Below are 1,098,568 nucleotides of genomic sequence, written 5' to 3'. Positions count from 1 at the left end.
AGAAGCTGCGTGAGGGACCGGTACCGGCGACGCTCTGAAGCGGGGCAGGAAGCGCCGGAGGAAGGCCCAGCCGGCAGGCCGAGCAGTGCGCGCATGCGCAGAAGAGTGAGGCCGACGCAGGCTTCAGACCCTCACCGCGTGAGCACGCGAGTGAGAGAGGAACGGCGCGCAGGCCCAGCAACACCAGACGCCGGGGAGACAGAGGCAATAACAAAGCGTGCACCCGGCAATCCGAACAAGCACCTGGCAATACAAAAAAAAAAGGCACAAAGCAATCCAACAGTCCAAACAAGCATAAGGCAATACAACTAAGCGCAAGACAAGTTGAACTAGCACCAGAAGAGCGGGTAGAGCATAACCCACGCAAGCATGTCTCAAGACCGAGGAGGGGCCACCGGAGGTGCACCACAGGTAGCAGCGCCCCCCGCAGCTCAGGCTCCAACACCCTCCACACATGCACAGTTACAAGCACTACCGCCCTTCAGCGAACTGATTGACCCTGGGACAGCGGCACCCCGATGGGCAGTGTGGCTAGGGCAACTCAACAATTACTTCACAGCCACCCGTGAGAAAGACAATGAAGTAAAGCGTTCTCTACTGCTCCACTTCGGAGGCACAGAACTGTACAAGCTATTCAGACACCTCCCCAACACAGGTGCCGCCAATGACTTTGATGCTGCTGTTAACGCGCTTAACGCCCATTTCGACCCCCAACTGAATCCCCACTACGAGAGGTTCAAATTCCGACAAGCCAAACAACGGGAAGGAGAAACAATGGATGCGTTTCACGCGCGATTAAGGGACCTGATAAGCACGTGCACTGAGGACGACGAAAAGAAAGAAGTCACAGCACAACTCATCCAGGGCTGTCGCAACAAACACCTACGAACATTAATCCTGAGGCAGCCGCGGATATCCCTCGACGAAATCTTGATCCTTGCGCGGTCCCATGAGCTATCTGACGCTCGCGCCACCGCGATGGAGGCGGCCCTCAATCCACACCATGAAACAGGAACGGTGATCAAGACAGAACGGGTGGATGCAGTGCGCGTATCGAGCCGAGGAAGCAGAGGTCGAGGGCCGACGCGAACACGACGCCAAACACCGTGTGGCTACTGCGGCAGGGAAGAACACACCCAAGATGGCTGCCCAGCACGAGGGAAGACATGCTCCAAGTGCGGTATCCCCAACCACTTCGCCAGCGTGTGCAGAGGAGGATCTCGAGGACGGAACGCTTCGGGAAGAAAGTCAGCCGCTGGAGCGGTCAAACAACTGTCGCTAGATGAGCCCACGACATCACACTCAACTAGGTCACACAGAACACGGCAACCACAGTACGATGACTCGTCTACAGACGACGAAGACGAGTGCTACTTCGTATCATTTGTTAGTGAGCTGAAGAAAAGCCGACGGCCGCAACCCAAGTGCCAGATACAGATCCACGGATCACCAGCAATCGGAGTCATCGACACCGGAGCCACGGTGAATGTATTGGGCATTCAACATTACAAAGCACTAAAACCGAAACCCACACTTGTTCCCTCCAAAGCCAGGATCTTCACCTATGGCAGTCAGGATCCCCTCCCACTGCGGGGCAAGATGGTAGTACAGGTCCGAGCAGATGACCAGGAAGTCACGTTCAATGTGATCGACAAAGAGGCAGACCTGTTGGTAGGAAGCAACACGGTGGAGGACCTAGGCCTCATTGCCTTCGCAAACGCAGTACGAGCGCTGCAGGTAGAAGACATCCTACTCATGTTCCCCAAGCTGTTCACAGGCCTTGGAACCATCAAGCACCCACCTATCAAGCTACACATAGACCCTGCTGTACAACCGATTGCACTCCGACACCGAAGAGTGCCATTCCACCTACGTGCCGCAGTCGAGCAAGAACTGAACCTGCTAGAATCACAAGGAGTGATCGAAAAGGTGTCCATGATCATAGCCGAGAAACCGAAACAACCGGGGAAAATCCGAATTTGCATTGACATGAGGATCCCAAACATAGCCATTCGCCGTGAGCGACACCTCACACCTACAGTCGACGACATCCTGACTGACCTAAACGGCGCCCAATGGTTTTCTAAACTGGACCTCAATGCAGGATATCACCAGCTGAGACTAGCCGAAGAAAGCCGATACATAACAACTTTCTCGACGCACCTTGGATTGAGACGCTACAAGAGGTTAAACTTTGGGATCTCATCTGCAGCTGAGATCTTCCAGAACACGATCAAAGAAATCCTCTCTGGGCTCCAAGGAGTGCTGAACGTCAGCGACGACATTTTAATCCATGCCAAAACAAGCGAAGAACATCACAACAGGCTAAAAGCAACGCTACACAGACTTGCACAGTATGGCGTAACCCTTCACAAGGACAAATGTCCGTTTTTCAAGAAGTCCATCGAATTCTTTGGCTATGTGTTCGGGTCGGAAGGAGTCGCTGTTGACCCCCGCAAATCGGTGGCTATCAAGAATGCCCCTGCACCAACCACGGCGTCAGAAGTGCGAAGCTTCCTGGGGATGGCGCAATATTGTGCGAGATTCATCCCCAACTTAGCCACAATTGCAGAACCGCTGAGGAACCTAACGAAGAAGGAGAACGCATGGCGATGGACAGAGACTGAAGCCAAAGCATTCGACCAAATAAAAACAGCGCTGCTAGACAGCACCACGATGGCCTACTTTGACACCTCCAAACCCACCGAAATAGTAGTAGACGCCAGCCCTGTTGGTCTAGGAGCCTTGATATCACAGGAAACCGAACCCGGCACATGGTCGCCACTAGCATTTGCAAGCAAAGCACTAACCTCGACTGAATCAAGGTACTCGCAAATCGAGAGAGAGGCCCTGGCAGTGAAGTGGGCATGTGCTCATTTCCACTTATACATCTCTGGACACCCTTTCCGCATGGTAACAGACCACCAGCCGCTGATACCCTTGTTCAAGGGCACCGCTCCTCATCCACCCCCGAGGATAGAACGCTGGGCGATACAAGTGCAACAATACCAAATGGACCTCACCTACCGCCCTGGGGCCAAGAAGAACCCCGCAGACTTTCTATCCAGACATCCGGGCCCAGAGGAGTGCCGACAAACAGAACTTGAGAGCCCCACCGAAGACTTTGTGGACATGCTGTCGGCTGCCTCATGTCCCCAAGCTCTCACAGCTGACACCATCATACCTGAGTATGTGAACGACGCGGTCGTCCAGCGAGTGGCAGATGCCATACAGTCAGGATCCTGGGAAAGCTTCCTGCGGAATGTTAGCAGTTGGGGCGAAGAAGGCCGAACACGCCTGACACAATTCTGGAGAGTGCGACATGACCTGAGCCAAGCAAGCAATGGTCTCATCCTCAGAGGCCACCGGGTGATCATCCCCAAGACTCTACAGGAAAGGGCGACTATCCTGGCACACGAAGGACACCAGGGCACCCGCCGGATGAAGGCTAGGATGCGAGAGAAGGTCTGGTTTCCCAACCTTGAAGAAACTGTTGACACCGTGGTACGCCAGTGCCGAGCATGCCAGATCACTAGCTCAGCTGACGCTCCCGCGCCAATAATCACGGAAGAACATGCCCCATCACCATGGTCGTGGCTCAGCTTGGACTTTGGGAGCTTCCCAGATGGGAGAGTCACCGTCGTGCTGATTGACAACTATACGAAATACCCGATTGTAGATCTTGCCACCTCCACTAGTTTTGCCAACATCCGCCCACTCTTGAGCAAGTCCTTTGCCATGTTTGGAGTTCCTCTTGTCATCAAGACAGACAATGGACCCCCATTCCAGGGGAGCGAATTCCGGGAATTCCTGCACAATCTAGGCATCCGACATCACCGAATCACGCCCCAATGGCCTCAAGCAAACGGTGAGGTGGAGCGGTTCATGAGGACGACCAACAAGATCCTGCGAATCGCCACCGCTGAAGGAAAAGACCCCGAAGAAGCGCTTCAATTATTTCTGCGGGAGTACAGAAGCACACCCCACAGCACCACGCAACAATCACCATGGGCGTTGATGTTCGCCGGACCAAGAAGAGACTTGCTCCCCATGGCCGACAACTGGGCACCAGCACCTTACTCCCCCGGGCGCACCCAAGAGAGACGGAAGAGAACGAATGAAAAAGCAAGCCACAAGAGGCGCGCTCAGTCCCGGAATATAAAACCAGGCGAGACTGTGCTAATCCGGACCAGAAGGCCTGGAGGGAAATTCAACACTGCGTTTGAGCCAGAACCGTGGGTCGTCAAAGAAACGCGGGGCACAGCGGTCACAGCTCGCCGGGACGGAGAAGAAGTAACTAGGAATGTCTCCTGGTTCAAACAAATACCGGCTACTCGACAGCGCACCCCCGACCAAGTAGAACCAGCGGGAGAGGAATCCGAAACAGGAGCAGGAAGCTCCAACGATGCGAACACGCTTTTGAACACTACAGACCAAGGCGAAGCAAGTACTCCAACACCTAGCCCGAGGGCTGAGCAAGTACCAGCCCGAGGCAGATGGAGGTATGACCTCAGACCTAATCCAAAGCCGAGCCAGAAGCTGGCTGACTTCAGTTGCTGAATTACCACTGACTACTGTTTTCAAATCCAAGTTTTCAAATCCAAGTTGGGGAGGGATGTAGCGCTCTAGTGCTCCAAGGGTCTCCCCTGAGCCCCGGAAGCACTATCACACAATGTAACACTTTCTGGCCAGGCGTGGCCAGAAAGAGATAAATAAACGGACTGAAGTGGCACGGCACTTCCTGTCCAGACCAGCACTCTGTGTGTGTGTGTGTCCCTTCTGTGCATGCCTGCAGCGCGCACGTGTAGTGACCCCCAAGGCCTCGGTGGTCAGCAGTCCCCACAAGAAGCAGTGATTCATTTGTAAAACTTAAGTGCCAGGGCCCTTCTCGGAAGGTTACTGAAGTCTGCACCAAACATTGCCCCTGCCAGCGCTGCCAGTGACAATACCAACATAACACCTAACCATTGCACTCCTACGAGTGTGACAATTCTGAATATTTCAGGCCCTAGAAAGCAATAATAAATGGCTTGAGAGGCTGGTTTTATTATTAATTTCCAATGTCATTTGACTTAACACCTTTGCTGCCAGGCCTCTACCACCATGCTAAGCCTTTTTTTGGCTGTTTGAGGTAGTTTACGCCTAGGCTGCTATAACTTTTTGTCCACATAAGCTATCCATGTCAAATATGCAACCTTTTATTCCAAAATCTTGAGGATTCTAAAGGTACCCAAGGTTTGTGGATTTCCCTGGAGGGCCCTGAGAAATTAGCCAAAATACAACTTCATTTTGGGTTTTTGGGAAAAAAGGGATGACCCTATGCATAAATGTGAGGAAAACGTGATTTATTTGACCTAAATTTGAGGTTTACAGGGAATTCTATGTAGCAAACGTTGGATGATCCAAGCAAGCCACACCTCCATGGACTCCTTCGGATGTCTAGTTTACAGAAATGTCTGGGTTTAGTAGGTTTCCCTAGATGGCCGCCAAGCCCAGGACCTCATTGCAAAAACCAGGTTGTTTTGAGATTGATACTTTTTGATGCCTCAACATGTTTTGGGCCCTTCCCTGCAGCAGGCACTTGGCCCACCCACACAAGTGAAGTAGTATTTTTATCAGGAGATGTGAGGGAACGCTGGGTGGTAGGAAATTTGTGAGGAAACAATATGTTATAGTCAATGAATCAAATGTACAAGGGCTTCTGGGTAAGTAAACCTTGTTTAATCCACACAAAACATATCACATATTATTTCCTTGGGGACCAATTTCCAAAAGGATGTGAGGGCAATAGGTGTTCACTACAAAGTCGATAAGCACTGACAGTAAAAAGCAAAAGAGAACACAAAAACTTTACTGCACACCCATCCACTAATCAACCACAGGCATTCTGGTTGGATTTTGGCACATGGGTAAGTAAATGGTTCTTTAAAAAAAACTTTATTCACCAATGACTTCACAAAATACAATCCGCAAAAGTCATTGGTAATTTTTTCAACATTAGACCAAAGAACCATTGACTTACAGCTCATGAGCTGTGATGCCTCATCAAGACACCAACCGCTTTAGAGCCCATTCACAAGTCTTTTATGGGCCAGACACATAAAACTATTCACACTGCCAGCTGTGGGCCTAACACAATACAGCACTTACATTTACACAGTGCGCCGTTCAAAGGGCTCCTCACTCTCATACGCCGACAGGACTAACACACAATCTCACCACCAAACACCCAAACAGCAAACAACTGAAGCAAGTCCATACACATATTGGCTACCAGCCACCAATACACCGCCAGTCCAGGTACACCGCCAGCCAAGTGCCAGTCTACATACACTGCCAGCAAAGTCCCAGTATACACACACCGCCAACCAGACGCCAGTCCACACGCACAGCCAGATAAGCACTAGTTGTAGGAAGGTGGGTTTCTGTTGCAGTAGTGGAGACAGTGGAGGGCGCTAGTGGGTTGGAGACAGTGGAGGGCGCTAGCGTGCAGAGCAGAAAGGAGCAGAACGGAGCAGAACGGAGCGGAGCGGTAGCAGCTGAGACTGCAGCGAGCTAGACGCCATCGCCGACGCCACCGCCACCGCCATTGCCATCACCATCTCAGCGGTCGTGCCAAGTTGCTGGTAAAACAGCCTCCCCTGGTGCGAGCTTCTGCGAGCTACTGGCAGTAAGCGGCGTTAAGCCTGGGGGCCGCGGGGGCATCGGACAACAGGTGGATACGGATGCAGCGGTGAGGCGGCGAGACAAGGTGAGGCTCATTGTGTCAGCGTTTCGCTCTGCCCCCTGCCTCTTGTGTTTGCCAATAATCGGACAAAATCCCCCGCCTGCAAGTGAATGAGGAAGGGGGGCGAGGGAGTGTCGGAGTGGACGGCGGGCTGCTACTACAGTCTGTGGTGCTTTACAAGATATCTGCAAGCTGACTGGGGTACGAATCAACCCTCACCCCATATTATATTCGGCCCTTGGAATGCCGGCCGCTCCATTAAATGTATTTATGGAATATGGAATATTGAATATTGAATACTGAATACTGACCTTCTGAATTTCTGAACTGAACTTGAAGAGCGTTGCTGCCAGTGGCCAGTAGAGAGAGAACTAAAAACAGTGAAGGAGAAACAGAGTAAAAACGAAAGCCTTGACAGACCAGGCTACTGATTACAGCTACAGCTGCAGCAGGCCCTCACGGGTGGGAGATTTTCGCACTGGCTGTATCATTGACTGTATTATTGACAGCATCTTAAAAGCATTTTAAACGCGTATAAACGCGTATAACAAGCATTTTACTTAAAAATTTTACTTTACGCATTTTAGGCATTTTTATAAAGAATTATTAAATCGCCCTTTCGGACAAAACATGCAACTAATGTTATGTTATGTTATGTTATGCGTTTTTTATTTGGCGCACAGATGCTCCAGCTAAGGAGCGTCCTGGCGCCCGACAAGGCAGCTGCACAACACAACTAAACAAAAAAAGACAAAATAAACAGCTAAGGGAATAAAAAGGTTTTCACCGCACGGCGAAAGGAAATCAGATCCCTCATAGCACGGATCGCCGGGGGCAGGGAGTTCCACAGGACCGCCGCTCGCACTCGAGAGGAGCGTCCTCCAGCTCTACTCCGCTTGAAACGCGGCACCACAGCTAGTTCTAGGTCCGCAGATCTTAAGGGTCGAGCTGGGGTGTTGTGGGCGAGGAGGGCCATGAGAATCGTTGCTGGGGACCCTTTCAGAATTTTATAGGCGACACAGAGGACCTTAAACTGGATCCGCTGAGCCACCGGGAGCCAATGCAGTGACCGCAGGGTACCAGAAGTGGGACAAAATCTGGGGAGGCCTACCACCGCTCTTGCTGCGGCGTTCTGTATCCTTTGTAAGCGCCCGATCTCAGCCTGATTCAGACCAACCAGTAAGGAACTCGCATAATCCAGCCTGGAGATGACAGTGGCTTGGATCATGAGTTGTCTGGTGGAGGCATCGAAGAACTTAAGCACTGGACAGAGCCCGCGCAGGATGCCAAAACAGCATGCTGCCGTGCGTTTGGTATGGCACACAAACGTAAGGGAAGGGTCCAGCCAGACCCCGAGGTTCTTGAGCTCGGCGACTGGGATGGGAGCAGGACCCAGATCCCCAGGCCACCATCTCTCTCCCCATAGATCCGGCTGTCTGCCAAAAACCATGACCTCGGTCTTACTAGCATTCAGCTGGAGGCAGTTGGACGTCATCCAGCTGGCGACCGCCCGCAGTCCTTGGAAACGTCCTCCTGACGAACTACTTAACAGCTGCGGCAGACTACTGGCAGACTAACAGCAGATTAACACCAGACTAACTGCGTGTTAAATAGCTGACACAAGGGCTCCACCAGGTTTTCCAATATACCTGGTAAAGTTGACTTCCAAAATTCCGCAGTCACAGGCTAAAACCCCACCCTTCATTGGATTCTGAATGAAGCCAGCTACTGTCATAATCCTGGAAAGGAAGTAGGAAGTAGTGCTCCTTCTGAGGATATTCTATTTTTGACTTGGAGTAATTGCAAAAAGTCAGTAGTCACCCCGCCTCATATACTACACTCCGCAAACCATACCTCGCTATCCTCCCTGACGGCAGCTATTCCTATTCAGAGGGACAGACAGGCTTGGGAGGGGGAATGGGAAATTGGAGCAGAAGTGGTAGAGGTGGAACAACGGGTACAGATACCGGGACCTCGGCCTGACTAGTGCTGTGGAAGGCTTGGGAAGGCCTGGTATATATATATAAACCTACGACGAGCCACAATCACAAATCAGAAGGAAGCCAGGAAGGAAAAAAAAATAAAAATCTTGAAGCCAGAGTTCTAAGAATACGCAAGAATACGCAAATCAGACTGATCACTGACGGACCTTATTAAATAAACCTGAAAGAATGAGATCTGGAAAAGTGCGGCACAACATAAGTGCAAGGTCAAAAAAAGACGAAGAAGACAGGAACAAGGGCACACAAAAGTCAAGCAGAAAAAGGAAGAGGATGGCACAACAAAGAGAGAGACTAGTGTCGGCACCTGAGCTAACAACTCCAAGTTCAAAACAAAGTAATATTGGGATCCAAAAATTCTTCTATCTAAAGGATCCCATGACGTCAATTTACGGGCAAACAAAGGAAGAAGCCCTCCAACCTAGCCCAATTACACCGGTGCCAAGTGTAAAAGAGAATGTGCTGTTACAAACAAATAGCATGAAGGAGAAGAAAAAAGATCCACAGGACTTTCATAGTGAGAGTAGTCCAACAAGCAACCCAATAGATCAGCAACAAATCTCTCGGACTTTCGCCAAGCAAAATAGTAACACTGGCAAGTCCATTGTGGTAATAGCCCAAATAAATAAGAATGACTCTCAAACTCATGAATCAGATAAGGAAATAAAGACAAAGGACAAGGTGAAAGAAGCAATAATGGGGAATAATTTGGCGGCCGGGCAAAATGCCGCACAGGATGACTCTTGGCCAACCTCCTTCTCCTTACCTGACGACATAATCTTGGACAGCCAAACAGGAACGGAAAAAAACACCCAATCCCAGTTAGAAGCATCCCAAAAGATCATCCAAGGTCCGCAAGCCAATTATAGATCTCAAGAACACCAGAAAAACGGACCAGGTGGTAATGGAAGGCTGGAATCTACACCATTGCATTCAAGTGTCAACCCCCACGATGGGGACAAAGGCCAAAATAAAACTAAAGGATGGTCTAAAAACTATTTAAACCAGGAATCTCCTATTATGATATCATCTATGAGTAGCGCAGATGAAGAATCAGATGTACAGGAAACACCGTCCAGAGAAGAAGATAAGACCCCATGGAGTAAAACATTATTAAACACCTTAGACCAGGCAATTAAAGCACTGAACTTCCAGTCAGATAAAATGGACGTTCAGATCGACTTAATAAATCTAATTGCAAGTCATATTTCAGGTATAAATACCAGGCTGGACCACATGGCAACCCTGCTTTTAGGGAGGGTTGATAGGGGATTCCACAAAGAGACAATCCAGCCAAGCTGTGTATGTGGCAAATTAGTGGATAATATGTAAAACTTACCAGTAATATTAAATGACATTCTAAGGGCGGTCCAATCATCAGTGAATACAAAACATAACATCGAAATTACGAGCAATTCTGGGGCAATAAAACCTGACGTTGAAATTGGGAGTCTTCTCATAGTAAGAGACACTACCCAAAACAACTACGTAGAGGAAGAGATAAGCAAGTTAAGTAAAGAAAAATCTGATAATGAAGCAGGTCAAATAGAGGACGAACAACGCGCAACAATCCATACTAAAGTCAAGTTAACTATAAGTCAAAGAAAGCGCGCTAGGAAAGGGAGAGCACAACTTAAATTCCAACCTCCAACAGTCATTCATACGTACCCCATCTTTCACCATACCACCACTAAGAAAGAGAAACCAGCTTCTGAAGTAACTGTTTCAAAGCATATAGGCATGTCCTCAGATCAATCAACCCAGTCAAGTGCAGCGAGTGGGAATAGCCGGATTACAGAATCACCAATCCTCTCAACCTCCACAAAACCAAAACACACACAAGGGATTATACAATTGATTAGCCAGAAAAAGAAACAAAAAAAATCCCACGAACTCAGGATAAAGATAAGACTCAAGATGAGATCGATGGAAGGGTCTTAAACCAAGAGGCCTGTATAAATCAGATTGTGACGATTCACCAGACAGACGAAATACAAATACCCCAGGTCAAACCAGCAAATCAAGACATAAGGTTCCAAAATGACCCAACTAAAGTGGATACTAAACAAAATATAATAGACAAAACTAACCAAAAGCAATCCATAAAAAGAACAGATGAAAAGGAAAACATAAGAACACCAATAAAAATTAATTCAAACGAAGATGGACGAATCTGCAGTATCCTTCGAGCAAATAAACAAATAACGTGTACCCATATACTCCAAAATACGAATATTGACAAAAACACGGACAGGATTAATGAACTCATTACCCACCCAAAAAAAAACCAGACAATTCATATGAAGAAATAACAATAAAAACTCTGAGTCAAGGGCGAAGAATAAACGTAAAAGGTGAAACAACACAAAATACAAAACCAGAAGAAGAAAAATATGCAAAATTGAGCTCAGAAACACAAGCAGAAACAAACAATAATCTGGTATTCATACCTGAATACCAGACAACAGGGCGTCAAGACTTCTTGAACAGAGGTAATATAATGCGGCTTCTAAGAGAAATCCCAGAACTGGACGATATAGCATCCCAAGATCTTCTGTCCGTAGAATTTAAGCACACAAAAAATATTTTAGAGGTAGAAGAATCCTTAACCACCTGGTCAACCAAGGACATAGTTGACAGAATATTTGCAATGAGTACGTCCTTTGAAGCCTGGGGCATAGCACTGAGGCGGGACGAACAGAAAAAATATCCATTTCCACTTCTAAAAAACATAAGCCTGGGTAAAAAGAAAATGGAAGAGGGGAACTCCCAAAAAACATGCCTAAAGGGAGCTCGTTCAGTAACTCCGCAAAAAATATTACAAAATATAAGGAGACACGAAAATGCAATGGTGCAAGGAGGTGCTCAGGAACAGATTACTGATTGGTCGTGGGTGGCATCGGTATTGAGCAATAAATGTTCCTAACATGTCCAGTGATTTAAAAGAAGATACAATACTACATCCACGGATAACAGTCGGTAACCAAAAGGAATTCCCTGCTGCAAACCCCCACATGATCAGCCTCTGTTCCTGGAATGTTCATGGTTTTAATAGTATGGGGCACGACCATGAAACCGCAAACTTCTTGGATCAACACAACTTAATATTGCTACAAGAAACCTGGAACCTGCGCCACGCTTCCATTCCGGGTTATATCGAGTTTCACGTCCTCGCCGAAAAACTTTCTAAATTTGGTCATCCTAGAGGAGGCTTATCAACGTATATCGCCCAACAATACAGATGGCAATCGGAAGAATTGGACACTGTGGTAAACTGGATACAAGCAATAAAACTTACGGAGAAGTTGGACTCTGGTTCAGGTATTTGCAATCTTTTAGTACTTAACGTTTATGTACACCCGGCAAAGAAAGAGAAAAATGAAAAACTGATAACACTACTAACCTTGATCAGGGCTTTGCAAAGTACTCATGAGTCGCACTCCATGATTATCTCAGGGGACTTCAATAGCAATCTAACAAAAGATGACAAAATAACTCAAGCTCTCGGAAAACTGGGCCTTTCTATCCTGAACAAGAAAGATAGTGTGGACAGTGGCATACATATAACTTTTGTAAGCGGTAATGGAAAGTCAACAATAGACTTCACAATAATGAGCAACAGCTTGATACCGATGGTGAGCTCATTTTCGGTGGAGCAACGTGTGGAAAGCGATCATCTTCCTCTAATTACCAAAATAAATATGTTGGTCAGCAAGACGGAAAAACAAAACACCGTCATCGAGTACACTGAAAAATTCAATCTACGTAAACTGAAATGGGGAGGTAAGGATATAAAACCAACAATGGATAAATTAAAAAATGAACTGCTCAGACTAACATCGGAAGAAAAAGAAAACCTGGTAAAAACATGGGAACATCTCTGTGAAGCAGTAACAAGAAATCCCCCAAATATAAATCAGAATTCGAGAAGACTCAATACTGGGAAACAGCCTTGGTATAACATCACCTTGAGAGAGGAAAAAATAAAAATCGCACGAGAAGTCCGCAAGCAGGTATTATTGATAAAAAGTGGAATAAAATCAGATAAGTCAAAATTGAAAGTCATGCGGAACAAATATAAGATCATGCTGAGTAGCGCAAAAACATTGTACCAAGAGGAAATGTGGACAAAATTACTAATTGCCGGGAAACACAATAATGCCAGAACATTTTGGGGTATTATTAATAAACTGACAAAGGGGAATACCCTAATACAGGAGGCTGGCATTGGAGAAAGCAAGTGGACTCAGCATGTAAAAAACATGTTTTTCGACAGGATGGATGGTCAAAACTGGCCCTGTAAATCAGAGTGCAAATCCTGCATTAGAAATTCCGAACATGCGGAAACTATCTTAGGAACAGGACATAATCCACCAGAAGTAACTCTGAAGCTAACTTTGGGTTGTGGAATTGGGAACAAAGGGAAACTTGAAAACATACTTGTTGGTAAATCAGAAAAATTAGTAAACACCGTGCCTGATACCCTAGTAACAACAGATCAGCTGAAAGCTATAATAAACCGCCTGAAAAAAGAGGGCGCAGCGGGTCCTAACGGGCTTCCAAACTCTATCTTCAAACATTCACCTGAATTCTGGGCAGAATACTTGACACCATTCTTTAATTCAATTTACAACCTGAATAAACTGCCAAAATCCTGGCACAGGAGTATAATTCACCCCATTTTCAAACTAGGTGACCATAATGAGCCAGGAAACTATAGGCTGATTTCGCTGATGGATGTTGAGGCAAAATTATACGGGTCATGCTTACTATCACTTCTCCAAGACTGGATGGAAGAGACGAATATAATACCCATGTTCCAAACTGGCTTCCGGCCAAGGACCGGCACACTAACAAACTTGATAACCCTGGCTCTCCTAAAGGAAAAAGCTGAAAAAAGGAAGACGAAACTGTACGCTTGCTTTATAGACCTGCGAGCAGCCTTTGACAGAGTGAACAGAACCCGCCTATGGGAAAAATGAAGATCATGGGGTATCCCGAAGAAGCTACTGGAGGCGATTATAGGCTTGTATAGTAACACCTGGGCTAGAGTAAAATTGGGAGACGGTAGCAGCGTAACGGCCGAAATTAGAACACAACAAGGCTTAAAACAAGGCTGTGTACTGGCCCCAAGTTTATTCAACCTTTACATGGTAGACATCGTCAGTCACATGGAGGTCGGGGAATACCATCCACCCTATTTGTCAAAAATTCCTGTCCCCTTCCTGCAGTATGCGGATGACATTGTCGTTCTGAGTCAAACGCCAATAGGCTTGCAAAGGTCGATCAACAACTTGGTAACCTATTTGGAACACGAATGTTTGGAACTGAATAAAGACAAAACCAAAGTGGTCCGCATCGTGGATCCAAAAAAGCCAACATTCAAATGGTACGCAAATAGCACCCCAATAAAGGAGGAAACATCTTACAAGTACCTAGGTCTGAAGTTGGGGTGAGGACAAACAAACAAAGAACACAAAATTGATCTAAAAGCTAAAGCACAGTCCCTGATCTACGCATATCGGCAACTACAAAAAAAACTAAGTTGTCCAAATTATACACACCTGCTGAAAGTGCTAAAAGCACAAACACTACCCACCATGTCATACGCATTGGCCACCTGGTGTGGCAAAGAAGCAGGGCTGTTAAACAGCTTACAAACAAAGGTATACAAGGCAGTCCTAAACCTCCCAAAATCGTCAGCACCGGCGCAGGTTCGTCTAGAATTTGGTCTTCTGAATCAGAAGTTTCGCAGTATGGGAACCTTTGTGAAACTCTGTCACAAAATACGAATGTCAGAAGACGGCTCATTGGACAACCTGTGCTGGAAAGAAATCGATACCCAGCAGAAACTGCAGGTGCCGAACAGTTGGGGAGGTTTCCTGTCCCAATCCCTGAACTGTATAGGAATTGAAGAAATTTGGGACACGAGGCCAGATAGATATACTTTTGACAAAATAGTAAACAAAGCGGTCAAATGGGAATCCTATCTGGAAGACAAAACAAGTACCGCAAAACGACGACACGGGTGGACTGTGATAAACTCATATTCCGGGATTAAGCCACAGACCTATCTGGAAAACCACTTCAATAGTTCCCTAAAACAAAGATATATAAAACATCGACTAGGCTTACAGTTTTCAAAGGATTTGTTACCATCCTGGAAAAATTGTCACACTGACCCTCATTGTCGTCTATGTGGATATCAGAATGAAACATTAACTCACTTACTATGTGTTTACCCGGTGCTTAAGGATTTGAGGATACGGTTTTTAAAAAACATTTTTAACAAATTGAACATTCGAACATGTAGGCAAGCTGTAATTCGATGGCTAGATGGATCATCTCCTATGTTGGCCTGCAGGGGGGTTAAATACATGATGAAAGCCCAATCCCTCTTACAGCAAGCTGAACAGGGAATCATAGTATCAAATTGAAATGCATGATATTTATTTTTCATATGGCTAACAGTCCCTAATAGTTAACACTATACACGTGTTTTATGTTCTATGATGATCAAACTGCATTTAGTAATAATTTTTAATAATGTTATACAATAAAAATTGACTTGACTTGACTGTTGTAGTAACCCCCCCACACACTTTATGCTAGATTTCTGATGAACTTGCCTTGATGTGCCCTGGGTTCCTGTCAATCAAGTTCCCAGGGCCTGTGTTCTTTCCCAAAACTGTAACTTTGTAGCCCCAATTAACAAACCTTTGGCTATATATATATATATATATATATATTCCAGAAATACAGGTAGCACCAAGATCAAGTGAAGCCACAGGAAGCTGATGAAGTTCAAAAGGCTTTATAGAATCGGCACCCTGCCAGCAGGTACCGCGACTGGAAACAAACACCACACAAATTTTGCCAGACGCCTTTCAGGACTCCAGTCCTTTCTTCAGTGGCAGTGTTTGACGAGTAAAACAGACGCGTTGACAAGCAGACATTTCAGTTCCAACACTCCGCCCCAGTGGGCGTGGCTGCTCAAACAGCCTTCTGGATGTTGTAGTCTCTTGTCTCATTGTCCTCAGTGGGTGCGTGTAAAACTCGTGGCATTGTTCAAAAATAAGACCCCAGTGGGTTGGTGCAAAGTTTCAGAGCGGGACCTGCCCTGCTTTGGGGGTGTCGATTCGAACTTGATGAAAGCGACAGCCCTGTACTGCCGCTCACACTCCTTCCTCCCATATCCTTCCAGCTCACACCGGAGCCAGAATGGGTCCGCTTGAATCACGAAGGGCTTCACTCACCGGCTGTGCAAACCGGTTCAAAATTCCAAAAATACAGGTAGCACCAAGATCGAGTGAAGCCACAGGAAGCTGATGAAGTTCAAAAGGCTTTATAGAATCGGCACCCTGCCAGCAGGTACCGCGACTGGAAACAAACACCACACAAATTTTGCCAGACGCGTTTCAGGACTCCAGTCCTTTCTTCAGTGACAGTGTTTGACGAGTAAAACAGACGCGCTGACAAGCAGACATTTCAGTTCCAACACTCCGCCCCAGTGGGCGTGGCTGCTCAGACAGCCTTCTGGATGTTGTAGTCTCTTGTCTCATTGTCCTCAGTGGGTGCGTGTAAAACTCGTGGCATTGTTCAAAAATAAGACCCCAGTGGGTTGGTACAAAGTTTCAGAGCGGGACTTGCCCTGCTTTGGGGGTGTAGATTCGAACTTGATGAAAACGCCAGCCCTGTACTGCCGCTCACACTCCTTCCTCCCATATCCTTCCAGCTCACACCGGAGCCAGAATGGGTCCGCTTGAGTCACAAAGGGCTTCACTCACCGGCTGTGCAAACCGGTTCAAAATTCCAAAAATACAGGTAGCACCAAGATCGAGTGAAGCCACAGGAAGCTGATGAAGTTCAAAAGGCTTTATAGAATCGGCACCCTGCCAGCAGGTACCGCGACTGGAAACAAACACCACACAAATTTTGCCAGACGCGTTTCAGGACTCCAGTCCTTTCTTCAGTGGCAGTGTTTGACGAGTAAAACAGACGCGCTGACAAGCAGACATTTCAGTTCCAACACTCCGCCCCAGTGGGCGTAGCTGCTCAGACAGCCTTCTGGATGTTGTAGTCTCTTGTCTCATTGTCCTCAGTGGGTGCGTGTAAAACTCGTGGCATTGTTCAAAAATAAGACCCCAGTGGGTTGGTGCAAAGTTTCAGAGCGGGACCTGCCTTGCTTTGGGGGTGTCGATTCGAACTTGATGAAAGCGCCAGCCCTGTACTGCCGCTCACACTCCTTCCTCCCATATCCTTCCAGCTCACACCGGAGCCAGAATGGGTCCGCTTGAGTCACGAAGGGCTTCACTCACCGGCTGTGCAAACCGGTTCAAAATTCCAAAAATACAGGTAGCACCAAGATCGAGTGAAGCCACAGGAAGCTGATGAAGTTCAAAAGGCTTTATAGAATCGGCACCCTGCCAGCAGGTACCGCGACTGGAAACAAACACCACACAAATTTTGCCAGACGCGTTTCAGGACTCCAGTCCTTTCTTCAGTGGCAGTGTTTGACGAGTAAAACAGACGCGCTGACAAGCAGACATTTCAGTTCCAACACTCCGCCCCAGTGGGCGTGGCTGCTCAGACAGCCTTCTGGATGTTGTAGTCTCTTGTCTCATTGTCCTCAGTGGGTGCGTGTAAAACTCGTGGCATTGTTCAAAAATAAGACCCCAGTGGGTTGGTGCAAAGTTTCAGAGCGGGACCTGCCCTGCTTTGGGGGTGTCGATTCGAACTTGATGAAAGCGCCAGCCCTGTACTGCCGCTCACACTCCTTCCTCCCATATCCTTCCAGCTCACACCGGAGCCAGAATGGGTCCGCTTGAGTCACGAAGGGCTTCACTCAACGGCTGTGCAAACTGGTTCAAAATTCCAAAAATACAGGTAGCACCAAGATCGAGTGAAGCCACAGGAAGCTGATGAAGTTCAAAAGGCTTTATAGAATCGGCACCCTGCCAGCAGGTACCGCGACTGGAAACAAACACCACACAAATTTTGCTAGACGCGTTTCAGGACTCCAGTCCTTTCTTCAGTGGCAGTGTTTGACGAGTAAAACAGACGCGCTGACAAGCAGACATTTCAGTTCCAACACTCCGCCCCAGTGGGCGTGGCTGCTCAGACAGCCTTCTGGATGTTGTCGTCTCTTGTCTCATTGTCCTCAGTGGGTGCGTGTAAAACTCGTGGCATTGTTCAAAAATAAGACCCCAGTGGGTTGGTGCAAAGTTTCAGAGCGGGACCTGCCCTGCTTTGGGGGTTTCGATTCGAACTTGATGAAAGCGCCAGCCCTGTACTGCCGCTCACACTCCTTCCTCCCATATCCTTCCAGCTCACACCGGAGCCAGAATGGGTCCGCTTGAGTCACGAAGGGCTTCACTCACCGGCTGTGCAAACCGGTTCAAAATTCCAAAAATACAGGTAGCACCAAGATCGAGTGAAGCCACAGGAAGCTGATGAAGTTCAAAAGGCTTTATAGAATCGGCACCCTGCCAGCAGGTACCGCGACTGGAAACAAACACCACACAAATTTTGCCAGACGCGTTTCAGGACTCCAGTCCTTTCTTCAGTGGCAGTGTTTGACGAGTAAAACAGACGCGCTGACAAGCAGACATTTCAGTTCCAACACTCCGCCCCAGTGGGCGTGGCTGCTCAGACAGCCTTCTGGATGTTGTAGTCTCTTGTCTCATTGTCCTCAGTGGGTGTGTGTAAAACTCGTGGCATTGTTCAAAAATAAGACCCCAGTGGGTTGGTGCAAAGTTTCAGAGCGGGACCTGCCCTGCTTTGGGGGTGTCGATTCAAACTTGATGAAAGCGACAGCCCTGTACTGCCGCTCACACTCCTTCCTCCCATATCCTTCCAGCTCACACCGGAGCCAGAATGGGTCCGCTTGAGTCACGAAGGGCTTCACTCACCGGCTGTGCAAACCGGTTCAAAATTCCAAAAATACAGGTAGCACCAAGATCGAGTGAAGCCACAGGAAGCTGATGAAGTTCAAAAGGCTTTATAGAATCGGCACCCTGCCAGCAGGTACCGCGACTGGAAACAAACACCACACAAATTTTGCCAGACGCGTTTCAGGACTCCAGTCCTTTCTTCAGTGGCAGTGTTTGACGAGTAAAACAGACGCGCTGACAAGCAGACATTTCAGTTCCAACACTCCGCCCCAGTGGGCGTGGCTGCTCAGACAGCCTTCTGGATGTTGTAGTCTCTTGTCTCATTGTCCTCAGTGGGTGCGTGTAAAACTCGTGGCATTGTTCAAAAATAAGACCCCAGTGGGTTGGTGCAAAGTTTCAGAGCGGGACCTGCCCTGCTTTGGGGGTGTCGATTCAAACTTGATGAAAGCGACAGCCCTGTACTGCCGCTCACACTCCTTCCTCCCATATCCTTCCAGCTCACACCGGAGCCAGAATGGGTCCGCTTGAGTCACGAAGGGCTTCACTCACCGGCTGTGCAAACCGGTTCAAAATTCCAAAAATACAGGTAGCACCAAGATCGAGTGAAGCCACAGGAAGCTGATGAAGTTCAAAAGGCTTTATAGAATCGGCACCCTGCCAGCAGGTACCGCGACTGGAAACAAACACCACACAAATTTTGCCAGACGCGTTTCAGGACTCCAGTCCTTTCTTCAGTGGCAGTGTTTGACGAGTAAAACAGACGCGCTGACAAGCAGACATTTCAGTTCCAACACTCCGCCCCAGTGGGCGTGGCTGCTCAGACAGCCTTCTGGATGTTGTAGTCTCTTGTCTCATTGTCCTCAGTGGGTGCGTGTAAAACTCGTGGCATTGTTAAAAAAAAAGACCCCAGTGGGTTGGTGCAAAGTTTCAGAGCAGGACCTGCCCTGCTTTGGGGGTGTCGATTCGAACTTGATGAAAGCGCCAGGCCTGTACTGCCGCTCACACTCCTTCCTCCCATATTCTTCCAGCTCACACCGGAGCCAGAATGGGTCCGCTTGAGTCACGAAGGGCTTCACTCACCGGCTGTGCAAACCAGTTCAAAATTCCAAAAATACAGGTAGCACCAAGATCGAGTGAAGCCACAGGAAGCTGATGAAGTTCAAAAGGCTTTATAGAATTGACACCCTGCCAGCAGGTACCGCGACTGGAAACAAACACCACACAAATTTTGCCAGACGCCATTCAGGACTCCAGTCCTTTCTTCAGTGGCAGTGTTTGACGAGTAAAACAGACGCGCTGACAAGCAGACATTTCAGTTCCAACACTCCGCCCCAGTGGGCGTGGCTGCTCAGACAGCCTTCTGGATGTTGTAGTCTCTTGTCTCATTGTCCTCAGTGGGTGCGTGTAGAACTCGTGGCATTGTTCAAAAATAAGACGCCAGTGGGTTGGTGCAAAGTTTCAGAGCGGGACCTGCCCTGCTTTGGGGGTGTCGATTCGAACTTGATGAAAGCACCAGGCCTGTACTGCCGCTCACACTCCTTCCTCCCATATTCTTCCAGCTCACACCGGAGCCAGAATGGGTCCGCTTGAGTCACGAAGGGCTTCACTCACCGGCTGTGCAAACCAGTTCAAAATTCCAAAAATACAGGTAGCACCAAGATCGAGTGAAGCTACAGGAAGCTGATGAAGTTCAAAAGGCTTTATAGAATCGGCACCCTGCCAGCAGGTACCACGACTGGAAACAAACACCACACAAATTTTGCCAGACGCGTTTCAGGACTCCAGTCCTTTCTTCAGTGGCAGTGTTTGACGAGTAAAACAGACGCTCTGACAAGCAGACATTTCAGTTCCAACACTCCGCCCCAGTGGGCGTGGCTGCTCAGACAGCCTTCTGGATGTTGTAGTCTCTTGTCTCATTGTCCTCAGTGGGTGCGTGTAAAACTCGTGGCATTGTTCAAAAATAAGACCCCAGTGGGTTGGTGCAAAGTTTCAGAGCGCGACCTGCCTTGCTTTGGGGGTGTCGATTCGAACTTGATGAAAGCGCCAGCCCTGTACTGCCGCTCACACTCCTTCCTCCCATATCCTTCCAGCTCACACCGGAGCCAGAATGGGTCCGCTTGAGTCACGAAGGGCTTCACTCACCGGCTGTGCAAACCGGTTCAAAATTCCAAAAATACAGGTAGCACCAAGATCGAGTGAAGCCACAGGAAGCTGATGAAGTTCAAAAGGCTTTATAGAATCGGCACCCTGCCAGCAGGTACGGCGACTGGAAACAAACACCACACAAATTTTGCCAGACGCGTTTCAGGACTCCAGTCCTTTCTTCAGTGGCAGTGTTTGACGAGTAAAACAGACGCGCTGACAAGCAGACATTTCAGTTCCAACACTCCGCCCCAGTGGGCGTGGCTGCTCAGACAGCCTTCTGGATGTTGTAGTCTCTTGTCTCATTGTCCTCAGTGGGTGCGTGTAAAACTCGTGGCATTGTTAAAAAAAAAGACCCCAGTGTGTTGGTGCAAAGTTTCAGAGCGGGACCTGCCCTGCTTTGGGGGTGTCGATTCGAACTTGATAAAAGCGCCAGGCCTGTACTGCCGCTCACACTCCTTCCTCCCATATTCTTCCAGCTCACACCGGAGCCAGAATGGGTCCGCTTGAGTCACGAAGGGCTTCACTCACCGGCTGTGCAAACCAGTTCAAAATTCCAAAAATACAGGTAGCACCAAGATCGAGTGAAGCCACAGGAAGCTGATGAAGTTCAAAAGGCTTTATAGAATTGACACCCTGCCAGCAGGTACCGCGACTGGAAACAAACACCACACAAATTTTGCCAGACGCCATTTAGGACTCCAGTCCTTTCTTCAGTGGCAGTGTTTGACGAGTAAAACAGACGCGCTGACAAGCAGACATTTCAGTTCCAACACTCCGCCCCAGTGGGCGTGGCTGCTCAGACAGCCTTCTGGATGTTGTAGTCTCTTGTCTCATTGTCCTCAGTGGGTGCGTGTAGAACTCGTGGCATTGTTCAAAAATAAGACCCCAGTGGGTTGGTGCAAAGTTTCAGAGCGGGACCTGCCCTGCTTTGGGGGTGTCGATTCGAACTTGATGAAAGCGCCAGCCCTGTACTGCCGCTCACACTCCTTCCTCCCATATCCTTCCAGCTCACACCGGAGCCAGAATGGGTCCGCTTGAGTCACGAAGGGCTTCACTCACCGGCTGTGCAAACCGGTTCAAAATTCCAAAAATACAGGTAGCACCAAGATCGAGTGAAGCCACAGGAAGCTGATGAAGTTCAAAAGGCTTTATAGAATCTGCACCCTGCCAGCAGGTACCGCGACTGGAAACAAACACCACACAAATTTTGCCAGACGCGTTTCAGGACTCCAGTCCTTTCTTCAGTGGCAGTGTTTGACGAGTAAAACAGACGCGCTGACAAGCAGACATTTCAGTTCCAACACTCCGCCCCAGTGGGCGTGGCTGCTCAGACAGCCTTCTGGATGTTGTAGTCTCTTGTCTCATTGTCCTCAGTGGGTGCGTGTAAAACTCGTGGCATTGTTCAAAAATAAGACCCCAGTGGGTTGGTGCAAAGTTTCAGAGCGGGACCTGCCTTGCTTTGGGGGTGTCGATTCGAACTTGATGAAAGCGCCAGCCCTGTACTGCCGCTCACACTCCTTCCTCCCATATCCTTCCAGCTCACACCGGAGCCAGAATGGGTCCGCTTGAGTCACGAAGGGCTTCACTCACCGGCTGTGCAAACCGGTTCAAAATTCCAAAAATACAGGTAGCACCAAGATCGAGTGAAGCCACAGGAAGCTGATGAAGTTCAAAAGGCTTTATAGAATCGGCACCCTGCCAGCAGGTACGGCGACTGGAAACAAACACCACACAAATTTTGCCAGACGCGTTTCAGGACTCCAGTCCTTTCTTCAGTGGCAGTGTTTGACGAGTAAAACAGACGCGCTGACAAGCAGACATTTCAGTTCCAACACTCCGCCCCAGTGGGCGTGGCTGCTCAGACAGCCTTCTGGATGTTGTAGTCTCTTGTCTCATTGTCCTCAGTGGGTGCGTGTAAATCTCGTGGCATTGTTAAAAAAAAAGACCCCAGTGGGTTGGTGCAAAGTTTCAGAGCGGGACCTGCCCTGCTTTGGGAGTGTCGATTCGAACTTGATAAAAGCGCCAGGCCTGTACTGCCGCTCACACTCCTTCCTCCCATATTCTTCCAGCTCACACCGGAGCCAGAATGGGTCCGCTTGAGTCACGAAGGGCTTCACTCACCGGCTGTGCAAACCAGTTCAAAATTCCAAAAATACAGGTAGCACCAAGATCGAGTGAAGCCACAGGAAGCTGATGAAGTTCAAAAGGCTTTATAGAATTGACACCCTGCCAGCAGGTACCGCGACTGGAAACAAACACCACACAAATTTTGCCAGACGCCATTCAGGACTCCAGTCCTTTCTTCAGTGGCAGTGTTTGACGAGTAAAACAGACGCGCTGACAAGCAGACATTTCAGTTCCAACACTCCGCCCCAGTGGGCGTGGCTGCTCAGACAGCCTTCTGGATGTTGTCGTCTCTTGTCTCATTGTCCTCAGTGGGTGCGTGAATAACTCGTGGCATTGTTCAAAAATAAGACCCCAGTGGGCTGGTGCAAAGTTTCAGAGCGGGACCTGCCTTGCTTTGGGGGTGTCGATTCGAACTTGATGAAAGCGCCAGCCCTGTACTGCCGCTCACACTCCTTCCTCCCATATCCTTCCAGCTCACACCGGAGCCAGAATGGGTCCGCTTGAGTCACGAAGGGCTTCACTCACCGGCTGTGCAAACCGGTTCAAAATTCCAAAAATACAGGTAGCACCAAGATCGAGTGAAGCCACAGGAAGCTGATGAAGTTCAAAAGGCTTTATAGAATCTGCACCCTGCCAGCAGGTACCGCGACTGGAAACAAACACCACACAAATTTTGCCAGACGTGTTTCAGGACTCCAGTCCTTTCTTCAGTGGCAGTGTTTGACGAGTAAAACAGACGCGCTGACAAGCAGACATTTCAGTTCCAACACTCCGCCCCAGTGGGCGTGGCTGCTCAGACAGCCTTCTGGATGTTGTAGTCTCTTGTCTCATTGTCCTCAGTGGGTGCGTGTAAAACTCGTGGCATTGTTCAAAAATAAGACCCCAGTGGGTTGGTGCAAAGTTTCAGAGCGGGACCTGCCTTGCTTTGGGGGTGTCGATTCGAACTTGATGAAAGCGCCAGCCCTGTACTGCCGCTCACACTCCTTCCTCCCATATCCTTCCAGCTCACACCGGAGCCAGAATGGGTCCGCTTGAGTCACGAAGGGCTTCACTCACCGGCTGTGCAAACCGGTTCAAAATTCCAAAAATACAGGTAGCACCAAGATCGAGTGAAGCCACAGGAAGCTGATGAAGTTCAAAAGGCTTTATAGAATCGGCACCCTGCCAGCAGGTACGGCGACTGGAAACAAACACCACACAAATTTTGCCAGACGCGTTTCAGGACTCCAGTCCTTTCTTCAGTGGCAGTGTTTGACGAGTAAAACAGACGCGCTGACAAGCAGACATTTCAGTTCCAACACTCCGCCCCAGTGGGCGTGGCTGCTCAGACAGCCTTCTGGATGTTGTAGTCTCTTGTCTCATTGTCCTCAGTGGGTGCGTGTAAAACTCTTGGCATTGTTAAAAAAAAAGACCCCAGTGGGTTGGTGCAAAGTTTCAGAGCGGGACCTGCCCTGCTTTGGGGGTGTCGATTCGAACTTGATAAAAGCGCCAGGCCTGTACTGCCGCTCACACTCCTTCCTCCCATATTCTTCCAGCTCACACCGGAGCCAGAATGGGTCCGCTTGAGTCACGAAGGGCTTCACTCACCGGCTGTGCAAACCAGTTCAAAATTCCAAAAATACAGGTAGCACCAAGATCGAGTGAAGCCACAGGAAGCTGATGAAGTTCAAAAGGCTTTATAGAATTGACACCCTGCCAGCAGGTACCGCGACTGGAAACAAACACCACACAAATTTTGCCAGACGCCATTCAGGACTCCAGTCCTTTCTTCAGTGGCAGTGTTTGATGAGTAAAACAGACGCGCTGACAAGCAGACATTTCAGTTCCAACACTCCGCCCCAGTGGGCGTGGCTGCTCAGACAGCCTTCTGGATGTTGTAGTCTCTTGTCTCATTGTCCTCAGTGGGTGCGTGTAGAACTCGTGGCATTGTTCAAAAATAAGACCCCAGTGGGTTGGTGCAAAGTTTCAGAGCGGGACCTGCCCTGCTTTGGGGGTGTCGATTCGAACTTGATGAAAGCGCCAGCCCTGTACTGCCGCTCACACTCCTTCCTCCCATATCCTTCCAGTTCACACCGGAGCCAGAATGGGTCCGCTTGAGTCACGAAGGGCTTCACTCACCGGCTGTGCAAACCGGTTCAAAATTCCAAAAATACAGGTAGCACCAAGATCGAGTGAAGCCACAGGAAGCTGATGAAGTTCAAAAGGCTTTATAGAATCGGCACCCTGCCAGCAGGTACCACGACTGGAAACAAACACCACACAAATTTTGCCAGACGCGTTTCAGGACTCCAGTCCTTTCTTCAGTGGCAGTGTTTGACGAGTAAAACAGACGCGCTGACAAGCAGACATTTCAGTTCCAACACTCCGCCCCAGTGGGCGTGGCTGCTCAGACAGCCTTCTGGATGTTGTCGTCTCTTGTCTCATTGTCCTCAGTGGGTACGTGTAAAACTCGTGGCATTGTTCAAAAATAAGACCCCAGTGGGTTGGTGCAAAGTTTCAGAGCGGGACCTGCCCTGCTTTGGGGGTGTCGATTCGAACATGATGAAAGCGCCAGCCCTGTACTGCCGCTCACACTCCTTCATCCCATATCCTTCCAGCTCACACCGGAGCCAGAATGGGTCCGCTTGAGTCACGAAGGGCTTCACTCACCGGCTGTGCAAACCGGTTCAAAATTCCAAAAGTACAGGTAGCACCAAGATCGAGTGAAGCCACAGGAAGCTGATGAAGTTCAAAAGGCTTTATAGAATCGGCACCCTGCCAGCAGGTACCACTACTGGAAACAAACACCACACAAATTTTGCCAGACGCGTTTCAGGACTCCAGTCCTTTCTTCAGTGGCAGTGTTTGACGAGTAAAACAGACGCGCTGACAAGCAGACATTTCAGTTCCAACACTCCGCCCCAGTGGGCGTGGCTGCTCAGACAGCCTTCTGGATGTTGTCGTCTCTTGTCTCATTGTCCTCAGTGGGTGCGTGTAAAACTCGTGGCATTGTTCAAAAATAAGACCCCAGTGGGCTGGTGCAAAGTTTCAGAGCGGGACCTGCCCTGCTTTGGGGGTGTCGATTCGAACTTGATGAAAGCGCCAGCCCTGTACTGCCGCTCACACTCCTTCATCCCATATCCTTCCAGCTCACACCGGAGCCAGAATGGGTCCGCTTGAGTCACGAAGGGCTTCACTCACCGGCTGTGCAAACCGGTTCAAAATTCCAAAAATACAGGTAGCACCAAGATCGAGTGAAGCCACAGGAAGCTGATGAAGTTCAAAAGGCTTTATAGAATCGGCACCCTGCCAGCAGGTACCGCGACTGGAAACAAATACCACACAAATTTTGCCAGACGCGTTTCAGGACTCCAGTCCTTTCTTCAGTGGCAGTGTTTGACGAGTAAAACAGACGCGCTGACAAGCAGACATTTCAGTTCCAACACTCCGCCCCACTGGGCGTGGCTGCTCAGACAGCCTTTTGGATGTTGTAGTCTCTTGTCTCATTGTCCTCAGTGGGTGCGTGTAAAACTCGTGGCATTGTTCAAAAATAAGACCCCAGTGGGTTGGTGCAAAGTTTCAGAGCGGGACCTGCCCTGCTTTGGGGGTGTCGATTCGAACTTGATGAAAGCGCCAGCCCTGTACTGCCGCTCACACTCCTTCCTCCCATATCCTTCCAGCTCACACCGGAGCCAGAATGGGTCCGCTTGAGTCACGAAGGGCTTCACTCACCGGCTGTGCAAACCGGTTCAAAATTCCAAAAATACAGGTAGCACCAAGATCGAGTGAAGCCACAGGAAGCTGATGAAGTTCAAAAGGCTTTATAGAATCGGCACCCTGCCAGCAGGTACCGCGACTGGAAACAAACACCACACAAATTTTGCCAGACGCGTTTCAGGACTCCAGTCCTTTCTTCAGTGGCAGTGTTTGACGAGTAAAACAGACGTGCTGACAAGCAGACATTTCAGTTCCAACACTCCGCCCCAGTGGGAGTGGCTGCTCAGACAGACTTCTGGATGTTGTAGTCTCTTGTCTCATTGTCCTCAGTGGGTGCGTGTAAAACTCGTGGCATTGTTAAAAAATAAGACCCCAGTGGGTTGGTGCAAAGTTTCAGAGCGGGACCTGCCCTGCTTTGGGGGTGTCGATTCGAACTTGATGAAAGCGCCAGCCCTGTACTGCCGCTCACACTCCTTCCTCCCATATCCTTCCAGCTCACACCGGAGCCAGAATGGGTCTGCTTGAGTCACGAAGGGCTTCACTCACCGGCTGTGCAAACCGGTTCAAAATTCCAAAAATACAGGTAGCACCAAGATCGAGTGAAGCCACAGGAAGCTGATGAAGTTCAAAAGGCTTTATAGAATCGGCACCCTGCCAGCAGGTACCGCGACTGGAAACAAACACCACACAAATTTTGCCAGACGCGTTTCAGGACTCCAGTCCTTTCTTCAGTGGCAGTGTTTGACGAGTAAAACATACGCGCTGACAAGCAGACATTTCAGTTCCAACACTCCGCCCCAGTGGGCGTGGCTGCTCAGACAGCCTTCTGGATGTTGTAGTCTCTTGTCTCATTGTCCTCAGTGGGTGCGTGTAAAACTCGTGGCATTGTTCAAAAATAAGACCCCAGTGGGTTGGTGCAAAGTTTCAGAGCGGGACCTGCCTTGCTTTGGGGGTGTCGATTCGAACTTGATGAAAGCGCCAGCCCTGTACTGCCGCTCACACTCCTTCCTCCCATATCCTTCCAGCTCACAACGGAGCCAGAATGGGTCCGCTTGAGTCACGAAGGGCTTCACTCACCGGCTGTGCAAACCGGTTCAAAATTCCAAAAATACAGGTAGCACCAAGATCGAGTGAAGCAACAGGAAGCTGATGAAGTTCAAAAGGCTTTATAGAATCGGCACCCTGCCAGCAGGTAACGCGATTGGAAACAAACACCACACAAATTTTGCCAGACGCGTTTCAGGACTCCAGTCCTTTCTTCAGTGGCAGTGTTTGACGAGTAAAACAGACGCGCTGACAAGCAGACATTTCAGTTCCAACACTCCGCCCCAGTGGGCGTGGCTGCTCAGACAGCCTTCTGGATGTTGTAGTCTCTTGTCTCATTGTCCTCAGTGGGTGCGTGTAAAACTCGTGGCATTGTTAAAAAAAAAGACCCCAGTGGGTTGGTGCAAAGTTTCAGAGCGGGACCTGCCCTGCTTTGGGGGTGTCGATTCGAACTTGATGAAAGCGCCAGGCCTGTACTGCCGCTCACACTCCTTCCTCCCATATTCTTCCAGCTCACACCGGAGCCAGAATGGGTCCGCTTGAGTCACGAAGGGCTTCACTCACCGGCTGTGCAAACCAGTGCAAAATTCCAAAAATACAGGTAGCACCAAGATCGAGTGAAGCCACAGGAAGCTGATGAAGTTCAAAAGGCTTTATAGAATTGACACCCTGCCAGCAGGTACCGCGACTGGAAACAAACACCACACAAATTTTGCCAGACGCCATTCAGGACTCCAGTCCTTTCTTCAGTGGCAGTGTTTGACGAGTAAAACAGACGCGCTGACAAGCAGACATTTCAGTTCCAACACTCCGCCCCAGTGGGCGTGGCTGCTCAGACAGCCTTCTGGATGTTGTAGTCTCTTGTCTCATTGTCCTCAGTGGGTGCGTGTAGAACTCGTGGCATTGTTAAAAAATAAGACGCCAGTGGGTTGGTGCAAAGTTTCAGAGCGGGACCTGCCCAGCTTTGGGGGTGTCGATTCGAACTTGATGAAAGCGCCAGGCCTGTACTGCCGCTCACACTCCTTCCTCCCATATTCTTCCAGCTCACACCGGAGCCAGAATGGGTCCGCTTGAGTCACGAAGGGCTTCACTCACCGGCTGTGCAAACCAGTTCAAAATTCCAAAAATACAGGTAGCACCAAGATCGAGTGAAGCCACAGGAAGCTGATGAAGTTCAAAAGGCTTTATAGAATCGGCACCCTGCCAGCAGGTACCACGACTGGAAACAAACACCACACAAATTTTGCCAGACGCGTTTCAGGACTCCTGTCCTTTCTTCAGTGGCAGTGTTTGACGAGTAAAACAGACGCGCTGACAAGCAGACATTTCAGTTCCAACACTCCGCCCCAGTGGGCGTGGCTGCTCAGACAGCCTTCTGGATGTTGTAGTCTCTTGTCTCATTGTCCTCAGTGGGTGCGTGTAAAACTCGTGGCATTGTTCAAAAATAAGACCCCAGTGGGTTGGTGCAAAGTTTCAGAGCGGGACCTGCCTTGCTTTGGGGGTGTCGATTCGAACTTGATAAAAGCGCCAGCCCTGTACTGCCGCTCACACTCCTTCCTCCCATATCCTTCCAGCTCACACCGGAGCCAGAATGGGTCCGCTTGAGTCACGAAGGGCTTCACTCACCGGCTGTGCAAACCGGTTCAAAATTCCAAAAATACAGGTAGCACCAAGATCGAGTGAAGCCACAGGAAGCTGATGAAGTTCAAAAGGCTTTATAGAATCGGCACCCTGCCAGCAGGTACGGCGACTGGAAACAAACACCACACAAATTTTGCCAGACGCGTTTCAGGACTCCAGTCCTTTCTTCAGTGGCAGTGTTTGACGAGTAAAACAGACGCGCTGACAAGCAGACATTTCAGTTCCAACACTCCGCCCCAGTGGGCGTGGCTGCTCAGACAGCCTTCTGGATGTTGTAGTCTCTTGTCTCATTGTCCTCAGTGGGTGCGTGTAAAACTCGTGGCATTGTTAAAAAAAAAAGACCCCAGTGGGTTGGTGCAAAGTTTCAGAGCGGGACCTGCCCTGCTTTGGGGGTGTCGATTCGAACTTGATGAAAGCGCCAGGCCTGTACTGCCGCTCACACTCCTTCCTCCCATCTTCTTCCAGCTCACACCGGAGCCAGAATGGGTCCGCTTGAGTCACGAAGGGCTTCACTCACCGGCTGTGCAAACCGGTTCAAAATTCCAAAAATACAGGTAGCACCAAGATCGAGTGAAGCCACAGGAAGCTGATGAAGTTCAAAAGGCTTTATAGAATCGGCACCCTGCCAGCAGGTACCACGACTGGAAACAAACACCACACAAATTTTGCCAGACGCGTTTCAGGACTCCAGTCCTTTCTTCAGTGGCAGTGTTTGACGAGTAAAACAGACGCGCTGACAAGCAGACATTTCAGTTCCAACACTCCGCCCCAGTGGGCGTGGCTGCTCAGACAGCCTTCTGGATGTTGTCGTCTCTTGTCTCATTGTCCTCAGTGGGTGCGTGTAAAACTCGTGGCATTGTTCAAAAATAAGACCCCAGTGGGTTGGTGCAAAGTTTCAGAGCGGGACCTGCCCTGCTTTGGGGGTGTTGATTCGAACTTGATGAAAGCGCCAGCCCTGTACTGCCGCTCACACTCCTTCATCCCATATCCTTCCAGCTCACACCGGAGCCAGAATGGGTCCGCTTGAGTCACGAAGGGCTTCACTCACCGGCTGTGCAAACCGGTTCAAAATTCCAAAAATACAGGTAGCACCAAGATCGAGTGAAGCCACAGGAAGCTGATGAAGTTCAAAAGGCTTTATAGAATCGGCACCCTGCCAGCAGGTACCGCGACTGGAAACAAATACCACACAAATTTTGCCAGACGCGTTTCAGGACTCCAGTCCTTTCTTCAGTGGCAGTGTTTGACGAGTAAAACAGACGCGCTGACAAGCAGACATTTCAGTTCCAACACTCCGGCCCAGTGGGCGTGGCTGCTCAGACAGCCTTTTGGATGTTGTAGTCTCTTGTCTCATTGTCCTCAGTGGGTGCGTGTAAAACTCGTGGCATTGTTCAAAAATAAGACCCCAGTGGGTTGGTGCAAAGTTTCAGAGCGGGACCTGCCCTGCTTTGGGGGTGTCGATTCGAACTTGATGAAAGCACCAGCCCTCTACTGCCGCTCACACTCCTTCCTCCCATATCCTTCCAGCTCACACCAGAGCCAGAATGGGTCCGCTTGAGTCATGAAGGGCTTCACTCACCGGCTGTGCAAACCGGTTCAAAATTCCAAAAATACAGGTAGCACCAAGATCGAGTGAAGCCACAGGAAGCTGATGAAGTTCAAAAGGCTTTATAGAATCGGCACCCTGCCAGCAGGTACCGCGACTGGAAACAAACACCACACAAATTTTGCCAGACGCGTTTCAGGACTCCAGTCCTTTCTTCAGTGGCAGTGTTTGACGAGTAAAACATACGCGCTGACAAGCAGACATTTCAGTTCCAACACTCCGCCCCAGTGGGCGTTGCTGCTCAGACAGCCTTCTGGATGTTGTAGTCTCTTGTCTCATTGTCCTCAGTGGGTGCGTGTAAAACTCGTGGCATTGTTAAAAAATAAGACCCCAGTGGGTTGGTGCAAAGTTTCAGAGCGGGACCTGCCCTGCTTTGGGGGTGTCGATTCGAACTTGATGAAAGCGCAAGCCCTGTACTGCCGCTCACACTCCTTCCTCCCATATCCTTCCAGCTCACACCGGAGCCAGAATGGGTCCGCTTGAGTCACGAAGGGCTTCACTCACCGGCTGTGCAATCCGGTTCAAAATTCCAAAAATACAGGTAGCACCAAGATCGAGTGAAGCCACAGGAAGCTGATGAAGTTCAAAAGGCTTTATAGAATCGGCACCCTGCCAGCAGGTACCGCGACTGGAAACAAACACCACACAAATTTTGCCAGACGCGTTTCAGGACTCCAGTCCTTTCTTCAGTGGCAGTGTTTGACGAGTAAAACAGACGCGCTGACAAGCAGACATTTCAGTTTCAACACTCCGCCCCAGTGGGCGTGGCTGCTCAGACAGCCTTCTGGATGTTGTAGTCTCTTGTCTCATTGTCCTCAGTGGGTGCGTGTAAAACTCGTGGCATTGTTCAAAAATAAGACCCCAGTGGGTTGGTGCAAAGTTTCAGAGCGGGACCTGCCTTGCTTTGGGGGTGTCGATTCGAACTTGATGAAAGCGCCAGCCCTGTACTGCCGCTCACACTCCTTCCTCCCATATCCTTCCAGCTCACACCGGAGCCAGAATGGGTCCGCTTGAGTCACGAAGGGCTTCACTCACCGGCTGTGCAAACCGGTTCAAAATTCCAAAAATACAGGTAGCACCAAGATCGAGTGAAGCAACAGGAAGCTGATGAAGTTCAAAAGGCTTTATAGAATCGGCACCCTGCCAGCAGGTACCGCGATTGGAAACAAACACCACGCAAATTTTGCCAGACGCGTTTCAGGACTCCAGTCCTTTCTTCAGTGGCAGTGTTTGACAAGTAAAACAGACGCGCTGACAAGCAGACATTTCAGTTCCAACACTCCGCCCCAGTGGGCGTGGCTGCTCAGACAGCCTTCTGGATGTTGTAGTCTCTTGTCTCATTGTCCTCAGTGGGTGCGTGTAAAACTCGTGGCATTGTTCAAAAATAAGACCCCAGTGGGTTGGTGCAAAGTTTCAGAGCGGGACCTGCCCTGCTTTGGGGGTGTCGATTCGAACTTGATGAAAGTGCCAGCCCTGTACTGCCGCTCACACTCCTTCCTCCCATATCCTTCCAGCTCACACCGGAGCCAGAATGGGTCCGCTTGAGTCACGAAGGGCTTCACTCACCGGCTGTGCAAACCAGTTCAAAATTCCAAAAATACAGGTAGCACCAAGATCGAGTGAAGCCACAGGAAGCTGATGAAGTTCAAAAGGCTTTATAGAATCGGCACCCTGCCAGCAGGTACCCCGACTGGAAACAAACACCACACAAATTTTGCCAGACGCGTTTCAGGACTCCAGTCCTTTCTTCAGTGGCAGTGTTTGATGAGTAAAACAGACGCGCTGACAAGCAGACATTTCAGTTCCAACACTCCGCCCCAGTGGGCGTGGCTGCTCAGACAGCCTTCTGGATGTTGTAGTCTCTTGTCTCATTGTCCTCAGTGGGTGCGTGTAGAACTCGTGGCATTGTTCAAAAATAGGACCCCAGTGGGTTGGTGCAAAGTTTCAGAGCGGGACCTGCCCTGCTTTGGGGGTGTCGATTTGAACTTGATGAAAGCGCCAGCCCTGTACTGCCGCTCACACTCCTTCCTCCCATATCCTTCCAGCTCACACCGGAGCCAGAATGGGTCCGCTTGAGTCACGAAGGGCTTCACTCACCGGCTGTGCAAACCGGTTCAAAATTCCAAAAATACAGGTAGCACCAAGATCGAGTGAAGCCACAGGAAGCTGATGAAGTTCAAAAGGCTTTATAGAATCGGCACCCTGCCAGCAGGTACCGCGACTGGAAACAAACACCACACAAATTTTGCCAGACGCGTTTCAGGACTCCAGTCCTTTCTTCAGTGGCAGTGTTTGACGAGTAAAACAGACGCGCTGACAAGCAGACATTTCAGTTCCAACACTCCGCCCCAGTGGGCGTGGCTGCTCAGACAGCCTTCTGGATGTTGTAGTCTCTTGTCTCATTGTCCTCAGTGGGTGCGTGTAAAACTCGTGGCATTGTTCAAAAATAAGACCCCAGTGGGTTGGTGCAAAGTTTCAGAGCGGGACCTGCCCTGCTTTGGAGGTGTCGATTCGAACTTGATGAAAGCGCCAGCCCTGTACTGCCGCTCACACTCCTTCCTCCCATATCCTTCCAGCTCACACCGGAGCCAGAATGGGTCCGCTTGAGTCACGAAGGGCTTCACTCACCGGCTGTGCAAACCGATTCAAAATTCCAAAAATACAGGTAGCACCAAGATCGAGTGAAGCCACAGGAAGCTGATGAATTTCAAAAGGCTTTATAGAATCAGCACCCTGCCAGCAGGTACCGCGACTGGAAACAAACACCACACAATATTTTGCCAGACGCGTTTCAGGACTCCAGTCCTTTCTTCAGTGGCAGTGTTTGACGAGTAAAACAGACGCGCTGACAAGCAGACATTTCAGTTCCAACACTCCGCCCCAGTGGGCGTGGCTGCTCAGACAGCCTTCTGGATGTTGTAGTCTCTTGTCTCATTGTCCTCAGTGGGTGCGTGTAAAACTCGTGGCATTGTTCAAAAATAAGACCCCAGTGGGCTGGTGCAAAGTTTCAGAGCGGGACCTGCCCTGCTTTGGGGGTGTCGATTCGAACTTGATGAAAGCGCCAGCCCCGTACTGCCGCTCACACTCCTTCCTCCCATATCCTTCCAGCTCACACCGGAGCCAGAATGGGTCCGCTTGAGTCACGAAGGGCTTCACTCACCGGCTGTGCAAACCGGTTCAAAATTCCAAAAATACAGGTAGCACTAAGATCGAGTGAAGCCACAGGAAGCTGATGAATTTCAAAAGGCTTTATAGAATCGGCACCGTGCCAGCAGGTACCGCGACTGGAAACAAACACCACACAATATTTTGCCAGACGCGTTTCAGGACTCCAGTCCTTTCTTCAGTGGCAGTGTTTGACGAGTAAAACAGACGCGCTGACAAGCAGACATTTCAGTTCCAACACTCCGCCCCAGTGGGCGTGGCTGCTCAGACAGCCTTCTGGATGTTGCAGTCTCTTGTCTCATTGTCCTCAGTGGGTGCATGTAAAACTCGTGGCATTGTTCAAAAATAAGACCCCAGTGGGTTGGTACAAAGTTTCAGAGCGGGGCCTGCCCTGCTTTGGGGGTGTCGATTCGAACTTGATGAAAGCGCCAGCCCTGTACTGCCGCTCACACTCCTTCCTCCCATATCCTTCCAGCTCACACCGGAGCCAGAATGGGTCCGCTTGAGTCACGAAGGGCTTCACTCACCGGCTGTGCAAACCGGTTCAAAATTCCAAAAATACAGGTAGCACCAAGATCGAGTGAAGCCACAGGAAGCTTTTTACACGCACCCACTGAGGACAATGAGACAAGAGACTACAACATCCAGAAGGCTGTCTGAGCAGCCACGCCCACTGGGGCGGAGTGTTGGAACTGAAATGTCTGCTTGTCAGCGCGTCTGTTTTACTCGTCAAACACTGCCACTGAAGAAAGGACTGGAGTACTGAAACGCGTCTGGCAAAATTTGTGTGGTGTTTGTTTCCAGTCGCGGTACCTGCTGGCAGGGTGCCGATTCAATAAAGCCTTTTGAACTTCATCAGCTTCCTGTGGCTTCACTCGATCTTGGTGCTACCTGTATTTTTGGAATTTTGAACCGGTTTGCACAGCCAGTGAGTGAAGCCCTTCGTGACTCAAGCGGACCCATTCTGGCTCCGGTGTGAGCTGGAAGGATATGGGAGGAAGGAGTGTGAGCGGCAGTACAGGGCTGGTGCTTTCATCAAGTTCGAATCGACACCCCCAAAGCAGGGCAGGTCCCGCTCTGAAACTTTGCACCAACCCACTGGGGTCTAATTTTTTAACAATGCCACGAGTTTTACACGCACCCACTGAGGACAATGAGACAAGAGACTACAACATCCAGAAGGCTGTCTTAGCAGCCACGCCCACTGGGGCGGAGTGTTGGAACTGAAATGTCTGCTTGTCAGCGTGTCTGTTTTACTCGTCAAACACTGCCACTGAAGAAAGGACTTGAGTCCTGAAACGCGTCTGGCAAAATTTGTGTGGTGTTTGTTTCCAGTCGCGGTACCTGCTGGCAGGGTGCCGATTCAATAAAGCCTTTTGAACTTCATCAGCTTCCTGTGGCTTCACTCGATCTTGGTGCTACCTGTATTTTTGGAATTTTGAACCGGTTTGCAAAGCCGGTGAGTGAAGCCCTTCGTGACTCAAGCGGACCCATTCTGGCTCCGGTGTGAGCTGGAAGGATATGGGAGGAAGGAGTGTGAGCAGCAGTACAGGGCTGGCGCTTTCATCAAGTTCGAATCGACACCCCCAAAGCAGGGCAGGTCCCGCTCTGAAACTTTGCACCAACCCACTGGGGTCTAATTTTTTAACAATGCCACGAGTTTTACACGCACCCACTGAGGACAATGAGACAAGAGACTACAACATCCAGAAGGCTGTCTGAGCAGCCACGCCCACTGGGGCGGAGTGTTGGAACTGAAATGTCTGCTTGTCAGCGCGTCTGTTTTACTCGTCAAACACTGCCACTGAAGAAAGGACTGGAGTCCTGAAACGCGTCTGGCAAAATTTGTGTGGTGTTTGTTTCCAGTCGCGGTACCTGCTGGCAGGGTGCCGATTCAATAAAGCCTTTTGAACTTCATCAGCTTCCTGTGGCTTCACTCGATCTTGGTGCTACCTGTATTTTTGGAATATATATATATATATATATATATATATATATATGTATATATATATATATATACACATATATATACATATATATATATATATATATATATATATATATATGTTAGAGTTTTATATAGCGCGAACTAGACTCAAGACACTAGGTATCACAGCGCTTTACATGAGCACCAGTTTTGTTACATGGGGACACATTCATTTTTGTAGGCACAGGGGGATTAAGTGATTTGCCCAGAATCACAGGATGCTGAGCGTCATTGCCGAGACTCGAACCCGGTTCCCCAGCTTCAAGGTCAACAGCTCCAGCCGCAAGACTTCATCCTCTCTCAGATATACATAGGTACCAAGGGCACTGTGGCCAATCCCCCCTTATCGTTTACTGTAACTCTGCTTTTTTTTCTTGCCTCCTATCTATCTATCTATCTATCTATCTATCTATCTATCTATCTATCTATCTATCTATCTATCTATCTATCTATCTGATGCCCGATGGAGCTACCTTGAGAGGTATAGGGATGATTGGCTGTTGATTCCTTCCTTGGCTGTCACCTACCTAGTCGGTCATTGGGCAGACTTTCCCTTCGTCTCTCATACCTCTACCCCCTCTTCCTCCCCCTTCTCACTCCCCCTCGCCCCCTTTACGCTCTATTTTGTCTCTCCCTCTCGCTCTTTAAGGTCTCGCATATATTTGATGTAACGTGTAATTGCTATCATTGTTGTAACATTGTTGATCCTTATGTATAGCGCTCTGGGACGTACGGGTCTAGCCAACGCTATATAAACTCTTTAAAAAAAGGCCTCTGAGGGCTTTGACACTTATTCTGGCCCTGTACCCTCACACACACACACGCACTGCCATTGCAGGATGAGTGTTTTGGTGTAGAGCAAAGTGAACAGTCGACATGGCACACATCCTTGTGTGCAATGCATACAAGCCACTGCCATGGCATGAGTAAGCCACCCTTCTAGTTGTGTGAACTATACCACTATTAAAGGTATAAGTTCACAGGTCCTGAACCCCTACAGTGTCTAAGTCCATTCTTAGACATTGTAATTGCAGTAAAGCCATAAAGAGTATATGGTCTGGGAGTTTTTCATTTCAAACTCCACAGCACCATAATGGCTTTACTGCAATCTGGTAAATTTAAAATCAAACAACTTCTTAGCACATTAAACCCACACTAATGCCAGTGTCGGATTTAATGAAAAATGCACTCTCAGGGCATCTTAGAGATGCCGCCTGAAAAAACGGCCTGACTCTAGTGAAGTGTGGCTCACTGGTTAGAAGCGGCAGACCCTGAAGCAGAGGTCGGCCCGGGACCAGGAATCAATTCCCGACGCGGCAGGGTCTTGGGTCAATGTCCGAGGACTCGATAATTCTCGCCTAGGTGCCTACGCTAACCATGGGTCCCACTCTGCAACTCTGGGCAATAGCTTGCTTAATCTCCACAACGGCCCTATCAGCGCCGAGGATGTATGGCTTCACCTTGGGGGTGCCCAGGAGGGACCATCTCACAGGACGGGTTCCCCAGCGGTATACAGCGCCAGGACAACCCGAGATGGGGTAACAGTGCGCTTTACAAGTATACATACATTTACATTTACATTCTAGTGTCCTGGCTGAGTGGCTGCTCACCAGCTGCCACCACCAGACACGTTTGTGGCGGCATCCTTTTCCACCCCGAATACGTTCTCTACTGATGAGGGAAGATATCCCGAAACCCGGGCCATGTCTCGGGTCTTGCACCTACTGAGGTGAACCACTCATGAACTATACGTACCAGAATCCTTAGGGGCGATCCGGAGGAGGGGCTAGCGGTGTGGGATCCATTGCGGTTGATCCTGAAACAAAACACATCCTTGGTCGAGGTGCCAAACCTCCTCCCCCAGGGTGGGCAGGGTCCATGAAGGGGAAGCTTCAAAGGCTTGCTGCCTTTGTAAGCTGACCCAGCCCTTTGCTTCTCCCAGCAACTGGCCCACATCAGTTCTGATCCCAACTTTGGGTAAGAGAATCAGATGGAAAACCAAGATAGGAGGATAGGTGTGCCCACCTTTGCCAACCTCTCCCTTCAGGTGGGGGAAGCGAGGCGAAGCACAATTCTCAATCCCCACCTACTTGAAGATGAGGGGACCGAGCCAAACAAAGTGAAGCTTATGCCGCCCTCCCACTGGTGGGTGGCATTATAGGTTGGTGTACCCACCCCAAGGAAGGGACTCATTGGTCCCAACCTTTGCCTACCGGATATGCCCCTAAATTTAGTAGTTAGGGGCAACCTTGAACCTTGCCTCCTCAGACAAGAAGAGACAAGAAGAAGAAGGAGCGAAGAGCCGTGCTGAAGGAAGAAGAGGAGGACACCAACGGACTTGGCCCCAGCCCTACCAGCCTGTCCCCACCTCGTCCTGCTCCAGCAAAATAACAGTGTGTCATGCAGCCAGCAGCACCCCCAGAATCCGGAGGGCCTGCCCTGTTTTCTCAAACCAGACTTTGTCTCATGTGAGCACTGGATTTGCTCACCAACTGACTCTGGCTCCGGCCAAATCCACGAGTCGGCACCACTTTGCACCCGATGCCCATGGGCATAGTTTGGGTGGCCCAACACGACAAGGAGGTCTCCCCGGCGATCCTGAGCTGGGATCTGGTGATCCCTGACCTACTTCAAGTCTCCAGCTGGCGCCTGCAGATCCTTTCTGGAGGATACCCATGACCGGAGCCAGTAAGGGAAACCCAACACCAAAAGACACCCCTGTATCCGATGTCCCACAGCCTCGAGTGGCCCAACCGACAGTGTATCGGCATCCCTGGACATCCCAACTTACCTCTCCAACCAGTGGTCACCTCCAGAAGATCTTCGTCCCCGAGCCTGCAGTGTTTGTTGAAACCAGAAAATCCCCATTGAAAACAACAGGACACACAAAGCCAAAACAGCACCCTTAAACCGACTGTTTCTATACCACTGTGGGTGCACTTTGTGTGCTAACTTGAACCCTCCTTTGCCCTGAGCTTAACACCAGGAGCTTTAATCCCACAACCTTGTGGCCTGCTCGTGAGCAGCCACCAACTGGAGCAAATCCTATCCCCCTTTGGATAACATTGGGCCGCAGCACTCTGCACCCAGCCACCCTAGTGCCACGGAGGGTGCTTTGAGAATGCATCCTTGACCATGGGGGAACCCTTGTTCTAACCCCAGTAACTCAACCCTCGAGATCGTTTACTTCCTTGAAAAATGACAACCCCTTTTTTCTTCATAGTATTGAATTGAATTTTTTGTTCTGAAAACTTCTAAGTGTTGAGTTCTATCAAAACACAGTTTCTTAGTTTCCATACAAAACCATTTGTAGGGAAACCTAAGAAATTGTGTTTTGATAAAAACTGTTATACTTACCTTTTATCCAGGAAATACCACTGTGTGATATCTAGGCATATCACACTGAGTAGAAAAAGGCATCTGAAAAGTACTTAAAAAGTAATCACAAAGTAATTGCAAAGTAACTGAAGAGTAATTTTAACTGTTTCTGAACATTTAACCTATCTGTATCTACATTCAATTGTATTCAACTGTATTATCAGAAAAGTACTATTTTTACTTACTTGCGCCGTCTGGCTTGGTTCTAAAAATTAAATACAACAAATAAATATTTGTATACAAAACTATTGGTCAGAGTTCAGTCTTTGAGTGTGTGAAATCTTTTCATGCCTGAGTGTGTTCAATAAATGCTTAACACTACCCTCTCATAAAGCCTTACTGCTTACCCATACTACCACAAATAGAGAGCAAGGTATTATCTACTTTGACCTGAGCCTACCTTTGGGGATACACTGGACTCTGTGCACACTATACCTTCCTACTCTAGTCCACATGCACCACCAGCCAAGCGCTAGTCCACACGCACGGCCAGACAAGCACCAGTCCACATGCACCACCAGCTAAGCACTAGTCCACACACCCTACCAGCCACACGCCATTGTACACACACCACCAGCCAAACACCAGTACATGCAGACCGTCAGCCGAATTCCACTTCACACACAGACACACACACACAAACAAACTTTCCCTAATGTTTAGTGGCTTTCTGCCTCCCATGGGGGCATATGAGACTAAAATTAAGGCTGTTCTGACCCCAGAGGGGTTAGAAAATGGCCAACATATTGTCCCCTAATGGGGAGTGACCCTTGCTCATGGGGCCGCTCCTTGACACATAAATAAAGAAAGACCTGGTGCTTAATGGCTGTCTGCAGATGGGCCTAAAAATAAGGCCGATCTGCCCCCAGGGAGGGCAGAAAATGGGTAAAATATTGCCCCCATAATGAGGAACGACCCGGCCCAAGGCCGCTCCCCAACATATCAATAAATGTAATCCCTGGTGTTTAGTGAGTTTCTGCCCCCGCCCGCCTCTGGGGGCAGATCAACCTAAAAATATGGCCATCAGAAACGGCCAAAATAATGCACAAAAAAAGGGGAAGCACCTTTGCCTAAGGGGCTGCTCCTCCACATGCTAAATTACATTATCCCTGTTGTCTAGTGGGTTTCTTCCCCTCTTGGGAGCAGATCGGCCTAAAAATATGGATAATCTGCCCCAAGGGGGGCAGAAACAGCCAAAATAATGCCCCCAAAAAAGGGGGAGAACCCTTGCCTAAGGGACTGCTCCCCCACATGCCAAAAACATATCCCTAGTGTCTTGTGGGTTTCTGCCTCCCTGGGGGGCTGATCAGCCTAAAAATATGGCCAGGGGCAGAGGACGTAACCATTACGTCCACGGCACCCAAGGAGTTAATAAATACGGTTGTTCTACACATCTCAAACAGTGCCACAATGTGGTGGACTGTCACTAGAGCAGGTGCTGACAATTAAGTGCCGATGCCGAGCACCGAAAACCAACTGCTGAAATTAAGCACTGCACAGAAGTGCAATTATATACCTCTACCTGACATTATATGCACTGTGTGCCTTAATCTTATTAACATGTGTGACGCCTCTTTATTCACATTACTGAAATGTATTCACTGTAGAACCTAGACATTTATAAACATGCGCACTAATGTTTAGTTTAAACATGAATCATGTATTTTTTATTTCATATTTTACACTTACACATCAGGTTGTAATTGCATATGTAAACATATTCATTTGCTCATGTTTGCAGTTCATTAGAAGCTCTGTGCATGCATGTATAACTATGTAATCGAAGTGCAAATGTAATGCTCAATTAAGTTAGCCTGACTGCAGGCCTCAGTTGAAATGTATGTTCCTTGTTTGCATGCCTTTCCTTCTTTTTTTATGCACAATATTCCCTTGTAAGGATCAGAGTGCTGTACAGAGAAGCACAGAAACGTTGTACATAAAAGAGGATAAGCATACAGAAAATGTGTTAAAGAACATCCAGAATCATGGTGTTATAAAATAATCAAAATGCAAAATCAATGGGAGACCTATGAGAAAAACAAGAAATGATAATGAATTAGAGTGTCAACAGGCATATTCTTGCAGGTGATTGTTAAAGAGCAACCATTTGACTTCCTTTTTTAATGAGTAGTTCGAAGGGTTGGATCTGATTTCATGTGGGAGAACGTTCAATACTCTCGGGACAAGACCAGAGAAGGCACGGTTATAGGTTCTCTTCTTTTTGAATTTTTGTGGTTTTAAAAGGAGAGGGTTTGAACTTCCTAGGACCCGATTCTTACCTGATAGTTAGAGTTTTTTTGCCAGGCAAACAGGAGTGTTGTAATGAAGTGCTATGTACGTTAACCAGGCTATCTTGAACCGAGTCCTTGCTTTTAGAGAGAGCCAATTGAGTTGTATTAGATCTGGAGTGGTGTGATCATGTTTTCTTGATCGTGTGATGAGTCTGGCAGCAGAGTTCAGTGTAGCCCTTAGAGGGGCCATTCTCGCTTTGTGCAGCCCTGCTAAGGTCAACCTTCCGTAATCTAAACAGGAGATAACTAGGGATTGGACTGCAAGCTTCATGTCATCAGGAGGATGGAAGGATTTTTTAGTTGGTGATTGGCTCCTCCAGTGGTTGCAGTGAATTGGTCTTGCATATTCAGGGACATATCTAGAGTTATGCCTATGATCTAGTGCAGTCAACATGTGCAGTACAGTTGAAAACTATGAGTTGTTTGAGCCAGTCTTGAATGGGGGCAGAGTGATTGTGTGGGGGGCAATCAGGAAATATTCTGTCTTGAGTCATTTTTAGCATAAAGTGGTAGCTAGTTAACCATTGTTGAGTTTTCAGAAGGGCATAGTTAAGTGTTTTGATATCATCAGGTGATGAAATTTTCATGTACAATTGCTTATCATCTGAGTACATGTGATAATAGATGTTTGAACGGTTCAAAATTTCGCTGAGAGGTTCCATGAACAAGTTGAAAAGCGTGGGAGAGAGTATGGATCCTTGCAGCACTCGAATTGAGACCAGTGTCCTCTTAGAGAGGGATTGGTTGACTTTGATTCTTTGTGTTCTATTATGCAGGAATGATGCAAGCCAGCTTAAAACTGGACCCAATAACCCCCTCCTTTTTTCAAGAAGATCAATCATGTTGTCATGTTCGTATCAAACGTAGAGGAGAGATCAAGAGGTGTAAGAATGAGGAAAATGATATTTTGCCTGACCAAAAAAAATGTCCACTACATACACCCTATGTTACATTCATGTGCATGGCACCCATGCATATTTCTCGTAGTGGCCTGAATCACTAGGCCTCTGCAAACATGTCCTGCAAGTCAAGTCATCAAAGTCTCCCAAACGTTAAGCTAAAATAAAGGCCCATGTATTTTGCATTCTGCATTGTGCATTTTAAATAAATATCGTACTGAGCCCTTTATTTTATTGTGGTTGAACCACTTTCTGAACTTCTGCCAAGACAGTGTTATGAATAACAGTTATCTGTTTTGCTGTACAGAGTGGCATCCCTGCCCGGTGAGGAAATGTAAACAGAACCCGTTCGCGACAGATAAGGCCTAGCTCTCTGTCTCAGCCCCCATGCAATGAACGGAGAAATATATGCTTTTCTGATCCTTAGTGGTGAACAACCTTTTGCTTCAGACAATACATCCCCTATCATATCAGATTGTACAAGATGTGCTTTTCGCCCTGACACAAGAGATGTCTCTGCTAGGCCGAAAGTCAGCTCTCTTCCCAGTTACACGTCAGTTGCACGCCATGCTCAAAGTTGCACAATTAGGGCAGAGTTCCAGCTGGTCATGCAAACTCCTCCCCTAAGTACCCACCCACCTATGACATCTACCTATCATCTACCTATGACTCATCAAGTGTACGCCCACATGCTCTTATCTCTTTCTTTCTTGCTCGGCCTGGAGCGCTCCTCCCTATGTACAAGGAGAAAATTGTATATATGCTGTTCATTGTTATTGAATGTTAGATTACTCTTCCTGAACCTCAGTGGTGATGGAACATATTCTCCCTTTGACTCGAGTTATTGGAATAAAGCCCATTTTAACTTGGACACCACGGATCCTGTCTCTCATTTGATGCATGATATTTGGTTAATGCCTAGAAATTCTGCCAGGGTAATATTTTATTTACCACCTTAATTGGCGCCCTTGAACAGGGACATGTCCCTTTCCCCACTCGCCGGAGTTTGTAGGTCTAGTCTTTGCCCCCTTCCACAGCCGTGACAGACTTTAAAGTGTACACGCCATTGGGATTACCCGCTACTCCCTCAGGCCCAGGAGGAGGACGGACTGCGACCAGGCATCCATGTGAGGCGGTGAGGAAAGCGGATCGTCTCAACCCAGAGCCCAGCCCATGAGAGAGCAAGGTCCGAGGTCTCCAGAGGTCCACCTGTTCCAAGGCGCATGCGTAGAAGTCCGAGGCCTTCAAGTTTCAAGATTCTGCTTCCCGGTGAGTACCACTAAGGGGAATGCATCAAGATTAAAGACGTGCCCATGGTAAACGTGGGTGCGGTAAAGACGTGTCTCATTCACGTGAGACCGGTAAAGACGTGCCCATGGTAAACGTGGGCGCGGTCAAGACGTGTCTCATTTTTGAGACCGGTATGGTTGTACTGTATTTCAGTGCATAAAGTTTTTCAAGTACATGTTTAGCTCTCTGTATCAGTTTAGGTTGTAACTGTTTTAGTGTTTAATATTTGTTTGTGTGTGAATGATTGTTGATTGTTTCAGTCTATTTTTGTGAATATTGGTTTCAAACATGCCACTGTTTTCAAAGTTACGTCAGATAGGGACCAGAAAAGGTATACTAGAAGAACCAGTTAACATCCCGCCTAGAGACACACCTGGTCATTATATGTATAATAAGCATGGGCTAGACGCCATTTTGTTTTTAGATTTATGGGTAGACTACACCAAGGACCTGGAGGAAAAGTATAGATGGCCAATCTCGGGTACATGGGATCCTGAATGTATTATGAGGGTGGAGGAAGCACTATGGAAAAAGAAGTCAAGACCCTCTCCGAAAGATGCCATCGAATTGTGGCACAAAGAGTCACATAGGAGAACAGAGAAAGAATTGAATAAAGCAGATAGAACTAGACAAGCTGGGGAAAAAGCCAGAGAAAAGGAACTGCGGGAGGAGGGGGAACGTGTCAAAACAGAACAGACTGATAGGGAAAGAAACGCCGTTGTTAATGGTATTTATCCCGTTCTGTCAGAAGAACTAGCTAAAGTGACCACCTCAGAAAGATCCAGTAGGTCTCGAACGCCACCACCTGTACCATATAGAGTACATAGAATAAAGCCGACAGCATCTGAAGCATTCATTTCCTCGTATCTAGACGAGTCCCTTCCAGACTACGTTAATGCAGGTTTTCCTCCACCCCCAGCAGCAGATCAGCTCCAGCAACTTCAGCAGCAGCTAGCAAAAGATGACGTAGGTCCAGGGGCAGTGGGAGGGGTGCGTACTGTAGATGCAGCCATTCCATTTTGTGTATATGATACAGAACCAGGAAAGGGTTCAATGGTCGTGATTTCACGTAGACTAAGACAAGCTGTTGCATATCTAGAGACATTACCAGACATGAAAGATCACCTAGATAGCATGTATCATTTTATTAGAACAGGGGAGGGACCAGATAGTATAGCACAAGCCATGGCACAGAGAAAAGTAGGGGTTAAGAACCATGTCTTACGTTTTATTATTAACTGCCTGATCAGGGAACAGGACGAAGGGGACGGAGATGTAAAAGCAGGATTGATAGAATGGAGTGATCACATAGATGCCGGTAGACATGAGAAACAGGGACAGATAGATGCCATGTACAAGAAAATACTAAAGGAAATAATAGAAAGGCACAGAAAAGAGTCTGAGGAAAATGGTGAGTTATCAACAGAAGAAGTAGATGAACCAAAAGACAAGATTAATTATGTAGGAAAAGCGCGACAGTTTGACAGACCCAAGTGCCTTGATTACCGTAAACAGGGGCCAGCTATAAAAGAAAGGTATTCCCTTGAAGCATTATTCCAGGCTACTGAAAAAGCACTGAAACAATGGATAGGGAGTGAGAGACCCCCCACACAACACGAAATAGAGTTGGCCCGGTCAGCCACCCAGTGGGTGTCCAATGCCAATATATATAGCAGTGATTTTGTGGCTCAGACTTTCTTAAGCCTTCCACCGAACGAACAGCGTTTGGCTGGTATTTACATGGTTCAACACTTGATAACGTTGTATAAAAGTCAGCATTCTGATCCTGGTCACTTGCATAAAATACTTGACGACATTTTACTAGATAGATGGACAGGTTTAGGTACTGAATTAATTAATGTAATCCTGGATCAACGACATAAGTACATAGATTCTCTGACTACATACATGCCTCCAGTCTTACACCATGACAGACATAACGTACACATAGACAGACAGAACCCCCTACGAGAGGTTCATCCCGTTAAGAATGCGGCCAATAAGTTACAACGAGTGTATGTTTACACCCCCTTAACGAAATTAGAGATTCTTGAAATGAAAAAGATGTTGCCTTGTCATGATAAAGACCCAGGGGGATTTCACCGTGAATTAAAAGACATCCTCCGCATAGGAGATTATACATACGCTGACATTCTGAAGCTATTAAAAGTACTGTTACCTGCAGGGATTTATGAAAAACTTAAGGAAAAAGACTGGGAAGTGGGTGAGAAAAAGTTAAGTTGGGATGCGTTGGAAACAGAAGAGAAGGGCAGGGCCCCAGGAGTTGGTCTTGGAGAAAGAGCTAGAGAACTACCTGAATTTCTGATACAAGTTTTGCCAAGATTATTGATTACTAAAAAGGAAGATTGGGATGCTATTTCAGCATGTAAACAAAAGCAAGACGAGGACACTAGTGATTTCTATTCTAGATTTGAGAAATGTTTTACTATTAATAGTGGCCTTAAGCCTGGTAGCGAGTCATTTCCACATCTTTTTGTGAGCAAATTAGTAGAGAATTCCTTACCCCAGATCAAGAATAGAGTACTGAAGGTTGAGAGTACTTGGCAAGCAAACAGCCCTTCACAAATGTTACAGATGCTACAGTATCATCAGAATAGGATTAGAGAAGAGCAGGATCATGAAAAGAGACGCATGAAAGAGACAAAAATGAAGGTGCTGGTTGCCCAGACGGTACCGGCGACTTCAAACAAACATAACACGACACCTGTCAAAGGGAACTGTAATTATTGCAAACAACCAGGTCACTTTGTAAAGGACTGCACTGTTCTGAAACACAACATTGCTACAGGCAAGACAAAAGAGCGACAGTACACTCCTAGACAGAATAACACGCAACAGAACACGCAACAGACAGTAGCGAATTATCCTCCACCACCGCCTGTTCATGCCACACCACAAATGTATCAGCACACACAGTCTGACTATCCAGAATATCAACAGTTCTCATGAAACAGCCTCGAGAGGGAAGTAGGCTTGCCCCTTATTGAGGTTCCTGTAGATCAAGAGGGTCCGTATGTACATAGTCGTGTTCTAGGTCAGGATCGAAAGTTTCTGATTGACACAGGGGCGAGCAGAACTACCATCAGTCATGACGAGGTTCCAGGGGCACCTCTCTCAGGCTCACAGAATATTTCCCTGGGATTTTCAGGAAAGTCTATTGTTAATGAAGTATCAAAACCAGTCTCCCTAGGGGTTGGTCCACTGTCACGTACCACTGACTTGCTACTTACTAAGTCATGTCCAGAAAACTTACTTGGTATGAAGACATTAAAAGATCTAGGAGCAGTTATCTGCTGTTCTCCAGAGGGAGTACGCCTGTTCTTACGTGATTTTAAGGGACATTATGTACTGACTGATTTTGACCACAGACTCAAGAACGTACCACAGATCCTGTGGGCACAAGGACCGACTGATGTAGGTTACATGGACATTACGCCTCACCATGTCACACTCAAAGCAGGAGTAGTACTTCCACGTATTAGACAATACAAGTTACCACCTGACGCCGAAACAGCATTACTGAAAATAGTTGACGAATTTATTGCACGGGGGGTAGTGGTAGAGACAGTCTCAAATGTATGTAACTCGCCTGTCATTCCTATCCTTAAAAGATCTGATCCTAGTGTATTGCCAGTGTACCGATTGATTATTGACCTGCGAGAATTGAACAAATGTGTAGTACCACAATATCCAGTGGTGCCAGACATTTCTTCATTATTGACTGCTATTGATTCAGAGGCTACTTACTTTACTGTTATCGACTTGAAGAACGCTTTCTTTAGTGTTCCCATTCACCCAGACAGCCAGTACCTGTTTGGATTTTCATTAAGAGGTCGTAGCTTTGTCTTTACACGAGCTCCTCAAGGTTTTACAGAAAGCCCTAGTATTTACAGTCAGGCACTAAAAAGACAGCTAGACAGCATTCACATGCCTTCCAACACTACGTTACTACAGTATGTGGATGATATCCTGATTACGGCACATTCAGAAAAAGAATGTGAAAATGCATCACTGACAGTCTTACATTTTCTGGCTGACAAGGGGCACAAGGTGTCCCCTTCGAAGTTGCAATTCTGTGAAAAGCAAGTAGTGTACCTAGGACACTTGCTTTCCAAGGAGGGGAGACAGCTAACACAAGCACGTATACAGCTCATTGCTAACCTTTCACAGCCCAAGACACAAAAGGAAGTACGTGCCTTTATTGGCCTCACTTCATACTGTAGGCAATGGATTCCCCAGTATGCCTTTCTAGCCAAACCACTCATACAGTTAACTACACAGGAGGCAGGGGAGACTGTCCTCCCTTGGACACAAGAACACACCTTGGCATTTGAGGAATTAAAAAGAGCTTTATGTCAAGCGCCAGTGTTAGCGACTCCATGTTACAGCAAACCTTTCATGCTTTTTGTAACTGAAAGAGAAGGAACAGCGTTATCTGTTCTCACACAAGATCAAGCAGGAAAACACAAGCCTTGTGCTTATTTTTCTAGCACACTAGACCCAGTGGCCCAGGCTCTGCCTGCATGCCTGAAATCAGTTGCAGCAACAGCCCTAGCCATAAGACAAAGTGACTCCATAGTGCTGGGTCACCCTCTGACAGTACAGGTCCCACATGCAGTGGAGGTACTCTTAAACAGAACACAAACACAACACTTGACTGTAGCAAGACTGACAGGATATGAACTGACATTATTTCAACCACACATAGAGATCAGACGTTGTAATATTCTGAATCCTGCAACACTTTTGCCCTCAAGTACAGTAAATGCACCATCACATGACTGTGTGGAACTAATGAATATAGTGACAAAGCCAAGACAAGACCTGACAGATATTGCACTTTCAGACCCAGACTTAACGCTCTATGTAGATGGATCATGCATGAGAACGAGTGCAGGAGAGTTAGTAGCGGCCTATGCTGTGACCACTGATAAAGAAGTCATAGAGACACAGAAAATAGACACATTGTCAGCACAAGCAGCAGAGCTCATCGCTCTGACACAAGCCTGCATAAGAGCTAAGCACTTGAAAGTAAACATTTATACTGATTCGCAATATGCCTTTGGCGTTGTTCATGATTTCGGGGTACTATGGAGGGAGAGAGGGTTCCTGACCTCCCATGGGACCAAGATTCAGCATGGCCAGCTTATTCAAGCCCTGTTAGAAGCCATACATTTACCTACAGCCATTGCTATCCTGAAGTGCAAAGCTCACACCAAAGTTACAGACACCATTTCCCAGGGTAATGACCTGGCAGATCGAACAGCCAAACTAACAGCCCAGACACCAACTGACACGACAAGGACAGAGGTACCATTACTGACAACATGTATGACAGTCAGGGATCCCACTCAAGACGTACTCGACATACAGACACATGCCACTGCAGATGAGATAAAGAAATGGACTGAACAAGGAGGGGTCCAGACTGACCAAGGTTGGATGACTAAGGGAAAAGGCACATGGTTTCTCCCAGATTCCATGGTACAAATAATCATTAACACAGCCCATAGTCCAGCACACTTAGGAGAAAAAGCAATGTTAGACAGCTTACAGAACATCTGGTTTAACAAGCACATGCGTGCCGCAGCGAAGCAGAAAGTACGAACATGTATGATCTGTTGTCAGTTCAATCCAGGTAAAGGCATCCCGGTGGAACAAGGCGGATTTCATCCTCCTGACCACCCTTTTGAGGTTCTCCAGATGGATTATATCCAAATGGACAGATGTAGAGGTTACAAGTACGTCTTGGTGGTAGTGTGTGCACTATCTAGATGGACAGAAGCTTATCCAGTTCCAGATTATACTGCTGTAACAACAGCCAGACAGTTAGTGCGCGAGTATTTCCCCAGGTATGGATTACCTCGGGTGATCTATTCAGACAATGGCCAGCCATTCTCCTCTGAATTAATGAAACAAGTGTCCCTTCTGTTAGGTTACACATGGAAGTTCATACTTGATCCAGGAGCAGTTTGCCATGATACTATCACTGTCTGCAGTGTGGCCTGGCGAAATGATTCTGTATGATCAGCTATACGGTCTCATGAATATAGATGTATCCTGAAGGGTTATGTAGTTGACAAGGAGGGAATGAGGAAAATGATATTTTGCCTGACCAAAAAAAATGTCCACTACATACACCCTATGTTACATTCATGTGCATGGCACCCATGCATATTTCTCGTAGTGGCCTGAATCACTAGGCCTCTGCAAACATGTCCTGCAAGTCAAGTCATCAAAGTCTCCCAAACGTTAAGCTAAAATAAAGACCCATGTATTTTGCATTCTGCATTGTGCATTTTAAATAAATATCGTACTGAGCCCTTTATTTTATTGTGGTTGAACCACTTTCTGAACTTCTGCCAAGACAGTGTTATGAATAACAGTTATCTGTTTTGCTGTACAGAGTGGCATCCTTGCCCGGTGAGGAAATGTAAACAGAACCCGTTCGCGACAGATAAGGCCTAGCTCTCGGTCTCAGCCCCCATGCAATGAACGGAGAAATATATGCTTTTCTGATTCTTAGTGGTGAACAACCTTTTGCTTCAGACAATACATCCCCTATCATATCAGATTGTACAAGATGTGCTTTTCGCCCTGACACAAGAGATGTCTCTGCTAGGCCGAAAGTCAGCTCTCTTCCCAGTTACACGTCAGTTGCACGCCATGCTCAAAGTTGCACAATTAGGGCAGAGTTCCAGCTGGTCATGCAAACTCCTCCCCTAAGTACCCACCCACCTATGACATCTACCTATCATCTACCTATGACTCATCAAGTGTACGCCCACATGCTCTTATCTCTTTCTTTCTTGCTCGGCCTGGAGCGCTCCTCCCTATGTACAAGGAGAAAATTGTATATATGCTGTTCATTGTTATTGAATGTTAGATTACTCTTCCTGAACCTCAGTGGTGATGGAACATATTCTCCCTTTGACTCGAGTTATTGGAATAAAGCCCATTTTAACTTGGACACCACGGATCCTGTCTCTCATTTGATGCATGATATTTGGTTAATGCCTAGAAATTCTGCCAGGGTAATATTTTATTTACCACAAGTAGACAATGTTCATTCTAGTCAAGTAGTTTCAGGGTGTCATCAACAATGTGTATCAAAGAAGTGTTTAGTGCTGTGACCTGATCTGTAACCCGATTGCAATTGGCCAAGGAGCTGAAATTGTACGCATTTCTCAAGTAGTTTGGCTAGTATCATGATGTTCATAATTGGATAAAAGTTGTTAGGATCAAATAAGTCTTAATTTGTTTTTTTTTGGGATAGGTGTGACTTGTCCTATCTTGTCCTTAAGGCATTCAGGAATAATGCTCTGCACAAGAAATTAATGGACAATCTTAGACCAGAGCGGGAGAATAGAAGATCTAAGCTCTTTGAAGAGCATGGCAGGCAATGAATCATTGAAGTGGTATATGGTTTTAATGAAGTAATTATTTTGAGTAGCTTGGCATCATCTGGCAGAAAAAAGGAAATCCAAGATGCATTATTTTTAGAAGTATAATCCAAGGTTCCAAGAGAAGGGTAACTTAGCAAAGGAAGCCAATGAGGGGGACTGGGCTTGTACTGATAATGAGGATTTGGTGAGGTGAGTTGTAATTCTAGTTCAATCTTTCTTGTCTTTTCAATGAAGTGTGCAGAGAACTCCTCGCCAGTACGAAGTGAGTCCTTAAAGGTAGAGTGTTGGTTAGTTGAGTGGTGAGCTTGTTGTTTGATGATTTCAAAAGGTTTTTTTGGTCTGTTTCTGGCTTTGTCTAGTTGTATGACCTAAAGTGTACTGTTTTAGCACTATGGATACGTTTGAAATACGCATTTCTTGTCTTCCTCATCTGCTTAAGGTGATCTATAGAAGGAGAGTTACTCCATGATCTCTCAGCAAGCCTTAGATTGCGATTTTCCTCATTAAGGGACCAATTGAACCAGGGTTTGGAATGCTTGCTGGGCAATCTTTTGGGATGCTTTGGAGGAACTAAATCAAACATATCAGTCATAGAGTGGATGTAATGCTGGGTAAGGTCATCTAGATTTGTCATTTTAGTGGGTGGCGTAAGGAAGTTGTTACTAACGGAGGTTAGATTAGTTATGTTAATGTTGCTAAGACTTCTCGACCACTGTTTCGTTTTACGAGGGTGTACTTGTCTAAGCAGAACCCTTACCAGGATGAGCAAAGAGATTAGATGGGGATCGGACCAGTCACAGGGTGATATGGCATCTAGTTGTATAACATAATCTTTAGATATAATTAGATCGAGGGTGGAACCCCTGTTGTGGGTAGGGCCATTGCAGATTGAGTGAAGTTAAGGTCAGAAAGGAAGGCCTTGAAGGTTTTCAGTAGGGGATCATTTGCGTCGCTCTAGTGCAAGTTGAAATCATCAAGGAAAATATAGTTAGGAAGTTGGTCACAGGTGAAAGATATGGTCTCCATTATTTGTATGAGTAAAAGAAGATAATCACCTGGGGGCTGATAGATTGTGAGGAGTATACACACCATCTTGTCATTGTTACACATTTTGATGCCTAGGTGTTCACAGGACATTGGAGCTGTTTGTGCAAATCTCAGAGAGAGAAAGGAGTGCTGGATACAAGCTATGCCGCCCCCACTTTAACAGGTCTGTCAAATCTGATGATGTCATAGTTGGTGGGAACAAAAATGTCAAAAAATGGTGAGGAGGTGTCATTGAACAAGGTTTCAGTTAAGATCAGGAGGTCAAGTTCTTGCAAAAGTATGAGGTCAACAATGCCAGCTGCGTGTCTTACCGCTGACTTGCAGTTTAGAAGCACTGATTTGATGTGGGATTTAGGGCCAGATGTACAACCCACAAATTTGCGACTTAAAAATTGCGTCACATTTGCGACTCGAAAATTGGGATGCACAACAGTGTCTCAGACACTGTTTGCGATTTCTAATAGGTTGCAAATTGCATGCCTCATTAATATTAATTAGGCAGGCGCAATTTGCGACCCCATTAGGAATGGCTAGCACTCACAGTGGTGGCCAGCTGTGGTCAGCATACCACCATGTCTGTGACTGCTTATTTTATAAAAAAAGAACAATTGATGGACAGAATGCAGAACAATGTCATACATTCACCCCAGTACAGAGATCTGGGCCTAAATCCATCATTTTTTTGCTCAACATGCCATTTCAGTTTGGACCCAGCCATATGCAAATCAGTCTTGACCCTGCATCCAATGGGAACAGTCCATCCCGGACTGCCAGGCCAGGTCCTCCCTGGACTGGAAACAAGCATCCTAGGACCGCTTTCGGGCTTTCAGCCCTATCAGCCGGGATAGCTTGACTCCAGTGGCATGGAGAGCATGGATTCACGTCTGAGCATACCCGTCTCACTCGGGGCGACAAATGCAAAAAGAACAATTGATGGACAGAATGCAGAACAATGTCATACATTCACCCCAGTACAGAGATCTGGGCCTTAATCCATCGTTTTTTTGCTCAACATGCCATTCCAGTTTGGACCCAGCCATATGCAAATCAGTCTTGACCCTGCACCCAATGGGAAGAGTTCAACCCTAACTGCCAGGCCAGGTCCTCCCTGGACTGGAAACAAGCATCCTAGGACCAGTTTCGGACTTTCAGCCCTCATCAGACGGAATAGCTTGACTCCAATGGCATGGAGAGCACAGGCCGACGTCTGAGCATATCCGTCCCACTCGGGGTGACAAATGCAAAAAGAACAATTGATGGACAGAATGCAGAACAATGTCATACATTCACCCCAGTACAGAGATCTGTGCCTAAATCCATCGTTTTTTTGCTTACCATGCCAGTCCAGTTTGGACCCAGCCATATGCAAATCAGTCTTGACCCTGCACCCAATGGGAACAGTCCAACCTGAACTGCCAGGCCAGGTCCTACCTGGACTGGAAACAGGCATCCTAGGACCGGGTTCAGGCTTTCAGCCCTCATAAGCCGTGATAGCTTGACTCCAGTGGCATGGAGAGCACAGGACTCACGTCTGAGCATACCTGTCCCACTCGGGGTGACAAATGCAAAAAGAACAATTGATGGACAGAATGCAGAACAATGTCATACATTCACCCTAGTACAGAGATCTGGGCCTAAATCCATCGTTTTTTTGCTCACCATGCCATTCCAGTTTGGACCCAGCCATATGCAAATCAGTCTTGACCCTGCACCCAATGGGAACAGGCCAACCCAAACTGCCAGGCTAAGTCCTCCCTGGACTGGAAACAAACATCCTAGGACCGGTTTCGGGCTTGCAGCCCTCATCAGCCAGAAAGAATGATGGATTTAAGTCAGATATCTTGGCTGGGGGAGAATGTTTTGATTTGTTCTGCCTTCCGTCCATCAATTGTGTATCCTTTGCTTATTTAATCAAGCAGTTTTTAAAAAAAATGCAGCCGTTTTCCTTAAAGGAAAACAGGATGCATTTTAAAAAGAAAAATTAAACTTTTCTGTTTCATTTTTTTTAGGGCAGGCAGTGGTCCCTGAGACCACTGCCTGCTCTTAAAAAATATTTTCTCACATACTCACAAAGGGGAAAGGGTCCCCTGGGGACCCCTTCCTGTTTGCGAGTGGTTTACCACCTACTTGAAGTAGGTGGTAAACTGAAAGTGTTTTGCGGCAGCAAATGCGATCCCAAAACAATAGTATATGGCATGGTGACCACCTAATAGCGAGAGTCGCAAATGCTATTTTGCAAGTCAGTGATTCGCAAAATAGCATTTGTACATGCCGTTACCCTTTTTTGCGGTCGCAAACGGTAGGATTTCCTGTTTGTGGCCTCAAAAAAGGGTCATACATCTGTCCCTTAGTTATTACATCCTCTTGATGTGATGTGGGGCAGGTAATACATTATCCTTATTCATAGTTCTAAGATTGAGACCAGTTTGTCTAAACGGGTTGGAAGGAATGGTTTGGATATTGGAAGGTGTAGGTGATGAGTCATTATGGGTGGAGTTGTATGATAACAGAAGGGAATATATGTCGGCATGTGATAGTTGATCAGTAGTCCTTTGGGGCCTGTAGTGGAGATTATGATGGGGTATCAGCTTCCAGTGCAGATTCGAAGGATTTAGCATGGACTAAGTTTCTCTCCGGTAGTGTCTAACCCCAGAGGGAAGGCTGAGTTGTTTAGTCTCTGAGGTCATGTTAAGATTCCAAAGCTTCTCAATCTTCACAGCGTGGTGTAATTGGTTCTGAAGGTAAATTTTCAAGTAATTAGAGATCAAGCTTAAGGTCCACATGTTTATCCTCAATAGATGGAGGGCTTAAAGTATGGATGGATGGATTAGGGGTAGATTGCAAATGAGACCCCTCAAAGGAGGGAGTGGTGGCAGGCATGGAGGATTCCTCATAGGTAAGAAGGGGTGTAGTAGAGGTGTTGGGGAGCTGATGGTTAGTGGATGGTGAAGAGGTAGTGGAGAACGGAAGGGGTGTTGGAGGAGGTTTCAAGTTAGTTTCGCCGGTGGTGTGATGTAAGGCAGTAGAAACCGGTGAGTAGGGGAACATGGTGGATGAGTGAGGTGCCCTTTGGGGCGACGGTGTTGGAGAGGAAGGGTACTTAGTAGACTTGCAATTTACCAAAATGTTGTTGTTGATAAGTTTAGGGAAGTGAGCATTTTGTTCTACACTAATGTTAGAGGGGGAAAGGCAACTCCCAAAGGTTGGTTCTTGGACGGTCTTTTATTGTGATACAAGGCCTAGGTTCATCCTTGATGATTTCCTCGTTTATGTAAGGGGACTGGTCATGAAGAGTCAGACCAGGTGAGGTAGAGCAGGTAGTCGGAGCATGAGATTCCATCGTGAAGGAGAGACTTTGATTTGGGGGAGTAGAAGGGACAGTGTTAGCCAGTGTATTTACCTCAAAAAGATTTTGTTAAACAGTTCTAAATTATGGTTCAATGCTTGTATAAGGATGTTTCGATTGTTGTATAGGAATATGGTTAGATTAGCATTGAGGACTAGTGAGGGTATTATGGAGGTTCGGAATCTGTGGGGAGTTTTCCTTGTTGATTTGGAGAGGTACATGGAAGTTAGGAATCTTCTCCATTGGGTTCTTCTGTTGGTGAAGAATATAAAGTCATTAACCACATCTCCTTTTGAAGTGCAAAAGTGGCATCTGAGACGTGTGTTTCGGGGTACCATTCGAGAAGTTTATGTTTGAAATTCTTAACAGCATTTTTAGATAAGTATGGGGGGTAGACAATCTTGCACTAATTATGGCCCACCTGGAGCAGCATGTCATTGTTATGACTAGTGATTTTTGGATCCATGATGAAGATGGAATTAACAATGTGAGGTGTGTAGAAATTTTAAGGTGGATAATGGATTGACATGGGACTGTTATATGATGTCTGGACTTATTTGTGAAAATATTTAGTTGTTATTCATCTAGTCGTATTTCCTTTCAGTACCTGGAAGTGACTGTCGTCCTAGTTCAGGTTATCAATGTGAGAGAGAGACACCCAAATGAGAGAAGGGGTCACTAAGTGATGCTGTGTAGAGAAGTGTCCAGTCAAGGATGAGCAGACCAGACATGAGCGACACCAATGAGGACCCTGAAAAATGAGAACCAGACTGGTCCAGAACGACCCAACAGATAACTACAATTCCACCATGATGACCTACTTTAAATCATAGACTAGGCAAGTGAATCAGTGCCTATCTTTTGTTACAGAGAGTCAGGGTGCCTGACTCAGAAAAAAAACAAAATTCGCACAGGGCAAAAGGAGAGAAGGACTGATGTGGATTCAGTCAGCAAGGGTATGGCCTAAGCCTGCCAGCAAGTCATGCACATTTTTGTTAACAACTCATGCGGTGTCATACAGACGACTACAAGTACAAGAAAACAGTTATGTTTTTTTAATTTGTCTCCAGAAAGAAAGATGTCTCCTACAGAGCAATTTAGAAGTCTTGCCAAAGCTACGTGGGTGAGTCTCTCACTCTTGCAGCGCACAATTGACTAGCAGAATCTACAAGGACTGGCCAAGGTATTTATACTGGTGCAATCTAAGCAGGTGGCTATAACTTTAATACTTCTGCAAACCTCAGGTTCCTGGTCATGGGACTGTGGGTGCTGAAACCCAATAATCAAGTGAACCCAATATTTTCAGACACCCCTAGTTTTACCTTGGCAGCTCAGCTCCTCCACTCCAATTGATCCAGCAGTTAGAGACACCATTCTCTTTCCTTGATCCTATTAATTTAGAAGGGTATAAATCAATAAACAGTGACTGGTAACACTCAATAATCGAATTCTAGATAAAAAATCAATCAATCAATTGCAGTGATTTATAAAGTGCAACAGCTACTCAATGAGTGTCCTGGCACTGTAGAGAAAGCTGACCAACTTGCTGACTATGTTTTTGATAAGCTAGCCCAAAAAGCTATGTCTTGGGAATTTGCTTGAATGTCTGTACATTCTTTGTGGCACAAATATGCTGATAAAAAGCATTGTGGTCCCTGGCAGCCAGGAATGAGAAGAAGCTACCTCCCCACCTCCTACTTTTGAATTGCAGAATCACCACCTTCAAGGGGCCCGAAAACCAGAGCGTTCTTGATGGCTGAATTGGAATAGTTCTGACAACCTGGTACTGAGGACCAGAATGAGAAAAAGCTCTGTGCATCAGCACAAGTCCTTCAAACCTTGCTCATTCCTTGATAGGTAACCAATGCAGTTGTTTCAAGGGAGGGGGGATGGTCCGTTCTTGGGAGTTTCAACAGAAGCCGCTGCTCAGCATTCTGAGCTAGCTAGAGCCGCTTAAGAAGATAAGCAGAAAAACCCCAATATAAAGAATCGGCCTGGTCCAGCCATGAAGTGATAAGGGCCTGTATCACTGCTTTTTGCTGCAGCTGAGGAATCAGATAGAGAGATTTCTTCAAAACTTTAAAAAGTTCAAAGCAGGATCCTAGAACACCAGCAACCTGTGGGCTAAATGTGATCGAACTGCCAAACTTCACCCCCTGATTGTGTGATTATAGTAGCATGGGTGGGTGGTGGTGGTACCCCACTAGGCCAACAGTTGTTATTCAAATTAGGAGGAGGTAGGCCGAAGAGCAGAATTTCTGTTTTACTAGTGTTGCATTGTCAGTTACTCAAGCACATCAATTGAAATACCTCACGTAATGCAGGCCTTAAATTTACTAAAAGGTTTGGGTAAGTTTTCATCTAGGATAAGGAGAATCAGGGTGTCGTCGGCATAAGATACTATTTGCACACCGTAGGTTTCAACAAGTGCAGCCAATGTAGTCATATAAACATTGAACAGTGTTGGGCTTAGTGCCAAACCCTTAGGAGCACAAAAACCTAAGGGGTTAGGCTCTCTGGCTTCTGCTGGACAGAAAGGACTGGAACCAAGCCAATGCTTTCTAGACGCTGCAGAAGAATGAAATATGAAAATGTATCAAAAGTGCAGATAAATCGAGGGGAAGCAGAGCTACTGCAAGCTTAATGGCGTCAGCAACCTCCAGCAAAGTAGTTTCCATGCTAAAACAGGGGCAAAAGGCCAATTGAGATGGATGTAGTTAGTGTTATTGTTGTAAATAGCAGGAAAGTTGGCAATTCATCAGCATCTTTAAGATTTTGACAAAGACTGGTAATGGAGAAAGTGCTCTAAAGTTGGCCAAGTTTGATTATCAGCCAGTGACTTCTTTAGTAAAGAAATCAGTTCAGCCTGTTTCCAACAGCTGGGTACAGTCGTCCTCTTGATGGAACTGTTTAGAAGCTGGTTTAAAATCGGGTTCATTGCTGTGCAATTGGAGACAAGCATATGGGGAGGACACAGATCCTCAGGAGAGCCTGATTAATAATTTCCTACGGCTTCTGCAGACTCCTCTAAAGAGAAGGATCTGAGTTACCTGAGTGCAGTGAGTTGAAAATGCCATCGATTTTTGCGTCCAAGAAGTCCAATAGTTCTGTGTACAACCTAGGGGAAGCAGCTAATGGCTGACACAGAGCATCAGGATGGGTACATTTCTCAACGATTTTAAATACCTCGCCTGGTTTATTATGGAAGTCTGCAATTTGGACCATAAAGAAGTTTGTTTGAGTTCTTTTAATTGCGTGGTGGTAGTTGTTTAGAAAATCTTTGTATGGTATTTTGTACTGAGTAAAGTGCAATTTCCCCAAGCATCTTTCCAGTGTTTTACATTTCCTACATAGCCCTTTGAGATCACCATTAAATCAGGGAGCAGAATGAAGCTTGCCCTTGGCGGGAGTAGATCCCATGGGAAAAAGGTGTCAGCAGTCGTAAAAGCAAGGCATTGTTCGACAGAGCATCCGAGTCAATATCTCCGCCTATGGGTGGATCCTGCTCATTCAGAGAGAGACTAAACTTTGAGGTAGGAGCTGTGGCCCAGTTTCTGTGTCATAGAGGGGAACTAGTCCAACGTTCATAAGGACCATGTTCAACCCTCCTTTGGAAATGCATGAAATCATGGTCTGACTACTCATTCTTTATAATGTCTAATACCGCAACCTGGGTGTTGTTGCCTGTTCCAGAAAGGCATATTTTACAATAATAGGGGACCCTGCAAGTCAGAGGCTTGATCCACATGTATAGTCAGGTCCCCTAAACTATGAAGTTTGAATACTTTAACATATAGTTGGACATGGACTCCAGGGATGATAGGAAATCTCCTGCATGATTGGGCGGATACTTTAAGACTCCAGCTAGGGATTTCTTTGCAGATAGTATAAGGCAAAAAGCGATTAACTCAGCCCTCAAAGCTCTGTTGTATCAAAGCAACACATTAAAAAATAAAAAGATTTATTTTAGACATTTGCTACACTGGCCCCTTTTTTGCCTAATCCCTTGCAGTGCATCATCAAGTATCCGGAAGGGATGGCTGACGCTACATCCAGGGCTGAGCTATCAGACATCCATGTTTCTGTAAGAAAGAGTGTCTAATTCATCCTCACTAAGTAAATCATAGATGTGCAAAGCGTTTTTATGGAGTAATTCAACATTACCAATCATAGCCTGTATCCCAAACCAATTTCTCGGTTGCAGCGGCCAAGCTTTGGAACACTCCTTTATCTATATCCGCTCAGAGTTCCTACTTCCTTTTCGCAAGGCCTTGAAGACCTGGCTTTTTGCCTTGGAAACTTGATCTTTCATATTCTGCTCCCACCAGATAGCTGTAATTGCTTTAGCGCCTAGACACCTTGGGTATTTGTTTGCACTATATAAATTGTTCATTCATTCATTCAATTTCTGGGTCTCTCGGTACGATATGGAATGTATACCAGTTTGTAACCTATCTGGCCCTGGCAGAGCAGAGGATTAAACACTGCATATAGGAAGAAGGACAGTACCAGGGGTAGCACACATACCTCTACAGCACATCCACAGTCTTAGGGAGTCCAATTTTGGCGAGGAGCAGGCAATGCTATCCAAACTAAGAACTAAAAAGGGTAGCATGACTGGCACTAAGTGGTGGCTGAGCATGAACGGGCGCTGATGAGCATGCCTTAGACACGCTTCTGGTGTGCCATTGGCTCGTCCGCGTTTTGGTCTAATGTTTATGGATGGAATCATCTAATTAGAACAACTAGACTGCTACCCGGCTCAAAATGGCAGACGGACAATCAATGAAATGAAAAACCCACTCCTTTTTCCCCCCATATTTTTATATAGCGCAAACTCGACCCGAAGGTCAAAATTCTGAATCTCAAAATACTTTTTCTGAGTGCTTACAAGTCCAAGTCAGATAAATATCCAAACATCTAAACGAATGTCCATGCACTGGCCTGATTTTTATGGAGTGTAGGCATCCAATAAGAATTAGAACAACTAGACCGCTACCACGATCAAAATGGTAGCCGGAGAGGCAACAAGGAAGTGAAAAACTCACTGCTCCCTCCTCAAAAAGGTGCGAATGAGAGCCATACAGCTCTAATATTTGAAGTTTGAAAATTTTTAAATTAGGCAAGTTAGTCAGATGACGTGGTTACAATGTGAAGGTTTCAGAAATACATTTTAAAGATTTATTACAGAAATCTGAGACTGTATTACAGAAAAACATAGGACCAGATGTATCAAATAGTTTTACCCATCCTGTGTCTATAGGAAAATGTGTTCGTAAATCTGGCCCATGGTAGTTAATGTCATAAAGACTCAGATACAGAAAACAAAATTACCATTAGGAATATTAATCTTAGTTAAGCAGTTGCATCCCTAAAATTGAGTGTCATATTCTTGACAGACTTCTATATAAGGAAAATCCCGAATAAATTGGACAGAGTTTCAGGAGTAAAATTAGAAGTCCACCCCTATCCATGAAAGCCAGGGGGTATATACTCATTTTATGCATAACCATTTAACAAAACTGCACATTCACCATGGCAGATCATGTTTGGCTCACATTGGGTAAATCAGAATAAACAGCATCACAAATAAAAATTCTTAGTACTAACCCATTTCTTAAGGTAAAAAATCTGCGCCTACTACCTCAACAACGGTAGACCAGGAATGCGAAATACTATATGAAACATTCCTAAATAAGCACTCATACAAAATAAAGTCTTTAGAAGGTCTAGATCTGAGCTCCCAGTGGAAGTCCTTCAAAATGATACATAGGGAACGCAAAGAAAGTTTCATTCAGACTACACATGTTCTAATCAGTGGCATAATTGCAGTGACACCTGCTATGTCTACGGAAACTGTGAGCAAAGAAAGTTTGTAGCAGGCCTCTGATTGGGAGGGGAAATGAGCAGGGGCAGGGTAAACGAGAAAACTGAAATCAGCATCAATTTCTAATGCAATGGTGTCTCACCCAAAAATGTGACTTAACTCACTTATGTTTTAAAGACACGTCAGAACTACTTTTAATTATCATTCAATGTACAATATTAACATGTCATCAATTGCGACTAGATGCAACATAGAAATTAGATATTTGTACAACTACATTCGAAAAAAATCTTATACAGAACCTCCAGCAAATTTGGCTATCTCATAGATACCCAACCCTAAGTGGCTAACATGTGATAAGATGAGTGAAGCGGTTGCCTGAACGTTTTGCCAGCATCTAAGATGAAGCAAGAAGTAAGATGCGTACGACGCATAAGAGCATCCTAATGGTGAGGAACAGGGTTTTGGTCAGTTGGTTTACTTGTGGGATCATGGAGAGAGCAGAATCCATGATAATTCTTACATTTTTTGTAACTTGGAGGAGGTAGTTGGTAGTGTTATCAGTTTATCAGGACACTCTGTTCGTGGGTTTGTCATTTTCCCATTCCTCACAATAATGTTTCTGTTTTGAGGGGTTGAGTTTGAGGTGACTCTCTGTCATCCAGTGATTAGTGTCTTTTGAATAGTTATTCAATTTTGAAAGCTCAAGGTTATTTAGTTTATCCAGTTTTAGGATTAACGGGGTGTCGTCAGCATACTGTAAGGAGGAAAGAACTGATGACTTCTGGCAGTGGTTTGGTGCAGATATTGTGCAAAAACAATGATGTAATTGATCATTGTAAAATTCCTATCTCAATATGCTTGACTTGCCAGTGAGGGTGAAGTCATTTGTTTCATAGAGTGATCCTATTAAAGGGCATTGAGAATGTATAGATTGTAGAGGTTGATATATGCTTGAAAAGGGAATGACACTATTGAAGTAATAGCCGACCTTTTGGTTGTCAGGATGGTGAATGTTTAGTGGAAGAGGGAAACACCCACCAAATCAGGGTGACATGAAAGGCATAAGAACTAATTAGCATATTTGATGATTTCACAGCAGATTATGCCACACAGACATAGATATTGATTATACTATGAGGACTAAGAATACTTAATCTTCCCACTTATGACACCAAAATGAAAAGTGTAGCCAATGTCACACATGGGAAGTTTAAGTAGAAGAACTTCTACTCTCTTGCGTGTGTGCAGTCACCTCAGCAGAGCAACCTACTCATTGCAAGGTCACACTTTCAATCACACGCCATCATTCGGAGGCGAGGGTTGCTGAACAAGGAAGATCTAGCAACAGATTGGGGCTTGAGATCCACCAAAGCCTTAATGTAGGGCACAGGGCAAACCTGCCCTGCACTAAGAACCGTGGCCTCCAAGCCAGGATCATGTGATCCCTGGCCCTTTGAATCTTCTTCAACACCCTTGAGAGAAGGAGAACAGGAGAGAATGTAATCTGAAGAGCTGGGGGCCACTGAAATGCTAGTACATCTGCTGTCACCAGGGATTTCGTTATTCAGTGTAAAGGCAATAGAGCAGCCTCTCTGGAAGCACAAAGATCCAGCCATGGGACCCCTAAGATTTCTCTGACAAGCTGAAATACAAATTGATAAAGATGAAAATCCATGGGAGACAGACACATTGATTTATAAAGTTACCAGTCACATTGCTGGAGTCTTCTATGTATGTAGCTGTCAGAGATATCCGATTGAGTTCTGCCTATGATCTCTCGGAATGGGCCAGTTTTATCCTCGGGGATTTGTAAATGCTTTGCTACCTGGTTTCCCATTCTTATGATGACTGCATGTCCCATAATTTCTTAAGCAAAAGTCTTTAGAGCAAGCAGCAGCAATGCCATCTCCTTCCAATTCAAGGAGATGCTAGTCTGTTTAGGCTGAGCTTTTCTGTCTGGTAGTGGCACATATCCTATGGAACTGTCATCTGTGGTTATCACTAATGGCACTGAAATTTGTAGAGAGTGCCTGCTGACAGATTGAAGTCCCTGAACCACAACTTTAGTGAATGATGTTGATTGGTAGATATTGCAATGGCCGCTGACAGGGAACAGGGGTGGCAGACAAAAACACAAAAAACACTCATCTTTTGCTGGCCGTCGTCTCCCTTCCGATTTGGTCCCTTCCCATGCCGCCTTCTCCTCAGCTTCGGCGATAGCAGGAAGCACATAGGCTCCTCCCTTAAGCCAATCACAATGCTGCAATGCTCCATTTAACATAAGAGGAAGGATCCTCTGCATGGTGCTGATTTTAGGAAGGCTTTCAGCTCTCCAATTGACTGTTGTTCAGAAGAACACATGCTGCTGCAGGAAACCTTATTTATATATCCATGGACTGCTGCTGCTTCAAAACCCCCAAACATAAATAAAGGACTATGAGCTTTATTGAGAGTTTGAAACATGGTCAGTATGCCGTCCACTGTACTACATGTAAAAAAGACCCTGATGCACTTATTATACAGTGGACAGGATATCCGCCACATTTTTCACTGAGTGTCTCTTCCAACAAATTCTAAATAAAGTCCTATGTTTTTTGAAAGGATTAGAATTGTAAACAAAAATATTTCTGGGTGTGGGAAAAAGTTGTTTGTCTGTCTCAAGAAAACACTCTCATGTGGTAAGTATTGGGCCCTAGGAAGATGAGATAAGAAGGTAATATGAGGACTGGTGTGGCAGGGATACCTGTGGTGAACCTTTCACAGGGAAATCACGTTCTAGTTAGATGATGCTGGTTTAATGGACGAAAGATAGAGAGTCACCAACTCCACTAGGGATGTTTACCCGTGAGCATGGCGCGATAGGAAAAGTAGCTGTTGGAGGGAGGACAACCAGTTGTCAGCCGGGCCAATCATGATGTGCCTTCCCGCCGACGTGACTGTGTTGGTAAAACCTCCACACCTGAGTTGATGGTTTGGAAGGGATATAAGGCAGAAACTCACCTTCTCTTACCTTCACACTTTGGTTTTCACCATAAGCCAGATCTTATTTATTGATTTTATAGTTTTATAGAGCACGAACCAGACCCATGAGTGTATCAGAGCTCTTTACAGGATTTAGGGGGAGGAATACAAAACATAAGGATGGGAGAAATCAGATTGGGAGAGATAAGGATACATTATATGGCCGGAGCACGCAGTCTAAATTCCAAGCCACATGTGGGAGAAAAGCAAAGCAGGTAGATAAAAAAAATACAAGAAGGCTACCTTATACAGGAGGTACATGCCGTCTAAGGTCGAAGCTACATGTGGAATAAAAATTAAAGTAGGTAGATATAATATAGAAGAAGGCATGCAGTCTCAGCTCTTGGGGGGATGCCCAGGACTGCAGAAAAATGTATCATCCATGGAAGCCGTGGATAATGCCGAGGTGGAGGGTGGAACAAGTCTATGAGGTGATTGTAAAGTATTCATTAGATGAGGTATTTTCCCATTAAGAAAGTTTTGGTCTCCTTATTAAAGTGTGCCATGGACGGAAGTCTTCTGATGGAGGGTGGGAGAGTTCCAGATTCTTGGAGCAGCCCCAGAGAAGGCTAGGGGGTCCATTAGGATATCGGGCGGATTGCCTCCGCCAGGCTGGCGGTAGCCACCGCCAGCCTGGTGGAGGCAATCCGCCCGATATCATAACCAGATTTCCCCCCGCCATATTAGGATGGCGGGGGGACCACGGTGGACGGAAAGACCGTCCGCCGCTTTTCCGCCCGGTCACCTTGCGGCCAGGGCGGAAAAGGAATAATATGGTGGCGGTGTCTCACAGACACCGCCAGCCATATTATGATGTCTGGTTTGCAGTGCCTTTCCGCGGCGGCGATGCCGCCACGGAAAGGCATGCAGTCTTCACTCTGGGGGCCCCCTGCAGGCCCCCAGAGTGAAGTACAGGTGGGGGGTGCACATGGGGGGTACCTGTGGTACCCCCCTTCATTGTCATTTACAAAGCGGCAGGCACCGCGCGGTGCCTGCCGCTTTGTCCGGATATCGCCTGTCCGGATATCACAAGTTTTTGTGCGAGAAATGTAGGTGAATTCGAGTACAGAGCTTTGCGAGTAATGCAGGCCAGTTTAAATTGTATTCTGGGCTCCAGGGGAAGCCAGTTCAGAGCTTTGAAGTGGGGAGAGATGTGGTCAAATTTTTTTGTACCCGTTATGAGTCTGGCGGCAGTGTTGAGGCAGGTTTTTTAATGGGGCCGGAGAGTTCTTGGGTAGCCCTGCAAGAGTAGAGCATCCATATTCAAATCTGGAAATGACTAGGGCCTGGGTTGCCGTTTTAAGGTCGGACACATTGAGGAAGGGTTTTAGGTTTCTTAAGTATCTCGGTGGAATCTAGCCGTTTTGGCCATCGAGTTTATATGGCCATGCATATTCAGGCTGCCGTCAAGGGTTGTTCCTAGGGATTTCGTCGAGTCAACAATGGTAGGGGGGCAGTTTAGTGTCTCTGGAAAACAAACGGGCCCCTGAAAAAGGATGAAACTCTGACAGGGAAATCAAGTTATTTGAAAAACAATGAACACCGGGCACAGTGCTATTATCTGTAGAAGGGCATGTAAACTCTAGACAAACAATGACATAATTAAAATCATAATAGTTGTAGTGTTGATAAATATTTCATTTTTTTATTTATTATTCTTTTTCTATCTTTTAGGTAGAAAAAATATATATACTTTACATATAGAAATCTCGAATAGATGAATAAATATACATTCCCAAAGATATAGTGCAAATTAGAACCACATATACAAATATATGTCGTTATAGCCTAAAGATTGTTTCTTCAACAGGAATTCAATACAGTAAACCAGATCATTCACTGTTACGACTTGCAATATTGATGATTCAAGCTAATTGATAATACTTAATATAACAGTGTTTTGTTTACATAGTGTTATGTATTATCATTATGCAACTTCACATATGATCAAAACCAAACATTCAGACAGTGGTGGTATATGTTGAACACCAACGCTTTTCGGCTAGGCCTTCTTCAGGATTTCCATACCAGTGATTACTAAACAGGGAATACATAAACAACACCTGTATTATTACATTGTATTGCAAAATGTGGTGCAAGCTGCCTTCCAAGGCAAGGGCAAATAAATAATGTTCATGGGGAAAATGGGTAGGATGGTTGAGAGCTGGTTGTGTTTGGAGGTAGAGGGAGTGGCAGTGGGTGATGCTCGTGCATCTGTTGAAGTTGCAGTTGCATGTGGGTCTGGTGTATGTTGTGTATGTTTATGTGTGTGTTTCTCCCTAGGTGTATGGTTTTCAGGTGAGTGTGGGCATTTGTGTTTTGTGGGTTTTGTTTCTAATGTATGTGTGTGTGTGTGTGTGGATGAGTGTGGTGTTGAGGTGCTGAGTGTGGTTGTGGTGCATGTAGCTGTGATGTTTGTGGGTGTGCTGGTGGTGGTGCATGTGGCTGTGGTATTTTGGTGATCTTCAAGCCTGATGATCATGATGTCACATGAACATAGCCTTCCTTAAATTTGAGATGAAAATGTGACCTTGTGCTCATTTGAAAAATAACTCAAGATTGTGAGCTACTCCGAAGGTGTCTGGGAGCTATTAGTAGCTCGCAAATGACCGGTTGGAGACACCTGATCTAGGCTAAGTGATATGTGGGATTATACATATAGAAAACATAATTTTCACTTGGTATGTAAAAAATTATACCTATGTATAGAATTGGAGGAAATTGTTTCTAAAATGGAATGTCGACTTACAGACCATGTTAGAATTGCATTTTAGAATGCGTTTAAACTGCTGCATAAATGTTTTCACATAGAAAGTGACATATACAAAATTTGCTCACTGCATAAATGTGAAAGAATACTTATTAATGCTGTAAATAAAACATTAACTACTTATACATTTAGAGGAAAGGGAGGTCATTAAAGTTTATGCAAAGTTTTGTAGAAACATTTTGTACTAGGTAATCATTCTTATATGTACCCCTTTAGTTAGACCTAAAAGCCTTTTTTTTCAACTCTTGCTCATAGCTTAATAGACGTTTAATTAGATCATTTTGCCTAGCACCATCAAAATGCTTCTGACTTTAAGCTGATGTGACTGCTTGAATACATAATGAATTAGATATATTTCATGAATGCTTCACAGAATATAATTGCTAGTTTCAATACATTATTAAGTGCTTTTATATTAATGAGTTGTTCTAGCTCGTTAACAAAAGAAGACTCTCTCAGACTCTGATCATTTTCCCCTGCCATGCGACTCTTCTACTGGATCGTTGGTTCTTTACTTCTGTCGCTGACAGCTACTACTAAAGGTGACTTTATTCTTTCTTCATCTAAAGACCTTTTCTGATTAATGCTACTGCAATGATCATTCTTTTATTGATAATTGCTAATGGAGCCATAGGGAACTCAACAGAGTTTTCAGAACAACTCTTTATGGGTAGCTCATTTTATATTCTGAATCTTGATCTTTTCCGAAAATAACTTTTCATTGGTTCTATTTAGGGTAGGTTAGGTTGTCTTAGCTTACTTAGTGGCAATTTTCATTTATGGAACACTTTGTATTGATTTATGCTGTCACTAGTCAATCTCAAAAACCTTTATTGAAAATTTAGACACAGCAGCATCATAGAGTTACACCATGGCAAAATAATATGCATTATAAGTATGAGCGCAAAATCCGTTCCGCTCGTGGATTTTGCGAATTCTCGGTAAATTCGCGATCCGCGAACTCCCGCGAATTTACCGAGAATTCGCAAATCCGCGAGCGGCGGATCCGGGGGCAAAAGTTGAAGCCTGGCCTGTTGTAACTATTTTACGATGGCGCCGGCAAGCTGCCAGCGCCATCCTAAAATAGTTACTAAGTTAGCTTCAACAGGAAGCTCTAATAGATAAAATAAAGCAGGTGCTCGATTTTATCTATTAGAGCTTCCTGTTGAAGCTAATTTAGTAACTATTTTAGGATGGCGCTGGCAGCTTGCCGGCGCCATCGTAAAATAGTTACAACAGGCCAGGCTGGTGTGCTTTCTTTTCTTCCCAAATCTACCGTCGAAAATCAGCTGTGATGCTGGATAGAGGCCTTTGCATCCTTGACTTTCACGAGCGCAATCCCTTTGCTGTTCCTGTGACCAGGAGGGTCTGTCTCTTCATCTACTGCTCTCTGATCGGTCTCAGACCTTTTACACACACAAGGGGCATGTGCACTCGCATGAAAGCCCCGCCCACACACTCGCGGTGTGCACCGTCTTCCCGCCATTGACCCACTATGATGGACAGCTCACCCAAGGGACCCCTGCGCCCTTCAGGGCGATTGCATAGTAACACACACATGGTCGCTGGAACTAGTTGAAGCTCAAATTCAGTGACTCATTCATCAGCCCAAAAACAATCGTGCGCATCATCGACGCTGGGCAGGTGTGCCTTCTTCCCAAATCTACCGTCGGAAATCAGCTGTGATGCTGGATAGAGGCCTTTGCATCCTTGACTTTCACGAGCGCAGTCCCTTTACTGTTCCTGTGACCAGGAGCTTCTGTCTCTTCATCTACTGCTCTGATCGGTCTCAGACCTTTTAAACACACAAGAGGCATGTGCACTCGCATGGAAGACCCGCCCACACACTCGCGGTGTGCACCGTCTTCCCGCCATTGACCCACTATGATGGACAGCTCACCCAAGGGACCCCTGCGCCCCTCGGGGCGATTGCATAACACACACATGGTCGCTGGAACTAGTTGAAGCTCAAAATCAGTGACTCATTCATCTGCCCAAATCCGCGGATCCGCAAATCCGCAGTATCCGCCGATTTTGCGGATCCACGATCCGCAAATCCGCGGATCGTGGATCCGCAAAATCCGCCCATGCCTAATGCATTACGATATGTTGTACAAAATAAAGGGCAATCTGTTACCAGCACTGCAATCAATACAATCAAGACATGAATCGGAAACCCATCAGCATCAGAGCAGAGAAATTATCAGGGAAGGCACCACTTCTAAACATAAAAAGGGGGATAGTGTGGGGCAGGGGACGATAGGGAAGTCTAGAGGAGGAGACTCATGGATCTGCACGGGCGGGCGCCGTGGGCGAAGCGCCAACGGGGATCGCGGGAGAGGTCGCAGAGCGCTGGGAAGTGTGACTTAGGAGATAGGTGACAAGCCGGCTCCAGATATCCAGCGGGCGGGCTCTAGCAGGCATCAGATCCCAGAATTCGGGCAAGAGAGTCTGACAGCAGGAAGCATCCTCTAACCAAAGGGACACCTTCGGTGTGAGTCGACGACTCCAGCACATGGAAACCCTGCACCGCGCAAGGACTAGCAGCATGGCAATCAGCCTACGGGAGGCATCTGGACAAAATTTGACAAAGTCTAAGAGGCACAGCAGAGGGTCAAGAGGGAGAGGGAATGAAGTGATGTCAGAAATAACAGCGCACACCTCACATCAATAAGCAGAGACCTTAGGGCATAGCTAGGCAAGGTGGGAGAAGTCAGCTGCGGGCGCTGAGCAGCGCAGGCATCTGTCACTGGTAATGAGGCCCATTTTGTGCAATTGCATGGGGTCCGGTAGAGCCTGTGGAGATATTTAAAGTGGATGAGTCGCAGTCGATAGTTAGGAGAGAGATGTTTAAACTGGGTGCAGCAGTACAGTCAGTCGGCGTGGCATATTGTGACGTCAAGGTCCATCTCCCATGCCACACGCGCTCTGTCACGCCGCCAGCGTGGTAGCATAGATTCTGGTGATCAGTTTATGTGGAGAGGAGGACGTGTAAAGGAGATTCAGAGTGTCCCTCGAGGGGGGGTTTCTGAGGAAAATAGGGATAGAGCTTCCTGCAAACAGCCCTTAACTGGTAATAGAGCAAAGTGTCCATGGGGCCGGAACCTGTAGCCAATGAATAGAATTTGTTCACAGGATAAAGATCGGACACATTAGAAAGCCCAAGGTGAGAGGAGTGCTTCGCCATCCCCAAAGATTGAGGAGGAGGGAAAGCCGGGTGTTGAGCAATAGGCATCGCGGCTGCTGAGAGCGTGTCCGGGCCGAGAGTTTCCGGAGCCCCTCCCAAGCCCAGCATAGAGTCTCAACCATTTCAATCTCAGCGCGCGGGGGCCGCGCTGGGGCAAATAAAGCGGGAGAGAGCGGCCAAGGAGCAGCCAGGTCAGCCTCGACTGCAACATGAGGCTGGGACGGAGTGGGTGGGAGCCAGAAATGAAGAAAGCTGGCCTGGCTGCTAAGGGCATAGATTTTAAAATCAGGGGCACCAAGGCCACCACATGACATAGGAAGTGTTAAAATATTATAAGCAATCCCGGGTAGCCGGATAGGCCCAGATCAAAATGATCACCAGTGATCGGAGATTGCAAAAATAATGAGCTTTGGGGGGAATGGGAATATTCACAAAGAGATAAAGGAACTTTGGGAGCACCACCATCTTAGCAATGGTTATGCTACCCGGCTAAAGAAAGGGGCAAACGGTTCCAGAGAGGGATCATAGATTCTAGCCAGTGGGGCGTGGCTTCCGGCCGAACATGGCGGATGTGAGCTGAGATTGCTCCGTCCACCACCCTGATAATAAGCACAAAATCCTGCAATCCCCTGGTCCACGGAGCCCCCACCTCCAAACCGGAGCTTCATGCCAGCAAACAGACGGTGTGTAGCTGAAAACACGGCCTGACGGGGGTCCTGATTGGAGCTGTCGCGGATAGATCCTGGCGAGGCCTGCTGCCGGAAAGAAACCACGGCCCACAGTGAAGGCGGGGTCCGAGTAACCTGCTAGCGCGAGGGGAGGCCGCGAGAACTGATCACTGGTGTCCGCGACTTGAGGCCCACGGCACCCACAACTGCGGAGTAAGTGACACCCCACCCACCCCCTCTACAGGCGTACCACACAACAGCGGGGACACAAGAGGAGCAAACGCTCCTGCTGGAGGGTCTGGCGCCTCGTAATACCCCCGGGAGGTGAGCCTGCAATGCACTAAATAGCGGTGGAGCCGGTATTGCCATGGAAACCTGCATGGAGCGCTAAATACAGGCGGTGAAGTGTGGGCCAGCGCTGGCCCAGTAGCTTACCTAACGCACACAGAGAAGGAGCCCTTCCTCGCCCCTAGGCGAGACGTGACAGGCGGGACCACCATTGCAGTAGACGCCAGCACTGCGGGGCACAAAATGGCGGCGTGCTAGCAGAAGAAGGAGGCTGGACCCGGGGGGGCAGGAGACACCACCCCAGGTGGACTGGCGAGCCACCCCACTGAACGCGACTACAGAGGGAGCACAAACACAGCACAAGAGTGCGTCCTACCAGCACCACAAGCGTACAGCGGGGTACAACGCATGAGGGGATCAGAGTGATCTTGGCAGCGCGCAGGAAAAGCACGCCAGCCCCATCCCCTGTAAAGTGGAATGCGGAGATAGAGCGGCTGCGGCGGACTGCACCTGGGCATCAATCGAGAGGTGGTGAAAGCGACGAGGGGTGCGTGCTGGCGCTTGCGGCCTGGGAGGCGGCTGTCGCACATTGCAAACACTCCCTTGAGCCTGTAGCGAACACCCCCTAAAGCCCTGGCGAAGTAGGAGAGAGGTGCGCCACCAACAATAGAGGGGACCAGCCAATTGCACACGGGCGCAGCCCGACAACAGTCACAAAGAATCAGCATGGGACGCTACAAAAACAAGCAGCCGAACCCCGCGGTAGGCACTACAATGCAGTATTCCGGATCGGAGGATCCCTTAGCCTCATCTACTAATGACGTCATACCACCAACAGGGGTGGGCTCCCAAAAGGCCACACTGGACTTAATACTTTCCGAAATCAGAGCCTCAAGAGAGGCGCTGGAGGCACGCATGGACACAATGTCCACAAGCCTGTTCTTACTGAAAGCGGACCATAACAAACTGGCAGAGAAAGTAACCGAGCACAAATTGGCGCTTGATGATTTGATACCACAGCAGACAGAACATTCCACATGGCTGGAGAATCTGGAGAGCCAACTTAAGGGATTAAGGGACAGAGTGGACGATGCGGAAGGATGCTCACACGCAATAATGTCCGCATCCTGGGCATTCCGGAACGCAGCGAGGGGACCAACCCCACCCAGTTTGTGGAAGACTGGCTCAAAAACGTGGTGGCACCAACTGACCTTACCCCACTCTACAGTGTGGAATGAGCGCACAGAGTGCCTCCGCGCCCGCCCAGACCGGGGGCGCCCCCGCGTCCCTTGATTGCGCGCCTACTCCATTACAAGGATAGGGATACGATCCTCAAGGCTGCTAGAGAAAATGCCCCGGTGAAATATGAAAATAGGACAGTATCACTATGCCCGGATTTCACCCCAGCGGTCCAGAAAACCAGATCGACCTTTATGGGAGTGAAACGAGCACTACGAGATCGCAACATAAAGTATGCTCTCCTCTTCACGGCGCCCCTAAAATGTATGCATGGACACAAAACGTATTTCTTCGACACCCCGGAGGAAGCGTCAGAATGGATGGAGATAACACTCACGCCGAATGCCTCCCAGGATCCCCTGGCGGAGTCACAAGGAGATCGCCCCTCTGTTCGGATGGAACTGCACACAAACTAGGAGGGACACGCTCAAGACACAAGTATCACGGACCCGACTTAGATGCCGACTACGGCGGAGACAGGCGTGGGAGCCGCGCCTCTTACAACAACGGCCTTGGCAGCCCACGATGCCCAGGAACAACCAGGCATGGATCATCAGTCTGGCACACATTTGAATGCCCGTGTTGGAGATACTAATTGGTAACGTATGTAAATGTATATTTCGCTAAAACGGAGGTGGGTACAAGTGGATGGGGGTTCCTTGTTATAACAGAGTGAGCCCCAGGAACTCATTCTCGGGTGAGCGCAACTGGACCCACCCCCCCTAGGCGAAGGCACAGTTGCGCTTAATTGTTCTGCCCACGTTGGGTAACAGATGTTTGGTCCTCTGCTGGTTCCGAGGGAGGACCTTAAGGTTGGGAAGTTTAGAAGAGTTAAAGCACTCAGATCAAAACTCATTATGTGTCACACACTAATTGCACTGGGCATAACATTTGCTGTATATCCTCCTCACTATGACAACGCCTGACACGTATACACTCTGCACCTGGAATGTGCGAGGGATGGGAATCGGTGCACAAAAGGCACAGAATCCTGGCACAAGTGAATAGAAGGAAGGTCACTATAGCCTATCTGCAGGGAACCCATTTAAGCGGGGCGGAAGGCTCCAAATTGCATCAAAAATGGAAAGGTCAATTATTTGCCACCGCCTACTCAGCCTTCTCCAGGGGGGCGGCTATATGGATAAGAAATTCCGTCCCTTTTAAATCAATAGAACAGCGGGTGGACAAAGAGGGTAGACATGTATTTGTCCGTAGGATATTAGATGGTTCCCCGATAGTACTGGGATGCATCTATGCCCCCAATACGGACCAATCAAGGTTCCTCAACACCCTTAGTGGAGTACTGTCAGACTGGACTGAGTGCGGCTGGATCATAGGAGGGGACTACAATGCGGTCTTGGATATCTCCCTGGATAGGTCCCACCCCCCACTACACTCAGCCGATAGCAGAAAACAAGCAGAGGCGCTAGTACACTGGGCAGAGTGTTGGGACATGTCAGACACGTGGAGAATCAAACACACAGAACATAGGGAGTACACCTTTTATTCTCCGCCACACAAATTGCATACCAGAACAGTTCGTTTTCTTTGCTCTAACACATTACTAGGGTCCGTTACCTCTGCTCTCCATATGGGAAAGACACTATCTGACCATAACCCAGTGGAACTAACAATGCAATGGGGGAGGGTCCCAACCCCGATTCCAACTTGGCGGTTGCAGCCGAGAGTACTTGAGGACCCGGTCTTCAGGTTAACAATATCGGAAGCCATAGTCGCGTTCTTTCGCGAGAACACCGGTACAGCCAGTTCCAGACAAACAGAATGGGACGCCTTCAAGACGACCTTACGGGGGGTGGCAATGGGCACAAAGGTAGGCATCAAACAGACTGTGGTGAAGAAACTTACGGACGTGGAGGGTAGTCTGGCGATCCTGGAAAGCGAGGCCGCGGGCACAAAGGACCGACTTACACAACTCCAGGAAGCACATATACAGCACGCAGAGCTACTTGAGGAGCTACGGGTCATTGACAACAGGGAATACACGGCTAGACAACACACTCAGGCTGACAGATCGGGGCCATTACTAGCGCGAATGGTGAGTAATACACCTACAGGCACCCCTAACACAGAAGTTCGGGATCAGAATGGAGAAACGGTAGGGACACAAATAGGCATCAATACCAGCTTTAAGGACTTTTACACGCACCTCTATGAACCGCACCCACCGATGACAGACATGACCTTTGAGTCCTTTATGGAGGACCTGCCCATCCCACAGCTCACACCTGAGTAACGGAACGATCTAGCGCGCCCTATCACGACTGCGGAAATCAGACAGGCAATTAAAGCTTTGCCAAGGAATAAAAACCCTGGCACTGACGGCTTGCCAGCTGAATTCTATGTGGTGTATATTGATTTACTAGCTCCGCAGCTGCATCTTCTATACCGGGAGTCAATGGAGTCTGGTGCCCTACCGCCCACGACCCTGCAGGCACTGATAGTCTCCCTTCTAAAATCTGGTCGAGACGGACTGCAGATGGCGAATTACAGACCACTGTCACTTTTAAATACGGACTACAAAATACTTAGCAAGATCTTAGCGACAAGACTGAATCAATATATCCCAGCGCTCATACATGCAGACCAATGTGGCTTTGTGCCTGGACGGAGCACAGTGCTCAACCTCCGGAGGCTGAGCCAGATAATGCTGCACGAAGATGCCCGGGGTGGGACGGAGGGCTGCATCTCCCTGGACTTAAAGCAAGCATTTGACTCCTTAAGATGGGACTATATGTTTGTGGCTTTGGCACGGTTCGGCATACTGCCTGAATATCTGGCGTGGGTGAATCTACTATATCTGCATCCGACGGCGCGTGTTCGCACCAACAAATGTATATCGGGACAGTTCATGATAGCTAGAGGCACACGGCAGGGCTGCCCATTGTCGCCCTGCTCTTTATACTGGCCATGGAGCCTTTACTACACAAACTCCGAGTCCTAGCCACGCCACGGGGAGTATTGCGCAACCTCGTGCCACACATAGTCTCGGCCTACTCCGACGATATAATATTATATATTAGGGACATGTCAGACTGCCTTACTCCTATCCCTGAAATATTTGAAACTTTCCGGACAATCTCGGGACTCGTCATAAATGAATCTGAATCATATGGCTACTGCTTTGGAGACGCTGCACGTACTACCCAATTACAATTTCCCCCACATAGGTTCCAGATGGCGCAGTCAACATTTAAATATTTGGGGATTTTACCGGGACACGCAAGACCTACTAGTCGGTAATCTAGGAAAAGCGCTTACAGCCCTTAAATCGCAAATAAAATTTTGGGCTACTCTGTCGTTGTCAATACCGGGAAGGGTGGCAATCTCCAAGATGGTGGTCCTGCCCCGCCTGATATATTTTCTTTACAAACCTCCCGCTCCTCATCCCGATGAACACCTTTAAATTGCTAAACACACTACTGACGGAACTAATATGGTGGCCGGGTAGAAGACGTGTAAGCCTTGCTAAGTTACAATTACCTACCTCTCAGGGCGGCATGGGGCTCCCAGACATGGCTGCATATAGTTACGCCTGCCAACACCAATGGCTGGCTTACTGGCTGGTGGCCGCAATCTCCATGAGATAGACATGAACACGGCAGATAGGGATCGCGGCAGCATACACCGCCTACTGCTACCAAACACCACAGTACCCAGATCGACGCCACACCTCCTACAACTCGCTATCAGATGCTGGAAGAGAGCTAGTAAATACACGGGGTGACGACCCCTTATGCGCCCACAATACCCTTACTAGGACTTCCCCTGGGGACAGGTACACTGACAGAGCGTGCACTCCAACCGTGGCATGATTCTGGCGTGACGCAAATAGGCGACTTCTTTGCGGACGGCAACATTATGACACGCGAGGACTTTGCACAAACGCACCAGACCCCTAGAACCTTGTTTTTAATACATGCGCGAGCGACACACTACATTACAACGACTTGGTCGGGGGACGGAACAGAACCACCTACGAACCCACTACTCACCATGCAATATTTAATGGGAACCGGTAGCCACTTAACGAAACGGTTAACGTATGGCATACAAACTAACAGGGCGACCTCCCTACAATCCACCCGGGAGTGTTGAGAACAAGATATAGGGCGAGCGCTCAGGGATAAGGAATGGGAAAAGATTCTGAAATTCCCTAAAAAGGTGTCGCGCAACCCTAAATTTAAATGTATCCAATTAATGATTCTGCACAGAGCTTACCTTACCCCCCACCGACTGCACATTATGTTCCCTAGTATAGCGGACACGTGCCCCCGCTGTATGGATGAGGACGCTGGCCTTCTGCACATGCTGTGGGACTGCCCTCGGTTAGGTAATTTCTGGGGAACAATTCATGAGGCGCTGACAGCGATAGCTCCCGCAAGACCTTACTCCTCTCTGGTTTACTGTATCCTAGGACTAGGCCCCACTGAAAGGAAGAAAAGCACCACCACACGTTTTATAGATCTGGCCCTGCTTCTGGCCAAAAGAACGATAACGATGATATGGAAATCTGCTAGACCCCCTAACCCCGGTGACTGGTATGGGGAGGTTATACGATGGGGGAAAGCAGAAGGAGCCGAACTGCAAAGGGAGGAGCGTAGAGGTCTCCGTAAAATGCACATCTCACTGGAATGGCAGGCTATACTCATAGAATTTGAAACATATGACATTGCTGCAGCAGAATAGGCAATGGTGGTTGGTAGGTTGGCTATGATGAATAACGAATAACGAATCCGAATCGTGGGCCCACGGCCCCCCTTTTCCCCCTCCCCCTCCTCTCCTTTCCTCCCCCCTCCCTCCCTTACTCCCCGTCCCCTTCCCCTCTCTCCCCCCTCTCTTCTCCAACCCCCCCCATTTGATTGAAGTGGTTACACACTGTAGGGTGCAGTAGTTGTTAACTACGAAAGTTATGAACACTGGCGAACGAGGCGTTGTAAGCAGGAGGAACATGAGATATCACTGTAATGTATAGAATTGACCCAGTCAATGAGTAATAAGCGGATGATCTGATTAAAAGTGCGAGGGGAGTTGTGGGAGGGGGGATTAAGACACATGGGAGATAAGTTGTTTGAAAAGAAAAATGCAATGTCATAGATTATTAAGTTATATGCGCACAGCATACAATGTATGACGAACCATCCTGTTAACAAATGCTGTAATGTTGTGTTCACGGATGCGGAAAATAAAAACATTTAAAAAAAAATAGATTCTAGACAGTCCACTGCGTAGCCAAAGTTAGCCTTCCAAAGCTCATCAACGTCCCTGCTAAGCCATATCCCAAGATACCTGGTGGGCTCGGTCGCCCACACAAAAGGATATTCTGAATGTTGTTGTATGTTGTGGCATCAGTGAGAGGGAATAATACAGATTTGCTCTAATTGACCTGGATGCCAAAGTAGCCGCCAAAATGTATCACCTCACGCACCAGAGGGTTGAGGTTCTCACGAGAGTGGCAGACGAATAAAGTAATATTGTCAGCATACATTGAGACAAGTAGAGCACGGGCCGCAAAGCCAGTGCCACTCTGGGTGTGATGTTGACGCAGCCGAGCCGCAAGAGGCTCCATCGCAATGGCAAAGAGCACTGGAGACAGCGGGCAGCCCTACCAGGTGCCACGCTCGATAGGAATGGGGTCTGAGATTTGGCCATTGAGTCGAAGACGAGTGGTGGGAAGAGTGCAGAGGAGTAGTACTTTTCTTATGAACATCGGACTGAAGAGCTGGCGGGGAAGAAGATAAAAGAGGTATGGCGATTCTAAAGTGTCATGCTTTGGTAGCGTCCAACAAGGCCGCCACCGCCGGGTGTGAAGGGTTAATTTGATGTAAGATGGAGAAAATGGTCCATAGATTGTGAGAGGTAGTCCGGCCAGGAATGAAACCAGACTGATCCCGGAGGGCAATGTGCGGCATAAGAGGCAATACGCGCGAAGTGAGTAGTTTGGCAAAGATTTTGTTGTCTGTATTTATGAGGAATAGGGGGCGATAAGAGTCCTGCGATTCTGGTGGGTATCTGGCTTCAAGAGCAAGGTAAGTGTGACCTCACCGAGCGATGGGGGGAGCTGCCCAGTTTCAAAGGACTCATTATACATAACGGCAAGGTGGGGAACCAAAATAGGGCGAAGGCCTTGTAAAAGGAGACTGGCAGGCCATCAAGGCCAGGAGCCTTGTCACCGAGCATGCTATTTATTGTAGCAAGTATTTCCTCTTTAGAAACTGGCTCGTCAAGGAACTCCCGGTGGTGGTTATAAAGCCACAGCAGTCGAAGGGTGTAGAAATATGTATCACGAACCCCTGGCGATGGGGCTGAGCCGCCGTGTAAAATTGTGTGTAGTATTTATTAAAGCATGCTTTAATATCGTCGGGCGAGGTGGTCCTGTCAGTTCCACCATCAAGGAGGGCATTAATTTAAGAAGCTGCTCGTGGTGGGCGAAGCAGGTTGGCCAGGTTTTTTCCTGGACGGTCTCCCTCGCCAAAATGGTGTGCCCGATTACCTGCAGAGGAAGGCAAGCTCTCTATTGGCCTCGTTGGCGAATTCAGTTAGTTTCCCCCAGATCTGGGCGAGCTTATTTGGGTTGTGGTCTTGAGCATAAGAAGAATCAAGCTCCTTGATCTCACTTTCTAATTTGTTGAGGGTACCGCGTGTGGATCGAAGGACTCTGGACTGTTTCAATGACGACTTTAAAACTCTCCCACAGCTTGGACGGTGAATAAACGGAACCCTCGTTTAGCTCGAAGAAACTTGTAATAGCAGTCTGAATTTAATCCCAAAATACTGGGTCCCGGAGGGCATTGGGAGGGAGCCGCCAAGAAAAAGCACGGCAATGATTAAGTGGAAGGCGTAGGCCCAATTGAACGGGAGCGTGGTCGGAAAGTGTACGTGCCATGTGATCAATGGAGGTGAGCCAGGCCAAGGCATCTGGAATAGTGATCCACAAGTCCAGGCGGGACCAGCAGCCGCAGGTACCCTCACATGCTTCAGGGCAAGTGTGTCGCCATGCATCATACAAGGCATCAACAGTGAGAATGGAGTTGAGAAGGGCAGTGGCGCGTGGGTGAAGAGTTCGGGGACCAGACCTGTCAATGGAGGGAGAAAGTGTTATGTAAAAATCTCCTCCCCAGAGGAGCGTTGCTGGGTCAAGGGCAGAGATGTGGTGCCAAACAAGTGCAAAGAAGTCAGGGTCGTCGCAGTTGGGACCATACAGGGCGGCAAGTGTCAAAGACTGGGCATGAAGAGTGCCTTGAATAATTACGAATTGTCGCCCAGGGTCACTTGTGAGGTTTGCCAAGGTAGCCCTCTATGAAGCAAGATTGACACCCCCCGGGAATAATTGGAATAGTAAGAGGAATGAATTTCTCCCCAGTGCCGGTAGTGAAGTCTTGAGGATGAAGCAGGTATGAGGTGGGTTTCTTGCAGGAAGCATATGTCCACTTTGTGTTGAATAAGATGGGTGTGGACCAGTCGCACCTTATGGTGGTCATTAAGACCTCAGACATTCCAGGTCCAGAGGACGGTTTCCATCATGATACTGCATTAAGGTGAGGGAGTGTAATTAGAGACAAAAAAAGGGGGGTGGAGGGAATCGATATATGACCGAACAATGAGTGGTGCCGCAAATGGTGCAATGGTGAGTTCAGTGCGGGAAACGTGAATGCGCAAGGAGATGTGATAGCCCAGTGGCAGAAAGGGCCCTGTCACACAATTAAAGTCTGCATGGTTCTCTCAGCCGAGCCGTGAACAATAGCATTTCAGGGAAAAGGCATTTTAGTAAGGCCAACAGGTGCGAGAGATGAATACACATAATAATCGCTGCGTGTGAGAAAGGAGCCAAGAGAATGAAACAGTGTCAGAACAAACATCATAGCCCCAATAGGAGACAACAGGCCCCAGAACCCCCCAACCCAACCACCCCATCCCCAAATCCCAAATTAAGGTACCAGAAGACCCACCACCCCCACACCCACTCCAACCCCCCAAACAGGCTGAGATACCACCCATTCCCATCCTATGAACCCACAACTTGGAAAGGGGAAAACCATGTCGAGCAAGGGAATCATCCCGCAGGGGCATGGCAGTGCTGAGCATACTCCCCTGCTGCGAAACAGGGTGGCCAAGCTGTGATCATGTCAGACAACAGCCAGATAAGTACAGTTGGAATGGCAACAGGAGCTCCAATGCGTGAGCCGTAGGCAGCTGGACTTAGATGGATGAGGCAACAGGGGAGGTCAGTGTAGCACAAACAGAAGAGCAATAGCACTTGCAAAGAATAGTCAACAGGTAAAACTTAGCCAGTCAATCATTGTCACTCAGGTGGTCAGCAGCAGCGGCCTGAGAACCAGTTGGTAAGGAGCGAAGCGATTTGTCGAGTTTTTTGGCAAAGGCGAGGGTGCCTCCAGGATCTGGGAAGACCAGCATCATCGTGCCCTGCCGGACCCGCAGTTACGCCGGGTAGAAACAATGAGTAAGAGACTTCGTGTTTTTGTAGGATTCGCTTTGCAGGAAAAAATTTGCAGCAAGCTGCTTGGCCCGCGATGGTGTAGTCCGGGTAGAAGGAAAGCAAGTTGCCTTGATGATTCCATGATGGCCGTGGGGTCGCCACTATCTGAACCAGCGCCGTCCTGACGCGTAGATCTGCGCTGATGAAAGGCGATCTTGGGCTGCTTGGGGTCAGTCCTCCCCATGGCGGGCGGAAGTAGGTAAGTGGTAACCGCCGTAGGTGCAGGGGGTGGAAATAGCAACCAGTAGGAGCAGCGATCAAGAATCATGGCAGGCAGACCAGAGAAACCCAGCAGTGGTGGACAGACCAGGAGAGATGTTGGGGCCACCAGGTCCGGATTCCCGGCTGGCCTTCCAGCGATCTGCAGACCCAGGGAGTCGGCCCAGTGGCAGTGTAGGAGGGCCGGGCCTCACCGTTGGAGTGGTATGGGCCCAGCACAGCACTAGGGCGGCGGATCTCTGCACCCATGAGCCACTAGTCAATCTTTTAGTGATATTTCTGTGAATTGACTAACCTGATTAAAGATGACAAAACAGTACTACTCCTTTAAGATAAATAAAGGTTTTGAAACTTCATCAACCTTTCATCATTGACTAAAAATGTATAATCTGATTGTTGATGGTATATGCATAGTTTATGTATTTGTTCTTGCTCCATCCTACCACAGTGGCAAAGGCCCATTGACTTTTTAAGAGCCATCATGATTTCCCAAAGGTGATATACTCACCCTAATGATACTCACAACTTCAAAAACCACAACCGTCAAACCACAACCACTCCATCTGGATCTGGATACTGAAAACTGGAATAGGGAATTTTTTTAAATATAGCTTAGACCCAAGCTATATTTAAAAATATTCCCTATTCCAGTTTTCAGTATCCAGATCCAGACGGAGTGGTTGTGGTTTGGCGGTTGTGGTTTTTGAAGTTGTGAGTATCATTAGGGTGAGTATATCATGGCTGTGAGTGTAGTTGTTGTATGTGTCTTTTTCCTTTCAGGTTGTATGAGTGAGTAATGAGAAATATTGAAAAGCTGCCCAAGAAGCTATGTTGATTTTCAAGCTCCTCGAAGTTGAAAGATCCCAGGATAATTTAACTTGTTTGCAGGTGTAATAGATGTGGAGTGTGAGATGTCATCACTTCCATTGGTAACGATAGGGACAAGCTGTTGCGTTTGATTAATCTCTGTTAGTCAAACCTTATTATGCAAATGGGTGGAGCGGCATTCATTTGTGGGAATTTTTCACTGGTTGAGAAGTCAATTGCGAGTGTAGACTATTCTTGAGTGGTTGTGATACTTCATTTTCCTAAGTACACCAAACAAAAAGTCATTAAAGAAGTTATTTGAAAGTATGTGTGAGTGTGAAAGAAAACTGTAAAGGAGGGTGAGCTGTTGCCAGGAGTAAGTTATACCTCATAGTGTCCCGCACCGGGATTGGAAGGTTGGTGGACATTCGTGCTGTCATTGACTAGTAGGTTTTCTGTGCCGCGCTGTGATTGGGCATTGTTGAACTAAGTTCTGTTTCTGGATTTGGTAAAGAATCGCATCAAATTTAAAGCTGATATTTATTTGGTGAACAAAATTTTGACGTTCACGGAACTGAATCAAAATATTGGGCTTTGCGTAAAAATTTGAACGTTCGGCTGTCATTATGAAATGTATTAAAGAGTTTAAGAAATTTATCATGAGAGTTGTCATGTACACTATTCATGTATAAAAAGGTGAGGAAGCACCTTCTGAGGGTACTCCGGCAAACATTATGACTACCAAACATGGATTACATTGGATTACATTCATGTCTATGGCTAAAACAATGGGGGGGGATATGGAAAATGATTGGGCTTTAAGATTTCTGAGGTATAGGATATTCAGTTCAGTTCAAACGTCTTTATTCGAGTATTTCATCATAAAAGACTTCCATAAAACAGGATGTGCCACAAAGAAGGAAAAAATAAGATATAATATAAATATACCATGAATACTATTACACAAGAAAAAAAGATGGCATTATAAAATACATCATAAAACCACAGTATATAAAACAGGATTAAATCACAAGAAAGACGTAAGAAAAGAAGATAATCAGTAAAACCATTGATTCAATCAATTAACATTTGAGTGCCTACTCTAATAATCCACATTCACCCCAGAAATTTGGCAACCGAAATTGCCGCTAGTTCAGATGTATTAGTCCTCAACAGCCAAACTGCATCCTGCGCCACCCGGGTTCCCAAGGACATACAAATCGGTTTCAACCACTTTAACCGGGGCGATCTGTAGGCTGGGCTAGGATATTCAATATCAGAATCCTAGATCATTGGAATGCTTGGGTAAAGGTTGTGAGGGAATAATGGAAGGAGAAATATCAGATAAGGACAGAAAGAGCGATGCAAAATTATGCAAATGTTCTTTGTGAAGAGGAACAGTGCTGATTGAGGATGGTTATTATTGAAGGAACCAGATTATATCCTGTTCTCGCATTCGAATTCAATTGCACCTCGAGAGGTTCCTACTGCACCACCCCAAATTGAGAGAAGAGCAGAAGCCTTAATGACCCCAGTTGTTGGAAATGTATCGACAACCCAAAATACACAGATAGTTCTGTAGAGACCTCCACAAAATGTACAAGCTCTACTAGAAGGAGGAGGAACCCTATTCTTAATATCTCCCTTAGTTTCAAATGACATAATTGGCAATGAAGATGGAGGGTTACTTACATGGTTTGAAGATATTACGAGAAAGAAAATGACAGAGGTCACAGAGTCCGCAAAAGAAACAGAGATAAGGAAAGACAAACCATTGGATAGTCCTAGATTGATCAAGAGTTGCCGGGAGTTTGATCATCTAGATCAGTACCAGAGACATGAATTAACATACCTATGTGAGGAGATTACTCGAAGAGCAGCTATGATGCATGACAGATTGGCAGGAATAGTGAAAAAGTACAATATGGATCATTCTAATAATGTAAACCTGCATTGTAGATACCGAGCCGAATTGGATGATCAAGCAAGAGAAACATGAGAATTACTGGAATGCGTTTGCACATTACTGACCTAGTTAAATGCATATGCAGATGGGAGGATGTAGAACAATTAATTGGAACTTGCAGGGAAGCATGAAAAGGAAAAGAGGGAAGAAGAGGAAAAGCAGGATGAGTTGGATGAGGCAGCAGCATCTCCGTTGAGGGAAGTAGTTGGAGGTACCTTCCATGGAATAGAGGTCATTTGACAACATTTACTAACTATTTTCCAAATGAGAGAAACAAGCCTGTGCAGTGTAATGCACAAGTGGAAAGGTTTATAAAGATTTCAAGGTATTGTGGAGAGACTTGGATACATTTATTGACATTGTGGTGCCAGCTGATTTATGGGCAGTATAAAAGCTAGTAGTGCAGTAGCCAAAAGCAGAACCGCAGAGAGAGAGAGAGGGGAGCCTTCGCACCTTAATCAGTGATGATGGAAAAATATGAAGCTATTATGACTTTTTTTTAATAAATATTTTTATTAACATTTTCTGTAATACATTACAAAGACATGGATTAATAGCAGCACACAGTGGCACCTTCAGAGGGACTTCGGCATCATATAAGAACAACAGTGGTTGATAATCTAGTAACTGTTCCATAGTCTTACACATTTGGTGGGAGCATCTTCCAGCTGCATAACCCACAAATCCAGCGCAGGAGATCACTGTGAGGCAGAGAGCAACAACCCATAGTGTGCCAACCATGGCTTCCATATTTTCCAGAACTTTTTGGGGCAGCCCCGTGCTTCATAAATCGCCTTTTCCGCCAACATATACATATCCATACTTTTTTCCCAGTCCGTCAGGGACGAGATCGCCACCGCCCCCCATACCTTGGCCAAGTCACGTTTCGCCACCATCAATCCCAATTGAAGTAAGGTTAACTTTGGTTTAGGGAGATCAATGTCGGTGGATATCCCCAGCAAATCGAACTGCGGACTGAGTGGTATTGTCTCCCCAGGACTGCACCCAACCTTCCCAGCATACTAGCCCAATATTGTTGAATCTGTGGTATTTTGACATTTTTTAAAGGAAAAATACCTCCAGGGATACCGATTGGTTAACGAGTAAAAGAACTACACAAGAGTTGAAGGAGACAGTTCATGAATATTATGAAAGGTTGTTGCAAGTGTTTAAACAGCACGGTGGATGTGAATATCCTGAGGAGAAGGATATGGGGATTTGTGTGTCTCAGTTTGTTCTGAGGTTAAAGTCTGAGATTAGTGCTCATAGTACTCAAAGTGCTATCTGCTGGCAGACAAAGACACTAGTAAGTCTTGCATTATGCAAAATATTTAGTGTTTAATTGGACATGAAGCAGAGGAAAATAAAGGAAAATGTTATGTTGGCTCAGGCAAGGATGGCTCAGAAAGGTTTACATGACCCTTCTTTTGCAGGAAACCAGAGAAGGATGCAAGGTGTGGTTGCTCTGCAGGCTGGATTTGCAGGAAATCAAAATGATATGCAAATGCCTCACAGCAGAGGTAAAGGTGTTTCCGCAGTGTGGGATCTGGGACAGACATTGATGCTATGAAAAAGGACACTGCTTGTCACATTTGTAATCATGTGGGGGATTGAAAACAAGAAAATTGATTACATTTCTAAAAAATGCTGGAGGATTTGTGCAAAATGTATGACAGGTCAGATAATACCTGCACAGCAAATGCAGACTCCCATGAAAAATCAAACTCAGATGATACCCATTGCTCCTACACAAATGGGGAATTCCAAATTGAATTTAAATCAGATGCCAAAGTTTAATTCAAATCACTTCTAAAATGTAATGCCACAATTCCAAAATCAGAATCAACACATTTTAGGTCAATACCCATTATTTGAAACATATGAGTTCGCTTCTGATAATTCACAATGATAATGCCTGAGAGAGGAAGAAGATTGCATACTTTGCAAGCCTTAGAGGTAACCAAAATGGCCCATATGTAGATGCAAATATTTATGGGCATGATGTGTCTTTCCTGATTGACACAGCAGCTACCCGTTTTATAGTTAGAACAGTGGAAGGAGCAGATTTGCTTCTCTTGGTTAAAACGATCACAAATAAGCAAATGCTAAATCATATTTCAAAAGAAGTTCCAGTACAAATAGGAATCTTTGAAGAGAAGAACCAATTTTTGGTTTGAAATCCTGGCTTAGTGAATCTGTTGGGAAGAGATTTATTATGTAAGTTAAATTGCACAATATACTACATACCGGACGGTGTTGCTTCCCAGTCCCATGATGAGCATGTTGATTTTAAAATGATGAGACAAGATGCTGAAGTAGGAATGTTTTTATTAAACAACAGTGGTGAGCGGAGCACTCCAAGAATTTGGCAAGTTTGCTTACTATGTACTCAATGTAACCACTGAGTTTGCGCAGAACAGGTGGATGGAACTGCCTGTGTCCCTATGACATGTTACAAAATCAATATCTGCCGAAAATTCAAAGCCGGAATGACCTGTGTGCATTGCGAGATGTGTTTAACAACATCTGAAACTAATTAGAATTTGAATTACATCGTCCAAACCAAATTTGTCAATAACACAATCAATCAACAATTTCTTCATTGTTTTTCACATCGAAAAATTATGTGTTTAAAACATTCATTCATGTATATTTCTAACAACATTTTTATGGAATTGACAATCATGTAATTGAATGATGCTCAATAGAAAGTAAAATACTTTTCAGAAGAAGTAGGAATGTTCCCACTATTGACAATTTCTGAATTACTAGAAGATCTTTGGGAAACTATAAAAGCAGATGTTTGGGATTTCAAAGGTATGGGCATTAGGCTTATAAAAGGTATAGAACCAGTCCAAGTTAAACTAAAACCAAATGCTGTTTTTCCTATCATTTGTCCCCAGAAACCATTGCAGGAATACAACCTGTAATTGAACACATGCTTCAGAAAGGCATATTAAGAGAGTTAATTGGAACCCCATGTAATTCATCTATAATGTGTTCACAAAAGCCTAATGGCAAATATAGGATTGCCAAGGACCTGAGGAGGATCAATGAAATAGTGGTGCCTTGTTGTCCCGTAGTGCCAAATCTTGCTAACCTACTTTTCCAGATTCCATGTACTGCAGAATGGTTTGCAGACATTGATTTGTGTGAGGCTTTCTTTACAGTGCCATTACAGATATGCCATTACAGATATGCTGACTCCATAGCCAAGCATGCGCATTTAATGGAGATTTCACATGCGAATCCAAGGAAGAAAGTGCTTTTACAATGATAATGGAAATATCGATACATGAAAAGAACTGAAAAGGGTACGGGAAAATGTATGTGAGGCAGAACAAAATAGGTGGATCAGGTCAGGATGTACAAAAAATGCAAATGACATTTGGATGTTAGCCGCTGGAAGGTCAGTGTTGCCTGATAGCTTGTTGTTTCCAATGATGCGATATTATCATAGGTACACATATTTAGGGAGAAATGCCATGGTAAGACTTTTCCCACAAAGGTGGTTTAACCCTAGGGCTCAAATGTTTGCAGATGAAAATTCCAGAAGGTGTGTCACCTGTCAACGGCTAATTGTAGGGAAGAAAACACATGTCAGAAGCACACACATAGGGAGATCACATGGCCCTTTTACCAGACTACAGATGTATTTTATCTAGATGTCTGTGTACAACGGTTGGAGAAATAACTTGGTGATCATTTGTGTATTCTTGAGATGGGTGGAAGCCTACCCAATGAGGAGAAATGACAGTCTCACAGTAGCTTAACTGTTATTATGGGAGTTCATACCGAGATTCGGGATGCCGGTCCTTCTTAAGTCAGATAGAGGAACACACTTCAATACCAAAGTGAGGCGCATGCTATGTGTTGCTCTACAGATGGAATAGAAACTACATTGCAGTTACAGATCAGAAGCATACAGCATATTTGAGTAAATTAACGGAATAATAAAGTCCAGATTGGCAAAGGTTTGTGCATAGATCTTCAATTAAATGGCCAGATGCTTTACCATTGGTGCTAATGAGTGTCCAAAGTATTCCAGACAGGAAGGCAGGATTATCCCTGCTCGAGATTCCGATGAGAAGGGCAATGAGACTACCAGCTGTGCCCGTGAAGGCCCTAGTGAACATCGCATATGATATGATTTTGGACTACTGCAAGACACTCGCGGATGTAGTCTGTTCTGTCTCTTATCAGGTATCAGCTGCTACACAAGACCCTCATCAAGAACAGTGCCACAACCTCAACCCTGGTGAGTGGGTCGTGATCAGGAGACACGTTCAGAAGACTTGTCTTGAACACAAATGGAAAGGCCCCTTCCAAATCATACTGACTATGAACTCTGCTGTTGAATTCCAAACTGCATATATGCCTCGCACACCAAGAAAGTGAGTAATCCAGACGAGGCATCTTTAGTCGATGATCTGGAGAGAAGAGCATTGGTGGTGGCACCCCCAGTTGAAAGCCCACTAGACCTGTATCACCAGTGCCTGCTGAAGTATAGAGAGACGCACGAGGAGAAGAAAGGGGTGAAGATCAGCAAGTTGAAAGGCAAGTACAAGTGCCTGAAATAACGCAAAGTGGCATCGAGGTATCAGATGGAAACGTAGCTGAGACTGTACCACATGTTGAAAGCGTCTATGAGATCGAACAATGAGAAGGACAAGATCATGGAGAAGGAATGAGCTCTGGGATGAAACAAATCTGTTGACAAGCAGAGTGGCCAAGAAATCAAGGAAAATTAAGATTGAAAAGAAGTTTATCAATAACACGAATTTCTGAGACATTGCCTGAAGAGAGCGTAACAGAAGACGGAAACTGTCCAAATCCACATAATCAAGTTCTATGGAGGTCAAGAAGAACTTGAGGACCTTGATGAAGATATTCAGCACCTGAATGCTCTTACTACGTGAATGCCGCATTGAATTTAATCTAAAAGATTTCTGCAATGTGAACCTTGAACTGTTAGGACCCCCTTGAAATTCAGAAACATTATTATTAGGGAAAATCAATTAAAAAGCAAAAATAAACATTGAATGCAAGAAGTGGAACAACTGTGATTTGCCTATTGGATCTTTATTGTTTTAGTTATTCGTTTCACAGAAGTCTAACCTAGGTCCAGGAAGAAAGCTACAAAAGAATCGTGATAACAATTTAGAAGAACACAGAGTAGGTTTAAGGATTGTCTATTAGGGAATTGCATTAAGAAGAAGGAAAACTCAGAAAGAAGATCTAAGAAAAAAAACATTTCTTAACAGCTTAGAAAAAGACCGTCTGCTGATCCTTTACAACAATGTGTTGCATGAGAAAAAATTGTAAAAGTATCATGTGTGTGGTTTTCGGAATAGCAGTAATAATGATCTCAATAGTACTAGCAGGATTTTATTTAACACCAGATTTAGAGCCCCCTGGTACCAATATCACTAATACATATACACAAAATATATAGTATTTTTACTAAAACATTTGTGAGTTACAAGAAAGAAGATTGTTCAAATAATGTGTACTCTAGATTAGAACAAGAATACACTAATGCTTTGGATGTTAAGGATTGCTATGTTTGTGCACACTTGCCGAATTCTGTTTCTGAGGAAGTCACACATTATCACATCCCTCTGTCTTACGCAGTCTCTTGTAGTATTCTGCTTTCATTAGTTTATAGGTGAGGATCTTTTTTGAATATTTCTACTCAAACTATGAGCTAGTGCTATCAAGAGTGCCTTTGATAGAGAGCATGAATTTACATCCGCAAGCAAAAATTATGCAAAGTTATGTAGAACAATGTTGTACTAGGCAATCATTCTTAAATGTGCCCTTTAGTTAGGCCTAAAAGCCTTTTTCTATTTCTTTCAATTCTTGCTCATAGCTTATTAGATCTTTATTTTGAACATTTTGCCTAGCACCATCAACTTTCTGATGAATGTGCTGACTTTAGGCTGATGTTTCTTTAGCCTCATCATATCACATTAAATCATCTACCTAATACAATGAGCTTGCTGTGACTGCTTGAATAAATAACTAATTAGATATGTTTTATGAATGCTATACATAATATTATTACTAGTTTACCCCCATCATATCCGACTTGCTTTGTATTCACATTGGGCATAGACCACATCTATTCTTTTTGAATACCTTTTCTGATCAATGCTACTGCAGCTATCATTCTATTATTGACGGCTGCTAAAAAAGCTGTAGGCAACTCGGCTACGTTTGAAGAACGGCTCGTTATGAGTAGCTCATTTTATATTCTGAATCTTGGTCTTTTTTTCGAAAATCACTCTTCATAGGTTCTATTTATGGGAGGTTAGGTTGCCTTAGCTAGCTTGATGACAATTTGCCTTCATGGAACACTTTGTATTAATTTATGCTGTCACTAATCAATCTTTTATTGATATTTCTGTGAATTAAGATGACAAAACAATACTAGTCCTTTAAGATAAATAAAAGTGTTGAAAATTCAACAACCTCTCATCATTGACTGGACATTTATAATCTGATTGTTGATGATATATGCATAGTTAAGTCTTTGTTTTTGTGCCATTCTACCATGTTTGCAAAGTTCCATTGTCCTTTCTAGGGTTACCAGGATTTCCCAAAGGACGAAATCTGTAAGTTGGGTGTTTATACTTAAATACCACTCTTGGCTAATCCTCTGCATCCCACAGTAGTAAATAAGATGTAATGTGTTTTCTGTTTTTAAATGATGTGAAATTTCTACATTTCATAAGAAAACCATACATATACATAGGTATATCTAAAAAAAACACACCAAATGAAATAGGGGCTCCAAACACATAATCATAATGTGGTTAAGAATGTATAAAGTCATTGATTTAGGTAATTAAAAATTAAATTACACTTCACTTCAATCACTACACTTCATTCGGGAATAACTCAATGAGACATTCTAGCCTGTGTGTTAAAAACATTACGGTTAGACAGATTTGAAAATAAATTTTAAACATGTACCTGTTCCTCTGGTGAGCCATAGAGCTGGCCATACAGGGTCAGAACCTCAGCTGCAAGCCACTCCAGCTCCTCTGGCGAAAAGGCCACAGCCCTGTCACCTCCTGGCATTGGGGCTCCCAGAAGTCAGAAATAGCAGGAAAAATTGAGGTAGTCTTGTTGGTTGCAGTGTTGGAGCTGAGTGAGCTTTTTTTAAATGCCACTTACATGTACACAACATACATGATGGTCGGCGGCGATGGACACATCCATTGGCTGCCCTGCGTTGCTTTCACAGACATTAGTCTATAGCTGGGTCTGTCATGTTATGTTATGTTAATAAAAAGTTCTATAGTGCACATACACTGAAAGGTTTCTTGGCGCTTAACTTTGGGTAGTGTCAAAGCAGGGACGGATTATGCATGAGCCTGCTCAAACAGCCATGTCTTGAACATTTTTCTTAACCCCAAGAGGTTGTTGCAGGATCAAATCGTTAGTGGAGGGGAGTTCCAGAATTTAGGGGCCAGATAGGAGAACCTACACCCTCCCTGGCGTTTGAGCTTAAAGGTAGGAGTAGTTAGCAGCTGAAGGTGTGCTGAGAGTAGGTTGCGGGGGAAGCATGCCTTGATCAATCAATCAATCATAACACTTGTCTAGCGCGCTACTCACCCGGAAGGGTCTCAAGGCGCTTGGGGGAAGGGGGGCCAGCCAGGTCTTGTGTTGTCTCCTGAAGGCGAGGTGGTCCTGGGTCAGCCGAAGGTGGATGGGGAGGGAGTTCCATGTCTTGGCCGCCACGTAGGAGAAGGATCTGCCTCCGGCGGTGGCTCTTCGGATGCGTGGTACGGCGGCGAGGGCGTGGCTAGCGGATCGTAGCTGGCGGGTGGGCGTGTGGAAGGCCAGGCGGTCGTTGAGGTACTTGGGGCCCAGGTTGTGGAGAGACTTGTGTGCGTGGGTGAGGAGCCTGAACGTGATCCTCTTGTTGACGGGGAGCCAGTGCAGGTTCCTCAGGTGGTTGGAGATGTGGCTGCGTCGGGGGATGTCTAGGATGAGTCGGGCGGAGGCGTTCTGGATTCGTTGTAGTCTTTTATGTAGCTTGGCTGTGGTTCCGGCGTAGAGGGTGTTTCCGTAGTCTAGCCGGCTGGTGACGAGGGCCTGGGTGACCGTCTTCCTGGTTTCGATCGGGATCCATCGGAAGATCTTGCAGAGCATGCGGAGGGTGTGAAAGCATGAAGAGGAGACGGCGTTGACTTGTCTGGTCATGGAGAGGGAGGAGTCCAGGATGAAGCCCAGGTTGCGTGCGTGGTCTGTCGGCTTGGGGGCGGTGCCCAGGGCAGTGGGCCACCAGGATTCGTCCCAGGCGGAGGGTGATGGCCCAAGGATGAGGACTTCCGTCTTGTCTTAGTTCAGTTTCAAGCGGCTGTTCTTCATCTACTCTGCGACGTCTTTCATCCCTTCGTGGAGACTGGTTCTGGCGGTGTCGGGGTCTCTGGTGAGGGAGAGGATCAGCTGGGTGTCGTCGGCGTAGGAGATGATGTTGAGGTTGTGTCGGCGTGCGATGGCTGCGAGGGGTCTCATGTAGACGTTGAAGAGGGTGGGGCTGAGTGATGATCCTTGTGGGACGCCGCAGATGACTTCGGTGGCCTCGGAGCGAAACGGGGGGAGGCGGACTCTCTGTGTTCTTCCAGCTAGGAACGAGATGATCCACTTCAGTGCCTTCTCTTGGATGCAGGTGTTGCTGAGGCGCTGGACTAGAGTGCGGTGGCAGACCGTGTCGAACGCGGCGGAGAGGTCCAGGAGGATGAGTGCCGCTGTTTCCCCGTTGTCGAGAAGGGCTCGGATGTCGTCGGTGGCTGCGATGAGGGCGGTCTCGGTGCTGTGGTTGGCTCTGAAACTGGATTGTGAGGGGTCGAGGGATCCGTTTGTCTCGAGGAAGGCGGCAAGCTGTCTGTTGGCGATCTTCTCGATGACTTTGGCAGGAAAGGGGAGGAGCGAGATGGGGCGGAAGTTCTTGAGGTCGGTGGGGTTCGCTGTTGGTTTCTTCAGTAGGGCGCTGAGCTCGGCATGTTTCCAGCTCTCCGGGAAGGTGGCGGTGTCGAAGGAGGTGTTGATGACGTCTCGGAGTTGGGGTGCGATGGTGGAGTCGGCCTTGTTGAAGATGTGGTGGGGGCAGGGGTCAGTCGGAGATCCGGAGTGGATGGTGTTCATCGTGCGGGCTGTGTCTTCGGTGGTCACTGCGGTCCAGGTGCGGAGGGTGGCAGTGGGGTGCGTTGGTTCGACGGTTGGGTGCGGGGATGGTGTGCCGAAGCTGTTGCGGATGTCGGCAATCTTGCGGTGGAAGAACGAGGCGAGGGAGTCGCAGATATCTTGTGAAGGGGTGATGTCGTTGTTGCTGGTTCGGGGGTTGGAGAACTCCTTGACGATGCTGAAGAGTTCCTTGCTGTCGTGGGCGTTGTTGTCCAGTCGATCTTTCAGTGATTTCTTCTTGGTGGTGCGGATGAGCTGGTGGTGCTTGCGGGTCGCGTGTTTGAGGGCGGTCATGTTGTCAGTGGTCCGGTGAGGAGCCAGGCTTTCTCGAGGGTGCGGCAGGTCTTCTTGGAGTCCTGGAGTTCGTCGTGCAATGGGTGAATTTAGCGCTCCTACAATGAAGGGCCTTAAAGATTGGGAGCCAGTGAAGTTTAGATAGTAAAGGTCTGGCAGTTTGCCATTTTGGTTGTTTGTGGATTAATCTCGCAGCTTGATTTTGTACCAACTGGAGACGTTTGAGTAAGAACAGTGGAAGGCCAAGGGAAATAGAGTTAGAGAAGTTGTGATGAGAGAGTACCAGGGCATTCACTACCTATATGAGAGCAGTATGGGTAAGCAGATGGGCAATCTTCCTGATTTTGTGTAACAGGAAGAAGCATGTGGAAAGAGCCTTTACTTACTCCTCTATGTCTAAAGAAAGTCGAAGGGATCAAATCACTAACTGTCTACTTATTAACGCCAGATCACTGGTAAAGCACAGCATTGAGTGTGCCGAGCTGACTTTGGATCGAAACACGCAAATAGCCTTTATCACCGAGACGTGGACGGATGCAGCATCCGGTCCTGATCTGGTAAAGGCTGCTCCACCAAATTATCGCAATTTTGTTCTAGACAGACGTGATAAAAAAGGAGGGGGCTTGGCTATCATCTATCAAGCGTCCCTTCAAGGAGACTTTTTCCCAGTGACCTCAGTGGCATGTGAGGCCCTGGGGTTTAAGCTGGAGCTTTCCAATCACCAATCCTTTAAGGGCTGCCTCTTGTACAGACCTCCTGGGACGAGGACCATTTTTTTGGAAGCAGTGGGTAGCATTTTGGAGGAAGCCCTTTGTACTAACTCTTTCACGGTTCTGGGTGATTTTAACTTTAATTTAGAAGGAACCACGGATATTGACACTATGGCTCTAGTGGAAGCAATGTCCGCAGTGGGTTTGACCCAGGTGGTCTCTGGGGCACCGCACCAGGCCGGCCACACATTAGATGGGATTTTCTTGAATAATCCAGATCTGGTATTCTCTAAGGCTGAACCCGTGTCCTTGACAGACCATGGGGTGGTGCTATTTACCATCCTTAGCTCTCTGGTTAAGAAGACTCTGAGAGAGGGGCAATTAACTAGGATGTGCAGGGCATGGAAAAATATTGATGGTACATCCCTGGAGGATCTGCTGACAGCTTCTAGGCCTGTCATGCACATTGACGTGAATGAAGCCACCTCCGAGTACACGGAGTGGCTCGATAGGGCTTGTCTAGGTTAGCTCCGCCTAAGTTGTGCCGGCCCACCAGGCAGGCTCCTTCGGCCCCATGGTACTCAGTTGAGCTTAGAGAAGCAAAAACAATATGCAAAAAGTTAGAACGTATCTGGCGAGTAAACTATCATGAGCCTGATAAAGAAAGACTAAAAATCAGCCTAAGGGCATATAAGGACAGTATTAGAAAGGCCAAGACTGCCTACTATACGGACCGCATTGAGAAGGCCAAGAATTCAGCCAAGGAACTTTTCGATACCATGGTCAGTTTAACCTCCCCTAAATCGGCGACGGTGCCTTCCAACATCGAATTGTGTGAATCATTGGCTGACTTTTTCCTGACTAAAGTTCAAGCAATTTTTACCACGCTTGAACAACAGGTGGCCCTCAGTCTTGGGGAGGAGTCTCATAGGGCATTTACTGCCGGATCCTCGGAGGAAAAATTCTTGGCCTTCAAGCCAGTAAATTCGGGTGATGTTTTAAAACTACTGATGGCAACTAAACCAGGCTCACCTCAAGATCCCTGCCCTACGTCAGTTGCAAAACTGGCAGCTGTCCCTATTGCGGACTCTTTAGCCAGTATTTTCAATTTGATGTTTGAGAAGGGCGATTTTCCCACAGTGTGGAAGCGGGCATCCATCCGCCCACTACTTAAGAAACCCTCGCTGGATATCACGGACCCTAACAGTTATAGGCCAATTGCCAGATTACCTTTACCGGCAAAACGTATAGAAAAAATCATGAACTCCCAGCTCTGCTCCTTTCTGCGTAACTCGAAGGGTCTAGACCCGGCCCAACATGGGTTTAGGGAAGGTCACAGCACCGAGACCGCCCTGATCAAGTCCACAGAGGAGGTCCGGAAGGTGCTTGACAATGGGGGCCAAGCAGTGCTGATCCTACTGGATCTGTCAGCGGCCTTCGATACGGTTCACCATGCTATGCTGGTGGACCGATTGGAGGACTGCGGGATCCAGGGGCAAGCACTCAACATTCTGAAGGCCTTCCTGAAAGATCGGGTACAAGTGGTGGCTATGGGGGACTTCGAATCAAGACCTTTCGAACTCCCCGGGGGGGTCCCTCAGGGATCCTCCCTTAGCCCCACTTTATTTAATATCAACGTATCCTCCCTTGCCCCAGTGATCCGATCCTTCGGGTTCGAGTTAACATCCTACGCAGATGACACTCAGATTGTGGTCTAAGTGCTTCCAGGGAAAGAGCTGGGGGTGGCAGCTAGGTTTCAGGACTGTATGTCTGCAGTCAGTTCCTGGATGGCAAAAAGCTGTTTAAAATTAAATTCCTCCAAGACCGAGGTGCTTATCTTTGGGTCAAATACAAACCTTTGGAGTTCCAAGTGGTGGCCTACAGATATGGGCTCTCCGCCATCTCCGGCTCAAAAGGTGAAGAATCTTGGAGTCATTATAGACAACCAACTTTCCTTCAAACCCCAGGTCAAGGCGTTGACCTCTTCCATACACTGGATTTTGAAAACCATCAGGAAGGTTCTTCCCTTCTTACCAGAGGGAAGCAGAAAGACAGTGGTGACGGCACTCATTCTTTCGCGCCTGGATTATTGTAACAGCCTCTTTTTAGAGGCTCAACAGGGGGTGCTGAACAAACTTCAGGTCCTACAAAACGCGGCAGCCCGCCTGATCGGGGGCCTGTCCAAGTTTTCATCAGTCACTAAGGAACTAGAGAAGTTGCATTGGCTCCCGATGCGGAAGAGGATTTTATTCAAAGCCCTCTGCATTGTCTTCAAGGCACTGCATGGTCTGGGCCCGGTGTTTCTTCAGGATCATTTCCAGTGGTACAGACCAGGGAGACAACTGAGGTCTGCCACTATGGGACTGATTAAAACAACTCGGATCAGGAAGGCACGCTGGGGGTGTGGGAGCTTTGTTGGGGGAGCAGCAAAGGCATGGAACTCCCTCCCCCTGACCCTTAAACTAAACACAAATATGTTAGCATTTAGGAAAAACCTTAAAACATGGCTCTTTACCCTCTAGCCCGGGAGTCTGGACCTCAGGGAGTTACCACTTTCAGCGCCAGGACACCGATTGGTATTTGTGCGCTCTATAAGTGTTATAAATAAATAAATAAATAAATAAGAAACCACTGCCCCTACTTGGCCTTTAAGTGAGAGATCAGCGTTTATGGTGATTCCTAGGCTTTTTACAGAGGGAGGCGGGATGGGGAAGGTCCCAGTTCTGGCGGCCAATAGTGTGGGCCCCAGAAGATCTGGACTTGCCTGGGCAGGACTAGCTCGGTCTTGCCCGGATTACGTTTGAGATGGTTAAGGTCCATCCAACTCTGGCTATGGAGCATGGTATCTTGAAGTTCCCGAATTGAGTCAGGGGAGTTGTCAATAGCAAAAACAAGCTGAAGGTCATCAGCGTAGTTAAAAGTGGTTACCTTCCTGTTCCTTAGAGAGTGAATCAAGGGCAGGAGGTAAAGATGAAACAAGTGAGGGGACAGTAACGATCCATGTGGGATCCCACATGTGGTGGCGATCTTAGGGGCAGTAAAAGGGGCAAGGCGTACTGCTTGGATGCGGCCCTCGAGAAAGGACTTGATCCAGTTGAGCTGAGCCCTGTATGCCGGCCTGTCTGACAGGATCCAACAGAATGTTATGGTCGACCGTGTCAAAAGCGGCCGACAGATCTAGGAGCACCAAGGCCTGAGGAATACTCTCAGTAGAGTGGGCGGGCCGTAAGCCTGCTTGGTGAAGATCCAGTTGTTCTGAGTGTTCAATGAAGTTCGATAAACACCTGGCAAAATGGGCCTCTAATATTTTGGCCAAAAAGGGGAGCAAGGAAATGGGACGATAGTTTGAGGGATTCAGGGGGTCGGCACCTAATTTCTTTAGGAGAGGGACCACTATTGAATTCTTGAATGCATTCAGGAGCCTGCCCTGCGCAAGAGACTCATTTAAGAAGGGCAGTACGGTATGTGGTAGGGCAGAAAAGATGTCTGTTAGGATGTAAGGGAAGCAGCAGTCTTTAGGGGAGCCTGATTTGACTCGGGCCAGTAAGTCTAAAAAGGTCTGCGAACAAATGGCAGGAAAGTGGTCCATGGTGGCTGTCTTGATTATCATACTGTCGGAAGGCTCCATATGTCTGGGAGTGGCGATGCTTGCTTTAATACTGGAAATTTTATCAATGAAATAGTCATTTAAGGAGTTGCATAAATCTTGAGTAGGGGTCTGATTGAGAGAGTTCTTTCAGCATTACAAAGATCATTGACTATCATCAAGATTTCCTTTGACCTGTTGAGGGAGCTCAGAATTCTGGCAAAGAACTGGCTGCTGCTATAGCGTTTTTATAATCTTTACGAACCTTGGAGTACTAAGTTTTTTCTTTGAGGGAATAACTTACTCTCCATCTCCTTTCTTTTTGATGGCGAGCTAGCTTTTGCTTTTTTAGCTCCTCAGAGAACCATTTCTGAGCGTCGGCTTGGCGCGCACGATTAAGTTTAGTAAGCGGGGCATGTGTATTACATGCTGCAAGTAGCCAGGTAGAGATATTCTTTTCCGTGGAGTTAATATCTGGATTGGGAACAGCCACTGAGCTAGCCAAAGTGTAGATGAAATGTTGTTTATTAAGAGACCTCCACTTCCTTATCATGCCACCCTCAGCCGTGGGGGTCTTGATGTTGAGAGGGATCGTTGCCATAAATGTATTCAATTATTGGTCTGACCATATGCATGGTAAGATTGTGGGTACCAACAAGGTTAAGTTGGTCGACCAGATTTGGTCTAGGATGTGCCCTTTGATATGAGTGGGCGAGGATATGTGCTGTGTGAAGTTAAAATTAGAGAGTAAGTCCGCTGTCAATGGAATGCGGCCCTCCGAGGGCGTCATTGAACCAATAGCTCAAATTGCCTATGAGAAGTATGTTAGAGTAGCTCATGGCCAGATTAGCCATTTGTTCACTCAAAGAGAGAGGGAATGAGGGCATGTGCTGTGGGGGCCTGTAAACAATAACACAAATGAGGGGTCCAGCATTAGAGTCCAGTTTAATGGCAAATTCTCTACCAGCGGGAGACTGAGAGGGTTAATGGTAGTGAATTTATGATCCTTATGAATGATGGCCGCTACTCCAACATCTTTTTCTCCTGGACGCCGGTTTGCCTGGAGTATGCCATAATCCTGAGGTAGCGCCGCTAATATGTCTGGGGTGGAATCAAGGTTAAGCTAGGTCTCAGTAACCAAAAAGACATCTGGTTTTTCAGACATGAGCAACAGAAAGATGTCTAACTGGTGTTTAACCAGTGAGCGGGTGTTGAGGTAAAAAATACGTAAGGTGGTGTGTTTTACTTTGGTAGGTACAGGGGTTTGAGGGCAGTGAGGAGTGAGGGTGATAGGTCAACATGGGATCTCCGTGGTCGATTGATATGGTTAATGCTAATACACTTGTGCATAGATGGATCAAGGGGCACGGACGGTGTTTCACACCCAGTAGGTGGTCAACTTCTGCTGTGGTCGACTAATTCCAAATGTCCTGATGGTGAGGTCAGGCAGCAGCCATTTTATATTGTTTAATCATGTGTTTGAGACTGTTAAGTGCATCACCATCACTCATAATGGTGGCTATTTTGTTTACAGTTCAAAAATACTAAGGTTCATCATTTGTTTTTACAGAAAAGTTTAATCTAGTGCCTTAATGTGGTTCGGAGCAAGATTTGAGCAGTGGTGTCTATAACACTGTTGACTTTTTGTTTTACAGATAAATAAAAAATATAAGATTGTGTAAATAACACATAAACAATGTATTATTTACACATTCAAAAAAGTAACAATTTACACATATAATAAATATGAATAAAATGTATACTAAACATAATAAGGTTCTGTGTAATTCTGTATTAAAGATGTATATGTAGTGAAAACTGTGTTAGCAAACATTTAAAAATATATATATTTTTCAAGGCAGACATATGAACCCTGGGAGAGTGAGCAGACGACAGCCTTAAGTGTTCCAACCATTTCCAGACGTTGCCACCATGGAAAAACAGGATATTATAAACAAAATCTGATTGAATAGGCAAAAATGTTTGATTCATGTCATCAGCTGCAGCCATATCTTCTGCCTCACAATATAAATCCCACATCAATACCACCAATAGTCAAAATAATGGCAATATTCCATTTTGTAGCCGAGGATCATTCTAATACACTGTATCAGTATCTGGTGGAATGTCACAATCAACTTTCAGTGGTGGGCTAAAAGAAGTTCTTTCTTCAATGATAAGACACACCAACATCTTCATTCACTTTCCTACAAACTAGAATTTTGCTAATATGAAGGGAGATTTTTATGCCTTGGGCCGACAACCACATGTGGTTGGAGCAATTGATGGCATACCTATTGCTTTAGTGCCACCACACACCAGAGAACAAGTGTCCAGCAAACAAAAGAACTTCCATTCAATCAATGTGCAAGCTGTCTGCTTAACAGATTTGTACAGCACAATGGTGTGTGCACATTTTGCTGGTTCAACTCACAATTCCTTTGTGCTATGGAACAGCGGCATACCCCTGTAAATGTCACAACTTGGACCGAAGAGGGCCTGGCTTCTTGGTAAGTACTATCTGCCATTGTATTGTTCAGTTATTGTAGAGTGTAATGACCTAAAACTGTTACAATGTTTTGCTAATTTATTTTTCATCCCATATAGAAGACTCAGCTTACCTTAACTAACCATGGTTGTCAGCATCGCTGAGGAATTCAACAACACCAGGGGAGGTCCACTTTAATGAGGCCCATGGGAGAAGACAGATGATAGTGGAGTAGGCTTTTGGGGCTTTAAAGGCCAGATTTCGATTTCTGGACAAGACTGGTAGAGCCTTTCTCTACTCACCCAATAAGGTGTGCAAAATCACCATTGCATGCTGCATGTTGCACAACATTGCCCTGCGGCCGAACATCTCATAGATTGCAGAAGAAGAAGACCATGAAGAGCCACCAGGTGAGGATGTTGAAATGCCAAATTAAGATAATAGTGGTGAAGAGGGAGTAATTGGCGTACAGCAAGATCTCAGTGACAGCGCCTTCACATGAGTGTAAGTTTATCATTGCTTTTTATATTTTATGAAATGTTAAAACAACTTTTAATGTAATACTTTTAAAAGTCTGTGCTGGACATTTGTTTGAAAGGCCAAGTAAAGTGACATCCAGGGCAAGATGTTTGTTGATCAACGTCTAAAAACATTGACTACTGAGTTCATTTGCATTCTTCACCTTTGAATGTTCTTCGAAAATCTGTTTTATTAAGCAAAACTAAATAAACTAAAACAGGATGAAAACCAAAAAGCAAACAGAAAAAAGGAAAAGTCAGTCATGGTGAATGAAGCCATTACTGAAGAGCCAAAATTGTTTAAAGTCTAATGTCGAAAATATAACTGGCATCAGAAAGGTAAATGTGTCCAGAAAATAGTCCACAGAGAGAATGGTAGTCACACATTGGAGTAAATTAGGTTCTGTGTTTCTTGGTGGTGGTGGTCTTGCCATCCTCTCCTGGTAGTCTGAATGAACGTGTGCTCCTGCCGGAGGCGGTGGATCCACAGCTGCAGGGACTGAGGTGGCTGCAGGTGTTTCCTCCTGTGGCAGGGTGTTCCTTTCTGTGGCTGAGGCAGAGGTAGTTGGACCACAGAAATGGGAAGATGGCGCTGGAACAGCCCTGCACATATGGTTGAATATATCATGCAGCACCCCAATCAGGGTGCCCATATTGAACTTGTGATTTGCCATCTGAACATTGAGCTCCGTCTGCAACTGCTTCTTCTACCGGAGGTTTGTAAGGACGTGGCCCATTATGTCTTGGGACTGATGGAGGATTCCCAAGACTTGGTCGATGGTGGGGTAGGTGACAGTTAACCCTGTGGCCTCACTTTGCTAGCCCACGACCCGGACCCTCACTACCCTGTGACCTTGACCCAATGCGCTCCAGCCCACTGGTTCCAGGCTGAACAGTAGGTGGTGGTGTCTCAGTAACAACCAGGACTGGGTGGCACAAGATTGGCATGGTATCAGTTTGCACAGAGGAAGTGGAGGTATCCGTGAGCTGGGGTAGGAGGTGTAGGTGTGGGCAGAGTGAGACTCACTGGAGCCATCTGCAAAGGCATATCAGATGGACCAGGCCACTCCTCTTAATCTGGACTATCAGGAGTGGACTTAATCCTGAAGGCTTGATCCTGGGCTGGAGTGGAGGTTTCCTCGGTGCCAGATGTTTGACCACGTGCTCTGGCTGTTGCGCCTATTATGAATGTCAAAAAATTGATACATAGTAAAAGTGTGGATTACACATACAATGAGCTTTAAGCAAAATAAGTAGCAACCTGAAATGTATTTCCTAAAGGAAATCAATATCATGTTTATACCTTTCAGCTGTATTATAATTATTTACACTAACAGTTTAAATTTCATACAAAACAACTTCAAATAAACAGGTAAGAAGTTGTCCTGAAATGTAAAATAAATTTACGAACTATATATGAAATGTACCTACCATTAAACACAACACATTAGAATTAAATTGTTTTTTATTGACAATACGCTTAATAAACGCAATACACAGCAAGCCGCCTTCAACCCTATCGGGCCGGCCACAATGGTGGCACTAACAAGATAAATGCAATTAGCAAATCATTAAGGTTCTGTGATTGAATATAGGTTACACAGCAAGCCGCCTACAACCCGTCTAGGGCCAGCTGCGTCACCTAGAGCACATTGGAGACAGACATGTCACTTAGATTCAGTAGTATCGAGCATCCCCAAAAGACTTTACAGGACCATCCCCAATAGTCTTCCTCATATAAAAGTGGCTGCTGGTCGCCTTAGAATATTGTTTCCAAACTTTAAACAACAAAAGAAAACCCAAAGAAGAAAGAACGCAAAACTTCAAAACCCACCACCCCTCCCCTACCCCTTCTCAGCAAGCCAAAAGCCTTAGGTGTATTGCACTTAAGGAGAAAAACCAAAGCGCAGCGATCAACAGATGACGCTAATAGCTTCTTCCTCCTCCTGGCCAGTCGGGATCAACCTCAGTATATGCAGGCATTTCTGGCAAGTCAGTTCCTGGAACTCCCAAGAGAGGATGGAAATAGAGAGAGCCCAAACACTAGTGTAATCTGATTTATCCCGTAAGGTTGCCATTTACAAACGCTCCATACCTAATAAGCTCCACAGCTGTTGAAGCCACTGCTAGTGATCCGGAACTTTATCAGTTTTCCAGTTGGACAACAGTACTCGGTGGGCAGCATTGAGTGCCAGGGCCATCTGTCTACCCTTTATAGGGTGAAGTGGGAATGTTAGAGCAGTAAGCAGACCCAAGAGTGTATATGCTGGGAATCTGAGGATAGTAGTGTCAAAGGCTTGATCGACCTCGTCCAAAATCCGCTCCCAATATCTAGTGTATTTTGGGTAGTGCCATAGGAGATTAAGTAATGTGCCCAGGCTGCCACAACCCCGCCAGCACAGAACATCACCCCGAGGCTTGCATTTTTGCATTCGGGCAGGAGTGTAATACCAATTGGAAGTGATTTTATAAGAAGACTCGTTCTGCCCCATGGTGTATGCTGTATGATGTGCTCAATAAAAAATGTAATTCCATCCCTTTTTGGATAATGCTCGACCCAGCTCCTCCTCCCATTGCATCTGACCCGGTGATTTACCTTTGTGCAACTTCATCGACAGATGAGAATATATTTCTGAAATGATTTTTTTAATCATCTTTCTTGAAGAACAACCATTTTTCAAAGGGGGACATAAGTCTGCTTGCCTGGGGTCTTGTTACTGCGCCAAGCACCCAATGTAGCATTTGCGAGTGGAAATATTGGTCCAGATCTGTCAAACCATAGTTCTCCTTAAGTTGGACAAAAGGAATAGGGCCATTGTGATCAAAGAGACATCCAAGTTGTGTGCACCCACCCTCGGACCATCGCCTATCAGCTCCCTTTGCCATGCCAGGAGGAAAATCCGGATAAGGGGGCCAGGGGAGAGAGCGGAATGTGGTGAGGCCAGCAGAGATTGCTACCTTATCTCAGACCTGGAATGTCGGGCGAGTGACTGGGGGAGAAATACAGCCACCAAGCTCTAGAAGACCTAGGTAGACACACCTCTCTCCAGATGTGCCTGCCTGCCATCTTCTGATCCATAAAGACCCAAAGCTTGTCCGCGAGTGGTCGATTCCACGCCAGCAAAAAGGGCAACTGAGCAGCCCGGTAGTAATAAGTCACATTGGGTATCACGAGTCCTCTTTCGCGTTTCGATCATTGCAAACGTTTTTTCTGCAACCTAGGTTTTATGGTCCCCCAGATGAAGCGCTCAATCTCTCTCTGAGCATGCCAAGGGTTGGCTTTAGAGGTAGCGTCTGAAAAATATATAGGGCTCTGGGAAGGATGTTCATCTTTGCCACAGCAAGTCTGCCAAGCCACAACAATGGGGTCATTGCCAGTGGAGAAGATCCTTACAAATAAGGTCAAGCAACTTGGAATAGTTAGACTCAGCAGTCTTTGCCAGATTTCTACTGAGCACCAAGCCTAGGTGTGGTAGGTCCTCCTCAACCCAATCAAAGTCAAACTGGGAGCACAGAGCACTCTCCGTGTGTGTGTGTTGGGAAGTCAAGCTCAAAATTTGAGATTTTTCAAGTTAACCCGGAAGCCTGAAATCTGTCCGAAAGTTTGGAGGTCTACTACGATAGCCGGGAGGAAGGTAACCGGGTGGTAATGGAGAAAATGACATCATCAGCATAGAGACTGATCAGATGTAGTTCCGTTCCAAAGGAAATGCCTTTAGCCCTAGGGTTATTGTGAAGTCGTTGAGCAAAGGGCTCCATGTAAAGGGCGAACAAAGGGGTGATAGAGGGCACCCTTGTCTCGTGCCCCATCCAATGTGGAAATTGGTGGATCTAACCCCATTTACTCTAACTGAAGCCCAGAGCGAGCTAAAGATACTCGCAATCCAGCTTTGAAAGCGTGTGTCCATGCCAAAATGCTTAAGAGTTCAAACAAATAGGGCCCTGCACCCTATCAAAAGCTACGCCGACTGCGAAAAGCAAAGCCTCCTCGTGGGAACGCTGAACTTTATCTATCAGATGGCAGAGGCGTTTGGTTATGTCACCACACTATAGACCCAGGATAAATCCTGCTTGGTCTGGATCTACAAGGCCAGGCATCAGGGAATTAAGACGCTGAGCTAAAATACTAGCAAACAACTTTGCCTCTATATTCAATAAGGAAATCGGGCGATGAGCTACAGAATTTATGGTCTTTTCCCGGCATCTGTATGAATGTAATCAAGGCTTTGAGCATCATTTCAGTAAGTGTGCTCGACTCAGCAAAAGAATTGAACGGGTGGGTGAGTATGGGGGCTAGCTCCGGACAGAAGGTCTTATAGAAGGCGGCGCTGAACCCGTCTGGACCGGGCGCTTTAAGGGGTTTCAAACGAGCAATCACCGAAAACACAACACATTAGAGAGAAGAAATGTGAAATAAACCATTCCTGGACCTAGCAGGCTAAAAACACAGACATTTACACAACTTAGAAGGAAGTTCAGCATTAGTCATCATATTAACAGTGTAGAGTACTTTTTTCACAAATAGCACTTATATTCAGCATACAAATTTACCTATCTTAAAACTGTTAGCTGAACAACCTTGAATTTGTGCAACTAATGACATCAATTCAATTGAATGACAAAAAAGGACAACATACAGACTTTTAACACAATCAATTTTCAGAAGATAGCACTGAATAGAGATTGATGAATAAATTATAGTGTACAATATGTGAAAAAATGACTGAAAAGAGAGAATGAGCACAATTACATTACAATATGATTTTGAAAAAACAGAAGCACAGCATCATGGTAGTAGTAGTTAATTCAATGATACAGTCACAAGACTTGCAAAATTGTAACATGAACATACCTAGTGAAAATGTGCAGTAAAAAGAGAACAGACATTTAGTATATGAAACACATTTATGTTATTTTTTATATGGTGCACAAACATTTACAAGCATCATAAATTCATGTACAATGTAATGGAGATTGAAACCCGTTATCTTACATACAACACAACACATTCAAATAACCAAGCCAAACAAGATGTTACCTATATTTTTAGGTTTGTGTGTAAAAATACATTGAAAAACACATTAGCAACAGCTAAGTTCACAGGAAACAGGAAATTCAGGTTGAGTGACTCATTGCACATTATTACTTACTAGTCTCCACTCCACCAGGGATTCATGTCAAGTCTTCAGGATGTAAGCTCTGCAAGACCTCATCCCAGGCTGGGAAAGAGTTTAATGGTGGGCCGGGTGAACCGCCACTAGTCCTCTGAGCCTCCAGGTGAGGCTTGGAACCCTGGGAATGCACTCTCCCCTGCAGGGTGTTCCACCTCTTTCTAATTTTCTCCTATGTGTGTAGGCTGTCTGCTACAGCATTCACTCTGTCAACTATACTGGCCCAAAGTTGCCTTTTCTGAGATTTTGTTGTATTTTGAACTTGGGCTCCAAACAATTCTCCCTCAGTAAAACAGGGATTTTCTCTTCCCTGCCTTTGTGACACAATAAACTTCAATGAATTAAATAATCCACAAGATAATAAAGAAAAGGGAGTAAATGGACAAAAAACAGAGAGTAAGAAAAGAAAAAACCTGACTTTAGTGAAAAAGTTTTCAGGTACAAAGTTCTGCTGTGCTAGAATGGCTAAGGATCATGGTCTGAAATGGAGTGTGTTTTATAGTGTGGTATGCAGGTGAAAACAATTAGCCAAATCACATCAGGTGTGTGATGCTATCATCCATCCAAAAGTCACAGGAATAGTCCAATGTTGACAGCGTCCCACCACAGAATCCCTCTGCCGGCAAACTGCCACTAGAACACTGCCCGCACAACTGTGAAATCTAAATAGGACCGGCCACCCTGACGGCGACGGAGTACTATTTGTCAGTAGAGGAGTCCACTGCATTGGCAGGGGTGAGCTACATACGTGACAGTAAACACTCTTTTGACGTGAACAGAGAGTCAGCCTACATACATCTAAGTAGGGCGGGTGGAATTCAGACAGCTTGAAGAAGTACTTGGAAACTCTGCCACAGAATGACAGTGGTAGTCCCGCCAGGATCTAAATAAGGCACTTTGGCACTTTTCTAGCTTGATGTGGATGACTCTATGCTAATCCAATGTTTAAAAAGTCAGCTAGAAAAACAAACATTTGAGGTGAGCAGTTTTAGAATTTCCATGGTGTTGTAAGCTACTTCATAAAATGAATGAAAGAGGTCCAATATGAAGGGTCGCAGGTGAATTCCAGGGATTTTGCATGGTCTGCCAGTAGTGGGATGATATTTCGGAGGTTTGATGAGAGATCCAGGCTGCAACCTTGAGTCGTTTGGTGCAAACAGGAAAAATCAAGTCTTTGTGGGGTTTAGATTTAGTAAGTTCATTGACATCCAAGATTGGATGAATTTGAAGCCGGATTTGAGTGTCTGGGTGATTATATTTTAAGAAGAGTTGATTGTCATTGACATACTAATAGGTCTTGATGTTACAGTTCGCAAGAATGGAGCTGAGCAATTCTACTAAAAAGGTTAAATATGATGGGTTAGAGGTGGAGCCCTTGGGTACTTTGTAGGAGACAGGGAGTGTAACGTTGTGAAAGCTATTTTCACAAGCTGGCATTCATTGGTGATGTAGAATGTGAACTATTTCAAGATTATGTCTGATAATCCCATACGTGTTTTCAGGGGGGTGACCAGAGCTTGATGGTTCAATTTGTTGAAGGCTGTGAGATATCAAGCAGGAGGCAGGGATGGTTCCTGTTATTGAGGAGGAGGGTGTCCTTGCTTACTTGAAGTGTGGCTGCCTCAATGTTGATACAAAAGGGGGTGGTGATGGACCGAGCATCTGAACCAATCAAACACTCACACCCAGTCAAAAGATCTGGGTTTGACCCATCACCGTTCTTTAGCCCGCTCTGCCACCCCAGTTCAGACATGGCTATATGCAAATCACTCTGACCCTGTGCCTCATGGGAACAGTCCAGCCCGGTCCAGGGAAGGCATGGCTTGGCAGTTCTGGCTGGACTGTTCCCATGAGGCACAGGGTTAGACTGATTTGCATATGGCCATGTCTGAACTGGGTTGGCAGAGTGGGCTAAAGAACAGTGATAGATTATACCCAGATCTGTTGACTGGGTGTGAATGTTTGATTGGTTCAGATGCACAAATTTGATTGGTTTATGACTAAGATGCACTTTTGGAATGTAGATAACATTTTATTGTACCTCATGAACTGTATAGATTGGTTGTACAAAAGGGGGTAGTGATGGACGGAGCATCTGAACCAATCAAACACTCACACCCAGTCAACAGATCTTGGTTTAATCCATCACCGTTCTTTTGTACCGCTTTGTTCGCCATAAGTTGGCAGGGTATGCTCAGACGTGAGTCCCTTGCTCACTTTGCCACTGGATTCAAGTAAGCCTGGCTGAAGACGGCTGAAATGACAGAAACCGGTCCTAGGAAGCTTGTTTCCGGTCCAGGGAAGGCATGGCTTGGCAGTTCGGGCTGGACTGTTCCCCTGAGGCACAGGGTCAGACTGATTTGCATATGGCCATGTCTGAACTGGGGTGGCAGAGTGGGCTAAAGAACGGTGATGGATTAAACCCAGATCTTTTGACTGGGTGTGAGTGTTTGATTGGTTCAGATGCTCCGTCCATCACCACCCCCTTTTGTACTGCCTCAATGTTGAAGCACGTCTAAAGCCTGATTGGTAGTCCCATAGAAACGTTTTCTTGCTGATATTCCAATGCAACTGGGTGATCTCTGTTTTTTGATGGTTTTCCCTATGAATGGAAGTTGGCTAATATGGTGGATATTTGTGTGGGTGGCTGTGTCTGTTCCATTACGTTAGTAGGAGAAGAATCTGACCTGTCTTAAGGGAATTTGGGAACTTTGCTTGGCTTAGGGAGCCATTAACAATATGAAGAAGGGGTGCAAGGGCCTCTCCGTGGATTATTTTGTTGATGGAAGTAGGATGGTGTCAACTTCATACAAACTTGTTCTCATCATAGATCCAGTGCCAATGTTACCACCTCATATTGGCCACAGATTAAGCTGCCGTCAGCCATTGGCCGACGGCAGCACTACCTCGCTGGTGCTGCCGTCGGCCAATGACCAACGCGGCCCCGCCCGTTTTGCGGAAGTGCCGCACTTCTGCAAAATCGGCGGCGCAGCCGAGGGGTTAAATTGAGAGTAAGAGCTATAGTTATTTTTGTAGAAGGCCTCCTTTTAATAGCATGATGTGTAATAGATGGACTGGTAAAGTACATTTTTCAATAACATTATAATGTTGTTAAAAAGATAGTGGATTAATAGAGTTAACTCTCCAGACATGTGTTTTTTGTGAAAGGGACCCTGCAGATATTCTCTAATGTCAGTTAAGGGTCCTTAGCAGGTGTTCTAGCTGTTCAGCAGGTGTGCTGGCTGCTGATGTTTCAGACGGAACTAAGGCTGACTTCAGATCAATCTCTTTGATGAGTTAGAGTCTGATGCACAGTTTATTTGACATTTCAATCATCAGTGATGACTTGGTGGTAGGCTGACATTGTCCTTTCTGTGACCAATAGTTCCATGGCTGCGGTTTTTGGGTGATGCCCAGATACTCCCATTTTAGAGGGGAGCTTATGATTAGACACTAGTGTAGTGAAGACACGGGCGTTTGATATGCAGGTGGCCAGCCGAAACCATTATGACCGCTTCCAGGAAGCTCTTTGTGTATAGCTCTTTGCTATGACGATGTTGGTCCAGTTGAGGGTAGCGGTAGACCTCTCAGAATTGTTAATGGCTGCTTTGTACCTGGTGTATGATAAAAGGTAGTGTGCACCATTGGCTACAGCCGTGAGAGTCCTACATATGTTTATGTTCCATGTCTGGGATAATAAGGTGTAAGAGGTGCTCAAACCTACATGAAATGGGTAACAACGGTTGGAGGCCCTGTTCACTGGAGTCAGATCACTTAGTACAGCAGAGCCTTAACTCTATTTAGGCCAATAGATGAATATATCCCGATTCCTGACTCAGATGATCAATGCAACTAGAAGTTGCTGCAGAGCATGTATTAGGAGCTAACAAAGCAGATGTGATGTGGTCATGTTTGTGATGCAGTTTCCATCCGTCAAACTCTAAATGTGGCCCTTTGTTTAGAAACTTCTTAGTTAATCAGTTATTACTTTAGTAAGGCCATGTAAGGCACTCAAAGTTGGTTTTATCACATGTGTGGAAATATCAGGGATAAGATTATTTGCATAAGAAGGCACCTTCTTTTGGCTGCTTTGAGCAGCAAAGGTCCTCAGGTTAAATGTGTTAGGTCTGAGGTAAAGGCCGGCAACAAGAGTTATCTTATTACTTATAAGATGACGATCACAGGAATTCAGTCTACTTAGTAAAAAGCGAATTGAGGGGCATATTACCAAGGCGGGCAATATGTGATTATCGCCGCTTTAGTGGCCGTTTTCGGCCGCTAAGCGGCGATAATTCTATTGCCCTATTAGCAAGCTGTCGCTAACAGCAGTTAGCGACAGCTTGTAGGCGATAGCAAGCGGTTTGGGGCCCGCTTTGCATGTCAGCGATATTTATCGCTATTGACATGCAAAGTGGGCGTACCCAACCTGTTAGCGACTGAAAGCAGTTGCTAACGTCGCTATCGCCTATTAGCAAGGCAGGCGTAGCGATGGAAATATTTGCGCTAAGCGCGAATATCTCCAAAAACTAACGCCTGCTCAGACCAGTTCTTAGCCATTATATCCAATGGGAGTTGGATATTATGGCTAAGTCCTCATTAGCGATAATGCGTGAATATCACTGGATTACCAGCGATATTCACGCATTTCGCTGCTAACGCCGGATATTTTATCGCTTTAGAGATAAACGTTGCTAATAGTGATAGAGCGCGCGAGGCCACCCGACCAATAGTTTTCGCCGTTTCCGACTTAAGGGCCCATATACTTTCAAATCACCATATACATCGACCAGGTGACTTCACGAGCTCTACCAATTTGTGTGTGTGTTCCCTACTATTATTTCTCAGTGCACCCGACTTACCATCCACCGATGCGGGTACCTAATGACCACAATGAATCAGGGAGCTAGCTGTAAAAGGAAAGGCAGCAAAATACAAACCCAACCAATAACATTCAAAATACTGATGAAATGACCACGGACAACGGGAAGTATTAAAATGTTTATCTAAAATTCAATTTGCTTCATGCATAAGGTACATCAGAATAAGGCAATCAATAACCAAGATAATGTAAATAATGTAACTATAGAGAAATAACGACAGAGTAATCATTGAAATACTGATATAAAATGTAACGAGAAGATACTATGCTATTCAGAAATATTTAAGCATGGACAGACTATATGTATGTATAACTACAGGAGGGCCTATAAAGAGTAACACGCTTCACTTAAGGTGAACGGGCCTTTAAACAGTCTAGGCAATGAGGTTCTAGACCATATCAGGAAATGACAAACTACAATGCAAAATATAATTTCTAACAAGTGAGAAGACATAAGAACAAACTTATGGAAAAATGCAGATGACTTTCAATAGTTGCGGAAAGACATGGAAAATAACATGTGCAATGGTAAACTTTATTGAAGCAAAAGTTAGAAATTCAGAAGGTGCAAGATTTAAGAGGTTCAGAGCAATATTTACCTAGAATGGTGTGGAAACCAAACCCTGGCCACGGGTCAGTTAAGGACAGGAAACCCTCAAGGAAGGATACCCCTCAAAGGACAGCAGGTGCAGAATGGACACCCCGGACAGGACAGGATACCCTCGGATTAGGAATCAGGACAGGACCTCAGGACAGGACAGCAAACCCTCAGACAGGACCGCTCAGGACAGGACCGGAACCCACAGTTCGGAAGCAACGCCTGCGCTCCACCCGCTCTGTCGCTATCGATCAAGACCCCGATTGGGTCAACGAACTCCCAGCAAAAATGCTTCGCCAGCACTTTTAAAGTTCAGTAGAACCTTAGTCTATGGTCAATTTCGGACAGAGTGCTCCGCAGCGCTCTGTATCTTCAGTCACCTATTGAGTACGATGGGTCAGTGACAGGTCAGCTAAACCAGACAAGTCGGACGGTTCCCTAGGTGAACCCAGGGTAGATATACAGTTTGGGGACAGTGTACCACCCCCCAATGTTGCAAAGTGTCAGAATCCCTCAATTTCGATTGGTCCTAAGGTAGGATTTGGGTAACACACCAATCACAATGCAATATTTCAAGCCTGTATTTGCATGTTTGGGCACCGCCTAGACAGATTGGGGTTCCCATGAGAAGCTACACGGCAAGCAGTAGCACAATATTACATTGTAACATATAAGGAGCCACATTCGCTGTTCTCGCAGGGCAGAGGTGACTTTCTCAGGAGCATCTCGCCCATCGTTGCCAACTGGCTATTTTCCATCAGTCAAGGTCTGCTGTGCCTCAGAGTTTGCGCAGGCGCAGAAGGGACCTCCAATATGGCTCTCCTCTCTCTCAGACCCCCATTCCCCGCGGTACATGAAAAGTAAGCGAAAACAAATTAATACATAATAATGTCATCATGAAAACACATCACAGGGTTTGTACTTTCTACTTATCATCATAAAATATACTTATGCAGTTTAAATGTTAGCTACATGGATACAGGCACAAGAGCAGTGGCACGAGCAGTACCACATGATGGGCACAGCTATGCATTACGCATGCGCATAAATTTCCCTCCACTTCTGCAGACGCGTCAGGACACGTGAGTGTGGCTGACGCATGCGCAGTAACTAAAATACAAGCGGCGGCCATATTAAAGGACACGGATTAAATGCATTAGAAATACACATAGGCAAGCTTCGTACTTTTACTCAAAACTTAATATAAATGTTAGTAAGACGTACATTTGTTACTTTATTACACATACACGAGGTTCATGATTTCAGCAAGTCCGCAAAATATGCGAAGCTTTGCTTCATCAATAGCACGTTATCTCTGCGATAATATCCGGCGATGCTTGGAGTTAAAGAAATACTCGCTAAGCCCATTTAGCGATAAATATCGCTAGTTGTTGGTAATATGCCCCTGAGTTTCTTTCTCAGTTGTTATTTACGCTTAAAATCACACCACAGACATTCAAATCTTTTTCTCCTCCCTTCCTCACCAGGCGCTAGCTAGGGCATGGCTGCCTCGGGTGGCACTGCCAGCTGCTGCCTGCCCTACCATCCAAAAACCACGCTCTGCACTTTACGCTGCTTCTGTCAAACAGACAGAGCCCGAGGGAGTCGAGCACTGCCCTGATGAGCAAATGAGTCAGTTCTAACTATTTGTAAAACATCTGCCGCAGGAAGGGCCTTTGGTTCTCGATAAAGCAGGCATTTACAACACGCGCCACTCTAATGAAGACACCCTCACGATCCAAAGTTTTTTGTTTTTAAATTTATGTTTCGTTTCGATAATGTGGTACCCCAGTCTTTTGTCATCTAAGCCACAGAAGCAGCCCTTTAGTTAACAGTATTCAGAACACGGTGTCCGAGTTATTACCTTTTGCATCATTTCATACCCAAGTATTGATTGTGCAATCATTCAGTAAAAAGTAGTGAAACTATAATGTCTTCTTTGGTTTGCTGTGAATGTTTCCTATATCTTTCCACTCTAGCGTTTGACTAATAGCAGTGAGGGGTTTTAAAGCAAAATTAAAGGGCGAACAACACATCTGTTGCTGTTCATTCTTTGTTATCTGTATACACAATAGTCTAGGACACACCATACTATACTGCACGTCTTTTGAGATTTACAGTCTACATAGGTTCTTTACTCCTGTCTCTGATCCTCCTCTTTCTTCAGCCTCTTTAACTTAGAGGAGAATGAATGTAACCACATTGTTCACTTCTTCGATTCTGTTGCTGTGCCTTGAGCGTTAAGACAATCAGAGCAATTTTCAATTTACTTCCAAGGACGAAGCGAACTTAAATTCTTCTCTTAGCACATTTTAGAAAGCAGCAGCTGCTGCTCTGTCATATCACTCCGTTTTCACTTTCATTTGACAGATTTGGCCCACATACTGAATGATGTCCCTAGAGTCTTGTTTTAGGGTAAGTCAACTCACATGAGTGGACCGGATCATTTGTTTCTTAGCTAAAGTACTGGCGAATTGTTAGAGACAATTTGAATATTTTTTTCAGCAAACGCTATCTCCATTAATTAATGGTGTGGCCCAAGCCGGTCCTTTCTTAGTTAAAAGCAATAATGTAAAAGTGACCATTGTCTGCTCAATAGGATAACGTGGTGGTTGGTTCAAAAGTTGAAATTAACATTGGACAAGAAAAGACTAAACCATTTAGGGATCACCTGAAAATATCTCGTAAGGCCTAGTGGGAATGGCCAAGCACAGGAGGGTTAGTGGTTAGGGGCAAAGATCTATTGTCTGTAGAAGTGGCAGCTGGCATAGCTTGTGGGGCGAGGAGGTTTCACGGGGGGGAGTTACTTGGGGGGAGTCACGCAGGAGGGTTGTGGTGCGTAATCAAAAAAACGTACCTTGTCACCAGGTCCTGTATCTCTGCTCCTGCTCTCCTCATCTTGGAACAGGAAGCACAGCCATGCCCCACTGACCAATCACAACGCTGCAGCGTTGTGATTAGTCTGAGAGCTGTTACACAGCTCTCAGCCAGAGGCTGGATGGGCGGGCATGTTCTCCATGCAGGCTGCAATGCACCCTGCATAGAGAACAGGGAAGTGCGCATATTGAGCCATGAGGAGTGGACAAACCACTCCTCCCCTGCACTGCTCTGAAAGCAGAGCAGCCCCACCCACCCACTCTCCCGCAAAGCAGCACAAAGCATAAAATGATAATAACTCAAACTTATTATAATTTTATGTTTCGTACTTTGCACTGCTTAAAAGCAGTGGGCGACGCTCCTCCGCCATAGCGTAGGCGCTGCCACTGGTCTGAAGGTACACTATTTGTGTAATTCTGAGACTTTAACAACAAGCATTGGCATAGCCAATAGGTCTTGCTTTTGGGACGTTAAACATATTTAGTTATGCAGCACAATATCCTTGGTGCAACAACATCAACCGTTGCATCGCTAAACACTTATAAGGTCCCAAAGGCGAGGCCTATTGGCTATGCCAATGGTTGTTTATCCCTGCCTTCGCTTATCTAACTCTTTTTCGCTCCTTATTCAGTATTTTGGTCTGTCACGTTGGGTCAATGTCTGTGGCTAAAAATGATTCTCAATTCCTGAAATGAGTAGAGTGCCGGTCCAACAGCCATAGAAATTAAAGCACTTGGGACTGAAGACCATTTCATCACTTTGCTTTTGATCAATCAGTTAACAAGGCCCATGCCTGTCACTGCCTTTGAGCAAAAGCACCTGCTGATCAAACACTACATGAGCCTTCCCTGAAAACCCACCACTGCTTGGAAACATAACCATGATTTAGTCAATTCAGCCCAGGTCTATAAAGAAGGGAGCATGACGAGGGTGTCACAGACCTTCTAGAATCCAGCACAGTAGTTGCCTACCTCACAGGTACTTTTAGGGCAGGAACGCACATAAATTAAGGAATTTTGCAAAGAAGCACATTATTTGTGAAACATTCATGCATTTTTTAATAGCAGCTATCATAACTTCAAGAACTAACTGGGATGGGTTTTGCATTAGGAGATTGTTAAAATCCAGAAAAATCTAAGTCTGCCACGAACTCACTTTAAAACCGGCAAACATGAATTTAAAGTTACAACACCGTAAACTGTGACAGCTCCAGAATGAATAGGTAACGCAGTAAATAGTTCCTCAATGACCGGGACGACAAAATACCCAGGTAAACACAGAGGTAGGCATAAGTCAAGCACTGCCGCCGCTGGTGTCATGGTTCAAAGGCCACAGTATCGCGCACGGCCGCCAACTATACAGATCAATACTGTCGGCAGCACAGCCAATGAATGTCATATATGATGGGGTATACGTATATGGAATGGATAACATAGCTTGGATTGACAAGCATGTGTAGGTTGGGTCCCTCCCTGCATAAGGATTAATTACCGATGTACGTATAATTGATTTGCTGAGCCTATGTATTAAAGCACATATATCATAAAATAAGGCGGCGTGCTAGTCAAACTTTGGACTCCTTCCATTCACTGATCTTCGAAGTGCCAGTCCCGATGCAAAGAGTTTGGCTCGCGCCTGCCAGCGGATATTTGTATACTAAATGGCAAGAAAAAAACGGAAGCAAGCGCGCGCGCCTCGCGCTTAAAGTGGGAGGGTGGAGGGGAGTGCGGCCAACAGCACACAAAGCGTTTCCCTTGGGGGAGCGAGCCAGGGGCACCATGTGTCTGTAAGTTAATTACAAACATATGGTGTCATTCTCGATCCCGCAAGGGCTGAGTAGGCGAGACCTAAAAAGGTGCGTTCCTGATGGACCACATCTAATTAATTTTGAATTTAGTGATCGTCTGAGCCATAACTTGAAGCTGATGAACAGCTGAATCAATGTCAGTGGAGTGGTGTGGCAAGCTGTTAGGAATGCTGCTGTCCCCGAGGGAAAACGAGGCACTAGATTCAAATGATAATCCTGCACTCTTCCGCTAGATATGCTTCTAGAGGTAAAATAGCGTAACTACTTCCAAGAGGAAAGAGAGTGAGAATAGAACATGAGAATATCCATGACAGTACAGAAATGATCCCTCTGTACTTACACAGGAAATGGTGGTGAAAGGTAGTGACTGAGCCTGCCTGAGTCCTAATATATAGCATGCAAAGATATTGTGAATATGCAAAAGTAATGAATGATTTACCGGATCCTTCGGATGGATTAGCAGTGACGAGTCATATCATCACCTGGATACACCCCAAGACCTTGAAGGAACTGACATGCTGACAGTCCCATGGCCACGATCTTCTGACGTCATCTTTCAGAGCTGAGGTTAGGAAAGGAAGTACAAGGAACAGTCAACCAAAATGTTACAAAGATTTGATTTGATTTATAATTTTGTTTAGCGCATGAATGTAGTGAGGCGTCTACGTGGTGAACAAAGGGAATACAACAATAACATTGAGGGAAACAAAATTGGTGATGGACAGAATGTGAATGCGGGCAATACAGGACACATACAAACTGCCAATCTGCATCTTACTACTTCTGAACCCTTATATGGGAACCCTGAACCAATGTACACGCTCCACAGCTTCTGCTGGCCCTAACCAAAAAGTGATGGTTTCACACAGTCTGCATGTTTGTGTGGGTCAACCCTATGAGCCAGTCCTCCACACTCTCCAGTCTTACTTGGTCAATAGAGTTTGTTTATATATTTTTTAATTTGCTTGCACAAATGTCTCTTCTCCTCAGTTAAATCCTGATATTTATTTGCATTAGTTCAACACCCAAACCACCATGGCACCCAGTCCCCTCCAACTCATTTCACCCTCTATGCTTAGCCACCAATAATATCGACAAAGACAAGTACAAATCCTTAGACTTCATATTGATGAAGAAAGAAACAATTTTGCATTTACCCTGAAGTGGACAGAAATATCCTAAAACATGTGGGTGTTGAAATGTGCTCTAGGCATAATGATACATTTCAGGTATCTAGACAGCAGCCGTATCAAAAGCAAAGAAATCTCATTATTTACCTAGTGGCTGGCTAAATAGCAGACAGTAAACAAAATGTGTCCAGTAGCCATGCAAATAGCAGAGCAATTTCCCTACTTTACGGATGCTGTCTAAACTGCTTAAATTATTTACTACTATGCCTAATTTAGATTTCAAGAGGAACTTACCACCGGGTAGAACTGCAAACAAGGAGTGAACACCATGGACATCCATCTCCTGCAAATTAGTGTTCAAACTAGCTTAAATGCAATTTGCACCTGAACAGCAGTAAGTCATAGGTCCAAGGGTCCAAATATCCATAGTAGAGAATGTTTGAATGCTTCCAAGTTAATTTGGAAGACTTGGCACAGAATGTCACACCATTATGCCAATGGCCAAACCACAGCGAGTTGGAGGCCCATTTTGGGGCCGTCACCTGCTCCTTCTCCTTTAACCGCATCGCTGCGGCGGCTTTCCCCACTGTGCGCGGTAATTTTAAAAATACCGCGTTACATGACGAGCTCAGCTCGTCATGAGCGCACGGCAGGTTACGCTCATGACGAGCTCGTCATCAGCCAGGAAGGGGTTAAGTTTATCTGTAGATGTAGATAATAATAAATATGATTGGATCATTTGCAAGAAGAAGTAAAGCTGTCACTCACTCTTACTCACAACGTTTTGGGAATGCACAATGGCTAAACTTAGGAATACTAGAATGTTCTGTGCTATCAAAGCACTTGTTTTTCTGCCGTGAGTTTTCATGCAACAAATCAGCGAATTCTGTAATAAGTCATTAGGGTTCTGTTCAAATAAACCAATCAGTCTAAACCATCTGAAAACAATGATTTGGAAAAGAAAAGACCAGAATTGAAAAAATTGCATCCCATTGACCTGATGTCATCTGATATCTAGGGTGATCTTTTAAAAAAAGAAACAATTGCACAGGGCCCCTGTTGCAAGCTAGCAACCCAGTATAATAGAGAGGCTTCCATCCCATCTCATGATAGAAGGAATAATATCGATATATCTTCCAAAAATATGAAATCCACATACCTGGACAAATGTCGGTCAATGTTTTTGTCAGATGCCATTGTGGCTTTGTTCGTCAAATAAATATTAATATTGAATAAATGACTGCGTGTTTGATAATGGCATCATCATTTAAGTACAATAGCTTTAAAAAGAAGTGTCAGGGACAGTGGTTCAAAGATATATCCTGTGTAATCCGTTTTCCAAATAGGTGATCCTAAAAGGCAGCCTCTATGCATTGCCTTTATATACCTGTTGACAAAGTTAATAATCTAAATTAATGGGTACTGATTGTCAAACTAGAGAGTCAGCAAGTATATCCACGTAGGTGCGCTGAGCTTGCGTTTCAGCACCTCCTATTTTCTTTATGTAAATAAGATGCTTGCAGTCTTTCAGCAGCTCACCTGGGTCTCTCACTGGAACCACAAAAAGTCCTCGATTTGCACAAAATAAAAACCATGGAAGTCAACTCTTGTTTAAATCCGACCTCAATTGGAAGTCAATTCAGCGCACAATCTGAATCACGACTGCAGACAACTGACAAAAAGGGCAAGTTCTCTCCAATCACTCAGCAAGGGGCAGGGATTTAAGAATCTGTTCCTGGAATATCAATGGCCTAGAAAACAAAAAGACCAAACCTGAATTCTTACAATATCTACTCACATTTGACCTCCTATTATTACAAGAAACCTGGGAAGACAAAGCATTCGACCGTCAGGGGTTTACGTCCTGCTCTATACCGGCAAACAAAAATTCAATCTTTGGACGCAGATCGGGAGGGTTGACGGTCCTCGCCTCTATATCAACAATAGGCAAAATCGAGGCAATGGACTTTCGCATCTCTCCACCAAGTGCCATCCAGGAGGTAAAGCTCTCACTTGGGCTAAAAATGCCGCCCAAAGAAGCAATCATAATCAACATCTATGTCCATCACAAACAGAAACATAAGACGGTAGAAGAGCTGGTGAAAGTTTTAGAAAAACTAAGGGAAGCCAGAGTGTCTGATCTATTCATCGTGGCTGGTGATTTCAATACGCTTCTCATCAGCAAAGATCAAGACAGCGACCTCATTCAAGAACTAAACACAGCATGGGGCGTGCCGCCTCAAGGCGCCATAAAAAATAACACCCGAACGAAGCTCTCGAAAAAATTCCTTCTCCATTTGAAACAACTCAATCTAAGGGCCTTAAACGTTCGTTACGCCGAAGACGACCCCCCAGTAGCCACCTTCCACTCTAACTTGCATACCTCGCACCTCGACTACATCTTCGTTTCTCTGAACATGTTTTGTTGGGTTTCTTCCTTCAAAATAGGAGCGAGCGACCTCAGTGACCACTTGCCTCTAGTGGCTGAAATAAGATCTAGCTTGAAGCTGGAAATTGCGCCCTTCACTGGCCTAGCCACAGACGTTAGTTCAAACTTAAAGCGCCTACGGTGTAACTCCGGCAACATTGACTCCATCAGCCTCACCGCGAAAACCCTTTTTTCCAAATTTCTGGGTCCTCAACCAAGCTGTCGGACGTCTGGCAAAACTTCATCGATGCCATGATGGGAAAATGAGAGGTATGGTGTCCAAAAATCCGGGCCAAACAAAGGGGTCTTCGGTCTGGAAACATCTAACCACGGACATGAAAGCACAAAAACGAATAATAAATCAAACCTTGAGACTAATGAGAAAGGACCAGGCAAATGGCAGCTTGCAAACAGTTCTGCGGGAAGCTAAAAAACAGCTCAAACGGATGAAATGGGAAAGTCAAAAGCAAAGAAATGACGATTTTTGGGTAAAACTAGTCCACGAGGGGAAGCAGAAAAACAGCTCCAGGTTTTGGCAAATGGTAAAAAGGTTGCAGAACCCTGGCCATTTAGGGCAAAATTCTCATATATCAAAGGAAGTATGGACAAAATACCTATTATCACACTTCAATGACGATGACACTACAGGTGCCACGGCAACAATGTCTCCTGGCATAACACCTTTAAGGCCTAGAAACGAGGAACAACTCAATTATCACAAGGTCGCGAGCATACAAGAAACATGGGAGTGTGAAGGAATAAGGCTAACGAAACCTGACCACCCAAAAGAGGAAGAAAGACCAGCAAAGGACGCTGAGCAAGAGCGAATGAAAATTATCCCAGAAGACATCAGTCGGCAAATAAAAAAAGGGAGACCCAATGGAGCGCCAGGGCCAAACGGAATACCATCTATGCTGTACAAATCAGATGCAGATTTTTGGAGTGCATCTCTGGCCCCAATATTCACCAATATAAACTTCACTTTGACGCTTCGTGACTCATGGCATGGGTCCGTCATAAGTCCTATTTACAAACACGGGAACAAGAGCCATCCAAATAGTTACCGTCTTATTGCTTTGCTTGACGTTGAAGCAAAATACTTTGCAGGACTTATCCTGGAGGAATTATCATCATGGGCCTCTGAAAATGCCATCATCCCTCTTAATCAAACGGGTTTCTACAAAGGCCAAGGGACAATAACCAACATCATGGCTCTGTCCCTCCTGATAAGCGCAGCAAAAGCGGCTAAGTCACCCTTATTGCTTACATTTATTGATTACACTGCCGCCTTCTATCACGTGGATTGTAAAAAACTTTGGCAGAAACTCTACAATTGGGGCATTCCGAAGCGCCTCTTAGACGTCCTAATATTGCTACACTCCAATACCTGGATTAAAATCAAGCTTGGGGCAGGCACACATGTCTCGAAGCCGATCAGGACGACAAAGGGATTAAAACAGGGTTGCCTACTAGCGTCCATTTTATTTAATCTCTTTCTAGCGGATCTGTCTGCAGAATTAGAGAAATGCCGCAACCACGCACCCAAGTTAGGGAAAATCACCCTCTCAAATCTGTTATATGCCGACGACCTTGTGCTGATAAGTCGCTCTCAAGTAGGTCTCCAGCAGCTCCTTAACGCAACCTATGCCTTCTCAGCAAAGAACGCCCTCCAAATAAATCTTCATAAGTCAAAGTCCATGACGGTCAATTATAGGAAAAAACGGAATCCTTGCTGGTACCTGAATGGAGAAAAACTTGACAGGGTAGCCTCATACAAATATCTGGGTGTCCTCTTGGACTCAAACAACAACTCTAGACCTCAACTCCACTCCATCCGAGGGAAAGCCACAATGACTTACCTGGCACTAAAATCTCTAAAGGCAAAACTCCCTGATCTCACACTAAAACCATTCCTTGAAATCTTGCGATGCGAAACTACAACCAACGCTCACGTATGGGAGTGAATCACTTCATGGGAAGGATGCCGAACTGCTGGACATAGTCATAGCCAACTCCTATAGGGTCATTTTCAACCTTCCTACATATGTCTCCCCTGCCCAGATTCGTTTGGAATTCGGTATTATCAGACAAACTCTAGAAAGGCGGAGTGCGTACGTAGCAAGCTGGCGCAAAATCCGCAATGCAGAGGCCGACTCCCTAAATGCCAACATATGGGTTGAGCTACTACGGCACCGCACGTCGTTGCATAGAGTTTATCTTTTTGAATCAATCGAAGTCCTAGGTTTATCTGACACTTGGGAAACGTCTACAGACCTCCACTCCTTTAAAAAACGGGCCAAAAAATCAGCACGCATTATTTCTGCGATTGAAGATAAGAAAGACTTAGCAAACAGAGCGCACGGATGGACAACCCTGGGTGGATATGGCAAAACACAGCCACAAGCATATCTTAACATCGGGATGAAAATACAAGTTAAAGGAAAAATTTTAAAACTACGCCTTGGCGTAATCCCGATACTGCAACACCTGCCCCCCTGGGTGAGACCACCCGCTTTACAACAGTGTCGCCTGTGCAAGTCCGGCATAAAGGATATTGTCCACGTGATATGCATATGCCCTAGACTGAGGGACTTGAGGCGCAACCTCCTGCTTCCATCCTTTAAGTCACACGCTGTACGGACCTGTAGGCAGGCAGTTATACTATGCTTTACCTCTAGCAACACAAAATTTAACTGCCATGTCGTGAAGTTCTTTGACTCAATAAGAAAAAGACTTGATACCGTTTGAAGTTCTTCACTAGCACCTGAGGACATTTTTGATCCGATCACAGCAATGCATTGTTCTTTTTAATCCTAACTACAGATTGGTTTTTAATGTTGCTACTGGTATTTTATATTTTTGTAAAGATCTTAATTAATCATGTACAAATAAAAATATTACTTACTTACTTACTTACTTACTTACTGCTTGCAGTCTTTCATTTTTTATTTTTTTTTAAACTGTGTTTTTATTGCAGAGTTAGAAAACATACAGTTGTTTGTTTCGACATTCCCGCCACTCACAAATGCCATATATATACCGTTAAGCAATCATCACACAGCCGTTGAGCCCACATCCCGGAGGCCGGGCGGCGCTAGCTAGAAAGTGCTCAAACTTGGTAATAGCAAAAGGAAGCAATGACCTCTGCTCGGCCAGAAGATCTAGCATCTGCTTTTTCTTTAGTGCCCCATTCCCTGGTCTCAACAAACAACCTGTCCGTAAGCTCAAACAGGAAATACTAATATGTACCGCTATTATTACTTGATTTCCCCTCGCTAACCATCTCGTCCCCTGGAGTAATCGCCCTTTGGGAGCTAAATTCGCTTTTTCCCCATCCTATTTGGGGAAAAGATCAATTACACAACTCAAACATCAACTCACGCAGCCCTCGAAGGTCAGATTCCCATTACATCAATAATAGGTCTCCCTGCCCTCCCACCCCACCCCACCCTCCCCCTGAACCTCGACTGGTGTGGGCCTAGCTCATTTGTACTGATTTGCAAAAGGAAGAAACCTGTAGGAGTCTTATTTATCTATCTGCGTATTCCATGGAACTTCCTTCCAAAACCCCTCCCGCTTTAGTCCTCTTCATTCGCTGAACTGTTTTTGAACGTTCGTGCCAGGTCTTCCCACGCTCTCGCCATCTCTAGACACTTCTCATTAGCTGTGCGGGCTGCCTGCCTAAGTCTGATAGTACCTTCGCTACAGGCCCATTTACACATTTCATTCGCCCATCTTCTACTAGACGGGCCCTCCTTCGATTTCCAGTGCCAGGTTATCTCCCTCTGGGCTAACATAAGACCTAGGTCAATAAATTTACTAGTGATCTTAGTCCTCTTTGTGTGAGGAAACCAAAGCAACAAACAAGTCGCCATGTCGTAGACCACCTGCCTGTCAGTAATCTTGTTAAGCAGCTCCCCCACCTCGGACCAATAGAGCCCCAGTTTAGGACAGCTCCACAACATGTGTTCCAGTTCTACATCAGGCATCAAACATCTAGGGCATGCTGCATCCCGTACCTGGAAATATTTCCGGATCTTCCCTGGGGTAAGGTAAGCTCTGTGCAGCACAAAAAGTGCACTTGCTGAAAGCGAGCATTCCTGCACCCCTTCCACGTCCTCCTCAAGATATGACCCCACGTCGCGTCCGGGATGGGCTTCCCCACACTCTCCTCCCACTTCTGCTTGAGAGCCGTAAGTGGTTACCATCCTTCATGCAACATTCGAGAATGTAGGCAAGTGACCACCTTAAAGGTGCCCGCCGCCATCACCAGGTACTGGCAGGCCATCGTGGTCTTTGGTTCCGTTTGCCCGGACTTCCAATGCTTCTTTATTGCCGTTGTGACAGCCATATGCAAGAGGAAGCTCCCGTCAGGAAGGCCAAATTGATCCTGCACTGCCCGAAAGGGCAACAATTCTCCCTCAGCATAGAGGTCCCCTATCATGTGAAGCCCCAGTTCTTCCCACTCCAGTAGCGGGGACCAGTCACCCCCATGCGGTAAGGCCGTCAACATGCCCAGAGGGATTTCAGGCGCGTACGGGTGTGCTACACCTGCCCTCCGCTGGCTTTTATTCCAGCACAACCTCAGGGTCTTTTCCTCTAAGGTTAAGTCCCGTAACTCAAGCTTTTGTTGCATGACGATATAGGGGAGAACGTGTCTCTGTATTCCCACTCCACGGGTCTGGTCCGGGCCCCTAAATTCACGTGCAACATTCTGTGTAAGAACCTGCAACTGTGCCGCCAATTAATACAGTTCGAAGTTAGGAACAGCCAGTCCCCCTTCCAAATTCGGTCTCAACAACGTATCCAGCGCCACTCGTCTCCTCCCGTGTCTCCATATAAAATCAATGGTAAGCGTACGTACTTCTCGAAAGAACCCTGGGGGTATTCACAATGGCAGTGTACAGACGTAATAGAGTAAGCGAGGCAAAGCCACCATTTTCAGCAGCGCCACTCTCCCCACCACTGAAAGGGGAAGGGTAGCCCAAAACACTATACAGCCTCTCAGGGCCCTTATACAGCGTCCCACATTCCCCTCCAGCATGTTGTCAGCACCATGATATATCCGAACTCCCAGGTACGTGAAGCATGACCGCTCCCATAGCAGATCAGCTGACAGCGGCGGTTGTTGCATGTCCGCCCTCAGAGGGAAAACGCATGTTTTATTCTAATTAACTCTGAGGCCCGAAAGCGCCCCAAAGTCCATGAGCAGGCTCACCGCCCCCTGCAGTGCCACTGTCGCGTCCTCCAAGAACAACAGCAGATCATCCGCATACAAGGAAATGTGGTGCGGGATCCCTCCACATATAAGGCCATTATATGCCTTCCCCGTCCTAGCGTGGGTGGCTAGAGGTTCAATCGCCAGTGCGAACAGCAGGGGCGAAAGCGAACATCCCTGCCTTGTACCTCTTTGTACCGGATACCCCGAGGATATGACTGTACCCAGTCTCTCCCTGGCTGTCGCCAAGGAGTACAAGACCTTCGTCCAACGCCTAAACTGCTCCCCTAAGCCGAATTTCTCCAGCACCCTATCAAGGTACTCCCATTCCAGGCTGTCGAACGCCTTCTCTATGTCTACCGACAGTACGGCCGGCAGCATGTTCACATCTAGGTCACTCTCCAAAACACGTATGAGGCGGCGGATATTAAACGAGGTATTCCTAGTTGGTATAAACCCGCTTGGTCCGTATGAATTAGAGCAGTCATGTGGGGAAGCAGCCTCGTGGCCAATATTCGGCTCAAAATGTTATAGTCTACCGTCAACATAGACAGCGGCCTGTAAGAGGTCACATCACTACTCTCCCTCCCGGGCTTCAACAAGGGGACTACCAGCGCTTCTCTCATGGATTGTGGCAGGTGGCCCTGCTCTGCCGCTTCATTGTACACCTCCACTAAGCGGGGCGCTAGGATATCCATGTATTTTACATAAAATTCTATAGGGAGCCCATCCACTCCTGGGGTCTTATTCTTAGCCAGCTTAACCATCGCTCCCCTAACCTCGGCCAGTTGAATCTCCTGCCCCAGTATCTTAGCATCTTCCTCATCTAACTGTGGAAGCTGAGTCCCCACTAGGTAATCCTCTATGTCCGGCTCCTCCGCCTCCAGGTGACTACGATACAGTGTTGTGTAATAGCTCAAGAAGCGCGAGAGGATCGCAGTCTGGGAATAGACCATGTCTCCCGATTCCGTTCGCACATTTAAAATCGGGCACCTCCCTGATATCGGGGTCGCTAGTTTTGCTAGAAGCGTGCCCACCTTGTCCCCCTCAGCGTGGACCTTCACCATATATTGTCTATAATCAAAGCTCCGCAATCTCTCCGTCTCTGTCGCCCCAAGTTCTTTAGCCGCTAAAAGCTGTTCCTGCAATTCCCTCTGCTGTGGCCTTTGCTTCTCTACCTCCCTCAGTGCCTCCTCTGCCTTTGCTACATCGGCCAGTACTACCATTCTCTCACCCGAATGTTTGCTAATGCACAACCCTCTTACCACTACTTTAAAGGCGTCCCACTCTATTCCCCTGGTAGATGCTGTCCCCTTATTCACTGTGAAGTAGCTTTCAATGCCATCCCGAATTTCCGAGCTAAAGACCTGCTCCTCCAGGGTGTCCGGACGCAATCGCCATGTGGGTATTGCAGTTCTTGCTCTCTGCCATTGAAAGGCCACCACCTGAGGATTGTGATCGGAGATAGTCCTAGTCAAGTACTCCGAACGCGTCACCAGAGAAGCCAACGCGTGGCTACAGAGGATCGTATCAATTCTGACATGTAGCTCGAGGAGCGCGGAAAAGAAGGAATAGTCCCTATCCCCGGGATGGTGCCCCCTCCATATTTCGGTTAGCCCCCACTTGTCCTGCCAACCTGTTCTCTGCTTCGCTATTCTACGGACCAGGGAATCAACCAGTGGCGGGTGCGACCTGTCTAATGTTATATCAGTAATCGAATTAAAATCTCCTCCCATTATCACATGACCAGCTAGAAAATATGCCAATGTCCCCGAGATTTTGTCCAAGAACCGGGGCTGATCCGTGTTCGGGGCATAGATACTACAGAGCACCACTTCCCTTCCATACAGTCTCCCTTCAACCGCCACATATCTACCCTCCGGGTCCACGACAGTATTCGTAACCTGAAAAGGAATCCCCGCCCTCACCCATACCAAGACCCCTCTGGCAAATGCTGAGTAGGTTGTGCCAAACACTTGGCCCCGCCATCGCTTCTGCAATGCAGTACATTCCTGTTTGGTAAGATGGGTCTCTTGGAGTAACGCTATTTGAATCCCACGTCTCACCAAATATGCATGTACCTTGTGGCGCCTGGACATAGTATGCAATCCACGTACGTTCCATGTTATACATTTCAATTCAGGTAATGTCCCCATTGTAAGAGCACCGCAGCCTCTCCTCCTCCCAACATCGCCAGCCCACACCAGGACCCTTGAACCTTAAACCCACAACTCTCTGAATAACACCCAGTGCCCTCCCCCCCAGAACAGGACCCAATAACACATTATCAGTTCCCATCGAAACTTACGCAACAAATCACACAATCCTATCCTGCAGTCATCACTACAGGTCGCCTTAAGGGCTATGGGAAGGTGGTGTAGGCCCGACAGGTGGCAGCTCCCGCCCCAGCCCCCAGCCCTTCAATCCCCACATTAATAAGGTGCAGCTATAATGTTCACAATTGTCACCAAGTACCCAGCGGTCCTTGATCCAGTCCTCCAGCAGCTGCCCTCACTAGGTTCGGTGTAATTCACAGATCGTCCGCTGTTCTGGGCGTTACCTCTGGGCCCCTGGTGCTATCTGTGTCCGAGAACTCGGCACCTGAGTGTCTTTTGTCTTCTTCAGAGTCTGTACCCCTGGCTAAGTTCTCTGTCTGTGATCCAGTTATTGCTGCCGTAGCCATCAGAGCACCTTGCTTGTCCGCCGCTAGTTGTGCGAGCTGTGAAGCTTGTTGGGCCCTATCTTTCTTGTGGAGACGTTGCGATTGACGCATCCGCGGCGGTCTGGGCTGCTTGCCGTTTCCTTTGCCCCTTCGATCTGTGCCTGCTCTATAGGATTCGAGCCAGGACCAAGCATCTTCAGGCGTCAGGAAAAACTGTGTGGAACCATCCACGATCACCCTCAACTTCGCAGGGAATAGTAACGAATATTGGATCCCCTCGTCTCTAAGCTCCTTTTTGATAGCCAAGTACGAGGCCCTGCGTCTCTGTATGTCTTGGGTATAATCCGGGAAAATTGTGACAGTGCTGTTCTCTACCTTAAAAGGCCCATTGGAGGTGTGCATTCTGAATCAGCAGATCCCTATCCTTATAATAAAGGACCCTGGCCACCACAGGTCGAGGAGGGCGTCCCAGCAGGGGCGGTTTGGTCGGAACTCTGTGCGCCCTCTCCAGCGTAAAGAAAGAGGATAGACCCTCTGGAGCAACCTGCGTTTTGAGCCAGTTCTCCAGATACGTTATCATGTCCATTCCCTCTATTTGCCTACTACTCGCACGTTGTTACGTCGATTGCGACTTTTGGAATCTTCTGCTCTCCTCTCTAGGGTCGCCAGGCGTTGCAACGCGTCTTCCAGTTTACGTTCTACCGTCACCACTGCCGGTTTCAAATCTTGTATGACCAATTCGGTTTCTTTAACCCTGTCCGCCAGTTTGGAGTGGTCCGCCCTTAGGAGCCCCAGCCCCGTCGCCACTTGTGTGATATCGTGGTGCAGGGATTCCTTCGTTGCTGCAATGGCTTCCAGGATCTTATCGAGACGCTCGGTTAGCCTCCGTTCAGATGGCGTGCCCTCTGCGTCCTCCCCACTGCCTCGGGTGCCATCCTGCTCCGCTGCGCTCTCAGTTTTATTTTTAGGTTTCATCTTGGTCGGAAATGTGTGTTCCTATTCCGCAGGCGGGAAACCCCCTGCTCAACGACACCACTGCTAACGACGTCGTGGGTCACCATGGGAACAGGGGTCAACCTTCCGGGACCGCAAAGCACCTGCTCCCGCTCCCCAGATGGCCACTGCACTTCAGATGCCGTATCCACAGCCCAGTGTACCTGCCAGATGCCCCCTATCAATCACAGGCACGATCAGGAGTTCCTGCAGCCTTTCAGATCTGCATTGCACTACGCACTGCTTCTCAAGTCCCCAGCCACCTCTCCGCTCGCCGGCAGCACCTCAGCCGTTAGCCTGTGGTCAGCATTATCCTCCTAACAGTCCGTCTCACTGAGCTCGAGTGTCAGGCAGAGAGTCAGAAAAAGTCTCAGGGCCCAACGGGATCTGTGGGATCAAAAGCAGCCACTATTCGAAGTCCTCACCTCGCCAGCTACAGCTAGGTATGGACTGCCTCATTTCCAGTTCTCCAGCGGGCCGTGCTCCCAAGTTTCCCACCACGAAGTATCGCTGCTCTTGTGCCCCTATACCCCAGCCACAAAGCGCCACAGGCCTGTCCCCGCCCCCACCTCCGCAGCGCCGGACCCAGGCCCGCGTCGCTCCACTCACCAAGGGCCCCAGGGCACACCAGTCCTCAGCCGCAGGGCATCCGTCGGTCTCTCCACTGTGCCCCAGGGGCCAGGCTGCAGGGTCTCCCAGCCGGCGCAGCGGTTATCGCAGATCGTTCGCTCCTGCACCTCGGCTCCACAGATGGCGCACAGCACGCAAGCCGCCACACTGGTCCCGCCGGTGCAGTTCTTATTTGCCGCTGGCTGGCCCGCACCTTCAGTCCTCCCAGGAACCCGCGCTTCACCATGCCTTTAACGTGGAGTCCTCCAACCCTTCCGCCCGCCGGGCGCCATGTTGGTTATATCGGGAGAGGCAGCCAATCTCTGCCTCCAAGTCCGATGATCACACCAGCAGATATCAGCGGCACCCTTGCAGCAGAAGGCGCAAATCACACGCTGCTTGATGTCAGCGATCGTGTCCCGGTCGCGGAAGCACCCCAAGTGATCAAGACATCGCGACATGGCCTCCGCCGCCGATCATCGCCGCCATTTTGCCGCACCTCCTTCGGGTCTATCGGACAAATCTTCCGCCGCCAGAACGCTTCGGGACCCTCAAAGAGCACCGCAGCTGGCCAGTATGTTCCTGGGCCGGTCCGCCACTCGTTTCCGTGTTTACGGCTGCACCACAGGTAAATTATCAGGATAAATGGTGGGATCAGGCTCGGAGCTAGCCGCTCACGCTACCTCCACCATCGGCGCCCAAGCCACGCCCCCCTGCTTGCAGTCTTTCATTAGGCTACTTTCTGTGTCATATTGACTGACAATGAAACGATTCTGCCATGTCTATGTCAGTGTTTTAGTGCTTTTAGGATTAACAAAGAATGAATTGGGAAACTTATAGAAGCATTTGAAATGTTCTCAAATAACCATCATGAGAGGATGAGGGTTAGAAAGTAAAGGACTGTGATTATTTCATTGCAGTTCCAAGATCAGAACCGTTTAACTAAATTAATGGGAGGTAAGTCCTTTGCATGGCTTGCAAATGCTGTACCATCCTACCCTTTGAGTTAACCTATTTATGCCTGCATTCCTCCCAGCTGAACTGCACAAACAGGTATGTCTTCTGCAAGTAGTTTATCTCTTTGATTTTCTGTCTGGTTGGCTCTGTTGACTGGGGTTCACCCAATTTGTCCCCAGTCAGAGTGAGATTGGCTTCTGACCCATTATCCCAGTCTACATGGTAAAAGGTCTTAGGAGCAGCAAATTAAGATTGAACAACCACAAAAATGTAACCTGTACCTGTGTGGAGAATGGCTTTGAGCTGTCTGCAGTGGCTGTTGGTGAATTGTGAAAGTGGTGGGGCATAAGAGTAAATCCTGCATTAGTCTGTACAAGGAAGTGTAGAGAGCGAGAGCAACTCTCACCATCGGACTTCATAGGTGGGTTTCTCAAGGAGTATATATTTAGAATTAAGGACGATAAATCTATATGCAACTATATAAACTTACCTGAGGTATATTTTCACAGTTGAGATCCAGAGTAGATTATTCCTGTGGCACAATACGTTTGAGGGTGGCATTCAGAAATAAAAATTCCCTTTTTGTACCCTCTATGCCCTCTGTCTTCTCCCACCCGTCCATTACTCTGTTCCTTTCTCTATACCCTTCCACACCAGGCAACCTATTTCAATTCCTTATCAATTTCAATTTTCCAAATTATTTTTTATTTGTTTGATTAATTAAAATCTTACAAAAAACCACTAAAACATTTACAGATATAAAATGCTAAAACAATCCATATGTTCAAATAATTTTCATAAGTCTTAAATAATTACCATTAGATGATATAATAGTCAATCATTTAAAATAGTTTTTTTTTTTTAGGGTTGGTTCGGTAGGTTCGTGTTCACAATTCCTTATCAATTTCCATAACTCTTGTATTCTTCAGATCATTTCCTCTACCTCTTCCCAATTTGCTTTAATGTCTCCCTTCCATGTATGTATCCATTTCTCACTTTTCTTGATTCCTCCTTTTTCTCCTTGTCTTTCTTTATGTCCACCACAGTCCCACTGTTGCTGCCCCTTACTTCAATTTCTTCCAAAGACGGTAAGGTTTGAAGGTAGGGAGAATACTGTGGTGCGACTTTCTTGTTATGGAACACTGTACTTAACAGTGTGAGGGATGAAGATGTGTGTGAGAGACAGGCACACAGTTTAGATGGAGCCATACAAGTGCACAATGACAACTGGCTGAAAGCATTAGTTGTGAAACTCCATCAGTAGGCAAGCACAGCACCCTTTGGATACATTGGGATTTCTTATTTCTAAAGTACAAGACCATATTTCACACCTTACACAATTTGTGTAATGTTTCAAATCATAAAAGCAGACAATAATATATACCTTGAACTAACTATTTACTGCATTTTAACAGACAAATATGAGGAACAATGTCCCTTAAATTAAATACTTAAGAGGCTAAACTGCAACAAATTAAAATAAACTTTTGATGGGGTTGGAAAATGTGTGCCATTTAACTGAATAGTACATTACAAACCCAGGCCTAAAATAGTTTGCTAGGTAACTGCTACAGCATATTTGTACTTAGCATTATTCGATGCATTAGGTTTTGCCTTTGTGGTTTATGTTTATGTTTTGTAAAGCGCATGGCTACCTGAAGGCTTCCCCGTGCTGTTGAGTGCTGTGCTGAGAGTAGGGCCTCTGGTGCGTTAAAGGGGAAACAGCCATGTCTTAAGTTTTTCCTGAAAGAAAGTTCATTTTACAGTGCTCTGAGACTGGATGGAAGCTCATTCCACAAATTCGGTACTCTGCAAATGATCTTCCTCCCCATCTCCTATTTTTTTTATTGAGCGTAAAATAGCAGACTTGATAACCAAGATACATGAAACAGGCAAACATACATAATATCCACTCTCATATTAAAATAGACAATAAATAGGACAAATTCATAATCCATTTAACATGATAAATATGATAAGCAAGATATATAAAAAAGATTAAATCTGTATAATATCCAGTCTCATATTTAAAAAGAACAATAAAAAGTGCAAATTATTAATCTATTTTACGTGATATACAAAACCAGCATCCTAAATAGCACCTCCATGATAACATGTAACCCCTAACTTCGAGGACCTGTAGGATTCTAGGTATCGTTTTTGACGAAGGAGGCTTCATAATTTCTCTGATTCTGCACCCTAAGCTCTCTCCTAAGAACTAACCACATTTTAACAGGTTCAGAAACATGCAGAGAATAATAACCATTGACTTTGAATTTATGCAAGAGATCACCTGAGTTACATAATATCATTTGCATGCGTGGTCCAAGCATAGCCCTCCCAAGTCAGCCCAAATCTCAGCAACGCCCCTATCCTCTTCAGGTAGGCCTCTTCAAATGCATAGACCCGGTCCAGCTTAAGTAGCCACTGACCCAATGTAGGGATTTGTGAGATTTCCAATTTTCCAGTACTAAAGATCTGGCTACCGCTATGGCCAAAAAAACTAAATATTGCCTATGTATTGAAAGCTTACTAACTGCAAAAGAAAAGCCAAAAAAGGCCAACGATGTACATAGTGGGATGGCTATTGACATACATTCACTAATAAACCTAAACACCTCCTCCCAGAAGTTTTGTAATCTCGGACATGCAAAAAATGATGTGCCCAGTTACCCGCCTCCGGCAAATTACATCTAAAACAGTCATTCGGGATTGAAGAAAACCTTTTATGTATTCCTGACCTGGAACACCCTCCCCACCCATCTACGGTAGACCCAAGACCTGCTCACCTTCAGAAGGCTCCTCAAGACCTGGCTTTTCGAGCAGTAGCAGCCCCCCCCCCCTCCCTTCAGCGCCTTGAGACCCTCACAGGTAAGTAGCGCGCTTTACTAATTTCTGATTGATTGATTGTTATCTGGAGGGAGTGTAGTAAACCGCCCATCATGAGAGAAAAAGACATCCTTTTCAAATTGGCCATCCGCAGGGCCCTATGGCCAAGCTCGCAAACTCGTTGCCATTCCTGGGTATTAAAACCAGCAGTTAGTTTCCTGAGCGATATTAGGGAGCATTGTTTCAACGAGGCTCTTATTCGTATCCTGTCGCACTAGCCTATACCAACTACCAATACCAGTTAAATTTAACTCAAAGGCTGCTTTTAAAATTATTCTAGCTCTCTTGTTGATTCCTCTATAATTAGTCAAGAGAAAGCATGTAATCTGCCTAAAGCTTAACCAGAGATCACGGCTCTGAGGTTCAAATTTCGTTACAAAAGCATCCCACATTATCAAATTAATGCCGTTATAAAAGTCAGCTAACTTGCGAGCGGCTAGAAAATTATATGACTGGATCCCCTTTTGCGAGAGCTTAAGACCCCATAACTCACAGTCATGAAGAGAGGAATATGCATGGCATGGTGGGACATTGTAGCTTTTATTGAACCGCTGTAGACAGCTTAGAAGTATGTTCACAACCTTATATCTTGTCTTTTTTGGTGCTTTGCAGTGCGTAGGAATTCTGGTAGCTTAATTGCACTCTCTGTTAGCATGAGACTAAATACAAAATATTCAAAATTCAACTAGCTGGGTTATTTAACTAAGTAACGCAGCTTGGTAATAAGTAGTTAAATGGGGTAATGCAAGCCCCCCCGCTCTACATTCAATTGTAAAATGGCTAACTTAATCCAAGGTTTTTTCTTTGCCCATACAAACTCCCCGGATCACCTTATCTACTTCATTAAAATATGAGATTGGTATTTTTTTTTTTTTTTTTTAAATTTCTATTTTCATTTTGAGAAAAACAATTCACACATAAGAGATTCACCAAGGCGCCATACAATGCCTTCCTGGTGGGCACAGTCTGAGGACATAAAGCATCAAAGTTATGCAAGAGCATAGGTAAAGCCAGATCGGAGCGTATATATACAGTAGTAGTCACTCAATGCAATAGATCAGTCGAAGAGTTGTGCATAACATAACAGAGCCGGTATGTCCATAGTTCGACACATCCCAATCAACCAGGTCATAGATCCATCTCTATTTACCTCGGTGAACCATAAACCCGGAAAACAGAACTCCCCCCCCCCTCCCATTCCCTCCCCCCACGGTGGCGACTCATTCAATCCAAATCTCCTTCCGGTAACAAGATTAGATCTGAAACAGAAGGAGTGACCTCAAGGATGCCGGGCAAACAGCGGACGGTAAGCCTTTAGATAGGAAAGTCACCAGGGGACCCCACTGAAATTGGAAGTTCTTAAAGTTACCAAGGAATATATCCGCCATTCTCTCCAAACTCAGAAGCCTCCACAGTCGTGCGTGCCACAGCGAGATTGCCGGCGCCTCCTTCTGTTTCCAGGCAGCCGCCAGAGTAATCTTGGCAGCACCCAGGCAAAGCCACAGAATCTTCTTGTCCTCTCTGGTCTGGTGCTCGAGGCCGGGTTCTCGTAAGCCTAGTAGGACGGTGGCCATAGAATCCTCTATGGGATACTGAAGAATATCCCTAATATGCGAGAGGATCTCCACCCAATAGGACCGAATCACTGGGCAGTCCCACCAGATGTGGCGAAAATCCCCAAGAAACCCACAGCCCCTCCAACATTTATCGGAGGAGGCCGGGTAGAAGCGATGGAGCCGTGTCGGGCATAAATACCATTGCATAAGGGTCTTAATGTGGGCTTCCCTAAGGTGAAGCGAATGATTAAACGCTGTCAGATCCCGCCACAATGCTGACCATTCAGCGTCTGAGACATCTCTCCCCAGGATCTCCTCCCACTGCTCCATGTATCTAGGCCTAGGTGAGATGGCCGATTTAAGCAGTAGCTGATACAGGAAGGAAATGACCCCCTTCATTGCAGACGTCCGCAGTAGAAAAGCCTCAAATGGGGAAGGTGGTCTCGTGGCCGCCTCTAGCACCCCATGGGATGTGGCCCAATGGAGCAGCTGTGCATGACGATAACGGTCCGTCTGGGGAACCCCATAGTCCCTCATGCAGTTAGCGAACGTGAGGGGAACCGGACCATGGAACAGGTGAGTCAGGGCCCTACAGCCTCCCTCCCTCCATGCGTCGAAAGCCCCCTCCCGATGCGCCGGCGGGAAGGCCGGGTTGTAGTGCAAGGGCGTGAAGGGCGAGGGGAACGTAGTCCAACGTTCGTCCCCGGCAAGGGTGTCCCATACCTTCAGCACCGTACCCGTAGGTGTACTTATGTAGGCGTTTAAGGGACGGTCCTTCTTAGGCTTCCAAGCTAGATCCCATACAGTTCTCCCCGCCACACTCCGGTCCATGTGCAGCCAGTGCTTCTCCGACGTTTGCTGCGACCACTCCACCAAGACCCTCAATTGTGCTGCTTTATAATAAAGTTGGAAGTCGGGAAGTCCCACTCCGCCCTCGGACCTTGGCCTACGCAATAGCGCAAAGGACAAGCGTGCTCGGCCCCCTTGCCACACAAATCGCAGTATCTGCGTCCTAAGACGCCGAAAATAGTCACCCTCCAAAGGGATGGGCAGCGCCTGAAATAAATACAAATATTTGGGGAGGAGAACCATCTTCACTGCATGGATCCTACCCAGCCAAGACAGAAATTTAGGTTTCCACCTGTCCAATTCGGCTCGAGTCTTTGCTAACAAGGGGGGGAAATTGGCTGCGAATAGTTTGCCCACAGTCGAAGTCAAGTGTACCCCCCAGGTAGACAATCGAGCCCGCAGCCCAGGCTAAGGGTGTCAGCGTGCGCACTCGTTCCACGTCCGTCTGTGATAGAGTAAGATTCAGGATATACGACTTGCTATAGTTAACCTTGAAACCGGCCACCTCTTCATATTGCAGCAAGGTCTCCCTAAGACAAGGCAGCGAACGTTCCGGTTCCGCCACAGAAAGAAGCACGTCGTCCGCGAAGAGCGTGATTTTATGTTGCTCTCCCGTGAACGGAATGCCCCGTATGCCCTCATGTTCCCTCACCGCCGCCGCCAAGGGTTCAATGCTTAGCGCGAACAAGAGGGGGGAAAGGGGACACCCCTGCCTAGTACCTCTGGTATGCGGGAAGAATGCAGACAGGTGGCCATTGACTCCCACTCGAGATCTAGGACTGCAGAAGTTAGCCTTCACCATGGTGATAAACTTTTCCGAAAAGCCAAAAGCCGTCATCGTATTAAACAGGAAGTGCCAGTCTACACGATCGAATGCCTTTTCGGCATCCAGCCCTACCAGGACCGCCGGTATGCGAAACCTGCCCGCCTTTTCAATGAGATGGACAACTCTGCGTGTATTGTCGTGAGTCTGGCGCCCCTTGATAAACCCGGACTGGTCAGGATGTATGATCGCCGGCAACAGGTCCTGCAGTCTATGCGCCAGAATCGCCGAATATAACTTCGCATCCAGGTTAAGGAGCGCTATGGGGCGGAATGAGGCACACCGAGTGGGGTCTTTCCCCGGCTTTGGTAAGACCGTTATAACCGCCTCGGCTAGGGAACCCTTCGAGGAGCCGGAGTCAGCCATACTGTTAAAAAGGACCACCAAAAAGTCACAAAGTTCAGAGGCGTACGTCTTATAAAAGACGGCAGTATAGCCATCTGGCCCGGGGGCCTTGTGCAATTTCAAGTTTCCGATAGCCTCAATCACCTCCTCCCTGGTAATCGGCGCCTCCAAGACGTCGTTCCACTCTTTGGACACTTGGGGAAGGGTTAAGCGCTGCAGATACTCCCTCTGAGACCTCGCGTCCAGCACATCGCCAGCATAAAGGTCAGCATAAAATCGGCCAAAAATGGCCGCCTTCTCCTCGTCCCGGTGATGCATCCCACCCGCAGAGTCTCGAATCCCTCCGATATATTCACGTTCCCGCCTATCCCGTAGTTGACGCGCCAGGTGTCTCCCCACCTTGTTTCCGCAAGAGTAAGATTGCCCACCCAATCTCAACAGCGTCAATTCGGCCCTGTTATTGTAGTGGGCTCTCAGTTTCCCTCGAATTGCGGTCAAGGGCCGGAGGGTCACTCTAGAAGGGTTGAGCTTGTGAGCCTGTTCAAGTTTCGCTAATTCGGTCTCCAGGTCCTCCCTATCCTTGCGCCGCGCTTTATTAAGAGCCGCATTGAGGCCCAAGCACGTGCCCCTGATGGACGCCTTCAATGCATCCCAAGTGTTAGAGACCGAGGTATCCGACACTGGGTTCAGCTCGAAAAATTCCTTGATGGCCTTTCGCAGCGCCTTACTAGAGACATCGTCCCGCACCACTGAGGCCGGGAAGTACCATTTCCGCTGCCCGTCACCAGGTGACGACCACCGGAGGCTAAGCACTAGTAGACTGTGGTCAGAGACCGAGAGTGGGAGAATGACGGAGTCAAGGACATCGCCTCTAAGTGCCTGGCTAAGAAAAATGTGATCCAGTCGTGAATAAGAATGATGGACATGCGAGAAAAAAGTGTAATCTCTGGACGTAGGATGGAAGAAACGCCAACCGTCCACTAGCCCCAGCTCACTCACCAACTGCTGCGAGGAGGAAGAAAACAACCCCGTGTGTGCCCTATGAGTCCCAGAGCTATCCACATTCGCATCCCACACCAGGTTAAAATCCCCTAAGAGGAACACGTTCCCTTCCGCAAATTCACCCATTCGTCGCAGCACACCTTGCAAAAATTGATTTTGACCAGCGTTGGGGATGTACACCACCACAAAAGTACAGAGCCTCCCTCGAACAAGCCCCTTCACCATCAGCCAGCGACCATCCTTATCACTACATACGTCATGAGGTTGGAAGTGCAACGTAGAGCGAAAGAGGAGAGCCACCCCCCTATGCTTTGTGGGCGCCGAAGACCTATAGATAATGGGATATGCCTTATGTCGAAGGCGCATCTCGTCCTTACGTGCCAAATGCGTCTCCTGGTGCCCCACAACATCCAACTGGTGATCCACCACATACTTCCAAACCTTCTGCCTTTTCTGTGGCGAATTCAAGCCCTTAACATTCCATGTCCCTATACTAACAGGCATGACTATCCCATAAACCAGAACTCTCTGTAGCCATCACTGGAACCCCCCACCCCACAGGCTCCGATCCTTCGTGCAAAAGTAACAATGACAAGTGACCCATCGACCTCCCCCATGCACCACCAGACTGACCAGCAGCCTCAAGCAAGGCTGCCAACGCCTCAATCTGCTCCCCTCCCCTCCCGTCACACTCACTCCCCTCCTTTCCCACCACACGCGCCACCAACCGCTCCAGCCGCCACCAACAGTTCCCTCCCCCACCCCCCCAACATTCAACCCCCCCCTGAAAGAAAAGGGAACAGTGATAATGTAAACAAAACAGAACCATTGAGGATAATACTCATCAGTCCCAGTAGTCCAAAGTTCGCGGAGATCCGTCCACTCCGGGGACAGGATAGGGAGATCAACTCGGTACCTCCCAAGGTCATGGTCCGGGGAGTCTTCTCCAAAAGTACATCCATTCTCCCAGACCAGGGGGCCGACGCCCCTCCAGCGCCGATCCGCCATTAATCAATTCTCTGTCATTCCGCTCCCGAACTTGCTAGCGACACCGGCAGTGTCGCTGAGGCTACCGAAGCCACTGCGTTCCCCCTTTCCTGCAGGCTGGTATTGCGATCTGGTCGCCCCCGATCTGGGGAGGACCCCACTCTGTGCCATGAGGAGGATCGACGGCGCCGCCGAGATGGGGACACGTTCGATCCCTGAGACGGTGCAGCATCATTCAAACCTAAGAGATCCTTTGCCTCCTGGAGGGAGCGTATCTGCGCCAGTCGATTTTGCCATCTGAAGATGATCCGGAAGGGGTGGCCCCAGGAATATGCGATGTTGCGTTCCCGCAGAAAGGAAGTCACTGGGCGAAAATCCCTCCTTTTCTGGAGTGTAGAGGCTGCCAAGTCCTGAAACAGCTGAGGACGATGGTCCCTAAACTGCAGCGACGCGATGGCTCTGGCTTTACGTAGGATGCGCTCCTTCACCTGAAAATCATGTACACAGACGAGGATGTCCGGGGGGGGCCCCCCCTCTCCTGGGCAAGCCAACTCGATGGACTCTATCCATTCCGATGTCCTTCACATCCTCCTCGTCCAAGATCTGCAGAAACAGTTCCTGCACATATCCACGCAGGTCTCCCGCCTCGCCGTCCCATGGCACCGCCCTAATGCGGATGTTATTCCGACGGGATCGGTTTTCCAGGTCCTCCGTGTGCGACTGCAGGTCCAGGTTCTGCTCCGTGAGACGGAGGACATCTTGCTGGAGTAAGTGCACATCATTGGCCGTATTCAAATCATGGTCCTCTAGAGTCGCCACTCTCTCGCCAATCCCATCTACATCTCTCCTTACCTCCCGGAGGTCGGACGCCAGCTGCGCCCACAGCTCGGAGATATCTTCCTTGATGGAGGCAAAAAGTTCGGTCATAAAAGCCTTGGTAGCTGGGGCCTCATCATCCGACAATCTCGGCGAGCCACTGGGTCCCGGGGAAGCTGGCTGCTGTGAGGACTTAGATGCTCCATCCTTCACTACACGCCCCTTGCGGACTGTGTTAGACATGATGCCGGGCAACCCCCTTCCGGGCGGACTCTCTACCAGGTACCCTCAGGGGCAAGCGTTATGGGAGCACCGGGCCCTCAAGCGTAGTCACCGTCCCCGCAAGGCAATTCAGTACCCTCCTCTTTCCACCAGGCAGGAAGCCCCCAGAGAGCCCTCGATCTCCGGGACTCCAGCTGACAGGATCACTCCAAAGCCAAGGAACAAGGAATCCCCAGTCACCGATGGCAAGTCCCTGAGGAGATGGCGTAGAAGGGCAACGCATTCACCAGCAATCCAGGCGCAGGCGAGAGACACTCAGATCCAACAGAAGATCCAGACAAAATGGCGCCGTCACGTTCCCTGCTCAGTCCACCTCCAGACCTCTAGGCGCAGACCCACAGCGTCGCCACCAGCCCTGCACCAGTCCACAGCAAGGGACCGAGGCCTGCGCGTTCCCAGCCTCAGGGAAAGTTGCGGGGCGTCATCAGGCCACCCATACGGTCAAGCGTTTCAAAGCAGGCGCCCAGCCACCCCAGGCCTGCACCTCACCCAGGCCTGCGCAGGCTGCAATCCCCAGGTCTCCTCCACTCCGCCGGCAGCCGTGTCTACGCCGAGTGCTCCTACCAGGCTCGGGCCACCGGAGCGCTTCACACTCCTCCCCTCTATGCCAGGGCTCAGTTCCATGCACCGGGCCCGGGCCCAACAGCGCACCTCCGATGTGCGTAGTGTCCGGTATGCGCCCGGAGCCTCCACTGCCCCTCCGGCCTGCACTGCGGGGCCTCCGTGCTCCCCCGGCTCCGGGCCCTTTCCACCCCTCTGGCTGGGAGCGCCCGTGACCTCCGGCGCTCTCCGGGATGTTGCGCCGCCCTCTGCTGGCCGTGCGGCCCGACCACGCAGCCGGTGCAAGGGGAAAAAACTCCGGGCGGGCAGCGGGTGGGCCCCTCTCCGCCACCGCGGAGTCACCAGACGGGCCTCAGATTACGCGAGGCCGGGGATTCCCAGGCCTCACAACGCCTCCGCTCCAGCAGCCACCACAGGCGTCCCCACGCTCCGCCGACGGCACCGGACCACTCCGCTCAGATTCGGAGACCCTCGCCAACCTTTTGGGGTCAGTCTGCTCACGCGGCACCTAGCTATTAGTAGCTATGTTGGATCGACGCCGGAGAGGCTCGGAGAAGCGTCTTACTCCGACGCCATCCTGGCCACGCCCCGAGATTGGTATTTTTAAAGGAAGATTTAAAAACAAAAATATCAGCAAGGGAAGTATGGACATCTTTACCAAAGAGACTCGGCCTATTATAGTCAAAGGAAGAAGTGACCATCTTTCCAGCAGGTTTTTTCATTTTATCCAGTGTTCTAACATAGTTCAGATGAAAAAGTTGAAGGAAGTCAGCTGTAACATACAGGCCCAAATATCTAATAGGTTTGAGAGGTAGAAATTGTATTCCTTCCAAAAGATTGGTTCCTTATGCATTGAATCGGAGAAGCTCCGTTTTGGTCTGATTTACCCTATAAACCCCCAGCTTTGTAAACGCCTGGATTTCTCGCAGCGCCATCTGGATATTCGACTTATCTGGGTTCAGGTATAGAATCAAATCATTGGCAAATAACTTGATATTTGCCATTCATATTAGAGGAGCTTGAATTCGTACCTTGGAGCAAATTTTTATCGCTAATGGCTTGATAAAGAGTGAGAATAAAAGGGGAGAAAGAGGGCATCCCTGCCTAGTACCCTGCCTTATCGCCACTTCTCCTGCCTCATTAGAGTTTATTATTATTTTTGCGATAGCTGCCTTGTAAATTCTTTCTAGCATCTTGATCAGGTGGCATGGAAAGCTAAACTTCCCTAAGATAAATAAAAGGGCCTGCCAGTCCACCAGATTGAATGCCTTTTCTGCATCTATCATTAAAATAGCTGCACTATCCTTCCTAGCAGAAAAGTAGTCGATGCCTGGATCAGATAAAAGGTATTTGCAGCCATCGATCTTCTAGGCAGGAACCCTGTTTGGTCTGCATCTATCAGGTGTTGCACACAGCCTGAGATCCTATTTGCCCAGATTTTCATAAAAAGCTTATAGTCTACATTTAATAGACTTATTGGGCGGTAGGAGCTCGGGTCTTGCAGGTCCTTATCCTTCTTTACAATAGAGATCACAATTGATTCCTTAAATCTATCTGAGACCAACAATCCATCCATAATTTGATTATACAAGAATGCCAAAAATGAGGAAAGTTTGTCTAAAAATAATTTTTAAACTTCGATAGGGATCCCATTTTACCACTTTGCATTAGCAATTTTTTTATAATTTCACTTAATTCTGCAGTTGTAATCGGTTCATTCACAAACATACAATCCTCGTCGCAGATCGTAGGTAGCTGGACTGCCATAAAATAATCTGCAAGAGCCTGAGGGCTAACTATCTGGACTTCCTCATAAATCTTACTAAAATGAGACATACAAATTTCGGCAATTTCATCATTATCATTACCCAGACTCGTAGTACTGGGATCTCTAATTTGAGGGATTGATTGCCTGCTCTGATGCGTTTTTGTAGACCAGGCTAAAACTTTACCGATGTGCTGGCTCTCTTCGTAAACCTTTTGTTGGGAAGCTTTACTCCCAGCAATCTCCTCAAGAATAAAATCCTCTTTTGCTGTTAGTAATTCCTGGTGGAGAACCTCTTCCTCCAAATCCCCTGAGGGCCTAGACAAATGTTCTCTCCTAGCCCGATCCACTGCCTCCTGAATTCCTGCAATCTTATGTTTCCTTAAATTGTAAAGATTTGCCCTGTATGTAACCAACCTGTCACCATCTCATCCTTTTTACCCTGGTTGTACTGAGGAAATGAAGATGCGAGGATCTCAGGAGTCTAGTTGGAACATAAGTGGTTACCAGCTCTCTGAGCTTTACTGGGCCTTTGTTATTTATGGCCGTACGAGCAATACAGAGGGATTTAAACGTAATCCTTGCCTCAATTGGGAGCCAATGCAGCTGCTTGAGGGGTTCTCTTGCGGAGACATAACTAGAAACCTTTAGAAAGAGCCTTGCTGCCGCATTTTGCACAGTGTGAAGTCTCTTTATTACGTATTTGGGTGCGCCCACATAAAGTGAGTTGTCGTAATCCAGACGGGTAACCATGAGGGATTGAATGACCGTTTTCCTTAGATGCTCTGGGATCAATACCAATATCTTCCTGAGCATTTGGAGTAAAGAGAAACAGATGCCAGACAGTTTGTTTGCTTGGTTAATAATAAGCGGTTTGTGCAGGCGAAACCTTAAAACAAAGATATCCAACTTGATGTGGTGTGGCTCACTGGTTAGAGGCGGCAGACCCGGAAGCAGAGAACGGCCAGGGACCAGGGTTCAATTACCCACGCGGCAGGGTTGTGGACCAGGGTCAGCGGACTCGATAATTCTCGCCTCGGTGCCTACTCTAACCAGGGATCACACTTGGCAACTCTGGGCATTAAGCTTGCCTCATTCTCTACAACGGCCCCCCACAGACGCCGGGGATGCCTGGTTTCACCTTGGAGATACCCAGAAGGGACCATCTCACAGGGAAAGCCAGGACGGGTTCCCCAGCGGTCTTCAGCGCTGGGACGCTTACGGGCAGCTGTGTGCTTTACAAGTCCCACACATTTACATTTACATTACTGGTACTTCGTTCAGTACCCGAGCAACATAAAACTTGAAGAGAAAATATATTGGAAGAGCAATTTTTGATTCAATTAAAAATACAACCAATAGATGGCACTGTTGCCCAGTTCTTCCAATATGGAGAAAGAGTGATGTGAGATCTTCACACAGCTGGTGCAGGCACACTAATATAACTGCCCAAAACAAAGTCATAAAATCGAGTTCATATACTTAAGTAAGTCCACACAAAATGTGGAGTGAGATGAAATGAATGCTCCTCGGTTGCGTCATGCTGAAAAGATCCGGAATGTAATACAGATGTTTCAATGCGTGCAGCCATGGAAAGTAAACAAAAAAAGGTCCTTTCTGTGGATGGACTCAGTAATTTGGCATCGGGAGCTGATTAGAGCCTCCTTTTAAGATATACTAAATACAAGAGATTTCACAAGCACAGCACAAGCGCTGTGCAGGTGTAACCTAAAAAGATGAAGGTCCTTCAGGCCTGCTTTTTAGGTTGAGGCTACCGTCGCACTGCTGTAAGCAGTGGGCGGAGCCGAAATCTTTTGTCTGTAGTATGGGGCCTGAACACGCCCCTCTTCTCCATTGGCTGGCCTTGTAAATGCTGGCCAGCCATTGGAGGAGAGGAGCGTCACTCACTTCAGGGCCCGCCTTGACGCGATTCGGGGGCGTTCCCGTGTGTTTTTTTAAGTCCCGCCCCCCACACCCTATCTTTCGCCGAGGTCCGAGTCTATTCCTCACCGGTAATATACCTTTTGCTACCTCTTGTTTTATACTGGCTCTTAGGTAAAGCCCTCCGATGCCCTTGCGTCGAGGTCGTGCTATTTAAAACTAAAAAATATACATTGTTAAAAAATTAACCGTTATACATTACTTGAGATTAACTTTTATCTTTCCAGCGAAAAACAAAGTAACACTATTGCAAGAATGCGATAGCTTCGTTCTGATAAAGGTTTGAGTTTAGCGGGTCTTCTCTCTCTCCGACGTAGAATCTGAAGCAGGCTGTGCAGGCAGTCGCGGGATAGTGACGTCACTTCTGGCGGCGACTGTTAGGTTGCGGAGAGAGGCTTGTGAGGAAAACCCATACCTGGCGGGGGGCTACTTTTTGGGCTATATTTAGACCAGTGTGCGCAATTTACTGGCTGTGGGCTGCGCCGACCACGTTGAGTCCGTGGTGTGCGCCTATCCCATTGGCGCAGAAGGTTCAGGGGCAAATGAGTGCACAGCGCATGCTAACAGTGCTACTCATTGGATTAGGGCCGATCCGACGCCTGCCTGTGAGTACTGTATCACCACCTAACCAGGTAGTATGTGTGCGGGCCGATGGGGGGTCCCCCAGGGCCGTCAATCTTGCAGCGCGGGAAAGCGCTACAAATGACGGCCCTAGGCATCATTTTTTTACCACCGCGCGGTTCCATATAATGCTGGGGGTGATGACGTGACCCGCTCATTTCAGCGCGGTGGACTCAACTCTCTGTCTGACTGCCCTAGGTCATGTCATCTCGTCTCTGCCCTCGTTGACAGTTATGGGCACCTAGACCACCAAGGAGGACGTGTAACTGGCTGCTGCCGCCCACTGGTCACCCGCTGTGACTTAGTCAGCAGGCGGCAGACTTGGTGAGTCCGGACGGTACCCCCTCGACCTCAGGTGAGTCTGGTAACTTTGCGCCACATCCTCCTCCCTCCGCTGCCAGCCTGGCCTGCCTCAGTCGGGAGACGACTCGAGACCGACCGTCAGTGAGTCAGTCACTCACTCGTCGTTGTCGGTCACTCAGACTCAGGCGGCGCCAGCTATAAATACTTTAATTACTGGCTGCCTGCAAGCAGACAAACGTGTAATTCACTACATTGTAAGAATACTCGGTTTTTCTTTTAACGTCCCCCTATCCTAGCTTGTCAACATGGCCAGTGGCCACTGCTCGGGTGTACACATTGTGACCACTTTTTAGGACCTACAACCAAGCAAAGTAATCATAATAAAGCAGCACCAACAAAGGGAACTTTCGTTTGTTTTAATTATATTTTTTTATATTCGAGTTGTAAGAATTGTCTCTCTTGTAAACTATGATAATAAAAAATAGATGCACGTTTACACATAGGTGCGAGCCCGTTCGATCAAGGAAACAAAATGAATGAATCTAAAATTCAAATATGGGACCTTCCATCAAATCTCGTATTTCTTAAGCGGAGCCGAGAAGCAATAAAATTCGAAAACACCAATTAAAGCACCTAGCTGCGCGTCTAAATCACGCATGCTCTTTGCAGTGTTACACAAAAGAATAACTCAATATGAACATAGTGTGCGGAATTTCACTGATGTAAATAACCTGTTTATAAAAAAGTCTATTCAGTATAGGTTCGAATGACGGCGTAGTTCACTCCAATTAGCTGCAAAACGTATTCTGATCTTGGATGCCTTTTAAGCACTAAACCACGCTAGGGGTCGTGTTCTATTACGTGATCGCGATAATACCCCTTACAGTTAGATGCTAACAGCACAAAACGCTGGTAGTAGAACAATTAGTTGTTTCCGTGGTGTTTATCGCCAAAATAATACATTTGGACCTCTGATCTTCCCAACCTATACGACGAGGCTTTAAAATCTCGGCGGTTTTCCAGCTTACATTGGTTGCAACAGAGCTGCCATTCCTGACCGTAGCCAACACTATGCAACATTAAAGATATCAGCCATGATGTAGTTTCGAATGTAGTTAAAGGCAAAGCAAAATGTACATTTATCAAGAACAGTCTGCTTTCTGTATTTAGTATAGAGTACTGTGCGGAGTGATCCATAGTTGTTGCTGGCTGGGAACAGGAAGGCAGTGCAAGGGAAATACAGAAGGAGGGTGATTAGTAATATTATAGTATAGATGCAGATGTGCAGAGCGTAATATATTTATTTACACCATTGAGTGTGGGGCAGGACCATGTCTCATGAGAATGGAAGCCTCCAGTGAGTTGTAATGGAACTCCCCACACTAAACAATGAAAACAAATAGCGTAGATGGTTTGTGCCGTGCTATGTTTGTCATGTGCATTTGTTTGAACTCATGTATTTACCCAGAAGCAGGACACAAAGGGTGACAACTCCAGACCTATTGTGACAATTGGGAGAGCTGTTTCCTTGTGTAAAGTATTTGTTACGTGCTTTCATCAGGACCACCTTGAAAAGAATAGATACTAGGCACAACACTACCTCTGTATATCATTCTGAAGGAAAAGGGTGTGTAGAACGATTTAATAGAGTTGCAAAGGATTTTTCTCAACTTTTTTTCTTTCAGTCTAAATTGTTTATTGTTTCTGTTTACTGCTCCCTCTAAATTGTACTTTAATAAAGTGATTTCCCTGGGAGTCCGTTTATAAGACCAGCCCTTTTTTTTTATTTCCTTCTTCCAGTCTAGATTGTTAACATCGGTAAATTGCACATAACACTATTTCCGCCTTTCTTAATCTTTGTTTTCTACTATTGTAATCTGAGCAGTGCCTGTTTCACATGACAAAACCACAGTGAGAACTGCTCCTTAAAATGAGTAGCATTTCCCAGTTAACTCCCTCCCACGATCTGTATATTGATTAGAATGTATATTTGTCCTTAAAATTGTTTCTGATGACTATTTGTGCATAATTTGCGACTTTCTACTTTGGGCTGGAACTGGTCTGCGTTGGGCTGGATTTGGGCTTATACTTGAGCAACTTTGGGCTTGGGGTGGGTCTCAAAATCTGGCAACACTGGCTGTGATCTGTGGAGCGAAACCCAGGATTTCAGGAGAACCGAAGCCATGCCCAAGTAAGAGATGGAAATCAGGAGAAGGGAGGGTAGGGCAGCCTGGCTGTGCTTAAGGGAAATCCTGATAGTGGGCTTGTTTCATAAGGCGTTTCGTTTGCTAACCGGGCTAGGGGGAACCCACAGGTTACTGTGTACAAGGATTGACACCACCCCAGACAACCACTCCCCATAGCCCCACTCCTGTAACCTTCCGTCACCTCCTTCGGTATGTTCCGAAGGGAGCCCTTAACACCTCACCAGGGTCCCGCCGACTCGCCCAGACTGATGATTTCAGGGACTGACGACTGACTGGGATAGAAGGACACCTATATGATTAAACCTACCAAAGGGGGACTGTCAACCGGTTTTATGTAGCATCAAATACCGTACTTGTCGTTCTACGCGTTAAAAATAGCATATGTTAAAATCGGCTAATTTACATGCTTTACAAACAGCTGAAAGGATAAATGAGCATTTACTATGTGCATATGGACCCCGGCGGCATTCCTGTATATTCGCCAGGCCCTTGCATGCAGTCCAGCATGGGCTCAAATGCCCCCCCCCCCCCGGCTCAAGATGGAAGTTGCCGAGCAAACCCAGTCACCCGCTGCCACCCACCCAGGAATGCTACAAACTGGCAATCAAGCTGAAGGCCTGCTAGACAATCAATGTCTCTGCTCAAAAGTACCCATAAAACACGGCTGTGACGAATAGTCTTCCGAGAAGGCATGCCGGTTTCTCAACAATGCGCCGGAGCAGTCACTAACTGGCCAAGAGAGGACTACAGCCTAAAATCGCGGAGCAGGCCTCTGGGATTATACATGTGTGTTTTTGTGCTTCTAAACGTGGTTCGTTTTTTCTTACCACCATTGTTTTCAGTGTATATGTGTTGATTTTTGTGGATGTCAGTAAATGCATGCAGATAAATATTATAGTTGTGTGTGCGTGTAGATATATATATGATTATTTATATATAATTTATAGCATGGATGGAAGATATAGCATGGATGGAAGAATGTTAAATATATATGCAGCTTATGTGTAACTTATATTCATGTATACATCTTGTTTATATATATATATATAGAGACATGAGGGGGGCCTGCATCTTACTTTTAAGCCGGGTCTCAAGGGGGTTAGTGCAGTTTTGATTCCACTAGTTTCTCTCTCTTTCTGCTTGGACAGGCTTTGCTTCAGCCATGGCTAAGGGAATTTGAGAGGATTGATCTAAAAAACTTGATACAGGAAGGGCAGAAATGTTAAAAAAAAAAAAGTAAGGGCCTTTGAGTTATAGTAACATCTGTAAAAAAAAGTTTCAAGTCTTCTGTGTGTCATGCAACTTAATCTCCCCATGTCTAATATAATGAATGTGTCCGTCTGTAACGCAACTGGTGCTCATGTAAAGCGCTCTGATACCTCCGGGTCGAGTTGGCGTTATATAAAACTGCAACAAAACTAATACAAATACGTAAGAAATAGATGTATCGTCCATACTTATGAACAACTCATGCAGTCCTCCACGGCAGTTACAAGTGCCTACTTGCTGCTTTGAATTCCAATTTACTGCAGACTCCTGAAGCTACCGCCCTCTGCTGGAGCTCATCAGACAAGAACACAACATTGCTTGTTTTCATGAAGTAGCAGAGTGCTCCGAGTCAGCCTAATAACAGGCTTTAACAATGGCACTAATTATTGCCTTCCTACAGCGAAAACATGTTGTACTATTCTGCAGAGTACAGAACAGGTGCCACGTATGGATGAGCAGTGCACGCGCCTCCCCTCCACGGGACAGGTGCAGCATAGCGCCACGGGACAGGTGCAGCATAGCGCCACGGGACAGGTGCAGCATAGCGCCACGGGACAGGTGCTGCATAGCGCCACGGGACAGGTGCTGCATAACACCACTGGATAGGTGCAAGATAGCGGCATGGGACAGGTGCAGCATAGCTCCACGGGACAGGTGCAGCATAGCTCCACGGGACAGGTGCAGCATAGCTCCACGGGACAGGTGCAGCATAGCTCCACGGGACAGGTGCAGCATAGCTCCACGGGACAGGTGCAGCATAGCTCCACGGGACAGGTGCAGCATAGCTCCACGGGACAGGTGCAGCATAGCACCACGGGACAGGTGCTGCATAACGCCACTGGATAGGTGCAGCATAGCGGCATGGGACGGGTCCAGCATAGCGCCACGGGACAGGTGCAGACTAGCGCTACGGGACAGGTGCAGCATAGCGCCACAGGAAGGTGCAGCATAGCTCCACGGGACAGGTGCAGTATAGCTCCACGGGACAGGTGCAGCATAGCTCCACGGGACAGGTGCAGCATAGCTCCACGGGACAGGTGCAGCATAGCACCATGGGACAGGTGCTGCATAACGCCACTGGATAGGTGCAGCATAGCGGCATGGGACGGGTCCAGCATAGCGCCACGGGACAGGTGCAGCATAGCGCTACGGGACAGGTGCAGCATAGCGCTACGGGACAGGTGCAGCATAGCGCCACAGGAAGGTGCAGCATAGCTCCACGGGACAGGTGCAGTATAGCTCCACGGGACAGGTGCAGCATAGCTCCACGGGACAGGTGCAGCATAGCACCACGGGACAGGTGCTGCATAACGCCACTGGATAGGTGCAGCATAGCGGCATGGGACGGGTCCAGCATAGCGCCACGGGACAGGTGCAGCATAGCACCACGGGACAGGTGCTGCATAACGCCACTGGATAGGTGCAGCATAGCGGCATGGGACGGGTCCAGCATAGCGCCACGGGACAGGTGCAGCATAGCGCTACAGGACAGGTGCAGCATAGCGCCACAGGAAGGTGCAGCATAGCTCCACGTGACAGGTGCAGTATAGCTCCACGGGACAGGTACAGCATAGCTCCACGGGACAGGTACAGCATAGCTCCACGGGACAGGTACAGCATAGCTCCACGGGACAGGTGCAGCATAGCACCACGGGACAGGTGCTGCATAACGCCACTGGATAGGTGCAGCATAGCGGCACGGGACGGGTCCAGCATAGCGCCACGAGAAGGTGCAGCATAGCTTCACGGGACAGGTGCAGCATAGCTCCACGGGAGAGGTACAGCATAGCTCCACGGGACAGGTACAGCATAGCTCCACGGGACAGGTGCAGCATAGCTCCATTAGCAGTGAAGATGTGCAGCCCTGGACCAGCAGCGCGAGCATCCCTCCCTCCCAAATACCTATAGCACGGCCTCGGGGGTGGAAAGTTCCATCACACAGCACAAGTCCAGGGCAGGTGGTGGCAGCCAGAGTGCACGTTACCCTCACACGCGCCTAGTGCAGCACAGGATGTAGCAGTGCGACTTCCATACCCGCTCTCTGCCCTGGGGAGAGTGGACAGCCATCTCAGCTTTTTTCTCTCTCTCTGCCTGTCTGTCTATATATTCCACGTTCTTTCACCTTCCCTCCCGCAGTGTGAGAGACCTTTTTATTATGTTTTGGTTTTGGCATTGTTATTTGCAATGTCAATAGCTCAAACTCGCATAAATACACGACCTATTGCATTGCAAATGCAATAGGTCTTGCATTTGCGAGAGATTGAGCTATTGGCATTGTAAATGACAATGCCATTTATTTATCTGTTTTCGAAACCAACACATAATTAAAAAGTTTGTCATTTACAATGCCAATAGCTCTAACTTTTGCAAAGCCGAGACCGTTGCATTGTAAATGCTTGTTATTTACAGGTTTCCATTTTCTGGCTGAAGAAAGTGAGTGTTGGATTGTAATGTTAATGGCTGGGGTAACACTGTAAAACAAGATCACAAATGCCACCTTTTAAAAAAAAAAAATGAAAGCTCTACTCCGCTCACTACTCCTAACCATGAGAAGTGAATGGGACTTACTTAAAAGCAATGCCCCTTTCAAGGCACACACATGCAAGGCTGCTGTGGTGCACTTGAAAAATTTAATGTCAGCGCACATGTATTGGTGGAATTTGGTACAGATGCTGAAGCAATTCCATTAGCAGTGTTGTGCTGCTTTGAAAACATAACTATCGAAGCAGAAACGCAGAAACACTTCAATTTCCCCCTGACCAACCAAATACCTGGCCACGCTGGGCCCAATCTATCCCAGAGAAGACAAAAAAACATTTTCCAAGAGTGCTCATGTTATGCAAACATGTGGAGACAAACGTGTCAGATGTAACAGGCCAGTGCTTGAAAATAGAACTCCTAAGCTCCTTGTGTGCCTCAAATTAGCACACATCGTTCTATCCCCAAAGTGCTTGCAGATGTTGCCCACATGTCGCAACCCTTTTGTCTCCAATCCTGGCCTCCTGTACCAAACTCGTCACAGAGATGGGTGGGATCAGGAAGGCTGGCTCATCCACCCCACTCTGTGACGAGTTGGTAAAGGTGAATCCTCATTGGCTGAGGCACTGTTTTGGAAAGCACGGGCGCCAGCCTTTATCGCCCAAATGGAGACAGTAAGCGAGGGTGGTGCATGACCCGGGGGAGGAGTGGCCCTACGCTTGGGCAGGTCACAGAAACAAGGCCTGAAATCACAAAAGATCAGAAAACTCAGCAACACAGCACATGCTCAGTAAGTGCATGAGCCTGCCAGCATTGTGACTGGCTGACAACCGCGCAGAGAGAGCATCAGTAGGAAGCTGTGCTAATTGCAGAGCAATCAATATTTATGGGAGCAGGTATGATGCATTAGTTTAATTAAAAAAATATTAAGGGGACAACAACTATGGGGGGCGGAGCCCCCGCGCCAATACCAAGAAACAGCCCCAGGCTAGCTGGTTTTCCCAAACTGTGGTCTCTTGCCTTTGTCATTTAAGGAAGCCCAGTATGTGTGGTTTACTGATACTGGGTGAGTGGTGGGAAACATTTGAGTCTGCATGAGTGCTGCAAACATTGGTGGTCCTCCACTTTCTGTGAGAAATTGGGTTGTTGGATGAATGGAGTGTTAACCCGTGTTGCAGAAAAAGCCACAACCTGGTCAGAGTTAACCACAAAAGTCACTAAATTAACCTCTGCTTAACCCTCTAGTCGCTTGGCACAAAAACAGTCAGGCTTGACTTAGAGGCAATGTATGAAGTTTTTATGCAGCACACAGAGAGCAATAAAGTGAAAATACCACAGAAGAAATATCCCACACCAATTTAGAAAAATAGAGAAGATTTTAATACATTATTTGACACCAAAAGCACAAATTCAATCAGTAGAACCGGAATCATGATCTTTTAAAGTTTCATGTGAAAACAAGCACCTAAAAGATCAAACAACTAACTGTGGACATCTGGTCACGTGAGCATGAGTCAAAGTCAAAGTAGAAAAAAATGGCCAACCACAATGTGGTGCGAGTTGGATACAAAAAGTGGATTGGGCCCGGTTGGTGATTACCTTTCGACTTAGAAAAAATTTGAAGAAAAAGCCTCTTAGAAAGTAGAAGGTCAGCAGAAAATGGCTGAACGCACTGTCTGAGGAGGAGATGTTGTCGTCTGGAGCCATTGATCAAAGTTGCAGTGAAGAATTCTAAGTTTGATTTCATTCTTGGTGGATGGGTTATAGTAACAGAGATCCTGTGTGCCAAAATATATGTATTGACGGACGGGATATCCGTCACAGTTGTGATGGACTAGCCCATCCACTGAGATGTAAATCAGGCCCTTAGTCTCTTTTTTGAAAGTTGAAAATCTCCAACGGGATAAATCTGAAAGCAGTTGCCCCTTTGGTTAAAGGGGGTACAAAAGGGGGTGGTGATAGACGGAGCATCTGAATCAATCAAACACTCACACCCAGTCAAAAGATCTGGGTTTAATCCATCACCGTTCTTTAGCCCACTCTGCCACCCCAGTTCAGACATGGCTATATGCAAATCAGTCAGACCCTGTGCCTCATGGGAACAGTCCAGCCCGAACTGCCAAGCCATGCCTTCCCTGGTCCGCAAACAAGCTTCCGAGGACCGGTTTCTGGCATTCCAGCCGTCTTCAGCCCGGCTTGCTTGAATCCAGTGGCAAAGTGAGCAAGGGACTCATGTCTGAGCATACCCTGCCACACTTATGGCGGCCAAAAGCGGTACAAAAGGGGGTGGTGATGGACGGAGCATCTGAATCAATCAAACACTCACACCCAGTCAAAAGATCTGGGTTTAATTCATCACCGTTCTTTAGCCCACTCTGCCAACCCAGTTCAGACATGGCTATATGCAAATCAGTCTGACCCTGTGCCTCATGGGAACAGTCCATCCCGAACTGCCAAGCCATGCCTTCCCTGGACCGGAAACAAGCTTCCGAGGACCGGTTTCTGGCATTCCAGCCGTCTTCAGCCCGGCTTGCTTGAATCCAGTGGCAAAGTGAGCAAGGGACTCACGTCTGAGCATACCCTGCCACACTTATGGCGGCCAAAAGCGCTACAAAAGGGGGTGGTGATGGACGGAGCATCTGAATCAATCAAACACTCACACCCAGTCAACTGATCTGGGTTTAATCCATCACCATTCTTTAGCTCACTCCGCCACCCCAGTTCAGACATGGCCATATGCAAATCAGTCTGACCCTGTGACTCATGGGAACAGTCCAGCCCGAACTGCCAAAGCCATGTCTTCCTTGGACCGGAAACAAGCATCCTGGGACCGGTTTCTGGCATTTCAGCCGTCATCAGCCAGGCTAGCTTGAATCCAGTGGCAAAGTGAGCAAGGGACTCACGTCTGAGCATACCCTGCCACACTTATGGCGGCCAAAAGCGCTACAAAAGGGGGTGGTGATGGACGGAGCATCTGAATCAATCAAACACTCACACCCAGTCAACTGATCTGGGTTTAATCCATCACCATTCTTTAGCTCACTCCGCCACCCCAGTTCAGACATGGCCATATGCAAATCAGTCTGACCCTGTGACTCATGGGAACAGTCCAGCCCGAACTGCCAAAGCCATGTCTTCCCTGGACCGGAAACAAGCATCCTGGGACCGGTTTCTGGCATTTCAGCCGTCATCAGCCAGGCTAGCTTGAATCCAGTGGCAAAGTGAGCAAGGGACTCACGTCTGAGCATACCCTGCCAACTTAAGGCGAACAAAGCGATACAAAAGGGGATGATGGGCTGAGTGTTTGAGCAAATCAAACACTCACCCCCAGTCAACTGATCTGGATTTAATCCATCCCCATTCTTTAGCTCACTCCGCCCCAGTTCAGACATGGCCATATGCAAATCAGTCTGACCCTGTGCCTCATGGGAACAGTCCAGCCCGAACTGCCAAAGCCATGTCTTCCCTGGACCGGAAACAAGCATCCTGGGACCGGTTTCTGGCATTTCTCACAACAAATTTTATTCATTGATCAGGCAGAGGCATATAAACAGTGCTCCACAGTCAGGAGATCACTGTCCAGTAGCAATACACGTTTCAATATCCTGAAAGCCCAATCAATAAAACAAACCACCCACCCGCCTCCTCCATCCCCCCACAACCACCCAACAACCCCACTACCCACCCTTTTATCCCTCCCTAACCCCTTGCACGTGATCACCAGAAGCCTCCCGCATGAGCCAATACTAAGCCGGGCGCCATGCATCTCTCTAGGCCTGGAGACCTTCATCCAGATCAGGACCATCATCAGAATCTGCTGGAAGCTCCAGAGTCAGCCCCCTTTACTCAGCCCACCATTTCCAGATTTTGTAATGTTTTCGAGGGCATCCCCTGGCCTTGAACACCGGGCGCTCCAACCCCATAAAATAGTCCAGTCCAGCCTTCCACGCATTCAGGGGGGGAGCGCGTTCATTTTTCCATGCCCGTGCCAAGTCCCGTTTGGCCACTACCAAGCCCAAGAGCAAAAGGTGCCGTTTGTAAGCATTACCGCCCACACCCTCCAGCACATGTAGAAGGCCCAAGCGAAGGGTACGGGGAAGATCCCATCTCAGCACCTCTGACAGACAGCTCCACACACCATTCCAGAACCTAGTCAAAGCAGCACACGACCATACAGTATGCAGCAGGGTACCTGTCTCGGCTCCACATCATAGGCACTGCGGGGACCCAATCAGACCCGCCCTCCACAGCCGCTCCCGTGTATAGTAAGCTCTATGTAAGTATTTGAATTGGATCAGTCGGAGTTGTACCGCAATAGCGGTCCCACGCGGGGACTCCAATGCTTCTCTCCAATCGTCCTCATCCAGGGGACCGACATCCCCTTCCCAGGCACTTTTTAACGAAAGTAGGGAGGAGGAGCAGTGAGTCACTAGTGTTTGATAAATACGGGACACCTTTTTATCTCCGATGTCCCCCATGAATATCTTCGCTTCCACAGGGCTGAACTCCGGCAGCGTCTCCAAACCGACAATGCTAGGGGCGAGCTCGTGACGGAACTGTAGATACCTGATAAATTGGGTCTTGGGCATGTGGAATTCGTCTCTCAACTCTTGGAATGATTTAAGGGTTACACCAGACATAACGTCTCCAAGCGATGAGATCCTGATGGAATCCCATCCGCCAAATCCCGGCAGCGTGGCCAGCGCGGGGAGTCGTCCATTACGCCACAACCGGGTCTCCGCCGTCAACCGACCCCACCAGCCCATGCGACGCAGTACCTGCCTCCAAACTGTAAAAACCACCTGCGTGGCACACGGCAACCGCTTCCGGAGTCCGGCGAAGTATAAGATGGTGTGTACCGTGTTGTCTCCCATGAGCGTGCGCTCCAAAGCATACGCCGGGTCCCCTCCATCCCCGTACCACCACTCATTTAACACTAGCAAGTGGGAGGCCTGATAATAAGACAGCAAATCTGATGTAGCAAGACCACCACAATATGTGGATATGAAGCACGTACGCGGTGCTACCCTGGCAGCGCCCCCGGCCCACAAGAAGCGGCCTAGGATAGAATTGACCTGCCGGAACCACTGAGGTGCGATCGGGTGCGGATGGTTCTGCAACTGATAGAGCAGGCGCGGAAGTGCGACCATTTTAAAAATCGCAGACCGTCCATAGATGGTAAGAGGCATCCGAGACCATGTTTTAATATCTGTTTGAACCCTCTCCCAAACCGGTAGCACATTCCGCTCCCACGAGGTCACCGCGGACTCGGACAGGAATACTCCAAGATACATTATACCGCCGGACGCTATCCGCAAGTCCGACGCCCACGAGCCCGCGCTCGACCCATCCCCTAGCACCCATAGAGTGGACTTATGCGGGTTAAGATAGAGGCCCGACACCTCACCAAAGACAAGCATGATTTCCAACACTCTGAGGCCTGATCTATCTAAATTCGTAAGAAAAAAGAGGACGTCGTCCGCGTAGAGTGCGATCCTATCAGTAAGTCCCGCATTCCATACGAAGCCTCGCAGTTGAGCGTCGATGCGCACCCAGGAGGCCAGGGGCTCCATAACCAGTGCAAATAAATATGGAGACAGTGGGCAACCCTGACGGGTCCCCCGGCCGATGGGAAACCTCTCTGACACCGCTCCCGAGACACGCACAGACGCCGTAATGTCAGTATACAGCAACCTGACATACGAAATAAACACCGGACCTAAATTGAGATGGGGTAGGAGCGCGAACAGATAGGTCCAACTCACCGAATCAAAGGCCCTGTCTATATCTGCTAAGAGCAGGGCTGCCCGCTCTCCAGCGGCCCCTATTGCATCTATAGCCGTCTGCACCCGTCGTATATTGTGCCGTGTCGCCCTACGCGGCATAAAGCCAGCCTGATCTGGGTGGACCAGATCGGCCACGTGGGGGAGGAGACGGTTCGCCAGTGCCTTAGCTAGCAGCTTGGCCTCAACATTGAGCAATGATATAGGATGATATGAGTCGTGTCGGTCGGGGGGCCTGCCCGGCTTCTGAAAAACCACAACCTCAGCATGGCGCCAGTCCGCTGGCAGCCGTCCCTGCTCTCGCGCTGCCTCCAGCACTGTTCTGTAGTGGGACCCCAGTAGGAGATGGAACTTCTTATAGAACTCACACGGGAAGCCGCTCGGCCCGGGCGCCTTCCCGGCGTTGAGCTGCCCCAGCGAATCCCCCAACTCCTCTGCCGTAAGGGGGAGGTCTAATGCCACTCGCGTCTCAACGGAAAACGTCCGAGGGGGCAGGTCGGCAATAAATTTATCCACCGCATCAGCCGGGAGGCATTCCTGCGGTGCATATTGCCCCGCGTAATAACGAGCAAAGCTAAGCGCCAAATCCGCCGGGTCCGTAATGGTACACCGTTCCCATCCGTGAGCCCAGGCAAAGCTAGTGGCGGCAGAGTGCGCTGGCACAGCCTGTGAAGCATTGTACAGGACTTGTCGCCCCACTGATATACCCTGCTCCGCGTGGCAAGCCACGCCTCCCGGGCCTCATCAAGTAGGACGGATGCATAGGATTGTTGCGCTTGGAGAAGAAACCGCACCGCCACCTCATCACCCTTCCCCTGACACCGCCGTTCCAGGGCCTCCACATGAGCCGCCGCCGCAACTATGGCTTCCCGACGCCGGCGCCGCGCCGCCGCACACCACGCAATGTCTATGCCCCTCAAAGTAGGCTTCATGGCTTCCCAGACCACCGTCACATCTGTATCCTCTACCAGATTTTCTTTCCAGTAGTGAGCAATCGCGCCCCGCAAGTGTTGAACATAGTCAGCCTGCTGAAGGTGCCACGAGGACATCCTCCATCGGAACGGGTGTCTCGTCCTACGCAAATCGACCACCACAGCCACGGGGGAATGGTCAGACAGTCCCCTAGGCAAGATGCGAGCCTCACACCCACTACTCAGAAACACACAGGGCACAAACACATAATCCAACCGCGAGAAGGAACCATGCACAGCGGAAACATAGGTATACTCTCGGACCCTAGCATGCATGTGTCGCCAAACATCCACCCAGCCTAAGCCCTCCACCATCGCATTCAGTCGGGTAGGGGCGGCAGCAGACAGCGTCTCCCGCAATCTCCCATGGTCCACATTCACATCCATCACATCATTCCAATCCCCCCCCAACACCGCCAAGGACTCCGGGATTTCCGCCCACACTGCAAACAATCGTTCAGCCAAGGACCACTGCAACGGGGGGGGGGCATAAATACTCCCAAACACAACGGATTCAGTACCCACCATCCCCTTAACAAAGAGGTATCGGCCCTGCGGGTCCACCCATTGTTTCTCGTGAACATAGGCCAGCCTACGATGGATCAAAATGGCAACCCCCCTCGAACCTCTGGAAAACCCAGCGTGGAAGACCTGCTGGTAACCAAATCTCTGCAGGCTGAGCACTTTCGTCCCCATCATGTGGGTCTCTTGCAGCAACAAGACATCCGCCGCCTCCCTCTTTCCCCACCTCAAAATCGCCCCCTCTTGATTTTATCCAGCATCCCTCTCACATTCCAACTCAGTATGCGCATGGACTCCTGAGGGAGTCCCGGTATCGACGTATCAGCCATAATCCAATGGGACCCCACACATAAGCCCCCAGCACCAGGCCTAGGCGCACAGCACAATCAGTAACAAGGCAATAGGAATCACGTGCAACCCCCACCAACCGCCCCTGACCCCCCCACCCACACAACCCTGTAACACTCCCCTCAACTCCCCGTTCCCTGTCCCTTGCCACCCACCCCTATACCTCATAGAACTCTGAAGTATCTGTCGCGGCATGGGCAACCTCGGGCCCAAAACAGAGTGCCCAAGGCCAACCATACCAATGGATCCCAACTACCCACTCAACTACAAGAACCCCCCCGTCAACTTCCATCTGAGTAGGAGGCAAGTAGCCCCTGTAGAAGAGCTCCCCGAACCCACCCCACAGCCCCACACAATCCCAAATTAAGGAGAAAAAAAAACGATTAGTGGCTATATGTCCAGTTGGCAAGCATCAGTTTAAGAAGGCACCGCATTGTACCTCCTCCCAACGGGAACCAGTGACATCCGCAGACAAATGCAGCCTCCCAAGGTCTCTCAATGTTCCTTTCCGGAGTGGTCAGAGTCCACAGACGCGCCATCCTGTTTTCCACCACGAGAAGAGGAACATTTACGTGATCTGGACCACCTGTTCCTCTTGCTCCGAACACTCCGGTCCTCCCTTTCCTGCGACGGGTCTCTCGAGTGGCCCAGGTTCAGACCCGGTTGGGCATGCGGCCTGACCCTTACCGTCTCATCTGTCCATTTAAAGACATCCTCTGGGGTGTCAAAGATGTGGGTCCGCGATTGAAAGATCACCCGCAGGCGGGCCGGGTAGAGTAAGGAGTATTGGATCTTCAGACCACGTAATTTCGCCTTGGCTGCAATAAATGAGTGATGTTGTTGTTGCACGATTCTGGTGTAGTCTGGGAAGATCATGATCTTCTGATTTTCAAAGAGTAAGGAGTCCTTGGCCCTTGCCTCCCGTAAGATAGTGTCCTGATCATGAAAATTCAGGAGTTTCGCTATGACCGACCTGGTTTCTGCGTCAGGGCTCTGTGGGCACGTTCTATGGCAAAGCAGCGTGACAGGGCATCTGGAGGAAGCCAACTCTCCAACCACTGGGACAAGAAGCGTTCCATATTCCCCTTCTCACATCCTTCGGGAAAACCCACAAAGTGAAGGTTGTTCCTGCGTGCCCGCCCTTCGGCATCTTCCACACGGAGCGCAAGGCCCTTCTGGACGTTTTCCATGGCTGCCAGTTTCCGTTTAAGGGTCCCAACGTCGTCCTCCACCACCGATATCCTGGATTCTGCCTCCGTGATACATGTCACTGCATTGCGCAGGTCTTGACGCAGCTGGGTCATGTCTGCTCCAACTGCCCCTATCTTAGCGTCCAACATGTCCCTGGATTGGGTAATCGCTGCCATGAGCGCCGCATTGTCCGGCCCCGTCCCTTGGCCCCCCCCAGAGGCCCCGGGCCCCCCACTCGGCCCCGTGAATTTATCAATAGGTCCTTGCTTGGCTGGCCCGCTGCCTCCTCCACCTCTGGTCATGGCTGTGGCACCCCCAGGGGCTGGTACCTCGGATCGTTTGTAGGGTATCGCAGTGCCGATGCCCCACGCCTCCAATCGAGAATGGGGGTATACCAAGGGCACACCACTCACCTGACTGTCCTGTCCAGGGGAACGCCGTTCACCCGCACCGTCGTCTGCTGTTGCGTGGGGGGGGCACTGGGGCTCACAAGGCCGTTCTCCAAAGCAAGGCGGACAGCGCGGTCCCGGCCGGGCCCCGCCGCCCTACCGTGAGGCCCCCGGTCTGGTCCCGGGGCACCGCTTCGGACCACTCAGCATCCGGCTGCCAGCTTCGGACCAAAGGGAGCTCCCACACCTCGCAATCCAAGTGCGCCGGGCACTCACAGGCAATGTAGTTGCCGGCCGTGGCCCCCTGTTACTCCACGTTCACAGCCGCATATGGGGGCACCCCGAAGTCACCACATCTCATGCCGGCACCTCAGGTTCAGCCGCGACCCTCGCCGGATTCCCAAGCCGCTCTCCAGTCTGTGGGGCCACTCAGCACGACCACGCCACACCAGTCTAGCTCGGCGGGGTCTCACTTCGGGGGCCGCCGCACTGTAAGGCACTCAAAATCGCACCCAGGCCACCCCAGGGCACCAGCAATCGCCGGGGATCGCCAAACTCTAGGTCCCGGCTTTGCGGCCTCGATGTAGGCCCCGGCACTCTCCGGGCACCCCCACTGCACAGGTCAGCACAGTCTCTGCATGGGACAGGTCCAAGGACTCGCCCACAGCTCCGCTGCCCGCGAGGGCACTGGGTACAGGAGAAATGCTGGAGCGGCCAGTCCGCGCCAGGACCCCCCCGGCCGGGAGACACCAAAATCGAGGCCCCGGCTTCACTCTCGGGGAACAGGCCGCAGGCCGCCACCGCCGCCACCCCCGCTTTGGATGGTCCGGGAGCGCCGCACACCACACCGGGTATCACTACCTGCCTTCCGCCACAATCTCTGACAGTGTGGTCTGCAATGTGGGTCCGGGAGCCAGGATAAATCAGCGGATAAAAGACGGGCTGGCGGGAGCTCTAGAAAGCTGCGTCCACCATCTTTGCCATCGAAGCCACGCCACCGGTTTCTGGCATTTCAGCCATCATCAGCCAGGCTAGCTTGAATCCCGTGGCAAAGTAAGCAAGGGACTCACGTCTGAGCATACCCTGCCAACTTAGGGCGAACAAAGCAAGCCCATGATTAGCATTTAATTTACAGACCCTGGGTGCATGGTATACACCTTTTCTAGGCATTTATAAATTCAATTAAATATACCTATCAGATATAAACTGATTTTACCATGTTGTAGGGAGTAAGCACAAGGACTTAAGCACTTGTTAGCAGTGGTAAAGTGCATAGAGTCCTAATGCGAGCAGAAACAAATTTTTGAAAAATAGGAGTGTAAAGCCAAAACATTTGGGGGATGACCCTAAGGAAAGGCAAAAGTCCAACATGACTCGCATCAATCCCAAAAACCAGTGGAGACTAATCAATACCTTGATGGACTTCCCTGCTTAGACGATAGAGCGTGGGCAAAGGCCCTCTACTACAGAAGCCCTTGCCAGTTCTATGCCCCTCAGAATTCGGTGTAATTCCTCTGTCTATACTATCTTGAGCCACTGAACCCATGGAGAACCCTTCTCCTCACCTGTGGATGCCATCTTGTAGCACCTTAACAGTAACTTGCTCAGAGATGCATATCAGTAGATAGACAGTATCGCCATGGCCAACAAAGTGCTGTGGTCCATTCCATCCCTTGGATCAACATCTATCCCCAATCCAAGGAAAACTCTGCCCATAAGGGCAGCATTCAGCAGGGGCCCCTTACAGATTTCAGTGTCATGAGCCAGGCCCCAGGCCATCCAAGGTTCTTTGACCTCTGAGGTTTCTCAGAGTGGGGGCAGCAGCCCCTGGTGTTAGGCACAACTTTGTTCACTCTCCTTCCCACCAGTCCAGGGGTGGTAGCCTGTGACAGGCCTCTCAGCCTAGCATCTGTATCGCCTAAGGCTGAGCAGGGGACAGGGGTGAGCCCACCCTCCCTCAACCTGCCACTCCATCTAGGCTCCTGCACCCACCTCCTTGGAGTGGTGCTCCCAGAATACTGAAATGTGAGGGTGCCCTGAAAGGCCACACCATCTTTTGGGGCCCGCTGTACTTTTACTGCAGTTCAAAACTCATCATCAGGACTCGTCATCATCTTCCAAGTGTGCTCTGTACTCTTCTAGGTCATCTTCATCTGGAGTGGACTCTCACCTCTGAATTTCCTCATAGGCTCTGAATGCTACCTTTGTGGCCTTCTTGCTTGCCTTCAGACCCCATTATTTTCAGAGCCTCTGCAGCTCAGCTCTGGTGAGGGTGTTGATGTTGAGCAGCTGCATATCCATGGCACTATAAAGAGAGGCAGGGTACTTACATTTAGAAAAAGGAGAAAACAGGCAATGGAAAGAAGAATTTAAAGCGAGGTCAGCTCTGTTGTCAAATTATTTATATGGGATCTTTGTGTTATACAAATCACTGCATGACACTGCACCAATAAAAGTACTGGACCCCCACCACTGATCACCAATGTGAAAACTTGAGTTGTTGGTTGTGCCACAATGCCCTTCAGGTTGAACCACAAAAGTAACTGAACTAACATGGGCTTAACCCTCGGGTTGCTTGGCACAAAATAAGTCAAGCTTTACTCAGAGGCACTCTGTAAAGTGTTTATGCAGCACATAAACAGTAATAAAGTAAAAATATGATACAAGAAAAACCCCACACCTATTTGAAACATAGAGTAAATTCAATAGACATGGAGTCATGAATTTTTAAAGTTTAAGATATAAACTAGTGCCTAAAAGATCAAAGAACCAACACCACAGAAATCTAGTCACATGAGACTGGTTCAAAGTCAGAAAATACAGTTGAGTCGGATACACAATGTAGATTGGGCCCAGTTGACGCTTAATATGTAATAAGAAGAAATTTGAAGGAAAAGTCTTTGAGAAGGTAGAAGTTCAGCAGGGATATGGCTGAAGGCGATGTCTGAGGTAGAGGAGGCATCTTCTTTGGGGAGCCTCTGGTCGAAGTTTGGAATTTGTCTCTTTTTTTAGAAAGTAGAAAACCTCCTGTGGGACGAAGCTGGAGGCTGTAGCTGACAAGATTTCCATGAGGTCAGACCTCGCTGTCTGATCCCAGCCTTCTCTTGGTTCTCAGAGCAGTCTTTTGCCAAAAAATGTCTAAGTCCCAAATTTTGGGCTTTGGTTATTGGGGCACATTTGACATCATCACCAAGGGTCCGGGACCAAAGGGGCAGCACCTGTGGTGTTAGGACTCACTCAGGGTGGACCCAGGTGTGGGTTTAGGGTGGTTGATGCCTTTTCTGTCCCTGAGGCTCTGTTCAGAAGACCTGCCAACTAGCCCTTGGAGTCACTCTTGCAGTCCAGGGTACAGCAGTAGAGCAGGGCTCAAGCAGCAGGGCAGGCTACTGATGGTTCAAGGAAGATTTCAGGCAGCAAAGCAGTCTTCTGAAGTATACAGCAGGCCACATCAGCAGGTGGGCCTCTTAGAGTCCTTCCAAAGGTCCAGAAATTGACCTGAAGAGTGGGTCTGAGTGTCTTATTTTTATATATGGTGCCTTCTTTGAAGTAGGAAAAGTTTCTAGAGAATTCCCTTGAGGTGCCTGAATATTTCTACCTCCCCTGCTGTGCCTTCAAGCTGGCTGCATGAACAATGCAGTGGGGACAAGTCTTGTGTGAAGGCAAGGCACAGCCTATTCAGTTGCGAAAGGGGCTGTGGCCAGTTCTGCCTCCCCCCATCCTGCCAGTGATGGCCCATCCACGCACAATTAATTCTTCTATTGTGTGGCTGTCTGTGAGGAATAAACAAAGTTCAACTACACCCATGTGACCAAGGAACAGCGGCAGCCACCAAATAGCTAGAGCAGGAAAATTGTAACCTTTTATATGTGCTATTTTGATAATTGTAACTTAAAATCTGACTTTACCATTAAAATGGATTTAATCTACAGTTTCTTAGACACTGAACATGAAATGTGTATATGTTACTAATCAAATGTTAGCACTTATTAGATGCATTAAGGCAACCCAATCTTACCCTATTGGAGAGGTAGGCCTTACAGTAGTTAGGAGGGTTCACTACCAGAACATGTAAAACCTACAAGTATATGTCCAACCTTTTAATTACAATAAACTCTTCCCTGTGGTATGCCTAAGGCCTACCTACGGGGTAACGTAAATGTAATAAAAGGGGAGCTTAAGGCTTGGCAAGGGGTTTATTTTGCTAAGTCACATTGGCAGTTTAAAACTGCATTCAGGCTGAAATGGCAGATCTGGGGCGTGTTTTAAGTGACTACTTAAGTGGGGGTGGTACACTAAGTGCTGCAGGCCCACTAGTAGCATGTAATATACAGGCATGGGATATATGGTATACCACTTTACTAGGAATGTATAAGTAAATTAAACAATAGCAATCAGGTGTAAGCCAATTTTACCATATTTTAGGGAGAGCGCAAGCACTTTAGCATGGGTTAGCAGTGATAAAGTGCACAGAGTCCTAATGTCAACAAAAACCAATTCACAAAAATAGGAGGGTAAAGTCAAAAAGTTTGGGGGTTGCCCCTGGACCAGAAACAAGCATCCTGGGACCGGTGTCAGGGCATCATCCCTCATAAGCCAAGCTAGCTTGAATCCAGTGGCACAGTGAGCCCGGGACCCACATCTAGGCCTACACGCCCACTTTGTGCGAGGAAGCAAAAGACACACGGATGATGGACGGAATGCAGACTAAATCAAGCATTCACCCAGTCAAGTAATCTGGGTTAAATCCATTGTTCTTTTGCTCACCATACCACCCCAGTTTAGACCGAGCCACATGCAAATCAGTCTTGACCCTGTTCTTCTTGGGAAGAGTCCAGCACGAATTGTCAAGCCAGGTCCTCCCTGGACCAGAAACATGCATCCTGCAGTTGTACTATTGGGCAACCCAGTTATTGGTGGTCAACGACTGGGCCTTTGAGAAGCAACTGGAACCCTCCCTGCTTGTAGACAGGAGGGCCATGGACTCGAGAGATTATTTGTGCAAGCTGTATGGGATGGCAAGGAAGATACCAGTGCTGACTCCGATAGCTACAGTGGTGAGGATCTGGCAAAGGGGGACTGTAAAGGCAAACTGAGGCTCTAGACATTACTTTAGGAAACCAAACTATTGAAGGTATTGCAGACAGTAGAGGGTCATATGAAAATGGGACCTGATGGGTATTTCTAAAATAAGAGCTGTTTGGCAAGATGGTGAGATGATAACGTCCCCTCAATTGTGGGAATAGTTTGACCTGCAGGGTAGTCCGTTCCTTAGGTACATGCTGGTGAAACATATTATGAAGAGCTTTGGGGACTGACTGCATGATGTTGCAGAAGAAATACTGCTGGAACTTAGAGTTCTGGTAGCCCCTCTGCACAAACAGGTGGTCTTACAGATCTATGCAACACCACTTACCAATAGCCTACCACCCCTCACTGTGCAGAGGAGTAAATGGGAGCAGGACCTAGGGAGGCATGCCAGTACCCTTGGGAGGTAGCCATACATGCAGGATTCCAGCTGATGCAACTAAAAATCCTCCCCAGTGCATACATTAGGTGAACTAGGCTGTTAAAGATAATCAAAATTGAAGACAACCAATGTCTTGGGGGTGTTGACAATGAGGTATGCTGCTAAACACTATGTTTGGTTGCCCAAGGGCATGCGGATCATGGGACGAAGGTTCCAGTAAAGTGTCATCGGCTATGTGGAGCACTGTAGGACTCACCAACCAACTTGTACTAAAGGGTATTTGGTCAGAACCAACTTTGGATGGATACACCCATCTTTTCAGCAATGTAGAACTTATGGTGGCAAGGTAAGACATAGTCTGATACTGGGGCATGGCATCGTTCCCAACAGTGGTCGAGTGGGTATGAGGCCTGAAGAGTTGGTTTATAAGGCACTCGGATGCCCTCGTACATTTGGAAAGGTATGGGGCCCCTGGACACCTGCAGTGAAAGATTTGTAGTAGGCATAATGCTGCTCCTGTGAGTATGGAGCCATCAAGGCCAAGTGGAAACCACATTTGAGTGAAAAGAGGAGAGAAGATGGATGGGTTTGATTGTCCTGCAATTGTTATTGAAGGAAGCATGCGGATGCAGAAGGGTACTGTACTGTGAATGTGAGCCTCAATACAGTGGCTTAGCAAAGGGAGGGTGGGTGCGTAGTCCGCATTTTGGGGGCATTGGCCTCAACCCCCCAGGGAGAAGCTGATACTCCTGGCCTTTTATTCACTTTGCCTGGTCTGGCTTTTCAGGTAATATTTACTATTAGTACTAGACGTGGCTGAAAGTGGTGTTTGTTTGGGATTGGTAGCATAAGAAGAATGAATAAAAACAGCCACCACTTGTGTAGGTAAGAGCGGTGAGGTGGTGGGGACAGTGGGGTGGGGGGATTTTGACCGACTATGACGAGGGAACATTATTTATTTGTTTAATTTTCCCTCGTCATAGTCTATCAAAATCCCCCCTACCCAGCCAACCACTCTTACCTGCACGTGCCGTGGCTGAAGAAAACCCTTTACAAGAGTGATACTCAATACAAGTGGTCTAGAATGACATAGGTCTCTTTCTCCTCCTGGTCTTCTTCCTTCTCCTCTTGGTACCTCTACACCTTCTAGTCATGGTCTTTCTGCCAGTCCTAGTCCAAGTACTCCTTTTCTGGATTATTTTATCCTCATTGTCCTTCTCCTGGCTTTTATCCCTCTAGCTCTAGTCACCGTGGGGCAGGTTTTCTGAATCAGATCCTTCTGGTTGTAGTCCTTATTGGACCTGGTCTTCATGGCACTACCCCTTTCTGGCACTTTGTTAGACTTGGCCTTTTCAGCAAGTTTATCCCCAGATCTTTTGCTCTTTGGCCTCCTGTTTTTGACATAGTTTTTTTTTGGTTTTAGGACTCTGGGCTCTTTACCATTGCTATTCAGTGGCAAAGTTGATATGGTCTCCATGTAAATTGTGCTTATGGATAGTGTTTCCATGATTGGGATATTTGATTTACTAGTAAGACCCTAATACAGTGCACAGTGTGTGCCCAGGGACTGTAAATCAAATGCTACTAGTGGTCCTGCAGCACCGGTTGTGCCACCCACACAAGCAGCCTTTCAAAGGTGTTTCAGACCTGCCACTGCAGTGTCTGCACGTAGTTTTACTGCCACGTCGACCTGGCAAGTGCACCCACTTGCCAGGCCCATTTCTTCTATTTTCTTCCATGTAAGGCACCTCTCATGTAGACCCAAGGCACCCCCATGGGCATGGTGTAGTGTAAGTGAAAGGTAGGACATGTACTGTTGTGTTTTACATGTAATGTTAGTGAAAGATTTGTAGTTCTGAAAAATTCTGGACTCGTGAAGTAATTCTGGACTCGAGAATTAAACTTCATCATAGCATGACGATTTTTATATCAAAAGACCGAGAATGGCTAGTACACTATGTACAAGCATTTTTGTCATATTCGAGTGACGATTTCACCTCGAAATCGTCATTTGCGTCCTGAACCCTTGGCATCCATTTTGTGTACGGCAGCCATTTTGTGAGTTGCCCTCACATAGCAAGCGAATTAAGCCAATTTCGATTCCAAAGGACACGTACACCTTAATTGACTTTCCTGTGACCTCGGCAAGTTGGAACCATTGCCCCAGGCCGAACCTGTTTGGTCAGTTCCTCTCCCAGTGGCCGAACGAGATAGCATCAAGGCACAACATGCCATAAACCCTTTTCATCACACACACACCCTGCCGAATCTTGCTCACACCTGTCCCTGCTCTTTTCTCTCTCACTTGCTTTATGATGTGGAGGTGCCCGTTTTTATTGGGGGTCCACTGATATCTGATGAGAATGTTGGGCCTTGCCGGGTAATTTGTTGTGGGCTGGACGAACTGTAATGTGGGCTTGTCATCATGACTCTGCTTTTTCTTTGTAACCGGAACATGTCTATGGTATACTAAAATTCGAAGAATGTTTGCCTAAAGCACAATATTTCATATAAAAAGAGAAGCCTGACTTTGTAAATGTGAGCAGTCTCCTGAGAATATACATCCCGTGTTGTTGTACTTCTAGGACCTGTTACTTGGTTGCAGCCAATAAAATCGATCCTTGACTTCACCTGGAAGACTCTGAGTTTCTGTGGTCTGAATCAGGAAAGTACTCGAGGTCTTTGGGTGTACCCTGACACCGCTGGGTTACCGGTTCGGTACTGGTTCTGAAAAACCCAGTACCTCAGTTGGCGCCCAACGTGGGGCGATACCAGCGGTACCGGTCCAGCCAGAGGTTCGTGAGGAGCTTCGTGTCAAAATTCTGGAGGAAGGCCGCCACTTCATCGACCCCTGCATGTCGACGTGGTCCGAAAGTCTTTGCTGCGAGGTTCCCCGCTTCCCGACGGCTACAAAGGACTCTACCCTTGAAGTTTGGTAGAGCGAAGCGCTAAGACGAGTCTTCTGGTGACGTCATCGATATCTCAGTTAAGTATAAGTGGAGCGTCTCCCAGTCCTTAGTTGGTTTTTAGTTTTGGGTATCCTTTTTGGGATCACTTTGTTTGGAACTTGCAAGTGCCAAAACCGAAGGACTCGTGTATTCCCGAGAAATATCGTAATCGATAATCCTTTGAAGTTTGGAGCTAGGACTAGAGAGCGAAGATGCCTGGTCTTAGCAGACTTGGAAATTTGTTTTGTCTTGGTTGTAGTAATAGGGACTCCCGATTGGAGGACTTGTGACCGGTTCCTCCGATTGGAACTCCAACTTATGAATTATATGTGAAACATGGAGTAGGCCCCATCACATATAACGAAGTGTGGATCAAATACACCAGAAAAGATGGTGTTTTAAAATGGCCCCAATACGGTAGCTTTGATACCGAAATCCTAGATAACCTTGAAGTTAAACTTTTTAAGAAGAAAGCCCGGCCGGCGATGTTTGACTCTTTCCGCCTATGGCGTAAGGAGGCCAAACAGAAAGAAATTAAATTAGCGAAGAAAAATAAGAGAGAAAGGGGTATTTCGATAATGCAAGCTGCTATGCAGTTTAAAGACAATGAAGAAGAACAGATGAGTGAGCAGTTGCACAGGCAACGTAAAATGGTGATAGATAAATGCTATCCAGTTTTGCCGCCTCTTCAGCAAGATGCAGCAAAAGAACTTGAAAAAGATCCGTTAATGGCGCATTTGTTAAGTTCGCCACCCCCCTATGCGCAAAATGCTACGGCACCCCCGCAACCTTTAGTTGCGCAACCTGTGGTTGTTATGCCTCCTGTTCCTCCACAGCACCCACCAGCTACTCTTCAGTTGGCTCCTGCTCCTCCGGTGCAGCTTCCTCAAGGGCCACCGACTTTTACATCTGCTCTTCCTATACTTCCTACAACTTTGACTACTATATCGACTACCACTCCTGGTACTTCTCCTGACACTGCCTCTACATCTGCCTCGTCTAACTCTGCTTTCCCTCTTGTCTTTTCCTCGACTTCTCCTTCTGTTCGTCAGAGAGTGGCTAGCACTGTTACTAGTATTTTGTATCCTTTCTTTGGAGCGGCAAGTCCGGCTCCTATCTCTGAGCATAAACAGTTGCGTAGCAAACAGCCTGATTCTAGGGAGAAAGAAACGTTAAATCATTTGGCACATAGATGGATGACTGACCCGACAATATATGATCTAGAATCTGTTATGGATGTCTTCCAACAGTGGGAAGCATCAAAGCAGAGATACGTTTTTGAGAAAATGTGTGTTTTTCTGTGTGAAGATTTAGAGGAAAATGATTTGGACTCTAATCCGCCCGAGTTGAGCCATGTACGGTTCGAATTTTCAAAAGGCACAATTGTGGGTTCAGATGTTAGGAAAGCAGTTGCGACGCTGTTGTCACTTAGGACTGAAGGTGTTTCTAAGTCGTTGTTTGAGTATGATTCTTCTACTAAAAAGAAGGCGAGACAATATCCAATGAGAGAAGTTCCTCCGGTATGGAAGGAAGCAATTCAGGCTGATGCCGCTCTTCATATTGACGCCGTTCCAGCACACTTTCAGCGTGTGTGGGTACATGTTCCTTGGAAGCGAGCTGAAGTTTTGGCCCTTAAGCGGACATTGCCTGATCCCCGTAAAAATCCTGCAGGGTATTACAAAGAGTTGTCACAGACTGCAGGTTCATGTATCATGAATTTAGCCAATATTGATATGTTATTTGGGAATGTTGTTCCACAGCCTTTATGGGGAAAGATTCGTCATACAGATCATGATCAGGAATTAGGTGACTCATGAGCTAATATTGCTGCTGCAGATGCCCGACAGGTTGGTGGTGCTAAGCCTGAGCCTTTAGTAGCAGAACTTCCTGGTAAGATCATTGACTACATGAAAACGATAATGCCTGCGATGCGTGTAAACTGGGATAAGTTGTCTGCATGTAAGCAGAAGAAAGATGAAACGGTGTCTGATTTCTTCACCAGGTTTGAAGAGACGTTTGTCGACCACAGTGGTCAAGATATGAGCACAGAAGGTGGTCAGCGTTTGTTCGTCGATAAATTCGTGCACAATCTGCTTCCAGAGTTGTGTAAGAAGTTAAAGGATTCAGAGAGTTCTTGGGCAGTTTCCTCTTCAGCCCAGATATTGGCTACTGCACAATATTACGAAAATAGAGACAAAGACGAGAAAGATAGAGCAGAAAAGAAAACTAAAGAGTTAAAAACGAAGGTTTTGTTACAGCAAGCATATCCGACACGTGGTGGTGGTGGCCAGAATAATGGTGGTCAGAATAACTATCAGAACAATTATCAGCAGCCTCAACAGTATCAGAGGAACTCGCAAAGAGTCGAGTATACTCAACCACGTGTTCCTGTAGGTCCCAATCAGTGTTCATATTGCAAGGAAGAGGGTCATTTTAAGTATAGTTGCCCTATTCTGTTACAGCGCGCGAATGGTGTTTCAAACACAAGAGGTAGAGGTGTTCAGCAAGCGCCTAGAGGTAGAGGACGTGGAAACGTCCCCCAGAACGCACGTCCCCTTCCACCTCAAAATTCTATGAATAGGTTCGATCAACAGAATAACGCATCTGGTAGGACAGCTCAGTACTATGCTGATGATTACTATACAGAAGATGAGCATTGGGAAGGTAATGATTGCTAGGACAGCCATAGACAAAGAGAGGGAGTTGTTTCAGTTCCAGTAGATCAGAATGGACCATACGTTGAGGTGATTACATCAGGTGTGTCAGAGCCTTTTCTGTTAGATACTGGTGCTACAAAGAGTTCTATTATGCACTCAAAACTCCCTGGCGCACCTTTGTCTGGCGAAATGAATGTTTCTGTAGGTTTTTCTGGCGCCCCAGTTAGGAACCCGATTTCTGACCCTTTGTCTCTTTCTGTTGGTCCTTGTGAATTCGAAGCACCCCTTATTCTGACAACAGGTTGTGGTGAAAACTTGTTGGGATTGGATCTGTTAAAAAGATTGTATGCGACTTTGTACTGTTCTCCTTCAGGAGTACAACTTACTTTAGGTAAGAAAGTGGTTTCTCCAATGTATTTGTCAAGGGATAAACTTCCAACAGAATTGTCGTTTCTTCCTTATATTCTTTGGGCTACTGGTCCTAATGATGTGGGTCTTTTAGAAATACCACCATATGTTGTAACATTGAAAGCCAATGTTAAAATGCCACGAATCCCCCAATATAGAATCTCTAGTGAAGGTGAAAAAGCTTTGCTAGCGATCGTTTACGATCTAATTGAAAAAGATGTCATTGAAGAGACAAGAGGCAACGTTTGCAATAGTCCTGTTCTGCCTGTTTTGAAACGAACTGATCCTTCCCAGTCACCTGTTTACAGATTTGTGATTGATCTTAGAGAGGTCAATAAAATAGTTGTGCCACAATTTCCAGTTGTCCCTGACATTACTGCCCTATTGACTATGATTCCAGCTTCTGCCACCTGTTTTTCGGTGATTGACCTGAAGAATGCTTTCTTCAGCATCCCGATTGCTGAGGAGAGCAGGGATATTTTTGGCTTCAGTTTAGGAGGACGAAGCTTCCGCTTTAAACGAGCTCCACAGGGCTACTGTGAAAGTCCATCAATATATAGTCAAGCTTTAAAAACACAGTTTGATATGATTGTTTTACCTGATGGTGCTACTCTTGTACAGTACGTTGATGATTTGCTTATTGCTGCAGATACTGAAGAAATCTGTAAAAAAGCCACGTTGTCATTGTTGCGTCATCTGTGTGATTTGCATCACAAGGTGTCACTTTCCAAATTGCAATATTGTCGACAAGAAGTGACCTACTTCGGTCATCTCTTATCGAAGGAGGGAAGGAAACTGACCCCAGAAAGAATTCAGGCAATAGCGAAATTGAGTGTGCCAAGAACACAGAGAGAAGTGCGTGCTTTCTTGGGTATTACATCGTACTGTAGACAGTGGATACCAAATTTTTCGTTATTAGCCAAACCTTTGGTAGCATTAACGTGTAAAGATACACCCAATCCCGTTCCTTGGTCTGAAGAGTGTCAGAAAAGTTTTTCTGAATTGCGCACAGCATTATGTTCGGCTCCTGTGTTAGGTACCCCCAACTACAGTAAGCCCTTTACATTGTATGTCCATGAGAAACAAGGCTGTGCATTGTCAGTGCTGACACAGTTGTTTGGAGACAAACAGCGTCCATGTGCATATTTTTCGTCGACTTTGGATCCGGTAGCTAAAGCATTGCTCAAGCATACTCTAGCAGTCCTGTGGCAGAGGACTTGCTCGCGGGTGGCATTTGACATTTTATTTTAAATACCTTCTTGACTCCATTGCTGACTACAAGCAGACCAGCCTCGCCGTCCCGCTGATTACGAGCGCTGGACGCTACTCTCTTTTTTAAAACCCCTCCCAACCCGCCCTGCTGACTCCGCCCACCCTCGTCATCGGCCTATTTAGGCTCCGCCCCTTTTTCGCCACTATACTCGAGCAGTCCTGTGGCAGAGGACTTGCTCGCGGGTGGCATTTGACATTTTATTTTAAATACCTTCTTGACTCCATTGCTGACTACAAGCAGACCAGCCTCGCCGTCCCGCTGATTACGAGCGCTGGACGCTACTCTCTTTTTTAAAACCCCTCCCAACCCGCCCTGCTGACTCCGCCCACCCTCGTCATCGGCCTATTTAGGCTCCGCCCCTTTTTCGCCACTATACTCGAGCAGTCCTGTGGCAGAGGACTTGCTCGCGGGTGGCATTTGACATTTTATTTTAAATACCTTCTTGACTCCATTGCTGACTACAAGCAGACCAGCCTCGCCGTCCCGCTGATTACGAGCGCTGGACGCTACTCTCTTTTTTAAAACCCCTCCCAAACCGCCCTGCTGACTCCGCCCACCCTCGTCATCGGCCTATTTAGGCTCCGCCCCTTTTTCGCCACTATACTCGAGCAGTCCTGTGGCAGAGGACTTGCTCGCGGGTGGCATTTGACATTTTATTTTAAATACCTTCTAGACTCCATTGCTGACTACAAGCAGACCAGCCTCGCCGTCCCGCTGATTACGAGCGCTGGACGCTACTCTCTTTTTTAAAACCCCTCCCAACCCGCCCTGCTGACTCCGCCCACCCTCGTCATCAGCCTATTTAAACGCCTCCCCATGCTTCAGCGCAGCGGACGAGCGCAGCGGGCGCGTCGGTGGCGCGCCGGAGTCGCGCCAGAGTTAAGCCCGTCTGCGCCCGTCCGCGGCCGGCCGGGGCCAGGGGCTACTACCCCTGGTCCTTTTATCCGATACTCTTCAGCTGACCTCACTCTCCTACAAGGTCATTGGCCCCTTGACCCCCTCATTATTCAACGGATCACCAACATGGGCTGCTATTCTTCCTGCTGAGCCTGTCCACAAGGCTGCCCCCCTATTATTGTTTCTCCGTCAGCTCCTCACTTATTGCTCACCCCTGATATCCGTTCCCCTCCACTGTCTATTATCTTATTAAATACAAGGTCAGCCATTAGACATCACCAGGAACTATTCATACTTCTAGATACGGACAAACCTGACCTCTTATTCTTAACTGAGACATGGTTCTGTGAGTCTTCTCTTCCGTCTCTATTGGCCGCCCTCCCTTCGACCTATTACTCTATCCGGGTTGACCGCCCAGCCGGGAAAACGGGTGGAGGCGTTGCTCTGATCGCCCGCACTGATTTTCAGTTCCAGATTCTCCCCTCACCCCCCCTGGGAGGTATCGACCACCTTGTGGTCCGCTCCACCTCTTTTTCCCCTCACCTAGCCGCTGTGCTGGTCTATCGTCCACCCCAACCCACTCCGTCTTTTCTCCCCGCCTTTCAAGAATTACTTGGCACTCTGGCTGTCAATTATGCTTCAGTGCTGGTCCTTGGGGATTTTAACTATTGGCCCTCGGATCCTAAGGAATGTGCCCCATCCAAGGAATTTTCTGAAATCCTTTTGTCACTTAACTTCACTTCCCTAGTCCACACTCCCACCCATATTCACGGCCACATCTTAGACCAAGTTTGGTCTCTCAACTGTCCCCTTTCCTCACTTATTGTTTCTCCTTGCACTTGGTCAGACCATTTTTTAATCTCCTTCTCCCTCAGCCTTCGTCCGACCAAGATACCTGCCCATGCTAAAAACTCATGGGCTCGCAACTGGGGCAAGGCCAACTTGCCGGACCTAACTTCTTCACTTCTGGCCTCCTCTCCTTCTCTGTCGGGCTTGGCGTCTGCAGTCCAAGCTAAGGCCATTGATTCCTGGCTTACGAATGGAAGCGATAGCTTGGCTCCCCTTCGGCGCACCTCGATTAGGCGCCCTAAAGACGCCAATCGGTGGTTCAGTAAAGAACTGAAAGAGCAGAAGTTAACGGTTCGACAAGCAGAACGCAGATGGAGACTGGATTACTGTCCCATATCCAAGTCCCGTTATGTCCTTCTCCTAGGGACTTATAAAAAAAACATTGTAGAGACCAAAAAAGCTTACTTCTCAGCCAAAATTCTGGCGGCAGAGAATCAACCCAAGGAGATCTTTTCCATCACTCATGACCTGGCTTTTTCTGACAGGACCTCATTGAAGCCCCTTCCTTCTCAGAAACTCTGCGATTCGTTGAACTCATACTTCATGGAAAAAATCGCGACAATCAAAATTAATATCCCCACCCCTTCCCCCCTCTTCGTAGACCCCCAGCTACCCCCTGCCCAAGCCTCTCTTAACTCCTTTCCTCTCCTTACGGAGGAAATCTTCCTCTCTCTTCTCCCTAAAATCAAATCCGGCTCCCCAACAGATATCTGCCCTGCACACATCTTACGGCAGATTTACTCTGTTTGTACCCGGCCTCCTCTCAGGTTCCTCAATGACTCCTTGGCCCAGGGTGTCGTGACCCCGTCACTAAAATCTGCCTCTATTGTCCCCATTTAAAAAAAACCTGGAGCCGATCCCTCTGCCTTGGCTAACTACCGCCCCATTTCCTTGCTACCCTTTTTAGGCAAGGTGCTGGAGCGACATGTCACTTCTGCGCTCAGCTCCTTTGTCGAGGAAAATGGGGTGTTGGCCCCTTGCCAGGCTGGGTTCCGACCTAGGCACTCGACAGAGTCAGTGGTGGTATCTGTGTTGGACACCCTCAGAGAAGGTATGGACATAGGTCAACCCCAGGCGCTGGTCCTCCTTGATTTGTCCGCCGCTTTTGACACGGTGGACCATTCCATCTTACTCTCCCGTGTCAGGGCAGCGGGCATTGGAGGCTCGGCCCTCATCTGGCTCTCGTCCTTCCTGAGGGACCGGACCCAGGCTGTTCGTCTTGGGGAGTTCTCAGCTACCCCCTGTCAGGTCCAGTGCGGGGTGCCCCAGGGCTCTTCTCTGTCCCCTTTATTATTTAATCTCTACATCTCTCCGCTTATCTTTGCTCTTCAGCAGCTGAGGTCACGGTATATAACTATGCCGATGACCTCCAGCTCATCTTCAATCTGTCCTCTTCACCTGACTCTATTTCCAATTTTCAATCTATTCTATCTTTCATCAGGGACTGGATGAACTTCAACCACCTGAAGCTCAATACCGATAAGACGGAACTCGTGCTTACGGGTGGTTGCTCCAGTCCCTGGAACTCCCTATTTTGGCCCCCTTCCTTTGGCTCTCCTCCTACCCCAGTTTCCTCTGTCAAAACCTTAGGCATCAAGCTTAATGACAAACTTACCATTCACCTTCAGATAGGCGCTGTGGTTTCTTCCTGTTTTCTCACTCTCCGTACTATTCGTTCTATTTCTCGCTTTTTTCTTTTCCTGCACTCAAACTAATCATGTCCGCACTGGTCCTGTCCCGCCTGGACTATGGGAACGCCCTGTTCAACGGTATCCGTCAGTACTGCATGCGCAAGCTACAACTGGTTCAGAACCAGGCGGCTCGCCTTGCCTTTGGCCTCCCTAAATTCCACCACACCTCTCCCCTATTGAAGACCCTCCACTGGCTTCCTGTCCGGGAACGCGCCTTGTTCAAACTAGGCTGTATGGCTTTTCAGGCCAGATTTGGCCTGGCCCCTATCTTCATATCTTCAGCCATCAAAACTTACGTTCCCGGTAGAGACCTTCGCTCCTCTGCTCAACATCTTTTAGTAGCCCCTCGTTACAGGAAAAAAAAACAGGGCGGCTCTAAATTTTCCACTCTCGCCCCTGTGTTTTGGAATTCCCTTCCCATTCACCTCAGATCCCTCACCCAGTATTCCATCTTTCGCAAATCCCTGAAAACCTTTCTGTTCACCCAGGCCTTCCTGTCTTAAAATCTTCTTTTTTCCTGCTCCAGTTTGTGCTCGAGCGGTCGATTCCGACACTTAGGCTGTCTTGCCATCTTAGCGCCAAGAAACCGTTCAGGTGTATGTTGCGCTTTACAAATATTTTAAACTTAAACTTATTGCCAAGTTGTTTAAGAGCAACAGCGGCAGCAGCTGTTTCTATTCGACAGTCTGCTGGTCTAGTAATGAATAACATGCTAGTTGTGATGGTCCCACATGCAGTAGACACGTTGTTAAACAGAACCAAGACACAGCACTTAACTAGTGCTCGATTGTCAGGTTACGAATTAACATTGTTAGCGAGTCATGTGCACATAAAAAGATGCAACTCTCTCAATCCAGCTACGTTGTTGCCAGTTGTAGAGGAATTAGATGCTTCAGGACAGCATGATTGTTTTCTTAGAACAGAAGAAGAAACGAAAGGGAGAATAGATCTTAGGGACACTCCTCTTGCTGAATGTGATGGTACATTGTGGGTGGATGGTTCATGCTTCAAGCTCCCGAATGGTGATACGACTGCAGCATATGCTGTCACGACTTTGCATACAATTGTTGAAGCTGCACGTATTCCACATAATTCAGCTCAAGCTGCAGAGTTGATTGCACTTACAAGAGCATGTGTGTTGTCAAAAGGAATGAAAGTGACCATCTACACCGACAGCCAGTATGCGTTTGGAGTGGCTCACAGTTTTGGACGATTGTGGAAAGAACGTGGATTCCTGACTTCGCATGGAGCTAACATTCAGCATGGTCAGTTGGTGAATGAGCTTCTTGAATCACTGACCTTGCCTCTGCAAGTGGCGATTGTGAAATGTAGTGCTCACAAGAAGGTGACTGATGATGTTGGTCGTGGAAATGCATTTGCTGACGAAATCGCGAAAGAAACTGCAAGGAATGTGATGAGCCGAATGTATGTTGCAGGCCCTGCAAGATGGGTTGGTGATGTTGGAATGTGTGAAGACACGATAGAGAGTGTGAAGTCTATTCAAGCTGAGGCTACAGAGAAAGAGTTGAACATGTGGAGAGAAAGTACGGGTAGAATGGATGCAAATGGTTGTTGGATTGAATTGTCAGAGCATCAGAGATGGTTGCTACCCGATGCGTACGTGCTTGCAGTGGTTACAATGGCTCATGGAATGGCTCACATCAGCGTGAAAGGGATTTGCAAGTTGCTGGCTCCAGTATGGCAAAATTCAGGAATTCCCAAGTGTGCAGAGAATGTTGTAAAGAATTACATGGTGTGTTTGAAACACAATCCTGGTAGGGGAACCCCAACTCCAGCTGGTCATTTTGCGCCTCCCACGTATCCGTTCGAGGTTTTGCAACTAGATTTCATCCACATGGAGAGGTGCAACAATTTAAAATACGTACTCGTTGTTGTTTGTGCCTTCTCAAGATGGGTAGAAGCATATCTCCGGAAGGACAATACTGCCTTGTCCACAGCGAAAGCCCTTGTGAAAGAGTTCTTCCCTAGATTTGGAATGCCTAGAATGGTCTGGAGTGACAATGGGAGTGAATTTGTGGGTCGTGTGATGAAGAAAGTATGTGAAGGGCTAGGCATTCAGCAAAAGTTCCACGCTGCAAATCACCCCCAATCAGCTGGATTAGTAGAATGTTATAATAGCACGCTTAAGTTAAAACTGACCAAAATTCAAGCGAGCACAGGTCTTAAATGGCCTGACGCTCTACCCTTATCACTCCTATCAACCAGAATGACTGTGCATTCGCGAGTGAAACTTAGTCCCTATGAGATTGTTTTTGGCCGCCCGGCCAACATATGGGGAGTGCCAAGGCCCACAAAGTTCAGTGAAATCGAACACCCTGTTTTGCTTGATTATCTGTACGAATTGACGGCTAAATTGCGTGTTTTACACCAACAGGTGCATGATACACTGCCTCAAGTCTCTGAAGCTCAAGGACATCAGATCGACCCTGGATCCTGGGTGCTGGTCAAGAACTTCCAGCGAACCAAGAACGACCAGCCCAGGTGGACCGGACCGCACCTCGTCCTTCTTTCCACAAGATCAGCTGTTCGAGTGGAGTGGAAGAAAAACTGGATCCACGGGATCCACTGCAAACGGGATCCCTCTGCCTCTGCCGTATGACCAGTGGGTCCAGAAGGGTGTCGCTGACTCAGAAACTGAAACCGTGCCACGTTTTCTGCCTTTCAGTGATGCACGTGTAAAAGGAACACTGACTGAACAAGAGAGTGATAAAATCTTGCAACCAGCTGTATCACCATCAGTTCGATTGGACACTACAGAGCCTGAACTCCTGTTTCAGGATCAGAGAGTACCTGGAAAGAAGCGCTATAATTTGAGGCCGAGACCTATGGACAAATAAAATTCTCTTTTTTCCCTCCAAGTACTATTTTTGAAAGTGCAGCTCTGCCATCTGAGAAACTTGCTTATTTTTGTTTTTCGAACCGCCATCCGGGTTCCGCTGCTAGGTCGACAGTTCTGGTTGGTCCAAGGGAGTTGCCCTAGACTGACAGAAGCATTCCTTAGCAGAAACAACCTCCCATCACGGGCAGCACTTTAGAGAGGATGGAGTTTTTCGAGATGGAGAGACCTGCCAAGGAAATGAACTTTAAACACAGATTATGTAAACTGATGACAAAGAAAAGCTTTTTGATATTGTGCATTTTCATTTAGTGTGATGATATTTTTAATAGGATATGTTTTATTCTCTTTTCAAGTGACATTTGCACCCACTACATCGCCCATACCTCCTCCTTCTACTGTTTCCCCACACTCTTTTCAACCCCTTCCTGAACATGAATCTGCTAGGAGATTAGAGTTTATTAATAACTCCTTTGTTCAGCTTTTGCACCAACACCAACTTGTAATGAACACGACTAACTGTTGGGTGTGTGGTCTCATGCCTCACACAACGGATAAAGGTATCCCTTATCTGGTCCTGCCTTTCAGCCATAATGGTTCTGTGTGGGCATACAGAACGATGTTCATCTATGCTCGTGAAGTCCACCCCCTACGTTCTGTAAAAGACAATCCTAAAAATAGTGCTCTAGTTAAGGGTATAGTCGACATGATTAAGGAAGATATTTCTTATGAAACTACCCCCGAAGATGAGACACTTGCATACATACGATGGAACGTGACCGGATATGGAACTACTCTGAGTGAGAAACAGCAAGCTAAGAGATCCTCCCCGATTTGGATTGTACCCCATCAGGGTCACCTATGTCTGCAAGGTACTGGCAAGAATCCCAGAGCTCAGTTAGGGAAGAGTGTCTGTACTGAAACGTATGTTTTTGGATCTCAGACTTCCCCTGAGTTTTTAGCAGCTAAGGGTACCTATTTCATCTGCCATGATAGAGCCTATACATGGTTGCCCCCTGACTTTTCGGACTCATGTTTTGTTTCGTTCCTGTTGCCCCCCCACCTACACAGCAGCGGCAGATTACTACAAGACAAGGGTAGTTAGAGGTGTCTTGAGTAAAGAAGACTCTGCAGGTCAAGAATTTGGGGACTTCGCAAAGGGTTTTCTGCCGTTCTGGGGACCCATGGTTAACAGCAGGAACATAAGGCAATTGACAAGGGTGGTTGAGTCCACCGTGATTGAAACTGCTGGTGCCCTTAGTAACTTGACTGCTGAGCTCCAGTCGGATCGTCTTATGACCCTTCAGAACAGGGTCGCTTTAGATGTCATACTTGCAGACCGAGGTGGGGTATGTAAATTGATCCAATCGAGTTGCTGTGTTTTCATTCCAGATAACGCTCCAACAGTGTACCAGGCCATCTCCAAACTGCATAAGATTTCCGAATCTATTCATGTGGATAAAGGAGATTGGTAATTAATGGGGTGGTTCTGGGAACTGATATCCGGCTGGGGATGGAAAATTCTGATGGTCATTGGGATGGTCTTAGCCATTCTTTTCCTGTTCTGTCTGTGCGTGCAGTGTGCTCCTGCAATATGTGGCCTCTGTGCTACATCATGTGTAAGGAAACCTGTATCAAGAGACGAGCTAAGTACTAGGATGATGTTACAGCAACATCTCAATGACTTTAGGAATATATACCTGGACTCGGATTAGCATGAGATTAGGTTAAAATTGCCTATGTAAGGGCAAAAGGAGGGTTTGTAGTTCTGAAAAATTCTGGACTCGTGAAGTAATTCTGGACTCGAGAATTAAACTTCATCATAGCATGACGATTTTTATATCAAAAGACCGAGAATGGCTAGTACACTATGTACAAGCATTTTCGTCATATTCGAGTGACGATTTCACCTCGAAATCGTCATTTGCGTCCTGAACCCTTGGCATCCATTTTGTGTACGGCAGCCATTTTGTGAGTTGCCCTCACATAGGCAAGCGAATTAAGCCAAATTCGATTCCAAAGGACACGTACACCTTAATTGACTTTCCTGTGACCTGGGCAAGTTGGAACCATTGCCCCAGGCCGAACCTGTTTGGTCAGTTCCTCTCCCAGTGGCCGAACGAGATAGCATCAAGGCACAACATGCCATAAACCCTTTTCATCACACACACACCCTGCCGAATCTTGCTCACACCTGTCCCTGCTCTTTTCTCTCTCACTTGCTTTATGATGGGGAGGTGCCCGTTTTTATTGGGGGTCCACCGATATCTGATGAGAATGTTGGGCCTTGCGGGGTAATTTGTTGTGGGCTGGACAAACTGTAATGTGGGCTTGTCATCATGACTCTGCTTTTTCTTTGTAATGGGAACATGTCTATGGTATACTAAAATTCGAAGAATGTTTGCCTAAAGCACAATATTTCGTATAAAAAGAGAAGCCTGACTTTGTAAATTTGAGCAGTCTCCTGAGAATATACATCCCGTGTTGTTGTACTTCTAGGACCTGTTACTTGGTTGCAGCCAATAAAATTGATCCTTGACTTCACCTAGAAGACTCTGAGTTTCTGTGGTCTGAATCAGGAAAGTACTCGAGGTCTTTGGGTGTACCCTGACACCGCTGGGTTACCGGTTCGGTACCGGTTCTGAAAAACCCAGTACCTCAGATTGTGTATTTCGTTTTCCTCTATTGAAAGGCTGTCTGTCCCGTAGGCTTAACATGGGAATTGCCTTGCAACATTTTACAAGCATAACTCTCTATTTGGATAAGATAGAGATATGAAGTTTTTTATGCCAGAGCTCAGAATTTAAGCATCCATCTTTTAGTGAAGACAATTTTTATGTTTGGTGTTTGAAAATGCCACTTTTAGAAAGTAGACATTTTCTTGCTCAACCATCCTGTGTGCCACTGCCTTTTGTGTATTCACTGTCTGGGTTCAGAGTGACAAGGGCAGGGATGCGCATTTACACTAGAAAGACACCAGTGGGGGGGGTTGAGTTGGTCCTTGCCTTTCCTAGGTGACTCATAGCCAGGCTGAATAGACCTGGCCGCAATTAGAGTAGTGGGAGGAGTTGTCGCTTGCTCATGACGGGACTGTGACTGTGAGTGGCTGCCTCTCACAATGCTGTCTACACCCCTTTGCGTGAGCCTAGCCTGAGCCAGGTAGAACTGGATTATGTATACCAGTAGAACTTTGTGCCAACTTCAAAGGGAAATGTGGGATAAATATTTGGACCCTGGCCCCAGAACTTTAGATTACTGTTGGACTAAGGAACCTGCCAGGAAAAAGAGCTGGAAGAGCTGTGAGGAGAGAAAACCACTTTGCTGTGTGCTTTGCTGGGTTGACCTGCAGTTGCTGCTTCTGTCTTGGGTAGGGAAAGGACTGGACTGTGCTTTCTGCATCCTAAGTGTCTCCAAGTGCTTGATGTAGAGCTTGCCTCCTGTTGGAAGTCTCAGGGAAATCAAAGACTTCAACTACTTTGGGGTATGGGCTTCTGGAACTGGATGTTTCAGCTGCAGCAGAGGAAAAAGGTAACCTGATGCTGTCAACAACACTGCTACTGGCTCCATGGCCCGATGGCACTGCAGAGGGCACTGCCGCACTTAACACCACAACCCTGGAATCACCAACAACGCCATCCAACGCCGCCACCAAGCCACTGCTTGCACCATGACCTCTGGGCACCACACTCTGCACCGCCTCGCTTCACACTGCCTCCTTAGTATCCTTGACGATGCGGCAATGCCACCACGGCCGCCGCTACCTGCATCTTAACCTGCGGACACCACTTGTGGAGAACACAGAGCACTGTCCCACTTCACTGTGCAGCCCTGATCTGACTGACGAAAACGCTCCAAGCTGACATCGATGCTGCTGTCTGCACCATGATTTGGCAGCACAGTTCGTAGAGTACTCAACGCACCACCCTTTCCCACACCACAGTCTTGGCCCACCGACGTCAGCACCAGATCGTCAACCGACACTGCTGCTTGCACCGCAACCTGTGGGCCCCACATGATGCATTGCACCATCTCGCACTGCTGCCTTGGGTCTACCGACGACAGTGCTTCAGCAACGATGACACCGCTGCTTGCACCGTGACCTGTCAGCACCGCAATGACCAGTGCCCTACTTTGCACCACAGACCTGGTCTCCCAAGATGCCACTAGATGACTGTCACCTAGCTGCTGCCTGCACCGTGACCTGAGGGCATTGCACCACTCCTCTTCACACTGCAGCCCCAATGCCTGCCGATGCCAGCGTTCCTAACTTCAAAATCATGGATTTCGACCTGCAACTTCCCTGGGACTTCAAGTGCACTGACTTCCAGAACCGACGTCTGCCAACGCCGCTTATCTGGAGTTCACTGCAAGGTCCGACGTCCTTTATCTCCAAAGGTACAGTTTCATGAATCTCCTCATCACCGGAGCTAGCTCGTGACGCCACAACTGGCTGGAATTGTTGAATTTGTTTGTTCATGGCCCTGTGATAGCCCTGGACGGAGCTATCGACTTCAAGGAACTATATATAAAGTCTATTTTGCTTTATTGGTATTGTGGATTACTGTATGTTGGATTTTTAGCATTTTGGTCTTGTATTATACTGATAAATTTTGGGGGTTTTCTAAAACTGGTGTGGTGTCCTTTTGTAGTACTGTTGGTTATGTGCAAATGCTTTACACACTGCCTCTGGATAAGCCTGGCTGCTAATTCCAAGCTACCAAGGGGGGTGAGAAGGGGTTTTCGGGACGTGTAATACCCTTATCCTGACTTGGGTGGTGAATTCTGCCTGGCTTAGGTGCAAACCCTAGCCAACCAGTAAGCCCATTTCTAACATTCTTATCTACCTACTTGGTGGTGTTGCAGACAATATTGGAAGTGGTATGTTGCAATTTCCAAAGTAATATACCCATGGTTTATCCAATCTGATGATGACATTTATTTCACAGTGAAAGTAATTTCTCTAGTTTTCAATGTGGTGCACATAGCATCCTGTTGTGCCATGAGTATCTGTTGTTCCGTCAGTTCACATGGTGAAAACAGACTATTGGAGTTAATTAGTCGCTTTGGCAAATGGCCGGAGCGTAATGTTTGGAGAGTCCAGCCCAATAGCATAATAGACCTAAGTTGTGACTGTTCTTTTGGTAATGCGGACATGTCCTGCTGTATAATGTATATTGTCGTCGATACTATGTTGCCCTAAGAATATATTCCAGAAGATAAAGGGGCATACCATTGTCTACCCCAGCCAAAGCATTTTCTAAATTAACCCTGTCAATTTCGAGCAGCCTTTTAGCAGCATCCTACTGAGAAACCTTCCATATTTCATGGTATATTGCATACAAGAATACGTGATTTCTGGGACCCAATAAGTCCCTGAGATCCAGGTCATCAGACAAAAGGGACTAGTGTTCTTTTACCTGAGACAGTGTCAAGGTTTTTAGCAAATCAAGGCACAACTTCCAAGCACTATAAGTTGTCACCTCCCCTGAGTGTTCACATTGGACTTAATACATGTCAAGTATATTAGCCTTGAAACCCTTGGTGTTACCTAGGAATCATGCCTGACACCTGTTAGAGTCCAGTGGCCAAACCAATCATCCCCTCCTATTGGGGTCGGATGGACTGTATGGGCCATTATTTAGTGTGGCATCTAATGTATCTTCACTGTAATGTGTAAATTGATGGCAATTGTCAAAACATGCAGATGTGGGAATTTATGGTGTTTTCAAGTCTTTCATTTTGGCTATTCCAAGACATGATGTTTGTTGCACAGTCTTGTTAGGAAATGCATTTGTTGTGGTCTCAGGCATGCCCTAGACAAAGCCCCAGTTCCCTGAACTTGCCAGTCTCTTGTCCCCCAAATAGATTTTACATCTATAGTGTCCTTCCAGAAGCCAAAACCCTGTACAGACAGCTTGGAAAGAAAAGATGCAGAATCAGGTTGGTGTCAGTTAGCATATTTTTTCTTTGCAGGTATTGGTGCAAACCCATAATAATAGGAGGCTAGGTCAGACGTATCATAACCAGAAAAATAAACTGTGTAATTGTTTTTGAACTACCCCTTGGTGGTGTAGGGCAATGTTCCTATTGTGTGTAATTGTAAACTGCATGTTGAATACTGGCTTTATGCAGAAAATGTTGACTGTATGGCTGAAAACAAAATATGTTATCATAATTAGATGTACCATCATACAATTCATCTGAGGAAAACATAGTAGAATGCTCTAGAACTTCCAGCAACTTGTGTGCTGTATCGCTGTTCAATCACTAGAAACAGTGCAAGAGTTAATAACATCATTCACTGAAATTTTGAACAAATTTGGAATTTGTAACAGCTCAGTGGGACCATATTTATCACACGATACCCAATCCCATACAATTTCCTCACGAGCCGGAACCTCTGTAATGTTCACCAGCAGTGGCGTCACTAGGGTTGGTGTCACCCAGTGCGGGTAACTCATGCTGTCACCCCCTCACAACTTACGGGATGGACCAACTCACCCTCTGCCTGCACCATGTCCCCTCTGCCTGCACCATCTTTCCCTCTGTCCGCGCCATCTCCCCTCCGCCTGCATCATTTCACCCCCTGCCTGCACCATCTTTCCCTCAGCCTACACCATCTCACCCTGTGCCTGCACCATCTCACCCTCTGCCTGCACCATCTCCCCTCAGCCTGCACCATCTCCCCTCAGCCTACACCATCTCCCCTCTGGTTGCACCATCTCTCCCTGTGTCCACACCATCTCCCCTCCGCATGCACCATCTCTCCCTCTGCCTGCACCACCTTTCCCTCTGCCTGCACCATCTCCCCTCTGCCTGCACCATCTCTCCCTCTGCCTGCACAATCTCCCCTCTGCCTGCACCATCTCTCCCTCTGCCTGCACCATCTCTCCCTCTGCCTGCACCATCTCTCCCTCTGTCTGCAACATCTCCCCTCTGCCTGCACCATTTCACCCCCTGCCTGCACCATCTTTCCCTCAGCCTACACCATCTCACCCTCTGCCTGCACCATCTCCCCTCTGCCTGCACCATCTCCCCTCTGGTTGCAGCATCTCTCCCTGTGTCCACACCATCTCCCCTCCGCCTGCACCATCGCTCCCTCTGCCTGCACCATCTCTCCCTCTGCCTGCACCATCTCCCCTCTACCTGCACAATCTCTCCCTCTAGCTGCACCATCTCTCCCTCTGTCTGCACCATCTCCCCTCTGCCTGCACCATCTCACCCCCTGCCTTCACCATCTCTCCCTCTGCCTGCACCATCTCACCCCCTGCCTGCACCATCTCTCCCTCTGCCTGCACCATCTCACCCCCTGCCTGCACCATCTCTCCCTCTGTCCGCACCATCTCCCCTCCGCCTGCACCATTTCACCCCCTGCCTGCACCATCTTTCCCGCAGCCTACACCATCTCACCCTCTGTCTGCACCATCTCACCCTCTGCCTGCACCATCTCCCCTCAGCCTGCACCATCTCCCCTCTTGTTGCACCATCTCTCCCTGTGTCCACACCATCTCTACTCCGCATGCACCATCTCTCCCTCTGCCTGCACCATCTTTCCCTCTGCCTGCACCATCTCCCCTCTGCCTGCACCATCTCTCCCTCTGCCTGTACCATCTCCCCTCTGCCTGCACCATCTCTCCCTATGCCTGCACCATCTACCCTCTGCCTGCACAATCTCTCCCTCTGCCTGCACCATCTACCCTCTGCCTGCACCATCTCTCCCTCTGCCTGCACCATCTCTCCCTCTAGCTGCACCATCTCTCCCTCTGTCTGCACCATCTCCCCTCTGCCTGCACCATCTCACCCCCTGCCTGCACCATCTCTCCCTCTGCCTGCACCATCTCACCCTCTACCTGCACCATCTCCCCTCCGCCTGCACCATCGCTCCCTCTGCCTGCACCATCTCTCCCTCTGCCTGCACCATCTCTCCCTCTAGCTGCACCATCTCTCCCTCTGTCTGCACCATCTCCCCTCTGCCTGCACCATCTCACCCCCTGCCTGCACCATCTCTCCCTCTGCCTGCACCATCTCACCCTCTACCTGCACCATCTCCCCTCCGCCTGCACCATCGCTCCCTCTGCCTGCACCATCTCTCCCTCTGCCTGCACCATCTCTCCCTCTAGCTGCACCATCTCTCCCTCTGTCTGCACCATCTCCCCTCTGCCTGCACCATCTCACCCCCTGCCTGCACCATCTCTCCCTCTGCCTGCACCATCTCACCCTCTACCTGCACCATCTCCCCTCCGCCTGCACCATCGCTCCCTCTGCCTGCACCATCTCTCCCTCTGCCTGCACCATCTCCCCTCTACCTGCACAATCTCTCCCTCTGCCTGCACCATCTACCCTCTGCCTGCACCATCTCTCCCTCTGCCTGCACCATCTCTCCCTCTAGCTGCACCATCTCTCCCTCTGTCTGCACCATCTCCCCTCTGCCTGCACCATCTCACCCCCTGCCTGCACCATCTCTCCCTCTGCCTGCACCATCTCACCCTCTACATGCACCATCTCCCCTCTACATGCACCATCTCCCCTCCGTCTGCACCATCTCACCCTCTGCCTGCACCATCTCCCCTCCGTCTGCACCATCTCACCCTCTGCCTGCACCATCTCCCTCTCTGCCTGCACCATCCCTCCCCATCTGCCTGCACCCCCTCCCCGCCTGCTGCTCTTTTAACCCTTTCCTCGTCGCCTTCTCCACCCCCCCAGTGACTGAAATAAACACATGAAATGTGCTTTGAATTTGTGCGCGCGCCGCTGAGAATAAGTTTAAATAGATACAGAGCAGAGGCGTGGCTGCAGAGCTGTGTTACATAAACAGCATAACCAGATGGTGTCACCCCATGTGAGGGTGTCACCTGGTGCGGTCCGCACCCACCCGCACCCCCCTAGTGACGCCACTGTTCACCAGGAAAAGATCTATCTATTCATGGAGTGATGATGCATGTGGTTTGAGTACCAAGTTCACTAGTTATACTGGAGAGCGTTCCGGAAGATAGTGTTTGTTTAAAAGCAAGAAAAAGCCAATTGCCAAACCATTCCAGAGGACAAGGAAAAGTAATCCAAAGATGTAACCAGGGGAACAAAATGTGTCCTTTTCAGTCAAATATAGAAAACACGCACTTTCAGCCTGAAAGGGAGAGGTGGTGGTGGAGGCAGTGGATCTGTTGAATCTAATGAGAAGTCATCAAAGTCGATGAAATAACCAGAGGCTGACCAATCTATTTTTGGCAGTTATAAGAAACAAGGGAACCCGAAGGTAGTACACTAGGGACCTTGGGCGTTAACTTATTGCAAAAAACTGTGGAACCTAGTAGTTTGGAGGATCAAGATAAAATAGATATAAACTTGAATAGTATTTATGTCCTTTGTCCAGCCGGACAGGAATTTATTTGGCGATGCACAAAATCAGAAAGTAATGTCAAGGGGGCACAGCCCGTGACCTACAGTGAACAACACAAAACAACAAGTATAGGCAAGAGCGAGCAAATCGGTCTGTATACTTATAATCAGTGAACAGACTTGATTGTAGTTTGAGTGACCATTGTACATAGCATTCACAAGCATATACAGTACATATGATCCTATTGTGTCGACGACGTTTCGATGCCGAAAAAAAAGATAAATGGCATCATCTTCAGGACAAATATATAAATCATCTTTGTCTTGGAATTATAAACAGTTGTCTTTCATGCATCGGTAGCGCGTTAGTGTCAGGATATCCCGCGTTTAAGGCAAGGAGACCGTCCAGATCGCGGCTCGAGTTGTGCCGGTTGCAGGATCGCAGGACGCGGCGTCTCTGGCAGGGATCGCACGTGGCACAGGGTCAAGACTGATTTGCATATGGCTTGGTTCAAACTGGAATGGCATGGAGAGCAAATAAACGATGGATTTAGGCCCAGATCTTTGTACTGGGGTGAATGTATGACATTGTTTTGCATTCTGTCCATCAACTGTTGTTTTTGCATTTGTCACCCCGAAAGGGACGGGTATGCTCAGACATGAGTCCCGTGCTCTCCACGCCACTGGAATCAAGCTATCCTGGCTGATGAGGTCTGAAAGCCCGAAACCGGTCCTAGGATACTTGCTTCCAGTCCAGGAAGGACCTGGCTTGGCAGTTCGGGCTGGACTGTTCCCATGTGGCACAGGGTCAACACTGATTTGCATATGGCTGGGTTCAAACTGGAATGTCATGGTGAGCAAAAAAACGATGGATTTAGGCCCAGATCTTTGTACTGGTGGTGAATGTATGACATTGTTTTGCATTCTGTCCATCAACTGTTGTTTTTGCATTTGTCACCCCGAGTGGGATGTGTATGCTGAGACGGGAGTCCCGTGCACTCCATGCCACTGGAATCAAGCTATCCTGGCTGATGAGGGCTGAAAGCCTGAAACCGGTCCTAGGATACTTGTTTCCAGTCCAGGGAGGACCTGGCTTGGCAGTTCGGGCTGGATTGTTCCCATGTGGCACAGGGTCAAGACTGATTTGCATATAGCTGGGTTCAAACTGGAATGGCATGGTGAGCAAAGAAACAATGGATTTAGGCCCAGATCTTTGTACTGGGGTGAATGTATGAGATTTTTTTTGCATTCTGTCCATCAACTGTTGTTTTTGCAAACTTCATTGAACATGACATATGTGTATCCTGATGTTCCTGCGATGACCCAGGTCACCAGGTTCGTTTTGTTCAGACATGTGTGTAAATGTTTGGTAGCTATCATGCCAGCTTGTACGGAATGCAAAGTGTTCGTATGTTGCTGTGTCCAATGTGTGCTTGAAAAGTTAGGACGTATTAAGTCGTAAAATGGTTTAACCCTTTCTGCGTAATCTGGAATGTATGTCTTGCCCACATTTTTTAATCCCAAAATGGATTGTGGTCTTTTCAATGTTGTCAGAGGTTGAAGAAGTGCACATTTCTCAAGGAAGTGTGTCGCCAGGCTTTTGCCTTCAATTTACAGCTTATATCCCAGAAAATGGGCAATTTTAGATTTCTTGAAATTTTATTTATAGCTCAAGTGAGCAAATCCCAATATTATGTGATCCACTATTGTCAAGTGTTCCATAAGGCATAATCAGTCAGGTAAATATCATCTACATAGGACAACGCCGGGTCATCAAAAGTTTGTAGTAGCTCTATCACTCTGGCTCAAAACAGCCAAAGGCTATTTTTATACCCTAGGGCAATCAACAGAATGAAGTTTAGGAGCCTAGTGCACTGAAAACAGTCAAGTATCTGATCCCAGGTGCTATATTTAGCAGAAAAATTAAGTTCAGATATCTAGTGTTGTTTTGTATTTCTTCCGAATAATGTTGTTCAATAGTGTGGCATTTCATAATATGGAGAACCGTCAACCCACCACAAGGTTGCAATATAACACAGGAGCTAGTCCTAGCACCCACTCCATTGCGTATCAATGTTTCACTGATTCATGAACAAGGTCAGAGAAAGTAAGTAAAATTGCCACGTTTGGGCAATCTATTACAAAATCAGGTGATCAATCCTTTTCAGCCAAAAGAATATCCTAACCGTGTGTCAGGTTCTCCCAGAACATTAATAAACCTGGGCATGAACACAACCAACCATAGTTGTATTTCATATATTCAATGGGGACACTCACCCTTGAATCTGGTATTTTCTACCGTGATATTCACACTCATCGCTACTCCCACTAGACAATTCTTCAGGTTCTGGTGAACTATCATCAATGCTGCTGTGCTGTCTAACATTGTCACTGCACATTACCCACTCAGAAGCAGAGTCCTAAAAATCCGGGGCATGCCTGACCTTCAGTTCCGTTACCTTCTTCTTTTTAAATTGAGGATTGGAAGGTTTCTGTGTATCTTCCTGTTTTACTATGTAGTCAGATGAGTGGTGTGTGTTCTTCTTTAATTTTGTGTGCACTCTGACCGTGCAACTCTCTCTGAGCATTTATTGGATGATTCATTAAAGGAACGAGATGAACGTGTATCAGTATCTTGATACCTGTCAGTTGGTCTAATATTATCATACCTTCTTTCAGTGGCTTCCTGTTGAGGAGACCCACCCCTTGATTTTGTCTTGTCATTATTTGTCTTCTTTGTTGAAGAATCGGGTGTTTGCTTAGACTTATCTTTTTCAGAATTACTTTTTAATTGTGGTTTACCACATCTGCCTCCCAAATTATCTCTACCTAGCATAGCATAGGATTCTTAGTTATTATTAGTTAATTTAATGCTCCTGCTGTGCAAGATTCAAATCCCTTAGAGATTGGTGTATAGTAAATAATGCTGATTCCCCTTTTATTTTACTTAACATAATGACGGATACTGTGGCAAAATTGCCCATCAGTTTCATCCCCAAGTCCAGGGCAGGTGCTGCCCCGAACTCATTCTGAAGCTGTTTCAGTACTTCAGGCAAAAAAGCCAGAGAAGGGCTAAGATGTGTTCAGGTATATACTGCAGCAAATACTGTACCACAGGGGGTGTAGTCTTCCATAGGGGGATCCATCCCCATCAGCAAGCAAACAGTTACTATCTTGTGTTTTTCCTAGGGATCAATAAATGGACACACTGCCTCAAACTGGCTTGTTTTGTGTACAATCCAGAACGGAATCTCCTCCGACCTGAGCAGAACCTTTCCCATTACTGCATTCAACATTTGTGGGCGGATTGCCGGGGTAGCCAATTTTGGTTGTGGGGCTTGAGTAGCCAGTGCAGGGTTGAGTGTCAATGTCTGCATAACGAACTGTGTAAGACTTCTGTATATTGTGGCTAAGCCTTTATATAGTATTCATACCTCTGCTGTAGGTGAATTCATCATTAGGATGCGGCCATGCTGTACCCTCAATGCTCAGTGGACCATGTCTAATGTTTGCTGTTGTGTGTTCTCAGACAGATTCAACTCTCTTGGAAGATGGCTTGGACATTTAAGAACCAATTCAATCAGCTTGAATTGAATTAAACCTCATTAAAAAAAAAGAATGAATTAGACTTCAAGGCATTTTGCAAACTTTCTCCTCAATATCCAGGCTATAATGACCGGGCCATACTTCAGATAGGATCCCATCTAGACCTCTGCCTCCCCTTTTTCATACTCCATTTGTGGAACAGCAAAGCTCCTAATTCAGATCCCTGGGCATCTGGGGTTTCAATTTACACACACCAAGGTCGCCAACGGATTTAATCCTTGCGGACCAATATTTGAACTGATTTATCGACCTCCAGGTGCCGGCTGTCCCCGAACGTGTGGCCCCCACCAATCTTTCACCAGTGGTCTCTAGATTGCTTGTTGCCCTTTCCTGATGAAGACCCCTATTTAAGGAATTTATTGGCCTGTCTTCCTTTTGAGGTCGAAACGTCGACATATATACAGGTTCCCCGCAGAAGCTGGAGTAAGATCACAGCCGACCAGCTTGCCGCATCCCTGAGCCAGAACCCTCCCGCCAGCTTAGCGAACCCCAACCAAGCCGCCAACAACCTCACGAAGTGGATCAGCAACTGAGCAGACGACCTCGCTCCACTGAAGACCCCTCCCAGCAGACCCGGCAGCAAGAAGGCATCCTGGTTCACCGACAAACTCAAGAGCTCCAAGAAGAACTGCCGAGCCCTCGAGAAAGCCTGGCGCAGAGACCCGACACCAGACAACATGACCACCCTCAAGCTCGCCACTCGAAAACACCACCAACTGATCCACGCCACCAAGAAAACTGCATTCAAGGAACGACTAGACAACAACGCCCACAACAGCAAGGAACTCTTCAACATCGTCAAAGAGCTCTCCAACCCCAGCGCCGGAAACAACGACATCACCCCATCGCAAGACCTCTGCAACTCTCTCGCCTCATTCTTCCACAGCAAGATCGCAGACATACACAACAGCTTCAGCACACAGCAGTCGCACCCTACGACTGCACCAACGCCTCCCACCGCCACCCTCCGCGCCTGGACCCCGATCAACACCGAAGGCACCATCCGCACGATGAACTCCATCCACTCCGGATCACCAACCGACCCCTGCCCTCACCACGTCTTCAACAAGGCCGACTCCGTCATCGCACCCTATCTACGGGACATCATCAACGCCTCCTCCGACAGCGCAACCTTCCCAGAGAGTTGGAAGCACGCCGAACTCAGCGCCCTACTGAAGAAACCATCAGCAGACCCCACCGACCTCAAAAACTACCGCCCCATCTCGCTCCTCCCGTTTCCTGCCAAAGTCATCGAGAAGACCGTCAACAGACAGCAGGCCGCCTTCCTCGAGATGAACGGATCCCTCGACCACTCGCAGTCCGGCTTCCTGGCCAACCACAGCACCGAGACCACCCTCATCGCAGCCACCGACGACATCCGAAGCATGCTCAACAACGGGGAAACAGCGGCCCTCATCCTCCTGGACCTCTCCGCGGCGTTCGACACGGTCTGCCACCGCACCCTAGTGCAGCGCCTCAGCAAAATCGGAATCCAGGAGAAGGCACTGGAATGGATCATCTCCTTCCTCACCGGAAGGACACAGAAAGTCCGCCTCCCCCCGTTCAGATCAGAAGCCACCAAAGTCATCTGCGGCGTACCACAAGGATCATCACTCAGCTCCCCCCTCTTCAACATCTACATGAGCCCCCTCGCGGCAATCGCACGCCAACACAACCTCAACATCATCTCCTACGCCGACGACACCCAGCTGATCCTCTCCCTCACCAGCGACCCCGCCACCGCCAGAACCAACTTACACCAAGGAATGAAAGACATAGCCGAGTGGATGAGGAACAGCCGCCTGAAACTGAACTCAGATAAGATGGAAGTCCTCATCCTGGGATCATCGCCCTCCGCTTGGGACGACTCCTGGTGGCCCCCTGCCCTGGGCAGCGCACCCAAACCAACAGACCACGCACGCAACCTGGGCTTCATCCTGGACTCCTCCCTCTCCATGACCAGACAAGTCAACGCCGTCTCCTCGTCATGCTTCAACATCCTACGCATGCTACGTAAGATCTTCCGGTGGATCCCCACCGAGACCAGAAAGACGGTCACCCAGGCCCTCGTCACCAGCCGACTACGGCAACTCCCTCTACGCGGGAACCACTGCTAAACTCCAGAAAAGACTCCAGCACATTCAGAACGCCTCGGCACGACTCATCCTGGACATCCCCCGACACAGCCACATCTCCGCACACCTGAGAAACCTGCACTGGCTCCCCGTCAGCAAGAGAATCACGTTCCGACTCCTCACCCACGCACACAAAGCTCTCCACAACCAAGGCCCAAGATACCTCAACTACCGCCTGAACTTCTACACTCCCACCCGCCAGCTTCAATCGACCAGCCACGCCCTCGTCGCCGTCCCCCGCATCCGAAGAGCCACAACGGGAGGAAGATCCTTCTCCTACCTGGCCGCCAAGACGTGGAACTCCCTCCCCACCGACCTCCGCCTGACCCAAGACCACCTCGCCTTCAGGAAGCAACTCAAGACTTGGCTGTTCGAGCAGTAGCGGACCCCCACCCCCCACCCCAAGCGCCTTGAGACCCTCCGGGTGAGTAGCGCGCTATACAAATGCTTGATTGATTGATTGATCACCTGTACCGGATATATGATCCTTGTCTTAACTTTTCTCCCTAATATTGGTTTCTAAGTAAGACGTTTGAAATTAGTATCAAAAAGATATTATGGACAGGCTCTTTTTGTTTAATATGAATTTGTATATATTTGTTTTATGTAATGTATATTGGCACTTATACCTTTGCCATTCCCTTGATTTCTTTCACAAGCACTCTCTTCAATCACTTTCTTACTCACCATTGAGCAACTTTTTTATACAAGAAATGAAAGCATAAATATGTATCAATTATCAAACTTATGATAAAGGGTTAAAAACTGGTTTGCGTTCCTTAGTGTCTGTTTTTGATAGTTTGGGTACCTTCTACAGCAATATAATCCATTTGGAACCAATTGTTTCTGTACTACTTTATACCCAGGTCTTTCGGCTTTTTGGGTTTCCCCATTGTTCAGTAACGGTTGTGTGTGGGAAGTCTCCTTTAAAACAATTTATGTGTTCATGGAAAGTGAGATGTCGTGGTGCAGACACCGGCTTGGTGACGGTCGTCCAGGGGCGTCAGTGAGACCAGGGCTGCGGTGAGAAGCGGGTGGTGCTCGTTACGGTGCTGACAGGTGACGGTGCAAGCAGCGGCATCGTCATTGCTGAAGCGCTTTTGTCAGTGGACCCAATGCTGTGGTGTGAGATGAGGCAATGCAGTGTGTGGGCCCACAGGTCATGGTGCAGGCAGCGGCGTCAGTTGACAATCTGGAGTAGATGGGGCTGGCAGAGGTGGGCCAAAGCTGCAGTGTGGGATTGGGTTGTCCGTTGAGTAAACTACGAGTGGTTCCCCCAAACCACGATGCAAACAGCAGCGTCAATGTCAGCGGCGTCAGTGAGACCGGGGCTGCGGTGCGAAGCGGGACAGTGCTCCGTATTTTCCATGAGGGGTGTCCACAGGTCAAGATGCAGGCAGTGGCATAAGTGATGGTGTCACAGCATCAACGGGATACCAGGGCGGTGGTGTGAAGTGAGGCGGTGCGGAGTGCGGTGCCCACAGGTCACTGTGCAAGCAGTGGCTTGTTGGCAGCGTCGGTCTGCATAGTCGGTGAGACCAGGGTTGCAGTGCGGAGTGCAGCATTGCCTTCAGGTCACAGAGCCAGCAGCGGTGGCGTTGAGGGCGCTGGGTCACCTTTTTCCTCTGTGGCAGCTAAAACATCCACTTCCAGAAGCCGGTATACAGAAGATGTTAAAGGCTTTAATTTTCCTGAGACACCCAATAGGAGGCAAGCTCTACATCAAGCTCTTGAAGATATTTCGTATGCAGAAAGAACAGTCCAGCCCTTTCCCTGCCCAAGTCACAAGTAGCAACTGCAGTTCAACCCAGCAAAGCCACCGCAAAGGGGCAGTACTACTACTGGCAACTCTTCCAGCTCTTCGTCCTGGCAGGTTCCTTAGTCCAGCAATAATCTAAAGTTCTGGGTTCAGGTCCCCAATATTTATACCACATTTTCCATCGAAGTTGGTACAAAAAAGTTTGTCTGGCACGCATAAACCAGTTCAGCCTGCCTCAGGCCAGGGCCACCACAGGAGGTGGAGACAGCTTTGTGCGAGGCAGCCACAGTCTATTAAAGTGCAAGCAACAACTCCTCCCACTACTCTAAATGCAATGAGGTCTATTCAGCCTGGCTCTGAGTCACCCAGGGAAGGCAGGAGACACCTCAAACCCCACCCCTTTGTGTCTGTCTAGTGTGAATGCACATCCCCTGTCACTCTAAACCCAGACAGGGAATACACAAAAGGCAGATGCACAAAGGATGGTTAAGCAAGAAAATACCCACTTTCTAAACATGGGATTTTCAAACACAGAATAGAAAAATCATCTTTACAAAAAGACGTATCATTAAATTCTGAGTTCAGGAAGCCTAAACGCCATTTCTCTTTCTCGTTCCAATGGAAAGTTAGGCTTGTAAAATGTTACAAGGCAACCCCTATGTTAGCCTATGGGACAGATAGCCTTTCAATAGTGAAATAGGAACTGCACAGTATTTCACTATCAGGACATGTAACACACATAAGTACATGTCCTGCCTTTAACATACACTGCACTCAGCCCACAGGGGTACCTTGGGCCTACCTGCGGGGCCTTACATTGTAAGAAAAGGGAAGGTTAGGGCCTGGGAAGTGGGTGCACTTGACATGGCAGTTGAAAACTGTGGGCAGACACTGCAGTGGCCTATTCAGTGCTGCAGGTCAAATATCCCCATAATGGAAACACCAATCCATAAACACAATTTACATGGAGAGCATATGCACTTTAGCACTGAATAGCAGTGGTAAAGCGACCAGAGTCCTAAAACCAACAAAAACAAGGTCAAAAACAGGAGGCCAAAAAGACAAACGTCTGGGGGTTAACCAGCTGAAAAAGCCAAGTCCAACAACAAAGCATTAGGGAAAGGGTACGTACATGAGTATTGGGAACTACCTTTCAAGTATAGATGTAGAAATGGGGCAGCTGCAGTCTTTCCTAGCAGTTAAAACTGTGAGAACACTTTAAGCGGATCCTTAATCTGCAAGAATATTTCGCTTCATGGGCTTGCAATGCATCTGTGGCTGACCTGTCCTGTTACCTGAAAAGTTCCCCAGTGGCTGTGAGTCGTCTGGCTTTCAGATTGCTCTCTAATGGGAGCTCTTTGATGCTTAACATTCAAGGCTGTTGTGGAATGAAACCCGGCATCGCGTTTCTGGTGACTGTAAATTCCATAGTTACTTGTTGTACTCAAGTTTTGTTTCCACCTGCCCATACATTTAGGGAGACAATGCTGTGGCCTTCGATAAGCATTTCCAATATATGCTTTGATGCTCTGAGCAAACTGAAAGCTATGCTGTTTCAAAAAGATGTGGCCTTGACATCCGCTAAAGAGACATTTGATCTCCAGGTTGCAAGGTCCTTTTCAGAGATACAGGTGCTACTTCATACTGACTTCCTACTGCATTTTGGAGAGCTGGTCCATCGTATTTTTAACATGTCTGAATCAAAGGGAATAGCGTACTTTTTTAAACCTATCGGCTCAGGGTTGGTTAGTACCTTCCAGACAGTTTTCGGGGTTATTCCATCTTTCATACACACTGTAATCTGAAGCATTTTTGGTGGTCTTCCACATTTCCTGCTCCTAAATGACGGGACTGTAATTTTACTTTTTCTGCTCCACAATGGATGTCCCAGCTAAAAAAAAAATTTAACGAGCCCTGCCACATGTGCTGGTGTGCTGCGAATGCATGGTACATTGCTTCGATACACCTCTGCTTCAGGAACTGAATGAGTATTGGTTCTTGTCCTTTTGGCCTGTCTGGCTGCACTGTGTGCAGCCTGTATTCCACTGTCTGCTGTGCACTTTTGAATGTGCCTTGGATTTATGCCTCAGATCGCAATTGGTTGATCCGATGGACATACATGTACTGGTGGAACCCTTAAGTACCCATTTGTATAATTTATTCCCACCGTATTTCATTGATACTCAATGCATGCTTCATCGCCTAGTGAAATGGATCTTGGCTCTGCGGACACAGACTCAGCAACCTGGATACAGCAGCTGTTGTGGTTCTGGATGGGAACACATTTGCTCCATAATCCTGCTTTGAGGTATGCACCTGGGAACATCGTCTGAGGTTGCTGGAACGAGAAATGTTTCATCTACCACTCGGAACACATAAACAATCTGCTATTCCATTTGATGGGAACCTTTTAAGTTGGCCTGATTTTTACAGAATAACTTTTACATTTCCTTCCTTTTATACATTTTAAGCAAATGGCTTTCTGTGCATTAAGCTTCGAATTTACGATTGGCTTTTTATCAGTTTAGTTTTACATTGATTTTAGATCATGGACCTTTTTATATAGCATCTCTAATTTTTAGATAGCTTCTTGGTCATCCCTTTGTCTGAGGAGTGGGTGTTATGTATCTGATTTAGGAACATATAGAACATACGGCATCTTTTATCATGGAAGTCTTCTTAAATTACCTTCCCTTTCACACAATAACCTTTTGCACAAATTTGCGTGTGTGACACTGTTGGATTAATTTCTTTGAAACTGCTGCTCTTACAGATTTTGCTTTGCCTAACATTATCCCGATTCCTTGAATACCACGTACAAGGCCTCAACACACATTGTGCAAATGTCGTTCTATTTTTCATCCATGGGGTGACAGGGCTATCTATAAACCAAAAAACTGCTGGCTTCCTCAGTACTCGCAAGGATGCTTTTCATTGTAAATAAATAAGCATTTCCATGCTTAGGCAGAGGAATGCTTTGCTCATATTGATGAGGCCTCTTCATGCTGATGCTTCCTCCCAGCAGCTTGCTGACTTCTCCTTGCAAGGGTCTCCAGCTCATGACCACAACAGAGACTTACATTCTTTCCATTCAAGTAACCGCAGTTAAATCATCCAGTACACGGATTCTTAGCTCTACATACACACACTCACCCTAGACACTTAGGTTAGGGACTGCATATTTGGAGTACGACCAATTTTCTGTATTGTATCATATGCCTGCATATATACATTGTGTTACCACCTTGGGGGAACTTTTTATTTTGTTCACTGTTTTGGTGCTTCCAGAAACTTTCATTTGCTTTTGTCTATTGATCATTGCAGCACAGATATTTTGCACAAGAATCATGCTGGTTCAATAAATATTGAAAACGCCCCTCTGTGTATTCCTTGTATAATTCTCTGAGAGTACTGGAGTACGAGTGACTGAGCAAAAGTGTTCTAGGTCTGTTCCTGGGGGACCAGGGTTGTCATATTCAGAAGTTGCCACAACCATTTGCAGCCAGACAAGGTTTGGGGGGCTTGTGGGGGAACTGTGAGCCAGCTGATCTATATGACAACATATCCTGAGGGGTGCATAGAATCAGTCTGGCACCATCCCAACATTTATGCTGTCCACAAACGTGCAGTTCCCACCGTGAGGTGGAAACTACACAACACCCCACCTCCATTCAGGCTAACCTTGTTCCTGGTACTTTTATCCTGATCCTTTTAGTTCACCTAATACTCCTCCATCTGGCCCATGGTCCTACTATCTCTAGTCCACAAGCTCCTGAAGTGACCACTTTTCCTAGTCCTCCTCCATCTGGTCATGAGACAGCTGGCCCTGGTCCTCCTGCTGCTTGTCATTATGGTTTTGCATTTAGGCATTGTATTTATCGTGATTCTCAATGTTCAGGCATCCTATTCCTAGCCACCCAGCTTGCTCTTCCTAGCTCCTGTCATCCTGATTCCACTTGCTCAGGTCCTCCTTTTCCTTCTCATTCTGGCCCCTCTCCTTGAACTGGTATGCTACGTCTTAATCCTCTGGGGCCTTTGTGACCCAATATTCCAGGTCCCCCCTTTGTTGTGATCCCATGGTCCTCCTTTCTCTGGTACTTTTAGCTTGTTACCTTTTGGATCTGATTGCCCAGGCATCTGCACTGGATTCTCCAGGCCCTGTTCTCCTAGTATTTCTCACTCTGATTTTCGTCTGCCTAACCCAGGCCTTCCTATTTGTGGTCCTCAAAGTCCTTGTTCTTCTCTTGGTTTTGTGCCTTCTGGACTTGATCCTTCTTCTCCTGGTCCCACTTGTTTGGGTGTTTCCCTAACCCTCTTGGTTCCATATAGGGTTGTCACGTGGCCATTTCTTACTCCCATGGCCAGTTTTTTAATGCCCCAGACTGATCAAAAACTAGAAAAATCACTTAAAGCCAGTATATTTTCCTTTAGAGTACATATTTCAAACAGTAATATAAAAGAACACACTTTAAAATGTGTTCTATTGCTGCAGTGATTATCCCTGACCCATAATTAAAGTAGAAAGGCCATGTTAAAAATGAATACAAATATTATTATACAAAGTTCTATGTACGTTTTTATGTCCGGACCTTTGTATAATCTTCAAAATTTTTATTTTTATTTTATGTTAATACATTTTAATAACCCTTTTTCCTATGTTGTATCATGGGGAGATGTCTGTCCAGGTGGTAGGGATTTCCCTATGGTAAACTATAGGGGAAAGTAAAAAGGTTTATTAAACTTAAATAAAGAGTAAAAATATTTCTAAGTTAAATATTATTTTACATTAATTTTATATATTTATCTTTAATGTAGAACAAAATAAAAAATACTACAGCGCTATTGTCTTATTTTTGAATTCAAGAATTTAAATATATTAATCAAATTAACATTATTTTTTTAAAGATTAAAAGAAAATTCCCTCAAAGGTAGAGATAACATTTTCATTATATATTAATAATAATTAGAAGTGAATATTTATTTAAAAGCAATGTAATTATATTTTAAAAATTAATGTTGCATTATTTTTTATTTCAAAATAGTTTTTAAAATGTTACAAATAAATAAACAATATATTGTAATTTTTGATAATTTTTTTAAACATCAAATTAACAATATTTATATTTTTAGCTGTTTAAAATAATTTGGTTGAATATGATTTTATTTATTTTCAATGGGGTTTCATTTAAAGTCCCTACCTCCATCATTATGTATGAAAGGGTGTTGCAGAATCAGCAGTTGTCCATGTTAGGTGCTGGACTTACAACTGCTCTTTTTCTTTACAGTAATAGCTTTACTTTGGCTCCACCCCCAGTTTCAGGTTAGACATTTAAGCCTACACTTCTGAGTATTTTACACTCGATTTTGTTAATAGCCCGAAGCAGTAAAGTTACTCAAAAGTGAAAAGTAAATTTACTATTAGTAAATCTTCACATGCAGATTTAGATTTATCTTTGTTTTCTTAATTCCAAGTTCATCAATTATACTTATTTATACAGGATGTTGCTTTGCTAGTTTTCTGACACATCCCACTCGACTTCCTAAAGTGTAATTTGTGGCTTAGTCAGGAACAAAAACCCAATAATCTTGTGATATGGCATTAAGAGCAAAGAAGTGAGTCAGTCAACAACATTCAAAGTTGCAGTCATCCATACGACTCGAAATTTCAAAGTTAAGAATGATTAAAGTTGGTTGGAAGTTAATAGGGTGCACATTGAGCGGTTAGGGCCTTCGTTGTTTTAGAGCATGAGTAGCAAAGTCTCCAATTTTCAAATAGGCATTTGAAATTAAGAAAACCTAGGGTAGAGTTCAACTATGTGTAATTAATGAAATAAATAGTCCTAAAACTCAAAGGGCTTGTTATATAAGTAAAAATAAAATTTGAAATAAAACCTGACTTTTCCAGTTCTCCTTAATATTTAAATACCTTTTCACTTGTGGGAATCTACAATATGTTTAATGGAAACATGGGTTTCTATTTATGGTACCTGAAATTGAGTATATCGTTGCTATCATTGTAATTTGTATTAGGTATATTGAGCTGAATATTGCTAAAGACATATCTTCGTTAACAATCTAACTTCTAAAATGCTAATTTAACCCTGTATGCAGGCCCACTGGAATCATGATTGTTCAGCTGCTGCGTTTTTTTGCATTATTATGAATTTGCCGCATTTGCCACTTAATCCATTATCTGCTACAAAATGTATACATTTTAACAAAACAAAATTGTTTCTAGCTCAAAAGTATCAAAAGTCACTAAAAGCATAGCTACCTTTTTTGCCACACAGTGGAAGGCCCGTCTCAAAGGGCGACTGGCCATCTTTCAATTGCTTATTGCAATATCTGGGTGTTAAGCTGAAATACACAGATTTTAAACATTTGCCTAAACAGTGTTAAAATGAGTAAAGGTTATAGAATAATAAAATAATGAAGTAATACTATAAAAAGTACTGTGTAGAGCTACATAATTTTCCTTTTCTTGCTGCTTGATTTAGTTAAGACTGCCACACAATCTTGTCCTCCCTTGTAGTATAATTTCAGTGGCCCTGCCTGTACTCCTTAATGTAAAGCAAATCATATGTTCATATCTTCCTTGATCTGACTTAAATGTGGGAGGTAAATCAATACCAAACAGTTAAAAGTTTTACAGTATTTTCCTTGCAAGAACAACAGTGTGGGTTTTGCAGGGTTAAACATTTTTCGTTGAGCAACTGACAGGCCCGCAGAAGCATCTCATATGTTTTATTCATTATACTGTAGAATAAACATTGCAATGTAGACGTAATCAAATTGGTCTTCCTCCCCTAGGAGTGTCAGGCTGCGAGAATTAATTTCCCCTCATTTACCCAAACATCCGCAGATCACCTTCACTGAGAGAGAAAGGGGAATGAATCGCGTTCAGGAGGCAGGAGGACCCCGCACTGTCTCAGATGCAAGAATGAAGCTTGACACAAATTGGAAAGGACACACCATGAACAATTCATGAGAGCGCAGCAAGTAACTGTTCAAAATGCCAAGCACCTCACTGCCTTTTCATGTCAACCGCTGCCTTTTGAAGTCTCTTTCACTCACTGTGCTGTGCTGGATGTTTCCTAAAAATATAATGTGTGAAAAAAAAAACATGCCAGGACCAGAAACAGAGCTTACCATTGGCCCTGGTGAAAGCATGGAAACTAGCCCCTTTGACTGCTGTTGAGGTAGTAAATTACAGCAATTATTGGGGGTCAATGGGCCTCTCACGGCCCTGTGCCGGGTTGCCACAACACCTGCTGTACCAATGGTAGCTATGCCCCTAAACAAGAGTAAGCATGAAATCCGGAAGCGAATTGCAAAGTGCTAGATGCCAACAGTTTGTAGCATATTCTCCAGCCCTGGGGCATGCAGATGAAATACCCACTGGAGCTGGGGTCAAACCGTACTTTATTCTTCAGCATACACTCACACACTGGACATTACATCATGCTTTTTATTGACCACACTCTTATCGGGCAACAGCAACTTAGGCTCACCTGCTGGCGGGACCACCTCACAGGCGTTTGCAGAACTCACAAAGTTGTGGTTGGTGTTTAAAAAGTGATGTGTTCCAGGTGATAGTCTGTTCAGGACGATGTGCTGTCACCATATGTCCTTTACATTCCACAACCTGTAGAGGATAAGTGGCAAAAGGAGTGTCTGGGTCATATTTACAAGCCCCTACTGCCCGTACAGTGTCACTTTTTCTGACGTTGTGGTGGCGATAGGAGCTTCGCCTTATTTACAAGGCAGCGTTAAGCCACTTGATGTGGCTTAACACTGCCTTGAAAGTAAGGCACACTTTTATGCTATACTTAGCGTGAAAGGGGCGGGTAATGGATGTTGTGGTGGGCTTTCTAACGCAACGGCCATTGATTTTGATGCTGCTCCATATTTAAAAGGGTGGCGTAAATATGAGGCTGCGCCAAATTTAAAGACGAGGGAAAACCTGGGCTTACCCTAGTGCAACGAGGAGAAATGTTTAATTTCTCCTTGTTTTTGCTGTTTCCAAATGTGTTGTCTTGGGCATCACACATAGAAACAGCAAAAGGCCATTGATTGTTTATGTGCAGGATGGTGTCCCTTCCTGCACATAAACAATCATTAAAAAAATTAAGTTTTGCAACTTCTATGTGTGCTGCATTGAGCAGCACACATAGAAGTTACAAAACGTCATGTCGGATTGTTTATGTGCAGGAAGGGACACATTCCTGCACATAACCAATCTTTCCCTGCAATGCAGGCACCCTTGCACTATGGTGCAAGGGTGTCTGCGTTGGCGCTAGGGGGGTAAATCGGCGCCAGCACAAGGGGAAATGCAGGGCTGCACCGCATTCTTGTAAATATGGTGCAGCCCTGCATTTCAGAAGTGGCGGAGCACGGCGTTAAGCCAAGGAGGCTAGCAACGCACCCCGCTACTTTCTCGAAAATATGCCCCTCTGTTTTACCTTTTTGTCTCTGTTTAACAAGTACCCTGTTTCATTCATGAAAGACTGTTTTCTGGGCATGGCAACGCTTGTCTGCATATATTTTCCTTTTCCCGAGACGCGTCAGTGCCTCGAACCTGGTTGGTGCTTACAGATCGATCTGAGGTCCACTGAGGTAATTTGTTCTCATGGCTCTCCCAAATAGCAAGGTGAGTGGACTATAACCATTTGTGGAGTGAGGAGTTGATCGATAGGCCTGGAGGGCCTGACACAATACTTGGTTCAGTTTGATTCCTTCCATGGACGCTCAATGAAGAACTCTTGAGGGTGCTCATGAATCATTAAACAACACTGTTGGCTTGAGGTCAGAGGGGTGTACTCTTTTGGTGTTTCACATTGAGTCAACAATTAATTCTTTGAACTTTCTGCAGCCAGACTCCCCTTCTCTGGCTGAGGATAGGTACATACTGTCTCAGACAGGCTCCGACTGCCATAGGCCACTATGTATCGCTGAGCATTCAGATGGCCATTGTGTTGAGCTATGATTGCCCCTACCCCCAGCGGGCTCGCATCAACTGTCATTTTTGTATGTAACTTGGGGTCAAAGGAGGCCATTTCAGTTGCCTGCTCAATTGCATGCTTAATGTCTCCAAAACTCTTGTCACATTCTGAAGACTATTCAAATGGTACATTATGATTTGTCAAGTTTCTTAATGGTGCACTCACTGTTGCGAAGTTGAGAATGTAACTTGAGCAATAACTGCCCATGCTTAGAAAGGATCTCAGCATGGTGACATCCTGGTTTGGGGCAAATGGATGACAGTGTTTCTACCTTGTTCGGGTCTGGAGTCATTCCCCCTTCTGAGAATATGGGCCCAAATATTTGAGTTTAGTTTTGTGAAACTCGCACTTTGCAACATTCAGAATGAGACCTGCATCAGGAAATAATTGGCACAATTGGTTGAGAGCTTTGTCGTGTTCTTGTTGTGTTTTCCCAAAACCAGTATATCGTCAGTGTACGTAAAAGCTAAAAGCATGTGTAACAGGTTGAATTACTTGGCGAATAAAGTCCTGAAATATTTCAGCAGCTGAAAAGATACTCCAAAACTCAGTCTCTTATATCTGAATAAACTATTGTGAGTTGAAAAGATAGTAATTTTTTTGCAGTTCTCCTCCAGTTCGAGTTGATGGTATCCTTTATTCAGGTCAAGACGGTAAAATACCTTGGTTTCCTTTAATTGCATGGTCATATTCACTATGTGAGGACCAAAGTGTCTTTCCCTCTCCATGGCTTTGTGTGCTTGGTGCATATCAACGCAGATGCGGCCTGACCCACTACTGTCCTTTTTTGGCACTAGTACTATGGGCAAAATCCATGGCGTGGAACTTGTAGACCATTCAATGATGTCATGCTTTAAAAGTTCTTCCAGTTCTTTCTCTACAGCTTCTTGCTCTGCTTAGTGGACTAATGCATCCTCTGTAGGGTCCTATGTTCGTCCTCACAGTCACAGGGTAAAATCTGGCGGGTCTACTCAGCCTTTCATCCCTCTGAAGTTGATAAAAGGAGTACCATTACGTTGAGTAACAATAATCATCTGTTATTCAGGGCCAAGATACCCTTCTGGGTCAAAGTGTGCTTTGCAAATTCACATGTTATGTTAAGTTATGCAGATAAAAAGCAACTCTACAATGTCGTTGAGCAACAGGGCAAATTTTCTCATTGATATGAAGCTGTACTTTAATTTTCTTGAGTTTTTCCAGGCCATGGACCAACAATGGGAAAGTTGCTTGTAAACTCTGACTAAGCACAGAGGCTGTAGTTGAGGCACTCAACAAAGTCCCTTGGTAGAACAAGAATGGTGGCTTGCACCAATGTATTTTTGTGTTGCATTGTCGCTGTGAACTACTCATGGCTTTCTAGTGGCTCAAACTCAGCCCAGGTGTATACCTTCATGCCTGATGGAGTGAGGTGTGGAAGACAGGCTGTTAAACTTTTCACGGGCATGATATTAATCGATGCACCACTGTCTATGAGGAAAGTTATTGGGTGATTATTCATTTTCAATGTGATTTTGGGACAGTGTCCAAACGAAGTTAGTAATTTTGTTTGGTGAATTTCCTGTGAACTGTAGTCTTCTTTAGAAGCAGCTGCCCCTATATGTGCGCGGCGCGTGGCTTAGCCGGCTGCAAGATGGCTGCACTTTGAGTGGGCTCTACCGGCCAAGCTAATCATCCGGCATAATCCTGCGGACCTGTGCGGCTCTGACGGCCCTCACACAGTGATTTGTGGCACCCACATCCTGGGGAATGCGCTGATCGCTTTATCTCCGAGCCACTGCACTCTGGCAGTGAGAACGGACACCCTGTGTGTGGCTGGGGCCAGCGTGTAGCCGGGCAGTGGGCCCCGTGGCAGACGGGCACCATCGCGGATCGCACCCGCTGGGTGGACGCCGCCTTTGGCTGAGCCTGGGGCATGGCCTGCTGTTGTGCAGGGTTGATATCCCCGCAAGAAGCACTAAGTAAGTGGGGCAGACGCAGTGGGAGGCAGTCAGTGGCTGAGTGGGGGCATAGGTGCTGTACCGAGGGCCCTGGGACAGTGCACCACTATGGTGGGGGCCCCAGCCTCCTAGCGGTTGGCGGTGGCCTCTCCCTGAGCACACTGGGCCCGCGACAGGGGCGCTGCACCCTCCTCGCATCTCCACCCCGACTTGCCTTTGCAGTGCGTCGGCCCTCGCAACGCGTATCTAGAGGCCTGCTCACAAGCCTCCAAGTGCTGGCGGAGGGTGGGGGCCGGAGCGGAGTGGCATTGCTGCAGTTAAGGAGTGCTCTGCCGCCGAAAACAAGACTGTGAGGCCCAGGACGGGCATTGCTCTTGGATGGAGCGCCCCTGTGACGAACTGAGAGCTCCGTAAACCTCCCCCTCCGCAATAAAGGGGTGTACCTGCTGTGCGACCCCTTGGACCGGCCCCCTCTCACAGGGCTGCCTGGATCACGCCTGTAGTGTGTCTGTGCTTGTGCGCGGAGGACGCAAGCTGTTGGTGCTAATGACTGTGGCCTGACTAGGATCCTGCTTTTGTCGCACTGAACCACCAAGCAGCCCACTGCTGTTATCTGTTGGCAAGGCACTACCTGTACGGGTTACCTGATGTAGTACTGCTCTGGGGAGGCGATGAGCTATGACTCGAGTGTGCCTGCTAGAGGTGCTGGGGCCTGCCGCTCCTCCCCATCCGCGGTTGCAGACGGACTCACTGCTGGCGCCAATTTTGCTGTTGGACCTCCCCATCTGCACTGCTGAAAGGCCCGCCAGGCACTGACGTTTGTTTTCCTGCTCCTCTGAGCCTCTGGTTGCGATCCTGCCAGCCTCCATGGAATCAGGTGAATTGTTCGTGGATCTGCATCCTCTAGTCCCGTGGGCAGCATGGGCAAGGTGAACGCCAAACAAAGTAAATTAGCATTTGAAAACCGTAGGCAGACTTGTCAGGAGGAGTCTGCCCCGGAGACAGGCGATTTGGCTACCGAGACTGAACACGGTGCAACACAGGACGATGACCTGAAAGCACTACTGTTGGAAGTCAAGGCGAGCATTGGTGGTATTACTACTAAGCTTGAGTAATTGTTTGGCTGCCAAGATAGCGTGAAGACTAGGGTGGATATGCATGACATGCAAATCGCATAGCTGGAGGCGAGGGTGTCTGATGTGGAGGATACAATGACTGTTGATAAACAAAAGATTCTCCAAAAGGACAGGGTACTGGAGCTGATTAAAGCTAAGAATGAAGATATGGAGGCGCGCTCCAAAAGAATCGCTATTGCGTGACCTCTTTGGAGATGTGCTCTCGCCTGCCTTTATTTTGGAAAGGGCGCACAGATCTTTAGGGCCGCTGCCTTCCCTGGGCGCGCCGGCCCTCCCGATAATAGCCAAGCTCCTGAATTATTGCGACCGTGACGTTGTACTACACGCTGCATGTGAAAAAGGCAAGATGCGACACCATGGAAACTTGCTGGCATTCTACCCGGATTTTATGCTGACGGTTCAGGCCGCCCGTCGAGAGTAACTCCTGGCTCCAAGACTACTCCAAAAGCAGGATATCCCATATGCCCTAGTCCACCCCGCCAAGTTGAGAATAAATATGGGAGCACAGACATAGTCCTTCAATGATCCTAAAGTCGCCCTAGCATTTACCCAAAAATTGGAGAAGCAGCAGCGACATTCACCGAATAACTCTGAGCGCGCTGATGGAGGAGGAACAAGTGACAATGACTAACTGGTGTGCCTCGCACTGCTGCTACTGCTCACTAACCTGGGCAAAGATGCAAGAACTGGTCATTGACTTTGCCATATGTAACGCCAGTGGCACTATGGCCCCAGGGTTGGGGCACGCCCGCAAGTTTACAACACCTGCAGGCATTCTGTCCTGCCCTTAAACATAACTTGGCTACCCTGTCCTTAGATAGGGTAGAAGGCTAGGTGGAGCAAGGAACCAACGGGATAACTCTAGTGTATGTTCAATATCACTAGTTGGGTCTTGGGAGGGTGATTTTTCTTAACCTGATCGGGGGGTTGGTGTGGAATGGATGGGTGGGGGGAGGAGATCCATACATTGGAGACAGCGCGCTTTGGATTTGTCTGTTCCTGATGTCATGGGGATCAAGAAGGTTGTTATTGGGCTCCTGGTGGGGGGGACTTGATACTCCACCTAACTGGGAGACTGGAGTGAGTGGGGGGTGGGTCTGGGTCTGTTATTTTTGGGTTGGCAGCAGACAACCTCTTCATGGAATCTGCTTCTTTGGTGTTTCTGCGTTCTTCATGGCATGTTTCCTTACACATACACCTCATGACTGTTCAGACTGCGAGACACCGACTCTTCATGGTGTGACTGTAGGCAGCGCGCAACGCTTCATCATTTCACACACTACTACTTTCGTAACTTGGAACATTAGGGGCCTTAACGAATATCGCAAGCCCCGTCTCATTAATGCAAATCTCAATAGGCACAAGGTAGAAGTCTGCTTGCTTCAGGATACGCATCTCCTTCCTGCTGCCTTGTCCAGACTGCGCTCCCGTCATTGGGGGGACTCCTATAGTGCTTTCTACTCTAAGTACGCAAGAGGTTTCACCATCTTCTTTCAGAAGGGCCTCCCTTCGCATGGTACTCACTCCTTCATAGACACTGCGGGTCGATATGCTAACCTTGCTGGGTCCCTATACAACAGGCCACTGATACTCGCTGCACTCCATGGCCCTAATACTGATGATCCAGGCTTTCTTAACCAGGTTTGGCAAATCATATACTCTTTGGGGCCCCATTCCCTGATCTGGGGTGGTGATTTTAACATTGCTCCTTCGCCAACACTGGACCATTCTGGCGACTGCATTCATAACCCACAGGCCACTGCTACCCTTCACTCTATCCTAGAGGACATCTCCCTGCTAGACGCCTGGTGACATACACACCCAGGTGTGAACAAAGGCACCTGTGTTTCCAGCTCACGTGGCCCATGGTCTTGTATCGACCTATGGCTCACCTCCCGGATGTTGCTTCCTGGGTCACTTCAGTAGATCACCTGGCCCACACACTGTCTGCCCATGCCCCAGTGCGACTGCACCTGTGCCTCCCGCTCACCATACCTTACATGTTCTCCTGGTGCCTTCCTCCCAACTCAGTCCGCGATGCTGTGTTCTGGGAAGGTATCCGGGGTGTCATTACTGAATACTTCGAGCCCAACACCGGCTCCGTTGAGTCACCATCAATGCTCTGGGAGGCCTTCAAGGTGGTAGTCAGGGAGGAATGCATTGCAAAGCAATCCAGGGTGTTGAAATCTATTAGAGGCACTCTTGAGCGCCTGAAAAGGGATATCAAAGCTCTGGATCTCCAGCATTCCCAGGACCCTGATCGTGCCACATTGGCCACTATCAGGGCTAAGCTCACAGAGTTTCATGAGGAAGCGGATTGGGAGGTAGTGTTCCTTGGCAAGGAGGCCTGTGCTCGAAGCTACGGAGAGGGCAACCAGCCCGGTAAGACTCTGGCAAATCTTCTTAGGCAGCCGCAAGCATCCCATTGCATCACGGCACTCTGCAAAGAGACCGCTGGACAAACTACCTCCCCCTCAGATATTATCGAGAGGATCTCTTCCTTCTACTCACACTTATATACCGCAGAGGAGCCGCCCCTAGGGAATCGCTTGATCAATACTTCGATTCTATAGAGCTGTTATGGCTTAGCAACAGGCACCAGGAATATCTGGATGAACCATTCACACATGAAGACATCTCAAAGATCATATCAGGTCTCCTGAGCAACAAGGCCCCAGGCTCAGACGGGCTCACTAAGCATTCTATAAAGAGTACACACCTGTGGGTAGTGCTTCGAGCCGTCCTCCCTGTGGGAAGGTGCTGACCATTTTGGGGCTGGCTAACCTTGACTGAAAAGGCGTGTGTTTCAGGCAGCCTTGCTGAACTTCGGCCCCTCGCCAGCACTCTACCGCTCTCCCCCGCCGCCGCAGTTGTCAACGCGGCCGTCGAGAGGGGGGGAGCGAGCAACAAACTACATTTCCCGGCGTCCCTTGCTGGGAGGACGAGACGCCCACAGCAGCGCCACTTTCCCGCGCCCGGAGGCGCATTTAGACGCGGCGCTCCTGCTGAGGAGCGGGGGATTCACTTAACTGGGGCTTGTGGCTGTTACTTACCTCACCAGGCAGCCTTGCTGAACTTCGGCCCCTCGCCAGCACTCTACCGCTCTCCCCCGCCGCCGCAGCTGTCAACGCGGCCGCCGAGAGGGGGGAGCGAGCAACAAACTATATTTCCCGGCGTCCCTTGCTGGGAGGACGAGACGCCCACAGCAGCGCCACTTTCCCGCGCCCGGAGGCGCATTTAGACGCGGCGCTCCTCCCGCGTCGTGGGACGCGCGCGGGCAGCGCCGGGCTGAGCCCGGGCAGAGGGCGGGCCGTCTGTGGCCGTCGGGGGCAGGGCTGGGCCACTCCCCTTGGCTGTTTATCCAAGTAAGTGCCCCGACTTCCATAAACTATATATTCCGGACACCGAGAAGTTATTTGAGTGTTGTATGGTTTATGACATTTCTGAACGCCATTATATCCCGTAACCTGTGCCCTATATCCCTAAACAGCTGCCAACAATGTCAAAACAAACCTCTCTAATGGATAACTATTTGGTTAAAGTTGTTAGTAGGATTAACAGTGACAGAAGAAAATCCTTAGGTCAAGGCAATCTACCTGACCCACCACCGGATTTATCATTGGATCCCACTATCGAGTATAACACTTCCTCCACTGTGACAGTCGAGCCTAAGGACACCAGTTGTAACATCGGAACTACCCCCGTAGAGGTGTTAGATGACTCTAACCCTGTGGAAGACCAAACTGATAACTCTGATGGTACTCTACAACCATGCACAAGGGCTACACGTTCCATGAGAGCATGTAGGAAATTAACTACCAAGCGGGGAGGCCACATGACCAGGAGGAAAAAGGAATCCACACCTAAGAAAAATGTTTGTGACAAAGGGACCTTAACTAAAGACAATTGTGTTACTATTAATACTGACCAATTTGATTCGTTAGTGGGTTGTATTGATGGTAAATTGAAGTTGATTGTTGAACCTTTACTTGCCAAAATTGATGCCCTATCAGCTGAAGTATCTAGATTGGGGTCCCAGCTAGATGTGTACGCAGCTAAGATAGTTAAACCCGGGCCAGCTAGTAAGGATGCTCCTAGTATTCAATCTGCCCCAAAACCAGCTAAGGGAAGGTTTTGCTCCATGAACAATGTTACATCTGGTTACAACAAGGATTGTTTGCAGGTCCCATCTGCCTTGCCATGTACGAACACGTTACCAGCACGTAATTTAGACAGGGTAGGGCAGGCACCACCTGCGACGGCTGCGGCTGCAGTTGTGGGGTCTATAGTGGGACCTATTAGTAAAAAAACACTACCAACTCCTAAGACAGGCGGGGCAGTGCAGGCACCAGCAATGCCGGCTGCGGCTGCTGGGTCTGTAGGGGCATCTGTCGGTAACAATCGCTCGGTAGATCTCCCACCCGAGTGTGTACCCTACGTAGTGGTTTTAACCAATGTCCCCCCTGAGCACTTGGTCAGGCCTTATCATCACAAGAGCCGCGGGACTCGTTAAAGAACAAAACGGTCTCCTGGCTACATAGTCATTGTGGGTTTCCAGTTAATTTTTCGGATCAAATTCTATCTACCAGAAGGGTTAACTGGATTGGCAACACTAGAAAGAACTGCGGGGGAGACTGTGTGATCGTCAATTTTAAATACCCCCAGCCTGTTGCGACGGTCCTGCTAAGAGCTGCTGCTATTACACAGTATGAGACCGATGTAACTGCTCGTCCTTTGGGCTATTTTTATAACCATCTTAATAAGATTCCACCTGCCACTAGCAGAGATAGAGCATTCACCCCTAACTCTGTACCCAATGGAGAGATTTTTTCAACCTACCCCTAAGTTTGTACCTAATGGGGATAGATTTTCCCTGCCTACAACAAACCTTACACCCTCTGGTGATAGACTTTTCCCACCTAACCCTAACTTTGTACCTATCGGTGACAGATTTTTTCAACCAACTCATGGGATGGTCTATGAAGTCCCGGTCCAGAACAGGTATCAACTCCTAAGCTCTCTGGACCAGAATGATTGACTTCATAAGGGACCTGGGCTTCGGAGGGACGTCACCGGGGATGCCAATCTGAATAATCTTAGTGAAGAAAAGGTGGTCGCTGAGAGCCAACATACTAATGATATTATGGGCAATACGAGTAGTGGGACAATAGTGACCTGTGTGACTGAGATTTACGAGGACCTAGGGAAGGATGTAGGTAGCTACATAGGAAGGTCTGTGATTGAACGAAGTAGTAAAGGCAATAATCGCAACAATGTACATGGCATTCCAAATAGTGACTGTACCATGGGGATTTCTATTGTTAGCTGGAATATTGCCGGTTGGGCCTCTAAGGTACACAAATTGGAGTGGGAGGGCATTGTTAGGTCCTATGACATCCTGTGCCTACAGGAGACATGGTGTGTTGTTAAACCTAGTTTCGAAGGGTACACATGCTATAGTCTAGAAGCTACTGAATCAAGGCATGGCAGGGCGAAGGGAAGACTACTTTTTCTTATTTCTGTAGATTTAAAGTTGACAATTATTAAACATTTGCTAGTCGAACCCCACTCACAAATTCTTTGGGTACGTGCACAAGATGGGACTGATGTGCTTTTAAATAATTTTTATAATAACATTTTTAACAACTTACGGCACAAAGTGATAGAGGAGTTACACTGTGCCCTCATGAAGCTGATATCTGAGGCAAAATGCACTTTTACTTATATTTGGTTAGGGGATTTTAATTTAACAGTCTGCAGTTTGTCCTCCTCCAGGGCATGTGGGATTCAAACAAATAGCGGGGAGAGCATGTTGCATTTCCCACATCATGCCTATGGGGAGGCTATCAATAACGTCATGGCTTCCTATGATTTAGAGCTAGTGAGTACTGACCTAGGGGGTAGTGAGAGTTCAATTCCAACCTTTACTGGGCGGAATAGCGGATCCACTATCGACCATATTATGGTTTCATCTAGTTTGGTACCTCACTGCCTGACTAAGGTAAGGGATGCTTCTGCCCTGAGCGACCACAATTATATCACAATGCAAATAACTACGTGGAAGTGCAGAGTAGAACTGCCAACAAGAATTTTGGATGACATTGAGCCATACAGGGCTAATGGGACTAGGCTTAGGTGGAAAGGGGAAAAAGCAGCCATAGTGGAACCAATAATTGTAAATAAATGTCTGGCGGACATCGATATTATCTTGACTCCAGGATGTCCGCCTGCTTCTGTTATGACTCATTTTCTTAACATTAACAACATTATTAATAACATCTTTACGGGGACTAAATCGGGCAGAAGCGGAAAAGGGATCGGATGGTTTGACCATACCTGTACGACCCTTCCCTCGCAACTTAAACACGCTTTAGCCCTTACCCCAAGAGATAAGAATAGAGTCAGACTTTTAAGAATTGAATATAAAAAGGCGCTATCTAAAAGGAAGAAGGAATTACAGCAGGAAGCCTGGGATCACCTATCCAAGGCAGTAGAAACCGCTGATAGTCGCCTGTTTTGGTCCACCGTTAACTCCCCTTTTCTCCAAGATGATAAAAATCCACAGCTCTCCTCCAACGTTGGCAGCGAGGACTGGGTGAAACACTTTTCCCTAATTTTCCAGGATAATACCCAGATATCCGAAGAGCAAAGGCTTTGGCCCGTGGTGCCTTTAGATATCACTTTATGTCAAAATAGAAATTCCCTTTGGGCACATTAGGTGTAAAGACATCAACTTCTCTAAGACCAAAATGGACAACAGATATTCAAGCATAACAACAAATATTCAAGCACAAAAACTAAGAGCAATGCATAAGCTACAGAATTATGAGATAACGGTCAGTTCAAAATAGCACAGTTTATTTATACATAAAATTGATAAAAAGACAAATTAAAATCACATAAAAATTGGGAACACAGAGAATATATCAAAGGGAATGAATCAAGTACATCAATACATCTAATCAAATTCATACACCTAAAAAAGGGAATGTTTGATGTACAGGGTAGGTCTAAATTATGTCGTAGGGAGAATACTAAGACATATTTTATGTAATTTCAGATTTCTTGGGAAGACAGTCTATATTTCCTGATGAAGACGGCGACATGCCATTTGTCCGTCAAAACGCGTTGAAATTGAGGGAATAGTACTATTCATATTTGATTTAGGAATTTTGTGTACTTCCCTTTTTTAGGTGTATGAATTTGTTGTCCATTTTGGTCTTAGAGAAGTTGATGTCTTTACACCTAATGTGCCCAAAGGGAATTTCTATTTTGACATAAAGTCTATTGCTGGTACCCCATCCCTTTGGTTTTGGGTCCCTCTCTCTTTTATTAGAGCCTTTAGATATCACCCTGAAGGAAGTGGAAAGTAGTATTAAAAGCAGTAAGGGTGGTAAGGCCCAGGGGCCAGATGGAGTCCCAATTGATGTGTTCAAGGCTCAACCGAAGCTTTGGGGGCCAATACTTACCTTGGCACTCAATGCGGCAGTAACCACCTTGATCCCACCTTCTTGGGGTGACTCCATCATTGTACCCATTTATAAAAAGGGGGATAAGGCATCAGCCTGCAATTACCGGCCGATTAGTCTGCTTGATTCATCGGTTAAAATCATGAGTCGAGTATTACTGTATAGATTAGAAGAATGGGCGGATGAGAACGGGATTCTTGCCAATTCCCAATACGGATTCAGGAAGGGACGAGGGACCTTAGACCAGTGCCTGAACCTAGAGTTATTGATTGGCAAGTACACTAGAGCCAAGCCCGGTAATATTTATCTTTGCTTTGCCGACCTTAGCAGTGCTTTTGATTTAGTAAACCATTCACTCCTGTGGTCAGTTTTGCTTGAAATGGGTGCCCCTAAAGAAATTATCTTTTTCCTTGCAAGATTGTATAGTAAGATGCAAACATGTGTCCGCTATGGGGTTAGTGGGGAGTGCACCCCAAATTTTAACGTCAAACGGGGAATTAGACAGGGGTGTGTTCTTGCCCCCCTGTTGTTTACCCTTTTTATTAATGAGGTTGAATCTGCCCTGAAAACTGTCAAAGCTGATGCCCCACAGGTTGCTGGGAATAGTGTTCCAGTTCTGCTCTATGCAGATGACGCGGTGCTCCTGTCCCGAACACCTGTTGGCTTGCAGCGCTTGATGGACAGGTTCACTGATTTTATTGGGAGTAGGAGACTGCTGATTAATAAAAACAAAACCCACACTATGACCTGCGGGACAAAGACGGGGAAAAATCGTGCCTTTTTTATAGAAGGGGTAAAAGTACAGCATGTCAATAGTTTTTGCTACCTGGGGGTAACCTTTTCCAGTGATGGCAGTTGGGGGCAAGAATTAACCAATGTTAGGAGCAAAATGAGCAAAAGCGCCTATGGCATTTTTAAATTTGCCTCTAAGCTGGGGGATAGGCAAATCAAAGATATGACGGAGATCTACAAGGCGCGTAGTGTATCCATCGCACTTTATGGGGCGGGGCTTTGGGGCAACTGCAATATTGAGTGTCTGCAGAGGGAAGAAAATAACTTCCTAAAGAAATTATTGTGTCTCCCTAAATCTGCTTCAACAGAGTTGATCCATAAAGAGGTAGGGCTTGCTTATTTGGGCGACCTTGCTTTACTTAGGCCTCTACTACTCTATCGAGCTATTTGGCTCAAGGAAGAGACTGAGTTTAATCAACTTGTAATTAGGGACTGCCTTGGTTTAGACAACTGTTTGATGATACCATGGCTTAAATATGTTGTGGATTGCTACCAGAGTATCTATAATACTAACCTGTTGTTAAATCATTGCCCCCCTAGAGGTCTTACAAAGCAGGATATGAAAAATTGTTTTAAGTTATATAGAGCTCAAAAAACGCTCAGCTGTGATCAATTCCCTCATCACTGTTAATCTTTATAATAAGTATATTGTTACCGAGGGATTCCAGCATTACCTGAGCGTGGTAACTAGGCCTTCGCACAGATTTGTATTGACTAGATTAAGGGCTGGAATTGCTCATGCTTTGGTGGCCCTCCTACATCAAAAAAAGCACCCGGTTGTCCCTTGTCCCTGCGATGGGCATTCTAAACAAAGCACCTTGCACTTTATGCTCATTTGTACATTGTTCCAGAATGTAAGGATCACATATCTAAAACCAATATTTCTTAAGTATGGTATTCTTACTGTGGAGGATGCAATGTGTTTATTATATAATATGGACTGCCCCTATATATGTTTTTATGCTGCGAGTTTTATTTGTAAATCTATGTCTTTTAGGAAAAGTATGATCTTTTAAACATTATTGGTAATTTACCTGTATTTTATCTTGTTGCATTTTGCTATGTGCTTTTATGGTCATTAATTGTTATGAACCGAATAAAGCTTCATGAAATGAAATGAAATGAGTACACACCTATCCTCGTTCCACACTTGGCTGAGATGTATAATGAGGGCCTGGAATCGGGTAGGCTCTCCCCCATCTCGCTGTGAAGCCATGTTAACTCTCTTGTTAAAGCCAGCTAACCCCCACAGAGAGCTGCTATTCTTATTGTCTATTATCTTTAATTAACACGATTATAAAATTTATGGTAAACTTCTGGCCAATCGCCTCCTCCCTTTGATGCCCTATATTGCCCGCCCCGACGAATTGGGATTCCTCACTGGTCGTGCCACCTCACATAATCTGCGCACCGTATTCTTGGTTCTCCACCAGATAAACCCTTCTCTGCCTGCTGTGGCCGCCCCCTGGACGCGACCAAGGCTTTCGATACAGTTGAATTGCCTTTTCTCTTCTACCTCTTACCGCACCTGGGGATTAGTCTTGGCTTTGTCCGGAAAAGTCAGCTTCTCTATACATCCCCAACGGCGCGTATCAGAGTCAATGGGCAGGTGACTGAAGCCATAACAATCACGCACCGCACCGAGAGCCGCACATTGAGAAATAACTAGCTAACAGGGACCGGAAGAGCCCTTAATCTATCACTGTCAGAGCCAGCCTCACACAACCTCTTCATTGTGAGTACCCGGCTGGGTCCTCACGTGAGTTCACTTCCCGTCCCTTCACCACATATGGGACACCACCAATTCACTTAGGCTGCGCCCTCTCTAGGTCCAGAGATCCCCACATTCAACGTCCTGAGGAGACCCTACATCCATAGGAGGGTTGAAACGTCGTCGGCAAGTGTACAGAAAGGACCACTACTTAGCCAGTGTCACTATACACTTAGGCTACCACTATGTATAACAGAATGGTCGATTCTTGTACTTATGGAAACCTCTTGCAAAAACTGTTCAATGTATATATTCACTTATGGTTCCATGCTTCACTTGGGGATACAGTGCACAAAGTATACTTCTTTTTGATTTTAAGAAAGTGATTTATACTATTCATGTGTGCATATATTTATAAAAAAAACAGAATGTCAAACTGTCTCGAGAGCTTTGGCCCCTTACAAAACGTATAACCATTGTGCATGTATATTGCTTAAATTGTTGGTCCATTTTTCCACTGGAACTGTTGTTTCCTCGTATAAAAATAACAATCACAAGGGGCACCAGACAGGGCTGTCCCCTATCCCCCATGGTATTTGCTGTCGCAATGGAGCCCCGGGCAGAGTGCCTACAGCAGCACCATACTCAGTGAGGCATTTGCTTCACGTCCTGTGCTCTGGTCACATCCATGTATGCCGATGAAATCACGATTTACATCCGAGAACCTAAAGAGAACCTGGCCCCCATGACCTAGGAGGTTATTTGCTTTGGCTGCCTATCGGGAATACAGATTAAATGGGGCAAGTCCGTCTTGTTCCCACTTACGGATGCCACGCATCCGTTCCCCACTGAATATTCATTTACCTTGGCCACAGGTCCCACTAGATATCTGGGCATCTGGCTGACCAGGGATCTTGACTAGTTATGGAGCTCCAACTTCAGGAGAGCAATGGAGTGGCTGGAGACCAGGATACAAACGTGGCAAAGACGTCCCCTTTCGCTGGCAGGGCGTATTGCCATTGAAAAAATGGTTGTGCTTCCCAAGTTCTTATACTTGTTTATGAACATTCCTATTCCACTCTCATCGCAATTTTTAAAAAAACCTGAAATTCAACATTATTACCCTGGTCTAGGCGGGACGGCAGCCCCGCCTTGCCTATGATGTCCTAACACTACCCCTGGCGAGGGGAGGAATGGGTGCCCCAGATCTCCGACTCTACACGCTATGTGCCCAAGCCAGCTTCCTCAACTTCTGGATTCACCCAACACTGTTCCAGTCACATGTCACTGTCGGGGCGGACCTGAATTGCCCTTGGTCACTGCAAACAGCACTGTTCCTGCCGTACAAAAACCCACAGGATGAGATAGACACACTGGAGTGCAGGCACTGGGCCTGGGACAGCCTACGTAAACACTCTGGCTCGCAAACATTGTTTGCACCCTCAATGCAGCTCACACGTAACACTGCATTCCCCCGCTACAAACAGCTGGCAGCCTGCCTTGGTATACGCACTTATGCCGACATCTACCCTAACACCTTCCTTACGCTGCCAGCAGATGCCTCATCATTAGATAAACTGCTCTTACCAGATCCTGGCTACCTACAAAAATGACAACCCGGCTTTTCCACTCGCCCCCCAGCCCAACACTGCGCTTGAACACCTACTCTCCTCTGCATCCCCGCACAAGATGGTTACTAGGCTCTATATGCTCTCACTGGCTGCATCTATGCTCTCACTGGCTGCATCCCACACTGCCACTGAGAGCGGCCGCGATGCGAGGAGCAGAGACCTGGCCAGAAACCTCTCTCTTATACAGTGGCAGTACTGCTGCAACCAAACGAAATGTCTCTCTCCCAACCACCGCCTTAGGATCATCCACTTTAAATACATGCATCGGTTGTACCACTGTCCCCCACCACTCTGTGTAGGATGGGCCTGGTGGCTAATGACAATTGTATGCGATGTTCCGTTCCTGGCGCGCACTTCGCCCATTTCGCTTGGGTGTGTCCCAAGGTTTAGGATTTCTGGGCGGAAGTATGCTGTGATCAGTGATATCACTCAGGATCGCATCGATCCTGACCCCCTATTGTGCCTCCTGGGGCATGTCAGAGACATTTTGGATGACAATCGCAAGCTTGTTGCGATGCTGCTGGCACTTGCCAAGGGACGGGTGGCAGTCCACTGGGGCTGTAGGCCGGCGCCGCAGGTTAAACACTAGCCAACCTATTGCAGCTCACTGCCAGACACTCCTCGGCAAAATCTGGGACTTAATACAGGCTGCTAGCAGGCCTCAGACATATGGGGCCCCCTCATATCTTATTTTCACAGATTAGCCAACCCTGACGAGCCCCTCAAGGATCCTACTCTTACTAACACCCATTCTACTGAAGTGGAGCCTGACACGGTTGTGCCAGTTGACACTTAGCTCTTCCATGGTGCACCAATCTTGTACGCTCTCATTGTTACATGCCCTATTTTCCTTGGCAAGTCGTACTGTGAAGTGTATTTTGGAGTATATCTTACAAATTGTCAGCTGTTTCATGACTGCAGTATGTGCTGCAGTGTCTGCCAAATGTGGTCTGTAACATGCCAAATGTTCAATAAAGGTTTAAAAAAAAACATAAATAAAGAAAAACCCTATAGGTGCGCACTGCACTTTGGTAGATACCATCAGTGCACACCCATCATTTTTATTGGTACTCTACAGTGATGTCGAGAGTCTTTATACGATGAACTTGATGGTGATTGATCTAGCCTTGTTTCCACTTGTTGCTAATGTTGCTTTTTGGTTTCATGGGTATGGTGAGAGTGCTTCTGGAATGTTCTCGCATCCATCTTGACTTTCCATTGTGGCACACTCGATTTTTCTTAGCTTGGCCCACAGTTATGAAATAGTTCTCTTCCTACAACCATAGCAGGGCGGCCCAAAGGTTGGAAATTCACCTTCATGGGGAAATGAAAATCCACATTGGAAGTATAACTTTGATTTCTTTAATTATGTCGACTTACTTGCATCTTGTTTTTGCTTGTGCTGCATTTCACGGTCAGGGCCGATTCATAGTGGACCCCTTCCATATCAGCATCTTTTTTTTTTCTTTCTACTTTTTTGTCCTCATTAGCCTCAGATTGTCTTTCACGCACCTCCCTCCGTGACCGCCCTTTAACGTGCCGTGAGAGAAAGGATCTGATTTTCGTCTGCCTTAACGGGAGGCCCGTCGATTGCACTTCATTAAACCAAACTTCCTGTCTTTCGACTCTCTCATCTTACTACCATTTCTTTGGTACCACCCTTCCATGATAGACATGATAGATATGAGAGATTTAGGATTGGCTGGTGCATTTTCTAAGGCCTGCTTTTTAGGCATAATCATCGGACCACCCAACCTCCCTCCCCAACCATTCAACTACCGGGCACCAAAAAGCATATCTTCTCTTGTCTAAGGAGGTTGCGTCCAGATTAAGATGATAACTTAGTGAATATTTCCACTCTATATACGTGGGAGAGAGAACTGGTCCACTTTTTGCATAGCTCTCTTCTCCCCAGCAAGATAGCATAAAATAGTAATTTGTGTTCATCTGCAACTGACTCGTTATCCACGAGGACCTCAAGGTCTTCAAGCAAACCTGTCGAAAACTAGAGAAGAAATGGCACCGCGAACAGACACGGGACAGCTACGCAGCCCACAAGAATGCCACCACCAGACACCATCACCTCATCAGATCCGCCAAAAGGGCCTCCCTCAAAGACCGCCTCGACAATAACGCGCACAACAGCAAAGAGCTCTTCAACGTCGTGAAGGAACTCTCCAACCCCAGCTCCAACCCCAAGAACATCCCATCTTCAAAAGACCTGTGCGACTCCCTTGCCACATTCTTCCATCGCAAGATTGCAGACATCCATGACGGCTTCAACACAGGTACAGAGTCCTCCGACCTCACGGCCACCATCCACACCAATCCCCTTCCCACCTGGACCAACATAAACGACGACGACACCATCAAAATCATGAACACCATCCACTGCGGCTCCCCGTCAGACCCATGCTCACACCACATCTTCAACAAAGCTAGTGCCACCATCGCACCCCATATCCGCAAGACCATCAACATCTCCTTCGAGATTGCGGCCTTTCCAGAGAGCTGGAAGCATGCCGAGATCAACGCCTTACTAAAAAAAAACAAGGCTGAACCAAAGGACCTCAAGAACTTCCGACCCATCTCCCTGCTCCCGTTCCCAGCGAAGGTCATCGAGAAGACCGTCAACAGACAACTTTTATTTATTTTATTTTTTATTTTGAAGGTTTTATATAGTGCTAGCTCCACCCAAGGGTATCAGAGTGCTTTACATAACAGGGCTAATATACAGGAAAGCAGCAAAACAAGTTCCATATTTGGTTAGATACAAGTTAGAGGAACCATTTAAAGTACATAGTGTGAGGAGTACAGATCATATACGCAGAACGACAATTACAAGAAACAAAATGTCAAAATATATAGCTATTTTACAGTCTGCAAGGAGGACTCAAAAAGGCAGCAAAGCGATACAGGAAACAAATATACAGAGAGGAGAGCAGAGGGCTACATTCCCCAATATTTAGTGAGGAAGTGTAATTTAAGGTTTCTTTTAAAGTTGGCATAGGAGGGGTTGCAGCGAAGGTCTTTGGGGAGGTTGTTCCAGATGGTTGGGGCATTGCCAGAGAAGGAGCGGGATTGAGAGGAGCTTTTATTGAGGAGAGGGAGTATAAGGAGGAGAGAATTGGTGCTTCTCAGGGTTCGGGAGCTGCCAGCTTTTTTCAGTTTAGTTGATAGGTAGGATGGAGTCTTCCGATAGAGGGCTTTGTGTGTGATACAGGCAATTTTGTAGGAGGATCTACCTTTAATGGGGAGCCATTTAAGGGCCTTGAGGGCGGGAGAGATGTGTTCGAAACGCTTACAGTTGGTGGTGAGTCTGGCTGCGAGGTTAAGGACAGATTTGATGGGGGCAAGAATGATTTTGGGGGTACCAGAGAGAAGGGCATTTCCGTAGTCGATTTTGTAAAGGACCAGTGATTGGGTAATAACTTTGAGGTCTTCTGCCGGAATAAAGGGTTTGATTTTTTTTAGATGCCGGAGTGTGAAAAGTGCACTTTTTGCTGTGTTTTTAATGTGGGAGTTAAGAATAAGATTATTGTTGATGGTGATGCCAAGAGATTTGACAGATTCTGCGAGGGAGAGAGGGCAATTAAGGGCATTGAGGTCCGCTATCCATGATTGAATGGGGAGAGGGTTGTTCTTGGGCGAGAAGAGGATTATCTCAGTTTTGTTAGGGTTGAGTTTAAGATGGTTGCTGAGGAACCAGGTTTGGATCTTAGTAAGTGCTGAGTTTAGGTGTAGGATGTCAGAATGGGTTTTTACTCTATAGTACAGTTGAGTGTCATCAGCGTACAGATGGTAATTGATTTTGGCTTGTTTGAGTACCAGGGTGAGGGGTTCCATAAAGAGGTTGAACAGAGCAGGAGAGAGGATGGATCCTTGCGGTACACCCAGGGAGACAGGAGTTGGGCAAGATAGGGAGTTAAGAATTTTAATTTGTTGTGTTCTGTGTTGGAAGTAGGAGGGGAACCAGTTAAGGACAGTGCCATTCAGGCCAAAGCGATCCCTGAGTGTATTGAGTAAGGTCGGGTGATATATCGTGTCAAAAGCAGCGGTGAGGTCTAGAAGGATGAGTAGGTAAGTCTCACCCTTGTCCAGGGCCAGGTGTATGTCATCGACTATGTTGAGCAGCGCAGTTTCCGTGCTACAACCTTTGCGGAAGCCTGATTGAAGGGGGCCAAGAAGGGTGAATGTGTTAATGTGTTCGTGCAGTTGAAGAAGGGCGCATTTTTCGAGAGCTTTGGAGAGGAGGGGAAGGTTGGAGATGGGGCGGAGGTTGTTGGGGTCATTAGGATCAGCGTTAGGATTTTTAGGAATAGGGGTGATTTGTCCGAGTTGAAGGGAGGGGGGGACATTCCCTGTTGAGAGGGCGGCGTTAATGATGGTGGTCCAGTAGGGGACAATGATGTGTCTGAGATCTTCGACAAGTGAGGAGGGGAGAGGGCCTTTAGTGTGTGCGGTTGGTCTGAGATGTGATAGGATGTTATAGACTTCCCGTTCAGAAACGGAGCGGAAAGTAAGCCAAGAGGCGTTGTTTTTAAGCAGAGTGATAGTAGGAGGGGGTTCCGGGGGGCAAAAGAGGGGAGGATGGGTGAGGGTGCTGTGGGAGATTTCAAGGGCGGGGGATTAGGTGTAGTATCCTGGGGGGGTTGAGAGATGGGCGGGGTTGGGTATTAAGGAAAGTGCGGTCGATTTTGGCAATTTTTTCGGCGGAAAAGCAGGCAATTTCTTCACACTTGTTAATAGAGGCCACTGGGTTGGGTGGAGCAGGGGAGGTATGGTTTCTAATAATGTTGAACAGTTCTCTGGGTCTGTTTTTGGCATGTGAGAGTTGAAGGCGGAAGGTAGAAACTTTTTCAGAGAAGATGTGTTTTTTATAAGAGGATCTGGCATTTCTAAGGAGAGCAAGGTGGGTAGGTGTAGGGTGTTGTCCCCATGTTCTTTCCGCTAATCTGAGTGAGCGTCTCTCTTTTAAGGTCGAGGGTAAACCATGATTTGGAGGGGTTGTTTTTGAGCGTTTTGCTTTTCAGCGGGGCAAGCTCGTCTAAGACCTCTGCGACCGTTTTGTTAAAGTGTTCCGTGAGTTCAATTGGATTTGAAGAGGGGGGGTGAGGATGAGATGGGATTGGAGTTTCAGTACAAGGGTGCCGGGAGGGATTTGCTTAAGATTTCTGCTCAAGATAATAGTTTTGTTGTTTTTGATAGGAACAGGTGGGGTTGGAGGGGATATTTTGAACAGAATGAGATGGTGGTCAGACCAGTCGACAGGCATGATATTGGATAAGGATGCCAGGTCAGGGTTGGAGATGATGGCATCAAGAATGGCTCCTTTGGCGTGGGTAGGGGAGTGGCAGAGTTGCTTGAGGTCACTAATCTCAAGAAGGTTGTTGAGGAGGTTGCTTGAAGGGTCATCCGGTTCATTCCAGTGCAGGTTAAGATCTCCTAGGAAGATATCTTTGAAGTTGGAGAGTAGAGATTTAGTTAGAAGGTCCGAGAGTTCTTCAGCAAAAGGAAGGGGTTCACCAGGAGGGTGATAGATATTATGAAGCCGTAATGGGGGTGAGCTTTTCATTTTAAGTTCGGCTCCTAAGTATTCAAAGGTTGAATAGTCGTCAATGGTGATTGGGGAAAGTTGAAGATCTTGTTTAAAAATTATTGCTAGTCCTCCACCTATTTTTACAGGTCTGTCTTTTCTGAGAATAGAGTAGCCAGGGGGGGCGAGAAGGTCAAGGATGGGCGTGGAGTGGTCTTTGAGCCATGTTTCGGTGAGGAATGCGATGTCGGTATCTTCATTAAGAATGGTTTCAGAGATTTCGGTTGCATGTCGGACGGCAATTCACAAGCATGCAGTTGAGGGGTTTAGGGTTGTTGCTAGTGACAGGGAGTAGTTGAACGGAGGTGAGTTGCGGGGGGGGTGTCTGGGGGAGTTGGGATAGTCGGGGTTCTGTTCATCCCCAGGATAACAGGGATCTTGGAGTGAGGGGGAGGCAGATCGTTAAGTGAGGGTTTGCTAGGGTAAGTGTTGCAGAGTACGGAGAGATCGTGGGCGGAGTAGGTATTCAAGTTTCAAGGGGGTCTGTGGGAGCAGGGTAGGAGAGGCGTTGTTGACCAATGTTTGAGGTATGGACGTTTTCGAGGGTTGGCGAAGGGAGCAGGTGGCCAGGTGGGGCTGGCTGTGAATTTGTCGGATTTGAACCGATAAAAGTCTTTCCCGAGTAGGGTAAGTTCATCCACTAATGTAGAGAGATTGAAGTCAATCTTACGAAGTGCTTGGTTGAGGATGGATAGTAGGGAGTTGGACTTGATTGGAATGGAGGGGGAGTAGGGGACAGATTGGTTGGGGTGGGATAGATTACCGCTAGAGGATAGTGGTACACCAGGGGGGTTTGACGACAGGGGTGCAGTGTTAGTATGAGGAGTAGGGAAGGCCAGGGGAGGGGGTTGTGTTGGGTGGACCGGAATTGGGAGGATGGGATGGGCAAGATGGCGGGTGGACTGGTGTGGAGAGGGGAGGAAAGGGGGAGATGAGCGGGGGAGTGTGGTGTTGAGGGGGATGTGGTAGTAGCGTACTGATAGGGGGTAACGTTTGGGGAGGAAGGGGCAGGGGAAAGAGGGGCTATGGACGTTATGGGGCAGTTAGGAGGGTGCGGAGGGGTGCTAGGGAGGAGGAAGGGAATTGGAGGTGGGCTGTCATTAGGAATCAGGGGAATTTGGAGGAGTGTCGTAGGGGATAGGAGGGGGGCTAGGTTCAAGGAGGGGGGTAGGATAGGGGAAAAGGGGATTGAAGTGCCCTTACTGATGGGAAAGTCCAGGGGGATTAGGGTTTGTCCCAAAGAGGAGGGGGAGAGCAGGGAGGGGTCATGAGTGGGAGCAGGTGTGGGGCTGGGGAAGCGGATTGAGACAGGGAAGGGTTCACGAGGGGGGAAGTCATTAGGGAGGAGGTTGTGAGTTGGGGCGGCTATGTCCAGTGGGTGAGGAGTCTGTCTAAGAGAGGCGGTGGAGGGCTGGTAGGTGGCATGCAAGGGTGTGGGGAGGGGGAGGGAATTACGACATGGGAGGGTTAAAGAGGGGGGATGTTGTTAGGGAGGGGGTCCGGCATTGTGGTGGCGGAGGGGAGCTGGGAGGTGTTGGGGGATTGGGAGGGTGATGGGGGAGGTGTGGGTAGTGATAGCTGGACAGAGAGGGTGCTGAAGAGAAGTTCAAAGTATGTGAGGTGCTGTTCGGAGGCTTGGATCAGGATGTTTCCAGTTTGGAAATGGATATTTCCCCAGGGTGGGGAGAGGTGGGGGAGGTGGCGAGTTGGTAGCCAAGGGGGATTTTAATTGTGCTAGAGATTGGGAGGTGCCGTAAGAAGGTGCTCTTCCATTTGGAGGGGCATTTGGTGTAGAAGATATAGTTAGTTTTAATGGGGGACGTGGGGTTGTGGTAGTTGTCTTCGATTAGGGTTTCGGGATGACGGATTAGGAGTTTGTGTTTAAGATTCTTTTTGGCATTTTTGGACAGGTAGAGAGGGTATGGGATGGTCCAGGAGTTGGTTCCATGTTTGGTGAGGGCGGGAAGTTTGTCTGTAGGGGCAGGGAGGAGGGCAGGGAGCAAAGGCAGAATTAAGGTGGGACATGATGAAGGGGTTTAGCAGGGGAAGAATGGGCAGGTAGGCTAAGAGGAGGGGGAGGTTTAGAGGAGGGAGGATAGTTTTGGGGGTCCCAGTAGCCGCATCACACGGGGCAAAGAGGTAGAGGATTACGCCCAGGGTGGTATAATGTGTTAATCAGGTAGGGGGGAAGGATTTGAGGCAAATTATGGTGGTCACAATAGCCGCGCCGCACAGGGCAAATCAATCAATCAATCAATCATAACGTTTGTATAGCGCACTACTCACCCGGAAGGGTCTCAAGGCGCTTGGGGGAGGGGGCCCGTTACTGCTCGAACAGCCAGGTCTTGAGTTGTCTCCTGAAGGCGAGATGGTCCTGGGTCAGCCGAAGGTGGATGGGGAGGGAGTTCCATGTCTTGGCCGCCAGGTAGGAGAAGGATCTGCCTCCGGCGGTGGCTCTTCGGATGCGTGGCACGGCGGCGAGGGCATGGCTAGTAGATCATAGCTGGCGGGAGGGCGTGTAGAAGGTCAGGCGGTCGTTGAGGTATTTGGGGCCCAGGTCGTGGAGAGACTTGTGTGCGTGGGTGAGGAGCCTGAACGTGATCCTCTTGTTGATGGGGAGCCAGTGCAAAGAGGAAGAGGTTTACGCTCAGGGTGGTCTAATGAGTAATCAGGTAGGGGGGAGGGATTTGTAGCAAGGGAAAAGAGGAGGAAAGCAGGAGGGATAAGGGTAAGGGGAATCAGAGTTCAAGTATGCAGGAAGTGCAGTATAACACATTAGGTAATAAACATAGTAGCAATACAGACATTTGATGATGTAAACAAAGTCGAAGAACCATAACAAGTGTGTTAAAGTGCATATGGCGGTGGATCGGATTAAATAGTAGAACCTGGACCCGTCCCCGTCCGGGTTCCGCAGTAACCACAGCACCAAAACTGCCCTCATTGCCACCACCGATGACATCAGGGACCTAATGGACAGCAGCAAAACTGTGGCCCTCATCCTCCTGGATCTGTCAGCCGCCTTCAACACTGTCTGCCACCGCACCCTATGCACACCCCTCAACGACGCAGGAATCCGAGACAAGGCTCTCGAATGGACCACCTCCTTCCTCTCCGGCAGAACCCAGAGCATCCGCCTCCCCCTTTCCGTCCCGAAGCCACCGAGATCATCTGCGGTGTACCACAGGCATCATTCCCCAGCCTGACATTGTTCAACATCTACATGGCACCGCTCGCCCCCGTCGCCCGACTGCACGACCTCAACATCATCTCCTACGCCGACGACACCCAGCTGATCCTCTCCCTCACCAAGGACACGCTCACCGCCAAACCCAACCTCCACGAAGGAATGAAAACCGTCGCTGAGTGGATGAAGAACAGCTGTCTGAAGCTGAACTCAGACAAGACAGAAGTCCTCATCCTCGGCTCCACCCCCTCGGCCTTGGGTGACTCCTGGTGGCCGACCGCACTGGGAACTGCACCAACACCCACCGACCACACACGCAACGTGGGGTTCATCCTTGACTCTACTCTCTCCATGACAAAGCAGGTCAACGCCGTCTCGTCCTCCTGTTTCAACACCCTCTGCATGCTCGGAAAGATCTACAGGTGGATCCCACTGAAACAAGAAGAACAGTCATCCAGGCCCTTGTCAGCAGCAGGTTGGACTACGGAAACGCCCTCTACGCAGGAGCCTTGGCCAAACTCCTGAAACAACTTCGACGCATATAGAACGCCTCTGCACGCTCGATCCTCGACATCCCTCGCCGCAGCCACATCACACCCCACCTGAGTGACCTGCACTGGCTTCCCGTCAACAAGAGGATCACCTTCAAGCTCCTCACCCACGCACACAAGGCACTCCACAACACCGGACCAGCATACCTCAACAGACGACTAACCTTCTACACCCCCAACCGCCAGCTCCGCTCCGGCGCCCTCGCCACCGTCCCCCGCATCCGAAGAGCGACCTCCGGCAGCAGATCGTTCTCCCACCTCGCCGCCAAGACCTGGAACACCCTCCCCACCCTCCTACGGCAGACCCAGGACCTGCTGACCTTCAGGAGACTACTCAAGTCCTGGCTATTCGAGCAGTAGCAGCACCCCTCCTCCCGAGCGCCTTGAGACCCTCACGGGTGAGTAGTGTGCTTTATAAATGTTCTGATTGATTGATTGAATCTAAAAAATATTAGGAGAGGGCTTACCTGAATCTGTTTCTTCAGAATTTCAGTCAGCGCTCTACATACCTCTCCCCCAAAAATCTGGATTCTGGACATCCCATAAACATATGAATATCATTTGCCGAATTCAAACCGCATTTGTACACGCCATCTCTCCTCTATTCCCTAACTTTCTAGCTTTTTCGGGATCCAATACACTCTATAAATAGAAAAAAGGTAGGTTCTCTTTAAATAGGCGGGTTTGATCATTTTATAAAGTGTAAAGTCAAAGTCAAATATTTTGCTTTATTCGGTTAAAAAATGTAAAACCATCAAAGCACAGAACAGTGTTTCATTCAACAATTAATCATAGTTACATAATTACATACAAACAAACTGCACCACTAAATACGTTACAATGTAACAATACTATACAATTGGCTACACAATAAATAAATAAAATAAAAACAATTTGTCACCCACAGAACATTCCAAAGTTCATCTAAATACTCATTTCAGTATCAATTTTCAATGCTAAAAAATGTCCGTGCAAGAGGGGGCCTGGCATGGTCGAATTACGATGGCAGTAATTTGTTTCGACATCTGATAGCCCCTGTAATGTAGCTCGCTACCCCAAACCAGACCACCGCGGACCCAAGCATTTGTAGATAGGTCAGGGCCGGTCTAACTTGCTCAAAATTACAGCCCCTTAGTAGTGGCACAATAAATTTCTTACGATGCAATACATAAAACTTACAAAAAAAATCTTATGGAGCATATTTTGCTCAGAATAATTATCACATGGGCAAGGCCCCAAAGTCCCACTTTTAGCAAAACCTTTTGCAAAAGATAACAACCATGGACGCATGTTATGCTTAAACCTTAATAGCACAAACAGATGGAACGGCTTATTTATGTAAGTTAAGTACGGCTGGATGTCTCTCCCCATACTTAGCATTACAACATTTCTCACTGAAGGTTTTACCAATTCCTCTCCTTCCCTCTGTAGCTTTAACCTGTTCAGGAACTGGGACTAAACGGCCTTAATGGTCGTTTTACTTAAGGCCCTAGAATTCGTGAACAGGTCAGGGCTACCCATTGAATCCATTTGGGTTTTGATATAACGGATCCGGGGAATAGCAAAGGCCTTATCTAAGGACAAACAATCTTGAATAATTAATTGATTTAAATTCGGAGCTTGCTGCGCCCATATTCTTAGCCACCCCAGCTACAGGGCCACGGCGATCTGATCTGAGATATAGCCAGCCCCTAGGTCTTCATGTACATTAAATTAGCTACAGTTTGAGGGAGCGACAACACTTTTCTAAAAAAAGACATTTTCTATAATTTGGATCTCACTCACATCAGTATAACCTCACACCTCACTCCCATATAACACCATGGGTACACATTTAGCATTATAGATTTTCAAAAGAGCCGGTAGTGGCTTACAGCCCAGTCGTTTGGCAAAACCTAGCAGGGCACCTGAGGCCCTCGCTAATGTATTCTTTTTCAATGCGCGTTGCGTGACCCATGACCTTCTGTCATCAAAAACAATCCCCAAATACGGGAAGGTAGGTACTTTGGTGAGCTCCTGCCCTTTACAGAAAAAAGATGCCTTTTCCGCCCGCCCTCCACCTACTGACATAGCATGTGATTTTTTAAAATTGGTTATCAAATCTAGAGAGTCCATAAAATTAATAAAACAATCTAAAAGGGATTGTAAACCTCTTGCCGTTCTCGCCACTAAGACAGAGTCGTCCGCATATAATAAAGCCGGGATCTTTTTTTGCCCAACTCTCGAGATATCTTTACATGCCAGAATTAATGCGTCCCCCAGATTGTTTATGTAGAGCGTAAACAGCAAGGGCGCTAAAATGCACCCTTGCCTTACCCCTCGCTTTACTGGCCATGCATCAGTAAGACTCCCATTCTCGTCATAACGGACTGCTGCAGTGGTATTCTCATGAATTTCTGCTAGAAAGGATATCAATAGAGGATCCAGCCCCATGTCAAACAGGGAAGTCCAAAGTTTTTGCCGGTTAACAAGGTCGAAAGCAGTGGACAGGTCCATGAATGCTAAATGTATGTCCCCCTGCTTTGCGACTGTGTATTTCCCTATGACAAGGTGTAAATTAAGGCATTGGCTAGCGGTACCTCTTCCTTTTCTAAACCCTTACTGCAGGTCCGAGACAACAGAGTTCTCTTCCAACCAGTCTGTCAGTCGCTCTAGAACGGCTTTTCTCATTATTTTCGCAGCCGAGTCTAAGAGTGAGATCGGCCGGTAACATGCCGGATCTTCTCTCAAACCCTTCTTGAAAATTGGGACAATAACTGCTTTGCCCCAGGACGCTGGGGGGGCCGGATTTGGTAGCTGCATTAAAAACAGAAGTTAAAATCTTTGCCCAGTACTTCGGATCAGCCCTATACAAGTCCGCCGGAAACCCCATCCGGGCCCGGAGCTTTCCCCTTTGCAGTGGACTCAATTGCCTCCAATACTTCTTCCTCCGTAAAAATGATTTTTAAGGCCTGTGTGGTCTCACCTCGTGAAATAAAACATGAAGGGTTTGTTTCTGCATAGAGACCACTAAAATGCTCCACCCACTTTTCTGGGGCAATGAGACAATCCTTATTTGTATTATCTGTCTCATTAAACAGTGGACTATTGATCACTTTCCAAAATTGAGTGCTACTTTTTAGAACACTCGCTTTGGTCAGTTCCTCCCATGCCATGTTTTTTAGCTCAACTTTCCTCTGTTTGGTAGCATTTTTATAGGCCCTTCTAGCCTCAGCAATCTTATGTGAATCCCTACCAGATTCTTTTAGAACTTCTAAAAGAGCCGTATGCGTATTGCTGCAAGCTTGGTCAAACCAGTTTATCAACTTTTTAAAGCTAGGTTTACTTTTCCTAGTCAGGTTTGCCGCTACCTGTACTGTTATACGATTAAAAGCACTGAGGATTTCACTTGGGTCTGAATTTATACCTAAACATATGCTCAGATCCTCAGTATTGCTCCTATACAGATCTTCAAGAAAGTCCGCAGGGGTAATCACCTCCCACCTTAGTCTCCCCCCCTGGCATGTAGTGGCTATATTTGAGTTTTTAATAGATGCCAGTGCATTTTCGCTTTTAAGAGCCCTGATATTAATATCCATACTAAGAGGATTATGGTCACTAAAACCATTCTGTATGACGCCAAACGAACCTATTGTATCCATCAAAAGGGATGAAACAAAAATGTAATCTACAATGGACTTGTGTCCTTGACCAACAAAAGTTGGAACAGGGCACGAAGTTTCACATTGTGAAAGGGCAAACAAATAATACTCAGATAAAAGACTCTCAAGATACATCCCGCTCTTGGTGTGCTCAAAATAGGTACACCCCTGCGGGTGGTATTCAAAATCAATGTTCTGCAAACACTTTAGGTGACAAATGTGGATATTAAAATCGCCAAGAACTGAAAGATAATAATATGCATCGTTGTTTGCATTATATTCATCAAGAAACACCGACAGTGCTCTTAAGTGCTCCAATTCGTCAATCCTGGTGAAGGAATTATAAAAATGTACCACCAGGATTTTGGGAAAGTTATCACCCTCCAGTCTTACCACTAAAATGTTTGGGGAACTTGTCACTACTAGCTCGGCTTTGTACAATAGTTTAAGACTAAATAATAACAAAAGACCCCCCTGGATCTCCCCATTGGTGATGGTATTGCAAATGTATTAAATGATTGATAACCGTCCAAATAGTAACACTCTCCAGAATCCCAAGTTTCCTGCAGGGCAATAATATGGCGTGGTAATAAAAAAGCATCCCAATTTGGGTCCCCTCTTTTTGATCGCAACCCCGCAATATTCCATGACAAAATCGCCATCTTATTCTCAGTTAAGATAGCTCTAGATTGTTTAAACTCATTACCTTCAGTATTCACGGGGTTTGATGCCACTAAATTAGTAACACCATCTTCCTCTGGGGACCTCAAAGTCTGGGCGTCCGTTTCTAACAACGACCCCTCTAGTACAGATCGCGACACAGACCTATCTCTCACCAGATCCACTTCACTAAGTGGAACAGTTGGAACTCTATCACAAGTGAGAGTGTTGCTATCTATCCCTGAGGTGCGAACTGGACCCTGTGAGCCTAATTCATTAGGCGAGCGCGTTCTACGATCGTCAACTGAACTGGCTATTCCCGGCTCTAAGTTTTTCCCGCCTCAGAGTCAATCATTAATATTCAGTGAGCTTAACGCCTCATATCTATTACTCAATGCAACTGGCCCAATGGGAGTAGCTAACTGGGTACTGTCCCTGCCTTCCCCATTCACTCTGATATTCTTGGGAGGATAGAAAAACCCCAGGGGGAGAACGTTAACATAGTCGTATCAATCCTAACTGAACCTGCCTGCTTCATAATATGATCAACCAATATTGGACAACCAAAGCTTATAATAACGCAGTCACCCTTAAGAGTCTTCTTAGTTTTCCCCACCCATGATACCCTTCTCACCATTTTAAAGTTATTAAACAAATGTTCACCTAACACAGTTTTAACGCTCAAATAGTGGAGGGCCTTGTATTTAAGGGTGGTCCAGTGTTCCTCTCTGCCATCCTGTGTTTTCGGGACATTTGCCAAAATTATCGAATATGGACTGGCTTCTGGGGGGAGGTGCAACAATATTTCACGGGAACAAGCCTGTACTGGAGGGCTTATTCTCCCCACAGGGCCTACAGGCCCCTGTTTTGCTCCTTGGCTGACTCCCGCTCCCACAACTATAGCAGGGATAGATGGTACTACAACCTGGGGTACTGAAGTCATCATGGATTCCACCAAATCAGTTACTCTTGGTGTAAGTGCGCTCAATGAGTGTACTTCCAGTTGGTTCGACCCATGCGTTGGGGCTTTCTAATTTGTGATATATTTTTCAATGATATTTAATCTACCATCTATTTGCTCTAATTTGTCCATAACAGGGGAGATAAATGCTTTCAAACGTTCTTCCATAATTGTAATGAAATCACCCATGTTGCCCCCCCTTGTGTCTTTTGCATTATGTTCATCAAGCTCCAAACCTCCCTTTGTCCTATTTTCTAAAGTCTGTTTGGTAACATTTCCGTCCAGTCTACACCGCCCAGACAAACTATTTTTATTTTTATAGTTCCTGGGCTGCTTAGCTTTTCGCCAACTACTTTTAAGGGGATAACTAGCCTTTCTTTTCCCTGGCACAACATTGCTATTAGTGACTGAAGTAGACCGTAACTGCCTGGTGCATGTAACTAAGGATAGAGTGGTAAACTAGGCACAAAAGAAGAATCAGATGCAATGGACAAACTGGCATCTAAGACTGACCCATTAGAGATCTGAGGAATACCTAGGGGGACCGAGGGAGCAATGGTTCTTATAGAGGGCTATATAGTTGTTTTCAGCAAAAGTGTTTGGCAAGATGGATCTAAAGATAACCTTCTTTCAACGAGTTCAATTTCTTTCGCCACAACAGTTTCTGCTCGTTTCAGGAAGGCATCGAAAGTCCCAGCCCCCCCCACCCCAGAACACAGTTTATCTAAAGATTTGGCCATATCAATATGTAAATTCTCAGTTAATGCAAAATAGTCCCGTGAATGGATGGAAACAGCAGATCAATCCGGTAGCCAAGTCAAGTTAATGTCTCACCCCTTGCTTTTTGAGATGTCAAAGAGAGGGCCCAGCCCAGCCTCCTCCAGCGGCCACAGACGGCCTGTCCTTTGCCCGGGCTTAGCCCGGCGCCGCCCGCGCGCGTCCCGCATCACAAAGGGAGCGCCGGTGTTTTCTGCGCCTCCGTGCGAGGAAGTGGGCGTGGGTGGGTGGGGATTGCCTCCAGGGATTATGGGGGCTGTAGTCCCCCTACTCGGCGGCCGCAGATGGAAGTTAGGGCGGCAGCGAGGGGAACAAGCAGCCACAGGAGAGCGTGCGCTCACAGCGCCGGGTAATCAGCAAATCCGAATGTCACCAGGTAGGACAGAGTCTCTAAAGTGTAGTAAAGGATACTTGCCATAATTTTTCCAGCATTGCTCCTGGCAAGTCCGTCTCCCACATTTTATGTTGTTGAGTAAGCTCTTCTCCAATTCTCCCATCATTCGCCAGTACCAATATGACGTTTCCTTCTTCCTTGGCTTGTCCAGAATCAACATTTTCTCCAGTTTGTTTGCTCCTCCTATCTTGCTTTCTGATGCTTGGGCCCAACTCTGGATTTGGAGATACTTAAATCTGGAAACACGATCGTTTGTTCTATTTTGAAATATCATCCTGTTTCCTTCAATTAGATCCTCCCAATCTTTCCACTCCAGCCTGCCTTAATGCCCCAGCATGATTTTTCTTTGTCCATTCCGGTAATCCGGGCGAGTCCCATATCAGAGCCAATTTGCTATAGTACATCCATTTAAATCTCCTTCTAATCCTGTACCAGGTTTCTGCCACTCCTCTGAGGACTTTCAACCTAACTTTTTTAAAATATCTAGGATCTGCATATTTTCACATAAATCCCGAGGTCCCACCTTCTACCTGCTTTAACAGTCTCGTGAACAGCTTTCCAATTTCTGAACCAGATGCCTTATCCAGGAGCATCCTAATATTCTTGAGCTGGAACTCCCATGCATATAGTTGCAAATCTGGAAGAGTCAGGTCCTCTTTCTCTTTCCTCCGCCGTAACTTCTTCCATGATATTCGAGATCCTTTTGCTGCCCAAATGAAAGACCCGATCTTACCCTGCAGCTTCATAAGACCTGCTTCTTTAAATAACAGCATCTTGTTGGTCTGCTCATTCTTCTGCTCTTGCAACCATCAGAATTGTTTCCAAATTGTGTGTTTCTCTCAACATGAGTCATCTAAACGAATCGGAAAGGCAGCCATCGATGATTCTGGGATGCATGGCTTCTTCGTTGGTGAAGTCACAGAACTCGCAATGCGTAATGAGTGTATCAAGTCATTCAAGAACCTCATTCTTTGTTTCACCAACTTTGTGGTCATGCTTGGTTGCAGATGTATCTTTAATTTTGCTACAGTTTGTGAAATCTTCTTTCACCTCATCACCTGCAAGATTTTTCAAGTATAGTATTTGATTACCTTTTTTTCATCTCCTTATTCTAGTGCCTCTATGAAGTTATCAAATGTTTCAATCCAATCAGCCCACCTGTCACTGATGTTCTTATTCTTATGTTATGTTATGTTATTGGCGTTTGTAGTGCGCATGGATACTCCAAGGATTGTCCAAGGATAGCTTCTTCCTCAGCCATAGAACATGCAGATGAAGTATGCCACATGGGAGCTGCAGTCAAACCTTACTTTATTCTTCAGAATACACTCACACACTGAACATTGCATCCTACTTTTTATTGACCACAACCGGACATCTCCCCGCCTATTACACAGTCCCTGTCTAGAGTCCGCCCCAGAACCACAAGGGCATTTGTGCATACAGTTCCAATATGCTACACAGTTTACAGTTGGAAATGCGCACTTTCCGAGTTGCTTTGCCTTGTCCCCCTTTCTATTCTCACTCGCGACCATAGACTATCATTCACAATGGATCCACACAATTAGAGCACTATCGATCTTGAACAATGTATCTATGAAAGCTTTACCCATACCATAAGATATCGCCAATTAATGCAATCAAACACAAGTGGGGCCCCTTGTGGCTAAATATATTGAGCCTATCAAGGTATAATTAGGTTCTCTCATGTTTCTCCCTTTTGATCCTGGTGTATGAGGTGTCCCACCTCTTTATTCAACGGGGCTGCTAGGATACTGGTAAAAACTTTGTAGTCACAATTGAGTAACAAGATTGGGTTGGAAGATTGGCCCTGTTAGGGATTCTTACCTGGCTTCGGTAGAGAGCTTACTGCTTCATTCCATGATTCTGGGATTGGCATGCCATCTATCATTATCGAGTTAAACAACTTCACCCAGACAGGGATAATCCCATCCGCAATTGTAGAAAAAAGTTCACCGAGGATCCTATCTGGCCCTGCAGCCTTTCCTCTTTTTAACTTTCTCATTGCTGCCCAGATTACACTGTCAGTAATTTCTAGACAGCGTAATTGTTGTTGATCATTGGACAGTCTAGAGAGATGTTTTCATTGAAGCCTAAGTCCCAATTCTTTATTTATTACCAGATATTTTGTATATAGCTTCTGAAAGAATTTATTAAACAGCTCAGATGTTATGTTATGTTATGTTAAACTGTATTTCTTGAGCGCACGTTCACCAGACGGTTTCTTGGTGCTACACACAGGACCGAACGCCATGCTAAACAGAGAGTGAGTATCAGTTATATGCGTGGGAGAAAAGCCAGGTTTTGAGTAGTTTCCTAAATTGGGTATACAAGTCCGTCGTGCGCAGGTAGGGGGAAGGGTGTTCCAAAATTGAGGGGCCAAGGTCCTGTATCTGAGGCCACCGTGTTTCTTCCGTTTAAAAGAGTGGGACACCAGTAGGTTCTTATTAGAAGAGCATAGGTCACGAGATGGAAGATACCGCTGGATGTTTAGAGCAATAAAAGCAGGGCCATGTCCTGACAAAGCTTTGTGGATGGTACATCCCAGTTTAAACAGACAGCGTTGGGGAATAGGTAGCCCATGCAGACTTTTCAGCAGAGGCTTCACATGGGAGTGCTTAGGCTGTCCAAGAATGAGTCTGGCCGCCTGATTCTGGGCACGTTGCAAGTGAAGTGCTTGGTAGGCAGGGATGCCCACATAAAGGGAGTTGGCGTAATCGATACGCGAGATGACCAGTGCAAGGACCACCTGGGTCAAGGCTTCGGTGGAGAGGAACCTTCTAATTTTCCTAATTTTGCGCAGATGATAAAAGCATGCTGAGACCACCGAGTTGACCTGGGCCTTCATGGTAAGATCACAACTGATCATGATCCCCAGGCTTTTTACTGACAAAAGCCGGGGCAGGTGGGGCTCCCTAATGAAATGGGCCAAAAATTCGAGTTCCGCGGGTTGGCCACACCGCCCGTAAGAATCAGCTCTGTTTTGTCTGGATTTAATTTGAGTTGATTGGCATTCATCCAGTCGCTGATGAAAAGCATCATAGATTGGAAATTGGAAATAGATGAGGTGGATAGATCGATGTTAAAGATCAGCTGAATGTCGTCAGCATAGTTGAACACCACAACCTTCCTTTTGCGCAAGGCAGTAATCAAGGGAAGGATGTACAGATTATAAAGTAAAGGTGATAGGGCGGAGCCCTGTGGGACCCCACACATCAATTTAGTTTGTTCTGCCCTGAAGCCAGCCCGGCGAACAGATTGAAAACGATTGCTAAGAAAGGAGGTAATCCATCCTAGTGATAGGCCCTGGAGCCCGGCACTATTGACACGGTCGACCAAAATCTGATAGTCGACCGTGTCAAAGGCAGCTGACAAGTCAAGGAGCACCAGGGCCTGAGTAGTACCCTGGTCCGCTCCCTTCCGTAGCTTGTCCAAGACTGATAGGACAACAGTTTCGGTGGTGTTCAGGTCTAAAACCTGCTTGATGGGGGTCCAGATAGCAAGTCTGTTCAACAAACGAGCTAAGACTGTTGGCAACATGGGCTTCCATAACCTTACTCAAGTAGGGTAGCAGGGAAATGGGGCGGTAATTGCCCGGTACCTGCGGATCTAAGCTGTTTTTTTTTTTTAAATAGGGACAACCTCAGCCATCTTAAATAGATCTGGAACAATCCCTTGTGCAAGGGAATTGTTGATAAGCGATAGGGGAGGGTCTGGGCAGCGTAAAAAAACTTCCTGGAGAATGCGGGGGGCGGGGAGGGGGGCAGCTGTCCATAGGGGAGCCAGAACCAATTTTCTTAAGAAGACCGAAAAAGATTTCCTTAGTGACAGGAGGGAAGTGGTCCAAAACATTACTGTTAGGCTCACACCATAAATAAGGCAAAGAATCTAAAAGTTTAGGAATACTTGCCTTAATGATCTTACTACTCTCTTCGGTTGTCATCCCTGTATCTGCCTCGATGATATTCCTAATGAAATTCTGATTTATTCTAGCCTTGATTTCAATGCTAGCAATTTCCCACAACATTCCCCGTGTACAATATCCCGAGCTCTACTAGCTTCCCATTGCTGTAGCACCTTCTCCTCTACCCAAATTCTAAACCTGAATTGCAGTTCCTCAAGTACTACTGACATCTCTTTCCTTTCCTCCTCGCTCAAAAAGTCGGCTTTTAGCATCTCCTCTGCTTTTATCATCTCATCCTCTAATCGCAAAAGTCTACCTTTTCTTCCCTCGCCCAATTCCCTGATACATTTTTGAGAGTTCCCCTTATCCAGGCCTTGTACGCATCACAAATTACATGCTTGGGTGCAAACGTCATATTCCTGGTAAAAAACTCATCTACGCCACGTAATAGCTTTGCCGCTATATCTGCCTGCAGCAAGATCCTTCTATTAACTGTCCACCTCCTCACACCTTAGAAGATGATCTATCCCCAATACTTTCTCCATTTCCTTCCTATCCATAAAAAAGTGGTCTAATCTAGAATAATGACGGTTCTTTTTGTTATGAAAGGTGTAGTCTCTGCAATCCCCTTTGATTCTATGTAGGACATCACACAAATTATAATTTTACACCATATCCAGTAGGTATGCTTCATCTTTGAAGAATTAATCTGAACCGAAGACATATCAAGATTGTTATTCAATAAAACATTAAAATCCCCACCTAATATGATGGGGGCATTAAAGTCTATGGTTGTAGCTGAACATGCATTTTATTTGTAAGGGTGCTTTATTATATTCACACGTGTAGAGCACACCCGCATATAATCCTTTGGCGTATTAACCTGGAGTGTATTTTAGGTCATTCGAATGTAAATGTAACTAGAATAAAACATTAATGTGAAGAATTTGTGTTGTGCTACTGATTATTATTAATTTAATAAATGTGTTTAGTAATGTGGCATTTTTCATATAGGTAGGACTACTAATTGAATGTGCCTTATTTTCTATGCAATTTCGTAAAGCTCATGTGCCATTTTTCTTATGTTAGCTGAATTTTGTAGGCCTGAAATCCATTCTTCTTTGAAGGTCTCGCTTTAGAATTAACAGGTTGGATTTCATGTGTGCCATGGATTCTGTTATTTCTCACGTTGTTAGCTAGAATTATGTCTTTGTTTTATTAGCCAGGCAAGGAGAGAAGGAGATACATCTAAACTTAAGCTGACAGGAGAGATGGTTGTGTTTCCCAACGGAGAAGGACTGGAAATCAAGGTCAACATGTTGCAGTTCAGGAACACTGCTATCCCATGGACAATTATCTATGAGAATGTGTTCAGAGAGGACGGTGTGACATGCAAAGACTCTTGGGAAAATTACTTGTAAGAGTGCGATGTTAGGTGGGAAATCGCCCCACTTTTCTCTGCCTTTGGAGAGAGAGCACCCTAGAACAAGCTCTGTCTCGATAGCTTCATGCTATCCAACCCATTGATAGTGGAGAGACTTCTTAGGAAGACTTCACATGCTGACACCTTTTTTTACTCCTTTCCTGAAGATAATTAAGTATGGATGTAATTGTAGTGTTAGAGTAGGGAAAGATTAATGCTGTATACTCATCAACCCTCCATGCAGGGAAATTTAGACTCAGGCTTTTTGATACTATGAATCCTATTTCTTGATCTAATTATTTTGTGAATGTTGCACTATCTTAACTTTATTTGTAGGTTTTGCTTCATGCTAATTCCGATTATTTCTACACTCAAATCTTGAGGTGTCACTATGTTCAGCTATTTCTGGCTTTGCAATAAATTAGCCAACTTTACGTTGTGGTCTGTGGTTATTATGTGTCTGAAGAAAATCCTGCTGTCCTGATTGGGCAAATTTAAAGAATGTTCTCCCCTCTATGTTTACATGCTGCTAAAAAGTTTGTGGTTCTAGAACAGGTCCAGAACTTATGGGCCCGGGCCTTTCACAACCAAACCATAGAAGAGTTGAATCAGAGTGATGACATCGTCATCAGAAATTGGACCTGTTTGGGTTATACATTAACCCATTTGTGCTTATGCTAGAACAAAGCGCGAGCATTAGATCAATGGAATGTGGGCAATTTCAGGTACTTGTTCTAGCCTACGCGGACGATATCGCAGTGGCCTCAGCAGACCCAGCACAAGCAATAAGGGAGATAGAAATGTTAGCCCATGAATTGGTGTTGTCTCCGGATACAAACTAAATTCGGCTACAACCCAGATAGAATGCACTAATCAGGCTTGTCCGGATGAGGTTCGGGTAACTAATGAAGCTAGATATCTTGGCATTAAGATTAGAATGTCCTTGCAAGACTTGATAGAGGTCAATTGGGGTTGTATAGTGTCAGGGGTGAAGCAGCAGTTGGATCGGCTCAAATGTCTACATCTTACTTTGGTTGGGAGACGAAATGTGTTGAAGATGATAGACCTCCGTAAAATACTCTATTATTTTAGGGTGGTTCCGCTAGAATTAACAAAAAAACATTTACAGAGGATCCAATCTATATGTGACAGATTTATGTGGGGACAAAGCGAGGAGAGCATTTAAATTTATGATGCTACCACTTGACAGGGGAGGTTGGTCTGTCACAAACTTTTTTTTAAATTATTATGTGTGTTTATTGCAAAATATGCGCATTTTGTTGACAGGGGAGGATGTGCCAGGTGCAGAAGCTCCATCCATATATCAGCTATTATTAGGGTTGGAGGCCAGAAATGTATCAGTAAAATTTAGTGAGCAGAGCTACTATAAAAAAACACGGTTTAAGGTTGTGACTACAGCATATAAGGTATGGAAAGTGATGTGCAAACGGCTCCATCCATATATCAGCTATTATTGACAGGGGAGGTTGGTCTGTCACAAACTTTTTTTGTAATTATTATGTGTGTTTATTGCAAAATATGCGTATTTTGTTGACAGGGGAGGATGTGCCAGGTGCAGAAGCCCCATCCATATATCAGCTATTATTAGGGGAGGAGGCCAGAAATGTATTAGTAAAATTTAGTGAGCCAAGCTACTATAAAAAAAAACACGGTTTAATGTTGTGACTACAGCATATAAGGTATGGAAAGTGATATGCAAACGGCTGGTCATCCCACAGACTAATTATTGATATGCAAACAGCTGGTCATCCCACAGACTAATTATTATACACCTCTTAACTTAACGGCTAGGTTTCCAACTATATTTTGGGGTTATAAGATGTTGGGGTGGAGTCTTAAGGGGATTAAACAGTTGGGTGATTTATTCAAGGGGGGGTATTATTTTTATTTGCAGAATTAGCTGAGCCCTTCGAACTTTACCATTAGGAATTTTTTAATATTTGCAAATTCATGATTTTTTAGTTGGACATCATCTGCAGGATGGTATTATCGTGTTACCTTTAGTCGAGGCAATTAGGAAGAGGGCAGAGATTGGGGCATTATATTGCATTTTAATTGAGGAACAATTGGATGATTTGGTTGCACAAGATTCTAAATGGTGCCTACGATTAGGGCAAGAGGGAGAGTTTGCGCAGAGCTCTATTAATACAGTGGGGAAGATATTGCTATCAAGAAATTTGAAAACACAACACTTTAAGACTATATTTGATCTATATCATACACCAGAGAAGATGATGAAGAAGGGTGGAGACAATGATGGGAAGTGTTTTAGGTATAGTACCGATAGAGCTGATATTGTGCATGTATTTTTTGATTGTATGGCACTCTCACAATTGAAACAATTGTGAGAGATTACAGGAACTACAATTTATATATCAAGACAAATTATGTTATTGGCGAAATGTATCAAGTGAGCAGCCAGTATATAAATTTAGATATATGACATCTATTGCCGCCGCAGTGGCGCGACTATGTATAGCCTCATGCTGGCTTCAGAGAGAGGCCCCCTCATTTGAGATGCGGAGGGCTACATTTTATAATATATATAATCTGGAATATAGTCTTTACTGTATAAAATCACCTAGGTGGCAAAAGCTGGGAATGCAGATTTGGGAATCAATGATACAACACATGAGGTGATTTGCAGTTCTTGGCTCTTATGGAAGGATGTGATCGACAAATGCTTTTTTTACTGTGCTTTGTTGTATCTTCTTTCTTCTCTTTTCTGTTCTTGGTACTTTAAGTGTAAAGGAATGGTTTGTCATTCATTGATCAAAATTGATATCTATCTGTGCTAACGATTGAGCAATAAAATAAAAAAATAAAAAAAATAAAAAAGAAATTGGGTCGTAATAACTCACTAACGTGTAAAGATTTGGGTGCACTTTTATTTTAGTAATTATCCAGCGTCTTTCATCGTCAGCTCTATACCGAACTACTTCCATCCCCGATTTTACTTTAAATAATAGGGCTATGCCTTTAGCATAGTGCAATTGTTCTGTGACAACTAAGTTCTCCACCCATCTTTGTTTTTAAAAAATATCCCTACATTCCTGTCTCCAAGATGATTTCCTGGAGCATGATAATTTGGAATTTGTGCTCTTTTAAGTTTTGTAGAATTGATTGCTGCCTTAGCCCATTTACGTTCCAACAAAGAACTGCTAGTATCTGTGTCCTACTTAAATTTCCATTTCCCTCCCTTTCCGTACTTATGTCATGCCATAAGTTCAACAAGGCCACTTGGTGCTTTCCTTATATTTCTTTTGTGTGACTTGAGGACACAAAACTTTTTAAAACAATTCTGCATGCTCCCCACCCCATATTCTCCATCCCATGGGAACCCTCACAACTATATATCTAGGCATTTCTAGTGCCTATTCGAGCTCATTCCCTAGGGAGTATCAACAGCCTCTTCCTCCTCTTACATTCCGTTATCAGGACCCCCCTTCTTTGCTTGCCCTATAAAATTGTCCACATCTTCTGCGTCTAGAAAATTATGCATCTTGTTATGCCACATGACTTTCAGGATAGCGGGGAACCTCAGTTGTACATTTGCTCCCTGCCTCTTCAACTCCTCCATTCTATTTCCCAACTCCCTCTGTCTATCAGCTGTCTCCTTAGAGATATCTGACCTTATCCTTTTATCATCTGTAATGAAATGTTTTATTTATTGTTGTACTTTTATGCATCTTTGAGGTGAGAAATAAAGTTGATAATGACCTGATCCTAAAGGTAGCCCCCAGTGCTTGCAATAATTTTCCCTTCACAGCTAAATCCAGGATGTTCTCCTTCACAGTGTAGGATAGAAAGTTCACCAGAATCTTTCGTATTTTTTTCCACCCAGGATGTATTTTGAAGGGGTCCCTATGACCTTGCCGAATTTCTACCTCAAGATTAACCGAAGTGTCCTCTTGTGGAGACGTGCTTTGCAGTAAACATATTACAAAGGATTCAATAGTCTTCTCCTCCACACCTTCAGCCACACCCAGGATTCTGATGTTATTTCTCCTAGCATTATTCTCAACTTTTTAAGTTTTCCAGACAATATCTTCTCTCTCTGCTTTAAGCATACCACCTGGGTGTTCTCTTGTACATGGAGCTCTCTATCTTCACCTCTAGGCTGGAACAAGTCACCTAGATCTTCTTTTTGGTTTGCCTCAGAGATTGAAAAGCGCTCTTTGATTTCCTGCGTTAATTGACCAACCACTTCCTGGACTGCATCCCACCCTTTAGGGTCTTCACTCCCTGTGCCTAAACCCCCCAGGTATTGAAGTCCCACCTATGCTGCTCATTTATGGTTTCTCCTACAGCTAAGTTAGGCTCCTCTACTGTCAGACATGAAAACGTATTTGGTGTGGGTACGGCTGGGTGTACTATGGAAATACCAAGATCCCCTGATTCAATACTCCTTGTTTCATTCATTGTCCCTGTCCCATCCACCTGACTCAAAAGTGTCTTATTTCCACTTGGTCTGATTCAGTTGTGATGCCGATTTTCAAAAAAGGGGATTGTAATGACCCTAAATGTTATCGTCCAATTTGCTTGTTGGATTCCTTTCTTAAAGTGGTAGGGCGTGTTATTTTAAAAAAGCTGCAGACATGGGCTAAAGATACTGATGTTCTTACTATTTGCAATATGGATTCAGACCAGGTCTCGGGACTATTGAACAGGGACTAAATTTGAATATTTTAATTGGAAAATATGCACAGGCAAAGGAAGGAAGGCTTTTTATGGCATTTGTGGACCTCAGCTTGGCATTTGATTGCGTGATGCACGAAAGGTTATGGGGCTTCCTTTCGGAAATGGGAGTTGATTCCCAACTTATCATTTTTATGAGCCAACTATACAATTATGCAGGAGCTAGGGTACGCTTCGGAAAACAGGGAGAATGCACAGTTAAATTCCCAATTTGGAGAGGGGTGAGACAACGCTTTGTGCTTGCCACTTATATTTTTACATTATATATTAATTGCCTCCCATTTTTAAACAAGCACTACCAGGATTTACCGATTATTAATAAATGTAAAGTCCCTGTTTTATTATATGCGGATCACACGGTTTTAATGGTACACATCCAAATAGGGTTGCAGAGAATTGTAAATAGCTTTGAAACGTTTATGCAATTTAGGGGTTTGAAGGTAAACACTACAAAATACTTTATAATGAAATGTGGCAAAAATAGTTCTAAATGCAGCGATATTTTCTGTAATAATATTAAAGTAGAAAGTGCTAATAATTTTTCTTATTTGGGCATTAACTTTGATCACAAGGGGACGTGGTCTGCTGCAGACTCAGCCAGGAAAAAAATGCTTGCAAGAGCCACGGGTGCGCTTGCAAACTTTGCTAGACAATTATGTTGCAGACCAGTGCCAGAACTTCTACAAATATACAAATCGAAGTCCCTTACCACGGCTCTTTATGTTGCAGGTATTTGGGGTATTGTGAACGTGCAGTCAATCCAATTAATTGAAAACGCCTTCTTACGGTATTTGTTGGTAGCCCCGAAATGCACTGCCAATTTCATCTGCCATGCTGATCTCGGCATCTCATTTATCTCGAACTTGATTAAAATCAAACCTATCTTGCTTTGGCACAAGGTATGGGTGACCGATGCGACTAGTTTTAATCTGGATATCATCAAGGACTGTCTTAAGCTAGACAAAGTTTCCACAATACCCTGGTTTAGATACATCAAACAAGTAGTGAGTGACATTGGACACCCTGAATACTTTGGTAGGCCTGAAAGTATGGCATCTATTCCGAGAAAGACTCTGAAAGCAGAGTGTCTTGCTCACTTACAATCGGATAGATGCAGTAAAAAAGAGAGTTAAACCAACAGTTCGGAACCATCAGTTAATGTTAACATGTGAGGCTATCCAGCCCTACCTAGTCCAGGTCCTAGGAAGCTGTGATAGAATGCTATTAACTCGTTTCTGCCTAGGTTTGTTTCACAGGCTCACTAGCTTCCCATTTATTAACGACTGGTCTAGGGATCTGGATCCCTGTCCATGTGATGATGTATCTTGCCAATCCACGCTGCACATTATTTCATTTTGTAAATGTTATTCTTTTCCAAGAAAAAGGTTTATAAAACCTATTTTAAAAATATTAGGACTAAGACAATGCAGTATAGCATTTCTGGCATTACAAACCATGGATAAAGACATGTTTACTAAGTCTATTGATCTCTTTTTAAAGCGCGTTATCAGCTATAGGAAGTCAATGTGGAACTGAAATCCCGGTGGTGAAAAGTGGGTTTTCAGGAATAAAGTAGATAAATCCTCAGATAGATTGAAGATAAGATTTATTCAATTCAAGATATCTGTTAAGAGCAGCTCACCCAGCCAACTGACAGAAACTCCTTAGATCACAACCCAGAGCACAAGCTGCATTCCAAACCCCCAATTCTATTCCAGCATCCCACTAAATCAGAGGCTGAGTTAATAAATAAATAAACATAAGTGAATGTACAATAAGCATAAGAAATTAAGAAAAGCACATTACAACATATCTCCCTCCTCAAAGGATATAAAAACTAAAAATATAAAGATAAAACAAAACAAGAATCAAGTGGCATAATCCCGCCAATATGCAGGACTATGTATAACTCTAAAAGATTTTCTTTTAACTAACAAATCTTCATTGGAAGGCACATTGGAAGCATTGTTAGACACAAACTTTTTATGTATAACATTTTTTGAAACAGGAACCCTAGAAGAGCAGTCAGATCCAACATTGGGAGTAGCACCTCCGTCTAACACAGGAGCCATCTCCCCTCTATATAAAACAACTCGATTCAGATTCCAAATCCTGTGATCTGAGGTTTTGACCGCATTTTTAAAAATCTGATAACCTTACATGGTTTAGAGAATTTAGAACCTGAAACAGAGAACCCAGGTTTTGTTATTAATACAAAATCACCAACACGAATCTTGGTAACTTTAACAGCATGTCTAGAATCAAAATAATTTTTACTTTTCAAACATTTTAAATCTTCTTTCACTTTCCATGAATCTGAATCCAAAATGTCCCCCCCTTGAGAAAGAAACGTATTAACCCAGGGCGGGTCAAGAAAGGTATCAGCATGCCTACCCCGAAATAGCACAAAAGGTGTTTTGCCAGTAGTAGTGCGAGGTATAAAACGATAAATACAAACTCTTTTTGTAAGCTCATCTTTCCAATTTAGCCCATTTTGATTAGCCAGAAAAACTGTTTCCTTTAAAAGATGATTAAACCTTTCAACAGTGCCATATGATTCTGGGTGGTATAAAACACATTTTTTATGAATAATCCCACAGCCATTCAGGAAACTTTCCATTTCAAGGGAGACCAGTTGCACACCATTATCTGTAAGAAGAGTTTGGGGTATCCCTTCCCTGGAAATAAGAGATTTGAGAAAATCAATATTAGTGTTGGAATTGATACTTTTAGTGATCACAACATCGCGATTAGGTCACATAAAGAAACGAGTAAAGACACACTAAGAGTTAGCACTCTAGTCTTCGCTCTCGTGACCCTTGCGCGCACTCCAGAGTCTGATTTCGAGGCAGGCGCGTTATAAGGACGACAGTTTGAAAACACCAAACTGTAAGTAAGCAGCGCGTCAAAATGCCAAATCCAATGTAAATCACTGTGAATCGCTGCTATTTTACAAGCACAACAAGTGAGATTCAAAGGCAAAGGCAAGGTTCTTGGCTTGACATTGGCACCAGTGAGAGGGTAGAAATAAAAACAAACTCAAAATTCTCACGTTGAGGTGATAAACGGGCTGAAATAATTTTAAGAGGATGTCCATAACACGCTAGGAGCCCAAAGTACAAAGAGACGTCAATCACAGGTTAAAAGTAGAGGAACAGTCTTACTTGAAAATCGCAAAGTCTGGGCATCCTTTGTGATTTAAATCTCAGATGTTGTTAAGCTGCTTGAAGCTTGAAGATATCGAACCCAAATCGTCGCCAATGTTGAAAAGTGGGTTTTCAGGAACAAAGTAGATAAATCCTAAAATAGATTGAAGATAAGATTTATTCAATTCAAGATATCTGTTAAGAGCAGCTCACCCAGCCAACTGACAGAAACTCCTTAGATCACAACCCAGAGCACAAGCTGCATTCCAAACCCCCAATTCTATTCCAGAATACCACTACATCAGAGGTATTAAAATAAATAAACATAAGTGAATGTACAATAAGCATAGGAAATTAAGAAAAGCACATTACAACACCCGGTTTTTAATTATGCTGAGCTGATGTATTCTAAAGTTTATAGGATATGTATGTTTTTAATTTAGGTAAACAAAAATGGAATCAAACTCTGGCTATTAACCATGCAGTTTATGTTGTACATATCTAATGGATACATGTATTTGTTTGCTAATGATTTTTAATGTACATGTTATGCCTGTGCTTTTATGATTTATATTTAAATTGAATAAAGCTGTCTCTGACTTGACTCTTGAGTCCCAGAGTGGTGCTGCTTCCTCCCTCAGCTTCCTCTGAGTCTCTCCTTAAATCCAATCTGATTTTAAAGTAAGAATTTAACGAACATGTGATTTTGTGAGGATTAATAGCTAGTGAACACTGTTTCTCTTTCGGAAGTGCTGAGGTTTCCATCTTGTTAATGATTTTCTAAGATGGGTGTCTTTAACTGAGTTGGTATTACCTCGAGATCCCATCGGCCTTACTGGTACCTTAAACAGTACTAGAGAACTTCTTCCATTCTACAAATTGTCCTCACCAACTACCCACAAGGAGTTGTGGGATCTTAATGTGTTTACTGATTACCAGTGCCCTGCTGCTCTTTAGCTTTAACTGTGTTTTTCTGACCCAGTTGCCTCCTGCCCCCACATCAGTTCTTCTGGGACAATTGGATGCCAGACTGAGAACTATTTTTCAATGTGTACGTATCCTCAATCCCCTGACTGTCAGTATCCATCAGGGTATGGCTCTGTCTTCTTCTCCTGTGAGCTGTCCAGTTTCTACTGAGGTTAACAACAGACTCTCTTCTGCTTCCTGCTTTGCACCTCCCTACACCAGTCACAATCATATTTGCTGGCTCTGCAAGCATTGACCGCATCGCAGCCTTGCTGCAACAGAACAATCGGCGCGGAACCCCAGAAGTGCTTGCGCTCCCAGTAACCAAATCGGCGTTCCCAGCTCCACCATTCACCTGCCGATCTCCAAAAACACTATACAATGGTCTATTAATATATAAACAATAACTCAGTATGTTTCACGAACTCTCATGGCACTGCAGTTGCCTGCTGTACCTACAATTAGTCCAGTTAGTATTAATTAAATTATGGGTAAAATCCCCTCAAAATTAATTTAAAAAAAGTTAAACACACATATGTAATAATTAATATATATATATTTACATATATTAACTACTACTTGTAATTTATATTATAATTTAAAAGTAATATAAAAACAAATTAGGCACTAACTCAAGGGATAGTTGGTCAAGCTGGGATTTTAATACCAGTAATGCGTTTCAGAGAACCAAGTCTCCTTGTTCACTGTTAGACCCGGGATCTCTGGTTGGCTTGTTGTATGGCGTTTTATATTCCGAATGGATTTCCCCGATTCATGCCCTTATTTAGGTACAATTTACATTGCCCTTATATAGGCATAGAAATGAAGCCCTTATTTAGGCATAGCCCATGCAACCCAAGTACAGGCATGGCTACTTCCATCGGTTCACCAAACGTCACCACAATTTCTTGGAAAACCAGTTTAAGCCGTTAGGGACGTCCCTTTGCTTGAATATTGATTTCTCCAAGAACTGAGTTAGTTTTACAATGAACATCTATTCCTTAGGGGTTCATTCATGATGTTCATATGCCCGACTTTAAGTCAAACATAGCATTCCTAAACACCTTCAAGGTATAAATATACCTTCACTTGCTATGGCAAAACACGGTGGTTCGGAGCAGTTCGACCACCTACTTGCCCGATGTAGCTCGCTACAGCAAGTGCTGAAGGAAGCCGACTTTCCAGCTGACGCACTGATCAGGAAGCTGCCCTCCTCTGCTGAGAAATCCAGCTCCAGTGTTTCTGACTCCCCTTGTGGGGTGTTGGGAAATCGAGTCCCGAGACAGAGATACCAGACCTCCTTCATTCTAAGGTATGGAGCTGATTAGAACCTAGAGAAACCTTTGGTAGACTCTTGGCAAAACTAAACCTATGCTAAAGACCATACTTACTTCTTCCCTCGTACTAGACCTAGGTTAGGTACATTGGGGTAGGTGTATTTTAGAAGCACCAGTTGAGTATTTTAGCCTGTGTTCTTTATGTATGTATTCTTATATGGCTTAGAAACCATACAATGCCATTACAGTATTATTTCATAATACTATTCTCGCTGTACGTATTATACTTTGCATTCTGTCTAACGATTGTAGCAGTTCACCTCTCTTGCATGAGAAAGAAGACTGTTCAATAAACCTTTTATTGAAAACGCCATCTCACTATTTCTGTATTTCTCTGCAACTCTGTAGAAAGGAAGCATGCACGATTGACTGAGTGAAATACTTATCTATTATTTCTACGACTCTGAAGATATTTTCCAGTCCTAGGGAAACAAAGTTGTCATGTTTATGCGGTTGTCAGAAACTAATCCCTTCTTGTGAATTCGAGAACATTTCTAGTGACCTCTGAGCTAGCTGGCACTCACAATTAAGTTTAGTATATTCGATAGAGACCTACTGACCTAAGTCCTACGTCAAATCTATAGGATATATTATTCCAATGCGCAGAGTCTATTGGGAATATAGAAACTACACTACATGGCTCCCAACGTTTGATAAGGCACTAATTTAACGCTAGATACTAAAGTAACTCAGTCGTGCTTTTCTCAGATACTCCTTTTCCCGTAATACTCCAATAGACGTCTGGAGTGGGTAAAGGGATAATATCCACCATAGCTGAGTAGGACGAAAATCCTATGTATTAGCTTTTTGGTTTGTTCAACGTTAAAGGATACAGTGTTCCAAAATATTGTGCACCTTATCTTTGTCTCCTTGAAACTTGCTCTGCAATTTTCATGAAACACTGTCAAATAACGGCAACAGCACAGAGAAAGGTGGAGCTGCTGCTGATCCAGCAATTTTTAACATAACAGGTTTTAATGGAACCGACGAGAATGCTTTATGCATTCCTATAAGTTTAAGGAAAATCATCACTATAAGACTTATAAAAAATGGCCTAACATCGAGAGGTGGTAGGGTAGTTTTTGTGATAGAGGCACATGAATATCATCAGACAGAGGCATTCTATTCCCTGAAGCAAATCCAGTAACACAGATGTTTCACTTCTACAAAGAAGATGAACCACAGGAGGAATACATTCCTTTCGAGGATATTGAAATTCCACTAACTTACCAGGAACATGCGCTCTGGTTTAAAGCCGCCCTAAAACATATAAATCACATTACCAGGCTCGGTCCACTAGGTAGACCAGGAGCAACATGGCAAGCTTTAGCCAACTACATACCTGATCCTGACATTGAAGCAATGTCAGATGAACACTCACTTAATAATATACAAAGATTGGTAGAAATACACAGTTAAAGGTCTTTACTAAAAACACTCCTACTCCTATTAAAAAGAAGTGGGAAAATAGCAAGCAAACTTCTAAAGAGAAGCGTTCTCAATCCCGAGGTAGGTCTCCTCAAAAGGAGCCCCCTGAAAGGAGGTATAACCTCAGGAATAGGGATAATTTGAGAAAACCTGATAGATATCAAGATACTGATACACGTTCTTCTTGTACCTTTGAGACTTCGTCACAGAAATACAAAAGAAGAGGACGGTCAGAAAATAAGGAAGAATGCGTGAAGTCCAAAGACGATCACCACGTTCAGAAAAAAAAAAAACTCAAATCCCCAAAAAGAAAGTAGCAGGTCTAAAAATCAGACATGCCAACGATCTTGAGGACATTCCCTCAGGAACGGGGAATGGGCTCAGACAATGTTGGACAGCGCAGCAGAAGTCACAATAGCTCGCAAGAACTTGAAGGATCATCTGGAGACAGTGGACTTGAATGAATGCATTGAAGTTGAAACTGCAGAGACCAGGGTTAGTTCTCCACATAGGTTATATGAAATAACACTCCGGATGGAGGGAGACATACCAAGAAAAGTGAGAGCACTCTTTTGAGAGCGACTCTCTAAGGGTTATGACATTCTTGTAGCTGAACAAGACTGGCCACCACAATTTGTCAGGGGGTGCCCACATGGCAAAGAAATCATTATGCCAGCCTTCTCCAACCACATTCCAATTCATTTAAAATATACCTATGCCAGGATATGGGCAGTAGCCCAGGCTCCAGCATTATATAAAAATCCTGTAGGATGGAAAGAGGATTCTCCTCACCATAAAATCGAGTTAAAAAATCAACCAACTGCACAACATCAGTACCCAGTTAAGCAAGAAGCTAAAAAACAGGTCAAGGAGATCTTAGATCAACTTGAATACCAAGGGGTGATTGAAACATACACCTCATCCATGAACAATCTTTGGTTTCCTGTCTCCAAACCAGACAATACATATCGTCTAGTTTTGAATTACAGACATCTAAACTCTTGTTGCAAAACATTTGCAGTACAAAATGCACATAGTGCAGCACTAATGAATAATATTGTGCATAAAAAATATAAAACTACATTAGATTTTTCTAACGGTTTCTTCTGTCAAAACATTGCACCAGAAAGTAGGTATTTGACCGCTTTCTCAATTATGGGGACACAGGATCACTTCTGTCGTCTCCCACAGGGTTTCAAGAATAGTCCTGGGTTATTCTCAGCAAGGATAACAGAGTTACTACAAACTTATGATGATGAGGCATTATCATAGGTAGATGACATCTATCTGACAGATGATGACTTGGATAGGCACTTGAACAGGGTGAATACAATTATATTGGGATTCGCCTCAGAAGGGTACAAATTCAATTAAAAAAATCTAGAATTGCCCATTGAAACGTCCTCTTTCTAGGATATGAACTTTCAAGTGAATGCAAAAGCCTGACAGCCACCTTTCTAGAGAAATGTGCGCTGCTCCAACCTCCAAAAATGCAGAAAAAACTTACAGTCGATTCTAGGTTTCCTGAATTTCGGAAGAACATACATTCTTAACTACGCAGAAAGGGTTAAACCTCTCTACGAATTATTCAAACCTGATTTTAAAACAGTCAATTGGACACAAAAACACAGAAACTTTGCGTTCATTGCAAAGAGACATGTTAGCAACTAAACATTTGCAAACACGCGTAAATGTACGCAACTTACTGATCCGAATCATTCCAGGACAATGCGGATTCACGTACTTAACTTTTAACAAAGGTGAAAAAGTACCAATAGCTTACAAATCACACCGGTACACACAAGCAGAAATGAAATTCACTTCAACAGAAAAAATTCTGACAGCGGTTCAAACTGCAGTAGCAAAAGAGAGAGCGCTCGCACAGGGGAAACGCATTATGGTCATAACTCCTATACCTGCCTTAGAGGCAGTGACAAAAGCGAGCATTCCAAATGCTAAAGCTTAACATCCAATATGGATACAATGGGTTAATTCTCTTGCTGCAACAGACGTTGTTGATCTTTATTTGAAGACACATGCATTTCTACAATACGAACAAGAATGTCCTCTGCCTACTGAAATTCTGCCTCTAGAACAGTATGAATGTAAGTAAGTACATTTATTCGATCAAAAAATAAATTGATCATTTACAGAGATAAAAAACATCATCATCATAATACAATATAAAAACAATTGAAAAAATTAGATAAAAACATCATAATCCAAATAGCAGCAATTACAATTAAAAAAAATATCTCATACTCTCAGATCAGTGTAAGTTAAAAAAAGCAGTAGTGACAGTTCATTTCAATCAGTACTATTTTGCATGTGCTAGGGTTAAATTAATAAAAGCTACAAACGTTTTCGCCACGCATACAAAAGATACCTAGTTAGTGCAAATACAAGAGACCTGGTATTATCAGATGTAAATATCCTAATGGCATCAGAAGGGCGAATACAAGATAAAACGCGGCACACAGGTATGATCCATTTTTTCCGATGATCATTATATGCAGGACAAAAAAAGAGAAAGTGTTCTATAGTCTCTGATTCATCCAGACACACAGGGCATGTAGGTGAAACGAGTGCGTTGTCCCAAGAACTTCATCTAGTGTGTAATGGTAAAGTCCCATATCTGAACGGCAAATATAAAGATCTAGCTTGAAGCGGCTAAATGTCATCCAAAAACTGTTCAAAGGCAAGCTCGCATTTAAAATTAAGAACATTTGTTGTAAGCGAGCCATTGGTATTTTTTATCAGAAATTCATGGTCCATAAAAGCCCAGAACTTTTTTTTAAAAATCTGAAAATTCGCCTTCTGGATAGACCCTGGATCATCCCATATGTAACTCATACTAAGCTTAGTAAACCAATCCCTCAGTTGTTTGAGCCATTTAATGCGCCCCGTTTTATTGTGTAAATCAAGAAGTTCGCTCATAGCACATCTTAGTGGTACCTTAGTGCTGCTCACCCAAATTCTTAACCAAAAGGTAAGAGCCCTTAAGATAGCGTAATGTCCTATACATCTTAACCCTAAATCAGATCTGAGAGGTATTAAAGGTGTGCACCCGGGGAGGTTAACAATTGCCCTAGCAAACTTATTTTCAGCCCTGGTCAACTCTTTAACATTGTCCAAACCCCATAACTCTGCCCCATAGAGGGCCGCTCCTAAGTCCTTTGCCTTATGGATTTCTAATATAGGGGCATATGGTCTATAGGGGGAAGCTCTAACCTTGCACAATAACGCTCTATCAACATGTTGGAGAGTCAAAGTACTCTTTCTAATCTGATTTAACCAGGATACATCATCACTTATCCTGATTCCCAGATAATCAAAAGCTTTAACCTTCTCCAGAGCCTGGGAGTCCTGAAACAAAGACCCTGTGCTTTTCTTATATGGATTGAAAACCATGTATTTTGTATTACCACAGTTTATCATCAATCCTCTACTCTGGCATGCCTTTTCAAATCTATTTAATACATTTTGGATGCCACGAGGAGTTTTTGCAATAAGTAGCGTGTCATCAGCAAATAATAAACAAGGGATCTGTTGACCTGCCAGTTTTTGGGGTCCCCACCACAATTAAAAAGCTCCCCTATAATACTATTTATGAAGAGGGTGAATAGAGTGGGTGCCAGGAAACACCCCTGACGTACTCCTTTCTGTATAGATATTTTCCCAGAAAGGGCGGCCTCACCGCTCCATCTCACCTTTGCATAGGTTTCATAGTGCATACGGATCAAGATGTTAACCAAATAAAGCGGCATCCCCATGTCCCTCAGGGTGGCCCACAACTGTTCCCGATTTATAGAATCAAAAGCGGTCTTCAGGTCCACGAACACAACATACAAGTGGCCCCTGTTGATGGTGACCTCTTTCCAGATCACCATCATGAACCTGAGGACCTGGTCTGTTGTGCTCGTGAATTCCCTAAATACTGCTTGGAGGTCAGACAGAATGCTTGTGTCATCCATCCAGTTTTGGATTCGGTTTAAGATTACTTTGCCAACATTTTTTGGGGGGACATCAATTAAGCTAATCGGTCTGTAGTTCTCTGGTAACCCTTTGCCCCCCTTCTTATGGATGGGAATAATATCTGCCCCCAGCCATGTGGGCGGCAACGTGCCTCCTTTAAGGATAGCATTGAAGTCTTCAGTCAGGACAGGCCCCATCCAACCGGCTCTGATCTCAAAAGGTCGCCTGGGAGTCTGTCAAGGCCAGGGGCCTTCCCCTTCCTTAAGGTTTTTAGAACCATAATAGTTTCACCAACATTGATCTCATACAAATCCTTTTCAGGATCATCTGAGGTCGTTGGGCATGAAACGGGGGTTACTGTTCCCTCAGAATTTGCAGAAAGCTGCCCATAATAGTCTTCCCATACCTGGGGCTGTAGGTGGGAGTCAGATTGAACCACCTCCCTGGATGCATCTCTAGCTAGAAGGTGCCAAAAAGCTTTACTGTTCTTTTGGTGGGGGCCTCTACCAGGAGCCTCCATTTTTCAATCTCCCAATCTTTCTTGGCCTCCTTTTGAATTTTTTGATAGCTTTTCCTACACTCTTTTATAATTGAGGATGAACTTCCCTTAACTGCTGTGATCAGGCTTGCCCTGGCCAATTTGCAGGTATTGTTAAACCATGGGGCTGTAAATCTATTCAGTTGGGAATTACTAAGAGGTTTACAAAAATATACCTTAATATAATTTTTCAGGCTCTCAAAGATCCTTAAGGTTATGGCCCTTTTTTGGGTCTAGATTAATGATAACATCTAACACCTTTGCATAGATCTGGGCTAACACATTCTGTTCAGCCAAAATATTTGCGCATTAACTCTTCTTCCATCCTCGCTGACTATTATAGGGGGGCATTTACACTTAGAGGGGCCAAGCCAATTGATAACGTCGCACATAAAAAGAGCTAGTGCGTTATGGTCACTATCGCTTCTTTAGAGGACCTTCATATCTTTAACGTTTGTCCAGAGATCTAAGTCTACCATGATATAATCTAGTCTTGATTTAAATAGCCCTCTCTTAAAGGTGTGGGATGCTTCTCTATCTGATTCTGTTCTACTGTTGCATGCACGCAACCCATAATTAATGGTAAATGATGAGATCTGTTCTACAACCTTAGAGCTTTTTTTTAGACAGGGAATATTTAATCTCGCAATCCCTCTTGCTTCATCTTCAGGTGCTGTCAAATCCTGTATATAATTTACATGTTCAAAGGAGGTATTAAAATCACCGGCGACCATCAAATAGTAATCCCCTGTGGAAGCATCTAAATGATCTAACAGCGTGGTTATTGTATTTGAGAGTCTATGGGGGCTGCTAAAACGATTATAAATGTTAAAAATCTTCAGTAGAGTTTTCCCATTAGGGAAACAAACTTCCAGGCCTAATAGTTCATCTGATATAAGGTTAAGAACCTGAAATCTGCCAACCAGGGAGTTCTTAATCCAAATCAAAAGGCCACCAGCTTCTCGACCTAACTCTCCCTTTTTTGCCTCCACGCAATAAGTAGTATAGCCTACTCTATGAACTTTTTCCACCGCCCAAGTTTCCTGTAGAATGCATATATGAAATTTCTCCCTGGAAGTACACCAGTCCAAATCTTTTAGTTTGGATTGGATACCTGCCACATTCCATGAGAGAATTTCCAAAGTTTGCATAGGACATACAACCTCCTTAATAATATCCCTTGCCTTTGGATCCTCCTTGTCGCTAGCGTGAACTGCCTGATATTCATCTGGAGAAATAAAATCAATAAATAAATAAAAACTCCCCAAGTAGTAGACCTCCGGCTCCAAGTCCCACCTCTATTAATACCTTCATGATTTGTATCTAAATGCTTATATAAATCACCAAGTGGTAGAATACTAATCCCACCTGCCCCACACTGGTTATTCCAGAATCTTCCTTCCTCTATCAGCAATTTTGCAAGTAAGTAGGATCTACAGTTAACTACAACACAATCGTCTCCCACCTGTTTCACAGACGGGCCAACCCACTTGACTCTTCTCACAAACAAAATATCCCCGATATAACTAGGAGAGAAATTTAGAAATTTAGAAAGCCACTGGCATACCTTATTCTTGAGCTCAGGGTATATCTCTTTTCGATGATTATCTAAAGAAGGAACATTTTTAAGAATCGCCACATACGGTGAGCAATCTGGTGGAAGGTGAAGAGTTATTGCTTCGTCCCTAATAGTAGCCCCTGGACTTTGTGGATTGACTTTGTTCCTCATGGAAGAGCCTGTGGGCACTACTGCTGAAACGGTTTTACATCCAGGAGAGCTATTTGTTAAGCCAGGCCCCGGATCGATACACCCTTGTGCCCGTTTTATCGAAGGATGATGCCTCCGTGGCTCTGTTTGGGAATTTTTGGCTGTTGGATGAGGGCCCAAAAAAGTAAGGGGTTTTGATGTAATTTGGACCAGCCCCTGATGAAACAAGGGACTACCTTCTTGTGCTGATTTACTTTTAGTACAGGAAACCGAATGGCCACCTACACTTAAAGCTGGTAGAGGAACCTCTGGTTTGTTGAGAAGGGTACTAGGCACTGTTTTTTTAATTACAACCGGTAGATCTGATATCATCCTTTTTAATTCTGCGTTTTCTAAACGAAGAGAGCCTACCACCTGTACCACATCTCTAAGAGTCATAGGAGCAATATCACATGGTTCTACGGAAATCTCGATGACCTCAGGGGCGGTACATGGGCCTCCAGAGTGAAGATGTTCAGCAGCCCCGCTTGGTGTATCTGTAAGCTCAGCAAGGGCGGCGAAGCGGTTTGAACACACAACCACTGAAGGCTCCAGATGACCCACATCCGCCCCCTGGGAAATATCAACAGAACTCCTCACCCTTATGCCCTTTTCACCCGGCTGAACAGGGTCTGCAGAAGACACAGAGCCCGAGGCCTGTGAATTAGGAAGTCTCCAGAACATTTGGGGTATAGATGGGATATGAACTAGGCCTCTATTCTTGGTTCCAGGAGATTTAACAATAGTTGCCAAGGTAGAATCATCGGGTGAAAGAATTCCCTCACACTCAGCAATAATATTGTCAATTCTATCCATAACATAGTTATTTAGGGGGATCTTGGTAACTTTTCTCGCCTTCTTCTCCTTCCGGGCCCCCACCCTGAGTCTAAAATCCCTCCCGCATCATCCACAGCCTTTCTTTTCCCCATGATTAGACTCCAGGCCAAGCAAATTCCAGCACACTGTACTCACCCACTGTCTGTAAGAGGGGACTGCAGGTCCTCAGAGAAGTCACTTATCGAAGATTTCCCAATGCGCACTATACCTGCCGGATTCAAAGGCTGGATCACAGTGGGGGTGTCCCAGGCCAGCCTCTTCCGGCCACTGACGGGCTAGGACGGGCCCGCCCTTGGCCCGGGCTTTGCCCAGGTGAGCCCGCGTGCGTCCCGAGCCGCGGGCACTCCCAGCAGATTAAGTAGATGGCGCAAGGTCTTGCGGCCTCTCTCGCGAGACCGCGCTGCCTCCTGGGGGTTGTAGTGCCCTGGCAGTAGCAGTCCACGGGAGCCGCGAGTGGTCTGGGAAAAGGTGATGGCTTGCCCCGGGCTCTGAGGGAAGATGACAGCAGCGGTAGTGGCAGTAGGGAAATCCAAAATTGGCAGTCAGCGCGTCCCGCGCCGCGGGTACCACCAGCAGATTAAGTAGATGGCGCAATGTCTCGCGGCCTCTCTCGCAAGACCGCACTGCCTCCTGGGGGTTGTAGTGCCCTGGCAGTAGGGGTCCGCGGGAGCCACGAGTGGTCTGGGAAAAGGTGTTGGCTTGCCCCAGGCTATGAGGAAAGATGACAGCAGCGGTAGTGGCAGTAGGGAAATCCAAAATTGGCAGTCAGCACGTCCCGCACCGCGTGGACTCCCAGCAGATTAAGTAGATGGCGCAAGGTCTCGCGGCCTCTCTCGCGTGACCGCACTGCCTCCTCGGGGTTGTAGTGCCCTGGCAGTAGCGGTCCGCGGGAGCCGCGAGTGGTCTGGGAAAAGGTGTCGGCTTGCCCCGGGCTCTGAGGGAAGATGACAGCAGCGGTAGTGGCCGTAGGGAAATCCAAAATTGGCAGTCAGCGCGTCCCGCGCCGCGGGGACTCCCAGTAGATTAAGTAGATGGCGCAAGGTCTCGCGGCCTCTCTCGCGAGACCGCACTGCCTCCTGGGGGTTGTAGTGCCCTGGCAGTTGTGGTCCGCGGGAGCCGCGAGTGGTCTAGGAAAAGGTGTCGGCTTGCCCCGGGCTCTGAGGGAAGATGACAGCAGTGGTAGTGGCAGTAGGGAAATCCAAAATTGGCATTCAGCGCGTCCCAGTATGAATGTATAATTTATACTGACGGATCAGCTCAACCCGCTAAGAAGGGTAAATAAGCCTATAGTGCGGCGTGCGCGATCGTTAAAGGTCGTTGGTGCGATGGCAAATTTCGACCAATGGTCACTAAAACTCAATCCTAAAGAGATTTTACAGCTCAGCGAGCTGAACTACAAGCATTCAAGATGGCACTTGAGAATACGGATCGCGAATTCCCCACACTCATAGTGTGCGATTCGTATTATTGTGTTCAATCTTACAATGAATACTTGCAGAACTGGCTTCAAAACGGTTTCAAAGATGCAAAAGGTGGCACAATCAAGCATAAAATGCTTTGGAAACAAGTAGTTCAGTTAGGACAAGGACTACAAAACACTCACGTGACCCATACGCTGAGTCATCAACGTGATGGCGTTCACGTTGAAGGGAATTAATTGGCTGATGAAGCCGCGAAGGCAGCTGTGCAAACGGCTTCTGTAGCTGCAATCCCTCGTTCAAAAAAGGAAATAGACAGCGCAATAATGCTATCTGTCAATGCTTCAAGCAAAGGCAGCGGTGCAGCGTCACCTAATATGTTTCCACTCAAATACTCATATATAATTGATACAAACTCCGTTCCTTTTGCTCGACTCCCTGGAGTGGGGGATAGGGTAATTCCAAACAGGAAACGTAGAGTAGCTTTGATATACGAAGCACATTTGGGAGAGGGTCTGATATATCAGGGGATCTCTAAGACTATACTAGAATTAAAAGAGATGTACTGGTGGCCAGGAATAAATGCACACATTCACACATTTGTAATTAACTACAATGACTGCAATAGAGATCGCAGCACAGAACACCGCCAGATTCCTGACTATAGCATAGCCAGCCCAGTAAAGACACCATTGTTGGACAGCATTAGACTTTCTACACACAGAAGTCCCTATGGACAAACGCGGTCCCACAAATATTAAGACAAGGTTAATTTGGATGTGGCCTCGGCGCTCGGCTGACGCTCAAACTGTTCTAAAAGATTTACGAGTCATTGTCGGCACACACGCAGTCGGCACGCTACATTCTGACCGGGTCCTGCGGTTAGCTCTCGAGCTTAAAAGGAGGCCATGGCCAAATTGGGCGTTGCATTGCAGTATTCTAGTCCATTCCATCCTGAGGGAAATTCGGTTGTGGAGAGAAAAAAACGGGACATAAAGCAATCTATAACAGCTAGGGTATTAGGCTCGGGTGACGGGTGGGTCAAACATCCAATAAGTGTCCAACGTAGTCTTAACAATCTGCCAAGCAGTTCTCTAGGGGGTATACCTCCATATGAAGTCCTTTTTGGGACCAGAATGTTAGTATCGGATCTCGATTGTCAGACTTCAGTGGTAGACCAAAAATCCTTTGATATCAAAGACCGTTTGGCTGTTTTACAGGACTTAAATGAAATAAGAACAATACAAAGTAACGTGTTCCTTAAGCCAACCACCACTGAAGAGAAACCGACCGTCCCAGCAAGGCCTGTCTGGATTCCTAAGCATGGGGATCTAATCAGAGAAAAAATCGTGGATAAGAAGGAATTTGGGCCTTCTTACAGACAACCAGTACCTGTCCTAGCAATCCACGGATCAAGAACAGTAATACTGCCGCCCCTTGCTGGTAAAAAGGAGAACAGGTTTGTGTCCATCGACCTGGTCAAACCACATCATGTGGCTGATCATAAGCAGTAGGCCAAGTGGATGCTGTCAATGTAGCAGACGCCCTAATCTAGCTAGGTTTCGACTTTTGGAAAGACAACATTGAGACGAAAACTGTCTGGGGCACAAAAGATCGGCAAGTGCAGGGAATGGAAGTTTTATGTAGAGCCTGCAACATCCCAGAGCAAATTATGTTTTTGAATGACACTGTCCAACAGACATCTTGTCTTGGGTTAGCCAAGATAAAAGACCTAAACAATCTGTCCATACTTACACCTACACCTGCCAGCAGAAACACTTCAGAAGGGGGGGTCGACGTACATACTATTTTGTTCACAAGAGAACAGCTCCAGATTAGAAAAAATGGTTGATATGGCCCACAGACACAAACAACTGTCAAGATAGATTCCTGAACAAAACACAGGGTTCCATATTCACTAGGCCAGACCCAAGATATGTTCAGAGACAGCATCCAGGAATAGTAACAACATACAGTGTAGGGAAATTGTGCCTTGAATGGTTACATAGATCTACACTAAAGGTGGTAAAACAACACTTATCTTTACTTAAAGATGGCGCTGATCTTAGGGAATTCTTGCGAGGACCAAGAACACAGCGTCATAAATGTTTTATATATGCCGGTATCTATGCTGCTTATAATGAAGCATGGAAGATTACACAAGCAGAGACTGCAGAAAGTATACGAGAAATTGATCGTATTAATTTAGAGAAAACTCTCTCTGTGGTTGACAATGGACATATTCTTTGGATAGCATAGTATCTTCTGCCATAGACATCATGGAACAGGACTTGGTTATGTTGTAACATGGTCAGTCGCAATTACATTCTATCATGCTATTAGGCTGGACGTTACAAAACCTACGTTCAGGCTATGCGCCTTGGCATTTAATCAATACTACGTCACTGTTTTCAGAATTCAATCTCACTGATGAACAGATCAAACTGGCACAGAGGGGAGCAGACTATATGATTCTGAGCATTGAAAAACTGGAAAGATTGCCATTTCCAGTCGCTGAAAAACCAGCCACTGAATGGATTAAACGTGGCACAATCACTCTGCCTGTTACAATTTTCCATTTTCAGTATTGCCTAAAACATATACCAGCAGGCACATATGAAACGTTGGGTAAGGGATACATCAAGACATCCTGGGAATTACAGGTACACACACAGATGTTGGAGTGGGGGAAGAGAAGTATTTCTTAGTGGTAAAAACTGTGAAAACGCACTAAGCGGTTTTCTCCTTTGACAGGGTATTAATTTACACGGGCAAAAACAACAATTGATGGACAGAATGCAGAACAGTGTCATACATTCACCCCAGTACGGAGATCCCGGCCTAAATCCATCGTTTTTATGCACTCCACACCACCCCAGTTCAGACATGGCCATATGCAAATCAGCCTTGACCCTGTGCCTCATGGGAACAGTCCAGCCCGGACTGCCAAGCCATGTCTTCCCTGGACCGGAATCAAGCATCCTAGGACCGGTTTCTGGCTATCAGCCGTCTTCAGCCAGGATAGCTTGACTCCAGTGGTGTGGAGAGCACGGGACTCACGTCTGAGCATACCCGTCCCACTCGGGGTGACAAATGCAAAAACAACAATAGATGGACAGAATGCAGAACAATGTCATACATTCACCCCAGTACAGAGATCTGGGCCTAAATCCATCGTGTTTTTGCACTCCACACCACCCCAGTTCAGACATGGCCATATGCAAATCAGCCTTGACCCTGTGCCTCATGGGAACAGTCCAGCCCAAACTGCCAAGCCATGTCTTCCCTGGACCGGAATCAAGCCTCCTAGGACCAGTTTCTGGCTATCAGCCGTCTTCAGCCAGGATAGCTTGACTCCAGTGGTGTGGAGACCACGGGACTCACGTCTGAGCATACCCGTCCCACTCGGGGTGACAAATGCAAAAACAACAATAGATGGACAGAATGCAGAACAATGTCATACATTCACCCCAGTACAGAGATCTGGGCCTAAATCCATCGTGTTTTTGCACTCCACACCACCCCAGTTCAGACATGGCCATATACAAATCAGCCTTGACCCTGTGCCTCATGGGAACAGTCCAGCCCGAACTGCCAAGCCATGTCTTCCCTGGACCGGAATCAAGCCTCCTAGGACCAGTTTCTGGCTATCAGCCGTCTTCAGCCAGGATAGCTTGACTCCAGTGGTGTGGAGAGCACAGGACTCACGTCTGAGCATACCCGTCCCACTCGGCCATGTCTGAACTGGGGTGGTGTGCAGTGCAAAAACACGATGGATTTAGGCCCAGATCTCTGTACTGGGGTGAATGTATGACATTGTTCTGCATTCTGTCCATCAACTGTTGTTTTTGCATTTGTCAACCCGAGTGGGATGGGTATGCTCAGACATGAGTCCCATGCTCTCCACACCACTGGAGTCAAGCTATCCTGGCGGAAGACGGCTGATAGCCAGAAACCGGTCCTAGGATGCTTGATTCCGGTCCAGGAAAGACATGGCTTGGCAGTTCGGGCTGGACTGTTCCCATGAGGCACAGGGTCAAGGCTGATTTGCATATGGCCATGTCTGAACTGGGGTGGTATGGAGTGCAAAAAAACGATGGATTTAGGCCCAGACCTCTTTACTGGGGTGAATGTATGACATTGTTCTGCATTCTGTCCATCAACTGTTGTTTTTGCATTTGTCACCCCGAGTGGGATGGGTATGCTCAGACGTGAGTCTCATGCTCTCCACACCACTGGAGTCAAGCTATCCTGGCTGACGACGGCTGATAGCCAGAAACCAGTCATAGGATGCTTGATTCCGGTCCAGGAAAGACATAGCTTGGCAGTTCGGGCTGGACTGTTCCGATGAGGCACAGGGTCAAGGTTGATTTGCATATAGCCATGTCTGAACTGGGGTGGTATGGAGTGCAAAAAAACGATGGATTTAGGCCCAGATCTCTTTACTGGGGTGAATGTATGACATTGTTCTGCATTCTGTCCATCAAATGTTGTTTTTGCATTTGTCACCCCGAGTGGGATGGGTATGCTCAAACATGAGTCCCATGCTCTCCACACCACTGGAGTCAAGCTATCCTGGCTGAAGACGGCTGATAGCCAAACACCGGTCCTAGGATGCTTGATTCCGGTCCAGGAAAGACATGGCATGGCAGTTCGGGCTGGACTGTTCCCATGAGGCACAGGGTCAAGGCTGATTTGCATATGGCCATGTCTGAACAGGGGTGGTGTGGAGTGCAAAAAAACGATGGATTTAGGCCCAGATCTCTGTACTGGGGTGAATGTATGACATTGTTCTGCATTCTGTCCATCAACTGTTGTTTTTGCATTTGTCACCCCAAGTGGGATGGGTATGCTCAGACGTGAGTCCCATGCTCTCCACACCACTGGAGTCAAGCTATCCTGGCTGAAGACGGCTGATAGCCTGACACCGGTCCTAGGATGCTTGATTCCGGTCCAGGAAAGACATGGCATGGCAGTTTGGGCTGGACTGTTGCCATTAGGCACAGGGTCAAGGCTGATTTGCATATGGCCATGTCTGAACTCGGGTGGTGTGGAGTGCAAAAAAAACGATGGATTTAGGCCCAGATCTCTGTACTGGGGTGAATGTATAACATTGTTCTGCATTCTGTCCATCAACTGTTGTTTTGCATTTGTCACCCCGAGTGGGATGGGTATGCTCAGACATGAGTCCCATGCTCTCCACACCACTGGAGTCAAGCTATCCTGGCTGACGACGGCTGATAGCCAGAAACCGGTCCTAGGATGCTTGATTCCGGTCCAGGAAAGACATGGCTTGGCATTTCGGGCTGGACTGTTCCGATGAGGCACAGGATCAAGGCTGATTTGCATATGGCCATGTCTGAACTGGGGTGGTATGGAGTGCAAAAAAACGATGGATTTAGGCCCAGATCTCTTTACTGGGGTGAATGTATGACATTGTTCTGCATTCTGTCCATCAAATGTTGTTTTTTCATTTGTCACCCCGAGTGGGATGGGTATGCTCAAACATGAGTCCCATGCTCTCCACACCACTGGAGTCAAGCTATCCTGGCTGAAGACGGCTGATAGCCAAACACCGGTCCTAGGATGCTTGATTCCGGTCCAGGAAAGACATGGCATGGCAGTTCGGGCTGGACTGTTCCCATGAGGCACAGGGTCAAGGCTGATTTGCATATGGCCATGTCTGAACAGGGGTGGTGTGGAGTGCAAAAAAACGATGGATTTAGGCCCAGATCTCTGTACTGGGGTGAATGTATAACATTGTTCTGCATTCTGTCCATCAACTGTTGTTTTTGCATTTGTCACCCCGAGTGGGATGGGTATGCTCAGACGTGAGTCCCATGCTCTCCACACCACTGGAGTCAAGCTATCCTGGCTGACGACGGCTGATAGCCAGAAACCGGTCCTAGGATGCTTGATTCCGGTCCAGGAAAGACATGGCTTGGCATTTCGGGCTGGACTGTTCCGATGAGGCACAGGATCAAGGCTGATTTGCATATGGCCATGTCTGAACTGGGGTGGTATGGAGTGCAAAAAAACGATGGATTTAGGCCCAGATCTCTTTACTGGGGTGAATGTATGACATTGTTCTGCATTCTGTCCATCAACTGTTGTTTTTGCATTTGTCACCCCAAGTGGGATGGGTATGCTCAGACGTGAGTCCCATGCTCTCCACACTACTGGAGTCAAGCTATCCTGGCTGAAGACGGCTGATAGCCTGACACCGGTCCTAGGATGCTTGATTCCGGTCCAGGAAAGACATGGCATGGCAGTTTGGGCTGGACTGTTCCCATTAGGCACAGGGTCAAGGCTGATTAGCATATGGCCATGTCTGAACTCGGGTGCTGTGGAGTGCAAAAAAAACGATGGATTTAGGCCCAGATCTCTGTACTGGGGTGAATGTATAACATTGTTCTGCATTCTGTCCATCAACTGTTGTTTTGCATTTGTCACCCCGAGTGGGATGGGTATGCTCAGACGTGAGTCCCATGCTCTCCACACCACTGGAGTCAAGCTATCCTGGCTGACGACGACTGATAGCCAGAAACCGGTCCTAGGATGCTTGATTCCGGTCCAGGAAAGACATGGCTTGGCATTTCGGGCTGGACTGTTCCGATGAAGCACAGGATCAAGGCTGATTTGCATATGGCCATGTCTGAACTGGGGTGGTATGGAGTGCAAAAAAACGATGGATTTAGGCCCAGATCTCTTTACTGGGGTGAATGTATGACATTGTTCTGCATTCTGTCCATAAACTGTTGTTTTTGCATTTGTCACCCCAAGTGGGATGGGTATGCTCAGACGTGAGTCCCATGCTCTCCACACCACTGGAGTCAAGTTATCCTGGCTGAAGACGGGTGATAGCCAGACACCGGTCCTGGGATGCTTGATTCCGTTCCAGGAAAGACATGGCATGGCAGTTCGGGCTGGTCTGTTCCCATGAGGCACAGGGTCAAGGCTGATTTGCATATGGCCATGTCTGAACTGGGGTGGTGTGGAGTGCAATAAAACGATGGATTTAGGCCCAGATCTCTGTCCTGGGGTGAATGTATGACATTGTTCCGCATTCTGTCCATCAACTGTTGTTTTTGCATTTGTCACCCCGAGTGGGATGGGTATGCTCAGACGTGAGTCCCATGCTCTCCACACCACTGGAGTCAAGCTATCCTGGCTGAAGACGGCTGATAGCCAGAAACCGGTCCTAGGATGCTTGATTCCGGTCCAGGAAAGACATGGCTTTGCAGTGCGGGCTGGACTGTTCCCATGAGGCACAGGGTCAAGGCTGATTTGCATATGGTCATGTCTGAACTGGGGTGGTGTGGAGTGCAAAAAAAACGACGGATTTAGGCCCAGATCCCTGTACTGGGGTGAATATATGATATTGTTCTGCATTCTGTCCACCAACTGTTGTTTTTGCATTTGTCACCCCAAGTGGGATGGGTATGCTCAGACGTGAGTCCCATGCTCTCCACACCACTGGAGCCAAGCTATCCTGGCTGAAGACGGCTGATAGCCAGACACCGGTCCTAGGATGCTTGATTCCGTTCCAGGAAAGACATGGCATGACAGTTCGGGCTGGTCTGTTCCCATGAGGCACAGGGTCAAGGCTGATTTGCATATGGCCATGTCTGAACTTGGGTGGTGTGGAGTGCAATAAAACGATGGATTTAGGCCCAGATCTCTGTACTGGGTTGAATGTATGACATTGTTCCGCATTCTGTCCATCAACTGTTGTTTTTGAATTTGTCACCCCGAGTGGGATGGGTATGCTCAGACGTGAGTCCCATGCTCTCCACAGCACTGGAGTCAAGCTATCCTGGCTGAAGACGGCTGATAGCCAGAAACCGGTCCTAGGATGCTTGATTCCGGTCCAGCAAAGACATGGCTTTGCAGTGCGGGCTGGACTGTTCCCATGAGGCACAGGGTCAAGGCTGATTTGCATATGGCCATGTCTGAACTGGGGTGGTGTGGAGTGCAAAAAAACCGACGGATTTAGGCCCAGATCCCTGTACTGGGGTGAATGTATGATATTGTTCTGCATTCTGTCCACCAACTGTTGTTTTTGAATTTGTCACCCCGAGTGGGATGGGTATGCTCAGACGTGAGTCCCATGCTCTCTACAGCACTGGAGTCAAGCTATCCTGGCTGAAGACGGCTGATAGCCAGAAACTGGCCCCAGGATGCTTGATTCCGGTCCAGGAAAGACATGGCTTTGCAGTGCGGACTGGACTGTTCCCATGAGGCACAGGGTCAAGGCTGATTTCCATATGGCCATGTCTGAACTGGGGTGGTGTGGAGTGCAAGAAAACGATGGATTTAGGCCCAGATCTATGTACTGGGGTGAATGTATGACATTGTTCTGCATTTTGTCCATCAACTGTTGTTTTTGCATTTGTCACCCCGAGTAGGATGGGTATGCTCAGACGTGAGTCCCATGCTCTCCACACCACTGGAGTCAAGCTATCCTGGCTGAAGACGGCTGATAGCCAAAAACCGGTCCTAGGATGATTGATTCCGGTCCAGGAAAGATATGGCTTGGCAGTTCGGGCTAGACTGTTCCCATGAGGCACAGCGTCAAGGCTGATTTGCATATGGCCATATCTGAACTGGGGTGGTATGGGGTGCAGAAAACGTTGGATTTAGGCCCAGATCTCTGTACTGGGGTGAATGTATGACATTGTTCTGCGTTCTGTCCATCAACTGTTGTTTTTGAATTTGTCACCCCGAGTGGGATGGGTATGCTCAGACGTGAGTCCCATGCTCTCCACACCACTGGAGTCAAGCTATCCTGGCTGAAAACGGCTGATAGCCAGAAACCGGTCCTAGGATGCTTGATTCCGGTCCAGGAAAGACATGGCTTGGCAGTTCGGGCTGGACTGTTCCCATGAGGCACAGGGTCAGACTGATTTGCATGTGGCCATGTCTGAACTGGGGTGGTGTGGAGTGCAAAAAAACGATGGATTTAGGCCCAGATCTCTGTACTGGGGTGAATGTATGACATTGTTCTGCATTCTGTCCATCAACTGTTGTTTTTGCATTAATTTACACGGGGCCTGCAATGGTTCCTCTACCAACCTGTCCTGCCATCTGCAAGGTTTACCAGCTGCGGTGATTGATCCAATTTTTAGACACCTTTCCAATGGAAGTTACCTCATGCTGAACGATCACAGCTGCTGTGGCATGTTGCCAGGTTTACCCTATCTAGTAACTGTGACAGCCAGGGTCAATTGCTGTATGCAAGTATTGTTTTCAAAAACCAAGACAGACGGGGAGGCGCCGTTATGTCCTTCACTGAACATCTCTTCTACACGAATTGATACTTTAAGCAGAATGAAAGCCATTCTTTTGCAAAAAACTGTGCCACTGACCTCGGCCAAAGAAACCTATGATCTGCAAGTCGCAAGGAATTCTGCAGAGATACATGCCCTATTAACTACAAACAGCCCTGTACATTTCTCAGAAATGTTAAGTCGTATCTTAAACATGTCTGATACGAGTGGTATTGTACATGTATTTAAGACAGTATTTTCTGGACTGTTAGCACCTTTTGAAGCAGTCCTAGAAATATTTCCAAACCGTGCACTCAGTGTTTGGCGGACTGCCTCTCATTTTGGGACTCGCTGCAAGGATACTATTTTTGCTCCTCCTGCTACGATATGGCAAGCCAATTCACCAGCAACACCCAGTACTCCATGGAGACATCTCTACTGGTGATGAAGTATCGTGAGCGCATTGTCCAAATTTTGGGATTAACTTGTTTAAGAGAATTAAATACCACATGGTTTCTGTAATTCAGACCAATTTGGCAAGATTGCATCTTACCTGTTCTACGCTGCCTGCTATACGTAGAAGAATGTGTGTTAGACTTATGTCTCACACTCCCATCAGTCATGCCAACAGATGTTGATACTTTTCTGGACCCGATAGCAGCCCATGCGCAGTGTTGTCCCCAGCGGCTACCAATTTTGGTGACGGCATTCATTGAGATCTCACAGATGCAAAATGCTGATGGTGAGGTACGAGAGGAAACAGGCACACAGGTATCATCCACTTCGAACATTGCTAATGCGACCAATGCTGTCGGCGATGCTTCACATCTATGCGTGGTTAATCTTCTAAACGAGGTAATCCAACTTTCACCTACAATGGTAGACAAATTCTTTACTGACTTATAAGATTTGAGGTTTTCTCCAAACAATAACACTGACTTTTGATTTGGCACACAGTGTTCTGAGAGACTCTGAATTCGACCTTCATTTTTTCAAAACAAAGTTCTAACTTTGTGACTCTTTTTTCCATGATTAACTTTTTTTTTTCCAAATTTGTATTTTTCTTTTTTTTGGCACAAAGTAATCTGCTTAAAGTAGAACTATTCATAGAGAACTAGAATTATTTGAAAAACTTCCAGAGATAATATTTGACCTTGTCCACATTCAAACAGTTTATGAAATCTGACATGGAATGCTTTCGGCACCTTTTTTCTGTATTTACAAGCCATTTCATGAATGTATATTTTCATGATTCATTCATTTAGCATCCGAATGTCAACTATATGCTTAGACTGAAACATTGCTTAAATGCGTACAGCACCATTTCATCTTTTATGTGTGCAACCAGTTCAAATGCATTTTTCTTTTGTATTTCGGGTGGGTTTTAACACATCATGTTTAGATATGTTTAACGTGTTTAGAACTTAGTTGAGGTCATACATAAGAAAGTGGAGTGGGTGGTGTATGGCGTTTTAGATTCCGAATGTATTTCCCCGATTCATGCCCTTATATTGGTACAATTTACGTTGCCATTATATAGGCATAGAAATCAAGCCCTTATTTAGGCATAGCCATGCAACCCAAATATAGGCTTGGCTACTTCCATCAGTTCACCAAACGTCACAACGATTTCTTGAAAAACCAGCTCATGCCGTTAGAGATGTCCCCTTGCTTGAATATTGATTTCTCCAAGAACTCATTTTGTTTTACAATGAACATCTATCCCTTAGGGGTTCATTCATGACGTTCATATGCCCGACTATATTACGTCAAACATGGCATTCCTAAACACCTTCAAGGTATAAATATACCTTACCTTGCTATGTTAAGCACGGCGGTTCGGAGCAGTTCGACAACCTACTTGCCCGACACAGCTCGCTACAGCAAGTGCCGAAGGAAGCCGACTCTCCAGCTGACGCACTGACCGGGAAGCTGCCCTCCTCTGCTGAGAAATCCATCTCCAGTGTTTATGACTCCCCTTGCAGGGTGTTGGGAAATCGAGTCCCGAGACAGAGATACCAGACCTCCTTCATTCTAAGGTATGGTGCTGATTAGAACCTAGAGAAAACTTTGGTAGATTCTTGGCAAAACTAAACCTATGCTATAACCATATTTACTTCTTCCCTCGTACTAGACCTAGGTTAGGTACATTGGGGTAGGCGTATTTTAGAAGCACCAGTTGAGTATTTTAGCTTGTGTTATTTATGTATGTATTCTTATATGGCTTAGAAACCATACAATGCATTACAGTATTATTTCATAATACTATTCTTGCTGTACGCATTATACTTTGCATACTGTATAATGATTGTAGTAGTTCACCTCTCTTGCATTAGAAAGAAGACTGTTCAATAAACCTTTTATTGAAAACGCCCATCTCACTATTTCTCTGCAACTCTGTAGAAACGAAGCATGCACGATTGACTGAGTGAAATACTTATCTATTGTTTCTACGACTCTGAAGATATTTTCCAGTCCTAGGGAAACAAAGTTGTCATGTTTATGCGGTTGTCAGAAACTAATCCCTTCTTGTGAATTCGAGAAAGTTTCTAGTGACCTCTGAGCTAGCTGGCACTCACAATTAAGTTTAGCATATTTGATAGAGATCTACTGACCTAAGTCCTACGTCAAATCTATAGGATATATTATTCCAATGTGCAGAGCCTATTGGGAATATAGGAACTACACTACAGGTTGAGGTAGGTACCATAGGCTAAATAGGGCTCCTTGTTTCCACGTCAGGGAAAGGAAGGACACCTTCTCAGATAGCCCCCGTTCACCCCCTCGGTAGCTTGGCACGAGCAGCAAGGCTTATCTTCAAGGCAAATGTGTAAAGTATTTACAACCACGCTCACAGCAACCCAATGATGACACCACAAATGGACTCCACACGAGTTTCATAACAATGAGTATACATTTATATAAAAAGATATACGATAAGACCACACGATATAAATCCAACATATGAGTATTTGTAATATTCATCCTGGCCGGTTGTTAGGCCAGGCAGCCCTTGTGAGTTCTGGCGATATTATTGAGCACTTCCAAATATTCCACTGTAGTCCTAATACAATGTTATGCAGTTGGTAATGCTAGAATCAGGCATTTTGCAATGTAAAAATAATGCAGTTCGTAATGCTAGAATCAAGCACTTTGCAAAGTAAAAGTAATGAAATGCATAACGCAACAATCAGGTAATTCGATATGCAGAAATAATGCAATGCGTAATACACTAATCAGGTAGTTTGTTATGCAGGAATAATGCAATGCGTAATACGCTAATCAGGTAGTTCGTTATGCAGAAACAATGCAATGCGTTATATGACAATCAGGTAGTTTGTTATGCAGAAATAATGCCATGCATAATACATTAATCAGCTAGTTCGTTATGCAGGAATAATGCAATGCATAATACACTAATCAGGTAGATTGTTATGCAGAAATGATGCAATGTGTAATACTACAATCAGGTACTTTGTTATGCAGAAATAATGCAATGCGTAATACACTCCAGCACCAATAATGATGCCTTAGGCAGTCTCTCCGCTACTCGTGCTGACTCTCAGTCACCCTCTGTCAACAGTTGCCTCCACACTGGTATGGTGTAACAAAAAGTGCACTTCCGCCCAGGTACTGCCACTCCCTTGGCAAGTACCGGCAGCGATACGAGCGGAAGCAGAAGCTGATGCTGCCGGAATGAGAGAGGCCAAGAGTGTCTGCCTCCGAGCCTGCACCCTGCCCCAGGCGTCAACACACATTACCTGGGGGGTGTGACCTCACTCTCCTCTCCTCTTCCAGCGACTTGATCCTCTGATGCAATCTTTGTGAATTCCGGGGAGTGGGACTCGGGCCCTCCCTCGACGGGGTTGGCTCGAGGTCCTGTTCTGGCAATGGCGGACTTGGGCCGGCAGCTCAGCTCCTCTGGGTCTTCTAGTCTGGGCTGCTGCTGTTACGAAGATCTCAGGCTGCCACAGGGCACACACACAGCTTTGCTGAGACTCACTTGAGCTGCAGGTGCACGATCACAGGACACTCCTCAAGAAGGTCTCAGGCTGCACAAAGCACATGCACACAGCGTTGCTGCGACTCAATTGAGCTCCGGGTGCACGATAACAAGGCAATCCTGATGAAGGTCTCAGGCTGCACAAAGCACACACACACACAGAGTCGCTGAGACTCTCCTGGAAAGTTTTGTGTTCCTGAGTTTCCGCAACAGGGAGCCAGCTCACCTTAGTTATACCCCTAAATGTCTTTGAAGTCTTTGTGTTCAGGGGGGCACTGACCCCTGTTCAAACCAGTTCCGGGTGCCCCCTGCCAGTGACACCTTCTTCCTTTGATTATTGGTGGTCTGGATTCTCAATCACTCAGCAGGAGATGGGACAATTGTTGTATGCCAGCAACTCAGGCCTCTTCAACTCTATGGGCTACTCTTCCCCCAACACTGCAGATGCAGGTCAGCCTGTTGCTGTCTCATCTCCTCCCCTGGATTAAGACATTCCACAGATCCTATCGCATTCAAATCCAGACAGTCAATCCACAACCAGGCAGAGACACACAGAAATGTTAGAACACAAAAACCAAGCCACTTCTAAAAGAGTGGCTTCGAAACACACAATAAAAAAAACACTTTCATAAAAAGATGTGCTATTACATTGTGAGTTCAGGCACACTAAACTTCATCTCTCCATCTTAAGCCTTTGGGAAGATAGGTTGGAAAACATATTAAACAGCCTCCCCATTCTATCCTATGGGCAAGATGGCCTTTCCACAGTGAAAAATGAAATGGAGATTATTTCACTGTCAGGACATGGTACACACCTTAGTACATGTCCTACCTTGCACATGCACTGCACCCTGCCCAGGGGATACCTTGGACCTACCATAGGGGTGTTTGATGTGCATAGAGAGGGAAGGGTACGGTCTGACAAGTGGGTGCACTTGTCAGAACAACATAGCAGTTTAAAAAACTGCGTGCAGGCACTGCAGTGTCAGGCCTGAGTTCTCGCTTTAAGGCTACTTGTGTGGGTGGCACAATTAGTGCTGCAGGCCCACTAGTAGCATTCGTATTACCAGCCCAGGCACACATAGTACACTTTACTAGGGACGTTTCTAGTAAGGCAAATATTCCAATCATGGACAACCAATTACCATTACACTTTATACAGGGAGCACTTGCACCTTGACACTGATCAGCAGTGGCAAAGTGCTCAAAGCATCTAAGTTGGCAACACCATGTCAGAAAAAAGGTCTGGGGGGAAGCAAAACGTTTAGGGAACTTTAACCAAAAAGGGCCAAGTCTAATATCCACACACCGGTTACATGACAAACCACATCTTTACACATAGAAAGGAGACAATCCTAGTTACTGCAGTCTTGCAACTTTCAACAACAGCGTCCATCTTGTAATGGCTATTTTCAATATATGAGCTGTAAATTAGGACTTTAACCCTGGAACATTATGTCCGCTGACATGACAGTACTAAGAATATACAACTATAGACCTGCCTGGTCTTCCTAGTTATGCATATCTCAGAAAAAGATCTTTCGGCACATTTGTGTGTCATGGGTAACATGTAGTTTTAGGTTGTGCTCGGTGGCATTCTTGGAATAGAGACAGTCTTTATATTATCCAGTGATAACAATCATGGTATCTTCTTTAGTGATTCTATACTGTTGGCTCTGGGAGCCAAGTCCTCTCTAATATGGGCTCTCTATTCGTTCCCTTACTCGGGTTTACATATGCCCTCTAGTGTATTCATTCACACTCATAGCTTGAAACACCTGTATCAAAGCGGGTCAACTATTAACGTAGCCCTTTTGCTCGCTTTGTAGCTTGTGGCCAACTGCAGTCACTATGGACTCTGGGGATCAAGTCCTCTCTAATCTGGGCTCTCAATACGTTCCCTAATAGTGTTAAATATGGCCAACAGTATATTCATATGCACTAGTAGCTTGAAATGACTGTATCAAAGCAGGGCAGCTCTAATGTGGCCCTCTTGCTTGCTTGGTAGCATACGGCCAACTTTAGACACTTAGGGGCCGATTATGATTGCGGTGAATCCGCATCCTCCGGGCCGGCGGAAGCCACCGCCGGCCCGGAGGATGCGGATTCACCGCTGCGGTGTTTGTTAAGACCCCCCTCCAGATTAGGATGGCTGGGGGGTCATCGGCGGACGGGGAGACCGTCCGCCGCTTTTCCGCCGCGGTTGCCTTCAGACCACGGTGGAAAAGCTCTAATATGGTGGCGGTGTCTATCAGACACCGCCAGCCATATTAGGATTAGCCTTGGGACATGCCTTTCCGCGGCGGCAATGCCGCCACGAAAAGGCATACGGTCTTTTCTCTGGGGGCCCGTTGCGGGCCCCCAGGGTGAAGGGGGGGTGGGGGTGCACATGAGGGGTACCTATGGTACCCCCCTGCATTTGCTTGCACAAAGCGGCAGGCACCGCGTGGGGCCTGCCGCTTTGTGCATGCAAATGCACTGCCTGCAGTTTTAACATTGCGGCGGGTGCTGCTTCAAGCAGCACCCGCCGCAATGTTAAAAATACAGGATGTGACCGCCAGGGTGGCGGTCACATCCTAATTCGCACGGAGGGACCACCGCTGCCCCTGCGGACGGTCCCTCCACCTCTGGGGTGGCGGACGGACGCAGGTCCGTCCGCCATCCTAATAGGCCCCTAAGTATCTGCAAATATCTCCGGATTGTTCTAGGGAACCCTATGGTAACCTAGTGGTTAAATGACTCTGTTGTGTCCTCGGCCAATAGCTTTTCTCTCTAATCAGTTAGATGAAAGTGTCTCAATTGTTATGTACGTAAATTCCATGTGTATGTGGTAAGTAGACACTAGCTTCTACAACCTGTAGTTAAACTCTCACCCTGTGAAAACCCATTTTTCTATACAATTACCGACATAATCATGTGCAAATGAAAAGGAATCATATAAAGACAATGTCCAAAGTGATAAGGAAGACTTATCTTCAAGGTGCTCTTATATCACGATGACGTGATCATGAACAAAAGGGTAGGTGACCTCTGTCAGCATCTCCTCCCAGGAGTAGGCCCCTTCCTTTCCTCCTGTATGAGAAAACAAAAAAACATAAAATCAGTCACATGATTAAATCACCAACAGCACACAGGCAATATCTTATAAGAGAACTGTACTATACAGTAGACATATATTGCATGACTACAACTAGAGGATGTGAGTAACCCCTCTAGTCTTGCTGCTACTCATTGAATCATAGGGGCTCATTATGATGGTGTAACAATCGCCACCGCCGAGCCGGTGGTGGCGACCGTTACGCCATCATAAAGAGTAATACCCCGGCCATAATAAAATGGCGGGGGTATCACGGAGGAGGCAAAGTGCGTCTGCTGCTTTTCCGCCGGTCGGCGGCCAGACAGACTTCAGCCACTAATATGGTGGCGTTGCCTAGCATGGAAAGGCTGGTGGGGATTTGATTTGAGGGTCTGTTGTGGGCCCCTGGGGGTGTGGGGGAGTGGGGGGGTGCACTTGGCGGGTACCCATGGTACCCCCCTCCAGTTCCATGCACAAGGTGGCAGGCACCGCACGGTGCCTGCCACGTTGTGCATGGGAATGTACAACATTAATTTGTCATTGCGGCTGGTGCTGCTGTAAGCAGCACCCGCCGCAATGTTTTGTATCGGTGAAGGGTTTAGATTAAGGACAGGAAGTAATGGCGCTCTGACATGTACGCAAAGAGTCCAGGATGAAGTTGAGAGTGCACGGTGCAGACAGGTCAGGGGGAACAAACCCAAACAAGAAACAACACCGGCGTGTGTGTAGGTCAAACCCACACAGTAAATATAGAACAAAGTCCTGCGCACCCGTATGAGGATAGTGGGTTTTAGTGTAAAAAACAAAATGTAAATAATTTTTCTAGAAGAAATTACGAAGGTCGACATCAGGAGTTTCATGAAGGAGGATTTATATATCAATAAAGGTCAATACAGAAAGAGACAAAGCAGCCGGCACGTGTTTCGTCAGAACGTGGTACAATTGTGACTCTTCAGAGCTGTAGGTTTGGCTAAGGGTCAGGAAATCACAAAACCGGTGATAATTCCGGTGATAATTCCGACCCGGTTGCGGCACAGGTTTCGATCAAAGGAAAAAAACAGGAAAGTTGAATACAAACATCCCCAGCGTCCCTAAGTTAGAGAGACACAACGGCAAAGGACGGGTACGTCCGTAGCGGGTGGAGATCTATGCTCCGGAATCCGGCGTGTTGGATTCTCGTTGTATATTCCAAGGTACTAAATATACAATGAGAATCCAACACACCGGATTCCTGAGCGCAGATCTCCACCCACTACGGACGTACCCGTCCTTTGCTGTCGTGTCTACATTCCTACAATCCTTAAGATTGAGTTGGCCTCTCACCAAGTTTGAGGCCAATAACCCTTGTGGAGACTGCATAACCTGAACCCCTGTGCACCATGTATATTTGCAAGTGCATATGCTTGTTGCTGATCCCCAACTTAGTTCACTGGGCTGTCGATAGCCCCAACCTCTGTGCACATTTCCTACAAAAGACTTTGGCCTCCTTGCATTCTGTGCTCTGCAAGCTGTGTTTTGTGATACTGCTAGAGGTCCCCTTGCAACTCCTGAGTGACACTCCTGATTTTCTTGGGCTCCCCTGGTTTCTCCGGGCCTACCCTGACTCCCCTAGCTGTGAGTCCTTTGATCCTTGCTGGGCCAGACCGTAACCCTTCTCGACCTTCTCTGTGGGTTACCATTGCCAAGGCTTGTTGGTGCTCCCGCTGGACCCCAACCCCTCAGCACTAAGCCTGAAGGCTGCTCTCCACAGCTACCACTTGGATAGCTTCCTAAGGTTATCTTTGACCCATTAAATCACCATAAGGGTTGTTTGGACTGGTGCAAGGTGCCCACTTTATTTAATGGACATCATATATCAGGCCAACTTCTCACAATGGTGAGCAGCGGTTGGGATTCAAGCCTGCATTTTTTTACCAGATAAATCTTTGTATTGATTAACTGAAAACCACTTAGTACCAGGTACATATAATGCTAGCTTAGAATAAGTAAGTTCTTACCCCTTTCTCCAACCTCAGAGAGTTTACTTTCCACTAAGTTAGGTAGGTGCAACACCTCACCACACTTAGTATGTCTTCTAAAGGAGATGCCAGTGGCTCTCTGCCCTCTAGATACAGTGAGCTTTCCTTCCAAGAATTGAAAGTTCTGTGTGCCTCTAGAAAGCTGAAGACAGGGAGAACTGCAAACACCCACCGCCTCATAGAGACCGTAGTGCTTGATGATCTTAGGAAGACCCCTGGGTCAGATAAACAGGAGAAAGAGGGAGGGGCAGGGAATGAGGAAAGTTCAGGAGGTGACACCTTTCATGACCTAGACTCAAACCTTGGCCAGGAGGAACAGAAGGCACAGAATCAGGACTAGGAAGACGTTGTGGATAGTGCCATTAAGGCTCTGGAAGGCTGGTTGCTTGGTAGCAAAGTGAATTATTTCAAGGAATTGTATAGTTTGATTATAAAGGATCAGATCCTTAATAATTCCCAAAATCAGTTGCTGCACCAATACCTGGTTGACTCTAATGTGACTTTTCCCCAAGAATTGGGAAAGAATAAAGATAGGTGGGTCAGAACCAGGGTGAAGCAGACAAACCAGAACAATGGTGGTGACCAAAAGAAGCAGGATGGTAATTCTTCATATAAGGTCGGGGACAAAGGTAAAGATGACAAGTCTTCATCAGGGCCTCAAAAACCTGCATCTGGGGGTGTCGGGGGGGGACTCACAATCCTACAAAGGGAAAGGCAAAAATAAACGTTACTTATGTAAAGAAAAGACCAATTGGACAAAATATGCCAATTGTCCAAAGGCCAAGGATTCAACTCCAACCACCACTACCCCTAAGGCAGCTGCTCCCCCTAGTACAGTTTCAAGTGGTGGTACAGGGAACAAGGGAATGGTAGGGTTAACCTTGGACTTTGAGATGGGTTCTGGCCTAGTCAGAACTCCAGCTTTACTTGTCTGTGATGGTGGCATGGATATTGCCACCTTATTTGTCAGTCCCAGTAACCTGGGAAAATACAGACAACAGCCTTTGATTAATGGTATGAAGGCCATGACATACAGCGACACATGTGCAAGTGTCACTATGATGACAAAAGATCTTGTTGACCCTGAACAGATCATACTTGGTGAGATGTACCAAGTGACCAATGCTAACAATGTCAGGACTGATCATTCCTTGGCACTTGTTATTTTAAGCTGGGGATAGGTAACTGGCACAAAGAGAGTTGTGATTAGCTCAGACCTTCCAGTGGAATGCTTATTGGGCAATGATTTGGAATTAAGGACTCATGCGGCAAGGCTGAGCATCTCTGCAGAGGTGTTTGCTGTGACCAGGCCATTGTTAAGGATTCAGCCTGAATAACCATTGGCATCATGGGTATGCGTTTTCTTGTTATGCCCTTGTAAAGAATTCCTAGACATCCTAATGTTTATTGTGCAGAATTATTCATGATGTCTTACCCACCTCGTGATACTTTTTGGTTCCTTGTAGGTATCAGTGTTTGTTTTGCTCTTATTGTCAGCCCGGTATTTTGATTGCTGCTATAAATGGTATGTGCACACACGTGGGCCCGGTGTTTAAACTGTAGACAACAGAACACGTGCGGAGCGCTAGGCTCAATAAGACGCTCACGCGCTGTCATCTATAAAAACCCCACCCCGCTGCCAAACGGTGCTTCCCTTTGTCGCGTTCACAGTTAGAACTCCTGGTCCTGTTTGCAAGTCCGCTCCTCTTCTTCTGCTTCCCGGCTGCATCCTCAGATTTCCTCTGTCCCCAGTCCTTCCGGAGGTTCTTCCGACACCTTCCTGGATCGTTGCCCCTCCCGACAGCTTTTCTTTAAACCTGCAGAGAGAGAAGAATAAAGCACAAGGTTTCTGCAACGCTGCAATCGGTAATTCTCCGTAGAGCTGAATCTAAACTAGAAAGATACCGGTAAGCGTTTCTTGTCATTTTTAAACACTCTTGTGCATCTTGAATATTTTAATGATAAACATTGTAAATTACAACGCGTCTGGAAACAAAGGATCAAGAGACTTTTGCAGAAACTCCTGCGATATGAAAGACGATTACTCGGTGCTCTTTAAGACATTTTGAGGAACAAAAAGAGAACTTGTTCTAGCGTTCTGATAAATGTTTATATAGCAATTATTTCTGCTAAACACAAGTAGCAGTGTAGCACTTCCTGATTTAAGGGAGTTATTTGGTGCATGAAAAGTGCATATATATATATATATATATATTGTCCTGTATTGTTTTCTTTTTTTTATTTCCTATTTTTTTATTTGATTTCAGAACCACTTCAGAAAGTCGTCCCTGAGCAGTAAGGTATCACTAAAAATTCAACAGTTTTAATTAACACGACTAACCATCAAACTTCAAGTATGCAGTAATACATATGTTGATTAATGTTGTTAAGAATTATTTTCTTTGCATATTTAAAGCTTTCCTAAAGGACGTAAAGGTTATCATCCTTTGAAGTGTGCGCATGAGCCCTCTCAAAATAGGTAGGCATACATCAGAACCTTTTGATGCTTACCTAAGTTATTTGCATAGTTCAATATAGCTATATTGTTGTCCTCTTATACAGATCATAAGGAGAGAGAGCTCAGAGTCACTTCCTGTTGAGAAAACACAACACGGTTAACTGAAGAAGACATAGTCCAGTGTTTTGTCTTGTTTTTTCATTCTACTTCCCCTTTCCCCCAGGAATCATTCAGACTGACAGGAATTATTGCAATTTTGTTGGTTTGATTGGTTCATGGAGGATTTTGGAACATGCAGCACCAAGGAGGATACAATCGGAGACTCGGGAGGTCCTGGTGAATGACGTTGTGACAGAAAGCAAAGCCACACACAACTCTCCCTTGTTTACTTTTTGGCTCTGAACCTGAAATCATGGATACTGAACAATTAACACAGTTAGTTCACAAATTAAATGAGGAGATGCAGGAATTGCGGGTTGAGAATCAGAGTTTAAGACAGGAATTAAAGAGAACTAGAGCAGGTTTTACAAACTGGAGGGATCAGTTAGGTAAGACTGAAAAGCCTGTTCTCTCTCCCCCAACGTTCGGTTCTGCAGTCTTTCCTTCCAGGAATGCTTCAGGCCAAACCACTGAACAGCAATTGCAGGTTAATGTTATTACCCCCAGTCCGGCCCCCCCTTGCCAATCCAGAAAGATTGACGGGAGACAGCAGTCACTATTCGACTTTCATGAGTCAGTGTCACTTACATTTTATGTGTAAACCCCAGGTGTTTACTACTGATACATCTAAAGTAACCTTTATAATTTCATACTTGGGAGGCGTAGCAGCCAATTGGGCCATGCCTCTGGTTGAATCTAACGATCCCCTATTGCATAATTTAGTGAACTTTAACGCAACCATGTCTAGTCTTTTCGCTAAACATGTCTTTATTCAAGCTTCTGAACCTCCGTCAAGGAACCAAGGATTTGGTTAACCTATGTAACAACCGTTAATAGATTTTTAGCTGAGACTCATTAGCCGGAAGATAAAAGAATATTATTATTTTATAGAGGCCTTAGAGAGGATCTGAAGGATTCTTTAGCACATATTGTTAATTTGCCTGAAGAATATACTGAGTTTTTATACTTGGTAGTTAAATTAGATCATAGACTGGGAGAACGAAAAATTGAAAGACCCAGAGGGGATATCAGACATTTGCATTTCAAATCAGATAAGAAAGAAACTGAGGAAAAGGATAAGAATTCAAATGTAGAACCTATGCAAATTGGTGGCCTGAGAGGGCCATTATCCTTAGAAGAGAAGGAGCGAAGACACAAAGGAAACCTTTGCCTGTACTGTGGAAAATCAGGACATTTGGCAAGGGAATGCCCGGTAAAACCCACAAAGAAGAAAATATTAGCTGTAGACAATGATTCTTCTAAAAAAGAGGAAATCTAAATTTCTCGGGGAAAGTACAGATCGTTTACCCGAGAGATAATGACACAAAGATCTCCCACTATGCAACCAATGTGATTAACCGTACCCCTAGACACTTCACTGTACGGCTAACTTTCATTCTAACCAATCAATAAAGACACAGTATACCTGTTGTTTCAAATTCAGGAGCTACCGGCAACTTTTTTGACCTAGTGTTTGCCAGACGCTTACATATAACTCAAATTCCCAAAAAAGAACCAGAGCCAGTTCGGGCTGTTGATGGGTCAGCTTTGTCTTCTGGCCTAATCAGATTTCACACAGTCCCTTTAACTATAGTAGCAGACATTGGGCACACGGAGAATGTTGTATTTGATCTCATTGACACTCCAACATTTGGGGTAATTCTTGGAGTTCCATGGTTGGAGCTTCATAACCCAAAAATTGACTGGGTTAAGTGCAAAGTGACCTTGGATTCATCTTATCGTCGGGTTCATTGTTATCAAGAGACTAAAGTCCCAGTGATGCCTCTTTTTTTGTGCTGCTTTGAATCAACAACCCTCCTGTAGCCCTGAAGAATATCAAGAATATTTGGATGTTTTTGATCCAATTAAGGCAACTAGTTTACTGCCACACAGAGTCTACGATTGTAGAATAGACTTAATTCCTGGAGCCACTTTACCCTGTATCAGGATTCATGTTCTTACAGAGCCAGAAAATCAATACTTAAGATCATACCTGGATGAATTATTGGAAATAGGTTTCATTCGCCATTCAACTTCGCCAGTCTCTTCGCCACTTTTCTTCGTGGCGAAGAAGTCTGGCGATTTGAGAGTGTGCATCGATTATCGCGCTGTAAACAAAGCTACCATCAAAAACAGGTATCCTCTACCTCTGATCCCGGTTTTATTAAACCAAGTGAAAGGCTCAAGTGTCTATACAAAACTAGACTTACGAGGTGCTTATCACCTTGTCAGTATAAAAGATGATGAGTGGAAAACAGCCTTCCGTACAAAATATGGCTTGTTCGACTATACTGTGATGCCTTTTGGTCTTTGCAATGCTCCAGCAGCATTTCAGTATTTCATCAATGAAGTCTTGCATGACCTATTGGACATCTGTGTCATAGTATACAAAGATGATATACTGATATACTCCAAAAATCCAGAAGAACATATACAACATGTTTGTTCCGTTTTGCAAAGATTACGAGATAATTCTCTATTTGTAAAATTGGAGAAATGTGTTTTCAACACTTCAAAAGTAGAGTTCCTAGGTTACTGGCTCTCTCCTGATGGGATAACCATGGACCCGAAAAAGGTGGACCCAATCCTTAATTGGCCAACCCCAGAGTCAGTAAAAGACACGCAGAGAGTTCTGGGGTTTGCGAACTTCTATAGGCGATTTATGTCAAAGTTTTCCGAGATAGTAACACCAATCACACAGTTGTTAAAAAAGGGAAAATTCAATGGAATCCAGAAGCTGCTCGAGCTTTCAAAGAACTGAAAAAGGCGTTTACATCAGCTCCCATTTTAATTCACCCAGATCCTGATAGACCATTCTTTGTAGAGGCGGACGCCTCTCAAACCGCTTTGGGTGGTGTTTTGATGCAAAAATATTTTAAATCAGGACATTTACACCCAATCGCCTTTTATTCACGAAAACTATTACCAGCAGAACAAAATAACACCATAGCTGAGTGTGAGTTACTTGCTATTAAGGCTGTTTTTCAAGAATGGAGGCATTACTTATTGGGTGCAAAACACACCATCACTATATTATCAGATCACAAGAATGTACAGTTCTTTTCCACAGTTAAAGCTCTTACCCCAAGACAGATGCGCTGGTTACAGTTTTTTAGTGAATTTGATTTTCTGCTAACGTACTGCCCCGGGCCTAAACAACTCCTATCTGATACTCTGTCCCGATTGGTTTGCAATAAACACAACGATCAAGACACAAAGACACAAAGTATAATTCCTACTGAAAAGATTATCGCAGTTACTCATTAAGACAAATTCTTTGAGAAAACAAAAAAGGCATTAGAAACAATGGATAGGAAACTATGGCTATCTCAAAAAAATCATTCAATACAAGAAGGTTTTATCTTTCACAAGAAGAAACTGTTTGTCCCAAGTAAGGAACTACGTTTACAAGTATTGGAATGGAATCACGATTCTGGTACTGCTAGTCATCCAGGAATTAATAAGACCCTTGAGTTTTGTCAAAGAAAGTTCTGGTGGAACGGTATGAAGAATGATGCACAAGATTATATAAGGGGTTGTCCAGTATGTGAACGACAAAAGTCCCTTCATTCACTACCAGCAGGTCTTTTACAACAAAAACTATTCCTCTCTACCCTGGCATACAGTCAGTCTAGATTTCATCACAGACTTACCAGAATCTCATGGACAGACCACTACCCTTGTAGTAGTCGATCTAGTATCAAAAATGGGACATTTTATTCAATTAAAGAAAATGCCATCAGCAACAGAATTTAGTTCAATATTCTTGAACAATGTAGTTAAACTCCATAGCCTTCCAAGTAAAATTATTTCGGACAGGGGCCCTTAATTCATTTCAAGATTTTGGAAACAGTTGAGTCATCAATTAGGAATTGAGTCAGCATTATCATCAGTGTTCCATCCTCAGACAGATGGCCAGACTGAAAAGGTAAACCAATTCCTACAACAGAGCCTACATTGTCTAACTACAACTATATCTACACATTGGGATGAGGCACTACCTTTGGCTGAATTCTCATTTAACTATAGTGTTCCCGCAGTGTTAGGTTGTTCACCATTCTATTTCCTAACTGGTTTACATCCACGATCTTTTCCAATCACGTTTCCTGATTCTGAGCAATCCATGCCCGCAGTTTCATAAAGACTGTTTGAATTACAAAAATTCCAGGAACAAGTTAAAAAGGTTTTGCCCAAAAACAAATCGAAGATGAAAATGTCAGCTGACAAACACAGATTACCGTCCTCACCATACAAGGTAGGAGATCTAGTTTGGTTATCAACAAGAAACATTCAGTTAGAAGGTCTTAAGAAATTAAAGCCTAGATTTATTGGACCATTCCCAATAGAAAAGATTTGAACCCAGTATCCATAAGATTAGATCTACCAAGGGACTATGCTATTCATCCAGTCTTTCATGTATCCCTTCTCAAACCACACAATCCTTCTACACAACCAGATAATCCTCCTCCACCGGTTGTCATAGGAGACCACCTTGAGTATGAGGTAAAGCAGATAGTAGACTCAAAACGCATACATGGATGTTTGCATTACTTAATCGATTGGAAAGGTTATGATGCATCTGAATGGTCTTGGGAACCCGAAAATAATGTCCATGCCCCAAGATTACTCAAGGCCTTTCGTGCCTTACATCCTGAGAAATCTTGCCCAGTGAGATGACCTTTGGGGGGAGGAATTGTTAAGGGTTCAGCCTGAATAACCATTGGCATCATGGGTATACGTTTCGTTGTTATGCTCTTGTAAAGAATTCCTAGACATCCTAATGTTAATTGTGCAGAATTATTCTTGATGTTTTACACACCTTGTGATACTTTTTGGTTCCTTGTAGTTAGCAATGTTTGTTTTGCTCTTATTGTCAACCCAGTATTTTGATTGCTGCTATAAACGTTATGTGCACACACATGGGCCCGGTGTTTAAACTGTAGACAACAGAACACATGTGGAGCGCTAGGCTCAATAAGACGCTCACGCGCTGTCATCTATAAAAAACCCAACCCGCTGCCAAACAGTGCTTCCCTTCGTTGCGTTCACTGCTAGAACTCCCGGACCTGTTTGCAAGACCCTACTTACCTGAGGAGAGAGGCCGTCCTCCAGTCCGCTCCTCTTCTTCAGCTTCCCGGCTGCATCCTTGGATATCCTCTGTTCCCCAGTCCTTCCTGAGGTTTTTCCGACTTCTTCCTGGATCGTCGCCCCTCCCGACAGCTTTCCTTTAAACCTGCAGAGAGAGAAGAATAAAGCACAAGGTTTCTGCAACGCTGCAATCGGTAATTCTCCCTAGAGCTGAATCTAAACTAGAAAGACACCAGTAAGCGTTTCTTGTCATTTTTTAACACTCTTGCGCATCTTGAATATTTTAATGATAAACATTGTAAATTACATCGTGTCTGGAAACAAAGGACCAAGAGACTTTTGCAGAAACCCCTGCGATATGAGAGACGATTACTCAGTGCTCTTTAAGACATTTTGAGGAACATAAAGAGAACTTGTTCTAGCGTTCTGATAAATGTTTATCTAGCAATTATTTCTGCTAAACACAAATAGCAGTGTAGCACTTGCTGATTTAAGGGAGTTATTTGGTGCATGAAAAGAGCATATATATATATTTTCCTGTATTGTTTTCTTTTTTTTTTTATTTGATTTCAGAACCCTTTCAGAAAAGTCGTCCCTGAGAAGTAAGGTATGACTAAAAATTCAGCAGTTTTAATTAACACGACTAAACATCTAACTTCAAGTATGCAGTAATACATATGTTGATTAATGTTGTTGCCACTTATTTTCTTAGCACATTCAAAGCTTTCTTAAAGGACGTAAAGGTTAGCATCCTTTGAAGTGTGCGCATGAGCCCTCTCAAAATAGGTAGGCATACATCAGAACCTTTTGATGCTTACCTAAGTTATTTGCATAGTTCACTATAGCTATATTGTTGTCCTCTTATACAGATCATTAGGAGTGAGAGCTCAGAGTCACTTCCTGTTGAGAAAACACCACACGGTTAACTCAAGAATACGCAGTCCAGTGTTTTATCTTGTTTTCTCATTCCACTTCCCCTTTCCCCCAGGGATCTTTCAGACTGACAGGAATTATTACAATTTTGTAGGTTTGATTGGTTCAGGGAGGATTTTGGAACACGCAGCACCAAGAAGAAAACAATCGGAGACTCGAGAGGTCTTCATGAGTGACGTCATGACAGTCACAGGCCAAACTGATGTCTGCTGAACAAGCCCTGGATTCTGAAAAAAAAGACCAGGTGCCTTCCAAGAGGAGGAGCAGGAGAGGTAAGGCTGTGTCGCCTCCCCCAGTCTCAGAGAGAGGATCAATCTCCTGAGGGAGGTAATCCCAGTCCTTGTGAAGGAACTGCATCAAATGAACTGGAACCGGGGGCCCTTCCAGGGCAGGACTGAGACAGGAGAAGCCAACCTGCCCCTCTCTTGAACCCCTCAGACAGCAAGCTGCTGTTGAGGCTGCTGGAAGTGTCAGTGGACCCCACAGGATCTAATGGGATGAGGGACTCCTTTACTCAGAGGGTAGACACCCCACGCCTGGTGCCATCAGGAGGTTGGTTATACCTCTGAAGTTTAGAGGCTTCCTACTCACCTTGGCACATGACACTCCCTTAGTAGGACACCTAGGCCAAAGTAAAACTTGGGACAGGCTTGTGACCTCACTTTCACTGGCCTCATATGTCAGAGGATGCCAAGAAGGTTTGTCGCTACTATACCACCTGTCAAGCCAGTGGTAAGTCAGGTGGTACCACCAAGGCCCCCTAATACCACTACCTGTAGTGGGGGTTCCCTTTGAGAGGGTTGGGATTGACATAATGTTGCCATGAACCCTCCAACTGCACCTGGGCACAGTTATATTCTAGTGGTGGTGGGCCATGCCACTAGGTATTCAGAAGCTATTCCCCTTAGAACCACCACAGCTCCTGTGGTAGCCAGGTCCCTCCCGGGAATATTTTCCAGAGTGGGTTTCCCTAAGGAGGTCTTAACTGACATAGGTACAAACTTCGTCTAGTTAGATTACTGCAATGTGAAAGGAGTGTGGAGTGAATTACAAATTCACCACACCCTATCACCCACAATGCAATGAGTTGGTTGAAAGACTAAAGAAAACCCTAAAGGGCATGATCATGAGCCTCCCAGAAAACTTTAGGCAAAAATTGGATGTTCCTTTGCCCTGCCTTCTCTTTGCCTACAGAGAGGTCCCACAAAAGGGGGCATCCAGTTAGGGGTCTGTTAGAAATGGGGTAGCCAATTCTACGGGGGGGTAGCATGGAGCAGAGTGGGCAGGCCAAACTCCTGAGGACATGTTTGAAGCATCCACGCAGTACCCACAGATGACACAAAAGGCACAGCACAAAAAGAGACACAACACCGGTTTGAATGAAAAAGAATAACTCCTGTATTGGGTCCAACCTGCAAAGGTAAAACACAGTAATCACAATGGGGCGCCAACTGGCGCCAGGGCAATGACTACCAGGGGGATTATTTACAGGGGTAATCAGAAAAAGAATAAAAAGGTAAGTCCGTTAGTTTCCAGGGCTGAAATAAAGACCAGCGTTATCACGTGACATGAAATATCAGCAATAGCAATGTGAGGGAAAGAAACACTAGGCATGAAAGCCCAATATGCATAAACTCAAACATTAGGTATAACGCCCCGCATGGCCTGCATTGGCGTCTCCTGCGAAAAGAACATCAAGCTCCCAGCATTAACCTCAGGCCTAGACAGGCATAATCACATTTAACATGGGCACCATCATATGGGCAGAGCAGAGGGGCATAACTTTAACAGGGCATATGATCACGTTTGCAATAATAGGCTGAAGACCCTGTAATGCAGGTCTCCCACAATGTAGGCCTTAGGGGGAAAACATTGTGAAACAGCAGGTAATGTCAGATTCCTCAGTAGGCCGGGGTTAATCTGGGCTAGCCGGGCCCAACTACAGTCTCCGGCCCAGTTCAGCATTGGGCCAGACAATTCCCCACTTACTGAGTTCCTCGGTCCGACCGGCCCATCGGGGGGTTAACCAGGGCCTACCAAGCCCAGCTGTTGACTCCCGCGTGGAGGGTGGTTCTTGTGTTGTCGGCCCCCTGGTGAGGCCTTCACGGCCTAATTCTGCTTAGGGGCGCAGCGGGGGCCGGTCGGCGGGGCTTGCGCTCTCCGGGGAGCCCCGTGCCGATAGCAGAGCGGGTCCCGGGCCCCTGTAGGCCTCCTTCCGCCTTGGATCAGGCTTGAAAGGGGGTGCGGCGCTCGGGGCCTATCCGAGCGTGGCCTCTGTAGTGGCGTCAACAACTGCCAATCGCAGCGCGGCAAGGAAGGGGGCACGGCCGATGACAAAACGGTGCCCCCGTCACGTGGGGAAGGTTGAGTTCCGCTTCCACGGCCCGGTGCGGGCCTCTCTGATGACGCGGCGGCTCTCTCCGGGGTCAGAGGCTGCAGGGAAGATACAGGCTGCAGCGGAGATTTCCCTCCTCAGGCGCTGGGCTGCGGCGGTGTCTAACCAGGATTCCGCTCCCTACCGGGGTACAGGGGCTGGGGCGGTGAGTCCAGCCCCACAGCAGCGCTTCTCTGCGCTCACCTCAGCTGCAGTGATCTTGGGCACAGGGCGCTTGCGGACCCCGCGCCCAACATCAACCTCAGGTCTTGGCCTCACAATAGCGCACAAGCACAGCACTTGGAATCCCCCTCCAGAGGTAGGCTGCACAGCACTATTCGGGCACAAATGGGTTCTGGGCACACAGCAGCACTCCGGCAGGGCGCTCGCTGCAAAGGACAAGCTCTCGAAGGTCAGAGCATAGGGGGCACAACGCTTGCAGGAAGTGGCAGATTCTGGCAATGTGGCGCTCGGGTTTCCCAGCGCTTTACCTCGTGATTTCCCAGCAGCAGCCTCAGGAGCAAAGGATAGAGCTCCTCACCTTGGGGTAGTCTGGGCCGGTACACCATATAGCGCTTTTTGTCTGGTCATCAAGCAAATAATCCCACTGGGTGCTGAGGCGCAGGCAGGGCAACAGCGTCTTCACGGCACAGCGCTGTAGGATTGTAGCGCTTAGAGGGCACGAGGCAGTCTCCTGCAGGCAAGCACTTTCAAGGGCACAGTTCTAGGCTGGATAGCGCCTAGAGATCACCGCGCTTCGCAGGCAGGGCCCGGCCAATTCTTCAGTCCTGGTCAACGTAGCGCTTGGAGCACAGATTTAAGGGGCACAGCGCTTCCAGTAGCACAGCGCAAGGGGGGCGGACAGTCCCGGCAGCAAGCCCCAGGGGCCCCAGGGTAACGCTTCTCACCTCCTGGGGGGTCCAGTCCAAGGTGCTCCTTCCTTTCCAGGCACTTTTAGGCGCAGCGCTTGCGTGGCGCCAGGTCCCAGTGGCCTCAGGGACCGAGGCTGGCCCTCCTTACTTCTCATGGGGCCAGGGGACAGAGAAGAAGGCACTACTGGGCTAGGTCAGCAGTTAGTGGGGACTCATCAAAACAGGGCGGTAGGCTTTCACCATCCTCCACTGTAGCATGGCCCTCCTCCTACACAGCAGCCTGAACTCCTGAAGTGGGGCTTCCAGTAGCCCTGGGGACAGTAGAGGGGTTCTAGATGGGTGCAGGGTCCAGCACACAGGCCCAAATGGCGGTATCCCCTGGCAGCATGTCCCCTCATGTTCCTGTCCCAGCTCTGTCTCAGCACATGGTCGCACATCCCCCTTATTTATATCACCCTCACCCCACCTTCCAGGCAGTGCTAGAGCCTTCTATAATTCTCAGGCGAACTAGTTCTAACTGGCTTACGGGGAGGAGTAGAGCACCCTGGGTGCCAGGCTTTCCCTCCAAATGCTGGGGTGGCTGGGTACCTAACATCTAGACCGCTAACCTACTGCAGTCAGGTGGCACAACGCCCAGCCATGGCATCCATTTTGAATACAGCATTCCATCAGGGTACATTTCTATAATGGGGGGTTAATAGCTGCACACCATTGCATCACATTATCACATTAACATGGCGTCTCACACCACACATGGCCTATACAGTAAACCTTTACCATGGGGAGACATCCTGAATTAGGGGGGTGAAAAGTGAAATTTTTTGGGAAAAGGGCCGAGTCCAACAGGGTCCCTTGTGTTTGGTGAAAGAGGGATGGGAGTTACCGCTTAAATCTCCCAAGCAAGACATAGTGGACTATGTACTTAGTCTCCGCTCCAGGATGGCTGAGTACATGAAGAAGGCCAGCAAAAACCTTGAGGCAAGTCAAGAATTTCAAAAAGCTTGACATGACCAAAAGGCTGTACTTATTCAGCAAAGACAGAAAGTATGGCTGTTGGAGCCTGTGGCTCCAGCAGCGCTCTAAAAGAGCCCCATACTATTCTTTAAAAAAAAAAAGAAAATAATAATTTTTTTATTGAGAGTTTGGATCATGGTACATTATAGACACTTATACATAAAAACAATATAAAGTGCATTGTGCATTTGTATTCAATATTACATTTTGACAATTCTTCAAGAATACATAGACACATTCTGCCATAAACAATACACTTAATACAATTTGAAGGTAAAAAAAAACCTAAAAAAATTCTATATATTAATAGTCAGATATTGCACATTCCCTCATTCCACCATAAACAAATATATATTGTAAAGAGACATGTGCATATATTTAGAATTAGATTAATTAAACCACTAGACATCTACATTTATATTAAACACATTTTACAAACCATTAATTTCATAATTTCCTATGTGTCCCCAACATTTCTCAAACTTCCTAAGACATCCCGTTCTTAATGCATGGCGCCTTTCTAATTCTTTGACTTTACACAACTTTGCTCTCCATGCTTGAAACAAAGGTAAATTTTTAGTACGCCAATTTTGTAGGATTAAGAATCTTGCCACTAAGGAAGATATATATAGGCATTCTTCTTGTGTATTATTCACCGTTAGATTTGGAGAGCTTCCCAGAACTGCAATATAATTATTGATATATATAGATTGGTCAATGGTGCTTCTAAGATATTTTTGAATTTCCTCCCATAAATTCTCTATTTTGGGGCAATGCTAGACGATGTGTGACCATGTGCCCTCTCCTGAATTTGCGCATCGAAAAGATATATTTTCTACCTGAGGATATATACTATGTATAAATGCAGGGGTTCTATAAAGTAACCATTTTGAATAAAATTGCATTCTTTTAAGAATAGCTCCTTTAATTACTGTGGCGTTTAGTTTATTAATTCCCTTCCAAGTTATTTTTGGGTCTGCATGCCTTCTTTTCTACACAATTTGTCCTGTATTTTCTCATGGCTAGAAACCGTTTTACCCTCATTAAAGATTTTTATCCAAGCACTTACTGACCACGTTTCGAAATTTCCTAGAGCTTCAATTATTCCAGTACTTTTTGTCAAAGTCCCTGTATGAATTTTGTCTAGGAAGTGCTTTATTTTAATGTATGACCATTTAAGCATGTCTTTGGAATGTAGCATCCGATTTCTATCTCAGGCCACTTTTTCCATGAGCCTGAGTTAAGGAAGTCTTTTATTTGCCTATATCCATTTTCCTTTCCCTTTCTCATTATAGTGGGTTGTCGAAGTTTAACCTCCCCTGAATAAAGGTCTGAGAGACTCGTAATATCATTTATTCTCGGGATCCTACAGAAGGCTAATAATTGATCTTTTTGTTTAAAAATCCATTGGAGTACTTTGTACCCCACTTTCTTGGGATTCTTCACTATTCTTGTTGGGTCCTTAATTTTATATTCTATTAAAATTGTATTCATAAAAAAAATATCTATTTCCAAGGTGTCGAATTTGGGAAAGAATCTATGTTTGTTATGTGCAAAATTTGCAAAATAATATTCTCTTAGGTTTGGGAGGGACAACCCTCCCTCTTCCTTCGCAAAGTTTAAGGTGCCCAATGCTAATCTCAGTGCCTTATTAGCCCACAAAAAAGATGAAAGCTAACTATCTGTCTCCCTGAACAAAGACATTTGTAGGGTGCATGGTGCTGCTGCAAATAGAAAATTAAACAGTGGCCTGGTCGCCCCCTTGCTCCTCTCCTCTCCTGCCACAGAGCCCCTGCTGCCTGAGATCTTCACCGCCGACGCCGACAGCAGCGCCCCAGCCGCCGCTGGGCCGCCCGCTCTGCCTGATCCCGTTCCCGCCGCTTCCTGCCAGCGGCCCCGCCCCCTCGCCAGAAGATTGGTCAACACCTTCCCGCCTCCCAGCTGACCCGCCCTACCGGCTCCCTTCTTATGACGCCCCCTCAGCGACCGCGCAGCGGACGGGCGCAGCGGGAGCACCGAATGAGCGCCGAAGGTGCGGCAAAGGTAAGCCCGTCTGCGCCCGTCCGCGCCTGGACCGCGCCCAGCGCCAGGACCACTGGCCCCCACTGACGGAAGCCGACCCGACGGACCTACGACGCCACCGAACTCAACGCACTCAACACCGGCCGAACCCCGGGTTGCTACCGAGCCACACCGAGACGCTCCCACGGACCCTTCAGCTGCCACTCCTGCAAGTTCACCTGCAACCGGACCCACGCCACACCAGCACCCACCAAGCCGAACACCAGCAGCACCCACCTGAAGTGCATCCTGCTCAACACCCGCTCCGTCCACAGACACGCCGTCGAGCTCTAGAACCTGCTCGACACCACAGCCCCAGACGTCGCCTTCCTCCTGGAAACCAGGATGAATGCCTCTTCAGCGCCGACATCGCCATCGCCATCCCGGACGGCTACAAGATCATCCGAAGGGACCGCGTCAACCAGACAGGAGGAGGCATCGCCATCATCCACAGGAACACCATCCGCATCACGACCAACACCGACGACACCCTCGCACCCGCCGAACGCCTGCACTTCTAGATCCACGTCAACCCCAAGACCACCCTCAGAGGCACCCTCATCTACAGACCCCCGGGACCACGCTCACAATTCAGCGGGAGGACATCGCCGATTTCATCAGCCCACACGCCCTCCCCTCCGCCGACTACATCCTCCTCGGGGACCTCAACTTCCACCTGGAGAACAACAACGACCGCAACACCACCACCCTGCTGGACAACCTCGCCAACCTCGGACTCAAGCAACTGGTGACCACCCCCACCCACTACGCCGGACACACACTCGACCCGGTCTTCTCTTCCAGCAAGGACATCGCCTTCAGCCACGCCACGGGACTCCACTGGACGGACCACAGCTGCGTCCACTCCAGCTTCAGAAGGACCACGCTCCACCATCACCAGCAACAGGTTCCCCGCAGAAGCTGGAACAAGATCCCTACAGACCAGCTCGCTACTTCCCTGAGCAAGAACCCTCCCACCAGCACAACGAACCCCAGCCAAGCGGCCACCAACCTCACGAAATGGATCAGCGACTGCGCAGACGACCTCGCCCCGCTGAAGACCCCGCCGAGCAGACCCGGCAGCAAGAAAGCCCCATGGTTTAACGACGAACTCAAGAGCTCCAAGAAGAACTGCAGAGCACTCGAGAAAACCTGGCGCAGAGACCCAATACCGGACAACATGACTGCCCTCAAGCTCGCCACCCGAAAACACCACCAACTGATCCACGCCACCAAGAAAACCGCATTCAAGGAACGACTGGACAACAACGCACACAACAGCAAGGAACTCTTCAACATCGTGAAAGAGCTCTCCAACCCCAACGCCGGAAACAACGACATCACCCCTTCGCAAGACCTCTGCAACTCCCTCGCCTCCTACTTCCACAACAAGATCGCGGACATACACAACAGCTTCAGCACTCAACCAACGCACGACGCGACCGAACCACCGCCCCCCACCACCACCCTCCGCGCCTGGACCCCGATCAGCACCGAAGACACCATCCGCACGATGAACTCCATCCACTCCGGATCTCCGACAGACCCCTGCCCTCACCACATCTTCAACAAGGCCGACGCTGTCATCGCACCCCACCTGCGGGACATCATCAACACCTCCTTCGACATCGCCACCTTCCCGGAGAGCTGGAAGCACGCCGAACTCAGCGCTCTACTCAAGAAACCATCAGCCGACCTCAAGAACTACCGCCCCATCTCGCTGCTACCGTTTCCGGCAAAAGTCATCGAGAAGACCGTCAACAAGCAACTGGCCGCCTTCCTCGAGACGAACGGTTCCCTCGACCTCTCGCAGTCTGGCTTCCGGGCCAACCACAGCACCGAGACCGCCCTGATCGCAGCTACCGATGACATCCGAGCCCTGCTCGACAACGGAGAAACAGCGGCCCTCATCCTCCTGGACCTCTCCGCGGCCTTCGACACTGTCTGCCACCGTACCCTAGTACAGCACCTCAGCAACGTCGGAATCCAGGAGAAGGCACTGGAGTGGATCATCTCCTTCCTCGCCGGAAGGACACAGAGAGTCCGCCTCCCCCCGTTCAGATCGGAGGCCACCGAAGTCATCTGCGGCGTTCCTCAAGGCTCCTCGCTCAGCCCAACACTCTTCAACGTCTACATGAGCCCCCTCGCAGCCATCGCACGCCAGCACAACCTCAACATCATCTCCTACGCCGACGACACCCAGCTGATCCTCTCCCTCACCAACGACCCCACCACCGCCAGAGCCAACCTGCACGAAGGGATGACAGACGTAGCCAAATGGATGTCGAACAGCCGCCTGAAACTAAACTCGGACAAGACGGAAGTCCTCATCCTGGGATCCTCACCCTCCGCCTGGGACAACTCCTGGTGGCCCCCCGCCCTGGGCAGCGCACCCAAACCAACAGACCACGCACGCAACCTGGGCTTCATCCTGGACTCCTCCCTCTCCATGACCAGACAAGTCAACGCCGTCTCCTCGTCGTGATTCAACATCCTGCGCATGCTACGTAAGATCTTCCGATGGATCCCAACCGAGACCAGGAAGACGGTCACCCAGGCCCTCGTCACCAGCCGTCTGGACTACGGCAACTCCCTCTACGCCGGAACCACCGCCAAACTCCAGAAGAGACTCCAGCGGATCCAGAACACATCAGCACGACTCATCCTGGACATCCCCCGCCGCAGCCACATCTCCGGACACCTGAGAGACCTGCACTGGCTCCCGGTCAACAAGAGAATCACCTTCCGGCTCCTCACCCGCGCACACAAAGCCCTACACAACCAAGGCCCAGGATACCTCAACAGCCGCCTCAACTTCTACGCTCCCAAACGCCAGCTTCGATCGACCAGCCACGCCCTCGCCGCCGTCCCCCGCATCCGAAGAGCCACCACAGGAGGAAGGTCCTTCTCCTACCTGGCTGCCAAGACTTGGAACTCCCTTCCGACCCACCTCCGCCTGACCCAAGACCACCTCGCCTTCAGGAAGCAGCTCAAGACCTGGCTGTTCGAGCAGTAGCGGACCCCCTCCCCCCAGCGCCTTGAGACCCTCCGGGTGAGTAGTTCGCTATATACATGCTCTGATTGATTGATTGATTGATTGGTAAAATGAACATTCAAAAGTGCTACTCGCCCTAAGATAGATATTGGTAATTTATTCCATCATGCTAAAAGGTGCTTAACTTTTTGTACCAGGGGAATATAATTCAGCTGGAACAGCTCCTCTACTTTTTCTGTCACATATATCCTGTGGATTGTACGTTGGGCTAAAATTAGTCAGTAGAGTATCTACAGAGCAGTTGCACAGAATAATTTCCATCTTGGTCTTATTTATTTTGTATCCACCTATTGCTTGGAATTCCGAAAAGATCCCTAGGATCTCTTCTTGGGTTTGATCCTTGATGTTTAAAAAAAGAACAATGTCATCCGCATAAAGTTTTGTATTAGTCATACTTTGTAGAGGTGTAGTATATAGCATTTTTTGTCTAATAACTATTTTCAGAGGTTCAATAAAGAGGGTGAATAAGATAGGGGAAAGGGAGCAGCCTTGTCTTGTTCCCCGATTTATTTGACAGGAGCCTACATTTATTGAGTTAATGAATATTTGCACCTGGAGCCTTTATAGAGTTTTCTTATTAAATGTGTAAAATCTTCTGGAAAACCGAACTTTAAAAAAATAATAAAAATACAGACCCAGTAAACTAAATCAAAAGCTTTCTCTGCATCTGAAAGCCATACCTGAGCTTCAATTCTGTTCTTATTGAAGTAGTCCAGAGCTTCTATTAAACATTTTGTGTTTGTCGAGAGCTGTCTCCCCACCACAAATCCACATTGGTTTACGTGAATAAGAGATCCAACAATTCTATTGAGCCTGTTTGCGACAAACATTTTATAGTCAACGTTAAGAAGACTGATGGGTCTATAAGAATTGACATTTTCTCTATCTTTGTCTTTCTTCAAAACGCTGACTACTACTACTGTGTGGAAAGAGGCCGGGGTACTCCTCCTTTCAATAGATGGTTAGCTAATTTTAAAACTTGTATGTTAAGGTTTGGTGCTAATCTTTTATATAATTCTGCTGGTAGCTTGTCCTCTCAAGTCGCTTTGCAGTTACTTAATGAGCCAATTACCAGTTCAACTTATTGAATAGAAAATTCTTTTAATAATGATTCTCTAATATCACTGTGAAGTGAAGGGATCAGCAATTTATCTAGGAAACCTGTAATGAGTTCTGGCGAGGTTTGTATATCTGACTGATAGATTCCTCTATAATGTGTCAAAAGGCATCTCCAATATCTTTAGTATCTCTTAATTGTGTTTTGGATACCTCATCCCAGATGCTCTCAATTCTAGTTTTTTACCTGCTTCTCATTTGCCTGTCATGACAATAGCTTACCAGTATACTTACTCTCCTCATATGCCTTTTGGAGATATGTCCTACTTAATCGGTCCACCAGTTGATAATAGAACTCCTGCTTCTGTGATTTCGCTTGTAACAACTCCTGTTTAGTTTTATAATTCCTGCACCTCCTATGGATGGTATTTGCCTGCGCATAGCGCGTCTCAATTATTAGCCTTTCTTCCTTTTTAGCCTTTTGTTGCGGGATTTCTTTAGATGTGATAATTCCCCGTAAGGTAGCCTTGAAGGCATCCCAGACTATATTCATTGGTGCTGAGCCCGCGTTGTGAAGAAAAAAGGTTTTAATCTCATTAGTTATTTCCATACAACAGCTCTCATTTTTCAAATTCAGTTTATTAAGATACCATCTCATAGGTGTTTTCACCCTTAAGCCTACCCCCCCTATTTCTGTCTTAATTAAAGTATGGTCTGAAAATGCATTCGGGATAATTATCATATGTGTTAATAGGCCATAGGAAATGAGGAAAAAATCTTTCCTGGAGGCCGTATTATACTTTGCCGAGAAACATGAAAAGTCCTGCTTTCCCGAATAGTGACAACGCCATTGATCTAGCAAATCTAAGGACTTTTTACAGCTAGCCAAGGCCATAGCTACCTGGGGCTTGTTTTGCTTTCAGCCCTTCTTAGAGGAATCCACTAAAGGATCTTGAAGGAAATCCCCCCCCCCACCCCCAATATGATAGGCCCACAGAAACATGAAAGTGCCTGTTTCAGCGGTTACAGGGGCTGAGGATTATCCAAAACTGTGGCGTAAATTGTGGCCACAGTGAGACTTCACTGATTTAAAGTTCCATGTACAAGAATGCACCTGCACCCTCGGATCTAACTGGGTGTTTTTTTTACTTGGAAGTGTAAGTGTTTCCCTATATAGATTCCTACTCCCTTCTGCGCACATCCTGCATTGGCTGAACATTGGAAGCTAGGCCATTTCTGAAATATTTTACTTGCATTAGATGCGGACCGGAAATGAGTTTCCTGTTAAAAAATGGCATCCGAGTTTTGGCTTCTAAGGCAGCCCTCAATTGCCTGAGCCTTTCGTTTGTTATTCAGGCCATTAACATTGAGAGAGAGAACAGTAATGTTGTCCATACTCATAATTGGTATATAAGAAGTTGGCAATTGACTTTGCAAGCTGTCAAGATAAACACCACTTTCTACCCTACATATCTCAAACACAAGTATCTTTGTGCTTTGTATTGCTATCTTACAGTGTAGATATATATTTGCATAAAGACAATGTGTAAAATGCAAAAAATAGCATATTGGTAACAGTGATGCATACAGTACATAGGGTGACACATGCTGATATAAAACAATAACATCTGTAAAAAAAAAAAGAGTTCTAAAGTACATACAGCAAGAATAATAGGTAGCAAAAGATAGCAGTAGCATTTGCAGTACCTAGAATATATAAGGTGAAGTATGCTGATATACAAATAGCACCGACACAGGAAGTAATTGCAATGTTTAAAATACCAGATGTTAATAACGTTCCTTAACAGCTGTAGGGGATAAAAGTCTAAAATACAGCATATACAAAATGGATTACAATAACTTTTAGGATACCTATAATATATAAAGTGACAAATGCTACCATGCATCAACACCCTTTCAGGCAAACCATAAATATCTAAAAAACCACCAGATATAAAATATTTAATAGATTCCTTAGCAGATGAGTTACTAAAGTGCTTATGCACATAGTACTTATGATATCTAAAGTGGCACATGCTCACATAAATCAGATCTAGCTTATAGCTGTATAAAGTGCTTTGTGCTGTAGCAGATGATGTCTGGTTAGAACTCTTGAAGAGCAGGAAAGTATGATATGTCACTATGGTTCCTGTATTGCTTACAATGTTTCAGGCCTGTATAAAATGCTTTGTACTCTGTCTGTCTGGTCACTCTATTTTGAGTCCTTAAACGATAACATATCCTAAAGTGCCCCAAAAATGTGCAAAATGTGCAAAAAAAAGTAAAAAGGTGCCTATATCTAATTTCTTGCTAGAGATATCACTAAAGTGGGTCAGACATGCTGGCTTAGCTCTGTCATGCCGAATCATGCCTGCATTCTTTAGGAAATTTGCAAACCTGTCACCGAATGGTATATTATAACCATATATAATTTTATATTGCAGGTAGAAATTGCTAAATGTGTTTCTAAATAACTGATTGATAACTAGCCTGTAAAAATTACCAACGGCCTGAATCATCCTAAGATATCCAAAAAGCATCAAGTTTTTCTCGATTAGAGACACAGGCAGCATAGGTCTTCCTATCTTATTTAGCCCTTATTGCATTGTCTGTTTCATAATGGCACCTGCTGAACTTATAACATTTGAACTCCACGATTAATTTCTTAGAGCATACACATGCAAACTCTCTTTTTTGTAAATGCTTTACCTCTTCAACCTCCCCTCTTCCCCCCTCCCTCAAAGGACGGAATTGCCCACTATTCCCTCCTTCCTCCCCTTTTGTTGGATGACATTTTGTTGCATCCCTGTGCACCCTTTGACTCACCCCTGTCCACCTCCAAAACAAACAAATTTCCAAATTAATTTACTGTTTGCCAGCCCTCTTCCCGTCCCTCTATTTGTTTCTAAAAGAGACGGGGCGTCTTATGCCCACCCCTCAGACAGCCCTGCAAGAAGTAATTGGGCTTCATGAATGTCTGAAAAAACTTAGGGGCCCATGATGATGTCGGTAGGATTGCCCCCGCCAGGCTGGCGGTAGTCACCGCCAGCCTGGCGGGGGCAACCCGCCCGACATCCACACTAGTTTCCCCCCCGCCATGTTAGTATGGCGGGGGGGCACCCAGAGTGAAGGAGAGGTGGGGGGGTGCACACAGGGGGGTACTTGTGGTACCCCCCTTCATTTGCATTTATAAAGCGGCAGGCACCGCGCGGTGCCTGCCGCTTTGTAAATGCAAACGCTGCAATGCATTTTTAGCATTGTGGCGGGTGGTGCCGAGAGAACCGCCCGCCACAATGCTAAAAATACAGGATGTGCCCGCCACTGTGGCGGGCACATCCTAATACCCCCCACGGGACCCCCGCCCTTATGGCGGGCGGTCCCTATTACCACGAGGATGGCGGGCGGGCAAAGTCCGCACGCCATCCTAATGACCCCCATAGAATTTCCCTTTAGCCATAGCTTAAAGTTTCAATTGCTGCACAATTGCTGCTTGTGATCCCCTTACTTTGAAGGTATCGATCATTTTAACAAAATCTTTCCGCCTGTATGCAGAAGCCACAGACATGTCGGAGAATATTCTGAATTGCTGGATCTCTGTCGCGGAAAAAGATCTTCTTGCAATAGCGGTACTTGCAATTTTTTCTTTTATTTTGCAGTAAGAAAAATTCAATAATATTGTATGGATACTTAGCATTGGGTTGCTTCTGTGCTGGGATCCTGTGGGCCCTAGTTATTGTAAAGTTCTCTAGGAGATCTGGCCTTATTTTCCTGAGTAATGATCCAGTCCATTCAACCACTTCCATACTTTCTGATCCTTCTGGGATTCCCACTAATCGTAAGTTTGACCGCTGGTTATAGTTTTCCAAGTCATGGAGTCTCTGCTTTACTTGACTTTTACTTCTACTCAAGTCTACCATGTCTTGATTTACAGCCGATAGTTTGTCCTCCAAATCTGAGATGCAAGTTTCGGCCTCTTTCAATCTATTCAGTTTTTTGCGACTCAGGACCAAGCGGAACCACAGTTAGCTGATCAGAACAAACAAAAAGCTTAAAGGAACACAGAAGACGCAAGACGTTGGAGAGAACCAGGTACCTGGTCGGTGAACAAGGCTGCCTCCTCTTTCAGACCCTTAAGACGGCGGACCCCTCGTGAGGCGAACAACCCGATGTGGAGCGGTTGTGAAGGATCCACAGGTGACATTTATTCTGCTGTACGAGGTGAGCCGGCGAATCTGGGGACCCGGAGGAGTTATCTGCGGCAGCCCCGGTGCCTGTAGACACAGGCTGGCCATTGCGAAAAGGAGGAGCTGAGAGACCTCAGCGACCGACGGAAAAGGTACGTTCATCCTTGCCCCCGGCGTGGCCTCACCAGCTCGCAAAGGAGAGAAACGTGAGTCAGTGGAGACGAAGGGGAATGGGAAGCGGCGCGCCTGACCTTAAAATGGCAGCCGCGTAAGACACAGCCACTTCACACACAAAGGAAGCTGCCGATCACTAACCCAGGGGCATAGACGGCGAAAGAGGACTGGCGCCTCGAGAAAGGGAAGGAAGACTTCCAGACCCCCCCTAACCGACTAGAAAAAGTGAAAAAGGACAAACCGAGTCCAGGAGTGGAAAGAGAGAAGGGTTGAGGAAAAGCGAAAAGGGACCAAAGAATTGCAGAAGGGGAAAGAGAGAAAGTCTTCTCCCCCAAGAGATCATCAGGGTCAGACTTGGCTGACATCTTGCACTGATTAACTTTCATCAGACAACCCTTTTGACAACCAGGGATAGTTAATTAATTAATTAGTGTTGATGGCATCACAACTACAAAGGTTTACCGTGAATATGATAACATAATTACTAAGGACTAATTAGAGGATACCTATTACAGAGAAACCATACCTATCCTTACGAAACAGTAGATCTGGAATCACCTCAACCTCTAGATCCTCCACGATTATACAGTATAAGAAGTGTAAACCACATGATATTTTAGCAGGGAACTACTCAGAACATATAGACAAAGACTTCAGAAGACCCACAACGAGAAGCGGAAATGGATAGAAGATACCGAGGGTCGACTAGATCCAATGCAATGAGTATAGAATACCCGTCTACCTTATCCAAAAATGCTGCTAAAAAATTCAAACATAACACCTTGAGAAAAAACCCGGACACTTTATTCGCTGACCCATATTTCGATAGAGTTAAAGGCGTCACGATGAATGACTTGATATTCTACACAGACAAAACAGCTAAATGGCGCAACGCCTTTACAAAAATGCTGTTCACGAAAGCTATAAAAAACATACCACATGGCACTAAAATAACGACCTCACTAACTAAAAGAAGTAATACAGAATTTTGCATTACTATGTATAAAACGGGAATAGTGCTGATACAAGCAGCTAACAGAGAACTTGAGAAATTTGAGATAACTTTCCAAACCCTAAAGGAATCCATAGAAGGTCCAAGCTACCAACAACACATGACCCCACTAGATGTCACCCCTGACAACAACGACCCTATCACTAGAAACACCAATCAAACGGTCGGCCAGAACAATCAAACCGCCAACTCCGGAGATTTCACTGAAATTGAAATGGCAATACCGGAGAATGTGATAGAAAGGATAGTGAAGTCTACTAACCTTGGAAACAAAGAGAAGAATCTGGCCCCAAGGGAAGAGCAGATGCCGCCAGCACAAGATGCCACCGCGCTTGAAGAGGTTACCTCAGCTCCAAGGGAATACCCCTATGAAGATAACCACGTCCTTCCTCAACAACCCGTGAATGTGAGACTTGAGTCCCACAGATCCTTATCCACAAATACACCCCCAACATCACACAACTTAGGGAACAATGGGGACACCTCTAATAGAGTCAGGAATGCCAACGAAAGGAAGGACAAAAAAGAAAGATCTGTGGCAATGAGAACAGATCAATCATGGAGAAAAGCAAAATGCAGAACACAGACAATCAGGTCTATTCCACTTAAGAAATCATCACGAACCCAGAAAGAAGTCAAGGAGCTCCAGAAACTAGTAGGCAACCTGGCGCAAGTCTCGATGAAAGTCTCACAGACAATTGGAAAAATTTGGGAGATGACGATAAGTACGCACACTAAAGTCTCACACATCCAGAATCTTGTACTCAGGCCCAACAGACCAAACAGGACCGATCCCTTGTCAAATGAAGAAGCCTTGGCCTTACTCCGATCTTATGAACAACCGGTCCGGGGAAGAGAGGACAGTATCAAATTAGTACCTATTGACTCTAATAGATCGTCCAGAAAGAATGACAGGAAAGCAATCCACCACAACCTACGACATATCCAGGTAACGGCAACCGAATCTGAAAATGGAAACCTCTCTAACTCACAGGAACCCCTGAAGTGCCTATTACTTAATTGTCGTTCGGCAACTAAACATGCATCAGACATAGCTGCTCTCATCATTAACAAGGAAATCGACCTGGCCATCCTCACGGAAACTTGGCTCAGTGAATCATCTACTCCTAACATCGATCTCCTAGTACCACCACAATATAATATTGTCAGGTTAGACAGACCAAAGAAAGTGGGAGGAGGTATAGCTTGCATCCACAGGTCAGAGATCGAGGTCAGCCAATTCCAATCTGACCCCCTAGAATCTTGTGAATACCTTGGTCTTAATATAAGATCAACAAACAATCAAAGATGCAACATGCATGCGTTCTACCACCCACCTGAAGATAACGCAAAGTTCACAGAGCAACTAATAGAGATCATAACAGCCAACTCTAACTCGGATGCCAACAATATATTCCTAGGTGACTTTAACCTCCACTGGGACGACGGCAATGACAAACTGGTTAACTCGCTTAAAGATTTCCTCATTGAGCTAAACCTTACACAAGCATGCACCTAACCCACTCACTCACAAGGAGCGACCTTAGACTGGATTATTTCAAGGAATAAAGAGGCATCAATCCTCGCTATAGACCCGTGTGATTGGTCCGACCATCACGCCATAACTTTCGCGATACCTACAATGAAAAAGGGCAGGACCATACAACCCCGCAAGTTCAAAAAACTGATCCGAGATACAAAAGAGGCCAATATTGAACTATTGGTTGAAAGATCTGAGAAAGTCCTGAAGCCACCTAACAACAGACAGAATGTCAGTGAGTTGACGGAGCACTACATAACCTCTATAGGAAACATCGTCAATGACACCATGCCACAGACACTGAAAAGAGTTTCAGAGAAGCCAAAAAATCCTTGGTTTAGTGAGTCACTGAACGAAGACAGGCGCAAACTGAGAATGGTCGAAAGGAAATGGAGGCAACATCCCTCCTCTCCCGAGCTGAAAGCCCTCAGAAAAACCAGAAACCAATATAACAAGAAGATAATCAAATCCAAAAAAGAATTTATAAAAGCTGAACTGGACAATGCTATAAACAGACCACGAAAACTCTTTGAGATTCTAAAACAACAGTCGAATAAACTAGCCAAAACAGTTCACGAGAATTCAAAAACTCCCATAAGTTGCGAGGAATTCTCCACATTTTTCACGGAGAAAACCAAATTGCTTGAAGCTGAGCTCACAACTGCCGCGATTAACCTCACGACCCTTACCTCACCTATAAATGAGGCCAACGCGTCAACAGAGAGTCCCCAAACAAAAAATAAGGCAAATTGGGACACATTTGAATTATATGACCAGGAAAAGATCGCCAAAACGCTAGCGGAACTCAGACCGAACAACCACTATCAAGACCCTCTACCGGCAAAGTGCGTAAGAGAAATCAGCCACACTCTAGTTCCGATCTGGACCGAGATAATAAATGCTTCACTTGAACAAGGGACCCTCCCTGACTGCCTAAAAACAGGTCAGGTTGTGCCCATCATCAAAAAACCGACAGCGGATGCAACAGACCCGAATAACTATCGACCAGTGACCAACATACCTTTACTGGCCAAACTTATTGAGAAATGCGTACAGGGCCAACTGAGTCAACACATCGCTAAGTTCTCATTACTAGATGATTGCCAATCGGGATTCAGAGCTGGGCATAGTACTGAAACTGCGATCCTGCATATTGTGGATGACGCCTTACAAGCCCTAGACAGAAATCAAGCATGCCTAGTGATTCTCCTAGACCTGTCATCAGCATTTGACACGGTAAACCATGAAATGCTAATGACCAGGCTACAAGACAGGATGGGTTTGTCTGGAAATGTGCTGAAATGGTTTAATTCTTTCCTACAGAATAGGACTCAACGTTTCCTGGTCAACCAAGCAATCTCTTCCCCACGCCCTAACGCTATCGGGGGTCCCACAAGGTTCAACGTTATCCCCAGATCTATTTAACTTGTATGTTGAACCTCTCACGGAGATTCTTCGAAAATCACAGATATCCTATCACATGTATGCAGATGACACGCAAATATACATAAAGATCGCCTCCCTTGATGACATTGACCTAATGAACAAGACACTAAAGAGAGCTCTGCAATGGTTAACCACGAACCATCTGAAACTAAATGCCCATAAAACAGAATTCCTGCTAATTTCACCGACAAGGAACCAACCCGAGGTAAAGGAATGGACAAAACTGGTGACTGCGCTGAACTGCACCCCGACCCTAGTTAATTCCGCTAAATCACTAGGAATTACGTTAGATGAGAACCTCGACATGAAAGACCACATTAACTCAATGGCCAAGAGCGCCCGTTTCCACCTGAACTATTTAAGAAAACTGAAACCGTTCATCTCAGAGGCGGATCTAAAACTGGCTATACAATCCCTAGTTATCTCGAGGATCGAATACGGTTGCACCACGTTAGCGGGTCTACCGAAAACATCCACAGCACCACTAAAAGCCTGTCTCAATGCAGCGGCAAGACTCATCACGGGATCGAAGAAATTCGATCACATATCTCCTCCCCTGAAAGCACTAAACTGGCTACCTTATGAGGCCAGAATTCAAATGAAGATGGCTTGTATTACCCACAAAGCAGTTCACTACAACACGCCGAGATACCTTGCCAAGAAAATTAAGCTTTCGGGAGGTAACAGACTAACTAGAAGCGCTAAAGAGCTGCTATTGATGCCAGCCTTTTTCCGTAAGAAAAGACCTATGACCAAGCGTTCTCAGGAGCCGCCCCTAGAGTCTGGAATTCACTACCTCCTAACATCAGGAAGATTCAAAATACTGTAGCATTCAAACGTGAACTGAAGAGCCACATGATGAGTAAATACCTTACGTAGAGAAGCTTACTGATCACTGATATGAACATTTACGCCAAAGAAGGATGGCCTTGTCTAGAATGTCTTGAAGATCAATATCTGACAAATGACTGATTCCATGTTTAAACCTCGGCTATACCCTTTACTACTACCTCACAGCTATGTGATCTGATAACTGTAACTCACAGACAAAACTATATAACCTCTACCTCACTTTGTTTTATTTCTGTGATCCTGGATACATGTCAGCCTTATTCAATTCTTAATGCTAATTGCACGTGTTATTGCACTGTTATGCTATATAACCCTACCTCACCGAGCTTGGCCATATGCCTATAACTCAAGCTAAACCCATTCACCTCCTAATACTAATTGCATAGGCTGAAGAATACTTATATATAATCACCCCTATAGCCTATCGCCTTCTACCTCATATATGTTTGTTGTTACAATTGCTATTATAATGTCTGTAATCTATCTTATATGTTAAGCGCTCTGATACCCACGGGTCTTGTTCGCGCTATACAAAACTCTATAAATAAATAAATAAATAAAATTTGTCGCATCATGTGCTACTAGGCCAACTTCCTCTTCATCTTCATTGTGGAATAACGATGTATCTTTAGGCTTACTCACCACCTGAAGTTTTGGAGGTTTGAAAAAGAGAGAGTATTGCTTTGGGCTAAGTAGAGCTTCCTTATTTGCATTCCGAGTCTATTCACTTATGTGTAGAGGGGAACACCCATTACAACGACGGTCTTTTCACGCGGTGCCATTGCAACCTTTCACTTCGCAGGAGGCTTTACCTCGCATCCTTTTAGAACGCAGGCTACATCTGCGCATTGACATTTACATCGATTGACATTATATCCCTAGCGATTATATTACATTAGCCTCGGTATATATTTTAAATATGTGAATATGGAAGGTATGTTACAACGCGTGCTGCGATGACAGGATGCCAGATGACATAGCCTGTGTGCTGCGATGATGGATTATATTACATTAGCCTCGGAAGATGTTTTAAATATGCGCTGCCTTCTAGCAATTACAACGCGATGGCAGATGATATTACAATGCAATGACAGATGACATAGCCTGCTATTATATTACATTACCCACTGGAGATGTTTTAATTATGTGCTGCGATGACAGATGACATATTACATTAGCCTCTGAAGATGTTTTGTATATGTGCTGCCTTCTAGCAATTACAACGCGATGGCGGATGACATTACAACGCGATGACAGATGACATAGCCTGCGATTATATTACATTACCCACAGGAGATGTTTTAATTACGTTCTGCGATGACAGATGACATATTACATTAGCCTCGGAAGAAGTTTTAAATATGTGTTGCCTTCTAGCAATTACAACGCGATGTCAGATGACATTACAACGCGATGACACGGTAAATGTTTTAATTATGTGCTGCGATGACAGATGACATATTACATTAGCCTCGGAAGATGTTTTAAATATGTGCTGCCTTCTAGCCATTACAACCCGATGACAGATGACATTACAACGCGATGACAGATGACATAGCCTGCGATTATATTACATTACCCACAGGAGATGTTTTAAATATTGCGATTATATTACATTAGCCTCGGAACATGTTTTAAATATGTCTGCGATGACAGATGACATAGCCTGCGATGATACTGCATTAGATGAAATTACATTAGCCACAGAAGATGGATGGCATGAGACAACGCGTGCTGCGATGACAGGATGACAGATGACATAGCCTGTGTGCTGCGATGACAGATGACATAGCCTGTGCTGACAGGATGACAGATGACATAGCCTGTGTGCTGCGATGACAGATGACATAGCCTGTGCTGACAGGATGACAGATGACATAGCCTGTGTGCTGCGATGACAGATGACATAGCCTGTGCTGACAGGATGACAGATGACATAGCCTGCGTGCTCTGATGACAGATGACATAGCCTGCGATGATATTACATTAGATGATATTACATTAGACACGGAAGATGGATGGCATGGACATGACAGATGACAGATGTACGTTTTAAATATTAGCCACGGAAGATGTTTTAAATATTACATTAGCTGATGATGACAGAAATGGGTGTTTCCCCTTGTGGACAACACAAGAGATGTAGCCACCTGGAGAAGGACTGCAAGCACACAGACATAAGATTAGACTTGCTTTTCTTTACAAACTGCACTTTAAATAGTCAAGGAATGGCAACAAAAACACTTTTGGAACTTTGGCAAAAATATCCGTCCAGTTCTCCGGAGCAATATCAAGCTATCAAAATGGCAACAAAAACACTTTTTGAACTTTGGGAAAAATATCCTTCCAGTTCTCCGGAGCAATATCAAGCTATCAGGAAAAATAACGATGTCATAGCAGGCGATTTGGTGAGCTGCGTTGTAATGGCACAAAACAGCAGAGACACTACAATCGCGTGGCAGCAGCATGCGCAGTAAATGTCTGTGATGTAATGCCTTTAACGATGTCACAACAGCGTGGTAATTGCTTGCGTTGTTTCGGTTGGCGATGTATCATCATACATCCTGTTTAGAGCTAAGCTTCTGCTCGCCTCTCTCTGACCTTCTGGCGATTTACCATTTTTATATGAACTATCTTGCGTTTCCAGATCCGATATGCACTCTTCATCCTCCCATACTATTCTTGAGCAGAAGGGAGAGATCACCTACTGGGTGGCCCTTGGAACTCCCAGGAGCCCCCATAGGGTGGTCTGTGTAAACAGCCTCAATCCCTAGGTGGATAGGGCAGACATGGGCTTGCTCATGGCTGAAGGTGAGGGGCAGGAGGAAGAGAGTGACCCACTCCCTGATCTCCTCTTGCAGAACCATGATGATGGCTCAGTAGATTGTGTAGCCTTGGCAGGCAGCCTCGCTGAGCAACAGCAGCTTGATTGCAGGAAGGTCCTCAATCAATTCAGACATATGTTTTCTTTGACTCCTAGTCAGACCATTTGGTATACCAATGAAGTGGACACAGGTGAGAGTCTGCATGACCAAGTCATCGATTGCATCAGGACTGATGTCCAAAAGATGCTGGAATAGGGAATTATTTAACCCTCAGATAGCCCTTGGGCTAGTCCAGTGGTCCTGGTACCCAAACCTCATACCCAGGGTGTTAAAAGAGAAATAAGGTTTTGTGTGGACTACAGGGGGCTCAATGCAGTCACTAGGAGTGATGCTCACCCTATTTCTAGGGCAGATGAACTTATTGACACTTTGGCCTTAGCCAAGTTCTTGAGCACATTTGACCTTACTGCTGGATTCCAAACCAGAAACAGCATTTTCAACCCCTAGAGGCATTATCAATGTTTGTGATGCCCTTTGGTTTGAAGAATGCGCCTGCCACATTCCAAAGGTTGGTGAACAAAGTCCTTACAGGCCTGGAAGCCTGGAGTGCAGCATATCTTGATGATATAGCTGTCTTTCGCTCCACCTGGAAAGATCACCTGGTCTACCTAAAGAATGCTCTGGAGGCTCTGCAGAAGTCTCACTATCAAGGCCACCAAGTGCCAGATTTGGAAGACTAACATTGTGCACCTGGGCCACCTTGTAGGTGGAGGCCAGGTTCAACCATTACAGAGCAAAATCCAGACCATCATGGACTGGGTTGCTCCCACTACCCAGACTCAGGACAGAGCATTCTTAGGCCTGACTGGGGAAGAGGTGCGGCCAGGGCGACTGACGCTGGATGCTGGGGATCACGGTTTGATCCCCGGCTCCGGTGGCAGGGGTCTGCTCAGCACCATGGGACTCTGGGCAATAGCTCGCTTAATCTTCCCAATGGCCCCCAGCGCCGAGATACCCCTTCGGGGGTGATTTGTGCGCTATACAAGTACTGGATATACATTTACATTTTACTGGATACTACAGAAGATTTGTGAAAGGATATGGGTCTATAGTGACTCCCTTCAATGATCTTACATCAAAGAGAATGCCCAAGAAAGTTCAGTGAACATTTAGCTGTTGAAAGGCATTTGATGACCTCAAGCAGGCCCTTTGCACTGCTCCCATTATGCATAGTCCTGACTATTCCAAAAAACTCATTGTCCAAACAGATGCATCTGAGTTGGGGGTAGGGGCTGTGTTGACACAACTTAATGCAGAGGGCCAGGATCAATCAGTAGCTTTTATTAGCAGAAGATTGACCCCCAGAGAGTAACGTTGGTGTCAGACCTCCAGATTGAGTGTTGGGAGTAATCAATACAGTCCTTGGTTTAACACTCCAAAAATGCCCAAAAATCAACCATTGGACACAGCTTGTTCGAGATCTGAACTTCAAGATGGCCGCCGATTTCGAAAGTAGGACTGCGGTCTAGTTTATTTATCCTCAGGTGCCGAGAGATTAGGTGGTGTGCGAGCGCCGAGAACAATGCGCACTTATTTATTTATAAAAAATTTATTTATTTATTTATAAAAACATTTGTAGAGCGCGAACGAAGGCCCTTGGGCATCTCGGCGCTAGTGATACTGCAATGTGTTAAGCCTCATCAGACTGGAGATTATTGGTTAAAAAGCCATGTTTTTAATTGTTTGCGGAAGATCCAGAGGGAGGGGCTGGTTCTGATCGACTCTGGTAAAGTATTCCACAATTTGGGTGCAGCTACCATAAATCTTCTGTCCCCCCAGGACACAAGTTTGGTTCGGGGTACCGCTAAGTCATGCTGGAAAGATGAACGTAGCATTCTTGGGGGACGGTAAGGAATGAGGTTTTGGACGAAAAACGCCGGTCCCACATTATTCAAAGCCTTGTAAACCAGGCAAAGGGATTTGAACATGACTCTCCTTCTTACTGGCAGCCAGTGCAACTGTCTAATAGTGGATGCGGCCGAGTGATGTTTGGGAATGCGCCCTAAAAGCCTGGCCGCAGAATTCTGAATGGCCTGCATTTTCCAAAGCACTCTCTCCTGGGCCCCTAGGAACAATGCATTGCAATAATCCAAGGTCGATAATACAAGGGAACTAACCAGTGTTTTGCCGGCACTTTCCGGCAGGAAAGGCAGGATTTTTTTTATAAGTCGCAATTTGTGGAAGGCTGAAGAGGAAATTTGGTTGGCGTGAGGCATAAAATTTAACTGGTCGTCGAAAAGGACTCCCAAATTCCTCACTTTTTTTGCTGGGTCCGGGGGTTGACCCATAGATGATGGCCACCAAAGGGGGGACCATTGGGGGGAAAGGTTACCAAAAATTACCACCTCTGACTTATCAGAGTTCAATTTCAGGCAGTTTTGAGCCATCCAGCTTCCAATAGCCAGCATACCTTGGTTAAAGGTGTTCGCTATTTTAAGGCCGTCGTTCTTAACTGCAAGGACCAATTGAGTGTCATCTGCATAGGAGGTCAGGCTCATCCCATGTGCCCTGATGATTTTGGCAAGGTCCGACACATAAATGTTAAAGAGTGTCGGACTAAGGGATGAGCCTTGAGGAACTCCACATGGCAGAGACAAGGGGGAGGATTCAAAAGGTCCGATGGTGACGACCTGGGATCTATTTGCCAGGAAGGAGGCAAGGAGACTCCTAGCCTTGCCTTGGATCCCAATGCTCTCGACACGGCCGACCAAGGTGGTGTGGTCGACCGTATCAAAGGCCGCCGATAGGTCCAATAGAATGAGGACAGCTGTGCCTCCGGCATCCCGGATGGTTCTTATATCATCCGCCGCTTTGATCAGAGCGGTCTCCGTGCCGTGGAATTGGCGGAACCCAAACTGGGATTCGTCCAGGAGTTTATGTTCCTCGATAAAGGAGGAAAGTTGGAGGTTCATTATTTTCTCAGCTATTTTGGCCATCAATGGGAGATTAGCGATAGGACGGTAGTTTTTCAGCTCGTCCTTATCGAGGGTGGGCTTTTTAAGAAGAGGTTTTATTAAGGTCTTTTTCAGTATCTCTGGGAAGATGCCAGAACGAAACATGGAATTACAGATATCAGTTATTGCAGGGATGACTGTTTCCATAATAGGTCGTAGCACCTTCAGGGGACAAGGGTCTAGAGCTGATCCTGATTTAATAGATGACACTGTGTTCTGTACCTGTAAACAGGTAACCTCGTGAAACTGGGAAAAAGTATGACTCTGGTGGGAGGTGGAGGCTACCGAGGGGGTGGGGGAACTATTGGAAAAAACCCCGTAGATGTCGTTAACTTTGCTGAAAAAAAAGTTGGACAGTGCATCACAAAGCATCTGGGAGGGAGGGGGGGCAAGATCAACGGACAGACCAGCTAATTGTCTAGTTGTCTCATAAAGGGTTTTATTAGAATTTTTAGCTGATTCTATCTTATCGCAATAGTATTTTTTCTTTGCCTCAGAGATCATGGTTTTATAAATGGCAACTGATTCCTTGTAACTAAATTTAGTTTCATCAGTATAGTTTTTCCTCCATAGTCTCTCTCTATGCCTGCATAGTTGCTTCTGGGTGCGAAGTGCCTCAGAGTACCATGGGGCCGAGGGAGTTTGCCGATTGCGAGAACGTTTTTTTGTTTGAACCAGTGCTGTGGCTGCAGAGCTAACCCATTGGTAAAATTGAAGGGTAGCAGTGTTTGGGTCGGCTGACAGGACGGGAGAGGTGGCATCCAGCAGAGTATGTAACCTAGTTGCATCAATATCATCCCATGCCAGGTAGGGTTGAGGAGATATCGTGCTGGTTTTGCTGAGCAGTGTGTCCTGTACTGTCAAGGTGGCTAGGATACAGTGATGGTCCGACCAGGTAAGGGGGAGGATTTGGGTAACTTGAAGACCTAGGGCATTAGTAAAAATGCCATCTAGTGTATGACCGCCATCATGTGTGGGAGCATGTACCAGGGGGATGAGGCCAAAGGTGGACATGTCGGCTAGTAGCAAGGTGGAGTCGGGGTTGTCTGGGATATCAAAATGAAAATTAAAATCACCCAGAATGGTGATGGAGTTGTCAAGGGCGGATGCTTCCAGCGTTGTCCTAAAATCCATAATAAATTCGTTCCTGGAGCCAGGGGGACGATATAGAAGAATCCCTTTAAAGGTATAGGATGGGGATAGTGTAATCACAAATTCTAGGGCTTCACAGGAAGTGAGGGGGATGATTTTGGTTCTTACCGAAAAGGAGTCACGGGCAATAATGCCTATTCCACCGCCTTTTTTCTTTATTTGCCTGTCGAGTCTGTGTATGGTGAACCCGGAAGGAAGGGCGATGACTAGGTCTGGATCAGATGCCTGGTCCAGCCATGTTTCGGTCATAAATAGGAGGTCTAGTTTGTGGTCCTGGATCAGCTCGTGAATATCCTGATTATGCTTGCTCAGTGAACGGACATTTGAGAGTCCGATAGAAAAAATTTGATTATTAGAGTATTTCTTACCAGTCCGCAATTGGTGGGAAAAAGGTAGCGAGGTGTTGCACTTTGGGCAATGCGCGATAGGATTTATAAGCAAGGATTGGGGAGTATATATGGGGCAGGCCTGGTGACTCGGAGGACGTAGGAGCTGGAGTTGGGAGGAGGAATAACTAAGGCATTGTACTGGCGAAGATGCACCAGGGGGGGTGGCCCTAGGCCCGGAACCGGCGCGGACGGGCGCAGACGGGCTTGCCTTAGGCGCGCCTTCGGCGCGCCGTCGGCGCGCCCGCTGCGCCCGCCCGCTGCGCGGACGGGTGGGTCCCTTGCTTATATACATAGTGGTGGGGGCAGAGGAGGGTGGGAGGGGCGCCGAGCTCTCCGGCCCGCCTTCCCTATCCAAGATGGCCCCTGAAGTGGAGATAAGGGTTTCCCAGCGCCTGGCAATATCGGCGTGGTAAAACTGAAAGAACCTCGGCGAAGTAATCTCGCCTCGAGGTGAATAGAGTGTAGAGTGTCTAAAATCACACCATTAAAATATTATACAATGTTTAAAAATGTCAACTCGATTATTATTTCAATCAGCTTTTTAAATTTTTATCAGCGTGCAGGGAACACAACAAAACCTCCGGCTTTGCGCCTCAGAGGGAACACACAACAGAATCACTAGGGGAGAGGGTTCTCACTCTTAAATATCCTGGGAGGGTGGGAGGGGCGCCGAGCTCTCCGGCCCGCCTTCCCTATCCAAGATGGCCCCTGAAGTGGAGATAAGGGTTTCCCAGCGCCTGGCAATATCGGCGTGGTAAAACTGAAAGAACCTCGGCGAAGTAATCTCGCCTCGAGGTGAATAGAGTGTAGAGTGTCTAAAATCACACCATTAAAATATTATACAATGTTTAAAAATGTCAACTCGATTATTATTTCAATCAGCTTTTTAAATTTTTATCAGCGTGCAGGGAACACAACAAAACCTCCGGCTTTGCGCCTCAGAGGGAACACACAACAGAATCACTAGGGGAGAGGGTTCTCACTCTTAAATATCCTGGGAGGGTGGGAGGGGCGCCGAGCTCTCCGGCCCGCCTTCCCTATCCAAGATGGCCCCTGAAGTGGAGATAAGGGTTTCCCAGCGCCTGGCAATATCGGCGTGGTAAAACTGAAAGAACCTCGGCGAAGTAATCTCGCCTCGAGGTGAATAGAGTGTAGAGTGTCTAAAATCACACCATTAAAATATTATACAATGTTTAAAAATGTCAACTCGATTATTATTTCAATCAGCTTTTTAAATTTTTATCAGCGTGCAGGGAACACAACAAAACCTCCGGCTTTGCGCCTCAGAGGGGACACACAACAGCACTTCACTAAAGAATCCGAGGCATTCTCATCCCTTTGGTGAACCTCTGTGTATTTTGGCATTATTAGTGTTTTTCGCCGGGTTTTGCGTCCGGTCTTTCGTCCGCTGACAGTCGGGAATAGAGAAGCGAGTTCCTGTGTTGTTTTTGATTTAAAACGGCCACTGAGGAGGAGCGTTTACTGAGCTCAACGTCCTCGCTTCTCCTCACACTAGGCAGCAACAGAAGAAAGTCTTATCAAGCTGAGGAGAAGTTAATTACACTGTGTGCCTGAGAAGAATTGTAGAGGAAGCTTAAAGAAAACGAACCAGAGCTAAGTGACAAGCCTATAAATATCTATATATATTTATATATGTAAATATTACTAATGTTTTGACTTTAAGAGAAGCCAAAAAAAACCTGTAAATGCTAACCTATAACCATTCTGAGGAGAATAACAATACCTGCAAGGAAAGGAAAGCACATAAAAAAGATTCTCAGAAGTTATATAAGAGATAGCTGCACTAATAAGAAGTAAGAAATGCATTTGAGTAGAAATTAGTTTAAAGGTCAAGAGAAAATACGGAGGTTAAAATAAATACTATAACTCATAGGATAAGGAACATAGAGTAAGAAAAGAAGATTACATTAAGAAGAAAAGAGCATTATAAGATTAGAGAGATACAGTGGAAGAAGTAAGTAGAACCTAAGACAAGTACATAGGAATAAGGAATTACATAGAAAAGGAAAAGAGTAAAAGATACATTCTTGTATTATAGGTTTAGCAACACGATGTATGTGAAATAAGTGTTAAGAAGAAAAGAACACTAACTGAAAAGACAGAAGAGAAGCACAGATCATGGAAACTAAGAGTAGGTGAAATAGTGAGAGAATAGAGTAGAGTAGACAGGATAGAATTGTAGTTAATAGTTGTGTTTACCTTTTAGGTTCTCTGAGAAAAAGAATCGAGGTCTGCTGGTCAGACTAAGGAAAATAGAAGAAACAAGGAGAACAAGTTCCAGGACCAGTCTCTTCTCTGTTTATTGTTTTATCCACCCCCCTTCCCCTTTGGGCGTAGTCTGGAGGTTAGGTATATTCTGACCTCCGGGGTAACTTCGAGAGGGGTTTGGGAATTATTCATCTCTGTTCCTGTGCAAGCTCATGGTAAGAAAATATATTGTGTTTAACATAATTACTTAGAGTCTGACAGAGTGAAGTGTCCACGTAATATACTTGCACCTGAACAAAAATGGCTGAAGGAATAAACTTGCAGACCTTAGGAACCGTATTAGATACTATACAGAAGGAGTTGGTCGCAGTTAGAGAGGAAATTCAGAGTCTTAGACAAGAAGTAATACACTCTAGGAAGGAACCACAGAACTAGCCCAGAGATTGAGACAACCTTTTAGTTCAGGACGGGAAGCCATGGATCCTTCGATGGAAGGTACAAATAGAATGACAACACAGGTAATCCATTCCTTGTCCCCAGTTATTCCGTTAGCCCCACCCGAGCGATTTACTGGGGACATAAGGCACAAATATTCATCACACAGTGCTCCCTACATTTCATGTGCCCCCCTTCCATTTTCCCAGATGCGCAGTCTAGAGTGGCCTTTGTTCTGTCATACTTTAAAAAAAATTTTTTTTTAATTCTGTTTATTGATTTTGTAACATACAAAACAGGTCAGAACTACAACACACATGGGTATGGAGCTTCGAGACATCAAGATAGCATTTGCAACAGTGAGCAATGACAATATATAGCAGTACAAAATCAAAAGCAGCATTGCCATTTGGTTCTCAGGGTGAGTACAGTACACAATGATTAGAGGTAATGTCAAAGGAGGAGTATGCATGGTATGGAGGGCACAGCATAACACAATGTAGAGGAGTATGTAATGCCAGTAACTGATGGTGTGGGTATAATGATGGTGGGCAGAGGTGGACCACGCCAGCTAGTCGGGCATGGGAGAATGTAAGGGATTGTTGAACTCAGTCAGAGGGTCAATCAAAGGGAAGTGGAGCGATGGGCAAACTACCCCTATACCCTCAAACGTCAGTATGCTCTTAATTGATATCCCCTCAGGGTTGTTGTCTCCATCTGCTTGAGCTAGCAAGTAGCCTACCAGAGGCCCCCAGATGTCTTTGGGTTGACTCAAAATCGGTAGCAGCTCAGTGAAAGTTATGTGTTGCTCCTGGCAATATGTCATATCCGCAAGCCAGTCTTTGAATTTAGGGGCTCTTCCGCGACTCCAGCGGCATGCCACTCGTCGTTTCGCTAGGAGCAATGCAATATCTAAGAATTTCCTACAGGTCTTAGGGACATGTGGTGTGTACCCAAGGAGCATAAGCAATGGGTCAGTAGGTATGGCTTCTCCGGTCATTGATATGAGGGCGTCGTGTACTTGTTGCCAGTAGAGGCGAATAGGGGGGCATTCCCAAGCAAGATGCAGGAAACCCGCACGCTCTGCGTGGCAACGTTCGCATCGATCAGTCGGAACCTATGTTTTTTAACCGGGGTGTAGTATAATCCCTGCAGAAATTTGTAGTGTATTATCTTGAGTCTACTACTAGCCGATATTCGGGACGTGAGGTTGCAACAATATAGCCATTGTTCATCGGTAATTTCTATTGCTAGTTCAGAGGCCCAGTGCGATCGAGCCCTGGCTTCAGGTATCGGGCCGCTCGCCCTGAGAGTACGATACATGCCTGATACTAGGTGCGAACCATCCTGTGAACTCAACAGAAATTGAAGTGGAGTCAGGACTTCAGGTTCACTGGGAAATTCAGGCAGGATGTCTTTCATCCCTTGGCGCAGTCGCAAATAATAAAATATCTCGAGCGGGGTGCGTGCGTGAGTAGTGAAGAACAGGTCCGCAGATTTGAACTGACCAGTCGAGAATAGGTCACCCCAACAGGCGATCTGCAAGCGTTCGCAGAGCCGCTGAAAGCCACGTTTCTGCAGGAGCGCAAGTTTAGGGTGAAATGCCAGTGGCAGTCCAGGGGAATATATTAGGCCGCAGTGCAGTCTCTTAGCTATACGGCGCCAAGCATCCAGAGTACATGTGACAGAGGTATACGGTGTCGTTATGGATGATTCCAAACAATGGAGAAGTCCATTGAGGGGGAGAGGATGTGCAATCCAGTTCTCCACCGCCAGCTGAGGCATGAAGGGAGTGGGAACCATCCAATGATAGGCATAGTGCGCTTGTGCACATAGATAATAAGCCTCAAAGTCAGGGACATCGAAGCCTCCTTTATCGTATGGCTGAATCAACGTGGTCCATCTCAGCCGCGGGCCCCTACCCCCAAAATAATCAACATAGTTCCGACTTTAGTATTTTAAGGAAGAAGGCTCCCGGATAGTAAGGGATGTTACGGAAGAGGTAAAGAAATCGGGGCAGCACTATCATTTTGATAAGTGATGCTCTACCCGCCATGGAAAGCGGTAAGGCTTTCCAGCGGTCCACAGATGCGGTAAGTTTCGTGACAGCTACTCCGTAATTGGAGCGTAGCGTTTCATCTTTATCACGCGAGATCTGTATGCCCAGGTATCGTAGATCCGTACGACACCATTCCAGGGGGTAGTCAAGGGGAAAGTCGGAAACCGCATCCGTGAGTGGAAAAAATTGTGACTTGGCCCAGTTTATGCACACACCAGACATCCTACCGAATACAACAAATGCTCTAAGTAAGGGGTTGAGATTCTGGGCTGGGTGTTTGACAAATAGCGTCATGTCGTCAGCATATAACGACACGTCAATCTGGCGTTGAAAGCATCGTACCGCACTTTCGCGATGTAATTGACGGATCCTACAGGCAAGTGGCTCGACAGCAATGGCGAATAAAAGCGGGGACAGCGGGCATCCTTGACAGGTGCCCCTGGATACGGCAATGGGGGGCCAAAGGCGACCATTGATGAGGACCTTCGCCATTGGTTGTGTATAAAGCAGTTGGACCCAGGAGATAAATATTTTAGGAAATCCCATTCTTGCCAGAACGGTGAATAAATACGGCCACTCGACTGAATCGAAGGCCTTGGTGGCATCTAGGAAAACTGCTGCAACTGGGAGGTCAGGGTGCAATGTGCGAAGCAGGGAAAAAAAGAGTGCGTAGATTATGAGAGGTGGATCTACCCGAGACTAATCCGGACTGATCGGGTAAGACAATCCGACCCATCAAAAGGGACAATCTGGTAGCTAGTACCTTCGCAAGTATTTTAACATCGCAATTTAAAAGGGAGAGCGGGCGATGAGAGTCGCAAGCATTAGGGTTCTTGCCAGGTTTTAAGAGCGAAGTAATAACGACTTCGCGCATAGAACAGGGGAGGATGCCATCAACCAGTGATTCCTCAAAGACCTTGCGAAGGACAGGGGCCATGATGTCGATATACGCCTTGTAAAACTCGGTCGGAATCGCGTCTAAGCCGGGCGCCTTCCCATTCTGGAGTGACATGATGGCATCACGGATTTCATCCAATTCAAAAGGGGCAGCTAAGAAGGCCCTATCGCCATCACTTAGCCAGCAAAGGGCCACATCACCCAGAAAGTCATCATATGGTACATCAGAGGTCGTAGCGGTGGTGTAAAGTGCGTGATAATGAGAAACAAAAGCAGAGAGAACTTATTCTGAATTCCTGACTGTGTGTCCCTGGTCGTCTATAATTTCCAGAATCGTATTGTGAGCATGCGGAGTACGTGTCATCATCGCCAGGGCCCTACCCGGTCTGTCACCTTCACAGTATTTCCTAGCCTGCCAGTGTTTTCCCCTAAATTTTGCTTCCCTGTTGGCTTCTTCCTCATATTGTGTCAGCTTATCCCTGAACTCTGCATGGGTGTCAGCACTGTTGCCTTCCACCATTCGGATTTCTAAGGCTTTCAGCTCACCATCAAGTGTGTGAATAGTGCGCTGAATGTCGCGCAGGACCCCAAAACTTTTAGATATACAATACCCCCTGATCGTTACTTTGAATGCCTCCCAAATGTGTTCAACTGAGTAAACAGAACCCTTGTTCCCGGGAAAAAAATCAGCAATTTCCTCACCGAGTTCCGTGCGAAACACAGTATCTAAGCGGGCCGTTGGCTGGAACCACCAGCGTGGCCTAGGGTTGTCCCACCCAGGCATTCGCAGGTGCATCAGAACAGGGCTGTGGTCAGAGTATGTCCTCGGCAAGTGTGTCACCCCTGCCACCCCGGCATAGATCTCCCTAGTCGTAAGGAAATAATCCAGACGTGCCCATGTGCCTGACTGTGAAGTGAAATGTGTGCCCTCTCTCCAGGTAGGGTGTAGACATCTCCACACGTCAACCAATCCGCCCTCCGAGACCACGCCCTGTAGTGCGTCTCTGGATCTGGGCTTGTAATGTATCACGCCATCTGCTCTATCTAGTTGAGGTGCCAGTGCTAGATTAAAGTCTCCCCCCCAGATAATGTGTCGAGACCCTACGTCCATGATTTTGCCCCAGAGTGTTGCGAAAAAGATGGGCATATCAATGTTAGGTGCGTAGCAATTCACTAAAGTAACAGTGTTGCAGCCTAATCGCCCCCACAGCAAGGCAAACCGTCCCTCCGCATCCATCAATTCACCACACTTCTGGAATAGGACAGTGCGCCTAATGAGGATAGCAACTCCCCTCGCATAGTTAGAATAAGAGGAGAGGACTCGGGTACCCGCCCATCCACTTGCAAAGGTGGTGCGTGTCTGCGGAGATAAGTGTGTTTCCTGTAACATGGCAATCTGTACTTGATGGCGGTTTAAGTAGGCAATCACATTTCGACACTTTTTAGCATTATTTAACCCTCTAATATTCCATGACATACATCTCAATTGTGCATCAGGTCCCGAGCCCACCATAATGTAAGCCACATCATATTGTAGAAGCTTGCTACCATGAATGCAATAAAGCCAGTCTTGCTCAAATGAGGACAATTAGCGTGACGCTCTGTCAGTCTTCCGCCCTTTCCATGTGTTAAACTCCCCCCCCCAAAAGAACCCAGCCCCCCTCCCACTACTGCATCCCAATCATGCCAGCAGCCGTCCATCCCAACCCTGCCCCTCCCCCCGCCCCTCCTCTTTCCCCACAACTCGGTCCCATGTATGGGGTATACCCGTAAGGGAAACAACATTAAGGACGCACAGCCACTTCTCCCTCCGATAGCCTCCCGAACTGTACCACCCTTGGTGGAGGCCAGGGTAGGGATAGTGGTCCCTGGAATACATTACCACTGAAGAGTTTAAGGAGTCCCATTCTGCTGTATTTTGTCCAAGCCTCCTGGGACAGCGTAGTGAGGGCCGAGTCCATCAGCTCAGGAGTACAGCAGATAGTAGCATGCGGATCGCATCATGTCAATGTTCGTCAGCTTCTGAGGATGGGTCACCTTTGGGGACTTCCGCACCTTCCCGATCCCCCCTCTGTGCTTTGCGGATCGTCTTCAAGTAGTCCTCAGCTTTTTGCGGATTTGTGAAAAATCGCTGCTTTCCCTAGTGTGTCACCCTTAGCTTCGCAGGGTAGAGCAGAGCATAGTCCAGCTGGGCCTCACGCAACTTCTTCTTGACAGCCAGGAATTTGCGTCTTTCCTCCTGCACTAGGGGAGTGAAATCAGGGTAGATGGAAAATGCGACACCATTATAGTGCAGGTTCCGTTGAGTCCGGGCTGCTCCCAAGGCGACATCGCGATCGCGATAGTTCAACAAACGTGCGATGATTGGCCGAGGTGGCAGACCGGGTTTGGGGATTGGGGCCAGCGATCTATGCGCTCGCTCGACGATGAATTGAGGTGAGAAGGCATCCTCCCCTATCGAGCCTCTGAGGAGCTTCTCCACGTATAGTTCCATCCTGTCCGTGTCTGTGGATTCCGGAATGCCCGTGACACGTATGTTATTGCGTCGGCTACGGGCTTCCAAGTCCTCATTCTTAGCTGCTATGATTCGTAATAGATTGTCCATTCGGGCAAGTTGGGATGTATGGGATGTGGTGACATCATCATTGTCTGAGATCCGCTGTTCTGTGGTCGTAATCCGCTCCTCATGCTGGTCCACTTTATGCACTAGGGCATCCATCCTAGAAGACATCCTGTCCACCTTCTCCACCACTGTGGCAAATCCCTGCCGCATCTCTTGGAATAGGCGTTGCATATCTAATTCCTTAGAGGGGGATGTTGCGCCAGCAATGTTCGCGTCGCTTGTCCCTGGCTCGGCGGGGACCGTCTTCGTTCCCTTTTTGGCGCCCTCAAAGCTAATTTTCGATTGGCGGTTTTCGGGGCGCACCATCGTGCTTTTGCGCCTCCCGCCTCCTGTTGCCACAGGATCCACTGATGCACGTGTGAGCGTCTCTGATCCGGAGAAGGCGCCGAGTGAGTAGGAGGTCCACCCCGAGCCGGATGTCCCCACCACGTCACTTCTAGAGTCCCTGTACGCCGAGGAATCCCCCCTATTTGAGGAGAACTGCGCAATAAGATGTCCAAACAGGTAGTGTGTTTCAAGTAATCAAATAAGCCGGAACTACTCACAGATTGCTGCTACTAGTGACCTGAGTCCATTGACAGCCGGTGCAGGCTCCTCCCGGACAGCGCGCAACCAGGAGCGCTATGTGTAATTATCCCCACCGACTAGACTGTGTGGGGCTGTAGGCGACGGTAATATCATGCAGTATGTCTCATGGTAGGCTCTGTAACCTCAACAGCGCCGGAGCGGGAGCAGTGAAGCCTTCGTCCCAGTCTGCAAAGCAATAGTTGTACATCCGGGCAGAGTGGCACTCAGATTCGCCCCCCCGGCGCCCCCACCTTCCAACAGTTAGCCGGCCCTAGGGGCACAAAGAATACGTGTGTGCCTCCAACGCAGCGCTCCTCCCAGCAGGGCGAAGGGCAAAGCTCCGTCTCTCTGCACTCGGCTCCAGACAGGGCTCCGGTATCCTACCGCAAGCAGCGGGAGGCCCACTCCGCTTCCCCCGGACCGCTGCAATATTGGGTTTGCTGCCCCCGACAGGCGTCCGCCACCCCGCACAGCCAGCGGGGGTCAGGGCAGCAACGAGGGTGCTCCGCTCAAAGGCCGCCTCTCGGAGAGCCACACGGGGATCAGGAGTACCCCACTCAGCCAGGTCCGTCGGCGTGTAGATGCAGGCAGCACTTGTCCAGAATGCAGGGCAGGTGTCGATCGCCGGGTCAGGCGCGAAGGCCACAGCAGGCGCCGCAGCTGATTTCGCGCACAGGGCCCAACACCTCCCGGCAAGCACTGGACTCGCGTGCCAGTCCGCAGCCGACCTCCTCGTCTCGCCAGTACCAAGGGTGCCACCGGCAAATGTTATCAGTCTGATATCTCGGTCCCAGTCACCGCCAGCACCCCGAGGATCGGATCGATTGTAGAAGGGCCTCCTCGGCGCCGATTAAGCAGCTTTAGGGGGATATTACTCTCCAGTAGCGTAGGATCATTAAAGGATTACTGTTCCAGGGAATGGGAGCCACACAGCTAGGCGGCCATTCCGTGTGCGCGCCCTCTAGCGCCCCCTTTGTTCTGTCATACTTGAGCGGTGACGCAGCGTCCTAGTCCATGCCCCTGGTTACCAGAGATGATCCTCTATTGCGGAACTATGAAGAGTTCAAACAAGAATTTCTTCGGATTTTCGACAGACGAAGAATCTCTCTAGCGGTTGATAATGAATTGCTTGATTTATGGCAGGGAAACCGGGATTTAGTGGCATACTTGGCGCAGTTTGACAAGTTAGTGATGGAGACGTACTGGCCCGAGAGTAAAAGAGCTGCAGTTTTTTATCGTGGATTAAGAGACGAACTCAAGGATGTGTTAACTCAAATACCAAATCAACCTACGGAAATTTCAGCGTTAGTGGACCTAGTATTAGAAATCGACTTCCGCCAAGGTGAAAGGAAGGGCAAGAAGAGAAAAGATTTCAGAACAATAGTCCCAAGATTCAATAGAGTTTGATCAGACAGTAGCAGGAGCACGGAAGGACAGCAAGGTTCGGAACCCATGCAAATAGGAACGATAAGGGGCCATTTGACAAAGGGAGAAAAAGAGAAAAGGAGAGAAGGCAATTTATGCATGTACTGTGGTTCAGGTGGACATTTTGTTAGAGTCTGCCCGAAGAAGCCGAAGTCCTCATTCAAGCCGAAGGAAAACTTGCAGCACCACCTGTAGAAGGAGTTGAACAGGTGGATGCAAATCAAAAATCAACTCCAAAAGAACATCAGGTGGCCAATACTTTACAGTCATCAGCCCCACATTTAATTTTGTCCATGATGGTTACGTTTCGACAAGTAACGCTGACAGAAGTTTCAGTAATGGTAGATTCTGGAGCCACTGGAAACTTTTGTGATTTAAAGTTCGCGGATAAGTTGGGAGTGCAAGCAATCAAGAAATCAAAGAGCGAACCAGTCCGGGCTGTAGATGGAACGAATTTCTCCTCCGGACCCATCGTGAGCCCTACAGAACACATGCGGCTAATTTCTAACGACGGACAAGAGGAAGTAATTCAATTTAACTTAATTGATGCACCCCAGTTTCAGTTCATATTAGGGCTAACATGGCTTACTGAGCACATTCCAACAATCAATTGGAGCTCCAGAACAATGGTAATGGATTCTGATTACTGCAGAAGAAACTGTTTTGGAGAGAAAGAAAAGATTCAAGAGTGTAACCCGGCTCATTCCTTGTGTTTGACCGGAGCACCAGCGTGTGTTATCAACTCCCAGGAAATACCAGAAGATTACAGGGACTTTGAAGATGTATTCAACGAAACGGAGGCAGAACATCTTCCTCCTCATCGAGTGTGTGTGTGTAAAATAGATCTCAAACCTGGTTCAAATTTACCTTGCAGCCGAGTTTACACCTTGACCGAAAAAGAGCACCATCATTTGAAGGAGAACTTAGACAAGTACTTGGCCAAAAGGGTTTATTCGACCCTCATAGTCTCCTGTGTCTTCGCCTCTGTTTTTGGTGCCAAAGAAAGAAGGAGATTTGAGGACTTGCATCGATTATCGCGCAATTAATAAAATCACAAAGAAGAATCAATATCCGATACCTCTCATTTCTGTCCTGTTGGATCAGGTAAAAGGGGCACAAATATACAGGAAGCTAGACCTGAGAGGGGCCTACCACCTTGTCAGGATGCGCGAGGGCGATGAATGGAAAACAGCCTTCAGAACAAGGTTTGGGTTATTTGAATACCAAGTTATGCCGTACGGTCTGTGCAATGCCCCAGCTGCCTTCCAGCATTTTATTAACGATATCCTCAATGAATTCATAGATCAGTGTGTGATTGTGTACATTGATGATATTTTGATTTATTCCTCTGACAAGAATAAACATCAAGGACAAGTCAGAGAGCTCTTACAGAAACTAAGAGAAAACAAATTATTTGTGAAACTGGAAAAGTGTGCATTCAATGTCACCCAGGTGGAGTTTTTGGGATTTGTTCTTTCCACGACTGGAATACACATGGATCAGCGAAAAATCAAGGCTGTAATTGACTGGAAATCCCCTGCAAGTGTGAAAGAGGTCCAAAGCTTCATAGGATTCGCAAATTTCTATAGAAGATTTATCAGTGAATTCTCTCGAAAGATACTTCCCCTCATATTATTGCTCAAAAAGAGAATTCAATTTGAATGGACAGAAGAATCTGAAGAAGCCTTTAAGTCTTTGAAGAAAGATTTCCCCACTGCACCAATACTTCTACATGCAGACCCTTCGGAACCATTTTACGTGGAAACTGATGCGTCTGATCAAACAGTCGGAGGAGTGTTATCTCAGCGGCATAAGGTAACTGGTCAGTTACAACCAGTCGCTTATAGATCGAGAAAACGGACACCCGCTGAAGTTAACTACACAATCACCAAAAAGGAATTATTGGCCATTAAAGATGCCTTTAAAGAGTGGCGACACCATCTTATGGGAGCACAGCATCCAGTAACAGTAGTCATCGATCATCGCAATTTAAAATTCTTAAAATCAGCTAGAATGCTCACTCCAAGACAGTTGCGGTGGTCATTGTACTTTGCTGATTACGACTTTGTAATCACTTATCGACCAGGAGCTCAAAATGGGAAGGCTGACACCTTATCCAGACTTGGCACAGAAAATCAGAAAGGTCATATGGAAAATCAAACCATAATTCCGAGTACAAGAATTATTGGTATCACAATCTCAACTGATTTCAAAGAACACATTTCTGAAGCCATGAGTCCAGAAGCCATGCAGGATTGGGTTAAGGAAGAAGCAGGAAGAAAGATACAACATCAACTACCTTATCATAAGGAAGCCTTGTATTTACCCACCCAAGAGCTACAAAATCAAGTAATGCACGAGTGCCACGATAGTATGCTAGCGGGACACAAATAAGAAGCCAAGACAGAGGATCTAGTTTAAAGACGGTATTGGTGGCCACACATGACTAAGGATATTGAACAGTATGTCAAGACCTGTTCAATCTGCGTTCATGGAAAATCTAAACGGCAAGCTCCTAAGGGGTTATTACAACCTTTGTCTACACCACCCTATCCATGGCATACCATCACCCTAGATCTCTTAGTGGTTTTACCTCTTAGTCAGGGGTTTAATACCATTTTAGTGGTGGTAGACACATTTTCAAAGATGGCACATTTTGTGGCCTTCAAAGGGGTTCCCACAGCTAAGCACCTTGCTACCCACTTCAGCACACAAATAGTGAAGATACATGGGATTCCTAAGATTGTTATTTCAGACAGGGGGTCACAATTCGTGTCTCATTTTTGGAAGGCCTTTAAGGAAGGGGTGGAAATTGAAGCCAGGTATTCTACCAGTTATCACACTGAAACAGACGGGCAGGCAGAGAGGGTTAACCAGGTGTTAGAACAGTATCTGAGGTTATTTCTCCTGAAGCAGGTTATTTGTGGGCGGCCGAATTTGCCCACAATAACGCAAAAAACACCTCCACTGGTTATTCTCCATTTTATCTGAACTATGGTCGAATCCAAATTCAACAGTAAAACAAATTGATCTTTCGGTCCCAACAGTCAGAGATGTGGTGTCTCACTTAAGACAGGTTCACCAAACTGCTATCAAAAATCTGGAACAAGCCAAAATGAGATATAAAAGCTATACAGATAAAAAGAGACGTGAAGGTCCTCCTCTAGAGAAAGGAGATAGTGTTTGGCTAAATACAAAGAACCTTAGGTTAAAAGGTAATAGGAAATTCCAACCAAGGTTTATAGGCCCATATCATATTGAAGAAAAAATAACTCATGTAAATTATCGGCTGAAACTACCTACTAAATTGAAAATTCATCCTGTCTTTCATGTTTCATTGTTAAAAAAAGCATCATCAGAGTTGCGAAGAAATTCACCCCCGAAACCAATTCATTTAGAATCTGGAAAGGAATTTGAAGTTAAAGAGATTCTAGATTCAAAAAGGTTCAAAGAGAATTTGTATTACTTGATAGACTGGAAAGGATATGGACCAGAGGAACGATCTTGGGAGTTGGAATCTGATGTTCATACTCCAAGGCTGGTACCGTCTTTTCACCAACGATTTCCAATGGAACCAAGGCCGAGAGGACCTTCCTTGTTGCGGGGTACTGTTAGACCTTCAGATCAAGTGTTGGGAGTAATCAATACAGGCCTTGGTTTAACATTAAAAAAAATGGCCAAAAATCATTAATTGGACACAGCTTGTTCGAGATTAGAACTTCAAGATGCCCGCCGATTTTGAAAGTAGGTCTGCGGTCTAGTTTATCTATCCTCAGGTTCCGAGAGATTAGGTGGTGTGCGAGAACAATGCGCACTTCACTAAAGAATCCGAGACATTCGCATCCCTTTGGCAAACCTCTGTGCATTTTGGCATTATTAGTGTTTTTCGCTGGGTTTTGCCTCCCGTCTTTCGTCCGCTGACAGTCGGGAATAGAGAAGCGAGTTCCCGTGTTGTTTTTGATTTAAAACGGCCACTGAGGAGGAGCGTTTACAGAGCTCAACGTCCTCGCTACTCCTCACACTTGGCAGCAACAGAAGAAAGTCTTATCAAGCTAAGGAGAAGTTCATTACACCGCGTGCCTGAGAAGAATTGTAGAGGAAGCTAAAGGAAAACGAACCAGGGCTAAGTGACAAGCCTATAAATATCTATATATATAAATATTACTAATGTTTTGACGTTAAGAGAAGCCAAAAAAAAGAACTGTAAATACTTACCTATAACCATTCTGAGGAGACTAACAATACCTGCAAGGAAAGGAAAGCACATAAAAAAGATTCTTAAAAGTTATATAAGAGATAGCTGCACTAATAAGAAGTAAGAAATACATTTGAGTAGAAATTAGTTTAAAGGTCAAGAGAAAATACGGAGGTTAAAAGAAATACTATATATCATAGGATAAGTAACATAGAGTAAGAAAAGAAGATTACATTAAGAAGAAAAGAGCATTATAAGATTAGAGAGATACAGTGGCAGTAGTAAGTAGAACCTAAGACAAGTACATAGGAATAAGGAATTACATAGAAAAGGAAAAGAGTAAAAGATACATTCTTGTGTTATAGGTTTAGCAACACGATGTATGTGAAATAAGTGTTAAGAAGAAAAGAACACTAACTGAAAAGACAGAAGAGAAGCACAGATCTTGGAAACTAAGAGTAGGTGAAATAGTGAGAGAATAGAGTAGAGTAGGAAGGATAGAATAGTAGTTAATAGTTGTGTTTACCTTTTAGGTTCTCAGAGAAAAAGAATCGAGGTCTGCTGGTCAGACTAAGGAAAATAGAAGAAACAAGGAGAACAAGTTCCAGGACCAGTCTCTTCTCTGTTTATTGTTTTATCCACTCCCCCTTCCCCCTTGGGGGTAGTCTGGAGATTAGGTATATTCTGACCTCCGGGGTAACTTCGAGAGGGATTTGAGAATTATTCATATCTCTTCCTGTGCAAGTTCATGGTAAGAAAATATATTGTGTTTAACATAAGTACTTAGAGTCTGACAGTTGGTCAGCCATTGAGAGGGACGCCTTTGCTGTGGTTTGGGCTCTGAAGAAGCTGAGGCCATACTTGTTTGGCCCTCACTTTATTGTTCAGACAGACCATCAGCCCCTCTTATGGCTAAAACAGATGAAGTGTGAAAACCCCAAACTTTTGAGGTGGTCCATTTACCTACAAGGGATGGACTATACATTGGAACATAGACCTGGGAGTAACTATGCCAATGAGGATGGACTCTCCAGATATTTCCACTAAGAAAATAAAGACTCAACTGGGCAAGGTTAGTCTCATCTCCTTATTTTGGGGTGTGGGGGGTTGTGGATGAAAGTAGGATCTGCTTCTTCTTTAGGTCTCGCCCTGCGATTGCAGGCCAAAGGCCTGCTGTCGCAGAGCGAGTCTTTTGTAATCGTTTCAGGCTTTTTTACTTTCAAGGACTAGGCAGAGCGTACAAGAGGCTGTTACACGCACGCAGCCGGCCGCAATCGGATCAGGTCGCGCGCTCACCCTCTCCTGTCTCTTCTTTCTCTCCTTGGAAGCCTCATGCATACACACACACAGCCACAGCTTTTCGCAAAAGCACACACACAGAGACACACACACGAGCACACACAGAGGCACACGAGCGCACATACACGCACACACACGTACACATACAGACACCCCCCCGCCGCCTCCACCCCCCAAGGGTGAGATGTCCCTCCCCTTTCCTCGCACTCACCGGAGAGGTCGGCGCGGGCCTCGCCGAGCAGCAGGAGGCAGGCGGTGAGCAGCAGCGGCGGCTCCATGGCGCTCGGTCCGTCCGTCTGTCTGACTGCCGGCGCGTGCCCCCTTTCGGCCTTCTATACAGATGCGTAAGAGAACAAGGACCAGTGCGTCCCTCCTACGCACTGAGCAAGCGCGTGCCCGCCCGCCACAGAAAGAGAGTACGGACAAGGACCCGGGTCTAATATCAGCCGCGCACGACCCGAGGACAGGGGGCAGACCAGGGCCATGGAAGTATAAGAAGGACAAGGGCCGCGGCCCGCTTGCGCTCGTGTATCGCTTTGTGTGAGCACAGAGGCAGTCTACGCTGCCAGGTAACAGTGAGTATTCCCAATATTCGGCGTTGCTTTGGGGGTGCCCAGACACTAGTCTCCCAAGCTTGGGTGTCTTTTCGCCGCAGCTCAGGGCACTGCTTACACTTTTTATTTTCAGTGCGCACTTTGATTTTTTTCAGCAGCCCTGCATCCCTGTGCTATGGCAGTAGCCGCCGCATACACCGTGACATGTGCAGAGACGACACCAAGTCCACACTCACGAAACTCCTCACTGCAATGGGTATCATTTTTTATTTAGTTATTTATTTAATGCGTTTTTATGTAGCGCGGACTTTACCCGAAGGCGTCAGAATGCTTCACAATAGGAACAGAACTGATACTTGTTTAATTTACACAGAGAACAGTTAAACCTTTACTTTTCGGATTACACAATATGTTTGTACAGTGTATTCAGGTGCTCGTTATTTCTGTTTTCTTCACTGAGTTTTGCACTTTCTTTGCTTCTGACAGATTCCCCGAACGCCCTGTTTTATACTTTGGTGCAGGCATGTTTGAATGCCCTGCTCTGCTTCCCACAATGCCCCTGCTCTCCTGGTGTGCCTCTTTGGGAAAAAACCTGAACCTTCACAGATGTTACATACTCATGCCTGTTCACAAGCCTTGCTTCCTTTACCATGCTACGTTAATATTGAGATGCACTCGCCAGTGCAAACAACACAAAGATTGACCTCGCCACCCATGATATTTTTGGAAACGGGTTTCTTTAAAGAGGACAGAAGAAGTTCAGACTAACTGGGACATTGAACTTCCAGCAGGCTGCTGTTTACCTTTTTTTATATTCATAAGTTAATAATATTTAAATAAACTAGTCACCAAGTGACTAATAGAGGCAAATCTAACGAGTCATTTCCTACTGTAAAGACGACAGGAGCACCTTGCAAGAAATGTTTTGTGCAATTGGTTCAAGCATTTTGCACCACAGTCTACCATATATGAGAAGTAAAAAGAACTAACCTTTTAGAGTGCATTCCGCTGCAGAACCATGATAATGGCATATGTTCCATTCACAATCAAGCTGTAATTGCCAATAAAAATCATTTTTGGATAGTTGGAAACAGATTCTAAACTAGTAGACATGCATGTCCCTGGTGGAAACCATAGATGAATGTGATGAGGGAAACCTTGCTTTAGTGACTTCTGTAGTGAAGTAGCAGCCACCAATTACGACACTGGAGCCAGTTGTGGTGTAACCTTATTTATTTCTTCTATACTCCTAAAGAGCGCCGAGCTCTCTGGCCGTCCGGCTCTCTCTCGCAATCTCGCGCTATTCGCGCCACTCGCACTAGTTGCGCGCGCAGCCAATGATGGCCGCGAGCACGTCACGTCGCCGACGTGACGTGCGTAGACAAGACCGTCACTACATATCTCCCCTTTTTCCACACAAACATTTGTAACTTACAGTCCGTCGCTCAGATCATTGTCTCTGAACCTTGTGGGCTTTATCACCGCCCTGCCGCTCCGGGTCAGTCTTACCGGGGTGGTGTGGTTCTCTTCCTCGCCACTCCTTCTGCTTCCTCGTGCCTCTCCTTGTCCATTCATATCACTCCGATTCTCACCAGACCTCTGCTCTTGCTCGATGCTTCTCGCTTTCACCTGTCGCTGTTCTTCTCCTCTCGTTGCAGGTTCAGTCTCCTGATGTTCTTGTTGTCCGAGTTCATTCTCTCCTTCCTCTTCGTCTGCTCCTCCATAGTCCCACGTTAAGATCTTATTGCATCTTGCCATGCGGTCTTGTGACCATATATTTCCGTCACTCAATCTGGCCGCTCTGCCCTTAATTTCCTTCACCTGCAAAGGCTTGCTGTATTTGCTCTCTCCCTACCTTTGTAGTATGGGCAACTTTACTCTCACCCATTCCCCTTCTTTGAGTTCAGTGTCTTTCACGTTCTTCCGCTCATTGTAGTGTTTCGTGTAGACCGCTTGTGCTTTCTCTATGTTAGCACGCACCACTGCAGGGGACCATTCGCTTACTATAGTCTTTTCTTTCCACACCCGATTGTCTTGGGTGAATGGTTCCCGGCCGCGCAATACCTGGAAGGGGCTGTAGCCGGTGCCTGTGGGAGTGATCCTGTATGCCCACAACATGTGCCATATGTCCTTCTCCCAGTCTTTGTTGTCCGAGATGGCTGCTTGGTTCGACCCCATCACTACTCTGTTGAAGCGTTCAACTTGGCCATTCCCCGCTGGGTGGTATATGGATGTGTGCTTCGCCAGGATGCCATTTCTTTGCATGAAGTTGTTCCATTTTTCCGATCTGAACTGGGGCCCGTTGTCGCTGAGGATGGACTTTGGGATGCCCTCCCTCACAAAGGTGTCTGCCAAAAATGTAACTATTGTTTCCGTATCCATTGTTTCCTCTATCTTTACTTCTGGCCACTTCGAATATTTGTCTACTAGGACACACACATACTTTTGGACTCCTTGTGTGTCTAGGATCGGGCCTAGGATGTCGACTGACAGCTCTTCCCACGGATTTTTCAGAGGTTCGAATGTACCCAGTGCTGGGCGTAGTGGTTTGAGTGTCTTGTCAGCACCTTGGCACCTTGCACAATCTCTTACATGCCGTTCTGCTCTTATATCCATTCCTGGCCACCAATAGTCTTGCTTGGACCTCAGCTTGAGTTTACCAATACCCAGGTGTCCTTCGTGTAGCATGTCCAGCAGTCTGGGGATGATGCTTGTTGGGGGGACGACCTTCTCACCTCTATACATGAAAATTCCTTGGTTGTCCATGGACAGTTCTTCCCTGACTTCGAAGTAGGGGTTAAGTTCCCCACGGGTGTGTCTCTTATCAGGCCATCCTTGGGTGATGTATACCTTCACCTCTTCTAATGTCTGGTCTGCCTCATATGCCTGTTTCCATTCTTGAAGGCTGATGACCTTTTCGTGATCCTCCATTAGTGCTACCCACTCTTCTGTCCCTGCCTTGTCTTCCTCACTCGGTTCCATAGCCGCCGCTCTGCTCAAATAGTCTGCGACTTTGTTTTTGCTGCCTGATATATGTTCCACATCATACCTGAATTCAAGTAGTTTCAGTGTCATTTTTGATATTCGGGGCGTGGCATCTGCGTGTCCGCTCGACGTTAGCACTTTCAGTAACGGTTTGTGATCAGTCCGCAACTGGAACCGTGTGCCCCACAGGAATTGTCTGAATCTCGTAGTAGCCCACACCACTGCCAGCATCTCTTTCTCTATCACGCTGTACTTTTTTTCTGTTTCGCTCAGTGTGCGTGAGGCGAAGCTTAATGTTTCCAGCCTTCCCTGTCCTCGGTCTTGCATGAGAACAGCACCTAATCCTTTATCGCTGGCGTCAGTGGTCAGTACGGTCTTTCCTTGAGGGTCGTACCCTTGGACTGGTATTGCTCCAGCCACTTCCTTTTTGATGACCTTGAATTCCCTTTGTGTATCCTCTGACCAGCAGAATTCCGTGTTTTCTTTTGTCAGCTGTCTCATGTGATGAGTCTTGGAGGCAAAGTGCTGCACAAATTTTCCATAGTACTCTGCCATTCCCAGGAATGACCTGACCTCTTCCTTGTTGGTGGGGGGTGGTGCTTCGCAGATCGCCCTTACGTTTTCTGCTTTAGGAGTCACTCCTTGCACTCCTATCTCATGCCCTAGGTAGGTCACCGAGTTCATCCCTATCCGGCACTTGGACCGTTCTGCCGTGAGTCCTTTTCTTTCTAGGATCTTCAATACTTTTCCAAGCTTCACGTCATGGTCAGGTCTGTCTCTCCCCATCACCAGGATGTCGTCCTGGAAGTATTGAACATCGGTGATATCCTTGAACAATTGGTGCATCAGCTTCTGAAACACCGCCGCTGCTGAGGCCAGTCCAAAGGCATCCGGCGGAACTGATAGCACCCAAACGGGGTGATGAAAGATGTTAGTTTCCGGCTTTCCGGGTGCAGAGCTATTTGATGGTACGCGGAGGTCAAGTCTATAGTGGAGTACCACTTAATTCCCCTGGTGCTAGCCAGCATCTCCTCTATTCTGGGCAAGGGGAACCTTTCCACCACAATGTTCTTATTCAGTTCCCGCAAATTGACGCACAGCCGGACCTTTCCACTGGGTTTCTTAACTACTACCAGGGGCGCCAGCCACTCGGCGCATGTGATGGGCTCGATGATCCCCTTCCTTTCCAAGTCTTGGAGTTCCTCCCGTACTGCTTCCTTTACTGCTAACGGGACATTTCTTGCTTTGTGGGCCACAGGTACGGCATCTTCCTTCAGGATGATTTTGTGGGCGAACTTTTCCAGCCTTCCTACTGTGCCTCCGAACACCTTGGGGTATTCACTCCTCCATTTGTCAAGACCGGGCACCGCCTCCTGATCAGTTAGTAGTATCTGTTCTTTGCCTCCCGGATCCAGCTTGATGTCCAGGTCGCCTTGATCTAGCCATCCTAAGACCGACGGGCCTTTCTCCGATACGTAAAGCTTGCAGTATGCTGACCGGCCTCGAAATTCGAAGTTCAAAGGTCTGAACCCCGCCATTGGTATGCGGTCTCTGTTGTACGTGACGGGGCGGATGTCTAGTTTTTCTAGCTCTGGGCCTAGATGCGGTGCGAATTTCTCCTCCCACACTGCTCTCTGGATGATAGTGAAGGGCGATCCTGTGTCTGCGACCACGCTGATCATGACTCCTCCTATTGCCATTTCTAAGACTAGTTTCATCGTCCTTCTTCCGTCTCTGCCCAGGACTTGGCCGTCCGTGCTCAGCACCTGGTCTTTGATGAACTCTTCTTCCCAGTTGTCGTACTTGCACGTGGACGCCAACCGCTTCAGTGCCGCCACGTACTCCTCCACCGTTTCTCCTTGTCGCTGCTTCCTCTGTTGGAAATTGAACCTGTCCACCGACACACACACTGCTGGTCTGAAGTGTTCGTTAAGGTCGTCGAGTGCGTGCGCATACACATCATCGTCTGTGGCTGTTCTCTGTTTCGGAACTAGGCTCTTGTAAATCCTGAGACCCTCCGGGCCAAGGTTCAGTAGCAAGATGCGCTTCTTTCTCTGGGGTTTGAACACTTCTTCGTTCTCGTCTTCCAGGACTCCTATGAAATTGTCTATATATTCTCTCCAGTCCTCCCACTTCATGAGGGGTTCTCCGGGGCGAGGCAAAAACTGTACCGGCGCCATCGCATATCCAGTTTGCGCGCTCATTTTCTTTCTCTTGATCTTGGGTTGCGCACTCCCTTGGCTTCTGGGACTCCCTGGTGCGTCGTCCTGCTCTTCTTCGCTTGCTTGGGTGTGGGGACTACCTGCGTCAGCCCCCTCGCTCTTCGGTGAGTTATCCAGCGCGTGTTCCCTTGTCTTGCGGGCCGCGGTGTGGATTGGCGCACTTTCTGCTTGTCCCTGGGGTCTGTCCCCCCTTCTTTCGCTTCCCTGTGCCGCCCCCTCGGGTGCTCCCGGGCTCTGCCGCGCTCTTTAGGGTACCTCTTGTTGTGCTCGGAGGTATACTTGACCTTCCGTTCTTTGGTTGGTGGTCCTGGTGCCACTGGTGCTCTCCTTGTCGTCTTGTGGTCGTTTTGGTGGTTCTTTCTCGCTGGGGGGGTCGTCATCCCACCCTCGTCGCCATTGTAGTGAAGTGGCAGCCACCAATTACGACACTGGAGCCAGTTGTGGTGTAACCTTATTTATTTCTTCTATACTCCTAAAGAGCGCCGAGCTCTCTGGCCGTCAGGCTCTCTCTCGCAATCTCGCGCTATTCGCGCCACTCGCACTAGTTGCGCGCGCAGCCAATGATGGCCGCCAGCACGTCACGTTGCCGACGTGACGTGCGTAGACTAGACCGTCACTACAACTTCCATGGGTACATTCTTCAAGAGGGCGTCTTTCTTTGCAGATCGAGCATTGCCTAAAGCTGCTGTGGTTTTCCGGAATTGTCACATATGCTCCTCCCAGCACGTGCATACTTAAGGAGGAAGGGATGGGTCCTAAAACTACACCACAAGAGGTGTTTCTCCTATGCTGCTGCTTCTTCAGCTTCATGGCAGTCACTAAGGGGCTTATTTACAAGCCCCTTTCGCTACTTTTGCGTCACTTTTAACATGGGAAAAGTGACACAAAAGTGGCGCAAGCAGCTTGTAAATATGCCCCTAAGTTTGTAAGCTAATTGGATACAGAGGCAAAGCCACAGTTTTGCGGGTAGAATTTGGGATTTTTCTTTTAGCCCTTAACCATTATCCATTAAATGGATGCTGTTTTTGGCTTCCCATTCTTTAAAGATTCTGTTGCAGAACCTCTGTTGAAACAATTGCCGCATAGGACTCTCCAGCTTTCATTTCACTTTGCATATTTCTCTATTTTATTACCTGCTCACGCTCTTTATTCTTTGATACTGGGAAAGATTTTTTTAAGAACTTCAGCCCATTGGTCAAAGATGTAAGCTACCTTAACCATGATTCTGATGTTTTAGGGGTTAGTCGGATAAACATAAAGGACTTTGGGAGAAGCTGTTTATTCAGGTTTAAATGAATGCATTTCCATCTAAAGAAGGCCAGACTTAATGACTTTGTCAATGCTTGTTTTAGGTCAAGCCTAGTAAAATCATGCGCTGCTCTGTGAGGCATGCTGTATTGAGGTAGGGACTTGATGCTCCGCCCACTCTCCGCCCACATTTTTAATTGGCTTGTCTCATTGTCCTCTGTAAAATATGGCTATTCATTGGTCAAAAGGCTTAGTAGTCCCTCCTTACTACTGCCATGTCTCATTTTGTAGCCTTCCATGGCAATATACCCCGTTAAGTGTGTTGTTGCCGGGTAGGCTTTAACTACATCCTCCGAGCACTATTTTCTCAAATAGATTTGTCCTGCCGGCTGTTGCAGGCAGGACACGCTGTCTCCTGAGGCTTTTTAATTTTTTTTATAGTAAGCATTTGCAATGCAATAGGTCTCACATTTGCGAGAGTTTAGGACCGGTTTGGAGAACCCTGGTTTAAGCTATTAGCATTATAAATAACAATGCCTTTTATTTATCTGTTTTAAAAGCAACGCAGATAAAAAGGCATTGGCATTTACAATGACAATAGCTCAAACTCTCATAAATGCGAGACCTATTGCATCAAAAATGCTTGTTTTTTTTTTGTCCTCATTCGCCTTTTAACCAATGTAGACAAACCAACTGTTCATACCCCAACTCAACGATCTAAGCTGGCACAGGCTCTTTTGGGAGATTCTCTTTCGATACCTTCAGCCTGTAGGGGTATACTTCCAGACTGGCATGCTACTATCCCTCAAAAGAAGAGGTTTGGTTTCACTCCCACTTGATCTAAAACAATCAGAAGGACTCTTTTGATGTCTAATGGGGAAAAAGGCCCAGCATAGTCCAGGGAGTATCCAGTAGGCATAATCATCGGACCCGCCCTTCATTATTGGAAGAGAAGAGAAAGAGAGAAAAAAAAAATGCTTAACTATATTCATTGAAGCAGCAGGTCCCAGTATGCTATCTTCTTTCGACTACCAGATCTAGCCAAGTCCATCTTGGATGTTTCATACAGTGAATTCAGCCAATCTGAATGTTTAGGAGGGTCCGCATCTACCCACTGTTTACAAATTTGTCTCCTTGCCAATAAAATAGCATAAAATAAGAGAGCTCTGGCTGAACCACATATGTGACTGTTAATGCCGAAAATAATCAAAGTCAGGTCCAATGGAATCGGTACTTTCAAAATTTTCTCCATTGTTGTCCGTACTTCTTCCCAAAAAATGATGACTGAGGGGCAGTCTTTGAACATGTGTAGGTCCGAGGCTTCGGCCAAACTACATTTTTTACATTTAATTTGGGAACCTTTAAGGTTTCTTGTTAGCCTAAGGGGAGATAAATATGCTCGATGGACCGTAAAGATGCGATTCCTCCTCAACCAGGAAGGTTTAATTAGGCTGAAAAGCATTTTAAAAGAATCCTGCCATAATAGGTCACACTGTACCCCTGGCATATATTCACTCCAGAGCTTGTTGGCCAACTTGAACTCCCCATCCACCTCCTCTTCTATGGCCCAATACCAGTGTGACACCTCCTTCCTCCCTATTGGTCTTTTCACCAACTGCTGCTCTAGGCTATTTCCCTCACCAATCAATTTATTCTGTCTGATCTGGGACTGAACCCAACTTTGTAGCTGGATATATTTAAATCTTGAGAGATCATTTCCCACTCTCATCTTTAGATCTTCCCATGAGATTAGCTTTTTATTACTAGCCAGATCTCCCCATACTACCAATCCAGCATCCTTAAGTGGGATAGCCAGCCTGTCCCAAAGGCATTCTGGCAAGCCCGGAGAGTCTCACAGTGGTGCTAAGTTGGTGAAATAGTTGAGCCCTGCTTCTTATGGTTACCCCCAAGTTTTGCTTGATGTTACACTGTTTTTGACTGGGAACCTGCTAATCAGGAACCCAGTCTATCTGCTTTCTCCCTAAAAGGTATTGACATGTACTTAGGTACATTCCAGATTGGATACTGGGGTATCTTTGTAAGTCCCTCGTATATTGTACACATGTACCTAGGGCATAGGTACCACAGAGGTCTCCCATGGGCTGAATCAAGTATTATGTCACCCATGAGAGGCCATGCAAAATGGAACTACAGGTCTGCAATTGCAGCCTGTGTAAGCTGGTGCATGCACCACTTACGTTTGATAGAGGTTTACTATATCTATAGGTCACTACACTTAAAACCTATAAGTCGTCCATATAGCAGGCCTTACCAATCCTGAAGGCAGGGTGCTGGGTTTTATGTGAGAGGGTGCCCCTGCATGAGCAGAGCCCCTCTGCAGCCTTCGGAGACCATTCTCCCAGTTTGTCTGTGACTCAGCCAGACATATAGGTAGAGGTGCATTAGATCCTTGCGGTAAATGCTATCTCGAAAGCGGCTGAAACAAAACATGTCAACTTTGGTTTCAAATACCTTGGAATCATACCTCCACACCGGTTACCGATGTGGAGGTATGATTCCACCCCTTAGAAGAGAGCTTCGTGGGGCCCTTGTCTTCCAGGTACCAGCCTTCTCGACCCGGACAGCACAAAATGGTTGCTGCCGACCAGAGACACATTTCTGCCCTCCTGCTGCGGAGGCAAGCTCGAGCAGAGGAAGGCAGCACAATAGGCATCCTGTCACAGGGAGGGGTGACCACCTCCCAGACAGAATTTAGTGTATTGGAACTGGGTGGGTGCACTTCCAAAATGCCTGAAAGTCTGCACGAGGGGCACATTTGGTGTCTCTGTGTATAGTCCTGCTCAAACCAGTTCTGGGAGCTATTGGCTCCTGCTCTGGCGCAAAACTGGACAAAGGACATTAGTGTAACCACCCCCATGTCCTGACCCGGACAATGTTGTCATTGCTAGCTAGAGAATTTGTTATTTCCCTCTGTGCAACCGTCAGATTGAGTTGTGAGTTTCTGACAGTTGCACAGAGGGAAATAATAAAATCTCTAGCTAGCGATGACAACATTGTCATCCATCTGCAGACAAAGGAGGGAACATTGTAGTTTGGGACAAAGACTTTTACATCAGAAAGCATTAACACAACTAGAGGACAGAACAATCTATATTAAAAATGGCAGCCAAGAGTACAACAAAAGCATCGTTAACATATGGGACCTGCTAACCGGATGAAAGGTAAAGGATATCATTCAATGGGAGCAATTCAGCTATCTTAAACGAGACTCTCCCAGACTTCTCATTTTTTATTTACTCCCTAAAATTCACAAGAATTCAGTGGAACCACCTGGAAGACCCATTGTTTCCTCCATCGGAAGCGTAGCAGAGAACATATCAAAATATGAGTATCACTTCCTATGACCTTATGTAATGGCCCTCCCATCGTACATAAGGGACACAAAAGACTTCCTGAGTAAACTAAATGTAGTCAAATAGGAAGCTAATTATATGTTAATTACCATGGATTTGAATTCACTCTACACCATTATTGACCACAGTCTAGGGATATAGGGCCCGATGTAGGTCGCCAATTACCGGTCGGTAAAGGCCGATTTTGGCCGTTACCGACCGGTATTTGGGTTTTGCTATGTAGGGGGCTGAAAATTACAGAATCGGATTATTTACTGATTCGGTAAAATTACCGATTCGGTAAATATACCGATTCTGTAATTCCAAATGTAGGTGGCAAAGTTTACAGTGCCACAGGCCCTTAGAAATTCGTTATTTACCATGTAATACTGTTGTATGGTAAATTACGAATTTCTATGCACATGCACATCTGTGCATGTACACCTGTGCAATGTGGCACACATACATGCCCTAAGGGCATGTATGTGTGTCACATTGCACACAAGGCAAAAACTGGGGTGCTACAGGGTGTCAAAGTGACACCCTGTCCCCCTTGGCAATTCGGTATTTTTACCGATTCTGTAATTACCGAATCGGTATTTGCCATTGATTCCTACGGGCTTCAAGGCCCATAGGAATCAATGGCAAATACCGATTCTGTAATTACAGAATCGGTAAATGCCGAATCATACCGATTCGGTATTTTTTACCGAATGAATACCTACGTCAGATTTACCGATTCATGAATACCGAATCGGTAAAATTCAGTATTTATGAAGCGGTATATCTGATTTACCTACATGTAGCCCTAGATGCTGCCAACGCTTCCTAGAGGAGAGACCTATTCAATACCTTGAACGCACTAATATGATAGTGGAGATGATGAGATTCTGTCTCCACAATAATATCTTTGTGTTCAATGGGACCATGTACAAACAAATACTGGGGACAGCTATGGGTATATGTTTTGCTGCCAGTTTTGCCAATCTTTTTCTGGGGGCACGGGAAGAAGAAATTCAGAAAGATCTAAGCATCTCCCACTTGTTGAATCAAGTCCAAGTTCATGCTTTGTTGCCAACCATGTGGGTTTTCTTCCGATCCATACAAACATACGTACATTATCTGGGGTGGGTGTGTGTGTGGGTGGGTTGTGTGTGTGTGTGTGGGTGGGTTGTGTGTGGGTGTCTGTGTGGGTGTCTGTGAGTGTGGGTGTGTGGGTGTGTGTGGGTGTGTGTGGGGATGTGTGTGTGTGTGGGGGGGGGTAGGGGGGTGTGGGGGTGGTGTGGGTTGTGTGTGTGTGTGGGGGGGGTGGGGTTGTGCGTGTGAGTGGTTGTGTGTGTGGGTTATGTGTGGCTGTATTTACGAAGTCCAGGCCCTAATTTATAGTCCCTTCTTAGGCATCCAAACCCTCTCGAACCAGAATTTTTTTTTTTAATATGGTCTGGTAGGTTGATCACAAAAGTTTGCTACAACTTACAGATTGTGGACATATCGTCTCAGAAAGTGTTGTTCTTCGCTACCAGGTGAAGCCATTGTGGCACACAGAGTACAGTTTTTTAATTCTATATCGGGAGGTTCTGTGGAAAAGGTATTTGCGTTCTGTTTCAAAAAAATGCTTTTACAGCTAAGCATTCACCATAATATAATGGCTTAAAAAACAATGTAAAGTCTGTACCCTTTGACTTTCACAAATAACTAATTATAGTTCTACAAAAAAAACAACTTTGACAACACTGCATTTGGATACACAATAATCTTAGCCTCTAGACTGGAATACAGGAAGTGTATTGTTTGGTACTGGGCATGAAGAAAAATACAAAGCTACATTCTTTATGCCGCTTCCGTTGAAACTAAATTCACACTTTTAAAATATGTTATCCCTAACAAATACTGCTACATTACTTGACAATGAAAAGACTGGAAAATAAGGGTAACATGAACTTCCTTCAAAACACACCTTTCTGCAGTCTTGTGTGTCCATTGGCGCACGCACCGGAAGTCAGGCAATGTCGCCTGTGACGGGGGCGGGGCCGCGTCCGGACCGGAAGAGGAGGCAGGCGGAGTAAATGCGTATCGCGGCCCGGGGCTCCTGTGAGCGGTGGAGAGCCCCGGGGCCGTCAGCAGGAGGTTACGCAAGTGTTGCGGGGCTCCCTTGACCAAGAGGGAGCCCCGGGAAAGGAGCTGGCAAGAGCCGCAGCGGCGGAGTCCCCCGAGATTGGCCCGGTAACTTGAAAAGGGCTGGGGGGGTCTTGGTGAACTTGTGTGTGTGTCTGTGTGCGACGGGGGGGGGGAGCACTCGTGTGTGTGTGCGCGCGCATATGTGTGGGGGGGTCTGTATGTGCGTGCGTGGGCGCTCGTGTGTGTGTGTGTGTGTCTGTGTGAAAGCGCATGCGTGTGTGGTGTTGCAGCTTCCCAGGAGACAGCAGCTGGCCACAGCGAGCGCGTTCACGTGGCCAGCTGAAATCGCCTCCTTGGAGAGGAAATGCGCGCGGCCAGGTGCTGTCTCCTGTGAAGCAGACCCAGCAACAATAGATCTCTGGCGAGACAGCGCTTACGCGCTGTTCAATGCCACGAGACCTAAAAACCACTAGGGTTCCCTAAAACAATCAAGAGACATTTAGAGAGTAGAGATCCTACTTGTCTGAAGTTGGCCGTATGCTACTAAGCGAGCAAGAGGGCTACATTTGAGCTGCCCCGCTTTGATACAGATATTTCAAGCCACTAGTGCTTATGAATATACTATTGGGCATGTTTAACCCGATTAGGGGACATATTGAGAGCCCAGATTAGAGAGGACTTTATTCCCAGAGTCCCAGGTGACTGTAGTTGGCTACAAGCTATGAAGCGAGCAAAAGGGCTACATTAATAGTTGCCCTGCTTTGACAAATGTGTTTCAAGCTGCGAGCGCGAATGAATACACTAGAGGGCATATGTAAACCCGAGTAGGGGAACAAATATAAAGTCCATATTGGAGAGGACTTGGGGCCAGATGTAGGTAGCCAAATACCGGTCGGTAACGGCCGAATTCGGCCTTTACCGACCGGTATTTGGCTTTTGAGATGTAGGTGCCTGAAAACAGGCCATTTCGGTAATTTTACCAAATCTGTAAATATACCGGTCGGTAAATTTACCGACCGGTATTTTTACAGAATCGGTAAAATCGAGATGTAGGTGGGACTCTTCTGAGTCCCACAAGCCCTAAAAAATCGGTATTTTACCATCAAATACAAGTTGATGGTAAAATACCGATTCAGGTGTGCATGCACATGTGTGCATGCACACCTGTGCCATATGACAGGCAGACCTGCCCTTAGGGCAGGTATGCCTGCCACATGGCACCTGAACCCGTTTTGGGGGTGCTAGAGGGTGTCAAAGTGACACCCCCTGCACCCTTGTGAAATTCGGTATTTACCGATTCGGTAAATACCGACCGGTAAATGCCCAATCATTCCTATGGGCTTCAAAGCCCATAGGAATGAATGGGCATTTACCGGTCGGTATTTACCGAATCGGTAAATACCGAATTTTACCGATTCGGTAAATGCACATCTGTATTTACCTACATCTCGGTACTTATATTTTACCACTTCTTAAATACCGAATCGGTATGATTCGGTATTTAAGAGGTGGTAAAATAATTTTACCTACATCTGGCCCTTGGTCCCCAGACCCAACAGTATAGAATCACTTAAGAGGATACCATGATTTTTATCACTGGATAATATACAACGGTCTATATTCCAAGATGGCTACCGGGGAAAACCTTAAACTACAATTTACCCATGACACCCAAATGTGCCGAAATAACTTTCTCTGAGATATGCATACCTAGGTAGACCAGGCAGGTCTATAGTTGTATATTCTTAGTACTGTCATGCCGCCGACACGGATCCGGATTTAACTCCGACCAAAACGCATAAACGTCTTCCAAATGGCTGAGTACGATGCCATGCCTGTCCTTTACAAACGACACAGTCGTAATCAAAATTATGGTGATTCCACAGGAAAAGAGCCAGACGCGAAGGACTCGGTCGTAAATTATTCCACATTGACCTGCTTTATCACGACGTGTGCGATACGTACACAAACCATGCCACTTGGCCTCGCAAATAACACGACTCGAGAGACTCGTACACAAACCCTGCTGCATAGCCTCGCATTTACACAACGCGCGCAAATCCCACATGAACCATGCCACATAGCCTCGTATTAACATGACGCACGCGACTCATACACAAACCATGCCACATAGCCTCGCATTAACACGTCGCGAGCGACTCTTACACAAACCATGCCACATAGCCTTGCATTAACATGACTCGAGCGACTCGTACACAGCCATGCCACATAGCCCACCTTGGATGGGACAGACTTGGACAACACCAAGAACACAGGAACAGGACTCAGGTGTGGCCAAAAATAACTGCCATGAAATGAGAAGTTCAAAATCCTCATCACAGAAACAGACAAAAGACTTCCAAAAAAAGCAATGTCATCTCAAAAAAATAAATGGAATTTAAATAATAAGACACACCTACTACTCCACCTACATAAAAGGGGCTAAATATTTCCTATCACCATTTGCTAATCCCACAGACATGCTTTCAGACCACACCACTACACGGACAACTCATCTACGTACTACATACACACACAACTCATCCACCACACAAGCTCCACACAACTAGCACAACACGAACACACACTCACTCACCTTCAACCACACATCCACCTAAATCACCACCACGCATCACCATGCCACCAAAGAAGGCTCCAAAGTTCACACTAGATGAGCTGAAAATCATGATAGATGAAATCCTCAGGGTAGAGCCCCAGTTATTTGGCAGATTGGTCAAACAGACCACCCAGTCCCAGAGAACCAAGATGTGGGACCGAATTGTCAACAGAGTGAATGCTCAAGCACCTGCAGTGCGCACAAAGTCGGATATCCAGATCTGTTACTATGATGTATGCAGGAGGGTCAAGAAGCTCATTGCCAAAGAACATTTCCTGAGCCAGCGGACTGGCGGGGGCCCTCCTGCCAAACCAGTGTATTTCACCTCCTGGGAGGAGAAGGTGCGGGACATCCTACCAGTGGAGGGGCTAACTGGATTATCTGGACTACCAGAGCCTGGTGAGTACATACTGAGCTAGCCAATATTGACTGCAAATCCACAGACATCACTGTCAAGGACATAGACATACAAATCACTGTTAGCAAGACAAATAACATTAATTAACCTGCATGTGATGGGCATGCCTGTCTGTCCAAGAAAATGTAATGCCAAGCAGCTGTAACATCTAACTTGTACCACACCCACCCTTCCCACATCCATCACACATGTGACTATGCTGTCCCTGACAGTGAATGACAATGCATAGGCAAAATGGCTGACACTATACTCTGGTGTCGGGATCACAAGGCCCTGTAGGCACTTGAGCACAATCGGACTTCAGGCAATATTGTCAGACAACTGAGCCTGTACCTTCACATTCACTGGATATATCGCATAGTCTTAGGGGGTCCAGTTGTGCCATGTTGGAGCATCATAATTTGCAGTGACTGCAAATACCATCATGCCTTGGCCTAACCACACCTCATCAGGCAGAACAAATTGCACACCTGTGACTAGGCAGTCCCTGAGAGGGAAAGGAAAAGTACAGGCAAGATGGCTACACAGGGGCTACATCAATGTAATTGTGAGTAGTCACAGTCTGTACTTGTGCTCCTCACACAAATACACACACCCATCCACCTTAACAGTACATATCCACACACAGACAGGGAAAGCACAGTTACAGGTGTGCTCACTGTGAAACCTGGGGAGGTGCGTGGAGGACATTACATGGTGTAAGTAACAGTCAGAGCACATAACACTAACCACACAGAATGAAACAGACATCAAGGACAATGTCCATCTGACTGTAAATGTAAGGTCCACAGCAAGATGGCCCACACTGTTGCATGTTGTCATGTGCACAAGGCATTGCTGTGAATACTCATCCAACAACAACATCAAGCAGCAGTGTCAGCATCCTTGCCACTACACACCCCTCACTTTCATTGATCCCCTGTCAAAGAGGAGTAAGCTTGTCTGTTTTGGAAGAGTGGTACAAGTAACCGCTGCATAACTCAAGCACCTAACACACTGTAAATCACAGCACTGACCATGAAAAAGCAAGTCATCACACTTTGTTCATATGTACATGATGTGATCATTGCGCAAAGCTAAACTGCAACAAAAACGTACTACAGAAATATATTCAAATGCGTGCAATGTGATGAGAAATATCAACATAAATGTGTCTCTTTACATAGCATACGTTTCAAAAGCATGCGATTACAACATAGGCCAAACAACTACTGTGTAGTCACATTTCAGTACACAATGCCAAACATCACAAACACTTGCAGTAGGATCAGGGCCGGAATACGTATTGATACAGCTCACCATTACAACTCAAGTGTGCGCAACAGTGGGGAATGACTATAGGTATCAAATAGGACCATTCACCATGTTTGTGCGTCAATCACTGCAGGTCAATATAATGACTTGTGTACTGCCATGTAACAATGTGGTTGTTGCAACAAACGCCATGCTAACCAGTCCTTAATTTGTAAAATATTAGATCCAAGTGCTCAAATGTTTGTAGGAGGCCACAGCCACATCCCAGGCTCCACCCACTTCCTCTACTGGCTCCACCCACTTCCTCCACTGGCTCCACCCACCTATTTCCCTGAATCCAAAGTGGACTTGGCTAACAATTAAAGACTGGCAGAAGAAGCAGTTGCAAAAGACACTCCCAGTTGGAAGCTCACCACTTCCAAAAGCACTCCCCCGCACTCAGTTAAGCACACCAATGGATGTGAGCCTGCTCTGCAGGAGGGTGAAACTCCAGTGACAACTGCCTGTGTAGTCTATGCAGCAGCATTATGGTACGGCTAGGTTGGTCAGCTGTCCTGAATAGCGGCCAATTAGACCCATAATGTATGCCACCTTTAACCAGTACAAGGCTTTGAAGAACTTGCAAAACACAGTGCGTTGTAGGACTTCTAGTTTTACTTCATAAGATTGCAAGAATGTATGAACAAAAGGACACAGGGTATGGGGCAATAGTCACTGCACCTATCGAAAATTAAGTTATAATTAATCTTTATCTCAGGGTGCCACGGACCTGAGGCTCAATACCCCTAAGCCTCCAAGGGAGATTCCCACAATCCCACGCGTTTCGTCCCTAAGGACTTATTCAGGGCTAGTATAGTATCAACGAATCTTTCGTAATATTCTTCAAAGTAATGCTGCAATACCCCTAAGTTTCCAAGGGAGATTCCCACAATGCCACGCGTTTAGTCCCTAAGGACTTCTTCAGGGCAAGTATAGTATCAAGAAATCTTTCTTAATATTCTTCAAAGTAATTTCTTCGGATATCGAACTCCCTATAAGTGGGGGATACATTTATCGTGGTCAATCACTGGGCGGGATTTCGATGTTAGCCAGTATTTAGTTAGAAAACGGCATAGGTCTGCACCTGTCACATGGTTCTTCAATGGTGTAGATGGACCACGATAAATGGATCCCCCACTTATAGGGAGTTCGATATCTGAAGAAATCGAGGTGGCTGTTCTGGGAGGGAGTGAATGATCTCCAGCATTACTTTGGAGAATATTAAGAAAGATTTGTTGATACTATACTTGCCCTGAAGAAGTCCTTAGGGAGAAAACGCGTTGGCTATGGTCGTGTGTTTTTTTAAGAAGATTTAATAATGAAAATGTATACAAGACCTGCTGAATGGACTGTTTTTCACTTTGAGTGGAGTGCTGGACCACTGTGTTTCATTTACCTTGCAAGAATATGTGCTGATGACAGAAAACAGTACTACTTGAATGTGCCACTCAAGGCAACATAAATCTTATTTTTTTTACTTAAAAGCAAGCAGCATTGGAGGAAACCCTGCATCCGTGGGCCCACTCTATAAAAAGTTATATAACTTAATGATCCATTTCTATGCTTTTCAGACAAATATAACAGTGAACACTAGTACACAGCTGATGGCAGAAAAACAAGAAAACCAAGTCAACCTAAACTCGCGCAAAATTGCCTTGAGTGGCACGTTCAGGTAAACTTGCTTTTCTGCCATCAGCTGTGCGCCAGGGTTCAGTGTTATATATCTGTCTACAAAGCATTTAAATGGCTTAGTATGCTAAATAACTTTTTATAGTGTGTGGGGCTCACAGCTGCAGTTCTCATGCGACTGCTACCGACTTTTAACTTTAAAAAAAGTTGTCTTTCGCCGCAAAAGGTAAAAGCCAGTAGCAGTGGAAGAAGAGCTGCAGCTTTGAGCCCCACATACTATAAAATGTTATTTAGCATAATCAGCCACTTGAATGCTTTGTAGACAAATATAACACTGGACACTAGCACACAGCTGATTAGAGAAAAACAAGATTACCTGAACGTGCCACTCAAGGCAATTTCTTACCGTCAGTACTCAGGGCTCGCGCCAGCGCCGACTCACACCAAGAAGGTAGGACCTATAGCGACGAGAACCGTGCTTCAGAGCAGAGACAAGAGTACTCACCCAACATCAAGCACGGCAGCACCCGAGAGAACGGCTTACCTTTTCTATGCTGGTGCTTGCACTCGCGTAGCTAGGGGAGGGCGAGGGGGGCGGACCGCCCCAGGCGGCACTGTTTTGGGGGCGGCGGTCCCACGGCACTGGTGGTCAGTTGCGGCGGACTTTATCATTTATTTGGGGACACTCACTGTCCCCAAATAAATAATAAAGGCTGCCGCAACGGACCACCAGTGCCGCGCGGCCCATTTGAAGTTCAAGCAAGCTCACCTGCTTACGCACGCTGCACGCACGCACACGTAAACTGCACGCACTGGTCTTGTGAGAGCGCGAATCGCGGCCGGGTCACTAAGGTCAGGACATGCAGTCTCCTGGGCAATGCCAATCTCCCATGACCTGCCCACTCGCGTAGCTAGGGGGCGGCGAGGGGGGCGGACCGCCCCAGGCGGCACTGTTTTGGGGGCGGCGGTCCCACGGCACTGGTGGTCAGTTGCGGCGGCCTTTATCATTTATTTGGGGTCACTCACTGTCCCCAAATAAATAATAAAGGCCGCCGCAACGGACCACCAGTGCCGCGCGGCCCATTTGAAGTTCAAGCAAGCTCACCTGCTTACGCACGCTGCACGCACGCACACGCAAACTGCACGCACTGGTCTTGTGAGAGCGCGAATCGCGGCCGGGTCACTAAGGTCAGGACATGCAGTCTCCTGGGCAATGCCAATGTCCCATGACCTGCCGGGCGGCATGCTGCCTCTTCTGCCCCTCGTGCGCGGTAGGAGCGGGCCGGTCTGAAGATGCAGCACATGAATTCAATGGCTGTACAGCCGAGACAGGACACATGAAGGCGGGCGGCAGGAGGCACAAGCTGGCGGCCGTTATGCTCAGAAGGCAAATCCCGCCACTGTAGTTGAAGTTCCCGAGGCACCCCTAGTGTGCTATGTAGCGCTGAGGTGCCAGTAATGTATGCAGCCTCCTCAGCCTATCACGCCACACGAGAGAATTCCTGCAGCTGAGCCTCAAGAATTCTGCGCGAGTCCTGATTAGACCACGGCCGCGCTGTGTGAGTAGTAGTGTCAAGGTAATTAGCTTCATTTAACTTCCCTCACCCCGCCCACCATCCTTAGTTCTCTCATAACAATCCTCACCATTAGAAAGAAAAATAAAGTAGCTTCGGTTTGCAGCCATCTGAGATTAACACTGTCTATCAAGCCGAGATGATTTACTTCACAGTACTTCGTTTATTCTGAAAAATGTAATCATGTTTTGCTTTGTTTCTTAGCATTTATTTTCTTTGCCGACTTCCTCTTTGTTTTTCATAATTACGTAATTATTACATTTTATTTATTTGGAAATGGGCAACTATGGATTTTATTTTATCCTCAGTAAAATAGAACGCACACAGGAACCTGCTGCTACCTGGATCGTATTAAAGCGCTATAAAGTCTGCATGCTCATTTCTAATCCATTATTTGAAAAATAATCCTAAATGGAGTTGCCATTATGTTGAAAATAATGCTCAACAAAAGAAGGCATCCTTCTTACATTTTACTAAAATGTTTATAGCAGATGAAACGTACTGTATATTTATGTTTACTGAGATACAGATTGGGAATGGCAGACTGCAGACCAGTGAAGGGACTCTTGAATACCAACTGAAGTTGTTATATTATCATGCTTTTCTCTACCCCATCAGGGATATGTAAATGAGTGGATGCTGTTCGTGAAGGTTTAAATACTGTGTGTGTGTGTTCGTGTGTGTGTGTGTTTGTTCTTCCTTACTTCTGGATTAACTATTTAGGCCATGTAGTGCCCTTATATAGAGGTAGCACAGCGGACGGAAGAGTCAAAGCACTCCAAGTGGAAAGTTAAGCGAGGAGGAAAAAATATGTGGCACGTGTCATTTTCAGCAGTGTGTCTTCTGATGGAGGAGCACTGTGCAAAGGATCCTTGTCATTCCAGGAGACTGTTACTCAGAAGGATATTTTCTGAGAATCCATCACAATGAGACTCCAAACAGATGTTTAAATTACCACTACTTTACCCACCATGGTGGACTATATACAACAGAGTCTTCTGTCGCAAAAATATTTTTTATCACCCTTAGTAAACACAACCAAATCCAAACCCTAAGCACGCATAAACTATTAATCCTTACACTACGCCTTGCCCACACTCTAATATGTACAGTGTCACCAACACTTTATTTGTTTTAACCCTAGACATCATCCTATAACGTACCTTAATAGTACTACTCCTCACCCCTTGTAGATCTGTGATGGACTGCTGCTTAGTGCTCTGCCTACATTGCTGATTTTCCTGCAAGGTGCCTGCTCCATTGTCAGTGGGTAGCGAAGTGGGCATGGTACAGGATCCTGGCTGATTTTGTTTTTGTTATGGCCGGCACCACAGGGAAGTCAGGTGAGAGCACATCTTTAATATGGCTCTCATGCTCCTAGCCCCCCTACCCCAGACAGCATAATGACTGTCTTTCACTGACGCTGCAGGCCGCCCTTATAATATGTTGTTCACACTCAAGGAGCTGAGAGGCCCCAAGTACATACCGCTTACTGGCTACCATATTTCTTATATGAACAATTCCTATACTGCAGCACTTCAGCTTGACACTGAGGAAGCGCTATAATGTGTGATAATTATATTTAATGTGGTGAGTTGTAGACTTGGCTTACCCTTGAAATGTGGCACTATAGGCTGCTGTAAAAGGCAAACTTCACCCAGACTTGAGCACCTTGGATTGTGACTTGATTTTGCTTGCGAGGAAGTGTCACTCATAGTCGTTGAAACGTCACTCCTAATTACATTGAAATTATGAAAATGTCACACATAGCAATCTGAAACCTTGGCAGCTATGAAGGTTATGCTGAATACCTGAATGCTATTTCCAGGACCACCGAAATTACGCATTACCTCCTCACCCGTCTTACTCCTCCCAATCCTTACCCATATGAGTGATTGTTTTGCGCATGCAGGCTTTGTTTACCAATCTCAGCAATAGCATTAAAAAAACGTACCCAATATAACTTCATCCTATGACTTCACTGTTCCCTCCTCTAGAAAAGGAGGAAGTACACCTCTGAACTTCTTGTATTATCAAGGGTATCTAAAAATGAAGCTGTACAGTCGGTTTGTGTGTGTATGAAGAAGGAGGGTCGCTAACTAGAACTGTGACAAGTAATAAAGATTACTAGTAATTAAACCGATCATTACCTCCTCGCCCATCGTCCTCGCTCCATTTCCCACATATATGCGATATTACCCAAGAACATCAAACAGCTGGTGTACCAGTTAAAATTAAAACTCTTTAGTCATATATTCAGCAACACCAGTCATTTATTCACATTTATCATTTTAGCTATTCTCATGTATGCTGCTGATGAGGTATGTTAATCGAATAACCTTGTTTTTAGGCCCTTCTTGAAATCCTGCAGGGTGGCAGTCTGTGTGTTCTCCTTTGTACTGCCGGTCACTGGTGTATTCAACTGTGTAGCCTTGGACCGTGTCATGTATGTGCATGTAACTTGCATGATCGAGGTAACTATTAGTGGCAATACTATGTGTCTCTCGGTCCTTTTTCCCTAGTACCCTTACGCCTCCTCATCAGGGGCGGCAATCTGAGGGATAGCCCCGGGCGTCACAAGCTCTAGCTACGCCCCTGGTGCTGCTCCTGCAACTCAGGGGTATGAGTTATTGATTAAAATGGGAGTGTCTCCTCCATTGCATTGTAGAGTGCGTGCATGGCAGCCTGAGGTTTAGTGAGCAGAGCGGCTCCTCTAGATCAGCAACGAGGTGCTTTGTTAAGAGCCTAAGGGTTATTGAGAGGCCCTGCCTATCTCGGTAGTTTTAGAGTGCTTGGTTAAAGTCCAGAGGTCACCTTTAGAGTGCTTGGTTAGAAGTCCAGCCCTACTGCATTTTTATTATCATTTCTTTTTTGACGAATAAAATACTTCCTTTCTGTAGGGACTTTGAAAAAGCTGTGGGGGAGCATCCAGAGCAGGGATCAGGCAGGGGAGACACAGCAGAGACATGGCAGGCATATTACAATCAGAGTGGGCCAGGACAGGCATGACTGGTATAGGACGGTCAAAGCAGGCACAGCACAAACGCCCGCAAAGAGCAGGCCGGACAGTTGTAGCGTAAGTGGGGTAGACTGTGTGAGCAGGCACAGTGCAGGCGTAGGGCAGGTAGAGAGAGCAGGCAGGGCACACAGAGGCAACGTGCAGATAGGAGAGGAACCGAACAGACAGGGCATATGCCCAGAGCATGCAGGGCAGGCGCAGCGCTGCCCCTAGAGGCACAGATGCACAGTCCGACAGAGCAGGCACAATGTTGGCAGGACAAGTACAATGCAGGCAGAACGATATGACACCACGGACAGGGCTGGCACAGCGCCTACACAGAGGCAGAGTGCAGGCTAGATAGGCACAGGCCGCACAGCACAGAAAGAGCAAGCATGGCTCGAGCACCGCTTAATCAGGACAGTGACAGCACAGGCAGGAGCAGCACAGAGCTGCTTTAAGGTGAGAGGCAGTACCGGGCTCACAGTGAACTCTGATTCTCCTCTTGCCCCCAGGCCTGCTGTGGCCTGCTGCTCCTCTTCCTCTCTGCAGAAGCCGCTGGCATCACACGGAGGCACCGGACGGTCTGCCTGACCACGCCTATCTGTTTACAAAGCATTCACATTGCTTTTTTGGGAGGGAGGGCGAGGGGTGGGAGAAAAGTAGACCAAAAGTTGTATGTGTGTGTAAAAGGCCGCTTTATTAAGACACAGGTGCACATTACAAATACCAACCTTGGCAACGCCTTACAAAACTAAACCTCACTAAATAAATAAATAACTACAAACTCAGCCCCCCGAACCCTCCCCCACCCCTAAAACATTTGAGCCCTCCCGCTCCCAACAATACATCAATAAACAATATAACAGCATTATAACATTACGTCATCAATAAAACATTACATCATCAATAAAACATTTCGTCATTGAACAAACATACGTCATCGTTAAAACTTTATTCGTCAAACCACAATTGCAATAACAACGGTCAGGTCCTCCATAACCATAAACCCTGCCTGACCCTGCACTCCTGCAGATACCCCCCTCACAAAACTGAACGGTCAAACCATGACCAACATACCCCAGCACTTGTCAAAGAAATACTCGAACTAATACTCAACCAGCAATCTGCCTAAAACCGTAATGATACCCAAAAACACCGCACAGCACCTGTGTCTAGCGACAAATACAAATACAAGATAAAAAGCCCCTGCACACCGGTGTCCCACAAAACAGCCTTTCACTTAAAAAAGAAAATTGGAGCAAAAAAGCACCAAACATGGGAAAAAACGAGACAGCGAGGGGAAAAAGGGAACATTAATGCAAAAAAGAGGGAGGGAGGGTGGGACAAAAAAGCTACAAGCCCACCTAGCCACCAGGTCACCAAACCTAAAATGGTGGCTGGTAGGCAGTGGGAGGGGAGTTTATAATTGGGCTATACTGGTCCTACTAGACCAGCCCAAATCTAGAAACTTCTGTCTCCTTAAAGGGAAACCCCTCGCAGCCCTCCCAAACCGCCCAGGGGAGGAGACCTCCCGGCGGTCGGCTCCCTCCCCCAAGCCCCCCTTGGGAGGGAGGGCGAGGGGTGGGAGAAAAGTAGACCAAAAGTTGTATGTGTGTGTAAAAGGCCGCTTTATTAAGACACAGGTGCACATTACAAATACCAACCTTGGCAACGCCTTACAAAACTAAACCTCACTAAATAAATAAATAACTACAAACTCAGCCCCCCGAACCCTCCCCCACCCCTAAAACATTTGAGCCCTCCCGCTCCCAACAATACATCAATAAACAATATAACAGCATTATAACATTACGTCATCAATAAAACATTACATCATCAATAAAACATTTCGTCATTGAACAAACATACGTCATCGTTAAAACTTTATTCGTCAAACCACAATTGCAATAACAACGGTCAGGTCCTCCATAACCATAAACCCTGCCTGACCCTGCACTCCTGCAGATACCCCCCTCACAAAACTGAACGGTCAAACCATGACCAACATACCCCAGCACTTGTCAAAGAAATACTCGAACTAATACTCAACCAGCAATCTGCTTAAAACCGTAATGATACCCAAAAACACCGCCACCCAGAAAGGTAGGCGGGGAAGACACGCCTCCCTTTCTGCCCCCCAACCGCGAAGCGAAAGAGAAACCAGAAAATCAGCGCTGCATGGCCAATGCCCGGGCTAAGACCTCACGAATCTCCAACAAGTAGAGTTCCATGCCCACACGGGACAAATGAACTCCATCATCCCTAAAGAACTCAACAGACTCAAACTTAATGTCCCTGTGTGAAATCCTGCTGAAACCAAGGCTCCTACAGCAACGAGACACCTCCGAATTCACTTTCTTCCTAGCCCGATCGACAGCCCTGGGATTCACCGCTCCTCTCCATATCCTGCGAGGGATTAACTCTGTCCAAAAAACATGACACCCAGCCCACCGTTCCTTAATGAGGCCTAAATCTCGTTTCATAGCTCGCAGCAAGACTACACCTTTCGTTGCACATAGGTCATTTTCTCCCAAATGAATGACTAAAATATCCGGGCAGACACCGCCCACCATGTTGTTGTTCAAACAAGGGATCAACTCTCTCCAGAGCATCCCGCCTTTACCCTTCCAAAGAACGTTAAACATTCGATCATTGAAACCAAGTAGGTCTCCAAAGTAACTTCTCGCTGCCTGGACTCTGGCCCACTTGACAAAGGAATGCCCCACTATCCAGACCGTTACCACCGAGGAGCGAGGCCCAGCAACGGATCCTGAAAAAGAAATGAGAGTTAGAATCATGTGAAGGAGGATGACGCATGCGCCTCCTCCGCCGAGCTCCTCACATACCGCTGGAAACAGTTAGAAGACCAGCGCCCCAATCGCTTAATATCCCTTTCAGACCAACTTCTGTGAAAAGCTTCAGTGGCTGCACCTATTCTGAAAGAGTGAGTACCATAAAGATTGCCATCGAGACCTATGTGCTGTAGCGCTTTGCGCAAAACCATACGTAATTGATAAGGTGTTACAAGGAACGCCAGCGCCGCGCCAGCAGTAGAGGGCAAGTAAGCTTCGGAGCACATGCCTGTAACCACACACCTTTCCCCTTACCCGTCTGATCAGTTTTAGAACTGGCCAACCATACATGAACTCCCTCATCATAACAAAAAACGTCCTTCCAAAACAATCCACACTTATATTTTGAACCCAACAACTCCGATACCCTGAAAGCACCAAAAAACATGAACGCCATCAGCATTGAGAAAAGACATGCCTCAAAATCATCCGAACAAACTAAAGGCAAAACTGTAATTAACCTGGCAAGAACTTGCCAAGATAGAGGGGCTCTGGATCTACCAACGTGCCCTTGCTCCCTGGCCCAGCCCTCAAGCATCCTTCTACCAATTTCCCCCGCAGATGGAGGATAGCCCCACCACAACTTCCCCATGAAAGCAATCCCCGCCAGTTTCCCAGCAATGGTTACTTTGGTCAAACCCTTATCCATGAGGTCCAGTATAAAGTTGACCACATCATCCGACCGACTCGACAGCTCCTCCCTTCTGACAGCACCAGATTCCAGAAATTCCTTCCACGCAAGGGAATACGCAGAACGCGTGGACACAGACAGAGAACCTACCACCAATTGAACGACCCGACCTCGCCGACGTGCCACAGATGACTCGGCATCGGAGTCGGGGATCTGTCCGCATCCCTCGCCAGTCCACGGAATCTCCCCCACTGTGAACGAGACAGAGCATCCGCAATGTCATTGTCCACGCCAGGAATGTGTAAAGCACGAAAATGAATATCCTGTTTCAAACAACCAAGAACAAAAACTCTCATAAGTTTCAACACTTGTTCGTCCCTGGCCGATTGGCGATTCACTATCTCCACCACCGCCATGTTATCCACACGAAACAGCACTTTCTTGTGCGCCAATTCCTCCCCCCACAGTGTCAAGGCGACCAATAAAGGGAACAGTTCCAGGAAAGTGATGCTGCGACCTCCATTCAACCATTCATCGGGCCAACGTTCCGCACACCATTTGCCATTCCAAAAGAGCCCAAAACCATCACTGCCAGCAGCATCCGAAAACATTTGTACATCCCACTGAAAGTCAACCTCTCTGACCAAGGGGACACCATTGAAGGAGTTCAGGAAAAACTTCCACATTCTCAAATCCTCCTTGACACCAGCAGACAGACGAACACGATGGTGGGGCAAATGATGACCTGCCAAAGCCCTGCCCAGTCTCCTACAAAAGGTCCTGCCCGCTCTCACCACTCTGCAGGCAAAATTCAAATGACCCAAAAGCACTTGAATCTCTTTCACCAACACTTTTCTCTTTGACAACATCACATCCAGTAATTCAATCATGTTGACCCGTTTGTCCTCGGGCAGTCGAGCAGACATAACCACAGAGTCTATTTCAATACCCAAAAAGGAGAGGACAGTGGCAGGGCCCATTGTTTTCTCGGGAGCCAAAGGAACTCCCAAATCCTCCATGAGCCCTTGGAATGTGTCCAGAGCCTTCTGGCACTCCGCGGAGCCCGGGGATCCGACAAAGAAAAAATCATCGAGATAGTGTGTTACCAGGGTATGACCGGACTGATGTGAAAAATACCATTGCAGAAAAGTACTAAAACACTCAAACAAGGCACATGATATGGAGCAGCCCATCGGCAGCGCCTTGTCCACGTACCATTTACCAGCGAACTGAATACCTAAAAGGCTCCAATCGTCCGGGTGGACAGGCAATAACCGAAAAGCAGACTTGATGTCACACTTAGCCATCTCAGCGGCTGCGCCCGCTGTCACAACAAGTGACATGGCCACGTCAACCGAAGAGTAAGAGACAGACACTGCCTCCGGGTCAATGAAATCATTAACAGACGACCCTTCAGGCCATGACAAATGTTGAATCAGTCGAAACTGTCCCGGTTCTTTCTTCGGGACAACTCCAACCGGTGAAACAATCAAGTTATGGATCGGCCAATCGTGAAACGGGCCAGCCATCCTCCCTTCATGTACCTCCTTATTAAGTTTGTCTTGTACCACTGTGGCATGTTCAGAAGCTGATTTTAAATTGGCAGACCACCTCCGTTCCCTAGAACCTAAGTAACCGAGTCGGAACCCAAACTGAAAACCTTCCAACAGTGTAACTTTTGCTGACTGATCTTCGAAACCATGGAGGGCAATACGCAGCCTTTCTAAATTAACTGGCGTACGAGCTCTTGGACCCAGCACCCTTAGCACCTCTGTATCCCCTTCCTCCTGAAAATTGTGAAGTCGTGTTTGATGTTCCTGAAACCGTTTGCTTTCCATGTGTACCCTCCGATGGCTGATTGTCCCAACACTTGGACAACGGGTGTTTCCTACCACAACCTGAGCATTCATGTTTAAATTTACAATACTCCCTGGTACAGGAGCCCTTATTAAATTCCCAACAGAAACCAGACCCTGAGTGCAAGGTTGCAGTGGCCCCCACCCCTCCCCGGGTGGGCTTCCCCTGAAAGGGCCGATAAACTAACGGCAAACCACTGGCCGTAAAAATGGTTTTCCCCCCAGACGCCGACCCCATTGTGTGTTGCCACAAGTCATTATCCAGCTCCCCCCACTTAGCCTCCGGGTCCCAAGCCATCCTGGCCCTAAATTCCTCATCATATTGAGACCAAGCAAAACCACCCCCGGTGATCTGGGCCTTGCGAATGACGTCCATGTATTTAAAAAGGGACACGCTGCGCTCAGGGAACTTTTCGCAATATACACTGGCATAAATCAAAAATGCAGCTGTCCAGTTTTCAATAGTTAAAGGCACTCTGGGGCGTTTTGCCAGCTCAAACTCCTCCTCCTTAGACCCCTCTTTAGACCGGACTTCCCTGTGGAGTAGCTTCAGTAGTTCCACATACTCACCATTCCAAATTCGTTCCTTGGTACTTAACATGAGATGAGCACCTAACGGTTTCGTAACCCCCATGTAAGGCATTTTCTTGATTTTTAATTCTTTACTGGCCACAGGCTCCTTAACCTTGCTGGAAGCACCAGCCATAACACCACTTACCACCTTGTTCGTAACGTCTACCACATCATCTGTACCAACTGCTGTGTCTTTTACATATCGACCTTTGACCAGACGGCCATCACCACTAATCACTTCGGTTTCACCACCTGTACCCACAGACACCATCGTAGGTTTGGCCTGTGTGGCTGATTGCTCACCTGGCAACAGAGAGACCACTCTCGATGGCTCCGCCCGTGTCTCCGAGGTCAATGCATCCGGTCTGCGAGGCGCCCTACTTGACGGGCCGTGCTCTCTTCTCCCTTGCACTTGACTTTGGACCACTGGAGCCTGTAACACACTACAAGAAACATGAGAGGGCACCCCCCCTTCCGGATCCCGCACTTCACCTTCTTCAGGACTCTCTTCGTCGTAGTCCAACACCACTGAATCGACACTGGTATGTAACAAATCACCACGGGTCTTACCCAACCCGGTATCAACCACCGTACATTTAAATGATTTTGAAACTCCAGGAGGGGGAGCAGACTGTACGCGCCTGTACCTCCCTGCGCGTTGACTCTGCAGCTCCATAGCCGCCGGCAAGGCCTGCCACCTATACCTGCTACTCGTTGGGGCCAGCGGGGTCACGCCAGACCCTCGTGTGCTGACCGCGGCGGGATCCCTCGGTGGAACAGAGAGGGCCGCGCTAGGCACTCTCCTCACTTCCCCTTGGCGAGATGGGACTGGACCGCGCCCTGCCAAGTCTGGACCTCCGCACCTATTCCTATCCTGAAAAGAAAAAGTTTGGACTGGTGTGCTAGGGTCCCTGAATACAACACCTGAAACAGCCCTTGGCCTCTGTATATTAGCATCACCAATCATCCCATGAAACCTCTCCAAAGAACGCCCCCTAATACAACTTCTCAAAGGCCCTCCCCTACCCGGGGAGTCGCCTATCATCTCTTCATCCTCACTCACATCCAAATTACCTCCCGCTGCCACAAAAGAAGAGGCCTGAAGAGGGGCCCCCGTACTCCCAACCTGGCCCTCAAAGTCTCTGTGAAAACCGCGTTGCGCCAAGCCTGCCGTGCCGAAATGCTCCCAACCAGGAGAACCAAACATGAAATAAGGACCTCTAGCATCCCCTTGCATGGGCGCCCCACACACCTGCTTGGAAATCCCCTCATGCTCTAAAAACGTGCTCGATACACCCACATCCCCTGCAAACCTCACCTCAGGATGAGAAAACCCCCCAAAAGCAACCGCACCAGCCCTTCCAATACCCCCCAGCCCCGGGCCATGCTCAGAACCTGACCCAGTGCCTTCACCACGAAAGACTCCAAGACCCCCTAGTGACACTCTATTACCATCCCTCCGCAAATGGTCACCCCCCTCTTGAACACCAGGAAAAGCAAAACCCCCAGGCCGAGAACAATCCTGGCCCAAATCAACTCCAGACATAGAACTACTTACACCCATCTGTGCCCACTCGCCCTCCCCCCTGGATCCCCCCCCAACAGACAAAACAGCCCCCACAGAGGAACCAGGGGTAGAGAATAATAATGGGCTGCCCACATTACTGTCCACCTCCCCATGTGTAGAAACAACATCCTGTGGAAGAAAAACTTGGCCAGCCTGCAGCTCCAAGCCAACATGCCCTCCCAATCCACCTGCTACTGCCTGACTGGAAACCCTAACATCAGCCGCATTAATCCTTGGTACAGAAGGGGTTAATAACATGTGAGCGCCCGGGTCAAGAGTACACTGCGTCTCTGCCACAAAATGCTGGGAAACATTCATGCCCGCCATAGCTTGCTGCTGAGCCACTCCATAACGACCTTCTAACTGCACCGAGCCCCTGCGCCCCCCTCGCGCAGACACAACGAGCTCTGGCACCACGCGGCGCTCCTCAACTGGGTCAGACGCGGAGCGCTTCTTGCTCCCTCTCCGGCCCCCCTCCCCCGCTTGGCCGGTAAATTGCCCATTGAAGCGAGCGCATCCGTCGCCAGGCCTGGACCCACCCGTCCCTCCGAGGCAATGGAACCCGCGCCAGGCGCCGGACCCGGTTGCATGTGAGCCACATACCCCGCCGCCGGAGCACCTCCCGCCCCACCCTGCCGCTGAGGGAAAACCAAAGGGGCCGCTCGCGCATTCAAAGCAACAACCACGGGAGCGCCCAAGGCTATCGGCGCTCCCCCCTCCCCCGCCGCCGCACGCGCCTGCAATGAAGGGGCCGGTTTCCTCGTACGGGACCGGCCCCTTTCACTTACCTGGGCAGAGCGCCTCTTTTTAGGCGATGAACACGCTATTACCGCCGCGGACACGCCGGCGAAGGCCTGGCGCTGGGGGCGCGCCGGCCCTCCTCCCACCAACAAGTCCATGCGACCTGCTTCCGACAGCAGTCGCATGGCCTCCAAAACGCGGTAGTCCTCCATCTCTTAATTAAAGCGCTACAGTAACCAAGACCAGGTTAACCAAAAGCACCTAAACACCTGACAATAATCTCTACAAATACTGAAAGACAAAAAAGCTACAAGCCCACCTAGCCACCAGGTCACCAAACCTAAAATGGTGGCTGGTAGGCAGTGGGAGGGGAGTTTATAATTGGGCTATACTGGTCCTACTAGACCAGCCCAAATCTAGAAACTTCTGTCTCCTTAAAGGGAAACCCCTCGCAGCCCTCCCAAACCGCCCGGGGGAGGAGACCTCCCGGCGGTCGGCTCCCTCCCCCAAGCCCCCCTTTGCAAAATAACGTTTTATTGTGTGGGGCCCACAACTGCTGTTCTTCCGACACTGCTCTGGCTTTTTACTTTAAAAAAAATGTTGCTGCAAAAGTTAAAAGCCAGCAGCAGTGGAGGGAGAGCTGCAGCCACGGGCCTCACACTATAAAACGTTATTTAGCATAATCATACATTTCGAAGCTTACATTGCAGACAAATATAACGCTGGTGAAAGGCATTACTTACTGGCACTGCAGGACGGCCTTTTTAGTTTTAATTAATCTGCAAGGGAGTAGGCCTTCTGCAAGACACGCCGATTGCCTCTGTCGTTGGATAATGATTTAAGGCAGCAGCTGCGCAGTATGCTGGGCGGGCCGCAGGTGTAAACACTTCTCATTGGTCCGATTCGGGGCACAAACTTGATGATTCGACAAGGAGGGACGGGGCCAGGCTACTAATATATTTTGCAATAATTTATTGGTAGAGCACTAGGCTAACGTGCTACCAATGAATGACTACAAAATAGAAATGGGGTGTGACGTGTTGGTGACCTACGCCGAAGCAGGGACCCACGCAGCTTCAATTTCTGATAGTAATGTGATGTGTGTGGCTCATATTTAGGTGGGCGGCCGAGCCGCTCCATCCAATTTGGAATATTTTATGCGCACGCATTAATGTGCGCCGCGGCCAGGGCGACTGACGCTGGAATCTGGGGATCAGGGTTCGATCCCCGGCTCCGGCGGCAGGCTAGCCCAGCACCATGTGACTCTGGGCAATAGCTTGCTTAATCTTCCCAACGGCCCCCAGCGCCTAGAGACCCTTACGGGTGATTGTGCGCTTTACAAATGTGGATTATTATTATTATTATTATAATGTGTGATATCAGCTCTTCATGGAGATGGAGGGGGAGACTGGAACAGTGGCACCTACTCTGAGCAGCGCACAGCAAATACAATTATTGTTCATATTACACGTGGACTCAACTAGCATGTAGACCCGGCCCTGAGAAATAAGTGCCGGAGCCCCGTAAAGCATCGGCACAAATTAAGCACTGACGCTAACGCATGCGTTGTGACGCATGTGATGAGCTGTTTCACATCAACACATCCAAAGAAAAACATAGGGGCAGATTTATGTCGGACTTGCGCCACGTTTACGCCACCGTTGCGTCACGCAACGGCGGCGTAAACGTGGCGCATCCCTGCGACCCATTTACAACGTGACGCATCTAGGCAGATGTGTCACGTTGTAAAGCCCTGCACCACATGTGGGCATTCCCGCGCAGGGTGGGCATTCCGGGGCAGGTGCGCCTCGCAAAAGTGCCTGCGTGAAATCTACAAGATTTCACGCAGGCACTTTTAGGCCAATGTTGCGTCAAAACCCTGCGCCTGCTTGAAGCAGGCGTAAGGCTTGACACAGCATTGGACAAATAGGGCCCCCCAGAGCATTGCTGGAGCTGCGTCGCGCTTGCGACGCAACTCCAGCAATGCGCCACTTTTACGGCACAGATGCGTCACGCATCTGTGCCGTTTTTGCCCCATGGTGCGCCGCATTGTAAATGCGGCGCACCATGGGTGGCGGAGCTGCGACGCACAATAACTAGCGCATCCCTGGGGATGCGCCAGTTATTGTAAATCTACCCCTAAGTACTTGCTGACAGATACAGGAGAGAGGGTATATATGTGTCCACAGCAATGTGACTGGTGTAAACATGCACAAACACATGCACACATGCACAAATTAAGGTAAACATCTGAATTGGAATAGTACATTTGTCATTGTAAATACACAGATGTGTGAAATTACAATATACTGGTGTCATCCACAGGGGGTCACTTGACAGTTAATGTCTATGTACAGTCAAGGTGACAACACATGCACATACATGCACAGAGCTGTACATGCTCTGAAAAGCACATCTTCACTTAGTCACAATGTAACATGAACAAATAGTCCAGTATCTGTGACAATTGATGAATACAAACTGTTTGAAATTCCACTCAATGTACTACATCTCTCATTTATGTGTATGATACGTTGACATGTGTAAATACAATACTAACAATGTGTCTCTCGAGTATTTTCGGGCGGGGGGGTGGGAGCTGAAGGGGTTTTGATTATGTGGCTCCTCTCCCGCTGTTTTTTCCCTGTTTTCCCTTCTCCCCCTTTTTAATCTACGTGATTCTTTCTTTCTTATATTTCTCTATATTTCGGGTTCTAATTAGGGCGACAGGCACGCGGCTGGGGGGTAGGCCATAGCCTTCTGCAGGGGTGCAGGGTGGGCTGTGCGGGGTGGTGGGGGGGTCTGTTTATTGTATTTTTCCCTGTTCCTCTTTTTGGTTCTATGGCTCTTATGTATCCCCTAATTTCGTGGCGCGGTGTCGGCGCGTAGCCCCCCCGGGGTGTTTGTGCTGGCATGGCCCTTTTGGTATGTCTGCTGTCACGGTTTACTATGCATTCATTTCTCCTGTTGCCACTAGTTCCATGTGCCGAATTAGTATTGGGTGTTTTGTTAGCCGTGGGGGGCGTGCACTGACGTTGCGCCCTCACTTTCCCCCTCCCCTTTTTTGATGTCCTCTTCCTCCCCTTTTTTCCTTTTCCCCACCCCATTTTCTTTTCCTCCCTTGGGTTGTTGTAACGGAGGGCTTTTAGTTTTGTAAACGTATTTTTCGCTGTTTTATTATTATGTGCCCTGATAGTGGTGGGTGGGTGCTGAGCAGCGATTGTGATTGTTCTTGATGTGGGACTCACGTTCTGCCTTTGCCAAAATGTATTGTTCTGTTGGTCTTTTCCGGTATTCGAGACTTCGGCTTGCTCACGGCCCGCCACGGCCCTCTGGACTTTACAGATTGACATTATCCTGTGACACCCTTTATTCTATTATAAAATTAACCTACTTTTATCCTGTCCGTGATGGCGACTCAAAGACTTGTTGCCTTTGCCTTTCATATGAGCTATTTAGAAATCCTGTTGTCTCTCCTGTATTGCCTCGTATGTTTCTTTATTGTGGTGGCCGGCCCGGTGGGTTGTAGGCCCGTATCTGTGCGCGCCTTCTGTACAATAAAGGTTTTAAAAAAAAAAAAAAAAATGTGTCTCTCCTCTAAACACAGGGAGACTGATATGAGTCCAGATACTGAACAAGAATCTGGGGCCCAGGCTACGGATGACACTGAGACCTCCTGTGTGTCTGTCTCAACGTCCTCCTTGGACGATGACGAACAACCTGGCATCTCCGGTGTGGGTCAGCATGCAGCACAAGCACCAGTAACAACAGCAGCCCCAGCGACCACTCATGCACCATCTGTGAACATCCAGATGCCCAGGACCAGCACAGACACACCAAGACCACCAAACCCTGGAAGAACATCAGCACAGGCCACCCCGAAGTTGGCAGGCAATATCACCCCTGACAACAATGAAGGAGGACCTGTCCTGTCTGTGCGTGCCACACCAGGTTCTGTTTGTGCCGTTAGGGTTAGGGGTGGTGTGAGGGTGTGTGGGGGGAGGACATTACCACCAGCTTGTGCTGATGATGGAGAGGACCCACAGCTGACTCGCATCGTCCATGCGTATCGAGAATGCACAGGAGACTTTGGACAGGTTGTTGGGATCCTCAAGGAAATCAAACAGCAGCACGCTGGCCATTTTGTCCGGATGGACCAACATATGGAACGTATGGAGTCCAACTGGTCAAAAATAGATGACCTCACTGCGGTGCATAGGGACATAGTCATAAGCATCCACCATATATCTACCAACATGCCCCCACCTCCCTGTGTGCCCCATAAATCTGTTGCCTCAACATCTGCAACTGCCACAGGGAGGGCTGAGGGCACTGGCGATGAGTTCCCTTCAATGCAGCAGCCTCCCACTGAGGGTCCCCCTCCTCCGTAGAATAGAGGACATCCGTGGAAGAGGAACAAGAGACAGTGATGACCATGTATCCCCTGAGGAAGGAGAGAAATGCAACCGATATCCTCCTCTGTGTTCAAAGCATACACTCTGTTGACAGTCACTGGACTCCCCCACATGGGTTGGAGGGTCCAATCTGGACAATATTCCAAAATGACTGTGGACTTTGCTCTGAGACTACTCATCTATCACAACATACCAACTCATATGTGAACTTTGGATTACTAATTTGTATATTACTTACCCTTGATTGTATCATTCATCACATGCACTTCAATAAATTCATATTCACACAATACGTGAATCATTTGTCAATTTTGGAATGTCCAGTCAATCGGACAGATGATCAGTATCACATGGCATTGTCAACAAATGGACTGCAGAAGTTTAGCTACCGTCTACTAATCAAAATGTAACATGACCCATATGAGGGATAAATACGACAAGGTAAGCACAACACGCCTAGTACCTGCCACATATATTCATTGCCTCCACTGTTGTAAGATTGAACTATTGAACTGCACAAACACTAATATTTGTCTCAAGGAATTAACATCAGGGCATATATACAGGTTATAAATTCATGTTGTATGTGTGGAAACAGACAAGGCACACCTATGTGGCTCACAGGTTTATTGCACAGACACAAGCAGTTGCGTACAACACAAGCAGAGAAGATGACAGTGTCAATGACAATGTTGAATCCAAATAATCTGGAAAAGGAAATTACACAACAGAGTGTGTATCATTGATTCATGATCCAGATGAATTTACAATATTGCAACTGCATTGTGTGTCTCCAAGCTCACCCGCATCCACACAACTGCCAAAGGAGCCTGTGAAGGAGAGACATAGAACAGTCTTGAATACAACATCCAGTGAAGGATATCTGCAAAAATTGTTACGCTATTATTCAAAGTAAAATCCCTACAACTACTAGGAGTAATGTTAACACTGTACTGGTGACCATCATGACTCAATATACACTGTCCAAAAGCAATGATCATGTCAAGTTGCATGCACTCACACTTATCTAAACATAGCCTGCAACATACACATATCATGTTAAAAAAGGCATAATCAAAGAATCTTAGAATACTTACACTCATGTAAAAAAAGTTGTTAATGAGCTGTCTCCTAACATACTCCTCCTCCACCTCCTCCTCACTGGCAACGTGCCCCGGGCCTGTATTCTCCCCTGCTGGAGGCAGTTGGTCTCCACCATCTTGGATGAGAGGTAGCCCCTTCCCTACTGCCCGCTTCTGTAGCATGCAACATACTATGATGATTTTGCACACCTTTTGTGGTGCATATTGGAGAGCTCCTCCGGTCCGGTCCAGGCAGCGAAATCTTGTCTTTAGCAAGCCAAATGTCCTCTCTATCACTCGCCTGGTCCGCCCATGTGCCTCATTGTACCGTACATCAGCAGGGGTCACAGGGTTCCTCAGTGGTATCAGCAACCACGGCATGTTGGGGTATCCAGAGTCTCCTACATTTAACACGAGACAAATCAGTTGGTGCAAAGTAGGGTACAACATGACATGACACACACCGGAAACAGACAACATCACTCACCAACAAGCCATGCTTTGCTCATTTTGCAGCTGCAACATCATCTGTGGGATCCGACTATTCCTCATTATGTGTGCGTCGTGGGCTGATCCAGGGAAACGCACACAGACGTGATATGATCATGTCGGCCAGACATACCACCAGGGCATTGATGGACTGAAAGTGTTTCCGATTTCTGTATGTCTGTTCATTGGCCTGTGATATTTGGCATGTGTCCCAATGCATAAAGGCCAGCTTTAATCCCTGGAAACTGCTGTGGTGTTGGGAACCGGATGTAGAGGTTGAGATATCGCAACATGGCCTCACACACATCACGGAGCACACAACTAAACATAGTCTGTAACATCCCACCAGCAGAAGCCACAGTATGTTGGAATGTCCCTGTGGCAAAAAAGAAAAGAGCCGCCATCACCTTAACCTAGGGGGTCAGGGCAAAGGGATAAGTGCGTCCAGGTAGCAAATGGGGGGCCAACTGTTCTGCCAAATTCTCAATGAGCCATCTTGTGAATCTGTAGCGTCTGATGGTGTCCCGCTCGACCATGGTCTTTAGGTCGGGGAAGGGTCTGTGGACAGCTGGACTGCTGTGGGACATATGTAGAAGGATTTCACCATGTTGATATCACACTTTCAAATGTCGTTAGAAACATCCAAAAATTTAACTACATCTCCAGGGCAACACACAATCAATTCATATGTGTGAGAGGGAGCAATACACAATTGACAGCGACGTAACCCTGGTAAACATCCCATGTTGTTATGTGATACTCAACAATAACAGTGGTGTACTGTGACTGATCACTGGCGTCTGTCACTGTCCATTTGATCAAACGTCACATACTCAAAACACAACTCATAACTCTATATAGTAGATGTATGTAACACCCATCACATGTTTTGAAGATACACAGATATGGTTCATGTCTTGCAAACGAGTGGGAACACAAGTTACGGACAGCTTGTCACCATGCACTGCACTGTCATGGAGTGGACAATCTCATGCTGACATGTCAAACATACACGTACAATAACATACACATCATCAACAGTAAGTGTAACACATATGTATCTTCTCCATGCCTACCTGTAAATCAGTGCCCCAAAAACACAACACCTACTCACATGACTAATACAAGATGATGACTCTGTCTGAATATTGTGAAAACATCAGCAAGTCAGTGTCGGTGTAGTACAAGACTCAGATACTATGCATACACTCAAAATGTAATGACACAATGGTCTTTTCCACACATATCCAGAAAATGCAGTGAATATGTGTGGAAGTGACCTGGTTGACATAATGATCCCCAGGGACTGTGTCCAAGCATAGGAGGGTGATCTGTGAAGTGGTCACTCACAGTTTCAATTTACCACACAAACAATGCATTTGGTGCACATAAGCTTAGCCCATCATGGGAGTGTGTGTAGTCAGGTTCCATGTCCATTCTGACATGTGGTTCATAACATCCAGACAGGTCCTTCAGAATGACATGAATATTTGCCTTAATGTCTGACATGATGAGTGAACATTGTAGCGTGCCAGAGCCACAGCCAGGCCAAGGGGGACACATTGAGTGGGTCTTCAATACAATGGCGTTGGAAGCGGGTGAGTATAGCATGGGCGCGTGAGCCACAGCCAGGCCGACGCGGACGCATTGAGTGGGTCTTCAATGCAATGGTGTTGGACAAGGGTGAGTATAGCATGGACGCGTGAGCCACAGCCAGGCCGAGGCGGACTCATCGAGTGGGTCTTCAATACAATGGTGTTGGACAAGGGTGAGTATAGCATGGATGCGTGAGCCACAGCCAGGCAGAGGCGGACGCATTCATTGACTGTTGGTCATTATGACGACAGACGCGCATTATGCGTCGTGTACGAATCCTGTGCTGAAAAATTTGGTTGAATTGTGACACAAATGTATCTAAGTCTATGTTGTGATGATGAGCAGATTTTGAACATCGCGGTGGGCATGTACAATGGATGCAATGTGAGGATTGGACTAATTCATACAATGGAACTACTCGGACCTATTGCTTTGGAGGCATGCACAGCTATAAGTCCGTATGTTCCCGATATTATTATATTATTCACTTGCCTGCACTACAAGCTACTTGACTGCACTTCTACATCTCTCTGCTGCTGTCTCTGCTTCTTATTGGAGTCACCATGGCATGTACTGTGGAGAGGGCCCCTGCATTTACTGAAGGGGAGAACCAGGCCCTGCTGGACAGCCTCCTCCCACAGTACAGCAAGCTATATAGCAAACCAGGGGAGCAGGTGAGTGTTTATTACACTGCATGTAGAAAATTGAATGTCAAATAACTGTCCCTCGAGCACTGTGATCCCAAGGGCATGCATGCAGGGATATTTTGAGCAAGTCTTACAGTGTGTAGACATATATGCACAGGAAAGGTAAAGTGAGGTAGTAGTGTGTGTTGTAGGTCAGACTTCCCTGCACTGTTCTCATGTTTTGCAGGGAGGTATTCACACAGGACAACTGCCCATGATGATACTTGTAGTCCCTTTAGCCGTGAAATGCCAGTCTGACCATGACTCATATGTCCACGTGTGTGGTGCTTAGAATGTACCAGATGGAGTAATGGTGTATCCCCATGTCAACCTTCCAGGTCAATGCCCATCAGAAGGCAGAGATTTGGCTGACCATCACCCGTGCCGTGAGATCGGTGGGGGCCTACCATCGCCGCCGCCACCACTGCCAGAAGAGGTGGCATGACCTCCGTCGCTGGACCTGGAAGATCGCAAGGGTCCAGCGGAAGCTGTCACCTCCTCGCAAGAGGGGTGGACGATGGACACTGACCCCCCAAATGCTGAGGATTCTGGCGGTGGTCTTCCCTGACCTTGATGGGCAGTTAAAGGCCAGACAGCAGCAAGAAGGGGGTGAGCACATGCAATGTCTTTGTACTAGGTATGTGAATGAATGAATGAATGAATGAATGAATGAAGGTGAATTTATAGAGCGCGAATTGCTGCCCAGGGGCGTCCAAGCGCTAGGAAGTAACAAAGGAGACCTCGTAGAATAGCTAGCAGAGAATTAGTGGGGAGAGGGGAATAGGAATGTCTTTAACTGCTTGCGGAATGAGGAGAGGTTGGGGTTGGCTCTAAGATGTAGCGGGAGAGTGTTCCAGGTCTTGGAGGCATTATGGGAGAACGTCCTGCCGCCAGTCCTAGTCCTTTTTATTCTTGGGGCCATAGCAAAAAAAGACTGGCTATGTAATGCTTGTTTTCCTACCTCAGCCTCCTCACCCTTTCACGGATCGTATGTCTGCTTAGACAACACTTCATGGGCAATTTCTGAGTAGACCCCATTATCATATGATGGCCAGGTGTGTCCCTCCCTGTCTGTGACATGTGTCACTTAGGATCTGTGTATGAGAAGTACTCCAAGGTTATTGTGATCAGCACCATTTCCAAAAGGTGTATAGAGTTTACCAAAACGAGTGCTGTAATAGTCTGACATGTGTCCGCACATTACCTGTAATATGATCAGTGCTCTGTGTGTAACATGCATAGAGCTTTGAAGAGGCAGATCTAAAGAAACACTGCTGTTTGAGAGATATGCTACACACCCGTGCAGCAGGTGAGACCAATGTTGAAGCCTCAGACAGTTGCAATGGATAATTGTCCAAAAGGGTGTAGTCACCTGCATGTTGCTCCATGCAATCCCACATTTGACATGGCCCAAGGACCAGTATGATAACTGAGCCCAAAGGAGGAACTGTCACCTCAGTGTTTTCTGTGTTAGGCAACCCCTTCTACATTGCAAAGTCGATTCTCATGTGTCTGAGTCTGTGACAGTGTGAACATGCCAGACTTTGTACAAGAAGACAGGTAGTTGATACATTTAATCTGGACAGACAGTAAATTCTTGTAATCTGGCTAAAATACACAGGACGGAACATGTGTGTCTCATCCCTTGACACTGCATGATGTTGGCTTTGACATGTATGCTCAGGCAGCATCACTTCATTCCCGGTTACTATGATCCTGTGGACAGATGTGTTCATTAAAGTAGTCCAATGCCAAAGTAGCCCAACACGACCTGGTCAGAGTCTTGGACTTGGGTGTTGCACAAAGGGGATATGTAAACTTGAGCACTACAGAGATATGACACGGAAGGGGATTTCATGTTTGTGACACAGTGCTGACTTAAATCTTGTGGCCCACTGGCCAGCTAACAATTGTCAGTACAGACTGTTTATGCAGACAAGCGAGTGGCACAGTATGCCACATTGATAGATTGTAAAGATGCACTATTTGAACTAGTCTGTTATCCTGCATTCAGACCATTATTGCATTGACGTTCATGACATGTGCCCACCTTGATGTTTCGTGATGTCAGTATTTTAGACATGACAACCTTGATATCAGTCCATTCCATTTGCTGTGTCACTTCAAGTCTCCCCTAAATGAGAAGAGCGATGTGTGTAATGACACATTACAATAATGTGCTTCACAGATCAGACGACCAGCTACGAAGTGCATTTTTGGTCATGTATTTCGTGGTCCATGTTACACATCAGACAGATGTTTTCATTGCCAGTGTGTGTTTGTGGACAAAGGTTTACTGGCAGAATGACAAGTGCCATGTTCACATATGTTCAAGGAATGAGAAAGGTGCCAATGACATTATGCAAGTCTTTTCTCTGTGATGTGATGTACTTGTACTTATGTGTCAAGTCTATGCAGTTGACTGATATGAATCTGTTCATCTTCCTTGTTCACAGCATCACCTAAGTCAAGTGGAGGAGACTATTTCACAGACATTGAGGGAGCGGGAGCCAGGCTGGATCCACTGTGGAGGAGGAGGGACCCAGTGGCACGGAGGGTGAGGGGAGTCACGCCAAAAGCATGTTGGACACAACAGCATCTGCTGATGATCTGTCACGCACTGGTGATGACTCCCTTGTGGTGTTGGATGAGGACATGTCAGGTCCCACTACATATGTGTCTGTCCCCACCACCACCGCCACCGCCACCGCCACCTCCACCTCCACCCTCCCAGCTGGTCAAAGGTCTGTGGACACACCCGTGTCTCCTTCGTGCCAGGCACCGCTGCTTTGCATCTGTCCCCCCAGCTGCACTGAGTGTGTAGTCTGTGGACCTGGTTAAACAGAGCCATGTGGGGCAGACATCCATTCTGAGTGTCCTCCATGCACACCGGTCTGTTGACCCAATTGGTGTTGTTCATGGAGGACATCTCATCAAACCTGTCTGCCCTACAGCGGGGAAATCAGTCCATTGCCTCCTCACTGATGGCAGCAGTGTCCCTCCTCAAGCAGACCTTCACCCATACCTCCCCTGCCCCATCCACAGTCACCACTACCCTACCTGTCCACAGCACACACACACACAGGCATATGCACACACCCCAACTGACACAAGCAGCACACAGATGCCCAAGACAAAGTCGAACCAGGCACGCATGCACAGTCCGGGGACTGACAGCACACAAACGGGAGAGGCAGAATACAGTCTCACACACATCCAAAACCACTCATTCCTCACCAACCTCTCCCTCCAAGACCCCTACCCATTGGCCTTATTGTTATTGCAATTCTAAAGTTGATACAAAGGCTGAATGAAGCAATTTCCTTTTTTAGGAGCTTTGCATTTCGTGTTCCTCAGTCTGTGAACTTGTCTAATAACATTGGTGTTGAAATCTTTGTTTGTGACAATACTGATTGGGCAATGTAATGGACCGCATGTGGTAAATGGTATATGTGTCATATTAACGTATGTATCAGAGTCAGCATTGACTGCTATTGCAGGTTGTCAAGAACCACAATGTTTTGTGCATGAAATGTGACATGCTTTTAAGACACTCACATCTTTGACTTACACTTTTGCACATAGGCTGTGCTGGGATTTGTACACATTGTACAAATTGTTTAGGTACAACCGTCTACAATTCACATGCAGGATAGCGCTTCTGTTACATCAGTACAACTTGGTTAACATGAAGTTTGACTACATGCAGAGGACTCAGGAGGCACACATGTACAGTGGGTGATGCAAACAAAGTGTTCGGCTTGTTGTAGTATTTGGATCTATGACCGTGTGTAATTCAGACATGGTGGACCCCTGCCATGGCCAAGCAGGACACAGCTGGGCTTCCACAGTTGGGAGATCAGCTCATGGCACTGTGTTTTCTCTGTGACATATCCTGGGCCCATGGTGTGTGTCATGTTAGCATTTGTACCTGTGTTCAAGTGCCAGTTCATACCAAGACTATAGTCCCTGCAGATGTTCATGTTTGAGAATCTTGACAGTTATTTCTGTGCCTATTTGACTTAGAGTGTCCGTGATGTGTGTGCCCCAGTACAATGTGCTGATTATGGGGTCATCCATGGTTGGTTTGAGATGTGGGCCTGCTTTGTGTGCAAACTCACTTTTGACACCTTTAGTATTCCCCGAGTCACATGTGTGCTAGCCACTTCAGCATGTAGTTGATCTGTCATCTATTTTTGTGAGCTTGGCTGTTTGGTTGTCTTTGTGCATCTTCAGCCATGTAGTTCTTCTATCTTTGGGTGGCATGTGGTGTAGGTTTAATAGAAATCATTTTCTGTACTGGCCCTGGGACTCATGCATCTTCAGTCTGGACATTAGTTGTAATGTTCAGTTCAATTGCCATAGCTGCCTGAGTGTGGAAATGGATCTCAGCAATTGGGTAGTTTCAGATATGCTCATTTGTATTTGTGTCTGGATGATGTACATGAAGGAGTGTGTTAATGCTCTTTTGATGGTCACTTCTTACATTGTTCATTTGCACTTTTGCGGCAGTGTTAGCCCCCAATGGCAATGCTTGTCTGCACATGGCTGAGGGTAGTTTTGCACGCACTACAATGTTAGCCTCAAAAGTCCTGTGTTTATTTTGCACACAACTACTAATTTATAACAACATCGCGTGTGTGTTTGAGAACAAAGACACACATATTTGTCAAAACATGCTAGGGGTGTGAGACCTACATTCACCTTGGTGTCACTACAGTGATGGTGGTGTTAGACCCCATACCACCAATGTGCTTGATAATGCCGGAGGATTTAACTCCACACTCACCTCTTTGTGACTACAGTGAGGGGGGTTATACCCCAAGTCGCCTATGTGCTTGATGATGCAGGGGGACTGAACCCCACACTCACCTCTTTGTCACTACAATGATGGGTGTTTGTCAAATAAAGATCTTCAGGGGGCGCGGAGCTAGCCTGCAACGGAGATGGCCGCCTGAGCCATCGGCTCCTCCGCTGCATTTCATATCCTGATAAAATATCCTGAGTTGCCGGTGCCAAACTGCCTGTGAACGCTGGCAAATCGTGTCGGAACATTGGGGCACTCGATAGACGTTCCGCGCTCCGAGCCGACGGCGGGAGGCGCTCCTGAGGGCCTGGGCAAGCTCCGGACCGGGACCGGCTGCTACGCTACTCCCCGGGCTTTGAAGACGACGATGGGCCTGCGCTGGTGAGCCCCACGGCTGCCGTCGCCCGGGGGTGCTTGAACGTTGGGATACCTGACCCGGAGCCGTAAAGCGAGCAATTGGCGCCCCTGGTGAGGAGTCTCGGGAAGAGGGGCCGGACTGTGTGTGCCGCACGGGCCCGCTGCTCCAGATCGAGCGCACCGCCTAATTTAAGGAAAAAGACCCCTGGGACGCCGCGGCGCAATTACTAAGCTTACATATATGGGCCCTGATTGAACACTCAAGACTAAGTGGGGAGCGCAGTGACTACATCGGCCTAGCGCTGAAGGGAGGAGGCGTGAGGCGGGGGATCCCCCCGACCTCCATCCTTAGCTCACAGATCCTGTCGCATGTCCTGTTTTTCCGCCACACATCAGTGTCTATGAACAGTACTGCAGCCCGATGGAGCAATCCCGAGAATTTCCCGACATTGTGGAGTGGAGTAATGTCGAGGTTTGATTTTGAACCCTGCCCTGTCTGAAGCCGGGGTCTAGAGTGCTGCCCTGCCGGGTCCCGATCGAACGACAGCGGACTGGAGAGGGCGGCTGGGTCCGGTCGGTTGGCCTTACGGCATCTTTTAGTCTGCTTTGTAGCCCGTTTGCTGCCCGGTTTCGTACTGAAGGTGGTGAGACGTGTGACGCCCCAGGCGGTGTGGCGGAGGTCCCGGACCCGGAGAACTAGTGTTCGCCTTGCTGGTGCCTTTGTGTGCGAAACATGGCAGGGCGGACTGAGTGCGGCCCGACATTGCGAACTGTGCTGGCAGCCCTCGAGGCACTTCTAGTGACAACGGAGGCCTGGGTCTATAAATTGACGTTGGCGGCAGACGGCGTTCGGCAATTGGAACCGGACCCTGATTCATCGCACGGGACTCGATGTGCGACCCTATTTTCGACAGACACCCCGGCGGCGCATTTAGACCCTGTACACGGAGACGTGTTTACCCCCACAGAAGTGGAACTGCTTGATCATGCTGCGTTCTGTGTATCAACTGTGGGGCTTGATTCATTGGATTCGCTATCTGTGGACCTTTTAACTGCTATTCCCATTCTGGTAACTTCGTATCGAGACTGTGGACTGAGTTGGACTGTGTCGCACCCCCTTCCCGGCTGGTTCGCTAAGATGGTGGAGGAGGAGACGTCGGACCGTACAGTAGGGGAGGAGTATCGTCGGCATCGGCCATGTACTTTGGGGTTTGCCATCTATCCTTCATCTCGCAGACTGTATTTCGGCGCTTTCTATATATCTTTTGACACTTTGTGGAGAGAGTCCTACTTATCGGGAGGAGACAGCACGCTTGATCGACGGGGACAGGGTTGAGACTGTTGTTTTGGGTTTGCTGTAGAGGTCTAATCGGGGACGGGATTTGCTCCATTGGGTCGTCGGAGTATTGGCGGGGTTTACAATTTCCTCCAGTGTGTTCTCCTCTTGTGTCTTACACGATGGCATCTACCTATGGGTGATTACTGTTGGGGCGGGGGGAGAGTCCGGTATTGCGTACAACACTATCCCCCTCCATTCCTACTTTTAAGGTCGGGGTTTAATCACCTCTTATATTTCTTTCTCTCTATATTTCGGGTTTTAGTCATTTGGGGCGACAGGCACGCTGCTAGGGGGGGTAGGCCGTAGTCCCCTGCAGGGGTGCAGGGTGGGGGGGTGGGGATTTTTTGTTTTGCCTTTATTCGTTTCTATGGCCTTTTTCTTTTTCGTTCTTTTCCTTTCCTTTCTCTTGTTTCCTATTTCTCGGGTCAGTGTTATGGGTTCATTTTTGTGTTTATTATTGATCCTTCTTTATTTGTGCCAATACTTCTAGGGTACTATTTGTATCGTTGGGCGAGCGCTTCACCTGTGCGAACTGTGATTGAATGCTTTCTTATCCTGAATCATATGCCTTCGCGTCATTAGTTTAACTGCGATCGTTCTAATTGTGGTTGTCTTTCTACTTGGCAAGCCCTTCATATGACGTTGCATTATTGTATGGCACCTGATCCTTCATTTCTTATATTATAAAATGGAGCCTTTTGAATATTGTGCTTTAGTTGGTGCACTCGATGGCACGTTCTTAATCGAATCTATGGTGCTTCCGCTTCACGGGCTGCTGAGTCGTGCTACTTTACTGTGGTGGAACCTAAATAGCGGCCGGCCCTGGTGGTTGTAGGCCCATCTCTGTAATTGTTTTGACGTGACAATAAAGGGTTTAAAAAAAAAAAAAAAAAAAAAAGATCTTCATGTCTACACTGTAGTGTCAGTTCACACACATCAACACTATTTTGGCAGTTCTGCAGTGGGAGAGTGTTATCCCTCCACCCCTTGTGGGGTGGAGATTGCATGGGGGTGTTAGGCATCCACTCCCCTATGGGGTGGGGAATGCTGAGAGTGATATGCATCCACCCCCTATGAGGTGGAGAATGCTGTGAGTAATAGGCCTCCCCCCATATGGGGTAGAGAATGCTGGGAGTGATAGGCCTCCACCCCCTATGGGGTGGAGAATGCTGAGAGTAATAGGCATCCCCCCATATGGTGTGGAGAATGCTGGGAGTGATAGGCCTCCACCCCCTATGGTTAGGATCTGCTTGGAGTGATAGGCATCCACTCCCTATGTGGTGGGGAATGCATGGGAGTGATAGGCATCCACCCCCCCATGGGGTGGATGATGCTGGGAGTGATAGGCATCCACCCTCCTATCAGGTGGAGAATGCTGGGAGTGATAGGCATCCACCCCCCTATGGGGTGGGGAATGCTGGGAGTGATAGGCATCCACCCCCCTATGTTTAGGATCTGCTGAGAGTGATAGGAATCCACCTCCAATAGGGTGGGGAATGCTGGGAGTGAGAGGCTTCCACCCCCCATGGGGTGGAGGATGCTGGGGGTGACAGGCATCCACCCCATCTGGTGCTGTTGCCTCTCCCGTGCTCATGACGATTTTGGTGTGTGGTAGGTTTCTGACTTACCGTATCTGACAACCGCATCGGTTACGATGGAGTCAAATGTAGATGGACAGTATTAGGATCACATGCACGTTTGGATACATGGCAGCTCCGTCTGGTCCCCGTTGATCGAGTTTTGGCGCGAGTCGGAGCTTCATTACTTCCTGTCTGAATGCTCTGACATGCTGGACGCTGCGTCCTGGAAGTCGTGTACGGATTACGCATCGTACTTGCGTATCAGGAAACAGCTTCTGACGAGTCTCCAGAAGACTCGATTTACGAGCTGACCAAGCCGGATCGTTTTTAAAATGTTGCTGGATTACAAGTGGACGTGGCGGTTGGGAAACGGACACTTATTTTCATCGTACTTCGTCGTTTGTATTTTTTGGCTCAGGATACGAGTCGGTCGTAAGGTAAGCCTACGGATGGCATTGAAACAGCCTTTTTGGCCCCAATGTGTCAGAGTTAAATGCCTAATTTACAACTCATATATTGTAAATGTCCTTTACAAGAAGGACGCTGGTTTTGAAAGTTGCAAGACTGCAGTAACTAGGATTGTCTCTTTTCTATGTCGTATTTCCAATATATAAAGAAGTGTTTTGACATGCAACAGGTGCGTGAACAAGGAGACCGCGTTACTGGTATTAAAATCCCAGCTTGACAAACTATCCCTTGAGTAAGCGCCTAATTGGTTGCTGCATGGAAATTGTGTCCGGTAAGCTTTGCCGGCATTGCGCTCCAACTACCATGGGCGTTAGGAGGGCGGAATAAGCAGATATCCTTGGTGATATATACATGTATATATGTATATATATGTGTATATATATATATATATATATATATATATATATATATATATATATATATATATATATATATATATATATATATATATTACCTACTGGCGGTCGCCAGTAGGTAGTTATAGTTAGGACCTAGTTTCCATAGGAAATCAGCAACATTCTATTGGGAATAACTTTGGCGCCGGTTGATGAATCTCCGCGAATTTCTCAAAGGAGATGGCCCGCTCCATTCCGCTCCTTCCCTGAAAGTCTCGGGAAGATTCGTCAAGTGGGGGCCGAGAAAAAAGGGGGGTCCCAAAACGTGTTTTCCCCATGTTAATTTCCATAGGACGATTAGACACGGCTACAGCCCGAACCGCTGAACTGAATTACACCAAATTTGGGAAAATGGTAGGGTCTGGTACGCAGATCACACTTTTGTTTAAATGGTGTAAATCCCTCCAGTAGTTGCTGAGAAAATTAAAGTTAAAATCAATTATATATCTATAAGCGCGCACCGTGCATCATGCTGATTGGCTGCCACTGTCTGTCAACACTCCAAAACTGAAATTGATGGCAGCCATCTTGTGCCTCAGTAGACTGAGGCACAAGAAAGCAGAAAAAAAAGTGTAGAACTCAAAAAGGGGGCAGGGTAGAAGCCCCCTGACCCCCTAGGCCTGCTCAGGGGGTTCCACAGGGACCCCCAAGGCGAAAAAAAAAATGTAAAAAAACGCTGGGTGCGCGCACCCCGCGATTTTCCCCAAAAAAATAATAATATTTTTTTGCCTTGGGGGTCCATGTGGGAACCCCTGAGCAGGCCTAGGGGGTCACGGTGCTTATACCCTGCCCCCTTTTTGAGTTTTAAAACTTCTCGAGCACGAGCTGAATGCTCATTGGCTTTCAACACTTCAAACCAGGAAGTGTTGGCAGCCATCTTGTGCTCGGTAGACCGAGGCACAAGAAAGCAGAAAAACAAATGTGTAAAACACAAAAAAGGGGGTAGGGTAGAAGCACCCAGACCCCCTAGGCCTGCTCATGGGGTCCCACAAGGACCCCCAAGAAAAAAAATGTTTTTTTTTAAAACCCGGTATGTTTATTTAAAAATTACCCCCCCGGGGGACCAAATTGTGGGGGCATAGTGATAAGTGTGGGGGGTGCCCAATCCCCCCCCACACTGCCCCGGGGACCGCCGCCCTCTGAGTCAAAGCAACGCAGCCCCCTGGCGCATACTGGTGCCTCCTGGTGGGCTAGTTGCCTCCCAGGGACCCCCAGTATGCAAGGGGAATTAGTTCCCCCTCTGCAAACGCGCCCGGGGGCTGCGTTGCAGAGAGGTGTAAAAAAAGGGTGTGGCCTCATTACACCTCTCTGCAATGCAGCCCCCTGGCGCATACTGGAGGTTCCAGGTGGGCTACTTGGTCCCCAGGGACAACCAATATAAAAGGGGAATTAGTTTCCCTTCTGCAAACGCACCAGGGGGCTGCGTTGCAGAGAGGTGTAACAAGCATTGGCATAGCCAATAGGTCTTGCTTGTGGGACCTTATAAGTATTTAGTTTTGCAGCACAATATCCTTGGTGCAACAAGGATATTGTGCTGCAAAACTAAATACTTATAAGGTCCCACAAGCGAGACCTATTGGCAATGCCAATGCTTGTTTTATCTACTGATCGAAGTGCTGTTCAAAGCTACAAAGCCTTGTATGAGGTCATAGGCCAGGGCCAGGCTCATTAGGGCGCCTTTGCTTATGTAAAGCGATTTGACACTCCTGAGCCATGACGCACTACATCAGTACTTACAAAATACAAATAAAAAATAGCACATGCAAGGTGTCTCGAGCATGAGGGCAACACTTGCACACGTCCGGCAATAGCTTCTTAATATTAGGTTACACATATAATGTAGTCCACACTCATTCTTGGAGTTGTTTTTAAATGTATTGGAATTCATTTGACTTTTGTTTTGCATCTGTATTATCTCCTCTGTCTGACGTTCCGATTGTTTTAACCATAAGGTCATTTTAATCATGTCCTGTGAGGCACACACAGAACTTTCAGATTGTGTAAGGCATTGTGCTTAAAATACACAAAAGCCAAGCTCCATTTGGGATGTGTTTCTCATTTAATGGACTGCAGATGTTTTGCTAGCAGTGTCGGACTGTGACTACTTACAAATATAGTGTTAGTGAGTGAGAATTACAGCTTCACACACATGATTAATTGAATAAACACGGCCATTTTCCACACAAGGTTGTAATCACGGGTAGAAATCACTCACATGATCAGAGCGGTCAGCGCTCCAACAAAGACTAAGCAGGAGAATGTGAAGTGCCAGGGATATCTAAAGGGATAAAAAAATGTGCCTCTTTTATTGCATAGATTAACTTCGAAACAACAGAATTCGGAAATCGGAACCGTGGTTGTCTGAAGGGTAAGGAATGCTGGTGTTCATTTTGTTTCAGTGATATAGGACGGGCCAGCTTGTGTGTGGAGAAGAGGGCAGAGGGCAGACAGGGAAGAATTATCTGCCGAGCTGGGAGCTCACATTTCAACACTCTGCTGTGGTGGTGAAACAGAACATGAATCGCGATGTCCGTGAAGCAAGCGCCGTGCTGAGAAAACAAAAGCCACAAATTTTGTTTACACATCGAAACACATACTACTAGTTGTGAAATGCAAATGTGGTTAAAACCTTGAAGCACAGCATCCTGAAGCAGGCGCCATGCGGATACACGAGCCGAGGCAAACAAAAAAATAAATAATAAGGGTAAAACATGTGTGACTGTCAGCATTAAGGTTGAGGTCACCCAGAATAACGAGAGGAGATTACGGTAAAATTTGTATTAAGAGGGAATCAACATCATCAATAAAGATGCAGTAAGGCAACATGAAACTCTAAGAACAAGCACAGCATGTGCTGGAGTGGAGTTCAAAGCAGCGAAAGAAATGTCAACAAATGCGTGCGCCAGGAAAGGAAGGCAGAGAAGGGGAGGGGGGAGGAGAAATGCCACACGGCGGGCAGGGGAGCGGCGAAAATGACTAATTAGGGGAGGAGAAGCCGAGAAGCCGCAGAGCGCACGCTGACCGAAGCCCTTTGATGTGCTGTGCGGCAAATGCAATTAGGAGGGAGGCTGATGCGCGTTCGTGTTTGATCACGTGGTTCACGTGAACTTCATGAAAACGCCAGCAAAAAGCTGGTGGTTTCATGAGGATTTTGGCTACTTGAATTCTCGCTCCGCTCGATGCGCTTGCGCGCATCGATAGGTCGCGAGACCTAAAAAGGGGCATAGCCTCATTACACCTCTCTGCAATGCAGCCCCCTGGCGCATACTGGAGGTACCAGGTGGGCTAGTTGGCCCCCAGGGACCCCCAGTATGCAAGGGGAATTAGTTCCCCCTCTGCAAACGCGCCCGTGGGCTGCGCTGCAGAGAGGTGTAAAAAAGGGTGTGGCCTCATTACACCTCTCTGCAATGCAGCCCCCTGGGGAATACTGGAGGTTCCTGGTGGGCTAGTTGGCCCCCAGGGACCCCCAGTATGCAAGTGGAATTAGTTCCCCCTCTGCAAATGCGTCAGGGGGCTGCGTTGCAGAGAGGTGTACAAACATTTTTTAATCAATTTATATTAAAAATATGTAATGTAATTTAAAAAATAATATATCTACAAATAAAACATTTATAATAATGTAGTAAATCAGTATAAAAAATGCCCGAGCATAGTTATTTGGGTGGACATTCTTCACATGACGCGTCAAGATGATTACTTCTATTTGGATAGTATGTATCATATTTGTCTTCAAAATATCTGTACTGTCTGGTTCTCTCTCTGCTAAATACTCAATTTCTTGTACAGATTTCAAAACTCGGTTTCGTGGTCTTGCAAGACCTAAACTCACCCAAATGATTGTTCTAGATTTGGAGTATAGACTTGCAGATGATAAACGATCTGAACATTCATATGCTCCGATTTCTCGATGAGACAACATCTTCAAACTGTAGCTGTACAATTTCTTACTTAGGCTCTTTTCATGAGAAATTTCTTCCCACATTTCCTTTAGTTCCGTCTTTTCAGATTTAGTAATGTAAGACGTTACATATCGAGCCACAGCAATGGAGTTGTCTGCAACATATTGAATATCCATGTTAGCATTCTACATGGACAAAATGACTGGGTTATAGTCATTTATGTATTTTGACTCTTCATTTCTTCTTAAGTTGTAGGTATTTTTCTGTGATTTTCTTGTGACAGTATGTCGCAAAGATGACATAAAATTGTTCACTCTTCCTCTTGATAATACTGGACGTGGAAATGCAAATCGACATTTTGTGTAGAACTTATCCTTAGATTTGTACTTTCGCCAACAGTATTTTCCACAACGATGGGTTTGAAATCGTAAGACTTGATGTCTTAAATTCTTTTCTACTGTACTTTTGGGTACAGCACATGTAGAATATCTATACTACTATAATAAAGTAAGAACTTTCAGGCTTTGGGGCGGATAAACTCGGGAACCACAGCACCAATCTACACACCCGAAACACCGTTAAAATCGTCAGGGTGTGTAGATGGTTATAGACTATATAAATGACAAAATAAAACGTTATTTACAATATTTATATTTTTTTAAAAAGTAGTACCCCCCAAAGTAGCGCAGGCCGCGACGTGCATGCTCACGTCAGCACGGGGAGGTGAGGCGTCCAAGGAGCGGCGGACATGGCGCGGGGGAGGAGTGGTGACGTGAGGCCAGCGGCGGTAGGAGCAGCGGAGAGGCGGACATGGCGCGGGGGATGAGCAGCGGCGGACAGGCGGTGAGGAGCAGAGCGGCGGAGCGGAGAAATGAGGACCGGCGGCTGAGGCGCGAGGAGTGGTAAAATGAGGACTTGCGGCTCAGGTAATGCTCCGGGGACAATGTCGGGGCAGGCGGGTGTCAGGCCAGGCAGGGGACGGGAAATTACTAAAACAATGATCGGAGTCGGGGCGGGCGGGGGCACGGGCTGCTGGCGGGGCGGGCGGGGGCACGGGCTGCAGGGCAATGTCGGGGCAGGCGGGGGTAGGGGAAGCCTAAATGCTCCCGGACAAAGTCGGGACTGGCTGCTAGTTGTTCAATAAAACTCATCACTGTGTCATCTGAATCTGTTCCAAATTTGGGGGCATCTTTGATCCATAGCAGCATATGTATGTGAGGAACACCTCTTGCTTGATACTCCTTTCTCCAAAAGAAATCCAGAACCTCTCCAAGAGGAGGATTTTTTTTGTTTGTGATAAAAGACATCATAGCTTCAAATTTATGATTGAAATACCTGCATACATTAACTGGATCCAAAGAGCACAGTTCTCCAGGTGTCTTGTATTCTATATTTTCTATGTTAGCATTTGCCTCTCGAAGAAATTGAAGTAAATCTTCCCAAGCATACTCTGCACAGCTTAGAGTAAGGAACCATGTAGGAGTTCCTAAGTTTCTTAGCATACATTTCAATTCCCCATGACAACGGTACCAATACTCATTAGTACCACGCTGACATGCCATGAGATTAATTAGCTGAGATTCCACACAGTATCTTTCTGTTGGACTTCATCCATAAAGTCCTTTGCCGAAACATTTTGCAAATGTACTCCACTTTTTAGTATATGGTTCACTGCATAAGAAAGTCCAGACAAAGCACTCTCAAACAGAAGATGAAACAAATATGGAATACATTGGCGAAACCTTGGATATTCTGCATATAATCTTGAAGTCCGGTATTCAGATGCAGGAACCTGCACAGGTCGTTCATCATATCGTCCACCTTTGCCTGTTGGAAATAACTGAGGGAAGCAATAAGCTTCCAAGCTTTCTTCCCAAACACTAATGGGACTTCCTTTCGCTTCTTTCATTTGAAATAACTCAATAGTATTTCCCATCACTTCTTTAGAGTGAAGTGGATGCACACTATAATGTTCATACAGTTCTTCAGTTCTGGACACATCCACTTCTTCAATTTGTCCAATTGGCAAATCACTCTCCTCTTCTACAGTTGTTTCCTCTTCTCCTACATACACATTTTTATAGTATTGATTATTTTTTACCAAATACAACGTTGCCTTTTTCACTTTCCTAACATCCACTAATTCTTGCCAGATTTTCTTATTCTTCGTAGGAACGCCATTAACTAGAATAACTAGAGGTTCCTCTTCCACATTTTCTACACCAATTGTTTCAATATTTTTCTTTAAATTTAGAGGCAAATATACAACTCTTCCCTTTAATCCTCTCTGTAAATCTGAAGGAGGCAATTTCCCTGTTTTAGGCTCCATGCGAACAATAGCCTGAAATGGATGCACACATTGAATAAGAATAGACTCATAAGTATTTAAATCCATCAGTTCAGAAGGAATATTTACCAACTCAAGATTATTATGTACAGCTCTAGCAGGCATCTTATTCTCATCTAATTCATTATAACAATATTTACAAATACGTTGATCAGAACCCAAATCAAAACAATTCTCTACCAACAAATGAGTTGCAAATTCCTTCCACTCATTATTATTCTCCTTTTCACTTTTTAAATATAGATCAACTAATCTGGTCTGATTTTTATAATGAATTCGTCTACAACAAATACAAGAAAAGTTTGGCTTTTCACCTGAAATGACCTTAAACCTTGTAATTTCTTGCTCAAAATTTTCTGTACTAAAATTCTGTACATTTTCTTCCACATTTCCTTCTATTAATGTATCTGTTTCTGCACTCTCTTCTTCAGGACCAAAGTAACTAACCTTAATTTCTTCACAAATGTTGATCACATCTAACACAGATCCATGAGCACTGTTTAACTGTTTTAGCTTAAGTGCTGGACTTTTTGCATAATACCACCTTCTCCCTAATTTCCTCACTTGAGTATGATGCACTGCTAACATCCTGAAATGGTGAAAAACACCCTGACATACTTTTTTAGAAAGACAAGCCAGAGAATGACCTTGTAATCCCGTTTTTTCTCTCACTCCGCAAGGGTCCAATTTCTAGCAACATCTTAATCTTTTGTTTAATACTTTTCTTAATATACTCACGTAAGAAATTGCGAAAAAAATCAATTGAATCCTGTCGTACACTACATTTACTACTACAATTCCAAGTGTACACTGGAGCCTTAGGACGTCTCCCTAAAATTTAATCAGCTAACACCTTTTCTGCATTTCTAGGAACAATTTTCTCTTTTTCAATTGGACATCCATTCCTAACCTCATAAGCTCGACCACTGGTGTCAACTGCATGCAACAAATCATTACTCTGAAATTAACTCTCTTCATTAAAAAACGGCTCACAACTTGAACTGTTTCCATTCTCCAGAAAAAACAGTACAAAAATTAGTTCTATTAATTAGTCTTTTCCACTTACTTTTGGCCTTCATAACATTGATTGGCTTATCTAGTGTTCGAATTCTATTGATTACTAAAATAAACATTTTTTTTTAATTCAAAAGCCTTCTCAACAATACTTTAAAAAAATGTTTTCTTATAAAAAGCTGTTTTTCTTTTACAATTCAAATTTAAAACAACTCTGTTATAAAACATTTGCTTCCGAATCTCAACAAACTAATTTTTTTGTCCATTACTATACACACTATCCTTACCACATATTTTTCCATCATTTTTCTTTTTTGTCTGGTTTTTGTATGTAGTTACAGATATATATTTTTTCCTGATTCTCCACACTTTTTTTTACTTTGCGTTATTTTCCTTATAAAATCCTTTGTTGATTTCCTATTGTACAGAGGTATTCAAGAGAATGTCTGTTTGTATGCATTGTGGTAAAAATGAGACTATTTGTGATCTTAGACACATGACAGTATGCCTTGCATTTCAGTAAAATGATTACTACAATGAAAGGGGGTCTTGCTGGGAGTGCTGTTTCAGGGTTTAGAACAGTGCAATGGTGTTCAAGCAGTGTAGAGGGTGAAGGTGAGACTGAGAATGTAGAAATGAGAATTCACTGAAATGATTACAACATGCTACAGAGACAGTTGCTATGCAATTTCTACAGCACACCCAGGATCTTTATTACACCGCATGGAGACTATTTGGGCATTCAAAGTCCTGATTTATGATGACGGATGCGCCAGTCATCCTGCGCCGCTGCTCCGCCACCCATGGTGAGCCGCATTTATAATGCGGCGCACCATGGGGCAAAAACGGCACAGATGCGTGACGCATCTGTGCCGTAAAAGTGGCGCATTGCTGGAGCTGCGTCGCAGCTCCAGCAAGGCTCGAGGGTGCCCCATCTCCACAATGCTGCGTCAAGACCTACGCCTGCTTCAAGCAGGCGCAGGGTTTTGACGCAGCATTGTCCTGAAAGTGACTGAGTGAAATCTCATAGATTTCACTCAGCCACTTTTAGGAGGCGTTCCTGCGCAGGAACGCCCCCCCTGCGCAGGAACGCCTCCTTATGGCGCAGGGCTTTACAACGTGACGCATCTCCTAGATGCGTCACGTTGTAAATAGGGCGCATTGTTTGCGCCGCCGTTGCGTCAAATAAAGTGACGCACCGGCGGCGCAAGACCTTCATAAATCTGCCCCTAAATGTCCTAAGGCCTGACTCACTCTATGAGTACATGTATTCCCATATTTTTAAACACATCAACTAAGCAAAATATTCTGCCACAATTTTGTGAAATGAAGACTAACTCACACTGTGATCTTAGACACATGACAGTATGCCTTGCAATTCAGTAAAGTGATTACTACGGTGAAAGGGAGTCTTGCTGGGAGTGCTGTTTCGCGGTTTAGAACAGTGCAATGGTGTTCAAGCAGTGTAGAGGGTGAAGGTGAGACTGAGAATGTAGAAATGAGAAGTGCAATTTTCCATAGAGAGAACCAATTTGGAAGAGTGTAGAGGCAAGATGGCGGCCGCATAGCAGTAGCTGTAAGCAGCGGAGCAATGAGGACGCGGATGAAGCCCTAGAACGGCGAGAAACATGAATACGGCAGCTAAGAGGAACCCACACATGGAAAAGGATTAAGGAATAAACACGGGCAAAGGAGAATGACGTCCCCACTTACCTGCCGCGGTTCGACAAGGCATATGAAGAAGTGTGGCTCACCGGTTAGAGGAGGTAGACCCGGACGCAGAGGTCAGACCCGGGACCAGGGTTTAATTCCCGACGCGGCAGGGTCTTGAGCTCAAAATGTCCACGGACTCGATAATTCTCGCCTCGGCGCCTACTCGAATCATGGGTTCACACTCTGCAACTCTGGGCAATAGCTTGCTTAATCTCCACAACGGCCCCACCGCGATGGGATGCCTGGCTTTCACCTTGGGGATGCCCAGTTAGGGGTTATCTCGCAGGGAAAAGCCAGGACGGGTTCCCAAAGCAAGCGCCTTGAGACCTTACGGTGAAAGGCGCTATATAAGAACGTATGATTTACGATTTTTTTACGATTATGCTGCGGGCTCTGGCACTGGCCGCTGCCGTCCTCTCTCCTTGCCGCCGGCTACCCGCAAACATTGGAGGGCGGGGCCTGCGAGCAAGGCAGCGGAGCTACGCGGAGTTCCGTGCGAAGTTTGGAAACGGACACAGAGACAGAAGCAGTGACAGGCATCGAGGAGCGGGCGCGTGCTGGGACCGGAGAAGGAGAAGGAGAAGGAGCTGGAAATTACATAGAGGAGCAATGGCCCCAAAAGCGGCAACTCTCAAGAAGAAGGGCGGAATTGAAGGGGTGCCGGCGATGGTGGAGGAAGGTGATCCCCGGCTGAAAACCCAATCACCTTCAGCAAGGAAACAACAGCTGATGGTCAAGACGCGGCAGGCTACTGCATCGATTGCCGACATGTTCACAAAAAGCGGCAAGGAGAAAGGCACAAAGGAGGTCGCACGACAAGGATGCGATGGGGCAATGCAAGAATTGGGCAGTCAAGACAAAGGGCTCGTTAATGCGGACACAGCAAAGATGCTCCCCCAATTAATGAGTGAAGAAGAGAACAGTCCACATGCGACCAACGAAGTGTTAACCAGCCATCAAACACTTGAAGGTACCCCGCAGTCTGCTATTGAGCAAATGACCACAACCAGCCCTACAAAACCCGTAAGCTTGGATCCCGCAGCATCAGGAACAAGAAGAAATCAAGGGATGCAGGTCTCCTCGTCTGGTGCCTCTGTTCAGGTAGGCCAGCATGCTAGTGGTCCCCCTCAAGAAAAGGGGGTTGAGTGGACAGAGGTGGGTGTGGCATTGTGTGCAAGCAGCCTGGATGCAGCTATCGGTAATGCCACCTCAGGGGCAACCTCTGGTGGCCTAATGGATAAAGAGAAAGTCCCTAGTGAATGTTTCTTCTCGGTAGAGTGGTCTGACGAGGACGAACATAGCTCCTTTTTGGAAGACAGCATCCCAGACTCCGAGAGCAATCCTGAACATGAACCCCCAGCCACGGCAGTCAGGCCCTTAGCTATATCAAAGGGGCAAGAGCACTGCGAGTTAAGCTGGGATCATTCATCGGCTATGCCATTACAGGGTAGTCCTAGTACCGAGTCAACTCAGATGTCACTCCTAGAGGTAATACATCAGGAAATTATTGCCCATAGGGAGGAGACACGCCAGGACAGCAGGAAATCACAAGCCGCGATAAGGAAAATGCAGGGGGTCGTGAGGAAGCTGTCTAAAGCCTGCACTAACTTGGGAGATAGAGTATCAAACCTGGAGGAGAGAGTCGTCTCAACTGAAGCCGAGGCCGCAGCGGCCACAAGTAAAGTTGACGCTCATTGCTCGCAAGTGGTAGACATCCAGTGGAAACTCGAGGACATGGAGAATAGACTCAGGAGGAATAATCTTAGGGTCCTTGGAATACCGGAGCGGGTTGAAGGATCGGATATCAGAGCGTTTACCATCAAGCTCTTTGAACAGGCCTTTCCTGAGCTCTCCAGACGGAACTGGCCTTGCGAGATCCAGAGGGTACATCGCACCCCGTTCAAAATGCGGAAAAATGCAAGAGAAGGAGATAAGCCCAGGGCGATACTAATCTTCCTGGGTAACTTTGTATTGAGGCAAATTATTGCAGAGAAGGCAAGGCCAGATGCAAGGAGGACCAGTGAGGGAGTTTCATTCTTTGTCCGTCCAGACTTTTGCCACGTTACCGTGGAAAGGAGATGGAGATTAAGGCAGGTGATCAAACCCTTTCAAGAGAAGAAGATGCAGGCATATTTGATCAATCCTGCCCATCTAAAGATAATAAATGAAGGGAGGACACATTGCTTTGCCTCTGAGATCAAAGCAAAGGAGTACCTGGACTCGCTGGGCAATTAGTCTTGCATTTGGTCCTCCAGGGGTATTTGACTGATTTACCTTTTCTGTTTTGTTCTCTTTTTCATTTAAGGGTGAGGTGTGGGTCTTGGTTGGTAGCTGTTCGTTGTAGATTGAAGAGTATTTAGGGCAATTTGACTGGATGTTTTGGTTTCTTTCTTAATATTCCTCATTGTCTCCACTGTGATCCATCACATGCACAGACTAGGTCTGAGCGCCTCACTAGGGAGGGTGCAGGGTGAGGTACGAGGGGGCATGGGGGGGCCAGTGGTGGGAGCTGAAGGGGGGCAAGGGGGGGAAAGGGGGTGTGGGGGGAGTGGGGTGGGGGGGATGGTGTGAAGGGGGAAAAAAGAAAAATTAGATAACCTGGTGTTGTAGAGATTTTTCTAGTTTTGAGTGTGGCCCGAGCAGTGCTATAATGAAGATATTGAAGATATCGATGCAAGTATGTCAGAAAGGTGTAAGGGGCGATAGAATTCACTATAATGCTGAACCTTAGAATATGCACAGTCAGTGTGAGTTGGCTGAATGATTGGAAGAAACGCCAAAGACTGGCTCACTTCGTCAAGTACAATGTGATTGACTTATTATGTCTCCAAGAGACTCATCTGCCCTGAGCAAAAAGGAAATTGTTATATATAAGAGGTTTTGAGCTGATAGCATGTACATCACAGACGTCGTCAATTAGGGGGTTGCAATCCTAGTAAGATCTTCTCTACGTGGGGCTAAGCGGGTCAAAACTGATACTCTGGGTAGATGGGTAATAGCAGATCTCTGTGTGGGGTATACAATATGTGCAATTTATGGGCCAAACTGTGATGATCCAGATGTATTTGATTTCCTGGAAGGAGAACTAGCTGGCTGGCCCACTCCCATTATAGTCTGTGGCGATCTAAATATATCCACTGACTGGCATAAATTAAATACGTACACAGGACGGAAACCAAGGGTGTTTCGAGCGCTAACCGCCCTAATGAGCTCACATGGGTTAAAGGATGTAGGGAGAGAGAAGGAGCCACAGAACCCCGGCTTCACCTATTTTTCGAACCCTTTTCAAAAGTATTCTAAATTAGACTACTTTTTTATCTCAACTTCAGAACTGAATAAAGTTTGCATCAAGAAACTCCCTAAAGTAATTTCGGACCATAATCCGTTGATTATGTCCTGTAAACTAGAAAAAATAGAGAAGAAACACACCAGCTGGACCTTCGAAAGGAGGTTATTAACTGATCAAAGATTTGTGGAACATCTCAAAAAGTGGACAGGGGAATTTTTTGATGCAAACCGATACAGTACATCAAGGAATGGCGTTTGGGAAACCTTTAAGGCGGCTTTAAGGGGGGAAACCATAAGCTGTTCGGCGAGATTAAGGAAAGAAGATAGGAGAGAGTTAGACAGACTTATGGGGGGAATTAGCGAAGGCGGAAGAACGACATATAAGCGATATCGGACGGGGTGCAGATGGGGCGGAGAGTCAAAGGATTCTGACGATTAATAAATAAGAGCTCCAGAAAATGGTTACACAGAAGGAAATTGGCGAATACCAGTCTTCCAGGGCAAAGCGTTACGAAACAGGAGAGCAGGCAGGCAGGGTACTGGCGCTCCGTATTAGACAGGATAAAACTAAGAATATAATATCCAGCATACAGGAGGATGGTAAAGATCATACAGAGCCCAAGGAAATTGTACAGGTTTTTAAAAACTTCTATCAAACACTGTATGATGAAGAGGGATGCCATAGTCAGCAGAGTGAGGAGAGCGGGGATAAAGGCCCAACATTGGATGAACAATCTAGAGAAGAGCTGGATAGAGACCTGACCATCAGCGAGATTACAGGTGCCTTACAGGAGCTAGCAGCCGGTAAGGCAGCAGGCCCAGATGGAATCCCCCTGGAGGTCTATAAAAGTATTGAATCTGAGATTGAATCTCTTCAATGGTATATTGTGTTCAGGGGACATACCCGATTCTTGGAAGGAAACTAATATAATTATCTTCCACAAGAAAGGTAAACGGACAGAGAACCCAGGCTCATACCGCCAAATTTCTCTCATCAATGCGGACACAAAACTGTATTCCAAAGTTTGGGCCAAAAGATTGGGGAGGATCATTGGCAGTCTCGTCTCCCCGTGGCAACATGGGTTTGTGCCGGGGCGAGGCACCACGGACCATACTCGTCGAGCTATTACATTATTCGATGCCCATGGCGCTGCGGGGGGAGATATGGCCATGATCCTCCTCGACGCGGAGAAAGCTTTTGACCGCGTGGTCTGGGATTACCTTTGGGGCATCCTTGTATGTAGGGGCTTCGGAACTAAGGTCATCAGAGCTCTAAGAACAATGTATACAGACCAGACAGCCTGGGTCTTAGTAATGGGAGAGAGCTCGGAGAAAATAATAATTAAAAGGGGGACGCGCCAGGGATGCCCCTGTTCCCAGATCCTCTTCGCGTTATATATAGACCCCCTGATTCAAAAAATCCTGGGATGCCCTCAGATCAATCCAGTTGTGCTTAATGGCTATACAAACAAACTGCTAGCATACGCCGATGATCTGGCGGTTTTTACTACCGATCCGCAGCAGGCGATGCCCATTCTGACTGAGTTGGCTAAGGATTTTGGAAGTAATTCAGAATATCTGCTGAATGAGGGAAAAACTCAAATAATCTGCAGCAAAAACATCAGAAAGACAGACAGTAGATATGTAGACTCAGCAGTTTATCTAGGGGTAAGAGTTAATGCCTCAGTGGACAAGATCATCATAGATAATTACCTGCCCCTTATGGGGACGATTGAAGCAGAATTGAAAAGTTTAGATGTCCTGCACCTCTCCTTGATAGGGAGGGTAAATGTCCTTAAAATGACAATGTTTCCGAAACTTTTCTATCTGTTTCGGGCCATTCCATTATTGCTTGAGGACAAATTAATAAAAAATCTGGAATCAATCTTTAATAGGTTTATATGGCAGTACGGAAGGTTAAGGCGTTCCATGAATTTTATGTTGCTGCCGCAAGAAAGGGGGGGCTTGGCCATGCCAAATCTTCGTTTATATCACTGGACATGCCTTCTGACACAAATGACCGTGCTTTTCCAATCGGACCCTAGTCCGGCAGCTACCCCGAGAGATAGTCAGAACCCCACATCTATTTTCGAGCTTTTATTGGGGAGGAACGCTATTGGTCTATTGTTGCGTGAAGTAGATCGTAGATATTATAAAAAGGCCCGGTATAAGATCTTGGATGGAGTGTGGGGAATGTGGAAGGCGACCCAAAAGCTGCTGAATATACCAAAAATAAATGCACATCTCCACCTGTGGAACTCCAACCTTTTTCCCCATTTAGGTATAGACAGGAACTGCATGTTCTGGAGAGAACATGGAATAAGAACTATAGGGGATATTATGGTGGGGGATGAGATCCTGGGGTTTGAAGAGATACAGCGCAAGTATGGGATTCCACCCAATCATTGGTTCCTGCATGGTCAGCTATTCCAAACTTTGAAGGCCTTTAGACCCAAGATCTCCATAACAACCTGTAATCCTATGATTGACTACTTAAGAAAGGGGGGTAAGAAAATAAAAATAGTGTATAATCAGCTAATGCTAGGTTTGCAAGACGATCTGGAGAAAACCAAATCAGCACTGGCAGTGAAGACCCAGATGTTGACCTAGATCTAGCCCTCATATTAAATAAGAGATTATTTCGATCCTCGAACCTGCAGGCGCAGCACTACAAAACACTGTTTAACCTATACCATACCCCGGCGAAGCTGGTCGCCTGGGGTATGAGGGAGAATGATAAATGCCCTAGGTGTGATGCTGGCCCCGCAGATTTACTTCACATGTTCCATCACTGTGTTAAGCTAACTCTAATACGTAGGGAGATCACACATTTTTTGGAGGGACGGCTAGACTGTAGAATCACTCTATCCCCTACCTTGATGCTTTTACGCACTGATAGTAAACTGAAGTTAGGTAGGGATGCAGAGGCTCTGGTTTTTATGTTAGTGGCGGTCCTCCGTATTCTTATCTCTGCAGGCTGGAAGGATACTACCGCCCCCTCCTATCAAATGTGGATTGCTAGGTTACTGGGCATGCACAATATAGAGTCCTGTTTATACGAACTAAAGGGTAAAAAATCCTGGGAATTCGGCAGAAAATGGAGTTGGAGAAAATGGATAAATGGAGTTTTAAGATCTTAATCAAATACTTACTTTTTCAAGAATATGTATAGTTAAATGAATTGTTGCAATATTGTAACAGCTTGGCTTTTTACTATTTCTGTGGATATATGTTATTTATATAGGTGCTAATCAACTGTAAGGAAATGGTAATTTGATCTCTCTGTATTGTTTAAAGGAATATTGAAATTTCATCTGTTCTTCTTGTATGACATCAGTAAATCTCAATAAAAATATTAAAAATGATTACTACAGTGAAAGAGAGTCTTGCTGGGAGTGCTGTTTCAGGGTTTAGAACAGTGCAATGGTGTTCAAGCAGTGTAGAGGGTGAAGGTGAGAATGTAGAAATGAGAATTCACTGAAATGATTACTACATGCTACAGAGACAGTTGCTATGCAATTTCTACAGCACACCCAGGATCTTTATTACACAGCATGGAGACTATTTGGGCATTCAGAGTCCTGGCACACATGCTGCAAAGGACTTTGTAGCACTAAATGTCCTAAGGCCTGACCCACTCTATGAGTACATGTATTCCCATATTTTTAAACACATCAACTAAGCAAATTATTCTGCCACAATGTTGTGAAATGAAGACTAACTCACACTGTGATCTTAGACACATTACAGTATGCCTTGCAATTCAGTAAAATGATTACTACAATGAAAGGGGGTCTTGCTGGGAGAGCTGTTTCAGGATTTAGAACAGTGCAATGGTGTTCAAGCAGTGTAGAGGGTGAAGGTGAGACTGAGAATGTAGAAATGAGAATTCACTGAAATGATTACAACATGCTACAGAGACAGTTGCTATGCAATTTCTACAGCACACCCAGGATCTTTATTACACAACATGGAGACTATTTGGGCATTCAGAGTCCTGGCACACATGCTGCATAGGACTTTGTAGCAGTAAATGTCCTAAGGCCTGACTCACTCTATGAGTACATGTATTCCCATATTTTTAAACACATCAACTAAGCAAAATATTCTGCCACAATTTTGTGAAATGAAGACTAACTCACACTGTGATCTTAGACACATGACAGTATGTCTTGCAATTCATTAAAATGATTACTACAGTGAAAGAGAGTCTTGCTGGGAGTGCTGTTTCAGGTTTTAGGACATTGCAGTGGTGTTCAGGCAGTGTAGAGGGTCAAAGTGAGACTGAGAATGTAGAAATGAGAATTCACTGAAATGATTACGACATGCTACATTGACATTGCTATGCAATTTCTACAGCACAACCAGGATCTTTATTACACAGCATGGAGACTATTTGGGCATTCAGAGTCCTGGCATACATGCTGCATAGAACTTTGTAGCAGTAAATGTCCTAAGGCCTGACTCACTCTATGAGTACATGTATTCCCATATTTTTAAACACATCAACTAAGCAAAATATTCTGCCACAATTTTGTGAAATGAAGACTAACTCACACTGTGATCTTAGACACATGACAGTATGCCTTGCAATTCAGTAAAATGATTACTACAGTGAAAGAGAGTCTTGCTGGGAGTGAACAGAATGAACACAACGGCTCTTTTTAGAGCCAGCCAACATCTAAACACTCAAACTTGTTATTTAACTGTATTTTGTTTGGTTTTTTTTTTCTGACGTGCGCGCAACGTGCGCGCACCTCGCGATTGAAAAAAATATGTAAAAAAATTTGTTTGCCCTTCGGGGTCCTTCAGGGACCCCCTGAGAAGGCCTAGGGGGCAGGGAGTCTCTACCCTGCCCCCTTTTCACGTTGTCCACTTTTGTTTTTGACTCACTTCTTTCTTGAGGGTGCGTGCAACGTGTGCGCACCACGCGATTTAAAAAAAAATAATAATTTATTTGCCCTTCGGGGTCCTTCAGGGACGCCCTGAGAAGGCTTAGGGGGTCAGGGAGTCTCTACCCTGCCCCCTTTTTACGTTCTCAGGATCAGCAGTTTCAGGAAACTGCCGATAAAGCGGCGATAATGGCTTTGATAATATGCCCTTGTGAATTCCCATAGCAGCCCAGGTTAACACCAGAACCTGGGCTGCTATGGGAATTTACAAGGGCCTATTATCAAGCCCATTATCGCCGCTTTATCGGCAGTTTCCTGCCGATAAAAGCGGCGATAATGTATCGCCTTATGTTGTTAATAATATGCTCCTTTGTTCCGTGCCCTGCATCGTATTTTGCGATGCAGGGCGCGCTACGAAACTCGGGGAATATTATCAAGGACCGGTGTTAAAATTATCGCCGTTTTATCGTATTCGTAGCGTATGCTGAGAATGATTAGCAGTAGAAACTATGGTGCGATCACTCTCTTACTGTCAAATCATAGCACAGGGCGCGCTATGAGAATAGTTAGAAGTGGTCACTTATTGAAGATCCGATTCAGCTGTGTGGCTTATTGTGCGATGTTAGCAGGCATCGCTTACATGATTACGGTAACGGAGCGTGTGGTTTGCTATAAAAAAGTTGTGTTTACTCCTCTGTATGGGAAGCTGGATGTTTTTATCTGACCGTTGATTCCGACCTTGAAAGAAGAGTCAACCAAATGAGCCGTATAAGAGCGCTATTGTCTCAAAATGAGGTCGCTCTTACATCTGCTAGAGAAACATTTGTACTTCATGTAGCAAACACCCGCACAGAAGTGTATGCTTTATTAAATACAGACGTGCCCTGGAATTTTAGGGAGTTAATTTAGACTATCTTTAATGCGTCCTCGAGTAGGGGGTTAGCTTACTTTTTTAAGGTTATAAGCATTGGCCTTGTGACTTCTGTAGAAACTATATTTGGTGTCTTGTCGGTGTTTTTTCATTCGATTTTTTCCAGCATCTTTGTGCTTAATGCGCACATTAGTTGCCGGTGTGCTTGTATTAATTTGTTTACTTAAATATGGATGCACATCTTGCAGCAGATGACAATATTTCTTGGTTGTTGGAACCAAACCTGCATGTAATTCCATATTGTCAGGAAGTCGTGTTTGCAGTCATATGCCTTTGCGTTATAATACTGTTATCAAGTGTGTTATGTCAATTGAATTAATGGAAGCAAGTCAGTCTCTACATTACAAATTTTAGAATGCACCTTCCAACAACACACCACAAACAGCCTGTAATTGAACCATTGGGAGGTACCGGTTTTACAATGTGCGGAAACATTTTCTTTTTGGGGTGGAGGAGATGGGTGGTGGAAAACTCCTGTGGCACCCTGCCAATACGGACTACGAAATGGGAGAGGGGTCTGGGGTTATGAGAAATAGATGTGGGAGGACGAGGCCAAGAAACAGAAGAGGTACAGAAGCATAGGAAAACAGTGGATTGCAGCACAAAGAAATGTTTAAAACGGGGCGTGCACCAGGAGTCACCCAGGATAGCATCTTCCCCTTTATGGTGACTGCCTGGCATGGGCACAAACGGACGGGGGAGGAGCGGGGAGGTAGGGGGCGTTGATAAACAGTTGGAGGAGGTGTGCAGAATGCCGATAAACCGGCCATAAACAGAAGGGTTCATGACTTTTAGATTGAAAGACTCTGCCGCTTTCAGCCACTGGGGTTAATAAGCAGACATGAGCACAACAGGCTAAATTGAATGCAAAAAGATGAGAAAAAGAACACAACATTGAACAAGCATTGGCATAGTCCGCAACCGAAATCTTAGTTACTATGGAGCGCTGCCTCTTGCAACGTTGAGTGCAGCTTATGGATTATCGTTTTGATTCTCTTTTTTTACATGCGTTCAACCTGTGTTCCATTGCCTGAGCTGTGATTTTGACTGGGCCCTGGATTTGTGTATCTGCAGTACGGTGTCTCCCAACGCGGATTATAACCAGATGATGAGCCCCTTAGTGGTTCATGACTTGCTCTGTTGTGGCGGCGGGAATATGTCCTTAGCAGCGACACATGGAATAATGGGATGTTGGAATGTTTTTGCAGCGGCGCATGACTTCTTGGCACGCAGTTACATTGAAGATGACCCGAGTTTTTGTCCGATGGTGATAGAGGCTCCGGTCGTTGAGGAACATGTATGTTCATTCCCACTATTGAATTGGATGGCTGAAATGTTTTCAGGTGAGAACAATGACTTCCTGTTGGAAGCTGTTGTTACATACTGTGCTTATACGCTGGTGGAATAAGACTGTTTGATTTTTCTACCTATTCTATATTATTTAGTTACTGCTTTTTTATCAAAGATCGAATAATTTTTTTTGCAAAATTGAACTTGACTCTGCTTTTTAGGCTTGGACTCTGCGTTCGTAATTTGCCCACGTTTATATTATGTGCTTTGGTCAAGGAAATGTGTTGAGGGCTGAGCCTTGCACTCACACCGTGTTAAGTTAGCATGGGTTTATTAGAAGCTTAAACACCGTTTTTGTTTTCCTGCTCTGCTTTGCACACAACACGCACTTGCAATATTGTTTAGAGAAGGGTGAGTATTTTGCTTCATATGAGAATAATTTGATATACTACATTTGTAGACTGCCTCACTACTTTAGTGTGTATAGTGAGAGCATGAAACATCAAAGTTAAGTTGGATACTGTGTGTGTTATTCGGAATGATGTTTGCACGTTGGAGCCATAAGAGATATGCAGCTGTGGCATCTCTTATACTTGCACGTTTAGTAATGAAGTGTGCAGGCATGATTACACAGTTTGAGAACATTCGTATCTTGACAGTTTGTGCAGAACTCAATGTGATCCACTACTGCTGAGTAACCGAGGTATGGGTCTGCCTATGTAGTTGTATGAGATATTCTGTAGTTATAAACCAGGGGTCTCCAACAGGTCGATCGCGAGCTACCAGTAGCTCGCCGAGACCCTGCCAGTAGCTCGCGCTGCATGGTGCTCAATTTGGTAGTCCTTTAGTGTTGTTTGGGCTATTTCGCTGTTTTCAGGCTACGGAGCCCGCCCTCACCCAAACCAGCTGCTTAGATTGGCTTAAGCTTAGCTGGAGCGGGGCGGGCTGAAGACGATGACGTTCCTCTCTTTCCTACGTGATCAGAGTCTTGTGATCATCTCTAAGCACCCCCTGCCTTTCCCCGCCAGGCACCGCGCTGTTCAGTCACCAGTGCACGAGTGCAAAGTGAGGAGCTGCAGCGAGCATGGCAGGGCAGAGTAGCTGGCTCTGCAGGTCGCGTAAGCAGTATAGAACTGCTGGGACCCACGCCATCTGCCCTCTTCAAAAGTACAGCTTGCCCCTTATAATATTAACCGAGCAGCAGGTATGCCGTGGGAGAGGCCTCTCGGACGTGTTAACACAGATTTGTTAGTTTTAGTGCAGGGATACCAATTTAAGAAGATAACTCCTGTTGTAGCGTTAGGATTTGGGAATAAGAACAATCCATTTTACAATGCCTATGTCAGGTCTAGTTTATGTTTTCGAGTCAGGCACTGCCAACTACGTGAACAGTGTTATTGGGGCGCCAGCTCAGTCATATGTTAACGATTCAGTGCCTTCCGGAGTAAACTGGTATCCGCACTTAAGAAATTAAGAGTCCTACTTTCGTTTTCAATCTGGGCCCTTAGAGGAGCTCGTGGGGTTGAGAGCAGAAGGATGTGCCCTTGGTCCCAAAAACCAGACCATGTATGTGAAATGGAGAAAGGCATGGGACGCTGGGACAGTCTGGGTCAATCCGGAATGTCTGGTCACCTCAGAGCCCGAGGCACCCTCGCAAGTCAGATATGCGTGACGCACTGCTGCCATTGAACCACGGTTAGAGGTGTGGATGGGAGCTGGAACAGCCACACCCACGCCCTTCCAAGCGCCTCGAGGCTCTGCAGCCCGCAGTGAGCGCTATGCAAGAGCAATCAGCCACTCACTGGCAGCTAAGTACCTGAGGCCTTCCCCTGGAAGATGCGTGCACTAGGCAGGAGGGGGTGCCACAGCCTGTATGGGGGCAGAAGCAATGGTTAAAAAAGCCTGCAACAAGAAACATGGCACCTGCCTGTGATGGAAAGCAGTAAGGTGCCCCCTGTATAGAAATGTGCTCCATGTTAAAGGAGCCATCGAAAGAAAAAGGTACTTCTCTTGCCCTGTCCTGTTCCACTGACACAAATAATTAAAATTACCCTAAAACATTATTTTATCCAAAGAGGTGTGCAGTCAGAGAAAAACATTGATTTTCTTCCGCAGTCCCTTTCCACAAATGCATTTGTTGTGAATGTGCACGTTTTGAGGTGGTTTTGTCCGTCATTAAACAGCGCAGCGCTATACAGGAGGAACCAAACCTGCATGTAATTCCATATTGTCAGGAAGTCGTGTTTGCAGTCATATGCCTTTGCGTTATAATACTGTTATCAAGTGTGTTATGTCAATTGAATTAATGGAAGCAAGTCAGTCTCTACATTACAAATTTTAGAATGCACCTTCCAACAACACACCACAAACAGCCTGTAATTGAACCATTGGGAGGTACCGGTTTTACAATGTGCGGAAACATTTTCTTTTTGGGGTGGAGGAGATGGGTGGTGGAAAACTCCTGTGGCACCCTGCCAATACGGACTACGAAATGGGAGAGGGGTCTGGGGTTATGAGAAATAGATGTGGGAGGACGAGGCCAAGAAACAGAAGAGGTACAGAAGCATAGGAAAACTGTGGATTGCAGCACAAAGAAATGTTTAAAACGGGGCGTGCACCAGGAGTCACCCAGGATAGCATCTTCTCCTTTATGGTGACTGCCTGGCATGGGCACAAACGGACGGGGGAGGAGCGGGGAGGTAGGGGGCGTTGATAAACAGTTGGAGGAGGTGTGCAGAATGCCGATAAACCGGCCATAAACAGAAGGGTTCATGACTTTTAGATTGAAAGACTCTGCCGCTTTCAGCCACTGGGGTTAATAAGAAGACATGAGCACAACAGGCTAAATTGAATGCAAAAAGATGAGAAAAAGAACACAACATTGAACAAGCATTGGCATAGTCCGCAACCGAAATCTTAGTTACTATGGAGCGCTGCCTCTTGCAACGTTGAGTGCAGCTTATGGATTATCGTTTTGATTCTCTTTTTTTACATGCGTTCAACCTGTGTTCCATTGCCTGAGCTGTGATTTTGACTGGGCCCTGGATTTGTGTATCTGCAGTACGGTGTCTCCCAACGCGGATTATAACCAGATGATGAGCCCCTTAGTGGTTCATGACTTGCTCTGTTGTGGCGGCGGGAATATGTCCTTAGCAGCGACACATGGAATAATGGGATGTTGGAATGTTTTTGCAGCGGCGCATGACTTCTTGGCACGCAGTTACATTGAAGATGACCCGAGTTTTTGTCCGATGGTGATAGAGGCTCCGGTTGTTGAGGAACATGTATGTTCATTCCGACTATTGAATTGGATGGCTGAAATGTTTTCAGGTGAGAACAATGACTTCCTGTTGGAAGCTGTTGTTACATACTGTGCTTATACGCTGGTGGAATAAGACTGTTTGATTTTTCTACCTATTCTATATTATTTAGTTACTGCTTTTTTATCAAAGATCGAATAATTTTTTTTGCAAAATTGAACTTGACTCTGCTTTTTAGGCTTGGACTCTGCGTTCGTAATTTGCCCACGTTTATATTATGTGCTTTGGTCAAGGAAATGTGTTGAGGGCTGAGCCTTGCACTCACACCGTGTTAAGTTAGCATGGGTTTATTAGAAGCTTAAACGCCGTTTTTGTTTTCCTGCTCTGCTTTGCACACAACACGCACTTGCAATATTGTTTAGAGAAGGGTGAGTATTTTGCTTCATATGAGAATAATTTGATATACTACATTTGTAGACTGCCTCACTACTTTAGTGTGTATAGTGAGAGCATGAAACATCAAAGTTATGTTGGATACTGTGTGTGTTATTCGGAATGATGTTCGCACGTTGGAGCCATAAGAGATATGCAGCTGTGGCATCTCTTATACTTGCACGTTTAGTAATGAAGTGTGCAGGCATGATTACACAGTTTGAGAACATTCGTATCTTGACAGTTTGTGCAGAACTCAATGTGATCCACTACTGCTGAGTAACCGAGGTATGGGTCTGCCTATCTAGTTGTATGAGATATTCTGTAGTTATAAACCAGGGGTCTCCAACAGGTCGATCGCGAGCTACCAGTGGCTCGCCGAGACCCTGCCAGTAGCTCGCGCTGCATGGTGCTCAATTTGGTAGTCCTTTAGTGTTGTTTGGGCTATTTCGCTGTTTTCAGGCTACGGAGCCCGCCCTCACCCAAACCAGCTGCTTAGATTGGCTTAAGCTTAGCTGGAGCGGGGCGGGCTGAAGACGATGACGTTCCTCTCTTTCCTACGTGATCAGAGTCTTGTGATCATCTCTAAGCACCCCCTGCCTTTCCCCGCCAGGCACCGCGCTGTTCAGTCACCAGTGCACGAGTGCAAAGTGAGGAGCTGCAGCGAGCGTGGCAGGGCAGAGTAGCTGGCTCTGCAGGTCGCGTAAGCAGTATAGAACTGCTGGGACCCACGCCATCTGCCCTCTTCAAAAGTACAGCTTGCCCCTTATAATATTAACCGAGCAGCAGGTATGCCGTGGGATAGGCCTCTCGGAGGTGTTAACACAGATTTGTTAGTTTTAGTGCAGGGATACCAATTTAAGAAGATAACTCCTGTTGTAGCGTTAGGATTTGGGAATAAGAACAATCCATTTTACAATGCCTATGTCAGGTCTAGTTTATGTTTTCGAGTCAGGCACTGCCAACTACGTGAACAGTGTTATTGGGGCGCCAGCTCAGTCATCTGTTAACGATTTAGTGCCTTCCGGAGTAAACTGGTATCCGCACTTAAGAAATTAAGAGTCCTACTTTCGTTTTCAATCTGGGCCCTTAGAGGAGCTCGTGGGGTTGAGAGCAGAAGGATGTGCCCTTGGTCCCAAAAACCAGACCATGTATGTGAAATGGAGAAAGGCATGGGACGCTGGGACAGTCTGGGTCAATCCGGAATGTCTGGTCACCTCAGAGCCCGAGGCACCCTCGCAAGTCAGATATGCGTGACGCACTGCTGCCATTGAACCACGGTTAGAGGTGTGGATGGGAGCTGGAACAGCCACACCCACGCCCTTCCAAGCGCCTCGAGGCTCTGCAGCCCGCAGTGAGCGCTATGCAAGAGCAATCAGCCACTCACTGGCAGCTAAGTACCTGAGGCCTTCCCCTGGAAGATGCGTGCACTAGGCAGGAGGGGGTGCCACAGCCTGTATGGGGGCAGAAGCAATGGTTAAAAAAGCCTGCAACAAGAAACATGGCACCTGCCTGTGATGGAAAGCAGTAAGGTGCCCCCTGTATAGAAATGTGCTCCATGTTAAAGGAGCCATCGAAAGAAAAAGGTACTTCTCTTGCCCTGTCCTGTTCCACTGACACAAATAATTAAAATTACCCTAAAACATTATTTTATCCAAAGAGGTGTGCAGTCAGAGAAAAACATTGATTTTCTTCCGCAGTCCCTTTCCACAAATGCATTTGTTGTGAATGTGCACGTTTTGAGGTGGTTTTGTCCGTCATTAAACAGCGCAGCGCTATACAGGAGGAACCAAACCTGCATGTAATTCCATATTGTCAGGAAGTCGTGTTTGCAGTCATATGCCTTTGCGTTATAATACTGTTATCAAGTGTGTTATGTCAATTGAATTAATGGAAGCAAGTCAGTCTCTACATTACAAATTTTAGAATGCACCTTCCAACAACACACCACCAACAGCCTGTAATTGAACCATTGGGAGGTACCGGTTTTACAATGTGCGGAAACATTTTCTTTTTGGGGTGGAGGAGATGGGTGGTGGAAAACTCCTGTGGCACCCTGCCAATACGGACTACGAAATGGGAGAGGGGTCTGGGGTTATGAGAAATAGATGTGGGAGGACGAGGCCAAGAAACAGAAGAGGTACAGAAGCATAGGAAAACTGTGGATTGCAGCACAAAGAAATGTTTAAAACGGGGCGTGCACCAGGAGTCACCCAGGATAGCATCTTCCCCTTTATGGTGACTGCCTGGCATGGGCACAAACGGACGGGGGAGGAGCGGGGAGGTAGGGGGCGTTGATAAACAGTTGGAGGAGGTGTGCAGAATGCCGATAAACCGGCCATAAACAGAAGGGTTCATGACTTTTAGATTGAAAGACTCTGCCGCTTTCAGCCACTGGGGTTAATAAGCAGACATGAGCACAACAGGCTAAATTGAATGCAAAAAGATGAGAAAAAGAACACAACATTGAACAAGCATTGGCATAGTCCGCAACCGAAATCTTAGTTACTATGGAGCGCTGCCTCTTGCAACGTTGAGTGCAGCTTATGGATTATCGTTTTGATTCTCTTTTTTTACATGCGTTCAACCTGTGTTCCATTGCCTGAGCTGTGATTTTGACTGGGCCCTGGATTTGTGTATCTGCAGTACGGTGTCTCCCAACGCGGATTATAACCAGATGATGAGCCCCTTAGTGGTTCATGACTTGCTCTGTTGTGGCGGCGGGAATATGTCCTTAGCAGCGACACATGGAATAATGGGATGTTGGAATGTTTTTGCAGCGGCGCATGACTTCTTGGCACGCAGTTACATTGAAGATGACCCGAGTTTTTGTCCGATGGTGATAGAGGCTCCGGTTGTTGAGGAACATGTATGTTCATTCCCACTATTGAATTGGATGGCTGAAATGTTTTCAGGTGAGAACAATGACTTCCTGTTGGAAGCTGTTGTTACATACTGTGCTTATACGCTGGTGGAATAAGACTGTTTGATTTTTCTACCTATTCTATATTATTTAGTTACTGCTTTTTTATCAAAGATCGAATAAATTTTTTTTGCAAAATTGAACTTGACTCTGCTTTTTAGGCTTGGACTCTGCGTTCGTAATTTGCCCACGTTTATATTATGTGCTTTGGTCAATGAAATGTGTTGAGGGCTGAGCCTTGCACTCACACCGTGTTAAGTTAGCATGGGTTTATTAGAAGCTTAAACGCCGTTTTTGTTTTCCTGCTCTGCTTTGCACACAACACGCACTTGCAATATTGTTTAGAGAAGGGTGAGTATTTTGCTTCATATGAGACTAATTTGATATACTACATTTGTAGACTGCCTCACTACTTTAGTGTGTATAGTGAGAGCATGAAACATCAAAGTTATGTTGGATACTGTGTGTGTTATTCGGAATCATGTTCGCACGTTGGAGCCATAAGAGATATGCAGCTGTGGCATCTCTTATACTTGCACGTTTAGTAATGAAGTGTGCAGGCATGATTACACAGTTTGAGAACATTCGTATCTTGACAGTTTGTGCAGAACTCAATGTGATCCACTACTGCTGAGTAACCGAGGTATGGGTCTGCCTATGTAGTTGTATGAGATATTCTGTAGTTATAAACCAGGGGTCTCCAACAGGTCGATCGCGAGCTACCAGTAGCTCGCCGAGACCCTGCCAGTAGCTCGCGCTGCATGGTGCTCAATTTGGTAGTCCTTTAGTGTTGTTTGGGCTATTTCGCTGTTTTCAGGCTACGGAGCCCGCCCTCACCCAAACCAGCTGCTTAGATTGGCTTAAGCTTAGCTGGAGCGGGGCGGGCTGAAGACGATGACGTTCCTCTCTTTCCTACGTGATCAGAGTCTTGTGATCATCTCTAAGCACCCCCTGCCTTTCCCCGCCAGGCACCGCGCTGTTCAGTCACCAGTGCACGAGTGCAAAGTGAGGAGCTGCAGCGAGCGTGGCAGGGCAGAGTAGCTGGCTCTGCAGGTCGCGTAAGCAGTATAGAACTGCTGGGACCCACGCCATCTGCCCTCTTCAAAAGTACAGCTTGCCCCTTATAATATTAACCGAGCAGCAGGTATGCCGTGGCAGAGGCCTCTCGGAGGTGTTAACACAGATTTGTTAGTTTTAGTGCAGGGATACCAATTTAAGAAGATAACTCCTGTTGTAGCGTTAGGATTTGGGAATAAGAACAATCCATTTTACAATGCCTATGTCAGGTCTAGTTTATGTTTTCGAGTCAGGCACTGCCAACTACGTGAACAGTGTTATTGGGGCGCCAGCTCAGTCATCTGTTAACGATTCAGTGCCTTCCGGAGTAAACTGGTATCCGCACTTAAGAAATTAAGAGTCCTACTTTCGTTTTCAATCTGGGCCCTTAGAGGAGCTCGTGGGGTTGAGAGCAGAAGGATGTGCCCTTGGTCCCAAAAACCAGACCATGTATGTGAAATGGAGAAAGGCATGGGACGCTGGGACAGTCTGGGTCAATCCGGAATGTCTGGTCACCTCAGAGCCCGAGGCACCCTCGCAAGTCAGATATGCGTGACACACTGCTGCCATTGAACCACGGTTAGAGGTGTGGATGGGAGCTGGAACAGCCACACCCACGCCCTTCCAAGCGCCTCGAGGCTCTGCAGCCCGCAGTGAGCGCTATGCAAGAGCAATCAGCCACTCACTGGCAGCTAAGTACCTGAGGCCTTCCCCTGGAAGATGCGTGCACTAGGCAGGAGGGGGTGCCACAGCCTGTATGGGGGCAGAAGCAATGGTTAAAAAAGCCTGCAACAAGAAACATGGCACCTGCCTGTGATGGAAAGCAGTAAGGTGCCCCCTGTATAGAAATGTGCTCCATGTTAAAGGAGCCATCGAAAGAAAAAGGTACTTCTCTTGCCCTGTCCTGTTCCACTGACACAAATAATTAAAATTACCCTAAAACATTATTTTATCCAAAGAGGTGTGCAGTCAGAGAAAAACATTGATTTTCTTCCGCAGTCCCTTTCCACAAATGCATTTGTTGTGAATGTGCACGTTTTGAGGTGGTTTTGTCCGTCATTAAACAGCGCAGCGCTATACAGGAGGAACCAAACCTGCATGTAATTCCATATTGTCAGGAAGTCGTGTTTGCAGTCATATGCCTTTGCGTTATAATACTGTTATCAAGTGTGTTATGTCAATTGAATTAATGGAAGCAAGACAGTCTCTACATTACAAATTTTAGAATGCACCTTCCAACAACACACCACCAACAGCCTGTAATTGAACCATTGGGAGGTACCGGTTTTACAATGTGCGGAAACATTTTCTTTTTGGGGTGGAGGAGATGGGTGGTGGAAAACTCCTGTGGCACCCTGCCAATACGGACTACGAAATGGGAGAGGGGTCTGGGGTTATGAGAAATAGATGTGGGAGGACGAGGCCAAGAAACAGAAGAGGTACAGAAGCATAGGAAAACTGTGGATTGCAGCACAAAGAAATGTTTAAAACGGGGCGTGCACCAGGAGTCACCCAGGATAGCATCTTCCCCTTTATGGTGACTGCCTGGCATGGGCACAAACGGACGGGGGAGGAGCGGGGAGGTAGGGGGCGTTGATAAACAGTTGGAGGAGGTGTGCAGAATGCCGATAAACCGGCCATAAACAGAAGGGTTCATGACTTTTAGATTGAAAGACTCTGCCGCTTTCAGCCACTGGGGTTAATAAGCAGACATGAGCACAACAGGCTAAATTGAATGCAAAAAGATGAGAAAAAGAACACAACATTGAACAAGCATTGGCATAGTCCGCAACCGAAATCTTAGTTACTATGGAGCGCTGCCTCTTGCAACGTTGAGTGCAGCTTATGGATTATCGTTTTGATTCTCTTTTTTTACATGCGTTCAACCTGTGTTCCATTGCCTGAGCTGTGATTTTGACTGGGCCCTGGATTTGTGTATCTGCAGTACGGTGTCTCCCAACGCGGATTATAACCAGATGATGAGCCCCTTAGTGGTTCATGACTTGCTCTGTTGTGGCGGCGGGAATATGTCCTTAGCAGCGACACATGGAATAATGGGATGTTGGAATGTTTTTGCAGCGGCGCATGACTTCTTGGCACGCAGTTACATTGAAGATGACCCGAGTTTTTGTCCGATGGTGATAGAGGCTCCGGTTGTTGAGGAACATGTATGTTCATTCCCACTATTGAATTGGATGGCTGAAATGTTTTCAGGTGAGAACAATGACTTCCTGTTGGAAGCTGTTGTTACATACTGTGCTTATACGCTGGTGGAATAAGACTGTTTGATTTTTCTACCTATTCTATATTATTTAGTTACTGCTTTTTTATCAAAGATCGAATAATTTTTTTTGCAAAATTGAACTTGACTCTGCTTTTTAGGCTTGGACTCTGCGTTCGTAATTTGCCCACGTTTATATTATGTGCTTTGGTCAAGGAAATGTGTTGAGGGCTGAGCCTTGCACTCACACCGTGTTAAGTTAGCATGGGTTTATTAGAAGCTTAAACGCCGTTTTTGTTTTCCTGCTCTGCTTTGCACACAACACGCACTTGCAATATTGTTTAGAGAAGGGTGAGTATTTTGCTTCATATGAGAATAATTTGATATACTACATTTGTAGACTGCCTCACTACTTTAGTGTGTATAGTGAGAGCATGAAACATCAAAGTTATGTTGGATACTGTGTGTGTTATTCGGAATGATGTTCGCACGTTGGAGCCATAAGAGATATGCAGCTGTGGCATCTCTTATACTTGCACGTTTAGTAATGAAGTGTGCAGGCATGATTACACAGTTTGAGAACATTCGTATCTTGACAGTTTGTGCAGAACTCAATGTGATCCACTACTGCTGAGTAACGGAGGTATGGGTCTGCCTATGTAGTTGTATGAGATATTCTGTAGTTATAAACCAGGGGTCTCCAACAGGTCGATCGCGAGCTACCAGTAGCTCGCCGAGACCCTGCCAGTAGCTCGCGCTGCATGGTGCTCAATTTGGTAGTCCTTTAGTGTTGTTTGGGCTATTTCGCTGTTTTCAGGCTACGGAGCCCGCCCTCACCCAAACCAGCTGCTTAGATTGGCTTAAGCTTAGCTGGAGCGGGGCGGGCTGAAGACGATGACGTTCCTCTCTTTCCTACGTGATCAGAGTCTTGTGATCATCTCTAAGCACCCCCTGCCTTTCCCCGCCAGGCACCGCGCTGTTCAGTCACCAGTGCACGAGTGCAAAGTGAGGAGCTGCAGCGAGCGTGGCAGGGCAGAGTAGCTGGCTCTGCAGGTCGCGTAAGCAGTATAGAACTGCTGGGACCCACGCCATCTGCCCTCTTCAAAAGTACAGCTTGCCCCTTATAATATTAACCGAGCAGCAGGTATGCCGTGGGATAGGCCTCTCGGAGGTGTTAACACAGATTTGTTAGTTTTAGTGCAGGGATACCAATTTAAGAAGATAACTCCTGTTGTAGCGTTAGGATTTGGGAATAAGAACAATCCATTTTACAATGCCTATGTCAGGTCTAGTTTATGTTTTCGAGTCAGGCACTGCCAACTACGTGAACAGTGTTATTGGGGCGCCACCTCAGTCATCTGTTAACGATTCAGTGCCTTCCGGAGTAAACTGGTATCCGCACTTAAGAAATTAAGAGTCCTACTTTCGTTTTCAATCTGGGCCCTTAGAGGAGCTCGTGGGGTTGAGAGCAGAAGGATGTGCCCTTGGTCCCAAAAACCAGACCATGTATGTGAAATGGAGAAAGGCATGGGACGCTGGGACAGTCTGGGTCAATCCGGAATGTCTGGTCACCTCAGAGCCCGAGGCACCCTCGCAAGTCAGATATGCGTGACGCACTGCTGCCATTGAACCACGGTTAGAGGTGTGGATGGGAGCTGGAACAGCCACACCCACGCACTTCCAAGCGCCTCGAGGCTCTGCAGCCCGCAGTGAGCGCTATGCAAGAGCAATCAGCCACTCACTGGCAGCTAAGTACCTGAGGCCTTCCCCTGGAAGATGCGTGCACTAGGCAGGAGGGGGTGCCACAGCCTGTATAGGGGCAGAAGCAATGGTTAAAAAAGCCTGCAACAAGAAACATGGCACCTGCCTGTGATGGAAAGCAGTAAGGTGCCCCCTGTATAGAAATGTGCTCCATGTTAAAGGAGCCATCGAAAGAAAAAGGTACTTCTCTTGCCCTGTCCTGTTCCACTGACACAAATAATTAAAATTACCCTAAAACATTATTTTATCCAAAGAGGTGTGCAGTCAGAGAAAAACATTGATTTTCTTCCGCAGTCCCTTTCCACAAATGCATTTGTTGTGAATGTGCACGTTTTGAGGTGGTTTTGTCCGTCATTAAACAGCGCAGCGCTATACAGGAGGAACCAAACCTGCATGTAATTCCATATTGTCAGGAAGTCGTGTTTGCAGTCATATGCCTTTGCGTTATAATACTGTTATCAAGTGTGTTATGTCAATTGAATTAATGGAAGCAAGTCAGTCTCTACATTACAAATTTTAGAATGCACCTTCCAACAACACACCACAAACAGCCTGTAATTGAACCATTGGGAGGTACCGGTTTTACAATGTGCGGAAACATTTTCTTTTTGGGGTGGAGGAGATGGGTGGTGGAAAACTCCTGTGGCACCCTGCCAATACGGACTACGAAATGGGAGAGGGGTCTGGGGTTATGAGAAATAGATGTGGGAGGACGAGGCCAAGAAACAGAAGAGGTACAGAAGCATAGGAAAACTGTGGATTGCAGCACAAAGAAATGTTTAAAACGGGGCGTGCACCAGGAGTCACCCAGGATAGCATCTTCCCCTTTATGGTGACTGCCTGGCATTGTCACAAACGGACGGGGGAGGAGCGGGGAGGTAGGGGGCGTTGATAAACAGTTGGAGGAGGTGTGCAGAATGCCGATAAACCGGCCATAAACAGAAGGGTTCATGACTTTTAGATTGAAAGACTCTGCCGCTTTCAGCCACTGGGGTTAATAAGCAGACATGAGCACAACAGGCTAAATTGAATGCAAAAAGATGAGAAAAAGAACACAACATTGAACAAGCATTGGCATAGTCCGCAACCGAAATCTTAGTTACTATGGAGCGCTGCCTCTTGCAACGTTGAGTGCAGCTTATGGATTATCGTTTTGATTCTCTTTTTTTACATGCGTTCAACCTGTGTTCCATTGCCTGAGCTGTGATTTTGACTGGGCCCTGGATTTGTGTATCTGCAGTACGGTGTCTCCCAACGCGGATTATAACCAGATGATGAGCCCCTTAGTGGTTCATGACTTGCTCTGTTGTGGCGGCGGGAATATGTCCTTAGCAGCGACACATGGAATAATGGGATGTTGGAATGTTTTTGCAGCGGCGCATGACTTCTTGGCACGCAGTTACATTGAAGATGACCCGAGTTTTTGTCCGATGGTGATAGAGGCTCCGGTTGTTGAGGAACATGTATGTTCATTCCCACTATTGAATTGGATGGCTGAAATGTTTTCAGGTGAGAACAATGACTTCCTGTTGGAAGCTGTTGTTACATACTGTGCTTATACGCTGGTGGAATAAGACTGTTTGATTTTTCTACCTATTCTATATTATTTAGTTACTGCTTTTTTATCAAAGATCGAATAATTTTTTTTGCAAAATTGAACTTGACTCTGCTTTTTAGGCTTGGACTCTGCGTTCGTAATTTGCCCACATTTATATTATGTGCTTTGGTCAAGGAAATGTGTTGAGGGCTGAGCCTTGCACTCACACCGTGTTAAGTTAGCATGGGTTTATTAGAAGCTTAAACGCCGTTTTTGTTTTCCTGCTCTGCTTTGCACACAACACGCACTTGCAATATTGTTTAGAGAAGGGTGAGTATTTTGCTTCATATGAGAATAATTTGATATACTACATTTGTAGACTGCCTCACTACTTTAGTGTGTATAGTGAGAGCATGAAACATCAAAGTTATGTTGGATACTGTGTGTGTTATTCGGAATGATGTTCGCACGTTGGAGCCATAAGAGATATGCAGCTGTGGCATCTCTTATACTTGCACGTTTAGTAATGAAGTGTGCAGGCATGATTACACAGTTTGAGAACATTCGTATCTTGACAGTTTGTGCAGAACTCAATGTGATCCACTACTGCTGAGTAACCGAGGTATGGGTCTGCCTATGTAGTTGTATGAGATATTCTGTAGTTATAAACCAGGGGTCTCCAACAGGTCGATCGCGAGCTACCAGTAGCTCGCCGAGACCCTGCCAGTAGCTCGCGCTGCATGGTGCTCAATTTGGTAGTCCTTTAGTGTTGTTTGGGCTATTTCGCTGTTTTCAGGCTACGGAGCCCGCCCTCACCCAAACCAGCTGCTTAGATTGGCTTAAGCTTAGCTGGAGCGGGGCGGGCTGAAGACGATGACGTTCCTCTCTTTCCTACGTGATCAGAGTCTTGTGATCATCTCTAAGCACCCCCTGCCTTTCCCCGCCAGGCACCGCGCTGTTCAGTCACCAGTGCACGAGTGCAAAGTGAGGAGCTGCAGCGAGCGTGGCAGGGCAGAGTAGCTGGCTCTGCAGGTCGCGTAAGCAGTATAGAACTGCTGGGACCCACGCCATCTGCCCTCTTCAAAAGTACAGCTTGCCCCTTATAATATTAACCGAGCAGCAGGTATGCCGTGGGAGAGGCCTCTCGGAGGTGTTAACACAGATTTGTTAGTTTTAGTGCAGGGATACCAATTTAAGAAGATAACTCCTGTTGTAGCGTTAGGATTTGGGAATAAGAACAATCCATTTTACAATGCCTATGTCAGGTCTAGTTTATGTTTTCGAGTCAGGCACTGCCAACTAAGTGAACAGTGTTATTGGGGCGCCAGCTCAGTCATCTGTTAACGATTCAGTGCCTTCCGGAGTAAACTGGTATCTGCACTTAAGAAATTAAGAGTCCTACTTTCGTTTTCAATCTGGGCCCTTAGAGGAGCTCGTGGGGTTGAGAGCAGAAGGATGTGCCCTTGGTCCCAAAAACCAGACCATGTATGTGAAATGGAGAAAGGCATGGGACGCTGGGACAGTCTGGGTCAATCCGGAATGTCTGGTCACCTCAGAGCCCGAGGCACCCTCGCAAGTCAGATATGCATGACGCACTGCTGCCATTGAACCACGGTTAGAGGTGTGGATGGGAGCTGGAACAGCCACACCCACGCCCTTCCAAGCGCCTCGAGGCTCTGCAGCCCGCAGTGAGCGCTATGCAAGAGCAATCAGCCACTCACTGGCAGCTAAGTACCTGAGGCCTTCCCCTGGAAGATGCGTGCACTAGGCAGGAGGGGGTGCCACAGCCTGTATGGGGGCAGAAGCAATGGTTAAAAAAGCCTGCAACAAGAAACATGGCACCTGCCTGTGATGGAAAGCAGTAAGGTGCCCCCTGTATAGAAATGTGCTCCATGTTAAAGGAGCCATCGAAAGAAAAAGGTACTTCTCTTGCCCTGTTCTGTTCCACTGACACAAATAATTAAAATTACCCTAAAACATTATTTTATCCAAAGAGGTGTGCAGTCAGAGAAAAACATTGATTTTCTTCCGCAGTCCCTTTCCACAAATGCATTTGTTGTGAATGTGCACGTTTTGAGGTGGTTTTGTCCGTCATTAAACAGCGCAGCGCTATACAGGAGGAACCAAACCTGCATGTAATTCCATATTGTCAGGAAGTCGTGTTTGCAGTCATATGCCTTTGCGTTATAATAATGTTATCAAGTGTGTTATGTCAATTGAATTAATGGAAGCAAGTCAGTCTCTACATTACAAATTTTAGAATGCACCTTCCAACAACACACCACAAACAGCCTGTAATTGAACCATTGGGAGGTACCGGTTTTACATTGTGCGGAAACATTTTCTTTTTGGGGTGGAGGAGATGGGTGGTGGAAAACTCCTGTGGCACCCTGCCAATACGGACTACGAAATGGGAGAGGGGTCTGGGGTTATGAGAAATAGATGTGGGAGGACGAGGCCAAGAAACAGAAGATGTACAGAAGCATAGGAAAACTGTGGATTGCAGCACAAAGAAATGTTTAAAACGGGGCGTGCACCAGGAGTCACCCAGGATAGCATCTTCCCCTTTATGGTGACTGCCTGGCATGGGCACAAACGGACGGGGGAGGAGCGGGGAGGTAGGGGGCGTTGATAAACAGTTGGAGGAGGTGAGCAGAATGCCGATAAACCGGCCATAAACAGAAGGGTTCATGACTTTTAGATTGAAAGACTCTGCCGCTTTCAGCCACTGGGGTTAATAAGCAGACATGAGCACAACAGGCTAAATTGAATGCAAAAAGATGAGAAAAAGAACACAACATTGAACAAGCATTGGCATAGCCCACAACATTAAGGGGCATTTGTCGTGCAAGAGACATTCTTAGGCAAGGCCTCCAGTTTTTTCCGGTACCATTAACACACCGCTCATAGGTGGGTATTTTTAAGCCTACTGCTGCATCAGCGGGGTCCAATGCTAGTTCTGATTTTCCATGTTGTCCTCACCAGTTCTATATTTCCAGTTGGGGTGGGGGGTCTCATGGTCAGCTCCCCCTACCCTCCACCTATGCGCGCATTGCTGAGATACTGCTGATGTCATGTCTCTGACCCAGGCCACAAAGCTCCCCGGGCTGTCACCACCCCTGGCCCTCTTACCTCAGGGGCGGGGCCGTAGCTTAGCCATGGGCGCCTTGGTGCCCAGTACTATATCTCTTTAAGTAAGGGGCCACAGCTTGTCTGGCCTTGAACAGCAGTGATGTTCTTCAGGCTGGGGGAATGTGCTTTTCATGGGAACAGTCTGTTATCTTTAAAATGGCTACACTTGATATCTTGCATTGTCTGGTTTGGGTTATTAATGGTAGGTGTGTGCAAATACACATAATTTTCTTTGATGCAATTAGGTGAAATATTTGAAAAACTACTAGGTCAAATCACGCAAAATGCAAATATGCCATCTTAGCGGTACAGTACCTTATTCTGGGGGGCATATTTAGCAAACTTTCACACAGCACAGCAAGCCAATTTGCTGTGCAACTGTAAAGGGCAGGAATGTGCCATATTTAACATTATATGATGCATTCCTATTCTTTCCCTGCACTGGCACACACACTGCTGCCTAGTCGTGCCAAAACAGGCACCCCTGTGGCATGGTGCAAGGGTGCCTGCGTTGCTGACAGAATTTTTCTGCGCAGGACGGGGCACCTTCTAGCACAAAAAAATCCTCTGAGGCATTTTCCTCTTTCTATGTGTGCTGCAGAATGCAGCACACATTTAAAAAGGGAAAGAAAGAAGAGCAATAAAGGTTTTTCTCCTTGTTAGGCCTCACCTGGGGTGGCAAAGCATTTTTGACGCATTCCCAGGTCCACCACTAATAGGGAATCTGAGAATGTGTCAAAATCTATGGGTGGATGCATGTAACAGTAACAGCCATGCTCGACTCATGGAACACCTCCGTGGGGCAGAGTAACGCAAGACAGCGACTTGCGCTGCATTGCCCCCCATATATGTAGGAGGCCATTCAAGGCCAGGCAGGGTGGCTGAAAAGTTTAAGAACGTCCACACAGCTGCATTGAAACTTTTTTCCCTATTTGGCTCTACCTATCTTTGTGAATCAGCACTTTTGGATATGAACTTCATAAAATCTAAGTTTCGCACACGTCTAACTGACGAACATTTAAATGACTTCATAAGAGTTGCCCGCTCAAGCTACTCCCCAGATTACAAGGGATTAGTGGACACCATGCAGTGTCAAGTCTCTCACTGAAATAATTTGAATGCATTCGCAATCAATACTTGTTTAATGACAGTTCCTGGTGAAATCCCAAACCTAGGTGTCTGTTTCATTAGGAACACCAAGATTAAAGTTGCTGCAAAGAAGAATCTTCAGACCCTAGTTTTTTTTATTAGTTGAACAAATACAAAGGAACTTGTACTGCAGGCCTGTTTTACAAACACAAGAAAAAGTAGCTGGAGAGAAGATTCTTCAGCACCATTCCAAAGCAGTGTTTGCTGGAGGCCTGGTTAATTGAGATCAAGGAGAAACTGGGCATGGGAGATCTCTCGGAAAAATGCGTGAGTTACTTGGGGTTTAGTAGCTCACGACGATTTTCACTGACCAGAAGTAGCTCTCACTACACAAAAGGTTGGAGACCCCTGTTATAAACTATCCTGCTAAGTAGGGAGGGTGAAATTTAGGTATATTTTAAATCTGTTTCCCTTTTGCATTATAGGATGTTTTCTCCCTTTGTATTTTATGGAATAGTAACAATGCTGACAACTTTGTTTCTGATAATATGTTTGCTTGTATTATGTAAGGTACTGGGCATGATATTACGGTGTTAGAAATAAACATTTCAAAGTTGCTGGTGTGTTTATTAAGTGCTTGTTTTGGACTGGTGTAAGAATGTAACAAAAGAGTGCTCTTGTTATCTACCTTACCTGAGGTAACCTAAGTTGTATGTTGTGGGTTGACTAATAATTGGTGTTTTTGCTATAGGAGGAAGAACCAATGAGTAACTGATTGCTAGTCTGTTAGGGGGTTTGGGTACTAAGGTGGGGTTTGGAGCACCGTAATTCACTGAGGTCGTAAGTCTTTATGCACAGTTGTGTGTAGGAGCAGAATCACTGCAACAGTAGTTACAACAAAAAGGCTTGATAAAGGGCCTTGAGTTTGAATCAAAATATGAAATTGAAGAATAATTGATAAGTGCAGCCAAGAAAGGGAGCAAGTGTGCAAATTTCATAGTGCCTTCGGCCGGGGTAATTGTTATAATAAAAAGGCTTGATAAAGGGCCTGTACTTTGAATTTGAATTAAAGAAGAATGTGTATGGAATTCCAATCGAAGCTCATGTTAGATGTGAAGGACATCTAACATGAGCTTCGATTGGAATTTCATAGAGCATATTATCAAACCCATTATCGTCACTTTTGTGGCACTTTCCTGCCGATAAAGTGGCGATAATTTTGTCGCCCAGGCTGATATTATGGCCAAGAAAGCGTAGTGTACAGCAGCTTCTCTGTAAAATCTATAATTACCTCCGAACAGTGACAACAGATAGGTTACAACAGTCTGACAAACAGATACACAACCGTATTACGCCACTTTTGAGTCACTTTTAACATGGGTAAAGTGACGCAAGGAGCTTGTAAATCTACGTCTGACTTTTCAAGAAAAAATCTCAACTCCAGACTCTGCGACACAGTTTTAATGTTGTTTTCTCTCTCTTTCTCTCTCTCACTCTCTGTGACATCATTTCTCTTTCTCTCTTAAACTTATAGACACTGCTGTCTGCTTGGACGTGTAGAAGAACAGCCCAACTCAAGTTGTGAAAGCAAGTGGCCGAAGCGTTTGGCCGCACTGTTTATACAACGGTAAGCACAGAGGCCTAGATCTACAAAGCCTTCATTGCAAACCATTAGAAATAAGTCGGCATAAAGGGTGTCAGTAACGCAGTAGGCACTTCCATATAGACACCACTTGAACGCGGCACTATAACAAGTGAAATGTACCAAGTACACTGCACTCGTAAAACTGTAGTGTTACCTTTATTTGTGAAAGGAGAGAGTGCGTAGTGTACAGAAGCTTCTCTGTGTAAAATCTATATTTACCTCCGAGCAGTGACAACAGATACGTTACAACAGTCTGACAAACAGATCTACAAGCATATTACGCCACTTTTGAGTCACTTTTAACATGGGTAAAGTGACGCAAGGAGCTTGTAAATCTACATCTGACTTTTCAAGAAAAAAATCTCAACTCCAGAATCTGCGAGACAGTTTTCATGTTCTTTTCTCTCTCTTTCTCTCTCTCACTTTCTGTGACATCATTTCTCTTTCTCTCTTAAACTTATAGACACTGCTGTCTGCTTGCACATGTAGAAGAACAGCCCAACTGAAGTTTTTAAACCAAGTGGCTGAAGCGTTTGGCCGCACTGTTTATACAACGGTAAGCACAGAGGCCTAGATCTACAAAGCCTTCATAGCAATGCATTAGAAATAAGTCGGCATAACAGGCGTCAGTAACACAGTAGGCACTTCCATATAGACACCACTTGAACGCGGCAGTATAACAGAACTGAAATGTACGAGGCACACTGCACACGTAAAACCGTAGAGTTACCTAAACTTGTAATGCTTCAGCTCATTTACTAACATCTACATAATTCTAAAATCTAATTTTCTTTTTTGTTTTACAGATTACCAATCGTACATCTTTTGGAGTCCATTTAACAATTTGTTTATAATATTGTTTGTTGTTAAAGTTATTTTTCCAGTTGCTTCTATTATAGTTATAATTGAGTTTCGTTTACATTTATTGTTTTAATAAAAGTTAATTAAAACTACATACTTCTTTTATTTTGTGGAGGGGGTATGACGGTCCACAATAAAAATAATGTTGAAATACTATAGTAAGATATTCAAGACTAGGATTGAAAACTACTGAGTTCTAAGTAACAGATATAATAAAAATAACGGTGAAAAACTACTAAAATGGCGGTGGATGGAGTACGTAATCAACGTTTGGCGCCTCTGCACTACCTTTCAAATAAATATAGAAAAAATATGGTTATCAATATATATTACAAAAGTACAGCAGCGGATGACACACACGACCCGGGAAAAGAAAGCGACAAATTTACTACCTGAAATAAAGAAAGGTTTGCTTGTTGAACTTGAAGAAAAAGAAAAAACGTGGGCTTCGGAACGAGTCTGCGCATGCGTAGAGAGTACAACTGCTACAAAAAAAGGAAACTTTTACATATTATAATAGAAATGAAGGGGCATATTATCAACAAAAGGCGATACATTATTGCCGCTTTTATCGGCAGGAAACTGCCGATAAAGCGGCGATAATGGGATTGATAATATGCCCATGTGAATAACCATAGCAGCCCAGGTTAACATCAGAACCTGGGCTGCTATGGGAATTTTACTAGGGCCTATTATCAAGCCCATTATCGCCACTTTATCGGCAGTTTCCTGCCGATAAAAGCGGCGATAATGTATTGCCTTTTGTTGATAATATTGCCCATTGCTCTTTTTTTTGAGCAGTAAACTTAGGTGCATATTATCAAGGACCGGTGTTAAAATTATCGCCGTTTTATTGGCAGGAAACTGCCGATAAAACGGCGATAATGAGCTTGATAATACGGCCTTGTTATTTCCCATAGAAACCCATGTTAACACCAGAACATAGGCTTCTATGGGAATTAACAAGGACGTATTATCAAGCCCACCCTCCCAACATTAATAAAAAAAAACAGACAATGCAGGTACCCGGACCTGGAAGGTCATTTTACATATTACTGCCCTAGAAAGGTGGTGTTCCCCGCGACGTGTACGGGGAGAGAGAGAGAGCTCAAAACATATTTTTTTTTAAAAAAGACCTGAGGGGTGCTGTTCCCCGAGACTGCGGGGAGTAGGACCATAACCCCCTCCCCCCGCATACTTCAAAATAAAACCAGAGGAGTGCCGTTCCCCAGTGCTTGGGGCACCTTACAAGCCCCCATTAATGCAAAAAAATTGCCCCCGTAATTTCCCCCCCCGGGACCTAAGGAATAAAACGGATTTCTATTTTTTTTTTTCACCTTTTCCACCGCATACAAGTACTGCACGAGTACCCCGCCATTTTTTATTTTAACAAAAAGAAAAATTGAGCCTAAAGATCCATGTACCACCCCCTGACCAAGACTATAGGGTCAAAATGTTTCTACCCTGCCCCCTTTCCTTATTTCTCAACTTTATTTTACTGTTTTCTTGTGACTCGGTTCTACCCAGGCACAAGATGGCCGCCAACATTTCCTGGTTTCGAGTGTTGACAGACAGCTCACAGCCAATCAGCATGCAGCTCGCGCTCGTAATTGAACGGATTTCCATACGCGTGCTGCACTCCGTCTCTAGATATCGCTATGATTTTACTTGTAATTTTCTCAGAAACTATTGAACGGATTTACACCGTTTAACAACAAGCACAATCTGCGAACCAAACTCTACCTCTCTGCCAAATTTCGTGTAATTCCGTTCAGCCGTTCGGGCTGTAGCCCTGGCTAAAGGTCCCTATGGAAAATTGCATGGGGAAAACACGTTTTGGGACCCCCCTTTTTTCTCGGCCCCCACTTGATGAATCACCCCCAAACTTTCAGGGAGGGAGCGGAACCACGCAGGCCATTTTCCTGGAGAAATTCACGAAGATTCGTCCACCGGCGCCAAAGTTATTCCAAATAGAATGTTGTGGATTTCTTATGGAAACTAGGTCCTAACTATAACTACCTACTGGTGACCGCTGATTGGTTGCACGCAGGGGTGCAACCAATCAGCGGTATGCGGGACTAATTTTAAAGGAATACGGGACACGCCTCCTGAAAAACACTCACCTGGCACTGAAGAAGGCGACCATGCCGAAATGCATCTGCCGAGTGTACACAATAAAAGCTGCCTCCAACCTGTTCCCCCGTTGTGGCTTCTCTCTTTTTCTGGAAAGAGTGTCTCCTGTATTGCTACTACGCGGTTGCCTGTGCCGCGTTTCAGAAGCCCCCGCATTTCCAAGAGGCTCCATCTTCACTGGCGTGGGCGGCTGCTGCTGCTCTTGTTTTCGTCTCAGAGGGATCGGATAGTTGGAGCCCAACTGCTTACGGGGAAAAAAAGAACGCGATGCTGAGGAAATCTTTCTTCACAACGGGCCCGATGCACTGTCATACGGGACCTCGCGCTAATTGACTCCTGGGAGCATGGTCTATGCGGCGTGGGGACCCAAGGGGGCCTTTTAGTGAACATTCTTCAGGACAGTGGCAGTGTCCTTTATTCCCCTATATTCCCGGATACCACGCTGTTCATTCATCTTTTCCAGTTCAGCCCAGGACATTGATGGGGCATTCTGGGATTTGCGGTTCATTGTTACCCGATAAACCATCCCATTTGAGTTGCACCTACCCACTGGGAGACATCATGCAGGGGTGCAACCAATCAGCGGTGTGCGGGACTAATTTTAAAGGAATACGGGACATGACTCCTGAAAAACACTCACCTGGCACTAAAGAAGGCGACCATGCTGAAATGCATCTGCCGAGTGTACAAATAAAAGCTGCCTCCAACCTGTTCCCCCGTTGTGGCTTCTCTCTTTTTCTGGAAAGAGTGTCTCCTATATATATATATATATCTATATCTATATCTATATCTATATATATATATATATATATATAATCGTTGATAATCGGCAGCCGCCTTTCAGCACACGAGGAATCTTCATTTTGAAACCGGAGCATTTTTCTGAGGCCCACTGGAGGGCTTGACATTGTGGAAAACATTTGGGGTGTTTTTATTATCGGCAATGACACGGACCCCACTGGAGGGGAGAAATTGAAACTACAGCACCCAGCATGCAGCTTATTGGAAGGTGGATGCTACATAGGGGAGAAATGCTGCTAATTGACCCCGTGTTTCTGCTGCTGACCCCGCCCTATGAATAAGATGCATGCGCATCGAAACGCTTCAGGGATTGACAAATTGTTGGGAAGGTGAACCGGCTTCTGAAATAAAATTCTGTTGAGCTATCCTCGTGTGGAGTGGCGTTTCTGAGCTCAGAGGCAACTTTGGGAATGTTTGATGTTTGATGCGGCGGCCTCGGCCGTGGAAAATTGCACCGCCTGGCTACTGCAAACAGGTCTGTGTGGCTGTTGATAATCGGCAGCCGCCTTTCAGCACACGAGGAATCTTCATTTTGAAACTGGAGCATTTTTCTGAGGCCCACTGGAGGGCTTGACATTGTGGAAAACATTTGGGGTGTTTTTATTATCGGCACTGACACGGACCCCACTGGAGGGGAGAAATTGAAACTACAGCACCCAGCATGCAGCCTATTGGAAGGTGGATGCTACATAGGGGAGAAATGCTGCTAATTGACCCCGTGTTTCTGCTGCTGACCCCGCCCTATGAATAAGATGCAGGCGCATCGAAACGCGTCAGGGATTGACAAATTGTTGGGAAGGTGAACCGGCTTCTGAAATAAAGTTCTGTTGAGCTATCCTCGTGTGGAGTGGCGTTTTTGAGCTCAGAGGCAACTTTGGGAATATATATATATATATAATTACACACCTAAAAATTATTGACATTTATTAAAAATTATTTTACGCATTAAAAATATAAATAATTTAGAATAATAAAATTTAAAAAAACCATAATAATATACATTATAACAGCATGAAATCAATTATAAACTATAAAATGTAATCCATATACTATTTCCACTACAAATTATACCAAACTACGCTATTAAAATAAATATATAAAAAATGTACTACTCCCACTTCACACAACGGTTACAATAATAAAAGTGGTTAAAATTTACAAATTTAACTCCAATAAATACAACAGTAGAAAAATAGTTGAATTGCAGATAGGTGATATTTACTGCACCCATTCCAGCCAGTACAACAGTAGGAAAACTGAGTGCAGAGGGATACATTTACTATTCCCACTCCAATCACTACAACAGTAGGGAATTTGTTAAGTTGCAGAGGGGTAAAACGTACCATTGCCATGCCAATGAGTATAACAGTAGGGAAAGTGTTGGATAGCAGAGGAGTAACATTTACTATTTCTAGTTCAATAAGTGCAGCAGTAGGGAAAGTGTTGGATAACGGAGGGGTAAAATGTACTATTCCCACGCCAGTCAGTACCACAGTAGGGAGAATGTTGGATTACGGAGAGCTAAAATGCACTATTCCCACTCCAGGCATTGAAAACAAAGTATCTCCAACCAATACAGTTATTTTAACAATACAGTAAATTAAAAAATATATAAATATGTAAATATGAAAAAAAAAAAAATAACAAAATATTTAATAGGAAAAAATAAAAAAATAAGAACATATAAGAATGTTAAATACATATCACAAAATACCTACAAATATTATTATAAATAAAATGTCAAAATCATTTTCATACAAATAAATATTTTTATTTGGAAATTATTTATTAACAAAAACATTACTTGTTACATACATTTAGTTTAGTTACTTCCCACCCTATAACACCACAAAACTCACAATCCGCACCTAACAAATGTTTTACACTATTAATATAAATATTAATCAACAAACTAATTTTCAATAATTAACATAAGTAATTCTTAAATACATAAATATTAATAAAATAATTATTACTTAAAATTAATATACTTCCCATCCCATACCCCTACAAACTCACAACACACATCTAAAATCTTTTTTTTAAATGTGCACATTTAAAATATTTAATTATCAATTAAACAAATATTAATAATTAAAAACCAAAGTATAAATCATTAAACCTAATAAACATCCCATCGTTTGTCCCTCTAATCCCCTCAACCTGTAAATAAAATGAAACTTAAAAAATGAATGACAATTAAAATTAATTTTCAGTTACATAACTAATAGCATTTAACAACTAATTATAAATTAATTAAAATTAATTTACTCTCCGCTCTTTACCCCTATAAACCCAAAACTTGCACGTAAAAAAATAATTAAACAATTAACATGATTACCAATTAATTAATTAATATTATTCATCAACTAATTATTAATTAATTCAAAATAAATTACTTCCCACACTTTAGCGCTAAAAACCCAACAACCTGCACCTAAAAAAACAGTTATTGCAAAATAAACACACTGAAGTATCAACTAATTAATACTACTTGACAGCTAATTATTAATTCATTGAAAATAAATGACCTCCCTCTCTTTACCCCTATAAACCCACAACCTGCACCTAAATGTTATTTACACAATTAACATAATTATCCATGTTCAGGTTGGTTTGACCAATGTTGCCCACTTCTTGGGTAACTCGTATTCCAAGGTACCGCACGGAGGTTGAAGCGTTTATCCCCAAGTGTAGATCTGGTATATTCCATGTCATTATTTCTGAATACGAGTTACCCAAGAAGTGGGCAACATTGGTCAAACCAACCTGGACAGAATACACAGCGAGAGCAAAAAGTTGTTGAGATCTTGGTCACACTTGCCACTCTCCATAACAGGTCGAGTAAATTTAGTTAAAATGTGTATCCTCCCAAAATGTATCTTCGCCTTCAACGCTATTCCCTTGGCGTTTGATCTTAAAATGATTGAAAAAAGCCAACGAGAAATTAACTCCTTTATTTGGAACTATAAATCCACCAGACTCGCGTGGAAAAAGCTGAGGAGGAGAAGAGAGAAGGGAGGTCTCGCTTTGCCTGACCTACTATACTATGCTTGGGCCTTCCAGATGACACACTCTAGGATGCTTTTAAAAACACCAACCAATCTTTCCAATGGGTCGATGTACAGAGCCATGCTAATTGGGGCAAACCTACCAGTGGACGGGTTTATGTTTAAATTTGCAAGCCAGAAATTTTTCCAAACAAATCAAACTTAAAATACTACAATCTTGGACTAAGACTTGGCTTATTATCAGAAAAAGACTGGGGCTGTCTTACTACTCAAATTTTGCCCCAATTTGGGAATCCCCTGGGCTTCCACCATGTATGAGAGATAGTCTGTCATCCATACTAGAACAAGCTGGGATTTCAAGATGGGGTCAATTACTGAAGGAGGGATCATTAATAACTTGGGACGAGTTATATGACCACATCGGTCCTGGACTGTCCAGATTTAAGTACATTCAACTGAATAGTTGGACGAGATCCCAGCACAGTAAAGACGAACATCTTGGGAAAGTAAGCTTTTTGGAACAACAGTTAGTGGAAAAATCAGGGGGAGGAAAGGAGGTAGCCTCATGGTATTGGCAGATCCTTGAAGAAATCGATGGGGACTTTACCCTCCCAGATCAGTTATGGGGGACGGCAACTGGCCGTCACTGTGAGGAGTTGTGGCTAAATTCTTTTGCTCTTCTACACAAGATTGTAAAACCATCATGGCTAAGAAAAAATCATCTCTTCTCAGTGCACCGTGCATACATCACGCCACTAAAACTTTCCAAATTCCACCCTAACAAAAAATGTAACAAATGTAATCTTATGGGAGCATCTGATGTCCACATGTTTATGGACTGTCCAGAAATAAGTCGGTTTTGGGAAGAAGTGAAAGCCACCCTAAACTCCATTCTGAAAACATCACTCTCAATAACACTACCACTTATCATCTTTGGGTTGGAAGACAGCATTATTGGTAAAGCAAGGTCATTTCTCTTCTACGCCATTTTGTTGGCCAGAAGGCAAATCTGTTTGCATTGGATAGAGAAAACAGCCCCATTACACTCTGGATGGCTCACGTCTCTATATGAAACATCTAAAGCAGACCTCAACAGATCATGCAGTAAACGCAATCTGGCATTTTGGGATTTGTTGTCCGAGTGGAGATAGACTCCGTTTTTTTTTTTTTTTTCCCGGGTCCTATGATTATGCCGTAAACACTCCTTGGACTGGGTCTAGCCTCGACACGATATTGGTCTTACAGGTTGAAATATACCTAGGTTAGACAGAAAGAAACGCTTTAAAATCTGTGAATCTAATAAGACGGGGAAAGGACTAGCAGCCTACCTAAAACCTCAAATTTAAAATTCAAAAGAACACGATCAACTCCCTACTAGATGATAAAGGCACCCCCAACTCGGACCCCAATAAAATTGCCGATTTACTCAAAGATTTCTATGAGAAGCTGTACGCCAAGAATGTAAATGTGGAGAAAGAAAAAGTGGGAGATTACCTTTCCAAATGCGCGCTACCAACACTTACCCCCTCAGAAAAAGAGTCCCTAAACGAACCGGTATCTGAGGCAGAAGTTGTAGGTGCGATTAAATCCCTTAAGAGTGGGAAAGCCCCTGGCCCTGACGGGTTTACGGCAACATTTTATAAATGTTTCACACAAACGCTTACGGAACCAATTATGAACGTGTTCCACGAGATTAGTTTTATGGGAGAGGTAAAGGGAACGATGGCCGAGGCAGTGATTGCTGTGATACCCAAAGAAGGGAAGGACTCTAAACTCCCCAAAAACTACAGACCCATCTCGTTAATAAACTTGGATTGTAAGCTTTTGGCATCAATCCTTGCAAAACGTATCCAGAAAGTACTGCCATCCTTAATCCACCCCTCACAAGCCGGTTTTCTGAAAAATAGATTGTCAAGTGACAATACCAGAACCCTAGCGCACGTAATGGAAAAGGCTAAGCTTCTCTCCACGCCTACCGCTGCGATAACACTCGACGCAGAAAAGGCGTTTGACAAGGTAGATTGGACATATCTAGAAGCAGTTCTACATAAATTCGAGTTAGGTCCTCTCTTTACTAAATTGGTTATGTCGCTATATGCCTGTCCCACTGCTAGAGTGAGGGCCGGTGGAGCTTTCTCCTCACCTTTCAAACTGGAACAAGGGACCAGACAGGGATGCCCCTTGTCCCCATCCCTATTCCTATTCCTCCTGGCAATTGAACCCTTCCTGTACCAGATTCGGGAGAACGCTGACATCCCGGGAATTCCATTTATTGACTGCATCATCAAACTCACGGCTTATGCTGATGATGTCTTAGTCCTAAGCGAACAGGCTGATAGAGCTATACCTGCCCTACTCTCCACGATTGAGGAGTTCTCTGGTGTGTCAGGATACTCCCTGAATAAGGACAAAACTGAGGTGAAAATGCTAAACAACATGAGTGACAGAGACATTCTAGGTGACTCTGGGCTTACCTGGCAACCGAAGAGCTTCAAATACCTTGGCCTGGAGTTTGAGAAAGATCTAATCATGACACTAAAAATCAACGAGGATATACTCTTCAAGAAAGTACACAATCTCCTTGAGGGGTGGTCTCCGAAATTCTTGTCATGGTGGGGTAGAGCAGAGACATTAAAGATGATGGTCACCCCCTTGATCAATTATATGGCAAGCATGCTCCCTATGACCTTTACAGAGGAATTTCTACAAAAAATTGAAAAATTATTTAGTAACTTCCTATGGAAAGGGAAAAAACCCAGAATCTCTATGAAAAAATTACAACTCCCAAAACATAAAGGTGGGTTAGGATTACCCAACTTCAGGAACTATCAAACCGCTTTTCTGTGTAAACAAGGGGCCTCCTGGTTCAATGAGGCGCCTGACTACACGCCCTTGTGGATCAATATAGAAAAGGCTATCATAGGCCAAGGCCCTCTAGCGGCAGTACTCACCATGGACCTGTCACACCTCACGCATTCTAAGTACATCATGCTCAACACCAAAAGAGCTCTTCTCAGACTAGACCTAACACATAAATCTGGCCTGCAAGTAAGGATATCGGCTTCCTCATCCCTATGGTGTAACCCACTCATAAAGATCAATGGCTCGTCCCCTTTTTGGAAGCATTGGTCAGACAAAGGAATAAATGTGGTATTGGATCTCTACGAAGGGCACATGCCGTTGCCCTTCTCAACGATCCAATCTAAACATTCCCTTCAACCAATTGACTTCTATGCCTTCCTGAAACTAAAGTCAGCTGTGTCCACACACTCGTTCACACTTTCGACACCTTGGTTAAAATCGACGCTCCCTCACCTACAATCCTCTGGTCACTTTGTATCCAAAGTTTATAGATTGCTCGCGCCGACACTGAGCAAATCACTGAGACGTAACGAACTTATATGGGAAGCAGAACCTAACAATACCGGAATAGCTATTCACTGGGATAAGATCCATGCCTCAGCCCTCACACACAAAGTATCACCAATCCTCTCGCAAACCAAATACATGATAATCAATAGAGTGTTCTGGACCCTCCAAAAATTATTTAAACTTAATCTAAGAGATACCCCCACTTGTTGGAACTGCTCCCTAGCTGATGGTGACCTGCCACACATGCTATTCCATTGTCCTATGTTACACAAATACTGGTCCAACGTCTTTGACTATATTGAACGCATATTCGGCATCAAACCGACGAGGGAATTCATTTACTTAATTCTGGGGGCCATTGATCCATTGGTATTAAGAGACCACGATCGCCAACTCCTTGATCTGCTACTCACCCTGGCGTGCAAGGTTGTCCTCTGCCACTGGAAGGCAGCCTCAGAGGTCTCCTTCACTGCTTGGAAGGAGTGGTTATCTTGTATTAGAGGAATAGATAATCCTGCCCTACACTCTTCCCCTTGGCAAGTTACCAGCAAAATACTCTGGACCTCACTGGATGCATCATCCTTCTACTTTGACCCGCCGTAGTATGCCCTTTAACTAACTGCCAGGTGCCTAAAAACGCCCGACAAGTAACCATCCGGAGATGAGTCACGAATGGCACGCAGTTATTCTATAGTAGACCAGCAAACTACCATATAATATCAGTAAGATCCTGTATTTTATCTGTTGATCTTCATTGTGTTGCACAAGCTATATCATAAAAATAAGATACATGAGCACGACGGTTGTTTATACATTATATGTTTTGGAAAACCAACTGTTAATCAAGTCCACACTGAGATCAATGTGATGCTGTATTATATCATTGTATTGCGAAACTGTAATTGGGTTGTCACAACCATTTATAATGCATTTACTATGTATAATGTCATCTCAAGCATCAGTACCACCCTCATATTTGTTCGTTTATCCGTCAAGAAGGTGTGGCTCTGGATCTAACTCTGTGTTAATTTATTTTCCTTTGACCTCAGCAATGTAATGACATGATTGCTTGTATTATTGATTCACATTTGCTTTCTTTTTCTTTGCTTTCTTCTTTGCTTTCTTCTTGTCTAATGAAAATGATTTGAACACAAAAAAAAGAAATATACCTAGATGGAGTCAGCTTAAACCCCTCAAGCTTTTGGGATTTCTCTGCCACCTTTAAAACAACTCGAGTCCTGGCACAGGAGAGAGGGAAGGAAAAGCATTTTGGTTTGGCTCCAAAGTGAAGGACTCGCTAGGTGGTTGGTATCTCCTATATTGAGGGTAAGGCAAATGAGAATAAAAAAAATAAATTAACATAATTATCAATTAATATTAATGAACAATTATTTATTAATTAAAAAGAAGTTACTTCCCGTCCTATACCCCTATAAACCCCACAACCTACACATATTTACCCAAAAAATGAAAAGCACAATTAACACAATTAAATATCAATTAAGTAAATATTATTAAATAAAAAATAATCATTCACTTTTTATAATTAAATTACGTCCCACCCTATTCCCCTATAAACGAACAATCCCTCTACAGAACTAAAAAACACAAAATTAGATTAAATTAAATGTAATAACTGCTATGATCTTGTTAGGAAGGGCTCCGGATGGAAATCTGTATTGCCGAATCCGATTCAGAACCGTTTCCTACCGAATAGGACAGCTTTCCTAACGACCGATTACAATGTCTGGAAACTGTTCGAACGGTCCAAATCGGTTCCGAAAGGTTTTCCCCAACCACCCCTTTTTCCAATGGGAGCCTGTGTTCTTAGTGGGAACACAGGCTTCCATTGGAATCAATGCGAGTACGACCAAATGATGCTGGGAAGCATCCTAATCAGTCATCCGGACTAGCAGGACATGATTCGATAGGAAATACATCTGGTACCGATTCTTTTGGGACAATTTCCTAACGACATCGTAATCGGCCCTAAATATTTAACACATATTAAGAACAAACAAAACTTACACAAAAAAATTGCATCACATACATTTAAAATACATATTAAAATATATAAGAGTAATAAAATATGATATTTTAAACAACTATATTTTTGCAAACGATATTAATGACTTCTAATAGAGCATAATTTTTGCAAATAACATCTACCGAATGAAATCCACCTGTGTGTATATTTAATCAAATACTAATGCTTGAAAACAAAATAGTAATTACGCATTATTTTAAAGGTATGACATAAAATGTGCAGATAGGTTTCGTGATTTTCCTTAGGATGCACACTGTTAGAGTGTATAACACAAAGGGGCCGGTTCCGATTCGGTAAAATCCCTTTAAAAATTGCCGTACGGAGCATATTTCCCATACGTACAAAGAAGTACGATTCGGACCCAAAGCAGATCTCCGTACGAATCGTACGAAAGACCATACGACTTAAAAATACGTATGAATCGTACTCGGAACACACAGTAAGCGACGTCCGTACGGATCGAAGCAGCATTTTCCGACCCAGCAAGTACGATTCGTCTCTTCAACACTCCGTACGACTCTTTTTCTACGGGAGCTCGAAACGTCCGGAAAAGCAGATTTCGACTCGAACCGCGCATCAAACGGACCCCCCGGGTACGCGAGTACACCCCATGCATTATTGGGGTACGGTGCGTACACAACCCATGCATTATTGGGGTACGGTGCGTACACACCCCATGATTGCAGGGGTCCAGTGAGTACACACCCTATGCATTCATTGGGGTACGGTGCATACACACCCTATGATTGCAGGGGTACTGTGCGTACACACCCCATGATTGCAGGGGTACGATGCGTATGTGATTGTGTGGCTCTCCGTACGAATCGCTCATATGCGATGTTTTCCGTACGAATCGCGTTCTCATTCCCTGGTCCAGATCGTACTTGTCGGGTCGTACAGCATGTTTACGATTCGTACGGTTCACTATGAGGGTCCGTGTCGTATGGATTTTCCCTTGCTTTTCGTACGGTTCGCAACGATTAGGTTGTATATTTTTTAAACGAATCGTACTACGCGATTCGGAGGGAATTGTACGAGTCGTACGGAAAGGGCTATGGATTCGAGCGTACGGATTGGTTTACAGAATCAGAATCGGCCCCAAAATGTATAGTTAAACTTGGTAGAATGACTCATTTAGCTGAAGAATAATAACATGATTGAGTTACATTAGAAAGGATAACCGAAAATGGATGATTAAATGAGAAATTATCCTATCTGTCTAATTGAATGTTTTTATGTTTCCTGAACTACAGGAATCGGCTTTAAAACATGAGAATTCTTTTTTTTTTTTCTTCATGAAAGTTCATGTAGGCTTTAGAAATTATTTTTCTCTTTAGCTAAAATATTGTAGGCCATAGAAATGCTAGGGGATGTGCTTCCGTGCTCCGGTCCTTGCAGTGTGTCAAACGCTTCCTAAATAATGTGGATATTAGTTTATTTCTGAATAGAACATTATAGGGTTTTTCCTGCCTAGACGAAGGATGTTGTAGACTCAGATTAAACTGTATCAATATTTATGTAGAAATGTAGCTATAGTTCTTCCCTTTCCTCTCTAGGAAGTTATACAATTCTTAGACAAAACATGCTTAGAAAATTTCTTCAAAGTCATTGTCAGGAGATCATCTTCCTATAGTCACTGTCCAACGGAGAAGCTTGTAGAGAGTAGTAATAGAAATATTTTATCAGAGATAAAGAGGAACTGTACTATAAAATCAACTGTGGGAAAGTGTTTGTCGACTGGTTCACAAGAATGGTGACCTGTCCCTGTGTTTGTGGTATGCTGTATGCCGTGTTGATTCCTGATTACTCTGGCTGGCAAATCCTGCAAATCCTAAAGACTTTCCTGAAACTTTGCACATCATCGGTTGGTGATGCTGCTCGTGCTACCCTAACAGCCTTGGGGTTAGCTTTTCTGACTAATTGCATGCTGTGCAATAGTATTTCTGTTTCGTAACACTGATGCGTTTTCTTTCACTCTCCCTCTTCTATACCTTTTGTTCTGACAAGTTTGGGTATTTGACCATTCTGTTATGCCTATGGTGGATCCAATTTGTAACAATTTGTGAACCAAGTGATGACATTCCTTTTTGTATTTATGATTGACCATTCATATTTTAAATAACAAAGAGAAAAGATATTAGTAAAGAATAGTGTGTGTCTTTATTCATGAACTATGAGTTATTTTGACATGATGGAAATGTTTATTGAAGTTTAGGCTATTTCTTCAATGTAGGTCCTCATGAGGGAATAGCTCTCCGTTTTTCATTGCTTAGTAGCTTTTAGCTCTACCAAAATTCCATCTGAGGACCTTTGATATTGCTTACTGAATAATATTGACTTATGGGCCGTCATTAGAATTATGCTTTTATTAGTTTTATAGTGATTGGTGTGAGATGTAAAGTGATATAAACCCCCACCGCTTCCGCTGCATCACTTCTATATTTTAAAAATCAATATTACTTACCCTAAAATCAATATTCTTGACATCGATATTCTTGCTGACGATAATTCCATATCACGATATTTTAGACTCAATTTTTCGGCATGGGGATATTTTTTTCGATATTGTGTCTCAATACCGTAAGCCTCTGGGAGAGGTAGGCCTTACAATAATGAGAAACTAATTTAGGACTTTTTTACTACCACAACAAGTAAAACTTAAACCCACATGTCCTACTTTTTAAATACTATGCAGTCTGCCGTGGGCACCTGTAGAGCGCACCTGAGAGGGATCTTATATGTAGTAAAAAAGAAAGTTTGGGCCTTGCAAATGTTTTTTTTTGCCAGGTCGAAATAGCGGTTTAAACTCATTTACAGGCTGCAATTGCGGGATTGAGACATGTTTTAAAGTGCTAATTCTGTTCCGCAAGGCCAACAGTAGCATTACATTTAAAGGCAATGGGCACATGTAGTATCATATACTAGGGACTTGAAAGTAAACTAAATGTGCCAATTATGTGTAGGCTGTTTAGATCATGTTTTAGGGAGAAAGCACTCTAGCATTGGTTAGCAGTGGCAAATTACACAGAGTCCTAATGCCAATAAAATCAAATTTAGAAAGCTGAAGGGATGGAGGCAAAAGGTTTAGGGGAATAGCATACCAAGGATGTCAGGTCTAAGAGTCCAAATTTGAAATCTACTTATAATAAAAATTAGGTAGGTTAAATTGTGACACACTACAATCTGAAATTGTGTGAACACACCTTTTAGCACACAGGTCGGTTTGTAAAATTCCATACTGGTCGCAAATTGCAAACAGTATTTTGCAAACAGCATTTAATATATCTGGACCTTAGTTCTCTATCACAAAGAATTGCTGTAGTTAACAGTAAATGGATGCTAGCTTACAGTACATTGGAAGAATTGTATAGTACTCGTTTTTGCGGTTTTGAAATGTTATAATACTTATGTTGAAGAAACAAATAAGAATATGGCCAAATGAGATTCTTAATTGCTGTATCTTTCGAAGGAATACATGAAAACGTTCAAGATATATTACAAGTCATGCTAGGCCTGTGCACTAATACAGAGGAGATTAAGGATGAACTCTCTCCTTAATGACAATAGCAGGTCCGGCAAACTATATTATTTCCTGGTGGAGAACAACCTGGTTGGGATCATATGCATTGCGACTGTCAAAAGCAGAGAGGGCACAGACATTTCAGCCTTTCTTTTGAGAAGCTCACACCAAGAATCATCATAAGTATACTATGAATTTGGCTGGGAAGTGTCAATAACTATATTACAACTTACCAAGATGAGCACAACTGTACAAAGGTTTTACTGGAGACATCTGCTCTTTCAGCAAACTCTTTATTCTCTTCACTTGGTCTCTTCAAAATACAGTGCATGCTGTCTATGTCGCTGGTTTCAAAGATCACTTGAAAGATCGCTGATATCTCTAGTGTTTGTTGAAAGAGACTTGAATAATGAAAGAGAGGGACAGGCTCAGAGGAAAATGCCTATGAAATGTACATATCAAAACAGAAGTACTACGATTGAAGGAGGAAGGCTATCATATACTTTGTCTGACATTTGTATAAAATATGGTTGTATTTCATAAATATTTAGCAACCTTTTTCAAAATATATGATGCATCTACCACTTGCACAAGATTGTTTACTCTTTCACAGTTTGTTCAATAATAAAGTATTCCAAGAATAGGCATCTAAATTGATGAAGTATGTATTTTATTTGTATTTTTTTAATTTGTATAGTTGATTGTACAAAATTGTTAATAACAATTCACTTTCTTTTGTGCACTCATTTCTCATTTAATTTAAGATGTAGACAGACAGACCAAGGTAACATAAAAAACATCTTTATTTATTCTTTTGGCTCATTTGTAATGTAGTTACCATTGTTTCAGGTAAAAAAAACATTTTCCCCGCATGCATTTCACTAATACACTATAAGTCAAATTTCGTAAAATTAGTTCTACATTTAACTTTAGTTTGTGTATTACACAAAATGACCCACCGTGTTCAATTAAACAAATGTGTTTCTTTGTTGGTGTGAACAAAGCAGCTTGTGGTCCCCATATTCCTTTAGGACATTTCTAGTGCAGCATAAATCAACAAGAATAAAAATAATCTATGTATACGAACAAGAAAAAAGACAAAAAAATTATTTGCTTAAAACTTGTTTAGAAATCAAACAAAACACTCCTGTCTTCTTCCTACACAATATATAAATTCGGAAGAAAGTGAATTCTGTTATCAATTTTACACAAATTGATTCACATTGAATATGTGCAAATATTGTATTAAAATAGAAGAACCATCTGACTATCCTTTTCTCTCCAGCTCTTTTCTATGATGGTCCTCAGAAAAACATTGGCATGGATAGAAAGTAACAAAAGTGACTTGCATCAGCCTGAATTAAATTGATTTCTTTTTTATGTACAAAATGCTAAAAACAAAAAATAAAATGATTTTTTACACTATTAATATTTTCTTAGAAAATTCTAACCACATATCTTTAACGGGTTAAGCTGTTTGCAACTTGTCCACGGATGTCTGTCTATACACAAAACAGTATCCACAGAAAAAAATATAACAGTTTAATATATGCAAACTATTGCATCATGACATGAGAGCATAAGCATTTGTTCAACATTGCTTTCACTCTACCATTGACATGTGGCTTTTCATATAAAACGTTTGGACGGTGAAAAGAACAGAATACAGCAGCATTGGCAATAATAACATGCATCTGTGATAACGTCCAAGCTATTTATATTGTTACAGCATATTTCATAGTACCTGTCAAAAGCTTGCAAACTACACATGTTGTGGTACATATTTGATGCAATAAATACTGTGCTTGATCATGATTTGCTTGCTCAAAGATCCACCACAGGGTAAAATACATATTTACATAATAGAGGAGGTGTCAATGACATATCATATGCCAAAGTTGTTGAGCTGAAAATGGCTAAACAGTACTGCTTAATAAAACAGAACTTCTTACTGTGTGACATTTTTGGTCAATTCAGAAATCTAAGACAGAGTCATTCATTAGTTTGTTTTATACAGAAGAGCACTTGACAAAAACAGAGTTCATACTTTCGGAACATGAAATGTGTACTGGTGAGATGTAACAACCTGTACTGAAACAAAATTGCTTGGCTTGTGCTTGTGAATTGGGTGAAACTTTACAGACATACCAATATGTCTCAAAGTAAAACAGCTTCAAAAGTGAAGTTAAGCACATCATCACTTACAGCCAGTCCAGGAAATACTGTAGTACTTACAACAACCCTGTTGATTTGAGCTGATTCTCTGGATTTCTATGACAGTGTATTAGAACCACATACTATCATGCAGATCCATTTGCTTACATTATGAAGGATCCAAGCAGCACAAATGGCTGCCATTTCTTTCATTTTCTTACTTATCTAAAAATTCCAATTACAAAATGTGTCACATGTAAAAATAAATTAGACAAATTAAGTGTTAAAACATTAAGTTGAATACGAAAACATAATTTTGTAAACATATGGCAAGAAGTTCGGCTGAAATTCAAACAGTGGATCCAATTACTGTATTATACAAACGTTTGTGTGACAACAGTGTAGGTTTGTATCTCCTTAATTAGTCCCAACAAACTGAGTAGCCATTTTGACTCTTCTTCAGCAGTGTCAGCTGGTAGTGAAAACAGTAACCTCCAGTCAAGTATGTGTACTGTATTTCTTAACAAGGGGTCACTGTCTTGTTATAGGCACTGACCTTAAGTACATTTTATGAGAACTGTCAGTTTGGCATAGATCTCCAGAAGGAGTCCTGTTGACACAAATGGGTCATCATCACAGGCTGTAAACAATTTTTCAAATAAATGGAAATTAGTGTTTGCATTTTACTTTTTAGTCTCCCTAACATCTTTGCCTCTGTCTTCTTTTTCTATTTTGTATTGTTCATGTTTTTCTTTGTCTGGCTTAGTTACACTGTCATAGGAAGGAGGAGAAGTTGTGGAAGGGGTCATGTCTGTTTTATCTGAGGTTGAGTTTCCATTCAGCTTATCAATAACCAATTCTTCTTTGATAGGAAGGCTATTGCCAGCTCTCATTTTCTCTTTCTTGTACATGTATGATGCTTGTTTCAATGTTTTTCTCAAAAGGTAGCATCTGTAGCAGCGCTGAATAACAATAGCAGAAAGCTCCTCCTGTTTGCGTCTTAAAGTAGACGTAATTGGCTCATAGGAAACTTTTGAAGGATTTGACGCCATAAATCGTTCTTCCATTGGTAGACGAAGAGCATCCATTTCATCACCTTCACCCAAAACACGCTTTGTAAAAGCAAATAAGATGTCAAGGCAGTGAATTCTGTCACCACTTACCATGGGCAAGTCCATTGCTATAAGCTGCACTTTGTTTGGTTTAGCAACTCGAAGAGGAGGATCCAGGACATCTGCAAATTCAGACAGTTTGCTGTATTCTATGAACTGGGTTGCATCTGGATCAAATTTCTCCCAGACCTCATAGAACATTTCAAAATCATCTTCACTTAGAGGCTCAGCACTTTCCTCAGTGGCAACACTAAAGTTCTCCAAAATAACAGCTATGTACATGTTTACAACAACTAAAAAAGATATGATAATATAACTGACAAAAAAGAAAATTCCAACAGATGGATTGCCACAGTCTCCTTTAGCAGTGCTGCTTCCGGGGTGAAGTATGTAAGGGTCGCAGTCTGGCTTACCACTGTTAAGAATAGGGGCCAGTAATGTATCCCAGCCACCGGATGTAGTGATTTGAAAAAGGCAGATCATACTGTTGCCAAATGTTTCAAAATTGAACATGTCATCAATTCCCGATTCCCTTTTGACATAGGCAAAGTTGGACATTCCAAATATGGCATAGATGAACATCACCAGGAAAAGCAAAAGGCCAATGTTGAACAAGGCAGGAAGTGACATCATCAAAGCGAATAGTAGCGTGCGGATCCCCTTAGCACCTTTAATGAGACGCAGAATGCGACCAATCCTGGCAAGTCTTATTACTCGGAATAAGGTTGGAGAAACAAAGTACTTTTCAATGATGTCAGCGAGAAACATACCTATAAGGAACAAAAACATTGCATATTGAAGTTATTTCCATAGGAGGTAACAAAATATTAAAAAATCACAAACACTATTGATGCATTTACAGTATAATCTGCCCAGTCTCTATTGATAAGCACAAACGAAAGGCTTACTAGGATCTAAAGAACAAGTTACTTACCATCAGTAGTGCTCTTTCTGGTAGGGACTCTATATAAACGCCAATTCCTTACCTTTTGAATTTTCCCCAGGCATCAGACTAGATCTCAAATTTTCTAATCAGTGCCTATGGGTGCTGCGTGGTTCTGCACTGATGCTATTTTGCTCCATAAATGATGTGCAGGGCTCATATGGGAGGCACTCCCATGAGCTAATGTCAGTTTCCTTTGGGGCTGTCCAAGCCCCCAGACGCAGAGACCCAATAGCATATTGGCTTTGAGCAGTGTACAGATTCTTAGACTTGGGATCTTATTAATGCAAAAAGCCCTGATCACAGAACAGGTAGGATGGGAGGGTCTATGAGGAATCTGAGGTTAATCTCTTCCAGAAAGAGTGTTATCAAAGGTAAATAACTTGTTCTTCCAATAGAGGAGAGACACTTCTAAGTACAGATTCCTTACCTTTTCAATAGATACCAGAGAAATACCTATGAGGAGGGTATCTGTGAATTGTCTCAAACCAAAAACTCCTGTAGGACAATACAGGCAAAATGACCCTCTTGGCTTAACTGTCTGTCCAGAATGTAGTACTTCATGAATGTATAGAGTGATATCCATGTAGCCGCCTGGCAGATGTGCAAGACAGGAACACCACATTCCAAAGCAGTGGTAGCAGCCTTAGCCCTGGTGAAATGAGCTCACAGTCCTTCCAGAAGGTGTTGTTTTACCACTCCATAGCAGATCTTGACACAGAGCATGATCCAGCGGAAGATGGTTCTTTTCTGCACTGCCTTGCCTTTTGCTGCAGTGAACCCCACAAAGTCCTGATCGTCCACCTGGTGTTCTTTAACCACTTGGATGCTAAGGCATGCTCATGATTTACACTAAATTTCCATTGAAATCAATGGAAACTCCATGACGAGTTACCCTTGTCATTAGCACTGAAGGGGTTAATACGATCGATGTAAAAAGCTCATTGCTTTTTTGGGATCCAAGCCATGAGGGGAGAGGTGGAGCATAGAATGCAGGCAGGGTGATGGTTTGACTGACCTGGGATGATGTCACAGCCATCGGCAAGAAGGATGCAGGTGCCCGCATCACCAATTTATCTGGGAAGAATATGGTATACAGCAGATGGATGCAGAGAGCCTCCAGCTCATTTACTCACTATGATGATGTTATGGGAGACACCTTGGTAACTCCAATGAGCAAATCTGCTGACATTGCGCATTATTGGCGTAGGCGAATAGATCAAGCCTAGGTTTTCCCTTTCTGCAGAAGAGACCTTGCGCCACCTCCGGTTGAGGTTGCCACTTATAATCCGCTAGGCGACTACAGCTGAGTTCATTCGCCTTGGCATTCAAAGATCCTGCCAGGTGGTTTACCAACAGGAAGACTCCATGGTGGTCCAGGGAGCAATTTCCAGAGGTGTAGTGCCTCCTAGCACTGGGTCTAGGACTCCACCGCTTGTTGCAGTACCATATGGCAGTGGCATTGCTCATAAGCACCTGTGCCAGACTCTCTTTGATGGATGGAAGGAAGGCTTTCAATGTCAAGTGGATGGGCCAGAGGTCAAGGAGGACACCAGAGTCCTTTGATCTCCACCTCTCCCTTGTGGCTGCCCAAGCCCAGAGACGAAGCATCAGCCACCACTGTCAGCTCTGGGTGGGGTAGGGACAGGACGTGTATATGAAGATAGGTCCCCAGTAGGTTTGATGTGAGCATTCTGAATTTGTCCTTTTAGAGAAAGGCGCTGAGAGGGAGCAGGTTTAATATAGGACAAAGGCATCCGGCACCAGAAAGTAGTGGAAATGACAAGCATGATCTACTTCTGGCGAGGCACCTTCTCAATAGCCCCTTTTGTCAAAAGGGTTTGCACTTCCTTTCATAAGACAGATAGATGGTCCTCCGTCAGTAGTTTGGTGAACAATGGAAGGTGGAGCAGAGTGGTAATGAAGGGCAAGGAGTATCCCATCTGGACTATCTGCATGACCCACCTGTCTGATCTTATAGCATGCCAATCCATCAAGAATCATTGGATCCTGTCTTTAACTGGGTGGATGTGCTCCACCGAGGGCCCGCTAACGGGGTTTGGCAGGTGGGGTGTGGGGGAGGGCAGCAGGCTCAGGAGCTGAGTGCCCCAGACTGTGAGGTCGGGGAGTGCCTGGTCCCAGCAACAAAACTGCTGGGCAATTTGCTGAGGCTGAATCGGCTGGTGGTATGGGGTACCTCTGACAAAACTGTGACAGATACAGTATGACTGATGTGTCTACTGAGGCAAACAAGCCCAGAAAGCATATTTTGGCCCTGTTGTCTTTGAACCACACCAGACCTGAATCGCCGTGTCCCCAAACAGGTGGGTTCCATCAAACAGCACCTCCATGGGATGATGGAACAAAATACCCACTTCCCAAAGGTTTGTACTCTTTAGAATTTCTCATCGGGGGGGAGTCAGGAAAGTGCTCTCATTAGCTTGGTTATTAGATGATGCACCACTAAGCTCTCAGGAGAGGGGTGCTGCAACAAAACTGCAGTGCAGTCAAAAACACGTTGGTGGGGTCATGCAATTTGGCAGCTGACCATGGGGAGAGCAAGGGTATCAGTGACACCTCATTAAAACGGAATAGGGGGGGTCGGTATATTTTGCCCCTGCTGGATACATTCATTAAAGATCTCAAAGGTGGGGTGCTGGAGATCAATAACTTCAGCCGCCTTCTGCTTTTCCCCAGCAAAAGAAACACCATCTTCAGTGGCTTTAGCTGGGGGTACAGGAGGCAAGAAATAGGAGAGGTGTTGTTAGACCTGGCATCCTTATTATGATATTCCCCTGGACCTTTTGCTTCCAAGTTCTGCTGATTCTTTTTGTTGACCTCAGGATTCTGAGCACTGTATCACTGCTAACCAGAGTTTCAGAGAATGTGCTTGTCCCCTCAACATGACGGCATTGGTGTATACCTGATTGACATATGTGTTGTACTGATAAGTTACATATACCCAGAGCCTGTACTTCAAATGTGACTTGTGGGATGCAGCACTGACTGGCCACCCACCCACAGAAGTAGCCTTTCCAAGTTGTCTCAGGCCTGCCACTGTAGTGCCTGTATGTGCAGTTCACTGCCACTTCGACTTGGCATTCAAAACTACATCCCAAGCCTTTAGCTCCCCTTTTATTACATATAGGTCACCTATAATGTAGGCCCTAAGTAACACTATGGGCAGGGTGCTATGTAAGTAAAAGGTAGGATATATATCTTTATGTTTTGTATGTCCTACAAGTGACAAACAGCGTATTTTGTTTTTCACTATTTCGAGGCCTACCTCTTTCATGGGCCAGCATTGGGAATACCTTAATACACTTTTAAGCTATAATTCCTGATTAGAAAGGAGTAGCTTTTTCATGTTTCATATCTTTGGAATGATAATGCTAAATTCTCCGAACTGGTGAAGTTGGATTTACCATTACTGTTTTAGAAATGCAGATTTTAGAAAGTAGACCTTTCTCTGTACTTACTGCTCTTTTTTGCCTTACAGCCTGTCTCCAATACACGTCTGGGTTGGGTGACAGCTACACTTTGCCCATTTTCTTGAGACAGCCACAAACACAGGAAGGTGAGGCTCATCTGCATTCTGAGCACTCATCTGCAATTTGATATGTCTTCCTGGGCAAGGAGGAATGGGAGAGGCTGACACTTACACTTCAATTGGTAGGATCCTGTTCACGCACACAGCACTGATTTACCCCTCCCTCCCCAAAGGTAGCCTCATGGACAGGACTGGGTTGAAAGGGATCCTTGTGTACTTCAGAGAGCTGCTTTGAAGTCACCCCTACATTAAAGGCACCTTTGGGAATAAGTACTGGCCGTGTCTCTGGCCCCCTAAAATCAGACATTTCTGGATCTTGAACTGAACCTCTGTCAGAAGGTCTGCTGTGCTGCTTAAAGGACTCAACTGGACTGCTTTTCTGGAAGGACTGCTTTTCTGCTTGTTGGCATGCTGCCTGCTGCTCCATGACTCTGCTGAAGGAGAGCTGGGCTCTGCTTTCCCTTCAAGTAATCTCCAAAGGCTCGCTGGCTTGCCTCCTATTTTCTGAAGTCTCAGGGATACAAAAGACTTCCTGCAATTCTGCTGGTACTACTGAACGCTGCCTTCTGAGCGGACTACCTTTGCCTGAGGTACCCTCCCTAAGTTCTGGGCCTCAGAAGTGGGTTCTGCATATGTTTTGCTACAAAACATACCCATCGTCATCTTTGCGCTGATCGGAACCGATGCATCACCCTTTGACGCTAACGCAGAGGCTATTCGATGACAGTGGTTATACAGCCTGTGTGGCCTGATGACGACACTCTGCGCAGCTCGACAACAACGCATTTCCTTCACCTCCCCGAAGCTTGATGATGACATAGGGAACCGTCTACATGAAAAAGATAGACGCATCGAGCCCTCAGCATCAATGCCTTGCGCCATTCAAGGTACTTTCTCAGCGGGCCCTACATGGGACCTGTAGCTGGTCTGCCCTCCATCATGGTTGGCTTGAACTTTGGATTTGCTTTGGTCTCTCACAACCTCAAGTAACTTTTTAAGTGCTTCTAAGCAGTTTTTGCATTTAATTTTTATTGGTCCAGGGAGTTGCAAACAAATTCCGTGGAACTATGTTACACCACTCGCCTTCAGAAAACTGCGCATGCGCGCGTGCCAGCGCATTTATTGTGAGAAATGCGCATGTGTGGGCGCACGCTCATGTGCAGTTCTCCCAAGGATTGGCAAGGAAGAGGAGGAGGGCAGCCTGGGGACGTCACAGTACAGAGGTAAGTGGTTTTGAATTTATTTTTTATTAATGTTAATTACTTATTAATTTAAGGGTGGAGGCAACTCCGCTCCGCTGCAGGGTGAGCAGAGATTTGCCTTCTCCACATTCTCCGCGGAATGCGGAGTAGGCAAATCTCCGCACACTCCCCGGGCAGAGCAAAGGTCTCCGCACAGGAGTAGTAATATGTGGGATCGTCCTTGCGAAGGTGGAACAGCGCACGTTTAGAATCAACGGCAAACTAGTGTGGTCTTGGCAGGGCGAGACTCGCAGTTAGCAGCCCGGGGATGCCACAGTACAGAAGTAAGTGGTTTTGAATTGATTTTTTATTAATGTTAATTACTTGTTTATTGGGGGGTGGAGGCAGGGGATGGGCAACTCCGCTCCGCTGCAGAGTGAGCAGAGATTTGCCTTCTCCACATTCTCCGCGGAACGCAGAGTAGGCCTGGCAGGAGCCATCCGCCCGCATTCCTTGCCGGAATGACCCCCCGCCATATTAGTATTTTTTATTAATGTTAATTACTTATTAATTTAAGGGTGGAGGCAACTCCGCTCCGCTGCAGAGTGAGCAGAGATTTGCCTTCTCCACATTTTCCGCGGAACGCAGAGTCGGTAAATCTCCGCACACTCCCCAGGCAGAGCGGAGGTCTCCGCATAGGATTAGTAATATGTGGGATCGTCCGTGCGAAGGTGGAACGGCGCACGTTTAGAATCAACGGCAACCTAGTGTAGTCTTGGCAGGGCGAGACTCACAGTAAGCAAAGTTCAGGTGCTGTAGCAGGCTTGTTGGAAGTTTTTGATGCCCCTAAGTCCACAGAACAGGAAGCAAGCAAGCAAGCCCTTGGAGTCACTTTGGTTCTGGGGATGTAGAGATGCAGGTCCTTCTCACTCACAGGCAAGGAGAGCAGTAGGCAGCAGGGCAGGCACAGCGGAGCAGGAGTCCAGCAAATTTGAGCAGAGTCCATCAGAGTGACAGTCTTGTCAGCAGCACAGCTGTCCTTCTTCCTGGCAGAATATCCTCAGGTCCAGTAGTGTACTGAAGTTGTCATAACTGAGGTCCAGTACTTATACCCAATTTTGCTTTGAAGTAGGGGAGACTTCAAAAAGAGACCTTTGAAGTGAACAAATTCTCTTACCTTCCTGCCCTGGTCCTAGACTCAATAAAGGAGGTATGCAGCGCTTTGTGTGGGGACAGGCACAGCCTGTTCATGTGTCAGGTCCTCCCTCTCATCTTGTCCAGGATGGTCCATCAGGATGTTGATGGCCCATCAGTCACAACTAAGCTCCCTATGTGAATGGCTGTCTGGAAGGAATGCACAAAGCCCAGCTGCCACCCACCCCATACATGTATTCAGAGATAGGAATAAGGAACAATATGACATTTTCAGACTTGCAACTTAAAATTCAACTTTACTAAAATGTGTTATTTTAAATTCTGAGTCCAGAGACACCAAACTCGAAAATTCCATTGTTTCCAGATTGGAAATTACACTTATAAAATGTAATAAAGTAATCCCAATGTCAACCTACGGGAGAGATAGGACTTGCAGTAGTGAATAACAAATGTAAGAGTTTTGCACTACTAGTACTTGAATAACTTAAAAGTACATGTCATAGTTTTTTAATACACTGTACCCTGCCCATGGGCAGTCCAGGGCCTACCTTAGGGGTTACTTATATGTGGAAGGATAAAAAAGAAAAGCAGATGGGTCTTAGAAGACTGCACCACCTGGTCTAGTCATTACGTCAAAAAGTGATAGTGCCCACCTCAAATGATCTGCTTCTTGTAGACCATAAAATGAAATCGTAAGCTAGTTGGATGAGAGGCAATATATATGCACACACAGTTTGCATAGAAAAAAGAACATTAATAATAAAACGTCAGCAGAGAATCGTTTCTTGGTTTTTTATTTCTAGATATACTCGATATGCAAATGATGAAACCAGCCAACGCGTTTCACCCAAACATGGGCTTCTTCAGGGCTCTAATGGCATACAATGAAGGTATAATTTAGAATGTTGGTGCCGCTACGTTGATGACATTATCATTGACTGGACAGGCACTGGTCCAGAACTGAAAGAATACTTCCAATTTTCTCAAAGATAACACTCTCAGTGTCTCCTTTACCCTCGAAATGTCTCAAACCAAGATATGATTCCTTGACTTCAAATTATATGTCCCGGGTAACACCATTTATAGTACACTTCACAGGAAGGAAACAGCTGTCAACAGTACACTACACTAGCTCACACCCCCTGTCCACAAAGAAGGCCATCCCTTTTGGTGAGCGAATACGCAGAAACTGCAGCGAGGAGGCCAACTTTGCCTTACATTCTAGTCTGGCCATAGACAGACTCAACAGAAGAGGATATGATTCATACATACTTAACGTTGCTGGCAACAGGGTCAAGAGCACAAAAAGAGAACACACTCTAAAAAACAAGAATAGGAAACGAGATCAGGAAGCCCAGAGAGATTCCTTCATTACCACATACTCTACACTAAATCATGAGGTATTCAAATCACTGGGCAAACACTGGGCACTGCTTAAAGGAGTACCTGGGGTCAATAACATGATTACTGAAAGACCCTCCATGACCTTTAAAAGAAGCAAGACTATGAGAGATGTCCTTTGCCCTAGCTACACCTTACCAAATGCACCACAACAACGTAGCTAGCTAACTAAATCCAAGGGCTTTTACACATGCAGCACCTGCAACATCTGCCAACTGGGTTGCAATAGGATGACGACGTTCAGTTACAACACCAACACTCAACACAAGATTCGACAATTTATTAATTGTTTGACCAGCTTTGTTATTTATGTTATTATTTGTGGTTGTGAGAAGATCTATGTTGGTAGCACAACCAGACAGCTCAAAGTTCGCATTCAGGAACACCGCCATGTTGTGCATGGAAGTGCACAACATGCCTTCCTGGCATTGTGGCGGGAGGTGCTCAGTGCACTGCCCGCCACAATGCCAGGAATGGAGGATGCGCCCGCCACTGTGGTGGGCAAATCCTAATTGCCACCACCGGACCCCCGCCCTTATGGCGGGCAGTCCCTTTTACTGTGAGGATGGTGGGCGGACATCCTAATGATGCCCAAAGTCTCTGCAGTGGCAGACTTGAGTCATATTTACAGGGGTCCTTAAGTGGGTGGCACAATCAGTGCTGCAGGCTCAATAGTAGCATTTAATTTACAAGCCCTGGGCACATGGGGTGCACTGTACTAGGGATTTATAAGTAAATTAAATGTGCCAGTTGCAGTTAAGCAAATGTTACCACATTTTGGGGAGAGAGCACATGCACTTTATCACTGGTTAGCAGTGGTAAAGTGCCCAAAGTCCTAAAGCCAACAGAAATGAGGTCAGCAAAAAGGGGAAAAAGAAAGCAAAAGGTTTGGGGGTGACTCTGCAGACAGGGCTGTCTCCAGCACACACTCATTCTGGAAGTTCTCTAGCTGTTCTAATCAGGCAATCTGTTGTCATTAATGTGGGGAATGTTTCAAGATGCAACTGAATTGCAAATCAAACATTTCTGAGTAAGCAGAGCTTGCTGTTGAAAATGTACATGTCATAAATCATCACTCAAGCAATCCAGCAAAAGTACTGGAAACAATAAGAACTGAAACAGCCATTAAAGCATTAATGACATACATTTCTGGCAATAGTTCTGGTGTCCTGAAGGGATCCAAAGAGTGTGCAGTATGTTTGCTGGGACTGAAAAATGCCTTCTACTAGTAGGAATATCTATGTTCCCATCTCATCAGTTTTTGCACCCATATCTGGGCGTGGCAATCACAGCTTCATCTGCTGTGAACTGGGATTAAAGGGACATGTGGGGGTACTGTAGGTGTCAGTAGAGGTGGTGCCACTTTAACTGGACATGAGTGAACTGGTACCAAAGTGTACCAAGACCAAATTTCTTGTTTGCAGTTTAGTCGTTAAGGGGTTCAAGAAGGTAAACAAGACCAGGGAATCTCAGTATGTTGACATAGCTGTTACCTGCTTCAACCAAGTCTTGCTCTTCTAAATCAGCCCATTTCTCTGGATGGCACTTGGAATATCAAACCAAGCCCAAAAGCCTTTTATTGAGTCAACTCGTTCACACAGAGCATAGTTAAAGGAGACCCTAGTCTTGATAAGGTACAGTGCCTGAATCAAATGAATATTGAAATCTACTGTCCAATAAAAGCAGAATGGAACTTTAAAGTGCCATTTTACTACAACAAGACTTGCTGAGGGAGAAAGGTGAGAATATTTTAGGGTTATGTATTCCAGAGTACTGGACAGTTAGGCAGAGGCCAGTATGAGGAGTCACATAAACTGCTGTTGGTGGTTGGCTGGAGGGGTGATCTTGGCTGTTACTGAATCCTCTAAAACACTATGGGGCCCATTAGGATGGCGGGCGGATCTCCCCCGCCAGGCCGGCGGTAGCCACCGCCGGCCTGGCAGGGGCGTTCCGCCCGCATTCCTTGCCGGAATGACCCCCCACCATATTAGTATGGCTGGGGGGTCCGTGGCGGACGGAAAGACCGTCCGCCGCTTTTCCGCCCCGGTCACCTTGCGACCGGGGCGGTAAAGGGTTTATATGGTGGCGGTGTGTATCAGACACCGCCAGCCATATTACCATGGGCTTTTTCCAATGCCTTTCTGTGGCTGCAATGCTGCCACAGAAAGGCATGCGGAGTCTACTTTGGGGGCCTGTTGCGGGCCCACAAGGACTCCAGGGGTGTGGGGGGTGCACATGGAGGGTACCTATGGTACCCCCTGCATTTCAAAGGACAACATGGCAGGCACCGCGCGGTGCCTGTCATGTTGTGCTTTGAAATGCACAACATGTATTTTTGACATTGCGGCGGGCGATGCATTCAGCACCGCCCACCGCAATGTTAAAAATACAGGATGCGCCTGCCACTGTGGCGGGCGCATCCTAATTCCCCCCACGGGACCCCCGCCCTTATGGCAGGCGGTCCCTTTATACGAAAGGATGGCGGGCGGACAAAGTCCGCCCGTCATCCTAATAACCCCCTAAGTTTCTTCTTGTGCCTTCCATGCATCAGTGGACTGAGGTGAGGTGCAAGAGAAAAAAGTGCCCATGTCTAGATCATTTGTGATGTGAGCCTTAACTCACTGACTTGAAAACCTTTTCTGACTCAAACACCATGCACCAACAAGTAAGACTTGGACTAGGAGTGAACTTGAACATGGGTGAGACGTCAGGTACAAAAGAGTCCATGAGAGGTTGGGGGTACAATTACTGGGTGCAGAGAGGAGTAAACTGAATTTACTCCACATTGCAACCCACTATGTTCAAAAGACTGGGACTCAACAAGCAGGTACTCTACGGAAGGGCTATATGTGCTTTTATAAACAGCTGCAAGTGATCAGGGTGGTTGAAAATTAAGACCACAAAGATATACCCAGGGTGGGAATAGGACTTCAACTCACAACGCAACAGCTGACTAAGGACTCCATCCCAGATAAATAGATGGTGGACTTGACACAAAGATGGAATGAGTAGAAGGTGCGGTCCTCTCCTGAGGGGTTCCTGGGATGACATACATCTAACTCCCTAGAACTGACAAGTATCAGAGAAAACAGTTGTTTTAATGTGGTGTTTTTTTTGTTCCAAGACTTTAGGCAGACATTGCATCTGGCCAGAGAGGATGACAACGACGTGGATGGAGAAGAAGAACCTTTGGGTAGGGTATCTAACTGTGAGAGGAGGAACTTGGTACCATCTCCAGTTTCCTAGTAACAGAACTTAGCACAGAAAGCCTGTTAGTAAAAACAAAATCACATTTGATCTGTATATATACCTATTTGTTCTATCAATCAATCAGTACATTTATAGAGCGTGCTACTCACCCGTGGGGGTCTCAAGGTGCTGAAGGGGGGGGGGTTGCTACTGCTCGAAAAGCCAGGTCTTGAGGTGTTTCCTGAAGGTGAGATGGTCCTGGGTCAGTCGTAGGTGTGCGGGGAGGGAGTTCCATGTTTTGGCCGCCAGGTAGGAGAACGATCTTCCTCCGGTGGTGGTTCTGCGAATCCGTGGGACGGTGGCGAGGGCGAGGCTGGCAGAGCGGAGCTGACGGGCGGGAGTGTATAACGAGAAACGGTTGTTGAGGTATTCAGGGCCCATGTCATGGAGTGCTTTGTGTGCGTGGGTGAGGAGCCTGAATGTTATCCTCTTGCTGACGGGGAGCCAGTGCAGGTTTCTCAGGTGGGCGGATATGTGGCTGTGGCGAGGGATGTTGAGGATGAGTCGTGCGGAGGCGTTCTGTATGCGCTGAAGTCGTTTCTGAAGTTTGGCTGTGGTGCCTGCATAAAGGGCGTTTCCGTAGTCTAGTCGGCTGCTGAAGAGGGCCTGGGTGACGGTTTTTCTGGTTTTGGTGGGGATCCACCGGAAGATTTTTCAGAGCATGCACAGGGTGTTGAAGCAAGAGGACGAGACGGCGTTGACTTGCGTGGTCATCGTGAGGGAGGAGTCCAGGATGAATCGCAGGTTGCGTGTGTGGTCCGTCGGTGTCGGCGCGTAGCCCAGCACTGTGGGCCACCAGGAGTCATCCCAGGTAGATGGGGATGGTCCGAGAATGAGGACCTCCGTCTTGTCTGAGTTCAGCTTGAGGCGACTGAGCTTCATCCATTCTGCGATGTCTTTCATTCCTTCCTGGAGGTTGTTTTTTGCGGTGGCTGGGTCTTTGGTGAGTGAGAGTATCAGCTGGGTGTCGTCGGCGTAGGAGATGATGTTGATGTTGTGTTTGCGTGCGATGGCGGCGAGTTGGCTCATGTAGATATTAAAGAGGGTTGGGCTGAGCGAGGAGCCTTGGCGTACACCGCAGATGATCTCGGTGGCTGCTGATCGGAAGGGAGGGAGGCGGACTCTCTGGGTTCTGTCGGAGAGGAACGAGGTGATCCATTCCAGGGCCTTTCCTGGATCCCAGTGTTCAAGAGGCGGGTTATTAGGGTGCGATGGCATACGGTGTCAAAGGCTGCTGAGAGGTCAAGGAGGATGAGCGCGGTTGTTTCCCCGTTGTCCATGAGGGTCCTGATGTCGTCGGTGGCTGCGATGAGGTCGGTCTCGGTGCTGTGGTTGGCTCGGAATCTGGACTGGGATGGGTCGATGGGTTCTCAAGAACTCCTGACCCTATAGTTCACAGCAACTGAATGGGTGCGACTCAGACACGATAAAATGTATTGGGATCAACTCAGCTGCTGCAAATGATTTCATGGCTTGAAACCTCAGCAATGTGACCACTGGTCGTTAAAAAGGAACCCACAACAGCAATGGCCCTTTAAGTTCTGACTTAAACAGCTATAACAAACAGTTTTCAGTGCCTTCTTCAAGGCCCCAATTCTGAGAAGTGTGCAATGGAGTAGCATTTCATGCATGGAAGTGCACAACATGCCTTCCTGGCATTGTGGCGGGAGGTGCTCAGTGCACTGCCCGCCACAATGCCAGGAATGGAGGATGCGCCCGCCACTGTGGTGGGCAAATCCTAATTGCCACCACCGGACCCCCGCCCTTATGGCGGGCAGTCCCTTTTACTGTGAGGATGGTGGGCGGACATCCTAATGATGCCCAAAGTCTCTGCAGTGGCAGACTTGAGTCATATTTACAGGGGTCCTTAAGTGGGTGGCACAATCAGTGCTGCAGGCTCAATAGTAGCATTTAATTTACAAGCCCTGGGCACATGGGGTGCACTGTACTAGGGATTTATAAGTAAATTAAATGTGCCAGTTGCAGTTAAGCAAATGTTACCACATTTTGGGGAGAGAGCACATGCACTTTATCACTGGTTAGCAGTGGTAAAGTGCCCAAAGTCCTAAAGCCAACAGAAATGAGGTCAGCAAAAAGGGGAAAAAGAAAGCAAAAGGTTTGGGGGTGACTCTGCAGACAGGGCTGTCTCCAGCACACACTCATTCTGGAAGTTCTCTAGCTGTTCTAATCAGGCAATCTGTTGTCATTAATGTGGGGAATGTTTCAAGATGCAACTGAATTGCAAATCAAACATTTCTGAGTAAGCAGAGCTTGCTGTTGAAAATGTACATGTCATAAATCATCACTCAAGCAATCCAGCAAAAGTACTGGAAACAATAAGAACTGAAACAGCCATTAAAGCATTAATGACATACATTTCTGGCAATAGTTCTGGTGTCCTGAAGGGATCCAAAGAGTTTGCAGTATGTTTGCTGGGACTGAAAAATGCCTTCTACTAGTAGGAATATCTATGTTCCCATCTCATCAGTTTTTGCACCCATATCTGGGCGTGGCAATCACAGCTTCATCTGCTGTGAACTGGGATTAAAGGGACATGTGGGGGTACTGTAGGTGTCAGTAGAGGTGGTGCCACTTTAACTGGACATGAGTGAACTGGTACCAAAGTGTACCAAGACCAAATTTCTTGTTTGCAGTTTAGTCGTTAAGGGGTTCAAGAAGGTAAACAAGACCAGGGAATGTCAGTATGTTGACATAGCTGTTACCTGCTTCAACCAAGTCTTGCTCTTCTAAATCAGCCCATTTCTCTGGATGGCACTTGGAATATCAAACCAAGCCCAAAAGCCTTTTATTGAGTCAACTCGTTCACACAGAGCATAGTTAAAGGAGACCCTAGTCTTGATAAGGTACAGTGCCTGAATCAAATGAATATTGAAATCTACTGTCCAATAAAAGCAGAATGGAACTTTAAAGTGCCATTTTACTACAACAAGATTTGCTGAGGGAGAAAGGTGAGAATATTTTAGGGTTATGTATTCCAGAGTACTGGACAGTTAGGCAGAGGCCAGTATGAGGAGTCACATAAACTGCTGTTGGTGGTTGGCTGGAGGGGTGATCTTGGCTGTTACTGAATCCTCTAAACACTATGGGGCCCATTAGGATGGCGGGCGCATCTCCCCCGCCAGGCCGGCGGTAGCCACCGCCAGGCCGGCGGTAGCCACCGCCGGCCTGGCAGGGGCGATCCGCCCGCATTCCTTGCCGGAATGACCCCCCACCATATTAGTATGGCTGGGAGGTCCGTGGCGGACGGAAAGACCGTCCGCCGCTTTTCCGCCCCGGTCACCTTGCGACCGGGGCGGTAAAGGGTTTATATGGTGGCGGTGTGTATCAGACACCGCCAGCCATATTACCATGGGCTTTTTCCAATGCCTTTCTGTGGCTGCAATGCTGCCACAGAAAGGCATGCGGAGTCTACTTTGGGGGCCTGTTGCGGGCCCACAAGGACTCCAGGGGTGTGGGGGGTGCACATGGAGGGTACCTATGGTACCCCCTGCATTTCAAAGGACAACATGGCAGGCACCGCGCGGTGCCTGTCATGTTGTGCTTTGAAATGCACAACATGTATTTTTGACATTGCGGCGGGCGATGCATTCAGCACCGCCCACCGCAATGTTAAAAATACAGGATGCGCCTGCCACTGTGGCGGGCGCATCCTAATTCCCCCCACGGGACCCCCGCCCTTATGGCAGGCGGTCCCTTTATACAAAAGGATGGCGGGCGGACAAAGTCCGCCCGTCATCCTAATAACCCCCTAAGTTTCTTCTTGTGCCTTCCATGCATCAGTGGACTGAGGTGAGGTGCAAGAGAAAAAAGTGCCCATGTCTAGATCATTTGTGATGTGAGCCTTAACTCACTGACTTGAAAACCTTTTCTGACTCAAACACCATGCACCAACAAGTAAGACTTGGACTAGGAGTGAACTTGAACATGGGTGAGACGTCAGGTACAAAAGAGTCCATGAGAGGTTGGGGGTACAATTACTGGGTGCAGAGAGGAGTAAACTGAATTTACTCCACATTGCAACCCACTATGTTCAAAAGACTGGGACTCAACAAGCAGATACTCTACGGAAGGGCTATATGTGCTCTTATAAACAGCTGCAAGTGATCAGGGTGGTTGAAAATTAAGACCACAAAGATATACCCAGGGTGGGAATAGGACTTCAACTCATAACGCAACAGCTGACTAAGGACTCCATCCCAGATAAATAGATGGTGGACTTGACACAAAGATGGAATGAGTAGAAGGTGCGGTCCTCTCCTGAGGGGTTCCTGGGATGACGTACATCTAACTCCCTAGAACTGACAAGTATCAGAGAAAACAGTTGTTTTAATGTGGTGTTTTTTTTGTTCCAAGACTTTAGGCAGACATTGCATCTGGCCAGAGAGGATGACAACGACGTGGATGGAGAAGAAGAACCTTTGGGTAGGGTATCTAACTGTGAGAGGAGGAACTTGGTACCATCTCCAGTTTCCTAGTAACAGAACTTAGCACAGAAAGCCTGTTAGTAAAAACAAAATCACATTTGATCTGTATATATACCTATTTGTTCTATCAATCAATCAGTACATTTATAGAGCGTGCTACTCACCCGTGGGGGTCTCAAGGCGCTGAAGGGGGGGGGGGGTTGCTACTGCTCGAAAAGCCAGGTCTTGAGGTGTTTCCTGAAGGTGAGATGGTCCTGGGTCAGTCGTAGGTGTGCGGGGAGGGAGTTCCATGTTTTGGCCGCCAGGTAGGAGAACGATCTTCCTCCGGTGGTGGTTCTGTGAATCCGTGGGACGGTGGCGAGGGCGAGGCTGGCAGAGCGGAGCTGACGGGCGGGAGTGTATAACGAGAAACGGTTGTTGAGGTATTCAGGGCCCATGTCATGGAGTGCTTTGTGTGCGTGGGTGAGGAGCCTGAATGTTATCCTCTTGCTGACGGGGAGCCAGTGCAGGTTTCTCAGGTGGGCGGATATGTGGCTGTGGCGAGGGATGTTGAGGATGAGTCGTGCGGAGGCGTTCTGTATGCGCTGAAGTCGTTTCTGAAGTTTGGCTGTGGTGCCTGCATAAAGGTTGTTTTCGTAGTCTAGTCGGCTGCTGAAGAGGGCCTGGGTGACGGTTTTTCTGGTTTTGGTGGGGATCCACCGGAAGATTTTTCAGAGCATGCACAGGGTGTTGAAGCAAGAGGACGAGACGGCGTTGACTTGCGTGGTCATCGTGAGGGAGGAGTCCAGGATGAATCGCAGGTTGCGTGTGTGGTCCGTCGGTGTCGGCGCATAGCCCAGCACTGTGGGCCACCAGGAGTCATCCCAGGTAGATGGGGATGGTCCGAGAATGAGGACCTCCGTCTTGTCTGAGTTCAGCTTGAGGCGACTGAGCTTCATCCATTCTGCGATGTCTTTCATTCCTTCCTGGAGGTTGTTTTTTGCGGTGGCTGGGTCTTTGGTGAGTGAGAGTATCAGCTGGGTGTCGTCGGCGTAGGAGATGATGTTGATGTTGTGTTTGCGTGCGATGGCGGCGAGTTGGCTCATGTAGATATTAAAGAGGGTTGGGCTGAGCGAGGAGCCTTGGGGTACACCGCAGATGATCTCGGTGGCTGCTGATCGGAAGGGAGGGAGGCGGACTCTCTGGGTTCTGTCGGAGAGGAACGAGGTGATCCATTCCAGGGCCTTTCCTGGATCCCAGTGTTGAAGAGGCGGGTTATTAGGGTGCGATGGCATACGGTGTCAAAGGCTGCTGAGAGGTCAAGGAGGATGAGTGCGGTTGTTTCCCCGTTGTCCATGAGGGTCCTGATGTCATCGGTGGCTGCGATGAGGTCGGTCTCGGTGCTGTGGTTGGCTCGGAATCTGGACTGGGATGGGTCGATGTGTTCTCAAGAACTCCTGACCCTATAGTTCACAGCAACTGAATGGGTGCGACTCAGACACGATAAAATGTATTGGGATCAACTCAGCTGCTGCAAATGATTTCATGGCTTGAAACCTCAGCAATGTGACCACTGGTCGTTAAAAAGGAACCCACAACAGCAATGGCCCTTTAAGTTCTGACTTAAACAGCTATAACAAACAGTTTTCAGTGCCTTCTTCAAGGCCCCAATTCTGAGAAGTGTGCAATGGAGTAGCATTTCATACACCCGGTAAATACAGTTACCCTGGGGTGTTTTAATATACCTTTAAATTAGAACTATACTTGTGCCAATGAGAAATAACATGCAGCATTGTTCTTTACTGCAGCAAAGTATGAATGTTTTGCCTTTTTCTCAGCTGATTTCGTCAATAGATGTTACTACATTTTCCCTCGTCGGATCTGTCAATGATGCAATAATTACCACACTATTGTGAATCTTGCAGGATCGAAATTACAAAAGAGAAAAAAACAATTGGAGGGAGGTAGAGTACAGGGTAGGATTCTTACTCCACGGGCACTGATACATAAACAAAAGGAATCCTACTCACAGTGGAAAGGGAAGGGTGTCTACCACAAGTGTGGGGACACACAGTGTTTTGTAAAATACCCCTCACACACCAACAGGCCCCTTGGTGTCATGCTTCATCATCGGGGTCTTCGCACCCCTCTATCGGGATGCGGCGTGCTACGACCTACGACTACGCGGGAGCACTGAAGGTTGGACTATGTGTGGTGTGTGTGATGCAAGTGGTAGGGGTATTTAAATGTGAGTGGTGGGATATAGTGAAGGATAAAAAGTACCTGGCTCGTAGGTGTATAGGAAAAAAACTTTATTCGTAACCCCGGGCTGGTACTGTTAAAAGAAGTGCAGGGTGAGGTAGTTAACTGTCGTGACTATGGACAGTACCTCTGGTGTGCGTCGACATGTTTCAGAGCATGTGCTCCTTCTTCAGGACGGGGGCACAACTTCCCCACCTTACTCACGTATTTCTATTGCTAGTGTAAATAATCACCAGTGCAGGACTATATACAGTGACTTAGTACTAAATATAGACTATGATGTGCCTACAGCGGTTTGTGACCATGCATTTGCATGACCTACAAAGATGAAAAAAGAAAAAGGAAAATTAATATGGTTACCCTTAATAGGGTGGCTCATACAGGTGCAGTCACCTGGAACACCATATGGCATATTAGCCCTGTAAAGGAAAAAGACAGACAAAACACACAACATAGATAACACACATAAAGCCAGTTAAAACTTGTTGGTCATACTCATTGTTAAAAGATGTCTTGCTTCATGAGCATTCGAGTACGTCTGGGGTTGATTGCTAATTTTGCAATCTGGAAGGACAAAGGATCGTTTTCAGTTTTTGCTTTTTTGGTTTTTTACTCACTTTTGGATGGAAAATGGTGTTTTCTGTTTACCCAATAGTCACAGACTCGGGACAAGTATGCCTCCGTGCTACCCCACACGCTGCTCAGTGCACTGCCCGCCACAATTGGCTAAGCAAAAAAGAAGCAGAATTTTTACAACAAACATCACCGCGAATCCCGTACTTTTACTGCATTCCAAAGATCCATAAGAACATCGACAATCCACCTGTGAGACCAATAGTATCAGGAATTGGCTCGATCCTGGAGCCACTTTCTAAATTTGCGGACGCCTTCCTACGCCCGCTGGTACAATCCACGGACACCTACCTAAAGGATACGAAGTCAGTCCTACAGTTATTGGAGGATAAAACCTTTGACCCCACGAAGCAACTCCTGGTGGGCCTAGACGTGGAAAGTCTATATACTAGTCTACCACATGATGAGACACTCCAAATAATTGAGGAAGTACTGTTCACCAACCGATGGAAATACCAAACACCGCGAGGCTTGGTCCTAGAATGTATTTCCCTGGCACTACAACACAACTTCTTCCAGTATGACAAGACAATATACCTACAGAGTCACGGCACCAGTATGGGCAGTACTTTTGCTCCTAGTCTGGCCGGATTATATGTCCACCATCTAGAGTAAAACAGGATACTACATACAGACAACCCATACAGAACCCACATCAATACCTTGAAAAGGTATATTGATGACGTCTTCATCATCTGGGACGGTAAAAAAGAGACAGCAACTGACTTTGTGAACTGGCTAAACAATCAAAACGCATATCTGAAATTCACAAGTACGATCTCGAATCAGTCCATGGTGTTTCTTGATCTCAATATCTATGCAGACGGGGATAGACTCGAAAGCACCACACATTTCAAACCTACGGCAAGGAATTGCTTATTGAGGTATGACAGTTTCCATCCCAGGCATCTAAGGGAGAACTTGCCATACGGACAATTTCTGCGGCTGAGACGCAACTGTACAGAACTTACCGAATTTAAATCACAAGCCGGTGAATTAAAAAAGAAGTTAATACAGAGACAATACCCCACAAAAATAATTGACAAGGCAATGAAAAGGGCTAAGAACAATCACAGGGACGCACTCCTGGAGGAAAAACCACCAAATCAAGATAACAACAAAAGACCAATATGTGTCACGACCTATTCCACAATATCCAATGAAGTTTCCAAAATTATAAACAAGCACTGGAGGATACTGAATTGTGGTAGTCTGATTCTTGAAAAACCGATGCATGTACACCGCCGAGGCAAGAACCTCAAAGACCTACTAGTTCACACCAGACCCAGACCCAGTACCACGATGAGGCAGACCACAATAGGGATACAAGGACATTTCCCCTGTGGAAACTGCAGCAGCTGTCATCTAACACTGAAAAGCAACATCCTAACATTCAGAAATGGCACCACTTGGGAGCAACGACAATTCACAAATTGTAATACGAAAAATGTGGTGTACATGATCACATGTCCGTGCGGTTTGGAATATGTGGGCATGACCACGAGGCCTGTGAAAACGAGAATAGGTGAACACAAAAGCAATGTCCTCTGCAAGAAGTCTACAACTAAAATGGCAACTCACTATTTAGAGAAACAACACTGTGTGAACGATCTGAAATGGACTATAATCGAACACTTGCCATCCGAAATGGGTCTTTTCCAGAAAGAACAACGATGGGTGTTCCGTCTGGGCACACATACCCAAGGTCTGAATGATGATGTCCCCTGGGGTCAACTATCCAGTTAATTAAAATGACCTCAACTGTTATTCATAGGTCCTGAGAAGCCCGTGTAGCTCCTGGTTTATCAACATGTGCCACTATCAATAACCTACTTGCACTCATAAATCTTTGGCAAATTGAAATAACACATGGTAACCTAAGTGCGTCCTGAATGCCAAATCAATTGTGGTAAAATAGGCACATTTGAAAAAACACATCTCAGCTAACAGCTCTAGGCACAGACGCTTATTTAACGTGCATGCGCCTTGCAACATTGACAATCCAATTACCATACGCAAGCGCTGAACATTCGCGCATGCGCACTGCAAACACCTAGGACGCTGAGAAACCAGCTCTCACAGGCGCGCACAAGCCGCAGATCACTCGGGCATGCGGATGTCTACCGTGCCTGGCCACACCTGTCCTATCTGCTGACACTACATGCTTCACCGGACGGACCATGTAAGGTATGACCACTAACTGGGCGGATTACCCATATTTGGGCATCGGGAACATCCGACAATTAACCTATACGTGCCGAACCACTTAAGGAATCGCAGCATAAATAGCCAACGGCACACATTCCCAACCACTACCAGCGGAGCAGCGTGTGGGGTAGCACGGAGGCATACTTGTCCCGAGTCTGTGAGTATTGGGTAAACAGAAAACACCATTTTCCATCCAAAAGTGAGTAAAAAACCAAAAAAGCAAAAACTGAAAACGATCCTTTGTCCTTCCAGATTGAAAAATTAGCAATCAACCCCAGACGTACTCGAATGCTCATGAAGCAAGACATCTTTTAACAATGAGTATGACCAACAAGTTTTAACTGGCTTTATGTGTGTTATCTATGTTGTGTGTTTTGTCTGTCTTTTTCCTTTACAGGGCTAATATGCCATATGGTGTTCCAGGTGACTGCACCTGTATGAGCCACCCTATTAAGGGTAACCATATTAATTTTCCTTTTTCTTTTTTCATCTTTGTAGGTCATGCAAATGCATGGTCACAAACCGCTGTAGGCACATCATAGTCTATATTTAGTACTAAGTCACTGTATATAGTCCTGCACTGGTGATTATTTACACTAACAATAGAAATACATGAGTAAGGTGGGGAAGTTGTGCCCCCGTCCTGAAGAAGGAGCACATGCTCCGAAACATGTCGACTCACACCAGAGGTACTGTCCATAGTCACGACAGTTAACTACCTCACCCTGCACTTCTTTTAACAGTACCAGCCCGGGGTTACGAATAAAGGTTTTTTCCTATACACCTACGAGCCAGGTACTTTTTATCCTTCACTATATCCCACCACTCACATTTAAATACCCCTACCACTTGCATCACACACACCACACATAGTCCAACCTTCAGTGCTCCCGCGTAGTCATAGGTCGTAGCATGCCGCATCCCGATAGAGGGGTGCGAAAACCCCGATGATGAAGCATGACACCAAGGGGCCTGTTGGTGTGTGAGGGGTATTTTACAAAACACTGTGTGTCCCCACACTTGTGGTAGACACCCTTCCCTTTCCACTGTGAGTAGGATTCCTTTTGTTTATGTATTAGGATCGAAATTACCTCAGAAGTCAGAATATAGGCCTTAATGACAGGGAAAAGGAGAAACCTAGAATGAAAGAGTAACTGAGGTACAATCATGCACCACTAAAGGATGTTCCATATTTTTAAAACCTATCTTAGTTTAACCACTGTTTGCAGCAGTATTCCATGGGGGTATAAAGTAGACATTTTTATTTCAAGATCGACTGAATCTTTCTTCTACACTTTGAAGAGGTGTGTCTTCACTTTATTTTAGCAATTCTGTTTTTACTCTTAGGAGTACACTTCTTGTGTGAATAAAGGCATCGCTTTTAGTCTTTGCAAAGACCTAAAAGGTTTTGACTGTGATACCAGGGCATAGACATAATGTCTTGACCAAAGCATTTTCCTTGGTTTTGGTACAGTTTATGGCAAAAACCACGGTAAGATTGCTAGCCATGCGTGTGCACACAGGAGGCCAATTTGTAATGGTCTTCATAATGCATATGAATAAGTGTTGTGAGCTAGCTTCCTTGGGTGTGAACATGGGCACACATGGGTGGCCATCTTGAAACGGTTTAACAACCCTTCAAATCCGAGATGGATGGGGGCAGTGGGGATGCAGCCACTGTAGGAGAACTAATAGTTACATTAAAAGACAGGAGCAGGAAAAGGAGAGAACAGGAAAAATAGGAAAAAGAGAAAAAGAGGTAGGGACAGAAAATAGTCCCTCATGCACTGCAACACAAGATCCAGACTCCAGCAGAGGAAAGATACAAATCATCCATTCAAAATACAGTGAGACCAAATGGTCCTTGGGTGGCACAACCCCACGAATGGGGAGCAAAGCCACTGGATCAAGAGTAGGCAATTGAAACAGACAAAAAAGCCATCAAGTCATTAAAAAGGGGTGGACCCGAGGCTCAATCAAAATGTATATTGGATACAATAGGTCTGTTCCCAAAAAACAGCTAAAGCTATCTCTATTTGAATCAAAAGAACGGCTTGTTTTCCAATTTTTAATTCATTCATACTTTGGAAGGATCAGACTGGTGCAAAGAGAGTTTTCCAATATTATATGTCTTAACATCAATATGTTTTTATGTACGTCAGACTACATTTAAGGAACTTGGAATGTGTATTTCTTCCCCTGAGTGCGACAAAGAGGTCATACAAAAGTTGTATGAAACGTTTGGTTGACTCAGGTGCTCAGTTATCTAGAAATATACTTGTTGGTTGCACTGCTGCTTTACAATGGACAGTGCTGAAAGAATTCAATATTCTGGGGAGATTTTGTGATGAAATTGAATTGAGCGTGGCTCTATTGGCAAGTAGCTTAGTAAATGTGTGCCGTATATATTCTATAAAAGCAAAAACAACAAGTGATGGACAGAATGCAGAACAATGTCATACATTCACCCCAGTACAGAGATCTGGGCCTAAATCCATCCTTTTTTTGCTCACCATGCCTTTCCAGTTTGAACCCAGCCATATGCAAATTAGTCTTGACCCTGTGCCCCATGGGAACAGTCCAGCCCGAACTGCCAAGCCACTTTCTCCCTGGACTGGAAACAAGCATCCAAGGACCGGTTTCGGGCTTTCAGCCCTCATCAGCCTGGATAGCTTGATTCCAGTGGCATGGAGAGCAGGGGACTCACGTCTGAGCATACCCGTCCCACTCGGGGTGACAAAAGCAAAAACAACAGGTGATGGACAGAATGCAGAACAATGTCATACATTCACCCCAGTACAGAGATCTGGGCCTAAATCCATAATTGTTTTGCTCTCCATGCCTTTCCAGTTTGAACCCAGCCATTGCAAATCAGTCTTGACCCTGTGCCCCATGGAAACAGTCCAGTCCGAACTGCCAAGCCAGGTCCTCCCTGGACTGGAAACAAGCATCCAAGGACTGGTTTCGGACTTTCAGCCCTCATCAGCCTGGATAGCTTGATTCCAGTGGCATGGAGAGCATGGGACTCACGTCTGAGCATACCCGTCCCACTCGGGGTGACAAAAGCAAAAACAACAGGTGATGGACAGGATGCAGAACAATGTCATACATTCACCCCAGTACAGAGATCTGGGCTTAAATCCATCATTTTTTTGCTCACCATGCCTTTCCAGTTTGAACCCAGCCATATGCAAATCAGTCTTGACCCTGTGCCCCATGGAAACAGTCCAGCCCGAACTGCCAAGCCAGGTCCTCCCTGGACTGGAAACAAGCATTCAAGGACCGGTTTCGGGCTTTCAGCCCTCATCAGCCTGGATAGCTTGATTCCAGCGGCATGGAGAGCACGGGATTCACGTCTGAGCATACCCGTCCCACTTGGGGTGACAAAAGCAAAAACAACAGGTGATGGACAGAATGCAGAACAATGGCATACATTCACCCCAGTACAGAGATCTGGGCCTAAATCCATCATTTTTTTTTTGCACACCATGCCTTTCCAGTTTGAACCCAGCCATATGCAAATCAGTCTTGACCCTGTGCCCCATTGGAACAGTCCAGCCCGAACTGCCAAGCCAGGTCCTCCCTTTTGTACCGCTTTTGGCCGCCATAAGTGTGGCAGGGTATGCTCAGACGTGAGGCCCTTGCTCACTTTGCCACTGGATTAAAGCAAGCCGGGCTGAAGACGGCTGTAATGCCAGAAACTGGTCCTCGGAAGCTTGTTTCCGGTCCAGGGAAGGCATGGCTTGGCAGTTTGGGCTGGACTGTTCCCATGAGGCACAGGGTCAGACTTATTTGCATATAGCCATGTCTGAACTGGGGTGGCAGAGTGGGCTAAAGACCGGTGATGGATTAAACACAGATCTTTTGACTGGGTGTGAGTGTTTGATTGGTTCGGATGCTCCGTCCATCACCACCCCCTTTTGTACTGCTTTTGGCCGCCATAAGTGTGGCAGGGTATGCTCAGACGTGAGTCCCTTGCTCACTTTGCCACTGGATTCAAGCAAGCCGGGCTGAAGACGGCTGTAATGCCAGAAACCGGTCCTCGGAAGCTTGTTTCCGGTCCAGGGAAGGCATGGCTTGGCAGTTCGGGCTGGACTGTTCCCATGAGGCACAGGGTCAGACTGATTTGCATATAGCCATGTCTGAACTGGGGTGGCAGAGTGGGCTAAAGAACAGTGATGGATTAAACCCAGATCTTTTGACTGGGTGTGAGTGTTTGATTGGTTCGGATGCTCCGTCCATCACCACCCCCTTTTGTACCGCTTTTGGACGTCATAAGTGTGGCAGGGTATGCTCAGATGTGAGTCCCTTGCTCACTTTGCCACTGGATTCAAGCAAGCCGGGCTGAAGACGGCTGTAATGCCGAAAACTGGTCCTCGGAAGCTTGTTTCCGGTCCAGGGAAGGCATGGCTTGGCAGTTCGGGCTGGACTGTTCCCATGAGGCACAGGGTCAGACTGATTTGCATATAGCCATGTCTGAACTGGGGTGGCAGAGTGGGCTAAAGAACGGTGATGGATTAAACCCAGATCTTTTGACTGGGTGTGAGTGTTTGATTGGTTCGGATGCTCCGTCCATCACCACCCCCTTTTGTAACGCTTTTGGCCGCCATAAGTGTGGCAGGGTATGCTCAGACGTGAGTCCCTTGCTCACTTTGCCACTGGATTCAAGCAAGCCGGGCTGAAGACACCTGTAATGCCAGAAACCGGTCCTCGGAAGCTTGTTTCCGGTCCAGGGTAGGCATGGCTTGGCAGTTCGGGCTGGACTGTTCCCATGAGGCACAGGGTCAGACTGATTTGGATATAGCCATGTCTGAACTGGGGTGGCAGAGTGGGCTAAAGAACGGTGATGGATTAAACCCAGATCTTTTGACTGGGTGTGAGTGTTTGATTGGTTCAGATGCTCCGTCCATCACCACCCCCTTTTGTACCGCTTTTGGCCGCCATAAGTGTGGCAGGGTATGCTCAGACGTGAGTCCCTTGCTCACTTTGCCACTGGATTCAAACAAGCCGGGCTGAAGACGGCTGTAATGCCAGAAACCGGTCCTCGGAAGCTTGTTTCCAGTCCAGGGAAGGCATGGCTTGGCAGTTCAGGCTGGACTGTTCCCATGAGGCACAGGGTCAGACTGATTTGCATATAGCCATGTCTGAACTGGGGTGGCAGAGTGGGCTAAAGAACGGTGATGGATTAAACCCAAATCTTTTGACTGGGTGTGAGTGTTTGATTGGTTCGGATGCTCCGTCCATCATCACCCCCTTTTGTACCGCTTTTGGCCGACATAAGTGTGGCAGGGTATGCTCAGACGTGAGTCCCTTGCTCACTTTGCCACTGGATTCAAGGAAGCCGGGCTGAAGACGACTGTGATGCCAGAAACCGGTCCTCGGAAGCTTGCTTCCGGTCCAGGGAAGGCATGGCTTGGCAGTTCGGGTTGGACTGTTCCCATGAGGCACAGGGTCAGACTGATTTGCATATAGCCATGTCTGAACACGGGTGGCAGAGTGGGCTAAAGAACGGTGATGGATTAAACCCAGATCTTTTGAATGGGTGTGAGTGTTTGATTGGTTCGGATGCTCCGTCCATCACCACACCCTTTTGTACCGTTATATATTCTATAAGCAGGCAGATAAACATAAAAATAACAGACCACACAAGTTCTTGGAGGTTAAACTCGATAGGCCTGAAGCACAATCTACAAGCAACTCTTTCAAACATGACTTGAGATATTGTCAGCCAAGCTTGAACTAAATAAAAAAAATGCCTAGTCAAATATTTATTGAAGTAATCTAATTCTGTTGACCAAATTACTACTGAGGCTTTTTGAAATCTTCTCTTTTTGGATGAGTACCATACACCTTCTAGCTCTTTCCTTATGCTATATTATTGCTGTTAAATCTGTTCAAAGAGTTCTGGACCTCACCATGGCTCAGAGTAAGGAAAGAATTAATTATAAAATATACTGGGCCAGATGTTTTGAATAGGCAACTCTATTGCGTAGCCTTCTGAATTCCTTAGTCAAAGACTTCAGTGGCAAATGTCAATCTACATCCTTACTTCCATTCTGTCACCATGGATGACCCGTGGTTCAGCAAATCCACCAGAAGCGTAGACCCTCTTATGTTTTACTCTTACCTTAAAAACGACCATTCAATGTCTCCAAATCTGATATTAATTTTCGGAGGACCGCTCAAACTTGTCTCTCTGAAGTTTCTGGTTTGTGTCCTGGTAAGCAATACTGCTGAGTGATCCTGTCAGGCTGTGCACCTGATCTCAGCAGCTCTTACCTGACTTATATCTTCTATGGCTTCTTACCTCTAGCCAAATTTGGTTCTCAACTCGTTGAGCCAGCATGGCTAATGTGATAGATATAAGCTGAGAGACTAGATGGAGGAGGCTGAGGAGATAATATTTGTTATCCTGTCTGGCCCTGCCTGCCTGGATTGCTGATTCTCCTCATCAGCATGCCCAGCTGGGAAGAGGCAACAATAAGCAGCTCCTTGGAACTGCTTTAAGGCGCCTCTTTTGTGTTGAGATTTCAACACCCTGGTACCTAAAGTCTAGGGTGAAAGCTCAAAGCGCATTTAACTGTAGGGAACTCTGTGTGAGACTGCAGAGTCTCAGCTTTGCTACTATCCACGAACGTCGCATCCGCAGCTCGGGTGAGTGCGTGCATGCACGTTTATTTCGTTTTCATTGTTGTTCTGCTTCATGCTTTGCTTGAGTAGGAGTGATTTTCATGCAGCTATTATTCTGACACGGTACTACGCATATTCGTTTCATAGGGAGAATTTGCTCAAGGGTATATTTTGGTAACGTCCTGGCTATTTCCACCCAACATGTTTTTTTGACAGACTGTTCAGTATGGTTTCTGGCCCACGGGAGGTGAATACCAATGTTACATATTTGTCTACTTTGCAGGATCCCTCCCACATATCTTGTCGTCTTTCCGGCGTAGCTTTACGTTGTAGAAACCGTCTAGGTGTATGTTGCGCTCAATAAATATTTTAAACTTAAACTTGTTGGGCAGATTGATACCGCCCAGGTATGAACACAGCACATCACGGACCTCGATATTTATCTTTTATCTTCCACTGCCACTATCATCATCTTACTTAGCTCTCTTTATAACACCACTGAAGCTACACCATATTCGTTCATCTTGTTGGTACATGGGTGATATCAAAATGTGGAAACAGCATGTAGAGGTGATTTTCATTTACATTTGCTCACTAAGACTATTTAAAAAAGTATACCACTTGTTCTTTTTTAGTTGGACATGGGACTCTCCTCACATTTTAACCACTTCTATCTATCGAAACATATTGTATTGTAAGTAATACATACATTGAAAATTATTTTGCTCACAGAACACTTTCCCCAGAGGAAGGGTCCTGTGAGTCCCGAAATGCACTGGGCTTTGTGACAGCTATGCACCGATCAATACGGGAATTGTGACGCAAGGATATATTGTTTAGAAAAACTTGGATTGTACAAAACTACTTTTTTTGATTTAAGAATTTGCTTTATTTAGGCAACCCTCTGTTGTCATATGGTCGTGCAGAAAAATGTTAATTAATACAAGAATTTATTATTAGACCAATTTGTTCAGCAGGAACAATGCACACTACAACCAGGGTTTCATCCTGTAAGACTTCAAGGTTAATTAGCGTGTGATGTCAACACACAACAGTAGTGTAGCACCCTTGGTTTAAAACTATTAATTTAGAGAAGCATTGAATCCTAGAGTGCGCCTCCATCCCCCCAGACAGGTTATGCTGCAGAGGAAGACCCAGGCTGCCTGAACTTGTAGTTATTTTTGGAATGTTTATTATTTCCTGTTTAGATGGGGCCGTATGAACTCCCAGCCCTTGCTCCAGCATAATTAACAATTTGGGAAGCTGATATAGAGTTCAAAGGACAGGTTCCTATGTCACAAGGGTGCAGGGTATCCATTTGCCATATTACAAGTGCATTATAGCCAATGCCTAAATTGCTAAATTGCTTGCCTCACACACAAAGTCTCACATTTTAATAAACTAAGGTAACCGGCAGAAAAGATCCGAATCTCAGGAGGCAGCCGCTCAAACTCTCTCAGGCTTGAATATTCAAGATTCAGAAAACAAAAGACCTACACACACTCTTGTTCTGGAGCTGATCCAAGGATTTGAAGCTCCTTATCACCCAAGGTGCCATCAGAACTATTGACCCGCTTGTTAAAAAGAGGTGAAAAATATACTAATTAATAGATTCCTCTCATAATGAATAGATTCCTCTCATAATCTCTACGTTAGCCTATCCATTGAGCTCTAAGGGCACCACAATGACAGTATTCTCTGTACAGGACCGAAGCACATCCACATCTCTACTCCCCGGGTACCTGGATCTGAACGGATTATGAACAGACTCAAGAAGCCACCCTGAAGATTCTATCCAATGGCCTAATAAGTGAATGAAGGACATTTGATATTATCTCTGTGACAACATACCATATCTTACTTGAGTTTGTTTCTTTTGATAAATCTGTTTTTGTTTATCCCCTTCCATGCTGCCGTCGGCCATTGGCCGATGGCAGCACTACCTCGCTGGTGCTGCCGTCGGCCAATGGCCGACGCGGCCCCGCCCGTTTTGCGGAAGTGCCGCACTTCCGCAAGTGCCGCACTTCCGTAAAATCGTCGGCGCAGCCGAGGGGCTAGCAACCATAAGTTCAGCACTCTGATACCCTTGTGTCATGTTCACACTATGTAAAATACTCTAAATAAATACATTTTGAAAAATGTAAGTAAGTCATTTTTTATTATGCATGATTAATTAAAACCGTTGCATTCAGAGCATTACAGGTTGATATCTAAAAAAGTTGCTTGAATAAACAATTAAAATGAGTCTAAGTTTAAAAACTACCTTGCATTGGTACTAAAAGACATAAAATTATTCCGATTGAAGTAGCACTGCTGACACAAGATAGCAGGTCTTTCTGAGATCATTATATGTACTGCGTAATGTTAAAACCAGTGCAGCGGGCCAGTTCAGAGTCTGTTATAGTCATGGTTGTTCTCTGCTATTGGCAGCAAATAATTTTCAATCTCTCTGCTATCAGATCAAAGAATTTTGTAAGGCGACAGTTTAGCTGCAAAAAAGAAGGATTAAAAAGCAGCATCACTGCCTGTCTGCAGGACCTTGCTCCATGCTGCTTAAATAGTGGTTTTTGCAGGCTTTTCCGTATGTCGTCCAGCTTCTTGCATATGCATATAATGTGAATCAGGGTCTCAGGGTCTTTCGCACAAAAACGGCACAAGTAATCAGTTTCTCTTCTTTCCCACGGTGGCATGAACGGGTTGATCGGGCCGACTCCCAGCCGTAGTTTTAAGAATTTTTCTTTGATCTCGAGCTTAGATCCGTCCATGAGGTAGGGCTGAGGTTTTAGGACATTGTAGTTGTTAAGTACAACCCAGCCATGAGCTCTCTTGGAAACCAAGTTCTTGTCCTCTATAGCAGAGCTGAGCCTGGTCGACTTTGTTACTATTTTTTTAAAAACCAAATGGCCCATTGATGTATTCCAGGCTTCTGCCAGGCCGAGGGCCTGGAGAGAGTTCTGTAGGTAGACGTTAACTGGAGATTTTCCAGTGCGGGTCAGCTTTAGCCAAAGGAGGTTATTCAAGGACCCTCTCTCACCAGCTCGGATTTTGTGCCAACTCTTTAAGAAAGCTCCCTGCCTTTCTATTTCCTGTTTCTGGATCCCAAATTCCAGCCTTATTTGCGCAGGAGAAATAATATTTGGGGAGCTGAAATATCGCCCGGTAGGAGGTTGCGATTATACAGTCGAGGGTAGCAGCATCTCTTCCTGTCATGGATTCGCTCCCGTAGGTGATTACTGGTTGCAATTTTGCACGCAGGACCTTTAAGAGGGGGTCAAGTGTCAAGTCCGGTAGCAATTTCTTCAGGGGCTTTAATGCCATGCAGGTCATTACTCCCTTCCTTCCTAAAGATTTAAGTTGTGGTTTGAAGGAAGTGTTATTATCTAGGAGTACGCCCAAGTATTTGTAGGAACTTACTTGGTCCAGGCGTTTACCTTCCATGTACCAACTGTGACTAGTATTCTTACGGTGGTTTACGCTCATAACTTTTGATTTTTTTAAATTTATTTTTAGAGCGTTCCGATTTGAGAAGTTGTGGGTAACATCTAAAAGGTGCTGAAGTCCTATCGGAGTTCTACTGATCAGCACTAGGTCATCAGCATAAAGTAAATTTGTCAGTATCATTGCGCCAAGCTTCGGGGAGTCTGAAGAGCAAGCATCCAGTTCTGCTGGCAGGTCTGCCAGGAAGAGGCTGAAGAGCAAAGGGGCCAAGATGCATCCTCTTTTTAAGCCCTTACTTGTAATTCTTCTTCTTGAGAGGTGCCTTCCTTCGCCTAGTTTAATTCTGACCCATGTGTCGGTATGCAGCTGAATGAGTTGGTCTAGGAGGGTTAACGGAATCCCCCATTCTTTCAGCTTTAACCAAAGTTTGGGGCGGTCTAAGTGGTCGAAGGCCGCGGTGTAATCAATGAAGCAAAGGTACAACGGATGTTTACCTTGCCTCGCTGCTTCCATAAGCATAGTTATGGCCATAATATTTGTTGTAGTTCCTAGCCCTTGACGAAAGCCAGTTTGGGTCATAGGTATTATACTGCTTCTTGTAGACCAAGCGACCAGGTCTTTAAGGACAATTCTTGCATAATATTTAGCCTCTGTGTCGATCAAGGCTATCAGGCGATAGTTGTTTGGGTCGGATCTCGCCCCTTGCTTGAATATGGGGCTGATGATGGAGCCTCGCCATGACTCTGGAATTCCTTTTGTTCTTATAGCATGCCCTATTACTGGAACTAGTGCATGGCTCCAGAAATCCGCGTCCTGCTTATATAGCAAAGGTGGTATGCCATTCGGGCCCGGAGCTCCTGCCCGTCTGCCTCTGGAGATTTGTTTGCATATATCATCGGCCAGGAGTTTTTTTTGCAGGTCTTCTGAACAGGATTTTGAGTCCTGGTTTGACGGACGAGCTACTTCTGGCTGCAGCAGGATCGGTAATTCAGTGCTCACATGTTCTTGGTTTATACCCTCTCGAATGGTATTTTTTGTGCTGGCATGCTACGAGTAGCCCAGAGGAGCTGTTATTTCAGGTTCTTGGTCATTGAAATGTTTTGTTAGGTAGTCTACCCAGGTAGCTTTGGTGATATTGGAGCTGATACCTTGATGATTGGGGTGCTGCAATTTATTGACTGTTTTCCAGAAGTTAGCACTATTTTTCTGTTTTGCGTCAAACATATGTTTCGCCCAGAGTTCATTATCTTTTGCCCTTTTCTTCTCCCATCTCCCTCTTTTTAGAGTTGTCCTTAACTCGCGGAGTGTACCTTGCGATTTCCGATTGTTTGGGAATTTGCGCAGTCGCTTAAAAGTTTGATTTATAGTTTGTTTTCGTTTTTTAGAGACAGGGCTGTTTAATGGATCAGATGAAGCAGCTGCCACTTTCCCTTGCTTCTGACTGTTGCGTTGTGAATATTTGTCTCCTAAAGATTTGGTGAATGATTCCCAGCTTCCTATTGGATGCATTGAATTATCTTGATCTTGGATGTATAGAGCTTGGGCGTCTATTGCTATTTTATCAATGTTGGCGGAGTTGCATTTTTATTCTTCTTAGGTTGCTTGTTTCTTCCGACAAGATGGAATTGATGGTTTCTGGGATTTGGCAAGCTCTTGTTAGAAGATTCAACTCTTGTGGGAGGTGGTCGCTAAAGTTACTGTTACCAATCTTGAAGGTGGCTACTTTATTAAACAGGGACAATGTTGTAAAAGTGAAGTCGAGATGTGATGATTCAACAGATCAGTGGTATGTAGCTGCTGGTGGAATATCGTCTGTAAACCGTCCTTTCAGGGCTCTCATATTTAGGTGTTCTAAGCCCCTAACTAAGTTTGTTGCTATACTTGGCGGCTTAGTGGACTGTGTTTGGCATTGTTTTGGAATTCCCCATGCTCTCGAGAGGTCCTGCGGTGAGTCGTCTTCCTTGGTAGACCCTAAGAGTTGCATGTTGAAGTCGCCAGCCAGGACTGTGAGATCCGTTGATTCTTCTGCCAATACTCTCTGTAGCTCAAGTAGCAGCTCTTTCACTGCCTTTGATTTTTGTTTCGGTTGAACATAAACGTTTATTATTATAATTTCCTTTTTAGGGGGGTTTTGCCTAAGAGTTACCTTTATTCCTTGAATGCAGGTTGGTGGAGTTAGGTGTACAGTGACAGGGAGGAGCTCACCAGTTTTAGTTATTGAGGCAGAGAGCTGCAAGCCCCCCGAGCGGCGACCAAAGGCTGACATCTTTGCTGCCGGCAATGAGCTGGTGACGTAGCCTTGCAGGTCTAGAGGCTAATCAGCCCAAGTTTCTTGAAGCAAGATAATGTCGAAGGTAGTCAGATAATTTGTGAACTCTTGGTCATGCATTTTTGATGCTAGACCATCAACGTTCCAGACACAAATAGCAATCCCGTCGCGTTCTTTCCTTGAAGGCTGTGCTGGATTAGTTACCTGTCATGGCGAGGGTGGCGGTGCTATTTGCCGATGGGCGTCAGTCCTGTTATTAGACAGTAAAATAAGCTGCGAGTCTAAGGGAACTTGAGTCGGTTGCAGTGCAATTTCCAAGTTTGCTTCAATTGTGGTACCTAATGTACTACTTCTTTCTCCTTTCAGGACTGAAAAGGTCGTCCGACTTGAGTTGGTTAGTTCTACATTAAGGAAAGGAGCTGGGTATGGGGGGTTTGGGGATGGATTCTAGGCCTATCCCCCAGTTTATGAAGCTTTCCCTTTGCCGGAGGATTCTGCCTGCAACCTCTGTGGTTCGCCAGGTTGTTCTTGTAGCCTCTGTACTATGGGTGTTGTTGGGGAATAGAAATTCCACTGACTGTAGGTCAAGGGTTTCAATGTTTACTAAAGGTGCGATGGATTGTAGGAGCCACAGAATGTTCCCTCTGTTCAATATGTCCAGACGGCCTCTAGATTTATATTGAGGGTGAAATATTATAATGCTTGACCCTTCGGCCGTTGTTATGGACTGATTTTGTGACTCTGAGCTATTATTGGTAGTCACTTTGTGCACACGAGGTTCTAGCATTTGGAGTGGCTTTCTTATATTATTATTTACGCTATCTTGAAGGGGCCCATGATCTGGAAGATTTGCTGTGAGTGCTCTGGAGTTATGGCTATAGTTTAAGTTTTGTGTGTGGTTGTCTATGTCGTGCGCTATGATGTCATTTTTGTGGTTGTGACACAGAGATTGTTGGGACCTCTTTTGGTCCTCCCAAGCAACTTGGCAGAGAGATGTTGTTGTTTGGTGTATTCCTTTAAATAGCACCATTCTGCCTAGTGAGGCTGCTGGTGCCTCTTACCCTTGGTGTATACTCGTTTGGTGCATCTCTTTAGCGGAGGCAATGGGAGGCAGAATCTTCTCAGGTGGAGACCCTGTCACTACGCTCTTTTCGACATGTTTTCTGCGGGAGCCTGGTAGGGAGCTTGTTGTATTTTGCTGCTGCTTTGTTGTTTCAGGGCTTGTAGACTGGATCTTCGTGCTATTTAGCAGGTCTAGCTCTTCTTCGTTTGGTGTATTTTCGTTAACTAGTTCTGTTTTGAGTATGCCTACTGGGATGGAGTCGGTAGCGTAATGGGCCAGGACTGTGGATTTCTTATTCCTGCCTTTCCTTTTTGTTAAGCTTTTACTACCAGCAAGGTCGATTTTGTTGAATCCTCGGCGGGGGGTGCTGCCTTCGGGAAGAGTGTCGCTGTTTAGTAATATTGGCGCCAGTAGTTGTGTGCTCGATGATTCGGCTTTGTCCCTCGGGGTGCCTTTTTTTGCTATTATCTGTGGTTCTGCTTTTGGTTTCAGAGTCGACAGAAGGTCTGCCAATGTCGTGGGTAACGTTTGTAATTTGTCCACAATCGGAGCACATAAGCAGTCTTGTTGCACAGACTGTGTTTTCAGGGCCGCTGCCTGCCCTCTCTTTATTAGACTGTTCAGCTCGCCTAGCTTTTTGTCTATCCCCGAAGTAAAATCGGCGAGAGACTGCAATACTGTAAGTTGAAGGTCCATTTTATGAGATTGGTATTGCAAGGCCGCAGTCGAATATTGCATGGAACTTAGGAGTGATTCTCAAATTAGGGTTTTGTTGTTTTGTCCTGTACTGCTTCTTACTGTTTGCGAGACTTTTGGTCGACTACTAGGGTCGAATGTGTAAGAGGCAACTAGGTCTTCCCACTCTTGGGAGGCTAGGAAGGACATGTCACAGTTGGTGGTGGGCTGGTCATCCGTTTGTGGCAATTGTCCTTGGACTGATCGCGTGGGTCCGTTTTATTTATAGAGAGATGGTAAGTCTGCTTCGGGATGTTTATCGTCCAAGCTAGGTGAAGAGAGGGAGGATAGTGAGTTCTGTGGGGAGAGATACTTTGTTTGTAATGTCTGTGGGAGAGATAATTTGTTTGTAATGTCTGTTTTATTAAATTTTGGTCATCCGGATTACCTAGGGCTGGTGATGGGTTTTGGTGGAGCTTTGGAGCAGTTTCTGTGTCAGGTTTTGTTTGTTGATCTAAAAAATTGGGTACTCGGGCTGGAAGATTCACGGCAGTGTAACTGAAAGGTTGAGCGTTCAGAGATACTGGACTGTGTCTTAGGACCGGTTGCTGGTTGGTTGTTAAAGCTGGTTTCTGGGTCCTCTAGTCATGGTTCTAGATTGTCGGAAATTTGGAATGCTATCTTGAACTATGTTTAAGCTTTCCACAGAGTTATATTGTGGTGGGCTAGATTGATTGTTGGTGCTGACCTCTTGCTGATTTTGTTGGAGGGTCAGTAGACATTGTTGTGCGCAGTTATCTACCTTTTTTGTACATGAAACCGTCGTATCTTCAGGTCCTTGGCTTACTCCTTGTTGGCCATGAGTTTCAATTAGTTTGTTTGCAATAAGGTGGCCGGGATATCTATAATGTTTGTGATGGAGTAACCTGTCAGATGAACTGTAAATCAGGCCTTGAGTTACTTAGGTCTGAAGGATAGAAGAGCATGTAAAGGTTGATGGTGGGGAGGGGTTGCATTATCTAACTACTCAGAAAAGAGTGCCCTTAAGTATATCCACTGAAGCTCTACGGTTCAGTCCCTCCATCTAAATGCGGGATTGAGAGGATATGGTTGGTGTTAATGTATCAAAGCAACAAATCTGGCATCCTGTCACTCATTTTGCCAGTTCCAGCTCCTTCAGTGACAATTACATCTGTACCAGAAGAGGAGTTTCTCTCCTTTATCTGCTCTACATATCCTCCAAGGGGCTGCGGTAATGCATCTGCTACCTCTTAAGTCCCTGGCTCCTACACCTACTGGAAGCTAGAAGCCACTTCAAATGCCCTAGTACTATGGGCCACAAATTCACACAAAGGCAGAAGCAAGTGGCAGCAAGAGCTACTGTTTAAATCAAAAGGGATAGACTCCATCAGAACGCCTCAATATCACTAGTGTGGCAGTCCCAGGAATAGGTTGACCATTAGGGTGCAACTCTAAGGTCTCTAAAGTGCCAAACACGAATTCAGGCACTGGATTGTGAATAAGGGTATTTGAGCACTCTCAAATGTAGTAACATTCATAGTAATCTGAATGATCAAGAAAGAAATATTCAGCTGCACTGTTACCGGTACAAGCCTATGTTCCTTAGGGTCCAATGCTGAATTCTTGGTAGACAACAAAGGAATAGAGAAACTCTTAATATTATGGAATGGTCTGGAGGAGTATCCACCTGCAACAAGCGAGTACTGACCAAGTAATACTGATCAAGCAAGACATTTTCAAAGTAATGTTGAGGGCTAACTATACTTAACATTCTCAAACACCGTACCTGTCTCAGTCCATTCATCATAACAATCTTTACCATCAGGCACTGGCTCTTGCTCCAGTCAAGGGCAGAGGGTGTGACCTGAGTCCCAATAACAAAATTGTATCTGCATTTCCGTAGTGAAATACAAAACATTAAATGCTCACAAACCACAACGGCCACATTAATTAATCAAAACAATGGTGAATATGGAGGTCCAGCTGGAGCCTTAAACCTCCTGTTAGAGTAGAGCAGAGTATTAGACACTGTGGGTTTATAGCTGAGAAATCATTGACCTGTGACCATTCTAACCAATGAGCTTGCGTCTATAAAGACCAAGCCAGAAGCCTTCGAGTATCGCTCACGCCATTCAAATCTGCCCTTTCTAGTCATTTTAGAACAATAGAAGCAGAAGGAAAACCTCAATAAATAAAAAGATACAAAAAGTATATTCCCGGATACCCAGGGCAATGTGTCAATCTGTCGTGCAAATCACGTGCCATGTAACATTGTATCTTTCTATGGAGGAAGTTAGGTCTTTTACAGTGTTGGTGAACTACATAGGTTTCATTTATAAAGAAGAAATTGTTGTCTAAAGCAATCAAACTCAAATCATTGAAGGCTGGTGATGAATTTGAATGTAATGTGTTCTCATATGTGAGTTTTGGCACAGGAAATGGCTTGGAAATTTTAATGATTTATTTTCCAATTCAGAAAGGCTGAGGCTAGCCCCTATCCCTTCCACCTGAGTTAAAACTCTAGGCATCAAACTCAACTCTGATCTCACCCTTCACTCCCAGGTTAGCGCGGTGGTGTCCTCTTCCTTTCTGTCACTCCGCACTATACGCAAGGTATCCCGCTTTTTTTCCTTTGATGCCCTGAAAACGATCATCTTGGCAATGGTTATCTCCCGCCTGGATTATGGCAACGCCCTATATGCAGGCTTACCTGCATACAGCTTAAGGCGTTTGCAACTGATACAGAACCAGGCGGCATGGCTGGTTTTTAATCTCCCAAAATTCCATCATGTAACACCCCTTCTTAAATCCCTTCACTGGCTTCCTGTTCGTGAACGGTCCAGTTTAAAATTGCTTCCATCATCTGTCAAGCACGACTGGGCATGGCCCCGGCCTTCATTATATCAGAGCTAGCCCCCTACGTTCCCACTAGAGCACTACGTTCAGCTTCGCAAGCCCTTCTGACAGTTTCCCGCTTCCGAAGGAAGAAATGGGGAGGCTCTAAGTTTTCTACCCTCGCACCTACTCTATGGAATTCCTTGCCTTTAGAGCTTAGGTCCACCCCCCTTTATCCTCAATTTCGAAAAAAGCTTAAGACCTATTTGTTCGCCAAAGCTTTCAATTAGGCCTCTCGTTACTTCTGCTCCCTTGTTTTTACCCTCTCTCACTTTCCCCTTCTTTGAGGTTTGTTGCAGCGCCATGAAACCGCTGGTGAAAGCGCGCTTTACAAATAATTTTAAATTCAAATTCAAATTCTAGCAATGCTGGTTCAATAAGCAAAGCTCGTATGAGACAACATACTCTGTTGAGGCTTTTCTAAAATAAAATAAAAGGTTTAGGATCTAAGAAAGCTATGGTTATTCAAACCATAAACTTAAAATGAATCACAAATGTATCTCTTCTTGTGGGGAGTAAGATCAGTATTATTAAATGGAATAATTCACAAGCGACTACACAAGCAGTCAGCGGGAAGCATACATTTGGGCTAATTCCACATTAAGTCGTGGGATGAAGGGTTGGTGTTCGTTTAGAGCTCGTTTTTTTGTGTCTACTGTTCTTATGTTTTTTTAGAGTCTGTCTACAGACAGCCTTGGCTGTCCACATGCTAATGGGACATTGAGATGAATGCAGTGCATGACCGGCATATCGAGGAAGGATATACTGTCATTTACTTGCCATTATGCCAGCAGTTATATGCCTCAGTAGTTTTAGCGTCATATTTTCAAATGCTTGACATTCTGCTGCCACTGTGTGTTCACTGTCTGCATTATAAACATGAAAGCCAAGCGAGGTACAATGCTTGTTTGCTTGTCTTACTGCAGAGTTTATGAGAAGGATATGAGATAGTGTAGTGACCGAGGTATTTTCAATGATTGGGTCGGTTATGACCGTTGCCCACCTCCATCTCAGCATATTTTAGCCTAATATAGTGATATTCAGGCCTGTTTCTGACTTTACCCTGTTTTATGGCAGTGCTGACTATTGCCTTTGACATGCTTTCATGTTATCTTGCTTTGCAATTTATATTATCACATAGACATAGTGATGTGTGGACCTGAAGCTACAAAGAAGGGTTTGATTATGTCTCTTTCTGTTTCTGACTTCATCTTGCTTAATGGCAGGGCTTGCCTATTGGCTTTGGCATGATCTTATGCCTTCTTGCATACTAGTTTTGGCTCTTTGCAGGAGTAGAGGCCTATGCTTGAGCAACTCCATATTCTAAACTGCAGCCATCCTCTGAGCCTCTTTAGGTGAGAGGTTATGTTTTAATTCCTAGTTGTTATTTGCTCTTGCTAAACTAGAGAGGACTGGTTCTTATCAGAGGAATGTGCTCACTCGATGCCGGCGTCATAGCAAAACGTTTGGCCAGCTGCTTGTTGTGCTCTCTTGGTATGAGGTGCTACAGGAATCCAGTGAGAACGGTAGGCGGAGTTTGCTAGAAACTTCAATGGAGAGCTGCATTCTATATTAGAGAAAGGGGGTCCGAGAGAGGGTGAGATGTTGGTCTGGTGGTTTGGTGGTCTGGTGATACATCACAGTGCAGACGTGCAGTCGTGACTGTGGAACAGAGAGTCCTGACTGAACCAGAGAGAGAGAGAGGCGGACCCTTCTTCGAATGCAAGATGCCTAAGATTATGGTGAGGTGTTCCATGTATACCTATTGTATCTAACTATTATTTTTATTTTCAGCTTCTACATATATGTATATGTCAGTAATTGCTATTGTGAAGAATGTCTACTGTGATGTTTAGTTATTTCGTTCTTTTGTCATTATATCATTGTGTAATAAAAAAAACAGAGCATATAATTTGTTTGTATTCCTTGTGAGGGAAGGTCGGGCCCCTTTTTTACCAAGTGCTTACAGAAGGATGGGTAAGTTTCCCCTCTAATGGGTAGTTGTTGATACGGAAAGGAAATCGGCTCCCAGCAGGAATGTCTAAATTCTAATTATTCTATCCAATACATTGCTAGGAGGAGCATGCGCTGTGTACCCTCTCAGATGGTGAGGTGTTGTGATTTACTGTGTACCCTTTTGGATGGGGAGGTGGTGTGACTTGTTGTTATTTGCGAGCTCCTCGGCAATGGTCTTATATGTTGTTAGTGTTTATTCCTTTCTCAGGTAAGTATTCTAAAGTGTGGTGTTTTTATGAGTCCTGAGAAGGACTGTGGTAAGTATTGGCTTGGTAACTGACAGAGGCACCAAAATATAAGAGAAAACCAAGTCATTACAGATAGACAGCACCTGCACCCACCGGGAAAGGGATGCAGGTGCTCTTCCATGGGTAGGGAATGGAGTCTAGTTAAAGGTGCATGTAGCAGCAACACTCAAACTCAATAGTAGGTGAATGCACGGTGTTGGGCTGGGAGAGAGACGGGATCGCAGGTTAATTGTTTGCAAAGAAAGGGTATCTGAGGTTTGAGACCAAATCACAAGCATAATAGATGCATAATGCCATGATAAGGCTTAAAGAGAGGGGTGTATCAGGCATTGTTGGCTGTCAGATGTTATAAGGTTGTGCAACCTTAAGGTTATAGGCCTCAATGTGGGTAGAAAGAACAAGTGTCACAATTGCAATTCTGTAAAGGGATGCATCTGGGTAAACATAGTTTACAACGCATGTGATACAAAGCATGCCATTACAGCGCGGTCATTACAACGACCACGTTGTTACATTTTATACCATTACAACACAAGTTGTTACAAAGACTTACTGTAGGGGGCAGAAGGTGTTGGATTTTAAATCCAATGCCTTCCCTACCGTTGCACAGACTGGAATTGGAATAGCAAATTACTATTCCAAACTCATGGGCCAGCCTACAGCAAGTCGGTGAAATGACTTGCGTTGTAATGGCATGCGTAGTAACAATGCGGTTGTTGTAATTACTGCATTGTATAGGCATGTGTTGTAAACACGTGCATTGTAACATGTCTATTTTTTGCATCTGCATTCATCTATGACCCTAATTCAGAAAGAGATGAAGTTTAGATGTAAGTTGGAGGCAGCATTCTAATTTTCTTCTGACTCGGCTGCTTGAAGAGGAGCATCAGACACTCTTTGTAAAATCCTCCATGTAAACATTAAGCCAAGATTTACACATAAAGCTGAAAGCAGTAAACACTGCATGGGAACACCAATTCCTGCATTTTATGCTTCGAAAACATTTCATCCTCTTTATTTTTCCAGTCCTGGAACCACCAGGACTCGTAATGAGCCTATGAGTGTCACTCTGTTGCTTTCTAAGGCAGTCATATTAACCATTTCCCAGCTACATTTCAAGAAAGCTTCTTTGGGGATGCCAGTAGGTCAAGGAATCATGCTAGAGCCACAGTACTGGTCAATGTCTATTGATCGTGGTTCAATCACTGATAACATCCATTAAAAAGTCAATAGACACCCCGAGGCTTTCAGAATGGCTGGTAAAATGTCTGTAATTCAGAGCTCAGAATGCTGCTACTGCATGAGAAGCAAAGCATTCAGTAGATTCAATACACGTTGGAGACATCTTTAAAGGGCACTTTAACTCTTTAAGGAGTTTGTTAAGTTAAAATATGAAAACATTTATTGTTAGATCTTTATTATTTTTTCAAAAGCGAGTCATGAAATATATTGTAATTTTTGTTTGGATAGGTAAGAACATATTTGAAAGTATTTTTTGTATCTATAAGTTCTAAAAAAGCATTGTTTGGTATGTTCAGTCTGCGGCTGATTGATGCATTAGAAGTGTTTAGTTTATCCTGGAAAGTGGTACAATATTCTCAAAAAAGTCTTGGCAATATATAAAACACACAATCACAATACACATATGACCCTCAGTGCCAATGTCAACAATGGATAATGCTGGGCCACCTGCCACTCTGCTGACATCTATAACAGATTATGCTCCCAGTCGAAATACACGATTGAAATTCTAAATCACACCCTTAGGGGGTCATTAGTATGGCGGGCGCCCCGGGATTCGGGACCGCCCGCAATGCTTGTGGCGGTCCCGCACCCTCAATTAGGATGCGCCCGCCACACTGGCGGGCGGATGGCGCATTTGTCACATTGCGGCGGGCGGTGCTGGAAGCACCGCCCCCGGCATTGCCACAAAGGCAAGTTGTGCCTTTCAATGCACAACGTGACAGGCACCGCCCGGTGCCTGCCACGTTGTACATTGAAATGGTACCCCCCATGTGCACCCCCCCATTCCCCAGAGTCCCTAGGGGCCCGCAACGATCCCCCGCAAGCAAACACTGCATGCTTTTCGGTGGCGGCAATGCCACCACGGAAAGGCATGTTTTTGCCCCCATTGTAATATGGCTGGCGGTGTCTAACAGACACCGCCACCATATTGAACCCTTTTCCGCCCGGTCGACTTGTCGACTGGGCGGAAAAGCGGTGGACGGTCTTTCCGTCCGCCGCGGACCCCCCAGCCATAGTAATATGGCGGGGGGCTTTGCTGCATGGATGGCGGGCGAATCACCCCCGGCGGGCCAGCGGTGACTACCGCCGGCCCGGCGGGGGCGATCCGCCCGACATCCTAATGGGGCCCTAAGTTTTTTGAACAGGTTAGTCTGGGAAGATGAAATGAGTATCATTCTCGGACCGAAATCTCGTTCATTCTAAAGACGGTGGAAGCAACTCTGGCTTCTTTAGCCTATAGTCATTAAAGAGTATATACCATAGCCTGTGAAAGGACCCACTATATTAAACATATGGTAAAGGTAGTTTAAGAAACTGCAAAACGTAGGGCCTGATTCACAAAGTGAAATGTATTTTTCGTGTAAGTGTAATATTGTTTGCTATTTACAAAGGTGTTTTACTAGGGGTATCAAGTCTCCGCACATAAGAAGATAGGACAGTCCAATCGGTTTATGAGTAAAGACAATGCAGAGTCCAAAACTGGCTATTGAGGCCCTCAGTGTGCAAAAACTGGATTCACTTGAATGTAGAGAGGAAATAGTGGAGTGTATCTCATTCAAGGGCGGTAGCCCAAAGGCTTTGTGCACTGACAGTGCGCATTTGAGAGTTTTCTGCCATTTGGCTGAATGGAGAGTTATATCTACCTTTTGGAGATTGTACTATAGGAAATGTTTTTATTAAAAAATCTCTTTAGTACTATTAATAAGAGTCTCTCTAAGTTAATAGCAGGTTTCTTCCCTTCTGGGAATGCTTCATTCTTGGTTTCTAGCAGAGTCTCCAGTGCATACAATTAAATCTGGTCAGGGATCACAAACTGGCTGGGGTTACTAGGCATGTGAAACTACAAGGAAAGGTAACCAGTGCTTGTGATGAATCTGCCACATAGGTAGCTTACAGGGAGAGCTACAAAGCAAAGTAATTAACCAACGGGAGGGAAAACTACCAGGGCACTGAAACAGAATATTACTGTATTCTGATTCACAAGCTTTATGAAGTAAATAGGGAACTTTCTTTAGTGGTGGAAAAAGAAGACAACAAGGGCCTCATTACAAGTTTCCCTCTTTATTGGATGTAATACTACACCTGGTTAATACTAATAACGAAGGGCATGGTGTATATTGGGCAGGGCCAGACTGGGAACCCAAAGTAGCCCTGGCAATTGTGTTGGACCAGCCTGTAACACCCCATCCACGTGTGAAGCACTGCTGCTTTTGTACCGGGGGCCGATATTGCAGCTCATCTGCAAAACCGCCACCACCCTTCCAGTATCCCGGGGAAACACGCGACGCCTGCTACTGCCAGTCCGGCCCTGATATTGGCTGTGTCAGCACCTTCCTATTTTTGAGTCGTCCTATTGAGCATATGGACATTTTCAGGCAGCATTGGTGGAATTTTGTACTTTAATCGAAATGGATCCGTACCTCCTGCTTGTGGAAAGATCAGGATCCAGCCAAGAGGACATCACGGACAAGTAAAACAGACATTTTACAATTTATTGCTCAATAAATATGAACATAAGAATTAATGTTCTTACCGACAATGGAGAGAATGACAACGACAAAATCGAAAATGTTCCATCCTATGGTGAAGTAATAATAACGCAGTGAAATCAACTTCAGAACACATTCACTTGTAAAAAGAATAATGAAGACCATGTTGATGTTGTATAAATTTTTCTCCATGTCTTTACTCTGGTCGTCAGTTTCTATCATCATGGTTACCATGTTAAGGCAAATCAAAATCATTATGGTGATGTCAAAGGCTTGCTTTGTCACAAAATCGAAAACTAGACCTTGGAATTTATTCTGCAAAAAAAAGGAAACAAAGGTAACACTAGTTGTCAATGAGTTTTTCTATAATGCATACATTCAAAAATGTAACTTTTTATGAGATACAATATCTACATTTATTTACTCAATTTCATGGAAATACTAGAAGATCATGAAGTACAACTGCAACATTTAGAGGTTGGTGGCAACAACCAATAGTTATTGGATTTAACGTCTGCTAACTTCTCAGTTCTGTTGATTCATTTACAGATGGGGGAATTGTTAAGTTTCTAAGAGTGAACACCCCTGCTGGATCCCCGATTGGAAACACCCTTACCGTGGGCACACCCTCAGCATTCAGCAGCTGAAATGACATCAGAATACCTGCACTGTTTAAAAGAAGGTTTCTAACTTCATGCTTGCTGTGTTTTTTTCTGCTTTCTACCACAAAGCAGGAAACATCAATTTCTCCCACAAAATGGGAGAGCACTGCCACATTCCATATTTATAATATGGGAAAATCTCTCAGCACATAAGGAACAATACTCTTGTTCTCTGCTTGGGGGATTGTCTTTTTTAAAAAATAATTTTTATTGTTAAATCAAAACACTGTCACAGTTTATATTGAAACAGAAATTGTAAGGCATGGTAGTTAGTGATACATTATACACAGTTCCACAGTAACCTGCAAAGTATATTTCATAGTTCACAATAGTGCATTAAGGGGCCGATTCCGATCTCGGTCGGAAGGGCTCCGAGTCGGGTTCGGCATTAGCGGGTCGGATTCAGAGGCTGAATTTCCGTCCAGTTCGTACACGGGTTCGGACGTCGAAGTCCGAATCTCTGTCCGAATCGTTTCCAGGTCTGAACCGCTCCGTATGGCTCGGCCGTAAGCTAACTGTGGCGCTCAATGGAGGCGAATTCAGACCGAGCCAGTACAATGCTCGATTCGGACAGCCGGATCGAGTAAGAGCTTCCGGCTTGCAATAGCTCCCGGAGCTGGACTTTGGGGGTCCGCATCAGACCCCCTGTAACCCGAAGCCTTACAGCTCAGACACAGGGAGACCCATGGGTCTCCCCAACACAGGCAGGTACGGTGCGGATGGCACCAACACGTACTCACAGTAGGGGGCGCACTTGCCCGGAACGTACCCATTCAGTCAATGGGAGCCCATGTATGGTAAACATCCTTTACAACGCAACTTTTACCATGCAGTGCCTTTACGACGCAACTTTTACAATGCAAACCATTACAACGCATTGCGCTGGGGGGCGCTCTAGGATAGGGAATAGGTTTAATGTACTATCCAACACCTTCCCTACTATCCACGGGGACTGGAGTTGGAATAGTAAATTAAACTATTCACTATCCAGCGCCTAAAAGCACTATGCGTTGTAATGGTATGCGTTGTAAAACTTGCGATGTAAAGGTAGGCGTTGTAAAAGTATGCGTTGTAACGTCATACATCCCCATGTACGCGTTGTACGACCGGCTCCCATTGACTTCAATGGGAGTCCGACCGAAACGAGTCCGACAGCATACGGCCGCATCGTACTCGCTAGGTCGGACTCCAGGAGTCTGGATCGGTTGGAAAACACCCCGGATCCGGCTCGGTCGGAGTGATTTCCGACCCAGATCGGAATCCTGCTATATCCTAGATCTGCGTCATTTGGACGCCTTTCTGAGAAGGCAAACAATTAACACTTGCTCAGGTCCTGTCTGCGCTCAACCCTGGCGACTGGATGGTAGCTTTGGACCTGCAGCATGCCTATTTTCATATCCCTGTCCTGCAGGTCCATCGACTCTACCTACGACTCATGGTGGGATAAGAGCATTTCCAGTTTGTTTTGCCACACTTTGATCTTATCAATGTTCCTTGATTATTCATAAAAGTGATGGTGGTGGTTGCAGCACCTCGGTAGAGGTCACAGGTTCCAGTCCTCCCCTACTTCGACAACTGGCTGTTGAAGGCATGTTCACCCCAGAGAGTCGTCACCCATCTCCAGACTATGGCGGAGCACATACTGTTCCTGAAGTTAATTATCAACATGCCAACGTCACACTTGACTTCCTCGCAGACACTCCTTTTCATCAGAGCTATTACGGGCACAGTGCAGTTCTGTGCCTGTATTCTGCAGAGGGGAGTCCAGTACATTCAAGCTATATTCCTGATATTTTGGCCTCAGTCCTGGATTTGGATGAGACTGACTCTGAGACTGTAGGGTCTGATTGCCTCCTTCATGCTCCTGGTGAACCACGCTCGATGGCATATGCGGGCTCTGCAGTGGGACCTGAAGTCCCTTTGAGCACAGCATCAGGGGAATCTTTTTGACCTGGTCAAGATATCAGAGAGAATTGAAAAAGATCTGCAGGTGTGGTTGATGAACTATAGTTGGTTCAGCAACCGCCACCTCTCCCTTCCCCCAGAGAGCTTACAATAGTGACAGATGCATCACTTATGGACTGGGACAGCCATCTGAGGTGGCAATCAGAGGACTCTGGTCTCAGGCAAAGTCTCAGCTCCACATAAACTTGTTGGAGCTGAGAGCGATTTGCTTGGCATTGAAAGCCTTCCTCCCATCCATAAAGGGAAGGATGGTTCAGCTGTTGATGGACAACACCATCGTCATGTGAAACTGCAACAATCAGGACGGGTGGGGCTATGGGACCTGTGCCAGGAGGCTCTGAGCCTATGGACATGGCCTGCCTGGATCTCTGAACGCCAGTGCACACAAACTCATCGGTCAATGCTTCACGAATTACAAATGGTATCTGCACCCGGAGAGGGTACATGTTTTCTACTGAGAATGTGGAGAACCTTGTCTTGGTCTAGTTACCATCACTGAGAACACGCAATGTCAGCATTGCAGTTTCCAAAGCAACTCTCACTCTGAGACACTTTCTGATTCCGTTTAGTCTGGAGCTCAGGACTCCTGTATGCTTTTTAGCAGATACCACTCCTGCCTGAGTTCTCAAGACGATCAGGACAGACTGGGCCCAAATCACCCTACTGGCTCCATAATGAGCACAGAGAGTATGGTATCCAGAAAACCTGGGCTTGGAATCTGTCCTCCGGTCTGACTATGCCTTAGAGAGGGTCTTCTGTAGCAGCAACAAGCCAGGGTCCTCCATCCGAACAGTTGAGGGTTGACATCCCTCCCAAAGTCTGTGAAGTCATCTTGGCAAACAGGCGTCCATCAACAAAAACTGTATACACCTACAATTACAACGCATTTGAGGCTTGGTGCAGTGAAAAACACATTGACCCACTTTCTGAACATTTTTGTTGTTTGTTCTGTTCTTAACCAAACAGGGCCTTGTTCTAGGCATGGTTAAAGGGTATCTTTTGGGGTGCGCAATCAAAATATCGATCTACATTTTTTTTTTTATTTCTTTTTATTGAAACTTTTAACAACATAAACAAGAATAAATAATCAAGGCAGTACAATCAATCGAATGGCGAAGCGTCCTGCGGGGAGGAAAGCATAAGATCATAATACAATCATTGACATTGCAGGATGGGAGGATTGAGGGATGCAGCAAGTCCGGAGACAGTCCGAGCAACATAATAGCAGGAATGTCGGGTCAAGGGGAGGGAGGATCCGCCACCAAGTGTGTGAAGGGAGGTGTACATATTTCTTCCCGGTAGGAGTTCCATTGACCCCAAATCTTACACCACTTGCGAGGCCTGCCACGTGCCACATACACCGTCTTCTCCCTGAACATGCACCAGTCCATATTCTCCTTCCATGCCAGAACTGTGGGTGGCCTCTGAGAGCCCCACAACTGGGCGATATCCCTCTTAGCCATCATGTTGCCAAGGGTCACCCACTGAGTCTGTGCCAAATCATAATCATTTGGTTCCCAAACATTCAACAAGCATCGTCTAGCTTCAGGCAACAACGCAACACCCGTGACCTCTTCCATTACTGCATGCACTCGATTCCAGAAACAAACAACCACCGGGCACTCCCAGAGTATGTTAAGAAAGGTGCCCAGGAGGCCACAACCACGCCTGCACAGCCCATCCGAAGCATAACCCATACTGACCAAGCGTGGACCGGTAACATAGATCCTGTGGAGAATCTTAAGCTGTACAAACCGGAGGCGGGCCGAAATTGCAACCTCTTTCGGCGAAGATATGGCCGACTGCCAGTCTTCATCATCTAACTCCAAACCATCGCCAGTCCAAGCTTCCCTAAGTCGCTGTAGAAGATCGGTCCTATCGTTTATCAATTTTTTATAAATAAGCGAAATCGTACTGTCGGGAACGTGCCCATCCAGCACCCGATCTTCAAGTGGCGACGCCTCCGGAACAGTAGTACCCGGAGGGAAAACCGCCATCAGCGCGTGTCGGATCTGAGCATATCTAAAAAACTCCTTGTCACTTAGGTCATACTCCAATCTCAACTCCTCGAAGGTTTTGACCCTATCCTTAGTCCATATATCATTCACCCTGCATATACCAATCACGTCCCACCTATCAAAGCCTTTCGTCTTCCATAGGGAGCCCAGCCTCTCGGAAGCATAGAGAGGAGTAGCGCGTGTAAGTCTATTCTTCCATCCCATGGCACGACGCCATACTTGCACCGCTATCTTGATAGGGCCAGTGAGCATCCTCCCTGCGGATTTCGTATAAAGCGCCCTGTTGTAGTCACCACCAGGCAGCAACCATCTGTCCATTTCGAACGCGGGGTTCGACGTGGGATCGTACGTGCCGTGGTTAATCGCCCCCGTTGGGAGGCCCAGTAGTAGCGCTTAATATCCGGGAGAGCGATTCCACCGTCATACCAAGGAAGTGTTAACTTGGCAAGGGCTATGCGGGACCGCCCACCCCATATCAGTTGTCTCTGCAAGCTTTCAATCTCCCGAAAGTAGCTGGCCAGGATGGTATCGCAAGTATTCTGTAGGGCATACAAAAATCGGGGCAGTGACATCATCTTGAAGAGAGCCGCTCGTCCGAGCGGGGACAACGGAAGTCTACGCCATGCCTCAACATCGGACCGCAAGCGCTGAAGCGGGGGGCAGCAGGTTACGTTCATAGCGAACCACAGGATCTAAGGTGATAAACACCCCCAAGTATTTGAAACCCGCGTGTACCACCTGTATTGGGCACCCACGCGGCAAGAGAGGAGAGTCTCCAGAGAGAACGTACACGCAGGACTTGGAACAATTGATCACAAGGCCAGAATTTTTACAGAAGGAAGTCAATACATCGAATAGCACTACTAGCGACTTCCGAGGTGACGTGAGGTATAGCAGGATGTTGCGGCGTAAAGCGATACTCGGTCCTCAAAATCAGGGGTCCAGCGTATACCCTTCATTGACGGCTCCCACCTCAGCCAAGCCGCCAAGGGTTTCAAAGCGAGGGCAAAAAGAAGCGGAGACAACGGGCACCCCTGGCGAGTACCCCTTCCGAGAGAAAATTAGCCAGAAACACGACCATTAACAACCACCTGAGCCAAGGGGTCGTGATATAGTAGTTTCACCCAACTGATGAAAACAGGGCCAAAACCAAACTTGGCGAGGGCAGCCCAGAGGTATGGCCATTCCAGCGTATCAAACGCCATTGTGGCGTCCAAAGAAGCCAAAATGGCCGATTCACGCAACGAGGACGCTCTCGCAAGGGCGCCATGTAGACGCCGAAGGTTCAGTGCCGTGTTTCGGTGCAGAATAAATCCGGACTGATCCGGATGGATCAGGTCGCAGACAACAGTGATTAAACGATTCGCGAGCACTTTCGCGAGGATTTTAGGCTCAGCGTTTAAGAGCAAGATGGGCCTGTACGACGCGCAGCAATCCCGCGGCTTCCCTTCCTTGTGAATCACGACGATAGACACAAGTCTTTGATCGAATGGGAGGGTACCCGCATCTAGCGATTCTAAAAACATCGGGCGAAGATGTGGTGCTATTTTATCTGGGCGTAGCTTATAAAGTTCGATGGGAAGTCCATTCGGACCCGTGGCCTTTCCCGATCTCACAGAGCGGACTGCGGTCGCGACCTCCTCAACAGAGAGTGTCGCGTCCATCAGTTCCCTATCCAGATCCGACAAGCAGGGTAAAGCAATGTCTCTCAGAAGCAGATGCGAATCCTGTTCCGGTCTGTCCGATACTGGGGAGTACACGGTTTGGAAATACTCAGAAAAACACTCCACAATCTCAACCGGGTCAGTCACTCTCACTCCATCCGCTCTCTCAATCGAAGGAACCACACGACTAGCCCTCTCCTTCTTGTCCAACCAGGCTATCAACTTTCCGGCCTTATCACCCACGTCATACAAACGGCCTTGCTGCTCTCTATTCATCACCTTGGCGGCATCAGTGACCAACGCTCTATAGTCAGTTTGTTTGAGGCTGAGAAGGTGCAACCTGTCCTGGGTAACATCAGATTCCAGCTCTCTTTCTATGTCTGATATCTCAGTTTCAAGTCGGACCACTGACTCGCACTTACGTTTCTTAGCGTTATTAATTAACGATAAGGCGTGGCCGCGGATGACCATCTTATAGGCTTCCCATAGCGAGACAGACGATGACACCGACCCCACATTCTCCACAAAATAATGGTCGAGTGATTTGATCAATTCCGTGCGGATCTTAGGGTCACGGAGATACCAAGGGTTGATCGGGGCTACCCGGCCCTCAGTTCCCGGTCCCGTTTCCATTACGAGCCATAAGGGGGAGTGATCTGAAATACCCCTAGCCAAATGTCTGATCTCCTTAACAAGTGGGGCCTGTGTTGCGGGCATCAGGATATAGTCAAGTCTCGAGAGACTACCGTGTGCACCAGAATGAAAGGTGTATTGTAATTGTCCAGGGTGTAGCAGCCTCCAGCAATCTATCAGTCCCAGAGTGTCAAGGAAGCCACCCAGCCAGGACTGGGACCTCCCAAGATCCCTAGGTGGCTAGCGATCGATATTTCCGGAGACCACAGAGTTGAAATCGCCGCCCACCACAAGGATGCCTTCTGGGAGCCCCAGTATCACCCTCCCCAAGTCAGCAAAGGTCTGAAGGCCAGGCGGAACATAAACGGAGAGCAAAGTGATGACCTTCCCCTCCCAGCATCCAGTAATGGCGGCATATCGCCCCCTGTCGTCAAGAATGACAGCATCGATCTCAAGGGGGAGGGAGACTCTGACCAAGATACCCACCCCCCTAGAGCCAGTGGATTAAGCCGGAGTGTGCCAGGAGACGGTAGCCCCTTCGATTCATGGCCTGGCATGTATTGCCTATCAGATGTGTTTCTTGCAACAGCACAACATCAGGGGAGAGAGGTCTCAAGAGTTGTAACACCACACCACGTTTTATCCTGTCCCCCAACCCGTTAACATTCCAACACAGCAATTTGAGCCCCCTAACCCCCATCCCGAACGTAGTCGCAGCATCCACCCCACATTAGTCGCGAAAGCCAAGTCCAAAAGTCCATCAATATAGTGCCTTGAAGTGAACCAAACAATAACAAATCCCCCCCCTGCCCCAACCTACCCTCAAAACAAGACCCCCCACCCTGCACCCCTGCGTTAGACTCAAAGGCCCCCCCAACTTGCAGTGTGCCTGTCGCCCTAGCAAATAACTAATCTACGAAAAGAAACCCCAGAGGAGGAAGAGACTCACTCCCTCCGCCACCCCTGGAGAACCACCTCAATTAAAGCAAGTTAAAGGATCCACAAACCATGACGAAAGATCTATAGGTAGTCCAGCGAACCAAGTCACATTACTATTCCTGTTCCATCAGTCCACCCCCGGCTCCACCGGAATGTTCAGGGTGTTCCTGCTGCCTGGGCAGTGTGTCGAGCCAGTCACTTGCAGCCTCAGGGTGATCAAAGAAGAACGTCCGATCTCCATGTTCCACACGTAGCCGAGCTGGAAATAGCATTGCGTATTTCATGTCCCTGTCTCTCAATCGTCTCTTCACTCCATGAAACCCCATCCTTTGCTTCTGCACCAACTGAGGGAAGTCTGGGTAGAAACTCACCGTCGTATTCTCAAATTTCACGGGGCCACCCAAGCGCGATGCCTGCAGGATAGCATCCCGATCACGGAAATGAAATATCCTGGCGATTATGGGCCGTGGGGTAGCACCCAGCTTAGGTTTACCACCCGGCACTCTGTGAGCCCGCTCCACCGCAAGGAATTTACTCAGGCCTTTGGGTGCGAGATGATTGACGATGAGGTCCTCCACGATGAGGTCGACATTGAAGTTGTCTGAATTCTCAGGGACACCCACAATACGGACGTTGTTCCGCCTAGAACGACTTTCAAAATCTTCCAAACGACGGGAGAAGGAGTCATTAGAGGACCGTAGATCGCGGACCTCAAAATGTAGATCGGAGACATCCGTCGTGAGGCTAGAAGTCTTCAAGTCCAGGGATTTAACTTGTTCGTTCGTTTTAGCTAAATCCGCCCTGATCAAGTTGACATCGATCGCCACTGTATCCAGTTTTTGCGCCAGGGATTCATACTGCACACCAATTGAGCTCTGCATACTCGCAATGGTGCCCATAATATCGTGCAGAGTTGGGTCTTCGTCCACCGTAGGGTCATCTCCCCTGTCCGCCCGAGGCTTGCCCATTCCACCGGGGGATCCCTCAGGATGGGTGTATCGGTCCATGACATTAGATTGTATGGAGCCCCCACGGTGAACAGTCTTGGTCTTTCGCTTTTCAACCTCGGGCTTGCCGGCCATTTTGGAAGCAGCGCCCCTGAGGGGACCCCGAGATCTGGTGAAAATGGCTACGTCAAAATCACCCACAGATGCTTAACCAAAGGACAGTGTGTTCCACGTCACACACCGAGCGGTGATATACAGTCCCAGCCCTGAAGTGGGACCGCGAAGTGAAGCAGTCCGTGGGCGGCGGGGTCAAATCCGCTGCGTAGAAGGGTCCGGGCCAAAAGCGAAACCGAAAGCCAAGTCCAGGGTCGAAAGTAGGATCAGGGAAGCGAAGCCGCTGTTGTTCAATTACCGTCCAGGCAGATCATCAACTCGAGCCTGGGGCAGATCCGTGGAGCAGGCCAGGAAAGTTCAGATCGTCATAAAATCGGTTCCCTCAGACCAAATCAATTTTTGAAAGCAACTATCATATCAGTTGGGTTGCATCTTCAATGATCCGTCGTCATAACCAGGATTATAGTCAGGATAAATGCCGGAGGTGGCCAAGGTCCGGGAGCCCTGTGCTCACGCGACCATCCCGGTTACGCGCGAAGCTCCTCCCCTTCATCGATCTACATTTTTATCGAGTTTTTAAATATTGGAGGGACAGAATATTGACAGCAAGAATATCGGTGACCAGAATATCGACCTTAAGGTAAGTAATATAGTTTTTATTAATATCGAAGTAAGTAATATCGTTTGCAATAATATAGGTGTCAATAATATTGACATTTATATTAGTGTTATGTGTTTTAGTATGTATTTTATATGTATGTGTATAACATTTTTTTATGTTTTTTATTTATTTTTAAATATATGTATTAAATGTTTATAAGTTAATCTTTTAAAAAAAAGTTATTTATCAGGAACCCAATCAAGCCGGTTTTCAGCCGGCGCACTCTACGGAGGCTGTCATCCTTGCAATCTTGGACACTCTTAGAGCAAACGCTGATAGGGGTGACCATCAGGCTCTGGTGCTCCTAGATTTGTCGACCGCGTTCGACACGGTCGATCATAACATCTTGTTGAACCGTGTTGAGCAGGCTGGCCAGCGAGGACCTGCACTCAGATGGATAGAATCTTTCCTGGGCGCGCGGACTCAATCAGTCAGGCTTGTAACTTTCACGGCTCCTAAACTCACTTCCACTTGTGGTGTTCCCCAGGGCTCGCCTCTATCTCCGTTATTGTTTAATTTATATCTTAGACCCCTGATTAAATCTTTAAAAAATAGGAAGATCGCCATTTTCAATTACGCGGATGACCTTCAGCTCATAATCCCACTTGGTTCCCCAAACGCCGCGGTTGAGTTTCAGGCGACTATGTCCCATATCCAGTGTTGGATGGACTTGAACCACCTGAAGCTCAACCCAGGTAAGACGGAACTAGTGTTGCCTGGGAAGAGCGAGATCAGCTGGGGCCCACACTATTGGCCGGTGGACCCACTCCTTCCCCCTCGGTGAAAAGCCTAGGGGTTATTCTTAATGCTGATCTTTTGCTCAAAGGGCAGGTGGGAGCAGTGATTTCTTCCAGTTTTTTTCAACTACGGAAAATAAAGAAAATCGCTCACCTGCTGACACACTCAGCTCTCATACAGGTGGTGATAGCCCTGGTACTTTCGCGGCTTGACTTCTCGAACGCAATTTACCTCAGCCTGCCAGCAGGTCTATTAAAACGATAACAGATTGCCAGAACCAGGCAGCAAGACTCATTTTTAAACAGCCTAAATGGCAGTCAGCCAGACCGGGATTGTTGAAACTGCGTTGGCTACTGATGGCCCAACGGGCATGCTTTAAGACGAGATGTTTAGCCTTTAAGGCCCTGCATGGCAATGGCCCTAGATTCATTAAAAACATGATCACTAAGGGGCCCATTAGGATGTTGGGCGGATTGCCACCGCCAAGCGGGCACCCATTTCCCCCCGCCATATTAATATGGCAGGGGGGACCGCGGCGGACGGAAAAAACGTCTGCTTTTAATACAGGTTTAATTTGGTGGCGGTGTCTATCAGACAACGCCAGCCATATTAGTATGGGCTTTGGGGAATGCCTTTCCGTGTCGGCAAAGGCAGGCGGTCTTCACTTTGGGGGCCCCCTGTGGGCCCCCATGGTGAAGACGAGGTGGGGGTGAACATGGGGGGTACCTGTGGTCCCTCCCTGCATTTGCTAACATAATGCGGCAGGCACCGGGCGGTGCCTGCCGCTTTGTGTATGCAAATGCATCACATGCATTTTTAGCATTGTGGCGGGCGGTGCTGAGAGAACCGCCCGCCACAATGTTAAAAATGCAGTATGCGCCCGCCACTGTGGCGGGCGCATCCTAATACCCCCCATGGGATCCCCGCCCTTATGGCGGGCGGTCCCTTAATCCGATCTGCCCGCCATCCTAATGACCCCCTAAATACGAACCCCCACGCAATTTACGCTCAGCCCACCTTCAGCTGGTAACAATTCCTTCATTCAAACGGAAACGGCAAGGAGGATGCTGTTTCTCGTACCTAGCCCCCAGTCTCTGGAACTCTCTTCCCTTGACACTCAGGAGCTGCGATAATCTTAATGCTATTCATAATTAATTTATATTTAATGAATGAATAATTGGTAATTAATTATTATTAATTTATTAATCGAGAATTATAATAATTGTGTAAAAAAGTCTACCGGGTGGGTTGTGTGTTTATAGGGGAATAGGGTGGGAAGTAATTCATTATAATACATTTATTATTATTTTTTATTTATTGGTATTTATTTTTAATTTATTGTTAATTATTTATTAATTGGTAATTCAATTTTAATAATTAATTACTTAATCAATAATTATATTCATTGTGTTATTTTTTATGTGGAGTGTGTTGTGGGTTTAGAGGGAAATAGTTTTGGAAGTAATTCAATTATAATTAAGTAATTATTATTTTTTATTGAATGGAATTTATAATCAATTTACTAAAAAATAATTATTAATTGGTAATTATTGTTTATTAATTGATAATTATATTAATTGTGTAAATATTTTTATGGAGTGGGTTATGTGTTTATAGGGGTATAGGGTGGGAAGTAATGTATTATAAATAAGTAATTATTAATTTAAATTTCTTGGTATTTACTTTAAAAAAAACTAAGACGTCGATTAGGATGGCGGACGGCGAGGTGGAGGGACCATCCGCAGGGGCAGCGGCGTTCCCTCCATCGGAATTAGGATGTGACCGCCACCCTGGCAGTCACATCCCTTATATTTAACATTGCAGCGGGTGCTGCTTCAAGCAGCACCCGCCGCAATGTTAAATATGCATGCTTTGCATTTGCATGCACAAAGCGGCAGGCACCGCGCGGTGCCTGCCGCTTTGTGCATGCAAATGCAGGGGGGTACCATAGGTACCCCCCATGTGCACCCCCCACCCCCCGACACCCTGGGGGCCCGCAAGGGCCCCCCAGAAGCAAATCTCCACATGCTTTTACACGGCGGAAAATCAGCCGCGGAAAAGCATGTTTGCACACACATCGTAATTTGGCTGGCGGTGTCTTGCAGACACCGCCATCAAATTGCGGTCAACACCCCGCGGATCAGCGGCGGACGGACCTGCCGTCCGCCGTTGATCCCACCGCTATCATGATCTGGCGGGGGTGTTTTCAGGGTCCGCGGCGGTGAATCCGCATCCTCCGGCCCGGCGGTGGCTTCCACCGGCCCGGGGGATGCAGATTCACCGCAATCATAATTGACCCTTTATTATTTATTAATTGGTAATTATTTTTTAATATTTGATTAATTGATATATTTTATTAATTGTGTTAAATTATTTTTTGAGCATATTGTGTGTTTATAGGGGAATAGAGTGGGAAGTAATTTATTGTTAGTTAAGTAATTAATTTTTTATTGGATTGTGTTTTTTATGGGTAATTAATAATTAATGTTTTACTTAATTTAAAACAAAAACATAATTAATAAGTATTTGAATTTAAACCCCTACTATCCAAAACTTTTCCTACAGTTATACTATCTGGAATGGGAATAGTAATTTTTACCCCTACGCTATCCAACACTTTCCCTACTGTTGCATTCACTGGAGTGGGAATAGCAATTTTAACTATTACGCCATCCAACACTTTCCATACTGTTGCACTCACTGGAGTGTGAATAGTAATTTTAACCCCTACGCTATCCAACACTTTCCCTACTGTTGCATTCTCTGAAGTGGAAATAGTAATTTTAACCCTTACGCTGTCCAACACCTTTCCTACTGTTGCACTCACTGGAGTGGGAATAGTAATTTTTAACCCTACGCTATCCAACACTTTCCCTACTGTTACACTGTTTGGAGTTGGAATATTCATTTTTATCCCTACGCTATCCAACACTTTCCTTACTGTTGCAATTACTGCTGTGGGAATACTAATTTTTACCCCTACTCTATCCAACACTTTCCCTACTGTTGCATGGTTTGGAGTTGGAATAGTAATTTTATTCCCTCCACAATCTAATATTTTTTGCATTATTTTAGTTAATGTAGTATATAATAACATTACATATTTATTTAATTTTTTTATTTATATTGATTTATGTGTATAGATGTATTTATAATTTATAAGATTTTTAAAACAAGTTCTAAGTCATTAAAATAATTATTAAACAATATTAATAAGTATATATATTATGGGCCCGATTCCGTTTCGGTAAACTAATCCGTACGACAAATCGAATCCGTAGCCTTTTCCCCACGAATCGTACAATTCCATCCGAATCGCGTAGTATGATCGTATGAAAAATATACGACCGAATCGTTGCGAACCATATGAAAAGCAAGGGAAAATCCGTACGATACAGACCCTCATAGTGAACCGTACGAATCAAACATTCTGTACAAACCGACAAGTACGATCCGGACCGGGGAATGAGAACGCGATTCGTACGGAAAACGTCACGTACGAGCAATTCGTACGGAGAGCCACACAAGCACATATGCACCGCACCCCTGCAATCATGGGGTGTACGCACCGTACCCCTGCACCGTACCCCTACGCACCGTACCCCTAGGCACTGTACCCCTATGCACTTTACTCCTACGCACCGTACCCCTACGCACCGTACCCCTACGCACCGTACCCCTATGCACCGTACCCCTGCAATCATGGGTTGTACACACCGTACCCGGGGGGGTCCGTTTCGTATGCGGCGCAAGTCAAAATCTGCTTTTCTGGACGTTTTGAGCTCCCGTAGAAAAAGAGTCGTACGGAGTGTTGACAAGACGAATCGTACTTGCTGGGTCGGAAAATGCTGCTTCTATCCGTACGGACGTCGTGTACTGCGTGTTCCGAATGCGATTTGTACAGATTTTTAAGTCGTATGGTCTTTCATACGGAGATCTGCTTTGGGTCCGAATTGTACTTCATCGTACGTACGGGGACATTTAAGGGTACGATTTGTACGGGAAATATGCTCCGTACGGCTATTTGTAAGGGATTTTACTGAATCGGAATCGGCTCCTATATATTATATATATATGTTTAATTTAGTTTTAGATTTTATATATTACTTATAATTTTTAAACATTTAAAAATATTTTTAACTAAGTTTATTTTAATTATATGTATTATTTACTTTATTTTACATAATTTTTTTAACTTTAAAAAACAATATTTTTAACAACAATATTTTTGACATCAATATTTTTTTCCTATATTTTTGTACTTACCATGATGTAGATAGGATGTCGATATTATTGACTTCGATATTCTTGCATCGATATTTCTGTAGGTTGATATTCTGACTCTCGATATTCTGTCAGTGATTTATCTTTTGGCCATCTCTGCTTTTTTGTGGTTGCGGGATCAACCCTCCTTCTTTAAGTCACCTGTTGTGACATGTTTTGTGAAAGGTCTTCAGCATGTTTCTTCGCAAACATTTTGTTATGCCCAAATGGGACCTTAATTTAGATTGCGTGCGCATTTCTTATATGATCTCCCCTTTAACCCATGCACAGATACTCTCTTAGGGGCCGATTACAAATTAGGATGCGCCCGCCACACTGGCGGGTGCATCCTGTATTTTAACATTGCGGCGGGTGACAGCACCCGCCACAATGTTAAACACATGTTTTGCATATACATGTACAACGTGACAGGCACCGCGCGGTGCCTGCTACCTTGTACATGCATATGAGGGGGGTACCATAGGTACCCCCCATGTGCAGCACCCCACCCCTCCCACCCCGTGGGGGCCCGCAACAGGCCCCCACAGGCATTCTCCGCCTGTCTTTTGCCGCCGCAAAAGACAGGCATCATAATGCCCACGGAGGTGCCTGCACGGCACCGCCTCCATTGCCCCATGGTACCGGGTCCCGCAAGGCGGGCGGAAAAGGCCCGTCTTGCGGGACCACGGCGGACGGCCTTTCTGCCCGCCTCGGTACCTTTCACATTCCCACCGCCATCCTAATCTGGCGGTGGGAATTTTCAGGGTGAAGGGCGGGATATTCCGCGACCACCGGGACGTCGTTAAAGGTGGTGTCACCTTTCCACATCGGCTAAAACAGCAAGCTGCCAACTTTCTTTGCTGCACTTTGCCCCTCTGAGGAGGAAGGCATGCTACATCGCCTGGTCCATAAAGGGCACTGACATTTTACATTGATCTCACCAAAGAACAGATGGTGGACAATCAGCTGTTAATAGGGTTCACGGGAGCAAAGAAGGAGAAAGCAGTGTAGAAGCGGACTACCTCCAGATAGATTGTACTTTGCAGCATTATCTGATTCACATTAGCCAAGAAGCAACCCACTAAGGGCTTGCACACTCATTCCACCTGAGCCAAGGCAGTGTCTACCACATAAGCTCATGGAGTTCCCATCCTGGACATCTGTCAGGCTGCTATGTGAGCATCCTTGCACATGTTTACTAAACACTACTACCTTGACATCGTGTTCTGGTTTAACAAACACTTAGGGGTTTCCGATGTTGGACGGACCTGAGTCAGTCCGACATCGGTCAGTAGCCGTAACCGACCGACCTGCTGTCATTGGTTACGGCCCTGGAAGTACGATTCGACTGAACAGGGTTTGGTCGCACTCGTATACCTCACAATGCAAGCATGCATTCCGAGCAGAATGCATGCCTGCATTATGTAGAGCAGGGGTGCAGTTCATCCCTGCACCCTATGGCCGGCACCCCAAGGTGCCTGCCACCGGGTGCAGGGATCAACAGAGGGGCACCCTAGGTGCCCCCAGGCCGCCATTTGGTGTCCTCACAACCATGGGGCCCTGCTGGGTGCCCCCAGAGACAGTTTCCAACTGCATTTTCGTGCTGGACACACCGGCACGAAAAGGCAGTGAAAAACTGCCATTGTACTCCCTAGGTCATAAAGAGGCGACCGAGGGATTACTGAAGGCCATCTGGAAATCCGAGTTGGATTCCATTCCGACCAAGCCCATCAGAATGGCTCGGTCGGAAAGGAATCCGGACGGCACTAACCGATGCAGTCGGAAGGGCTCAAAACATGGTTCGGAGCCCTTCCGACCGGAATCGGAATGGGCCCCTAAGTCTGTTTGGTCCTGCAGGACATTTTGGTTTCAAGAACTTCGCATGCCCATCTCTGCAGAGGCACTGTTGTGGTAAGTTTTCTAAGGTTAGGAATACGCTCCCAAATGTCTCTACCGGAGCAACAAGTTACCGTACTGTGAAAGTGAAGGAAGAGCATGTGGACGCCATTCAGAGATGGCCAGCTTGCACCCAGAATACCTCAAAGCCCCAGGAGGGCAACTGCGGCATTGAGCCCTGAATGCTGGATGTCTGCCCTGCTTGAAGGGGGTCATGCTCTTACTGTGAGTGATTGAATCACTTCGCCAAGGTGTAGCGGAGCAAAGGGAACAACCCAAAGTAGATAGTCAGAGGAAAGCTGAAAAGGGCCCTGTGACAGCTATCGATTGATGAGTAGGAACACAAGGGTCAGTCCTCAGGGGGAAAGCCAAAGTTCTATCCTGCGCACAACCACGACGACAGCGCAGTGTTCACCATTTGCTTTGGGGGCAAAGAAGGCAAACGGAAACGCCTGCTGCACATATGTACGGTGTAGGTCGGAGGCACACACCAAGGGCCCTAATAAACACTGGAGCCTCAGTCAATGTCTTACACACCACTCAGCTGGACAAGATATCCCTGTGCCCCGAGTTGACTCCAACAAGGGCAAGGATATACACTTACGGGGGCACGGACCCACTGGTGCTTGTAGGAGTGGCAGAAGTGGTGGTGGTGAGCGAAGGAAGATCAACTCGGGCCCACTTCCATGTCACGGAAGGTGATACCCACCTGGACTGCCACACGACGGAGGACCTGAAGCTTGTTTTCTTTGCAAGCCAAATCCAGGAGTTGTACACCACCGCCATCATGCTGGAGTTCCCCAAGCTCTTCAAAGGGCTCGGACAGCTGAAGAAAATCAAGATACAGTTGCCCATTTATGACATAGTAAGGCCCACTGCGCTCTGTCACCGGAGAGTACCTTACAACTGCAGCCATTGGTGGAGAAGGAGCTATCTGAGCTGGAACAACAAGGGGTGATTGAGACTGTCAGTGACCCTATTCCCTGGGTCTCACCCCTGGTAACTGCGCCCAAACCCAAGCAGCCTGGAGCCATTTGGCTCTGTGTGGACATGCACATTTTAAACAAGGCCATTCACCGTGAACGGCACATCACTGTGACCATGGCTTGACATTGTGTCGGACCTGAGCGGTGCACAGTGGTTCTCAAAACTTGACCTCAATGCCGGATACCACAAGCTGGAGTTGGAACTAGTTAGTTGCTGCATAACGACATTCTGGAAACATATAGGCCTCTGGAGGTACCTGAGGTTGAACTCTGGCATCTCCCCAGCAGTGGAGGAGTTTCAAGACACCATCTGTAAAACTCTCTCTGGCCTGGTAGGAATGCTAAACATCAGTGATGGCATCCTGGTTTTCTCAGCAACCCATGAGGAACATCATGTGAGGCTGAGGGCAACGCTAAAGCGTCTGGCAGACTGCGGAAATGTTCAGTCTATGAAAACGTGTTCAAATTCTTTGGGTACGTGTTTTCGAGAGAAGGGCTGTGAGTGCAGCTGAAGAAGGTGGAGGCAATACGGAAAGTAACAGCCCCTCAGACTGCCACAAGCAAGGGGCTTTCTCAGGATGGTGACATACTGCGACCGCTTCATACTGAACCTAGTTACCCTGTCTGAACTCCTGACGGTCCTCACAAGGTCCGATGCAATGTGGGAATGGAATGCATGCGTGGACCTAGTTTTTCACCAAGTAAAGGACAACCGAATATGCACAAAGGACCTGGAAATGGACGCTAGCTCAGTAGGGCTGGGCCCACTTCTCCTGCAAGAGAAGAACAAAGGGTCATGGGCTCCGATCGCTTAAGTCAGCAGAGCACTGTTAGACACTGAGACTCGGTACGCTTAAATAGAACTAGAAGAGCTGGCAATTAGATGGCCGTGTAAGATTCACAGAGACCTGTGTTATGGGGTGCACTATCCACTGGCCCACTATTACGTGATGCAAATTATGCTCACAATTTTATATGTACTTTTCAACCAATTCGTATCAAAAAATATTTCAAACAATATTTTCAAAAATTTAAACAAATGCCTGTTGATCATCACATTGCATAATCATTGTGAAGTGATAACATCAAAAACTGAACATAAACAGAAATGCCATAAATCAGTTGTTTAGTTTTCCTTCTTCAAAAAGGCTTTTATTCTTCTTTTTTCATCATCAATTACGCTCGTTTGAAATCTTCAAACAACTCTCCAAGTATCAACACATGAAGACATATCCCAATGCATTTCGGCATGCACCTTCGTCAGGGGAATGCTCTACAAATAACATAAACATCTATCACTGTACATAAAATGCTAGTCAGTTGTTAGCACTTTCTAATGAATTAATTCATTATAGATCATTGAATCCACAGAGTATTTTGACAGAAACCAGAGAACAACCAACATGGTTCTCACATATAATGTATTATTAATTATGATGCTCACAAAAATTCACCAGTGACTTAAAGAACCAAGAAAATGTGCAACTTGAAACAACAAAACTATACCATGTGCTGTCAATGCCCAAACTAATATACACCAAAAAACCGTGTGCGTGCCCAAATATCACAAATCATGCCTCTTACTTATTCACACACCTACCTTCACTGACCACAAACGAACAAATGAACGTGGTGTAACAAATAATTGTTGACTGTCTTACGAACTTCTGCAAAGAGAGTAATGTCGTCCGTAAACCACTAAGTTACCATGTCTATTAGTAGGTTTATCCTGTGTACGTGACACCTTATAGTCACTCACTTGTCTCCGAAGCAACATCCGAATTTACTGTCCGTAACGCTGTTTCCACGTTTTCTCTACCCCTTTCCTGAAATACAATAATAATGGCGCCAAATAAGCCTACAATCCATACTATTGATAAAACTTAAAAAAGATTCTCTGCCACACTAAAGCGCCCAGTTCTTACCTATTTCGCCGTGTAATTGTCCAAAAAGTCTGCCGAACGCTTTCCCTGTGACTCCGTATGACTCCGAACAATCTCAAAGTACCTATACTTGGCGTCTGACGTCACCAATGGTGCAAACACAAAAGACGGACTAAAAACCTACTCACTCTGTTCAAGATGGCGTGTGTTTACACACGATTGTTCTAAACTGAACTCAGGTTGAATCTCATGACGCGACTTATCTCACGTTCACTCTGAATTCTAATTAGCACACCAGACTGTTGTCTACAGATAAATAAAATTAATAAAATAAAATAAAATAAAATGAGCTAAACCATTAACATGTGTGTAAGCTATACTCATAAGTAATCCTGTAAATGTCCCCTAGTATATGATGATTGTGAGGTTTTATGAGCATGAATTCCGATAATACATAAATGTGATTATGAACCCGTTCAGATAAAATATTGTAATGCAGTACATTTACATTATATTTACAAAAAGCAAATCATCTCTATCTTGTCATTAAGTCCATTGGGAATTAGATGGCCTTGCCACCACTTCCATCTTTACCTGTGTGGACTGCAATACTGGGCCATCACGGATCACTAACCACTAGTCCCACTAGTCCCACTCTTTGTGGGAATGTTTCCATATGCCCCCTGCATCGATTAGTGGGCAGTGCAACTGCATTCTTATTTGTTCAAGGTAGCGTATCGCCCTGCAGTGAACTAACCTGCTGATTATCTGTCTCGTCACCCACAAGTGGAACCCGGCAGCGGCAGAGGAGAAGAAGATGAAGGGGCCAGAGAGTTTATAAGCATAGTGTTGCATGAAGCCTGTCCAAGGCCAAAGAAGCACTCCTCTTATAAACAGTGGTGGAATTTGCTAGATGGTGCCATGTCACTGACTCCAGTAGAACAAGTGACAATGACCCAGCTCTGGAGGGTCAGGGATGAGCTGAGCACAAGCAGTTGAAGGGCTGCTGCTAAGCACCGGAAATTGATGCCACAGTGGCCGCAAGCCAATGGGGAGGTGGAACACTTTATGCGCATGTTGAACCGAGCCCCTTGCATAGGGATGAAGCAAAGTGAAGATGCTGAGTGCTGCCTCCACCAATTCCTCAGGGGCATATCAGCAAACTCAGCATAGCACCACAGCACCACAAACTGTGCATCTATGAGTATGTTTCTCCGAAGGCCTACTAGGGACACCATCCCAGCATGGCCTATTGTAGTCCAAGACTTTAAATGTATTGGTGGCTCAGGAGAAACAATGGAACATGAACAACTGCGTAACCAAGTCAGGCGAACTGTTGCCCCCTAGCGGTCAGTGGGCAATCAGGTCATCCTGCAGGCCTACCACCCTGGGTGGAGGTTCAGTATACCTTTTGAGAACAGAGCTTGGGACATTGTGGACATTCAAGGGACCATGTTCACCATTCAGCGGGACCACTCCACAGTAGTCTGGAATATTTCCTGGTTCAAACAAATAACGGCACACCCGAATAGCAGAGTGACGGTCAGGAAGAAACGGACAAGATACTGGCCAGAGAGGTGGTAACATCCGGGCCCCAGGGAGGTGGTGCCTGTGGCTGCCCTTGCATTCCAGGGGGCACATAGGTGACCAGTGGGCCGACTCCAGCAGTGGATCCTCAGCACTCAGACCCCTACAGTGATCCCCCACTAACTGGAAAGAGAGATGAAGCAGGCAGGAGCCAGAGGTATGGTCTTTACACTAATCCAGCACCGAGTAAAATTCTGGAGACTATGGGCTCTATTAGAATGTCGGGCAGATCGCCACCGCCCGCATGGCGGTGGGGATCCACCCGATATTCTCCTCCGCCCGCATCCCATTTCCCCCGCCACATTAGTATGGCAGGGCGGACCCCGGCAGACAGGACGACCGTCTGCCGGTTTTCCGCCGGGCGACGAGTTGACCAGGCGTAAAAGGGGTTGTATATGGTGGCGATGTCTGCTAGACACCGCCATCCATATTACAATACATGCGGTGATGTGCCTTTCCATGGCGTCGTTGCCGCCATGGAAAGGCATGCGGTTGCTGCATGTGGGGGCCCGTAGTGGGCCCCCAGGGTACTGGGGGGTGGGGGTTGCACATGGGGGGTACCTATGGTACCCCCAGCATTTGTATGCACAACATGGCAAGCACCGCGCGGTGCCAGCCACCTTGTGCATGCAAATGCACACAGTGCAGCCACAGCATTGTGGTGGGCGGTGCTGTATGCATCGCCCACCACAATGCCGTGGATGGGGGATGCCACCGCCACCATGGCAGTGGCATCTTAATTGCCAGTGGGGGACTGCCGCACCACTGGCAGCCGGTGCCAGCACCGCTCGTCCACCCGCCATCCTAATAGGCCCCTAAGTGTGGATGATGTAAATAAAGTGATGTCATAGTGTCTATGGGGGTCATTATGATGGCGGAAGGCCCGCCACTGCCAGCCATGCGGTGACAGGCCTTCTGCCATCGGAACGTGATTTTCCTCTCTCCACATTACGATGGCGGGGGGATCTAGACTGCGACCGTGGCGGGTGCAAAGACAGACCGCCACAGAACCACCAGAGGCAATCCATAAAATGGTGGCAGTGACTAGCAGGCACCGCCTGCCAAATTAGAATGCTGTCCTCAGCCAGCCTTTCCATGGCGGGTAAACCGCCATTGAAAGGCGGGCAGGGATTGCTTTTGGGGCCCCAATGCGGCCCCCCCTTGTGTCTGGGGGAGGTGTTTGTGCACTGTGGGGGTAACTATGGTACCCCCCCTACATTTCACTGCACCAATTGGCAGGAACTGTGTGGTGCCTGCCATGTAGTGCAGCAAAATGTACAACATGCATTTTTAACATTGCGGCAATGTTAAAGTGCAAAATGCGACGGCTATGGTGGCAGTCGCATCCTAATTGGGTGTGCAGGACCGCCGCATGCATGGCGGGCTGTCCCGATTCCCACCGTGATGGCGGGCGGACTCAGGTCCGCCCGCCATCGTAATGACTCCCTTAGTTTCATGTCCAAGCGTAAGACCTGGACCTCGGTCGCAGGCCTGCACTCTCCCCGACAGCTCCCGCAATCCGCTGCGGCCTCTGGTCACCTGACTCGTGAGTTCAAGGCTGCTGCCGCCTACGTACTCCTCTCTGTTTTTATCTGTGCTTGTAATCCTTGGCTCATTTTTGTGGTCTATTGTGTTCTTTTCATTTCAGTTTTTTCTGCTTTGCCTGCACTGTTTTTCTAGACTTCAGATTATTTTCTGCTTTTCATCACCCTCTTGCCGTCTCCATCCCAAGCTTCCTGCCACTGCTTGAGCGTCCATCCCCTCCCCTACATATTGCAGACTGCTGCGGGGGCGCGCTCGTAAGTCCTGGACCTCGGTTACAAGCCTGCAGTCTCTCAAACAGCTCATGCGATCTGCTGCTGCCTCTGGTCCCCTGACTCATGGGATCGAGGCTGCTGCCACCTAAGTACTCCTCTCTGTTTTTATCTGCGCTTGTATTCCTGTGTTCCTGGCTCATTTTTGTGGACTATTGTGTTCTTTTCATTTCTGTGTTTTCTGCTTTGCCTGCACTGTTTGTCTTGACTCCGGGTTATTTTCTGCTTTTCACCCCCCTCTCGCCGTCCCCATCCCACAATTCCTGCCACTGCTTTCTCAGCCCCTCCCCTCTACCCGCACCAGTTTTCCAGCCTCCCAGGTGAGCATCCCTCCCCTACATTATGCAGAACGATGCACGGTCGCGCGCTGGCACGCCAAAGGCAAGCCCGTCTGTGCCCATCGGCGACCCGGACGTGACCAGCGCCTGGAACCCTGGCTCCCCCATGACCCACCGCTACGATTCTACCACCCTCAACGCACTCAACCCCAGTAGGCACACCGGCTGCATAAGAACCGCACCAAACACTACCCAGGGAGAGTTCTCGTGCAGAGCCTGCCACAGATCCTTCACCACCGACAAGGCCACCACCAACGCTGCCGAAGGCCCACCAGACGCACGCACCACCAACACCCTGACCTGCGTCCTCCTCAACGTATGATCCCTGCCCCAACACGCCTCCACCGGCCAGGAGGAGGACTCGCCATCGCACACAAGACACTCCTCTGACTTTCCACATCTAGCACAAACGACCCCCACTCCAACACAGAACACCTCCAGACCAGCCCCAGGACCACGCTATGTGGCACCCTCATCTACAGACCACCGGGCCCTTGCACCCAGTCCGCAACCACCATCGCTGAGCTTGCCATGCCCCACGCAATCACCTCCACGGACTACATCCTCCTCGGGGACCTCAACTTCCACCTCGACAACCGCAATGACCCCCACTCTCCTTGACAGCCTCGTCAACTTCGGACTGAAGCAGCTGGTCGACACACCCACGCACAGAGCTGGACACACTCTGGACCCCATCTTCGCAGCAGGAACAAACATTCGGTTCAGTCACACTACCCAGCCGCATAGACGGACCACCACTGCGTCCACTTCACCTTCAACACCACCGTTGCTCCCAAACCAGTCCTGCGACCCCCACAAAAAGAAACTGGAGCAAGATCACAGAAGAACTCCTCAACACAACCCTTCCCCAAGACCCCCCCAGCACCACGACCAACACCAACTCACAGCCACTGACCTCCACTGCTGGATCGCCCGCTGCGCCGAAACACTCGAACCCCTCCGACACCCAGCCAAGCAACGCCTACGGAAGGCCGCCTGCTTCACCACGGAACTACAGGAACCAGACGCTCATGCAGACGAATAGAGAAAACCTGGTGAAACCAGAAAACCACGGAACAACCACAGGATTGCCCTGAAGGAATACAACCAGCACATAAGAGACACCAAACGGACCTTCATAAAGGCCAACGCCAAGGAACTGTTCAGCATTATACAACAGCTCACAAAGTCTCCCAGTGAAGCCACTGACATCACACCCTCCCAGCTACTCTGCAACAAACTCAGCACATACTTCCACCGCAAGATCAAGGACCTCTACGACAACTTCAGTGAACCGGAGAGGTACTGTACCCTCCCCCCATATCGGCCGATCAGCCAACGATTTTGACCTGGAAACCCGCGACCATCTAACACATAACCGCGACTATGCATAAAACCCACTCAGGAGCCCCCACGGACCCAGCCCACCGCACATATTCCACAAGGCTGCAGCCACCATCGCACCCGAATTTGGACGGACCATCAACACCTCCCTCACGTCTGGCATCTTCCCAGATGACTGGAAGTGGGCAGAGGTTAAACCCCTACTCAAGAAGCCCACGGCCGACCCAATGGACCTGAAAAACTACCAGCCTATTTCTCTCCTCCCGTTCGCAGCCAAAGTCATCGAAAGACTCGTAAACGCTCAACTGACCGACTTCATCGAAGAGACCTCCATTCTAGATGCCTCCCAGTTTGGATTTCTCTGTAACCACAGCACTGAGACCACTCTCCTTGCCGCCACTGATGACATCCACACGCTACTCGACCAGGGACACACCGCGGCCCTCATCCTTCTTGAACTCTCCCCATCCTTTGACACCGTCTCTCATCACACCCTTGCAGCCAGACTTCACGATGCTGGGATACAAGGAGCCGCCCTCGACTGGATCCAATCCTTTCTCTCCGGTAGAACCCAGAAGATCAGACTCCCTACCTTCCTCTCCAACCCCACTGACATCAACTGCGGAGTGCCCCAGGGCTCATCTCTCAGCCACACACTCTTCAACATCTACATGGCCCCCCTCGCCGCCATCGTCAGACAGCATAGGCTCAGCATTGTTTACTACGCAGACAACACCCAGCTCATCCTCTCACTCACGAAGAACCCCGACGACACCAGACTCTGCTTCCAGGAGAGAATGAAGAACGTGGCAACCTGGATGAAGGACAGCTGCCTCAAGCTTAACTTGTAGAAAACCGAGGTCCTCATCCTCAAACCCTGCAACTCAGCCTGGGACAACTCCTGGTGGCACCCCACCCCCGGGAACCCCCCCACGCCTACAGACCACGCATGCAACCTCGGCATCATCCTCGACTCTTCCCTCTCCATGAACCGCCAGATAAACGCCGTCGCTTCCACGAGCTTTAACTGCCTGCGCATACTCTGCAAGACGTTCAAATGGATCCCCCGACTTCAGAAAGAACGTCAACCCTGCGCTCATAACCAGCAGACTGGACTACGGCAACGTCCTATATGCCGGAATCAACAGTTCTCTCCTTCACAGACTCCAGACCATCCAGAATGCCGCCGCCAGACTCGTCCTCGGGACACCACGTCACAAACACATTACTCAACACCTACGAGATTTTCACTGGCTCCCGGTCAAGAAGAGGGCCATTTTCAAGCTCCTAACCCACACCTACAAATCCCTCACCAACATCGGACCCAAATACCTCAACGAGAGACTATCCTTCCACGTACCCAAGAGGAACCTCCGCTCTGCCAACCTCGCCCTGGCAGAGGTCCCCCGGATCCGCAAGAACAGAACAGGCGGGAGAGCTTTCTCCCACATCGCAGCCAAGACCTGGAACCTGCTCCCTGGGAACATCGGACGCTCCCCAACCCTACACACTTTCAGGAAGGACCTCAAGACCTGGCTCTTCAACTGATCCGGAGGTCTCCCCTCCCCCCACAGCACCTTGAGACCCTTGCAGGTGAGTAGTGCACTTTATAAACCCCTGATTGATTGATTGAGTTTGACCTCTGGCACCATGGGGATGCAGGTATACACATCACACAAATATGAATTGTGAAATTGTAATGCAAGAAACAAAATTACCCCATTATGCAAAGTCCCATTTCAGTGCAAGTACCAATGTCAACAATATCGTACTTTCCACAACCCCCGCTAGAACTTGATTCCTGAACCTGTTAAATAAAGTGGTCTGTGTGCTCACAGTTGCATACTTGAATATGGACTCCAAAAATGGTTGGATCTTTAACACCCTGGTAAAAATATAATAATTCCCCAAATAAAGTGAGCCACAATATCAGAGGTGAATATATCTTTTTAAGGTTTGACAATAACATTGATGTTAAACATATAGTATGCCAAATGTCATATAGTTAATAGGATTGGGGGAAAATGTCAGTAACTTTCTGCTGGAGGGTTATCGTACCCCGAAAGCTTGAAGTCAGATAAATGGTGTGTTCTCCAAATGGTGGCAATATTGCCAGGAGTACTAGCCAGGAGAGCAGTTTGTCACCCCTTCTGTTTGTGCTGACACTGGAACAGCTCGCTCAACAAATATGTGCCTACCCCAAATTATTGGGATCAAATTTGGGCCATAGAATAGAAAACTTATGGATAACATACTAACATCTCCCACAGGCCCACTTCATTCCTTGCCCCACCTCATGGGTGAGCCAGAAGCTTATCCAGTTTTAAAATCAACATCACCAAATCTGAGATTCTTAATATTTCCACCCGTGGGATTATAGTGAACTAACTGCAACAGCTGTTTCCTGTACAGTGAGCTACATCCCTTATCAGCTTCATGGGAATAGCCTTGACCCCCACTTTAGCTAAAACCAAAGATATAAACTGTCAACTGTTGAAAAGGGCAGTGAAAATAGAACTCATTAACAGGAAACATAAGCCTTTATCCTTCATCTGAAGAATAGCGCAATACAAAATGACTATTCTGCCAGAATGCAATACCTTTTCCAAATGTTAGGTATACCAAATGAATATGTTGTGGACCAGCAATCATACAGCTCTGCCTACATATGGCAAGGCAAGGTTGAGAGAATAGCAAGACATTAGAGCTCACTTAGAACCCGAAGCGGAGGACTGGAGATTCCATACCTCACATAGGGGCCCATTAGGATGTCGGGCGGACCATGCTGGCGGTGGCGATCCGCCCGACATCCTTGCCCGCCCGCCGCCTGCCCGCTACCCTTTTCCCCCGCCATATTACCATGGCGGGGGGACCGCGGCGGACGGAAAGACCATCTGCCGCTTTTACGCCGCGGTCACAAGGTTTAATATGGTGGCGGTGTCTATCAGATACCACCATCCATATTAGTATGGGCTTTGGGAGATGCCTTTCCATGGCGGCAATGCCGCCAAGGAAAGGCAGGCGGTCTTCACTTTAGAGGCCCCCTGCGGGCCCCCATGGTGAAGGCGAGGTGGGGGATGCACATGGGGGTTACCTGTGGTACCCCCCTGCATTTGCATACACAATGCGGCAGGCACCGCGCGGTGCCTGCCGCTTTGTGTATGCAAATGCATTACATGCATTTTTAGCATTGTGGCGGGCGGTGCTGAGAGCACTGCCTGCCACAATGTTAAAAATGCATGATGCGCCCACCGCTGTGGCGGACGCATCCTAATACCCCTCAAGGGACCCCCGCCCTTATGGGGGGTGGTCCTGTATTCCGATAGTATCACACAGCTGATACATTGAAGTAGGAGTGAGACAGAGAAAGGATGGTGCATGATAGATCATACTGTGGCAGTGGTCCTTCTCTAGGAAATACCATGGAGGCGTAAAATGCAGAGAACTCCCACATTATATAAATCCCCAGTAATGAGAGCGACCCTAGAGATATTGGATAGGCTATCAACGGAAAAAAGGCTTGCCTCTTTTCATTCAATCCTTCACCCCACTGTGGGCGAGCATGGATTATACTCCACTCCTAAACAGAGAGCCATATATTCACCTGCTGGCAGGAAGCTGTGAGAGACATGTTCAAAGAAATTCATATCAAGACCTTTGATCAATTTAAAGAGGAGTTTGTTCTCCCTGAAACTGAGTGCTTTTGATATTTGCAATTGTGTAACTGGCTCCTTAACCTGGAAGTGAAACAAGGGGCCTAACACCTTTTGAGAAATAACTCCTAATATGTTCTAGTGATAATCTTGCCATCTCCAAAAGACCTAGCATGCTCCACATGTTGTACAAGGATGACAAAGTTGTGTTCGAACAAGCTAGGAAGAAGGTGCTTCAAATCCCCCTAGATACAGATCAGTGGGAGGAAATTGTTAATGGAGCAAATTACTTTGTCACACACTCTGCAAGGAAAGAAACAGTGCTCAAAATATTGCATGGTGTAATGCTCAAATGTGTCAGAGGAACAGTTCACACAGCTGTAGGGGGTTTGGGTAGGAGGGGAAACTGACTCACATTTTATCATCCTGCCATAAAATTAAGTTGTCCTTGAACTCAGTAATGACAGTAATAAAACAAATCACAGGGGCTAAACTAGTTCAATGTCTGGAGGGTATACTATTGAGACACCCAAAAGACAACATTAATCCTTTTGGGGGAGGAATTGGCTTCTTATCTCACATCTCCTGTTGGTTGCTAAGAAAACAAACTTTCATATCCCAAGAGGCTACAATCATTAAGAATATTTGAGGTCTCCAAACTGGATGAGTACTATAAGGCCACCATGCAGCTCATGGACAACTCACGTCCTTATGGTGCACCCCACAGGAGACCAGTGGTGACCAGGAAGACGAAGAAGACAACAGGGATGAGGATGGGCAACAATGGGTAGGTAAATCATTACTGGAGGACGTGGTTTTGGTCATGGGGCAGCATGGGCGTACTGCTCTTGTAAGTGGATGTTTTTCGGAAAAATTTACAAACTGCTAATACAAGTGTATTTAAATCTAAAAATATAGTACCCTTAATCTTGCGGTATTTAATAAAGCTTTAAAGTATTTTGTTATGACTATTTGTTAGAACATTGTACTATAAACTAAATATTTTTTATATTATATAATATTTTTGATGTACATTTTTTTGTATGGTATTGATTGAGTCTTTGCTATGGAAAGGCATTCCACCGCAGGCATTATAATATGGATGGCGTTGCCTGCAAGGCACCGCCACCATATTGTGTGCCTTTTCCGCCTGGCCTGCAATCCGACCAGCGGAAAAGCGGCAGCCGGTCTTTCCGTCCGTCACGGTGCCCCTAGCCATACTAATATGGTGAGGGGTGAAACAGGGACATCTGGCGGGCGGATCGCCATTGCCGGGATGGCGGTGGCGATTCGCTTTCAATCCTAATAGGCCCCATAGTGTTTAAGTTAGGAAACTGCCGAGATACACCCTAATTGAAAGTTGAAGTTCCACCTAAAATGATAGTCTGGGCATTGAAAGTAAACTCCGGTTCGGCCCTCATTACAAGTGTCAAGTCCAACTTTCCTCTCCTTGTCTCGAGGCATGGAATTACTATGTCTGCAAAATATAGACTTCATAAAACTAGACCCAGAGACACTAGACCTGGTGCTTTGTGCAGAGATGCAAGCAGCTGCTCCACCTAACTCAAACTGCAGAATGGGGGAGCAGCAAATGCTCCCTCAGCTCTCCGCTCACCTGTTCTGCCTCCTGCCATCCCTGCACTTTGTCCCCCACACCATGGCCTTCAGATGAGCCCCAACACACATTTACCATCTGCTCAATGCAGGTGGTAAATATGTGTGAATTTGTGCCTGTTATTTCCCATGAAAGGGAAAAAAACATGTGGAATTGGATCCTGCATTTCCAGGTCTGGGTGTTATTCCCTATTTTGTAATCCGTGGATTTAGGTGTGAGCATAGTGGTGGACATCGGCGATCCTGGCCTCCATTCATTGAAATGTGGGAAGCTCGGAATGACAACTTAAGTGTAGATAAAAGAGCCTATCATTTGTGAGAGACGATTAAAAGGGGAATAACACTTTCCTTGCTGCCTTTTGGTGGGAAAATACGATTTCACCAGATTAGATTCCCACAGGTCCATTGTCATTTTAGCTTTAAAAACCAAACCAGGTCTCTTAACGAGCATCCAGAGGAGGACAGGCTGCCAGAGCTTCTAGTCATACCACAGGAGACCAGGCGACAGCAGGAACACCCACAATCTTAATTATATTCAGTTTTAGATGGTAATTACGTAGCCACGTGTGGATGCATAATGGACATGTTGAGAGACTGTGATTCTTGTTAGGGGTAAGTGTGAACAGCTACTAAGTGTCAAAGTGACCACAAAAGAGTGGATCACCTTTAGCAGATATACAAGATACACGCTGAACAGAAGTGATTGAGTATTACCTACCAATCCCTGCTTTGCTGAGGATCTTCTCATACACTATGCACTTTGCATTAACTGCTAAGTACACTGTCTATACTGTTGTCATAGAACAGAGATGCAGCTATGTAAGTTCCCCTGATGCCAAGTCAAGGAAAAGAAGCTGAACTGACATTTACTGGGAAGAGAGATGAGCATGGTACATTTGTTAGTGATAGGATTTCATACACTGAACCTGAAATGTAATACAATTGTTCCTGATGGAAGGGCAAGGAAATACTTGAATAAACTTAAATATGGCTTGTTTCTGTCAACATGAGACAAGATCAGGAAGCAAAATTCATGTGCCAGGTCTGGGCTGGTTAATCAAAGCTTGATGCTTCACCTGTATTTGCAACAACCTTCGTGTCTGACATTACTGTTTGCAACTACTCTAGCAGCAAAACACCTACAATTTCATCAACCTCTGCATCTCTGAGTTCACCTCATGACTGTACTTATTTCCTTTGTATTTCAAGCTGTGTAATGAACTTATTAAATCCAAGGCTTATGAGCTAGTTACATTGGCTTCAAGAATTTTGAGACTGGACAATAACTATGCCTGCTGACTCTCACACAGCCATCTTGTGTCACAAAATATTGTCTCTGTACACGCGATCTCCAGGTGAAGAGCCAATATCACAATGTCAGCACAAGGTTAGCTCAATATCACATAGAGAATACCAGATGAGCTAGAAACAACTGTACAGAGTTGTTTCCAGCTCACGCAAGGAGACTCTCTACAGCTGGTGCCAATCAGTGATCTGCAGGACATCTCACCCGCAACATGTAAAAGCTTTTTATGTTATTTTTGGGGGGTGGGGAAGAAGTGGCACTCGGCAGCACTTGTCACAAAGCACCACCCCCTCCAATATTCCTTCTTGGCTACTTAAGCTGTATTGGGATCAAAACTGCTGGAATGCTTTGGCCATGTCTCCAGCCTCAAAGTAAACTGGGGAAAATCTCTCCTATTCCAAATGACCCCTCAATCACCAGAACAAAGGGAAGCCCTACCACAGGCTCCCCTCACTTGGACGCACGACTCCTTTAAATACCTAGAAATATAAATATACCACTCGCAAGCAGATATAATAGACAGCAACTTGGGAAGAGCGATCTCTAGGGTTCGCTTCTCCATGACATTCTGGACCGAACTGCCACTCTCTCCAATGGGTCGTATAGCCATATCTAAAATGCTACTACTCCCGAGGCTATTGTACTATTTTGCGGCTCTCCCATTCCCATTGCTGGACAAAATGTTTCGGGACCTGAAATCACTCCATAATATGGGTCAAGTCCAGAGCTCAGGTGGACCTCACTAAAGTCTATGCTCCAATCACAGAGGAGGGACTAGGAGCTCCTAATTTTGAGAATTATTATGCAGCCGCACAATTGCAATGGCTAATGAGATGGCTAGCAAGCCGCAATATCTCTGAATTGGGGCATTGGGCATCAAGTTTTGGAATGGCTGAATGGCTCATACGTGGTGCTTCTGAAGAACCCAGAAAACATATTAATATCCACATCTCGTAGCTGCTGGATACGGTATGCACAGACTAGACAGTCACCTCCACCATATGCCCCAAACCTGCCTCTAGAGGTAATTCCTGCTTATAAAGTGGGCATGTGACGTCCGGAGATAGCGGAATAGTTCTCTGCTGGCCTATCGACCTGGTGCGACTTATTTGTCAACTCCACACACTGTGAATTTACAACACTTGTGGATGACTATGGTATCTCCCCAGATCATTCCTACTATATGCATTGCTCACAAAACAGTTATTTAGGACATGGGGCGTCAAGCAGGACAAACCTAAAACCTCCGACACACTCCAAATGCTACTAACACATGGCACAGGCAGGAGGGCAATTACTATGCTATGCAACTCTCTGAGACCGTACACCACAACCCTAATGGCACCACTTAGAGAATACTGGGACGCAACACTTGCAACGACTCTAATAGATAAACAATGGGCACAAAGCATAACCTACCCTAAAATAATATCTACAAATGCTAGAATTAAATTTACACAATTCTATTACTTACATCATACATATCTAACCCCACAAAGACTAACACGAATGTATGAGGGTTCCCTTAACATCTGCCCCTGTTGCCACAGCCGTGAAGCCACGTTTCTTCATATGGTCTGGGTTTCGGAGACCACAGAGACCTTAGTTGTAGCTCAAGGACTACACTTCCTGTTTGGCATAACCAAGCGCAACACTGGACAGAAAAACATCAAGACATTCTTGAGCCTGGCCAAACGCAGCACGGCCATGCAATGGAAATGGAATCTACTGCCACACAAGCACATATAGCTGGCAGACCTCATTAAGGTGCTGAACGTGGAACACAAGCAACTACAAGACAACATCCAAAAAACACCACAAGTCCTCACCCTCCAGACTGGCAAAAGTATTTAACATACATAGAATCAAAACGTCACCAAGATAAACACAGTGCCAACTCCATACAGATTAATTCAACTCCTCAAACCAGCCCTGTGGAGAACATTGCTAAGGGCGCGTGACTGTTTGGTCGGCCCCAGAGGGCTGGCCAAGCCGTCATAAGCACTTAGGTAGTGCAAACGACTACTTCTCCCTCTGACAGCGGGGAGCCCAGCCCCGACCCACACCTACCGTGGCTTTCAGTGGGCGAGGAAAAAAAATGATAACTTCTTGTTATCATTTTATTTTACTTTTGCACTGCTCAACGAGGAGGAACATGAGTGCAAAGACTTAAGGCAACTAACTACTTGTTGAACAACAACAGCTGCAAAAAAACCTGAAAGAACCAAAGATTTAAAAAAATACAAAACATAATTTATTGTTACAAATGAATGCACTTTATAATGAGGAGGAACAGCCACTGGAAAAATGTGTAAGGTAACATGCGGATTATAGTGTGTTAAACACGAAATCCACAAGTTATTCCCTGAAAGCTCCTAATAGGAGCTGATTAGATCACCCGATAAATAACGTATTCAGGGTTATTGTTATGAGGTGTGTTAAATAGTGCTTTGTTTCTCGACCTACTTGTAATCAGACCCAATGTGTCTTTTGGAACATTTGCAACGCTAACTATAGCTACACTAGGGGTGTAACGGAGGCCCCCCGCAGCCCACGCACTGTGGGGGGTCGCAGGGATCCTTGTTTTGGAGGAGGCCCCCCTCACCTCCCAAAGCCATGCCATTGAATGCCCTGTAGAATCCACCCAATGGCCAGGGCTAAGACAGGTAAAAACTCTGCATTCACGAGCAGGTCACCTGCAGCATAAGGGGGTCCCAGTTCCTCAGTGTGACCCCACTGAGTCCAAGACCAATTAATATCTGGCGATCTGGGAGACGATGGACCTTCATCACATTTTGCAGGCTGTCCCATCATTTTGTGTTACACTACTAGGCTACACCATTCAGGTGTAAGGTAGATGTGCAGAGATGTGTATGAAACGCATTCAAATTAGTTCTTAGAGCCCTCTCAGTTATGCTTTGCACTACTTTGATGACAGTGTCTGTGATAATCACCTTGAACAGCCCATGTGTGTATACTAGGCATACAAAGATTCCTCTTTCTAGGAGTGTGACCTGTGCTAAGAAAAATAAATCCATGATAGATTCTACTTAAGTGATAACTCTAATCTCCTGTGCTGTGTTTGAACTATCCAGAATATGCGGAGAGCCTGGGGGTGGAGAATGGTGCTAGGGGCAAGGTTTTTTTTTTGAGAGCTCCATCAGCATCTTAATTAAAACTTTAACTGTCCATTTCTGTCAGTAATTTAAATGAAGTAACACTCACCTTACAGATCAATATGCATACTTATTTATTTCTAAATAAACATTTCATAATTACAATCAGAACACATTATAAGGGCACATGTGTTTAGCAATTTCAACTATGGTTTGGATAAAGTCATTGCTTACCGGAGGCCTAGGAATTGGTTTTTGTGGCTTCTTGGACCCCAGTTTTTTCATTGCATTATAATATTTTTTTTGTTCTTCTGTCATAAAGATGTCTTGACCTCCAAAGTAAAGAAATAAATTCAAAACTGATTATAACCATGCCATGCATAACAACTAAGCTATTGGGAAGTTACAAAGATGAATTTTCCTAATCAACCTAAAACATACATTTAAAAGCAATAATACAAGTAAAGAAAACAGCTGTTATGACTGGGCTATCAATATAAAATGAAATATTTAAACAACCACATATTTACTACCTCAGAACTTATGAATACATTCATCAATGTACCCGACTATTAAACGCTTACACTTTCATTGCTAAACTTGCACATATTTCCAAAGTTACCAAGGTGGAAACCGACCAGAAACTAACTTAAAATGTGGTAATTTTTTGTATTACCCCTCTGAAGCATGTTGAGCCGCTCCAATGTCATTTAACAGTACTGTAGTAGACATACTGCTGTGCAACAAGGCCATTTTCTTTTAACAACAACTTTCCAATAGAAAAGAAACAAATGGTAATCTAGCACCACCTAACAATGCTTGTGGTTTCAGTTAAAACGGCGTGGTGGACATGGCAACTGGAGCCCGTCTATTCAATTGAAGGGACCCCCCGCTCTCATGTTTTTGGGGAAAAAGAGTGTTTGTCAGCCTGACCAGCCAGACAGTGTCTGTCGGGATGAGCAAAGGTCAGGCTGAGAAACTCTCTATCAGAAAGAGATCTACTTGGAAATGATAGCACAAGCACATCACTAATTAACAAAATTGTTTTATAGTTCATATCCCATATTTGCAGCTTGGATGATGAATGCATGCTAGAATGTGAAACTTGTGATGAAGCTGAGCCACTCGGAGACAATCAAACCTTCAACTTCTAATGGAGGCTGCAATGCTCCTGGTGTAAATAATATGGAAGGAAGTAACGTTCTTCTAGCATGTAGGTTCACCTCCACAGAAGCAAATTTAATCAATGACTAAGAATAGATGGAAGAAGAAGAAACAGAACCAGATCTCTTGCCTTATGCCCTTGTTAGGAGGAAAAAGGAGTGGAATTCCTATCTGGAATTCTGCTCTACCTGATAACGAATGGCCCAGTGATTCCGCACCCTTTTTAGGTCTCGGCTAGCTATCGCATAAGCGATCGCTATGCGAGAGATTTAGTAAGGGGCACCAGAAAATGCTCCCAAAGACCTTTGGAATGCGGTTTATGGCCAGTGCATGTGAGGCGTTCAAGCGCGAAGCTGGCATCGGACTTGAAAGCAGCAGACTGCTTTTGCCAGCGCGCGCTCGGCCTCACTTCCTGCTCCCCATCTTACAACAATTAACTTTCGTTATCGCTCACACACCATATGCTCGTTCCCTCCCACCCTTCCTTTGATGTCCGCTTTTCTTGTTGTTTACAAACCATTGCGTTGGTTCATGCGCTCACAATTTCCGATTAGAAAACACGCACGGCCCCGCATGACTGCCCTTCTTCCTGTTTTCATCATTCATTCATACTGTTTGTGACTAAGAACCCGAAACGCACTCACCCTGAGAATAGAACGCGCACACTGTCGCAGCAAAGCGTGCGCACACTGATACGAGAGCATGCATACTCTAGTATCAAAGCACTTACACTGCTGCACGCCTCACACTGCTGCACGCCTCACACTGCTGCACGCCTCACACTGCTGCATTACTCACACTGCTGCATGCTGCACACTGCTGCACACCTCATACTGCTGCACGCCTCACACTGCTGCACGCCTCACACTGCTGCACGCCTCACACTGCTGCACGCCACACACTGCTGCACGCCACACTGCTGCACGCCACACTGCTGCACGCCTCACACTGCTGCACGCCTCACACTGCTGCACGCCTCACACTGCTGCACACCTCACACTGCTACACACCTCACACTGCTACACACCTCACACTGCTGCACACCTCACACTGCTGCACGCCACAAACTGCTGCACGCCTCACACTGCTGCACGCCTCACACTGCTGCACGCCTCACACTGCTGCACGCCTTACACTGCTGCATGCCTCACACTGCTGCAAGCCTCACACTGCTGCACGCCACACACCTCACACTGCTGCACGCCTCACACTGCTGCACACTGCTGCATTACTCACACTGCTGCATGCTGCACACTGCCGCATGCCTCACACTGCTGCACGCCTCACACTGCTGCATGCCTCACACTGCTGCAAACTGCTGCATTACTCACACTGCTGCATGCTGCACACTGCTGCACGCCTCACACTGCTGCACGCCTCACACTGCTGCATGCTGCACACTGCTGCACGACACACTGTTGCACGCCACACACTGCTGCATGCCACACACTGCTGCACGCCTCACACTGCTGCACGCCTCACACTGCTGCACGCCTCACACTGCTGCATGCTGCACACTGCTGCACGACACACTGCTGCATGCCTCACGCTGATGCACGCCACACACTGCTGAACGCCTCACACTGCTGCACGCCTCACACTGCTGCACGCCTCACACTGCTGCACGCCTCACACTGCTGCACGCCTCACACTGCTGCACGCCTCACACTGCTGCACGCCTCACACTTCTGCATGCCTCACACTGCTGCACACCACACGCTGCTGCACGCCACACACTGCTGCACGCCACACTGCTGCACGCCTCACACTGCTGCACGCCTCACACTGCTTCACACCTCACACTGCTGCACGCCTCACACTGCTGCATATTGCACACTGCTGCATTACTCACACTGCTGCATGCTGCACACTGCTGCACAGCACACTGCTGCACGCCTCAAACTGCTACACGCCACACACTGCTGCATGCCACACACTGCTGCATGCCTCACACTGCTGCACACTGCACATAGCTGCATTACTCACACTGCCGCACAACTCACACTGCTGCATGCCTCACACTGCTGCATGCCTCACACTGCCGCATGCCTCACACTGCCGCACGCCTCACACCGCTGCACGCGTCACACTGCTGCACGCTGCACACTGCTGCACGCTACACACTGCTGCATTACTCACACTGCTGCATGCTGCACACTGCTGCACGACACACTGCTGCACGACACACTGCTGCAGGCCACACACTGCTGCACGCCACACACTGCTGCACACCTCACACTGCTGCACACCTCAAACTGCTGCACACCTCACACTGCTGCACGCCTCACACTGCTACACGCCTCACACTGCTACACGCCTCACACTGCTGCATTACTCACACTGCTGCACGACACACTGCTGCATGCCTCACATTCTGCACGCCACACTCTACTGCACTCTACACACTGCTGCACGCCACACACTGCTGCACGCCACACACTGCTGCACGCCACACACTGCTGCACACTGCTGCATTACTCACACTGCTGCATGCTGCACACTGCTGCACGACACAATGCTGCACGCCTCACACTGCTGCACGCCACACACTGCTGCACGTCACACACTGCTGCACGCCACACACTGCTGCACGCCACACACTGCTGCACACAACACACTGCTACACGCCTCACACTAGTGCATGCCTTACACTGCTGAACACTGCACACTGCTGCGTGCTGCACACTGCTGCATTACTCACACTGCTGCATGCTGCACACTGCTGCACAACTCACACTGTTGCATGCCTCACACTGCTGCACACGTCACACTGCTGCACGCCACACACTGCTGCCCGCCACACACTGCTTCACGCCACACACTGCTTCACGCCACACACTGCTGCGTGCCTCACGCTGCTGCACGCCTCACACTGCTGAACGCCACACAGCACCACCACATCACTCAGGGACACCACCATATCACTCTAGGACCCCACCACCTCACTCTAGGACACCACCACATCACTCTAGGACAGTACCACATCACTCAGGGACACTACCACATCACTCAGGGACACTACCACATCACTCAGGGACACTACCACATCACTCAGGGACACCACCACATCACTCAGGGGCACCACCACATCACTCAGGGGCACCACCACATCACTCAGGGGCACCACCACATCACTCAGGTACACCACCACATCACTCACATACACCACCACATCACTCAGGAACACCACCATATCACTCAGGAACACCACTACATCACTCAGGGACACCACCACATCACTCAGGGACACCACCACATCACTCTAATACACCACCACATCACTCAGCCCAACCACATCATCACTCAGCACCACAACAGCATCACTCAGCACTACAACAGCACTGTCCTTGCTTGGTACCAACAAGCATTGCCATAGCCAATAGGACTCGCATTAGGAAAGTGTAAGCTATTGGCTTTGTGAATAACAATGCTATTAATTTATATATTTTCAAAGCCAACACATATTTAAAAAAAAATTATTTACAATAACCAATAGCTCACACTTTCCTAATGCGAGACCTATTGCATTGCAAATGCTTGTTTTCACTTGTGTGGGAACACTGTACCTCCTTTTTGGCTGGAAAAAGCAGCATGGATAATCACTTTAGACACAGGTTGAAAAAGCAGCTGGGCCTCGTCCGTCAACCCTGTCTGATCTCCTTTTCTGGCAAGGGCCCCTGCCAATACACCTTTTCCCCTTCCCGCTCCTCCCCTCTCTGCCCGCCCTGCACAGACATCCCTGTTCCTATTTTGCATCTGCACATACAAGGTGGCAAATGGGAGAGTTAATGCTCACCAAACTGGGATGTAAATGCAGTTATACCTCTGGTAAAACGGGTTCTGCAGTTATTAATCGTTCCATGATGGTGGTGGAATCTTTTTACATGGATCTGATAATTAAGGATGTAGACTTTGCACCCCATTTGTACATTGGTGAGGGAAACTATCCTAGAGTGATGGCACAAGAATTGCCCAAAAAAGGAAAATAACTTAAATATTCAGATTATTTTCAAACTCCACAAATATTATAACAGGGCCAAACCAGCCCGATGCTGGTACTGGTATACCACCAAAGATCATTCTCAACAGAATTTCTGAGCTTTTTTTGAAAGTGTAGCACTGATTAAGAAGGGGGACACATAGCAAATTAAAGGAGGACGTAATTAGAATTGAAAAGCGGTCAGTTTAAAAGATCCATGATTGGGGGTGGGGGTGCAGCTGCTCCAATACAGATATGTCATTGATCTTGTCTGTGACACTCCAGTCAACATTAAGGGGAACACAAATTGTGCATTGCGTGTACCATGAGCAGACTTTTCTGAGATATTATGTAGCGGCTGGAGACTTGAATCCTGTTGACAGATAAAGACCTGCTGTACACTTAGGTTCAAACCCAACTCAGTGACAAGCAAGGAGCCATGGAAGTGTGAGCTTTTTCCTCAGAAGGGGACTTGATGAGCCAGTCGTCCACGTAGGTGCGCACCAAGTGACCGAGTCTGCATTGAAAGGCTGCCACAAGAGCTATGCACTTTGTCTGGGCCAACAACTGACTTTTTTGGGGCAGCGGGAACTTGTCTACTATTATGTTTTTGTTGAGTTCGCGCAAGTCGATGCAGAGGCGTATCTTGCCATTGGGTATCTGGGCTTCTACCAAAGGTGCGAGCCATTCCGCACTCCCGATTGGTTCTATAACCCCGTTGGCCTCCAGGCGTTGTAATTCCTGTTGTACTGTGTCCCTGCAGTTGAAAGGAATGTTCCTCACTTTGTGGGTTACTGGTTTGGCACCCTCCTTGAGGCATATTTTGTGTGTAAATTTGGTGAGTCTTCCTATGGTCTACTTTCCATGTGTTGTTCTCATACGTTTGTGATTGGTCTATCATGAGTACCTGCGTAGTGCCGTTGGGGTTTAATTGGATCCCTAGGGCTCCCTGGTCCACCAACCCCAACACTGAGGGCCCTTTCTCAGCTACATACAGCTTCCCTTCCACAGTTCTTCCCTTGAATTCAAACTGAAGTGGACGGAACCCCACCATGGGAATTGGTTCCCCCGTGAAGGTGACTGGGTGGATGTCTGTGGGAAGCAGGTGAGTGCCCAAGGCGTGTGTAAAATCCCGGTCCCATATGGTGCAATGGATGATGGTGTTCGGGGAACCTGAGCCTGCCACCATGGCTACCTGGACACCCCCAATGGACAATACCAATGAAGGTTTTTTGGACTTGGAACAGTCTATGGCTAAGACCTGGTTATCAATGCACAACACACTGTCTTCATCATCCTCCTCCACACCCTCTTCTGCATTCGAGTCCTGTGTAACATATTTCACGTAGGTTTTGCGAGGTTTGCTTCTGCACACTTTTTCAAAATGTCCCATTACCCCGCAATACGAACACTTGGCTATAAAGGCCGGGCATTGTCTGTCATTGGCTGCATGTGCCTGGCTGACACACCTGTAGCAGCTGTTCCTGTTGTCTCCAGGGGTTTTATGGGGCGCGGCCGTCTTAGGCGTGAATTTCTTGTGTCTTGCTCCAGGTGTGGGTGGGGGCTTGTGCTCATGGGGGCTTGTGTCCGTTACTTTGCACACTGTGGCTTTACTGGCGCTGTCCTTTTTTGCTGCTTCTGCGCAATGTTTCGAGAGTTCTGCTTTTTTTTACCAAAGCTACTATTTCCTTTAGGGGGGCGTCACCACTGACCCACAATTTTTCCTGTATCGACATGTTCACCGTGTGCATGATGATTTGGTCTTGTATTAAATCATCGTGAAGCATGCCAAATTTGCACGTGATCGCCAACCTCTTCAGCGCAGCTACGTAGTCATCTACTGACTCCCCTGCAGTCTGCTTCCTTCGATAGAAGTTAAAACGGTCTATGGCTGTGCACACTACCGGTTGGTAATGACAATCCAATTCTTCCAACGTGTGTTGGAACACATCGTCCTCTTCGGGGGGCCAAGTCTTTTTCACCATTTTGAGGTACACTCTAAGGCCTTCTGAACCTTCCAGAGCAGATAGATAGTTCAGGAAGTATCCTTTCCAATCCTCCCACTTCATGGCCGGTTCCCCTAGCTTGGGCAGGAAGGGGACCGAGTTCGTGAGGGAGAAGGTTTGCGCGCACATGCTACCAGGTTTCTGCGGGGGGTACCTTCTGCTGTGGATGATGGGCTTCCAGGCACGACTTCGCCTTGCTGAACCGCTGACTCTGTTCCTGCCGAGAGGTCTTCGCCAACGTGGTCTTGGCCTTGGTGTGCCTGGCTAGGGTGCTAGAGGCAGGTCTGGACGTGCTCGGAGGCCTGGAATGGGTTGGTGCCGCAGGGCACTCTCTGAGTCAGTCCTCAACATACGGGTCTCTCTGGGGGGTTACAGGGGGCTGGGAGCTGAGGAAAGCCTTGCACCAGTGCTTATCGAGCTCAGTAACACTCACGGTTGCTGCTGTCCATTCTGGCTGCCCCCTGTTGGCTGATCTGCTCCTGGTGTGCTACCAGCATGGACCCTTCCACCTGTGTGCTCTGCCGCTGTTCCTCTGATAGGCTCTGCAGCACCCTCTTGTACTGCTGGCCGCCCTGGACACTGCCAGAAGGATTTGGATGCTCCTGCTGTGTGCTCTGCCACTGTCCTTCCAATGGACTGTACAGCACCCACTAGTACTGCTGGCCACCTGGAGGCTGCTGGAAGGATGGTTGCCCTGCTGTGTGACCTGCCACTGCTCCTCAAATTGACTTTACAGCACCTTCCTGCACAGCTGGTTGCCCTGGTTGCTGCTGGGATGATGTGGCTGCTCTTGCGCTTTAAGCACCGTACTTTAACAATACCGAGATGTCGCTGAGGCTGTAGAGGGTGTGCTCACCGCGCCGTGGCCCTCTGCCACGCTCTCCGGATGCCAGTGGCCGTCGCAGTGTACCGCAAGTAGAAGGCGCGTACACACGCATCGCGTCTTGGGACGATTGGGAGATGCGACCCTCCCCCAGCCTCATAGCCAATTGTAGGAATGCGGCGTAGGGGTAAAGAACAAGCTTACACCGTTGCATGTTTATAAGTGTATTTATTATGTCCGGAGAGTGCCGGGAACACTCTATCGCTCTCAATCTGGCAACACTCTGTGAAGTCCGCCCAGTGCTCCCAACATTCCTCTCACCCAGGTGACGGGAAAGCTAGAGCGCTACACCACACAGGGTTCGGTCGCATCGTACTAGCAGGGCTGTAACAGACCACAGCAGGACGGTCGGTTATGGCTCCTGACCGATGTCAGACGGTCCTGAGTCCGTCCGACATCGGAATCGGCTCCATAAAAATTCAAAGACTCAGAACCCTAAATTACTTTAATGCATGGAAAAGGACTGTAAGGGGAGGTTGAGTCCCCAAACATTTGTCATCTGCCAAGCAGTCAAACATTCTGTGTGACCAGGGCTGGGGGCATAGCCGTGCTAGTCTGCCTGCTGGGTGAGGGAACATCACCCAGTATACCTAGATCACCTGCTTTAGAGTCTGACTCAAGCATGGAATCTGTGAAAGTTCAGATTTGGGAAAATAGGTGCCTAACATGCACATTTTCTATTGATGAGAGCGTTAAATCAGAGAGCATTCACTACAATAATGCATTTACAGTCCATATGGTGAGATGGCATTATTATAGCTAGGTTTCTGTAAGTCCTGTAGGGTCCAGTGTTTGGAGCACAGAGTCATTCATGACTAAGCATGTATGATCACAAGGGAATCCCCAAAAGCTCCTTTGCCATGTTGCTTGTGGATGAAGAGCTATATAAACATCAGTGTTATCATCACTATAGGAATCATGATTTTACAAATCCTCCATAGCACCTTTTTACAGACAATAATAATAATATTTCTGTGAAGCATAGTAATGTCTGTGATGCTACCCTTTTCCTGGACTTCTCCACATAGACAACTATGTGCATGCCAAATTTCATGGTTTTACTTTGCACAGTATCATACAAATCAACTTAAAGAAGTTAAATGTTCAGACACCTAGCTGATGTAAAGCCCACCTTCAACCTCTATGCATATTTTATGAACTTAGTTCATGATTATGCATAGCTTAATGATACAGCAAGGCTTCTCTGGACCCATGTTGCTTCATAGATTCAATATATCTGAGCTCAGCAGCAGCTGGCGTCATTGCTGTAACACAAATCTACATTGTTGCCCACAGTAAAAAATCCCAGGAACCGTCACTGTGTTGAGCAGCGAGCTGGTAGTACTTATGCTCAGACCTGAAATGACATAGAAGTTGCACATGTCTGCTGTCCTACTACATATTACCTTTCTGGCCTGGCTGAAGAATGTAGCTCTGTGCTCTTGTGGGACCTGGGTGTAATTGTCATGAGCTACACATGCCCTATGGAAGTTAATTACTTAAAAAGTCTACCCAGGAGTAATGGTCCCCTCAACGGTCAGTTTGTACTCAAAAACAATGTATGTGATTTATATAAACAGAACGTAAGGGAATAAAGGCCACACCTGAAGGCTCACAGCAAGTTTCTTCTTCGAAATTGTTACATCAACAGCAAGAGGCACAGGTGAAAATGAAAAGTGAACATTGTTGAATACAGCTAGCCAGCTAGTAGTGATATGTTTTTAATCATTATAAAATGGTTGCGTAGAAGTAGTAATCAAAGATGATAACACTAGCACCATATAATTAATACTTATCTTCTTTTTTTGCTGGTTGAAGTTATCAATGATGACACCAATGAAGAGATTGAGGGTGAAGAAGGACCCAAAGATGATGAAGATGACAAAATATAGATACATGTACAGGTTGTCCTCATATTTGGGTTGGTCGTGTACCTATAGAAAATTTTATAAGTCACAGTATTAGAATCATGTTCGCTTTAAAAACACGACACTTGTTTAAATACATTAAAACAAGATAAAACAAGATAAAATCTGGCTCCAGTAACTGTGTGTAATCACAAATTGAAATACAAATGTGGTGTTTCTATAAACCATGTTTATTAATAAATCAAAGACCACCATCAAGTGGAAAACAATGTAATGCAGCAGGTGGCCTGGGTGCCATTCCAGGAAGAGACAGCAGCAAGTTGCTAGGAAACAAGGATACGAAATTCATAACCAATAGGGGGAAAATATAAAAATGCCAGTGATAAGACAGACTTTGCTACAGAGATCTGTGTGTAACCAACATGGTTGAATGCTAGTAGGATTTCAACCTTTGCTCTTTATGAATATGAGGAAATAATTGCATGTTCATGACTTCATGTTCACAACAGTAAAACATGTAACAAAAACCTGTTGTTGTCAGTGCTATAAAAATCAAAACATACACATGTTAGAAGCGTTATTGTTATTATTAACACTAAAACAACGTATGCAGGAATGCAAGTGAATTCGACAACACAGATGTAGGACACACATTTGGAGATATGAAAAAGGTTGATGGCAGAACTACTTTACATTGTTGTTTCTGTAGTGCCCACCAATAGCCTGTAAGAGTACTGGTTATGCATCTAGACTCTCGAAGCTCGTAGTAAGAAGCTTTTTAAAAGGAACGATCATGCCATTTTAACACATGTATTGGAGTTCAATCTGATTAATTCACCTAGTTTTACATTTGCCTAACATTTTGAAATTAATTTTGAACTGATTAGATTTGCAGCTGCGAGTCAGCATCATATTCTGATTTTGTGTTGATCATTTGCAGCCTTTTTTCTACGTTGTTGGTGTCTGATGAAAGAGTGAATCCATCTATCTGCCTAATATTGAGTACATATCCACATTTTATGTTAATTTTTGGGCCCTATTTACAAATATAAGTTCACCCACAAGTAGATCTCCACCAACATCTAGGTGTAGATCTGTTTATGGATGGAATTCACAGTTGCTGTGTGTAGTTCTCAACGTTCATTTAGACTTTCTAGTCTCCACTCCTCAAATGAGGGAAGCAGATTCCTACATTCAAATCTGAAGCAGAAATATTACTATTAGCAACTTTCCGGCATTTTGCGGAGATCCTTCCACTGGAGAAGAGATACCCCTAAAGAAAGTTAGAATTGAATATTCCCAAGGCATCAGAACCAAATCCAGAAAATTTAAAGAGGTTACCCCTGCCCACCTCCAGGTGGCGGCTGCATGTCTACGTAGCTCTGTGCCGGTAGTGACGTGTGCAGGCCTATACTGGCACCATGCGATTTATTCTGTTTTATTCTGTTTTATATTTTATCTGCCGCATGTTTATGCTTGTAAATCTGCTCCCTGAGTGCTTCTTACCTTTTAAGAAGACGCAACCTCGGGCTTGTCCTCGTTGTAGCGTCGGAGGAGCGCCATTTTTCCTTCACTCTGCAGAGGCACGATTTGGATGCCATTGTGGGTGGGTTAGCAGTCTAGCCGCTTGCTTACCTCCCGGTGCTTATACAATGCACAGTGCATCGCTGACATGCAGCAGACTTGTAGATTTAGTAAGCCTGTACTGCTGCTGCCCCACTTTTTGTGTACTTTGTGGTTTCTCAGAGGGAAGTGTTGGTATGTACCTCTGCAAGTACCAATCTATTTTGTGTTATATTTTATCCACCGTATGTTCATGCTCAGGCGGGCAACTAGAGCCATATTTCGGGGGGGGGGCTGAAAAATATTTCGGGGGCGGTAATTCTTCGAACCATGGACAGAGTGACTGAAAGAAGGGGTTAAAACACAACAAAAGCCTAATTTACAAGTAAATGGTCTTTTAAAGGCCTGTTAAGTACTCGGGTGCCACTGCAATTAGATCGTCGCCAGCCCGCAAAGCTGTGTCAGCCCGACACAAACGACGGGGGGGGGGCTGAAGCCCTGTGAGCCCAATGGGTGTTGCGCACCTGTTCATGCTTGTAAATCTGCTCCTCAAAGTGTATTTTATTACCTTTTGAGAGGACACAACCTCGGACCTTATCCCATTGTAGCGTCGGAGGAGCGCCATTTTTCCTTAATTCTGCTGGAGCATTATTTGGATACCATTTTGGGTGGGTTAGCAGTCTCAGTGCCTGCTTCCCTCCAGGTGGCTATTTAATGTACACTGCATCGCTGACACGCAGCAGACTCGTAGATTTAGTAAGCCCATACTGCTGCTGCCCCGCTTTTTATGTACTTTGTAATTCCTCAGGGGGGAAGTGTTAGTGTGCACCTCGGCATGTTGCAGAGTGCATGGTAAGGTGTCAAGACCGTCTGCGCCCGCCCGTGACAAGATCATGGCCAGCACTAGCCACGCTGCCCAAATTGTCACGATCTGAGTTGAATAGGATTGCGCCTGCCAAATACATTAAGGACTTCGAGTCCCAGAAATCTGTGCGGCAAGGAGGCGGGGACTATTTAACCATCCTCAACCCAGAAGTCGGGTTGTATTGGATTTTGTTACCTGTACATTTGCGGTGCGGCGGCCCGCAAAGTTTTGGTGCTCTGTGGTGCTTCGCAGTTTTCTGCTGAAGACACGGATGCGCCTTGGTTGTGTCCCGGAGCAGGAGCGGTGCGGTTCGTTGCTGCGCATGGTTTTGGATGAGTGTGTCGGCTAATGAACTCTGAGTGTTCTGTGGTTCTTCGCTGTCTTAGTCCGCGAAGACACAGACACTCGTTGGCTTGAACTTTGATTTCGAAGGAGCAGATTCCTTGGTTGTTTCCCGGAGTAAGGATTGGATTACCGAAGGGAACAAGAGCATTTCGAAATCCGAACAAACGAACGTCGTTTCGGTTCGGAGTTGTTTGTTTTTGCATTAGTTTGTCGCAGAAGGATCGTCTGCATTACAGAGCGGGGAGCTCTCTCTGAAGACACCTACCGGAACGTTATGACGACCTAGGAGCCCAGAGCTACTGTAGACTCCATTGATTGGGGGGCGTCATGGTGTCAAGAGAGTCCCTTGTCCGGTGACTCTTTGTTTGCATAACTTTTACTTTCTTATGGTTTTCTTTGGGCTCTGATGCTGGTAACTACGGGGATCAGTCTTTAGTTTCTGTGACGTAACAGAAAGGAGATCGGTCCTGAACTATGTAAAGTCCTTGCTGAGGAGATCTCTTCATTTTGTGGGGAGGCTGGCCATTTCCTTTAGGTCTACCAAAGAAGAGAGTTTCCCAGATAAACCAGAAAGGACTGGGTATACATAATCAGAAAAAAAGGGGTTTTTTCCTTTCTGTGTTCTTCAGTTAAATCTAGACCATTTGGCAAATAGCAGATAGACTCAAACAATTTTCACATGACATGTAGGAAATATAAAATACTAAAGAAACATTATAGGTTCCTCATTTCTCACAAATTTATTTTTAGAAAAACTAAGTAAAGAATTCAATTCACAAATTAAAAACAATGTAAAAACAAATAAGAAGACAATATGCAATCAATTGCTCTAAACAAAGATATTCTTGTTCTATACAATTCTAAGTTGATCAATCAATCTTTGTTGGCAGATGTTACATAAATTTAACGTACGGTGTACAAATTAATGCAATTTTAGACAACATAAAAATTCAGTTGGAGTCCTTGTGTCGACGCGTTTCGGTGCTTTTTAGTTTGAATCAGATAAACACCTTCCTCAGGACTGAACTTTGATAAAAACCATTTCTTGTTATATATTCACCATTGCTTTCTCAGAGTACTGGACCATCAATTTGACTTTTCTAGTCCTCTTATAGTTTCTGACTCATTTATATCATTCACAGAACTTCCCGATGGGTACTACAGTTATATCATCTGCAGCTCACGTAAACTTAATACTTTCGTTTGTATTACTGTGTTATAGGTGCCGGTTTACAATTCTGGCATCGCTTCTGAAGTTTCGGGACCTTCCTGCTGCTGTGAGCTATAACAGTATCGACTTTGTCGTTATAATACTTGAAAAATGCGCGGGGATTCTTTCTTTATCTCCCACTTGTCCTGGCTGGCTAAGCTTTGTATTTTACAGGCGGTCCACCTAAGAAGGCGCCTTCATTCCGTAGTCACGTCCTCTCACAGTTCAAACAGCTATGGAGTAACATCAGGGAGACTATAGAGAGTAGAGAAGTGGCCTATGCCTTATTAACGGGTTGTCCTTTGTCTTTCAGATTGCCTCAACCCGCGCAGCATCATCCCGGCCCCTCCTTTTTCCCCTCACCTGATCACCTCTAAGCTCTGGGTACTAACTGAACCGAGCTTGGGGAGATCTGGAGGTGGACCCATTGAGCATCACCCGGATCCCGAAGAGCATCGAGAGTCCCTGACACAAATGGATAGAGGCAAGGGTATTACATGGGTGCAAGATAGTCTCATGACTCTGAAAGGAGAACCGTGCTCAGGTATGCCTTGCTTTGATCTTGGGGCAGGATACGTTTAGTACTGCTGCTCGGCCTGCAATTTTACTCTTAAGGTGCAACCAGACATAAATGTAGAAACCGAAGCTTACTCCACGCACCATACTGCAAGTTTTTTTTACATTAAAGCTTGTCTTATAAACTGCAGGTTTGCAGGATGATATCTGCCAATCACTCATAAACAATGAGTGGGATATTATGTTCCTAACTGAAACCTGGCTTAGGGAAGGAACTAACCCTGATGTGGCCCTCATGATTCCCCGAGGCTTTTGAATTGCATGTGTCAATAGGGGGAGACAGGTTAAGGGGAGGGGTTGATCATCATTTTAAGGTCACCTTGGAGATTTCTACCTTTAAATTGGGTCAAGTAGGTAACATCGAAGGCCTAATTTTCTGCATCAAAATATACCAATCCTTTTCCTTTGCGGGGCTGCTTCTTTATAGGCCACCCGATTGTCCACACAGCCACATGCTGGAGCTGGCTGATATTATCACCCAGATGTCCTTGCACTACGCTAATTTTACAGTGTTGGGAGACCTTAATCTACATGTTGATGAATCTAGCTGCCTACAGGAATCAAGCTATCCTGGCTGAAGAGGGGTGAATCCCCGAAACTGGTCCTAGGATGCTTGTTTCTGGTCCAGGGAGGACCTGGCTTGGCAGTTCCGGCTGGACTGTTCCCATGAGGCACAGGGTCAAGACTGATTTGCATATAGCCAGGTTCTAAACTGGGGTGGCATGGTGAGCAAACGAAATATGGATTTAACTCAGATCTCTTAACTGGGGGTAAATGTTTTGATTTGTTCTGCATTCCATCCATCAAGTGTGTGTTTTTTCCTTTCTCTGCATAAATTCGCCAGGCATGCCCAGATGTGGGTCCTGGGCTCACTGTGCCACTAGAATTAAGCTATCCTGGCTGAAAAGGGGTGAAACCCCGAAACCGGTCCTAGGATGCTCGTTTCCGGTCCAGGGAGGACCTGGCTTGGCAGTTCGGGCTGGAATGTTCCCATGAGGCACAGGGTCAAGACTGATTTGCATACGGCCAGGTATAAACTGGGGTGGCATGGTGAGCAAAAGAATGATGGATTTAACCCATATGTATTGACTGGGGGTGAAAGGTTTGATTTGACCTGCATTCCGTCTATCAGTTGTGTGTCTTTTGCTTTCTTGCCATAAGTGTGCTAGGCATGCCCAGACGTGGGTCCTGGGCTCACTATGCCACTGGAATCAAGCTATCTTGGCTGAAGAGGGGTGAAACCCCGAAACCTGTCCTAGGATGCTAGTTTCTGGACCAGGGAGGACCTGGCTTGGCAGTTCAGGCCGGACTGTTCCCATGAGGCACAGGGTCTAGACTGATTTGCATATGGCCAGGTCTAAACTGGTGTGCCATGGTGAGTAAAAGAATGATAGATTTAACCCAGATCTCTTGACTGGGGTAACATTTTTGATTTGTTCTGCATTCCGTCCATCAATTGTGTGTCTTTTGCACACTTTATATCAGCACTTAGTGACTGAAACTTTATAGAGTTGGTCTCAGCACCGACCCACAAAGCAGACCATGTGTTAGATATCATCTGCTCTAATTTACGGTACCTGAGGGTAAGGAGCCGCTGCGTATGGTTTGGGGAACCATTTTTTGGTACTGTTCAGGTTTAGTTTTAAGACTAAAAGTTTAGCAAACATGCAAATCACAGAAGTAAACAGGAACTGGAGCAGCGGCACCACTGATTCTTTGGGCCCGGTCCTTGAAGAAACAATGCAACAATTATTAGGCTGTCCCGACAGCGATGTTACAAGCTTTAACATCTGGTTCACATCAGCTCATGGCATGGTGGCTCCACTGCGGTCCTTTATTTCTGCCAGAATCACCCCTTCTGCCCCTTGGTTCTTGGCTGAACTCAGACAGGAAAAAGCAGCTGAAAAAGGATGGAATGTGTGTGAAGAAAGTCCTATCTGCCTGCATCTAAAATTTGCCTACAAAGTGGCCCTGAAGAAGTTCCATAAGCTTTTAAGATGTAAGAGGAGGAAAAAATATTATTGGACGTATCAAGAGTGCAGAAAACTCTTCTCAATACATATTTAAGATTGTTAAATCCTTCACTCACCCTACAGCGTTGGATTGTAATTTTCACCGCTCCCAAGCTCTGTGCTCTAACTTGTCAGAATTCTTGAGGACAACATACTAAAACTGTATTCGTCGTTTACGCCGGTGGCAGAGTCCCTAAGATGCAAGGACCACCTAGTCCCTTATAAACCACTACACATTTTCTCAGAATTTCTCCCTGCACCAGCCCAGAAGACACTGGTCAAACTCACGAAATGTAAATCGGGTTCCCTGGGAGATCCCTGTCCAGCTAGATGGTTCAGGTCTCTGGCCTTACAGCTTAATCCTGTACTTACCACAGTTTAAGAAATCCAAAACAAGTTTAGACCAATCTCTCTCCTAGCTGTTCTGGACAGCATTCTTGAGAAATTGGCCCAGAAACAACTAACTGACTTTGTAGAAGCCAATGGCCTCCTACAGGGCCCCAGTCCGGCTTCCGATCGGGTTATAGTACAGAGACAGTGCTGGTAGAAGAAGGCGATTCAGTGAGAATGTCTGTGGACGGTGGTTCAGCTGCCAAGCTTGTGCTGCTGGACCTTTCAGTGGCATTCCACAGGGTGTCCCACTCTATCCTGCTGGACAGATTGGAACATATGGGTGTACAGGGTGTGGAACATGACTGGATCCGGTTCTGTCTTGAAGACCGGGGTCAACAAGTTTTTCTGCACCTTTTCTCTTCTCCAGTCAGACAACTTACCTGTGGAGTGCCCCATGGCTCAACCTTCAGCCCACTGCTTTTAATATCTACCTTGCCACGCTGGCGGCCCTTATTTCCGCATGGGGGGGTGTAGGTATTCTTTTTATGTAGAAGCCACTCAGCTGGTGTTTTCTTTTAAAGAGGGTAAATATGAGAGGTACCCCTTAACAAGAGTCAAGGGAAGTAGGGTTATTTAACCAATGAACTAGAAGTATTCCCCGTAGAACCAGAGAAGCAGGCAGTCCGTCGAGAAACCACAGACCTACATAACATGAGGACATGAAGTTAATGCCCCTGGTTCTACACTTTAAAGACTAATGATAACCAGAGAAGTGAGCAGTCCTTTGCGGTGTATTAGAGAATCGGAACCCAATCCTGCAAGGACAAGACTTAGGCGCCTCTGGATTTTAACTTAAGAAAGAAGACCAGCAGCAGTATATATCTTAGGCACAACAACTCTGAATTGATTATACGCCTAGGTACCTATATTTACAGGAATACCATACCGATATACAATCCAGAGATACAGCCTCACACATTTGGCATTAAAAAATGGAACAACATAGAAACTCAATCTAAACATACGGACTCCAAGGGCAATTATATAGACCCCAACACCACGACAGAAACCAAAAGGTGTCTTGATAAAGGTGGACAATAACTTGGAAAACCACCGAAACGCGTCGACGCTTCACCCAGTATAATTCAGGATCTCGACATCTTTGCTGAAATATTGTATTATAGTACATATAGCTTAGGTGTTCACAATAGAGTCCGAATATACATCAAGTATTGCACAAATTTTATGTCCTACTGTTTTTTCTGTCTTTTTTGATTCAATCTTGCTGGCCAAAATTGAAACCTTTTTAATAAAAACTCTTTTTATTGTTTTACTTACGCTGAGAGGGTTCCATTTGGGGTTCACTCTCTTTTTAACATTTGTATACTTCAATAAATTGTAAGAATTCTTCATATATATTTGTTTTGTGGTATTGTTTCCCCCTGACCCTTTTTTGGCTTCTCCCAATTATTCTCACTCAAGGGAATACTTCTAGTTCATTGGTTTTCTTTTAAAGAACAAAAACAACAATTGATGGACAGAATGCAGAACAATGTCATACATTCACCCCAGTACAGAGATCTTGGCCTAAATCCAACGTTTTTTTGCACTCCACACCACCCCAGTTCAGACATGGCCATATGCAAATCAGCCTTGACCCTGTGCCTCATGGGAACAGTCCAGCCCGAACTGCCAAGCCATGTCTTTCCTGGACCGGAATCAAGCATCCTAGGACGGGTTTATGGCTATCAGCCGTCTTCAGCCAGGATAGCTTGACTCCAGTGGTGTGGAGAGCACTAACAACATTCTGTGGCAGCCTTTGATAAATTTAAGGACTGCCTGAAGGACATTGCCAGCGAGATAAACAAAAATTATTTGAAGCTCAACCTTGGGGCACAAGTCAGACATATTTCCGCGGTCTGCTTTGGAAAAATGAGAACTATAAGGAAATTCTTATGTTTCCTGCCTGAAGAGAGCTGTAGGATTAGGGTCCATGCATTGGTTACCTCCTAGCTATACTATGCCAATTGTCGCTACCTGAGGTTGCCAGGCGATTTGACCCACAGGCTACAGACGATGCAGAACAGGCTGCAAGTCTTATCCATAGGGTATCTTTTCGCCAGCACATTTCTCCACATCTGAGACAGCTTCACTGGCTCCCAGTGGCCAGGAGGATTGAGTTTAAGGCCCTTACCCTGGCTTTTTGAGTCTATCACGGCAAAGGTCCAGGGTATCGTAGGTCAAGGCTTATCTCATATCGTCAGGAGAGGACATTGAGATCTAATCAGTAGCCTCTTCTTAATGTCGCCGGTTTCGCAAAAATGCAACAAGGAGGCAGGTCCTTCACAGTAAGGATGGCCAAACTGTGGAACGCCTTGCCCAGCCACCTGCGCATGTTGGATACGGAACATGAATTCAAAAAGGCTTTAAAAATCTGTCTCTTTAGGCAGGGGAAGTAGTATCTGGAGTTTCTCAGTTTCTGTAGACTGCTTCTGAGGTAGCTGGGCCCTCTATAAATGGTTGTTGATTGATTGATTGATGTGAACTGAAATCATTTGCATTCGTGTTTCGTCCTAATCTGCAGTTACAGAACCAAAATCAGATTGGTTGTGACTAGTGTGCAGATTTCTTAAATGGGATCTTTTTAGGTGAAAAGAGTCCAGTTCACATAAAAGGAAGGATGTCAGGGAAGAATTGGATAGAGTCTCTACCAGAAAGGCATTACTGAAGGTAAGCAAAACATTCTTCTGATAAAAACTTCTAACTGCAGATCCCTCACCTTAGAATAGATACCAAAGCAGTAACTCCCAGGAGGTGCTTATGTGAACTGGCTCAAACCAAAAAGTCCTGCAGCACCAAGTAGGCAAAGTGCCCTTTATGATGGACCTAGCCATGCAGACAGTAGGGCTGTATGAATGTATGGAGTGCTGTCCACATAGACGCATGGCAGATGTCCAGGACAAGTACTCCACATGCCAATGTAGTGGTAGTTGCCTTGGTCTGGTGGAATGAGCCCATAAGCCTTCTGGAGGCTGCTTCATAGCCATGGCAGAGCAAATCCAAATTCAGTGCATGATCTAGCAAAAGATGGCTCTTCTGAACTGCCTTGTCTTTCTTTGCTCCCGTGATCCCAATTAAGAGCTGATTGTCCACGCAATTTTCTCAGGTACGATTGATGCAAAAGCTGAGGGCCGTTCTTGGATTTAGCCGAGGAAGCCTCTCTCTGCCTCCTTAGAGAGGTGAGTTGGAAGAAAGAACATCGGGAGGGTTATGTATTTGACCAACATGAAAAGGACTCGCCACTTTCAGTACAAAGGAGGCACAAGTACTAAAACCCAGCTTATTTGGATTAAAAATGGTATAAGGTGGGTAAACAGATAGGGCCTGAAGCTCACTCAACCTCCGAGCTAATGTTGTGGCCACCAAAAATACTGTTTTGAGGGTAGCAACTGGAGAGGACAACTCTGCTTAGGCTCAAATGGAGATCACACACGAAAAGTCAGGACTAAATGCAAGTCCTACTAAGACATGATAAAAGGAGAATGAGGAAACAAATATAACCCCTTTCAGAAAAACATCACAACAGGTTATTGAAAATGCTGATCCGGCAAATGTAAAAAGGTCAGAATAACCAACAGGCACCATTTAACAGTGCCCAAAGCAAAGCCTTGCTGGACTAGGTTCTCCACAAACAATAGGACCTCGGACAGTTTGCCATGAAGTGTCTCTTTTATGGTCATATTTTTATATGCCAAATAAAGATTATTATTATTATTATGAGACCTGCTACTTCGGTAGGAAGGTCAAAAGCACTCAGCTGCGACCCCTCAATGTCCAAGCATTGAAGTAAAGGGAGTGCAGTTTTGGATACAAGACCTTGCCCTGCTGCTGCAACAGGAGATCCTCCTGAAGCAGCAGCCTGATTGGAGGACAGATGCTCAAGTGGATAGCAGCTCCAACAGGTTGACATGGATCCAGGCCTCTGTCAAAGGCCAGAAGCCATTGATCTACCTCAAATTGCCACCCAAAGCCAGAGTTGATGCATCGGTCACCACTGTCAGGTCTGTGTGGTGTGGGTGGAAGATCCAGTAGCCACCGTTACAGATCTTTTGCAGTCTTCTTCAAAATCTGGACTAGATTGGAAAGATCCCCAAAGGCTGAAACATCACAATTATAGTCCAAATATCCTGAACTCTCCACACTGGAGGATAGCCCCAAAACTGCACCGAGCCCCGAACGGCTCTGATGAAAGGGAGTATCTGTGAAGGGGTCAGGTGTGACTTCAGAATGCTTATAGTGAACTCCAACAATGTCAAAAAGTTTACCATAGTCTAGAGGTGGGTGATGAATGCCTGGGGCAAGACCACCTTCAGCAGCCCGCAATCGAGGTAGAGGAAGGATGGAATTTCTTTCCTCCGAAGATGACCGCCCGCCGCTTTTCCGCTGGTAGGCAATCGTCATGATTGCCTATTGGGCGGAAAAGGCCCACAATATTATGATGTTGGTGGTTTCACGCCTTTCCATGGCGGAGACTCCGCCATGGAAAGGCACGCAGGAATCGCTTTGTGGGCCAGTTGTGGGCCCCCAATGGGGTGGGGGCTGCACTTGGGGGGTACCCATGTTACATTGGCATACACAAGGTGGCAGGCACCTGTCATGTTGTGCATGCCAATGCACAACATGCATTTACAACATTGTGGCGAGTGCTGCTCACAGCATTGCCCGCCACAATGTTGTATATGTGGGATGCGACCGCCAAGGTGGGGGTCGCATCCTAACTCGTGGCCGGTCCCGGCACCGCTATGGTGGCGGGCGGACTGGAGTCCGCCCACCATCCTAATGGACCCCATAGTTCTTTAAAATATTGATTTTTTTATTAACTGTTATGTATTTTAGTTTAGATTTTAAGGAGCCCATTAGGATGGCAGGCGGATCGCCACCGCCAGTCTGGCGGGGGCGATCCGCCCGCCATCCGTCCCAGAATGACCCCCCACCATATTAATATGGCTGGGAGGTCCGCGGCGAACGAAAAGACTGTCCGCCGCTTTTCCGCCCCGGTCGACCGGGGGGGGAAAGGGTTTCTATGGTGGCGGTGTCTATCAGACACCGCCTGCCATATTAGTATGGGACATTTTAGATGCCTTTCCATGGCGGCATTGCCAAAGGCAGGCGGAGTCTGCATTAGGGGCCCGATGCGGGCCCCCATGGACTCCGGGGAGGGTGGGGGGTGCACATGGGGGGTACCTATGGTACCCCCCAGCAGTTCCATGCACAGCATGGCAGGCTCCGCGCCCTGCCATGCTGTGCATGGAAGTGCACTGCATGCCTTCCTGCGATGGTGGCGGGTGGTGCTGAGTGACGGTGAGGATGGCGGGCGGGCAAATTCCGCCCCCATCCTAATGGGGGCCTAAATGTTTTTGATGTATTTTTTTGTATAAGTATTGTTTATGTTTTTTTAATATATGGGAAACATTTTTATTAGCTATCAATTTTATTTTACTAACATTTTGCAGTTTTTAGTTCTGTAGCGGGTTGTGAGTTTATAGGGGATTAGGGTGGGAAGTTATTTAATTATAATAAATTAATGATTTTTTTATTTATTCTTTATTTAATCAAAAAATGTTCAGTGCTAATTGGGAAAGTAATTTATTTTTAAATAATTATTCATCTGTTAATTAATACTATTTAACTAATTGAAAATTAAATATGGAAATTGTGTAATTAATTTTAGGTGCGGGTTGTGGGATTTATAGGGGTAAAGGGTGGGAAGTAATTTATTTTAAATTAATTAATAATTAGTTGTTAATTAATATTAATAAATTAATTGAAAATGAAATAGGGAAATTGTGTATTACATTTTAGGTGCGTGTGATATGGGGTTTATAGGGGTAAAAGGTGCGAAGTCATTTCTTTTTAATTAATTAATAATTCTTTGTTAATTATTGTTTATTAATTAATTGAAAATGAAATATGGAAATTGGTAATATATTTTAGGTGCAGGTTGTGGGGTTTATAGGGGTTAAGGGTGCGAAGTAATATATTTTAAATTAATTAGTTGGTAATTATTGTTAAGTAATTAATGGAAAAATAAATATGGAAAATGTTTAATTCATTTTAGTTGTGGGTAGTGGCATTTATAGGGGTAAAGGGTGGGAAGTAATTTAGTTTTAATTCATTAATAATTAGTTGTTAATTAATAATAATTATTAAATGGAAAATTAAATATGGAAATTGTGAACTTAATTTTAGTTATGTGTTGTGGGGTTTATAGGGTAAAGGGTGCGAAGTTAATTCATTTTTATGTGTTTTCATTTGTTTTTTAATTAATATTATTTATTTAATTGATAATTAATTTTGTTAATTATGGATTAACATTTCATTTTTAATTTAGATGTGGTTTGTGAATTGTGTGGTGTTATCGGGTAGGATGTAAATAAAATAAATGTATGTAATAATATATTTTTTATAAATAATTTCTAACTAAAAATATTTGTTTGTTTGAAAAATATTTGTATATTTATTTAATATAATATCTGTAGGTATTTTTTATATGCAATTTACATTATAATAAAGGCTCCCTATTTTCCATTTTTACTGATTTTTACAGATAAATACAGACAAAAACCATTTATTTTCTTGTCTGTATTTATTTTTAAATGTGGATATAAAACAGAAATTGAATTGCTTTTTGAGTAATTATAAATACTGTCTGCCATGACTGCCAGGCCAACGGCTGTGTGGATTGATAGGTTAGGGGGCTAAAAAAGAAAGGAATTTTAGTAAAGAGGCTGTAACAGAAGTAGATATGCACTAAAATTTGCATATTTCCTTTGAAGTGCTTTGATTTATCTTTTGCAGGTGTTTACAGCATTGAAACATGGCAGGCATTCAAGCAAGAGTGCATATGTACTGGTTAAATAAATGTGGAAATATACAAATTTCAGCTTCATTTTTCCACAAAGCTCAAAATAAATATGGATAAATACAGATAAAATTAGCAAACAATAAAAATGGATAAATACAGCGGAAATGAAAAAAAAACAAATACCATAAAACCGGGAGCCCTAATTATAATGTTTTTTTATTCATAATAAATAAAAATATTTGTATTTTAATGTTTACCATATTTATATATTTATTTTAATTTATTATGTTTTTCAAATATTTGTTGTTGATATTTTATTTGTTTTTATTTTTGAATGGACTTTAGTGGGAATAGTCATTTTTATCTCCACAATCCAAAACGTTTCCTACTGTTACACTCACTGGAGTGAGAATAGTAATTTTTCCCCCTCCACTATCCAACACTTTCCCTACTGTTACTCTCACTGGAGTGGGTATAGTAATTTTTACCCCTCCGCTATCCAACACTTTCCCTACTGTTGCAATCATTGGAGTGGGAATAGTAATTTTTACCCCTGCGCAATCCAACACTTTCCCTACTGTTACAGTCACTGGAGAGGGAATAGCAATTTTTACCCAGGCGCTATCCAACACGTTCCCTACTGTTACAGTCACTGGAGTGGGTATAGTAATTTTTACCTCTCCACTATCCAACACTTTCCCTACTCTTACACTGACTGGAGTGGGAATAGTAATTTTTACCCCTCCACTATCCAACACTTTCCCTACTGTTGCTCTGATTGCAGTGGGAATAATAAATTGTATCCCTCCGCTGTCCAACACTTTCTCTACTGTTGCACTCACTGGAATGGGAATAGTAATTTTTAACTCTCCGCTATCCAACACTTTCCCTACTGTTGCCTTGACTGGAGTGGGAAATGTAAGTTTAAATATTTTAAAATAGTTTAATGTTTTAATTAATAATAGAATGTTATTTTACCATACATTTTATGTTATTGGTATATGTATATATATATTTATTTGTTACATTTGTATATAATTTTTAAATGATAAAATAAATTTAAATGACTAGTTTATTAATTGTTTTACAGTAAATATATATAATATTTATTAAATTTGTGTTTAACTTTTTTAAGTTGAGTTTATTTGTTATTTTTGTTAAAATGTATATTAAATCAATTTTTTTAAATTAAGTTTAATATTTAATATATATATTATTTTTTATATATTTTATACATATTTAAAAAACACATTTTTTACATCTATATTTATGTCATTGATATTTTTTCCGATATTTTTGCACTTACCTTTATAAATAAAGGATGTCGATAATTGTGACTTTTATATTTATGACTCAATATTGTGGTAGGGGGATATTTTGGGTGTCGATCTTTTGTCAGTGAACCCCATGCCTCAGCACCAAAGCCTCAGCACCAATCTAGACAACATAGGGGCTCGTTAGGATGGTGGATGGACTGGAGTCCGTCCGCTATCCTTGTGTGAACCATGACCGCCCGTCATGCATGCGGCAGTCCCGCACACCCAATCAGGATGCGACCGCCACCATGGTGGTCAGATCTAGAATTTTAACATTGCGGCTAGAGCTGCTGACAGCAGCACCCGCCGCAATGTGAAAATACCATGTTTTGCATTTCATAACACTACGTGACAGTCACCACACGGTGCCTGCCAAGTGCACCCTCACCTCCCCAACACAAGGGGAACCCGCAACTGGCCCCTGTCACTAATCCCCACCAGCCTGTCCATGGCGGCATCGCCACCATGGAAATGCCAGCTTTAGCTAGCATCATGATTTGGTGGAAGGTGCCTGCTAGGCACCGCCACCATATCTTGCCATGAGGACCGTCCGCCAGGCAATGTGTAAGATTGCTTTTGGCGGACCCGTGGCAGGCAGTCTTTATGTCCTCCTCGGTCTGAGCACGATTCCCTCTGCCATCGTAATGTGGCAGAGGGGAAAATCGCGGTATGATTGCGGAAGGACCGCCACAGCATGGCTAGCAGTGATGAGCCTTCCACAATCGTAATCGGCCCCATAGTTTCCATAGTTGCCCACACTTGTTATCATATTACATAGAGAAATAGTCTTAAAAGGCTGATGTGGAGGGAGTTGTGGGTCTGTAATCATGGACCAGTGCTCAGGTGCATCTCCCAACCTATTGGTAATGCATATATACCAAAGTGAAATTAACAGTCTGGCAGAACCAAGCCTAGCAATCATAACTGGTTGTCCTCCGCGACCATAATAGCAGCTTCTGATAAAAATTCTGTTTCACCATCAGCATATTTGAGAGCATACGTTGTGCTCTATAACCTTTGACTCCAAAGATCCACTCTGACAACCATATTCGTAGTTTTGCTGAGGGCAGCTGCAGAATGAAATAAGCCTTAAAGCCAAATATCTTCAGTAAACTAGAATTGTCTGAATTCCTCTTTCTGATATAAACTGCACAACCATCTGTTATTTTTTATCCTGATTCATTCATCAATATAAACAGGTATTTAATTAATTGTGTTCAATGTTGACCATGGATCTGATTTGGATATTCAGATCCCAAGTTTGGTAGGATTTGTGCTCCACTCTGCCAGGCCCTGCTCCTTTTTGGGTTATATATCTGTCACATCAATGAAGTATCAATCACAGATCAATTTATCTTTTTTGTTGGTGTTATCTTTGACATTTGGAAGTTCATGACAATTCAAATGTGAATAAGAGGCTCATTGTTTACTGTAAGTAAACTCACATCCAGATGAGCAGTCGCTACCACCAGCTGGTGGCATGTTAATGGAAATCTTAAAGGAGTGCTGTAACCATTTTGCATAATTTGCAGAGCACATTGGGTGGTGGCTAGAATATCCTTCGCCAAAAAGAAGCTCAAAAACCAGCCTCACAGCAGCATCAAATGATATATGGGTGTTATCAAGCTTTCTTTCGTGTTGCAAAAGAGGCATCTGCACTCTTGCATGATAAGCGACTTCGTACTGGGTAGACTGTCACTTGTATCAGACTTCTTAAATTGAGATTGCCTCAGATAAGGCTGACCACTTGCAAAGTTTGTCCTTGGGGTTTGACAGGCATCACAGACTATGGCTGTATCAAAGAGGGTTTTTGAGTTGCCAACATCTCTAAAGACCTCACATTCTACATACACCCTTTATACATCTTCATTCTATAGTTGACCTAATCCCATAACAAATTCTCATCATACTCAGGCAGGTCCAACATTGTTCATTGAATGGCAAGAGAAAGCGTGATAACCTCAGCCATGAGTTACACCTCATAACTAATAAATGTAATTTCTCTGGCAATGGAGTACATAAAGTCTAAATCAGACTAACTATTTCAATTAGTAGAAGTCATTTTATTTGTAACCAACTGCTTTAGATCCTTTGCTTTTACAAATATGATACAGCCTTATCCAACCAGTGTCAAATGTTGTTCTGGTATCTCATGAGATTACTGATTGCATTTACAGATATTAAGATTAGGGAACCATAAGCAAACAACTTTTATCACAATAGCAGCCTTCCATTAGAACCGTTTGCAAGCACCACTAAAAATGAACGTATTTTGAAAATTGGACGACCCAACTCATAAGACCATGGATTGCAAAATATATCACAAATATCGACCCTTGCACTCACTCATAATATTATTGTAAGCCTGTCCAGGCCTAGAGAGCTGTCACAACTGAAGTCACTTTATCTGTATTCAGGTACTTTATTAATCCTTTACCTTACACTACCGGTCTTTATAATGCACAGGGTATACATTTACTCATACTAAGTGATCCGCACTCATCGCATGATCATTGAGGAAACACATCTACCATACTGCACCAGATGATTTATTAGTTTTTTATTTTTTATTCTATTTGTCTTCCATATTTCACTATACCAGCTTTAAATAAATGTCGATATGTTAAAATGTATATTTTCATACTACAAGGTGAAACAACACAAATCACAAGCATCATAATTGTAGAAAATATATACATTTTATAACAACCCTTATAACAAGCATACCCTCTTTTAAATAGCTACAGCACATAGTTTCATTCATTTACACCTGAGTGTTCTATAAACGACTGCATGCTTTGTTTGCTAAAAAGGATCACTCTACATCAGCTTATGTTTCACCAACATAGCTCTGGAAACAGTTAGGGCTGAAGTTAATTGTCCTACAGAAGAGCAATATGATTCCTAAATTGTTTCAACAACAGGGAGTAAAAGGAAACTCATGGCCAATGCCCCAATCCTATAGGCCATGTATGTTCACCTCCTCAGAACCAGGCAGCTTGATGACCACATTTATAGAAGCCCTTGTGAATAAACTCTAATGAAAGCTATAATAACAGGCTAAAGTAATTTGCACCATCTCATTCATGACACTGTCTAGTGAGGTTTTCAAGCAACTAGTTTCCTCTAACTGGTGAAAAAGTATGAGTTTCATGTGATATTTAATCACCATCTCATTCCTATTCGGTGCCTCAACTCAACCCCAATTGCAAAAGCATGAGCAACACTATGGATACTAGCAACAGTACTAAATGAAACAACGATGGTGCTGGGTGACGGTCAAGTTTACCAGTAGCACCAGTTACACCCACCATTGCTAACTTGATGGTTAGTGCCTGACCCAAGTCTGACATTGGTGGCTCAGGCAAAGCCTCAGTGAGCTCTTTAATAGTTACCATATTCAGAGACTCTAAACTCTTTGATGGCTGTATACTTTAGTCCAAGATCGATGCAGAATAATTGGTGCGGTGAGATATAAACAGCTGCTTTGGTTGTGAGTTTATAAACCATCTCTCTTCCTTTAACGATCATGGAGTGCCAGAAAAGGTTTCATGATCAGCACCTTCCTCTAGCTGGCCACTGAGGTCAGCCTCTTGAATTTATTTTCCCCTACATTTGTTAGATTGAACTTTTATCTAACACAGACATTCCAAGATAGTATCCAGAGAGGGTCCTGCAAACTGAATTTTACAGCAGGACCTGGTGTAAAGAAGACATTGGTCAGATAAGGTGGGTTCATCTCTTCTCTTTAATGCAGCACCTTGCCCACATGCAAACTGTACAGTTACAGCCATCTTCAGAATACAGTATGATCCATCACATTCCAAGTAAGAGCAGCTACACATAGAGTGAAATCACGGATCCGGGTTGGTGCCAACCGGCTATCTACATTTCATGTTTATCTTTGTGCAGGCCCGTTGTATTTACTTTCATGCTATTCCTGAAAACTCAAACGAAAGGAACAAGATCGTGAACACTCGAAGAGCTTCCAGGTGAATTTGCCTATTTTCCAAACGCTTCCTTGGAGGTTACAGTGAAGTCTGCATCACATTTCCAGATATCCTAATTACTGCTAAAAACACATGAGGTGGTTGTTGGAATCAGTCTTAGGTGCACGACTTTTGTGCTCACTGCAGCCTTTAAATCCTGAAGGCTTTGTGCTCATCTCAGCAAAAGAAACAAAAATCAGATTACTAAAAATGTCTAAAAAAAAGTTCCGGAATGTTGGAATTGTTAACTTGATTTTTAAATAGATACTGAAACCTAGACATGGAACATGGAACTGAAGGGAATAGAGTGTGATTAATACTGGCCAGCATTGTTAGACTTAATGAAGGCACCTGGTGACATGGGTGGTGATGTGGCAGTATGTTCAAGGTTAAAGGTATGTTAAAATGTTTTCCATGTATGGAAAGTTTTAAAAATAAACCAGAACAAGAACTATCTCAGTGGGTCAGTACAATGTATGCGTCATCACAAGCCTTCACAAAAAAAGTACATTTTAGTCATGCATTCATTTCTTGTGACCCTACTCAAATTTGTGGTTAAACTGCTAAATGGATTTCTGAGACGTAAGGGCAAATATGTAATTATCTGGACTTCAAAGCATATAGAAACATATTTTCTTTTCAGGATAAACTAACCTGCCGTGAATCAACTGCCGCATACATTATATCCGTCCAGCCTTTAAATGTGGCCTGCAAATAAGAACCAAAATTATAATACTTTGTAAAATAAAACACAATAATAGAAACATGAAAGAATTAGTGTAACATTGCATGGTAAGCAATTCAAAACGACATTCAAGTAGTTTTTCATTGATATTTTATGGACAGTAGTTACTTGAGTGCCTTTAATTGTTTTTCGTTTTTTTGTTAACATAAACAATAATGCACTTGAACTGGGCACCTAACAATACATGTCTATGAGGGATAATTGCCAGGCAAAAACGTAGCTACAAACAACAGAGTGTTGTACAGAGGCAAGAGCAGAAAAGACTGAAGGCCTTATTACGAGTACGGCAGTCCGTAGGACCGCCTCCATTTCGGTCGCGGTGTGGCCACCACCATCACATGCGGGTCTGCTCACAGTATTCAGTGTGTGGCAGTTGGACTGCCAGAGTACCCCCATTTCCGTCAGGCATCCAGGAGCCGGCGGCGTTCGTACAGTGGAAGGGTGCGCCAATATGCTTGTGGTGCCGCTGTGGCACCACCATGCATATTACGAGTTGCCTGTCCACTGCCTATTTCATGGCAGTGAACTCACCATGAAAAGGGTTGTGGAGAGGCTACTAGGGGACATAACATAACAGGGCTCCTGCCGCTCCTGGGCCAGGGCATGCATGCGGGGGGCACATGTTGTGCCCCCCTAGTATTGCACCCCAGTTCCTTCACGGTGTGCGCATGCATGCCACACTATGCAGGAACATGGTGCAGGTGCTGTCACAGCAGCGTTTACAGTTAAGACTCACCCATGAATTTTATACTGTCGCTGCCATGAGACTGCTGCAGCACCAGCATGGGTTTGGCAGTCCTCCTGTCGATGCAGCGGTGGCGGCCTGACCGGAGGACTGCCAAACATGTAAAAAGGCCCTAAACTTCACAAAAGATTATTTTGGGTGAGGGATATGACAGTTACAGTTATATATTAAATAACTTAATGGAGAATAAATCTCCAATCTGAACTGCTAATATAAAGAGATTGCCAGACACTGAAACTTTCCTAGAGTACATTGTTCATATGAGTCATGGAGACATTAGCATGAGCTAGCCATAAAAATTTGCATAACAGCTGAATGTATAACTCCAAGTATAGATCACATACTGGGGGAATCGGACACAAATAAAAGACCGGAGTACAGTCACATGTTGCCACTTTATTCATTGCCTGAGGCAAGACGAAAACGGTTCTATTCAATAAGGCAGGGAGAGATGCATAACTATCACCATTTATTGTGAATGGTTTGATATAGGTCATTTTAAGGGTAACACAATGGATCACCATTTGCTGTTTAACATCAAAATACATTTGGTGTGTCAAAGGGAGAAGAGATAATTCTGTTGGGCAGGTATAGGAATATGTTCAATGCACATCCAAAATACGGAAAACATTCTATTATATAAGTGTACAGATGAATGTTCGTATTCATTTACTGACATCTTCTAACACAATGATAATGAAAGGATTTAATAAAGAAAAAGAGAGAGCATAACCATCAACAGGTGCGACCTTCAGCTCTTTGTATGATAAAGAAAGCAAAATCCATGATGGTTGATGCTGAAAGCAAGCATAGGTCAAAGTGTCCTATAAGCCAGTACCAAGATATCAATGTCTATATGGTTACAAATAGTATACAAAAATTAGGCAAGAGCTTGTAGCTTGATAAAACATGAAGTAAGGAGTACACGCCGACAGCTTTACCCACAGTCTGGGCTAAACGTTTTCAGCAGGCACCACGCAGAAGAACGTCATGGTAAGCAGAAAAAGGAGCTGCCTTCACATGAATTTCAGAGTGGTCTTCTTCAACAACATAATCTGCAAAGGGACGCCCAGCGCCTATGGATGAGAACACGCAGGTGGCTCTTACAGAGTAAGCCTATAATGGTAAGTAGTAAACCTAATGAGAGATACTTTAGCTAGAACAGACAGGAGTAGGCAGGCTTCCCGAGGCATCACTGTAGTCAAGGAATGTCAAAACAGCTCATTCTCCTTAGTCTTCCTTCAGTTAGTAAATAAGACTTCATGCAGGTTGCCGAACTAACGAAAAAGACCCATGCCATGGGGTGCTGCATGAGCTAAGTTAATTGATCAATAAGTAATGGCTGAAGAGGAGGGTGGCAAGACTCAGAGTGGGTCACCTGTGATGTTCAGATTGGGGTGTTGAAAGATGGCTCATATGAGATGAGGTGACAGGTGGCATGATACTGTAGGCAGCCATCAGGTTTGTCATGAGTAGAAGTGGTCACTTCTTACCCTAAAGGCTTGTTATGGGGGTTTGAAGCCAGCAGGTGGCTCACAAGCTGGTTTGATGGTGCCTATACTGGTGGATGCAGCTGGATTCAGATTTTCTGATTTGCTGTGGGTATCCAACGAGGTCAGGAAGAGCGAGGCAACACTGGAGCCTTCGACAACCTGTGAGTTCACATGTAGAGACTGTCTGCTTGGAATATTGTCAGAAGGCCCCAGAAGTGACGAGCAGGATTTAGTAGAAAATCAGAGAAAAGCATCACATTCTTTGGGTGCCTGTTCAAGGCATTTGAGATATATTGGGCCTATTCTTCAGTTTGAAAGACAAGCCATGTGACTCCTATTTAGGGAGAGGCAAAAGAGTCACTTGAACATTTCTGTGGGTCAGGCAGATAGGTACCCGAGTAGGATAATTTGAATTGGCTACTACAGGCATGAGGTTGGAGGTTCAGTGTTCCAGGAACAGAAAAATACTGGGGGAATCACACACAAATACAGTACAGGAGTAAAGTCACATGTTGCTACTTTATTCAATGCTTTCAGCAAGAAGATAAGTCTATCCTATGAGTAAGGGTGCATATGTACCAACATTTAGGGCTCGATACCGTTCTCAGTCGGAAGGGCTCCTGGCAGGATCTGGAAAGACCAAATCCGATTCGGAGACACTATTTCTGTCCAAATCATGTCCCATTCCGAACGACCAAGTGCAATGCGAAGATCTTGTCTGCACCGACCGAATCGTTTCCGAACGCAAATCTGTCTGTCCGAATTGTCTGTAGCCAAATCGTGCCTCGCAATGGACCGGGCTTCTGAACGAGCGAGTACGATGCACGATTCGGACAGCTGTATCAACTATGTCTCAGCAAGAGGAGGGGGGGCAGAGCAGGCCCCACTTCACTTCAACCGGAGACCTCCGAAACGGTCGCAGGGGAGTGCGCATGGGTCCCCCCGATCCAAGCATGCACAATGTGGCGGGCAACATGGGGTGCCCACCACAGGCTGTACGCTTTTCCCCACCCAGCCCCTTTTTGCTATGGGAGCTACTATGTAGCAAACTGAGTCCGTCAGTATACGGCTGCATCGTACTCGTTCGGTCGGACTAGTATAGTACAGCTCAATTCGCTAGGAAAGCCCGCCGGATCCGAGTCGCACGGAGGGCTTTCCTAGCGAGATCAGAATCGGGCCCTTAATGTGAATGGCCTAATGCAGGCCTGTATAAGTGAAATGTAATGGATTACTTCGTGATATTTACCATGGTCGTTAATTTTGTGTGCTTTCAAAGGGAGGTCTGTTCGGAGCATATGGAAATCCAAAAAGAGTAAACCATTATATTTCACGCAGAGAAAATGTGATAATGAATGTTGATATTCATTTACTTACACCTTCTAATGCAATGATATTGAAAGGATTTAATAAAGAAAATGAAAGAGCATACCCATTGATAGGTGACAACTTCAGCTCTTCGCATGACACAGACAGCAAATTCGACTATAGTTGATAATAAATGTAAGTATAGGCCAGTGCCGTTTAGAGGGCAATACCAAGATATCACTATCTACATGGATGTGAATAATGAATTAAAAGTAGGCAAGTGATTTAGCTTGGTCAAACATTAACTAAGGAGCAGAAGCCAACAGCTTCCCCAACAGCCCTGTATAAAAGGTGTTTCCAGCAGACACCCAGCAAAATAAAGAACACCAGACAGCATATGAATCTGTTGGAACAATGCTGTGGTGAATAGAAAAAGGTGCTGCCTTCAAACATTTTTCACTGTTGTGTTCTTCAGCAACCTAATTTGCAGAGTGTTGCCATTACAGAAACAAGCACCAACGGATGAGAATATGCAGGTGACTCTCACAAAATAAGCCGGGAAAGGTGAGCAGCGGCTCAAATGAGATACCCGTAAGCTAAATGAGACATGAGTAGGCAGGCATCCCAGGGCTGTTGTAGTCAAGAGGGTTGAAAACAGCTCATTTAGCTCTGTCTTTCTGCAGTTAAAACACAAGAATTCATGCAGGTTGCATGCCCAACAATGAGACCTGTGCTATGGGGTTCTACATCGGCTAAGTTCATTAATCTATTGTGGATGCTTTATACGGAGTATGGCGAGACTCAGAGTGGTTCATCACTGAAGGTCAGATCACCGTGATGAGAGATGGCTACTATGAGGGCACACAGAAGAGATGAGGTGGCACATGGGATGATACTGGATGCAGTCATCTGGTTTGTCTGGAGTAGAAGTGTCCCTTCTACTCCTAAAGGCATGTGATGGTGGTTTAAAGCCAGCAGATGGTAAACAGCCCTGTTGGATGGTGTCCATGCTTGTGGATGTGGCTGGATCCTGATTTCCTGATTTGTCAAGGGTAACCAGTGAGGTAGTCAACAAAGCCCATTACAATCAAAACAAAACTGGAGCTTTGACAACCGGTGCATTCATACGAATAAACTGCCCTTTTGGAGCACTATCAGAAGGCCCCAGAAGTGACAAGGAGCAGGGTTTAATAAAAAGAAGAGACAAGCATCACATTTTTTGGGTGGCTCTCCAAGGCATCTGAGATGTACTGGGCACAGTCCTCAGTTTGAAACTCCTATTAGGGGAGAGGCAGAAGAGTCCCCTAAACATTTTAGGATGTGAAGCAGACAGGTGCCTGAGAAGTATAAACTGACTTGACTATTACAGGCATGAGGTTGGGGGTTCAGTATTCTAGGAACGAAGAAATAAGGTGACAATGGGCTCACAATGTTGGTCCCTGAATGACAATGCAATTACATATGGTCTGTTGCCTTGCTCAGCCTGTTTGGTATTGTAAGCATTTTGAACTCCCAGTTTAAAAAGAAGGAGAAGATGTAGGAGGATGGGGGGAATTGTTGAAGCTGGTGGATGGCTCAGATATGTTGCTAAAACAACATGATACACCTCCAACCTTTTCCAGCACCCAGTAAGCCTGAGCAGTTATGACGAGAACAGAGGGAAAGGAGGTTACAGACAGGGCATGTGGTTTGACCAGAGTGATAAATTGCAGTCAAAGGGAACTACTCTGTCATTATGGGACGGCAGAACGTAAATCTGGGGAAAACCAAATGTGAAACCTCCAATCAAGGAATGCTATGCTAATACTATCAGTATCAAACATGCAGCACATAAAACTCCAATTTTATACCATCCAGGTCCCATAAAAGAATGTGCTCAATTGAACAAGATGTTCCTAATACTAGTGACTATATGAAGGGGAGCATAGAGAAAAGGGAGATATTTTCATATGCTCCAACAAGAAGAACTGCAGGATATTGATGGAGAGATTGAACAGTTTGAGGAAAGGGAGGATGGCCTGGAGAAAACAAAAGATGAAGGAGCTGCAAAACAAAACAGATCTGATTCAGCAAAAGGACCCTGATGAAAGGTTGAAGCATAGTAATGTCTGAATAAGACTTGTACCCAAAAGAGCAGAATGCGAAGATGAGTCTGCATATTCCAAAGGCTTGCTATATGTAAATCAAGACAGACCTTAATTGCCCCCAAGAAATGACACAGTTTGAGGTGACACAAATAGGTATGTGCTATTAAAATCCTCCAGGCATGCTGACAAGGTTTACTTTTTTAAGACAAAGAACAGATTATGTGGAAGATGAGAGCATATGAAGAGGTGATGAAAGGTACACAAGGTGCAGCTCTTGCATTATTTCTATTAATAGAAGCAGGGACCTTCAGCTTGCGACTGACTTTCTGAAGAAAGAAAAGAAGAAAAGATTTCCTACAGTTGAGAGTCATTCATTCAGGTTGCTCTTCACCTAGGCAGAGACAAAATATGGTGAAATCACTGAGGTCAAGGGACTACTGAACTTGGCAGATTGGAAGAGGATGACAACTTTATAAACAATAGGAAGAAACATAATTAGTGAAAATAGAGTCCATTTGACAATGCGAGATAAAGAAGCATAGTGGCAGATTGGAAGAGGACGACAAATTTAGCAAGGATAAGAAGCACCAAAAGCAGTGAAAATAGAGTAAATTTGGCAAAGCAAGATGAAGAAGCATAGTGGAAAAGAGGTTTCCAGGGAAAAACATTGCAAAGGTGTAATAAGATATCCTGCAGCATGTGAAAGAGATCACTGATGTGGAAAGTTCATTCAGGGAGAAGAAGAGGACAGCCTCATGATTTCTGCAACTCTGTAAGGTGGTTAAAGGTTGGAGGCCATAGAGTGGGTTTGAATGTGGGGTGGACATTGAAGGACATGCAAGGATCATTTCAAACATTTATGTGCTTCTGTAAGTATTTTGTCAATCCATGCAGTCCTTTAGTGGGTTTGTCCTGTGCAATACTGTAGGTTGTGTGTGTTATAATGGCGGCAACTCTGCTATGCTCTCACTTGAGACATATTAGATTTGGAGATATATGTCTTGGAGGGAGCTGAACCCATTTATATTGAAACTGGAGAAAGATAATATACTTGTGGGTGCCTGTGGCATGAAAGATCCTCAGTGAAAAGTTCTCAAATCTTTGTAGATATAGTGGTATATTATCCTGCTGGGATGTAATGTCCCATCTAAGAGGTTAGATTCCAACAGCACATCCTTATCAATATTTTGCATCTGGTTAGACCAAGAAAATAGGGGGGGAGGTGATATTGATTGCTGAATGTTTCATCAGTGACCTATTGAGGAATGAAGCAGACAAAGAGGGGGCGGGGGGGTACCTGTGTTTGGAACAAGAAAGATTTCTGTAGCTTTCATTTAAGCTATGAAGGTAGGACAGGAAGCATTCCTGAAAGCAACCATACTAGAGATATTATGCATCATTGAAGAGGAACTAACTTTGGAGGCATAGGGGGATTTCAACTTACTAATGTATGAGAAAAGAGACTGTTTGCAATGTTAATATAATGGAACTAGGACTTTGACGCATGCTAGGAAGGTTTGGCTGAAGTTAGCGGGACTCACTGAAGTCTAGAGGACATTTGGTTGGCTGCACCCTTCTTGTTCAGTGACACTGTAGAGAGCACACACATAAAAAGCATAAGCCTGTCTGATCACAGCCTAGTGAATCTGACAGTAAACCTGTGGAGATTACAATGTTTCTAGTATTGAACGGAGGTCTTCTGAAAGACTCACTAGTAGTGAAATATTGAACAATTTAAAAAAGGTAATTCTGAATTACTTGAAGGAGAGTAGTACTGAGGAAACAAATAAGGGGATACACTGGAATGCTTTGAAACTCTTCTCAATCGAGACCCATTAACCCTTCTGAATAGAGAACAACCAAAAAAGAAATAAGAGACTAAAGAAAAATCTTGCTCAAGAAGCACCATTAAGCCAAGCAGTAACAAATAGTAGACCAAATGGTCCTGGTGATAAATGCATGCATACACGCATAAAAAAGTGGACAAGTTGGAGTTCAATCTTTTTAGCATGATGCAAAGATACTAAGGGCCTGATGTAGGTAGGCAAATACCGGTCGGTAACGTCCGAAATTCGGTAATTTCGGCCGTTACCGACCGGTATTTGGAAAATTAGATGTAGGTGGCCATTTTACTGATTCGGTAATTTACCAAATCGGTATTTTAAGGAGTCGGTAAATTACCGATTCCTTAAAATACCGAATTGGTAAATTACCGATTTTGCTATGTAGGGAGCACTCAAATGACTGCTTTTCCCCCTTTAGGATTCGGTATTTACCACCAACTACAAGTTGGTGGTAAATAATGAAAACCTTGGAAAAAGCATTTTTTTTGCTTTTCCAACAGTGCCATGTTGCAGTATGTCTGCAACATGTGCACCCATACACAATTGAGGAGTGCAACAGGGTGTCAAAGAAACACCCTGTCACCCTTCAATGTTTCCCCCTTTTACCGAATCGGTAAATACCGATTCAGTAATTGGCATTCATTCCTATGGGCCTCCAGGCCCATAGGAATGAATGGCAATTACCGAATCGGTATTTACCGATTCGCTAATTACCGAAACTTACCGATCGATAATTTTTTCGGTAAAATTACCTACATCCCATTTGCCTGTTCTTAAATACCGAATCGGTATGATTCGGTATTTAATAATCGGTAATCTGGGATTACCTACATCGGGCCCTGAGAGACAAAACTAAGCAGAGCAATCCCTGAGTGCAAATAACTTCTGGAATAATGATATGATCCTGCAGAAAAAGGAATCTGCAGTGAATGACGGGACACAAGTGTTCGACAATGCAGAAAACGTCCCTTGCACTTTCTATGCAAGCGAGGAGATTGATGAAAATTTTAAGTTTGAGTATTTTGGGGTTACAACATTCCTTGATTGATGTCATAGCCAACATGTAGCTTGTCTATCAAATTCCTAGGTAAGGCTACAGGTTAATTGTATTGTATAGTTACTATTATCCTTTAACCATTATCTTCAATTTATTTTTACCTTTACAGTGGGACCATCAGCACATTACATATGGCAAAACACTATTATCATTGCCATCTGGATTGTACAGGATGAATTCATGCTATTTGAGCCAGCAGATAATGCTCTCCAAGGAGATTCCAAAATTACCTCCCAGTACTTTTCAAAGAACTGGATGCTAATGTTTGGTCTCTTGATTTGAGACCAATGCATCATATTGAATCCCTCTGTTGCAGAAAGAGAGGGCGAAAAAGCTTACAAAGCAATATTCCTTTCATTATCAGAAGCTTGCTAATCTGATGGGGCCGATTCAGAGAACTAATCTGAGATAAAATCCTAAACTTACTACTTTTGGTATTGACAGGAGGCATTCAGTAGTAGTAAAGTTAGGACTCCTAACTTTACTACTACTAAATGCCTTTTGTGAATAACGATAGTCATAATGTTTAGGAATTTTATCTCAGATTAGTTCTGTGAATCGGCCCCATGGTTGGGGATAGAAAGAATGACAGAATCATAGTATCCACCATTTTTTGGACAGATATACAAGTCTATCAAAGATCTTAAGCAACAAAAGACATCTCTTCTGGGCGTCCTCAGACAAAGGAGTGTGTAGTATACTTGTTCTACATAACTTTTACATTTGCCATATAGTGCAAGACAATAAAGTGCAAGTGATTTATGAAGGAGCCAGTAGTGGACGAAAGGTTAATTTCATTTAAGCAAGTTATCTAAAACTAACACATAAATAGTGCACTATGTGGCAAAATATCAAAATGTAGTAGAATAGAAATCATTTTAAATAAGACAATGGCAATAACAGATAGAATGTAGAGATAACATTTTAAAAACTTTTTAGGAAACTCCTACTAATTATATACAAAATGGTGGTAAACCAGAAAAACAATGGTTGAGCTTTTTCAGAAAAAGTAGAAGAGGGTACATATTGTGGAAGGCATAGTAGTTAATGCTGAGCTCAAATTGGCCTATAGACTCTTCTTTGAAATAGCTCTACGAGTGTACCATATAGAATATAAAAAATGTGAGATGGGGAACACAATGGGCATTTGAGTATCATACTTGAGTAACCTAAAGGCCTCGGAGCAATGTCTGAACCCCAGGTTCCTACATAGCTGTACCAGCTAGTGGGACCTAGACCTCCTGTAGGCAGGGCAGAAGAAAAGTACATGCATTTCAGTTTCCTCTACATTCTCGCACGCAGGACAATCCAGACTGCGGTCACCCTACTACTTGATGGTAAATGAACGGAGCGGAAGTACCCCGTGTCTGAATTGGAGGAATACCTTCTTTGCAAGAAGCGGCTGGATGTCATCTAGAGCCAATTCTAGCCTATAGTGCATTTTTACTTCCATGAACCCAAGGGATAGGCGTCCAGGTGCTCCTAATATATGCCAACCTTAGGAGTTTTCTCGCATCTTGTAGGCTCATAACTTCTCTCAACTCGTCCCTATATGAGGCAAGTTTGGGATGCTCCATAGTCGTAGCCAAAAAGGGAATGGTCTCAGTGCTACTTCATCCGCGATAGGGCTAATCCTTAGGTCCATTCTAAGGGGAACTAGTGGGGAGCTAGAGGGGAGACACAAAAGTTGCCTAGCAAAGGAGTTCTCTATAAGCAATACGGGGGTAGTTAAACAGTGGCCCCATAATTCTGCTCCATACAAGGCAGCGCCCCTAGCCTGTGCCTTGTAGAGTTTGGCAGTAGGGCCTATCATGTTATGTATGCACTTATTATACGCCTTAAAAATACCCCCAGAGGACTGGACTAGCTTTAGGCTAGCTTTCTTTATTTGGGCCCCCCAATCCATTTTCTCAGTTAATGTAATTCCAAAGTACTCACAAATCAACAGCCTCTCTAGTGCCCTTCCATCTAGACTCCTCTGCATGGCTGTCAAGCTGCGCTCATTAATACGCGCTCACTCCCATGTCATAGTCTCCAGATTAATGAGTTTATTCTTGCCCATGACCTGGATCTATTATTTGCCACTGAGACCTGGGCAGATGCCGGGTCAGGGCCGGACTTTTGCGACGCTACCCCGGATGGATATAGCGTCGCCAGACACGACAGGCCTATAGGAAGAGGTGGTGGCCTTGCAATTATTTACAAGGACAAATATCGTACCACACTCGACCCCATAAACTCTGCCAATTGTGAATCAGCTGCTTTTGCTATTAGCATTAGCCCTAAGCAAGCTCTAAAGGGTATAATACTATACCGACCCCCTGGCCCCCGTAACCCTTTTCTCTCCACTTTCTCTGACCTGAATGATAACGTTATAGGTTCAGAAAAATATACGATACTGGGAGATTTTAACTTCCATTTGGAAGAGCAGGACAACTCTGATACTATTCAACTCATTACCGAGCTTTCTAACCTAGGACTGCACCAATTAGTTAAGGGCATTACACATCAAGCTGGACACACCCTTGATGGTCTGTTCACTAATGATCCTGACATTTCTGTGCTGGACATTATTCCCATCACGTGGTCAGACCACAGGGCTATTATATTCCAGCTAGATATAAGGACCGCATACCCTTCACTTCCCAGGCCCAGAACTAGGGTGGGAACTCGTGCTTGGAAAAACGCAGACATCCCTCAGATGCTAGATTCCCTGGTCTCCTCCTGTCCTCAGGAAGGAAATACTCCTGCACTATCAGTCTCAGATTTCCAGGATTGGATCCGTAGTGCCGCCGATCTAGTGGCCCCAGAAAAACTCACGAGACCTAACAGAGCATCTCCTTCGGCTGCCTGGTATAATGAAGATCTTAGACTTCATCGCCAACACTGTAGGAATCTAGAAAGGCGATGGAGGAAAGCCTACTTCCCCATAGCCAGACAAACCTATAAAGAGGCCCTTATGATTTATAAAAAGGCGGTTATGGCTCGAAAAACGTTTTTTTTCTCGGCGCAAATTGAGACCGCTGCCAACTCTGCCAGAGAGCTGTTCTCTGTTGTCACGACTCTGTCCACCCCCCCCTCTGGCCCTGGAGTCGAGCCCTCACAGACCTTCTGCAATGAATTATCCACTTTCTTTACCACAAAGGTGGCAGATATATATGCCTCATTTGAAGGGGATATCAAAACTGAACACAGAGGTGGTACTGTGGAAGAAGTACTTTTCCATCACAACCATGATTCCTTTTCATGTTTCTCACCTGCCTCACATGATGATGTTATCAAACTCATTTCTACCATCACATCGGGCTCCCCTCTGGACCCGTGCCCTCCTTCTGTGATGTTAAAACTCACAGAAGTGATCTCACGCCCCCTCATGGAGATCTGCAACACCGTATTTCAGACAGGCCAATTTCCCAGTATATGGAAGAAGGCTGTTATAAAACCCCTTTAAAAAAAACCTTCCCTAGACCCTACAGCTGTCGCCAGTTATAGGCCCATTGCGTGTCTGCCCTTTCCTGCCAAAGTATGCGAATTCCTGATGAATAGACAGCTCTCAGAGTTCGTCGAGACCCACCAACTTCTCGACGAAACGCAATTTGGTTTTAGGAAAGGGCATGGAACAGAGACCGCCTTGATAAAGGCCTCTGATGAGATCAGGGCGATCATGGATCAGGGAGGGGCGGCTGTCCTCATCCTTTTGGATTTGTCAGCGGCCTTTGACACGGTCGACCTTGTCACTCTAGTCGACCGTGTCACAGCCCTGGGGATAAACGGTTCGGCCAGGGATCTCATTTCATCTTTCCTGGCAAACCGTACCCAGACAGTGAGGCTGGGAGATTTTTATTCACCTATCTCTGCACTCCCTTGTGGAGTCCCACAAGGCTCCTCGCTAAGTCCTATGCTATTCAACATCTATGTAGCGGACTTAGCGAGGGTAATAAAGGCCTATGGGGTACGGCTCACATCTTACGCAGATGATACCCAGCTGGTCCTAGGTATCCACAGGGATGGCCTTGCTGTGGCAGCCAACTTCCAGAGAGCTATGCTTGAGGTCAGTACCTGGATGGCCTCGAATTGTCTTAGGCTCAACTCGGACAAGACCGAGATTATGACCTTCGGAAAACTCTCCCCTGAATGGTCCTCTAGTTGGTGGCCGGAAAAGCTCGGCCATCCACCTGTCCCAGTGGAAAAAGCCAGAAATCTGGGAGTGATTTTTGACAGCAAGCTGGCTTTTGACCTCCACACTAACAAGGTTGTCTCGTCATCATTCTTTATTTTGAAAAAAATAAAGAAATTATTACCTTATCTCCCCCCCTCAGCTGGGAAGACTCTGGTCTCCACCTTAGTCTTCTCAAAAATAGATTATGGGAACGCTCTCTTTCTTCACACCCAGAAGCGTGTCATAACTAAGCTGCAATCCATCCAGAATGCGGCTGCCAGGATCCTCCTAAACATTCCTCGCCGCAAATCCACCACTCTTGGCATTCGTCAGCTCCACTGGCTGAGAGTTGAGAGCCGCATAAAATTTAAGGCCCTCTGTATTGCATATAAGGCAGTACTTGGCATAGGACCCAGGTTCCTGACCGAAGCTTTTCAGCTTTATACTCCCAGAAGGCAATTAAGATCGGCCAACACCAGTCTCCTCCTTGTGCCACGTACAAGAACGGCCACCTGGGGAGACAGGCGTTTTCTTGTGGCCACTCCAAAACTCTGGAATCTTTTGCCACTTGCCATCAAAACTGCCCCGAACCTGATGAGCTTCCGCAGGCTCTTAAAAACATGGTTGTTTAACCAGTAAGAGGATGGCTGACTCCAGTAGCTCCACAGCGCCGAGACACCCCAGGGTATTTGTTGCGCTATAAAAATTACGTAAATAAATAAATAGACAGGGGTTTAGGCGAGTGCTATTCTTTGCGTTAAAGACCATATACTTGGTTTTCTGGAGATTGATCTCGAGACCCCTGTTTTTACAAAAGACACTAAAGGCATCTAGGACCCTTTGCATGCCCATGGGAGATTTTGAAAGCAAGAGATTGTCGTCTGCGAACATCAGGGCAGGTATCTTGCGTTTCGCTAACCTAGGGGCATCAATATCTTTTCCTGCCATCAATGACTTTACTAAACCATTTATGAAAAGGAAAAAAAAAAGTCAGGGCCAAGACGAAGCCTGGGCGTACACCTTTCTCGACTGGGCAGGGAACTAAAGGTTCTCCATTTTTACCATACCTTATTTGAGCGAAATTGCCTTGGTGAAGGCATTTCATCTCGTGACAGCGGTAATCTGGGGCTCCCAGTTCCATTAGTATTCCCCACCATTTATCCCTCCGTACTAGATCAAATGCGGATTTAAGGTCCAAGATTATAAGATAGAAGCTGCCACCCTCTAAAGTCACAGTTTTCCAATATAGGAGCTGTAATCCAAAGATTTGATCGATAGTGGAGATCTTGGCCCTAAACCCAGCTTGGAGGGGTGTGAGTACATTGCACTCTTCTATCCAGGACTGGAGTCGCACCAGAAGTGCACATGCATATATTTTATGGCTAACGTCTAAAAGGCTAATGGGGCTATAGTTGTCAGGACTAAGCGGTGAACCATTTTTTAATATTGGAATGATTTCCACCCCGGCCCAGGTAGTGGGAATCGCCATATTCTGTAGGATAGCATTAAACAGGGACCACAAATAGGGAGCCCAAACAGAGGGCTCAGAGTGGAAAAGGTCACCAGGAATCTTATCCAACCCTGGTGCCTTTGCTGGTAAAATCATACCAAATGCTTCCGTGATCTCCTTTAGGGAGAACAGGGGTGTGTCTCGATGGGTTTTCTCCAGATGAGGGGGGGGGTCGTTAACACCAACCCAGCTTCCTCCACTGTCATTGCATATAGAGATTTAAAGTGGGCTCTCCAAGCTTCCGCCCCTATATTTACTGATATTGCCGGTTTGCCTTCAGTCGATCCTGTGTTAATCAGGTTCCAGAATGCCCGCATATCATGAGTATCCAGGGCGGTTTGTGACAACCTGCATTTTCCTCTCTATGACCTTTATCCTTTCTTTCCCCTCTTGCTTTAATGCTCTTCCCTACATCATAAGTTGGAATGTACATATGTCGTAAGGTTAAGGGATCAGTCAAGCTGGGGCTTTGAAGACAGTTGGTACTGTGTACACAGCTGGTGGATGGGATCCTCTAGGAAGAATACATTTGACACTTTCAACTTCTTCTGGTCTGAAGCCTTCTTCTTCAAGAATACTACACTGGCGTAGTCGGCAGTCCAAGAGGATCTCAACACAGAAGAATCTCCCCTGATGAACAATAAGTGGTGGGAGACAACTTATCTACTTTTTACCTCCCGGGGTTATTCTAAATTCATATTGACTCTCCACAAAGATCGATCTCCATGGCTCTCTTCAGGACTGGGAGCAGACCCGCCTTATCTAAGTTTTAAAGGGTTGGAAGATTGGAGTACGCTCGTCCTGTATTCAGTGAGCAGAACGGGGACTTCAGAAAGTGGAGTGAGGTCCGGCAAAATGTAATTTTGGTGTCTGTGCTTAGTAAAGTGTTATTTTACAGTCCTTTAATCCAATAGTGTCCACTGACATTCAGCTGTCCTTTCGAGACACGGCGCGAGTAGGACTTTTAAACTTAAACAAGTACCTTCACTCCCTCGAAAGTCCTGCGCTCGTTGCACCATTGTCTCTACATTCTCTTGTCATTCTACAGTCGTCAAGGCATCACGCCTCCTGTTTGCACGCATCGCGTCACTACGCAATGTAGAGTGGCCATCTTGAAGGCATTGTTTCAGGAACGTAGCTTGGGAGTCTGCATTCCACGTCCACATCTATTTGCTGTGTCGTGTCACCGCGCAACATGAGGAAGCCATTTTGAAGGTTTACCTTCTACATGTTACTTAGGCACGGACTCTTTCTTGATTGTATGCCATGCAGCTTAAAGAGAATCCCGATCATCGGGTTAAGCCACACTGTGAGAGTCACCGTCTCGGCAATTCGCACGCCCCTGCGCACCTCTCCTACTTGTCAGGTACTGTGTGACATTGAAGTATAAAAGCATCTTTATTACTTAATGCAGATTGCCTCAGTGACGTGCTCACCGCTGCAGCGATTCGCTTGCCTCTTCACATGCATGTTGCTTAACAACGGACTCCTTCTGGGTTGTAAGTCACGCACCTTCTTCAAGAGTGGGTCTATCATAGTGTAACTCCCTCAGTGTATTGGTCACTATCCGAGCGACAGATTGCAGCAAATTGAAATTTGACATTTGGCCATTTTCTGTGCTCATCTGTGATGTGCACAACTTTATTTTAAACAATTTGTTTCTTGCTGTTTATATTCTTAGAACCAGTTTGTTTCTTTTATTGTTTTGTTCTTAGTTTAAATTCATTATTATTTTACAATTTTGCATATGTTTGGAGCAATGCAGAATGTAACAGCATCACTTTTTTTTTAGCTAGCCCTGGTGATCCCCATATCAAGTGGGAGAAATGGAAGAAACTTTTCTAGAGAAAGCAGGGGTTTGTGGGGCTTCTTTGAGTGCAGAGAGAAAGACATTTCTTCTCCTTGATTGCCTAGGTACTGAAGGAGAAGATGTCTTTGATCATCTTCCTGATCTGTCAGCTGCAGAATCAGATGGGTTAAATGATTATGGAATATTATCTTCCTGGATAAACATTATCTTCCTAAGGTAAGCACTATTTTAGAAAGGTACAATTTTGGTAAAAGAACACAAAAGGATGAGGAAACGGTTGAGGCATATGTGACTGATTTAAGGAAGCTTGCTTCATCCTGCAAATTTGATAATTTAACGGATGAACACATTAGAGATCAATTTATGCTAGGGTGTAACATGGGGAAAGTAAGAGAAGATTTGTGGTTACGAGATGAACCTAAGTGCGTAGCTGTCATAAAGAAAGAGAGTGCAAAAGATGTCATGGTTCAGCTTAACAATGAGGGGAGTGTGAAAAGCAAAGTTGCAGAGAAAGTAAAATATAATTCAGATAGGAGAAAATCCAATGAAAATACTATGCGTTGGAAATGTTTTAGATGTGATAGGTCTGGTCATCTTGCCAATGATAGAAAATGTCCTGCATTAGGTCACACCTGCACTAAATGCAAAAAGAAAGGGCACTTTTCGTCTGTGTGCAAAAGTACATCTGAACCTAGAGTAAAAAAGGGTTGGAATTTATGAAGAAAGCAATTCTGATGTCAGTCCGGATGATTTTGAGTGTGGACAAATTGTCGAACAAGTTCAGAATCCATCTTGCAAGAAATCCAATCCCTCTGATGATATCCTAGTTGAGGGTGAATGTACACGTGTTTTGTTTGACTCAGGTGCAAAAATTACATTGATCTCGAATGCATTTTATATCAATAAGCTCCATTAGCTTATGGTGGTGAACCCATTAAGTTGCATGGATATGTCTTAGGACTCAGAGTGTAAGGGTAGGATGATTTCAGGAAATGTTTACGTATCACGAAAAGGAGATAGTATTATTAGCTGGCTGCATCAAGGTGATTTGGGTGTATACCTTGAGCCTGATTCAAACCCATCCATCCTGGTGAAGGACAATGTGTATGCTGTGGGTAAGCCAAATGATGACAAGTTTGTTAATGATACTAATTCAAACTTGTCAAATGATGACAAGTTTGTTAATGATACTAATTCAAACCCATCCATCCATCTTGGTGAAGGACAATGTGTATGCTGTGGTTAGGCCAAATGATGACAAGTTTGTTAATGATCTTGTGAAAAACGTTCCTGAAGTATTCAAGAAAAGTTTGGGATGCTTAAAAGGCTATCAGTATAGAATTAAAATTAAAGAACGGCTCTGTTCCAGAATTCTGTAAAGTTAAGAATGTACCATTGTCTGTCAGAGCAGATATGGAAAATGAGATTGATGAACTTAAAAAAGAGGGAATAATTCAGGAGGTTGAGGGCACGGAATGGTTGGCTTCGGTGGTTGACGCACGTAAGCCTAATGGTGACTTACGTTTGTGCATTGACCTGCGACAGCTAAACAAGAATGTCACTGTGGACAGGTATCACCTTCCCAACATAAGTGAACTTCTTGCATTATTAGGGGGAGCAAAAGTGTTTAGTACAATAGATCTAACATCTGCGTACCATCAAATTGAATTGGAGCAGTCTTGCAGAGATCTGACAGTATTCATTACGCCATTTGGCACATTTAGGTTCGTACGAATGCCTTTCGGCCTAGTTTCGGCCTCTTCTGTATTTCAACGTGCTATGGAAAGTGTTTTGAAGAACTTGGATGGTGTATGCATTAAGCATGGGCGTAAAATCCGTTCCGCTAGCGGATTTTGGGCAAATTCGCAATCCGCGAACTCTCGCGAACTTGCCGAAAATTCGTAAATCCGTGCGAAGCAGATTTTTTGCTTGGTCGCACTTGCCAACTAGAATACTATATAATTTCGCGGGAGTAAACACTTGCGAACACGTAGATGCGGCGGGCAGCGACAATCTCGCAATTGCGAGATTGCAAAATTTGCAATTTCGCACAAGAAATTCACCAGCAGGCAGCATAAACCTTGAAAATTATGATTTTTATCAAAATAACTCCTCAGGTTGACATTTGCCTGCACTTTTTTTTTGCAAGGAGTCCATTTTCGGGGGGGGGGTGGGAGGAAGGAAGTGCCCCACAGTCTCCAACTTCCTGTTTCTGTCCAGCAGGCTCCTCCCAGTGCTTTCTTCATGTGCTGGTCACTTTGATTTGGATCTTGACCTGGAAGGATTACTTTTTGTGGATGCTGCTGGATATTTGGATTTTTGCAAAACTGAAAGCACTCAGCAGGTGCAAAAGTTCAATCTTATCATTAGTAACCATTCCCTGTAGTGCCTGGAAGGATTACTTTTTGTGGATGCTGCTGGATATTTGGATTTTTGCAAAACTGAAAGCACTCAGCAGGTGCAAAAGTTCAATCTTATCATAGTAACCATTCCCTGTAGTGCTTCCTGAGGGGCCCCTTCAGAGTTCAGTTGCCTACTTGCAACTATTCTATGACCCTGCTCTGACACTCACAGCAGGCTCAGAGAATAGCTACAAGTATACAACAAAGGTCCTGTTAAAAAAATTACACTGCAACAGAAAGCAATTACAGATAAGGAAGCAGGTGCCAGCCTGGAAGTTCAAATTCAGTGACACATTAATCAGGCCCTAATTCATTCATGTCAGTTGAGGCAGGGCAAGTGTGTTTTTCCCCCCATAATCTACAGTGATGAACTAGAGGGTGGCATTGGTGAGCCAGAGGGTGGCATGGGTGAGCCAGAGGGTGGCAGTGGTGAAACAGAGGGTGGCAGTGGTGAAACAGAGGGTGCTGTGATGAACCAGATGTAGAAACAACATGGTCGCGACCGTTGCTACCTGACAAGTAAGTTCGCGTTTGCGAACTGGTAAAAAACCCTTGCGAAATGGCAGAAACACTTGCGAACACAAAAAAGAGGAATCCGCAAAATTCGCGAGAGTTCGCGGATTGCGAATCCGTAAATACGCAATTTCGCGGATTGCCAATTCGCAAAATCCGCCCATGCTTAGTATGCATACATCAAGATAACATACTAGTTTTTGCCAATAGTGTGGAGGAACATGATATTAAATTAAGGTCTGCTCTGTCCAAACTTTGTGAATGCAATCTTACCATTAAAGTGGAGAAATGTAGTTTTCAATCAGATGTCATAAATTATTTGGGACACCACATAACTGGAGGTGGTGTTAAACCGAAACAAGATCTAGTTAACACCAATCAAAACATGAGTGCCCCTTCTAACAAAGAGGAGTTAATGACGTTTTTAGGCATGGCAGAATACTAAGCTAAGTTTGTCAAGAACTTTGCAAACCTAACAACGAACATGAGGTCTCTTTTGCGCAAAGAAGTACGTTTTGAATGGTCTGATAAGTTTGAAAGTGAATTTGCTGATGTTAAGATAAGTTTGAGTAGTGCCACCTTCCTTCAGAGATATGATACCAGACTAAAGCCTATTTTAACCACAGATGCAAGTGATAGGGGTGTAGGTGCAGTTCTTCAACAGCTAACTCCATCTGGGATGAAGACCATAATGTTCTTGTCTCGCAGTTTGAAAGACCCTGAAACTCGGTATTCAGTGGTCGAGAGAGAGTCTCTCGCTGTCTTTTGGGCTGTGAAGAAGTTAAAAAAGGTTTTATGGCGGGTGGATTTTGAAGTCAGAACTGACCACAAACCCTTAGTTGACATTTTTGAAAAGAAGGGGTTGGATTTGATTTCTAGTCGCATCACCAAGTGGATTATAGGCCTTCAAGAGTATACCTTTTCTATCAATTATATTCCAGGGGTTGAAAATAAAATTGCCAATGTTCTTTAACACCTTGTTTCCTTGGAGGATTCTGATGCAGATGAAGTACATACGAGTAGTGATTGGGTGTGTGTTGTAGACCATGAACACATAACGGAAGAGAGATGGTGTGAAGAAATCGGTTTGGATGTCACTCTTAAAGAAGTGATATCTTTGTTGCAAGGGAATTGGACAAATGCCAAGCTGGACTCAGAATTGACAAAGCCATTTTGGTGAGTGAGAAATGAACTGTCTATTGACAAGAAATTGTTGTTTCAGGGTACTAGATTGGTTCCACCTTCTAGTCTCAGGAAGGGGTTGGTGAGCTTAGCTCACTCCACTCACCCTGGCATTACCAAGACTAAAGAAAGATTGCGTATGTCATACTGGTGGCCAGGGATGGACAAATTGGTTGAGAGAGAAATACTTGAGTGCATTCCGTGCAACCTGAGTGACAAAACTAAATGTCCCAGGGTCCAACCCATGTCTGTGAGAAGAATACCAACACGTCCTTGGGAGGATGTTGCCTTGGACATCCTGGGTCCTATTTCATAATAATGGTACCCAAGTATTCCTTATAGTATTGGTGGACATGTATTCACGCTGGCCGGATGTTTTCTGTTTGTCCAATATTGATACTGGACAAATTATTCAGTGTTTGAGAGAGTTATTTTCCTGGGAAGGTATTCCTGGTTCCATCCTTAGAGATAATGGTGTCCAACTGGTTTCTAAAGAAATGGAGGAATTTTTGTCTTCGAATGGGATATCTCACAAGAAGTGTGCTCTCTATCATGCCGAGGCCAATGGAATCGCAGAGAGATTTAAAAGAGTTTTGAAAGAGACTATCACCCTGGCTAAATCTTTATTTCTTGATTGGAAAGGTGAAGTTTTGGGGAAGGTAGATGAGTATAGATTAACTCTCCATTCCACCATGGGGAAAACACCTTTCTTACTCTTTCGAGGTAGAATTCTTAACACTAATCTTGAACATTCATGGGTTAACAATTACTGCGCCACCAAGGGTAAAGAATGCATTGCAAGTAGTGATGATGTGCAGTTAAGAGAGGAACGTAAAGCTTTATAAAGAAAAGATTACTTTGACTCAAGAAAATCTGTAAACGAAATGCAAGTTAATGTTGGAGATTGGGTGGCTATAAAGCGTCCTGGTGTTACTGGAAGCACGAACACCTAGGGGGTCATTAGGATGACGGGCGGACTTAGTCCGCCCGCCATCCCATCGGATTACCTGACCGCCGCCATAAGGGCGGGGGTCCCGTAGGGAGTATTAGGATGCGCCCGACTCAGTGGCGGACGCATCCTGCATTTTTAACATTGTGGTGGGCGATGCTCTCAGCACCGCCCACCACAATGCTAAAAAGGCATGTAATGCATTTGAATACACAAAGCGGCAGGCACCGCGCGGTGCCTGCCGCATTGTGTATGCAAATGCAGGGGGGTACCATGTGCACCCCCACCTCGCCTTCACCATGGGGGCCCGCAGGGTGCCCCCCAAAGTGAAGACCGTTTGCCTTTCCGTGGCGGCATTGCTGCCACGGAAAGGCATCTCCCAAAGCCCATACTAATATGGATGGTGGTGTCTGATAGACACCGCCACCATATTAAACCTTCGACCGGGGTGGAAAAGCGGTGGACGGTCTTTCCGTCTGCGGCAGTCCCCCCCCGCCATAGTAATATGGCAGGGGGGAAATGGGTGGCGGGCGGGCAAGAATGTCGGGCGGATCGCCAACGCCCGCATGGCGGTGGCGATCAGCCCGACATCCTAATGGGCCCCAAAGTATTTTAAACCTATGAAGGTTATTAAGGTTTTTAATAATGCTGTGAAGACATATGATTATCGTGTTTGGAGCCTCAATATGGTGGTGGTGTTGAATTTGATGTTTGTGAGTTTGAGAATAGTTCAAATTGTTCCAATTCTCGAAAGAATGAAGATACTGGGGTTGTTAGACGATCTTCTAGACCAATTATACGACCCAGGTATCTCGATGATTATGCTTGAACGGTATTATTGTTGTTGCAGATTATGTGTGTAGTTAGTGGAGGAATACGATCTGTACTGTTTCCCTAGGAAGGGAGAAGTGTGATAACCTGCATTTTCCTCTCTATGACCTTTATCCTTTCTTTCCCCTCCTTGCTTTAATGCTCTTCCCTATATCAGAAGTTGGAATGTACATATGTCATAGGGTTAAGGGATCAGTCAAGCTTGGGCTTTGAAGACAGTTAGTACTGTGTACACAGCTGGTGGATGGGATCCTCTAGGAAGAATACATTTGATATTCTCAACTTCTTTCTGGTCTTTCTTCAAGAAGGCTACTAAAAGGCTAATGGGGCGATAGTTGGCAGGACTAAGCAGTGAACCCTTTTTAAATATTCAAATGATTTCCACCCCGGCCCAGGTAGTGGGAAGCGCCATACCCTGAAGGATGGCATTTAACAGGGACCACAAGTAGGGAGCCCAAACAGAGGGCTCAGAGTGGAAAAGGTCACCAGGAGTGATCTCCTTTAGGGAGAACAGGGGCGTGTCTTGATGGGTTGTGTCCACTGTCATTGCGTATAGAGATTTAAAGTGGGCTCGCCAAGCTTCCGACCCTATATTTACTGATACCGCTGGTTTGCCTTCAGTCGATCCAGTGTTAATAAGGTTCCAGAATGCCCACATATCATGATTATCCAGGGCAGTTCTAAGTTGGACCCATTGTTTACATTCCTAACTGCTTTTTGCCTTAGCTATGGCTGTTTTATAGATTGCCCTGGTTTCCCTAATTTGTAGCCTATTTGTTTTGATGGTGGCTAAGAGGGCTGACTTAGCTGCCCTACAGTGTTCGTTGTACCATGGGTGTCGTGGTGTTCTGGTTGGCCTAGTCTTTCTGCTAAGGAAGAAAATTGATGCCAAGATGGAGAGCAAGTGTTAATGGTTGTTAGACAATTTGATTTGGGAAGTTGGAATGTTATTCATCGCAGAGTGTTGATGTGCTACAGCGAGTAATGGAATAACTTGTTGGTATGAAGAAGCAATCTTATCCTGTGATTGAGAGAATTCCCCCCAGCGTACTCTCCTTCCTCCATTGGCCAGTGTTAAACTGGGAACAGGTTGTGATGGTATTCCGAAAGAACCTCTGTCATATGGTGGAGTTACATCTAGTACGAGGGCATTATGATCGCTCTCGTGGCAAGGGTTAATCTTAAAATCAAGAACCCTGTGCCACGATTCGGTGTCAACTAAGATGTAATCAATAATTGATGCCTGTCCAGGTGTATTAAAGGTGTACTTCCCAGGGCTGATGATGACAACTGACCATTACATGCCCTAAATTAGAAGCTTAGTGTAAGTGCATGCATCTGTAGGGCCAGCGGAGTCCAAGCCCATATGGGCGTAATGTTGGGCTCTGGAATAGCCCAGACAGAATCCTTTTTATTTGAAATACTTATGGCCAGACCATTCAGAGATTCAAATTGACAGTTAAAATCCTCTCCTATGATTACCCCATAGTTTTCCGGGATTGTTAAAAGAAAGGTAGGCAGTAGATCAAGGGTGTGGGAGGTTTGTCCATGACAAACCGGCCGTGAGTAGACACTAATCAGAGCAATTCTGACTTTGGTGGTGAAGGATAAAAAGATGCAAACAATGTCACGTGATAGCTTCTCTATCTGTTTGACCTCACAGCATAGGTGCACGCCATCCCAAATATATGATCCCCCAAAAAGTCTGCTCCTACCCCTCTGGTCAGCTGGAATACTATATGACACATAGCCCACTCTGTGTGTTATTGCCCTTGACCAGGTTTCCTGTAACATACATAACTCATGTTGGTCTATGAATAACCTCCAATCTGGAATATTCAGTTTGGAGGTGAGTCTTGCTATGTTTCAGAATAATGACGGCAGGCCAGGTGAGCCCATTTCATTGGCTGTGGTGGTTGGGAGGGGGAGCTGGCCCTTAGATAGACCTGTTGTAGATTATTGGTCCCCACCCACCCCATCAGACATTAATCATTACCCAGGTTGCAAATACTAGCTGAGGCAGGAGGATGCTTTGCTATAGATGGTAAAGAAGGATTCTTCGCCTGTGAATTCTGTTGAAATTGATGGGGCGATAGGTGATCCATGGGGGTCTTCTCCAGATTTTTGCTAGTTACGTTACTCGCTCTTCCCCTGTACACCTTCTCTGAGTCTCCTTTCTGCTTCGTAGAACCTTCCTGGTATACAAGGACGTCCTGGTGCGATGATCCCACCTCAATCTCTTTTTGGCAGCTGGGACTTAGATGTAGAGGCCCAGTGTGTGGTAGTCAATCAATTGAATCTAGAGGGCTGTAACTATTTGTGATGGGGACATTATAAATGAGTGGTCTAGGGAGGTCCTGGTTCAGTCTAAGGAGTGGTCTATTCTGTTTCCTCATCCCCCTGTCAGTACCTACTCTTCTCATGTTATGTGGGTTTGTACTGGTGGGGAAAAAGTATCACAGAGGGAGGGAAACTATACCCCCATTCTCCCTCTGATAGGCATAATCTAGGAGTGTTAGAACAATCCGTGGATCTGTGAAGTTTATCACTATGCAATACCCTGGGATATCTTTTGGTCTCCAACCCACCCAGCTTACCCTGCGTGTGAAAATCATTTGGGTGCATCTTTGTGGGAGAATAGCCTATGATTGGCCAACCAGAAAATACATTTGTTTTTTAGTTCAAAATGATACTCCTTTCCCTGACCTCAGGGGTTGAGCCTTGTTGACGAAACTGGTACTTGAGGTCTCACCGGGGGGACCTAGAAATACTTTCTGTTAGTTGCCCTTGGGAGGTCCCCTAAGGATGGTTTCTTGGGACAGGTCTCTGTGGCAATGGGGTTCTCGGGCAGTGATATACAGCCTCCTGGTTTATTGAGTTAGGTCCATTAGGGCTAGACAGATTATTAACAGCTGGAGAAACTTGCTTGGTAGAGTGGGGTGCTATTTGTAGGACTAGAGTTTTATTTGTCTCGACCCCCTTAAGAATTAACTCTGCCTTACCCGCCCAATGGTCAACCAATGATGTCAATTTGTCAAACCGGTCTGTTAAAATATTAAGTTAATCTTTTACAATGGTCCTTAATTGAGCTTGGAGGTCCATCACCAGGTTAGTCACCCTGGGTGGTTACCCTGATCCACCTGCCCCCATATCACTGTTCATTGCTTTATTCGCTATTTGTTTTTTCCGCTTAGGGCCCAAGGCAGTAGCAGTTTTGTGTTTTCCTTTTTTTTGCCTGCACTCTCCAAGGGCATCTCAGTAATGTGTACTGCGCAAGCTTTTGCAGGTGTCCTTGGGAGTTCTGGTGGTATGTCCAGCATTGGCGGTAAAGGCGAAGAAAGACTACCAAAGTCCTGGGAGATGGTGCATGGGGCTATGACCAGCTAATAAGCACCTTCTGGCGCGATGTGGAAGCGTTGGGGGTGTCTTTGCCGCAAGGCAGGCCCGGTGTAGTTCCTGCCCCCTCCTGCGAGCGTGACAGCGATGGTGTCAAGAAAAGTGGTCACGGGTTCCCCCACTGTGGCAGCAAAGAAGGTAGGCCTAATGAAACCGGCTCCTGCGCTGCGGGAGCCCTGTCCGGCAAATAAGCGCCTCCTGGCATGATGTGGAAGCCTTGGCAGTGTTTTTGCCGCAAGGCGGGCAGTGGGATGTAGTTCCTGCCCCCTCCTGAGAGTGTGACAGCGATGGTGGCAAGGTAAGTGCTCACGGGTTTCCCCGCGATCTCAGCAAAGGAGGTAGGCTTAGTGAAACCGGCTCCTGCACTGTACACTCATGAAAAGGATGTGGATTGACCATACAAAAAAATAGATATCCTAGGTAAGAGTCACATATGGCTGGTACCATAGCCAGTTAACAATTGGGGGTTTAGAACTCAACAGAAAAAAAGAGTTGCATCAGCACCCTGAATATCAGCCAGAAATGAGATGTATAGTTTGGCAGATGGGGTATCCATTAATGTTGTGACGAAGTAACTCATCTGCCAAGATCTAAATCAGTTCATAAAGGGGGTGGTGATGGACAGAGCATCTGAATTAAGCAGTACACTCCTACCCAGTCAAGAGATCAGGGCTTGATCCATCACCGTTTTTTAGCTCACTGCACCATCCCAGTTCAGAACCTGGCTATATGCAAATTAGTCTGTCCCTGGCCCAGTGCATCATGGGAACAGAGCAGACCAAACTACCAAGCCAATTCGTTACTGGAAAGGAAACAAGCTTCCGGGGACCGGTTTCTGGCATTTCAGCCGTCGTCGGCCCGGCTTGCTTGAATCCTGATGGTGCAATGAGCAAGGGACTCACATCTGAGTATACCCTTCCAAGCTTATGGTGGACAAAATGATTCAGAAAAGGGGGTGGTGATGAACAGAGTGTCTGAATTAAGCAGACCACTCTTACCCAGTCAAGTGTTCATTGCACCATCAGGATTCAAGCAAGCCGGGCCGACGACGGCTGAAATGCCAGAAACCGGTCCCCGGAAGCTTGTTTCCTTCCCAGTATAAGAATTAGCTTGGTAGTTTGGTTTGCCCTGTTCCCATCATGCACTGGGACAGGAACAGACTAATTTGCATGTAGCCAGGTTCTGAGCTGGGATGGTGCAGTGAGCTAAAAAACGGTGATGGATCAAGCCCTGATCTTTGGACTGGGTAAGAGTGGTCTGCTTAATTCAGACACTCTGTTCATCACCACCCCCTTTTCTGAATCATTTTGTCCACCATAAGCGTGGAAGGGTATACTCAGATGTGAGTCCCTTGCTCATTGCACCATCAGGATTCAAGCAAGCCGGGCCGACGACGGCTGAAATGCCAGAAACCGGTCCCCGGAAGCTTGTTTCCTTCCCAGTATAAGAATTGGCTTGGTAGTTTGGTTTGCCCTGTTCCCATCATGCACTGGGACAGGAACAGACTAATTTGCATGTAGTCAGGTTCTGAGCTGGGATGGTGCAGTGAGCTAAAAAGCGGTGATGGATCAAGCCCTGATCTTTAGACTGGGTAAGAGTGGTCTGCTTAATTCAGACACTCTGTTCATCACCACCCCCTTTTCTGAATCATTTTGTCCACCATAAGCGTGGCAGGGTATACTCAGATGTGAGTCCCTTGCTCATTGCACCATCAGGATTCAAGCAAGCCGGGCCGACGACGGCTGAAATGCCAGAAACCGGTCCCCAGAAGCTTGTTTCCTTCCCAGTATAAGAATTGGCTTGGTAGTTTGGTTTGCCCTGTTCCCATCATGCACTGGGACAGGAACAGACTAATTTGCATGTAGCCAGGTTCTGAGCTGGGATGGTGCAGTGAGCTAAAAAACGGTGATGGATCAAGCCCTGATCTTTGGACTGGGTAAGAGTGGTCTGCTTAATTCAGACACTCTGTTCATCACCACCCCCTTTTCTGAATCATTTTGTCCACCATAAGCGTGGAAGGGTATACTCAGATGTGAGTCCCTTGCTCATTGCACCATCAGGATTCAAGCAAGCCGGGCCGACGACGGCTGAAATGACAGAAACCGGTCCCCGGAAGCTTGTTTCCTTCCCAGTATAAGAATTGGCTTGGTAGTTTGGTTTGCCCTGTTCCCATCATGCACTGGGACAGGAACAGACTAATTTGCATGTAGCCAGGTTCTGAGCTGGGATGGTGCAGTGAGCTAAAAAACGGTGATGGATCAAGCCCTGATCTTTGGACTGGGTAAGAGTGGTCTGCTTAATTCAGACACTCTGTTCATCACCACCCCCTTTTCTGAATCATTTTGTCCACCATAAGCGTGGAAGGGTATACTCAGATGTGAGTCCCTTGCTCATTGCACCATCAGGATTCAAGCAAGCCGGGCCGACGACGGCTGAAATGACAGAAACCGGTCCCCGGAAGCTTGTTTCCTTCCCAGTATAAGAATTGGCTTGGTAGTTTGGTTTGCCCTGTTCCCATCATGCACTGGGACAGGAACAGACTAATTTGCATGTAGCCAGGTTCTGAGCTGGGATGGTGCAGTGAGCTAAAAAACGGTGATGGATCAAGCCCTGATCTTTGGACTGGGTAAGAGTGGTCTGCTTAATTCAGACACTCTGTTCATCACCACCCCCTTTTCTGAATCATTTTGTCCACCATAAGCGTGGAAGGGTATACTCAGATGTGAGTCCCTTGCTCATTGCACCATCAGGATTCAAGCAAGCCGGGCCGACGACGGCTGAAATTCCAGAAACCGGTCCCCGGAAGCTTGTTTCCTTCCCAGTATAAGAATTGGCTTGGTAGTTTGGTTTGCCCTGTTCCCATCATGCACTGGGACAGGAACAGACTAATTTGCATGTAGCCAGGTTCTGAGCTGGGATGGTGCAGTGAGCTAAAAAATGGTGATGGATCAAGCCCTGATCTTTGGACTGGGTAAGAGTGGTCTGCTTAATTCAGACACTCTGTTCATCACCACCCCCTTTTCTGAATCATTTTGTCCACCATAAGCGTGGAAGGGTATACTCAGATGTGAGTCCCTTGCTCATTGCACCATCAGGATTCAAGCAAGCCGGGCCGACGACGGCTGAAATGCCAGAAACCGGTCCCCGGAAGCTTGTTTCCTTCCCAGTATAAGAATTGGCTTGGTAGTTTGGTTTGCCCTGTTCCCATCATGCACTGGGACAGGAACAGACTAATTTGCATGTAGCCAGGTTCTGAGCTGGGATGGTGCAGTGAGCTAAAAAACGGTGATGGATCAAGCCCTGATCTTTGGACTGGGTAAGAGTGGTCTGCTTAATTCAGACACTCTGTTCATCACCACCCCTTTTCTGAATCATTTTGTCCACCATAAGCGTGGAAGGGTATACTCAGATGTGAGTCCCTTGCTCATTGCACCATCAGGATTCAAGCAAGCCGGGCCGACGACGGCTGAAATGCCAGAAACCGGTCCCCGGAAGCTTGTTTCCTTCCCAGTATAAGAATTAGCTTGGTAGTTTGGTTTGCCCTGTTCCCATCATGCACTGGGACAGGAACAGACTAATTTGCATGTAGCCAGGTTCTGAGCTGGGATGGTGCAGTGAGCTAAAAAACGGTGATGGATCAAGCCCTGATCTTTGGACTGGGTAAGAGTGGTCTGCTTAATTCAGACACTCTGTTCATCACCACCCCCTTTTCTGAATCATTTTGTCCACCATAAGCGTGGAAGGGTATACTCAGATGTGAGTCCCTTGCTCATTGCACCATCAGGATTCAAGCAAGCCGGGCCGACGACGGCTGAAATGCCAGAAACCGGTCCCCGGAAGCTTGTTTCCTTCCCAGTATAAGAATTGGCTTGGTAGTTTGGTTTGCCCTGTTCCCATCATGCACTGGGACAGGAACAGACTAATTTGCATGTAGTCAGGTTCTGAGCTGGGATGGTGCAGTGAGCTAAAAAGCGGTGATGGATCAAGCCCTGATCTTTGGACTGGGTAAGAGTGGTCTGCTTAATTCAGACACTCTGTTCATCACCACCCCCTTTTCTGAATCATTTTGTCCACCATAAGCGTGGCAGGGTATACTCAGATGTGAGTCCCTTGCTCATTGCACCATCAGGATTCAAGCAAGCCGGGCCGACGACGGCTGAAATGCCAGAAACCGGTCCCCAGAAGCTTGTTTCCTTCCCAGTATAAGAATTGGCTTGGTAGTTTGGTTTGCCCTGTTCCCATCATGCACTGGGACAGGAACAGACTAATTTGCATGTAGCCAGGTTCTGAGCTGGGATGGTGCAGTGAGCTAAAAAACGGTGATGGATCAAGCCCTGATCTTTGGACTGGGTAAGAGTGGTCTGCTTAATTCAGACACTCTGTTCATCACCACCCCCTTTTCTGAATCATTTTGTCCACCATAAGCGTGGAAGGGTATACTCAGATGCGAGTCCCTTGCTCATTGCACCATCAGGATTCAAGCAAGCCGGGCCGACGACGGCTGAAATGACAGAAACCGGTCCCCGGAAGCTTGTTTCCTTCCCAGTATAAGAATTGGCTTGGTAGTTTGGTTTGCCCTGTTCCCATCATGCACTGGGACAGGAACAGACTAATTTGCATGTAGCCAGGTTCTGAGCTGGGATGGTGCAGTGAGCTAAAAAACGGTGATGGATCAAGCCCTGATCTTTGGACTGGGTAAGAGTGGTCTGCTTAATTCAGACACTCTGTTCATCACCACCCCCTTTTCTGAATCATTTTGTCCACCATAAGCGTGGAAGGGTATACTCAGATGTGAGTCCCTTGCTCATTGCACCATCAGGATTCAAGCAAGCCAGGCCGACGACGGCTGAAATTCCAGAAACCGGTCCCCGGAAGCTTGTTTCCTTCCCAGTATAAGAATTGGCTTGGTAGTTTGGTTTGCCCTGTTCCCATCATGCACTGGGACAGGAACAGACTAATTTGCATGTAGCCAGGTTCTGAGCTGGGATGGTGCAGTGAGCTAAAAAATGGTGATGGATCAAGCCCTGATCTTTGGACTGGGTAAGAGTGGTCTGCTTAATTCAGACACTCTGTTCATCACCACCCCCTTTTCTGAATCATTTTGTCCACCATAAGCGTGGAAGGGTATACTCAGATGTGAGTCCCTTGCTCATTGCACCATCAGGATTCAAGCAAGCCGGGCCGACGACGGCTGAAATGCCAGAAACCGGTCCCCGGAAGCTTGTTTCCTTCCCAGTATAAGAATTGGCTTGGTAGTTTGGTTTGCCCTGTTCCCATCATGCACTGGGACAGGAACAGACTAATTTGCATGTAGCCAGGTTCTGAGCTGGGATGGTGCAGTGAGCTAAAAAACGGTGATGGATCAAGCCCTGATCTTTGGACTGGGTAAGAGTGGTCTGCTTAATTCAGACACTCTGTTCATCACCACCCCTTTTCTGAATCATTTTGTCCACCATAAGCGTGGAAGGGTATACTCAGATGTGAGTCCCTTGCTCATTGCACCATCAGGATTCAAGCAAGCCGGGCCGACGACGGCTGAAATGCCAGAAACCGGTCCCCGGAAGCTTGTTTCCTTCCCAGTATAAGAATTGGCTTGGTAGTTTGGTTTGCCCTGTTCCCATCATGCACTGGGACAGGAACAGACTAATTTGCATGTAGCCAGGTTCTGAGCTGGGATGGTGCAGTGAGCTAAAAAACGGTGATGGATCAAGCCCTGATCTTTGGACTGGGTAAGAGTGGTCTGCTTAATTCAGACACTCTGTTCATCACCACCCCCTTTTCTGAATCATTTTGTCCACCATAAGCGTGGAAGGGTATACTCAGATGTGAGTCCCTTGCTCATTGCACCGTCAGGATTCAAGCAAGCCGGGCCGACGACGGCTGAAATGCCAGAAACCGGTCCCCGGAAGCTTGTTTCCTTCCCAGTATAAGAATTGGCTTGGTAGTTTGGTTTGCCCTGTTCCCATCATGCACTGGGACAGGAACAGACTAATTTGCATGTAGCCAGGTTCTGAGCTGGGATGGTGCAGTGAGCTAAAAAACGGTGATGGATCAAGCCCTGATCTTTGGACTGGGTAAGAGTGGTCTGCTTAATTCAGACACTCTGTTCATCACCACCCCCTTTTCTGAATCATTTTGTCCACCATAAGCGTGGAAGGGTATACTCAGATGTGAGTCCCTTGCTCATTGCACCATCAGGATTCAAGCAAGCCGGGCCGACGACGGCTGAAATGCCAGAAACCGGTCCCCGGAAGCTTGTTTCCTTCCCAGTATAAGAATTGGCTTGGTAGTTTGGTTTGCCCTGTTCCCATCATGCACTGGGACAGGAACAGACTAATTTGCATGTAGCCAGGTGCTGGGATGGTGCAGTGAGCTAAAAAACGGTGATGGATCAAGCCCTGATCTTTGGACTGGGTAAGAGTGGTCTGCTTAATTCAGACACTCTGTTCATCACCACCCCCTTTTCTGAATCATTTTGTCCACCATAAGCGTGGAAGGGTATACTCAGATGTGAGTCCCTTGCTCATTGCACCATCAGGATTCAAGCAAGCCGGGCCGACGACGGCTGAAATGCCAGAAACCGGTCCCCGGAAGCTTGTTTCCTGCCCAGTATAAGAATTGGCTTGGTAGTTTGGTTTGCCCTTTTCCCATCATGCACTGGGACAGGAACAGACTAATTTGCATGTAGCCAGGTTCTGAGCTGGGATGGTACAGTGAGCTAAAAAACGGTGATGGGTCAAGCCCTGATCTTTGGACTGGGTAAGAGTGGTCTGCTTAATTCAGACACTCTGTTCATCACCACCCCCTTTTCTGAATAATTTTGTCCACCATAAGCGTGGAAGGGTATACTCAGATGTGAGTCCCTTGCTCATTGCACCATCAGGATTCAAGCAAGCCGGGCCGACGACGGCTGAAATGCCAGAAACCGGTTCCCGGAAGCTTGTTTCCTTCCCAGTATAAGAATTGGCTTGGTAGTTTGGTTTGCCCTGTTCCCATCATGCACTGGGACAGGAACAGACTAATTTGCATGTAGCCAGGTTCTGAGCTGGGATGGTGCAGTGAGCTAAAAAACGGTGATGGATCAAGCCCTGATCTTTGGACTGGGTAAGAGTGGTCTGCTTAATTCAGACACTCTGTTCATCACCACCCCCTTTTCTGAATCAAGATCTAAATCAGGCCATTAGATTTTGATATAATCATATATAGCACTGCGTTTCAAATGAAACAATGAAAAGGTGGCAAACTAAATCAATGATGTATGTTAAAAAGCTGAGCACAACATATGCTGTTGATTCCAGACATTTACAGAATTCTGACATGATATCTATGCAATTGGAATGTTTTTCATCCCACAATGGTAAAAGAGCCTAGGAGGGACATTATCTGAACAGCAGGATTATATACTGGTGAGCAAAAATAACAAGCATACTTCTGGATATGGGTTATGTTTAAATTGCTTCAATATGGCACCACTCCCCGCAGAACTACATAAATGAAACAGTGGAAAATCATACATGATCATGGGCCTCTGTTCTATACGAGACTGCCTCATATTTTCTGGGAGATCGCAAATGCGGAACTTGTTCCGTGTGCAACCTTACGATGGAAGGCCCTCTTTTCACTGATGGGAGGAAATTCTGGGGTCATGAGGAACACACCAACTGTAAAACCAAAAATACAGTGTATGCCATCCAGTGTCCATGTGACAAAGTTTACATCGGAAAGACAACACAGCAGATCCGACAGAGGATTATTCAACATCGATCGAGAATCAATAACAAAATCTTGACAGCACCATTGGTGTCTCATTTTCTGCAACATGATCATTCCGCAAATGATTTGAGATGGACTGTGTTGGCAGTAATCAAAAGTGGCAGTGGCGATCCAGATATACGCCTATCCCAAAAAGAAGCGTACCTCATACTGAAATTTGACACAGCTACCTCAGGTCTCAATGTACTGTCTGAATTGGGTAATTTATAACAAACTAGCCCCTGTTAATATCACTGCGTGGAATAGTTTCCGGTGATCTCTATATTTGGGGTCGCCCCTTCGTTGAGCCGATTTTTCGGCACTGGCTGTGACTAGTCCAGGGTCTTGGCCGTGCTACTTTGCTAAATCCGTTTCATTCATTATTTATTATTTTTTATCACTTCAAACTTCTTTTATGTGGTCTCTATAAACTACCTCAAACTACTTTAGTCTATGTAATGCACTACAAGTACCATCTTCAGGGGTGGTGGCTCACGCGGCCCCTTTCTATTTCTAAATGCCGAGTGCTTCCAGCGCGGTTTCTTTAAATCCCTCCAGCCGGCTTACGGCATCACACGCCAGACGCCGCAGGTGCAGAGACGAAGCAGTCCACTAATCGAACGAGTGAGTACATACGCTGCAGTTATTACCGAGTCTAATGGCTATAATGCGTCTGAATTGGGAATTTCATGCACGCTCTTTCATCTTCATGTAGCTACAACCTAACGAAGCTAGTTCACAAACGGATTTCCAGATTAACGACCGGGTTTTCGAATCTCCATTCTGCACAACACTTGTTCCGAAGTTCAGGTAGGACTCCAGGTAGCTTATTCGAATTGACATGTACCGCGGCATGCTGTAAAAGAGACCCGTATTCATTCCTATAACTGTGTTTTTGCAGAAACTCCATCCTGTGCGAGGTCTCACCATCCATGTAGCCACTGAGTGCTACTTACAGGTATTTTCTATATATCTGCTTCCAGAGTCAGAGAGCACACCCTAATGTAATTACAGCACAATACTCACACCAAATTCCATTTTCATTATTTACAGTTACGGATCTACCCAGTCCGTGTCCTGAGGAGAACCCACAATCCTTCTGTGGTTCGAAACGCGTTGACCCCGAGCCTGTGTCAAGGAAGAAGGGTGCACCTAGGGACTGAAATAATACCACTCGCTCTACCCCCAGTTGTACAATCCTATAAGTATCCAATCACAGGCTTAGTAAGACAGACAGGCAGTATCTTTGAACCTTTTTGTCCACCTGTCTTCTGGTATACAATTTGAAGGACTGGTGCTCATTTAAATTATTGCTATGTATTGTATGAATTTATTTTCTGTACATTTCTGTTTTTGGTGTTTTTGAATTCTGAGTATTGATTTTGTACAGACTCAACACTTGTATATATTGCGCACATTGTTTTCTCAATGTATGCTTGATTGTTTGATAACTGTGCCTTTGATGACATGCAAAGAAGTAAATGAAAAAAAATCGAATAAAATAAAAAAATTCAAATAAAACAGTGGATCACTCAGTACTTACAGGCTGGGTGTGATTAAATAACATAAAAAGTAAACCTGACTGGCTACTTGTTCTGTTTAGTAGATTGTTGTGGTCCAAGCCGGTCAGAGACAGGACCCAAACCTTTCTTGTTGCCCTGCTCATATTTTCTGGACGCATCTCATGTTGGTGAAATACTATGACAGTGTGCTGGAAGCAGTGAAAGGTATCTATGGCTTTTCTGAACTATGGGACAAGGAGGGCTTCTTGCTTGGGGTACCCAGTGGAAGGTGAGTTTTAGCTGTATTAAAAATTTTAGAAAATGGCATAACTACTTAATGAGGAATGGGCAATTGTGTTCACATCTATGAACAAGACACTGAATGGCTTGTCTCTGCACAAAATAAGGGATACTTAGGTAATTTTGTTATATTGTAAAATTCAGTTAAAATAACTGAAACATATAAAAGTAAGAAAGTAAAAACAACCATACAACAATTGGTCACAAGAGAGTGCTCTTTATCAATTAGAAATGTTGAACAAATATTCTAATATGACTCAAAAATATCAGCAAGGTCTGTCTGCTGAAGTTATGTGATAGTTCTGTTCCAAGCTTTTTGATGGGTGAAGCAGCTCTTTCCACTAGAAGGCAGTGTAAAACGTGGTGTTCCTACTAATGCCAGACCCCTAATAAGGAGAAACATGAATTGGCTGAAGGGTTCTTGTTTGTTTTTTGAAATATGAAGTGGTATCCCAAAGTGAGAAGTGTAGGCCAAACATACCACTTTAAATCAAGTTCTTTTTTAAGCTGAATCGCTGAAGTGATGCTTAAGCTGCAAAGACATGGTCTGGTTCCCTCACTCAACTGTTAAATCTAACTGCTACACTTTAAAAAAAAAATATTGGCATTTTTACAAAGAAGAAACATCAGCAAGGGAGGGGCCACGGGAAGGGGTGGGGGAGTGGAAGTCAGGTTATAGGAATTACACAACAAAATGTTGCTTTCTTGTGATGGAGTTAAGGGCAAGGTTACACCATATTTGGGGCAGTAGCCAAATTAATCAGGCATGCATGTATCATTGGCCACAGAGCACGCTGATCCAGCTGGTGAATGCAGAGATGACAATCAATGTATACAGGGCTCATCATTGGACGGGGGTAGTCTCTATGTCCGGCAAGGGCCCTGCCATGGCCAAAGATTGAGTTAATTCTCTTTGTTCCAAGTAAGTAACCAATGGCCCTCAAATGTCGTTTGGACAGGACCGCAGCTACATGAGCTCCCAGTAATTGGAGAGCTACTCCTGGCAGTATACAGCATCATGCAGCCAGTCTGCCACTTTAGACGTGGGTTGTCTGCTTCAGTGGATCGCCACACGTATTTTTGCCAGAAGTAATAGAATAGCAGGGAGGTGTCGGACTTGAGAGGGAACATCTTTGACGTATCCCAGGAGGCCAATCAATGGGGTCTGTGGTAACGAGTGACTAGTAATCTGGGTCAGGTCTCTGTAAACAGACATCCAGTAGCTAGCTACATGAGGGCACTCCCATGCTAGATTGAGGAATGTGGCCTGTGGGGCGGCACACCTTAGGCACCACATCTCCTTGACTAGGTCCATATGATGCAGTTGAACAGGTGTGCGTTATTTTCGACGTAGGAACTTGAAGTAGATAAGCCGGAGTCTGTAATTCGGCAACAGGGCCATGGTCTTACTGCAGCAGTCAGTCCATTATGCTTCAGAGATGGGAGGGCTTGTGTCACGTTCCCTTGCCGCACAAACTGTAGGGGCACACCCCACAATTATTCTTGCATCCTGACATACAGATGAGTGACTAACTTATGGGAGGAGGAATTCGTTAACAGGTGTTCCAGCGCTTGCAATGTGGGAGGTGGCACAGGAACATGTCATGTAGTGTGCGACATGCAATGTGAAACTGGTGATAAAGGAGGGAATCGACCATGGTGTGGTGGGGTGCTCATCAGCCTCAAGAAGGGGCAAAAACTGACCGTCTGAATAGCGGTACCAAAACATGAGGAGCTCCCACCGTGGGACCGCATCCCACACCCTCGTCCAGCAGCAGGGGGAACATGGGGTTGCGCGCAAGGGGGATTGTGGGTGCGTAGAAACCTAACAGCTGTGTGCATCATTGCAGTCTGTCCCACGCCCAATACAAGCTACTGTGTATAGTGATGTAGCGAGGAGGCATGGAGCCACCTGGCCCACCTCCACCACAGTGTGAGGCTGAAACCGTGTGGGTTATAGCCAAAAGTGTATGTATTGAGCTTGTGCACAGAATGCTTATAGGTGCATGTAGGGGGTGTTCAGACCTACCTGTTGGTAAGATAGTGTGAGCCTCTCCCATGCGATCCTTGGCTGTTTAACTTCCCAGACTAGAGAAATCAGATTTGAGCAAAAGGTTTGTTAGAAATTGTGCAGTAAGCGGGATCAAGAGGTTGATGAAGAGGAAGAGCAATTTAGGCAGGACAACCATTTTGGCAATGGCTATCCTCCCCACCCTGGAATGGGACTGCTAGGTCCAGGCCGGAATCCAATCCTCCAGCCAGGTCATGACCCTGCCATAATTCACCCTCCACAGTTTGTCTGTATCTTGGCTGAGCCATATTCCCAGGTAGCGGACCGGGTCAGTAGCCCACTGTAGGGGGTATTTGGATTCAAATGTAATTGTAATTTGTACTTGTAAAGCGCACTAATACCCCAACTGGGGTGTCCTGGTGCTGTAACGCATACCGCTGTGGAACCCTTCCTGGCTTTTCCCTGTGAAATGTCCACTCCTGGGCACCCCCAAGGTGAAGCCAGGCATCCCAGCGCTGTTGGGGCCGTTGTGGAGATTAAGCAAGCTATTGCCCAGAGTTGCAGAGTGGGACCCATGATCAAAATAGGCACCGAGGCGAGAATTATCAGGTCCGTGGAAATTGAGCCCAAGACTCACCGAGGCGGGAATTGAACCCTGGTCCCGGGCCAGACCTCTGCATCAGGGTCTGCCGCTCTAACCATTGAACCACACTTCTCCAAATGGCTGTGTATCTGAGGTGAGAGGTAATAGAGTAGATTTAGCTCAGTTGATGTTGGTACCAGAATACCCAACAAATCTAACTACCTCTGGTATGATATGGGGACATGTTCGTTTGTGGTTCCAGTACATAAAGCGTGATGTCATTCAATAACATGGACTCCAGTATCCCTCTGACGGTGATGTTCAGTCCCCTGTGGGTTTGATGCTGTCACTGATGAGCAGCTAGTGGTTTCATTACAAATAAGACCCCTGCCTGGTCCCCCGAGTAATTGAAGATGGGGCAGAAATCATGCAGTTGAGGCAAAGGTGCGCTGTTGGGGAAGCGTACAGGAGACCAACCAGGCACAGAAACCGAGGACTGAGCCCAAGCCACAGAAGGAGATTAAATAAATATGGCTACTCCAGGGAATCACATGCCTTAGTGGTGTCCTACAGTGTAGTGTTGGCTGCCAGTTGGGAATCTTTGGCATGCAAGAGGGCAAACATTGTTTGGAGGATATGGGCAGTGAACAGTCTGGTACAAATCCCAATTATTCTGGCTGGACAAGGTTTGGAAATAAAGGGAGGAGCCGATTGTCAAGGAGTTTAACAAATATCTTGTTGTTATTCATCATTGAAAGTGGTTGGTACGAGCCATTGTGGTTGAGGGGTTTATCGGCTTTCAATATCGCAACAATGACCGCTTCTTTTAGGGATGGCGGCAACAACCTGGATTTTTTTTTTTAAATTTCTTTTATTGGGAATTTTTGGATTTCGTGGTACATTGGCATACAGTTTGCGTTAATGCATGAAAACAGAATTAAACAGGTTGTCAGCCCATATCAACATTTGCAACATATCCATCCTTCCTTATAACCTAGAGCTCTAGCACAAGATTACATAATTACATGGATACTGCATCTCCAGTGGACTAGTGTGTGTGCAACTGGGCTGACCAATATCCAGTGGCTACATGTGTGGGGTTCTGCAAGGATACAAGAGAAGCTCTAGTCCCCTATTCTATCCTTGACCACTACTGCAGTATATGCCCCTGCCTAAGTTCCCACTCCTCATAAGCCCCTGCCTGAGGTGACAGGGGGGTAAACATATAACAATTAACTAAGGGGAAGAAAGGGGGTGGAAGAGGGGTCAGTGGGTCTGTGCTTTGTGTTATGGAAATCTTCTATCTCTTAGTTGGTTGCATTACGAATGTAGGGTATCTGTGACTTCAGTTGATCAGGGCGTGTGTCGTCCCAGGGACGCTACCTCTCCCATGCTGAGTCAGGGCTCCAGTCTGAGGAGATCATAGTATATGGTCAGTCCTCCTCCCACTCCAGTTATGACGTGTCGGTATTGCCATGTGCCAATGGGGACAGGGGTGGGGTTAGGGATTGAGACTGGGTAGATCCGCGGGAGCCATCCTGCGTAGTTTCCTGCGCAAATTGGAACATGAGTTGTGCCCATTCCATGGAGATGGGATGTTTACGGATCCCCTTCACTTCCTCCTCTCTTATCATTCCTTCTTCACCACCCCCCATTTTTTAACAGCGCCTATCCAGGCAGCTTCAGGGGAGGCTGTCGGAGCCCTCCAGTGCATGGCTATGCCCCGCTTCACTAGGAGAATGACCAGGGACGCAAATCTGCACTGCACCTTTTCTGTCTTCCGCCTGCGGAAGACCCCCAAGGCTCATGCCTCCCATGTGTCAATATTCGTGAGGTGAACCGTCGCTTCCAGTAACTGATGGATCCTATCCCAGCAAGATTGGATTATGCGACAGTCCGAAAACATGTGTTTGAAGTTTGCCTTGAGTGTGTGACATCTGGGGCAGGCAAACTGTGTATCTGGGAAAAAGCGGTGAAGCCGATGCGGCATTAAGTATGCGCGGTGTAGAAGATTGAATTGAATGTTTTTGAAGTGTGCGTTTCTTGAAACCATTTTGGGGTATTCTAATGCCTTTTCCCATTTCTTGTCGTTAAGTACTCTTCCTATCTCATCTTCCCATTTCTGACGCAGGCTATGTAATGGGGTCGTAATCAGTTCCCTGATTGCCTTGTAATGCCACGTAACCAAGTGTTTGCCCACCCCCATACGTAGGATCATTTGTAAAACCGGGTGCGTTGGCGGTTCTCCGTCCGTGAGGTCCCTATACTGGCGGACGCTGTCTACTTATCACCTATATACCAGGGATTGTCCCGGAGGGAGATCGTAATGGTCCATCATTTGGACATATGTTTTCAGTTGCCCGTCTTCAAACAGGGACTCCATCTCCGTCACCTCGCACTCCGTCCACATCTGGAGAGCTCCTGCGGTATAATAGTGTTCCCGGAGCGGGAAACCAACTAATGGGAGCAGCGGAGAATAGAGGGGACGACCCTTTGACATACAGTATATGAGCATCATGCATGTGCGGGCAATCGATACTTGTAGGGGGTGTGTACGCAAAGGCTTAGTACCTGGCATCAACAGTCTCCGGATAGCCGGGAGTGGTACTTGACCCACATTAGTGTATGTTTCCTCCGTATGCCGGTCAGCTGTCCAGTGTGACAACCATTGAAGCTGTGCTGCCAGGAAATAGGCCTCAATGGAGGGGGCCCCAAAGCCCCCTTGTGTGGTGGGTAAGTAGAGGGTTTGGAGGGCTACACTGTGCCTGCCACCACCCCATATCAACGTTGCGAGTAATGTTTACAATTCTCGAAAGGAGGAGCGAGGTGGTATCCCTGGGAGATTAGCAAAGGAATATAACAGTTTGGGAACCATAATCATCTTTGCTAGGGCCACCCGTCCTATGGGGGCCAGGGGTAAGGTCTTCCAAAAGCAAACTGCTGCGTGTAACCCAGCTAATGTTTTGCGGTGGTTCCCCTCGTATAGGTCCTCGGGTGAATGGTATAATCTCACCCCTAGATATCGAGGCACCGCTGTGCTCCACCCGATGGTGTGGGGTCCTATCGTTATTGCAGACGGGGTGAAGTGAGGGCTAAGGGGAAAGACCGTTGATTTTCCCAAGTTGACTTTAAGTCCTGAGACTTCCGCAAAGATTTGTAATATTGCCCAGATCGGCGTTAGATCACTAGTGATATTCTTCACATATATCAGAAGATCATCAGCATATAACGATACGCTGTGCATCGTGTCTGCAATTGGAATGCCTCAGGCCTCTCCCCCTGCCTCAACCTAATGGCCAAGGGTTCCACTGCTAGGGCGAAGAGGAGGGGGACAGGGGGCAGCCCTGTCTGGTCCCACGCTCCACCTGAAACGGATTTGGGATGTACCTCCCCATTCTCACCCTGGTGGTAAGGCCCCTGTAGAGAAGTTGCGTGTACCCCAGCAGAGTCGGGCCAGCCCGCACTTTGCTGAGAACTGCGAAGAGATATGGCCATGATGGTGTATCAAAGGCCTTTTCGAGGTCCAATATTAGGCAGGCTGCTTTTGGGAAGCGTTCCCATGCTCTATCCTGTATATGGAAGAGTCTACGTATATTTTGCGACACACTTTGCCTAGGGAGAAAACCATTCTGGTTTGGATGAATTAGTTGAGGCAGGACCTGAGTATATTGATCTGCCAATATCTTCCCCAGGATCATACAATCCGCGTTGAGTAGCGTTATGGGCCTATATGAGGCCAGGAGAGCGGGATCCCTATGTAGTTTAAGAAAGGTTACCAAAGTAGATTCCCTGAGTGATCTAGGGAGCTCCCCTCTCTGTAGCGCATCCATTCCCCGCGCCTTACACGGCAACAAACTGGATGGTAGGGAGTCTTTGTACAAAGCTAGGAGGTGGGGGGTTAGATTTGTAGCATATTCCTTATAGAAGGATGTAGTGAGTCCATCCAACCCCAGTGCTTTGTCTCCAGGCAGGCTCTGGATTACCTGAGTTACCTTTTCCACCATGAAGGAGGCATGAAGGTAAAGGTAGCAGCGTTGGTCGAGCCATAGCTGTTGAATTGTGTCAAGGTGGGTGGTGCGTCACGTATGACAGTGGCATGGTACAGCTAAGAGTGGAACAATTTCATGGCCTGAAGCAGGTCGTCAGGTTGCGCATGGCTTATCTGCTGGTCATTGACAAGCTCCATGACATATGAAACGTCCCTTTGCTTACAAAGCACCCTGGCCAGTGTCTTTCCGGAACTTTTGCCTCGCCATAGTACCTATAGCTGCCTCCATGTATAGGTAGCAAGTTTCTCACTGAGTTTCTTTGTCATATGCTGATAGTTTCTCTCTGATAGAAACAAGAGTGTGTATATTGTGTTCCATGAAGAACTCAAGTTAAATGGTGTGGATCTCACCCTCCAGTGTGGCTATTTGGAGGTGAATCGCCTTGAGTATTCCCAAATATTTTGCTATACATACACCATAAATTACTACTTTAAAGGTTTCCCACAGGGTAGCCGGGGAGGCCACTGCACCCTTGTTGTGGGCGTAGTAGTAAATGATTGCCGTTCTGATTTTGGCCCTGAAGACAGGATCATGAAAGGCATTGGTGGCTAGTTGCCAAATGAAAGCTTGTGGGGTGACCAGCGGGGGGAGTATCTCCAGAAGGATGGGGGCATGGTCCGATAACCTGCAAGGCAAGTAAACCACGTCCGTGGCCAAGGTAATTACATTGCGTGTGAGTAGCAAGTATTCGATTCTAAGCCATGTACCATGGGTGGCTGTAATACAAGTGCCTTCTCTGCTGTCAGCATCTTTCAGTCACCGACATCAGATAGGCAATTATCTTGCATAAGCATCTGGAGCTGCGCTGTGGTATTGGATCAAGGATAACCTTAAAGTCACCTCCACAAATATCGGTCCCAGGGCAGTATTTAAGCACCAGACTCCTACAAAGAATTTCTGGCTCTCCATGTTGGGATTGTATACAGAGACCAAAATGACAGGATGTGTATACAGGGTGGCAGCGATAATTACATATCACCCGTCTCTATTGCATAGCGCCTGTCATGTGTGCCAAGGCAGCCCTTTATGGATGAGCATGGCGGTAACCTAAGCATGGCTGGAGCACAGGGATGCAAGGGTCTCTGCGATCCATCCAGCCTGAAGGTGGGGAGCAGTTGCCGTGGTTAAATGGAGTTCCTTCAGGAAGCATACGTCCACATGGTCTCTATTGTGTTTTCCATCAGTCTTTGAGCATGCAGACATTCCAGGTTAAGCATGTATGGTGGTGATTCTGTATCTGAGGGAGGGGTATGTGACATAGCTGGGTGATCAGGGCTCCGTGCACATGCACAAGGGGGCCTTAAGGTAACATAGTGTTTCGCCAGGTGCCTGGCATGTAAAGAACAAACAAGTCAAAACAAACAGTTCAACATATCTACCCATTTCCACTACAACCTCCCCAATCAGCTGAGAGTCCCTAGCCCACCTTATTCCCCAAAACGTACCCAAACAATAGCAAAATGCAGTGGAAGTCATCCTGTGAGGTGCCAGATAGCCGGACCAACTACCCAGTCATGGACCAACCGGATGGTCAACGAGCAGTGGAAGGACCCCCATTAGAGGTTGGTGAGGGTGCATCAGAGAGGAGTTCAGGGGCTCAGTCAATGCGGATTGTACTGTAACAACTAAGTTAAATCATTTAACCTTGTATTACCGTTTAATATCTTTATTCGGCAAATTAATCACCATAAAAGAATACATACGCAATATACATTTTCCAATTCTCCAGAGAAATTATTAAAACGAATAAAAGAAAGAGGTACACCACAGACACTAGTTTGCTACCAGCGGATACAGCATCAGACCGTAGGGCCCCCCGGATGCAATTTCAGTAATCGGGAGCGCGTCATCCACACACTACCCAAGAATTTTGCCACCCCGCAAATCATGATGGAAGATGAAGAGTCCGTAGAAAGTACACGTAGTGCCTGGCTATGACACCTCAGCCCCAGTTCCCTGCAAACCGGTTTCAACCAAAATTTCCGCGCCCCTTTGTAAGCTGGGCAGGCAAAAAATAGGTGGGCCACAGACTCCTTTGGTGCTGCACAGCCAGGGCATGAACGCAGGGGGGCACCAGAGTTTGACCACCTCACCGTGAAATCATGCACCGGAAGCGTCCCATATCGCAGTTTCAGATATAGCGCTCGATCCAGAGGTTTGGTTATCAGGTCGAGGAAGGGCTCCAATTTTCTCACACATTTAAATAACAAAAATTGATCCGTGAGTGAGCCCCCATCCGTAACCCTCAGCGCATTACTCTGTACCCAGTCCCAATATAGCTTTTTGATCACTTCCTTGGGTGGTGGCGATTGTGACTCCCATGCATCCCTTAACCCCAGGTTAAGAGCCAGGTCTTTCAATTTATTCAACCATCCTATTTTTTTACCCGTATCCAGTAGCAGAAGATCATCCAGCCCTTCAGCATATTTTGCAAGCTCCACAGTTCTTCTCAAACGAGTCCAAAAGAGCAACGGGCGTAGCCTTACCAAGTCCTTTAGTGCTCTTCTACCCAGATCTAGTCTCAGGGGGATCAGTGGGGTGGAAGTAGGAAGAGCCACCACCTTCCTTAGAAATTCGTTTTCCGCTGTCGATAGCTCTGAAACATTTTCAAACCCCCAGAGTTCAGAGCCATATAATGCCGCAGGAAGAATCTGGCCCTCATAAATGGCCATGGCCGGGGAGACAGGTTTACTACGTGATTCACGGAGCTCCCTCAAAGTCACCCCAGATACTCTTCGGTGACTGAGTAGCATTTTGGCCAAATGGTTCTTCCAGGTCATACGGCTATTTATCCGGACACCAAGATAATCAAAAGATTCAACCAACTCCAGAGGAACGCCATTGAGCAGGAAATTATTTTTGAATCTTTTAGAGGGGGAGAGTGCCATCAATTTAGTTTTTGAGGTGTTGATGGTTAAGCCTCGGATGGTACAGAAGGAGCTAAACCGGTTCAAGAGTTTTTGCAGACCCACTGGGGATTTGGAGATTAATATGGTGTCGTCGGCGAAGAGTAAAGTGGGAATTCTTTCCCCCGCCAGGGATGGGGCATCCGCCTCCTCCCCCTTCAGATGGTCCACCACTCCATTCACGAATAGGGAGAAAAGGGTCGGAGCCATAACACAGCCCTGGCGTACTCCTCTCCTCACAGGGACCCTATCTGTTAACTGTCCCTGGGATCCCCATCTGACCCTCGCGTAATTCCCCTCGTGGAGCTTTATGATTAGGTTCAGGAGACCACTGGGAAATCCCATCTCTCCTAGGATTTCCCATAATTTTGCGCGAGGGACCAGGTCGAAAGCTGTTTTGAGATCTATGAAGGCGATATATAAACTACCTTTCTTGATGGTAACTGCCTTCCAATAGATAACAAAAAAGCGAAAGACCTGGTCCATCGTCCCTACCTTTCTTCTAAAACCCGCTTGTAGGTGGGAAAGAATACTGACCTCCTCCATCCAATCTCCTACTCTTGAGATGATGACCCTGCCAACCACTTTCTGAATTATATCTATCAGACTGATAGGTCTGTAGTTCGCAGGGTCCTCTCTTGCCCCCTTCTTGAACACGGTTACTACCTCTGCACCTTTCCAAGAATCTGGCACCTGGTGGCCCCTAGTAATCATATTCATTATTATGGCAATTAATTTGGCCCAAGTCTGTGGCTCCACTATCAACAGATCTCCAGGAATCCCATCCTGCCCGGCTGCTTTCTTGGGGGTTAGATGTCTGATCGCCGTCACTACCTCTGTGGTCGTAAATGGAAGGTCGTCCACCCCTAAGGAATCCCCATCACCCAAACTACCTGCCCCAGGGCTGGCTGTTTCCTCGATGCCTCCATACAGGGATGAGAAATGATCAAACCATTGCTGACTAGTTATGTGTGCAGCCAATGGTTGCGATTTCCTCTGTCTAGTTCTATTAATCAAATCCCAAAAAAGGTTTGGGTTCCTACTACTCACGGCATTGGATAGGTCCTGCCAATGCTGTTCCTCCCACTCGCGTTTGGCCAGTGATAATGCTTTCAGGTAATCCTTCCTGGCCGCTCTAACCAGCAAAGGATCCCCAGAAATCAGGGCTTTTGTCAGGTTTTTTCTTTTACCCTTACACTGATCTGTATACCAAGGTTTATTAAGAGTGGGGGGTGTAACAGTAGCCCTATTGCTTTTCCCTTTCGAGGTAAAAAATTGACCAACATGATCTATTGTGGCTTTATAAACTGAATCAAGGGAGGGGTAAGGAAGCCTGCTAATTTGGTTTTCGCCAACCCAGACCTCCAAATCAGAAGACAAGCCCTCTACCAAAGATTTAATGGCCCCTAGATCATCCTCCTTAAGTTTAGCCTTATCCCATTTCAGTCTGCGATTGTTATTATATGGGATAACCTCTTTAGATGTTTTTAAGGTGACTTTATCCCTCCTATCTTTAAGGGTATCCCAGTTAAACTTGCAACACAGGGGATTGTGGTCGCTATCCTGACTTGGGAGGACCTCCATATCAATAAGGTCTGCCCAAAAACTAACATCCATTAGGATGTAGTCAATTCGGGACGGCCCAGTAAGTCTATTGAAGGTCAGTGCCCCTACCTGATCGGATATAGTCCTACCGTTAAGGGCTCTTAACTTGTGGTCCCTAGTCAGTGCATTGATTTGGATTGCCCTAGCTGACCATTTCCTAATGGGGGGCAGGGATAAGGTTGGAATGGACCATTTTGAATCCTCCTCTTAAATACCCAAGGGGTCATCTCCGAGGAGGGGTTCAAACGTACAATTAAAATCACCCCCCACGATGATCTTTGCTGATGACGGGCAATTGGCTAAGGAAGAGTCCAGAGCTGTTAAAGTCAAAGAGGCAGAGTCCCCAGGGGCCCCTCTAGCGTAAACATTGAAAAGGTCAAGCCTACTACCCTCCACCTTACCTCTACAGGAGAGGTGGAGTATATCATTACACTCCAAGGTATGGCGTGTAACCACCCAATCCAGTTCTATTTTGATCCAGACCGTGAGGCCCCCCGCTGGTCTACCCTTTCCCTTGCTTACTGCTGGCAAAAAATAGGTGGTATACCCCGCTTTGTGTAGCGGGGATAGGCTCCAAGTTTCCTGAAACAGACAAACATCGAACCTCCCAATGAACATGTGCCACTCTGGAATTTCTAACTTCCTTTTTAACCCCGCGATGTTCCAGGAGGTTTATTACCAGCCTTCCTTTTGGCACTATGGTGTGTCCCTCCCCGTTCCCACCCTCATTGTCCACCATGGTCATGCAACACCCCCCCTCCTGTACCAAGGGGATAGGGGTCGCAGGACAACCATCCATGCTAGTCAAAGGCCTAGCTGACATAGAAGCCTCAGTGATGATGTTGGTAATAACAGTTTGAGCTGAGAGTGGCCTAACTTCCCCCATATCTACACTACCACAGAGTCGTCGTGGGGCCTCCCCCCCCCCCCGGGAGTTCACTTAACTCCCCCCCGGGCACTGAACTTCAATCGCAGTTTTCCAGCCCAGAGAGCTGAGAAAACCGATTGTAAGTGTCCAGCGGGGTAAAAGGTCTCAGACGACTCATCCTGGTGTCATAGTTACTCGTATGTCTATAAGGGACCGTAGACCACGCAAGGTGCTGGTCAGGCACCAAGGCAAAATGTTGCCCATACTGGGGATAATTATTATTGAAGGGCAAGGTAAGAGAAGGCCTATAGGGTTGAATTTTATTTGAATATTTAAAAGGGGTAGCCTCTGTCCTGGGATAAAAATATGTTAAGGCCCGAGGGGTGATGCAAGTTTCCCCGTTTCCTGGTGGCCAGTTTAAAATATAATCAACAGCCCGAGGATCTCTAAAATTAACCACCACTAGATCCCCCTCTATATTTTTAGTTCTACTCCCCAGCCAATTTATCCTTCTAACATGGACTATATCCCCATCTATATTGGGCGCTATCGGCCTGTACGTTCTCAACCAATGAATGATTTTATTCTTGAGGTCAACGTGTCCCTCCTTCTTGTTTCCTGCTAACTGAGGGACCCCTGTCAAGACCACCACAAAGGGCACTGCTTCTGGGGGAATCTCCACTTGTGGGACCTTTTTATGTGGTATCTTATTATTTCGACCTTCCCCTTGGACATTCTGATTACTGCTTGTCGTGGCCTTTAAGATTGGTTTATTTGGGGCATCACCTGATTCAGTTCCTGGTGTCTTTAATTGTTTTGGAGGCGGTGGGTTTTGAGAGGAAAGGTCAACTCTACCCTGGAACTGTAGAGTTTGCTTGGCCGGCTGAGCTGGGGCGGGAGGGTTTTTTAGAACTGAGTTAGGAAGGGGCATTGTCGAGGGTGTAAGATGCGCCACCCCACTCCCCTGGGTTTTAGTCAGAGTGGTCATGCTAGTTATGGCGGCTTCCAGTATGGTCAGTCTGATTTCCACCTTTTTAATGGACTCATTGATAGGTAAAAGGAGAGATCTCAACAGAAACTCCAAGTTCCCTATCAATGTGGGGGGAGGTGAAGTAACAGCTGCTGCAGCTCTAGTGTTGCCATCAGGAACCACTGCCTGTATAGCTACTTCAGACGGACTGTGACCCAATGGTGGTACTACTGCTGGTGTAAAATCCTGATCAACTGCTGGGGTAATGTCAGATAAAATGGGGGTTTTTGGCCCTTTACCGAACTCAGTATGCGGGGTTTTGGCTTTTCCTGGTGCCACCCTAAGTTTCCTCCTTTTTTTACTAGGTGGTGGGCGGTAGATCTGGGCCGCAAATAAAAGCTTGGGTTTCTGTTTCCTGGGTTTAGATGTGGCAATGACGCGAGTAGGATTAGGGGTAGGAGAAACAATTATAATGTTATCCAAAGGAAAACAGGGAGTGGATACAAAGTCACGGAACAATAAGGGGACGCCTTCTTGGCTAACATTGTCCACACTCAAGTCTACAGAACCTCCCTCCCGGGTCAAATCCAGCAGGGAACTATCAGTGAGGGGTCTATGTTTCAAGCTCTCAACTGAGCGACGCCGCTCTGCCCTACGCTCCGCTAGGATAGAATCCTTTTCACCCTCACTCTTCTTGGGAAAATAATTCTCCAATGACCCATTGCGTAATCTACCTTTTTTCCCCGGGGTTTCCTCTTCTGTCGCCATATCCAACGTGTGGCAAGGCACAGGCCACTAGCCTACAGGTGTTAAAGGGCTGGCCCAGCCCGGCCTCCTTCGGCCCCGGACGGCCACAGACGGTCCCGCCCTTGTCCCGGGCTTCTCCAGGCCCGCTCCCGCGAAGCAGGGATAGTGGGCAGTTTTGATCTCTGTTCCTAGTAGCTAATTGGTTAGTGGACAGGGGGGTGTGGCCAGCGGGGAGAGCAGCCCAGGTGTGTTGAATGGGCGCGCAGGGGCTCCTGGACAATGGAGTCCCTGCCTGCGTGCTCGCAGCCCCGCCGGCACTCTCACCTGCCCGCACCTCCTCTTCCCAGCACCCACGCAGTCAGCCTCCTCAGGGACACGAGGCGCTGCGAGGTTGGTCTCGGTGGCCGCTGAATAGCTTTAGTAGCTGAGTAGCTTTAGGGCGGTGAATTCCTCTGCAATCCGAGTCAGCTCCGCAGTTAAAAGAAAGGGTTCCAAAACTGAAGGCATAATGGTCAAGGTTGAGATCCCCAATAGACAGTTGTGTTTCTTTAGGTGGCCCCGGTAGACCCCCTATTCATTATTGCTAAGGCAGCAAACTTATTTTGGCGAAGATCCCACTTGAGGGGGGTGTCCTTGGAATTCGGCAGCTGATGGGTGAATTTCCTCCCTGTTTTAGAGTTGGTGAAGTCGTGTGGTCTTCCATTGTGTTGAATCCATAACTGGAGAGGGTACAATAAGAAATAGGTGAGCCTTTTGGAACCGCTGCTTAACAGGGAGAAATTCATGATGGGCAGCCTGTACCACAAGTTTAAAGTCTGGGAAGAAGGAGATGTTATTGCCTTCATACTGATGATGCGGCATTCTTGTACAAGTCATAGTACCATGTTTGTGTCACCATAATTGAGAATTCTAGTGACTATAGGTCATGCTGGTGCACCTGTCGGAGGGCACAAGCCATGAACTCCATCCACTCAGGATCACCGTCAGACCCCTGCCCACACCACGTATTCAACAAAGCAGACGCAACCATCGCACCCCAACTACGGAAGGTCATCAACATTTCCTTTGACACAGTGACATTCCCGGATAGTTGGAAGCACGCCGAAATCAAAACCCTCCTCAAGAAGCCCAAGGCGGACCCCAAAGACCTCAAGAACTTTCGGCCTATCTCCCTGCTTCCCTTCCGGCAAAGGTCATCGAGAAAATCGACAACATACAGCTGACCCGCCACCTCGAGGATAACAACATCCTAGACCCATCCCAGTCCGGATTTAGACAAAACCACAGCACCGAGACAGCCCTCATCGCCGCCAAATAGACAACAGCGATACTTCTGCCCTCATTCTCCAGGACCTGTCAGCTGCCTTCGACATGGTCTGCCACTGCACACTAAGAATCCGCCTCCAAGAAGCCGGAGTCCAGAAGAAGGCCCTGGACTGGACCACGTCCTTCCTCTCTGGCAGATCCAGTGAGTCCGCCTCCCACCCTTCCGCTCAGAAGCCACTGACATCATCTGCGGCGTACCCCACGGCTCATTCCTCAGCCCAACCCTGTTCAACGTCTACATGGCCCCCCTCGCACAAGTGGCCCACCAGCACAACCTGAATATCATCTCATACGCCGACGACACCCAGCTCATCCTCTCCCTCACCAGGGACCCACACACCGTCCAAACCAACCTCCACGAGGGAATGAAGGCCGTTGCCGAGTGGATGAGAAACAGCCGCCTGAAGCTGAACTCAGACAAGATGGAAGTCCTCATCCTCGGCCCCACCCCCTCTGCGTGGGATGACTCCTGGTGGCCGTCCACTCTGGGAACAGCTCCAACACCCACGGACCACGCATGCAACCTAGGATTCATCCTCGACTCCTCCCTCTCCATGTCAAAACAGGTCAACGCCATCTCCTCCTCCTGCTACAACACCCTCCGCATGCTTCGCAGGATCTACAAGTGGATCTTGTAGAACAGTGACCCAAGCCCTCGTCAGCAGCAGGCTGGACTACGGCAACGCAGGAATCCCAGCCAAGCACCTGCGACGACTACAACGCATCCAAAACGCCTCCGCCCGGCTGATCCTCAAAATCCCCCGCCGCAGCGACACCTCCTCCCACCTGAGAGACCTGCACTGGCTCCCCGTCTACAAGAGGATCACCTTCAAGCTCCTCACCCACGTACACAAAGCACTCCACAACATCGGACCAGCCTACCTGAACAACAGACTCAACTTCTACAAACCCGCCCGCCAGCTCCGCTCCACCAGCCTCTGCCTTGCCGCTGTCCCGCGCATCCAACGAACAACCTCCGGTGACAGATCCTTCTCCTTCCTCGCCGCCAAGACCTGGAACACCCTCCTCACCCATCTGCGGCTGACCCAAGACCTGCTCACCTTCAGAAGGCTCCCCAAGACCTGGCTCTTCGAGCAGTAGCAGCACCCCCCGCCCCCCCTCAGCGCCTTGAGACCCTCAGGGGTAAATAGTGCGCTTTACAAGTTCTTTGATTGATTGATTGATTGATTGAAGTGTGCCACAATCACGCAACACAATGAAGACTACCAAGAGGACGTCTTCAAATACCGACCGCAACATGCGCTCAACATAGTATTCAATTTTTTCGATAACGGTGGATTAGGGTACCTAATGGATTTGGAGGCTATTGCAGCTGGATCACACTTCTACGTTTTTGTTTTTCAGCTTGATGACTTCCAGGACTTTGTCCATGTGAAGAAGATGTTGTCCTGCAACAGTTTGCGTGTCCTCCACGTCGGAAATTTGACTCTCCAGGTGGCGTGAGCGGTCATCATGTTTGTCTACTCTTTCCTTTATAAGCTCTAGTTAGGAGATCAATTTTGGCAGCAATAGAGTGGAGGCTGTTCTTGACGTCCACCATCATCTCCTTTTTGTCCAACTCCTCTATGTTGGCATTTTGGGTTAACTCAGGGGGGTGCTCCATGTGGTGTGTTTGCAGATACCCTCAAATGCCATTTTGGGCTGTTGAGCATTAAACTTCCCTATGTTGTGTGAGTGGAGGAGGGAAGAACATCCTGGGTCCTTCCACAATCCTCGTACCACACTCCTGGGACCTGGGGACATGAGCAGCCACCCAAAGGGGTCTGCACAAATGGTAATTCATAATTGGTGATGGGAAACCCTTAGGGTGTGGTGTAGAGCTCCTGCAGAAGGTGGTGATGCCCGAGTTGGACATGTCAGAGAGGGCAGGGAAGCCCTGCAGGTGTTGAATTCCCTCTGGGTCCTGACTCACACCAAGCCCTGCAGAGATGGGATGGGGGCAAGAGCAGGATTAGCACCAGTGGGAGGAGGTCCAGTCTGTCCTCAAGTGCACATGGTGAGCAGGGGGCACAGCACTCAAAGGGGCCCAGAATGGTCTCCAATACACCACGAGCAGCCCCCTCCACTGCTGCTCACCTCAGTGTCGCTGGTATCAACAGCTCGTGCCCCTGGCTAGGGTCGATGTGCCGCCTTCAGGCCCATCTGCAAGCGCCCCTAGTGTCCAGCAAATCTGGGGGGCACAGTATGCCTGCTCATGCTAAGGGCCATGGCAGTAGAGGACCGCATCCCTCTCAGGTGAATCTCACATGTAGCACAGGGTTCCGCCATGCAGGCGCAGGCAGGCACCTTGAGCCAGGTCAGTCGGGCGCAAGCAGGTCCCATCTTGCACAGCTGGCAGTATACATCACTGCAGAGGACAGCAAGAGTTCCTTTTCCCTGAGGCAGAGACTCATCAAGACCTCAGGGCAGTCCTCATAGCTATTCGGGGGCACGGGAGCATGGGGACTCTGCACCCCGCAAATCTTGCCACGTATCGAGGAAGACCGGGATAACATCGGGGTCCATGGTGCAGGCCCCAGCAGGCTGAGCTACAATCTGGCACCTCAATCTTAGCAGTCAGCAAAATAATGGCACCAGTCATGTCACTGTTTAGGGTGTAATTGCAAGCCCATTCAGTGCCACTTTGGCCCTAGAACCTCTGATGTATGGCGGATGAGTTAATCGACCGGCAGATCCTTGTTATGTGGCAGCCATCTTGCTGCCGGGATCTCTAGCACCCCCATAACTACTACACTTTGGGCAACTTGTTAATATGTGCACTTAGGTAACTCTCTCTACCACACTCATATTTGTTTTAGGGTGAAAGACAAGATCCCTTGCCACTGGTGACAGTAAAAGGAAAAGGTTACTTACCCTGTAAGCATCTGTTTGGGGCATGTACTGCTGTAGATTCACATGCTGTTGATATTTCCGCCATCTACCTGCAATTCCTGTCTTGGAAGGTGGCCTTCCTTGTAGCCATCACTTCCTTCTGACGAGTCAGTGAGATACACACTTTTACTTTAGAAGAGCCCTTTTTCCAGGTACATCAATATAGAGTGGTCCACAGAACCAATCCAAAATGCCTTCCTAAGGTGGGTTCCAGTTTCAGTCTTAATCAGACAATTGACTTGCCAGTCTTCCTTCTAGAACTAGAGTCTCAAGTAGAACATGCTCAGCATACTTCTGACATTAAAAGAGCACTCATGTACTACATTAATAGAACATAACCATTTCGTAAGCCCCAACATCTATTTGTGTCATACTCCAAGACTCATAAGAGACAAGCTCTTTTCAAAGTTGGTTAGTCAAATGTATATAAATGTGTTATGCCAAGGGATCCCTTCCTGCCCCTACTAGATCTAATTCCAATCGCAAAAAAGGGGTATCTATGGCTTCTGTGGGTAATATACCATTAGCTGACATTTGCATTGCAGTTACCTGGTCTACCCCACATACCCTAACTAAATATTACTCTGGACATTCTAGCCAGACAGCAAGCTAAAGTTGACCAGGCTCCCCTACAAACACTTTTCCAGTCTTCTGCAACACCGTCTGGCAAAGCCACTGTTTTTAGGAGGACTGTTTTACAGTTGATGCACAGCATGTGTATCTACAGCTGCACATGACAAGAATGGAAAATGTTAATTACCCTGTAAGCATCCATTCATGGCATGAAGTGCTGTAGATTTACATGCGCTTACCCTCCTCCCTGGTCGCCGTAGGTTTTTGCAGACTCTATTCCTTTCCTGTTGCTCTTATTTAATTTAATTTGCCTGATCATATTTATTGTATTTTATATGCTCCATCTTCGACTTTGCCCTAAGTGCGGTAAAAACAATCTAACAATGGAGTCAATGCCCATATGCAATACAACTAACAGGTGGAGACACTAGACCCCATGACTCGAAAAGACTTCCTTCAAAGAAAAACAAGTTGTACATGTCTGAGATAGTAGTATCCACAGCATTTTTATCTACAGGTTCACAAGCCAAGAATATATCTTTAATTTGATTGCCAAAGACACCTGTCATTTCAAGTTATCTCAGAGTCTAAGCAGAGCTCTAAGTTTTAACTTTCTCTACAGGAATCCTATTATATACCAACTGTGGGAGAGTTTAGAGTTTGCTTAAAGCTGAACAGTATAACTTGTCTTAGCCACAGTGATTTGGAGGCTTCCCTCCATAAAGAGAGACAATCATGTTATTTGCACAAGATTGCACACTGAAGTCAGAACTTCTTCAGTGTTCAAGCATTGTTTAATGTAAGAATTAAATATGATCAGTGAATGAGAGGATATTTGTGGGACTCCATAAGTTCATGATGGTATAATACTCTCACTGCAAGGGAGCCGAGAGGAACTTCTTTCACATTGGGTTGCATTTTCGACTTTGTTTTTCTTGATGTAGAAGAAAAGGCTAGGTTTATGTATGTTTTCCTTTCTTTATTTGTCACACTTAAGCAAGGTCTCTGTTGGATACCGAAGAATCATTTTGTAGTGCGTGAGACCTTTTTATTCATATCTGTATTGTTCTCGGCTAATAGTGTGGATTGTTCTTAGCTGTTAGGGTGGTGAGTGGCACTTTGCATATGTGTTTCCCTGATTTCACAACTACATTGAAAGTAAATGCGGTCAGGGCAGCCTTACAGATCATGTTACTTTGTGAATAACAAAATAATTGTATGAAGCTTGGGGTGAAGCCGGGAGAGGAAGTTGAAGGAAGTACGAGGTTCTTTAAGCACTATAAATTCTCCCTTTTGCACATTCTTCACATTCATCGCCAAAATTTGTCTTCCTACTGGTTGAGCACATGTGCAGGTTACTAGAGTGCTTACTTCACATATGTGTGCACTCCATCCATAATTTAATCAACAAGAATGGGAAGAACAGTAGCTACCTTCTCTTCCCCAGCTTTTCCTTTCAAAAGTGCTTGGAGTTTGCTGCTGCCGGTGTGCTTCTGGATGGCGATGATGAGATTTCCACAGACACAGGTTTAAACATGAGACTTGCATAACAGTTCGACAAGTGACATGAGGTTTTTGGAAAACCTGATGATGAACAATGATCTGGCAATATAGTCGCACCTTGTCGGAGATTGGAGCATCAGCAATGTTGGCCCCTGGGATGACCACAACAGAGTGTTATTGGTCAAAACTGCTGTAAGTTAAAGCTTTTGAATTCTATGTCCGAAGCAGAGGCTTCAGATTATGCTTCTCTTTCCTTTACAGCAAAACACAGCAGCCAATAGTATTCAAAGAAAAAACTATTCTACATTTCCCATAATTCTGCAGTTCCACCTCAAATAAATGGTAAACCGATCGAAGAACATCCTTTTGATTTGCAAATTACTTAGTGGAGACCGGATGGTGTGCCCCCACTCCCAAATATTCTGTTCTGTTGGATATTAATGTGGTTTTAAAATGTATATGAAAGAGGCCCGCCAATGAGGATCTTTCTCGGGAGCAGCTTTCTGCTCAATTGGCTCTTTTACTATGTTACATTTCTTATCGAAAAGCTTCTGATATCAAGGCACTTGACATAGCAGGAAGAGAGTATTTACTCCTGTAGGAGTATTTTTTCTTATTCCTAAACACATGAAAACCAACTCTAAATGTATTAGTTATCCAGTTGTTCCAAATAACCCAAAATTGTGTGTTGTTAAATTTATTAAAGTTTATGAAGATGTGGCATGCAAATCATGCAGAGATCATGCTGGTCAATTAGTGGTATCTCTACAGAAACCATTTGGTCCAGTTTATTCAATGACGCTAGCCCGCTGGGTCAAGTAGATTTTGGTAGATGCAGGTATCGATCCTTCTACATTCAGAGCACATTCAGAAAGGGTAGCAATGGCTTGCAAAGCTTTTTCTTCAGATTCTCGATTAGAGGACATCATGGCGGCCGCCGATTGGTCCTCAGATTCCACATTTAAATAGTTCTTTCATAAACCTATTGTGGATGTGGCTTCTGGTGTGGTGGCACAGCTTTGAACAAGCATAATCCGAAGCCTCCTTTCCTGACATAGAATAAAAAATCTTATAGCATTCACGTCAAGAATTTTCAATTCTATTAAGGACATGGAGCCATGGATTATCACAGCCAGGATCATTTTGCTATATATGTATATATAAGTTTACATTGGTATATATCAATTTTCTGTTGCCCATCCGATATTATTATATGTACAACCCAATATGGGGGATATTACCACGAATTTTCTTTTTCAGGTTCTTAAACCAAAACAACATAGAAGTTGGGGGTCATTGGCTAGGCGTTAAGGAATATGCAAGATACCATCCAGGCGTGACAGTCTGAGGTCTTGATTTCAGGAGTAAGCAGTTAACCATGTTGGGTTGGATGAGGCTGTAGTTTAATTCAGTAAGAAGTTGAAGGTTCTTCTTGTTTGGACTTGATCTATAGTCTTGGTTTTCTGTTCAATAATCTGTGTTTAAAATTACTCCTAGGTATACTTTGCAAAGAAAGAGGAAGGACTATGGACCATAAGTATTTTATAGTTACAGATAGCACCTGATTGGTGGATCATAGAGATGGTGGTCTTGGATCATGGGAAATGTAGTGATGGTTTGTTCTTTGAACAATACTGGTTGCTGTTTTTTGCAGCAAAGGAAAGAGAAGCATAATACTCGCCTCTCTGTCCTTAATAGAATAAAAAATTATTGATGCAAATTATAGAATTCTTTTACAGTATTATAGCTATGAGGTGAATGTACCTATGCCTCTCTGAGTTTGTAAATTCACACTTGCAGCTATGCTTGGAGGCTGAAACACAATCTATAGATTTCTGCTTTTTGAAAGAGAGACTTTCTGTTGAAATATTCAGAATGTGCAAACAACAGATACATTGCCAAAGGGATCATCCTTGAATATATTTTTCTGTTTGGATGACATGCATTTTCCAAAACTTTGATTTGAAGATTTTTCTGAAAAACAAACAGGATTTTTTAGAAAAAGAAATGTGGGAGGCAGGCTCAAATGAGAAAGGTCAATTCACTATGATCTTCAGAGTGAGAAAGTTACCATTGACAGTCTTGTAAGACCTACCCCTGCACACGCTATGGGTGTTGATAAAGGTCTGTCTATCTAGGTTTTACAGAAGTTGGACTGAAAAAAGGTATAACATTTTGAAAGTAGAGAAACCTCTCCTGGGCCCACTGCAAATAGTGAAACAATAATCTAAAACAGTCTATGGGTTGGAATGCAGGCTTATAGTCTGGGAACTAATCAGCGTAAAGGTGGATTGACTGCATTATAAGCAAATGCATGTACCATTATTGGTGTGCAAGCACTTTAACATTGTAATACCAGTTCAGAGTTCCAGTCTAGATTGTGACTTTAAAATTAAAACTTTTCTCAAACATAGAAAGCTAACACATAAAATGGATTAGCATTCCTCGGTGATAAAGAAGAAAGACATAAAAATATCAGAGAAAGATAAAATAATTTCTTAGAAGATCCCAATGAACATTACGAAATATAAAGGACTTACTACTTGAAGTAGGGCAAGATATCCAGCTCCCACATTGTCAAAGTTCACTTTTACATTCTTCCATCGGGCTGTCTCATTCTGGCTTATTAATGCCTCACATTCTGTTTCATTGTTGACTTCGGTAACTAGAAACATCTCGCCTGTTGTGGTGTTCACACAGTGATAGTATTTACCAGCAAACAGATTTACGCCCATGATGCTGAAGATTAGCCAGAATATGAGGCATACCAGAAGCACATTCATGATGGATGGAATTGCTCCTATGAGAGCATTAACGACCACCTAGCAAAAAATCGCAAACATATATAAAATAAGAATCCACGAGGCAACCTTCTGAAAATATAACTTGTAATGGTTTCCAAATGTGTGTGAAGTAAAGGATTAAGCCATTTTAAAATCAGGAAATTTCAAGGAAATGGAACAACAGAAATGGAGAAGGAACTAAAATATCTAGATGAGCATAAATAAAAAGAGGTGGAAAGTAAAAATAAAATTAAGACCTGATTGTGGAAATGTGGAGTCAAAGAATTTGTGTGCACTGGAAAAAAAAGATACATGTACAGGTTAAAAATGCATACACCAAATAAAAGCAATAAATAAAAATGTACACAAAGATGAACAAAGAAAGAGTGGGTTGATTTCATGAACTTCGCAAACAGAAAAGGAAGCAGATAGCTGTAGGACGCATCAGCTAAACTTTCTTAAAACGAACTCTATAGAGATGCATATGTCTCATTATTACATGCAATCTTATTTTACAACGTTAGCAGTATGTGACTGGAGACATGAAAAACACGTTGGTAGCATAATTCACAAACCTATTTGAGAGCATCAATGTATACACTGAGACTTTCATAGTTATTTATATAGCTAGAAAAAAACTGTTGCGTGAAAAACTCAGGCACTTAACTTTTCAAATGATTGCAAAGTATTGAGCAAGTTTAACTGGAAAATACATTATTTAATAAATTATATTAAGCACACGCTGAGCAGTGCTAGGCTAAAAATAATCAAGAATATTATTGGTTTTATCACTCTTTTTAAACGAATATGAGATAAAAGTTTCTGAAAAATGCTTTTTAGCCCATAACAAATCAGGCTATAAAACGACGTTGGTCTCAATAACCAACCAGTGGTGACTACATAGTTTGTGCGTGAGTCAAGGGATGTATTATACGTTCACTGAGAATCAACTCGCTCCAAGGTGGGACTTTTTGCTACCAAATGTTTACTTAGTTACATTTTACTACTATAATTTTTCACTAAAGGGAATACAAAACTGACAATCCTTTCCTATGATGCATGGACTGTTGGGTACGTTTATCATTGATCAAGTCAATAATCGTTGTGTGTGTTCAATGATGTCATATTTTTAACTGAAAACTCGAAATTGAAAATAAAGGCAGAGCCAATTAGGTATCTTGATATAATGTATAATTTTCTAAAACTCATCCAATTCAAAAAGTATGAAATCCTCAAACAACATGCAAAGCTAAAACGCAATTTTAATAAAAGAATCGCTGGCTTTGAAGCATCACTGCATGCAGGCTTGAAAAACGTGCTGTGAGTAATACTGAGCAGCAAGGTCAAGGAAATAATTTTTATAATGTCAATGGAAGTGACTTTTCACAGTGGCACATGCAATCCAGACATTTTGTTGCCTCAACATAGCATGGTGTTCCCCTTCAGTCTTGTTTTTGTTCAAACTGAGTATTAGCAGTGAACATAAGGTGTACAGCAACATTTATTGATCAATACTGCTTGTTCACCACAGCTATTTTGTAACTGCAAGAAGTATGGTGTCCGTTTAGCGATACCAAACAATGACAAGAGTAGTAACCCAATGTGTCACTGTTCTGCAAATATTGCACAATGAAGACACAATATTCCAGATTTCACTTCAATGTGAAGCACTTGCAATTCCTTTGTGGTTATTAAGAGGAATGCTGTAAGGCTGAGATTGGTAAACTGCATCCCTAGTTTATATATTGAATTCATATATTGCAATTGACATTATTAAGAGAGGCTACAATGACCACGGATAAAGTCACTTCTCACAGATTATAGGTTTGCTCTTTGTGATTATTATGTAGGCAGGTCCGACTCTGAATGCTTTAAAATCACTTTTGCTTGTCTTCTAAATGTAAGTGTCTGCTTACATGTAATGTTAATAGTGGTGTACAACAGAAAGAGAGGCAGAGGATGTACACTGCCATATGTCTTCAAAGCTTCATATCAAACACACATAACATGATACGAGGAGGTCACGGGCCTTGATCAGGACAAATCGGATACCTACTGTCTGTGCTACTTCTTGGTACATTTGAATAAGACGCAGATGAAGAGGCCTCATAGACCATTAGGTGGTTACTCTCTAAAGTTAGGGTTGTTTAATAACAAAGTAGTGGGTATCAGGTAATACTTTCTCTTGCCTTTCTGCACATACCAAAATGTAGCATAGACAGTTGGGATCCAACAAGCCCTGATGTGAAGGCATACTGAAGGGCCAGAAACATATTGGCACAAAAACAATTTAAGGATGATTGAGACCAAAGATCTCAGTCTTCATCTACCGCTATTTTTAATCTTACCTTGTGTACCTTTCAAATAAAGGTATTTACTTAGATTTACACTGAAATAGTTCTAGCTAACTCCCTCATTCTGAGGTTGAGATCGCATTTCTGGTATTATCTTAACAGGGCAGGACGGATAAACCTATGATGAATCATGCCACAATGACTTTCTTCATCAAATATTATCAATCTCATAATACCCCAAACAACCATTTGTGTGTGTGTGGATCACAATTGTATCAAGGTGTATGTGAAAGTTAATAATGGCAGAACATAGAGATTCCCTAACAAAAGCTACTAGATAAATACATTGTTTAATGTGTGAAGCATATGACTATACACATCCACAATGGGTAGCACACAACCACTAGTTTATTTTAAGCAATGCTTAAATGTTGTATCACAGATAAATATACTATTTATAAGGTTTCTCTTTCATTTTGCAAGTTTAAAAACACCCTTGTCTGAATAATTAAGGCAAACATTGTCAAGGGAAGTAATATGCTCAATCAATACATGGAAATGGTTATGTATATGAAAATATGTGGGATGACAAAAGTTGTTCAAAAAATGATTTAATATCTTTTTTTTTTAATTGTAAGACAATGATCAGATGAGTATATTATGGGCATAATTTCTCCCATCGTAACCAGAACCTACTGTGATATGGACTGGACTCTTAGTTCACAATGCAATTTTCTTTACTTTTCTGAATGACTTTCAGTGAATTTATTTTTGACAAATACAAAGTATGACTTTCATTCCTGGTAGCTATAACTACAAATGAATTTCAGTTGCATCAAATAGCCGAGTTATTTTCAGGCTGTGATGGTACAGGCACTATTTACAAAACCATTTTTTCTAGAGGGACTGCTCTGTTTGCTATCTTTGCTTAAAACACGGAGATAATAATGATGGCACAATGACAACTGATACATAAAAACTACGTACAATATTGAAAGTGTGTGCTTTTCAGGAAGCATTAAAAAAACAACTCTGGGAAGATAGGAAAACACATTCTGATGAACTTTGGACAAAACAACTTTTCAACACCAAACAAACCAACACCAGAGCTTTCTGGGAAACCAGAATGGCATCACCAGAGATGCAAGAGTAATAAATTGCTCAAGCATGCTGAAGAAAGCCTGGGTAGTCCATCTGACCAAGACATTCACCAAGAGCCCAAAACTGCAAGCCCTGAGCAAGGAACAAGTAGTGAACAGTTGGATACATCCAAGTCAAGCAACATCCCAGACAGCTCACCTCTTCCGGTTAATCAATACTACACAGCAGCGAAGGTGGCAAAAGTGATAACGGCAGGACGAACAGACAGCGCACCAGGCCCAAATGGTATCCCGCAGGCAATCTACAAGCTCAACCCCCAATACTTGTCAAAAATACGCGATCAGCATTATATAATGAGGTAAAAGGAACAGGCACAATCCCCCCTAGCTGGAGAGGGTCAATATTAAATCCGGTGTTCAAGTGTGGAAACTGGTCCAACCCAGCCAACTACAGGTGAATTGCACTTATTGATTCAGAAGCCAAATACTATGCAATGTTTAATCTTGGAGGATCTATTAAAGTGGTCAAACATCAACAATCTTGTCCCCATCAACCAGGCGGGATTCCGGAAACGGTATGGAACCATTAAGAATATCAGTAACATCAATATCAGACAAAGGCAAGTGCTTGAAGACAAAACTCCATCTATGCTTTATAGATTTAAAAGCAGTGTTTGATTGTGTGGACCAAGGCCTTCTGTTTGGAAAACTCAGGATGTGAGGGCTCCCCGGTAGAATACTGCTCGCAATCGAGCATTTATACACACGCACTTGGACTCAAGGTAAACTAGCAGATGGTACAAGACTATCAAGGAGAGCACCAACAGAAGTAGACCTTAAACAAGGGTTTGTTTATGGCTGGCCTCTCCCCAAGGCTGGATCAGATAAACTCCCACCCGCCCTGAATGGGACCATTATTCCTGACTCACCATTCATATGCGGATGGGTCTTCAGTGATCACTCCTAGAATTGACAGAACAAGAAAATGCCAACAAATTAGAAATAAACTCGACTAATACAGAAATAATGTCTATCTGAAACTGACCTGGTCCTCCACTTGAGATCAAGCTGGGAGACAAGAAGTTAGTTATAAATATGTGGGCCAGTACATCGACAAGAAACTAAACTTCCAAGCACAAAAGCAATACCTTGTGAAGAAAGGCAATGCACTGATTTATGCTTTTTGTGCTCTCTCCAAGAAGCTGGAATGTCCCTCTTTTAAGCATCTACTGGCAGTTATTGTGGCTAAACTACTACCAATGGTGGAGTACGCAAGTGCCGTTAAGCACAGTAAAGACCCCTTGACTCTGGATAAATTACAAACAAACATCTACAAATGGGTTTTTGGTCTGCCACAGAATGACTCACCAGCACAAGTCCACTTGGAATTTTCAACCACTGCCTCAACTTCTACCAACCCACAAGATACCTTCGATCTGCGTCCCATACAAGAGCACACCTCCCTTGTATCAAGAAGACCAGAAGCGGAGGACGCTCCTTCTCATACCTCACAGCCAAGACCTGGAACGACCGGCTGAAACACTCCAGAACCTGCCGCTCTCTCACAGACTTCTGAAGAAACCTCATGACAAGGTTCTTCCACACAAAACATGCCTTATCTACTCCTTCCTCCTCCGGCCTGTACTGCTCAGCACGTTGGAGACCTTCATGGGTGATAGCTATGCTCTAGAAATTCACATAACGTAACATGACATAACAGACTTATGGGACAATGTTAAAAAACAATAATAATGTGCTCCATCTTTTTTATATTTATTAACTATGTTTATGTTCTGGGGATTTATAAAGCGCATGGCCGCCCAACAAGGAGTGAAAGTCAAATTATTTTATGTGGCTTTTATTCTGAAAGACATCCAGCAGGTAAACAAATAGTTACATGCATTCACCATCATGAGCACTCAGAATTATACTATATGGGAAATAGGCTATATGTGACTATGTTGACATACAGGTGCCATTAAACTTACAGTTTCTAGTTGGTGAAGGTCAGAAGTGGTAGCTATATAACTGCCATTCAGTTTTAAGTGATTCTTGTTTCTAAGATTTCAGGCAAACTACAAAAACTTTTTTGACCATTTGGTTCACACAATAAGGGCTCTGTGTCAAATGCACAATTTGAAAAAACTGCCCAGATGTTTCCGGTGACCAGCATTAGTTTTACAGGATCTAATGACTTAAGTGATTTTCATAGATGTACTCTCGAAAAAAATGAAAATAAATGCGTTTGCTAGAGATGGGTTGGATATTAACAAAACAAGTAAAACAATTTCTTACATTTGAAATGTTGGCAAATGTGAACTTTTCTTTGTATGGACAAAGCATTCCTCATACCTACTCCGCATGCACATTGTTTTATGCATGCATTATTATTATTGGTTCTTTAATTTTGTCTTACCCTCATCCCTTCAAATCGAGAAAGGGCTCTTAGGGGTCTCAGTGCTCTTAGTGTCCTAAGAGATTTAATAGCACCTAGTTCTGAATAGCCCAACGCATTAGCTATTAAGCTAATCAAGGAGACCTACACAAAAACAGAAAAGCAAAAAGCATTGTTCTTCCAAATATTTCAACATTATACACATCGTAGAAATAAAGCACCATCAACCTGTCCAGGAATCCAGTTAAAACCTAGAAAAGAACCTTAGTTATCAAAAAGAAACAGTTAGAAGTTACAGTTGCTGTAGTAGAAAACCTATTGGTGCAATGGCAAAAATACAGCATTTTTGTGGAAAGACATTTTGCATTGTAAAAGGTACACTTGTGCAGGACAATAGTCTCACATTTCAGAGCACCCTTGTACTAGTCTTACCCTTATGCCTTCAAATCTTGATAATGCTCGCAGAGGCCTCAGTGCTCTCAAGGTCCTTAGAGACTTAATAGCAGCTAGTTGGTCGTACCCGAGGGCCACAGCCAAAAGGGAAATGATAGAAATCTGTTCAGAATTAACAGCATTGTTAAATCAAATTTGGAGATAATGTTAATTGGTAGAGAGGATCAATCTTTAAAATAATAAATAAAAGGGACCCACAAATAGAGAGGTCTGTGATGAACTACACCTCCTTTATAAGTAATATCTATCTATGCTACCTGGGTCATCAACCACACTCGGGTATAAAGCTTGATACTTATAGTTGAAAATGGATTCCTTGTGTATTTTAAGGTACACAAACACTGCAAATGAATATCAGACTTGAAGTTACAGCTTAGTTTTTATCTACATATGAATTCAATAAGTAAAAGCAAAACATATTAGTTAGGACCTTATTATGAGTTTTGCTCCCACATAGCCATAAGCATGTAGGAACCACCCGCCAGATCTCCTGTCTGACGGGCTGGTCTTTGGTGTTCCCAGGGCGGTGCCTATGAAATAGGCACCGCAATGGGAACATCGAAGGAAGTACTTGCACGGCATGGACTGCTGCAATCCACTCCATGCAAGTACTGGTGTGCATGCACACAGAGGGGCACATGTTGTTCCACCTGTGTGCATCCACATGACGTGAGGCAACAGGGGGCCCTGTAGGGCCCCTTTTGTTTCCTCACAACTACACATTTTAAGGATGTGAGGAAACTGGTAAGATGCTTGGCGGGGCCCGCAAGGGCCTATCAATGCATTTTGCAGCCTCAAGACCACGGTGGCACCACCTGGGATCTCTGATCCCTGGCGGTTGCGGTGGTCCCAGGGCAGTCACAAGACCGCCACTGCCGTACCCCTTGAGTCTAGCGGTCTTTAGACCGACAAACTCGTAATAAGCTTCTTAATCTATACTCAGACTCTTGTAGCCATCACTTCTTGGGCAATTACGCAACGCATTTAAAACTCACCCACACAAACGTAGATTAATGTTTCTATTGCATTGTCTAGCAGTATAAAGAAATGCTGCAACAAATGCGTACAACTTTTCATTATCAACCCAAACACTTCAAAGATGTTTTGAACGTAATATTGTGCATTTATTGATCACCCTATTTTATTTCTGATGAAATACAGGATGTTAGTGAAGTTTTCAGCACATGACTTCAGTTCAAGTCAATTCAGCAGAGATAAGCATGCGCCATAACAACAAACTGACCGTAGCGTCGGAAACAAGGTGTTGAGGGAAATTCTGATGTCTGTTGCAGTTAACGGACATAATATTGATACCACAAACATTGACCTACACAACTATCAACACATCAATATCATTTACAAAAATATCGAGATCCAGCACTCAAATTAAAAAAGTCACTAATATCGAAAAAAATATCTAATTTAACAGACATCGCAAAAAAAAAAATGTTGAAACAAAAATATTGTCACTTATAACAATAGACTATAGTCTTTATTACGAGTCTGGCAGTTCACGGTCCGCATGACATGCAGGGCGCAGTGGCGGTGGTCTTCCGACCGCCCCATTTTGACCAGTGCGGTAAGTCGTCCTGGGACCACAGCAACGTGGCACGGCAGTATTGAGACTGCAATATGCTTAGCAGGCATAGTGTGGCCCAACCAAGCATATTACAAGTTTCCTCACTGGCACACTTTTCATGACGGATCGACTAGCATGAAAAATGTGATGGTGAGGAAACAAAGGGGGACCACCAGTGCCCTCTGGTGCCTCATGCCATGTGGCTGTACGCCCCCCTGAGTGCATGCACCTTCACGGTATGGACTGCAGCAGTCCATGCTGTGCAGGTTCTGCCTTTGATGTTCCCATTGAAGTACCACCCTGGGAACTCCAAAGAGCCGGCCGCTAGACAGGAGAAAAATCCTTATCTGGCAGGCAGTTTGTACATGGGTTTAGCAGGGCGGTCCCCCTTCCCGTACTGCCAAACTCATAATAAGGCCTTAAGTCAAAAATATTGAGACCAACAATATCAATGACATAAATATCATTAAATCAAATAACACCTAGCAATAAAAAATAAATACCAAAAAGCCAAAGTTTAAATAAACAAACATAAAAAATATACTATAATAATAATAACTAAATTGTCAAAACACAATATAACGTTTTTCTCAAAATAAATACATTTAACCAATCTCAAAATAAAACTGCAAAAAATTATATAGGACACATATGTACATCCCACTAAAATATTAACATAAAATAAATTCATATAACATTAAATAAATTAAGTGATCTCCAAATGTAGCATAACAAACATTAATTGGTGTTTCTCAAATATGGGATACCGGCAAAAAAATTCAAAGTATGCTAAAACAATCAATACTGTGAAAGTATGCAACAGAGTAACCAATAAAATAGTTTTACCAATTAAATAAACAATATACAAGTAATTTCACTTAAAAATTACCTCAAAAGCACCAAACACTTAAAAAGCAGGAAACTCTAATGGATTGTCCATGCAACAGAGAAGCCTTCAACATATAAGCCCATACAATAAGTTGTCCAAGTAAGTACCATTTATACTTAAAATAAATAATAACATAACTTTACTTTTAAACAACAATTCCTAATCAACAATTACTAACCCATTTTTTACCGCTGATCCTATTCTCCATATTGACCATCTTCAAACAAACTTCATCAAGAAGCACACAGCAAAAATAACAAAAAAAGTAAGTATATCTACAAAAGTAGTTTAGATGCAGTAAAACATCAACAGCTACAACTCAGATTAACCTAAACCTCCTTAAACATCAAAAATACCAAATGCATTAATAATATTAATGTCTTTTCTATTCCAACAGAAACAGCACCTAGTTCAAGAACAAAATTGTGAAAGAAACTTTTTCCAACAGCAGAAAACTTTGAAAAACAAATGAGTTTTCAAAGAAACAAAAATGGATATTAAACTGTAAATTATTTAAAACATTTATTGATAACTATTTTTCTGTATTCATTTAGTTACAGTACATGAAGACATAATGAGAAGGTGCAAAATGTGTAACCTCACAAAAAGGTAAACTTTTACTATTTTACATTGGATACATGTACAGTCCAGAAAATACTTCTTCTCAGTATATTAATTGTAAATTTACCAAATATTACTCAAATGCTTGTTATTGCAGGACAACTACCAGATAAACTCTAGTGATTAATGTTCAGGAATATAACCATCCACCCAAAGTAACAGAAGAAGAAGTAAGAGAAGTATTAGAAAATATAAGACAAGCAAGCACTAGCTCCTAAGAACCTACAGCACAAATTCTTAAAAATGCACTACCCCATGTACGGGGACATATAACAGTAAAGATTTCTTCCATACCAACCTTAAAAAGCATTAAAACCTGAACCAAAAAGGCCGCCAGCAAAACCCCACCTGCTCCTAAAATATTTCGAGGCATAGACATACCACAAGAGCTTACATTAACCCACAAAGAGGAGCAATTCCATCTATGTGACAATAAAGGTCATGACAAGGGTAAACTTGCTATATCTACAACCTTAAAAAGTAGCCCAATTTCATACAAGGATGATGGATGGCACATTCAAAATGTGTCCCAAACCTTTCTATCAACATTACACCATACATGGTGAATTTCACAAACTAACATACCTTTTGTGCATGCATTACTGCCAAACAAACAAACCAGTACCTACATGGAACTGCTACATCAGATTAAGCAGCAAGCAAACAACTATTACCCCCAAATAATTGTTGTTGACTTTGGGCAGGCTATGATCCAAACTATGCTAAAAATGTACGCCCACACATCCATTCAGAGATGTTATTATCATCTTAATCAAAGCATATAGAGGCACCTACAGACATCTGCACTTAGGGCCTTATTACAAGTACGGCTGTCTCAAGACTGCTGCGCCCAGGGTGGCGGTACGACTGCCGCAACCTTGGCAGTCCAACTGCCCAATTAAAAGTTTGACGGTCTGACTGCCACCAGCCCAACACAAGAGTGCTGTCACCGCCAGGCTCCTGGATCCCGACGGGGCGCCTGTTGTGGGAAGTGGTTGTGCTGCAGTAGCAGTGCCAATTCTCGCTCCGCCGTTCAGATTAGGACTTGCATTTCTGACAAGCTTTTCACTGCAGTGAGCCTGCTCTGAAAAGGTCGGTGAAAAGGCAGGGAAAGGGGCCCCTAACAGGGCACCAGGGCCTTCTAGTCCATGGGGTAGATGCATGTGGCATATGTTGTGCCACCCTCTCCTTGCACTTGCAACATCGTGCCCGGTACACAGTGCACCAACGTGCAAGCAGTGCTGTCATGGCGGAAGCATATGCTACAGGCTCTCTATGGGCCAAAGCTTGCCACCACTATGGCACCGCCAACACAACACCGCCAGCCCAACAGTTAACTCGTAATACATACCATGATGGAATGTGCATGACAGCACCTTAATACAAGAGACAAAAACAGACAATACAGTAGAAGGATGGCATAATGCCTTAGAATCCACACTATGAAAAACTCAACCTATACTACACAAACTACTAGAAGCCTTATGAAAAGAGCAAACCTACCAAGAACTTAGACTAGAACAATCTGTTACACAAATCTACCCTAAACTAACCAAACAAACCAGAACATTGTATGAGCATTAACAATTCAAAGTTAGGCTATTCATAACCAACAAAGGCTTAGACTACCTTGAAGAAATAGCCAAATCTATCCTCTAAATCACATATAAAATATGGGGGACCTGGTCATGACATTGTGCCCAAATCTCGGGACCAATCCACCTTCTCGCTAGTGGGGGCGCGGAAGGGGTGCCGCTGGAACGTCGCCGGGCTATCGCTGACGCCTGGTGACGATTCACTCCCTGCACACAGCCTTCTCCTCCTACCGCAAGCGCCACCAGGTCAGGCCTCCAGCAGGCAGATTATAATGTGCACAGCTTTCAGAGGGGGCACAGTCTGCATGTGGTGCAATGGGCTAACTATTTAGTGCCATTTAATGAATTTGTACACCCGATTACACACAGATTATGTACAGTTGCTGACTCAGCCGGCGGAGCCCTCTCAGAGGGCGGCCATTTAGCAGCACGGCTAGACCATGCCCCCCACATTAAAAAACAGTTTAATTACTACAACATACCATATACCTACGCAACACCAAATAGCATCTAAAAACAATGTAAACTCTCCAATAACACCAAAAACTTATATACACAACTCTCCGAGCTCCCCTTCCGTAGAAATAACTTTAAAATGGGTAGAAATAAAATTACCTGAAACCAACAAAGAGAAGCACCCAACTGCAACTTCTCTCCCCCACAAATGACCCAAAAACAACAGCGATAGACTTCTAAATGTAGTTAACAGTGAAAACAAATGACCGTTTAATAAAACTTAAAAAAGACTATCCCAATTAGGAATGAATTAAAGAAATATAAAAAATATATTACAAAGGTTCATTAGACTGTTTAAAAATGTTAAAAAATATGATAAATGTAAAACAAATGTTTCACAAATTATTGTAAATGTTTTAAACTATATATTAAAATATATTATAACATAGATCAAATTATTTATTATATATAACATTTTTGTTAAATAACATTAACAAAATGTATATCAATATGTTTCTAACTTTTTTAAACTATAAAATATTTAAAAAACAGTAAATGTATATTACAGAAAAATTACACAAAACCATTTTTCTGTATGTCTTTAGCAAATATTAAACAAAGTGTTATAGATTAAATAATATAATAAAGAATATTATTTAACATATATGTTTGTGGCGGTCCTACCGTCAACAGTCCATCGGTTCGACCAACTTTTCAGGAGTACGGTGATCGGGCCCACATCATCCCGATGACACACCACTACCACCGCCAGGATCATGCATCCCGACGGTGTGGAGGTTGGGATGGTTGAGGTGAATAGCAGCGGTGCGGAGGAAGGCACCGCCGTTCAGATTACAATCTGCATTTCTGACATCTTTTACATAGCAGTGATTGTGTGCCATGCATGACTTGGTAACAGTGCGCGCATGACAGTGCAGGTGCTGTCATGTCACAATACGGCAGATGGGATGATGCTGGCTTGACGGTCTCCCGACAGCCGACACTACGGCCTGGCAGTCTGACTGCCAGATTCGTAACTAGGCCCTTTGTCTGTATTTGTTTAAAAACTATGAAATAATGTTATATATTATTTTATATAAAATATAAAAACTTAAATACTGGAAAATTAAATGCGTATTATTTTCTTCTAATAATGCTCATTGTAAAAATGTTATAACATTGCAAACACTATGCTTTCCTACCATGCCAGTGCAAAAACTACGGTTACAAATGACTAAACACTACAAACATAGCACTGCAAACAAAGTAAGCACATATGTATACCACAAAATACTTACATTTTCCTTCTCACACTACAACACAATTTACCTCAAACAAGGATTAAGACACTAAAGGCCAGATTACGACACTAAAGTCCAGCCCGCAGCGGTGGGAGTCAGGATAACGCTGCCAAGCCGGTGGCATCCCGACTGCCGCATCACAACTTAACCACGGGGCTGGGAGTGTTGCTGTGGCACAGTCATGGCAGTGGCATGCTGCCGCTCCAGCTAAGAGCCTAAACCAATGCCAGCCATGGTGAAGTGCATCTGGGCAGTCGGGTGCACTGTTTCACTGCAGCAGGGTCTGCAGGAGCAACTGTGTGCACAACCATGCAGAAGGCATGGGGGAACATATAGGTGTCACCATGAACATGTCTATATGGTATACTTGCCCTGGAGACATCTTTTCACCCCCAAAATGTGCCTTTCCACCACCCTTTTCACCGGTGACGGTCTTGTGTTGGGCTTGTGACGGTCTGACTGCTGGATTCGCAACCAGCCCCTAAAAGTGTTTAAATATTGTTCCCACTCCACAATAAAATAATTCAGGGAAGACATTGGACAGTAAAGGGGCAATAATTATTATTGCAACTTTAAAATCACTTAACTTGGGGAAGGTGTGTAGCACTAAAGAGGCAGCATTTACTATTCCCACTCAAATAGCACTTAACTCAGGGAAGGTGTTGGACAGTAAAAAGGGCAACATTTACTATTCCCACTCAAATATAACGCAACTCAGGTAAAGGGTCTGGACACTAAAGAGGTAGCATTTACTATTCCCACTCCAATATTATTTAACTCAGGGAAGTTGCTTAACACTAAAGAAGCAACATTAGACATTCCCACTACAACAAAACGTTTGTAAGGAAAGGGTTGAGACAATAAAAGGTGAAACACTTACTATACCAACTACAATTTAACTTTACTCCTCAGGGAAGGGACTGGACACAAAAGAGTCATCATTTACTATTCCCACTCCAATTACAGTTACATCAGGGAAGGTGCTGGACACTAAAGAAGCAACATGAACCATTCCACTGCAATGAAACCTATCTCAGGGAAGGGTTTGGATAGTAAAAGTAGCAACATTTTCTATTCCTACTCCAATCTAACTTATCACAGGACAGAGGCTGGACACTAATGGGACAACATTTCCTATACCTACTCCAATGTCCCTAACTCAAGGAATGTGCTGGACACTAAAGAAGCCACATTAATCATTCCCACTGCAATAAAACATATCTCAGCGAAGGTTTTGGATAGTAAAAGGGGCATCATTTTCTATTCCCACTCCAATCTAACATACGCCAGGGAAGAGGCCGGATAATAAAGGGGCAGCATTTACTATTCCCGCTCCAATTTTACTTACCTCAGGGAAGGTGCTGGACAGTAAAAAGGCAATTTTAGCCAATCCCACTACAATAAAACTTATGGCAGGGAAGGTTTTGGACAATAAAAGGGGCAAGATTTATTATTCTCACTCCAATATGCCTTAACTCAGGGCAGAGACTGGACACTAAAGGGGCAACATTTACTGTTCCCACTCCAATATCACTTAACTCAGGGCAGGAGCTGGACAATAAAGAGGCAACATTAACAATTTCCACTGTAACAAAAGTCTGGGAAGCTTTTATACAGTAAAATGGGAAATGTAACTTAATTCAGGGAAAGGGCTGGACACTAAAGGGGCAACATTTACTATTGCACTCCAATATCAGTTAACTAAGGAAAGATGCTGGACACTTAAGCAGCAACATTAACCATTCCCACTGCAATAAAACCTATCTCAGGGAAGGTTTTGGACGGTAAAAGGGGCACCATTTACAATTGCCACCCCAATTTGACTTAACTCAGGGAAGGTGTAGGATACTTAAGGGGCAACATTTACTATTTACACTCCAATATTATTTAACTCAGGGAAAGAGCTGGACACTAAAGAACCAACATTGACTATCCCCACTGCAAAAAACTTTTCTAAGAGAAGATGCTGGACAGTAAAATAGGCAACAATTGCTATTCCCACTCCACTGTAACTTAACTCAGGGAGGGGTCCGGACGCTAAAGGGGTAACATTTATGCCCTCTTTATGATGTCGGGTGGACCGCTAGGCTGTCGGTGGCGGTCTGTTCGACATCCAGGGCAAATGTTGACTCCCACCAAGATTATTACCTCTGAGAAAAGATTTTATATCTTTATTGTCTTGGTTTATAATGCTGTAGCACTATTTGCACCCACCCAATCTGAAGATAAGTGCTCATATTTCTTATGTTAGAAACAAGGAGTCACAATGAGAAATTGAAAAATGTTACTTCTCTGATTTTATGAAGGACTGATAAGGCTCAGCAATCAAACTATGTATAAACCAGAGGAAAGAAACTACAACATTACAACTAAACATCCACTTAACTGAGTGATAGTCTGACTGGTAATATTTTATTAGCCATTTCAGTAGACATCTGTACTTTTGGAATGAGAAAACAATCTGAGGGCAAAGTAATATAGGCCTTCGTATGAGGTGGCAACCCTTTTTGAAAATATTTCCAGCACCCAAGTCACAATCGTGGCTTCTCTACAAGGACTGGTGAATTACGATCAATTTGTCTTTTTCCTTATGTCCAATGATTAGTGCTATTTGGGGAACAACTATGAGAGTGTTTTTATAGCACAGCTCACCTCGATGGGTTAGTCGGCAGTCCATGGCTCCAGAATATCTAGAGCAGAGAAGTAGCATGGATGGGGAAGAGGTCACTGCCAGATAAAAGTATTTATATTATGAACCAGGAAGCCCTTTCTCTCGTCTGTGCATCAGGTTTCTGCTGAAGTAGGTGCAGTTTGTCCTATTATGAAAGCCTCTCAAAAACCAGAAGCAATGGCTATAGAAGCATGTCAGAGATGTGATATAACAGCATTTTCTTCATCTTTAGATTGTGCCAGAAGGAAAAACACCTAAATTAGCAAATAGTTGTGAAAGTGGTCAAACTAACCAGATTTTATAAAGCACACTGGCTGTGACATAGGTGGCACCACCTGCACTCAGCGGGCTTGTCACTCATGGGACTCTTCGCACAAACCACAGTCTGTTGTAAGTATCCTTGACATGCTCATGTGCTGCCATTTAATGTTTTCAAGTCTCAGCCTGTGTCAACTTCCAAAATGTTTGCTTCACTTCAACCAAAGTTCCAAGTTATGAAAATATGAATGGTTTACAGTTCAAATGCCTTTAATCTGCTTGCATTTTAACATTTTAGTTTTGTATTAATGAGTATTTTCCAAATTTAAAGATGATTGATAAGCCAATGTGTTTAATGAATAATGGCTTGCACCTTAGCTTCAAATGATTCTGACAGAGCCTTAATCATACAAATTGTACATTTGATAGTTCCAACTTGTGTTAATTTAGCTATGTCAGAGAAATGACTTGGATGTCAAGAAACTAAAATATAATACAGCCAATCGCCAGGAATGTGTAATAAAGTAAGATAATTTTGAAACACTGGTGATAGGAACTCAAAACGTTGTCCAAGTTTAGTAATGTATGATATAACAAAAAAGGGAATAAACAAACCCACCAAACCTAGAAGGAAAAACATACACAATTAAACAATCATGAAATACAAAACATGCTGTTAATGCATGTACCCATCGAACTCTATTAGGTAAATATCAGAAAAAAGCAAGAAATAAGTTTAGACTGTCTCTCCAAAAGCTGTAGCTCCTACTTGCGTATAAAATGAAGTTGCATTAAGCAGACATATAATTGACCCCAGCAAGAACAATAACATATGTTTCTTACCAATCTCTAAGTTACAGCCTTTTCTCACTGCTCACATTAAAATCAAACTTTTATGATTCATTAAGTGTATATCCGTACATTGCCCTTTTATATGTAGGCAAGGGTTTTTTTAGTATTATATGCACATTTTTGTATTTTGTTATCAGTTTTAAAACAAAAAAGATCAATACAAATATGAAGATTTGCTTTATCATTATTAGCATTTTTACTGTATTTGCTTTATATCACTGTCTAATTTCATGACTTTAATGTACATTTTCAAAGGTTTGACAAGATTCTTCTGACATGGCTTTCATTTGCAAATAATCCACATGCTAACTATGTGCAATGGAAATAATATGATTTTGAAAATGTAACTTTAAAAAACTAAATGAAGCAAAAGGCTGTATGGGACAAGATCACCAGTTAGAACACACAACTCGACTTTGTCTAGAATGCGAAATAGAGTTGGGTAGCACACTGTAGTATTCCAGCAATAATCACCAAGAATACTTACATCGACTATCAGGAAATCCAGCCAGCACCAGGCATTGGTGAAATACTTTGCAAATCCATAAGCTACCCATTTCAGAAGCATTTCCAGTATGAAGATGTACGTGAACACCTTATCAGCATATTCTAACATAGTCTTAATGGTCTTTCGCTGTTCAATGTATATGTCTTCAAATGCCTGTTTAGGAAAGATGTTATATTTCACACACTTTTCTGATTCAGCATTTTCTCACAAGACAGCATCTTGAAGTATAAGATAAACATTGATATGTACATAGACTCTGTCTTTGTTAGACACACTGTATTTCAATTATACAAATAACCCAACCCACATGAGAAGTTCATTCAAAAAACAAATACCAGTGATGCATAAGCCATTTTAGGTTGCGCACATCTGTCTTAAGCAAAAGTGTAAAAAAAAAGCAATTGATGTTGGTTTTGTAACCCAACCTAGTGCGATTAAGAGCTTAGATCTGAATCACAGTCACCAGAAATACAATTAAAGTCTCACATGAGGTAAAAAAATATCCACCACCATTTGCCCAGTCATTAATTGCTATGCTAAATGGTCGGAAGCAAACACAGATTCTCTGAGTAGTATCTGTAAAAAAGCTCAAAAAGAATACCATGTAAATTAATGTGGTGAGGTGCAAAACCTTCATTCTCATATTTTTGTTAGCTGTAAGAAACACATATAGATTGTAATAGCTTTCAATGGCAGTGACAGCACATCTACTGTTGGACGGAGGTGAGTTTCAGGCTCCATCTAAACTGGTAGGACTGGTTACTAGTTGATACTAGGAAAAATGTTGTCAGACCTTGCAATAGCTCACATGCATCCTCATCATCCTTAGTGCAATGAGGCTCAGTTGTTCCTCCAGTGTAATTTAGTGAATGGCAGAGGAGAACTGATGTCCAGAAATAAATTGCAGCGATAGAGGTTTGATGGTAGTGACTTGTGGACTGAGAAATATCTTCTTCTAGTAGAATAAAGCACAGTGTCACCAATGTTGAAGAATGTGCAGCTGACAAAGGAACCATGATCACCATTGACAAAAAACCCCTGAGGGATCAGAGTGGGAGCAAACCTATGGTAAACTATTAATACCCCAAGGTCCAACTGCTGCAACATCAAGGATATTTGCGGTTAAAGGCAGAGAGGATGACTGCAGTGGGATTTGGCATCCCTCTTTCCTGAAATGATCCTTTTAACCTACACCCTCTATGAAAAGACCTAATGATTCATTAGATAGACTCCTCCACTCGTCAGATGTCTGGACTGTCCTTGTAGTCATTTATGCACAGGATGATAGATGAGTCTGCAGCACTTGACTCTGACTTGAGTGGGTTACCTGGAGATTTCCCTGATAGACAGGCTCTGATACTACTGTCCCGGCTTTACCACTGAGCACAGTGGTGGCCATCAATTATGGCTGTGACTGTTAGTTGGAAATTTATGTGAAAAGGTCAATTCACTGCCTACTGATGGTGTGGAAGAGTGCAATGAGATGGAGGCGGAGGCTGAGGATCCAGACATTTGCTTTGACTGCAGCATGACAGCTTCATTGTTTCTGCTCATTAATCCAACATGGAGGTTGAAGGTGCAACTGAAGAATAAGTTAAATGTATTGCCAATGGTCTCAGAGACAGACAAGGAAAAGATTGGGTCTGCCTAATTGAAAATGTAAGAGCAGACAGCTCTGTACAGGCAACTAATAACTTTGCCAGAGGGTTCAACAGATGGTGCATGTGAACAATTGCTGAAGGTGGTCTTGATTGCACCATAAAGGGCTGGACCAATCCCCTAAAGCATCATTGAACAGCTGCACTTACACACATCAGTGTGAGGAGCAAGGACAAGCAAAGCAGGCCAGCTAAAACAAACATGAGGTAACTGGATCCGGACACATGTTTGTTTTAGCCGGATTGGAACTGGCTTGGCTAGGTCCACTAGTGTCACTCAGAACTTGAGTACTTGGCCAACAATTATGAATATGAAGACTTCTGCTGGTAGTAGCAAATCTGATGGCAGCCAGTCCAGATACGATGTAGTAGCACAAAGTGATAAGATGAAGGAGTTTATATGCCCCTTAATTGTGAATTCAAGTATGTACATTGTACCCTAGCATTGAAGAATATGAAATGGAAATGGAAAGATGAAAGAAAGCAATAATCAGGATCTAGAAAAAATCATACTAAACTGTTTTATAAGACACTACTTTCATGAACCAAAATACAAAGAATACACACTGTTCCATTTATAAGTAATACCTGGTGAGTGAACCCATTAGGCATTTATGAAGCTTTTCAGATGGTTTTGGCATGAAAATAAACCCTGAACTGTTGTAATAAATTAATGGATGATTGTTTCTTCATTTTCTTATTCGTAGCTAGATGATCAGCTTCAAACATGTGTCAACAACTTCTGAAATCACTATCAACATGTTCTGTAAAGTTAATGCCACATACATTTTCTGCCTGAAGTTGGTGAGACTTCAAATACCCTGACATATTGGACCAACATTTTGAAGACAAAACTGAAGCTGAGGGACCAATGGACCAGATGATCATAATACTTTTGTTATAGTCATGCTGCTGCTGCCTTTTTGATTCTTGATTAGAGCTCCCCAATCTTGGCCCCTTAGCCAAGTGGGACTGATACCCACTGTTCACCAGCATGGTAATGGAAGAAACTATGGCCACTCCAATAGCGTGTTATTTTGGGCATTCTGTGATGCATGTGATGAAAGGTTAGTTTGAAGGGCATACCAATGTGTGAGAAAGTGAAAGGACTACAGACAGAAGGAGAACAAACAGAGGAGAAAAAGTAAGCTAAAACTCCAGTAATTAATACAAATTAGGATGATGATTGAGGTAACTACAGTGGCCTTGTAAACTAAGGCAAAAAATAAAGGTGTGGACTGTGTTTGTGCCATCTCAAGGCTATGTGACAAGCACAAACAAATGTATCTAGCATAAAAGCGGAAGAAATTACTTTCTCTACAATGCACTTCTATATGGATAGTTCATGCTGTGGAGAAGTGAGTTTGTCATTTGCAATCTGTGCCCAGATCTTAAAGACGAAGACAAATAAAATATTTTCATTTGTGGTCATTAAGCTGAAACTGGGAAAGTGGGATGTTTGACTATCACATCTCCTTTGATATCTTACGTAGAGGGCTAATGGTTTTCCTGGGTTTTAGATAGATAGATGGGCAAACCATATGTTGAAGGGGGTATTATAATATGGTTATCACTCCTCAGCCAGAGGTGGGCAAACTTCAAATGTTTGAGAAAGGTGATGTAGAATTTTGAAGTTTTGCTTAATACTTGATACTTGGTTTTGGGATGGGAATGTCCCCATCATGGTATATAGGAGTGAACCAACTGCAAGTGAATCTGATATTCTGCTTTTTACCAACCCAGTGTTCACACTAATTTAAAGGGTGTTTTGAGGCCTGCCATTGCCTAGTAATGTCAAGGTCCAAAACTAGTTGTATGATCTAGAGTGGCGCACCAAGCATAAGCTTTTTTTAATGACAAGAACTACTATCCATGGCAGAAGCTCTCATCATGCTCTGCGAGTGAAGGCGAGGCAGGCTGGGCGGCTGACGGCACTTAGCTCTTGGTAATGCAGAGAGGAAGAGCTGGTTCGACTCTCTCCCCGCGGTTTCCCGATTACCAAAGGTAGTGCACGGCAGATTTACAGCTGGTGTTCCAATGGTGTAGCACACCAACTATGGCCAAAGTGAATAAGGCTAGTCTGATTCCTTTCTCTCCGCGGCGCAAGATTTCAAGCGGTGGCGCATTAAAAACAGACTGACGCTTACAGCTGATTAGCTGCTGGTGATTGTTTTTTTCACAGCCTCGGGAAAGGACATTGACAACGTTTTCTTTTTCTCCTCCCCTCTTATTAACTTTACGTTACTGGATGGCGAGAGAGCAGAGAGCTGCCAATGATTTTTGTGATTCTTGGCTGTTAGCGCTGGGCTCGGCATGCCCCAGGGAAGTTGTTGGCGGCGTGGCATTTTCTCTCCGGTCAGGGGGGCCAGCGAGGATTGAGGTCTTGGCTTTGGATGAGCCATATTAAAGAGATATTAAAGAGAACCCTACAGACAGAGTGGCAGGAGGTAGAGCCAGACGACAACTGACCAGTCAATAGCTGCCTCCTTCATCGTAGCTCTGTTTTACCAGTCTTACCTGCTTCTTCTGGAGCAGCTGGCAGCTCCTCTATCACGGCAACATTTTCGCCTCAAGTTAGGAGTATGTGAACCCACTACTTATTTATCATCAGGCTAGAGACTTTTTTGGGAGGGGGGGGGGGTTTGCGCAGCTTTGATCATATTTCCTGATTTCTGGTTCTCTTCTCTTTTTCAAAGACTTTCAAGACTTTTTAGACCAGACCAGACCACCTCTACCGAGAGAGTACGGGTGTGGATTGCTGCTTAACACCTTGTGTGCGGCGCCGATTTCCCCTGAGTGCTGGACATTCCATAACTGGGTGTGGTCGTGACGGAACCATTCCGTCATCCGCACAGCTCAACCGTTAGGCATGACGGAATGGTTCCGTCACAAGCATCGAAGGGGTTAAGGGAGTGGACGTGTAGGAGGCCTAGCTAGGCTTATGTGCGCTTGAGTCCCTCCTTTTAGGCTGTCCTCACCCAGGTTTTTCTTTTTTTTCGTAAAAGGTCATGAAAATAATCTCCCGGGACAGCACTGTTAAACCCCGATTGGTAGCCAATTCCACACAGGATGAAAAAAATCGTAATATGATTTCCTCTACAAAAGAGATGGATTACGGGCTGCCAAGTGAGGGATCTAAAGGTGCTTCTCCTAAAGAGGATTTGTTCTTTAAGAAATCCACTGAGTAGTAGGCTCACAAACCGTCCACTCCTTGGAGTTTAACATCCACTAAAGGCTCCCTCGATTCTATAGGTAAACCTCCACATGCAGCAAACCAGGTCTTCCTCTAGAAACTAGAAGCTAGTGCATTTGTACCGGATGTAACACCTTCAACGAAATTGCTCCCAGAAGAGATGCAACAGGGAATCTATTCATTATTCGCAGATATTGGCACAAAAATCCATCCAAAAGCAGCCATCCCTACAGTATCGAAGTAAGGCCTTAATCTTTTCAACCATGAGATAGGCTCCTCAGGGGAAGAGTCGACAGTCGAGCCACCCGGTACTTCCCTATTCACTACTGCTATCGAAGTTCCGGGTTAAACCCTATCCGTGGAGACTCCCTTCAGTCCAGTGTTTGTTTACTTTAAGACTATGGAAACTCCAGACGCAACGGTGGTTTTGTCACATGCTTTACTTCAGCAGATATTGACAGAACTTCAAAATATGCAACTTTCTCAGGTGGAAGCATAAAAAAAAATGGAATCTCAGCTGGGTTCAATACACTCTGATATTCAGCAACATGCATCATGGATTACAGACACAGTACTACGGGTGTCAGATCTTGAAGACAAAATGCCTGAACAGACAAGTCATATCTCAAAATTGCAATCTGAACTCATTAGCCTACAAATCCTAGTGAACGATGCAGAAAATCGATCACAAAGATGTAATCTTAACTTTTTAGGAGTTCCAGAGGGCAGGGAGAATGGCCGAACTGTAGTGGAAGTTGTTTCTGAACTTATCTCTAAATATATTTGTCCTGAAATTGCATCTCAAGGAATTGATCTCACTATTAATAGAGCCCATCATGTCCCACCTGTCCAGTATCCCAACGCCAAATATCCAAGAACTATTATAGCTAACTTTGGCGACTTTAGAATTAAGGTTAAGATTCTGGCGCTTGCCATCCAAGACAAAGGATTTCAGGCCTCTGATAACTTTTCATTTAAAGTCTTCTCAGATATGTCTGCCTTCTCAGCACAGAGGAAAAAAGAGTTCAGAGGCATGATTAATTCCTTTCAGCAGCTGGGGCCCCGACGGGTATTATTCAGCAATCTAAACTGAAAGTTCTACATAGAGGACGTGTCAGGATTTTCCACTCTGTTGAAACGGCTCAGGAGTTCTTACATTCCCTACAGCATGCAGGGGATTGGAGTAAGGGCTAGTGTTTCCTGTTTCTTGGGTTTTTGTTTTTGTTTTCTAAGCTATGGATGGCTATAGACAGTAGTGTATTCAGTTATGTAGTTTCTTTTTCTTTCTCTTTTTTTTTCCTTTTCTTTTTCTTTCTCTTCATTCTTTCAGTGAATAGCATTAGCCGCCTTGGGCGCCATGTCATTGCAACCAAACACAGGGAGAAGGGGGGGGTAGGGTCACAAAGGGGGTGGGAGGGGGGTCACTCGTGAAGTGGGGGCACCCAGGGATCCCTAGACGGGTAAGGGCTCCAAGGTCAACGGGGCCTGTGGGTTGGTTGGGTTGGGTTGTTGGTCAAACAAGGGGGTTGGGAAGGGAGGCTGGTAGGGTCACGGGTGGGGAAATAAAATGTAGCACATGTGTAAAAGCTCAAAAACCCATGAAAAATTCTTTGTTTTTTCTTGTTTTGCTATCAGGCAGTGTTTATTATGGGGAGGGGGGAAATATAGAGACAAAATGTTTACTAAAATCCTGCAGGTAGTGTCCTGTAACATGAATGGCTTTAATAACAAATTCAAAAGACGATCTATGATGGCTTGGTTTAGATAGTTTACTAGTCGATATGATGCTCATACAGGAGACACACAATAAGGAGGACTTCCCCTTAGATAAACCCCCGGGTTTGCAAGGTAGCTCTGGGTGCAGATGAAGATTTTAGACCACTTTTTTACCTTTGTGAGCTACTATGGCCCTATTGAGGACTCCCCACATCTCTCCAGTCCCTGTATGATTTTGCAACCAATCAGTCTGGGTATTTTGTGCTAGGGGGCGATTTTAATCTATTGATAAGTCCAGCTATTGATTGCTCACGGGCCAGCAAAACACAAATTAAATCTAAGTCCAGAAAGCTGTATCAAGATTTTATAAGGGACTTTGCACTAGTAGATTGTTGGAGGGACCAATACCCCGATAAAAGACAATATACTTGCCATTCAGGAAGATTTCATTCCTCCTCTCGGATTGACTTTTTTTTTATTTCACATGCTCTTTTAAAGCCTGAGTCTGTGATTTGTGAAAATCCTTTCTCAGATAATGCACTTATTAGTGTGAAGTTTTAAATTAAAACTCAATCAAAAATTAGGCCCAGATGGGTACTTGATCAATCTCTTTTTGTTGATGAACAATGGGTCCCGCATATGCGTTTGGCATTAGAGGAGTTTTTAAATTTAAATATTAACACCGCTTCTACGTTTATTGTCTGTAACACCTTAAAAGCTTTCTTTCCAGGCGGGGTGATTGCATACTTGACCTTTATAAGGAAGAAAGAGACTATTCAATGACTCCAGCTTGCGAAAGAGCTAAGTAGTACAACAGCAGAATATCTTGCTACGCCATCTCCAGAAGGGAAAGCTAAACTCGCTGGTGCCGAGTTCAACTTACAAGAATACTTTGTAGCTAAAGACATTTTACATCATGACTCAGTATTAGAGAAAAGATACGAGGAGAGCGGTCACATGGGCAGATTTCTAGCCTGGTCTACTACAAAGAGATCAAATACCAACCACATTAAACAAATAGTAGACCCAACTACTCTGTGTTTTTCGTCGCTTCCCTCAGAAATCTCAGAGGTGTTTCTTAATCACTACAAAGACGTCTTTACTGAAATGCACAACATTAGCTCAGAGGGTGCTTTAGCTTGAATTGACAGGATAAACATCCCTATATTACAACCTGAGTCACAAGAGCGCTTGAGCTCAGTTATTTCTCTTGAGGAAGTTACACAGGCGATAAATTCATCTCCGGCAGCCAAGGCCTGTGGATCAGATGGAATCCCTGCCGAGATCTATAAGATTATTTCTCCCCAACTCTCTGTGTTCATGAAAACAGAGATCCTTCATGGGGACCCCGTTTCAGAAAATTTCACTCAAGCTGCAGTCATAAGCTTTGTTAAAAAAGGGAAACCAGAAAATGAGGTTAATTCGTATAGGCCTCTTAGTCTATTAAACTCTGACTAAAAAATCTTCACTAATCTTCTTCCTAATAGACTCGTGCAGGTTGCCCCTTTACTTATCCATCATGATCAGAATAGCTTTCTTACAAACAGACTTTTTGCTTCCAAAACTCATTATTTAGTGCAGGCGATCGCTTACTTAAATATTAATAAAACCAAGGCGGCTGTAATAATGCTTGATGCTGAAAAAGCTTTGACAGAGTACAATGGCATGTTTCATTCACAATCTTGAACAAATTTGCGATCCCAAGTGTATTCTGCCTGGCAGTGAAAAACCTGTACCACAATGCAAAAGTGTCCATAATTATTAATGGGGATATCGCAGACACAATTTCTACATGCCAAGGCTGACCCCTTTCTCCTGTGCTATTTTCCCTGTTTATTGAGCCTCAGACAGGTTCTTTTCGGCAGGATTATGCTATAGCTGCTCCCCCACCGGGTTCGGTAACACATATTATTTGCTGATAATATGGCACTTTATTTAGTAGCTGATAGGGATGATCTAACAAGAGCCCTAGATAAAATTAGGGAGTTTACTAACATTGGAGGATATAAAATAAATCATGCCAAATCAGAGGTGCTTCTTTTTAATAGCACCGTCGATATCTTGCCCCTCGCTATGCGGGAACATTAGATAGCAACCAAGCCAATAAGATACTTAGGGATCTTTGTGACCAGCAGATTGGAGGATTTGTATCCTTTAAATGTCATCTCCACTTTAAATAAAGCACGCAACCTGATAAACAATGGGAAAATCTCCCCATCTCGATTATGGGGTGGGTTGCCCTCATTAAAATGAACATTCTCCCGTTAATTTTATTTCTTTTTTCCAATATAATGATCAAAATTCCAAAATCCTTTTTCAATTTTGTTCAGTCAGAATTTAGACGTTTTATTTGGTCTACACGAAAACCGAGATTAAAACTACAAATTCCTCAATTAGAAGCAGAGGATGGAGGTCTAGTCTTGCCGGATGTACAGCTATATTATTATGCCTCAATTCTCAACTGGCTAAACTATACTAATCTGGAGGATTTGATGGATGCCAATTTTTTCCTTACAACTACATTTAAGGAATCAGAGATCGACCGTGCGCCCTTTTTACGTTTACCAAAACTCCCCCAAAAAACACGCTATAAGACCTCAAGGGCGATTACTTCTCTCTTTCAAAAAATATGGGAAATATATGATATTCAATGGCTCTTTCCCCAGTTAAAATTAAATGAATGCATCGGTCAGTGGGAAAAATTGGGATTTGATACTCTTCAAGATTTTTATAGAAACAAAAGGTTTCTTTCCTGGCAGCAAGTACTAGACTGTAAGAGTAATATAAGTGATCCCATGATGTTCAGCTACGCACAGGTTAAACAGTTCTGTGCAGGCTTAACCTTCAAAAAAGATTGTCCAGGCACTCTCCCTGGGAAGGCACATTTTATTTCCAAAACTAAGGGGATAGGCAACTGGTACAAACTACTTATATCAGTGGAGAGTAAACAGGTGATCCTCGACCACCTGGAGAAGATTAACTTGACTACTGGTTGCACTTTCAACTTGCAACAATGGCAGAATTGTAACAAAATGAGCTACAAAACAGTAAGGGCTGCAAACCTAAGGAGGGTGGCATGGTTTAGCAAATGGATGATCTATTATACTGCTGATTGGCTGCACAAAATGTTCCCCACTGTTGATCCTAGGTGCTTTAGATGTGGTCCTACAACTGGGGACTAGCTTCACGTTGGGTTTACATGCTACTACCTAAAAACTTTTTGGCAAGATGTCTTTTCTGAAATTGGAAAAAATTGGAAATCGATCTTCCTCCTAGTCCTTTAACTGCCCTCTTTGGCGGAATGGAAATGAGCAAAGACTTGTTCTTAGGTCAACGTCTATTTAGTTTTATTGCAGCATTAATTGCGAGATCTCTTATCCTAGCAAACTGGAAATCCAAGGTGGTCCTGACGATCCATCAATGGCTTATAAAAATGCAGAGAGTTCTCAAACATTATATGCTAAAAAGGTAGGCTCTTCTGCCAAACTTGATAGAATCTGGCGATTTCTGCACTGAATTGTTTTGTAACCCGCTTTTAATTATGCATTATTTCATTTTAAATTTCACCACAATCTATGAGTCTTATAAGACAATTACTTATATTGAACTGGACGTGAGCTTTTTAGTATATCATGAGCAAAGGTTTCTGTATATTGTACCTGCAGCTTTAAATAATAATTGATCTTGGGGGCGTGGCTTGCCGAGCTGCGAAATGGCAGCTAGCTAGGCGAGCTCCGAGACATCATCCTTGCAATATCCGGACACTTGGTGAGCAGATTCTGTGCAAAATATCCCTCGTCTGCAGCCCGAGGTGTGCGGAACCCGTCAAGCCGACGATAGCTGCTGGATGTGCCCCTGCAGCGGACGAGTAAATCCTGGCCTGCGGGAGATGCTTCCCTGAAACACATGGGTGGCGGACTGAGCGGAAATCTAAGCCGCTGCATCATGAGTGCTGTAGGCCGGTGGAGGTCAGTGATACGTGACGAGGCCGCAATGCTGTGTGTGGGGCCTACAACCTACAGTCAATAGAGGTCGGTGGCCGAGGACGTCGCTGCAGTGGCGCCACCCCCTAGAGGCCTTGGGGAAGGAAGGGTGATAACTCCTGTGAATATATATGACCCGGGGCTCCTGGTCGACAGACAACTGAAAACCCGGGAGTGGAGCCCCCCTCGCACTGCCTGGACTTGCTGCTACACACACACCCCTGACACTAAAACCCCGTTGACAGCAAGGAGAAGGTGGTGACACACTCCGGTGCTGGGGGCTCTAGTGGTGGATTGTGCGGTCACTCAGATTGACTCCACTACCTGTTTGAACAGAGATAGAATAGTATAGCGTACGTATTGTATCTGTGACCGCAGACAATTGAACAATGGGGAAGCAAGATGCAAAACAACCGAAATTAAACTTTGAGCAGCGGAGGAACACGAGGCTCACAGACCATGAGTCGGAGGCAGGAATGGAGAAGCAGCTGGACCAGCAGACGGGAAGACCAGGGGGAAGATCTACGTATCTTAATGCTTGAAATGAGGTCCGCTCTTCGTAATATAGACTCCAAACTGGATACACTGACTTCCCAATTGGACGCTGTTGAGACGCAGGTGGAAGCACACAAGACTAGGCTGGACGTGCTGGAGAATAGGGCCTCAGACTATCATGATTTTCATGTAGAGACCTCCTCCACGAGCTATTTGATCCACATCTTTCCTCAGTCTTCACCGTGGAAAGGGCACATCGTGCTCTGCGTCCTCGACCGCCAGTGGGAGCTTGCCCCAGACTCATCTTGGCCAAGATTCTGAATTACCAAGATCAAGACACTGTCTTACGCCTCGCCAGGATAAAGGGATGATCAGCTATGAGAGCAACGCAATTTCCTTCTACCCAGACTTCACCCCCACTGTGCAGGCGGCGAGGCGGGAATGTCTCCAAGCTAAGCGTCTTTTACTACAGGCCCAAATTCCGTATGCACTTCTTTATCCTGCAAAACTGAAAGTAACCTATGATGGGTCTGCCCATTTTTTCATGGATGCTAAATCTGCCCTCAAATTCGCGAAGCATATTGGGGGGAAGGCACCAAAACAACGCTCCAAGGGCACACCAATATACAGTACAGAAAGAGATGTCTCAATGGGCATATATTAATACAAGTGACACAGTTCAGAACAAAAGAAGGAAGCGAAGTAGTGCGGTTCCTCTTTAATTGTATGGATGGCCAGCCGACACGTGTTTCGTCGTCAAGCGGTAACAATGCTTGTACGACTCATCAGAGCAAGCTGCTGATGGTGCGGACTGCGGGATGAGTGCCTCCTCGCAGCGGTTCCGGGTGCGGACCCGGAACCGCTGCGAGGAGGCACTCATCCCGCAGTCTGCACCATCAGCTCTAACCACTGAACACACATACTTGTGTGAGCAATAGATCCTCTGACTATCACTACGGATCTTCATACCCAGGAATTCTAGCGCCACGGAAACAGAGGCTCTGCTGTATTCATTTGTGGCCCTTTTTTCTACCATAATCGCCTGGAGCACTGTTTCTGGAACACGAAGCGTGCCCTAACCACATGACCCTTGAAAATTGGAGCATCAATCACCGACGAGCGTTAACCTGGTCTCGAGCAGGGGCCGGGTCGGAAGTATCACCGGCTTAGCGACCTATGGTCCATTACATCGCGTTACAGCCCTGATGAGTCGTACAAGCATTGTTACCGCTTGACGACGAAACACGTGTCGGCTGGCCATCCATACAATTAAAGAGGAACCGCACTACTTCGCTTCCTTCTTTTGTTCTGAACTGTGTCACTTGTATTAATATATGCCCATTGAGACATCTCTTTCTGTACTGTATATTGGTGTGCATTTGGTATTTGTTCTGTATTTATCGAGCGTGTGTTCTGCACACTCCTCAGAGGGGTTTAGGGCCTTTTTTTCCCCTCACCTTCTTGCACCCAGACCAAACCATTCTCTACACTTACGTATGCTGTGCGCCCAGTATTTCCCTGAACTTCTAAAAAACCCGAGTTCTCCATAGCCTTTAACGCTCCAAGGGGTTGGCCACTGAAGAGAACAATTTAAGCGACAATGACTGATACAGATCTTGCTCCTGGAAGCCCCTTAGACTACATTGGGTCGGATGTATGACGTTACAACACATATAACTGTATATTTCTTGTTACTAGTCGCGACTCATTGTTGGTTCTGTGGGTTTTACATCTGCCAGTACTGATTACTGGAGCTATCTGAGGATTATTAATTTGATATAGGTTAGGACCTGATGGGGTAAAAACACACCTATTACATTTGCCCTAAGGGATTTGGGTAAATAGGTTTTTAAATACTGCAGAGAGATAGGTTTGGCTCACCGACATATTCTTGGCCACCCTGAGTAATTAGGGGAGTATGCCGGCAATACTACACCCCTACAGGAGAGCACCCACTAGTAGTTGTAGCTTTAGTGATGTTTGGGATGGATACTCTGCAACCTGATTGGGGGGTTGGAGTGGGTGGTGGGTTGGGGGTAGGGGATGTTTTATGGTTTGCCATATCTATGCTTTTCAATTTTAATTCTTCTAATTCTACTTGTCATGCGGAAATATACACACCATTATGCTCCGCTCCTGATGATTCATTGTGTTATATTGAAATAGATGACCTCTTTAAAATTTTCTTACCTGGAAGATATGAGGGTTAAATGATGGTAGGAAGGCTATGTTAGTGCACTCTTATTTACTTAGACATAAGATTGATATTTGCCTGCTGTCGGAGACACATCTAAGTAGTACCACCTCACCTAGATTGCGCCACAGCTGATGGGGGTCGGTATACTCCTCTACCTATTCCAACTATGCTAGAGGAGTCACTGTATTGACGCGACTTAGACTGGAAGGCTGGTGAGCATCAACTAGACCCAGAAGGCAGATATTTACAAATACAAGGTTCTCTAGCTGGTAGTCGAATGGTGATAGTCGCGATCTGTGGCCCCAATGCTGACACACCAGACTTTTTTTTAAATGTATGGGCTAAAGTGAAAGTGACATATTGCGATACTATTATATGGGGAGGGGATTGTAATACCAATCTTGACGATGTACTGGATTGAAAAGGGATATCTCGAACACTGCATCCCTTAGCTAGCACCACGCTGAAAGCCATACTATCAGATGGAGGCTTGGTAGACATATGGAGAAGTGTCCATACGGAGGATAGGGAGGGAACATGCATTTCAGAATATCATAAGGCGTGGTCAAGGCTAGATTACTGGTTGGTTTCCCGAGATGTGGCTACTTGGACTAGGGAGGCCCAACATCTTCCCCGCTCCTTATCAGATCATGCACCTAGTTTATTGTGCCTGGAATTACCACATTCCATACCAAGGATGTATACTTGGAGATTGCCCCATGACACCCTATTAGACAAAGCTTTTAAAGAAGAAATTAGAGGAGACATAAATAATTATTGTGCCCTCAACACAGACTCTGGAGCCACAGTTGCTACGCTTTGGGAAGCCTTTAAAACTGTAATAAGAGGGAACTGTATTGCGAGACAAGCTGGGGTGTTGAAGGCCATTCGGGGAACACTGGACTAACTAGAAAAACAGATTAGAGAACTGGAGAAACTATTTTATGCATCCGGCGAGCCCACCAAACTGGCTCTGCTGAAAGAAAAACAACTTGAATTCGAAGAATAGGCACACAGAGAAGTTACATTTCTATGTAAACACGCCCAGGCTAGGCGCTATGGTTAGGGAGATAGGCCCGGAAGGACACCGGCGGCAATGTTACGACCGTCACGATCCTCTACATTTGTCACTGAGTTGAAAACGGCAGGCCACCATATCATTAGAGGTCAGAAGGCTATACTTGATGAGTTCTCCAGTTTTTACTCCGAGCTCTACTCCTCTACACAGAGCTCCAGTCCGGAAGGCCTGCTGCTGTTCCTGGCCCACTCAAATTGCTTTGGCTGAGTGATGGATATAGGGAGTGTTTGGATTTCCCCTTTACAGTGGACGATGTGACATTGGTTATAAAAAGCCTACCGTTAAACAAAGCCCCCGGATCAGATGGCCTAACCACTGCTTTTTATAAAACTTATGTTGAGGAACTATCGCCCCGCCTTTTTGAGCTGTTTGAGGAGGCCCGTGAAATGGGTGTCCTGCCTCCATCAATGCAGGAGGCAATTATAATTACCCTCTTAAAACCAGGGAAGCCAGCTGACGTATTGGACTCCTACAGGCAGCTCTTGCTAACAAATGTAGATGTTAAAATATTGTCGAAACTAATCGCTAACAGGCTGCAGCCTTTGCTCCCACTGGTGGCCCGCCCGGACCAATCGGGGTTCATCCCGAGAGATCGAAATCCCAAATTCTCAGGACCCTATTCTCGGTATTACTTTATTTGCATCCAGAGCTACAGGCAGCTGCTGTGTTTTTAGATGCCACAAAGGCATTCAATACTCTGGAATGGCAAACCTATTTGCAATACTTGGTCATATGGGTTTTAGTCCATTATTTATAAATCTAATGCGTCTGCTATACATGTGACCGCTGGCACGTGTGAGAGTGAGTGGGCTCCCCTCGGCTCCCTTTAACATTTCACGAGGCACCAGGCAGGGATGTCCGCTCTCTCCCTTGCTCTTCGCGATTGTGATGGAACCATTAGGGCGCGTATCTGGCAACATCATACTGCCAAGGAGATTGGATTTAGTACCCGTAGTCTGTTAATCTCACTATATGCAGATGACATCAACCTGTATGTGACCGATCCAGAAGCAAATTTAGATCCATTATTGAGGGAGTTCATTACGTTCAGTGGTCTCTCTGGGATTTCAATCAATTGGGCTAAATCAGTGATTTTCCCTTTGACTGACTCTATCTGAGTTCCCCCTCACATGGACGACGGAGCCCGTGAAGTATTTAGGTATATGGGTTAGCAGAGAAATTCAGGTCTCATGGCACATGAATTATGGACGTGCCATGAACTGGTTGTAGGAGAAAGTCAATGCTTGGGCTGGGCTCCCACTCTCGCTGGCCGGGAGGATAGCACTGGTCAAGATGGTGGTACTTCCCAAGTTCCTTTATCTATTTGTTAATATCCCACTTTCACTCATGCAAGCCTTTTTTAAAACCCTATGGTCCCTGTTAATTTCCCTGATATGGGTGGGAAAACACGCTAGAGTTTCCTGGAAACTTTTAGCACTTCCTTTATGACAAGGAGGCCTTGGAGCTCCAGATATGAAATTATATGCATGGAGCGCACAGGTGCAGTTCTTGCATTATTGGGCACCTCCCACTCCTTTTCAGCCACATGTGGCAGTGAAAGCTGCTGTCGCGACGCCCCTCCCACTACAGGCTGCCCTATATAAGGACTACAAGCGCCCTAGGGAAGACATTGATACGGTAGAGACTATACCGATGGGACTGGAACGAGTTGCGGAAGAGAGCAGGTGTTTCCATCCTATATGCCCCTGCAAAACCTATTGCCAATAACCCGATGCTGTTCCCCAAGCGAGATGGTCTTGGAAAAGACTTAGCACATAATATGAAGTTAAACACTTTCGCTGACCTCTACCCAGAGGGGTCTTTCCGTCTGCCTCCGTCGGCCACGGAAGAGAGGCTAGTGCTGTTCTCCAAACTGTTTGCATATCATAAACTCAAGGCTATGTGTCGATCTCTACATGACACTTTTCCAGAAACTCGCCTACCCTTAGCGCCTTAGAAAACGTTCTTAAGTCAGCCTCCCCTTTCCGACTAATCACCAGAATATACAATCACATGCAGAATTCGGCCCCCTAACACCACCACGAGCAATAGGGGCTTGGAATGAGGACCTACAAACCTCACTCACAGAAGACCAGTGGCTTTATTGTTGCAGCCAACTCACAGCACTTTCCGCAAACTACAAGCTTTGTTTAGTTCATTTTAAATTCCTACATAGATTTTATAGAACACCTATTAGTTTACATCATATAGGTCTCAAAGAGGATGACAGTTGCTTGAAATGTGGGAGAGCCCCTGCAGGGTTTCTCCATGTTGCATGGGATTGCCCGAGGTTATAGAAATATAGGTCTGATGTGTTCCATATCATTCACCAAATAACCGGGTTGGCTGGCGACCCCACTCCTTTGCAGGGATTGCTGGGATATGTTAAGGACACTCCTGCCAATCTCAGAAAATTACATGCATTACTGCTCCTTTTTGCTGCCAAGCAACGAGTCGCCATGCATTGGGAAAGTATAAAGGGTTCCATCCAAAACTGATTGGATAACAGACATAACATTTGCTCACTCACAACTGATCACTTTTCAGGAAGTAATGCCCTCCACATCAAGACCCAAAGACATATGGGAACCATTTGTGGTGTGGGCCCGTGAACATCAAGACACAATGGTTGCCGTGGGACCGCAAAAGTAGCCTTGAAGGAGGTCTGAGGGAGGTGTGAAATGCAATCTGGAGGTATGGCCAATATGTAAATGTACCTGGTTATATTGTACGCATTCTATATTTTATAATTCTAGATGTGTCATACCCTGTTATGATTTACTGTGTTGAGGGCACTGCTGCATCCTTTATAATGGCGATACTTACCGTATTATTTGGACTATATATCAGAGCGATTATGTATACAAGTAAGCTAAGAATACACTTGGTTTTGTTACGGACCGATAACCCTGTATTGCATAAGCAACTGTCTGGCTGTTTTTGCAATTGTATATAATGTTGGTTTTTGAAAAATAAAAAAAATAACAATAATTGATCTTGTTTTTTCTTCCTAATTGTTTCTAAGTTTTCTTTTTTCTGCTGAATTGTGTTTCATAGACTTAAAATAAATTATGAATATTGTATTGATGTAACAAGATCTATGCAGGTTGCTTTGGCACTTTGTAAAAAGAAAAGTACTTTTTGCTACAAATAAAAATAAAAAAAAGAACTTCTATCCATGCCCCAGTGTTTTTGACATACCTGAAGCAGTGGTGGGAGCAGAATGTTATAGTGAATTCATATGCCTATACCTTATTTTCTGTGTTAGAAAGGAGTGATGCCTACTGTCCCCATTCAATAAAAATGTTCTACTTAAGTGTTGCGTCTAGACCCTTGCACTAACATCCCAGTGTGTGTGTGTGTGTGTGTGTGTGTGTGTGTGTGTGTTGAGTGCATGTGTACAAATACAGGGCAGTTAGACTGTGTGCAAAGTGGATATGTTTGCTGCAACCAGCGAGACAAATGTACATTTTGGATGGCCTTTGATTTAAATTGACACAAGATACATGAAATAGAGGGTAGTTATAGTTTCCCCCAGACAGTGGAAGTGCATAGCTTGCATTCTTGAAGTCAGAGGGTAAAGAGATCCAGAAACTGGACTAAGGGAGGATGGAGATAGAGCTACTCCTAGAAATTCTATGAGGGTTAAAAGCAAGAGTTTGCTGATTAAATTTGCTTCAGCTCTGCTGTTAGGTAGACAGTCAGTAGAGTGGCTGAGTCAGCAGTTTCTGATGTTAAAGTTGGTGAAATTCCTAGGTAGGGCCTGCCCTTCTTTCTATTCCTGATTGCAACTTCAGGAAGGCTGCTGATAGCCAGGTGCATTGTGCTCACACATCATAGCGTCCACTTTTTGGATACTCCCGCCTGGAGCCAGTATCATCACTACTTACAGTGAGAGCCATCACCTTGCACAAAGGTTGCTTTTGTACTTCTGCCTAAAAATGACATTTGAAAGGGAACCTTCACTCTTAAACTAGTTCCAGGCCCGTAGGCACTAGATCCACGCCTCTTGTCTAGAAATGAAATGTAAAACTGAGAACCAAACCACCCTACGTTTTTCCAGTACCAGGTTCTTCTTAACCAAGGAAGAGCTAGCTCTAAAGAGTACTTGAAGAACTGCTGTAAGGCAAGGACTGTCATCCGTGTGACAGTCTGCCTCCCAGAGCTGAGGGGATATCACCTGAAGTGTGTAACGTATTGAGAAGCTGTTGGTCTGCCAATCACTTAACAGTGAAAAAGCTCAGCTGCAGAACCCTGTGACAACCAGCATTTCTACAGTCTGAAGAATGGTGCAGCCATAACCAGTGTCTAGTCCAACCATTATGGAAAAGTTGTCAGAAGCAAAATATCTGACTGGACTGGAGCCACACTCGTCAGAAATGCCAGGCCTATGAAGCTACATCGCCTGAAGGCCAGCCCTCACCATTTCCGACTGCCAAGCGGATCTCTGAAGCAGGCTATGAGATAGAAAGTAAGAGGAACTACACTAAAGACAAATAGGCATCATTGAAGACACAACTCAATATATGCAGACATGCACACCAACCAGCTCCTGCCAGGATAGGTCATTCACCAACCAGGTAACATCAAGGCATGGCCTCCAGAGACTTAGACACTGTAAATGCAAGAAACGTTAAACCATGATAAGGATTTAGCCCTATCAGTAATACTCTTTTGAGCTAAAGAACTGTACAAGCTGATCCATTAGTTGACCATGGGCTACCAGTTAGCGAAACTTGCACCTGACCCTAATTTTGGCAAAGCTCAATTTAGGGGAGAAGACCACCCTAGACATACATAGAAAGGGCACAGTACAGCGGTCATAGGAGCATGTAGTCTAGATGCATTTTAGTGTAAGCCTGCTGTTGAAATCATTTAAACTTAAATCTGACACCTATCGAATTGAGTAGAATTTTGTGGTTCAGTGATATTAAAAGTACTTGCTTTTCTAAAGAAATAAGCATTAAGCTGGAAAGTGATTTATCGGTGTCTAGTTAAACATGGATTCAAAATCTTTGGCGCTCATATACTACCTCTCTGAAAAGTCTTTGACTGTCTGATTTTGCTACTGTGGGAGTCAAATATGGAAAGTGTATACTAGGCCAGGTTGCTAAACCAGAGTAGAAGAGACCCCAGGACATCATTGGCAAATTACCTAAACCACCATGGCTGGGCCCAGTATCTCAGTCTGCCCTGTAGCCCACTCAACTGGGTCTGAAACTTCGTGTAAGTCTTGTCAGTAACTAGAAGGTACAGGTTCTACCCTTACCAAGACACACCCTATTTCCAGTTAGACCAAATGCATAATTCACCTTTGATCATCCTGGGTGGTGAAATGTCTGTATACAGTTGACTGCCATGTCCAATAATGGCCCAGCTGAAACCTTGATCTCATCCATTGCTGAATACCCATTGTCATGCTGGAAATTTAACAAGGCACTGTTGAGGGATCCTTGTTTGTAGTCTAGTAACTATCATGATTTATTGTAAAGAAAATGTGGGTAGGGTTTCCTTTGATGAGTTAATGACTGACATTGATCACAACTCTAGGAGGAAAGGAAATGTCTATGTTATTAATTAGGAAGCTATGTCTGTAGATGGTGGAAGTGCCGTCCGTGATGGCACATCTCTAACCAATTTATATTACAGAAGATAAATAGATGACAACAGGAGACCAGCAAGTAGCCTATACTATAATCATCATATGAAAGTGGACAGGATTCTTGCATGGCAGGGTAAATCAAGGCTGTGTGAACTAATATTGGTAATACAAGTAGAAACACTAGATATTTGACAGAGTTTTTGCAAGTTTTTCCATGCTATTATGCACAAGGTTCTCTTAAAGTACATAGGGTTGGGGTGGAATGCATTGATGTATTGATGCTAAAACCAAATTGATATATGTTACTTCTACATATAACAATCCACTTTGACATGAAGCAACTTTATTATAATTGGATATTTAAATTAAGTTATGTGGACAAGATAGGGGTCAAAAGAGATTCTCCTGAAGGGATAGATGACTGTGCATCTTTTACTGACTGGGCATGTTAAGATGTTCCATATGGTGGTGATCCCTGAATGCTGATATTATTTCATAGACCTCTGCAATATAACTATTGCTGATTTATTTTTTTTACAAACTACAGAAAGTGGGAAAGTGGGCAGTAGGTATTTTTAAAGGGTAAACAACCACCTCAGGTAATGAAGTGGCTTATGATAAAGAGTGAAGTCAAATAGACAGCATATTTAAGTGAATTAACTATAGAAAACATCTTAATGACATTTTGTAAATAGGAAAAAACTAAATTAAGTGTTTTACAAATATAATGTACTTATTAAACAGAAAAACTATTGCCATCTACAGTTCCAGATAAAAGTCAAATATTTCAGGAAAAACATACAGACTTGACAAAATATTCCTGGAAAAACACACAGGCCTGACAAGAATCACTTAATTTTCTTAATTAATAGAACAAACTACTCAAACTGAACTACATAGTTTACATGAGCTGAATAATGTATTTGTTTATACATTTTAGGGTTATGGGATAGTGCATACAGTATTTTTACAGAAATTATTATTGTTGGGAAGTGATTTAGTAAAATTCACGTAGGTAGATTGATCAACTGTAATACGTACATCAATGCTTATTAAAATGATTTAAAATCTGAAAATCGCATGCTTGTTTCCATTTACAGCTTGTCTAAAAAACTATAGGCACTAAAACAAGCAGTGTGGCAATGCTTGCTAATGCATTCACCCGAAAATTTATGACAATCTCAGGAGCCTAAAGGAAAGCTGAGAGTTAGGAGTTTGCGCTCATTCTTTTTGGGATAGGTTTAATTTGTGAGGAAAAATGTATTGCCCAGGATTTTTTTTATGCCAATTTACCAATTAAAAATTCAACATATTTAAGTTGTTTTTGAGGGAAATCGGATTTTTCTTGTGCATGTATGTTTATTGAAAACAGAACAGTAATATACTCATATACTGCCTTAAATAGATACTATTTTAATGTTTGCTCAGGCAACTTTCGGAGGAGTATATGATGTAATGTTTTTTTCAGGAATATTCACAGAAACAGCAATACAAATATACTTTAGTACATGTCTGGCAGACTACTTTTTTGTATCTTACCAGTGCACCACTGCTGAGAAGAATCATAAAGATAATGAAGGTCTCAAACCAATTGTGTTCCACTATTATGAAGCAAGTTTTCCTAAAGTTCCACCACAATTTTCCATTTCCATCTTCAATGCTGACTTGACACCAGGCAAATTTCTTAACACATCCTATCAAACATAAATGTAGGTGATGAAGACATATTCTGAAAAGACTATGCATATTTACATTGTAGTTCACAACCAATGTTCTTGCTTACAATTAACAAATTTGAAGATGCATCAAGATTTTCAGATAAAAGCAAGGAAGAAGAACTTGGTATAGAGCATACATCAAATTAAGCGAGGTTCCAAATTATCTAAAGTGTGCACTAGTGCAACTATAAAGCAAACCAATTTGGAGCATAGAACAATGACGTTTACCAACCATCTCACATAATGAAAAAACGAAGGAAAATTTTTTATTCAATATTTGCATGGGGGATCAGGAGCACAGTGATTTTGCCTCAAAATTGATCATATTTTATATAGAGTTCTTGTTTAGTTCTCCTACACACCTCCTTCTGTGAGGGCTTTATTGGACGTGATGCAAAACAAAATGGTTACTTACCAGTTGGAGTAGTTTTGCAGCTTGATGAGTTTTGTGAATTCAAATGCTGTGCATTATTCTTCCATCTAGTATTTGGGTCCGGAATTGTCTTTGTTAATTTTTTTCTTGTTTTGGTCATTGTCGACTACCATTTGGTGCCAGGTATGTCCCTTGGTTTACGTCAGAAGGACATGATGCAAAATTTGTTTTCTTTATTTGCAATAAATAAAGGCAAATGGCAACAATTATAGTCAAACAGTTTGTGTAATGGGTACTGCTAGACCCAGCGCTTTTGTGCTGGCTGTGACGCATTGAAGCAAGTCAGAATCCACTGTTCCAAATATGATGAGTACGATATACTTGCCTGATAACCTGCGGTCCCCTCTGGTAGCTTGGCACAGAGCAGTCAGGCTGATCCTCAGGAAACTAGTTTAAAGTATTGGCACAACACCAACCTTGCAACACACTGTGTACGCCACAAAAATACTCCACCCCTTATGTATAAAACACTTGTCTTTGTATTACACACACACACACGCACACTGAAAGCAAAACGAGATACATATTGTATATATACTCTACAGTTATACGCAATTGTCAAATGTCTCCATTGAAATCAAAACAAAACACACATTGTAAATACACTGTACAGTTATATGCAATTGCCGGACTTTCCCAGTCCTGAAAGGTCAAACAGTCACAGATTTTTGACTACGCCTACTCCCTCAACTACACCAGCAAACCATACACGTTGCCCCAGCTGGTGCCCTGCTGACTAGACAGTCTGAACCACCTAGCTTGGAAAATAGCAGTTACTTAGTTTCGGCCCTCCGGATTAAACCTCTAGACATCCGACGACATTGTGATCCTCCCATAGACAAAAGGTTGTGAATCAGGAAGGTGACTCACTTTTAAGTGTGGAGAAATACTTCCCCTCAGGCGAAGGTGTGGCCAGTCATAACCCCAGACCATAAGCTGTAGGTGCCAACAAGGCACATGAAAGCCCTCGGGGCCTTGTGGCATGGGTCCAGGGAGAGGGAGCCAATGACCTCGTACAGAAGCTGCGATGTCAGGCAATGTCGTCCTTCCGATCTGGAGGCCGAAGACAGTCTCAGCTCCCTGGTCAGGTTCCCCCAACACCCTTTGGACACCATGCACTATAGAAGGCAAGTGAGCACAGGTCTCCTGTTACCAAGCATTGGTACTGCGGACTCATCAAGATTCCTCGAACTCCTCAGGTCCTGGCACCACAGGTGGCTTCTGATCTTTATGTGCACACTTCTCTACACAGTGTGATGATGGTGTATGTCCGGATGATCCTTGTCCGAACCACAATCACTTCTACCTGTCTCCGCAGCACCCTGTGCAGTCCTCACAATCTCATGGAGACAAGGAGATCCTTTAGGTCCCTGGGATCTCATGGACAGGAGGCCAGCTCACTGGCACTTGAAGAGCCCTTTGGGACCCAGGCGACGACAGTTAGCACTTAGCTGCAGGCCAGCAACGTCCAGGCAAAATCCACCAAGTGATAGTCCCCTTCTTGGAGCATGACAAGTTCCAGGCCACCACAAGTCTGCAGATAGTCCAGGTGCAGCCCTTCCTGCCCAAAGGAGTCCTTGTGTCAATGTCCCAGCATCAAACCAGCGTAGTATGGTTCCAAATCCAAAAGTGTTTCTACTTTCATAGATCAGAGCCCCAGTAGTTATACCCTCAATGGCCTATGAAGATATGATCAGTTCAAAAGGCCACTTTTGAAATGCAAAAGCCCTCTCTAAATTTGTATCTTGTCTGCAATCCTACCCTGGGAGGTTTGATCATAATCTTTAGTGGGGCCAAGAACATGCCCCTTGGAATGCAGGTGCCAATTCCACCCCACGTAACTGTACCAAAAAGGCTCCTCAGAGTCAGAGGTCCGCAATTTCCCTGAGATCCATTAGTTTATGGCCTTCCATCAGGAATATACATATGTGGCTGTACCCCTAATACCCAGTTGTGAATTAGGAGACTGGCGCACTTTCCCAAAGTGACATTTCTATCACCGTAATGTCAAACCTGAGAGAATTCGCCATTACACACTCGATACCAAACACAATACTGCTAATATTCTGCCTGTACAAAATACTGCTTGATAGCCTTTCCCTTCACCCTCTCATGCTAACAGATTGCTAGAAGCAAGCCCCGTCATACCAAACACACCACCTGATGGAATTCACAACCCTTTCACATAACGTGATGCACACAGGTACATGCCCTACCTATTCCTAACACCGCACCCTGTCACCAGGGGGAGCTCTGATATAGCAAAAGACATACAGAACCTTGGCACACAATGTTTTAGATGTCAAGTTGAATAGCAGTACACAGCCCCCACCAGGGCAAACCTGTGGCACAATCAATGAGTGACCTCTGGGCTGCATAACCAGTGCTGCAGGCCCACGGTGAAGCATTCAAGATACATGCCTTGGGTATATGCCTTATTCCTTGAAAAGGGACTTATAGCTAACTCGAATCAGCCAATCATGTATATGATGAACACAGAGCTTTGCCACTGAATGGCAGTGTCAACATCGCTCAAAGTCCTAAGCCTAGAATCCAGAGTAGTGGAAAACTGGGAAGGACAAAAGCAAAATGTGGATGGAAAGCACCCTAGAAAGGGCCATTTCTAACAGGTACCAACTGTTATATGCACTGCCTAGGTTTGAGCAAAATCTGTTGCCGCCTTTCTCATTACAGAAGTTACTATTGTTGCATAATAGAATTTCTTAAATTTTTCACCAGCGCACAACGTTATGTGGAAAGATCTCATTAACAATTGATTTGTTAAAGTGGGAATTCATTAACATTGCTGCTTACCCAGTGTGACTGTTTGTCACTCCCTTTATGGTTTTAAGTTTGACCACACTCTGTTTTTTAGAAAAAGACTATCAAGGAGGATCACATCAAAAATAGACCAGGGCAAACAAAGGGATTGGAAGTCAATGAAAGAGCAAGCTGCATTAGAGACTGCCTTGTTAAACTTCATTGCTCTGCACAACATTGACGGATGCAAACATCCAGTAAAAAACTCCTTTGCAAACTGGAACATTGAGCTGTGTCAAGAACTGTCTAAGAGAAGAGGTTTACAACTCACTAGACTCAAGCTAGTAACATTAAAGTTACATTGGGCCTATTGTTGAATTCTTTTGGCCTTTGAGTTATGATCAACAACCAACCTGAAAATATGATTACAAGTAAAAGTTATGGACTGACACTGCAATAGAAATATAACAGTCAGCAAGCCACTACACAACAGGTGCAGGAAGATTGCAGACACTTAACAGAGTGAAATATCAGTGCACCCATTAATAGGGTACACGAAACGAAAACTGCTGTCACAGAGTCCACAGCGTAGGACACATATCACTGCATATAGGACAATTTAGCAGGACCGACCCTTACCAGGACAGTGTTTGTTTACAACGTTGCATGCTCTTGCAGAAATGGGCGCAGTGGTAAAGGATACTAAAGGGAGTGGGCAAACCCACCAACTTGAGTGTTCAACTTACTTGAAAGTTGTGAACTACAAGGGATGCATGGACACCTGCTAGACCAGAAAAATAAAGGGCAAGCAGAAGGAGGATGACAAGTCTCAGGGAAGACACCATAGGAGTGCTGGGCTTCAAAGCATATGTGGTCTTGCAGGATGCCCAGTCCCATCTAACCAATAAGGCAAAAGGAATAACCCAAAATGGTAGGTTCCCCAGTTCCTCAGAAAATATGACATTGAGTGGACACTGCCCTTCCCTGTGTAGAAGAAAGAGCTAATGGAGTAAGAGAAGACTGACATTCCTTGTTTCTCCCTTTCAGGCAAGTGGGTCAGAGATGATAGAAGAAGATGAATGGGCCGCTATTCCAGAAGGTGATGGGGGATGGAGAGACAAAGCTTATGGTGCAAGAGAGGTGCTGACAGAACTAAAAAATATTTTTGTCAACACTTTAACTTTTTCTTGAAGCTGGTAATTCTGGATTGATTCATGTATATTTGTGAGCACCAACCTGAGATTAGATTGATTATAATTTTGCATTGGAATTACAGTAACATTAAATAATGGAGGCAGTTAGAAGGAGATCACGTATCCTGCTTTAGAAATTGTAGAAATGAAGACCCTTTTGCGAGGGGAACACCAGACTCCTTACAGTGCTACTTTTAGGATTCCCCATTCACATTAACAGGCACATAATGTGGACATATAATATTATGCCATTAAAACATAAGCCTTAGGCTGCCATTAATTTTAAATTACAGTCTCGCACATGAACTAAACACTACTGGAAGTAATGGTGATGCTCTAAGGATACCTTAACATCTTATAAGATTCCTGGCTCTGCACCAAAACTTTAGAACTCTCTTCCACCGGAAATCCGTAGAATCTCTTCCAAGGTTGCTTTCAAATTGGAAGCAAAAGAATTCCTCATGAATAAGTTCTTACCTTAACATGATAGAATATTGTAAGCCCTAATCGCACTGGAAATACTACAGTATTGGTTAATAATCCTGTTTATTACTATTGTATTTGTCCCCCTTACGTCATTATGTATCATCACTCCCCTTAAGTCATTATGTATCATTGACTAGCCCACCCTTCGTTACCCCAGGTTTATATATGATCTGTTATGTGTGCACTATATGGTTCAATGCCTTTTAGATTCCCCATTTGAGTCTTGTTGTGATATGTTTCCTTCCTCTCCCTCAAATTGTAAAGCACTCTGATTTCCCTCGGGATCAAGTTTGCGCTATATAAAACTTTATAAATAAAATAAAATAAATAGTGGTCTTCTTCAAAGCTAAAAGCTTCAAAAGGCGGTTCCAGCTGGTCACATGTCACTGGATTTTGCACTTACATGTCCACTATTGTATTCTCTTCCTTACTCTCTCTACCAACCAGACACACTCTCTGATCTCTAGTAATGCTTAGTAGAATCTAGGCTATGTTTTGTACAAGTTAGCCATGATTAGGGCTCCCAGTTTTATGGTATTTATTTTTTTAACATTTCCGTCTGTATTTATCCATATTTATTTGTTGGTCATTTTATCTGTATTTATCCACATTTATTTTTGTAGTAAGAAAAAAAGACACTGTTGCTAGTATTTTTCCTCATTTATTTAAATTGACATGCACACATGCACTAGGTTGTTTAGCTGTTTTTACTGTTTTTACTTTTGATTTCCCCGATATTAAAACTAACATTGCCTACTACATGCTCAAATCCATGCAGTTTTTCATACCTTGCCAAACACATATATAGCATGTATATACAAGTTCAAATTGTCCCAATTCGCAAACATGGGCAACTTGTTTAGCTTTCTAATTCACTAATGGAGGCCTCTTGTATTTTGGTACCTAAACCTACTTTCTGTCCGAGTCCTACCCTGGACCACAACATCTTGAGTAGCTAGAGCACCTGCCATGTCAGAGTTGAAGGGTCATCGGCTTCTCCTACCTCTCTCTCTATCTGTTTCTCTGGTACACTACATACAGCCTGACTCTTCTTTAGCTGAGATAAATGAGGGGACGGTGAAGCGAGAGAATATAGAGACACGAATGCAGTGAGAGGGAATTGCCATGATGCACACTGGTCATCGGTATAGGCGGCAGGATCACATTGGTCGCCCGTGTTTGCAGCCTGCAGCTTTCCTCCCAGTGTAGCGGGAGGTGTGTGCTCTCTACCTAGAATGGCAGAGGGGAGCCACAGATGAAACCTCCCTTCCCTCTGGAGCAGCTGGCGTGGGGCGTCAGTTAAACTTAGGGTAGAAGGAAGGCGATCTATGTAACATACAGAGGGTTCATTTGACAAAGGAAAGCTTTGTGCAATGTTATATTTTATTTGGTGTCTACATTTCGCCACCATGTCAAATGTAACTTCCAAGCTGTAGAGTCCTGATGGTGCTTGGGTTTTCTGCTGCAGCAGCATGCGATGCAAACAATGATGTGCTGGGTGATAATTCTAAAAATGTCACTCTGGTCCCTCCCATAGAAAAAACAAAACAAAAGGTTGCTGGGCCTGCAGCCGATGTCCTGGGGTGTTTTCACACCTCTTAATGGACATAGCTGCTTGCACTGATCGAACAATTTAAACCTTGAAAGACAACCGCTGTGAGGGGTGCTGAAGGGTCTCTGCAGACACGGCGCTCTCAGCTGCACTTAGTCAGCAGTTTCCGATTTCTTTTGGAAGCCCCAGTGCACCTCTGACTCGGATTTCATAGTGGAGCACAGAGGCGGGAGGATTATTTTGTAAGTATTTTCCCGTTTCTATATATAAATACAGACAAAAACCAAAAAGGTTTCCGTCTGTATTTATATGTATAAATCCGTTTAAACAGAAAACCGGGAGCCTTAGCCATGATCTACAATACTGGTGCAACCTGAACTCACCCAGTCTCACTATATAACGTCAGCAACACATGCCACACAGTCAGAAAATAGGGCTTCAATTAGATAGAGAGGGAGAACATGCCTGTACAGAGAGAGTGAGTCAAGTGTGGCACCAGAGGAAGGGGGAACTGGAGGGGTACTGGATATACAAATTGGACTGAATATGATGAGAGATCTACGTAGAAAAGGAACAGGGTTAGAAGGGAGCTGTGTAGGTCAAAAAGAGAAAAATCGGAACCCTTTACTTCGCTACTGCCCACCCCCATTGAGTACAAAGATTGAGATGATCTTTGTGATGTCTTTGAGGTCTTCAACACCAGCCCAGTGATATTCTCAATTCTATCCTATTGAACAGGCATGAGGGGAAAGGATTGGAGAAATGACTCACAATCAAAAAGATTTCTCCTTTAAAATATTTGAACTATGCTGAAAATGACAATGCTGGTGTTGAAGCCGGGACTCAAAGTTTTCCTCTTTCTGTCACTTAATAAATGAATCCAAAAGACTTCAGATTACTCTTGTCCTTTGTGTGTGGAAGGAGTCCAATATATCTTCTTCCACTCCAAAGTAATGTCAATGTGCGGTTGATAGGAATTGACTTTGAGATTTCAAAATCTTCTTTATGTTTCTTTTCACAGACCACAGTTAGGCACTTCAAAGGCAATCCTTGTGCAGTGAGTAGGAAGAAACAGTTGTTCCTTACTTATGGAAGCCCTGGGAGTATCAAGAGGCACATTTTCCAAAGCCATCATTTTCTCTACATCTTTGACATCAGAGTGAGGTAAGCATCATAGTTTAAGCTGCCATAATGAATTCCCAAATACAAATTACAGTAGTCACGGAGGTCAGTCTTGGACTTTACCTTTTCAACTTTGCTGCAATGTTTATTTAGAAAGCCTTTTTGCTCACCAATGGAAGGAATACAATAACATAAAGGTAACTATATTCAAATGGGCCTGAAACATGGGAGAGGAAAGAACTGAAGGAGCACTAGAGTGTTATGACATCCAGTCACAGTTTAGCGATGCTAGTGCAACAGGTTGAGACACAAGAAGCAGCTCACAGCACAAGCACAGTCTGAAATATTGTGTGGGAATTTAGGTCATGCCTGGGAAATTTAGGAGGAAGAATCAATGAAAAGCAAAAAATCCTTCACAACAGACATTATCCTATTTAGCAGGAAAAGCACATTCTATTTCTGTCCAAAATGCTTCTCTCAATACCTTAATGGATCACATATTTGCTAAAAAACATATGACAAAATACATACAATTAGCCATTTGAACTTACCGGCAACAACGTTGGGGAGATCAAATTGATCAAGTTTGACCTCCACCTTTAGAAGGAAAAGGCTCCTGAAGATATTTGCCCTAACCAGGGGGTTGTTGCACTTTGAATCTACGCTTGATACAGTCTTAAAATTATGTGTTGGCAGTCCTTAGTGTTAGGGAGGAGCTCAGGGATGTTGTGTTGATATGAGGGGCGGTAATAAAACCCAATGTGAGCATATGCTCACATTGGGTTTTATGACCGCCACTTATATAAAAAAAACATCCCTGAGTTCCTCCCACAAACCGAGGGGGTTGTAGCCCGCGTCACAACTAGGCTTGTGATGCGAGGCGGTATCCCTATGATGAAGCATGACACCTCTGGTGTGTGAGGGAAATCGTCCTGAAAAGGGACTCCCCACTCTTTCCCAGCATAGTTGGCTCCACACACACTTTTGCCGCGTGCGACTCTGAACCAGAGGTCTTTTTTTGTGTGTTTCAGAGTGGTGTATTGGGGAGTTTGTCCTTAAAACCTCCTCAGGCCCCCCTTTTGTGTTTTTAGTCTTTAGTTTTAGACTGCTTTAATCCTTTCCTGCACCACTTTGTTCCCTCTCTCACTCCACATTCCAATTAGCGATCCCACTGCGAGTTGCAATTTAGTTTGTTTATGAGCTATAAACAGTTATGTTGGGTGAACAAAATCTCCTCAAGGAGAATTATAAAATAATGTTTTTTATTAAACATTAAAAGGGTCTATAAATTATCCCTCAAGTGTGTGTGAAACTTCTACTAAAAAAACTCAGATCTTTGAAGAAAAATGATTTACAAAAACCAGTGACACAACATAACCATTAAATTGTTTTACATACAATATTTTTCATATAGCAAAACATGTATATCCATCTCTTTTCAAATTTCTCTTTTCAATGGCAGTCTAGAGAACATAACAAATTATATTTAATGGCAATTTTGTTTGTGGCGTGCTCCAGTGTTTCGGAATCGCTCTGTCACTTCCTATATAATCTTTCAATGCCGTGGACGCGCACTGGTAAACTCCGCTAAATTCAGTTTTTTATTATTTTTTATCTTGTTCTTCTGTTGTGTTTTGCACTGACTTTTATGTGGGGTGGCTGAATTTGAATTTGTATTTGCACTAACCTGGGTGTTGTTGCGCTTTGAAACTACGCCTAATACAGTTTTGGAATTACTATTTGGCAGTCTATAGTGTTATGTTAGACTTTTTTAATCCTGTCCTGTGCCACGTTGCTCCGGCTCTCATTTCCGCATACCAATTAGCGATCCCACTGCGAACCACCATTTTGTTTGTGGTGCACTCCAGTCTTTCAGAATCACTATGTCCCTTCTTATGAAAGTCTTCCATGCCATGGACGTGCAGCGGGCACACTGGTGGGGTGCCGAAGGCAAGCCTGTCTTCACCCATCCGCGTCCAGATCGTGGCCAGCGCCTGCCACACTGCCAGTAAGCTATGCCACAATGCCCCCTTGCTTTCTCATACTAGGGATGAGTGGCTTAACCTCCACATGTCTGTGATCTGGCGCAGGCAGATGAACGGGATGGATTCTGATTGCCCTGTCAGTGATTTCACCCTTCACGCTTATGGGAAGTCCTATCTGGAGCTCTTATCTATTTCCCCCTTTCCACTTTGGCTGACTCCTTAAATTTACTTTCCGACTCACTTATTCAACTGTCTTCTCTGCATGCTAATTTTATGGTACTTGGGGAATTTAAACGATTTTGGAAAAGGTGATGGACAGAGTTTCTGAATGATGCAGAATACTCTTACCAAGTCAATAGATCAAGACTTGGGGAATTTAATCCACATGACAGAATAACAGACCTGCGCAGCAATTCCTGGCCTCTCTTCAAGGTTTTAATTTGGAACAACTTGTAATGGAGCCCACTCACAAAGCAGTTCACACTCTTCATCTTAATCTCTCTTAAACCTTCTACAGTTATGGTTGATCCTGCACTGAAACTCACTTGGTCAGACCATTTTCTGGTTACTTTCAGTGTTTATTTTCCTGCTCGTTGCCTGGGGCAGGATCGGGTTAAGAAAACTTCAACACCATGGCATAAAATCTCTGAAGCACTACTTGTGCACTACTTGTGCAGACACTACAGTCATGCCTTTTAAATGTAGTCGAAATTTTTATTTATTTATTTATTTTATTTTACAAGTTTTATACAGCGCAGACTAGACCCCAGGGTATCAGAGCGCTTTACAGGAACAATGTAGCCGAACTGAAATAAAACATTTGTAGAGTGCAGTAACAAACAGCACAATTAGAACAACAAAAAAAGGACAATTCAGGGGCTATTAACATGGGGACAATGCATGTGCTTCATTCGATCAGTGAATACATAGGTTAAAGGTGGGAGAGAAGGGAAAAGAAAAAGGGAAGGGGCAGGAGTTTAGGAGGTGGGAGAGTGTGGATAGGGATGGAAGGGATAAGCTCCAGTAGGGAAGGTAGGTGGAACAGGCAGTGGAGTGGAGAAGGATTAAGTTCCCCAATATTTGCTGAGCTGTAGCTTTAGGTCTTTTTTTTAAGCTGGGGTAGGAGGGGTTGCAACGCAGTTGTTTCGGGAGGCTGTTCCAGATGTTGGGGGCGTTACCGGAGAAGGAGCGATTGAGTGTGTTTCTTATGGAACCAGGGTGGGACTAGAACGAGAGCGTTGGTACTTCTCATTGGACGGGAGCAGCCAGCTTTGTGGAGTTTATCAGCAAGGTACAGCGGGTTTTTTTTTTGCAGTGCTATATGTGTAATGCATGCAAACTTGTAAGAGGATCTGCCTTTTTTGGGTAGCCAGTTGAGGACTTTGAGGGTAGGGGAGCTGAGGTTGAAGCATTTGCAGTCCGAGATGAGCCTGGCAGCTAGGTTAAGGACTGCTTTGAGTAGAGCTATGTGGGTTTTCGGAGTTCCAGCGAGGGTAGCATTGCTGTAGTCGATTTTCGACAAGACCAGTGCTTGGACCACTGATTTGAAGTCATCAGCAGGAATGAACGGTTTGATTTTTTTGAGATGGGGAGAGTGAAGAGAGCTCCTTTAGCTGATTTTTTTCTGTGGGAAGAGAGGGTAAGGCTATTGTCAATTGTGACGCCTACGGATTTAACCGAGTTGGATAAGGTGAGCGTGCAGTTGAGAGGATTAAGGTCATGAATCCAGCCCTGTATGGGGAGTGGGTTGTTTTTAGGGGAGAAGAGGATGATTTTGGTTTTTTAGGATTGCGTTTGAGATGATTATGGTGAAACCATGTTTGGACCTTATACAGTGTGTTGTTGAGGTGCAGAACATCAGAACGGGATTGAATCTTGTAGTATAGTTGCGTGTCATCAGCATAGAAGTGGTATTTGATTCCTGCTTCATTAAGAATGCACAAGAGGGGTTTCATGAAGAGGTTGAAGAGAGAGGGGAAGAGAATAGAACCTTGGGGAACATTTAGGGAGACAGGTGTGGGGTTGGAGAGGCAATCCAAATTTTTTATTTGCTAACTTCTGTGTTTGAAAAAGGAGGTGAACCGTTTGAGGACAAGACCATTAAGGCTAAAGCGATATTTAAGAGTGTTAAATAAGGTTGAGTGGTTAACAATATCGAATGCCGCCGAGAGGTCAAGGAGGACGAGAAGGCAAGATTCTCCCTTGTCGAGGGAATGATAGATATAGTAAATTATGTACTGCAGCCTTTTCTAAAGCCAGATTGCTGTGAGTCAAGGAGATTGTAAGCATTGATAGATTATCCAATTAGAGCTAGGGTGGAGATTGTTCAGGGCGTTAGGGTCGTCCTTGGGATTTTTGAGACTGGGGGTGATTTGTCTGAGTTGGAGGGAAACTGGGACGCATCACGTGGCCAAAGAGGAGTTGATGATAGTGGTCCAGTATGGGCCAATGATATGTTTAAGATCTTTGATTAGGTGGGAAGGGAGGGGGTCTTTGGTGTGTGAGGATGGTTTAAGTTTGGTGATGATGTTATAGACTTCAAGTTCGGAAATGGGGAGGAAATTTTGCCAGGAGGCATTATGTTTTAGCTGGGGATTATTGGGGTTATGTTCAAAATGAAGGGTGTCAGGAGGGCAATGTGAGGGGTCCATGGGTATAGTTGGGACGGCGAGAGCTTCAGGAAAAATGTTAAATGGGGGATAGAGGATTGGGACAGAGGGGAGTTAAGAGGAAGGATCGATCCATTTTGGAGATTTTATCAGAGAAGAAGTTCACGATTTCTTCGGATTTCTCAGTTAAGGCCTTCAACTTGGGGGGGCATGGGTTGTTTGGTTCTTGACGATGCTGAAAAGTTCTCTGGGTCTGTTTTTTGTCCGATCCAGTTGGGTACGGTAGAAAAAAGCTTTTTCTTTAAGGATGTGTTGGACCTGGCGGCTCTGAGAAGGGCTAGATTGGAGGGGGAAGGTTGTTTTCTCCACGTTCTTTCAGATAATCTAAGAGCGGGTCTTTCGTTGTTGAGACTAGGGGTGAACCAGGATTTGCAAGGGATGTTTCTTTGAATTTTTAGCTTGGAAGGGACATTTTGGTTGAGAACCTCTTTGACCGATTTATTAAAATGTTCAGTGAGGTCGTTAGCAATTTGGGCAGGAGGATTGAGGAGAAGTTGAGCTTGGAGTTTAGTCTTCAGGTCGCCACGGGGGATAAGATGAAACTTTCCGGTCAGTTTTTTTTGTTTGATGGTATTAGAGGGAGAGTGAGTGGACATGCTTGAGATGTGAAGAGAATGAGGTGGTAGTCAGACCAGTCAATGGGGATGATATTAGATAAGGTGGCCAGATTGTTGTTAGAGATGATAGCGTCCAGAGTGGCCCCTTTGGTGTGGGTTGGGGAATGGCAAAGTTGTTTGAGATCACTAATCTCAAGAAGATTAGTGAGGAGGTTAACTGTGGGGTCCTTAGTATCATTCCAGTGGACGTTGAAGTCCCCAAGGAAGAGGTTTTTTGAGTTAGAAAGAGAGGATTGGGTGATTCAAATGTGGTATGGTCAGAGTTCTTAACAAGAGAGAGTTAAAGTTCATTTTTAAAGATTATGCTAGACCACCTCCTGTTCTGTCAGGTCTATCTTTCCTGAGGATGGAATAACCGGGGGGGATGGTTTGGGGGGTGAGAGCAAGTCAAGAACAGAAGTCGAGTAGTCTTTGAGCCAAGTTTCAGTAAGGAAGGCGATGCCAATGGCTTTGCTGAGGATAGTTTCAGCAATTTCTGTTGTGTGTTGGACGGCCGAACGGCAGTTAACCAGCATGCAGTTTAGGGGTGTAGGGTAGTTTTTTGGGGGAGAGCCTGAGTGGATAGTACTACACTGCAGTGGAGGTTTAGGTGATATGGGGAGGATGGAATTCTACTAGTCCCCAGGATCACTGGAATGGATGAGTGGGGTGTGTCTAGGAGATAAGGGTGGATATTGGGGAGAGAGCTAGTTTGGATAGTGGTACGTTGCGGAGGCGGTCTAGGTGGTACAGGGGGTGGACTTCTACTAGTCCCCAGGATCACTGGTATGGTTAAGTGGGGGACAGGAGGGTCGATACTAGTAGAGTTGGGGAGTTGAGGGTTACATAGGTCAAGGAGGTCAGTGGTGCTGGGATGGTTAGGATTCAGACATTGCCAGCCTCAATAACTGGCTAATCGGTGCACTAGATAATATCGTTCCACAATAAACCCTCAAGCCTAACAGATCTAAATCTTCAGCCCCATTGTTTTCTGATACACTTAAGGCAGAAAAACCCTGTTGCAAAAGGCTAGCGCGGAGATCGAGGTTGGTTTATGTTATACAGGCTAAAGCAGTATACTAGGCAGCACTGAAAAGTTACTGTACCGCCATATGGAAAGCTCAAAAATCATTTATTGGCTTCTCCATTTCTGAGGCAGCTAACAAACTTGGTGTGCTTTTCAAAATTGTTAATTTCTTCCTCTCTCCCATTGCTAAAATTTTTTTTCCTTCCCCTTCATTGGAGCTATGTCAAGAGATGTTCAAGTTCTTTTTTAAGAACATCCAGAACATTTACAAGCAATGCACTACGCAGGTCCCTTAGGGGCAGAGGATTCAGTTCCTACTCAACCAGACCCTATTTTCACAAGGTTTGGGCTAATTTCACTAGAAGACTCAGTGGCAAACCTTGCATTATGCAAATCTGGTTCCCCTCTGTACCCATGTCGTCCTGGGATTCTAAATCGTGCCACCACTGTGGTCAACCCCGTCTTTCACAAACTGATGAATACTTCTCTTGAATCAGCAATGGTTCCTAAAAATTGGAAACAAGCTCTATTGCTCCCTTTGTTAAAAAATCTGTCTGCCGGCTCAAAAGTCAGGCAGTTATCTTACTTTCTCGAGTCTAAACTCCTCCTGCATGACTAACAATCTGGTTTTCATGAAGATTATAGTACTGAGTTGGCCCTACTCAATGTTTCAGAATTCATTAAAAAAATCTTGACTGGAGCACCCCAGTTATGGTCATGCTTTTGGATTTGTCCTTGCCATTCAATACTGTTTCCTATGCTATTGAGTTAGACTGACTTGAGAAGATTAGAATTAGAGACCAGGCTCTGCTCTGGCTCAATTCCTGTTTGAAAGATGGCTCTCAAGCAATCTTCCTGACTCCTTTCACCTCTTCATCCAAAGCTCTAGAGTGCGAGGTGCCCCAGGTTTCGGCACTCAGCCCCACCCATTTTAATATCTACCTGGAGCCTCTGCCTAAACTTGCTGAGTCCTGGGGGGTGCGGTCTGCCTCCTACTCGGATGACACCCAGCTCCTCCTGGCTTTTCATGAGAACGCACCCGCAACTGTGAGTACTTTTAAGCTCTTGTTGAAGGCAATTGTGGAATAGATAAATGGAAGCTGCTTCAAACTTAATTCCAAAGAAACCAAGATCCTCTTCTTTGGCACCAAGTCTTCAACGGATGCTAGTAGTTGGTGGCCTTCGGAATTAGGTGCACCTCTGTCCCCCCCAGCTCTGTTTGGGAGGAAACTTGGGATAACATTTGATTCCAATATTACTTTTGAGCCTCAAATAAAGTCTTTATCTACCACTTGCTTTGCCACACAGACGGCTCTCCTGAGGGTGCTCCACATGATTTTAGAGGATTGTCGGAAAACAATTGTCCATGCCTTGGTTATGTCCAGACTGGAATATGCCAATACCCTTTATTTAGGCCTGCCTGCTTTCCTAAATCAACGGTTTTAAACTATCCAGAACTTTGTTGTATGACTAACCTTGAAGATTCCCCCGCGTGCACCAGTTTCTCATCACCTTCGGCATTTTCATTGACTCGCTGTCTTCAAGAGGATCCAGTTTAAGGCCTTATTCACAAAGGTCCTCTGTAGCTCAGGAGAAGACTGAAGCCCTAGTCTCAAATTAACATCTAATAATATGAAACTGTTCTAAGTTCCTCACATTCACAAAGTAAGAAGATGTGGTAGGTAGTTCTTTAACTCACCTGGCTTCGAACTATGGATGCACTGCCACTCAGTCTTTGGTGCCTCTGACATAGAGCCTGATTTACATCTTGGCGAACAGGTTACTCCGTCACAACAGTGACAGATAACCCGCCCGCCAAAATATAAATTCCATAGGATATTATGGTATTCATATTTCGGCAGACGAGATATCAGCCACCGTTGTGATGGAGTAAACTGTCTGCCAAGATCTAAATCAGGTCCATAGTCTAAAAAGTTGCTTTTTGACTCCTACCTAGTAGGTTAATAGGATTGACTCTATTTATGCAGTCTTCTTTTCCCTGAGCTTACCGCTTGCACCGGGGTGCTTCTTCGGAAGCAGCTGTGTGCTGTAGCAGTGCCTTGAATCGAATTGAAAGAGCAGAAACTCACTGTACATTTTGAACCTTAAATTCAGATTCCCTGACGTCAGACCTCTGCAGGGCCATCAACCTCAATCTGGAACTCCCTTCAACTGGATTTAGCTAGCTCATGTTCCGTGCCTTCAGGAAATGTTTCACCTCTTCATTATCTAAACACACATAGTCATCCATATCATGAAGTACCCCTAAACAGATCTATGTGTTTTAACTCTAATTCCTTTCTTTTTCCTTGTAAACTGATTTTCCGTTTGTTCCTGGTGCATGTTATATAATTATGTTTAGTGTAAAGTGCATTAAAGCCTGTTGGCTCAGGAATGCTTTAGAAAACCATCAGAGAAAATATATCATAAAATAAGCGTAATCAGTTGATTCAATGACCAACTTCAGGTTAGAATTACTACCTACGAATCTCAAGGAAACTATAACATGATAAGGTTTGCTGAGAATGTGCATATAAGAGTGGTAATGATGATGAGACCGTTCCTGAGGGTAGGCAAGCCCTTCACCAGTTATGAGTGCAAAGCCTGGTTAACTAGTTCAGCGGCCGGCCTTTGCATTTTTCTTATTCATTCCCTTATATTTTTTTGGCAACATACTGGATTCCTCCTGGTAATTTCATCCTATTTCCGATTATTCTAATGCACGCATGGTTAATTCTGAAGCTCTGGTGTCCACTGCAATTCGGGTGTTTTATGACCACTTGAGCTAATTCTCAGGTAATTCTTTATACCTGGTATCTAAATGTTTTACAGGGGCAGTACTGGTCCCAAGTCTTTAAATTTCCATTTCCAGATTGGTTTTACCCTGGAAGGTAATCCTTATCCGACTGCCAGTGCTAGTATCTTCGCATCCACTGTAGCTTTGCTCATATTACAGGTAATTAACATAGCCTTGTTCCCTCTTCAGGTCCTTTGAATGGTGAGCATTCACTTATTGACTTGAATGGGCCCCATGTAGGCTTGGTCCTAGGCACCTAATGAATCTCACCCCTGGATGTGTGTATGACCGTGGTATTCATATAGATATCATCCTGATGACAACTAATTCTCTTTCCTTTTCCTTCCTTATCTTTTCTCTCTTTCCATCGAGTATGTCCTTTTCGGGCATGAATTGTAAATGTCCTGACGATGATCCTGTTATTGTGTAACATTGTCGACTCTCATGCACTGATCCTATTAAAATGCACAAAGTAATGAACGTAGGGGCAAAAGAGCTACTTTGGATTTATTTGCTACTAACCATTTTGTTTATGTCACACATTATTCCGAGTCATTTTGTTTATTTAATTGTGTGTCCTTTGTATTTTGTATTTCCACCCACCCATCCACTGATTTGATTTATCTGTTTAATACATGTGATTGTAACTTGTCTGATTGACATCTTGTCTGAGCATTAATGTTTTCCAAGTAAAAAAGAATAAATGTTCGTTTTAGGGACCCTTGTTCTATTAATGCATTTACTTAAGAGCATTCGTAGGTACCACAAAAGTCTAGATCAAATGAAAGACCGGACACCTGCGTCACTGCTTGTATATCCTCACTCAAAATGTATCTTTCGCAAAAAATGCTCAAGAGGAACATTAACACAACAACCCAAGACATTGACCAATTGGTAACAACGGCCATAGGTTCAATTTTGTATATTAGCATTAGGGAGTTACAAAATAATTTGGGAGTGTGCCTTGTGTATAGAAGGTACTAAGACCGCCTCATTTTCATTCTGTATCAAATTTTAAGTGTACTGTAAGAAATTGGGGCATTAGATCAGGGGGTTGAGTAGCCATCTCAGGTAATAACCACAACCCTTACCAGGTTGAAACCCTCAAATACCCAATTAACCTGAACTCACCCAGCTGGTTGGTATGGCCCAGAGCAGACAGGCTTAATGTAGAGGCAATGTGTAAAGTATTTATGCAGTATCAAAACAGTAATTAAGTCAAAACATGACACAAGAGAAATCCAGAACCAATTTAGAAAAAGATAGTACATTTTAAAATATAAAATGACGCGTAAAATCCATAGGGAAACTGAGGTTATTTTTTTCGAAGTTTAAGGTTTAAAATTGCACCAAAAAGCATGCCGCACCAACTGCGGTCATGTGATTGCTCTGAACCAGTACAAAGGTGCAAGTTAGCGCCAGCGATGATGGAGTACTGATTGTATACACAAACCAGGTTCGACCAAGTTGGAAGTTTTACCTTTGGACTTAGTCTTAGCAGGGCTGTGGCTGGTGATGGCTCCACATCACCAAATAGCCACTGGATGAGATTTCGTGAAGTTGTTGATCTTTGGTGGGAAAACTCAGAGAGAAAGAAATTTGAATTTCATACACAGAGGAAGTCCCTCGCGGCCCAGATACTTTGGCGCCTTTGCCCGGTGAAAATTTCTTCCTTTTGACTTAGTCACTTTTTTGAGCTGGACAAAGCTGCAGGCTGTAGATGAAGAGAGCTCCAGGAGGCTAGATACCTTCTCCGCAAGGTGCTGCTGAATCAGATTTGAATCTACAGAAAAGCTCTGGTGGGAGCAAACTGAATTTTTGGCTCTCTGCACTGCACCTTTTTTGAATCAATGGGGCAGATCAGTCTCTGTCCTCCGGAGGTTGTTGGAGCTAAAATGTTTCTAATTTCCAGATTTCAGGAAAATATAGGAGTACACTTACACACCAGTCAGGCGTCCAGGACCTGGGGGACAGAAATTAGAAGTCAAGACTGACTCCAGCACAGGCCAGCTTAGGGGCCCAGGGCAAGTCCAGTTGGAATTGGTCAGCTTGGCAGTTGTAGAAAAGAACTCTTGTAGCTTGTGTTCCTGTAGCTTGAACAGGTCAGACTTATGACCTTTGGAGTCCGCTTCTTCATCTTGGGTCCAAGAGGGGAAACAGGACTAGTCGTCTAGGCTTCTCTCAAGTCAGAGTCAACAGGTCCAGTCCTCTACTGTTCTTCCACAGGTCCAGAAACTCTTCTGAGTAGAACACTGCAGATGTCACATTCATGCCTGGCATCTGCCTGTGGGCGAGGGTGACTCCCGGCCTCTCACTAACCAAGTCGGTAAAAGTTCCTAGGGCCAATCCTACCCACTTTTGCAGCACTTACTGTGTGTCCTACTGCAAACAATCCCACAGTGCCCCTTTCTGCCTACATCGAAGATGGTGAAACTCTTCACCTCTTGTGCAGAGCCATGTGCTCCCCCCAGAGGAGTGGTTAGGGAAATGAGTAACTTCTCCTCTGTGATCACTCTAAATTAATTCTGGGTGCAGCTCCTCTCCCTCTAGGACTGATGTCTGCCTGGCTGGGTGCAGAACAAAGAAGGGTCATGTCCAGGTGTCAGCTAACATTTTCATGTGAGATGGTAGGGTCTCTTTGAAGTTAATCAAGTTCCTGGACACAGCTCAGATGATCATCCTGCCAAATGGACAGAACATCTCCCAACACTCAAGGCCTTTGTGTCATGTCTGGGTTAATGCGCACACCTCATCTAGGCGGCTTTCATTTCCTGGGTGACAGTTAGAGCTTATGCAAATGTGCCTCCAGAGGGTAAGGGTAATATTCTACAAGTACCTTTTCCAAAATATGTTTTACAAATCCGATTTCACCAGTAAATTGGTTTGTGATAAATGTTTCAAAAAGTCTAAAAATTAAATTTGTAGCTGCTTCTTTATTGGGGATAACATTAATAGATGTAATATAGTATCCCAATGCTTTCCTATAAAGCAGCCAACCCTGCTACAGAGAAAATTACTTTTTGCATATCCTATTTTTAAATATAAAGCACCATGACTTTTTTGAGTAAGAGCTACTTAGTAGTGACTTATTAATAATTGTATATTTAAAAGGAAGGTTTAGGTATTTTCAAAAGTTTTTTTTTGACTAGTTGAATTGCAGTTTAAAAAAGCTCAGTCTTCATGGTAGGCCTGCAATGATGCTCACACTGTCTCTGTAGTGGGTGGCACAATGGATGCTGCAAAGCACAGGTCCTGAGTACACTTGTGTACCGTGTACTAAAGATTTATAGGTAAGTTAACTATGCCAGTCAGAGGTTTGCCAATGTAATCATGTTAAACGGAAGAGCACAGGCACTTCAACACTGGTTAGTACTATTTTAATCACCCGTTATTACACATATTTCTTTTTTACAAAGAAACACATGGAAGTGTTACCAGTTTTGGTTTACAGTTCCATAATCCGAAATTCCCTCCACCTCATGGAGTAAATATTGACTGCTTGGCCTCACTACTCTGAGAGAGTCACATGCCTAACAAGAGTCTGATGGACACCCAATCTGGAGTACAGTTTTAAACAAACGTACCCAAAAATGATATGGCCCAATCATGTTTCACTGCCTAAGAAAAGGCTTCACAGGCCTACTTTAGAGGATGACACAGGAAACATTCAGAAACGAACCAATATTGAGGCTGATTATGATGTGGTCGCAAAAGGCTCCGACACTCAGTCGGAGCCTTTTAGGCTGCTCGGATTTGTTTACGACCGCCTCATTATGATGGAGGCGGACTTAAACTAATCCGACTGGTCATTCCCGCTGGCATCCAAGTTCCCCCTAGTTCAATGTGCATTAACTTGGATAAAAGGTCAATAGGAATCCATCACCAGTAGCATCAGTTGTAAACAACAAAAAAGTGCTAAGAAGGGTTGGAACACAAAAGGGCACATTGACCTTACAATGACAGCAGTTAGCATGGATTTGATTGTTCTTACCTTCTGTAAAGCATGCCTCTGGTTCAAGAGAATCCTCCGCTTCTATATCTGGCTCTTTCTCCACTTCTAGTGCTATAACGGCGAGTAGTCCAGGAGGTCTCATGTCCGCCGTACTACCTTCGGATGCACTTGAGGAGTTCAACTTCTGTAAAAAAAATCCGCGACAGCACAGGCCATTAGCACCACAGCACTGGCCATCACCACCATGCTTCTTTTGGAGGCTTATTCATGTGTTAGTAAATGCAGCTAGCTGGAAAGGTTCCCCACTCACTGGTTTACTGCTGTGCACATTTACCATGTCTTACGCTATTCAAAGAATCGTATGCCCAGGATGTTTACTATTTATAAGGTCACAAAATTAGAAATAGGGGCGAACGTGTCCCGGTAAAACTGAAGAGCAGAGGAATTTATGTTCTATATGTATAATTTGAAATGATAAAAATACTCTCTCTCTGAAAATCCCATTACATAATGTTTGAAAGATTGTATGAGAATTTAAAATGTAATGTAATGCATGTGCGCTACTATTGCTCTGAAGCTGGGTTTTTTTTAAACGAAAAGCGACACATCTTTCCAATATTATGACCAAACCAATAGCGAGCACCGTAAATACATGCCTTGAACATTTTTATTTTATTTTTCAGTACTCTGGTGGAATGTGTAAACATTGTTCTTCAAATTCCATTGCTGTTGAAATTAGAATACACAGCATCGGTTTTTTAGCAAACACCTGCTTGTTTTAAAAATATCAGAAAATAAATTAAACATACCTCTCAAAGCAGCAGACCAGTTGCATTCTTTCTTTTATCAATGCACTTTTTTGTAATTGTGCATTTTTAAACTACTTGCTACTGTAATACACATACCTGTCCAGATTTTGCAGAGTGATCAATTATTTGTTATCCACGGTCTACAAATATTTAGCTTAGTCATCTACAACAAAGTGCAAGTCACATTCGCTTTTCCAGATTACCATAAATTTGGAAAAACTAAATCGGCATCTAGATTTCGATAGCACTCCTGTGTTGAACAATGGACAAGTAGGGGTACCACTTGATATCAAGGTAGTTTTGATCATCGCATTCTTAATCAGCATTCTCCGATTTCATAACAATGTTATCACCAGGTAATGCATAATAACATCAGCAATGGCTGCATTCATAAAGAGCAAACGCACAAATAAAAATGACGTCAGCAAATTCAAAATGCACTAGGTTATGAAGAGTTAAGCATGGATTGATGCTCTATAATTGCATTCTGCAAAAATGCTTTCTGTACGTTGTTTAAATTTATAGAATAGGTTGCGTGCATTTTTCCTAAAAAGGTTACCAACATTATAGGTTTGTTTAGACAGAAGTACAGTATTCTTAAAGCAATGATGAGTAGTTTGCAATTTTATAGAGATTGTCATATTGTTGGGAAACGAAGATGAAAGCATAAAAAGAGTTTTCACTTATGTAAACTCTGGCCAAGAGAAGCCAAATCTTGAGTGTTCTTGAGCCACAAGAAAGGAACATAGGGCCATATTATCAAGCAAGGGCGATACATTATTGTTTATTGGCAAGAAACTGCCGCTAAAGCGGCGATAATGGGCTTGATAATATGCCCTAGTGAATTCCCATAGAAGCCCAGGTTAACACCAGAACCTGGGCTTCTATGGGAATTCACAAGGGCGTATTATCAAGCCCATTATCGCCACCTTTAGCGGCAGTTTCCTGCCGATCAAAGCGGCGATAATGTATCGCCCTTGCTTGATAATATGGCCCTAACATCCATTTCCAGAGGTCATCGTGGGTAGGCCGCATGAGACAGATTTGTCACATCTTGGTGTACAATAACGTAATGTGTCTCTCTGCATTTACAATTCCCCATCTTCCGTTTGTGGGTTGTTCTTGGTCTCCATTATGACGCCGTGTTAACAACAGATGTAGCTAAATGGCTATGCTCTACACTTTTCAATGACACTAAAATACAATTTTTTTTGTCAGACATGGAGTGGAGGGTGGGAGACTCCCCCTACAGTTACATGATAATTCTACCATGCTGGTTTAGAACTATTATTCTTAATTGTCCCACAAAAGTGAAAGAAACAAGCAAACATGGGGTTTCAATGGAGAGAAATGCTCTGCTTTCTACCAAGCAAAAGACACATAATTGATGGACGGAATGCAGAACAAATCAAAACATTCACCCCTAGTCAAGAGATCTGGGTTAAATCCATCATTCTTTTGCTCACCATGAAACCCCAGTTTAGACCTGGCCATATGCAAATCAGTCTTGAGCCTGTGCCTCATGGGAACAGTCCAGCCCAAACTGCTAAACTAGGTCCTCCCTGGACCGGAAACAAACATCCTAGGACCGGTTTTGGGGTTTCACCCCATTTCAGCCAGGATAGCTTGAATCCAGTGGCACTGTGAGCCCGGGACTCATGTCTGGGCATACCCGGCGCACTTAGGGCGAGGTAGCAAAAGACACACAATTGATGGACGGAATGCGGGCCAAATCAAAACATTCACCCCAGTCAAAAGATCTGGGTTAAATCCATTATTCTTTTGCTCACCATACCACCCCAGTTTAGACCGGGCCATATGCAAATCAGTCTTGAGGCTGTGCCTCATGGGAACAGTCCAGCCCAAACTACTAAACCAGGTCCTCCCTGAGCAGGAAACAAGCATCCTAGGACCGGTAAAGTGAAGAGAGGTCTTCACTTTACTACTGCAAATGTAGGGCTTTTGAGCAGTGCTTAAGTGTAGGAAAATAAGCGTAGATAGCCTTATAAGTTCAAAACTCAACAAAAAAGTTATGGCATTACCAATGTTTCTTCAACTCTAGAAACAGATTCTCTAAACATACAAAGAAACAACATGCTGCTAATCTTTCCAAATACAGACATCAATTTGTGCAAGCTGAGCGTTTTGGAGCAAGCTGGAGGAAGTGCCCAACAACTGCGTTGCAGCGCTGGTTTCCATAATTCCACTATGAGTAAACCGTTGTCGCAAGCTTCAATAGTGCCACTACAAATACAAGGGCGATCTTTGTAGCTACATACTGCAGAAACCTAGAAGTCTACGTTTTACTACAATGCGGGGTAAATGTTTTGACTTTGTAATAAGGGCATGCCACGGCAAGGGTTAAGACATACATATGTACACAGTGGTAGAGACATCTATGTAAAAGAGCAATCTCACAATCCTATGCCAGTTAACCTGATTCCAAAAGCAAAGGAGTACCAATGTTTTATGAGCCAGTTATTCCATAAAAACCACAGAAAGTATAATATAGCTATGAAATGTGTTAACTGGAATGTATTAATTACTTTCAAGAAAGCAACTTTAAGTTATCTGACGCAAAACAATCCAAACGCCCAAAACCATTCAGCTGGGATTCAATTAGATGAGAATGGCACAGCCTTGAGATTTGAAGATCCAATATAAAATGGCTGGAGACAAACTTTTTCTCAGCATTGAACTCAAAAGCGTGCTTTGTAACTTAAGTAAGTTTAGAGAAGCTGGCTAGAGCTGACAATTGTATCTCTAAAGAATCAAACATATTAATCAGCAAGGCATTAGAGCCTGCTACGCACAAGGATAAAGCACTGGCGGTGTAAACTGTTCACTCCATTTTCTTGCTGTATTTGTTCGTTAAACAATGAAAAAGTGATCAAGAGGAGTAGTGGGCTCCTCCCTTGGCTAATGGTCCCACAAGAGAGTCAGGAAGAACCAGATTTAGGAACAGTGGATACTTTGGTGGAGAATTATATCTTTACTCCTGCCTCTGAGGACATGCCGATGTGGAGGCTGGCATGAGGAAAGTTTGCAAATTTAGCTTGAAAAACCCTGGAACCAAACACAGAGTGCATTTAGGTACTGGGACCAAAAATGAGAGGGGCGGAGGCAGGGTTTGAAGACACTGAGATGTTGAAGCACTTTACCACAATCTTAAGAAATGTATGTAAAGGGTAACACACCATTGAGAGGAGATTGTTTAACCGATCCATCATCTTTATCAGAATTAAAATGTAGGCCAGTATGAAGTGCCCAATATTTTAATGAGCACTTAGTTATGGTAGAGGTACCAAAACCGGTCCATTAACAGCATTCTCAATCTTTATGCAGGGTTGGAGTTGAAAGGCCTCTCTGTGAACAAGTAACTCAATGCTGAATGGGGCTGACAGAAGAAGTCAAACTAATAGCACGCCTGTAGTGATCCCAAGGGTTATCAGAGAACTTCTAAAAAGAAATCCTCGAGTGGTGATTATTGAAAATATGACTATTGACTGGAATGTGGCCTTTGCTTATTCTTCATTTTAACACATAGGGGCCCAGTAGGATGGCGGGCGGATTCTAGCGGTGCTGGGACCATCCGCCATATGTGCGTCAGTCCCGCTCTGCTAATTAAGATGCAACTGCCACCCGGGCGGTCGCATTCCGCATTTCTAACATTGCGGCGCATTGCCATGCACAACGTGGCAGGCACTGTGGAGTGCCTGCCACCTTGTGCATGGGAATGCAGGGGGTATCGTGGGTACCCCCCAAGTGCATCACCTCACACCCCCTGGGGTCCCGCAACAGGCCCCCAAAGCGCACCGCCGCCATGGAAAGGCCTTGCCAACCCAGCATCATAATATGGATGGCGTTGCCTGGAAGGCACAGGGCCCGACTCACAGAAGTAATCTGAGACAAAATCCTAAACGTACTACTTTTGGTATTCACAGAAGGCATTTAGTAGTAGTAAAGCTAGAATTTTGTCTGAAGTCTGTCTTAAGTCTGTCTTAAGTCTGTCCTAAGTCTGTCCTAAGTCTGTCCTAAGTTTGTCTTAAGTTTGTCTTAAGTCAAACTTAAGACAAAATCCTACCTTTCCTACTACTAAATGCCTGCTGTGAATACCAAATGTAGTAAGTTTAGGATTTTGTCTCAGAGTAATTCTGTGAATCGGCCCCACCGCCACCATATTATGCCCCAGCTCCGCCCGGCCGGCATTCGTAACCGTTGCAGACCGGTGGAAAACCGGCAGACGGACTTTCCGTCCGCCGCGGTACCCCCGCCATGATAATATGGCGGGGGTAAATCATGTTGGGATGGCGGGCCGATCGCCACCGCCGGCCGGGCAGTGGGGATCCACCTACCATTATAATCACCCCATAATTAGGTTTCTACAAAGTAATTTTTTAAGTATACTAGGATCCTAGCAGAACAGAGTTTCAAGGCTGATAGTGGTCACATAGCAAAGAACCCATAATTTAGAATTAATGCAACCAAAGGAAATGTCAGACTATCGTGAAAATAACCAATTTTCTCAGTGCTGATTCATGTAATATAAAAAGTTAACACTAAATGGTTGTATTTCACAGTCAGTGAAAATAAAGGATGAACAATTTGAAGTATGTTGCCATAATCATGCACTAACGGTGATATGCCATATTGGAATATTTACTGACAAAATTGTCCTCCAACAATCACATGCTGGGAAACACAGTAGGAGTAGCAAGAGAAATTGAAGTAACATAACTGTTTGATCTTTGAACGTTTACATATATATGAAATATAAGTGCCCCTATATATCAATGTAAGAGCTTTTTGTAGGTTCAGATAGAGCCATAAGATGACAGAGCCTTTCACCAATAATATATATTTATGCAATTTGAACAGTAAAACAAAGGAAATGTACACTTCGTGAACATCAAACTTCTTATAGAACTCATTCAAATATTACATTTAATATCTAGTTTCCAAAATAAACTGCACCATGTCCCCTTAAAAGAGAAATATTTTTCTGGATGCATAAAATGAAGATTTCGGTTCCAAAATATATTCTTCCAACATTAAAGGGAACCTAAAAATGCAGAGTTCACTCAGCAGTCTGTGGAGTAACATACTTAATGCATGAACAAAGGGAATATAATGGGACACCGAGTTCTATAGTGAGCAAAACTTAATATCTGCAGGGCTAAATCTTACAAAAATCTGCAATAAAATGCCTCCAAAGTACAATTACAATTTAGAAATTAGTGTAGAAAGAAAGGATGAAAGCAAGAAGAGTCTACCCATTTATTTAGTAGAAATGATGAGTGTTTTCATCAATTATAAAAATGATATATTTTGAATCTAAAACTCGTGTCAAACTATCTGCACTGCTGTGAAACATTTTAGGTTTCTCGTTGTGACATTGAATATCAACAAATACACCAAGAAGCTATTTTTACACAAATGGATTTAGCAGGAAACATACATTTCTACATAATATCTTCTAACAAAACAGTGGTAAAAATGAATTATCATACTCAAAAGCTGAAACGTAATTTGTTTTTGTTAACAATATGTTTGTTGTGCAACTGACTAGTTAATGATCAAAACCATAATTAGTTCCCAAAAATGCTCTTTCCCAACAAAATTCTATTTGGGGTACTGGGTCACAGGGGACATTAAAAAAGTTGAATGGTTTGCGATAAAAAGTAATTTTCTGATATGCTTTAGTATTCCAGATTGTTTTTTCTGATTCGGAGTCCATCCATCTATTCTCATTCAACAAGAATTCACTCTTTACAATTTTTACCAAAATGTGCATGTCTCTGCATTAAGATTATAAATAGTGGCAAGCAAGGATAACTGTGTAGAAGTAAAAACTGATCACAATTCTCAACAAGACACAGGACCAGATTCATAGAACTTGCTATTAAGTCTGTTTCTTTGATACGTTCTCAGCATAACAAAAGCAAACACAATCTAATTTAGGAGTAGAAGTAGGGAAATCTTCTTTTGTACATTTGAGGCTAATTTTGGTGTTTGCAAGGAGCACCGGGAACCAAATAAACACACACAGCAATTCTTTTTGCCCATACCTGTTATTTACAGTGCTGCTAAAGAACAAGATTGTGGTAGCAACCACTATCTATAAAATAAATGAAGGGCTGGCTGTTATAAATTTGTTAATGTCAAGTCTGATGACAATTCTGTTGGAAAATGAAAATAGGAAGTGTTTAAGGGAAGATACGCTATTTGCTTGCACACAGCTCTGGAAATTTGAGGCGCTCACCTGAAAGAATTTCAACCAATCAACAGTCAACCATCAACAATCTGATGAAAATAGGGCAGATTACCAATTGAGTATTAAGTTTATTTAATTAATAGCTAACACAAGTCATGATACCGTCCTCGCATAGCTCATGTTCAGCAAATGGTTTGGCAGTGACACATTTATTTACAGTATTTTAATATGCATTGTTGAATCCAGCCCTATGCTTCTAAGCAGTATTGGATTCCAGACACCTATATTAATCAGTAAACTTTTATAAATGCTGCCATTAGTATTTTAAAGGCTTACAAGCAACTAAGGGAGCATTCACAATCCTCCAAAAAGATGTTTGTTTTTTAATTAGGTAAACAGTAAGCTCGAATAACTAAAGATAAGTGTGGCTCAAAACTGCATATGTATTCGTCCTAATGGAACACTGACATAGTTTTCATTGTAGAATTAATTGTTTAGTAATGTCAATTATAAGATCTTCAACATTTATTACAATTTGTTTGTACTTAAGAGCAATAACAAATTAAAAAGTTGAACTCAGGTGTAAATCTTTGAAAGAGTATGCTTGCTCCCTTAGATTAAATCAAATATTGATATTTCTGCAAATGCAGAATTTAAATTGAACCCTCTGAATGGCATGCACATTATGTTGTTAAAGGAACACTTAAATGAAAATTAGGGATGACACAGGCTGGATCCCAGTAAATGCCAGGGTTTCCAACTATTCCTGACCATGCTGTGATGTGATTCCAGCCACTCAACTGTAGGTAACAGCTGTGCATGTCTTATTATATTGCAATGGACAGGCAAGGAACATAGCCAAGTTTCATGCAGGCCAGTCAAAATTTTTGTAGTCATACAGGATTTGTTTGGTTAACCTTTGTAAAAGTGCTGGTTCGCTGCTCTGTCTTGTTAAAAAACAAGCATTTCATTCTTGATTACTCCAGTGTGGGTTTACTCGTGTGAGAAGTAAGAAGGGTAGGCAATGAAGGTGTAAATACCATACTTCCAGCAAGAGTCCTGGGAATCATTTGAAGAAAAAAATCCATATAAGTCATCTCAGCATTAGATTGTGATTGGGGGTATTGGAGACAAAAAAACAAAGACACAAACAAGAAATTTAGACTGTTCCGAGTACACCTTAAGTAACATGGCAGCTTAGACAACAAAGAAAGAGGTTAGGTGTAAGGGATACATAAAAACATGACTGTAAGCCTTGGAAGTACAATGAACTACACAAATGTTGACAAAGCTAAAGTAGGTGTATGAAACATAATAGTGTGATTAGCTAACAATTTAATTGGATTGAAGATAATTGTTTTTTTGCATAAATACTACACAAGTATCACAAGCATTTCCAATCACAGGAAAGTGTGACCATGAATCATAAACAAATATTGTAAAGGTAGCAGCAAAAACTTAACGTTTGCTGTCCCAAGAGTATATGTTTGTATCATGATCTCTGATACTATGCAATGTGCTTTTTTCGCCCAGTCTCTCAACACTATTTTCTTTTTTGTTGCACTGGTGTAACGCTCAACATGAACCCATTTATGGATCAGTAATGATCGGGATGAATGCTTTTCTTCGCAAACGAGGATGCCATGTTGATCGATATATATTTTGGTACTGCCATTTTAGCTAGGTGTAGGTTCAAATCAAATCAGAAAAGTTAGGCTTTTTTCTCCTGTTTCCCAATTTACATCCATGTACTGGCAGTTTTATTAAATTGTTGTTTTCTTTGTGTCTGCAGCATTGCCTCTTTAGTCAGAAGTATATTTTAACAAGCGTTTGCCTATTCTCCAAAGTATCCAAATATGTTTGAGGGTCCCGCTTCACCTGGGCTTGATCTGTGTGCTGGGTGCGAGGCGTGCAGGGCTGCGAGCGTGACGCGGGGGACTTCAGCAACCAGGAGTCCCCGCGAGGCCGATCAACACCACCTGGCCCGCTCTCCCTGCAAGGCACGCCCACAGCACACCGGATTTCTTAAAACCTGCCTTCCCTTTGGACCGGGTGTGACTCTTGCCGCATTTGCAAAAGAACGGAGGGTGTGTTCCTGATTATCCAGCTAAACCAGTCAGCCTGAGAAGGGAAACTGTTCGCCGGACCCGCTCCGCGGGTCCCGCTTCACCTGGGCTTGATCTGTGTGCTGGGTGCGAGGCGTGCAGGGCTGCGAGCGTGACGCGGGGGACTTCAGCAACCAGGAGTCCCCGCGAGGCCGATCAACACCACCTGGCCCACTCTCCCTGCAAGGCACACCCACAGCACACCGGATTTCTTAAAACCTGCCTTCCCTTTGGACCGGGTGTGACTCTTGCCGCATATGCAAAAGAACAGAGGGTGTGTTCCTGATTATCCAGCTAAACCAGTCAGCCTGAGAAGGGAAACTGTTCGCCGGACCCGCTCCGCGGGTCCCGCTTCACCTGGGCTTGATCTGTGTGCTGGGTGCGAGGCGTGCAGGGCTGCGAGCGTGACGCGGGGGACTTCAGCAACCAGGAGTCCCCGCGAGGCCGATCAACACCACCTGGCCCGCTCTCCCTGCAAGGCACGCCCACAGCACACCGGATTTCTTAAAACCTGCCTTCCCTTTGGACCGGGTGTGACTCTTGCCGCATTTGCAAAAGAACGGAGGGTGTGTTCCTGATTATCCAGCTAAACCAGTCAGCCTGAGAAGGGAAACTGTTCGCCGAACCCGCTCCGCGGGTCCCGCTTCACCTGGGCTTGATCTGTGTGCTGGGTGCGAGGCATGCAGGGCTGCGAGCGTGACGCGGGGGACTTCAGCAACCAGGAGTCCCTGCGAGGCCGATCAACACCACCTGGCCCGCTCTCCCTGCAAGGCACGCCCACAGCACACCGGATTTCTTAAAACCTGCCTTCCCTTTGGACCGGGTGTGACTCTTGCCGCATTTGCAAAAGAACGGAGGGTGTGTTCCTGATTATCCAGCTAAACCAGTCAGCCTGAGAAGGGAAACTGTTCGCCGGACCCGCTCCGCGGGTCCCGCTTCACCTGGGCTTGATCTGTGTGCTGGGTGCGAGGCGTGCAGGGCTGCGAGCATGACGCGTGGGACTTCAGCAACCAGGAGTCCCCGCGAGGCCGATCAACACCACCTGGCCCGCTCTCCCTGCAAGGCACGCCCATAGTACACACGTATATTACCATAGTAATACCACCGCGCACGCGGGACGCGCGCGGGACTCAGCCCGGGGCTAAGACCGGGCAAAGAGCGGGCCGTTTGAGGCCGTTCGAGGACGGCAGAGACCGGCCCGGGCCACCCCTCCATCGAGCCGGTACATCACCCCTCGTATACCACCATCAGGATTCAGCCAGCCCATACAAGTAGTCTTGCCACAATGAGTCAAATGGAGACTAGGAGTAAATCAAATTTGGTTACGGCTGGACCTTCCACGGCTGCAACGGCTCAAGGTAAAATCGACAACTATATCCTTAAGGCGGGTTCTTTGTTGATCGATGACATTACTGTTTTGGAAAGACGCATTTCCCGGGAAATTGAGTGGGTTAGGAGATCCTCCATGGGCACTCTAGCACTGGCCAAAACCCCAGAGGAAAGGCGGAACGTGAATGGCTCACTGGCTGGAGCTTGTGGGGGGGACCCACTACCTGTCCACCTAGATCTTTCTGAGGAAACCTTAAGCGACCTTGACGATATGAGTGTACTGACCCTCCCACTGACCCAATTCACACAACCTTCAACCTCTATTACTGTGGAGGTTCCTACCGAACAAATTCTTATTTCACCCAGGGAGCACCCCCCATTGGTAACGTACACAGTAGACAACATAGATCCATCAAGCAGAGCTAGGGGAGCAAGGGAAGGGGCAACACAAAAAAGGAAGATGGGGGGACCAAGCAAAAGAGAAAGGAAGGCTAAAACACCGAGACTAGGCACAACATATGATAAGGGTAGCCTTGATAATACCAGAGCGGAGACCCCATTATCAGGCAGAACGGAGCCTCCCGTATTAGCAAATGTTCCTATCGACCCTCCTCCTTCCACAGTAGATCGCACCATGGAGGTAGAAGAAGAGGATATCACACTCACAGACATAGGGAATTTGTTCAGGTCACTGCTCAGTCCTATAGAAGCTCACCTGATCAAGATAGAGGCAAGGCTTACCAAATTTGAGAAATCTACCACCCAGTTCATGGATAGTTGGAAAGCCGCGAATAATCGCCCTACAGTACCAAGCGCAGACCCAAAATCCAAGAAGGGTCCTGAGCCCCAGACCTTGATTAATAAAAAGGGTGTAGAAAATGGGAAATCCTCAAATCCAACTGCAAAATCTAATCCGGCCACCCACCAGGCACCTAGCCTAAAGCAAAATAATCCCTTCTCCTGTTCACAGCAATCAACAACAACTGCAGTTGCAGCTCAATTACACCCCCCCGTACACAGCAAACATTACCAGCTACCGATGTACCATACTCACAGTTATCGACTACAACTGTACCCAAATCCTTACAAATCAATACACAAAAACCTCAAAACCCTAATACTGTACCACAAAAAACACAAAGAACAGTAACAGTAAATCTTTCACCAGAGGTAGCTGCATATACTGTAATTTTAGCCGGGGTACCGGAACTAAAACCAGCGACCAGTGAAACAGGGGCCTCATTAAAAAACAAAGTCATGAATTGGCTATCCACATTCAGGCCACTCCCCAGAGGCATGACCAGCGATATTCGCATGGTGAGAAGAGTCTCATGGGTAGGGAAGAGTCCCAAAACAATCAGTGGCGACTGTATACTGGTCAGTTTTAAAGAACCAGGAACAGTTTCCTATATTTGTGGTTGTTTTCCAGATGAGGAGGGGAACAATATCCAGCCACTTCACCTCTCATTCTTCTATCCATCAAACACTCACATAGGCAATGATCAGAGATGGGAATATTCACATGAGCCACTGGGAAATTGGGGGGAAAATCAAGGAGGGAGGAGGAATCCTTATAATCAAATGTGAATGGCATCGGGCCATGCTTTGACACATGACGAGGCTCAGGGTTGGGAAACTGTCACTAGAAGAGGGGTGGGAAGGGGTGGCCGGGAGCGAGGAGCAATCTGGCCCCCGAGATACTATCAGCCCCCATTTCTCCCATTATTCAACCGTTTCGATTGTCTTGAAATGGTGGATTGACAGTATGACTTTGAAGGTCGGGCATATCCCCACCCATCCGGGCAAGCCGCACCCAAAACCTTCGGGGGTGGAGGGCATAAACTTCCCAAAACTAACCGTGGGGGGGAATACCCCTCCCGCATAAACTTAGAAGATCCCCCACAGAGAGCAGACAGGGAAACAGAACTAGTGGACGCCCACAGGGGACAAGATCCTATACGAGGGATGCCCCCAAAAGATCACACCAATCTAATGGTAAATCTAGGTACAAGGGGAAATAGCCAGCACGTTCCTCATATACTAAAGCTGCTGTCATGGAACGTGGCTGGATTGGCGAACAAAATAGATTCCCAACCGTGGGCCGATTTAACTGACTCTAGAAGCGTCTGTCTCTTCCAAGAGACTTGGGCAAGGGAGGAGTATACCTCTCGAGGTTTTGAGATATTCTCAATACCGGCAAGATGGGGAGGGAGAGGTCGCCCATTGGGAGGACTGGCAATCTGGGTGGCATCGCATCTGGGTTGCCTAGCTACACGTCAAAATGTAGACTCAGAAGATATATTGGCTGTCCTCCTTGAATGGCCTAGATCATTTAAATTACTTATAATAAATGTCTATTCCAGACCGATCCCCATATCCAGCACCTCAAAAACCATTGAAGAACTGTCCTCTCTCCTGGAGGCTATTCCGGAGGGCACATCATATCTAGTGGGGGGGATTTTAATTCACATTTTGAGCCATTACCGGGCCTACTTGATGGACCCTCCCTAGAGGAGGATTCAAGTTGGCAGGTTCCCGCGACAGAGGCCCCCCCTCCAAGAGCATGGACACCACTAGCCGTGCAGATAAATATGCTCACCCTTGCTCACGGCCTTAGGGCTTGCAACGGCCGTGTCAAATCCGACATCCCGTGCAAATGTACATACAATAAAACTGGGAGGGAATCAAGATTAGACTACCTACTGGTACAATTATCCGTTTGGAAAAGGGTGATAGATTTTAGAGTAACAGTCAGAGAAGACAGTGACCACAATGCCTTGGAATTGGAATACGCCATTCCCCGTACTGAGGACAGGGCATCGAATGAACAAAAGCCCAGGGAAGGGTACCTCCTAGAAAACAACAGAAGGAGGATAAGATGGGAAAGGCTGTCCACTAGAGAAGATAAGTTAGCCATCCTCTATGCTAGGATTACACCAATCTTAGCAGAGGCATTCGCCTCGTGGGTCCCAGTGAGCACGCAGGAAAACAGAGAGCATCTCCTGCGCTTACATGAACAATTAATTAAAACTCTAGAGTTGGACCTCTTTAATAGTGGACCCTCCAGGACCCGGGGACCTCATAAAGATACCTGGTTTAATACCTCATGCCGAAACGCCAAACGTGACCTTCTACTTACTATTAAAGCTGGAGGATCAAGGGAGGAGATCCGTAGTAGAAGGCGGGTGTATAAGACACTTGTGGTAAACGCCAAGATAGAGTGGGATCTCCAACACTGGGAGAATCTCTCGGAGCTATTAGCAACGAGGGATTCCCGCAAATTTTGGCGCATAGTCAATCATGGTTCTGAAGACCTTCCCTCGGCAATCGAACCAAACATTGCCCCGAGTGTCTGGCAAAATCACTACCAGTCTTTATATTCCACGGAGGTTGGAGGGCTGGAATTCCCACTCTATAACAAGAAAAACAATCAGGCACTGGACCCATGGCGATAGCAGGGTTATCCTGTGGAAAGGCACCTGGCCTGGATGGGGTGCCGGGAGACTTATTTAAACAGGAACCAGGAATTTGGGCACCTTATCTTCTGCTGATGTTCAATGCTGTTCTTGAGGGGATGGAAATACCTGATACTTGGCTGGGGGCGGAGGTGGTCCCGATTTTTAAAAAGGGATCTCCCCTGCTTCCAGCCAACTATCGCCCAATTAGCCTCATTGACGTCTCGCAGAAGTTATTTGGCAGGCTAGTACTTAACAGGCTACAAACCTGGTTGGAGGAGACTGATACCCTTAGCCCATTGCAGGCGGGATTCAGAAAAGGAGTCTCTACAGTTGACCAAATACTCCGATTAAATATCATTTACTGGAAGACAGTACTGATTGAGGGCGGCACCCTCTACGCGGTCTTCGTGGACCTTCGTGCCGCCTTCGATCTGGTCCCTAGGGCCAAACTGTGGGAGGTATTGGTCGAGCTGGACGTCCCGTGTGAAATCCTCCAAATCCTAATTAGACTGCACAAAGATAATTATGCCCGAGTTAGATGTGGGAAAGAAGGCAGGCTGACTGACAGGTTTCCCGTTCGCAGAGGGGTACGGCAGGGTTGCGTACTAGCGCCGACCCTGTTTTGCCTCTTTGTGAACGGGGTGATAGAACACCTGAGCAGGATCCCCAATATTGATGCTCCAAAATTGAACAGCAGCAGGGTGCCCGCGATCATGTTTGCGGACGACACCCTGCTGCTGTCCAAATCACCCATGGGGCTACAGAGGGTCTTGGATGGTTTTTTGGGCTTCTGTAATGAAAGGGGTCTTGAAATCAATCCCTCAAAAACTAAATTTATGATCCTTAACCCCAAGCCCAAAAATTCCCCAAATCCCCGCATGGGCACAACATCTCTGGAAAGGGTCTACATAATAGAATATCTTGGTATTACCCTAAACCAGAACCTAACATGGTCGGCCCATATAACGAAAGCGAGCACAAAACTAGCTCAGAGGGTGGGAGGCATCACAAGAATTGCCAGGAAATCCCCACTCCGTCCGCTGGCACCTGCCATCCATATTTATAAAGCTCAAGCCCGGGGGGTAATTATCTATGGGAGCGAGCTCTGGGGACATACCCAGCCACACACTATCCAGGCCATAGAAAATAAATTTATCAGACAATTGGTTGCCCTCCCCCGGAGCACCCCACTCCTCCCATTAAGACTGGATCTGGCACTGCGACCCATCACTGAAGAACTGGGCCTCAAACCTCTGACCTACTGGCGTCGCCTATGGAGTAGCCATGATCTCGTCAATTACAGAAATGAGCTGCAGGAATTTCTAAAGTTACCCAACGCCACTAAAATACCTTGGCTAAGGTACATCAGGAGTATGTACATGACTCTCGGAGTGCCAAAGCTATGGACAGATCCGGAATGTGCGTCCGCAAGGATCTCCAGGAAAACACTTTCCAATTTATTTTACAATTTTATGCTCCAAAAAACACTGGACATCACCCGGGAAGGGTCTCTAACCGACCTCTTCATTAAGGTAAAAGACTCATACAGCCATGAGTGTGTATTAGATGGTATGTCACCGACGTTCACACGGAAGATCTTCTTGTAATGGAGGTACGGGTCTCTCCCCCTAAGGTCTTTCACAAAGTCCTGGGCTGGCCGACTGGAGACAGGGGCGTGTCCGGCCTGCGCATATAAACTGGAGAGTGACTTGCATGTGGTATTGTTCTGCAAAGCCTATACTAGAATTAGGAGTCATTGGCTGGTGCCACATCTAAAAAATCTGGGATTCAGAACATACGCCCCGGCTTACAGAGTCCTAAAGACAGACCTATCTGTGCCAACTGTGTTCGCAATGGCAAAATTCTTGACTGCAATGTGGCGGGTCCGCGCACAAATAATTGAGGACACTAATTGTATGAAACATTCTTTTCTTACCCCCCTTGCATTTGGCCTAGTTGCGTTCTTCAAAATAACATTAAATTAGTATCTGTATAACTATTTTATTAAGAATTGTATTTTAAAAATAGTATACTTGCATAATGTTTTTTAACTTTCTTAAAGACTAAATAATTTGTATATCTTTTATGATCTTTCATGATCGAAATAAAGATTTTTGAATTGAATTGTTTGAGTTAAATGAATAGGAAACACGCCAATGGAAATTTGCCTACATCTAGATCACTCATACAGTGTTAACATTCTGGGGTCTGAATCAATGGTATGTGCCTCTTTTTCAAATAAATGCTAAAGCATATTTTCTTTGGAAGAACCGCATACTTGGATTGAATGTTACAATAACATTTTCTGAAATATTGACTGGGATAAGCTGAACGAAGGTAGTATGCTTCAGAATACTGTACAATACAAATCCAATATGTGCTTCTCCTGCAAGTCATTCATCTCTGAGTTATCAGAACTGCAACCTGTGACCCCAGAACCCTTTTCACTCAGTAATGGAACTGGGTACTGCAATGTCAAAACAGCTCAAACAAAGAAAAGACTTGTCTGCACAATAATGCATAAGTAACAAAAAACGAATGTTCCTTTTCTGGCAGATTTGTCAGGACATTGGAATGAATTGCACTGCTGTGCGATTGTCCAATGGTCATGTATTCCTTGCTCATGTATTCCTTGGTCTGTTTGTAACATACAGTAGTCATAAAAATGAATAAAAGGACGTAGCTATTGAAATAATATGACAAATGTGCAAGTGGATGTTACTTGCCATGATCAGTTAATGTTAACGTGCTTCAAACTAGGGGCTAGGGCATGTGCCACCCTGAGTGCCCATATGCAATTTTAGGGGGTGCACGTCCCTGAGCAGAGTTAGTGGGGTATGGAGAAGAGTCAATCGTAGGGCAATTTACTCGTTTTTAAAGATAGCCCCAAAGCTCGATTTTGTCATCTGGTGTGTTTCCAGGGTGCTTTTAGCACCTCCCTGACAATGATGGGAGTGGAGGAACCTATTGTCCCAGCAGGTTAGCACTGCCACCCTTTCGAGAGCAGCATAGCTCATTGCTGGACTTCTGTGGGGCAGGTTGCCGTTGTCCTGATGGCAGAGGTGCAAAGTATGAAGGATGGTGGCAATATGTGAACTCACTACGGTGTCTTTGCAAACAAGAATAGCACACCTAGACCTAGAGAGAGAGAGAGAGAGAGAGAGAGAGAGAGAGAGAGAGAGAGAGAGAGAGAGAGAGAGAGAGAGAGAGAGAGAGAGAGAGAGAGAGAGAGAGAGAGACCCTACTGAGGCAAATCTTCTAATAAAGAAACTGAACTTAAAGATATCAGATTTGTTAATTTGGGAAAGACACAAAAGAAGCTCATCTCAGAGGTCCTGGAGCATGAATGGACAGACGCAGAAGGTTTGAGCTTTGTTCCTTTACCAAGGGCTGTATACCGTGTTCAATTGAGTACTGTAAACGCCCTAAAAATGCTACTAATTAGAAAGGTAACGAAAAGCTGCTCTGAGACCTGTTTTCGCTGTCTGGCAGTTGAAGTTGCTTCTGCTGCAATGGGACGGTGAGCATTATGCATAGATCTTATTTCACCCACTTCTGGTTAACGTTACCTTCCTTGGACTCACTAGCCTCTAAACAAAGGATGTACCTCTTGTTGATGTCAGTTGGCCCATTTGCGCCAAAAACCTTCCTCACCCGCCCCCAATAATGTGCAATTCTATTAATTGCAATGACATCACTGTCCAGAATATCTGAATCTTTCTCTCCTTGGAGACTCAAAAGACTGAGAAGTAGGCACCCTGCTTTAACTTTTAAAAGCTATAATTCTTAGATGTCAGTATTGCATTTGTTTACTTTATTAGGTATTTAGAGATAGGCTTGACAGTACTGAAAATACAAGAAGAAATCACTTTAAAGGTTTTTGATTTTAGTTTATTTTTCAATGAATAAAAACATTGTTTTTGGAGAATGTCTACATTTTTTCACAAGCCTTCATTTAATATATTCAGCTTCACTTCCTTCCCACTACCTTTTTACCATAAGGTTTTGGAGGTGGGCCCCACGTAAAAATATTTGGTTCAACGGGGGCATTGAAAGAAGAAAATTTGATGACCTCTACTCTATATTGTGTTTAAGAGTGATCTTGATATCCCAAATTGCAGGACATATCAGAGTATGACTTTCAATGATAGCTGCCCCAGGGAAAGAAAATTAATAGCTACTGTAAGTTTGGCCTTGAAAGCGGCCGGCATAGAAACGTGTGTCTTCTGCTTGCGACACTGATAATGTTCATCAGCTGGACTGGTGCCGAAAAAAGATTTTAAAAAATGCCTCAGATCATAAAATGAGTCCTGTCTTCATTGCCTTTTGTAAGAGACAATGAATATTCAATCCTATCTTATTAAACTGCTACTTTACTTTTAATTAGAGCCCAGCCTCAAAACTGAAAAGTGATAAGATTTGAACTTTCTATTTTAGTATTTTGACTTTTGGCACATGGAACAATGTGTGCTTAATGGACATATCACAATGCAGTTGCTTTCTACAGAGTAGGAAGAATTAATGAGTCAACAGTCTCTGTAAAGGTCACTTGTCCACAAACTTCAAAGAAAACAAGCATAAAGGCAGGAAAGGGGAAAGTCGTTGACCAGAGTGTACTGCCGGAATATTTGTTAGTGAATAGATACAATTCCAAGAAATGTTTTTCAGGAGACATTCTCAGGTGGCATAATGTATCTACTGCCAAGCAGGACTTTCTGGCATAGAATACAAAGGGTGCTGGAAACCCAGTTGAAGTAAACAGGGTATATTTAGTGGATCATGGTGAGAGGTGTGAATGTGCTGCTTAAATACAAAGGTGCCCTCAGCCATCTAGAACTTTAGCTCACAATGCAATGTATGACGTTCTTTCTGTCTTTAGGTAGTTGTTGCAGCCTGTAGTGCAGTTTTAAAATTGCCAATTCAACCTGCAAAATTCACCTTTTGGCAAGCCTAAACCTTCATTTTTAATACCTATAGGTCACCTGTAAGGTAAGCCCTGAAAAGCCCATTGGGCAGGGTACATTGTATTTAAAAATTTGGACACACGTTTTTAAATTTTATAATTCCTGGTAGGGAAAAACTCTCTATGGATAACACTGGGTTATCTTATTAAATGTAATAAATGCTAACGTTTGATTGGGAACAGACAGGGATGCCAAGGGTGGACCCAAATTAATTGTAATTTTAAATCGTCTTTAATGGTGAAGTCGAATTTTAATTCAAAGTTCTGAAACTGTCACTGTTAGAGAGTTGGCACTTTCTTCACTGAACTATTTGGTACCTGCTTGCCTTGTCCTAGGTCACATGACGTTTATAGCTTAGCAGTGACCCTTTGTATGTTCCTCCCAGACAGTGAGTCAAAGGTGGACTAGGTGTTGGCAGAATGGGCAATCCTGCCCAAACGATTGGGGCGGATCTCATTGCTGCCCCACTAACACATCAAAAGGCTGCCTCCCGCAGACTCATACAGGAACTTGACACCTGTCTTGTCACCCCAGACTTCTTGGAGGCTTGGCAGGGGAAGGTGAGAACTTTCTGGAACCAGATGTGGGGTAGCCTAGAAGATTGCACTGGGCATTAATATTGGCCCATCAGAACAACTCTTTAGTACACTCCAGTACCTATGGAAGACTTTGGAAGGACTGCCACAACACCAAGAGGACTATCCTGCTACTTGACGCCTGTCTTGCTCCTCAGAGGACTGCCCTGATGCTACAGATGAATGCCCTGCTACTTAAGGCCTACCTTGCTCCCCAGAGGACTGTCCCGCTGCTAGAGGTCTGCCTTTCTGCTTGATCCCAGGATTACCAGAATGACTCCAAGGGCTAGTTGGCTGGCTATCTGTGTGAGCCACTGAACATAAGGCCCAAGGACCTTGAACCCTGTGCTGGAATATGTCCTAACCCCCCAGAGTTGCCCCCGCCCCCTCAAGTCCTGGACCATTGGTTGTAGTGTTAAAGGTGCTGCTCCTGCCTAACCCTAAACGTTGGGAGTTAAAAAAATAATTCACTAAAAGGTGGCAAAAGAACTGACAGAAGACCAGGACCTATCTGCAAGCAGATACATCCAAAGTGCATTGCTGGTTGGCTGAATTTGCGGTAGCTCTCACAACATTAATCTCTGCAGCAGCAAATGATGTTCAGTGGCACCTCTGACTTAAGGATATCGACTCTTTTGGACTTCTATTTGGCTAAAGTTTTGTCTCGCTGAATGTTTGCGACTTTCATGTACGAAGGTAGAAAATCTTCACCAGGCTTGTCAACAATGACCTCTTTGGCCTGGAAATCCAGCTTCAAGAGCTTGGAGCTTTTTCCTGCCAACATTGATGGCTATATCGGGACCTTGTCTGGCACGCCCCAGCCACGACGACTTTTCCTCGGACACAGCCTGCTGCTTTGTCCTCCTGGACTCTACCTTCTCTTGGACTTTTCTTTGAAATTTCTTCTAAGTCTAAAGGTAAGTCGACATCGGGACCAATACACCTCATGTTTCCAACTCGTGCTCCATTGCTGGTGGCCTTAACTTTTAACTTTGCTCTGGTCATGCGCAACAAGATACCACTGGTTGGTGTTTGATCTTTTAGATGCTAGATTTCACTAAAAAATTCATACCTCTGAATCTACTGATTGGTTTTCATTTTAGTGTCATTTTATTTATCACATTTTTTTCTTTTACTAAATAGGTATGGGATTTTTATTGTGTTGTGTTTTCACTTTTATATGGTTTGTTTGCTGCATAAATTCTTGCACAGCACCTCTAAGATACGTCTGACTGCTTTTCTTCCAAGCTACCAAAGGGTTAGCACTGATTAATTTTGTCTCATTTGTTGTTTGGCCCGACAAGGATTGTGGTTGTTGCTTGAGTAGGGTTTTTACCCTCCTCAATCAGAGGGAGAGGGGTTGGCCTAACGGCTAAGGCGCTCAACCTCGGACCTGGGGATCTGGGTTCGAGTCTCGGTAACGACGCCAAAAACCCCCTGGGATTCTGGGCAAATCACTTAATCTCCCCGTGCCTAAAATGAAAGTGTGTCCTCATGTAACGTAACTGGTGCTATGTAAAGCGCTCTGATAACTGATTCGGTTTGGTTCTAGTTCGCGCTATATAAAACTGCAAAAAAATAAAAATAAAATAAATAAATAACCCAATTTCTGACAGTCATCCAATAATGCTATGGTAGTTCCCTCTTTTAAAATGTTTGCTTGGCAAGCTGGAACCATGGAGTTTACTTAAGACCACAGAGAAAGCTACCTCCCTGCCTGCTTTATTAAGACCGTATACTGCCTGCCACAGGACTATTGGAAAAGCCAGTTCCCTCTGACTTGTGGAAAGGCATTTCTTTAACACTGTATGAGACAGTTTTCTGATCTGATCAACAGGATTATTGGAACAGTTTCTGCTTGAAAATCTGCCTGTGGAATAATCTGATTTAAGGAGTTTCTGCTGGAAAGCTTCAAATATCTAAGACCTAGAATGAGGTTCAGAGCACACATAATCCTACACTAAGTCAGCAGAATGCTGAAGAATCAACCACAAGCTGCAACCTGATCGCTATTTTAAGTGTCATTGTTTACATTTCCCATTACAGCAGCAGTGATCACCCCCTCTCTCTGTCTCTCTACAAATGTTGATGGGCCCAGGAGGCAAAACGAACTGCTCAGAGTTTGCCTGTATAAGTATACTAGCATTGTGCAGGAATGCTCAACAAAGACATCATAGGCTGCTGGCCCAGAGTAGATTCCCAGGCTGATCTATAAAAACACAGTGCTGCTACATCCCCATTAGTTGGTGTAGCCTCAGCTTTATTGTTAGTTCTGCAGTTTCTTGTAACTCCAGCTCGAGGGAAGCCCATGCCACTTTGTGTAGTCCCACCACAGTGGCAGCCCCAGACGTGGCACTAAGAAAGTAGAAAACTGACAGACACAGATAGGGATGGGAAAGTGGGGTCATACTGGCAAACTAAACTTTACAATTATGGTGCAATATATGTCTAAGATTACAATAGACCTTAATTTTTCATATAATGCAGAAAAATATGAAACAGGCATGATAAAGTTGCTGTGCAAACTCTGGGAAGTAAGGATAAAAGAATGACCACAATGCCTAAACCATTTGTTTCAATATGTTCCTCTATATACCGACATTGCCATGGCAGTTTCCTATTTCCCCTTACTTAGTAATAGTGTTATGTTTTATTAACTGCATTTTGGAAAATGTGGAAGAATTTTTACTTTCTTGTAATCCTAATTCTGCATTGCAGATATTCTTATTGAAGCCATAAATATAGGATATTCCTGAGAGCATCCAGAGCCCGGAAGGCTTCTCTTGATGAAGCAAAAAACATTGCCTTTATCTTGCATTGGAGATAGACATTGCAATAGCAATATGGTTCCTGGGTTGGTGCAAAACAGCCGAGTGAACTTAGCCCAGGACTGTATGAACATTCTCAAGGAAGCTAAACATTAATTTACCAGACATTCATACATGCTTAAATAAAAAAGATTTATTTGGCAACTTCAAAATAATGATAACCCGAATTCCTGTCAAATGGTGCTACCATTCCTTACATCCTTCATCAGGCAAGGTCAAACCTTCAGTTTTCATCTACAAATGGTCAACTGGCTGCCATCAAGGTGTACAGTAAAGGAGCACCTCAAAGATCCTTCCTTATAATTCCTATAATAAAGAACGTTTTGGAGGAATGAAAAAAGACATTTCCTCCAAGGCGACAGCCGTCTTCTTCAGGGAAACTTACTTCGGTTCTTTCTAAAATGACGACTCCTCTTTTGAACCCATACATAAAGCCTTATTGCAGCACCTTATTTGCAAGGTAGCTTGCATTCTTAGTAGAAGTGACAACTTCCAGGATAGTGGGTAAGCTTCAAGCTCTTTCAGAAGTAGAACCAAACACAGTTATAAGGACAAGTCCTTTCTCCCCAAAAGTTCAGTTTTTCACATCTGTTGATGTTCTTCAGCAATCCATCTGTCCTGACATAAACAATTGTTCGCTTACTTGATGTCAGAAGAGTCTTTAGATTTTATTTAGAAAGGACAAGAGACTTACATAAAGCCAACTGACTCTTTGCCAGTTATGGTCCTCTCCATGCAGGCATTGTGATCTACAAGCAGTCTATTCCAGGTCGGATACTCTCATGTATTGTGTTGGGATCAGCTAGCCATCAAGCTCCCGCCTGACAATCCTGGCAAACCTAAAGCTCATTCTGCATGAGGGGAGGCGGCTACTGCTGCCTGCTAATGAAAAGCCACTTCAAAAGAAATATGCTTCCTGGTTGTCAATTATTGAAGAAACAAATTACACGTCTAGTACTTTATACACTGCCTCCAAAGAGAACAGAAGCTTCAGTCAAACTGCCTGGACAGTGGAACCTCCATGCTTCTTAAAACAGCAGTGCATATTTATTTCAACCTTGTGCACTTTTACCCTTCATCCCCCTTTTCCATCATTGTTATTGCTGTCATGTGGGGGCCTGGAAGTTATTCCTAAAACGTTATAAGTTTCAGTCAACTGCTGCAGTGTTTGCTTTGTATCAGATAAAAAATGCTATTTTCCAGAGAAAAAAATCAGAAATAAATTACTAGTTTATACTATGGAGGTAGGATCTGCTCTTTGGATACTGAATTGTCTAACTCCAGTTTAAGACATAAACAATCTTTCTTTTTGCTAGGCAATACGACGTGGTTCGGGCTCTTTGCATTCTTGCATAATGTGCATTTACACCTATCAGTGAAGAGCTTTCCTTTCGATGCAGGACTGGTATTGTATTGGTGCTTGCTTTGCAAAAACAGAGAAACAGATACTGGCATGGCAATCTGCAACTGTTTGAGACAGCACTTGTGTTTTTTAAAGTTTGATAATGTCATTTTGCACTACAGTAGTGTTTCTCATGACAGAAATGTAACATCCAAGGCACCTCTGCATCGTGTATAGAAATGTAACAAACATATATTGATACAGAGAAAATAATAGCTGACTGGACATTACATGAGAACCAAGTTAAAATCTCCTGCATATAGGAATGGACATACATTTAGAGTCCTCATGCTGCATGAAAGAGAAGACAGGAAATCTAGCTTGTAATGCTCTGCATTTCCTACCTACATGACCCACGGAGAATGTATGACGTTACTTTGCATGCTATTACTTAGCATGCTTTTTCTATGAAGTTTTTACTTCGCAAATGCCTTTACTTAGCAGTTTTTTATTACGCATGCCATTACTTCGCAAAATATTTTAAAAGCATTAAATTGCCATTACTTAGCAGTACATTACTTCGCAGGATTTTACTACACATGAAGATTCTTTTTTTCATTTTTTTCCCTACACACCAACACTACCCTCCACGCCCCCTACACTTCCCAAAACCCTAAAACACTACCCTACATATGAAGCAATGTATTCTACAACCTCCTGACTTAATTATTGTAAGTGTCAGGTCTGTTACTGCAATCTGGTGGGCCGCTGTGATGAGTGGTAGCTGAGAGAAGCAAAACATGAAGGAACAAAGTGGAGCAGAAAATTAGACCTAGTAACGAAATAGTAATAAGGCAATCTGACTGATTCAATATATATACACAATTATTACACGCCATTATTATGCACAGCAATCTGCAGCCAAAATTAGAGGTGTAAAAAACAATTATGACAGAGCTGTTTAGATACATATCTAGGAAGCTGGATGTGCTAAGGAATATGGAATGTTTAGTGAGCTATTTTCCTGTGGTTATCATCATGTCTTCTGAACAGGGCAACGAACTGCCCTCACTGGCTTGTTCATAAACCTAAGTTCATAGGGCAGCCTGTTCCATGACCAATACAATACAATTTCAAGTGATATAGTGCAATATAGCCTGATTTCCAAATATGATAAGAAATAATAGGTTCCTTTTTCTGTTGCACATAGGATCCATAAAGTCTACTTTCTATGAATTGTTCCATACTCTAGGCCTATTATGCTATAGCAAGTTTTAAGTACAACGGCATAAACGTGTTAACAGAATTCAGGACTGTTTCTCTAACATATTCAGTCGATTGCATACAGTATCATTCCTTGCAGTCATGTATTCTGTTTTTCACGTCTGACAAACTATGGAGCTATAACCATTGAAAAATTAATGGGCAGGTTCACATAAAGGTTATTTGTTTTTGTTTTTGCATACTACACAATTATCTGAAGAACAGATTTGAAAAAACACCGCAAACCAATAGCGTGCCACTTTGATCAGTTATGGATAACCATGGCACGTGTAAATGCATAAAAATGCACAAGATTAGAAAAAATGCTTACCTCTTTGCTTTCCTCTATGTCAGACTCGCTACTAAAGTCTTCTGTATTTAGATTTTCAAAATCTGATTCTCCAACAGCGATTGGCACCGTTACCGTGAGAGTTGGGTTATGTATGAATGATGAAAAGTCATTCTCGTCAATATTATACTTCTCTACACTGCTACCTATGCCGCTGGTTGTTCCATTTCCATCTCTAAGGTACTCAAGGTCTTTGCCTATTTCAACTGCGGTGTGATTAAACAGGCAGCTGTCTTTCTTGCAGTGCATGTCCTCAAGAGCTTTGATTTCATCCAGTGCTTTTTGTCGTCTTACAAAAACTTTACGCAGACAATCACGTATGGATTTTTTAACAACATCTATTCCTCGATGTATCCTTCCAATGGCGATTTGAAGGTTATTCATTTCATTATCTTCATCTGTAGCAGTAAGATTGTCCGAACTAAAAGAGCTAAGGAGCAAGGCCAGGAAGAGATTCAAAACCTATAAAGGTAAAACATATATGAGTTTAACTCTTTATACAAATACTCTAATTTTGGACAACAGATCTTACTGTACCTTGCAGCTGCTAGGTTCACAAAAATGTAACAATGGATGGACATCATACAATTCATCTTAAAAAGAACACTGATCTAAAACTAAGAACCTGGAGAAGGCTGAAAATCATAAACAAATTACGTTTACCTATCTTGGTGATTAAACTAAAGAACCTTCATCATTAGCCCAGTGTCACACTTCAGTAATATTGCTTGTACTATCGAGATAACATTGGGGAGGGTCGGGAAAGTAACATATGGGAGGCAATGAGGACACGTACATGGGCAGGTGAAGCAGTGACTGAGAGCAACACAAGGGGATATAAGTACTGGAGGGAGTCTGCTCAAATAAATATGCATTCCTATGCAGTTCTCAGCAAAAAACGGGGTAGGTGCCAGGTCTAAGTAACAAAGTGGGAGGAGGAGGAGACACGGCCTGGAAACACACACATGCACACTTACGGAGTGTTGGGAGCAAGTACTGGCGTGAGGCGGGGGAGGAGAGGAGACAGGAAAGAAATAGTACCTAAAATCACATCCAAAGCAGAGGACAAGCACTGATTAAGTTGAATCAATCTGTGCTTGGTCCCTGCTCCAAATCGAGCATCAGAAGTGACGTTTCAGGTGCACTGCCCAATTAGGATGGCTTTAAAGAAGAGTAATGTGAAGCCAACAAATGGTAAAGAAATTGGCGAGCTCCAAGTCTATTTTGTATACAACAGTGTCTCGCAACTGAGACGCATGCGCTAGCGCGTGCACCCGCAGGCTTGACTCTAAAGAGGGCATACTACATGCTGCACCATATCTGATTCAGGGCCAAATGAAATATGATCACCTCACCGCCTATCCTTAAAGAACTCTAGGGACTCCTCTTGCTGGCCCAAATCATCTTCAAAATAGACAGCATCATTTATAGAATCAATTACCAGCATCTCTGCTTATTTTGAGGACAAGCTAACCATCTTTGGTGGCTCTCAGCACTCCTGCAACCAAGCCATCATCACAAAGGAAAAATCAAGGTAAGAGGCCTTTTCCATCTAAGCACCCAGGATTTGGAACAACATCCCATATCTATAAAGACCATTACAACACTTGTTCAATTTCTGAAGAAGTTGAAAACACACCAGTTCTCGCACTGAGAAGGAGAAGGCCTCATATCTAAGCCTCCTCTCAGGTGGATTCAGCAAAAATATCTAGCAATAGCTAGCAGTAGAGTCCATTTTGTTGCAAGCATGAACTATCTTGCAATTCAGGTTTTGAGGGCTGATATTCCAGTTTTTACTAATTTTTAGTGACTGTAGACCAACCTCTTTTAATTGAACTACTTGGTCTGTATGGTTTTCTCTTTATCAATTTCTGGTTACTTTTGCCACCTGCTGATGCTTCCAGAAACTGCATATAAGGCTGCTAAACGAAGACCTTTGCATGCTTGTACTGTACCTTTTTTTTTTAAACTTCATTTTTTCAGTTTTTGATACAAATTCAAAACGTAGAAGGTGCATTTGCGCATATATCCACATCATGTAAGAGGAGAAGATATATCACTGCTCTCAGTGTGTACTACAGCATAAGATACCAGGCCTGAGGAAATACAGATAATGCAACATTTCACAGGTGGCTTCCTCAGGGTGACCCACCTTGTACATTCATATTTACAATTAAGAGTGGAGGTAGCGTTACATTCGTGATCATTGAAGCAGCCACGTCTGTACCAACTGGGAATATATCTAAAATGCAGTATGTTTAATACCATACATAACAACAGCTGTGCATCATTCATATACAGTGTCCCGTATCTTCAGGGCATGGCATGTCTCATACAGTCTCGAAGAATGCACCCCGCTCACCCCATGCAGCCTCTTTCTAACAAATATGGCTTTCCTCAGATTAATGATCAAGGGGGCAAAACAATGCACCCTATCATCCCAACTGTGATGAATGCGGTACCTCTGAGGGGTCGGTGCTAGCATGTTCTAACAAATAAGTTTGCAATGGGGCCCATATGTCAGCAGGTCTGGAGGCCACCGGCAAGAGTTCTACTTATGTTGTGATTTGTTCCTGAGAATAAATGAGGTCATTTAGCCATTCCTTAAATTTGGGTGCTCTTCCCCTGCCCCATCTGCACGCCACCCTCCTTTTAGCTAGTAGCACCGCCAGCACAATAAATTTGCGGTGTAGTGCTCGAATCGGCTCCACATAGCCTAGGAGGGCGAGAATCGGAGAGGGCTCCAATTCAACATGCTTGTACTGTACCTGCATGCATGAATCATAAGTATATTTTGACCAGAGTTGAATAAGAGTAATAAAGACACCGTAAAGGGAACTGAATCTTACCCTAATCTCTTGATTCTTTGACATTCTCAGCCTACATTCCACAGCAATTGAGTTTTGAAAACGAAGACGGAAAAAGGCTGTATTGAGCAGCTTAAGACAAGTCATAAAGGGTATGATGAACTTCCTGGACAAACATTGAATTACTGCGGGAAGAAAACTCAAGGGTGTAGTGATGCCAGGATATGTGTGGAGTAGCCCACAAAGCTGTCTGGCATCTGTCTCTGGCATATATATGCATGGTATGGTGGTTGATACGCCGGACATAAAAAAAGTTACATACTTGTAACTACAGTTGTCCAGCATTGGTATCTTTCACAGATTCACTGCTTCTCATTCAGAGCCTTTCTACATTTCCTCCTTTCACAGTTGTGTTTAGCACATCTGGGGTATGGCGACATTTGGAGGAATGCAGTTCTGTGTGCCTTCAACTTACTAGATGGACTTATGCTCTTTTCAAAGAAAGTGCATGGGATGCTAAAGCTCGAAGAAACATTCCCTTATTGCTATTGTGAAAGATTATTAGATTATCATGGGTCTCCCCATGAAAATTACGTATAGCCTCATCAAATGTGGTCCATAGGGCCGTAATCAGCCCGGGTAGGGGCCAATGTACCCCCACCCCCTAAAAAGGATGCAAGGCCCCAAGAGGAACCGTCCCTGGGGCCAAAATGTGTCCGGTGAGTGAGACCATGTGTGCCTCCCTCCCCCTCAAAAGAACACTGTGCCACAGGGCTGAAATCAGACCGGGAACGGGGGCCACGTACGCCCCCTTCTCCCTCAAAAGGATGTCCGGGAGACGGAATCCCCAGGGCTGAAATCGGCCCTGGGAGGGAAGGGGCACATGCACCCCTTTCCCCCTCAATAGAACTCCGGGCCCTGGGGCCAAGAATGGCCCGGGGAGGTAGGCCATGCACACCCCCTTCCCTTTATCTAAATGAGTTGCCCCAGGGAAGGTGTCCCTGCGGCCAAAAACAACCCCCCTTCTCCTTAAAAAATACATGGCCCTGGGAGGTTGGGTCCCCAGGGTCTAAAGAGGCTTGGGAAGGGGTGCGGTCCACTCCCCTTAATTTTTAGAAACAACCCAGGGGTAAGGGGTCCCCAGAGACTAACCAGGCTCGAGGAGGGGATACACGTGGCCCCACTCTCCTTAAATAAATAATGGGGTAGCCAGGGCCTATGGCCAACACCCCCCTAAGCATGGCCTTCATGTTTGCTGTATGTGCATGGCAGGGGGTCTCATTTACCCATGATAATTAATATTACAAAACAAGTTGATATTCACTGAAAAACAAAGGTTAAAGTAACATTACAGTAAGGTGAATTTGTGAATGACTAACATTTTGAACAAAAAAATCCACAGAAATTCACCCATTATAGTTAGCAGCACAAACTATAACTGCTTACATATACCATCTTGGTGGAGGGACGCCTAGCTCCCAAGATGGCATTATCAACTTCAGGACGAAGTTTGAAAGCTGTCAACGGTCGCTGCTCAATCTCCACACAAGAAGGTGGAGAGTAGACAGGTTCGGGTGAAGAACCCTCTGCTGCTGCTGCGACAGAAGATACTTTGAAGGGTCAGCTGGATCAGAGGATCGCTGGCCATGCTCAGTAGCTCTGAATCCCAGACTCTCCGTGCCCAGTCTGGTGCCACAAGGAAGACTTGGGGCCAGTCATTCCTGATCTTCTTGCGAACTCTTGTCAGGACTGGTATTGGCGGAAAGGCATACAGGAGGCCTGAGCTCCACTAGAGCCTAAAAGACTCTTCTGTGTGGGACCCACCTTGAAAACTTCAGTGCAAAACTGCTAACATTATGTGTTCTCAGCAGAGGCAAACAGATCTAACCAAGGCTCTCCCCACTGTCGAAGAGACCTTGTGCCACATTTGAGTGGAGACATCATTTGTGATCCGCTAGGCATTGATGGCTGAGTTTGTCTGCTCTAGCATTGAGGGAACCCACCAGATGTTGAACTACCAGGGATATGCCCTCTATTCCAGCCATATCCAGAAGTGCAGGGCCTCTTGACAAAAGGTCCACGACTCCACGCTGCCCTGTTTGCTGCAGTACCACATGGCGGTGGTTTTTCTGTGAACAGTTGTACCAGGCTTCCTTTGATGGAGGATAGAAAGTCTTCCAATGCCAGTGGGATTGCATGGCGTGCCAACAAGTTGCTGTGGAGTCAGGATACAGCTGTGTAATGGTTTCAGAAAAAGGACAACGGTGGAGGATTCCCGACAGAACAGCACCTGGTCAAATATTCTCACAATATTAGTTTAGACCCACACTATAGTATATGGGACAATATGTGTGCACACTTCAAAAACACCCACCGTTACAATGTTGGTTCAAGACATGAACTATGGTATACTTTAAACAAGGTCAAGGTGCACCACTTTAGAAATTGTAGAAACTGATAACTTTGATGAGGTTAACAGCAATAATCACATTCGTTTGTTACTTGTGTTCTTCAAGAGTTCTTTATTGAGTTCAGTTGAGAGTAAAAAATACACACAGGAGCTACAGCCGACGCGTTTCGTCCTCTTGGGACTTCTTCAGGGCTGTTTACAAAAAAATGACAATGTACAAAAGACATACGATTAAAATCTACATTAAAAACAAAAGCAATTATGCTCATATAGAAAATGCCAGACTTCATAAACAATTCATTACAGGAATAAAAACTAGTGCAGGTAATATAGACAAATTGCTAACAACAATAAGAAATAGATGTCTTCATTAATTGAAAGAGCGCAGTTTGAACTTTTTGAAATTTTTCTCAAATTTGGTCAGAATGTTCTGAGTTATTACATATTGTCCTCCATATAGGTCTATCCCTCTTGTGCCAGTAACCCTCCTCCAAGAATAATAGGACACTCTAAATATCTATAAGGAAGTGGAGAAACCAGCATCTAGAAGTTAGCAGAGAGGGTTAACAATTGCTCTTCTACAGGAATAAGTAGCGCTTAAATATAGAACATACCACAATAAAGGATGAGATAATGTCCTTGTATCCTCTCCCGCAGTTATTAGGATTCGTGAAAATGTCTGTGACGTTTAAACTGTGCTCAAATAGGCATCTAGAAATAATTAGTGAGAAAGCATGAATGATTGGTCAAGTGAAAGCCATCTTGACCAAAGAAACAATCTAAGAAAAGCGGGGAGCTTACAATAGCTATGAGTGGTTAAAAGTGAGGCCTGTAACCTACCCTGTTCAACAAAATATTTTCTGTGGAGGAAACTGATCTGTCCGCGCCGTTCTTGATCTTAGGCGAAAGGTATCTATTTGTAGTCTCGTTCTGCAAAAGCTCTTTAATAGGGGTATTTCAATCTTGTACATATGATTCTCCTATAGGAAAGACAAAGTGTTTTTAGAATCATCCTCAATACTAGCTCCCCAGAAATATTGCGTTTACTATTTATAAGATGGAAAGGCTAGTTGGTGATCGAAGGGCAACGGACCTAAATACTTCCATGATACCTTTATCATACTGTGCTTAAACAACCATTAGGAAAGGCTAACCAGTTCTGACTGTACAGGTAATGAACAAGAATCTCATCACTTACATCAAACTGTGGATGATAGTCCAAGTAGAGCTGGAACCAGGGTAAAAGGCACAGGATGTAGATTCTGTCTGACTATCTACATCAAAGCAAAAACAAAAAAACCCAAAACAGCTCATTGCTATCTATGTTGCCATGGTAGGCAGAACCTTTTACAAAACAAGTTCACCAAACATCAAAATATGTGCTTGGTGGTTTATCTTACCTATAATTGTTAACTTGTTGTAGAGGGAAGTGTTTATTAGTCCTCCTGCTTAGACACTCTAAATGTAGAAAAAGAGGTGGAAAAATAATAAGATTCCAATTGAAGAAATGACCTCAAAAGAACTTCATTTTTAAAAAGTCCCATCTCTCTCTATATAATGAAACCTTTATGTTAAGTTTGCTTAATCTATGTAAGCAATAAGTGAATTAAGTTAAAGGTCCCCATTGGCTAAAGGATGATGAGCTAACATTATGAATTGCCCAGGATTCCCTTTTTAAAAGAAGGACACAAGGTACATTTAGGCTCTGTTTATATATATATATTATTGATAAAACTGGAAACACAAGATGGCGACCAGCAAGCTTCACAATATACTACAAACAGGCAATCAGTTACTTACATGACATGGCCGTCTTGGCAATTGTCATTCTATTCAGTTAATTAAACCAGGTGTTTCCCATTAGGACCAATTTAAACCAATATATAAACAGAGCCTAAATGTATCAGTAGTCTGCTGCTACCTGACGGAGGAGGACGTTATATTGCATGCTGCTCTAGGAACCAGGGGATGGTTTAGCTCACTTTATCAAGGTAAGAGGGACTTTCAAATAGATAAAACAGGGGTTTATTAGAACCTTGTGTCCTTCTTTTAAAAAGGGAATCCTGGGCAATTCATAATGTTAGCTCATCATCCTTTAGCCAATGGGGACCTTTAACTTAATTCACTTATTGCTTACATAGATTAAGCAAACTTAACATAAAGGTTTCATTATATAGAGAGAGATGGGACTTTTTAAAAATGAAGTTCTTTTGAGGTCATTTCTTCAATTGGAATCTTATTATTTTTCCACCTCTTTTTCTACATTTAGAGTGTCTAAGCAGGAGGACTAATAAACACTTCCCTCTACAACAAGTTAACAATTATAGGTAAGATAAACCACCAAGCACATATTTTGATGTTTGGTGAACTTGTTTTGTAAAAGGTTCTGCCTACCATGGCAACATAGATAGCAATGAGCTGTTTTTTTTTTTTTGTTTTTGCTTTGATGTAGATAGTCAGACAGAATCTACATCCTGTGCCTTTTACCCTGGTTCCAGCTCTACTTGGACTATCATCCACAGTTTGATGTAAGTGATGAGATTCTTGTTCATTACCTGTACAGTCAGAACTGGTTAGCCTTTCCTAATGGTTGTTTAAGCACAGTATGATAAAGGTATCATGGAAGTATTTAGGTCCGTTGCCCTTCGATCACCAACTAGCCTTTCCATCTTATAAATAGTAAACGCAATATTTCTGGGGAGCTAGTATTGAGGATGATTCTAAAAACACTTTGTCTTTCCTATAGGAGAATCATATGTACAAGATTGAAATACCCCTATTAAAGAGCTTTTGCAGAACGAGACTACAAATAGATACCTTTCGCCTAAGATCAAGAACGGCGCGGACAGATCAGTTTCCTCCACAGAAAATATTTTGTTGAACAGGGTAGGTTACAGGCCTCACTTTTAACCACTCATAGCTATTGTAAGCTCCCCGCTTTTCTTAGATTGTTTCTTTGGTCAAGATGGCTTTCACTTGACCAATCATTCATGCTTTCTCACTAATTATTTCTAGATGCCTATTTGAGCACAGTTTAAACGTCACAGACATTTTCACGAATCCTAATAACTGCGGGAGAGGATACAAGGACATTATCTCATCCTTTATTGTGGTATGTTCTATATTTAAGCGCTACTTATTCCTGTAGAAGAGCAATTGTTAACCCTCTCTGCTAACTTCTAGATGCTGGTTTCTCCACTTCCTTATAGATATTTAGAGTGTCCTATTATTCTTGGAGGAGGGTTACTGGCACAAGAGGGATAGACCTATATGGAGGACAATATGTAATAACTCAGAACATTCTGACCAAATTTGAGAAAAATTTCAAAAAGTTCAAACTGCGCTCTTTCAATTAATGAAGACATCTATTTCTTATTGTTGTTAGCAATTTGTCTATATTACCTGCACTAGTTTTTATTCCTGTAATGAATTGTTTATGAAGTCTGGCATTTTCTATATGAGCATAATTGCTTTTGTTTTTAATGTAGATTTTAATCGTATGTCTTTTGTACATTGTCATTTTTTTGTAAACAGCCCTGAAGAAGTCCCAAGAGGACGAAACGCGTCGGCTGTAGCTCCTGTGTGTATTTTTTACTCTCAACTGAACTCAATAAAGAACTCTTGAAGAACACAAGTAACAAACGAATGTGATTATTGCTGTTAACCTCATCAAAGTTATCAGTTTCTACAATTTCTAAAGTGGTGCACCTTGACCTTGTTTAAAGTACAGCTGTGTAATGGACCACAAGGAAATATCTCCAGTGACCTTGTATGCATTTTGGCAATGTGATTGTCACTTCTGAGTCTTTTTTCAGAAATCTGTGCTAACATAAATCTTTCTATAGAGAAGACAACAAGACTACAAAGAGGTAAAACTCTACCAAACAAGGGTACATCCTCTTAGCTATATGAAGTATGTGCTTTCTTGTTAGGAGGAGATATCCTCATATTCCTCGGCATGAAGAACGCGTCCCCAATATTGTCTGGAACCGTGCTTGGAGGCCTTTTGGTAAGCTTCCCATCATCCTGGCAAAAGGCAAGGAAGACCTTTGTATACTATTAAGGTGGAAGGGGAGGCCCCCAATTTTTAGAAGGGGAGGAGGGCCGATTTTAGCCCCAGGGACTCTATTTTCCGGGGCCCTGGCCACAATACAGTGGCGGATGGGCAGGGATGTGGCACCCTTCGATTTCTGCCCAGGCCCTCATCACCCGGGCCCAGCCACAGTCAATGGGGGAGGATGGCGAAGCTGGGCACAATACTGTGGGAGAGGGCGGGACGTAGCCTTCTTCTCTGGGCTGATTTTGTCCCCAGGGTCCCCATCCCCGAGGCCTAGCCACAATACAGTGGGGGTGGGCTGGGATGTGGCCCCCATCCCCGCACCAATTGCAGCCCAGGGGACCCCATACACTGGGCCCAGCCACAATACAGTGGGGAGGGCGGGACATGGCCCGCCTCTCTGGATCAATTTTAGCCCCAGGGACCCCATCTGAGAGGACTCAGTTCAAGTCCCTATGCATCGAGGGCCCACCAATTTTGCACTCCATCATTTCTCCCTATTGTCCAAGTAGAGCCCTGCGCTCAGGCAATAAGCACAAGGCAGTAGTCCCTAGGATATATAGGTCTAGGAGCGGGGGAAGACGATTCTCCTACATCGCCTCCAAGAGCTGGAATACGCTTCCAAACCACATTCGTCTAGAGGACGACTATATGTCCTTCCGTAAACAGCTTAAAACATTCCTGTTCCTGGCCGCTTACTGTTCGTCATTTGTGTAGGTTCTGTTCCTAAGTGCTGGGAGGCCTCTGGTAGCCATGCGCTCTACAAATGCCAATTCATTCATAACCCGGGCACAGCCACAAGTCAATGGGGGAGGAGGACCGCACTGCCCCCTCCCCAGGCCGATTTTTCCCCAGGGACCCAAACTCCCAGACCAAGGCTTTATTCCTAAGGGGAAGGGGCATGCAGCTCCCTCGGGGGGCCAATATTGGCACCAGGGACCCAATCTCCGGGGTCCGCTCAGTAAATGTTTGGTGCCCCAGAGCCCACCCAGGGCACCTACTTCATATTTAAAAGGGGTAGAGGGGTACGCTGCCCACTTCCCTAGGCCTGGCCTTATTTTTAAGGTGGGGGTATGCTTCACAGCAGACAGGAAAACAGATAAAAAGTGCTCACCCAGTGAGAAGGAGCATTTTTCATGCTCCCGCCCGCTGGAAGCTCTCGCTTGGTGAGAGCTTTAAATTGCTCGCTCCAAGCAAGAGCAAACAGAGGTTCCCTGCCTGCAGTACAACCATGTTCAAGGGATGGGCACCAGGCAACAAAGCAGGAACCTGGCCTGGGGCAAGACCATATTGGGTCCCTGGGGCTGAAATTGGCCTTGGGAGTGGGGGGTCACACACACACTCTGCCCCATTATCATTATCAATCCACCCCTCTGGACCCGGCCCACTAGGGGCATATACAAAACAAGTGTGTTTTTACTGTGGATTTTACGTATCCTCCTAAACTATTTGAACAAAAAAAAGAATTGTGGGGCCTCTGGCTGGGTTTCTACCCTGTCCCCTTTTTTATGCCTTTTTTCTTTGGCCTCAGATGACTCAGACTCCCAAGATGGATTCACCAAAGAACAAAAATATATCTCCACAGCAACGTTTCAGCTTCTGCCTTTCTCCGATAGTACAAGATGGTTTACTCAGTGGCTGAACAGTTGGCACTGTTAGATTTTCAAAAAAGTTTCAAAACATTTTCAGTACAGGGTAAAGACTGTGCATAGTAGGGCCTTCACCACCTGGAAGGCCCTGGGTGCTTTGACCAAGTGTGGGGGTTCTCACAAGGACGGGGGCAAGGTACCCTTACCATGCCCTCTATATCTTTTTTTATATTTATTTTCAGGACAGGGGTAAGAGTAAGCAAGTCCTGTAATGGTAGGAGCAACAATTCTCTCAATGTTGCAGCCAATCTATCAGATCTCTAGATACTGCAGGTCTGAAAACGCCCTCTCAGCCAATCAGAACGTTCTATTTGCCATCCTACAGGACTCCAGTGGGACCAACCATTCAGACACCTCTAGGTTTGGAAGCTTAATTTATTGAAAATGGCTGAACGGATAAATACTAAATCACAAAAAGCACACTTTCTGAGGAAAGATCTCGCTTTCTCACAAATTTGGTGTAATTCTGTTTAGCCATTTTGTTTGTAGAACTGTCTAAAATGTCCTATGGAAAAGTGCAAAGGAAAAACGGGTTTTAGCCCCCATTTGACAGATCACCCCAAAACTATCCAAGAAGGAGCACAGGTGTATGAACTGTTTTAATGGAATCTTTCATGACTATTCATCAAATTACACCAATATTATTAGCAAATTGCTTTCTATGGAAACTTCGCAATTCAATTTAGTAACCATCAAATTACAAAATCCAGCGCAGCTTCTAGGTGAAATTTAACTATAGGATAATTGTGCATACATACCACAAGATTTCCAATCACCATGACCAGCATGAAAACAATGAGGCACAAAGATTGCCCGGCAACCTCCATGCAGTCCCACATGGTCTCTATCCATTCCCCGCAGAGTACCCGAAACACAATCAAGAAGGAGTGGAAGAAGTCATTCATGTGCCAGCGTGGAAGTTCACAATCTTCAGCAATCTTGCAGACACATTCCTTGTAGCTTTTACCAAAGAGCTGCATGCCAACCACAGCAAAAATGAAGACAATGATGGCCAGCACCAAGGTAAGATTTCCCAAAGCTCCTACAGAGTTACCAATAATTTTGATCAACATATTGAGGGTTGGCCAAGATTTTGCCAGCTTAAAAACTCGGAGCTGAAATATAAGAACAAAGTGGTATTACAAAAAATTGAAAGAATGATTTGCTTTTATCCTTGAAATATAATAAAATCGTTGAATTACAGTAGACTCACAAGCATGCTTCACAACCACACCATACGTTAACTGAACTATGAATTACAATCATTTATGGTCAAAAGAATATTATCTATGAATAACAATTTTCTGAATGCTGACTTGGACATATTCCCTTATTGGCCCACACCTACAGTCATGAAAGGCAGGTGTGCAGTATGGCAATAACTCTCTTACGGTGCTGGACCTACTGTTATTCTTACATTTTTGGCTGGGATTCTTTGCAGTGTACACTAAAGACAGATACTTAAGACTGGGAAGGTTTGCACCTGTACTAACTCCTTAAGCACATTTTCCACATTAAGGTATGCAATGGCAAGTGTCCTTGCATGTATTTCCCGTCACCACTACAAAAACTCAAGAACTGAAGCACTGCTTTGCTAGGGAAGGAGAATATTTTTGAAAAAAGATGCACTAGTCTCAATATTGCTTATGCTCTAAATTGAAGCAGAAGTGGATTTACCTAGCTCTATCAGTTAACATGGTATATTATCAGTCCTGAGAACTGTAACTCTTAACACAAAATACCACATCCACCAGGGCAGGATGTAGTCTGCAATCACCAAACTAATTTCAGATACAGCAGTGTAGGGTTGAATCACTTTCAAACACTAAGGGGGTCATTAGGATGTCGGGCAGATCACCACAGCCTGCATGGCGGTGGCGATCCGCCAGACATCCATTCCGGCCCGCCACCCATTTCCCCCCGCCATATTACCATGGCGTGGGGGGCCACGGCGAACGGAAAGACCGTCCGCTGCTTTTTCGCTCAGTTGACAAGTCGACCGGGCGGAAAAGAGTTTAATATGGTGGCGGTGTCTGCTAGACACCACCATCCATATTATGATGGGGGCGGACACATGCCTTTCCGTGGCGGCATTGCTGCCACGGAAAAGCATGCGGGAATCTCTTGCGGAGGCCTGTTGCCCCCCCCCCGGATCATGGGGCGTGGGGGGTGCACATGGGGGGTACCTATGGTGCCCCCCTGCATTTCAATTTACAACGTGGCAGGCACTGCGCGGTGCCTATCACGTTGTGCATTGAAATGCTTTTTCAGCATTGCGGTGGTCGGTGCTTTCTGCACCGCCCTCCGCAATGTTAAATATGCGGGATGTGCCAGTGTGGTGGGCGCATCCTAATGGCCCCCACCCTTATGGTGGGCGGTCCCTTTTTACGTCGGGATGGCGGGCGGACTTTGTCCGCCCACCATCCTAATGTCCCCCTAACTCTCCAAAGTGCTGGATTTTAGGAGTGGTTGAAATTATGGAATTCCTTCAGAATAGCTAACCCAGAGCCTCTGAAAAAGATGTTATAGATGTAAGAGAATGGGGATATCTATAACAATTGGTAAAAAAAACATGAGATTACAGGGGTCAAATGTGGTCATGGAGTAATTTCGACCGAGTAGTACAGGTGGATACCCTGCATGAGCACTGCAGGCTTTAACTTACAAAAGGATTCTAAAGTTCTCTCTATACAACAAACAGTGTAAAAAGGTAATGGAGAATGTACTGAGCCGGGCAGGATCATGAACTGATGGCAAGATTACAAAGTGAATGAATGAGGGGTTACAACGTAGATCTAAAGGAAAAGATCACAATTTTTCCTTGAAAAAGAAAGCACCCGTTATTATTATTATTCAAATTTGTACAGCACATGATTACCCAACCAAGGGTTTCCCAGTGCCAGGAAACAGAAAAGGCAACAGAGTCACCACAGAGACAACTCCTAATATCAAAGTTTAAAACAACCAGGTTTTAAGCTTCCTATGGTAGACTGCAAGCAAGCGGAAGGCTCTCAAGTCAAGGAGAAGACAGTTCCACCAAAAGGTTCGGCCGCCTTGTCTGGGTCTCCTAACTCTAGGAACTACAGCGAGATCCCATAATCAATTAATTACAGTGAATAATCCTTCAGTATATGTTCGTTTTCAGTCAGTTCTGTGATACATTGGGTCGTTTGGCAAATGTCCAACTATATTAAACTGTAGGTAATATTATAAATTATTTTGTCAGATTCGAAGAATATATAGTGTCAGATGTAAGAACTAGTTTGCAATGTTACGTAAGAGCCTATCAGTGTCTGTGTTCTGTGATCCACTGATCACATGTAAAATTGTTGATGGTTGAGTGTCTTTCTGCCTAAGGACTGCAACTTCACCACAATTTTGTTTCAGAAATGTTAGAAAAGGTGTGGCAACAGATTGATAATGATTTAATGATTCCTTATGTTATGTTTTGTTCGCAGTGTGGACAAATATAGGCCACACTGGACTCCAGATCTAATAAACAAACAGCCCACTGGCATGGAGGCACTGGAAGACCTCCTAATCATTTACTTTGTGTTTTACAGGGGGGTCACTGCCTTACTTAGAAGAGGTACCAGACAAATGCAAATGGGAGATTTTCTTATTTTCATCTGTACAAATCCATTCCATGGGGTAAAGCATGGACTGGAGATATAGAGCACTTCATTGCTTCTTTCAAAACAACAAGAGTAATGATGGGGAAGAAAGAGGGGCAAAAATGGATCCCCCCCTCCAGCAGACAATAACTGAGTTCTTTCTCGCGGTTGCGGCCCCTGATGGACATAAGAGCATCATCACTGAAAGAGGAGGGGATGAGAAAGCAGAGCGACACTCCACAAGACAATGCAAGGAAATGATCCCTAACACTGATGTAAATAATAAGAGGGACGGGCCAGAATTAGAACAATTGGACAATAATATAGAAAATGAAATCTCTTTGACAGGGGCAGTCGAAGGCGCAGAGGTCGGACAAGAACAGGGTGCTATTCCATGGGAGGAAGTACCCCAGACTGTAGAGGGGAATGCTGCCCCACCCAAGGCTGTTGATATTCTACCCTCAAGTAGGACCAGGCTGGAGACAAAGACTTTGATAAAACAGGTTGCAAGCCACCGGTCCTTTGAAGAGTCCCTGGATCCAGGGGATACTTTTTTTCCTTGACTGATGGGTCAGACACAAGTGCAGCAAGCTTTGTTGTTTCTGATGTCAAGAGTATTTCTATATTCTCTAGCTCTGATCCTGGCAGTCAGATGGATGGGCCCGATACAGTGGTTTGTAGGAAAAGAAACTCCAGGCGAAGTAAGGAGCGGGTGTCCCAGGGACAAGGCGGGGAAGGCCTGAAGAAACAAGGAAGCTTTGCCCTAAAGTGGGATTATTTTGCCACACAAAAGGAATATGAAGAACCCTATTTGACCGGCAGAAAAGGACATAGCAGTCAGGATTCTAAGGAGCCGGGCGGTGAGTCATGGCAGAGTTACATACGTCTACTTTTTCATTTACTCTATGTTCAATATACGGGCCAATGGGGGACGTCCCCGAGGTTTTCGACTTTTTGAATTTAGAGTTAGCAGGATCGTTGACACCCAATATAATGTGTGGAGATTTGAACATCAATGGGATTGCGGTGTGCTGGGGTGGTAGTCCGGGATTATACAAAGGCCGAAAGCCTAGGGTTCATGGGGCTCTGTCCCACTTAGTTGAAGGGAATGGAATATTAGATACATGGAGAGAGCTAAAAACGACAAAATCTAACTCTGGAAGTACTTATTTCTCGGCTCCTCCTGGTACACTGGCCCCCCTGGATTATTTTTTTGTTTGTCGGGTTAATCTCGAAATGCCACATCGAAAAATGTTCCCTGAATAATGTCAGATCAGTCCTCTGGTCTTGGAGATATTACAGATTAGGGGTGAGAGGGCACAACAGAACTGGACTTTTGAAAGGGGACTGTTAGTGGATGAAGGGTATGTCACCCATATCATCATCACAAGCTTCATTTCGACACCAAAGTCATAAAAGAAACATAAAAACAAGGGTAACACTACCATGAGACTACATATACATTTTTTTAAAAGATACAATGGCATGAATACAGTTAGTCATCATAAAATCAGGTTAAAACTGGATAATAATTCATAACTTTAAAATACATAGAGAAGCTTTCAAAATATTTAGAATAATTGCCAATATTTAAGAAGAAATAAAGTGCTTGTGCATGATAATATTTACGGCAGTGATATTGATGGTTTACAGATTTAGCTACTGACTGAACAATTTAAACTACTATGTCTTCTTTGCAAGTGATTTTCTTCGTATCAGCCACGCTTGGCCCGAATACTTTGCCATACAACAGGATAAGAAAGATCTGGTGTCAGTTTTAAGAATACGAAGTGCAACATGGTGATCCTGTGTTCCAAGCTGCCAACAAAGCGGGCTCAACCATTTTTCCCGCGGTAGTTTGTACATCGGGAAAGGGAAACAACATGTGGGCAATGCTTTCCACAGAGGTCTTACAGCTGGGACAATCTTTTCCATTGTTGTTGGACCATTTTACAGCCACATCCCCTACTGGGAGAGAGCTGTACCTGAAATGAATTTAGAGTATCTATCTCTCGATACCTTTATTAAGTCCAGGCAGGGCTCATAGTATCCACTTTGCTTATGGGAGTAGAACTCAGTTGTCAATTTGCAAATGTTAGTTCTACTAATGTCACGTTGGTCCACCCATTCCCAGTACAGACGTGTGCGTTCCTCCCTCCTTGGGGGTTCCTGACTGGCCTAGCATCTACTGAGCCCAATTGCTGAAAGCATCTTTTTGGTATCACGCATCCAACCTATTTTCCCCCAGTGTCAAGCCTAATAACCTCAGTGAGCGCCTCTGCGTATGGGGAAAGCTCAGGGGTCCTCCTGATGCAGGCCCAAAATAGTAAAGGGCGCAACCTGGCCATGTCACTTATTGACCGCCTACCCATGTCCAGTAATAGCGGGGTGAGGGGGGGTGTATTTTGGTGCTGATACTAGATCTCTTAGGAATGTATGTTCCGCTATACAAAGCTCATCCAGTTTATCGTATTCCCAAACTTCGGCACCATATAGGGCAGCACTGACCACCTTTGCATTGGATATCTGGAGTGCTGGGGCTACAGGCTTGTGTGGGAAAGGCGATGTTCTTTAACAACTGCACCTGCCGTGCGCTTATGAGCCATCAACAACTTACCCAGGTGCGGCCTCCATGACATTTTATTGGAGAACCTTACACCTAAGTAGTCAAAGATATCGATTTTTTCGAGGGGATTCCCTCCCAAAAGTGGACCCTTTCTACATGCCCTATGAAGGTTAAAGGCCTTGATTTTAGTTTCACTGGCATTTATAATAAGGCCCGGGTTTCACAGAATAGATGGAATCTATCAACTAAGCGCTGTAGCCCTCTTGGGGTCTTAGATATCAACAACGTGTCGTCTGCAAACAACACGGTTGATATCTCCCCCTCCCCCCAAGGTCGGTGAATCCACCGGCTCCTTTAGGAGGAAGCCCACTACCCCGTTCAGATATAGAGAGAACAGGGTAGGCGCCAAGACGCAACCCTGCCTTACCCTTGCTTGACAGGGATGCACTCAGTGAGTTTGCCCTGGTCTCCCCACCTAACCTGGGTAAAGGTCCCCTTGTGCAACCAGATTAATAAATTCAGGACAAAGGGGGGCATACCCATTTCTCCAAGCGTGTCCTATAACCTGGATCTAGGGACTAGGTCAAAGGCAGTCTTTAAATCAATAAATGCCAAGTAAAGACTGCCTTTGCCTAGTACCACGGTCTTCCAATAAATGAGAAGGAATCTGAATACTTGGTCCATTGTCCCATTCTTTGCTCTAAAACCCGCCTGGAACTGGGAAAGAATGTCCCCTTCCTCGGACCATGTCTGGATCCTTTGCAGTAGGATCCGACCAAATACCTTCTGGATGGCATCGATCAAGCTTATTGGTCGATAATTGGTGGGATCATCCCTGTCTCCCTTTTTGTATATTGGGACTATTTCAGCGGACTTCCAGGACACTGGGACAGGTACACCCTTGGCTATGGCATTAGATAGTATAAAAATATAGCAGGTCCATTGAACACGATCAGCCAGAAATAGATCGCCTGGTAGGCCATCCGGGCCTGCAGCCTTTGCAGGGACTATTTTACTTATGGTAGTTTCAACCTCCTTGAGCGTAAAATATTCCTCCTCTGACGGGTGCCCAATTTTCCCTGTTGGTTCCCCCTCTTGGGTATCTCATACGGTGCAATAAAGCCCTTCAAAATGATTGAACCAAGCTTCACTGGTGATGTGGTTTGGTAGAGAACGGGGGCCTGATTTGCTGCCCCAGGTAACCAGTTTCCAGAAGAGATTGTTATCCTTAAATAGGCATGCAGCATTCAATTGATCCCAGCGAGAGGCATCCCAAGATATCTTAGCCTTACGTTGGGCAACTTTATAGGAAGTTCTAGCAGCTTTTATTTGTGTTTTATTCTCCCCCTTGATTGCCTTGAGTAGGGCCGACCTATTTTCCCTGCAGTCCCTGTTAAACCAGGAATAAGGGTCCTTGGCAAAATCACTTGCTTTCACCTTTTTTGGTGTGATCAAAAAGTATGCGTTAGTTTTGGTGATTACATGCTCATGGATCTTAGGTACTTCTAAAAGTCCTGTAGTGCTATGGACCGCAGTTTGAAGCTTGGCCATGCCGGTTGCTAGTTCTTGTTTAATACCGGCAATCTTGCTCTCACTAAATGCTATCTTTTCCCACTTCAGGGTCTTTTTACAATTTGATGGGACTACATTTCTGGTGACTGCCAGGGATTAAATGTTCCCTCGCTCAGAGGAATTTACATCCCAGAGGGGTTTCAGGCTTAGGCACAAGGGATTGTGGACGCTTTCTGTTGTTGAGCCCACTCGCATGTCGATCAGATGACCCCATAATCTAATGTCTAGGAGGATATAGTCGATCTGTGATGGGCCGCTATTTCTATTAAAGGTGTTGGCCCCTCCCTTGTCAGATTGTGACCTGCCATTGGTAGCTCTTAGGCCGTACTCCATATCACCCATATGAACAAATGGATAAAAGATATCCTGGGATATAATAGAGGGAGTGCTCAAACTGGTATTGTGTGGGACTCTCTTAAGGTAGGAATCCGTGGAGACACACTAAGTTTTCGCTTACGCCGCTCTAGAAATCATTGTCAACACTTAAATAAATTATACCAAGGATTGAGAGCAGTGGAAGAGGATTTAGTTAGGGCAATAGAGTCCGGAGACAGTATTGAGGGTATACTGAATAATCTTGCCTTAGCTAAAGCAGCAACTAGGGATGTGGTGGTAGCTAAGGTACTGAGAAATATCTGACACGACAGGAAGAATGTTATGAGTGTAGCGAGCGTTTAGGGCGCATATTAGCAATACGAACTAGACAGAAGAACGTACAGAACGAGAGAATATCAATAAAGAATGAGCATGGGAATTTGGGGACTACAGTTCAGGGAATCAGAGAGGAATTCCATAGATTCTATATGAAACTATATAATTCTGAGGAAACTAGGGAGGATATTTCCGATTATATAATTGAGGAGTATCTAGACGTTAGTGGTCTGGAGGAATTCTCCTCGGAAGACCGAGAATCTCTAGACGCTGCTTTTTTGTGTGATAAATATTTAAAGCACTCAGTGAGCTTGCAGCAGGGAAGGCTGCAGGTCCAGACCGAATTCCACTTGAGTTCTATAAAACATTTTGGTCCGTACTCGAGGAATATTTCTCTAACATGCTTGTTGGGTACAAGTGGGCGGCCACCCCCTGAATCCTGGGCACAAGCCCGTATAGTGGTATTCTTTAAGAAGGGGAAGCCTGCCACAGATCCAGGTTCTTATCGGCCGATCACGCTGATGAACACAGATACCAAAATAACCTCAAAGGTCCTGGCAAATTGCTTGAGCCCTGTCCTTGGCCGAGTTATCTCACCTAGACAGCATGGATTCATATCTGGGAGGGGCACTACAGATCACGTTAGAAGAGTCATCATGCTCTTTGACGCAGCATCAGTCTCATGAGACCCTATGGCACTTATTCTTTTTGATGCCGAGAAAGCATTTGATAGGGTCTCTTGGGACTTTCTGTGGGCGGTCCTCGAACAGCTGGGGGTTGGTATGGCTTTTATAAAAGCCTTACAAGTATTATCTGCTGTTCCCATAGCCAGACTGGTGTTGGCTGGTGGACAAACAGAGGAATTCAAGGTACAAAAGGGGACTAGGCAGGGGTGCCCATGCTCCCCATTATTATTAGCATGCTATATTGACACCTTGATTCTCAGAATTGATGCTAACCCCAGGATAAAGTCTGTAAGCAGTTGTGGGATGGATACCAAGATCTTGGGTTATGCAGACGAATTAGCTGTTACTACATCAATACCAGAATCAGCTTTGGCTAAAACTGCAAAAGAAACATTGGCTTTTGAGAAAATATCAGGGTATTCTCTTAATCAGCACAAAACCCAAATCATAATTAATGAATATCTTAGGCTGAATTACCCCTGGGTCGTGCAGTCGGCAATGTATTTAGGAGTGAATATCTCATACAATATTGGGGAAATTGTTCAGCTGAGTCTCGACCCGGTCATTCAGAAAGGATCACAGGATTTTGCCCGGTTGAATAATCTTCACCTATCATTGATATGTCGTTGTAATGTGGTGAAAATTATTTTTTTACCGAAAGTTTTATTTCTTTTTAGATTAATACTGATGATGTTTGAGACAGTATGGTTTAAAAAGTTGGATGGATTGTTAAATAGATTTATATGGGCATATGATAAGACAACACTGGCCATGAAATTGATGTCCCTTCCTCAGCAGAAAGCAGGATTATCAGTCCCAGACTTTAGATTATATTAGTTAACATCGGCATTACAATACATGTGTTTGTTAGTGGGGGGGAAACCCATTCGGTCCCTGGAACCAGGGGAGGGTGCCAGACATTTATGAACTATTGGTAGGGAAGGATGCTAAAAATGTGTTTTTAAGATTCACTGAACCTAGTTATTACAAGAAGGTAAGATTCAAGACTTTACTGGCAGCAGGTCAGGTGTGGAAGACGTTAAAAAGAAAGACGGGGATAGGCAGAATAAATTACTATACCCCCTTATATAAGAACTCAGCATTATCAACAGTCTTTTATGTTTATATAATGAAACAATGGAAAGATTTAGGGGTCGGTATAGTGGGGGACTTAGTTAATGTAGCTGGACTCAGGCCATTTTCAGAGTTACAGGAAAGATATGGGGTAGATAGGAAAGATTTTTTTAAATACCTGCAGGTATGTAGTTATCTGGGGCAGAAAACAGGGGTCCAAATGGCCTAGATTGATAATCTGAGGAATGAAGCTGGATGTACTACTAGTAGAATATATAGGGAGTTGATCGTCGCGCAACCAGACGATTTAGAGAGACAGGCGGAAAAATGGGATCAAAGGCTCTGGATAAAAGGATCCGGCTTTCTTGATTCCTTAGACAAAGGTCATTGTATACTTTTCTCATCAAAGTTACAGGCGCAGCATTTTAAAACAATCTTAGACTTGTATTGTACACCTGATAAAATAGCAAAATTGGGCGGGTCTGTAGGTGTCTGCTGTCCACGCTGTAAAACTGCTCATGCAGATGTGGTACACATGTTTTCAACTTGTCCGCAGCTGGACACCCTTAGAAAAAGTATAGAACAGTTCTTAGAGCTAACCCTGAAAGTTAATGTGGCCTTAACTCCGGAAGTGATGTTTTTGGGGGTCAGTAGCACAGGATCTGATGGTGCACAACCATACTTTATTATTTGGCAATGGCAGTGGTTAAGATTTGTATTGCTACAGCCTGGCTAGATCCGGTGGCTCCATCTTTTTCACAATGGCTGGCTCGGCTTCTCTCCACTTTCAATCTGGAGAAAGGAATTATTGAACGAAAAGGTCTAAAGGCCAAGAAACTGGGCAAATTGATATGGGTCCCAATTTATCATTGGAAGGAGGAGGCTGGGGACCCCTGAAATAATAGTGAACTGAAATTTTGTATATAAAAATAATGCTGTTATAGTGTGCAGGGGTGTTTTCCTCATTCTTTTTCTGTTCCCTAATGTAATAATTACCCCTCAAAAAGAGTAATAATGAATTGAAAAAATGTCTTGTATACATGAGAGCAATGATAGTACAGAATGTATACATTTTAACATGTTATTCTTTTGTTTAATTTTCCACGGAATTTCCCGGAACGATTATTTGAATATGAATTTATGTGCCCCAACTAAAAATAAAATATATTTATTTAAAAAAAAAAATCTGCTTGTCTATCAGAGGAAAGTAGCCCTAACAACACCAAGCACCACCGGCCATTTAGCAACAGCTGATGAAAGATGGGAAATGCTGCTAATCCTTAGCAGAATGATATGAAATTTCCGCCACACATGAGCCCACTCCTCTCCCCACAGCTATCCCCATCTGCCAATTCATCCTACTGTCTTAAACTAGACACTGTCACTTGACTCCTGCCCAAGATAGCAGACACACAGAGATGCAGTGTGGTTTATGCAGGGACATCAACATGTGCAAAATGCGGTGCACATTGATACAATCAAGAATTGCTTTTGCTCGGGCAGATCACATCCCACAATTGACATCTAATTATAACAAACAAGCATCAATAGAAAAAATTGTCCATGAAGGCGTTGCAACATACAAGTCAGAAGGATACATATTCATTAAGAGCAACCTCTCTGCTTCCAACCATTCAGCAACACCTGTAAGCCACTAACTCATAATCAGGCCCTATGTTGTTAGCTTCATACTAATCAAACGTGCGGTTATTTCTTTTTCAGCCATCACCATTGCCATTAACAAAGATTTTCTATGCACCTTAGTCTTAATCCTAAACAGGAATATCACTAACAAATCAATTTTGTTTTTTTAATTGATCATTTTGATTGTTTGATTTCTGAAGTTTGTAAAGTGCACCACAGTAACTTCGCATGGGGAACAAAGCGTTCATGTTACTAAGAATTTCCAAATGCCATTTTACAAAAATCAGGTCTCCACTTGCTTTATTGAAGTTAATTAGCCCCCAAAGTATCACCGCCTCTAAGGTGTATTCCTCCTCTTATTTTGGTGTATTGCTCAAGTGGGCCAGTATCACAAATATGGCAATTTAGTTTCTGCTAAGAAGCACATTTCCTAGGGCATTATTATCACTATACATGCCCCTCAAATGTTTCCACAAAATGTAGTTTAGCCAGTCGGTAGTATCTTTCCAAGATAAGAATTTGTATGTGTCTACCCTAACCTGTCCGCACCCCACGCACATAAACCTTCTCAACAGTGCACTTAGAGCTTCAATACATGCAGCACTGAAATATATACAAACAGCTAGGCAGTACAAAAAGTTAGATAATGCAGGTTTGCCCATCTGTGACACAGGCAGCCAGAATTCAACACTTTTTTGCCAGATGTCCCACTGCTAGCCTTCTCTAAATGGAGCCTATAATCTAGCAATGCAATACTTTGAGAAACTAACCTGGCCCTCAAGATATCTTCAACTGCAGTGGACTTGGGGCCTTCCAGCAGTTACTCAGCATGCCAATATGTTGCAGTCTTACACCTAGACTCTACACAGAGGTTCAAGGCTTCCTGCCTTTACTGACAGTCACTTTGACTTTTAATACTGAGAGGAAATATATAGAGCTATGCGAGTCATTAGTAAATCTTACCAGGCGGAAAGATCGGAGAACCGATAACCCTTCCACATCTGCAAGTCCCAGTTCCATCAAACTAAGGCTGACTATGATGCCATCAAAAATATTCCATCCCACTTGGAAATAGTAATAAGGATCAAGGGCAATGAGTTTGAAAAGCATTTCTGCTGTAAAGATTCCTGTAAAAACCTGAAAAAAGAAGATATTGCGTCAGTTTCGTGAGAATGACAACAATTTAGAATTCACACATTCACTTTTTACCACACAAATCAGAACAACGAAAAGCAGAAAATTGTGTTATTGTATATTAGTCATCTTCTTTCAACTCAGCAAGCCATGTGTGTGCTTGCTGCTTATCTCTATGGTTAACGTTTGAAGTCACAAGCTCTAATTCAGGTAGGGCTAAATCAAACATTCTACAGTCAAAACAAAGGCTGATAAAATGAGTAAGACTGACTTGTACAAAATTGACAGCTATTATTAATAGCACTATGAATTACAAACCTGGGTTTGTGTTCTGTCCAGATACACAAGCTATTCTTACCTGAAGCAACAGTAGAATATCAAACCAGAGCATCATTGCAGCATGTAAATGCTAACACAAACGCCAACTACATAAATGCAAACATATTTTAGTGCAACTGTTATGCACAATATAGGCATAGAGAAAGGCATTTAATTATGGCATTGTTAGTTACAAATGATCCTTCACATCCTAGCGTTTTTTCATAATATTAATGTTAGCACTAGCCCAGATAACACCCAGAAGAAAATCGAACCAGCTAGATAGCCACGAACAAACACCCACCGGGAAATTGTCCATCCGCGTTTTTTCTGGCATCTGTAGGCAGAACGTGCCACTTATTTATAAATTCACAGTGTCTTACTAAATCAATAAGTACTGCTGCTGAGCCCAGCCCCCGCTCTCCTCGCCGCTTGGCTGATCTACTTTCATATTCACCTAGAAGCTTGATGCTCCGGAGATTTCTGGAACTGCACAACAACTACGCAAAGCAGGACATGCGAAACGTATTTGTAAATGCCCTGGACGCTCCATTACTGAACTTTTCTGAGAAAGGCAACCAGTTCCTTGTATCAACACGGACCGGTTGCATTTATTGAAAATAAGTAGTCTTGTCATACTGTGGATCATTCAGGATACAGATTCCAGTTCATTCAATTGACACATGTGTTTTTGAATAGGAACGTAGGACAATTAATCCTTGTATGATAGGTTGTCAGGAATCCGGGTTGTGTTATGCCAGCCAGACAGGGACAGTGGGTCCAAAATGTAACAAAAGAGGTATTTTGCCACTGGTGCCCCCTGAGTCCGAACTTGAATTCAGGAAACTGCTTAAAACCCATCTTTCCAACTTATACTTTCTACTCAGCCCTCATCTGCTGCTAATTCAGCGCTGGGAGGCCATACCTGGGCAGCTATGTGATTTATAAAACCGTATGAATAGAATAGAATACTATAGGGCTCCTAGCTGGGAAGTAAGTACCCATTTTCAGCACCTGACTCAAGATAATGAGGAAGAACGGTCCACGAATTATTCAGGGGAAGTGCCCCGTGTTAGAGACTGAGCACTCAGCAACACAGCAAACAACACCCCTTAATAAATCACTGTACAATCAGTGCTTTTTCTTATAAAAAGGAATAAAACTTTATTAAACTCACGATTAAACACTAAACACAAATTACCAAATATATATATAAATACATACATCCCCAAGTGACTCAGACCCACCTGGTGGAACGCACACAAAAGACTGGTACCACAAATCAAGTAACCCCTAAATGCATATGTTACCCTGTGCGCTGGAGATACGTCCACAGGTCTGTGCACTAGCAAGCCTTGAGCCCCAAAATCACAAAAGCCCCACCTCACAGTTGCCTATCACAACATAGTGGTTGCAGTAAATAAAAGTTAAGCCTTCTGCTTTTGTCAAGGTATGCTTATACTAACCGAAGCAGAAGCAGAATTCAAATAAATGTTAATTATTTTTAGAATGGTACCATGTTTCATTAACAATCAACCCCACATGTAATAATTTACCATTACTATCAACAAAGACTTCAATTTTCCCTACTGTGCATTGTATAAATCTGTCTTCTATATTTACACTTACTGCAAAGCAGCCACATGCCCTTGCAACAAAGAACTATTGAAACCATAGCCATAAAATGAAAAGTCCCAGTTCCAGGGATGCTTGAAAAAACAGCATGCGTACCCAGATCACTCTTACAATGATCTGGGAGACATAGAGTGACAACCAAAGCTGTACAGTAACGACTGAATGGGGCCGTCCGCACTTGATCTATTTGGGGAGGCACGTGAATTCAAGCCCACATGGCCAGGCCAGCTACCTCCCTCTTGGCTAATCGACTCTCGGCAAAGAGGAAGCCTCACAACAGCGTGACGAGTAACTGACTGTGGTGTGATCCGCCATCACCCCAGACATGGCTCTGGGAACAGGATAGCACACTGCGCTACTCCTGCCAGAGATGCTGAATATGGTGGAACAGGGTGGCGCTCCACTTCTGGAACTTTATCCCAAGACCACTGGCTCATTATTATTATTATTATTTTTAAGCTTATATCGCGCACAGCTACCCACAATGGGTTTCCCGGCGCTAGGGATAGACTGTAGAAGAAGAGGAGGCAGTTTCACCTAACCTGAGTCACAGCAAGCTATTGGGCACGTTGAGTAAAAAACCATGTTTTCAAAGCCTTACGGAAGCGAAACAAGTTGGTCTCGAGTTTTAGAGCCAGTGGGAGGGAGTTCCAATATTTGGGGCCCAGAGTGGAAAAGGAACGACCTCCCATTTTTGTCAGCTTCCATCTTGGCATAATGAAATTTCCCATGTCCGATGACCTTAGTGGACGTGTGGGTCTGTAGGGTGTTATCAACCCTTGAAGGTAGGCTGGGGCACTACCCTGCTTGACCTTAAACATATAGCATAGTGCCTTAAATTTAATGCGTTCAGGAATACTCAACCAATGAAGGTCGCGTAAGGCGGCCTTGGCTGAAGTGCGTCTGGGAATGTTTTTTAGCAGGCGCGCAGCCGCATTTTGCACTACCTGCAGCACCTGTAAGGTGGCTTTATCTGCGCCCAAGTAAGAATATTACCATAGTCCAGGCGAGATGTTATGAGCGCCTGGACTAAGGTTCTGCGGGAGGAGAGTGGAAGCATCCACAAGATCTTATAGAGCCACCGCAGCGTTGAAAAACAGATGGCAGCAACCTTAGTGGCCTGTTGTCTCATAGTTAACCTGTCGTCTATACTGACGCCCAGGTTGCGAACTGCAGTGGAAGGTGTAGGTACAGTACCCAATTCGATGGGCCAATGGTGGGGTCCCCAGAGATGTTTATTCCGACCCAGAATGACCACCTCGGTCTTCTCCCCATTCAGTTTGAGACAATTTCTCCGCATCCAGTCTGCCACAAGAGTGAGGCCTGACTTGAGTGCGGAGATGTTGTTCTCGTCTCTCCCTGATAGGGAGAAGACAATCTGGGTGTCATCTGCATAGGAAAATAGGGTTAGCCCGGCCTGTTCGACAATTGATGCCAAGGGTTTAACGTAAATATTAAATAATAAGGGGCTAAGGATTGAGCCTTGGGGAACACCGCGGGTAGATGGACAAATGGTGGAAGCAGCTTTAGGAGAGAACACTTGAAAACTTCGGTCATTGAGGAAAGACACCAGCCAGGCCAAAGCCTGGCCACCCACACCTAGAGATTTCAGAGAGTCAATGAGGATGGAGTGTGACACGGTGTCGAACGCTGCGCTCAAATCCAACAGGATGAGCGCCATGGTGTTACCTTGGTCGACACCGTGCCTCAGACTCTCCGTTACCCCCAGGAGCGCTGTCTCAGTTGAGTGCCTAGGCCGGAAACCCGACTGAGAAGGATGGAGAAAAGCGGTGTTTTCGACCAGTTTAGAAAGCTGGAAATTTATATGTCTCTCCAGTATCTTCGAAAAGATTGGCAGCAAAGATATCGGGCGAAAGTTGGCGGGGTTGGAAGAATCAGCGCCCGATTTTTTTAGTAAAGGTACCACCATGGCGTGTTTCCAAGGTAGGGGGACCTGGGCCTCACTCAAAGAGGTGTTTAGTAGTTTAATGAGGATAGGGTGAGTAAGAGGATCCAGTTGTTTTAATATTTTGGCCGGGAGCACATCCAATGGGGAACCAGAACGCACACTGTTTAGACAGGACACAAAAGAAGTGGCGTCTAGGGGCTGCCAGATGGAAATTACAGCATCAGTGGTGGTATTCACCAATTCCTGGACCGTATTTGGGGCGATAAAAGTGGTCTCTGGAGGTGGAGAGAAATGATCGTAGATAAGATCCACTTTGTTTATAAAATAATCCGCTAAAGACTGACACTGGACGGCATCAAGAGCCGGAGGAGGGGGAGTGGAATTTACACCAGTCAGTTTCTTCACAACGGAGAATAACACCTTAGGACAGTTTTGTGCATCGGTCACTGTTTTTGTGGTGTAATTTGCTTTAGCAGTTTTACAGCTGTTATGGTACTTTTTTAAGGCTTCTTTATAAATGATTTTACATACAGGGGAATAGCCTTTTCTCCATTTCCGCTCCAAGGTCTTGCATTGTGAGCGGAGACTCTTAAGTTGTTCCGAGTACCATGGGGCAGGAGGATGATGTAAAACTGTGGGCTTTGACGTAGTTGGTAGCACCCGATTTACAGCATTGGTTAACCAGAGTTCAGTAGCACTGTTAAGAGCAGTAACTGGTGCGTCAATAGACGGGAGTGTTTTAATCAATAATTTATTGAGTTCTGGGATACTGACCTTCCCCCAATTTCGAGAAGGCCCCTGTTTTACTGTCGCAGATCTAGTAGCTATTTCAGCCATGTCTAAGGAAAAAGGGACAGCTGAGTGATCAGACCAGGTAATTTGTAGAGCTTCACGGGAACAGTCCAAGGGCAAATTAGAAAAAATAGGGTCAAGTAAATGTCCAGCACAATGTGTAGGACCTGTATTGTGTAACTGGAAGTTAAAAGCTTCCAAGGTAGAGAGGAGCTGATTCATGTGAGGGCATTCATTGTCATCTAGATGTATGTTTAGGTCTCCCAAAATAGTAAAATTAGACGCTTTGAGCATGACCGGGGCTAAAAGGTACGGTAATGAGGTTATCCATGGGCTAGCTGTCCCAGGGGGACGATACACCAGTAGACCTGACAATGTAAATTGAGGGGTTATGAACAGTTGAAATAGAGCTGACTCGCAGTTTTTTTGGGTGGCATCGACCAATTTACAAGTGTATATGTTCTTGAAGATAATTGCAATTCCACCCCCCCTGCCAGAGTTTCTATCCTGGTGAAGAATAGCATAATTGGAGGGAATGGCATCTGCAATATCCGGACCTGAGCAGTCCCTGAGCCAAGTCTCAGTCAGGAATATCGCATCCGGTTGATGTTCATCAAGAAAATCATGTATATTGTAACTGTGTTGTGGCAGGGATCTACAGTTTATACTCCAAAAACTTAGCGGGGTTCGAAGGGGGACTATCCCGGGGCTAACCTGTCTATTTCGTCTGCCTCGGCAGCACAGGGATCTACACATGGTTGGGGTTTTTAATGAAAAGTTGCAGTAAGGGCAGCGAAACCTGGTAGAGGGGAAAGGGTAGATGGCACAATTATTATTGGAAGTACCACGTAGAGCATATAGCTCATCAAAGGAATATGCAAGTACCATAATGGAAATAATGGATTTGCTCACCAATAGTAGAGTATGCCGGCGCCCCGAGCCCGGCCCAGCGCGGACGGGCGCAGACGGGCTGGACTCTGGCGTGACTCCGGCGGGCATCCGGCGCGTCCGCAACACGTTCGCTTACGCGAATAAGCCCTTCCCTTTTTAAAGCTATCTGGAGCGCGTCACGGCGCAGCCCGACCCAATATGGCCGCTGTCCTGCCCTCGCCTCCCCGGGACCAACTCTCAGCGTCAATACTCAGCTGAGAGTGGCCCAGACGGCAGAGGGAGGTGAGGAGACAATTCCAGATGCAAGCGCTAAATTAAAAACGAACTAGATGTGAGATACCCCACAAGTTAAATGAACATAAAAAGCTTATTAAATCAAGCGTGGCAAAGCGCTGCTAGTATTCAGGAAAGGTAAAGCGTGAGAACCTCCGGCTTTCCGCCTCAGAGGGTGAAAAAGCTACCTGTTTCCTGGAGGCGAGCCCTTTTTAAAGCTATCTGGAGCGCGTCACGGCGCAGCCCGACCCAATATGGCCGCTGTCCTGCCCTCGCCTCCCCGGGACCAACTCTCAGCGTCAATACTCAGCTGAGAGTGGCCCAGACGGCAGAGAGAGGTGAGGAGACAATTCCAGATGCAAGCGCTAAATTAAAAACGAACTAGATGTGAGATACCCCACAAGTTAAATGAACATAAAATGCTTATTAAATCAAGCGTGGCAAAGCGCTGCTAGTATTCAGGAAAGGTAAAGCGTGAGAACCTTTTGGGGGTGTATTAGCAGAAAAAGGGGAACACCACATGCATCCCCCATGAAATTATCTTTCAAGGCCCCTAAGCCTTTCTGGGGAGTATAACCTAACACTATTTGAGGTCCTTCTAGATAGTCCCTCCAGTGAGACCCATGTATTCAGGGGCTCCTTGTGGAAAGAGCAAAGACTGCTCTATGCAGTATGCCTTCTCAGCCCAATGGCGTTGAGGACCCATTCGGCACACCTTACATAAGGGGCCAAAACACCTTCTGCTTCCTAAGGCTCCAGGTGACCATTTTGATAGGTTTGTCTTGTTTTGCTCCTGATGGCATTTAGCCACTAGGTGTGCTCTTGGTAGACCTTGTGGCCTCTGAATTGTCATTATCTTAAAGAGCCTGGTTTTGCAATTGCTCTGCATCCAATGCAAAAGAGCGCAGACCTCAGCTGGTAAGGCATCTTGGCAGTATCCGGTATCTGCTTCTCTGACTAGGCGTATGGTACTTCTCCCTGGCAAAGGGTCTTCCTCAGCAGCACCTAGCTGCACTCTAGGTAGATTAACTTTCCCAGGCTCAATGGCCTCTTGATCAGTTGCATTGAAACTATGTGCCCAGCAGGAGTCAGGAAATCCCCTTTAGGGGTAGCCACACACAGGAAAGGTAGGCAGACATTTCAGGGTTACAGTCATCTCCTGGGTCCCCAGCAAGTTGTCCCCTCTGCTGTCTCAGGGTGAATAGGGAGGGCAGTGCCACAGTCCTTGGAGAGAAATCCAAGTTCCGGGCTGCAAGCTGGAGCCAGAAGTACTTGAGCCGTCTTTACCATCAAGAGCAAAAAGTCTTTCATTCTCTTACCTCATTAGAAGTGAGGGATTCTTGAGTACTTTTCTTCAGCAGAAGTCAAGAGTCTTATCTCTTCCAGCTGGGACTTCTTCAGATATAGTTCACCCCAGATTGAAGCATGTTCTCAAAACTGTATTCCCTTGTGCATGGACTTTTAATTGGGTAGTGGGATGATCCATAAAGTGGGCTTCTGTGTTCAATGCAAAGATCACACATCATCACTCAACACCTGTTTCATCCCTTCTGTACAGCATTTTGGGACTATTAAAAAAAAGCCATTTCAGGAGGTCAGTGGTCACTGCTCTCTGAAAGCTTTAACCCGCACCTCTACTGCTACTGGCAAATTCGTTCCTTCACATGAAAGCTTCAAAGCAGCCTCTTGCATAGCATGGAGAAAGAGGGCTGGCTGCTTCCCGCATGTTTTCTTGGAAGGGCATGGCGAAGCAGTTAGGGAATGTAAATGCAATCATGCTAATCAGATTCTGCCCCTTCCTCATCCATTCACAGGAACAGTCTTAGTCAAAGTATATGAAGCAGTGCAAATACATCCAAATTCATATCACATTTGCAATTGGTACCTTGCACTGGTGATTATATTTCAAAACTATTTTATCAGAGCTTAGAGTGGGTCAGACTCAGATAGACTCAGAGACTCAGACAGTGAAACCCACAGCAGAGACAAACAATGGGTGCGCAAAAAAAAAAGCTAAGGTTGGCCAAATTAGTCCGAACACCATTCTCCACAGAGGCACATCCATGTGTTAATAACAATTTACAGAACTGTGACAATAGCAGTCAGGGCCGGACTGGCTACCGGGCAGTTAGGAATACTGCCGAGCTGCTGCCTGATTTTACTGCAGTGGAGGCTGATTTCGTCCATGGAGACCTGCGTGTGCTGCGAAATACTGAAAGCAAAACTAATTTTGTTTAGCTCATGCAGGTCCCCATTAATGAAATCACCCCCCAGCTCAGCAGCATTCCTAACTGCCCGGTAGCCAGTCCGGCCCTGATAGCAGTATAGGCATGACAAAATTAAACAAATGATCATATATAATTTTTTAGAAGGTTGAACATTTTGCAAGGTATACATATTGTAGTGTTGCACTTACCAGGTTGCCGACTGTAAGTACATGGCTGAATTGATCAGTCATTGGATAATGCTCCATAGCCATGAATAAAGTATTTAGAACAATGCAGATGGTAATCGCAAGGTCCACAAAAGGATCCATTACAACCAGTTTCACAACCCGTTTGATATTTAACCATGGCTCTGAACAGTCCCAAATCAAGAAAGTATTGGCAAATCTATACCAGCATGGTGGGCATTTCTGCCTGGATTCTTCAAGTTCTAAAAGAAAGACGCAAAAAGGACAATATAAAGTTTCAAACAGGTTCTGCAGCATGTTGAATGTGTTAGTTGTAAAGATCTGTTGTCAACACTATGAAGACTACTATGAGGAAGTGGTTTGCAAGATAGGGCCATTTCTAGCTAACCTTAACTCTTTGAAACCTGTTGCTTATTTACTAATAACGTCCTTTTTTTCAAGAAGGATGTGAAAAATTGGGTAGTGGGCTCACTGCGGTGCGAGCCCTGGTCAAGCAGCAACCACAATCCAGGTTAGGGTGAAGCACAATCCAACCCTAAATTAACCAGTGCTCAACCCTCTGGCAGCTTGGCACAGAGCAATCAGGCTTAATATGGAGGCAATGTGTAAAGTGTTTGTGCAAGTATTTAAGAGAAAACACCAAACAAAAAGGATGCCACACCAAGTTAGGAAAATAAACTCTAGTTAATAAATAAAAATAAGACCAAAGCAAAAACCGATATCCATTTTTAAAGATTTGAGTGAAAATAGCACCAAAATGCACAAACTGTGAACTGTGGATATCTGGTCACACCAGATGGGGACAAAGTCACAAGTTCAGGCTGATCGTGATGGAGTACGGACTGGCTACAGGGACCCAGTAAGGCCCAGTTAGTAGAGGCGATGAGTCTGTCCAGCTCAGGGTTCCTTTCCATGCGCCTCCTAAAGGCAACCCACTGGGGGGGAGAAAGGGGGCCCTATGGACCCCCTAGATATTCCCTGCAGGCGGGTGCAGTCATTCACTGCACCTGCTTGCAAGGAGATCTCTCTCCCTTCTCGAAAGTGTATTAGGGTGCCTCCTGCACTGAGAAAATGGAGCGGCTTTGAAGGAGCTGCTCTGTATTTAACTTGAATGCGCTGCTTCCCAGGGCAGCGCGACTACGCAACTGCCCTAAGGGCAGCACCATCACCATCATAGGGCACACTTTAACTGTTTGCACACGGCGCATCAGTTTTAAGGTGAGCCATTTCACAAACATAAAAAGTGCGTCCTTATCGTGATACGGGGCCAGGTGTGCTAGAACCAGTGATCCAAACAGGCTTCTTGTTATGCTTGGATGAAGTCTGTTGTATACTAAACTGGACAGTACATGACATTCTGCAACTGCTCACGGGACATAATACTTTGCAAATGGCAGTCCTTGAAAAGGGAAAATCTTATCACCGGTAGACTGATCCTTTATTATAGTTCAACAATTGTACACATGTTTGGTGAGCAAACTAGCTGGTGGCAGGGCAAACACATCTGCATGACCAGTTTACCTTCACCTCAGGAGGATAGCTAGCATATATACAGGCAAAAACAATGCATCAGTTATGCACCCGGAAGTTCCTAGTTTCCTGCACATCTTAAATCATGACATACTTTCTTTATGTCTAGTCCAACCAACAACCTGTTTAATACTCAGCAGAATTAAGTTTGTCATGTGTTTACCATACGATTTACTTAAACAGAGGAATACCTTTGAAGAGTCTTTAACTGCTAGGAGAGGGGAGAGGCAGAAACGTACTCAAAACTGTGCCTCTTTTCTAACATTCTTGTCTAATATAGCATCCTAACCACAAAACCAGAACCTGAAAGTATAGAAATCCACCATGAAATTAGGTATCCCTTAATTTCAAAAGCACCTCAACATCAAATGTATGTCAATGCCTATACTACCTCCACATTGAGACAATAGAGAGGCACAAGACGTCTTCAAAGAAAAGGCCTTCAGGGATTCATGCTTGAAAATGTAAAAAGCATGTAGGTGCTTTCACGGTAGAAAACCCTCAAAGGTCCCTCCAACTTACAATATCTGAAAGGCCTTTTATCTTTATGAATCTAAGACTCTCCCTTATTCTTGCCATCCTTAGAGGGAGACAAAATGTTAGACAATTTGAATTCAAATGGCAGGAGAGGATTTGAAGTAAGGGGCTGGTGCCTAAAGACAACAAAGGACCTCTGACACATCCTCTTCTTGATTTCCGTACAAGACAGATCAGTATTACTGAAATAATCTTCTTCATAAGCAACATAATCTCCCTTCACCTTAACTGTCAAAACACAATGTTTTTCACCTATAAGTAGTCCAAAAGCAACCCTACACAAAAAGGATCAGAATGATCTTGCCAGCACCCCCAAAAGATTCACCACAATGCCTGGATTACCATTAAAGACCTTTACCGACCAAGACATGCATTCCTGAGATCCTCTCTATAACAATAATAAAACTGTAATAATTAACGCTTCCAGTGGCCATCCAACCAAAGCTTACTAAACAGCCACAGAATGCCTAGCATCATCAAAGGATATAACAAACAAAAGAAAAGGAATCTGCTATCAAAGTTAGAAATCTTGTGCATGCTACAACGCCTGAATTATAGCAGTTGGGGTTTCACAGGGATCAAAAGAATAAAATAACCTCAAGATTACCCACCACTTCAGACAATATTTAATAAAGGGTATCTTAGGTAAGGTTAAAAGCTTAGGAGGATGTGATAAGAGATAGTAACAATCTCCCACATCCTAGGTCTACCTGTGTCAATCATCTGCAAGGGTGCCCACAGAGTCAAAATGGTTTTCTTCAGGACCAAGATGTCCTTGTTAGTAATGATTCACTCCTAGTCGGCGCCCACATGCATGCTAAGAAATGCTGTACAGGTATAACCGTTCATAACGTATGATCTTCCTTATCACTCTGTGTGATTATCTGTAGTAAATAAAGTGATAGAGGCATCATACAGATACTTTTGTATCTCTTTGTAATGTTGAATTCAGGCATAGCCAGTGTGATGTGCGTGCGCATCACACGCCATCATCATCATCATCTGCATCATCAAAGGAATCAGATGCTTCACTGTTCAACAAAGCTAGCTACTTACCATACTATGTGTAAATATTTCCAAAATAGCCAGAACAGTTCTCCAGAGAATTTAAAAGAGGAGTTAATTACTCTTTAATTACTCTGCGCACAGACTTTGTATATTTATTTCCATTTTGTATAGCTCTACATGTCACCTTTCAGTTCCCACCAGTGGTCTAACCGACCTGACCATATAGAATGTTAGAAAGCAATGGGTGAAGAGCGAGCTTAGGTCAGTGTTCTTCATCACACCCCCTTTTCTGTCAGGGCTTAAAGTGGAACCAAGTTTAAAGAATTTGGCTTTGAAATTTTCCTGAACAGGTTGTGGTTTCATACAGCTCTTAGTTTTAGATTCAGGGAATTCCAATGCCTGAAGTCCTAGATGCCTAAGTGCAAGGAATTGCCTCTTTTTGCATGCTCACCGCCACATTTTATGATTGATACTGCTGGTTTTTCAACTCAAGAGTGCACAGAGGCCTGCTAACCAGATATGAGGGACAATGTTCTAACCCTTTACAAAGTGTATGTCAAGTATTGATTTACTTAAAAGTCCCTAGTATATGGTACCCAGGGTACCAAGGGCATGTAAGGCAGAGTGTCCACTCATGGCTGCAGCACTGACTGAGCCACCTGAGTTTGACAAGGTATAAAATGGAACTGGAAGGGCAGTGTTTACACTCCAAGTTCCATGTTGCCATTCAAACCAATGGCAATGCCACCACTTCCCCATACAAAGCCTAGAGAGCCCTAAGGCAGGGAGCTGAATAATGTCAAGTGGAACATGTATGCCTATATATGTCCTTGCAGCAAAACCCCTCAAATTGACATTTTGCTGTGGAAAAGGTAGTAGCGTCATTCGCTAACCCAGGGTTACTGGCTGGCACCCCAGCCTCGATAGCATCTGAGTGGGACTCCCTAACTAGGTACTGTAAGGTATCAAATTAATCATGGCATTAAACCCGACCTGATGACCTGATGCACAGGTCGAATTTAATGTCATTTTTAAAGTAAGGCAACTTTGAAGAAGCTGCCACTCTGTACCCCTGTGGTACTGTAGCCTCACATGGGCTATGACCCACAGACCGCTTTCTGTCCGCCAGGGGAGTAGTGTGAATGACTCTCAGGCTTATGAGCAAACACCGCCTGCCGCAAGGTGAGGTGTTACCTCCTCTTCGCAGAAAGTCCCTTGGGGTATTAGCAAAAAAGGCAAACTTCAAACGCGATGCCGCCTTTGATGGGCAAATGGCGATAACGCTCCCAAGGGGCTGTCTTTTGTTCCCATAGACTAGCTGAAGACAGGGCCAGAGAGGGAAAACCTGTTCCCAAACTGGTTTTCAGTGAGCTTGCAGTCCCCAGGTAGCCACACCTCTAGGGGGGACTACTGAGCACCTAACATCCAATAAAGGGGCTTGACATCTTAAGAGTGGTCAGAAAGATGCACTCTGGGGTTGCCATATGTAAAATATAGCTAGAAAGTGATCATCAAGAGGGCGGGGACATAGTAGCCCATTGGCAAGTGGCTGTATGGTACCCTCTGGGCCCTTATACGGGCTAAATAGGGCACCCCTCACACACTGGACTCTTAGATCACGCTGGGTTTGGAAAGAGGACCAAAGAAGGATTGCTCTGCTGCCCTTGAAACTGCACAGAGAGGCTGCACCGTCTGTTGGACTGCACCTGCTGCACTTTCAGCTGGTGAAGTTTGGTCTGTGCCTGTGGCTTCTAGCTGAGGGAACCCCAGACCCAAGAAGCATCTCAAAGGATCAATCTGTTGATCTGCTGGAAACATCTATAGGGACAAAAGAGCTGAAGAAGCCCAAACCGGAAAGTTGCTAGCCAGCTGAAAAGATTTACTACTAGCTGCCACTGGCACCTCAAGAGAACAATCCTTGATGACCAAGAGTTGCACCAGAGTCTGCCGGACCCTGGAGTGCCGCCAGAGTCCAGATTGGTCACCCAAGAGGACACTAGCCCCCAATAGAGGATTTGTTTCCAACCACTGTATCTTGAGATCAGAAGCCCAGCTTCTGCTGTCCTTCTGTCCCCAGAAAGAGGAGTTTGTGTGACCCTGTCCTCTGTGTAACAAGTCCCACCATATCATCTGTGGACCCAGGAACCACCACAAAGGCACCCCCATTAACTGCACTGCAACCGGAGCATCTTTGAGCATCAGGACCACTCCAAGTGTATGGTGGTCATACTGTAGAGGCTGGAACTGGACTGGAAAATGCACTAGTGACCAGGTAACTGTCCAAATCTACCTCATTGGACCCCCAGACCATCATCTTGTCAGATTCGGTCACCCAAGCCAGACTGGAGGAGTCAAACTAACTTTCACAAACTTTTGAAAAGTTTACAAACCTTTAGTTGACCAATGCTTGTTTGCAGTTGAAATTAAAAAAGATCAAATCTTTGAAAAATCATAACTCTAGAACTCTCCAGTAGATGATGCTCATCGAGGACTCTAAAAATTTATAAAAATATAATCTATTTTTATACATTGGTGTTGTGTTTCTTTCATGTTGTGTGGCTTTCCTATTTCGTGGTTTGGTACAGTTAAATGATTTACACTAAGTTCCTTTGTTCAAGCCTTGCTACTCGAGAGCCATAGCTACTAGGGTTGAGCTTAAGGTTATTCAAACAAGCTTCATTGGACTCAACAAAGGTTTTGCGAGTGTGTTCCATGATAAGGATACCAGTCTTATGATATAATACACCCAAAACCTCACACCAAGGATTTACCTTTGTATTTTAGTCTATGATTTGAAAGTTGGTTGATTAGGTGGGAGGTTGATGAACATAGATTCCTGCTAGAAACCTAGAGAGAGGCATACGAATATCTGCTGTGTGCTCTAGTAAGCTTTGTCAACCTTGCTTAGGGGTTTAAACCTGATCTTTGTGTCCACCAAAAGCCAGTGCGGTACGTTTGGGGCTAATTTGAAGTGGGCAAGTTTGCTGAGGTTCAGGTACATTCTAGCCGCATGAATTTTAAAGTGCTCAAGCCTAGCAAAATGTTTTTGAGAGAGTAGAGCACATCTTTTTAGGCAATTCAGTTTGCAGTTCTGCATTACAGTTGTCTCTTCACTCATTCATTCACACAGTAAAAACAACCCAGGTATGGAAGACATTTCGGAAAAATTGAGTAACCAGGGAAAATGGCTCAATAAAAACGTGACAAAAAGAGAAAAGAAGCAGGGGTTGTAGAAACATTGAAAAAATTAAAAGAATCTTTAAAAAATAAAAAATAAAAAACTGTAACTATATAGCCGATTTGGTAACAATCTTTGGCAATTATTCCCATTAATTAAAGGTACAGATTTCAGACTTCAAAGTAGTATTAATCTCCTGCCTGCACGAGAACTGCAGAATTACGATTGTATTGCACTAACCAAACTTTTAATGTTTTATGACGCTATAGGCACACAATAAGACATTGTTTTCATCATAAGATTAACAACAGTACTATGAAAATATAAATACATTTTCTAGGTACCTTCCATTGTGTTAGTAAGCATGCTGGCATTGCTTAGAGCTCTTTGCCTTAGAGTAGGATCTTCCAGCAAATCCAAGGAAATTTGGTATGAGCTTGATCTTCTCTTTCTCATCTCTGTTTCTGTAGTGGTGCCCTTCAAATGAAAAATGTATAAGGTAAAAAACCTTCTGTAGTAGAAGAATCGGCAAATTAAATAAACACCAAAGCAGGGATGTATATGTTTTACTGTCTTAAACAAATTCTTGAGTTTTTACCCATTTATGATTCAAACAATGTTGTCATTTTTTGTGTAAAATGTTAATAAGAGAGGGAGAACGCAGGCGAGGAAAAACGAGGGAGAAAAAACAAAAGAGGAACAGAATTAGAGAGGGGTGAAAGAAAAGGGAGAAAGAGGTTAATGTTAATAATTCTATGAAGAGTGCAAATAAGTCTTCTTGGCACCAGTGTTTAAAATTGAGGACACAAAACAAAGGCAGGGGAACCAAGTTTTATACAGAGAAGCAAAAAAGGCAAGTTTTGAGTTATTTCGTAAACCTTAGAAAATCTGGCTGAGCTCTGAGATGGTCAGGCATTAAGTTCCACCACTTACAGGTGTAATGGGAGAAACTTCTTCCTCCCCAATGTGCTTTTCTGATTCTCCGAAGGTTTAGCTATCTTGCCGCAGGGGCCGAGCGGCACATGCCATTTAAAGATTTTTTTTTTTTTTAAAAGAGAGGACCAGCCTTGTGCAGGGCCTAATGGGCCTGACATTAGGCCTTGAACATGATTCGTGGCCTAATTGATAACCAGTCCATCAGGTTTGCAAGACTGAACAAAATTTACGAATGTTAACCGGACTGCTGCGTTGTGAAGAATTTTGGAATTTATGTTGTACACAAATTTGGGAGGCTACATATAAGACGTTGCAGTGATCTAATTCAGACACAACTAGGGCAATTATAACTGTTTTTCTTCGCTCCATTTGGAGAAAGGGATTTTTTTTTTTTTAACATATTCTCAGAGTGAGAAAACAGAAAGATGTAACCGGATGGTCATTGAATGCTAACTTAGAGTCAAAGATGACCTCCAGGTTTCTTGCTTTTTGGACAGGCAGTGGGAGGGGCCTAAGATTAGAGGGCCACCAAGCGGTGTTCCAGTAAGTGGTGTCATTGCCAAAGAGTAACACCTGAGTTTAGTTTGAAACAATTCTTCTGCATCCAGTCAGCGATGCTACTCCAACAGATATTGAATTGTTTGAGAAAGAGAAAAAGGAAGAGTGAAAGAGAGAATGATAGAAAGCAAAAAAGTGAGATAAAGCGAAAAATAAAAAACTAGATGAATGGACAACCTCAAAGTACAGGGCCAGACTGGTTGTAGCGGGCACCAGAAGTTTCCCCAGTGGACCAGAGGGGTGGGGGGCTTGTTTTGGGACCATGGGGGCTGGTTTTGTCATTGGGGGGCAGTTTTGCGGCAGTGCAGCAATAATGGACCCCTTTAACAAAAGCAGGAGCGGTGCTTCTTACTAGCACCCCCCCAAACCCCTACCGCCCCGCAACCAGGGCCAGTCGAGCAGCAATCTGCCAGGGCTGGTTGCTGTTCCCAGTCTGGCCCTGTCAAAGAGACATATATATATATTTGCCACCTGTCCCATGACCCTTCTTCAGTGCTTTGCGTTACAGGTCCCCACATTCAACCTGTCAATGCCTGATTACAAAGACATATGCTCCTCATTGAGAGGCAAGCCCCAGATAACTTCCTGAGGCTGGATCACTTACCCCCAAAATTCAAATATACCAAAATATTATGAAATAACATATCAATAGTTTACCTACACTGCAATCTGAGAGATACATAATATCGATTTGGGGATGTAGATGCGTAATGAACTAGTGGGTGGTCCCGCAAAACCCTATTTTGTTTTATCTATCGGACATATCCAGTCCTAACCCAGCAATATACATCACATTTATGTATCTTAGGTTTCATAAATACACACACGTAAGACTGATCAAACTCCACTTCCTGATGAACTAATTAATGGGACTACACTAGGGAAGTCCTTAGAGGTATGGCGCCTGCTCTGACCATTCATCTGTTGGTGAAAATCCTTCTACTGCGAGGTGCCTGTGTCTCCTGATCCCTTTGCTGCTGTCGAATGTGGAATGCACAAGGGATCATTAGGTATTTCCCAATATGTCACCTTTAATACTAATGTTTTGAACATAGATTTTACCATTAAATGCACATTCATAAATACAAGGGCGATGTTTCTTGAAAAAATGAACAGTCGCCCAAGAAAAAATGGAGTTAATATGTAGGGTTGCAAACCCGTCATTAGTCTCAAATATTTGGCTTGACACTCCGCGTATTTTGTGGGTTACGTGTACGAAGCGACTACTAATAAGACATAGAAAATTAGTTTTGAATGATTAAGACTGATAAAAATGTAAACTCTGTTCTATTTTATTTAATCCTCCTCATTAAATACATTTAAGATATAGCAGATCTGAGATTTGCTTTTCTTGGAAGCATGAATGGAATATTAGAGAGCCCCACGCCATATAAGAGGGCCCTGATAAGAATATTTTAGAACAACGTCATTACTAGCAAACGTCAAGTCATGCAGATGCCTTCATAAGCCTGGGGTGTGTTTGCAATGAAATGAGGTACAAAGGGTTAAAGAGACAATATTCATAACCTTGTCGACTCTAACATTGTGCAACATCTCTGAAAGAAAGTTAGCTGCTTGGAGACAGGCAGCAACAAAGGAATCCGCTGCTGCGAAGGTTTTTCCTTACTTCAAAAGAATTTAAGTGGCAGGCTGGAGAATGAAGTATTCATCACCTTTAGGGAAGTCTTTTTCGCTTCTACAAAGTGGAGGAATTAGTCACCAGTGTTATAAAAAGGCAAAGTCACCGCGAATAGTAACACGAAAACCCCCTCATTAATCTTTTTTAAGCCAGGAAGCTATCAATACACTGAAGTACAGTAATTGCACTACTGGTGGGAGTCAGGAGAAGGCCCACTCCACAGTCAATGGCCACAATGGTCCTTTTCTTTACATCAGTACCACGTTATATAGAAATCCATATTTGTTGATAACGTCTAGCTATGCATACCGTGAAGTGTTCTTTCATATTTCCATTCGAGCATTGGTATATAAAGCGTATGATCTTACACACTAAGCTGCTGGAGTATATTTATTTCTTTCTTTATTTGTACACCGAGGAGAGGATGCGCTACATGAATGGACCTGGGACTGGGATGAACATCTTTTGCAATAGCCTGTGGTCCCCAGGCTGAAGAAGAATCGAATGCACAATGGTGCACTATGGTGATAACAAATAACTGGTCCCATGCCTTAGAGTAACCAATGCAGAAGTTACACAACGCAAAATAGTGGACTGGGGGTAGGTAGGGGGTTCTGGTGCTTTCAGTTCTTTCTCTCACTCCTGGTTGGGAAGGCCGGTCTCACCGGAAACATGGTCCGGCCAACAAAGTAGGCATTCTCAATCAGTTTGTAAAAAGACAAATCACGAAAGATAGAGTGCGGAAATATTTACATTTATCCCAGGTCTGCATCATGGGTAATCTCTCTGAATTCAGAAAAATATATAATACTTGCATACATGTGCAGGATCCCTAGTCCTTAGTACATTTTAAATGTAGACAATTTCACACTAAAATTAAGGTATCACAATAAGCCAGCCTGTAGGAGGCAACATTGGCTGAGAAAAGAAGGAAGGACACCAGGCCCATCATTCGCTGCAACACTGCCTCTGACTGTGTAGCATGGCTAGGAACCTTCTATACATAAAGGAGAACCGGCTGTGGCACTGCAGGCGAAATCATGCTAAAGGGACCCCAAGCTGATTTAACCCTTTGCTCCTTCCTCATATGATAGGGCCGATAGGGTACCTCCTAATTATTTCAATATTACTAACCTAATCCTATTTGAATGACTAGAATGGGGTCGGTGCTCTTTAATTATAAGACTTGGCTGGCTCGCTATGCTTTTTTCTAGCCATTTTAGCTTCCACAGGGCAAACTAACACCCAACAGAGACACATAAAATGTTACAATTACACCAATCCACCTTGACCTTGGTCAGTAGGTGTTCCTTGCACATGTAACTCTATAGAGTACATTAGACACAACTCCCTGCACCCTGAAGCACACAAGACATCCTCAAGCCACATAACGGGCTCAGGATTTGCATCCCCAAAAGCACATTCGTATCAAGCCATGCTCAAACCTCTAGCTACATCAACAGTACCCATCAGACACAAAACATGCACTCTATCACGTGCACAACACGACTCCACTTCCAAAGTTTTTGCCACATCGGTGGCACTTCCTTATTAGGTAAAAAAAATTATTTGGGAAAATTGTGCGTTTGTGGCAATTTTGTTCTATTATCATTCATTGATTTTATTTTATTATCATTACTTCCCACCAGCCTCCCTGGATATCAGGATTACATCATATGTGTCCTGAGGGCAGCTTCTTAACCAATGTGTACTCATTCCTTGAGAATCCCAGGCCCCGCCAACTTGCCTTACCAGCACCCATCAGGATGCAGAGCCGTAGCGGAAAGGCACCTGAAATCAAACACGGAAATGGAAAATATATCGTGTATGCTAAATAAGAGCACACCCCCATGTTTCCATGACACGTTGCGGGCAGAGCACATCTCCCTTAACACCCTTGACACCAATCCATGCCGTTGCTGTGTCAGCATGAGAACACATCTCCCCGCCCTTCACTTTAGGGGGTGTCAGAACACATCCAGCTTGCTCTCCCTACACCCCGGGCATGCAGCAGTACGGAACACATCAACCTTGTCCCCCCTAAGCCGCATTGCCTGGCATGTCCACTTCACCCTACTGTACGGCAGTGCCACAACATGCCCCCTACATTTCCCTTCACTCTAATGCCTGCAGTTCCAATCCACACATCCTTCCTTGCGCCCCCTTGACGCCAAATCATGCAGTGCCAAATATATCCGATCCCCTCTATGACAGCGTGTGCAGTGCCAGGACAGGCCGCTGCCTTTCTGCCTTCGCCCCCAGGACACAACGTAACATAGAAAAAAACACAGTGACTTTGTCTCCATCCCCCGGCGCCTACATTGTAGAACAGCTCTTGTTCTCACTTCCCACAGTGCAGAGTGAGCAAAATCTCACCTCTTATTTTCCCTCTACTGCGTGTGGTGGAAGCAGTGCAAAATCACAGGCCCCAGCTGATGTATCCGGTTCTCTGTCTCCTCCCTTGCCCGCCTTCACTCTGCATAGGTGCCAAGGTTTCAGATTGCTATGTGTGACATTTTCATAATGTCAGTGTAATTATGAGTGACATTTCAACTACCATGAGTGACACTTTCTCGCAAGTAAAATCAAGCAATGAAGACAAGGGAAACGTATCAATATCAGAAACTGCACCCATTTGAGCAACAAAAAACTCTAAGAAGTCACTGAAATAAAGTGTGCAACGGGACTAAACACTTCCTGACTAGGTAAATGTTGGAACTGGCCCTTTTTGCAGGGTCATCCCCAAACTTTTTGCTTCTTCCTCCCTTATTTTTCCTGACCCGTGGCTGTTGGCAATAGGACTCTGCGCACTTTACCACTGCTGATCAGTGCTAAAGTGCATATGCTCTCTATGTAAAGTGTTATTCTGATTGGATATACATGTTTGGCATATTTGTATCACCATGAAGTCCCTAGTAAAGTGCACTGAGTGTGCCAGGGCTGGTGATGGCAAATGCTACTAGTGGGCCTGCAGCACTGATTGTGCCACCCACAGGAGTAGCTCTAAAATGGTGTCTCAGGCCTGCCACTGCAGTGCCTGTGTGCAGTTTAGAACTGCCATGTCCTCCTGGTCAGTGTCCACACTGACCAGGCCTAACCCTTCCCTTTTCGTGCACATCAGCCACCCCTATGGAAGGCCCAAGGTACCCCCCTGGGCAGGGTGCAGTGTATGTGAAAGGTAGAGCATGTACTGGTGCAGGTAACATGTTCTGGTAGTGAATTACAGCCATTTTCGTTTTTCACTATTGTAAGGCTATCTTGCTCCATAGATTAACATGGGGGATGCTGGCTACAGTGGTTAACAGCATTTCTTCCCATAGGAACAAGATAGGACATAAGTATCTAGTATCCCTGAACTCAGAATTTAATAACACATCTTTTAGGAAAGGTTGTTTTTAAATCCTGGGTTTGAGAACAGCACTTTTAGAAAGTTTCTGTTCTCTTGTCTAACCCTTCTGTGTGCCTGGGCCTGTTTGTGTATTGACTGTCTGGTTTGTGAGTGACAGGGGCTGGGGAATTCCCCAGCAGGATGGATGAGTCAGCACTAGGCTGAATGACTGCAGTTGCAACTGGAGTGGTGGGAGGAGTTAGCACCTGGGCTGAATAGGGCTGTGCCTGCCTTCCACAATGCTGGCTCCACCCCCCTGCTGGGCGGCTGAGGACCCTGCCCCTCACTCTGAAAGGAAAGATGCAGCCAGCAAAACAAAGTGCTCAGGATCCACCCAGAACTGGTTCAGACCGGGCTCAGGGCCCACATGCACCAAGAGAACAAAGACTTTAGGGGTATAAGTACAGGACCCCTGACAACAGAAAATTAGATCATCCTGGAAATCAAGAAGGAACCTCTGCCAAGGAGAAAGCTGACTCTGAAGAAGGAAGATTGTCCTGCTGTTGCTCTGCTGGACTGACCTGTTGCTTTGCTGCCAAGGAGAGGGGAAGGACTTTGCTGTGAGCTGTGTCCCCTGTCTTGAAGGAATCTCCAAGGGCCTGAGAAGAGCTGGCTCCCTGTTTTGAAGTCCCAGGAACAAAAGGACTTCACCCCCAGCTTCCCTGAACTCTGCTGAGAGAGTTCTGTCCCTCCTAGAGTGCTTGATCCAGTGTGGGGCCTCTGGAGGTTGTACCTGTGCTGGGAAGCTTGAGACTAAAGCTTGAGAGACTTTTGAAGCTGAAAAGTGTCTCATCGCTCGCTTGCGGAGCGCATCCCCGACAGTGCGAGAAGTTTCCCGCCGCTACGGAGGTCGAGATCGTCGCAGCGCCTGACGCCGCTGCCAGAGACGTCGCATCCTTCGTTTGCGGGACGCACCAGACCGGTGCGGGAGAATCGAACATCGCTGCGAGTATCGTCGCAGAGCCTGTCGTCGCTGGGTGAGAACGCCGCACCGCTTGCTTGCGGACCGCATCACGTCGCTGCGAGTGTCGTCGCAGAATCATCGCATCGAGGAGCTGCGAGAGAAAGGATCGCCGCTGGACCGCGCATCGTCGCCCCGGAGATCGTCGCAGCACCTACGAGATCGTCGCATCGTGCCTTTGCGAGAACAGACTTCCTACGGAACCTACGCACCGGAATCCATACAAGTGGCCTTCCTCCCCATACAGACCGGATTCGTCGCAACACGCCCGCTGCTGCAGGGGGGTGTCGCATCGCCTCCCCAGGGTCTCAGGAGCAACGCATCGCTTGTTTTCCACCGCACCAGCTTCTGCTTTTGGAACTTTGTTGCAACTAAAGGTACTGTGAGTAAACGTGACGCAACTGTGAACTTTTCACGCATCTGTGGTTTATTTTACCGCAACTTGAAGAATTTTAATGCAACCTTAAGAACTCTTTTTGAAACCATATTCTTGAACTGTGTATGTTGGATTTTTGTCGTTTTGGTCTTGTGTAGTTTAGATTAAAAATACCTTTATTTTTTTTCTAAACTGTTGTGGAGTCAGTTTGTGGTGTTTTCACTGTGTTACTGTGAGTGTTGGTACAAATACTTTACGCATTGCCTCTGGTTAGCCTAGACTGCTCGTGCCAAGCTACCTAGAGGGTGAGCAGGGGTTATCTCAGAGGCTTATCTCCTTGCCCTGACTAGAAGCAAGGGTCCCTATTTGGACAGTGGTACCTACCTCTGCCAACTAGAGACCCCCAGATCTAACAGTAAAGCATTTGGTACAAGTTTCATTGAGACTTACATTTGGTCCCAAAATCTTACCAAATAAAACAATAAGCAGCTTGACGCTCACATTATAACACAAACCTTTTTGCCAGCTGATACTACATGCCAAATCCAACCGTGACTAGACACTTCAAATGCAGTTCAATGTTCTTGATAAGTATACACATGGCATGAGACTGCTCTCTATATTTCACCTTTCCAAGATGTCTCAGTGGGGCTACCTTGCTCTTTTACTGACATAAGTGTACTTTACTTTGCACATGCATTATCAGATGCCCCCTATTTGTGTCCACCTGTTTGTTTACATGGTTCTTCTCCAAGACATTTTGACTCATTTTGACCTGCACATTGAACTCTGACAGTCCTATGGCCCACACGGCTCATACATTAATTTGTTAAGCAAGTTTATCTAACTATCAAGTGTACTTTATGGTCACATTCATAGCTACACCTGAAACATATTTTGTGTTGCACATATTTGAGTCCTCGTTTACTAAAGTTTTGCACAGAAGCTTGCATGTAAAAATGGAATTAATATACTTACTATTTAATGGCTAACATGAGCACCGTTAATTGTGTTGTGACGCACAAGTGTCTGGCTAAACGTTAGTGAACGAGAGCTTTGGTTTATTTGCACATGTCCTTTAGTGCCACAGCAATGCTGCGCAATCATGTGATGTATTTCCTAGTAAATTAGTCTGTGGCCACATATGTTTTAAAGACACATATATGTGTGTAACTGAATGAGTTAGTGAGTGTGGAGTTAACGAGCGAGCAAGTGAGCCTATATATATATACCACACCTCCCGAATAAATCTTCTTCTTGAGGCACTGGACTTTGAAGAAATGTCTGTTCTGGCTAACAAATTAATTTTATTGGCTCGCATGTTTCCATGGTACATGTCTGCTGATCTAGTATGTGTCTAGTTATTTGACACTATAATGAGGACAACAATTTTGAACTACCATACTATCACCCCAAAGAAATATTGTGAGCCTATACTAAAATAGTAAAAACGCAAATATCGGCAACAAAAATAAAAAATATCTACCTTATTTCACTGCGAAGCGTCAGTGACTGTAGCTGCAGGCAGCGCCCGATGCAGCCAGGCAGCCAGGCCTCTCATGATGGTGACACTGAGTTGACCCTAGCTACGCGGCTGGTGTCCTCCCTAGTATCATTATCTCGGGGAAAGTATGGGTTATACAGATACTTCCTCAATGTGATCTGGAAAAACGAGTTGCCCACAGACCCTGTTCTGCATTAAGCGCAGGTTCTTGCAAGTCTCAAAGGAGCCGAGTAAGTTTTGATTGCAGCCTGAGCTTCATTTCCTGCTTTATTTTATTGAGAATTCTCAGTTTTTCTGTTTATTTAAGTCTAATATACCTTTTTGATTGATTTGGTTTAACAGGTTATTTAAAAATATATTTATATTTAAAAATGTTGCTGCCTTTAAAGGTCGATTTTACATTTGAAATTCATTCTAAACTGGAATTGTATACATTTAAAAAATGTTTTCTGGAATCAAGCAAATGGTAAGATATATCCAACGGTTTATACAAATCAGAGATGATTCTGCTCCTGTTACATCTCACGCTCTCTCCTCCATGGTTCGTTGGGACCTGCACAGTTAGCAAGAGGATACTGCAGGCAGGGTAATTCTCCAACCAGATGGAAAGGAGTGAGGACAAGAACGGCAGGTGGCTCGTTGGGGTTCATATTTATCTGGGATATGTAGATATGCGTGTGTCAAAATAGCAGTAGGGATGAAAATCAACATGACATCAGGCCTTATTAATGAGAACTGTGGAATATTTGAAGGCTGTTATCTGAGGCAAAACTAGTGAAACAGGTCAAAGTAGACTATTCAGGACTGGGAGGTCATGTAGGTATGGAAGATATAGAAAAAGGTGATAATTGTTGCAGCTTCAGACCTTCTTTCAGGCATGGGAGGTGGGCTGGAATATGGAGTGAGTGGTATGATGCACAGCACTCAGCATCTTGACCAAAAAAGTCAGCCTTCAAACTGGGGACAACGAGGACAATGGTTGCTTTCTGAATAGTCGTTTGCAGAATTTGCTACTTTTCACGTGAAAAGTTTTTCATTTGCTTAGAAGAAGTAAAAATATTAAAACATTGAGATCTTTGGAACTTTCGGCTGGAGTCCTTTTGAAGAAGGCACCATGCCTGCACTATATTGAACCACCTCACTTTGTACCAAGTAACAAGTCTAGCAATGATCACCTCTGGCAGAAGCAGTCCAACAGGAGATGTGGGACCAGAAGGACCACCAAGCAAGGACACCACTCCGTTGCAGTCCACCGTGCTGTGCATCTTCCCGTTCACTGGAAGTACTGGCAAGATCCGGGATGTCTTACTGGCCTGGCTCATGGTGCTGTTACGTCGTTCTTTATATCTGTGTGGTACAAAAAGAGAGCCCCTTCTGCTTTCGTTATCCTCAAAAGTGCTGTGCTCGTCATCAGCAAAGTCGTTTTCAGAACCAAAGTCCCTTGCTCGGCCTCTGAAACTGAACAGGCTGGCTCTACTGTTGCGACGGGGTGAAAACAGGGACCCACGGATGCTCAGCAACGACTGTGAAACAGGAAAAAAGCAGAAGGTTAGGAGGAAACACACAAAAGAGATGACTCACAAATATTGGATAGCAATTTCAATAAAAGGATTCTTTCACACGCATGTATACACACACACACACACACACACACACACACAAATATAGACAAAAAAAATGCAATGGAAATACCAGGAAAGATAGAAAAGTTGGTATATGAAGGTAGACATGCTGGTACATATACAGTTTCCTATTTCCTCAACCGTGGTCTTAATATGCCTCAATAGTTCCAGCAAAATGCTGTCAGTGGTGGATTTTAAGTTGTCAGTACCAAAATCAGTGCCTTCCTCCAACCAAAACAGAGTTCACCATCGAAGATCTGTCTTGAACTGGGCCTATTGGATCATCACGGCGTTGAGGCCGGCTCATCTATAAAGTTCTGCAATAGACTGTGCCATTCAAGGGAGGGCTCCCTGGAGGCACAACTTTGGCGAGAAATAGTGAAATGCCAGTCCAGCCTGAATCATCGTCATCACCTGGATCACAGTTTAAAACTACTAGGAGTCAAATAATTCTGGGAAACAAACCCTTCCCAGCAGGTGCTTAAGGCTGTTATTAAGAAGAGCGTAGGACTGTGGTCATTTCATTCAGACAGGGCAATTCTGTCAAAAAGGAAACATGCCTGGGCAGTAATCACAAATTTCAAACCAGGAGTTGAGTTGCCTCACTTATCCAGCACTTTTTCATAAGGATGGGTGACTTGCCATTTTTAAAGAACCTGCGAGACTGGCATCGCCCAGATAAGAACATCGAATGCAGGATGTGTGGCTATCACTCTGAAGTAATGGAACACATCATTTGTGCGTGCCCCGCTATGCTCACAGACATACGGCTACTACTGCGGGGCGAATGGATCAGGCTTGGAGTACGAACCTGAAGTCAGACCATAATAGCAGCTCTCAATCCTGAAAACACCAAGCTGAACATTGGGCTCACTAAATTAGCCCAGAAAGCGTCAGAGCAGCTGGAAGATATTAGCGCTGCCAAATCTCTCCCACTGCAGCAGGGTGTCAGCCAGCCTGCAGAATTAACAACAGAACCTCAAACTACTAACATCAGCCGTACTGTTCCCGGTCCTCCAGGCGAAGACAATCTGCCCACAATGCAGTCGAAGGTTTTAAATAACTTATAACTTTTGCATTCTGTTTTTAAAAACTTTTTTTACATGCTGACTATCATTTATTGACAATGCTCTAGTGGGTTCTACTCAGCGGTCCTTTTTACGATGAACTGATCAAGGTTTTTAACCAAACAATAAAGAACATATATTTCAGTGCTGTGATAAAGCGCTTCAAAGTAACTTCTTTCCAATATTAATAAAGTATCAGACACACCTAGGATAACTTACTCGTTAAACATGAGAGACATATTTGAACACAGGACCATCATTTTATTAAACAACTTAAATGCAGATCATATATAACTTCATTATGCTGGCCACTATTTTGGCTTAGCTCCATATTGAATTATGTGCTCTTTCACCATATAGAGTGTGAGCATGATGGATGTATGACGGTACAACGCGTGCTTTCACAATGCGTACCGTTACCACGCAGGTTTTACAATGCAAGTCGTTACAACAACTTGCGTTGGGGGGAGCTGGATAGTGAATAGTTTAATTTACTATTCCAACTCCAGTCCCCGTGGATAGTAGGGAAGGTGTTGGATAGTAAATTAAACTATTCCCTATCCTACAGCGCCCTCCAGCGCAAGTCATTGTAACGACTTGCGTTGTAAAACCTGCATGATAATGGTACCGCGTTGTGAAAGTTTCGTTATAAAGGATGTTTCCCAGCATGATGGCATGTATCAGCTGGTTCAGAAATACATTCTTTTGCAGACGCGAAAAGTTGTTGGAGGAGTTATTGCACAAGGGACTTGGCTGGCAATTCTGTGGGAAAGATTGTCCTTGGTTGTGAGGAACGTTTTCCTTCAGAATGTCTGTTAAATGCCAGCGATTTTCATTGGACAATCAACATATTCATCTGAAATTCGTTGGTTCTGGCTCTGCAAAATCCAGAGAACTGATCACTTCTTAACCTATCTCAGTGGCCACAATGCTGGAGATCAGAGACTGACTTTGCTTGCTTGCCAGAGTAAAGATTTTTTTAGTAAACACTTCAACGGCTGGTGAAAGCCGGACACCCTTTTCATTTACTTGATAAGTAATTAAACGTCATAGGTCAGGGCTTTGATAGTCTTGCAGATTGGATTTTTTCCCGCAGGAACCTGAAATGTGGCAGACAAAACCTTCTAATCCTAAAGAGTAGAGGGACTGGGTGTCCAAAGAGGTGTCATCCCCTCTCTCAAGTAAGTGTGGGCTCTTGACACCAACAGGGGACAGCGCAAATTGGACCCAAAAAAGAACTACGTAAGGACCCCAGGGAAGATGTAGGTTATTAATACTGTCCCGATAAGTGGAAATTCTGAACATCTTTCCTGTGCAAAAGCATGGCAGCAAAAGACATCCGGGTAATTAATGATCCATATCCTTCTTAGATGTGGCATGCATCATCTGGGCAAGATGCTGCTTAACTACATACAGGGATGGTAGTAAAATAAACAATTTGTGTCAAATGTGCACATTGACCTTAGAAGGAGCATTAGAACTCCTAAGCATTGTAACAGGTTACATCGGTCTGGGTCTGGCATATCAAGTATATCACCTTAAACAGAGAGCCTTCATAACGCACCCCTATTCAATAGGAAGCATTTGTTGAAATCTCCTTTAAAGGAAGAAAGTAACAGTAGTCACATGTTCCTGATTAAAACTATACAGGTACTTCTACACTAAATGGGTGCTTCCTGTATTAAATACTCACTGGTAAACCCACCCGTAAAAAAAAAAGAGATTGTTGGAGCCAACAGACTTGGTGAATTCTGTGTGTATATCAGGTGTAGTTCTTTTATAATCCTTTCTTTGTTTTTCTCACTCTCTTGACTCTCATAAGATCTACTGGTCACTTTTCCCGCCCATTCTCATCACATTAAATCCCCCAATTTCTGCTTACATAGTTTTCTCTATCCCTTCATTACACCTCATTTTCAACCTCTTGTCAGTAATGTGAGCCACTCTTGAGCAAGGGAAATGGCTCATATCATCTTCTGTGAATCTAGCATCTCCCCTTTTCCATCTTCCCCCACAATCTTTACTGCACTGGGGTTGTGGTGCCTCATCCCACAGTGATTCATGTTTCAAGCAATCATTGAGCAGCTCTATCGGTGGATGCCGGTGCATTTGCATAAGTGACCCGCAAACCCTTAATTGTCCAAACCTTTTGGAATATTTCCTATATGTAATACTTGAATGTACTTCTCCGCCAAGGTATGCCCGTCCTGTGTATCTCAAACTGAGCTACAATCCAGTATGTCCAAACAGTATGTACACCAACATACTTTTCTTAAAATATGTTCTCTGGAGTGTTTTCAAATTTTGTAGTGCCTCATAGCGACTTTTTATGATGTGTGATATTAGTAATTATTAGTAATTAATAATTTGTTTTGAATGTATACATCAAATATTCATGAGGTAATACCAAACTAATCTTTTAGCAATGGAGCAGTATTATTGGATCTCACAGCGGCCTTTGACACTGTCGTCCATCACCCTTAGATGGACGTGCAGCATACATGGGGTTTCAGATGGTGCAACTGGCTATAACTCTGCAACCAGGTGCAGTGTCTCCTCCGCTTTTATATGAGACAGTGGAACTGAAAGCAGTGCACATAAAAAGTAACTTAAATCACTGTGTAGCACGTGTGGTAGCCGGTGAGTGGTATGGATGCCTGATGTAGATACTAACTACAAACCGGTAACTACTCAGCAAAGTAGAGATAGCTATTGAAAATACACTACTTTGTAGGGCTCCAGCATTGAAGTGGAGGTTTATGTAAGCATACGCTCTGTTATAACTATTTTAGCTCATTTTAAAAAGTTTACTTCTCTGCACGAGTAATTTGCTTCAAAAATATATTTTAAAAAAAAACTGTACTTGCCAATTCGCTAGTTTCATACCTGGTGTGGAGAGCAATATTTCTTTTCGTAAGCCAACCGGTTGGCTTCTATGGAGAAGCGGAAACTTTTTCTTTTGAAGCTGCTTTCGGATTCTGACTTGTGGAATTTTTCGTTGTCTCCCTTTTCACCACCCTCGAACTGCTCTTTCTGCCTCATTTTCTTCCTCCTGTTCCTTCTGTCTTTTGCACTCTTTGAGCTCAACTTCGATGCTTCCGAAGAACTCTCCGAGAGCCCGCCTTCTTCACTGAATTCCCTTGACTCGGCCATTGCCTCTGCTACAGCTGCAGCTACTGCCTGTCAGTGCACAAGAGAAAGACAATTGATTTATGTACATTTATCAAAAATCAAATTCGTTTTCCAGTATGCAAAATATATACACAACAGATAAATCTATCGGGTCGTCCGTCAAACAAGTGAGTGTTTCCAAAGGGAATTAAAATAAATAATTTGAACAAAGTATTAAGCGTGGGTTGCTTTTGTAATTATTTCTCATTTGGATAAGATTAACTGTGATGTAGGCATATATCCTACAAGAGTAGGCGAAAGGCCAAAACATGATATTGAAACTTTTCACTCGGAAGTTCGGCTGCGATGTTAACCCCAATTCGAGTTAATATTTCCTACATGAAAAAGACTCCGATTTAAGCAAGCATTGGCAATGCCAATAGGTTTGATTTTTTAAGGAATGTAGTATGATATTATGAAGCATTACAAGTGAATAGCATGGGAGTGAATATGTATTTGTATGGAAGTAAAGAACTGTAGAATAATATTGGTGTAGGATAAAAGGTCAAGTGACAGCAGAACCTAATCACATGTACTCGGGGCCCACCTAGGAGGGCGGGGGGGGGGAGGGAGAATGACCGACCACAGACACTGTAATAAGGTGTGACAAAGGCGCTTTATTGAAAGCAGGTGCATCCTGAAAACCAATAACCTTGGCCTGCGCCGAACAAAACTAATCCTCACTAAATAAGCAAATACCTCAACAACACCCCCCCACCCCCTCCCCTAAAACATATCCCCCCAAACACAACGTACTCATAACATCACCACAACATCTCCTCCGCCACATGCCTCCTTTCTGCATTAAGCATTCCTTGCCGCCTGCAAAGACACCCCACCCCTTGAACCAGCCATCCCAGTGTTCCAACTTAGCTCCTTTTCTCTATGAAAAGCGCCCATCCTTCGCATAGCACACCTGCACCTGCTCCAGCGACACGGTAAAACACCAACCTACCACACAGATGCACCCGCTCCCAACAAACCCCCTCAGATCCACCACCGCCACACCGACCCCTTTTTCTCCCCAGGCAAACCCCCCCCAAGAAAACCCCTTGGGAAACCCCCTCCGAGAAGGTCCACCCACCAGGGACCCCCCCCCCCCCCACCCCCCTGAGTAGGAGTATCCCCGCAAGAAACGTAACAATTGGGAGGGCCAAAAAACACCAGCCCAGTTAATCCCTCCGGCTGCTGTGTCACTGCCACCGAAATGGTGGACAGTGACACAAAATGGCCATAGAAATACCCCCCAGCCCAAAAACAGCCCAACCCGCAGCCAGTAGCCCAACCAGCCCAAGCCCCCGGAAACCCAGGATTCATGCTCTCTCTCTCTCTCTCTCCCCCCCCTTCCTCCGGGCCCCAAATCTTTGATATTGCAAAGGTGGGTGGTATAAGTCCAACACACCGAGCTACAGGGCCGGCGAGAGAAGCCAATGATGACAAGTTAATTGAAAAGGTAGTGGTGGTTTTAAATGCAAATATAGGAGAACAAGGGCTTTTGTACCAATTGTTTTAGAGCTGCCATACACTTAGAGGCTTCTGCAGCAGGATATGGGCAGCATCTAAGGAAGGTGGAATGTTTGAGGCCCAGTTGTTTTGGGGATGCTGGTTGCTTTTAAATACTTGATTATGCCACAGGGAAGGCAACTTGCCCCTGCACCAGCTCCTACCTCTACTACCTCTCTTTTACCTTTAGTTGTTATTTGCGTTGGAAAGGGAATTTTTAGTGATAGCTGAATTGGGGTGGCAGGAAAGAAATTTACCAGAAAAACTCCATAAGATGTACTGTATACATCTGATTTTCGACCAAATGGCTTTTTGTGCAGTCCAAACAAACACAGACATAAACTGACCATTTTCCCACTACTGTGATGACTTGGCCAGATTGTCGGTAAAGAAAGGAGAAAGGCAAGCTCAGTTAGGGAAGCTGAATGTAGTATGCTACAGATATATAGATGTGCAATACAGATTAACTGGTGTGTGGCAGCACTGAGAGATACTAGTTAGTGAAGGAGCTATTTGTCCATTCTGTGCTGCTGTTGTGATTTGATTAAGTCATCTGGCTGCACCAACATAAAAAGCCATCCAGTAGGCATGAATATGACCTCCAAGATGGGAAAGGCAATGTGACAATATCCAGACTGAGGTCCTCAAGGATATTGAAAGAGCCATGCTGAGCAGGTAGGCAAAGTGGACAGAGGTGCATGTGAGAATCCAGCCACAAGCTCAGGCCACACAGCTAGGGTCAGATTGGTAACGCGGGCACTCGGGAAATGGCCAAAGGGCTGGTAGCCGAGATCTAGCTGTGGGCTGCTTTTTTGGGCAGCCTGGGGGCTGTCTATGTTGTTAGGATGCTGGCAGCTGCCCAGTGGGTGCCTAAGTGGCCTTTCTAAAGGCAGATGGGCGGAGGTATCACTCCCTCCCTTTCTCTCGCTGGGTCGACCCATTAATGTATACTGATTGAGCGGGGGCAGGGGCCTTAGCAGAAGTGGTCTCACTAGCATTCATGTATGGCTCAGCAGTGTTAACTAATCTGTGCATTTTTTTTATCTAAGTGAATTTAATATACCATGTCCCGCACCCCCTTTATTTTCATAAAACTTCACTGAAGCAGAGTTTTGCGGAAAAGCAATACGTAAATGTGGGCCACCATTTGTTTGGTGTGCACGGGCCGATTTTTGATCCCAATCCAACCCTGCACAGAGCCAACCAACCACTTCGTGTCACTTGATGTGGGTTCTAGCTTGGTAGAAATCAACAATAAAAGAACTGTAAAGAAAAGCCTTCCCGCATATTTGGCCATATTTACTTTTATTTTTTATTTTTTTCATTTTAATTTTTTTTTATTTTGCATCAAGGGGAACACAGAAAAGAACCATAGTAATCAATATTTGTCTACATACGTTTCAGCAAGAACAATAAAAAAAATACATAAGTCATAAACGAAGTATAGGTCATACAGAAAGAAGAAAAAAAGAAAAATATACTGTTATTAAGACATAATTAGCCCCCAGATTCTGTCAATTTTTCATTTAGCCTGCAAGCCCCTTGTTGCAGCAAGAGCAGCCTCCATATTGTATATTTCCTTGACCAGGCTCTACCATTCCATAACCGTTGGTGGATTTTTTTGAATCCAAGCCCTAGCAATAACGAGCCTTGCACAAGTAACTAAAATATTCAGCAAATCACAAAATACTCTAGTACCCCCACATATACCCACGAGCACATCCATTGATGAAAATGTGATGGGATGAGCAAGTCTATCAGAAACTACCTTAGTTATTCCAACCCATAATTCACTAAGATGGGGGCAAGAAAAAAATATGTGAACAATATCAGCACCACTTAGATCGCATTTTGGACATTTCGTACGTTCGCTAGAATTGTTATTTGTTGCCCATTTAAGAATTCTCTCCGGGGTATAATACAATTGGCATACGGTTTTAAACAGCTGTAATTTAAGACAGGAAGATTGAACTGATACATTTAGGCTTTTGAAAGATAAAGTAATTAAATCAGATGGTATATTCATTGCCAGTTTGCTGTTCCATTTCTCGGTTAATTTTTTAATATCGTTAGTATTAAACCTAGAGAAAATCTTGTATCCAATACTAATCATAGCTTTGTCTGTTTCTCTATAAATGCTATCCCAGACCTCAGAATCTAATATAGTAGTAAGCTCTAGTTTTCTCACTAGATAATCTTTGATCTGATAGCATTTAAACCTAGCCAGTTCCGGTAAATTGTAGCATATCTTTAATTGTTCATACGCCATGTATCCCTTGTGATCAAATAAATCACCCAAAAATTTAATACCAGAATCTGACAATATGCGGCAAGCCGAGTCATGGAAAATTACAGGTAAGCCCGGGTTACCCATAATGGTGTTTTATAATGTAAAAGAGAAACATTACACTTAACCATGATGGAGCGCCATATATTAACTGTATCTCGTACCGTCTTAAATTTAACCCGCTTAAAGTAATTAGGGTCGTTTAGCCTGTAAAGGAACATATTAACATCCTGTCCAAGTAGAAATCTATGAAAATACAAACATTTATCAGAAATCAATAGGCTGCGAATACGAATCAAAAAAGCCGACCAATAATAAAATTTAAAGTCTGGGAGAGCCAGTCCGCCTTGAATAAAAGGAAGTTTAAGTGAGGAGACAGCCCGCCGGGCTTTCTTATATCCGCATATAAAACTACTAATAGTTCCCTCTAATCTGAGAAAGTAAGAATTGTTTACCCGTAATGGAATTGCTCGAAATAGGTATAAGTATTTTGGTAATATTTTCAGCTTGACCAGGTTTATTCGGCCAATAATACTGAGCGGCAATTTATGCCATTTCTTAAATTGCATAGCAGTCTCTTTTAATAATGATTCATAGTTTAATGCCACAATCAGGTCGATATCCGAGGAGATTTTGACCCCCAAATAAGTTGCTGCACGGCAGATTCCTAAAACAGAGGCTAGCGGTTGATGGTTCATGACAATTTGGGTTTTAGTGGTATTGAGTCGATAACCAGAGACTGAGCCATATATACCCGCTTCTATTATAATACCCTTCAGGGCTTGAGGCACATTGGGAGAAAAAACTGCAACATCATCTGCATACACAGTGATGTCAAGTACATTTAAACCGTTAAAAAAAGGAGAAATTAAAGCCTGACGTTGAAGTGCAATTAAAAAAGGTTCCATACTCAAAGCAAAGAGCAGGGGTGACAAAGGGCACCCCTGCCGCGTCCCTCTCCTGATTGGAAAAATAGAAGAGCATTTTCCCATATAGGATACCTTGCCCATAGGATTATCATACAGCGATTGAATCCATCTCAAGAGTTGGCCTTTAATGCCGAATACCTGTAATACAGCCGATAAAAAGCCCCACCCCACTCGGTCGAATGCTTTCTCTGCATCTAATAAAATCATACCGAGTGGGGTAGACTGGGTCCGAGCAGCATCAAAAGCGGAGATAGCCATATTAATATGTGCTGTAGTGTCTCGTTTTGGAATAAATCCATGTTGCTGGGAAGAAACAAGCTGAGACATTACTGGTGCCAGTCTAATAGCCAGTATTTTGGCAAAAATCTTGGCATCACTATTAATGAGCGATATTGGTCTATACGAACCTCTCTCGAGATATTTTGCCCTTTTTAAAAAAAAAAAATAATCTGAGTTAGATTCCAAGATTTTGGTGCCTGTTGCCCTTTGCTAATGGCATGGATTACATCAATTAGTAGTGGTATCAATTCCTCCGAGCAGCATTTGAATAATTCCAAAGGAATAGAATCCTCACCTACCGCTTTGCCCGGTGCTAAGGAATTGATTGCACTTCTAATTTCTGTTGCTGTAATATCTACCGACAATTGATCGGATTGTTCAAGCTCCAGAGTTTTAACCTTGTTTATCTCTATATAATTTTTAATATTATCATCCGAAGCTGTAGTTTCTGGTGTATAAAGATTTTGGTAAAATGATGCGAACTGTTGCAGAATTGATTTGGGATCAGAGAATAATTGATTGTTATCCCCTTTAATTCCTTTAACAATATTCTGAGATCGATCTTCAGCGACTTTATAAGCTAAGAGTTTACCAATCTTGTCGCCATTTTCATATTGGTCAAGTTGATATTTCTTTAATTTACTAATACTCTTAGCCCTAAGGAGATCTTTTAATGGGGCTTTAAGTTCAATTAATTTAAAACCTAATGCATCCAAATTCGTTACCCCAATTGATAAAGCTTCCGAAATTTCATGTTCAATATCGAGTATTTCTCCAAGCCTTTTCTCATTTTGACAGCGACGTTCTTTATTTTGCCGCCAAATATACTGTTGTGTAAATCCACGTATGCTGGCTTTACAGGCATCCCAAACTATCAAGGATTGAGTAGAATGTATATTAATGTCAATAAACTCCTTTATATGTTCCTTAAGTTGATTCACGAACTCAGTATCAGAAAACAAGTATCTTGGAAATGAGAAAAGGCGAGGAGAGGACTCTATAGTTGTAACCTCAAAATTTAAAGAAATCGGATTGTGGTCCAAAGTTACCCTGGGGCATATAGCCATCGAACTAGTTCCAAGAATAAAATCAGAAACCCAAATCATATCTATGCGTGAGCATAATTTATGTGCTGCAGAGTAGTATATGTAGCCAGCCACTTTAGGGTAGAGGCATCTCCAGGCATCTTTAAGAAGATGAATTGCCGCCAGATCCAAAATAGCAGCCCTAGTTTTCCTCATTCTCTGAAAAGAATTTTTCCTAGTGGTGTCTAAATTATAGTTCATAATGCAGTTAAAATCACCCAGCACAATATATTCCCCATCCCATGCCAGCAGTTCCATATTAATCTGGTCAAAAATTGTTGGCTCATCTTGATTTGATGCATAAACCCCACATATTGTATATTTTTGACCTTCCAATTTTAACTGTACAATTGCCCATCTGCCCGCCTTATCAGTTAATGTCTTAAGTATCTCGGCCTTTAGGTTTTTATGCTTTAGGATCGCCAAACCCCGAATTGAAGCATTAAATTCGGTACAAACCATGATGTCATAGCCTAATTGTTTAAGCAGATTTTTCTCCTTATATGCTATATGAGTTTCAGTAATGACTGCAATTTGAGGATTGTACATCTTAAGCACTTCATATACAAGGCTCCGCTTAGTTTTATTATTTAAGCCTGCCACGTTCCAAACTAAGCACTTTATTTGATACATTTAATAAAGTAGTTGTCCCTATCTGTATAACCTCTATAATAAATCAAATAAATGTTATAGTTCTTTTTGATTTTTTGAGTTTTACGTCCCCTGATGCATTTTTTACCCCAAAACTTACCTCCCCCTTCCCCACCCCACACACTATCCCACCCACCCTCTACCCAGTAGTTATCTGGGGGTCCCCCTCTTGAGCCGGCTGCCGCTATACTGACAGCCATCAAGCGGATTTCGCCGCTTATAGGGTCCGGGCTTTCAGTATCAAAGAAAAAGTGTCCATGCTTACACTCATCAATGTCTTATATTACATATTACATATTGCCACCCAAACAGAAAGTCAATCTAAAGACAAGTGGAAGAGCATAGCAGTGGCGCCATGAATAAACATCTATAGATCTGGAAAAAAAAAATCGAAAGTGTTAGTTCATGCCCGCTACATTCTCATTTTTCTAGTCTCCAAGTAGCCATAGCAGATTCTACTTCGCTTTCCTCCAGAAAAAAATAGGAATGACCGTTTTTAATTACTTTCAGCTTAGCTGGTTCTTGTAAGAAAGCTTGACCACCCAGTTCCTTGATTGGGTCAATTAACTGTTTCAATTTCCAGCGTCGCTCCAGAGAGAGTTTACTCAAATCAGATCTAACGAAAAATATGACTGAATCAATAGTAACTGGAGTATTTGGTCGTGCTTTTATAGAAATAGCTTGTCGGAGGAGATAGTTACCTATACATATCAGGATTGGGCGGGGATATTTACCACTTTTATTACGTTGAAATAGCGGTAGCCGATGGGCGCGTTGTATTTGTGAATCCCAGTCCCAATCAGATAGGTCAGGAAAGGCCTTTTGAAACAGTTGAACAATAAATGCCCTGGGGTCAGATCCTTCGCTTCCCTCTGCAATGCCAAAAACACGTAGATTAAGTCTACGATGTCTATTTTCTAAATCCTCCAGTTTCGCTTGCATTTGGGATAGTTGAACAGCATGTTTATTCACAGCTATTTCAGAGCGATGTGACTTTTCCTCTGTTAGAGCCACTCTTTGCTGTAACTCTTCTATATCTTGGGACACAGCCCCAAGTTTACATGACATTTCTTGCAAGGAAGATTGTGTCTTGCTACTATCTTCCCTCATCTGCTGATAGTGAATCTTAGCTAAGATTCACTATCGGCCATATTTACTTTTAATAAATGAACAGGTTTGAGTGCATTTTAAACTCAAGTTGCAGGTTTCATGATGTACGGAAATTCTAATGCTGCAACAAGCAGAGAGAGGTCCCTAACACTAGCCTAACAGTGTTGATGGCCTTAATGAACGTAGAAGGTTATTTACAAAATTGCAACAAACTGTAAAGATTATAGACTTTCACGTCGGAATGTAGGATGGGAATGCCAGCAAAATGTGCATACTTCATTTTCCTGCAAAACTACTGTGTGTTTTATTTCCTGTCATTTACGTCCATAGGTAGTCAGAATCTAGTGATAATTCAGATTCGTGGCATAGCTAGACGCGTTGCCACCTGTGGTGGTCCATGTGTTTCCGCCCACGGTGGCCGCAGGTAAAAGCGGGGAGGGTGTCCAAAACTAGTGCCGCCTGCACCAGACCGCCCCCACCCCTTCCCTTGCTACCCCACTGATTCAGATATCTCTTAACATGCTCTATGTGCAACATGCATTTTGCTCGCTTTCCTATGATTGAAAACGCATCTACTGTTTTTGTTTGCAATCTGCTTACACTTTCATATTCATCTTATTGTGTGGGTGGATTTTACGATTTGCTGTGCTCTACCCCTCTTTTCAGATTTGCTAATTGCTTCTGGACCGAGCTGGAAGGCTGTTACGGCTTGGCAGGACACTAGCTTTTGATCTGGAGGCAATTATGCAAAGCTTTTCTCAATACACCCACTGCCAAATACAATTCATTATGTGCAAATGTCCAAGTGATAATGGCAACTTCATGATTTTCCAATTTGCCTATCCAACCTGTGCTACATTTGTCATCAAATTAACAGACAAACATTTTGGCTACTGCTGTTGAGCAATCATTAATGGTAACCTGTAATCAAGGTAATGCAATTATGTGTTTAAAATACATTATGTAGTTAACAGGAATCATGCAGTTCCATTGAACAAAGGATTGTAACCAACTGAAGCCATGTTTGTTCTGAAATACGTACTAAGTTACTTTTGATTCAATTCCTGCTGACATTTAAAGACCATTATATCTCATGCTTTATTACATAGCGACTATAGACTACAGCGGTAATATATAACTACAGTACAAGGTTATCTTTGTTTATCTGTTTTAGCTTTCTGCTGCTCCTCCTTTGCTCTATCTGACTTTGTCTCTATATCTTTCCCTGAACACTCTCTTCTGCACTTTGGGGCATGTTTACAAGGGGATTGAGCCACTGGAACGTGACTTTTTTTTTTACATTCCTGTTGCGCATACCCTGCATCATATTTACACAGTGCATTCATCCATTTTTTTTGTAGCTTAGCGGCATTTTGTAAAAATGTTACCCTCTCACACAGGTATCTGTGTGAAAGGGGCGTGCAATAGGTGTTGCAGTGGGGGTTCCACAGCAACACCCATTGCTTTTTGATGCTGCCCAAGATTTACAAGGATGTGGAAATCTGAGGCAGCACCAAAAACTAACACAATGCAATAGCAGGCGTTAAAATGGCGCAATGAGGAGAAATACATTTATTTCTCCTCGTGTTTGCTTTTTCTGTTTTTGCTGCATTCTGCCGCACACATAGAAAGAGCAAAACGCCATTAAAGATTGTTTATGTGCAGATAAGTGTCCCTTCCTGCACATAAACTTTCATTAAATAATTACGATTTGCTACTTCTATGTGTGCCTCATATTGCAGCACACATAGAAGTAACACATCACCATTACTGATTGTTTAGGTGCAGGAAGGGACACCTTCCTGCACATAAACAATCACTCCCTGCAACGCCGGCACCCTTGCACTATGGCGCAAGGGTGTCTGCGTCTGCACTTGGTAGCTGTTTTTAGCGCCAGCGGGGGGCAACACAAGGGTGCGCCGTACTGTTGTAAATACGGCACATCCCTGCGTTTTGTAAATGGTGGAGCGCGGCGCTGCAAAATTGGCCGCAGCTCTGCGCTCTGTCATTTCCTTGTAAATATGCCCCATTCTCTCTTCTCACCTTTATCGTTTATCTATCTGTTTCTCTCTCCCATCTCCGTCTACCACTCACTCTGTCTTCTTGTTTGTGATTACATTGATAATGTAAAGTGTACACTAAGCAACACAAAATATAAATGTTTAGCTTACAATCTCTGGTCAAACCTTTAACTTTAGAAAGCTATTGGAAAGGAAGGACACCAGAATGTCATTCTCAGCTGTCAATATACCGTAGTAGAAAAGTGCAAAGGTAAAGTGGTCATCCAGCGAAAATAAAAAACAGTTCCCTTTACCCAGTTCTGTATCACTAACAATCACCAACAATAGGCATTCAAAAATGTTGCTTTGTTTGATGACATCTGCTGTGGTTTCAAGACATACTGTTACAAAATTCAATGGACTGCCCCATTAAAACCACCCAAAAAATATCAATACTTCATCTGTATTGACATTCATTCACAATGTTTAGTTCTTCCGATGGTGGCATTCCCTGTTAGTTACTAGCTAGGCAGTATAAAAGCACTCACATTTAATTTTGCTTGTGATATTACCTGCGACTCTTCTTGCTGTTTTTTCAATTGTTCTAGCATCTGCTGAAATTCTGCCTCTTTCTGTTTTGCTTCCTCTAATGTAGCTTGATTCTGTTCATCGTAGGCCATGGCAACCACAGCCAGGATCAAGTTCACCAAGTAAAATGAGCCCAGAAAAATCACCAGAACAAAAAAGATCATGTAGGTTTTGCCAGCAGCTCGTAATGTCTGGGGAAGATAAAATAAATATTAACATATTTGCATTAAAATATTTTCTTCTACATAGAATGCCCCTGATTTCAGTGTTTTTGCCTTGTCGTGCTCCACAGTAAGTCCATTCAAAGGTAAACCTTTTTCTTGTACTCTCTGTTATACTTACAGCATTTTAAACAATCTAAATTTGAATGTAAGTCCTTCATAGTGTCAACTGCATAAACCCTGCAAAGAAATGCAATCCTAAAGAAATTGAATCTAAAAGTTTAGGAATTCCCACGCGACCCCATCTCATCCCCCACTAGGTTCTGTTTATAAAGGCGAGTTCAGAATAAATAAAATTGGGATTTTAGATAGGCAAGTGTGCATTTTCACCCTGATTTTTGGGAATATCTAAGGAAAATAATTTGTATCTTTTAGAAAGTCATCCTTTTGTCCTGTTTACCTCCATTTGTTTGCTGAATGATACTGGTGGTAACTGACTCTGACTGTACCCGGGGCTCTGATAACCAGGCCCGGGCCAGTGCTATGTTTAAAAAGGTACATGTACTAGGGTACACTTACATATGGCAATGGCAAACCCTACACGTCCCTAGTAGATAATAGGGCCAGGGATTACAATCTACCTATAGGTCGCTAGTATATAAAAGGGCACAGAGGTTTAGATGCCCAACAGATTTCCTACACTTGCATGTGTGCGCTGCTATGTGCCTGCTGTCATTTCAAAGGCAGTCCTTCCTTGCAGCCTGTCTTAAAAAGTAAATTCTCACAATTGGTATTGACAGACCCTAGTATATAATATGGCTACGGGGTTCATACTACCTGTAAGTGCAGAGCATATAATCAGTGGCAGAGCTAGACTTACTGCAACCCAGGGTGGACCCTTAAGTTTGCCGTCCAGTGCAGGTAAGATCAGGAGGGGGGTGGCCAATTTGTTACTTTTTCGGGGGGGGGGGCGTAGGGGCAAGGTGGTAGCTGTCTTATTCAGGGGCGGGGCGTGACCGATGCCCAACTTGTTCTCGGGGTGGGGGGATGGTGGTAGTCAACAGACACAACTTGATCACCTTCGCCACCCCCAAAAACAGTGCCGCTCTGCAGTGGACAGCCCCCCCAGCTACACCACTGCATATAATAGGGCATAGCAGTTTAGAGGCCCAACAGATTTCCTGCACTTGCATGTTTGCACTGCTGAGTACCTGCTGTTTTTTAAAATGCAGCCTGGATTTGCAGACTGTCTTTAAAAGTACATTGTGTGCAATTTCGACTTTGGTGGTATGGGCACTTAAAAAGTGATAATCTACCTTATTTTTACATGTTAGGCACCCCCATGGTCTCCCCTAGTTGTCCGAGGGGTCAAAGGGGGCATGTAACTATAGGCAGGGTCCTTATAAACTATGGTTATATGCCGTTTTGAGGAAAAAACTGCCCATTTAATTTTTTCCCACAGTAGATACTTAGCTCCATAGGCTAACATTGCAATATTTTATTTAGGTATAACTATTGCTAGAAAAAGAGTAAAATATCATTCAAGGACTTAAAAGATTGTTATTGATAAAGTCAACAACTTGGCACAGTTTAGTTTATCATAATTATTACAGAAAATAAGTTATAACATTTTCTCTTCTATAAGCCAAAATCCAGCCTTCTAATCGTTTCTGCTGATTGGTCAGCCTTAACAAGCTTAGCAACCCTGCTTTGATTAGGTGATAAGTGGCCTGGCCGGAGCAGAGGTTATCTGATGGAAAGAGCTCTGAAGCTGAAGAGGATAGGTCATAAAGAGGGGGTTGGGTAAATCAAACTGAGTTCAAAGAGTCAGCAGATTAGTAAGGAATGCCAGACGTACCTACCCCCACATCCTATGTCTCAGCCAGATAGCAGGCTTAGGACAGGAATTTGCTGAGGTCAGGGAGAAGAGAGCTAATGAAAATAACCAGCTCAAACTCCTCTGGAGAGAAATCATCCATGCTGGATTTTGGAAGTGCAATGCTTGTGGGACAAGAAGATGCCACACTTTGAAGGAAGATGTCATGCTTTTGGGTGGCCCCAGCATCTCACTGGACAGAGTTGCCCCCAGCTTGTCGCCCTAGAACACTGACTAAATATGTAAGCGCTGCATAGTCTCTCAGATCTGCTGCCTGAAACTACAATGAGAAGAAGGACTGCCCTGCTGGATTCTTGATTCGCACTCAAAGGCCTGCACTCCGAATGACTGTGCCTGCTGCACAATCTGGAACTTCAGGCCTGGGGACTGTGCCTTGCCTCAAGAAGGATTAAGGAGTGGACTACTTGCAAGCTACATGTTTACAGAGCCCTCCTGCATCATCTCTACCAAAAGTCCCCATCCTAAAGTACGTCCAGTGTACTTTTAAGGATTTGGCCAGGTACATTGCGGGGATTGTTGTCCAGACACCCCAGAGCCATCTAGGAGATTCTAGCCCTTTGCATTGGTGAATTAAATACTTTGAACCTATAAGGAGACTTTCAGGAAGCACCTCCTGAAGTTTGAAGAACTTTGGGGTACTTTTGCGAAAAAGCTCCATGGGGTGACCAACCCAATTGAGAGAGTCAAGCCGACTACCTTCAACCGCTACCTAGCCTTGATTTCAGGTTTATCCATTTGAAAGCTCCAGAGCTTCAGACTTCCATGGTTTGGCCGGGGCCTTACAGAAAGTCAAATGGCTGTAGAGTGTCACCGACGTTGTTTGAAAAAGCTCCAGCATATTTACCGGAGCCTCCCTCTTAGTGTATGCGACCATGGCTTCATCCCTGTCGGCCTCAAATTTTGACTTGGTCCCGGTCAAGTGCAACCTGATGTCCCAGAGTGACACTTTGTTGTTATTTTTTTGATTTTTTTTATTGGTTATTAAGAAAATCACATGAATACAGTACATGATTGAACGACACAATGCAGAACAAGATCAGAAAGTTACAAGTCACCATCAGTCAGTAGCCTTCAGGGTACATCTCTCACCAAGCTTTCCTGTTTGCGCATTTCCATTTCTACCGTGGGTGACACACATATATCTCCCCTATGTCTGTTCCAGTGGGACCACTTCCTATCCCATTTCTTAGGGCACCCCCTTGTCTTATAGACCTCTGTCTCCGCTAGCATGCAGCGGTCCATTTCTTTGCCCCATAGGGTGACAGGAGGCGGGCCCCTGTCCCCCCACCCCCTTGCCTCCTCTCTCTTCACCATTGTGTAACCCAGTGTAGTGGACTGTCGTTCGATTTGCGTCAGGTCAGTGGCCTCCCAGATGTTTAGCAGTCCTAGTCATGGGGTGAGAATTATTTCTCTCCCTATTGCAGTGGACATATGTGTCGTGGCTCCCTCCCAGAGGGGGCGTACCTTTGGGCAAGTCCACAATGTGTGGTAAAACGTGGCTTGCTGACCACACCCCCTTCCACATCTGTCGTTGGGTTTAGCGCCTATTTTTGCCAATACTTTCCCAGTTATGCATGAGCAGTGCAGTATTCTCAGTTGGATCAGGCGGAATCTGGGGGTGATGGCCACTTCACGGGGGGACATCAGGGCTGACTGCCATTCTTCATCTTCTATAGAGCCTACATCATCCTGCCAGTGCTATCTGAGCTTTAAGAAGGCATCTGGAAGGTTTTTATTCAATTTTTTATAAGTTAAGGAAATCGCCTTCGATCTAAGAGGTCCGTCAAGCAGGCGGTCCTCTAGAGGGGAGGATTCCGGTGACACTTTAGGTTTTTATAAATGACAAGGAGGTAGGTCCTTGGGACGTATGGTCAACTGGACCCTCTGTAATATTTATGAAAAAACAAGTGTTGGCCATACAGGGAGATTTTGGTCTCCTTCGTTTAGAGTGACAAAATAAAGTTATATTTCAAAATTTGTCTGGTATTATTTATTTTATACCTTTCTACTTTTAAATTTTCAGAAAATTCACAAAATACGTTGTACAAAAAAGACACACCTAATTACATTTATCATACAATATGTTCAATCATATGAGCATTTTACACAAGACAAACAATACATATATCTAAATTTCATATATACAAAGACTCATGCGACAACATCATTAATCATATTTGCACTGAGAAAAACAGAGAAAAGATTCTCTATACTCAAAAAGGAGAAATCAAACGGAGATAACAGTCTATGTACACAATAATGCAAATTAAACTGAGAGTATGAATCAAAAACTCAGTATAACACAAAGACAATTGTTTAAGGCAGTTATCAATTGCTTCTCTCCAACTGGCCGACGCGTTTCGAACTCGCTATTTTAATTAGCGTGTTCTCGTCAGGGCGTAACGACTCTATCCTGTAAGGGTCATGCAAAAATAAAGAGAAAAATGATGTCAGTTCTTACTGCCTTAAACAATTGTCTTTGTGTTATACTGAGTTTTTGATTCATACTCTCAGTTTAATTTGCATTATTGTGTACATAGACTGTTATCTCCGTTTGATTTCTCCTGTTTGAGTATAGAGAATCTTTTCTCTGTTTTTCTCAGTGCAAATATGATTAATGATGTTGTCGCATGAGTCTTTGTATATATGAAATTTAGATATATGTATTGTTTGTCTTGTGTAAAATGCTCATATGATTGAACATATTGTATGATAAATGTAATTAGGTGTGTCTTTTTTGTACAACGTATTTTGTGAATTTTCAGAAAATTTAAAAGTAGAAAGGTATAAAATAAATAATACCAGACAAATTTTGAAATATAACTTTATTTTGTCACTCTAAACGAAGGAGACCAAAATCTCCCTGTATGGCCAACACTTGTTTTTTCATAAACTTTAGGTTTTTAAGCATTATAACATGGTTAGTCTTTAAAAATTCATATCCCCAGTCCCCATATTGGAAGTTTGTCATTTTGTTGTCTATTTGTTCATAAAAATATTTATTATTTTCATAACTGTGTGTGTGATTTTTATTCTGTTTTGTGTCTTACTTGTTTGATGTATTGGTGTTTTAAATGCTTTACACTCCTGTCTCCTAAGTTAATCCTGACTGCTCGATATTAGCTACCAAGGGTTGAGCAATGGGCTAATTTACTGAGGCCTGTATTGGACCCTATACGGTGTTGATGGCCTTATTACTAGTAGTAGGTGCACACTTACCCCTACCAATAACCCACTTTCCAACAGTATCAAGTACAATAATTCTAATCAAGTGCTGTGGAGGTGGGGGGGGGGGCGAGTCTCCCTCTCGCTCCTCTGAAGGTACTCATAAGCAGGATGCATTCAGTGATCAATAAAACACATGCAATGCCAAGAGACAATGCGTCTGGGGCTCTCCTTATGAATTAGCCATTTCAAATCACAGTTGCATTATTATAGTCCTTCTAAGTTTAAATTGTTGTAGATGTAAGGTGAAAATTGCTACTACACAAAACTCAACACCACAAACACAGTTCACAGTGCTTCTTACCAGTTGATAAAGATTTTCCCAATAGTCCTGAGTCATTAAACGAAACAATGACAAAAAAGCCCAGCTGAATGTGTCAAAGCTTGTGTAACCATAGTTGGGATTTCTACCAGCTTTTACACACATATAGCCTTCCGGACATTGACTGAAAAAAAAGAAAAGAAATGTGTTTCTTCATATTTCAGACATCCTCACATCAGAAACGCACATAAGTTACAATTGATTATTTAATCAGCATTAGAGTACATAGATTCAGTAACAAAAATGAATGCCCTTCTATCATGAATCTTTACTCTTCTTCCTTACCTTCCCACAACCACATGTGCACAGCTAAATAAATGTGAAAGCAATAAGAATTTGAAATGGGCAATTCTACATTGCATACCTTTACTTTAAGCATGCTCAATGAATGCCTTTTCAGCCAGATTCCTATCTAATTATAAAGATATTCATTAAGGATAAATTCACATGCAATAGAACTCAGTGAAATCATTAGCATAGATTATGGTTATCCTAAAACAAACTTACCTTTGGGAACACCTTATCTGGTTGAGACTCTATCTAGCCACAGATTCCTTACTGTAGAAATCTCCCCAGGCATCAGACTGGATCAGGAATGTTTTTCTCAGTCCCCTTGTGTGCCTGTCGGTGGCATAGTTCAGCTCTATGAGTCGTCATCAACTCCAGAAGTAATGTGAGCAGTGGCTATATAGGCACCCTCCCAGCATGCTGACCTCAGTTCTAGACAGTTTTTCCGCACTAGAAGCACAGAGCCAAGCTGAGGAGGAATGACTAGTGTGCCAAAGTGAAGTCCTAAAGGATCTCTTTATTTAAGAAGATAGTTTGAAGAACAGAGAGGATGGGAGGCTCAGTAAGGCATCTGGAGCTAGATAGAGCCTCTACCTGAAGGTAAGTTGATTTTTAATCTGATTGAGACTTCTAGGAGCAGATTCCATACCTTAAAATAGATACCAAAGCAATCTATCCCAGGAGGTGGGTCTGCAGACGGTTTTAAACTAACAAGTCCTGGAGGACCAAATGGCCAAAATTCCCATCTCGCTGGACCTGACTGTCGACGCAGTAGTGTTCAGTGAATCTGTGCCTTGATGCCCATATAACTGCCTGACAGATATCCAGGACTGGGACTCCTCCAGTCAACGCTGTAGTCACAGCTGTAGTCTTGGTGGAATGAGCTCTTAAGCCTTCAGGGGGCTGTTTCTTGGCTATTGCATAGTAGATCTTTATGCAGAGGACAATTCATCAAGAGATCGTTCTCTTCTGAATTGCCTTCCCTTTTTTGCTCCTGCAATTCCAACAAAGAGGTCATCCACTGGGAATGTTTTGGTATGAACAATATAAAATGATAACGCTCTTTTTGGATCTAGGTGCTGGATGAGGAGGGGGGAAAAAGGTGATGCTGTGCCCAACATGAAACAGAGTGACCTCCTTTGGCAAAAAGGATGCTCGAGTTCTAGGAAACAGCTTGTTGCAGAAGAATGAAGTGTAGGGAGGGTTAATTGAAAGTGCCTGCAATGTTCTAATCCTCGTAGTAGATGTTATCGCCACAAGGAAGACAGTTTTGAAAGTTAGGAGCCCTAGTGGGCAGCTGTGCATTGGCTCAAAAGGAAAATGAAGAAGGTGAGAACTAAATTCAAGTCCATTTGGGGCATAATGAAGGGAGTGGGAGGAAACATATGCTGCAAACCTTTAGGGAATCAGCCACAACAGGTGATACAAACAGGAACAGCTGGTCACTCAGGGATAGACCAATAGGGTGTGAAACATGTCGACCCCACTAACTGCACGTACTATCTGAACCAAACTATACTTCCTCATCAGTGGAAAAAAACAGTTTGTTTTTTGTTTTTACTCTGCCTGAAGGACTGAGGAATAAAAGCCTTTTTGGGCACTACCTAAGTATTTTAACTCACTATTTAGCTAGCTCCACACACCAGCATTCACCACTATGGTGTTCTTTACATAAAAAAAATCTTTGCGTAAGAGCTCTCTTGGGGGGCCTGTGGGGTATTGCTGCGCCGACCCCACGAGGAACAAATATGCCCAATGATAAAGCATGACACCCTCATGGGTGTGTGGGGTAACGCTTCCAAATAAGGGAATTTACCTAACCTATACTTCCATCCTGAGACAAACAAAATTTCTATCCCCTCCCCCCTTTTTTTTGCTCCCCCGATCTTCACCATATCCACAGCCCAATGGACAGTTACCCTTTAGTGTAGTACACTCAGGGATAGAACAAATAGTTTTAGTGGAAAAATGCCTATCTGCCAGAATAACATCACATACTTCAGGATGGAGATCAAACACCCTCAACTGTTGCCCCTCAATCTCCACGCATGAAAGTGGAGAGTAGACAGATTCGGGTGCAGAACCCTGCCCTGTTGTTGAGACAGAATATCTTCCAGAATGGGCAGCCTGACTGATGACAGAACCTAATGTTCAGGAATTTGGAGTAGTATACTCTCCATGCCCAGTTCAGAGCCACTACAATGACTTGGCTCCAGTCGTTCTTGATCTTCCTGAGAACTTTGCACAGAAGTGATATTGGCAGCAAGGAGTATGGGAGTCCTGAGCTCCACTCAAGAGGAAATGTGTCCTTGACAGAGAGCCAAGTTGGAAACTGTAGCACCCAGAAGTGCTGACATTGTGTGTTCTTGGCGGTGGTGAATAGATCTAAGCAAGGTTCTCCCAAATATTGGAAGAGACCTTGCATCACCTCAGGATAGACACTGTTCGAGATTGGGTAGGCATCGATGGCTGAGTTGGTCTGCCTCAGCATTCAGAGCACCCACCAGATGCTGTACCACCAGGAACATGTCCTGATGTTGCAGCCATTTACAAAGACGCAAAGTTTCTTAACACAGGGTCCATTACCCCATCCCGCCCTACTTGTTGCAATACCATATGGCAGTGGTGTTCTCTGAGAAGTCCTGAACTAGCCTTCTCTTGATGGGCGGGAGGAAGGCTTTCAATGCCAATCAGACCACTCTTAGTTTCAACAGATTGATGTGGAGCTGAGAATCCTAAGGAAACCAGAGGCCTCTGATCTCCACCTCTCCCAGGTGGCCACCCCAAACCAGAAGTGACACATCTGTTATCACTGTGAGCCCTGAGTGGGGGAGAGTGAAAGGTCTGCCACTGAGTCAATTGCATCCGTTAGCTACCACCGAAGATCTTTTGCAGTTTCCTCTATTATATGAAGACGGTTTGACAGATTTCCCTGATGCTGTACCCACTGGTTCCTACTGCAGAGTCTGCACATGCCACCTGGCATGTTTTACCTACAGGATGCTGGAGGCGATGAGACCCAGTAGCCTCAGAGTCAGTCTAACTGAAATCCAGGATAATCGTAATCGTAATCATACGTTCTTGTATAGCGCCTTATCACCGTGAGGTCTCAAGGCGCTTGCTTTGGGAACCCGTCCTGGTCTTTCCCTGCAAGATTAACCCTACTGGGCATCCCGAAGGTGAAGACCAGGCATCCCATCGCGGTGAGGCCGTAGTGGAGATTAAGCAAGCTATTGCCCAGAGTTGCAGAGTGTGAACCCACAATTCGAGTAGGGACCGAGGCGAGAATTATCGAATCCGTGGACATTATGAACTCAAGACCCTGCCGCGTCGGGAATTGAACCCCGATCTCTGCATCCGGGTCTGCCTCCTCTAACCGGTGACTACAGTGGGGAACGCAGAACCTACGCTCCACACCCGGATGCACAGCGTAATTGGATACTAGATCCCACCATTTTTTTGGTCCATATTTCTCTTATCTCAAATTTAGTCCATATTTTAGCTATAATTGTTCGTTTTCTCAAATCCACATCATTCACATTTTGCATTTTAGGAAGCTTCAAGTATTTCGGTGTGCCCATCCAGACCTTCACTGAAATATGATCCAAATACAACCAATAGTTTCAAGCAGCGTTTCTTTATTGAAAGCCCAATGCATTTCGGGCTGTGTCACCAGCCCTTCGTCAGGGGTCACTGTAAATTAATCAATCAAGGAAAACCCATCAGTGATTTGTACAGTTAATCACATTAATGCACAAAATTTTCAGTTCAGTAGTTTCTTTTTTAAATATTATTCATCAAATAATCAAGTGAAAGAATGTTCCATTAACGTAATCATCTCCCAGTTGCCCGTTTCGTTTGTTCACCCTTACGGGCAACTGGGAGATGATTACGTTAATGGAACATTATTTCACTTGATTATTTGATGAATAATATTTAAAAAAGAAACTACTGAACTGAAAATTTTGTGCATTAATGTGATTAACTGTACAAATCACTGATGGGTTTTCCTTGATTGATTAATTGAAGGGCTGGTGACAAAGCCCGAAATGCATTGGGCTTTCAATAAAGAAACGCTGCTTGAAACTATTGGTTGTATTTGGATCATATTTCAGTGAAGGTCTGGATGGGCACACCGAAATACTTGAAGCTTCCTAAAATGCAAAATGTGAATGATGTGGATTTGAGAAAACGAACAATTATAGCTAAAATATGGACTAAATTTGAGATAAGAGAAATATGGACCAAAAAAATGGTGGGATCTAGTATCCAATTACGCTGTGCATCCGGGTGTGGAGCGTAGGTTCTGCGTTCCCCACTGTAGTGATGTTGATTCAGTGCATTAGGGCAAGCACAAACCTGGATTGCACGCAAAACGCAGAAGGATGATTGTATCGGAATGAACTTTTAAAATTTGGAGTGCATACCTCCTCTATTTTTGTCCTCTAACCGGTGAGCCACACTTCAGAGGCTGAAACATCAGTATCATAGTGCGAATATCCTATACTTGCTGTTCCGGGTAAGAAATCCGAAACTGCACCATATTCAGAAGAAATCAGATGAAAGAGGGCATCTGTGAGGGTGTTAGGTGTGACTGTGGCACGTTGGTGATGTGCAGGAGGTCTGCCATAGCCTTGGTGTGCAAGATGACTGCCTGGGGCAAGCCTGCCTTCAACAGCCAACCATTGAGGTAGGGGAAGACTGCATCCTCTAACCACCGCAGATGTGCTGCAAACACTGCCATTACCTTGGTGAACATCCAAGGGGCACCAGTAAAACCAAAGAGGAACTGATAATGCTCTTGTACCACCATGAACTGCACGTAGTGTCTGTGGGCAGGCAAGATGGGAATGTGGAAATAGCAGTCCTGCAGGTCCAATGCTACTATCCAGTCTCCAGGTAGAGGACAGATAAATCCTGAGCCAGGGTGAGCATCTTGAATTTTTCATTTTCCGAGAAGCAGTTGAGAGGGCGTAGATCTAAGATAGGATGGAAGTCTCCATCCTTCTTTGGCACCAGAAACTAGTGGGAATAGCAACCATGATCTACTTTTGATGCTGGCACTCTCTCAATGGCTCCTTTGGCCAGAAGGCCCAGTACTTTCTGCCGTAAGAGCACAAGGTGGTCCTCTACCATTGGATCTGGGCACGGAAGAAGTGGCAGCGAAGTTTGTTGAAAGGGGACAGCATAACCATGTTGGACAATCTGGAGCACCCATTTGTCTGTTGTGATCTCCTGCCATTGGGGAATACTGTGTTGGAGTCTGCTGCTAATTGGATGCTCATGCTGGACCAAGTGCATAATAAAGAGGCTTTGACTGTGCGGTTGCCGGGGGGAGATTGGATGGGGCAGTCCTCTGGCATTGTGCCACACTAGGTATGTGGGTGCTGCATCCGTGGCCACATAAGGACTGAGTCTCCTGGCTGTGGTGGCTCGGGAGAAATGGAAGCGGCTGATACATACTCCTACCATAGCCATGGAAGAGGCGGAAGGCGGAATGCGGATGTCGTGGGGTCACAGAGAGATCCAGCAACCTAGCTGTGCCTTCACTGTCCTTGAGTCTCTCCAGGACTGAATTCATCTTGTCTCCAAATAATCTAGCCCCATCAAAGGGCATGTACGAAAATGACGCTTGGCATCTGCCGAAAAAACAGTATTCCTCAACCAGGTTGGAGCGCCAATGAGGAAGCAATAGTTTCTGCCCAGTCAATCTGTTGTATCCAAACCACATCTGATTGTGGACTTTGCTGTGTCTTGCCTGTCAGCAATAGTTTGGGAGAGTATGGTCCTGGTCTCATCATCTAACAGCACAATAAGCATGTGGTGTTGATGAAGAATGCTAGGCTGGTAGAAAAGAAAATCTTCCTGCCGAAGCTGCCTTTCGGATTCCCTATCCGGTGGTGTGGTAGGGAACGTGCTGTGATTGATCAGGGAAGTTGACTCCTGGACCACCCGGCTCTCATGGGTGGAGAACTTAGAGAAGAAGGCTGGGTCGTGAGCAATTGACACTAGCTACGGACTCTGCTATGGGGACAGTGTAGGTATAGGGATCCTCAGATCCCCTCCATTTGTGATCCTCAGTGGGCCTGTCAAGGAACTAGGGCTGCATCTCCAATTCAGGCTGTATTCTCTTGGTAGGCTCCAGAACCAACATGGTGCTACACTGGTCCGGCTCTGTATCGGAATCAGGAATCACGATGGGTTCGGCACCACTAAAGCAGCTCCCACAGGAGGTTCTGAAGCTGTGGCCAAGGTCGATCCGGATCCACCAGTGGATCCTAAAAGGTCAACTGACACAGAGGGCGGGCCAGCCAGCGGAGTCCCAGTCAAAGACCCTTCTGAATCCATGGGACCGAAGGGAGTCCAGAGGGCTTTGGCTGCCCAAAAATGAGGCTCATTTCCTCATAAAACTCTCAGAGTTGGGTGGGGTTGCTCAGCTCCAGGTATTTTAGGGAAACACGGAGCGGACCCAGTTTCCAATGCTGACTGCACATGAACCACCTGAGAATGAAATTAGGATTTGTGGTGTCGTTCCCTGAAATAGTTCAAGGAATGGGAGCAAGACAAAGATGTCAAAGAGCGATGTGACGTCTTGGATATCTTCTGGGGCTTACCTGAAGAAGTCTGGGAGTGTGACGAGGACTGACACAAGTGATTCTGGGAGCAGTCCTGAGAACTCCCATGTAACTGGGACTTGGAGCAGTGGGAAGTCCCATGACGAGCAGCCACGAGCTACATGTCTTGCTCGTAGATTGCCTTGAGGTTCATGGTCCTGCACTCCGCAAACACAATGCAGAGTCGTGGTCCCTCTCCAGGCACCACAAGCCACACTAAGTAGAGGTCTGTCACTATCATCTGTCAATAACCAGCTCAACAAGTCTTGAACTGGGTGGGTTTCTTCGGGACATCTTGAAAAAATTTGAAAAAAGGCACACTAGTCATTGACAAAAGGTCAAAAGAATTACGTCAAAAAGCAATGGATTGGAGCTTGATCAGGAAGTTAATGCACTGAGTTGGTGCCTCTTCAAGCACTGAACACATCATGTCTGCCACAGACAATGCCAACAATGCAGGATCCAGTGTGATGCCTGGGGTTTAATCTAAGGTAAGAAATCTGAAGGTAAAAGTCTCTATCAGAGAATATAGATCTACGGCTCCTGGGTGCAGGATGGACACCCCAGATTGACTTAGTCATTGTCACTTCAAAGATAAGGAAATTAATTGAAGAACATTTCAATCTGAGTTAACATTGCCATGGAGGCGACACAAAAGAAAAACTTTCATAAATACACAACAACATCAGTTTAAAAATAATAATAATAATAGTGGTATACATAAATCTTAAATTGCCTGATTACTCACAATGCACCATAGCACAAGATATTACACAATGTAATAGTTAGGGTAAGTAATGGCTCAGATTATCTGAGTTTTGTTTTATGGCATTGTAAAATAGCATGAAATGCATATCACTTTTTGTTCTTTCATGTTATATCTCAAAGTAAACACACCATAACATAACATCTATCTGTGGTTGTGTATGGATCTTTGTGTCTGCAATGTGCTTTTTCTTGAATGTGCTCGTCTCTGCTAAATTTTAAATGTTCTGTTTCAAGGTTTGGGTGTTATTTATTTGTCGCTCTAAACTCAGCAACCTAATGAATAGTTACATCCACTTAGGTTTCAGAATTATCAAAATATGTTGCTACTCAGATCTTTTAAAAATGACTACATATTACTATGTATCACACTTATTAATTTTGGAAAATCTGTAAACCAGACTGGATTTCAGTAGTCAGTGGCTCAACCATAGTTGTACATAGTAATAGTTGTTTGTTTTACAGGATTGTGTTTTGGTAATTAATTATCACTAATTGGCCCACAGTCAATGTAATTCCCTGCTACACCAACATGACAAATAAGTAGGCCAATACATATTCATTTTACAGGTTACGTTTCATATTTTATTCAAAAAGCTCAAACAATCTTTTGCTTAAGTTAGGAAAGATAAGAGACAAGTGTAATGAAGAGTTATTGACCACTTTGGTAATTTACCTCTGCAGTAGGGACTAACAGCTGCTTTGCTACCGGCTAGTACGTCTTGTTTGGCATTGTTCAGTGGTGGTTTTCTTTATATATTATTTCTAGTGTGTCCATGAGGTTTGATGTAGAGGATAGAGGTGTGAATGTAATTTGTTAGTAAATGTTTTTTTGATTTTAAGTTTGCCTTACAATGTTCACTTATGAATGTTCCTATATTTTAGACTACAATTCTCAAAATGTTATAAACGATAGATCTATCTATCAGCCCATCGTTCTTTTGTCCACCATGCCATGTCTTTGTCCTCTTCAATGGGACCAGTCCTGCAGAATTGTCAAGCCAGGTACTCTCTGTGATCTAGCGGTGTGGGTGGTGGCACAGAGAGCAAAAAATGAGGAGTGTCAATAAAAACTAGCACTTGGTGGATCACCACTGCTTTTTTCTGTCCCCAAGGGCTAGGATTAAAACAAAAGGTAGGCAAGAACCTCCACCCTAGTGTGGGAGTTTGGTCAACACTTGTCTGCCCTTCTATTACCCTTAAATAGGAGGCATTTGTCAGGGCCTATGTAGCGTCACTCTGCTTACAGGATAATTTGTCAAAAGACAAGTAAGTCAAAATAGTAATCAAAGAAAGTTCAACCAAAGGTTCAAATATGAGATATGAGACCACCATTGTCTTGATCGGCAAAAGTCAGATCAGCAAAGGCTCATCAGCAGAAAAAGGGAGGCAGGGATCCAACTTTGCGGTCCGAAGGCCGCCATAGGTGGGGGTGACCGCCAGCGGGGAATTGGCAGCAAGCTTGGCTATTCATTGCATATGATCTCACATATTACATCACTCATGACATTTGTCATGAAATCATTGATAACATCACTGATGACACCTGAAATTACATTATTGATGACAACACAGTGCATGACAGGAGCACGAGTTATAGTCACTTCAGTTACCCATAACTGGTGAATATCAGTGTACATTTTAGTTGGTAAAATGACATTTAAACTGACATTTTGACCTAACTATAAAGTAATTTTAAACTTAGATTTTTTCCAGTGACATGCTAAGGATTGTTTTAATGTGAAGTAAGCTAATAGTACAATACCTAACTATAATGCCACTTTAACCTTTGAATTTTTCAGTTCATATATATGTGTTTGTATGTGTACACACATATATATATATATATATATATATATATATATATATATATATATAGATAGATAGATAGATAGATAGATAGATAGATAGATAGATAGATAGATTCTATTGATTTCCATTTTTGCTAAAGTCAATTACAGTATTTCAGTAGAAGTTATTCTACTCTCCGTATATAATCTCTTCCAATTTTTGGGCATTTTGGGGATTATCTGCATATTATTCAGATGTATGTGCAATCCATATGAAAGAGAGTGGCCTGTGCTGGATTCAATGGTGACTAGAGCAAGTCTCTTAATGTAGTATTGATATGTATATGGTTTGTGTGGATTGTTGGGGAGTTAGTTCAATTCTGTGAGTGCTGCACATGCATGGCTCTACGAATATTGTAGAGATAAGTATGTGTGTCGAGTTGAAATCCCTTCAGTGGGCGTGGAAAATGGAAAAGGGAACACATGGATGCACAAAATATTTACTAACTATGTTTACATAGTATTTGTGGAACAGTAGATCGTGTGCTGTGCTGCTCATGTGGTTTGTACAGATGTGTTTTTTGTTCAGAGTGTTGGAATCCGTTAATCCGTTAATAATGAGCTGTTGTCCGAATGTGATGACATTCGATTTGTCAAACTGATAAATAAGGAGGTGTGCATTTATATATTTTTTGAAAAACATTGCGTGAACTTTGCACAACTGTTATGGAAGAGTGGATCATGTGATGCATCTGTAGCTACATATGTGGGTGTAGAGCAAGAGGTTAGAGATAGGAAATAGGTTATATATTTGGCTCTTTCTTCCATGTGGAGCCAATGTTGGATTTGGTGGTATATTCATATTGGATGGATGTGCATTTGTGTTTGCTGTCCGACACATATTCAATGATCAATATATTTACAAAATATGTTTGTGTTTGATTGGACAACACTGTGTATGTCAGTTTCAGTTTATTGTTTATTGTTATTAGTTAATATAAACCATTACAATACAAGTTAGATACATATAAAAAATATTTTAAAAAGCAAACAATTTTCGTTAAAACTTTGATAAATATTGGTGCAACACAAAATAATATCAGTGAGTTGTTAAAATAGAACGGTATAAAAATGCATTCAATTCATAGTTGTAGGGACACTTCACCAAATTGTTAGTGTAGGGTATGCATCTGTAAGAAGAGACAAAAATTCCGCAGTTCTAGATATCATCCTGCTATTGTTTTATCATCATATCGATGTCTAGACTTGCGTCTGGACAGGATCCTTGTGCTGCTGAGTACTACTTACAATCCTGTTTTACTGCTTTATCATGAGATTGTAAAAACTTCAGAAGTTTACAATCTAGCTGGGGATCTGTGGAGTCCAGACTTCTCATAATGGCTGTTCTACACGTTTGAATCCCTCGCTCGTTAAATACGCGCTTTAAAAGTACTTGACGCGCATTGTTCAGTTTGGGGCATATACAGACCAAATGCACAAAGTCCTCGTCTGGGGCATCACATAGTCTGCACATCTTTAATCCTTTATATCGCCATAGTGGTTTGTCTGACAGAGACGGTAGATCCCCTAGGCGCATGGCCAATAGTTTTGTCTTAAGATACACCGGATAGGTTAGCTGTAGGTAGGTTGCCGGTTGCAATGTGACATACGTTTGGATTGTCATCCATGCATGGGCTCGCCGCAAAAAAACCAAAACTTTTATCATCAACTAACGAATGAATTTTTACCATTTTATTCATGGCCTGACAAAACGTAGGATGCGACAAGTCCAACTCTCACAAATCACCCGCATTTGTAGTTGTAAAGATGAGAACATCTGTATGTCCTGTTCCTTGGATATGGCTCTGGTGGGAAATTCTGCATACACACAAAATTATACAGAAATAAATATGCAATGTAAGCTCCCTATTATTGAAAATGACTGAATTATTATTTGCCATCTTTGAACTACACTTTCGGTCCCAGTGGAATATTGGGTAAAAATGGAAGCAAAAGGTGATTAATTATTTCACTTTCGCTGTGTTGTGTAGATGACAAATTTTAAAATGTTATTACTATAACCCTGAAAAATGTGCTTTAATATGTAAAATCCTTGACATGTGTTCACCATACTTGACAAACACAAGCATTTGAAATTCAGAAGTGCATTCGAAATGTGGTGGATTAGGAGTGAGTGACTGAAGTCAGAGGCAATAAGGAAACTGACATCTATTAAGCTCACGGAACAAATAAGGTTTAAGGGACTTGCAGCACCTTCCATGATTAACAATTTGATGTAGGAATAACAAAAAAAAAATTCAAATCTGAATGGTCGGAACAGAAAAAGACCTGCCAACTGTAAGGGGCCACTTAAAGTGGGGGGGCAGTGTAGAGAAAAAGGGAGCCAAATCGAAGAAAGTGAGGTAAAGGAGGGTAACTGCACATAACATACAGCATGAATAAATGTAGTTCCCTTATCAAAGAAGGACTAACTAGCTGGTTGTGTAGCCTTGACAGTAACCTGCAGTGCCAAAGGTAACCAGTGGAGAGATTGGGAGACATCGGAGACATATTCAAATTTACAGACATTGAAAACCAGCCTAAGAGCCATGTTCTGGATTAACTGGAGCCTCTCTGTGTCCCAGACATATGACTCAGATTGCACCCAATGGATTACGGACTTGCAGATGCTGTAGAATACAGAAGAGGGTCATCCACAATAGTCTCATTTGAAAAAATACATGGAGGTCACAGGGCTCTCTTTCTCCACTAAGGTCATCAATTAATGAAAACAGAATTCAAGATGTATTGGCCATGGGATTCGCGGGGGGACAGTCCATATCACTTGGTCAGAAGGAAGGTGCCATCATTCATATTGTGCTTCAACCTGCTTATGCTCATCTAGGCCTGGATGACCAAAAGGCAAGAAGACCGGTCAGGCTAAAGCTCCGAGAGAGGTTAAGAGCATAGGTGGAGCGGGTGTCATCATCATAATAAAAAAAAACATGCCATTCCATCTAGTGGTGACCCCAAATAGATGCTTGTAAATGCTGACTAAGATGAGGCAGAAAATAAAGTCCTATGAGACACCACCAGAAACGGAGATTTACGAGATTGAAAAGCATCAAAACCACACTCAGACCAGAAAGGATGGAGGGAAACTAAAACGGGGCACCCTACCCATACCCACTGTTGCCAGCTAGGAATCAGGATGGAATTCCCCACAATGTCATAGATAGAAGAAAGATGCTGGAGAATGAGAACAGCTGGGTAAGCAGCATCCAAGCTTCCGCAGAGAGTTGTGATCAAGAAGGTTTCAGTCACATGCCTGAGTACAGGCCAAAGCTGGGAAGAGTCCTGTAAATTGGCTTCATAATGGTGGTTTAACAACCAGCAGACCATGTACTTTCCACCTGTCTTAGGTTTTGCAGGGAACAGAAAGGTATTCCAATACGTACCCTCTACTCTTACCTCCATAAGAAGCTATATTCAATTTTATTTATTATGTTTTTGGCTCTCAAAAGAGTGCCACATAAAAGTGTACAAACTTCAACACACAGCAAATACATTTACAAAAAGGAAGAGAAAAGCAAGCACAAAACATATACCGTTCGAAAAACCTAGGATAAATACAATACTGACATGTGAACAAAAACTACACAAAGTCGGAACGTCAAAACATCTCCCGGAACATATTAATAAATAACTAGGAAGCCTTTAAAAAAATTAAAAATATGAAAGCAGAACATTTCATTGGGAGCACAATAAAGTGCAGAGAGGAAGCCATTCAATGTGACAATGCCCAGACGAAGACAGATAGTTTTTAACCATCTGAAGCGCAATTTACGAAGCGCAGGGCAGATCAGTAACACATGCATACAGTCCTGAATATTCACTTTACATAAATTGCACAGAGGAGATGAACCATTCCATTTAGATAACAATCGATTAAGAGGTATTAAATCGTAGCGTAGAAGAAACCAAAATCTACGTATACCATGCGGTAGGGACCATAAAACATAGGGTTGAGGTTGTTTCAACTGATAAGAATCAAGGAGAAGATCTACATTCCTTTTTTCACAAATTGATTTTTTATCAGATAGAAAACATAGGTCCCATGAGGCTGCTTTCAACACCGACTTTAACTGTAATGGAGAGTACAGGAAAAGAGTAGTTTCATCTAGATTTAACAAAGTTACAGCTTTTCTGAAATTACAAACAAGTTGAGAGAACTCATTAAAATTACCCAACAATTCATTTCGGAGGAGAGCTCTCATTGTCCCTACTTCAGCTCTAGCAAGGCAAGCCACCCATCTTACAAGGGCACATAATCCCTGGACCCAACTACTCCTAAGACCAAAGTCGAGCCTACAGGCTGCCAGCGAGCACGCAGTATTTAAGGAAGTGAGAGATCTTAGGAGCTTCCCCTCAATCTTATGGCAAAAGTCCAATTTTTTCACCTCAATAAGTTCGATACCATACAGTATTGTAGCGGGGATTTTGGATCTATATACTTCCAATAAGCTCGGAAAGTGCCGTTTCCCCGTTGCATGGTATAGGGAATTTAAACCTTTGCCATGGGCAATAGCTTTGCGTGTACAATGCTCTATATGGAGCTTCTCACTCAAGTTAGCTGTAACAATTTTCCCTAAAAAAGTATAGGACTTTACCACCTCTAGTTTTTGATCCCCAATAAACCAACCATAATCTACAGATCGGCACCTCTTCCTGCCAGCTATACACATGACTTTACTTTTGGTAATGTTAATCTTCATGGCATGGGCTGCCGCAAAAGAATGCAAAGCATGAAGCCGATTGGCTAATCCCTTAGGAGTTAAGTCAAGGATGAGGACATCATCGGCATACATCATGCAGGAGATCGGTGCCCCCCCCACCACCGGGGCAATGCCCTCCCCGGCAGCCAAGGCGGCAGGTAAGTCTGCCGTATATAAGGAGAACAAAAGGGGAGCCAATAAACAGCCTTGTTTAAGGCCATTCGAAGTTAAAATTGTATCAGATAACCCCCTTTCGCCCCCCAACAAGACCCTGCACCAGGTCTCTGTGTGTAAAGCCTTCACCAACTCCAACAAATAGAGTGGGAGCCCAAGCACTGCCAATTTTCTCCACAGCGTTCCACGATCAACTTTGTCGAACGCTGTGGAAAAATCAATAAAGGCGGCATACACAACCCCTCCTCTCACCTGAACATACTTATCTGTAACCACATGAAGGGCTGTAAGGTTATCTAACGTACCGTGGTTCCTACGGAAACCGGTCTGTTCTATTGGCAGAATATTGTTCTCCTCAACCCACTCGGAGAGGGATGTTAAAATACATTTCGCAAATACCTTTCCGATAAAGTCGAGGAGCGCAATCAGACGGTAGTTACTAGGACTATCCCTAGTACCCTTCTTAAAAATAGGGACCAAGATACTACCCCTCCAAGAGGCAGGTACCATTTTAGACAAAAAACAGGCTCTATACAGCGGATACAAGATTTTACTCCACCTTGCAGGATCAGATTTCAAAACCGTCATTGGGAGTTCATCAGGGCCCATTGCCCCTGAGACACGCATAGTTTTTATAGCCATCTCGATTTCTTTTTCAGCGGGGTAATTAATAAGACCCACAGAAGTGGCACCGCTGTCAGTATCATTACCAATGGTAGCACCGTTGGTAATATCATCAATTAAACTCCCATTCCCTGAGTAGAGATCCCGAATATAGGTAGTCCATACCTCTTCCACTATAGGGATAGGAGATGGGCTTACTCTAGAGCCACACCCCCTGCCGATTATTGCCCAAAATTCTCTGATCCTGCCGTGAACAACTGCTTCCCTCAGGCTAATCCATACCTTATCCTCCCGTTCCTTTTTTATTTTTTGCCGGAGTCTACTTCTCTTTCTTTTTAGCCTGGAAATTTCTTTTCCGTGTTCCATGACTCTGTCGAGATATTGTTCACGGACTAATTTGTTTATTTCCCCATTCAGGCTACGCAAAATACTGGGGACCACCACTCCGTTTTTGGGTCGGGGAGTTTTTTTTGCATAAGAAGTAATTTTTCGCATAAATTCTACAAAGTAAACCATTTCATTCCCACGCCACTCATCTAAAACTAATAGGGTATCGGATAAAAAATCTTGCACCCCATTAATGGCTGAAGGATTCCAAAAGCACCTTCCAGAAGAAACATGGAAGGCCGCATCACTGCCGTGCATAGACCAAGGTGCAATTGTCAAAGGATTTAAAGAAATGGTTACAAACAATATGCTATGATCACTCAGAGAGGTAGCTATGACCTTAAGGTCCAGAATAGAAGGAAACAAACCATAGTCTGTGATTACATAATCTAGGATAGAAGACCCAAAGGGAGACTTGTGAGTAAATTTAGCAGGCACATCCGACGGAAATCTCCCATTTAATATGAGTCCGTCGACGACCGCTAGTTCATTTAGCAAAATCTTCCCACGTTTATTTGTCACTAATTTATCAGGGAAGAGTGATTGAGGAATAAAATAAGCCTCTTCCTTAGGTTTATTCCTAAAGTGTTCCAAACTAACATTGGAGATTTTGCAATTCAAGTCTCCCGCCAGCATAATTTCCGGAGGAGATGGGACATTCTTGATTGAAACAATATATTGAAATACCTGCTTTAAAATCACATTAAAACACTCCTCAGGAGGAATATAAACATTCAAAATCACAATAGGGGACTTTATGCCGTTGTTAAACAAATTATCAATGGTTATAGCATGGAACAATTTGCTTGGATCAATATAATGGGAAAATCTCCATTGCATTTTGTTTGATAGTAAACATGCAATACCCCCCCTAGCATGACCTTTCTTGGAAGGGACAGCAGGCACTTCCAAGGCATAATAGTCCTTAGAAACCTTCAACGTATTAATACACCACGTTTCCTGTAAACAGATCACGTCAGCTCCCAGGGAATATAAAAAATCAAATTTCTCTGGGCTACTGTGAATCCCTGCCGCGTTCCAGTAAATGATATTTAATGAGGTGTTAAAGATGTTGAAACAGTCTGGGATTATCTTTAGTTCTTGTAGATAAGGCACTTTGCAGCCAGTTCCACCGATTATTGTCCTCTAAAATAGAGGAATTCTGAGTCAGCGGAAGTGGCTTCACTTGGGAGACCGAGCGTTTTCCCTTGGATACCCAAATCCTCACGTCTCTAAGGGGAGAGGCTGCACCATTTTGCTCCTCTCCTCTGAATACCTCCCCAGAAAACAGGTTTGTATTACCAAACTTGAAAATCAGAAGAATATCAATACCTGTACGTTGAAAGTGCTCCGCTTGCTGCAGTATCAAATTTACAATGATAGGTGAATAGAATTTAACCCTTATACTCGTTACCTTAACTTCACCAAGTAGGGAAACTAACTCAATGTCCCTAGTTTGGATATGACGGAGACTTTCTATCTCACTAAAACGTTTAAGGAGCCAAGCTCTATTTAAGGGCAAGTCCCCGTCAAAAAGAGGTAAGAAGTCTAACTCAAGAGTTTCCACTGGAGCTTTTAAAGCTGTTACGGGGCGATCCGGAAAATGGCGATCTCCCCTCTCAGCAACTACTAAGAAAGGAGAGGCCAAAGGATTAAGAGCCCCCGATTGATATTGAATTGAACCTCCAGTCGCTGTCGGCAGAAAGAGACTAGGGAGGGGGCCCCCCCTTTGTGGAATACCATCCAAAGATGTTGACGGACACAATTCACTTTCTACCTTAAAAAAAGTAGAAATGGGGGGGTTCACTTCCATATCAATATCCGCATTTGCGGGTATAGAAGAAGGATCTGAAACTATCACTTCATTCTCCAGTGTGGTCAGAGAATTTTGAAAAATTATCCGACGCTGCCTTTTCTTCTTGTATTTTCTTAAAGGTTTCTTTTTATTCCCCTTATTCTTTCTGAGTTTACCATTTTTTTCCTTTATCTCCTGTTTATCATTGATAGGTTCTTTGTTATTTTCAGACATGAAGATGGGAAAAAGATCTTGAGCTGCTTTAAGGCCAGATGTGGATTTATCTTCCTCCACAATCTCAAGAACTGAGTTGTTAATACAGTTGGGCACTGCAGTTTGGGGCATAGCTACAGTGTGTGATATCAAGACCGATGTCCCCACTTTCCTGTCAGCATCCACTGGAGCCACATTTATTTCCCTCAATGACACACCATGTTCAATCATAGTGGGGGGGACACTTCTCGTTTCAGATGACTTTTGTAACAAGGACTTCAGTATTTGGGTGACAGACTCCAAAATACAATCCGAGTTACCAACAAATTTCCCTAAAAGAGATAAAATAGAGGCTAGTAATTGTTCCAAAGCAATCATAGATTCAGAAATTGGTTTTTCACATGCTACCCCTGACCGGCAAATACCTGATAGGTCAAGACCCGGGGGCCCAGAAGCGATTAACAAATCGGACATATCCTGACCATTCGACGAGGGGGTACTACTATACAACAATAGTCCAGATGGAGTAGCACCCCCCGAGGATTTGATAGGGGCCAGAGACTCCACTTTCCCTGTACTTACATAACGGCCGCAAAGATCAAAGTCAATGGATAGTGGTGACGAATCTCCACCCAACTGATCCTTCGGCGGGGTTTGGGACGCAGATGGTAAATTAGATGGTAAATGAGTGAGTTCCCTATCAAGTACTGGGAAGGCGAACTCACTCTCATCATTCCCTTCCGAAAGGACACGGGGAGGGGACACCACTGGCACAGACTGTTGTAGTACAGGCTGCACGAGAGAGGGCAGCGGGGATGTAGTGGCTTGACTATGGACCCCTAAAGCCATGGCACAGGCACCTTTTTTTGCAGATAAATTAGCGGTCTTGGGGGAGGGCAAATCCCAAAACTCGAAGAGTTGGCATTGGCCCTTCAAAGGGGGGTTATTTACAGATTTATTTCTGGTGCGATTAATATCTTTGTTCACAACAGATATACCACCCACTTCCCTACCAGACCGCAATTTCTTAGACATCTTCTAAACAAATGTATCCACAAAATAATCTTATAAGAATAAAATTACTCCTGAAGGGTAAAACACACAATGATATGGTCCTCCTAAAATAAAAAATATAGTCCAGGAGATGCAAAAATGCCTGCCCGACGATGAAGGCCGAGAAAGTTACAGAACAGTCTCAATAAAAAGTTACTTTCTCCAACAGACAGGCGTATTTCCCATAGGCGAATGAACACAGAATGTAAATCACTATCGATGAAAATAACTGGGCCCAGCCCGGCCTACCTCGGCCACTGAGGGCCCGCCCTTGTCCCGGGCTTCTCCCGGCGCCCTCCCGCGCGCTCCCGCGGAGCGGGGCCCTTCGACTTCTGATAAGCTATTAGAGCTAAGGGGGGAGGAGCCGGCAGGGAGAGCGCCCCAGCTGGTGTCGATTTGGGGAAGTTGCTGGCGCTCCTGGAACAGGTAGTCCTGCGCCAGCAACAGCTCGCAGCCCTGCTTTCCTCTCTCACCCTCGTTCAAGCTGGAGTCCGCCTTCCTCGCAGCGGGACCCGCGAAGCGGGTACCGCAAGCAGTGGGTTGAAGGAAGGTTAAAAGAAAAGGCTCTACAGATTGCAGCAACAGCATCTAGGCACAAATAATAAATCCACCGGTGTGTAGAGAGGAGAAGGCTTTTCAGTGCGGCAAATGCGAGGGAGGAGCCGGCAGGGAGAGCGCCCCAGCTGGTGTCGATTTGGGGAAGTTGCTGGCGCTCCTGGGACAGGTAGTCCTGCGCCAGCAACAGCTCGCAGCCCTGCTTCCCTCTCTCACCCTCGTTCAAGCTGGAGTCCGCCTTCCTCGCAGCGGGACCCGTGAAGCGGGTACCGCAAGCAGTGGGTTGAAGGAAGGTTAAAAGAAAAGGCTCTACAGATTGCAGCAACAGCGTCCAGGCACAAATAATAAATCCACCGGTGTGTAGAGAGGAGAAGGCTTTTCAGTGCGGCAAATGCGAGGGAGGAGCCGGCAGGGTAAGCGCCCCAGCTGGTGTCGATTTGGGGAAGTTGCTGGCGCTCCTGGGACAGGTAGTCCTGCGCCAGCAACAGCTCGCAGCCCTGCTTCCCTCTCTCACCCTCGTTCAAGCTGGAGTCCGCCTTCCTCGCAGCGGGACCCGCGAAGCGGGTACCGCAAGCAGTGGGTTGAAGGAAGGTTAAAAGAAAAGGCTCTACAGATTGCAGCAACAGCGTCCAGGCACAAATAATAAATCCACCGGTGTGTAGAGAGGAGAAGGCTTTTCAGTGCGGCAAATGCGAGGGAGGAGCCGGCAGGGAGAGCGCCCCAGCTGGTGTCGATTTGGGGAAGTTGCTGGCGCTCCTGGGACAGGTAGTCCTGCGCCAGCAACAGCTCGCAGCCCTGCTTCCCTCTCTCACCCTCGTTCAAGCTGGAGTCCGCCTTCCTCGCAGCGGGACCCGCAAAGCGGGTACCGCAAGCAGTGGGTTGAAGGAAGGTTAAAAGAAAAGGCTCTACAGATTGCAGCAACAGCGTCCAGGCACAAATAATAAATCCACCGGTGTGTAGAGAGGAGAAGGCTTTTCAGTGCGGCAAATGCGAGGGAGGAGCCGGCAGGGAGAGCGCCCCAGCTGGTGTAGATTTGGGGAAGTTGCTGGCGCTCCTGGGACAGGTAGTCCTGCGCCAGCAACAGCTCGCAGCCCTGCTTCCCTCTCTCACCCTCGTTCAAGCTGGAGTCCGCCTTCCTCGCAGCGGGACCCGCGAAGCGGGTACCGCAAGCAGTGGGTTGAAGGAAGGTTAAAAGAAAAGGCTCTACAGATTGCAGCAACAGCGTCCAGGCACAAATAATAAATAATAAATAGAAGCTATAATATTAGACTAACCAGGATATTTATCCATCACAGATAATCAACCTCAGAGGAGCTAGACGTGACCAGTTTCATTGCACTAAATTGTGGATTTCGTTGAAAACTCCTAACCTTATTGGTGAAAAATGAATTTTCAATTTCATATGCATGGTATCTTGTCACATGAGGAAAATATATATGAAATGGTGAGCATGCCTTGCAAGATTTACTTAAAGCACTTAAGTAGATTCTTGTTAGGATTCAACATGTGCTTTCATTTTCCATTTAATGCACAGAAGTGGGTTGATACATACTTAATGGAGTTTATTCTTACCCCGCATCTGAACTGTTACCACAAAGAATAGGATCCTTCGCGCCTTCCAACTTATAAAAACGACCTGCAAAACAAAAATAAAGTTCAGTCAATTATAAAACAGAAGCTTATTCAGCAATCACTTTGCCAAGTTATTTTTGTCTAATAAATAAACTATGCAGTTACTTAAGAAAATGAACATACTGTCTGCTATTTATTGCAGGTATATTTAAATAGAGCTATAGACATCCTTAGCTAACTGGCAATACCTCATGCCAGCACAGGACAACCCACATATCACATAACAGAGAGAGAGGAAGTTTGAGTCAGCCGTCGTCAGCCATTGGTTTGTTAGGGTGAGACCCCTTCAGCCACTGGCTTGATGGGCTATCAATCATTTTGCAGATGTGTACATATGTCGGCACATTTGCTGCTGAAATCAGTGATGTGGTAAAAGCACTCCATTATTGTATTTGGTGCTGGGAGCAAACAGTGCCAACAGGACCGGACTGGCCGTAGCGGGCACCGGGCGATCCCCCGGTGCGCCGCACGGATGGGGGCCGTTTTTGTTAAAGGGCTGTTTTTGCAGCATAGCTGCAACATCGGCCCTGTAACAAAATCGGCCGAAAACCGGCCCCGGCAAAGAGCTCGGCGGCACCTCCAACCCCGGGGGGGGGGGGTATAGCCGAGTGCTTTGCCAGGGCCGGTTTTGATTCCCAGTCCGGCCATGAGTGCAACCTCCCTCTCTTGATCTTGATGCTGCTTCCTCGCCCCACAGACCTCTGTATCTCCCTACACGTTGCTTCTGCCTGGCGCTCATTTGTATGCAGAGCACCAGGCTGCAGCAACATGATGTAGTTGATGTAGTTGTTAGGGATGTCAAACGATCATTCTCTAACAGTAGACTTTTGTTTACATTAAAGAAATAACCCTTCAACACGCATGTCTACTACAACATTACCTGATAGTACTGTTGCCAAATTGGAATTTTTGTTGCACAAGTAGGTGGCACGTTTTCCATTTGTGCACGATAAAACTAATTTGGATGATTTTTAAAAGATAAGTTTGAATTAGTCTCTGTACGTTCTTTTTTAGAACAGATGTGTATGCCAGATGCAGTTTGCTCGGTTATAGGTGGGATGAGGACTCATTCAAAGACCAATCAAGATAGCTTTGGTGACTAAGCCTGTGTGACTGCACATCTATTACAAGTTATAGCTGTCCAATATGAAGTACACAACGTATGGATAGAAAAAGTTAGGTGGTGCTATCATACTAAGCACCCAGTCACCATAGGTGCTAGTTAAACAGACCCAGCAGGGTATGTTCGCAATATACAAAGCAAAAAGTCAAGCAAACAAGCCCACACTGGTTCTGGTATTTTACGAGTCCAGCTCGTAGTGAGTAAATCAGTTGTTAGTAATAAATCAATCCAATCCACTGAAGTTTGTGCTCTTCTTCTTTTACTTCCCAATGGGGTATAGAGATCCAAAACACTGCAGCCGACACGTGTTTCGTCCTCCCTGGACTTTTTCAAGGATCTAGGACAATGAAGAATCCCTGTAAGGACTGAGTTCGCCTCACAGACTCCGTCATCCAGCATCAAAGTACGTGTAAAAACCTTTCCAAAATGTCCCTGTCACGAACAGTGAAGTCAACAATCCTCTACTTCTGTTTATTTCCCTTAATGCCAGGAAACATGATGTTCAAGTAGGACCTTGATAAGTCCGCTTGTAACTTGTTTACCGGCACTGTCCTGCCGTCAAAGACCAAGACAGTCACACAAACTGGAGTCAGTGTGATTTGTGCATGTATGTCACAGACAAAACCCGAATGTACTACTTCTGAAGTACTGTAGGTCCCTGGCCATGTCCATTCTTGATGATTGTGTCGCCGGGTGCTGGCATGGCCAGCACTTTTCAAAGCATGAGAAAACACTACCAATGATGTTTGCCTGCCTGCCCCGGGTACTAGTCTGCACTGTCCTCAGTGTATTGATTCTGGGTGCAGCCCCATTGAGCCATGCTTAGTTCTACACATGATAGTGAGTGGCATTGGCAGGGGCTTCTACTACTGCCCAAATGCTCTCTGAAGCCCAGGACATTGCTTTGTTCTGGTGACTGGTCTAGAGTGGAGTGTTCACGTTAAGAATACATTGGCAAGCCAGCAAGTTCACCTGTATTCAGTGGAGACCACCTGTGACCTCGACTTGATACATCCGATGTCACTGTGTAGTGAACAATGAACAAATTGCTACTGAAACAGTTGCAGCTGCAAATTGGAAGTGATAAACTTGTATATTGATGTTTATTGATATATATTGCTTGCAATTACTAACTTTACTTAACCAGTTGAACACATCTTGTTAATCCAGCTTGACAATGGAATTCAACATCTAAAACCCTGCCTGTCAAGTGTAAAACCAACATAAACAAAGACTTTTCACTTAAAGGCTACGCTGTGGATCCAACATGCTCGGCTTTAAAGTGATAATGCATGAGAACAGCTTTCTTGCAGGCTGGTGTTTGCATGCATGAGCACATTAAAGCTTGGTCAATGAATGTTTTGAATATGTGGGGAACAAAGGACATAGAGTACCTTTTGTGAATAATGTTCTTTTGAAGACTATTCAAATTAGGTTTGATCCAGCATGTGTCTAGCACTGTTGCGGCGGATACTTTCACAAATGAGAAAAGGCTATATACATCGCACATTTGGGGCATTCGGAACAGGATTTGGAAGAAGCCCATACTGTAAATGAAATTTGCCAGCAGAATTTTCTCCCCCACGCTATTCCTATAGGTGACTAAAAACAGCTCTTGAATTCTCCTCTGGAGTTAACCCTTACTCTAGCAATCCAACGAGTTTCTTTTCGCAGCCATGTAAATCAGTAAGATTTTTTGTTTTTGCAAAATGAAAGAGATATTTCTTGTTTTTGTAAAATGAAAGAGATGGATCAGCTAGATGGGCTCTGTGCGCCTTTCTGCTACACTATCAATGTCTATGAATCTATTCATGGGGATCAACGAGATGAAAAAAGCAACTTTTCACGCCCCTGAATTTGGATGTTCTTTTATGACTTTAATACACATGTTCAATAATTCGCAATGCGAGGCATCCGAAAACCACAATGATTTACCTTGATTCAAGCAACACAACCCAAAGGATTATAGACAAAGAAGCGTGTTTTTTTTTTGTAGGAAAACTGAGTGTTGGGGCAAACATTGTGTTGATTAGGTTTGAAGTGCTCTTTTGATACGGAGTTCTTTTATCTGATTTAAATTGAGGCCATAGACCAGAATTTACAATACATTCGTACATCAGACTTATTCATAACTTGTAATTTATTAACTTTTGCTATTCGCAAATTTGCAGACATACTGCAAATCCTCCATGCCCAATCCCGTGGTTCTCCGCATCACGAATAATCCCAGGAACATGCATGGTGGAAATGTGCAAAAGCACATTCTTTCTTATAATTATATTTTCCACAAGAAATCTTGGTGTACTCTTTTCTCCCCACTACTAATTTTACTACAGTTTTTTTTTGTAAATATGCATGTATTTCCAGGATGGGCAACTAGCTGCAATGTGTTTATGAATACACAGTCAATTACGTATAACTTTGTGGGTGTTCACTATCCTTGGCAGAATCTCTCCCCAGAAACCCCCTCATCTTGCCTCTACACTTATGAGGATGAACAGTCTGCCATACTGGGAGATTGTCTGAGTAGCAGAACTGACCTACAGGTGACATAGTCCAATGAATACTGATTATGCGAATTAAGCAATTTCAATCTGTAGATTGTTCTTTCGTGGTAGTATGTTCATTTTACTCACACACAAAACGCGCGAATCATGAAAACAGATCACTTCAGAGAAGCTGGTGTAGACATTTTGAACCATAGGATGTATTGCTAAATATGTTTATGTAGATTTGACATCACTTGATGGAGTGAGACGTTTTTGATTGAATGTGGGCATGTTTAGGGGCAACGGAATTATGCAACAATGAACCATATTCTGCTCTGAACTGACTAAAAGGAGACACACAATGACTTATAAAATCACTTAGTATAAAATTCAATCCATAAATAGGGAATTTATGTGACTGACAACGTAACCCATCCTCTGCAAAGCTAATGTCTGCACAACAATAACACTGTGTATGTATCAAATAGATACAATGTTAAAAGATGGATTCCTTTGAAATTGAATGCAGGAATTGTAAAAAACCAAATTGTCTGCTCCTTTTTCCAAATTTCTTCATGGTATTTAGACTTCGAAATGGTGGCAAAAAATCTCAATGGTTTTCTACACTGACACGCCACCCTTCCCCTAACACCTCTATAAAAAGTACTTCCATATTGAGCAGGAAAGAAAAGCACCATGAGAACGGTTCACACTTACAAATCTGCTGATGGTAGACTTCCCGCTACAATTTGCAGAGTTTTGTGCATTTTTTCATGCTTTGAAAATTGCAATTGGAGCGCGCATGCAAACCTACGCAAATCATAGACAATATAAGCCATGTTCACCACAGACACTTCAGGGGGCTGTCTAAATGGAGAGTAATCCACTGGATTGTGTGCAACAAACACACACTTTTATTTTATCCTACGCTGTGGGGAAATTATGTCTATGTACAGAAATCCTGTTTCTTATACCCCCATACTGAATGCGCCATTTAATTTACAACTATATTAAAGCCATTGCTTCAGCTTGAGCCAAGTAGCTTCAGAATGATTATTAGTAATCTGAAACAAGTGAGTTTGTCAGTGTTCACCCCGAGGAAAATGACAATTTCGTCTTTATCATGGTATCTGAAGACGGTTTGCAGTAGCTAAGTGTAAGCAGGAGTATTAGAAAAATGCTGGAGGTAAATAGGGCCAGGTACGTGAAGAGCTCTGTAACATATGGAAAGAGCCTTGAAATAGATCGTTTAGACGCTGGTGATCTATGTAGAAAAAAGAACCGATGTGAAACAGATACACACGATGGCATGCCTAGAAAGAAATGAGCTGCTATATTTGAATAGGTTACACCCTCTGCGGCACATAGAATGGAAGTCCAGGCTAAAGAGCGTTACAATAATCCGACCTGGGTGATAATGGCCTGGACCACCATTTTGGGGCTCTCTGCTGGAAGCAAGCCTTTCAGAATCAGCAGAAGAAACAAATCAAGTAGAAACCACCATGGGAATCTGAGCCCAGAATAACCTCTAAGTTTGGAGCAGAGGATAGAGCGACTGGATGTGAACCACCTTGCTTAGCCACCATATGGGTGACCAGAGGAGGTGGCCCATCAAAGATCAGTACCTGAGTTTTGTTACCGTTCAGCTTCAAAGAGTAATGCCTCCTCCATGAGGAAACCAATGATATACAGACTTTAAATCTAAATGACATCTTTCCCAGGATGCTGCTGAAAGATGCGACAACCTGAGTGTCATCTGTGTGAGAAGAGAGAAGAAGAAGGAATGGCTAAGAAAGATCAAACGGGTACTTTACAGATTAAACAGGGTGGGACTTAGGGAAGATCAATGAGGTAATCTGGAGGGAAATTACTTGAAGCCAGAGTGAAAACAGGGACATTAACAGTTTGTGACCTGTTTGACAAGAAAGATATGAAGTAGATTAGTGCACCATCAAGGATGCCCTACCTCCATGATCCAGAATACCAGAGTTCTTCAGTAGCAGTTAGCAAAGCAGTTTCAGTCTCAAAAAGATGGAAACAAGAATTAACTATGTAATAATTGTTACCCTCCTTTTTTGAAAGCTTTTATAAAAACTGAACCAAAGTAATTGGTTAAAAACTTTTTATGGCAAGTAGAACATGGCTCTATAGGTAGTGGCCATATTCACTTTTTTAATATACGCAACCAGCATAAAAGAACAAGAATAAAGTTATCTGTACATGCTGTTTGCGTGGTTTTATGTTGTATGTTATATGTTGTATGACATCACTTTATGTGTTATTTGTATTGTTTCCACTGCACGTATCACTGCCAACACAGTTGTTTTCACTTGGACACTGTTTCTTTAAGCTCGATGACACCAATGATGATAACAGGGCCGTCCTGGTGAGAACCTACCAGGGGTCCCATTGGTGGTGCGCCCGTGAGGTGTCATCTTGCTTCCGCACATTTTTTTCCTAACACTTGTAGGTGTGGGTTTCTCATCTGTCTAGATAAGGGGACGGGCTTTTTAAAGGTGGGCTACTGACTGGCGTATACCCTACTTTGCTTTCAGAAAGATTGGGAGGTTGTCTGCAACAGATCACGACAAGTGATACCCCAGCTCAATTGAAATTGAATGCCCTGGACCTAGGTCACTATTGTTGTTGTGACTTTTTGAGTGGAGGGCGACCTAGGCCTTCATTTCCCTCTCAGCTCCATATTTGTGTGCGTAAAAACTTTTTAACACCTGTGGATGACCCGTCGGCTTTTTGCCGATAAAATGATAGCTTCTTTCTGATTAGAGGGAACCTTTGATGTATCAGAGGAAGTAATACGTAACTCAAAATTAATAAGTAAAATGATATCCAATAAGGAAGATGTGGGACGGGGTCCTCAGAAGAAACTGATTTAATAGAGGGTGGATTCACCTGCACCCCAGCAGAAATGAGAAGGCAACATTTGAATAGCACACTGGTGGGTGTTATAGACATGACTCCAATCTCAGTCCCAGGAGGCAAATTAAAATATAAGCTGATGATTTTTATCATGTCCCTAAAAAAATTCACAACTCTGAGAGGGAGTAACACAAGCTCTTAGAAGATTTAAACTTCGTCAACATGGCCTTTGGGCTGCATATTACTTGAACAATGTTAAAGAATTACTTAGTGAATTTGCCTTCAAATTCAAATCTAAATGCATATTACAAGGAGAGAGTTTTTGCTCTGACGATTTTGGAGAGCTGACTTTTAGAAAGCTATAGCATTAGACTGTATTCACATCTCTGTGAACTCTCCAGTGCTTTAAATCTACACGTATGAGCTACAATATCATGAGGGAACCAGGGCGAGGAAAGATGACTCATTACTTATCTCATCAGCAGTGACCTTGACCCACTGACAGTAAACTCTATCAAGATCAATATCCAATGAAAATAGAGGTTAGATAATGGTGCAATAAGGACATTCTGATGTTTTTCAGGGGTGAACCTTTGCCAAAGGGATAAGTTAAATCAGAGAATAATTCACTAAATTTCTGTCTATAGATTTGCAAGACAGGGAGATGTGAATGCCGAAGTGATCAGTCCATGTGGATGGGACAGGCTTGACATATTGTGAACTTATAATATAAAAACACCAAATTAAACATATGGCCTGTAATATAGACAGACATCATAGGAAGATGTTTAAGATCTAGCAGGTCAGGAGAATGCAGTCAATCAGCCGACACATCTCAGGTACTGAAGTCCCTGTGTTGAAGCATTGCCCAACTCGCAGCAGCCCTTGCTCCAGTAGTGAACAGGTGGTACACTAGGCATGAGAACACACTGGGAGATGTCGGGGAGCCATCACATTTGCTGTCTAAAACACCATCCTTATGGCCGCCAGCCCCCCAGTATCATCTCCCGTGCCCGCATTCTTCTCCTTGGGGAGTCAGCTGGGAGTATGGTGTCAGAGTCTCCATGTCCTTCTTCCCAGAATTCTCTGGGAAAGAATTCTGGATATTTGGGAAACCCAATCGAAGATGGGAAGCCCTCATCCTTTTAGCTCCCTTTCCCAATCCATCATGGCGACTTGCAACTTCCTGGGAAGTGCTTCCTGACCCTGTAGCATATAGCATCACTTATTCTTTTGTTCCTTGTGAAGCAACACTTCTTTGATCCTGTGGGTATGTTTCCTCACTCCTGTTTCTTCCTGCGTTCTTGCAAGGTGGATTCTGTCTTTCTTTCTGCATCTCCATCAGGTCCCTGCTTAGTTGTGTTATCCCTTGGTTTCATACTACCTGTGGTTGCTGCCATAAGGAGGGTTTTTGCCTCAGGGCCTTTTCCTCCTCTGGGGCTCCTTCCGGAGGGCACAATCTACTTAGGCACTTCCAAGTGTCAGCGGCATTGTGGCTACTGGAAGGGGTTGCCCCCACTTGAGCAGAACAAGACTGTAAAACCTTGGGCTTCATGGGAAATTTTCAGTCCGAGGTTGCCTTCTGAATTCCCAATGTCCAAAAGACCTGACACCCTGAGCACTAAGATGCTAGTGTACCACAAAACCAAAGGTAAATCAAAGAGGCAAGTCAACAACAAAGCTGGAACAAGGGCTGGGGAAGGTAAATCAACAGTCCTGCAAAAAACACCAAATGAAAGGCATCAATATGAAAGGATAGAAGTTTGTCAAAATTGATTAATTGATGAGCAACCTATTGCTAGAGTTGCCTGAAAATATTTGTGCATCTTCCTCCTGGCTTATGTTTCTAATTCTGGAGTAAAATGATAGAGCCAAATGGGGTGCCAGACTGTTATGTCAGACCTAGAGGTTTCTGTGAGACCTAACTTTGTCACAAAAAATGCAGTTTATCAGTTGACAAACGTGTGGACATCCAGATTATGCTGTGCTAGTGAACATGCATTAATAAGCAAACAGTTAAGCATTAACTACATACAAATGGAGATAGGAGACCTAAATAAAATGGCTGTCACACCTGCATGCTACAGGGAAGAAATTTGCTTGCATGGCAGAGTCAGGAGCACCTTCCCCAGCCACCTGTATTGATAGGGAACAGAGACATCAGACCTAACTTTATCAGATGTATAAAGGGTGGGAAAAGATGGTCTGGAGTAACAAATGCAAAATAGTGCTTGGTGATGATGAGGAACGGTGGAGACAAAGAGCTTCCCTGAGGCGGACATAAGGCACATTAGCAGTGAGCCTGGTGTGTGCATCCACTGCCTTGAAATCAGCTCCTCATAAAGTTCTAGGTAGTGGAAGGCGCTGTGAGGGGGCATGGTGAGTGGGGCTAATCTCCCAGGCAACCAGACACAGGATGCACTGACAGAAAGCTGAAGTTAAAATCTTGTATGACCAAAACATTAACCAATTAGATGAGGAGGCCCTGACCTCCGCCTCCCGCTGAAGTGTTCAAAGCTCAAAACTTTGAAGAAATGAAATGAAATGAAAAGAGGAGCCTCGTTAAAAGAGAAAGGTCAGGTATGGGTCTATAAATGATACCAACGCTGGACAACAGTAGTTACAGGTAGTCCAGATTTGCAAGCATGAATTATGGCTGAAAAGCAGTTAGTAATGTACTGGTAGGCTAGGATGAGGCTTAACTTCTCTGAAACCATTTGCAGCACTGACTGGTGTCACCCGCAATTCCTGGCAATTTTGTGACGATGCGAGTCGTTTTCCACTTTGAAACCTTGCAAACATCTGTGACAAAAACATTTGCAGTAGTGTCCTAGCTTCTAGTAGAATGAGAATCTGACCTCTTATGAAGAGGTATTGAAGCTTTATAATGGGAAACACGAATAAATGCCAATCTTTGGCAAAAAATTAGTCTTCCGAAAGTCGATTGTCTTGTTCATAGTTTGAAGTATTATTTTTGAGCAGTGGTAAGCTGCGGCAAAATGTAGGCAAAACAATATTGGTTTAGATCAAATGTCGTAGGTATTGTTGGCATTAGGAACACATTTGCTTTGAGGATAAACTTGCCTTTGAAAAATATGAAGTACAGTTCTCTATTGGTAAACACCTGAACAACCCCAAAATGTCTTGTTGAGGTTACTGTAAAAAGAGGGGAATCTTCCAGGAAATAGATCGCAGAGAAGCCCAATGGCTATGTTCTATGAAGGACTCATCAATTCTCTGAGGATCTAATTAAACCTTTAGGGAAGAGCAAGTTTAATTACGTGAATAACTATTCTTAACAGAACTCTTAATACTACATTTAAAAATTCTTTGTAGAAGGCTGATTGATTTGGGTGTCTGAAGTAACCGAAGTAACTGCTACATGAGCTACAAGGAGCAGTATTTGAATCCACCTTCTGCTAAATGTAATGGATAGGTAAGAATTTTGTGAGACTAAGGATGGTGTGTTATGCATATATAGAATCTCTATTGTGCATACATCTTTGAAGTAACTTGTGCAATGGCTGCTCGGAAAATCATCTGCTTACCCCACTTAGGTATTTGTGGAGTACCAAACCCTAACTTCTCAACAGTATTTTTGTCAGCTGAAGCAATGTAGGATCATGGCACAAGATCTACCTTTGCTCTCTCGCCAACAAATTAGGGTACATTTTGAATGATATAGGTATCACCTATGTGCAAATTCTTGTTTTTGATCTCCTCATTGTATTTATTTATAAATATGCATGCAATGCTTTGATATAGGACGATAGTGCATAAACAGCTCATATGTATTTATACATTATGATTTAGAGAGTACAATAGGTTTAGGCAAATGCATGGTGAAGATTTAAATTTGACATCACCCGCCTACAGGTCTAGCCTTTTCATAATGATATCAAGCACAGTAAATACGCTGTTTAACGGGGGAGATCATCTTTAAATTCCAGAGCGAGCATTGAGGCGGTCGACACTTTGCTGAAGGTCATGAACCGATGCTGCTGGTTGTTCCCTGTCTGATTCCCAGGACCACGCTCAACATCTTAGAGACAAACACTGTACTCGCTTTCAAGAGCAAGGGTCTAAATTGAAATAAGAAATAAGAGAGAGGTATATGTGTTAAAAGACCATCTAGGGAACTTGTTTTAAAGCACTTTTGGCGCTGATGCATTTATAATCTAGTGGCTAAAGAAGAAAGGATTCTATGACACTATCAAAAGCTTGATTTAATTACTGATTTCAGGTAATGTGAATTTTTGGATGTGATGCCAATTTTTATAATCTATTCCTGTTGTGCATTTTTTCTATTCACTGTTATTTGTACTTCAGAAATAATGGTGCGCCATATAAAATGTACTGGAACTGAGCTGAATTATTTTTATAAAACATTCTAAAATATACAGTGTGTATCCTTGTGTGTTTTCATTCATGGGGGAAATGGCTCCGGTATTCACTAATGGCTTGTTGTCCAATACACAATATCTCAAGATAAATCATCGGAAATGTGTGGGCTACAGCCTGTTTGTCTTCTAGGCTCAATTCGGTATGGTAATCTAAATCTGTACTTGCCAGAGGGTTTGGAGCTGGCTATGTGGATTGTAGTGAGAACAAAAAAAGTGTGAATGTTCACCAAAAATTATACATACCTAAGTCATCCAGCTTTGACTGACATATGCCAGTGTCACTACGATTGTAGAGCTTAACTCTGTATTTAAGTTCTGTATTAGATAAAGAACCAGGTGAATGGAAGTAAAAGCATATGTAAGTTTAGTGTTAACACAAGAACTGGATACAACCACCTGCTTAAAAAGAGTGGCCATTTTACGCCCCACTGATGGAGAGCTAGCATGTGTTGGTTGTTGTCCAGCTCTCATTGTGGAAGGTTGTCTTGTTACTCCAGAGGACATACGCCACATTATAGTTTATACCCCTATTTGAGAATGTCAAATTGAAATGACTTCATAAGTGTATATATTCTGATTTTTGCAATCCCATTGAGAGCGAGAAAGACTTTCAGAACCAGTCACACATCCTTGACTGCCACCATTTTTTATGTGAATTTGCTTCCTTCTGTTATCAGTGTCCCTATGCTTGAAAATCTTGAAGGTATATTGCCAACCTTTTTAGGGTTGTACCTGTTGTTATGAAGAACTGTTCTCTCAAAACATACTTTTTGAATCTTCAGTACTGTAGAAATTTTTACGGTCAATGTGGAATTAAAATAATGTCAGTCAGGCCCTTCTTTTCTTGTAAGATGTACATGCACAAACACCACTTGAGGAATATGAAACTGCACAATAACATGCAATTTAGCAGCACCATGGATTTACTAATGGAGCAGTGCATCTGTGATGCCAAGTCTATATAAGCTGAATGATTCTGACTCCAGTTCTCTAGGTGCATAGACTCTGGTGTTATCTGTCGCTATTTCAGCCCCTAAAAAGTTCATCGTCTTGGCCAGAGTGAGGGCTGACTTATTCACATTTAGGGTTATACCCAGACTCTGCATCACCCATAGTAAAATTAGCTTTGTTGGATTCTGGGAGAGATGGTTCCCTAACCACCTGGTGTTTTAGTTATGAATAACTATGACTCACTGATCACCAAAGAGATGTAACCAGTGAAGAAATGTATTTCGTAAAGATGAAAGTTAATGATTTCAGTGTGAGGGGCAGAACTTTGAACGGGACATAGACACTGAATATTTTTGGGTTATTGGCAAATGTAACAAGGTGGAACATACGCGCATGACGAAATAAGATACATTCAATAGGGGAGTGTCAGGAAACAAAGCAGTGAGAGCGACCTGGAGGCTTGTTGGATTGCTGTTAGCCTACCGGGTAGGGTGCTGAAGATAGCTCACAATCTCTTCCAGCCTTGGTCGGCACCCTTTTCAGCACTGTCTCTGCCCGACCTGCCTCCTGACCTGCCAGACCCGACCCGCTTAGCCTCTCTGGTCGGCCAACAGCTGATTGTTGTTTGGAGCCAGCAGCTTATAGCTGCATATTACTGAGCGGGAAATCATGAAGGCAGTGCATGGCATGCAATATGCCACAGGCTCTCTGTGCAGTCTAGAGTCAGACGGCGGGAGGCCGATGTGGCTTGCACCTGAAAGAGAAGTTTCCACAACCACACACCCTCAACCCCTGTTCACCTTCATTGGTCCCGCTAGCCCGACTCGGGAGTTAGAGCAGGACAGGTTCAGCAGTGGCACAGAGCCACACACGCTGAGAGTAACGCGATGTGGGATACAAGAGGCAAGATTGGGTGTGAAGGGGAACCAGGCTTGGTCCCCCATTCGCCGCTGCTACATTGATTGCCCCTGGTGGTGTTGGATAATTTCTGACCCTGATGCCCAGAGCTGTCCAAATTTCAGAGCTCAAAACACGTGCCAGCCTGTGTCTGAACCAGCCGCGGCCCGTGGAGGGAGTTGCGGTGGGGCAGGCAGGCGGGGCGGGGGAGGGGCAGGGTGGGGGGTGATAAACACCGGAATATGGATGATTGCAGGTAAGTAAACAATGAAATTAATAAAAACGATTTTCTTAGCGCACCCTGCATCGCATTTTGCGTTGCAGGGCGCACTACGAAATTCGTTTTATTAATTTAATTGTTTACTTACTTGCAATCATCCATATTTCGGTGTTTATAACCCCCCACCCTGCCCCTCCCCCGCCACGCCTGCCTGCCCCACCGCAACTCCCTCCACGGGCCGCGGCTGGTCTGAACCAACCTGAGCACCCGCCTGGATTTGGCAGCCTGGATTCACCACTTGCTAAACTTTTGCCATAAGTAAGTACGATCAAGGAGCGCAGAGGTGCCGGATTTTCCCTATAGTGGTGATCAGAGGTCGCCATTGTTAGTGCGGTGCAGCCTGCTAATGTGAAGGTGCCTCTTCATACTTGCTGTCTTTGATATATACTGGTAAGGTGTGCCCTGCAATTTCTGCCTGTCTTTTAACTGTCTTATTTTCTTTTCCTTTTTTCAACAATATTGAGGTTAAGGGCATTAAATACAATTTGACTAAGGAAGGCTTTAATGTGACTGCACAGAAGCTCTGTTCAGGCTGTCTGATTCCTCTAGGAGCCTGTAAAAAAGCTAAATCTAACCCCTTCAGTAACAAGTATATAAATCTAATAAAGGGTCTGAATCGGATCTTCTCCTTTTTATGCAAAGAGAATATGGTGTAAGATGCTTCTATATCTAAATTAGAGTCACCTAAAGGTAAAGACAAAGTAAAAAATCAGAGCATCAGTAAATAAGAAAATGAAGAATTTAAAAAATAGACCAAAAAATCTTTGTTTCCAAGAAGTTGGAGATTTGACCCCAAAGACTGACACGGCTAATTTGACTAATCGGGATATTGATGCTCCTTGGATTAAGAGGAGTCACTCCTCAAAAATGGTCCCATTAATCACCACCTCTTGGGACAGGAGTCACATTGGTACAGCTATGGCAATTTCATCATCATTAACTGTTCCTGTATCCTCCTCACCTGAATCCAGCGGCGGTGAGAGGCTTAAAGAAAAACCATACTTAATGGACTAACGGTTAAGATTATCTTTTCTCCACCAGGCTTGCTTATGTAAACAAAGACTTCATATAAAAGGTTATTATATGATACATTAGGAGGTACATAAGCATTCAACAATAAAATGGGAGCTTTCAAGCCTCTACCTTCATGGGGGAATATGATTTCTACTTGAAGGATATTAGAAGAATCTATAAAGCTCTTGAACATCCATTTGATCTTAATATTTAAGAGGACTGCTATCCCACCTTTTGCATTTCCTTTCCTAGAAGGAGTAGCGTTGCAGCCATCGCATTGGAGATCAGAGGGACACTAGGTGTCCTGGATGCAGATTATATAGGCTTCTAAACTGTCTAAATACGTAACTTTCTCACTTTTATTCATTAGGCCAGCCTCAATCCAAGAAGCCACTTTTAATTCATTGCTAATTATAAAGTTTGGATACTGGATCTGATCCACAGGCACCATGAAGTATACCCAGTAACTAATTCCATTTCAGACGCTCATCATCCACAAAAGAGGTGGAGATGGTCTGGGGCCAAGAACACTATGGTGAGTTACAAATCTTCCATCATTCCCAACAGAGACCTACAGAAGTCTTGGGTCTTTGATTGCAAATTCATTTAAAGGCAAAGGAAATGGTTCACTATGGGGGTTACCCAAATTATCAGACTTATTTGTAAGAGTGTTGTATTCCCCACATACTGGAAACACATCAATCCTCTACATTTTAGGGACTCCCTATTTTGCAGAGCCAAATTTGCAACAATTGTAGACTGAAATAACACCCTTTCTTTTGTCCCAGACCGTATATGATTCAGAGTAACAAGACAAATATCACTGCTTTGAATTAGCTTCAAATGCTCAATATATGCAAAGCAGGAGAACAAAGAACGATTCAAAATCAAATCCAAATCCAAAAAGGCAGCAAAGTTCAACGTGAGACCTGAAATCTTGCCATGTGAACTTCTTTTTTTTTTTTTACCCCCCCATGTGAACTTCTTCTGCAATGGGCCCGGATGAAGTGCTGATCTCAGTAATAAAAAAAGAAGCTAAACTTTGGGCTAGGTTTTTATTCCCAGTCTTAGCATTTTGCTATTCTAATGAGACAGTGCCTCCATCGTGGACCGTAAGCATTATTGTCCCATTATTCAAAAAGGGTGATCAAAGTTTGCCAGTAAATTACTGTCACATTGCCCTGTTGGACACAGATTATTGGACATTGCCCTGTTAGACACAGATTATTGGACGGGCTTTCAGAAAAAACACGGGACGCTGGATAATATTGCAGCCCTGCAACTCATTAATGAAAAATACGTGACCGTCTGAGGTTCCACAGTATATACCACGCTTCTTCACTTCTCCATAGCTTTTGCTTGCCTACCTGAACAAAGGGGCAGCCCTAAATGAGTATGATCGCCATTTGTCCACTATAGGATCCTCCTTTGAAACACGTTTTGGACCAACTCCACATGTGGCTTCCTGTAACGGGGCGGTAACAGCTCCCTCTGTAGCAGGTGTCTATTGTTCTCGAGCCTGGGAGTCATTCACACAACACCTTAGGAGGGTAGAAGTCTGTCTGGTGGCACACAACTGTGCAAGTAAGCTGGACAACAGAGTGGCAACCTTCTAATAGTTGCCTTTTTTCATTAAAAGCGACATTACATTTGATTTGGGCATAAACTCAGGTTTAATGCCACGATAAATTTGATACCTCAAAGTAGCCATTTTCACATTCCTATTCAGAAGTTAGCCAGACTGATTGGTCAGCTGGTAGGTCTGTGTTAGCCAATGGGGCTACTAACTTTTCCACAGCAGGTACAAATTGGAAGTTTTGCTGTTAGGACATATTGAAAGTATATGTCCTACTTAATATTTTACAGCTTCTTGCTTTAGGGCTCTATAAGCTTTTCTTAGGGGAGACTTACATATAATGTTAAAGGAAGTAGATATTTTGCCATTGGTTTAAGACTGCTCTTCCAGGCTGCATTGGCAGGCTGGGTGCCATTTTGTACTTTGCCACTCAACGGGTGGCACAATCTGTGCTGCAATCCTGGGAGGGCACTATAACTTACTTGCCCTATGTACTGCCCTGTGTATCCTTTGTACTATATACTAGGGACTTATAAGTAAGTCAGCTTATGGCAATTGAGGGTAGACAATTCAACATACACTTTGTAATAGGTTTGTACTCTGGCACTGTGGTCTGCTTAGCAGGCTTCAGTGTGCTCTCAGCATTGAAAAGCAAGCAGCATAATTTCATAACTTTTGGCGTGATCATACAAAAAGAGCCATTTCCTTGCACGAAGACCACAGATTCAACACTTCCAGGCATATGAGGTGAGACTCGACTTACCCTTGCTTGTTCACATACCGCGTCAAAGTTGTGTTGTCCATCAGGAACTGGACGCACCCACCTACGATGGAGGGAAGGAAGGTCTTGAGCTCTAGCCAAATTACCTGCAATTCTAAAAGGTTGACATGAAGTCAACCTGCTAGAAGCCCCTAATCTCCAGATCCTTCAGATGAGCTCCCCACCGTAGAGTGGAGGCACGTGTCACTACCATGGTTACAGCCAGAGGGGGAGTAAAGGCCATGCCGCAAGACAGATTTTCCTCATTCCCCAACCAAGCCACTTCCACTACAGCGCTGGGAGAGGTCAGGATGGGGTTTGACTGTTCTCCACTGTACTGGAACCACTGCTTGCAGAGGCACAACTGCAGGGCCCACATATGTTTGTGCGTAACTAGGAGAATGCCATAAGCCAGCAGACCTAGGAATCACTGGACTCTCAGGACTGGCATCTTGCTCTTTGATGGAAAGATGGAAGCAGCTCCTGGATGTCTTTTATTCTCAGTATTGTAGGAAAGGCACAGAGAAGGATGATGTCCAGTACCAACCCTATGAACTGAAGTCATTGGGAGGTCATTAGGTGAGATTTGGGCTCGTTGATTGAAAAGCCCAGGTCAAACAACTGAGATGCAGTCGACTGCAGATGGTGCAACACCAACTCAGGCAAACTGGCTTTGAGTAGCCAGTTATCCAAGTACAGGAAAATGGGTATTCCTAACCATCTGAGAGGGTAGCAACTGCCGCCATCACCCTTGTGAAGACTCAAGGCACCTATGTGAAACCAAAGGGTAGTACGGCAAACTGCTATTGCTTCGAATCCAGCACAAATGGCAAGTACCCAAGTATGGATGTAGGATTGGGAGGTGGAAGAGCTAATTTTGCAGTTTGAGTGACACAATCCACTCTCCAAGATCCAACATCAGTAGAAATTGAGCTAGGGTCAGCACTTTGAACTTTCTTTTTTAAGGAAGAAGTTCAGGCTCCTGAGATCCCGAAAGGGGCACAGACCAACATCCCCTTGAGCACCAGGAAATAATGTGCGTTACAACCCTGACAATTTTCTTTCTCTGCCACTAACTCCACCGCTCCTTTGAGGAGGGGAGTTGCCACCTCCTGCTGAAAAATGGCCAAGTGGTCAGGGGCAAAGAGAAGGTGGAATTTGGGGCGGGACCTGAAGGAAGCAAAGGGTGGAGTCCTTTTCCACAATTTGAAGGACCCACTGGTCCGAAGTAATAGCCTTTTATGCTGGAATCATCTAACAGTAAAAGCACATAACAATGTGAGAGGAAAGGGCACAAACACTGCACACCATTCAATTCTTAAACATGCACATTCCTTTAATTGTTTTCATGTATAAATGTATACATGAACACCCCCAAACCACCTGAGTGCTCATAGCTTTATTTTTGCCATGTACACTTCATGCAAAGAAGTACTCCTTTCAGGTACACACTGTATGCTCACATTCCCTTCATGTGCACACTCTTTTAATTTCTTTCAGACACACATACACACACACACCCACACACACACAATATCCATGCTTAGCATAGGTGAGGATGGAGTGAAAGGATGATGTATGCTAGTGAGATGACCATGCAGAAGTAATGTAATGTAATGTTTTAATGTTCAATGTAGATAAGTGCAACCAACACAGGTGTTCAGGGAGGAGGGTGGGTGCATATAACTCTACAGCACTACATGCCACAAACAGATGCTTACTGGGTAAGTAACATTTTCCATTTGATGGCATGTATGGCTGTTGATACACGTGCTTAGCATAGACTGTAAAGCAGTTGACCTCTGTAAGCAGTGGCTAACCTGTGTGGGTTGCATTCGCTTGATATAATGTGCGCAAAATCGATTGACCGACATTGGCTTGTTGCTGTGCTATAACATCTACACAGTAATATTTGGTAAATGTGTGTGGTGTCTTCCATGTAGCTGCCTTACATGTGTCAGCTATGGGTATATTTCCCAAGAATGCTATGGCAATTTACTTTCTATGAGTAGGGTGGTCTGTGAGAGGTATAGGGAGTGGCCTTTTAGCTTTGGCATAACAGGATTGTATACATTTTACAATCTAGTGTATAATGCCCGACTTAGAAATCTCTCTTCCCTTATGTGCCTTTGAGAATGCAACAAAGAGTTGTTGAGTTTTTCAAAATGATTGAGTTCTATCAATATAGTACATAAGAGGTCTTTTAACATCTAATGTGTGTAAAGCTCTTTCCGCAACTGAATCTGGTTTGGGAAAAAACACTGGAAACGCAATGGATTGGCTTAAGTGGATTTGGGAGACCACTTTGGGAAGGAATTTAGGGTTGGTACGTAGTACCAACTTGTCCTTATGAAGTTAGAAGAATGGTTCTTCTAGAATTAATGTCTGAAGCTCACATACATGTCTATGTGAAGTGATTGCAATGATAAATATAACTTTCCATGAAAGAAATTGGAGAGGGCACGTGCAAAAAGGTTCAAATGGGGAACCCATTTGCCTTGTTAACACAATGTTGAGATTCTTAGCAGGTGGGTTGGAGGGATCCTAGGTGGAATATCTCTTTTGAGGCCCTCTAGAAACATACAGAAATTCTGAATATTGAGGTTTGTTCTCTGTTTTGGACATATGCTGCTACTGCCGCGAGGTGTAGCCTTATGGAAGTGAAAGCTAACACAGACATGTGTTAACGTAGAAGGTAACAAACAGTGTCTTTTGCCTTTAATGTTAATGGGTTAATATGTATTGAATGGCAATAGTGCCCATAGCTTTTCCACATTGCTGCAAAGCAGGCTCTAGTAATGGGTCTTTTTGCCTCTCTAAGAATATCCATACACAGATGAGGTAAGTTTAAATATCCAAATTCTAAGCCCTCAGGAGCCAGATAGGAAGATTGAGAGAACTGTGGTGTGGATTCAGACTGTCCCTGATTTTGGGTTAGAAGGTCCTGCCAGTTGGGAAGTACCTGGTGTGGGACTACTAACAGTTCCAGTAGTGTGGTGAACCATGGTTGTCTGGCCATGTGGGAGCCACTAGGATGAGAGTCAAAGACATCTGCCAAATTTTGCGAATCCCAAAAGTAAGCAGTAGGAGAGGTGGGAAAGTATAAGCAAATATCCCTGACAAATTCATCCATAGTTCATTGCCCTTGGGTTGTGGGTGTTATAACCTGAGGCGAATTTTGGGCATTTGGGGTTTTCTGACATGGTGAATAGGTCTATGTCTGGGAGACCTGATTGATGGAAGAATGGATGGAGGACTTGTGAGTTGAGCTACCACTCGTGGGCTTGTTGTCTCCTGCTTAAGAGATCCGCAAAGTCATTGTTCACTCTCAGTATTTACTCCGCTAATTGGTGAATGTTGTGTTGGAGAACATACCTCCAGATGGTCTGTGATAAGTAAGATAGCTAAGTTGACCTTGTGCCCCCTTTTTTTTCAGATAATTCATGGTAGTCATTTTGTCTGTTTTGATGAGAATCATTTTCCCTGTGAGGGGTGGAAGGAATGCTTTCAGAGCTAGATGAACGGCTAGCAGCTCTAGGTGACTGATATAGAGATGAATCTGACTGGGTGTCCAGTGGCCCTGAACAGTCAGCTCCTGTGAGTGCGCTCCCCAACCAGAGAGTGATGCAGCTGTTGTTATGTCCTCTGCGGAACTGGGTCTAGGAAAGGCAGTCCTTTTAGAAGATTGTTGGAATTCCACCACTGCACAGCATGGCAAGATTGACGGCTGATCAACACTAATCTTCCAGCTGACTGTCCTCTTGAGACGGCTGATGCGCTAAGCATTCTAGATACGGGGGAATTTTGAGTCTGACCAGCGGTACAATGGCTATGCGGGATACCTTACTGAGTTTGGGTAAGCTATCCCCATGTGTGAATCAAGGACGGCTCCCAGGCAAAGCTGTATTTGAAGGGGTTGTAGGCAAGATTTGACTGCATTGATTGTAAAATTTAGTTGGTGAAGTAGGTTATGGTAGTTTGAGTTTTGACAACATCTGTGATGTGTTGTGCTTTTGTTAAGCCAATCATCCAGGTAAGTGAAAATGTGTATGTTTTGCCTTCATAAGTGAGCTGCTACCACTTATAGGCATTTGGTAAAACCCCTTGGGGCTGTGGTGACCCTAAATGGAAGCACGTTGAACTGAAAGTGTTGTTCGTTGAACAAAAACCTGAGTTATTGACAGTGTGCTGGGTGAATTTGAATGTAAAAGTATGTGTTCTTCAAGTCCAAGGCAGCCATGAAGTAGCCTTGCTGTAGTAGTGGGATAACATCTAGAGGAGTGACCATGTGGAAATGCTCTGAGAGAATGTACCTATTTAGGGGTCTGAGATCCAAAATTGGTCTTAGAGATCAGCCCTTTTTGGGTATTAGGAAGTAAATCGAGGAGAATCGCTTGCATTTGTAGGTGTAATGTCACAAGGTCTATCGCTCCCTTTTGTAGAAGAGCTTGGATTTCCTGTTTGAGTAGCTGCTGATGGTCTGTTTACAGTCTGTGGTTAAATGCTTGGGGACGTGGAGGTGAGCTCCAGGCAAGAACTATGTTGGATAAAATATAATACCCACTGTTGGTTGGTCATGTGAGAAAGTACTGTTGGAGTCTTCCCCCGACAGGTGCTCTGTGATTGGGGGAATGGTGGGGAAGTCAAGGTTTTGTGCCGATGGTTTTGAAAAACCACCCCTGCCACTGCCCCTAGAGATGCTGCCCCTGTATGGTCCTTTATAGTACCCCCTAGGTGATGTAGTTTGCGACTGGGGGTGCTGATATGAGGTGGCAGTCTCAGAAGATGTGGGTTTGGCTGCATCATGATATTGGGAGCGATGAAAAGTATCTTGTTGTGCACGTGTTTGTAAAGCCCCACATAGCTTTACCGGTCTCTTTGTCTTTTAAAAAAAAATTAAGAAGAGTGTCTACTTGAGGGCCAAAGAGGTGTTCCCCATCAAAAGGAAGTGCAAGAATATTTTGTTGCACTTCAGGTTTGTACCATGAAACTTTAAGCCAGGAATGTCTCTTTACTGCATTTAGAGCACAGGGAATAGAAGTATTGGCAATCAATTTGTCCTCAGAGGAAATCATAAAAGCCCATTTTTTATACTTCTCTGGGAGATGCTGGAGGTGCCCCTCCATTCCATCCTAGTGTGCCCTATCATAGCGTGAGAGGAGACCAAAGGAGTTAGCACTTCTTCAGTGGTTAGCTGATTGAGCTGCCACTCTCTTTCCCGCAGCATCTATTTTTCGAGCTCCCTTGTCTGGTGGGGGTGTCTCACCAGAAGTTTGTGAGTTTGTCCTCTTCCTTGCTGTTGCTACCATTAAAGAGTCAGTATGTATGTGAGTCTGTGTCATACAAGTCCCACAAGTCATCTTGCGGTAGAATAGAGAATTGGTCTCCATTGTCCCCACAGTCCCCGTCATCCCCATGTTCCCCAAGAGAATGAATGGATTTTTGTGGCAAATAGTGTGTGTCCAGTGGCGGTCCGTGGAGGGAGTTCCATGGGGCGCGGAGGCAGGGTAGGAGAGGGTCAGGGTGGGGGGTAGTAAACACAGGAATATGGATGAACGGAGGTAAGTAAACAATGAAATAAATAAAACAAATTTTGTTGCACGCGCTGCATTGCAAAATGCGATGCAGCGCGTGCTACGAAATTCTCTTCTGATGTCACCATAGCCTTTCCACCTCAGTACAATTTAACCAGATTAGACAGGGAAGTAGGTAGAGGCAGAGGCATTGCAGTTGCTACCAAGGCCCCTTTTGCGGTCATTGTACTAGAGTCCCTTACCACCACAATATTGGAAATATTCATTTTTAAGATTAATACTCTTGACTTTGAAACTTGGAGAGAAGCCTTGGTGTACAGACCCCCTGGCCCTAAAACAAAATTTGTAAATCACTTATTGGAATTGGTAATGCCACATGTATTAGCCACTGACAAATTTATCCTAATTGGAGATTTTAATTATCATGCTGAGCAACTGTCTGACCCTGACACTAGTCAGTTAGTTGGATCAATGGAAACACTGGGAATGGCCCAGAAGGTAGTTGGCCCTACGCATTTAGCAGGGCATACTCTAGACTTAATATTTATGAATTCCACCAAATTGATAACTGAGCCTTCTTTTCCCTTATTATGGACTGATCACCATCTTTTAAAATGTTGCATACCTATGAATTTTCCCAGGAAACAAGGACAGAATAAAACCATTTTGATCCGGACCTGGCGTAAATTAACACCAGATGCCTACTCAGACCATTTTTATAAACGCAGCAGATATGTCAGCAGATATGTCACACAGATACTGTGGAACAGGCTGCAATTAAGCTGGAAGACTCCATTATATTGGATGTGGCTGTCCCTTTAGCCAAGGTAAAAATTAAAACCAAAGCTTCGCCCTGGTTTACGACAACACTAAAAGCTGATCAACAAACTTGTGGAACCGCTGAGCGCCAGGGGAAGAAAACTAAATCTGATGTAGATCGCAGGAAATATCTACTGTTTCACCTCAACTATATAAAGAACATTAAACTGGCCAAAAATTTGTACCTGACTCAACGGATAAACAATGCCGCTCATTCCAGTAAAGAACTCTACAAAATATTGAAAGAGTTCACATCTCCCCAGGTAGAGCAGTCTTCCATCCTCCCTATCCAAGAATGGGTAGACTCAATATCCTCTTTTTTTGACAATAAAGTCAGATCCATCTACTCATCTTTTCCCAAAGGCGACATACACTATCACCGGCAAAATAGTAGCGTGTCGGGGCCCTCTTTACAGCCTGAAATAAATGATGTGCCCCTGATTTTGGAATTTGAACCCCTAACTGTTAATGAAGTGTTAGGGGGTTTAACTAAGATCAAATCAGGTTCCCCTGCTGACCCCCTTCTGCCCCGTTCTTGTTCAAAGATAATGCCTCTACTTGCAAATATATTAACCGCAATCTTTAATATGTCATTAGAACAAGCCAAAGTCCCCACTCGATGGAAAAGTGCCCAAGTTAGGCCGATTCTCAAAAAACTTTCGGCTGACTCCAATCTACTAGTTAATTATCATCCCATTTCGTTGTTACCTTACTTTGAGAAGGTTGTTGGAACATCTAGTTAACATACGCCTCACTGCCCATCTTGAAAACTATGGTCTGCTGGACCCCTCTCAATCGGGTTTCCGTGCAGCCAATAGCACGGAAATCGCAGTCGTTGAAATCGCTGATAACATCAGGCTTGCACTGGACAAAAGAGAATCAGCAATGCTGGTTCTCTTGGACCTGTCTGCGGCCTTTGATACCATCTCCCACAGTATTTTGATACATCGACTCTGGGAAGTGGGAATCAGAGGGAAGGCTTTGGAGTGGTTTAAGAATTATTTAACTATTCGCTCTGCCACTGTCCTTGTTGATTCTATAGCCTCGTGCAGCCGACCAGTCACTGTAGGTGTTCCACAGGGCTCCATTTTTAGCCCTATGTTGTTTAATCTTTATTTAACACCATTGGCTGGTATCATTAGATCATATGGTTTTGAAAGTGTTGTACGCCAACGACACTTAACTGCTTTTCACTTTCGGCCCTGATTATGTGGAAACAAAATCTCGATTCAAAAACGGTATGGTCCATGTGAATGACTGCATGGGCAGGAATAAATTGCACCTTAATGGTAGCAAGACTGAGATTATTTTGTTTGGCACAGCAGAGGAATTCTGGGCACCCGATTGGTGGCCCCCGGAATTGGGCCTATGTCCCTCCCCCAAGCAAGCAGTACGTAATCTCGGAGTAACCATCGATATTTCACTGTCCATGAAAACCCATCTTAACTTGGTACTCAGCGCTTGCTATGGGATCATGCGTAACCTTCGTAGAATCTTCAAGTGGCTTCCTATTGAAGCCAGGAAACCTCTCGTGCAAGGTTATTAGTCGATTGGATTACGGGAATGCTCTCAATGAAGATCTGCTTTATAAGCTTCAGATTCTACAAATGCTGCCAGACTCATTCTCAATCTCCCTTCTAGATCCACCTCAGCCCCCAACCTTAAAACTCTCCATTGGCTTCCAGTGTGGCAGTGGGTAATACTATGTCTTACCCACAGGACCTTGTATGAAACTGGCCCAAGATACCTAGCTAAGGAACTTCAATGGTATATGCCTGGCTGACCTTTAAGGTCTGGTACCAAATCGTTCCTTGTCCTGCCACACATTCAAACCACCCGAAATGGCGGCTGATCATTCTCTTATTTGGCCCCCAAAACTCTGAAATAAGCTACCACCACACCTCCTATCCATGGTTGATCATAGACGTTTCGGAAGAGAACTGAAAACCTGGCTCCTTTCCCAGTAAGCTGGCTTTCACTGGCTTTTGTTGCCCAGCGCCATGAGACCTCCCCCGGTGATATGTGCGCTCTACAAACCATTTGACATTGACATTGACATTGACAATAGGTCTGGCTGTAATATGATTATAGAAGCAAATAGCGTTTGAACATGCATGTGTATGCATGCTTTAGGGAATTAAAGCAGACCTTCTGACTTTTTCAATACTTGTTTTATAAAATACGTGCATGCATGGGAACATCTTGGTTTTATCTGACAATTAACCCTTAATGCAATTTAAACATTAAGGCTAGCATAACAGAAATTCATTTTTCAGGAGTTTCTTGAAAGCGAGGTTGTTGTTCAGTGGTTAGAGAGGGAGGGGAGAAGTTCTAAGAAGATGTGTGAACTTCCAGACCAATACACATTGGGACAACATTTAGACACTTTGTACTAGTGCAAAAAACTGAAGCCCATGTATACAATGGTGTTGCTTTTATAGTGTGAAGTAGAACCAACGGAATTCCCAAAAGGGAAAAATATGGTGAACACATACTTTTTTTGTTTTTAGAGGTTTATATAGCGCAAACTAGACCCAAGACATCACGTATCAGAATGATTTACATGAACACCAGTTTCATTACAGAAGAACACATTCATTTTTGTTAGGCACGGGGAGATTAAGTGATTTGCCCAGAATCACAGGATGTTGACGAGACTCGAACCCGGGTTCCCCTGCTTTGAGGTTGACCGCTCTAGTCGTAAGGCTACATCCTCTTACTTAATACTAATATTGGTTTGAACATAATATGAATTGGAAAAATCTGTGCCTTACTATTCACATGTAAAATAGATATCTGATTGATAAGCAAAATCGCTATCTTGTGGACTTTTTTTATTACTTATTACAAAAAAGAAAAATATTGATAATTCAGTTTGTTTTGTATTTTCTTTAACAAAAAAGAGTATTCCTAGATTGGAATTTTATTGTTAAAATGTCTACAATGAACTGAAATCTATTTGTGAAAAATACATATATTTCGTAGATTTAGCCTTGCACTACAATCCTTGTGGGATATGTGCTTGAGCAAAATCTGCTGGTTTTGTTATTAAGTATGCATGCAATGACAAAGGTTTACATTAGTTTTTCCTATGTTTTTTATCATTGCACCCTTTCTAAGAAATAGGTCCTTATTCTTGAATGTGCATAGTGCTTAATTTGAGCTGATGGTTGGAGGTGGGGTCCATGGACACTCAATCTTGGGACTCAGGACTTCTTTATCATCATCAGATTGTGGCCATGAATAAGAAAGAGAACGGTAGACAAGGGGGAAGAAGGAAGAAAATTGGAAAACGGTGACAAAGGAAGAAAAGAGGGATGAAGAAGAACTGTAAGGATTGAGATAAAGGGACAGGGAGCGCATGGTGGTAGAATCAAGAGTAGATATCCTTGGTATCTAACAGCCCTGACATTCAGTAGTGCCCACTGTCGGTTTCTGAGCAAAACATTGGGCCCCTTCTTTTACATACTAGGCACTGACTGTCCGTATATGTTACACAACATCAAAGATTCCAGGATTACCCGTCAGCATTTGACATTGTATTAGGCTGTCTCAATTTACAAATAGAAATATAAAAAACCAAATAAAAACTTGAAGAAGGGAGCTCTCAAAAATAGGGAAATTATTTTCACAGGATATCAGAAAGATCATATTGGCACTCCAACAGGTCATTCCATCGACTCCGGGTCCAGTGGTAAATCCATATGTAAACAACTACAGGTTTCAAGTTTGCACTGTGACTGGATCTAGGGTTTTTCCTACGCAAGTTCCTCCAAGTGTTACTGTTAGTTTTGTGAACAGGAAAGACAGCGAAGGGAGCAGTTTACTAGTTGGAATGAGGGAAATAGTATGTACTGTCCCCCATTCTGAGAGGAAAAACCTTTGAATCAGTGAATAAATCTGCCAGGTGTAATACCACAATCGTGTGGTGTCAGTATTTTTTTCACCGGCAGATTTCCTGCTAACTCTCTTACGGGACTCAAAATGAGCCAAATAAATCGATAAATCTGCTTGACTCAATCATCAATAGAAACCTTAACATTTTAAATATTTTCTTCTATTTATAAAATGCTACACCACAATGTGTACGCATGCAGATTTTGTAGATATACCTCACGCTACGAAGGCGCTTCCCTGTATCCTCATGTTTTCTAGGAAGATTTTGTTGTATAGAATTAAGATGCATTTTTGCTGTTCTTGCTTTACTGACAACAGCTGTCAGTTATAACCTCACTGGCTTCTGTTAGTACATGCAATACATATTTTGCCTTACATGCCCCAATGCCAGCGTAAAAGTGGCCTATGATACTTGATGTTTATTTTTAACAATAATAAATACATACATGGATGCTAAAAATACAAAATTGAATTTCACAAAATGATTCTTACTTGGGTTACTGATGTATTCCTTCCAGTCAAATGTTCTCACTGTTATGTTGTAAGTGGTTCCATTTCCCTCCATTGTACCATTAAAGTATGAAGTCACGTTTGTTTCATACGCGTCATCGTCTGGCGGCCACTGTAGACATTTATTTCTCAAGTTGCCCATAAACAGCTGCAGTCCTATTAGGGCAAATACACTGAGACAAAACACAGTCAGAATCATGACATCCGAGAGCTTCTTCACTGACTGAATCAAGGCTCCCACGATAGTCTTCAGGCCTGTAAATTGAGTATATTTTAAAGGAGTTTTGTTTACTTTTTTACGATAGAGCGACGCTTTAAGCAAACATTTTTACGGCAAAGTTGACATATCATGCAAGATTGTAAAAGGTGAGATTTTGAAAGTGATGTGAATGGGCAGCCAGTTAGCTTAAGGTAATGAATGAAAGGAAGAGCTGAAATAGTGGTTTACAGTGTTTGCAATTTAGAATGGAAGATGCCCATTACAAAATAATTGCTTTTGTTAAAAAAAGCAATTTTGTAATGCATAACTTTTGTAAGTCATGTCAGAAAAAGTAAAACGCCAACTGTTTTACTTTTTGATCTTCTCCAAACTTTATCTTTTACAAAAACAAGAACGCGGTTATTGCATGGTACTATGTCGGAGTGGCTCAAAACAAACAGTAACTCAATCCACTCAAAAAAGGCTTGCTTTTAAAACACTTGTTGACTTGACTGCTCAACGACACGCTCCCACCCAACCTCAATTGTTCATTCACTGTGAGGCAATGACTTACACACTCACTTAGACACCTTTTTTCACAAACATCCCTCACTTATCAAACATGTTTATTTACTTTAAAACTAATCACAGCAATAGCTAATCATTTCTCTGATATGCTTATTTTTTCACATTCTTACACTAAAAAAAAACACGAAAACGTAGAATTTGAACATATATATAAAGGTCAACATAATGGAATTAAAAACAAATCTTAGGTTTACAGCTGAACGCATAGTTTGGAGAAGAAAATCACGTCAACTTATTTATTTATCCATGCAACACACATGCTTTTACCAACTGTTATATTTGCAAATTTAAATGGTAATTTGTGTTAAAAAGTAAATTAATATATATATCTAAATGTCGTATGCTACATTAAACCAATTTTCAGAGAATGTTAATAAAATGTAGCCCAACAAGAAAATGGAAATATCATATTTCATTAAATTTGAAAATATATTTGGTACCTATATAATGCAAACGTCACAGGCTGGATTTTGCAATGTCTCATGCAAGAATTTGTTTTAAATTCCAAGGCTGATGAAAAAAAAGCAAATTTGAAAAAGCACGGAATCATACTGCAATTGAACTCTGGTTTCTCTTGATTCCTGCTTTTTTGCTATATGGGTGGGAAGCAGTATGTCTAATGCTAAAAAGAAGCAATCTTGACTTCCATGGAACTAATGTCAGCCTGAGTGTTGAACCTAGCTCTCACCTGGAATGACTGATATTGTTTTCAAAGCTCGGAGAACCCTGAATGTTCTCAACGCTGAGACATTGCCCAAGTCCACAAACTCTGTCACATATCTGTAATAGGGGAGTTCACACACAAACACAATGACAGGACACAAAAAAAACAGTTGGATGTACACAAGGACCTAACACCTTACACCAATAACTACATCTTACCTGGAATTACAGAAATAGTTTTCAAAGCTCTTAATACTCTGAAAGTTCGAAGAGCTGAAACATTGCCTAGGTTTACAAATTCTGTTACATACCTGTAGAATTAAATCACAATTATTCAGAATTCTACAACGTTTTATTTATCTATGGTAGTTTATAAAGACCTCTTCTGTGATCAGCACGATTCAATCCAGTAACATATTTATTGTGGTTAGAGATATGCGAAAAGTTCTGCATGGTAAGAAAGGTTAACGGATAAGGGCCAGAAGTTGCTAATTATATATTAACTTCTAAAATCAAGGAAACCCTTTGTTTATAGTATAAGCCTATTCCAGGACAGATTATCGTATTACAATCTTTCTAACTTTTTCTGGTGCCGTGAAAAATGAAAGCCTGCTTTCCATTAATCCAAAACCCAGAGCAGGGACTTAGTTATCAGCATGCTTGATTACAAATTCGGTCTATGAAAGGTGATCTATAATGCCCTTTCCAACCCCTGGCTAAAATACCTTCATTTTTCATTTGCCCAGGATCTATCATATTTCAACTTTCAAACATCAGACTTGCTGGCCCACTTAAATACAGGAAACTGTGGAAATAGTCAACCTTGGCAGAGAAATCCCCTCTGATCCCGTAGAATGTTCTTCCTCCAAAGAAATTTCGGACACTCTCCGTTCCCTCAACTTCGACCCACACGTTCATTCCCCTACCCATATTCAGGGCCACATCCTCGACCAGATCTGGTCCCTTAACTGTCCCATAGCTTCTTTGTCCATCTCCCCCTGCCCCTGGTCCGATCACTTCCTGATTTCTTTCTCCCTACGCCTTAGGACAGTCACCAAACATTCTTTCCACAAAAACACCTGGGCTCGATCTTGGAGCAAGGTGGATATGACCTCTCTGACCGCCACACTTTCTTCTTCCAGCTCGAATCTACTCGGGCTGCCAGCCTCTGCACAAGCCAATTCTATCAATTCCTGGCTTCTGTCTGGCTGTGACTCGGTCGCCCCCCTTAGGCGAGTGTCCTCCAAACGGGCAAAAGATGCCAATCGCTGGTTCAATGACGAACTGAAGGTCTTAAAACTCTCGGTCCGTCACGCCGAGCGAGCCTGGAGACGAGATTACTGCTCCAACCTTAAATCTCAGTTCACCCTCCTTCTGTCGCAATATAAAAAAGCTATCCTGACTACTAAAACAGCCTATTTTTCTTCCAAAATCTTGGCTGCTGAAAACCAGCCCAGAGAAATCTTCTCCATCATCCATGATCTTGCCTACTACGATCGAGGATTCCCTCAAACCCTCCCCTTCCCAGGACTTATGTGAATCCCTCAACACTTACTTCCCGGATAAAATTTCAAAGATTAAAGCCAATATTCCCCCCCCCCCTTCTTTTCTTGAGCCCCGACGTCCATCAGTTGAAACACGCCTTGACTCATTCCCCCCTCTAACGGAAGAGTCTTTCCTCTCCCTCCTTCCCTTGGTTAAATCAGGTTCCCCTTTGGACCCTTGTCCTGCTCGCATCCTCAGACACATTTATTCGACCTGTGTGCAACCACCTCTCATTTTTCTTAACAGCTCTCTGTCTCAAGGTATTGTTACTCCATCTTTAAAATCAGCCATCATTGTCCCCATACTCAAAAAACCAGGTGCCGATCCATCCGCTCTTGTCAACTATCGCCCCATCTCTTTACTGCCCTTCTTGGGGAAGGTATTGGAGCGACATGTGACCAGAGCACTTACTACCTTCATGGAAGAAAACGGGGTGTTAGCCCCCCGTCAGGCCGGTTTCCGCCCCGCTCACTCCACGGAGTCCGTGGTTTTATCAGTCCTTGACAACCTTAGAGAGGGCATGGATACCAACTCCCCCCAGGCTCTGGTCCTCCTCGACCTCTCTGCCGCCTTTGACACGGTTGACCATTCCATCTTACTCTCCCGTGTCAGGGCGGCCGGGGTTGGAGGGTCTGCCTTGGTCTGGCTATCCTCCTTTCTCAGGGATCGCACCCAGGCAGTGCGCCTGGGTGATTTCTCGGCGGAGCCACGGAGAATACAATGCGGGGTTCCTCAGGGTTCCTCCCTCTCCCCACTCCTTTTTAATTTGTACATCGCCCCTCTGATCTTTGCCCTCCAGCAAATGGAGGTATCCGTTTATAATTATGCAGACGACCTCAAGCTAATTTTTTCACTATCATCATCCCCTGAGTCCATGGTCAACTTCCAATCCACTATGACCTTCATCGGGGACTGGATGAACCACAACCACCTGACACTAAACCCTGACAAAACCGAGTTGGTTTTGACAGGTGGTTGCTCCAGCCCCTGGACCCCCCTCTTCTGGCCCCCCTCTCTAGGTCCCTCCCCCTCTCCACCTTCCTCTGTGAAAACCCTTGGGATCAGGCTTAATGACCAACTCACCCTGCACTCCCAGGTTAGTTCAGTGGTGTCCTCTTCTTTCCTCTCACTTCGCACTATTCGGAGGGTTTCCCGCTTCTTTTCCTTCTCTGCCCTCAAGCTTATTGTCCTGGCAATGGTTGTTTCCCGCCTAGACTATGGCAATGCCCTCTACTGTGGTCTGCCCGCATACAGTATGCGGCGACTTCAGTTGGTCCAAAATCAGGCTGCCCGCCTAGTCTACGGCCTTGCCAAATCCCACCACGTCACTCCGCTCCTCAAGTCCTTACACTGGCTCCCCATCCGTGAACGAGCCCAGTTTAAGATGGGATGTATCATTTTTCTGGCCCAGGTTGGATCCGCCCCTGCTTTCATCTCCGCGGAATTAAAAACCTATGCCCCCGCTAGGGAACTGCGCTCATCCTCTCAACACCTATTAACAGTCCCCCGCTTCAGACGCAAAAAATGGGGAGGCTCGAAATTCTCCACACTGGCCCCTTCTTTCTGGAACTCGCTACCAGCCCACCTCAGACTTTCCACCATTACTCTCACTTCCGTAAGGCACTTAAAACCTTCCTCTTTCTCCAAGCCTTTCCATAATAATTCTCTCCTTCCCTCTCACCTATCTGCCCTATGAGGTTCTGCACATCATAGCGCCATGAAACCGTCAGGTGAACGTGCGCTTTAGAAATATTTTAAACTCAAACTCAAATCTATCCTTGAATTAACACTTCTACCTATCACAAACCATCTGCCTCCTTACCGCCCTTTTCCTCTCAAGCACAACACTGTTTCCCATGTATGCATATGCTTTGTTCCCGACCTGACCATTCCAACTTCTTGTACCTCTTAAACTGGAACCCCTCCACCTGTCTGAGTGTGAGCTACCACCATTTCAAATCTGCTTTCTATAATACCTCTTTTAGGCAGAAATTCTGCCGTCAATAAGGGTCCTCAAACTGCTCACCATGCAACTCCTGCCAATCTGTGCTTAATGTATGTTACTGTTTTGTATGCTACATCATGTATGCTACATCATGCTACTTCAACACTGTCTAATTGCTGAAATCATGCTACTGAATCCTTCTTTAAAGCATGCTCATTGTTTCTGTGAGAAACATGTAAATAAAGGAATAAATATATTATTTTCTTAATTTCTGACTATGAGCCAAAAGACAACTGAAATAGAAAAAGAACGATGCAAACAAATATGACCTTACTCTTAAACAGTTAAACTTGAACTTTCTCTGGTGAACTCAACTTGAGTTGCTGTTCTTGCTTTTAGGTTCTAATTGCATTAACTTTATTTATACTGGTTTAAGTCCCTATGCTTAACTAACATATCCTTTCAGCTCTGCCATTTTGATAGAAGTTGGGGAGACTTTTGAACAGCAGCTTTGGGGACTTTACCACTTCCCTTACTCCACTTGTATCAAGCAATCTTGGTATTCTATGTGTTTGCTCAACTTGTTTGTTTACGAGTTTGCTTAACTTAACTTGGACTGCCATTTTGGATGTACTCACTATTGTGCCATTTCTACCACCATCTTGTCTACTGGGCAGCCTATTATTAACTTTTCCTTGTCATGTGCAGGCCAGGTCTGAGCTACTCAAAACCAGGTGCAGTGTGGCATTGCATTGCCTAAGCAAGCACATCTGGACAAAATGTTGGTCATTCTGCTTCAAACTATGCATCTCTATATGTTAAATCTACAGTACGAGCTTACCAAAGGTGGTGAGCCTTCATTAAATAGGTGTGCTCTTAGCACAGTCAGGCACTGTGCTGCAAGACACAGCGTTCAGCACGTAAGCTGGTCGCTGTTGTTGCCTAGACTGCTCAGGCGTTTCACATGCAATCTCAAATTTTAGTCTAAACTGCCAAATGTTAACCTATGACACTCAAATCCTAATCAACCATCATTAAGACATTGGAATGTATTATCATTTGGCCCGTGATAGCTGGTCACGAAAAAATGGCTGGACAAAAACGTCTTCTGTATCAATACCAACGAAACATTTAACCTTACTTTTGGAACAACACCTTCAACAGTGATCACTTTCAAATGGCCAGCAGACCTTGAGTCACTTCCTGCCCCAGTCCAAATAGCTTTACATTTTGTAAGCCTCTTGAATTCTGACCTCTCTTTCGCACCAACTGCTCCAGCAATTACTAAAAATGCCAACTGCTACCTTTACTGCATATTTAAAGTCTCCATTCAGTATTCTCCATCATCCACCTGGTTCAGCCATTTGTAATATCTACTGGTCCACTGTACTTCTCAATGGCCCACTCAAGACACCTTCTCAACACCAAAATGGTCAAAACAGAACTATCAGGCTTACCTTCCATCTGAAAAAAACCAGAAACACGTTTCTACTTACCTACTTAAATTAAATTAGCTTCCATACAGCAAATGATATGATACAATCTCTGTAACATATGTATATCTACAAATCAAAAAGGCCCCAAGTGCCTCACACTTATTCATACCATCCGAACTCAAACCAAACCATCGTTCCTTCAAAGATACTACTCTCATCACCTTCCAATTGCAAAGAAAGACATTTGGTGGGAAACACTTCCCTACTGCAAGGACAGTTCTACCTTGACTGAATATTTTTTGATATTCACAGAATAGAGGCAATAGAACACCTGCAAAGCCACACCAGGCCAGATTTTCTGGAGTACTACTGAATCCAGCATGTGAAATTTTGAGGACTGCTTATTTTCTACGTGCTGAATTATAAACAGTGTACAATTCCCCGCAGTGGAAAAGCCAGATATATGCGCACATACACAATTATTTTGTTTTCTTTTTTTTCCTTCATGGGGAAAACATTTTTACTTTTGGGGAACATCTCCGCCAAATATGGGGGTGAACACTTCCCCGTCCCATCCTGGAGGGGAGTTAATCTAGCCCTGGGCTTTTGTACATTCCTGACTGGCATAAATTACGGCATTTACGGCTGTGAACATCATTTTACGGCCACAAAAAGCTTTTGTGATCTGGGTCTCTTATGTATAATTAATCAATTACTTGTAGAAAACTGATTCTGCGGGGGAAGATGTATAGCTGCAACAGAAAATCCACACTGGGCAAAGAATCTTTTTTATTGACCCACATTTCGCAGCTCAGGGGGTAAAAAAGAAATAACCTGCTTTCTCAAATATAAACAATGGACCTATGACATAGCGTATTGCTCTTCTGTACTTCTGATCAGTTGTCCATCCCGTTATAGGCATTCACTGAACACCAAGAGTGTCTCTTTGGTGAGTGATCCTGGTTCTAGAACATTTACCATTTAAAAAGATATTATTAGGTATGTGCGTTTTCAGGCATTGTCCCAGTTTTGGGTTGTTTATATTATGCTTTTAAGGACGTTAAAAAAAATGTATTCGCTGAATGAACTATTCTATCAATTGCCTCAAGTATATAGGCACAATTAGTTTAATAACAATTTGGTTGCATTTTCTAACTTCTCCGTTGCCTTGTATAGAATATATAATGTGCAGTTATAAAAATATTAATTATGAAATATTAGATTAATTGTATCCTATGTGGAATTCATTAGGTGGCATACAAACGCAGCAGGGGGACAAGGCACGTTTTGTTTTAATATTTTTTACGACAGAAATAATAAATAGAAATATATATCTGGGTGAACGCAGGTCACATCAAGATGAGAGTGACCATTTCGAGAGGAAGGGAAAGGATCAGAATCATTTAACCCAAAAGCAAATAACAGATGGTTTACAAAAGACTGAGGGGCATATTCACAAGGATTTATCTCCGAATTATCCCCACTTTAACGCATCAAAAGTGGTGATAGAATTAACACCCCATTCACAAGCTACTACAAACTGCAGACAACACCAGTATTCCCACGATAACTGCCCCAAATTTATCTCCACAGTGGACACCACCAACTAACACAAATGTGATGCAGAGTAGGCGTTCCTGTGCAAAAACACACGAGAAAACCACAACACCACATTCACAATGAACTGCCAGATCTGCGAAGCAAAAACAGGGGATAACCGGCGGTACCACCAGGGATTTTACACCTGCCTTTTGCTGTTGTTAAGCAGGACGACTACCTGCAGCATGGAAGGGAACACAGCTAGGAGCCTTTTAAGATGCAGGTATTCCAGATGGAAGGTGTCTGCCTAAGTTAGCACCACTAAAATGATAGTATTTTTGGTTAAAACAAATGGTCAGACTTCAAGGAAGCAGGTTGCCGTGGTCACCATGCTGCCAGTCTCACATTGACACTTGTCTTCCAGCAGGGGCAGTGTTGGGCCGGGAGCTAAAAGTAGTGACGATGGGACTTCTCAGCCGATAACTGGCCATTCACAACATATCGCTGGCTAACGCAGGGTTCTAATTCGCCATCGCGATGATTAATAGGTGGGTTTTGACACCCCTTCCCTGTTACTATCGCCATGTACAGAGGGCTTGAAAATAGCCTGGGAAAATTGCGATATTAATCATGGTTAGGCAGCGTTAACTTTTCTTGCGATGACTGACGATGGCGATAGTTAGTGCCCGTCCTTGTGAATATACCCCTGAGAGTGAACCGGCCTACGCACCTCATAGAAAGAGAGAAAAACATGGACTTATTCATAAAATAAAATATGAGAAAAGACAAAAGACTGCACTGCCCTGACCTATTTCCACAGCAGATAGCTATCAATAACAGACAGCTAGTCTTTATAATACAGGGAAAACAGGAATAAGAAGAAAAAAATAGTTAGAGAGTATTCAAACATGTGTAAACTACAGCTAATCAAAAATAAACGTTCATGCTCAACTTCCAGTCTTTAAAATCTACGCCTGTTGTTCCTCAATGTATGACATAAATTAATGTAAAGGAATAGGGTCTGCATGAGCCTTATTTCTACAGGGAAATACCTTGAGGAAGAGTGTATAGTGTACCGATTACCACCAGGGCCGGACTTGCCATAGCGGGCTCCGGGCAATCCCCTGGTGGGCCGCACGGGTGGGGGCCAGTTTTGGGCCCCTGGGGGCCGTTTTTGTTATAGGGCCGTTTTTTCAGCATAGCTGCAAAATCGGCCTTGTAACAAAATCGGCCGAAAACTGGCCCCGGCAAAGAGCTCGGCGCCACCTCCAATCCCCGAGTGGGGAGGGGGGAGGGAGGATGGGCATCCGAGCACTCTGCCAGGGCTGGTTGTGGTTCCCAGTCAGGCCCTGATTACCACGAGAAATAAGAATTTTACGTGGCACATTACAGTGGTTGTGTTTTTGTTTAAGTTCCGGTAGTATTAAAATTCTTCGTATTCGCTTTGCTGCAGTTTTTCCTCTGCTCTGATTATGAGGAAAGCCTTTCGTGAAGGCAGCAGGGGGCATGTGTGAAGTCTGCATTTCCATAAGAAATGTATCTGTTCAAGTGCTCGTATCCGCGGATGAGTGCCCTCACCACTTATTTGCATCGCATCGTATAATTAAACTGTATGGTAAATTAGGGCACATTAGAACGTGGTAGTTCGAACAATGTCGGTGTCAGTGCTACGATCAATATCTGGCGGAGCCAAAAGCAGTCAGGGTCGAACCACAATTATCAATGATCATTAAAACAGACCTATATTAATATGTAAAATGTAAATTGATACTTGTATAGCGCACTACTCACCCGCAAGGGTCTCAAGGCGCTTGTACGAATACCGCTGTGGAACCCATCCTGGCTTTCCCTGTGAGGTGTCCACTCCTGGGCACCCCTAAGGTGGAGGCCAGGCATCCTTAGCGTTGTGGTTGCCGTTGTGGAGATTAAGCAAGCTATTGCCCAGAGTTGCAGAGTGGGACTCCATGATTGGAATAGGCACCGAGGCGAGAATTATCAGGTCTGTGGAATTTTGAGCCCAAGACCCGCCGAGGCGGGGAATTGAACCCTGGTCCCGGGCTAGACCTCTGCATCAGGGTCTGCCGCTCTAACCATTGAGCCACACTTCTCCACCATAAAATAAAGCATCACAAATGACTGAAAAGCAGAAATGCAAAAAACAAACGACGCAGCCCCTCATTTAAGTAGACTTGCAATAGATTTCTACAAGGGATTCAGCCTTGTTAGGTGGACTGGTGAAATGTTTGCTTCGAGTTTTCGCACTCCTCTGGGAGGTTCCTTGACCACCTCTGTAAGTAGACTTGACTACTCCTCTTATAGTCAGCGCATCTGTTGGAGAGCGTGCATTTTTCATATAATCGGCCCCATGGTTGGTTCAGACCGTGACACACTTAATGACTGAGTGCACCAACATGAACATGGACTGTGGAGCTAGTTACACAATCCATACCCTCTTCACAAACCCTCCCAAGAGGCGAGTCCCCGCCCCTCCCTTAGACATTTCCAACTGCGTCCATCATAACCTTCAAACACACCCGGGACAACTTGCTTGGTGCCTTAAAAGGTGGCAGTTTATTATAACATAAAGTGTATACATCTCATAATCTTCATGGTCATGCATAACATTCTATTGACACATTTACTTTATCTGCAAATATAGTTTTTTTAGTCTGTTTTTGTTCGTTATCTGCTCTCAGAAAGACCAATTTCTGGGGAGGGCGCCCAAATACCAGGGCCACTATTTCAATGGTGCTAGGCTTAAACTTGCTACCAACTTGGTGGATGTCAGTCTGGACTTGCCCGGGCCACAAGTGCCGTCCCGCTTGCTTTCGACCTCTTCTTGGCCCCTCCCTGCTACTCCGGGTCCCTGTCGTGTAGCATCCAAAGGACCCTGTGTGACCACTTCATCTATTCCGCCTGAGGCTGAGTTCTGACCTCTTGCTCCTTTGGTACCCCTGCCGTGAGGCATCCCAAGGGTCCAGCAGGTGCATCCCATCTACTCTATCCATGGCTGCTGGCCACTATTGGCTCCCTCAGTGCCCCTGCCGTGAGGCATCCCAAGGACACTGTGTGAGCCTTCCATCTACCTCTAGCAATTTCTCTCCTTTTTCTATCTTTCTAGGGTTTCTTCTGCCACGCTACCTACGGTTCTCCGATCGGCGGGAGCTCCCCCCTTTCCCCGATACGCTTGCCATCCTTTTACATGAAACCCATCTGTTCTAGCAACCCCACAATATTGAGCAGGAACATATCCACCCCTAGCCCTGTCAAGTGCTCACCATCCTCCAAGTGGTAGCCTGACGATCTCAGGTTTATGAAGCTGTGTCTTAGGAAACCCCAACCGTTGGCCTTCGTCATGGTGATATTCAATTTGCTTCTGGATTTTTCCACCACCCCCAGGTCTATGGCCCCCTCCAGGTTCTGAGAAGATTATTTCAGCCAGGCACACCAGTCTCGCCACGGCAGGTAGGCCCTCATGCATCCTTTCTAGCAGGCCCCTTTATTCCCAGTGCAGCCAGGTAGTTGCCTCCCAGGTGGACTACCACCGCGTCCAGTCTGCCGCCTTTCCCCATTGCTTCCCGCACCGCTGGGAGCAATTGGACCCACTTCATTCCTGATCGACCCATCCAAACTATGTCTGTGTCCCACAGCCAAATTTCACAGAATTTGCGTCTGGCTGCTGCCCATTGCTGCACTCATGTTAAGTAGGAATGCCCCACGATCCCTACCGTCCTGCGTCGCTTGGTTGGACCAAGACAGGGAGGGTGAGGGGGGGAGGAGAAACCGGACACAGTACAATGTGGGGCGTATATAACATTTAAAAGTGCTGGATGCCCACCACCCAATCCCCTGGGTGGCGGCCCCAATCCTGAATGAATGGGACCCGAACGCACTAGCCGGGAGCCCCACTGCCTCCAGAGCCCTTTTCATTGCTGCTATGAATTGGAAATGGCTAAGGAATGTCCGATCCCTATGTCTGAATAGCGACCCATTCTTGGGTTCTTCGGTTGCCATGTATCTCCAAACTAGGTACACAGGGCAACAGGATTCCCCCTTAATTCAAGTTATTCTGGTCCACCTTCCCTTGCCTGCTTGGTCAGTCTTTGACCGCCGCAGCAGGGCATACATATGCCCCCTCATGAGTTCAATGTCGGTCCCAAGCATGCACGCTGTCACCCACCGCTGGGACCACCAGCTCGCTGACTCTCTATGTCCCAAAAAAACGCCAGCGCAAATGCTGCCTGGAAGAGTATGGCTCCCCTCTCTGAGGTGCATATCCCCCCAAGGGCCCCTAACATATGCCGTAGTATGCTGAAGTGAATAGGCCTCCTTGTGTCTTTCCTTGCTTGTGCATTCTACCCCAGCCCTTCAATGCCATTCTACATTGGAAACCCCGAGCTGGTCCCTCACCTGCCGCCATCTTTGTGTAGTAGGCTTTGGCACTCAAGTGGGCCTGTGCCCAGGATTTTGTCTTTCCCGATAAGAATGCCCATTCTATGAAGTTCAGGACCTCGCTTTGGCCTGCCAGCTGGCCCCTTGCTAGCCCTGACACAGTAGTAAATGTTGCACAGCACTTATGGTAGCGTTGCATTGTTTTTGGGACCAGTGAGTTGTCCAGCATCTCCTCTAACCCAGATCCACCCACTCCCATGCATCTACAGGGGTCATCCCTCGGTCTGAGTCCGGGGCAAGTTCTCTGAATCTTGCCCACTGAAAATGAGAAATGGCATCCGCAATTGAGTTGTCTTCTCCTGGGACGTGTCATGCCCTAAGTGCAATGTTTGCCCTCAGCTGGAAGTCGACTAGTCTGCACAGCAAGCTGACCACCTCCGCACATTTTGCAGCTCCAGTATTGACCACCTGCACCACTGCTTGGTTGTCGGATCATAGCATTATCTGGCTGTTCGCCAGTCGATCTGCCTAAATATGAAATGCCTCCACAATGGGGAACAACTCCAAGAGTGAGTTGTTTGCCGTGCTCCCTGCCTGTCTCCAGGCCTCAGACCATGCCCCCGCTGTCCAAGCCGTCCCTAGGATGGTCCCAAAGCAGAAGCCCCCTGCTGAGTCTGTGTAAAGCTCGAGCTGGTTCGCTTGCACACCTGGCTTGCGCAACATCAGCGTGCCATTGAAATTAGACAGGAAGGATTCCCACTGCCCCAGGTCCTCCTTCACCCCCTGCGTTAGGTGGACCCTGTGCTCGCAAAAGCGCGCCCCATCGTGATCATCCTTGTGGCGAAATTCAATTTTCCCAGCAGCTGCTGCACTTCCTCTAGCGTAGCCTTCTTCTGTTGCCTCAAGCTACCAATGATCTCCTTTAGCTCTGCTACCTTATCGGGCGGCAATCTGCATATCCTAGCCAGCGACTCTAGCTCTATCTTGAAGAAGGACAACTTTGTGGTCGGACCCACTGTCTTGTCTTGAGCTAGGGGGATTTCCAGTTCCCGGGCCAGTTCTATGAAGCTTTGCAGGAGGTTGGCGCAATTCCCTGAGCCTCTCCTGCGACATACAAGGTCACTTTTAAATACAGTTATGAATTTGCTGACCTTGTGGAACTTGAAAGTCCTGACATTCCTTTTTTCACAGTGACATGGGCCGATGCTGCTTCCAACCCAGATTTTAAACCAGCTATCCTTGAAGGCTACAATGTAATAAGAGCAGATAGACAAAATAAGCGAGGAGGAGGGACTGCAAATATATATCGCAATCATTTTAAGGTTACATTTAAGTCCCTCTTGTCTGTGAGTATTTAAGCCCTCATGTTTAATCTAAAAATAAATGGTACCTTTACTTTGAATGGCCTCATTGTCTACCAGAAGACAGACTGCGCAGCTGTCCAAGGGCTGGCTTGCTGCCGGAGGCCTCCCTTGCTGCTTTAAACAAGGACTACCAGAATGCCTCCAAGGGTCATACAACTGGCCTCGTGTTCGGATCTTGAGGGACACAACAGGCTCCTGACAGGTGACTTCTTGGGAACCAAAGCATAGCGACTAATCTTGATGCAAGTACTCGCATCATCATCTTGAGGCTAGTGTCTTCTTCGTGGACCACTCATCCCATCTCCTGATTGGCAACCTCACCCGCACTGACCCACTACAACACATCACAAAGCAAATCTCAGCCACGCAGCCCCAGACAGTGGCTTCATTGACCTGACACAAGGCAGCGCATCTCGATGCAGGACCACGCATCGCAGCTCCTTCTTGATGGTGCCTCGACACAGCATGGGGCAGCCTGATGAAAATGTTGTATCTTGATTCCAAGGACATAAGGTACTATTTCAGTGTGTCAAACTTGGTCCTGTGCCCAGGCTGCGCTCCGTCATGGCTAGCTTTTAATTGTGACTTTGTATTGGTCCAGCGAGACCAAATAACCCCGAGCGCTGTTTTCTCTAAATTCTTTGAAACCAAATAACTCTGAGTCTACTGATTTAATTTTTGTTGTTTTGGTCTCCGTATATTTAGTAACTTTTACTAAATTTTTCTAAATGGGCATGAGATGTTTCTTGCATTGTTTTTTCACTTTATTCCTATTTGTGTGCTGCATAAATATTTTACACATTGCCTATAAGTTGGAGCATGAATGCTTTGTGCCAAACTGGAGGTTAAGCACAGGTTAATTTAGTCAAGATGACAAGGATTGTGGTTGTTGCTTGAGTAGGGTTTCACCCCCCTCAACCAATAACCCAATTTCTCGCACCTCCATTATCCTATGTGGCACTTTTACACTTCGGACATGATGTGGAGCTATAAACTATTCTTCCCTAAACACTTTCTAATAATTTTTGGGAGATCCAGCACTTACTATAACATGGCCATCCACCTCTCAGATAAAAAAAAATCAAAAAAATTAAGTCATGTTTAAATGACTGCACCAGTGAATGCAGTTGTGTATGTGCACATTGTTTCATTTGTGTCACCACTATATGGTGCTTTGTGGGTATGTCAATGCATTGCATACACCGTAGAAGAGCTGGATACTTGCAGATCTAGAGGAACAGAAAATGCAATTATCTTTGTATTGTGAAGTTGAATACATTTTACAACACTTTGGGGTCCATTACGATGGCGGTCGGACACCGTAACGGAATGCGGGACCGTCCACAAGGGGTGCGGCGGTCCCGCACCTGCAACCAGGATGCCATCACCACCGTGGCGGTGGCATTCCCTATTCCCAGCAATGTGGCGGGCGGTGCTCACAGTACCGCTCGCCACAATGCTGGGAATGCACGTCATGCATTGGCATGCACAAGGTGACAGGCACCGCGCAGTGCCTGCCACTTTGTTCATGCCAATGCATGTGCACCCCCACCCCCTCAACTTCCTGGGGACCCGCTATGGGCCCCTAAGAGCAAAGGCACATCTCCGCCTGCATGCTAATATGGATGGCGGTGTCTTGCAGACACCCCCAACATGTTTGACCCCTTTTCTTACCGGTCGACTTGTCGACGGGCTAAAAAGCAGCGGACATTCTTCCCATCCGCCGCAGACCCCCCCAGCCATCATAATATGGCGGGGCCATCCATGCTAGGATGGCGGGCGGATCGCCCTCGCCGGGCCAGTGGTGGCTACCGCCGGCCCAGTGAGGGCAATCTGCCCACATTCCTAATAGGCCCCTATAAGTCTACTGCCAATCTGAAGTTATGTTTAATTAGAATTTCTACACTCAAAAGAAAAAGAATGCTGGATATTCTGCATGTTTACAGAGCAGGATTTATTTATAACTTATTGATGTAATGGATCTGCTCCTATTACTTTCGGTACAAAGGCTCTTTGAATTGGAAATCACTGAGGATGTAATCCAACAATGCCAGCATTTCTGTCCCATCAGGTCTTACACAGCAAGTGTATCACCAACTTACGTTGCCCTTGATAGCAACACATGTGAGCCCCATAAGGGAGTCATGTTTTGGTATGAAAAATGTACTATATAGGGACTTTGGATTTAATTTCATGAGTAAAATAGAGCAGCAGACTAGCATGTCCAGACCATGGAATGAGGCACCATTCTGACTGAAAAATACCCAGAAAGATATACAATGAAAACAACTGATCTGGCTACCTAAACTGAATGCGAAGGATAAAGGCGTCCCAAACACTTAACTGCAGAGTCACCTAACCATTGGCTTCAGCTTTGCTAATACATAAATTGTACAACTCTCATCATCCAGAGAGCGTTGCATACTAGCATAGCATAAGGGCAACATAGATGCACACCCGGGATGGCTAACAAACCAACTCCAGAAAGTAATTAAAAGTAGAATTATAGATCATCGAGTACTACCATATTCCAGTGTTCTCGAATCCCACAAAAATGTTGCTTAATTTGTTGAAGGCATGCCTACAATATTCAGTGGGTGCCGGTCCAAAGAAGCACGGTGGGGTGGAGTGGGGTGGGACAGCGTGTGACGGGGGAAGCTGACAGATGACGGAATGGATCAAATTAAATAAATTAAAGCTATTCTGTCGTCTTTCGACTTCCCCCCTGCCCCATCCCGCCCCACCGCGCTTACCCGCACTGGTCGCAACTGACAATATTCAAACTTGAAGCCCATGGCGCTATTTAAGAGAGGCAATGTGGCTTGCTGCAAAACATGGACTGGAACCAGTAGTGGGTCCTGGAGGGAGTGCTGCTGGGCGGTGGGGCGGAGCGGGGGAGGGACAGAGTGGGGGATAGTAAACTCCGGCATAGGTCCGATCAGAGTTAGGTAAATAAATAAATAAAACAAATTAAATTTCACGCGCTGCAACGCCAAAAGCGTTGCAGTGCGCGCAATTTAATACATTTTATTTCTTTATTTCTTTACCTAACTCCGATCGGCCATATGCTGGAGTTTACTACTTCCCACCCTGCCCCTCCCCACCACCCCGCAGCCCTCATCCAAGGGCAGTTACTGAATTGAACTAATTGCAAATGGGCTAAGGGCAAATGAATGGAATAGCGTTTCTGCCCTTCTCTCCTTTTTCTCCATTATGCGAATGAAAAAACTTGATACAGCAGAAAGGTCAATCTGATTGGTGAGAACATTGCCCAATGAAAGCAGACGTTTTCGCACACCTCTAACCAGGGAAACACCTTTCACTGCAGTCTTTCTTACATTACTAAAATGGTTAAAACTGTAATTGTAATTTAAATAAATAAGAACAACGTATACTTCATCCTTTTGTAATGCCCGATTAGCCCTGACTACTTTAGGAACCTTGCACATCAATTCAAAAGAAAGGGATTTTATTTAAAAAGAAAAAAGATATCAGGGCATGAAATAAGTTTCTTCGGTATTAATCATAATAATGGACGGGCAAACCATGCTGGAGTTACGGAATATTTCCTCTTAAAAGTGCGAAAAAGAGAAAGCATTAAACGTGCACTAGGGTTAAGCATCAACATTAATTTGTAGGCAAATGGAATGTATAAACTCAGGCACACAAATATATATTATTTGCTGATGCTAATTTCATGCCCAAAGATGGTTGCGACAAGCAAAAGCTGGAATACTTACGCCATCACGATGACACTGAAATCAAGCCAGTTCCATGGGTCTCTTAGAAATGTAAATTTTTCTAAGCAGAAGCCTCTTGCGAGGATTTTAATTAGAGATTCAAATGTATATATTCCAGTGAACGTGTACCTTGGGAAAATATTCATGTAAGAGTTAAATAGGTCTGATACAAGTTCACATTATACCAACATTAAGGGCATTCAAAGTCTTGCAAAAATCACAATTTTCAACCCTGACAAAGCTTGCAAGATGTCCTGGACCTCCTTTAGCTCGCACACATGTTTTATCGCATTTTAATAAACATCATGGTATAGCAAAACAAAATGACACTTCAATCGAATCCAGCAAAACGGCAAAGTTTCTATAGATTTTTTTCACTTCAAGTTTACCTTTTGCAAAGCTTTTCTATCCACAAAGGCATTACAGTGGAAGAACAGCAAGGGCCTGATGTTGAGTTATCCAGTCCGCTAATTACAAGTGCCTTATATTCTATGGCATTTGTAATAAGGCGGAAGGGATAGCCATCAGGTTTGTGATAGACTACCCATTTGCCAAACTCTAAATTAGACACTACAGGTTTTCTGCAAATAATATCTAGGCCTGGGCATTGTTTGCCGAGTTATGCGTTAGGTTGTGCCCTTCGCACTGATGTTTAGCACTAGGTGTTTGTCTTGCGCTGGAAAATCCGAGCAAACAGCACCATGCACAGCGTAAGAGGGCTCTGCTTCTTTCTGCTGCTCAAGTAGTTTTTTTTACCCAGGTTGCAGCTTCCTCAATGTGAACGGATGGTTGCTCAATGCGAGCAGTAGCGACCATCCATGACCACCCACGTTGAGATATGTAGCTGTGAGGTGGTCTAGCGTTGGATTTTCCTCACTCGCATTCGCCAACTTAACGTTGGTGAGTGAAGAAAAAACTCTGCTCAGCTTTGCTGAGAGGAGTTTTTCGGAACTTTGCTCGCTCCGCGGTGCACAGAGTGCATAAAACTCTGTAAACTCCACGAAGGGAGCAGAGTTCACTGGCCCATTATTATCTTATGCAGGATCATCCTGTTACTGTTAAATGTGGGTGAAGGTCAGTGTCCACAAACCTTTGCAAATGATGCATTAAAAAAGAAAAAAAATCCGGACACTTTGCAACTTTGTACACCTTTAACCAAAATAAACTGTGCATGGTCAATCAGGGAAATCAAAAAATTCCCCTGTATGAGCACAAATGAATGTGAATTGTGAACTATACCGCAAAATGAATACATCAATTTCTCTAGAGTTAGGCCTCATGTATGGAAGTAGACAAAAGTATGGTAAAAAATAACAGTGAAATGGATTATTTCTCTCAAGAATAAGTATACCTCAAGCTTTCAGTATGGGTCATGTCTATGAGATTTCATTGCAACACTTCTACGAGCCTTTTCTGCACCGAAAGCCCACTTTACATACATAATACCTGTAGCACAGGGGTCTAAAAAGTGACGCATCTGCCTAGATGTGTCACTTTGTAAATGTGGCGCAGATTGGTCCAATTTGTACACTGCTGCAGCGTTACAAAAAGTGACGCAATGGCCACGTAAGGGCTTTATAAATAATGCACTTCTAAGTTCAACAGTGCATGAATGCACAAGTCTCTGCAAAGTGCACACATCGGTCTCATACACATCAACGCCCAGAGGTAAGTGAAGCTCTGTAATAATGATCATAATTAAAATCCAAGCAATAAACCAAAACACAATAGATTAGAGACAATTACTTGTTCCTTTTAAGTGGCTACTAGCCATGTACAGACACAGTTCACTAAAAATGTAAGAAAAAGCATAAAAAAATTCAAACTGTACTTACTCTACATTCTTGGTCCAATCCGGTGGGTTACTCAGGGTCATAAATACACAGTTGGTCAAAATAGTGAACATGATGAGCATGCTGAACAATGTAAGGTATAGTTAAGGATATAACAGTAACATTTGAATCAGATAGCTCTAGCATGCTTTCGTGAACAGTTTACATTCATTTTGCAAATCAACATTTATAATGTATATATATTTACATGGCAAGCCATATATCCATTTATCCTGCACTGCACAACCACTTCCAGAGGAAAATGAATCATGTACTGGATGTAACAAGACAAACAAGACCCTTTGTTATAATTGCAGGGAAATTGGAAGACTTTTTGCTTTACCAAACCGAATCTCCTACTATGCCGGTTCAAGTAAGAGTAACACTTTGCAAACTGAGGGCCTCATTTATGAGGCCCTTATGCCGCTGTTGCATCACTTTTTGTGACTTTGCGGCGGCGTAAAAAATGCGCCACTCTGTGCCATATTTATAAAGTGTTGCATCTGGGCAGATGCGCCACTTTGTAAACCCCTGTGCTACATTGTACCTGTGAAAGGTAAAATGTATACAGGGTGGTCATTCCGACGCAGAAAAGCCTTGTAGAAGTGGCGCTGTGAAATCTATGAGAATTCGCTGCGTCACTGCTTCAAAACCTTACACCTGCTTGAAGCAGGTATAAGGATGGCGGAGGCCTTTCCACATGGGGCTTACCCCATGTGAAATGACACAGTGCTAGAGTTGCGTCTATTTCCAGACTAGTTCTTCAATTCTAGTCGCAGTTATGCATCTTGCACCAGCTTTCTTCCTATTTACACTACAATGCATGCATCCTGTCTCGTGCTCTATTTCCACTCTGTCATCATGCATCAGCTCACCTGTCCTACTTCTATTTCCACATCTTGCATCAGCTTTCTATTTACACTTTTGTACCGTGCATCCTATTTCGTGTTCTATTTACACTCACACTGCATCAGGCAGCTGGTTCTATTTCTACTTCTGCACCATGCATCAGCTCTCCCCTTCTATTTTCAACCTCAGGACCGTGCATTCATTTAACTGAACCATTTCCAAACTCCACAGGAGTTGGCTGCTGTATTTCAAATTAACCACCCTGCATCAGCGCTCCTGCTTTATTTCCGTCTCGGAATCCTGCACCAGCTCTCCTGCTGTAGTTCCTCCTCGGCATCAGCTCTCCCGTCTATTTATAGCTATGCACCATGCATTTCATCTCCTGTCCTACGTCCTACATTCGCACACTTCATCTGGTCCTGTGTTCTATTTTCAACTCCAGTGCTCTGCATTCATTCACTGTTAAATTCCCACCTTCAGACACCAAATCGTCTCTCATATTCTATTGCCACATAACCACCCTATATTAGTTCTACTGCTCTATTTACACTTTACACCTTGCACTACCGCAACTAATCTGTTATATTCATACATTAACACTATGTATCATGACACCGATTTTATTTTAATTTCTCCTATTCCAACCTTTCAGCCCCGCCGTTTTGTCTCCACCAGTTCGCTTTGCCTCTGTACCTGATGCCTACTATCTCTTTTTTTCCACACACGCCCATTTAGCATCAAACCTTAAAAGGAAAGCAACCTTCAAAATCTCTTCCTTATTCTTTTCAGCAGAATTTCGAATTAAATGAAAAGGGGGGGCCCTCGGCCCCCCCGCACGCATGGCGGCGCGGCGACCGTCGCCCCCACTCTCTCCTTTGTCGCCATTCGGCGGTGGGGGCGTGCCCTGGGGGGCGCGGCCCACCGCCGATTGGCTGGCGGCCTCCCTGACCCGGATCCTGGGAAGTGGGTCCGGGTCAGGGGGGGCGGGCGATAGGAGGGGCCACCTGGCCCCTCGAGAATAAAGAGATAGGGAGCGCCCAGGAGACCCCCTTGTCCCTGGACGCTCCCTTGCCGTAACGGTGTGCCCCGCGCTCGGGGCTTCTTTGTTTTATAATGATCTCGCTTTCTTTTCCAGATGCCGATTCGGTCGGCGTTGCAGAGCGGGACCTCGCTGGAAGCTAACCCCTTGTTTACAGGGGGAACATTGCCGGGGACGTTGTGATCTCTGTTTTGTATTTGCAGGCGGAGCAGCTTCGGGGGAGCTACAGGCCGTCGGATCATCGAACGAAGCGGAGGTCGTCCGGCGTTTTACAAACAGAGGTGGAGGTCGTCCTGCGTAGCCAAGCCCGGACCTCGAGGGAGTAGGCAAAGACGAGCGTGATCGGGGCGTCGGCGTGGGGAGGCGTCCATGTCGCCAGGTGAGGTGGGGGCTGCGCTTTGGGGGCCTCTGGGCAGCCGTAGATGGGAAGGCTTGGAATTGTTGCGGGCTAGAGGCCTGTCCTAAGCGGGTGGTTTGCGGCTGCCAATGGGGCCCCTGGGGGCGTACTGCTCACCTCCCTATCGACGCGGGTCGGGTGCAGCGAGGGATCGGCACAAGGGGATAGGGCAGGGGCGCTGTCGGTACCCAGGGTAGAACGTGATCCCTGTAGTTTGTACGGCTCCTGTTTCGGAATTCCAAATTTGAACACATGACTTCCTCTAGTTGGGGCGCACTGTGATCGGTAATTGCACGCAGCGCTGTCCTGCTAGTGAAGACACACAGCACAAGGCTGCCGGGGCTGGGGGTATGAGCGATCGCTGCAAACGTGACGCCTGTGTTGTACTGTACATCTGCGCACAGCTAAAGCATGCAAATCTCGTTACTGGCCATGGTGCAGTTAATATTTTGCCTGCTTTGAACTTAATGTGAATTTATGTCATGACTCGTGTTTGCTTGTGTAGCCATTTCCGGTTTTCGTTTTTTATCAGATATAGTTTGCCCCGTTTCTTTAGTTGTGAATGGAGTGACCAACGTCTATTAATTACAATCAAAGTTGAGGGGAGAGTTCATTACAACATCGTGGGTGAAGATCGGGAACTATTTTTAAAACACATGGATGTGACTCAATCCACATTAAGCACGAGGCAAGAGTAATAAGCTGAATGGAAAATTAACTTTCTTGAAAAGGAATGAACATGGCAGGCATGATTGAGTATAGCATGTGAAATATAAACAAGAACGACAGGAATTACCTTAGCAATTTTGCACTCCTTGTACTGCATGTGGAGTGCTTGCGCAGTGAATAATTTAGACGGCACGCTCGCAGGAATGGGCAGTGTGGCCGGTGGGCCTTGCAGGCGGCACTACTTGTTTAAAGGGCTTTTCTTTCTTCCGAGGAGAGGGACAGGCAGCTCATCTCCATCAGACGGTGAGAACGGTGTGAGTAGTCCCTTACACGGTTATCAGTGTGTATCAATAGGCAAGGGTCCGGTGCCTTCAAGTTACTGCACATTAATATACAGTTGTGGTGCTGAGATGGATGGCGAGTGAGCAGTTGAGTGCACTGTATTCTTTACATTTTCCCTCTTCTAAGCAATGCGGTGTAGAGGTTTAATTTTTACAGGTTTTAAATCATGTTTTCGAATGCAGTGTTACTTTCTTGCTCTTACTTTTAACTATGTATTTGCCTTTACATTTTCTTATCTAAGATACCTTCTCTCCTTTAATGGCTTATATTTTTATCATCTAATCAATTTTTCATTTCCTGAATGCGTTCATTCCCTGTCATTCGTCACCTCTTCTGCTCGCCTCATTGCCTCCACTGTCTGGCTTTCGTATATCACACTGTCGTGCAATGTTTTTCATCTCAAAATAGTAATTTTCTCAAGTGCAGGCTAATATGGGTAGCTACTTTAAACACTTTATCTGGGTCACTTTCTAACTCGATGGTTGTAGAGTCTTGAATATCTCCTAGCGGTAGTATTACCCGTTTAAGTGAGCTGTATAAAATATGCATTCTGAAATGCGTGGATATATTTTATGTGGTCATGTGTTTAAAGTATGCATTAAATCACAAATGCAGTCCGACCATACAGATGGTAGAAATTTTTAGAAAGGTGACCAAAACGTTCTTCCAAGACGTGCAATGGTACAATAAAACAGGTTTCAGTTGACTTCTCCAACGTTTTTGGGGAGGGGATGTGTTGGGGCAAAATAATGGTGGCAATTTAACTGAGATGATTCTCGGAACTTCTGACGTTATGCCGAGGTAGCCCGTGGAAAATATGTCTGCCCCCAAACATTTGCACAAGACGCACTGTTAAGCATTAAACAGTGTTTCAATGACACAAATATGTAAGGTAACTGGCGCTTTGTACGGCGCTCTTATTCATGATTCATATAAAACCATAGCTATGAGGTGTTTCAGATTGCTATGGGTGACGCTTTAGACACTGATTTCATGTGTGGGGCAGGTTGTGGCCATGTAAGGACTTCCGATGTATTACAATTTAAGCCTGTCAGAGAAGAACTTCCGATATATTACAATTAAGCCTGTCAGAGATGCTGCTTCAGTTCCGTAGTTAATGTGGTCAGTGGTGCCCAGAACACCTCTAGTGATTGCAGCTGGTGCGAAGGGAGCAGCCACCAATATGTTCTGCGCCCATAAGGAAGGGGGTCTGCACGTGGAGATAGTTTAACGCGTGAGAGTCAGCTATGATCTAGGGGGGGACGCTTTGGCATGAATGAATAGGGGGGTAATATGCCCCGCACGTCTGATATAAGAATAGTGGGAAGTCCTTCAATTGAATTATATGGCACGAAAGATACAACATTGTCGTATTGTATTAATGAGATGAGGGGATGTTTCACAGTCGCATGATTTGATTAAGCGACTTCATGCGCTTGCAAAGGTCTGGTACGAGGGACATTTTCAAATAATTCCCCCCCTTCTCAGACCCCGCCTGGAAATGCTTTTGTTCTTGGTAAATTGGTCGCATTGGGTTTAATTCTGCTTCGCAGGGAGTACATCAGGTGCGTACTAGGTTTGAAATAGTGGTCTTTTCGCATGTGTTGTGTGATTACCTGGCCTGCTATTGTTCGCCAGGAAATCCGCGAGTCATCAACATTGGTCAGACTGGGGGACTTTTGCTTGGCCAGTCGGTTTCATGCTACATTTTGTTTGCTCTATTCCTACCACAGTTTACTCTTCGGACGGGTCTTATGTTACAGTGCTCTGACACCTTCGGGTAAAGTCAGCGCTTTGTAAAACACATAGAATACAATGGGATAGAATTAGTCGTACATATATAGGTATCCAGACACATTGCGCTGGATGACTGACTCATCTGCGAAGGTAGCGTACACCTACGGAGGATGAGTGTGCAGAACGAGTGCCATGGAATTCAGAGCTGTTTACAAGGTTGTACAAACAGAAATGTAGGGATCTGCACTATCGCAGGGGTGAATATGGTACACACGCTCAAATTACACACACTCGGACTGTGACAGTTCAGAGTTGGGAATAGTGCACGGAATGGGGGTAGTCGTACCTTTGTGGGCCGAGCCGCTGCGCGCACCGGCCAGGAGTTTCAGTGCAAAACAGTGAGCGAGGCCTGTACTTTACCTTGCTCCGTGTTACCGCTTTTCTGCAGTGGTTAAACGTGTTGTATTATGGCATGGGCTGTTTCATGTGCACCATGTTTGTAAAACTTTGGCACGGTGATTACAAGTTTCCTTGGATCACCCGGGTGCGGGCGTTAAATACATTCCTTAATAGCCGTGATGCCCGGGTTACATATGCCTTTTTGTGTTCATCCCTGGGCTCCTTTATTGATGTGCTCCAGGCACTTGCAATATTTTATCCAAGCCATGGTGGCTGCTTATTTAGCTTACGCAAAGAACGGCCATTGACCTAAGTCAAATTTTGACGCTCTAGAATGACTATCATTGGTGTCTGCTGAGGTGATAGTTAGAACAATCATGGAACCATTCACGAATAAGGTATAACCAATGGCTTATTGCACTGTGGAGGTAAGCACCATATGAGGTGCTGGTGACTATTCTAGGGGGGGCATTGCACCAGTCCAAACATTGCACCTGTCCATAGGACCCTTCATAGATGATAGGTTAAAGTCAACATTATTAGTGAGCTATCCTAGGGTTAGCTGTATTGCGTGTAGCCTTCAGCCAAGTCATGAGGGAATATAGAGCAGCTTGTTTTACCAGTCTTTAATCTCATGAATGAGTAAATGGAAAAGAACAGGGGTATGCCAACAAATAGGTGTATTTGTACTAAACACACCCCTTTAGTTCAGTCAGTAAACTTATTTCACACACAAGTAAATTGGCACAAGATACGTTGAGCCTATGATGAGATTTGAGGCGAATATTTACAGTGTGGAAACTTATATAGCACACTGTAATTTAGCACCATATACGTTGAGCTCTAGGGGGTACCAAAGCCACGTATTAATAACATGGTGGGGGAACCACGAATGGCATAGAGACAGGGCCTAGAGCCTTTGGACAGACTACTTGGGGTCCTGATAGTGATACACACCCTGATGTCGCACCTAAAAGGTGCCCAAGAGCCTGGTGGCGGCATCAGATAGTTCTGGGGATCCATGTGATCATGTCCGGTTGGCTGGGATGATATCTCCCAGAAGCCAAAGTGGCGAGCGGAAACGGTCCTTGGGCCAGCGTATGGCCTGGCGGAGATGGGGCTGTGCTAATTCTTTTAGCTAAAGACTGGGATGCTGCACTGTTAAATAGGCTGTCTTGTTTTACACATAAGATCCTATGCATGAAGACGTGGGTAGAAAATCAGGATTAAGAGGCGATGTCCTCGCCCGCAGCACAACTTTCTCGTGTAACAATGATTGTGAAAATGGGAGGCCAATTTGACAGCCTACCAGGGTTAACATTTTCCGTCGACGTGTTAATGTGTGGTGACCTGGCACTAAGATTATCTAAAACTTAGCGACTGATGGTAATGTAAGTTTAATGCGTGTACAGCAGTTATTGCCGGAACACTAATGGCGTGTGTCTATCTTTCCAATTTATGTATGACCGGGTCCATGGTGAATACCTGGAGTGCCCCACATTACAATGGCTGCAACAGGTGGACAGCCCAAGGGATGCTTACGTCAGTCACGGCTGGGTCCATGGCGGATATCGGAGGAGTGCTCCACACCGCAACATCAACAGCTGGTGGACAAAAAATGGGAAGCAAACGTCAAGAAAGAGGACACCAAGGGCCCAGGTATTCCTGGCAGGTGTAAGTGCTACCCATTCCCTACGGTGGAAGTGGGAATTTGTCACCCATGTTTTCTTGCTCTTTTCCTGGTTGCTGCAGTTTTCTCAAACCTGTCACGCAGGGGAGGGACTCATCACCAGAGGTGGTGGAGCTACAATGGGCCAGCACAAACAACAAGCTGGACGCAGGACAGGGAAGAGTTGGGTGGAGGGTCTGTGCCATAGTCAGTTCAGGAGCTTCTTTCAGGGACTTATAGCTCAGCAGCCCGACCTCCTGTCAGCGGTGATACTTCACCTAGGGGGGGCTGAATTGGCCAAACTGGGGAGGCGAATACTCATTGATGGGTTCTTCTCCACTGTGGGTGGGTCTTCAGGACTTGGGTGGCACGGTAGTAGGGTCTCAACTTATCCCGGGGTGGCAGGGACTCGGTCAGGGTGTTGAATCACTCGATAAAGGGGATCAACACACAGTGGGACAAACTATTTCAAGCCCCCACTCGGCTTGCAGATGATCCAACATGGGTGTATTGGTTCTACCTGGTAATGGGTGTATTGGCTCTGCCTGGTAACGGGAGTCCATGTGACGGAGGAAGGGAGGGTCCTGTGGTCTGATGATGTCGGGGCCTGGCTGGAAGGGGTTACTAAAGGGAGAACTTTGTCGGGTAGACCTAGGCAGGGGGAGGCCAGATCGTCGGTTAACAATGCTGGCCTGTGGCGGTAAGGTCATTATCGGTGAGCACATATTTGAGGTCTGAGGGGGCGGGCATCATCCTATGGAGGTTCCCGCCCAGGGGGAGGAGCCTGCGGGCCACTCCCACAACTCCAGGGGCAAGGTAATAGATGCTGCAAAGCAAAGGAGCGCGGGTAGGAGTAGTTCACGCTTAGGCTGGTAGCCACCCCGCGCGCGTGGACTCATGATGCCACCGGCGCAGAGTAAGGGCCCTCCTTTAGTGGGTAAATGGAGTTCAGGGCGTAGACCGGGCAATTCCCGGGGTAACACTGCGCATGCGCACATCCAGAGGGGAGGCGCAGCTTGTAGGACCTGACACCGGTAGTGACCCTGCCATATGGCCAGAAATGTACAAAAATTCTAGATGAGGATGTTTAGTATAAGTTAGGAAACAACATGTATTAGAGTTTTGTTAAAGTCAGGCTCTCAAACTTGTTGCTAAGAAGTATGTACCTAAATGTCCTGCTGAATTTTTGTATAAATTGTTGATTATGCAATTAAAACCTTTTTTAATTTCATACTTTAATAAATACGGCCGGGCGACTAGCGCCCGCCTTCCAAAAAGTAAAGACGTCTCGTGTCCACGTTCCTGGGTATTGGGTGCCGGATTGGGGGGGAGGCGGCAGCTAGTCGCTGACCATGGTGTTTTCACTGTACAATGCTGCAAGCAACAGCAAAGTGAATTAAATTCCAACCACTAGAATGTGATGACAAGAGGCCCAGAAAAATATATATATAAAATTCACAAACACACATACACAAATATACACGTATATGTACTATTTGGTATTAAATATAAAAAAAAAGATCTTCCAATTGTAACTCGGACCTACCTATAACGACAGAGTGGTGAGCGCAGTGCTTAATTAGAGACGGTGATTTCCTGTGCTCGAACCTGCTCTTAATCTTCAAAAGCGAGGAGTTTAAAAGACTACTTAGTGAGCACACGCCCAAGGAACAAAGGACAGGATAACACACCAACTGATCTGAACGCTTGGGGCCTACCAAACATCGTGTGTGTTGTACATAAAGAAGTTCTTGAGTCAGGTATATAACAAGCTGGATTTAATAAAGCTTAGTTCCAAGTTCCAGTTTCAAGTAAAAGAGTTAAGATGACAATAACCCCACCAGGAGTGGCCTCCCTGCCACTCAGCCTGCCTGACATCAACTGCCACTCCACACACCAGCCAGGCACCCAAGATTCTATGATGACATCAGGCATTCCAAGACCCACACCAGCTGAGCAGCAGGGAAGTGACCCAAGCTAAATATAACAGTGTGCCATTTCCCATGCGGGAATTGTAGCATGTGCCACCTCACCAGTAACACAAAAACACTCGCACTGGAACCTGGTAAAGTGTGGACACAACCGGCTCACACAAATTGCAACAGTGCCAACTTAGTATATTTGATTACTTGCCCGTGTGGCTGCCAATATGTATGGCATGACCAGCAGGGAAATTAAACAAAGAATCTGTGAACACCGCAGCACGATCAGGTGTAGGAAAGTAACAAAATTACAGAGCATTTTCTTCGTGCTAACCACACAACCAATGACATGAAGTGGACAATACTGAACAAATCAAAACAGGAGATAAAATCCAACAACACCTGTTTGAAAAGGAGAAACGTTGGATATATATACTGTCCACACATAGAAATGGTCTGAATGAGAATATCCCGTGGAACTCAGTACTACAAAGATAGCCTTCAGACGTGACGACCAGAGCCTCACTAGGGTCTCTGATAAAATCCAAATACGGATTGAAACAATGTGATGAATATGAAATTTGCACAACTATAGGGCTAACCATGAATCCCATCAGGATACTGAATTACGTACATTTTATACATATGGCCTATGAGTTTACCTACAAGCGACATGCATTATCCTTGGCACACTCCTAATACCTTGATCATCTCAGCCCGTGATACTTTCCACCTTGACAAGTATTCCACCGTGACTCAACATGAGCGTTGCATTCACATTTATATGATATCCTAATATTTGTAAGCATCAGCCTGTGCAGAGCTTTTTGCGTAGGGAGTACCATCCCCTAAATCCATTGTTTAGCCCAGACCTTGCAGTGCGCTTAGGGTGATGTCAAAATAGATGTACAGATACCATTGTCAGCCGCAAACCGGTTACAACATTTAGCACTATTCCCTTGAGAGCCTTGCATTACAATCTGAGTGCTCCCTGGAATAGCGTCTCCAGTCAAGATTTGGCCATGTCCCCACTGACGTGGTCGCATGTCACCGTGACCACGTCACTATGCCTTAAGTGATGTACCCGGAAGGAGTCTGATACCGGTCCTGATCAAATAGCGAGGAAATGCACACACGGGGATCCTCAGGTCGCTGTGAAGGGTCCCTATAATAGGGGTGGAAGCGGGCAGCATGGTTTGATGGAGTAAGTATTCTTGGCCCAATGCAGGTGGGCTCCGCTTCCCCACGAACCAATCTTCAGGTATGTGCAATGCGAACGCTGAAATATAATGTCTGGCTTACCTCCAGAGAGTGTGAGTGACTAGAGCCAGCGCCCTGACCCCGGCTTCCATGAGGCACGATACAATTGCGCCTAGAGTAAGCTTTTATTTTCCACTATATTCCTTAAGACAGTCCCTTTTTAAGCGCCAAATAAGCATGCATGCTTTTTTAAACTGGAAACCCTCACTGTAAATGTACGCTCTAATCACTGAATCGAACGCTTTGACACCCACCATAATGAATGTTGCATGTGGGTTGCAACATCAAAAACTGGCCGATTACTATCCAGAGTGAATGTGCGACTGGCAGTTATCATTCACTGTTGTCTTACATTACGTTGGGCACACCGTGCATGATATGCACTAATCACTTTATACAGCATGTGCATTTTAAAATGACCAATACATGTGATCTTAAATGAGAGGCGCACTAACCACCATCTCTGAGCCAAATCACACGCTATTAATTTGAAATGTGTGTGATTGTTCATTTGTCTTTCAGAATTTCCCTTTCAACAATTGATGAGAGGGCTCCATACTGCAAGTACATGGTGTGGTTTCAGAGTGACCATGGGTTGGGTACATCTTAGCGCGTGTATACCACTTGGGTCACACAGCTAGGTCCTGAAGAAAACTTGGTAATATCGCAGACAGGTTGAAACATGTAGACCACTTCCACGTTTTACCACCAGTAAGAAACCGGAGGTCAATCTAACCGAGCACAGTATCTTACACTGTTTTTAACGTTGTCCATTTGCTCCATATTAAAGTACTTTAGTGAGTTAAATATGGTCAATTTTTACTTCACTTGATTCCACTCACTTGCGCCACTGCTGTTAAAAAAACCTGTTCCACTGTAATCAGGTGTTGAAGCACACCCGGATAGCATTCGCTATTCGGGTGGGACCCCAATGATGAACTATGTCACCAACTAAGTTGGTGAGTGAGGGGTCTTCTTAAAAAAAGAGGAATGTACCCCTTTTGTGCACCTCTCTATATACTGCGTGGACTTCGTTTTGTCTTCAGGGTATACTCCTTCATTTGTTTGATATATATACCATAAGGGGACCAGGAGTATTACCTTCAACACCCTTTCTGTCTCCTTTGTTTATTGACATGTTTGAAGTATACCTGCCTGCCAGGAAACACCTGTACTGAGATATTAAATTATAAGATGCACCCGCGGGGAGATAGCTACATATAAGGGGATAGCCTAGGGTGGAAGCAACCCTCCTCCCATACCCTAAGCTAAACATGTGACAGCAGACAACGTTGCCCCCGGCCTCTAACTCCGTTGCCCAGGCCTACCCTGATCCCTTGCCAAGCTCCTTCCCCCAATTACTTGTCCTCGGGGGAGCAGACAATGTTCTCTCTGAATCAGTCTTCCCTACCCACAAACGTATGAGTTTATGGGTATAACCAAACCTGCAAGGCTAACCACACCCTATTCCACCTACTTCCTGTCCCTTGAATGGGATTTGTTACTGCTAATTTTTCTGCATGCATGGCAAATACATCTGCAGTTTTACAGCCATTTAGGCATGGCTGGAATCCTTTTGTGAATTCTCGGAAGGTGTGAATGGAGGTATTTTAAGCCGTAAGCATACATTAACAGCCTAAACGTACGCTTAAGCTGAAAATACATTTGTGACTCAGGCCCAAGGTATTTTTCCAGTCTTCTCATTGCTTTATTGTGCACCATAAATGATTGGCTCCTGGCTAAATTAGGTTTGTCTTCTATCGGGTACATGACAAGTGTTAAGTGTTTGTCCAGAATTGGGGGAAGATCAAACAGCAGTATTTACAACATCCTAGTGAGTAAATATCCGGACATATTCAGACAGCTGGTGCTGATGTTGGGTCATGTCTTCCCAGAATTAAGGGGAGAGTGTAAATCAGTGTAAGCAAGCACTTCTGCTCCAATGTACACACAAATCCATAATAGGTTTATTTTGTTTGCCTATTTGTTACTATGTATCACTCATACACTGACGAGCATCATGGCAGTAAAATATTCAAAAATAGTAAACAGAGAAAGAAAGATGCCTGCTAACTCCATAAACAAGCTAATAAAATATAGCTATTTGCTATTTTAGAGCCTTCCTGTAGGTCATACTTTTCAATTGTTTGTAGAGACAGTGGAAGATTATTCCAAAGATAAGGGGCAAGAATGAGTAAGTACCTTCCTCCTCTATGGGTTATCTTTGCTTTCAGGAAGAATAGGGCGAGGTTCCAGTAACTGAGCAATCACTGGCCTTCTGGAAAACTGGCAGAAAGAGTTCCAGAACATGTTTTGGCAAAAAGTTTGGAGATTTCACTGGTCGTACATTTGCTGAGGGGCCTGTTGAAATTCTACCATAAATATTTTTAATATAACGTATTTAGCCAAGTTGTCACAGAAGTCCTGTCACGAATATTGCTAGAATTCAGGATGAATTGATGAAAGACTCCATGGTGGTAAACAAATGTCTAAGAAAGTAAGTTTTTGGCTGCAAGGGTGTTGTGTGGCAGTAAATTATGTATAATGGAAATAAGCACTTTTTTATAGAGCTTTGATTGGGTGGTGGCTAATCTCACAGCTTTAGTGAGTCACAGAACCATACTCTGTGCAGTTTAATCATGCAAATAATCTTTTATGCAATGGACATTTCTACGAAGAATGGCCTCAGCAGTGAATATGAAATAATTAAATGTACTATTGGGGTCATCAAGGTTTTTAATATATTTGAGCTATTTTGTAAGTTCAGACCTCCTAATGACGTCTAAATTGGCCTTCACCAAAACGAAGAAAGAAGACAAAATGGCCTAGGGGTAAAACGTGAAGGGAAGTGATGTGAATATCCTGAATTGTATCAGATAATTTTCTATTAGTCCTAAAAGAGTGTGGCTATCCATCCTTGTGATGTGATTATAAGCCCTGATTTTGCCTTCTCTGCTTTCAGTGCCCCCTTTGTGTGTAAGTGTTAAGAGAGGCGCGTTCGTAAAATTATACTAGTACAGTGCCCTAGCTGCTGCCTATGGCTGAGACTTCTCTGTCTGTCAGCCTAAGACCTAATGCCTTTCTGGTGTTTTGCAGCATCTTCACATGTATTTTGCTACTTTAATGCAATTCATTATATACTCTATTCGTCTCCATTGATGGTTTTCGCAAGGGTAAAAGTGTTACTCTTATTCGTTGAAATGCCACTCATAATTTTACTGCCATCCTGAAAATGTCACAGATAGTTATCTAAAACTTTGACAGCTATATCTGAATTAAACGTCATTTTGGCCGTAATGTTCTGAATAGTTAAGAAATTGTAACCGAAAGTCAAACGTACACGCTTTAAGGCATAAATGTTCGTTTTTGGGCAATAATACATTACTGTACTTTAAATATTTGTACTATTGATTTTTTTCGCGATACATTTAAAGAAATCGAAAAGGCATATTAAATGAAATAGCGATTGGCTAGTAAATTGCAGCTGCAGTCATATTTAAACTATGGTTCCCGATGTTATTTCACGGCGTTTATTTGCATGTCAATTACTATGCGTGTTTTAGTGTGTAACTAATATGTTTACAGATCGTAAAAAGTTACATAAAATGGCGGCTTTCATTTCGAGTTGTGCGTGAATGTTGCGATAGGCGTTTTTTCACGGCCAATAAGATTGCAGCATTGCATGACGCAACGTAACCCACTAATGAATGCACGTCAAAATTGTATTATGTACGGTAGTGTTCGTGAAAGGAGTTTGCGTGTAGTTGGTGATGCCTCGTTACTAGGTAATGTCAAACGGTAGTCTTGTTTTATAAATGTAGCGGTCTACTTTTCTTCAGTTGTACGTGAATTTTGTAATAGGCGTTTTGCCTAGCCAATAATATTGTAGTATTGCATTACGTAACGCAATGCACCAATTTTTTGCACGTAAAAAATGTATTATGTTACGGCGGTGCTTGTCAAATAACGGAAGAACGTCTTTTCTGGCTGTTGTCTGCTCGTAACACAAATGTAGTGTCCAATATAATAGAGTTTCAAGGAAGTGGTCTTTCAGCAAATAAGTGAGCGCGTTGGTATTTTAGTTTCTCCTATGCAAATTATTACTGTACATATAATTTTAATGTCTACCTATAATTCTAATGCAGTTCTCAATATAAGTATTGTAATTGAACGGAGATACATTTAGAGGTACAAGGAAGGGGCTTCTCACCAAGTAACGGAATAATGTTGTTCGCGGCTACCGTATACCTATAACCCAAATGCAGTCATCAATATAATTTTTTTAGTCAAGCGCAGTTAAAATAAGACGTACAAGAATAGGGTCCTTCAGCAAATAACCCAGTACAAGGAAGGGGCCTTCTAGCAAATAACGGAAAAACGTTGCTTGCGACTGGTATGTACCTATAATCCAAATGCCGTTCCCAATATATTATTCTTACCTAAATACAGTTAAAATCAGACGTACAAGGATGAGGCTTATCAGTAAATAACGGAATGCGTTGGTATCTCAGTTACATGACATAACAAGCAAACAAATCCACCCGGCCCTCACTTACCTACCTCCGGCCACAGAAATGCTGGAACACGCACACCGCAAGTCGGCCTGGAGCGCGCCTCGGAAGAGACGCGGGAGGACAGGAGCGTGACGCGCGTGAACGTGCACGTTGACGTTCCTGCGCGTTCACGGACCTGAGTCGGCTCGTGCCCAGGTTTGGAGCTGCTCGTTCACAGCTCTGACTCCCTTGGCAGGGAGGAAGGCGGCTATAAGTCTCGTTGGCGGCAGAGCTTCGCGCTGCAACGCCAGCCAGACCTAAAAAGGGAAGGGGAGCAATAGGAGGGGTTGGGGGTGGAAAGCAAACCATGCAGTAAAAGAAGATTTGTACTCAAGGATCTTCCCTCTTAAAACCATGACAGACATTTAGGAGATCCGTATGAGGGGCGTGAGGAACCGAGTGAAGGCAAGGAAAACAGATGAGGGAACAAGGGGGCTACCTTTAAAGACAGAGGAAGTCTATGTATTGCTCAAGGAGACTGACTCAGTAAGATAAGAACTGGATCTCAGCCTAGTTGTAAACACAAGAATCCAAATGTAAATGTGTGTATCAAAGGGCAGCGAGTATTTTAAATAACTGTGAACTTAGAAATACATCTTGTGAAGTAAATACAATGATCCAAGCTTCATCGTTTAATATTCTGTACTGATTGCCACAATGTTTAAACCGCTGTGCAGAACAGACAGCCCAGTGAGGTTAACATAGTGTTGATTCCATTCTATGATGTAGAACAATTGAAGCAAAGTTTCTATTATGAAGCCACAACAAGGCAAGCCTTCAGACCCAAGGACTATTGAAAATTTCTGGACAGATATGTATACAAGGCACAGTGTGACCAGCACTACAGTACACAATTTTTACAGCAAAATATCTATAATACAATGTTCCCTCATTACCGATGCCGGGTTGCCATAACATATCAAGACTAACGGCACATTTAATTTTCTGAAAAACAAAATAACTTTGAGATAAAAGAACAGGGTAAGTATGCAAGCTTCAAGGAACATAACAGAAACCCAGGATTTCGTATTTGGCAAATGATGTTGACCCAACATGAAAAACACAAATTATCATACAAGCAATACATGAAAAGGATATGAATGGACCAAAACTTTAATAGCTACTTTTCTAAGAGGATTGAAAGGAGTTAAAATGTACAAGGCAGACGTGGCACTGAATCGGAAGATTGCCTTCCCTCTGTTCAATACTATAAAAGTCTGCAAAGAAACACAAACAAAGTGAAAAGGATCATTTAGAGGTTAACAATTGAATGAGAAGCCAAATATTAAACCCCAAAGTTCTTCAATACCCACCAAATGTATGACCAGATACACAATTTAGGATGGTCTGATGTTCCCTTAGCTTTGCATAATGGTGTCTGTACAAGATGCTGATGTTGCTAGACCAGCACTCGGACTAGCCAGTTTTTAGCTGGATTCATGAACACAGACTAAAATAGAGACTCTTTGTTTTAGCAGAAAGAAACACAAATAATCCAATTGCAACAACCACAGTATGCAGTAGTAAGAGGTCATTGACGTATCTAGAGGAGGACCAGCTGATGCTCCAATCCCAGCTCCATTTGTCAAGCCAAATGGCCCCACTAGCACTGCTGTTCATTAAACTGGAAAGTGACAAAGCAAAATCCAAACACTGCACATTGCCACATACATTAATTTGTCCAAAAACATGTCACTGATTTGATTGATTGCTTGAGGCACTGCACGAGCCTACATGTTCCATTAAAATGTTTAAATATGACTTTGTATATATGAGTATGTATCTACAGCTACACACATTCAATTAAAAAACAAAGGTTAAAGCTTAGTTATAGCTAAGAAAGCATAATGTATTACTTCTATACAAAACCAACTAAATGACGCAAATCTATGAGACTCTAAATTTATAGTTATAACCTACAGTCATAATTTGTGACATGGCCGTAACGTCACATAAGTGGCACACCTCCATACAGTGTTGTCAACTCGCTAGCACCCTAAATTAACTGTAACTCATGCCTTCCTCATGCACCGCTTATAACCTTTGAAATTAGATCACTCGTAGCATGTTAAATACAGCATTCATAACAACACTCTTGAGAACTGTAATGCCATCATTTATGAGAATACCGTACATGGTAGAGGGCAGAGTTATAGCTAATGTAGTGTGGGTAGCAATTTGACAACACTCTATACGGAGGTGCGCCACCTTTAGGACGTGCCTACTGTGAGACAGTTTATAACTATAAGTTATAACTATGACTTTAGAATTTCTAAAGTTTGTGTGGATTAAGTTGGTTTTCTATCGAAATAATGAATTCAGTTTTTTAAACTATAACTAAGCTTTAACCTGTGGTTTTTACATTGAATTTGTATGTATTTTTTTTAAGAAAGTTATTTTTAACAATATAATGTTCTTTATTATAGTATTATCATTATTTTTTTAGGTACCCGCGTACATTTTTAAATGCTAGTTACACCAAATAATTACATTTTATATAAATTATGTTGAAAACAGGAACCAGAGAAATTAATTTTAAACTTTTATGGCAAACAGCACCTAGAAAAAGTAAAGCACCATTGAAAAATAAGAGTTTGCAGTTAACCGGAGCCTAGGCACGGTTTTCTACCAAACATGATGAAGCTGGGTTCAGATGCACCAAGCAGCCGATTTTCCCTTCAGAATTAGGCCGTCATTGTGAGCGACCTGATAAACAGGTCTGATTTTCCCCACCCCAAAATTTACTGACTTTTGTGGTACTAGTAACTCCAAGGGTGGGAAGAAACTGGCCCATTACAAGTTGAACCTTGAGGACCCACTAAGAAATGAAGAAGTACCAGGAGAATCAGCAACCTCAGGTCCAATTCCACCAATAATTATTAATTTAGGTCCAGCTGTCACCCTGGAATTTTGGCTGCATTTGGGTTAAAGTTAAGAGATCTGTGGTGTTTCCACAGATCTCATATTTCCAATAAGGCTAGCAACTGAGGTTACTGGTCCGTCAGAATTAGGAGGCCACTCTTATTGAGGGCCTTAATCTCTGTAATAAAAATGTATATCCTTCAACATGGCAAGGTCAAAGATTGAAGCTGGAGAGGGTCCTTCAAAGATGAGTAGGTCTTAATCAAGCATCAACTAAAGTCACAGATTTTGGTGCTAAAATTTCAGAACAGGACAAACCTGGACTTCATAGCTGCTGAGATCACTTTGTCACTGGAATGTATTTGCAGCCTCACCCTTGACCCAGATTTTGCTTTCAGAACTAGTCACCGTTCTGGTTCAGGACTCGTCTTAAGCCAGTTTTGGCTCAGATAGCCCAAAGTACACTTTTATAAAGTTTGCTTTCCACAATGATTAAAATACAATGGTGGCTATGAGATATTATTGCAAATCTGTATAGAAACAAACATGAAGGGGTAAAGCGATGTATCAATACAATTTGTAACTAGCACGTGCTCACGTGGTATACACACCCCACCATCCAAGGGTGAAGGGATTGTTCCAGGAAATTAGCTCTAGAACAGAAAATGTGCAATTATTACCGTAACACACATCTAAATACAGTCCAAAGAGTATATATATAGTCCAACGATTCTCAGTAACTTAAAGTAATCCACAGTTTTCTTATTATTGAAGTCTTCCAAGCAACCATCTAATCCTTATAACTTAGGTTAAAAGGTACATGCATCTGTCATAGGCAGCCGACACGTGTTTCATTTGCTCAAATTTGTCAAAACTGCAAATAGTGCATATGAATACGTTCTAGCATATTATTGCATCACTCTATGCTCCCAATGTAGCACAGGCTTCCTTCTTTAATGCTATATCAAATAAATTAGGTAATTGGCACAGAATTCTGCTGATTCTGGGAGGGGATTACAATAGCATCCTTGATGTGTCCCTGGATCGCTCTTTTCCTCTGTTGTCCGTCGCACCCACGACAGCTGCCATGAAGGCCTTAGATACATGGGCGGCACAGTGGCATCTAGTGGATGCCTGAGGACACAGGAATCCACATGATAGGGTGTACCCATTCTATTCTAGAGCTCATGGCCTATATGTCCGCCTGGACCAGATAATGGTGTCTGACGATCTCCTACAGGTAGTCACGGAGCGTCATTATCTTGGGCGAACACACTCAGACCATAGTCCTCCCACCTTACAAATTGACTGGAACAGTGGTACACCCCTGATACCAAGGTGGCGCCTACAACCAGACACACTGCTAGATGGGGTGTTTCGTGAGACACTGGGCGCAACCATAGCACAATATTTGGAAGATAATGCAGGCACGGCCTCGTCACCATTGGTGGAATGGATGCTTTTAAGATAGTGACCCAGGGACACTGCCTGGGTATGTAGGCTGGTATGCGAAAACAACTGGAGAAGGACCTCACTGCTGTGGAGAGAAAGATGGCATCACATGAGAGAGGGGCGACTGCGGGCTCACAAAGGCAACTGACGCATAGCTGGGAGGAACTCCCTAAGTTACTGAAAAAGCTTAAGTGCCTGAATTACGCGGCACATTCGGCACACACACATCACTTGGGCAAAAAGGTGGGTAGGCTTTTAGCTTGACTGATCCGACAAGAGGACAACACCTCACCCATTACTTCACTCCACTTGGCACAGCGTGTTGTGTTGCTTCCCCAACAGGCCATACATACACTGAGAGTTTTCGGCCCCTATACTACTTTATAAAAGTCACACATATCGGCTACCACTGAGGACATTCACAGGTATCTGGCAGCAGTTCCCTACCACAGATCACGCCCAAGCAAAGAGGAAATTGGAGGAAATCTGGACAGAGGAAATCTGGACAGTTATACGCTTGTTAGCGTCTGGTAAAACTCCTGGCCCGGATGGATTACCATTATATATTTATAAAGCGTAAGCGGACACTCTAGTGCCCCAATTACTAAAGATATATGATGCTGCAATCGCGGATTCTACCCTTTCTGATTAGCAAAATTAGGTGTTGTTGATCTCTCTCCCTAAACCCATCAGGAAACCGGAAATGCTGCACTCGCATAGACTGCTGGCCTTACTTAATACAGACTATAAGATCCTAGCATCCTTTATAGCGGCACGACTGGCCAAGTTGGTTCAGACTTTAGTGCATGTAGACCAAAATGGGTTTGTTCCCGCTAGAAGCACGGCCCTCAACATCCGGTGACTCTTCAGGGAACAACATTATGCAGCGGAGGTATGCCCCCGCCCCGGCTGCCTGGTCTTGGATTTAGAAAAGGCCTTTGATTCCCTCGAGTGGCCATACTTTTTTGAGGTGCTGCGGGGATAGGGATTAGATGACTCTTTCTTACATATGGTCCGGCTACTATATATGCAGCCATCTGTCAGAGTTCGGACTGGTCCTCTGCTATCGGACAGTATCCAGATACACAGATGCACTAGACAATGCTGCCCTTTATCGCCCCTTCTCTTCTCACTCGCCATGGAGTCACTGGTGGAGGGCCTGTGCAGGGAAAAGACAGACTGGGGCATTGAGTTAGGGGGTAATCTACACTCAGCTTCCCTATATGCTGATAGCTATATTTGAGGGACTTACATGATATCCCCACAACTATCGCGGACACTCTCCGAAGCTTTGCAGAGATCTTGGCCCTCAGGGTAAATTGGACAAAGTCGGGTCTGTACCTCTTTCGGGATGGTGTCCCTGATCCTAATGTTCGTATGAATAACTCCCCTCTTTGCTGGCATCCATCCACATTTCGTTACCTGGGCATCTTTATATTTAGAGACCTCAACGATATTTTGGAGGGTAATCTGAACAGAGCAATATAGGCCATCAGGGCACAGACCCAGTTTTGGAAGGCATTACCGTTGAAAGTAATGGGCAGAATTGCGCTGTCTAAGATGGTGGTTTTACAGACACTGCTATGCTACTTTACCAACCTCCCAGTCTATGACCCAGCCACTATCTTTTGTGAACTGGACAGCCTGATCCGTGATCTCATCTGGATCAAGGGTCGACCTCGGATAGCACTCTGGAAGGTCCATGCTCCCACCAGTAGAGGAGGCCTAGCGTTCCCGAATCTGGAACTATATTACCTGGCAGCGCTGCTGCAGTGGGTAAAGAAGTGTCGTGCAGGCTTCGGGCTGGATGACACGGCCACCACGCAGCCACCATGATCCCAACACCAAATATACCAACTGTTTCACCCCATCGCCCGGCCCCACGCCCATCACAGACCTACCTTGCCCTGGCACACCGTTGTTACAGGAGAAGCCTATACCTTACCAGGAATACGATCCTTTATGCCCCGTCGCTGCCACTTTTAGGAATGCCCAGAGGCAAAGCGGGCATCACCGGTGGGGCGCTGGCGTCCTGGCATGAGGCGTACCTACATACGCTGGGTGACCTTTACTTTGAGGGCATTCTGATACCTTTCGAGGATCTAGCGGAAGACTGTGCTTTGCCCACGGGTCAATTGTATTATATAACTCCATAGCTCACGCGCTCTTGGTAGGATGGGGTGACATTAACACCGAACCAGAGATGGATCTCCTATTGCAATATCTGCATGTTATGGGTCATGGGTCTCATATCGTTCCCTGGTTGGCAGGGGCACTCCTTACACACAGCATGCAGACCCTGACATCTCAATGTACGAATGGGCCAGGATATTAGCCACCCCCACATATATACCACGGAAATTCAGATATAGGCTCATACAAACATATATGTACATAGAGCATATGCCGTCAAACATTATCACAAATTATTTGTTCTGCTTGACGCTCACAAACTGGATCTCCTGTTCCTTACAGAGACCTGGTTTTGCCCTGATTCTATGCCCATTTTACTAGCGGCCCTCCCCTCGCCCTAATATGCTCTCCGCGCTGACCGACCCACGGGGAAAGCGGGTGGTGGCGTTGCCCTGATTGTTCGATCTGAACTTCATTTCCAGCTGCTATCAACCCCTCCCATCACATCGGTCGACTATCTAGTCGTCCGCTCTGCCTCCTTCCTAACGCCTTTGACTTGCTTGCTAATGTATCGTCCCCCTCATCCAATGCCTCATTTTATCCCCGCTGTACAGGAACTATTGGCCACCCTAGCTGTGAACCATTCCTCCGTTCTTGTGCTAGGGGACTTCAACTTTTGGCCTTCAGATCCTGCAGAGGACCATATGTCTAGAGATTTCTCAGAATCTCTTCATAGTCTTAACTTCTTATCTCATGTCCACACCCCTACCCACACTCACGGCCACACCTTGGACCAGGCTTGGTCGCTCAATTGTCCCGTCTCTCCCCCTGTAGTTTCTCCATGTGCCTGGTCCGATCACTCTTTAGTTTCTTTCCTCCTTCACCCCACTCTTGTTAAAAGACCCCCCTTCCTAGGAACACCTGGGCGCGCAATTGGAACCACGTCGACATGGTTTCCCTGTGCTCTTCTCTCTCTGCCTCCAATCCCGTTATTAAAGACCTCTCCTCTTCCGCTCAAGCAGACACTTTCAACAAATGGCTTGCTAGTGGGTGCGACCAAGTTGCCCCTTTGAGACGCGTTGTGGCCAGGCGCCCTAATGACGCGAATAGGTGGTTCAACGCCAAACTTAAAGAGAGGAAGCTTGCAGTTCGGCAGGCAGAGCGGCGCGCCTACTGCCCTACACTCAAACTGAAATACACCTCACTTCTTAATCAATACAAAAAAGCCATTCTCACTGCCAAGACCAATTACTTCTCCCTGAAAATTCTGTCCGCCGAAAACCAACCTAGACAGATTTTTTCAATTGTGCAGGACCTAGCCTTTTCTGACAGAGTCACCCTCAAACCTTCCCCTTCCCAGGCCCTCTGTGACTCACTGAATAACTTCTTTATCGAGAAAATCTCTATTATCAAGTCCAACATCTCACCCCCTCTTCCTTTTTCTCCGACCCTCAGCCTCCGCCTAATCAGTCATTTCTCGATTATATTCCTCCTTTGACCAGGGAGCTGTTCTTGTCCCTACTTCTAAGGGTCAAGTCCGGATCTCCCTTGGACATCTGTCCTGCCCGAATCCTTGGACAAATTTACTTGGCATGTCCTTCACCTCCCCTTACTTTTCTAAACGGCTCCCTTGCCCAGGGCATCGTTCCGCAATCGCACAAATCTGCCACCATAATTCCCATATTAAAGAAACCTGGTGCAGACCCCACTTCCATGGCCAACTATCGCCCCATCTCTCTCCTTCCCTTTTTAGGCAAAATACTGGAACGACATGTCACCCAAGTGCTCAATGCCTTTGTCAAGGAAACTGGCAGGTTAGCTCCATGTCAGGCAGGCTTTCGCCCCAGGCACTCTAGTCGGTAGTCCTTTCCGTCATGGACAAACTCAAGAAATGGATACCAATCTGCCCAGGCCCTGGTCCTCCTCGATTTATCCGCCGCCTTTGACACGGTTGACCATTCCATCTTGCTCACCCGTGTCAGGGCGGCTGGCATCAGGGGATCGGCCTTGGTTTGGCTCTCTTCCTTCCTGAGGGACCGTACTCAGGCCGTCCATCTGGCCGATTTCTCTGCACCTTCTCGCAAGGTTGAATGCGGCGTTCCGCAAGGCTCCTCCCTGTCCCCCCTGCTGTTTAATTTGTACATCTTCCCTCTGGTTTTTGCGTTACAGCAAATGGAGGTCACGGTGTACAACTACGCCGATGACCTCCAGCTTATTTTTAATTTGTCCTCTTCTTCAGACCCCATTCATGATTTCCAATCCATCATAATTTTCATCAGGGACTGGATGAATCACAACCACCTGAAGTTAAACCCAGACAAAACCAAATTGGTCCTTACAGGTGGTTGTTCCAGTCCCTGGGACCCCTCATTTTGGCCTTCCTCTTTGGGTTCTCCCCCTATCCCCTCTTCCTCAGTAAAGACTTTAGGGATAAAACTGAATGATCATCTTACCTTGCACTCCCAGATTAGTTCTGTTGTTTCTTCTTACTTTATGGTTCTTCGCACCATTCGAAAGATTTCCCGCTTTTTTTCCCTTTCTGCCCTCAAACTCATTCTTTTAGCCATGGTCATCTCTCGTATTGACTATGGCAACGCTTTATACTTTGGTATCCAGCTTATGATTTACGGCGACTTCAGCTGGTTCAAAACCAGGCCGCCCGACTTATATACAACCTCCCTAAATCCCACCACGTCACTCCGTTACTCAAAGCCTTACACTGGCTCCCTATTCGGGAACGCTCCCTCTTCAAGATGGGTTGTATCATCTTTCAGGCCCGGGCAGGGACGGCCCCCGCATTTATCAATTCTGAAATCAAGGCCTATCTCCCCTGTAGAGAGCTGTGTTCTTCCTCCCAATTCCTTCTCTCTGTTCCTCGATTTAGGAGGAAGAAACTGGGAGGTATGAAATTCTCCACCCTCGCCCCTGTATTCTGGAACACTCTTCCTTTTTCCCTTAGGTCCTCCTCCCACTATTTAGAGTTCCAAAAAGCCCTCAAAACCTTCCTTTTTTCCCAAGCCTTCCCACATTAGCGGCTTACTTCCTGCCCTGACCACGGGTCTGCATCCCTAGCGCCAAGAAACCGCTTGGTAAACGTGCGCTTTACAAATACTTTAAAATTCAAATTCAATTCTCCCCAAATAAAATAAACAAATATTTTTATCTGGGCACAGCGGCATGCCCCCGCTGTCTACAGGTGAACGCAGACTTTCTTCACATGCTATGGTCCTGCTCCTCCTTGAGTACTTATTGGAGAGAGGTCAATGCGGCGCTTACAAGCTGCACGGAAAGAACGCGGCCACAGACATGGGAGATGTGTGTGCTGGGTTCCTACTCCAGACAAAAAAAGCAAAGGGTCACAACTAGGTTTATTGATTTGGGCTTCATTGTGGCTAAAAGGTTAATCATTAAAAGATGGAAGCATGCTGACACCCTGCAGAAGTCAGCTGGAGAAACTCACTTTTAGTATGGGAACGTGCGGAACGCATGTCATTACACAGAGAGGAAATAGAGAGGTTGCGCAAGTACCCTATCGCCCAGCTATGGGACACCATCCTTGCTGACTTGACACGTGGAGATGGGATAGAGGGGACCAGCTCTTCACAAGAGGCTAGTGGGCAGGAACCAGCTGCGAGACCTCGGGCGCATGAATCCCCTGGTTTGAACGGCGATGAGATCCGGGACATGGATGGTCACGCCTAGGACACACATTAGTTAGAGTAGGGAAGAAATAAACATTAATTTCTTTAAATATCGGGGTGGGCGATACATGCATAGTGGGATGTTTGGGTTGGTGATGCATCTCCTTTATATATTTTGGCCGAGGCATGACGTTATGATGACAGTTTCTTTGTTTGTTTCATGTTGGATTGTAATGGAAAAAATTATATCCGATGTTGCCTCAATTTGTCACTGAACTGGATGGCCAGGTGTACTTATAGATGTGTACAGCTTCTTGTATCTACCTGAACACTAAAGGACAGAATTATAGTCATCTGATGCATAAGTAATGTACTAAGAAGGACATTCATGGCCAGGCCTTCTGCATAGCCTTGGGTTTACTATAGGGGACGTATGTTCCGATAATAACAGACATACCTTTTTATTATGATTGAAATGGCCATCCGTTCCATATCCTATCCAAGCCCTCCACCATTCCTTCTCCCTATTTCTTTCCCTAAATGTAGCATCTATGTTTGACAAAATGCAAATAAAGATATTCAAAAAAGAAAAAGGAATACGTTCTAGCATTCAAAGACATGATGACTTTGGTAAATTAAAGATCAATACAAATGATACAGAAAACCTGTGGTGGTAGACAGCCCAATCACAATACCTGAGAAATACGAGATGAAGAAATCATCTACAGAAAGAAATACACCCGATAGACTTGCAGAGTGGCCCAAATAAGTAGAAAAAAGAAGAGTGACCACAGTATAGGAAAACCATTGAAGTGAAATCTTCTGAGAATAACTGTCCTGAACAATTATATCACAAAGTATTAATGAGTGGATATGACCAGAGTGAGTAAATATATGTGCCAAGAGAAAAACATATTGTTTATATATACTTAAGCTGTTGTATAGAATCAAAGACAATGTAAAAATCCAAAAATAAAAGTGGTCTCTGCTAGTGGACGACCTAAAATAGATATATAGCAACTGTTATGAATAACCCACAGTAATTACATATCGGTAATAAAATGTACGTAATATGAAACATCTCAAAAACCTGTCTGTGCTGTATTTAATGTTGTAAACTAAATATGGTACTTGAGAGAATGCACTAAGAGTCTTAAGATATGAAGGTTAAAGAGGCCTGTTATATACCGGTAAGTGAGTAACAGATTTGTAAACAATGGTTTGTAAATAAAAAATACTAGATTGTAATATTAGAAACCAATGCATGTATTCTCACCTGGTGCATGGGAGCGTGCACGTCTCAAAGTGCTCAAAGAGACCCAATGTGTTTGTGATTGCTAAAATAGCGGGTATATACATGAAAAGAGTCCTCAGGAATATAGTCAGCCAGCTGCCATGTTGGACGAGGTCTCGGTTGATGCAAATTATGTAAATTCAAATACATTGCATGTTGAAGCCATATCCAATTAAAACCATGACAAGCCTGTATGTAATCTCACAAAATGCATAGGTGCGTTATTGTCTCAAAATGCTAAAAAAGACTCCAATGTGTTTGCGAATACTACAATAGCATAGTGCCGCGGGTGTGGACTTAGAAGGAGGGCAAGGTCCTCGGATATCAAGTATGCAAACCATCATGTTGGAAAAGGTGTCGCTTGATGGAACTAGGTCTATTCTAATGGATTGCATGTGAAGCCGTACCTAGATAGGACTCGTGGGCTGCATGTAATGCAAAGAAAAGTGCATGCCACATGACCAAAACTGTAGTAAGGGGAAAAACGAAATATAACTGGTAAACTATTGGGTCAAAACGTTCATGGTCAAAATGGCTTGTAGAGCACAAAACATTTCCAATAACTATGTACTAACCACATGTATAAATATGGAAGTGATATTGGTGTAAAAAAGTTATTGACCTATATAGTTAAGAGATAGGAAACCATCGCCTTGTTAGATAGATAGAGGAGTAAATTGAAACATGTAGAGGTAAAAAGGTATTAGTCTGAAAAAGTACAATGCAAAATTATCTCAACAGCCACAATTTGTGTGCAATCCAAAATTACCCTTCGTATAATGGTATATTATTGGTTCCTATTTTGAAACTAAGCTATATGGAAACAGAACTTGTGCATAAATATACAAAGTGTTTATATGATTAGTATTGGTACAAATGGTCAATAAAATTGCAGCAAAACAAATTAAAAAAACCCAGAGGCAACTTAAGTGGAATGAGTGCCTGCATGGAGTTAGCAATCAAATACAACGGTCATACAGTTCTAACAAAATAGAACCAGTCCAACTCAAACACAAGTCTCTGTACTCTCATATCTGTTTAGTGAGGGAATCTATGCCAGATGTTAATAGCCTACTGGAAGGGAAATCTCCTTTGGCAGAATATATATGCATGGTGCATTAGGTGTTGGGTTGTATACATATCTATATTCCAGATAAGAAATCAGGAAGTGTTCCCTCCAATGTGTCAATTTTTGATCAATAGTGCAAGTAATGTCCTTACGTGAGATATGATTGAGTATACTATAAGACTCAGATGCAACTGTAGTGATAAGCAACATTTCCTCTCAGAACTCCAACAGCTGGAGAGGAGATTTACTGCCAGAGGCTACTCAGAAAAGATCCTTAGCAAGGCTAAGCAGAAAATTATGAGGGGTCAACGTGATAGTCTTTTGCAAAACAGAAGACATACTTATACCAACCACAACAAATGTTCATTTATCACATCATACAATGCCTCAAGTTCGGAAGTTTATACAATCTTTTATAGACACCTGCATCTTTTACAACTAGACACTGCACTTAGTGACTCAATGTTTTCTAAACCATCTCTGATGCACAGTGGAAGCAGGGTATTGAAGAATCTACTGTGCCAGACTTTTTCGAAACCTGAGCAACAAACAGTAATGGTAGATGGTTACCGGGACAGCCAAATGGTTTCCACAAATGTGGACAATGTAATGTCTACCCTTTTGATCAAGGCAAAGTATCAGTATTTCAATACAACGTGAACAGATGACGTGAGGTTACACAATTCATTAACTGTAACACCAAATACATTGTGTATTGTAAAAACCTGAGAGTGCAAACTTAGTTATAAGGGGAGCAATAATAAACCACTCAAAGACAGGCCCAAGAGCATATTAGTGATATAAGGAATAACAATACCAACTACCCCTTTGCAGTACACTACAAAAACCATTCACAATAAATTTGAAATGATCAACAAAAAATTAATGAAATTGCATAATTGGAAACCAACCATAGAGGTGGCAATAGAAAACTTGTCCTTAGGAGGCTAGAACCCAGATGGATCATTCAAGTAAGAGCAGTTGACAGGGGTTTAAATACTAATAGAGAATTGAATGTTTTCTTAATGGACTAACTTGGAGTTTATGTCAACATATCAAGAGATTTATATATGCTGTGCAATTGGGGTATAATAATAATAGACATTTATAAAGCACAACGTTCACCTCACAGGTATCCGTCAGTATGCCCAATTGTATGATGTTACAGGGTAACCACAATATGTTATTGTCAGAGTTCTTACCTAGGCTTGCACAGGAGCAGAATTTAGCTAATTCCCAATGCCCATCTTAGGACAACCACTGACTCCAAGGAGACTGGTAATCAGTAAAGCCCCAAGGAGGGAAAGGGGATGGGGATAAGAAGAGACTACCTGATCCATCCATTTTTTAATTTACTGCCTGATAGTAAGACAAGGTGTATTTCATTGGAGTTTTGAGAAACTGTAAAACAAGAAACACCTATTACAAGCAATTATTTCTAAGGTGTGATATGTACTCTTATTTTCTTTTTGATCAAATCTATTATTTTACATACCTTGTTAGATCAAGGCTTTAGCTGCTCTTCTTTATAACTTATATGGAATTAATAGTTTGAGTATTTCTTCCTTATGAAATTGTTACTGCTTCCTGAAAATCGGTCTTTTTTCATTTTTCTTGAACATATTCAGGTTTGTAGTTGTTAATTCAATTTTCTGTCTATTTGAAACCACACAGTTCAATTGGAATTTCAGCTTTAGTAAATTCAATTCTCTTTTTATTTCTCTTTAGATTCTTGAGGGGCCCCAAGGCTTCCTGGGAGATGGAAAAAACAAGAGATGCTGGAATGGACCTTGTGTCAGATGATTAGCCCTCCTTCTCTCTCTCTGTAACTTGCCTCCGCCAATTTCTTAACTTCTTCAATTGCTGTGCATACCTAAGGAATTAACACACAAGAGGGAAGGGAATTACGACACTACTCTCTCACTCGAGATCAGTTGAGGGGAGAGAGGCACGCCTCTAATTTCACAACTGATTCCGCCGCTATTGCTCCAAGATGAGATGCTTCTCTTTACCAGAGAAGACAGTCTCCAAGTCGAGACATTGCCTTCAGAATAACTCCTCTCAAAGGGGAAACTAAGGAAGTGAACCATCCAAACTAAAATGACATTCACACACTGACGACACTACCCTAACTGATTAATTCAATGAAGCCCCAACAAAACGCTACTGCTCAAGAAATTTCTTCGGTGAAGTGTGAAATGCTCTGACAGCGTACACTTCACATTCCAAGCCTGAGAAGGAAAGAAAGACTAGAACGCTCACTAGAAGACTGCTTGTTTGGCTGCCATTATGGTGCTTCTCTTATTACAGTTTGTTCTCCATTTAGAGAAAGCACCCATGCCATTAAGTTAATGCCCATGATATAGGGTTTTATCTTAGCCTTTCGCTGTTGTGTCCTCACATTTATGTGTTTTACTAGATATGTTTTGGGCTGGATCTACCTTATTAGAACTGTATAAACATTGTATTTGATTGTTAAATCAGTCCATAAAGGCACCCATTTCACCCAAATTTCCCTTGGATTTTTGGAATTTGTACTGTTGCAATTTTTTTGACCATTATGTACCAATACTATTTATGTACACACTTTCTATATTCATGCACACATTTCATTTGCATATAGCTAAGTTTCACAATAGGTACGAATAATGTGATGGTATACTGAGTGTCGTTTGGATTGTATACAAATTGTGAATGTTGAAATAATTTTGCATTGTATTTTCTCAGATTATTACATTTTTCTCTGTACATGATTCTGTTTACTCCTCTAGCTATCTAACAAGATGATGGTCTCCTGTCTCTTAACTATATAGGCCTATCATGTTTTCACATCAATAATGATTCCATATTTATACATGTAGCCAATACATATTTATCGGATATCTTTTTGTGCTAGGCATGCCATCTGGTCCATTTTGGACATGAATATTTTGTCCCAATAGTTTATCTATCATATTTTTTCCCCTTACTAGACATTTGGCCACGTGGCAGGTACTTTTCTTTGCATTACATTCAACTCACAAGTCTAAACTAGCTATGGTTTCACATGCAATCAATTAGAACTGACCTAGGTCCCATCAACTGAGACCTCTTTCCACATGGCCGCTTGAATACTTCATACCCGAGGACCTTGTCCTCTTTCTAGGTCTACACTAATGCTGGTATGGTAATGTAGTGTCTGCAAACACATTTAGGTTTCTTTCAGTATTTTGAGACTAGCACACCTATATACAAGGCGAGATTACACGCATTGGTTTTCGAGACTGTAATCTATGTTTTGTATTTATGGGCCATTCTACATAGATTTGTCACTTACACACAGGCTTATTACGGTCTTAATTGGATATGGATTGAACTTGCAATCCATTTGAACTGACATGATTTACATTATAGAAACCTTGTCCGACATGGCGGCTCACTGACTGGATTCCTGAGGACTCCAGCGTCAGCAAACACATTAGGTCTCTTTGAGCACTTTTAGACGGGCACGCACCCATGAACCAGGTGACAATACATGCATAGGTTTCTTATATACAGTCTAGTATTCTTTTTTTACAGACCATTGCTTGCAGATCTTTTACTTACTTACAGACTTATCAGGGTCCTCTTTAGCCTAAACACCTTGAGACTCCTAGAATGCAATGTTAAATAAATATTTACTTTCTCCACAACAATACAACAACAATACATACCGTGGTATTCAATATGTTTCATATTACCTACATTTTATTAACAATGTGCAGTTACTGTGGATTATTGTATACCTATTTTAGGTTGTCCATTTAGCAGGGACTTACTGTTTTTATGTTTTGATTTTACTTTGTGCCGGATTCTATACAAGAGCTCAGGTATATATAACCAGGAAGTTCCTCCCCAAACCCATATGTCTTCTCTCTCTGGTCACATCCACTCATTAAGACTTTGGGCCCGATGTAGGTAGGCAAATACCGGTCGGAAACGGCCGAAAATACCGATTTTCGGCCGTTTACGACCGGTATTTGGATATTGAGATGTAGGGGCATGTTAAATTACAGAATCGGTAATTTTACCGAATCTGTAATTTTTCCGATTCGGTAAAATACCGATTCGGCAAAATTACCGATTCTGTAATTTAACAGGTAGGTAGCACTGTAATCAGTGCTACAATGGTTTAAGAATTCGTTATTTAGCACCAACTAGAAGTTGGTGGTAAATAATGAAAACCCTTCAATCAGCATTTTTTTTGCTTTAAAAAATGTGCCATGTTGCAGACATACATGCCCTAAGGGCATGTATGTCAGCAACATGTGCACCCATGCACAATTGAGGGGTGCAACAGGGTGTCAAAGTGACACCCTGTCCCCCTTGCATATTCAGTGATTTTACCGAATTGGTATTTTCCGATTTGGTAATTGGCATTGATTCCTATGGGCCTCAAGGCCCATAGGAATCAATGGCAATTACCGAATCGGTAAATACTAATTCGGTAATTACCGAATCATTCCGATTCGGTAATTTCAAAAGTGAAATTACCTACATCCCATTTACCTACTCTTAAATACCGAATCGGTATGATTCGGTATTTAACAGTAGGTAAATCGAGATTACCTACATCTGGCCCTTAGTGATGTAATTGTTCGGGATAGTTATTCTTAGAAGATTCACTTCAATGGGTTTCTTAAACTGGTTACCCTCCTTTTTCCTACTTAGTTGGGCCACTCTGCACTTCTATCGGAAGTATTTCTTTATCTTGTTTTTCTCAAGTAATGTGATTGGTCCCTTCATCACCACAGGTGTTCTGTCCCATTTGCATTGATCTTTAGTTTACCTTTGGTCATCATGTCTTTATATGCTACAACTTATTCATATGTACTATTTACTGCAATGAAAAGATTGAGTAGACAAAACAATTGTCCTCTGGCTGTGACATATGCACGTACCTTTTAACCTAAGTCATAAGGATTTGATGAATGTTTGGAAGACTTCAATAATATAAAGACTTTTGAGTACTTCATGTTACTGAGAATCATTGGACTGTATATAAACTCTATGGACTGTATTTAGATGAGTGCTTCAATTTAATAATTGCAAATTTGTTTTCCACTATATTTATCAAAATTCTGATTTCACAATTAAATCCAATTTTGACAAAAAGTGGAAAATATATTTTCCAAGCAACAATATAATATTTAGATATATTTAGAAAAACCTTTATAATATTTAGAGAAATAAATATTTTATTAACACTAGGCCTGTCATATGGAAAATGCATCTGAACCTACACAATGAAAACAACTTTTAGGCCTTACTTCAAAAGCAGAGTGTCCATTTTTTCTTATATTTAGCACACTGCCTTGTGGCTTAGAGATCAGTTAGGCGTGACTCATTAATATGTACAAATAGATTTTCTTACATGACAAAGGCACCTTTTCTTTCCTGGGGTTACTGCAGAGTTTCTAAAATGTAACCGATTAGAACTCAGTGGTGCTCCAGGGAACCATATATTTTTGTCATGTATGTGAGTGGTGTCAAAACATACTGCTATATTTTCTGCACTGTAGTGTTAGAGGATAGTCAAAAAGACTAATTGGGTGAAACCAATTATACCAGTGCCATTTTAGTGCCACAGTGTACAGACTCTGCCACAGTAGAAGTGTCAGGGCCTAGAGTCTATAGAGTCCATATGCTGTGAAAAAGGAGAAAAGTCAGGGGTGACCATGCAGAAAAGGCAGGGAATATGAATCAATCCCTTTATTAGCTTCCTTACTCAGTCAATAAAACAAAGACTATTTACCACCTCTGCAATGAAATTGTCTGTTCTGAGCCCCTCTAAATCTACTACTTCCCCTCAGTTAAGTGCTGCCCTAGCACCAAACCTGCCTGTGGGGAACCCTTAGCATTTGCAGACCTCACCTGGTGACCCTAGTCTACTCATAGATGCATCTTAGGCCCACCATGGCAAACAAATCAGGTTATGTGGCTAATTTTCCCAATGTCAGATCTCTATTCCCATGCATCAGTTGTGTCCACATGGCAACTACGGAGCAGAAACAAGTGACAGCTATCAGCTACAGTACCAGTCCAGTCACTGGCCATACACTGGCCAGCCACTCACAGGTGAATAATCAATACCAGTGCCATGGGTATGCCTCGCTGGTGTGATATACGTACCTGGGATGATGTAATGTTATAGTGTGCTGTCTCTCTTTACTCTGTGGGTTAGCTGCGTTTCACCTGGAATGTAGAATGTTATGTCTTGAACTGATCAGTTAGTCTGGAGCTGGGGCTGAGATTGGTGGATGGAGTTTCACTTGCTCTACAATAAAGTATTCTTCCTTAAACTGCACTTTGTGGATCTCATTGGAAACTACTACTTTTCCACATGTATGCCTGCGTAGCTTGAAACAAGGGATGGTCAAAGTGAAAGACGAAGCTTTAGAAGTGATGCAAAGTTAGGGAATTTCACACTTTGCAAAGTGGTACTAAGTTAAATGACTTTCCAAAATCATAGTTTCTCTTTGCTGGACCTGGATGAACTGCCTAACATGGATAGAAAATTAATGATTTGTACTGGGATAGGATTGTAGTGCATATACCAGCTGTTTCTAGAAATGCCAGGTTGAAATGAATTAATTTCTATATCCTGCATAGAGCCTATCTTACATCTGGCAGGATTAACAAGTTCTATGCGACTGCTGCTTAAAAATGCCCTAGATGTGGGGAGCTGGGGGCCGAAATGTTCCACATGGTATGGTCCAGCCCTTCATTAACGGGGTTCTGGGAGAAAGTAATAGAATATATTAATGGAATAACCTTGCGGGATATCTCTGTGCACCCTTGGCCTGCCTCCTAGTGGATACCCTCGTCCTAAAAATAAGAAAACCACTACTAGATTTACTGACTTAGGTTTGATTATGGCAAAACGAGAATAGACTATGCACTAGAAATCAGCGCATGGTCCCCCAATTACTAGATGGAGTAAAGAAATGATTAAATGGGCAAGTTTGGAGAGTGCTCAGCTGTTTCATGAGATTATATGAGAACGAGGGAAAATTGAAAGGGTTAAAGCATGGGAACACCTGGTGGATAGTTTGTTGGACGCCGAAGCAGACACAGATTCATCTAATAGTTCCCTGAGTTTTACGGGTAAGGGAGGGAAATCTAGTTTAATACTGCTAAATTGGGTGATAGTGGGTACTACTGTGATATACTTGTGCATGTGGAATATTTTGACACTTTATTTCTGACAGCTTTTCTTGATTATTGTGCTTCGGTGTCTTTATCTCCTATCACCATTGACAAAAATCTTGCAATGTGACGTACAGTAAAGACAATTGAGAGGTTCATGGCACAATTAACAAACACAGCATGTGACTGGTGTATTGCATGCTCAAAGCCACTTGCAGCAGCGGGTGCATTCCTGTTGCATGGCAAGCTCCATTATTTTCACCCAATTCTAAAATGTTGCAGCTAGTATATCTGGTATCCTTTAAAAGTTGCGAGTTCTCTAACTTTGAGGACCTCTTATTGAAATCACTTTTGCAGCATTGAATGTTCAAACTTAATAAAAGGAGAACAGGAAAAACACCTATGAAAAGGAAGCAAAATGCTGAGCTGAGTAAAACTGGTTTCAGTTCATGCAAATGGATGGAAAAAATATATAACTGAGCAGACTGGGTGGACACCTGCATAGGAGAACTGTGCATAGCTGAATACATGTCAGATGTGAGAAGCACTGAAATAAAACCTTTACTAGGAGCAGTGTCCTGTCCCACCACTAAATAAGAAAGAGGTTCGCCCAGGTGGTGAATAGAAGTGACTCAACAGGTAGCAGTAACATCACTTTCCATGCAGCCAGCTATGCAGCTGCACTCTCAAATTAGTTGGGATGAAGGAAAAAGAGGATGCGGAGTAAAGCACATTGCCCTTACAATAAAAATATATTTCATATCTATTTAGTGTTGTGATTTCATATTCTGTTGGAAGCCCACTACATTGTTTCACACACAATGGCACATTTGTTAAGATTCTACTTGTCAGTCATGGTTACACGTAAATTATTTTGAGAAACAAGCGATAGAACATATTTTCTAAAATATTTCTAACTTATTGATTTAAAATGTTTATTTATTTATTCGATTTTTAGAGCGCACGAATACCCTTGCGGGTGTCTCGGCGCTAGTGTTGCAGAACTCTCTCAAAAAAGGTGGAAAGGTAGTGATTATGCTGGGAACAACCACGTTTTAAGTTTCTTTCTAAACTGCAGAAGTGTAGGAGCAGTTTTTATATGGAATGGTAATGTGTTCCAAAGCCTGGCCGTTGACGTGGTGAAGCATCTATCTCCCCAGTTGGACTTTCTTGTCCGTGGGACTTTCAACAAGTGGGCTGATGCTGAGCGTAGAGTTCTTGAGTACTCAGGTGGGGCAAAAGCTTTTTGTAAATATAGTGGTCCTTGCTTATTGGTGGCTTTATATGCTATGCATAGAGCTTTGAATTTGATGCGGCTCCTGATAGGAAGCCAGTGTAGCTGTTTAATCTGAAATGTTCTTTCAGAGATTCTTTACACAGTGGAGACTGCCAAATTATAGAGAAACTTCACAAATAACACTCACTTTTTCGTTGTAATAATATGGGTCCAGGTCCTCCAAGGGCGTGGAAACCATTCCTGGAGGTATGTCCCCATAAATAAATGGCAGTGATCTGCCTGCTTCCAAGTCACTACTTGGCTTTGGGCCATTTTCATCATCGTCATCTCTATGATCTTGCTTGGGTTTCTTTGCTTTTTCCTCCTTAATACGCCTTTCGATTTCTGCAAGAGATTCTCTGGTGAAGTAGTGGAAGCTGTCAGGTCCTGGTGGTACAAGACGTGGCTGCGCCATCTTTTCATCCTGGATTTTTAATTACTTTCAACCATGCACATCACGAAACACTACAAAACAAAGAAAACATATGACCCATATTTTAAATAATGATAAATAGTAGAAGGAAATATTTTGTTCATTTCGTTTCACCGACATTTACCTCTGAACAGATGTGAATGTTTAGTCCAATCAACAACTGGAAGAGAGGCCTCATGAACTAGAAAGCAGGCTGTGTATATTGTAAACACGCGGAACTGACACTATAGTCCACCTCTGCAGTTTTCTTAAGAAAAAAATGAAAAGGCATGCTTTACGCTTGAAATAATATATTACTTTTAAATATTGCAAGAACTATTAAGTACCTACTGGCGACCGCCTCTAGGTACTTAATAGTTAGCACCTAGTTTCCATAGAATAAGCGTTTTTTCATTACCCAATAACTTTGGTGTTGTTTGATGAATCCTCGCAAAACCTTCAAAACTCGTTTGCCACTCACTTTGTGGATCACCAATACAGGATTTTGTTCACCTAGTTTGTATCTGCCCAGCTTCAAGTCATGATCGCCGGAAACTGCTAAAGGGACCATTATACGCAAGAGGCATTCGTTCCGGTAGAACCACAATATTAAAATTTCTTGATCCGGAAGATCCCCAGCTGAACTGTTGTTTAACAAAAATTTTTACTTACCACAATGGAGAACTGAAACGAGGCTATTGGCAAAATGGTCAGAATTTCGGTCCACTAAGTTAGATCAGTGCAAATCTATACTACTATTATAAAGAGAGAACTTTGAACCTTTGAGGCGGGTAAACTCGGGAACCACAGCGCCAATCCAAACACCCGATACATCGTTGTAATTGTCAGGGTTTGCAGATGGACATAGGCTATATAAAAAAATAAAATATACGTTCTTTAAAATATTTATGATTTTAAAAAAAGTAGTCCCTTGGAAGTAGCGCCGGCCGCGACGTGCGTGTTGACATCAGGAGCGCAGGGAGGAGCGGCGGACAGGAGCGCAGGGAGGAGCGGCGGACAGGCGGGGAGGAGCAGTGGAGAGCGGCGGACAGGCGGTGAGGAGCGGCGGACAGGTGGGGAGGAGCGGCGGCTGAGGTAGGTGAAGCGGCCCGTGTGCGGCTCATTGGGGGCCCTGAAAGTGGCGGGTGCGCTCCGGGGGACCCACGGACAACGTCGGGGCGGGTGGGGGCCCTGAAGCCTGAGACAACGTCGGAGCGGGCGGGGCCCAGAAGCCTGATTGCTCCCAGACAACGTCGGGACGGGCTGCTAGTGTAATTGATAATCTAACTATCGTTGAAGACATTACCTCATAATGTTAAGAGAGTAGCACAATGGCACTTTTATATTGATACTAGGTTATGTGTCAGTCAAATCTTATCAGATGATTTGTCCATTTGCAACAGGATGTGGCATAAACTTCTGTGATATGTAATTGTTTTTCTCTTTTAATCATTTGAAATGGATTTTAGTGGTGTTTTGTAGTGTGACCAATGGTCTTACTGTTATGGTTTTAATTAACTAAACAATAAACTTTATTCTTATTCTTAAATAAAAAATTAAAAAAAGAGTGGACATATGTTTCCCTGCCCGCACTAATTTGGATAGGGAATCTACTGTGTCCCGGGAGTGGTCTCTCTGGGACACAGTAATAGAGCCAGCCCTGGGGTATGGGGTCCCTGGGATTTTTATAGTTTTAGGGAGATGGCTCCCCTTGCATTTTTTTTAGCACTTGGGCCCCCAGCGGGATGGGGTCCCTGGGGCCTTTTAGGCTCGGAGAAGGAAATACAAAGTGTATTGAGAACACAAATAACAGCAATATATACCAACAGGTATGACTAAGTATGTTACAAATGGACATACATTTCTAAGCCACAATTCAGGCGCCGAGGTTCTTTACTGTCAAAGACTAGAATATACCTGGACTCCTGCTGGTAAATGTTCCTGTAATTTTTGTACTCAATAATCTTTCCACTTTAAGATTTTAGTAACAATAAGGGGGTATTTATTCCACTGTTGAGGTGTCAGGAGATGGCATTTATAATGTTTTGTGTTGTTTTGATTTTTTGTTCTCCAGATTCACCTCTGGAGTTATGGAAACCTTTGTGGAAGTGGAGGAGCTGATCTATCTGATCACATGCCCATTTGGGCTTGATACGGGGTTCAATCCACATTGACAGTTAATAGAGCTTTTGAGTGCGGTATTGTGGTTCATGCCTTGGGATTTCAGTGTATATATTTTCAAATTATTATTTGACATTATTTGTCATTAGAATATGATTTGTTTACTCCTGTAAATCAATATCACAATATTATTTGGAGGCCTCTTTTTCATTTTGCTACTTATAGGTGATTAAAATTTTTGTGGTATCGACAATGGTGGATTGAATTGTTGTTTTGCCCATGGGGCGTCATTTTTGGCAACAGAAATATTTATGCAACAAATACGAACTATATTGGGATTGTGTTTTAAAGGTTCATATGCATATAATTCATAATGACATTGTGCATGTATTTTCTTCACCATTTCAACTATACGCGCTACATGTCTGAAACGAGGCAGACTACTGAATGTTGTTTATGTTTTTCCAAAACTTTTTGCAGGATGACGATCTGTTTTGTGACAAAGAATGGTTTCCATTAGGCATGCTTTAAGTGTCGTTTCTCCATTTACTTCAAGGAGTTTTGAGGTGAAATTACAGGTGTGGGGCAGAAGACGCCTTTTTAGGCACCGCCAGCGATTGGTAGCGGACGGGCAACTGCTGCAGTTAGGGAAGGGATATATATGTTTATAGATGTATAAAATTCACTGAAAAAAAAAAGGTTACAGAGACGTTATAGTTAGGCTCAAGCTTCACTCGTACAAAACCAGAGAAATTCAGCAGTTATGGTTAGCTGAGCTAACTATAACTTGCACCCCCGCAATGCCATGCTTATGACCTCACATTACATCACTCATGACATGGTCAGTGACATCACTGATCACTGATGCTGCATTGTCACGAATATCGGGTGCGATGAAAAATATAAATTTTAGACACAACTTGTGTTACTAACACACCCATTTCTCAAACATGGGGTCCGAGCCCCTCCACCCTGAACCCGTATTTGTGCTTCTATATAAAATATATTATGCTGTCAAAACCTGACAAACGTCCCATATCCACAATACAAAACTGGTGCAATTACCAAACGCTATAATTTTACGAGCCTGATTCATGGAAACAAATGCTTACAGAAGTTTGGGAATTTACTGATTCATTTGAGCAGACTTTTATATTTTTTGGAATTCATAAAATTTCCAAGAGGGTCGTCTGGAAAAGAGCACCGGTTGCAGACTTTCAGGCATTTTCTTGGGGAAGTTGTGTGACTTTTTCTCATATTACCAGGACAGAAAAGCAAAATTAGCTTAGGGGAAAATTTAAAATTAGCTCCACACTTCAGGAGACCAGTTTTAAATGAAGCAACGGCAGCATTCAGGGTTGGGTAATGGCATCCCACAAAATACTGAAAGTAAAACCATTAGCCTTCACCCCACTTGGGAAATATGAGACTGGCACAATGGCCCATTCGAACCTGAGCACAACTGTGCTTGGTTAAAGGAAGTGCAGATGTGTAAAAACTGATTTTTATATTGTTCTTGTCTCAGTGGAATAACACGTTTTCATATACACACATCTTGAGGAGAGATTTATTTCAGCAACTAGCTGGTGTAAAACTTTGATCATTTGCAGAGCAGGGAAGGTTTGGAGAGAAATGAACTGTGTGAAAACTCACATACAGAAACGTTTGTGGGCGTTCACAAGTTTTTATAGCAAACATGCCTTGATCCGCCCACTCCATGTGTTAGATCCGGACATGTTTGGTTGTAAAAATACATTTATGACCAAAAACGCCTCTGTGAATCGGGCCCTAACAAATGAAGAAACAAATGATTGCATATTCCCCATGAATACTTTGTCTAGTCTATTATATATGCATTTTTAGTACATTTCATCCAGTGCGGCCATTTAAGAACAAGAGGGGTGTGGGTATGGGTAACCTCTCCTGCTTGCACTGGACGCTTCCCTCAGTTGAAACATGGAGGAGGCCAAGGCCCACAGTTGAAAAATGGAGGGGGCCAAGGCCCAATCACTTTCTCCTGAGCCCCACCTCCCACCCCAATCTTTAATGTCAATGCGCTGTTACGGCACATTGACATCACTAGGCTACGGCACAGCACACGGAGTTCACCAAATAAGAGCTGCTCCACTCGTCTGGCTTCTTTACTATCCCAGCGGGGGTCACCAGCAATCGGAGAGGCATCATTGGATAGGGGAGAGCCTTTCCTAAAAAGCAATAATGCTCCCTAAATAATTCCTTCGAAGGGATTGTGGTCATGATCCCTGAGCAGGAATCACTGTTATGTGCCAGGGGCATATTTGAGGGGTTCATCAGCCTTGCCTACGATATGGATTGAGGCCCCCAGGGACCTTATTTTTTTTAGCATTTTCATTTCCCTGGAAGGGGGGGCATTGGGGCCCCTTTAATGACACTGAACATTAGGCAGCCATTTTGTTTTCAGGCTTGTGTGGTCCCTGGCAGTAATCATTTTTTGGGAGCTCAAATTACATTTGTGTTCCATCCCCCGCCCCCCTCACTGCATAGAGCAGCGTGACAGCCCACCTCAGCCATAGATCAGTTATTGTGCCAGTCACATTTTGCTTCTGCCCATCTCAGCATACATCAAGGGATAAGGCCAATTCACTCATAGCCTTGCTATTGTGCCATTCATATTTTGCTTCCGCCTACCACTGCATAGGGCAGTGGGTTAGCCACTCCAAGAGTTTGCCAGTTATTGTGCCAATCACATTTAGCTTCTTCCCATCACAGAATACAGAAAGAGGTCAAATTTATTTCCAATGTTGGCTTCCAAACATAAGCCAGTGTGCAAGTGGGAACACATTTGGCAAAATAACTCCTGAAACACGTTAAAATATGAGTAACCCCAAATTGTTGTGCACATAACCACTATTCCTAATTCTGTATCGTGAGCTGGTTTTAAAAAAATGCATAGGTTTCCTTTATTCCTATTTTGTATTCAATACAGGTTACCAATAAACTACTGTATGCTCTGTACACAATGACTAAACATTAACAGCTGCAGCTCGGTTAATGTTTCTGAATATCACGTATTTTTGGACAACCCACAAACACTATATATCCTTGCAAACTCACTGTTCTGATGGAAATAATGGTAAATTGTTTTTCTAAATCACCATTGGGATTAAAAATCTAGATAAAAACACTGTGAGCTATTTGTATTTTTTCATATTTATATTATATTATGTTTTTATTCAACGATTAGTTTCCTTGGGAAAACCATAAGTGGTATGCACAAATGACCCTTACTTAATTCACACTTTTGTCTAATTTAAAAACAAAATTGAAAGTAGGTTCAAATCTAAACAAGCATTTGCAATGCAATAGGTCTCGCATTTGTAGGAGTTAGAGCGATTGGCGTTATAAATGACAATGTCGTTTACCTATGTGTTTTGGTTTGGAGTGTAGTGGGTGTTTGTCGTGTGGAATGAAATTATATGGGTTGTGTTGGAATTGTTAGTTGTGGAAGTGTGTGATGTGGAGTGTATTTGAGTAGCGGAATTATGTGGCATGGTAAATAGATTGGGGGAGAGCTGCATAGAATATAGAAAGGGTGATGAGATGGATATAGAGTTTGTGCAGGAAGTGGTGAATGAACTCAAGACAGAGGAGCAGAAAGTGTGTGAGAAAGAGAGAAAGAAGGGGAGAGTACACTACAGACTTATAAAGAGGGAACACCTGTGCACGCAGAAGACACACTAAGAAGAGGAGAATATTAAGGTTTGGAAACTTTGAAAAGGTACGGTAAAGAAACAGCTTGAAGATCCGAAGTCAACCATATGAGAGCATGTTATTGTTTGTTGTGGAATTGTGTCATGTGGAGTGGATGTATGTTGTGGGATTATGTGCCATGGGGTGCAGTGGATAGTAATTATGTGGTTTTTAGTGTATTTGAAACTGTATGGAGTGTGATTGTGTTTTATGGAGTGTAAATATGTGGAATGGCATTTTGTGTTGTGTAGTGGTATGTTATGGAATTTAATTATGTGGTGTGTTGTTGAAGTTTGTGGTATGATGTGGTATTTTGTAGTGTGGATTGGATGTATGTGGTGTGTTGGGTAAAAGTGTTTTTGAGTTGCATTATGTAATTCTTTGCTGAAATATGTGGTGTGGAATTAAAATGTGTGGAGTGGAATTGTGTTGTGTGGAACTATGTGGTGTTCATTGAAATTATGCTGATTGGAATTATGTGGCATGATGTGTACTGTATTTATGTGGCGTGTTGCTATATGGCAGTTGCCAGTGTCTTGGAGTGGGAGAAGTAGAATGTTATTGACAGAATTTGGTGGAGTAGACTGTCGTAGAGCGGAGTTGGGTGGGGGCATAGAGTGCTGTAGAGATGAGCAGAGTTCAGTGGCAGAGATCGTCGTAGAGTGTAGTGTCAGAGTGAAATATTGTAGAGTGGCATGGAAGGTGGAGGAATAGGGTGAAGTGGGTTGGAGAGGACTGAGGTAGTGGGTGGATTGGTGGCAGACTAAGTTCTGATACTGTCTTGTGACATATTTAGCATGTGTAAATTATAGTATTTGCTATGCTCCACTAAAACAATAGGAACAGTGCTTAGTTGTTTTAAAACGGTCTCATTATATAATGATATTGCCTGCTGATCATAGCTGCAAATGTCCAACTGAAAGTACAATGATCCTCTTGAGGAGTGCAGATTAAGCCCATTAAATACAGGATAGCCATGCTGACAAGTGCTCTTACAGACACATTTACACAAACACTGTGAAAAAGTTTCCCATTATCCCAAGTAAAATATGACTGCCCAGCTAAGAAGTGGAACTATTGCCCATTCGCCCACTGGCAGTTCTGCTGAGAAGAGCAGGTTTTGTCTGATTTAAAGTGTGGCAGCACTGCTTCAGAGTGCCCTGTTTGTAATTCACGCCTATTTGTGAGTCTCATGATTTGATTTTGCAGCTGGCAAATATCAATAAATGCACTCTAAAGAATGACAGAGTTTAACATTTCACTGTGCCACATTACATAAAATAAGGGGGCTACTGGACTACATCACAATTTAACAGTATTTCTTTAATAGGTCAGAAGGTGGTGCGTAAGCATTGCAAACTGCCCATGAAGATACTAGAAAATGTATTTCCAAAGCTGGTGGATGCCCTCTCAATTTACCGTTATTTAAACTTAATTTGTATTCCGAAATATAACTGTCACATAATTTAGACAATACGTTTACCTTGCTGTTTTTTTTTACTAAAGAACGTGAGGTTTGGAAGTGGGCTGAAGCAAAACGTCCTATAAATGGAAATATGACCTGTGCTAAGTGCAGCGTGTTCTGAAACTGTTCATCTGGAATGATTCTGATAAGGTTATAAGCTGTTTGGATCAAAGTCCAGAGATATATGACAGGTTTTTAGGGCGTAGCTTGTGGTAAACTACAGCTACAAAAGTAACTCCTGTAATGTATCCTACGTGTGTCTGAAAGCACAATTAATGTAATTAATGTCATCAGGTCTCCCAGGATCCTTTTCTAACGGCCTACTCAGTCACTGAGCAATCATATTTACAATATTATAAACGCATATGATCGCTTGTGTACTTCATACATAAACCTTGCTTCTGATTGGATAAAAAACACATTTGACTCATGACTTTCTTTGTTGCGATAAATAGAAAGATCGCAAAATATCATCAGATCCAAAGTTGTAAGAGAGCAGCCTGTTAGTGTAATGTCTTTAAATCTGCACACCAAAACCAGATTTAGCTGTGCAATCGCTACTGTTAACAATAGCAGCAGTGTCGCTTCCTGATGAAAAGAGATCCGATCCTAATATTTTCAAAATAAAAATGTCCTACGGCCATGTACATCAACGAAATATGATACGGACATTACAATAGAATAAAAATCATGGCAACTTCTGTAATGCTAAAATACTGACTGCAAAAAGGAGGCGCTTATGTGCCTGGCTTTGGATGACATTGAAACAGGGCCTGCAAATATGCATTTTGCAATGGAGACTGCCTTTTTCTTTCTGCAGCAGCACTTCCAAAAGTGACCAATTTCCAACAACTTTTCACATTGTATTATATGTACTTGATTCACGATGCAAATAGGGCACATATAATCTGATTTCTTCGGTCGAAGCAGCATCGGCTTGCTGGAGGAGGTGAGGGATGCCACGGGGAGATGAGGTGATTTATGGAAACATGCGTCACTAGGGTTGGTGTCACCCAGTGCGGGTAACTCATGGTGTCACCCCCTCATGACTTACATCATGAATCCATGATGCCCCTCAGATACCCTTACACAGCTTTACAAAGGGACTAAAATGCACATGGCACACGCGTGTCATGTGCAGCTACACACATGTCCTGGACAGTACAGGACACACACACTACGCATGGCACCAGTCTACCCATGCCCAGTTAGACACAGGTTTACTGACAGCACAAGAACCCTACATGCCCGTTCAGGGCTACACTGTTTCCGGGCATAGCATGTTACATCTGCACGGACTCAGAAAGATGCACACAGTAACTTATGGAAACATGACACCCATGTGCAACTCATAGCCAGTGGGCAGTTCGTTACACTTGCACAAAATAGCGCAACTACAGACCAAAGCAGTTTACTGGGTATATCAGACGCTCAGACACAAGGAGCACAGGTTGTAATCCTCAAAGGGCATACTTTCAAACACAGCGAAGGGAAGAATGGGGGTGCCACTTACCAGCTGCAGAGGAAGACAAGCGTGCACCTGGCGCTGTAAAACCCAGGTTCACTTCCCTGGGTCGGTTAGCCAGAGTTCAGCCTCCAGGGACTTCTTTTTCCTTTGGTTTTCCTGAAATGATTCCTCTTGCCCGCATGGCAAGAATCTCAGGGGCGGAATCCATCCTCCCCTTTCTTGGTGTTGGGTCGGGTAAGATTTTTGAGGCCTTGGAGTATTTAGCACGCCACTTTTCTCTTGTAGCACACTGTTTGCTACCTCTCACATTTTGTTTGCTTTAGATACTTGCACAAGTGCCACCATTGCCTACGTAACGTTTGTTCTTGTGCTTGAGTGTCTGCCAGATTATGCAGTATTATACCTCTAATTGTACTGTTTTCTCTTGTAACCTGTACACATGTCACTTTTTCCTCCTGTATTGCACCGTTTGCTACCAACCTCATGTATTTTGTTTGCTCACAATTCAGCCCTGCCAAGTATCACGCATTTATCGTGACACTAACGCATTCCAGTGCAGGTGTCCGCATCACCGCATTAAATGCATTAGTCACGCATAATTAGGGACCTCCGACCACCCCCAGGCGTGCTATAACAAGGAGCTGCAGCAGCGAGGTAATTGCGCTACGGTAAGCTTGCATTTGTTTCTGAAAATTAAATGGAATAGATTGATGAATGGTGCACTCGAGAGCTGGCAGCAAAGCCTGGTGAATCACTAATAAACACACCAAGATGTCTTTCGCAGCTTATCGTCGTCGTTTTCTATTAAGGCACGCGTCCCTGTGATCACGTGCAGGGTGATTGGCACCCTAGGCTGCCATAGCTGCCAAGGTTTCAGATTGCTGTGTGTGACATTTTTATAATTTCAGTGTAATTATGAGTGACATTTCAACGACTATGAGTGACAATTTCTCACGAGCAAAAATCAAGCAACGAAACATATAGAGAAACATATAAATATCAGAAATTACACCCATTTGAGCAACAAGAAACTATAAGAAGTAATTGAACTAAAGTGCGCTAACAGGGGCCTGCGAACAGCTGCTCGGCCAATCAATGCTCCTGTGCTGAGCGGTGGCCTGAGCAAAAGCAACCATGAAACTTAAAGTAAACCAAACATAGGCAAACGGTCGAGTTACAATGCGAGTAGAGATAAGATCCAATGTGGAAACCAGCAGATTCACACCATGTGCCAATGTTGGCAGCTTAGCCCCCCCATTACACCATCCCTAAAACAAACAAAGTTATCCACCAAGCAAACTGATAGCAAATTTGTGGTAACACAGGTAGAAACAATCCTTTTAAACATGTGGCGCAGTTCCTCTACAAACACGTGACCACAAATTGTGCCAAGAAATACGTGACCCTCTGCAGTGAATCATATTGTGCTCACTCACCATGCCTACTACGTGAAAATGATACCAAGCACTTCTCAGTCAATTATGCAAATGAATAGTGATAATCACAATTGTAAAAGCACACAATGCAGTGAATGCTGCCCAAATTAACAATAAACTATGACCTTAAACCCCATAATGCAGTTCAGACAAAAGTTTCCATGCACCTGTCATTGAAAACAAAATGAAAAAGAAAAATGAACCAATGCTCCATGATTCGCCATTTGCTGTTTAAAGAGGACTCCTGCTGGTGCACAGTTAGAACTCGATTTTTCCAGGAGGCCTCCGATGTGATGTAATATGTAACTGCTATTTCAAAGTCTCAGGGTGCAATATAACCAGGTCGGGCAAAATAATATCTAAATGAATGCATGATGGTTGCCCTCCATTATTTTCAACAACTTTTTTTTAGATGATCGAGGGCATGAATTTCAGAAGCGGGACCCCAGCATGACTGGATAAGTGAGCCCCGGCCTCCCACCTGCAAGCCTCCAACAAATGAGCCGATTAGGTTCATGAACCAACAGGGTGTGCCTCTTTTAACCACCGTGTGTGAACGTCTTGACAGGTGAATGCTGCGAGTGTGGGTGGGCCGCATGATACACGACTTCAAATTAAAACTAAAATCCACTGCTGCCTCCTACCTCAATGTCTTGTCCAGCAAAGTCTGAGTGCGACTCCAGCTCGCAAGTGAAGAAAAAGTACTGTCTGCTCTGCCAGAGACGGGCGCGCTCTGAAAAACAAAACTGCCGCCAGCCTCCTGACTGGCTGCCTTGCTTGTCACTTTTGCCACATGTAACTTAACGTTTGCTTCTGTAATTTGTTCACTTGTTATTTTCTAATCATCATTTAACAGAGTTCCTATTGTGAAGCGCTCTGACGCCTTCGGGTAAAGTCCGCGCTATATAAAAAATAATAAATAAACTTTTTGGGGCTCGAGGATCGCTACTGCAGGACGGGTGTTTGGGGAGGGGCCCTCTGAATGTGTCACCCTGGAGCGTTAGGAGAGGCAGGCAGGACTCGGAGAAAGCCATCCGTCACTGTGGAGACAGGCATGGGCAGCGCTGCCTCTGCTTCAGCATTCCGCCTCCCAGAATAATATGTTGCTCTGTGCTCCGACTGCCAAGGGCAGGAAACAGGAGCCCTCGTTGCCTGGCACGATGAGCAAGGAAGCCGGGCTTCTGGAGAGCATTAGCAGCCCGCGCTGTTACTTGTAGCATTTGGATTTTTAAAACGTCCGGTCCGGGAGCCACGTCACGACGTGAGTGACGTTTCGAACGTCATTGACGTCGGGATGCTAATCGGCGGCCAGGTAAGGTTCAACAGACAGAAATATTATTTTGCATTTTGGTGTCACAGACTCCGGGAAACCAAAATTCAAAATAATATTACTGTCTGTCAAACCTTACCCGGCCGCCGGCCAAGATTATTGTTGGCACGGACCATGGTGTCACCCCTTTGGATGGTGTCACCCGGTGCGGTCCGCACCCCCCGCACCCCCCTAGTGACGCCACTGAAGTGCGGTGGCCGGAGACTCGGTAAAGAAAGAAAGCCAGCAACGCAGAGTTGAATAAAAGGAAACAGCCACAACAATTAATTAACAAGCTTGTGATGTGATAGTCAGAGGTACACGCTCATCAGACATTATAGCTGCAAAATGCTCAGCAACCCACGTGGCCTCGATTCAGATGCTCGCGCTACCAACAGTCAGCGTAAAATACACTTACCAACAGGCTAGATCGCCGGTAATTAACCCTCTCCAGTACATGCCTTATACAGCCATTTGTTCCTTGCTGGTCCCAAATCCACCGCTTTCTAACATGAAAAATAACTAGTCCTAGTAAATGATTTCTAAAGCAGAAGAGCCAATGCCACAACCGAGAGTGTTCACATGAATGTGGGAATGCTGGGGATTGTAGTTGCGGCACCCTACTCACCGCGGCCAGTAACTTAAACAAGCAAACTATTAGCTAAACAAGGGACGCGCCACCGCTAGTTTGCGAGCAAAACAGCGCGGAAATAACAACGCCGTGTTATATTGCTGTGGAGTTGAAGTAAAAAAGCAGGCGCTGCCCGGGTGAGGAGCGAAGAAGCCCCTCCCGCCCGCCGTCGACGGGTCTTCCGTTGCTAGGCAACGGCCCCACCGGCACCAATCCCAGCGCGGCTCCTCGTCTGACGTCAGAGGAGCTGCGCTCGGGATTTCTCAGGCTGCTGAGGTTCCCGGGCTGCGGCGGTGTTTACGGGGAGCCAAATTTTAATTTCCCTACAATGCCGCTGTGGGAGGCGGCGGTGATTTCAGACAGCGCTCCTTCTGCCACAGAGCTCCACAGTGCCTTCCCATGCGTAAGGGGAGAGGAGCCCGGTGAGTGGGGTTGAGGGTGGGGGTGTACGCGCCTGTGTCTGTTTGAGTGTGTCTGTGCGTGCGTGTGTCTGTTTAAGGGGGGGTGCCTGTGTGTATGCAGCGTGTGTCTGTTTAAGGGGGGGTGCGTGTGTGTAGGCAGTGTGTGTATGTGCGCATGCGTGAGAGTGGCTTCGTTTGTGAATGGGAATACGAGGCACGGCGACGTGCGCGCTCCCGAGGTTAAATCTCGGCCAGGAAAAGCGCGTGGAACTCTGCTGTCCACATTCCCCCAAAAGTAACTGCATAAATTGTCTCGCCCTAGACAGCAAAGCTTTGCTTTGCTTTCGTCTAGGCGAGACCTAAAAATGGACTACCACTAAGAAAAATGCAACAACCCAGGGTAAAGTAATTTTTGATTCTTCACAATTCTGGCTGTTCCTAAAAGCTGGAAAGAGGGTGGTCTTAGCATTGGATAAGCTTTCGTTATCATTTTTAGAAAAAAAAAAAAAGTTTTCTTGCACAGCAGTTTTTTTCCTTTCTTTCCAAGTAAATCTAACAATTTGCTACATTTCGTTAATTTTTTTCGTTCCCTTTAGGGGAATCCACAAATGCTGTATACCTTTAGAATCCCCAAAAATTGGGAAAAAATACTCAAATTTAGCATACGTACAATTTGTGGGAAAAAAGTCATGAAGGCGTAGGCGTAATTGCCCCAACCATCAAGAAATAGCTAAGCAGCTAAGGGGTTAAAATTAGTGAAATCTTTCAAGAGGTCAAATGGAATCCGGAAACGCTTTTCATGCATTAAGAAACTGTTTGAAAAAGTGTTTTACAGAAAGTATTGCAGCAAAGAGTATCAATCTAATATAGGTATTGCTAAAGTCAGTCAAAGGCTTAATTAATAATCGAGTATTCTTTGTCAATCAGTTAAACTTATATTACAATCTTTTTTATTGTCGTTTTCAGGTATACACTAGTAGGCTCTCAATTCTTTAGGCTAAGATGGCATCAGATTAGAGTCGAACAGTTGAGAAATCATCAACACTCTCCATTGCATAACTCACTTACCAACTGTCCCTGTTAATACTCATTCGGTCTGATTATTAAGATCACAGTAATATCCAGCAAGATAAAGGTCTTTTGTAATATTATTTTGCCTAACTCAATGGGAGAAAACTCTGCCTCATGAACATTTTCCCAGCAAGTCTACAAAAAGTTTTTTTTTGCTCCAGTATTGCTGGGTTCAGTATTACTAGGGGCAAAAGTCACCATACTTTATTAGAACACCATAAAGTATAAGGCACATTTAGCAGGGACCGACAACATCAAGTAAAATGATGAAGAATTGAAGCTAGATAGTAATCTAGCATGTTCCGTAGCTTTTTAAACCAGCCTTAAAAATGCAAAAGAAACAATCCTCTACGTCTCCCAGAAGAACCCCGCTGATTTTTACAAATTCCCAAGATTTCAGTGATGAGAAGATTGATCTTACCCAAGAGCACGATTAAGGAGCATGACAAGATGTTTCACCATCTCAACACTATCCTTCCACAAACCAGACATACTCTGGCAGAAAACCCTTGGAAGGGTAAATGTGGTGACCCCAGTTATGTGTTCAGGAAATGACCTTTGAAAACGAGGGGTGACCTCACAAATTTGTAAAGATATGTTGAATTATCAAAGTATATGCTCCTATAGGAGCTCAGGATTCAAAGGTTACAGACATGCTGTTAAAACTGGAAAGCAGGGTGGACCTCCATGTAAGGCACATCCTACCGTTCTAGGAATCAAAGACTAGGCTGAGGGTTCAGACTCTTGAATACATGTTGTCTGGTTCACAAGCCTTCTCCAAATTGGAGGACTGGGACATGAACTCAGATGCAGTGAGCACATAGTTTTCCCTTTTGATCTCCCAAAGCTGGGACATATCTCACCTAATCTATAAACTTTAGCCTCGTCTAAAGATTGTGCGCATTCAAGAACACATGTAGATATACATTTTCTGTTTTTTATGTTTATCTACTTTTTGCCTGACAATGTCCTCGTCAATGACTTAAATGACTCAGCTGATACTGCCACATAAGCAAATAAGGTTGCCTCACTGAAGTTTCTGTCATCTCAAAACCTCATCCGTCATGAAAATGAACCCACTGCCACAAACAGCAACACAATGGACATCACCATTTCATCCCTGAATTGACTTCCTGCTGCAGAGACCAATGGCAACACGCTGCACGGGGACCTGTGTCATCATTATGCCATGTGTGAGATATTGTAGCTGGCACTACATTCTTCCCCCTGTGGGACTGCTTTTTATGAATGTCATGTGCTTTCATGTTGCATTTCAAGCATAGCACAAAGCCATGATACGGAGGGCAGTGCACCCCATGTGTACTGCCCACCCATGGCAGAATGTGGCTACTGTCATCAAACCACGAGGATGCAGACGTTGAGGGCAACTTGAATTCTATTGAGAGATATGTTTCACTTTACCTATACTACCAGGAAAGAAGTTTACTTATGCGCTTCATGTAAAATCTGTTCAGTGTTCTACACCTGGTATTCGTCACTTCCTTCTGCATATGCTTAGTGAGCGCGGTGATTGTTGCATGTAGTTCCTACGCTTGGATCAATCGACTTTTCACAACCTCTTCTCTTTCCTCATCCCCTTTTGAGCTCCTCTCCCTTCATTCTGAAATCTCCCCTTTTCCACTCTCCTCTCTGCTTCTGGTGTTACAATGCACCATCTCGATATTTTTCTGCACTTGACACAAACGTCAACTAATGACGTTTTATGGCTATCTTCTCTTGACAAAGCGATACAAAAGGGGATGATTGACGGAGCGCTTGAACAAATCAAACACTCACCCCCAGTCAACTGATCTGAGTTTAATCCATCACCATTCTTTAGTTCACTCAGCCACCCCAGTTCAGACATGGCTATATGCAAATCAGTCTGACTCTGTGCCTCGTGGGAAGAGTCCAGCCCGAACTGCCAAGCCATGTCTTCCCTGGACCGGAAACAAGCACCCTGGGACCGGTTTTCGGATTCATAATCCTCATCAGCCAGGCTATCTTGAATCCAGTGGCCAAGTGAACAAGGGACTCACGTCTGAGCATACCCTGCCACACTAAGGGCATCAGACGTGAGTCCCTTGCTCACTTTGCCACTGGATTCAAGCTAGCCGGGCTGAAGACGGCTGGAATGCCAGAAACCGGTCCTCAGAAGCTTGTTTCCGGTCCAGGGAAGACATGGCTTGGCAGTTCGGGCTGGACTGTTCCCATGAGGAACAGGGTCAGACTGATTTGCATATAGCCATGTCTGAACTGGGGTGGCAGAGTGGGCTAAAGAATGGTGATGGATTAAACCCAGATCTTTTGACTGGGTGTGAGTGTTTGATTGATTCAAATGCTCCGTCCATTACCATCCCCTTTTGTACCGCTTTTGGCCACCTTAAGTGTGGCAGGGTATGCTCAGACGTGAGTCCCTTGCTCACTTTGCCACTGGATTCAAGCTAGCCGTGCTGAAGACTGCTGGAATGCCAGAAACCGGTCCTCGGAAGCTTGTTTCCGGTCCAGGGAAGACATGGCTTGGCAGTTCGGGCTGGACTGTTCCCATGAGGAACAGGGTCAGACTGATTTGCATATAGCCATGTCTGAACTGGGGTGGCAGAGTGGGCTAAAGAATGGTGATGGATTAAACCCAGATCTTTTGACTGGGTGTGAGTGTTTGATTGATTCAGACGCTCCGTCCATCACCACCCCCTTTTGTACCGCTATCTTCTCTTGACAGCAAGCATGACTAAAGGAAGGCCTGTGGAATGTTTGTGACTGGGGAAACATGCACGATGAACAATGCAAAAACCCACCATACCCCCTCCACCTGCTTCCAGGCGGAAGAAAATTATACTGTTTGTTTAATAAGTGCTAAATGCCCTACGCACCTCTATTGTTTCCAGATAATGGGAACTTAAGTCACATAAAATGATTAGGGCAGGAGCACACACAACTTTTGGGCAAGTTAGTCAGGCTGTGAACCCAGCTTAAGAACTCTGCTCATCTGCGTCCAATGTAAAAAACAAACACTACATCACAGCTCATACATGCGCACTGCTAATGGTTAGTTCATAGCTGTAACCTGCACTTTACTATCGAATGTATGTTGCACGTTTCTGAAGCCTGTGGGAGTCTGTGGTAGGCAAATCTTACAGCTCTACAAGTGTCTAAATTTAATTCGGCTATCGATGAAAACTTCAGAACTCCTTTTAAATCTGCGTTGTGTGATACAGTTGGCAGGGAAGGCCATAATGTACAGTGCTGACAATGCTACAGCTGTACGTTACTTTCAGGTTTATCGATTTACTGAAGTAGGTCAGGAATATTCCACTAATAGGACTTCAAATAATATCCATATACTGCAACACAGAAAAACAGGCTTAGAGAAATAATTGAAATGGAGAAGTTGCCGGAAGGCTCCACAAAATGGGAATAAAATTATTTCCACTTTTACAATCTCTTGAAAACAAGACTTTTCTTTAATCATTTCAACAGCTTTCTTCGATAATTTACAGTCATAAAAGCGATTCAGAAAAATACAAATGGAATTAATTATACAAAAACATGAAACACTAGGAAGACATAGATAAATCATATAAATAAAACTACTTTGCATCCCCAATATATGAAATTCATGAATTAAAATCAATTCAAAACTTGTTAGAGTACGAAATAAAAACAATTAAGATATGTACAAATCTCATCGTCAGAAAAAATACCATTATAACTAATATACTTCCTGGTATATAGCCATTTAGGACATAATTGGGACACACACTCTGCCCCCCCCCCCCCACCCCTCCCCCCCATGAGAAGCTCGATGATAAGAGCATTACTTTGGGGCGCCTCAGTTTTTACACTCACTCTGGGTTATTAGGCGAGCCCTCAAAGTCCATGACCACCCTAATCTTTAATCATTCTACTACGCTTTAGTAGTCTCATATCGTATTTGGACCCCTTTTTTATTTCATTATATAATGGATTTCTTAGGCTTTTACTACACACTAAAATTGCTTTGCTACCTTGCAAATATCCCACATAACTCAAAGCAGACAATTAATCTTTCTGAGCTTGGTAAGAACGACTTTGAAATAGCGGATACAAATAGATGTTAAATTTAAAAACACATACCATGGACACACAGGAGTCACGAAATTCATGTTAGAATCGATGGTTGTGGAGGTCCACATCCATGTGCCAATTCCTGGACTGCTGCAAAACAAAAATAATTGAGGTTATGCTTTGAAATATATTTACTGTGCAATGTTTGTTTAAGAGGGTTCCACATCGATATTTTAACAATAATGCTTACTTGCAAAATAAACTATTACTAAAACAAAGTCATCTATCTATCTATCTATCTATCTATCTATCTATCTATCTATCTATCTATCTATCTATCTATCTATCTATCTATCTATCTATCTATCTATCTATCTATCTAACTATCTATCCAGGCAGGCAGGCAGGCAGGCAGACAGACAGACAGACAGACAGACAGACAGACAGACAGACAGACAGACAGATAGATAGATAGATATTGCTAAAATGTCAAGAACAGATGGTAAGGAGTCTAGTGGTTCCTAAGCAAAGTAGGCAAGAAAAACAGAGAAATGTGTTGCATACTTATTTCCCATTACAACGTCATTTTCTAGTACATATTTATCAACTTTTTCGTGGACACTTTTCAAAATAGCAGTAAAGAGGTTTAGCACCAAGGAAAGAACCACCATCCCTGAGCTTCTATTGTACGTTGGAAGCTATATCCGCTTTCACTTAAAAAATATCCTGTGCACTGTATGCACGCTATAAGGTACACAGGATCAAATAAAATAAAATGCATCAGCAAATTTTTATTTCTCTAAGGTGTTTCAATGGGGGAACATAGACGTATGCCACTTATATAACACAAATAAGGTTATTCATGCTTAAGAGAGAAACTGTTTGCTCAAGACACGAACAGAAATATCCATAGATGCTTTTAAGAAATGTACAAGTAGTAGTGCCCAAACAGGTTTCCCTGGAAAATTTGTCCTTGAGACTGTGATGGTTGAGAAGACCAACCTGAGAAAATGTCATGACTTGATAAACATTTTTAAAACGAGAGACTGTTAATTCTGATATGCCTTGGATATTAACACTTTCAACTTCGGTTTTAAAAATTGCATAATCTAAAATTCGCAAAAGCCTGAATAGAAAATAAGTAAGGAATTTCATAGCCTCCTGTAGGTCTCAACTTTTCTCCCATAAATAACAGTTAAATCTTAAGAACCTCGGAATTTTTATGAGAAACAGAAAATTGTTTTGTCAACACTTCAAAGGCAGGAGTGTCACAGCTTAGGCAGCTAGTGACATGAGTCTAGCTAAAAAAAATCCAAAAAGGGCAGATATACCAGTATTGGGAACATTGTTTGAAGTAGTGAATAAAAGGTATACATATAGATTCATCAAGCCTAACTGCGATCGCAATAGCTGCGAATTAGCTATTGCGATCGCAATTAACAGAAAAGCAATTCATGAAGTGAAAAACACAGAAATTGTGAATTCGCAAAAAAAAATAGCGAAATCGCAAAATAAATCACAGAATCTAGGAGGAACCCCTATAGCGAATCGGAAATAGCGAGAATCCATGGATTCTGCGTTTTTTTGCGATTTCGCTAAATATTCGCTAACGCAATTCATGAAAAGTCGCAAATACCAAAAAAGCTGAAAATCGCTATTTGCGACGCGCAATTTAAGGAGAACCAGAAGCAGGTGGTAACCATGAAGGGAAAAAAAAAAGAAAAAAACCTAACGAGCCACAGGTGCAGTCCTGAATAAACACACTTAAGGAATCACAGTAGGAGCATGAGGACTCTCACAATGCCAGGACTCTACATGGAGGTCAGGCGGCGAAGGCTCCAGGCTGCAGCACGGAACAGACGCAGGATCCAGGAGCGAATATTCCACCAGCGGGTCACCCTTCTGGGCCAAACTGCGGAGCAAATTTACTCTAAGTACCGCCTGAATGGGGCAATGATCATCAAGCTGATCCGGGACCTAGACCCCCTGATGCAGCACCCAACAAGGAGGACTAATGCCGTGCCCACACATGTCCAGGTCTTGTGTAGCCTGCACCTACTGGCCTCCGGAAGCTTCCAGGGGATAGTCGCTGTTGCAGGGGGGGATATCCCAGAGCACCATGTCCCGCTGCCTAAGGAGTTTCCTGGAGACTATGCTGACCCGGCTACACCACTAAATCTCATTCCCGACCAGCCAACAGGACTTGAATAAGACCAAGCTTCAATTCTACAACGTTGCGCAATTCCCACATGTAATAGGATGCATTGACTGTACCCACATCCACATCTGCCCACCAGCACAAATGGAATACATGTACCGGAACCGCAAGTCCTACCACTCCCTCAATATCCAGATGGTGTGCAACGCTAAGACTTTCATCACGGACATAGTGGCACAATACCTGGGGAGCACACATGACTCTTCATATTCCGGCACAGCGGCATTCACACACGACTGGCCAGGGGAGACATTGGCAAAGGACACCTACTAGGTAAGTACACATGCCCCCAAATAGTACATTGTGATCATGTAGCTGCGCAGAACAGGCACTCACCCTCTGCTCCTTCCATTTAGTTGACAGCGCCCACGGTCTCTGTAAGTACCTCCTCACCCCATACCTCAACCCTGCAACACCACAGCAACGGCGTTACAATGCTGCACACATACGCACAAGAAATTGCATTGAGAGGACATTTGGCCTTTTGAAGAGCAGATTCCGCATACTTCACAAGACTGGTGGGGCCATCAAATACGAGCCTGAGGTCTGCTGCCGCATCGTGGCAGTGTGTGCAATCCTTCACAACATTGCTACCAAGCGCAGGATACCTGTAGAGATCTCTGGTAGTGAGTCGGAAGGGGACAACCGACCACCTGTGTTGTGTTTCTATCTAGGACCCTAATTAGATATTCCCGATTTATGCCCTTGTATGGTTATAATAAATAATATCCTTATAAAGGCATAAGAATCATATCCATATTTAGTAATAGCCCATGCAGTCCAAATACGGCAAGGCTACTCCCCACAACTCCTAGAAAGTACAATGCGTTCTTTAACCCCTTCGGCGCTGATGACGGAACCGCTCCGTCATCAGCGTCGGTTGAGCTGTGCTGATGACGGAGCGGTTCCGTCATGGTCCGCCCAGCTCGATAGAACGCTCATGCGCGGCGCGAATTCCGCGCCTGCGCTGAGGGTTCTATTGAGCGGGGCGGGCCGTGACGGAACCGCTCCGTCACGAGCACAGCTCAACCGACGCTGGTGACGGAGCGGTTCCGTCACCAGCATGCGCCCGCCGCGTGGCCGCCCCAAACACTTAGCACTGCGGCGGAATAGCCGCCGCAGTGAAGGTGTTAAACAAACCAAGCCTCCAACAGCCTGGGAAATCCCCCTGCTCTTGTTTTGATTTGCACAAGAACTCCGACTGTCCAGAAAGAACTGTTAGTTCCTAGTGACATCTTATGTCCAAGCTTACGTCAAACCCGGCACCTTTCAGGAATAAATATACCAACGTTGCCTTAAGCAAACACACGGTGGTTGGGAGCAGAGCGGCTATCTACTTGCCCGGAAGACCAGCTGATGCGAGAGCCGAAGGACGCCGCCCCTCCTCTTTTGACGCACTGCGAAAGACGCTGTCTTTTTCTCCAGCCGAGAAAATCCAGCTCTGGTGTTTCCAGTCACCCTTGCGGGTCGCTGGGATATCGAGTCCTGAGAGAGAGATTCAAGACCTCCTACATTTTATTACCAAGGCACGGAGCTGACTAAACCCATAAGAGAATTCTTGATTCAGATTCCTTGGCAAAAACCAACTTAACTTAAACTGCTACTCCTTCCCACGTATTAGGCTTAGGTCAGGTACACCGGGGTAGGCGTATTTAGAAGCACCAGTTGAGTACGTTAGTCAATGTTTTTATCCATTTTAAAGTGTCATATGGCTAAGAAACCATATCAATGCTTTTACAGTATTATTTCATAATACTACTTTTACTGTACGCACTTTACTTCATGATAAGTATTGCAATTGTGGCAATTCATTTCTCTTGCATGACAAAGAAGACTGCTCAATAAATAACACCTTTTATTGAAAATGCCCGTCTCTCTATTTCTCTGCACTCTGGTGAAACTAAGTATGCACGATTGACTGAGTGAAATAACCGTCTATTGTTTTCACACGACTCTAGAGATACACTCTTTATTCTGAGGGAGCAAAGTTGTCATGTTTATGCGGTTGTCAGAAGCTAATCCCTTCTTGTCTAAATCCGGAGAGTTAACTCTTTCCTGAACATTCGAGAAAGTTTCTAGTGACCTCTGAGATAGCTGGCAAAACTAATTAAGTCTAATATAGTCTGCAGAGACCTAGTCGACCTCAGTCCTACGTCTACACTGCTGATTATATTATTCCAATGCGCAGAGACTATTGGGAATATAGGAACTACACTACATGGCGCCCAACGTTTGGTAAGGCGATAATCTAATGCAAGACATTAGAGTAACTCAGTCGTGCTTTTTCACACAGACCCTTTTTCCCGTAAAAACTCCAATAGACGTCTGGAGGGGGTAAAAGGTTAAAATCCGCCGGAACTTAGTAGGAAGAGATTCCTATGTATAGTTTTTGGTTTAGTCAATGTTGAAGGATACAGTGTTCCAAAATATTGTGCACCTAATCTTTGTTTCCTTGAAACTTGATCTGCAACAAAAAATAACTTTCTGTCAGTAGAAATGGTGGAAAGTGACGATGAAACAGAAAGAGCTAGAATAGCAGCTCAGCTCTTAGCGGATGACACAACTCTCCAACAGAATGACCCGGATGCTATAATCATCCCGGTAAATGTAAGAAGAACTATAACTAAAAAACTTATAGAAAATGGAGTATCATCACGAGGTGGTACAGTCATATTTGTGGTAGAGGCCCATGAATATCGGCAGACAGAGGTATTCTATTCATGGATAAACTTTCCAGCAGCAAACGCTGTAACACACGAATTCCACTATTACAAAATAGAGGAACCTCCGGATGAATACACTCCTTTCGAGGACGTTTAAATCCCACTAACATACCAAGAGCAGCTGCTCCGGTTTAAAGGCGCCCTAAAACATCAAAATCACATCACCAGGTTAGGTCCACTAGGTAGACCAGGAGCCACGTGGCCGGTTCTAGCCAGCCACACACCACAGCCAGATATTGAAAAAATGTCAAGCAAAGAACTTTTAGCTAAACTAAAAGAATTAACAAAGGCATATAGGGAATTAGTTCAATTGGCAATGGACGACATAACATACCTGCAGAAATTGAAAGAAACATATAGCAGAAAAACCATTTGAACTTGCCAGAATCATAGAAAAATCCTATGAAGAACTAGGTAGAGACAGTTTGGGTGGGAAACCAATAAAACCCCAACTAACTGAAAATCCTGAAAAAAACTTTATTAAAAATAATCTAAACACTCCAAAAAAGAGTTTGGATGGTAATAAACAATCCACTCCCAGAGAAAAACGATTCCAGTCTAGAGGAAGGTCTTCTCAACTGAGAGAATGATCTCCGGACCAAGGACACAAGTCTCCCCAGAGGGAGTCCTCTGAGAAAAGATACAACCTTAGAGATAGGGATAAATTGAGAAAACCTGATAGATAGCAAGATATTGATACACGTCCCTCTCTATCTTTTCAGACTTCCTCACAGAAATCGGAAAGAAGAGGACGGTCAGAACACAAAGAAGAGCACGTCAAGTCCAAAGACAAGGAACCTGCCCATCAAAGTAAAAAATTACAATTTCCAAAAAAGAAGGTAGCAAGTATTAGAATAAAACATGCCGAGGATACTGAGGACACAACTGAAAAACAGAGAGTAGGTCCAGACAATGCTAGACAGCGCAGCAGAAGTGCCCATAGCTCGCAAGATCCTGATGAATATTCTGGAGACAGTGGACACGAATGAATACATTCAAGTGGAAACTGCAGACACCAGAATTAGCAGACCCCATAAATTATACGAAATAACATTGCGTATAGAGGGGAACAAGACTAGGAAAGTAAGGGGTCTCTTTTGAGATAACCTTTCGAAGGGCTATGACATCCTGTTAGCTGAGAAAGACTGGCCACCAGAGTTTGTCAGGGAGTGCCCTCATGGCGAAGAAATGATTATGCCTGCCTTCTCAAATCATATTTCAACTCATAAAAAATCCATATATGCAAGAAAATGGGCAGTGGCCCAAGCTCCTGCATTATATAAAAATCATGTAGGATGGGATGAGGATTCTCCTCCTCGCAAAATCCAGTTAAAAAATCAACCCACTGCACAGTGGCAGTACCCAGTTAAACAAGGAGCTAAAAAGCAAGTCAGGGAGATCTTAGATCAACTTGAATACCAGGGGGTGATTGAAACATGCACCTCACAAATGAACAATCCTTTGTTTCCTGTCTCCAAGCCAGACGATTCATATCGTCTAGTTTTGGACTACAGACACCTAAACTTCTGTTGCAAATCATTTGCAGTACAAAACTCACACAGGGCAGCACTAATGAATAACATCGTGCGCAAAAAATATAAAACGACATTAGATATCTCTAATGGATTCTTTTGTCAAAATATTGCACCTGAAAGCAGGTATTTGACCGCTTTCTCAATAATGGGGTCACAAAAAAGACTTCTGTCGACTCCCACAGGGATTCAAGAATAGCCCAGGATTATTCTCAGCAAGGGTAACAGAGTTACTATAAATATATGATGATGAGGCATTATCTTATGTCGATGACATCTATCTCACAGATGATGACCTGGAGACACACTTGAAAAGAGTAAACACCATAATACTTGGGTTTTCAGCTGAGGGTTACAAATTCAACTTTAAAAAGTCACGAATTGCCCATCTAACTGTCCTGTTTTTAGGATATGAATTATCAAGTGAAGGCAAAAGCCTAGCAGACAACTTCTTAGAGAAGTGCGCTGTACTCCAAGCACCTAAAACGGTGAAGAACTTATAATCAATACTAGGTTTCCTGAATTTCGGAAGAACATACATTCTAAATTATGCAGAGAGGGTTAAACCTTTCTATGAATTAATAAAACCTGATTTCAAACCAACAAATTGGACTCAGAAACACAGAGAAATTTTAAGATCATTGCAAACAGACATGTTAGGTAAAACAAAATTGCAAACACGCGAAAACGAACGCAACCTTGTAATCCGAGTCATCCCAGGAAAATGCGGATTCACGTACCTAACCTCTAATGAGGGAGAAACGGTACCAATAGCTTACAAATCTCACTTGTACACACAAGCTGAAATGAAATTCAGTTCTACTGAAAAGATTCTAATAGCAGTTCAAACTGCTGTAGCAAAAGAAATAGCCCAAGCCCAAGGCAGGAAGATAACTGTTCTAACAGCAGAATCAGCCCTTGAGGCATTAAAAAGCCCACGTAATTTGAATGCTGTGGCATTAGATCCAAAATGGATACAATGGGAAAATTCTCTTGCTGCAGAAGACGTGAAATACTATTTTGACCCGAAAATGAAAAAACGAGAAGATCTGGAATATGAAGAAGAATATCCTCTGCCAATCGAAATTCTGCCTCTCGAACAGTACACATGTGTAATCTACATGGACAGATTTGCCAATATTACGATGTGGATAAAAAAAGCCTACAACGCAGCGTGCGCGATTGTTAAAGGTTGCTGGCGCTTTGGTAAATTCAGATCAATAATCACCAAAACTGAATCACTCAGAAACTGTTCAGCTCAGCGAGCTGAAATCAGATCTTTAAAGATGGCGCTTGAAAATGCCGATCGTGAATTCCCGACACTAATAGTGTGCGATTCGCATTTCTGCATCAGGTCTTACAATAATGACTTGCAGAACTGGGTTCAAAACGATTACAAAGTTGACACAGGTGCCACAATAAAGCATAAAAAGCTTTGGGAACAGGTAGTTCTTTTGCAGAAAGAACTACGAAAGACTCACGTGATACATACACTGAGTCATCAACGTGATGGCGTTCACGTTGCAGGGAATTCATTGGCTAACAGAGCCACAGCGGAAGCGGTTCAACCGGCTTCCGTAGCCACAAAAAAGCATTCTAAAAAACACATAGACGGAGAAACCATGCTGGCGGTAAAAGCGTCTTTAAAAGGCGACTATGCAGCATTACCTTTGAACTATCCACTCAGTTATACATACATAATTGATGCAAACTCCGTTCCTTTTGCTCAAATCCCTGGAGTGGGGGATAGAGTAATTCCAAACACGAACCGGAGAGTCTTATTGATAGCAGACGCACACATGGGAGAGGGTTTAAGGCACCAAGAGATCGTGAAATCTCTTAAAGAATTACAATCAGAATACTGGTGGCCGGGGATGAGCCTGCAACATTACAAATTTGCAAAGGATTGTCCAGACTGCAACAGAGATCGCAGTTGTGAACCGGACCAGACTACTGCCAGGACTCCTTTATTAGAAAGCATCAGGCTATCTATACGCAGAAATCCAGCCGGAGAAATGCGTTCCCATAAAAATTAAGACTAGATTCACGTAAAATGTAGACACCGGAGCTCGGCTGACGCCAGAACTGTTATAAAAGATTTGCGAGTCTTTATCGGCACATACGCAATTGGCATGCTACATTCTGACCAGGGTCCTGCGTTTAGCTCTCGGGATTACAAGGAGGCCATGACCAGCATGGGCATTGCATTGCGGTACTCTTCTCCATTCCATCCTGAGGGAAATGCGGTAGTGGAAAGAAAAAACTGGGACATAAAGCAATCTATAACGGCGAGGGTATTAGGTTCGGGTGATGAGTGGGTCAAACATTTAACAAGTGTCCAACATAGTCTTAATAATCTGCCAAGAAATTCTCTAAAAGGTCTCACTCCATACGAACTATTGTTCGGTACTAGAATGCACATTCAGGATTTAGATAGTCACATTTCAGTGGTAGAAGAAAAAGCCTTTGATATCAAAGACCGTTTGGCTGTTTTACAGGACTTAAATGAAACAAGAAGAAGTCTGAGTAATATAAAGTAAAAGCAACAGCCAACAGCCACTGAAGAAAAACCACCTGTCCCAGCAAGACCTGTCTGGATTCCAAAGATTGGGGATCTGGTCAGAGAGAAGATCGCGGTAAAGAAGGAATTTGGGCCTTCTTACAGAAAAGCAGTACCTGTCTTGGCTGTCAGCGGAACAAGATCAGTCGTACTACCGCCCCTTGCTGGTAAAAAGGAGAACCGAGTTTTATCCATCAACCTGGTAAAACCACAATCATGTGGCCAATAATAAGTAGTAGGCCCAGTGGACTCCCAAGAAATAGCAGAAGACCAAATTTTGCTACAATCCAAGAGGTTCAAACTGAAAGACTAATCACATTTGATAAACCTGCAGTGAATAAAAAAGGACTATGCAACAAAGCCATGGAACTTGTGCCTCTTGAAACCCAAATTGCAACAGTTCGTCAAGAAACACCAATCTACAACGATGTAGCCTCAGACTATGCTAATGAAACAAAGAAAAATCCAAAAGCAAATGAAAATCCTGAAGCAATTCCAACAATTGACAGAACTGCACCTGGCTACTTCATCAATTTCGATGACTTTTCTGAAGATCCAAGGGAGCATGAAGAAACGCCAGTAACAAAAACTTTCAAAGACAAAGTGACTGAACTTTTTCACCAACTAAAAGAAACATATCTGATTTCACCATGGATTGAATTTTGGATTGTGTTAGGTGTACTTTTCCTCCTGCTTTGGCTCATCATGGTTTTATGTTTGGGTAGATTCATTGATGGTAAATATAGTACAATGGACACAGCAAGTCAGAACATCAACTTGGTCCTAAAGCCTCACACATCCTCTCACATCGAGAAAAGAGAACTGTCATCAGTGAACATCACAGCCAATCCAATACCCGGTGGGGTAGCATGGGACAGAATGGATTATGACATTTTTGGCCTGATTGAGCTCTTGAAATATCCACACCAGTTTAAGGTTTCCTTAAGTGACTTTGTGACACCAAGTACTTTCTCTGATGATTGGGACTTTGAAAACATTAATAATATAATGTCAGCTAAATTCACAGAACATGATTATTTGCAGGGTTCATCAAATTATGAAGAGTTATATTGTTATAATCATTTTGGTGATCACTATTTGCATAAAACTGCTCAGCCTAGAAATGTTTTAACTTATAACCAATGGGAACATTGTCCAACTCCGCCAAAAGGCAGCTCGAAAACATTTTATGAGAAATTCCAATACTTCTCAGGGTTTAACAACAGTGATCCAGAAACTTTTTATTTCAAAATGTTAAATAAGACAGGAATGAAAACAATGTTGACAAATACTAAATTGATTTATTCTGAAAAATTTTATGACAAAATGTCTACATTTGGTTTTGAATTTTGGAAAAACAACACAAACAAAAACCATCTGGGGTTCAAAAAATTGGTAGGTACAAGGCCTAGAAGCATTATTTAGGGCCTGCATGATCCCAGAACAAATAATATTTCTGAATGACATAATTCAATAAACTACTTGTCTTGGCCTAGCTAAGATAAAAGACTTAAATAAACAGTCTATTCCAAAGCCAATACCTGATAGTAATAGCACTACAGATGTTGAGATAGACGTATCCCATATTTTATACCAAAACAGAACAAATCCTGATTGGAAAAAATGGTTGATCTGGCCCACAGACACTAATAACTGTCAAGATGGATTCCTGAACAAAACACAGGGGTTTAAACAGAACAGGCCAGACCCAAGATACTCCCAGAGACGACATCCAGGGATAGTTACAACATGCAGTGTAGGGAAACTATGCCTTGAATGGCTACAGAAATCCACACTGGCTGAAATTAAGCAACACTTGACTTTACTTAAAGACGGTGCTGACATGCGTGATTTCATACTAGGACCACGTAAACAGCGTCAAAAACGTTTCATAGCGCCCGGTATATACGCTGCATACAACGAAGCTTGGAGAGAAACTCAAATTGAAACAGCAGAAAAAATACAAGAAATTGATCGTATTCATTTGGAAAAATCACTTTCTGTAGTGGACAATGGGTTAATGACTCTGTCCTCCAGAATATATTCACTGAACAGCATTGGATCATCTGCTATTGATATAATAGAACAGGACTTGCTAATGTTACAACATGGTCAGTACCAATTGCTTTCTATTGTACAGCTTGGCTGGACGTTGCAAAATCTGCGTTCAGGCTACGTGCCATGGCGTTTAATCAACACAACGTCATTATTCTCTATCTTTAACCTTACTGATAAACAAATCAGTTTGGCACAAAAAGGAGCAGACTATACGATTCTGAGCATTGAAAAACTTGAGAGATTACCATTGACAATGTCAGAAAGACCTGTCATTGAATGGATAATACACGGAACAATTACAATTCCGATAACAACTTTCCAGTTTAAATATTGCCAAGAGTATATACCAGCGGGCCAGTATGAAAAGTTGGGTAAAGGATACATCAAATCAACCTGGGATTTACCTTACACACACAAATGTTATAGTGAAGAAAAAAAGGAGGTATTTCTTAGTGGTAAAAATTGTAAAAAATCACTAAGTGGTACACTTCTGTGTCAAGATATTAACTTGCATGGAGCCTGCGAAGGGTCTTCAAATAACCTTTCATGTCACCTGCATGGCACTCCTGGGAAACAGATAGAGGCATTTTTCAGACAACTTTCCAACGGCAGTTATGTTCTAATAAGTGACGACAGCTGTTGTGGCATGGTGCCAGGAAAAGCCTATCTCGTATCCGTCACTTCCAGGGTCATTTGCTGTATGCAAGTATTGTATCCACACAGCAATCCAGACATGGAGGCTGCGTTGTGGCCTTCTTTGAATATCTCTTCTATACGAATTGATACTTTAAGCAGAATGAAATCCATTCTTTTACAGACAACTGTGCCTTTAACCTCGTCCAAAGAGACGTATGATCTGCAAGTTGCAAGGACAGCGGCAGAGATACATTCCCTATTATCAACAAATTGCCCCGTCCATTTTGTAGAAATGTTAAGTCAAATCTTAAACATGTCTGATACCAGTGGCATCACACATGTATTTAAGGCAGTTTTTTCGGGACTGTTAGCACCCTTTGAAACAGTTCTGGGCATTTTCCTGAATTTTGTCCATTCGTTATTTGGCGGTCTGCCTCTACTTTTGGGACTCGTAGCAGGAATTTTATTTTTGATCCTTCTGCTTCAATATGGCAAGCCAAGCCACAGACAAGACTCCAGCAATGATGGGATGGGAGAAACGATCCTAGCTATACGCTACCGGGACCGCATCACTAAAGTCCTCGGATTAGCCCGGCTAAGTGATCTACATACAACTTAGTTTCTTTCATTCAGACCAATCTGGCAAGATTGCATCTTACCTGTGCTTCGATGTATGCTATGCGGAGAAGAATGCGTGTTGGACGTCTGTCTTACATTACCATCAGCAGTACCAAGGGATATAGATACCTTGCTAGGTCCGGTAACGACTCATGCATCGTGTTGTCCCCAGCGGTTACCTATTCTGATGACTGCATTTGTTGAGACTTCACCACTACGAGTAGGTGGCAGTGGAGTACGAGATGAAAGCAGCACCACACAGGTACAACCTTCAGTGAGCATTGCTGATCCTGACATCAATGATAGCAATCATTCTCACATATGCACAATATCGGCATTTTCGAACTTGGTCGAACTTTCACCTGATGTTGTAGACCAATTTTTTGCAAGCCTGTCTGATATGATGTTCTCCCCTGAACAATGAGAATAACTTTTTTAAAACAACGAGCACACAGTGTTCCCTGAACTCTTAATTCGGCCTTCAGTTTTGATAAACAAAAGCTACTGAAAACATTTGGAACTATTTTTTCCCCTAAAAGCGAAAAAAAAAAAAAATTCACTTCCAAAATATTTACCCTTTTTCTGGCACAAGGTACTCTGCTTAACCCCTTCCATGCTGCCGCGATTCTGCTCCTGTGCTGAAGATTTCAGCGCGGGTGCGGTCATGACGGCCCCCAGCCGTCATCAGCACACGAGCACTGTAGTGCATGACGGCTGGGGGCCGTCATCAGCATGCAAGGGGTTAAAGTAGAACTATTCTTAGAGAACAGAGCTTCTATTTTAGGAACTCTAGAGACAATATTTTACCTCAGCCTCTAGCACATGTACATCATTTGTATAAATATGTGATGGAATGGTCTCGACCTTCTTTTTCTGTATTGAGAGCCATTTCATGTGTAATTTTCGCAATTCATTCAGCTGATATATATATGCATTTACCTGAATGATAACTCTGCTTGAAAAGCGTACAGTACCAATACTCATTTTTGTGTATTTACCATATACCATTTCAAATGCGAATTATGTATTTTGGGGTGGGTTGGAAAACACACATGCATCGTTATATGTTTAATATTGCTTAGTTGATGGACATTAGTACGTGGAGTGGGTGTTGTGTTTCTATCTAGGACCCTAATTAGATATTTCCGATTTATACCCTTGTATGGTTATAATAAATAATATCCTTATAAAGGCATAAGAATCATATCCATATTTAGTAATAGCCCATGCAGCCTAGAAAGTACAACGCGTTCTTTGAACAAACCAAGCCTCCAGCAGCCCGGGAAATCCCCCTGCTCTTGTTTTGATTTGCGAAAGAACTCCTAGAGTCCAGAAAGAACTGTTAGTTCCTAGTGACGTCTTATGTGCAACCTTACGTCAAACCTGGCACCTTTCAGGTATAAATATACCAACGTTGCCTTAAGCAAACACACGGTAGTTGGGAGCAAAGCGGCTATCTACTTGCCGGAAGCCCAGCTGATGCGAGAGCCGAAGGACGCCGCCCCTCCTCTTTTGACGCACTGAGAAAGACGCTGTCTTTTTCTCCAGCCGAGAAAATCCAGCTCCGGTGTTTCCAGTCACCCTTGCGGGTCGCTGGGATATCGAGTCCTGAGAGAGAGATACAAGACCTCCTACATTTTATTACCAAGGCACGGAGCTGACTAAACCCTTAAGAGAATTCTTGATTCAGATTCCTTGGCAAAAACCAACTTAACTTAAACTGCTACTTATTTACTCCTTCCCACGTATTAGGCTTAGGTCAGGTACACCGGGGTAGGCGTATTTAGAAGCACCAGTTGAGTACGTTAGTCAATGTTTTTATGTATGTATATATTTTATCCATTTTAAAGTATCATATGGCTAAGAAACCATATCAATGCTTTTACAGTATTATTTCATAATACTACTTTTACTGTATGCACTTTACTTCATGATAAGTATTGCAATTGTGGCAATTCATTTCTCTTGCATGAGAAAGAAGACTGCTAAATAAATAACACCTTTTATTGAAAACACCCGTCTCTCTATTTCTCTTCACTCTGGTGAAACTAAGTACGCACGATTGACTGAGTGAAATAACCGTCTATTGTTTTCACACGACTCTAGAGATACACTCTTTATTCTGAGGGAGCAAAGTTGTCATGTTTATGCGGTTGTCAGAAGCTAATCCCTTCTTGTCTAAATCCGGAGAGTTAACTCTTTCCTGAACATTCGAGAAAGTTTCTAGTGACCTCTGAGCTAGCTGGCAAAACTAATTAAGTCTAATATAGTCAGTAGAGACCTAGTCAACCTCAGTCCTACGTCTACACTGCTGATTATATTATTCCAATGCGCAGAGCCTATTGGGAATATAGGAACTGCACTACACCTGCACATGTGCATCATGCACGCGGGGAGAATCCTGCAGAAGGACACAGGCGCCGCAACCAAATCACCATTAACTGTTTCTAGTGCACCCACCCCTCACCCAACACTTCACTCATGCATGACAATATAAATAATGACATGAGTCCGATTAACTTGAACAGAATATGTGTTATTGTTTTTTGCACAATAAAGTTGGAATTTCTCACAAAGTAACATGAGAACCATATTGAGTCATATGTCCCATGTGTTTGAGGAGGGCATGCTTGTCTCAGCAGCATGGCCCTTCATGGTACTTTACAAATGTTCAATGGCACCTCCGGGCGGACGCTCCTAATCTTCTTTCCAGCTCTTCCTCCGGATTTGTCCGTGAGGCAGCAGAGGGCCTGGTGCTGCGGCGGGGTGCTATCACCACTGGCACGATTGGCTGCTGTGGCTTGAATTAGCCTCACTAGTGACATCCCCCCCACCCGCCTGGCCATGGCCAGTTGCCTGCATACCCTGCACTGCAGTGGTCAGTTGCTCCAGTGCCCTTGCGACATCCTGGCAGCACTGGACCATTTACACTTGCATGGCCAAGGAGCATCGTGAAAGCTGGGAGGTGGCATTCCCTATTATATAATTTGACCGCGTGTACGCAGACAGGCGGGTCAGCAGCTGCCGGTGCCTGCGCCGGTTGATGTCCCGCTGGCTATACATGGCCTGGGTGTTGGCCTCCACTGCAGCGGTCATCCCCTCCATCCTGTCTGACAGCTGTCCAACATTCATAGCGGTCTTGCTGAGCTGGAGATGTATTGCAGCAAGATGACGGGCTTGTGTCTGGTGGATGTGGAGCATACGGCGCTCAATAGAGAGCCCAGGTGCCCGCACATTCATCCCCCTGCCAGCGCGTGGTGTGGTATTGCGCGGCTCCCTCACCAGTCCGCTGGACTGGCTCCTCACAGCGGTAGTGCGGCGGGTTTGTTTTCACGCTGCAGCTGTTGTTGTCAGCCCCACTGGCGTGTGAGTCACACGCTGTGGTTGTGGTGCGGCTGTTGGCGCTGAGGTGGCACTGGCCACAGGGGAAGGTGGTGGTACTACCGCTGGTGCGGCAGCTTGCCCTGATAGTCCTGGTTGTGTGGATGGATGGACGTCTCCCTCTGTATCCTCAGTAATGTCTTTAATTGGTAGGGCATCGCTATCTGTACTGGGTACTTCAGCGCCACCTGTGATGTAAAGTGGACGTTGATTAATGACATGTATCTTACACATTGAAGGTTGCTACATGCATGCAGGCTACCATTCCCTGACTCGCTGCAGGATTGACTCTCACTGAACAGGTCTGACTGTATGGGGCTAGATGGTAATTGTGGTCAGACTACATGTCCCACAATGCAATAGGGCTTTTGTGGTGTGCTTTGGCTGCATGACTGGGGTTTCTAATGGGATGATCTGGGGTCATGGCCATTATTAGGGGACAGGGTCGCAGTCGCATGGCACTTACCTTGTGAATCTTGGGTGGGTCGGGAGGAGTCCAGCTGGGTTACCCCCACGCATGCCTGGGGATGCAGGGTGTCCTCTACTCGGTCCTCAAGTGGGGTGTTGGGTGGGACAGTGGGCTCTCCTCCTCCTGTTGTGACACGCTCCCCCAGCCTCTCTGCGATCCTCTCCTTGGCCCGCCCTCTGAGGTCGTACCACCGTTTTTCAAATCATCCACAGAGCGCTGGGTCACTCCCACAGAATTTACTTTCGCGCGGATGCGCACCTAAATCCTCCTTTTGTCGGCCTCTGGCACCCTTCTGGAATCCTTCCCAAAGAGGCGGTCGTGGTCCTTGCACACTCCCTCTATTAGATATTCAAGTTCTTGTTCCGAAAATTTTATTTTCCTTTTCCTTCCTGAGGAAGTTTCCCCTGCAGCTTCCTGTGACATGTTCTGCAGTGGGGTGTCTCCTGGTTTTAAGCTGGAGGTACTCTGGAGTGGAGCTCTAAGCAATGCTGCTTCCACTTCGGGCTCACAATGCAGAATGAGGGTGGAAACTGCCTACTTCCTGGTTGTGATGTCATCACTGTGCTCAAAATGCGACTTCCCGTTTTTGCGATCTCGCAATTAGCGAGATCGCAATTTGCAATTTCAACAAGGGTTTCGGCCGATTCTGCGATTTTTATGCGATTTTTGGAAACTCGCAATCTGTGATTGCGATTCGCTTTTTTTTCTCGCAACTTTTCTTGAATCCCATTCTGCGATTTCTAAATTGCAATTCGCTATTTCTCGCAATTTAGGAATCGCAGAATTTGAGTTTGATGAATCTGGGGGATAATGTACAAAATTTAATTTATGGACGCAAAGCTTATGATTGAGAAACCACAAGGTCTGTGACCGCCAAATGCATTTTTACAAAGTACCAAAACCTTTTACAAGTCGGAAAAGTACTTGTTGTTTTAATGCCTAAAACTAATGCCGGTTGTCCCTAGAAGGTCCCCATTCCTGCATTCACAGCCAATTTCAGTGGGTCGCAAATTATGACCTGCCACATTCATTTTGAATATGGGAATGGACAGTCTGCCATAGGATCTATTTTTATACGTGTGAACTGCGAATTGCATGCCAATTTGCAAACTAATCAGTGTGCAAACTTCACATCCTGACTCGCGAATTGGTATTAGTAATTTTCAGTTTTCTATCACTAAATTCAAAAAATAAATTCTTATAAAAATCTGTTTCAAAATAGCTGAGATTGCTTGAGTGGCCAGTAACCTGGCTATATTGGTTGAAGCAAGAAAACAAAATAGCCGAAGTGGACTACGCTTTTTGCACTCAGTCACAGCTTTAGAAATCATTTACAGTCATATCCTGGGATTTAAAAAATTATGAATCAAAAGAGCGTTGTACAGTATTTAAGCTGACACCAGTAAGCTATTGATCTCTTGGTTCTTTAATTCTGAAAGGCGTTTTAGCTAGAGATAATTCAATGACTGCTTTCCCTGGGAATTAAAAAAATGAAACTGCTCCTAGTTCCATTTCTAAGCTCAGCTTTCAAAGAAGACGATACATCAGGCACGCTAGGGTTAATCTCTTAAAAATATATATATTTTCTCTTATCCTGAAGGAAGGGAGGATGCTTTAGAATTTTACAGTTACTACATCAGTCTTCTAGTTACTATCTCATCTCCCCAACTAATTTAAAGATTAAAGTCTTGGCCAAACTCTTCGTCATTATGTTGCGTAAGATGTTTCCCTCCCTTTCAAACTTGTCTCAGGTAAGCTTTTTACCTGGACGCTCCTACATAAATCATCTGACAACTTTTTGGCGTCTACTATGGTAAATGATAGATCTTCAAGACGAGGCTTAGTTCCTCTTGATCGATGCTGAGAAGCCTTTGATTGTGTAGAGAGGGAATTGTTTTCCCGTACCCTTGAGAGGACCAGCCTCAGTCAGGACATAATCTCAAAGGAACGCTGGCTACATGACTCACTGACTGTAGGTGTTAACTGTGGAGGCTTTCTCTACTGTTCAACCAAGATTCATCAAAGCATCCACTTCTCTTCCTCCTGGCATTGGGAATCCTGCCTGCTGCAATTTGGTAGAATAGTGAAATGCAAAGGCTTTCCACTGTGGCCTGGCCTATTATAGTTTTCTTATACAGTGATGATATACTGTTCACAATCACTGACAAAATAACTCCATACTAACCTGTTGTTTCTTATACACTACTTTTTGAAGATTTTGGATGACAAGATTAATTTGTAGAAGTCCAAGGCCATTCCCATGAGCACATAACCACCAAAGCCAAAATCCATGGTTATGAGATGAAAGGGGCTACCAAGGGCATCAAGCATCATGGGACTTTAATTACCAGGGACTAGAAAGTATGTCTGACGAAAATCGGAACCCTTTTATGACATAGACAAAAAATACTTCACTCGCTGGACACATCTCAGCATGTCAACGTAGGGTAGGGTACAAATATAATTATGTCTTAGGGATGCTACCAATACCTGTGTGTAGCGACATACTGAAATGTATTGACTCAGACATCAAAAGGTATATTTAAGAAAAGGAGAAACCTAGGATGAAACCTTTCAAACTTTGGGCATACACAACATATGTTGGATTGAGGCTGACGCACATGAAGTCATATTTAAAAGCCCACTTTTTGTCCCACCTAGCCGATTTCCTTCCCCAGGAACATAAGACCCACCAGTCTGTTTAATTGGAACATTATCTCTTGAATTGTCTGGAAGACACTTTTCTAGTTTACCTAATAAAACCTGCCACCTCAGCCCTAGACCATCTAGTTATCTGAAGTATGATGTCTTAGAGAAAGGTGGCTCCTACACTGCTAAAATTTTAGTTTTTTTTGTTTTTATTATTTTTTTATTGCAGATACACAGAAAATTCCAACATTCAAACAGTACTCCAGCTAGTCATCTTTGCGGTACATAATAAAAGCACGGCCTTTTGGCCCACATCCCGAAGGTCGGGCGGCGAATAACGTCATTGCGCTGGAAATACAAACTGAAAAAGCAATCGTAGGCACTCAAGAACCATGTTGGGTATCTGCTTTTTACTTTTTTTAAACCCTCCCACCCCCCCCAACATTGCAGTGCAGCAAGAACTAGACAAAATCTCGATACAAAATCGAGTAAATTTAACACTTCCCACCCGACGTATCTCTATCAGCATTCCGACAGTGGGATGGCCAGGTCCTAGAGTTCCAGGCCTTCACAATCCCCCACCCAACCAATGATAGTGTCGCCATTTGGTCCACACCTTTCTACATTTTTTCGGGCACCCCCTTGCTTTATACGTCACTCTCTCGGCTGCCATGTACAGGTCCAACCCTCTTCTCCATTCCTCCAATCCCGGCGGTTCCTGTGACCCCCCAATATTTTGCAATATCCCTTTTAGCCACTACTAGTGCAAGTACTAAGAAAATGAGGAGTGGTCCCGGCAGATCTACCTCATTGGTCATGCCCAGCAGTGCCAGCTTGGGTTCACACTGGAGCGGGATCTCCAAAACCTCTCCTAGTTCTGTAAAGATGTGCGTCCAGTACGTCTGGATCTTGGCGCATGTCCATATAGTGTGAAAAAAATCCCCATCCTGCTGGCAGCCCCTAAGGCAGTGTGCATCTTCTACTTTCCCCATCCTATGAAGTCTCATCCTGTCATAATAGGTTCTGTGGAGCACGTTGAATTGAATGAGGCGTAGTCTGGATTTAATTGCCACTTCCCGGGGATGCATTAACACTATCTCCCAGTCTAGGTCCTCCATGTCTCCCAACTCCCCTTCCCATGTGCGTCGAAGCTTCACCAGGTCGCCTAACCTATTGTTGGTTAAGGTTTTGTAGGTGAGGGAAACCGCCTTCCCCGGGATCCGCTCCTGAAGGAGCCATCCCTCAAAAGGCACATATTCAGGGATATCAGTGAGTGGGACTTTCTGTGCTCGCCAAGCATGTGGTAGCTGGGTGTATTTGAAGAGTTGGGAATGGTGAAGCCCGAATTCTGTCCTGAGGGCTTGAAAAGATTATAGCTCTCCTTTGGCGATCACATCCCCTATTGTGGAGATGCCAATGTCGTCCCATCCCCGGAAGCCACGTAGCTTGTGGAGTTCTGTCAGCCACTGGCAATGCCACAGCGGCGTTTGCCGAGTAGGCTTCTTTCCCATCCCATGCGCCTCGTGGCCCTGGTCCACGCGTTGAGTGTGAGGGTAGTGGCAGGCAGTAGCGGTGCCCGTCTAGAGCCTCCGTGTATGTAGTACAGTAGATTTCTTGATGACAATTTCAGCCTTTCCAGGGCATAGGTTGGGTGATCCGCCGGGGCATTTAGCCATTCATTAATCGGTGTCATGTGTTCCGCCCAATAGTAAGCCTCCAAATTAGGAAGTGAAATCCCCCCACTATATTGATGCCTTTGGAGTGTGGTCAGAGCCACCCTTGGTTGCTTACCCAACCACAGGAAGGTTCTCAGATCAGAGTGAATTTTGGTAAGTACCGAGGCCGGAAGTGGGTAATATTCATTTTGTAGTGCGTAAAGAAATGTTGGCAGAATGATCATCTTGTACATCGCTGCTCGACCTAGGAGTGTGAGTGGGAGCTGCTCCAGTGGTCCATGTCTGCCACCGAGCTCACGATAATCCGTTCCAGATTCTTTCGGAACGATAGAGTCTTATCTAAAGTGACGTATATCCCGAGGTACTGAAAGCCCTCAGTAGTCGTCAATAGTTGTTCAGGCAACCCAACCCACCAGCCCCCTCCCCCGGGTCATAGAGAATAGATTTGTGCCAGTTAATGGTGTGTCCCGCCCATCTACCGTAATGCCCCAGCTCTCGGAATAGTTCCGGTACCGTAGTCTCAGGTTTCGTAACGTATAGAAGGACATCGTCTGCATAGAGTGATATCTTCTCTTGTACGAGGTCGGTGTCGGTCCTTTTAAAACCTGAGATGCCCTCATTCTGACGTATCCTGGCTGCCAGAACCTCAATAGTTAGTGTGAAGAGGAGGGGGACAGGGGGCAACCCTGACGGGTCCCCTGCTGGATCGGGAATTCACAGGACAGCCTTCCATTGTCCCGTACCCTAGCACTCGGAGTAGTGTAAAGGAGCTGGACCCACCTCTGGAAGTTAGGACCAAATCCAAATTTGTGGAGCACAGCATTAAGGAATGGCCAATGAACCGCATCAAAGGCCTTTTCAGCGTCAAGGGAGAGAAACCAGTGCGGCTCGCCCCGTCCCCTCACTTCCTGCAGCCAATTGTGGGTACGTCGAAGATTCAGTTTGGTGGCCCTGTCCGGTAAAAAACCTGATTGGTCCAGGTGTATAAGGTTCGGGATAACTGACCTCAGGCGTCGCGCCAGAATGGTCGCCAAAAGTTTAACCGCCGTATTAAGGAGGGAGATGGGGCGAAAGGATGCACATTCCTCCTTTGGTTTACCCTCTTTGTGTATCGGGACAATCGTGGCCACGGAGAGGTCTAGGGGAAGCCTTCCTTCCTGGTAAGCCCCGGTGAAGAGCCCATTAAGATGTCGTCCCAAAAGGTCTGCTGTACCCTTAAAAAACTCGTCCGGGAAACCATTTGGCCTCGGAGTTTTCCCCGGTCTCAGTTTGGCTATAGCTTCTGATATGTCGTCAGCTGTGATGTCAGCCTCCAAGACCCGGAGTGCCTCAGGAGACAAAGTGGGCAGATCCGTCAGTGCCATGTAATGGCCAGCCTCCTCGCATGTTCCTAAATCTCTAGCTGCGTAGAAAAGTTCGTAGTGTGAGGCGAATGTGTCAGCAATTGCCGCATCAGAGGTAACGAGCACCCCATCCGTGTTCCTTATGGCCTCGACCCATCTAGCCGCCTGCTCCTTTCGACTGAGCCACGCTAGGAGTTTGCCCGACTTATCCCCCACATCATATAGACGGTGAAGAGTGGCAAGGGATTGGGTCTTCGCCTCATTAGTGACCAGCTCTCTATATTGTCTTTGGGTATCTAGTAATCTCCTATGGGTCCCAGTATCCTTCCGGCACTGGTAGACCCTTTCCAATGCTAGGATAGTCTGTTCCAAGGCTGTGACCTCGGCTTGGAGCTTACGGCGTTCGTCTCCCCTTCTACTCTGCAGTCTGTCCCGCAGGACCGGCTTCATGGCTTCCCAGAAGGTGACCGTCGATTCCACTGTTCCCTCGTTTTCTGCCACATAGACCTTGATGTCCGCCCTTAGACCGCGCAGAATAGCTGCGTTTTGAAGGTCCCAGGCCGCAAGGCGGCAGGGGGTTCCCGAAGTGCCCCGGATGTGACCCGTCTGCACCCATAGTGGCGAATGGTCCGATATCCCTCTGGCCTTATATTCCGCAGTATCGTCCACCTTCAAATACTGTCTGGACATGAATACGTAGTCTAACCTCGAGAATACCTTGTGGGTCCCTGAGTAGTAGGAGTAAGCACACTGGGTAGGGTGTAGCCACCTCCAAATGTCTGTGAAACCCAAAGTAGCTATCTGATGGGCCAGGGCGGTCTGGGTTCCTCCTCTACCTACCTCCCCTGAACGGTCCAGTCCTATATCCATCACGTCATTAAAATCACCTCCCATGACTTGGATAGTGTCAGCCGTGTCTAGGAGAATGCTAGCAAAAGCCTCGAGCGTACGTGCCTGCAGCTTAGGCGGTGCATAGACCGAAAGTATTGTGTATGTACGTCTATTCCATGTCCCTTGAACTCCAGCGTATGTCCCCAATGGGTCTATCCAGGTGCGTGAGATGGAAAATGGGGAAGATTTTTTGATAATGACCGCTACCCCCCTGGAATCAGATGTGTAGCCCGCATGCGCCAGTACTTTGAAACGACCCCTGGCTATGAAGGCGCAGTGTGTGCCCTTAAGATGGGTTTCCTGGAGTAAGGTGATATCTGGATCTAATCTTTTAAGGTAGGAGTTCACTAGCCCTCTTTTAACTTTTGAGCCCAGTCCGTTCACGTTCCATGTCAGGATACTAACTCCCCTGTTGCCCACATGCGGTGTCGTTAGGGCACTAGCCATTCGCGGATGGGATATGTCAGCGAGGCTGAGCTCCGTTGTGGAAATGTGGTGTAGAACATCAAAGTGTACAACTGCCTCTTCCCGACTGCTACCCCGGCCCCCCTACTCCCCCCTCCCCGTCCCACACCCATATGAACGTGAGACCCCATTTCCCCCCTACACTGCTCAAAATTGATCCACAATTCTAAATATCTATAGAGAACTGATTCACTTAATGCAGACTTTTGTATTTCAAGACACAAAACATGCACTGGGACAATACCTCTTCAGAGGCTGGAGAGTCAGATGTCAATCAGATAGTTAGACTTTCGTGTTTTTCTTGCTTGACCGCTGAGCAAGTCGGGGTTTATCACCTCCATCTGAAGGCGGACTCTTCCTTTGAACCATGTCCTCCTAAAGTCCTGCAGCTGGTTGTCAAGACGGTAGCTCCTAATTTGGCAATTGCCATCAATACATCTATATGTTCTAGAATCTACCCTAAGCTGTGGAAAAGGGCAGCTGTTAAGCCTCTTCTAAAAAAACGAATTTGGATCCCACTGATCTGAGAAATTATAGGCCCAACTCTCTTCTGCCAACTCTGTCTAAAATCTTGGAGAAGCAACACAAATCTCAACTGGTGGCTTATTTGAAGCATTATGAACTGTTTGATCCCTCTCAATTTGGTTTCAGAACCAATCATGGGGCAGAAACTGCTTTGGTCTCGGCTGTCGAAAATATCCGCTCGGTGGCTGATGAAGGGCAGGCTGCCACGATGATCCTTATGGATCTCTCCACAAACTTTGATACTATTTCTGCTGCTTTGTTGGCAGACCGGCTGTGGAACCTAAGGGTTTCTGGGTCAGCACTAGATCTGCTAACTTCCTTATTGAAGGATAGATCCCAGACAGTAGTTATGAACTAATTTAGTTCCGATCCCATCCTAATGCCATGTGGGGTGCCTCAGGGTTTTTCCCTGAGTCTGACTCGCTTTAATCTTTATGTATTCTCACTGAAGTTGATACAGGCCCTATCCTATGCTGATGACAAACATATTTTCATGTCCATCACCAAGGACATGGAGGCCACGGCTGCCAACTTTAAGAAATATACGCAGGCAGTAGCAACTTGGATGGGTAAAACTATCTCAGACTCAATGGGGACAAGACTGAGGTTTAGATTTTTGTAACCAACCCATAATCAGGAATAATTCCTGGTGGCCAGAAATACCGGGAATTTTGCCAACCCCGGCAGACTCTGTCAATAATCTTGGAGTACTAGTGGATACCATGTTATCATTTGACCTTCAGGTTAACGGTAACGGTACGTTATCAACTTGTTTCTGGATTATCAGGACAGTGAGGAAGGTGTTCCCTTTTTCCACTTCGGGCCTTGATTTCCTCTAGGCTAGACTAATGCAATGCACTCCATTAGGGGATTGTTAGACTTGGGCCTTAGGGCAGGTTCACCCCTAATCTTTTTGCCTTTATTTGTGACCCTGTGTAGTGATTTTTGGGTCTTGGCGCACTTTTTCCCTGCGTCCCAGAGTGAAAGTGCGTGCGTGTAGTATGGCTGGCCTGCTCTCCCATAGGAATGCATGGGGAATGTGTGTGCCCTGGTAGTTCCTGATGTGTGGGGAGTGCAGGCTCGAGTTTAGTATGTATGAACTCGTGAGAGTGAATGCTGCGCAATGGTATGTGCGGCTTGTATGTGTCTAGAAGGGAAGTGCTACTTCTGGACATTGATGTATGTGTGCAGTGAGGATACTGGAGCGTGATTGGCTGGAGCTGGCTGGCATGCCAGGCTCCAGGAAGTCTGGATGGGTCTGCCCGGTGGTGAGTGAGAGATCAGCATGAGTGATGTGTGGGAGGAGTAGATCTGTGTCCTGGATGGGCTGGGTTTTTCCCCACACAATGCTGGCTCCGCCCCCCTGTGGTTTGTCTAATGACCCAAGCCTCCCCAGTGAATGAAAGGGGTGGTTGGGCCATCAAGGGTACTCCCAAGCCAGCTGCAACTGGTTTCCCCCCACCCTGCACCTCCTAACAAAGGATTTCCCTGTATAAATATGGGGCTGTGTCCCCCCAGAATTGGTTCTACTTGTGGATCCTTGCCAGAGGGGGCTGTTGCTGCTGCTGGGGCCAAGAGGACCGCCACTTGGCTTGTCTCCCTGCCTGGAGACCCAGTGTGCTGGCTCTGGCCCTGCCCTGCCCCCCTGTCTGCCTCCAGACCTTGCTGGAGCTTTGCTGTGCTGGGGGAGCGCTCTCCCTTGTCCCCAGCGCTGGGAGCGCTTCGTTTTACTCCTAGCGCTGAAGAGCGCTTTATTTTCCCCCTAAGCGCTGGGTGCGCTTTATTTTGCTTCTAGCGCTTTGGAGCGCTTTGCCAGGCATCGCGAGTGCCTACCTCGCTTTATGTTTTGATTTGAAGGCCGGTGCCACCCGGCATTGCCCCGTACTTAGATTTGTAATTACCACGAGGGAGCCCACTCCTCGGGTACTGAGAGCCCGCCTGCCTGTCTACAGCGAGCCGCCGCGCTGCCCGCGGCGACCCGGAAGTATTTGGCCGACCGGCCAATCACTGCGCGGCCCCTCAGAGGCCGACCGGAAGTCCCGCCCCCCGGAGCCGAGCAGCGAGGAAGGAAGCAGCCGGCTCTGTCCTCGAGGCTCCCAGAGTGAAAGGGAGCCCCGCGCCGGAGAAGGAGGAGACGCATCCAGCCCCAGAGACCCGGTGAGTGCGGGGGCGTTTACCTTTGTGTCCCGAGCGGCCCCAGTTGGCAGAGGGCCGCTCCCACGACGCCGCATTCTTGTTGTGTGGAGCCCCGAGGCTCCTGGGGGCATTTCTTCGAGCCCGAGAGGCTCCGGGCATTTCTGTTTCCTGAGTCCCCGTGAGGCTCAGATCGCCCATATTTGTTTTGAGAGCCTGCGAGGCTCAGACCTGGCCTCATTGTTTTTGAGCCTAGAGAGGCTCTGAAGGGCACATTTGATTTTAGAGTCCCCCGTGAGGGACTCCATCGTTGTGAAGGGCACAAGGGGTGATAGAGCGGCCCCACTTGGCAGCGGGTCGCTCCCCCTGGTGTCGGCCCATTTGATTTACGAGCCACGAGGCTCTGGGGGCATTTTAATTGTTTTAGAGCGCAGAAGCTCTACATTGCCCATTTGCTTTGCGAGCCACAGAGGCTCTAGGGGGACACAGGCAGTTAGTTGGTTGTAGCCCCGAGGCTCCCACGCTGTGTCTCCCCACCTGTGTTCTTGAGCCCACGCGGCTCCAACGTTTGCCTACTCGCTATTTACAACTGTCCAGCACTTAGTGGACAGTTGCTACGTTTAGGCTTTTGTGTTCTGTGCTGCCTGCACAGACCCCCTGACACTGAGACTCAGGGCATTCCGCCCCTTTCGAGGCCAGTTGGCCTGAGGGACATTTTGAGTGTTGTGCTACATGCACCCTGCGCATTGTGATTTCTTTGCTATATGATTCTTGCGCAAAAGTTCTAACCTGCACCTCTGAATGTGTTTTAATGTTACATGTGCAATTCTTGTTTATTATTACCTTTGCTAAAAGTGACCTGCTTAGGTAATTCTTTGTTCTTTTATTTCCCTTGGCTAAAAGTAACCTGCTTAGAGGAATGTTGATGTTTGATTGCCTTTGCTAAATGTTACTTGCCTAGGTGATTATTTTAGGTTTCCTTCCCCCTGCGTGATTTCCCTACAGAGACTAGGGTGGCGTAGGAGGTGATAGGTTTTCCTTCCATAGGTTTCCTTCTCCCTGCGTGATTTCCCTACAGAGACTAGGGTGGCGTAGGAGGTGATAGGTTTTCCTTCCATAGGTTTCCTTCTCCCTGCGTGATTTCCCTACAGAGACTAGGGTGGCGTAGGAGGTGATAGGTTTTCCTTCCATAGGTTTCCTTCTCCCTGCGTGATTTCCCTACAGAGACTAGGGTGGCGTAGTAGGTGATAGGTTTTCCTTCCATAGGTCCTAGCTCCCTGCGTGATTTCCCTACAGAGACTAGGGTGGCGTAGGAGGTATTTTCTCTTTACCAGTAGTTACTGGTTGTATGCTACATTTTCTATTTCTGTGTTACAGTCATTGTATGTTGATGTGCTAAAGTGTTATACCTACAAGTATTATTTCTAACAAGTGCATACCCCTGACAGTGGTCCAGGTGGCCCTGTCCTGTACATAATCCCTTGTAAATCTTGCCCGTGCCTGTTGGCACATTGTAAAGTGTGTGTGTTATCTAATGTGTTTTTATTATTATAATACAAAGGCTATTTTTGATATAACCTTGTGTGGAGTTTCCTTTGTGGTGGGCCTTTGGTTGTTGTCGCTGGGGTGCGCGCGCAAACGCTTTACACATCGCCTCCGAGATTAGCCTTGCTGCTCGCGCCACGTTACCTAGAGGGTGAGCGGGGGTTATCTTGGTGTGTGACTCCCTAGCCCTGACCTTGGAAATGGTGATCCCTGACTGACCTCGACGCGAGTCTTGGCCGGCCAGGGTCCCGTTTCTAACATTGGTGGCTAGCGGTGCGGATTGGACTTGCGTTTGCGTTGTACCACAGTGGCGACAGGCCACACTTCAAAACTCTGCAATTTTAGATAACCACATTTTTGGGATTATTGTTTTTTAGGGAAGTTCAGTTTTGCTTCTCCTGAAAGGTGTCATTTGTATTTTGTCCAGTACCTTGTTCCCCGCCCTGCTCCCAGAGTTTGGTACCTGTGTCGCTAGTGGTCAGGTTGAGATAATCAGGGGTGGTAGAAACTGCCTTACCAGTCCGAGGGGAGGGTTGTGTGTGAATGAGTGTGTGTTACGCTGGACAGTGGAGTGCAAGTTCTGAGATAGGAATCTTGCTGAATTGTGTTAATTGTGTACTCCTGTTTAGCTCAGACCCCCAGGTTCCCTGTGTGATCTCGTCTCTAGAACGTCTGCCAAAATGGAGCCTGTTTTTGATCTCAGTGATCTAGTTTGGTACAGTATGCAGGAGTTGGAAAGGTTCTGTAGAGAGAGAGACATAGGGGTGGATGAGTCAGATACTGAGAACCAACTTAGGAACCACCTGATCCAATGGTATAAGGATCAAAGGGATCTTGAGCGCAGCGAGGAAAGGGCCCAGGCCACACGCCATGAGGGTGGTGAGTCTGTGGGGAGCCCTGAAGATTCTGATGAAGAATGTGAGTTGGATGATGACAGTGGTTGGGCCCCAGCAGATAGTGAGGACCCCATAGATAGGGAGTCCCTTGCTAGGCCCAGTGTCAGTACCAGCGCCCCATCCCTTGTCCTGTCCCCAGAAGAGTGGGAAGATAGGGAGAAAGAAAGGGAGCATCAGTTAGCGATGGAACAGCTCATGTTAGAGCATGCCCAGGCTATGGCGCAGCTAGAGATCGAAAGACTCTTAGCGCAGGAGAGGATAGAGGTGGAGAGAAGGGCCATCATCCGTGAGAGAGCAGCCCTAGAGGATAGACTCTTCCCTGCGCACAGTTGTAATTGTCTGGATTCCCCAGGGAGGGTGGAGTCCAGTGGTGGCAGCTTTTTAAATGTCAGTGTAGACAGTCCCACTCCCAGTTCCCCGAGTATGGTTCCTGTTTCCCCAGAGGAGGAGAATAGGTTGAGGTTTAGGAACCTTAAGAAACCATCTCACCAGAAGTGGGGGTATTTTGTGGATGACTGTTCGGATGCAATGTGGGGTTGGCTGACGGCTAACTCGGACAATGAGGTGGACGGTGTGGTGAATATGTTCCTCAAAGAGCAGTTGCTCAGTGTTGTTTGTCCAGAGTTGCGCCAGCACCTGCTGAAGTTGAAGTGTTTTTGTCCTTGGGACCTTGCAGAGGAAGCAGAACGCTGGGACAGTGCGAGAGGTTCTTTTGAGTCACTAGTGAGTGATTCCAACAATAGTGGGTCAGGTGTCTTCCAGCCCAGTGTGGTGGAGGAGGGTGAGAGTAGCCCAGCTAGGTCCTTGGTTAGTGAGAAGGGTGTAGGGGCTGACTGCCTGTCTCAGTGGAGCGGGAGTGAGTGTGTGACCGAGAGTCCCCAGACGCCCGAAGCCCTGTCACAGAGCCTGGATGGTTTCTTTAGGGAACACCAGGAAAGGAACCTAGACTTGCCTGTTAGTTCACTTGAGGGAGATCTCCTAGTGTGTAGAGAACCTGGAGCATCTGTAAGCGGAGCTTCTATGGTCCTAGAAGCTGGCAGTACCGCTCCAGGAGGGAGAGTACAGAAGTCCAGTGAAAGGAGTGATTTGGGGATGGTGTGTGAGTCCCCAGAAGTCCTGGAGTGCCAGGCATTGGTTCCACCGAAGGTTTTAGACCAGAGGTTGGATGGCCAGGTTCAGGATCAGCCTGACCTGAAGGGTGGGACTACTGTAATCAGTGTCCTAACCAGTTCTTTCTCCAGAGGTACCGCCCCGGTTGGGAGGGAGCAGGACTCTGGAAGGGGGTGCAGAGGGTGGGAGAGCCCACCTCTGACCCCGGTACCACCTGAGGGGTTAAACCCTAGGTTGGGAGAATGTTGTTTAGAGGGAACCCCTCGCAGGAGGAGGAGGAACCCTAGGAGAAGAGGTAAGGGGAGGAGAGCCTTCCCTGAGACTCCTGGTCCGCCTGAGGTTGTAGACCCTAGGCTGGAGAACCAGTGGCAGTCTAGCCCTGTCTTGCAGACAGGAAGAGTGGAGCATGGCTATTATGTGCCAGGGGTTATTACCCCCCACTTTATGAGTAGGCAGGATCCAGTGGTACCTGGATGGCCTAGGGCCTGGTCCTGGCCGAGGGCAGCTGGAGAGTATCAGTGGGGTACCCCAGTTAGTCCCTACAGTAGTTTTAGAAGGAACCCTAGGGGTTCACCGTGGCGTAAAACAGGAGGGTGTCCCTGCAGTTGTGGGCCCGCGTCCTTGTTTTATCGCCCCAAGCAGGGAAGCCCATCACGGTGGTGATCGGTCTGCCCTGCGTTTTGGCTGGAAGGGGGTCGTGTTAGACTTGGGCCTTAGGGCAGGTTCACCCCTAATCTTTTTGCCTTTATTTGTGACCCTGTGTAGTGATTTTTGGGTCTTGGCGCACTTTTTCCCTGCGTCCCAGAGTGAAAGTGCGTGCGTGTAGTATGGCTGGCCTGCTCTCCCATAGGAATGCATGGGGAATGTGTGTGCCCTGGTAGTTCCTGATGTGTGGGGAGTGCAGGCTCGAGTTTAGTATGTATGAACTCGTGAGAGTGAATGCTGCGCAATGGTATGTGCGGCTTGTATGTGTCTAGAAGGGAAGTGCTACTTCTGGACATTGATGTATGTGTGCAGTGAGGATACTGGAGCGTGATTGGCTGGAGCTGGCTGGCATGCCAGGCTCCAGGAAGTCTGGATGGGTCTGCCCGGTGGTGAGTGAGAGATCAGCATGAGTGATGTGTGGGAGGAGTAGATCTGTGTCCTGGATGGGCTGGGTTTTTCCCCACACAATGCTGGCTCCGCCCCCCTGTGGTTTGTCTAATGACCCAAGCCTCCCCAGTGAATGAAAGGGGTGGTTGGGCCATCAAGGGTACTCCCAAGCCAGCTGCAACTGGTTTCCCCCCACCCTGCACCTCCTAACAAAGGATTTCCCTGTATAAATATGGGGCTGTGTCCCCCCAGAATTGGTTCTACTTGTGGATCCTTGCCAGAGGGGGCTGTTGCTGCTGCTGGGGCCAAGAGGACCGCCACTTGGCTTGTCTCCCTGCCTGGAGACCCAGTGTGCTGGCTCTGGCCCTGCCCTGCCCCCCTGTCTGCCTCCAGACCTTGCTGGAGCTTTGCTGTGCTGGGGGAGCGCTCTCCCTTGTCCCCAGCGCTGGGAGCGCTTCGTTTTACTCCTAGCGCTGAAGAGCGCTTTATTTTCCCCCTAAGCGCTGGGTGCGCTTTATTTTGCTTCTAGCGCTTTGGAGCGCTTTGCCAGGCATCGCGAGTGCCTACCTCGCTTTATGTTTTGATTTGAAGGCCGGTGCCACCCGGCATTGCCCCGTACTTAGATTTGTAATTACCACGAGGGAGCCCACTCCTCGGGTACTGAGAGCCCGCCTGCCTGTCTACAGCGAGCCGCCGCGCTGCCCGCGGCGACCCGGAAGTATTTGGCCGACCGGCCAATCACTGCGCGGCCCCTCAGAGGCCGACCGGAAGTCCCGCCCCCCGGAGCCGAGCAGCGAGGAAGGAAGCAGCCGGCTCTGTCCTCGAGGCTCCCAGAGTGAAAGGGAGCCCCGCGCCGGAGAAGGAGGAGACGCATCCAGCCCCAGAGACCCGGTGAGTGCGGGGGCGTTTACCTTTGTGTCCCGAGCGGCCCCAGTTGGCAGAGGGCCGCTCCCACGACGCCGCATTCTTGTTGTGTGGAGCCCCGAGGCTCCTGGGGGCATTTCTTCGAGCCCGAGAGGCTCCGGGCATTTCTGTTTCCTGAGTCCCCGTGAGGCTCAGATCGCCCATATTTGTTTTGAGAGCCTGCGAGGCTCAGACCTGGCCTCATTGTTTTTGAGCCTAGAGAGGCTCTGAAGGGCACATTTGATTTTAGAGTCCCCCGTGAGGGACTCCATCGTTGTGAAGGGCACAAGGGGTGATAGAGCGGCCCCACTTGGCAGCGGGTCGCTCCCCCTGGTGTCGGCCCATTTGATTTACGAGCCACGAGGCTCTGGGGGCATTTTAATTGTTTTAGAGCGCAGAAGCTCTACATTGCCCATTTGCTTTGCGAGCCACAGAGGCTCTAGGGGGACACAGGCAGTTAGTTGGTTGTAGCCCCGAGGCTCCCACGCTGTGTCTCCCCACCTGTGTTCTTGAGCCCACGCGGCTCCAACGTTTGCCTACTCGCTATTTACAACTGTCCAGCACTTAGTGGACAGTTGCTACGTTTAGGCTTTTGTGTTCTGTGCTGCCTGCACAGACCCCCTGACACTGAGACTCAGGGCATTCCGCCCCTTTCGAGGCCAGTTGGCCTGAGGGACATTTTGAGTGTTGTGCTACATGCACCCTGCGCATTGTGATTTCTTTGCTATATGATTCTTGCGCAAAAGTTCTAACCTGCACCTCTGAATGTGTTTTAATGTTACATGTGCAATTCTTGTTTATTATTACCTTTGCTAAAAGTGACCTGCTTAGGTAATTCTTTGTTCTTTTATTTCCCTTGGCTAAAAGTAACCTGCTTAGAGGAATGTTGATGTTTGATTGCCTTTGCTAAATGTTACTTGCCTAGGTGATTATTTTAGGTTTCCTTCCCCCTGCGTGATTTCCCTACAGAGACTAGGGTGGCGTAGGAGGTGATAGGTTTTCCTTCCATAGGTTTCCTTCTCCCTGCGTGATTTCCCTACAGAGACTAGGGTGGCGTAGGAGGTGATAGGTTTTCCTTCCATAGGTTTCCTTCTCCCTGCGTGATTTCCCTACAGAGACTAGGGTGGCGTAGGAGGTGATAGGTTTTCCTTCCATAGGTTTCCTTCTCCCTGCGTGATTTCCCTACAGAGACTAGGGTGGCGTAGTAGGTGATAGGTTTTCCTTCCATAGGTCCTAGCTCCCTGCGTGATTTCCCTACAGAGACTAGGGTGGCGTAGGAGGTATTTTCTCTTTACCAGTAGTTACTGGTTGTATGCTACATTTTCTATTTCTGTGTTACAGTCATTGTATGTTGATGTGCTAAAGTGTTATACCTACAAGTATTATTTCTAACAAGTGCATACCCCTGACAGTGGTCCAGGTGGCCCTGTCCTGTACATAATCCCTTGTAAATCTTGCCCGTGCCTGTTGGCACATTGTAAAGTGTGTGTGTTATCTAATGTGTTTTTATTATTATAATACAAAGGCTATTTTTGATATAACCTTGTGTGGAGTTTCCTTTGTGGTGGGCCTTTGGTTGTTGTCGCTGGGGTGCGCGCGCAAACGCTTTACACATCGCCTCCGAGATTAGCCTTGCTGCTCGCGCCACGTTACCTAGAGGGTGAGCGGGGGTTATCTTGGTGTGTGACTCCCTAGCCCTGACCTTGGAAATGGTGATCCCTGACTGACCTCGACGCGAGTCTTGGCCGGCCAGGGTCCCGTTTCTAACAGGGATCAACAAATCGGCAACTGCTAAGCTTCAGTTACTACAAAATGCAGCCACAAGACTGATACGTGAAATCCTAAATAGCAACCAGTCTCTGCAAGGATATCCAAACTGCATTGCCTATCTGTTAACAAGTGCACTTCTTTTAAAGCCTTACGTACTTTTCACGTGGGTGCCAAATATTGGTCCCAGAGGACTGACTAAGATATTCCAGAGATACACCCTCACTAGACATCTTTGCTAGGCTAACTACAACATTGTACTTGTGCCTAAATTTAGGAAGACCAGATGGGGTGGTAGGACTTTTTCCATGGCTGCAGCAAAACTTTGGAATTCTCTTCCACGTGATATCAGGAATCTTCAGGAACATAACGGTTTTCAGAAAGCATTGAAGACCTGGCTTTTCACTCTTTAATTCCTAGCCAGTGAATTTACTAGGAATTGTTCTCCTTCCCTCGCCCTTTCTCTCTGGTGCTCTCCCCTCTTTAGCACCTTGACGCCTTTGGTATTTGTGCACTTTATAAATTTACATATGTTCATCTAATTTCACCCCTTTCTGTACTATCTTTCCCCCATGTGGAGAAATGTGGGCTTGCTGATTGACAACATGCCACCGGTTATAGAAGGAATGGTTTGCTAAAGGATTCTTTTTAGAGAATTTGTTTCGGAAAAGAAACACCCAAAATATTTCAAGTCCTGTTCATGAATATGACCTAATATTCACAAGGAACCCTTCTTCCGATTCCACCAGGCAGCACTGCCTCACTTAAGGTTTTGAATCAAATGAATCAATTTGTTTGTATTACTCATATTTTTTGTCTTCATTTTTTATCCGTTCTGTTTTCACATTTACTCCTAGTTCATGCTCAATTCATTTTACTCAATCTTATTCTGGACGTTCATATTCTACAAAAGCTCAGGAGACCAAATTGAGTTCCACATTCCATGATTTTTATTCTGATAACCCAATGCATTTCGGGAAGTAAATTCCCTTCTTCAGGGGCATCTACAAGTACAAAAATATAGTTTTAGCTAAAACATTCCACTGTTTTAAGCACTTCATTACGTTTTAAAAGAGCACAGTTTCTCGTGACATAACCAAAAACATGTTTCTTAACTGTTTACACACTCGTTCAACCCACGTTAAAGAACACTTTAAAAAGCCTGGTTATTCCCTCATGGACTACTCCAATCGTAAATAACATAATGTGACAAGTTTTAACATAAATAAGCTTTTAAGCAAACTGGTATGCGCTTACCATGGCTTGTGTATCCCCGTAATTATTACCAATAAAATCAACATTCCTTAGTCCCCAGCGATCAACACGCTTCTTGTGCGGGTAAGCATTTATATCAAACTGCAAAAAAGGCATCTTCTTTTATATTCCTGCCCTTATTTAGCCCAAGTAATTAACCGTTTTCACGTGTGCCATAAGGGCTTGTGTACTGCCATAAACAAAAGACTGCTCGACTTTCGGTACGTCAATTCCTTGCACATATTTACACTACAACTCCCAGACTACATTGCAATTCCCTCTTAAATACGTGGTACTCGTCTTCATGTGCTCACGTTCTCGTTATGGTCAATAAGTCTGTTTACACTCCTTAAAAACAGTCCTGATTGTCCTAAAGAGGCTTCTGAGTAAATAATGTTTATAGATGAAATGTTTTTTTCTTTCTAATAATCCAACATGGAAGCAAACCCAGGTCCTGTGCTTATGATATTTTATGACGTGATTTTAATCGTATTCGTGTATTCATATTCATTATATCTCCTTGTATTCCATGTGTAATCTTGGGTGCGATCTCACGGTGAGACGAAAAAATCATGCTAATGAGTTCATAGAAACGAGATGCACACCATGTCATCCTTTAGTTAATCCTTTCTTTTCCATTGGAATTATAGCGGCGTGCATTGCCTGCTTCGCGCTTCGTCTCTGTGCGCTGTGACGATACAAATATTCACAAGGAACCCTTCTTCCGATTCCACCAGGCAGCACTGCCTCACTTAAGGTTTTGAATCAAATGAATCAATTTGTTTGTATTACTCATATTTTTTGTCTTCATTTTTGATAACCCAATCAGAATAAAAATCATGGAATGTGGAACTCAATTTGGTCTCCTGAGCTTTTGTAGAATATGAACGTCCAGAATAAGATTGAGTAAAATGAATTGAGCATGAACTAGGAGTAAATGTGAAAACAGAACGGATAAAAAATGAAGACAAAAAATATGAGTAATACAAACAAATTGATTCATTTGATTCATATGAGGAAAGAGATTGGCTAGCTTACTTCGTATATTGTGTACTAGTGGCACTGCTTATGCAAATGATTTTCAGTTTATTCTGTCATATAAGGTTATACGAGTCAGTGATGCATAATACATGGGAAGTGCACCCTTTTGCTAATAAAGATCTTTTGCCAGAAAAGACATTATTTTAGTCATGTGTCAGCAGTTGTCACATTTGAATCGTAGTTTGGCTATGTGTTTATGAGTGATACTGAAGGCAGAGCAAATTACGTTCTGTATCCCACTGTGCAACACAGTTTCCACATTGCTAGTTCTACAAACACTCCAGTTTGAGGCAGCTTCAATATTTAAAGTCTTCAATACATATTAAGTTACAACAGTGATTTATCACGGTAAGAAAAACATGTGTGCATGATCAGCTTCATGGTGTCCTCCTACAAGCCAATTTGTGCTTACTGTAGTGACCAGCTGTTCACGGTCTAATGATTCAAAAATATGTATTTCCACCAGCCACTCCTTGAGGGCTGGCTTCCACACTCACCCCATACACATCCATCACAGGTGTCCCAGGTCATGTGACTCTGCCAATAAACCGGGACGGGCGCACGCGCCCTAGGACAGTTCCAGACTGTCAGCCACTGTGTCTGTGTCTTTACTTTAGGTGTATGTTGATGAGCTGGTTGGACCCATGTGTGCAACAGCGGCGCTGACGTTGGGCAATGTTGTAGCCTGAGTACAAGGCACTCCTGCCGGCACGCTGCACCAGCGGAAAAGATTGATGGTGCCCGCCAGTGTGTGGCACTACAGCAGCTGCCTGCCATGAGTCTGAGCCTGCAGACCGGGCGTGGTGTCCTCGGAGACAAGGCGGACGTGCTGGCCAAGTGTTCGGCCTGTCGCGACCCCCACGAGGCAATCGTAGATCAGGCGAAGTGCCTGTTGACCTGTCGGGCTGTTGCAGATGAGATGAAGTGTGTGTTGAGTTATCGGGAGTGAGGTGAGCCCCAGTGATGGCAGCGTGGGGCCACGAGAGAGGCGAAGGTAAAAGGAATGAAGGGTTGCAGCCTGCGAAGTGCACAAGGCGCTCCTAAGCTGCGGACTCTCACTGCAGGAAGAGAGGAGACCCCACCCCTGAACAGCCAATGTGGGTGAAAAAATCTGTGCCAACATTGAGGTGGCTGTAGTTCCTGAAGGGGAGAGGAAGTGCTGTGCTGACACTGGAGAAAGTGCTGCACCTGCAGTGACGGAAACACTGCATCACCATTCCGGCAAGCCCTGCACTGTAGTCTGCTGCCCTGCACTGCCCGTCGTCTCCCCAAGGCAACGAGGAGTGAGAGCAAGAAGCCACGGCATCGTCTGACAATCCCCCGGCACCACGTGTCCTTACCTGCAGGTGAGGGGGCATCATAGGTTTTTGTGGCCACCTTTGGAAACCGCCTGCTAGAGGGAGAAGCTGCCGTGGCATGGAGAAAGTGTGTGGGGGGCGGGGGGGCGTAAGAGTGCAGGATCTGTGTTTCAGGCTGAAAGTAAGAATAAGGGAGGCTGCAGCAACTGTGTATGCGCCTGTCCTGCATCGGTCCTGTGGGCGAGAACACCCGGGGCATCAGGGCATCCGCCTAGACATGGACAGAGCTTGCCAGGTATCCTCAGTTACAGCGTAATGCCTGTAGCGTCAGGAAAGCTGCTGGGGCCAGTGGTGGGGAAAGCGCTGCAGCACCCCCAAGTGGACGTATGGAGTTCCGCACCCCGCAGTTTGAAAACGGGGAAATTAAGACATAGAGGTGACTGGCAAAGCTTCCTGGAGTACAGAGGAGCCCCCAGGGCCCCTCTTGCACTGCTTGTAGATCAAGAGATTAGCAGTTTTTCCCTCAGCAAGGGTGTGCCCAAGAAGCAGGGAGAAATGCTGCTGATGGACTCTATATTGTGCTGCAGTGCCACATAGTGGCCATATGTGATTACTGCACCCATTGTATAGCACATCAGACAGAGGAATGATTCACAGTGTGGAGCAAGCTGCATGGATCCCAGTCAAATGAACATAAACTGTTAGGGGGTGAGAGACTATGGCCCCCCGTTGCAGAGAACCACAAGTAGTGTAAGGCCCCAGTCATGAACATTAGTACCCCAGGGGTAGGCTGCAGTGTAAGCCACTGATGTACAGTGGCAAGTGGCTAGGAAAGGAATGAGGAGAGAAATTGTTCCTGAAGATATAGGACCAGGAGTGCAAGGTGCCAGGGGAGAGCCCCAAAGAAGAAAAAGAAAGGGTGGAGATTCAATTGTATGGGCAGGAGTCCGGGAGTCAGAGCCCTGAGAGGAAGATGACGGATATTGTTACAGGGTGTGACAGACGGATATTGTAACAGGGTGTGACAGAACCTCTGAAGCCTTACTGAGTGGGGGCAGGAGCGAGCACTAAGACAGCGTAGCCTTGAGGCATAAGGAGTGTGTCATCAAGTGAAGAGGTGACCTGTGAGAGGTCCACGAAGAAGAATGCCTGAGAGAGGTCCACCAAGAGAAGAACTGTGTGAGATCTGCAAGGAGAAAGCCTGTGAGAGGTCCACATAGAGAAGACCTGGGAGACGTCCATAAGGAGACGGCCTGTGAGAAGCCCACAAAGATAAGGCCTGTGATAGACCCAAGAAGAATACCTGTGAAGGGTAGTGAAAAAGAAGAAGGTCATAACGATAAGTTTGGTCAATAGATGAGGAGGAGGTTAAGTCCTCGGGGTAGGACGTGGCCAGGGAGGCACATGTGAAGTGCAGGTTACATGGAGAGGCCTGGTCAAAAGAAAGAAGAGTGAGGCATGATGGCACCAGACCATTTGAAGAGGAAGAAGATGAAAGAAAAGTGTGGCACTAGATCACGAAGAAAAAGAAGAAGAAGAGAATGGTGTGTAGTAGATACCAGGCACACCGCAAATTACAGAATAAAAACTGTGAGTGTTAGAGCAATTGAGTGCATCCCTTAGAACATCGAAGGAGCCCTGGACATTTAAGGTGGAGTCCTGTCAAACACCACGAGGTCAATGAGGCATCTTGGGTGCCGTTAGAGGTGGCCACCCAGAAATCTTTGGTTAGACCCAGTGAGCCTATATTCAGCTGGAGAGAGCATAATGGACACATTTGTACAATCCACCTTTGGGGTTGCACATGAAACTTGGTTGTGGTCCAGTTCAGATGTTCTGAGTGACCTCGGTCATGGGGCCTAAAAGAGGATCCGAGCAATCCACACCGGCCCATGTCAATCCAGGGGCAAGGACCTTATGGATTGCTGGTGACAGAGGCGGCCACCCAGAAATCTTTGGTTAGACCCAGTGAGCCTATATTCAGCTGAAGAGAGCATAATGGACACATTTGTACAATCCACCTTTGGGGTTGCACATGAAACTTGGTTGTGGTCCAGTTCGGATGTCCTGAGTGACCTCGGTCATGGGGCCTAAAAGAGGATCCGAGCAATCCACACCGGCCCATGTCAATCCAGGGGCAAGGACCTTATGGATTGCTGGTGACAGAGGAATCCCGACACGAGAGATGCGTCTGCAGAGGCTCTTCAGCAGGTACCAGGTAGCACAAAGGTCTCTGTCGGAGTCTGGCTACTCCAAGGACTAGGCAACAGATGAAGGTGCACCAGAGTCAGGATGGCAGGAGCATCCTGACTTGGACCTTGGAGCAACAACCCTTGAGACGGAGCGAGTGACTTGAAGGTGGGACCAGTGGCAATTCCTCCATGGCATCGGAGAGATACTGCACAGTCTACACAGTCCTGTGGAAGCCCGGAGAATAGGACCTCAGGGGACTCCAGTGAGAGGGGAATCCTGATAAGAGAGTAGAATCCTAGTAGAAGAGGGATGCCGGAAGTTGATCCACCATCGGGCAGCTGGAAGCACAGCGGCATCTGAGGAATACTTGTCAACAGTCGCCCAGACGTCATCAGTCTTTGTTGGCTTCCTATCCATGGAGCCAGGGTGTCTTTGAAAACGTCTCTGCAACAGACTCCATTATTGCTCCAAATGCACCCTAGCAGTGAACATTGTAAATAGACTTCCACGCAATGAGACCAGGTGGGACAGGACCCACAGTGCACAGGTGAACTGTGATAACTTGGACTGGTGAGCAAGAGGTCCAGATTTCATTTACACTGCCATTCATGCCCAGAGAAGTCTGGTTAAAACGACAGAGGCATGCCGTGATGCCAGGTACTTTCAGCTGCACCTGTTGACTTATCCTGTCCTGCAAGTACCTGCATAGACTCGAAGGAGTTTTTGCTTCGTCATTTTGTTCTCTCTCACAGGATGGACTAGTTGTTGCATTTTTATTAAAGTTTGGGAGGGATGTAGTAATCTGCTGTTTACGGTCTAGTGTTTTTAGAATATGTGTTTTGACCAGCCACTCCTTAAAGGGCTAGCTTCCACACTCACCCCACAGCCATTCATCACAGGTGTCACAGATCATGTGACCATGCCAATAAAAGGGGGGAGGGGCATGTGGCCTGGGCCAGTTTCAGAATGTAAGCCACTGTATCAGTGTCATTACTTTAGGTGTTTTGGGGCCTAGGGAGCCGACATTTAGTATCAAATGTTTTTTTTTCAGGGCTCAACAACACACTATAGACTGAATTTTATCTTTGAAATTTAGTGGCAGAATAGTGCTGCTGTATACTAAAGACTGAATGATCTGAGATTTATCTGGGAGAGATTAGCATAGCAGTAGCTTGTGAATTCTTGATTACCAGCGATATTTATTGTTCTTGCGTAGAAAATATGGCATGCCTTATGTCAGCAAGCTCAAATAGGGGCATCCGTGACCCAAAACGTGGAATTTTCTAGGCATATAGTGCGCATTATGTGTGACAGATGACAGATTACGTATGATAGGAGTATATATACATTCTACGTAGAAGGTATGATTCCCTTGAGGGTGTATGCCAGGCAGCCTCCCTTGGATCTTGATGTTATGACCTAACATGGGCTTTTTTTTTTAATGGGGATAGAGACTGCTCTTCAACAGCTGCCATGAGAAGAACAACAGGAGGTTCTAGCCAGTTGCTTTTCCGTAGACAGGCCTTAATATACGCAAGATGGGTTTCTTGAAGGATCAAGGTATCTTGAGAAGGCATTTTCTTGGGATTTAACCCTTACTGAGCTCGCGTCGGCCAACGGCCGGCGTAAGCACTCCCTCCCTGGTGCTGTGCACGACCGTTGGCCGACGCAGCCCCACCCACTCTTTAGAACGCCCGCACCACGGCGGAATGTTTGCTGAGGTAAACGGGTTAAATCTGTCTCCTTAGGGAAATATACAGCTCTCTGGACACAGTGCTAAACTCCACTAAGCTATGCTACCATCTAGCATGTTTTTCTTGGAATATTCACATGAAGCAGCACCAAATGCATTCTAACGCTATGCTCTCATTCTGAGTGTTTAGTTATTGTGACCAGGGAGCATAAGGTGTGTAATTTCCAAGCTGGTATTACACGAAGAGTGACAAATGTGCAACCATCCTATATTTTTTCACCGCACAGTTAAATTATACGGAAGAATAAATGCTGGAGTCTGATTTTTGTATCTTACAGAAGGGAAACATGCAATATGTATGCATAGTACAACAGGCACTTTGCTTTTTTGAAGCAGAAGTTGCCTTAACTATCTGCAACAACCAAATGAATGTCTGAAGTAAGAACATTAAATTTGATTGACCTTATCAGGTTTTCAACTGGGTTGCCGTTTTGTAATCTCTTTGTTTTTTTAATAGGACAGCTAACATCTACTTAATAACAGATGTGATCATGTCACCTCTATGCTGACGACTGTGGTCTCACCTAGATTCTATCCCTTTCGCTGCCACCTACTCAAATCTTGGACAAACCAGTTAACCTCCCAGTATACAAATCCTCTTACTAACACAGTTAGGGGCACTTATAAGTGGCTAAATTGCAGTGTGTATGTATAAGAATAAACAAATGACATTTACTACAACAAGAGCTGCTTTATGTTAGAACCAAAGCTACCTGATGTGCTCCACTAAAGCATACATTGGATGAATGAACATAAAACGCTCTTCATGTTGTATTTGATTAAACAGTCTGTTCTGTATATCATTTAAAAACTAGAATACAGAAAGCAATCAAATGTACCCAGAAGCGTTTATATCAAGACAGTGAGCTAAAACAATCGTGCAAGTATAGGCCCACTGGCTAATTACCATATGTTATGCTTTGAAGGTCACTGACATGTTAGGGAATTTCAAGTTTACTACAGGTCAGGGAGTCCCTTCTAAGTAGGGGATATGGTCCACTGATGTGGGCATCATTATTAAACGTTTCAATCATTTATTCACGTAGGCTTATGTCTCTTTTTGAAGTAAATTTCAATTTTTGGGGGAATTCACAGATGTTTTCCGGATTACTTCTGTAAAGTTGGCCCCAACACACATATTACTTATATCATTCTTTCATGAATTCGTAGGCCTTCACATGCAACAGCATTATCTCATAAATTAAAGTAACAAGGGTACATTTATGTAAACATAAATACTTTGCAAATGTTTACTGGAAAAAACAAAGGTTACACTGCTGTTATAGTTAGACTCAGATTTCACTTATACAAAACCAGTGAAATTCAGCAGTTATAGTTAACTAACATTTACATCACTCATGATATGGTCAGTGACATCACTGATGAAATCTCGAATGACATCGCTGATGACATCATCAGGTGAGTGTGTTTTCTAAGAATGTATGAGTGTTAAACATATATACTAACCGAGTACAAAAGTTATATTAGTATACTAGTTGTACTACTAATCAGTGATATTTCTAACATATGTGATCTGAGTGGCTGTGTAGCTGTCTGTATTAGTGCATGAGTGGGTGTCTGAGTGGCCATATGGGCGTGTGAGTGCAAGCATGAGTGGCTTTATGGGTGAGTGAGTGAGTTTCTGACAAGCTCTGTGGGTGTGTGAGTGGTTGTGGAAGTGGTTTTATGGGTGTGTGAGTGGGTGTCTGAGTAGTTGTATGGGTGTGTGCATATTATTTTGGGTGTGTGAATGGCCATATGGGTGTATAATTGGGTGAGTGAGTAGCTCTGTGGGTGAGTGAGTGCCTGTATGGATGTGTGAGTGCCTGTATAGGGGTGTAAGTAGTTCTATGGGGGAGTGAGTGGCTGTGTGAGTGACTGTAAAGGTGCGTGAATGGGTGTATCAGTGACTATGGCTGAGAGAGTTGGCGTCTGAAAGGAACGGCTGTATGAGTGAGTGACTGGGTGTGTAAGTGGGTGTATGAGTAAGTGAGTGGCAGTTTGAGTGGGTGTTTGGTTAAGTGAATTGGTAGGTGAGTGGATTTATTGGACGTAAGTGTCTATGTGAATGGCTGTATGGATGAATGAGCGGATATGGAAGTGCTTGTGTGGATGGTAGGTGGTTGTGTGGGTGTGTGAGTGCCTTTAGAGCTCAGTGAGTGGCTGTGTTGAGAGGCTGTAAGGGTGAGTGAGTGGGCGTGTGAGTGGCTGCATGTAAGTAGCGATATGAGTGAGTGTGTCACTGTGTGAGTACCTGAATGGGTAAGTGACTGGTTGTATGAGTGGCTGGGTGAGTGAATGGTTGTATGAGTAGCTGTATGAGTGAGTGAGTGGGTATGTGAGTGGCTCAATGGGTATGTGAATGGGTATGTGAGTGGTTGTCTGAGTGTTTGAGTGGGACTTTTTTGTGGATGATGTCATTTGTGATGTCATCAGTGATCTCATGAGTTATGCTGCAACTGTCTCTCCTGTCTAACCTATATGGTCAGTTTGCTGGCCTTGTGTCTTTCACCTCTGCTCTCTGTTGTCCGTGTACATGGCTCTATCCCCTCGCTATTTCTTTCCATCAGGGATGTCACTGACCATGTCATGAGTGATGTAATATGTGAGATCATAAGCAGAGCATTGCAGGGGTGTAAGTTATAGTAACTATAACTGCTGAATTTTAATGGTTTTGTACAAGTAAAATCTGAGCATGACTGTAACGTCACTGTAACCTTTAAGAGGTATAGATTGAAGGTATACTGATTCATGCTGAAAGAATAAAAGAGACTAATAGCGTTCATGCTGCTCGTCATTCAATGTAAAATTCTCTCTTGGAAAATATCTAATTATTCCAGCACTAGTCAAATATTCAAAACAGTAAACGAAGAATCACAGCATGCCAGACATCCAGAATAGGGCACATTTCCACTGTGGGATTCCGATATCAAATAAGCCTAATCAAAGGAATCCCAGTGAGGAAACAATAACCTCTGTTAATGTAAGGTATTAACATCCACAATGCCTACATTTTAGTAAGATTGATTTTTATTGAAGACAGCATTATAACAAGTCAAATAAGTTTACATGCTCCAACAACCATTTTAATGCTACATATTACAACTGTGAAAACAAATTGTAGGTATTCGTACCACATATAACAGACTACATAAAGTACTGATAGAAATCAAAAAATCCCATAACTCTTTTCATTATAACTTTTGGCTGATTGCAGCTTTTATTCAATGACTTTATATGAGACAAGTCAACTGTCTGAAAACAGGAAATAAAACCACTGCCATATTACAGGTGATTTCAAAGAAAAATGATTTCATGGAATACCATTACTTAGAAATCAATTCAACTAAACTGTTAAATGATAATTTTAAGAATGAATGGCATTTAACATTTCGTAGAAACCAATTAATAGAATGTCTTTTTGCTCAAAATTGGCTTTTGTGTGCTTACTTTTTCATGTGTAAATGCAATGTTTGCAGGTCCTACTTTCAGAAATAGTTTTGTTGCACATATTTATTTCAGTGCTTTTTTTTAGGGGACCTAATTTCAGATTTACATCTTTTACATTGTCAAACAATTGATTTGGATGCTTTCAATTCACTGATGCCTGATGACGTTAAAAACACCATCCATCCCTGCCCCTTAAACACCCCACCAAGTCAATACTACATCCATTCCAGAACCCTAAAAGCCTTTTCCACCCCTAAACTACACCCATCACAGAAACCTAAAAAAACCTCAATACACCTAAAATAATCCCATCCTTGACTCTTAAACTACACCCATCCTTGATCCCTAAAATCACTTTGTATCCCTACACATCCATCCCTGAACCCCCTCACTAACTCTAAAGTCCACCCATTCCTTAATCATAAAAATCCCTTTCTAAGCCTGAACCTCACAGATCACTGATGCCTTAAATCCCCCTACCACCCCCAAACTCCACCCATTCCTGAACCCTAAATACAAAACTCACCTTCCTTAACTACACACAATTCTGAACTCTAAAAACTCTTTACCACCCCTAACCTCTACCCATAACTGAGACTTAAAATACTCACCAGCCCTAAACTCCACCTATCCACGAACCCTAAAAACCCATCACTATCCCTACACTCATCCATGAATCCTAAAAACACCACACCACCCTTAAAGTCCACTCATCTCTGAACTCTAAAATATCCTTTCTATGCCTGAACTCTACCAATACCTTACAGTAATGATTAGAGGCAGAAGAATGTTCGAGCTAATAGGTGTTAATGCTGTGCTGTAAATGTTGTTTAAAATGTCTGCAATAAAAACAATTTTGCACAAAAAAAACTCTACCAATACCTGGCTCCTAAAAGTCCCTCATCACCCCTACACATTACATATCCCTGAACCCAAAAAACCCTCACTAGTCCTAAACTTCACCCAAGTTTAATGTAATTTGGGATTTTTCCTTTTCTTTAAAATGTTTCCTTTAATTTTCAATTTATTTGCATTTCATTGACATATTCTTTCCTTAAAATTGGTTTTCCATTATTTAGTTTCCTCCAATTTGGTTTCTCAGTTATCGTTTTTTCATTAATTCACATACAATAATTACAAGTACATTATACTCAATGACACTCTACATATGGTGAAAGAGACATCCACCACATTTTCATGGAGTACCTTGTCTACCAAACTTTAAATAAGTCCCATAGATTTTGTAAATAAGTACAATATAAATATAAAGGAGGGTTTGAAATGGCCCTTTTTAAAAAAAAAATGTTTAAATGGCTTTGTTTGAAATTCTGTTGTGAATACGATGTATCACAAATGAACGGATGGCTATGGAAATACTAGGCAGACCGGTCAACTCACAAGGCGCCACCCTGATATCACCTCCTTTCACAAAGTCAGCCTGTGTGGAGCCGATATCACATGGTGGCAGACAATGTGAGTTGGAAACCCCTGCAAAGAGCATATCCAACTGACACGGGCTGTAGGCTAAATGTAGTTGATGTCGATCTGGGTTTTGCAATCTCCCTGGTACATCAGTGGCATCTTTAGAAGCTTTGTTTGAGGGTATTTTTTGGTCAGTTATAGAAGTCACAGTCAGTGGCGTACACAAAGCTTTGCCCCCTCTCATTCGCCACCCCCTCCTGCAAAGCACTTTCATGGCTGTGGAGGCAATGGGCTCAAGGTCCTTCCCCCTCCCCAGGCTCTGCCCCCTCTGGGTCCCTTCCCATCACACTGTGAGATTTTGTTGGAGGATTGCAGGTCTGGCAATGCATTGTGCCCAGCATTTTCAGAAAAAAATGAAAATTTGGAATTCTAACTTTCAAGTTATATAACAGGAAAAAGTTGATCTAAAAATGCTACAAATTGTGCTGAGAGCCGTAATGTCTCAGTTATAAAGGGCTAACTTTAAAATGTTTTGACTTGTCTGCTACGTATCGATGTATTCAGTTCTTAATTTGTGCTAGTCTTCGCCAGTGCTGATGGGCGGCCTTCTTGGGACGTGGACAATTTCTGCTCGTGTGCTATGCACTTCCAGGTGCAACACAATACAGAGGCAGTGAAGGATTTAATTTATAGGTTTTTTTTGCAGGCCGGTTTGAGGCTAGACATGGTCCATCACACACAACATAGAGATAGAGTGGCCCACCCACACCGGCGTTTGCTACTTTCAACTGACTGTTATAGAATCAGCAGGGCAGATTCCGCTTTGCAGATGAGCAATCCACATTTCACACACAAACTTCTGTCTGCCTGCCTGTGCCTCGGTTACCATTAATGCAGCAGCCACACTCTTTTCCTCATCCTATGGGAGGCAAACAGGCTGCACATGCATCAACCACTAAGCTGTGACTGACACAAGGGATATGGATACCCACAACATGCCTCTCTGATCATGGCACCCCCGTAGATGCAGAAGGCATGCCATGAACAAGGACTGAAAGACCACAAGAGATGTGAAGCAGTATGGCATAGAACAGGCGCACCATGTGGGGAGATATTGTGATCAGCACAACCGGACCACAGCACCACAAGCTGATGGTCACAGTGGTATCTACTGAGATAAGGAGTGGACTCCTCACCACTTGCTGCCAGCAACAACAGCTAGCTAGAACAATACACAATGGCTATTAACAATTCTGTATGCAAACATCATGGAAAAACATAGTAGAAGCCCTCATATGGCTTTATTGTTAGTGGAACACAGAGTACACCCATTTAGCTCATTCATTCATTCATTCATGAAACAGGTATTGGTTTCTAATATATGAATCCAGCAATGGAAAGGTACATTGACTTCTGCGCAATATTAGGAAGAGAAGGGCTATTTATTGGGCACCCTATGATTCACACACTGATATTCCTATGCAAGGGACACCATTGTTTAGAAAAACTAATCTTGCTGGGTACTCCCTGGACTACTATTGTTTCTACATCCACACACAACTCTATTATTCTTGGCGAATGTTTTATTTAGAAGTACATCCATAATTACGTGCATTGAGGCTAGAGGAGATCTTATGGGGTGGTGGCCATTGTCATGTGGAAATCGACATTATCAAGATGAATGCAGGGGCTAAGAACGGTAATGGTCCCAGACCAGATGGCATCCCAGCTGACCTCTGAAACAGGCTTGTTGCTCAAGTCATTAACACTTTCGAAGACATCTGCCATGAACTTTTCAGAAAAGGCTTTCTCTGGGATAACAGCAAGAGGCTGTCATGGTTTTGATCCACCATATCAGGAAATGTTCCATCATACTGCACACAATACAGAGCATTACCGTATTTATTTAGTGCCAACAGCAATGTGTCCTGACCCTCTCTGCAGCAGCACTACAGTGACCAAGATCCCCAAAAGCATCAAACAAGTTTTGCAGCGTAGAAGGATCTGGTTAAGATTTCTTGGCCTGCATCAATGCTGCCTCAGTTTATTGCAACCCATTTGATTAAACAAAGAAAAAGCCTTTAATTCATTTCAAGGTAAGTACTTTTGGAAATTGATAATTGAGAATTTCCTTTAAACATTTATCCAAGTATTTCAGCCATTAAGCCCATCCATGCCTTAATTTATTAGTGAAAGGTGTTCCAGCAAAAGCATTAAGATTTGTATAGCATTTGTTGAGGAACCAGGCAGAGATGCCCTTCATGCCTTCTTTTATTTTCAGTAATAATCCAAATCCTCGCTATATCACTCGAGTCAAGGAAGAAACAGGTATTTTTTTGATGGGTCTCATCAGCATGAAGGCAAACGCTTACGTGGGTGATTTACTAACCCTAATGGAAAATGTGCAGGCTTACACAAATGTAACCCACTTACTCAATTAGAATACATTCTCAGAATACAAAATTACCATGAATAAAATTGAAATCATTGTTTGGAGTATTCTGGTTCTCAAATGAAAAGCTAAAGTCGGGTGAAATATCTAAATCCCCCAGCCGTGAGACTAAATATTTACTTACAATTATCTGGTCAAATGGGCTGAAATAAAGAACTTATTAGACCTGGTCAAATGGGCTGAAATAAAGAAATTTGACCAAAACCAAAAATGTCCCTTATCATTGATTGGTAGAGCCAACTATATTACACTGGGTACTTAGGATATTGCTATTATTTTATCATCTGCCTACACATATCCAAAACCCCGTTTACCAAAGTTAAAACTCACACAGATACCGTCATTTGGCAGAAATGGTGCAAGAACATCAAGGAAGAAACTATACAGGAAGCTGGATGAAAATGGATGAAGCCCTCCCCTATTTTTTTTCAGATATACAGATGTAATCTGTACTATTTTTATTGGCATCCAGGAACCCTAATAACTACCTTTAACAGCCCAAATATTTTACTAGATTAATTTCACGTTGCTTTGTGATACTGCCAAAAACTGGTATAATATAAAAGGCTATATTGGGATTCCATTTATGACCCCATTCACTAGTACATGAGGGGAACTCGTTGATCCCTACCTTGCAGCTCGGTTAGAATATATTTACATGGTCATTGGGGATTTGTTAGAAGCTCAGAGGGATTTTAAATCGCTCCAATCTTGAGAAAGAAAGGAAAACAACAACAGCACTTTTTATGGCAGTGCTTCTTACATTTCTAGTATTGAAAGAGGTGTTGTCCTTTCTTCATTTCCTTGGATGTGGTGTTGTGATAAGGGTCAGTATGGCATGCTAACTGGTGTATGCATCAGCAGAAGTGCTCTGAAGCACATCAGTGATGCTAGGTACCTCCCCATGCCGGGGAGGTACCAAGCAAATTACTAAAGAAATGTGGAGCTAGGTACACTTAGAGCAGAAGCAGGCGGCTACTGGAGATTCACTGAATATCAATGCTTTTTTTCTTACATGGGCCCAAGGGAAACACAAAAGCTTCTAACAGAATGTTTGAATTAATTTCAGCCATTGATAATTACTTAAGGTCCCATCCTAGCCCTCATTTATTTTGCCATCTCAGACAGAAATCAGCCATATTCAAATCATTCTTGGCCATGCACCAATAGGAACAGTTCATTCCGAACTGCAAGGCCAGGTTCCTTATGAATGGGAACACACATAACTCCAGATAGGATGCATGACCTAAGTTGAAAAGAAGGTCTGAAAGGAAGAGGAGAAAATGAACAAGTTCAAAAAGATACTGGGTATGCACAGCCCAAATTCTGGGAGATTCTGCAATCAACTATATAATACAGCCAGGACACTTTTAGGACAGGTTTTCAGACAAACCTGAATGTGCCATTCAACATAAGTGGGCAAAAACCTAAGGTAGGTCAGATATCCCAACATCTTTCTCTGTGCACTGCCTGAGGCATGGCAGAGCCAAGCAGGTAAAATTAACAATGCCACCATTGTACACCAACAACTCTGATTAGACACACATCAATTGCTGCAACAGAGATTTTTCCGGTTTTAAATATACATTCCTTATGTTATTCTTAAATAAAGATGTCTTTTAAATAAAGGATACACATTTGACATATTAATGTTGCAATTCATATAACAGTAGGGGCCTCGTCAGAGAGAAAAAGTTGTTGGCAAATGTCTAACACACAATGCACTACGCCGCCCATCTTGGCAAAGCGTGCTCTAATGCAGATGACTATAAGCAGGTGACAAACACAAATGCTTGTCATCAATCATTAAGGAATGCTACAACAAAGAAAACCCACAATCCTCTACCAGAACAGATTAATCAAAACACCTCTCATACATTACTCCAGACCAAAACAACAGACACTGACAACCAACAGAACATACTGGACAGAACTCCTTACCAACGTTCAACTTGGCCCAGATACACCATATAGTCGGCTATCAAGACACCTACCAGTAATCACCAGCAAGAAACATCTCAATCTCAGCCGTCTTTCTAATCTCACTTAACTAACAGTTTTTCCCATTTTCACTTTTATCTTAAACAGTAGGTACTGGCATCGACACATTAAGTTAATTGTTTTAACTTTTTTCTGCTTCTTTAAAAAACTGGTACAGTCAGTCATGGTATGGAAATTGGACTGCAGGATAGTCTGGGTGGTAGAGTGCAGGTGAAATCTTTGTCTGATAAATGTATCTCACCTAGTCTAACATAACAAGGCGGGGAAAACACACATCACTGGGCAGTTATTCATGAACAAATGGGGAAGCACCTCCACAGAAAAAGGACAGGATGGAGATATGGCAACCAAGTAACTTAAAAAATGCATAAATAAGTACACTGTCATATATTCCCATAGTCCAACACTTCTACCTTGTCAATTATTAATCTCACATACTGGTGCCCCCTTTCTGTTCGAAAGAAGAAGCAGGGAAAGATCTGGTAAAGTGATAGTAGGTAGTTTCCTAAATAATAACTAATACAAATCACGAAAGATCAATCTCAGATCATCTTGGATTGCAAGTGTGCAGCTGGAAAAGCAAGTCGTTTTGGAATGGGATTTATCTTACTTTTCAGACTAGGATGTCGGAGAGAGAAAACACAACCTCTGAGGCAGTGACCCAGCACTCATGGTGGGTGTGCAGACCCGCAAAAGCTTTTTAGCCTTATCTCCTGTCCCTTGAAGGTTGTAGTCCGGCTCTATATTATGCCATGCACGGCTTCAGGTGAGAAGGAGAAAGATGATGGGAGAAACTCTGTAACAGTTACACTTTGGCAATTTAACTAACAAACTTCATGCTTTTACTATACAGCAATGATTCACTGATAAATGTTCTATTTGAGCCATGGATAGAGCAAAGAATATTTGAAAGTAAATTTTGAGGCAGTCACACAGTTCCTAATTATGATGAGGACCATTTGCCCTCCTCATTTGTTTTGGTAAGGCTCCAGTACAAGATGGGTCAATGGTTTTATTCATTTTAAAATCTTATAAATCACCAGTGAATGGAGGTTATGACCACATCAAGATACAACTGCATGTACATAATTGTAGCAGAGCACAGGAACAGAGAAGCAAGTTAGCCTGTTGGGGAAGAGGCTGAGAGGGAAATCTATTTCTTACTGTTGCTACCAGTTGTGATTTCCAGACTGAGCAACCTTGATGGGATATTGGCCCTGCCATGCAAAGACAGACATGTCCTTACCTTCCTTCCTGAAAGCTGAGATCTACTCAATATCATTCACTCTGAGATCGCCATATTTGAAGTATTAGGACTTATGACTGTTCCTTTTCATACATAGCACATAACGACATTTTCTGAACCCGTCTTTTCACACACTCTATTGAAACTAACCTACTACTTTTTTTTTTCCAGTTGCTATTAGCCTCCGTGTTCTTTCCCATCCTATGAGCACCAGGACATCATGTTTCAAATAGTGCGCTTTGCAAAATATCAAATTCAAATTCAGTTAGTTGGGGGGCATGGCTTGACGCGTGACCAAGATGGTGGCATCTCTGTGAGGCTCCAAGGGCCGGCACGGGCTGAAGTGGTGTTACGGCATCTTCCGGCCTCTTTGATAATGCTGTGGCTCCGCTTCCATGAGTAATTGTAGCGAAGGCTGCATACAAACTTTTCGAGCCTTTTGGAGCAGCATTTGGTGAACTAAGGGCGCTGTGTTTCTTCCTGTCAGGCAGCGGCTGCTATTTTGTAGTTATGGAGTTTCGGACAAAATGTGAGGAGAATGCTTGCGGCCCTATTTTTCCACCAATTGCTTGTGGCTCTTATTTATGACTCATGCTGACCTTTATTTAATATACTTTTGGAGAGGCAGGATTTATTTTGTTTGTGGCTTCTCCACACGTTAGTCTTTGAATCTCCTACATACAGGTTATTTTCATTTTTGCTTATTTTTTTATCTTTACTTCTGTTTTTGCAACCTAGTGTTTGCTTGTGCTATCTTTTCTGTACTATTGTATTTTTCTTATTTTTTTTCAGCAGCGTTATGGGCAAATTGTGTCAAATTAAAAAATCTCTCAGGCACTCTTCAGGCAAATCCTTTACGCATTTACCTGCACTTTTATTTCATGGTGCAATCAATGAGAATTTCTCACAGAAGGTGTGTGCCTCTTCTAACGTGGCGAGGATGTCTGCACATCCAACTGCTGGTAAAATGACTTCCAAAAGACTGAAAAAAAGATCCTTCATCCCCTACAAACACGAAACCTTTGGTCTCTCTGGACCTTTTGTTAGATGAAATTAGGGCTTTGCGCCCATTTATGGAAGAGACTAAAACTAGGTCGCAGACTCTTAGTGACCGATGGTCACTCATGGAAGGGCGCGTTTCTAATGCTGAACAACAAATAACCAATTTGAATTCAACCTGCACTACAGTGTCTAACTTTCAGATGGAGGTCATTCCCCTCCAGAAACTGTTTGAAGACCTCCAAAATCGAAACAGACAGAATAATCTAAGAATTTATGTTCTCCCTGAAGGAGTGGAAGGGTTGAATCCTATCTCCTTTTTCAAAACTTTTTTGCCTCAGCATCTGAATTTACCTGTGGGGCCTGCACTCAATATTCAATAAGCACATAGATTAGGTCATCCTTCTACAGTCTATACAGCTTCTAAAAAATGTTGATGTGCCAGCCTTTACTTTTTAGAATTCACAGAATTAAGGCAGGTTAACTCGGCTGCAAAACAACTTAAATGCATTTCTTTGTCTGGTCACAACAAGACTATGCTAAAGCAACAGCTGATCGTCGAAGAGATTTTTTGAGCATGAGACCTGAACTCCGTTCTATTGGAGCTCGCTTTGGTCTGAACCATCCCTGTCTCTTCAAGTTCACATAAAAGAATAAGACAACAGCATTTCAGGATCCATCTTGGTTGAGGACCTTTCTTGACACCTGTAAAGCAGAAACTATGGAAGTTACTACGTCAACCATTTAATTTCGTTAATATGTTCCTAATGTATTTGCATGTTCTGTTTTAGATATTAATGAGTTTACACCTCTTCTTCTTGTTCTTAATATTGTTTCTTTTCCCTGTATTTGGTTGATGTGCTAATGTAGTCTCGACAGTAATATTCTTTTATTGGGTCACCCTTTTGGCTGGGTTTATGATTCATTGCAGGTGTTGTTTCCCTGTTGTGGTCAATTTCTCGTGTCCTGCTATATAGCTTATTGCTGCTCCTGCGCAGTCTCTCCCCCTCCAGTTTAGGCGTGCTGTCTTGTCATGTGGTCTCCCCCCTTCTCCTCCATCAAATTATTGTTAGGTATGTTTTCTTTTTCATTATTATTTTAGTTCCTTTTCTATGTTTCGGCATCAGCTTTATTCCTTGTCTCTCCTTTTCTTTGTCTCTTTTCTTGTTTTCCTTTTTTCTATCTTCAAGTTTTTCTTCCTCTTAGTTTTCTCATTTCTCTGTTTCTTTCTCATGTTCGGAGGTTCTCTTTCTTACATATGGTTTTCTTTTCTTTGGTCTGGTTTCATGTCTGACTATATTTTTCTTTTCATTTAACTTCAATGGTTTTGACAATGATTTCATGGAATCTCAGGGATTTGAACTCTCCAATCAAAAGACAGCTGGTCTTAACACATTTATCTAAGTTTAATGCTCAGGTAGCTTTTTTGCAAGAATCTAACCTTTGTGAAACTGAATCCCTGAAGTTATGTAAGCGGTGGGTTGGTGAGGGTTTTTTCTAGCCAGGTACAAGGAAAAAGCATGGAGTTATCATTTTATGTCATAAATCTCTAAATGTTCATTTGATATCTCAAGAAAAGGATGATGATGGAAGATGGTTGTTGCTTCAATTATAGTTGATAAAATTCCTATTTTTGTTTTATGTTTATGGCCCTAATGCTCCAGATAGTCAATTTTGGTCTTTGATTTCCCAGAAGCTCATGCAATATCCTGATGATAATGTGGTTGTTGCAGGGGATTATAACTTGACCCATTCCTTGACAGGCGCTCATTGTCTCCATATATTCCGAATAATCCTCAAAAAGCATTTACACATGCAGTACATCATCATTGTCTAATGGACACGTGGCAATTGTGTAATCCAACTTTACAACTTTACTAGACATTTTTCTCACCAGTACATCATACACAATCCCGCATTGATTATTTTTTTTATTTCACATAATTTTACTCAATCTTTACATTCTGTTGAAATTGATTCTATCCTAATTCCTGACCATGCACCAGTTTCCATGTGTTTTGACATTTTGCCCAAGCCCACCTCACATCACAGATGGAGATTTAACAATTTCTTCCTATTGAATGATACTTTCACTTCCTTTTCACTACCTTATTCCCAGGATTTTTTTCTTTTAAATCAGACAGAGGGTATCCCTTTCCATACTGTATGGGATGCATTTAAGTCTTCAGCCAGAGATTTCATAATCACTTTTGTCTCCAAGAAAAGGCGATCTTCTCACATTCAATCTAAAAGAATTCTCGATGAAATAAAGAGCCTGGAACATTCCTATTACACTTCTCATTTTCTTATTTCTTATTTTTTTTCTTTTTATCGATTTATAGTTGGCAACTGACACAGCACTCCAGGCCATAACTCGCACCATCTGCTATGTAGATCTTTGTAGCCCTTTTTTTTGCTTTTGGCAAATTGTGTTTTGAGAAGGAAAGGCGGTGCGTGTTATGGCATGTTTTATGTGCATTAATAAGCATAATCAACTGATTTTAGGGGGGTTGCATGTTTGACTCAAATTCATACCTCAGTTTTTAACTGTTTTGTTTTTCCAGTGAATTTCATGTTTTTTAAAAAGATAATCTCAAATGCCTGCTGTGCCCAGCCAGGCCCTCCGCCCAAGCCGGTGCAGGAGGCCAGCCATCACACAGCGAGTTTTGGGCCCAGGACATTGCCTGTGTTTAAGCCCTCTGCCCAGTCCACTGTGGTTTGACAACTGTGGCCCAACCCTGGTGTGGAAACCTTCATCTGTGCGCTGCAGAAGACACTAATATGGCCTGGGCTGCACCCCAACCCAATCAGTTTCTATTTTTTTGTTTATATGTTCTATAACGTTCTTTGTTAGGTGTACTGATGTCAGTTGTGACGTGATCAATGAGGTCATATTCAGTGCAAGAAGTGGCATGAGTTATGGAATGGACAATGGGCAATAACTGGTAAATTACTTTGGTTTGTCGTATTTGATCCAGAATCATTACTCACTTTCTGTTTTTCTTTCAGTAAGAAATGCGGCCAAATATGTTGTGTGCAGCCATTCCTCACTTTCGGCCGTGTGCCACAGGGGTTGCTTGCAGGAACTGGCTTCTGTCCAGGCCCTGCAACCAACCTGCCAAAGGTAGCCAACCTCAGCTACAGGTGGCCAAACTCAGCCATGCACTGGCCACGGGCATCGACCCCCACCTATGACATGCACATCAGAACATGCCTGCAGAGAAAGACCTCCAGCCAGGTCCTGCACAAAACCTGATGTGGATAGCCAGTCCCTACTGCACACAGTTTTTGGCTCTGCACAGTGGGGGTAGTCTCAAGGGCAGACTTCCTCTTGGGGGAGCCAATCAGAGGTGTCCTGGAAACACAGAACCGAAATGGGCAAAAGGGCTCCATCATCTAATGGAATTCTTCAATTTTATGAATTCTTGGCACTGTGGAGGATTTGGAGATCACAAACTACTGAGGTATATAACAGTATTACCCCTTTGGAGTCCGTCCAGCACTTTTTAAAATAAATTCTAATATCTCAAGGACTACTGAACAGATTTAACCCGTTCCGTGCTGCTGTCGGCCGTTGGCCGACGGCAGCACTACCTCCCTAGTGCTGCTGTCGGCCAATGGCCGACGCAGCCCCGCCCGTTTTGCGGAAGTGCCGAACTTCCGCAAAATCGCTGCCGCCGTTAAGGCGTTAATCCACGCCAATAAAAGCACACTTTCTGAGTACAATTTTATGTTTATGCAAAGTTTGGTGTAAACCTGTTCAATGCTTTGGGTTGTGGCTGGAGCAAATTTTCATGTGGGCAATGAAATAGAAACAACATAACTTCTTTTCCCCTGCAGCAATTTGCACGCCAATTGTCATGTCAGAACTTAGATAATTATGATAAGCGACTGCCAAATTTGGGGCAAATCTGTCCACAAGGCCAAAAATTATAGGCAACTAAAAAAAATGATTTCCAATGGAAAGAGTGATCGAATCATAACACTGAGGTGACCTGCACTGCATAATAGAAAAGTACAGAAAGAAGACCTAGCGATGCTCCACAAAACATCACTCATGGTGTAGATGCCACTAATCACATTTTTTTTTAATATATATTTTTATTAATTGAAGAAAGCAAGAGTGAGAAGTGGACATATCTGGTATCATACAACAAAACACATTATGGAGGGGAACAGGCAGAAAGATTGAAGCGATACATCTCAGTTAAGCAATTACTAGGACATCAACACTAGCGAAAATTTGGCAGGAGCGATGACATAACAATCCACCACCCCGCTACGCTGAGGCCCTCAAAGCCTATCCACCCACAAAATCAGGATACTTAAAAAGGAGCCCATGACACCCAGATATGAAAAACAGCGCAGCTCAGGATAATTCACCCACTTCTCGTGTAAGAAGAGAAAAAGGTAGGAAAAGAAAAGGGCCATAGAAACAAAAATAAGAAAAAACAAAAAAAAACATCCCCCCACCCTGCACCCCTGCAGATGGCTACAGCCCAAACCCACTAGCAGTGTGCCTGTCGCCCCAGATAACTAATCCCTAAAAGTTGGAAAAAAGTGGAGGAGGAGCATCTCAATACGGGCCCCCGGCCCCCCTCCCCGCCGCCAGAACCAAACATCCCCATAATAAACACAAAACTCTATAGGCAAGTGTTGGAAATGGGGGTTGCCCAAGTCTCCAGGGGGGTAGCATGGCATCAAGCGGGCAGGCCAAACTTCGAGGACATGTGAAGCATTCACGCAGTACCCACAGACGACCCACCAATCACACTACAAAAGAGTCACGACACCACCTTTGGTTGGAAAAGAATAAGTTTAGTGTTATCTCCAACCTGCAAGGTAAAAAGGAAAAATACACTGGTAATCACAACAAGGCGCCAACTGGCGCCAGAGCCAAATACATCATGGGGAATTATTTACATGGGACAAAAGGGATGAGTCCATAAGTCCATGCTGCAAGGAAAAAGGATGGTTAACTTAACACTAGACCTGGGGCCAATCTGGCGGGGCCAACTCAGGCTCTCATCCTACTGGGAAGGCTGTAATTGCAAAAGTTCTACATTAGCATAGTTAACCATCATGCACATTAACACCAACCCAACCCCTGTTAGGGAAAGAAAACATTAGGGCATCACGGCAGAACATGGGCAGGAACACCTGCAATAAATCAGCCTATCTGGCCCATCAATCGGGTACATAAACAAGGGCCTGGATTAACACATCAGGCCAATCCATTGACCAACCTAGGTGGAACATACATCGCCCAGCATAGATATCAGGTAGGGACCCTCCTCATAGATCAGGAACACCTGTAAGGAAATAGCTGGGCTCCCCCTACCAACAACCTTGGGGTATCAACAACAGGGTGTACACAACAGCCCACCCTTATTACTTCTAGACTCCCTTAGACATTTCCTTGCCCAGACTTCCTCTCTAACTGGGGATCCCAGGACAACCCATAAGGTAGGTACCTAAATTTGCAATGAGGGGGAATAAGACTCTCTCTACCCCAGAATATGCAATAAGGGCAACCGGCTTGCTCCTGAGTTGTCTTTTAGGGCAGTTTGTGGCAGGAAAGTTAGGGCAGTTCAACAAATCTGGAGCCCAAGTCACAGGTGCCTTCCGCAAAACGGGGCGCCTGTCAAGGCAACACGGTCCCAGGGGCGGGCACCGGCAATGTACCCCGTTGCCCTCTTTATCCCCCACACAGTTAAATGTAGGCCCCACTCACCGGGCTCTCTTCGATGGCTCCTGCGGGGGCTTAGTAGGTTTTGCAGGCGTCCTCTGGGGTCTCCTCTGCAGGGGGGGACCAGGCACCGACAATGTGCCTCGAGTCGTGGGACCCTCCGGTGATCTGTGTGGTCACTCGGGCCCACAAGGCCTCACTCAGGCCTCAGCGTCGCAACCGGGGCTCCCTCTTCACTATGGGGACCCCGCTACACAACTCCTGCTGGCTTCGGGCCTCCTCTGGACTCTTTCCCTTTCTCAGGGTCCCGGGCTTTCCACTGAAGGGCGCAGGGCTCCTTTCCAGGGGAGGGGGCAAGTACTGGTAAGGTACCTCGAAGCCCCTTCCTTCCCGCGGCGTCACTCGGGCCCCTCCTCCTCTCACGGGGCCCGGGGGGATCACTGCACCTCTGGACGGTCCAAGTGGGGCTCCCTCGTCTTCACGGGAGCCCCGCCGGCACACTGCTCTGGCCGCCTCAGGTCGGGGAGGTGGGGCTGGCACCGACAGTGTGCCCCGGCCCCGCCTACCTCGATGGTCCCTCGCGTGGGGCCACAGACCGGCGGGGTGGCCTCCCGCTCCGGTCACTCCTCTCGGGGCTCCCTCCTTGGCACGGGGGCCCCGCAACGGTGCTTCACCTGGGTCCCCCCTTTTCTCACGGGGACCCAGGGCTCCCGGACGCTCCTCTTTCCGGGCTGCCGGCCGGCAGCCAATCCCTGCGTGGCCTTCAGGGGGCACGGCCGTGCAGGCCAATCTGTTTGCGGCGGTGGCGGGGGCGGGCCGATGACGCGGTCAGGCCCCCGTCACGTGATGAGGTAGACGGCGGCTTCAGGGCCTAGCGCGGCCCTCACTTCACTTCGGCGGCCCTCTCCTGGCACCGGGGGCCGCCGCAACGATGCCCACAGCAGTGGGGGGTCCCTCAAGCGCCAGGCCGTGGCGGTGAAATCGGCGACAACGAGGCGCAGTCCTCCAGCAGCGCCACAGTCTCCTCGGCGGCAGTAAGGGGTAGGCTCCCTTTTTAAGTAATTATTTATATGGCGGACAGTGCGCCAAAAACGAGGGTAGGCTTCTCCAGCGCTATTTCTCCTCACAGTCTTCTCAGCAACCGGCGCAATTCACAGCGCACTGCTCCTCCCTCTGCCCACTACCTCAGCTCCTTCCTCAGACCACGCAGAGGGGGTGCAAATTTAGCACTTCTCTAGCGCTTCGCGATTACAGCGCTTGATAGGCAGGCTTTTCAGCACTAGGGGGCCACAACAGTCCCAGAGACCCAGCGCTTTCACAGGGCCTCACAGCACCTCAGCCAGCAACAATTATTTCGGGGGCACAATCTTCCCCATGGTGCTTCAAAGGAGGCAGACAGTCCCACAGCAGGTCCTCAGGGGCACACTCCTCACCTCCTGGGCGCTTCTTCACACAGCGCTGGCGTGATACCCGGTCAAAACAGCGTCAGTGACCTGGATAGGGGCCCTCCCTTGTCAGGGGCCCATGGGGACAGCAGAGGGGGGGTTCTAGGGGTGCAGGGCCCAGCTCACAGGCCCATGTGGCGGTAGCACCTCACAGCATGTCCCCTCTCTTCTTTGTCCCAGCGCTGACTGACTCTCTGGTGACACTTCTCCCTATTTATACCCTCCTCCCTCACAGAGCCAGCACCTTCCGGAATGTTGGGGATAACTGGTTCACACTGGCTCAAGGGGAGGGGTTGAGCACCCTGGGTGCCAGGCTTTCCCTCCAAAACTAGGGGTAGCTGGGTAATATTATCTAGTCCGCTGACCTATGTCAGTCCAGTGGCAAAACCCAGGGCCATGGCATCCATTTTAAATACAATACATTTCAATCAGGTGCAGTTTTAAAATGGGGGATTTTACAAGTGCTCACATTATGTCATGTAATTACATTTTTCACAAGGGGTCTCACACCACTCATGGCCTATACAGGTTTAATCCCATGGGGGAGACAATCTAGATAAGGGGGTCAAAAGCGAAAAATTTGGGTGGAAAAGGCCAAGTCCAACACGACTCCCCCCCAGCCAAAAGCCAGGGTAGACTGATCAATGCCTTGATGGGCTTCCCTGCTTGGGGCGGAAAAAGGTGGACGCAGGCCTGCAACTACAGGAGCACCTGCAGTCTCTCCTCCACTCTGGAACCCAATGGTTCTCTTTCGCAACCCTCCCTTCACCAACAAAACCACCCCACTGGTGTACCCTAGTGGGATGTTTCTCCTTCTTAGAGTGGGAGGCTCTAGCCTCAGGCTTGTAATTCTCTTGGACCACTCTCTTCTCTCCAAACTGCCACTGGTCCACCCATCTGGGGTCTACACCCTCAGACTGACCAGCCCTTAGGGGCGAGGCTCTTCTCCCCCTACTTCTCCTCCTAGGGTTCCTCCATCTCCTACGCCTGGGGACACCCTCACACAACTCTCTCCCCAACCTGGAGTCGAAACCCACAGGCTGAACTGGTGACAGGGGCGAGTCCTCCCTCTCCCTGCACCCCCTCCCAGAGTTCCGCACCCTCCTACCCGGAGAAGTGCCCCTGGGAGTCACTTCCGGGGGGACTCTGGTTACAGAGGTCCCTCCCACCAGGGCAGGCAACCCCTGTCCCTGGCCACCCAACCCAGGATCTGCGCCCTGTGGCTGAGCTGGTGACAGAGAAGAGACCTTCCTCCCTCTGCACCCCCTCCCAGAGTTCCGCACCCTCCCACTGGGAGTAGTGCCCCTGGGAGTCAAATTGGTAGGGACCTGAATTACAGGTACCCCACCCTCCAGGTCAGGCAACCCCTTAACCTGGAACCCCAGTCCAGGATCTAAACCCTGTGACTGGTCAGACCCCCGAACCACTGGAGCTCCAATTATTGATGCTCCGGGTCCTCCTGACATGAGGGGATCCCTTCCTCTGGATGACGCATCGGGACAGCCTAGTCTCCCAACCGGGGGTTCTCTTAAAGAACACTCCAGGCCCAGTGACCACAGCTGGGGCATCTCGGGACACCTCCCCGTCTCACTCCCATCAGGATCACTCCCCTCAGCCTTCCCAGACACTCTGGCACTTACCCAGAGGTCTGCCTCCCGTGCAAGTTCCCTGGGGTCTGAGAACCCGCACCGCAACAGATGGTGACGCAGTCTTGGGAAACAACTCCTCAGCATGTGCTCCCGGATAACGGCATGGCACAGCCCTTCCCAACCCTCCACTGCTCTCCTCACCAGCCAATCCTCCAGTACAGTCCAACACTCCTCCTCGAACTCTCCCCAGGACTGATGGAACAGCTTTCCCCTGCCCCTAAATACTAACCCGTCCTCCTCTTCCGGGGAATCCGGCACAGTCTCTTGGGTTTCGGGAGTGGGACTCCTTGCACTGGACCTACACTCGCTGCCACCACTGGATCCCACCCTCTTCGGTGAATCCAGACTCCTAAAACCACTCTCAGGGGACAACCTACCCACCTGAGCTGATCTCTCTGGCGAAGGCCCTCTCCGCCTCCGCCATCCTCTCCTGCGCTAGGACTTTTTCAGTCTCTAGTCGCTGCTCTTCCACCCTCAGCTGCGCTAAGCCCTCGGCATGCCTGAGCTTTGCCAGCGCCAGCTGATACTCCCTTACTTCTCTCCTATCTACCCATTCTTCTGGGGACAGGGAAAGGGATTGGGCAGTGGCCCCGGGGCTGGACCCAGTGCTGGACTCCCTATCTACAGTGTCCTCATCAGCTCCTGGCATCTCCGCCCTCTCAAATTCTTCCTCCTTCTCATCGGAGTAATTACCTCCCAGGGTTCTGGATGGGGAGCCCTCTCTCTGGTCTCTAACCCACTGACCCTTCAAAACCTCGGGAGGGTAGTCAGATAAGTCCCCACCAATCTCCAAGGGCTCTCCCCTCTTGAGGGCCTCATAGAGAAACAAATTCCTCCTAATGTTCCCTACTGGGGGTATCCCTCTCTCCAGGAGGAAGTCTATCACCTCCTGTTCGGTGTACTCCATCAGTTCCACTTCCTGGTAAATCAACCCCATCGTGGCGAGATACACCCGGGACACACCCACAGTGGACCAAGGGGACAGTTCAGAACACTCTTCAGGAGGAAGCAATTTAGCAAACAACAATAATCCCCACAACAAGGCTCGGATTACATCCAAAGCTCTATTTGCAGTGTAACCCGTGGCCACTGTGGTACTGCGCAACACAAGTCCTATCCCACCGCTTGCCACCAAATGTTGGAAATGGGGGTTGCCCAAGTCTCCAGGGGGGTAGCATGGCATCAAGCGGGCAGGCCAAACTTCGAGGACATGTGAAGCATTCACGCAGTACCCACAGACGACCCACCAATCACACTACAAAAGAGTCACGACACCACCTTTGGTTGGAAAAGAATAAGTTTAGTGTTATCTCCAACCTGCAAGGTAAAAAGGAAAAATACACTGGTAATCACAACAAGGCGCCAACTGGCGCCAGAGCCAAATACATCATGGGGAATTATTTACATGGGACAAAAGGGATGAGTCCATAAGTCCATGCTGCAAGGAAAAAGGATGGTTAACTTAACACTAGACCTGGGACCAATCTGGCGGGGCCAACTCAGGCTCTCATCCTACTGGGAAGGCTGTAATTGCAAAAGTTCTACATTAGCATAGTTAACCATCATGCACATTAACACCAACCCAACCCCTGTTAGGGAAAGAAAACATTAGGGCATCACGGCATAACATGGGCAGGAACACCTGCAATAAATCAGCCTATCTGGCCCATCAATCGGGTACATAAACAAGGGCCTGGATTAACACATCAGGCCAATCCATTGACCAACCTAGGCGGAACATACATCGCCCAGCATAGATATCAGGTAGGGACCCTCCTCATAGATCAGGAACACCTGTAAGGAAATAGCTGGGCTCCCCCTACCAACAACCTTGGGGTATCAACAACAGGGTGTACACAACAGCCCACCCTTATTACTTCTAGACTCCCTTAGACATTTCCTTGCCCAGACTTCCTCTCTAACTGGGGACCCCAGGACAACCCATAAGGTAGGTACCTAAATTTGCAATGAGGGGGAATAAGACTCTCTCTACCCCAGAATATGCAATAAGGGCAACCGGCTTGCTCCTGAGTTGTCTTTTAGGGCAGTTTGTGGCAGGAAAGTTAGGGCAGTTCAACAAATCTGGAGCCCAAGTCACAGGTGCCTTCCGGAAAACGGGGCGCCTGTCAAGGCAATACGGTCCCAGGGGCGGGCACCGGCAATGTACCCCGTTGCCCTCTTTATCCCCCACACAGTTAAATGTAGGCCCCACTCACCGGGCTCTCTTTGATGGCTCCTGCGGGGGCTCAGTAGGTTCTGCAGGCGTCCTCTGGGGTCTCCTCTGCAGGGGGGGACCAGGCACCGACAATGTGCCTCGAGTCGTGGGACCCTCCGGTGATCTGTGTGGTCACTCGGGCCCACAAGGCCTCACTCAGGCCTCAGCGTCGCAACCGGGGCTCCCTCTTCACTATGGGGACCCCGCTACACAACTCCTGCTGGCTTCGGGCCTCCTCTGGACTCTTTCCCTTTCTCAGGGTCTCGGGCTTTCCACTGAAGGGCGCAGGGCTCCTTTCCAGGGGAGGGGGCAAGTACTGGTAAGGTACCTCGAAGCCCCTTCCTTCCCGCGGCGTCACTCGGGCCCCTCCTCCTCTCACGGGGCCCGGGGGGATCACTGCACCTCTGGACGGTCCAAGTGGGGCTCCCTCGTCTTCACGGGAGCCCCGCCGGCACACTGCTCTGGCCGCCTCAGTCGGGGAGGTGGGGCTGGCACCGACAGTGTGCCCCGGCCCCGCCTACCTCGATGGTCCCTCGCGTGGGGCCACAGACCGGCGGGGTGGCCTCCCGCTCCGGTCGCTCCTCTCGGGGCTCCCTCCTTGGCACGGGGGCCCCGCAACGGTGCTTCACCTGGGTCCCCCCTTTCCTCACGGGGACCCAGGGCTCCCGGACGCTCCTCTTTCCGGGCTGCCGGCCGGCAGCCAATCCCTGCGCGGCCTTCAGGGGGCACGGTATGCGCAGGCCAATCCGTTCGCGGCGGTGGCGGGCCGATGACGCGGTCAGGCCCCCGTCACGTGATGAGGTAGACGGCGGCTTCAGGGCCTAGCGCGGCCCTCACTTCACTTCGGCGGCCCTCTCCTGGCACCGGGGGCTGCCGCAACGATGCCCACAGCAGTGGGGGGTCCCTCAAGCGCCAGGCCGCGGCGGTGAAATCGGCGACAACGAGGCGCAGTCCTCCAGCAGCGCCACAGTCTCCTCGGCGGCAGTAAGGGGTAGGCTCCCTTTTTAATTAATTAATTATATGGCGGACAGTGCGCCAAAAACGAGGGTAGGCTTCTCCAGCGCTATTTCTCCTCACAGTCTTCTCAGCAACCGGCGCAATTCACAGCGCACTGCTCCTCCCTCTGCCCACTACCTCAGCTCCTTCCTCAGACCACGCAGAGGGGGCGCAAATTTAGCACTTCTCTAGCGCTTCGCGATTACAGCGCTTGATAGGCAGGCTTTTCAGCACTAGGGGGCCACAACAGTCCCAGAGACCCAGCGCTTTTACAGGGCCTCACAGCACCTCAGCCAGCAACAATTATTTCGGGGGCACAATCTTCCCCATGGTGCTTCAAAGGAGGCAGACAGTCCCACAGCAGGTCCTCAGGGGCACACTCCTCACCTCCTGGGCGCTTCTTCACACAGCGCTGGCGTGATACCCGGTCAAAACAGCGTCAGTGACCTGGATAGGGGCCCTCCCTTGTCAGGGGCCCATGGGGACAGCAGAGGGGGGGTTCTAGGGGTGCAGGGCCCAGCTCACAGGCCCATGTGGCGGTAGCACCTCACAGCATGTCCCCTCTCTTCTTTGTCCCAGCGCTGACTGACTCTCTGGTGACACTTCTCCCTATTTATACCCTCCTCCCTCACAGAGCCAGCACCTTCCGGAATGTTGGGGATAACTGGTTCACACTGGCTCAAGGGGAGGGGTTGAGCACCCTGGGTGCCAGGCTTTCCCTCCAAAACTAGGGGTAGCTGGGTAATATTATCTAGTCCGCTGACCTATGTCAGTCCAGTGGCAAAACCCAGGGCCATGGCATCCATTTTAAATACAATACATTTCAATCAGGTGCAGTTTTAAAATGGGGGATTTTACAAGTGCTCACATTATGTCATGTAATTACATTTTCCCAAGGGGTCTCACACCACTCATGGCCTATACAGGTTTAATCCCATGGGGGAGACAATCTAGATAAGGGGGTCAAAAGCAAAAAATTTGGGTGGAAAAGGCCAAGTCCAACAGCAAGCATAGCTAAAAACGAAATAGGGGAAACAGTAAACACCACCCTGCCTCCCGTCAACACAATGGCAACTGAACCCAGTTCAAAACCCATGGTGCCAAACCCCGACAGTCAGTCTCAACCTTGACCCTTCCGGTCAATCATACTGTTCCCTTCCAAACAGACTGTCTCTTCCGCAGGATAGTCAAAATGTGGAAATGGTTCAGGAAAGTTCCATGTGGGTCGAGGCAAAGTTATAAGGTCCCTAGAAGTGCCATTGGTGACAACGGTGACCCTCATCGATATAAGCACTCTGCGTTTGTGTCCCTGTAAGGATATTGAAGACTTCGAAGAGGGATAAGACAGCGAGCCATTCCACAGAAAGTTCCGAGCACAAGCGTCTGGTAGGGGAGCGACAATGAGAGCCAGCTCGGAAGGCGATGTTGAAGGGTTTGGCGATCCACAAGGCACATCGAGTTCACGATCATCGGCCATCACTTTAGAATGAAGCTCCGACACCTCTCGTGGCACTGGGCCCATCGCTGCTACGGCGACTGCCGTGGGTGATATGAACTGATCAGGATATTGAGACGGTGTAGGGTCCGGTCCCACTTAGCCGATGCTGTGTGCAGTTGCGATCGATTTCCGGACAATGGACTCCACCTGGGAATGGAAAGCCCAGAGCACTGCCAATACAGATCGTATCGACGGTTCAGACTCAGCCCGTCCCACGGAACCTTGTTCCGAGACATCCATGTTCACGTCCCCCCGAGTCCCGGCTTCCACGGGGGAATCGAGTAATTCTGGGACGGGCTGTCGCAGAGGGAGACCAGGGACGTACCACGGTCGCGGTAAAGGTTCCAGCGCCAAGCTGAGACCCCGACCCGGAAAACACCGGCGGGGGGTGAGACCGGGTCTCCGGGTCAGGGACCCACACCCTCAGCGCACTGTTGTGCCCCGTCAACCCTCCATCGGTTGAATGCTAGAGAAACAACCGCCGTCAAAATCGGGCTCGAAAATTTTCCCACATCCAAGGACCGGACCCTGATGATCACCCACAGCCGTTGTTATTCAACTGGAACCCGGCTGGGCCAGTACTTGAGTCCCCGACTCACAAGCTGGTGTAGGCCCAAAATCAAAACTCGACGTAACTTCGTCCAGAAAGCAGGTAGAAATCCCGGGATTGCACCAAAATGTAACGTAGCGATTCACACACCCGGAGGCAGGGTGGAGAGTCAGGATTTGTAACAGGATTATCCGGCGGGGACGGAGGTCGGCGGAGCCGGGAGCCTATGCGGCCATCTTGGTTGCAAGCGTAGCTCCTCCTCACTAATCACATTCTGGATTTTTGGTGGCAGTGATGGAGAAATGAACTGAGCAAAACTGCTGAATTGTGTCAAAATATATACTAAGTTAGTAAAGGCAACTGTAAAATAATGCAAAAAAAAAGCAATGTGACGTTAAAGCGTATCCGATTCTGTTTTATTTAACGTATTGCTGCTCATAATTCTTTACCTTCATATTATGCATATGAGCTTACCAAGACATTATGATTATATTATGCACATGATTCTCTTGCTTTGTCCAGAGTTTATTTTCTATCAAGTCACTCTAGTTTTTTCAGCTTTGTGTTTTTATAGATTGCTAAATAATTACTGCTTTAATAAGACATGTGAACACATTCAGCATCACATAGGCATCTACAGTACCTTTGTTACATGCATAGTACCCTCAAATAATGGCCAAGAATCTCTGAATAAACAGTTGATCAGCAAGTAAAGCGTAATTTATTTGCAGCTTTGAGACTTATTATTCTAGTTATCCATCGTTATATCTAGAGAAGACATAGATCTGACATGCACCTGCATTTGCAGCAGTGATAGTTGCTTTTTCAATCTGATTGGACAAAACATAGTTGCTATGGTGAAAAGAAATGTATTATTGAATGAAAGGAATTTAATGTCTGAACACGTCGACTATTTTTGAATTTGTGTTCAATCTGTCATTGTCTGAGTTTTCGATGTGTATACTTTTGGCTTATGATTGTAGTAGTGTTTTAATGAGCAATTATTATGCAAGTAAAATGTTCCAGTTCTCAGCTACCAAATATGGGACACCTGTATTGAAGTCCAGTGGTAAGCAAGAGCTTCTGAGCTCATTATAGGCAATGTATGATAAAGGTGAAAGATACAGTTGTCTGTTGTAAATCTCTATATGAAGTGATGAAACGGTTCGGCCATGCACCAGCACTACCATCACCTCCACCAATGCCTTTACCACAAATACCACATCACCAATAATGCCAACAATACCACCACCACTGATACCACAAGCACCATTATCACACCATGTTGGAAAGTGGGTCAGTGGTAGGAGCAAATGTAGGTCTGCCACTGTGAGTGTTTGATTGATTCAGATGCTCCGTCCTTTACCACCCCCTTTTGTACCGCTTTTGGCCGCCATAAGTGTGGCAGGGTATGCTCAGACGTGAGTCCCTTGCTCACTTTGCCACTGGATTCAAGCAAGCCGGGCTGAAGATGGCTGTAATGCCAGAAACCGGTCCTCGGAAGCTTGTTTCCGGTCCAGGGAAGGCATGGCTTGGCAGTTCGGGCTGGACTGTTCCCATGAGGCACAGGGTCAGACTGATTTGCATATAGCCATGTCTGAACTGGGGTGGCAGAGTGGGCTAAAGAACGGTGATGGATTAAACCCAGATCTTTTGACTGGGTGTGAGTGTTTGATTGATTCAGATGCTCCGTCCATTACCAACCCCTTTTGTACTGCCACTGGCAATAAGGCCACTAACACATGATAGGACTCAGCATAGGTCTTAGAATATTATTCCTATGCTCAACCCTTGGTAACGTGGCTGCAAACAGACAGGCTTAACTTCAAAGACAGGTATGTAAAGCATTTAAGAACACAATTTCAGTAAATAATTATGACACACACAAAATAAAAATCCAACACCAATTTATAAAAATAGGAAATATTTGTATCTTTAAAATGACATCAAAACAACAAAAATCCAATGTAGGGAACCGGAGAAATTAATTTTCAAAGATTTATTAAAATATAGCACTTAGAAGATTATAGCATCATATTGTGATACCTGCTCACGATAGACCGGGCCAAAGTCAAAGTTTCAGGCTGGGCGCGATGGAGCCCTGAGCGGCTACAGCTCGCCGCAGGTCCCGGTCTCAATTTCTACCTTCACACTTAGAAACTTTTCTGGAGCTTTTCTCCTCGAAGTTCCTAGCCAGTCTGGATTCATTGAGGGTTCGCCGGCTTAACTTTTGACGAGGGCCCGGTCAACTTCCTTGGAGCGGAATTAGAACATTTCTCACGATCGCTTCAGCGGGGCAACCCAGGAATCCAGGCCGGCGCGCGATGGAAGGCAGGCAGCTTGGCTCTCGCGGTTGTTACCGTCACCTTTTCTATGAGCGGACTTAGAAACTTTTCTGGAGCTTTTTCTCGCAGGGTCTCTCGATGCTTCTCATGTAGCCCAGTCCGGTCAGGGTTCGCCGGCTTCAGATTTTCTCTAGTCCCGGTCAATCTCTGGAAGTTGGAGCGATGGAGCTTTGAGCGGGACAAACGTGGTTGGCTTGGCCGGCTCACGGTTGAAGGCAGGCCTCCTAGCTGGCCAGGTTGAGTCGGTCCCTCTATGGAGCATTTTTAGGTTTTGCCTAGCCAATGCGTACGAAGTACGCATGCGCTAGCAAAATCTTATGTTTTCTCTGTGGGGTCGGGTATCCGCCCCCTCCTCCCATTGGCTAGCTCCATAAATGGAGGCTAGCCATTGGGAGAAGGCTCTGTCCGTCAATCCCGGACGCGATTCGGGGGCGTTCCCGAGATTTTTTCCATGGGCGTGGTTTCACTCTCCGCTGTTCGGCATCTTGGCCGATGCACGAAGGGGCCGCGACCGCATTGGTTGCTTCCTGGAGGCTCGTCGGCAGAGGCGCGCTCTGATTGGCCGCTGCAGTGGGCCTGTCCCCGTGAGCTGCGCCACCATTGGTTGAAGTATCGCCGCGTCATCAGGATCTGCCCCGGGAGCCGCGCTGTGAGTGGCTGACTCCGGGGAACCCCTCGACGTCATCGGAGGCCAGTGGAAGCTGCGACCGGATTGGACCGCCGCTCGGGAGCAGAGAAGCCGCGACGGAGGCCGTGCCTGCGGGGGTGAGTCTCCGAGTGAGATCGCCGGCCACCCAGCAACCGGTATTGACACCGGCTGAAGAGAGCCGCCGACCGGTGAGTGAGCACACCATGTATATTTAATTATATACCATTCTAGCAACCGAATTCCACACCCCCGACCATTATTACTCACCTGTATTTAGATGGAAAGTGCTCCCACGTCATCTCGCTGGAACGTATATGCCGGTGATCTGAAAGTACACTTCACAGAATGCAAAGTGATATTGCCTAAACATCAGCCAGCAGTTAACTATCACCCCGTCTCCAGCACTGGACGTAGACATCATACCCACTAAGTAACCACAATATCAGCGGCACTCCACCCTAGGGAGTTCGTCCCAACATCTGCTCATCAGTTGTTGTCTGATATCTTTTATCTGTCTGCACTTGGAGCCCACCGGTCATGTATATGCACATCCTGCAGGTTTCACCGCCCCCTCACAGTTATTACCAGTGTTGCATACTTTTACGATAGCAAACAGACCATCAGTCTGACCAGGTTCCACCTAACACGACCCCCCCCAAATATCAATCCAGAACTCATGTCCCACCTGTCACAATAGATATTTTGTATAATAAAACATTAACGTATTATATGAAGTATTGAGAACTCGAGTATCCAACACAAGGCTCCTAGATGACTCAATGCCCAAGAATGCCGTCCGTCACTCCTGTGGCTTTTTTTAAGCAAGCAAGTACAGTGGAGACACTGTTGCTAATTTTCACATATGTACCCAACATACGAGTCTGACACTACTTAACCACCAGCTTAGAAGTAATGTCTAATCAGGGAATCTCGAGTTTACTGTATGGTACAGGCCTTTGTTTCTCCTGAAGGGCTGGGGAAGAGTCACTTATATTTCCGGGAAGTATGTGCTATATTTGTACAATTCCATCATACAGACCTTCCAATCAATGTTTTTTTCTGGAAAGAGCCCCTTATCTGGAAGGTCGTAGGCAGCGTCCTCTGTATTCCCACCCTCAGGCCATGCATCTGTGTTCTTCGGTTCATGGTTCAAGGTGTAGCGCTAACATGACCATCACAGATCTGTAATGGGGCTTTCAGCCTGCTAGGAAGGTCTGTCTAATAACACTGGTAAAAACTGTCTGACTCCGGGTGTTGCCCTACACCTCAAACCAGAAGGCCACTTAAAGTCATGGCACGAAGCACGCAGATGTCTAGAAGTGCTGGGACCTCTGTAAATGAGTTACAAACGCAAGAATCTGAAATTGTGTCCTTCCTGGCCATTTCTTTAGCACAAGAGGCTGACCTTGGTTGTTCTGGGTGTGTGGGTGTGTGTGGCTCTGGGTGTGTGGGTGTGTGTGGCTCTGGGTGTGTGGGTGTGTGTGGCTCTGGGTCTGTGGGTGTGTGTGGCTCTGGGTGTGTGTGTGGGTGTGTGTGGATCTGGGTGTGTGTGTGTGGATCTGGGTGTGTGTGTGGCTCTGCGTGTGTGTGTGGCTCTGGGTGTGTGTGTGGCTCTGGGTGGGTGTGTGTGTGGGGGCTCTGTGTGGCTGTGTGTGTGGGGGGCTCTGTGTGGGTGTGTGTGGGGGGCTCTGTGTGGGTGTGTGTGTGTGGGGGGGCTCTGTGTGTATGTGTGGGGGGGCTCTCTGTGGGTGTTTGTGTGTGCCATTTGCGAGAGATTAAGCTATTGGCATTGTAAATGACAATGCCATTTATTTGTTTAAAAAAACATAAATAAAAATAATGTCAAGAGCAATGCCAATAGCTCTAACTTTAACAAAGGCAAAACCATTGCATTGTAAATGCTTGTTTCAAAGTTGGTCCAAAGTTCTCCAAACTTCTTGAACTTCTTCCTGAAGTTTCTCAAGGGGTCCTGAAATATCTCAAACTCACTGCAAGGGTCTGGAAGCTCCAAGATGGTCCTTGAAATTTGAGGACTTCAGTTCCCACAATCCACTGGTACAAAACCCTTCCAAATCCACTGATGGTTCTCCAAGGTGTAGATTTAGTTGGTGATGTTACAGATGAGCTCTTTTAACCTGTAGCGTTCAGGGAGTCCACTCGTTAGTTCTTTTTCAGCAAGATAATCCACAGGGCTGTAGTTTCAGATGGTGCAGTCTTCAGAGGTCAGGCCTTAGAAATCTTTGCACAGCAAAACTTCTCAACAGGGCACTTCTTGCTTCAGTAAGTTTCAAGCAGCAGATCTGGAGGGCTCTGCCCCTCTCAGATACTTATTACTATTTCTCTGGGTCAAGCAGGAAGTCACTACTGACCAATGGGAGCAGGGTAACTCCTCCAAGATATGACGACATCCTGTAGAGTGTGGCATTATTTTGTCCCAGAGTGCATCAAATCTTCCAAATCCATAATGGCTGATTTTCCAGCAAGGAGGTAAGAGCTGGCTAAACACAGCCCCAGGATGGCTAATTTACTTAGGTTCTCCCCCTTGCATCTGCTCATACCTTCCTTAATCCTACCATCTGCCTAAGGTGGGAAGTTCAGAGCTGTACATGACACTGGTCTCTGCTCTCCTCTTTGAAGAACATAGTTTACGACTCCTCCCCCTGGCCTGGCGTTCCTATGGAATAGCACACTGCCCTGCCAGCAGAGCTGGTTAACCCCAAGTGCTCTTTATCATCTCTTCGAGGCAGCCTGGCTAATACACTTAACTCTGACCAATCAGGGCAGACCACTGGAAGGCTGAATTTGAACTTACAAACAAGAAAGACTTATAACTTCTTGTATGTACACTTTAGGAGCAATTCAACACTATGATATTGTTGGATGTATTCATACCATTCTGGGAAGTCTTTGAATGGCATTTATATCCCTCTCCTATCAAGGGTTATTAATCGATAACTTTCTACCATGTCAACCTATGTAACAGGGGATTTGCATTGGTGAAAATGACGTGGGCCATTTTTCCAGCACCAGGACTTACAAAAACATATTTTATAATTACTTGAACCCCACCCCATGTGCAACTAGGGGAGACTTTAGGGGTTCTAAATCTGTGGAAATATTGCAGATCCTTCCTTCACAGTGCTCCTAGCATCAAAGTCGAATTTGAGCAGCACTTTACCACAATGTGGGGAGTGAAATTTCACTTAACCCAGGGCATATAAAACTCATTTTTATAAGGGTGTACCTTATACATATCTGAACCCCCACCCATGGGACACCTACTGGAGACCCTGGGGATTCCTAATATGCCAAAACAGTGAAGGTTACCCATTTTTAAGTGCCCCAACCACCAAAGTCGAGTTTGGGCACCCTTTACTTTTTAAAAGCAGCCCTGGCACCCTGTGCTGCTTTTAAACTGACCCCAGGCTTCAACAGTGCCCACATGCAAGAGCAAAAAGAGCTGCTGGCCTCTAAACTGCCATGCTCTAGGGAACTAGGGACTTCTAGGTAGTTACAATCTCCCTGCCCTATTATATACTAGGGGACTATAGGGCAGGTCCTGCCAATCACAGGGTTACCCCACCATACCATTGTGTACCCTAGTGTATGTAGGCGTTTTAACTGTATTCTAATGTGTCTCTTTCAGCATAGCACTGGCCCTGGGCCGGGTTAGGCAAAGCCCAGGGTCAGTCAGAGTCAGTTACCACCAGTATCAGTCAGCAAAAAGTTGTGTGGTGCCCAGGGCACAGGATGACTTTGCAACACACCACCACTAAGACCACATCACCAATGCCACTGAACAGTTCAAAAACAGTTCCAGTGACACCACTAATATCACATCACAACTAATATCACACCAACAATACCACCAACACCACCACTGCTAAAGCCATTTTCCTGCTATCACCACTACCATTACAAAGCATTAGAAATGCTAACAGGTATGCCTTTAATGTACTATTAAATGGAAACATAACTCCTGCATGCCTCAGTTTGCATTCATTGTCACATTGCCAGCTATTTTGACCTAATGCGTGTTAATAGAGGTTCTACTTGTATTTGTTATTATAGTCATGATAAAGATACCACAGTCCACAAAATTAGAAGCAGCCAACTAGTTATAATGTGCAGCCAGTGTTGGTCCCACCTTCAACATGGGTGTTGGTCCCACCTTCAACATGGTAGACCATCACAGCTAAAGGTGCAACAGGGATAGCTGGGACAGGAAAGTATTTGAAACTGTCCATTTCGGAGTGAAAGAAACAGATGGGGAAAGCAAGCATCAACCATTTTCTTGAGAGCATGTGTACCACAGGGCTCAGCCATCTCCAACACTTCAATAAGGGAGAGTATGATTGTCTAGAAAGTGGCCAAGACATAGATCCTGGTACAAAACTCAGTGATCCCAGCTACTTTTTCAAGTGAATGAATGGCATTGATCCAGAATTCCAGATATACTCTTTTTTATTTGTTTGTCATCTTGTAAGAAAAAACAAATGTACTATTTTTGTTGCTGGATTTATGCTTTGGGCACTGTGCCACTGCTAATCAGTGCCACAGTGCAAGTGCTCCCTTTGTTAAATTGATGTAATAATTGGTTATTCCATGATTGGGTTATTTGATTTATCTGTCAGCCCCATGTACAGTGCACCATGTGTGCCCAGGGCTTGTAAATCAAATGCTGCTGGTGGGCTTGCAGCACTGTGCCACCCACAGAAGCAGCTTGTAAAGTGTGTCTCAGGCCTGCCATTGCAAGACCTGTGTGCAGTCTACCACTGCCATGTCAACTTGGCCAAGTGCACCACTTGCCAGTCCTGAACCTTCCCTTTGCTTCATATTAGACACCCCTATGGTAGGCCCAAGGGCAGGGTGCATTGTACGTATAAAGTAGGGCATGCTCTGATGTGTGTAGCATGTTCTAATTGTGAATTACAGCCATTTTCGTGTTTCACTATTGAAGGCTACCTGTTCTCATAGGCTAGAATGGGCAGTTAGATTATTACATTCTTATAATCCTAACTGACTCAGGGAACATGGTAGAAATTCAAATTTAGTATGCCTGAACTCAGAATAATGAAGTACATATTTTAGTAAAGTTTATTTTAATTATCTGTGTTTGCAAATGCCACTTTTAGAAAGTAGGTATTTGCTTGCCTAACAATTTGAGCCTTCCTCAGCTGGGTTGTATATTCCTTGTCTGGGTTTGTGTGTGACAGGGCTGGGGGATTCCAGGAGACAGGCTGGGGCAGCCCAGTGGTGAATAGAAAGATCTGCATCTAGATGGGAGGGAGGAGTTGCACCAGGGACCTGAATAGGGCTGGGCCTTCCCTCTACAATGCTGGCTCCACCCCCTGTGGCTTGTCTGATGTCTCTGCCCTGCACTGTGAAAGGAGAGGAGGAATCATGTCAACAGAGTGCTCCACAGCTGTTTATTCCCTCCACTGTGCTGGCTCCACCTCCTGTGGGGCGGCTGATGTCTCTGCCCTGCACAGTAAAAGGAAGAAGAGAGTCATGTAAACAAAGTGCTCAGGAACCGGTTTGAACTAGGCAGAGGCCTTTCTGCCTTCAGAGAACAGAGGATTTTGGGGTATAAATATTGGGACCCTGATCCCAAGAAATTAGATCACTTCTGGAACAAGAAACCTTTCTGCCAAGGAGAAGAACCAAGGAGGCTGCAGGAGTTTGGACTGCCCCTCTGCCAGTGTGCTGTTTGCTGGGTTGGCCTGCAGTGGATTCTTCATTACCAAGGGAAAGGAGTAGGAACTTTTTTTTTTTTAAACTTTATTTTTGAAATTTTTAGTTACAACACATCATCAAAGAGTGCATTCACATGTACACATTTTAGTCCACAATCCATAACGCATGTACAGAATCAGGGAACCGGATACATATTCTACAGCACAATAATACTGTACCATTATCAGTTAGTCTTGGATTGTACTCAGCTATAGTCCACATTGCATCTCAGGTGACCTGTATCAACATTATATGTCTACAAAGGGAAGATCTTTTATAAATTAGCGTATCGGAAAAAGCGCCCAACTTACCCTAGCCCAGGTTACAAATAACATCAGAACAGTTAAGCCAATGCATGCATGTACATTAACACATCCCCATCTTCAGGAACAAAAAGTTACACAGTACTCAATTCATCAGTTCGGGTAGAAAGGAGAAGGAACTTTGTAAGGACTTTCATCTACAGAATATTCTTCAAGGACTTGAACTGTGCTTTCCTCCTGCTGAAGTCTCAGGGAATAAAGACTTCACCTCCAGCTCCCTCCTGAATTTCCTTGCTGGGAATTCTGTCTCCACACTTGCATGCCGCTGTGAGCTGGAAGCGCGACGCATCAAGAAGCATGTCGCCGTTGCAGCTGAAATCATCGCAAAGCCGGAGAAGTGAGCCTTCGCCGCATCTCCTGGAAGCGTGTGTTCATCGAAGCTGTCTGCTGTCGCATCACCGGAGAAGCGGGATGCCATCGTGGGAGTCGCCATCGCATCACCGGAGAAGCGTGTCGCATGACCTGTTGCGGCTCCAAAGTACAAACTCGTCTCAAGGCTGTCAGGGTGTCATTGCATTGTCATCGCATTGCCGCATCAAGGGCGCCATCTTCTCGCATCGCAACCGGATCGTCGCATCGCATCAAGGCGCCATCTTGCGCATCGCAACGGGCCCGCAGGCCGAGAATCTACACATCACCTCCGCACCGGTAAGGCTCACGACGAGTCCCCTACTCTGCGCAAGCATAGAGGAAGGACGCAACCATTACCCCGGATCACCGAACCGTCGCATCTCCCCTTTTGCGAGCCTTTTGTTGACTTTGCGTTACGCATCCAGGAACTTTTTTGAGAACTTTGTCGCATTTAACAGCAAATTGAACTAAGCAACGTTAATCATCTTTTAAGCAATCTTAAGTGTAGTATTGTGGATTTTTGTCGTTTGTGGTCTTGTGTTTAAGTCTATATTAAGAATACTTATTTTTATAAAACCTGTGTTGTGTCCATCTGTAGTGTTATCACTGTATTACTGTGTATATTCACAAATGCTTAACACACTGCCTCTGAGATAAGCCTGTCTGCTCGTGCCAAGCTACCAAGGGGGTGAGCAGGGGTTATTAAGGAGTGTAATCCCCTTATACTGACTTAGAAGTAAGGGTCCCTATTTGGACAAAGGTGACTACCATTGCCAACTAGAGACCCTCAGATCTAACAGTCAATATGAACAGTTTCTCCTGAAATAGGTGTCCCAACTCAGTTATATCATATTTAGTAGGTGAAGATTTCATCACAGCCTCCGCCATTATAGGCCATTATAGGCAAGGCAGGAGTATTCAGGAATATAGTATCCGGTAACCCGCTATCCTGCATAGCCCATACCAAAGATTGTTAATGGTGACCACTGCATTCACTGTAACCCTCGGGTTCAGGTGTTTTGTAAAAAGACAGGTACTAAGCACATCTGGAGCAATAGCTTCTGTTTCAACTACAATATGTGGCATAAGCAATTCATGGAGGTGCCAGTATAATACATAAATGACCTAGGCAGATAGGTAATATAGTTCCAGGACTGGGAGTGAAAATCTGTTAACTAGGGGTAGTGTCAGTCTCTCCCACCACATTCTAGGTTGACCTATGGCCCATATTACTTGACAGCCCGAGTATTGTATAAAATTCCTCCCTCCAGACAAGCGGAAATTCCATAGTGACAGGTGGGGCATTGGGTGCTATGGATATATCTCTGATTTACTCTAGTTTATCATTATGCCAAAGTACCCTCCAAACTTAGTAACCTCGCAAAGCACAGGTGTGAGGTTTTCCCCTCGATACTTTGTGAATAGTAGGATGTCGTCTGCATACATCAATATCAATAACCATCTGTATGTGTAAGGTTTCCCCTATGTGCGCTTGGTGTAGCTTAAACTTACATGCAAAAGGCTCCAATGGCAAATAGTAGTAGCGACAGTGTGAGCCCTAGTGTGTTCCTCTTGTAAGTGATAATGTTGCTCAAAGTTTGTTATTAATAAGAATTCTAGTTATGTATATAATAGGGAGATCATAATCAATAGATTCCTACCTAAACCTAGTCTTCTCAGTACAATACGTAAAAAGGGCAACTCAACCAAGTCAAAAACCTTTGTGGCACCCACAAATACTCCTGCGGCAGAAAGGTCAGTACTAACCTGATGCATTAGGGTCATTATTAAACAGAGATTATGTGCAATGCATTTAGCTGGCATAATCCCCTACGATCAGCAGGACCAGGCCCTTAACTACTCATGTCAGACGCCAGGTGATAATTTTGGTGAATATTATACTATCAATATTAAGAAATTAAAGAGGGACAGAGGGCAATAAGACTTGGTAGACTATGGGAGTTTATTAGGTTTTAGGAGACTAATAATTATAGCTTTTTTCAGTGAAGGCGGAAAGTAATAATTTGGTATAGCCTCATCATATACCTAAAGTAGGCATAGAGAGAGGGTCTCAACAATGTCTTGTAGAATTTTCGGTGAAGCCATAGGAGCCAGGGGCTCTACCAGTAGCTAAACCTTTAATAGCTTCAAACACCTCCTCCAAGGATATAGATTCATTGAGCAGCAGCCTATCTTAAGGTTCAAGCCATGCCATATTTCTGTACAGTGCATAGGTCAGAGAAGTTTGGAGTAAAAATTGAGGCAGTTTTAGCCATTGCCAATCTTTGCACCTCTCTTCCATCTCTGATACTGGGACTATCATTGTTTTCCCTGCTCGTTCTCATAGCTATGCCAAAGTTCTACTAGGCCTTATTGGTGGTAAACAACCTTTACAACGAAACTTTTACAATGACCTACCATTACAACGCAACTTTTACAACGCAAACTATTACAATGCATTGCTCTGGGGGGCGCTCTAGGATAGGGAATAGGTTAATTTACTATCCAATAACCTTCCCTACTATCCACGGGGACTGGAGTTGGAATAGTAAATTAAACTATTCACTATCCAGCGCCTAAAAGCATTATGCGTTGTAATGGTATGCGTTGTAAAAACCGCGTTGTAAAGGTAGGCGTTGTAAAAGTATGCGTTGTAACGTCATACATCCTTTATTGGTGAGTCAGGGCCTGCCCTGTATGATATTTGCCTCTCTGTCCGCTATTTCCCTATACGTCAGTAACATGGAATGTCTGTCTGTAGGTCCACATCAGGGTTCAATACCACCCTAACTACGAGGTTTTTGAGTTTGTCTTCCAGCATGTGAAGTTCTGTGCGAATCGCTTCTAGGACACCTGCATGCTTAGAACTACATACATCCTGTATCACTGGTTTAAAAGCTTCCCACACTGTAGCATGCAAGCTCACCGACCCAGCGCTGGACAGTTCCGCTTCAAAAGCTGTGTCTCGTAATGCCCTAGACGGAAACCTCCACAGTCACGTTCATGAAACGCCTTCATTCAAATCATAGAGTAACAGCACTGGGGAGTGGTCTGATGGGGTTCTGGGGGAGTACTTCTGCTCTGTTTGGTTATCCACTGCGGGAATCTAGAGGAGCACCACCAGATGTCTATCCTAGAGTACGAGTCATGGTCAGTGGAATCATAAGAAAACTCACGCTCATCATCTTATTTAGCTCTCCATGTCTTTTGCAAGTCCAGGAGCTCCACTTTGTATGGTAAAGCCTCAGGCATAAGGATGGAGGGGAACTATACGTGTCTAGATCTGTATTGTAGCTCATCGGGAACAAAATGTAAGTCTCCTCCCCATATAAGGAGGCTGCCTGCGTATTGTTCGCAGATTGCAGTAATTCTAAAAAACATCCAGGTCGTCAGTGTTAGGACCATACAGAATGGGGCAGTGCATCAGGGTCCAAGTTACTAGAACATATCCCCCTCCAGGTCACTATACTCAAATGTATGTTTATAATAATTTGTTGATCAAGTTTGCCACCGCAAGTAAAAAAGAACTATAATATGTCAAAAAGCAATAGTCACCCGATATCCCCATAAATCTGCCCGGATTAGTGTCATGCAAGTGCGTTTTTTGCAACAGAGCTATGGACACATCATGTCTGTTCAAGTACGCCTGAATCAGTCTAAGCTTCTGAGGGTTAATCAGCCTTTCAGATTCAGGTTTCTGATAATGTTTAGTGAAATTCATGGCTGCCTTGTGGTCAGTGAAGCATTTTAGCTTGCCACCTTCTATAATGCAAAGTTTTGTGGGCCTGGTTCCCTGGCCAGTCTAAGTGCTGTGTCTCTATCACGATAGTTAAGTAGTCAAGCAATGATAGGCCATGGCCATGCTCCAGGTATAGATTGAGGTGTAAGCGGAAGATGTGCATGATCATCAACAAATATGCAGTGAAGTTATCGTACCCGAATAGTTAGAGTAGCATTGTTTCAACATAGAGCTCCACTTTTGTCATGTGGGTTGTCTCAGCTAAACCTAGGACCCTACTAATTTTGATGCAAGAGCGCCTTCTTATCGGTAATCGCCACCAGTGTTTTAGCCGTCTGTAGCTTGGATGCAGGAGTCATACTATCATCCTGGAGGTTAGAGATCCAGTGTTCAGCACCATTTAGGTGCTCAGTGTGTCTATCCAATCGCTCTATAAGCTTCTTTAGTCTGGTCCTCATGGCATCAATGTTGCCGTAGGGATACCTCCCAAAGACAACGAAACACGTGTTGGCTAAAGAAAGGTCGTTTGAAGAACAGAAAACACAGCAAGAAAAGAAATCTCTTCTGTTTATTATTTTTTTTTGGTTGAAAACTGTTGATTTATTTGAATAGCATGTGCTTCATGATATTAAGATGTTCAGCAGTTTGGACTTATGTTGGAAAGACTGCAGGGAGTGTGTGGCACCTTGATACACGCACTGCATCTAAGCTTTCTGGCAGGACATACTAGTGCTTATACGTGCCATAACAAACATTACTCTTCCACAAGAACCATAAGTGATACTACTAGGATATTCTGGTGATCATAGTCCATACCCCAAGCCCACCCCATTGGGAAAAAAGACAACCCAACCCACCTCCTTTTGGCTGCTCGCCTAAGCATATCCCACATATGGAAATGGCCGAGCACTCCTACGCTCAAAATGTGTTGGGGGGAGGTATGGACTATATATGCACTTGACTGGAGAAACTTTCTGCTATAATTCACGATCAAATTAATAAATTCGACAAGACATGGCATCCGTTCATGACATTTGACAAAAGGGAGAACAGAGTGGGAGGCATCACTATGGATGATGCCCCAGACTTTACACAGTTCAGACATCTGTGATATACCTCTTTCAGAGGATGACAGCCAAAGGAACAAGGATGGCTAACTAATGTATTGTGCTTTTTTCTCTGTACACTTACACTTAATAGTATGGTTTAGCTTAATAGATATAGCGTCAATGTAAAAATGCAAACACAGCAATGTTAATGTCTCTATTGAAGTATGTCACTGGTAAGTCTGCTAAACAATCTCTCCACATGTGTCCTCCCACAACCCTGCTGTTAAATATTGAAAGAATTGGGGTCCTAGTTTTACCACAAGGTTTTGTCCGATAGTATGTCTACCATGACCTCAAGTGTTGTAACTTCTATGTCCCCATATTAGGAGTAACTAATCAGAGATGTTAAGGATGTATTACGAAAATGCTCTGTGCATGGAGTAATCAGATCAATCTACATTTACCCACAACTGGCTCAGATCCATTGTTTGCCACTACACATGGAAACACAGTTAGTAATTTCAATCTTGTCCTACAAATCAATAAGTAACAGGAAGCTGATTTAGATTTATGAAGCTCTGCATAGATAAACTGCAGTAAGAGTAAGTATTTTTCAGTCAATGTAGCTCGCTGTCGCAGTTTGTTGACGTATGTAGATGTTGATGGGAAGGTCCCCTCTCATGTTCTCCAATGCAGTTTCCGTGACTCCTAATGAACTAAAGGAGAGTTATTCATACAATATCTAATTGTTTCCACATGTTTTTGTAGTCACCAATTTCCCTATGAATTTGTTGGTTAGAGATCAGTCTGCGGTTCAACTGTACCCAAGTATCTGTTAATAATTTGTTGATGGGAGTGTGATAATCACCTGTTTCAATGATAAGTCAATACATTAACTTGAAAGAGATACATTTATCCCCTTGTCTTGTTTCTTAGAAGTGCTGACTAAAATCTGCTTTATGCATGTTGTTGACATGGCACCATACATAAATGTACTATTTTGACTTGCCAATTCCTCCTGTACCATAGGTGTGCAGGTAATAAATGGTGACAACTCTGAAGGAGTAGGAATGTTTGGCAGAGGTGATGGTGTATATAGGTTTCTTAATAGAATTTGGTTTTTATAAATATTAGACTCAGGGAACTCCAGGAGGTGCTCATAGTACAGACAATTTTGGAAAACTGTGTAAATCCATATGTTTGGTTCGGTGCCTCATTAATGTTATGTAATGTAAATAGATAGTTAGAGCACACTATTACCCCAAGGATGTCCAGGCGCTATGTATCAACTAGGCGTAGGAGAAATTGGGGCATTTGCTGAAATCAACTGATAAAGACCTCAACTAACCAAATTAAAGAGCTTTCAGCAAAGAGTATGATTCTCCTGGTGGGCAAGATGCAAATTTAGTGAGTTTCACTACATTGCTGCCAAAAAGTGAAAAGACAATCATTGACCGAAGGGCCTAAACTTAGACTGAAAGTAGACTGTCTAGAAGGATAAAATGCAAGGTGAGTGAGGCAGAGACTCAGAGAAGATTCTTGGACATAGCAGGGCCCAGTGTAGAGCTATCAAACAGCAGACGAAACACAATGTCCTGGACCACTCGTAGCCTGCTCGTTAAAGTTTAGTGATTTGCATGACAGATTTACTACAAGCAAAAGAGAAAAGTAGACAGATTCGTACAGTGCCATAATGTAAAATAAGTAGGGTGAGAAACCTGTGTTGACCTACTGTGCAAAATATACAGTCTGGCCAAAATTAATGTCCAGATTTGTCAGATAAGGGACAGGAATGATGTTTTATCTATGTTAAGTTTAAGGACACTCTCTTTAATCCAATAAGGCATTAGTGGAAAAAGACAGCTTTTAGATTTTTTTAATACGGCAGAAGGAGTAGTCGAAATCAATGATCATTTGTGTGTTATCAGCACAAAGGCATACAGATCAAGTCAAAATAAAGAATAGTATGAGATGTAGGAGTCAAATATATGTTAAATAAAATAGGCTTTTTAAAAAATATATTTTTACTTTTTTTTTCCTTGATTGCATTTGGTATTTTTCTCTTTGTAATTTGTAACATCATAATCTTCTTTACATTGTTTACCTCATTCATTTATCATTTTATCTGTTTCTTCTTTTATGTTTTATGCTTTTGTAATGTGTTTTCTCTTTAATTTTTAATAAACTCAAAAAAATATATCTTTTACTTTTATTGAGTTTTAACAAAAAGGAAGAAAAATAAACCCCCCCAGAAAAGTTGAACATGCAGGTATTCATGTCGCAGCCGGGTTACATATACATTGATTCTCTTTACAGTAGCAGTATCAGATTATTCCTGGACCACCACTCATTTACCCTGCGTAAACTCAATCCCACGCTACATTAACAGATCAAATCAGTCAATTTCCTGCAGTTTATTTTAGCATTCAGTACAGGTATGATTGCCAGCCCCGGTTTCAATCATTCTATCTTGTCTTGTCAGCGTACATCACTTTGATGATTCTTATCTTGTCTCTGTTGTGGATTATTTTGTCTCTTCCCAGCATCCCCAACCCATATGTAACCTATTGGGTATGCAGGTGTTCGAGTTTCTTTTCTCACTGTTGTCCCTAATTGTTTGGGTTCCCTTCATCATTCATGGTGGACTGGTTCTCGGTGGGTCTGAGATGTCCTGTAACATTTCCGCCCACACCATCAAGTCTTCTATTAAGTTGTCAATTCGGCGTACCAGTTTCATGGTAGCCATTCTAGCAAGTCTCTTTTCCAGGCGTGGTTAGTAGGTGCACCGGGACTCACTCAATGTATGGCTAGGTTTTTCTTGGGCATTATTGTCCATAGTCAAAAATGTTATCTTCGTGCATTAACCCATAAACCCTGACGCAAACATTAATGAATTTAAGAGGAGATTGAACTGAGGCGCTTTTGGTAGAGAGAGTATGGGCTAATAGATACAGGGTAACCATGCCAAAGCAGTGAATCAAAGAGGCGTGAGAATAGGCTCTTGTGAAAGAAAGTATTGAGGGTAACACATTTGAGTCAAATGGCATTCATAAACCCTATAAGATCTTTAGCTGGCAATTTGTCAGACATGCTCATGTGCTCCTAGAGTCCTAGTGCAGAACCTTTCAAGGTAATTATTAGCAAAAATAAAGGCAGTTAAAAAGAGGTGCGGTTGCCTATAGGACCGTTTATCAAAGCTGGGGAAAAAATGATGTTTGTAAATATTATGCTTTGTATGACCACACACTCAAATGATGAATAGGGAACTACCTGAATCCCTGAAGTGTCCATTCCAATAAGTAATAACAGTGATGGGTTAAATGTTTCAACTAAATCAACTACTTGTCATTATTTTGAGACACAATCTAGCCCACATATTGGTTTTTTTTGCTGTCTGTGCCACTCCTGGCAAGGGACCAACATCATGCAAATCAGCTCTACTTCAATATGACTATTTCAGCCCAAACCTACAGGCCACCGGTCCTCTGAAGGGGAAAAAGAGCAACCCCAGTTAGGTGTTGGCATTATATCGCCTCACCAGTAAGGTGCAGCCTGAGTGATTTGGCAGTGAGTATGGGATGGATGTCAAGGAATACACATCACTGCTCAGTGAAAAAAAAAAAATGATCAGTAGAAAGATTGAATTAATCTCAACCACTGGCTATTACTCTGGGCCCTGCTCCATTCCACTGTGCTCCCTGGAGATGAAGGACTGCCACAGCTACCGCTTAGTCTTGAACGTGAGCATTGCAGTGCTCAGAGTTATGTGCCTCGACATCCAAGAACCTCAACAGCAAACGCTGCGTTAACTGAAAGCATTTTTCTCGGAGCCTCTCAATGGTTAAGCTTCAATGGAAGCCATTGATGCTAACCAGGATAGACAGGCGAGCTTGCACGCGCTCTCTGAAAATGCATGGGAGATCAGAGAGGGATCAAGCATGATTTCAGTTAGCAGTGAAACTCCTTTTGCGCTTATGCTGTATTGGCATGTTGGGAGTTTGGGCAAACGTCCCAAAACTTGAAACATTTACTTAACCAGACAGATTAGCGTGCAAGCTTTTTCTCTGTCTGTCACTTGACTTGCTGTATGATGTTTTTGATGAACATGATACCCATCTATGGTTAACTGTCAGAAGGGCGTTCAGCAAATAAAGTGTGATCATGTTTCTTGCACTTTTTCCCTCAAGATGGACTCTACTCAAAAACTGCAAGCATAGTAACCGATTGACCAACAGAGGAGAAAATACTCCTGGAAAAGGATTACAAAAATCTGTTCTGAAATCCACAAAAATAAAGCAAAACAAGCCTTTTTGTGCATACATTTTCTAAAGAAAGAGCGATAAAGAGCAAGAAGCCCACTTTCCATGGATTATTGTTACACAGAGTAAAAAGATAATGGGGGCGGGTCTTACTATAGAGCTTACGGTAACGTTGTATTGGTAGGGTCCACATATTTCACTCATAGAATTTTGTCTGTTTACCTTACATTACTTTTTCGTATTAAAGTAGGCTAAAAACAGTGACACCAAATCAGCGTAATTGATTTTAAAGGTAGTTTTAAATTCTAATTTGGATATTACAAAGTATATAGTATTTTTGTTCTGTTTAACAAAAAAAGCACTCTAGAATTGCACTGCCTTGACAACAGGCTCACCATGAAAAGCTGCATAAATTCAGTATCCTCAGATTGCTTCCTTACCTTACTGTTGCTCGTGGAAGTCTTCAAGTGGATACCATCATTACCAGACGCACCATCACCGACCCCCTCATCACCAGCCACCTGAACTACAGCAACATCCTCTATGTAGGGATCACCATCCAGCTTCAAAACAGACTACAAATCATCCAGAACGCAGCAGCCAGGTGAGCCCATATCACCCCTCACCTCAGAGCCCTCCACTGGCTCCCCATACACAAGAGATGTCAGTTCAAAATGCTGACCCATGCCTACAAAGCCCTTCATGATGTGGGACCAGCCTACCTTGACCCGAGGCTGAACTTGCACCAATCCGCCAGACAACTGCAATCTGCCGCCCTCGCCCACACTCCTTGGTCCCGCCACAACCAAATAGGTGACCGCTCCTTTTCCTACCTGGCTACCAAAACCTGGAAAAGCCTCCTTCTCAACCTCAGGACCTCCCTCACACAGCAAGTATTCAAAAACGGCCTTAAGACCTGGCTGTTCGACTGACTACGCCAAGCAGCAGAATACCCCCACCCCAATGCCTGGATACCCTCACAGGTGATAAGCAGTGCTTTAAAAATTCTGTTTGATTGACTGACTTCAAATAGACAACAAGAGCAAAGCTCAAGGTGTCTAAGATGTAACTCAGTACCCTGAGGTGAAAAACACCCACGTTATTCACTCTTTACACATCTATAATTGTATGGTACGTGTGCCCCTCTCAATCATCTGTCCATGCTTTCAACATCTATGTAGGGGCTGAAATTAATGTGGGAGCCACACAAAAACATGGACTGCATACTATCACAAAGGGAAAAAAGACCTGGCCTCCTGTCACCCAACCCCACCAATGCCAATATTTATCCTCCCATACCCAAATTGAAAATAAAAGTAACTGGCAGCCTACCATCCACTACCCCATTCTCCATTTACCCTCCACCCCCCAACTGACAAAACGACCTTCTGCTACTACCCACCACTTACATTAACCATTTCTCTCTGTGGCTAAATATAAATTAATACCTGGCTTCCTGCCATCTGCACCTTTCTGCCTCCCTGTTCAAAGCCGCACTCTCTGCTCTCACATGAATGCAGAGCCAGCAGCATGCTGACAGATGCTCAGCAAAGGTTGCTGGTCAGCAGGCTTGTTTGCCAAGTCAATGCGGGATGCAGAGACCCACGATGACAGGGAAATGTGGCTGTTGGTATAGACAGCAAATCCTCCCCGTTCTCCTGGATCTTTCTAGTCCGTGGAGACGTCAAAGAGGCAGTAGAATGAGGTTGAGACAGCCAGCCGACATTCCTTGACTGCTTGCGTCACCACAGACATGGGCGAAGTCACTGAAAACAGGGGAAACGAGTGCTTCGCCTGATGACTTAAGTGGGAAACAACTTTTGTTTGGCCATTGTTGTTCTGTCATAGCAGTGCATAGTTGAATTTAATCCAGTTATTCACGCGAATGGCTTCCAATGGAAGCAATACATAACAATAATGTATCAATTCTCAGCCCAACCCATTTTCTTGCTGAGTGTTTCAGCTAGTAGGAATCTCAAACTACGAGTGTTATGTTTGTTGACAATAATTAGTAGAATCTGACTAAGGCAAAGGGAGATAGAAAGCTTTATGGAACTCCTGGGATCTATCTTCTGAAAATAGGCACAGGATCTTTGCCTAAATTATCTGGTGTGTTAATCTTCCCATTTATTCTGTAGAGGACACTTTGAAAATGTGTCACTTTTATAGGAAGTGCAATGCAGGCCAGAAACCAACATTCTGCTACCTCTAGAAGTTAGCGTCAAGCTTAAGAAATATTGTGCCTATTCACAAACTGCATTTTGTAGTATGTAAAGTAGTACTACAGTACTACGTCTCACATTCTAGACAACAGTATTCAGAAATCTATGGGTGGAATCCTCTGCCTCTTCTATCTTTTCTGTGCAGAGATCTCTACAATGGTGCCAAAGATCTCTCCATGTGTAGGTACATGTTTTTGTAGTAAATGTGGGGTGGGGGCAAGGGAGTGTAACTTAAAAATAGTGAATAGTTACGACTAAATGAGAGTGGGATCTCCACCTACGTGTGAAAAGTTATCAGTAGTAACTTTTTACTCGTAACTTCTCTTGTCTGAGGGTCTACCTCCTGATTTGAGAGGACGGAGAGAGTACATCTACACCTAGATGTAACTCTACACTTAGAAATGGTGTACAGCAAAAAAATTTAGGTGTAGTAGTGACTATACACGTGGGTAAATATATGGGTAAATATACATTTTCCACTTTGAAAAGGCCCAATTGTTAAATAGATTTTCTAAGTACTGGGATCTATTTGGTTTGTGAAAAGAGAACGTAAATTGAGCTGCAGACAAAAGAAAAAAGAATGCAGTGACCTTCAAGAATAGCATATCCCTTAGTGCTAAGCAACTAATCAATTTAAAGGCAATTGGCTTTCAACGTAAACTGATTACCTTGTGGCTGCTACAAACAGATCGATTGAAGTTATTTGCATACCACAGATGTCTGTTTTCACACTGTATTTATTAGAAAAGTTCCCTAGCAAGCAGTGCTAAAACTTATTGAAGAATGGTGATAAACTGGATTTCCGTGAAGAATTTCTCTTTCATCTCATAGGACAGTCATAGGATTTCAATGTTACCATTAACTCACTCAAGTATATTTACCTAAAAGATCAAAGGCAAATTATTGAGTTCACCTTCACACCCTTTTGAAAAGACAGAACACATTGCGAGACAATTAGTGGCCCTGAGCAAAGCACCAACAATATGGTTGGCAAAAATGGGAAATTCTTGGAACATAGAGGAAAGAAAAGACTGGATTTCTTTGATATGTTTGTCGAGGCGCTTGAATGAGCCTGTGACCTCTCCCTATAGCCCATGACTCCACTGGGTGACTAAAACCAAGGGCAGAAGCATGGCTCTGCAAACACAGAGTATACAATGCTGTTAGATGCAACTATGTCCACATGTGCAGATGGAGATATCGCCTTACAGCACTGAAAGGCTGGAGGTTGTGGTAATTCATTTAGTTCAAGTGAAAGATAAGGACCCTTTATGTACATTCAGCATCAGCAGCTGCAAAAGGACATTTAATTTTGAATTATAAATATCTGATTACATGCTTATAAAACCAGTTCCAGGAAACATCGTCTTTTAGGGATTCGAATAACGCAGCGTGGAACTAAACGGGTTATTTTGTTCGATGCTGGACCTAAAAGACCTTCACAGCTAATACCCAGAAGTGCATCAAACAAAGAAGCGAGAGTGCTTTCTTCCTAAGCATGTGAACGGCTATTCCTGCTTTGACAAAGTAAGAGCATTAAATGAAATAATCGATAAACGTGGCAGGAATGGTGTGAAAAAAATTATTAATAAAATCGTACTTCTGCTTTTTACTGCAGAGAAGTTTGAGGCGGGGGAGTTTCTGTCTGACAGATTTCGTCCTGTACTGGGGCCAGAAGCCACCTTACCTACGTCATAGGCCGGTGATGGATGACGCTGACGCTGCTTTCTCTGACGGCTGCGGGCTGCACTGTCGCCTCCCGGGGCCCTGCTTCTGCGCTGTGAAGTGACGATTCAGAGACAACCTGTCAATGGCAAATTCTGTAGAGAGGACATTTCGAACAAGATGTGTTTTTCTCGCTCTCCTACCACCGTGGTGCTGCACTCGTGGTCTGGCAGCCTGCCAGTGGCAGGCCGCAAAGCTTGGGTGTCTGCTGTCTCTCGGGATTAGGGTGGCTACCTTCCTGTTATCAGTTAGCAGGGCACTTTGCGCACATGTTGACACATTACACATGGGGAGGCACTGTGTAGACATCAGAAGACGATAATTAGAGAGTGGGGGGACACTGAGTCACGTAGCACATTTTGGGGTTTCATTCTAAATCCATCGCCTCTAAATCAGACCTTCAAATATATAAATCGGCCATACATTGAGTTCATTAAGTGTGATTATTCATACTGTATAAATGTGGATTATGCCTACTGTACGTGACTTCTAATCCCTTACTGGAGTAAGCTTTGACTGCTTGCTATTGCAACTTTAAGTTTAGAAAATCAAAACCTCTGGTATGCAATTGGAATGATATAGTCTTAAGTATTGAAATACCAAAGGTAAAGATCAGTATCTAAGATGCATACTGCCCAGTGACCACCTCTTTCCATGGACGTCATTTTGGAGGTAGTCAGGGGTCGCAGGTGTGACCTCTCCCATGCGCCTAGCTACTCCGGGCACTTCCTTTGCAACCCCTGACTTCAGAGGGGGTAAAACTTGTAACCCCTGTCAAAGTTTTGCCCCCTCTGAAGTCAGGAGTTGCAAAGGAAGTGCCCGGAGCAGCAAGGAGCATGGTAGAGGTCACAGCTGCAACCCCTGACCTCTTACTCTACAGTACCTGGGCACGTCAGTACATTTTAGCCATGAAACTAGGATACTTGACATCTATTGTCAGCTTTACCATTTCTCTAAAGCTGCTGGAAGAGAACGCCGTATTCTAAAGGTGGGCAGGGTCCACAACACAGCACCATTTCCCTGGAAAGGACAGCCCCTATGCCTTTTTACATCATAATCGGTGCCACCCCAGTTGTGGACTTCTAGATTAATTGGAAATGTAGAACCAGAATTTTCATACCCAGCTTCCCATTTGCCAAATTGTGTGCTCTTGGCCAATCAATTTTTTTTACTTATTCCTCTGCTCCCCTTTTGGCAAGATTGGGAATATTTAGAATCAACGCAAAGCTGCTAATAAGAGTGCAGTTAAAAAAAAGGACTGGATATTAGTGGGAGAGGGGAGAATTGCCCAGTATAATGGTATATTCACCAAAGTACAATATGGAAGTTACCAGCTGCGGCAGGTAAAAGCGGTGGGGCCAGGTGAGGGGGGATTTCGAGAGATGACTAGGAGGGAAAATTATTTATTTCTTTGATTTACCCTCCGGGTCATCTCTCGAAATACCCCCTCGCCTAGCCCCATCGCCCCACTGCTCTTACCTGCGGCCACCACGGCTGGAAGTTACTGTATAGCTTTTCAGGAAGCAGCAGGGTGCTGCAGTCTTGGGCGTCCAACTCAAAAAGTGTACCTACTCAAATTATACTCTCCCTGTGCCTCTGCCCACTGATTCGACAATATGTGAGCAGTTCGAGACAGACTTACTGGAAGAAATAAACATCACGTACACACTTCCATGACTGGTCTCCAGCATGGCTTTCATTCACACAATGAGAGCTCTTTATCGGCAGGCGGCTGTATTTGCATCTCTTTAGCAGAAAGGGGAAAGTCCTCCTGAACTGTATTGTGCTGTGGCTCCTACTTCCTAGCCATTACTACCATGAACTGCTGAAAGATGGAAGCTGCTTGCCATGTTTGAGGGTTAAAAGTGAAAGAGAACCAAAATGCAGGGCAATAGCATCCTGCATTGTCTCTGTACAAGGGTACAAGGCAGGAGTCATCATTACAGGACAAACCTGAGATCCACAGGACGTTTGGCCACCCTCCCCCGGACTGCTGCATGGCTGGAGTGCTTCATGTCAGCTGGGATGCTGAAGGGCTGAGGGGTCTAAATAACAAAGGTTGCTGCAGAGTTTGCAGTGTCTGTCTGCTAGCCCTGGAAATGGCTGGAAGATTGTGTGTCTCCTGTCCATGAGATTCAAGTGTCATCCACCCAGGGGAACAGCCCGTCCGGAGTCACCTCATGTTCCCCGGGGTTGTAGCTCCTCTCTGCTGCAGCCAACCTCATAAATGAGGCCGACATCTCATTCATTCAGCAGTGAATCTGTATCCAGTAGTCTCACCCTCGCGGGTGAGACTACTGGATACAGGGACATCTTAAGGATTTTGGGACCATTGGGCCAAATGAATTTTGGGGGCCCCTTTTTGGATCCACATTCAATTTATTATCCAGTTTCAGCGCTTTCATGCACGCTTTGGCCAGGTCACTGAAAGTGCACAGGCACACTTTTCCAAATTCTAAATGTGTTTACATCTATTATTCAGAGACTACATGTGTTTCCAATATCGTAATACAGCAGCAGCTTACTAATATTACTGCAAATAATCTCTGTGACACCCTCCAATTTCTCATATGTGGGATCTTGTTTTGATCTAAAAGAACTTTTTTATGGATGACCTGAGCCCCTCCTCAAACTTACTCCTGCTGCACAGTCTGCTGGGCTTGGCATTCGTTGTTTGGATTTTTTTTCTAAGAATCTACTTCCTGCTTTCTTTTGAATCCTGCCTACGAAAAAGGAACAAGCATTTGCAATGCGATAGGTCTCACATTTACGCAAGTTTAAGCTATTGGCATTATAAATGACAATGCCTTTTATTTATGTTTTAAAAACGAAAACAAAAATAAAAGTTATTGTCATTTGCAATGTCAGTAGCTCAAACTCGCATAAATGTGAGACCCACTGCAATGCAAATACTTGTTTAGGGAAAAGTGCCTGCCTTTCACTACAACAGAACCAAGCCTCGTGTGACATGCCTGTCTCTAGTCCCACCTATGCCCCTCACGCAGAAGATAACAGCAAATTAATTAAATAACCAAGCGCGGCCAATAAAAAAGTGAGTGAACCGTGCTGCAAATTAATGAAATAAATAGGAACGGCCACAAAACTGAAAGCGGGCCGCGCTGCAAATTAATTAAATAAACAAGCGTGGCCGCTAAAGTGAAAGTGGACCGCGCTGCAAATAAAAAGAAATAAACAAAATAGTGCTGTTAGCCATGATAAAGCAGACCGTGTAGCATGACCAGTAAAAGGAACAGTTCTTATGGGCGGTAACAAATGGAGACAAGGCGGTACCAAGGAGGGGCTAAAAAGCCCATTTACCAATCAGAAGCCAGCATTTAAGAAGGACAATGACACAAGCCAATGAAAAATATGGGTGGAGAGTGGACGAGGCTTCCACAGAGATCCTATTACAGCATGCCTCGCAGAGCGAGCAGCGCATGCGCACTGCCGCTAGGCTCGACCTAAAAATGAACCCACTGTTTTGAACTTGTTGGGCAGTAACGATGCGCCCTGCCCCCAGCTGCTGCGACTGGACATCTTTAGGTCACCCCAGGGCCACGGTAACTTCCAGCTAATGGCACTGAAGCTGGAGGGGTGCGGGGGGGTTGTCCGGGAGGGAGGGCAGGTGCCGCAGCCTCACCAGAAAGCCTGCGATAACTTCAGCTGAAGAACGGACCTTAAAGAGGTCCTTTTAGGTGAATTTGTCATGCAGCATTTGGAAGTCAGTCAAAGGCTTAATGTAATTAAAGTGAATTCTATTATCGTACAGATCCTTGTCTGCCTGCGTACCAAACACATTTTGCTTCAACATCTTTGCGATATTCGGAAACTCGCAGCATACATCAATTTGAAGGCTAAATACATTTTTATCATCAAATATAACAGCCGAGAACGATTAATGACTTGAACTGTAGAGACACCAAGAGAAGATGATTTTAAGAAGAGGATGACAGAAAGAGGCAGTGTCAAATAACGGTAAACACCAAAGTTGAAAAACATTTGCTAGCTCTCTCTCTGTGCAGTTTACTAATAATTCAAGATATATCATCACTAATAGAAAAACAAATGATGTTATTGCCTTTTCATGCTGCAAGGTCGTGGAAACCCAATAGGATCTAAAGTCAAGTCAAGACAGACTATTATCTCTCCAATACATGCAAGTCTAAAAGCACTGCGGTTTATCAATTCTTTATCAACATTGTCTTTTTGTGTTGAAATTCACCAGAAAACGAATATATTTTGCAGCACTATAAGTTTGTCTAAGGTACAATGTTAGCAAGCCGGATATTCTTTTAACTTTTTGATCTTGGAACATCCAGGTTCTGCAGCTATTTTTACATCCCACGCATTATTTACTCTGCACATATAAACATGTTCAGGTACATGGAGAAAAAGTGATGTGGCTAGATCATACAATGTTTGGCAAAGGGCTTAATACGGAATGGAATCCTGCATGGGTAGTAAGCAACAAAGGACATTATTTAAAGTTTGGTGGAGGTAGGGAATAAACTCCTGGTTGCCCCCCTCGAGAGGGAGTTAGATGAGGTGCTGGTGCAACCAACACATCATTAGTTCAGCTATCGGAGGGCTCGTAGGTATTCCCCACGGGGCACATGTCTTGATGAATGTGAGGCTTCACAGGGCGCCCCCGTTGGCAAGACGACACTGACAACAAAAAAAGTAGTTAGGCACTGGCGTAACGAAAAGTGAGGGGGCCTCCCTGCACGGTACTTAGGGGGGCCCCCTCTGGGCTTAATCAGGAACTCTCCCGGCCAGAGTTCAGTGCCGAGGGGGCCCCTTAGAGCTAGGGGCCCACCCGCACCGCGTGGGCTGCGGGGGCCTGTGTTGCACCCCTGTAGTTAGGGTATAACAGTGCTAGTTTGAAGGTAGGAAACTTCCTTACCCACAAGTGAATATATAAGATAGAACTTATGATGGAGCCATCAGAAGCAAGCTTCAGGCGTAGTCTGAAAACTCACCTCTTTCCCAAAATCTGATTCTCTTCTGTTCGCTTCCTAGCAGTTTTCCTGTCTTTTGGGATCTCAGTGCTGGTGGTCAGTTTGAAGCGCGGGGACACACTGTACCTAGTGTAACCAGGCGCTATATAAACGGCGTTATTATTATTATTTAACTAATTGAAGAGATCCCATTCACCCTGTTGAAAGCCCTTCACCCACTTTTGGGCACACAGCGGGTTGAAACGTGTTGGCATTAGTAAGGATGAATGGCTAAAAATACCCATACTCATTCGTTTTTTTTTTAATCATCTCCTTGCTACCAACCATCATAAGAATGAAACCCCCTGTGTATACCTCAAGGTTTATATAACCCACGTGGATACCCGGTCTACCCAGTTCTTATTAGGAACTCTCTCTACCCGAGGTTGAGACCAGCCTGGTAGGGTAGTACCATCTTATTAGAGGGATGAGGTTGTCTATAATGAACCATGCCATAAAAGTGAGGGTGAGGCTACCTCGTCCAGTCTGTGCTGTACTGTTCAGTTGATCAGGGCGCTGCATGACTGCACAATAACTTTAAGCAGCATTGTATCTTTTTGAGTCTTATGTTATGGTGTTATAGGATGTAGTTGTTTTTAAACTCTAGCTCTGTTTAGGAGATGTAGAATCCAACACAACACCCTTTTTAGAAAGCCTGAATGCAATCAGCAGTTTGTCTTTTGGGTATCTCTAAATATGTCGGGTGGTATTCCAGCAGAGGAGTGAAGACTACCCCCTGGTGGGTCGACCATGTAACCCTAAATGAGGCTCCAAGTCTGTACACCAAATGGTTTCCCTTATTTTCCTTTGTGGTCTGAAGCACAGTTGTGTACACTTTCAATTGTGATGTGAGTTTCTTTTGATTTAGCTAGTTTGTCTATACAGACGAAACATGAACCCACAGAGCTACAAAAATAATAATATACACTCAGCTTCTGTTGAGGAGTCGACTTCTTATCCTCCTTATCTTTACTGCCTGACTGGGTATACTCATATAGCATTCACTGGGAAGGGGCTACTCTGATCCTGCTAAAAGTCGGTTCAATAGGGCTTATCTGGGGGAGCTCATAATATTTCATAAGCAGCTCCATCTTTAGATTAAGGGCCTGATTTTTCGATCTTGGTGGGCGGGTTACTCCGTCACAACGGTGATGAATATCCCGTCCACCGAAATAAATATCCCATTATATATCCCTATGGGATTTATATTTCAGTGGATAGGATATCTGTCACGATTGTGATTGAGTCACTCGTCCCCCAAGGTCGAAATAAGGCCCTAAATCTATTTTTGATACCTTTAAAAGACAACAGGAGGAGGGTGGCTATCTGTTGATCGCTGGAAGTTCTTCCTCTCAGGATTTCTGTTCATCTCTATCTTCAATATCTTCATCTTGGTCCTATCCCAGGTACTACACTGATGAGGCTGAGGCTGGTGCTCTGAGAGGAAAGAACATCCAAAATGAAGAAATGAAGGTACTGATCTTGTATATCTCCTCTATTAGGAATCTGCCTAAGGGTTAGGAACAGCCTTCTACAAGCAATAGGTCTTTTAGGCAGTTCAACAAACCATTTTGTTTTCCAGATTTCCTCTGCTCTGAGTTCAGAAGTGCATGGTCTCATAAAAACAAGAATGGAGGGATTCAGAAAAGACTGCAGTTCCCAGGTTTATGGTAAGACTTTATCGTTTAGCCAAAGGAGAACTGGAAATCTCCCAGAAGCTCTCTAAATATATTTTACTGACTAACCTAACACAAAACTAGTCAAGCTTTTGTCAGATGAGTTGGTGATCCCAGGTCCAGTTGATAATTGGGTGGAAGCATACCTAAAAAAGCTTATTCTGGTCTGACTGTAGGGTTAGGAGTAGGGTTATATTCAGAGTAGACTCTGCTGACAGATTTTAAAAACCTTTATTTGGCTATCCAGATGAGAGAAGACACAGCACATTTGTGTCCACCTGTGGAATTGCAGGCACAATTTCTCTCTTATATAACCTTTGACAATCTAAAAGCATCTGCCACGACTGCATATGTGATTGTGGTTGCAAGATGACAATTGTACCTGAGAAGATGGTAGAGTGACTCCTTCCAAAAAGTGTGCCGGCTGAAGATGCCTTTTTCAGGTGATAATCTGTTTGAAGAGGAGTTAGAGAAGAGGATTCACAAGTCTTTAAAGAGCAGGAAGCATTCTCTTCCCTTTGTGATTCAAGGACTTTCCTAAAAAGAAGAAAGCTTCACAATAATCCCAGAGGAAAGAAATCTACCAGTTCTTTAAACAGTAACTGGTTTCAGCCCGAATCCCCAGGGCCTAATTCACAGAATCCCCAGGGTCAAATAAACAATCAATGCACTTGACTATACCGAGGGCTCCTTGATGGAAGAGGTTCTTGGTGGAAGACTTTTCTGATTTTCAGTACTTGGCAAGATTTGGTCAGTGACAACTGGGTTCTTCAGGTGATTTTAATGAGTTACTGTCTACGAATTTCAGAATTGTCTTCTAATTATTCATTTTCTATTGAGTCATCTCCCCAAGCAATCATGAAAAATATTGAGGGAGACTATTTCATTTCTGCTCAAGACGAGAGCTATTGTCCCTGTTCCAGATTCAGAAAGGGGTCAATGGTGGTACTCTCCTGTCTTTCTGGTATAAAAAAGGTCTCAGGAAAGTATCTTCTAGACCTCAAAGATCTGAATCCATTTCTAAAGACAACTCATTTAAAAAAAGAAAATCCTTCAAGAAGTAATTCCATCGGTTAATTTTGAGTATTACTTAGCAACACTGGACCTTCTGGATGCATACCTACACAATCCCACTGCTTCAAATCTTCAGAGGTTTTTGAGGTTTGCATTGGACAATAAGCAGTGGCAGTCTCGGGCCCTGCCATTTGGCCTTAAGATGTTTTCAAACGGGTTCACCAAGACCTTGGCTCCAGTGATTGCTGTCCTGCATGAGATGAATATCCAGATACACCTTTAACTCGATGATCCGCTCCTGGTTTTTTAATTCCACCAAAGGGTCGTTCAGACCCTGAGGCTGTTTTGTTTCGCTTCAATTTCAAGATGTTGAATCTAGCTCCTTTTCAGAGTCTGACATATATTTGGAGCCTGGTTCAGTATGGATTCCGGTCTGGTGTGTCTTCCAGTGGAAAGAAGGTTAAAGTTGATTCATAGACTTTTGGCTCTTCTGAGCATGGAACATGTCAGTCAGGAAATTCTTACAGGTGCAGTGAGACATGGAAAGTGTTTCCTATTATCCTAGTTTTCCTTTTTAGTTTTTGGCTTAAATGTTGACAGTAATCAATGATTATACTGAAATGTCCGAATCTTTTAGTACAAAGGACTGAGCAGAGAAGAGATTGTTTTCCCTGAGAGCCGCTCATATTCAGGACAAGGACATCATAATAAAAGACTCCTTCGGCAGAACGTTCCCCTCCAAGAATTTGAGGCTCACGAAGGAGATATTCCAAATGATTTGTCAGAGATTCGGCAGTCCCTCTGTTGATGTTTTCACAGATCAGACCAATGCATTTCTTCCAATGTACTTTCCAGGCTCTGAGATCTTTCCTCAGCAAAAGTGGACCCATTAACTTGCTAGTGTCCAAAAAGCATTTTATGTACCTTTCCTCTATTCCCCCTGATACTTCGTCTTGTGTCGAGGGTTCGGAAGGAAGAAGTTGAGGTGGTTCTAGTTTTTACAATCTGGCCCCTCAGTCATTGTTTTATTCAGCTATTGGAAATGTTAATATCTCAGGTATGGCTTCTTCCCCTCTCCACAAATCTGATCCTCCTCTGCTATCCGTAGCCTGCCTCCAGTGGTTGACATTAGCAGTTTGCAGAGGTTGAGAGGGAGGGCTGAGAAAGTTAGGTATTTCTCTTGTTGTCTCACATTCCATACAAGCTTCCAGGAGGAAATCCACAGGATGGATTCGACCTGTGATGTTCCTTGTCTACTTTACTTCAGTGGGCATAGATTAAGGCTTTTCATTCTCCTTGGGGTGCTGTTTCTGAGATCGAAAGGTGGGTTTCTGGACCTTTTAAGGGTTTTGATTTGTTGAGATGCAGAGTAAGGAACACATTCTCTGCCTCATTCTGGTTTTCGAGAGCTTTACACGATTTTCCCTTTGAACCATTTTACGAGGAAATCTTTCTTGGAGACCAGAAGACTAGATAAAGACTCAGCTTTGAATTATAATCTTCTCTACCTTCGTTTGTTTGAAGACCATATTGTTTTAAAACGTGGTCCTCAGTTTGCCCCTAAAGTGAATATTTTTGATTCATAGGTCTCGGGAAATCATTCTTCTTGTTCCTTCCGCTCCCTCGGACTTGAATCTCGTTTGCATGTGGCCAGAGCGATCAAGATCTATTTGACTCGATCTGCTGATTTCAGGAGAATTGACACCCTTTTTTTAGCAATTTTTGGTCTTACTAATAAAGGGAAATAAATCGTCCCTTTCTACCTTGTCCTGCTGGATTAAGGGGTTCAGTTTTATATGCGACACCAAGGCTGGTCTTGTGCCCCCAGTTTCTGTTTGGTAATGGACAACAGGAAATATGGCTGCTTCATGGGCAGAAGCGGGAGGCATCTCTATTGCAGACATCTGGTCTGCAGTAACCTGGACTTCCTGATCTATTTTCATTGATCATTAAAGGTTGCATTTAGCACAGGGTTCTGAGCTAGATTTCGTTAGAGCAGTTCTTAGTTCTGATTATGTGTAGAATTATAGTTGTTTTTGGCAGAGTCAAGCTTCTTTTTTGATATATAATAAATAAATATTAATGGTATGAATTCTGTCAAGGTTTTTATTTAATGTTTATGCTATGGTATTCCTGCATGGAGTAGGTAATCTGACAAGGAATAGTTGAAGAGGAAATGCTTGGCTTGGTTACCAGTAAATTTCATTACTCCAATTCCTTGTTCCTCATCCTATGACGTACGTTCCCTCCATCTCTTCTTAATTGGGAGAGCGAGAGAGAGAGAGAGTTGAGAGTGTGTACGTGCGTATGTCTGTATGCAGGAGTACTGAAGGGATCATTCCCGTTTAATAGTTAAAGGGGGTTGCAGTCATTTTTTTGTTTGGTTTGCTTGTTGAGACGGGCTTCAGAGGGGTGACTAGAATGAGGACTCTGTTCATAAATAGATGGCATAAGTAATGGGATGAGGAATAAGGAATCAGAGTACTGCAGATTACCGGACTGTAATCCAGGCATTAATTTATGCTTCCAGAAGCTGTGCCACTCTCAACATTAAAAACATCTCCGGTTCCAATACGGCATTGAGGTCTACCATGACATAATGAGGCTCTTGACCACACAAAGCATAGGGAATTGGGCACTAATATAAAAAAGTTAGACAAGATTATGGTCACCTTGGATCCAGACTACCCCACTCAGCAAAGGAACAACACAATAGCACAACATCATAAAGTCAGGTTCACATGTGGGGACGTGGCCAAGCAGCCAAGATGGCGGGCGCACTTTTGAGATGCTCCACAATCTGCCCCTATTATCCTGTCTATTACTTGGTCATGAGGAGGCATCTGCGCACAAAAAGATGGCGAAACAGAGCTTAGATACCCAGCACACAAAGCGATGAAGACACAACAGACAGGGAGGGCAGCAAAGTGGTGCATCTTGAAGGAATATCGCTGACCTGCGCTGTGCGATAAGCAGCCCTGAGGTGCTGACGAGGTGCTGGTTAATCACCGCCTTAAAAAAAACGAAACTCAATCAACAGCAAGTAGCTGCAGACCCACAGGAGCAGCGGAAATGGCCCAGCCCGCAACACACTTCACGGGCTACAGCATACCATAAGGCCGGGGTCGCGGCTACTGGAGGTGGGGAATTCTGATCATTACCTGCTCCAATATCGCCACTCCGGAAGCCCTGGAGGTTGGATTAGACCTGGGTTTCAGGGTACCCTGAGCAAGATGGGGATGGCAAGCTATAGCCCACCAGCAGCGACTCCATGGCCTGACAAGAGGCAGGAGACACTGCAGTGGCCCGCGCTGGCAAGTGAGCAATCCGGCTGTAATGGAGGCTACTCAAGCACCCGTGAACGCCAGAGGTGAGGAGAGGGGATACTGAGTAGGAGCGGGAAGTGACTGGGAGAGGGCCGAGGGCCGGCCCGGGCCAAGGCCCTTAGGCAGAGGCAAGTGAGGGCGGATACATCACCCCTGCATTAACAAGGCCCTTGCGCTGAAGCCACATAGTAGGTCTGTGAAAGGGGAAGAAAATGTACCAGCCAACTCTAACTGTATACTGTCAGTTCTGATTTGAACAATGACACATGGATAAAACAGAAAGCTGCCATGCACTGCCTAAATTCCGCATTATAACAGCATCAAATCAATTGTTTCTGGCGGCGGGGACCAGGCCCCCACAGGCACATTGAGCAGGGTCACAGTGACAGATAAGGGGAGCCCACAAGACACTCAAGACCTGGGGAAGGCAACCGTACTGAGCTCAATACTGCTCCTCTCATGTTAACAAAAACACCATAGACACTACGAAACTCGCCAGGAGGCAGAGAGGGAGCGCAGTGTTAAGCCACGGAAAAGGAGACAACCACTTCGAACCAGAGACCCTAACCAGCACTAACTTTCCACACAACAGCAGACACCAGGGCTAAGGGTGGAGACAGAGCACCCTAAAGGTGCAAAGAAATCTCCAAGAACAGCGTAGAGGCGCATTAGCAAAGTCAACTCAATCAATGTGCTTGAAGGAAGGTTAGTGTAAGCATCAAACACACAACGCTGCAATATAAGCCAACCCAGGCTGTGCCCAATATACACCAGGGGCCTGAGACACAACATCGGTATGCCTACAGCCCAACAACCAGCTATGTGTCGCCTACGGTCGCCAACGCCACAGGCAGCACCCCAATCCGGCTTGGACGGACCGCTTTAAATCAAAACTGCCACGGGCACTGACTCCCTGCACCTAACATTTGCCCAAAATATGGATACAGTACTAAGCGCATTTGAAAAACTCGGTGTAACACTTGAGCAAATACGCACGTTCCTGGAGGCCAAAATCGACAAGGTCACTACGGACTTCATGCTATTGCATGCGGATCACCACAAACTAGCAGAAAGGGTGCGAGCCAGCGCAACCACACTTACAGAACTGTGCCAACTCACAAATTCAAACACTGTCACGTTACAAAGCCTACTAGACAGAGGAAGCACCCTGGAAGAAAGGCTAGAGGATGCAGAAGGCTTCTTATACCGTAACAATGTACATGTGTCGGCCTGACGGAGGGTATGGAAGGCCAAGATGCAGTATCCTACACAGAGAGCTGGCTAAATGAGCTATTACCTGAGAATGCGCTGTCCCCTCAGTTCGTGATAGAACAGAGTGCTGCCTCGCAGACCACCTCTGGGCGCAAACCCCCAGACCGCTCCTGATTCGACTACTGAATTATAGAGACAGAAACACTATCCTAAGGGAAAACCCTCTAACTGACAGATATAACGTTACAAAATGCACGTGTCATGCTGTTCCCTGACTATACGGCACAGGTGCAGAGAAGTAGGGGCTCCTTCCAATCAGTGAAGCGGCGCTTACGTGAGCTAGTGGTGAAAGGCAAAACAACAAATTCTTCAATTCCCCAACAGATGTGTGGGTCTGGCTGGAGGGTCTGGTATTGGCAGCCGGACACACGTTACCAGACATCGAGGCAAAACCATGGTGAGATAGAGGCAACCGCAGATGAGTCAAGAACAAAGGGACGGCCCAGTCAATCACACGAAAGCTGTCCCAGACCTGTAGCAAATAACATTAGAGCGACAAGAAGCTCTATAAGTGGCAGCTGTAATCAGTGACCGGATGCGCAGTTCAGACCAGAAAATATAGTCAACTAAGTCAACAAATGAAGAGGGCTTTGCCTGCTCATGGCACGATGGTATCTGACTCGCCGAATCTCCCAGTGGTGATGCCACAAACCTCCAATGATAATATAAGTACCAGCTGAACACTAACTGATCAAGCGAAAACCTATACTCCTGGACGAGGTCCCGTCCCGGTTAAACTAGGCACCCATGCCATGCAAGCAGATATCAGATCTAGGGAAGCCACCCATTATACACTTGAACATGGAAGGCTCTCCTGATGTGACATCATAAGGATATACAGGGGCCAACACCACTGCACACGTGACCCCCAGCGCAACCTGACATGCTTGGTAATCCCCATGATACTATGCCATAGTTTGAGAAGACCCTTGTTTTGGGTCCACTCTAATAAAGTTGCACATGTTACAGTGCTATGCCCCATTTTTCTTTATGCACCCATTAAAAGAGAGAGCACTACCCGAACCCCGCATACGCAGCCGATCTCACCCATAAATCGCTCACAAGACACACAGTAATGTAATTACCTGGAAAGTAAGGGACATCCACACACCAGCAAGACGCTACTCCATATATTCATACCTACAATGTAGGGCTACCAAAATAGCCTTCCTGCAGGAAATGCACTTAACTCAACTGGAAACAACCCGGCTTCACCGACTCTGGTGAGGACAGGTGTTCAGCATTCATTTCTCTTCACAGGCAAGGGGTGTGCTGATATGGGTCAAAGCTGGGACACCCTTTGAGAAAGAGGAGCTGAAGGCAGACCCGGACAGCAGATACATATTCGCAGAAGGCTGATTAAATGGCCAAACCACCCTAACAGGGTCCATATATGCTCCCAAAACTGAGCAAACAGCATTTCTCCATCAACTCACAAATGTACTCGCCCCCTGGAACGGGATTCCCTGGATGTTGGGAGGGGACATTAATTATGTGCTAGACCTCCCCTTAGACTACTCATTCCCCAGCCTGACGCCGGCCGCTGGCTCCTCAAACACCCATGCGTTGAGCACCTGGCTTACATACTGGTCCTTGACCGATGTATGGCGCGCCCGCAACCCCGATATGCACATATATTCTTTCTATTCCCACACACACGACCTACATGTGAGGTTGGACCGTATAGTAAGTCGCCTTCACTATTACCCCTTATCAGACAAATAGACTACTTGGGATGCACGTACTCCAATCATAACCACCAAAACATGCGACTTAGCAGGGACATAGGCCCACCGGCTGTCCACTATTGGCGCCTCCAACCAGCAGTGCTGGAAGATCCAGCATTTTGGGCCTCCCTTGGGACAGCCACGGCAGAATACTTTGATGTTAAGGCAGGTACCATTAATAGCACACCACTCAAATGGGAGGCATTTAAAGTGGTCATTAGGGGACACAGTATGGTACTTACGTGGAATATACGTAAACAACTGACTATAGACATAGGCATGGTGAAACACGGGTTGTTACAACAAGAAACCAGGGTGGTGTCCGGTATATGTAGCTCGTAACGATTAAGAAGGATGCGCAGTGAGCATTTGAAACTGCTAGAACGGTTGAGATGCCTAAACTATGCAGCACACTCAGCACGCACACATGCAGTGTCAGATAGGCCCGGGAGGCTACTGGCATGGTTATTGCACCAGGGACAACCTGACATTCCATACACGCAATGCGCAGAACGGGGCATACAGTATACACACAGCATGAGATTCATGCAGATGACGAAGCATTACACAGCCCTCTTCAAAAGCGCTGCCCTACTCGACCAGGAGCGAGTGAATTCCTTTCTGGACACGAGCCTACCTGCCATAACGCTAGAGTGTGAGGCGCTAGATGCCCCAATTGAACTAGACAAGATTCAAGAAGCCGTAGCAGCATTGACAACAGGTAAGAAGACCCCTGGCCCTGATGGCCTGTCTGCAGAATATTATAAAGCGTTTGCATCAACGCTGACCCCACGCCTCTACACTCTACATACTGCTGACTTAGAGGAAGCCACTTTCCCTGTGTCAATGAATGAGGCTCGTTTGGTTTTGCTCCCCAAACCCGATAAGGACGCAGTGGAACTGGGTTCATATCGTCCCTTGGCCTTATTAAATACAGACTACAAAATATTAGCAAAGCTGCTGGTGGACAGGTTGGCACCTTTGGTCCAGTCCCTAGTTCACGCAGACCAAAATGGGTTTGTGCCAGCTCGCAGTACCTCATTGAACCTGCGTGTCTTCTTCAGGATGGCCAAGTAAGCAGTGGACTGATGGCCCTGCTAAGTCTGACTAATGTTAAACCTGGAACAAGCCTTTGACACCCTGGAGTGGAACTATCTGTTCGCTGTGTTACCATGTTACGGACTAGGGGGCACTTTTCTTAATATGGTCAAGCTTTTGTATAAAGTACCAAAGATGAGACTGCAGAATAGTCCATAAATTTCGGCCCCAATCAAAGCGAAACTGGGGACCAGACAGGGGTGCCCGCCATCCCCGCCTCTATTCTCGCTAGCTAGTGAGCCACTGGCGGCTGCCATTCTGATGCAAGGGATGGAATGGAGGATTCTGCTGGGGGATGGTGTGCACCCAGACTCGCTATATGCAGACAACCTTCTTATATACATCAAAGGCAAGCAGGCAATCCTGCTGTCACTAGCTTGCACTCTCGGAGAATTCGCACTCTGTCAGGGTTGAAGGTAAACACGTAAAAATTGTGTCTATACCCGTTTGACAAAACATGCCCCAACCAAAGATACACTCAACAATGTTCACATAGAGTGGCAAATAGACACATTTCGACACCTTGGGGTCAGAATTTTCCATCAGCAAGAAGACCTATTCAAAGGGCAACCTGGGCAAAGCGCTGACATCAATCCACTCCCTGATGTCTTTCTAGGTCACTCTCCCTCTGACATTGACAAGCCATGTGGCCTTTGTGAAAGTTGCGGTTTTACTGTGACTTTTATACTACTTCACCAACCTGCCCTTGTATATACAACTAGCATTTTTCCGAACTCTTGAAGAAGTGGTAAGGGGGCTTCATCTGGGGAACCTCCCATAACAGAGTAGCCCTACGGAAACTCTACCTGCTGACGCATTGCCCAACCTAGAGCAACATCAGCTTGCTGTGCAACTACAGTGGGTGGCCCGGTAGTTCTCCGAGCATCAGTTTTCCTGACACAGCATCCATCTCCCCAACCTGGTCCCTCCACACCTTTCTCACTTTGTTCCACCCATGTAACAAGAAGAAAGTGCCAACTCCATAGCTGCTTAACGTAGCATATCGATGTTACAGTAGGTGCTTATACATTACAGGAGACACAAAACCATATGCCCCTCTACTGCCACTGCTTGGTACCCCCAGAGGTACTACGACCATCATGGCACATGAGCTACGAAGTTGGGGCAAGGGGGAATTCCCAACATCAGAGACTTATACCATGAGAGTACCCTGGCACCATGTGCCTCGCTGATAGAAGGAAATGGGCTCCAACCACCCAGAGCAGTTCCTATTACATCGCGCAATAATAACAACACTGAACAAACACAGGGGAGATATGACGGTAGAACCCTTAACACACTTAGTGGTTCAATACCTACATGTTATGGGACCTCACAAAATGGTTCGCCCCCTCCCGCAGACCTCACACTGCCACAACACTGATCCCCCTGCGACAGAGTTGGGCGAGAGACCCTCAGTGTCCCTTTTCGGATTCTGAGTGGACCAAAATATTAGACAGCCCTAATAGCGTGCTGCGCAACATGCACTTCCGACTAATACAATATTACATAACACAGAAAGCATATCTCACCCCAAACGAGGATTAATAAATACTTAAACCGTGTGGACATTGGATGCCCGCGATGCCATACCATGGACGCAGATTTGTTGCCCATGTTGTGGAGCGGTCCAAGTCTAGGTGCATATTGGAAAACAGTGGTCGAGGCCCTGACCCGCTGCACGCATCGTACAATACTCCTGCAGTGGGAAGCATGTATCCTACATTTCTATCATAGGGCCAAGGGACAAAAAGTGACCTCCAGCTTTGTGGCTCTGGGGTTAGTAGAAGTGAAACGATTGATTACTAAAAGAAGAAGATCCCCTGAACCCCCCCCCCCCCCCCCCCCAGCACTAGCTTGGAAACGTACACTGTAGATATGGGCAAAAGCAAAACGTGTCGCACTACAGAGGGAAGATGCACTAGGCCTGAGTAAAACACCAATCCCAACATAATAGGACACAATATTACGTGACCTGCAGGTACCATTAATAGCACACCACTCAAATGGGAGGCATTTAAAGTGGTCATTAGGGGACACAGTATGGTACTTACGTGGAATAAACGTAAACAACTGACTATTACGTGACCTGCAAGGACTAGATGAACGCACTGATGCACCGACATCCATACCCGCCACACAACACGAATAGATTGTACAATTCAATCACCAAGGTTTAACATAAAGGAAACACCAGCAGAGTCGCAAATAGATAGTAACTGCAGCGAACGTAGCAAAAGACACCTGCAGGTTGAGGCGAGGGGGGGGGGGGATATACGACCACTGCAGCGGGTATTGGGAGGGGTTTCTCAAGTTCAAGGGTTTTTACAAAAAAGTATTATGTTTAAGTTGTTCCCCAGTATTATTACCCAGCTCGCAAGTTAGCAGATCAACCTGCACTTCACACACCACCACTTTGTAGATGTAAAATCCAAACAATTGACTCCAACTAAACAGTATAAATGAGACTGCACGAGCCATGCATGGTGAGACGAAGCGATGAAGTGATTGATGTGTGCAATGTATTATTTCAATGCCAATGAAAGCTATGTAACAACCGAATCCATGGGTGGTGAAGAGAATAGCTGCAGTCTGAACACGCGAACAATTGCAATGTAAATGTCTGCTTTGTTTGTTAAATTCAATAAAATAGATTCAAACAAAAATAAAGCCAGGTTCACACTGGAGTCATGACTAAAGGATGAAAAATGCTTTCTACATTGAAGCAAATGATTGCTGTGTGCATGAAATTTATGAGATAAAAGAATTGAACGTGTCATGACTGAGTGTACTTTTCAGAAGCAAAATACCTCTTACTGCATTGTAATCCAAACACGTTATAAGAGGGGGAATGTTATGCTGAACAGCCAATAACATGAATTGAGACAGAAATATTCTTCTGGAGAGGAACCAAACCCCCGCTATATATATATGTTTAATTATTGGTAACAATACATCTTGCAGAGAGCTGTGCTGTCAAGCCAAATCTAACAAGGCAAGAATTGGTGCAGATAAGCATTACCCTCAAAAGGAGCTAACTAGGGCATTACATTTTTTCCACTCTGAGAAGCAAAGATCATCAAACACAACTCTTTTGGGCTTATTTTCAGAAATGCATTTTTGAAGCACATTTGTTACTTCGATGAATGTCTTATTATTACTGCTATTTGTTCCAGTAAGGTAGGGATCTTTATTTTCTCAGAAGCAGTCACTGAGCTTTTTCAGAGTGAGCAATCACCCTTTCTGCTCAGTAAATACCATCTTACAACAACAAGTCAGTCTGTGGCTTCCTGATTCCATTATACTACTTTACCCCTCCATTCTGGAATGAACACATCTTTTCCCTGGGAACAGTCACTACCCTTCGCATTACACTCAAGCATGCTTAGCATCTAAGAGGGGTTCCACCACACCCTAGTGCTTCCCGTATCTGTTACTCCAGTCTGATGGTAACCTTCCCCACACTTATAATGTTGTTGTACTGTCATGTAGCGTTCAACGTATCACTTCAATTACATTTTAACAATTGTAGTTACCAATACTGGTAATAATGCCTCTGCGTTTCTTTGTCAAATGTATTATTCTCTTGGGGAACTACATATCAACAAATACCCATGAATGCATTAAGGTATATCTCTGAACAATTAAATAATGTGTGTGTAGAATCATAATCAGGTCGCTGACAACACTTCTCTCTTACCCCCTCTGCATTATATTTCTGTCTCAACCACTGACTTAGCCTCGCTTTGCCACTAATTATCTTCCAGGAGCAGATTGAGTACTCTTTGATTTATATTTTGCTGCTGTGATAGTGAAATGCAAGGAATTAATTAGAAACATAGATATTGAGGATTGTGACATCCCGCAGGAGATGCAAGATAAGAGGTCTAAAGACATGGAAATCATTTGCTCGATGGCTAGATGTTGGCACCTAGGAAGAAAAACTAACCATCTCTGTCAGAGTCACAATTCAGCAAAAGATCATGGGAACACATTCCTCCACCTAAGAACGTATTTGGAAACCTCATAAGAACTTCAGCATCATTGATATCAGTGCCGATATTCGACGTTGAGATTTTTGACACTGAATACCTTGGCAACAACATATTTGATATTGAAAGTCCGTTCAACTTAAAGGGCTCTTTTGATATTGAGGTCTGTGATATTGAAAACAGTGTTACCAAAATTCTCAATGAATAACAACAATCCCGGGCATTCACTAACACCATATCATACATCAGCATCTTTGTAACAAAGCCTAAACTTTTTATGTTATATACCGATTTATAAAGCGCAGAAAATACCTCAAAAGGTGTCCTGGTGCTTAGTAAACACATGAAAAGAAGCCACATTTTGAGGAGTAATGGACCCTGGGTGTGTCCACCCTGTGTTAATGAGGGTATGCATGTTGCCACTTGTCTTTGATAAAAGGGGAACCCCATACCCATTAATTCCGTAGATATGTGAGTGAACCAGGACAGGTGAGTACAGTCATGAAGTTTTTTTAAATCCAAATTAGTGATGAATAATATTCTGTATGATATAGTAGTAGTATCTTTATTTTGCAAGATAATTCAAAGCTCAAGGGTGATTCTTATTGAATCAGAATCACTGAGTTCAAAACAAATGGAAGCACAGCTGTAAATAAAGATACCACTACTATGTCGTATGCGATATTATTCCGTAGCTGGACTCCGAATAAACTGTGAGATATCGGTCATTTATCCACTCCATCCCGGGTAATACCTCGAGAGGTAAACTTTGGTGCAACCCGCCTTAACTGGCAAGGGCAGGCTAGAGGTCGCAAATGGAAAATCGGGTGTTTGTATCCGCTTAAAAGGGTTGCAGCATGTGCAACCCCTATAATGCGAGTCAGCAAACGATTACCAACTTGCAAAATAGGGGTTTACAAGTCACTATTAGGAAGGGGCATGCCATGGGTGTCCCTTCCTAATAGCGAGTCGCAGGGGGGTGTACAATTGATTTGCGACTGCAAATAATTTTGCAAAAACTTTGCAGTTACCACCAATTTGAAATTGGTGGTAAGCCAGTCGCAAACGGGAAAAGGTCCCCAGGGAACCCCATCCCCTTTGGGCTTGGCAGTTAAAATATTTTTTAGGAGCAGGCAGTGGTCCCATGGGCCACTGCCTGCCCTTAAAAAATGAAAAGAAAACATTTTTTTTTTTTCTTGTAAATTCATCCCGTTTATTTAAGGAAAACGGGCTGCATTTGAAAAAAAAAGTTGCTATATTTAAGAAACAAACCCAGGCATGGTGGGCTGCTGTCCCCAGTAAGCCACAATCCAAGTGATTGTACCCCACTCCCAATGGGTTGCAAAATCGCGACCTGCCTCATGAATATTGATGGAGCAGGTCATTTGCAACCCCATTGGGAATCACTAAATGTGTCTGAGACACATTAATACGTTTTGCGGGTATCAAATTGTGAGTCACAAACAAAATACACGCGTCACGCAAAATGGAATGATCATACATCTGGCCCTAAAAGTTTGCTGCTCTTGCCATTACACAAAGTAAACATGATGGAATGTAGGTTATTGGTAGGGGTAAGGATGCATCTACCACTACTAATAAGGCCACCAACATGGTATAGAGTCCAGTAAAGGACTCAGGACTTGGTAGCTGACAACGAGCAGTCTGCCTAACTTAGGAGACAGGAGTGTAAAGCATAAAAAAAAAAAAACAATACATCAAATAGGTAAGGCACAACAAACACTAAAAATTCCACACCAATTAAAAAAATAGGAAATATTTTTATGAAGAAACACACTAAACAACAAAAATCCAATGTAGGGAACCGGAGATATGAATTTTTAAAGATTAACCACTTTATACTGCTTAAAAGCCTATAGTGCCACTCTGGGACATCTGGTTGCACAAAGTCAGACAAAGGACAAAGTCAGAGATTGAGACCAACTGCGATGGAGCCCTGATCATTTACATTAAGCGGGAGACCCTTGTCAACATTCGACCATCACACTTAGAAACTTTTCTGGAGCTTTTTCTTCGGACGTCGCTCAACCCAACACAGCAGGCTGGATTCGGAGTGGGTTCACCGGCTTGACTTTCTGTGAGTCTCCCGTCAAATCCTGGGAGTCTGGAGCTCCTGATCTTTCAGCGGAACAAACCTGAAATCCTGGCCGGGTCGCAGTTGAAGGTGGTCTATTTTACTTTCGCGGTCAGGCTGGTCACCTTGTTGAGCTTTTTCCTAAAAGTTCTTCAAACTTCAGGAGGTGCTTCTTGAGGGTCTCCTTGTAGGTCCAAAGTGTCCAAATCACCAATCAAAAGGTCCAGAAACTCCTAGATGGTCTCTGGGATGTCAGAGCCACAATTCCCATAATGCACCAGGCCAAATCCTTAAAAGTCCACTGGATGCACTCCAGGATGGCAACTCTTGGTGGAGATGATGCAGATTTACTCTGTTAACCTGTAGCTTGCGGTGAGTCTACTCCTTAATCCTTCTTGAAGCAAGGCACAGTCCCAGGGCTGAAGTATTTATTTATTTTATTTTAAGGTTTTATAGAGCGCGTAGTAACCCTAGAGCATCCCAGCGCTAGAACCAGAACTCAGGAGAGGTCAGAATCGAAGGGGGGGGATTTAAGGAAAGAGAAAGGTTTTCAAGGCCTTCCTGAATTGGAGAAGATTAGGTTCAGTTCTCAGACTCCGAGGAAGGTTGTTCCAGTGTTTGGCCGTGTGGACCGAGAAGCGGCGTCCTCCGGACCGGGCCTTTTTGACTCTGGGAACAGTGATGAAGTTCTCTCCGCCTGAGCGGAGGACCCTACTCGCATTGTAAGGGATGATGAAATCCTTGAGGATGGGTGGGCCTTTGTCATGGAGGGTCTTATGGGCCAGACAGAGGGCCTTGAAAGCCACCCTTTCTCTGACTGGGAGCCAATGCAGGAGCTTCAAGGCTGGCTTTGCCGAGGATCTGGCGGGGGTGTCGGTAAGTAGGCGGGCCGCGGCGTTTTGGACTTTCTGCAGGGTATTGAGGGTGGCTTCGGGGGCACCCAGGTAGATTGCGTTGCAGTAGTCCAGCCTCGCCATAATGAGGCCCTGAATCAGGAGTTTCTTGGAGGTAGCAGGGAGCAGGGGGAAGACCTTTCTGCAGGCCCTAAGGAGTCCAAAGCAGATTCCTGCCGTTTTTTTGGCCTGTGATCTGAAGCTCAGGTCCTTTTCGAGCCATACGCCCAGGCTCTTGACCTCCTCCTTCGGTGTAGGGGGGTCACCTAGACAGACGGGCCAGATGTCAGGCGGCAGGGAGGGCTCTTTATGTCCGAGCAGCAGGATCTCGGTCTTGGACCCGTTCAGTTTCAGTGCCGAGGAGTTCATCCAGTTATGAATTTCCGAGAGACAGCTGTGAAGGTCGGGTGGGGATTGGTGCGGGTGTGAGAGGGTTACCACCAGCTGGGTGTCGTCGGCGTAGTTGATAATTGAGACGCCGAACGGGTTGACCAGTTTCTCCAGCGGGGACATATACACGTTAAATAACGTAGGGCTAAGGGATGAGCCCTGCGGTACTCCACAACGGAGGGGGATTGCGGGGGAGTGGCTGTCATTCTCCCAGACTTGGAAGGAGCGTCCGTCTAGGAAAGATTTTAGCCACTTCAAGGCCGTGCCCCTTACTCCGATGTCTCCCAGTCGTTGGATTAGGGTGTGGTGGCTCACAGTGTCGAAGGCCGCACTGAGGTCCAGGAGGATCACTGCCACTGATCCTCCCGTGTCCAGAATGCTTCTGGCCTTCTCCACTGCTGCCAGGAGGGCTGTGTCAGTGCCCTGTCCTGGACGAAACCCTGTCTGGGAGGTCCCGAGTAGGTTGTTGCTCTCAAGGAATAGTGATAGTGTTTTATTCACTAGCTTCTCCGTGATCTTGCTATTTCCTGGGAGGAGGGAGATAGGTCTGTAGTTGGCTAGGTCCAGGGTGTCTAGAGAGGGTTTCTTTAAAAGGCCTTTGACCACTGCCGCCTTCCAGCTAGGAGGGACTAGACCCTGCGAGAGGGAGGAATTAATGAGGGACGTGAGGGGGGGGAGGATGGTGCTGGACACTTTTTTCAGAAAACGGAGGGGGGCGGGATCGCGAGGAGAGCCACTTTTAATTGTAGCCAATGTCGCGGCTACCTCTTCCGTAGACACTGGGCCAAAGGTGTCCAGAAAGGGTAGGTTGCCATCAGGGGAGTGAGGGCAGTAAATGGGAGATTTCGAAGGATCCCCGCCCAGGTTGTCAGTTGTGATTGGGGGTAGGTCCGCGAGAATTTTTTGGATTTTCTCGTCGAAGAAGGTGGCAAGTTTAATGCATTTTCTTTCCGCTGCTTTGGGGTCCAGAGGTTTTACTGGGGGGTCTGGGGCCTGGAGGAGTTCCTTAAGGACGGCAAAGGTTTCATGTGCCGAGCAGGAGGCATTTTTAATTCTATCTTCGTAGAAGGCGCTTTTAGTATTGAGGAGTTCCGTTTTATAGGATTTTAAAGAGGCCCGAAATATATCTTTTTTGTCTGCCTTTTTATCTTTCCTCCATAAGCGTTCGTTCCTCTTACATTCCTTCCGTAGTAAGTTTAATTCGGGGGTGTACCAGGGGGAAGGGGTGACTCTCTTGGTACGTTTGAGGGTGCTGGATTTCGGGAGGATGTCGTCCAGAGATTGGGAGATCCATGTGTTAAATTTGGTGTCAGCAGTGATAGTGTCTTGAGAGGGGGGAGGGGTATCTTCACTTAGTTTAGCTGCCCATTCCTCTGGGACCAGTTTATGCCAGCGTCTAATAAGGGTTCTGAATTTAGGAGGTTGAGGTGGAGGGATGTTAATGTGCCATTCGAAGGGGACCAGGAAGTGGTCGGTCCAAGGGAGGGGGACGTGGGGGCGAGTGCTCAGATCTTGGATGTTAGTGAATATGGGATCGAGTAGCTGTCCTTTGTCGTGAGTCGCCCGTGCGTTTTTTAGGCCGAGGCCCATAGATGAAAGATCTTGTAGGAGTTCTACAGCCTGTTTGTCGACCGGGTCCAGGAAGTGGATATTGAGGTCCCCCAGTAGGAGATAGTTGGAGGAAGTCGTGCAATCCATGGTGATGTGGTCAGTGAGTTTGCTAGGAAAATCGGTGAGTTGGCCAGGGGGGCGATATACAAGCATTCCCGACAGGGATGTTACTGGGGAGATTTGGATGGAGAAGTGGCAGCTTTCACAACCTTTGATGTTACCATCCGAGATTCTACAGGAGAACACGTCCTTAGATATTATGGCTAGGCCGCCTCCTCTACCAACTGGTCTATTCAATGAGCAGATTTGATAGCCCGGAGGGAGTGCTAGGACTATATCAGGGCCATTGTTGTGAGTAAGCCATGTTTCAGTGAGAAACAGAATGTCCATAGCGTGGTTTAGAATCAAGAGGTTAATTTCATGCGCATGTTTAGCGAGCGATCTGCAGTTGAGGAGGCCTAGTTGTAGTCCGCCTGGTGCCGAGTCTTTGCCAGGAGGGTTGCAGAAACTGCAGCCGGTAAAAGGATTGTCGCCCGAATAGGTGTAATTGCAGAGGGGGTGTTTTTGTGTGTTCAGGGCCAGGAGCCTGTCCCGGGTGTAGTTCGGGCATTTCGTGACAGAAATGGGCAGAGTAACTGGGCCCGGGTCCGGCTGGGCCCGGACGGGCCCAGACGGGCTTGCCTTTGGCGCGCTGACGGCGCACCCGCTGCGCCCGTCCGCTGCGCGTCCGAATGCGGCACATGATTTTATACCGACAGGGGGAGCGTGGCCAAAAGTAGTGGGCGTGGCCTGTAATCAGGCTCACTCGCTAATGGCGGTGAAGGAGACTTTTCTTCCCCGTGGCAGCGTTTAGGTCGGCTGCACGGGTGTTTTCAGAGTCTAGGTGAGTGCCCCTAACAGGTTAGTGGGAGGTGTACAAATTCTAAAATCAATTTACACACACTTTAAAAAAACATAACATTTTTCATACAATTTTTCAGCAGAGCTCCCGGCTGTGCCTCAGGAGTATGGGTTCTGAGAGAGACTGGGCGTCGGCGCTTTAAGTAGTCAAGGGGGCATGGCCAAAAGTAGTGGGCGTGGCCTGTAATCAGGCTCACTCGCTAATGGCGGTGAAGGAGACTTTTCTTCCCCGTGGCAGCGTTTAGGTCGGCTGCACGGGTGTTTTCAGAGTCTAGGTGAGTGCCCCTAACAGGTTAGTGGGAGGTGTACAAATTCTAAAATCAATTTACACACACTTTAAAAAAACATAACATTTTTCATACAATTTTTCAGCAGAGCTCCCGGCTGTGCCTCAGGAGTATAGGTTCTGAGAGAGACTGGGCGTCGGCGCTTTAAGTAGTCAAGGGGGCGTGGCCAAAAGTAGTGGGCATGGCCTGTAATCAGGCTCACTCGCTAATGGCGGTGAAGGAGACTTTTCTTCCCCGTGGCAGCGTTTAGGTCGGCTGCACGGGTGTTTTCAGAGTCTAGGTGAGTGCCCCTAACAGGTTAGTGGGAGGTGTACAAATTCTAAAATCAATTTACACACACTTTAAAAAAACATAAAATTTTTCATACAATTTTTCAGCAGAGCTCCCGGCTGTGCCTCAGGAGTATGGGTTCTGAGAGAGACTGGGCGTCGGCGCTTTAAGTAGTCAAGGGGGCGTGGCCAAAAGTAGTGGGCGAGGCCTGTAATCAGGCTCACACGCTAATGGCGGTGAAGGAGACTTTTCTTCCCCGTGGCAGCGTTTAGGTCGGCTGCACGGGTGTTTTCAGAGTCTAGGTGAGTGCCCCTAACAGGTTAGTGGGAGGTGTACAAATTCTAAAATCAATTTACACACACTTTAAAAAAACATAACATTTTTCATACAATTTTTCAGCAGAGCTCCCGGCTGTGCCTCAGGAGTATAGGTTCTGAGAGAGACTGGGCGTCGGCGCTTTAAGTAGTCAAGGCGGCGTGGCCAAAAGTAGTGGGCGTGGCCTGTAATCAGGCTCACTCGCTAATGGCGGTGAAGGAGACTTTTCTTCCCCGTGGCAGCGTTTAGGTCGGCTGCACGGGTGTTTTCAGAGTCTAGGTGAGTGCCCCTAACAGGTTAGTGGGAGGTGTACAAATTCTAAAATCAATTTACACACACTTTAAAAAAACATACAATTTTTCATACAATTTTTCAGCAGAGCTCCCGGCTGTGCCTCAGGAGTATGGGTTCTGAGAGAGACTGGGCGTCGGCGCTTTAAGTAGTCAAGGGGGCGTGGCCAAAAGTAGTGGGCGTGGCCTGTAATCAGGCTCACTCGCTAATGGCGGTGAAGGAGACTTTTCTTCCCCGTGGCAGCGTTTAGGTCGGCTGCACGGGTGTTTTCAGAGTCTAGGTGAGTGCCCCTAACAGGTTAGTGGGAGGTGTACAAATTCTAAAATCAATTTACACACACTTTAAAAAAACATAAAATTTTTCATACAATTTTTCAGCAGAGCTCCCGGCTGTGCCTCAGGAGTATAGGTTCTGAGAGAGACTGGGCGTCGGCGCTTTAAGTAGTCAAGGGGGCGTGGCCAAAAGTAGTGGGCGTGGCCTGTAATCAGGCTCACTCGCTAATGGCGGTGAAGGAGAATTTTCTTCCCCGTGGCAGCGTTTAGGTCGGCTGCACGGGTGTTTTCAGAGTCTAGGTGAGTGCCCCTAACAGGTTAGTGGGAGGTGTACAAATTCTAAAATCAATTTACACACACTTTAAAAAAACATAACATTTTTCATACAATTTTTCAGCAGAGCTCCCGGCTGTGCCTCAGGAGTATGGGATTGTGCAGCAAGTGCAGTCATTCAGAGTGCAGGCCTTTGGGTGCAAATCCAGATTCAAGCAGGACAGTCCGTCTTTTCCTTTCAGTTACAGGCAGCAGATCTATGCAGCCCTCAGAAATATATTCAATGTTCTGTGGTGAGAAGCAGGGGCACATCTGTCGAATGAGATGCTGAGTTTCACCCAATAGCATGACAACTTTCTCCAAAGTGTGGCATCTTCTTGTCCCACAAAGCACCGCCCTTCCAAAATCCAACATTGATGATTTCTCTCCAGCGGAGTAAGAGCTAGCTAGCTAAACCAACCAACAGTGTGGCTCATTTACATTGGCTCTCCTCGACTTGACCTCTGCAAATTCCTAATCTAAACCTGCCATCTGGCTAGGGCCAAGGATGTGGGAGTAGGTACGCCTGGCATTCCTCACTGATCTGCTCTCTATTTGAGATCAGTTTTCTTTACCTAGCCCCATCTGCAGGACCTAACTTCCCCAGCTGCAGAGCTCTCTGCATCAGATAACCTCTGCTACTGCCAGACCAATGATTGCCTAATCAAAGCAGCCTGGCTAAGCCTGTTAAGGCTGACCAATCTGCAGAGACCACTAGAAAGCTGGATTTTGGCTTACAGTAGAGACATTTTCATAACTTCTCTTCTGTACTAGTTATGATAAATTCAACAGGGACAGGTTGTTGGTTTTATAAATATAAATGTTTTAAATCCTTGAATAAGCTTTACTCCTTTCCTAGCAATATGTATAACTAAATAAAATATTACAATGTTTGCCTATGGAGCTGCGTATCTTAATGGGGAAACATTTAAATAGGCAGTTTTTCCCTCTCCAGTGCATATAAAACATCTTTCATAAGGCCTCTGTTTGCAGTTATATGACCTCCCCCCACCCCTGGGACACCTAAGGGAGACCCTGGGAGAACCTAATATTGAAAAAATAAGGTAGATTATCACTTTTAAAGTGCCCATACCTTCACAGTTGAGTTTGTACACAATTGTACTTTTAAATGCAGTCTGCAAGGCCAGGCTGCCTGTAAAATGACAGCAGACACTCAGCAGTGCACATATGCAAGTGCAGGAAATCTGCTGGCCCCTAAACTTCCATGCCCTCTAACATATCAGGTACTTATAGGTAGTTTGAGGCCCCTAGCCCTATTATATACTGTGGACTTATAGGGTCTGTCAATATCAATTGTGATAATTTACTTTTAAATATAGGCAGCAAGGCAGGACTGCCTTTAAAAGGTAAGTAGGCACATAGCAACGCAAACAGGAAAGTGCGGTACATCTTCTGGGCCTCTAAACCTCCATGCCTCCTTGCATTCTAGGGAGTTATTGGTAGATTGCCCCCCCCGGCCCTACTATCTATTAAGGACTCATACGGACTGTCATTGTCAATTGTAAGTGTACCCTATTACATGTCCCTTATTACACATAGCACTGGGCCTGGGCCTGATTAGCAGAGTCCAGGGTACAGTCAGAGTCAGTTGACACCAATATAATTCAGCAAAAAATGGGGGTAAACAGGGGAAAAGGATTACTTTCTAACAAATGATGTATAGGATTCTCTTTCAAGGACAACTGAGAACATACATCTTCACAGTTGTCCAGCTATTATTGCCACAATTTTCCCTAACAAAAAGCCAGACCCACTGAATTTGTTACTATTCCCTTAATCGATAAATTCCATAATTTGCATTTGGTATTTAAGAAATGCCTGCTATCAGAGAACAACGTACCATAATCCTATGACACATTTACGGGAGCAAAGTGTTCTGTGTTAGATTTGTTTTTTATTCACATTATCAAGCTCAAAAAACACATCACAGATGTGAAAATGAAATTCAGAAGATGGAAAGTTTAAACTCATTAACCATTTTAAATTTAAAAACCCATCGCTGATGCGGCATTTTACTAGTGATGTTTTTTAAATAACATGGCATTCTGTAGTGTAATGCATTTTATTAGCATTGCTAATTTTGAAACAACAATAAATCAGTACATAACCAAACACCCAAAACGCATACTGCTACAAAATTACCTAAACACTTTATAAATGGAGATTGAAAATAATTAACCATCGAACTGGGCACTCAAAGTGCAGGCAAAATATAGGGCCACATGTATCATTATTTCAAATAGCAATTACCCAATTGCGATTCTCTACGTATCGCAATTAGGTAATCGCTGTTTGAGGGTATGAAACTCAATGAGTTTCATATAGCAATTCCTAGGAGGTCGCAAATCGACCTACCTCATGAATGTTAATGAGGTAGGTCTCCATTTGTGACCCATTAGGAATCGCTAAAAATCACAGTGATGGTGGCCTGCAGGGGTCAGCAGACCACCATGTCCGTGATTGCTTTTAAATAAAGCAATCATTTATAAAAAAAATTAAAAAAAACACAGTTTGTTTTCCTTGAAGGAAAGCGGGTTGTGTTTTAAAATGAAAAATGAAACGTTTTCTTTTCATTTTTTCAAAGCTGGCAGTGGTCTGTGGGACTACTGCCTGCTCAGAAAACATTTATGTACTAACATTCTCAAAGGGGAAACTGTCACCAAAGTGAATGGTTTCCAACTACTTGAAGTAGGTGGTAAACAGCGAATGTTTGCGACCCGTATTTGGTCACAAAACATTCATACATACCGCTGCGATTGGGTATGTGGAAGGGACGCCCCTTCCAAATAACGAATCGCAAACTCATTTTGCAATTTGGCAACAGGTTACCAAAGCGGAAAATCGAGGTTGGTACATTGGAAAAGCCATTTTTGTGTTTGCAAACGGGCTGTTTCTGCGAATAGCCCTGTTTGCGAACGCAAAATAGCATGATACATGTGGCCCATAGTTTGTATTTATAGTTACAATACAAAATAAATAAAACAAAATGTACACACCAGCTTTGTAACTAATGAGATGGGAACTGTTTTTAAGTGGTAGTGAACAATGTGCACAGGCTTTGTGCAGTTATTGAAAGAGAATGGAGCCAATGGATAAAGTGGGCTGACCCATTCTCCCATGCAGTAAGTCATGGTGCGCAGAAGCAAAATGTGATTGAGAATTTAACAGACCCGTGGACGAATCCCTTTGACCAAAAGCCCTTCCAAGTAGGTACATTAAGTATGATTTTTCTAGAAAAATAATAGTTCGACAAATAAAATCTGTCTGAAAGGCTAGACCTAAATATGTTCAACCTAAAAAACGCATGTCTTTCACCCTGTCTTTGGCATGATTTAGGTCCAACAACGAGAGTAACTCCTATTACCAAGAAGCCCGGTTAAAAGGCCGGTGATTTAACCAAGCATTCTATATTTAAAATCATAAATTACCCAGCCTTTTTTGATGCACTTGTGCATCCTGACGTAGGATTTTGAACGCCACTTTCACTCATGTATATTCCAGGCTGTAAATGTGTATTCCTCTGGCAGCAGACTGTCGATTTTGATATTCATCAGCGGCTGCACTCATGCATTCATATTAAGCCAATGCCTTTGTTTTCATTTCTTAAGCAAAAAGAGTTACTAGTCCGTCTTTCACTGCCTGGATCCCTAGAGCTTCGCAGAAAACCATAACGCATGCAACTCTTACATTTGCTGCAAGTTACATCGACTGTGTTCTCCATTTTTAATGACTAATAGGAAATTCTTTCTCCCACACTGATGAGTCAGTGGGGACAGATGGTTCAGCAAAGATGAAAGGCTCTTGAAAAATTCAGTAAAGCCAGACAGAAAATCTCAGTTGCACTCTTAAAGTCCAATCGCAGGTGTGTAGACTGGAGAAAACTGCCACGCAATCACTTTATTATCTACTATAGTACAGGTACCATGATAGCAGTTTGCGCTTTACAAATCTCTATAACAATATTAAGGTGGTCTTGAATGTTAAATCTTCTGATGAAAAAAACGTTAAACGGCGTTGGTTTAATGTATGAAATAAATTAGAATAGAAATTGCGAAAAATTCACCTGAGCCAAGCAAGCTGCAAGCATCTAAAAAATGGTATTTAAAGTGTTCAGAACATTAGACGAAATATGTCAAAATATATTTTTCTTCACAACTGGTGATGCAAATGTCCAGTTTAAATTCACGTTTTATTCTGTTATTTCTTTTTTTAATTAATGCTCTTTTAACAGGATTTTGATCAGTATATTCAAAAGATCTGTGAGGAGGTGTGATTCGCAGGTCTCATTCATGTACTCGTCTTCTGTAATGCAGTATGATTGGTCTGGGGTATTTGAGGACAGCAAAATTAAAGAAAATCTCAGCACCTAAATTAAGTCTCCAGACGGACAGCAAGACTACCTTCAGGGGCACTGTCACCTATCGACCCACGGGACCATGTCCAAGCGTCTGTAACTTCCTCACTGACTTTATAGCCCCAATCACCATAGACTACAACTGCATATTCCTCGACGACCTCAATTTTCACCTCGACGATCACAACGCCAACACCACTAGACTCCTGGACAACATAAGCAAAACGGGCGCACCCAACTCATCCGTGATACCACACAGACTGCAGGCCACATGTTAGACCCCCCTCCACCTCCAGGGACCACATCAAGTACAGACATGTCACTGAACTCACCTTGATCGACCACTTCACTGTCACCAGCCCACAAACATCCTCCCCCTCTTTGCTCTGAACCCCCCATCACAGCTTGAGCAAAATCTCAGAGGCCAAATGGATCGACGCTCTCAACACGACCCACTTCAACCCCTTCAGCAACCTGGACTAAAATGTTTGTAATTTCAACATGTGGATCACATACTGTGTTGACAGCATCACCCCATCGGCAACAACACACACAAAAGGTCCACCAAGCAGACAAGCTGGTACACCAAAGACATCAGAACTGCTAAACGCCATTGTAAACAACTTGAAAGGAGATGGTCATGGACAAGGAACCACCGACACGACCTCCTTCAAGGCAACCCTCAATTTCTACTACAGCCAGCTGTGAGAGTCTAAGAAAAGAGATTTAGCTTTATACATCGGAACAAACTCCAACAACAGCAAAGAACTCTTCAACATCGTTAAGGAATTCTCAAATTCCTCAGCTGCAACAAACATCACCCCCTCACAGGAACTCTGCAACAACCTCACAAACTACTTACACAACAACATCGCCAAAATCTAGGGGCACTCAAACCCCAGCTCCAGCCCACCGACTTCTTCAACCAACACAACTGCCTAGCAACCACTGCAGACATCCGACTGACCACATGGAAACAGCTCACCGGCCAGGACAACACTAGTCCACACAGGGGCCCCCACCATCTGTCCCCACATCACATCTTCAATGGCTCAGGACCAGTGCAATGTCTACCCATTGACGCAGGACCAGTGCAATGTCTAATCAATGACGCAGGACCAGTGCAATGTCTACTTACAGAGCGCCCTGGAGTTCTCAAAATAGCTTCTTGGAACATTGCGGGGCTTGCAAGTAAACTTGCTTCTACGGAGTGGACCACTTTCATAGAGGAGCAGGACATCATATTGTTCCAAGAATCATGGGCAGTCGACAAGGTGTTTCTTCAGGGTTACATTAATTATTCCAAACCAGCGACCCAGGGTGTTAGGGGTAGACCCAAGGGTGGGCTGACAATTTGGATTAGACAGTCCCTTTTATATAACTTTGAGGAGATTAAAATTGATTCACTGGACATCCTTATCCTCAAGTTATCCCACGGCACTACCCAGGACATTGTTCTTATTAATCTTTATTCTCGGGGTTTGCCAGGAGGGAGGACATCACATTTAGTAGACGCTTTAAACGTCTTTTTAATTAATCACAAAGGGAGCAGCAATATTATTATCGCAGGGGATTTTAATTGCACGTTCGAACCCCTTGATTGTGAGGATCACTATTTTAGCACAGAGGAGGATGACCAATGGTTAATTCCCCCTTTGGACATCCCTCCCATTAAAAAGTGGACAAGAGCAGCTCTCCAGTTAAAAGCTTTGTGTCTAGAGCATCGGTTAAGAGCTGCCAACGGCCGCTCAAAGTCTGATAAACAGGGGGCCGCAACATTCAGCAATGGGTACCGTCATAGTCGCATAGACTATTTTTTGGTTAAAATGGAACTATGGTCAGCTTTGCTCGACATGACGGTTGTTGTTAGGCCAGAAAGCGATCACAACCCACTGGTTGCCTCTATGCGGGACGTTGTCTTTAGTAAATCTAATGTGCTGCATACTAGATCAGACTTCGTAGAGAGTCATTTGACAAATGACACCAGACGCCTTAAATGGTGTACGGTAGCGCATGACCCGGCGAAGCTGTTAGCTATGAGTTGCTTGGTAGCAAATTCTATAGATTCCCTGCAGGCTGAGGCAGTTTCAGGGTTCACTAGGGATGGAGCTGCACATACTCACGAGCACCTTTTTAATAAACTCAAGGGTTTTTTATCACAAAAAAACCTAAAGGCACTGCACCTTCTGGGTGCAAAATAGTACCGTGGTATAGCTCCAATTGCCGTGCTGCTTACAAACTATTGGCAGCCGCAATTAGGAGTAAAAATCAGGATTCGCTCAGGGAAAAGTGGCAGGGTTACAAGTTGTCTAAAAGTAAGGCCAAACGGGAGTGGGATGAGGCACATTGGGTAGAACTCCTCCAAGCCTCCTCTAGAAGGGACAGGCTATGCTTTTGGCACCTGGTGAAATGGGGAAGTGGGACCATAATTGAGTCCCCACCAACCGGGAAACATCCTTTACAACGCAACTTTTACAACGCATTACCATTACGACGCAACTTTTACAACGCAAGTCATTACAACGAATTGCCCTGTAGGGCGCTTTAGGATAGGGAATAGTTTAATTACTATCCAACACCTTCCCTACTATCCACGGGGCCTGGAGTTCGAATAGTAAATTAAACTATTCACTATCCAGCGCCCCCCAACGCAAGTTGTTGTAACGACTTGCGTTGTAAAACCTGCGTCGTAATGGCATGCGTTGTTAAAGCATGCGTTGTAGTGACATACATCCCCACCAACCAGTGGAGCCGGACTTGTGGGTTTCTCACTTTAAAGGCCAATTTGCAACCCATCCTAGCTCACAGGACATTTTTGTATGCCATTAACCCCACCCCAAGTATCACTCTTAAGGAAGTAGAATCAGCACTTACCAAAGCCCCTAAAGGTAGAGCGCCGGGTCCTGACTGCATTCCTGCAGGTCTTTTTGTTCAAGACCTGGCCTCCTGGGCCAAATATATCCAACTTTTAATGAATGTTATCGATCAGGGGGGAGTTGTTCCCAGTTCCTGGGCTGGTGCCGTTATTCTCCCCATCTTTAAAAAAGGGGATCAGTCACTTCCTGGAAATTATAGACCTATCAGCCTTATCGACTGCATTCAGAAGGTTGTGGCACGAGTGATACTTGGGAGAATCCAGGCATGGTTGGTTGACTGTCATATCTTATCTGACCTCCAAGCTGGATTTAGACAATGTGTCAGTACAGTGGACCAGGTGCTAAGGTTCATACTTATTTACTTTGGGGAAAGGGGCTATTTATGCAGCATTCGTGGATTTGAGGTCTGCCTTCTATCTGGTTCCCCGCACAAAACTGTGGCACACCCAGCAAAAGTTGGGCATGCCTTGGGAGATTTTGTCCTTTGTAATTAAATTGCACACAGACAACTTTGCCCAGGTCAGGTGGGATTCGGCTGGTCATACCACTGATAAATTTCCGGTTGAGAAGGGGGGTTAGGCAGGGGTGCGATCTTGCACCAACCCTATTCTCCATATATATCAATGGGGTTTTGAAATATTTCGAAGATTGCCCGACTGATGCTCCGAGTTTAGGTGGACAAAAGATGCCACTCCTAATGTTTGCCTATGACACCCTTGTCATTTCAAAAACAAGACAGGGTTTACAACGTGCTCTGATTAGATTCGAGGAGTTCTGTGAGGACTTTGACCTTGTTGTCAATGTTGACAAGACCAAGTTTATGGTCCTCCAAAACTCTACGAGGTATATTGGCGAAGTTAGGATGCGGGAAGGTTTGTTGGACCAAACGGAGACCTTTTCCTACCTTGGGGTTACCCTCGACAAAAAGATGAGCTGGCAGCCCCAAATTGACTGCCTCCTGGTTAAACACGCCCAACTCGCTGTTGTGTTGCTCAGGAAATTCAGTCGCTCTTACACCAAACCCGTGGCCCCAGTACTGCAGATATATAATTCCAAAGTTAGTGCTGCCATTTTGTATGGATCTGAGTTGTGGGCGTATGCGAATCTGGAAGCACTGGTGGTACTGCAAAACAAATTCCTAAGATTGGTAACGGGTTTGCCACAATCAACCCCCCTAATTCCTCTTTACATGGATCTGGGGTGCCACTCCCTCAGAGATGTTGCTGGACTAAGATTAGTCCTATATTGGAGAAGACTTTGGGTTACCCCCAAACTAACCAACTATGCGTTTGCGGCCCGGGAAATCCGGGACCTGGATTTGAACAAAACAATAGGGTGGTTTAGGGGTCGCAAACTCATCCTCACCGTGTTGGGACTGTCTCGGTTGTGGTCCTCCCCAGAGGGTAGTCCATTTCCCTAAAAAAAAAAGAGCTAAAAACAGCTTACTGGAATTGGATATACGCACACCAACATGCATCACCAATTAGGCCCACATTGTCTAGCATTTTTCTCCATACTAAATCCCAACCCCAATATGAACAGTACTGGGACCTAATCACCTCAACCCGTGACCGCAAATTATTTCACCAATTTAGAGTAGGTACCCTACCGACCAAGGTCTTTATCTCTAGGTGGTCTGGTTCACATGTAAGCAGTAGTAAATGCCCATTTTGCCCAAATAAGGAAGAATCGGTGGGCCACATTTTATTTGCATATCCTGCTTATTCTACTCCAAGGAGATTCTGGCTTAAACCCATATTCATCTTGATGGGGACTAGGGATCACCGTGAGGCGTTCAGTCTTTTCAAAACAGCTGTTGACGGCCCCTTAGTGATTGCTCTAGCCAATTTCGTAGGACGAGTGTGGGTCACACGCTGGTCCAAAGGGAGGTGATGGTAAAATTCTTCTACTGCTGCTATGTGTGTATTTTGTGATATGTTTTATTGCTCTAGATGTATCTTTATTCGTCCTTTTATCTTCTTAACTAATGAACTGTTTCTGGCTAGACATACTTGTAAGTTTTAATTCGGTTTTATCTATTTATAGTTTTAATACTGTATAAATGGCTTGTCCCACTGTTACGGGTATTAGAATAAGTGTAATGAACTGTCGATGAGGCATGTAGACCCTGTGATTTTATAATATGCAGACTTTTGTGATTTTCTTAAATCGAAATAAAGTTTACAAATCGGTTACATCTTCAATTTTCAAGCAGAGACAGTCCATTTTATGTTGACTAGAGAGCTTCAAGTGTTTCTGTCCCTGTACTGCATATTTAATAGGACAATATGTTAATAAATTGAAAAGAGGTTTGTTCAGGAATTTTGATTGGTGTTCATTCTTAGCTTGCAGATTACAGAACTGGCATAGTTAAAATCACTGTTGCACCATCTGTTTGCGTCCTCCACGTTTTCTGGAGCTGCAGTGATTCAACTTATGAAAAACACCATAGGTCTACTTTTAAATTGTGTGTTTTGAGGGAAAATTCCAATTGCATGTTTTTGGAACGGTGTTGTTTTTGTCTCCTCTTTGCTACCTTACTAAATGAGAACAAGTCAGGGCATTGCGCAGGGCTTATAATGTACATGGGTCTAGTTACTTAACTAAACAGGTGCACCATTTGCAACGCGTGATTCTGTTCTTTGACTGTGCAGCAGTGTTATCTCTATTAAACACAGCGGTAATGGGCAGTGGCAGAATTACTGAACCCAGATTTTGAACTTTTGGATGACACAATTTTTAGATCATTTTCTCTAAGAAGATACTTTTTATGATGCTGATTCCAAATACCAGACCCTCGAGCTAAGCGACTTCCTCAATAAAGAATTGTGCACTCCTCATGCAAGGATATTCTTAAATTCTGTCTGCCTTTGGTCAGTGTGCATTTTCAAGATTTATTGTGATTATGGCTACTAATTAATTAGATATCCCAACCTATTTCTAGGGGCACATGTGGATTCAATTGTTTGACCAGATGTATTTTCATCATTGTTTTACAAAGATAAAGTATTACCATGTAAAAATGTTTTTTATAAACTCAATATAAAAAAAAACATGAATGAAATTTTTTTTTTAGCCTTGCCTCACTGCTGGCGATTTCTTTAGGTCTCCCTGCTCTATTTGTGGTAGGACGGCAATGTAGTGTATCTTTCACAGGCAGTATAGATGCTGTACATGATTAGTTTTCCATGGCAAAACGTGTTTGGATCCCTGTTCATCACTGTTCTACAAAAGCAACACAAAGTGTGTTTGGTAATGTCATTGCCAATTGATCACAAATGTTTTATTTTGATATTTTCCAAAAATCGTGATTACTTATTTTTTAAAAGAAGTACATATCGACTAATATGCTACAACTACTGAACATTAGTGATTTACATACATATGAAACTGCAAATTAAGGATGTACGTCATGACAACGCGGGCTTTTACACAGCGCTGCCATTACGACACATCCATTACAACGAAAGTCGTTACAACGACTTGCGCTGTAGGCGCCAGATTTTGGAATAGTATGATTTACTATTCCAACTCCAGCCTATGCAACAGTAGGGAAGGTGTTGGAATAGTAAATCTACTATTCCTTAGTATCTAGCGCCATCCAGCGCAAGTTGTTGTAACAACTTGCATTGTGATGGCAGCGTCGTAATGGCAGCGCGGTGTCAAGCCCGCGTTGTCATGGTTGTTTCTCCCAAATTAATAAACTTTGCACATCATCCTTTACTTTACCTTTATTCTTCTTGGTTGTTTTTCATGAAAAAATGATTATGGTAATTAAATTACGTCATTCTCCCAGTTGTTGGTGTTGTATCCTATAATTCCACCAATTGACTCCATTTTGATCAAAGTTGGAACTTGTGCAATACATTTCATCAACCAGCTCATGGGAGGCTGGTAGGGCACACCAGAATTTAAAATAGGTGTGAGTCCTGATGAACCATGTTTAATGGCAAGTTCATTCATTTTCTACTCACTGCATCTTCTTCAGCTTCACATGTTTTTTACATTAAGTATCAAGCAGTAAATACCTGTGAAGGAGTCAGTAGGTTGTTCTCACTTGAACAGGCTCGTCAGCAATCCTTGTATCACATGCCTACACGTCCTTGTATCTAGACTGTACGGAAGTTGTACACTTCCATAAGTTGACTTTGCATAATAATGATGAGAAAGTATTAAATTACAAAGCTGCTGATGTGGCCTTTCCTACTGTTACATGAGTCATCAATAGGCACAACAACAGCTGATTATTCTTATCATTGGCGGATCTGCCACAGTCCCCAATTTATCTCCGGATGCAACCTTAACTAATGCTTGGACTGTCCTTCAGAGCCATAGACAAAGAACAGTTGTGGAGCTGTGCACATTTTTTAATTGATTTGACCATGTGACAGTGGAAGGTCCTTTGTCCATCCAAGGTGTAAAGTAACTTCTCAGAGGTATACGATCTGGGTTGGATGGTATTATAATACAACTTTAGGGGGTAAAACTCTTAAGGAAGACCTTATCAATAAGAAATATTATACAATGCTCGTCAGTTGATAACGCCTGTATTTAGCTAAACCATTTGAATTGATGTAATCATTACAAAGAAACTACTTTACTTGGTGTAGTAAACAAAGAAATGACTCAGGTGCTTGAGTAAACCAAGATCTTATTTTGACTTTAAAAGCAATATCTACTCCATTTCCTGTTGTACAGAAACTAGCTCCTGATGTAGTAGAATCTACAGAAGCTCATGAGACAACTGAATGTATCCAGTTTCTAGAACCTCAGAGCCATTTAGCAAGGATCAGGGATTTGGCTAATGTACAGGATTTGGCGCTTGATTTGAAGATTAGCATGGGTGGCTATCTGAGGGGCAGATGTTCAGTGATGACATCTCCAGTAATTCCAAATACCATATCGGCCTACCCCTCATAGAAGCAATCAGAATAGTTGTGCATGGCAAAGAAGGAAAGAAACTTCCCATCTCCACTAATCAAGAATGCACACCCATGTATCCCTTTTGTGGATATCTATTGGTTACAGACTAGGTTTCATGACGACAAACCCATAGACAGTGTGGGACCAGTATATTGTTGCTAAAATATTCACTGCCATAAATAGTGCGTCTTAGAAATCGTCTTCAAAAATATCACCCTTTTGGAGTGAATAAAATAAACTTTTTCCCCAATTGGCCGAAATCTTTATAAACAATATTTAGAACAGGACATATTATGTGACACAATATTTCAGAGTATTATCTTCTGCCTAAAACCATCACAGACCTCTTTTACAGTTTTGCAGAGGCAATCTGCCAAGTTGTTGCTTGCACATGGAAGATGTTTGGCTGTAAGCAAGATGTTGTGTTTGTCAGTTTAGGCCCACAGTTTTTGGATCTGCCTATACAAGACTGGGAATCTAGTCCTCCTGATCCAGGCACAAATGATTTTGGTTGTGCACTCTGTTTTGATAAGAACCGATTTTCCAATGCTACCTGTGGTGTGAATGCTTTGAGAGCTATGTGGATGCATGTCATTTTACTTTAAAAGGTTTATATGAAATAACAGTTCAAATAGCACATTTTAAGTCAGCACTTCTGTGTCCTGGTGAGGGAGTCATCTGTGTTGTATTACTGCAAGATAGGGCACTAATCACAAAAGTAAATTTGTTCATAAACGTATGTTACAATGAATTTAAATCTGTTTAGGGCCCACTCACTTTTTTAATCCTTTCATGATTTTATGAAGGGATTCCTGGCAGGAGTAACCCTATTTACGTATTTTGAGATCCATGCCACTTCCGGCAATATCTCTGCTGTCATAATTCCAACTCAAGGGGGTTGGGAAGAGGGTGTTTGCCTTTGATGCTGGAAACAAATATGTTTATGGGCGTTCCCAAACTCTGATCCTTTCCACACCTAAAAATTATAGGATATTTACCCCTTTGTAAATGTGTTGACCTGCACACTGGGATCAACAGAAATATTTTCTTGTTTCAATATGTTATTGAATCAACAGTTTGGAGAGCTGCCCTGCTCGGGGTACTGCCCGAACCCCCTACCTTGAAAACCGCGCTGTCGAGGCCTGAGAACACCCAGGTCTGCAAGGCGCTCTGCCTATGTCCCTAAGGCTTCATTGCTTGAAAAAATAATTTCTCAATAGCTGAATCTAAGCATTACGCAGAATAATGATCAAAGAAATAAACAGAATATATACAAAACCTTTGCATTGTTTTTGAACAACTCTTCAAAATAAAAGCCCAATGCATTTCGGGTGGACACTACAATACAAACAGCAAAGAAGCCAATCATGATACTGATATTATATTGAGTCATGCTTAAAATTACACTTGGTTTTATAGGATTTGCACGCTCAAAAGTAAAAAGTATGATACAACTGTGTTCAAAACAAAACTGTGCTTCAAAAAGTGATGGCATTACAAAGAGAGGTGAGCATTTTTGGGAAAAGAGTTGTAACACCCTGCCATGAGTGCTCTTAAAAAAGTAATGTGCTCCTCAGTCGTGCTACATGCAGCGCTCGTTTGTTATTAAACAGTGCCCTGTGTTTGGTAAAAAGGTACTCACAACCGTGATCTCCAGCTAACCTTATACTGAACAAAAAACAATATCAGAGTAAATGCAACTGACATCTTTACTATTAGAACTCATTATCTCAATGCACTCAGTGTCTCTTAACGATTTGAAGGCTCGAACAGTACACAAGAATAATAACTTCGGTGATGTTAAGCATGCAGTAACGTTTATGCCATGTGCAAAACGCTGTACTCCGAGACCCACTGAATTCCAACCAGACTATCTTCTATAAACGTGTTTCTGAAGACACTGCAATGAAAAGCCTCTGTGAATCATTCTTTCTTGAGTATAAAGCATGTGAAAGTATTCCCTGTAAACACGTGATCCAACGTGTAGTGGTGTGAGGTGGGTGACCAGGCCTTGGGCCGAACCGCTAGCGCAGGGGCGTAGGCGCGCAGCAAACACCAGTCAGCCTCACATATAAAGTTACTCGGAAGTGACGTGCCCGAGCGCACGCCTTCCTTTTATTAGCTCCCCGCAGGCCACGCCTGGCCTGCGGATGCGTGGATGCGTGCGTGCATCGTCTAGAGTGCTAACAGCACTACATCTCTATCAAACTTTATAAACTTTTATTTTTCTCAAAAATGTTTCCAGACTTGGATAATCAGTCTATCATAGTTCCAATATAAGTCTCTGTACTTGCATGTCCTTTGTCGATGACTTCAGGGACTCAGCTGACAGACGTAATCTTTGAGCTTCTGACTCGGGGGTGGATTGGGCCGTAGGTTGTATCGCGGGAGTTGGTTTCGACCATGTTCTCGGTGGTGTGGGGTGCTCCTGGTGGGAGTCTGCATCGTTGATGACCTGTTCTCTGACTCCGGCATTACTTCTCGGGTCCCTGCTGGCGAGTTGTTTTCAGCCTCTTGCGTTAGGGCCCTGGGCGATGCCCCAGTATCGTCCACCGCTTCCGAGCTGTTGGTCGGCCCAGGGGGTACCACTTTGAACCACAAGGTGTTCCTCGACACTTCTTCCCCTTCTTTGCGCGCCGTTACCATGGTTCCTTTTGTGGCTGTCACAATCCACGGTCCCGGTTCGTATGGCGTCTGGAATTTTCCTCCAGGGCGTCTGTTCCGTATGACCACTCGGTCTCCCCGGCACAGCCGTCGTGATTTTGCTCTTCGACGCTGACTGGCTCGCTGATTATTCTGTCGCCTCCGTTCCTGGGTCTCACTTATCTCATTCGGGGTCGGCACCATCCCCGGGGCAGTGGGGAGGAGATCTCTGCGTTGTCCTTGGAACATGAGGGCCCACGGACTTCTCTGGGTGGTGCAGTGAGGGGCCCCTCTATATTCACGTAGGAAGTCGTGTAGTCTCTGTTCAGGGTCTGCCTGTTCTACCATGGCTATCCGGAATGTCTTGTTTAGAGTCCGCATAAATCTTTCGGCCTCCCCATTTGCTTGCGGCCACTGAGGTGTTATGCGTCGGTGTGTGATGCCCCTGGCCTTCAGGAATGTTTCGAACTATGCTCCCTGGAATGGTGGTCCATTGTCGCTCTTTAACTCCTCCGGGTAACCAAACATGGAGAACAGTTTCTCTAGTGCTGGCCCCACGTGTGAGAAGGCTGTGGAGTCGATTCTTTCAACAGGTATTTGGAGTATGAATCAATAGCCACCAGTGTGTGTCCTTCGCCCGGGAAACTCCCGAAGTCTACACTTATTTTAGTCCACGGTGTTGTGCAGGCCTCCTCCGTGATGATCGGGCCGGCCTCTCCGGATCACCCGTCAGTTGGCAGGATAGGCAGTTCTTCACATGATCTTCAACCATAGTTTCCAGCTCGGGGAACCATACCTTCTCCCGCATGTGGGCTTTCATCTTCGTGGCGCCTTGGTGGCCGCCGTGAGCGAGCTGCGTAGCCCGCTGCCTAAGGCGTTGTGGCACCACCAGTCGTGTTCCCCTTAGCAGTACGCCATCATCGGTGGCACTGAGTTCATGACGGACATGCCAAAATTTTGTGAGGGCCTCCTTGTCCGCTGCCGTCCAGGTGTCGGGGGGGTGTAGATAATTAGCCCAGGTCCCTTCTTGGATGGCTTGTAGCGTTCTCATGTACGGATTGTCATCAGCGGCCGCTTCCTTGATCTCAGTGATGGTCATGCACAGGGGGCAGGATGTGAGTGCTACCCACCGGGCATATTCTTCGCAGTCATCATCGGAGGGGGTCGGCTCCTGAGGCAATGGGTGGCGCGACAGGTAGTCTGCCGGATTCCTGGCTCCTGGCCGATATACCACCTCCATTCCATACGACTGCAACTGGATCACCCATCTCTCAATGCGGGGTGGTGGATGCGGGGCCGTGCCCTTGAAGAGATGTACTAGGGGTTGGTGATCGGTGACCATGACGAATGGGTGGCCCTGTAGGTAGAGGTGGAAGTGGCTACAGGCCCACTTGATTGCCAGGGCTTCCCGCTCGATTTGGGCATACCTGGTCTCGGTGGGGGTCAAAGCCTTGCTGGCAAAGGCTAGTGCTGTCCATTGTCCGGGCTCATGCTCCTGTGTCAGAACTGCTCCCAGGCCTACCGGACTGGCGTCGACGATGACCTCAGTGCGTTTGCCGGGATCGAAGTAGGATAGTGTGGCGTTTCCCAGGAGGGCATCTTTGATGCTCTGGAATGCTTCATCTTCTTTGGTGCCCCACTGCCAGACAGCGTCCGCTTTGGTGAGGGCTCGTAGGGGTTCACGTTTTGTGGCTAGACCCGGTATGAATCGGCCACAGTAGGTGGCCATCCCGAGGAAGCTTCTCACCTCCGTTGGGGACTTGGGCGCTGGAGCGTCCTTGATAGACTTGGATTTCCTCGGGTCGACTTGAATTCCTTCCTGGTTGAATATGTAGCCAAAGAATTCAATAGATGATTGGAAAAATTGACACTTGTCTTTGTGAAGTGTCGCTCCATATGTGCTTAGTCTCTTCAGGACATTCCGCAGATGTTTGTAATGGTCAGATGCGGTGGATGAATGTATTAGGATGTCATCGCTGACGTTGATGACTCCTGGCAGCCCAGATAGGAGTTCTCTAATGGTGTTTTGGAACACCTCAGCTGCTGACGAAATGCCAAAATTGAGGCGTTTGTAGCGCCTGAGGCCGAGATGAGTGCTGAATGTGGTAATGAATCGGCTCTCCTCCGCCAGGGGTAGTTGATGGTATCCAGCATTAAGATGGATTTTGGAGAACCATTTTGACCCATTCACGTCAGCCACTATGTCGTCCATTGTGGGCGTCAGGTGTCTCTCTCTCCGGATAGCTGTGTTTGGCAATCGCATGTCAATGCACAAACGGATCTCGCCCGGCTGTTTAGGTTTTTCGACAATAACCATGGGCGAGACCCATGGGGTAGGCCCCGTCACTTTCTCAATGACCCCAAGGTTCTCTAGCTTCTCCAATTCTTTTTCCACCAGTGGTCGGAGATGGAAGGGTATCCGGCGGTGGCGCAATGCTGTGGGGGATATCGACTTGTCTATATGGAGTTTGATGGGGTCACATTTGATGCACCCTAGTCCTTTGAACAGTTCAGGGAAACGCTCCAGCAATTCGTCCACTTGGTGAGCTCGGATCCGGTTAGCGAAGGCTATCAATTTCAGATCCTCCGCCGTATGGCTGCTCAGTAGGGTGTCAGCTTCCCGGTTGATGATGTGGACTGTTGCCGTTATTTCCTCTTCATCAGCTCGGATGGGTATCACGATTTTTCCCTTGAGAGGTAGGGGTGTGTCCGCACCATAGGCGAAGATTCTCGTTTTAGACGGTAGGACCTCGGGGCGAGGACGCAGCTTGTTGAATAATTGTAGTCCCATCACGTTCACAGTGGCCCCTGTGTCGATGATCGCCTTCACTTCGCTTTGTCCCATTTGTACCACGCATGTTGGCTGTGGTCGTCGCCGCTGCTTGAGTTCCCGGGCAAAAGAGACGACGTATGCCTCTTCTTCTTCCGAATCTGAATCATCGTATACCGTGGGCAGGTGCTTCTCTGACCTCTCCGGGGCCTGGTCGTCTAGTGACAGTTGGCGGACTTCTTTAGTTGGTGTCCATGGCTTCTTGGGGTTTCTAGTTTGGTTCTTCCTGCGGCAGACTGATGCGAAGTGGTTTGGGATCCCACAGTTCCCGCAGGTCTGTCCCTGGGCCGGGCAGTCCTTGGCCGCATGTGGTTCATGGCCGCAGTATCCGCAGCGGGCCTGGGGTGACTTCCTTCGATATCCTTTCTGTGTCTGACCACGTGTCTTAGGCCGCACCGCGTCCGCTCGTTCTATCTTGATGTTCTCCGTCTTGATTGGGGTTTTGTGTAATGCCTGTTCCATGGCCGTCGCCCTGACATCCGAGAGCTCGTGGGATCTGCCCAGAATAAGGATGTCTTCCAGGGAGATTTTGGGCTTTCGAAGGATTTGTCCTCTCAAGGTCTTATCCCGGCATCCCTGGATCAATTGCCTTCTTATGGCTCTGGGCTGATCCTCGTCGGTGGAACTGGCCAGTTCCCTGACACGCGTGTGGAATTGATCCATAGTCTCCCCGTCTCGTTGACGTGTCTGTCCCAAGTTGAAGACCTCGAAGTCCACGTTTAATTGAGGATCAAAATGTCCGTTGAGGGCGGCAACTGCGGCGTCGTAGCTGGCCGCCGCACCCGTGTTGGGGAGGTGTTTAAAAAGTCTAAATATCTCGTCCCCAGCGTAGTGGAGCAGTAATGACCTTTTCACTGCGTCATCCGTCTCCCGTGTGACCACAAAGTAGTTCTCTAGCCTTTCTAGCCAGATGTTCCAGCGAGGTGAGGCCGTGGACAGGTCAACCGATTCACTGAATGGCGGCAAAACCCCGGCCGCGGCGTGCTGGAAAGGGATACTAATGATGGGCGCTGCACCATCTCCATCCCCCATGGCGGCGATTCCCAATTAGGGCGGTGATAATTTCGGGTCTCGTCAGTCCCCTCAGGAGTTCGCAGCGGCACGTGTACCTGGGCAGGGATCCGCACCGTCCGCTCTCCACGTGCTCCACCTTCCACCTGCGCCACGTGCGCCGTGCCTGGCCAGGCGCAGGATGTTCAGGACCGCACCAGGTGCACTGCCAGGCTTCCAGGGCGTCGTCCGTTGTTCCTCCAGGCGTTAGCACACTCCCCCAGGCCACAGCCGACCAACCCGCGGTGCACGCGGGATGCGTGAGGGTTTGCAGGGCAGAATTCCGCGTCCCACGCAAAATGCGTGAGGTTTGGCAGGGTGCCGGTGCCGCGGACCACGCGAGATGCGTGAGATTCGGCAACTCGTCGCAGAGCACCAAAACCAGGGCACCACAGGACTCCGCCGATGGCTCGCACCCTCGCCGGAGGGCAGCCAGTGGAGGGAGGCCACGTCAGCAGGCAGGCAGGGCAGAGGCAGGGGGGGGGGGAGCCCCAGCAGCAGCAGGCTCACCGGATGGGAGCAAGAATGCACGCGGTCAGCGCCGCGGAAGAGGAGCGGACCGCTCCGTTAAGTGCAGGTGCACGGGCGAGGGTTGGGCCCCCTCCGCTCGTCGCCAGTGTAGTGGTGTGAGGTGGGTGACCAGGCCTTGGGCCGAACCGCTAGCGCAGGGGCGTAGGCGCGCAGCAAACACCAGTCAGCCTCACATATAAAGTTACTCGGAAGTGACGTGCCCGAGCGCACGCCTTCCTTTTATTAGCTCTCCGCAGGCCACGCCTGGCCTGCGGATGCGTGGATGCGTGCGTGCATCGTCTAGAGTGCTAACAGCACTACACAACGCAACTCACTTAATGGTCAGCCTAGTCGAAAGACCCGATATAACATCAGTATCATGATTGGCTTCTTTGCTGTTTGTATTGTAGTGTCCACCAGAAGGACGAAAACCAGCAATTTTGAAAGAAACATAGTTTTGAGATATGATCCCTGAAGAAGGGTTTATTTAAAACCCGAAATGCATTGGGCTTTTATTTTGAAGAATTGTTAAAAAACAATGCAACTTGCATAAAATGTGATTCTGTTAGCAACAAGAGTATATTGAAAGTTGAGAGTCAATGACTGTTTATGTTTAACAAATCTGAATTATATAAAAGGTTTTGTACATATTCTGTTTACTTCTTTGATCATTATTCTGCGTAATGATTAGATTCAGCTATTGATAAATGAGTTTTTCAAGCAATGAAACCTTAGGGACATAGGTGGAGCGCCTTGCAGACCTGGGTGTTCTCAGGCCTCGACAGCGTGGATATTTACCCCACCATAGGACTGGACTCCATTCTCAGGGTGGGAGAGATGCCTGATCACCCCCTGTGTAATGGGGGGTAAAATATTTCCCCATGGAGGAAAGAAATGTGCATCTACACGCAGAATCTTATTCTGCTTTGTGGATTTCTCCGTTATGGAAAATTAAGCACACTAAGAATAGGAGACTGCTGGAAAAGTCACCTGACTTTCCCAGGAATACGCCTGGAAAGCTGCACCTCGCATCACACTCATGGGACAGTTGGTGAGGAGTAAAACCTAGGAAAAATATCTTCAGATGAAGATCTCCCCCATATTGTCCCTTATTTTCTATGAATCATGCCCATGGAGTTTCCCTGATCGACATAAATTCAGACTACCGAAAATCCTTAATATAAGTATATCTGCATAAGAATAAATCTTCTATTCTTAACTCCACTTCTGCTAGGCACTATCTCTTTTGGGACTGTGAGCAGATTGGGAAGCTTGTTGACTTATGTTAGTATATTTATATTCATGTGTTCCTGGAAGACACTCTAGAAGAGAGGAGCAGCATGTGTGCTTTCCAAATTGTTTTACCCTGGAGGCACTTGTGAGGGTATTTAAATGAATATTGGTTCATTTGCATTCATATTTAAAGTGGCTGTATATGTAGAGAATCATGAACCCACTAATAAATATTAGTGATGTAGCCCTCACTCCAAGTAAACAGGCAAACTAGGAGGTTAGAAAAATATACAAATATTTTTTATTTGCAGTTTCTGATTCCATAGTCAATGTACAAAGTGTAATAACACACAAAAAGAAAAGGTTGATGGGGAACAATCACACACCACAACTAACATTCCACTCACATCAGTGATCTGTATGAAGATAACATGATCAGATGTCAAAGCTTCTTTTATACTCACAATGGTGATCAACTTGATGGTGCATTCCCTTATTTTTAAAGTGACATAAATGTGCCATATTTTTTTATGTGCATAGATCTCCACCCGAACTGCAGAGTCTCTGCACTCGTACACGTATTATTAAAACACAGTTTTGTGAATAATGAAAAAGTGTAAACTTGCACAAGCGTGTAAGATTACCTTTGTGAATAACACCCTTAATCGTTAAAGGGTGGCAAGGGTCTGACCACAAATCCAGGTCTGAAAGAACCTTCTGAGAGTAGCAATAAAGGATGCATAAAACCACCAAGCCTTTGGATGTTTTTAAAGACTGCTTCCCAAACTTTATACATCCATAAGTTGCAGGAGGTCTGTGTGAGAAGTCAATATTCTTTGCCTGCTCAAGGTAAAAACAAAGGGTGCCCGGACATCCAGGGTATGGAGTGTCTTTTCTGTCTCAAATGAGGAGAGGGAGAAAAGAGGGAAGTCAAATCTCCTGACTGATGTGAAAGACAGAAATGGGTTTCAGAAGAGAGGAGGGATAGGCTCACAAGACCACTCAACTTTCATGAAACAGTGCTTATAGTTCAACAGAGAGAGGATAACGCCTCACGCTCACCAAGTTTAGAATCCGCCTTTACGGTGACTCCTAATCTGTAAATGCCAACTGTTTCCCAACCTGTCATACACTACTTTGAGCGGTACAACTGGTTGGGAAAGCTTGACGATGTTTACATGGCCCCATCGTTACCCAATCTTTCTTTGAAAAGTAACCTATCAGTGTTGCGGAGATGCCGAAAGGCAGACGGGAAGGCAGGAGGGTGCTGGTAATAGCAAAGAGCCTAAGATCTCTAAGTCATGTTACCATAAGAACAGCTTTATCTTTCTTCTACATCTGGGCATTACAGCAGAGTGTCATTAACGGATGAAAAATACTTGCTGATAAAATGAACTTAATTTCTCACATAAACAGTGAAAAAATGACAAAGTCAAGGACAATTTGTACGTGCATTCAATTTAGATACTAAATGAAGCTTATGCTGGCAGAATGGACTACTCTCCCTCTCTCTCTCATCTTAAGCAGCCACTGAGAGACCTACTAACAACACAGGGTATTCCTTTAAAATAGACATGAGCACTCTTGACCGTGAAGGAATCAAGGAATCGCTGTTCCAGCCATTATAAAAAAGCATCAATGATGTTTTATGAGTGTTCTTCCTCAGTATGGTATTAAAAATTAAATCATATATTTAACTATGCAAATCAGTATAATCTTTCTTGAAGTACAATGTTACAAAACCAAAAAGCAAACACAGCTGAAGAAATTGTAACGAACAATCATGTGGGGAAGCCTAATACCAGAAAATACATAAAGTAGACCATTTTTATGTCACTTCGATCTTGCAAACATCGTAATTTTGTAAAAATGTAGAGGGAAAATTAATAAAAAATAAGTGAAGTGCACAATCAGCATTTTAGTTTTTTGGGTACTTGGATCAGCAAAATTTACAATATAATATACTTCCTAACAAAGAAAATATTTCGAGGTTTGGAGAACATTTGTAGTTAGTTGGAAAGGGTAAAGCATTTGCTAACACAGACAATATGACAAAACGGTATTTTTAACATTAAAGTTATGCCGGTGCATTAGCAATACATTTCATGGATTCACACATTTGGAATGACACTCCTCTACGTCCATGACCCCAAATCCTTTATGAAAACTCGTAGCTTGTGTTCTTAACAGCACGGAGGAGAACTAGATTACCTGAAGCATTTGACTACAATATCGAGTTTTAAATATCGTCCTGCTAAAGTATTGTAACTAGAATATAACATTGTAAACATACCTACTATCATTAATTCCACATCTGTATACCTAGACAACATATATATCTTTATTCGGTGGAATATTATGCAAAAGATATGTTACTACAAGATATTGTGACATGCATCCTTCCACATTTGTCAAATAGGCAGACTTTGCTGCAAAGCCTTACTGAAAGAGTTCATTATTTATTTTATTTATCTGCAAAAATCGCACTGTTAAAAAGAGGTATAATAGGGGGGTGTGGCTTGCGCCCGATGAGGATGGGGGTTGCTTTGTGACTCTCCGGGGCTGACGGAGGTGAGGACGGGCCAACGTGCAGCTTTCCGAACCTATATTGACTCCAAAATGGAGGATGAGGCGTGCGAACCTGCCAAGAATCCAGGAACGTTCAGTTTGAGCCTCCTCAAGGTCTGGTATTACCTTTAACTCCCGAATAAATAACGGCGCGGCTTTCCAGAGGTCGCGCCCGCCATTTTGATCTGACCGCTGACGGGACGGTTGCTTCCAATGTGGTTCTCCTTTCATCACGCTCGCTGTATGCACATGGAGGATGAGGTGTGTGAACTGCCGACAAAATCAGGGTATTCTATCCTGAGTTTCTTCCTGCAATTTATGTTTCGCGCATAAGTGGTAGTACGGCTTTATGAGGGGTGCGCCCGCCATTTTGTGTCACCCGATGACGGAGCTGTTTTCAATACAATGTTTACATTGCTGCATCTGTTGCTCGCCTACAGCATGAAGTATTTCACCTAATTATATGCCAACAGTATTTGCTTTCAAATGCTTTTTACAGACAGGTGAATCATTATTTCCTCACATAGTGTGCATCTCAGCTCCGTTGAGCTCCTGCCTGCTGCTTTGCTCTTTACTCTTTTTCTACCGCCAACGGAACCTCCTTCCAATGCGGTTCTTCTATTTCTCTTCATGAGCAGCAACTGAATGCTTACCAATTTAAAGACACACCTTCTACAATGTATGCTTAATATTAAACTCAATGACTGTAATACTGTGGTGTTTGCTGGCGCAGTTGCTTTCAATGTCATGCCTCTCACAGGTCTCGCCCTCTTCACGGATGTTTTGTGCGCTCGCCAAAGCTATTAAAAGGGTCCATATCTACAGCATTTTCAAGACCTGCAGAAACCTCCTTTCTTAAAACTGGATATATAACCATTTCATTGAGACTTTGCTTGCCATTTTTTTTATTTTATTTTTATTTTTTATTCTCTTTTAGTGTGGACAGAGCCTTCTTTTATCCAGACATTTATCTGTCTTCCTCAGAATACAAAGTGCGATAATTACAGGAATTTTTACAATGCATTTGGAGTATCGGCCTCACCGCTTATAACTATGTGGTGCTTTGTGATACTTTATATATGAATGTGATAGAGCGGTTCACATGTACTTTTATCTGAACTCTATTTTGCTTTAATCCTGCAGTCAACCTATACTAATGCTTAAATGAACACATTATTTCCTAATTGTTGCCTGCTCTTTATACAGTGCATATTCTCTAGTTTTTGTGTATAATAATTATAGAGGCTTTACAGAGCGCCTATTCTTAACGCAGCATTAATCTTGCACAGGCTGTTTTTCAACACCTCTTTGACAGGTGTACACTCTTCCCCTGAACCACTCTCAGTGGCCAATTGTAATGTTGTAGCAATTTCTTTAGTTGTTTTCACCCTGCATATATACTTGCTTGTCTCTTCATTCTTATCGCATTGTAGTGTGATAACAGCTTGTTATTATAAATTTTTTATCTTGGATACCACTACTCCTTATTTATGGGACGGCAACTTAAAGGTTTACCTCAGCCTGTCTTCATCCCGCAGCTTTTTACTTCAAACCAGTTCACAATACCAGTGTTTGGACATGGATGACTCAACCAACACCTCGCCTACCAATGTGTCGACACCAGCGATCACCTTAACTTCTACTGTTGCCAAGGCGTCCACTAAAAGGTTGAAAAAAGATCCTCCGTCTCCTCCTAAACAAACCTCTTTGGTTACAATGGACCTGCTGTTAGAAGAAATTAGGGCTTTACATCCATTTGTTGAAGAGACTAATTCTAAGCTCCAGGTCCTCTCTGACAAATAGTCAAATGTGGAAGAACGTGTCACTACTTTGGAGCAGAATGTTCTCTCCTTAATTTCCTCCACTTCCAAAGTAGACTCTTTATGTTCCCAGGTTTCGTTGATGCGCAAGCAAATAGAAAATTTAGAAAACAGAAGCAGGAGAAACAATCTCCGTATTTATGGTCTACCTGAAGGAACAGAAGGCTCAGACCCAATTGCCTTTTTCAAGACTTTTCTTCCCAAACTCCTTCACCTATCGGATGATACTGCTCTGAACATCCAAAGAGCTCATCGATTGGGTTCAGCAATGCATTCGACAGCCTCCCCTTCAGTCAGAAAACCAAGGGGTGTGATTCTATACTTTCTTGAATACACTGACTTGTTAAAGGTTTTATCTGCAGCTAGAGCAATAAACAAAATCACCTGGTCAGGAAGCTCTTTATTTTTCACCCAAGATTATGCTAAATCAACGGCAGACCGTCAAAGGGGTTTTTCACACTAAGACCTCAACTTCGTTTGATAGGTGCACGCTATGGTCTCTTTCACCCCAGCCTTTTTAAAGTGACCATTAATAATAAAACTAGCACTTATGAGGATCCATTGAAACTAAAAAGCTTCCTTTACTCCGATCAGACTGAACCAATGGATGCTGCCTCTTCATCAAACTTCAAATAGACATTTGGGTTCTGTTAGGTATTCTATTTTTCTCATAAACCTTAATTTTAGTTATGATTCAATTACAGAGTATTAATGTTTGTATACTGTTTGCAGCCAACCTACCTAATGCTGAAACGATCATTAGCTTCCTCGAAATTGTTCTTCGTGAAAATTATTTCGAGTTTGATGGACAGTTTTTTCATCAAGTCAAGGGAGTCAGCATGGGGGCCTTGTGTGCCCCCAGTGTAGCTTGCCTATATATGGGCCATTTTTAATCCTTTAACATCCACAATGAGATGGCTCCCTTCTCTGAAAACATCCGAGCCTGGTCGCGCTTCATTGATGATATTTTCTTCATCTGGAGCGGCGACCAGGCTTCACTAGATGAATTTGTGGCATGGATCAATGCTGCTGATCCCAATTTGCGCTTAACAGCTAATGCCAATGGCTTACAAGTAGAGTTTCTTGATGTGTGGGTGAGACATGCAGAGGGGTCTCTCTATGTCTCCCTCTACACCAAACCTACGGCGAAGAATACACTCCTGGAGTATGGAAGCTTCCATCCTCGCAGCCAGTGTGACTCTATTCCCTTTAGTCAATTCCTTCGATTGAGGAGAAATTGCTCATTGTTGGGTGATTTTCTCGTTCAATCAGACATTTTGAAAGAGAAACTGTCAAGGAGGGGATTCCCACGCCGCCTCATCAGAGAATCATTCAAGAGAGCGAGGTATTTTAACAGGGATAGCATGTTCATTGAACGTGAAAGTGCCAACTCTGACTGCCTTGTATGCATTACTAAACACTCAGTGATGAATAACAAAATCCGACAGGTAATCAACTCATTGTGGCATATTCTCAATGTCAATGATGTTGAAAGACAGATACCCAAACCATCTTTGCCTTCCGGCGCAATAAAAATCTGCGCAACCATCTGGTCAGAGGAACTGTTGGTTCCACGTTGGTATCTAAGCAAACTGGAGTGTTTGGTCTTCCACCTGTGGTTGGGAACAACTGCTGTGGGAATTGTCACGCATGCCCGCAAGCCCTGACGGGTAGCACGTTGCAGATTGGCAATCGAACTATCAAATTGAATGATATAAGTAATTGCCGGACTTCTAACATTGTGTATGTCATCATGTGCCCCTGTGGGCTCCCCTATGTGGGGGAAACTGGACGGGAGTGTAGAACCAGAATAGGTGAACACTAGTTCAGTATTCGAAATCTCAGGAGTGGGGCTCCGCTCGTAGCCCACTGGAGCACTGCCAACCATCGTGAATCTGATCTCAAATGGTCTGTTTTTGAAAAGATAAGCAACATCCCAGGGAAGGATGTGACGGCAATAAGGAAGAAAAGAGAAGTTTTTTGGATCTTTCTCTTGGATGCAGTTAAATCTGGCTTGAACGATTGGTGCCCATGGGAAAATGCCATTCTGTAAATCGGGTGCCCATGGGGAAAATGCCTCCTTATTAATTGACCATTTCTGTCCGCTTTCTTGTTGATCCATTTAAATATTCCTATGTACCTTTCCCTTGTGCGGTGTTAATTATCTACCTGCCCTTATGGAAATTGAAGACTGTGTACTGACTCCATCTTTGTCTAATTGAATGAAAACCGGATAGCGTGACAAAATACCTGCCATATTATTGTGTGGTTGGTGTGTTCGTTTGGAGTCCTCAGAGGGTGGGACCCGTGTTGAGCCCCGTGGCGAGTTTCGTGGGTCTGATTGTCAGATTCCATTTGCGGCGCGTGATTTTTTGGAGGGCGGCGCTTCCTCTACTCTATCGAGGCATTGATATACTTTGCTCTACCATATATTCTGTGAGCTGTCCGCTGTTGTTCACCTCTCGAGGGTGCGCACTATAGTTAACACGTGCGTCCCGATCCATGCCGGATCTTATTGCGATCCACATGGAATATTGAGCGGACGCCAGGTGTTCGTAGTCAGAAATTAGAGGCGGGTCTATAGCTTGCTCTTAAGCAGCAGGAAAATGCAAAATCTAGTTGCCTGAAACCCGCCGACCGTTTGACGCGAGGAAAGTCGTACCCTCCGCTATATGCTTCAGGTGAGATAGGCACGCCATTTTTGGTGGAGCTACTGATCGAATAACTATCTTTACAACCAGAAGACCTCTGTTGGGCTATCGTATTAATATTTAACCGCTCGGGCTGTGAAGAGGTTTAACTCTGTTTAGGATAGAAACCAGTCTGTGCATTTCGTGAGTGAGCCATCCGGAAAGGGAGTTTATGTGATCAGAATACCTGTGCCTCGTACTAACTGTCAAAAAAATTGCTGTGTTGCTCGATTTTTATCTATCCCGTGTATTCGGTTTTTGTATCCTCTGCAGAAAATGAAGTTCCTTAAGCTGTTTGCGTAAAAGTCTTGGGAACTCTCTCGATCGTGGGCCTGAATATGTGATCTCTGTTGTGCACTTCACGGTATGTGCAACTTGGGAATTCCATTAAGCATCCTGTCTAGAGCTCTATAGAAATACTAGCTACTGATTTAGTTTCTCTCTAGCATTCTACCTCTGTAAAGTCACATCTAGAAGTAGGTCCACTTTCAGCAGATCTGGACTCTTGTTAATTTGAAGTTATATTGCTTTAATAAAAAGCTTTCCCGATTACGAATGAGGAATCATTATGTAATATTCTTCGATTTATTATATCTTGTGTTTAGATATACTTGTACGGGATCTCCTGAAGTTCGAAATCGCCATCATTGTGGAGAAAAAAAAAACCCTTCGATATACGTGGAGGAATAAAACCCTTTAAATGGTAAGCGTCAGACTGAAATGCTGTCAGGGGGTGACTCTAGGAGTGAGCCTCTATTGAAATAACTGTGAGCCTGGTGGTGATCACCCGTTGAGAATTCCTTCATAAATCCGGTTTTCTTTGGAAACAGGTCCCGAGCGGATTTGTGTGGGTCTGAAGTTACCCTTGTGGACCTGATACGAACTGACAGTGCCCTTTGTTGGATTAGTAGACCAGTGGCTCAGGTAAAAGAAAGATCCTTGAAATTGAATCATGTGCTACCCGGTTAGTGTAGGCAGCATGGCCCCTTTAGAGAATGGTCGCATTTGCGTTAGAGAAAACGAATAAATGAAACCAGGAAACTGTCACTATCAAATATGACATAAAACCTCTCTGAGGATTTCCACGTAACCACGAGAGAACTTTTTTGGAGAGTGTTGGTGTTTTGTATGAGCGTTATGAACGCGAGGTTTTTGAGTGTTTGCACCTGGGGATTCCTGTGTGTGTTTTTTTAACTATTTTTCTTTATTCTTCAAATTATCAGTTGCTCTGCTAGGTTGGAGCTCACCATGGATGGGACGTGGTCTTGAGGCTAAATGTTAAATATTGAATTGTAGAATCTATTTTAATGAAAAATAGCCTAATGATATATGAATCTGTAGTACTTATGAAAAACTGTAGACTCTTTTTTAGACTTTTTTGTATTGCTGTATATTTGAATATAAATGTGTAAATTAATGAGTTGGATATCAGATTGTTTAATCTAAACTAAGTCTTTTTCTATAACAGATTTGTCACTGGTGTATCATCCTTGAGTCATGTTTTCCCCTCTCCCTCAGCGTAAAAGCCCTGATGAAGGTGCGCCCGTAGATCTGGGCTTGGCACCGAAACGCGCGTTGGCGTTACCTAATTCTGGGATCCTGTATTATCGATCTGGAATCTTTGGCAGTGTGCTATGAAGGCGCCGCTGGATCCCACTCCTGCGTTATTCTGGGGATTATGTTGAGGAACCTGCACTGAGTGTGGTACATGTGTGAATGTATGTGTGTGATTGAATGATGAGGTAATGTATGGTTGCTGAGATGTAGATGTGGGGAGATTATGTTTTACTATGTGTAATTATTGATGTAACCTTCTATTTATTTATCAAGATTTGATGGTGTCTGATGTTTGGAACAATTAATACAATAACAGAATATGAAAAAAAGAAAATAAAGATGTTGTACACTCATACTTGAGACTTATTTTTCCCAGTGACGTATCTGTTGCCCTCCCTGGTGAGCTCCTTGTTTCACATGGAATTTAGTGGACTCTTTATGAGCCATTGCTGAATCTTGTGGGTGGACCTCCCTCCTAACCTTTGTATACTGTTGTAACCTTTGTTCTTAATGCTTTTTAGCATGTACTTGACATTTTTCTCCTCCCTCCAGCATCTTTCATCCCTCCCCTATGTACTGAAGTACGTTGGTTCTGTTCTCCACCCCGTCTTCCCCCATGGGTCTCGAACATGTCATTGTTCCTTGTGGCCTTCCACCCCTCCACCCCTCGTATGTTCTGGATTAGTTGTAAGTCTTTTGTCTTCAATATTCTCCTTTTTGTTCTCTCTGTTATCTTCTCCTCTTCACATCCTTCTCTTACTCTGATTTCTTTGCCTTCGGCTCTATTTCTCAAAACATTTTTCTACATCCTTCATTCTTACTTTGTTCTATTCCCCTTCACTCTACGACGTTTTCTTCTTTCTTCATTCTTCTCCTTTCTTTCCCCGCTCATCTTTACCTCTCTTAAGTATCTTCCCCATTGTATTTCTATTTCCAGTTTTATTCTCTCTTACTTGATGCACAGTTTAGTTTGTAAGATTGTTCATTGCATGGTATGCTTTTTGTTTAATGATGTAACTTTTTCTCAGTTACATTCAGAGTTACTACATGGAATGTTAAAGGTCTAAATAATCCCATTAAAAGACAACGAGTGCTATCCCATTTGGCAAGACTAAAAACAGATATTGCCATGTTGCAAGAAACCCATTTATCAGATATTGAAGCCTCTAAATTGAAAAGACTTTGGGTTGGCAACATTTTCTCTTCCCCGGCTTTAGGCAAAAAGAATGGTGTTGTAATCTTGTGTCACAAAAAGTTTAATGTTTCTATTGTTCATCAGGAAATTGATTCTGATGGTCGCTGGGTGATTACCAAATAATTAATTGATAATGTACCGTTAGTTATTTTTAATGTCTATGCTCCGGTTTCTGTTGATAACAATTTGTGGGTACTTATTTCTGACAAATTGCTCTCATTTGATGATGATTATGTTATTTTTGGTGGTGACTGTAACCAAATTCATGATCCCATTTTACATAGACACTCCCCAGTTAAATTTGTTCGTTCCAAAATGCACTCCGAATTTACCTCCGCCATTCTTCGTAAATCTTTAATCAATATCTGGAGACTTTGTCATCCAGATCTCCAGAAATATAGTTATTTCTCTCCTCCACATAAAACACAATCTCGCATTGACTATCTCTTTTTTAGTAAGTCCCTTTCTCAATGCGCTCTTAACTCAGAGATAGGCTCCATTTTAATCTCAGACCATGCCCCGGTTTTTGTTGATTTTGACCTAATTCCCTTCTCCCCATCCTCTGGCAGATGGCGTTTTATAACTCCCTTCTTGCAGATCCTAAATTCTCTGGCCAATTCAGTTCCTTTGCTAGTGACTTTTTTATTTTTAATAACCTCTCTGATTCTTCTCCTGCTATGATTTGGGATTCTTTTAAGGCAACTGCTAGAGGTTTCATAATCAATTATGTTTCTCAGAAAAAAAAGAGTTTTGAGAAACAATCTTCCCAACTTCTCGCTAAAATTAAACAACTAGAGTATACCTATTACCATTCACTCGCAGAATCTTCTTTAAAAGATCTAGTTTCCGCCAAGGTTACTTTCAATACATTATCTACTGACGCTGCAGCTTCCTATCTTTTGAAAAGTAGCACACGATATTATGGGGGTCAAAATAAAATGGGGAAGCTCTTAGCTAATTACTTAAAAACTCGCCGTGACAGAACAAGGATTGCTTCCATAACAAATTCTACTGGTAACTCTCTTTTCAAAGATGACGATATTTTACAGGAATTTGTCACATCTTTATACTCCTGAAACACAACCCCTTCCATCTGATTTATCCTCTTCCTTTCAATCAGTCGCTTCTTCTTCTCCCCACATTCATTTTGATGCGCTCGAAACAGATACAACTTTGGCGGAAATTTCTCATGCAGTTTCGGTCTTACGACGTGGTAAGTCTCCAGGCCCTGACGGCTTTACCATCGAATTTTATGAACATTTTTCGAAGCTTCTTCTTCCGCACCTTCTTCTCCTATTTAACTCCTTTTATTGCGAATGGCTCTTTTCAAGAAGCTATGATTTGTTTAATCCCCAAGGACAATAAAGATCCCTGTTTCTGTAAAAATTATCGGCCCATCTCTCTTGTAAACACGGACTATAAGATCTTTGCAAAGTTACTTGCTTTACGTATCGACCCCATTTTACCTGAACTCATTGGACCAGAACAATCTGGTTTCGTCAAAGGACGCTTATCCTCCGATAACTCAAGAGTCTTCTTTAATGTTCTTAGCAAGGCTTCTTCCTTACATTATCCGCTCGCCGCTATAACTTTGGATGTGGAAAAGGCGTTCGACAGGATAAGTTGGGATTTTATGTTTTACGCTCTCAAATGGATAGGCTTTCCCCCAAAATTAATCTCCCTTATTTCCCTATTATATTCTGGCCCTAGAGCTTCTATCTTTGCCAATGGCAAAATCTCAGATTATTTTTCTTTTTTCAGAGGTGTTCGCCAAGGCTGTCCCTTGTCCCCTTTGTTGTTTATAGTGGCATTAGAACCCTTTTTAACAAAAATAAGACAACACATTCAAATTACCGGTTATAACCCAGGCCCCAGCCAAGTTAATTAGTCTGTTTACGCCGACGATATCCTTTTATATTGCTCTAATCCCAATACTTCTCTCCCTTCTTTCCTCCGTCAGGTTGACACTTTCTCAAAAGTCTCAGGCTATCGCCTCAATCGAGATAAATGTGAAGTTCTACCCCTTAATGTATTATGACTGCGTCATTACTTTGATCAAACAGGTTTTTTCTGGCAACCGACTAAATTAAAATACTTAGGATTATGGTTTTCTTCTTCTATTTCTGATACTTTGAAGTTCAACTTTGAGTATATCACGGAAAAACTGACTGATTCAATTACCAGATGGTATCCTCTCTTTCTCTCGTGGTGGGGTAGACTGGATTCAATTAAAATGATGTTAGCACCTATAATTTTATATTCGCTTTCTATGATACCTGTCCATATACCAGGTTATTATTTTAAGAGATTAGATTCAATCTTATTGAAATTTCTCTGGAACAACAAACCGCCACAGATCGCCTTATCTTATCTTAAAAGAGATAAAACCAATGGAGGTCTTAAGTTCCCTGACTTTAAATCTTATCATTACGCATTTTCTCTCAAACAAGCTTCTCTATGGTTATCTACCGAATTCTCCACACATCCTCCTGTTTGGTTATCCATTGAAAAATCCCTTTTCTCGCCATTTGACTTCCTTGAAACACTTGCATTTACTGCTAATGCTTCTTTTCTGCACTCTCCTATTATTGCTCATACATGTCACCTTTTAACTCCCCATTTACCTTCCTTATACCCTTCTCTTACTTCCTTACCTTAACAAACTATTTGGCATAACAAATTACTTCGTATCAAAAATCGCTCTTTTTTCTGGAAATCTTGGAGATCCAAAGGTTTACTATGTATTTCTTAACTCCTGCTTGACAATGTACCTTTAACCTTCTCTGATCTTCAATCTCAATTCCTTCTTCCTAATTCTTTTAGGAAACAATATGATCTTCTACTTCCTGCCCTTCAACACTATCTTCAATCACTCCCTTCCTCTCCTGACCTTCCCTCTCCCTGTTCCACAAGTTTTCCGCTTTTGGCCTTCTGCTTCTCGTATTTATAAATGTCTTTTATCTCCTTCAGAAAGGCTTAAGACAAAGAGTGAATTGGCCTGGGAACAGGATTGTTAATATCCTGGTCAGTTACTTTATGGGATAAATTATGGTTCAAGATTCATAAGACGTCCAGAGCAGCCAACACTACCCAGACCCTTTATTTCATTTATCAGCGTTTATTATTCTCTCCAGCAAAATTGGCATCTTTTTCCCCAGACCTTTCGTCTAAATGTTGGTCTTGCCCATGCCCAAATGCTGATCTAATTCACATGCTATTCCATTGCCCTAATATTCATGCCTTCTGGCAATCAATTTGGTCTTGTATAAACGTTATTTTTAACACAAAAGTCCCCTTCTCCCCTTCAACTGTTCTCCTAGGTACCTTATCCCCATCTTGGCCTCAAACCCCTTCTCACTTTAAATTACTCGACTTACTACTAGCTGTAGTTTTCCACATGATAACCTCCAACTGGAAAGATACGCCAAAAGTTACTTATGGAATGCCATTTGTTTTCATCACAGACTAGATACTAATTATGTCACTCCTATTTCCCTTGCAATTAAAAGGGATTTATTATGGATCCCACTTACTACATACTTATCCACACTCTCTTCCCCAAGTCCCTCTATTGTTACTCATACAAATAAGTCAGATGAGGTTCGTAAACCACCATGATCATTTCTGGTTGTCTTTTTTCTTTAATTATTCTCATTATTATTGTTTAACCTATACTTATTTGTATTCCTGCTCTTATGTATAGAATCACTTATCAGCATACAATGTTATACTTAAAATTGTTTTACATAAAATTGTTTCACTTTGTTTATTGTCTAAATTTATTATACTATTCTTCCTTTGTTCCCCTTCCTTTCCTTTCCTTTGGTTCAGATATAATTGTTCATTGAATCCATTTCATTACGCATCTTTAATATGTACCTTTCATTTTCATATAACATTTATATTGATTTGATGCACTGTTATTATATTGGTTTTTTTATGCCTGGTTTCAATAAACTTGAACTTTAAAAAAAAAAAGAGGTATAATGGTGGTAGACGCCGGCATGAGGAGGTGGCAACAACTAAGAAGCAAAACTGGGAAAAGCAGCTAACCCATACTCCGGACCACAAATTCAACAGAACAAGAACATCTTCAAATGTTTACTAAACATTTTTTTGATTGGTCTAGAAAATAAGTGACTATAGCAGATCTGCTGTAAAAGCCTATATAACTAGTTCTGCTCTTCCATGAGAACACAGAAGGCTAAAGTACTCTTAGTACAGTCTAAAAATCACAGGAACCAGATTTTAAAGACTCATATTAGAACAATGATAAATAAAGACCAAAGATGGCACAAGGCAGCATTTTGAATTGTGCAAGAGCATGAATGCCCCCTAACTCAGAACACAATATGGCCAGCAAAATGTGAAATGCAACCTCAAGTCTTGACTTTCTTTCGCCATGCCACATGCACTACAAATAACTCTACATAAAATAGCTTTGAAAGAATCTTACCCATCAAAGGCAGAGAAGTGGGTCCTCCATAGGGCTCCACAGACCTACACTTTGTACCTCAATTGCAGTTCATATATCTATATATTATACATACCAATGTGCAGAGTGTAAGACGCTATTTATAACCATTGCTGGGTGTGAGGAAGGGCCATGACTCATGAAAGACAAAGCCTCCCATCCCTCAACAACAGCAGCAAACAGCATATTAGACTCTGCTCATCGGAATGTAGGGTTAATGTTGTTACATTATACTGACTTTGAAAGTCCCCAGATGGGGCTTCCCAGCGCTGGCCTACTACAAGGCATTTTTTCTTGCACATTTCTTTTAACTAAATAGAGTTAACCAATACTTGGATGTAAGGGGTTAGGGGCCACATGTACGACCGTTTTTAGGGGACACAAACAGTAAATCAGGCCGTTTTCAACCGCTAAAACGGCCTGTAGCATTTAGCAACTCTATTTTGCGAGTCGATAGCCTGTTACCAACTAGCAAAATAGGGTTTGCGAGTCGCTATTAGGAAGGGGCATGCCAAATGTGTCCCTTGCCAATAGCAAGTTGCAGGGGGATGTACAATTGTTTTGCAGCCGGAATGCAGCCGCTAAACAATCGCAGTTTACCGCATTCTTCAAGTAGGTGGCAAGTCAGGCGCAAACGCGAAGGGGTCCCCATCCCCTTTGTGATTCGTAGCGAAAACAGTTTAAGAGCATGCAGTGATCCCATGAACCACTGCCTACTCTTAGAAAATGAAACAGAAACGTTTCATTTTTCTTTTTTAATTTATCCCATTTTTCTTTCAGTAAAACAGACTGCATTAAAAAAAACTGCTTTATTGAAAAAGCAGTCACAGACATGGTGGTCTACTGAACCCAGCAGGCCGCCATCCCTGTGAGTGTCGGCCATTCTCAATGAGTCGCAAAATGCAATGTACAACATTGTTTGCAATTCCCAATGGGGTCGCAAATTGCATACCTCATTAATATCCACGAGGCAAGCGCATTTTGTGACCCCATAGGGAATGGCTAGCACTCTGGGAATGGTGGCCTGCTGGGGTCAGCAGACCACCATGTCTGTGACTGCTTTTTCAATAAAGCATTTTTTTTTTAAATACATCCCGTTTTCCTCAAATAAAATGGGATGCATTTAAAAAACAAAAATGTAACTTTTCAGTTTCATTTTTTAAGAGCAGTTGCTCTTAAAAAATATTTTTGCACAGGTGCGAATGCTTCACCACCCTTTTGAAAAGGGTGGTAAACTGTGAGTGTTTTGCGACCGCAATGCAGTTGCAAAACAATGGTACATGCCATTTTCACTAACTATTAGGAAGGGACGCCCTTGGCATGCCCCTTCCTAATAGCGAGTTGCAAACCATATTTTGCGAGTTGCTCATAGGTTAGCTACTCGCACTAAATGGTTTGTACATGGGGCTGACCTGTTTTGTCGTACATCTGCCCCTAGATTTTGCAAATGTGTACCTTCCCTAAAAATTTTCATTTACGTTTTTTATGGTTACACACAGGATAACGTTTCCTGCAAAAGCCAGAAGTCTCATATTAACCTCAATAATGTCCTTTTTGAATGAATATGAGGCATCAATTACAAGTGCCTCTGTAAATTCTCACAGCTGAGTAAACAGGTTTGCCCAAGGGTTTGAATTATGGGTGTATGGCTAAAATCCTGCAGTTGGAATTTTTCATAGGTAGCTATCAACAGGTCTCTATTGATATTTAATTGAGGGGGGGGTGTAGGAAGGGGTGGCCAGGAAAATACTGGAACGGGTATATTTTGTTGTTGAAAGAACCATCTGCATATTAGTCCCCAGTTTAACAGGGACACTAAATAATGCACCAATACTGCGGCATTCGTGATTGAGACCTAAATACTAACGGCTAGAACAACCGTGGCAATTCATGTGAAAAGTTATCTCAGAGTATAATCAAGCCAAATCAAGACAAAATTGTTTTATTTAATATTGTTATGTAGTTCCATTTGTACTGAGCAACATTATAGAGACACTTCAATGAAGCATTGAAATATAGAATTACAGACGGATAGCAGCGGCTCCCCCGCTGCTCCTCTCCCGGAGTGTACCTGTTTTAACTAGGGACAGATGATTTTGTGGGGGCGTGCACACCATAGTATAATAGATGGATAAAAAGTGAATCACTGGGATGTTGATCACCTCTGGCTTCTGAGTGACATACTAGACCACTCGAGCTTCGCCCTCTTTGTCCATTCAATATGACTCAGAACCTCTCTGTGTAAAAAACTCCTCATTGTGCACGATTGCTTTTCTACTTCTATTTATTATCTCAGACTCATTCAACACATGTTTGTAATGAATGTAAAACCTCAGAAGCAGTCTAAGGAATGAGTGGTAATGTGGTCTCAACCTTCTCATGTACCTGTGGTGCCCTATTGAAGTCTGGCTGGCATGTTTAAAATGTAGCTAAATTAAAAGTGCACACACAAGCTCAGATGGAATGTTTTTTTAAGAACATATGACAAAGTAATGTGCTGATGAACACTCAAACCTCTGGTTCATTCTACTTCACTTCTGATTCCACATGTTTTAACGTATAAACATCCATTAACTCATCCATTACATGCCCGGTTTTATGTGGATAAACTAATATGTGATTTGCATCCCAACGTTCTTTAAGATCATAAAATAGTATCAAATATGAACGTCTATTGATGAACTATGTTGAAATCACGGACATTACATAGTAAAAAGAACAGACTAGTGACCTTACACAATAAAAAAATAATACACTACATAGATAAGAGAGGATGGAACATCGCCCAGCATCACCTAGTGCAAAACACGGATGGCTATGATTTAATCAGACAGGATTAAATTAGCACGAGAGTAGCACTACACAAAAACAATCCGGTTCTGATGTGCAAACCTCTTTTTAAATAGTTAATGCATTTCGTACCTTATTCAAAACTGGTAACTTGATCATATGTATTATAGAGACTGCCTCTGTTTTTTCTCCAAAAGTGGCACTGTGCTTCCTGGGATTAAAGGCATTGTCGCATGTAGATCAACAGAGTCTCATCCAGGAAATCATTTCACTTGAATACCTGTAGGCAAGAAACAGTTATATTTGAATATGTGAGACCTGGGAATAGTTTGAGCATAAAACATAAAATAAGCGAAGTTATGGCTAAACATACAAGGTAATGCTTTTCTCTCGCAGATCAGTGTTGCTTTAATTCAGAATGAAACGGCTGCAAAAATGTGAACTATAATCACTTACTGTAAGCACCTTAGCGAGTTTTTCTTTTGTAATATACAGTAATTGAGCAAGATTGTAATAACTGAAATATATACGGTCAATGGGGACAATTAGTTATTTAAGGCTCGTCCTAGGGAAAAATAGGAACCATATACAGGTGCCTTGCTTTTCCTGGAACCATATACTGGTGCCTTGCTTTTCCTGGAACCATATACAGGTGCCTTGCTTTTCCTGGAACCATATAATGGGTACCTTGCTTTTCCTGGAACCATATTCTGGTGCCTTGCTTTTCCTTGAACCATATACAGGTGCCTTGCTTTTGCCGGAACCATATACAGGTGACTTGCTTTTCCCGGAACCATATAGAGGTTCCTTGCTTTTCCTGGAACGATGTACATGTTCCTTCCTTTTCCTGGAACCATATACAGGTGCCTTGCTTTTCCCAGAACCATATACAGGTGCCTTGCTTTTCCCGGAACCATATACATGTTCCTTGCTTTTCCTGGAACCAAATACAGGTGCCTTGCTTTCCCCTGCTGTTTCCCCTCTCTATAGAACCTTTTACAATTAGATGATAAGCAAGTGTCAAAGTGTAGTGGGATTACGAATATTAGCCCATTTTCTGCTGATGCATTGTCATTAGATGCCAGAAAAGGTGAAGAAACACAAGCACCTCTCCCTTTGAAATGGGTTTGGACGTTTATTACAAACTTGGGAATACACCTTTAAATTGCATAACCATATTATTGAAGGTTAAATGATTTAAATCAGAAGCTATGAAAAATCTTGCCAACTGGAGACATTTCTGCACTTTTTGTGCAAAGGAGAATCGCAGTACTGGAAATGAATGTTGTTTCAAGACCCTAATACCCTAATACCTTTTCCAGTCCATATCATATCATATAAAATGTCTGTAACTACAAAAAAGTTTTCAGTGTTTATTTTAAGGTGGGGGAAGTGGATACGTGTGGACAGAAGGAAGGCGTCTGTGAACATTTGGTATTTTATCAAGCAATACATTGATGGAAACTGAGAGTCTGGCCAATTAGAGAGAGGGTAAAAGAATGGACCAAGATGTAGCTGGAAGAGCAGTTAGGCGACGTCTTCGGATCACCAACCTGTAATTAGACTTCACAACTCACATTTCAGTTCAAACTAGGGGTGGTCAAAATGCTTCATTCCACTTGCGAAATTGGCAGAATTTGGTTGCTCCACATTACTCTTGTAACATGGAGTTCCGACCCAGTTCCCCAATCGCCCCGTGGTGGAATCTTTCCCCAAGCATGCAGAAATGAGAGTGGAAGAGAGATTTGGCGTCCCCTGGCACCATTTTCTAATGCAGTGAGTCGTGGTCAGAAGACTACTTCTTGAGCAGATCTGCTGATGATCAAGTAGATTTTCTACTCGAGTGGCAGCAAACTCAACTCAAATGTCCGTACGCACTTGTGGACCGTATGGTGCTGTTCACGGTGATGGCACTAAATTGCAGCATGAGCAATGTGATATACCCATTGGCAGAACTCTGCGGAATCTCACAGCGTTTTTATGTAACTCTGTGGAATTCTGCAGAGTGAAACTCGGAAAGTTCCACCCACCCCTAGTTTAACCCCTTCACTGCGGGGTGCTTTCCCCCCGCTGAGCGGGGGGAAGGGGGGGCCACGCGCGACGCCACTGTGCTTGTGACGAGCTCAGCTCGTCATGAGGCACAGTGGAGCTGCACTCATGACGAGCTGAGCTCGTCACAGCCACACCCGTATTTGGAACGTTCAGCACAGCGGGGAAATTATCCCCGCGTGCGAATGTTCTAACGGCCGTGACGAGCTGAGCTCGTCATGAGTGCAGCTCCACTGTGCCTCATGACGAGCTGAGCTCGTCACAAGCACTCAAGCGTTTAAACACGAAAAACCAGGAAGCCTGAGACTCGCTGACTCTTAAACTTAGGCTGAGATCTTTCTCATTTCCACTTATGTTTATACATTAAAAATGCAACTTTACACCAGAATATTAAGGCATATACTGAAACAAATAAAAAAGACAAATACAAATGACACATTAGACAGACAGCATATACTGAAACAAATAAAAAAGACAAATACAAATGACACATTAGACAGACAGCAGGCATACACAGATCCATCTTGGTCCTGCAATGACAGAAGCAGTCCAGTCCAAACTACCAGATCCTGTTCCCTACAGCTGACAAAACAAACAACCCCAGACTTGATTCAACCTATTTGGACTTTATAAGTGAAGGTACAGCTTGAATCCTATAGCACAGGGAGCAAGAGATCCACCTCTGGGCATACCATTCACATTTTGAGACACTCCAATAAAGCAGTGGAAACAAGCTTAAATTAATGTGAGCCACTGGCAATCATTTGGGATACATTCCAGTCTACCATTTTGTGCTCACTGTGCCACTCGAGACAGAGATCAGTCATATGCAAGTCAGCCACGGCCCTTCCCTATTGCATGCAATTTAGCATGAACTTCCAGGTCAGGTGTAGTCCAGATGGCTACATAAGCAACCCCAGAACTATTTCAACCTACCTGGGACTCATCAGTGAGCTGCTGCATGAGTGAGTTCTATGGCAAAATTAGCACAGGACCCATATCTGGGCATAACGTTGGAAGGAATGCTTGTTATAATGCCAGCCCCTAGTGGTTGCTAAGGCTGTATTCTTGTCCATTATTTCTCTCCACCTGTAGCATTCTAGACAAAGACTATCCTTATGCAAATCAGCTTCGTATTTTAGAGAAGTCTATCCCAAAGTACCAGACCATGTCTCCTCTAAATAGGAACACCAGGAGACAGTCTTTATGAATTGGAGGATGAATAAATGATGAGTAAGTGATGGGTCCTTGAGGCTCTGTTAAGCATTTGATTAAAGTAAGGAAAATGAAAACCTGCAAGAGACCGACAGATCAGGTTCCCTGCACATATGACAGTTGGCCACACATCATCCAGAGATGGAGGAAATGAGTCCAGACTCCTTCCGAAACATTCAATGAAACGTTCGCTGAACTATCTCACCTGATATTTGTCAATAAGCATTGCTTCAGATATTATTATATTTATTAGAGTTATCACATACATCTTCTGTAGTAATCCTGAACTCCAAATATTCAATCCTGAACAAGGAATTTACATCACCTATGCCCTGAAATGTATAAGTCCTAGCATCTCACATTGCTATACCACTTACATAAATATGTCATTGTTAGCTAATGCTGCCTATGCCAAACAAAATGGTAACCTTATAAAGTGTTAGAACAGTTTAGATTTTTCATGCAAGCTAATCTGGCGATAAGCAGGTCTGAGATCGGGTTTGGTAAACTATTTAGTCCCAGACAACCATTATCAGTTCACTGAAAAGAATAATGGTTTTATTTAATTTCTTAAGTGTATACACAATTTTAAGTTGCCACTCCCTTGTGTGAAACCACCACAAAGGAAGTCAAATGAGTATTATACATACTCTATAATTTCTTTTTTAACCATTTTTATTTACACTGGAGGCACTTTACTCTCACAGCAGTTAAAAAATTATTTATGCATGTTTAAAGTCAACTTAACATTTAGCCATGGGTCCTCACAAGGGTCAGACTGGGAAAGAAAATAGACCCGGGCACCAAAATAAAAGTGGCCCTCATTAGTGATTCAGATAGCTAAAAATTTGGACAATGTTTGCAATTGAGGCAGTTTTGAACTTGGTTAGGTGTTTTGTAAAGTAGGGGAGAGTGCATTGATTTATACTTGTTACAGGCAATTTGTGGTAATATCAGGGAAAATACCAGTAAACTTCGGCCCACCAGGCCATAAAACAGACCCACAAAGCTCCAAACAATGGCTCATACAATGACTTATCAGACCAGCCCATCAGGCACAGCCTGATTGCTCAATAGGTACAAGTAAGCACAAATGACTGAGCGAAAGGTTCGGATCTGTTTCACGATCCCTGAGGGGTCAGGGTTGTCATGTTTAGTGGGTGCCAGAAATTATTCGGTCCCAGGTAAGGTTAGGGGGGCTTGCGGTGGTACTGTGAGTTTGCTGGTTCCTAGGCCAACATATCCTGCATGGTGCCCGGAATCAGTATAGGCACCTGGCCCACAGTTTATGTTGTCCAACAAACACTCAGGTCCTAAGAATTAGTGGGAACTACATGACCTGGCTGTTCAGTATACTCATACAAATGCTTCCCTCTACTTCAGTAGCTGTAATTTCCAAGGAAAAGCAAGTGTCACATTAATGTTTGTCATTTCATTTCATTCTAGCTGTACACTGCCCGCATAGGTTAACTCAACCAAATGTAATTCTCTACATTAAACATGCATTAGGGGCTGCATTACATAAATTAGCAACTTCAGCAATGTGTCGCACTTGTTTGTAGTTTAATTCACCTCTCTCTTTCGTGCAAAGTATTTTCCTCTCATGATGGATGGCATACTACACCCCAAAAGTTTTCTATAGCATGTACCCAGATTTGGAAGATAGATGTTTTAGGTATCAGCAACCAGATGGTGGACATTGGCTTCATACTTTCTTTACTTGTCCATTCCTGGCTCAATTCTGGGAACAAATATTTGGCGCTCTAAGTACAGGCTTACAGAGCCCACAATTCCCAGAGCCTGCTGGCACTTTTTGGTTGGTCAAAACAGAAGCTAACAGTGACTAATATTAAAGCCAAGCACGCTTTTATTACTATTACTTCATTGGCGACACAATCCTTAATTGACCTGCACAAGTAAATTCGAAGAGGCTTACGCAAAAAGAGTTGGCGCGATCAAAAGTTTACAAGGGTTTCAGTGGATGTTATATTTTGAGAAGGAATGTCAGAGTTGTTTGTGCAGAGTCATGGTAGCACGTTCCTGCAGGCTTGTTAGGTTTTGGAATATGGAAGCCCACACATCAACATATAATGATCCTTTCTTGTGCGTATAGCATTCATTTTATCCTGATGTACAGTTGGATTGCAAGTTGTATGAAATGAAGAGCAGCCCTATGATAGCTGCAGCTATTGTATGCATTCAGTGAAAAGCCATGTAACTGAAAGGGAGTTTCTGTACTGAGGAGTATGATGTATCAAAATAAGTGAAATATAATACTTGTTAGGAAAATGTTACATCACTGTGGGAATGTAAACCAATATAGAATCCCACCACCACTAGCTGAACATCATTGACTATACACAATTTACTATTCAAAGAACTGGCGGGTTTATTCCATGGTATGAGCACAGTACTACTTGTCGGTCAGCCTTCCAAATTCTGAAATCCAATACATATTATTGTACTATTATGAAACTTGTTAACGATGCCCGTTTACTTTTTACTTGGGAGGCAAATGTTGGTGAATACCAATTTTCTAATACATGTCATTGATTTATTTGATACCTGCATATATAATGATGGTTGATGCTGAATAAGCATTCGACCTTGTTAACTGAGATGGCCTTTTTTTGCACTTAAAAGGTTTGGATTTCCCAGTATAAGTATCAATATACTATTTAATATATACAAGGGTGCACAGGCAAAGTACATTTTTAAATCCAGCATGCTTGGAACTATAGATAAAAATCAGGGAACTCGGCAGTACTGCCCTTTATCCCCTGTACATTTTACCTTCGTTATCGAACCATTGGCAGCCAGGAGCCGGGGCAAATCAGGTAATTAAAGTCCCAATGAAAGGGATGGGCAAGTTCCAATTATTTGCAGATGATATAATTCTCTATCTGAGGCCTGATGAGTTAAATGTCAACACAATTTGTGTTTCAGCAGTTTCAATCTATTGGCAGGGACAAAATCAATCATGGTAAAACAGAAACCCTGATTTGTAACACTTTAGCGGATAATTTCCTTCGTAGTTTACATTATCCAGTGGTTTTGACCAATTTAATTCGATATCTTGGAGTTTATCTAACTAATTCTTATGCAGAACTTTACAGGCTGAACTACAAGGCAACATTAAAAAAAAATGAGAGATCTACTTAATCGATGGTGTCTTCTCACTCTTACCGGCTGGGTTGCCCGCATCAAAATTTCAATTGTGCCTTTATTCGATTTTTTATTTATGAATGTTCTGATTAAAATTAATTCAGCTTATTTTAAAGAGCTGGGTGCTTCTTACGTCAGTTTGTGTGGAATAAAAATGCTCCTACAGTCAAATATCCAGTTATACAATTCAGAGCAAATCAGGGTGGGTTGGCACTGCCCCAGATACGTCTATACTAAGAATCTTCCCTCATCGATTTTTTGGTTTGTATATCAGATTCAAGGGAGTTGTTAGGGGATTTTTTTGTTATTAGAATGGTAAAGGAAGCAGGATCACAGCTTCCAGTTTTCGTTTAAACAGCCACACTCCTAAAAAGAACGAGGTAGAAGTCATTACAAGACCTCTGTGTTAGACTCTGAAATGAAATGAAATGAAATTTGATTTAATAAAGCGCATGGCTGCCCGGAAGCGTCCCAGCGTTAACAAAAAATGGAACAGAGACAAGACTGAAGAGGGTACCGATAATTAGAAGTCCTTGGGAAAAAGAAATGTTTTAAGGGCCTTTCGAAACTTAAGATGACAGGGTTCGGTACGGATCCGACTGGGGAGAGAGTTCCAGTTTTCTGCCGCATTTACAGAGAAGCGGCGACCCCCTGTTCGAGCCTTCCTAACTCTGGGAACCTTAGCAAAATTTCCAAAGTCCGATCGGAGAGCCCGAGATGATTTATAAGGGCAAATCAGGCTCCTGAGGACCGGAGGACCTTTACCCTAAAGAGCCTTATGGGTGATGCATAGCGATTTAAAGATGACTCTTTCGCGTATTGGCAGCCAGTGAAGTGGTCGCAAGACTGGTCTAGCCGAAGATCTTCTTGAGGCACCCGCAAGCATCCTGGCTGCAGCATTCTGCACCCGTTGAAGGATATTGATGGTGGCATCAGGAGCTGCCAAAAACAGGGCGTTACTGTAGTCCAGTCTGGCTGGTATTAACCCCTGGATCAGAAGTGTCCTGGACTGGGGGGGCAGAAGAGGGAGAACTTTTCGCACTGAACGCAGCAGGCCAAAACAAATGCCCGCAACCTTCTGTGCATGCGTCTTAAAAGTTAGGTCAGGCTCAAACCACACCCCTAAGCTTTTAATTTTATCCTTCGGTATGGGCAACTCACCCAAACAGGGGGGCCAAGCGGTTTTAGGGAGAGATGTAAAGTGGTGACCCAGGAGCATGATCTCCGTTTTTGCTCCATTATGTTTGAGCCGCGAACTAGACATCCAGGAGAATATTCCAGCCAGGCAAGCGGAAAGATTATCCAAACATCCCTCTTGTTGAGTTAGCGAGACGACTAGTTGGGTGTCGTTCGCGTAGGTGACTGTTTTGATCCCGAAGGGAGCCACTACCTCCTCCAGTGGGGCCATAAATATGTTAAATAAAGTAGGGCTCAGAGAAGAGCCCTGAGGGACACCACACTGGAGGGGGGTAGATTTGGACAGTACACCAGCTTCCCAGATTCTGAAGGAGCGGTTATTCAGAAAAGATGTGAGCCATTTCAGGGCCATTCCTGTTACGCCCAATCTGGCAAGGCGGTGGATTAGAATTTCGTGGTCCACCGTATCGAATGCAGCACTCAGATCCAGGAGGATCACAACAGCTGATCCTCCTGAATCTAAGATGCACCTTGCCCTCTCCGCCACCACTATAAGGGCTGTATCCGTGCCTTGCCCCGGACGGAAACCCGTTTGAGAGTTACTCAGCAGCTGGTTGTTTTCAAGGAATCCGGAGAGCTGTTGATTTACCATTTTTTCAGCGATTTTGCCAAGGCCGGGTAACAATGAAATCAGACGGAAATTGGCCAGGTCCGAGGGATTCAGCCCCGTTTTTTTAAAAGGGTTTTGACCCTGGCCTGTTTCCAACTGGGTGGCACAACCCCGCAGGAAAAAGAGGCATTTAGAAGCTCTGTTGCCAATGGGGCGATCGGGTCTGCGATCCTCTTAAGGATATACATAGGCACAGGATCAGCTGGAGAGCCACTTTTAATAGAGGATAGGGCTTTACAAAAATCCTCCCTGGTGATACAACTGAAGAGGTCCAGCCGAGGGCCAGAATTGGGGGCGAGGTCTATGTCGTCATAAGAGACAGAGACCTTCTGTGGAAGACTGTCAAGGATTTTTAAAATCTTGGAATCAAAGAAGTCCGCAAGTTGATTACATCTTTCTTCTGTACAATCAAGGGTGCTAACCGGAGAGGGAACCCTAAGAAGTTGTTTAACTATCTTAAAAGTTTCTCTTGAGGATTTGGATGATGAATTGATTATATTCTCAAAGAAAGCCACCTCTGCTTTTTTCAGGGAGGTTTTATAGAGTCTCAGGGCAGATCGATAGGCCGCTTTATCATTGACCGTCCAGTCTTTCCTCCATCTGCGTTCCAGTTTTCTGCAGGTTTTTCTGAGGTCTCTAAGCTCTGAAGTGTACCAAGGTGATTTAAAAGTACTACTTTTCTTTGTGACAGTTTTCAGAGGTAGTACCATATCCAGGCAGTTGTTCAACCAATTACAAAAACTGGTATCTGCGACCAATGGGTCTGATTCAATTTTAGGGACAGTTTGTTCAAGTGCTAGAGTCAACTTTTCCAGAGATAACTTGGGCCAGGCCCTTTCTAGAGTACGAGGCAGTGCTGCCCGTTGTATCTCTGTGCAGGTTTTCCAGAAAAATTGAACTAAAAAATGATCAGACCATGGTACAGGAAGGGGGTGACTAGAGTTAAGCTGATTACAATTAGAAAAAATAGGGTCTAAGAGATCACCCTTAACATGTGTTGTCTCTTTATTTCCAAGCTTCAACTCGAAGGATTTAAGATCCGAACAGAGATCTGTGGCTGTTTTATCGTTAGGATCATCAAAATGCAGATTCAAATCTCCTAAAATCAAGAAATTAGAAGACGAGGCAGCTGTCGCTAAAGTAGTTTCTAATAAAGATCCTATGAACTGTCTTGTACAGCCCGGAGGGCGATAAATAAGAAGTCCTGAGAGGGACTTATTAGATGTTATTTGGATACTGAAACGGACACTTTCTGAGTCTGATATTTCACAATCCTCGATTCTGCAGATAAGGTTGTCTTTATAGACTATAGCAAGTCCCCCTCCTTTCCCTTGTTGTCTATGTTGGCACTGAATAAGGACTCCATCCGGGAGGGCAGCAGCAATATCGAACTCAGAAGATGATGAAAGCCACGTTTCAGTTAAGAACAGCACATCGAGATTACCTTCCTGGATCATAAGGTTGATCTCGATGGCATGCTTCGGTAGGGACCTGCAATTCAGGAGCGCCATGCAGAGATTGCTATGGACCTGCCTACCAGTAGCCCTAGCAAAGATGGAGTTAGTACACAACTTACACCTCCTGTAAAGTTGATCAGAACTCTCAGACTGGCAGCACAGTGAGTCTCCCTTGTCTTGAAGCTTCACCTTCCTCGGTTAGGCCCTTCACTACCGGGGTTCCTCAAGGCTCCACATTGAGTCCCCTGCTTTTTAATGTTTATCTCACCCCCCTTATTGTGCTCGCTGAACAAATGGGAGCAAAAATCATAGCGTATGCAGATGATACGCAGCTTTTATTTACCTGGAAGGATGCAGCAACTAACACAGAGGTTGTCCGTTCGTGCCTTTCCGCTGTGTTTAACTGATTAGCAGCTGCACAGCTGAAGTGCAACGAAGACAAGACAGAAATTTTGCTGTATGGCCAATTTCCTTCCAATTTCAGAGACCTCTTGTGGCCGTCTGATTTTCCCCAGCCAGGCTCAGTTACTATTGCTGCCAAGAATTTGGGAGTCTGGTTTGGGGAGGATCTGAGATTCGAGGCACACATAAAAAAACTTACTGCTATGTGCTTCGGGTCTCTAAAAGCCATGAGAAAGTTCTTCCCGTATCTGCCATCATCAGCTAGAGAGTCGGTTGCTAGAACTTTAATTTTATCTAGGCTCGACTATGCCAACTCTCTTTTTAGCGGCACTCCAGCTTTTTTAGTTGCCCGACTACAGATTATCCAAAATGCGACAGCACGGCTGCTGTATAACATTCCCAGCAGAGAAAGCGTGCGAGCACACCTCAAGGAACTTCATTGGCTGTCGATTGCTCAAAGGATAACTTTTAAAATTCTTACTTTAGCATTTAAGTCAGTCCACGACATGGGACCATCCTATCTAAGAAAAAGATTCAGCCGCTATGTCCCCACACGGCCGCTACGTTCTGCCGGCTGCAACCTCTTGAGTGTGCCCCGCTTCCAGCGAGTACGACTAGGAGGCTACTCGCTTGCTGTTGTCGCAGCCAGGACTTGGAACGCCCTTCCTCTCTCCCTGAGATCGACTGAAAATTTTGTTTCATTTAAGAAAGCACTAAAAACTCATCTTTTTATAACCGCCTATTAGTGTCATGTTTCCTTTAGATGGGCACTTGCTTGTTTTTTTCCTTTTTCGCGCCAGGATACTCTGGAGTAATGGAGCGTGTTATAAAACAGCAAATAATAATAATAATAATAATAATAAGATCTTCCCTGGAATAGGCAATACGTAGTTTAGAGGCCACCGGCATAATAACTGGCCCTAGGCCCGGTCTGGCCCGGACGGGCCCAGACGGGCTTGCCTCTGGCGCGCCTCTGGTGCGCCATCGGCGCGCCCGCCCCCTGCGCGGACGGGGAATGACATTCATTTTATAGCGCTCGGGCCGCCACTCGCCCAACCACTAGTGCGCTCACCTAGCCTTCCACCACAAGATGGCGGCCGAAGTCGTCACCCCCGGGGAAGCTGCCTGAGAACCGAGCAGAGCCCTAAATCGGCCCTCGGTAAGCCCAAACAGATGAAAAAAGGGTGCCCAACGATTAAACCAACAGAGCAGGTACAATTTAAAATTTAATCAAATCAGTAAGAAATAAGTGGTTTTAAAATCCCCGCAGCCACTTGGCCTGGGAGAGAAATGTAATGCGGATAAGGACCTAACTCCCGGCTTTTCGCCTCAGGAGCTCTAGGTTCCAAGCAGAATGCCCTGCTACCTTGCTATCTTTTGTAGCGCTCGGGCCGCCACTCGCCCGACCACTAGTGCGCTCACCTAGCCCTCCACCACAAGATGGCGGCCGAAGTCGTCACCCCCGGGGAAGCTGCCTGAGAACCGAGCAGAGCCCTAAATCGGCCCTCGGTAAGCCCAAACAGATGAAAAAAGGGTGCCCAAAGATTAAACCATCAGAGCAGGTACAATTTAAAATTTTATCAAATCAGTAAGAAATAAGTGGTTTTAAAATCATCGCAGCCACTTTGCCTGGGAGAGAAATGTAATGCGGATAAGGACCTAACTCCCGGCTTTTCGCCTCAGGAGCTCTAGTCTCTCTATACTACCCATGTGCCAGAGGCTGAGTATGGATATCTCCAGTTAAAGGAATGTAAAGTTTTAGGTCTTCAAATCCAGTCCACCCAATCAAGGTTTTGGAATTCCAAATGCTTCAGAGAGCTGGGCCATTTTCTTATGGGAGGAAGGGGTATCACTTGGCACAAAATGTTAGCAAGATGTGAAGATCATAGTAAGCCCTTTTATTTTAATTCATACAAAGTATCCACCTTGCGAAAAAAATTGTGTTCCTGTTTGTGTCGTTCCTTTGCCGTTATTGACCACTTTTTGGTCGGTCAAAACAGAAGCTAACAGCGACTAATATTAAAGCCAAGCAAGCCTTTATTTCTATTACTTCACTGGTGAAACAATCCTTAATTGACCAGCACAAGTAAATTCGAAGAGGCTTACGCAAAAAGGGTTGGTGAGATCAAAAGTTTACAAGGTTTTGGAAAAATATGGAATAAATTGGGGATTGATCTATGTTGTTTATCCTTGTACGATATATACTGTTATTCCCATTCAAAGAATTCATATTTACGAGGCAATGAACTATAATATCATTCTATGTCAGAAGAGACTTTGACTTTTTGCTAATGTTTTATTATGATTGAAATGTCTTGCTGCTAGATTATACTTTGATTGATCCATTCTTTATCATTTACCGACTATATATTGAGTATTTGCTGAGATAAAATGAATTTCTTTCTATGTTTCTAATTTTCAGCTCAATAAAAAAATAAAAAATAAAAAACGATGCATGTTTACACAAATATTCATGAAATATATACACACAAATTAATGTAAGGAATATTACAATATTTCAGCAGAATTCATTTATGCGGAAATAAAAATTACAACGGACAGACATTCATATACTCTTTCGATGAAATATAAGCTCAGGAAAGAGCAGAGATTTGATGGTGTACTTGGGCAAGGGACAATCATGCTTCCAATCCTGTGCTTGCTTTAACTCTGCTGTGTATTTCTAATGCGAAACACCAAACTACAAGTACCAGACTACATTTTCAAAGCTGGTCTGAATAAGTTACTAGCAGTCGACATGAACATATATAACCGTGAATCAATGTGCTGGATTTGTCTGGAAAACACAAATGGGTTGCATCTGTGGTATATTTAAAAGTGAACCAATTCATCATTCTTAGGACTGGCTTGACAGCGCAGCTGAATTACGTCAATTCTCCAAAATGCCAGGGATACCAGAAGTTACATCATATGCCCTTTGATGTTGAATTTCACTCACATACTTGCACATACACACACATTCACACTTACACACAACACTTTGGCACACAAACACATTCTCACCCGCAAGCGTGCACACAAAATACATTTAAAAGCATTTTTTATTTACCTTAGCTGCCATGGATGATCATATTCCAGCTAATTGGACTCCATTTGTTATTACTCATTACACTAATGTTAAATAACCTAATACTATTCACTATTAGTGTAATAAGAAAATCGACAGAAAACTAACAGTGTGGATCCCCAACCAATGTCCACAAGGACGAGTACCACTGTGTTCCAGGCACTGATTTTACCAACTATGCGGCGAGGCCCAGGGCCAGAAACGCAGTGCCAGGGAGTCAGAAGGAGCAAGTCACGGGTAGCAGCAGCAAACCCCTACACCCCGAAATGACGTCCATGGCGAGTATTACTCTCACATCTCATGCTCTGCCTATTTGGTGTATCATTCCGCCTTCAAGTAAGTGCTTTCATTGGAATACATGAGGGACTATTTTACATCTGAAAGGTATTCTTAACTACTGAAATGTTTATCCCATTGAATTATTTATCTACAGAAAACAGACCTCTTCTCTACTTTTCTCCAGCACTGACATAGCCAAGAAGGCTTTAATATGACAGCATATACATAGGAAATGCATGTAAACAGAATTTGTGAATGACTATTTTTACAAGTTTTGGCACATTAAAGCCAGACTCTTTGGCTTAGCCACTGCCTGTTAAATGTTGGTGTAGTAGAACTTGATTGACCCCAGTGGACAACTACTGGAGTGGTTTTACAAGTTACAAACTGTAGAGCAGGAAGTAGTTGCATAGCATATTCTTGTATTGCCAAAGTAGGGATCTGAATTACCTACTTCTCTATCTAAATTGGATGTATCATTTAAGACAATGCAGGCCTCAATGAAGGAAGTATGCAGCTATATTGGAATAAAGGTGCTAAGCCACTAATATCCCTTTTCCATTGTATTCCAGTGTGAACCACCACCCAGGCGTGAGACCAGAAGGAGACACTGGTTGCTCTTCTGTATAGGACTAGTTAGTGCTGAATTTGAGCTGATGCTTGCAGGCAGGGCCCACCAGCACTAGTTCTGGGGGCTGGGCTTATTGATCATCATCAGACAATGACGCCAAGGGAGAAAGGTGGAGGAAGAATAAGAGAGGAAAACAATAACGAAAGCAGACACCCTGGATGAACATGAACCAGCAGAGTGAGATAAAGAAACAGGAAGCGTAGGGTGCTGAATGAAAGAGGCGTGAAGTGGTATTAAGACTAGCCAGCCTTGCTATTTGCCAAACACCAACAGTTAGCTGCACCGGCTGTGAGCTTCTGATGAAAATTTAGCCCAATGCACTTATTATTTTACAAATTAAGCACTAGGATTAATGCTGGCAAGTTAAAAAGTCCAGAAGGCATGCTTAAGTTAGACGTGACCCTGACTCAGCCCAGCAGCATCTTCTGCACCATCATGCAAAATCAAAGTCCATCCTGTCTGTGGATGGGTATTAAGCAATATGCTTCATGCCCCCCCCTTCCACTCTTCTGGTTTTCACGATTATCCCAATTGTATAAATTTCTTTTGGGGGTGAAATAATGCTGGCATTGTGTTAGAACATGCCAAATCTTTGTCTATGTTACACAGGATTGAGTCTCAAACTACAGAATACAAGCAGTCTTGGAGATTGACCATTGTACACTACTGTAGAACACTTAGATGAAGCCTGCAACACATAGTTTGCACTTGTGTATTGTTTTACTTTGTTATCTTTCCCACCAATGCAGTCAGCACAAAGGGTAAGAACTAGGCTGGCAGGAGAAAGCCCTGCATGCTTCACCCCTCAGATTGTGCTATCAGAAGGGATTGGGCGGGGGCCAAGGCTGGACTGCTGGCGTAGCTTAAGCCTAAATGAATTTACTGGCTGGATTTTATGGCCAGTAAATTGGGTCCGGTGTTCCTGCTCCTTAAAAATATATGTGAAGGAGAACTAGGTCAATTGTAATTGAATGGGGCGACCACTCTACTCAACTCGTAACTGGCCCATTAGATTTCAGGGAAGTGCTGATCTGGCCCATTAGTAGATTGACAGCCCTACTGAAAGCTGTGATACTATCAAGTTCAAGTATAGTCGCCATGCTGAAAAGTGGTAGTGCAGTCAATTACTAAGAAGCAAGCTATCAAAAATAGTGAGGAAACAGTGGCTCACTAGTGGAGCAGCCCTGCTAACAAGTGCTGGACGTATAAAGTTGTATCCAGTGGTGCTGTACTTTTTTTCAGAAGTCAAAAAAAGAACATCGCCTATGCACAATTCACATCTACAAACACCATCAATTTTGGAATGACCTCCATATCCTGAATCCGAACACCTTCTCTGACCAGTGGGATCTGCAGGAAGGCTGCGTTCATCACAAGTAACTCAGAAGAATGATATTACTACTGAGTCTGATTGTCCATGCACACATACTCAGATTCTTCTTTGCCTGAAGGCGCTATGTTGCTAGTCCACACCCTGCACATACTCCCTAAACGACCTTTTCCAGACTGTGTGTTGTACCTACAATGACACTCTCACCAGCTACATCCGAAGATAGCAAATGCTACTTTGCGGTGAGTCTCAGATCACCCCATCACAGTAGACGTATCTGGAGCATACCTGATTGGATCAGATTCCCTGAACACCAAAGCCTTCATTCAGTGCCCCAGGGGTCCATTATTCACGAGTCTGCTGGCCTAAAGTGCGAACCAGGACTTCTTTCACCATTGCCAGCTTTCGCTCAGGAATCGCACTGTTGTCTGACAGCATTCCACAGCTTTCAATATATCCAGAACCAGCATGGAGGCTAGGTACATATACTTCCTGAGCTCATTCCCAAGCACATACATGCAGGCTGCTGATGGAAATGATCTCCAACGACTGAAAACTTTCAGGCAGGTTGCCATACACCAGAGAACCCGATCAATAGTACCAACATCCAAGCCCGATTTGAAGCCTGCACACTCTACAAGGCATTGGGCATGCACTCCTTAATATAAATGTGGCTACATTGTCAGTATCAGGTTCGGCTATAAATGTGTTGTCAAAGTCAGATGTGTTTATGTATTCCCAGGGGTGGGGTTGTTGAGGTGATAAATGGGGGAGTTACCCTCTTCCACACAACACATCCTTACATCTTCCAGAAGCATTATTGTTACATTACCCACCCTGCTGGGATACAAGATGAAAGTGCTCTTTCAATAATGTTACAAAGATGAGCTTTCTCCACACACACCTTCTGCCTCCTCTTGCTTCAGGTTCCTTCTCACTGTCTGACAATTTAAACTGTCTGCATAGTTGCTGCCATAATTGTACTGGTTCTAGGAGTTAATGAGGCTTTAAAAACATGTCCCTATAAAATGTTTGATGTTTACATATAAATATAAAAGTGGCTTAATTAGGTGAGTTTCATGTGTGACACCTTAAGATTGGTCTATGTTGTTCGCGTGACCCACATTTACTAACACTTGTACAATGTTCCAAGCTAAATGCAAAGTGTTGTGGTGGGATTTACTTTCCAAAATGGAAAGTTGCGTAATGTAACACAAAGTAGAGCCATGGGCTGCTCTGTGCTACTTAGCGCCAAGGCGCCCTACAATGGGTGGTACATTGGTGTTCCAAAGCAACAACTCATGGGTTTTGGTGCAGAACTCTATCCACTATCTTTTGTAGACAGGGGTTAGCACCAACACATTACTCCTCCTCGAGGCAGGAGGAACAGTGGAGCATGGTTTAAAAGACTACACACTTTATCAACTTTGCACTTGTGCAGCACTACACAGCACACATACAAAGTGGGAAAAGTATTAAAGCGTATTATAACTGAAGGGTCCCCTTCCAGTACAAACTCTGTGCTTGACAGACCACACACACCCCGGCTCTGCTGCATTCTTAGTAGATACATATGAGGCTTTTTTCTCGCACCCTTGGAACTTTTGTTGCTTTGTTGAGCTGCGCTGATACTTAGTGAATCAGCCCCTCTAAGTATTAGCTTAAAAATCTCAGCAGGTGAAGAGCTGTCGGATAAAAGGCCAGGATTGGATAAAGGTTCACACAGCTTTCCGTGAAGGCGATGCGGCAACTAATCAATGTAGATTTAGTATGGTAAAGAACCAAAGCTATTTAGCCAAAAAGGATTTTCACAGTCATGACTAGGCAACTGTATTGTGTACGTGACATTTACAGAACACACTATATCAATATGTACTGCTAGGAAAAAGCCCTGCTGTTGATGAGATGCCGCAATTTGAGCACAAAAGCCAAGCAAGTATGTGCACAATGTGGTGATGCACTATTTCAGATAACATTGAACGTGAAAGAACTCTTTAGTGAACCACAAATTGTACATCTCACTGAACAGGTGCACGTACCACACTTTTTTAAGGTCGAGCTTTGATCGACCTGGTGTATCTCTTCTGTGGGGTTTGGCACACCCACCAATTGCCATTGGTTGTTTCATGTGGCATTCAGCAATGCTGGCTTGTTATTTGTTAATTTCTGTATATGTCCCTCCTTTGTGTGGGTAGCTCTCGTTCCGGCGATTTGACTGAGAGAACATTTTGGTCAGCCATCACACTGTACTGCGTGCGATGGCCCCTCCTCTACTTGTCACTCTTTCCCTTGAACGGAGGGTAATACGGGGAAAGGCGTGTGTGTGCCTTTTAGTCCCGAATATTGGTCGGACTTAAATCTCACATTACTATATGGTTTCATCTAAAAAGCCGCAACACTTCCTCAGCACTCATTCAATTTAGAGGGTGCATATTTATTAATGATTGATTCATTCATCCATCCACCGTTCTCTATGGTTTCCATTCTTCCACCACCCTCCCTTCACCCTGACCGAGGGCGCTGGTCTGCTCTACACCCATCCAAACATAGCACCAGCGGTGGTACCTATGGGGTCCATAGGCTCCCTCTTCTCACCAATCGGCCCGGAGGTCACAGACTGGCAGGGTCACGATGTCCTTCCAGTGAAGTGGAGGACAGACGTGTCTATGAGACGGTCTCTCTCTCTCACCTCAGAGGATGACAAGCACACACATGAGACCCCGGGACTGGACCTCCCTGGAAGTGTATGTGTGGTGGCAGCAGCACCCTCATGTACAGCACACTGCCATCACAGGTGGAACGGTGAGGGCTTCAGTGTTGTCTGCCACGGTTGGCCTCTTCAGTTCACCACCTGCATGCAGATGGCTATCATTGGATATATGGTCTGCCCGCCATTATGAACACAATGCTCCGTTACCAGTTGCATGTAGAGTGTGGTTAAATTAACACCTCATTTATCCTATGGAAACCCTCTCTTTTTGACGGGCACGTCTAGTAAAATATTTATAAACCCACAACCCCAAAGTAGAGTCACTTGGAAAAATAATGCCTCCATATTGATCACACATCATGAAACCTATTGTTTCCCGGTGTTCAGACAGTAGGTAAGTACCTAGGTCAACAATACATATTTAATCGACTTGAGAAGAATAAAAGGCTGAGTCAGCCCCGTCGAGAATTAATCATATGCCATCTCTCAGTGGGTGCTTGACCCACCGAGCTTGGTAGTAAAAATGAGCCACCATTGGGAAGTGGAGAGCCGCTTGCTCACCTGTACCCTTGTGCCACTGCACCTGCTGCACCCCTTACAGAAGCAGTACTACCCCCCTCTGCAGTGGCGTAGGAAGGGGGGTGCGGTAGGTGCGGACCATCCCGGGTGTCATCACTGAGGGGGGTGACAAAAGGGTAAACATATGTGTTTAAACCCCTTCCATGCTGATGACGGCCCCCGTCCATCATGCATCAAAGGGGGCGTGTGCTGATGACGGCTGGGGGCAGTCATGATCCCGCCCACTCATTAAATGGCCGCACAGGCGCAGAATTGCGGCCGCGCCCAAGGGGTTAAACACGGTTTTGCCCTTTTGTCAAGTAGGGGATGACAAGTGTCATCACTGAGGGGGTCACAAAATGGCAAAAATATGTGTTTTAAACACATATTTTTGCCATTTTGTCATTGTCTGCACCGGGTACCACATGACCTTGCCACACCACTGCCCCTCTGGCTGATCAACATGCCTGGTCCTGCCTGTGAGACCAAGCCCGGCTGTGGTGCTGACAGCTCCGGCCCAGTCAAGCGGCAGCCCTGTTAACTCTTCAGCTTTGCAGTGCTGCACAGAAAGAGCAGCGCAAAGCACTGTGCACAGAAGCCTAGGCGCTGCTTTTTTGGTCGCTTGCAGCTCGAGAGGATTTGGGAAGGGTTAGTGGGGTGGGGGCAAAAAGACGACATCCCAGGCTCCAAAACAGCGATTCTTCAAATGACTGAGGCTAAGAGGATTAGACCAATAATGCACTTCTCTTCTTCCACGTTTTTCTTCTTTTTTTTTTCAAGAAAAAATTTCTTCTCACGGAGCAAAACCGTTTAGGCAGGAATTAAAGGTTAAACAAGCATTTGCAATGCAATAGATTCGCGAGAGTTTAAGCTATTAGCATTGTAAATGACAATGCATTTTATTTATTTGATTAAAAACAACACATAAAAACTGCATTTTAATTTACAATGCCTATAGCTCAAACTCTCTTAATTGCGAGACCTATTGGATTGCAAATGCTTGTTTTGCATTGTTGATCAATTTAAATCCTTTCAAATTAGAAAAAAACTTTCTGACATGCATCGTCCCATTTCCATCAGGTGATGAAATACTTATACATCGAATTGATTTAAAATTGAGATTAATAATTTGAAACACATTTCTAACATATGGACAGAGTCCACTAGCAGAGTGTGTGTATGTATACATTTCACTAGAGACACGAGGGGACCGTGTAACACATTCTTCTAGGCCATTCAGCAAGAAAAGAAAGTTTTGGTCGGGCAAAGCAGTGTTATTGCTAATAAAATAAACACAGAGGCTCATAAAGTTAATGTACGGTTTGAGAGATTTTTGTCAAAATAGGACCTCATCTCTCAGCATCACTAATGAAAACAGTAGATGCTGCTGCACAAGATCAACTCTACTCCTGAAGAAAGGCTCTCACTACCACTCTCCCTCAACCAATCGAAAAGCCAGAAAATTAACGTTTAGCACACAGTTCACGTTTCTCATATCTCCCAATGTTTTTGTCATGAATGAATGCAATGAGTAGCATTAATTACAGACAATCTGAAGAGCAGGAAGAGTCAATATACCGAAGTTTTCTGGCTCGTTATGAGTTAAAATCTACTGGTAGTCCTCGTTTGTAAACGTCACCAACGGTGAATATTTTAATATTGTAAAGTTTTCATTTTAATTGACGAAGCTGAACAAAATTGAGTCCTTCTGCTAGACGATATATATGAATTAGGCACATTTCAGGAAAGAATATATTGTCTGAATGTTCTACAATGAACAGAGCCAGTTTATACATCACAAAAAATCCCACACAATCAACTTTGCTCAAAATGCAACTCAAACGAAACTTACTTTACTAATTTAGTTCAATGTAAAGTCCTAGAAATATATGGTATGTATCTGTATGGAGACCCTTATGTTAGATTTGAATAAATTAAATTCACTTCTTCACTATCAGCCTTATTCATCAACGGGCCGTTTTGCGAGCCCCTAATAGCGAATCATAGCGAATCGCTATTAAGGACTCGCAAAATGGTATTCATGTAGGAATTGCTAAAAAAATAGCGATTCCTATACATTCTTTATTTGCGAGTAGCAAATTGCTAATCGCAAATAAGGAATAACTCCCCATTCATTCCTATGGGCCGAAAGGCCCATAGGAATGAATGGGGAGTATTCCTTATTTGCGATTAGCAATTTGCTACTCGCAAATAAGATAGCGATTGAAAGGGTGCCAGGGGTGTTCAAAGGACACCATATAGCACCCCTGAAATGCAAATTGAAACAGGTGTATCGCACACACATGTCCAAGGGACATGTGTGCGTGCAACATGCAACTTAGAAAGATGCTTTTAAAAGCATTTTTTTAAGTTTTTGCTATTTACCGAGAGGTCTGACCTCTCGGTAAATAGCGGCCCAAAATTGCATTTTCGCAATTTTAAAATGCTTCATGAATTGCATTTAAGGAATCTCAAATAGAGATTCCTTAAATGTAATTCCTCGCAATTTAGCGAATTAGCAATTACCGATTTTTGCATTTGGGATGATGAATCCCAAATGCATAAATTGCGCTCGCAAAGGGCCAGATTCTCAGAATCTGGGCCTTTGCGAGCGCAATTCGGCTTGATGAATCAGGCTGCAAGAGGGTTGACTAAAAGTCAGTCACTACTTTGGTATGACAGTTAGGGCTACAGTAGTCAACTTAGTTCGTGTCATATCTGACAGCTTAAACACTGGTCCTTTCTATACTATTTTTAGGCCGAAATAAAATATTTGACTTTGACTAACATTGAAAACTATTGTATTTTTGTTTGCTTTTGTGGACATGAAGGATGCCTCAGAACAAATCAAAAGTATTATTACATTTGTTCTTATGTATTGTTCATTCATTGTGTATTTACAGAGCGAGTCATGCAGACAGACTGCATCATCGTTTAAATATACTAAGGTTGACAATAGGGAAGATCACGGAGGTATACTTGATAACCAGTGGGAAGATACAGGATTACATGAAGGGATCCACCACCCCTGCAATGCCTTAATGGAGGATGGAAGGAATGGAAAATTGCTTGAAGGGGATCAGGATACAATGGTTATCATGATTCTGTCAAAATAGCCAAGACCTCTCTGTCTCCCCTACAATTCCCCCTGAATTAAAAACATCCAGCCTAATGCATTTTATTCTGTTGTGACAGGAACATCTAGGAACTCCAAGGCACTGTTGAACCAAGTGAAATCCTTATCCGCATGGAAATGGTGAATCATCTGCAATAAATGCATGAATTTGGGGAGGGTGGGTAAAGAAGAGAAGGGCGTAATCTGCATTTAGGCAGATACATTGGGAGATGGCAGTTGTCATCATCACCACTGCCAGAGGTTTAATTGATTTTGTGAAATTATTTTTATTTTCATGTCATACAAACTTAGAAACAATAAACCAAGAGCCAACAGCAGGCATGCAGAGCAAGACACCCATCAAGGATTACGAACATCATACATGCACAGTGCAAAAAGTAAGCAACATATTTTGCAAATGGAGGCTCCCCTCTAGTCTCTTGGGCCTCCCACATTGGCACTGGACAGATGTCCCTTCCATGCCCATTCCCAGAAGCAGTCTCAGGCACAGTCCCCTGCAGAGCCAGGGGAGCACTTCGGAGAGCGCCTGGGGTCCCATATCTTAGCACATTTCTTGGGATATACCATGACCTTATGCACCATATCCTCGGCCCTCATACGCTACTACATGTTGATCTCCCAGAATGCCAAGGAAGGGACCAGTGTACTCCCCCAAAGGTGGATGACATCACACCTTGCGACTGCAGTGCCACTTTAGACAAGAGGAGCGTGTATGGGTTCAAGGTCTGTTTGTTCCATATTCCCAATGCTAACAGTTGTGGAGAAAGGCCCAGTTCATCGCTGATCACCGAGAACAATTCGAAGCGACCACCCACCAACAGCTCTTTTTGTAGTGTAGTTCCTATAGTCCCAATAGCCTCTGCGCATTGGAATAACATAAACGATAGCTTAGACGTAGGACTTAGGTCGACTAGGTCTCTATTGAATATGTTAGACTTAATTATGAATGCCAGCTAGCTCAGAGGTCACTAGAAACTTTCTCGAGTAAACAAGAAGGTGTTAACTTTCCTGAATAGACAAGAAGGGATTAGTTTCTGACAACCGCATAAACATGACAACTTTGCTCCTTCCAGAATAAGGAGTATACCTCCAGAGTCGTGGAAACAATAGATAACTATTTTACTCAGTCAATCGTGCATGCTTAGTTTCACCAGAAGCGCAGAGAAATAGAGAGACGGGCGTTTTCAATAAAAGAGGTTATTTATTGAACAGTCTTCTTTCTCATGCAGGAGAAGTGAGTTGCCACAATTGCAATACTTGTTATAAAGTAAAGTGCGTACACTAAAAGGAGTATTATGAAATAATACTGTAAAAGCATGGTATGGTTTCTAAGCCATACGGTGTTTAAAATAGATAAAATAAATACATAGATAAAACCATGACTGGTGCTTCTAAGATACGCCTACCCTGGTGTACCTAACCTAAGCCTAGTACGTGGGAAGGAGTAAGTGAGCTGCAGTTTAAGTTAAGTTAGTTTCTGCCAAGAATCTGAATCAAGAATTCTCTAAGGGTCTAATCAGCTCCGTACCTTTTTTATAGAATGAAGGAGGTCTTGTATCTCTCTCTCAGGACTCGATCTCCCAGCACCCCGCAAGGGTGACCGGGAAACACTGGAGCTGGATTTCTCGGCAGGAGAAAAGACAGCGTCTCTCTCAGTGCATCAATGGGAGGGTCGGCTTCCTTCGGCACTCGCCTCAGCAGGGCGTCGGGTAAGTAGATAGCCGATCTGCTCCAAACCACCGTGTGTTTTGCTAGGGCAGATGCTGGTATATTTATACCTGGAAGGTGCCGGGTTTGACGTAAGGTTGGACATAAGACATCACTAAGAACTCGCAGTTCTTTCAGGACTCCAGGAGTTCTAGGACCAATCAATACAGAAGCAAGGGGAATTCCCGGGCTGCTGGAGGCTTGGTTTGTTTAAGAACGCGTTGTGCTTTCTAGGAGTCTATGGGAGTAGCCTTGCCGTATTTGGACTGCATTGGCTATAACTTAATATGGATATGATTCTTATGCCTTTATAAGGATATGATTTGTTATAACCACTTAAGGGCATACATCGGGAATATTTAAATAGGGTCCTAGATACGTTTTCAACACTGTATTCGGTGACACCTCCTTCGCCAGTGGCCTATGTCTCACCAATAGTCCTCCAGTATCCTACCTGGGTTATGGCTGTAGAATAACACTGGCTCTGTGTCTGTCGTCACATATATCCCTAAGTAAGTGAACCCTGCCTGCTTTCACACAATGGGGTACCACAAATCCAATGCCAAGCTCCAGTCTATCAATGGATACAAAATTGATTTGCACCAAATAATATGCCCCCCCTGGAATATTCCGCAAAGATCCTAGGATCTCAAGGACCCTCAAAATAGACACAAGAACATATCATCTGCACATGAAGATATAACGTCCGCCCAGTCAGGGTCCCATTTCAGACCGCAGAGCAGAGAGTCCTATCTAACCCACATGGTCAGAGACTCTAGTGCTACTGCAAAAAGCATGGGGAACAGAGGCCACCCCTGTGTCGTCCCTCTCTTCAGCTGGAATGCTGTAAAGAGTGTCCTATTAACCCTGTACCTTGCCATTGGGTGGTTATCCACCAGCTTCACCTATTTAAAGATGGTGCGGCCAAGCCCATCTTTTCCAGCAATGCCCTCTGGTAGGGCCACTCAATGTAATCTAATGTCTTTTCGGCATCAAGGGTGTGAGTATCACCATTTAGGAACAATGAGAATATGAGTGGACCTATGTATAAATAGTGTATATCATGTACATGCAAACCAGTGCCGTTATATCAAAAATATTTTTAATATTTGTTTTAGATTTATAAATATATATTGAGAACAATAGATACAAAACAATTGAATAAAACAATTACATCCTTGGGTATCAATCATTGATTCTGACAATCACATTGCTGCTATTTGACATCATTATGTTCAAAAGATGCGTATATTCAATTTATCAAAAGACAAAGTGATCATGTAATATATACAAATGGCTGTCAAACATCATTAGACATGTTTGACAGCCATTTGTATATATGACATGATCACTTTGTCTTTTGATAATTTGAATATACTCATCTTTTGAACATAATGATGTCAAATAGCAACAATGTGATTGTCAGAATCAATGATTGATACCCAAGGATGTAATTGTTTTATTCAATTGTTTTGTATCTATTGTTCTCAATATATATTTATAAATCTAAAACAAATAATAAAAATATTTTTGATATAACGGCACTGGTTTGCATGTACACGATGTACACTATTTATACTTAGGTCGACTCATATTCTCATTGTTCCTAAATGGTGATACTCACATACTAGATAATTTCCCTGATTTAGGAACTATTTTTCAGGGGTACCCCTATTTTTTTACACATTTTTGGCATCAAGGGCCACCAGCAGTGCTGGCTCCCCAAGTAAGTCTTTAGGGCCAAACAACGGAAGAGCCGTTGGATATTGTGCCTACTCACCCTGTAGGGCATGAAGCCCACTTGATCTGGTGCTAGGAGGGAATCCACTATCTGATCCAGGCGGTTGGCCAAGACGTTTATTCTCCACATTAAAGAGTGAGAACGACCTGTACAAGGCACGATCTTAAGGTAGTTACCCTTTCCTGTGTATAAGCACTATGGTAGCATGTCTGAGGTCTCAGGAAAGGATCCTATCTGCCCTAGCAGAGTTAAAACAACTTCTTTAAAGGGCCCACTAAGTGGCTTTTTGCACACCTTCGACATCTCTGTGTCCTGGTGCCCTCCCCCAGCATGAGAGTCAGAAGGTCCCTTATAAAACTGTTTTAGTCACCAACCATTGAACCCACCCCTGAGTAGCATAGGTCACCCAGATAATCCGTGAAGGTCTGTGCAACGTCCCCACCGACTGGGCCTCCCCTGGCCCCATCCATGTTCACAACCTCCACCCATCTTTGCCCCTCTTCTCTGTGGGACACCAAGTCCAGGAGTTTCCCTGCCTTATTGCATACAGTCTACTCTGTTGGGCATGGCACCATGCTCTAGCCTCCTGCATCACATGAGACCTATAATCCTCCCTTGCCATTTCTATACGAAAGGCCAAGTCAGTGGTCGAGGTCTGTATGTATTCAGCCTCCCAGTCAACCAGCTGAGTACCATCGCCTGACTCTTCCCATCTCACTTCCTCCTCTTACCAACTACATGGGCTATCAATTGTCCCCTTTCCACAGAATGGCCTGAGTCCACCAACCGTTAGTTTTCCTCATAGTAGCAATACGTTACTTCCTGGACCAACTTCCTCATGTCTCAGTTCGTGAGGACCCAGGAGTCCAGACGCTACTCAGGACGGGACCACTGTTTCTGCGACACGAGGCTTTTAACTAAGGAAGAGTGACCAGAGAAGTCCCTCTGTAGGTGCTCTGTACTGTCATGTCAGCCCTCTTGCCATGCAGCCACCAGCATGTAGTCGAGGCATGACATTGGCCCCATTTGGTTTAAAAAATATTAATATTGCCGCGGGGAAGGGTGTGTGACTCACCAAGGGTCTACAAGGCAAAAGGCCCCGCTGAACGTGGAAAGACAGTCATCAATCCTGGGGGCGGTTTCAGAGCTGACAACCCTGTCCAGAAGACTGTGCGCTGTGAGGTTCAGGTTCCTCAGAATCAGCAGGAGGAAACTCGGAACCTGTGCCAGCCAGGCCCATAGCTGTTCCAAACCCCTTGTCTGAAGGCCCGGAGGGAAGTGCCAGGAAGCCAATACCAGTGTCTTTCCATTCCAGTTCCCAGTTACTGCTGCCTGGCAGCCCCCCGGTCAACCCTGGTGTTAGTGACTTGAAATTGGAGAGATCAGTAGCCTCTGACGCTGACTCCCCTGAAGCCTGTCAAAAAGCCTGAGTGCACCAACATTTTGTATCTTACAATACAAGGTGGTAACAGTTGGAAAGAGAGCAAAGCAAATTAAGGTCAATATAGAATTACAATTAGTGAAGTGCTCAGGATGAAACGGGCCGGTTACCACATCCCCAGAAGTAAACCACATAGGTGGTTTGTAAACAGTACAATAATCTTCTGAGCACTCGAAAATCATAAAACACAGTCTTTGAAATGTCGTTATGCTCAATTTAATGTCCAAGTTCAAGTATACTTCAATCCAAGATCCATCACATAGTTAGACGCAGCCAACACATGTTTTGTCAAGTCTGTTTAGACATATGACTTCTTCAGGGCTGCGACCCAAATAACAAAGTAAATAATAAATCTACAACATATAGGGACAAATGTATTAATGCTTCCACTACATTTCCAATAAATTCCTTAAGGGATACACCCTCAAACCATCAAAGATTCAAAGAGAAATTAGTAAGTGGGAAGAAAAGACCCCACCAAAGTCGTACTCAAGTCACCCCAGAAAAAGTGAAAGTTTAATTAATATACTAAAAAATATATCAAGAGCCCCCAGCATTCAAAGGATCTCCATCCCGTGTTACAAAAATAGCTTAGAACAATAGTTCAGAGCTGATTGAAGTATTAAGTTGTAGCTCTTAGGTAACAACATCATACCCGTTTGTAAATAAAAGTCCTTCAGGTCCAAACTGTCATATATTCATCACCAATCTGTAGCAATAATCATATATTGCATTAAGTATCTACATTCCTTGTCATATCTAATCGATATAAACAGGTGTTATCACAGTAACTCACCAAAATTATCTCTCTGAAGCATCCACAAGTATTCCTCAGGCCCGGTTTAAATATAGTCTAAAGAACAAACACCGTCCCTTAATTACCATTTCTCAGACTAATGTACAATTTTCGACTTAACTCCTACAAGTAGCTTAACAGAAACCCTCACCTTCTCAACGCTCCGCAGTCAATACCGGGCTGTATTCATACAATATCGATCCAGTCACAGTAATGGGTACACCACGAGTATGTGTCCTACAATCCAAAAATAGATATAATAAGTACCCATAATCCTTCACTAATTCGTTATCGTCCGGCTCAGTTAAATCAGCTAAAACATACACAGTCCCTGCTTTAAATTTTCTAAATAACACAACATATATCTAAATCTGATCTACACAGTATTATAACAGACGTCCTTCACCTCATTATATATGCCGTAGTGATTACCGGGCTATGTTCGCCCAGTCAGCATAAATCTTCGTTATGGGTTCAGCACGAGTACATGTTCTGTAACCCAAAATATAAAAATGTATAAAGATCGGTACCCATAATAGTTTTACAGTCTTAGCCAAAGTTGTGGTTAGTACCCAGCCTTTTGCTTACCATTCATATTAGGGAACCTCCAGCACGGTAGTGGCGTTCTCCACTAGCGCCATCTTAGAGTGGCAATTTATAGGTAAAAAACGTCAGTGCCATCTTGTAATGGGTCGTCATATACTATCGACCCGGCTCCATTTATCTAACAACCGGATTACCATAATCTCAATAATAATGTCTAGGTTATTGAGATATTCACAATAGAGCTGGTCTTGAGTTGTAGCACGGACAGTATTCATATACGAATTCTGGAGCACGGACCACGCAAGTAATATATCAAGTATGCGCGCCATCTTGGGTTGGGTCATAGCGCTATCTAGTTCTATTAGCCATTCTCAAGTACAAGGACCACATGCTCACAGTTATTATAATCAAAATTCCAAAGTCCTGTAACCACATATGTAATATCACCTCACTCTTACCTATCCTATTTCGTAATAGCAAAAAGCCTATATGGGTTGAGAACTGACTGAAACTATATAAGCATAAACTTATATCCTTCTTATAGTAATCTACAGGGCATGTACCGTGTACGTTTACAGACCTAAATGTTATACACCTATCATTAGTAATCTTCCTTTAAAAAAAAATCACAAATCCTGAATCATCAAAAATAAACATAAAACTCCACACGTAACTAGGTCAATCCCACACAGATCTAAATACAATCTTAACATATCAATGTTACATTGGGTATCACGATGTCACTCCAATCCCTCACAACCTCGAAAGTGGTAGTACAGTAAAAAAAAAAAGAAGGAAATGGATAGGGTTAGAGGAAAAGCGATCAGAATATGTTCAACATGTTCAAAAATTCTCCTAAAGTCCTTAACATTTAGTAAAATACTTCATGTCTCATAAGTATAATACATCACATTCTGCCAAGAAAGCTGTTCAAGTACAGATTATATCTCAACATTCGAATTCCAGCACAAATTACATATCCATAGCATCATTATTAGTCTAAGTAGGAGACATGTACCACACATAATTATAATGTCAACATAACATCATAATAAACAGTAAAATATAGGTTGTTCTCATGATTATTCCTGACCTAAGTAAAATTCAAATTTGTGATCAATATTAAGACCACATTCCACAGCTCTCAATTTAATTAGCCACGAAACTTCCCTTCTCCTTAATGTCAAAAGTCTATTCCCCCTCGGGGGTCCAGTTTAACATGGTCAATTCCATAAAAGGTAAAGGTGTGTTGATCTCTTTTGTCAAAATTCTGCACAATGTGGGACGCAATGGGATACCGTGTATCCCCTGTCTTGTGAGCTCTGAAATGTTCGACCATTCTGTCCCTCAGTCTCCTAATCGTGCTCCCTACATATATTTTGCCACAAGAGCATACAATCACATACACCACAAATGTGGTGTCACAGTTAATAAACATATCAATAGTATTCTCACCTGAGTCGTTATAGTTGAAATGCAGTACCTTGGTTTTAGCCCATCTACACCAACTACATCTCCCACATTTGTGAAATCCTTTAAATCTGGTCAACCAGTCTGCCCTGTCTGGTTTTTTAGGGTAACTGGGACTCACCATGTTGCCCAGAGTAAGACCCTTCTTAAAGGTCAGGCTGGGTCTATCCATAAGGTAAGGTCTAAAATCTTGATCCATGAGGACAAGATGCCAGTGTTTCTTCAAAATAGTAAATAGCCTCGAACTCCCCATACCATAATTGGTTATCAACCTGATCTTGTCCTCCTTGTCCTTCTCTCTCATCTCTGTTCTGTCTCACCTAAGTTGTTTTATGCTTAATTTTTCTGGCTCTAGATACTGCAGCTGTAATTACATCATTCTGATATCCACGATTCAAAAATCTGCGTGACATATCTTTAAGGTTAGTCTCAAAATCACCATCAAGGGCACAATTGCGTCGTGCCCTTATCATCTCTCCATATGGTATAGAGTTAATCTGACTGCTAGGGTGGCAACTCCCAGCATGCAAAATCGCATTGCAACTTGTTGGTTTTCTATACATCCTACTTCTCAGTTTATCCCCTTCAACAAACAGCTCAATATCCAGGAATGTAATGCATTTACTGTCATATGTGTGGTAAATTGAAGATTCAGTGTGTTGTCATTTAGGTAATCAAAAAATCCTTTGAGTTCTTCCACTGTTCCGGTCCATATCAAAAGGCAGTCATCGATAAATCGACCCCAATAATGTATATGTTGCATCCAATCTCTGCTCTCCGGTCCCCAGATTCGCTCCGCCTCAAACCACCCCATAAAGAGGTTGGCAAAAGACGGAGCGAATCTGGAACCCATCGCAGTCCCCAGACGCTGCCTGAACCACTGCACATCAAATAAAAATACATTGTTCTTAAGGACCAAATCTGTCATATGCAGAATCATCTGAGTATGATCATACAGTTCCGCCGGTCTACGGCTAAGGAAGTAATCTAATGCTTGTACACCAAGATCATGATCTATAATAGTATATAAAGATACTACATCTAGTGTAGCTAATATCATTCCGTCCTCCCACACTATGTCATTCAGGAGATTTAATACATGTTTAGTATCTTCTATGAAAGAAGGTAAGTTGTACACTTACTGTCTGAGAAAAAAATCTATAAATTGAGATAAGTGTTCCGTTGGTCCACCTATGCCGGAAACAATCGGCCTCCTGGGCGGCTTGTCCCGGCATTTGTGGACCTTGGGTAGAGTATACATGCAAGGTGCCCTGGGTGACGTAAGCAACAGGTATAAGTGTTCATCATAATCCAAGAGGGATTGATCATACCATTCTTTGATTTTGCTATTAATCCTGAGAGTCAGTTCCTTCATAGGGTTAGAGGTAAGTTTCTCATAGTATTGTGTATTGTTTAATTGAGAGTAGACTTCATTTTTATAATCACAAGTATCTAATACCACTATGTTCCCGCCCTTGTCTGCACTGCGTATAGTGATTGTCTTACTGTTAATTAGTTCTTTCAGGGCTTTCCTTTCACCAATAGTTAGTTTATCCTCTCTCTTACTTAAGTTCCTATTCCGGTGAACACCTATTTCCTTGTCAATGTCAGCATTGACAGCTTTACAGAACACATCAATGGTGTTACCGGCAGCTAACTGTGGGGTCCACTTAGATCTTACCCTGAGCCCACTCCCTTCACTTTGGAATCTTTCTACCTCTAATTCTTCCAACAGTTTTGAAATTGTTACAGGGTCATCCTCTTTCTCAGTCAGTGACATGAGCAACTGTGTATCTTTCCGTTCTTGTATTGTAAGATTACTCAATGGTTTATTCGAAAAATGTTTCACTTTTTCAGGTACATTTGCAAAAAACTTTTTTAACTTAAGTCTCCTAACAAACGTAAACAGGTCTATTTTAGTCATACACCAGTCCTGTGTCGTCATGGGACAAAATCCCAAACCTTTCTTCAACACAAGTATCATATCATCAGATAATTCACAGGTAGACAGATTGATCACTTCTATGTCACATACATCAGAATCTCCAATCATTGTTGTTGTTTCCATGACCTCAAGCTCATCCTTATTCTTGCTCCTGGATCGCCTACCCCCTCTCCTCCCTCTCCTGGTCTTTTTACATTTAAATCTCGATTTCTGTTCTCTGTGTCCCGATTCCCCCTCCTTAGTCTACGGACCTCCTCTAAAAAATTATTCTCAGTTTTCGGGACCACTGTCATATCAGGTGCATCCTCATTTTCACTGCTAGAGATATTCGAGGACGCATCATTTGTCCCTATATGTTGTAGATTTATTATTTATTTATTTGGGTTGCAGCCCTGAAGAAGTCATATGTCTAAACGGACTTGACGAAACACGTGTTGGCTGCGTCTAACTATGTGATGGATCTTGGATTGAAGTATACTTGAACTTGGACATTAAATTGAGCATTACTACATTTCAAAGACTGTGTTTTATGATTTTCGAGTGCTCGGAAGATTATTGTAACATTTTGTATCTGCCCCTATCCCAAAACCTGCATTTATCTCCTGCCAGGTGGGCCTTCTGTAGGTGAGACACATCTGGGTTGTGCAGGAGAGGCACCACATTACAACCCCTTGCTTCACCTTGTTCCCCAGGCAATAAACGTTCCAGGAGAGTATCCTATGGGCCTGGCTACTCAAATTCGAGTTATGTGCCCCAGCCATTACGGTGGATCTTTCCATGTGGGAACCCATACTCCCCCTCATCATCACTCATCCTTGCGGCTTGCTTGCAGGCCGAAACTTCCACGTCCCGACGAAGCCCACCCACCCCATTACCTCATGCCACGGGCCTAAAACTACCCACAACCCTAATGCTTGAGGCATCAGTCGCTTGCTCACATAACTAGTGAAGCTGCCTCCAAGGAGAACATGATCATTAGTTCAGCTGAGCAGCCTCCCACTGAGTCAGGATATATTGTACCCATTTCTCTCACTTGTACGCGGTCCCTACTGCGGCTCCATCCACTGCACCCTATGTGCACCACATGCCTGAATTCAGATAATGGACTCCCCATCAGATTTAATAGAGTTTATGTCCAGTGCCTCCCTGCGGTTGGCAGCCGCAACAGAATGTAATGTATGTCTGCCATCACCGTCACCCTGTCTCGAAAATTGTGCAACCACACCACTAACGGATGTCGCCCCGTCAGCCTGCTTCACGGTGTAGAGCTTGGATGCCTTACCCTCAGGGCAGTCAATAGGAGCCACTCCTCCACAAACAGCTCCATACAGGTATCCTCCGCTTAATCCAGCATCCCCACTATGCGTGAATGTTTGTGTCTTTAGCTTCCTTCTGCATAATCCAGCTTATCTCTAACAAAGCTCATCTCCCTTTGTAAGATGGCCAGATGGGCCTGGGTCTCCATCACAGTCAGACCAATCTGCAACAAAGAGGTCTCCACCTATGTTACCTTGTCTGCCGGTGTCCTATGATGCACCTGCAGTACATTAAGCTCAAGGGCCACCAAATCCACCTTTGCCTCCAGTGTAGGTATAGTTTCCAGGACCACTGCTAGGATTTGGCCGATGTGGGCCTCCACCCTGGTATCCATGGAATCCTGGCCTGGCTCTCTACCACGTCCCGCAGGTTTGCACCCAGAGGTTCAATTGATAAGGCAGAGAAAAGTGAAAATAGTGTGCAATCCTGTCTTGTGCCCACTAAAGAACAAATTAATAGGAGACATCTAGTGGTAATTCAGGCAAGAGGAGAAAGCACAGAGCCTTTCTATAAGACATAGAAATGATCTTTCTATGGTATGAAGTGGCTCTCAGTAACACATTCAAAAATGTTTTCAGTAGTCCAAGAAAATTCATTACGACTCCATTGTTTTATCATGTACAAAGATGATAGCTAAAATAAGAAACATGAAAATCACTGGACCTCAGATATCAGGGAAAATGACAAAACACTTTAAGACAAACCTTACCCATCACTATCTAACTAATGCTGCACTCTTCATCTGTCTAAGGGCATCACATGAGCCACTGGAAGGCCTGCGAGGAAAACGTCTAGTTCCCTGAAGCCATCAGCTGTCCTTGCAGAACATTATTGTGTCCTCTATGTTAGAGCCATGTTGCAAAGCTATCCAGACAAAGCAGTCAGGTAAAGTGGTATAACCAATGAACAACACATCAGGCAGTGAAAGTTTCCTTGATTGTAATGAAACGAAATTCTGTACCTGTCTCTGCGGCTACCGCAAAGGGAATAGACCCATTGCCCACCAGCAACCTGGTGAGACCAAAGTCATCTAAGCCTCAGATCAAGGATAGGAAGACTTTGTCTAAGATGATTTATACTCTAGATTTAGTGATCACCAATGCACCTAAAATAACAGCAAAGGAGGCCCCGGATGTCCATTGAGCTAACCTTTGTTTTGTCTAAAAAGAGTTGCCGGTCATATTATACATCTGGGCTTAGGTTCTAAAGCATTTTAGGAAGTTAAGGTACCCTAATAATATTGTATACCGGTGCAAGGATTTACTGGAGTAGCTCAATAGTTCCCTGCTCTAATTCCCTCTGGTTAGCGTAATTCTTGGATTAGCTGTGGAAATATACAGCTGGAGCACAAGAGTTATACCAATAAGGTGGACCCTAAGATTAGTGGTAGCTCCATTGCTATGCAGTTCAATCATGGATTTTTAGCAGTTACATTCATGGGCCTCGTTCCCATCTCTCACTTTCATAAGCATGACAGAGGAAGTATGCTTCGTCTACCCTGACAAAGCTGTGTAGAAGATCTGTGCAGCTCCTCCTTTAATAGGGTATATGAACATTACTCAAGTGTTACGTCACGATTAGTAAGTAATGTGATAAAGTGTGGTAGCAGGAATTTAGTTTTTTTTTTTTTTAGAAGGATCCAAAACGATTACACTATATTTCAATCTACTGGGATGATTATGAGGTTCAGATACTTACCATCATAACTGTCGTTCTCCAAAATCAATTTTCCTGTTTCAGATAGATGATTTTCCTTCTGTGTGTTTAATTCTGTTTGCCCTGACAGATTCCGTCAAAAGAGGTACAAGCTTCATGTCACCTCGTGTCCTGCTATGCCACGAGAGTATGTACAAAATGACACTCATGAAATTTGTGAAGACTGAAAACAAATACTTAACTTTTTAACTTGGTTTTTATTGTTCAATATTTGTTTCATGGAATCTCTGTGTACTTCGCTTGACTGAGTAAGTGAACATTTATTTTGATGTGTATTCCGGATTCTCCCTTTTTATATATGAGTCTTCTCCTTTGTGCATAAAATGGCTGAGGGGAAGAAAAGGTTAAATAAATGTAATAGTGAATCTCTAGTAATCCCCTAATAATGTCTGCCAAGTGGTGATCCCCACTAAAACACTCCTGATCCATGTGAATAGATATGAAAAAAGGTATTTATAATCTGAGGGCCCTCATTTTTCCAATATGTTTCCCATGCATGGGCAATCAAAATTGGTGTATGGGAGAGGAAATTTGACAATTTGATATTTTTGCTTCATGTACAGGTGTTGGGGGTGTAATGCCCAATCACATTTCTATCACTACCATCCGGAATTTTGACTTTTCAATTACCATCCTAAAACAGACTTTAGAGATTAACATTACACAAAATGAAATTGATCTTTTCAATTAAATAGCTTCTAACCGGAGAATAACAATGTTAATACTATTTGGCAAATGGCGTATACTATTTTACTATGTGGTCTGTATGGAGCTTTATTTTGGTTGTCAGATCCTTGGCCTTAGCAGCACCCAGAACAACCACCAGCATTGTGGTTCATCTATTACCCAACTCAAAAATACTTTATGTTTATGCAATATATTGCCCTGCTCCAAGAGTCAATAGGTGTTGGAATTCCCTATGAGTTTAGACTACCTTGGTCAGAATGCTGAAAGATCTGTGATGCTTATGCACTGTGTAGATAATCTGTATTTCGTGTTGCAGTTTCATCTCTCGTCCTTGTCCAATATCTTCTTACGGTAGAAATCTGTATTGCCATTATTGCTTTCAAAAGGCAATTCAACAACTTCTAAACTACCTGCCACTAAGATTGTTTACCCCCTAAACTTCAGCTTCAGAGTTGAAATGTTACAGAATTACTGATGTCAACAATCCTCCAGCTGACCTACATGTTAAAATAGACGACCATCTCCATAGAAACCATGCTGTCATCTGAAACAATAGTGGCATGGATGCCACCTCTATAAGGATTGGAATAAAAGAAACTGTCTCAAGAGTAGATAGATTTTGAAGTAAATATAGAGAGGAGAATAAAAGGAGGAATCTCCGGATGAATGGAACAACTCACTGCATTCGTTCACAGTACCTGACTTAAACATAGCTCTAGTTTTATGTGCTTCAGTGCTTAATTTGAGCTGGTGGTTTCCTATGCTCTGCAACAGGACTTAATCATCAACACAGACGCTTTTCATAAGCACCAGTTAAGGACACATTTGTTTATGGTAGGCACGGGGAAGTTAAGTGGTTAGCCCAGAATCACAGGATGTTGAGCTGATGCCGAGGCTAGAACCTGGTTCCCCAGCTCTTAAGTCAGCAGCTCTGGTCAATATTATTAGTAGTTTGTTCTGTTTTAGGTGGCACAAACAGGAGAAACGGGCTAATGCAATCTTCCTCCTGACGAGAGCCCCGGCATTTATTTTTTTACAAATTAACCACTGATGTGCTCCCAAGAATAGGCCTCAACTGCTAACAGGACACATTTCCTCCTAGGACTAGACTGCAGTCCAGAACAATATGCATGAAAATCCCCAGGGATTAGTCTTTGGCAGGGAAGGGAGGAAGGTAGCACTTGTTGAACATCATTTTTCATACCACAATGTATCACACTGTCAGCATACATTTGGCCCAGGCATCAGCATGATTTTTGCATGAAAAAGAATCGCCTCTGACATCTCACGCAGAAATATGTAGAACTTATGACACTGCCCACTTATCTATGCTCCAGTTTGTAAGCCTCAGTAATCAATAGGTGTACCACCTTCAGTATCAGGTTATATATATGTCACCAACTTGTGTATGAATATAGTTTTGTAAGCATCTACGTAACTGGTATTTGATAGTGCAAAGCTAGCCAAAATGTGGAGGATCGCGGTACAAGGTCAAAGGCAATGATACAGCCAATGAGTGACTGGAGAAATTGCTGGGTTCCAGCAGCAGAAAGTACCGTTACTGCAGATCACTGACACAATATTGTGGTAAAAATATCATCGACAGAAATATTGTGTCAAAAATATCGTTTACCACAATATTGTGCTTCTATTCTTATAATGTTAAGTACAAAAATATTGGACAAAAGATAACGTTGACCCTAATATCGTCCAAAAATAGATGAAAATATAACATGTATAATATAGAGTTTCAAGTAGTAAATGTTAAATATTTTAATATATATATTAATAGAATAATAATTAAATATATTACACTAATATGTATCCTATATATAAATATATACTTATATTACATTATATTCTTTTTTATATTTTACATTTATTACTGTGAATATATCTGTATATAATTAATAAAATATTTAATTTGCATTATATTATTTTTTCAATATTTTAAATGTATTAATATGAAAATAATGATGCACATATTTATAGTAATACATGTAAAATATTAATATACTTGATAAAATGTCAAATACATATTTTAGTAATTATGATACATTACATACACCACTATATGTATTACATACAGAATAAAACCATAAAAAAATCATAATTGAATACGAAAAAATATGTTAATGTAGACCATAAATAATTGAAACATTGAAAAATCAAGAAAAAAACCCACAGATTTACAAAACATACTATACACATTGAAATACAATTAAAAATGAATGCATTGAGTTGTTCCGATGGGAAATTAAATGTTTGGAATGGGAGTTGGGCACAACATTCTTTCATAAGCAACCTATCTACCCATAAGCCTGAACCTTACTGCAAGCAGGGAGCCTGGCATTTTCTCTTTTTTACCACTTATCTTTATTAGAAGTATTGACGACAAAACGGTAAAACACAGTAAATAGTGCGCAGCAAAGTGCTGCACATATGTAATCACAATCACTATGCATCAAAACATTTAAAGAGTCATTACTATATACAAGAACAGAGAGATGTAATAAAACTTTATCCATCCCAATAAGGAGTAACAAAGGAATATCGAGGCATGGAAGATTACACATTTTGAATCTTTAAAAAACTGTGAATTCATAAAAAGATCGAAGCAAATGGCCCCTGCCTTTGAGGGTCCTCAAATAAGTTGCAGATGCTTCGACCTACGAATTAGGTTATCTCACATCACCACCATCAGACACACCAGGCATAGCACATTACCTTGGGCTCCCAGGCCTCTAAATCCTTTAATGAACCTCAGCAAACTCCTTCTAATGACTGCGGCTGCACTAACAATTGGGAAGTAAAGCACTTTCTTTCTATCAAAGCACCTCACCCTTTTTTGCTGTCAATCTAAAAATAAACTCCTTGTTTAATGCTTCTTTCAGGATGGAACACCCTTCTTGCCCCTACCAGTTAGGTGAAATGTCTGCTTTACATTACTGAGGTGGACTGGCAGCTCTAATTTCTCGTGACGGAAAGCCTCCAAGAGTAGGTAAGAGCTACTAATCTCTGCCTTTCAGCCGCTGTCCAGTGCCCCAAGATGGCTGCATCCTGGGCTATCCATACTACTTTGGGATGGACAAAATTGATAATCTGGCACTAACGAGAAATACTGTGTGTATTAAAAAAAATGGCCATAAACATGATATGCAGGAATCTGGGTGTCCATCAGGGAAAATATGATAAATAAGAGAAGAATTGTCTGCTATCTTAAAGTAAAAGCAGCCTATTCACAAACTGCATTTTGTAGTAGATTTAATAGTACCACAATAGCTCTAGTCATGTACTATAAAATGCTATTCATAAATCTACAAGCAGGAATCATATACGCCGCTCTCCTATCTTTTCTGTGCAGAATTCCCGGCCCCAAATGCGAGGATCCCCAGATACGTATGTATAGGGTTGGTAGTAAATGTGGGAGGGACAGGGTAGGGCACCGCCCGCCACAATGCTAAAAATACATTAATGCATTTGCAAAGACAAAGGGGCAGGCACCGCGTGATACCTGCCGCTTTGTCTATGCAAATGCAGGGGGGTACCACAGGTACGCCCCGTGTGCACCCCCCACCTCTGCTTCACTCTGGGGTCCTGCAGGGGGCCCCCAGAGTGAAGACCGCATGCCTTTCCGTGGTGGCATCTCCGCCACGGAAAGGCATCCACAGCAGCCCATCATATTGTGACTGGCGGTGTCTATTAGACACCGCCACCATATTAAACCTTTTCCGTCCCGGTCGCCTTGCGACTGGGGCGGAAAAGCGGCGGACGGTTTTTCCGTCTGCCCCGGTCCCCCCGGCATCCTAATATTGCGAGGGGGGGAATATAGGTGCGGATGGCGGGCGGATTGTCCCCGCCAGGCTGGCAGTGGCTACAACCAGCCTGGCGGGGGCAATCCGCCCGTCATCCTAATGGGCCCATTGGTGTAAATCTAGCGCCCCATATGGCCAAAAACTGGTCCTGCAAAACCCTCCCATAGAAAATAATGGCAGCAGGGGTTTAAAATATAATCCCACAGGAAATACTGTTAAAATAACATAATATATTCTGACTTTTTTTAAAACAGATGTACACTTAATTTAATGTTATAAAATACTATATAAATATATATTAACAATATGTTACTTTAAAATATGTTTTAAAAATAATATATTAAAATGAATGTAACTTTAATTTAAATAAATAATTATATCAATTTAAATTCATTCTACACATACATATTTTTTTAATACAGGACATATAAATATAAGCATTTGACTTTAGGGGAGATTCAATTTAATAAATCTTTAAAAAACTACTTTAATTCAATATATTTAAATTAAATATAAAATTCAAAATTAAGTTATTAGTGTTAAACTTTTTATTATTTTGCTCTACATTTATTATACATATTTGAAAAATAATTGATGTTAATATTTCATTAAATTCTTTTTTTTTTAAGTTAAATACACTTTTAAAGCTGTCCCTATGTTTTACAACAAAGAGATCAGTGCCCTAGTGGTGGAGACCCAGGCCTATGTTTGCAAATTTTACAAGCACTCGTAATTTTTTTTCCATACCCTGTTTGAGTGGGGGTGAGACTTGTAAGTCTACACTTTGTAGTACATTTATACTCCGAAATGGTGAATAACCAAAGAAGTATATTTATTATAAATTGCAAGATTACATTTAGTGTAGATTGACTCGCATCTAATATAATCTTTGTTACTCGGTCCCTTTTTGTTTCCACTGATGCCTATCACATACTAGGCACAATACCTTATTTTCTGTTCTGCTGAATTGATTGACCTTTTTAGTGTTTGTGTTGGTGGATGTGAAAATGAGTTAATGAGTGATGAATGAATGGGTAAGTAAGGACATATTTGAAATAACGTGCTGACTCATTCACAATCCTCATTCATCCAGGCACTCACTTGTGTAATCTAAGTAGAGGAATGTATTTGTGAATGTATATGGATTAATGGTCAATACATAATTTGTGTACATGGTGCATGAATACTGCAGTGCATAAGTTAACACCGAAAAGAAAATGTGAAGTTATGTGCATGAATGTGCGCAGCAGTTAATGAATGAGTGTGAGAACAGAAGTAAATGTGGGTTACAGTTAGTGAATACGGGACTGGGTTGATGAATGAATGCTTCGGTGTTCAGAAGTAAATGAGCGCAACAGTGAATGAGTGAGCACCAGTAAGAACACTTTGAATGTCCAGGACTGAGTGAGTGTAACAGTGAACAAGTAAATAAGGCAAATGAAGCATGAGTTTCCAGGAGTGAACACATGGAAGAGTAAATGACTTAGGAAATGAGGTAGTGAATGTAAGACTGGAGGCGTGAATGTAAATAAAGTAAATGACTGCTGCAAACGAATAAGTGAGTAAGGGAAAATAATAAATGAAAACGTGAGCATACATAAGTGAACGAGCGCAGCAGTGAATAAATGATTACACCAGAGGGTGCATGCAACAGTGAGTAGAGGTTTACGCGATGAATGATGATAGCGAAGTGTGGTAGTGAAATGAGTTTGAGAAAATGATTCTTTTGACTGGCTGTTACAAGGAGTATAAAATAAAAGTAGATGCAACAAATCAACAAAAAAACAAATCAGAAACTTGAATCTCAAGATGCAGAGCAGATCTAGGAGATTAAAGAGAAGGAGAACACTACAACTAAGAATTTAAGGGGCAAACGTTTACACATGTTCAACAATTTTGGAGTCCTGGGCAAGACATATTTTGAAGCACCGTTCAAATCGTTCATTTGTTAACCAGTTTTAGCTCATTCCAGCGCTTATAATACCAAGCAAAACTGAAATACATGTTAAACGTTCAGAAATAGCAACACACAAAGTGCAAAGCACCTCACGTCTGCCATAAGACAAAATCGAAAAAGAAAGCATGAATAAGTGTTGATAAAGCCATTTTAATTTTGTGCTTGACATGTTCCTGCCATTTTATGAAATGCATGGTAAGAATGACTTTTCAGACAGATACATAGCAATACAATACCACATATAAAGTTATTGAGTAATATATATATATATAGTCCAACGAAAGCTGCACCAAAATTGAGGTACCACACACGTGCGTGTTCAGTCCTTTTTATTTTGCAAGTTGCAGGGGGACCAGGCTCACCCTCACAGCAAGGTAGCATCCAAACATGTTTCGGGCTTCCTAGCCCTTGTTCACTGGTATTATAAGGGAGGCACGGCAGCACATCTTACGCCGTACTTGCAGCGTCTGAATTATAGTCCCGCCGGTTATCACTGCTCTCCAGCAGCATATCCGGGCATTCCAATACCATAAGTAGAAAATAAAGCATCTCGCAGGGCACATTTAGGACACTGTACGTGGTCCGGCTGTTACATAATATTTATCATGTGGGGGGGTCAGATAGGTGGTTTGGATGTAATTAAATTGCATATATTTAAAGAGGGTGTTGTGCCAGACCTTGTGGACTTGCTCCATAGCCAGCTTCCACTCCATGTCCTGAAGCCTCCTGCCCTAGGCTGTCTCCCACCACTTATGCCTACGTGGGAGCTCATCCGTGACCATTTCTAGCACTGAATTATAGCTCCACAAGACCAGCTTGCGTCCATGGCCAAAAGTCAACAGTAGCAGTAACAGTAGGAACTCATGAGTCCGGGGTTCAGTCTGGCCACCAACCCACAGACTCCACATGGCCGCATCCAATACCCCATATGTGAGGAACTGAGCACCTGGGAGGCCATTCTCCTCCATCAAGAAGTCCAGTGTTCACCGATTGCAACAGGAAGAAAGATGGCGACTGCGAAAGCGACACTGACCAGAGAGTCACAGAAGTTGCGCTGAGACGGAAAAGAGCTCCACTGCTCACAGGGACAACAGACGCTCACCGGTCCAACAATACCCGACACCTGGTCAGGAGGTGGGGAAGCTACCAAGCAGCGGATTTATGGGACTGCCAACCGATCACACCCTTGCTGAGGTATTTTTACCAAATTAGCCAATGTTTGGCGATCATTCTATTGCTGCGGCCTGACCCAAAAATGGCGGCTACAAATTTATAAATGCCGAGACCGTTGTGCCAACGTCGAGGGAATTGAGCTGTGCGGTGCGTGCAGGCGAGGAAATAATTCAATTGTTATGGAAGCAGTACGAGGCGAATGTGTGAAGCAATATGGAGCGGGACCACTCCTAGCTCTATGTCGCCCTTCAACTGATCGTTGCCTGACCTTGTTATGGCTGCCAGGAGAGGTCGATTTGAGCACTGTTTCTCCGGTGTGTGATCAGGGCTTTGGCTCCCGGTCCTGCTCTTTATAACTAGCGCTTTACAGCACGTTGATCTTGTGAGCAAGTATAGCTTTTGCCAAAGCACTCTGTGCCTAAGTGAGAACCAGTAAAAAAATGTATGTTCAGCACCTGTGAAGGTTCTTGTCCTAGTGTAGCCCTGCAGTTTGGATGTGATAGATTTCCTTTCCCTTTGTCAACTCAAGCTGTGGGGCGCCTTGTTTATTTCCTTCACCAGACTTCCATCTTAGATCCTGCAATGTGGAGGAGTCATCTGACCTCATCTAACCTCTCACCGGCACCCTCAAGGCAAAGGAGGAGGAGCCAGGATCCAACTTGGCTGCTCGGAGCCTCTGTTCCGCTGAAGCCCCGCTTTCATCAACTAAGTGAGGCGCTTAATTCCCCACCTAACAACTGTTTCAACCATCTCTGGACATCGGATGGTCGGGAGCATCTGACGCTGTGGCCGCCGTTCCATCCGGTCGTAGCAACACAAGGTTTCTGGCGAAAATCTCACCCAGCGTTTTAACCTCAAGATGGCGCCTGAGAAGGAACGGACCTGCTTTTTGAATGACTCGAAGCAGATCCATGGGAACTTTTACCGAACTACCTAACCCCTACCCCTCCCCGCTCTACTCCTATCCACTTTCCTGCTACTGACCTCTGCCCTCACCTGTCCTGGCCCTAGTCCCCACCCTGTTTACCTGTGAATTTTCCCTCGTCATTTGAGATCTAGCTATTTTGTCTGATGCCCGATGGAGCTACTCGGTTTAGCTATAGGGGAGACAGGTCGGGGATTCCCTCCTTGGACGTCACCTACCCAGTCGGTCTTTAGCCAGACTTCCTTTCGTCTCTCCTGTCATCTCTTCCCGCATCCTCCCTCTATTTATGTCTCTCCTTCTCTCCTCTCTCAATGTATTGAGATTGAACTATTTTGTCTGATGCCCGATGGAGCTACCTGGTTTAGCTATAGGGAGATGGGCCGTGGAGTCCCTCCTTGGTCATCACCTACCCAGTCGGCCTTTAGACAGTTTTCATTTTGTCCCTCCTTGTTGTCTCTTCCCCTATCCTCCCTTTCTCACCTTCCCTGTCCCCTCCCCTCTACGCTCCATTTATTATGCCCTCCATGTTCTTTAAATGTTTCCCATTGAGACCTAGCTATTTGGCCAAAGCCTGGTGGAGCAACCTGATAGCTATAGAGGAGCTGGGTTTTGGGACTTCCCCCTCGACCGTCACCTACCCAGCCGGACTTTGGGCAGACTTTCCTTTGTCTTTCTGCCGTATCTCCTCCCACCCCTTTACCCCTACTCCCTTCCCCTCTACACTTCACTTATCTCATTTTCTATGCTCTTGTAATTGTTTGTCTAGCAACTGATGCAAATTGGAACTGATGTAATCTTATAATTTTGTGGAACCTCATGTAAAGCGCTCTGATACCTCCGGGTCTAGCCAGCGCTATATAAAACTCTTAAAATACAAAAATATATAAATAAATAAATAATCCAAAGTCATTGTTCCAATCAGCGCTCTATGAAGTATACCACCCTGCCGGTGGGAAGCCCCACCAGTGGGATTGCTGGGGCATAAAGCATCGGATGGTGCAATCTTGTCACCAAAGCCCTACAACACCTCATTGTGAAGGTCAAAAATTACGACATTGGGGATTCCCCCTGTGGCCCGTCCCTCATCCAAGCTACAAGGGCACCCCGGGCTCAGTGAACTCACCAAGGTCCTGAGTGTCTCTAACCGCTAGCCACCTGGCCATCCACTGCAACTATGCCAACAGGAAATACAATTCCATGTCAGGGACCCCTAAGCCCCTGCTTGTGGTAGGCCTGTGCAAGGTGGCAAGGGACACAAGATACAACCCTCCGTCCCAAACTAATTCCTGGAGTATAGCATCAAGGGCCTTAAACCAACACAGGGGGATCCAGATTGTGAGATTAGTAAAGTAATACAGGACTTGTGGGAGAACCGCCATCTTAGTAACATCAACTCTCACTAAAATGGGATGCTGAAGAGATTGCCAAAATGTAACATTGCCCCTAAGCCCCCACAGTGCAGCTCATAGGTTAACTTCCCTCATATCCTCCTCATCATGAAACACTCGCACCCCCAAATAGTTCAGATGGGTTACTGCCCGTTAAATGCGTCCATCCTTTACAGAACAGGGCAGGTCATACCAGCCCGGGAACAAGGGAAAGGCATATGTTTTCTCCCAGCTAGTTGTAAGACCCGATGCTTTGCCCAGATCCTCTAACATGGACATGCATCACTGTATTCCCAAATCAGGATGTCGCAGATAGATCAACATTTTGTCTGCATACAAGGACACTATATGTACTTTAGTTTGCAATGGTATCCCCTAGGGGATGCCATCAATCCTCATGATATTGGCGAAAGGTTCCACTGCCAACTCAAAGAGTATTGGGGAAAAGGGGCAACCCTGGTGCATTCCCAAGAGCACCCCAAGGGACTCAGAGATGCCACCCCCCACCCTCACACAGGACAGGGCATCTGCATACCGCTATGGTGTTATAGTGTCCCTTCAGGGAGCATCAGTACTTTGAGCCAGTGCCAGCAGTAGGGCCAGGGAGTCATAAAACTGTGTTTGGTTTATGATCGGTGCTCAAGTCCTTTTAGACGTCCCCTAATAAAGACATACCTCTCCGCTATATCAATATGGACAGACATGACATACAAGGGCTTCCTCGACCGAATCAACTCCAATGCACATTGGACATAAGACAAGAAGGTTGTGGCGTACACCCAACCTTGCCATCCCTGCCACGGAGCATCGACCTCCCCACGCTAAAGGTGTGTCTGCTGTAGGAGAACCGCATCCACTTTTCTGTGCTGCAAGTATGAGAGGATTTTGTACCACTTTGAGGCAGAACCAATACCCTACACATTCCAACTAAGGATAGTGTAAGGTGAGTCTTGTGACATAGTAATATATAAAAACCATGCCCTTTACCCTACCAAACCACCTCCCCCCAGTACATCAGCTTTGCCACCCAGCAAATGACATTTCCAGTGCTTCAAATGTTGTCCCTGGCCACCTGAGTCAAACGCACGAAGGTTCAGAGGAGCTGTGGAGCTGTGATGTGAGGCCCTGTATCAAGATGCGGCAAACAGCGGCAGTTCAGATGTGCAGTGGGGTGATGAGTCACACTGCATTGGGTCTACTAGGACCACAGCTGGGCTTGCAGAGCACCTTCAGGCTTACTCCCAAGGGTCCAGGACTGAAGTGGCTTCACTTGGGGGGGAAAGACTCACAACAGGCAGAGTCCAGGTGCTGGGTTCAAGGTGGTTGAGGCCTTTTCTGCCTCTGAGGCTCTGATCAGGTGACCAACCAACTAGCCCTTGAAGTCACTCTGTGGATCCTGGGTTCAAGATGCAGTTCCAGTCCTTCTCGTGCAGGCAGGAGGGCAGCAGAGTATCCGTCCTTGAAGTGCAGCACAGCTGTCCTTCTGAGTCTTCAACAGGTTCAGAGGTGTGAGGAAGAGTTGGGTCTGAGGGTCCAATATTTATACCTGGTGCCAGCTTTGAAGTAGTGGAAGGTTCTGGAGGTTCCAAACACCATAGGTGTCTGGAATTTAGTACCTCATTGCCCTGGCCCCAGCTTGTCTGGGGGCACAACAGACTAGTACCAAAACACTTTGTGAATATGCTCAGGCAGAGGCTTTTTGATTTACTAGTGTGGTAGGTGACAGCTTCTTCCCCTCATCAATTCAGAGATGCCCCATCCTGCCGACACCTGTTCCCTCTTTGTCTCACTATCTAGGAACAATACACAAAGACCAACTGCAGCTACACCTAGTCATGTGACCCAGGATACAAGCTGCAGGCAACAAATGGTTAGGACAAGAAAATGCCAACTTTCTAAATGTGTATTTTCAGAATTGTGATTTAAAATCCAACTTTACCATTAAAGAAGGTTTTAATTTACAATTTCTTTAAAACGTCAAACTCAGCATTCCTACTTGTTGCCAATTAGAAGTTATTACTTATTGAATGTAATAAGGTAACACAATCTTATCCTATGGGAGAGGTAGGCCTTTTAGTAGTGAAAAAATTAATTAAATTAATTTAAGAGTTGTTCACTACCAGGATATGTAAAACTTTAAAGTACATGTTCAATTTTTTAAATACACTGCACCCTACCCTCAGGGTTGTTTAGGGCTTGCCCTAGGGGTGACTTATGTGTATTAAAAAGGATAATTTAGGCCTGGCAAAAGATGTATGTTGCCAGGTAAAAATTGGAATTTAAAATTGCACACACAGGCTGCAATGGCAGGCCTGAAACATGTTTACAAGGCTACTTAAGTGGGTGGCACAATAGGTGTTGCAGGCCCACTAGTAGCATTTAATTTACAGGACCTGGGTACATGTAGTTCCACTGTACTAAGGACTTAAAAGTAGATTACTTATGCTAATTTGGTGTAAGCCAATTTTACAATGTTTAAAGGAAAGAGCACAAGCACTATAGCACTGGTTAGCAGTGGTAAAGTGCACTGACTCATAAAAAGCCACCACAAATGGGTTCAGGAAACAGCAGGGTATACGCAAATCGTTTGGGAATTACTCTACAGAGAGGACCAAATCAACAGAAAGGTAGATGGAAAACAGTTAGAAAGACAGGGACAGTTTGAGAGGTAAATAAATGGTGAAGAAAACCGGTAGGTTTGGTAGCAAGAGGGAGAAAGAGTATGGGTAAAGATTAAGTAGTGAAAGAGATGTAAAGCAGAGAGAGAGTTGAGCTGCAGAGAAAGATGTGAAGTAGAGAGTGGAGAGCTAAAGAGAAGGGTGGAGAGATTAGTAAGAGGGATATAAGAGAGACTGAGAGAGATGTGGTTAGGAGAGCTGAGAGACATGAGGTAAAAAGTGAGATGAGGATGAGAAGAAGGTGAAGTAGATGAAGGTGAAATACTTTGAACTAAGTGGAAAACAGCACTGAAATGCAGGGAGAGGCATGTGGTACAGATAGTCTTGGGGTATTCAGAGAGGAGGTTCAGAGAGGGGGTACGGATATAGAGATAGGTATTATGCGTGGTAGAGAGAGAGTGCCAAAATGACTTTCCCAAGGGATTCCTTGGAATGTGCAGCCTGTGAAATGTGGAGCACTTTGCCCACATTTTAAAACAACTCTGTATCATAGGGTATCCTTTTCTCCAGCCAGCAGGCTGCACATGGGTTATGTCTCCCACTTGACTCATAAATACTCTAGGACAAAAGAAATAACACCAAAACCGTGCTTGGGGTGAAAAGGGGTGCCAGCACTTTGTACACCGAGGCATTAGCAGCATCAAGAAATATGTGAAAGTATAGCCCCAATTAATGTAACTACCTCATGCATGTCCCACACATGCACATATTCTCTCACACACACTCATGCGCACATGTTTATTCATATACATGTTTACCAACATACAACTCTTGGATGGAGATTCATTTATCCTTGTGACTAGAGACCTCTTGATAATCAAAAATGAAGTAAAAATATAAATAACAGTATTTGCATTTTGTAATTATGTAGCACACTAATTCCAGAGAGCTCTAGGCAAGGATCCTAAGATGATTAAGGGCTTGATTTTGATCTTGGGGGACAGGTTACTCCATCACAGTGGTGACAGATATCCCGTCCGCTGAAATATAAATCCCATTGTATATAAAGGGATTTATATTTTGGACAGATGGGATATTCGTCACCGTTGTGATGGAATAAACCATCCACCAAGATCTAAATCAGGCCCTTAGTGTGGGCTGACAGAAAAATGTTAAATAAAATAATGGACTGATATCCAGTATCACAAGTTGACTATGTGTGGAACTTAACATTATTTCAAAAGTCAGGAGAGTATATCTTACCCTCTAGAGTTATTAATGCTCGGGTGACAGCGTTGGGGAAAACTGTTTTAAAGGTTAGAGAATTTTGCAGTCATGCGTGTCATTTAGGAGTCGCCAAGGATGGCAGCTGCGACCCCTGGCTTCTCCTTTGAGACCCCTTGCACTATCCTTGTGACCCCTTACTCAAATCTCATCAGGAACACAGATTAAAGAGGTCTCTATATAAAGGGAAACATCCATTACAACGCAGTCATTACATGGCACTGATTTTACAACACAGCTGTTACAACGCAACTGCCTATATATCGTATGCCATTACAACACATGTCACTTATGTCACTACAACACATGCCATTATGACGCATACCATTACAACACATGATATTACAACGCATTATAAGGTAAGTAATAGAGATATTTTAGTTTTAGGGTGAGTATGGGTTTTGCAGTAGATGGCAATAGTAATTTTTACCCCTACACTATCCAATACTTTCCCTACTGTTGTACTCACTGGAGTGGGAATAGTAATTGATACCCCTACACTATCCAACAGTTAGCCTACTGTTGCCCTAAAAGTATTATGCGTTGTAATGGTATGCGTTGTAATGGTAGTTTTAAAAAATGTGTTGTAAGGGCATGTGTTGTAAAATCAAGCGATTTAATGGTAGTCGCGATGTAAAAACCGCGTTGTAAAAGCATGCATTGTAATTGTTAGCATTGAAAAGTCATATATTCCCATATAAACCATGATTTTGTTCCATTATTCCTGTTCCTTGCCTCTGTTAATTTTACACTTTTGCTCTGTAGGTGGATTTCATTTTTAATTTTGAAAGCACACACGTATGATACTTGCAAAATAAAAACACATCTGCAATTTAACCCCTTCCATGCTCATTACGAGCTCAGTTCCCCCGCTGTGCTGAGCGCTCCAAAGAAACGGGTGTGGCCGTGACGAGCTGAGCTTGTTATGAGCACAGTGCCACCGTGCTGCGTGACGAGCTGAGCTCGTCATGAGCACCAGGGTGCTGTGCACGCCTCCCGCCCCCCCAGCACAGTGGGGGAATTAGCCCCGCAGGGAAGGGGTTAAATGTGAAAACTAACAGAGGTTGGAGTATCTTCAGCAATCTTATTAGATGCTGTAATAAGGCATTTTACCTATTAATTTAAACGACTAAGTCATAGCTGCCAAGGTTTCAGATTGCTATGTGTGACATTTTCATAATTTCAGTGTCATTATGAGTGACATTTCAACGGCTATGAGTGAAACTTTCTTGCGTGCAAAATCAGCAATGAAGATGAGGGAAACATATAAATATCACTTTCTTCTTACTATTCAAGTCATTGGGCCGCACTGAATGTGACATAAGTTTAAGTTTTGCACGTGTGTCGGCCCGGGGGTGTGTCTCTGTTTTTACAACTTAGATACATTGTAGCAGTACTCGCAGAGCTGTGAACACTCAGCAGATCTTGAGCCAGCCCCCTTAGCCTGCCGGGAGCAGCTCAGCGGCTCAGTCGATGTGATTATGGCAGCGCTCCGCTTAACAGCTGAGGAGGCGCCACAATGCGACACTTTTCATTTCAGTGCTGTGATGTGGACCACCACACTGAAATGTGTTATACTAACGCCTGATGCGTGGTACTTGGCAGGGATGCTAAGTGAAAGCTGATAGCACAGTTCGTACAGCTTGTATGGGTGTTAATGACACAGCAACTGTGCTTGCAAAAACCAACATGTTTCGATGCAAAACAAAAACTGTTATATTTATTTCGAGGATTTTGCAAACAGCATTTCTATGTGCTATCCCGTAAAGGGGCACATTGTGAGCAAAACGTATCTTGCTTACCCGGCCCTCTGTCAGGGCCGGACTGGCTACCGGGCACTTTGGAATGCTGCCGAGCTGGGGGCCGATTTCATTGCAGTGGGGGCTGATTTCATTCATGGAGACCTGCGTGTGCTTCGAAATAATGAAAGTAACACGTATTTTGTTTAGTACACGCAGGTCCCCATCAACAAAATCAGCCCCCAGCTCAGCAGCATTCCAAACTGCCCGGTAGCCTGTCCGGCCCTGCCCTCTGTCACTAACATTAATCAACTATAAGCATTAAAAGTTGCTTTGTTTGATGACATCGGTAGGAGTTTTGAGATCTGTTGTGACACCATTCACTGGAAGTCCCTTTTAAAATTTACAAGTGGCAGTGTGATGATCACTGCTCAATACAAAGTGAACTGCATGGACAATGAACATGTGGTGTCATTTTCTGTAATGTCATCATGGTTAAAGGCTAGATGATGTCACTTACTTTGGTGTTGTTGAGGTCTAAGATAATGTAAATTCACTTCCTGTGATGTAATCTGGGGTCATGTGACCTGTGATGTCATTTTAGCTACCCCTGGCATTTTGGTGAATTGACGTGCATGGCTGCAGTAAAGTATTAGTGCTTTTCATTAGTGTGGGCCACTTATAGAAATTGCAGATTTTAGCATCAGGGAAATTCCTATCCCTACTAAAGCCCAGAGGCCGAGCGTGTTTCTGATTGGTGTCACACTCGATTGTCTGCCTAATGTCCACAGCTTTCCAAGAAACAGAAAGGAGCGCGCACGGTTGTACATGGTTGAGACAAAACAATAAAAAATAAACACGCTATGCTCTGAATCGATTTCGGGAACTTCTAGGCAGACTCATACAAAGCTCAAATATTTAGCAGTTTGAAACATCCTTAGAAGTCAGGCCTGGGGCTACAGCCCAAAAAAACCGAGATGCTGAAAATAAACCACAAAAGTATCCTGCTTCCAGAGACCATCACGAAGCAAGCAAATATCCATGGTTCTGTCGAGTGTTTATTTTTTCTGAGCTGGTGACTAAACAGACTCCAGCTCACAGCGGTGTGATATGCTTCTGGCCGCTACTTAATAGGAGTTGCTGTGCTTGCACTTACTTCACAGTACCACGGTACCTCGTAACATGCATTTTTATATCAAATGCAGAACGAATGCCTTGCACCTCCCCAGTTAGGAAGCATCAGTCAAGGCTTTTCCAAGTGCTATAACACAGAAGCTTGAAAACAACTTTCTTAAGTACATTTCAATCGGTAATAAAACCTCTATCAGTTAAAACAATGTGTGTACTCTGACTGGCAGGGCAGCACGTGTTGAAAAGGAGCAGAACCTGGAGACAATGAGATAGACTAAAGGAGTTATTTCTTTCTCTAAAATAAACATTAAACAATCTCAGCTCATTGCAGAAATCTATTTACTTGTAGGAAGTGGCTTTAAGCAGTGACGTCTGCTACGCAACATTCATATTGAGTGACTCAAATTTTATAAGGAAAGGTGACTACTTTTGAGGCGGATGTGCACATCGTGCAAAAGGCAAATCCGGTCACTCAAAGTGAGTAGAGCCAATGACTGAAGTTGGCTGAACTCTTGTCCCTTGCAGTATGCTGTGGTGGACGGAAACAAAATGTGAACAGCTTAATAGGTAACGGATGAAGAGAATAAACCAACACCCTTCTAGGTATGTATATTCTGTATGAGTATTTCGGGAAAACAGTAGTCAGGTAAGGCAGCTAAAGCTGTATTAAAGGCCCTCCTAATAACTTGAATAACATTCAGAGAGGTCTAAGGGGGTTACCATATGCTGTTTGTGCCATGGTTAATAATACTTCCCACAGTAGTTAATATTTCAGACAAGAGGTAGCATTGCTTTCATGATTTTTACTCCCTTTCGGTTCCTCATCCTGTCAAAGCTTGCCTGAAAGGTGACTTCCGTTGGTGCTAAAAAAAAAAAAGGTATTTAGGTATTTTCTAAATTTCTCGAGTTTTCTTTCTTTGGTAAAAATTATGGGAATATAATTCCCAAATGTTGACACTGAGAACGAGAATCCTACCACTCCGTCAGTAATTAATCAACAGCTGCTGCCTGCTTGAATGTGGGTGTGCATGTACTTGGCCTTTGTTTTAGAAACACATTAGACAGAGCCAGCATAGCTAGCTGTTCATGTCAGATCTGCAGTCTTAAGCTTCACACTTGATCCTCCAATACAGAACGTAGTCTGAGTCCCCGAGAAAGGGGGTCAAGGTTCGTGAGCCCTAAACTGAGTCATACACCTGCAAAATTATACTTTAATAATTTCGATAGGAGCTTTCATGACGTCTTAGATATCGGCCATTTCGATAAATCAGCCTAGAATTTACAACAGCTCAACTACATTTGAGGAAGAATATTTTTCAATTTAACTGTGGCTTGGGGTTATAATCTGATGAAGGCTGAATTCCAAAACAGACTAGGAAATTGGTTTAAAAAGTCGAGTAAATAGTCCAACAGCTCTCCAATATCTGATATCTGAACAGGTTGTGCCTCCACCGCAAACATGTTAAATAGTTTCCTGCTAGTGTGCAGGGTGATTCACTGATTTTGCCTTTGGTCTTAGTCCCAGGTATAATATCAGAGTCACTGGCACTAGAGATCAGAACCAAAACTACCCACTGGACAGTATTACCAAGGAAGGGTTATGAGCTGGAACTTGGGCGTCAAGCAAGTAAATAATATTAATTTTCGTGTATATCTAATTTTAATTATGTGCCTAGCAAAAATGCTACACATATGCTGGTTTCAAGCACCATGAAGTGTAGAAAAGTGGTCAATGGAGAACGTCAGTACTGGGGAAAGTGTGGAAAAGAAGGGTAAGAAGAGTCACGTGGGTGACAAGCTCGGGTCTCAAAGAAAAGAAGAGAGCACTAAGGGATAAAAGCTGCATTTGTTTATGTGGTCCATCTTTAAATTCAATGTGAAGGTATAACAGTCTGAAATGTATTAGATTCAGAGGGTCATTCCAAAGCATGCGCACAAGAAGCAAACCTTCGGCCTCAGAAGCTTAACTTTTTATTCTTAGATAGCACGCATAGTGCTATCTTACTTTATTTTAGAGGTCTTGCTGGCTAATAAGAGCAGATTTTGGATTGATTGTATTATGGTCCTTTTTTCCAGCTGGTTCTGTAGGAGAATAGTATCACAAATTATATTCTGCCGGCAGCCTGTAGCTTCAGCAGCTCTTTAAGGCATGCTGAGATGTGTTCTTCAATTTCTGATAGGAATATGAGTCAGACGGTCTCATATTCCTAATATGTCAAAAGGGCCTCAGAGCTTGCCTCCAGCCCAACTGGAATAATCTGACTTTGTACTTTTGAGAGCTGGATACATGCAGTTAATTAGTAATTTAATGTTTACCAAGCATGTTGTAATATTTGCCACATTATTGCTGGGACTGCTTAACCAGAGATGGAGATGAGTGACATCTGCTTAAGTATAATATTACATGTTGTAATGATGGATAATTCTCACCAAAATTGTACGATTTGAGGAAAGAGTGGTGTTCTTTAGTAGTGAGGTATCCCATAACTTTGTGTATACAGAGCAGGGTGGTGATGTGTTTGTGATTCAATAAGTCAGGTGATCACTCTATAGAGTTTTTTAGGTACATTTGTAATTTGACAAGCTTGGAGACGGATGAACGATCAGGATCACCTCCAAAATTACTGACTGAGTACTGATTTTGGACTAAGTACCAGGCTGAGCTTTACAGATTACTGCTATTGTTGCAGGCCTTCATGGATGAGTTAATAGCTTATCACTAGGTCTAGACTTTATATTAATCATTACATTTTAAATGTTGGTGGGGATAATGATGCATAGATGGAGTCAAAAACACACAAGTTGTTCTTGGGGGTGGCCAAAGACCTGAAGAATTTGAAAAGTGCAACAGTTATTTTTGGTCTCTGCTAGCAGTGGAATTTGTCTGGTTTGTAAATTATCTCTGGCAACCCCTATCAAGATTCCTATAGCTAGTTTTATCTCCATCACTGATATGAGCTCCAACTTTTTGGTTTCCCATCAGGCTGGTTTCAGACCAATGCATTCCACAGAATCAGTGATTCTCAGTGTCATGGATGACCTGAAGGAAGGCGCATACAGGGCGTGTACTCAGGTCTTGGTGTTATTAGACTTGTCCTCTGCCTTCGATACTGTGGACCACTCTATCCTAGCGGACAGATTAGCAGCGGCAGGTCTGAGGGGCACAGCCCTGGATTGAATGCTCTCATTATTAAAAGAGCGTTTCCAGTCCATCAGACTGTCACCTTTTAGTTCCTCCCAGGTGAATACCACATGTGGGGCCCCTCAAGGGTCGTCCCTTTCACCTCATCTGTTTAATGTATACATCTGTCCCCTGATTCACGTTCTTCAAGAAAGAGGAGTGAAGGTATACAACTATGCAGATGACATGCAGCTGATCTTCCCGATTGATAATATAAATGATTCCAAGGGCGCATTCCAACATACCATGCTCTTCATCAAGGAGTGGATGACTCATAATTATCTCAAGTTGAACTCCAATAAGACAGAGATAATTATCTCAAACAACAAAATAGAACAGTAGACACCAGCACACTGGCCAGCTGCATTGGGTAACCCCCCAATACCTAAAATGTCAGTGAAAAGCTTGGGAATCAAGATAAATGCCGATCTTTCCATGCAGGAACAGATTAGCCTGGTTTCATCTACTTGCATGCACCAACTGAGGACTTTCAAGAAAATTAGGACATTTTTCTCCAAGGGCGCTAGCATAGCTATCCTGCTCGCATTAATAATGTCCCGACTGGATTATGCTAATTCCATATATTTAGGACTCCCTATCAGCCAAATTCATAAGTTACAGCTCATCCATAATCAAGCAGCTAGGCTGGTTTTCCAGCTACCGCGAGACATTGCCACACCAAACCATTTATGAAGCAGCTTCATTGGCTTCCTGTGATACAGTGGTCTATGTTTAAGACCGGCTGTATGATGTTTAATGCACTTCATGAATCAGGACCCAAGTTTATATCTGCCAAGATCGCAAGATACATGCCCACACGGAATCTTAGATCAGCAACAATGAACAGGTTAACTGTTCCAAGATTTAAACGAAAGAGAATGGGTGGCTCGCGCTTCTCGGTTCTAGGACCCACTTGGTGAAATTCCCTTCCAATTGAAATTAGACTAACCTCCGAATATCTTGGCTTCAGAAAAAAACTTAAAACATGGTTATTCACTCAAGTCTATTGTTAGAGCCGTAGGGTAGCTCACTTCTCCTCTTAGCGCCATGAGACCGTTGATATACGAGCGCTTTATAAGTTCCGTAAACATAAACACATAAACATGAGCCATTTTCTTCTCAATATTCATGTTTTTCAGTTGGCCTACTCACTGGTGAACTACTTATTGTGCTTGGAAGTTTGGAGAACTTGATTGAGGGTGAACTGTAAACTGATGTAGAAGAACTCAACTAGGCTGTCTACTGGAGTGGGGGTAGGCAGAATTAAAGAGGTTTTACTGTGAGACAAGATGGCGTGTAAGAAGAGTGCTTTGATGAGTATAGCCTTTTACACAAGCCAATTTGAGAGGCAGGCTATATGACCAGGGGGATAAGATGGGCAAACTTACCTATTGGATCTCATGCTGAGACAATGCATCTAGACATATCCACCACCCAGAAAGGGAAAATGGTGAAGTCTACACACTACCCGAGGATATGACATGTGTTCACCAGGTATTACAGCTCCCTGTATGGGAGATGATCCACAATTGAGCCAGGAGATCGGTGCTCCTACCTGTCCTTTATAGGTATGCCGAGACGTGAGACTCAGATGCAGAGATACTCGATGGATCCTGTACAGGAGATAGCACAGGTGATATATCAGATCTGAATACTCGGCAGAACTAATGTAATTAAAATTCTGATTTTCCTAAACTTTACTTTTATTTTTAACACGTTACCTCTGAATTTTAGGGTAGATGGTTTAGAAAACTACATGTGAAACTGTGCAGTTTTATATGGGCTTATAAGGGGGTGAGAATTGCCTGGAGGGAACTATGTAAATTAGAAGGTGGAATAGCTTTCCCAGATATCCAGTTACATTGCTGGGCTTTTAAATGGAAAATGTAAGAATACTCCTAACAAATGGATTGCAGCAGATATCCTTTCTCTATCAGGCTCTCACCAAGAATCTTCCAGGAGAAGGCGACCACTTTTTCTTTGAATTCTGAGACCCAAATTATTTTCAAAAGATTTGACTAATGACTAAGGAATCCTGTATTACTGTTACACGACCCCGATTTGGAACGCACAGGGAGCGCTGGACTATCTGCAAGACACACTGGCTAAACCTTTAATGGATGCTTGGATGACAAGATGGAGACAACTGAAGGAGGGGGGCACCTTCAGATAATTGGAAAGACTATTTTGGCTCATGGACAACAGGCTTTCAAAATTAAAATTCTATCAGCTGATGAGCTGGGCACGCAAACAGAGCAATAAAGGGAATGGGAGGAGAAATTGCAAAACGCTTGACCCCAGAAGAAAGAGGTATCTAAATGGTATTGGATGTTAGTACAAGGTGAAGATGGGCCCTTACACTGCCAGAGGAAATTTGGGGCGCAGCACTGCCACCGCTGAAGTTAACACTTATGGCAACTATCAATATCTACACTTTGGGCCCCTGTAACAACTGCACTTTTTAGGAATAACCATTTATTCACAATACAGAGGGTGTATTGGTATCCATTTAAGCTGTTGAAGTTGGGAGGGCAGAAGGTGAGGTGCTGCCTCAAATGCGGCCTGGAGAAAGCAAACGATGTTCATCTATTTTGCCTCTGTCCGAACATCCAACTCTTGTGAAAGGAAGTGGGTAAGGTAAAAAAAACAGACATAATGAAGAAAGAGATCACGGTAAGCCTCACACTGGTAATTTTTGGGATTCCTGAAGGTGAGGGGCCTAAAGAGAGAGCTGAGAAGCTACAGTCACAACTACTATTCATACTTATCTTATTTGCACAGAGAAACATTTGCAAATACGGGGGGACGTAGGGTTTAACTGCTAGGGTTTCTGCCAGTTTCTGATGTCCAAGAGTTATTAGGCAAAATCAACAAGGAAGGAGTACAAAGTTTGGGCCGATCCGGAGGAAGCAGTCGTTAGCTGGTTGGGCCCTGTTGGTATCATACAAATATAAAGTTATCACGGTATACCATGGCCCAAAATATAACTACGGGCTAGCTGTATTGTTGGATTGCGTTACCCTTGCATCTCGCATGGTGTTGCTTGGGCAACGAAATACTTAAGTCAGATGTACAACGCAAGCCCGCCATGTGTAGACTTGTGTTGATTGGTAAATCCGGAGAAATGCAATGCAGCACAATTTTCAGTTTTGCAATACTCTGTACACCATAATCTGCATTGCTGATACATTTAACATACATCCGTATACCACACCACTGTAGCCACTCCACTATACACTATTCCTCTCTAATTCACTCCATTCTACGCCGTTCCACCATACGAGACTCCACTCTATGCTATCACATTGTATACAATACACTCAAAGCTTAAACTGTATGCACCTCCACTCTACGCCGCTCCAGTCTACGTCACTCCACTCTACGTCACTTCACCGAACATTACTCCAATATATACAATTTCACTCTACTGTACGACACTCCACTCTACTCTATTTCACTGTATGTCACTCCACTCTACAACACTTCACTGTACGCTATTCCACTGTATGCTACTCCAATGTACCCTACTCCACTCTAGGCCAGTCCACTGTATGGCACTCCACTCTACCCCACTACATTCTATGCTATTCTATTGTACACCACCCAATATTCACCACTCCAGTGTATCCTATCTATCTACAGTGTATCCACTCTACTCCACATCACTGTACGCGACTTCATTTTACACCTATCCACTGTACACTATTTCACTATACACTATTAAACTCTATGCCACTCCACTGTACAACACTCCAATTTACACCACTCCACTCTACTCTACTACATGTACACAACTCCACTGTATGCCAGTTCACTCTACGCTATAACACTGTATGCCACTCCACTCTAAGCCTCTTCAGTTTGTGCCACTCCACTGTATGCCACTTGGCTATACGCTACTCCAGTACATGCTATTCCATTGTATGCCACTCCACTGTATGCTAATCCACTGTACGCCACTCCACTCTATTCTTCTCCAAACCAGTGTATGCCACTCCATTCTATGCTATTCTATTGGATGCCAATTAACTGTATGCTTTTACACTCAAACCCATTCCATTGTAAGCCACTACCGTCTACACCACTTACTATATGCCACTGTTCTGTACGCTACTCTAATATATGCTATTCTAGTCTACTGTACACCACTACATCCATGCTTCACTAGTCCAATGAATGCCACTCCTCTATATGCAATTTCACTCTACCCCACTCCAGTCTACACCACTCCACTGTACGCCACTCCACTCTACTCAATGTCACTCCGCTGTACTACACTCTATGATATTCCACTGCACACCGCTCCACTTTACACTATTACACTGTAGGCAACTTCAATCTTTGCCCCTCTACTGTACGATATTCCACTCTAGCCCACCCCATTACACACCACTCCACTGTATGCTATTACACTCTATTCCAACGCAAAATACACCACTCCAGTCCACACCACTTCACTGTACGCCACTCCATTGTGCACTACTGCACCATATGCTATTACACATTATGCCACTCCACTGTACATCACTCCAGTCTATACCACTACACTCTACGATATTCCACTTCATGCCACTCCACTGTACGCTGCTTCATTGTATACCACCCCAGTACTCTTATAACTCCATTCTACAGAACTCTACTAGACTCTACTCCAGTTTCCCCGTACACACTACTTTCCACTCAACTCTATGCCCGTAAACTCTACAACACGATACTGTGCTGTACACCACTCAACTCTACAAAAAAACTAGACTGTATGCCACTCTACATTACTGTAGGCTACACCACTTTCCAATACTGTACAACACTCCATTGTGCAACATAGATCTCCAATTTATGGCACTTTACTCGACTGTATGCTACGCCACTCCACTCTATAGCACTCTGTGACACTATAGTCTAGGACACGCCACATCACTTTATGACACTTTATTCCACTCTACTCTACCCCACTCGAGTGTACTCCACTTCACTATATTCAACTACACTACATTTTATCCACTCTATGCAACTATACTATACTCCGCTCTACAGAGCTCCACTCTCCCACACTCTACTCCACAGTATGCAACTGCATTCTACAACACTGTACTACACTTTATGCCATTCTATGACACTCTATGTCCATCCACTCTACGCCACTGTACTACACTATCTGACACTTGACAAAATGCCACTGAACTTCTCTCTATGATAGACCACTCCAATATAGGACAAGCACGCCTCTCTATGACACTCTCCTCCACTGTACTCTCTGACGTCCACTTGACAATACATCTCTCTATGACACTCAACTTCACCCTACTCCATTCTAAAAACCCCTACTCCACTCTATGACAGTCTATGATACACTACTCTACTGTTTGACATGCCATTCCAGTTCACAACTTGCTGCTCCAATCTACAATACTTGACTCCACTATATGAAACACCATGCCACTATGTAATACTTTATTACACTATACAATACACTACTACACCCTTTCCCAATCCACTGTATTCCAATTTACCATTCTCTACTTTATGACCATAGACTTTACAACCCTCTCCTCCACTGTACTGTACGACACTCACCATAAAAACTCTCCACTTGCGACACTGGACTCACATTTTAAAATTTAAAGAAATTAGACACAAAAAGTTGAAATTCAATTTGAAAATCATATGTTAAAGCTTAGATATAGTTAGAAAAACATACTTTCCCTAAACAAACCAAGTTTAAATGAAAGAAACTTTAAAAACTCTGAAGTTATAGTTATAACTTTCATTTACAATTTAACCACCACACTCAACTTGTTATAAGTAGCGGACATTGTTAGATGCTTTTTCAGCTCCCTAACAAGACACACAGAGGAGTGTGTTGCCATCTAATATCGGTTTGTATTGCTCTAAATGTAAGTAGTTTCTTCTTGAGTTTTTTAATTAAGTTTTAAGAGAGGGTGAGTTGTGTTTTGTGTCATTAATTTTGGCTATTTGGTATTGATGTGGTAGATAGCCAGCGTCAAGGTGATGTGGTGTTGGAACATTAGGGGCCCCATTAGGATGTCGGGCGGATCACCACCGCCATGCGGGCACTGGCGATCTGCCCGACATCCTTCCCCGTCCGCCACCCATTTCCCTCCGCCATATTACTATGGCGGGGGGGACCGCGGCGGACGGAAAGACCGTCCGCCGGTTTTCCGCCCGGTCAACGAGTTGACCAGGCGGAAAAGGGTTTCATATGGTGGCGATGTCTGTTAGACACCGCCATCAATATTAGGGTGTGGGTGGGAACATGCTTAAGGCATGTAGGAATGTCTTGTGGGGGCCCGTTGCGGGCCCCAAGGACTCCAGAGGGGGTGGGGGGTGCACATGGAGGGTACCTACGGTACCCCCTGCACTTCACTGTACAACGTGGCAGGCACCGCACGGTGCCCGTCACGTTGTGCATTGAAGTGCACAATGTGCATTTTTAGCATTGCGGCGGGCGGTGGCCGCAATGTTAAAAATGCGGGATGCGCCTGCCAGTGTGGCGGGCGCATCCTAATGGCCCCCACAGGGCTGCTGCCCTTATGGCGGGCAGTCCCGTTTTACGTCGGACTCCCACCGTCCTATTGGGGCCCTAAGACTCTTCTTTTGATAGCCAGAGTGGAGGTGTGGAATGGAGTCTTACAAATGCTATGAGATACAGAAACTTGAAGGCTTTAATCATGTTTCTGGGCCTCCAGGACTGTGCTGCATCTCCCACTGTGAGAAAGTTGATTATTTGTTGGGGTTGATGTTAGTCCACCACAGGAAATAATGGCACTATCCTTGTTATGTCCAGTAAAATTTAAACCTGAACACAGCCCATGGTATCTTTGGCACAGAGCCGACAGGCTTAACTTAAGACAATGTGTAAAGCATTTAGAAGAACCAAAAGAGTTAAACAGTCAAAAACACAAAACAATAAAAAAATCTCACTACAATTTAAACAAATAGAGAATATTATAATCAACAAAATGACACCAAGACAACAAAAATCCAATAGGTGAACTGGAGGTATGATTTTTAACATTTTTAAATGAAAATAGCACCAAAAGGTGAAAAGCGCCAACCGCGAGCAACTAGTTGTGCTAGACTTGCTCAACGTCAAAAGTTATGGTCAACTGTAATGGAGCAAGGGTGGAATACCAGGCAGAGGTAGGCCTCGGTCAAAAAGTTACCTGCAAACTTAGAAATGTTTCTGCAGAAAAGGTGGTTGTCGACAAGTCGGCAGCATGGCAAGCTGCAAGCTGTGCCCTAGTTGGGGGTTCAACGACTCCGGGTTGCTCAAGAGCAAAGTCCTGGTGCAGTCACTGACAAAGGTAGGAAAATCCAGAGCGGGAAAAGTCTGGCGCCTGTGCCCAGGAAGGTCTCAACATCGATCTGAGTCGCTCTCGGTGAAGCCATCTACATTTGAACGTAGAAACTCTTGAGGAAGTCAGACCACCTTCAGTGGGGCAGACCAGCATGTTGAAACCTACTGTTGATTCAACGTCGATGGTGACCCAGGTCTCCCACCAGTTGTTCAGAGGAAGCGTTGGCAAAAAGGTTCTAAATCCCATATTTTGCCTTTTCGGCAAGAAGAGTACACCATTTAACAGCAGCCAGGGATTTCAGAATCTTAAAAATAGTACTTGGGGGTCAGGACTCCCTCAAACAGAAGTCACCAGCAGAGTCGAGGGCAGGTCCAATTGGAACTGGTCAGCTGAGCTCTTCCGGAAGGTGCACTTATCGCAGCTTTTGCATCCCTATAGCTTACCAGGAGGTCAGCCAACTAAAACTTGGAGTCCACTTCTTTGTCCTGGGTACAATTAGGAGTAGGTCTAGCCCATATGGCTCTCCTCACAGGTCACAAAAGACAGTGCTGTCCTTCTTCTGTGTTCCGCAGGTCCAGCAGTGTTCTGAAAAAGGTGCCCAGGGGTTCCACATTTATGCTTGACACAAGCCTGTATGTGGGGTGACTCCTAGCCTCGTCCTGACCAATAGGTAAAACGTTCCCAGGGATAATCCTACCCACTTTTACTGCAATTCCAGTGAGCCCTACTTTAAACAATCAGAGTGCCCCTCTCTACCTAAAACCAAGATGGCAAAACTTTTCATTCCCTGTGCAGAGCTCCCTCCACTCACCCAGAGGTGTGGCAATGATAATGTGCACACCCTCCCTTGCGATCACACCAACCCAGTTCTGGGAAATACCATCCTCCTACTGGCTTTGGAGACAAGATGGCTATGAGGACAAAGGGGATGTAGGCCTAGGTGTGAGCTACATCTGCCAGTGAAAGCGTTGGAATCCTCTGAAGCTCAGGAAGGGGCTGGCCAGTGCCCCCAGGCCATCCTGTTAAGAGAGTAAAAACATCTACCCACACCCAGGGAGAAATCCACATCTCACCAAAGGGAAGACATCAACAGTCTGGTGACATTAACACTGGCAGAAAAGCACATTCGGCTCAGACAGGGAAAATGGCAACTTTCTAAAAGTGTTCTTTTTCAAAATAGTTATAATAAATACGATTTGGTCATTAAGTTGTATTTTAAATTACTTTAATTACTATTAAAATAAGTCCTTGGATCATTTCTCTAGCTACTCCCAGATAAAGGTTAGGCTGTAAAAAGGGCTCTAATGTAACCAGGTACATCTCTTGGAGAGATCCAACTTTGTCACAGTGAAAATCGACTTTGGGGGGTTTTCACTGCCAGGACATGTGAAAAATAAACTATAAAGGCCCTACTTTTTAAATATGATACACCCTGCCCTATGGGCCTTTAGGGCCTACTTAAGAGGTGACTTATGAATTAAAAAGGAAGGTTTAGTCCTGGCAAAAGGTTTATTTTGCCAGGTCGAATGGGGAGTTTTAAAACTGCACACAATTCTGCAGGGGCAGGCCTGGAGACATGCTTTGCATTATGACTTTAGAGGTGGCACTAGATGTGTCGCAGTCCAATAGTTTCATTTAACTTACAGGCCCTGGGCATACTTTGTACCACATACTAGGGACTGATAGGTAAATTACATTGGCCAATTGAGAGTATAGTCAAATTCAACATGATCTAAGCGGTCAGAGGGCATGCACTGGGGCCTAGTCCACATATCCCAGAGTAAAAAAAAAACTGAAAAATCTAGCTACAAAATGGGGCTGACCACGCAAAAAGGGGCATTTTCCTACACCCACTTATCTACTCCTGAAAAGCCTCGAGAACAGAAAAAAGGCAGCCATCATAAGAATTCAAAGTAAAATTATTCAAATAGAGATACTAAGTTATTTTTGTCCCTAGATATATTATTTGCATGCATCCCCAACATGTGCTGTGAATGTCAAGAATCTGGTAAATCCCTACTGGCTGTCAAAACGTACAGGCACCCAAACAAACTGAGGGTCTCACCTAGAGATAAGACATGCATGATCACCACAGGATGAGAGCGCACAAAAGTTATTAAAGGATGGCAAATGGAACAAAATCAGGTGAAATTGTTATAGTTAGGCGATTGGTCCCTGGTTCTGAAAGAAAGTTACTATTGTTTGTTGTTGAGGTTTGTAGAGGAAGATCTGTGGTAGCAACATCTCTGCTTTGAGGTCTGTTGGGAAAGGCTAGCCTGTACTCCTTCCATTCATTTCTCCTAGTCAGTAACCAGAGGCTCTACTGTTATGGGCTGAGATGTGATGCTGAAAACTAAGGTTAACATGAGGCGGGATGGGCAGGAAAACGTTGAGCTTTCCTTAAGTGGTGTGAGGCTATGCTACCAAGTTAACAGTCTCCCTTGACAAAGATGTGTGATTAACCAAAACTGAATTAAAAGAGTGAAACACATGCTTAGTAATATATCCCCATTAATCGTAATTACGTGGGCTAGGAAACACCTTGAAAAGCAGGACTTCAAAAACAAAGGATAAAAAGTCCAGGAGGGATTCTAACTCATTTGTAGGACACTGACATCAAAAGGGATCCAATAGGATTAGTTCAACCTCATAAAAGACGTTTAAGCACATTTAGAAACCAACTATATTATTTTGAAATCGTCTGGACATAAACCAACTAAGAGGTGAAAATAACAAAAAATGTAGCCATGTCTTGTGTTTTTTTGCATGCGTAATTAATAGATAATCAGGAAGAAATCAGAATACAGCAACGCAATATGTTTACCAACTCATTTTGAACCGAAAGGTCTACAGTACACCATATGTTAAACAAACAGCTGAACTTTGGGTTGGTAGCTATATACTAAATTAAAAATATGCAAGTTTCCGCCATTATACTACCTATATAAAGAGACCATAGCTCTGTTCATTAAAGGAAGATTATTCACGTATGTGACCACATTATGGATAATTACAACTTCTCGATTCAAAAGCACAATTTTGAAAAAGCCGAACATCAGGTTTTCACTTACAACAGAAGTTCCAGTACAGACATTCTTTGATACCGTGCATAGAATCACAATTCACTTGTGGATTATACACTATGAGACTGAGATCGGAACACCTGATATGACTGTGAATATTCAGTATCTCCCATCCAAACACTGGCGTATTAGAGTAACAAGGACAAATTAAAGTGTCTTCAAGTATAAAATATCTTTCAACAAACAGGGAAGGTCAAATAGACTTAATATATGATGTTTTATATTATGTATTCAATTAAGAGATTATTATTTGATGAATCTGGGCTTGTCTTTGCTTTGGAGGCTGCAATCTAAAATGTTGTTTTAGTATGGCTTACATCTGATCATTATATAACATAACATGTCTAGAAGTCTGAATTACATAATAACAGTTACATAGATGGTATGTGAATGTGCATGGTTTCTGACCGTCATCCCCTGCTGATCAACGTCACCCTAGGCCTATTGCACTGGGGTTGTAGGAATCGTGAGGTTCGTCGAGAAGATGGGCAATAATTACACAAAACTACACAAACATTCCATGTTTTTGCTAATTTACAAACAGTAGGTATTGTTTTAAACCGCTCAAGAATCGCACTGGTGCTTGGATAAATGTACATAAAAGGAACAGGCTACCCATATCCAAGGCCTCGGACTCTATTTTCATATGATGGAAAACATGACTTAGCACACACAGGCTGTCCCAAAAATGTGTTTTTGGATTGGCTGTAGGTAAACATATCACTGGCTGACCTTCAGTTCCAAAAACAAGCACGAGGTGGGCATCCTGTATACATGTGAAATCTCCTTAGGTGCGCCGTGTACATAGGTAAATATAACTGAGGGCCGGCTGAATCAATGAGATGTGATGAATGGGAACAGAGGACAAACACAATATGAAACAGGAGGCCAACACCCCTGCACAAAGTCAGCGCTGTAGGTCTCGGGTGTCCTCAGGAGATATTCATCAGCATAACCACCAGAAAAAGAGCATGCAATCCTCGCGACGGAGCCCTTTCCGAGGCGGTCACATATCACTGCAGCTTCTACAAGCCATGGCCTCGTATTTATAATACAAGGAGGCACCTTCTGCGGTGCTAGGGCCGAGGAATGGTGTGAAGACTATAGGGTGATGCGCTGTAACCTGTAACCTAAATTCATTATGCAACGCGCCCTAAATGCATCTCACAATGCAGAGACATGAAGGATGCTGGCAGGCTCCAACAAATTGTTTTCAATGAGAAAATGCACGTACGGTAAGAAAATGCACCGCCAAGATTGCGACCCCTTTGGGTGTGCCATAGCTTGACAATTATAATTTTTGTGTGGTGAGGTGTCTACCTCCCTCCCCAGGTGTGGATCAACGAGTCTGGAGCTCATTGATAAGGTAGAGCTGCACCCACCTACACAGCCACCACTGCATCCAGCTTCAAGGTGCCGAATTACACCCACAGATGTAGGATATTTACCGTTATCTTGTCTTGCTATACCAACCTGCCACCCACCCTAGGAATGGAGGAAGGATGCGCACCGCCATCCCAGTGATGGGGAACACCCCGCGCGCTTGGAGACAGAGGGAGAGCGCGGTATCCAGGCAGCACTTACACCATTAGCCAGTCTCTCGTCGTCTCGGCGATCTTCTCGGCTCCCGGGTACTCCCTGAGTGCGCGGCGGAGGTGCTGGTACTATCCCTTGGCGCTCCTCCTTGGGCTTGGTCTCCGGGCTGCTCTCTCGCCGCCGCGTCTCTCCCTCTCCTCTGGCGCCAGCCTCCCTCCCCAGTCTCTAGCTACTCCACCCCCAGATGTTGACAGTCAGCTGCGAGCAGAGATTGGACGCAGCGGGGACGCGCGCGCGCTCCCGACACCTCCCTTGCCTCTGCAGGTACAAAAAAAAAAAAAAGATACCCGCAGACATAGAAGACGGGCAATGAGAACGGGAAACTGATAAAGCCCCCCCACCCGATCCCCGGGCTTGGCCTAACCGCCATACTGGGAAGTGGCTTTTCGCTTCAGCTTCACGGTTTAAGGACCATTGCTATCAATGAAAACGAATAGAAACATCTATTGACATAAAAATTAAAATTGGTCGCAAATATTTTCAACATTATTTTTTACATTATTTTGTAAACACTGAAATGTTTCCAATCTGCTTAGAATACATTATGAACGCAGTGAAATGTCAACCGAAGTGAAACCATATCTAGCAATCAAACTTTAATGCACGTGTTCTTTTACGTTAGGCAATTGTAAATACTAAAATGATAAAAGTCCAACATGGCTGAAGCCCGTGACGTGCACATCAGTGGTGACTGTGCGCCTTCCTCCCTCAATTTTTTTTAGTAGAAGCATTTCATCTCCCTGCCAGTCGTTGAGTGGAAACGATAGTGGCGCCCCAAACCACGGAAAGGGGTGATAAACAGAAGCACAATATTCGCCCAATTATATGGCCATCCGGTTTCGCAACGGGGTTCCACATCCATAGACATCTGATCTAACGCGTCTGTCCGCCCTAGGCGCGCTCTCTCAGCGAGCAGGTGCAGGGCGTCGGCGGGCGGTGGCGGGGAAGTTTCTGGAGCGACTGAGAAGAGGGAACCCGCTGTGACGTAGCCCACTTGCATTACGATGCTGTGCGTCACACTCTGCCTGCCCCAAAGGCGCCACCCTGGCTGCAGCACCAACACCATGGACAGCGGCTGCCTCGCCTAGGCTGGAGAGAGCGTGCGAGGCTGGACAGGAACTGTTCACACACTCTGGTGCTGTAGAGAACAGGAACGCGAATCTGACTGAATTCGTGAAACTTATACGAAGACATTCTAGGGCTAAAAAATGGTTTAAAATCGTACCAAGCGTGGTAAATTGTTCAGATGTTTTTTCCACACAGCATGTGTTTCACTTTCTCGACCAGTATTCTTATGTCTAGACCGATAAAACAGATGGGAACAATTGTGGATGTTGGTACCGTAGCGTGGTAGTGGGGGCAAAATTAAATAATATGATTCAGTCATTTGAATTTGCCTCACTTACAGGGTCAAGCCCAGTTTCCGAGCTGAAATCTTCCCACCAGGTGATGAACATTTGATATGTATTTTGAATCCGAAGCTGTTTCATCATCCTAAATCAGAATTGCATTAACAGTTTAAAGTTCAGTCAATAATGAGAGTTTAGAATTGTTTCTAATCCTCTATTCTCATTAACAGATTTGTAAGTTTTCTTTTCCTTTCTTCATTCAAATTAGTCAAATAATAAAGTAAGTTCACAGAAATCTCTTAAAAAGGTTTGGTTAGAACCAATAAACAAATTGGGCATCAAGCACATTTCATAAAGAAATAAACCCCTACTCTAAAGAACAGAATCAGGATTTTAAAGTAGGGGGACAAATTAAGAGTTTAAATTAAAAGGAAATGAGTGAGATCAAGGAGCATAAAGCTCAAAGCCAAATCAAAGCAGCAGTACTTCCCATGAAGAGTAGCTCATGAAACTCAGCTGAGTTTCAGTAATATGAGCAAATGACCATACAGTTGCAGTAGCATTCGGTAAATTAAAGCATTACAATTAGTAAGGATGACCAGAAGCAGCAGTAGCCACACCTGTGAACCTAGGGCAAGGGAATATGAGAACAAGCCTAGTGATCAGCTACTTACTAACTGGAAACACACACCAATATAAATGTCATGAATACATATTGCAAATATTGTAGCAGTCTCCCTCTCTGG

General features: G+C 44.9%; 1 protein-coding gene and 2 long non-coding RNA genes across 3 annotated transcripts; 1 reads left to right on the top strand and 2 right to left on the bottom strand.

Moving 5' to 3' along the window:
* Positions 1 to 434,050: 434,050 nt before the first annotated feature.
* Positions 434,051 to 1,096,580, bottom strand: LOC144823272 (sodium channel protein type 2 subunit alpha-like). Its single transcript, XM_078681628.1, has 29 exons — positions 1,096,462 to 1,096,580; positions 1,030,204 to 1,030,351; positions 877,130 to 877,210; positions 859,119 to 859,435; positions 839,175 to 839,293; positions 823,244 to 823,333; positions 821,409 to 821,537; positions 805,667 to 805,758; positions 803,980 to 804,252; positions 776,808 to 776,871; positions 756,185 to 756,326; positions 750,582 to 750,788; positions 739,881 to 740,174; positions 735,481 to 735,828; positions 725,288 to 725,420; positions 718,694 to 718,932; positions 710,289 to 710,462; positions 698,277 to 698,633; positions 686,578 to 687,057; positions 661,399 to 661,543; positions 640,609 to 640,763; positions 619,127 to 619,300; positions 607,986 to 608,108; positions 601,933 to 602,214; positions 544,432 to 544,485; positions 524,632 to 524,769; positions 515,038 to 515,142; positions 480,707 to 480,977; positions 434,051 to 437,437 (listed from the first exon to the last, which is right to left on the bottom strand). Exons 4-29 carry the CDS (start codon positions 859,383 to 859,385, stop codon positions 436,239 to 436,241), a joined length of 6,054 nt encoding a protein of 2,017 aa, XP_078537754.1. The 5' UTR covers positions 859,386 to 859,435; positions 877,130 to 877,210; positions 1,030,204 to 1,030,351; positions 1,096,462 to 1,096,580; the 3' UTR covers positions 434,051 to 436,238.
* Positions 691,905 to 692,905, bottom strand: LOC144824865 (uncharacterized). Its single transcript, XR_013609152.1, has 3 exons — positions 692,653 to 692,905; positions 692,427 to 692,523; positions 691,905 to 692,004 (listed from the first exon to the last, which is right to left on the bottom strand). It is a non-coding gene; the product is annotated as an uncharacterized LOC144824865 (long non-coding RNA).
* On the top strand, positions 694,446 to 695,446 carry LOC144824864 (uncharacterized). The gene is made up of 3 exons (XR_013609151.1): positions 694,446 to 694,698; positions 694,828 to 694,924; positions 695,347 to 695,446. It is a non-coding gene; the product is annotated as an uncharacterized LOC144824864 (long non-coding RNA).
* Positions 1,096,581 to 1,098,568: the final 1,988 nt, after the last annotated feature.

This window comes from Lissotriton helveticus, chromosome 3_1, assembly GCF_964261635.1.
Source record: "Lissotriton helveticus chromosome 3_1, aLisHel1.1, whole genome shotgun sequence".
NCBI classification, from domain to species: Eukaryota; Metazoa; Chordata; class Amphibia; order Caudata; family Salamandridae; genus Lissotriton; species Lissotriton helveticus.
Note: the sequence above shows the minus strand (reverse complement) of the source record. Positions and strands in the feature narration are given on the sequence as shown.

Excerpts from the sequence above, each read along its gene's own strand:
- LOC144823272 (XM_078681628.1), bottom strand. The coding sequence starts at position 859,385 with ATGGCGCAGCCACGTCTTGTACCACCAGGACCTGACAGCTTCCACTAC. Across the intron at positions 821,538-823,243 it reads GATTGGACCAAGAATGTAGA|GTACACGTTCACTGGAATAT; the intron begins GTAAGTACAGTT and ends TATTTTCCCAAG. Across the intron at positions 515,143-524,631 it reads TCAACCAGCAAAAAAAGAAG|TTTGGAGGTCAAGACATCTT; the intron begins ATAAGTATTAAT and ends TTATTTCTTTAC.